Source organism: Helicoverpa armigera, chromosome 5, assembly GCF_030705265.1.
Source record: "Helicoverpa armigera isolate CAAS_96S chromosome 5, ASM3070526v1, whole genome shotgun sequence".
Lineage (NCBI taxonomy): Eukaryota > Metazoa > Arthropoda > Insecta > Lepidoptera > Noctuidae > Helicoverpa > Helicoverpa armigera.
In genome coordinates, this window is record NC_087124.1 from 7790203 (window position 1) to 8943635 (window position 1153433).

The following is a 1153433-nucleotide window of genomic DNA, read 5'->3' on the forward strand; positions in this document are numbered from 1 at the left end:
TTACAGCTCATGTTGATGACAAATTGGACGGATAGTCTTTTGTTTTTGGGCAAGAGACGCGTTTTATTATGGATTTTATGTTGCCGTAGAGGACGTATTAAATCCTTTTTTTACACAGAAATTACTACACTTTATTCTATAGAGTATATACCTATATTTTACCTGGTGGCTAGTTAGAATTGCATTTCCATGACTGAAAATAAATCTTCACTTGCTATTCTGAAAATTCTTCAGTAACGGCCTATATATTTTCCAAAATCGAAGTTACCGAAATTGAGGCCGTTAGGAATTTTAAAGGTTATCGATAGCGGAAACGATTACTGCGCCAACGCCTACCGGAAGGAAACGATTGCCTCTGAATATTTTTGAAGGTGAAATGAATGAATTAATGGAGATTTAAGATCGATATGTACGTACCTGTATGCGTAAATAAAACGAAAGTCACTGTGCAAAATCATACCGTCTTACCACAAAAACTTTTAAACGTCAGTTTATGCCTTGTCTAAAAAAATGTCAAATTATGACGTTGACATATGGTTCATTTTGCAGCCAAAATTTTATTAGACAAGTGTAAAACAGGGTTTAAAGTTTTTGTAGTAAGGCCCTTAATATTTACATTGCGTCGCTAACTTAAAAATGTTATGTATTAAAAACTATTCAATTAAAATAAGTGAAATCTTTCTCGAAACAATTTAGATTTTTTATCGAATGCTGCTGAAAAATAATCAAAGTACTTTTTGAGATATTTATCCCTAAATAATCATCCCATAACGAGCGTAATATCTTAAATTTTCAGCTGAAAGAGATCATTTAATTATATTAAATTTAATTACTTTCGTAATAATAATATCTCAAGAGCAGCGCTGAGCCGCCATTATTCGCCGAAGACAATATTTCACCATTAAAAGTATTGAATGGTCGGATTCGAGTCGATCCTTCGCTTGAACCTTAACAACCGTTCCCAATATTCAATCTTTAATTCAAATCTTTAATTTTGATTACCAGAAATAGGGATTTGCTGTTATTTGTATGGGGCTAATGTCAAAGTTCTATTTCATACCATCTTGCGAGCCTTTTCCCAACTATGTTTGTTGGGGTCGGCTTCCAGTCTAATGGGATGCAGTTGAGTACCAGTGTCTCACAAGGAGCGACTGCCCTATCCTACCTCGTCAACCAAGTTAAACACCCAATACCACTTGGTAAGACTGGTCGTCAGACTTACAGGCTTCTGACTACCCGTAACGACTGTCGAAGATGTTCACTGACAGCCAGTCAAAGTTCTATCTCCAGTAAGAAAAACAAGAGATGGATTTAATATTGGGAACGACCTTCTGCAAAACCCAATCGATATCGGGGCAAAACTACGGCTCGGAGTATAAAACATTAATTCCGATATTAAAAACATTGTGCGGATACATTAGCGTTTATTACGTCTGTTTACGAGTTCAGCAAAGCCGGCCGAGTTCCAATGGCCTGGATAAATGGCGCCAGCGAATTATTGTTCCATCACTATATTATCCATTGGTAGCTTTCTTGGCCTTTATGTGCCCACCAATGGATCCCTTCGAAGGATTTCATTAGCGTTTAGCGCTATTAGATGCGTTTTTGGTATACGATTAAAATGGGAGTAGTTGGCTTAGTTGGCCCACATCATTGGTTAATGTTATAGGACCCCGATTAACTGTGAGTTACAGCGTGTTTTAATGGCTAGGGCGTAATTTATAGGGAATATTTTAAATTTATTTGTATAATAAATTGTGATTGATTTAGTATTTTAGCTTCTAGGGGACTACATTGAATACACTGTCATCGTTTACCTATAAAAGTGTAGGTACTTTATACTTACAACGAGTATTTTTCTATTGTCACTGGAGGTCCACCTATCTATTTTTTTTTAATAATTTCTATTTAAGTTGCATTTGTAAAAATAAAAAAATGAAAATCACACAGTGTCCAATCCAATCTCTGCTTTATATTTTTTCATTCAATTTTATTAATTCAACGAAAAAATAATCTTTTAAGAAAATCGAGATTTTGCCATTTCTAGTTAACCTTCAATCTTTGATATATTTTTTACAAACAAAAATTATGTGAAGACACGATTTGGTGTGGAATAATTTATTTATTTTCGCAAGGATAAGCCACGCGCGCAGTTTACATTACTTTGACGTATAGCCGGGCCGCGGTGACTTACTGCGCGCCTATGAGCGCATAGATCGGAGAGGTATTTGACAAGGGTCCCATTACGCAGCTTCCTCTAACTTATTATATGACATTACGCTTGTTAATCCAGGACGCAAAAAGAGGATGTTATAATTTTCACACCATGAATTAAGTTGATTATATGTATTAATATATCTAGTGTTAATGTATTGTGCAGCCATGTTTTTGCCTCTTAGGTGACCATGATCAGAAAACCAAACCACGAAACCCTACCCAGGATTCTCCCTACTTTTAAGAAGATTGACATAAAAACTTATAAAAATCTATATCTATCTAGTCTGGACATCGAACTCGGGATCCTAAATTATTAATTGAGACGATTAGATTTTCAGGCTTCCGAAGACCCAGTTATGCAAGTTCTTTCCATTCACTGTTTAATTATAGAAAGACAGTAGGTAAGTTTAGCACAGTTCAAAGGTAAAATGTTACAGTATTTTCAAAATAGGGAATTTAAAACAATATGCTTCATGGCTATACAATGGCTTTGTTTACGTTACAAATTACAATTTTGACGCGCTGTTTTAGGACACAATGGTCAAGGTTAGGCTGTGACAAATATTACGTATGAATATGAAGAGGGTCAGTGTCGCATGTCGTCTTTCACGAGTAATAACAGAATTGCGAAATTATTTACTCTGAGATGAAAACATTAGTTGTCCTAGAAGTAAAGACAAATAGGAATAGGAAAGGTTTTCCTTCCGGTATTTAAAATATGTTAATATGTGATGATGACTTTGAAGATAAAAATACATACTAAACATAAGCATCTGTATCTACTTAATGTGTAACTATCATAAAAAGGCAACCTATGTTTATAGCAATGACAGCAAGCAGTACCATTGTAAAGTGACATCGTATTATAATCACAATACAGATACAGGCACGATAACTGGCCACCATATTCAGTGGTACAGGTGTTAAAACCACATAATTCTTTCAGAAAAGCGAAGGAAATTTAATTAAACCTGGCTATTTAGATAATGGAAAGTGCCATCAACGCGTCCGGCCGCGCTCAGATTATAAAATTATCATTTACCCCTTTCAGCGGTGACAATTGTTTTAAGCCAGCCCTATCAATGTAATTTATTTTTATTTCTCAGCATTGTCAGCGAATGGCAACGAAGGACCCCCGGCCAAACCGTTCAGCGTTTTCACAACGACCCGGTAACAAAACGGATAAAACTCAAATTAATTTTATTTATAGGTAGATCTGAATGAAAAACATTTTCAATTATTATCGTTATTGTAATATATGGAATAGAATAATAAAATTGTTGGAATATTCATTTGAAATCTGTTACTAAATAGTTAGTAAATTGATGTATGGTGATTAATTTCCAATGGATAATTAAGCTTTACATTATATTATTCTCTAAAATAGTTTGAATTAAATGAACCACAATAAATCGGGAACAATGTTATTGTTATTACTGAAATTCAAAACCGACCGATTTCAAAATAATAGCCTCATAAAAAATGATAAGCGGACATATTTCCTATTTGAATGATTGCTTCATTTCGAACAATATATAGAGTAATTATTAAGCTTTTAATACACTATTATTATTTCTCGAAACCACTCAGCTTGGATGGATGTTCAGATCTATTATCAAATAAATCGTATCAAAGGATATTTCATTTTAGGATGATTTGATTTTGTAAGTAATTATGATCTTGGAGCACGAATGTAGTTCAATTTCATACAAAAATACCTAGAACTTAATAAGAAAAGACAGAGATGTACCTGATAAGAAATAAATATTGTATTCCTTGTTTTTGCTTTATAGTGGGAATATGTCTTATCAGGGGACACCTGGACTTTAATTAAATATGTAATATGAATAAGTTGAACGTTGACACTTTAGCACGCTGTTAGGAAACTTCAGCTTTGAATTATAAGACTACCTACTGTGAACGATTCTGCCCATTAAAAATGTATTAAAGGACTTTAGAATGTTCTGAATAAATGTCAGTCAGTGACGTAGTAGGTAAGGGAAAGGTAAGCGATTATTATGTTGTTGTTTTTAGTATATTCAGGACAAAGCAATTTCTATGAATATTTTGTTTATGTACCTATTCCATGGAGACCATGGAGTATGTATAGACAAGTTATGGGCGGAGCAAGGCATATTTTGTTCCTTTATGAATTCCATTTTCTTTCAGAAATTATAATGGTCTCACAGGGACGCAACGTCAGTCTAACCACTAAGTAATATCACCGTCAGGTAAAACGTAGTCGACAATTACATCAAAATCACCGCCTGGAAGTGGTTTGATTACACAAAAGTGAACAATCTCAGTTGTCACATTTGTCAGGCCATCGCAGCAGCGGTGGTGTCTTAATAAGAGAGGTAGGCAAGTCAGAAGCTAATGTATGTAGATGAGGCCGGTTAGCCTCGCATCGGCTGGCGGCGTGACAGGTGTCATGCGGTTTCACCGCGTGGCGGCCGCGATACGGCTCCGGCGCGCCGCTCGTCGCCGCCGACAATTTGTCAGTGTCGCTTCACGAGATGTTACTACCCGAAAATCTACACGTCACGCCCAACAGACACAGGACACGATTATAACAGATTTGTGGACAAACACTTCCGTTGGTATAGGACATCCTGCAATGTGACGTATCCGAAAAGACGGTTTCTAAAAAACATGAATGTAGAAAATAATTAAATTGAATCTACACAAGCCACAAGATACGAGCTGCCCTCAGTTTGTAGCTCAACATTATAATGTGAGCACATTGTGAAGTTACTTTTAGTAAATAACCTTTATGGTCTCTGCACACAGCGGGCGCGGCGCGGCGGGACGGGACGGCGACGTGACACAATGTACTAGATCGTCGCGTCGCGTCGCGCCGAGCGGGACGGGTCTGTGTGGCGGCCTCCGTAATATCTAGTACATTACAACTGCTCAGCGTCGCGTCGCCGTCCCGTCCCGTCGCGCCCCGCCCGCTGTGTGCAGCGACCATTATATTTATCTGGTTGCGTAGTTAATTTATTTAGTGGACTTATTATAAAACAATGCTCAAATTGAAAAGAATTGTTATTGTTCAATTTATTATTTGTGTTGATCTTCGACGGGAGTGAAAAATTACCTCAGGACGTGACTGGTAAGTATTTATTTATCTTTTCGTGCTTGCAAAAATATAGAGCAAGGTGGAAGCAATTTATCCAAAATAAAATCCTCGCTGAGAAAAGCCATATAGCTGCCGTTTTCCAATGTGACCTCGATCTCATAAATAAGAATGAGGAACGGCGAACGAACAAAACGCCGGCGAGCGGTGCTCAAAGACGATTTTAAAATCTTATCTTAGTCTGAGGCGTGATTGACAAAAGTCGGGCGGAATTCGATACGACTGTAGATGTTTGTCGAAGGCTTTTTTGTGGGCGCGGCTTCCGACGCTTTCCGCCGCGGAAGCGCACAAAGAGATGCGGCTTTTGGGCCGATCGTAAAATTCGTCGTAACCATGCGTAAAAGTAGCTGGGCTTCTGCGCCGAAACATTCAAACTGAAAGTTGTTTTCAAAATTAAATTAGGATTATATGTTTGTTTTCAACTTTGATGCATGAACTTTCGTCGTGATAAGCCATTTTAATATACGGGCTTAGCTATCAAGATAGAAAGTTTGTTATTTAATAAAGGTGAAATATCTACCCGCAGATACTCGTACAATATTAAAAGACAATTCAATGATAGATTTCGTAACCGAATAAAAAGTCAACCGATTTTTCTGAAATCAATAGTCTAAATCAAAACGATTAAATCGACACCAGAGTAATGGAAAAAATATATTCGCACCATTAAACTTATTTCACGATTTCATCGAGGAGATAATGTCATCGAAAAAAGTCGGTAGCGCAGTCATCAATCAGACGGACGCTCGAGAGCTCGAGCCGAGTGTGTTTTTGTTTGTCCAATAGTCGCGGCTCTCGCTACGGTAAAGCTACAGGCTACTAAAATATATTGTATTCACTCACTAAACAAATTGTTTTAAAGCGGAAGGACGCTTCAGTGCCAGTAGCTCGTTTAAGTGTAGCACTTACAATTAATCTTAAATGAATTGGGAAAAAGATTAATAAGATGGGGACACTTAGCGTAGTGGATAAAGTGATAGTTTAATTTAGCGTTTTTAAGTCTTCCGTTCTTTAATTTTTTTTTGAGAATGTACCAGTTTAGGTGGTAAAGTAAAGAATGATTATTATAACTTTGGTTTAAATACATCCAACCTGTTAGCAACGAAATTGTTATTAGACAAGTGATATTAGTTGCGAGCGTACAGGTTACTTACAATATTTCCCTATCTATATGTATTTGCCTAAATAATAGTAGTCTATTTTGATATAACCTGTCAAAAACATGTCTCAAGCTTCAATCATACACGTTAATGAGTAACGAATTTGAACACAGACCCGAAGCAATTATCATAGCATTACATACACATCAAGAATGTTTCTTCCGAAAATACATATTTAGGTACTCCCATTATTTGTGACGCCCACATTCCATCCATGTAACATTTTCATAGGAGATGAGTCTATTCAGTACTGGGGAAGCAATTACCATTTTATAGAGTGATTCTATTTATAGTTTCAGTACAATAACCTCCAGTTATCATCTGCCTAGCCTTTTCCCAACTATTTTGGGGTCAACTTCCAGGCTACCGGGTTGCAGCTGAGTACCAGTGTTTTACGAGGCGCGACTGCCTATCTGACCTCCTCAACCCAGTTACCCGGGCAACCTTATACTCCGACGTAAGTTGTCACTGGTTGTCAGACTTAGTAACAGGCTTATTTACAGTAGGTAACCTACAGCCAAACTACAAAAAATACTTTTGTTTAGATTATTCTTCATGTCTGAAAGTCTTGTAAAATCCTTAGCGAGTGAAATGTAAAGACAATAAGTGAGCATACGCTTAAACTTGTCCTCAGAGATTCAGTTCTGAAGTGCACGTGATTTGAATATGCACTTTACATACAGTTTTATTTGCATTCTTTACTTAATTTGCTGCTTTCTACAAGTTGGGTAAATAAGGACAACGGTCTTAATATGTTAAGACAGTATGTGGCCAATTTTATATGTTTCTAAGTTATTAGCGTCTAAAGCAGATCTATAACGTAGCGTCTATAGTATGATAGTATGTTTCTAGACTTATTTAAATGTGGTTAAAATACATAATAAGTATTATCTATACTAATATTATAAAGAGGAAAACTTTGTTTGTTTGTTTGGTTGCAATGAATAGGCTCAAAAACTACTGGACAGTTTTAAAAAATTCTTTCACCATTCGAAAGCTACATTATCCACGAGTAACATAGGCTATATTTTATCCCGGTACGGCAGCAGTAGCAGGAAAGAGAGGAAGGGGTCGTCCAAGATATAGCTACATCAAGCAAATTAAAGAAAAGGTGAAGGTTGTGACGTATAAGGAAGTTCAGGAGTTGGCGCTAGATAGGTGTAAATGGAAGGAGCTGCACCGACAAGAGCTGGGCTCTTAAATTAATGATGATGATGGGCAGTAGTTACCACGGGACGCGGGTGAAACCGCGGGAAAACGGCTAGTATGACAATAAATTCATAATAAGTATATTTACTTAAGAATGACTTTGGTTTGGTTTACAGTCTTTAAAATTTTCTTTCCCACATTTTCTACAATATGAAATATCTATTTCCAGTCCAGCAAAATGTGCCGTAAGAACTAGTATTGTGGTGTCAAACGCATCCAGCGTGCAAATATCTTGTTCGCCAAGTGAATACTCGGCTCTGGTAGTGTCGTGTCACGTGCAGTCTGCTTCGCTAGGGTTTGTTGTCTAACCAACCGGCTCACTTCCACCACGGCACTGAAACACTTTAAAAGAGTATACATTTTCATAACGCGTAATTTTGTAACGAAATGTATCGATGATTACTTAAATACAGAAATATTTTTATATATCAAAAAAATCTTATTTCGCTTTCACGAGAAATAGACTACTTACCTATATATCAAGAATAAGTTCGTCATCATTTCTTTTCTTACGAATGAAATACAGAAACATCTTCAAAAGAAATTGTAAATACTTGTCCCAACATAGAAGGCCGGATATCGTTATTTTGAAAGCTTAAAGCTTTCTGAGAACTGCGGCAGGTGGCGCCACCTGTCACGAGATATCAAAGAAACAAGATGCTTCAACGAGAAAGGAATCTTTACATCAAATACCATTCACAGTGTCGCTCAGCTGACACCCCATTATACCAAAAGAGTTACTGCGTGATGATATCTTTTTTATCACCAATAAAGCGAATTTACTGTTTACTATCCCATGTTTATTTAGTTGCAATCCCATTCCAAATATTATCATGAGGGATAAAACCGGAAGACAAGGCCCACTCTATTGTTTCTCGTTTATACGAACATGTATACATACATAAGAGCAACATTTTACCGGTACTTATGAATACTGAGCGAGGCATGAAACTTTCAAAGAGTGAGATGTCATAGCTATCAGTAGGGAAGGCACAGTGCGATATTCATGGGTCGGCAATTGTCGTAAATCTCTCGGTAAGTGAGCTCATGTTGCGCACACGAACAGGATTAGACTAAGCTCTGAGAACTGTTTTTCTCTCCGCGATTCATTCGAGAGAAAGTGTGCCGGAAATAAATAAAGCGGAGCGGGAATGCGAGACAAGAATACGGACTCAGTATCAACGAATTTTCCCCAAATGCCCTTAAGCTCAATAATAATACGAAAAGTATCGGACCGCCTTCAAAAGTAACACACGAGTTTTCAATCATCTTAATATAAGTTAGAGGGTACTTCACAGAAAATGTTGAATTACACATCGACAAAGGAACGCGCTTAGACAAGCGAAGTTTTGACGAAAAATTACTTTTCGAATGTAAAGGAATATTTTCTCCTTTCTTTTATCAACGTTGAGTTGTTTCGCTCTTGAAGCTGAGATAAGTCATCAAATTATGCGAACGCTATGTTGTTTACAAATTGTTTCTGAAACGAGTCACGTTTCCATTTAGAGGTAGGCGCAAAAATTGGCCCAATTTAAATAATGTTCTGTTCGTTGCGCCCTCCCGTCTCCTCCAGATACTCTGTTTGTTAGGATTAGGTGACAAGATGACACTCACGCAATTATCCTAATACACTTACATAAATTGACTCTGATTTGTATTTTCCTGCGAAGGTGGAAATATTCTGTGACATTTTCATGGATTTATTTCAGTGTGTCGAACAAATGGAATTTGGAATTGTAATACGTCGATAATTCTTGTTTAAGGTCGGTCCTCAGTGACGTACACTGTGTTCATAAATCATTCAGGTTCCGACGTGCTTTCAGGCCTGCACGTAAAATCTGAATCTATCAGCATTTAATTTCGCGCGCTGCACACTGTTCAATAATAAACACGTATTTGCATAATGACAGATTTATTATATCATTCATTGGCAAGAAACTCGATGGTGGCGAATGAATTTCATTCATAAATAAATCAAATTTGGTCGTTCAAAAGGTTATTCATCACAGCATGCGCGCTCTGCGTAATTGTATTTATTGTTGATAAACAATATTTGTATGGGCTAGGACAATGGGCTATATTATCGGAATATTTATACGGAAATGTAATCTTATAACATTTATGTTTCATTAAAAGTAAGAAAGTAGATAAAATTTCTAATTTAGAAGCCGATGTAGGTATATGTATAATTTCAATATACATATAAAGAGCGATCAGTCATTGCATTAAATATTTTCAGTTCTTTACAGTAGATATTAATAATATTAATAAAGCTAGCTACAATTTATTAGACTTGAAATTTAAGCAAAATCTTTAATGACAGAGCTTTCACAAATTGTGATCAGTTATGCGTGTTTTAAATCAACCTCCACTTTAATTAACGACTTTCTTTTGATTCTTTTTCCTCAAGTTCCATCTTAACCCTCCCTTCCTTTACTCTCCTAGTCATTTACTTGCACCAATGACTAATGAAATGGACTCGCAAACAAAGACTTGTCTTTAAAAGGCTTCTATCTTTCATCAAAGCATGAATTAAAGCAACCGCAATGTACTTCGCAAAGATTAAACAGCAAAATATTATATTTATCAGTGAAGATGAACGAAAATAATCTTAAAAGTCGGATGAAAAGTGTCTTAAAATTTAATTACAAGCGAACACTTAAGTTTACACGACCGACTTCATATCCTTTGTTTTATAGACAAAGGGGGGTGTCTCACGACTGCTTTTACATTAAACTCCCCGCTTAAGTTCCGTCGCAAACGGCCACGGCTAATGTATGGGAACGTACGAACTACGAACTGATATTGACTTGGCTCCCGCATTGTGATTCATTTCTCTGATTGTATTCATTGAAATATGGAACTCAGTTTCAGATAATAAGGAATGTATGACTAGCAAAGTCATTGTGTATGCATCGATTTTTTAAGTAGTTCGCTGCTTCAGAAGTGTATGGATAATTAATTGGATAAGAAAAGTATGCATGACTATCCATGGATGTATTTTTAGAGGTACAAGAAAGCTGCTTTAGTTTAATTTTTCACATTTTGTGGTAATTTCAACTCTGTATTTAATAGACTCTGACCACAATAAAGGCAAATAAACTGAATTGATAAAAAAACATCGTCTACAAATAGAATTTTTCCATTATACCATTTCCTGGTGGACGATAAAATGAAATTTAGTTTAAAAAACCGCTCGCAAACGTTTTAATCAAATATCAATTTTGGAAGTTATTCACTTTGTTGGAACGGAAATAAAAGTTATTTTATCTGTGCGCTCATTCCATCTACCCACATCCATTTGGTAAAACCTCCACGAACAGAAATCTGAGTATATGAGAGAGTGTATTTCATAAACGTAATATAATGTGGTTATAATATTATCTTGTGGTTATAGTAACCTATGTTTATGGGCATAAAGAGAAGCTACTGTAACTTATATGTGGGATAATATTTCTGTTATGATTTCGTGGAAAAAGTAAGGGCCTGTCCACGGAGGACAGAAGACTAGCGGAGGTGCCCTAACGTAAAATCTCCTAACAAAGCAGCGCGCCAAAATTCGGGTGAGCGGGGGACGAGGAACGTTACTGGCTCCACCCGTGCTCCACCCTTATACGCCTTTTATGGGAAGCCACCCATTTTTTGTAAATCCATCTAGCGTGGAATAGGACAATTAAGGTCTAACCCTAAACTAACACCGACCACTAAAAAGTGAAGTAAATACTCAAACTTAATAATTCTTTAAAAATAGTAATTGAATTAGAAAGTTTGAAGAAGCATTCATTTGAAATGACCAGAGAAAAAGAGAGAGATAAAAAAAGATAGAAAAATAATACTTATACAAGTATTATCGGGTGCAGAGAACTTGCCCCACAACAATTTATTTACCCGCTCAGAAATGAAATAGGTATGATTCTACTAGGAATCATTAAACGGAGACCCGATTAAAAATCATTTTTATTCACCACGGGTCTAAAATACCCCCATGGTGTTACTTAAGTATCAACTTATGTCATTGTGTTAGTTCGTCTACTAGCCACTATGGCGTCACAAGCACGAAAATTTGTTCTATTTGTTCTAGAACCGTACTGATGATGACTGTTGTTCTTTTCGATGTTGCCATATTATGAAATTCACCAAGAACAATGGAAATTTTATTAAACATTTTAGGGACAGTGTTATTCAAATTAGAATTTTCACAACTATATCATATTGACGCATCCACTAGTTGAGATATTTTATGTGCGTCGAATGTTATCCTGAGTAAAAGTACAGTCAAAAAGTGTGTAAGGGAAGAGAGATATAGGTTAAATATTGCTGAGGATCAAGATAAATTAATGTGTAAAAATTTTCGTAAAAAGTTTTATTTAAAATAACACAGTAGGTATAGTTATTAACAGAAAAATATTCTATAAAGCTATAGACAGGAACATCCTTGTTCATCCATCATAACAAAGATATTCATATTCACTTATCGAGTAATCTTCAACAAAAACATGTTTTTTAGATAAAAAAATAAAAGTTGTGATTATTTTTAAAATAATTGTAGCTTTCAAATAAAACCTCTTTTAAGTATGGGTGATTGAATTTTCTACGACTGGTAACACTGATAAAACTACATCTGTAGTTTTGAACGCATAACCATCAAGGTGGCTGAACCACTTGTAAAGGTAAAAAATAATAGTTTAAAACTATTATTTTTATTTTTCATACCGAATTCATAGGGCTGCATTTCATTAGCCAATCCGCCAGTTTGGGACGGCCGCCATATTGCATTTAGGTTAAGTGATTATTATTTTTCGTAAAATAATAAGTCTCCACCTGCCATTTTTACGTGTGCAAATATTGTTATCGGCAGGTGCCATAGTTACCATAATTATCCCCATTCCCAGTCCATTAGCATCCCATCCCAATAGCCCTAGTAGTTTTATTCCATAATTAGCAATAGTTTAACACAGAACCGGGGATTGTCCTTGGGTACATTTCTATAGTGTATACAGGGTTTTGTGTTGCCATTTCATTAAAGTTGTCTTTAAAGGGCTTCAGCGTGTTGGCTTTGGCCCCACGTTCGCCTTCCAAAAATCCGAGACTCTATAGTCCCGAGGTCTGGTAGAGACATGCAAACTAGATAATAAAAAGCTACAATGTTTAACGCTTGTAACAAAAATAAATTTCCACTTAGTTATTTTTAAGGTTCCGTAGTACGTAAACTAGAAACCCTATTATAGTTTCGCCATGTCTGTCCGTCCGTCCGCGCTTAATCTGAGTGACAGTTAGCATGGTCTGAAAAATAAAATAAAGAATAATTAATGAACTAAGTTTGTAATTTAACTGTGCTTCCAAATATCTTTTTTTAACTTTACATATTTTATAATCCTTAACATAATATTATCTTCTTTCAAATAAAAAAAAATATTTAAATACATTGAGCGTGGCCCGATAAGCTCCCGGTTGGTTTTTTTAAATATATTTCAACAATATTATTTACATTTAACTACAAAATATAATACAAAACCGCCGCCATACTATAAACATAACTAAAAAGTGCATATTCTAATAAATAAAAATGAACAAAAAAATATCTATGAGGCCGTTTCCTTCTTTGCCGACTACCAAGAGAAGAAAAACGGATGGCATGGATCGGCGATCGCATGAATTAATTTGCCTTGCTTAAATGTTCATTATTGGCCACTGAACAATACGGTTTTATTCAAATGATGCCTTTTAGATAACACAATATTTTCAAGTTTGGAGTAGTAATTCAGTCGTATGTTACAATAGTTTTGGCTGATAGCTTTTGTCAATAACGTTACATGATTGAAAATGGGTTCTTGATCTTGAGAATGCTCATTTAGGGATGTGAAGCAATTTTCTCCTATAAAAGTCTTAAGTGTAGAGTGAACGATATGATGAGGTGTAAATTTTTTTACGTTTAAACTTTCTTTTTTCATTTTTCTTATAATTATTTCTGTTCGTAAGCAAATTTTTATGACGTCATCAGACGGGAAAATGAGATGACCACGATTTTTCAATTGTATTAGTTTATGGGCTGGTTTAACGTTTGTTGCGTGAAGGGAGAAAAAGCATTCTTCACATTTAATTTTTTTCTCTAAAGCACGCACTATGTAACCAGCTATGTATGATACAATCTGGACGGTGTCAGAATACTGACTGTCCAAAAATAAATTATATTCAGTCAGAGCTTTATGGCAGAAATTAACATCATCTGTCTCTGAGATGTCGTCCGATATTCTGCACCTTTCGCTTGTGCTGTTTATTAAATCAACAGCGTTAAGTCGAGAAGAGCAAGAGAGGATGCCTATATTCTCTAAGGGAATGCAATTGCCTCTGAAGGAATCTTTTAATTCCGTGTTAATTAAAATTTTTTTGTAAGCGGCCTGGAACTGGCGTGCTGTTGGGTTGTTATTTGTCCTTCCGTGTGCTCTAATATTGCCAAAAAACAACTCGATGTGGTCTTGGCTAAATTTATAAAGGGGCAAATAAATTAATTCTTTTTTTTCTAATACCAAACTGTTGAATAGACCGATAGCGCTTTCGATACAAACAATGATACCAAGAAACCCAGTTTTTCGTCGAGAATTCACAAGATTTTCATAGGATGTACTCAGATGTAATATATACTCTTTAGCATATATCAAAAATGATAAAGTTTTGTTAAAATTTCCTTCAAAAAGTGCTTTCTTGGTACCATACTGCTGTAAATTTTTTGAATTTAGAATATCAAATAAATCATTAATAATATTTATAAAATAAATAGTTCCAAAAGCGTTTTTGAAAAAATGGTGCCTCTCTTGACATGATTCTAAGGCCTTAGCAACACTAGTGCTGAAAAGTTGACTGGCTAATTTTACTTTCATTTTTTCTCTGTGAAAGTAGATGTGCCTGTCCGTTAATTTATTTCCCAAATGTAGAGTTTCTTTTTCTGTAAATTATTTAATTCTGATAAATATCTCCATTCTATCTGATTGCCTTGATAGTCATATAAAATTTTGTGATGGTCAAAAGCATTCCGAATAAGTTTGATCATGTGGCAGGCATCTAAAAACACATGAACAATTCCCCCTGACGAAGGATGATTAAAATGCGTTTTAATGTGTCCAATACTAGCGTTGAAACGACAGCCGAGAATGTTTGCCATGTGTAAATTAGAAGGACATCCATCCATAGTCAATCCAACGACTTTAACTCCCGCGTCATGAGCTATAATAAGACATTGTTTAACCAGGGATGCCCGTTGTTCTCCTGAAACATTAAAACTTCCTTTAAGTTGTTAGGACAAAATGATGCCTAAAATTAGATTGCTAAATCCGACACTGAGTACATAGTGAAATACCATTCTTACCGTACCTAGTACCTAAGAATCCATAACCATGGATGTGATGGGCGCTCCTCCCTATTGAAAGCATTTGGGAAGGGCAAACTAAATATTAATTGTTTCAAGTTTAAAAGATATGAGGCAATCCTACATCAGTAAAAAAAAATACTGGTTGCATGTATCAAATGAAATAAAAAGTAAGTAGGTACCTGTTATGCTTTCCATTAAAAAGTATCCTACGGGTAATTTCCATGAATCGTTTACGCCGACCAGCATTAAAACAAGAGCCTGAGTGGCTTTGTTCAATGTATCTACATCTAAAATCGTGCCACTATCAACATAACCGTAATATTTGAATCCATCCCACTCCACGTGTCGTTTGATGGCCATTTCATCCAACACTAAATTACATATAAGGGGATGTCTCAATTGCTGTACTTTCAGTTTCAGTACTGTGAAGGACTCTTTTGTGAACCCTGGACTACCGTTGACCGTTTGGTACCATTTTGCAATAGTTCGCTGGTGTGGTAAACAAGTGTCAAAGGTACGCCTGACATAGTCGTACGCTTTGGGCGAATAAAAATTAAGTGTTAATGCAAAAGTACGCAAATTAACTGAATATTTTCTTTTTACTCTCTTGTTAAGTGTTTTCTTTTGAATTTGTCGTTGTACCAATTCTCTTGTTTTAACGTCAATGTTTTTAAGAAGCTCCATATCGGTAGGCACAATCAAATTTTTTTGTTTGATGTCCTTTAACATGCTTTCCACGGATGCTATCTGAAAAAAGAATAAACTGCTGAAAAAATAAACCTTAAGAAATAAATTTATGCAATGTGTGTACCTATCTGCTATACTCACAAATACAGAAAAGGAAACCAACACCATTTACGAGCCCGTTGACAGAAGTTTAAGATGTAACCATAATATAATCACGTTAGTAGGTATATTAATAACTTCTACATCATTAAATAATGATTACTATTCCATGAAACAAAATCCTACACTATCTGTTAAAAATCACATACTGTCTGTTAAAAATCCTAAACCTTAACATCAACTCAAAAACTGCTGACCAATTTTCAAGCAGTTTCTAACAAAGGATGAAATGATCAGGAGAAGACTACATTATGTTATGTTAATATTGCTTAAGTCTACATGTTAAAGAAAAAAAAACACCTTTTTTATTAAGCGTCGGTTTTTCCCTTGAAGCTGCTTAATTTTTTTATCTTTCTGTAAATTTTCAAACTTTAATCTATTCAACTCCCATTTTAAGGCTTTTCTTCTATGAGAGTTCTCTTCTTTTGGAACAAGACTAGTATTGCAGATAGGAGCGGTAATTAAATCACATGCTTCAGTTATCTTTAAAGATTTAAAAACGTTAAAATAATCAGTGAAGTATTATTACAATAGGTATTGGGTACTAGTTACAATCGGACTACAATTTTTACTGCAATCTTGCACATGTTATTTTACAATTTCACTGGCATGATTTCGTTTATCTACATCGCTTAATTTACTTACTTTCTACACAATACACATGTCAGATCACCATAACATGGTAGGAGATAAAGCATAAACATAGTTAAGATGCATTGTTACCTGTATAGGTACTAACCTGTCCTTGAATAGTATCTGTCATGGTTGGTAAAATAACTTCAGATTCCTATAAAAATAAATAACATATAAGTAGGTCCCTACTAATACTAATCGAGTTATCCTTAATGATAATATTTTAATCTCGGTAGTCATTTTTAACACGCTTTTATTAGATTCACTTGTTTATTTGTAATGCTTCCATGCTAAAAGGTTCCGCTAAAAGTGGTTATGGGATGTCGTTGATTACGTAGTGAAACATAATTTTTTTAAAAAAGATTGAATTACCTTCTATTAGGATTATTTTATGTACTTACTTATGTTAAGTATTTTAATATTGTATAAAATTTAAATTAAATACCTGTATTATGGGCAAATGCAATTTAGGTACCGCTCCTAAACGCAGTTTCCTTAAACCACTTTTTGTTTCATAGAAATCAGTTTCTTCAAAATGTATGGAACATATTTTGGAATATTTCGTAGGTATCCAGTTTGGTTTATTTATGATGCGTATCCATGTGTTTCTTATATCATGGTTAACGGGAAATCTAAAAAAGGAAATAATAATTAATTTATGAAATAATATTTTCCTAAATTAATACTTATTATTATTGCAACGTGGTCTATCTGGCCTGACGAACGCAATTTTACTTCAAATATTAAGTCAACTACTTACCGAAAGATGGCGTATTTTTGAAATTTTAAAATTTCATGTTTTTTTATTTGTTCTGGTCGGTAAATAAGGTATAAAAAAGCTAGCATGCAAGTAAAAATGAAGCTGCTATTTTAGCCAAAATTGGTACTAATAGTATGCATTGATACGAAAATAATACAAATTCACTAAAAACTTCTAAAAATTCAGCTATTCGACGACAGATGTCTCTAGCAAAAAATATGTTTTAGAGTTAAAATATTACTTACACGTGAAATGTTATCCTGTCAGTATGTTTGAGTTTGGATCCTGAGCAATTTCTACAATTTATAACAGCACACTTCATCGTTTTTATCAAATAAAAAATAAAATATATTCAAATTGTGGTAAAATACGACTAGATGACAAGATGTCAATTTGAAGTGAAGGACGGTATGTGGGCGTTGTCCATCCACGCCTGCCGTGACGTAGTCGTGACGTATTTGACCTACCTGAAGGCGCGTGACCTACCTGCTTTAGGGCATCTCCGCTAGTCTTCTGTCCTCCGTGGGCCTGTCTGACACCGAGCCAGTCATCGCCAGCCATATTACAATACATGACAGGAGGAAAATGTAAACATTATTTAAAGTAGGAAGATATCATGTTTCCGCGTGTATATGGCGTTCACTTTATATTTCTGCTGCACATGTATGTACTATTTGTATTCAATTTAAGATACCGGAAGATTTTTTAACTTTAGTTGTAGCTGCTAGATACATAATTTTGTCAAATCTGTGCTTACAGAAGGTAAAGACAGCATTAGCTTCGATTACTCAAACTAGTGCTGCCTTTTAGAGGGTTTTAAAAAAATAATACAACTTTATGTACGCAATTAAAATTAGTTTCGTCAAAAGAAACTGGACTTTGTCTTTCCGGAAAATTGCTTTAAATATCTCTGTTTTATTTATAAATCTGTCTCTTTCATATCGTGCGTGACGTCATTGACGTGTCTTTTGTTTTATTAAACATTTGTTTACTCTTTCTCAATATCAGTCTATCTCTTTCATTTCGTGCGTGACGTCACTGACGTGTCTTTTGTTTTATGAATTTTTTTTACTCTTTCTAAATATCAATCTATCCCTTTCATATCTTACGTGACCTCATTGACGTGTCTTTTGTTTTATAAAACATTTGTTTACTCTTTCTAAATATCAATCTATCTCTTTCATATCTTACGTGACGTCACTGACGTGTCTTTTGTTTCATTAAGCATTTGTTACTCTTTCTAAATATCAATCTATCTCTTTCATATCTTACGTGACGTCACTGACGTGTCTTTTGTTTTATGAAACATGTGTTTACTCTTTCTAAATATCACTCTGTCTCTTTCATTTCGTGCGTGACGTCATTGGCGTGTGTTTTGTTTCGATTTATTATTTGAATAAATTTTAAAATTCGAAGATCTGGACGAATGTTCTAGTATTTTATATGTTCAACATGGGGTCGATACCATGACGTCTTGTGTTTAGATTTAAAAGTTCGAATAGTTGCATGTTTATATGTTTACATTGTTTGATGTATCCATAATGAAAATTATAATTGTTATATACGTTCATAGGTACCAACAAGTCATATTTTATTTTACTTGAAAGAGATTAAAATTTTTGAGTTGTAGCTCTTCTTATTCTTTGTAGAGTTACTTCGCTTTGTTTCTTATAAAGCTTTTATTTTTTATGTCCAAATATAAAGAAGACGTCAGTCAAATCTCTGCCCCATTGCGTTGTAACCTATTATTCTTGTATGATGACTCTCGAGGGAGTCAAGACTTTCAAACCGAATATTTTTCAACGGAAACGTATCTCCACTCATTTATCCTTGCATTTATCATGCCAGGCTCGCCTTTTAACTTTTAGGGTTGCCATCGCATATTTTATAGACAAGGACTATCAAAAATAAATTCGGCTACAAAATATATTGTTGATTTTACTATTGTTACAAAATGCATTTACATACAAAATTGAAACGAATAAAGTCATTTAATAAAAATAGAAGTTGAAAATTCAACTCACTAAAAATGGTCAGCCCTATCTCCTAAAAGCATGATTCTGGCGGTCCGCAGGCACTCGGGCTTGTCTAACGAACCGTGTTTAAGGCCTCGTTAGTATCACTTGTCTACGACTGATGATGTACCAGAGACTACCACACCTATTTGCGTACTCAAAATCTACCAACTAATTTAGGATATAAACAAAAAGGTTTGACTCTGAATATTTGTACGCGGCAAAGTTGAGCGCGATGTTCAAATGTTTTGTAGTGGCTGTTATGCGGGTGGAATTGACTGTTTGATGTGAACGAAACAATTTTATACTAAGCCTTTGCTTTCATTGTTTTTGGAATTTATAACTCAAGCTGATAGTTTTTTTCAGTAATAGAAAGTAGATTTAGATAAGCGGCAGCTCGTCAAGTCAGAATATACCTACTACAAAAAGGTATATTTTATTATATTTGGGTATTTTCTTATCTGCGATAAGATAAAAAATATATTGACCTCTGCAATATAAAAAATATTGGCTCTATTCAAAAAAGCTTTTAAAGTGAACAAAATTAATTATCTTCGTGAGGTGTTTAACATTCAATACATTTTCATTAGGTAGGCTAATTTTATTTACAAAAAAATATCTATCAATGTCGTCGTAAGTAGGTAAGATCATTGCGAATATGAAATAAAATCTTAGGCAAATATTTAAATACTTTTCGCGTTTGGATGACGTATGGTTGATTTATTTTTAGGCTCTGATCTGAGAAAAATACAACTGTAACAGGTGTTATTTTCGAACTGTGAAGAAACATAATAGAATGTAAACTGATATCACCAGTTCGAACCATTGAATTCTTGATTTGCAATGAAAAGAAAATATTTTGAGGTATTTGTCCATTATAATGGTTTCTTAGAATTTACACCTGGTGCTTCTTTGTAAATGTCAAAGCTATTTTCAGAGCTACGATTGACTGATACAAATATTATTTTATTATTACAAGTATTGGACGCCGACACCTTGTCATAAACTTTCTTTTTGTTGTCTAATGAATACTGAAAGTTATTCAAGTTCAGGGCTGACAGTTTCCAACTTTTACAATAATCTTCCCTCTTCATTAAGAAGCAGAACAAAAACGCGAGGCTCATTGGCGCCCAACAGGGCCACTCAAACTGCCCTATAGAGATTAACCAACTTCGACAAAACAACGTAATTAAGTTTAGTGTTGGGCCGCACTGATGTTTATTGGATCGCCACCTTACTTATTGATTTTCCAGCCCTGAGCAACCCAATATTGGATCTAAAAATAACTTGAGTCACATTTTTCCGTCGTTAACAACGTACAATTAAGTCTATTGTTGTTTATTATTATCTACATTTCGCCACAAACAGGTTCTCAGAAAATTATTTCAGCGGCGATACTTGTTAATGAGTTTAACTGGAGCAGTAAACTTCTTTGTCGAGCAATTATTTCAGTTAAAAGCAATATTTAGAGTTATTTTGAATAGGTGTTACTACCGCCTTGAGGAAGTTGGGCGTTGTTTTCAGCTAGTTAACTTGAAGCCTTTGTGCTTAAGCAAAAGAGCACGTTTCTTGTTACTAATTTCTTTGTAACTGGATTAGCTCTCCCGGTTGATGTTCCATTCAAACTATTTGTCGTTGGGAGGTAAAACGTGTCTTTGTGTGACGTCAGTGTCCTTTGTGCAAACTTTCCTTGTCGTCCGGTGAAACGTGATTGAATAACAAACAAACGAATACAACTATAGGTGAGGCTCTCGAGCCCAAATATGTTGAGAGAATGTCCATTCTTGGTTAGAACTGCAAATTAGATAGTTTTATTTAAGACTAGCTTTTGCCCGCAACTTCGTTCGCGTGGAATAGTGACTACCAGCAGATTTTTGATTTGACCAATAGATGGCGCTATATGTCCGTAATAAATTTTATTTTTTATTTTTATTTTCTGTAATAAAAACTATCCTATGTCCTTTCTCAAGTTTCAAACTATGTCTGTACCAAATTTCACACAAATCGGTTCAGTAGTTTAGGCGTGAAGAAAAGACAGACAGACAGACAGACAGACAGACAGACAGACAGAGTTACTTTCGCATTTATAATATTAGTTTGGATTTACGAAATAAAAAAAAACTAATTTCAATAAAAAAAAATTACTACATATTGTAACAACAACCAGAGATATTCTGTTGTTCTCTTACGTTGGGGTCACGGAAAATGAGCTTCACATATCTTGCATTTATAGGTATTTACCTGCCAAGATAATATCATAGCTAAACATATTACACCTTTATATCTAAAAGAGCCGCGATTCAATTGTTTACGGTACATAAAGCAGGATTTCTACCTTTAGATATGGACCTTTGCATATAAAAACACAATTACGCCTATGGCTCTTTGTAAACCTCTTGGAGAGCCCAGGATTTGTTTATGTAATAGTTTTTGTATTTTTGTGAAATAGTAATATTTGGACCGAATATTGTTTATGGTCGAGATGTAATTTCGAGACAAATAGCATAGTTTGCCCAGTACTCCGACTTAACGTTTTTAGTAGCCATACCGTGTTTAGTATTTTGATGGGAACTTTTACACCTTGATAATGGCATCATGATAAGGTGTAAGTATCGAACGTTCTAGAAGTCGGAATCTCGAGGTTTCTGCTGCCAAATTCTAGAATAATGTGAACCTTTTTTGTGCTTTTGGAAATCGTTTATTTTGCTAATAGTTTATTTATTGGTGGTGTGTATACCTAATTGGGTTGACCCAAATAAAGGTTACATAATTGTATCATATTTTACAAAACTATAAAGTAAAATACTCCCGTATGCAGTACCTAACTACCGTTGATGAACGCTTAACGAGTTACACGTACATTGTCTGTGTTAGGCAAAATGCAAATTGGCCGATTTACATTTTGCCTAAATCAGACCGTTTTAGCCCCAAATCATACAGAACGGACTGTTACGGACATGACTGCTCTCTTTTCATACCTACCTTATAATAAAATTATTATTTTGGTTGCTGGTAATATAAGGTAGATATTGTGTTTATTTTTAGCAAGATAAAGACACTTTATAGGAGTTGTGTTCGTTGCAGTCTCATAAATGCAGTGTAAAATAAACATACATATTGAGCACAAGAGCTGATTACATGTTGGTCAGTCGGACTCCAATCATGGCCCAGTAGATAGTGCCCCCTAAGGAAATGCTTTTCCTCGACAAGAATTCGTAATTTTTTCAACGCCCGGAATGATTTCCCCACTGCATTCATGGATGAGAGGCCAACCAGAAAACACACGGAACCCTGGGTAAATCTCCAGTAGATTTAAATATTTTACATTCAACTTTAAATATTTATTTACCGGTGGAGCCGCATTGTGGCTGTTTCTTCATAAAATATGTATGCGTGGCTCATTGGAATGTAAGGTGTGCAAATAACCTGACTTGTAAAGTAAGCAAATGTAGGCTTCTCTGTATCTAGAAAAGAAAATCACATCAACGTCTAGATGAAAAGTAAAGTAGGTAGTAAAGCAAGTACTCCCGGGTCTAACCAAGGAGAACGTACGTGTAAACACAATTAACTTTGAACTAACGACTTCCCGACGTACGTAGGTAAGTACATAAACACATTGTTTGCCAACTTTGATACATTATGTTAGTCCTGTTTTCCCTGAAGGCTTAGGTGGGGTTAACGTACCTATGGTACACTGACATTTTGCCAGTCCCACTTAATAAGGTGAGCTCAATACTATATTTGGCAACAAGTTAATGTTCGGTCTACCACAGATCTTTTTCACGGAAAGTTGTACTCCAAAATTAGAACCAGTTAACATTAAGGTACGATTAATTATACGAATTGTTTAGTCTAACAGATCATTGCGTACTTTGTTACTTTCTAAAGTGTATATATTAATTTTGTTCAGCACTTTCATTTGCCACCAATCTTTTCAGCGGCCCCAAAGAAACAAAAGCGGTGTGTATGACATTTGTCAATTCGTATAAAAGATACGTTGCCATCTCGTAAATAAAAGACCTTTCGGGGATACGAATTATATTTCGATATGGGTCGTTATTCACGGATATCTTTTATCTTTATATGCTATATGAAATCTGTCAAATGTGGAGATTCTATCGTCGTTATATTTCCAATAGTTGTTACCGATGTCGGTTCGTAAGTATATTGCAACATTTTATCGAAATAGTTATTTCTATATTGCAAAGGTAGACATTCATTTTTTCGTTCGTTATGTCAGCATCAAATGCTGGTTTATTTGCTCACAAAAAATATGTGTATTTCATAAATTGGGATGAGCAAGCATCCAATTTGTGTCATTGGAATCCTGTGTAGAAATAATGATTTACAGAAATATAAAATGCTTTGGTAAAACTTAATTGAAATGCATAGTGTGCCTTAGCGCTTTAAGTTAGATATATTTATAGATCTACCTATGTATTTCTTAGAAACAGAGTCAAGTACACATGAACAATAGCAGCCAGTTTTGTTTAAGTTCGGTTACACTTTAATTGAACATATTCGTTCCAAAGTACCTACTTACTTAGTCATCTACACAAAGAACTGGGATGTATCAATGTAAGTTCCAATTTATTGGCCATAAATTGTCTACTTTGTATCCTCGGGGAACTAATCGATGCAAGCGAGAGTAGGGTCTTAATGAAATTGCTAGCTCTAATGTCATACCTACTCTTACTAAAAGCTGGTCCAGGTAAGTAGCATCATAAATATTTGGTGATGAAGATATATCCATGTCGGCTATCTATCGAATCCCTTATCATTTTGAGACAGAAATGTTATTCAATTGCTTACATAAATATTTATTATTGATTCATGACAATTGATTCTTGAGACGGTTCGCTGTAAAGGAGGCATGGTTCCCAGGCTTCCATTATCTTCGAGCACTCTTCAAGCGTGTCACTTATAGCATCCACTAAAACCGCAGCTGTTGTTATTATTTCTGCAGCAGTCGATTCGAATAATAGCTATACCAAGGATTTATATATATCTATACAAGGGCAAACGAAATTCGGGTCCCGGCAAAACAATCTCGACTTGACAAATCCCGGCTAATAATCGACGCTCGTTATCCGCACACGTCCGGCCCGTCCGGATAGATTCCGACGTATTTGTTACCGGAATTTAATATCGCTAATGTTTTATTGACAATCTTTAAGGCTATACATCCATTTTCTTTACCAGCAATCTCGCAAAGTGTTAAGGAAAATATTTCGCTTAAAGTGACAGGCGATTTTAGTGCATTATCTGAACACAACACTTACCTAATTCATGAAACTTATAACAGTATACGTAGAAACCACAGAACGTGAGTCCAATTTCTACTTGCCCAAGTTTATTTGCGTAAGTGAAGCTAAAGCTTTTGTTTGTGCCAATTAAGTTTATTGTGGACGCAGTAAAAGATACGTAGAACAAGTGAGACAAGTTCTGCGGGTCACGACCTACATGATAACTACTTGCGTGCTGTTTTTCTCTTGCCTAGTGCCTTTCTTAATCTTTATTTGATTGGGTTACTGGAATTTGATTAGTAATGGTGATCTAATCTAGGAATATTCTGTGACTTAGTAGATTTTTTTGTAGGTCCATTAGGTGTCTTCTTATAATTACTTATTGAGTTGGTAGTAGATTTTACGTATCACATTCCCATACTGTCACATATTGCTAACCAAAAAAACTCTCCCCTCGAAAAGGCTTTTATTACATCAACTTCTTACGTATATTTTTGTACATCGGGATGTCCCGAATACAATGCGTGTCGCCAATTGAAAGATTCGCTATCAGGTCAAAGTGACACATTTCTCTTTGGCGACTATCTTTTCAGGCGGTTTACGTAAGTTCAGAGAACGCCTCATTCAATACGGGAACATGTGTGTTGACATCTGATTAATGGTCGTTTCGAGCTTTCCCCCGTTTGGCTTCCAAGATTAAAAAGAAAAACACGAGGGAATGTTTTTCGCGCGTCCCGTTTGTAGGGGCAATTGTTGTTGGATGTCCATCACGAGATATCTTTTGTTGGGCTGCATATCTATTTAGTAGCTGTTCTTTGTACGGATACATGTATTCTATATACTACGGAATAAGGGTAATATATTTTCTAACAATGAAACAGTTCTGCAAAGTTCCGGGTACTGACAAGCTACTGACTGACACTCGGATATTACACATGCAGCGAGAGTGGAATTTAATATTCTTTTATACAATCGGGATAACTGCATTCATTTGTCCGTGTCGACAATGTTAAGCGTTGACGAGTATCATTGATATTACGACACCAACGTGAATAGTGTTGTGTCGCTATGACGTCACTCAGATTTATGTTGTCAATTTATCGATGAACAAAACAAGCTGTATTTCAGCTTGTGTTATTTTGGTTAAATATTGAAATGTTGGCGTATTTTCTTTGTTACATTGCTCACTTGACTGGTATTGTGCAACCGCATTATCCGCATTATTTTAATTCATTCGAATCGTGTTAAAAAAAAACTTCATATAAAAAAATATTCATTCACTATTGTTGATTGTATCATAAAAATAAAGAAGTTATAATGTGACCTTTATATAGAAGTCTTTTTAAGAAAGATATTATGTTTTTTCATTTATTCTAATATCAGCTCTAAAAGCAATTACTGACAGCAGTGAGTTTACCTGTCAAATTCAAATAAGATGAAAAGTAATTATTCAAAAATTTCAATGAAAAACAAAACATTTTGATTAATTATCTTTAAAGTAACTTAAAAAGAGAATAATTACGGCGATGGCTTTATTGTTATCAAAATGTATTTTTAAAAAGCTTTATAGACTTGGAAATTAAAAACGAATTTGACTTTATTGCCTACAACAATAATTACATTTTAATAGTAGCCAGTTTTATTTTCTTTTGAAAACACATCGTGTATAAGTCCGATGAAATATTTTGGTTTATTTATGTTGTTTTCAGTGAAAGGTACTTTAGTCTGTTATTTATGACATGGCACTCGCCAGTGTTGCAAACACAAGCAGAATAGCTAAATTTGTATTTGAATATTCTGGTTTATGTAACTGACTGTCCACTTCACCATCGAAGTGAAATTCCATTTAATTTCCACTCAATATTAATGGGCGACAAAGGTGTGAAATGTATTAAAAAGTGATTTAGTAGGTATTTTTTTACTAATAGTTGATGTAATTCACCAATACACCAATGACTCAAAATCAATTGTTTATCACAACACAACACAATCGGTACAATACAGAGGCAATTAGCAGTAATGTTTCTAAATGTAATGATTTTAAAGACATTTTTCATATTTTCAACATCCTCTCATAACATATTTGCAACTTCACTATAGCAAAATCTTTGAGATCAAAACAAAATTGACTGAAAAGTTAATAAACATAAAAGTCAGAATGATGAGCGCGACATGAGTTTGAGTAACTTTAGACGACTGACTTATTGTGATCGACTTCAATATCAAGAATCAGAGAACTCAGACTTCTTATAAAAGAATTCTTGTTTGTATGAGCTATTTGATATCTTTGAAACTTTTTGCTATCCAAAAATTTGTTGACTCAGTTCATTTTTAACTTTTTTTAAAAATTACCATTTCATGTTGTGCCTGTCTACTTTTATTTGTATCGATTACTCGAATATTAAAGTAGAGATGGGATTTTTAACGGAAAGCTCTCGAAATTGGAACGATATCGAAACATTTTTCAGATACCAAATTGGGTATCTCCGCTTCATAGCCATTGGTATGTAAATACAAAAATTTATATCGTTCAGAAATGTCTGTCGCGACATAAAAAAACTTTTCTTTTCTTACAATTGATGTTGATCCCTTTCATATTTCTCCAATACAAATTGAGTTCTTTTTTAAGAATAAAAGTGAGGGGTTCTTTTGAGAGTATAGATAGGCACTTGAGCCTTATGTTACTAGATAAAATATTCATTGCTTTCGTGAAAGGTTAATTACGTACGTTTGAAATGTGAAGCTTTGAAGCGAACACAGAGGTATAGTAATATTGTTTGGCGTTGTTTATGGTTATTCTGATCTCTTTTTTATTAAGAAACAATTATGTTTACCTAAGTAAATGTTTACCTAAGTAAGCATAATTTTACTAACCGTTCATATTAAGTAAATCTAATATTACCGAAACGATCAACATGATATTTTTCTGAAGCTTTTACAAACATTAATAAATATTTATTAGTTCGTAGATATTATATTTTTCGTGGAATCCTTACTAATCCTTACTATATCCTTACTAATATTATAAATCGGAAAGTGAGTTTGTTTGTTTGTTTGTTTGTTTGTTCCGCTTTCACGCCGTAACTACTGAACCGATTGCTTTGAAATTTTGCAGACGTAAAGTTAGAAGTCCAGATTAAATAATAGGGTACTTTTTATCCCGAAAAAAATAGATATTCCCGAGGGAAAACAAAAATATTGTTTGCTTGATGAATGGATTGTAGATGGCGCTGTGTGTCGTTTAAAACAAGGTAATATATTGCAAACGAATATAAACATGTAAATTTAGAAGCTAAATGATACGATAATGAATCCCCGAAAATGAGGAATTCCCGAGGTATGATGTACAATTTGTTTAATCGTCTAAACTGTTTTTTTTTTACATCTACTTCTATATTGCAAACGAATATGAACATATAAATTTAGAAGCTAAATGATACGATAATGAATCCTCGAAAATGAGGAATTCCCGAGGGATGACGTACAATTTGTTTTATCGTCTTAACTGTTTTTTTTACAACTTATCCTGAAATAACTATAATTCAACGAACTACTAATTGGTATAAGTATTAGTTATGTTATTTAGTTCTTGAGGTATGCGATAGATGGCGCTGGGTGTTTTTAAAACATGGTAACGATGTGTTTTTAAAATACGCCCAAAATCTGCATGTTTTTTCTCCACAAGGGAAAATGTATAATATAGTGTACCATTCAGTTTTGGTTTAACAACTAATCGTATCCAGCGTTACATCGCGCTTCTTAGATTTTTCCGTGGGAATGAGAAGTTTTCTTATAGTTGTGATTTATACCGCAATATAACCGAATTCCACGCGGGCGAAGCCGCGGGCGGAAAGCTAGTAATATTATAAATCGGAAAGTGAGTTTGTTTGTTTGTTTGTTTGTTCCACTTTCACGCCGTAACTACTGAACCGATTGCTTTGAAATTTTGCAGACGTAAAGTTAGAAGTCCGGATTAAATAATAGGGTACTTTTTATCCCGAAAAAAAATAGATATTCCCGAGGGAAAACAAAAATATTGTTTGCTTGATGGATGGATTGTAGATGGCGCTGTGTGTCGTTTAAAACAAGGTAATATATTGCAAACGAATATAAACATGTAAAGGAGATGGCCAAAAAAACACCCAGAATCGACAGGAACTTCATATGTATGATTGGATTCAGTATAATTTGTGGATTTTAAAAAGTATTTCAAATCATCTAAAAACCATGGGGTTCTCTTTTTATAACGTTTTTTCGATCAAGATTTTAGTTCACAAAAAAGTTTACTTTTACTATTTGATGTTCGTTAGAAGTTGAATGCAGACTCGTGATTGGACCGTTTTGCAATGCTAAGTCATTTGTTATATTTGACAATGTCACATGGCGCGATTTTCAAAGACAATTTCTCCAAAAACATTTCATAGCCCGTTGTGAAGGTTGCATGTAACTGCGAAACCTCTTCAAGTAGGTAAGGTCGGTGCTTAATCGTATTTGGAGTGGTTAAATACAAGACCTTTTAATCTCCAGGCAAACTCTGTAACTATGGGGATATTACCATTGGCTTGTATAATGTTAGTGTACCTTATTTTTTATGTGCCTTGATATCAATAATCTTATAAATCAACATAAATTCAACAGAACTTATTTTTGTGAAAATATGATATAGCTCCTATACCCCATGGATTTCAGGCTGGATTTTTTGGCACCATCAAAGGTCAATAATAATGAACCCATTGGTACCCATTTCGTTGCTGTCGATTCTGGGTTTGTTTTCTATGAAAATTTGGCCATCTCCTTTAGAAGCTAAATGATACGATAATGAATCCCCGAAAATGAGGAATTCCCGAGGGATGATGTACAATTTGTTTAATCGTCTAAACTGTTTTTTTTTTACATCTACTTATATATTGCAAACGAATATGAACATATAAATTTAGAAGCTAAATGATACGATAATGAATCCTCGAAAATGAGGAATTCCCGAGGGATGACGTACAATTTGTTTTATCGTCTTAACTGTTTTTTTTACATCTACTTATCCTGAAATAACTATAATTCAACGAATTACTAATTGGTATAAGTATTAGTTAAGTTATTTAGTTCTTGAGGTATGCGATAGATGGCGCTGGGTGTTTTTAAAACGTGGTAACGATGTGTTTTTAAAATACGTAAGCAGTGGAATCTGAGAGTCTGACACTCCCTCACCGCTGCTAACCCACAGCGGGAGGGGTCATTTCATGATTTTACGTCGCTTAAAATAAAAAGGTGTTTGGAAATAAATATTTTTTCATCTGCCAAAATCTGCATGTTTTTGCTCCACAAGGGAAAACGTATAATAAAGTGTTCCATTCAGTTTTGGTTTAACAACTAATCTTATCCAGCGTTACATCGCGCTTCTTATATTTTTCCGTGGGAATGAGAAGTTTTCTTATAGTTGTGATTTATACCGCAATATAACCGAATTCCACGCGGGCGAAGCCGCGGGCGGAAAGCTAGTAACTAATATTGGATCTTGAGATGCTGGCCCGGTCTAGTATGTAAATAAAAATAACATATTTACAAGCTAAATATTTCATTATAATTAGTTTTTCGAATAAATTAAATAACTGAGTAGATATTGAGAATTTATTTTATTAATTAACTTCACATTTACAATTTTATAAATGTTAGCAAACGAGTACTTACTTCACACAAATTAAGAGACCGCAAGCGAAGTACCTACCTGTTTCGCAGCTTTAAGTACTACATTGTTGAACAGTGACTACATACGAATAGACAGACCTACAAATTAAAAAACATGTGTGGTATGAAAATATATCCTCACTAGTTGAGGCCCAGACTTCATTTTTTTCACCTGCGAATCCTATTTCATAAAAGGTATATTTTTTGTTCGTAGCACATGAGCTCTTTTTCGAAATAAATCTTTTATCCTTTTTTTTACCTTTAACATGGCAACCTTTATTCGGTTTTATCCTAGTTCAATTTTACAGCTCGCCGCTACGATTTTTCAACTCTATCCTGTGTCAGTAACTTTTACATTCAATTAATAAAAGTTTTAACCATAGTACTCTGTCGCTTAACTTTGTTATTTTTCCTTTAGTGCTCTCGAAAACTGCACTAAGTATCATTAAAATGTTAAAAGGGTTATAACTGCACTTAAAGTAAGCTGCATTTTACAAAATAAAAGTGAATTTTACAATATTTTAAGTATGTACGTTAAAATTTTTTTATCGATTCTCAAAAATTTATTTGTCTGTTTTTAACCCAATATAATCTTCTGATCGATTAAACTATGTAACGATGACAAGCACAAACTAAGTCATTTTAAAACTGTTTTATAGACTAGTTCATGCTTTTATTGCTCCCTGGAAGTAATTGTGACAACAGACGCAAATCCTAACAACCTTAATATTAATTTACAAATATACGGTATCACTACAATGAGACACTTTGGTAAAACCGCAATTACTCACGACTAACTTCTTAAGCTTGTTCTAAATACTCATTGTTGAATGTCTTCATTAAACATGCTACATAGTTGAACACAGACATTCATTTACTTCTTCTTATGTATGTGTGAGGGAGCCAGTGTATGTGTGTGTTCATGAAACCGCTAGACTTGTGATAGTTGTTTTCCAGTATTATATCACACCGCCCACTCATTGACAATTTTCGTTGTCAAACAAGATAAAAGATTTAATAGCGTCCTTAGCAACCGTGTCACCACCATTGTTGCGAAACAATTTCCACGCTTTAATCGCTCCCCTGAACAATTTACCGCTCGACTGTCGCCTGCACGCGGTTACTTATTGTTTTGTACTGAAAACAGCCTTTTTGTTCCCTTTGTAGCACTACCAAGCTTTATGAATAATAACAGTTCTACTACAATCATGTTTGTCGTCATAATTGGCCAAATAACTTGTTTGAGAAACAAGTGAAGCCTTTTATGTGGAGCTGAGCATAGTTTTGTATTCGCAACAAAGAGTGAAGTATGTTTTGACAAATCTGCGGTATGTTTGGTTTACCATATCACGGTTGTAACAATTTTCTCAGAAGTGACACCAACAGTTCCCTATTTTAGTAGCCAACATGAAAGCTTTCTAAAAGTTTTTAATAATTTTAACCTTAATCGGCTTTTTAAGACATACTGAAGTTATTTTTTATAAGCTTCCTAGGTTTTTTGATCTTGTAGATAAATAATAATGAGCCAGTAATGTTGTGAGCTTTTGAAAATAAATCTACCAATGTCGATGATTAGTCTTCTTCACTTTTGAACTATCGTCAACCTAATTGGTAAAAGGGCTGACGACATGCTTTTCGAGCTATCTTCAATTCCCGTAAACAACTTTTGAATACAGTCGCGTCACTTTGAGTTGTGTGGTATTTAAGCCTGCTGCGCTTGTCTTGTGAAGTTCCGTATTAATTAAGCGTCATAATAGTTATCGTTTGTCAACGCTGCGGTTAATTAGGGCCAAAGTGAGGGCAAATAGCTGTTTTGCCGTGAAATATTGTGACACCTCTATGTTTTAATTACATAATTGTGTTTGTCACTTATGGTAATCTTAAATGAGTGTTTAATTAAAATTACCAAACAATCATTGCTTAATAGTTACCAGTTTCTTTCAACACACAAATGCATCCAATTTTAAAGGCTCTTAGGTACCTATTGGAAAGATTTACTTGAAAGGTAACTTGTAGTTACCGCACGTCATACACACAAAATGGTAATAACAAATGCTTTCTTAAGACAGATATTAATAGAGTTTGTAGTTGGATACTGGAAAACTTCTATAGAAAATGAAGTAAGAGTAAATAGAGAATTTTATGTATTGTTTAATATTGTCTTATAATTTCCCCTGGGATTGTTCTTGCTTTAACTAAACAGATGTTTGAATTAGTGAATACTTTGACTCCTTTCATATGATGTGATGTAATTTTTACTGAATTAGGTATTATAAGTATACAGACATGACTCCATAATACTTTGTGTTGTTCCTACTAGTACTAACGGTATAGCCTAAACTCACAAATTGCTACGGCAATGTTCAACACCGAGCCACATTTTTTGTAGCTAATATTACAACTGTGAGAAAACAAAACTTTTTTTCATTAAATACACATCTATAAAGGAACATGTGTGTGTTGAGAGGCAAAACAATCGCACACAAAGAGTTTAGAGCGCGTTCAATTGTTCATTTAGACCCGGTCCCGGGGGCGTTCTCCGGGCAAATCCCTCTGATGGAAAATGTATGTTGCGGCTGGATGCCCGTTACTCTACAATTAATTTCACCTAAATCTGACGCCTCGGTGATATATTCACACAGTCTTGGGAAAAGTGTAGGTATAACGCTATGAATATTGTGATAAACGATGTATGAAAGCAGTATCCACAAATAAGAAGCGATATTATTGTAGATAAGATCAGATACGATAATTTTTAGGAAGATATTTTATTTTTATTTCTACCATAAAATGTACGTAACCACCATAAGTCTGCGTGAAGTATGAGTTTACCGCTTATCCTGGTAAAACCTCTCTCGGAGTTCAGTAGATACATAAATAAAAAGATTGGTATGCATATACTATATGAAAAATAAAGGTATACGTTGAACGATTCAATTAATATTTTATTCTCGTAATTAAAATTTACGTGTCCCGTAATAATTGAAAAAACACGTCCGCATTTTATTTGTGTTAATTAAGATCGATTCATAATATATGAGGTTCGAATGTAATGTAATAATTTTGTTGGAGTTTCACTCACTGTTCTATCAAGTGTTTAAAGAAAGCAAGATTGTTGTAATCATGATTCTCCTTACAAGCTTAAGACCCTGCTTGTATTTCTTATACTTACTTTAAAGTTAAAGAACTAATATTAAACCGGGTTGTACTTAAACGTCTGTTTTAATAACGACGTTATATTATTGGGTAAAATAAGGGTACGATATTAAAGGAGAAATGGCGATAGCATTTAATCCACTGTAGATTTTTGTCGACCTCATAATCTTTTCCCACGGGTGACAAGACTACTTAGGGACCATAATAAGGGGGGAGGCTGTAGATTACGATTTACGACCCTCGCCGACTCCAACAAAATAAGCCCGCATTTTGGAAAATATCATTAAGATTTGAATACGCAACTCAACCCCAACTCAAAATTTTCAATTCATTCAAGTTTAATTTAAGTTTTGCAACATTCGTTAACAACTAATAAGTAACTTTATATGAACTTTATGAGTTACTCAAGTTAATTAATGTTACTTTAAATATTTCAATTCCACATACCAAGAGGACTAATGAACTCCCTTACAAGTTGGTACGTACGGTACCTACGACTAATACTAAGTAAGTAAGAACGCTGTCGCACGGACAAGGTATGGGTAGAAATGATTTAGGAGACAATCATTCCTAATGAAGATTCATTTGCGAGTATTCAAGAGCTTCGGAATTAAACTATATTCAGAGAAAATGAGCGAATACACACGTGTAACACAAACTCTCTGTGATTCGAGATGGCATGTGAACATGTATTTTAAACTGGATTATGAATTGAATGCCGAATCTTGAGATTTTCGGGTATAAATTGCGTCTTATTTAGTTACATTACTTAAAATTTTGAGCTCATGAGCTCATGCTTTCAGATGTGTTCCAGTCCCTATGGTACACATTACGAGTGAGTGAAATTACCATCCTGGAGTACCTACTGACCCTGGAGTTCGAGGTAAGTCTGGATTAAACTGATGGTTAGTTATAACTATAGGTATATAGCTATTTGCAAGCCTGAAAGAAAAGTCCGATTGTGCACAGTGTAACACATTTCTCAATGTACATATTTGTTGAATAGCTATGCACTTGTGATATGCCCTCTCCTGTCTCCACCGTACACAACAGTACGCGAGTATTAGAACACAAGTCACGCTCCGGAACGAGTATTATTATTCCATTATAGGATCCCGGGTAGTGTGGATAGCTTAACAGTAATTATGGCGACGTACGTGCCGCCAGGAATTTCTCATATAAGTTTGAATTGGCACACTCTAATTAGGCACGAGAGGAACTCGCAACTTTATTAGTAGGTACTCCTCGTTTGTCAGTTAGCATAATATACGAATTTTAGCTTCTTTTTAAGGTTTCTGAAACTTACTTGACTGATACTTTTACCAAAAATTTCTGTATCTCAGTGCCAATTAGGAATTGGATAGCTATAAAGAATAAAGATTTTGAGTAGGGGTTAAAATCGATTTTGCAAAATATATTGAAATTCCTAAATTCCATGAAATTATTTTTACCTTTTATGCAGGGGTTTACTTATTCAATTATTATAAATCATTCATCCATTTAGAATTCTGGAAATATTGAACCCTGGAAAATCCTTCACCCATAAATATTTACGGGGCAAATAATCGCTATTTCACTATAAGTAGAAACGGCCTGGATTCTCTCAAAGGGTTTAAAATTAATTATAACGAAACTCATTGGCCACCTTTGGACACAAAGGCTACAAAATCCAGTGACGCTAACAAAATGGCTACAGTTTCAATATAACTGGGGTCTACCGACGCCCACGGTAGGGCTTGCTAAAGGCTTCTTTGATCCGGGGGAAGTTTTTAAAATTATATAGTTTTTCATGTTTCCGTACGTATATTTTTTGAAATTTTTTGATTGAAATAACAGCCGTACGAGCTACTTAGTACAGGTACGTTTTCCACAGTATGGGCAACTGCCCATTTGATCTGGAAGTTCAAATATACCTACCTACATTTGATGGTTGTGGAGATTAAAATTTACGAAATATTGTGTGGTTTTAAGAACAGTGGAAGCATATCAAACAAATTAACTTTATGCATGAAATTCTTAAAACATTCTTTTATAATAACTATCGGTAGGTTCGTACATAAAATGTTTGCCTACAACTCTGAACACATAATTGAGAACATATTTACCTAATAGGGAAAGTTGTAACGTTTATAGGTAATTATTATAGCTTTGTTGTACACAAAGGGTCTTTATGGGTATTTTTAATAGGTTTCACTTGTATTGTATATCCTTTTGTAGACGCAGTCATAAAGGACAATTCAAAGTCAAAGTACATAGGTACGTTACAGCAATAGTTGTCGATACTAAAGCTAGTACACAATTGAGCTGGCTTCAGTACGCATATAAGTATCTATAGAGGTAAATAGTTGACAGGTAACTATGTATATCAGAAAAATAACCCTTTGTGTGTCTTCCAAAACTCTATCAATATAAAATTAATAGCATCCAATAGCATTCTTTACGTTGAAATGTTCAATTTATTGGCGTTTGCTTTGTTCCGATGTATCAAAGCCAACATGCGAGTTATTATTTTTCTTTGTGTTCAGGGAATTGGAGGAAAATACTGGATTTTTCGTTTAATCTTTATTACCCGTTCGTACGTTCAAGTTACAAGCTGAGGTACAATAAATGGCAATCTTAGCATAATAAACTTTTCATTAATAAAGAATTGCTTCAATACTTATAGATTTTGTTGGCATGAGTTAAATATGAGAAGGTTGTGCAAGATCTCCTTTCACTGCCTTAGATTGAACAGCCGTTGTGGCCGACGTGGTGTATACGCCGTTTATAATTAAATTATCATTGGTTTTAATGAACTAATTAACCCGTTTAGCATCCTGAAGCCTTTCTTCGAGTTCAGACTATAAGTTTTTTTAAACAAATAAAATAAAACAACAATAGTTTCACCTGAAATTCTCTTGCTCTACGTTTAATACAGCTACTAATATACCTTAGCAAGTTCTACAAAAGTTTATTTTTCTCAGTTCCACAGTGTAAAACAGCGTTTTTTATAAGAGAAATAGTAAACGTTAATAGCCTTAAGCTGACTGGAGACAGCGCTTAAGGTTTATTTTTTATTCGTTGCTTGTTTGGACTTCGAAGCGCCTGTCTAGTTAATCTTGCTTTTTGCTCTGAAGCACCGGCAGGCGTTCCAACTAACTACTACTGAACTTAGGCACAACATGATTACTCTTTGAATTTAGAACTTTCGTTTACGCCTCGGATCATCGTTGAAGAACAAAATCTGCATTGATTCCCTAATAGTATTTTAGTAATCGAAGTAGCAAAACTAAAAATTAAATTATTATATGAGTGTCAAATTATGGCCTGCCAGACCGCTTGAGCTTGCTTCAGAAATTACTTTGATATAAAATACGTATATGCGTACAATGGCAAGTACAGAGTAACAAGCGTAACAAATGATGTTTAATTAAACCAAATACAGACTGAGTTAATTTAGGGCCGTCTCAATAGTTCCAAAGTTTCTCTACAATAATATATCTGAGTACATGAGAACGCGCCTGTTTAGTTACAAAACATAATTAAGTGATACAAAACTGCAATGTTCCGGCTGCGTAAACTTCTCATTCACTGGAATGGTAACTTGAGTTACTTTGCGTTGCCATTTATTCACGCAAGAAGGAAAGAAGAGCGGAGACGCCATAGGGCTGTGTTCTAGGCATGATCAAAACCATCGAACAAACTTGTGGACTACCGAGTCGTTAGGGTTTCTTGAGTCATTTGTCAATGATTGGTGATATGATTTTCAAAAAAAATGGGTCAGCTCCAAAGAAAGCTGAGTGCTTAGCTCCTCATCGCCCGAATACCCGTATTTTTACGACACTCCTATTAAAGAGATTTTGACATTATGACATCTCCGCTCCTTATTTTATCCTCCATGCGTTTCCCCTTATTGTGCTCGGATACGCTGCGGGCTCCAGAATATTCCACATGCGAGAAGCACATTAGACTAGAGTGGCCGACGAAAGTAAGATCTTAAGCAACATTCGTTTACGTAGTTCTAGCTCATGATTGACCGTTGAGGGTCATAAAAGCGCTGCACTGTGTTCTTGATGCAAGCACAAATAATCCTTTTTTTCTTTGCTCTTTGTTGGTAAGGGCTTTCAGCGTTCACGGCATAAAAAGTTATAGACTGAATGGGCTTAGGTTCATAATTATCTTTTATGCCAATCTGAATGGTTGCTCAAAACATTGAGCTAATAGGTGGGTGAGGAATATATATGCAATGGATCTGGACGTCTTTTATTTATACTTTTCATTGCTTTGCCTTAAGGGAACAAGTATACTCCTATATTCGCCTTTCGTTCCGAAAACATTTTCAAAAGAAAAGTTGTATCTTTAAAGGATTTCCAGCCGTATACTAAAGTTTTATCTTTGGGGCAGACTTTCCTTACCTTACAATATTTTATCGGCTAACAATAAATCTTGGCCCGCATGATCTCGGAATGAACTGAAATGGAATGTGTCAGCAGGCTCGTGATTTAAGAGAATTGCTGTTTATACAATCGTTGACAGTATATTTTACCCATTGTATGGTGTGGGGGTTACCAGGTTATCAGTTCGTTACAGTTCACCCCATGATTGCGAACCCTCCGGCTATGGGTCCCACTATAGTTTTGTCACCCTTTATCGGCCTAACGGTTTGTTATCAACTGAGGTTTATTTGGACAGCTAAAGTGGAAGTTTTATGTTATTGCTTTGTCTAATGTGATCACGGAAAATGGGTATAGATTGGTAGTTTAAGTAATTTTACCCATAGACGTAATCGTAATCCGACTTACAGCAGTAAATAAGTCGGCTTTCAGATTGCGAGGAAATGGCATTATGAGTGTATTTTCGTTCAGGTTGCTAATTGGCCTGCCCACTAGTGCCCACTGCTCTTTCGGAGCTGTAAAAGCGTCACAAATTGGACTTTAATCCTTCGTTGGGTGTTCGTTATACGGAACACTGTTACGGATATGTCAGCAGCTATTTGCGTTCGCTCTGCACCTACCTTTAATCCAATATGTATCCACTAGTGGTCGCAACCTCTGCTAGGATTGCGAGGACACGAGGCCGAAACGAGAACAGTAAACTTCGTTATTTTTGTGAGCACTGCGTTTTAGACGATTCACACACGTCACTGTAAGCGGATTCCACAGCGGTAAAAGTTGGGAAATTTACGCAGATGTTAGGGCTTACGTTTCATTCTTTTTATCTGTACATCTAAGTAATTACAAAAAAGGTAAAATGACAAAATAAAATACAGATAAAATCTGGTTAATTTTAAGTACACTTGCAAAGTCAAAAGCGTGTGAGTCAGTGAAAAACAGCAACACTTATCTTGATTAAGTTAATTCCTAGCGCATGCGGTGTAGGCATTTCAACTTTCAATGGGCACTTGACTCCAACTTCTAAACCTCTACGTAGCCATGACTAATGAGCACTTTAGTCACTTTTACTGCACTTTCCGAAGTAATAATGGCACTTGATGAAGTTTTCCGTGTAAAAACAGCTAGGGATGGCTACATCGACGGAGCGCTGACTGGCTGACACTGTTGCTCATTCCGAATAGCCCATTACGTTGACACTAGCTTTTTCATTCGAGTTCAACTGTTTCAGGGTGGATAACTTTTCTCGGCCAAATCTTCTCCTGTCGATGTTACTCGATGTAAGAAGATGTGTTTGCTATATAGTCTCTGATAGATTTATTAACTGTTATTTTTTGAGCATGTCATCATATTACATCATGCGTCTACATAGCTTTCATTAATAGGTACATCTCTAGTTGATATGTAAGTTTACTTAGTATTTATTTTACTGATTTTTAAATTACGAATATTTAATGTAACTGACATTAAACATTTCCGTTCTTGTTTATCAGATAATTAACAACTTCAACACGTCATAAAAACTTAAGTATTGCTCACAAATGATCCAATATTAAGCGAACATTAGTATATTATTCAATAGTGGACAACCTTAACGATACACTGGAATGTTATTTATTGGCAAAAACAAGCGAATGATTTTAATATTACATATTTTATGTCTGGCCGTCGTCGGTAAAATATGTACATATCCGAACGCGGTGCCTTTTAAAGTGTACATAAATAATTTGGAATGTATTCGCTTTGTTGTTTCGGAACCGACACGCCTACATGCACAGAAAGGGTAGATATAAGTGTCACACACAAGTAATTCGCCTAAGTTAGGCACTAGGCAACCGAGCTATTTATCTTACCTGACTGGGTACCACTATGCAGTTCAGTAATTATAATTTAGTTGTTAGGGATGTGATAAAACAGAGCTAGAAGCCCGTTAATAGCTCTTATTTCACCAATTAATAACAAATTAGCATACAATTAACTGTCGCATAAATTTTATATTCATGCTGTGAGTTACAACATTTAAACCATATCCAGTCATCAGAACTGTCGCCTATTGGTCAAAGAATAATTCCTCATGTAAGTATTATAGATACGCCTAAGATTGGCCCAAGAGTATCTTATAACATAAGGCCTATAATTTTGTTAGGACAAAGGCAAACAAAGAACTTTATGAAACATATGGCGCACGTGTTACTGCATACCAATTTGTTTGCCGTAGCTTATGGCAACGCTTATGTTGTATTAAATTTATATTACCTAGATTAATAATTGCTATATTATTGGTTCAATGGTCTTATTAAATGAACATTTAATTAAAATTATTTGCCGATTTGATTTCGTGAGCGTGAAGTTAACACATTGTTATTAAAGCAGTACCTAATATAACCTAATGAAGAAGAGCTTTAATTTACATCAATATGAGCGAGAACATCCTTTTAATTGAAATAAAGAAGAGTCAAGAACATTGCATAAATACTACTACAGAAAAAAAATACTGTAAATCCATGTTTTACGCTTTTATAGGATCTGCTTCAAAAAGGTTTAAAATATGCTCAGCCTTTTCGAAAGTTTAGATTCCAGCAAAAAAATACGATGGTAGTACATGTATGTAAGCAAAAGATAAGCCCTCTAGTTACGTCGTTGGTAAGAATAAATGTGATATTGATACAGTCCCTTTTCCTAAACAAACAGTTCGACTAGTTTTTTATTTCCATGGTAATGCGCATAATTCCGGGTCGTCGGTACACGTCTCCATAACACGAGGCTCACCGTATACAAATCGAAACGGGGGAATTAATATTAATGCGGGTTGGGGAGCCAACGAGCTAAGGTTTTATAAGAGATGAGTTCTAAGTTCGAGTGTTCCAAAATTTCAAGTTTCTGCCCCAGTCTTTGTTCAGTGTGCCATTCCACGAATTCTTAATGTCAAAGTTTGATTGTTTGTGTAGGCGTCGGAGAGTTTATTACTTACAGTCTTTTTGTGATATGATAAGTATTGAAGAGTAGGCATGGCCTTGTTGAAAAAAAGACAGCAGTTTTATAAAGAATTTATCTCCATAGCACGAAATAACGTAAAGAGAATAAACAAAACTGATTTACTGGATATATCGGCATAAAAAACGATATGATGGACATCCATAAATAAAAAAATACCAGCGGATTACTTTTTCACATTGCATAAAAATCAAACCTAACAGAAATAAAATTTCGTGGAATATTCTTCAACAGAAAATATATCAGAATTCATTCGGATTTTTTCCGAGGTCTGGTCGCGAGGAAATAGTGTTTTTCAACGGGAAATAGTGTTGGAATTTTTTAAAAACTTTTTGAAGTATTCGATTAAATTGGTACCCTTAAAAAAGGCAATTTAAAATGTAGAGGTATATCATAGTACTCTGTACATTTAGTATTTTGGTTTAAATGTAAATGGGTTACATGTGTGATGCTCCGTCGAAAAGTGGAATAAGAACGGATTCAGTGGTTTTGCAGCAATGGTTAAATAGTTGTTTTTTTAGGGTTTAATGGATACTTGTATTTGATCAGGTACTTTTTCATAGTCACTAGTCGTATACATTATTGTAGGCTTAACCTTTTATCCACTCTCAAGAACGATAAAAGTTACCAATAATTTTCAAGAAACGATTCAAATTGGCCTATTCCATCTGTATAACTAAACGTGTTAATTAATATGCAATACGTTTGTTATTTCGCAAGGGTTGTTCTGAACCCTCGTAATAATATAATACGCACCCGCTTAATATCTACAGAAGACGGGTGCGTGAGATTTACACACCCTTCCCTTGGTTAATAAAGATTATGCGGAGTTCAGACTTAGGACGCGAACACGATTGCAGCTTTCATACAACGTTTTAATATTCATGGAATTTTAAATATATAATCCCTGTACATACGCCTACCTATCGGTCTATCTATGGATTTCAATCGTTCAATGCGCGTACATACATATTCAAGAGAAAACCTGAGAGATTATATCGAATAGGTGTGATAACGAAAAAACTGAACATATGTTTTGAAGTAATCTCAGCTTAAATGCCTTTCTGAATTCTGCTTCGATTTTGAATCTTGAAGAAATAAGTGTGTTTTCAGTAAGGAAAATGCTCTACGATTTCTGAGTAATACTGAGATCTCGGTGGCTTACTCGAGGCTTTCATATGAATTAATAGCTATATTACGCATACTCGTATGTATTTTGCTTAACAACTTAACTGTCCACGATGCAAATACCTACAATAGTTTAACAACCGGTGTGTATCACATATGACTCATGGGACAGGGCAGTTATTAATATTGTCAGTTTGTCTTTTAAGATGTTACTAACAGTCCCTTTATAGTAAACGTCCTCTGGGAATTGAAAAGTGGTTCTCTTTGTTATTGAACCTAAATGTTATCGAGTAGTCCATAAAGTTTATAACTCTTGACTCTGGGGAAAACCGTAAGAAGCAGTGACATTAAACTATTGTCAACATTTTTCTTACGAAGAGCCAGAAGTGTAAAGTTGACTTTGCACAAAGTGCTTAGGTATGTTGGTATTTCAATTATCCTTCTTCTTGCCCTGTTTCCTATTTGATTTGGGGTCGACGCAATACGTCTTCCGCTTCCTCTTCCTTGTTACTCATCATACTGACCCTCACTCCCTTCTTATTCATGTCACCTTTCAGGCAATCCGTCCATCTTTTCTTAGGTCTTCCTCTCCATCTATCTACATTCATATTTACCACACACTTTGTTGCATGCGTATCATCTTTCCTCATTACATGTCCATACCATGCCAACTATTACCACTTTTGCACTACTTCAGTTATCCAAAACAAAATAAGATCGGACACTGAATCGACCTCATTTAAAATTTTAATATAGTTTGTATTTAACTTGATTAATTATTCACCAGAGGTATTTACCAATAATTCAATTTGATAACATAATGGATTGATTGCCTTTTGATATCAATATCCACGGCATTATTTTAAAATTAAGAATTTAATAAATTCATTACAATACATTAATCAAATCAGTGTAGTTATACACTCGATTATTATTTCCCGGAAAGGGTTATTCGTAATAATTGACTTTATAGTCCCATTTGAATGTCGGTTAAGTTTATTTACAATGTATGTATGGCATGCAATGCATGCAATGCCACTTTGTAAGGAAAATTCTACACAAAGAATGGTTTCGTAGATTTTTAAAATATGAATAACATGAGTTTGTCGTTAATAGACAATGCTGAAACATAGGTGTAGGAGTAGTTTGATTATATTCTTGCTTATTATAGTAAATGAAACAACAGTGTACATTATATATTTATCTATATTCAGGATCTTAATGGTTTACTTTGTCACTAACTAATCAATAATTAAATTAAAATCTACATGTACAAAAATTGTTTTATATACACGAATTCATGCAATTACTATACTTAGTCTAATTGGTAGGTACATAATGACCGTGACGCTCGTTACTCGAGGAATTTACAAATACAATTAATATAATATATCTGACGAAATTCATCATTTTGACACATTAAAGTAAATCCAAGTTTTTAAAACTTCCACACTAATTAGGGCTGTTATTTATTTAAATAGCTAATCGCTAATTACATTTAAATTACAATTTAACGTCTTTGTGAACCTGTTTGACGATTTTTGCGAATAATTAAAAATTGACGATCATCAATTACATTCTTAAGATAATAATTTCATACATGAAGATCGTTATCCTAATGCTTTTCCAATGACACTGAGTATGAGTATAAATTATCGAATAAATATGATTTATTCAGAAAATGGGAACACTCAACATTCCACGTAAATAGTTGGCAACCAAGCACTCGCGGCGCGGTAATGGAGGGCCTGTGCAATGGTGGTCCGATATCTATCTATACCCACTAAACGTTAATGTCTCTATACGAAAGGAATATTATGTTATATTTACACGCACACACAGACGCACGAACATTTGGCACAAAGAGGCGTTTCACGCTCACACACGGGCCACGGCAGGTCCACTACAGGTTCTGAGCAAATATAGGTATGCGGAGAGATATCTACACAAGTACTTCGTAGCCTCACCTATTAGTCTCCACTTATAATATTGGTGAGTTCTTAATCTACTTATTTACATCTCACAATCAGTCGTAAATAGTTAATATTTTGGCAGATAATTTCCATTTAATAACTATTTTTAATTACAGAAATATTGTTGTTACAAAATAAATATCAAACGCGACATAACCATCTGGGTTGGCACTGTTAAGTCCTAAATAGGCCGGACTAAAAGCTGCTAAAAATATCATGCAAAATGTAAAGTCGTATCGTATAAATTCAGAAATACGAGTCTAATTTCGATCTAATAATGTTCGGTTTCATAATGATAAAATTATTTCACAACCTGTTACAGTATGTTTGGAAGTTAATGACTAATCTACACAGAATGGATGAAACGTTCTATTCGAGTATTATAAATTAGTGTTCGAGATTAAAAAGGAGATATTGTCAAGATTGTGTCAAGTCTCAGTAGGCGAGTATATATCTAGAGGGGTCTAGAAGTTGCTGTCGTAGTCGGAGCGGCGTCGCGAGTAGTGCGAGCGCGGGTACTCCCCAGTGTAGCCGTACACCTGCGAGCCGCCGCCAGTCTGCCCGTACAGCTGCGACCCGCCGCCGTATCTGTCGACACAACACATACTCATTAACATACATCATTATTTCTCTACATTCAGAACTCGTGTCCACCAGCCAAAGATTTTCCACGAAAGAAAGCAGCAGGGATTTCCATGAAATATATAATACTTTTACGGAAAAACTTTGTAGCGAGAGTAAGCCGTCGTCTCCAGCGTATTTTATGGAAACTTGAAGGAGCGATACAAAATTTTACAGTTCAGGACGTTATACGTTAAACTCGGCTCGCACCTGCCAAGTGTTTGATGCGAGTTTCGAAAATTACTTAGTTTCAACCGCTTTCCGTGAAACATGTAAGACGAGCTTCTCAGTTGTAAATAAAAGTTCGTACCCATATGCATTTCCGACGGGCCCGTAGATCTGTGAGCCTCGTCCAGAGTCGGGCGTGTAATGCTGCATGTACTTCTGGAGCTGCGGTGTCCACTCAGACCGCCACGAGTCACCAGGGTTAGGATAAGCCAACTGCTCGATGAAGGCAGTTGACATACGCTGAACAAAAAACAAAATATATAAGTAGAAATAAATAAAGGAAGGGGAAAAAATAAAGAAAAAATATAAAACATTTGGGAAAACGTACCTTTCCCGAAGGAAGGTATGGTAATTCGCGTTCCTTCAGTTGATGCACGTCATCAAAGCCTCCCATGTGGCTTTTATCCAAATCCCGAAGCATCTCCTCGCTAAGAGGTATTGGCTGTTTCGCTTTAGCACTCTTCTGTCGATTGACCAACTGAAAAATAGAAATGATTTTGGTTACTGTCTGTTATATCATAAAAAAGATGATGTATTTATTATACAACAGTTATTTGTTGAAGTACTTACTACTGTTACTCCAAATATAACAACGAACAGAAGAGAAGCCAACGCGATAACAATTACAGCAATGCCCCACTGAGGCAAGAACGATTCTTCGTCGGGAACCACAACGGTTGGTGCCTCACGCTTGGGAAGAACTATGAAAACAACATCATTAAGTAAATGTTCAAACTAATGCATACAGAATAATATTAAAGTGATAAATTACCTATGAATTCGGTGTAAGCAGGATCCATTACGAACTTTCCGATTTCCAACTTCCCAGCTGACTTGTCAATTGTCTTAGTCATTTTCTCGTTACTCTTTTTCATTCTTTCCTCATCAGGTTGATCACCCAGCATAACATCAGGATCAAAATCTTGATCTTTAGGTTCCTCTGTAATAGTTTCAACTACGGAACCAGGCTTTGCATCGTGTAGAGATTTGTGGAACATTTTCTTTAGATCCAAAGTGTCGACTCTTTCTTCTACCTCTTTAAGTTCAATAAAGTAGTCAACGAGAACGGAGCCTTCGCTAAAACCATCGATTCTAATACCTTTGTACCATTTTTGGAGATAGTCCGATTTAGAATAGACGGAATTCAACTGCAACATAGAACATATTAAAGATTAACATACAAAGAAACTAAAGTTGAACTAAATCATTTAGAGTAGGTAGACTATGAATAGGTTGAGAATCTTAACAAACCTCTTCTTTCACATCTTTGGCTAATCGTTTCCATTCTTGTGTATTGTGATCTAATAATTCGGGTATCCACTTAACTCCTGAAAAAAAAAATTGGATCAATTAGAATCAAAATGGACCATGATTTTGAAATCTAACAAATTGCTCGTAGTTTTAAAAGTAATTTTGAATATTTTTGTTATTTGCGCTTACCTGAAACTATCTTTATAGTAGCAGCAATATCACACTCTTTCCTACACAAGCCAGGAGTGGTCGACGGTGGCGGTACTGGCGTGGTCGTTGTCGTGGTCGTGCTTCGTCGAGTCGTTGCTTCAGTACTAAAGTCTGGCATCGGGCTGGTAGCGGTAGCGTTCCTCTGAGCTTCTAGAAGTTTCTCTATCGAAAATGGTGTTGTGGATGGTGACGGCCAACCAGTGAATTCAGTTGAAGCCCTAGAAACAGTAAACAAGTAGTTATTAGTTTAATCTCCAGATAATAAGGTCCAAGTTAAAAGAATAGCAATTGGCAACAGGACATACCTTGTAGGCCAACCCTTTTGTATTTTTGGTGTAACTGGAACAGGACCCAATGGCTTAGGAGTTGTTGTCTTCCTATTAACTTTACCACCTGGTCTTGATGGGAATACAAGTTTTATAGGACCTTTAGTGGTACTACTTGGTGGTGGCGGCTCTTCAACGGTTTCGTTCAAATTAAATCCAGGTGGCAATAAACTTGAAATGTCAGCCACTTTGATGTTCAGTAGAGGGCTTTTCGCAGATTCCTTTTCTGTTTCATTTAATTTAAATCCTGGTGGTAATAACGCTGAGACATCTACTGGTATAGCGTTGGCCGGTAACTTCACATCTACTTTTGGTTTTTCTGTCGCTGTTGTGTTCAATTTGAAATCTTTTGGCAACAACGCTGAAATATCAAGTTCATGCACTTTATCTAATACGCCAGATTTCGACGTTGTTTTTACCTCAGTAGACTCTGTACTCGGGGGTTTATAGTTCGCTGGCAACAGTTTACTTAGATCGTCTTTTTGTAGTTTTTTAACCAGATCTTCTTGGGGTTTATTTTCTTTAGGCTTATATTCTTTTGGCAGTAATGATTTAAAATCTAAAACAATAACTTTATTCTTGGTGCTAATACCAGATGATCGTCCTTGTGTTCCATTAATGATGGGAATCTCACTAGACGGCTCTGGCGCACTAGTAGTTGTAGTGGTAGTAGTGGTTGTAGTGCTAGTTCTTTTGTCTTTGAATGAAAGTCTTGGTTTATAACCAGAAGGCAATAGTCCGGCTACGTCATCCATTACAGTTACCAAAGAAGGCTTCTTCCTCGGCTTGGGTGTCGTAGATGTAGTGACACGATGAGCGAACTTTTTAATATTTACTGGTAATGGATCTGGAGATGACCGTTCTGTGACTGAAGCAGCCGTTGTGCTCTTCAATGTAAATACTTTAATCGGACCCGGAGTTGTTGTCGTAGTTGTAGTAGTAGTCGTTGTTGTTGTTGATGTGGTCGTACTCTCAGTAGTAGATTCCGTTATTAGTTCTATATTTTTGTTTTCATTATTTAACGATCCAGATAACACAGCACTCGATAGCTCAGATTGAATGCTATCTAGTTTATCGTTAATGTTTTCTGTCGATGATGATGGTGTACTAATTAGGCCATTCGGTTCTTGTCTTGGGTCTTTCGTCACCGTCTCCTCGTCTTGTTCTTCAGTGTCATCCGCTAAAACTTGTTTCTTTTCTTCTTGTTCTACTGTTGGGAAGGGTAAAAATCGAGCGCCTGATACACTTCTACTGGTTTGAACGGAAGCAACTACAATCCAATTCTCAGTTGTGACTGGCACAGATGCATCGCTAATTGGGCTGCTAGTCGATGAAGCACTTTGAGGAGGTGAACTGAGTTTGGTAGTACTTGGTGCAAAAGTTACGTCAGGAATTGATATTGTACCATTAACTACGCTCTTCGTGGTGACCACAGAAACAACTTCTTGTCCCAAAATTGACGGTGTTTCTATTGACGTGACATCATCTTCATCTGATTCAGGAGCACTATTGTCTGAAGCAGATGATTCTGTCTCCTGTTGATGATGTTCTTTGTCTTCATTATTTTTATGTTCAGTTTGATCTATTATAGTGGTGTCCACAAAATGTTTGAAATTGTCATCTTTAACCATCGTCTTTTCTGGTGTCATTACTAGAACATCGAAAGATTCAGTACTATTAGTTTTAGCAAGTTGCGTGTGTCTTTCAGGTTCTTCTGTTGAATCGTATTCCTCATCGTAAATATCCGTAACATGTTCGGTAGAGTGAGGTTCTTGGGTAGTATGTTTCACTTCAGAGCTTTCAGCATCGTCATAATATTCCACATATTCTCCTTCATCCTCGCTTTCATCTTTTTCATGGTCTTCATCGGAGTGAATACTACTTTCCGTAGTCGTTGTGGAAGTTGTAGTACTACTACTAGTTGTTCCTGCTGATTGACGTTTTGGATAATTGTCAGCATTCATAGAACTTGCATCAGGTTTGCTATCGTCAGCTGATTCCGTTTGATTAGATTTAATGACTTGCACATCATACGAACCCTGAGTATTTTTCATCAGCTCTCTGAATGAACTAATGTCGCTTATGTCATCTTCAAGTAAAGGTTCTATATCTAGGAGACCCTTATATTCAGTGGAAGAACTGTGGTATAAGTTAGCTTTTGATTTGGGAGTATTGAATTGATTGGTTCTACTAAATGCAGGGTTATTTGGTGTATTTTGAGAATTAGTATTTTCATCCAATGAGGGTGAGTCTAACTGTGTGAATCTTGGAGTATTAGGCTTAACATTCAGTCTTTGTTTGATTGCGAGCTTATGAGGATTGTAAGTGGTCACCTTGTGATGATCAAATAAGTCTTGATTATCATTTTCAATATCTTCATCATGTGGTATGTGACCGCTTTGTCCGTTGCTCTTTAAGCTGTTACCATCGAATGGAATATTTTTAAATCTGTTATTTTGCAAGTAGTCAATATCAGGGTTATTTAAAGTAATTTGGCCTAAGAATGTTTCTGGTTTTGAAGGATCATTTTGGTAAGCTACAGAGTGTATTTGTGAAACGTCAGGCCTTTTAGTAGACGCTGGATGAACCAATTGGAAATTGTAAGGCAGTGCTGGCCTAAACCTTTGTCGTTGTGGCATAAATTCGGGTTGGTTTACATAATATTGTGTCCCAGCTTGACTTCTTCCAGTCGGTAATTGAAAAGGTGATGGATTTTGATTGTAGTTGGGGCTAGGAAACCTGGCTTGACCATCGTTATAGAGTGGTTGCTGAGCAGTCGGCGCTACTCTGTAGTTGTCCCCATGTTCAAAAAATGAAGATGGGCGAGTGTTCGGAAATAAAGGCGGTTGAACTTGAGCAAAACTTTTTTCTACCGGAGAAAAGTAAAAGTGGTTTTCATCTGAAACAAAGAAAAAAGATAAATTAATAAAGTAAAGTTATCAGTTTCATAGTAGGTTGAAATATATTTTATTATTATGAGATTCATTATTAGACGAAAAAAACTTAATGTAGTCTTTATGTTGATTGCTCATGTTAGCAAGTTCTGTCATGATCAACTGTACGAGGCAAAATGAATATAAAAATATCTCGTGATGCGAAATTTTGCATTTCCAGTAATCGTAAAACAATGTGAAGAATGTATCGGGTATTTCCGCGGAATGCAGATGTGGTGATGGGTGGTAGAGAGAATGCAAATCTCCGGCATAATATTTTATATTGCTTTGTTTGTTATTTCAAATGCAGCATATATTTAGGACCAAGAGTACCTTATAAAATACGGATACTTTTACTATCCTTAAGCATGATTTAAGTTGGACTTTCTGGTGTAATCAAGAGTACTAATGTACTCAAGAGCATATATTACTTTAAAAATATTACCACATTTTTATTAAAAAGAACATTCAGGCCTTGATAAATGGTATAATTTTTCGACATCAAAAACACTAAGTCATTGTAACATAATGCAACACTTTAAATGAAGAGTTAGTTGTGACGCAAAATATATGCGCGAATATTTCACACGTTACGCGAATCGTGAACGTTACATGCGTACGTAATTTACGAACGGTACTGGCTTTGATGTACGGCTCAATTTTATGGAAATTAACAGCATTTTGTCAAAAGCCACTCCATTTTGCTTTGTATGCATTATGTAGTGGCTCGTATTACAAGCAAAAAAAAGAGTTTACTATTGGGCGTCTTTTTCTATTTGAAAATATGTCTAAGAACTCGCCTTAAGTTAATTACTGACAAAGTTTGTATCAGTTACCTTGACACATACTGTATCAGATTGTATTGAATGATACATCCCAAACCACAGGGGAAGATAATAAACAACATTATTAATAAAAGTGAGTGAAAAGTAATCCTATTATTCGTCCAGAAAGCAAGTTAGTGTACAAAACAACTCTTCACTTGTGGGGAACTGGGAAAAACAATATCGTAATGGCTTCGGGAGTTTGTTTTGCATGAATTTTTGTTCTAGTCCGGTTTAATACAATTTTGTTACCGAATACTATTCCTTTACAGCTAGCTAATGCAGATTGAAATGTATTTGGTGCATCAACCACAATTTTCCGAGGTTAGTTATTCATTTCTTTACATTTATCTAAGTAGGTTTCGTAGAACCACATTCCATGAAAATATATAATTAACATAATGCAAAAGAAGGACTAAGATGATACAGGGGTGAGGTTGGAACGACTATCATTCATCATCACCTCCTTTGGGTTATTACCAAGCTGGTAATGAACCGTCTTATCGTAATGGTACCTCTGCATCAGCTATATGTAGGAGCTTGTGTATTTTTACATCATAGAAATATATGTTTTGAAATACATCTCTATTATACTATACTTATACAGAAATTTGAATTTTTACTCGATTTTGATTCTGTGAATGAGGTAATATTTTTAATATCTGATAAAATGCATAGAAGTTATACCTATGTAGACTTCCAGGTGAGGTAATAAATCTCTCTACCAAATATAATATAATCTACAAACACGGTGACAGCGGTCACATTGTTTTGCGGTCCTATGTGTCGCCATGTGTGCCAACTATAAAGTAATATTTAACATAGTTTACATCCAGCCATAATAAGGACGAAGGTACGATCGCGATTTATAGCTAAAACGTGCGAGACTACCAAGCGATTAATACAGTGATAAATGGGCATTCTCTATCGTAGAATAATGTTACCTTCGGTTTGCTATACGAGCATGTAGGACGCGCATATTTCAGGACTTTCCTGCCAGTTTTATTTGACCTTGTGATAAATAATTCAACTTTTGCTACGTTAGAACATCTGATTTTCGTACCGGTCATCAATTACTTGTTTGAAGTATTTTCCAGAAGTTTATTTTAATGTTTTATTTTAATGTTAGACATTTTGAAGATATATTACATACACGTTCCAAAAGAAAAATGGTAAGGAATTATTACGTTAAAATAAAAATAAATGATATATATCTAGAATGAACGAAAAGTAACCAAGAGCAGAAAAAATATTTATTTATACGTCCCAACCACAGGCCAAAAGGTTCTTCGATATGCGTGCGGTAGAAAAGAACCCATGTCGATACAGAGGGCGCACAGTCTAATCACATTTTATGAGTCTTCCAGTTTATTATTACATTCTTGGTTTCGGCTTGTATATCGTTCGGAAAGATAATCTCCAGGAAATTACTTTCTTGCGGATCATATCCCTAATTAAGAATGGCGTCGGTGTTCATCAGGTCCCAAGTGGCAGTATCGTCGGGGTAATAGGAAATCGATCAGCCGAATAACTCATAAACTACAAGGAGCCTTCACCCATGGAAACTTTCAGGCCTGCTTACGTAATATATCCACTTACAACAGTATACACCCACGACTTTCCAAAGCAATTACTGCTAAAAAAGTAACTTTATTTTTCTCCCCAAAATGTATTTTGAATAACGAAAATGTATGCCGAGAGAAGTTCAAGGTTGCCTAATTAACTTTTTTCATATTATGTTAAGTAATTTGGTCTACTTGCTTACACCGCGACTGTGAAATGCATAACATAAATAAATTACGAACCACTTTAAAACCAGCATAATGTCCAACGCAATTAATCTGCATTTTTTATTTTAAAGATCCATCGTTTTCAAGCCGGAGGAAAATTCAAAGCAAATTAAGAAGATTTATGTTTCGATTACAGTTTGGGGCACGCCTCTAAGCTCAGCGTTTTTAAAGGACAATGCCAGGGTCTGGGCTCATAGGTTGCCCAGCAGTGGGAATAGTTCCAGGGGGTTCCATAGTGCACTCTGAATACGTAATGCAAATATTTTTGAAATCGCTCCCTGGAGTCCCGAGGAAAACCGGTTCAAATATTCCACATGAACAGTCACTTTTTAAAGCCTGAGCCAGTTGCCCAGTAGCGAGAGTAGTTGAAAAGGGTTCTTTACTGCACTCTTATCCCGAAATTAAAATATTTTTGAAATCGCTCCCAGGGGTCCCGAGAAAAACCGGTTCTTATATTCCACATGTACAGTCACTTTACAAAGCCTGCGCCATTTGCCCAGTAGTGGGAATAATTTAAATAGGTGCTTAACTTCACTCTTACCATGGATTTAAAATATTTTTGAAATCGCACCCTGGGGTCCCGAGGAAAACCGGTCCACTTTACAAAGTCTTAGGCATTGCCCAGTAGTGGGAGTAGTTGAAATAGCATCCTCACTTTACTCTTAACATGAAATAAAAATATTTTTGAAATCGGTCCCAGGAGTCCCGCGAAATTAATCTGACAAGACTTTTCTTCCAAATGAGCCTTAATTCTATATATTGTCAATCTCAACGCTCGGGATGTGGCTGTCTTTCCAGTAGTGGAAAATATTGGAATGTTAGGTTATTTTTTACTTACTGTGATTTTAAAATAAATTCTTAAAGCATTGGATTCTAAGAAGAACTGACCCTGATTTACCAAAAAAAAAAAGACAATTACCGCAACACATTTGAATTCTCAGTTAAAATCTAGAAAACTCTTATCAAGACGAATAAAATAAGCTCGAACACGAGCTAGTAGGTAGATATCGTTGAGGAGTTCCCTCGTCTCTCTGTCATCTCCAGCGTCAGGTCAGATCTTAACCTCCACTGTTTTGTGGTTTCTGAGACATATACCCGAATTACAAGTTTTTACTTGATATGTGCCTTCAATTTTTAAGGGTTGCACCGGCGTTTTTTAGGGTTTCCATCATCAGACGACTGGATGGCAAAGGAACCATTTGGGAAGAAAGCCATTTGGAAACTGAAATAATTGTTTCAATCTGTTGGTAAACGACGAAGTTATGCGCATACAAACGTAAAAAGAATACTAACGAACTGAGAACCTCCTCCATTTTTGGAAGTTGGTTAAAAGAAAGTTGTCGTTAACAACACCTCGTATTATTTGTCAATTAATGTCATTCATTTCAATTGAGGTAGTATAAGTGGAATAGTTAAGAGTTCGTAAGCATATTTTACGTAATATTGAATAACAGTCAAACCAGTTTTTCTCAGGACTCCTGGGATAGATTTCGAAATACTTTGGTCTGGGTACTAATATAAGTCTATAGAACAGTATACACTTTGCAGTAATTGTGGGCAATCCTTGAGCCCAACTTCCATACAAAGAATAGCATTGTCCTTTCATATTATAGGAGGCAAGAGTGCCATTGAAGCGAGGTAATTATATGAGTGAAAGAGCATTTTCATGTCCGATGTAAAGTGGTGAGTTATACTCAAAGTTGAAATCGTACAAAACATTTCAATTTCAAACATTGGAGTCAGCTGTTTCGTGGGTATGAAAACACATGCTTGCTTTATAACGTATACGTTGAATGTACAATGTTCGTATACCATAAGTATATTTGACGACGGTTTGCAAAGATTGCTGAATTCATTATTCCACAAAAAAGAATTCCTATTGTAAGGCGAAATGTATTATGCTTTGAAGTCAACGGAGTGTTATTACTGCATTCCCTTTATACGAAAATTTGGCAATGGGACGGATTATAATAACTGATTGCCGCCTGACCTCGCGGAACCCGGAAAAATTTCCTTATTTTTATCAGAACAAATTACCAACCCTAAATATACTCCGAGGCGAACTGATGGATTAGAATAAATTTTGATTTATTGTATTCACGCTTTTCTTTTGTACAGCTACGGCTGTCAGAACTTTGAGTAAATACTTATAAGGCTCAATATTATAACAACTTTGTTTGGTTTCGCATGATAAATTGTATTTTCCAAGTAATTTCTTAGTTTTTACCCGACTGCCAAAGAAGGAGGGTAATGTTTTTCGAGTGTATGTAAGTATGTAAGTATGTAAGTATGTATGTATGTCTGTTCCTTTGTGACCTCCTGTAGCCTAAACGGCTTGATGGATTTTGAAGTATGAGGTATCGTTAGATTTGTCTTGATTACGGGAGTGTCATAGGATACATTTTATCCTAAAAGTCCCACGGGATATTTTTTCTAAATTTCCCTTTAAAAAAATATGTATGCGGTATCATTAGATTCATTTCAATCACGGGAGTAATTAATATAGGATACGTTTTTTCTCAAAATTCCCACGGGAACATGTTAATTCTGCGTCAACGCAAAGCAACTCATGCGTTAGCAAGCAAAAAGCGATTCTTTTGGCGATACAATCACGTCGTCTTGATCAAATGCATGAACGTCGTCTTGATCGTCTTGAACGTCGCATTGGCGGTAAATTTATGTTGCGGAGTAACATCACTCGTAATCTAAAGCCAAATGTCGTCGAAATAATTTAAAATGGTACTTACATATACATAGTCTTCTACATCTACAACATTTTCGTTAAATAAAACAGCTAAAAGTTATAAATAAAAGAATTATTATTAAAAACAAAATACCCGACTGCACACTAAAAAAAGAGTAAAACAAGCCCCACAATAATATTGATCAATACAACTTTACTGAATATAATTTATAAATATTGATGGAAAGCATCGCAGGCGGGGACCACCTTGACCGCCACCAACGAAAATTCTGCTAAATGGTGCACAACCCAAATGACTATAAATGAGCCTCTGTTGGTCCCCGCCTGCGATGCTTTCCATCAATATTTATAAATTATATTCAGTAAAGTTGTATTGATCAATATTATTGTGGGGCTTGTTTTACTCTTTTTTTAGTGTGCAGTCGGGTATTTTTTTATCTAACTTATCTGACAAGTTCCATCGGCTTCAGACCGAAAAATAACTTTAAAACTCGAAAGTGAAAAGACCGCTAACATAAATCATACACTTATCTGAAGTTCGATCTCTAAACCAATTTCAACTTAATTTCATCCTTTTCAAACATCAGCCCTTGCTCAAAAGGTACAAAAGTTTTACCTGATGAAAGAAATACCGTTACATTCACAGTGCCTTCAATATATTTTCTGATTAACTCTAAGGTCTCAAGAAAACTGGAATTTCCCCCGAGACTGGCCGAGTTTCGTGGCTTTATCGCTCTTGTCAATGTTTGTACTTCGCGGTTGATTATGAGAGGTGAATTGCAATACCTACCGAGTAGGCGTGTGTGGTCTCTTCAAACTTCCCTTTATGAATACAGGATGAAACGAATCGCTTATTGGAGCTGTACGGGAGAGGTTCGCGTTAATAAATTACTTTGTCTTCCCTGAATGTTTCAGGTAAAACGAAATCTCTATGTAGTTCAGGCTCGTTTATGGCCAACCTTTTCTGATTTATTTCTATTCCGTTTTCTTTTTATGTATTTTACTGTTTTAAGAGATTGGTAGCGTCTAGTGATAGGGGTAGGAAAAAGTCGATAATTCGTTCTCCGACCCTAAAATCAATATAATCCATGATACCCTTAGAAAAAAAGGATCACGTCGAGTATTGGAAGAGGGTTAAACGAATTTTTGCTTCTAAGATTTTGAAATGAACTGGCACAATACATTGTAGCTGTTCGTAACTCAAAATCGTTTTTATTTTAAAATGTAAAAAATAAATAAATGGCCTCGGCTGGTAACAAAGTTGCTGTTTCACGGCGGGGCTTTCTGTAAAACAAACACACGTCAAGCACACGCGTCGTCATGGCAACCCCTCCCCCCTCCTCCCGCGCTCGCCGCGGTTCACTCGCGTCTCAAATTTTGATCAAGTGATTGATACCTATGTGTATTAGATAACAACGGAACGTGACAGATTAGACTAACTTGGGAGTTTGGGATTTTTCAGGGTTAAATTCCCGAGTTCGAAAAAGTGTTGTAGGGGTAACGTGGTTTTTACAAAAGCGACATTCACGCAATTGTCACGAACAATGAATAATTTCATCATTATCATTTCGTGTTTATTATATTGGCCTTTATATGTATGTATATTAGTAATTGCTAATACAATACCTATATGTTGCTCGTTCCCTTCTCACTAATGAGACTAAATTGTCTAACCAAAACTGATTAGCTCATGTTCTGTCTAAGACCAAAATGTGGATCAAAAGAAGTCTATATTTAGATGTGGTGTATGGCAACTCACGCTGCTTTTAATGGTGATCCACGTTGGTTATGTTTCTAAGCAAAAATGTTTGGCAGACACATAGCCATGAAAAATTAACTCGTCTGTATGAAAACGGTCAGGATTTACGAGCCTTTTGGGACTGAATGTGTTATGTTATGGTCCCACTAATCTCACTTATCCTTTTACTCAAAATCTATGTTGGTATAGGATCTTTTTGTTTATGTTTCACACAAAATTGGCCTATTATTTTGAGTTAATTTTGCACTAAACTCAAGGTAACAACATAAATGCAAACGTGTAAGGAACATTTAACTACTATTGTAGATGTATATTTACTCTACAGAACAAAGGGGTGTATAGAATAACATACTGCCGAAAATAGGTTGAGGTTTTTTGTGATCATTTTGAACTTTCATTAGAAAAACTTTGGCCCAAAAACAACATCCATTAGAACAATAAGTTGTAATTAATATTAGGGGCGGGGTACACGCAGTAAATCGCAGGTAATTAGGCAGGCACACGCGCCGGGTAAGGCCCGGTCTGCACGTGACGTGTGCGGAAAAGGCTTAAAAGCTCTTTGTAATGCCGGCGCGGTGGCCCGATGTGTACCTCGCTTAAAGGTAAACATTTCACTTTTTTATTTCCACCGTAAAATGTTTGCATGGAATTTTTTACGACATCAAATAAAAACAGGCATTCTATATTTTGTATTTTAACAAAACACAATCGAATCTTCTAGTTTATGTCAAGAGTAACTATGTAGGTATAGGTGATAATGTTAAATGAAAGCTATAAAAATGTTAATATCCCCGTAAAGGTTACTAATTTTATAAGGTTTCATGTTTACTTAAATGATTCTGTAGGGCCAACAACATAATATAAAATTTGTAATGATAATATTACCGAAACCCCAACGTTGTAGACGATTATCCCTAACATTAGTTTCAAAAAGTGCGCTCGGAATGAAGTCGTAACGTGGAAACAGGATTAGTCCCTGCTCGGAGCTGGTGCCCGAGGCTTAGGAACTGGATCACAGTCTGACGAACTGTAATCCTTGGAGCACACAGCCCGCGCTACACGATCACAACTTTATCACTAGCGATGTCTAATATCATTTAACATTACAAGACTTCCAAGAAAATCTTCGAGCAATTTGTAAAAGTCTGCAGCCACCTATTTGTACCTTTTAGAGCTTCATTATGGGGAAATTTATCCAATTTGCTTACGTCACTGAGGCTTATACCTACTTCCCTATTAAATCGCAGAGGACGCTGGTTAATCCGTCTAAATAAATTGTAAAAAATGTGCGTACTTATTGTAGTGGATTTTGCTTCATGAAATGGTAATTCATTGTATTTACTAAGAGACAAATACAAGTATTTAAATTATCCTTCCAAACTAATTAGCATTTCAATGATGGCCAGATTAAATCTGCACGGAATTGTATGACCTCAACCTAAAATAACTTAAGCGGATATGCACCTATTCTTCTGAGGCTGTAGTTATGAATGTTTCACACTAACAGATATTCGCTATGCGGTCCCAGACGAGGCAATTACTATGCAAACTGAGCAATCTGCGCGGAACACAACGTACCGTTATTAGTTCTTGCAAATAGACCGTATGCATCTCGCGTTTTTATTATAAACTAGCGGCTCCATGTACCACGTCCTACTTTAAAACCATAAAAATTCTGCAGATGATTTCAGTTTCTTGAACCGACAAGTTTAATGGAAATCTCGTAATTATTTTAATTTTATTTTAGAGGTTATGTGTAAGCAACGTGTGAATGCTTCCTACGTGTCGAAGATCAAAATTACTATTCCGAGTTTGCTCGGCCTAAAGTAATTTGGCTGAGATAAGATCCCAAGCATAACGCCGACTCTGCCTAATATTTGCTCAAAACATCTTTTTACGAGGCAACCTTGTTAAAAACTCTCCTATCCTCATTGTATTAAAGATAATGTAAGTAACAAACAAAAAGGAAGCGCATCAAGTTTTATAGGATAGATAAAAGTTTCTCGTGAGCGAGGCAGCGGCGAAAAGTTAGTGTAATATTTAGAAGGTACACCTGCGTTGCAGCGCGTTGCGTAGTTTTAATGTTCCGTTATATTAATGTTAGTTATCCGCCTGAATTACCGGGCATGGGTTTAATGGTGCCCTAATGAAGGAAAAAGAGTATCTTATACGGAAAGGTTTAATTGCTCGGGGCCGTTCGTCTATGGAATCTTCAAAAAGTAACTATCATTAGCAAGAACTCGAGATGGGAGGGCAGTATAATTAGTGACATTAAATGCGAGTGCTCCGCTTTTCTATTTCCCGTTGCTTTCTTTTATGTGGAAAGATTTGTTTTATGTCTAGAGTAAATTATATGGCGTACGAAGGGGGAATGGTTATGGGCAATTCCTTCGTAAATTATTGTCAAAAGAACAAAGGGAATAAGTTTCAGAAGTGCACTAAAACCTTAAAACATATCGAGTTAACTTTAAAACTTCGACGAAGGCACCTACTGGACAAAATAACTTTACAATTGATAAGAAAGAGTACTATTACAGTCTAGACTGAGCAATACTTAGAACTCTGTTCTACCAATAAAGTTCGACTTCAACTATTTACTATACGAGTGTAGGTATAACTAGGGAAAGTTTATGAGTTTGTTTGTTCGTTACAATGTTGGGAAATATTGAACTGATTTGAATTTGCTTCAACTTTGAATGAAACTATCCAAACTTCATTTATTGAGAAAATGAAAAACACTTTTTTGTGATGACTATATTTTTAACAGGTTCTGTTCTAATGAAATCCTTAAATCTGTGGCTTTATTTTCATTTTAAACTTATAATAAGTAATTAGAAGTCGATGAAGTTATTAAGGTTAACATACAAGCCTCCATCTATATGTGCTTACTTCAGAACTTACGTAAAGCAAAGAATAAATCAAAAACAATTTAGAAATAATGCGAGAATAAACAAACTTGTTACAAAGTTTCCCAAATTACTGTTTCATTACATTCACACTAGCGATCACCCCCGACTGGGCTCGAACAAATATTTCGCTTTATATTTTCCGAGCCCTTTCGGAACATGACAGGTAACAGAGTGCAAAGCACAAGTAATAAGCTTGTCAAAAAATTGATATAGGTTCAATCGAGTGAAATTAGCTCGGACAGGTACACAGAACAGCGCAAATATGAATCAGAATATTTTACGAGAGTACATCGATCTTCGTAAAGACGCTATTTGCCCAAGCCTTTGATATAAAATATGCTTTCATTTTATACGAACACACAGACATCAATATTAGATGTATTGCGCCAAAGTAAATACCATCAAATTAATATTCCGTGCGCGAGGCAATTTTAGATATATGAGCAACATACGCAAAATATTTTGTTGAACATAGTATGTGTAGTATATGGCGAGGCTCCGCATTGAGCCACTTGATCCCTAATTAAGTAGGGCCCTCACGTACGCACCTCTCCAAACCTTTGAATAAGAGATGCTGGAAGCCACCATCATAGTTTTATACACCGGTGTCACATAAATAAATTGCTATAGAAACATCAATTGCGTATTGATTAAATATGATATAGAAAACAGGTAAGTATGTCATTAGGGAATTAAAAAGAAAATTAATGTCTAGCATAATTGGGGACCTTAATACGTTCGTTCGATCAAGGATTGAATAGGGTTTTATTAAAATATGTGCTTACATTTTGTGACGTTCCTAATTTTACACGAAGGGCTAACATACTTTTTCAGGTTCAAAATTAATTTAAACTGTTTGACAATAGAAAATTTAAGTTTAGACTTAGTTTTTGTTTATTTATTAGTCATACTTAATTCCAGAATACAAGATTTCAAGTAGTTTCCATCAACAGATGTTACAATTTAAAAAAAAAAAACACGAGCTTTAATTAAAAACAAGTATACAATAGAATAAATTGCCAAAAAACATTTCATTTAATCGAAAACGTGTCTGCTCCCAATATAATTTATGTCTTCAAATACCAGTCCTCTAAGAAAAGATTATAATAATAGTGAGCTCATTTAAAAATTTAATCAAAAGCTCGAACGAGTCTGGTTTCTATGTAATGTTATATAACAATATAACGTATTACAACAAAGTAGGTGGCTGTAAAGCCTCGTCCATGTTTTATGGTACATTTAAGTGCGCTGACCGAAGACTAAAAAGTCGGCAGACTGTCGGCCCGGTAGGAAAAAATATTTTTTTTTAGAAAATTGAGAATTAAATCAAAGTTTTTAGTCGGTCTGATACCGAACAAATACCTAATCGTTGTAACCTGTACACAAGATGAATGGAACATCTTCAAACTGAGCCCAGAACAACTATTGGCCGAGGAGGTCAGATAGGCAGTCGCTCCTTGTAAAGCGCTGGTACTCAGCTGAATCCGGTTAGACTAGAAGCCGACCCCAACGTAGTTGGGAAAAGGCTGGGGAGATGATGATGATCAACTATCGGCCGACTAAAAGTTTGCAGTCTGCGCGTTCTTACAAAGGTACATTTTTCTCTCAGGGTATTTAATTTACGTTATGGCAGTAACTTCAAATGAACTAGGAAATTCGTTTCATTGTCTCTGTCGTATTTTTGTATGGTCGACTCCATCACGTTTTATTGTGAATTGTTATTATCTAGTATTACGGAGAGTAATATTTTTTCTACGCTCTATTTATTCACGTCGATTTTTTGTTAAAGGCTATGTTCTTTTTTTTCTTTTCGTAATTTTAGTAACATTACTGTTTAAATTATATAACATTTCATACGAAATGTAGATGTATCAGTATGCCAGAATAATAGATAAAAGTGTTAATTGTTTCCAGCATTGAATAGAAAAACAAATAAGTGAGGAAAATGAATATAATACTCCACTTTGATATTTAATATCTTCTCAGTTAAGAAAAGTAAATGCTGACTTAGATATTATAATAACATTGACACTAAATAAATATACAATTCATAATTGATTCGCTAATTTCACTTCGCTGATATCAATTAAATGACGTCACCAATATGTTTAAACAGATTTATATTTCTAGAGAAAAAAATAATCATTGTTTTTCACTATAGCAAGAGCAATCGTGCATTTGTATCAAATATAGCAAGCCGATAACAGTAATAGCCCTCTTACGGTACGGGCTGTCGCAATTTATCGCAAACTATTCCAATACCAGGCGATCAATCGAAATTGTTTAATAGAAAAATCCAATTACACTAGGAAATCGGATATAGAATCTATTACTAGGAACTGAGTTATTATTACCTATTATTACCTTATATCCACTGGTAGTAACGTAAGGGTTATAGAAATAGACCCGGGTATATTTAGGTATATACGTGGAACCTCTTTATCTACCATAGTTGTTATATTTTATGTACGTTTTTGCTATTTAAGTACTTTTTCCCGGTTTCCTCGCGGTTTTCCCGCAGTTTCGCTCGCGTCCCGTGGAAACTACTACCCGCATCCGGATAAATATAGCCTAAAATAAGTAACTAAATGTTTCTTGTTTGTTAAATAGATGGCAAATATCGTGTAATGCTAGCTTGCTAATTAAAAAAATCTAGCCGAGGTTAGTATGAACTTGAATAAATATAGGCTGCAAAACACATGATAAATAAACTATGTCGTACCTATATTACCAAGTTTTCTTAGCAAAAGAGACAGTTTGGTAGTAGAATAATAACAAACTAAGTAGTATAATTAGAAGATATAATTTAGTGGACAAATGGATTAAGTAGGCTTAACAAACAGTCTTATCTCAAACCAGCATTTCTTCCAGTCCGGCTAACCGACAAAAAACATTAAAAACAGACAATGGTGAACTAATTGTGATGGCGATAGTAAGTTTAGATCTAAAGCAAGAATTATATAAACGTTGAAACACAAGGTAATTACATTAAGAAATTAAGGTCTTTCTAGTGAAGTTACGAAAAAATAACTTTAAGATCTACGTACCAAAGTTAAGTAACCCCAAAGTTTATACATTATATTTTAAACTACTTAGGATTTTGATTGATTGAAAAAATATTGTTTTGAAAGTCTTTATAACATGTTTTCTATCTTTCGTTTTTCGTCACATCGCTTTGTCTGACCACAATAATCGCAGTACCTACAAAGAGAATTCACGGCAAAAGCTCAAACTAATTAATATTCAATCAAACGTATTATTCGTGATTCTGCCATCAGACTGTCAGAAGTGTCCAACTTTGGCCGCTTGTCCGGAGCCGGTCTTATCGCGGGATCTCCGGCTTAAACATCAATTTCGAGAGGTTTTAACAAAACTGGGGAAACAATAGTACCGACATGGAACCCCTTTTGTCTTAATACTCTCGTTCTAACTGCATACATTTCTGTACACTTCCGAAAACATCCTTGAATATTCTCGCCAAGGTTTCTCAGACCTTACCTATTTTCATTCAACGGAAACATTAAAATCATTAACCTACATTTTAATATTTATCGAGTTCCGATTAATTTTGCTATCGAATGACTCCGTTTCATGCAAATACATGTCAATTTTAAAACGTAATTGTGTACATGCACAATTTGTTTAATTAATTGAACACGCATGCAATTAATTTGCACATTGTTAATTAAAATACCCTGAATGTCAATAGAATCGTGGTAGGCTATTGCTAAATTATTTGTGTTCTAATAAAAACTCGGGGTAAAACTAATTATTTCAATCAACTGGCAGCTGGTAACAATAATACCTACCTACATACATGTAGTTTAACAAACTATTTTACAATTGATGATACAACTCAAAAGTACCTAACATATTAACATATATTGACACACATTTCACTGCACACTGTTCAATATACTATTCATGGACGGTTTAAATTTAATGTTTTTCTGTGCAGTATTCTGTGATAAATCTATTTCAGGATAGTAAAACTTGAAGTGGATCGGCGACTGGTATTCGCGCCTCGACTATTGAATAATAAATATATAGAGCAGTTACTAGGCGCACGTGGGCGCGCGACATGCATTGTCCGCCCACGCGGCTGCACAGCTTGCAAACCCACTTTTATATCATTTTGCGCCACTTCTGACTTTATTGTCTCCTTGTTTATCTAGGTTATAAAGCCAGTATTGAGTCCGTACCTTTTCTGTGCACATACCGTGCAGCAAATGACCTTATTCTGCTTTTATCTTCTTATAAATAGATTTATTTTTCTTTGTTATATCTGTGCTGACGTTTTGATATCTAATTTTATCTTTAGAAATGTACCTACCTACTTGTTTGAAAATAATGTGTTGAGACTCATATATATATTCATATTTTATACATAGGATCAACTTCAAATTAATTTCTGAATGAATAGATTAATGCCGGAAAATGTATTTTGTGATAACCCCGGGGTATAAAATGTATTATGTATTACCCGACATGTGTGAAGGATTACCCTACATACAACATTATTGACAATGAATAGGGAATGAGCCAACTTTAATCATGCTACGTGTGTATAAGACGAGAGCTGCGTCTACCGTGCGATGTTACTTAATCTCGAACACGAGAGCTAGTTGTTTGCGCCGAAGCGATTAGTTCTTACCTTGACACTGCGTGTCTTTTATAACTAACAGCAAGAACGCCGTGATTGTAACAAATCTCCAACGTCGCCTCCCCATTGTTGTGATTAATTTTCACCGAGTCATTGATACTAACACACACACCACTAGAATGTCCACTTTAGAGTTCATCGGGAGTCTCTCGAAGTTTGGAGAAAGCCATGTTCGGCAGTGGAGAAATTAGAAGTCTTCGCTACGCCATGCCGGTAGCTCTGTCACATCTGAAACAAAGAAATTGAGTGTGACGTTATTGTTCTAACAACTTTAATGTACTTTTATTGTATCTTAATTACAAATTTCTATTTGGAAAATAGGATGTTTTATCAGCCGATCGTTAAAGAAAGTTAACATAATCAGTCATGGCACACAGTGCTCAAGTAGGTTAACAGCTTTATAAAAAGACTGTTATGCCGCACATCGTTTCAAATTCAATAGAGTTGCTGGATGTGGCTTCAACAACTTGTTTATAAACTATTTATAAACTACAAGCACGTTATTTCGTCGAAATAACAACAATTATCCATTTAACCAAAATATTCGTAAATAGATAATGGGTATAAGTTATCCACTACCTAAAACTAAGCCCATGTAATGAACAAACCCTAAAATTATTGAGTGGTATCCAATCAGTGAACCCGAGACGAGGTGTCAGGTAGCGAGCAAACTTCACAGAGAGGTCCATCGAGTGCCATTGAACTGCGATACTGTTAAAGATTATTAGAACATTGTCCAAGCCGAGCGCTGTCACGCTACTACAAAGTTTATGTGACAGCCTTCGAAACTTGAGCGGGACCGAACGTGACCACAAAGATGGTCGATATCAGCTGTCATTGCGCCGCCTTTGATGTTTTGATTTGCTTCACTTCGGTATGTTGATTCAATAGACCCTTCGAGGGGACTTGTTTGAGATGGCTTTGAACAGCGCCGCTTCTAAGACCCTGAATGTTTGGATTTACGTCATAATCAAGAAGAGGCAGTGAGTTAGTAAATTGAACGTCATTTACCGGTACCTACTGAGTAAGAAATTGTATCGACATTTCTACTAAATAAGGCGGCCTGTTTAAGCCTCATTAATGCGTTGTTTTCGTGTTGCCTTGAGTGAAACTGGTTGAAGTATAGAGGTGACAAATCGAATAAGGAGTGACAGGACGGAAAACATTCCAGCCGAGTACTCGCCTTAACGATCTGCTACCAACATTAAGAGCGTGTACGTCAACCGCGCGCCATTTGGCCTAAAATGGTACTTTTCAAACCACTGTTTCTCAGTAACTACTTGTCCTATAACTATGTTATTTTTTAATAACGCAAGGTAATTTCACTGTCTATATAGTTAATTGAACATAAATTTCAATTTGTGTAGTTTAAATACTTAAAACCCCTATAACGTAACAGATGTTTTATAAAATTCCCGTTCAGCGTCTATTTCGAAGCTTAAATTCATGTGAAAACAGTGGCAAATCTAATCATATTTATTTTTTTACTCATAGGCGAAATCCCCATGCCTATAGTTAGTTGAAAACATTTTTTGATTTAGGTCTCTATCTTTCAGAAAAAAATATTTTAACAATGTGAAAAATTGTGAATTTCAAATGCTTTTTTTACCTATCTATCTTACTTAATTTAATATAACAATTATTTAGTATAGTAATATAACTCTTTCTTTAAAACATAAACTTTATATTATAATTTAATCTCTCGTCTTTATTTTTTTATAAATTATTTAAAAACTACTATAAAACGCTGCACGCGAGTCAACTCAAACCAGACCGCCGCAAGGCTTCACAGAGAGAGGACGTGTCGCTCCGTCACATCGCGTAGGGTGAATAACCTCTGCCGTGGATACCGAGAATAGAGTACATTTCAAGCGCGACCAACAAATCTTGATACATTACTATTTTATTTAAAGCTCAATTTTGAAGCATATTTTTTTTATCGATTGAGTTGAAATTTTGTTTGAATGTTCAGTTTTAATGACAATGTATGATTCTATATCCAATATGGCGGTATACCCAAGATGGAGAAAAAAATGTTTTTAATGCATTCCTACGATATGGGTATCAAATGAAAGGGCTTGCTATGAATAACTCGAATAAATATGTGTCGCGAGTCTAAATCCAATATGGCGGACTCCTTAGGCTAGAAATCACTTATTGCAGATGTCTGTTACCAATCGAGCTATAATTTTTTTTTTTTTCATTTTGGATGTACCCAAATTTTGACTTTTGATCTCGAATAACTTTTGAAGCATATAGGATAGATAACTTAAAACTTTATTTGCAATGGTAAACCCAAGCTCTTCACCAATATTTGGCTTTCCGGCAATTGTTGTTATTTGACCACAATTTTTCGGTCTGGATGGACTGGACCATTCATATAAACAATCAATTTTTCAAATCGGTCCAGGCGTCTTTGAGAAATCGAGAACAATCAAATTGAGAACAATCACAAAACAATCTAATTGAAACCTCCTCCTTTCTTTTTTTGAAATCGGTTAAAATACAGAAACTCTTAACATTGTCATTAATCATCAGTCGACTATTTAGTACTGTTGAAAATTGTATGTAATATACAGAAAGTCCTCAAAACCAAGGTTTTCATAGGTCCCCGATTTTTTTGCAAAAGAGTGTAAGTATTAACGACTTATTTTCATGCTTTTATATTTTAGACATCCATAGACTTACACTATTTTCCCGCTATTAACTATTTACTAAATAATATATTTTTTGTTCTACCAATTTCACTCGAAAGGATCAAAATGGTTTGTGTGACTATACGTGAAGTATGATAGGCACGCACACAGCCGCGACGCTAGTCTGCGCGGTTTTTTGCGTTGAATTACCTAAAGTTGACATCGCGCGCCGAGCGTACACGCTCTTAAGAACCGGAAAATATCTATTTCCGTGTCAGAGGAGAGCGAGTGACATTGTAAATATTGTTTTTAATAAATTTTATTTATAGACTACCTTTTATTCTAGCTGCGTCTTCGTAGAATCTCTAGGGAAGTATTCAATATTGTTATATTTCCTGGTTTTCCGATCCCAATGGAAAGGTGTAAACATCCAAGATTCTGTTACCAATATTTCATATCATTTATGCATTTACAGCCTGCTTTATGCAAATAGATGTTGAATACAAGTTTTAAGCTTTATCATCCAATTATAACTAGATAGTTATCATGATATAATTTCCTAACTGTCGGACCAATGGCCGAACCGAACTATCTGCATCTGACAATGATTGTACGAGTATTATCTGGCGCACAATCTTAATGAACTATTTTAGCTATTCAATTTTAATGGCTTGGGTATTGGTGCCTTTGTTAGGAGATATTTTGTAAGCGTTCGTGTAAAACTACTATTCGGATTTTTTATAGAATTTTTACACTACATTACAAGTCGAACTTACAACATCAGGTGCTCAATGCTCAATCAGTTCAATTAACCTACGTGACTTAAAGCTTAACACTTGTCGGACATGTAATGGCGGGGTGATTAGCATCACTTCTGGTGGTTCAACATCTAGGCCCCTATTATCGGAGGTAGTGAAACGTGCCGTGACGTCATCGCGCGTCACGTACACACGCCGTACGCGGACCGACTCGTGAAAGCGGCGCGTTCCGGCTCGACGGACAGTTTCTCGCGAACACATAGACGCGCCGATGCACGGTGATGCGTTAATGTCTCTAATACTTCACGTAATAAAAATAGAAAAATAACAATAGAAAGTCGATAGCTGAGTTAATCCGCGCATTTGTGTCAAAGCATGTAATTAGAGAAGTTTTAAGTTTGAATGATTTTTGGTTTGAAGTAGCTGGCCTTTGATTCATAAGTATTCCGTATGACTAATTTCAGATATTAAAGAATATTTATGAATGAAAACTACTTAAATCCTCTGAAGCAAATAGCAAATAAATATTGCCTAATAGAGTCTATAAGACTCCGAAATTCAAAGGCCTTTAATGCTAAGACGGTTTAAGCCTTTTGAAATTTCGACAAGTCTCAACAGTCAAGGTAAAGTTGAAATGTTATAAACCTAATGGATTTGTAGATTGTAGGCGCATAACTAACTTGAAGAGGCAACTTCAATACAATGAAGTTCTAATTGCGTTTTAGGAACCTCGTTAGATCTAATATAGGTGTTAGAAATTTAACAGGAATTCCAATATCGAACTTCTTTGAAAACAAATGAAAATCAATTTAAACATTGCATCTGTAGTTAGGCATCTGTATTGAACTTGGATTGAAAAATCTTGTCGTAGGAACAAATGACTGGTCTTCAAACTCGAGTGGTTAGGGTGGCGAGAAAAACATTCTATTATCTCAGCCTTTTAAATTGTTACAATAACATTCGTCATTTTCTACAAGTTCAATTAGTCGTATAACAAACTAAATACACTCCAACAGCTCATTGCCAAATGCCAAAACAAATCTATGTCAGGGTCAAATTAATTACGCATCTACAGACTCCCTTTTAACAACGTTACTCAAACTTCTAATTCTCTGGATAATTCGGTTCCCGAATAAATTATACAAATAACAAATTCATATTTTGTTACTCGCTCAATATTCATGAATATCTGTTTCATGAATTACGAAATAATGCCGATCTGTTATGCTAATGGCTATAATAAGAAAATGATAACTTTCGTCTATGCCTACCGTACTACAGCATCGGCCTAAAAGATCATTTTAATTGGGAAGTTAGAAATTCTGTTAGCTTTAAGTTTTCTTTAGAGCTAAGTTTTTAATGAAATTATTAAGCTCGATCGACAATGACCTGACCTTTTTGATGTTCAAAAATGTTACTTTGTTACGTGTAGCTGAAATACGACCATCTTCATCATCGACGATTTTCTTTTTATAAGAAACTTTTTTATTTATCTATTCGTAATTTGAATTAATTCAAATGTAAATGAGAATGTCGTCACAAGCGTAACTCTGTCTTCAATAAGCAAACTTCGTGACGTCATTGTATCAATTTTATTGTTTGACATCATCTCGAAATTCCGTGGGCGTTATAAACTCTTTTGCAAAAAAAACGGGCACCTATGCGAAATCTTAGTTTTAAGGACTTTACGTGTATTTCAAAGGGTTTTAATGATTGTAGTATGTTTCTAGCATCAAAAAAGTTAGCCGAGCATGCGTGAGAGTGTATTCTAAATTTGAATTTTGTACAATTGCTAAGAAATTGGTTAAACCTTGTTTTGGACTTATTGCTGGCAGAAAGTTCGTCGGTGTTTTGAAAAGTTTTTGAAGTGATTTTCAGGAAAATGATAATGCAGTTTTAATTAATGATTAATGTACTTTTTTGTTAGATCAAAACATTTTTGAAAAACTATGCGTATCGGATAAAATTTTCACCTGCTCTAAATGGGCTATACTGATGTCTGAGGGCAATACTAAGAGTTTCGGTATTTTAGTGTAAAGCGTTCTATTGTTTAGATATTGTACCCACGTGTTTTAAAATATCGCTTTTTCATAAATAAACACTATTTAGAAGAGTATCAGTACCTTTGGCTGCGACAAAACCAATTTAAAGTAAGCAGTGCCGATCACAACCCGTCTCCTATCGGACTTTGACATTTAAAAAATACCAAACTTAGTGATAAATGTTAAAATTAACCACATGAAAAATGATAAGGAGGGTTAAAGCTATCTAAAAAGTCAAATTATTGCCTCGTTGAAGCTCTCGATAACTCCATAGGTATCGGGTTACTAAACGAAGATTTAGCTGAAAGGGAGTCAAGAATTCAAAATTATTGGCAAAACGTATGTTTCTTAAGAAATGAGCAGATAGCCAATTATTGTTATGATTTAAGCAGGAAAGTGCTGCAGATGCCAGAAAATCTCGGTGTAGGCAAGTTTATTTAATAAAATGTCCGTGGGATGAAAACACGCTATTTGAACGCTCAAACTCATAGATCTTCAGAGGTCTACGGAGTTTCCCAAGAGATGAGGTTGTTTAAAAATCAGTGATTACGAGACCCTAAGACCTCGTGCTCACAGTCTATGCGCTATTTTCTGTATTTTGTAGAATTTCAAGACTTTTAAAAATGTCAAAGTCCGATAGGAGGCGAGTTGTGATGGGCACTGCTTACTTTAAATTGGTTTTGTCGCAGTTCAAAGTACTGATACTCTTCTAAATAGTGCTTATTTATGAAAAAGCGATATTTTAAAACACGTGGGTACAATATCTAAACAATAGAACGCTTTACACTAAAATACCGAAACTCGTAATATTGCTCCCAATCATCAGTATAGCCCATTTAGAGCAGGTGAAAATTTTATCCGATACGCATAGTTATTCAAAAATGTTTTGATCTAACAAAAAAGTACATTAATCATTAATTAAAACTGCATTATCATTTTCCTGAAAATCACTTCAAAAACTTTTCAAAACACCGACGAACTTTCTGCCAGCAATTAGTCCAAAACAAGGTTTAACCAATTTCTTAGCAATTGTACAAAATTCAAATTTAGAATACACTCTCACGCATGCTCGGCTAACTTTTTTGATGCTAGAAATATACTACAATTATTAAAACCCTTTGAAATACACATAAAGTCCTTAAAACTAAGATTTCGCATAGGTGCCCGTTTTTTTTGCAAAAGAGTGTATTTAGCCATTTGTAATTATTATGCCGGATCTGTCTGCTTCGACGGAACATTTCGATGAGCCATCAGACTTTATCAAGGTCGCTGAGGAATTAAATTCTTTGTTTGGTCGCTCGAATTTGCATTTGCATAAAACCTTTTTAGCGTCAAACTTGGCGAGGTAAATTACTTTGTAACCATAAGATCTTATTTAAAAAAAAAAGTTTTTTAAACATAAACTTTTTACATTCCACCTTAATTATTTAAAATGAAAAGTGCTTACACCAAGAAGTTGTTGGAACTGGTTCGTTATAGCAATTTAACCTACGTAGGTAATTGCCTTCCTCAAAAGGTAAAAGAAAATTTTTAAATTGCACTCGCGACCTTTTAGCGTAAGATATTAAATGTTGATGTATAAATCCACGTTGATATGGTCTGTTCCCACTCGCTCCACAAAATCCTTCCCAACGGGACCAAAGCGATACAAAATTTTGAAAAAAAAAGTAGGTTCATAAGATTTTTATGTTGCTGACAATACACAAAATCTTTCGGAGCCATGTGGAAGGAGTTAGAAGATATATTTTAATGTGGAAGAAATGTATGAAAACTTTGCTTACAGAAAACAATAGGTTTGGAGTAAATGGGAACAAGCCTGTGAAATTTCATTGACAGTTTGTTTAACTGTCGATTTACTAAAATTTTGGAACGTGTTATACGTAAGTTAATTGCATACGTTGTTGTAAAGCGCTCTCGCATGCAAATGTTGAGTCCGAGCGTGTCTGAGGCAGGCTTAAATTGCCCCTATTGTGTGCATTTGCGAATTCTGTACAAAACTTTTTCCTAACAAACATCAAAGATTTCACCCAGAAGATTACTTAATCAGAATATACATAAGTGTTTGTAATAGGTTTACAGGATTTTATTTAAGCTTTCATAATATTTTCTATCTACTTAAAATCTTTAAATAAGTCGTGGTGGCCTAGTGGCTAAAGCACCAACCTCTCATGTATGAGTGTGTGGGTTCGATTCCAGGTCAGGCAAGTACCAATGCAACTTTTCTAAGTTTAAGGTGAAGTAAAATATTGGGACGTGTTATACGTAAGTTAATTGCATGTATTGTTGTAAAGCGCTCTCGCATGCAAATGTTGAGTCCGAGCGTGTCTGAGGCAGGCTTAAATTGCCCCTATTGTGTGGTACTGTGCGTTTGTATTACGACACATTCTCACGGCCGCGCGACCCGCGACGCATTGCTGGCGCGTATGTTTAGCGCTTAGAACATACATATTTGGCTTTTAGTGTTAATGGGTGGATAAAATGCTGTCTTAAGTATTTTAATTTTTGAATAAAATCTGATGTTAAATGCATGCTGAGGTCAGTGATAATAATCAGTACGTTTTTAATATTGTTTTAAATGAAAATAAAGGTGTTACAAAATATAGCGAGTTAAGTATGAAAACAACATTTTAGTAAACCTCCTTGGAAAAAAAAAGATAACTTGGTTAAAATTAAACTAGTCTAGATATAGCTTCATAATTATATTTGCATCGGAAACGTTTATAATTCACAAAGTTCCAAATAAACATTTCATACCATGGACATCTTCATCAAAATAATTCTCACAGCGAGAACCCCACATACTTCTCAATGGAACCGTTACATAATACATAACAATATCGAACTAAACCCGCGGTCACAAAGGACGCTTGAGGTCAACCCTGCACTGCTACAAGGTGCAATTCGGTGCTAACAGCTCCCTGAAGGTCTATTTGACACTTAATACACATATACTCGTAAATAAATCACGATTGTCACATAAAATTGGTATATATTATACACCCGAAGTGATAAATGTTTAACGCCAGTGGCCTCTGTACTTTATTGGTGATAAAAACAATATATTTCAATTATATTTTTTAAGGTTCTGTTATTTTCGTGCGCCTTGAAAAATCGTTATTTGCTATATGTCATTCAGGTTTCATTCAATGCTTCATCTTAAGTAAATAATCATGATTCTTAATTTTTCTAAACGACCCTTTAAAAAGCTTCTTCAATATAATTCGTAAAGTTAATTTTTTGTTAACCGTTAATCATCTTATATTTTTATAAAGTAGGTAATCTAATTAACAATTAATTACCTTTTTTCTCGGAGCCCTAAAATACTTCAGCTATTAAAACTAAAAGCATTCAGCACATTTAGTGAGTTTTTATAATAATTGGTTTATAGAGGTTCCCGCGCCCAGATTTATCAACGACTCGCCCCACTTTCAAGGGTTACATCGAGTGGCCTATTTCGTGAAACTTGTCTGAATCTTCAAATGTCAATAGCGCGTCTTTGTTTGTATTCGGTACAAAACTTTTTCGTAACAAGCATCAAAAGATTTGACCCCGATGATTACTTAATCAGAATACTGTGTATAAAAGTATAAATGTTTGTTATAGGTGTGCAGGGTCTTATTTGAGTTTCTATGATATTTTCTATTTACTTAGTCAAGAAGATTCTTTCAAACCAGTTCGTGCTTATAAGAATTGTAGATAAGATGTGAAGTAACATAGTTTTAAAGCTAATCAAAATATGTTATCTATCTGTCTTCAATATTATATAAGGCATATGCTAAATCGCAGCCTAATCACGGATGCTGCATAATTAATAAGCTGCGAGAAATTATAAAAGCAGTGTCTATTATTGATTATGCGCTAATTTCTATGCTAATGAAAGATATACTAACGCTTCAGTAGTTTGTATTCTCATTTAAATTACAAGTAAATTGGGAGCGTTGAGCTCAAGGAAATAGACTCTTAAATGGTTTTCAAAGTAAACTGGCCTCAAAGACAGTTTTGAGCGTCAAGCGAGCGAAAAGCTTACGTGCATTAGGCAAATTCTCTGAAAGGAATTTGAGTACTTAAATGCTCCCTCGGCTCTATTACATTGTATAAACGAGAGCTCATAACAGTCTCTTATAAAAACAGCAGTAATGTGCCGAGACGCGAATGTTGTGACGAATGTGAATTAAGTATGAATCAGATTAATTCCCGGCGAGTTCGTTACATCGCGGACGACCCCTCCACCCTCCTAGTAAATTAGTATTCTTTCATCGTAGCGCGGACCTCCACTAATTCAAGCCACTATCCACACGGCCATTGAAATTCAGTATAATCCTTACTAATATTATAGTGTAAAAGTAGTACTAATATTATAATGTAATGGGAAAGTAGATCTCTGTGTGTCTGTCTGTCCCCTTTTTTGCCAAAACCGCAATTACACAAACTGTCTAGACCCTGAAGAAGGACATATTACGACTAGGGAGTTGCTTTTTATACGCGGCTAGAACCCGGGGAACAGCTAGTATAACTATAAACTAATATTTTCGTAATATTATTCCCTCGTCTAGACATCTCCTAGTTTTAATAGCTCGCGCATATGCTACCAGTCTGTTCAAGAGAAGGATCAAATTCAACCTTTGCCAGGTCATCGCAACTGGCTGTAATGAAAACTGTGATTAATGGCTTGAAAAAATACACTTATCTCTGGACGTCAGCCGAAGCCCGGGCTTGCGTCGGCTTCAGATAAACCCTTGTTGATAGCATGGAACTGTTAGCTTTTACTCTTTATTTAATTATCAAGTTTCTACGAGAAGTTTAGCAGATAGCCGAGGTGTCTGCAGCCGTTTGCTTGATATTTCTCTCACAGATCAACTTTATTACTGTTTTATCGTTCATCATTTTTACATCTGACTGCGCTTGTTTCTTCGCAGCATAATATTTCAATAATCTCCCGTATCGCAGCGCCGCGGAATATTTTACACATGACTGGTTTTATCCGTCGAAGAATGAAATGCTGCCCCAATTTTATAATTTTTCTCAATATTAAATTACAATATTTCATAACTGTGGCCAAGTATCGCAACGTGGCACGTTTCAAAGCACACGGACACACATAACTGGAGCGTAATAAATTCTCGCTTTTGAAGTAACGCCAATCATATTATTTCACAGGCGAGCACCACAGTAACTGGTGCGGCCCGATAATGTTCGTTACTCAATGGGATTACTTTCTGGGATCGAACTGATTGAGCGCGATCACCTCGGCCGCGAATCAATCACGTTTTACACTTTAACCCTTTTGTAATTAAGTCCAAAATAAATTGGCAGTGTACAAAAATTGGCCAGTTCATTTGGCAAGCGCATGCTTTCAAATTCGAGTATTGACGTGAACGCCTGCCAAGTTTGGAGTGGTCAAGTATCTGACCGAGTTTTATTAACGTGTACTGAATTTGCTAGCAGTATTTTGCTAGAATTACTTCATGTGTGCATTGCAATAACTGAATATTCGTCGATGGAACATACATTCCCTTATGTACCTAACCTAAATAAATATTCCAATTAAATCAACTAAAGTCTGATGATAGTAAACTTCGGCTGCTAATAACTCATATCGAAACACTCGAAATTCATAAGATATGCCGTTTTGAGGATTATCATTATTTAAAACTACATGATCCAAGCATGAAAATTCTTTCATGGCCAAAAAAAATCTACACATAATTTTTTTTCTAGACCAAGATTTTGCAATATGTCTTTGACAAAGCAGAGGAAGACTTTCTAAGATGCTATCCACCAATCATGTCAAAGCATTGAAGACTTAACGCTAACACTATTTTGACAAACCCAGAAACCGTGATCACGTAACGAGACGAGCTCAAAACTGTTTATGTAATTACATCTTTAATGCAATCATAATCGCTGATTATACACGAGAAGCGCCGAAATAACATGTAATTTGGATGCAAAACTATTAACCTTGTTCCACGTTATCTGACTAGGAACCTGGGTGTCTCAACATTACAATGGCACCATACATCACCGAATCATTAAGGCAGCTAACGCAACGCTTATTACTTATTACTCAATGTGTTGTTTGGCATGTCTGGAGCCGGTGCAGCCGGTTCGCAACCTTGTGCCCCCCTCCCCCCTCCCTCCTCTCTGCCGACCCCCTCCTTCCACCGCCCTCGATTCACTTTCACTAGCTCGGCTACTCGGGCCAATGATTCGGCCTCCCTCGGCCTTCCTCGGCTGTCTTCGGTATTTCTGTGTACGTAGAATTTGAATAACAAAAATGTTTCCTTGTGGCGGCTTCGTGGTTTCGCAAGAATTTGTTTGTATGGATCCACGTTTTCAATGACGCGAAATGCGGACTCTTTTGTCTTGAGGTCGCTTCTCAAACGGATAGGTTTTAGAAAAGATTTAGGAGATAGATACTTTTGTCCATATTGTTGCCAAAAGAAACCATGTGAAGTACGTGAAAGCGGTTTGAGACCAATAATTTTACTTTCATTAGGAGGTTTTGCTATCATCAATCATCTGCTATTGCGTATACAAATGGCTATCATTATAAATTCTAAATAACAAATTCCATTGAAGATTCCTCACTTCCTATGACAATTCAAAACTAACTATGTATCACTAAACCAATCAGCTAAACGTTTCAACCTTACCTTTTTAATCAATCAGGAAGACTACAAAATTAGCAATTGACTAAACGAACCTAACTATATCCCACATAAAAAACAATTTTACCATTTTTGACAAGAATTTAAAAAAAGAACGGCCTTACTGCGGATGTGACGTCACATAAACTGCGTAAAGGTTAATCTAGTAATCGGCCTAGGTACATTAATTCAACATATAAAGAAAATAAAGTAATTGAAACGCAATGATTGTAAGCAATACTTCATGTACGCGTATTAAATGTTCTGATGACTAACGCGTTGATGTCTTTTGAATGACTTGATGTTACGACATTATCTTCGTGTTTATGTGCATTTCATGTGAATAATTTTTACGCAATTCTATTTCTATTTTACTTTCTGGTCCATGGTTTCTCGTCGTAGAATGTACGCATTATTTAATTTGATTACAAATTCATCCTTAACGGAATAAACATAAAACCACAAACATCCTAAATAGTTTAAAAGTCGAGAAAGACATATTGACACTAGCCGGTCTTCGAACTTGCATACATGTACAGTGCCTAGCTTAAGAACCAAAGATCATTACAGCGTGCTACTGATTTATTCAAAACCAAATATGTTATACAATTTTAGTATTTACATAAATGCACACAAATAATGAGTATTAATTAATTCACAAACAGATAATAGCGGTTCATACATTTTAAACTTTTGTTACATTGCATATAACTAGAATAGAAAATATCAATTAAATATAATTACCATTTAACATCAATATCAATTAAAATTTAATGTACATGTTTTTGTAACTTATTTTAAAGTGCAAAGTGTAACAAAAAAGCAAGATGGCTGCAAGGACCGGTTTATGCAAATATGAGTTGAACACCATCGAGGTGCGGAAGACAGAATGAATGTCACTTGATCACCTTCAGACAAACCTACTTTATAGGACGTCATATGAACATGCTCATGTATATTTATGTACTCACATATATGTGTGTATGTACAGTCAACTTCAGGTCAGTGGTAAAAGTTTTATAGGAAAATCGTACTTATTACTATTTAGTTAAGGTACATGACAGTTACCACTGATGTGCGGTTGACTGTACCTAGAAACATGACATTTAGCGATATGTTGTATGAACGTGATAGTTATTAATTTATCTTTGAGTTAAAATTACTAAATGTTTATTCGAAATACATCTTCGATCATATCGTCGCTTACCATTATGGGAGATAGTGGTCAAACGCGAGGCTATAGATATTAAAAAAAAAACGCTACGGGGATTTTCATGTATCCGCAGAGTGACCTAGGTATAGAGGTTTAGTCATTCGTAAATCGGTTTAAGAATAATTCCCCAATTCCTATCCTGAGAATAAGAAACACATTGTAAAAATTTTCACACAAAAACATATTTTTCCACTAGCCTCTTTCATATGCCGTAAATTTCTGGCGTATAAAGGATTTATACAAAACATAATTGACAAATAAACCGTCGGAGTTAACACATAATTTATGGAATATTCGAAATTAAATAAGTAATCTGCCAACATTTCGCTAACATCAAAAAACAAACAAAAATACCATATACCTAAGTTCTAACATCAATACAGGAACTGTTCAAAAAGAATGACGCTATACACGGAATATTTTCACGCGGCCATACAATGAAATGGGAATTGGGCGATGACGTCACGCGGCCGGTTCTGCAACGTCCTTGCGAGGCGGACCCTCGCGGAAACCAATATAACAAGAGCAAAACAACCGCGTCTTCGGTTATAAGTGCTCGTGATGTTAATAAAAATATGTTGTTTGGCTGTGTCGGTTAAACTTTGGCATTTGTGAAAACTAAAATTATATTACTGTAGGTGTTTCTCGCGGTTTCACCCGTGTTTCTTACCGTATGTTATAAAACCCGGATAAAATATAGCCTGTGTTACTTGGGAGCAGTGTAACTTCTCAACAGTGGAATAATTTTTCAAATCGGTTCAGTAGTTTCGGAGCCTTTAGAGCACAAAAAAAAACTGTCTTATACATGTAAAAATAGCTGGTGGATATGTCGGACTTAGACAGTCATGAAAACTATAACTATATTAAATAGCCTAAAGCTAATATGTGTTGTTAATATGTATAACAATTTCAGACACCCCTTGAACCTTTCTCATCCAGTACCGCCCAGTCAAACTTTAAAGACTCCATCTAAACTAAATTGTATCAGAGCGTGCAAACGACAGCTACTCAATTAACTCAGCAACCAAGTTTATTCGACCATCGGCTTAGGGACTAATATTTGCAAATTGTGTATAACGTCAAAAGGCAAATTTTATCATTATCCAATACACAACAGGGATCGTTGTAACATACATGCCACTTTCGTCCTTATAGTCCTAATAATAAATACTATAATAGCGCAGGCATTGAAGTGGTAGCTACAAGAGTTGGCAGCTGTACAGGATTTCGGCGAACCTCGTTTGTTTAACGAAATCACGTCGCGATAACTGCGAATATCGACCATCGAGCTGTTATTACCACAAATTATATAAATGTACGCAGAGTTATCAAATTAACGGTTCCCTCCTCCAATTAGTGGAATAACCTCAGCAATACTGGAATCCATTCATTGAATTCACTTCAATATGAAAGGTGGCGCCCATTCAGTGTTGCCACGCTCTGTTCTCTAGGCTTTTGATCGAGCTAACTCACGTAACGATTTTGATTCATCTTTTAACAACGAACCAATTAATTTTAAGAATACAAAATCCTGTTAATAGGCTTTACGGAATATTATTTATGCGCGGGATTAAGACAAACGAAAATAAATGAAATTTTGAAATTAATTTAGTATATTTCTTGTATAAAAAGAAAAAAATCTACCAACTACGTTGCAAAAGTTAATTAATAAGTCAAATAATCAATAGGAGCTGTAATTAAAAAAGTATACTGATCAAAGTCGGAGCCGTAAGTAATAAATTAGGGACAAAGTCATAACATTAAAAGGGAATGCATTTAATGTTACAACTTAGCATTATTCTTGATGAGTTTCGCTGAATCTATTACGATTTCAGAGCCTTCTTGATCCCTCTAATGAAATCTGCAAAGAACATTATCTCAGCAATTTATTACGACTTGAATATTAGCTAAGTTTTAGAGTTATAGCACCGCATAAGAAACTTTTATATCCGCCTCGGCAACTCGCTGTCGGCGACGAAAATCGTTATAAATCTTTTACCATTTCTCCGACAGCGTCGAAAATATTTCTTGCTAAATTCGTCGGGTAGCTTGCGCGAAAAACGTTTAACTTGCTAACTTTAAATATAGAATAGGTAACCGTCGCTTACTAACCAGCAAATGATATTACAGCGCTTTCAATTGTTACGAAGTCAGCAGCTTTGTAAATCAATTATCTCGTAGGTTCATTACTTAACATTTAAATGTAACGCCTACCTGTATCTGATTCTGATTTGAAAGTTTTATGCGATTTCCTTATTATACAATAAAACCAACACAATTGTTTTGTTATAGCTAATGAAAAGGCAAGTGTAGTGAATTTCATAATGGCAGTAGGCTCGATTAAAACCTGCACTGACGATGTAACTCCACGCTTTCGCTACGTTATTTGCTTCGATAAATATTTGGGAAAACAATAAGAGATAAAAACAGCGGCTCGAATTTATGGTGCAAACATTTTTGTGAGAAAAACTTTTATCTGGGTACCATTCTATATTTTGACAAACAGCTTGTTATGTATTGTAAATTTTCTTTATTTGTTGCTTTTTTATGAAAAGTATGTAAGTAAAAAAGAACAGCAATATGCTAAAATTATAGGAAGGAAGGATTAACAGCCTTCAGCTTTATAAACAATTAAGACCCAATATTTGCTAACTAAAACATGTTCCTCATTGTTTTTTTAATCTAGCCTATTATATAGCGATTAGATGCAAATGTTCTGTGTCAATAAAATCAGAATGTTATAAAAAAGGTGAGGTCATGCCTAGATATCACGGCGCGGGCGACCTTGTTGTGTCGGAGCAGGAATTTCTATAACAAAGAATAAGTGTATCACCTATCACTACTCCTGCTTAAATAAGGACAAAGAGACTGATAAAAAACGCGTTTTATTTTTACTTATGTTTGCATAGTTTACTTGGGCCATAATAATAAAAATATAATGGTATATCCACTTGTAACTCATCGAGATATAAAAGTTCAATATTGTCTTTCTACCGTTAATAAAAGTTTATGTATGGTGAAGAAAGGTTCATAAACCCAAGCATTTCTGAAAAAGGTTCTTTAGTTCTTGAAAATTCACTTCAACACAAATGTGTTTGTTCAGAATTTTATGACCGAAATGTGCGAAATAACTCAAGGGTCGCCGAGTCTTAAAATGTTGCGTATTTATGTAACCGTCCTCGGTTTGAAAGGCCTATGAAGGGAGTACGCTTTTTCCCTCTTGATCTGCATGAACCCATCAACGAGAACAACAAACAAATACAGAGAGGCTTCGTAAAAGCCGTCACATAAATACCTCGCTTGTGTTTTACATTCCTTCGCTTCCCGGATGCAATCGATCTTGTACGCGCGTGAATGCCGTTTTATTCTTAGCTATTTTTTTAGTTGGTGAAATTGTTAAGGCCAATACACTTAACGAATGTTACGCTTTTATATACTCTGAATTATTTCAGAGAGAAAAGTTCAAAGTAATTTAGGAATTATTCGCAATTCGTGATACGAATTTAATATATGGCGCCGTGGTTTGATAGTTGGATAGACCAGTAAATCATCTCCAAAGAATCTATCACAGATAATTACGCCATAGACATAACACACCTTCGCTACCAAATATTGACACGAAAATGAAAAATAAAACTGTGACAATGATAAAACACTCAGAGTGGGTCGCAATCCCGAACCTTGAGGCGTCCATTTATAAGAAAATATCTACAACATTTCTGTTATTTTTACAAGTAAATCCTGCCAATAAAGCCCAGTTTTATACAAGTTTGGTGTTCAAATGACCCTTTACTCAATTTATGTTTCGATAGAAGTATTTGTAGAATGTAAAAGGTTTTATAAAGTATTTTTCTGCTCGCAACTGTCCGTAAAACTTCGCCTAGAACTTTCGATTATTTTGTAAATATTTGAGTCACTTTGCGGCCGACCCGCCCCAGGCTTCGGCGGCTCAAACCTTTTTAGTAATTCTGAATACAACACAGGCATTTTGACGGAGTGTGTACCTACCTGACAACGGCCGCGGAAATGTGACGAGACATTACGAATAAAAATCTCTACCTGCGTATTGAAAGGTATATTCTTTTGTGTATTATTTTGAGGGCGTACAAGAAAAGTATTGTTTCGATTTTGCTGACGTGTTAGAAAAACAAATCTGTGTCGCTGTATCTTTATGCTGCAGTTTGATTTTATCTGGATGTTTATAAGTTGGAACATTATCTAGAACGTTACGCAAGACTAGATCTCGACGAAAAACTAAACCAATCAAATGATTTCAAATCTAAGCCTGCGACAACATTTTTAGGTTCGAGTATAGATCTACAATATCTCTTTAAGTGTTACAGTTTCTATTTGAAAGGAAATTAGGTATTTCGTTTTCTAAAATTTTCACCATTACTTTCAGATTGTCTGGTAACAAACTAACTAGTTTGGTACTGCTACAATATAATTATATATTAAACGTAATGCAACTGGTACAGCGGGTGAAATACCCCTTGAAGCAAAACGCTTTCTATTTAAACACTGTGATACTGATAAACACATATTTTCTAGAAAAAACAAGACGCTAGAACGACTTGTAAAGTATCCGTTTAGTTTATTTTACTTCATAGATAAGACAGAAGGTTTACTTAATATTTCTAATAGTAACATTGTGAGCCAGTGTGAGGTGTGCCCCAATTAAGTTAATAATATAACCTTAGCCACCTTCCGATTAGATCTTAATGATAAGCAAACAATGTTATGTCGAGCGAAGGATAGGAGAATTACTTATTAACATGAAATTGATGCCAAAATTAGGCGTAACCATTTGACATTGAAATTACAGAACTTTGGCTTTATTTTAAAGTTATTGCAAAATTACGATTAGGTAGATACTAATTGTCATAGACACTTCAAGTTCAGAGCCTTTTTATATATTTTAATTTAAATAGAATTTAAGTATTTTAGGCGTAATTACTTGACATTTAAAGGACGATGGGCGTTTTGGTACCCTGTCGAACAGTGTTGATTCTAGTACCATTGCGTAGGTCTTGGCAAGGCAAAAAATGTTTACTATGACGACTAGTCCCAAATCCTTGTCCATTTCGCGTGACATCGACTAATAGAATGTGTAATTTTCATCAATCATCAACGTAGATGTAGTTCTTAAATCCAACTGGATTTAATAAAAACTGGTAAAGTAACAAAAAAATGAACAGGAATTTGGCTTTCTTAGAATGTTTGCCTGCCGACTGCTTTAAAAAAAGGCTGTGCAAACCTTTGCAGTTCACGCAGAACTAGCTTATGTATGGACTTTCGATAGTGTGGTACTTAGGATATGCCAAGATATGAAGGCTTTACTGCACCTGCATTATTCTTAAATAACGTAATTTTTTATAACAATAATATTTTAACTATACAATGATCTTCTGATGGAAAATCCGTTGTAAACTAGTCATAATCAGTTTTAGGGAGACATAGTTTTCTTTATGTTTTGTTAATAATGTGTTTAAAATAATATGTTTCTTTTTCTTGTCGTGTGTTGTATTATTAACATCCACCATATTAGCAGCCAGCATCAGTCTTATCATTAAGGTTGAAAAGTCAGGAGACGATGTTAACATAGTACATATTACGACTCAATCTTGCTTCTCAAGAGGTGCTGAGATAATGATCAATTTCTTCTTAAAAAAAGATGAATAGAAAGGTTTTGAACTTTTGTCAAATCAGATGACGATTGTGTTTCCGTAGTATGACTCCATAGTCTATTACAACATTTCGATTATAATAGAGTGTATCTCAAACAATGTAAGATGTCTATTAACTGAGTTTAAAATTATTACACTGACGACATATGCCTCTTAATGAATTTGCATATATGGATGACATACTTGTTGCTATGTCGATTTAATTTTTATCGTTACTCGGATCGGACAGCTAATTGAGGCAAGCCCCATAGTTTTTATTATTCGTCACGTAAATACCTTTCTAATGATATATCATACGTTACTGTTGGAGCGGGTACCAAATCCCATACAAAGTGCCCATTGTCCTTTACAAAACTTTAGATATTTTTTAAAGAGATTTATAGAATGTGCAATGAATTTTACCTTCTCTGGTATGTTGGTTTGCCTATTTAGTTCCTGAGGCTACTAGTGGTCGCACTTTCAGTTGCGAGCACTCGGCGACCTCGGCCCACCACGCCTTGTCGCCGTTCACATGCCATACCTGCGCGTGATTCGTGATCTAAACTTGTTTATCAACACTCTGAGCATTCGCGTCGATTATGCTTTGGCAATATTAGAAACTTGTACGACTCGTTTTGGCATTCATTTTGCATATTAATTTGTTTGAGACTAGCTCCGATACCTAAGAAAAATTTTATACTAGTTATATATTTTCAAATTTTAACATATTAATAAAACCATGTCTGTTATATCATCGGTGTTATCGAAAAAGTTAATTAAATCAGCCTGTTTAAATAAATTAATTTTATCTATGTTTAGGATTTAGAAAATTATACAATATCCTTAAAATAACAAAATAGTCATATATACCCAATTTTTACACTCTTCCTGAGAGAAGCTTTACAATAACGTTACCAAAGTCTCCATGGAAGAACAAACACAAAATGTTTCATTTCTGGCGAATTCATCACATGGATAGGCTTTGCGAATGGTCAATATGTCGTACCATCGCCTCCATTTATTTCAGCTGCGAGACTTGATTGTTCCTGGCAAAAATAGAACACGGGGACCGGTAAAAACTAAAACGATTTTTTCTTCAATGGCTACCGTTTAATTCAAGTGTCAGTCCATTCCTGCTACGATGTCATAAAAGTTAACGCAAAAAAGACACATCAATCCTTAATTAAATTTCGCAAAAAAATCAACAAGCAATGCTATTTTTTGTAAGCAGACAATAATTTATTTACCCACGGAAATGTTTGGAGCGTTACACCAAATTAAAAGCACCGAAAAATCGTACAGTCACCCGGTCGATTTCCAATGTCATTAACAGAAGTGAAGAGTGTCTGTAGCGGGCTGAGGGCGCTCGGCCGGCGGACTTGGCTCTTTGTGAATTTCTCGATTCGTCATGGGGACGGTACACCATTAATGGGAAACGCTTGACAATGAACGAGGAAATTCCGGTGTGCACCGACTGTGTCCTATCCAATTATTTTCGCGAATCACAGCGTGGTCGCCGCTGCAGAATTTTGTTAATTTGATGCGACCAAATAAACTCCCAATTCACATGGCATTTTTTACAGATGAAGCAGGATATAGTTTGACTGCAAATATGATTATTTTATTTTGTAAAGCATTGTGTTACCCTGAGATCATCGGCTCATTGTGCGTTGAAGGTGCGGTGGTTACGTCATCTAAATCTAAATCTGTACTAGTATTGCCAATTCGATGCTTGTCACTGAGTCACTGGGACCTAAAGCGTGAACTAGAATCTCTTTTATGTACAAAGATAAAATATCTCAAGCTATATACGACTAGACAAGTAAACGTTTTTATCGTAAGTTCCAATAAAGGGTTATCAAATTAAGGTATCGGTGGTAAAGTTTTCATGTCGTGAGAAACTAAACTTTTCACACGAATGTTCTTATTGTGATGTTATCTTTTAAATCTCAGCATTTACCTAATTCCTATGCAAGCCGTATTTGGAATAAAAAATGAATTAATAGTGCATATCTTTTGGCTACATAATAATGTTACGTACTGCGGTTATCTCATCTTTATGAGGTGGTTCCGCAGTAGATCAAACTTGTTATTTCAAAACTCAATTAGGTACACAATAGCAATCTAAGTCAGAGCTTAGGAAGTCACTTAGTTGAGACTGTAGCTTCCAAGTTTAATTGGCTTTTGAACAGAATTACCTGGTTTCAAGACTTGAAAATAACTTGTTCAAAAATTAACTGACGACGTACTTATAACGTCGACGTTGCAACAACTTTAAAGAGCAATGTCGTAAATTACATTATACGGTGTTGTGCGGTTATAAGGTGAGTTATGAAAGTTCGGTAGGAAAGTTCTTAGTTTCATGACATGACGACGACGTATCTATTTCATAAGTGAAATACATCCCAACCCGGGATTAGACTATCAAAAACAGTGTACAGCAGTGGTGTTTGTGATCAACGACGTGAAAACATAACAAGCAGAATTGACACCATAAACATTTTTGAAATAATTTTCTTCGAATATTTAGAGCGAATCTAAAATTATTCATTAAAAGTGGAACTGCTTCAACTAAAGGGCACTTAAGTACAAACACATACGACTATAGGTACACAAACAAACCCAGGAAATCCTCTATCAAATGCACGATAAAATTAAAGTGATTTCACTTAAGTATACGTAGGAACAATCGGAATAAATCTATCAATTGAAATTACTTCAAGGACTGCTTACTTCACTTCAAGCTCTACAAACAAAATAATACAACGTTGACCTCGGACTACAATTCGTGCATAGCCATGAGAAGCACTTTTATATAATTTTGTAATATTATTCGGAACAAATTATTTCGACGTACTTAGATAATTTAATTTGTGGAACTAATTTTCTTGTCTGACCGCAATGCTAATTATGTTCATGTATGATTGGAGTAGCTATTTGAAATTTTAATCAAATGCACCTAATACCTACTTAAACTATACATAAATAAATATTAAGAGACCAATAAATAATGAAATGAATGGTTATAATTTTGGAAACACTCTATTGCCATTTAAAAAAAATAGAACCTACATATTTATGGTGAAAACCTGCATATAAATTAAATTTAGTAAGAAGAGCAGTTTTAATATCGCGCGCGGTGCAGCTGTCGGCGACGAAAATTGCCTTACTTACCTACACAGCATATTTCATTAAGAAGTCGCTTAAAAACCGTTTTTGTGTTGAAACTTCACTAAGTTTATTTAGCCCTGCTAATAGTTTTAAGATTCTGTTTAGTCTCGCTTTGAAAGGATTCCAAGCTCTTAACACTTTACACTACGTCTAGTAAATACGAAGGGAATTTTATATCTCGACATTTTAGCACCTTTAGAAAACTGACAAAGACTAAGGATTTCTTTATAGGAAACTGAACGAGGCGCTACAAAAAGCTTTTGCCTGTCAAGTCTGTCAAACAACAAGAAAAGGCGCTTTCTTTTCTTATCTTAAGTTGCTAAGCTATTTCAATTTCGTATGCCTTGCAGGCTTGTAGACAACAATTTTACATAGTCAAACATTTCGAGCCGGAAATACCATAGAGATACCTATACACACGCCTATTAAATACGGTCACGAAACACAAAATACATAGATTTGAAAGTTCATAAGACAGCCCTAGCTAAAAAATGCCTGAGAGAAAATGTAATTAATTTTAAGCACAGAGTAATTCAAACAACCATTTACAGTTTCAAACATAAAAAGAAAGCGTAAGTAGTTTGACAATATTTCGACAAAATGAAAAGTGGCGCACGGTGATGCATTATTACATATTTTACACGATTTAAAATTACACAAAGACACAAGAAATGCAAACACAGATATTTAGTTCAAAACTGCCACAATCATATCACGAAATCTTAATACGTCAGCATAGTTTGACGATATGATCATAACGAATTTCGTCTTTTATTAAACCTGTTAAGTGTGTAATCTGATAGAAAGGGAGAAAGTTTATTATGTTATAAAACATTTGGCAAAATTCTTCAATGTTATACGAAGAATTATACTTTTTTATTGGTATTTTAAAATATTACAAATTAATTTTGATTAGTACGTAAGTGAATCGCGATAAGATTATAATTTATTAAAATAATGCGAGCTACTAATATCAAATCACTTTATTAGTTTACATTTAGACTAGGTAAAGGAATATGTATAATTTATAAAAATATTCTCATTAAATAAATGTTTATGAATTAATTTACATCCTACTTTCGCAGATGTTTTATGCAACATAAAATAATACCTAACTTAATTAACCTCAAATTGTTTTTATAGAGACACTACTCCTGTCACTTTACGCATGTATATTTATTTCATTTGTATAGACTTTCCGACATACACATCTTCCAATTGATTCAGTTTAAATTTACAATACAGCATGTTCCCAATATTTATCGATAGAGCGGCCGAGGGAATTTCAATATTGTCTCGGGTCGGGCCCCTACGCCGGCGTGGATTGACGCAAAAAGTACCTACGAGTAAGATATTCTCATATACGAAGAAGGCGGAGGAAGTAATATGTAGCTGAAAATGTTGGCTCCATTTTTCTTGCCAGTTCTTAAAAGTTATATTACTTTGGTTTTATAAATTTTGCAATAAGGCGCATGATGGTGCTGTTTTAAGTGCCAAGGTTCGTTTCGGCCATAGTACCTACTGAAATTTTGAATGTTTTCATCAAAATTATGTGTTACGCGGTTTTCGCACTATAAAAAACTAATTATTCTACTTCCCGCTCACATTTACATAATATACTGTAAACCTAAAAGTTCTAGGCTAATTCATTTTTACATTCTTACAAAATCGACATCACGTAATAAGCTAGTTGTGTCACACCTCATAAACTGCTAGACACCGATAGATAAGATTTATAACTAGTGTTTCTACTTAAACACTAGATTTAATTAACGACTCCCGTTGTATATGCAATAATCAGCTATCTGGTATATTTATGAATACCTGGTACTTATCTAACCATGTTGAAATTCAAACTGTTAAGAAATCAAGCGTGAACAGTATGGAATCTAGCACAAACATACTACTTAGCTACAAGTTCTGCGAGTTTTTGTGAGGAAACGTGTGGCCGTTGTAATAAAAACAAACTGGCCACTATGATATACTGTTTGTTTCATAAATAGTGTTATGGCAGCATTCGTTGTTTTTGGTAATGGTAACATTTGGTTGGCCAATTTTACGTCTAAGTTATTTTAATTTAGGTTTTTTTACAAGACAAGCTCCAGTGAGAAAAACATATAATGTGTTTACCATAAATGTCATATTCATATTTTTAGACCGATCTTTACTTTGATTTACAGTCCCATCCATCTCCAACGCTAGCACAAACGTACAATCGTATGTCAAAAGAAAATCGTATACGAACAACAAAAGGAGAAAAAACCATTTTAATCCGTGGATGCGTGAATGATTCATGGGTTTTGCCGTGTGCAGTGAGTTGGCATTGCGTGGGTCGCAGTATTTCTGCCTACCCCGGCGGTGCCGCCGTGAAGGTATCGTTGCGGTCACATTCCTCACGCGCCGATGTCGCCTGCTCGTATAGGGCTGCCAGCACCAAACAAAATGCTAATCTTGACAGCCTGAGTGCGACGTCGTGACATTACTGAGGTCGTATATGGGCTGGAATTATCGCGGTTCAGTAAGTGTACATTATTTGATGCAGCTTCGCAAGAGTATATTTTTCGAAAATAAAGTACATTACTATACAAGGTGTTGATTTTCATTTGTGCCATACGTCAGGAGGAGGACATAAAATACGTAAATAATCGATTTTAATTACAGTAGACGGCAAATAGCTAATATACACTGCTTTTTTTGTCATTTTAATGTCGTAGTATTTCAGAAGTAATCCAATTTTATGAATGAAATTTATGAATAATTGTTGCGTATGCTTTGTGTTTGCGTTTGTGTGAGGGCGCAGCACGGTTTTAAGGCCAGTAACACACGCGCGAAGTTTAAATACGGCTAGATGACATTGACTGAATTCCGAAAAGAAAAAAAAAAATTACGTACCAATTTTTTTGTTGATTTGGGTCGAGAATCATTAGCATAATTACATCCTTGAATATGGCACGGATGCAAATCAACAGCTTGTATTACAGGCGAGTAAGGACATTAATGTCAGAAAAAAATATGTCGCAAAATAACTTCATCAATTATGTTTTCCCTCACACTTTGTAGTGTGACTTTGTAGTCTAGTTACCCTGTAAAGCCGCGGGCGGTTTGTGAAAAAAATCAATGTACATGAGTTTAATTGCTTCATTCTGCTATTTACATAATTGTTATTACTTGTGATGCCGACGCGGAATGCGCAATCAAAATGTGTTTACACGTTTATGAAAACCGTATTTTTTCAAAATATGACTTTCATAACATTGCTTCAGCTTTTTGCGAAAATATTTGTTTTAGCATAAACCTGATCAAGAACTGTTTTGTTTTCATTGTTGTCGTATAATACCTAAGACCATAATAAATTAACTATTTAGGTGGAAAGAAATATTTACATTTCGATCTCCACACTCATCAAAATTATTTTGTAATGCTTTTGTAAAAATCACCGGAATTGCGTCACCTTTGTCAGACACACCATTATTTATTTCACAGTCTATCTGCGACGGGTATAAAGGTCAAACATAAGAAAGACTAAATTGAATGACTAGATTGTGTTAATTTATTATTACTACATTTGTAAATCAATAAAAACCTGAAGCAATCTTCAGAAGATCCATTTTAATGAGAACAGGGGGGTATTGTTCCAGAATTTGAACACATACCAGAGCTGTACTCGGTTATGCATGACGACTTATTGCAAAACAACCTTAATTAACACATGCCAAATATTTTAGGGCTCCCGATTCCATAATTAGCGGTGAAAGTAAACAGACGAGTTAGAAAGTATTTGTTCGCCAACTATTGATATTTGCATTAGAAATCTGTGAAACACAAACGTCACTTTCTCACGCGGAGATTCAACGCATCACTAGAGGACTTTTTGCTAAACCAACGTTTTTCTGCAATTTTATGAATAGGCAGTCATATTTTATTATAGTGAAGGTCAGAGCTCTCGTGCGAATATTTTTCGACATCCAACATAATACAGGCCCCTCTCAATTTCTTTTTATTATTACCCAAGAGTCGCAGTAACACCTTACAATAGAAAAACGTGAACGGCACTGTATAAATTCAGACATCAGTGGGTTTCTATCGATATTATGAATGGCTATTAGGCAATTCGGCCGGCTGTACGTACCAAAAATAGGTTTGAAGAGGTTTCTTAAGGAGGAAGACTTTTCATTATTGAGCACAAGACTCTTCAGTATGTATGCCGTTATTCCGAAAGAAAATTTAGTTAATGTCTAGAGTGAGCCAAGTTTTATCCCGAACACGACGGATTGATGTCCCCGGGGGAGCCGGCGACGTCGCAAACAAAACAAAAAGATTCAAGACGCTGTCAGGGGAGGAAGTGTTCTTACACACGACGCGGCGCCTGAACCCTCAACTTATTATAAATAATGGAAATTCTTGATTTGCCTACAGTCTTCCTGCTAATTTATTGCGAAATATTTCTCAGAAAATATTTACTGTCAACTCCGTTTTGACACTCGGTCCTTAATTGCCTACTTGAGAAAAACTCTTTGAGAGAGATAAGGAAAAACAAAGGCAGCCGATTTTCACAAAGCGTGAAGTGTGAAGATTTCTTCAGTGACAGATGCTTTGCGTGGCTACACGAGCATAAAAAAAATTAAAACGTTTTTGTTGTCTAAATAAAAAAAAAACTTGAGTGCACAGCTTAAATTAAAAAAGCTTTACATTTACCATGACGCACCATAACAGAGGACCAGAAAATGAAATAAAAACGGAAAAGATCCTTTTCAAAAACATTTGTGAACATGAACAAATGACCTGAATAAGAATATGTTTTTGATCATTAGTACAAAGATATGTTATAAAATTAAAATAAGAAGCATCACAGCATCACCCCAATTTAAATATCTCCTCTTTGGAACTAGCCTCAATTATCCCCGAAATACGGCTTAAAAATCATTGAGTGGCCCAAAATCCTCTGCGGGGAAATTAAAAAGGAGTCCACTGCAGTGTCTTCCGCGAATAAATGAGCTTTGCTTTCAAGTGGCGTTTATAGCCTTATCTCAAGGAGAATGATAGCATTATACTCCAGACAAAAAATACTTGTACCATGTCTTTGAACCTTGGCGAGACATCTTGGACGAGAGCCAATGTCATTGCGTGAGCTTGGCTACTCTAAAAAGGCAAAAAACATAAAATTAATGTGAACATTTTTTTTTGGAGTTTAGTTTAATTAACGGGTTGAATTTACGCAGACACTAGGCACAATATAAATAACATTTACTTTAGGCTTCTTGGTTTTAGTAATTGTTGTTTAACTAACTGGAAATTATTATGTGTTATCATAATAAAAATAAACGTTACGGCTGAAATCTAGATTCATGTTAAGTATGTGTTATCTGACAGGTTACCTATTATGTTATAGAAATGAAAAAAAAACTATTGGGGTTTTTATTACCTGATTTTATTAAACTCCATGTTCGCTTTCATTTTTGGTATGATTAAAAATCCTATTATAATAATATTGGTTCTCTGTGAATGATTAAATAGAACTATATTAATAAGAAACCAAATTAAGATAAAATGTCATAATTGAATACAGTGTGCCAATGATCTTAGAGGATAATTCGCACTACAGATATCACTTTGATGTTCTTAGTTCTATCCAAAAGGTCCATAAGGGTCTCAAAAGCATGTTACATTGCCTCAGACTATCTCGCAGTCAGATTAGACAGATTGAATAAGCGCCTCAAAGACGGGAAAAGAGAACACAGCTACGTACTTAAGAACGTAGGGATACTTTACTAAAAGGACTAGGTTTATTCGATTTCCTTTGGTCAAAGTGTGATATTCTCCTTTGTAACCAAAGAGGTTGGGAGTGTATACAAATATGATACAGGCCAGCTATACATATAGAGTGGTTTAAAAAAAGAACGAATCGTTCTAAATTGAATTTATATAAAAAATTGGCGAACGTGACATTTAAATTGTTTGTCAGTTTAGCCAGAAGGTACCTACGAAGTTTGAATAAAATTATATTCGGTATAAAGTCAATAGCATCGTAAAAATACGAATATAAATCTATATCTACATAATGATTATAATTGCACATAGTTTGCCCAATCAAAACCAAATATATATCTTATTCGAGTGTTCACATGACGATGTGTTTGAAACATAGTCTATTGGCGCGTGAACATTCACCAGCAACAGTTTTGTGCCTAAAGCCTCTATATCTAAACCATTTTTTTCGAAAAAAAAAAATGGCAAATAGTAAACTCGCAAAATCCCTATCTTTTTACAAAAAGGCTAGGCTTTGAGTTTTAGCTTGACAAAAAATAGTAAAAAAAAACCCTTTTTCCCGAATGGCAAACACATGAATTGGTCCATTGGTTCTAAAAAGTAATCCTACTACAGACTGAAACTTGTCGTGTAAATAACGGCTGTTATTTTCACTGTTACTGTTACAGCCTTTTTATCTTCCCACTGCTGGGCACAGGCCTCCTCTCACACGGAGAAGGATTGATAATTAATCACCACGCTTGCTCAATGCGGGTTGGTGATTTCAGACTTAATAGTCCAGGTTTCCTCAAGATGTTTTCCTTCACCTTTTTATCAGCCATTGGTGTCTAAGATTACTTAGAAAGTACATACAAACTTAGAAAAGTTGCATTGGTACTTGCCTGACCTGGAATCGAACCCGCGCCCTCATACTCGAGAGGTTGGTTCTTTACCCACTAGGCCACCACAACTTCACTATTTCACTATCACATCATTTCGAAAATAAAAGAGGGCTTCTTTATGTTGATTTTCATTTGTCTTGGTAACCAAAATAATAATAAAGGCCGTGATACAATTTCACACAAATTAACGTAACTTGAATTACTTACTGGAACGTGTTATACACATTTTTACATTACCTTTCGTATAAATTACGCACTCTAATAAATATTTGGGCAACTATTCGTATAAATTTGAATAAATAATAAGTTATTTTGAAATAAACCTTTGTTATTGTTGTTTGCATTAGGGCCCGTATGCTCATTCATTAAATACTATTTTGAATATTTAATTATTATTCATTTTACTCTGGAAAATAGAAAATAATGGTACCGAAAACTGTAACGCTGATCAAGTAAATATATCAGATTCAAAAACTTCAAAGTAAAAAAAACAATTCTAATTATACTCATTACTAAATAAGTATACCATTGACAGAGTAGCCTAATCGTACCACTTGAGCCTCAAATACTACGACACAACAAAATATGTAGTCCGATCTATGTGAACAACGTAACATTCAGTGTACAGAAGTAGGTACGCGTACACTTTAAGTGCATCACATAATTTGTTCACTTCACCCTACATCGAGTAAGAGCAATCGATAGCTGGGTCACTTTAATTTACGACTACCACTAAGTGTACCGCGATCGCGTCCCATATACACAGACGTTGAGAAACGCGCCTATAAAACTGCTCCAATCAAACCATTCACAGTTAATATTTATGCGTAAGTCATTATTAATCATATTCAACTCACATCCCGGTCCTTTGGTTCTATTCACTGACTGAAAGTGGCTCACGTAACAAAGGAACGGTAACCTAATACGTGACAAGAAATATGATGTATTAGCCGCGACGTATTATTCTATTGTGGAAGACCTATTTACCGACTAATTGGTTCCGACTGTTCCAGAGTTATTCGTGACTTTCCCAGTGTCGCATGTCGCGTGCGTAGTGAAATCGCGGATCCGCTCAGTTAACGCCAGACACCCAAGTTTCCACAGTCGAGAGAAGTCTCTTAAATTGAGCGCGGATTTTACTGCAATTTGCTTAGACTTTACCTATATTATGTGACAGACAGTGTCACTACGCTATAGTTAGAATATTTCTTCAACATTTGTGGGATGTAACATTAGTAGGTACATATGTAAAGGAAAATGCTTAGTAACATCTTTTGTAGAAATAAAGACTAGTATACTTTTTACATCAAACATAAACAAATCTATCCATGTGAAAAAATCTTCTTGAATGGCAACAGTTAAGCAAACTTCGATTTTTAATTCGAAACCAAACACAATCACGTAAAATAACTGTTGAAATAACGGACTGTGGAATTTAAAAGAACTTTACAATAAAGGGAAACCGTGAATCATCATTAACGTTTAGTTTTTTGCTCAATTTAAACAAAAAAGGTGATTTGAGAATCCCCCCACGCCACTGAATCAAACCATGTAGCATTGCGGGGGAAATAAATATGTATCTTCGTATTTATCAATTTCATCATAAGCGTTATTTTAAGTAGAGACAGTAGACAATATCCCTAAATACTGAAAAAGTACCTACCAGCACTGCCGCTAAACTTAGATGAGTGACTTATTAAGCTCTACCTTTTTTACTAACCCTGAGAAATATAAAACCACGAAAGAATTTGAACTCCAAAAAATACCGCGAAGGTTCTTTAACTTCAGCACTGACACATCTGATTCACTCTCGACCTGTTTAAGTGACACACACCCAAAGGAATTTAAAACCTTCTTACTGGCAGGTTGTGTCACTGAACGTCCTTATGCAATCATGTCGCAGGCTCGAAGGCAGTTGCGTCATATCATTGTGGCATATCTCCTCCAAGGGAATAAGTGTCTATTACATACTAATTACATTCGACAAGGTCGTGTGTTCATCTTGTCTTCTTGTCGTTTATTTACTTATGAGATGTTTTTCTAAAGGCGGAGCACCACTGAAATGTTCGCGCTCATTTGTTTGCGAACAATAAATGTGTACGCGTAAGTCCATTGCTAGCAAGATCATAAGAAACATTTATGCCGTAGGTACCTAATAAGCACGCTGTGCGTCACAGTACCGCACACCGATGGAATCTCGCCTTAACAGATTATGATATAGTACTTGAATGACCTTTTAATATTAATTCGATAATAATTAACTATGAATACAACAAGATATTTGTATTTCATCTAAATAAATATTTATGTACCTAGTCTTTTGACCCAGGCCGCTAACGCCCACTCTTGGATTACGATTTTCGCAAAAGCGAAAACCTGAAGTGACTACTTCGTGTATTCCCAGAAATAAATTTCTATATTTTTTAATAGAAGACTTTCAAGTAGTAAGATATAGTAGTTGTATGAGAGAAAACTTACAATTCAATACTATTGGTATTCCAAACGAAACCTAATACTTCAAACGTACGAGTATATTTTATTTGTTCGTAAGAGAGGCAAACTCTTAACATTATTTGTCGCTTGTGGTAAGCTGTAAATACTGACTACACTATAGAATAAAAGCTATATCTGTTTACCCACAAGTTGGAGCCCCGCGGGCACAAACATGTGGAACTTTTATGCGCAGTGTTCTGTACAATGTACACCCAACTTTAGCGAACAAATAAAAAATACATGGTCATGTAACACTACGGTTAGTTTTTATTGCTAATTATTTCGTTTTTGTAAGCCGTACAATGTACATACGTTTAACAAATTGCCTTTTGTAATCCTTGATTAGAATCTTTTTGCACCATTGAAACATACATGGATATTCACATTTTGGAAATAACAGTTATAATAAAGTTGCATACTGTTGATATTAACTGATGTGGTGAATTTAGCTGCAATCATTGTATTGCTTAAGTTCAACATGCAATCTATGTTCGACAAATAGCTTTATAACAACGAGACGAAATGTTACAGAAGGTCAAAGTTATGAACATAATGTTCCAAATTATATGGCTTTGTGTAACAGTGACACACTTAATTTGTATTTCGAAGGTCGCGCCTAGCAGGGCTCCCACTAGTTTGAGTATCAACGCGAAAATTGCAAGTTTAATGTTATCCGAGTAAAGTTATCCCGCCGAGGGAGCTATTCGCGTCAACTCGGAAATTAGCTTTAATTCCACTAAATAGAAGAGAATTGATGTTAGTTCCTCAACTAATTTGCAATTAAGAGCTGAAACAACCGTTATTGGAATACCTCGCTCTGTATTCTGATTACAAACGTAACGCTCTGTAGTGACGTGACTTAACTTGAATTAGAATAAATATAACTAAATTAATTGCGTATAAAACAGTAGTGGTTCGTATCCATTAAATTTTGATAACGTATGCATAGAATATGGATAAATTAATGTTTACTCCCACATTCAACCCAAAAACATAGACCTGAGTATCAATCTTAGTTTAAAATATTCCTAAGAGGTACCAAAACCACCTTTCACATTAGATAAGGTACCTTACCATTAAATATATAGAGAAGTGATTCGCAAAACTCAGCACGTATGTGTAGTCACCACATTTTACCCGCACTTTTTTTCGAAGGCTGTAGTTTTTGCCCGTGATCTTTTTACACGATTAGTATGTTATGTGAAGGTACCTTAGTTGTGTAATGAAATATTTGTAGTGCGGTAAAGCGGATGCGAACCGGCCTCGACTAAGTTTCCAGTCAGATGACTCATTCGAATAAAGAAGATCCTAATTCTGCCCACACAAACTTCAATGTCAAACAGTTATACCAGCTGTCGTCTCGATGTTCATATACATAGCCTCATGTGCGGTCTGACATTCGAACTTCTTTCAAAGTTAAAAAGTAAAATGATAAAGGTGCCTAAACGCTTTGTTTTTGGTAAAAATAATACCTACTTTACAAAGCCGTGGGCGCGTAATTGACGTTTCTTTTTCGAAATGACCTTTGAAGTTTTCGAGTAAAAACACGCTTAATCTTTTTTATTTTATACGAAAGATAAAATAAGAACCTGTCTTGCAAATATAGTGTCTACTTCAATATAGTTAATGTCTATTCATTAACATGTTATATGTTTTAAGATAAACACCCACTTTCAATAATTGGCTGAACAAACGTAATCGCCGAAACAAAGGGATATTCTGATAAGTCATGTCACGCCATTGTGCCCCAGAACTAAAGCTAACATATCTGACTGAATAATAGTGTGTATAATACGTATCAATTGTCGTATAGATACGTCAGCAGCGGATTACTCAGGAATACACGTAGCTGCTTACACACAGACACAGATATGACGTTTATAAAGAAGCAATGCCGTATAAACTTATAAAGTTAGCCTTAAAAGGTTAGGTATGAAGTGGGTTTTTAAAAAACGAAGAACAAAATACATAGACCACAAAAACATCTAAGGATAAGTAAGATTAATTTAAAGCTCAAACGGTCTTGTAGGGAAACAAAAAATATCACAAGACCTTCAACCGCAAAAAAACTAATTTGGAGCATTCAAACAAGAGAAAAACAGCACACCGACTAACGTAATCAAGTATAATGTTAGAGAATGAACGGATTAAGTGAACAAGATTGAATTGAGAAGTGGCCAGGAACCACTTCAGGGGAATAAAGATAGTTAAGAAAAGAATGCGTTTCTGTACAGTTGAGGAACAGAAATGTGCGAAGTTCTCCTCTAGCTAGTAGAAAACAACTAAGTGACCAACAAAGCCTTGACTTAGCTTTTGCAGCTGAACTCGCGCGTCTGAGACGTTTCACTGAATAATGCGGCTAAGTCAACTGATAAAATAACTTGTAGAAAGAAGGGATAGAATTTAATACTTTAGAAACTTCTTTGTTTAGGTATTCTATTTAAATTGTGAAATCGCTCCCCGTGTAGTACCTAACAAATGATTTCGCCGAGATGATCAGTATCGTCATCATTATCATTATAATATGGATTTAAATTAGTTGGAATTGTAAGATATCTAAATCTTTTCAAATTCTACATAACTTACTGTCTATATGTATTTCTTTTACTTGCTCGGAAATGTAAGCTACATAAATGCCCTGCTTATTAAACCATATCTTGAAGAATGAACCACGTACATAAGCAAAAACTTGGCTTCCCTTGAAACACTCACCGACCAGCATCAAGTTGACAATGACAAATCAAAGTGTAATTTTCAACCGGATCTAGTTAGCGCGAGTTACTATATACCTCTCTAGTTACGTATCGTATCATTAAATACAAAATATCTATGTGATTGCGTTGTGAAACCTTTATCGAGTGATTGGTATCGTTATAAAGAGAAAACATGCTGGTTAGTAGGTAACTTATTTGTTATTTCTTTTGTTCGTTATTGTTTTTATATTATTTATTACATAAATGGGACATTTTTATTGATGAATGTCACTCTGTACATTTTTTAATTGTTGCAATAACGTAAGAAATGTATTCGAAAACACTCTTTGTTATTTTATTGTTTACTTATGTAGTTCGATTTAAAAAAAATACACAATGGTGGCAGTGTATTGGATTAAATATTTTATGAATCCTAAATATTAAACAAAACTTTAGATTGGGTTATTGTTATCATAAAGCGAACATTCATACAGATCGAGCGAACTATTCAAAATATGTTCTAAGTAACATAAACAAGCAAATGAAAAATCTATTTACTTAGCTAAAAGCGTAGATCATTTTGAATGAAAAGTTGCTGTTTATTTTATCCTAAATTAAAACTTTTTCATCGCGAAAGAGAACACAAAAAGAATCTGTAGGTATAATCCCGTAGCAAATGAAAATTATTCGAGCAAAAATAAACAAAACCTTTTTCATTGTAATATTGAATTGTTTAAATAAATGGAACGGTATTACAGCTGAACAATAAAATTTAAATCTCTCTAAAGGATTAATTATAAATGCTGTTTACTTTACGTTAATTATAAGTTAACAGTCATTATTTTTGTTAGAGCGATTAACAAATTCAGCGGTACAATACATAGGTATATCACCGATATTTTGACAAAAGAAATGTGATTTATATACAGGGATTTCGGAATGATCCTTGTATTTCGAGTGTGTAGGCGTATCATCAACACAAATATACACTTTGATGCGAAATCTTTTACATCTTTAGCTGTATAAATAGATTTAAAAGGTTAAAGGTAACTAATGTGATGCAAATATCATCGCATGATGCATGGAAGACATTTAGAGGTGTTTACAGATTGCACATTATTTAGAAATCTTAATATTCTTACTTAAAAATGAGTTTTAGAAAAAAACAGATTTTCTTTAAAAGGCCAAGTCTATATCGTCGAAACAGTAAAAGACTAATTTTCCGCAGCCGTAGGCAAATCCTTAACGACCGGTATTTTACCTAAAATACTACTTATGCTAAATTATTGCGACACAGCGTCTTTAAGAGACCGGAATATTTTTGCCACGAAATGAAGTTAAACAAGAGTTCAGCCCCACCCACTCTTTCGAAAATCAAAAGCCAGCCCTTAATTTCCCAAAGGTTACACCTACGTTTTCTTTAAACGTTTATTTTTGAAGTAAGGAATGTCAATTTATTGCTTCGGATTATATCTATTTTTCAAAAGATGATTGGAACGCACAAAAGCTCACCTATTACCAGGGTATCTTTGTATAGTAGGTCTCTTACGCGATAGGTCCCGAACACTAGAAATACAACTGCATTTTAAAATGTTTCAAGTCTGACATCTCACTATAAATTACAATTAAATCTCTCGATACTCCTAAACTCTTATAACCCCTTTTTCCAATAAAAATACCCAAGATTTTGTCGATGTACCTACTCCACGTCAAATAAATAGCCACCCCTTTAGGTATCTGTCAAGTCAGCTTCAATAGATTAACACAACCACCCTCGTGGTTCTGCTGTCAAATACAGTTTGATGGAGCCATCATTCTATTTGAGGCGAATTAAAATACCCCCGCAGAGCGATGGGCATATTTCAAAACACCCAGGCCATTTCCTCTTGGCGACCGACTAACATTATGACCACATCTATTACGAAATATCAATGTTTTTTTTTCCTTCATTATAGGTATGTGAGTATGCCATTTTTTTTTTCAATAACAAAATATTTGTACACCGTTCATTGATGAAATGTATGTAAGTATGTTATGTACTGTATGAAAAAAAATATAGTTTTTTTTATATTATTTTTAATTATTTCTACCACCCTGCAAGCTACATCAGGCATGAGATGTGGTTTGATTCCCATTTAAGCACTCATTTGAGCTTTTCCATGTAGATTTTTGTGGCAATTTGTATCTCTATGTGCTCGGTTATGCGAGGAACGGTCGCTATTATATGGGACAAAAACCCGCAAAGTAAGTGTAATAGAGATACCTCTACGTTACTCTGAAGGAAACTGCCCTAATGTCAATTTAAATATCTCAGAAAAAGGGTATCAGACGTCCCTTCAGATCGTCACCCCACAATTTTCCAGTAGACATTTTCGGGATATAAAGCTAGCGATAATATCGGAACAATTTAGAGTCGACATCCAGTGGCTGCGAACAAAGTTGCTTCATCTTTGGAGATCTTGAGATCAATACCCAAGTAATTGGGTTTTCCTGTTGGCGAATCCTCAAAAATAACTTGAGATAGATGCTGTTCCGGTTGGATGGCGTTGATCACGCCTATTGTGTCATTGCCAAACATATCTATTAAATGAACGAGAGAATGTCCCTGGCAGCATGACAGTTCCACTGCTCGAGACATTCAAAATGTATTGATAATTGCCTGTCGTTATTTAACTCAGTATGCTATAACGGACGTATTTAACCATATTTAAAGAGCCTCATGAATTAACCAGATTTTTGGTGATCTACCACTGAAAAAACAAGCTAATCCTAGCTTGTTTGATAATAATTGAGAGCTAGACAAACCTGGCTATAATATGTTTTACTAACTCTCAATTATTTTTATACAAAGTATCTTGGTCTAAAACACGTATATTTATAAAAAAATATTGTTTGAAAATAATTTACCTAGTTAACCTTATTCTAATTTGTATCAATCCCCAAAATATCTATATAATCGAGTGCCATTACCCATCGTTGGGAACACGTAACATAAACACATGTGACATAATAAGCTTTCCAAAGGCGAAAATAAAGTTTACTGTAACATGTGCATGCAGCAACTCTATTGAATACTGGTTTTATTGCCAAAAGCAATACGAACTATAAAGATAATGCAAAAAAATATTCAAGAATGATTCTTGTAACACATAAAAATATAAGAACATTTAAAGCAAAAAATAATTGGACTAATAAAAAAATAAACAAAATATAACTTTTTACTTACCAACAACTCCAGTGACAATCCAAAGATACAGAAATAAATCACAACAGAAACACAGAAATGGACGATACAATGAACACCACGGGAGAGGGTTACAAAACAATATAATAAAATAAAATCACCAGGGTCAAACAGGATCGCACAATCAAACTTAACGCGGACGCACCATGCACACAGTTACGATGAGATGTCCAGGACTCGGCCTTAGAGTTACAGACGTTTCATAATCAATGCGTGAGTGTTGTAATATTTACGTAATTTTTTTTTCAGCTTGTCAGAGAGTCGGCGCGATGTAGTGTGGCCGCAGCCGAATGTACCGCTCCCGGTGAACGCACGGGCCGCACTGCTTGCCCATAACGGCAAAAGGTCGTTCGTTACCCACATTCTCTTTCCGCGCAAGCCTTCTCAAGTTAGAAGGAGATGGAAAACTCACAGCTCCGCCTAACCAGCCGCCAGAGCGAGACAGAGGCAACACAGCCTCACAGGAAAACCCGAACTCGAGTCTTGATAGTTCTAACTTAAGACCGTGCTTTGCCTTTGTGAATTATTTGAAAGGTATATCTCATTGCACAAGCATTTATTATGTGTAAACGGAAATAACAAAAACGTTCTAATTGTCAAATGAATGGGCAAGCATTGCAAGGTAAATGTCTATTTCCACACGAGTTCGCACCGTGCGTGTGTTTCTCCAATTGGCATAATGTAGCGTAGTAAGTAATATGCGTACGCCGCAGGCACTCGGAAACATTTGATTGTTTCAGCAGTAATATGTGTAGTTAGCCCGGGCCCTGGCAAATATTAACTGAACTTGTATCTACTTTGTGGTAATTATACTCTGATTACGTATAAGCCCATGTTATCCCGGTTATCTTCATTTTAACAGCACAATTTAGTCACATATTCAAATCTCCAATTTAATATTTTGGGTAAACAGAAGATCCCTATCATTAATTTCGACTAACGCAGTCCATGACGTATAATCCCTGAGCTCTAACTACGGGTTCTCGATGTGAATTTTCCTCGCTGTGATTTTATTCGCTAACCGATAGCTAGTAGTACCTCGGCCTGAATAATTACTTAAATAAGTAAGTGAAAATGGAATTCAATTTAGATTTCATTATAATAGATTTTGTCTATGATTGAGTAAATTGTAACTTTGGCGCTCTTTTGAGGGCTGGTTTGTCTGGTTGGTAGTTTCAATTCCCAAACCACAGACTTCATTTCTACTGCTATAAATTCAATCCTCGTCTCTTATATTTTATTACCTCTTTGTGATTGAAGTCGAAGGTTACTTTTTATGTATTTTCTTTTGCATAGTAAAAGAGACGTAGGTTTCATTCAAATATGCCAAGGTGACTCTACCCACGGAAAAACAATTTTCAATCCGCAATTTTAGTCATAACACTAGTTTTTACATATATAGTATATACTACAGTACATACTTTTCCTTTATTTAATTGTTTACGAGTACTCTACCGAAGTCGAAAATATGGATCAATAAATGGTTCACCAATTTGATATAAACTAAAATGAATTCCTTAAGATAAAAAAAAAAATATTCAAAATTAATATTAAAATCGGTTTGTATGAAAAATTTCTCTCATTTTTTTTTCACCAGGACACTTTATAAGGTTGACCTACCTACAAACAAATATAACTATAATACACATGATTTTTTTTAAGTCATCGAGTTTTCAATTTTACACATGTCGTGAAAAGTTGCGTAAGTACTCACATGAAATAAAATGGAATTTATTATGAAAACAGTAGTAACTATTATCCGATTTGCATGCAACTTCCACTTTCATTGATAGATTGATATTATTATCCATTCACGATTCACGTATTTTGATTGACCATTACACGATTGCAGTTTTAATACAAGCCAATCTAGTCTAAACTTTATTTATGAGAAAAAATATTACATTCAAGTATTTGAATAGGTATTCATTCGCTGTATGATGTAACCTATTGTTATTCTGAAAAGGATAAAATAGATATATGTAGATTATTTCCATTTTTTTGTATTTACAAAAGCAATGAATTAAACAAGTGTAGTTCACTATGAGCTATAATCATCATACCATCAAGCAATATGAATGGTGCGCGGTTCACTTAGGTACACTCACAACTATGAGTATGCTAGAGGCTCTACGGAAACAGGCCCTATTACCACCAAAGCACGTTGTTTAATTAGTATTAGTGGACGTTGTTTAATTAGCTACTGTTCATAGCCACCATAACAAAAGACAAATTTTCAACTTTAAAATTATTGTATGCATAAGCAATACCGATAGAAATAAATACCAATATCTGCCGAAAAAATGTATTCAGTCCTCAAAATATTGGCATTTGTCCACTTGATTTAATCGTCTCGTATCCTGGTCCCGAATAACACCATTTTCAAAGTAAAATCTGAAGCGCTCAGCATCAACAATGACCATCAAGTACTTACTTAAGTCAATAGGTTAAATTCAACGTGGAGAAAAGGAAGATCAATTTATTCATATATCATTTTTCAATAATCGATCTCTCAAGAAAGATATTTGTTTCAGCAGAGGGTTTACCTGGTGTTCTTTAATACAGGATCTACATCAAACACCAGTCTCTATATTCAATACAATTTCTAAATACCAAATTCATGTATTTGATGATGACAAATAAATAAGTAATTGATTGATTGAAGAGAATTCACTCCTAACCAACTGTGACGTAATCTTCGGTACCTGTTTACAAATGATCAATAATTGTGTCGGACTAGCATTATGCATCATTGTTTATTCAGCGCAGCACTGGTTGCACCACTTCTGTTGCGACAAATAATTAATGCGGCTAGTGGATGGCTATCCTTAATTAGCGGTCATTACAATATGACGTCATAGTAATGTGTTGCCGTTTTAACTTTCGACTTTTTGGACTGTTTAACATTGTGGTTGTGACTGTTTTTGTTTATTTTGAAGTTGGTTTTCCAATTTCATTTTAGAGAATTTTCCCTGAAAATCTTTTTTAAGCAGAAAATTAGATTTATGTTCATACAATTTGGGGACTTTATTGCCTCTAGTGTTCCTAACTACAAGTAGGTACGGTTGACCGCTTAATCTTAACATTTAGAATTTCTTTTTGAGTATCAACAATGTAACGAAAGAGAATTTGCCACTAAGTAGTCGGCCGGTAGTTGATGAATTACCAAGCAATCAGTAGAAGAGTTTGTATCATAGTTCTTCTCTTCATACCAATGTCTGAAGAGCGTAAACATCAATAGTTCTTCGCTTCATACAAATCTAATGAGAGCGTAAACATACTAAAACTGAAAATTCTATTACCAAAAGCTCATTATAAACCACGATTTAAATTTTAGTGTAGCCTTTCGCCAGGGTCAGATTTGGGCTGTCCGGCTTGAGCGCTCGCTCATTAACTAACGAATTTTGGTGCAGAGAGTTTCTGATTTCATGAGAAATGGTAGCCATCTGACCTCTAGGAAGCTTCCCTTATTTATACCTTTATGTAATGTATCATATACTATCAATCTCCCTACAAATAACTATGAATTACGAGATAACTGATACTTTATCGTATCAAAAACTTTAAATTATATTCGCTGGGTGATATCGTCGTAATCCCTCACCTTTTTTATCCCTAGCAACAAAATTATAATGGTATTATTTCCGGGGCACGAGCCGAGCCTTCATCAAAACTTGAATAACACTGTTGTATTGTTTCTCGCATAAATATTATTTACATATTTGGTTTATTCGGGTACGTGGCTCTAATCTCACGTCCATTGTTTAAGTTTCACACGGCTTGTTAGTGGTAACTATGGAACACATCCTAACGCCTATCGTATGAAATCTATTTCCTTTTCGTTTTGTGTGTGTGTATGTGTGCCATTTTTTTCGATGTTTATTTTTCATTAGCTAGCTGATATATTGCCAAATGCTTATCTTGCATAATCCGATTGGTTTTATCGGTTTTGGGTTATTTTATGTTATTGTTGACTCGGGTTTTAATATTAACTGAAACCATTTCAGAGACTTTATTATTTTATTGATTGAATAAATTATATTTTTTTATGGTTTTAAATAACGTAAGCAGGCACACAAAGGTGTACAGGAAATAAGAGATTCCAAAACCGTAAAACCATTTATTGATCTACATGAAACCGATAAAGCATTGAAATACCGCTGAACCTCAGGCTATCAAAATGCAGTGCAGTTTACGTCTTAAAAGCTATTCTGTGAACATAAAAAGGCCACGTACTTGTACCACAATGTCAGAGTGGACGCGGAACCGCCGCCGAATGCTAACACAACCTTGCAGCCTGCAGCTCAGAGTTTAAGAACACTCGCAGACTGCAAACTTTTAGTCGGCCGATAGTTCAGGCTCACAAATCAGTATAGAGATGAATCCCGTGCATCGGAGAGCACGTTAATGTCGGTCCTACACCTGATCTCTCTACGGTCGTGTCGTATTACCGTCCCATCGGGCTATGAGAGTGAAGGAATAGTGAGTGCACCTATGTCTGCGCAAATGCTTGTGCACTATAATATGTCCTGCGCAGCTGGCTGATCTTCTTAAATGAGAACAGCCTCCATGGCCAAAATCGGCCTTGGACGTATTATTATGGAGATGAATGTAAGTGCTCAAATTACAACAATCAGTTATCAGACTAAAAACTTTGATTGGATTCACGCTTTACATTTTTTAAAATAAATCTTAAGCAACTGTCGGCTGACTTTTTAGTCTCCAGTATGCGAGAGTGCTTACGCTAATGTAAGGTTAATACTCCTGCCCCCGCACTACGCAACTGCTTATTATATGCAAGTGTTAGCCAACAAAAAACTATTCTTTGTCTTTGAAATACTGCGCGGTTGGAATACCTGCGTTAGGAAATCATTAAACTTGGTACAAGTAAAGTAGTATTGTCTTAAAAATGTAAAAGAATGGATCAAAAAACTTGTGTAAACAAATGATACTTACATGTCACCTATACTTACGTATTTTTCAAGTATTAAACATCAAGAAGAACTAGGTAACAAAATAGTAGTGTTTTTTTTGATGTGCTGTTGTCATCGACTCTTTTATTCATATTCACACTACATACTAATCTAAAAGGTACGCAACAAAACCTTAGGTATAAGACCTAATTAATCCATATACAATTTACACTAACATTATAATGCACTAACATAATCACAAATAACCCCACAAGCTAACAAGTATTCATGCACATTTCAACAATAAGCGCTAAAGTGTTCAATTAGTAGCTATGTTCATACTAAATGAACCACATTAGTCAAGCGTAATAACGCAAACCAAGAGTATTTAAAATTAGCTCCACAGTATTTGTAAAGCAAAGCTACTTACGAGCTTAATCAACTTCAGTGTGTATTGTGTACTATTATTTATTTATTCTAACAGTATTTGTAACTTCGTCCTTCTATTTAAAAGTTGAGGCGAAATTATCATCTTTATTTCTTCAGCGTTAAGATTCATATGAAAAGATATATATAATTTGAAAAACCACTGAAAAAGTCCAGGTGTCAAAATATAATGGCCTTTTGTATGTTCTAGTAAGCAGTTTTGTTGAGCAAGTTTCTATACTCAACAATAGATTTATTAGCCCTTAGAAAATAATCCAGTCTATTGATATTTACCTCTATAAAGTGATTACCGTCACAGGTGTCGGCCGACACCGTCCGAAATAGCGAGTCGAGGGCACGGCAGACCCAGCTTTTTTGCAATGCTCTGTACACGACTTCTGAAAACCTTGCCACCTTCATAAAGTCACGTATCGTAAGGGTTGATTCGTGACATGAAATATGAAATAGTACGCAGCCCGTCCTTTGCCACTGGATATTGACGTCCTAAACGTTTTCGTAAATACAAATTCATCTTGGGAATTATATTTCGGCCTTTCTCGCCACGTTCCAACTGTTAAATAAAATAGAAAAAGGTAGGTATTATTAAAATGTTTAATATTTAGCTAGCCAGACAATTGATTTTCCCCAGGCTCTGTTTAAAGGTCAAAGTAGTAAAATAAAATGAGGTAAGGTTCTCTATTATTTCAGAAATGTTTAAAATGTTGGTACGTAGAAGAAGCGTTCACTTTTATCTCAGAATTACTTGCATTTTAAACAGCTCAATAGTATCATATTCTCTCAAATTGTTAAGTGATATTTAATCTGCTTTTTCGAAGAAGATGATGAATAACGCAACTGAAAAACATTCACACCTACTCGTTTAACTTTCATGATGACAATGCTTATACACAGATATGCATAAAATATTCTCCATTTTAATCCCCCAATTAATTTCCAATCCCTGGAAATCATGACAATATGAAATTATTATTCGTCAGCATACAGACTGTATAACAACGTGAAGTTCAGTATAGATAGTTCAACTCAGATTTGCGCGCGGCCCTATGTGTGCGTCGGCTTGTAAATATACAACTTTCATTCGTGTGACAGTGACGTCGTCCGAGCATGACGTGTTCTTATCACTTTTTCTTATGGGTACAGTCGTTTACGAAAATACTAGTTATTCGCGGAGAAATTATTAAGGAGTCAGATAAAGCGTTTCAAAAAATAAAACGACATTCAAAGCTTTTTATTATTAAATATAGTTTTTCATTATTTTTTCATACGTCTTTTCAAATTGACATTGACAGTATCTAAGAATTGAATACTCCTTAAGTAAATATTTTCTAGCTCGGGGTACGTGGACAATAAATAAAAGTGTGGACTAAGAATGTAAAAAGAGGTATAATCTAGTATAATGATGTAAACAAAATGTGTGGGGAATTTTAAAAAGTTATATTGCTTCGCAAAATGTCGACCAAAATAACAAAATAATGAAACTCATAAATGAACGTTTAAGTCAAATTGATGAAGGGATGTGGCGTAATACTTGTCGATATGTAGAAAAGAAAAAAGAAGAATACTATAGACATTTTGACATTGGAGTCAGAATTTATAATTCTCCTTGGAGAGTAGCGAATCCGAAAATTCATCATTTGATTTTTCAAATAGCGATTCATAATCATTATAAATAAATAAACATTAAATTACGTAATAACTGTTTTCTTTAAACCCCCGTATACAACCCCTAAATAACTGTATTGTCCCCGACTGTACCTCTTGTCACGCACACAAAGTTACTGTATATGTACAAGGGTTACCCACACATAAGGCCGCGCGCACAACTGAGTTGAACTTACTATAACAATGCGACAAAACCTAGCGAGGCGGGTCAGCAGGCACATTGAACAAAAGCCATAAATTATTTAAACAGATGTAGAACAAACTATATCGAGAGATTAAAACAACTGAACAACACTGGCCACTTTACCGGTGCACACGGACAAAACTCAGCTGTAAATAAAGTTGAACTAACTTTTACGAGCGTCCACAGCTACTACAAACACTGAACCTTTTAAAAATGGCGATGAGCTTGGGGATTCTGTTTTTTATTTAATCTTCCCGTAATCTGGTCGTAAAGAGGACAACAGGCCGCAGCGCCACCTAGCGGCCGGGAGCCGAGTGCCTCTGAACGCCGCCCGTAAAGTTTTTATTGTTTCCGGGTCACAGCGCGTCGACAATTCGGTTTTCCAATCAACATCTTTATAGTGATAGAGAGCGTGATAGCAACTACTATAAAGCGAGTAGGGTCCAAACACGGCTAACTGTGCCTTTATCCGCTTTACACATGACTTGATTTGAAGATCCACCAATAAATATTTGTTTGAAACGTTTTACGATTGCCCGCAATGTGAGTTACACTTTGTTACTTATACGTGCTTTTGTTACTTACTCACGAATTTTTCCTTTTTTATATAATCAACCTCTTGCTTGCTAATCTCCGAATATTATTACGCCATTTACCTCATACATAAACACCAACATTGTTGAAAATGTAAATACATTTTTGTACGATCGTTATCATGAAATGGATCACGGATTGGTAATAAAACTTAGGGGAAAGGGGGGTAGCCCCGGCCAATTTTGTTTTTTTGTTATTGTGATTAAATTATCAAGGGAAATACAACGAAAACTACGAAAAAATAATCAACATAATATTTATTCGTATTACAATATTGAAAATTTGAACAAAAATAATATCCAATACGTTTTAAACCCACTTCAAATAGTGGTCAAATTTTGATATCTTTTAAAAGTGGCGGGTAGCTCCGGCCACCTACGTAATTAGTGGCCAAATCGATTTTTGGCGATAGTTATAGTACAAATCCGATGGATTTATATCTACACATGCCTCGTGAGCCCAATCTAAATCCGATCTTGACCCGATCCTGCAGAGAAGTTCGTGGAACGTCATACTGATCTTCGGCAGCTCTCTCAGAACATTTTTTCTCAAGCGCCGCTTAAATTCCTTTTTTTCATGTTTTCTTCACTCCAGTCTCCGCGATTCGTAGTTCTAGTTTTAAATTTCGGCATTATGACACTGCAAACAAATATATTTTTTTAATTAAGACTTAAAATATTAACATCAATGTAGACTAACATATGGCCGGGGATACCCCCAAAACTGATGGCCGGGGTTACCCGACATGACTTTCTTCGAAAAAAAAATTATTATTAAAAAAGCAGCTAATTATAAGTTGAAATAACCTTCAAAGTGCAAAATAGAATAGTATTCCATTATGTAAAAAAAATCAAATAAATAATTACTTACGTTTATCCAATGAATAAAGGTTTTTGAAACAATTGAAGTCACGCGGCCGTCGACGACTAAAATGAAATTTACTCTATCACGCCCGAACGCAGCGGTCAATCGAATTCAACTGTTTGCATTTGACGAATTACTCTTAAACGCACATGGAGATCACACGAACTTCAAAGTCACGCCGCGCAAAATTCTAATATTTACTATGGCCGAGGCTACCCACCGGCCGGGGCTACCCCCCTTTCCCCTACCACAAGATAATTCGAAATATTGATGGGCTTAAGTAAAATCCAATAATTTCCCAATATCATCTTTTAAGAAAGTAAACAGCAGAAAACCTGTATAAACGTCATTATATGAAACGAATGAATTAATTTCATGCTTACGTTTGGTTTCGTTATGAACAGCGGTCTCTTTAAACAAGTGGAAAATTCACGGAACGTTACACAGATAATTTAATTCCTTTGAACCGTTCTGTTATACGTATTGTGGCACCAAACGTTTGCGGATTAGCATTCAGCGAGTTTATTTTCCAGTCCTGCTTTAAGAGCAGCCTAAGATTACTGTGGTCATTCGTGTATTAACATCAGTAGAGTGCGTCCAGTGTTCTCACTTTGTCCTGTGTGAGATGGTTACTATAGACCGCTCTAAGAAAATGCCAAAAACATTTTCCGAGTCCCTCGGCAAAGTGCGCGCAGTTGAAGTTTCAAACCAACATTTCTCGTGAAAGAATCGTTCCTTTAAGTTCGTTGTATTCTTTTAACAGTTTCTGATTTATTATGCGCGTGAAAAGAATTTATTTTCACTCTTAGAAATTCTATTATTGTTCGTATTCATCAAAGTCGCGTAGAAGCATTAAGTGGATGAATATCTTTATTTTAATGTACCATTAAAGAGAAAAGTAATTAAATATTATTAATGAATATTATAAAAATAAATACCTGCCTCCCAGATGTAACCGTGGGCTAAAGACCCGCTTCGCAAATAAGGGGAAAAGCTTTATGGATTTTACATAATGATTGACAGCAACTCATTCAAAATTCATTAAAATAATGCCAGTCAGTATATTTTAAGGGGTTGTCTAATAGCTGAGATTATGGTAACGCGCCTCTCCAAGATTTGAAGAGGCTCTCAGTAGGAGATATTATAACGCTACTTAATGAATTATCTTCTACTTTTCATATTAAAACGACAAATTTATGAGATATTTAATTAAATATCGCGGGGATCTATTTAGAATGGCGTATTTCGGGGATGTTGTTACAAAATGGTGATATCAAAGATCGCACTTAGCTGTCTGTGTTATATTAAACTGATTACGACATCCAATATGGGGCTAATGCAGCACTATGCCGCTAACGATATTACCTCTAAACTGAAATCGCTATTAGGTTCGCAAAAGCGCGGCTCGTCACTGAGACGGCTACTTAGCGGCATTACGTACCTGTGTACTTAGATACGAGTATCAGGAACAAACGTACACCTGTATTCATGGAATTACGACGAAATACCTGTATATACACACACGAAACCCGGTATTGTTTAAGCTCATATTATTACTACACTATTATCGTTTATATCATTGTTGTTTACTTTGATTGTATTGGCGTGCTTGGTTGTGTGTGTGCTGAAATACAACCGTAAATTATTTTGATTTTTCTATTAACAAGACTAACTTATTTAACCTAGATATATAACAGGATATCTGACGATTATAAAATCATAATAATCCTCCAAAAAATTATCGTCCATATTTTTTTATTTTTTTTCAAAAGTGGGGTTGATGGAAGTTCTCACTTAATCCATCGGCCGTGTCATGTGTCGTGTACAAGTGGACAATTGTTTCGGACGCATACCTTTGAGTGGTGACAAACGTGACCAGCCCCGTTACACTTCTGCATTGCGGTCTTTGTGACGGCAAACGATTGGATTTGATATTTTGATGATTTATATTATACTGTTATAAAATCATAGAAGATATTGATGACTGTGATGAAATTTGTCAACGTAGTCTTATCCATTACGTTCTTTCTAAAAAATTGCTACTTTCATTTGTCAAACTTATAATATGTTCTTATACACTTAATTTTGGTTCCACTCCTATAATGGTGTGGTATGTTCTGGACATGCTTAGGAGGAATTTATATAGTGTAAAAAGCTCATTCGTTCATCCATCATTCCGTGTAAACAATCTTGGTGACGCTTCTTCTATAAGAAAATCTATATCTATACATATAATAAATCTGTAGAAAGTGATTGTTTGTTCGGGATTCACGTAAAATCTACGAATTTAATGCAGACAATGCTTATATTCAAAAGTTCTACGTAACTTGGGGTATTACTTAGGCTTTGTTTCATCGAAATCGGTTCACTCTATCAAAAGATATGATTAATTTAGTGAATTCAAGATGTAAAATATTACGACACGCAATCTGTTTGACAAAACAGTACAGGTTAAAGTAGCTCCATCTGTGGTAAATAAAATACATCAAGAAGCGAGGTGGTAAATAACAATGAATTACCATTTACATTCTTTATATACTATTATTTCAATAGATGGAGTTGTGTATTTTCCGTAATTCACCATATTTTAACACGTAGTGTAATTTTTCGATAGACATTTCAATAGTGTTTGTCAGTTTGCCGTGCCACATCAAAATCCAACTATAATTATTACCTTGATGAAAGGAAAATTAATAGATCTCAGCCAAATTTAAAACGGTGCCATCTAAATTATTTTTTGAACATTATGTCAAAAATGATGACTTTAGTGGAACAATTAATTATCATTTAAAGTTACAGATGGAGTTCATATCAGGATTTTTTGATAAACATAGTTTAGCTTATCTTCCACTTATGTGGTGGCCTTAAAACAAATTACTTTGAGTAAGTAGTATTATTTTTTCTGATGCAAAATATGAAAACTTAATCCTAGAAGAATCCTCTCGCAAGCGCTGCTAAGCGTGAGATAATGTAGGCTTCTGTAGCTTTAAAAACCAGCCCAGATACAAAGTGCAGATAAGAAATGGGAGCTGCCTTATCGCGTCTGAAAACGTACAAAATACGCGTCGCATATCAGAGACATGCTTACTTTCAACTTCCGATCGCAATTAATACACTTTTCACGATTACGAACAGTCTCAGTTAGACCCGAGCCAAGTCTAAAAAAACATCCTAATCCAGAATGCATTGCAGGTGTGCATTGCACAAAAACCAATGGTATCCTATTCGAGAAGTGAAGTGTTCTTAATAGTACCATCAGAATTACATTCATCGTTGAATGAGGTGAATAAATTTTCAGAAACCACAATAACAGTAGGAGCCAAAGCATATGATCGCTTCGTAGAGCTCTGATTGGCCCCAGGTGACCAAGTCAGGTCTGATTAGTTCGTTCATCAGATCTTTGAAAGTGTTTCGGTGGATACTTACTGTCGTCCTGTGTGACACAAAATATGGTATATAAGCGTCCTCCGCAAGAGCGAAATTTTCCCGGTGTGCGGTAGTGACGCACAGTATACAACACTTATGTTTCTTTCGATTTGCTGGCTCCACCAAGAAATGACAAATTGCGAGCGTACATTTTGAAAATCTTGGCAAAACTGCAGGTTTCAAGTACGAACACATGAAGTGGACTCTCTCAGATACGTACATTTTGCCTATTCGTGAACTAATGCAAACATTTCGGTGGAGTCCCGGCTTAGGCCACCACATTAGGCGTGCGCGATCCTCGGGCGTGTGAGTAGCGCGGGCGCCGCGCGTGCGTCGCGAGCGCGTTGCGTGAGCGTCGCGTTTTGCTGCCCTGCGGCATTTGTAGCGCGCTCGCGGCGCGCACGCGCCGCTCTCCTTGACGTTTAACTGCTAAGGCGTTTAGCGGGCGGCGGGGATAGCGGGCGAAGGGGTAAGAACGCAACTCGAGCGCCGCGTGCTCGCCTCGAGCGCGTCGCTTGCACTCTTCACACATGCCGCAGGGCAGCAAAACGCGATGTTCACGCAGCGCGCTCGCGACGCCCGCGCTACTCACACGAACGAGGATCGCGCACGCCTAATGTGGGGTCAGCCTTACCATAGTGAGTAAGTGAAACTATCCTACCCTATGCGCCTGCTGATGATGATGACTCATTTCATCATCCATCCAGCTATTCCCCAACTATGTTGGTGTTGGCTTCCAGTCGCCGAATCTGTTCGAGTACCAATATTTTGCTTGGAGCGACTACCTATCTGATCTCTTCAATCCAGTCACATTACAAGACATTATCCATGGTAAGACTGACAGACTTTCTGGCTTCTGATTAGTCACAGCAGCTGCAGAAAATGTACAAATGACAGCTTTGTCAGACTCAAAGCATATAGACATAGATTATAGCTGTTTCCTGTGAAAATTACTTACGCACTATACGTAATAATTTTCCAAATTGGCTGACTAGATCCAGAGATATTCACAACGTCACAAACTTTACTTCTTTTGTTTAGATAAATGGTCACATCCACAACACAACCTTGATCATTGAATCTATGCGACTGCTGAGTGCTAATCCTAATTATACTGTCACGTGAAAGAATGCACCTACGGGATAAGTAGTATTTTGACGATTCTATATTGCCCACGCAGACGAAGTTGCGGGCAACAGCTAGTACATATTAAACTATTGCGAAGATTCGTTATTTATTTCTGTCTATTTGAAATATCTTCATGCTTATTAGATGAAGCTGTAGATATTATATCAAGAGAATTGAAAAAGTCCCTTATAACAGTCGTGATCAATCAAGGAGTTTAGAAAAGTTTTATGCGATTTGTGAATTGACGTTTATCTTTGCAACGAAAGAAAGGAAAGATCACCATGTTGTTATAAAAGCTTTTATTGAAAGTTTCCCGAGGGAGCCACGGGTTTTTTTATCTTAAGTACTCGATTTCTCCTCTTAAAAGTTATACAAACTTACAAACCTTTTGTACCGGTATATGCAAAACTGAGTCGGTATAACGCAGTGTTTAATAAAAGTAATTTTCTTCAACTCTTGAAACTTCTCTCTTTGATCCATAAAACGAGAATTTAGATTGGGTTAGGTATACTTCTACAATAATGTAATTTGTACCTATTTTTAGTATTTGGACACAGTTACAACATAGTAGTGTACCTACATGGCACCACAGATTACTAAATAGTAACTACCTACACAAAACATATCATTAATTTGAATTAGAGACCTGAGTATAACATTAAACCACTAACAGACTATCTACCTTACACAAATAACTAAAGCTATAATTAAAGAGACCGTACGTTAGAAACGAAGCTTAGTATAGTTCGGCCGCTCAGAGAATGCGTTTCTGACACATCGCGATTGAACTGACGACGTAACTTTGTAATGGCGTTGCAGTACGATAAAAATATTTTTGCTGGTTGTTTATCGTTTTAACAATTGTTGAGCATTAAAACAACATTATTATATCAATAATAATCAATGAATGTTGTAATTTTGTGCCAAATTGAGTGTCAAATAACTTGGTAAACAATATTTTTCTAAATCTATACTGCGCTATTACAAGGTTATGTCAGCGCTTTATATTTGTAGTGCTGTGCTAAAAATAACAGGCAAGTATCGTAATCTGTTCTGGTTGATGGTTCTTATACAGTTATACTTATAATATAAAATAATACGTTTTGTTTTTCTTTTTAAGAATTTGAAAATAATGGACTATAGGATAACTTTTATGAAATATAAAAATAAAACTATGATCAAACTGAACGCGCGAAAGAAAGTAGCATTTTTATATTTAGGTTGAAAATGGTAACCCCAAATGGCATCATGGGCCGTCATTTTGTGACGCTAAATAGTCGTTTGTTGTCGTTTCGTGCGCTAAGACTAAGTGCCCCGCCTCATTAGGACGCCAATGGCGACGTCGCCGGCTTCGTATCCAAGCAGTTAGTATTGAAATGTATGGAACCTAACTCACTTGGCGACGGTTTGGTAACGTCGCCAAATTGGAGGCGTGGCCACGAGCTACAGTTCCCTATGTGGCTTCTGGCTACCGTGGCAACTTGGCGACGTGGGCACAGTAGCCACTATAATGTACACGGTAAAGCGCACCTCCCTCACACAGTCGCCAATGTGGTCGCCAGTCAGCTTGCAATTTCTTGAGCGACGACGTAAAAAATTGACTGTCGAGACGCCATGGCCACTCGACTTGGCGACATTTGGATGCCAGAAGTAGCCAGACCTGTGCCGCTGGCGACGTCGCCATGGCGTCCCAGTGAGGTAGAGCTCTAAAAACCTGATTTTGGAAGATTTTGACCGAGATATCAGGATTGATTCTGTTATTGATAATACCTAATATACACGTAATATACACGTAGGCGAAGATGATGATGAAGACACCACCTCCTCAAGCGAATCGGAGTCTGATTAACATTCTGTACGCACATTCAATTCAATGTACTTACTTTATTGCATAGAAATACATATTGTAACTTTGTAACAAAAAATAAATAAAACGATTTTATTATATGAATATTACCTTTTTTTGGTTTCCACTTAAATAACTAAAATATAAATTTTAAATGATTCCGCCAATTTCAAACGAAAATAATCTTAAAATAATGCGGCGGTTTATTTTGGGGGAACGGTAACGAACTCAGTGTTATGTTGTGCCCATCACTAGTCCTGACTAACTGATAGGTGTCAGGAACGCATTCTCTGAACGGCCGAACTATAATTACATCAATATACAGACGTACAAGCCGTCAAGTAAACACACGGGTGCTACTTAGTACTCAAGTGTAATTTCCAGTGTTCAGTGGAAACTGTCAGTGTTCAGGATCTTGGTAATATATGGCAGGCAATAAGCAATTCCGCCCGCCACCACGCCAATAGCCACTTGTGTCACGTCACTATTTGAGACCGCAAGTTATTAGTAGTATGGCCGGCGATAAAAGCGGCGTGTGACGGTTAATTTACTATTACGCCCTATTTCGAGCATATATGATAGACATTAGACGCGTGCTTTCGTGGCAGATTAATATTAAAGCTCGGCTAAGATATTCGACGACAGCGCGTCAGGCACGGAGAATGGCGCTGTGAGCGCTGCTATTTAGACAATAACCCCTAAGCGACAGTAGATGAGTAACTAAATGGGATCGCTTTACCCCGCAGATAACAACCTCAAAGATATTTATAAACGCAACAAATGTGCAGAGAAACAATAATAGTTCCAGAGACGGATTACACTGACTGGTAACAAGGTGTCACGTCGTTTGTTGTACCTCTGTTTGTTCAGTCGTCCTCTCGACGTATTCAAATTGAATAACGAAGTGTGACAGCCAGCCCATTAGTTCGCCTGCAGCTACACCAACCTATCTCTAAATTATGGACGAATAAACCTCGTAATGGGCGGTATTGTCGTGAAATTCGAGCCACACTCATGTTTCGCGATCAATCTACAGCAATTAGTCCAGCACGTGAAGGGTTTACGGGTGTACGGTTATCGAATTTTGTGTTAAAACCATTATACGATTCTGGCCATTGATCGGACTGATTCCGGGAATTACGCTCAACTAGGATTTCATCGCCAATGTGCTGCGATGATTGTTTGATTTAATGCTTGGACTTTAATTATGTTTGAATTGCAGTTTCTGTCACAATCATTTATTTGCATCACATTTTGAATGAAAAGCTATCACAATAATTATCGTGAGTAAATGAGCAGTCCTCATTCTCCATCGTTTAAAAATAACATTTTTACCATGTCGCTACGAATCCAGCACAAATGCACATGCCCGGGGCATGTAAAAGTCAAAGTTTTCCGCAGTTGCAGCCAATAACAGCATATATCTGCGGAAACAAAACATGGTTGTGGTGGACGCGATCCCGGCGGCACAATCAAGTTGCGAGTTTACACTGTGGGATCGTTTCACGCGCCGCCGCCGGGGCCCTCGAGTAATGCGAGAAAGTTCCTTATTGCTTCCCAGCGTATTCATCTCACCTGCCGATATTGTAATCCGGGAGTCTTTCATGCGATTGCTTCCGGAATCCCGGGCCAATTTTATCGCTTTAGAATAAAAAAAAGAACAAAAAACGTGAGTCTCAGTAATACATTCGGATAGAAACAATTGCTTATTGCTTTTTTCGATGCGTAATTTGAGATGAGTTTTCGCGGTTCAGTGATAATGGGGTGAGCACTGTGGTGAGTTATATCGAGAGGGGTGAGGCTTTTGAAGCGGTCTGCATTCGTAAATCAGAATGAAATAGTCATTAGAGAACCACCATTTTAACGACCGCACGTTACCGCGGGGCAATTGAAGTGGCTCTAGTGCTTTTTTATAGTGCACAGCCCTGATCGACAATAAAGAGTACTTCGGAATATCAGCGCAATGCAACATTAGATAATGGACAACATAAGATAGGTAAATACACTATAGGTATTAAAAATATGTGGAGTGTTCCAATTTTATAGCCTTATCCGTGGATTTAAACGCAGAAAAACATTGACGCGTTGTATTTTCTGCATGTATTTTCAGATACCTCACCTTTGAGGGATTGAGATAAAGAGGATTATAAAAATTGAACGATATTATAAACCGCTAAGCCTCATACAAGGGCATACATCGTCATGGGAAAATATAATTAATTCGAAGGTACCAGAGGCAAAGGTCTTATAAAGGTCTAAAAATCCATTAAGTACAAATCACAAATAGATTACTTGTATACATATGTAATTATACATGGTTCAGTTTATGGTATTTTAAAAAGGTGTTCTTGTGCTTACATAATAACAAAAAAAAACTTCGTTTTTATTATTCTGGTGTTGACGAAATATTAAAAATCGAGCTTAAGATTATGTGAATGTTATGTGATCAGTAGAATAGCTATGGTCTAACCAACTCTGGCACACTGTATTGAGTGAAACCAATCGTGGCGCATATTGCAATAAAATGGAGAGAAAATATCGTTACATAAAGGTCTTTTCCCACGTTTTTAAAAATCACAACATTAGGAGTTGAGTGAGGAATCGCTTCGGGCTTTAAGCGTCTCTCACTGGGTTTGCATCAATCATACCTTTTTGTGCCGGCAAGTGTACACGGTAACAAAGCAACGTGCGTGTCGTTATCATGCGAGTGTAATGTGACATATGACTTTAACTACACACAAATGATTTAGAACTCTAATTTATAGTAATAAGATAGAATTTTCTATATATATTAGTTTAAAGAGTGTGAGTGGAAATGTATTTACTAGCAATTATTTATACATAAAAAGTATATTTAAGCTTTACGATTAATCAATAATAAGCTGATAATGACTTCCAGGTAAAAGCTTTTTCTCCTAAAAAAGCTTATACATTGATCTGAATACGTGGTCTTAATGCGATTTTCCACTAGCGAGTTTTCCGAGCAAATCCTATAGTATATGCATGACAACAAACAATTGACAACTACCCACTAACGATGGCCTGTTACACCACACGATAGATTTCAATCTAAATTCTAAATAAATCTCAACCTAGAAACCTTTCTCTGACTTATTTTTATAGTACAAAAATATTGCGTGGTAATTATGTAAAACACCGACGTGACTGTAACTACAACCTATTTCCGAGAAAGAAAACCAAGTCACGTCTAAAATTAAAATTCGACATCTTGAAACATCTTGCGCAACTAAGAAAAGTAAAAAGTTTTAAAAGTTTTTGTAATGCTAATATTGCGCTGCGCTATTTTTCTACAAAACTGTAGCTACATAATTACGATACGCTAATACACTCTTCGGAGTTCGGTTAACAACCTCAGCGTAGTATAATGAGCGAATCAATCAAAGGTGAACTGAGCACGGCTTGCGATTGATTGATGATTTTGTGCTGAACTTAATTGAGCAATCAGTTGCGAACGCTCTTCTAGGTAGCAGAGTATTTGCACGTGTGAACGTACGTATGTATAGGGCGGAACACCCGTGCTCTAATAACGTCCTCGTTAGCGACACTTGTATCCGACTGTACCGCTCAGCTATAGCTAGGGAATAGGTACGCATGCGCTAAACGATGACACCACATCACATCCTAATTGCTAATGAAGAGGGAGACTTTGATGAAGCAAATTATTGATAGATAGCTCGGCAAATAAGCCTAAGCTACGTTCAAGACTAATGGTCTTTCAAGATGCTATCAAGTTGGCATCAGCCACGCTACAGCTCTGAAGTTGGACCTAAATTAATTTGGGGTTTACACAAACTTTAATGACAAATGAAACTAATCTTGTTTCAAATTAATGCAACACATAACTACACTTGGTTTCACTTAACTTAAACAGATTACTGTAGCAATATCAGTCTTAATCAGAATTCTAAAACACGCTCTTGAAAGTCCTTGGGAACTTACGCAGACGGTTGAAGAAAATCGAATCATACATTTATACGAATATCCGAATATTATTCAACGCCCGTGCGAGTTAGTATGAATTTGATATGCGGGAATATAATCGAGTTAATTAATGAAAATCTTGACTTACTTGACATGCGTGGATCGCGACCGTGCGTGAAGTGTTCCCCTAATTGAATTGCTGTCTTTATCTATTTATTTACATAATGCGGGAGTTTGTATGTGGGGCTCGTCTCACGTGACATAAGCCACAATACCGCCGAAATGAGCCCCGTATTTTTATCAGAGAGTGATATTTTCAGAAGGGGAACCGACGCGTCGCGGCTCCCGCATTGAACAACGTTTGAGCTTCGTCTCAATAAATTCGCGCAAACGGTTGTGAAATTAGAGCCCTTTACCGAAAATCGCATGATTTCAATATTATCATTGTGCCTACTTTGTTACGTTTATTCCATACGATTTCTTTTTTCTTTTTGGGTCCGAATGATTTATTTACAATTAATTAGCTGTAAAAATTATCCTGTGGTTAGTTTTCACCTTCAAATCTTATAACACTTTTCATGAACTCAATATAATAATGTACCAGAAAATGTGAGATTTTTTTTAATATTAAGTCAATCATTGTCGTTCTCCCTCTGCAATAAATAACAGACATGGCTTAAAGAGACCAGACTGAGGGACTTGAAAAGAATTTTAATCACAATTGTTAGTCGGCAACGAAACGGTTCACCCTCATTAACATGGAAAGAAAGAATAATTAAAACTCACGAAAAAGTCCCTTCGTGTCTTTGAAACTCAAATTACACCTTCCTGGCAAAAGTTAAAAGATTCCCATACGTGCCGAAACGATGGCACATTTATCCTTGGTAGAGTAACCTGCTTTGAGAGTTTACAGAAACTTATTTCTTATATGCATCTTGTTATTAAGTAAGTACACAAATGTAAAACTAAAAAAATATGTAATAAAGATTTTTCATTAAATTAGGATAAAACTTTTAGTGGTTTAGATGAGTCCGAAAAAAATCAACAAAAATTTTTGCTTAAGTTATTATCACTTTATTGGGTCAGTACATTTACATACCTAGTTAATCTCTTGGTGTACTTTTCCGATCTGCATAATTTCATACAGTTCTTTAGTGGTCACACTCACCATCGTTTAATTAAGGCAAAGACAATACAAACGAACTTAAGCACCTGATAAACGATAATACCATTATAATAAGCAAGTAATATTGATGTAGACGGAACACGTGATATCATTAAATTAATAAGCATTAAGCTCAATCAGACAATCACGAGGCTGCGACAAAGGAAACCAATATCGGATCTAATATACTGAACATGATAATCACAAGCTTATGCTATTATTTATTTCAATAATATCTTCTGTACATAATTTATGTTGGGAAAGTACCTAGTGATACATATGTTACTGTTACAGTATTTTTATCGTCCCTCTCACACGGAGAAGGATTGAGCATTAATCACCACGCTTGCTCAATGCGCGTTGGTGATTTCAGACTATATAGTCCAGGTTTCCTCAAGATGTTTTCCTTCACCTTTTTTAACAGCCATTGGTGTCTAAAATATACTTAGAAAGTGCATACAAACTTAGAACATTTGCATTGGTACTTGCCTGAACTGGAATCGAACCCACACCCTCGAGAGGTTGGTTCTTTACCCACCATGACTTTTTTTTACATGATACATAAGTAGTCCTCATTATGTTTTTACCAGTATTTTATTAAAAGTCCATCAAATAATTCCTCAGAAAATTCAACTTCATAACAACAGTAATTAGGCCTGAGTTGCCAGAAAAGCCCCTGTGGAATGATCTAATCTTTTAAAGTAATAATGTCATTATAATATTTTCCAATTTGAATAAAATTAATATTTTACGTGACGGGAAGTCCGTTTAATATGTACTTGTGTTGTGTTGCGCAATTTACCCCACAAAATAGCCAGCAGCTATTATTTATAGTAATTACAAATAACCCCTATCTCCCTGGCTCCTAACGATACAATTTCTAAAACAAATCTGTTGAAGATCCTAACAAAAAGAACCCAACAATAGAAAGAGCCGGCAAATTACAATACCATTATCTATAACGATGGTTCGTTCCAAAATAATTGTTTCCCGTACAAAAGCTGAGCTCATTCCTCTTCGAGTTATCAACAGCCTTCGTCTCCACAACTGATTAGTTTCTGCGGACGTCCATAATCTTATAACAGATAAACCAATTTGTGCCATCCCTGTTTGGCCCTGACAAGCGAATAATTGACTAGATGGTGGGCAAACAGTCCAAATGTAATAAATGTACGGCGGAATAATGATCACGGCTGCATTGTCTTCTGATTTCCGATGACAGGCCAAATTACTTGATATTGTTGAACGGCGTCAACTATTATGGTGTATTATTGCTTGATTGCCGTGTCCTTTGTCGACATTTGCTTATATCGTACACAGAATATCTACATCGCATACCTACCATATAGATTCATACCTACACATTTATAGACACTCCAGTCATGTATAGTTTAATTCTAAGTACGTAATGTTATACCCTATTTTAATACTGCAACCCCATGTAGAGGGTGCTATGTCAGCAAATTATGATAATATAAATATACGTCGGATTCGTCCGCGCGAGTTAGTCTGTTGTCATTCTCGACACATATCGGTACTATTTCCAATTACCAATTCGTTACTATTTTCTATTTCTAGTTCTACTATTTCTAAGTGTCCTAATATCCTTAAATACTGTCAATTGTGGTGAAAAACCAATATAATCATTTTGTGTGTAAAATTAGTTTTTTTAAAAAAACCGTGTTCGAGGATCCCGTATAACATTTGGTGGCAGCGGTGGGATACCGAAAGTTCAATATATACACAGATATATCCCGAATACGTCTCCAAAGGACAAACCTTACAAATTAAAGTGCCAGTGCTACGTTTTCTTCAATAATCAAAGGCAATAATAAACAACGTTCACCCAAATATGTTCACCCAAGTATTGTGTGCTAGTGAATCCTGTGGAATATAAAATAAGTGCTGTGTGGAGTTGTTCCTGAGCCTTGATTATAATCAGGCCTCATCATCATGCTGTGGCAGATCCTCATTGTTGTGACAATACTACAGTGAGTGACGATATACTATATACACTTGTCTCGCATAGAACTCAGAGTCTTCCAATTCCCTAATTGACATCTTGATAATTAATAAATTCTTAACTTACTATCTGTTTTACATAATATTAAGTCGCTACACATAATTGTAATCCTTGCAACAACGAGTGATTGTTATTGTAATGCATACCAGACATCACTGATAAGCTCTGAATCTCGAGCCGGCGAACACGGTGTGGAAACAGCTTCTTGTACTATTATACTTGTACTTGTATTTTATAACCTTTTGTGTACTTTCTAGGCTTAATTTTAATATTTTAGCGTTATATTTCTATATTCAATTATTTCAAAATGTCTAAAGACGATTTAAAAGAAGAGGTTCCCAGTGGCTCTAGAGGAGGTGCACAACTCCGTTCTGACAAGGTTGAAGAAAAGGTCGAACTAAATGTCTTACTAAAGTTTATCAAACCATTCGATGGGTCCCGAGACAAATTAAACCCTTTTATATCCAATTGCCAAAGTGCTTATAATATAGCCAATAAAACTCAAAAACCAATCCTATTCAGATATATATTAAGTCAACTCATAGATAGGGCTGAGACAATATGTAGTATTAAAGAATTTGAATCTTTTGAACAGCTTGTAGAGTTCTTAAAACAACAGTTCGGAGCACACTTACTCTCCGAACTCCAAGATTGTAAACAAAGTCAAAATGAATCGGTTAATCAGTTCGCCCTTAAAATTGAAACCTGCTTAGCAAAACTACTTACCGAAATACAAGTATCTATACCTACTAAGAAAAAGTCGGAAATAGCTGGACGCGTAGCAGCCATGGAAGATCTAGCTCTCCATACATTTATTATCGGCCTTCACCCACGACTATCACAAATAGTTAGATGTCGTGATCCCGACTCGCTCAATGCTGCAGTAAACTTCGCAGTCGCGGAAGAAAAGATACTGTCGAATGCGTTTATGAAAAAGCCAACATATTTTCCTAATACAGACAAATCTAAATTTGTTCCAAAACGAGAACAACCCCAATACTATCGTTCTCAGATGCCAAATCAATACCGCGTATCGGATACTTCAAAGAAAGTTCACACAAGTGACCTCGTGTGTCGTTACTGCAAAAACGTAGGTCATACTTTAGAAAATTGTCGCAAACGACAATATAATAACAATAGATTTGCTAATAATTTCCAACCGTCAACATCCGGTCGCCAGACAAATTTCAATAATGAAGGACAGCCCCGATCCGTGCATTTAGTCCAAGATAACGACGGCGGTTACGATACGGTAGACTCGACCGATTTAAACGAATAAGATTTCCCGAGAGGTATCGTTCGGGAAATTAACCTCACCGAATCAAAATCGATGCCATACCTTCTGGCTCATCTACTAAATCGAATTCTCTGAATCCTCTGTATCCTCTGAATCCTCTGAATCCTCTGAATCCTCTGAATCCTCTGAATCCTCTGAATCCTCTGAATCCTCTGAATCCTCTGAATCCCCTGAATCCTCCGAATCCATCGAATCTTATAAAAACAAATTCACTGTCTCCTCCGAGTCCTTCGAATCAAACAAAATCAATTATTAAAAATAAAACTCAACCCACTGAATCCAATATATTAAAAATAAAAACTTACGCTGAATCCGTCAAAACCACTCAAAATAAATCGTTATTAGGTTCAAAGAAAATTACTAATTCTTCAGTATCAAAAGTCCTAAGCCATTCAAATTCTACTAGTTCACGACCCACGATTGGGCAAACCACCTCTCCTACATCGCAGCACCTGGAAAATAAAAAAAATATTAAAATATATGAAGTAAATAATAATACTGAGAAAAGATACCTACCTCACGTCACTGTCCAAACTCCATTCGCAGATCATCCACTATCATTTCTAGTCGACTCTGGTTCATGTGTAAGTCTCCTAAAACTCGATTCTATGTCCAGAATCCCAAAACTAAGTAATGAGGTTATCACACTTAAAGGTATTGACCCCAACGACGCCTACTATGGGAAGCCTTCAAATGCAACTATTTCCAAATTCTCCAAAACCTTGCACGCACGAATTTCATGTAGTAAAGGACATAAGTCTTAGCCATGATGGTATAATAGGAAATGACCTAATGCAAAAATTTTAATGCCAAATCGATTATTACAAGAACATACTACGTTTCGATGAAAACTCCATCACACTGCATTTCTCTGAACCTATATATAAAATACCACCTCGTACAGAAGCAGTCATTGAATGTACAGTTAGCAACCCTCTTATTAAAGAAGGCGTTATATTAGACCAACACTTATCTGATTCACTACTCATTGCAAATTGTATAGTCAAAGTAAAACCAAATAGACGAATCAATATCACAGTTGTTAATACATCCGAAGAAACAGTTGTACTCCATCCCAATCTAAATATTACCTTGCAAGCTCTAGACGAACAATCTATACCAGTTCTCACATCAGCAATTCCCTCTAACACTTATACTAGAACTAAAGAAGTCCTAAATCAATTAAGGACCTCCCATCTAAATGACGAAGAAAGGGATGCTCTACTACAAGTATGCTCACAATACTCTGACATTTTCCATCTCCCAAACGAACAATTAACATATACTACATCCACTGAACATAAAATTAGAACAAACTCCGATATACCTATCCAAACTAAATCATATCGTTTTCCCGAATGTCATAAAAAGGAAGTAGAAAACCAAATAAATAAAATGCTAGATCAAAAAATAATTATACCGTCAAACTCACCCTGGTCTTCGCCTATTTGGGTAGTCCCCAAAAAACTAGATGCTTCGGGACAACGCAAATGGAGAGTCGTTATCGATTACAGAAAATTAAATGACATAACAATAGGGGAAACTTACCCCATTCCACAAATAACTGAAATACTAGATCAATTAGGCAAGAGTCAGTACTTTACAACATTAGACCTGGCTTCAGGATTTCATCAAATTCCTATTGCTGCTGAAGACGCACCCAAAACCGCATTTTCCGTACCCCAAGGACATTTTGAATTTACGAGAATGCCATTTGGCCTTAAAAATGCTCCTTCGACATTCCAAAAACTTATGAACACTTGCCTGTCTGGACTTCAAGGCTCTCGCTGCTTCGTGTATCTCGACGATATTGTCGTTTATTCCCCTGATTTAGCTAGTCACATTCAGAACTTATCCGCTGTATTCGAAAAACTTAGAACTTATAATCTTAAGCTTCAACCAGACAAATGCGAATTCTTATGCAAGGAGGTTGCATACCTAGGTCACTTAATAAATAACGATGGAGTGCAACCGAACCCCGAAAAAATAAAAGCTATCACTGAATTCCCAATACCGAAGTCCCCCAAAGACGTAAAATCATTTCTGGGTCTTGTATCTTATTATAGACGATTTATTCCAGATTTTTCCAAACTCGCGAAACCCTTAACATCCCTTCTAAAAAAGGACGCATCTTTCAAATGGCATAACGAACAACAACTCGCTTTTGAAACATTACAAAACAAATTAACCACTTCACCGATATTAGCATATCCCGATTTTTCACAGCCCTTTCTATTAACATGTGACGCCTCTAACTTCGCCATATCCGCAATCCTTTCTCAGGGTCAGATCGGTAAGGATCGGCCTATTGCTTTTGCTTCCCGCACTCTTAACAAAGCTGAATGCAATTATAGCGTCACAGAAAAGAATGTCTCGCTATTATTTTCGGCACGAAAGCCTTTCGACCATATCTCTATGGCCGTAAATTCACTATCGTAACAGACCACAAACCACTTCAATGGCTTTTAACTGTAAAGACCCGGATCTAGACTAGTTCGTTGGCGCCTAAAACTAGAGGAATTCGATTATAATATAATCCATAAGAAAGGAAAAATTAATACCAATGCTGACGCTCTGTCCCGATTCCCAATTAATCCAATAGATGTACCATCTCCCGACTCTTTACCTACAAGCCCTAATGATTTAATCGATAACCCTTTGGAAGACCCCCTCTTAGATCTACCCTCTTATATACCGTTCACATTCGATGATAATGAATTATTAAACAACGACACTAATCGTAAACAGGATACTATTCCCGAGTCTGATACTGCTCATGACGCTATCCCTACTCATACTGAAGACAGTTTACCAGAACTTATAGACCTAGGACCACTTGACCTTAGCCCACAGAGTATTGATATAAACCCCAATTTTGATAACATCGAAATACCTTCGCCAACAGAATCTAACACTAAATCAGAAGCAAACGACGAAGACTATTCCAAATTTTTGAAATCAATATCGCGTAAAGAATTTAAAACAAATACCATTATAACTGAACATAACGAAAACTTACTCAAATGCCCTTATAAAACTATATTAATACCCACTTCAATCGACTTAGACGAATCAAACCCGTACATCTCTGAAATACTCTCTACTGATAAAGACAAAGACGAAATTCTTAACGCTGAAAAAGAGCTCCATTCCTTCCTGAAAATAAACTTAGAAAATAAAGATATTTACCTAATTTTTACTAAAGTTCACCATTTCGACGAATCATCTTATCCTGATATATACAACACCCTGAAACGAGCGAGAAATGACATCATACTAGACTCATCGATCACAGATATAGCTACCTCTGACTTCAAAAACCCTTTCGACCGACATTCCTACACTAAAATCTACAATATTTTGACTTACCTGTTTCACGACACTCCAATCCGCATACACGTTTACGTAAATAAAATAATTTATCCTACATTGAGTGAAATACCCAAAATACTAAGGGAAAACCACGATATTCCAATCGCCGGGCACTTAGGCTCATCACGAATGTATTCTAGGATTAAAGAACAATTTTATTGGAAGGGAATGAGAAGTGACATAGAAAACTATATCAAGAAATGCAAATCCTGTCAAGAAAATAAAGCCCTTAGGAAACTTAATCGCGCCCCTATGGAAATAACCACTACTTCCACTGCACCATTTCAAAGAATAGCATTAGACATAGTAGGACCCCTACCTGAATCTGGTACAGCAAAGCTGAAATATATACTCACCATACAGGATGATTTATCAAAATACTCTGTCGCTTATCCGCTACGCAGCACAACAGCTGAAGAATCAGCTGATTGTTTAATCCATTTCGTCTCTCTCGGTATTCCTAAATCAATACTTACCGATCAAGGTACTAATTTTACCTCTGACCTTTTTAAAACCACTTGCCAATTCTTAAAGATAAAACTACTCTGGGCATCACCCTATCATCCACAAACGCAAGGAGCTCTCGAACGTAGCCACTCTACACTTAAAGAGTACTTAAAATCATTCATTAATAATAATCAAGACAATTGGCCTACCTACGTATATACCGCTATGCTTACCTATAATACGACAATTCATTCCACCACGAAATTTACACCTTACGAACTAGTCTTTGGCCATAAACCATTCATTCCAAACTCGATATACGAAACTACACCTAATACAACATATTCGGATTACATAAGAATGTTACAACACAAATTCAAATTTACTAGAGAAAAGGCAGTAGAAAATATTCTAAAATCTAAGGAACATTCAAAAGCTTACTACGACAATCACACTAAACCGCCGCCCAATTACAAGGTTGGCGACCTAGTTTATCTTAAGAATCATTTACGACTAAGGAAAGCCTTATCTCCCATTTGGAAAGGACCATATAAAATCATATCGGTTCATAATAATAACACTGTCACTCTTCTTATAAATCGGCGTCATGTGACACACCATTTCGATGAAATAAAACCTGCTGAAATTTCATCCGATGAGCAACACTAATTCATATTTCATTCTATCTTTCAGCATTCCAATCGATGCACGATCGGACTTTGTCGAGCCTTATCCTTCAAACGCTGGTATCTACTTCGATAGCCTGGGAAAACTTAAAATAATTAAGAGTAATTTAAACGTAATTAGTTATGTAGATATATCTTTCATAAAACCTCATCTTACTAATTTGAATGAAATCATAGGTACATTAAGGTTTAACTGTCAAAAATTTAACTTAACTTCTTGTGAAAACACGCTATCTCCTTTAACAGCTCGTTTTACAGACGTTCAACGAGAATATGATTCTATCTATCATCTTATTTCAAAGCGATACAAACGTAATGCATGGTTTGGCGGTATAGGTACAGTATTTAAGCACGTTTTCGGCACGCTTGATGAAGACGACGCTCTTAAATACGATTCTGCTATAGAATCTATACAAAATAATCAAAAGAAAATGGCAACATTAATAAAAGAAAATATCTTAGTTACTACTTCTACCTTAGAGTCCTATAAAAATATTATAAACAAATTAAAAACCAATCAAGAAATCATTAATGAATCATTAATATCATTCCTTAAACAAATAACAAATATCACAGAAATTACAAACAATTTAATCATAGAAACAAAAGTCCATTCCATACTTACCAACCTTGAAAGCTCTTTGCTTACATTATCGTTTCAACTCGAAGACTTGATAAACGCAATTATACTCAGTAGTCAAAACATCCTACATCCTAACATTGTAACGCCTGCCCAACTATACCGTGAACTCGCCGATAACGATAGGCACCTACCACGGGACACTGGGATTCCTATATCATTAAGCCTAGATAATATTCATTTAATTTTAAGTATATCTAATGTTGCATGTTATTATTTTAAGAATAAACTTGTATTTGTTTTGCAAGTGCCCCTCGTTACCAATGAGGAATTCAATTTATATCATACTTTGGCTCTGCCTACTCCTCATAGAGTGGATAACCCAAATAGTTATAGTTTAATCTCTCCTACTAGTTCGTATATTGCTATTTCTAATAGTAAACAATTATATTGTAATTTAGATAGTTTACGTAAGTGTAAGACCATATACTCTGAGTTCTTTTTATGCGAAGTACCGGTAATCTCGACGACAAGTGATAACCCGATATGCGAAAGTGAACTATTAACGAAAACTGTTAATGCTATTCCCAAACGGTGTGTTACCAAAACCATATTCGGCGAGCTAGACATTTGGCAACCACTAATAAACAATCGGTGGATTTTCGTGCAGTCTCGTCCGAATAAAGTGTCTATCGAGTGTGGTGTTTCAGAAATGCGTGAGATTATAGTGTCCGGTACGTGTATTTTAGATACCCCAAAACAGTGCACAATCTATACAAAAAGTGTAAGACTGATAACTTCAGATGACTCTTATAATATAAGTATACCTAGCCCTATACTAGATTTTAATATTATCAATGACTCATGTTGTCAAATAAATTATAATTCGATTAATAATAATACGTCCCCTATTCTTTTCCAAAATATCGATTTAGACGATTTAACATCTAATGTAAACAAACATAAAGAAATATTCGCGGAATTAGATAAGATCATAGATGACAAACCATTTATTATTAAATACGGGACGCATTATTCAATACTTACCTTTATAATTTTGTTAATTGTAATTTCTTTTATAATATACATCTTAATTAAAATTATATTAAAATATAAGAATGCATTTGTTATCAATAGAAACAATGTAAACATTGATAACGATACTCACGTCGAGAACGACAACGCTTCGCTGCATTCTATCGCCTCTATCCCATTACCGCGACTTAGGGAAGTAGTATAACCTTTCCGAATTTCGGTAATTAACCCCGAATTTCGGTCTTATGCGGGGGGTTGTTATACCCTATTTTAATACTGCAACCCCATGTAGAGGGTGCTATGTCAGCAAATTATAATAATATAAATATACGTCGGATTCGTCCGCGCGAGTTAGTCTGTTGTCATTCTCGACACATATCGGTACTATTTCCAATTACCAATTCGTTACTATTTTCTATTTCTAGTTCTACTATTTCTAAGTGTCCTAATATCCTTAAATACTGTCAATTGTGGTGAAAAACCAATATAATCATTTTGTGTGTAAAATTAGTTTTTTTTTTAAACCGTGTTCGAGGATCCCGTATAACAGTAAGAAATATTTCACGAATGAAATGTGCTGAAAATGAAAATTAAATAGGTTTATTTTGGTCTCATTTCGCTTAATTCTACTCCTAAATATTTTTTATATCGCTTGCACAGTTCGGTAAACCTTCCAGTTTTCAATATTTTTCTTAATAAACAACTTTTATTTACCTGTAGTGAATAATAAAAGCTCATTAAACCGTCTTTTGCAGCATAAAAAGTTTGCGGCTGGAGCTTCCTACCTCTAAACTTCTATAAATTTTAATTCGCCTATTTGCATTAAGTCCAACCTCATTCATCGTCGCGGTAATGCGTAATCTGCATTTCTTTTGGCATAAACACTTCAACGAACAACATTTTAAAGAACGTGACCACTGTTAATTTACTCCATATGAAATAAACGAAGCAGCAGTAATTCCCTTTAATTAAAATTCAGAACAATACGACAGATTAATTAAGACAAATAAATATATGCAGTTTATGTAACGACAACGGGCGTATTGTGACGAAACCAATTTCCGTGGGCATTCATTCGTTAAAAAACGTTCATGCATGCTTTCTGTAGTACTTCGCGTCCGATTCATCAATTATTTTCCCATTTTTACGTGTTTCGCCATCAGGCGGGCGAACATGTCCAACACCACAGCTACATGGCGCAGACATTCGCCTCTCTATGTAATTGGAGCGTCAATATTCGTTCGCGGAGCGTTCTGCATATTTCATAGCCGAGTGTAGGCCTTTGAAACTTGGCAAAGAAAGGACTTTGTTGTACCTTTAGTTAAAATGTCAAGGGCAGACTTGTACAAATGCGTTGTGTTTCTTCGTATTGTGTTAGATATCTTTGCATGTTGATCTGACAAGGGAACAAATGTTGTTCATCGTCCCGAGCAAATGTAAGAGACAAGTGAAGGAATGATCATTACGATGCAGGTCGTAAGTGATCGAGTGGCGTCTACTATCGCTGATTGCGTATTGTTCGATCCTTGCAACGAACACTTGCTATTTGCGACTCTCATGCTAATGAAACTTGCATATTCACTATTGAGAATGGAACTAGTAATCTATTCATACATACGCGACATGTACTAGAACTCTGCTCTTTATTTCAAGTTCTTATTTCCGAGGGAAGGGAAATAGGTTCTTGATAGAATCGAACGCGTGATTTCACTCGTAAGAAGCGTCCAATAATCTAATAAAGAAGCCAGTAGATAGAGCATACACGTTTTGTGAAAGAATCTACGAACCAAAATGTCAGCAAGTAGATACTAGTTACGATTTCCGACAGTTAGTCAGACGTTGCTTTTTGGAAACCTCAGATTCACATTTCGTGACTTGATGGAATCAGATCGTGTAGCTTATCAGTAGATGCTGATACTAGACAAAGAGATACAATAGGCATGTAAACAGCAGGTAGAGCGATCTATAGATACTAAATCAATATTTGAAGTGTAGGTAACCCTTGCGTTAAGTACGTGAGCTTAGTTAGCCGATCTAACTAACAGTTCCAGTGAATTCACTGTGGGTGCGTGTGACTTGATTACATGGAGTACGCTTTGTTAACATACTGTTTTCAATATTCTGAGAAACTGCATTCTGAAGTCAGAAAATATATGGAGCTGAACGAGACAAATAACACTTTTGTTTTTCCATGGTATCGTGAAATATGTTTGTGGCCAATGAATAACGTATTGTTACGACCAGTAACGATTGCACTAAAAATATTTTTTATAATTTACTAATACATTTTTAGCTCAATTTGGATTGTATAACATTCTCAGGACTAGATAGAAAACTGTATGTTTGTAATTATTTTTATTTTCTTTTAAAAAGAGTGTCCATGGAGTTTCTTGCCGGTTCTTCTCCATGAGACCAACTCTTTGGAACCGTGCACCTAGCTTTGACGTTTCGAAAGAGCTTTCATAGGCCTATTTGAAATAAAAAAAATTGAGTTTGAGTTTGAGTTTGAATACGCATGATAAAATTACTGTCCCACATCTTCACTGTCGATTTTAACATAAAAATTAAAAATAACCGCACAATACCATCGTCACCACAATGAAAGCCAATATAATTTTTTAAAGATATTTTGCAAGAACGAATCTTTGATCGGTGACCATGAATATCGTATTATGTGACCAGAATTTCAGATCAAATCTCTGGGAGGCAGGACTAACCCTTTGAGTGGACTTTCTCGATCAAAATTAAAATTTTCTCTTTTCCGACTTTTTTTGTCAAAGCCTTTCATAATCCCACTGTCTCTGGCTTTAATGATTCTATTAGGGGTAAGAATTCGATTTAGTCAAGCAAAACTGATCGAGTAAGTCAATATTGCCGAAAATTGTTTCGCGATCGTCGGCCGATAATTTAATTATTTCGGGATCCAATTTAACAGGGCTGTTGTTTGGGCCGCTTACATTGGCCGCCACAGATGTGATTACCCAGCCTGGACTGTAGGCCTCTGTTTGAGTTAATCTCCAATATTGTTGTTCGTCAGTTACACTGTCGGCCCAGCGATGTGTAACACATTGCTGCCCACTAATAATACACAGGCCAAGTTATCACTGTTCAATAAATGCAATAGATTTGATCCGTTGGTACTAAAGTTTTAGAAGCTTTATAATGTACCGCATTTCATTAAAAAATCTACCTTGATCTCAAAATAAATTGTTATATCAATTTCAATTATGAATTTTCAACATCAGACAAACTGGGCTACGTACAACAGGAAAAAATAAAATAAAGAAGGGTCCGGTAAATTGGAAGAACATTCTATAGCCATTCTCAGTGAGCACGGAAGCAAAAACCGAAAGTACCTAAGCGCAATCTCATTAGACGAATAGCCGTCCGACCGGCCGACCTAGCAATATTTTTCCCCAAAACGCAGGAGTACTTACTAAAGATAAAGTCTTAGAAACGTACATAAGAAAAATCCTCTTCGCTGTTGCTTGTACCATAAACACTTACCCTCGGTACCATTTACAGTGAATGCCCAATTTATCTGGCCAGTTCGTGATGGCGCCATAGACACAAGTAAGCATCACGATTGTCAAACTCCGTACAGCTCAGTTAGTTCTGAGCCTCGCCACGGGCCAAGCAACACTGGCCATTGAGATGTTGTTTATTATCTGGTCCCTTCATTGTATATTCCTCTGTCGCATTGAACGCAAGCGGAATCCAAACGCAACTTTTTAATTAACTTCAATTTGTGTTGAAACTTTTTCCGAATGCCTCAAGTGTACCGTTAAGTAGGCACGGCGCCTGAAATTCAGTGCAATCGATTTTGGGATTAAAAGACGAGAGTATAAAGCCGGGGGATAATTATAGGCAGCCCAGTACATAGGTAGATATATGTAGGTAATAGCAACACAATTTATTTATCTTGGGAGCTTTCGTGTGTTAAAAGCTATTGACAGAGTACCAGATATCGTGTACTTAATATTATTTAATGTTTATTAGAGGAAAGGTTTGTTTCCTTTCTCACATTATAATGGTATAGACAAGGTTTTTACTACGATATACCTACATTTAAATTCTACCACAAGGAAACCAAATAATTTCCTTGGAAATTAGCATAGGTAACATGAAACGTGACGTTTCTTAGCACCAAATACTCACTTTATATCATGTCCATATAACAATATTGGGATTTATCAAAATATTTTTATCTTATATAGATAGGATGCTGTTATACTCGTACTAACCACAAAATATCAGGTTATATTCGCAAAAAATAAGGTAAATATTTAACAACATAAATTCATATTCCCTTTAAAATGTTTTAATTATGAGAATACCACGTGGACGGGTACTAAAACAAGGCCATTAATGATTTTAGTTAAAAACATAATTACCACGTCGCTGCCAGGCATATTAGCTTTACTTCCACGCAGCTAATTTCATTGTTTTTTAATAAAAGGCTAGTATATTTTTATGTAAACAGTTCTTTACGAAGTAAAAGTTAATAAGGATGTACGTAATAGAAATTAGAAGGTAAGCATAAGAAAATAATTGTGGTGGTTCAAAACAAAAAAAAAAACAAGCCGCATCTGCGTCTAATATCAGCTAGCCAGAAGCTCAGAGAGTGAACGGATTTTCATGCGATTTTCAATAATAGATATAATAATTTATGAGCGATATTAAATTACATGTAAAGCCGAAGGATATAACGAGGTTTTGTGATACAAGTAAACCCGCACTCAATAGGCTAAAGTAAATAAGTATTGTCTCTCTGGGTTAGACCAGGATGTCGGCAATCGGACACCGTCCCCGAGGACGCAGCTTGTTCTTCAACAAAAGGTGTTGTGTACACGGTTATTAAGCTTAACAACCGTTATTTATTTTAACCCAAAATCTACATAACCTTACGGACGTAAATATGTTTTTAATGTTGTAGTTAATGTTTGGTGTAGCCGGCGAATGTGTTAATGAGTTCGTGGATTAAGTTTGTAAAGGCTCTGTGTGTTTTTTACATACGAGTACATAGGTGATTTTAGCAAATTACATAATAGTAAATAAAAATATCTAAGTATATAATGCCGTGAAAATAATGTAAATAAAAAATAAAGATTTAAAGTAAGAATATCATGCAATTTGAAAACGCATAAACAATAATTACAAAATAGGCCGATATTACTTATAATGAATGCGCCATATCTATAAGCCTGGCCATTGGCACAAAGCCGAAACTAAACTAAGTTTACGAACATATTAGGTGCTTAAATCGCTAAGTTTATAAGGCCGATATTAAACGGGCTTGCTTTTCGAACAGAGCTCACAACTCGAAGCTTAACAGTGCCATGTGTGTAAAGCACTTTTTAACCGACTTCCCAAAAAGGAGGAGGTTATCAATTCGGCCGGTATGTTTTTTTTTTTTTCTATGTATGTACATCGATTACTCCGAGGTTTATGGACCGATTTACGTGATTCTTTTTTTGTTCGACTCGGAATAGCTGCCAGTTGGTCCCATAGTCATCAGGTCAGGATCTGATGATGGAAACCCTGAGAAATCGAGGGCAACCTTCGAAAGTTGTAGGCATACATAGGGTAAAAACTTGATACTCAGGTGTACGCCTAAAAGCACTATTCAACAGTGAAGATTTGGAGCTGATCTGATGATGGAAACCAGAGAGGGTCGAGGGAACTCGACAACTGAATATGTAAACTACCTCGTGTTTGGGCTTAAATTATTTGTATTGACAAGACCTTTGCAACAGTGAAGGTTTGAAGCTGACCTGATGATGGAGACCAGAGAAAGTCGAGGGAACTCGACAACTGAATATGTAAAATACCTCGTATTTGGACTTATATTCTTTGTATTGATGAGAACTTCCCACTTGTATGGATAGTGACAACAAACGTATCACTGAAAAGCTTTAAATAAAAAACTTTTTTACAAAAAAATTAAACCGACTTCCCAAAACACTAAAAAGCAAAAAAAAAACTATTTTTAGGTGCATCGGCCTAGAAGTCGGTGGCAAAATTAACTTAGTAACATCCATTAGACACCGAATTCTAGGCCGATGCACCTAAAAATAGTTTTTTTTTTTTGCTTTTTTCAATAATAAGAATAAACTCCAAAGTATTATGCTTGCTTATTACCTACACCTACCCTAAAGTGAAATTTATGCAAAATAATTTCCGATATTTTAAAATATCTGATACTTAAGGTGAGAAGGACAGTCATTATGTTAATAGATCAAAGCAAACTTAAAACAGTGAAACGCAATAAAACATAAAAACAGTATTGCACAGTAAGGTGCCATCACAAAATTGGAGTTTAAATTGCCTGCAAAATGGCAATATTAAAGTCTTTTTATTGCATAATGGCGACGCTCGCAAGCCCCGGCCCTCAAGCCAAGTATCTGAACGACGGTAATCTGAAATGACAATATTATCCTTCTCACGTACAAACTCCTCATCCTCTCTTCGAATGCTTATATAATAGGCCTACTTTTCATTATTTACCCCTCAAACATCGAATCTTATTACGATACTAATCAATTTTAATTAAGCCAGCTGAGACATTCCTTCACATTCAATTTTCTTTATGTAACTTTGTCGCAAACGATGGAAAATAACGTGAGAGAGGCGATTATTCAACATATTATACGCGTAAGCTATAAAACATAAACAATGACTTGATTTATGTGAAAATGGCAATCACTATTGTTGTGGCGCCATTGAACTAGACCTATCTGTCTATGTAGTAATATGACAATAATAATGGGACCTACACTATAGTCTCAAGCCGCTGAATTACTATAGTCGAACAAAATTTCCATTTATAGGTAAGTACCTAAGTGCTTACCTTTTTCATAATATGTAAAACTTTATACAAGTTGAAATGTCAACATTGATCGAATAGTGTGGCGTGACGACGTCTTCTCAGTAAGTCTAAATATGTCCTGCATTAAATAAATTCCTTTTCGCCGATGTGTGGTCAAACGTTTCGTGTTCACTGACTACCACAGCACGTCACGAGCGTACCTTGCCATAATCTACCTTGGATGACATAACATGGTGTCTTTATAAAGTGAACTGCTTTAGCATGTGAATATGTAGGGTGTACAAACATTACCCTTTATTTAAATACCTTCTAGTATAATACTTTTTTCTCAACAGTCATTATCCATTCCCAAGCGACCTCAACATCCAGGCTCAACATTAAATTAAAAATAAATTTACGAAAAATGCGACATGGTGCACGACCCAACTGGTGTTACAACTATAAACAGCACATTAGGGAAAGCATCTCTGTACCTTCGTAGCAATTCAGCTTTCATTTGGTATATATGTTCCGACATTAGGCGGGGGCGCGGGCCGCGTTTATATTGTTGCGGTGTCGTCGGCGGCGCAAACTGCCAGTTAAGCGGCACCGGACACTCCGGACAGTCCGAATACACGGACGCTGCCACATATTATACTTGCAATAGAATTTACTCACGACAATTTATCTTTAGAACTGCTAGCACGAACAACGCGGTTAATGGCACTGCACGGCCCACGCGAGCGACACTAGTTCAGCTTGTAGCGTATATTGTAGGCTCTTGTATGTCAGCAATAATCCTTTGTTATTTCAAGCAGTAGAATATTCCTTTCTACCTATTTTCGAACTATCAACCCCCTTTTGCATGAACGATTAACACCAATAACTTTCATAATAAAAGAAATATAACAATAATAGGGTTTCTTTCATTTCCTTTCGTATCTTTCAAGATTATCGTTGCGAATAAAAGTGGACGAAATCGAATTCGCCCCGTGATTGGGCTCCGAACAAATGGGTCAACGATGTCTGACTACTGAAAGCTAACGAATTAGGTATTCACCTGCGTTCGTGGTTGATTACACGATTCATTTAAAATAGCGTAGCGTAGGGATGTAAGGGAACGGGGCTAATCATCCCGTCCCTGTCCCTATTCAGCCCATTCTGTCCAACGCTAAAATCAATGTAAGTAACCTGATTTCCGGAGCAATAATTAATTAATTGGATTAATACCGATACATATTTTATTAATGTTTTGTATTATGAAGCTGTCGGATAACGGATAAAGTTTTACATAACTGAGCATCCTGTTATGTGTTTAGGTAATAAGATAGTAGTAAGTATGACTGCTTGAAAATGTCTTGATAAATGCTTAATTTGGCATTGTACAAACAGGCTAAAGCCACATAATGTGTAGCATAACATGCTGAGCTCAATAAAGGTGGTGCCAAGACCATTTGTAAAGCTCTTCCGGCTAATTACTTTGTGCAACATTAATTTCCAGGAAGACAGTGCTTGCTTCACTTGAATTAGCGAAATGTCCCAAATTATTATGTCATAATATTCATATAGCGGCGTTTCGGTGAAATGTAAGGGAAGGGATTGTAAACATTTGGAACAAAGAATCCACAAACGTTGTACCCCTGTTTGTAGCGTACAACATATTCTTGTAGGTAACAATTATTGCTAAACAAAGAATGTTTACCGTACACAGAATGTTATAATAGAGTAAGGTTTCGTACAACGTGTCCGATTACGGTTTTCGTGCTAATTACCGCTGACCAACATTGTGTTACTGAAACTCTCCTTGTTTTGAACAACACCTATACAGTCCCTGTCCATGAAAATTCTTAGCAATTTTCAACTGTGTACCTTTTAATATTCCGTTTCCTTTGTTTTATTCAATATCTGAAAAAAAATACAAAAAGTGTTGTTTATTTTCTTTTAATGTAGAAAAACTTCGACGCGGTCGTGTCGTTGATGTATTAGTGTTCATGGCAGTACTTTAAAGATACTTAAGTGAAGGTGTGCCTCGTCCCTGTAAGTTGTTTGTTCGGCACGTGGGCAGAGTCACGCGGCAAAGCATACACGCGCGAAGGTTTCACTAACAAACAATATTGGAACTGTTCCCAATTACAAAGATAGTTTTAACATTAGTTACTCGTATATTACTATAATCCAATTTGTACACGTTTCTAACTAGAAATTTCTCTCATTGTCAGAAAATACTCTCATATTGCGGTTTCAGACAATCATTTTGTCATTAGTCCCAATTTTAAACTAATACTTAATCTACTTTCGGAACCAAAATATGGTTAACTAGCTCCGTGCTAAAATGAAAGGTATGAAAGATGTGCAAACATAGAGATTAAATCGCAAGACAATGCCAAGGGTAAACTCATTGTTAGTCTGCAGCCTTCGTCCAACTATTCGAATGAAAGGAGTTTTTATTGCTAAATAATTATAGAGGCTACATCAATTAGCCAATGTGTCTATTCTGTGGTGCGGCGCAGTCCCGCGGTGTTGCACCCGGTTGCCTCATCTCGTGAGTACGCGGCTTAGGTGCAAATATTTGCATGGTAATCCAATTCACGCTAGTGCTACTTGTTCAGTTTAATCTCGTAGAATTTAATTTAACTAGATGTGGATAACATCTTTGTGTTTTCTTGCCAGAACTTGTCTGTGTGTTCTTGCTTATGTTGCTGAGTAAACTTTTAGCGTTCCTTTATTAACGTTTATTAATTCCGAAAATCGTAAATTAGATATCAGAGAGCTGGAAAAGTTTACAAATTATAATAAACGAGATAAGATCATTTATCAAAATCTAAACCAAAAGTTTCGGTTTACTAGACACTTATAAATTGAAACAAATGATATTTCGTGAATCGAAAGTCATAACGCTATCAACTTGAGAATTAAACATAAACATTGTATAGCTACTACCTAATTTCCACCTTAATGGTTGCAAACTCCAATTTACGAAGTTAAAAGACAACTTCTAAATGGGCTAATGGGGCACAGAAGACTTTTAAACTTTTCAACGCATTAATTAAACACAATGAAGTTTCTTAGCTACCAGTCAGTTAATTAACATCAATTACTTATAAGCAGGGCCCTATTTTTGTAAATGTTATTAAATAAATTTGTAATAAGCCACCGGTAACTCAACCCAAAATTTTGGACTGAGTGAACTTGATCCAGTTTAATTTTGAATTGTGTACACTTTCTGCCCCGAGCCCCTGACCTTTCAACTGTTCTTAATTATAAAGTTTTCCATACAACACGTCGGTCGGTCGTTGAAAAAAGATTATTCTCAAAGAAACTCGCCAAATAAAGAAAAGTAAACTCGTTGGCTGTCAGCTCCCAGAGGAAATGTCGGCTCTCGTCTTTAACATTTTTGCCCTTTTTCCAATTGCTTTGCTTGACGTTGACTGTGTTAACCACAAATGCTAATGAATTTAAGTCACAGTGTTCGTCGTGTATCGCGCTAAGTGACAACCGCAGCTAATTTATTCTGAGATCTCTAATCCGCAACTCCGAGATTTATATCTATCTCGTCGAGGGGTTAATGTAGGTTATCTGCGTAATCGCGTAAAGCCAAATGTTTTAAAGCCATATATCAAGCAAGCCTTTTTACTGAAGAAAAACAACACAGTTTTCACATTTTATCTTGGCTTCGATATTTTCTGAGCAAGGAATCTTCCAACCGCGCAATGAGTTGGCTTGTAAAAAGATTTCGTTGTTCCAGACAATCAATGGCAGCCAAGTTTTTTTGGGATTCGTATCCAGCCACCGTGCACAATCCCATTGACACTTTATCTGTCTATCCAACTGTCGAAGACAATATAGGTAAGCTTTTATTGTACCTTTCCTCGTAATACTTGTCTATCAAGTGGCATTTATTTTAGCGGAAAATGGACAGAATTTGTGGATGATCGGGCAATTTTTTGTCCTTTATCTATAAGTGCTTTTCAAATAGTATTTGTTCAAAATAAATTCCAGAATTGATGCAAGATCTAGATTATTAGCTATATTGGTAACAGCTGAATCGTTTTCTTTAGTTAGAAATTTAGCACAACAACTTGTTTTTCAGCGTTCAAGAGTTATTAGGTACTAATAGTAGTGAAACATGTTAGTTTTCTTGTCTATTACATACTTGTGTTACTTCGGCAAAAAGGTCTGAACCTAATGATGTAGTACCTAATGAAATTATTCCTTTAAGCAATCGCGATTTCAATTCAAAACTGGACGATGAAATACCTTTCCCTGAAGCAAAATATGAAATTGCCATCAGCATTGGTTGCAGAATAAAAGTCAGCCTCCGTCATCTGGAAACGGCAAATGGAACTATTTGTCACAACGGCGTATAAGGTAATCGATTGACCCTTGCCCCCATATCTCTTCCAGTGAGATATTGCTCTTTGTTTTCATTCAGGGTACGTATTTTGATTTCATCTAGAACACCAAATTGTTTTACGATAGTTTGGTATATTGGAATAAAGTTTAATTTATGAAACTATATCATAAATAACATGGATGCAGGAACACAAACAGCAAAGCTGCACTAAAATGTTTGATGTTTTATGCACAAAATACAAGATAACTTAGCTCTATTTCACTGAGGTAATTTGAGACTTTAATTATCATAAACGAGTTTTCATTACACGAAAACTAAATATAAAAGCTTGTCTTTACTCTGCGCAAAACATTCAAACATTTACAAAAATAATAAAAAGCTTAAAATATATCTACTGCACATGATTGCATAAGACTATCGTGAAATGCTATTTGCTCGTCATAATAATTTACGAGCTAAAACTAGAAAATTGTACCGAAAACTGTAAGCTATAAAGTAAATGTTGCAAAGTGTTATTGAACTCAATTTTATCATTCTCAAAATAATACGCACTCGGCTATTACCCTTACTACAATCTTAAATCAAGATAAAATTCCAGAGCCTTCCAGGATCTGAACACATATCAAACGATGACACTGAACAATGAACATTCTTTGTCCGGAAAACAGTAAAATCAGAGAATTAAGTACCGTAACAGTCCGTCGTCGGCTTCATACCAATACAAACGGACGATAAAAGTCACAATGACCACACATCGGCCCCCGAGGAGCCGTGCCCTTGGCAACTACGTCACGAAAATTGCGCCATTTTTCATTTACAGCCCATTAAATACACTGTTCCCGAGGCTTATGCGACGGCTATTACCACAGTCATAAACATATACACAGCAGTCCATAAAGACATAATCTCGGAGCAAGTCCGCTTTCCTTGTTAAATTAATTCAATAATAAGTTCTACAAATTATTACATAGTTGAGACGCTCGTATAAAATTGCAATGACTATAGAAAATGTAAAGAGTCGGGTTGTGCATTGTGCATAATGTCAACTTGGGTATTTGTGTACTTTATAGCTTTACATGTAGTCCGTCCGACCACTCAGTTATATCTGCTATAATAATCTTTAGCGGCCTAGTAGAAAATGCTCTGGAAATAACAAAGCTAGAAGCTAAGGCGAACCATCTGCATATAGACGTTTCTGAGTCAATAATCAAGACCTAATTTTGGAATAGGAAGACTTTCCAAGAATTTCTCAATTTAGATAACTCAGACACTGAGGCAACCCTACAGTTCCCTAAAACAATAGCAAAATGTGGTAGTATTTATGTGATGTCGTTTTAAATGTTGCATGTTTTTGTGGTGAGCGTGTAACATTGTAGAAACAAAAACAAAACGGGAGTTGTGTGTTGCAACAACAGCCCGGCTCGGTTGATGATAAACAAATGAAGTACCAGTGGGGCCACCTGAACATATTGCGTGTCAATCAATCCACAGTTCGATACACCGATTGACACTTCAATATTGACAGTTAAATTGTCCCGTCAATGTTTAAGTGTTAAGAAACTATGACCGATGTTGCTAGTGGTCTATTCACATCAATTTGATTTGGTAAGCCGTAGTATCATTTACGACACAATGCATTCTTTTAATTGAGATTTTAATGATATGCTAGCTTTGTTATATCCTCACTTAATGTTTAATTGTGAAATGTTTTTAGTTTTTATTGTAATGGCGACAACCGAAAAAAGGCAAACTCAGACTTATTAATTTTTGCGACACATGTGGATCTTATATTATTTAATCCTTTTGTTAAATATTAAATAATATAAGATCCACATGTCCATATCCCATGTCCACATGTCCATGGCATTGACCATATCCTACCATAATTATGTCATCTGTGATAATTATGTAGCCTTTACAGTTCATAAAATACAGCCTAGGGAGCCGGACAGGAACCATAGTCACAGGGTCTAGTTTGTAACATTTGGCTATAGAACCCAAAAAAACATATCCATATGTTTTTTGAAAGATCGGTTAGTGAAAAATAACTCTCTTTACATACAACAACCGACCAAAACTATTTTTCTAAAAGTATCCAAAAACATGTGGGTGTAGAACCATGTAGAACCTACTCGTGCCGAACTATTTATTTTTATCCTGCCAAAGACCTCGTGTGACGTTTTACGTGTTGTTCCTAGAAAAAGGCAAATAAATACGTATACCCTACATATTACGCATATTTATAATGAATGATAATAAATCGAATCATTTGATAAGAACAGCAAATATTTTCGTAATTCCTACTTCCATAATTTTATATCTGTTAATTACACTTTGATCTCGCACATCATTGGTTCTGACCCTTCCGCATGCGAAGTAATTCCAATTTCAAAACGAAGGGTTTGTGTTGCCAGCTGCCAGTGATAGAATACGAAAATGTTCTATTTTGAGCAGTAGGCGCTGAAAATAAGTATAAAAGTAAATTTTAATAATCAAAGATGAAAACTTAAAGAAAATTTTAGCTAAAAATATAAAAAAAGGCAATAACATTTTCAACTTTTGTAGTAAAATGTTGAATAGGTATTTTTATGTAGGTAAGTGCTTTCTATTTTGAGAATTGCGCTATCTAGGAAATGGCGCTATATTTCATAACAACACTGTTCTGTATGTAGATTTTTGTAATGTTTATTTTGTCGGGTTAGGTAATCGCACAATTCTTTTCGTCAACACACAAATATTATATGAAAAGGAAGGTCGGCCCTTTGAAATAAACATCAAAGTAATGGTTTCGTGTAGTCGTCACACGATTTCATTCTCTGGATGTGGGTACTTTTATTGAGTGGGTATTATTTATGCAATATATTACGTGTGTGTTTGTATGGCTACCAAAGGATGTTTGCGTTGTGTGAGTGAACTCGCAGAATAAATTGCCATCACTTAACTAAAGATATTGAGAATAGTCTCATACCCACCGCTGTAATATTTACGAAGTAGTCCTAAAATATTAGCACTAAAAACAATTGCTATTTTCAGAACTTCAGTTTAGTCTCGAAACTCTACAAAATAAAACGTAGACAATAAAAGTCGTTACCAGAGTAATAACTATAAAGTTTAATTAAGAAGTGGCACTTGGTACCAACTGTTTCGTTCCTGTTTTCCAATACAGAAGCTACCTTTAACTTATGAAATAATTTTCAAGAGCCAATCGCGACTAGTCAGCGGCGTCATAATAAATAGATGGTACAAGAGCAATTTAAACTTTATCGTTTCGCTTATATTTCACAAGTCCAGCGTAGAACAATTGGTGTTTTGTTAACACGGCAACGCCCCGGAACTAAGTTGCTTTAAAAAAGAACGAAGCTGCCGTTCCACTGTTCTCAGCAAATTGCCGTTGCTTCAAAAACGGTTTAACATTTCTGGCACAGTACCTTTATAGAAAGCATTTTTTTTTTTTTTAAAGCAGGTACCTCCAGTTTGTACGAGACAAACAACAAACAAGGGAGGCGAATTTAAAATTTCTGTTGATTTTTCTTGCGAAATAAAACGGCGTTCGTTTTTTTTTCGATAAAACAACAATCCTTGTTATATTTACTGGTATTGCTTACTTTGAGATTTCGATTTTTCTACTCTAATAACCCCTATTAAATGGAAAATGTCTGAGTTTTCACATAATAATGCTTGGACAAATGTAAAATACACATTGACCCTTTTTATGTTGCAAAAATGTTCTTAATTTATAAAATTTGTTGTATTACGGTCGAGTCAGTGATGCAGAGAAATCAAAAGATCATCAAATCGTCAAAAGTATAAACTTGATTAAACAAATTTTTATGTTTCCAAAAGAGCTCCTAACAACAATTTTTCATAGCAAAAACGTATTACGTGATCCCAAAAGGAACGTAATAAAAATTGTTATCATATAATTTCGAATTGTTATCTTTACTTCACAAAAGAATAAAAATCAAGGCTTTTTGAAAACAATGTATAAGTATAAAGTTATATAATAAAGGAGCCTTTTATAACAGTACAGCCGTTTAATTTTACCAAATGTTTCAGTGGCTTAATTAAAAACATTTCAAGCGAATTTTTGTGGCTTACAACGCTTTTAATATAAAACCTTCACAATGATCTCTAGCAGAATCCTTAGGAAAGTTATTAGGGTAGTCTTTTGTTATTTCGAATGCCCCACGGGCTTTATTATTTTAGGAAAGTTGTGTGCTTACATGTCTCGTTACATACATACCATAATGATGTTATATGCTTCAGAAAATTATTGTACACATTTGTACGGATTTGGTGGCTTCATTATTTCGTGTAACCCTAATTAGGGACGAGTAGGATGAGCTTATAATTCTATCAATTTGTATTGTGGCATTAGATTGAAACATTGTCGTAAAACGTGAGTTACGTGAGTCATTATTCAGGAAACTGTATAAAAAAGTCAGCTATACCATGCATGACTGTCATATTTTTCCACGGCAAAATACCCTTATAAAAAAATCAATAACCCCAAAAAATGCAGCTAATAAAGCAGCTTTCCAATAAGGGATCGTTTGGATGACAGTACATTTAGTTTGCACGAAGTCATCCCGTCATTATGTGCACATGACGCCGTTATTGTTCGTAATATTATGAGGGCCACGGGTGATGTATGGCGGGCCCGAGTCCTATGCATATAGCCTTCATTGTGATATGGGAAATATTACCTACATGCGAGTCTTTGTATTCAGTTTCATGGAAATATTGTCCAAATATTATGGTATGGAAAGCTATAAGCCTTTTTCTTTTTGGTCGTTGTTGCTGATCTTACGTTCAGTTTCTAATATTCTTTAGTTGGATAAGGAAAGATATTTTAGATGATCAGACATAAATAAATTGCATTGAAAGAAAAACAGTCATTTACGTCTAAACACATAAGTTTTCTTCGTTTAAAATCATCATTTATTTTATGGTGACTGAAATGCGTAATTTGTAGAAACAACGATCACACACGACGATGCCTAATCAAGTACTTAGTGAAACGTCTTCCCCTACAAGGAACATTATCGATATTTGTTCTAGCTAGGGTATCCGTGTTGACGGTAGTATACAAACATTACACCAATCAGCGCTTTCCTAGCGAGCCCTTTGACAAGGCCGCTAAGTAATTCATTTCATGCAAATTGAAGCGATATGTAGCACCTATGAATAGGGTATTCAATTTCCACAATATGCTATACAATTTGGCCTTTGATGTTGTATATTGAGAGTGAATACGTCATGAGTTCAGATTATATTCGCCTTTCAATATACCCTGGGATTTTACGTGAATAATTTGTAATTGGAGTGTTTCCCCGCTTATGAATTCTGTTTTGGACACGTAACGAAATATGTATTTCTACATGGAAATGATAAATAACTTCTCTTGAAATTTTCAAGTCTCAATGCTTAATGTTTTCAGTTTTGCATGACAGCAGTACATGTTTATTTTATCAAATTTTTTAAAATCTTTTTATCACTCATTAAACTGTCTAGCAAAATGTTTATTCTATGTCTGTTGAAAACGAACAACTAGCTAAAAACAAAATGGCTACATCAATGCATTTGTTGTCAACTTTAATTTGAATGTAAATTTTTATTCCTGTGCAATAACAAAATGCAAATAAACCAATGGCGTTGTTTTCACTTGAGATTTGAGTTTGTAACCAATGTGTTCCATGTTTGAATAACCATTTCAGTGTGCTTGTCTATGGCCCGTATTAATTTTAAAAACAAATGAAAAGCTGCTGCTACACAGTTTGCTCTCATTGTGAAAATATTTTATCATATTTTAGAGCATCTGTTTAGTCTGAGCCATTGTCCGAATGCGTATCATACTTCGTACTACAGCGAGCATACATACCGGTCGTATTTCGTATTTTTTACGTTGAGGTACCAACCTCACGAGACTACTTATATTAAAAAAAAAACACTCTACTTTGTCTATAGCATTGATAGCCTTGTAATATTGATCGGTATTGTATTTCATGTGTTTATTTTAAAGTTGTAAAATGTTAATAAGTGCATGAAATATATTGCAAGTGGATTAAAATCATTATAATTATGACGTGCGTGCTGTGTGTAAGAAAGTGATGCGCTTATTAATTATTGGTAAGTTTTTACACAAATAATGCCTAACTTCTAGACATAAGTACATGAGATACGTAATTTTTTAACTATTTTCTGACCCCGTCTGAACAATCGCACGTTGTTTTCAAATAAGTTTGCTCCAAAGTGATAGTTAAAATATTCCTAATAAGGTATTATGCACTCAAAATTGAATTTCATGCCGCGATTCACAATATCCTGCCGAATCAACGGTAGTGTCATAATTATGTCAAAACCTTGTCGAGCAATGAAGTGAAATCTTTCTCCACCCACTTCAAAACCATGATTCCAACGAAGGACTTTTAGAAAATAATGTCATGTTTAGATATTGTATTTTAAATTGTATCCGAACACGGGTTTTAAAAACATATTGCCTTATTTTAACATATCCATAGAGATAGAACATTACACAATAATAATACCTACATGCTGAGTTGAGAACTTTAAAAAGCTACACACGATGTTTCTACCCAGGTACTTTGGCTCAGGATCCGAAATATGGCATGGAGCGTGGAAAATATAAAATATCCGTGACATGCACAAAGCAAGGTATTTGACGGGGCGCTGGTGCAGCTCCACATATCACGTGCAATTTCTGTTCATATCACAAACCGAATACTAAATCGGTGTGGAAATAATACTAACATAAAATAATCAATATTTTAAACCTCCTGCCCCAAATGCTAGTGCTGAACAAGTTAAGATCTCAAACTTTGTTTCTCAGTTCCGATAATTTTATTTTTTTTCTTTATTTTTCTAAGTGAAAAAACTAAATGAGATATTGTTTATAAATAAGTGAATCCCCTACTGTTTCAGTACGTACTCTTTCATGTTTTTGGTTATGGAAATCTACCCTAATTCACTTCTATGAACGAGCACTAGAATGCAGCTTTGAGTCTTAAAACAAATCCTTTTAAGAACAAAAGCAATAGAAAGCTACTTTGAATTTGAAAATAAAGTCCTAAAATATGCACTGTGGGACATTATTCCACATTTGTGAGTGCACTACACGCCATAGTGTTCATCTGAGACACGCTACGCTGCGACTGAAAGAATTTGATATTTCTACTCCCTGTGAGCGCTGCGCTCCTGGTACACGTACGAACAAGAACAAATAGAAAATACCATTCCCACATAAAAATGTAAAAAGGAAATTCAATCGCAATACTTTGCTTATTTTACATTTTCATTCGAAGAATATACTCAGTCTATGAAAGTATTAGTTTTAGTATTCAAGATAGTAATTGTGTTGGTCTTATAACCCATTCAAAAGTGGACCAAATTTTATTTAAAGTAAGTAGTTGCATATTGTAAAGAAGTATAAGAGGTCGTAGCTGACTTTCCGCTCGTTTTCCGGGACGAAAAATAATATCTTATTTTAAATTATTTCTGTGAAATTCAATTTAGCAGAAAATGAGACTGATAAATTATAAGGAAAGTTTATTCATTTACGTTAATAAAACAATGTGCCAGTAATTACTTTTACAAGTTTTATGATTTTATTGAATTTTGTTTCTGATGAGTTATTAACTTTGTGAATACCAGTTTAATGGATCTGTGGAAGATAACGATTAAAAATAAACATCTGCCAGACCACATATTGCTTGTAGCTTGTAAATATTTCACAACTAAAGCACATATCTATTTGTCTTTCTAAACCTTCGTAAGCCAAGTACCTACAACAGTAATAAGTCGGTACAGCAATAACGTAACAAGTCCAAATATGTTCACCACTAAGGTTACAATTCCTATATAATCAGGACACTTGAGCAAAGACTAATAGAAACTTAATACTAACACATAGTAAGCAAGGTTGTCAAGGGCCGGATCTTTGTCGCGTCACTGTCGAGTAAAAGTCATCCTTTATTATTACGTGCGATATTAATTGTGTGTCGAGAGCTCATATCACCAGCCATTGTGTGGCTAATGACAAAAAGATGAGATCCGAAACATGATACATTAAGTATAATAGTGTGGAACATAATGGCCGTATTAATCATATATCTTCGCTGTGAATATGTAAAGTAGGGACGCACTACACTTTAAGAGAGCCAACTGCGCTGTCATTTATCTTTTTGCTAATGAGTCGTAGCAAAACTATTAAAACAAAAGAGTGTTAATCTATAAACCGCTTAGCCCTTTGTCGTTAAAGTTAAATTCACTTTTTAGTGATCCATGCTGCCGCAATTTTATTTATATCCAGAGACATTTTCTTCATACTCAAAATCTGTCACTAAATTTGATTTAATTTCCATACAGGGCTTACTTACTTTTAACCATTTAACGATAAGGTTGTCCTAATACTTTGTAACACATTTACATGAAACAAGGACAAACCTCGGACGCTTAACAAATATAGTAGGTAGTCTTGTGTATATGGAAGTCATGTGACAAGTCTACACGATGTTATAAACTTCTTATGACGCCCGAAAATGCGAAATAAAAATACGCAACAATAACAGCAACACATTAGGGTCATATTTTCAAGACTCCTTGCTAGAGGCGACGAACAACATGTCGCCATGGCAACGCTTCCGCAGAGGAAATTGCCTCTCCCCCGCCTTCCATAAATCAACTCTCAGGTAAAATTTAATATCATTGCTCGAATCAGGGTACATCTTGCTAGTTGACATTGTTTTCAAAAAATGGCAACACTCCAATTTTCCCCCGACAGTATTGTTCGGTTACGCTGTAGAATGGATGGATTATTTTATTATTTTATAGAAAGCTATTTCATTTCATTTGGTATTTGCTCGCTGTTCCATTTCCTCACTTGTTTTGCCGTCGGCGATAGTGTCAAGTAACTAGGTAACTTGATTTTTCTCATTATTTCTTCGCCCCGCTCCGAGTAAATAAGAATCTAAGGCCACTCCGTCAATTCCCGTAAAGTAGAATTTTTTGTTATAAAATTCTACTTAGACATTTTTGTTCTTTAGTAAATGTTATTTTATGAACACGACTAATTACTCAACTCTTCAGTTTTGGTACAGAAATTATTATAAACGGTAGGTACATGAACAGCAGAGATTACTTAAAAATATTCAACGTATTACATAAATATAAATTAAATTATACCTAATCAATATCTGGATCACAGCTTTTTCAAGATTTACCTATGATACCCCAACCTTGACCAATCCATCTTCAGCCAAGTCAATACTACAACTATTTGTTCAAATCTCGAAAGTTTTAAACGTTCATAACCGAAGCTTGAAACAAAAGAAGTAACTGTGTAGGGCTCGAGACTGGAGTGAACTCGAAACGTCGAGAACTATTCCAGTTGGGAGACAGACTCTGAGTTGAACAAGTCAGCCAACGTTTCTCGCACGATAGTACTTGAGCTGATGTCGACTTATCTGCAGCGTGCCTAACTACACACAGAACAGTCGTTCAAACAACCTCGGCTGCCGACAACTCTCAAGCACTGCAAGGAGGAGCGGACTAATTAATTAAATTTAACTTAATTATGTTTTCGTCTAACCGACTTAGGTTGTTGCAGTCAGACGCAAAACATCCATCAGGTGCAAAGGTTTATTTTGGGACGAACAAATGAATGGTACCTAATCTACTATTGAATATTTTGCTAGTTTGGACCTTTTTTATTTTGTGTCCCAATGCAGAAAATAATATATTTAATCGTATTTGAAAAACATTACCCCCATAGGTGATGCTCTTCATTTTGCACGTAGTCCATGTTATTTGCGTTCGTGGACCTTGGTATCTGTATTTGTCTCAAGCATAAAGAACTACCCCAATCATAGCTATGAGTGTGCACGATGCATGCCCGGCGCCGTCAAGCGCGAAGCCTCGAGTGTTTTCATCAGCTTACGCTCACTCACTTTACAAACTCACACACTCCAACTCACACATTAGATGCGATTTTAACCCAAGATGTGAGTATGATAAGTATAGAATTACGAATTCCCACGTCTCACGCCTCGCTACCCACATTCCGAGTTTAAGATAAGATATCCTAAAACTGATAATTGTTTTGACTCACAAACGATACGGCTTCTGAGAACTTTTCAGGATCGGATCGGGATTTCACAGAAATTATATTTCTGATTTATCTTTTCAATATACATTAAGTCAAAATAATGTTTTTCCTGACGGAAATCTATACGTACCTATTGCTGCGAATCTTTTGTATCTTTATCAGACAAAATAATAAGAGTAGGTACTGTTATGACAGAAAATAGAGTCCATAGTAATTCACAAATACAGCCCTTACCCAAGAAATAATATCTGAAATTATTCGAGATTTTCTCTTTCATTACCTTCAAATCAGGTTTACCTCAATTATCTAACAACCAAAAATGTTTGCGTATTTTATTTACGTTTAAAAGGAATTATTTTCTTCATAAATTGCTTTGTCAACGTAGACGTAAAGAACGTTATTACGACATTAGGCTTATACCAAAAATGGTAATTGATAAAAAATGGAAGCGACCACCCCGCCGGCCATTTCTGGCATAATAAATTCCGGGTCAGAACTTATGAGGCACTTTCGAATTTACATATTATGTATGTTTCTAATATTGCATGAATATCGTGTTATTACGAACATTTGCCTAAAGCGTTCTCAAAACTTTTCAATTTTAATTTGTTATTTAGCATTTGAGTCTCCACATAACGTGAAAAAAGCTAAATCGTTTCTTCAGATCATCGTCTTCCAACCTTCCTTCAGTAACATTGATACCTTCGCAGATGTCATTGATATATCTATACGGACATTATTGTTTTATTTTTACGAACTCCCCTTTATATGTATGCGCGAATTACACTCAAATGACGATAAATTCACTAGGTACCACCACACAATGGTAATTTATATCCATCCATTACACATTAAACCACGGGATCTTAAAATGAAGCGGCTCATAAAACAAGGGGAATGCGCAGCCCACTCCCAAAGGCTTTATTCCGTCGATTCGGCAAATGACATTGATAAATGAACCACTCTATCAATCAAAGCAAATTGTACTGTAAGCTTTTAACAGGTAGCTTCAAATGAATGGCCGTGTCATAATATGATTAAAACGATATTCCCACATTTTAGCCGGATACTAGAGAGGAAGGGTTATTTGATAAGGGGTATTTGATGCATATGTGTAGCTTTTGAATTTGTAAATTGACGGTTAATGCTTGTCACTTGTTGTGATTGATATGGAACGAATGGAAAGCTCATAACCTATGCTGATCTTCACAAAGGAAAAGATTATGTACTGACTACATTTTCACTCAATGTTGAACGCCCTTAAAAAGTTAATCCCACATCTGTGTGTGCAAAATAATAAAAAACTCAAATATATTTTCATAAACTCATTATCTAACGAGGCCCAAAGTGGGCACTTAGTGTCCCTCTTAAATCAAGAGCTGTTTATTAAGTCCTTAAAGTACTCGTGCGTAGAACCTACAATATTTGTAAACAGCTGAAGCTATGCGTGTGTACTCTGATTGAGTCGCGAACATATCACCTAGTAAAGCTCAATTTAATCCCTTCCTCTCAATTGAGTTTTAAACGTTTCACACTTCGGGTAATTGGAACCTTTAAATACGTATACCTATTTTATTCTATTTGCGATACGTTTCCGTACAAATGTAGGTAGGTTGAACCACCGTCCATCACACCTTTTTAACTCGAATGGTGACGCAGACCTCAAGCCATTTTATGAATCGAAAACAGGCTCTCTGGCTTAGGTGAAGTGTTTAGCGTAATAAATCAGATATTTCATTATGGCGTTAATAAATTCTTCGGCGCAATATCAGTGTAATTTCAACGTCTGCTGCGCTCATATCGTTTCATACCACGCTTTACGGCTTTGTGACTCGTACTCACTCATAATCTTCCCTCAATTTGATGTCGTCATTAAATAATGTAAAGCATATTAAAATGATTTTTTTAACGAAATATTCAGACATTTTATTAACAATTTACCAAACACGAATAAAAATATTACTGAAAGGAATATAAATGGATACTGTGCTCAGCTCCTTTTATACTTACCTATTTAAATGTGTAAAAGTTCCTACTAAAATAGCATTGCAAATTCTAACGAACCATAATTACAAACGGTTCACACCAGAGTTTCTAAGAACAGCAGCCGTCTTAACCTTAAAATTGGAAATCCGATTCGTTGTTTGAACTAATTTAATTTTACAAGGTTTTTGGGACAGCCCTGACGTAATAAAATTTGCGCCGATCGAAGGGGAAACTTCTTAATTAGCGACGGCCTATAACGAAGGGCCTTCCACGTGACACCCCACCGATCCAACCACAAGACATTTTCAATTTGTAACTAATTCGCTAAGCGATAAACTCGACCCCTTAGGTACAATAATCCTACTTATTTAGTGGAAATGTGCAGAGAGATATACGTTACGCTTGTTGTGAGACTTTTATGACCATCATCTATAATATTATCGATAGAATCTTTATTTATTTGAGCCACCGAGGTTTAACGATTGAGAAATGTGTATAAACTTCGATTTCCCGCAGTAATACATCAAATCTCGGCAGAACGTTACGACTATTCGCGGGCAATGAAAAGATATAATTTCCTGCACATCTCTAGCCCGGTCGGCGGGCTCAGCAGTTCCGTGGCGAGTGTTCACGAGGACGTTCGCGGCGCACACCACACTAATCGAATGACCGACACGTTCCGTCCCCACTCAAGCAAATTACAGCTGTAACAGCTAGAATAGGTGTCCGACACAGATTGTCGGGTTACTGCTGACCTACAATTTCCAAAGTGTTTAATAAAATTGACTTTTGTTCTAAATTCGTTTTCGCTCCTGCAAGCACAGCATTTCCTTTACATTCTTTCTTAAAGTTATTTAGCTATTGTATTCAAAGGCTTTGGAACATAACGCAAAACTTCGAGAGAATGTTATCAAAGGAAACGGTTTGGTTTTGTATAAAAGGAGAAATATTGCTTATATTTCAGATACATTGTTCTGTGTTTTAGGCAATTTCGCCGTAGCACTTGCCTACTATTCCTACAGAACAATTCCAACAAAAATTTAAACAGATAAGGTCAAATATTGAAAGGAAAGGAAAACGTAATTTATTTGACAGTCTAGGGAGCGTCTAATGGTACCCCTATGCCAAGAACGATAAAAGAGTTCCAATCAAAAAGTATTTAATAAACCAAATACGCGTTTTCATACAACATTGCTGGTGCGATGTAATGTTCCAAATTCAAAAAACGCGCCTGCTCTGTATTTGGCTTTCATTGTCCATAAATAAACTAAAAACTCGCGGTTCTTTTTTGAAAGTAATGACAACATTTCCACGAATGTTATAGAAAAATGATGTACCTATGTTTGGAATAGTTGAAAGATGTCGTGGTCCATCCCAAGGCACGCTCCATACCGAACATGACGAGCGCATCAGTTATTCAAGATCGCTTAACTTAGCCATATTGGAAACTGCATGCCGGTATATTTTAATATTGAAGTACGTTGAGTAATTTATTGTACCTATTTAAAATATTTGTACAGTAGGTAATTAAATATCATGAATATTTAGGTAACGAAAAATTCCCTTTAATTTTGTATTGGGTGCAAAGTCACACTCTGAATGTATTTTTTATGAGACATCCATTACATAATTTAAAGCATTTAATACTGAACTCTCAAAAGTCACCGAACGTGAATTTTGAAATTCAAACAGTGTCAATGATTTATGACCCACAAGCGCTTTTCATATTTGCAGAGTTGGTTCGATAAAAAAGTTCAATATTAAAAAACTTCGGTGGCCTGTCGATGTCATAATTTCTGCGAGTCGCCTCCGAGTTTACGTAATACGTTTACGTTTTGAGAAAATGTTCTCGTAAGTTTACCCATTCTTTTATATTTCAGGTGAATTGTACTGACGCGTTTGAAGTAAGAGGTACGTGTATACGTGCGGCCATTTCATTTGAAATCCGTCATCCGATCTGGAATATTTACTGCACGAACATAAACTTTTTACCGCAGTGGAAATTTTATACTTAGGTATTCGAAGTCAACTCTATTCTTCTCGATACCTGTGTCAGATCGGTAGCCCAACAGGATATTTCAAAAGGTGTTCTAAAGTTAATAACAATCTTGGAAAAGTTTGAGTTTTAATTGAAATGGTAGTATAGATTGAAATAATTGTACACAAGACAACACAGCAACTTTTCCTCATGGCATTTTCTCCTAGGAAAAAAGCCCAACAATTATAATTTCGCAGTGGAGGCGAAAAAAACCCACCTGTTCGCAGCTACACGAGAGCCTTCCCGGAGGCATTATATAACATTACCAAGAGCCTTTGCAATTATAATTGCCTGTTTTGGGCGTATTTGCTTTCAAATACTCGGACCTTAGACCTGTTTCATTTTGTGGTTTAATTTATTCATTTACAGTTTAATTAGGTAAGGTCCAGCTTTGTTGGGACCAATATTGGTCTTAGCAAAGAGTGTGCGTATCTTCTTTTATTATGTTTGCATTAATATTCTCATGTATCCTAATTTACTCGTTTGTTTTGGATTGTTGGCCAAATTAAATTGTTGGATTAAAATAAACCAAATTATGTAAAATTTTAAGGAGTTTATAATTCGGGTAAAAGTGCTGAGAGCGTTTGGTGACATTTTAAACCATTTGCGACCTATACGAGTCTTTCAGGCAATGGTGGAAAAAATTATTTAACCTGTAATGGATACCTTGTAACTACACCAAATTCAACTATGATATCGAACAAAATATGTTCTTTTCTTTTATTGTCGGCACATCATATTGAGACGTTCATTATTAATGTGTGGTGTGATTAGTGACGTTATTAACATGGTCGTATTCTCATTACAGTGGCTCGAACAACCAGCCACCTTATATATCTCTAACAGATCAATATCTCTAAACAAAATAGTAGGTATTAGAAGAAACCGAACCTATGTATTTCTCAAGCTCTTACTAGAGCTAGAACAACTATTTACTAAGTTTTCTCCATATGTGAAGGCTTGGTACTGCAAGGATTGAATGACTCAAAGACGTAAACGTGAACCATTTTCTTTAAATCAAAGAGGAAGCCTAACTGTAAGGTACCTACTTCTAAAGGTGTTCGAGTTAATATAACAAGCTATATTTTGTTTGTATTTACAATAATACATTATTTTTTAGTACCTATGTTTAAAACATGAACATAATCAGTTTATCTTTCAGTGGCATTCAAAAACGCTGTGATCGCAAAGAGCTCCGATGAATTATATTTGCAAAATATAATAAATCTTCACCTGTTCATAAAGTGTAATGGACTATTCCGATAAAGAATTCTCAATATTTTGAATCCAAAATTGCTGTGAACGTTCGTTGAATTAAAAAAATGCGCGATATTTTTATTGACATTAATTTTCTTAGAAATAAATTCATGAATATTTTAATAAATTTCCAATTCATTTCGAACGAAATTACTTAGGCTTGAAATATACTTTCTTGCACTCACACTTTTCAGAATTCCATCTTAAAATAAGATAAATATAATTATAGATAGGTATATAACTTTATATCTTTACATTCACAACTTACTTTAGAGTAAATAAAGAGAGATCTGTAATAGTATGCGAATGAAACAAAATCCAATCTAGGGTCACAGTTGCAGTTATAAAAGACTTTAATCTAATCCTATTTCCGATACTCAATTTCGTTAGTCGCACAGTCGAGGTCGATCGGTACGAAAGTGCTTTCACGCCAGCAAAGCTATTAATTTCACTTCAAACTAACGTCCACCGTCCATTGTGTTCACGGCTTTGTGTATAGTCAAATCGCGTTAAGTTTTTGTATAGTAAAAATCTGGATTTTAGCGACATACTCAAATTCCTGGTCGTGACAGGATATTAAAATGTTGAAAGACCCCTTTGTTACCTTTGCGTGCTTTTTACAAAGGACTAGTTTCAGCCAATCGTGGTCGATAATTGTTTTTGGCTTTAACAAAAAAATATTGACTAAATAAATGCTATTTAATCAATCATCTTTTTATTGGATGATTTTTAGTTAACAATTTGCGAGTGAACTGTTCCAGAAAAATTATATTAGTAAGTTCAACTCAGTCGTGCGCGCGGCCTTTTGTGTGGGTAATCCTTGTACATATACAGTGACTTTGTGTGCGTGACAAGAGGTACAGTCAGGTACAAATACAGTTATTTCGGGGTTGTATACAAGTGTTTAAGAAAAATAGTTATAACGTAATTTAGTGTTAATCTTTTTATAACGATTCTGAATCGCTACTTGAAAAATCAAATGATGAATTTTTGGATTCGCTACTTTCCAAGGTGAATCATAAATTCTGACTCCATGTCAAAATGTCTATAGTATTCTTCCTTATTCTTTTGTGCATGTTGACAAGTATTACCCCACATCCCTTAATCAATTTGATTTAAACGTTCATTTATGAGTTTCATTATTTCCGTCTTATTTTGGTCGACATTATGCGAAGCAATATAATTTTTTAAAATTCCCCACACATTTTGTTTACATTATTATACGCGATTACGTTTTTTTTTACATTCTTAGTCCACACTTTTATTTATTGTCCGCGTACCCCGAGCTAGAAAATATGTAAGGAGTATTTAATTCATCTTAGATATTTCACGTCATTTATTTCTTAGACACTGTCAATGTCAATTTGAAAAGACGTATGAGAAAATAATGAAAAACTGTAAAATGTTATAATAAAAAGCTTTGAATGTTTCATTTTTTGAAACGCTACCTGACTCCTTTGAAACATTTTCTCCGTGAAGAACTAGACATTTTCGTAAACGACTGTACCCATAACAAAAAGCGATAAGAACACGTCATCCTTGGACGACGTCACTGTCACACGAATGAAAGTTGTATATTTACAAGCCGACGCACACATAGGGCCGCGCGCAAATCTGAGTTGAACTATCTATAGGTATTTTGTGTCCATACAAACACAATATAAGTTCCCAGAAGAACCCATTCGAAATTTGTAGTTTCAGTGGCGACAATTTTCCAATACAATTTCTAACAGGCAAGACTAGTCAGGGCGGTGAGACACAAATGAATATAAGATACAAATACAAGATTTTATTCAGTCTGCATCTTTTAGATCCCACACATACATACATATTTAGATACGAATAGGTATGTATGCATGTGGAGCGAAGCAGCTTACTTGGCTCAAAAACAAATTGGAATCCGCAAAACTTCGCGTTCGACTCGTCTCGTTTGAAGAACATAAAAAGTTTCAGTCTCTTGCTGCATTACTTCGCATATTCCTCTGAGCACTAGTTTTAAATGATTTCGATGAATTAATATCGTAAGTGGATTTTGAACCACTGCAGCGTGTGGGGTTAACCAAGTTTTATTTTCCAATATAACAAGGTCTACATTACAAGTAGCTACAAATAGTAGGTATTTAGTTTCTATTTGTTCCCACTATATTTATCCAAATATATCAGAGAAAAAGATGCTGCTATCTGTTTAAGATTATTTATTTTAATTAAGTAGTTATCCAGTAGTAAGTAGGTACCCAGTTCTCTAGAAAGCTTATATAAATTGATACCTACGTAAACACGCCCATTATCAAAGTTTTCTTTCCCTTCATTCAGCCCATCGCTATGACCTGACTCATTCATGACGTAGCTGCTACATTAGAGTGACGTTTCACTTCCTCAATACTCCTCACTGAGGACAAAAAAAATACCGATATAGGATACACTTCTTGCGAACACTTGACACGGTCATCGATGCGATTCGCCGATTGAATTGTGTTCTTGTTGAATATCGAAGGGTCATCAATAAAAGGTTATGTTATGTACAACCATTGATCTATGTTGGAAAGAATTCGCCAGCAATGTCTGCAAAAGTAGCCATACTCTTTAAAAAAATGCAGTTCTACAAAGTCAATGAAAATCTACAAAAGTTTACCTACTTTCTTCGAGAATTTAAACACTGTGTATCTGTTTTTCAGTTCTTCTATTAGTATACATACTTATATAAGTTTCAGGAGCACACGATTATAACAGACATAGTAGGTAGGTACCCATATTATTACCACGCGTTATTACTTTGTTGACACACCATTCCTTAGCTTTTATGTTTCTGTTTTAGCTACACAAAACTTTTATGTAAGAATTCGTGTCATATTTCTTAAGAATTTTCGGAGTGTGTCGTGAATGTTAGAATTTTGTTGCTTGTAACATATGAGTGTTGGCTAGCTTTGCTGAAATGTTTTTTTTTGTATTTTCTTTGAATCCTTGTATGTCTGTTTTTTACTGGTTATAGTAAGTAGTCTACAAAAGCAGTACCTAGGTACTTAACTGTTACACTTGTAGTGGAACAATTTGCCCTTCAGTAATCAGTTTTAACCTTTCAAAGTCGCCTACCTCTTAGGTAAACTGAGACTCCTAATTTACGGTCCAAATTAGATATAATATTAAAAGCTCAGCTAGTCAGTCGTAATGAAAATCAATCAAGCACAAGTAGCCTTGCCACTTAGAAACAAATAGCGTAGCAACGGCCACTTAAAACATCGAATTTCTATTACACAAAGCTAATGGATATTAAACGAAATAATTGTAAGGATTCCTTTTGTGTACACTCAGCTGAATGTAAGAAAGCCATAGCAAACACGCCGACGAGGCAATAACTTAGTGCGATGGAATTAAATCAAGTTTTTTTATGGAAATTACCTATGAAATGATTGTAATTTGTTTCTAGTATATTTTCCTCTTTTAAGGAAAATTATATCTTAACGATAAAAAAGTATTCAGAATTCTTTCGCTGACGCAACTGCAGAGGTTTCCACATTACGCTAGCTTTATTTAGGCAACACGTAACCTAGGCCTCTTTTTCGAATATACATAATCAATTACGCATAACTCAAGACTATCAAGCTAGAAGCTGAAAAAACATTAAATATATGCACACCTATACAGACACATGTCTACTAAGGGAAATTGCTATTTACCTTTTCAAAGGTGTACGGGTAATAAAATGTAAAAGGCTTGTGCGTAAAGATGAAGACCATAAAACGTACATACACCACATCAAAACGATTAAACTACCTTCTTACTTATATATCTATATGGATGTCATTGCCACGTCCCGGTCACATCGCAACTGTCCCACAAAGTTTTTTTAACTAGAAATAGTTAGGAGCCAGTTAAAAGTTGGTCGCAGGAACGCACGCAGTCATTGCTTGTTAGCATTAGCGACTTTCAACCTAACGAACATGAAATTAGTCGCTGAATAGCCGTGGATTAAAAGTCTGCGAAGCTTTTAGTGTAAGCTTAATCTAATCTAATTGGGACTCCTTTAAATTCGAATGTACTGCGCAATTTTTTATCTACGTACGTTTTCAGCCGGTACTAACTGATACGTTTAGTAACCCAACTTGTTTTTAGTAGGTCTAATAATGAGAGCTTAGTAAAAATCATAATAATGACCTTTTATGCATGAATTTTAATAACCCCTAAAGTTGGAAACTTGCCATTTCTTCGACCGTCATTATACCAACATGGGCTAACACTATAAAGCAACATGTTCAAACTTCCTCTGGAATTACGTGAAGCAGTGGCGCTCCCCGGACTCGCTAAGTCCTCGGTCGTTAAAACTCCTTAACTACCCTCTCCATATTCAGGAGACCCACTGCCCCTTCCGCAGTTTAATTCTCCATTAACAGAATATGAGCGACACTCCGGCACGTGCGCTTCACTAAACAACTCGATTACCATTAACACAACACACAACTACTGTTCTCATTAGTGTTCTGTAACGGATGCGTCCCTCATGAATGATTACTCACAAACTTCCACTCGGCTGGGATCACAAGTCTCATTTATCTGATGTACCAAAAACAAATGAACGGATCTTAAGACATTTCTGTCTACGAAATAAAAAAGAAAACACAGAACAATGTTTTGTTCTTCTTGTCACTCTTGAAAACTTGAAGTTGGTACTCAGTCAAAAATATAACACCAAACAACGCAGTGTAGGATCATAAAATGCGGCTTAAACAAATCAGATAAATTCGACGATCTGGATGAGTGAAAGAGACGCGATTCCCGCGGCTATTCCTTGGCTAAGATAGTCTATTGTGATCGGGCCTGCGGCGAGCCGCCACCAGCGCAACCCTAATTGATATCAATTACCCGCCATCTCTCAAAATCTCTTTGAACCCCCTTACATCTCTAAATATTCGGCTCTCTGTTCGCGTTTAATTTTGTGAAAGTTTAATAAATTATTCTCATCTTCTAAAAGTACGTCAGCATTTTCTGTGGAAAAATATATAGTAGCCGTTTAATTGAATTGAAGAGTTTTCGATTCGTATTCTAATCTAACTTACCAATTAAATTGTCAGTCACAATGTCAAGCCTGTCAACCTTTTCAGCGTCCGTCCCAACTTCTGCATTTGTCATGGTACCTTCAGTTGTTATATTATTAAATATTTTAGATCCAGTCAACTTTCCCGAGACGGTTGTGTTTGACACTTGAAATGTGGATATGCCCACAGGCTTCGTCCTAAAACATTAATGTATACTAGTCAATAAAGGGGTCGTATTGTTCGTACGTAGGGGTTTGAGGATACCTGGATTCGATATTGAAAACCGTTTTACTAATTTCTTGTTACCTTCTGGAGCCTTTTTTGTTTCTGTCCTGTCATCATTGTTATAAAATAAGTCTGAAACAATCTAATACGCATTATTGTACTATGTACCAATAAGGGATGTAATAGTACACACATGTTACCGACAAGTTCAGATCGTTGGTTCAAGTTCTAAATGTGGCAGATACGTCGTCCGCACAACTTGTTCCCATTAACAAGTTACAGCGTTAATCTGTCTTGTATAATATGACCAAAGAAACCAAAGATTAATGAAATGTTCACACGGTTAGCGACAGAATAAAGTTCTGTTCGAACCGAGATAATGAGAGAGCTATCTATTTACAGGTTCTGTGGTCACGCGAGCCTAATGGTACAGCATTTGTTTTTCTATGATTCGTTCTAATTTTCTAATGACATATCTACTTAAATAAATAAATACCATAAAACCACCCATAAGAAACATCACGGGAATGGTGGCATCCATGAAAACAATAAGCTGACGGCCTAGCAATTTTACAGATGTGTACTTCGACAGTACATCGACCTTATTTGTTTGTACCAACCAATAGTGTCTCCGTCTATCTCTGGAGCTTCGAAGAAAAAACAATCTCGCTAACGTATTTAATCTACGAAGCAGATAACAAACAAACCATACGATTAAAGATATGTATGTAGGTGCGTCGTTCGCATACATTCGTAGCCAGTTTTTATGCTCTCCGTAAACGGTGAGGATAAGCCTTCACATTAGTACGCCTCATTACGCGTCCAATTTTATCGAACCAAATGTTTTTCGCAAACATTCCAGATCAAATTGGAAGGAAAAAGCTTGAATTTATTAAAACGCTTATTCAAGAGATTTTATGCTACAGAAAATACCATATTGGTGCTCAGTACCTACGCAAAATTTTTCAAACTTAACACGTTACGCTTTTTAAGTATTTTATAAGGTTCGTGTGTTTTAGGTATTGCGAGATGAAAAAGTAGATAATAACTGAACAACAAGAATTAAACTTTCTTACAATTAAAACAGAACAATTCGCCATTACCATACCATACATGCCTAAGTTCAGTACATGAAAGCATTAGTACAGCTTTAATCGAATAACGTGGTAGCAAAATGCCTACACACGTAACTTGCACGCTTATCCAGATCAGATAAGGGAAATTGTGTGCGTGCATCCAATCGAAACGAGAAATCACTTTTGTTTATCCTATCTTCTTCTCTCTTATCGGCATGAAAATGGAAAGGTTATTAGTCAGCCGCCCTAATGCGGGTTTCATTTGAAATGTCTATGTATGTATTTGTATAGATATGTTTATATTTTGTAGGCTGATAACACGCATGTTTTGCCGCAGTGTGGCCAAAGATGAAGCGATAACATTAACTATTCGACCCAGTTATTTTATCTAATTCCGTGTACCTACCTAATAGAAAGAGAGCCTACATGCCTCAAAAAAGATGCTGCTGAAATTGCATAGTCAAAGTCATAGTATTTTTTTTTTATTCAAGTAGGCCTTTAGCTCTTTGAAACGTCAAACTAGTTGCATAAGGACCTTATAACCCTACCCAGGAGATGAAATCCAAGATGTAGCTCAGATAGATACCTATCTCGAATCAACACGATTTTATACTAACACACGTCTATTTTCACGAAGTTGTGTTGTACCCGGAGCTGATACTATCGGCACTAACTACTAGCTTAATCCTACAATCGACTAATCCTTAACTAATTGAATGGATTACTTCCCCTGACGAATTGTTAACGTCTACCCTCGTAGATCCCGCGTTGGTAGATAAACTATCGATTATGTTTGCCTGACAGATCTTTGAAGCGAAATACGGTTATGGGAACCCAGTTGGGTACTACACATATGAACATACATATGTGAATCTTATTGATTTTAATTTATGAATTTAAAGATTTCTAGAGGTATATTCGGTACTTGTTTAGATTGAATTGGGCGCCACTTCGACAAATTGCATTGGCGTCAGACCTCAATATTTCGAGTGACTTCGGTTCCTTTCAAATGACTTGGCGATTACGTCAGCAATAGTTATTTGACATAGGAGTGACCCTGGCCAGCGGGAAGCTGAATAAGTGACCCTGTATCGATCCCGGCTTACCAAACTCCCTAAAAACATTTGTCACTCGCTTTCCGGCGGAAGTAAATATCGTGAAGGAAATGTGAGGTCGAATAAGTCAACCTATATAAAATATATATCTAAAGTCCGGACATTTATAGACGTTTCATAAAAAAGGAATGGCGACAGAAACGCCGCCAAGCCGAGTTTACCATAAAGCGAAGTCGACAGTTTTGTGAAAGAATTAATGTATTCACATGGCTTATCAATACACGCACTATGTTTGATTTTCTACTCCTTAGTAGGGGTGTGTGTGCACCAACTATCGATAGTTTATTATTTGACGGGTTTACAACCTGATTTCTGTGAGGTGTAACATACCTACACGTCAGTCGTCACAATAATTTTAAAATATAAGTAATCTGTACCTAAAAATATATTCTGACTCGAGAAGCTCTCATATTACACGTCTTTCTGTGAAAATATACTTCCTTAATGTACTAAATAACAAGCAAGCTTTGTCGGTAACAAATTGGTTCCACGCGCCATATCGCCCCACTACTAACATACCTCTAACGCCCATTAAAACAACTAAGTACATATTAATTGCCCTAAATAGGTAATTCAGTACAAGTTAAAACGTTCACAGTTGCGTAAACTAGAATTAGACCTCAAAAAGGTGCATAGACCCAAAAGTTGTAGTGCGTAACCGACCCAGTAAAGTGCCTGTTAACTACGCTATAAATAAACTTGAGTTCGTACATTACGTACTTACCTAGAAACAACTCGCGCAAGTCTTGACATTTTATGAAATATGTATAATAATGTGGGTGCCACTTGGACCCTTAATATTCACACTGTACTTACCAACACTGGTGATTTAACTAAGAACTGCTCAGTTTACTTAAGTCAACTATGTTCTAGAAATGAGGTTCCTTAATGTTTCAAACGTACCTAACGCTAATAACTATCAAGGTACCTAATAAATATGACAGAAAATTAATTTAGATTTCGCAGAATTAATATTAAAAAGAGGTATTGATAGATTCCCAGTGTCGGACCCGGTACAAAGTATCAATTTCGAAGAATCCCTTTCAAAAATTGCGATGGAGAGCAGGCTGGGGTGACATCAAAGAGAAGAATTCCAGATAGCCTTAATCAATGCAGCGCACAGTATGAATCGAATACTACGTTTTACGTACCAGACCTGACAAATCTAATCAACGCACACCCAGATTAATAACTTTCATGCCTTGGTATTAAAAATAAAATAGTTAAGTACTTAGATATTTAATTAGTTTACAGATTAATTTATTTATGAGAGGTAGCTTCACAGCTGACAGTACATTACATTAAATCATCATACCAAACATTACGCCAATTATGAAGTACACAAATATAACATTTTTTTGTTTATAAATAGATGATTCAATTTTTATTAAGCAAGTCATAAAATATGGCCAAACTCCAAACAAAGCCTATGGATGAGAAATATACCTATAATAACAGAAAAGGTAATAATTACTTCTTCGACGAAATATTTTAATTTACGATCTTTCAATATTTGAGTTGAGTAGTCATTTTCCTACCTACAAATGTAGGAGAGGTAAGGTAAAGTTTTTTGGGTTTGTTACATTGGGTATAAATAACTAAAGCCCACACAAGCCCCTAATTTGAAACGAAAACTTCGCAAATGTTTTTGAAAGGGTTAAAAGGATTATTTAAATATTTGTATCGAACCATTCATAGAAGTTATATTGACTTCGGGAATAAATATTCATATTTCTGTACTTTGATACCCGAAACTCCGAAAGCCCTTTCTAAAAGAGAATCTTGCGTTTGTAAATTGAGTTACTTATGTTTTAGGGATGTTTTGTAACAGTGTATTAAATAAGAACTGTGAGGACTTTTTGTCCATCAGCTCAATCCATTTAATTACGAAATTTTGCGAAATGGATTCAAAATAACTTAGTAGGTTCTCATTTCTTATTCTAATAATAGATGTACCAATATTAAAAATAAATCATTTCAACTTTGCATTCTAGGCGACCCGCCGCCACCGTCCAGAACTGAAAGAACCTTCGTCATTATCTCCTAAAAGATTTATTTATTTCATCTGCATTCCGTTCAACATGGAATTAAAATCAACCAGATAAACACAAAAATTGAGGTAAATAAAAGCCTTTTTAAAAGGCTCGTGTACACAGATGCAAAGTGGCCCTCGCTACATTCCTGAAAAGAGCCGGGCGCTGTGGCGACGCCTTCGCCCCCTCACGGAACTACGCACGCTAGGAATTTATTATTAACGTGTTGGGCTCTTCGCCATATTTTCGTACACCTTTTTGTGCCGGTAATAGAATTGTTTACATTGTGGACCTAAACACTATGTATGTTCGAAAATAGCTAGGGTGAACCTGCCTACATAGATTAAATAGAGCAGGTACGTACCTGTAGGTTCAGTTATCATTACCGTTTCATTAAAAAAAACAGTTACAATTGTGATAAGCAACATAACAATCTTCATATTTTCTAACTTTATAACACTTCCTTTTATAACAAAAGAAGTACGAAATGCAAACTAAGCTTCGAGGACTCGCAGCGCATAAAGAAAATGTCGGATTATATTATTTCATGTCTTGACAAATTAAATTACGCATACTACAAGAGCGGATATCCTGAAGCACTTCACGCTCATAAGAATATTATTTTTTGTATCCATTTTCATTTTTACTTTATCCTTGATTAACTTGCGAGTTTTCAAAGAGAACCTTACGTAAGTAGGTATTATTCGTTATTTCAAAGGGATCTGATATTTACTTGTTGGATAATTCGTGAGGTACCTAAACCCCTTCAGAATTGCTTTATAGCTTATAACGCCTATCATTAATTTAATTGTTTTCAATAAAGATAATGATTAAAAATTACACAACTGAAAGCTACAGAAATAAAAAGCTAATACATAAAAAAAACATTGATTAAACGAAGACTGCCTTGCTCTAACTACAATACCTCCCAAAAAAGAATTCAAAAGTTTGACTTTGACTGTAGCGAACTAATTTAACTTTATCCTCCCAAGGAAAAGGCTCTCTTGATATAAATGATACAATTTTGGTGTACCAGAGCAAAACAGCGACAGTCCATATTCTATACAAGACACTACTACGGAATTAACAAGGTTCATTTAGATGCAAATCGATGTTATATAGGACTGAGACCTAATCTCTTTAGCCGGCTAAGCCCAAATATATTCAGATACGATTGCTATTTGATTGCATTCTGCTTGATAATGACTGCATATTGATATATGCAATTATTAATTAATAGGCATAATTTACAACCGGGTTAATCCATAATATGGATATTCTTTGGACTGTTATTATTTTACCTATTTGTTTTTGCTGTTACTTTCCTAAAATAAATCAGTTCCAGTTAATTGCCATAGCAGTCTTTTAATACCTAAAGAGAGCTTAAGACCCTTGTGTCTAACAGTGTCATAAAAGCTTTCAGGAAAACGGCGGTTTCCATATTATTTCCAAGTTAAACATCGAACCCACGTTACCGAAAATATCTTTGATGTTATGACGGTCGGAAAATATAGATAAAATAGAAACTTTATATACGTATTAAAATTATATTTCAATCCATTGGTCACCAATGGGAAATTCCGTAGTTGCTTAATACGATCTCAAGGGATTGAGCCTTGAATCAAAGGAGTAAGGGTCAAAATCGTTTGCTGCGACACCTATCGCAAAGAAGTAATATCCCAGTCCCTATGAACCCGGCTTAGTAGAGCACAATATATCGTGTCCAAAAGACTTTAGATACCCGCTGTTGACTTTATCGGAGCTCCCGTAAAGGACATAGGATTAGAGTCAAATCTCTGAATAGCTGTTCATGAAATCACATTTCTGCAGGTAGGTTACCTATGTTCCTGATAATATTCTCATATCTAGTTACATGTACATAGCCTTCCCGGTGGCATCGTCTACAAGTCGTAGTTATGTAGTTTCAATTCAAAGTAGCGCCGAAAAGGAGTGCGTTAATGAAATTAAAACATAAAAACACAGGGTTATTGTGTGGTACTCCTCCACAAAATTAATTCCCAATACTTGGGTACCTACCTAATTGATCGTGTAGGTACCAAATTTTGGAATTGTTAAGATTCACGAACTACCGTACGATATCAACAAAATCATAAACATTTGTTGAGGCGCAAGGAACCGAAGTGCCACGCTACCGGTTTCAGTTTCATTACTGATATTGGTACGTAAGCTGCTTCGATTCAATTTCCTCGTCTGAACACATCTTACTGAGACTAACGTTTATATAACAACCCCCGTGTGGGATGCGCCTTACACCGCCGTACATAGATATGTCGGTATAAAGAACAAGTATAATGCTTACGCTTATTTACATAAAATTACTCCGACATACTGCTGAACAAATCTGTTCTTGAGGACGAGGTTAGATATAGATACGTACCCAGCATGGTTCAATTATATGTATAATCGTGGTACATAGTAGTTTTCCTCCCCCGTCCCCAAGTGACTGCTTATAAACTTTTCTATAACTAAGTGATAAGCACATTAATATCCCTTTGGAATTCCAATGAAGCAGAGATAAACATTGGATTTTCCTCTAAAAAATAATAGCCGCAATTGTATTTCAGTGTGTGCTTTCCCTCCACTCAAATAAAACAACATGTACCCCCTGCCGGGCCGACATTGCGTTGTTGACGCCCTCAGCAGGACATGAGCTGAATAAAAATGTAGCCATTATTTATTCTACCTCTGTTGACTCGGTCGAAGGAAAACTGCCATCAAACCTTCCCGTGCCAAAATTCGTCGGCAAATAGAAAATATTGACGTCGGCAAAATGTTTTCTCGCCGCTAAAAAGGTGCTAGGTTTTTCAAACTGATTGGCGCCGTTTTTGGAATTCCTCAGTTGCAGACAAAAAAGCAACTAAATAATGTTTAAATGTACGACATTTAATTACGTAATAAGTTAAGTAGTACCTACATGGTTAATGCGCAACAAATCTAATTTGAAGGATATCATCAAACGCTAAAAAGCCATAAACATCTCTTAGCAAATATTTTGGAACAGCTCTTTACCTTTATTAGAAAATTGCCTTCATGTTTCTGAAGGGAATGAGGGTTGACATGAAAGGCTTTGCCGTAATTGCTATTTGCGTGTAAACTCCATTATTATAGGTCGCGTCGCATGTAACAAAGGGCTATTATGTCGGAGTATTCTGGATACCAGATATGTCTAACACTCCTATCAGCTTATAATTTCGTAACCTGATTGACTTAATGTTTACTTAGACTCAAAACGTTTCTAACGCGACATTTTATGTATAAAAGAGTTTGGGGTGTTCATTTTTGAAAGAAAGAACTGCGTGTGCTATAACTCATATATTTTCATAAATAAGTGTTAACAATTCAAAAAGTAGGAAAATAATCTCACAGGGGACGAATATACACGCACCCGCGTGAATATCAGATGTCCAATATCAATCACGTGACAAGCATGCATCCAACCATCCTCATATTTATAACAAAACACCTAACTGCAGTATACCTGTGCTGAAATATCAAACAACACACTAAAAGCATTTAGGATATAATAAAACGATTAAATTTAAAAAAGGCGGGTAAATACAAGGTTTATAAGTATACTTTACAGACTTAAATATCTAGCTAAAATATAATTTTTATATGTATGAAATCAAATTATCAGCTTCAGTCTGATTATTTACCGTAAAGAATAATAATAAATATGACATTCCAAGTGAACATCTGTATGGCAACTAAGTTAGAACAACAATAAATGCAAAGTATACGTAGATAGGTACCTATTCTACATAATTAAATACACATAGTTATGAATAAGATCGTCATATCGAATCTATTTTTAATAAAGTACAGTCAGCCAAAAGAAAATGGTCTGACCTATGATCGATAAGGCTCATTGTTCTGATGTATTTTAATCTCAAGAGAATCTAAAGAGAACGAACTTGTGTTCGAGCATCAAGAGTTGAGCTAATTATGTCAATTGACGACCTTAGTTCATAACTATGTGATTCATAATAATCTACGTACTTCTGATATCGCGCACTTCAAATGGACCAGCTGTGGAACTAAAACTAATTTCACTGATTAGTAAAATAGGTAAAATAATTATGATATAGGCAAAATAAATATGACTAATATAATTTTGTTAAATTACAATCACGTTGATTTACTTAATTTTGAAAGGCTTTCTCGTTTTTAATGTAATTCATAACATAATATCTCGGCATCTATCTGATACATTTTTGATAAAAATTTAATAGAACGATGGTTAACGTCGATGCCTAAAAAACATAGCTACTATCAACCATGACATTGATGACCTATCTCAAGCAACTTTCGTGTGCACTTAAAAGAAGGTAGGTACCTAATCTTTGTCGTTTTGACAGTTTCAAGCGATTTTTCGAACGAAATATGTCTGACTCATACATGTCACTGGTCGATAGTACATTTGTAATTTGTTCTGATACCTACCGATAAAACCGAACTTCAAGATCGCTCTGACGAACCCTCATAAAGTCAATATGTAGAGATGTAGGTAGGTACCTACTAAATAAATATCCGCTTAACTTATTAACTGATGAATCCTTACTTGTGCATTATTGTAACAAACCTTATCTTATAATGTTATTGCTATTATGTAGTCTTAAGTTGTTCCAATATTCTTTTCACAATAGTAGGTACTAATCTGTTTACCCATTATATGTATGACACCTTATAAATAAACTAGAAAAACTCATTCAATAAAAAAATGCTTTACATGAATACATTGTAAATACAGGTTTTACAATAAAATAATACATACTTCGTCTATTGTAAAGCTAACATTATCGAATAATTACTTCTCTGATATTTTCTTTTTCATCAAAACCAACAATACCTTCTTATTTCTATTGAAGAAAATAATAATAATAAACCTTTTATACAGCTTGTTCTCAATACTATGTACCTGTACCTACAGATTTGTATTTAAGCAAATCGATATTTCAATATTATCAAAGACACTTATTAGGTATCTTGATTAGGTTTGTTTTTTTTTAAACCACTAATTTAGTATTTTCATTATAATAATTAGTCTTTACCGCTTATTGGAAGAGTTTATATCTAACTCATCATCTAATTTACTCATTGTATTGACCTTATTATTCCTATTTATTGCCAGTTACTGCAATTTTTATCCAATTTACGTCACCGTTGTAAACTCCTTTTCAAAGATTCTTATAAACTAGCTTTTCTTTAGTATTATAATGTGCTTTGGCTCGAAAAAAAACTTTATACATATCACTAACAAAAACTAAATAATTTAAAAAGCGCTTCAAATACAATAATTACATAGATACTTTCTTTAGTTTAGATGTCCCTCGAAGTATAAGTAAATAGATCAAATCGCATAGGGGCAACGACAAGGTCGTTTTCAAACTTTTTCTTTTAAGAATTTTGGTAAAACTCCATAATTTGTATTTTTTTTTTAGATTTTAATTATTTTTTCAATAATTTCGTTCCCAAGGTGCAGTCTTCACAGGTTTTTTTTAAACTTAGAAATGACATTATCCATGCCCCATTTAATTCAATTTGATAGGTACCTACTTCGAGGGACACCCTGTACACTTAATACAATCTTAGAATAAATGAGCTTTTTATGGACAACGATACATTCGAAAATATATTTAAAACTAGTACTAGATTTTCATGATCCAATTGGCACAGCCCTTGCAAGTATTTTTTCACATAAGCATCAATAATGTTAAAAATGTTCATTGCATGAACAATAATTTCTAATAGATAAGTGGTTGAAACAATGTCGATACTGTCATCAACTAGAAGGCACAATCTTTTAGATTGACTCTTAAGTTCTATGTTATAAGAAAATTTCAAACAAGTTAAACACCAATTAGGTACTTAAGCAACACTCAATGAACAAAAGTGATGCATTATATTACAATGACTAGTGTGTATTAAAATTACATTAACGAGTTTTACCATATACCCACAGGGATGTGTATCCAGTCTTTTTATATAAATAAATAAATAACAATTTTGTAGTATTGTAATAACATTAAAAGTATATCCGTGTATCATTCAATATCATTAAAGAGTTTACATGACCGAGGGGACTTATGGCTGTTAATACGAACACGTCATTCGAAAATTCGATAATGTCTAGACATGTTCGTTTATTAATGTAATGAATGAAATAATTTTGGCTGAGCAGGGAATTGCCAAATAAAATATTATTAAAAAACACAATCCTCTCACTGAGGTGAAATGGTAATGGCTTGTGTTAAATATCGATTTTTTTTAACAAAAATAAAACACACGATTTACTGTAAACAATAAAGTTGCTTACTTCTTAACCGAAAAAAAAAATAACACCAACAGAGAAAAAATATGTATATAATATTATGGCGATTTATTTTCCTTTTATGATTTACAACTCACAAAGCATTTTTTATGGAAACTGTGCAATGAAAGAGTTGCTTTTATAAAGTAATTTGTCGATTATATTTTGACGTCATCAACTTATTAATTCAATTGATCTTGAATCGCAATGGCGCAACAATACGTCAGCAAATGAGTCATATATGACCTACGCAGGACATACGTATATACCTAAATAAAATGGTAGATATTTATAACTGGTTAATTAATTACATAAAGACTGATCACATATAACTATTTAAAAAAATATGTTGTAAAAGTCAAGTTCGTTCCTTGTTCCTCACTTTCTGCATGTATTGGGCCACCTGAAATAAACGAAATTAATCGTACATTATTATGTATGAAACATATGAAAATTTATGTGGAATAAAACATAGTCATGAGATGTGTCATTCGTAAAAAAATGTTATGCAATTTCTTGTGTGACTGGTAATGCTAAAACACTAAAACATCAATATTACTTTTAAGCATATTTACCTCATATTTCACGTTTCATCATGCAATCATAACTTTGATGGTCCTTTCTATGTGACTCCTGCACATGGGGCAGCTGTCCATTTCCTTGCTGGCACAAGGTTGACAACAACACATGTGTCCACATGGCACAAATACTACTTCACTCTTAGCGTCCATACATATGACACATTCAGCTTCCATCACCGAGTCATCAGATTGGTTGGTAGTAACAACACCAGTACATTTCTGCTCATCTGTCATATCTTCTACTGGAGCACTTGGGGCAACGGGAGATGCTTCAAAGTTGTGGTTTTGACTTTTAGCTCCTACATATAAATTTATTGCTCGTATAATGCCTTCCCTATCAGAAGACAATGAGACACCACTCAGCTTCAGTTGTTCTGTTGTAATGTTCAGTAAAGGTTCACCAGAAAATAAGAATTTAACCAAGAAAGGCAGACAGTGAATTACTCCCTCCTGCAAGAGGTAATTTGCAAGTGCTGGATCCAAACTTTTTCCAATATCCAATAAAGTTCTTGGTGCTGAATCCATTAACTTCTGATAGTTCTTCAACCAAAAATCATGAGACTTATTTGATTCACTATCCATTTCTCGAAGAGTTTCAACAAGCTGTTTTCGCCTTTTGTTTTGCTGACCAAAAAGATCATCTAACAGATTAACTAGCTGAACTCTCTGCTGTAGCAACTCATTATAATTATATGCAATTTGTAACTTTTTCTTTTCTTGTTCAATGACACTGAGGCGAGCCAGATGTGAAGAAATCAAGCTGATTTCTTGGTTCAGACTCCATGTTTTTGAATCTACCTTTTCCAATAGTGATGCAACAATTGCCATTTGAATATCTTGGTCCTCTAGAAGTTGCTCAACTAATACTGTTCTTGACTGGTCTTTAGCATTTAACAATTCAGTCAATTTCTCACTTACTTCTAAATCTTGCATAAGCATGCTTTGTTTCACATTATTTAAAGAATCTTCATAATATTTTTTGGAATGTTTAGCTGTGTAGTCCTCTTCTATGAGCATTTCCATAGCTCTTAAAACATCAGCCTTTTTAATGTTATCATAGTTCTGCCGAGTGATTTCAAGTAGTCTGTCATGTTCAGCCTGTTCATATGCAAGTTGTTGTTGAATAACTTCTGGTTTTAAATACTCAGATTGAATAAAGTTCTTAACTAAACATTCAATTTCTTTTTCATCATCCTGTATAGCCTTGATCAGGTTTTGGCGATCAATTTCTTTTACCATATGAACTGTAGCTATTTCATTGTCCAGTTCTAACTGCTCTTGTAACACTTTATTTAAAAACTTTTCTCTTTGCTCTTTGGCTGCCTTGTGTAACCTGTTTTCCTGTTCCAATATGGCAGCTTCCTGTTCTTCCCAAGTTAGTGTATTGCGCCTAGCAAATGGATCCAAAACCATGTTGGGAGTTTGAACTGTGGGCATGTCTAATTCAGTGTGCACTGGGGAATTATACTCTATGTTCATTTTATCACATAAGAATTTCATTATTGCTGTTGTATCCTGTGTGGCAATTTCTGATGGAGGGAATATAAACTGTTCACCGTCTATCTGTAGTGATATCAGATTAGTAGCTAAACATAATTCTGGACAGAGTTCATTTAATTCTTTATTATCAGTTATGTTAAGTTTTCTTAGATTCTTGAGCTTACCTAGAGATGGAGATAAACTTTGAAGCTTGTTCTGTGAGGCATCCAATATTTGTAAAGATTGCATAAACTGTATACTATCAGGAAAGGTCTTAATATGATTGTTTTGAATATACAGTTCAGTCAGATTTACCAAGTATCTAATATCACTGGGTATTTGCGAAAATCTATTACTGCTAATGTTGAACACCTTGAGTAGGTATAAATCGGACAGTTGACCTCCTTCTTCTAAAGAATGTAAACAGTTGATTTGCAAATATAATCGCTCTTTTCTGTATACCTTGCATATCGAGTATGTACCGGAAGGTACTTGGCGCAGCTGGCACTCGGACAGGTCAAAATCTGGTTCTGGTGATTCCTTCGCAATATATAACTTCCTCTCCAGTCTCGCTCGTGCATCACTATCATTATTTTGTCTTCCAAACAACGACATTGTCGCTCGGTTGACACAAGACACAGCACAACCCATTAAACAATACGTATAATTTGTTAACAACCTTCACAATCGTCACCGACTTCGGGTATTCATTGCAAATGGATTATCATACAATCTTAAGTTGAAAGTATTATCAACATTTTATAGCTTCCATTCTATTAGCAAGCAAATTTAACACAAGTAAACCAAAAACAATAGTAAATAATCAATCAGCAGTGTATTCTACAATGATAATGATAAGAGGCACGGTGTATGACAGTGACACATGACATGACACTCGAATTTTAACATTGACAAATGCGTTCCATTCCACGCGATAGAATCTAATAACAACATTCTTTATAATCAGTGCGGAAAGAAGTTCTTTGTTAAACGCGATTGCGCAATATTACCGACGCTTATGCTTGCACACTACAGCGACAGCAGCTAAGCTGAACTAATAATTATATGGAATATGGAAATGGGTGAATTCCAGCAGTGGATTCTGAAAACTTCGGGGAATACCTTCATAGTTTGAAAATGAAATTATATTTTGGATATTTATTAATTATTTTTATTTAAAACAAACTGTACAAATTCTTAATATCTATTTAACTCTAACTTAAGTTAACCTGTCTGTAAATATCTGTATAAATATAAACTTATCTATCATCCCGACTGACTTCAATTCTGTACGTATTTTTAGTCACTGGATCTGGAACATGAAATATAGAATATTGATCTGACGGTTTTGGAATTGCAGAAATATAAAATTTTTCATTGGTATCTCCGGCGTAATTTACCCCTTCTGAACTATCTTTTGAATAATCATGAAATTCATCGTTAGGGTAGTAATGAACATACTTTTGAAACCAATCAACGTTGTCATTTTTTGGTTTTTCATTCTTTATATAATAACTATTCTTTGGTGATTCAATATGTTGTACTGGGTTATATTCCTCATCATAGCGTTTATACCACGGAAGTGATTCTGTTTCAGGCGCTGCTGAAAGATGTTTTTTGAATTCGTCCTTTACATTCTTTTGCTCTTCTTTCACTACATTACCTTCGTTTGGCTCTCTTGCCATCGACTTCTCTGAACTATATTCAAACATGCTGTTAATAATTTGTATGGCTGAATTCATTTTATCCGTTTTCTGTTTTTCTACATCAACAGACGCGGGTGAATTCAATTTATCATTTTCTTCCTTCGCATGTTGATGATAATTATCGATGTAAGATGCACTCTTTTTATATATGCTTAGGTCTGGTGTGTGTGAAGGATAAACATGCATTTGTATAATCTTTGACAGCCTATCAAAAGCTTCGATTAAATCTGGATCATGGCTTTCTTCATTTTGTGGATCAGCATGTTGAACATGTGTTGTTGCGTCAACATCTGATTTGGAATCAGATAGATGTTTCTCATGCTGAGTATTTCCGTCATTTTTCTCTGTGGTTTTAACATTCTGCTCCTGAATTATTACTTCATGATCAGGCTTAATTTCTGATATTTGGTCAACATGAACTGGTATGTGGTTTTCTCGTGTAGTACTCATGGGCTCTGGCGGACTGTAGGAGTATGCTATTTCTTTACCAATACGAAAGCCTTCGTTTTCCGACGTCGACAGGATTTGCGGCTCTTTACTAAAATAATCAAATACATGAAAACTTGGCACATCAGGTAACTTATATGTTTCAGGTGCGGGTAGTAATTTGATAGCCACAGCTTTACCTTGGTGATATCCTATTCCATGACCATCAAATGGTTTATTTTTTGGGTTCTTTTTTTTAGATTCAGTCTTTTTTGAAGAGTTTTCATCGGCTTGGCCACTGTCCGAATCCGCATCACAATACATTTTGTTCAATTTCTGAGTATCCTTATCAGATAATCCTACTCTTTGGCCAATCTGCGCTCCACTCTGAAAGAATAAAGTATCACTTTTAGATATACATAAAAAAAATTGCCTTTAGGTATTATAATCTACTAAAATGCAATTACTATATTACTACATTGCAATTGACTCAGTTACCTTACTTAACAGTAATCATAACCACGGAAATAGTGATAAACTTGTGCAAGTCTCTAGCTAAATACTTAAGCTATAATAAAAGTAAATAATTACCTGTTTGGGAACAATCGTATCCTGTCCATTGGCGGAGAAAGCTCGCTGGCTGTAATGCAGGACACTGTCGTAGTCGTAACCAACGCCGAAGTCTGACACGGAGAACGAGTTGTATTTGCGAAAGTTATGCCTCGCCGCTGGAAATATAAACAAAATACCTCAGAACCGAACAATTTGGATGAATCAACACTTGATTGCAAAAATATACCGACATAGCTTCTGTTAACATACAAAGACACTTTCAATAGAAATCGAAATTTACTTCACACCAGGCCTTTATTGCTTAGATAGGCGGTGTAGTAATTTATATTCGCATTGTGTAGCGTTCGCGACAAGCGATAGCACCGGTCGCTGACATTAGCATCTGGTGTACCTGCCTACCAGCCTACTAAGTCAAATTGCAAGTGTTTAGAAGTAAACAGAACAAAGCTATCCACACAGACTTACGTTGCACAATATTTTCCCAAACAATTTTGACGTAGTCATCTCTGTCCGGGCTGCTCTGCATGTGGTAGAACCCAAGAGTGTGCAACAACTCGTGCACGACCGTGCCGTGTCGAAAGCAACCGCGTCCGACCGGGTGACGACCTGACAGGTTGAGAACTTGGTACCCGCCTTGGTAGCCCACTTGGGAGAAACATCCTCGTCGGTTACCCTGAAACATACACAGTCGAAATTGATTAGTCTTGGAGATAACTAGCTAGATACAATTTTGCCAAGTACAATAGAACTCGGATTAGCGAAGAGGACATGCTAAGAATACCTGTATGACCACAGCATCACGATCACCTTTTCTATAAGGGCGGAACTTGACACAGGATGCACGAGCGATATCTTCTATTCCACTTTCAATAGCTTGCACTTGATCGCTAGCTGCAAAAATATATTTAATCATATTAAATGCTTCCTAGCCTTAGAATTAACATAATTCTCCGTTTGTTAGCTATTGCAAATATTACACTACTTAAGAATAAATATGATTCTGAGGTTCTGATTTGCCTATAAACATAGCTTCTTGCTAATTTAAGCAAAGTTTGAATAAGTGTGTATGAAACTTACTGAAATGTTCTACTTGAATGTAGACTATGACTTCATTATTGGGCCACCTTTTAGTTCCATCTCTAATGCCATTCCTGGCAAGGCCCTCGGCTACATCTTCTACGATCAGTCTCCGTTGTCTCTCATTCAGGATCAGGTCACCTTCGAACTTCCCGCTTTCTTCCCAGGCGTGGTCAGAAACAACCTCGTCTTCATCATAGTCAAGGTCTGGATCTACGCCTTCTGTTAGATATAATGGCAAACTTAATTCATTTTTCATTCACAGCACATGGGCAATAACAGGCAGGAATAGACTCTTATTTTTAGGTTGATGATATTACAATAATTTTCCCTACCTATTAGGTACAATTCTAATGCGTTGGGCCCCTTAGTCTTTAGAGGCAGAATCCTCCAAAAAAGGTTTACTCCAGCCTGTATTAAACTTTATCGCCTCAGTCGAGTATTCATCTTATTCTTCAATACAAAAAAAAACATAATAGTCTACGTGTTACGCTATACCGGAACAATTATAACTGCAACAACTATGTTAATCACTTTCGTTTTCGAAAAAACTAGTATTTTATTCACAGGTACATGGTACAGACACTCGGGTATTTTGGGTCAACCGTTCAAAATACACCTGTTCTGCAGTCACTGTGGCCACATTGAGGTCGTTCCTTACCCACAGATGTTCGGTCACAGAAACATAATATATGTACAATTGTACATAGGTACTTCCTAATTAGGTATGTGTGTACCTCTATCAGTAGGTAGGCACTAGTTCGTAGAGGGAATAGCAGATGAAGAAGGAATCATGGCATGGCAAAAACTACTCTTTTTGAGATTTGCAATTTTTATTGGATTATTGGAACCGTTTGCATGTAACTTTTGAACATGACGTATAATATGTACTTACTTTTGAGTGTCGGGCTGAGCTGTGAAGTTTTCTTGATGTGCTCTGCAAAATCCTCCAATTCGTTATAAGACATCGCCAAACACTTGACCGCACAAGCGATTAAAAGAACCACCGGTAACTTTGTCCGTGCCATTGTAACTACAAAATCTCTACCTGACTAATATTAATATTCATAAACGAATACGATATTGATTTCGCTTTTTTATTCTCAACTCACACGATGTATCCGAAAAAGTGTGTCATATTAACGGTATTGCATTTTTGTAAACATTTTGAATTCTTGTAAATGTAAATTATTTTATACTGCCGGCAGTCTACTCCAGCGCCGCGTGATTTTTTGTGTAGGACAAAACCCGCCGGGGTGGGGCGAAGTTTAATATAGCTTCGGATACGACCATTTCACAAGGTGGTAGGCCGCAACTGCGGTGGAGACGGCGACGCTTGCGTCAGCGCAGGCGCTGGTGACAGCAGCACACCGCGCCACCACCCATAACTCGTGCAACAGCGAGTTGCTACATTTGCTGGCTCCAGTTATTTTCAACGTTTACGTCCTCCAACAATAACACAAAACTTGTCATTTTTGTAATTGAAAGAGTGAAATAGTAAAGGGAAAGCAATAGTTGGCCGTTCCGGTGAAATAGATATTGAAATGAAATCGATAAATGGTACCCTTTGTTTGTTGCACTTGCCAAAATATTTTCACATCAATCACTCCTGAAAAAATTGATAGGTATGTAGGTAGTTGACTGAAATTACATGTAATCTTACTCGTACATTTTCACATTTGATGCTAACTTAATCCATACTGCTGAGATCCTTCGCGATCATCAATCTTCATATGTATCAATTAGGCAAACGCCTACCGCGAAAATATTTTGAGGTAAGACATTGAATAGCTAAAAGTTAACATTTAGATAGGTGTAGATACCTAGGCACTTATTTAATTTAAATCAGCATAAAATTAAGTGGTACCTATGCTAGTACCTACTAAGTACCTAATTTGTTTTCGAAGAGACAACTTTCGATTTCATTAAATTAACTTAGCCGGTTCATTAGTCAGAAGTGTTTTTATTCCCGATGCAGTCAGTTGAGATTTTGGTTTAACATTACGACAAGATCATCCAAGCAAAACAATAGAACAATTTGATTAGTTTGTAGATTACCTGTTATACAACAATACAAATAAACTATTATCGATTCTTGCAAAGTGTTCTGCAATCGTCAATGCCATTGTCAGACGAAAACGCGTGTAGTTTCAAGTATGCAAAAAATATCTGATAGATATTGTATTTTAGTGTCCTTGTACAAAATGAGGTCGATGCTGTCGCAAAGAAAATTGACCGTGACTATGACGAGTGCCCAATTACTATAGACAGCTAATAGTAAACTAATCGTTAATTTTATTCTTAAAATTTTGACAATATAACTTTAGAAATCAATCATCCACACTTGTGAATGAGAAAATGCAAATGAATTGTGTAAAATGGAATTTTAATGTAACGCTTTTGCAATTATTATGCTGCACTCTAAATAATAGTCGACAATAGAATTCCGGACTACTTAGAAAGACGTTGCGTTAAATCCAGCAGCATCTATTGTTTAGTGCCATGCACCAATTGACATTCTTAGCCAAAGCTGATACATTGCAGGTAACACTTGAGGCAAGGTTGCTAAATGCTGTTACGTCGTGTTTTATTTAGTGTTAAACTTAGTCTAATGAAGAATTTTTGTGACCACGGTCAGTTCCCGCCTCCCAACTAGACACTGATGTGTTTAAGGAAGCTGTTCCTTACTATAACTAGTATAGTATTCATTAACTTTCATTTTACGGTAGTAGTAAGGAAGAAGAGAATTTTACACTGCGAAAAGCGAGTAGGTAATGGGATACGCTGGTTCTGCAGTTACAGCTGCGGGAAACATAGTTATGCAAGAATAGAAATACTTATGCAATCAAATGTTTTATTTCACACTAAATTATAAGTCCAACACTTTACCGTCCAATTAAGGTTTATGGCTAATCATTTATTTGTCAATCACAGTCACTTTATCGCCGTTTTTCTCAATCAGTATAAGTTCCTTATCATCAGGGTCTTCACAGTACATTTTATTCAACTTTAATATATCGCTTTCAGATAATCCTTGTCGTTGGCCAATCGTTACATTTTCCTAGAAAAAATAATGAATCGTTATTATGAAAGTTGGTAAGGTTTTGTAAGGGGGTTCCCTAGGTGCCTTCGAAAGAGCATGATTTAATTTTCATTATATCGACCATTTTTTACCAATCGTCAATTTTATTGTTTGAATCGATCGTATATCGGTTCAAAACCTGTTCTAATCCTAACTGAACAGATTAGGTTTAGGTAATTAGGGAAGTCTCCTTTCACTAGTTTTAAGACAGCTGGCTGACATGGATTAAATCTTATCATTATATGCAGGCATAGGCTATGATGATAGGTATGAAAAATCTTACCTGCGTTGGGATGATCGTTTTATTACCATTGACAGAGAATGCTTTCGCTGGGTAGTGCATGACACTGCCATAATCATACGGTACTCCAAAATCGGTCACAGTATCATTGCTGTACTTTGCGAAATTATGTTCAAGACCTGTAAGAATAAACCAATTGCAACATTATGCCAATTGTTTATTTAATAAATTATTTTGCTGACCTGTACCTAATTTTTTATATGTAAAAAAGTCAGTTTTATCACCGTGACAGACTAAGCTATTGTAACGGATCATCGAGGTTTCAACCTGATTAAGACAAACAGTTACCTGGCTTAATATTTTCCCAAACGATAGTTACAAAGTCATCTCTGTCATAAGTGCTCTGCATGTGGTAGAACCCGAGAGTGTGCAGCATTTCATGAACCACCGTGCCGTGCCTGAAGCAGCCTTTGGCCAAGTTCAACACTTGCCGGACTTCGCCCTCGTCATCAGGAATGCTGAAACCTACGCTCGAGAAGCAACCACTGCTTTTACCCTGGAAAAAAACAGCAATTTATTCTTCAAGTTTCTGCCTGAAACGTTCACAGTGGATACGTGACTTTTTCGTATCCTCGTGAGTTTCAGCGAAAGCCTTAGTCACCTATAGTGCCAACTCTTTTTATCACGAAATCAAGAAAATAAAATGTTTGTGTGACGGTATCCTACGGGCCAAATCGAGTGCGGGTTCATTTCATGTTACATTGTTGAGGAAACATGGACAGCGATTTCTTTGATCCATTAAGCAAATGCAGTGATTAACACTATTTCCTCATATGGTCGAGAAGGGGCCTGTGGATGAAGTGCAGTGGGACGATAAATATGTTATTGGAGGATGACAATATTCACCTGTATTAAAACTGCATGTTCATCGTCATTTTCTCTTCGACGAAATGCAAGACAAGAATTATTCGCAATATCAGCTAAAGCGTCCTCTATCTTTTGCACCTGTTCCTCATCTGAAATATAAAACTCTTTTCATACGTTTATCTCTTATCAATACCCATCTCCCATAGTCCTACAATATACCTTCTGCTTAGTCGTCAGATTCTATCAATTTAGTGACTGGCGGTTTTAAGCTGATACCATCAAAGATAAATTGCATATCTATAGGAAATCATAAGACATCATGTTCTTTCTAATTACTCGTATCTAGATCCGCTAGGGTACACTTGTCTCATCAAATATTCGTTCATATTTTCTGCTTTATTTCATCTACTTTTATTTTGCGTCATTCAAATGTAGTTTTTTCGTATGAAGCACTATTTTACGGAAACTGGCCAGCTCATACCTATAAGGCTTACATGTGGTTTTCTTTTAGACGTAAGCGATCACAGTCATTTTATATAGATAGTTAACTGCAACGCTGACCGCTTAGTATTCTCGGCAAAAAGTATGCGTAACGGACCAGCCCGTTATCCTGTCAATGACTGTTTGTGGTGGTATGCTATCAAAAATTCGAATCACTCCAGGAAACTTTGCTTTGCCTTTGCGATCCTCATTACCAAAATAAATCTTTGAGGGAAAGTAATAGTAATTGCTATGTGCGTCATGAGTTTAATTGGAATATGTATTGGAATTGGACTGACTGTCTTGTATGTGTCATTGTGGTAACCACTTTCTTTATTAATTTATTTAATTATTTAACTATCAATCTTAAGTAGGTAGAAAATTCGTAGTAGGTAGAGACGAATTTTACAAACCAAAGATGTCCTCTTCGATATGATAGACGACCGTGCGATTGGGCCAGCGTTTCGCTAAATTTCGTAGGCCGTTGCGACTGTCAGCGTCAGTGGCTTCAGATATGGCTTCTCGTTGGAACTTCGTCAGCACCATGTCACCCTCGAAGTACTCTCCGAATTCACCTGCAGTTACATATGTATTGATATGGATAAATCTGAACGCACCACTTAAAATTATACGAAAATAAAATGTTTATTTAGGGTTAGCCTTATGGACAGAACCCTGCTGCAAAACTTTTATTTATTTTTTTAACAAACAACAAAGACTTTTCCAAAAATTACATATTGTTTCGGTGATTAGAATTCAAGGAAGTCGGTAACAAATAAAGTTCTTTCTTACACATAGTGAGATTAAGGTTGATAGATAATTTTAAAGTTTTTAGGTAAGAACTTACCATCGTATTCGAGATCTTCATCCTCCCATATTGGAGCAGCTGTGGAATTAAGTACTATTGTACTCAAAATTAACAATATCATATGGATTTGTTCCATTATGTTTGGATGCGGTTCGACCGGTCACTAATATGAAACACTAGCGCACTGAACATCGTAACATTTCTCCACGCCTTTTTAAACGAGTGGTGCTCCTACTCACATATGCTTAACAACGGGACACCACAATCGATCACCTAATTAGATAGTCAGGTTATCTTTTAACACGTCTGCTTACGAAATGGAGTGGTTTTTATTTCACCACTCGAGTTATCTCTGAAGAACCCTGGTGCGCTCCCATCAGGGACACCGTAAGTCATACGGCGATGCCCATTAGCAGTCTTTAGTGACGAGTAGGTACAAAACACAATCACACTTGTCGGTGCATACCTGCCCATGGAACAAGAGGTACTAATAAATGTTCTTTATTTTCTCGAAACACCAGTTTCTTGCCGCAGGATATAGGTAGCAACTGAGGCCTAAAGTGCCTGTAAAAAATTGAGATATAAGCTTACAATAAACATGGGAAGGGTACGCAAATGCATCCTCACAAATTTCACATTTGTAGGATTAGCACTTTTGCAGTGTTGAGGATCTCTTGGCTAAATAGGGTCGACCGATCAACCTCATTTGTGCCTCAGGAAACATTATTTTTTGCATGCAGTTTTTGGTCTCCTCTACCATTTGTAGTCTAACCACCAAATACCTAGTCTGACAAACAGATTAAGACCAGACAGACTGTTCATAATGCAATGCTGGCAATGTAGCCTAGGGCCTAGGTAGTCTGCCAGTTGAGGATGAGGAGGAATTTCGACCCACTTCATAAGGTGTTACGTTCACGAGTTTTTTTTTTGGAAATTATAATTTAAAGACGCGAACTCATAAATAGGTAGGAACCCATTTTTACTTACAGATTTGCGATAGTTGGGTATAATCAGTTCGGTTTAATTTCTTGACAGGTACTTGTTGACTAACCAAATAGGTGCAGCCGATCCGGTAGATCAAAATGGTTTCACCAAAGATTACTTAATTCTAATATACGAACAGACATGACATCAAACATGCAAGAAATAGTGGTAGGCAAGAGAAAAGCGTATAAAGGTGTAGCTAAGATTTTGATTTCTTTTCATCGTTTTGGATGTACTTTAGCATTTTTTAGACTACGGCGTTACTGGTGTCACCGTACCCCTGACGAAATACAAAAGGTTTCAAAAGGGAAATAGATGAGATTTTCTACTTCGCAAAAAAATAATAAACACTATATTTTTTATCAGGGTTTTTAGGATAATCTCCTCCCGAGCCTTTCTTCCCAACTATGTTAGGTGCCTTCCAGGGTTATCAGAGTTTTTAGGATCTGTATTATAACGTACCTAAAACATTTGTTTATAAATACCTAATAATTTTCTAATAGTTCTTTACTAACATCCTTCATATGATATTTTATTCTTTGGTGCCTAGTTGATTTCAGAGAATTATTTATGGTTATAACACCTATAATTTAAACAGCCATGAAGAAATATTAATACTTATTTAAATACTCGTGGCGACTCCACAAGGATTATTATGTAAGTCCTATAAGAAAGCATATAAATTCTTATAGGACATCGAACAAACTTTGACTTCACATTTACTTATATTAAACTTCTTAAAAAAAGGGAGGTTCCCAATTCGACTGTTTGTCTTTGTTGCAAGATATCCCGAAGAAACCTGGATTTGGAGGATTGGCTGTTATCGGATTAGGATCTGATGATAAAAATCCTGGGAAATCCCTGGCTACCCTGGAAAATGGAAGGCACCGGTAAAAACAACTATCATTATTTTGTTTTGTGGGACCTATATAACCGTGAAAGTTTGAACCTTACCTGATGATGGAAACTAAAAAAATCAAGAGAACCTCTCATCAGTGTACAGCTACTCAACGTAGGTACTTGGGCTTATCTCATTCGTATTGATGAAATCTTTACACCACTTGGCCGTTTTTATAAGGCTGTATCTACTAACGATACACTCCGATTGCCTCTAAGTCAAAATAAGTTACAGTAATGTGTAAACAATTTTGAACAAAAAGTTCCTACCATAAAATAAAACTTAATATAGAAGGAAGTAGGTATATAAGTGAAACATAATGTGTTGTAAATAAAGTGCTATATTTATTTTACAAAATAGTTACAAAAAAAAACTTGACACACAAAAATTTACTGTACATACACACCTGCGGTTCTGATAACTTTTTTAAACCAACTAACTTAATAAAATGTACAATAAAGTATAATAATATATGATTTAAAAAAAACTTTACTTAAAGTAAGAATACAACTTAAAAAGACGGTCCCAAAAAGAAAAAAATATACTAATATTTAATTCAATTCATAAGATTATGGCATTTCTTTACGTTAACGTAATACTGAACTTGCTAATACAACAAAAATATGTACGCTGTTCACTAAAATGTGATCTTTATACTTCTTATGAATATGTTAATATTGTAATAAATATGAACATTGTGACAAAATTATCATTGTGTATTGTAAAATTAAGCCAAGGCTACATTACTTTGCGATTAGAAATCACACACATAGTGATTGCATCAAAGTCAAATTACTATAGATAAATTAGATGATCATTATCAAGTTCTTAGCTTCATGAGTTCAAGTGGTATCAAGTAATCTACTTCGATGCAACTACACTCGTCTATGACAGCCGTTGGTGAAATAATGGGACATTTTTCAATATTTCTCTAATTTACACATCAAATACAGTGAATAATTAATTTAGGCAGTCTTTAATATACTTTAGATAATAATTATATCCGTTAATCGCTCCATATTTTCATAATACACTAAATAAATAATAATACCAGATAAAGAATGGTAACATACCCTATAACTTAACTATCAATCAAAATATTTTACATACAAAATACAATATCAGCACATAATTCAGTAAAGCACTGTAAAACATTCTAAATATTGGTCTAGTTATTTATTGCATGGAACTTTGATGTCCCTTCCGAATACACGAACTACCTGATAGATGCAAATACATTTTTATTCTTAAGCCTGTATTAAAATGGTATTGCTTGTTTGTTGTTTACTATTGTTACACTGACACTTGGTTGCAGCACGATTACACACTGCGCGTACAGTCGCAGCAGACGAGGCAGCTCGGCAACAATCGTTTACATAACTTACGTGCACACGTCAGCAACACTATCATATTGGGGTTTATTACGCTTACTACTAATATTTTTCTAATACAATTGCCTACGCGTACAGGACGTCAATAAGACTGAGTAGTAAGCGGCACGCTACATGATTAGTATCACAAATCGTGCAGCAATTCTAACAACAATTAAATTTTATTGCTATTTCACTGAAGACTCGATCGTCTTAAGGCAAATTAAACGTTGATTACATTACACTATTCAAATTTGACCTACCATTATTTAAAAATGCGATTACTGTGAACATGAGACTATCGAGTGAGTAAAATATGTTTCCAAAGTTTCATACAATATCGCTCGTTACAGCTTCAGAGCTAGCAGCGTTGTATCTAAATCTTACATTATAGTAAAATTACGCAACCACTGAAGAATAATGTAAATAAGTATACATCTCAAAAGTATGTTATTCGTTAGCTTCCTTGCAGGTAGCAACCTATAGGAAAAAGTTTTTGAATATCAAAAATAAAATACGCATCAAATTCATACGAATACTTTAAGAGCATGCACAAAAATATTGCATTAACATTAATACTTCAACAAGAATGAAATGGCATCGACGCGATTAAAGGGCGTCATTTTTCTCACAAAAATATAAAGAGACTGGTCATTTTAACCGGTGTAAAGTATGGACTACTTAGTATTAATAATATGATTGAAGTTTGTCTTGTAATATATAGCATTTCAATGCGCTCCACTTCTAAAAGAACCTATAAGTAGTATTATCCATCCAAATTCAGTTATAGCTTAATCGTGTTGCGAAATATTATTACTTTATAGGTTTTTTTTACTTGATGTAAGCGAGTCTTTCTTTACCATTTGTACCATTTACTTAGAGCATTTCTACAAATGTCGGATACGCAACGTTTACGGTAAAGTACTTAATAATGTAATTTACTTGTACTAGGCATAGAAATGGGACATTTCGGTTGGTTGCAAAGTTTGGCACATTAAAAAATGATATGTTTATGTCATAATGCAGTGCTGTGAGGGGGGTATATTTTAATACATGTGTGTACAAAAATATTAAGTCTCTATTTAAAACTTCATGACAGGAAATATTAGGGTTTGATTCCTTCTCACTTTAATAAAATTCAATGGAAGCCCCTTGCAAAATGTTCGTTAATTGAAACGTGCACGTGAACCTTCCACTGGAATTAAATGAACTGTCCCATTTCCCATAGGTAGTTACTTATGCATTAAAGTTATTTAAACACGGTAAACAATCGACTTTAAAAAATGATGCACTCGAAATGCTTAATATCGACTAAGTCACTATAATCAAACAGTAGTTCTGCTACCATTCCTAAGACTTCAAAAAGTTTTCTCTAATTCGATGTATAGAAAGCTAACTTCCGAAGCTGGCTTACTCAATAATGTATATAATGACATCAATGGCAAATACAACAACGAGATGGTTCAAGGACTTTACTCTAAACACCCAAGGCGTCGCTCGTTTCATCATAAGTACACTATGCAAGTCACATGCTGATATGTAATAGACGACAGTTATTCGATTTAAATACTGATAGAAATAATATTTACTCGATTATTATCATTTGTTGCACATGAAAAGCGTTGAAATCGTAAGCAAACCTCTATCCTCGTCGCATCTGTCCACGCGTCACACTCGCACTCAGAACAATCACAGTCGAGAAAATCGCACAATTAATAAATACACTAATATTAATTAGGCCTTTTTAGGACAGATAATCACAATTTCTTTAAATTAATATATCTCCTCGACATACAATTCAAGCGACTCGTTTAATATCCTATTGCGTCTTCATATTCTTTGGATTCAAATTTTACCTGTAAATAAAAGAGCGTGGTTAAACTTTGTTTTTATAAAAGCAAAATGGCAAATTCGTACGTGATTCTTTCATGGTCCGCGAGCGACGGGGGACGAAGTTAGCGGGAGAGGTTACTCGTGAGTACGCTCATGGCGGCTCCACATAAGTGCTGTGAATTCACGCGCGATTTCTGGCCGCCGAATTCCGGCAATACCAATACTGATCGGGGAACCCCACGAAAACCACATTCAGGTTCACGTCTGTTTACGGGACTTCACAGCACTAATGTGTGTTCCCCGTGCGTCGCATGGAGCATGAGAGAGTCAGTGGGAGTGCGTACCGGCGCGGGGTCAGGCGGCGGCCTGCGCGGGCGGGTGGGGGTGCGCGGGCGGGGCGCGGGCGCGGCCGCCGCGCGGCTTGATGCTCTCCGACACCTGCCACATCGCCTCCTCGCTCAGCAAGTCGTCGAACTCGTTGAACATTGCCAGGATGCGCTCGTTCTTCTTGAACTTGTACTGCCTGCAATACAAATACATCAATATTTATTAGTGACTGCACTATGAACTTTAGTTTCTACTTGTGAAATACCAAGAAATTAGACCATAATATTTCAACACAGCCAATGCACTGGTACTCAGCTGAATCTGGTTAGACTGGAAGCCGACCCCAACATAGTTTGGGAAAAGGCTCGGAGGATGGATTTCAACAAAGCCAATATTTAACATAACAGATTGATTGATACCTATCTTACTAAAACTTTCAAAACTATAAATAGAATATACATACTCTTTATAAAATCTCTTCATATTTTCCATGATGTGGTACTGCTGCCACCTCTTGGTAAAATTAATGCAACCTTCTGGCAGAAGGTCTGGGTTTCCGATGTGAACGAAAGTCAGATCTTGTAGGACTAGACCACTGCAACAAAAAATATTTTGTATTTGTTATTCAGAAATATTTATGCTCGTTCATATCTCATAAGAAACTGACAGTTGATGGAGACAACGGCAAAGTAAAGAGTTACAATCACCAAAGTAAGGATTTATAAATTGGTCCAGTACTTTCTGCAATGAGAATGAGAACCTAAAGAAAGCACTTTTCAGCTTTATTATTGTAGTATATGTCTTGTTATTTATAAAGCTTACTAATAAGGATCTATAAATTTAATTTTGCTTGATAAAAAAAATTATAAAGTTAACATACATGTAGGGTATGCAAGGCGACTGTGTCTCGGCCAGCGCCTGGCGGTAGTTGCGGAAGGAGGAGGACGAGTCGATAATGGTGCAGTACTCGTGCAGCGTGTCCACGATGGAGCGCGGCCAGCCCAGCCGCCGCACCGGCGGGGAGTCCAAGGCAGAAACTAGTGCTAGGTACGAGTTGAAGTTGTTGATCTTGCGTAACGCCTTCATCACTTTCAGGAATTTGTTTGCGTATTTCTCGCGTTCACGGGCCTCCTCCTGAAATAAAGTTAGTTACATTCAAAATTTTGAATGCTGTATCTCTAGCACCATATAGTACACTATGCTTGAATTTTTTGCTTGTCTCATTAGAATTAACAGTATAACAATTTTATAGGCTATTAAATAAAATGTCAATATGTAATACTTCACTGAGTTGTTATGTTACTGTGCCATTAGTATCGCATATTATTCACGAGATATGTAACATGCAAACCAGCAATTACAATCTTATTTGAAGACTAAAGCCATAGTCATTTATTATTTGCAAACTTTTATGAAAGTTCTCCATATTCTACCATCACATTGGAGGACTAATCTCACCTGTTCCAGGATCCTAGAGCGTGCCCAATAGCTCATCTTATTGAAGTGTTCAGTGAAGCGCGTGAGATTGGGCGAGCTCTCCTCTGATTGGTCGCGCGGCCACAGCAACACCTCGGCGGTGGTCAGACGTACGAACAAAGCGGCGTCGAGTAGCGTCATCTGTTCTGCTAGCTCTGTAGCCTTGAAGTCCAGGAGAGTATCGCGACGAGTTGACACGCTGCCGTAGCAAGGGTTGTCGTACTCGTATCTGTTGTTTGTCTGTAACGAACAGAAAATATTGCTGGGGTTAATTATTCTTGTCCACGATTTTGTGAAATATTCAAGTTTCATGTAAATGTGAACATAAACCAGTTGTTGTTACTGACCTGCTGGAAGTGTAGTTGTTTTTGTTTGTCGACTAGAATCTGTCTGAGAGTCTTGGCGATAATCAACTCTTCAGCATCCACGAGCCAGTAAATGAACTCCATTATCTCCTGCATCAGCGGGCAGTCTAGGTCCGACATCCTGAAGTCAAATGGAATGTTATTAGTAGATCAAGAATCTAGGCGAGTTGGATATATTGGAGCCATCTTTTACATTTAAAAGAGCTTGTCTATCTGTCAGTCAAGACGATCTTATGTACTTTATACCGCATATACCGCACTAACACAGCATATTATTAAAGGCTTATTATATTCCTGGTGACTAATAACTTAAAAGTCGACAAATGTTGGCAACAAATAAAATAACTTGCCAGCGATTAAATATTTTCGCGACTATTATAATATGTAAGGTTCAAAATTAAGGGTGTTATAAAAACTAAAAACTAGCAGCTGCGTTTGGGTAGCAAATAAACTATACCAGTCAATTGAAATATTAGGTGAGGAGCTATTTATAATGACTTGGCGACTAATAATGTTAGTTGGGTGGCAAAGATAATATGTTACCAACTATTTCGTGCCGACTAAAAACCCAGTTTCAGGCTTCGCTTTGTGGATAGCTCTAAATATTAAAAGGAGTACAGTAAAAAGGAATAAGAGTTAATTATTAATATTGTGTATCATAATTTCATGAAAACGGCGGAAGGTGCGGTGGTATTATCTCACTTGGCGCACTATGAAGATGGTAGAATTTAATTTGGATTCATTTTATTTAGCATATTGCCATTTATAACCTTCAATTAAAAAAACATTGTATTAAAAATTGAAGTTAGTGACGAAAACGAATCGCTACAAAACCGACTCCACGTAGTCTTGTCTGCCCTACCCCTAGAGTGCAATTCAAAACCGCGTAGGCGCGGAGGGGCGAGGCGGCCTGCGAGCTGAGGCGCAGAGGCCAGCAAGCCGAAGCTGCGGTGGTGAGCGTGAAAACCATCTGCAACTATAAGCTCGCATGGGACCGCCGGAGCCCCGCAGCGCCGGAGCCGTGACAGAAGTCATGCTTGCTGCATGTTGCATGCTTACTTCCATGCTATTCACCTATAATTTTGAAAATAACAGCCGCAAAATATTTTTTCTTCATGCCATTTTAGACTTTATTTAAAGCTATTAAAAAGTCGCACAATATATTTATAATATGAGCTAGTTTATATTTATTCTTCATCCAAACAATTTTAAATAGAACCTGATTTGTATTATTTATGAATGCCCATTTTCTATTTTATTGTCATCATTAAGTTTTCGCTTAGATATTAATTCAGTCGCCAAAAGAAAAACTTGATGCTAGTTTAAATTAAAACGGACCTCATAAGTGATATATTAATATGCTACCTTTGACTTATTACGATACTCGTTTTTAGCTGCCAACCCATTATAAATGGTACCCACTCTATTATTTTTTAAAACCTATATTCGTTTTACTTAGTCGCCGCGTTAAATACATGCCATTATTAAATATAATATACTGGTAAATTGGCCACATGACAACTGATTACGGTTTGTTTAATTTTATATAGGCAATTAAATGGTGTAGGAACACCATCCACTGTGAATCTTCTTGACGAAGCGACGGCAATCAATCTTATGGCCCAAATATTTCGCCGCGTCTTTTGTAAATAGGTAGACAAGCAGTACTGTGGATACTTACGTGAGGTCGGCGACGACGCGAGTCAGCAGACACAGCGTGGAGCGCAGCTCGTGCGGGCGCGGGCGGAAGTGCTGCGCGCGCCGCACCAGCCGCGCCACCAGCCCGCTGGGCGACACCCACGTGCGGTACGTCGCCAGGAACGCCTCCTGGTACGTGAAGTCTGCGGACACAGCCCACATACTCAACCCCATACTGATGTATTATGCCTTCGCACATGGCGTTGTATGTAAGCCGCGAGTAAGACGAGAGCAATGCGAACACGTATGTTTAGACGCTTTGTATATAGAGCAGCTATTGCAGCAACTGGCTGATAACATAATATGTATTTCAATTGGTTTACACCTAGGAACTCGACTTTTAGAGTTGTTATGATCGTCAACAGTTTTGGGATGCTGTAATCAATGACTAACTTAATTTCTTATTGCCATATTAGGCGATTTTTAAAGTTGCCGGTTTCCTCAACCGTCAATCGCAACGCGTCGAGCTATTTCACAAATTTCCTCTCTTTCCCACTGCCCAACAAATTTTATATTTGCCTCCACTAAAGTTGCTCCGTGTACGAAGCACCTTACGGTGAATACGCGTTTGCTTCCCATCTTACGCGCGGATTACGATATGCGCCGTGTGCGAAGGACTCTATGGCATTTATATCGAAGCTACAGAAGCACGGTAAAATAGCGTGGTATTCTAATTAATTTTGCTTTCCAAAGTATGAGAATAATATTATCTTGGATAAAATGATGTATTGAAACATATTTTTTTTTTATTTTAGTGAAATTGTTAATTTTAACACCAATTTGCCATAAAAAAGTAAAAAAAATCGAATCACTGATAAATATTGTGGCCAAATAAGATTAAGAAAGTTATAAAATGTAATTTAGGAGTAATCAAAACCTAGGACCAAAATCCAAAAATATTTTTCTTTACACTAATTTGTTTGTAAGCCAAAGCTAAAAATCATTACAGCAGCACTTCACTACATCTAAACTTTGTTAGGTGTTATTATACAGAAAAAGCCTGTGCGGGAGCTCAGCACACAAGACCATAACAGGATACAAGCAACGTATGTTACCAAATAGTGCGACACTATCCGATAACATCCATTTATTGTTCCTGCACAATTATGTATGCCCCTGTTTAAGAATCAATATTTTTTATTCTTAAGATTCAAGCCACGTTAAAACACCAATTGGTTTCAGGTAATCAGCACTACAATACATTAGCATAACAAACACTAAAACAAAGCAAAACTCCACAAGCCTCCAAATATTAGAAAAATATAGAACCAGCAAGTCATCCAGCCCATATTAAAGAATGGTTCAACCACTTACACTCGTCCGTTTCTGTAAAGTGAAAGCATGACAGTTGAAAAGTTAAAAGCAATGATAAGACATGACTTAAGCTAAAGGAGTAGTTAAAGATTTTATGGTGGTATTGTTTTAATCAGTTTGAAATCTGATATATTTTCAGTCGTCATATATTATGTCCAGGAACCAAAATGCAGTATTAATGTCTGCCACCATGTCAATGAACAATGAGATGATTAAGGTATATAATTTTACCGCGATCATTCAGGGTGATGCATATCGGCAATGCAAGTAAATGATCCCATATCCATATTTGAGTATGTCGTACCTTTGGTAGCTTTGGTGGCGAGCACGATGAGCGCGTCGGGCTGCCCGCCGCGCACGTCGGGCCCGTCCTTGCTGGGCCCCTTCAGCACCAGCCACGCGCTCACGTCCGTCTGCAGGATGATGTCGTCCGGGTCCGCGGCCGGAGGCTCGCTGTTAGCCTCCACTGCAGCCGGGGGAGGCTCCGTGCTGCCTTCACTTCGCTGTTATAAAATTAGAATATAATAAAATAATCCACTACGTAGAAAAATATTTCAGTAGAACAAATCAGTCCATTGTCATACCTGTGAGGGTACGGGCGACGGCGTAGGTTGTTGTTGCACGAGCATTTCAAGCTCATCTTCAAGCGGAAACTTTCCGGGCGCCGTGGCGCTTGTAAATGATTCATCGGAATTCTGAAACCAAGAGGCAATCATAATTAGTTAAGGAATTCGGTATTGGCTAAAAATACTAATAAGACCGTGAATGACTTACGTTATTCAAAACTGTTTCATCAGTGGAGCTATTATGCGACGATGGCCGCGGCGACGGAGGAGGCAGTAGTTCGTTGCTTGAGTTAACTGAGAGCTACAAAATTAAATAATAAATAAATGCACTGATAAACAGAGGAACGGTTCATGTTTATGGAGCAGTTAATTTTTATACCTGTTTAGTCTTATTCATCTTAGGCGGCAGGGCTGGCGGCGGCTCCAATGGGATGGGACTAGTACCACTCGAAGTAATGTTAACACTGTCTTCAGAGCCACTGCTAAAATAAATAAAATTTTATATAGGCCTATCATACAAAAAAAATATAGGTCTTGAAATGGCGAAAATTTGTATGCTTCATACCTCATTGGTGGGTTTCCAAAATGCTGGACAGTGAAGGATTGCGCTATGGAGCGCTGAACTTGTTGCCGCTGCAAACTTATGGAGCCATCGGTAATTTGTTTGGCGCTGCATATAAAAAATATCACATACTATATTTACAACCTTGCAACTTAGTAGGTATAACAACAGGTTAAATAATTGCACAGTTTATAAGTATTGCTAAAGCGAGTTTATACGTACCTAGCCATATTATATGTGTGTATAGAGTGACGGAACATATCCGGCGGGGCCGCGGCGTTGTTCGGCGGATGACTGCAGTTCCCAAACATCTCCATGTACGCCATTACTAAACAGACAATACGGTTTAGTAACACTCCACGATAATAACACAAGGCGTAATTGAATTAAACACTGTATAGCATTTTAGGAGTTATTTTTCACCTTTAACAGTAACGTGAGAAGTTTACAAGGCAGGTAGAATTAAAAATAGAATGTTCACAAATATAAGTTCTAAGTCTTTTTTTTTCTAAAATGTATACAAGTTTAAAATATAATACACCTTTCAGTTAGTCAAAGATATGTTCTGATTTACTAAGAGCGTAGGCGAAAATGTGTTTTTCGAAGATTTTATTAACATGAAACAGCAATAACACATGATCGTAATGAAGCGCTAACAACATTCATTATCTTTGGTGATAATTAACTACGGCGCGAACCGAGTTCCGCTTTGTTAACCAACGCTTGTAAGCTGCGAAGCTTGTGCATACACGTCGACATATCGCACGTGGAAAGCAAGCAAGGCGACCACCATGATGCAAACTCTTTATTGCCACATCGCTTGTAATTATTGCAAGAAATGTGCCATAAATGGGTTTGGAAATTCACGATAAAGCCGCCTAACATCGACAGTGAATTCGGCGCCTATTTTTCTAGAGTGAGTGACAAGAAGCTTGTTGACTGCTAAAGCACGTCTGATGAATCTCCAACATGTCCTTTCTTGGAGTGGACCTTTATGTCTAAAACATAATGAAACAAATATGCTTGCATCTTCATAAAACGGATGTTTATTTGGAGCTAAGTAGCGCTGTACATGCATAGATCCACTCACCGCTGTACGCGACGCTTTGGAACACTGCCGCGCCGCACCGGCACAACAGACAAACATGCCGTTATAGCCCCACACATTACATTATCATTCATAATACCATAGCGCCCAAGAAAACACAATGACCAAAGAATATTCAGAATCATAGAACCAATGAGTGAAAACTGGAAGCACTTATATATTGTCATCAATCACAGACATGAAAACAATACTGTTTAGGATTCACATAAACATGAACAGTGCCATTGACAATGTGATAAGTGTGTAATAGAATAGGATACATTCACAGTTTTCTTTCGTTGACATTCACATACATATTTACAATTCATTATTAACCGTCGGGAAATTTGCATATGCAGGCATTAAATTGACTTGTAGTTAGCAATTGTTGTAAAAAGTTATTAGATTTTTATTTATAGAAACAATTTCGTTCCACCACCAAATTGGGTCAAGTAGTTTACATTGTAGTTTTTGAGGATTGTAAAAAATGAAGCAAAAAGTATACTGACTGTGTTTTTTCTTGAGCGGCAGCGGCGGCGGTCGCGGCGGCTGATGCACGGCCAGCGTGTGCGGCCGCGCCTCGCCGTGCAGCGAGCACACCGGGGACGGCCTGCCCACACCGACACGGGTTAACATCAACATAACACAGGCCTCGGCCACAACAGATTGCGATGGCGTGAAGGCTGTATGTGCTAATCACCTGATTTCAACAGTGGGGAAGTGTTGCTGTACGTCGACGCGGATGTTGCGGCGCGTCTTGACGGGCAGCTCGGGCGGCGTCTCGCTCTCGTCTGACGTGATGCTCGCCAGCCTGCAGCGCAAAAAACTCAGTTACGAAAATAAACAATCAAGTTAGTCAGTCCGTGTCGCGTCCTTGGCGGTGTAACGCCATATTGCGATAGTTTTTTTAACTAACAAAATTAATGTACCGAACTATGTTAAATTTTATGTTGTATAACTCTGCACACCAAGTATGAGATTTTATCAGTGCTGGTTATTTGTGTACAAGCTGTGTAAGTTTTATTGTTGTGTAATTGGCTACACTACATCAAATTTGTGGCAATATAATGTTGGCAAGTGAAACTATTTGGATTATATTAACTGACATACAAACACAGATTTTCTTAGAAACTACGAATAAGGAGGGTGTGTGTGATAATATAGAGGAAACACTCACTTTGAAGATTGGTGCGTGGTTATACTGTTCATATTGGTTACATTCATGCGGCTCTCAAAGCTTTGTAGTGTGCACTTCAATTCGGTCACACAGTCTGTACTGTTAAAAATACTGCAAAAACAATAACAGGAAGCATGATACTTAAGATATTTAATATACTTTGGTACAGTTTTAAGTTACCATTTTTTGTGAAAACTATATTATTATTGTAACTATGATACTCAAAAGTATATTCAACATCTTCGAAACACGGAAACCAGGACAAATGAAAAAGACAAGAGAGAGTGATAATTAAAAATGTAACAAATGTGTTTTAAAAACATGTGCAAACAAAACAGAAGAAAAGACCGGCAAACCAGGTTAAAGGAAGGGTTATAAAGTGGGTACCTGTCCGTATGGCTCGTGTAGTGATGTGATGAGAACGAAGAGTGGAAGCTGTGTTCCGCAGACATTTCCGCGTGACCCACTGACACGAATCCAGACTCATTGGAGAAACTGAAAAACATATATTTCTCGATTTGAATTATCCATTTATTTTATATAAATAGAATTACAATTCTCTATTAATTTATGTGCGTCAGTAATAAATCATTAACAGTGTTGCTTAGGGAAGGAAAACTGCATGATTTCAATAATATTTGTTTTGTGGTTATCATGTTACTGTATGTTGATAGAATGTAATAGTAAATTCCCTCAATCACATAAAAAGTATCATACATTGAATATATTGACTTTTGGATCTGGCACACCAAATCTTTCTAAATATAGGAATAATGTACTTATTAAATATAGAATTTATAACAGGTGTTATCACTGTAGCAACTATAGGTAAGTTTTCAAGGGCTTATAACAATGACAACACAGGCAATTTATAATTTCCTATCTATATACTAAGAGTTTGTTTGTTTGAACGCGCTAATCTCAGGAAGTTTTATTTGAAATGAATTTGACTATTTGAAAAAATCTTTCAATGCTAGATAGCCCATTTATCAAGGAAGACTATAGGCTACTTTTTATCCGCGTTTGTGCAGAGATTCCCACTAGCTAGTTAGATATAAGACAGTAGAGTAGTCATACCGATTGTGGTTGGAATGCACGTGCGCGTGAGTGGAGTTCATGTGCGACTCGTGCGACTCCAGCGACGCGCGCAGCTCCGTGGCGTTGTTGCAGCTGCACATACCTAAAACGAAACACAATCCTTCAATGTACATGCCAAATTGTGTGATCCAATAATATTATATGGAGATGGTAGAGTGAGTTCGTTTGTTATGTTTTCGCATACAAACGGCTGATTTGGGGTAATATTTGGCACAAATGGTGATTGGAGACGAAAATAGGTTAATCTAATATCTGATTTTTATACGGATATTGGGATTGGGAGCACTCGGGTTGCGGGGAAAACTATGGGGAAGCAGCTATGTTTTCAACATGTGCCCAATTGAAGAAAGTAAGCGTATTAAAGTAACTTCTAAAACAAAAACTAGTTTACTCATAAAAGTAATCGAACTCCTTAAGGCAATTGCTCTATGACTTGAGTCATCAAACCTTTTTGGTCATGATATAACTACATCAATTAAAATGTGTCAAGTTTTTTTATAACGCTTTCTTAGAATAATAGTGCATTTATTTGTTACATTTGGGTCAGGGATTAAACATGAAAGCGTTGCGAACACATTGTTTAAATATAGTGATATTATCACGCTAACGTTGGTGTGTAGTTTCATTATTTACAATTGGATTGGGTCCACTTACTCAATGTAGGATAAATTCGAATAAATTTTGCGCAAACATCAACCAATTCGCCATGGTAATAACTGCGATGTTATTACCAAGGCTAAAATTGACATGAAACAAATCAGTGATCACTAGTAGCCAAGATGGAATAGCATTGTGTTGAGGAATGAAAGCAAGTCAAATACAAAATGAGTTTGTGTAAAATACACTTTCACGATGAAACTATCCAATCGATTTAGCAAGAGGATGTGTGGTAATGGAAGATTAAAAATGTTTATAGGATTTATTCGGGTAACCCGTCTTTAAGGAGACGGATGCAACGGTAAACAGTTGGTAGGTAATAATAGCGTTTTAAAATGTTTCTTACCGACTAGCTCCGAGCTAGGCGGTGTGGCAAACACGTGGTCGTGATTGGTGGAGTCGTGCGCGTTACGCTCTTCGTCGTTAGACACGTTGAGCATGGAGTCCAAAGAGCCGCTGCTGTGAGATTGCAGGGACAGTCTGGAAATGGACAAACACACACTTTAATATTTGCTATTTATTTGGAGATTATCGAATTTGTAAAATTGACCAGTTATGAAAAAAAGATTAACAAAAAATCTAAGCATCTAGTTATTAGTCTAATCGTATAGGCACGCAAAAAAGTTTGACTAACTTTCAAATTGTCAGTTAAGTTGTACCTTCAACTAACCTATCAATAGAGAGAGCCAGTAGGGAGTTGTCGTTCGCCGACTTGCGCTTAGGCGGCAGAGGTGGGGCCAACTCGATTTTCCTGCAAACACACATTGCACTCTCACTAACCATACCAGCTTAAATGCCTTGTGAAACTTCCAAGATTATTGAACCCAGCCCTACTAATCAAACGTGAAATTGAATATGTGTAAATAAATTTTGAAATGACCGATTAGGATTTGTTGGAATACATTTTTAGTACACTCAATAAAAATTTGCATTCTGTGTTAAACGTTAGAGCATCTCAAAATAACGAAGCCACGATACTTTGAAAGTATTTGCAACGCCATAAAATTTTATGCAATCCATCAATACTGTATGTGGTATTTTGCGACTTTCACGTAGGGACGAAGTACGAGTGGTGTGATGTTTGTTGGCGCGCAGTGTGTGAACGTTTTTAAGTCGTGTTGGCCTACTGGCCGCCTGCTACTCAATTGTGAGGATTCCATTGTAGCTTTGTCGGAGTTATATATCTATCTAAGTTATCTTGGGGATGGACCAGTATGGTGATTAACTCTTTCCGTCATTGTATGAGTGTACGGTGGAGTGCTACTATGTGTGGTGATGACTGACCGGTTGGGCCGCGCAGGCTTGGGCGGCGGCGAGTCGGGCGCGTCCAGCACGGACTCGGAGGAGTGCGAGGCCCGCACGCCGCCCTCCGCGCCGCCCTCGCCCGTCAGCAGTGACCGCTCCTTCGGCGTCAGCGGGATGTCTGCAACATACAACATTGCACATACACTAACTACTCCTAAAGAAAACAAGTATGATGTAAATGTAAACAGGCTTCTAAATAACCAACTATCTCAGGAATAGCATCTCATAAAAAGTACCACATACTGGTTCTGCAGCTACGAAGTATTGGACAGCTAAATGATAGCTAAGAATTTTGCAGTTGTATTTAATTAGCGGAACTGATTAGTTCCATCACACTGATTTTGTAATAGAGGCTCTATTATAGCGTTTCAACAGAAATGAATAACGCACCTGGCAAGGAATTCCTTTGTGTTGAAGACCGCGGGGAGACGAGAGCGGGGCGCGGGGAAAGCGCGGGCCGAGTCATGTGTTGCTGAGCCAGCGCCGACACTTCTTCCACGGCGCCAGTCACCCCTTTCACTACGGAGCTCACATATTCCGGTGACAATGCTTCGGCCGATGTGTCTAGCTCCTCGTTGCTGGCGTCAGCTCGCAGGCTGAGCGCAGTGATCTCGTCGCACAGGCGTATGAGCGTGGCTAATGCAGCGCACAGACGCTTTACGGCGCTTGTTAGTTGCGGTGATCGACTGCAGTACGGTTTTATTGCTGAAAGGGTAATGTGCACAAACATTGAACAAAACTATATAAGCTAACCCATAACATTCTATTTTTAGTAGCAGTTCATGGGCGTAATGCTAGGAATGTTGGTTTATATTTTAAACTATTATTTGCAGAACGATAACAAGAATACTACGCAGTCAAATGGAAGACATTGTACATCAGTAGTCAATTGATTTACAATAATATAACATTTTTGAAATATAAATTGTTAACGTTAGGTCGGTGGAGAGGTTTGAAACATACAAATTAATTACCTTTATGTATATTTGCAATTGATTCAAAAACAATAGTGCCATTGTCAGGGAGCATTTCCAGTTTCCCCTTTGTGATAACATCCGAAAAGTGTTTTAAGCCGAACGTAACCTGCGAACAATAGACATGTTAAGATAAATTTATGTAAGGAATCCACACTGTAGTATAAACACTAACTCGAAGGTGAAGTACGAACCTCTTTGACTAGCCGTTCGAGTTCTTTGGCTGGTGTGACTTCCCCATCCTCAGCTGTATTCATTTTGTTTGCCATATTCCTAATTTTTGGGCTAAGCGGAGAGTGCGATCTGCTGTAACATAGACGTCAAATAATAAGCACAAAATGTTGCAATATACTTACAGATTACCGAGGGACAAACGATAAAGGGGAATATAACTTTTTAATGCGATTTTAATATAACATTTGCCAAAACATAATTATAATAAACCACCTACATCTAATACCAAATGCTTTTATATGCCTAATATATTATAATATACACAATTACTAGGGTAAATAGATAGAAATAAACCACTTGTTCATTAAATCAAAGTACTATCTATCTATTATAAATAAATGCTCATTTAAAATGTCATTGCTTGGTATGCGTTGCGAAAGAATCTGCTTTGCATGCAAGCCCACACTTCGCACGCGAATACAAAGCTAAGCTATATTTGATATTCAAGTAGGAGGTCCCGGTTGACCTTACTCTATGTGAGTTCAACGACTAACAAAGTAAACTGTATAATATGTATCACATATTTTGAAAAATTATATTAATAACAGACCTAGATGATCAAAATTACATAGAACAACTTTATTTGTTATTGTTTTTGCATTGTTTCACAATTTCAAAAGTCATGAAATGTAAGGACAATTAAATAGCTATTTCTGAATTGCATATTGGGTTCAGAAGTTTCGATTTATACCGTAAAAACCGGCCAAGTGCGAGTCGGACTCGTGCACGAAGGGTTCCGTAAATTACAGTTAAATCAACCTATCTCAAAAACTATAAGAGATACTTTGATCAAACCAAAAATCGTTGAAAGAGTTAATTAGCATGCATCACCTCTATTTTTTTTAGAATTTTATACCCCGTAGTTATAAAAATAGAGGGGGGGGGACATACTTTTTACGACTTTGAGAGCTGATATCTCAAAAACCGTTCACTTTAAGAAAAATGTTTTTTAGAAAACTTTATATCATTTTAAAAGACCTTTCCATTGATACCCCACACGGGTATGTACATCGAAAAAAAAAATTTCATCCCTCAGTTACATGTATGGGGGGCCCCACCCCCAATTCTTTTTTTTACTATTTAGTGTCATATTTTTGTAGCGGTTCATACAACACATATTCCCATCAAATTTCATCACTGTAGTACTTATAGTTTCCGAGTAAATCGGCTGTGACAGACGGACAGACGGACAGACGGACAGACGGACAGACGGACAGACGGACATGACGAAACTATAAGGGTTCCGTTTTTGCCATTTTGGCTACGGAACCCTAATAAAATAACAGGCATCCTAATTGCGACAAAAACAGCCGTCATTTCACTTTCTAATTAAATTTGGCATTCTAAGGGCAGATTTTGTTGACCACATGATCTTTTTAATCATCAAATTGTTATGATACATTGATGTTGGTAAGGTTACAGCAGAGCAAGCTACATTTGTAACTAAGCCAATATTTTCTCAGATATTAGGAATTTCATACAATGTTTTGTTATGCTAATTTTGTAAATTATGTGATATTATGTTGTGGTGTCTGTCTTGAATATTGTTGCTGATCTCAATAGAATATTTACAATTATAACATGGTAAAATATATTAGTCCCAATTTTCTATGTGCCAACACACTGATCACAGCCTGGTATCTCTGTCTGAGTGTCAATTGGGTACATTCAACGGACACAATTGTAGATGTCGTATATTCACTAATTTATACTATTAAGGAGTAGTCTTTTTGTCCTTCAATTAATCATGTGAATTTAAATACAAACAAATCATACCGTTTTCCATTGTTAGCGAATCTCCGTTGAAGTCTGTTTGTTCGTTTATTAAACCATTCGCCAACAGGCGATCGCAAAGCACTAGACATTGTGAAGTAGCTACTGGCAGCTTCCACGCTTTAACCGTAAAGAATAACCGATTTACACTTGTCTTATAAACTTTTTGGGTGCAGAATCACTTGGTAACGTTCTCATTGAAACAAAAAAAGGTGTTCACGGTCCGTACAATAAACAAAAAGCGATTCGGTCGCGCTGACAGCTCGCGCGGACATTAAAATGTAATCACTTAACATTGCACGCACTAAACTAATGAGATTTCAGCGGACAATGTACTAATGAGTCCGACAGTCGCGGGTCGTGCTCGTGACTCATAATTAATGCCACATTTAGTGCAATGTCCACACCACATTAACAACAAACCCAATAGATATAAAAGGTCATACTATTTTCTTTACTATTACGACACTACAAAACTATTTACGTGACTATTTGAATAAAAAATTAACTTAACACAATGACATTGTTCTTGCACTAAAGGCAAAGATAATACTGTGAGTATGAGGGACACTTTCTTGTCGCTGTCAGTCGAAAGATAGGAGAGCTATGTGCCTATGTAAATTTATCAATAATGATAACAAGTCATATACAGTTTTAAGATTTCACCACAATGTAAACAAGTCACCAGATAAGGTCTATGCCATAAGATGTAATCAAGAACATCTGCAGTTAGCACTGATAGCATTTTGTCATGAAGGTTATAATTAGTACGTCTCATTATCGAGATTGTTACTACCTCATAGATACCTACAGTAGTTTTCTTTGTATTTTGAGTACCCACTTACCAAGTTATTTTTATTAGGTCACTAGGATCTTGGAATAATATTTGAATGTGGATAAATAGTGGGTATCCAATATACATGAATGGTTTATAATTATAATTTTGATTGGACACAGGCCCAGACGGTCACAAGCATGACTGTCTAAATGCATAGTCGAGTTTTTTGAAGTATCACTGTGATGCGCGGAAACAAGGCGCGTTATCATAGAAGCGGATGTGTTTGTATTGTGACCTGATATTGGATGAGAGATGCGGCCGGTGATGCTGTTGCGCCGGTGAGCGCATGTTTGAGATGCGCTCGAGCAGGTCGTCCTTGAATGAGCGTGCGCGCCTCGCCAACTTGTTGGCGCCGCGCAACGACCCGCGGTGTCCCGAGCTCCCCTCGCTGCCAGATTCGTTCTCTGTAATTTTATTGAATCAATTACTACAAATTACCACACTAATGAATTCAGGGGAAGCTGCAGTTAGCAGTTAGTAAACAAACATTTGATTTACTCATTGTATAATTGGCATTGTTCACTCATCCGTATTCAAACAATGATAAAAATATCCCAGTACTTATCGTTTTACAAACTAACTCTTAATGTATGTAGGCAATATCACAGATTACGACCAAATGAGATCTACGAAAAAAACTGGAGCAACCTACAAAGCTATAAATATACACTATGCAAGAATACCTAAAGAATTGAGTTCATGATCTTGACTAATCATCCATGAATAATGATTTTAGAATCATAACATTCAATTACTCATTAATATTCGATCGTGTAGCATGTATAGAGCTACTATTATGGCTAGCTAAACAAAACTTGAATGTAAACATAAAACACATTACCATTTTTTAGATGACCTTATGAACACGATACATACAGTTGCGTCATTAAGACATTCAACATCAGAAAACCACCTTGTAGGTACCTATTTGGATGTTATTTACAATGAAGGCTAAGAACCTAACAAATTTTAATAACACTCAACAGAAAAATGTCTGTATTCTGTATCATCATGGAGTCGAAAAGGTTAATTCCAACAGGTACATATGTATAAGCGACGACCTTCTTCATAGATTACCTTGATGAATGACTGATTTAATACAAATAGGTATGTAATAGAATCTTATAGGTATTTATTGCTCAGGTTTTCACTTACCAACAGTTAGACACTGATTACCTCGAAATAATTTACAGATGAGTAACTATTTTGCAGTTTTTTTACACAATGTAACCCCAGCGCTTTTTTGGTAAAACTATCGAAGACTTTTACAACATGACTTGGACGAATTTGTTATTTCAGGGTAGGTTACATAGTCACTGCCACTGTAAAGCCACTGACGATAGTCAATTGCTTAGAATGTTTACAAACCTTTTGTTACTCTTTTTTAACTTCTACCTTAGAACCCAAAGACTATAATTCACTTTATGTTAGAACCTAACTTAGAACTAATTGCACATAAATCTACAAATCCACGTTTTACATTAGAAACCGAAAGAGCGCTTGAAGTGACACTATTTTCGACTGAAGCAAGTTCTTGGTTGACTTTGGATAAATTCAATTCTGACTAATCTCAATTTAATTACACACTGACATCATTACAAGACTATTTTATCCTTTAGCAACAGGAAGGTGTATGCAATATCAATCGGGTTAGGCGTTCAACAGGAAAATACTTATTTTTTCAACATACGTACATGGTACATATTGGTATAGTATGATTTTCGCAGCAATTTAGCTTTGTATCAAAGGAGCATAAAAACCGACTCAAAAGTTGGGTAAACTCAATGTTCTTTTCAATAGCCCTTTCCCTGCAGCAGTTTAAATAGAAGGAACTATTCACTGTATTAGAAGTCATATTGGATCTCAAACTGAAGAATAAATAGCAGGAAATACCTCAACTGATTGCAGTTGCAGCCTCAGGTCGTGAAACAGGTATCTGGTATCCACAACACCCAAACGGTAAAAAGTAAGGAAATTGAACTGTAGGTCACAAACGGGAAGATATAAACATAGTAAACATCAGTTTATCAATTATAATGCCGATGACGCGGGAGTTTATAAATAAACGCGAAGGCGACAGGAGGACGCGCCCAAAGTCGCAGTGACGACTGGCGTCGACTGAACCAGTGAACCTCCGCACTTGTGACTCGCACCGCCCGCGACAGACGGACGCAGGGGTGACAATCTTAATAGTGGCAAACGAGAAAACGTATCATTATAGGTCTGCAAAATGAAGTGAGACAGTAAATACATTGAGGTCCTTACATGGAAGTGTCATTTTAATTTGGTAGTATTATAATGTAAGATATTAAAGAAACTGAAATATAGATGGCGTTATTTGTAATGACGATGATGCGCGATTGCGTAGTAGTTATGCTTAGGTGTGTAAGAGGGCGCTATCACATCTTTTATTGGTTCTACTCTTACCCTATCTTTTTTTTCAGCTAAAATAAAAAAATAAATAATAAAAATTTTGAGTTGCATATTGAAGCAATTACTAAAATTTAATGTTTATTATCAATTAGCCAGAAATAAAATAAAATTCAAGAATTTATTTTCTACTGGCAACATTAAATCCATTTTCTACATGCAACATTATGCAAAAATTGTCAATCAAACAAATTTGGCTGCCGGTTTGCGCTGAAGTGCTTTTCGGTGTCTTGTTTGTTTTTCCAGATTTTATCCCTATTAGTGCTTTATCCACCTAAGTCCGTTAAGTTGAGCCTCTGCTCCTTCGGCCGTGTCGATTTTGTGCTTGAGGTGATCGAAATCTTGTGAATTTTGTGCTTGAGATAGGACTCGTTGACCCGTTTTGTGATAATTAATATTTATCATGTCTAATAGAAAGTGTTGTGTTCCCGGATGTACAAATGGCTTAGGTAAGCATTTATCAACATCCTTAAAACAAATAGTCGTCATTTTGTCACGACTCCACTGAATTCTAACTTGTTACCCTTTTTTTCAGACACTACGGGGTATTTACATAAATTCCCTAATCCAGATAAGGATAGGCAGCTATTTAATACATGGGTCTTTCATATTGGTGGTGACATTTTGCAACTTGAAAATAACCATATTTTCAAATACCGCCGCGTCTGTAATGATCATTTCGAACCAAAATATTGGTGCCGGAATAACCGACTTGCCAAAGGAGCTGTACCTACAAAAAACATGCCAGGTTAGTTTTAGTAAAATACCCAAATTAAGGTACCTGTTTACCTTAAAGAGTACCTAAGTCTCAAATTTCTAGAGTTGATGTTAGAAAGAAATAAACAGTCATGTTATTTGAGTTTAAAGTAAACTTTCCAAATCACAAAATGAAAAGCTGCAGTAAGTCTAAAACATCTGAATAGAGATTTCTTTGGAGCCACAATTTCTGTATGTACGCAGTATGTCATACAAGAGTTTCTATATTACATTTCAAAATTTACTATATTTATAATTCATATTATTTTATCGTTGTTTACAGGATTATCTTGCTCGAAATTCAGCATTGAAAAAAGAGCACTAAGACCTCTTCAGATTTCAGGACCGTCTACATCAAAAGGTATATTTTATCATATACATATAAACAAGCAATTCATTTTTATACATACATACATACATTTACATTACGTATGTACTAGCTTCCACTTGCGGCTTCGTCCGCATGGTGTATTGATAAAAAGTGGCCTATGTCTTAATCCAGGGTATCACCTATCTACATACCAAATTTCAACCAAATCGGTCCAGCCATTTTTGAGTGAAGTTATTTCAAAGATCATTTATTCCTACAAATTAGGCTGAAATTGAGTAACTTGAATGTCACATTTACCAAAAATCCTTTGCTATTTTTAATTTGTTGTAATACTTAAATAGCACTGCATTACACAATTTTGGTACCCTCTTGACTGAATGAATAGGTAATGAATCATAGATCAAATGTTCCAAACATAATATGTGGTATCCATAACGTCTAGTTTTCAAGGTACATGTCAATTATGATTTCTACTACTCTCACTTAGGCATACAAAAAACCATTACCATGTCTGAAATAATTTACTTTTGTATTACTTTGTTTTGTTTAATACTTGTTTCTTTTCAATAATGTCAACATATTTGTGCATAATATGCGGCACCCATGCGGACAGCATATAGTGTAATTGATAGATAGACACTAGCAATAAATGATGTAATAATAACATATACTAATCACTGAATATTATTATTTACAGAACCTGCGCATCTACATATACACTCACAAGGTTCAATTGAAGATGTACAAATGAAAGAGAATCTTGGTGAGTGATCCTACATACAAGCATTTAATCAGCAATTATTTTACACATATTCTGTCCTGGAACTCCTTCATGCGCCCGGATAAAATGTAGCCTCTCTCGATAAATGTGCTAATTTACCTTAAAATCATCTTAAATTGAATTATTTTTGTTGTTCCTGAGTTATAATTTTGCAAACAATTAAAGTAAACTAGCCTCTCTATAAACCTATCCCTTAAGACAAGAGTGATTGATGAAATACAGTTTGTTAAATTACATTTATATGTCATATGCATAAGTCCTAAAATGTTAACATCCTTATCACTACATAGTATAAAACAAAGTCGCTTTTTCTGTCATGTGTCATGTTGTATGTCCCTATGAACGCTCAAATCTTTAAAACTACGCAACGGATTTTGATGCGGTTTTTTGTAATAGGTAGAGTGATTCAAGAGGAAGGTTTTATGTATAATAACATACATTAAATACTGGGAAATACTGTTATCCCGTGCGAAGCCGGGGCGGGTCATAGTTGATATTATAAACTATATAAAAGAAAAAGTAACTTTGTCTAGTAGTGGGCTGGCTTTAATTAATTCAATATGATTCAAATAATGGTTACTCAATATGAACTGCTACATTCATGATGATGGTAATGATCATCAGCTTAATTGGTTTGTATATAATAGGCACACATTTCTTACCAAATATGTTAATGACCTTTCAGATCCTGTCACTTCAGAATCTCAGTCTGTACACAGTGATAGACAGCCTCATAGTGAAGAAGAAAATGTTGAGGTGGTGAAAGATCTTGGTAAGCAACACAATTGTAATCAAACTTAATAACTTCAAAGCTGAGTTTGCTTGTTACACTCACTATCATGGTTTATTAACTAGGTACTGATTTATAGATTTAATACATATTTCAATCATGGGATACTTTCACACACAACTAGCTTTGATGCTATCTCACTCATATGTACTCTTAAATTCTGCAATTTTTATTCATATGATTCTTATTATTTTTTCAGTGCATCGCAAAGTTAAATGTGTTAGTAAGAAGGCGGTAAAACAGGTTGCTGTTACGAAAACTGAGCGTGCTCTGTATCAGAAAATGCTGCAAGTTGGTGTGAAACTCAGCAAATGCCGTAGCAAGGTTAAAAAGCAGGCAATCAAGATCAAGGCCCTGCAAAATATTACTACAAACCCTCAATTTTTAGAAACTCTAGACAAAATGTCTAGCACATCAAAAATTTTAACTTTGCTGCAGTTCAGGGAGCACAAAAAGGAAAAAAAAGGCCGGCGTTTCACATTAGAGGAAAAAATTGTAGCTTTGACTATCCTCAAGCAAAGCCCAAAAGGATACAGATTCCTGAGGAAAATCTTTATCCTGCCATCACGCCAAATTTTAATAAAATTAATTAATATGGCAGATATAAATGCTGGTATCAATAAAAATTTGATGGCACAAATAAAAAAAGCCACACTTAAAATGAAACCAGAGCACAAATTATGTGTGGTTCTTTTGACGAAATGTCACTAAAACCGAATGTGGCATACAATGAAAGGAAGGACAGAGTGAGTGGGTTTGTAACCAATGGGCAAGAGACACTGCCTGAGTATGCAGATCATGCGCAGGTATTTATGATAAGAGGACTTATAAAAAATTATAAGCAACCCGTTGCATACACATTTTCTCAGTCTGCCACAAAGGGACCAGAACTGGCAAAACAATTAAAGGCTGTCATCACAGAACTACAAAATGCTGGTCTTAATGTGGTAGCAACAGTGTGCGACCAAGGAACAAATAATGTTAACTGCATTAAATTCTTGTTACAAGAAACAAGAGGTATTCTGTTAAGAAAATCAGAAGAACCTGAGGGAAATATTATTTTAATAAATAAACAGGAAATCATTCCCTTGTATGACCCACCTCACTTAATGAAATGTATAAGAAATAATTTAATAACGAAAAATCTACTATATAAAAGACAACAAAATGCTAATGGCAAAGTGGGAACACATAACTGCACTGCACCAAGAAAACCCAGGCTACAAAGGCATAAGACTGGTGCCAAAATTAACAGACTCCCACTGCATTCCCAGTAAAATTCCACGGATGAAAGTTAAATTTGCTACGCAACTATTCAGCCAAACTGTAGCATCAAATATGGGCTACCTAGCAGGTAAATAAACTTTATTACATAATGTTTTCACATTGCATTATTTTATCGATACTTATATATTATAAAGCTGAAGATTTTTTTGTTTGTATGTTTTCTTAACCATGCTAATCTGAAGAACCAATCCAATCACCAAGGTCGATCAGGTCTAATTTGAAATAATCTTTCACCGTTAGATAGCTCATTTATTGAGGAAGACTAAAAGTGACTTTTAATCTGGGTGCGCGAAGTAGCTTTCACGGGATGCGGTAGAACCGCGGGCGGAAGATTGTATAGTAAAAGTTTTCACAAATTAAAACTGCTCCCAGTTCAGATTTAATAATAACAAGTTTCTTATTGATGACTAGATGCCATAGTAGCCAGTGTATCTGCCTGCCACAGGAGGTCGCGGGTTCGATTCCCGCATAAGTCAAACATTTATGTGTGTGGGTGTTTCTACATATGTACACTATGTTATGTTATTTATAAAATATTTATATTTATATAAGTTCATTTATTGGTTGTCTGCTGTACCCAAATTACAAGCAAGCAATGCTTTGTTTGGGACTAGATTGCGTTGTAAGAACGTGTGAGGAATATTTATTAATATTTTTTCTTATTTTTGCAGAAAAGGAATAATCTCTCAAGATGCGCAAAATACAGCGGACGTCATCTTGTTTTTTGACAAACTTTTTGACTCCATTAACGGAAGCTTCGGGAAAAGGAAGCACAGTAAACCACTGCTGGGACCTGCGACGCCGAACTCAATACATCACAAAACATGGATGGAGGCAAAAATATTTTTAAAAAATATGAAATTTGTGAATGTAAAAACCTCGAATGTGGAGTATGTTCCCACCTTAAGTAACTGGGTATGGACACTAGAAGGAATAGAACTGCTTTTAAAAAATTGCTGCGAAGTACGGAGTGACATCGGTTTGGTTGCGGCATCTGAATCAGGATCCAATAGAAAATTTTTTTGGATCGATAAGGAGTCAAGGATGCCGCAACGTAAACCCTACTCCAGATGGATTTGAAGCAGCATTTAGCAGCCTTTTAATAAACAGCCTATCTAGTGTCCATGCCCCAGGGACAAATTGTGAGGCAGATAATTGCCACGCTTTGCATGAAGTTCTCATCACAAGCGGGGCCTGCAAAGAACAAATAAATTGTGAGCTCTCTGAGATTCCGGACATTGAATTTACAGCCCTTGAAGACAAAAGCGACCCCCGTATAATTGGGGGGCTACAATATGTTAGCGGTTATTTTATTAAAACCGCTAAGAAGAAAGTCTTCAAGGGTTGTAGTGAATGTAAAAAAAATTTAATGTCCGATCAGGAACACGATTATTTAAAATATAGAGAGTATGCTAATAAAAATGGCTTTGCAGTCCCAGCGACTCTCTCTTAAATTGTGTTTCGAATCTGCAGGATATAAATTACACAATAATTAAAAAATGTTTGGAAAAAAAATATTTAAAAGATTTCATCAAAACATTAATATTTATACATTTGAAATTCGATTTCATAAAATGTGAAATTCATAAAGAAAAATTAATAGACTTTTTAATCAATATATCCTGCAGATTCTTTATTTACAATTACTGTAAAGATATTAATAAAATATTAATAAATAGGAGAGAGTGTGATGATGATACGGATTCCTATAAGCTAAAAGCGAAAAATTATACATGAAATGTTTTAAAAGAAAAAATAAATTATATTAAAGGTTATCAGTGTTTTATTTATTGAAAAACATCTTATAAATATTAAACAAAAAGAAACAAAAATCTACCTAGACCCAGTAACCACTGCTTTATGTAGCTATATGTATATATATTGACAAATAGTTTCTTAAACCTGCGTTCAGAAGGCGCCACTTGTCTTACTTAGTTTGGTAGTCGAGTTGGACCTCTATTTCATAATATAAAAAGTACTCTGTGGACGGACGCCCGCCGCGGTACATACTCGCTTCCCAAGCCAGAGTGCGTCATACATAACACATTACCAGCAAACGCACACATACTCGGTGTTAAGTCCTACTTAGCATGCGACTTCAGTATAATACGGCTGTCCTGTCAACGCAGTCCCTTGTGCGCTGTACGGATTACTCATTGTCTAGTCATAAGCAGATAATACTTATTATTTAGATTTGAGATGCATTTCGTTCAATAGGTCATTTCAATTACTTAATTTTTGGTTCTGAAAAGTATGAGACGTATGTGCATTACTGATATAAACATTTACGAGGCGGTTACAGCAGAACCCAAACCAGAACGGCCAGTAAATGCGCTAAGGGAGATCTGGGCGTAAAAAACGCAGTTAAGTATTCTATATTCCTCGTCTGAACAATCTCCCGAGCCTTTTCCTATGTTAGGGTCGGCTTCCATTCTTACTTAATGCATCTAAGTACCAGTATTGTATGGAGCGATTGCCTATCTGAATTCTGTAGCCTTATTCGCTAACTCCACTGACAGCTCGCAGATATCATCAATTGGTAAAGTGTACATTAGTAAATTGTCAAACAGCTATTTTCTTATTCGCTAACGCCAGTTACCAAATGAGATGACGTCATCAGGCTGATATCCACCATGACTCATTTTGACAGCTGTTTCTGTATCGATACACGTTATATTGCGATTCCGTAAGCCCAGTGGACATAATGGATAATGGATAAAAAAATAGAGCTGTCAAATTATCATCGTAGTTTTGGCGTCAGCAACCATGTAACGATATCCACCGATATCCACTTCATGCGATACAGAATACCAATGTTTTGAACTTATCGGTTGACATCAAAGTTCCGATGACAACTGAGGCCAGTTGACATCTGAGAATTCGAAAGTTAGCGAATAAGCCAGCTGATCACCTCATCTCTAATACCTGGGCAACTTGATGTGCCTTTTTTAAGTCTGGTTGTCAGAATTTCTGGCTTCTGACTACTCGTAACGACTTTCAAAAATGTGAAAATGGGACCCAGCAATTTCGCGGGCTTTTCGAAACATGGCAAAAATCGTCATGACACGATGATCACTGATCACCGTTCCACGGACTAACCGTGTCAAGCATTGCTAACTTTATGATAAATCAATCCGAAATCATCCGTCTAAACAAGTAAAGACTAAAGCTACATAAGTATTAAAATCAAATGTGAGTTTGTTAAGATTAAATCGTCTTATGAATTTATGTTAATTGAAACAAAACAGAATTTTATGACTGCGGTACGAGTAGCGTAGTTAGTAGTGGCATTGTTAAGTCATTAGTCAACTTTTTTGTCAACGGCCTTAACATTATGACAACAATAGAAACAATGGTGCAGTTCCCGCGTCTCTTACGTCTTGTTACACAATATCAGACATTTCTTTAGATGCACTACCTGTTTATAAAGCGTAGATATCAACAAGGAAGAAAAATCGAAAGCTAAACCTACTCTTCCGTTTCGCACTGCGGATTCTATACTAAAACGTACCTATTATAAACAGTTTGTTTTACCATGTCTTCGCGATAAAGTATTTTTTATTTTCTTTGCTGAATCATTTATTTGAAGAAGTCTGAGGAAGTCCCAGATCCATTCATTGAGGAAAGTCATCCAGGTGCGTGTGGTAGTTCCCTCGGGATAGGGATGAAATGAAACGCTGGCGTAAGCTAGTTCTAAATGAAATTATTTTTAACGGACTTCCCATAAAGGAATCGGGAGAGATCACGAGTGAACATAGGTAAATGGAAGGAGTTGGAGACTGAAGATACAGTTATAGGAGTGGCATATACTGATAGCAGACCTATAATTCCTAAGCGTGGTGTTCTCCGAATCAGGTGTTCTATTTATAGTTATGTTTCCGAGTTTTAAAAACATTTTTGAGAAAATAATTTACTTAAATTAGCTGTCGTAGTAAAATTCCGCACATTTTCTATCATTGTTGTTGATCTAACTGTTCCCCGCAGTTGTACGCGCCTCCCGAGTGAAAATATGAATATTTGCGTGCCAAATTATATTTCAATCGTTTCAGTAGTTTCGGACCGGCTACATAAGTTGTTACTTTCGAATTTATAATATTTGTAAGGATTTTAGGGACACGTTTACATACATTTCCACATTTGGAGCTCATGGTGGGTGGAAACATAGATATCTATTATTTGGACATTAGCCACCAACCAGAAAAAATTAACCTTACTCCTTACGCTTTTGTAAGAAAGTACTTAAAACAAATCATAATGTAATAATAAATTAAATTAACGAGGAAAATCGTTACATGAGCTATTATGTGTTCGGAAATAAATAACGTAATATTCATTCAATATAGCACGCACTGGCAAAAATACGTATATTTTTTCTATTACTAATTATTACAACATGATCTATTAATCTAGTAAATGGAATGGACTGACAGCAACAATCCGAGAGAATTATATGGCATGTGTACAGACTAGAACACACATTACAATCAAAACTTAAAGCAAATAAAGGACTGGAGCAACGAAGAAGACAATAAGTAATGTTGTGGGAAATATAAATCGTACCATTAAATCCATCGTTGTTTATTTGGCGGTAGACTCCAGGCCCTGGTGCGGGCGTGTGTCGACAATTTCGCTGATGTGCTGGTCGACTTTCGGCATCAATTATTGAATAAGATTTCCTGGCATCTTCTCTTCGTGACACTGATGTATCACGATCGCCCGTCGACGAAGAAAAGTGCTTCAACTGCCCATCGTCCACCAAGTTTTGGAGACTACTCCCATATCTTATTCTATTTTTATAATGATAATCTTTTTTCGCCGGTTTCAGTGTCAGATTATCAAAACTTTTACAAGGTGTAAGGGTATAAACATTATTATTTCTTAAATCATAATATTTACTAGGATCAAATACAGTCATTCTAGGACTGTGATCTACTATAATATCGGGAGTCTTATATTTCATTGGACTGGCACCTTGCGATCCATTCTGTGCCGCTGTTTTATATCGATTTCCTCGGTACTTAATATTTCTAATATTTTGTTTAATAACAGATGAGCCCCTTCCTTCAAGGGCTTGAAGCATATCACTGGACTCTATCAAGCTCAAGGGACTTAACCCGTTCTTATAAACGTGATAGCTTCTTTTATTTCTTCTCTGATTAAGGTTATCATCGTAGATGAAGCTTTCGTCGTAATGCGGCATTTTCTTTTTCTACCTTTTATGGTTACTACTTTTCGTTGTTCTTTTTGCGTTAAACACTTTCCGAGTGAAATTTCTAATAACATCGACGACTTATTCGTTTCTAGTTGGGGTCACACATTGCGGATATTTCCATAGTAACCGGTGATCGCAACGAAGCGGATGCTAGTGCCGCAGTGAAAAGCAGGGCCCTCTAGAAATCCAAGAAAGTAGGCAATGTACCTCTGTAAAGTTTCACTGTTTAGTGAAAATATTGGTGTTTTACATGGTTTTACTTTATTATAATGATAACATCTGTATCAGGCTACGGTCAGACACAGAAATAGCAAAGACGTTGGAAGATACAATTAGATCATTATTTATTTACAGTATGTGCCCGTCGTTGGTGTAGATGGCGACGGCCGTCATAATATGTGTATCACGCGCGTTTATTTTACACTGACTGATGTCCAGCAGCCACTGACAACCTTGGCACAACAAATTCGAACGCAATAAAACCATAACGATTCAAAAGTAAAATAATTTTGTCAAAGTACCTCACGAGTCACGATTCAATTTCATGTAATTATTTATCACTAGCATTATCACGAACATCCATGTGAGAAAAACAAAATCAATCCATAAACACTGCTGGGGGCAAGTTGACATCCGACTTTTTTATACACTTTCTCTATAAAACTAAAGACTGATTTTGAACACAAGAATTGCAGATTTCACTTGTCCTGTCTTTCAATGAACACTGCATTACAGTTCAAAAACAATAATAATATATGATTGCTTTACACCACACATAATTTCATGTAACAACACACGACCGAACCAATACCTAATCTAAAAATATCTGTGCGCTTTTTCACAACACGATCTCGATATTCAGCAGAGCAACGAGTGAGCGAGCTCATGCGCAGCGGACCATAGTATTGACACAGGGTGTCGATCGGTCGCGGAGCTGGGCAGTGCAGCCGGCGGCGGCGAGCACAGGCGCGGCACCACTGCCAGCCTGTGACCGGTACCCCGGTGCTGTCACACCGGCGAGAGTGAAAGTGCAGCCACCGCCGCACATCTCCGACATCTAACCATTGCACACCTGTCCTAACATACACCATTCCTACGCTAATGCGGACTTTATTGCATAACAATAACAATCGTAATCTCTTATTTTCTTGCTGGGGCACATAGTAAATCTTACCCACAGATTTAAATGTTGACTAGTGTAGCATCGTTACTCACGTATGAGATTTAATATAGCGATTGGGAAAAAGTGTGTAAGTATTCAAATTATTTTGACGAGTGTAAATGTGTATGTAATTTATAATTCAATTAATAATCAAGTTTCATAAATATCTTATGTCAAGTTTGGCAAAGAAAGTATTAATTGGTTATACTCTAGTAGGCTTTATAACTTTACGTCACACAGGCAGACGGTGTACGTTTTCTCTTATGCAATCATTACAAAACCAAAATTACAGAATCCTGCTTGTATGTGTGCTTTTAACAGTCTTAAATTATTATAGCTACACTAACTGCAAACCGAAACATGACTATTAACATAAATAAATAAAGAAATAGTACAGGGGTCCCAAGGTTATTTCAGGTTCAGATCGAGTAGGTTGTCTATGTAGGCAGATCGAAATACATAAGTAGTATAAAAGTAAATGCATGTTTTGAATAAATGTATTTTTTTAATTGCCTTCACATTTTTTGTAGTTGGTTGGTTCTAGGGTTGAGGTGAAAGTTGTCCCTACAAACTTGGCATAAGAGAGAGACCGCTTTCAAGTACTTACACAAAGTATTTAAAATTGACAAAATCATTACCGCATAGGTTGAGCGATCAACAGATGCGATCTAGGTGGATACTAATTTAAATAATTATGTATTCAATTGTTCCAAACGACAATGGTTACTAGAATTCCGTATGAATTGGGTCATCTGACTATCATCTAGCACTTGATTGGGTGAAATGAAAACAGAAGTGGAAATCTTGAAATTCTCGTTTTTTGCGAAAGATTTACTTTAAGCGGAGTATTGATTAGATATAATATTATGTAATATTTTTAATAAAAGATAAATTAATTGGATGTAAGTAGGTACTGACAATTCCATCAATTGACCAACAAAGTAGAAAGCAAAAAAGTTTTAAGGCGTATAAATAAACTAAATTAACGGTAACCTGATAGGCAGCCGACAGAGCCAATACAAATAGAATAATGCAAAACACGGAACAATGTTAACCGCAATGACACCTTTATTCAGGTCTGAAGTTAGAAGAATGAAAAATTGGAAAAGGAAACTCATAGACGACAACCTAATTATATAGTTCTCTAGTGTGATTAAAAAAACTTTGATTTTATTTATTGCTTTAACAGACGGATTAGGGTTTTCTTCCGACAGCAAGCACACGAGCGCACGCGCACTGGCCACCGGCCACGGTCCATGTAACTCACTTTCCAATAAACTAGCCGCGGTCGTGATACCTAGCTAACGGGATCATATACTTCTAGGTAGATTGCAGCCTGATCATTACACTCAACATAATGTAAGGTACGCCGTCGTCCGTTACCATTGAATTATTGCGTGTCCAAGCTCGATATCATCGGGTGAACGTGTAATAGATTTACATTTTTCACCAACATTATTAATATGGGCTTTAAGATTGAACTGTTTTAATGGTTATAAAATTATTTGACACCTTATTGTAGGATCTTTTGGCAACATCGTGATTGCTTAAATATTTATTGGACTTACCAATTCCAGTTTAGAAATAACTTATCACGATTCTTTACAATAAGAAACTTAGATGATAAAATGTTCGAAATTGCGAGTTTTTTGTTACATTTTCAATGAAAAAACGAATTGCAAAAGCATCCAGAAAACTTCCCGCGATGCGATTTGTACTTTGTCAGACTAACGCTTTTAGCATTATAATACGTAAGCGTGGTGACATACAAAAGTACGCTCTTTTAATGAAAACTTCAAATTATTATTTGCTTCACTTTACTGTAAGTTTTGGGTCATGCATAAATGTTGCAGAAAGTAGTAGGATACAACATACATTTCGGGAAGGTCGAAGGTTCATATTTAAAATACCAACATTTTTACCAAAGCTTAGTTTTTGGAACAGTGCAATAAAATATAACTTTAACATTTGAAGGTCAAAAACCTTTCGACAGCAATTTGTCATTTCGTGGATGTAATTGGCCATAATTGGCGTGCAGTCATTCACACGCAAGTATTCTCACGTTCTCACTGCACTACTGCAGAAATTCCATTAACATTTCGGAAATGTCCATTACAAATGTCCAACCTACTCTATTTCTTACAATTGCACGTTTTAATAAACGATATGCCACGTTCTTTAATTGTAAGGAAATTAAACATAAATAAGCATCATACTTATAATGAAATATTAATGAAATACTGCGAAATCGAGCGCACGATCATTACGTACGTTGTGGCAACACCATACTATTATAATTGCGAAATTACGTAGTCGAGACGAACTGTACATCTATCTCAGGGCCATAATAAAATAGTTATCCGTGGAAAATGGCAAAATTAATTATGAGATAATCGAAGCTACTACGACTAGCCAGCATTTATAAAAACAATAACTAAGACACGGGAACACAGAACTCAAAATAATGAGTTGAGAAAATTCTTGGCTGTGGTCGCTTGTTATGCTGGCTGAAGCTTCCACTAAAGTACAAAGATTTTTTGCGCTGCTCGGAGATGTTTTCAGAAGTAGGAAAAGTAACTTTTTTAGGTTCAAAAGTAGGTCTCGTTCTTCTCTTTGGCCTTTTTTATTATTTATGAAACGTAAAATAAAATTGAACCATTAATGGTTTATGGACGGACAGTTATATGAAAATCTACTTAATTTTTACTTCTCTTTCACTTTCATCATAAATAACAGTTACCCTCAAAGTTGTGCTATCTTATAAATCTGCGTACAATATGAGAACCACCAGCCACATCAATCAAGAGTTGCCGAAGAGAATTGAATTGGCGCACTTAAACACACATTTGCATAGAAGACGCTATGTGAATAGCTTTGTAATGGAGGTAACATGTGGCAAGTGCAAATGGGTTCCATATAACGGGTCTCTATATTCAGAAGAGCATTATGAAATAGCTCTGGTAACTGTAGTGTAGAGGTACAGTACACGCATGCAAATAAAATTCATGTCAAAGAAATATCGTTTTCGATAGAACTATTTCTCCATTTATATAGGCTACAAAAACTTTCTGCTAAATAGTCGGACAAAGCCTAAACATTTGGTTTGGATAGGTGAGCCTGTTCTTGAGTTATTAAATTACAACGAAATATGACAATAATTTTTATATATGTAGGTCTAGTTTTAACATTAAGGCAACAATTTCGATGGCACACTACACTGAGAGAACAATGAAAGTAACTAAGTTGGGCAGTTAATTAATATATTATAGATAAATAATAATCTTATCCTGCAATACAATTCAGCATCAGGCGACTAAGGAAGCTAGACAATAGTTGTTGCTAAATCATTCTCCAACAAAGTTTAAAAAAATCGCCTAAATCCTATTGCAGGAACAATAATTTTAATTACAACGGTTACAAGAAATAACAGTCGCATTAGGTTGTTCTCTTGTATGAGCGGAACGAGGTTGTATGACCGCAATCACGTCCAGGCTACGTCCGTGCCTGGTGCGCCGACGAAAAGCCTAAGCACTGGGCTCATTATGCACTTGGAATACTAGGCCTCTGTATCTTTACTCGTAAAGAGTAGTATTGTACTCTTTTCCATTTACTCCATGCCTTATCTTGGTGACTTCAGACGTTTGGTAATTTGGGAAACTCTACAAGTGGACTAACTTCGGAACACGAGGCAAGCAAATAACGGGGTTGGGAATTACAAGGAAATAAATATTTATTTTTGAGAAAGGAATTCCTACCCACATAAGTGGCGGATAAGACAATAAAAATCGCACTATTTTAACCTATGACTTATATGCATATGTAACAAGAACAGGCGAGTCGCGGATCTGTGTCGCTCCGGAATTGTTATTGCCGGTTTCTATAACCAAGGAAGGAGTCGGTTTGCCCACGAGTTATAATTTTGAAGTTTGTAAAAATCCATCACTCCTAAACACAAGTAATTGGTAATTATAATTAAAATAGGTAATTGCTTTTTGATGACAAGAAATTAGGGATACGAGACAAAGTAAACAATAAACTCACAAGGATTCTCCCTGCATGGACAGGGAGTCCATGCAACTGAACAAGAATGTCTCATTTAAATACATAGTTAAGAATACACGTTCCTGTTATCTTCAGATAGGTCTGCCTACTGTGCCTACCGTTGTCTGGCCACGGTGAGAAAAACTGGTGTAAAATTGCAACAACTTGGTTTAGGGACATGTCGAAATTGAAAAAGAGGGTCCCGTATTACTACTTAATTTTACTAATGACCTGTTTTTGAGCACCAAGATCTGTTTATTTTCTCTGAAAAAAAAAAATAAGTAGGATTCTCATGATACCTAAAAAGCGATTAAAGATCGAGAAAAAATCAAGCTATGTTAATATTATGTAAGGGCGAAAGTTTGAAGAAGGTTATATATTATGCTACTCATTTTTTTAAAGATTTTTGTGAAGCAAGCTTGGCAATAATATAGCTTTATCAGAACTCGCTGTTTCTCGCTAACGATGAACGTTTCATTTTATTTATACCCATACTATAATAAAGAGGAAACAGGTTTTGTTTATTTATTTGTACACTAAAGGGTGCGAAACTACTGAACCGATTTGAAAATTTCTTTCACTGTTGGAAAGCTACACTCTTCCCGAGTAACGTAGGCTATATTTACCCCGGTACGAGCAGTAGTTCCGACGGGACGCGGGTGAAACCACGAGAAAACGGTTAGTACATTACAATAACGTAAAGGCTTTTTATCCATATGCGGTGTGTAACTCCCTCGGGACGCAGGTGAAACCGCGTTGAGGAAGCTAATAAATAAGACCGGCTCCTACTAATGATTTAAAAAGGAGGAAGTGAACCTACCGACGTAACTTGAAAAGCTTGTCATGAGATTTAGAAAGTGAAATCGTTAAATTTAAGTAAATATGCAGCAAATATGTTTTGCTATCTTGGCAATTTGTTTTTAGAACGGCATTATGAGGTCATGTTAACTAAACCCTTTTTAGTTAAGAAGAGAACTCTCTAATTCTCAATATTTATTTTATACTTGGTTTAATTTGCAAAATGAGTACTGGTCGGGAGCTTGGGCAGCTCGTCGTAAGAGGCGACTGGGGGAACTTTATTCCCAGTGCATAACATCCAGCACCCTTGGGTCAACCTTGAGGTGGAGGGAAAATCACCTACAGTTGCATTCCCAAAGCATTCGCAAAAAAGAAGCCAAATCTATCTGCAATATATATGACCAGTGAAATACGGAAATGCGCCGACCCCAAATCAATTTGGGAACAGGGCAGGAAGAAGCTGTTTTTGTAGAAATAATATTTTGGACCTTGGTGGCTGGATAAATCATACATGGAGAGATACCCTCTCTAACCTTTTCAACCCTAGTTACATGGGCAAACCAATACCCCTTATTAAAACTGGTACTCAGACTTTTTTATTATGTTCAAATTGCAAACAAGACCCACCGATTTAACGTGCCTTACGAAACACGGAGGAAATCGTCATGACAAGATGGTGACCGATCCAAGAAATATCGCGCCAAAAGTTGCGAAGTTATATTCTATCGATCATACATTGCATAAATATAGTAACATACCTACCTAGTTGGATTTGGTTGTGCTAACTTTAGTCTTGTTGAGAGTCAAGAGTATCTACCAAAAGCATGACTCCATGATGATAAAGATCTTAATTTTTTAGAATTTCTTAACAAATGTGCACTAGAAATATATTAATATTGGATAGGTGCTTATATCCCCATAGACTCCAAAACAGATAAGCACATACATGCTTTGCAATGTTTACAAAGTTTCTATGATAGGTAATTTGTTTTTGATACTATAATAAGCCAAAGAACACACATCATTGAACACCAAAGAATTTGTCACCAGTCAGCATTTATTAATTTACCCAACAGTGTCAATCTATACTAATATTATAAAGCTGAAGAGTTTGTTTGTTTGTTTGAACGCGCTAATCTCAGGAACTACTGGTCCAATTTGAAAATTTCTTTCACTGTTAGATAGCCCATTTGTCGAAGAAGGCTATAGGCTACTTTTTATCCCGGTACGGGAAGTAGTTCCCACGGGATGCGGGTGAAACCGCTGGCAGAAGCTAGTTTAGAATAAATACTGTCAATTATTATTTTGAACCCATTAACAACAAAGTGTATGACTATGATTATGTATGACTAAACAAAATGGTAATAGTCGTGTTTCATAATTTTATTAGTTTTCCTGGTAACGTGTTTTCTTTTAAATAGAACACAATACATATAATAACCAAGTCTGGTATATCTGGCTGATTGGGTACAGTATTTTGTTATTGATACAACACACCTAAATAATAATTTAGAGCTGAACTGTTTGTTTGAGATTATTTGAGAAGAGTCTAAGAAACAAGCTCCAATTTGAAAATTCTTTTGCGTTTGACCATTGGTTAAGAAAGGCTACAATTTTTATCTGAGTGTGCAAAGTAATCACGCTTGAATTATCACAGAATTTATTTTGAATATTTAAATAAGTGTGATATGTCACAGTTTAGTTATCTGAATCCATGTCGCTGAATTATTGGAAATAGTTACATGGTCTTTGTGTAATACTAAATATCAATAGCCACAACAGGATATATCATGATATCATAATTTGTAATGTTTTGATTAACTCATGATAAAGCATAATTTTACCTGTGTCACACACTACTATTATTTTATAACCAGTAAATACATAGTTGGCACTTTGCTTAAAATAATATAGGGACGAAAATTATCATATTGACTACGGTACGGTATGAGAATCAAATAACTCGACTATTACAAATAGAGCCACATAGATCTCCCTTTAGCAACAATGAATTATGGTTAGAATTGTACATTAAAATTGCATTGAACTCTGCCTGTGGAGTCGAATTGAGAAAATTTTAAAAACAATGCAGTAGGTTTCACACATATTATTCTATTTGAGCACAAAATGTGTTGGAACAGTCTATGCATAAACAGTACGACAAACCAGTAAGCATAGAATAGCCTACCTTCTTTTATTAGATACAGACAGTAAAGTTAAATAATAATAGCAATTTAATAAGATAGGTGTATCAATTTCATTTATGTTCAGTTAGAAAATATAAATAGAACAAGAGAAACAGATGAACAAAAACTCTAATAAATTACTTGAATGAAAAGCGTAATGATAGACATAACTTACCTTGTCCGCATTTGTCAGTCTTTGGAGTGGAAGTCATTTTATTTCAACCGTAACTACTACTATGTCATATTATCACCGATAACAAAGTTATTAATTGATTTAAAATTAGTTAATAGAGCAGAATTAATTCACAAAAATATCATTAGACTCGACCGGCAGCCATGTTTAGAAAACAATTTACAATTTGACGCAGATAACGCCATCTACTCCAATTGAAGTAAAATCTACTAAAGTACTTGGACTTAAGTCTCATATAGATGGCATTGTGATAAGTTGTATAACAGGATAAGTTTTTTGTAGTAATAATGCAGTAAATAAGAAGTTTGATAAAAGCTTTCAAAAAGTTAAAGTAAACTGAAGTAAATCTACAGTTACCGTTAAATAAGTAAATTAACCTTCTTTATAGTACCCACCTAACCTTTTTAGTCATTTGCAAACTGAAGTTGCAAAGTTGCAGGACTAAACGAACTGAAAGCCTGAAGCAAAAAATTGTTCTTTCTTTTTCTTCGAAAGGATGAGAATTTCTTTATTCCTCAATTTTTTTTATTCCTTCATCACTTTATGAGAGCTGTTCTGGTACTTCTAGATCTATTAATATTTTATTGTCTGTGATCAATCATGGCGGAATTGTGTCACAATGTGTGTTGATGTGTATCGCTGCTATATGATGTGAACGCTACAGAAATAATTTAACTAAATCATTAAATTGTGTTACTATTTGTATTTCTAATTATTTATAGCTCTGTGCCACGGAATATCTTCTAGAACTCGGGATTTCAAGCAGTGATATTAGCAGTGAATGAAATAGGTAATCATGGCGGACCCGCTGAGTTTACTTCGACAGTACAACGTAAACAAGAAAGAAATAATAGAACGCGACAATCAAATAATATTTGGTGAATTCTCTTGGCCCAAGAATGTCAAGACTAATTACCTTATGTGGGGGTAAGCAACACTACAATTTCTAATTGCTAATAACTGAAAGTGAAAACTGCATCAATATGTCTGAATTCTCAATAAACCTTTTTCTTTTAGTTCTGGAAAAGAAGGCAACGACAAGGAATATTATACATTGGAATGTCTCCTGTTCATCCTCAAGAATATTCCATTGACGCATCCAGTTTATGTCAGGCAGGCAGCTGTAAGTACAGCTACAATAATCATGTACAACTTCCAACCTGTATATTATGCAGTGACAATGTAATTTTCTACAGGCTGCGAACATTCCTGCTGTACGTCGCCCAGATCGTAAAGAATTATTGGCATATTTGAATGGTGAAACCGCAACCTGTGCATCTATTGATAAAAGTGCCCCACTAGAAATTCCAACACAGGTAAAAATCATAATTACTCATATTACCATTATATGTATTTCAGATGCCATTCAGTAATTTCAAATATGCTATTTTAGGTCAAACGAACTCATGATCACGATGGAGGTGAATCAGCTGCAAAGAAACCTCGTATTGAGGAAACTCATGTCCAGAAAGTGCGAGAACAACTGGCTGCCAGATTGGATGCACCAAAAGAAGCTTCGGTGACGGTGGATAACATCAAGTAAATAATAATTATACATTTTCATCAATACCTTTTCCAATAAACAATAATCAAATATTTTTTAAACTAATGAGAAACTGATAATTTTAAACGATATACAGTAATTATTATAAAAAGTTTCAAAGTCTATTTTTTCATGTGGATTACCTAACCTATCCCATATTGTCCTTTCGGGTCCTGATGAGGTAATTTTTAATCTTTACATCTGTGCTGTGCTCCGCCAAATGTATGTTAGTACAATTGTAACTGCTTGATTGTTCTCCTTATAGTAAAAATTTAAGTATAGAAATAAGTACAAAAGATACTTATAGACATTATGTAATAGCTAGCTACATTAACAAGACTATATCTTGAAAATATATAGTATTCAATTGTTAAATGATATTTGTGATCTTGCTACACATTACTCTAAAATGTTTGTTATACTCCTAATATATTTGTAAAGGTCCCTATCGGAGGCTATGTCAGTGGAGAAAATCGCAGCCATCAAAGCCAAACGTCTAGCTAAGAAAAGAACCACTATCAAAAGCAATGACTACTCGGACACACTTGGTGTTGTTGGATCAGACTTCAGAGCTATCCTAGACTATGATGTAGATCTCACTAAGGATATTATCAGCCGAGAAAGGCAGTGGCGTACTAGAACAACAGTATTACAAAGTAATGGAAAGGTAAGTAACTTACAGTAGAATCTGAGAAAACATACTGCGCCAACCCCAAATAAAATTGGGATAAGGGCAGGAGGATGATGATGATGATAAATAAATAAGAACATACTGACAAAATGAGGAGATTTTTTTATTGTCTAGAAAATGCTCTGTATGACGTCTGCTTGCTATGTCGTTTTTGTAAAGTCCCTTCGATATATTCTTACTATTCATCAAAAGATTTGATATGATAAATTATATATGAATCAAAAGATAATCTTTCACAATCAAGGTATTTTTTATTTCAGATGTTTGCCAAGAGTATCCTAGCTCTGTTGGGCAGTATTCGAGCGCGAGAGGAGGGTCGGCCAGGCGCGCCGAGACCACAACCCGTAGTAATGCCACCACCCACTTCGTTACCACAGCAGCAGACACAGTACAACAGATATGATCAGGAAAGGTTTATTAGGCAAAAAGAAGGTATGTTTTCCGTTTATCTCCTGGTATTTTATTTACATAATTTTTTAACTGGTATAGATACTTATTCATAAAGTTAACACTTTCTATATTAATTTTTTACAGAAACGGAGGGCTTCAAAATCGATACTATGGGAACATATCATGGTATGACATTGAAGTCGGTGACAGAGGGACCAAGCGCACCAGCAGCTGCTCGTGCACCTCAGACACCAAGTCATCCTCGGCAGATGTCACGTAAGTATTTTTACCAGTTATTGAGTATAGGTATTAGGGCATTTAAGCATAAATAAACATTGTTTTTCTGTATACAGAAAATGGAGCAATGGGTGGCAGTACGCCGGGGCGGCGCGAGTTGTTGCCGGTAACGGCGGCGCGGCCCCCGGCGGGATCGGGCGGCAAGCGACCATCGCGCACTCCTATTATTATCATCCCTGCCGCTACAACTTCCCTCATATCTATGTATAATGTTAAGGATACACTGCAAGATCTTAAGTAAGTCCATCCTTAGTATTTTCTCTTTTACGATATAATAATTTCTTACACTAGAATGAAATATGCTTTTTCCAGAATTATAAAAGAGTATGTGTATCGTTTCTTCCAGATTCGTCACAGTAGAACAGAAAAAGGCAGAAGGTGCAGCACGGGAAAATGAAGTCCTATTGCAGAGAAGGAAAGGGCCAACTGGAGATTTACCTAACAATGCGACTACAATGACGGTAAATAGTTTACATACACTCAGGCCCGCCGTAAGCGGGCGTGCAGCGCGTGCACAGCACGCGGGCGGCACGTCCTAGGGGGCGGCAAATCGAGCGACTTATCACGTAATATTTAAAAAATACAACATCTTTTTACTAATGATTTGATTTCAATATTTCCGAACACAGCAATAGCTCTAAGAGTATTACTTACACTGCCGGTTTCAGTTAGGTACATCTGTTGAGAGGACATTTTCAAAATTAAAGATTCTTAAAAACGATTTAAGATCAACCAGTGGCGTAGCGTGGAGCAAATGCTATTTAGGGGGCGGCAAAATTAAACCAATAAAATTTCGGAAAAAGCCGCCCTAGCTTTGGTTGTCTCCTATCAATTTTGACTGTTTCACCCTTTGCATCCCCAAAAAAATTCGCGCTCGCTGCGCTCGCGGCTCCATGTCAGGTATCGCGTTTTATCTTTTCATTGTTGAGGCATTCAATTCCGAAAAAAAAAATTTCGCGCACGTCCGTTATGGCTTTTTATGATATGTTTACTTCATGAAAACTCTAAGGAAAAAATCGCGCTCGCCTCGCTCGCGGCTTTTGCACTTTACTTCTGTGCATATCTTACTTTTTGACTTTGCTTTGTTAATTTACAGTGGTTTTTATTTGTTTTGTGTCCTTAGACTAAAAAATTTTCGCGCTCGCTCCGCTCGCGCTTCCTTACATATGAAATGTGTCTTATGAGTTGATTTTTCAACGGGAAACCCACCAAATAACATGTTTTACTGACTTTAAACATTGTTATAGATATTTAAGTGAGTTAGTTTAAGTCAGTGGTTCTTAACCGTGGTGGTCCGGTGGTCCCTGGAGGCATTCCAAGTGGTCCGCGATGCTTAGCTTCGCGACGTTGCTACTTTGACGACGTTATCTAACTTTATTTTTATTGACTTATAATTGCGAGGGGGGTTTTCGCATGGACGTATATCGAGTGTGTCGTACCTAGTCCCCCCATTTATGAAAATGTATGTTTGGGCTACATTTTACGTAATTTTGGTTTTGAGTCTTAAATAAAAAATAATTTTCGCGCTCGCTTCGCTCGCGTATTCAGAAACTGTAGGCGCTTAATTTTGCATTTGTCAACAAGCAAAAAGTTTGGGCAAAATTTTACGTCATATTTGGTTTAAGTCCGATAAAAATTTCGCGCTCGCTTCGCTCGCGCATTTGGAAACTACATAGGCAAGTTTTTCTTTATTTGCATTTGCTTACCTACACAACTGCCGACATGCGTTTAGCAGAGTGCTAATTTAGGTAAACCGATGAGGTGGTCCCCGGCAAGACAATCTTTAGTTAAAGTGGTCCCTCATAACTAAAAGGTTAAGAACCACTGGTTTAAGTTAATCATAATCTTTCAATACATAGGGGCCAGGCCACTATAGGGGGTAATGATTGCACTGCATTGATTATGAATGGGCGGGGGGAGGAGGGGTTAGCACCACCTGGATCGCCCCCCCCCCCTATATATTTTTTGACAAAACGTATGTAGTCGTAGGGCGGCATAATCAGTTTTGCACGCGGGCGAACAAACAGCTAGCGGCGGGCCTGCATACACTTATATTTTAGAACAATTGTTATAATCAACTGCTGAACTGGAAAGGACGCGGCATCAACATCAATGGCGAACACATCTCTCACTTGAGATTTGCTGACGATATCGTCATCATGGCGGAAACGCTGCAGGACCTACAACAGATGCTGAACGACTTGGCTGAATCTTCTCTACGCATCGGCCTACGGATGAACTTGGACAAAACCAAGGTCATGTTCAATGAACATGTTCTACCGGAACCGATTGCGATACACGGCGCCGTTCTCGAAGTTGTTCGGAAATATGTATACCTCGGGCAGACATTGCAGTTAGGTAGAAACAACTTTGAGGACGAGGTGAATAGGAGAATTCAGTTGGGTTGGGCTGCATTTGGGAAGCTACGTCGAGTCCTAACATCGTCGATCCCACAGTGCCTAAAGACAAAAGTCTTCAATCAGTGCGTCCTACCTGTCATGACCTACGGAGCCGAAACGTGGACACTGACGGTACGGCTGGTCCACAAGTTTAAAGTCGCTCAGCGGGCTATGGAAAGAGCTATGCTCGGCGTTTCTCTGAGGGATCGCATCAGAAATGAGGTAATCCGTCAGAGAACCAAGGTCATCGACATAGCCTACCGAATCAGCAAGCTGAAGTGGCAGTGGGCTGGCCATATTAGCCGAAGAACCGATAACCGTTGGGGTAAACGAGTTCTAGAGTGGAGACCACGCCTCGGCAAACGTAGTGTAGGACGTCCTCAGGCACGGTGGAGTGATGACTTGCGCAAGACGGCTGGCAGGAGCTGGATGCGAGAAGCCGAAAATAGATCTCAGTGGCGTGCACTTGGAGAGGCCTATGTCCAGCAGTGGACTGCGATAGGCTGATGATGATGATGTTATAATCAAGGACTCCGGTAGTATCGCTAAGGTCCATTTCTGCACACATATACATCATAATATCTTTGGTTATTTTCAGGTACCTTATCGTGTGGTAGATAACCCTAGCAGACTGTCGGCAGCGGAATGGGACCGAGTGGTTGCCGTATTCGTTCAGGGACCAGCCTGGCAATTCAAAGGATGGCCATGGGATGGCAACCCCGTCCAGATATTCGCTAACAGTAAGTTTTATGAGAAACCAATTGCTAATTTTAGAGCCGACAAACATATCCCATAAATGTTTCTTAATTGTAAATCAGACTTACAGGACTACAACATTCTCAATAATAATAATCTATTTTCGTATTACAGTTTGCGCGTTCCATTTGAAGTATGACGAGATGAAGTTGGACGCCAACGTGGCTCGCTGGGCAGTCACCGTGCTCAACCTCAGCCGCACCAAGCGGCATCTTGACCGCGCCGTCCTACTTGGCTTTTGGGAGACACTTGACAAGTATGTACTTTTGATACTTATATTTTCAGGTCCACATTGTAATTTTAAAGTGAATGGTGTCATCAGGATCGTCAGTTTGTCAACTTGTTACTATTACAAACTTACGAAATAAAATGCATGACTTCTAAATAAAAATAGTATTTCTGAAGTAAATGTGTAGTATAACAGTTAATTCTCATTGTTTCAGGCACATGATGAAGAATAAACCACACCTTAGGTTTTAAGTCCGTTGTAGCTATATAGTTTTATCTAATAGTATATAATGCCATGTGAATATCAGAATGCCTTTAAAGCAAAGCGAATCTAAGTCAATTCATACCATTTAAGAAATATTTTGGCCAATTTGCATAGTGAACTGATATAATTATCACTGTAGGGTATGTACCAGTTGTTATCATTATTATACATATGACAATTTACTACACATATTTATAAGTTTTATATGTAATAATATGCCTTTTGACAGTGGTTATAACACCATGTAGGTAATATTGTAACTTTTACAGTTTGACCACAATGTTATGTGCAATATATACTGGGATATGTGGAGTTTAACGTGTATCATGTATGCATTCTATGGTCCAATTTATTGGATTAGAAATATATTTATGTGAGAGTGGATTTGACGTTATGAAGTAAATAAAAATATATTTACTAAAATAGTAGCATTTTTGACTGCCATCCCTTTTTATGTTGGCTTTTTAGTATAATGAACTTAATATAGACAATAATATAGAGTAGGTTTGCTCTTTGCATGTGAATTGTTTTAACTGTAAGCGAATTACTTTTGTTTTGCTTTTCCATTTATCTCCTGCCTGCCCACCTGCTCTTAATTGCTGTATTATCGCCAAAATATTTCGAATGGTATAGAACTGTTCAGAGATCTGTGATCTTTGTTTATTGACAACAATAAATTGTTGAACATATCTTGTTGTTTAATTTACACTCTGGGCGGGTCTTTCGAGAAAGAAAACACGAATATAGTTTATTTGTCTTTATTTAAAATTTCATTTCAATGGTAGTATATAACAATAAATAATTCTGATCTCTTTCAGAGATAAGTACACACATTATATTATGTAAGTATAGGTATGTTTATGATATTTTCTGTACACAAAATAAAACCATTCGTTTTTACCCATAACAATATCACATCGTTAGGTGTGTACTTTCTGTGTGCCCGTGTTTGCTTAGTATATAACTATACAAATTATGTACTCTTTAAATGTCTGAACTGCTAGATAATACAATGGAACAAAACAATTGGGCAACTTATTCAAATTAATTTTCAAAATTATTCCTAATTTACTGCAATGTCACTAAAATGTAAGATTTTAAAACGAACGATTAATAAAAAACAAGTATTATAATACAATCAATAAATATAAAAAAATATCTTCGATAAAAAGTCGATGGCATCGCTTGCCCCGGTAAGGAATGATAGGACCAAATTTTACCGGTCGCAAGCATCAACCATTGAATCATTTTTAATAGCTATGGTTAACACACACTTTAGTCTTTCAAAAGGGATAATTACTATCCGCCAAAGTAGATGAGATTTTTTTTGTTGTAAATGTATTATTAACCTTAGGGCGTTTGTGCCACCGTTTAGAAACCTGTCTGGTACAATCAGCGTTTGAAATGTATTGACAAACATCTTAGTTAAATACATTAAAGCATTACCTTGATTGTACAATTAGTGGCAATCTACAGATACTTACAAGTACTTGCTTTCTTGGGTAAAATCCTAGCGTATCAGCACCGTAAACAAATAGGTACTTCAAAACTATTTAGGTATTATCCCCCTGTAAATATTACTCTTAATGCAAACCGAATATGATTTAATATTTATATTATCAAAATAAAACACATTGCTATACCTACTTCTTTACTTCTAACGTTGGCTATGAATGAGTCGATGACCTACAAACTATGAGTTTAGCACAATCACTCATAGTGATGCGAACAGGGCTCGAGACTTATCGAGAACTACTGCATGCCACGTATGTTTATCATTCTTACGACCCATTGTGTAGTTGAGAATTAAGGATAACATGTAACATTCGGTAGCCTCTAGAAAGATATTATTTACAATCTCTTTAAAAGTCCAAGGTATGGTGAAATAACCCAATATAGGCTTAGAGATAGCCTGGCTAGTTATTAATATTTCATACGCGTAATAACTATAGCCGTTAACCGTAAAATATACCTAGGAAGTTGTCTTGAGTAGGTACCGATTAATTGGATCATTATCCTTAAGCCTCACCTTCCACGACGCATAATGGATATTGGCTACTGCAATCATGATTACCTTGCTTCAATTCAACATGGCGCAGTGGCAACACCTCGAAATGCATGTCCCCATAGGAATGATTCGTGCAAACTAATGAAATGATGTCTTTACTATCTACGATATAGCAAAAAATATTGCCATTGGCTTTCACATTTTTAACACTGCATTATTACCAAATATATTTCATAAGTACAACATTTTTTCTTAAAATTCAAAACAAAAGTGTAAAAAGCTTCACGCTGCAACAACATCAAAATACCATGTAATTTTTAAGTCATTATTAACACGATATTGCACAATTTAACTTTACAGCAAGTTATTGCATTTACACAATATTGTGGGCATTTATTTTGGATAAGGAACATACCTATCAGTCAAAAAATTATATAAAATTTTAATTAAGTAACTTGGTAGATCACCACCTCCAAGAAATTTAGTAATTCAATAGTTACAAAATATATTATTTTTGTTAACAGTACCTTTTAAACTTTCTTGAGGTGAGATGAAATAGGACCAAAAATAGTTAACAATGTACGAAATCCAAATAATATTTAGATATGGTACAATAAATCGACGAGTAATTTTGTCACAATTGCTTCTTTAAAGTCCAGCTCCGACTGTTGCCTAATATTCGAAGGTCGTTGATGTTGGCACCACTTCCAACACCATTTGAAGGAAAACTGTTATTTTATCTGGAAAAAAATCATTTATGGTTAGATAGATTACACAACACCCATATTTTAAACTCTATAATCAAACTTATGAACAGGATTAGGTACAAGAAGAAAATTAAACATAAAATCTTACCCATGAACGGTAAGGAGTAGCCCCACTTGACGAAAGGCACGTACACCAAGAGGCCAGCGAATATGAAGGCGGTGGCGTACAGATACTCCCACTGCGGCGTGTCCACGATCGGTGCTACAACCAAATATGTGGATACCAGCAACACGACGTACGGGATTATTATCGGCACCTAAAACCACGCATTATTAAAATTGAGTAATGCCTATAGCCAATGGGCAAATTGTACAACAGTGTGAGCTCTAAGGCTGGCAATACACGGACCGCTTGAAGCAGTCAGGGAAAACAAGTTGTCGACCATCCGAATCAGTTGCAACTGACTGCTTCAAACGGTCCATGTATTGCCGGCCTAAAAGACTAACCAGTTACAGGTTAGGTGTTGTGTGTCTATAAATGAATGCATTTTGGTACCTTGTACGGTCTGGGTGCATGCGGCTTGGTACGCCTCATAACGATCAGGGCAAGCATCGCGCCACCGTAGAAGATCCATGCAGTGAACGAGAAGAAGTCAATCAACGAGTCTATTGTTCCGTAGAGCACCATCGCCACTGCTATCAGGGACTGAAAATATAAAAAAGCGTTAGTAAGATTCTAGAGAACTTGAAACGAGCAAAATTGAGTTTAATTTTCAATTGCTTACGTGGAATATCAATCCAGGCGCTGGAGTGAAACGGCGAACATGAACGTAGGATAAGATGTCCAGTAAATGACCCTCTCGTGATGCTGCGAAGCACAACCTGCAAAACGACGAAGGTATGCATCCTTTAGAATTTTAAACATTTTTTTTGCAGTAAAATTAGCTTCATAATGTACAGTTTTGCTAATAATCATTGAGTTTTCAACACACCTTCCCGCAACAAACAGTGTCCCGTTGGCTGATCCAAAAGTGGAGATAGTGACTGCCAGCGGCATCAGCCACGCCATGGGCCCGAGGAGTCGGTTCCCGAAGGTGACTGCCACCGCCTCGCTGTCCGTCATCTCGCTGACTGACATCACGGCCAAGTATGACACGTTCACCAGCGCGTAGCACAGCGTTACCAAGGGGATGCCGATTATTATGCTCAGCGGTAAGTTTCTATTTAAAGTTTATAAGAGTAAATTTATTAGTATAAGTAGACTGTGACTGTTCGCTATGACCAAAAAAAGACTGAGAGGTTTTTACAAACTGTAGGCCTTAACCCATAGAGGAAGAAAAGTTGCCAATATTTATTTTTTATACTTATAGAATTATATCATATGCCTAGCCATTGGCTTCATATATCTCAAGAGTTCTATACCTATTAGCGTAATTTAAAATTAAAGCACTGTACGTACACAAGTAGGTATATTGATTGCTAATTCAGAATATGGGCCAATGGAACAGACTAATGAGCAGACCACTTACTTGGATGGATTCTTAATTTCCTCAGTGACATAGTTCAGGTTATTCCAACCGTCATATGCCCAGAGGCCAGTGTAGAACGCCGTGGCAATGTTGCCCAGCGTGGCGGTGCTACTTGCGAAGTTGGGCTCCTGTAAATGTCGCGTATTACCTGCACCATATCGAACAACCAACCGTCAGTGTTTGAACAAATATTTACAACCCATTAGGATAATGAAAAAGTTAGGTAATGGATACGTTGAGCATCAGTTAGGGCACCTAATTGCGATGAATCATTTGATGGAAATCTTTTTAGCGTCATGTGTAGGTACATATGTATTCACTGATGTATGTACATTACAAGCTTTTGTACATACATATCCTTTTGATTTACAGGACGGAACGGATCAGGTTCCATCACATTTCAATATGAAGGTTTCTACATTGTAATGGAGAAGCTTTTGGATATGAACATGGGCTTGACTTGTGTGATTAAAATGCATTACCTAATATTAACTTATAAGCTCCACCGCACACGATGATAGCAATCGCTCCCAGTTTAGCTGCCGTGAAGATGTTCTGTACATTCGTAGCTAAATTGACACTGTAGCAATTAACCGCTAATATCATCACTGAAAAAGAAAAAATATAATTTAGCAACGACTATTTATGGCTTCTAACTGGCGACATCTCATTGACTTCAATCAAGCATATATACTACTGATGTCTATTTCGAACCTTAATCAAGCACATTGAATAAATTGTTTGATGTTCGCTTATCGTTTACGTACCAATAGAAATGACCGCGACAAGTTTCACGAGGCTCGTCGGCGGTTCACATTCTGATACGAATGGCTCCACTGCATATTTTGCGAAGCTCAAACATATTATAGCCATCTGTGATGGCTTCAGTACTAATGTCGATACCTGTGTGCGAAAAGAAGAATGTGACAGAGAATTTCACGTAATCTATACTTATAATAAATCTGTAGAGAGGTCAATTCTGTACATTGAATATATTTCCAAAAAAACTATCAGTGGGTGATTAGTGATCGATACTGATGCCAAAAATGCAATCAGTAAAATTTTTGTCTGTCTGTCTGTCTGTCTGTCTGTCTGTCTGTCAGTCTGTATATTCGTTATGGAAACAAAAACTACTTGACGGATTTCGACGAAACTTGGTACATTAATTCTTTATACTCCTGGTCAGGTTATAGGATACTTTTCATCACGCTACAATCAATAGGAGCAGAGCAGTGAAGGTAAATATTGGGAAAACGGGAGAAGTTACTCCATTTTTTATGCTTCTGTCGCGTGTGCAGCCTTAATGGTTAAAGCTACACAGAAAACATGTGTGACGGAAATGTACTCCTTAAAATTATGTAAAAAATATACTATGACAGTATATGTCTATCTTTTATGGTTGGCTCAGAATAACACGTTTAACTCTCGATAGCTTAGAAGTTCGGAGCTTTCTGACAACATTTGTCTACTATTACATTTACAACACTCTTACTCACACTAATTTAAAAAAGTTAACATTATTACCTATTCAATAAAAAAGAATCATATAAATCGGTAAAGAAACACCAAAGTTATACATGCAATAAGGTAATAAGCCATCGCGCGTAAATACTGAATCATGCCATAAGGATCATTTTTTGTGCAACGGTCGCCGAGCTCGACGCGGCTCGCGGCGCGGTGGCTGCGCGAGCTTCATACAATATTTGGCGGTTGATGCGATTGATGCGAATAGACGTTCAGTGTTAACCTTATTGGCCGAAAATAATTGATATAACAAACCTTGCTTATCAGAGCGACTTTTAGGTTTTAAATAATTTATTTTTAACTTTCTTTTATTGATATTTTATAAAATAGGAAAGTACCTATTAGTTGTTTTAGTAATGTTTAGGTAGATATATGTTCAAATTAAAAATTATTAATAGTTTACATTTTATTTATTTTTAGGTGAAGTAGTAGGTACCTACGCATAGATTTAGATAATTGGATAAGCTGGTGTTTATTATTTCTTCCCCACTTTGCACAAAGTCCGAATCTAACGCGGACGAAGTCGCTGGCAGAAGCTAGTTACTTTAATAAGATATAATTTCATGGGTATGATCTGGTTATTTACCCATGAAAACAGGAATGCAGGTGGTCCTCCAAATGCGTCCATAAAGTAGGCGTATTCAGCGCCTGAAGACGTGTTCATCGTTCCCAACTCCGCGTACGCGAGCGCTCCTAATTACAAAATTAAAAGTTACAAGTGAAAATAAAATACATAAACGATGGACCTATGAGGCAGCTTTATGACCACCACAATAATGTCTACGAACTCATGTGGTAGACGATAATGTTAGTATAGCACGCAAAGTCAATAAATACGACTACGTGCCACAGACCATGGACTACACTAAATGAAGCAAGTTAATTACGACACTGCCAATGTGTAAAACTGAAATTAAATATTATTGAAGCTGGCCGGCAACAAGGCAGATACCAACAAAGATGATAGGATTATATAGGTATGTGCCTACTTTGTTCCAATGTTATTAAACTTCCTGATAGGAATACAATTGCTTGTTGAGACAGTTAAGCAGTTCGATGATTGAAGTACATTGGGCAGTCACGCGACTGATTGGTGAACGTTTATTATTTCCCACGTGCCACTTACCAAGAAGCGAGAGCAGGCCGCATGCCATCCAAATGATGAAGCTAATGCCCACTGAGCCGGTACGCTCCAACAGCCCAGAGGGCGAGACGAATATTCCAGAACCTGGAAACAAACATTCAATATTAGGCACATTGTTCAACAGTATCTACGCCGTATGAATGGGCAAGATAGGCACAATAGGATCGTCGTTTACTTTGTCTAAGCGCGCAAAGGTTTCTATCATTCAGTATGCACGAATGTCTGGATTTATTCTGGATCAAAGACCAACTTTGATCTCCACTATTCATTACAAATAGACAGTAGTATTGCTTATTGAAAGGGTAATTTTTCAACTTTTAACAGAATACTGTAGGATTTGCTCCGCCATTTTGATAAAGAGTTGGGTACCATTTTGTTTTTCAGGAACACGTTTCTTATTGTTTTAAACTTTACACCGGCACGTGGTGTTAGCACTTTGGCACGGCTCGGCACTACGTTTAGTGTTGACGTGTGACGTTGAGGAGTACAGTCTTCTAAACAATGACAGATCTCTGGCCCGAAGCCTATTACTATCAAGTCGCTTCCGCAGCTTCGCTTTCTATAGGTAGCTATGTACGTAATCAAGTCTGTACTTCTAGTTTTTTGTAGGTGCGCAGAAATGAAATCGATTAAGAGTATTGAAGCTTTATTTTGTTGCGGGAAAATTAAGTAGATATATAAGAAGATCATGTAGGTTAGAAGTGGTTTCTGTACTAGCTACTTGTGGCTTAACAGACTCAGACATCAACATATTTTTATCATTCTCCCTGCATTTTAAATTCAGGGCTGCAGAGGGAATCATATTTATTTTGATTATAATAATTAATTACATATCTTGCGTAAGTAAATGTTTATCTTGAGCCAGATGCACATCTGAATATTTTTTCTTTGAGCCAATACGCCCGTGACGCTGGTGCTGTAAGCACGTGTGACGGTTACAAGAAATAAATTAAACATCATGTGATGAATTATAAATAATAAGTCACGGTTTTCATAATATTTGCAAAAGGCTCTACTTTTTGTTAGCTAAGTTAATATTTGTTCGGTTATACGTTATTATGTTGAGGTAGCTACTTATTAAAAAGGTAAACAATAAGCTTTTATGCTAAATCAAAGTTGAATATGATATAACGTTATTGTAACAAATTGCCTAGGTAAATACCTAAATCATAGACCCAGAGGAACTTGATTAAAATAATTGAAAGAGCTCTTGTCAACCGTATAATTGTCGTACCCGAAGACAAAAGGGTTGGATTGGGTTGTATTCTATGGAATAAATAACAAGAGCTTAGGGTTGAGTGCCAGTGTTTGTCTCAATTAAATTATATTTCCATATAAATGTGAGCTTGTTCAGCCCGCAGAGGTAAGCAAGATAGGAGCATTTGTGAAGATCACTCACCGATCATAGTACCGACGATTAGAGCCACCCCACTGAAGAGTCCCACCCGTCTCTTGAGGTGAACAGGGTCGTCCGGAGCTGCGTCCGACCCCTCCAGCTGTGCACCCAGTAACAAACACGTTTAACTATCTTAAAACTCTAAAAGTAAAACCAAAACATTGTAAGAAACTTATATCATGTTAGTAAACTGTTAAAATCCCTTCCTTAAGTCTGAAAATTTCCTTGAAACATTTCATTTTAAAGTCGGAAATTGCTTGAAGCATAAAGTCTACAGTCCAAGAGACACTCAAACAAAAAGAACAATCCTGAAAACTTTTTAATACATGAAGCTCGCGACTTGGTCGCTAAGAAGATTGACTTCGCTGCAGAAGGACATTGTAAATAGTGAAGGCTTTATCGAATTTGTCATTCCACTCGACAATGTCCTCGGGACACATTTTGCAAATAAGATTTTCTACTTTGCACGTTTTCTGGAACACTTCTAGCACTTCAAACTAGGTACAGAATTTTCCAGTGCATTTTAAATTCAAGTTTGTAATCGTATAGATTCAATTTTACAATCCTCTTCTTTAAAAGATTTTATAACTTTTAGACATAAAAACAATTAAGCACCGCGTGCACACTCTTCTCATGTCTCAGATTGTTGTCAAGTAAATATCTACCAAGATGAATACTTTTTGTTAGTTTGCACTCAATTTTAAGACAGGAAAATGCCTGGTAGTAATTACTCCTTTAAGAGCTTGAGATATTTCGAAATTAACTTATATGTAGGTACATTGACTTCAAGTGCTGGTGTCAGAGGAAATTAGTATGGACAATCATGCTTATTATAAGGTACCAATATGTAGGTTGGTATATACCTTGTCTCCTGGGTTGGAGTTGCCGTCGGTGAGCGTACCCGCCGCGCCGTCTTCTGCGTCGCACTCGGCTGAGCACCCGCGCCATACCAATCCGCCTTCGCGTGCGCTCCCTATGTACAAACAATTAAAATATACATTTAGTATAACCGTTTCTAACAAAACGTATTAAAATTCGCCTGGAATGTAAAAACTACTGTTCAAAGTAGCCGGGGATGATGACTACAAGGGAATTAATTAAAGCTTCAAAATTTTAAGGTTTTTGGTTCGACAACACGACAGCATTTGAGACTACTAACCAGTGAGATAGTATTAACTGTTTAAACGTTTGCCTTCATAAGATCCTAGTGAAATTAATCATCGAATTAAAAGATCAAATCCGATATTATTTAGGGATGTGTTCTACTATCAAAGAGTTGTGTTTTTTCAACCTTAAATAATTAAAGTCTTAGAAGGCTGCTATCCCTCTGCTTTTGTTCTTAATAGACATCGACATTAACATTATATGCATAGTGGTTAATAAATATAGTTGCAGGGTACAGGTACCTAAATTACTAATGACGTATTCGCAAACCCATCGAAATGAGTACGGTCAGAAGCAAGAGTCCATAAACTATAAAAATTATTGAACACTAAACCCAGACGCAAGTTAGTGACGTTTGGAATTTTCTGATATCCAGGATATTTGTTCTATCATCCAAATCAAATCACAAAGGTATTGTGAAACAGGTACCTGCTCTATGTACCTATATCATATGTTTTACAGATAAATAACAAAGCACTATGTATTGTGAAAAGAAATAAAATAACATACAATACTATAATTATAACATACTTAGTCGTATTGTGTAATTTTGTTTATGTTCACTTTTGTTGCTGACTTTTAACTCCGATACTAATATGCAGACACAACACTAGTAATTAGACTAAACTAAAACGCTTATTAATCTGTATTTAATAATTAAAAATAAATTAAATTATTAATGTTTAATGGGATCCCGGTTAAAATGTAAACATTACCACGAACCACAAAAGGATAAATTGCAATTTTTCCTACAATGAAGTTATTAAAAAAAAAACATTACCATTTTTCTTTTTAAAATCCATAAAATTTTATGTATCCGCACGCAATCACTATTATAAATATTTGATTAAGTTTTATGTTGCCGAACATAAATCCAAGATGTTCCTAGAAGTAGTACGCTAAGAACTGCGATCCGTTATAGGTAATATTGTTTTATCACTACACCAGATATACTTGAAACCACAAGACACGTTATATTTGAAGGACTATTTCTAATAAACTGTTAAAACGACCGAGTGCTTTAGGTGGGCTCAGACCGAGTAAATAAAATTAATTTATTTAAAGGAAGATGACTAAAACGAATACATTTACTTCGCCGTGTAAAACCCAGCTGAATTTTTCAATCAGTGTCCTGTTTACCTAAGTTTATGTACATAATAAGAGTATGAATGTCATCAGTATAGGTAATGATGTAAGCCTAGGTAATATTCGCGCAATTGATGGAATATAAGAAGTACCTACCTACTTGAGCGTGGCCCTGCTAATTGATATAGTGGAATTTAAGTGTGGAGGCAAAGTTCACTTTATTCTTACAGTTATTCATTAGTCATCAATTGATTATGATCAGTTATTCTCTTACTTTTAAAATTGCTGCTCGCGAGATGCCTACGTGACTTCTTACGCGTTGTGTTACCTAGTGGGATTATTTCTCAGGCTTTCTACTAGACTAGACTAATAAATAAACTTAATTAGCTATCAGCGATTTTTACATATTTGTGATTTTTAGCTATCAGCGATTTTCACATATTTTCTTATAGCAGATGTACCCAGTCTTTTAATTTTGACTAGGTTAAAACAGATTTCTAAATGTCTTGTCAGAAACCAGATTTTGTTTGTCCGAGTTTTTTCAGCATGTATGTATACCTACCTCACCTGTGTTATACCTTCGTTTAATTTTTTCAAGACTTGTGCCTGTATTTCGCCAAGGAACTAATAAATTTAATCATAAATCTGACCTATCTCATAGGTCATGCTTTAAGCATGTTTTGCAATTTTACAGTTTTTCCATTAAAAGCTTTTCAGCAGTTTCAGTCGCCTAAAGTCGATGGTAAGCGATTCGTCCATTATAGCATTAGGGTAGAAAATAAATGTGGGTTTTCTGTGAGCCTTCTAGCTAATCAGGCGTGAGGTTATTCCGTTAAAAATATATGCTAAAATCGAACAATTCGTGGTATGTTGTAACTCTGTTGTTTAAAATAGAACATGTTTTGGACCTTCGCACAGCTACTAAAGTTTCTAGTGCTACAACCTCAAATAGTGACAGACACGCCCATTGATGTCACGCAGGCAATATAAATAGTGTGCGAAGATACTACAGTTGGATACCAGTCGCGATCACACAAATACTTGCCAAAATACCCACTAAATCACACATAATTACACTATTACATTGTTACGTGAACTCTCAAGTGATGTGTTGAAATAAAATTGTTATTATTTAAATGAAATGGAAGATTCTAATGAGCGTTACACGCGTATCTTGATTATTCGGGGAGCTATTTTAGTAAGCATTTCAGCTGTTGAAAGAATTTTATTCGCGTAAGCTACTTAATAAATACGTCTACAGTGCCTACGTATATTTGGATTATAGTGATTTTATAATGCTGTAATAATATTAATAGAAGCAGACAGATATATACAGCAAAACAAATCGGCAAAATAGGTAAATTGCTTTACTTTTTATATTGTCGTATGTAGTGAAACTATTTCTGATACATAAGCCATTTTTTGCTGCATCATTATATTGAAAGCCTTTTATTAAGTGGCGAATCGATTCAAGGGCGTCTTTTAATATACAGTTATTGATTTATGAAGAAAAAATTGCCAATCGCATGTAGTGTGCATTGAATACGTTGGTAACTTTTATGCATGCATTTATGATCCACTCATTGAAATAACCACAACTATGGAATGTATGGAATAAACGACAGTGCAATAAGTTCGATTACAGAACGTGTTCAAAATGTAACTGTCTGAAACAAAGGTCGATTATCTTGTTTTACCAAAAAAAACAAAGCAATAAAAACAATGTTATAAACACGCGGAACATCAGACAGTTTGCCAATTTTACTTATTATAATGAGTGTTTTGTGATGCCAACACTTTAATTGAGGACAGAAAATTGTCCTCTGGTCGCCTGGTACCTACTTGTAAACGAGGCTCTACCGCGAAAAACAGTATACATTTTATCACCTCGATGACGCACATGACTTGATCCAAATGAATCAATTTGAATCTTATCTTTTAATGGTATGTATTATGAAGGAGCGATATACGTCGAAGTGGACTGGACAGACAGACCACTCAGGATTTATGTATTAGGTACAATCATCCTTAATGTCTACTCAATCATACTTACTGGAAATGCAAACAGCACTGCTGATTACTTGATATTGATACGATTTATTTATTGCTTCGGTCTAGATTGGAACACAGAAACGCTTGTGTTGTGGTCATTGAATTAAGATCAAAGAAGGTTTACCGAACATCGTAACGATAAGGCACTTTTAGCTGCCAATATAGCAAAGAGGCTCTAACACGACTTTTGTCTTTTGAGGAAAACGTGTTCATAGACGTCGTATTATTCAGTATTCCCCAAAGTTTTATTGTCCGTGAAATGGGCTTTTGGATGCCACACTATTCGTCTTCTGAAACTCAAGTTCGCGATTCAATTTAGATGACGCATATGTACGGCATATCACATGACACACCGGACACAGTGTAACCAAAACACACGGTGTGCAGAGCATCACGTACACCAAGTACTAACTAACTACCTATTGTATGATTTGCCTCATTTCATTCAAGAATTTGTGCTAATATTTAATAATAACACACCTCCTTCTTAGCGTTGGATCAGCGTAGTCATCGCGTATTTAACTCTTATTAGCAAGTAAGTAGATTTTACGCGGGTTTTTTTATAGTATCGTTTGTTATACTTATGTACCTAATCCCGAGATTAATACCCAGAGACTGAAAAATCGTTTAGGTACTATTAAGAAGAGCTCAGATATTTAAATAGTACAAAAAACTGTTTCCCTTTTTAACTAAGCAAAAACATAACAAGTTTTAAATCACAAAATAATCATATGTTTATCACACTTATAACAATGGTCCCGGTCAGCAGAATATCTCTTAGAATAGCAACTACAATGTCTTTAGAGTAATTTTGTAAGGTCTTCTATAGACTATTTAAGTAAATACCGTGACTACAAAGATAGCAGAGATTTCGTCGTACAATGTATAATGTCTTTGTCGCACATCTCTAGCAGCTATTTTTTGCTAAGCTCTAATCCCAGTTTGTTAACATCTAATCTCGATGGCTGAACAAACACATTACTGAGAGTGCTTACAAAAGAACTTTATTAAGACAACATACACCAGCATAGAATAACATTTACTTATTTCTGAGTAAGTTACATCATATTAATTCTTAAGAAAACAATGACAATATGTGTTGTGTCCACAACAATTTGCTTGGATACCTACATAGTGTGAAGTAGGTACCTGCACAGGTATAACTTTGTGCACATTTATGATACTTAGGTAAGAATCCTTATTTTCATTATTTTTCCTCTTCAAGTACCATGTATACAAACATTTGTACATTACATTACCAATTTGTTTTACTAATTAGTAGGTACAACCATGGCTCAATGGCTGAGATCTTAAAGTTGTCTGCAAGCTATTGTAGAGAACGTCTTCTTTAGAAAGCGAGTATTTGTCAGACACTATAAATGCGCGAAAAACGCCCGTAAAACTTCTCATTGCAAAGTTAAAGAGGTGTTTTCGGACAGAAATAAATCTGTGTCAATACAATAATAGTTGTATCATTTGAGCCGAGAAATGTTTTAGAATAGTCTAAAAGATTTATCTCCACGTGGTATATGACGCAAAAGCCGGCTCTGTCACGAGCTTCGCATCGTAACAGGAAGAAATAATAATTATTCACAACGTTGCGCCGAGGTATCTGTCTAAATATTTATCGAACAGAACGATTTTTAAAGCTTCGAATTGGTTTTGCACGATTAAGTGCGATGAGAAGATAGCTTTTACTAGCTTTCCGCGTTCTTCAATCACTTAAAAAGCAATGTAGTAATCTATGTCTTCCTCAACTAATCTGTAGGTAAATGCATCAATTTGAAAAAAAAAACAAGTTTGTTATTATTCGATTTAATTTATAAGAAGCTAATTACGGCCTGAATTATAACGACGACGAACGGGGTTAAAAAAATATTAGGCAAAGCTTTAAATAAAATTGCCTATTGCACTGGTGATTGGACTTTTGTCGTATTCGCCCGGGCGTCCCCTGAAGGGCAATGACATTAGTCATGAGGCCAACCAACAGTGGTCAAATTGTACCTATAAAATTAAATAAGTTGCTGAAAGATTAACACCGTCCCCAGTTTTATTTGTACAGCGAAAGATTCAATATTTATGTAGGTTTAGGACATTTCGTACTACATGACACATTTTATTGGGGACATATTCATTAGAACGGTTTTAATTAATTTTAACGTTCACGTGTACAATGTTCGAGAGCTTTTGCTATTGAGATATTAACTTCGGGAAAAAGAGACAACTTTGTAAAGCCGTGGTGCACAGCCTACCAGACAAAGCTGCAGCTCAGTAACAGGCTTAATTTGATTTAATAGATTTTGAAACTATGCTTGCAACTTTTTTAAAAGAAGTGCAGTAAATAGGCGTGTGAAAACTGTCGCTAATAAATTGAAAGTTTGTGTTGAATGACTGGACTGAACTTATTGCTGCAACCTCGTTTACGCGCAATACTGCTGCAATTTGTAAGTAACAATAAACATAAATATTTGTAAGCAAGAATAAAAAAATAACGGTCAAATTGTAATTTAAGATAATCGGGTCTAATCGACCACACGCACATTGTCCTCGAAACTTAATTAAAACGTCCGACGTTGAAGGCAGATTGCCAAATATTTGCTAAGGACTTGTTGAAGCGACAGACGTTGTCCTGTGATAATACAATCATGTTTACGAGAAAAAAGTGGTTTTGCCTGAAATATGTAGTGGCCGTTGCATAACTGGAGTTATGAAAACATCTTACAATTTTTATATCAAAGTATGTGTTTGACGTTGTATTCGAATGTTGAACGATAAACATTATAAGTGGTATGTTAGAACAATTTGCTGAATGCATAACATTTCTTGTACTTTTATTGTTCTAATCAAAGCATAGGAGAACTTCACACACGACCCATGCATTGTTTTCAAAATATTACATGTTACAAGCAGATGAATGATAACATCATTTACATAGCAGATTTATTCGATAATAAATATAAAGGACTAGCTGTTTCTCGCGGTTTTACCCGTGTCACATAGAAATTATTGCCAGTACCAAGATAAAATGTAGCCTATGTGACCTGAAAATAGTGTAGATTACGAACAGTGAAATAATTTTTCTAATTGGTTCAGTAGCTTCGGAGCTCTGAGGGTCGCAAACAAAAAATCATCTTTATATAAGTGTAAGTAAATTAAAATTTGGACCCATTAAATCTCAATTTTCCTATTTATTAGGGAAAGAAGAACCCCTTTTATCCGGTAGCGCGAATAAGGCGCCCTCAGACGCTGAAAAACCGTGGATAAAAGTTCACAAAATTACTATTTAATTTCTATTTTTTTTTTTCTATTTATTTATTTGAGGATAGAATTGCAATCCTATATATGCAATAATATAGAATTAAAAATATTTAATTTTTACTAAAGAATTAGTTTCGATAAGAACCTTCATCTGTGAAGACGAGCACTGGCCCAAACGTTCCATTATGCAGCTTGTCTGTGTGTTGGTGCGCGGGCGCATGCACCGAGCTCCGCAGCAGAGCGGCCAGTTTGTCACGCATCGCATCGCACATGCGCCTGCCGCACCTTGACACCCGCGCGCGGCGCCGGCGCCTACGATATTCAACACTATCGCCTACTCCACTCCGCCAAAATAACACGTCTTACTGTATCACACACCCACGAATAATCCTTAGCAATCCAATGTCACTGCACTTGTATTATACTATACCACTCGGACGAGTTTCAATTTCTTTATCACACACTACGAACACGATCGTGACGGAACAATTGTTACGAACACTAGTATTGCTTACGTCCACAACACGGCCTTAGGTTCACGACCACGAGGAAGCTTATTATTTATTTAAATAAAAAAATATTGTAATAATCTTCTTAATAAGTAAAATTTACATATATTAGTATCACAATTTTTATTGACTTGAAAAAAAAAAATATTTAAAGACTTTTTAAGTTTGACGATGTAAGTAGAAAATTAAAAAGTTTTTGTAGCTGTGAGAGATGTGAGCTGAGAACAGTTGCGCGGGGCGAACTGTCTATTCCGGGCGTGAGCGAGCACGTGGGCGCGCCGCCCGCCCTGCCGCCGCCGCGCGCCCGCCCACCGATCAATGGCCACGAGATTTGATATCTCGCAGTATCCACATATCTGTACTTGTCACAACGCAACCATTAGTGTAAACAATAAATGCATCACATTCAATCGTGACCTTGATTTTCTTTCTATAATCAACAAATGGTTTCGAGAATTGGATTTCGTTGTATCTATTTTCATTTTTGCATAACCTTCGCCGCACATTCACGTATAAAAATATTTTATTTCACTGATAAGTTTGCGTACATTGCAACTTCTTACATACTGTTTTAATCAATATTTCTTCGAAAAAGAAAATACCTAACAGGAACGTTCTCATTATCGTAGAAAACAATGTAATAAAAATAAATAGGACAAGAGAAAGCGCTACCCTATACCTAGGAACATAAAATGAGGGTTAACTTGTTATTTCTATCCGTACAAAACTGTTAGGAGGAAAAATACGGTAACAGTCCATGAACCGATGGTGACGCAATAGACGGCGCGGATTGCGACCGACCACCGCGACAATATAACCTACAATAGGGCTTCTTCGATTAAAACCCTCATGTAAACGCACTTTATTAGACAAATAGGAATAATGACAGTTATAGAAACGGCTAGGGCTAGACTAATTTTAATTGGAACGTTACTTGCATTTCAAGGGCTTTTTATTGAATAAAATCTCCTAACACGAGAACTTGTTAAATTGGAAATGCCTTATCAGCGAAATATGAAATTCAGGCATAGGGCACGTGGCGCACGCAAGTAATTAATTAGGTTTAGAAACTCGAAGGTGACATTCTTATACTGAATCGCATGGTTCAGCGAATTTTATGTTTCTGATCCTCTTGTGATGAATGTTTATTAAAATTATTTAAAATGTTCCACCCATCTTTATAATGTAAAATATTGCGCAAGGCCATAAATCTTTCTCAGTGTTGATATTTTGTTAGTCGTCAATTTACTTGGATCTAATATACCCTTATATTGAATTCAAAGTAGTTGATCTTTCTAATCTCCATAGGTATATTTGTTATTGAAGAATGCATGTAAACGTAAATAATAATAAGGATCACGTAGTTTTATGGTTAGGAATAAATCTTAGGTAATAAACTTTAGAGAAATATTTCAATTACTCTATAAATGTTCGCCAGAGACCGTGATGAATGTTTTCGCGTAATACTGTTTATTTTGCTTTATTCCCAGACTCTAAATCTGTCTTACAGCCACCCAGGTTACAGATCTTTACGCCATTACAATAAAATATAAAAATGTTTGAAAACCTAGCTGCTTAAAATTGTGGTGTGAATGGCTTATAAATCTTAATAAAAACAAAGCTTATTTATACGAACTTGGTCTGATACGACGATTCTTTGGCACACGTTACAATTATCACAAATACCAGCTGAGTACCATGCATCTTATTGCAGAGTCGCCCAAATTACATGCACCTTGATACACAAATTTTGACCGATATCCAACCTTAATACAAAGCCATAAGAGTTTCACAGACAAAAATAATCTGAAAAATCTATTTGTCACGTTCTGTGACGTAGAAAATGTTAAGAGTTTGTTACATCGGAAAAATGTCTTTGAAAATGGAGAGTGCCTATATGTAAGTAGTCTTGTATATAATAACTACCATTGACAGAAATAAACATAAAGTGGAGCAGAAATATCAAATGATCTCGGTAGTGACTAGTAGTGTGTCGTAGTCTGCAATGGTGGGCAGCATTTTTATTGATTGAATATATCATTGCGTGTCTGCATTCACATAGCTAGCTATTCATAATTTAGGTTGCTTTGGAACACCAGACCACTCACGACAGTTACGGCATAGAAACGTCATGTAGGTACCTATCTATAGATAGCACGTCACTTCCCCGCTGTTTATTCTTTTACTATAAAGAGTCACCCTTTGCCAAAAATTACTTGAACGAATTCTTGTCGTATTTATCTCTAAAATGTTTTTTCTCTCATGTAAATTTTGGACCAAATTAAGTGACTCAATAACTCTATATCACTAAATAACCAATAGAAAATCTATTTGCACCCATAAGTACTAATTGTGAGATATTTGTAAACACATTTGTTAATTTAATAACACTTGAGTTAGGGCAATTTGGAATTACGATTTGATTCATAATTTCGTGAGTAACTAATAACTTGGCAGGTGGCCATAATTAGTACAACGAATCGATTTAACTGTCATAGAAGTTAAGAATTAAGAGAGCTGATTATTTCCGTAACAAAATATTGTCAGCGTGCCACGGTATCTGATAAAACTATAAACGAGGGCAATTTACAGCGAGAAAATCTATTTTCTTAAACGCAATTTGCACGCAATGAGCCGTAAATACAGGAAATACAAGCTCCGAGATACAAACAAACGACAAATTGATTTTAGAATGCCGCACGCGTAACTCCGAATACTTTAATTGAATTTAGCACAGGTCTGTTCTCTGTCTAAGTGAGTGGAGGTAAATGAACTTTAGCTGTGGCTGAAACATTCACAGACATTATGTCGCCCGCGTCCTGGCGCCCTTCACTTGACCTTCAACATGTTTTCTCCTGTGAGCATGTTTGCGATCCTACTACATAAGGATAATCGTCTATGCATATAACAAACGGGACTAACATGGCCCACAATTTGTTGCGAACGACAATAGATGGAATATAGGTAGGTATCTGAAATACTTACCTAAGCTAAGCTTTTCCCTTTGGTATAAGATATTAAACACTTGCCACCTCATTCACGAGAAAATAAAAATCAATACGGTAGTTAATTTATAGCGTATGACAATTTAAGATCTACCACCTTGGAAAATAACTACCATGATCATTAAATGAAACTACCACTATATTAATTAAAAGCTTAACCGATTTGCAGGTACAAAGAAAATCTATTATTTAATAAGAATGTGAATATCATGACTGGACTGCAGCTATCCTGATATTATACTCCTACATTATCTGTACACATTATGTACCTACTTATTAATATCTAAATAAGGAACAACTTTTTCTTTTTCGTTTACAAATACATGGTTTTTATAGGTTCTTTATATTTGCGCTTTACATTTTCCTCATATTAAATAAAACAGAATATTTGCGTACCAAATCATTTTACATTTTAACACGAAATGAAACGTGTTAAAATTCGCACCTTTTCGCAAAACTGCAGACATTTCAAAAAACTACAATTAAGTAGGTTCAATGCTAAACCTAATCTAAGCAGAACGTGTCAAGAATCAAGTTCGATGTAAAAATAAAAACATTTCACAATAGAAAGACCTACATAGCGACAATAGATGATATAGAGTAAATATAGAATATAAATGTGTCCTTTTATTTAATGGCTAAATGGACTTTATCACAAAGGTCTACTTTATAAATACGACACTGAAAACTTCAACCATTAACCATTAGCGGCACGTGTTGGCATCATTATGAACAATTTTAAATATTCATAAAAATCTACTTAGTTGCTGTATCTGATGGTCTGATAAATATTATTTCACTTTCTCTGTAATGTAGATAGGGCAACGATAGCTTTTTGACGTTTTAAATATGAAAATCAATGTTCCAACCGAAAGGTTCGCTACACCGATTTATGGGGATCTCCTATGTTCAAAAAAAGACCCGGAAAGGGCATTAGAGCAATTTCTGGCAGATAGGCACATGACGTTTGAAGGAGACTAGACTAGTTTATGAATAATATTGTCTGAATACGAGTAATATCAAGTCACAAAGCCACAAGAGTCGAATGTCTGTGCAGTATACGTAGTATACCTAATACTATGATGAACAGACAAAGTTACTAACCCGTACAAAAAAATATTGAATGATTCTTAGAGCATTCATAATCGCGATGACTGTACCTATTATGCTCGTTCTAACAACTGTTTCTAAAGAGCATCGAACCGAAGTAGTCGCTTGTTATAACATCAAGGTAAATCAGTTAGTGCGGTGTAAAACCTGAGCATTGTTCTCTCAGTTAACACGTTACATTATTACCGAACACGATATTAATGTGTAGCTTGGACGGTGTGTTGTTCGACATGGGACACATTATTTGAGGCTCACATAAGTATATTTAACCACATTAAGTTCTCAATATGGCCAATGCGTTTTCAAAATATTCAGCTATCTTAATTTGCGTAGATATAAAAGAACACCAGAGATCCGTATTATAATTAGACGCGACGGTCAGTTATTCTGAGATTGCGAACGCTGTCATGTGACATGGCCTACAGTACGGGCATGCTTTCTGGAAGCAATACTTTAGAACTCGTCGTAAAACTAACGTTTCTGCGGTTAACACACTAAATACGTATTTTAGAGTCTGCTAATAATGTACCGCTAAAGTTTTCCACTCGCTCAATCATAATAGGGCTCATACTCAAGCCAATTAATACGAAGATGCTACATCGCAAATTATTGTCCATAAAACACTCGTTTCATACATTGATAAACTTAACTAATGGCAGTAACGAGCTGCTACCTACTCAAGGTCGTCTTCCCATTAATACAATTACATTGAAGGTTACATCTTATCTAAAGTTTAAAAGTTTCAGATAGACAGAGAGAATTGCCGAGAGCACGATGAGAGCGAAATCAGCGTGGTACTAATCAATATATTCCACGCATGCGTCACAATGACTTTTAAACGTCTTCCAGTACTCGGGAGCGTAGGCGTTTGACGTGTTTTGCTGATTCTCATAAATGTCATAGAAATCATGCAAATGTCATAGAGAAGGAAAAATACGCCTACGTGCTCAAAGCTTAGACAACTTTAGCAGTTTGGCACGCATCGCTTCGAACTGCGATCAGCCCCTACCAATTCATTGATATGCCCTTGATGCAAGGACAACCGGACGCGTCACTGAAACTCTGAAGGATTTATAATTATACCCATATTTAAAGCAGTATCCGATGCGATATTGGTAAAGTTACCTGGTTTATCATTTTTAATTACTTCATGAAAAAGAGATGACTTTTCATCGTACAATAATAGAAAACAACGTTATAAAATAGAGCTTTATGCCGCATAAAAACATACGCTTACAATTCCTCTAATAGTTGGAAATAATTTCAGAAAAATAATAATTATTTGTTAATGTATTCCGCGTACTAATCGCGTAATTCGCCGAGTAATGCAAATCGGAAAAGTAATCATACGATCATGATAAAAATCAAGGATTTTCAAAATTATACCTTGAAAGTAGTCCTGTGCTGGCCTAATAAAAGTGCATTTATCGCTGCTTCCGACTTTATATCATTTTATAGACATTTCCTTATCGACGATAAGCCTATCAATTCTATTGAGAAGGATTACCGGCTTAAGTGCAATAGATTTCTATATATATAAAAATAAGTACATCTGATAGTTATCGATTCTCGTATCAAATGAGTAATCATAGCAATTTTGATAACTTTTATCTTTATGCGTCAAATTACGATAGCGAGATAGCGGTTTCAGTAAGTTGGTCAGTCGATAGCGAGACTCACGTAAAAATTAAATGATTCAACAGAATCGCACCTTTTTATGTCACAAATATTTAACATATTACTTCATCTAAATTAACTTAACTATAATTTGGATCAAATTCGATAGAAAATAATTTCGAGTTTCAACCTAAATTTTATTGACCATAATTTACCCACTCCGTAAATATCCTCAGTTATTAAGGAAACGGTATCAACTTCGAATCACACTGAATTACAGAATGCTACTGTTGCAACTGGAAGTAATTACCTAACTACATAGTGTAGTTATTATTTATGAAACTTAATTTATAAAGTTCTTTAAGAAAATTGCCTCGCGCTGAACTTGAGTGTACCCGAATCATGATAAAGCAAACTTTGGACGTACCAACAATAACAACAATAGCTGTCAAGAAACCTACCTTTTCCGCCACCCATGTATCAGTAACACAATCACACAATCACAATAGACCAGCGGCCCTGTCTGATACGCGACTTATAATAAACAGCTATCATTTGAAAACTCACTTATCAAGAACTGTATGAATCGAAAGGCATCACAATATCACTAACCGAAATGTGGTCATTCCTATTATGATGAAGGTGATACAATGAAATATCTTTTTATCTATTGAGGCTAATGAATTGCAGCTCCAAGAAAGGACACACTAAAAATGATCTAATATATTTTCTCAGTTTCCGTAATTTCAACTGATCCGGTTCAACGGCAGTTTTCGTAAGAGCTTTTAAAGCATAATCTACTTTCTCATGTAGGTGCATGTAAAAAACTAGTGTAGGTATAAAAAAAAACTATCTAAATATATAAAACTCAAAGGTGACTGACTGACTGACTGACATAGTGATCTATCAACGCACAGCTGAAACCACTGGACGGATCGGGCTGAAATTTGGCATGCAGGTAGATGTTATGACGTAGGCATCCGCTAAGAAAGGATTTTGATCAATTCTACCCCCAAAGGGATTGAATTCAAGCGTTTTTGTATCTTCGTTATTATTTGTTTGTGAGAGAGAGAAAAGAAAAATACGTGTCTAAAAGACGGACTAATTACTTTTTTGAGTCACCATACCTATTTCATAACATTCATTTCTATACATTTCAAGCGTAGTATTGCTCCTGAAGTTCCACATCAGGTGTTCCAGATTTTCGATGTTTATACGTCAATAGAGAGTGCATCAGATTGAACCACTTTTGCTAAAACGTCATATCTTCATATGCTATAGTCTAGCTGGGCTCCTGGAGTTCCACATCAGGTGTAGGTGTGGTTCAATTTTTATAAGTCAACAGAGAGTGCTTATCAGATTGAACAACTTTTGCTAAAACGTCATACCTCTATATGCTATAGTCTAGCTGGGCCCCTGGAGTTCCACATCAGGTGTTTTAGATCTTCAATTTGTGTAAGTCAATAGAAAGTGCTTATCAAATTGAACAACTTTTGCTAAAACGTCATACCTGTATATGGTATAGAGAAGCTGGGCTCTTGGGGTTCCACATCAGGTGTTCCAGATCTTAAAATTTATTATCTCAGCTGAAAATGCTCATCACATGAAACAATGTTTGCCATGGCACCATTTTTGTATCTCAAAGGGCCTTACTACAAAAACTTTAAACCCTGTTTTACACTTGTCTAATAAAATTTTGGCTGCAAAATGAACCATATGTCAACGTCATAATTTGACATTTTTTTAGACAAGGCATAAACTGACGTTAAAAAGTTTTTGTGGTAAGACGGTTATAGTTTTGTTGGACTGTTGGAGTTCTGCATCAGGTCTTCAAGTTTCGAAGATAAATTATAGCCTATATGTTGACCAGGCTTAATACTGATACAACAAAGAAAAAATCATTGAAATCCGTTCAGTAGTTCGGAAGATTAGCGTGTACAAATCTAAGAAGATGTATACAAACTTTCATCCCCTATTTTATCCCCTTAGGGATGGAATTTATCAAAATCCTTTCTTAAGGGTTGCCTACGCCATAGTAGCTTTATGCATGCAAAGTCTCAGTCCGATCGGTTTAAAATTGACAAAGTTTCATACAAACTTTCATCCCCTATTTTATCCCTTTGGGGGTAGAATTGATCAAAATCCTTTCTTAGCGGATGCCTACGTCATAACATCTACCTGCATGCCAAATTTCAGCCCGATCCGTCCAGTGGTTTCAGCTGTGCGTTGATAGATCACTATGTCAGTCAGTCAGTCAGTCAGTCAGTCACCTTTGAGTTTTATATATTTAGATAATAAGCTAGCTAAGCAAATGGCACTATTTTGTTAGCTTGGAAAACAATAACTGTTCTTGACAGGATTAAATTGCAATACCCAGAGTTGATTGGAAATTTCAATTCATTCAATATTAACATAGGTAAACAAAATCAAAATAATCCATTTTCGCCCACAAAAAGCCGGCAGTTGAGAACGATTTTTAATATTTGTTAAAAAAAAAACTTTTTTGCCTTTTTTTGTTACAACTGACGGTTTCTATTCAGCCAGTGCGCTTTTTTAAAAACTGACAGGTTTGCATTCAAGGGAAGTTTGTACTCAAAAATATAGTGAACACGGTTAGATTGACGGGTTTTATTATGTACGATACGGGGACGACACGACAGCTATTTTAATTTATTATTTTATTCGTTTATGGGTTCGTTTTTAATTTATGTGCCATTGTTGTCAAAGAAGTACACAAAGAGTAGTTAAATATTAGTTTTTAAATAATGACATCAGATTTGGGATGTTATTTAAAATAAATGGTTTTAAAACCATGAAGATCACGTAGACTTAAAAAAGCAATGACCAAAATCAAAAAAGTCGTCAGTTCTAAAAGCAATCAAACATTCATTTTAATTTTCATAGATTCCTTTTTTTATATCTTTACTGTTTTTCATTCACCGCACTTGCATTTTATCGAGGCTCCGACCTTTTTGTGCAGTGGCCTAATTCTGCAGGCCGTCGATAGATTGATGGCCAATTAGGACCCGATTGAGAACTGGGGGAAATTGTGAGACGCGGTTGCTGAGAGCTATCTATCCATGGTTATGGGTATTATAGTTGCTTGTTGGGGATAATGATGTTTAAGGGGTTAGGGGTTACGTTTAGTAAGCAGGTAGTATTTCAGTAGGCTTAAGGTAATTATTTCGTTATAGTATATGTAATTAGTTTGAAAGTAATACAGTAATAATTATAGTCGAAAAGTGAGTTCAGCTAAAACGATAATATAATTAATCAAACCATAACCAGTCGTGGATTGGTCAGATCGGCGATTTGACAACTGAAAATATTGCGGTTATCGTTATAGTTGAATAATGCAACTCACCGTAAGTAGGTCCCCTTAGAAAATATTGTCAAATAATAGTATACATACATAGTTCAATAATGTCTACGTCAGTCATATAACAAGTCAATTTTGGTTATTAAAAATATTCGAAATTCAGGTCCAATCTGGTCTCAATCTCTTATATTTTGAACGTAAATAATGCAATAAACTTTTATTACGGTGCACTTATATTAAGAACGTGATTTGATTGTAACTAGATTGCGAATTTGATTCTAACTATTGACTTCTGATCGCAATGGGTTCATGTTAGAGTAAACGCACACTGAAAACTTTTAGTCGGCCGATAATTTGTTTAGGCTCATAAATCAGTATGAAGATGAATTAGGTATTCGGCCGGTATCAGACCGACTAAAAACATTAATTGGAGTCAACATTTTCACACACGAAAGGTTCCGTACTATCCTACTAATATTATAAACGCGAAAGTTTGTATGTATGGATGTATGGATGTATGGATGTTTGTTACTCTTTCACGCAAAAACTACTGAATGGATTTGAATGAAACTTTACCACAATATAGCTTATACATCAGAATAACACATAGGCTACAATTTGTAAACATATTGTTCGAAATACTAAACCTGCGCAGACGAAGTCGCGGGCACCAGCTAGTGTATAAATAAAAAAGCTCAAAGTAACATTCGGTTAAAGTAACTATTCAAATTATGTAAATGGTCGCTGGTTACGAGTTTTACAAATAACCCTAAACGTTGACAAGTGGACCCAATTAAGTTTAAAAGACATTTTACGTTAGGAATCTATCTTGGGGTAAATATCGACACAATTCGGTTTCGAAATATTAATCCAGTTACAAGTGGGCCGCGATTGTTAATCATCATCTCAAATCAACTACGCCTCTACTACGCGTCAGTTGCCTACGCAGGGACTACGGCCACGCTACGCACTTACTACGCGACGGTTACGCTTTTGCTACGCGTTGACTACGCTTTTTCTACACGTAGCTAGTTGCTACGCGTCAACTATTATGGCTGTTTTCCTTTGAATGAATTCAATTCTGATTTTAATAAAAATTTAATGAATATCTTCAAAATTCTGATCGAATGAAGAGGATGTAATAGAGTACTTGCAAATTAGGCACCGTATCAGTTATAAAACTGTCACCACCCTGGCTAATTGCAAGAGTATCATTATTTTGACAATTATCTCTACAACACGTGCTTATAAAATGCTACGCTATACTGTGAGAGAGTGGAATGTCGCTACATCAATGCGGTTCCTTGCATGAACATAATATATTCTAATAAATAATTTTAATTTAGCAATCTTGCCCATTTGGCTCTGGTCTTATTGTAACGTGACCAACAGATATGCACTATTGTATAATAAAATAGATGTTATATGAGTAACTAATTTATTGCGAGGTATGTACCTACGTCTGCTTCTATTCCTAGTATTGAACTTCTAGTCAGCAAGCACCCGAATCATGGCATTTCTTACATTCATTGAAGTGTTATGAAATGAATATATTTTATTTATGAATTTCCAGGTTCATAATCTTATCCAAACTACAAGTGAAAAGCTCAGAAAACAAGACAATACAGGTGCAATAAATTGTCTTCTTTATATCACTTCACCAATTTTAATTGTTACACACCTAATCTTATGAATCATCAAACAAGGATAAACGCAAGCCAATTTTGAACAAACATAAATAGGTGCGAACAACGCAATTACCAGCATTACTCAGATATTACGAAAAATAGATACCAATGTTAAACCTTCAAGAAAAACGTTGTGAATAGCTAATAATGAATCGTTAAAATCGTGACCATCGGCGTATAAACGAAAGAGTTCATACCAAACCTGAAACTTTGTACTGCTGTAACGTTACTAATTCAAATAAACACGTGAGCAAAATCAGTGATTGACTGCGAGAGTACTCTTACAGCTCGCATATTGTTACATCTCGAGGTACATGACAACAGCACAATTGGGCCAATGACCATAAATAGGAATGTCGATACTCGACAGATGATGTCAATTTATTTTGAGAGCTCATAATATGTGGCTCGTTTTGAAACGCTCTTTGTTACTTTGACATGTAACTGTCGCGTGCAAATATGATGAATATTTGCCGCGCTTTTAAAAATTAGCGATACGTAAACGTTTCTTATGAAATATCTTACATTTGCTTACGTTACGTCAATGACTAAATTAAAGGCTAGTAAAAATTTATTAATGCGAATGGGAGTGGATTTTTGTTTAGTTTCTGTGATTTTCTTTTGATACATCTGCGAATTATAAGTAAGAACCTAGGTTCCTATATTTCTGTAGGGGACAAATCACGATTAATACTTTAAGCGAAGATTTGAATCTATTAACTTAACACTACACGTTTTCTCCCCTTTCTTTTAGTATGAAGAAGAATTGTGTTAATGCTGAAATGAAAATGGCGTCTACAAACACGACAGCATCTCAAGCTTTCTGTAACAATATAATAACAAGCTTCCGCCTCGACGTCGCCGTACTTATGCGAATAAAACATGGCCAGTAACACTCTCTCCATGTTCCGAGATTACTTACTGAAGACTTTTATTCGAGAAATATTTTTTGAAAACTGTTCAGATTAAGCCTTACGTAGGCAGAAGGTACGTCGTAATAAATGACGTCTATTAGCTAGGTACATCTACACTACACTTAGCGTTGTCTGTTTTTTTTAAATTAATGAAGTTGTCTGAACCCCTTTTAAATATGTCTGTTTTGTTGTGAAGGGGTTTGCGTCTAAATAAATTATTAGATAGACATAGGACGGCGGATGTTTTTTTAAGAAAATCTATAATATAAAATATTAAATGTTTATCGAACAAAACGTATTATCAATCATTTACGAATCTAAATCCGACCAAAGTTTGATAGTTGAATTAAAACAGGCAGTGTTTTCTGCTGCGATTCTGGAGTTGGTTAGCAGCTGCTCTTTTTCTTGCTACTGCAAGTATCTAGGTCCTAGACAAATATTTAGGACCTATCCAAATAATAAACAAGAGTGAAATTGCATGGAACCATTGTTGCTGAAAGCCAAAGATGATTCAAATGTAGGTACCTACTGTGGTACACATAGGTAATCAGTTGTACAGGGTCTATAAAAAAAAGTAAACTATGGTAAGACATTTCTATCTGATCAAAAAGTTCAAAACTGATCAAAAAGTTCAAAACGTCTAAAATTAAACAGGTGTGTTTACGTCAGCGAATTCGAGGAAATTATGGTTGACTTTGACCTTCAAGTTCTAACTCGTGGGACTTTCCTTATGACTCTGATACAGGCTTACCTTAATCAGTAGATAACTTATTTATCTTACGATGTTAAGTTGTAAATAAATATTGAAATATTTAAGGTAGTCGATGACATTTTTTAATTTTAGATGTCTTATTTTTTTTCTTTAGACTTTACATAGGATAGGTCGGTGAGGTATAGGTACGCAAATTATTGTTTATTTATTTACTAATCAGCATTAAGCAAAATTAATAAGGTAAATGTCGCATAAAAATTTAGGATCCGATGTATATAATGCAACTATGTATGTCAGTCTTTGCATTTTCCCGGTTAATGATGTAATCTGGACTTCTAATTTCCTATTCATATTGTACTACCTTAGTCCGGTTGTTTAGTCTAGTTGTTAGTATAAAATCAACCGCGCACTTACCACCTTCTGATACGATAAGATTGAATATATTGATTGTTATAAAGTTAATTATTAAATGTAATTTTAAATGATACCACAGTATAAGGAAAACCTTTTCAAAATTTACCATGTCCTAGCTAAAATTGCTAATTTAAATAGACAATGTTAAATTAAACTCAAAGCATGTATTGACTTATGACTATGTAACAATTTAACTTGTTATAACAAATAATAATTAACTGAAGAAACATCTTTGACTTAGTAACAGTCTTATGGGAATTAAATAATGAGCAATTAGAGCGGTACCGGGAATTGTGACATACAACTCTACTATAAATCTGCACACACTGTTCAATTTCAGAAACAAGTTTTTTAAAAGAGAAAGGTGATAAGAACAATTACAATGAAGTATATTTTCTAAACACTCACCATTACATGCATTCCCTGGCGTTTGTTCATGGTGATGCATTGCTCGAAGCACCGTGTTACGTGTGAAGGATCGCGCCCTTTCATGTCACAAGCAAGACTGACTGAATTTTACGAGCGATCAACTAGCCGGCTGAAACAGCGAGCCACACCCCGCAGCCCCGCCCCTGTCCCCCCGCATGCGCAGGCTGAAGTAAAGCCGTTTTTCTTCTGAGTGCCAATACATGAATGACTCCAGCGAAATACCAGGTAACGTGAAACCGTCGCCTACATAAACTATACGTTACTGTTACACACGGAATGTTTGGATGCAGCATCATTTTCAACAGGCACACTTCATTATTTATTTAGAATAGGAGGCAATTCTTAGGTAACATAATCTGAAAGGATTTTAGGAAATAGGACCCATTTATTACCCTCATATACTTACAGCAAATTTATATGCATAGGTAATTTTGAAGTTGCTGATGTGAAACTGAATAAATACATTTTATTATATTTAAAGGTTACTGTAATTCAGATCAGATTTCAAATTTAAGTTTAATTATTCACACAATCTTCGATATCGAAGGATCCACGTAATAGTTGCCGACACCGTACACCTGAAACTGGTAAATTATACCTCATAGCCCTAGTTTGTCCTATAACTTCCTTACAAACTGCGGTGACTCTTCATATTGAAAAACAGCATAACGCATCGTTACTTTTAATAAATGAGAAAATATACATATCCTTTCCGGAGAATAAAAACATACTAGCTCCCTCTATATTATAATCCTTGATAACACGATTTTAAACGGGAGGTAGAGGTTCTGCTATTCAATAACAGATGGCGTGGACTACAAAATAACTATTTTCGAATTTAGTAAACGCCACAATAGATGGCACTGGTAAACAATAATATTGGATGAATATTATTTTCCTTTCTAGACCTATATCTAAAAAGCTATCACGGAAACCAGAGCAGAGTTTCCTTGCTCGAACAAGATAAAGAAATGTTTGATAAGATTAATTATAAATGGTCTGAATCATAACATTAATCTACAACAATAGAAACGGATGAGTCATACTATTAGATAGTGCACTGTAGGCCCTACATAACACAACACAACAATACAAATGTTGCATGCCATGGATCAACTTTGCAGTACCTAATGAAGAATAGGCTACTATATCTCCGGATGCGGGAAGTAGTTAACTCCAATGTTGTGGGTAAAAATACCGGGATATGATCAATACTAAAACTATGAACTTCTTTTCTCACTCAGATCCTATTTCTTTGATCTGAGTTTTCTCATAGCTCTATCATGAAAATACAGATATAGCTGAATTGAAAACATCCTCCTTTTTTAAAGTCGGTTAAAAATTTACGGATCTTCATGTTATTTTCGAGGGTTCTAGAAGTAAGTTGTAATAAAAACGGAATGATTTTTAAAGTTTATTAATATAAAATTAAAAGCAACCATTATTACAGCGTACATCGTTTGTTACCTTCCATTAAAACTAGATCTTAATTTATATTTTGTTTTAGGTAATTTAAATACACTATAATTATATAATTGAAAAATATGCGATGTAAAAACACGTGAGAATCATATTGATCACTAATTTTTTTAGTATTGAAATAATAGGCAAGGTCGTGTGGATAATCAACATAATAAGCAAGGCTTACTATTAAAACATTAGTTAAATGTATTCATGTGTAAAGATACTTAATATTCGATGGACTTTATGATGCAAAATTACTTAATACCAATAACAACAGGCATACAGTATGTATGTGACCCAATTTCTATTACTAAAAGCTGGAAATTTCATTAGCCATTGCTATAAAAGCTATGTTAACCAAAATGAACTGAAGCACTGTTTACATTCAGGTGACATGACTGGATAATTTTCTTATTACTACTGTATATGTAAGTAGGTTTTGGGTATTTTAACATTCTTGCTGTCAGAAACCCATAACTTGTAAAGAATAGTATTGAGTAAGAACATGTTACTTTATAATATAGTGTTACCATTAACTACTTACAACTAATGTTTAAAAATCCAAATATATACAGAAATGTTTATTGCTGCATAAACCTCATGTAAATAGTCTGTTTTCCGTAAACATAATCCAATTAATGGTGAAACAGAACACAGTCATGAAGCCACAACAGTTGAATTTCCACATCAATACTGTATATTTCAGTTTTTATACTGTCAGACAACTGAACAAATAACAATTCATATTGACATAATATTCAACAAAGATTCCAACTTAAAATATCACATTGTATATATCATGAATGTTAGTATTTCCTCATACATCTATACAAAATTATATTCTTAGAACCTTCAACTTAATAGTTCATATCTAAGATTTTATTTCTGCAGTTAGTGGCCAAAGAGTCAGAGCAAGTTAAAAAATAATATCAGTGTAAAAAACTCTGAATTTCATTTACTATAGACTTTGCAGGAAAAAAATATAATCTTGAAAAGAGCAGAGAAGGAATATACATGCATTACATAAATTTTGGAATACACTATCCATAACCCATAACTACGAAATAACTTGTCATTAAAATAGTGTGTCACTATCAAACAGTTGAATATTGTAATAGTGAACCATCTACATAATTTAATTGAAACAATAAGCTTGTTTTACACAATATTCTTTTAATAATAACTTTTTTATAAATTTTTATAATAACAAGAATTGTACAAAAATCAAAAGACAGCGTGTATTTAAAACATTACATTAGTTGCCAAATAACTGATCTGGTTACTAGAACATTGTTGTAACCTTGACCCAATACACAATTTTTAGTTGATTCTGGTGAGTTCTTTTTGTGAATTAAATTAGAGCACTTCCTTTGTCAGTTGTATTACATTTGAGACTGAAACTTATACCCATATTTGAGAATTTTGACAAAGAAACATCCAAACTATTATAATTGTTGTACTTGTTAAAGAAAACTGAACGCTGGCAATAGCCAATTTAAAAGTGTAACCAATTTTTTTTGCAAATTTGCAAAAGTGCATAACAAACCAATATATTAGTATGTGAATGTGGTACATTATAATTCTATACATTTTTACATGATATAAAAGGAAACATTACTTACAGAATATCATTATACTTTAATGTATGTTTACTTTATATAATCTGAGACTAATAAATTGCCATCACTGAAGCATATTTCTTAGGGCCTAGCAAGCACAGTTGTCACCATCCCTGTTACGACCATTGTCATTGGCATTAAGCTTGATTTGATCAGGGAACTCATTGAAAAGCTCTGCTTCCTTCTCTTGGGCCAAAGCATTTCGAGCTATGGTCTGGAACGCCAGCTCCACATTGACAGCCTCTTTGGCACTTGTTTCAAAATACGGAATATCATTTTTACTTTGACACCATTGTTGCGCACGCTTGGCAGAAACAGCGCGATTGTCCAGATCAACCTTGTTACCCAAAATCACGAATGGGAAGTTGTCGGGATCTCGGGGTGAGGCTTGTATCAAAAATTCGTCCCTCCAACTTTCCAAGGACTTGAACGTGTTGGGGGCAGTTACGTCAAACACTAAGACGCAACAATCCGCCCCACGATAAAACGCCACTCCTAGGGACTGGAATCGCTCTTGCCCAGCAGTATCCCAAATCTGCATTGTAACGATTCGATCATCTACGATCACTTCTTTCGTGAGAAAATCTGCGCCTATTGTTGCCTTGTACTGATTGGAAAATTTCTTGTTGACAAACTGATTCATGAGCGAAGTCTTGCCCACACCGCTGTCGCCAAGGATGATTACCTTCAGCAGTACCTTTTTTCTCGAAGACATTTTACACAGAAATTTATAAAAACGTGGAAAATTACAAAATAATCACACTCTTTGTCTGCACTTTTGACATTAACAAAATTGATAAATGCGTCACCTGTTTTTCGTGGCTAGTTTATTTCGATGGCTATCCTTTGAGTATTGCCATATTTAAATAATTGTGAAATACATAATTCAATTTTTACCTAATAAAATGAAATTGTTAACAACAACAATTTGCTCACTTAACTGCTTATGTTAACTATTCGTCATCAACAAATAGATGGTCATTGATGAATTCTACCTACGGTGTCAGATAGGTAAAATGAATATAATGTTTCTGTATATTTTACTCGGTTCGTGTATTGCTTTGATAAGCCCACTTTTTATCACAATTAAATACTCCTTATAATATTTTAATAATCCTTATAATATTTAAAAATGATAATAACATGAAAACAGCATTCACGTCAAAAATAAGTAAACTAAAAAAAAAGTTAATAATTTAAGTTTTCGTTCATTCCCTTCAACGGGTATTATATTCACTTTCACTCATTCCTTGATCTTTGTTCTTTATGGTCATCAATGGTCGTTCGTTCGTTTGATTGGTCTGCTGTCTGCGCTGATTTCTGTGTGATTCATGAGTTTTACAGAAATTAATATTCCAATTGCTTTACCTGCTAACTTTTCACTTTTAAAAGTGCAAAATGGGAAAATACTAGTAGTGATGACACCACGTTCCTTCATTACAATTATAAAATAGTTCGTTGAACCAAGAAGAAAAGAAGGTGAGGGTTCTGGGTTAGACCGTGTTGTAAAGATGATCCGTTATGCTGCTCCAATTGTGGCTCTGATCACTTCTGATATGTTTTAGATGGAAAATAATCTAAGCCGCAGTGGCAGCCGATCGAGCTCCGTATGTGAGCTGGAAAAGGACTTTAGCGACATGGAAATTATGAAAACTAGGACGAACCGACGTAACGTACTACTCCGAACGCCAGCCGCGCGGAAAGCAAAACGAGTCAGATTTTTTAGAAATGGTGATAAGTTCTACTCAGGTGTCATAATACCAGTCTTGCCAGAAAGATACAGGTTTGTAATATACCTAAAATATTTAAATAATACTATTAAAGCATTAGTTCTAGTTAGAAAATGTTTAGATCACTTTCACTTTTATACATACCTATAGTTAATATTTCAAAGTCTATAAAGTATTTATGTAAGTACTTTTAGTTCAATAGTGAATTATGAAGCAATGTTCAATTGTTCCTATAGTGTAATATCATTTTTGCAATGCATAAGTAAGCTGTTTTTGTGTCATTCTGCTGACTTCAGTGATTCTATGGTACAAAACATATGGTTAAAATTGCACCAAGTTGGGAAGTATGCTAGTATTGGCAAATAGAAAACCCTCATTTCTTTATAAGATTGTGATTATGAATTATAACAGAAATAGTGGTTATAAGCAATATAAAAACTCATAGTTTCAATAAGAAATACATATACCCAAAAGCTAATCAAGAGTTCTAAGTTATACTTTAATTAATTTTTATGTCTACTTCATTTTTCATATTTATAAACAAAAATGCAATCTATACAAGTGCCTTATGGATTGCTATCTAATATTGATTATATACTTGAAGTGTATATTCAGTAAAATGAGGCACAATTATACTATCAAGGTTGTACAGGATGCTATGATAATTGCTTGATTGTAAATTTGCCTTTCCTTCCCGTTATGTATAAATATCCTACTGAATTTGATTTCAAATCAATGCTAATTGTACTTTTTATAGGAAGCAGGTATAATCCTTGCCTTCAAGTTGTCAGGTAGCTTCCTACTTGTTGTAACATTAAAGACTCAAATACATAAACAATTACTGTAAACATCATTTTATTTATCACTATGATGTTACAGGTAGATAGCAAACAAAACTTTTAAAATTAAAATGACTAGGTATATTAAATATACAATGTTTCTTCCTCCAGGTCCTTCGATAGTCTCACAGCAGATCTAACAAGGGTTTTAGTTGACAATGTAACTTTACCAAGTGGTGTGAGGGCAATATATTCACTTGAGGGTAGAAAAGTAAGTCTTGCCCCCATTTATTGCAATGTAACATACATTTGACTCTAAATATAAATGACTTAATCAGTGAAAACTTCCTGAGTAATAATAGGATGTTACTAAATTTTCAGATAGGCAAACTGGATGATCTAGAGGACGGGCAATCATATGTCTGTAGTGGATTCGGTGAGCCCTTCAAACGTCTAGATTATGAAGCCAGTGCTGTGACCCCTCAATCTTTCAGGCTAAGTGGTCCTGAGTCCTTGAGTGACAGCTCAAGTCCGTCCCCGGCCAGAGCTAATAACAGACTGTCCCGGTATTTGCAGGTATAAGTTGTTAAATCAAATCATACATAGACATATACCTACTAAGATTTTTACATTGTGAACTTACACTTCATAAATATTTCAGGCAAATGGTAGTAGTACTACTGGCAACGGGACAGCAAGAGTAAGCCCAGCTGGGGATAACGTAGTCAGACCACGCATAGTTACTATTATTAGAAATGGAGTGAAACCACGAAAGGTAAACTACACATAAAATATTGCATTCAATTCAGTCACACATCATATCTGAATATTTCACATACAATTGGCAAGCAGAACATGAATAGCACTCTTAAATGAGAATATGTAATGTTTACCTGCTTCAAGGAAAAATATGAGTTTATAGTAAAATCATACAACAGGAAAATATATACAAAATTTATTGTATTTAATTGTACAATGTATAGCAATCTCATCATATTATTATAACTCTGCAAAATGTCCACAGGTGTGCAGACTACTACTGAACAAACGTAACAGCCCAACATTGGAACATGCGTTAGCAGCTATCACAGAGTGTGTTAAGTTAGATACAGGTTGTGTCCGAAAAGTCTTCACAAGAACTGGCTCCGTAGTTACCGCTCTGAATCAATTCTTTGAAGTTGAAGATGTGTTCTTTGCTTATGGAAATGAAAGGTATTCTTTGCTCAATAAGCTAGAAACAAGCTTTAGATTTTTAGTTTAAAGGTGTAATCAGCCAAAGAATTTGTGAATTTCTGCTTTGGAACTAACCACAGAAATATATATTTTTTTATTTACAGGGTTAACCAAGAAGATTTCGAATTGGAATTCGAAGAAAACAAGGCTGTGCTGCAATGTAGGAAAACACCTATATCGAGAAATTCGAGGTTTTACTTTTGACCAAATATTGCTCAGACATCCATCCAATACCAAAAAATTCAAAATCATACTAAAATTTGTATTGTTTATAGGGTGGGACCTAAGCCTCGTATGCCAGTGAAAGCGGGCGGTGGCGCCGCTCGCGCAGCCAGTGAAGCCGGCGCAGGCGCAGCTGGCGACGCCTCCGAAGACTCCGCCGGCCCTCTACTGCCGCAACCCTTAAGACTCAAATACAGCGTCGGCAGAATCATAGGTACGAATTTAACTCACTAAAATAAGTACAAACATTTCATTTTTCCTATCTGCCATACACTTCTGAAATATTTTCTTATTGTACTCTTACTTGTGTGAGTGTTTTATTAAGAATTCGGTCAGGGTTTTTTCTTTTTCTTTCAAAGCACATGCATATTTTCTGCCGGTATAAACAATAAAAATCCTGTATGTATTGTGCATTATCTTTACATTTTTAGTAGTTGTATCACTCCTCAAACATGCATGCGTCAATGTAGATTAATAATGGTATCTTAGCTTAACCCTTTGAATGCCGGTGCGCGGATCCACGCGAGACAATCGATTTTCTATTGTTCTCTAAATAGCGGCATTCAAAAAGTTAATATAAACTAATAAAACAAACACATTTTTAATATAGCACATTATACAAATATTTAAGGGGCCGAGTGACACTGATTGTTATTATCCCTTATTTTTTAAGTTAATAATAGGTCCTGTGTTTAGCACCAAAACAAGACAACTTACATCTGAATATTAATCTAATCACTCTCACGAAATCGGTAATCACGTAAAGTTTCCCTGACCGAATTTATTTTCTCTATAATTAGGAGCTATTCTTTGAATATCATTATCGTACCATTTGTCATATCGCTAATAGGTGACGGCAACTTCGCTGTTGTTCGGATATGTAAGGACAAGACCACCGGCAAGGAATATGCTCTCAAAGTTATTGATAAGGCCAAGTGCAAGGGCAAGGAGCACTATGTGGAGGCAGAGGTAAACACATTCATATCTTAGTCCAAACTACCTACTTAGTGCTTGCATTTATTATCTTAATCTCCGAATTTACTATCTCTTATTTTTTAAATTATTCCTGACGTAGCATGCAGCTACTTATAGAATAATCTAAATATTTTGCAACGAAGCGTGCGCTTACGCTTAGACCTTTGATGTAATGCCAACAACATTATTTATTTCACTTTCTAAATTTCTGTGATTTTATACTAGTTATCGTAATCTTCAGGTTCGAGTCATGAGGAAGCTGTGTCATCCACGAATTGTATCACTTATCGAGGAACAGGATAGCCCTGAGTGGCTTTTCCTTGTAATGGAGTTAGTCAGTGGTGTGTATTTACAGCTTCTTGGGATTTAACCAATCATTTCACCATTAACCATATTACAAAGATACCTAATAGAACATGGCTTTATTATCCTCATTCCACTTGAACGTTATTTATATTTTTAGGTGGAGACTTGTTTGATAGTATCGCGGCCGCTTCCAAATTCTCAGAGCCCCAAGCGCGTTTGCTAATCGGCCACTTAACATCTGCTATCGCATATCTACACTCGCTTTCTATAGTGCATCGTGACATCAAACCTGAAAATCTATTGGTAAGCTATCAACTAACAAACTTTAATTTGAATTCATTCAGATACAATTATCACGACCTGAAGGCATGTTGTTAGATATTTCAGCCTAATTTCGAATATCTGCATCATAGTTCACTTGTATTGTATTCCATTGCATATCATTAGCTGGCATAGCAAGCCGCAAAAAGTAATTATGTATATATTTTATAGAATAATGATAATAATTAACTTCGATTTATAGTATTTGAGTCATAGTATGTAATATTAAAATGTATTTGTAGGTGGAGGTGGGCCTGGACGGCAGTATACGCGGCCTGAAGCTGGCTGACTTCGGCCTCGCAGTGGAAGTGTGGCGGCCCCTTCACGCAGTCTGCGGCACTCCTACATACGTAGCGCCAGAAATACTGCTTGAAACTGGATATGGATTGAAGGTGCAAAACGCAACACTCCCCAATAATCGATTACCAAACAAAATCTCCATTGTTCTCATTGAAACGTGCTTATTACCTCATAATGCTTGGAAACGTGCCATTCATATAATATTAAACAATACATTGAGTAGCATTGAAGCAAATTACGTAAAACTGGTTGTTTTATAGATCAAAGATTAGGATTTTTCTCACGATTCTCACAATGTGAACTTGAACTTTTTATTTATTTATATCTACGAGTATGTTTACAAAAGTATTTCACACTAGCTGGTGCCCGCGACTTCGTCTGCGCAGGTTTAGTATTTCGAACAATATGTTTACAAATTGTAGCCTATGTGTTATTCTGATGTATAAGCTATATTTTTTTAAAGTTTCATTAAAATCCATTCAGTAGTTTTTGCGTGAAAGAGTAACAAACATCCATACATACAAACTTTCGCGTTTATAATATTAGTAGGACTATGTTGTGGTAAGGTTTGCTCCACACTTTGAAATTCGCCAAATATTTTCTTTTACTTACAGAATACGTTTTGTAACCTATTGTTTTCTGTTTGTTCTACAGATCGATGTATGGGCGGCTGGCGTTATTCTATACATTTTGCTTTGCGGTTTTCCACCATTTTCGTCTCCTGACGGCGATCAGGAGAAGCTGTTTGACGCGATCTTGTCGGCGCGGCTGGAGTTCCCGGCGCCGCACTGGGAGCGCGTGTCGGCGGGCGCCATCGACCTCGTCGCTAACATGCTGCGTCCACAGCCAGAACTTCGCTTTGCTGCGGAAGATGTACTCGATCACGCTTGGATGGCGGTTAGTCCTCATGATTTATTATCCAGTTGTACCGTAATACTGCTATAAAGTATAATACATGGGTTCACCTCAAATAACTTTGCCACTTTGCCTTGTTCGTAAATTTGACTCCAGCCACTTACTCTACTTTTTAGACAGAAGCAATGTTATTAGACAGAAGCAATGCTGACTATTATTAATGCTGATTTAAAAATAAGAAAATTCAATTATATAAGATGTATTGTTTACAGGATGATTATGACGAAAGCTGTGACTTCCGCACGTGGTACGACGAGGACTCGTCATAGCTGGGCGAGTGTCGCCGTCAATCGGTGTCGGCGCCCTTGTGACGACGCGTTACCGGCCAAGCCGAGACTTGAGCTCGTTTCAATCTACGCTACGGCTTTAGCCTTTAGTGCTGTTCACAGCAATGTATGCCTTTCGATATGTTAACACCAATACCAAAGTTATTATTTAACATATTTTACTTAAAGATACTGCATGCATAAATAGTTTGTTTATTTATATATTGTTTGGTGCGAACTTCGGTGCAGTATTATTGATTTGGTTTTGAATTATTGTCTTTAACTATAAAACAAATTCTTATTATGATTTCTATTCAGCGAAATATAATGTGGGTGAGGTAGCTGCGTCGGTATTTGCTTTAGGACAATCAGCGGCATGTTATCGTCGTTCGTAGTGTTAGCAAACGCTTGCCAAAATTTTAATCTAGCAATACATTGACGAAGTTTATACAACCCTTAATATTATGAAATGTGGCTGCTCAATAGCTTTTTGTTTCTCGTGTATGTGTCAGCCATTGATTACAATATTGTTATATTTCGCTAACTGAATCAATCTGACTATTCTTAAGATCTCTAGATTTCTCCTACCGCTTTATTAGCTATTCAGTTTTAGATTGAACTTTAGATTTAAAGAAATTATAATATTTATAACGAATATTTTATTTAACGATAACATTCTGTAATATACGAGTAATATATCTTATTTAATTATTTCAATGAATTCATATTTACAAGTGTAGAGCGCAAGTTAATTGTAATGATTTTTGTATAATATGAATTGCTTGTAGGCATATATCCAATGCTATTGCTTCTATCATATATCTTAATCATATCATTCATTTCTTGATTAAAACATTCCCCTCTTGTAGAAAGAAATCAGATTGTGAACACACAAAACACAAATGAATGTAATCATTTATGTTATGTATAAATGTTAAACTGCAAAAATGGTGCTAGCGACAGCGATAACATTTTTTATGAATGTAGTTAAGTCTTTAATGAACATGTCGATAATCACAAAAATAACGAACTTAATGGTTATCTAATGTGGACATTACATGAATTTTGTATCAATATCAATGATGATGTTTCTATAAGAAATGTCGCAAAGTATCGATCTAGCTAAAAAGGCAGATTTAAAAAAACATTTGGCAATTATAATTTGTGATTATGAGCCTAGTGGAATAAAAAAGTAGGACATGAGGTAAAATATATACTTATGATTAAAATACTTAGTTGTTGTTTGATGAAGCCCTGTTGCAGCACAACTCGTATCATGACAAGCAGTTCATAACTTTAAACTTAACAGCCGATGCTTAGCATATTAGAAGCTAAACTTATTTATAATTAGATAAGTGCCAAATTCATTTCATTGTCGCGCTTATATGTATCATAATTCACGCAGGTCGCAGCAATCAATGTTCCTCTCGAATATATTATGTAATTTTTTTACTATCAATTATTTAAGTTATTCTTCATTTAATATAGTGTTAATATATCACTGAGCAACACCAAATGCAAACCACATTAGACTGAAATACATTCCTCCACAGTATGATGATATGACACTATTCATTACAGTGTATTGAAAGATAAAATAACTCAGTACCTACTGATTATTCTGTGTATGTTTCCATTTTGTATTTGGTGGTCTTTGTATTCGACAATTTTATGAAATTTTATAAAGAAATTTACTGTTGTGGTTTATACATAATCAGATTTGCCTATAGAGATACCCCAATTTTTAAAAGTGAATTGATATGAAAATATTATGAAAGGTAACATTTGAGAATAAACAGGTACTTTGAAGCAGAACATAATAAACTATCAAAGAACAGTCGCAATTCATTGCATGTCAGTCATAGTGATTCATAAAATTTTATAATGCATTTAGACATGATATGTTCATTGAGTAAATGAGAGAAATAAATAAATTTATAAAAGATTTGTATTTCATTTTATTTACATTTATAATAACCAAAAAATATCATCATTTGAGAACATATCCAGTTAACAAAAAGCCACTGGATGCATTCATCAGGACATCTGGGTGAGTTCTATCTGGCAGCACCTGAAAATGATAAAAATAATGTTATTATAATGGATTCTACCTCTTGCACTGCAATATGTGACATTGCAAGCATTATGTGCTGCATGTGCGTGTACATAAGGCACTTGTCTCACCGGCAACGATTAACGAGTAGAGCTAGAACTAGAAACGAGTTAGCGAGTGCGTAGTTCCGATATTTGTGTAGCTCGGCTATAAGCGAGTGTGCGAGTGATTACTCGCATCACTCGCTCGCTAGATACGCACTGAAGAGAAATGACCACTGGTTGCTCTCTCGGCGTGAGTTCTAAACGCTTGGCGAGTGTCGCCGACCGAGTGTTATCTTTCATAGCTCTTGTCGCTCAGCGACAAACTAGTGAAGCGAGTGCTCGCCGGCAGTGTGAACAGTCAGCGATCAACTATTTGTATATGCATCTCTTTTGTTCACTTGGAAAGTATATCTATTGTACGTTTCTTGAGCGAGGAAATAGCCGATAGTTAGTCGTTTTCTCGTTGTTGGTGGGACAACTGCCTTAATGTGCTGGTTTGAATTATTCTTTCACACAAAAACTACTGGATGGATTTTGATGAAAACATCAGAATAATGTATAGGCTACTTTTATCTGGGTGTAGTCAATTTCCAGTGAGCAGAAGCTAGTTTAAAAATATGCTAACCTGATAATTTCTCATCCAGTTGCATGTTAGCTTTAGAGCAGCAACATTGCTTTGTGTCTTCAATGTCATAAATAACTGTTGCAATGGTTCTGCAACATTGTAATAGATCACAAATGGTCTACCAGGCTTTACAAATGCCACCAATTCATTAAAAATATTTTGTGGATCTTCTTTACAAGCTATTACTAATGAATCCATTTTTTTATGTAGTATATCTGAGGCAGCTATATTGTCGAAGTGCCATTTTGGCTTCTTATTTTCTCTTGGCTGTTCAGTATTAACATCAGCATTTACATCGGTTTTATCCTCATTATCTGATTGTTTAATTTTCTTAGCTTGGCACTCCTCTGAATTATCATCATTCTTTCTCTTTAGTGAGTTTTGTTCAGCACTATTTTCATCTTGTACTGGACTGACAGTATTAGTATCACATCCTTGATAGAATTGTCGGAGTGCAGAGTATACATTGACAGAAATACATCTGTTTATCTGCTCTTCAGGGAAGTTCATGGCTAACAGTGCCTGTTTCTGTGACATGTTGCCAGGGTGCATGTGTACTAGCCTACCATTCGTGTTTGCCCCAATAGCACTCAAAAGTGCAGCAGCCAGTAAGCCGTTTGATCCAGAATCATATAACAAATGATTCCCTTCACAGTGAATATTAACCAATGTAATAATCTGTGACAATGTATCACACCTCAGGTTTTGAATTTTATTTGGTTCAAGTTTGTACATAATTTCACTGATAATCCTTAGATTTGGCTTTAAAACTTGGAAGTACTCAAAATATTTTCTTTCTTTTTTCCTTAAATATTTATCTTGAGAGAATTCAGTTTTATTATGAAAAGTATTGGAATTACTGATTAATGTTTCAACAATATCTGATGCCTTGTTCGAATCACTCTTTAATGTCTCTATATCTGCAGCCGTTAACTTTTGTGAGCGTCCATCATCAACTATATTTCTGTTGTCATTACCAGATACTTTAATGTCAATCTCGTCTTTCAATTTCACAGCTTCTTCTGCTAATTCTACAGTAAATTCTCTATTTTTCTTACTAGTTTTAGGAATCATTTTGAATACTGAGAAATATGGTGAGCCCTCTAACCCTTTCAAATTAATAGTGTCTCTTCCCAAGCTAATGGACGAATCAGACTTATTGAACTTGTGTAGTTTTTTATAGTTCTGCTTTTGGATTATAATATAATCACCAATTTTCACTTCGTTAGACATTGTGTGTTGTTTTTATAGGTTATATTTAACTCTTATTATTGATGAACAGACTTGACAGAACTTGAGTCTGTATATTAAATCGTATCGGGGTGAGTACGATAACCTGTATTTCTTTAACTTTATTACTGTCGTAAGTCATAACATAATGTAGTAAGGAAAATATAAATAAGTAATACATACAACAAACAACCAAATACCCACACCGCTTTGACAATGACAATCCAATCATTTGACAATGTCAATTCATTTCATAGACCAGCAATGTTTTCTAATTCCTATCGAAGATCAAGGAATCTGAAATATGAATCCTAGTTTATAAAAAATATTTTTATTTAAAACTGGGTCTAAATATTTGATTACATATATTACGGTATTCAAATGTGATTGTTTATAATTTAATTGGCATACTGGTACCATTCGCGACATGACATCTTAATGTTTGCGCTATTTACTATAGTACTGGTTCCAACTATTGTGGTCTTAAAAATAAATCACTGAATTATATTTCAAAATATTGTATTAACATCTTATAAAATGTATAAACAAAAACATATGCAATAAAATTGTTTTAACTTAACTACTCTGATTTAAGAATTATTATTATCAACATATTTTAGTTGAAGGGATTTTATTTCTTTGCAATTTCTAACATTTCTTCCACACTACAAATCTTCTCTCGTGGTTTGCCTCGTAATTTACCTTGTTCCTTTTCATATTGATCTATCTTCTCCCAACCATTCCAATCTATAATATTGGCATTTTTCTCAGAAATAACTTTTTTTATTTCTTCAAAGCCTCCTCTATTTTGGTCATCCATGCTACTTAAGTTTTCACACATTACTTTGGCGACTTGAAAGGCATTACCCATTGTGTGTAATATAACACCAACAGGACCAGTGCCCAGCCATCCTGCTACATAAAGCTTAGCTAAGTTTGGATGGGTATCTTCAACGATGCCATTATTATTCTCTACAAAGCCTTGATTTAATGCCAAGTCATTATCTGCTTTAACACTCTTGTAACCAATACTTCTAAAAGCAAGATCACATTCAAGTATTTCTTTCTCTCCTGTAGGTACACATTTTTGCTGTTCTAATTTTTCTCCTACAAGTTTGTTGCAAACTAATTCAATCCCAGTTAGATTCTTCTTAGCATCTACTAAGAATTTATGAGGACTCCTGAAGAATACTGGTTTGAAGTAGCTAATATTGCTATCATCAGTCACAGTTTGGTTTTCTTTTAATGATTTTAACATCAGTTCAGTCAATCGCTTTCGGGGTCGAGGGAGATCAGGCACTACTGCTTCAACATTTACAAAGTCATTTTCATTCCATATTGTTCTACAATTTTTCAGTTTCAATTGTTCTCGAAGCTCTTTAATTGTAAAAGCGACTTGTAAAGGCCCTCTTCTTCCAACCAAGTATATTTCTTTTAGTTTTGATTCTGATAATACAGCTAAAGCATGTTCAGTAATGTCAGTCTTTTTCAGTTCATCAATAGGTGTGAGTAAAATTCTTGCAACATCCAGTGCAACATTGCCTTGTCCAAGTATCGCTGCTGTTCTGCCAGATAAATCTATCTGAAAAATAATTGGTTTCCTTCAAACTCACGCTACAAGGTACTCATTTTTTGGAGATACAATAATTTCATAAATATTTAATAATATAAGTAAATGAATCAACTTACTTTTAAATCTTTGTCACTTGGGAGTCCATTATACCATCCTACAAAGTTGCGAGCTGCAATCACATTGGTTGCATCCTCATTTTCAATGCCAAGTGTTTTATCTTCTTCAGCACCATAGGTCTGAAATAAGTTTCACAATGTTAAGAATAGACAAGTAGATATAGATAAAAACTTATTTGATGAATTTAATGAATAATTATTACCAAAAGCACTGCATCATAATGTTGTCTCAACTGTTGTAAATTTATATCTTTGCCCAATGTTATATTTCCATAAAAGTTAACATTTGGTTGTTGGGCTACCTTGGTAAACTGATTTATTACATTTTTAACTTCTGGATGATCTGGGGCCACTCCATATCTAAAGTAAAAAATATATAATTAGGATCAAAGCAGAAAATATGAAACATTGTTATGTTTAGAGTTTGGAACCAAAACAAAATCATCATTTGAATGTCTTACCTGATCAGTCCAAAGGGGACAGGTAGCTTTTCCAGTATATCAATGTTCACAGAGTCAATTTTTTTGGTAATATGCATGGCTGCATAAAATCCAGCGGGACCAGCACCAACGATACATATTTGAGGTCGTTTCTTGTACGATGACGAACACAGAGCCCTTCGCAATATTTTGTACGTCATTGTGCCGCCGTGAACAATATTTTTAATTTATCTTTATCTTCACAGATAAAAGCCACTTACGATAATATTTACAGTTACCCAGATTTCAAGTGGAAATGGATTTAAATAAATTCATTAAATATTCCAAAGTTAACAAAACATTGTAACACGAATATCACAACTTTACTGTCTGTAGCTGGCCTAATCGTTATTCCCATTGGGGTTCCTCTTTTCTTATTCATAGAAATAAGATACAATACATTATTCAGTAAATAGGTAACTGTTTTTTGATTAGTTTACTAGCACAAATTCCACTTTCGTAAGTTTCAACTTTTGAAGTAACGGGTGCGAAGTTGCCTCACTCAAAAGTAAAAAAACCCTAGGGAACTAGAACTAGACCACGCAGCCGGACAAAAAGTATCTTATTTAGTTTATTTAGAGACATTTGAAAAAAAAACTTTTTCATCTTACGAATCACTCTATAAAACACTTACTTGAACTTGGCTTGAACTACAGATATTATTATTTAGTTATAAGAAAATATTCTCAAAATTAAAATATTTCCTGGAAATCCGAGACTTTATTCAAATTTTGGTAACATTGTGTGTCACTGTCAAAGAAGCCCTGAAGCCCTGAACAACACTCATTCATCCTACCATCCTACGCTCATCATTTAATGCAATACTTTGATTTAATAGGAGATTTTTTGTTAATATTTGTTTCATAAATAAATTGACAGCTTCTGAGAACTTTTCCCAAAATTAAAAAGCTTAGCTTAGTGATTTTACATGGTGATTACTGATTATAAAACTGAGTATACCTACTCTTTGGTATGGTACTGGCAACTGAATTTAACTGTCAGTGTCATTTTCATTCATCTGCCATTTCATAGCACAGAGAGAAAACTTGGTTTTTAATAAAATAAAATTTTACTAAAAATTCCGTGTTAAATCCCTGCGAGGATGTCACATGTAATGGATATAAAACATCTATTCACTAGACTATTTTCTATAAAAAATGTGTACGTATTAGATTATTTTTATTTTATTGAAGTGCGTGTGTTAGTCTGCTATTGTTTCTCCGAAATAACCACAATACATGGACATAAGCCGACCCTCTGACCTAACTGTCTCATAAATAATTTGAATAACATAATTATATATTCTATAGGGTCAATACAAATCGATGGCCTGCAAGAAGCTATAGTCAGGATATTGAAATATCCCCACCAGCGGTAAATCGAGGCAATGTAACGCCGTTGCCTCCACTGTCAGAACCCATGACAACTCTGCCGCCAGTGGTTTACTCCACAGCGAAAACAGATGATGCTACCACTGAAGTTACAGTACTTAGCAATGGCCTCCGAGTTGCATCAGAAAAAAAGTTTGGACAGTTCTGCACTGCAGGTGGTGAGTAGCAGAGCAATTTATATCTAAGAACTTAAAAAACATGAATGCATGTGTTTTACCATATAATACTTTTATTTGAACTCTAACCTTTTTGTTTTCAGTGGTCATTGACTCTGGTCCGCGGTATGAAGTTGCTTATCCCAATGGTATTTGCCATTTTCTTGAAAAGTTGAGCTTCGGAGTAAGTATTGTTTTACAAATGAGTGTATCAAGTTTTGAAGGCTAAAGAGATAAAGCTTACATTATGTTTTTAATTTCAGGCCACACATAAGTATGCTACCCGTGATGTCATGCACAGAGAGCTTGAGAGACATGGAGGCATTTGCGACTGTCAAGGCTCTAGAGATACAACTGTCTATGCCACCAGTGCTGACTCCCGAGGCTTGGATGCTGTTACTCAGGTAAAAAGAGTTATTCTTGCAATAGAGTTACATGTTTTCATTGATAGGAAACAAATCAGGTGACCTATTAATTAGGTTTATTTTTGTGCTACCATAATATTGTACAATATTTTATTTATAGGATATCAAAAGTTCAATAATGTACTCAAGTCACAAGAAAAACCCACAAGTTCATTGACCAATCAGGTTATTAACCTTTTTAATGTAAACTTTTGTAATTTTCAGGTTCTGGCAGAAGTTACTCTAAGACCACAGCTGTCTAATGATGAAATAGAAGCAGCCCGACAGGCTGTTGCATTTGAGCTGGAGACATTATCCATGAGGCCTGAACAAGAGACTATTTTGATGGATATGATTCATATGGTAACATTACATGGTGTTGCATCAGACTTGTATTAACTACATTGCTGTACTATACAGTAGACTCACCTGTTTGTAAAATGTATGATCATTTCTTAATGCTTTTTCACAGGCTGCCTACAAAGGAAACACTCTTGGACTTCCCAAAATCTGCCCCAATGAAAATGTCAATAAAATAGACAGAGATATTATTCTGAACTACCTCAAAAATCACTACACACCTGATAGAATGGTGGTCGCTGCTGTTGGAGTAAGAAATTACAACATCTTTTATCACTACATAGTATAAAACAAAGTCGCTTTTTCAGTCCCTATGTCCCTTTGTATGCTGAAATCTTCATAACTACGCAACCGATTTTCATGTAGCTTATTTTAATAGATAGAGTGATTAAACAGGAAGGTTTATATGTATAATAACATACATCAAATAGTGGGTAAATACTGTTATCCCGTGCGAAGGCGGGGCGGGTCGCTAGTTAATTACAAAATGTTCTCCTGACTTAAATTAATAATACATTATTATTTTTAAAGATTCTTTAATTTTTCTAGGTTGACCATAAACCATTTGTGGAGTATGTGCAGAAATACTTTGTGGATATGAAACCTACTTGGCATGTTGATAATATGGAATCCTTCAAACCTAATGTTGACAAATCAATTGCACAATACACTGGTGGAATGGAACAGGTACCTACATTTAATACAGGATATATTTACTTAATATTTTTATATTTAAATTTCAATAATGTTGTTAATATTGAATTATTCAAATTACAGGAAGATTGTGAAATTCCACTGTATCCAGGCTCTGATCTCCCTGAACTGTCCCATGTTGTAATTGGTTTAGAAAGTAAGTATAAAAAAATATTAATTAATCATTATACTTTTTTAGAAGGTTTATTTGAACACTCTTATCTCAAGAATGAATACTGGACTTCTTTCAAAAAGTCTGTACATAATTATGTAAACAGCCTAGTTTTTCATCACCGGCAGAAACTAGAAGTTATCATACATTCGCCTAGAAAAATCTTATTCAAATAATTGCACAATGAGTTGTGTAAATATTGAAACTACATGCCTTATATGAGTTCATAATGTGATCATTTAACACCATTGACATTCCAAAGGTTATAAAAATAAACGGAACATGACTTGATTTGTTTCCAGGTTGTTCTCACAGTGATCCTGACTTTGTTGCCACGTGTGTATTGAACATGATGATGGGAGGCGGTGGCTCATTCTCAGCTGGGGGTCCCGGAAAAGGAATGTACACAAGACTGTACACAAACGTTTTGAACAGGTAACTAATGATACTTGTATATGTATAAATATTCGAAGGAGGAATGCAACACAGATATTGTCTTAATTAAATACCGAATAAAACGACGAATTTCAAGGATATCCCAGTCCTCAGATTTCAATAGCCCAGAGTCAAACCCATTTCAGGTTTTGAGTACTAATTAGATTTCTAAACAGTCGGATATTGACCATAGAGCATTTGTATCCAAAAAAAAAAGGTGTTATTACATGTAGTAGATTGTATAACATGGCGCTTATTGTCTTTCCAGATATCACTGGATGTTCAACGCCACAGCTTACAATCACGCCTATGGCGACACGGGACTGTTCTGCATACACGCCGCCTCACCTCCAAACCGCATTTACGATACTACACTAGTCATCGCAAGGGAACTCGCTAATATGGCCGGCAAAGTTGGAGAAACCGAATTACGGGTAAGATCCCATTACAAAAATGTTCTTCTTTTGTTAATTCTGTACAAGGAGTTCTAATATTATGTTTCTTTTTTGCAGAGAGCGAAGACTCAGTTGCAGTCAATGCTATTGATGAATCTAGAAGCAAGACCAGTCGTATTTGAAGATGTTGGCCGTCAAGTACTTGCGACAGGCAAGCGGAAGCCACCATCATTCTTCATTAATGAGATTGGTAAGTTGTGAACTGACTGCCTTCATTTTATTAACCCCCGACGCAAAAACGACGGGGTGTTATAAGTTTGACGTGTCTGTGTGTGTGTGTGTGTGTATGTGGCATCGTAGCTCCCAAACGGATGATCCGATTGTAATGCGGTTTTTTTTGTTTAAAAGGTATGTCAGTCGGGAGTGTTCTTAGCTATGTTTGGTGGAAATCGGTTCAGGTCTTCAAGGTCATCAGCTCGTTTGCTAGATGTGATAGGAATGTTACACGCTCAGTTTACTTGCAAGTATATGTGGGATCTGAAATTTGAAACACTAATGTCTTTTGGAACCACTGAGCTGGTCTGCTGTTAGGGCACGAAGGTAGGAGACGTAACCCTGAACTGCCTTTTAGTAAACCCATCGAGTTTGGGCTCGTTGAATTTGTCTTGACGAGTTCTCTTCATGTTTCTGATTGACGAGAACCTGATGCTGGAAATGGGATGTGGCGGATGAAACCCTGGAATGCCGGAATGAAACGGATAAACCGATTTATATTTTTGCTGAAAATCTAGAATGTCCAAAGGTTAATCTTTATTGTTTCTCGAAATCTCGACATCTCATATAGCGACCCCATCTTAAGATAAAATAAATTAAATGAAAGAAGGAAAAATTAAGGTGCTCCTTTAAAAAGCATGAAATAAAATTAAATTATAAATTAAAAAAAACCCCCGACCCAAAAAAAGTACGCAACAATTATGACATAAGGTTAAAAACGCTAAACCCTATAAAAAGCAAAAAATAACTTTTATCACTACGTAAACTAAATTTTGACGTGTCGGGGGACCGCTTTTTACCTTCATAAATACTTACATAAAGCAAATGATACCTACCTGATTACAACATTCGTTTAAAAAAAAACACGTATCTAAAGTAATGAATTAGAGCGGTCCCCCGACACGACAAAATTTAGTTTACGTAGTGATAAAAGTTATTTTTTGCTTTTTATAGGGTTTAGCGTTTTTAACCTTATGTCATAATTATTGCGTACTTTTTTTGGGTCGGGGGTTTTTTTAAATTTATAATTTTATATCGAATCTTTTAGATCCTAGGAGCACTATCAAACAAGCGAATTTTACGCCGCTCAGTTTTTGCGCAAGCTCGTATGAACGTTACCGTATACGCGCGACAGCAAATAATTATTGACACCTACCTTCGAGCGATGATGCCTGGAACTGAGCGAAATACGTCGCGTGTAGCCAAGCCGTGCGTATTATATATATATTTTCTTTTTATTTCAGAAAAAATCACAGCTGATGATGTTATCCGCGTCGCCCAAAGAATGTTGAGCTCGAAGCCAGCAGTAGCCGCTCGTGGTAAACTCGCTAGCCTTCCCGTCTTCGAAGAAATCCAAGCAAATATAACAAACAGTAAAAGTGAGACATCAACACAGGGACGAAAACTGAATTTGTTTCGCGCTTAGATAAACTAGGACCCCCTCCGGAATTATACTGTACTGTAGTCTTAAATTGTTAAAATTAATGCTAATAAAGTTATTCATAATTTTATTTTAATTGGTGTTTGATTGCAGGAAATAATGAAACACTTGCTTAGTATTTGCTCTATATTATAAACTATATACAAAACATTAACATAAATTCATGGCAAGACATTTGATTTACATAAATACATTTAAAGTACTTTATAAATTTTGTTAGCAAATTAGAAACAAAAATTCAGTCTTCTAATACATTTCTTAGGGAAAAAAGCTTGTACTTGTAGTACTCGCTTATATAAGTACGTATATGTGGGTTTTCAGGCAACCTTTCTAAAAGCTTGTATCTACCATTGCAACTAGCAACTGCTGTTGCTTGCTTGTCCATTTCAAAATTACGTAATATATTGGTGGACATAAAAAGCTATCTTTATGTATGTGACATATTTAACACTGCATATCAATCCAGCAAATTATTGTCTAGTAACTTCTATGTAGTATAAGAAAAACAGTTATTAAAATCCTGGGATCTACTAAAGCTGCCTTCATTCAACTAGCTCATTTATTGCATACAAGGATTATGTTATTCTATTTAATTCTATTTTAAAACTGTTGTAATGGTTATTCAAAATATTTGTGCAAGGACTAACTGAACACATTTTAAGAGAGCTCTTTTATGAATTTTGGCACAAGTAAATAATGAGACCTACAAGGAAGAAAAATAATTCGGATTATACCTGTCTTGTTGAATGTTAGTAATGTGTATTTTGATGTAAATCAATGTCAAATTGAGCACATATTCAACATTATCAACTCAATGTTTTTTTACTGTGCTAGTTTAACAGCAGTTTTGGCTGCCTCGTCAACATCCTTGATGATCTGAAGTGGCAGACCAGACTCTTGTAGCACCTTTCTTGCTTGATTTGAGTTGGTGCCTTCTAATCTGATGATGATTGGGTGTTTTGGGAGGCGCTCCTTGCACGCCGTGATAATACCCTGAGCAATCGTAGCACAGTCCACAATACCTGCAAAAGGAATCATTTGTAAAACTAAACAGGTAAATACAAAAAATAGGATGGAAGCTTTCACACAGTTTTGAACAGAATGTTGTATATTATGTATGATATTTTTGGCAAAACATTTCTTGCTAATTATGCAGTTTTCTTTTTATTTTCAAACAGTAACTTACCACCAAACACATTGATGAAGATTGTCTTCACTTTAGGGTCTGATTCCAGGATCCTCATAGCAGCTGACACTTGTTTAGGGCCTACACCACCACCAAGGTCCAAGAAGTTTGCAGCTTTGCCTCCGTTCAGGGTGATGATGTCCATGGTTGCCATAGCTAGGCCAGCACCATTGACCATGCAGCCAATGCTGCCATCCATGTCTATGTATACAATGTTTAGAGCTGCAGCCTCTCTCTGGAAAAGAACATAGTAAATTCATACCATGTCATCTATATTTTTGATTAAAGGTTTTTATATAAGGTCTCAGATTTGCTTTGTGTTGGAGTTGCATTATCTTTCTCTCAAACAGCACTATCTGAAGTTGAAAATAGTCACAAATAAAAATATGATAACAGAGGTTATATTGTGATAAAAAAGGTGATAAAAACACCTATTATTTAACAACGATAAGTAGAACAACTTGTGATGTAATATTTTTATGCAAATAAACTAGGTATTGCCAATTAGGTTGAATCTAATCAAATACATGACTGCGCTTAATAGCTTATATTGTTATTGATTTTATCTTAATTTACCATAGCCAATTTATTATTTTTTTATTCTTGCTTTTGATGAGTATTATTAGTACTTTTAGTAATCACTCAATAATAATTATCCAGACTATGCTGGACTATCTGATTCATAATTAGCATGAGCCTTATGATATTGTCATTATGGCATATCTATGCTTGGAGAAAAATCAACCACTTACTTCTCTAGGATCACTCTCAGATAAGTCATCAAGGGCAAATATTTCCTGCTGCCTGAAGTTGGCATTGTCATCAAAGTTAATCTTAGCATCCACAGAGATCACTCGGCCATCATCAGTCTCTACTAGAGGGTTAATCTCCAGCTGCGTGGCATCTACCTGGAAATATAAATAGTTGATTAGTACAGGACAACATGTAAGAATGTATCATATTGTATGTAAGTAATTGGTGTTAAAGGAAAATAATTATATACCTTTAAAAATAGCTGCCAAAGCTTTTTAATCTCTTCAGCACATTTTCCCTTTAATGCTCCTTTGAATTCCAAAAAATCTGCTATTTCATTAGCTAATTTGTCTGTGACACCCTCATAGATATCAACAGGTACAGTCTTCAACAAGTGTGGCGTCTTTTCAGCGACCGCCTCAATGTCCATACCGCCGGCGGGAGACGCAACTATCGCAGCACCATTGAACGACCTCTCCATCACAATACTGAAGTATGTCTCTCGCACAATGTTTACACTCTCTGCAACCATTACCTTCTCGACCATTATCCCATCTTTTGGTGTTTGTTTGGTAATCAATTTGTGTCCAATCATATTCTTTGCTAATTTTATAACTTCATCGCGGTTCTTGGTCAGGTGGACACCTCCTTTAAAGCCATTATCGAAGTGGCCCTTACCACGACCACCGGCTAGAATCTGCGCTTTTACAACATATTCATCAGCCTTAAAATCGGCCAGGGCTTTAGTGTCAAGTTTAGAGTCAATAACTCGGAAGTCTTGAACAGAAACTTGATACTTTTTGAGCAAGTCTTTACTGTGGAATTCCTGCAAATTTAAGTTTCTTCTCGCTGACACTTGCGGACAAAATCTGGGCACTAGCACGGTTAGTAGTTTCAGATTCTTCGGCCTTTTTAACGCAGCCATTTCGAACTTTGTCCAGTTGCGGAAATCTTACTTAACCTACGAAAATAATGATAACACTTCTTTAAAAGCAGATATTCAGATAACTGCTCAAATTGGTTCTTTTATTTGAAGAGAATCTGAAGTCTAACCGGTTAATCAAGATATTTGTCTACTTATTATTCACCTCTTACTACAGCGCAAATAAAAATAAATGACTGAAATTAAATTGAATTCAATTGAATTGAATTGGATTCTAGCTAGAGTACCGAATGATTTTCCGATGAATGAACAACAATGAATGAATGAATAGAGGTCTCTGAAGAATAAGGAATGTAATGGATCTGCCATACCTACGAAAAATACGTGAATACCTCCTTAGCCAAAGAACAGGTAAACATCGTATTAGTATTGTATCAATGAACAAAAATATAGATAATTTTGTTACCTTCGTGGCGAATAATAAAGAATTCTTAAAGTGAATTCATGTCTTTTGGTATATCCTTGGCAGTCGTTACGGGTAGTGAGAAGGTCTGACAATCGGTTTTACAAAGGGGTATCGAGATGGTCAGATTGGGTTGAGAAGTGCAGATAGGCAGTTGCTCCTTGTAAAACACTAGTACTCAGCTGCATGCGGTGGGACTGGTGGGCCCTAGCAAACATAGCTGAAAAAAAAGGCAAGGCAGATAAATTATATTTGTGACTTCATGTTCTACACTGTAACATAACTATAACTATTAACTGTATAATTATGACATTGTTACAGCTCCATAAGTTTCCTTATTCAGAAATAGCGGTGAACGTGAACCGGTGAACACTACAGCTGGTGAACACTGTCAAGCAGAGGTGTCAAAATAGTCAACTGTCATTTTTTTATTATTCCATTTATTATAGTCCCTAAAAATCAGTGGGCAATCCAATCTTCAATATATACCATACACGGATTTTAGACACTCCATTAGGCTGCCTGTCCACCGTGTCCACCGGAGCGGAGCTAGGCTGCGGAGTGGAGAAACTGAGAAATATTAACCAATAGGATTGCACAGAATCTCCGCTCCCCAATCCTATAGGTTAATATTTCTCAGTTTCTCCACTCCGCAGCCTAGCTCCGCTCCCGTGGACAGGCAGCCTTAATATTGCGCAATTTAATTGACAGTCTCGGGTGCGCACTGTGGAGAATAAATAGTCCAAATATAAACTGGGAACTCTTCGGTTCATTTTAGGTCATTATCATTAGATCGATAGGAATTATTTATATATTTTATCAATGTCAATGGTTCAGGTATACATTAGGAGCCACCTGTACAAAATTACTATTACAGTCGTGTTAACTTTATCAACATCATTTTATTCCTAAAAATCTACTGCGTTGCTTATAATATTGGTGCATATATATGTGCATATATAACGCAGTAGAATTATTTTTACTGAGATGCCCACTTTCCCGCTTAGGCTATATTAACTCATTGATATTTATTTTTGGCTTTCGGGATAAACACGATAGCATGTAGCGGGCACAATGATTTTTTAGCGGTAAAAGTAATTTTCATTATTATTTTTTATTATGGTAACACCATTATCGTAATGCCAACCTTCAGCGTGTGAAGAACTTCCTTTTTCTCGTGTTCTTTTGACAACAGGAGGTTAGAATCATTTTTAGCTTGTAAAAGTAATTATTTTGTGATAATTAAGTGAATATTTGTGTATTTTGGTGATTTAGAATGGATTATAATGTGTTACTGTTTATTTGTAGGCAATCATCATGGCTGAGGAGAACTGGAATGATGACAACGCCGAAGCGGGCAGCATGGCTGTTGACAACGCGCCTCTGCCCCTAGCCGCTGACATTCCCGAAATTAAACTCTTCGGAAGATGGAGCTGTTATGATGTCCAGGTCTCTGACATGTCCCTGCAGGATTATATCTCCGTTAAAGAGAAGTACGCTAAGTACTTGCCCCACTCCGCTGGCAGGTATGCCCACAAAAGATTCCGTAAGGCTCAGTGCCCCATCGTTGAGCGTTTAACCAACTCTCTAATGATGCACGGCCGTAACAATGGCAAGAAGCTCATGGCTGTGAGGATCGTCAAGCACGCGTTCGAAATCATTCACTTGCTGACCGGAGAGAACCCTCTGCAGGTGCTTGTCACAGCCATCATCAACTCCGGCCCTAGGGAAGACTCTACTAGGATCGGTCGCGCTGGTACAGTGCGTCGTCAGGCTGTGGATGTGTCTCCCCTGCGCCGTGTAAACCAGGCTATCTGGTTATTGTGCACTGGTGCGCGTGAGGCTGCATTCAGAAACATTAAGACTATCGCTGAGTGCGTTGCTGATGAACTCATCAACGCAGCCAAGGGTTCATCTAACTCTTATGCCATCAAGAAGAAGGATGAGTTGGAGCGTGTTGCTAAATCCAACCGTTAAAACCTACATTATAAGATGTCTCAATAAAAAAACTTTAAAATTCATTGATTTTTATTTATTTCTCCTTAATATTTTTTACATTACATTTACAAGTACATTCACACACCCATTGTAGTTAATTAAATACTAGTGATTACAGTACTGTGCATTTATTCTACACTTCTTGTACTTAGAAGTTATGGGAGCCTACCATAATTAAGTTCATACTTTATACAATAGTTGTATGGCTTGAGGCCTCATTCACATTTTGTGTTCTATTCTATATATTGAGTAGGTCAGTTCCTTAAGAACTGAGTTTAATAAGAATTCTAAACAGTATGTAGTTTAGTTCAAAATAAGAAAGGTTTTAGGTCACATTTTAATGTGTATCATATCATTTAATATTTTCAATTCAGTACCAGAATACACGTGGAACTGACATTAATGCATGTTACAGATAACGAATAAAACTGACACTTTCATTTACAAAATAACAAAATACACTGAAGATTAAGGCAGGACTCAAATATTTGATGAAAAGATATGATTATACACAGAGCAAAGTTTATTGTTTTCTGATAGAACCACGCTGTTAAGTTGATCATCGTATTTGAACAGCAAACAGAATATCGTCCAGCTTCGCTTCTTCTGTACACCTACATTATTGGCAAATAAATAATTCTTATTCTTGTTTATCTGTGGAATAAAATGACAATACACGCATTCTGTCTGTTTGACACTGACAGACAGAAAATTGCTATGGTGAATTGGTGAAGTGGACTGGTTGTAAAACAAGAGCAATGTCGAAATTAAACAACTAAGTTACAACTGCACATATTCCTTTAAATATATTACTAACCCTCGGATCTTTCAGCATCGAGCTCAATCTCTGTTAAAAGGCTACAATGATTCACAGCTTGTTTATAATAAACCCATCTGGGTAGGTATTTTGTTGTAACAAACACCTAATTCCGATTATTATCATCCCAAACCTGTATTGGAGATTATTTTAATTTCAAATTCACAAAGCTTTAATTGGTCGCGAGTTCCAGCACCTGCCGTACATCCTAATTTTTAACAAATGCTCAGTGAGACAATTATAAATAAGGCCTGTTGAATTTGGTTGAATAAATAGTTCTCTAATGTTTCTAAAATTATAAGAAGCACAGAAGCTAATCTGTAAATTCAGTCCATTCATCTAATCTGGTACTAAACCCATAAATCTGAAATGCAATCACAAATACTGAGCTGAGTTATGTCATTTCTTTCAGGGATGTGTTTTTAGAGAAGCATTGGCGAAGTGTAGTGCCAAGATCAGTATGTGACTACTACTTGGAGGCACAGCGGGCTTCTCCTAACGTAAGGGCACAACAATACATAACAATAAAGTTCTATATGTACATTAGAAAGTTTGATGTTGTTTCTAGGATGTTCCGCCCGTTTTGGCCGCACCCCATCACTACTTGATATCAATCCAGAGAGGTGGTGTGGCCCTGGTGGCGGTCTGCATGCAAGAAGTGGCTCCATTGTTTGTGATTGAGTTCTTGCACAGAGTGGTTGATACATTCCAAGTAAGTATGCAGAAATGAGGATGTTGAAAATCCTGTTGTACCTCTTAGATGAAAGCTAATAAACGATTAAAAAAGTAATTATATGTAACTCATTGCTTGTGTGCTCAGATGTATCACATATTTTAAATGATGTAAAACACTATTAAAAATTTTCAATAATACAAGAATAATTGAGGTTTACTTTTGTTTTTCAGGACTATTTTTCAGACTGTACTGAGACTATAATTAAGGAAAACTATGTAGTTGTTTATGAGGTAAGAATTCATTTTCGAAATTCTGAAACCAAGTACTTAACATTATTAATAATTTCTACATAATATTGGTTTTATTTCCAGTTGCTAGATGAGATGCTTGACAATGGCTTCCCTCTGGCTACAGAGAGTAATATTCTCAAGGAATTGATAAAACCACCAAATATTTTAAGGACTATTGCGAATACTGTTACTGGAAAATCTAAGTAAGTAACGTAACTGGATAAGGCCAGTTTTGACTAACTAATGTGACAGTTTTAATCATAGTTAGCTGCATATGTTATATGCATAGTATGTGTTTTACACCTTATGAGGTGTAAATACTCTTTATCTGTAGAGATTCCTAGAATTAAGAGCTGACTCCAAAATCACTTTAAAATCTTTTGCGTTAAATTCTTATGGCACAAAAAAATTAGGTATCACAACTAGACATTATCCTTATATCATGAACATTCACAATAACACCCAAACCATTCAGGAAATTTTAAGACAAGTGTTAGATGCAAAATTTTTGCTCCTTACATTATTAATTTTAACTTTCTAGCGTATCTTCAATACTGCCATCCGGGCAGCTGTCGAACGTGCCATGGCGTCGCTCAGGCGTCAAGTATGCGAACAACGAGGCATACTTCGACGTTGTAGAAGAAGTAGACGCCATTATAGACAAGAGTGGTGCTACTGTATCTGCTGAAATACAGGGTTATGTAAGTTATTTTGTTCTTGTATTGTATATTGGTATAAGCTAAATATTATGTATTAACTATTTTCCTGCTGTTTCATCCGCAACGGGGCACCTTTTTACCGTACTGGTAATAACCGTAGTAATGTAGAGCCCAGATAAAATTTTAGCCTATGTATCTTTCCAACAGTGAAATAATTCTTCAAATTGGTTCAGTAGTTTCAGAGCCTTTAGGGTACAAAAAAAAATTTTCTTCTTTATTGTACTGTATTCATGTGTATAGATATTATAAACTATAGTAAAAAGGACTCCAGCTTATGCCATGAAGGTGTAGCCCAATAGTGACTGACATATTTTCCAGCCAAAAAAATATTGATTGAATATTCTTTTTTTAAATTTCAGATTGACTGTTGTATAAAGTTGAGTGGGATGCCAGATCTAACCCTTACGTTTGTAAACCCGCGTCTGTTCGACGATGTCTCATTCCATCCTTGTGTGAGATTCAAACGATGGGAGGTAAGTGATGATTTCTTAACTGATACATAAACTGCGATGCGACAGCCTATCCTACAATTGTTTTTGACTTAATTTTAAATCGCGTCGACACTTTTTTTACCAGACTTTATGATAAAAGGGAGGTTCTCAGTTTGACCTGTATGTATGTTTTGTATGATTCTGAGCGAATATCTCACGTTTGGCTGAAATCATTTGACGCGGTTTTCAGCATAGTATTTGTTAGAGTTTGGGAGATGGTTTTATGTATAATATTGAAAGTCAGATATCTAATATTTTTTTTAAAAGAATGTCTATATACCTTTTAAATATTTTTATTCCAGTCTGAAAGGATACTATCATTCATCCCGCCGGACGGTAACTTCAGACTGATGTCGTACCACATCGGATCTCAGAGCGTCGTGGCAATACCGATATACGTGCGACACAACCTCACGCTCCGGTCTAACGGAGACCAGGGACGGTTAGACCTCACTGTTGGACCTAAGCAAACTATGGGAAGGACTTTGGAAAGTAAGGATCGTTTTCTGTAGTAATATAGATTTAGGATCCTACCAAATTTTGATAGATTTGAAATGCGGGATAGATGGCTGTATGTGGTCGGTCAGTAGCGGCCTCATAATTTACACACAACATTCATAACACAGCCCGCGATATTTAAAAAAATATTTTAATCAAAATGAAGGAACACCATAAATATCGAGTGCTTACTTTAAATTGGTGATGCACCATAAATTTAGAGTTGAGGAAAGCCGCACATTTACTCACTCATGAAAAAGTAACTCAACTGATGTTTTTTCTTTTTGTCTTCGCTAAAAATCACTCGATTGTCGATCTGTCTATTGCTCTTTATCTATAGTAGTAATATCAACTAGCCTTTTTTATTTATCATTTAGAAAAGTACAATATGACATTGTTATATCAGCTTTGCCAGTTATGAAATCATCAATACTTTATATGCATCTTTGTTCATTCTTTCCAGATGTAGCATTAGAGATCTGTATGCCAAAGTGTGTGCTGAACTGCTCTCTGACTGCAAATCAGGGCAAATATTCTTATGATCCTGTCAGTAAGGTGCTACTATGGGATATAGGCCGCATAGAGCTGCCGAAACTGCCTAATATTAGAGGAACTGTGAGTATATTTTTGTTTCACCTAATTGGCATTTACTCAATTTATTTTACACAAATATAGTCTGGTCATGGTGATCGGCACTGCTTACTTTAAATTGGTTTTGTCACAGCCCAAAGTACTGATACTGCTCTAAATAGTGTTTATTTATGAAAAAGCGATATTTTAGAACACGTGGGTACAATATCTAAACAATAGAACGCTCTACACTAAAATACCGAAACTCTTAACATTGCCATCAATCATCAGTATAGCCCATTTAGAGCAGGTGAAAATTTTATCAAATACGCATAGTTTTTCAAAAATGTTTTGATCTAACAAAAAGGTACATTAATCATTTATTAAAACTGCATTATCATTTTTCTGAAAATCACTTCAAAAACTTCTCAAAACACCGACGAACTTTCTGCCAGCAATTAGTCCAAAACAAGGTTTAACCAATTTCTTAGAAATTGTACAAAATTCAAATTTAGAATACACTCTCACGCATGCTTGGCTAACCCTTTTGATGCTAGACACATACTACAATCATAAAAACCCTTTGAAATACACGTAAAGTCCTTAAAACTAAGATTTCGCTTAGGTGCCCGCTTTTTTTGCAAAAGAGTTTATTATGAATTCACAGGTATCAGTAGCCACAGGGGCGGATACATCAGGTGCCAACCCGAGCATCAACGTACACTTCACGATTCCTCAGCTGGCAGTCAGCGGGCTCAGAGTGAGCCGCCTCGACATGTACGGCGCTAAGTACAAGCCCTTCAAGGGCGTAAAGTACGTTACGAAGGCGGGAAAGTTCCACGTGCGCATGTGATCGGAGGCCGATGCGCGGGAACCGTGGATGTGTCTAGGATTGTCTATGAGTGCAACTCGTGTACAGTGACGTGGCTTTTGCTCGATAACGGATGATTTTATACAGTATCATTGGTACTGTTTAACGGAAATATCTGTAGCCATATGTAATCGAAATATTCAGTTAGCTAAACATCAAATGTGTGTCACCACCTCGCAAAAATTCGTAACTCATACATAGATAGAAACCTCATTTTCGTATTGATCAAAGCGAATAGCCAAAAACGTGCCAGAGGACGCATGGCTGAAGATATTATCGTAAACCATTACCGAATTATAAAATTAGTTTTTGTCTACGTAAGTGAGCTCATGAGAATCTTCATCGTAAAACAGTGTATGCATGTCAAATATTCTAGTTAGAACATAAGTTGTAAATAATATATTATATCCAACGTTACAAATACTATATTAAAACATTTTGAAGCATTATTTATGAATTTTATTTTTTTAGCGAAATAAATAACAAATAGGCGCACATATCGTAAGACTAATGATAAATCTTATCGATAAAGTTATTTCGTATAAGAGACCAGAATAATTATAATATACCACTGAATTAACATTTTGAACCCAGGGACTAAACCTAGACTGGTTGACAAGTTAGCAGGAATGCTAAACTTCAATGAAAAGGCTTTCATTCTTACGGCATGCACTTCTAATATAAGAAGTCTTAAATACACATAGAAGCCAGTCCTGCTCCTAAACTTAGCAAAAACAAAGGAAAACTGCTTAAACTGGACGAGGAACCCTGATACAAGCAAGGTTTCTGCGCATAGACGCCAATTCGCTCTCGATCCGGTTAGCAGTCAGGAGTGAACAATCCTTGTCTCTGAAGTACCGCTGTACCAGAACCGACATCAGGGCTGGATACTCCTTATGATTCGGTGCTTCTACATCACGCTCCTGTAAAAACAAATTAGGAATTTAATAGAATGCACATCCACATCCTCCGAGCCTTTTTCCCAAATATGTTGGGGTCTGGGTGCCTGACCTGGGATCGAATCCGCGCCCTCATACTTGAGAGGTTGGTCCTTTACCCACTGGCCACATAGAATGCATTGCATTTTATACATAACTTTATTAATTTGTTGTGTAATAGAATGTTTGTCACTATTAAAAAAAGAGTGTCTATGGATTTTCTTGCCGCTTCTTCTCCATGAGACGAAGTTTTTGGAACCGTGCAATTAGTGACGTTTCATAGGCGCCTGCAAAGGCCTATTTGAAATAACATTTGACTTTGACTTTGCAATGCAGTTTTGTGTCAAAAATTAAAAATAATGAAATCTATGAATTGCCGATTTAAATAATAAACCCTTAAACACCTGCTGGCTTATTCGCTAACTTTCGAATTCTCAGATGTCAACTGGCCTCAGTTGTCATCGGAACTTTGATGTCAACCGATAAGTTCAAAACATTGGTATTCTGTATCGCATGAAGTGGATATCGGTGGATATCGTTACACGGTTGCTGACGCCAAAACTACGATGACAATTTGACAGCTCTATTTTTTTATCCATTATCCATTATGTCCACTGGGCTTACGGAATCGCAATATAACGTTTATCGATACAGAAACAGCTGTCAAAATGAGTCATGGTGGATATCAGCCTGATGACGTCATCTCATTTGGTAACTGGCGTTAGCGAATAAGAAAATAGCTGTTTGACAATTTACTAATGTAGGTACACTTTACCAATTGATGATATCTGCGAGCTGTCAGTGGAGTTAGCGAATAAGGGGCCTGTACCTATCTATATAGAATTGTATCTTCTACTACGTCAAGTAACCAAGCACGATTTTCTTGTTACAGTTTCATTGGTGTCTATTAACACGAAGTTAATAAACGAATAAATCATTTTCAACGGGATAATGGAAATTAATGTCCCATTGTCTGTTTTGTGAATTAAGTAAAATTATTCATCGATTCATTGATACGGGTATTTATCGTTAGTTGCGTTACTTTTCTATGGGAATATTGTTATGAAACGGTAACTTTGTGCCCATGCATTATAAGTACCTCTCTATGACACCTTCCTTTAGTACAGGGTATTTGGGTACGATCAGCGTCAGAAGTAGTTGAACCAATCAATATTTTCAAAAGTGTCATTATTTCTTGACAATACAAGTGCCAAAATTATCTGAACCTGCTTTACTTAATATCTTCAAAAAGAGTAGATGAATACTCTGGTAAGTTATCGACTCATATGTTCACTATGTTCAGCTAATTTTGAAGCTGCCTGTATCTATAAGACTAGAGTTGATACGAACAATATAACAGCAGTACTGAGGAGACCACCGAGCGCAGACTCCCTGGCTGCGATTGCGTCGAGCTCGGATCCACTCTACGAGGCTACCCACACCTGCAGCCGTGGGGATTAAGTTCAGAGGCGACGGCAGTGTGGTCTGCAGCATGTAGTCTATGTATACCTGGAAACAAATGAATGCATTGGATCTCTGTCCATCAATGTTTAAATGAATATTTACCTGTGCATCGGAGAGCACGTAAATGTCGGATTGCTGATCAGGAAACCGAATCCGGAAACCGAATGTGTGCGTCCAGACTTAGAACGCACTTAGGTATGTATGTTAGTCATATTCATATTGTACCTGCATGTATGCAGATAAACTTTTGCAAAGGCTAGTTTGTATTTAATAAGACCTAAAAAATACGCTGGAATTAAATAAAAACGTCAACAAAATCATTCCAAGATTTTCGCACCTCCATGGCACTTAGCCTACGATGTTAATACCAAAAGTAGAATGTTTTCCATTAGGACGCCTATTACTTCGGTCGTAACGGCAATTTCCGCATTGGTTTCACATTACGAATACTATACTTAATCCATACTTAGCTGAAAACAGAACTCAGAGAAGTGAAGGAACAATAAAGTTTTATAGCTAGCTTGCAACCACCCACGAGGTCGTTGACCTAAACTTTTTCATGAATTTGAAGTCACCTACACAGTTAACTATTTCCCTTCAATCGGCAATTCACAAACAATTAAGTCATCACAGTTCACGGTGGTGGTCCAATCTGATGTCACCTTTAAATAAAGTAGGTATTTTTTCGTAATTTCGCAGTATTTTTTCGATATTTTTTTGGCAATAAAAAAAATAGTTTTCATAAAAAGCATAGACTAGACACCCATAAAATAGTCTTGCAAATGCTATTGCAAGAATATATAAATCTAGCATTCAGAAATAAGTGTCTCCTAGCGACAAGACATTACAAACTTTAATTAACAGCCTGGGTCCATTTCTGTAATTGATTTGCAGCGGCGCGGTCTCACACAAAGATTCTTTGTCGTTTGTGTCTATCATAAAAGGTATTTCATCTATGTAAGGGCCAAGATTCCCGTGGTTACAGTGGATGTGACTGTGTACCTATTGAGTGCTTCAAAATTCGAAGAAAAATCACATTTCTATGGTTTCCGGGAACCTGTGTAAATTTTTCAAATGTCTAAGTATTTACAACAAAACAATGAGTTTGTAACAAAATATAGCTTTGTATGCAGTTTGGTATTAACATTTCAATACAAACATATATGGCGTACGTTATAAAATTAACTGATACAATAGCATTCTCTCCTTTGTGCTATCCTAGCTACGTATTCAGTCTTCCTTTCCTTATTACTTGAAGGAATCTTGTTGAAAACAACGATATTTACATAAATGCTTTAAAATTATATACCTCCTCACCAATATGAGGCGGTCGGCGTAGTAATGTGTAATAAAGAAATACGGGATAACATTTAAACTAACCTCAGTCTTTCCGAACGTCCATTCTATGTCAACATTGTCGTTTACTTTTTGAAATGTGTTGGACATAGTTGCTATGAGCATGTTCAGAACAACTATTACGGATATAACTTCGAAACCTGTAAACAAATAATAATCCGAAATTCATTGTTTACTCATGGAACCTACTAACAGTCGAAGATGATGGAATCATAATAATAACATACATGTACCTATATTGTTTTGCCTTAAGTTCCACTAACAAGATCGGGATGGTAGGTGCTGATTGGGCCTCCCCCAGCTACAATGGCCGACCATAGGCTAATTATGATTCCTAATACTTTGAGGCACGAGGTTACAGTTTCAACGTTTCAACCTGACGTGCGACTCTTCTAAACGTAGGCCTGCTCGAACTGATTTCCAAATGCAGCACTAGTAGGTATAAAATGAAATTTCCACTCACATCCAAAACAAAAGTATCCGATACGTTCCGTGTACGAATGTCTATTCTCATGAGCCTTTTCTGCGTGGTCCCGCGTATTTTCCAGCACCACGTCGGCACTTTCCAAAGGAGCCATACAAAACAAAGCCCAGAATAAAGTGTTCAGAGTATCGGTTAAACTTGTGAATGACGATACCTGAAAGAGTAAGGTTCAATGCAACGTAATTCTTTAATTTGATGTAAAGCAGTTTATTTTTATAACAAAAGCACATTCTTGAGTCATGGGAACCGATGTAAATGTTTTACATAGGCAGATCATCCGGTTTTTGTTCAACAACTAATGTAAAATAACAGTAAACGTTTCTTTGTAAGTTGCAATGATCCGTGAAATAAGCTGCAGACAATGTGAACTAATGATTGAACGCGAAAGCTCGTACCTATCGCCTTAACATTGGGTTTATGGCTTTTTCGCTACTGTCGCTACGCAGTTTACAAGTAACAAATATAAACCAGGAGACATGACCTACACTGTAAATCGAGTCTAACTAGTAAATCGGCTGAACTTTAAACTCAAATGTGCGACGTAGCAGAGAGGTCGTAAGTTCCGCTACAACACAAACGCCTTATTTTAGTACGTTTAGTTTTAGTAAGACCGAGATACATGAAGGTCTGACCTTAACCTTAGAAGCACAAACAGAAAGCATGAGTGTTGAAACATCTACATTGAAGAAAATAAAAATCCCGTAAGGTTTTAACTGCCTAACTTGCGCCATGAAGTTTTTATTTGGTGTTAACCTACTCTGTTAACTTCTGTTTCAAAATAACATGCGTGGAATATCATAACGACTATTAAGCACCGTTATTGTCTCGCCAGGTTAAAGTTCAATTTGACGGTTGAAATATTTAAAATTCAAATAGTTTATTCAGGACATTTATGCTAGGGTCATCGGGTCATTTAGTTTCGCTAGCTTACCTGTACAGTCTTCATTCCGAATTCATCTTCGTATACCATGCCGTCGTAATATTGATAGAAACGCGCGAGGCCAGCGGTAAATGCGCTTATAATTATTGCAAATATTATTATGTACTTGTAAATGTCGATAGTCATTTTCCCTAATGATACCTGCAAAGTAACTGTACTTGTAGCAATTGAAGTGCGCATCGATTGCGTATCGATGCTTCATGTCCGTTGCTGGTCAAAGTAGAACTAATATATCTTATAGAACGTTAGCTACATGCTTGCATAGAGAGGGCTCTTGAAACAGTAAAACCAAACAAGGAGAACTAATTTGAATAAAGGTATGTTAGCAACATTTTCTAACGAGGGCATTCTTACATAGAATCAATGCGGCATTTAAATGTAAAATCAGCATACCTGCAGCGGCCCTAGATGGTAGTTCAACTGGCACAGGAACATAAGTCGGAAGAAAGCGAATATAGTCGCCAGGCAGAACGTGCCCTCGGCTAATAAAGTCGGGTCGTGCTGAGACCAAAATTTGCGTTCTGTAAAGGTCAAACTAAATGTTCTATTGCAAAATTCTTTGCGTATACTGTACATACCTTCGGTCCTCCTATTACACACTATTAGCTACTAAGACTGTAAGCTTATTTATCTTATCTCACGTAACTATTTTCTACTTAGGGCAGAGCAGAAGTGCCAGCGATATCTATCTATGCGGAGCATTGACATCTAATACTTAAAGTAATTACGCTTTGCGACCAGCAAAAGCAGTAGGTTCACTAGTTTATCGTCTTTGAACCGAAATGCAAGAAATTTTATTGGAATGCACTCTGCCAGATATGTGTCTTCAAAGTTCAAGGGTGATAGAGGCGATAAGGGTCGATGATGTGTCGAAGCAGTCATAATTTTGTCGCGTTAATACGTGGAGATGGTCTATATGTAAATTCACAAACATTCCTTGCCACTCGCACCCCCTAATACCAGCAAGTAAATACAAACACGTTAACACATCAGCATAGATATTACCTAAATCCTCCTCATCATAAATGGCAACGTCGATGGCAGCTAACACCCAAAATACGAAGGTTAATGTGAACAGAGTGAGCATCATGATCTCAGTCCAGTTCCACATCTTGGTGAAGTACCGGTATGGACCTTGCATGACGATCATGCGGAGAGCTGACCAGGCATAGCCACACACGTACAAAATCAGTGGAGCCTCCGCACCTAGGACACGAGAGAAGTTTTATTTAGACCACTATTTTTTAAAATATTTGTGATCTTCTGAAATAGTAAAGCGATGCCTTACTGCATCTTACTAGGTAACTGTAGCACATAATGATACGTTATCGACCCGCAACCTGGGTATCGTGTGCAATTAATTCTGATAATCTAGACAAAGCATCTCATCAGCGTCATTAGAAAGTAAATCGCAAACCTGTGTTTGGGGGTCCTCGCTTCAGACAAAATTTATCTTGATTAGAAATATAGAAGATTAGGGCAAGGAACACGAAGTATGCGGCGACGTGAGTAATCAGTTTGTTCAACGGTATCTGCCAATGTGCTACGAGGCGATGACGCGGCGCTACCTACAAACACTCTAATTAGACACACACTCAATAGCGTGAACAAAAACGAAAATGATTTGCTCACCATGCAAACTATAAGCATGACTGGAGTAATGAATACTCGTATTAGAAATGTACCAGCTTTTGCGAACAAGGATTTGGTTCTCCAACCTTCCCAATTACCAAGCCAGTAAGACTCTAGCACCTGAAAAGTATAATGATTTAGTATTGTTTTACAATACTTAAAACATGCTTATACTTAACTTAAAAATATCAAGTTATTAGGACTGTCACCAAGTCAACAGATACAATCAAAATTACGAAATAAACACTAAGATCTGCAAAACAAAATAAAGTTTACAAAATAGCCTGGACTGCACAGAATCACTTAAGTCCGAAATATGAAGGTTTTTGATAGACTAGTGTCGTTAACTGTACCTGTTGAGTATTGGGATGAGCGACAAATTCCTTCTGTTTGTAGTCAACAGCCATGAGCAACCGTGGTAATACGAAGTGTCGACGTCCCTTACATCCCGAAGTTTGCTTTAGAACTAATTCCACTTCTTCAGCGGTTCGACAACATCCTATTCAAAACGAAAAAGATTATGCAGTTTCTAATATTGCAAGTTTTCGTTTTTTCAGAGAAAGCACTCACCTATGAGGTCAACGGCGAACGCGCTGACGTCATCGGCTACCTGTAGATAGGCTGCAGCCAATTGTCTGTAAGTGGCAGCGTTTTCTGCGAGTTCGGCAGCGAGGCAGAACGAGGTCAGCACGGGGTCCGAGGATACGTGCACCATGTAAGCTGGGGACGCGATAGCGCGGTACTGCGATAGTCGCATGCTGCTCTCGTGTAAAGGATCGTCATGCGAACAACCCCCCCTGTTAAAAGAAAGTAAACACAATGAAAACGAATATAAAAATTGAGCCCGTATGAAAATCCTCAATCAACTAAGTGAAAAGATAGAAACAAGATTAAAAATCTCAGTTGGGGGTGATTCTAGCTAGATCAATAAGTATTCATAAGACTCTTCATGCAGGTAGTGTTGTCTTATTTAATTACAAATGTTTTTACTGAAAGGTACTTTCTGAAAACAAAAATTGAACAAAATATACATTTTAATAATAATGACATTTTCCAGAGTACGACGTGTTATAGAATATTTCGCTCGTGTACCAACCACCTGAGCTCATTTCTGTCGAATTACAATATTCCGATACGGATTACATACGCCGGTAACTGTAAGTACGTTTAAATCTCACCTGCAGCAACCACACGGACAGTTAGCTAAATGAGGACGGTTGATCGTGTGTCCTCGACTTATGAGACACGAGACTATCTCGTAATGCCCCATCTGAGCTGCCAGGATGAGCGGAGTCACGTGTGGCGGGAAGTCCGCCGAGTGAGCCGCGCCCGCGAACTCTAATCCCGGCGATATTTTCTGCTGAGCGTCCAACAGAATCTCTGTAAATAAATTCACTTAGTCAGAAAACGAAAATCCTTCTTAATGACAAAGTAAGAACTGCATTATTTTCACCCCCAATTCGTATATCGTTACAGCGGATCGCCTGCAATACACCGTCACCGATCTCCAGATACGGAAGCTTCAAGAGAAATTCAACCATCTGATGGGATCTGTTTTGTATGGCTATGTGGAGCGCCGACACTCCCTAAAAGGTGAAAAAAATAATTTTATTGGTTATTTACTTGTAAATGAGCTTCAAGCATCACATTACTGTTGTTATTAACCTGAAAGTTTGTGCAGTTCACATTCAGTTCAGTCGCAAAACATACGCATTCCATAAACTTTGTAAGGCCTGGGATGTCATCTTCGGCAACATATTGTAAGAACTCTGCTTCCTTGGGTTTTAGTTTTGGTAAATGTATGTGATCATCATCAAGATCATCATCGTCTTCGCCGCTCTCCTAAGGATTGATAATAAAAATAAAAACATTCATAAAGTTTTTTGCGCTTGGGGTATTCTTAATATAGTCTTAGTAGTGTAGGTACATTGATTAATCTTTAAACATATTATTCTCATATATCTAAGCGGTAAATTGCCTACGATAAATAATCTTTAACTAGATAATATCGTAAATTAAGAAATGCAGAATTTCGTTAAAACTTATTACCGGGTTCAATCCCTCACATGTTTTGGAGTTTTTCGATAGTCTTGTTTTGATGCTAGGGTGACTCTCGGTGAGAAGCTTTGACCGACGAGATGTAGGCGAGCACGATTTGTCTTCCACTTGTACATTGTAGAAGCGACTTGATCGGGAACCAGGGATAAGATTCGGATGACCAAACCTTGGTGCCGAATAAGCCTTCCTTTCACCGAATCTGCTTGAATCTTGACCAAGGAGCCTGCTTGAGCGATCCCGTTCCCCGTACGTATGTTCAGATCTACGCATGATTTTTGGAAATCTACTTGAAATGACCCTTTCCAATATCGATACTTTCGGTAATTGATGGCTCTCTATGGAATCTGTTAGCTGGTCCAGGTGGGACATGCTATTCCGACCTTGTAGCGAATCCCATTTATAGGTAACTCGCTAGGCACGCATGATGCGTACGAACTTCTGTACCTATTACTTCTAGTAACCGTATTTTAAGTTGCGAGTTGAAAAATTAATATTTCATAATACTTTTTTTTATTGAAGAAAATTTCAATAAAGAATTTGAAAATTCGATTATGACAGCCTACGTCCGTAAGCCACTTAAAACCTTATTTTTACAATAAATTGCGATAGTCTATGACTTCCTTGCCATTTCCTTGCCTATGTTTATTTAATGATCTAAGAAGTTTATGGTTGTAAGGTTGTAAATGTATTTGCAAGGAGGTCAGTAATATCTCTAAGATAAGTCCGTGTGCATGATTACGGGAAACGACATCTATTGATACATCTTATCTACATATCTACAGCTTTATCTATATTATTATACGCTTATTGGAAATGTTAGCAGTATCTAATCATCACTGTACATGGTATACAGTAATGCGAAATATGAATATGATCTCGTCAGAATCTGAAAGAAGAAAAGATAGTTATTTAGATCCTCGTGATTAAGTATCAGATTTAGACTTCTATAATCACAAAATACAATAAATAGCAATAATTCAGCATTCGCACTTTAAGCCTTTAAGCATGACAAGAAACAAAACTATTGTTATAATATAGTGTTAATAAATTGCTTATAATCAGTTATATAGGATTATTATTTTTAAAGCTTTACCTTAAACGGCTTTTAAGTTTTGGTAATGTATTTATCGTTTTCTATGTCTATTGGATAGCTTTAAGGTGAGATCATAGAAGTGATGTCAATCGTTCGTAGGTGTGTACAATTCAGTTCCCAAAGAATTGTGGTTTAAAGTTTGGTATTAAGGCGATAGTGAAAGTGCGTTTGATAAAAATAAAATGCATATCTCGAAAAATGCATCTTTTTCTACCTATTCCTGGAACTGTAAAGTCATCACGAGTTCACAGTTCTTTAACGTTTTACTCGGAAAAGCTTTTCTCTTAGAAATTCTTGATAGCCACAGATCTCATTTATTTGTTCAAATAAAATTACACGCGCAGTCGCACACATTCTACTGCAGACTATAAAAATAAATAACACTCACCGCTGAATAAGTAACGAGGGTTATATTAGTAAATCCCATTGCTGTGAATGCAATAGGTTTTTGGGCTCTGAAATATTAATAAAAAAATGTTAATAAAAGCAGTGCTTATCTCGTTTTACACCAAAAAGGTTGTATCGGACATAACTGACCTCTTTATAAGGAAAAGGAGGGCGCGGCGACACCGAGGATTGGTACGGTACCATCCACTATTGTAAGCCGCTGCCGCCACATCAGCATTCTATACCAAATACATTGATTTTAATATATTTTCATGTAATTAAGGATAAGAGAAATCCGGTACTTAAAAGTGCCAGATTATACTAGTACCTACTGCTTATGACTTCTTCAGAAAATTTTCGAAAACACACTGCATTTTTTGTAGTAATGCCCAAAACGTATTTATGTAACCATGTCATACGTGATTCCTTCCATGATATCCAATTACAAAAAGTTTTTGCAGAATTCAACGAAATCAAAGCTTGTCATCATATTCTCGTAAAATATTTCGGTGAAAGACTCAATCTTTTGAATTCATCTCAAGATATTAAATTGCCGTGTAGCGATGCTAAATACAGCCTATTTAGATCTTGTTTTTGGTAAAAAGAAACGAGAAATGGTGTAGCTGAATCAGCTTAAAAAAATATATAGCATGCTGACTGACCATTTAGAATCGCGTAAATACCTAACATAAAATGATAGTAAAGAACTAACCGCATGGAAAATGTCGTCAGCGTACCAACAAAGCATCCCAATTTGAATTAAAGCTGAGCCCAAAAACAGCTTATTGCTTATGGCCATAAACGGCTCTAGGAGCTGAAAAGTGAAAACTATTATTAGTGGCAAATAGCAACTGACCAAGAGAAATATACAACATACGCATTTGCACGTATTGTGCCAAAACGTGAGGGCAACCACAATTGATAAGAATGTTCAATTATTGTTATCAATTGTAGTACATTTCTAGGTTCACTATGAATCAAACGCGTGCAGGAAATACCAACCACAATAACGAATACCACGCAGCAGATATTGACGGAGCTCAACATAATATTCACGAAGTTCGACAAGGAGAAAGCGTTCTCTAAATCGTTGCAGTATCTGGAATCCATAAAAAACTCACAATAACCCGAAAAAAACTTTAGAAATATACTTTTTTATGTCCATCACGTCTCAAAAGGCCTAAAAACGTTACTTACGCAAGTAAAGCCTGTGCTACGGTAAAACGGAAAACTCTTATAATGTGTTTTGAATGTTTGGATTCTTTGACCCAAGAACACGATTTGGCCGGGTAAACATTCGTACCTAAATGAGTATTTAAACGTGTTTCTGTAAATTAACCTGTCGTAGAACATGCTGAACTGTTATGGCCTGCGTTTTGAACTAATTTGATTGCTACTTCTTTGTTTTTTTCCTTACGTTATAAGTCGTTGATGCAACTTGATGTTCCCCACTATCTCCTGATAGTGGTCGTCGTCGCCTGTACCCACTGCCTCCAGCCTTCGCTTAAGTAGGCGTAACAGTATACTTATGTGACTGGCCATTGCTGAGAATAAGAGATCTGTGCTGACCATAATCCAAACGCAGGTTTGACCTACAAAATAAGCTTCGTCATTGTGCTTACACGTTTAAACGTACTAGTATTTCTATGTTATTGTGTACATGTAAACTGATTTATAGTAGTTATACTGTCTCTATACCCACTTTCGCAGAGATTTAAAAAATATTTCTAGTAATAAAACGTACAAATGCGACGAATTAGAGCGTTGCATGTAGTATGAACGAGCTCAACCCAATTGCAAAAATAACATATAATTTTATCGCTGTCAGCTAAACGATATTTGTTTTGAGTTCATCATGCGATCGCGTTTACATCTTCATTCGTACGAGCTCTCGGAGCGGGCAATCAAATGTTCAAACTATATTAATTGCTACTTTACTACGTCTAAAGCGATGTGGCGCTCAATGCGATAATAGAGGCTTAAGATGATTCTATATATTATCAGGACTTTCACTCTCTCAATGTCAATAAAAGAAATATTTCATTCGAAGAAATGTTCCATGGGTACTATTATTGTGTTTTTTGCTCTGAGAACGATAGTGCGGAGAGAGACACGATTAAGTTATTAAATGCTATTAAAATGGTGGTAGAGGTCACTATTTCAGAAGCAGAAGTAGTCTTTAGAAGGGTTATTGTAGCATCAACACGTCCAAACTAGATTTAGACTTTGAGTCGAGAATTTATGTGGTTGCCAATAACAGGTCGACCAAAATAATTGTATTGCAACAAGACGTGATTAGTACGCCTTCACGGAAGATAGTAGAAAGTTCTCTTCTAATTAATGTAAAGAAGATTGAATATAAATTCCTTCGACACGTAGAGCTAATCTTACCTGCGAATATTTCAAAGAGATAAACGGCGATATGTGCAAGCGTTTGGTGTTTATCAAATGGATACCACGACGACCATACGTAGCCGATCGTATCATCTTTATTTTGGATCAGACCAAATAGATAGACGACGATTGGCGTCAAGTTGTAGAACCATACGCCTGATACGTTTATGAAGAAATACCCTGGGAATAGTCATATTACAATTTTATTAATTAGGAGAACTCGAATTATAGGTTATTAACAGGTTCTTATCGCTTTATGTTGAGAAGATCCATCAATATGGGTGTGCATTTCTTTCCCTTGCATTTTTGAGAATGTTAATGAGTCTTAAAATATCTTGTGGGCCTGTTAATTATAATTTCACAGTCACAGTATAACATCGATTGCGGATTTGGTGAAGTCGCGAAATTGCGGGGTTTAATGTTTTGGTTTTATGAGTATCAAACCTGTTCCGATGACTCACTGTACATTGAGTCACATTCATACTTACTTTGTAGGTGACACTCTCCCATCAGAAAGCCATAAAGATCATATGAAAAATGGATGCCTAGGTCGCATAAAATGGTGGACCAGATTAACTTGTGTTCACACTTAAAATAGCTACACACATACATGGGGTAATTATTAGCTATTGCAACTATACTTACATCTATGCGTGATGCGGAGAGCGGCGAGACTCTTGTTCTTAATGGTTTGCGCTTCCTCTTCCAGCGGAGGCATCGGCCATATGCCTGCCAACTCATTCAGTAGCTGACGGAACACGTCTTTTTTATACCACAATACAAATACCTTCGCAATACCTGAGAAATGTAAGGTAATGACTACAAAAATATGATGAAAGTAATTTACTAAAATTCAATTTAACATGACTGCAAATATATGTATTAGCGTGTTGCAACATAAACCATCTTGACTTCATGCTTCATTAAAATCGTGGCTAATTATCTTTTACTCTCTCAAGATTACGCTTCATAAAATAGCGAAAACCGCATCCTGTGTAACCGTTCTCGAAAGTAGCTCGAACACAGATAGAATAGCCAGACGGGTACTTCAGTTTATACTTGGACGTTGTTACTTACTTAAAGCACCGTAGCCAAAAGTATGGAAAAGTGGAACGACATCTTCGACTCGTGGCGAATTAGACAACGTGAGACCTATGAAGACGATTTCACTGAATACGTGGTAACAGATACCGCAGACGGACACTATGAGCATCAGCTTCTGACGGAGATAAGCCGAGCCGGTCTTTGGTTCCTGGAATGACAGCCCGATGCGACGCATGCAAAATGCGCTTAGAACCAGGGATTCATCAATTTCCCGTTTCGCTTGTTCTATTGTTGACTCGGACATTTTCGCTAATGGCCCTTTGTCTGTGGAAAGTCACGGATACTTTGGCTCGAATAAAACAGGGCGGCCTTAAGTAGAGTGTGAAGCTGATAAATAGTTTATTATTTTAAAGTGTTGATTGTTGGGCGTACACGAAGAGTTGGACGTGTCTGACAGTTTGTGGAAACTTTGAAAAACTTATACGTCGAACAACTACGACTTGGCATTTTCTTTGAGCTACCATTAAATCAATGTTGTATGTATTATGAAATTTTAATTAGCTACAGTTGTTATAACAGTGTTTAATAAATGGTAATTTATGCTATTCAAGTATAAACTGTAGAAAATCTATCAAGTGGTACCGTAATGGGATAAATCTCATAGTTTGATGGCGTGACATGATTGGATTGAAGTAACAATTCTTCATTGTTGCGGTAACAGAATGCGTCGTTACTGACACGCGAACTTGTCGTAATTAATATCGGATATGTTCTTGCTAATGGCAGGATCAGGATGATGAACCCCGCCGAGGAATTTTATTGCATGATGTTATGAATATTGTTATGTAAATTGCTTCCATTGCACTCGTCACATTCGTCACAGTTTACGAACTTGAAAAATATTTTTAGCTGAACAGGTTTCCAATACCATATTTCACCAATTGGTCATGCATTTTTATTTTAAAATTAACCTTCAATAGCTTGAACCTGAAATAATACAAACCAATCAGTGCATTTAGTTAGAAAATAAATTACAGCTTAGATAAATAACGTAAAACTGGTATCGAAAAGTTTCGAAACCAGACATCCTTTATAATTATAATTCCTGAATTAGTCACACTACGCTTGATTTGAGAATATAAATTGCTGTAGAAAGTGCTTAGTGCATTATTATTTCATACTTTAGACTGCTAACTTACACTATAGAGGTATATAAAATTTTCTTGGAAAAGGTTTTCACCCATTCCCTGAAACCACATAGTTTTTTTTATAAATGTATATTTCCTGTTTCATGTTTGCATAAATAAAAAGTTAATTAGCTCGCATATCGTATCAAGTGGTTTGTCTTGTTTCCAGTTTCTGCAATATAAAGACATTTAAAATCCTATATAAAGCTTTCATGATTAAGGTTAAGAGGACGTCAACCATTAGCATGTGAAATTATAAACGACGTATAAGGTTTCAACGGGCTTCACATATTGGGCTTAGTAATGGCCGCGTCTTATGCTTTTCTCTTCAAATAAAGCTTTTGATAGTATCACGTGTATATCTTAGACACCAATGGCTGGTAAAAAGGTGAAGAAAACATCTTGAGGAAACCTGGACTTTAAAGTCTGAAATCACCAACCCGCATTGAGCAAGCGTGGAGATTAATGTGTCCAGCAGTGGGACGATAAGAAAAAAGCTGTAACAGTGTCACGCGTAAATATTTGATACCATATGATATTGTGTTTTCCGTTTATGGGCGGGCATCGACACGAATTTAGAGTGATTTAAGATTTTCCCGCTAGAGATCGCGGTGTTTCGGCAAATTTAGCACGCGGCCCGCGGTCCGTGGCGAGCTTTACAGTTCGCCACCGTTACGCGACGATTAGGCTGCGCCAGCGCATAGCGCGCCTTACCCGTGCGCCTGCGACAGCCGCGGTGCACTTGTCGTATATCATGGTGCTTGATATATGTACCAGATATCTTAGTTTGCGGACTGAGTATCTGAGATCTTTATAAATTCAAGATAGTTTGACAAGCCTCCTAAAAAGAATGAATTGGATGTGTAAATTATCCAGTGACCCGGGTGTGGCGGAATTACTTTCCATTGATATCATTCTTTGCATGTCTTGCAGAATATTTCTTTTTGAATGTTACAAGTATTAGTCACTTAGCTCTATAAAGATTTTCCATGGTTGGTCTCAATCTTTAGATATGAATATATTTCTCATAATATAAACATTTAACGATATAGACATACGCATACGATATCAATAAATATTTTACAGCGATAAAACAGAATTGATTCAATATTTGCAGAAATCGCAATAAATTACGTTGTTGCAGGAAATATAAAAATAAAATTAAAACATAAAACTATATTTTGAATCATAAATAAAAATGTATACAGATCTGATCGCGAAGTAAAAGTGCTATGTATTATAGGAGTTTGAACGAACGACCCAGATCTATTGACGAGTGATCGTCAGCAAAAACATCCATTTGTCCAACTACAAATAAAGCTAAAGTAAACTAATAACCGGATGAAGGTTACCGACAAGTTTTTATTACATTTAGGGCAAAAATAATATCGACAAATGGAAGTTTAGATAATAACTTGTACTTTTTAAGTAATTTCACATTAAAGAAAGAGCTAAGTGTATTTATTACAATCGAATAGTTTTATAGTGCCAAAAAAAAAAAAATTGAATAAAGTAAAGTCATACAAATAAATAGTGTAAAGTCTTGATGAGATAATTAAGTACTGAAGAGTCATTTTCAGTTAGTTTTGCAAAAATAAAGTTGAAAGATTCTGAAAAGAAAACGAGTCAGTATCCTAAAAAAGGGTACCTGAAACCTGTTACCTGTAAAGGTTTTACTTAATATTGAATTTTTCCTAACACAGTTGATAAGCTGCATTTAGCCATTAAAAAGTATGTTTTTTTACTATGTATGCTTGCTATGGCAAGGATAATACTATGTAAGTGAATACCTCTTGTAAGAAGCAGCGGCTTAGAGCCCGGTCTACGATGCAATCGTGGCTTCCCTGACATTCGCTCTAATGTGCGATCGTGTGGTAATGGATTAAGTGCTCGCAGCATTAGCACGATAACCCACATCATGTGCATTAAAATCATTCGGAAAATTGCTCCCATGACACCGTTCATACTGATACTGTATTTAATGGGGGCTACTCTATTCAACAATTGTAATTTTCAACAATATTATGATTATGCGCTTAGAGGTAATGCGTGTTTTGTGTGCAATATGCGTAATATCAATGTAGTGTGGTTGTCTTTTTTTTGCGGTAAAATAATGATAGAATGCGTCTTTTGTATTCTCAAGTTTTTATTTTACGGATGTAATGGGTGACGCCGATGACAGACAATCCCATGGTGAATCATTCTCAGGCCGATATTTCAGCAAAAGCTCGAGTCGTTAATTCGATGTGCATTTATTAATAAAATCTAAATAATCATCATGTTCAATCAGCTATTAATTTAATACTATCTTGTAATCTATGCACCTGAAGCGCAAAAAAAGTGAATGCGTTCAAGCTATTAAGTTATTTAGTACTTCTTGTTGTGTTAGTTTTCAATTTACGACGTGGATATTTAAGTTTTGACAAGCTGCGCAGCCTAGGATTGTTAAAGCAATAAAGTATTAAATTATGACAAGTTCTCATCATGTAGATAATTGTTTTCTTTTGCCGTAGAGCGCACTCATTACACGGCAGCAGAGACATGATGTTATTTTCTTATCCGAGGCCTACGGCGCGGCGAACGTCATTAGGACTCCAGTAATTGAATCTTACACAAATAAAAATAGATCAAAACTTGGCATGTGCAGTGTAATTTAAGATTTTCATCGCGCAGATAATGAGCGAGCCAATGCGTATCAACATTAACTTTCACTGCTGTACCAACTTCAGCGCTGGCCTTAAATCCTCCTTTGGGAAACCGCAGGAAGTGAGATTAAAAACGGCGCTTGAGCATTAACATTTGTTTTATTTGCAACAAAGCCATCAAGTGATAACTATGCGTTAAAAGACGCTACCATTTTATGAGTTTTTATTACAAGCAATTTTGTACGTGCATAGTGAAGAAGACCTCGATTTTCATAATGGATTGTTATTGATTAGAAATTTCGATGGAAAAATGAAAGTTCTTTACAATTTATTGTTTGATGGCAGTTGTTTGCAATGTTATAATTTCAGTAATGTATTATTTGATCTATCGTAATCTTATTTCAATGCCTACACAGCGGTAAGTTTATCTGTATCATCAGAAAGATATATGCGATTACGGCCAACCGTTTGTAATTTAAGAAACAGTAATATCTATTATAGTTTAATATAATTCTCTGAAGTGCATGGTCCAGCTCTATACCTATTTGATTTTTTTGCGAATTGGCTTCATAAACTCATTTCTATAATTTCTCAATACGGAGGAAATACAAATTGTATCAAATTATTTGTTATCTTCAAAGGTACCGCATCACGTCGCAGTTCACACGAATAGGAAAGGTTTCTGTACAAAAAATTGGAGTCGTGAGTAATCTAATCGTTTATATGCTAAGTGTTATTGCTTCAATTTATTTTGCGACTTTTACATACGCAGAAATATATTATATGACCTTTGTTTTGAAAATTGGGTGGAAAATTTTGATTCAAAATTATTGTAGTTTTCAAAGTGTTCAAAGTTTTAAGTTTGCTTTGAATATTGACAATTTTTATAAGAATTTCAATAAAGTTTATGTCTGTTAAGAACATTATTATACCTACATTGGTTCACTTTAAACAAAATATAAAATAATGGTCTCAGGTTATATTATTGTTTTTTTATAGGAATTGACAATTATCCAAAAAAATCGATTGATCCTTTATCATCTGAAATCTAAACAAGATATACTTAAAATGCGTTCTGAAACTTGGTTGCTACTTTGAATGAAATCGCAGTGGCTTTATTAGCAGACCACAACAAACGGCCCTGGGCGATAATGCCATAAAAATCCACTTAATAGCCGTATTAGTGACCAATGCGTGGCGTTATTAGAGCAAGGGTGCCCATTTCATTGATATAATGCCACATAACCTTACCAATTTGTTTGCAATTGTACGACAATTTTATATTGGTTCCCATTGTGCATTAGTTATTAGTACTAAATGTACCTCTAGCATACTTTAGAATAGCCTTTGGCGGTGTTATTATGAACTTTTATAACCGGTCTTGTTAATCAATCAGGATTTTGATTCAGCGGTTGGTTAAATTAAATTCACATCTTGTAAATCTTGTTTCATATTTTGATTGAGTAATTTAGAGTTTGAGTTAAGTAATGATGAGCTAAAAGATCGTAATTGTTGATTTTAGCAGTGAAATTCCTGAAGTTAGGATATTAATTTAATATTTCATATTCGACAATGGTTCCAGTTTTCTTTAAATAGGTAAATAGTCATACCTACTATGTACTACCTACTATGTACGGGCGTGATGTAAAACTGGTTAGTATCTTCTTGGGAAATAATTGGAACTTATTAAGGGTCTAGCTAAAATGTAAACATTCAGATGGGCTGCGTCTTCTAGAATATTTATTAACTGAAATCCAATGTTAGTAAACTCGTCTTAAATATTTATTGCTTTCATAGTGTGTGTAGAAAATTGATACTTTGATGACTGAAAAAAAGCTAAAGCAAAATTGATAGCAATAAAAATAACAATATTATTCTATTCTTTTTTTATAGACTTGTGTTTGTTTTAACTAATGAATTTGCAAGTCTTTTATTCCAACTATGACTAATAAGATTTATTTGAGTTTTGAACAATGTTTTTAATTTCTATCTAAGTTTTATTTGCAAAGTATCAGTTTAGGTTTTCCTTTTTATGTAATCATCTGAACTTATAGATTCGCATTAGGCCAATAGTTTCCAGTAAACCTTTAGGAATATTCTCAGTAGAAAATCATCCAGATAGATTGGCACCGATGCCACACCCTGATGCCATTTAGAGTGCCGTTGTCCTGTCGTCTCGTTTGGGTGCTGGTACTAGGTTCGAGCGCCAACGCTGGCAAATTGCAGTGTGAAGCTCGGGGCGCTTTATTGAAAATTCGATCTATCTGTTACATTGGGAAGGGTTGTGATTAGAGTTCGAATGTGTCTCTTGCGTGCGCGCAGAACGATCTATAGTCGAGTGGCACGTCCGTCGGCGGGAGTCCGTTATCCGGCGTCAGGTTACGGCCACGTCTATATAAGACCGTGGCGTCTTCTTCACCATTTCATTCCGTTTGAGACGCTTGGTCGGCAGCGTGCCCTGTGTTGTCCGCACGCGTCGCGTCTCCGGTCCGTCTCCGGTCCCTAGTTCTAGGCATTCATTAGCCGGTGCGTCCGTTCAGGTCCAGTGCTCGCATACTTCCCGGACACAGTTCAGTTTTGTGAACACTTGAACATTATCTCGTGACACACTTGAAGAAAGTGAAGCGTGCTGCTGCATTCAGGTATTTTATGACATTTATTAATTTTTGCGAGTAAGAGAAAATAGAAGAGAATTTGATGTGAATGAAATAGATCATCGTAAGCTGATGTTACTTGGGTGTTTGTTTGTGACTGCATAGTAACTAAATCTAAGGTTAAGGATGCTTTTTAATAACATTAAAAGTTTATTTGGTTATTAATTGTAAATCATTAGACGGTTGCAATATTATTTTTTTTATATCTTAAATCCACTTGTTTAAATTCATGTGATTTATGTCAATTAGTTATAATGAGAGTTAGTGTATAATAAAGTATTATAAAGTAGGTGTATGTACAAAATGAAAATCCCGCGCGGATAAGATTATTTTCATCGTATATCTTATTTCTTCCTTAAAAAAAAGCTGTTATGGTTGCACGAACATTATGTAATAGCAAACAAAAAATAAACTGAGTTAATGTTCTAAATATGACAGGTAGGCATACACAGGCTCTTATAAACGAACAGCCCAGCCGCGCACGCGCAGTCAAAGCCGTCAAAGCGAACACTTTTTCTCTCTTTTTCCTACATTTTATAGCCGAGAATTAGAATTTAAATTAATTTCAAAACTTGCAATTACCGAGTTATAACAAGAAAATACATAAAACTATATTTAATACTGAGATGCCGACTGTAGCTTAGAGGACGTCATAAAATATATGTATGAACGCATTTTATTCTTATTTTCTCTTAACAAGAGTTATAAGGTTGTTAATATAGAATTATGCAACGTGATAATAAAATATTCTTCATCACAGTCACACAACTCGTATATAGGTACATAATGTTCATACCTAATAGAGAATCAACTGAACTACTCCACACTGCATGCTTCTGTCAAGATAAATGCACGCGGAAGGGAAGCAGGTCATCAACGCCCTATCGATCATACCTTATATTTGACATTTCACGCTAAATCGCAACCACGGCAAAGTGTCCAAGCGCGTTCAGCAATATTGTGAAATAATACCGGCAAGCTATTCGTAATAACTAAATTACATACGGACTGTCATCTATCATTTATTCGCACGGTCCTGCAGACGTAACCCCATTGCACTAGGTAAACGCACGTTATTGGTACGAAGATGATAAAATGATTACCGTCATTACTGGAGAATTACGAGAAGGAGACGTCGGTCTCCTCGACCATTATGTGCACTTGCGTGAGATACCAGCCGCCACTCCAACAACCATTGTTTTACTATTTTTTGCCAAGAATAAAATGAACTTCGAATTGGATTTCGCCTTCGCCACATAAAGGATAAAAAGTAAAAGTCATAAAGTAAAAGTAAATCTTAAATCTTCTTACTTATCGGCAGATGCCTTCCATTACAAATTTATTATTATTAGGTACGTTTTTAATAGCTTTAGTAAAAAGTGTAAGAAACAGATGAGGTGAAAAAATAGTACAAGAACAGAACTGGGATGAAAAACTAGATGAAGTGCGTTGCAAAAACTTTAGTTAAGTAGTATCTGGCGACTAAATTATCTTTTGTGCATTGCGTTCGAACCGGGATCATCAATCAAGTAACGTTATATGGTGACACGGGGAGTAATTTACTTGGGATTTAGAAAAAATGCAGGTCTTGCAAAATGTCCATACCAAACATAGCAGAATTGCTGTAAGAGAAATAAACGATCGAGAGCTTTTAATGCGAACCTATATTTTGTCAAGTCATGATATCAGAACATAGCAATTTTTAACTGAACATAGCAATCTTAATTAATTAATCCATCGCTGTAGCATTGATCCACCAACAAAAAGTAATGAATGCTAGTTCGTAATTTGAATTAATTCTCTAAAACCCCAAGGACGTTTCGTGACTCCGGAAGCACTCAGTCAGAGCTTAATTAAAACAAAAAAGTCCTGACAATTTGTACAATTTAAGATTGTAGGTAAACCATTTGGGCACAACAAAAACTAAGTTGCAACTACATCTGCTTGTTCTAAGACTTGTTCGTAAACAGGTTACACTTACAAGTCCACTGGCACAGGATGCTCGTTATTAAAATTTTAATAACACCGTCTGCATAAACTGGTGATAATGAAAAAATATGATTTACCTACCTTTTATTTTTAGCAATAAAGTGGAATTAGACGCTAAAAACGTTTGCGCAAAAAAGCCTACCTCTCAGCGGAGTTTCCTTGACCCGTGACATTGACTTTGCTCATTCCGACTCCGGCGCATCGCGCGGACTGAATCACGAGCTTCAAGTCTTCGACACACCACTTAATGATGATGGCAGCGTAGTTTATTTGTCGTGGTCGCAAAGTGTACTCGCTGCCTAACGTAGGTGGTCATTATGCAAATGTCTGCTATGTGAATAGAACATGGCATGTGATGAGTTGGACACTAGTATAAATAAAGAAAATTGCAATCGTGTTTGTCGCCACTACAAGGTTATGCAAAATAGAATCATAAATTATAGGTACGTTTGCATAAATTAGAAAAAAAAAATCGAGCTATCAACAGCTTATCTGTTTAAATTAAAGGATTGTCTAGATAGGTGTTATAAAATTAAGTTTACTGTTGCAAAAACTCATAAGCGAGCAACGGCCCGAGAATCTTGTGACGTAGTAGTGAATATGTTCGCAAAAAACGCGAGTATGATAACCGCATGCGTGGGCACACAACCAGTTGCTTCGTTTTTTGCGAGCAAGTGCAAGCGGCCTTGACCGGGTGCGCCCGCGCCGCCCAAAACGTCGATCGGCCCACTTAAGAACATACATTATGCTCATTACATATTAGATATTACTAAAATTATACCAATTTGTTAGTTATAGTGTTAGTGGCTTTTATAGTGCGTCACTTATGGGCTCTTAAACTCGTGCTAACCCATAAATACCTATATACATATTTATAAGACAGGCAACTCGCAGCTTTAGTATTATATTTTTATTGAAACCTGAAAAATGAAGCTGAAGCTGCTATGAAAAATTGGAAGTTAGAAGTATTCTACAAAAAAATCCCTTTGCATTTTCTCCGAAAAAACAGAACGTTAATAACAATTCATTTCAACATTATGGTCAGCGTATGATGCAATGTTTTAATTTATATGGTGACCGTCTGCCTTTAAATATTGTCTCTGAAAGAATGGAGGAGTATTTTAAACGATTCACATAAGCACGACATTATGATTGCATTCATATTATCCCATTGTGAACAATTGAGTGTAGACACCATTGCTTTGGCAAGGTCTATGTCCGTTGTTTTTTACATTTGCAATTACACATGTCTTCTCACATGATTTATCACTCTCTTGTTTTGTTTATACACATCATTGTTGATTGATTGATCGACTATTATAGGCTACTCTCAATGGGTTCAGTATGGCTAGTATGGCAGACGTATTAATGTGGAAACTTCAGTCAGTTTCATCACTAGCCGTGAGGAAATATTTTTCCCAGAGTACTTACAAGCATAATTAAGTTTGTAAAGACATAAAAACTGAAAACTTGTAATGACTCTAATCAAAAAGTCTGTTACAATAAAAAGCATCTTGTAAGGCTACATAAGAATCAAGTAAATTATTCAATAATATTATGTGGGAACAGATTCTTTCCAACGGTAAAAGAATTATACAACATTAAACTTGTCAACATAAAACCATGTAAGTGTAGTATGGGTTAAGTGTCACCGTTACTCATAAACTGCAAAGCGATTCCGATGCTGTTAGATACGATGATAAAAGCAAAGTATAATGTTCTGTTCAATACTTCCAGAGAGGACGGTTTAGCAGTACGTGTATTGTAATCCTCTGGTATATCTGCAAAGGTCAATGCGAACCCCTCCCTCTAGAGGGTAATGTCACTGCACAAGTTTATTGTCAAGCCAGTGTATTGGTGTCGCCTACGATTTCTAAATTGGCGTTCCGAGCTGATGTAAGGTGTAAATTATAGGCATTATGTATTATGCATGTTAGGTAGCGACGCTTCGAGGAACAACGGGTCATATTTGCATGATGGCGATGTCAGAACAAAAAGCGTACATAATAGCTTAACGTTTTCAAACACATGCGCATAATATTGCTTCTGTCGTAAAGAAAGTTTTCTTTTTGTTTCTTTATAAATATTAAAACGTTTAACATGTTTACTGAATGCGTTTGGTAAGATACATCGCTCATTGAGGTGTCAATTTCGTCTGGAAGCAAGTTGAGCATGGATTCCGTGGATGTAATTGCGTCGGCATGCACCGTGCAGGCGTACATAAGGCCCCACTACTTTCCCCCGACCTAGTGCCCTCCTGCCGCCCAGCCGACCCACAATCTTACAATTCCGTAATGTTTCACATTTTATTTGAGATTTGTTGTGGCTCATTACACGTCACTTTTACAGTTATAGATAATAACACCAGTGTTCTACGATTGTCCAGTGTGACGTACGCGACGTAATTGATGATAAAGTAGTGTTTGTGTGGTCGTGTGTCTCACGTTTTTATAAAAGGATTATAAGAAACTAGCAAAAAATACCCATAACCGTCACTTTTGCTAAATATTCTTGATTGATTGGGCACTTGATCTACGTAAGTAGAAATGCCATCATTCATCAATCAGTATCAAAACCATCTCGACTTTGTGGTATAATCGTTGGGAATATTTTATTATTGTATCGGAAATATTTATAGGTACTTAATAAGTGAAAAAAGTTCGGTTCATCAATCTGTAGTGCGATGTTCGTGCAGAATATGTGTTCGGGAGCACGACACCTCACGTGCGCACATCCGCGCCGAATGTTCTCTAACACCCGTGTAATTCAATCGCGCCTTATGATCGCATATGAAAAACAAAATTATTCCTTCCACTAAAAAAACCTAGGTAATCGCTGTTCGTGATTGCTTCCAGAGAGCATGTTACTTTGTCTGCAGCAATTTATTTCTTCGTTTCCACAAAAGAACCGAACTATATATTGCTACTACTTATAAAGTTAGAATGAACATTTTTATCGGGATTGCAATGATACGCTAAATTGCATTAAAATAATAAATTAACATATTTCAATTGTAAATTGTTTACTGCTATTAGTCCCATGTATCTAATCCGTACATGCTATATGGGAAAGCAGGTGAAGAAAATCCACTTAATACTTAACGCTAAGCGTCCTTTAGTAGCTGACGACGCCGCAATCTACTTTATTTTTACAACAAAAATAAACGGAACAGGGCAGACGGGCCGATCTCTCATTTGATTAAACGTATATGGTGTCTAATGATAAACGCATCTGTAAGGGCACCGGTACAAGTACGTCCGATTAAAAAACTTGAAATGAGATTACTTAGATAACTCTGACGTATGTACTAGTGGAGTTTATTTCTGTGAGTTGCTATCATCACGTGTGCTAAGAGAACCGGCGACATTATCGTATGCATCTCATTCTAACCGCGGCCCGCCAACGAACAGTTAGACGAAATTTTTCACATTCCACACTATTCGTTTGTCGAATGACACGCTGTTTGGCGACCGTGGGCGTGTCGTTCTTAACAGAACACAGGCCTGTGTGTCATACGAATTTTATGCTTTAGTTCGAATCGTGAATGCAAATGACGCCATCACTGGATTCCTCAGTCGTGTACTTCCTTAGTTCAAAGTACTGGAAACTTGGTCTAGTTCCACTAATACAGTCACTTCATTTATGTAAGTAGTTCGCTGCGTTCCGACTTCAATAAACTGTCCTGAATGGATAATGCTGTGAGCGTTGGCAGCGCTGAGAAATGCAATGAGGAAAGTTGTTGCCGATTTATTTACGGCTAACTTTAACAATGCACCTTTTTCAGCAGCGGGTTTGTTGATCAAAAGTAATTTAAGTCTAGACTTTTTTCTTTTATGTCTCTGTGGGGGTTTAGAACGCTTTCAAACTTTTCCAGTACTTTTTTCCTTTCGGTAATATAGTTATTGTTACATGTGATTACCATGATAGATGTGGGTAATGAGTTAAGCCCGGCAGTGCGAGGCGCGCATCGCGAGCACACGTCACTATTGAACCGCGACCCACTAAACTGATGAATAAGCGAGAAAGTGCACACACCACGAATATGCGTTTACGGCCGGTTGCCAGTGAACTAATAAAATGTATTATCCTATTCGATTTCGTGCCCTCAATATTGGATTTATTGGTGCACAAGAGGTAGCAGATTAATAGGTTTTTAATTGCAAGAGAAATGCTAATGGTACGGTTGACTGGTGATACATAAAGCTTGACATGTATCGATTTGTATTGTGAGTGAGGATTATATGGCAAGTGTAATTTCTCTGTAGTAAGTGGGGTAGTGTGACGGTCACACGGCGGCCGCTGACGGTGGCGGTTAGTGGTGCGTGTCTTCCTGAGAAGCATGCCGGCGGCGCCGCCCGGCGGACTCCGGCGTCCGGCTCGCGCGCGGCGGCGGTACTACAGCGAGGCGCGTTTGACCGTGACCACTCGTCACTCATTGTTACTCACTAGGGCTTTCAATACCGGTATTACGGGATCCCGTAATACCGTGATCACGGATATATTTTGGTCTTTTTTCAATACCGGTATTGACGAGCCAATACCGTGATTACGGTATTACAATCTTTTTATAATTTTAATTATTGTGGTTTGTTGTAATAAGTAGCAGGAAGTTGTATTGAATAAGATAAATAACTACGTACTCGTAAGATGTCATCATCATCCTCCGAGCCTTTTTCCGCCAATCTACTTGGCAACGCTGCAGGGACTCCAGAACAGACCAGATTTCAACCGAGTCAAAGGCCTTCTCATAGTCCACAAATGCTAGACACAGGGGCTGATTGTACTCTTCGGTCTTCTGTATAATCTGCCGCACTGTGTGGATGTGGTATATGGTGCCGTATCCGCTCCGAAACCCAGCCTGCTCCGGTGGTTGGAATTCGTCGAGTATTCGCGCAAGTCGGTTCGTGATCACTCTTGAGAACAGCTTATATACGTGGCTTAGGAGGGAAATGGGTCGATAGTTCTTCAGCAGGGTTTTGTCTCCCTTTTTGAAGAACAGGACGACAACACTCCTACTCCACGCCTCTGGAGTTCTCCCTTCAAACAGGACGGCGTTAAAAAGCTTCTGGAGCTCCCCCAGTAGCTCTAGAATCCTCATTTCCGGGATCAGGTCGAGATGCATGCGATGCGTATAACCGGCCATAGAAGTTTTCCACTTCCGAAAGGACTGCCGGCACCGAAGAAATGACTTCTCCACTTGTTGTGGTCAGCTTCGTCAAGTGGCTTCTTCCAAGAGATTGTACGAACACCTTTGACCCCCGATTCAGCTCAATTGCTCTTTCAATGTCAAGAGTATTGGAGCACCGTAGGTCGTGTCGTACGTGCTTGTTGATCTCTTGGTTTAGAGCCCGCTTAGCTGACGAAGTGACAGGCGGGTTTTCACGTCGTTTCTTCATAAGCCCTAATGTCTCTTCCGAAAGCTTTGATTTCTTGCCCTTACGCTGCTTGTTACAGAATATCGACCCTTCCTCCCTGAGGATCTGAACCACATATTCGTGGTTCTGGTGTCGTTTCCAACGTCTGTTGTGGTTTCCACGGCGGCAAATTTGACTGAAAAGTTTCCGATCCTGAAATGGTTTGGAGCAGTGTTGGTCGGAGCCTAGCCTTCATCAGACGAAAACGTTCGGCCTTGAAGTTGATATTCAGAGAGCCTCGGACAAGTCGGTGATCGCTACCGGTATTAAACCTATTGATCACGGAGACGTCTCTGACTATGTGCTTCTTGTTCGTCATGATGAAGTCAATCTCATTTTTAGTCATAGTGTCAGGGCTATGATTGGACGCTTTTTAAACTAAAGGATTGTGTTTTAAAAGTTGTATTCGATCTAAAATTAAACCCCGATTTCAAATTAGACGAATTCGATTTGACAATATTAAAAAATATTTACAACAGCCTTTCTGTAGTCAAAGTAACTGTATTAAAAATTTACTAAAAGCGGATATTGCGCTAAAATTTATGTTGACGAAGCTTGCAAGCAATGACTTAAGTCAAAATCTTGTAAAAGCACTTCGAAGACGCATAAAGGAGCTATCTGGAATATTGCAATATTAGCATGACCGACAATACCGTGATCACGTGATCACGGTATTGAAATTTTTAATACCGGTATTGATACCGGAATTGAAAAAATCCGGTATTTGAAAGCCCTATTACTCACCAACACATTCCACTACAAATTGCTACTGCATTGTTTCGCGAAACAAGCAAGCGCTGGTCTAGTAGTCGCGAAGGCGGTGCAGTAGGTGCCAAGTAAGAGCTATAAGCTCAATTCCGCGATTTCCTCTACAAAGGTCGTCTAGTACGATGAACTTCTTTTTTACCGCATGAAAACGTGTTTTGTAATTTTATATGCACGTTAATGTATTTATAGTAAAATCAAAGAAGAATGGCATTTTGAGCCCTTTAAAAATGTTGATGCAGAAAAATGCAATTAATTATAAAGATAAAGTAAATTCCGAAGCTGGTTCGAGGTTTGAGCACAGAATTAATTGTGCTGCTTTGGATCGCTCACATATCACACTGTATAGTTAATTAATATCTATGGTTATAGATGTTGAGTGATAATATCGTGCTCTTAACGAGATCATTATGAAGTTCTCATAATAAAGTGGTTCAACTTAAACGGCATTCTATACTTAAGTATGGGGTGTCCTGTGTAACAAGATGGGACTGGATATCAATATTATCGGTGTGGATCTAAACCTTGAGGTAAAATTGTTGGGTTACAAGTTATAACATTAGCTTAGTGCATGTAACTTGGTCCTGCATAATACACTCGCTTGGAAAAGATTTAGATTTGCGAAGATAGACAATATGCTTATGAGACGTAACTACAAAATTGAAGTAGCCTCTAGTACCAAGAAAACTAGGTAATACAGAGAATATCCTTGTAGAATCTCTTTTGTTAAGAAACATATTTTTTTGTATAAATACCTAAGTACTTGTAATTAAACGCTCATTACATACAGTTAAACCAAAGTAACAACTATTATACAAATCGTGCTTTATCATAATATCACTAATTGATCTAAGTCATTGGACTCTCTATTCAAATGTCCACCAGTAATCAGCTGTTACAATCCATCACGAAACAAATGACCATCGCACTTATTCGGGGAAACAGTAGCCGTGATGGCTGTCATATTAAATTATGGTAATGTTGTGTGTTAACGCATATGAACGCCTTGCATTGTGTCGGATCCATGGAAAATAAAATGAGGAGCGGAGATGTCACAATAGAAAATCTTTCAAAAAAAGTAGCGTTGCGAATATGCGGGATTTCAGGGGATGAGGAACGTTAGTGACTTCACCCTCATATGACAGGCTCTTTGGGATCCATCCATTTTTAAACTAAACCACCAATTAATGAAACCAATCTTTGACAGATATCTCAAGGAACGCGAATGCCTCTTTAGTTTAATAGTAACTGATCGTTTTGCCTACCGCACTTATTTGGCTAACAAGGATGAGCTTGACCTACGTACCTCATGGTATCTCCGCTTATTTATTTATTTATTTATTTATTTAAAATACTTCTTGCACAAATAGTACAATGGCGGACTTAACGCCTTAGGCGTTCTCTACCAGTCTACCTTTGGGTGGCGGAGAGAAAGCGTTGGTAGGTGCAAACAAATCTGAAAAACTAGTGTGAAACATATACCTACATATATTACAATACACAAATAAATTAAAAATAATATATATGTATATATATAACTATATAAATATGTACACTACAAACAATACTAATAACATATTAAGAAAGTTAATTTGAAACTGACTATTTATGTTTCTGCCAATTTCCCAAGATAGTGGTCGCGAACTTTGAGTTTGAAGGTGTGACGGGTATTTACCATGCTGATCTCTAGAGGTACTCATTCCAGAGAAGAATAGATATCTTATCTTTCCTTCCTTCATGGTCGGATTAGATTCGTTTACAACATCATAATTTTGTGACGTCACAGATTATAAACAGGCATTTGTAACGCTAATGAAATGGAACGCTCCGGTGACTCGGTGTTATAGTCTCTGGTCGACCGGTGAGGTCTGTTGCGATCATAGATAACTTTGTACGTTTTTGATTTGAATTTGGAATGTTAGGTTCCGATAGGATTGATTGCCCATGTCCATAATATAGTGGCTAAATAGTAGATAAAATACGTATTTTGACTTGTAAATACATAACCAACTAATTTTATTTTTTGTCATAGTGGTTTGATATTCCTTTTATGCTTCCTGTTTATTTAATCGACAATCTGATTTCCAATTAATTAAAAAAAGATTTAAATATTGATCGTTGAACGATCTGAATATTTCTTATATTTCCGTAGGGATGTTTATCAGTATCCCCTTATATAGTAGGCATATGAGTAACGTATACAAGTAACTCTGGGCCTCACGTACGCCGCGGACGCATAATTTTCCGCGGAGTTGAATGATCGCTCGAACGTACAGGCGGAAATAATGATATAAATCGATAGAATTATTGCATGTTTGGGACAACTAAATGGATAAACTATCGTAAAATATGATGTAAAATGCGTCGCTTGTTTGTCCAAGCAAATAAATCAAATACACAACACAAGGGATAGAATAGAATCGTTAAGTTTCCTTCCTCGTAATCTCAGTGTAGGTATGCGGTCGTATTCGAAGCCGCACTTATTATTTTTTATTACATAATAATTGTGGGGACGTCGTCGGTCCGGTCGGTGACTCCCTCCCTCCCTCCCTCTCCCCTCCCCCGCGGTTCCCGAGCCTCCCCCGCGCTAGATCGGGATCGGTCGCTCCCGCTTCTGGTTCGCTGAGAAAACAATGCGATAACATTATCCACGCTGTCAACGACCAAATAAGTCACGTCGATTCGCGATTGTTTGATAATTCTAGTAGCGGACATCACTACTTTATGAAGAATAGATACGACACTTTCTATTTAGTAATAGGAGGAAATCGCAGTTTGTAAATGATATGATCAAAAGAAAGTCTATTACTGATAATGAACTGAAAGAGAAAATGTGTCGATTAGTATCGCATTAGTTGAATCTCCTTCATTTACTTTATAAGGGATTTTAAAGATGAGATGATTTTCATTGTCATTACTCGAAGCTAATGCTAAATATTACGCGAGGCGTAGAAGCCGTGCTACGAAATCGGAAATTGCTACAGCTTCACCACAGTACAAAAGACATCAACGCGTTCAGTGCGCTACAAACACTTTTGAACATTATGACGGTCTTATGATTTTCTTGTCCATTTACTTCGATTTAGATTTATAAAACTATTTTCCCAGCAATTTAGAAACCTATTATTGTTAAAGAATATCCATTTTAATCAAAACACAATAAGTAAAGGTCAATTTGGAAACCGTTATTTCCGATGTACAGTAAAAAGTCGGTTAAATGGTAAGTACCACTTTTTATAATGACATAACTAACCGATCGCTGCGATACAGACACACAAGGAAAAGAAAATAATTGTGTTAACCTAGTATAAAACACTTTTGTTATATCGGTACTCGTTGGCCTCTAATTTGTAATTATAGGCGTAAAATTTGGTGTAATAGCGTATCGGGCTGTGTCGGTCGTCAGTTGTTTGCGAAAAGAATGTTAACGGGTCTGCTTCTCAGTCGGAGTGCGTCGGGCGTCCCGGGCGATGCGGGCGATGCGGGCGATGCGAGATAGCGACACAAAGAGTGGCCGAGCGATGTGATCGTATTACGTTATGATACCGCGATAGCGCGGACACCGGCGTCCATGCATTTATGCAATACACTCCACACGCTGATGACCGATGACACGCAGATAAATGTTATGACACTTACTCCGCTTTTTATGACTTGTTTTCTTTTGAATGTTGCGACGAATACCAAGGAGTGCCACATTTGTGAACAATGTTCCGTTTTTATGTGGCGCTAGAAAGAAATGTGCAGCTGTTATAGCTATTTTCATTGTGTTTTATTCTAGTAAGAAATTACGTAAAAAGCGTTTGTATATAAAACGGTAGGATTGAGTAAAATTCATGCGTAATTCATATATTCAGAAAAGAAAGTAAACTTGAAACACTTACGCTCTTCAGTTTCAGATCTTTTTATGGGTCTTGGTTTTTCCACGACTTTTTACACCACTCAGCATTCATAATAATCTAGAGACATACGTCAGTCACGTTCATATTTTGCGAGGTTTTTGATCCACATAATCATATTTTGTCCGTTAACTCCCACCGCTAATGACATCACAAACTACAACCAAATACATAAATTTTAATATCAAAACTTGACTAAACACCATAAAAATGATTTCCATAACAGAAAAGACATCGCTTAATAGTTCGTTAATGGTAGCAGCCGACATTAGCATACGCGGAGTAACTGTAGTGTCACATAAATGTGGTTTATTCAGCGATTCTATCGCAACCACATCGATACAGTTATGTTTTTCCATTTGCCTGTTCTATTATAAAACATTCTGTAATCAAGCAATCTTCTCACACCTGCGTACCTTTTAGTTATTTTTGCATACAATGTCGTAGATAGTTTTTGAGATTAAAAACAGCTTATGTTTGTAACTTATGGGATATTGTTTACCCGCTTATCGGCATGTGTTACCTATATTTATTTACTCCGATACGTAACTTTGTATTTACATTGTTGGAGAGGTCCTTGCAATATTTTCAAAGAAACTTAGATAAAGGAAATTATTAAGGCAAAAATAAAATAGTGTTTGGTCTATTTGCATAATTTTATAATAAGTCTTATCTTAAGAATGATGGTCTTAAAGATGTCTTGTCCATAAAAATAGATAAGTGTTATTTAATTAAGTATTGTCAAATGCACATTTGTAATAAAAAAACAATTAGATTCTGCTAACAGTGTAGGCGTTAAGATACTAAGATGTTCTAAACTTAGAAAAGCATTCGTCAAAATTAACATAATTCTGCAGTTACTAAGGATCATTTGCTGTGGCAATGTACACTGTTCTATCTCATACATTACATTACAAACAAACCGTTAATTGAGACGACGCGAACGCAAATGAATTCTAATTACATAAACATTTTTGAAATACCTTTAAATTAACGGTGTAAGTCCAAACATTAGTATATTCCCAGCTGGGAGTTCAAAAAAAATATTAATGTAACTCGAAATAATTCTTAAGACTATAACAATGAGTATAACTTAAGACAGAAAGCCTCTAACTCCAGCTAATTAACTTTAACTAATGCGTCTTTATTATTCTATTTAAATTATGTGTAATTGTACGGTATTTACGAACATCTTCACCTTTTTATGGGCAAATTTCCCATGGATTAGCTCAGCAATGATGCGCTTGCACTGGTTAAAGTGAGGGAATAATCTACAGTTAGCCGATAGAATCGCGCGCTTTTTGTTGAAAGAAAATAATAAAAAGTTTACAAAACAACTGTTGTTTTACAGCTAGAGAGGTTGACAATAGCTTGATTAGTGTAAATTTTAAAACCATTTTTCGTATTATTTTTGTCTGGAAGTGTAATCTTTTAAGTTGATTGAAATGCCATTTATTCGGTCTTCTCTAAGGGAAATAAAACAAAACTGCAGTGGGGATTTAATATTAAATAATTATAAGAGACGCAACTTTACTTTACTTCTTTTTGTTAAGTTTTAGAGTACAGTAATTAATGTAACCTCATCATATCATACACCCACGCTACAGATACTTAGAGTGCAATGATCTTCAGCAAAAAGTAATTAGGTAATATGACAGTTAGTATTACCGTGTAATAATTCGTTCCGTGAATTATGTTCCCAGTTTATGGGTGCATAATTCCCATATTATGGGCACACAATTCCCATATTATGGGTTCATAATTCACAGAGTTGAACAGGTGCATAAAATTATACGTTCATACAGGCGTAATATTCAAAACGAAGTTGTATAGAACTTGCATTATAATAATCGTAGGCTGAATATAGGCCTCAATTTATTGACAGCTGGATTTTAATACACATGATTCTAAAGCATAGCTGCGTTGCAATAAAAGGTACACAAATACCTTACATACAAATGATTTATTAAGTTATTTTGCATTCACAATACGCTTAAAAATCATTTCCTTAAATTATGACTTTAGAATTTCTCTCACAAAACGTCATCAACATTCTTGGTGTAAAAAAGATATCTTATTACAAGATTATGACGTAATATAAAATACATAATGCATTACAGCCCTAAATAGCAAAAACTTGGGTGCAGTAACTTACTTAAAACAAGATGGCGTTATAGCTTATGCAATGGGCTACGTTGTATGTGCATAAGGCGAGCTCGACTCGTCTAGCAATTATACATGATGCGTAATTGACGTAACGCGGACCGGTTGCCGGCGGCTTATTAATAGCGTCAGTTGTGTGTCATAAAAATGTAGAATTATACCACAGGGGGATATTCACGTGTGCTGATGCTCCGAGAGAATTGTAAGGTCGTTGTGCAATATGCTTTTCCCACTGGATAAAATATACGTGTAGTTTACTCCTACTGCGTGCGTAATGTCCGCATAATATTCGTAATTTATTGGACATGTCTTTGTGATTTTATTTTAGATAGGACAAGATATGTAGTGTCTAGTTCTATTCTATTTGTAAAATAACTATTTTTCAAAGTTTTCTATTTTCTATTAGTTTTAGAAAAGCACGATTTTTTCACCTATTAATTTTTTTTGCACTGTATGGTTTATGGTTGCTATGTCCCGAATCTAATTAAAGTTTGCTCAAAACAACGGGCAAACTTTTATGTAGGTTAAGTTTAAAGTAAACATTTTGTATAGTCATTACTTAGGGTACATGTGTTTGTCACGCTTTGTGGACATTCTGTCCGTCAGCGGTAGTTCGACGCTAATTCCGTGTGCCACCGAACTGTTTCTATGACGTTCCGCGGTTTTCCGATTATTTGCCACCAAAGCCGTTAGTTAAAGCCAAGGTACCGTCACATCCACTTTAATCTAGTTTACTGGAACAATTTCGACACCGTTGTATCCTGTGTCTAATAAGTCAGCTTTCAACGCTTTGACATATAGAGCGTGTCATTTGTTTTTAATTTTGTATTTCGATTCCTCTGTGGCAAATGAGACACGGTTTTTTATATTCAGTTGTAATTTTATTAAATGTTATTTAAAGTTTTATTGAAGCTATATTTTTACTGTAAGTTCCCACATAAAATTCATTCATAGCCCTTTAAAGTCCACCTCTTGCCATAACATACAAGCACGCAAAGCATATCGTAGATATTAACGGAAGACATACACTACTCGGTTGGTCTGTCATAACGTTTACTTGCAGGATTTAGTTATTTTCTGTACCATCCTCTGTCGTGACTAGTATTTTTTACATCTCCTAGTTCGTAGTAAACTATTTTTCTAATAACGACAAGCTCGCAGTCGCCGGCTTTAAGCGTATTGATGGGAATATTTTTTCCATGTTTGCTCAGCCTGTTCGCGTCTGCTATGTTCGTCTTGAATGTTTTCTCAAAGGTTATTAACCTAGTTTCGTTCATGTACAATTGTAGAAGCTGCTACGAGTGTGTCAGTATTACTTTGTGTGAATACAAACTTGTGTTTTACCAGTGCACTCTCAAGAAGAAACAGAATGTAAATTCCCCTTAACGATTCTACAAGTTGTGCAATCGACTGTATCTTTTTAAGTCCATTCAATTCAGACAATGTAGATAACAACCGAGCGTTTTGTTCTACTCCGTGTTTAGGTAGTTTATGGGAGACTAGAATAGAGCCGGGAGAGCCTGGAGGGCCGCAGGAGCCTTCGAAAGAGCGGGCGGAATGCGCGCACAAGGTCATTGCGCCCTGCGCGGTCATGCGCTTGCGCCCCTGCCCCCCGCGCCCCGCGCCCGCGCCTCATCCGCACCCACCACCACATTGTCTAGTGCGATCAGCTGCGGATAAAGGGGAACCGACTGGACCGACAATCGATACAAACCATTTCAATGCGAATTTATTTTTCCATTTTGCGCCCGCGCAGCAAAGCACGAACGCCCCCAGCGATGTGCTTCGTTCTAACGCTCTTTTCTAAGCTCCTACAAAGAAAAAGACTACTTCGTGCCGTGTCGTGGTTTATTTACGATGCTTACATTGCCAGCATTTATCTTTCGCCGTATCTATTGTCCTAAGGCTGCTAAGAAATTGCTCTAAGCTCCATTAAGTGGACGATACGGCTATCAAACAAAAAGTAATACACGCGGGAACATTAGATTAAGCTATGATATCAACGACTTTTATGCTTTGCAAACTAGACTATTTAATGGTCAATTTGCATTGCTTAACCCATTCAAAAACAGAAAAGAGAGCAACATAAAATACAACATTCCAGCTACTTTCACTGTTAACTGTTCCTATAATTATGTCCTTTAAAGTGTGACTTTGAAGGCTCATTTTCTGGTAAGATTAACCGATAAAACTACATTTAAAAGATTTTTACATAAAAGTTAAGGATTTATAGACAGCAATCCCGTTAGCGACAAGTTGAATAACTTCGCTAAATAAGTAATTTATAATATTTGATTATGTTAATAGGATCGTTCAACAAATTAAGATTGAGTAGTAAAGAATTTTAAAGACGGTGATTTAAGATTAGAAAAAAATTAACCAGTTTGTGGTGGCACAAGTTGGTAGTTAAAAAAGTGCGGAAAAGGAAATGTTGCAATTTCACTTGGTGTAAGATTAATAGGGTGTTAAAATCCGCGTGCTGAATGCGAGTTGTGGGTCGAGTCGGAGCGGATGTCACATCATTACTTACACGCAGGCGCCATCGTCGCCCGCGCACGGCACCGAGCCGCCACACTATACGTTACTCTTTTATTTCGCGGCGACTACTACCTTCTTCGTATGAATATTAATGCGTGTGCACGACTTTACGAACGATTTGTTTAATTATATCGTTTACTCATGATTTTTGTAAGTGACAGCTCAATTTGGAACGTAGAAAGTGTTCGTGTTCGTTTTGTACCAATTCCTAAATGAAACGTGTATGCAAAATAAATATTATGGATACTTTACTACCTACAAATGTTGTCTGTGTAAATAACGGCGGTCACTCTTAATATGGTTATGCGAATGTAGATCTAGCTTTGCATATTAACTAGGTGTTTGTTTATATCGTAGTGTCACTTCGAAACCAGCTGAGCTTAATATCAGTGGGTCACGCAATCCGATTGTTAACGTAAATACTCATTTGTTACAGGATTTGTGTCCTGATTCCGAGGAAACTAATCCTACACCACACAGAACAGGTAAGATGTTTATCAAAGTATTTTTTTACGATTACAATGAGCTTATCTGTCTTATGTGACAACTGCAGACACGTACATATCAATTAGTCATGATTAGAGAGTAGTGTTGACACCGTGGTACACATGGGAGCGACAATGGGCGGCCCGTGGGACGTCTGTGAACTCCGCCCGACTGTTTTTGCTGCATCAAGTGTTCGACTCGTTCTGAACAAGACCAGAATGCATATTTCCTAGGAACTTATGTCTGGACCATCGTAGTGAGAACTGGCCTTGCTCCTTGCTGACGTGCCCATGTTGCGGGTTAGGAGACAATAAATAACATATCGCGGCCATTGTTAGACTGGACGTTTAAGCATGCGCGGCGTGGGCGGCGAAACACGGCTCCCATTGATTGCATGATTTATCGATATTGAATTTGCACAGGTGATTCCTTTGTTATTGAGATTGAAAGAAAATAGCGTGGACATCGACAGATGTAACATGTAATTTTGTTCATAAAGCATTCAAGTGAAAGCGAAAGATTCCAAATAAAGTATTCTGAAAAAGAACAGTTTTGAATTTCAATTACATTCGTCTGCTGTTTACAATTGGTACGTGGGATATCTTTCTCCGGATGAAAGTTTTTTACTGATACGACTATTTTTGCGGCGCGATGTAGTTAAAAGTAGGCAACTCTTACATGCTATGTGTATGATTGTGTGGAGATCTGAGAAACTCGTACAATCTGTTGTGTAAAAGTCGACAGCTAATAGAGTTCCTTTGTAGGCAAATAATAGTGGTTATTGAGATGTTACACGCTAACTTCTGTAAGCATGAGTGACAGGCAGCGCTTTGCTACACGCAGTTCGCCCGAGGTCGGTGAAATTCTTACACTTAACGATCGATTCCTTTAAAGTGTTTCCAGTGAAATGGTCCGGTAATGCCAGATAATGGCCAATATCATAATTGACACACACAATGTCTGTAAACACGCCGCATTTGTGATAATGTTACCGATATCACCAGTCCGGTACAGTTAGCGGAGGTGTAGCCACCATTTAAATTACTGTCTATTAGCTTCGCGAGTCGGTGTCGTATTAACGTGCTTTGACATTTCCCGGGAGTAGTCAACTATATCGTGTGGGAAAACTGGTCTATTTATTTCCTAGTAGTGAACTTTAGTATCATGTTAGAACGCGGATTCTAACGATTATGTAAGAGCGCTAATAACATTTCTTTTGCTTAATCTAATAAATAAAGCTGCGAGTTGGTGGTGCGTCGGCGGTGGGTTCGCATGGATGCCAGTCATTACTCTCAGCTTCCCTGTTCGGCTGGCTCGGCGCGGCGGAAGGCCGTAGCTTTGAATGCCACTAAGCGTTGTCTGAACATAAATTTACATTTCGTTACGGTCGTTTTGTCAATACAATTCTCTCCACTATCTTTGCACAAATAAAAGACGTTTTGGTGTTGCTTCTCGGGCTAGCTTATGTTTGAAAACTTTTACTTAGCTCTCAAACTTTCTAATTCGAAATAAATTGAGGAGAATGTTTTATTATTGATAGCGATAATTGTTGTATCCGAATGTTTAGCCTTAACGAGAGATGATTGCTGTGTGAACACACATTATCATGATTTAGATACAATCGTCTGCTTGCTCATGCGATACTATTAAATTGACTGCAGATATTTTTTGTAGCGATGGTCATCATTAGGTATTAATACAATTGCAAAGAAATATAATCCAGTTCCACAGAGTTTATTTGCATTTCAGTCAAAAAATCTAGTTTATATAAAAAACGATAAATTAAACCAATGTGAAATAGAATCTGTAAATAATGTAGGACGCTTATTTTAATAGTGTTGTCACGAACAGTGACTATTTATATACAGGGTTAAAGAACACCACAGATGTAAAAGCTTATTTATACCTGTATGTTCATACTAAATAACCCCCATTTTGAGATAGCTAACTACACATACCTATATTGAAGATGCTTAAGCCACATAAAATGTGTGCAAAAATGATTACGTCGAGAACTGTTCTATGTTCGATATCACGCGTCACATTTATGCGAATATTTATGAAACCGCAGTGCGCGGTGTACGCTAGCTTTCCTCTGTAAGTCCGGCGAAGGTTTTCACCGCACATCGGCTTGACATCAGCCTGTATACGTTGTAGTTTCACGACCAGCCGGCCGCGGCGCCTGCACTCCTTAACGACATCGTGCATTTATTACTGCTTGCCTTAAGAGCTCTGTATTTAGATAAGCTCCAAGTAAAAGTTAATTAAAATTATATTACAGCACGAAACTACGGTAAAATCGCCTATTAAATCTTTCAGATTTTATCTAATTAATTAAACTTGATAGTTTATTTGAAAGGCAGCTGTTCATTACAGTATTTGTATATGTTGTGATCGTGAAGTGTTGAGCGCGATGATTGACAATCGATTAGGAATCTCTGACCCCGCATTACATTCCTAATGGTTCTTTTTTATTCGCGTCTTTTCTATTCAATGCGATGTATACAAATAGCAAGTTATAAAATTTCTCTTTCCGTATCTAGAGGCATGAAAAAAGTTTAATGTGATGATCACGTGTTTATTTTAAATAGGCGCTTCAATCAATTTATTTTTGTTTCCGGTGTTTTCTAGTCTATTATTAGTTTAATTTGTTTTCGAATCTATTGTAGTTAATTGGGTACATCGGGTAGGTAATTGAAAGCTCATTGTATGCTGATGTGGTGTGTTTAGGCATTATTTAGCCGCTGTCGCTTGCCGCGTGGTCCTCAGGTCTTCGCGGCGTGTACAAGTGGTCGGGCCGACAGCGACACGACGCGGCGCGGGCGCATGCCGCCTGCTCGCTTAGATAAACACGCGAGCCTCGGACACTAGCAGGGCTACTCCTCATCCTGTACAACATTTCTATACAAACTTCAATTAAAATGCTATTGTTGGACAAGGAAACCAATCAAGAGAAGATCGGTGAAAGTAGTTAATCAAAGGATCGTATTAGGCTGATCATCAGCTGTCAGTAATCACGCAGTGAGTAGGTCATGATGAATCTGTATATTATTTAATAACTCTTCAATAATGAGTTTGTGGGCTTGTCTAGGGATTTAAATAAAACATTAGGTTGAATTGTTTATATTGACCTAGGAAGGAAATATTTGCATATGAGCCTTGCCAGCCCTGCTCCGGCAGCTAGTTCGAATAAAAGGAATTCTCAAATTATGGAGGTGCGATGCAAACGAGCTAAATACAGAAAGCAAGTTTAAGAAACACCGGTAAAGGAATGCGCTATTTATTCGCAAATAGGTTTAGTATAAGTACAAGTCCTGGACCATTTGTTTGTCATGAAATATTTAATCGCTAGCAAAATAACTAGCGAAGCGAGTTTGTTTCTATGAATACCATTATAATGGCTTATCTTGTTACTGGGCTACGAGTACAAATATTGTGTTGTGAGACAAGAATTATTACTTTAGACACGCATACTTATCTTCTCGTCAGTCAACAGCTTTATCGAGCTTACGAGAATCGATATAATTTTATTTCCATTATTTTTATTTGGGTATACATTGCAATTGCCATACGAATAAAATGCATAAGGAAAAGAAAAGTAGTCCAACAGTTTTGAAAAACATTAATTTCGCGAAATTACCACCCGGAACGCTTACACATGCGTGAAAGTACATATATACAAAAATTTCACACGCATTCGAAAACAGATGGCCCAGTTGGTGAAGATAATTGGGTCAGGCGAGCAACCTGTCGGCTTGCTCACACGCATTGTCTCGCGTCTCGGTGCGCCGGCGCGGTACCGTTAGCGCTCGGTCAAGTTCGGCCCATTGTGACGTGACTGCTACTTGTGACATACGGATTTATAATGTCCGATCTGGTACGCCCCCGAACTCATTCTAAACAATCACCAGATAAACGGTTTTTTTGCGGCTTCCTAATATTATTCTATCCGAAGATGCTATGATATCTGATTACAAATAAATTTTACGGCTTGACAAATCGACATTTACAGTTTCTTAGATCACCAAAAAAATCATAAGAAAAGATCAATTTGTGTTTTACCCGAATAGCTTTTTTTCGGATTCTCGTTACAAGATGAGATCTGGCGCAATAGCCTATGCGGACCGTTAGAGAATAAAATTTATAATAATAAGCGGAGATTGCAAGATATGCACTTATTATTTACGTGAGCTTATCTGATGCTGAAAGTAGGCGGGTAGGCACGTGCGCCTCTGACCCCGCGCCGAACATCAAAAGATCTTAATGCTAGACTTGTGTGGCACTGGCTTTATTCGTGCCGTACAAAGATTGGATAACGCATGACCCCTGCGCGGACAACATACTAGATGATGTTGGTAAAAGTTCGTCTTGAAAAGCATATCTATTGATCTGGAGATAAGGTAGGCAGTCAAATGATAAACCACCCTGTAGTTACAAGATGATTAAACTTCTGTTAATATCTGAGAAAAGTCAGTTATCCCGGTCAACAAAGCATATAATCTTGAAAATCATAACGACAGTCAGAGTCAAAGAGCTTTATTATCGTAGGCCACGTTCAATTTCCCGTTAGTAATAAAAACTAGAACCTAGTGAATTAGCACCGGATGGTAAATCTTGTTCGTATTTTTTCTATTATTGAATTAACACTAATTAGTATTGTCTTGTACATCTGTCTGTGAATAGCTTACGAGGTCAGTAGGTGAGGAAATTCGACTATTTCTGATTGTAATGTGGTATAATCATGCTATATAATTAAGTAACCGTTTATTTATGAGTTCGACTATACAGTATACATATGCGCCATGACTCAGTACTTACTAAGCCCCTGATTGTTCTGTACAACCACTTACCAAGTTGTGATGAGCACGCTCGCCTATTAAGAACATGATTTGACAAAAACACGGCATTGGGTCAAACGAAGCTTTCTTTTTAATTAGTCATTATGATCCTCATAAATATTGATTACAAACTACTGATTGAGGTCCTTTTTATTGATTCCACCATTTTTTTTTCAATGCCTCGATTCCAGTTTAATCTTCTTCGTTATAAAAGTTCTGATCACGTTTTAGTAAAGAAAATCTATCTACTCACACACTAAAGTGATCCTAAGAATCGTAATTTCTGCCAATTACAAATAGATTACACATTTTCTGATAACCACTTAAACATGCATACAGTGCTTCAATCGTGAGAATGGCTTCAATGTCGTAATGACTTTACATTGATCTATAAATGTAGATCCAGTGTTAATAAGTGCAGAAATAACAGGAAATATAAACTGTAATTTCTTTGTATAAGGCATCAATGAGAATGATTGTATGCTTTCGTATTAAAGATTGGAGACTACTGATCCATTGAGTGCCCGCGGTGTGGGAACACAATGCCATTGTGTGTTTAATGAAAAATCCTTCCAGACGAACCACGGTTCATTACTTTATAATTAGGGTGCCTCAACAAAAACTTAGATTGTTGAACCTTCTTGTTCAAATCAATCTACAATAGTAAATACGAAGTGAAACTGTGAAATTGCAAGTACGAAGTTTCTTGTGTCACTCTAGAGTATGAGGAAAATGTAATGCCCATTACATGATGCGCCCCTAGCGACATTACTTGTATCAAGAATATGTACAAGCTTTAACTCGTTGAAAAGATATAAAACCCAGAGATAATTTATAGCTTTTGATAAATAATCCTTTTTATTGTTTAAGGTATAAAATTAAATTTTATTAAACTTGGTAATAAAATTACAATCAAGCAACAATGTGAATACATTTACAAACATTACTTTGTATGGACTCTGATAGCGAAATATGAAATGATGGAAATCAACGAGACAACTCGCCTATAACGTGTAATTCTCTGAACAGGTGCACGGTTAACGTAATTTTTCACTTATCCAAGAACAGCTTAGGAGCTCATTATCCGTTTAATTATAGAAATATTTCAGCTCATAAACCCACAAGGCTGTTACGTGCAATTAAGAGTACTGTTTGATCATCTGTCGCGCTAAACATCGGACAGATTACAGCGGGTTATTGTTTTAAGTGTTTCTAGTTAACGTTGCGGAGCTTAAGCAATGATAGAAATGTTAGAAGTACGTGAGGATTGTGGAGTCGAGTTCACCGTTAAATTGGGCAATTTGTGAGCGCACAGCACGGTGGCTGCGCCCGCGCTCGAGCCGGCGGGCGGGACTCGCTCGCGGCGCTCGTGATATAACTGTTACGCTCATTATGTGACATATGGATCACGTGATCGCGTCACCTGTGCGTAATAATTGTTTATAGTGCACTCTTAACGGAACCCATGTTGTCTCATGCATGATCTTCGTAAACTGAGCGCACTCTAGTGTTACGGGGCTAAGCGCGTTTCAATGGTAACTGTTCATGTTAAGTGTTGTCGTGGGTACTGCTTTTATTGCTTCCAATGCGACAGTTTCTTTTAATTGGAACAGCTTTACACAAAGCGGTATGAGAAAATAAAACTATGATAAAACTCAATCAAAATTAACATTCATCAATAAAATAGATAAATGTCTTTATAACCATTTAAGTTGAATATAAATGCGTAAATATACGTCTTTAGAAAATAATATTCAGATCGATACACACATGAATTAGGACTGGCCCATAAAAATATCCAAACAAATTAGTTACATATTTTACGACCACCAAATCTAACACTTTTACGTTCATCGACCGTTATACCACTATTCATTACCACGCTGACTAACCACAGCGATCTATATGAAAAAACGTTCGGCGCCGCACATTAGCGTATAAATAAACAAAGCCACGAAACTTCACACCTACACTGGTGAACTATTACAGTTTATTGTGTCGGGTGACCAAGATTGGAGCAATGTTCCGCTCTCGGAGCATCTCGGCTATACCATCGCGGGGTATAGGTGAACTAACTGTATCGCAGGCTCCTTCCGTTGTTTCACCATATATGACCGCCATAAATGTCAGCCGGTACATTGTTTTACTTCTTTATGTAAGCGTAAGGACCTCTGACTGTCGTTATGCGATTTGAATAGGATATCAAATGGAATGTGTCTTGTCGTTTTAGTCTGGCTTTTCAGTGAAGCGAATTGCTCGGTACAGTTACAGTTTTCGAAGCCGCAATATTTTTTAAAATTACAAAATACAGTTTGACAATTGTCACATTAATTTTAGTGCTTCTGAAAAAGTAACAGTGTACAAGCTATGTCGCTGACCGTACTCTGAATTCTTTGAAACATTCGTCACGTTCAAAGTCCTGTTGTAATTAGTTTGTTACAGTACTGAAGCAGAATATTAGATTTAATTAATTCGAGCTGAAAATTTGCTTGAAATACAGTTGATTTAGTCCGCCAATAATGATTACTGATGAAAATAGCTTTCTTTTCCGTATTTGATTCTGCATTATATCCTCAATAAAAATGGAGATATTAAGTCCTTCCGACTCTTAATTGGAAGGTATTTACGATGATAATAAAACTTTTTTGGGTCGTGGATTTATATGGAATTTGAGACATCATAAATATGAAGTACCACCCTCCGTCATGTGAGTCAACGTAATAATGTCACATTAGTTTCATATTTAGCTTTAAAAAACAATCTGAAAGATTTGTGAGGCACGTTAATGCGTGGAGAGCAATGTGTGTAATACCCATAATGCGTGTAAACGCTAGTCGCGCCTGTCATCTGCGCAGGAGTGTTCGGAATGCGTGCACTTTGTTCTTTCACGCTCAGTGTACCAGGGGGACAAATTGTCTCAAATTGTCATTACCGCAATACCGTTGAATTGTTTGTGGTTCGTTAAAGTTTAAAAATCAGTACCGCGAAGTCACCTCTTCCGGTGAATTTTGAGAATCACTCCACATAATAGTTTCGCTGTAAGAGTACTTAGACAAACGGTATCTGACTGCAATTACTTGTGCATATTGAACACTGAGACCCATTTACACACGTCTACTACTATTCACATATACACGGCTTATGTTTTAATAGTGATGAGTAGCGTTTTTGGTCGTTCAAATATTTTGGTGCAATTTGCGGCATTGATTTATAGAAATGATTACAAATATGTGTGTTTTGAAGTTGCATGAATATTTAAATATAACATGGAACATAATTACCTTGATTAAATGCTTAATAAAGATATCTGATTAAAACTTTATCAGTACATTACATAACCTTAATTCAGTAACGAAGTTTTATACAAATGTGTCGAACAAGAAAACTTAATTAAAATAGCGGGACCTGCTGGAGTGCAATTTATATAATGAATTTTATGACAGTGCGCTGTGGATTTCCGTTGCTTGATTGCTTCACTTGCAAATAAAAAGTGAGAGAGAGATTTTTAATTCGCAATTTAAATAATATTGAGCACGTTAACCGAGCAGAGACATTGTGGACTGATTGAAAGCTATTCGAATCATTGACGATGTATAAGAAATGATTTCAGCCGCGCTACACAGTACTATACAACAATAGTTGTACTTTCTCGTTTACAAATGACCATTCATTGTACTTGATAAAAAGTCTAGTGAAAGCGATATTGCGATGCAAAAAAGTAAATGAAAATTCGTGTCACTGACTTTCCTATTAGCTTTCATGGGTCCATGCAGTGCCGATCTTGACCTGCATTCGGCGCATCGACTATCACAAAGACTGCTAAACAATTGCACGCCATCGCGCGCCGGTGATACAATAGGCTGCGTACACAAACACACACCTACACTCCGCAGATACGTGAGTCAATGAACGCCGAAAAAAACATTACTTCTAACTTTCATTTTTAATCAATAACGTCGAATTACATCCTGCCCGCAATAAATTTCACTATAACAAGTCTATTCGGCGTGCGAAATGTAGGTGAAATATCAACAGTAATAGAACCGATACGCACAAAGCACGTATTACAAATGATATGTCTGAAACGAATCATTCGGCACATTGAGTTGTTAAATTAGTAATTTATTGCTTATGTGAGCACAATTGCACTTCCTCAATAAATAATATTGGAATCACTGCCTACATCTGCCAATCATCGGTTTATTATTACAGTTCTAGTTTTGGCGGACTTTCGATTTTACTCACGTATTGTGTGTGTTGTTTTCACCATATAACTACTGGCACATACATACAAAAAAAACATTCCGATCTCCATAATTTGAAATACCCCTTTCAAAGTTGCTACGATACCGCGTAGCAAATAAATATAAACTTCGTAGCAAAGAATAAGAATCTTTAGAAAGCCTCGCTCGAGGATACGAATCCGACATGCGAGGGTATTAAGGGCCGCCGTACACGGACTGCTCGAGCAGTTAGCGGCTGAGTGAAATACACGGACCGCTCGAGCTGTCGGCGTCGACTGCTTGAGCTGTCGGCGTCGACTGCTTGAGCTGTCGGTTGTTGACTGCTCGAGCTACGACCCAACTGCTCGAGCAGTTGATTTTCTACCACAGTCGAGTCATGGATACTGACGAGGAAGCACTGCTTTTGCTGCTCCTGCTCAGGCGGAGACGACGGCGGCGACGTCAAAAGAGAAAATTTTGGGTTCATCCAATTTTGCAATTAAGAGAACAATTAAGTCGGAGAGCTGTCGACTGCTCTAGCGCAGTCAACGGCTCGAGCAGTCGGTGTATGCCACGCAACCGCTCGCGAGCGGTCGACGGCACGATGGAATTTCATCATGCAGTTGACGGCTTGAAGCGGTCGCGACTGCTCGAGCAGTCGTGTGTACGGCAGCGAATGAATGACTATAGTTCACTGCGCGGTCGCGGCTTTAAGCAGTCGGTCTCAACTGCTTGAAGCAGTCCGTGTACGGCGGCTCTAAGGGAATTTTATGCCATAATGTATTAAGACACTAACGAGAAATTGTATAGGAATACAGTCACGGATTTTCTGCAGCAATGCACATCGATATTTTAAATACGTAAATTGTAGCTAAAAAGGTTCATGCCAACTGTGATTTTTTTTAAAGGGATTTATTTATTGGAGTTGCTATCAACTGCAAGATATATTTTATTGAGATAACTACATCATCGTTTGTTTTCCCTGCAATGGGGCAATTTTCTGCATAGTTTAGCTTATCATCGACCAGTTTTGACGTGGTATAGAACATGTTTTTTAACGTCTTTTTGTCGAGATATTTTGTTCAGCATGGTCGTGATTTTACACACTACAGATTTGTATGTTTCTAAATGTGTATATCTGTTTCAGGTGGTGCTATCAGCATGAAGGGTGACGGGCTGCGCTTGGCGCGGCTGGCGCTTCTGTTACTGCAGGCCACCTATGTTATCAGTGAGTATCCTCTTAGTATCACCAATCTGATGTCATTGTTTGTTCAAAATATACCATGGTTGCATTAATGACAAAAAAACGCATCCCAAGTTCTAATAAGGAAGCAAAATTATAAGAGTTTATTAGTCAGTCAGTCATCAGCCTCTTTATCGTCCCACTGCTGGGCACAGGCGTCCTCTCATACGGAGAAGGTTTGAGCGATAATCACCAAGCCACCAACAACTTAAACTATTTGTTTCAGGTCGAACCGCGTTCGAAAAGCTGACAGATGTGGACTTCGCGGGCACAGCGTACTACACGGTGCGCAACCTGTCCCTGTACGAGTGCCAGGGCTGGTGCCGCGAGGAGCCAGACTGCCAGGCCGCCTCCTTCAGGTAACTGTCCTATAACACCGCAACCCACACGATAATTACCCTCTGCAAATAATTACACCATATTTCTCAACCAACCTAATACGGACAAGATACGATTACCCATAAACGGACAGCTTATTAAAACCCCGCGGTACCGCCTTTATCTACCGGTTAATTATTAATTACTCCCATATCAATCTACAAGATAATGTCAATAAAATCAATCCGTGCATTGATCTGACCCACTAAAGAGAATTTCGCATGTAACAACGTCAAAAGACATGACTCGTCAGTCTGACTGATCACGAAACAAATAAAAATCAATGTGTCCGTGTTATCTGAGATCTAGATGCTCCTAACCCAAATGGTCGAGATAAACATCTGATTGACGTGAAGATTCACTAATTCAGCGGCGGTCTGCGATAGGTACTGAGTCTAGGGAAGAGAAATCGGACCTAATCGTACCGTGTCGACCTCCGCGATCGCTTCATCGCACGCCGCATGTCAATGACTGTATTGAAAAGATAGGTACTCTAGCTGGGCAGAAAGTAATCCGACACTAGCTTAGCTACTTTCAGACGCTGTTAGTATTTTATTGAACACGCGACCTAGTAGCTGTTCCGGGTGGGTAGTTTTGTAGGCACGGTCCTCGTATCTAACATCTGACATTTCTATCTCTGAGTTTTCCATCATGCATGCCAAAAATTAAAGGTAGGGTACGAGGTCGCACGACATTCATACAGGAGTGGCTACGTGCATAATCAGAATGCTAAATCTGCGCGGTTACAGTTAAACTATAACTCCTGGATTCGTGAGGTCGGCGTCAGAGTTCACGTAATTTACATGATGTAGTGAGTTGGCGGGTAGTCGGGCGCAGTGGATGTGTGTCAGTCTGCCACACGTCCTGGGCCCGCGACACGCTGCCGACTAATAACAATGTGTCTCGGGCACAGCCACAAACCGTGTAAAAGCGGAAACCGACCTCGCCGCGTTCCAAATTGGATAACAGTAAAAGTGATCGCATACGTCTTCAATGGAGATTATAGCCAGCGCAACATTTTCAAGCACGCCCGATAGTTTTCATGACTATTGGCGGTTTTGAACACATTATTTTAATTTATTGTTATTGTCTGCCACGTTCTGATTCACACTATGTAGCCATAGTCTATCATTCGATTTGGAACAGACACCATACATTTGTATGCATTCCATTCTCTCCCACAATGTATAGGCCGCGAGGCACTTATGGAACAATTTCTAGTCTGGTATGCGCATTACTCTAGTTGAAGAAACGACGATTCAATAGTTGACAGAGTATAGTATGAAAGTGTTGGAAGAATTGATTTATTGTGTATTTTTCTCGAAGCTCACGTCGCCGCAGTGTCGCGTCGCGTCGCACTCGCGTTCATTATCATAGCTGTTGGCGTGCACTGCAAAAACTCTAATTGTATTAAAGTGAATTGAACCGTGTAACAGTATTAAAACGCTAGTTAGATTCCTCGAAATCGATTTGAACGGGATCGATCGAAAATCAATTCGGTATTCAATTAAACGAGACGATACTTTCCCGCGCTTCTAATTATCATTGTAAGCTGGTAATATGTTCGTATCTTGAATCGTCCAAAGAAATAGCGATCCAGCGATCTTACAAAAGAATGGGACGAATGCGATTCAACAATCGGTAACTGTTCACGGCGTTGTTGGTGGTGCCACTGACTCGTCTCACAAACGTTTTACGGTATTCGGGAGCACCGCTCGGTGAGATACCATTCCGTCTGTCCGAAACTGCAAACTAACTTGACATTAAAATTGATTCAATATCTGAAATCTTCGGATCACGACCTCCGGTATCTGATGTTGTCAAATCGGATAAAATCTTTACGAGCACGTCGTTGTTCATAAAATTGCAGATGTTCAATAGCAAATTAAACTTGAGTACTGTTACTTCAGAAGTTGCGGATGAAAGATAGTTTAGTAACATATTATGCTTTTTATAAACCTACGAAAAGTAAAAGCAATCAAATGATTTCTCCACAGCGCAAGGTCACATTTGGTATTTAGGCCTCCAAAAACCATTACAACAAAATATGTGAATTGATAACCAACATTAAGTTAATTGAATCTATCAATTAGCTGGCGGCTGTGAAGATACAATCAAGAACGTACAACTACTTGATCATCAGTTGAACATGGTAGCATCGATAGATCTGCGATAAAATATAACGGCAATGAAAGATCATTACGGAGTTCAAACAGATTTGTCGAAAGCAGCGTGTTTACAAACAGCGCATTAGTCATACGAGGTAACTGGTCATTAATTTACCCATCAAAATGTTTGAAGGCCGCGAGCTGCTGCATTCGTTAATGAAATGCATAGATATGTATGACGGGATGGCTCACAGTTAGCGCTGGCCGCGTCTGGTCGGACAGCGCGTGATTGATGCGCAGGGTGCGCGGGCGCCGGCTAACGGGCTGCGCAGACCTGATGATCGGTCTGATCCAACCAATTTGTGTAATAAACGTAAATACTACTTGATACTAGTGCGCCCATAATAACCTCAACACCGTAATGATGTTAGGACGTTTGTAATCTCTATAAATACGATGTAATATGCGCAATTTGTAGTCGCTGCGGTTTGGATTATACGCCAATGTAATTGATAGTACAGTTTGTACCACCTTTGCTGTGCCGTACCTGTTTAATTTATTATATTGCATCGATATAAAGATGGGGAGATAATCGTGCGGTACTTCGGATTTAACTTGGTCGTTAGGGAACTTAGTATCGTTGTCGAATAACATATTTTGTAATTGAAGATTTTGAGTCATAGTTTGATCAAAGATTAGATTAGATTAGATCAAATGTGTGATATATAAAGTTGTTTCATGTCGTCGCTTCTGCAACACGTTGTCAGTGCATTAGCTGATGTGACGCGGGTAATCGACCCGTCTCCATCGCTCGCGGCGTCTCTAGCTATCGATAAAACTAGTCAGTGCCGCACTAAAATTAAATCATCATTGTGACATGATGCACATTAGTATCTGCTTTTAAAAATAGGGTTCACTTCGTTCTGCCGTACCTTGATTGACGTCCTTGTAAGCCCTTGGCACAAATGCATAACTCGTCATTACGTTAGGCAACGAACTAAGCGATGCAGTGCAGCGAAACTTGAACCTGTTTGCCGGTTGAACGTAATTGCTGGGAGGACGCTTAGAAAATATTCTCAAGGATACTTATATTCAGTCACATTTCGCATTCGAATATATTTTTTTTATGTAGGTACTGAACTGTAAATTAAATAATGTTATTACGCCGCATATGAGGTTAATTGGGACCTTAATAATGTCGACGAGATACCATCTGTCACTAATTATGCGCTTTTGCAATCTTTAAATCAAGCCACCTACTTTCCCATAAGGCGGCATCTGCATATCTCATGTGATATCACTTGTAATTTTGCACGCAGCGAGGAAAGCGCTAGCGATACTTGCATACTAATGCACACGTAACAACACTAATTAAATTACTGCATCGTCTCCACCGGTGAAAATTATTTAGCCTCATTCTGCGTGCTATACTCGTGATTAATTATCAAACCTACGCACACACTTATACATATTCACAGAGCCGACACACCTGCACTTATCTCTGATGAATTCTAAATCAGTCCACAACTCTGAAGGCCAGTCTATCTCCCGTTTAATTATTGCTTCAACAGCAAGCTCCGCGTCGAAGATTTATTACGCTGTTGTGAAACCGAAGCGAACTGCAATGTCATTAGTTTAAGGGCTCTATCGACGCATTAATCATAAAGTTTTTTATACGAATTCTTTGTTTACAAGTAGGCGCTTATAAACAATAATTTATTAAGTAAAGCTTAGCAATTTGTCAGAGTCGAGCTTTCAAATGTTTATTATTACATTGTTTTGGCCTGTGGATAGAAAGATCAAGATAAACCAATGTATTTGGATAAGAATCTGACTGCGGTGCAGCTCGTGTAGATGATCAATTCATTTGATTTTAATAGTTTTAATGACATACATACAATACTAAAGCGAAAGTTCAGTGTAGTCAATCGTGTGTGAAATTCGTGTACCCGTTGGTAGAACTCACACAATTTGAACATAGAGAAAACGGTGGTTTATAATGAGACTCGGATAACTTGATCATCAGATAGCCTTGCGAGATAGGCAGCTCTGGATAGCTGGGATTAATGTTTGAAGTAAGAGCTATTTTGTAACGGCTGATCATAGCGTGTAGGTCTGAGCATTAATAAGGCGAGCGATCTCGTAAAGTGGTTCAGTTTATTATAGCACGAAATATTGCGTGGAACGGTAAGTTCCGTTAGTCTGCAGGGAAGTGTAACGTTCAGCGTTAGTGTCACTTTTATTGCGATGGTCTCACATAATAAACTAAATGCGCTGAGCATTAACACCCTTAGCTCGAGAATGCAGCGTGGGCTTTATCGATGCACACTTAACTTTCTAATGTCTTAGCTTGTGAATAACGACTCTAGATGGCATATTTTAGTGCTTGCCCATTATATTAGACTGGGCTACAATTAACCATGTTAATTATTCAGCAGTAATGTTACTTAGAAATAAGGTCATGTGAAAACCTCTCTGAAAATTAAACATAATACTTCACAAAATAATAATTTCATGGCATTTTCTGAATCTCTCTCATGAGTTCCTCACTTATTTTACCAAACCTATTTTTACCAATTCAAGTTAATTAAGAGGCACGTCGCCCACACGTTTGATAATCATTTATTTTAACACAACCTGTATCATAAATTCATATAAATTAATAGTAGGCAATAATCGTTTATCTGTTTGACTATATCCCACACATAGGTACCTTCTATTAGCAATGTTTCGAAATCCGAATACATATCTTCGATTCGAGATGGTTTTTCTACAAACGGAAACGGAAATATACAGAACTCTAAATTCAACCCGACAACTACATAAATTACACCTGCGTTAATTATAGTAATTAAGAAAATGGCTGATTAGACGCGAGATGCGATGCAGCTTCCATTCGCATACGAACGAGGTTTTATTTCGATTAACGCAGTATATGTACTGTTTTATGTGGCACACCAATAAATTATAAACCCGTTTTATATACTGACTGAATTTATATTGCACAATATTGAAGTACTAGAGATTCTGCCACGCCCACATTGACAGTTTTGCATAAATAATTTTACCTATTTTGTTTTTTTTGTAATGTTTTACATACTTAAAGGAATATAGTGTCAATTATATGAAGTAATTGCTGTACCTTATCATAAATATTCATATGACATTATAGGAATATTTTTTTGATTTTGTTATGTTTTTAATGTTAGGTAACTTGTGCATTAGTTAATTGGGACACATACTTAACATAAATAAATTGCATATCTCGTAATGCAGATCCTACCATGTAGCGTCAGAGATGTAGATAATATTGCAAAACCATTCCAACTCATTAAAGGGTTCCTCACATCTAATTTTAGAACAAAGCGGTCTGACGTCTGACGGACAGACTGCGAGTATTTTTACTACAATACGTATGGATGTCATTACCCTGCGAAGGGTGTTATTAGTGTTTAAGTATCCTTTCTACTCGCACTCAAAATAAAATTAAAATAAACCTGGCGATGTGGAGTTCTTTTGTTTTTGTTGAGAACGCATCCCGATGAGATTAAACTGAGATGTAGCGATATCGCTTTTTTGTAGACTGATAAAAAGGGACACTGGGATTTTTTAATTTGTTTTGAGAAGTAATAATGAAGTTTTCTTTATTTTCATAAGTTGGCGTAAATCTTACTTCCAGTGGAATGTTAATCAATTTTAAGTAAACATCTTGTTAATTTGAGACTTTTCTTCACCTAATTGTATGGTATTTGTTTGGATCCCGCAGTCCCGCTATGACGGCGTCGAGTGTGAGTACATTTAGCTCTCATGTGACTGTCCTGCCACTTCCTGGTGCAATGGTCTATCTAGACGTCCAACTAAAAAATCAATCCGCCTACGTGCCGCTCGACAATTGCCGCTTTTTATCATTCACACAAAAAAACCTTCAACTTGAAGTAATTAAAATAAAATGCTTCAATTACTGCAGAGCCGCTTGGAAACCCGATTTTTTTATTGTGCAAATTGTTACTAAATAAATAACGGTAAGCCTAGACCCACCGTGACGATCGCATATCATACTAATAGTTATTTTATCAATATTTACTCTACGACCAGTTAACACCTTTACGCTAAAACAGTAATGTTATTTATTATGGCGTTCCTACAGAATATAGCAATATTGTTTTTTTTCCATTCCCACGTTGTACCGAAACGGTTCAATGGATTTCGATGAATGAGATATCAAACGATTCGTCATGACACTTCAGATCGACACTATGTAAGCGGTTTTTATCAATAACGTCTATTGGTACAGTTATCAATTTTGAGACCAATATCTTTTAACCAAAAGCGATTCTGAAGAAGTTATGAATCGCATAGAATTTGAAAAACTACCTATAGCATTCAATGCGGACAGTAAAAGCAGTTGGTAATTCCAACAAGATTCATGCATGGAGAATATAATTTGAATGTCAATTGTAATCGTAAATTGATTGCCACAAAGTGTGGTTGTTCAAAAATTCAAGTAAAAAAACCCGTGGACATTTAGTTCCAGCTTGATACAACGGTTCTCTGTGCGATTCGTATCCTGCAGAGATAAACCAATGAACGTAGCTAATGAAATAATTTGGGCCGTTTTACAGGTGTAAATGACTCTTTCTCTTTGAAAAACGACTGTGTCGTTATGTTGGGAAAATTAACAGCAAACGGTAGGAATAAAACAACAGTTAGTGCCGCTTACAATGGGAATATGTAGGTATAAGAAAACTATAAAGATAAATTACTTTGCGATAAACCGTTTTGCGATACTGCCGATATTTTTACAATAGAATTCCAAGTACCTAGTCTTTCAGATTTATTGTGAACATATAGGTTTATGTTCCTATTTGTAAGTTTACTATGTCACGACTAGTATAGGTATTGCATTACAATTGGAGAAATTGTCACCTTGAACTTTCATTGGGTTAGATACGCTTAACGACTATGAACCTAGAATGTGCTTACAAGAATACTATTGGCATCAAAATAAGGGCACGCAGGTTATACAGTTGACACTAGACATGTTATGGCTAGAAATATGTATTATCGTCCAGATGTATAATTGTAATATTTGTTACAGTTTTGTGCTGAACCCTCTGACGCCAGTGCAAGAGACGCGCTGCTTACTGCAGAATGACACACAGGCCAACAACCCCATGGCCACTCCTCAGGTATGTTCCTATTAATGTTGATAATACTACAGATACTTGCCGCCATTCAACCAACATACGACTGATAATAACATCGAGGAAATTGAATTGATTCCAAAGGCATCTCCTATTTCCTAGCTTAATTAAAGTACTTGTCCGCCAACGTTTAATGTACTTATCATTCTGAAGTTATGTTAACAGCAAACCTTATTTATTGTCTTCATAATCTAGAAGATTTGCTTTGTCTTCCTTTACGGTGTAATAGATAACAATTTACGTATTAATAGCCAAATAAATTTATCTCGGTTATCTACCGGCATTCCCTCAGTACTGCCAATTAGCCGACCGATGCAGAGATTGGATTAACAATTCAGATTAAATCGGTCAACCAGTCCCGGGGAAGCTAACTGGCCAGCTACACTACATTGTAACTGTTCAGCTAAACGTTAGACAGTTTAATCGCTTTCAGGCCTAATGAACGATGCCGCTAATAAATATACGATGTTAAACGATGCGGCTCGCCACCGGCCTCCGCTTTGTTTATTTTGAACGAATGAAACTGAAGTGAAAATACGTGCTGATAAACAACGGCTGCAAGCAAATGAGCATTGTTTGTGTGGGTCTTATTAGAACGAGTCCTTTGCGCTCGGGCGGGTCGTATTTCAAATCGTAATGGGCTCATTTTATCAGCATACATTATCGTAATGATAGTGCGAGGTGAGATGAATGTGCGTTTTGGTGCAGCGCTCGGTGAATACGTACTACATGGTGAAGCTGCAAGTGCGCACGGAGAGCGTGTGCCTGCGGCCCTGGGCGTTCGAGCGCGTGCCCGGCAAGACGCTGCGCGGCCTCGACAACACTGTCATCTACACGTCCACCAAGGAAGCTTGTCTCGCCGCCTGCCTTAACGAGGTACTCTATTTATTCTAAACCAGCTTCAACTATCTTTCAATCGTGTTCAGCGTATTGCTGCTTTACATTCTCAAACTGTAACGAATGTTCCTTGCTTATTTCAAAGACAGTTAGCAATTTAGCACCAAAGATAACACATAAGATTAAAAATATGCAACTTTTATATTTATTATTCTTCAAATACTGGGGCACTAGGATTTTGAGGACGCATCATAGTCATAGATTATTCAGTTTCCGTTAGATGTCTTTCAGGGCGTGTCGCATTGCTCGGTTATCTATGAGGCTTTAAGAAAACATCGCCTCCACGCTGCAATTTAGTGTTTATCTATTCAATTTATATTTATGGTTTCGCCCTACTTGCAGTGGCACTCAAGATACCAACAAAATGATAGGGGTTCCTTTAATACAGTCTCAATAATAAACTTATTGAAAACTACTTTTGCATTGTATCACGCTTTAGCACAGGCATTCATTATTTAAATCGATAGTACAAGCAGATATCTAGGTAAATGAGAGGTTGTGATCTGTGCATTATAATCTTCTCATTTGTGCATAAGTTGATTTCCAAGCGATATTTGCATAGTGGATAATGGTGGCACATAATTTAAATTGCACATTCGATATGTATTATTAAGGAGCACAGAAATATGGCTTAATTGGTAGTGTAGCATTCAGGGTGGCTTATTCTATATTGGTCTGACCTTTTGCCATATTTGTTGTGGGTACAACAGTTCTGTTTTTAATTAGGTTTTGTATGTTTTATTTAGAAAAAGTTCCCTTGTCGTTCGGCGGAGTACGAGTACGGTAGCATGAGGTGTTCTCTGAGTGACTCCGATAGACGTACAGCGCAACACTTTGTGCAGCTCGTGGACACGCCCGGCACCGACTACTTCGAGGTAAAACACATTAACCTCAGCTCTACACCTATTTATTATACACAAACTTATTTGACCTAACACGCTCTCACTTTGTTACTTTGTAAGTAAACCATTTGAGACCGACATGCCTGAAGAAAGTTTAGCTTGGCGCGATGGTGACAAGCAGAACAACAGAACAAGTTAACTTTTAAAGTAATATGCTGCAATATCTCAACTCACCGACACTTTTTGATTATAAAAGCAATTCCACCCGACATCTTAAAATAAGATTCCCATTCCTCACAGTTTCTCATATTTTGCAATACACAATACAAGAAAATAGTCGTGTTAAAACTACTTACCCTCCCAGCTAATTTATTTCATACAAGCTTCAAATTACTGGAAGTGGCGCTTCGGCCCTGGCTTCATAGAAAGCAATCACAAGAGTAATGCGGTCCGTTTGAAAATAAACATATATTCAGTTAAGGTTATTACCATTGTTGTGTGTTATTTGACGTGATTTGGTCGGTGTGTGGTCGTGCAGAACCTGTGCCTGAAGGCGTCGCAGGCGTGCAAGGGACAGCGCGTATTCACCGCGCCGCGCATCGGCGTCGCCGAGGACAAGGTGGCCCAGTACGCAGGCCTCCACTACTACACTGACAAGGAACTACAGGTAACATATCACGCCAATTAACACTTTACGCCATTCATCATAAGATACACTTTCGAATCAAGCCCCAATAATTGTGATGTCGCAATTAATATAGCGTGTACCGAGTCCCTATTTGTAACATGATATGCAAGATGAAAAAGGCTCGCTGATGACAGGCGCCTATTAGCGTTTGAGGCGGATAAGCGGAGAAGTATGGATTGTGTTTTATTGCACCTTTATTGGTTTCTGCAGATGTTATCATGAGATGACTTTATGATTTCTATCTTGTCCCTTTATATAAATGCAAGATGGCTTGGCATTAGGGAGACTCGCTAATAAATTTAACTTGTCGCCTAAATGGGTTCCGACCTCGAGTCCATCCTTTTCCGCGTCCCACTGGTTTAACGAGAAGAGGCAGAGGTTAAATCGTGTGCACTTGTATATAATCAAGAAGGAAGACGTTGCAATTAACTTCAACTTTCGTATGCAATAGTTATAAAGTTACGACAGTGATATATCGCTTCTTGTTATAGATACAAATTATTTTATTGGTGGTGCATAGCATATAGCCTCTAGCTTCTTAGATAAGGGAAATTTATAAAATGATCCATGTTCGGAGATAGCGGCCATTTGCGTTATTTATTATAGCCATAGCATCACGCGTTGGTTTCGTTAAGTTTTTATTGTCCTTTGCAATAAAACTACAGGTGTTTAATAAATCAGCAACAAATTGCGTAGGTGCAACACGAACGTAAATAGAGGCTCATGAATCACTGATCGATGTTATCATTAATATGGCCATCTATTTTGTATTCGATCAGGTGACATCCGAAGCAGCTTGCCGTCTCGCATGCGAAATAGAATCGGAGTTCCTGTGTCGTTCGTACCTGTACATGGGCCCCCCTCACTCGGCCGCCTACAACTGCCGGCTGTACCACCTGGATCACCACACCCTGCCCGACGGACCCTCGGCTTACCTCAACGCTGAACGACCCCTCATCGATGATGGAGAACCTATCGGAAAATACTTCGAAAACTTCTGTGAGAGTGAGTACCATTTTAATTAGAAATAGACAATCTCTAACTTAATTGCATGAAGCTAAAATGAGTGCCAGGTACAGCTTGTAATTGCATCTTCAGAGCATAGTTACTATTTTACGAGTATCGTTAACTTTATTTGGATCCTATTTTCAAGAGAGAAAATGGAAAAGCATAAATCTTAAACGTGTTTTGCAACACTAACCCACTTCAAGTCTAGGCCGAAGCTATAACGATAACAACATTGTTTTATTTAAAGTTTTGCTATCGCGGCGCCGAGGTACACGCCACAGTAAATTGTAGCCGACTAAAAACTGAATAAACTACTTCGATGTCTCAAAAAACTGTACAACACGGTGACATTAATGTTTTATTTATATTTTAGTGTATTATTATGGCCGGTCGCTCATTGATAATGGGAAAATAATACTGGGTTTAAATTAAAATCTAGTAATGACTTCATATGGTCAATAATTACATGAACGCGCCGCTCTACAAGTTTCTGAGCTTCAATCATCTTAAAAGATGGAGTAATAATGAACGTAAAGGCTCACATACGTTTTTGTGGTTCACAATTTGATTTTAATTTAAAATTATAGACTCGGCATTGTTTCAACCAATAATTGAATAAAAGTAGTCGAAAGAGATAATTTTCTTGTGGCATAAATTCTTGTTTTATATCCAAACTGGATTTTCTCATGCGGCGCTGCTATACAGTTTAACAAAATGAATGTAATAAAAATATCGTTATATTTCACTGGCTATACAATTGTAAAGAATACCTTACGTAGAAAGTGGAAATAAGTGCTAATGCATATACTTAACTTTGACGGAAACTCATACAATATGGCATTTACTGTGGCGAATATAAGTTATAATTTGGTCGTACATTCAGCGGAAGCCGGCCATCTAGAACTGCATTACGGAAGAGATCGCGGCCGGTGCACTTTCCGACGTATTTATTGTCCGTACTTTCTGTTGATAGCGCCATATTTCTGTGGGAGGAGACCAGTCACCGCTATGACGGAGAGCTCTCGATACCATCGACGATCTAACGTTAAATTTTATTCGACATCTCAAAGTTTATCTATATATTTACATAAACTACTTAGTTTAGATTACGATACTGAGAGGCAGTCTCAAAGCGCTAGTTTAATGCTATTAAAGTAACATCGTTAGAGCAGTTGTAAACCATAATGTTAATATTCATTTGAATGTAAATCATAGAACGGCAGTTTGTATAAATGGAATACGTGTTAGATAAGAAAGTGGAGTACGAATGTCGGCCTTGCTAATGACACCTTGCAATAATCGTTTGCAATTAACTGTGGTTGGTTGATGGTACGTCGGCCGAGTTACGAGCGTTCACCCTTGCAGCCAGCGACGCGGCCAAATGCAAATAATGAACCATGTTACTGCCCGTTGCGTTACTCAACTAATATGCGATACAAGCCTGCAATATTTAAAATCCACAACACTAACAGTAGTCTTCATGGAATCTGATTCCATTGTGCTGTCAAAATGATCATCGTAAAATATAAAACTGCAATGTATGCCGACGTTAATACGCCATTAAATTCGCAAAGAGGATATGATTAATATTTCTCACGCGTTAGCTGCGTGTCGTCCATACGAGTGTACGTTAAATACGTGAAAGCAATTTGTATGTCGCTTTATTTTCCTAGAACGAATATGTTCGATAAACTGTCCCTGTATAAGGACGGTAGAACGTCTGCAGTCAAGTATTTCGCGATAATGATGTGAGAAACGATCGTAAGGAGTCAGTAATGCAATTGGCGTAAACGTTTACGTCATTAACTCAATAATTACTTCATTCCCAAGCTCGGCAAAAAATAACCTATTTAATGGCTAGTCCTGGCACTTTGAGAAGTTTACAAGATTCGTGATAAACAATGTGCCTACCTAGTTATTATTGTACAAACGTCGGATAATCACTTTACTGCATTCTCCTCATTCTAAGAATTTTGGTGAACCTAGCACATTACATTACTTTTGCTTCTGACTAAGAAAATGTAGGTACGTAGTTATTATACAAACTATAATCGAATGTACTGCAAAAGGACAATGCTATTCTTTGTATGGAAGTTGGGCTCAAGAGTTGCCCACAGTAACTGCATAGTGTATTATGTTCCATAGGCTTATATTAGGTCTCAGACCAAAACATTTCGAAATCTATCCCGGGAGTCCTGAGAAAAACTGGTTTGTTTCTTATTCAATATTACATAAAAATTAGCTTACGAACTCTTAACTATTCCACTTTTATTACCTTAATAGAAATGAATAATATTCATTGACAAATACGAGGTATTGTACACGACAACTTTTTTTTAACCGACTTCCAAAAATGGAGGAGGTTCTTAATTCATTTGTATTCTTCTTACGTTTGTACGTGCATAACTCCGTCGTTTACCAACCGATTTCAACAATTATTTTGTTGTTTGAAAGGGCTTACTTCCTCAATGGTTCCTTTGTCATCCGGCCCAGGGTCTGGTGATGGAATCTCTAAAAAAATCGGGAGCGACTCTCGAAAATTGTAGACACATATCGAGTAAAACCTTGTCATTTGGGTATATGCCTCAGACACCACAAAACTGTAAAGGATCTGACCTGACAATGGAGACGACAGAGAGAGGAGGGAACTCCTCAACGGTATCTACTAACTACCTCATGTTCGAACTTATTTTATTCGTCTTGATAAGATTTTTCCAGAAGATAGCTCATTGCGCAGGCGCCTTGTAGATTTAAACCGTAAATTCAAAAATATTGCGGTAATTGCCTTTTTTTTCAGAAAATCGTTGTCAGTTCTTATTAGAATCCAACGCTTTTAGAATTTATTTGAAAATCACAGTAAAAAAAAAATAACCCATTCCAACATTTTCCAGTACCTACTGGATCCTGACAGCGAGATCCTGAGCATTGAGATTAACAATATACATATGAGTAAGACTTATTTGGCAGAAAAGTCTTATCAGATTAATTTCTCGGGACCCCTGGGACCGATTTCAAAAATATTTTGATTTCTTGTTAAGAGTGAATTAGAGAACCTATTCCAACCACTCCCACTACTGGGCAAATGGCATAGGCTTTGTAAACAGACTGTTCATGTGGAACATTTAAACCGGTTTTCCTCGGGACCCCTGGACCGATTTCAAAAATATTTTAATTTCATGTTAAAAGTGAAGTAAAGAACCTATTTCAATCACTCCCACTACTGGGCAAATGGCACAGGCTTTGTAAAGCGACTGTTCATGTGGAATATTAGAACCGGTTTTTCACCCGGACCCCAGGGACCGATTTCAAAAATATTTTAATTTCATGTTAAAAGTGAAGTAAAGAACCTATTTCAATCACTCCCACTACTGGGCAAATGGCACAGGCTTTGTAAAGCGACTGTTCATGTGGAATATTAGAACCGGTTTTTCACCCGGACCCCAGGGACCGATTTTAAAAATATTTTAATTTCATGTTAAGAGTGAAGTAAGGAACCTATTTCAATCACTCCCACTACTGGGCAAATGCCAAAGACTTTGTTAAGTGACTATCTAAGGAGAACATTTGAAACGGTTTTTCTCGGGACCCCTGGGACCGATTTCAAAAATATTTTAATTTCGTGTTAAGAGTGAAGTAAAAAACCTATTCCAACCACTCCTACTACTGGGCAAATGGCTCAGGCCTTGTAAAGTGACTCTTCATGGAGAATATTTGAACCGGTTTTCCTAAGGACCCCAGGGAGCGATTTCAAAAATATTTGCATTACGTGTTCAGAGTGCACTAAGGAACCCCCTGGAACCACTCCCACTGCTGGGCAAACTATGAGCCCAGACCCTGGCATTGTCCTTTACGCGCTGAAAAAGTTACAAACATAAATCTTTATTTATTTATTCTTTAAAAAAATAATCTTTAAGATTTCTGCGTGTGCAGTGAGCATACTACGACTATAATTTGTTCAGAGCTTTTAAATAAAAACCACTTTACAAATCATATAGAAGCAATCAGTTACAATTAGCGTTTCACTAGCCAAATGCAATAAATCACGTAATTTACGAGCCTGCCTTTAAATCTGTAAGATCAGGAAGCGGAAACCACTCAAAATGACGTATTAGGTTAGTTCTAAAAGAAAACTGGCACTGAATTATTAATGGTTTCACTGTCTTGATTTATAAGAATACTTAGGTACAGACCGTCTCATAATAAATTAATTTGTTCTTTGTGTATATCATTCGCGTATGCATTCGAAACAATATTGCATTGCTAAGACCTGCAAACAGTTTTTATCGAGAACGTAGCCAGCGCAACGTACACCGTCCGATACAGTTACGCGTCAGTCCGTATTAACGCGCTTTTGTAGAAAGCTGGAAATTATCAGACATTTTTTATTTATTTTTAAATCGTTTTGCCACAAAATTGGATAAAAAAGGTTTACTTTCCACCAAAAGTGTGTGATTACTTTTTTATTTATGAGACTTGAAGATTTGATATTGTTTGGGAAATAAGTATAGTGCGACATTAGCAGAGCGCGGTGATTTGCTGTGACCGACTTTTGTTGTGGTAGTGGCTGTTAATTGAGACTCGCATTAAATGGGACATTGACTTTGCAATTCTTTCAAATAAAAACGCATTTAATGGAAGCGCAATCGTACATTTTATAGTTCAATTTTGCCGTTGCACAATCAGCATGTTTTCCTATATAAATACGGCTATGAGTATCCGGTGAAGGAAACTGCCCTATCGCTTTAGCCCCTAATAACTCTGTAGAGTTTTTATTCGGTATATATGCTATTACTGGAGCTCGTTAGCGGGCAACGGGATACTTATTTGCTAACGTCATGATCATGTTTTACGACGACGCGCCAGATTGATGTACTAGATAACGACGCAGCTTCATTACTATACGTAACTCATTTGCTTAACTTAGCTTCTGTAAGATTTACTTAAATAAACAAACTTGTGCGTTAAAGAGCTTTAGTGAGTGTTAAACCCACAAAGGGCTTATTATTAATATTTTTTTAAACAATAAAGCGATGTAAATCTCGATAATAACGCTATTAGCGTACGCTAAAGCAACGGAAGTTAATTGTTAGACGTTGCTCAGCAGCTCCGGCGCAGTGATGAATAACTTCTCACCTACGGTAGTCGTGAGAACTGTCTGTATGCACACAATACAATTTTTTGCCACTTTATCTGATTTAACATTGAAGCAGAATGGTGTGAGCGAACATCTTGAATCAACCGTACTTCAGTACTTAGAGGTATTTAACTGTGAGAGGTTTATTATTAGTTTCTGATGAAAATGTCGGTAACATCAGTTGAGCATTGATGATTACATTATATTGACACACTTACACTGTTTTCAAAGTTCAGCTGATGAACCTACTTGGCGTTCACTTAGAAGGGAAACGGGAATGCATTTCGTAAAAGCATTATTCTGTAGCTCTCGACGAGTAAAGAGCATGAATCTTGCGATACTTGAAGTCTGAGTTCCTAACAAGACGTAAACACTGGCGAGTCCATATCTCACGCCACGCCGCATGCTGCAGGGTCAGGGTCAAAAGCGTTCGATGTACTTTAATCGAGTTGACTCGCCGCGATCGAACCGATACAATCGATTTGCAACTACGAGTACGGGAGATGATGCTGGCTGTTAAGAGAAAATAATGCTCTGCCATGTTGTTATAAGGAATAGATCGTGACTACATAGCTTATAGCTTGTAACTTTCGGATGAAGACAGTAGACGGGTATTCACTTTTATTAATGTAAGTACTTAACTGAGCCTTATCGCGGCTCTCATGAAAACTTGTTTAGGTGAAATTTTCCTTTAGTAGGTAACTAATAGTTAGCCGCAGATACCTTGTTAAGGATAATTTCATGGCACAGCGTGCGTTCCGCTATAGGCGAGTGGGATGCCTGCTACTCGATTACGTAAGGCCGAGTTATGGCATTAAGATTGGCATCGTTCGGCTGCCGGCTCCTCATTGTATAAAGCAAAACACACATTATAATCAGCTACTCAGGCATTTTCCCGCAATGGTACCGTTATATACAAACTCGATCCCGTGCCTTCTCAATAATAACAAAACATAATTACGTAGATCCGAGGTTATCTGATGATCGAAATAAGGAACTGTAATGGCAAAGAAATTGTGGCAAACATTGTTATGCGTAATGTTGTCAAAGAAGAGTTATGACGCGATAGCCGGCGTGCCATAAACAGGACGTTTAAAAGCCATTGTCATTACATCACGATATCAATAAACTGATTCACCGCCATAAAAACGTCTCACGTCTGATGCACGCAGCTACACTAATATATTCGATAAAAGTGATATTCATTACAGAGCTGATCAAGCGGAACCTTGTTCGACGATATCTATTTAGCATTGTAATTGGTGTATTCACAGTGAATAGCCACACCGCCGCCGATGATACGTTAGCATAATTTCGTTAGTTATGTTTACAATGACAGAATGTGCCGAGTCATGATAACAGTCGCTGCATTTTGGTGCAAAAAGTAACAAAGAGAGTGGTATTGTATGCGGGAGCGGCGGCGGAGGCGGTCGGCGGCGTTCGTGCGTGCTCTCATAACGGTGGTCATACACAAATTGAATAGGATTTTTTGTGGCGCCCGTGAACTCGGCTTCGACGTCGTGCAGCCCTAAATCTTAGATAATGCCATGCCGGATATAGATCACCACCGACTTCTTTCGCAAAATTGATGAAAAACTAAATATTTTTAGTCAATTGCACAGTATTTTATTAAGATTGATATGTTTCTGGACATCAAAATTGCATAAATTAGCGAGTGAATCATTAAGAAAAGCAGGTCTTGGAGGTCGTGTAATGAGGAAACGGCACAACCACTAGAAAGTTCAACAGCCACACACCGAGATTTTAATGGCTAATGGAATTGTCAATTAGTTTGAGATGCATGGTGTATTGTAAACCCACGTTTAAGTAGAAATTCATTAGTATTTCCATTTATCTCAATGCGCGATAGGCTTCTAAGTTTACTGCGTAAGTGCCTAGTTAGATTTTACTTTTACGATGAGTCGTTAGGTACAGGCTGTTGATGTTTGGATGGCTTTGTGCCAAAATATTTGTTAGATATTATCATGTCAGTTTTTCATTAGAAGCGCGACGTTTATAGCAGTTGTAGTACGAGTATAACGGCCTTGGGCGGCCTTGCGCGCGCGCGGATACATGCGGCGGCCGCGCAGGTCAGCGCCCGCGCACCGCATGCTGCTAATCGAATAGTTAATTGAATTTATGCAACGTTTTAGACAAATTGGAAATGCCTGCTAGGTACACCGACACGTATACAGTTTCATGACTAACACTGGATTGAAAACTTGAAATGTGGTTTCAGTAATTGCTATTTTCTAAAATAGCACACTGTCCAACTTCTTGATTCACACAAGATTTCACATCAGTCTAATGACTTATCTGCGTCGTCCCACTGAAAACGATTTCCTTATCTTATTAGTTCGGCAGGTTGTCTGGCATGGAAACCACGAAGGTATGAGTAAATAGGTAAACAAGTTTATTACTGGCATCGACAATCTAGTGGCAAGATAACGGCATTGCTTCTCAGTAACAAGATTGCATACGGAACCCTGTCTTGATATCCAGTGGGACCGTTATATCCTTAAGCGGACACTTCCGAACATGCGACCGCTTCAGACTGCCTCAATGCCACATTTTTTCTAGTCTCCGCTATGATATCGTATGGTTTGCTTTTTACATTAATAAATATTATGACGCTTCTATAGATATAAATATTAACGCGTCTTGTTAAGATTCTCTCGCGATTGAAGGGAAATCAACCAGAAGTTGCTGTTGAAAATTCAAAGTGGAATAAAGATGCTTTTTTACTTTCTGATTTGATATCAGCTTCCACAAAGTGTTTTGAGATTGCTATCAGAGTTATTTTGTTCTTATAAAACGACTAAGATCTCATTGAACGCGACCACGTCTAATCTCCAACCTAATCTAGCGATAAGCTATGAACAAATTTAGCCACAAACGAAAAAATGAAAACAACTTTGGATCTCATCTTTTTTTGTAAAATCGAGACTCTATAAAAAGCCAGCCGAAGCCTACTTACGAAATGTAGGTAAGTCGGAGAAATTGGTGATAACTTTTCGGTAACTTCTTTGAAGACAATACAATTGAAGTCCTAGTTTTACAATCTGACATTTACTTATGTACCACATAGGGTATCCCTTCACGTTTAGTGAGGGAAATACTAAACCTATTCTTTCACTATAACCCTTCTCGTGATTTTTTTCAGCGAGCATCAAGCATTTTTGTATAAGCACTAAATAGTCACTAATTAAGCACATACTTAAGCAGAATTACCTCATTGTCTAAGCTGAACATTTATTAAAGCGAGCGTGGGAAGTTGTTGATAAGTTTTTATAAATCGTTGAAGCGTTGCAAATATGCTGGTCGTTGCTGCAGCGGTGTCATCGACTCCGACCACTCGGAACAGGCACGATCCGCACACTGATCACATTTTATAAATAAACTTAGAACTTTTGCAGCTTTTGAAATGAATACCTAAAAAGATTATATGATATCTCAATCGAGGAACATCGGGTTTTGACGAAACATTCAATCATAGTGACAAGTAAATAACTTCTTAAAGACCATTCATTGACCTGATATGATCTGCTGCGACATAACAAAAGAACTCAATTCGTCATTCCACGTAGTTATAAATCATGTGTCGGGTCTAAGGAACTTCCATTCAACTTTTAAGACGTCCTTAACTCCCTCAACAGTCAGAACTTTAACAATTGAGTTATGGTAATTGAAATCAAATATATCAGCTCAAGAAGTGCCAGACAGTCTGTTGTAGTACCATTTCTTTTCAAGCCAGGGTCCTGCAATTAATTGATATCTTAACAGAATCATTAAATAAAGATGATGTGAAACCTGTTTTAAAATGGCCGAGGTTAACAATACTTTTCACACGTGCTTCGTGAATCGTGCTAGGCCACTGCTCTTAGTTTGCATCTTGGCAATTATTGTCAGTAGTACCACCATAAACGGCCAACGACGTTTGGCGACGGATAAGCCGTGGGCGAATAAGAGGTTTCCTTTGTCCAACACCAGCGGTCAATGGCCCAAATCTCGTTTACGTCACCTTATTATTGGCCGGGCGATGGTCGTGAATGTATCCAGACATTGGCACCGTGCTATCGAATTGATTCGGAACGGTTAAAACGCCGATCTTTCAGATATTGTTCTACTATTGTGTTCTTAAACCAATTTCAATTTCTCCCACGTCTGCCGAATAGAGAAACCTCTCAAGCCAAGCCACTACGTAAAGTACATATTAAGGAATTATAGCAAAATGTTTAATAAGCAGTTTTGTTCCAATCAAAGTAAAACTCAATAGAAATTTCCTTTACCAATTAAAAGATAATAGGATTTAAAAGCAGTACAATTTGTATTTTTATGAGTGGGAACGAACAATAGATTCTAGGTAATGAGAACATTCAATTACTAATCATTTATTGATTGCAAGTTAAAACCAAGAATAAGCCTAGCTACTCAAGTAGCTCTGCCTTGCGCGGGAGAGGGGACTGTAATTGCACCAACTAGGTTTGATGTACGGGTAGGTTGCATTTAGAATCACCGCGTACAGCAGTACCTTGTAGCAATCTTGATTCGATTATTATAATACAGGCAGCGCACGTACGTTTGCCTCTGCCTAATCAGGGGTTCGCCATGCGTACAGACATGCACCCGGGACTCATGCATTTATTAGGGTTTATTAACCAACGACTATGTAATTTACTGCATTCTTGCTTTTCTATTTGTTTCTTCAATAATCAAGATGTATTTATGTGTTCATTGCAGAGCCGCCTAGCAACGCAAATCCTCCTGGAGAGCTGCCTGTAACGATTGAGCACCAACAAGATACGAACATGTCCAGTAACTTGACGAGAAACGATGCGAATTGTGACAAAACTGGAACTTGCTACGATGGTACATCTTGTTAACACATATAAATTGTGCTTCAGTTATACTAGAAAACACTTCCTTCTACATTATCTCTTTTTGTTTTAGTTTCGGTGCTTTGCAAGGACACTAGGATTGCCGTGCAAGTGCGCACTAACAAGCCATTCAACGGACGTATCTATGCTCTGGGGCGCTCGGAGACTTGCAATATTGACGTTGTGAACAGCGACCTATTCCGACTCGACCTCACCATGGCTGGCCAGGACTGCAACACTCAGAGCGTCGTAAGTCATCCTATAATACCGAAGTGTTGAAAATCTCCCTTAAATTAAGTGTTGCTTAACATTTGTTTTTATTTAAGACCGGAGTGTATTCGAACACTGTTGTCCTGCAACATCACAGCGTAGTGATGACGAAAGCGGACAAGATCTACAAAGTCAAGTGCACATACGACATGAGTTCGAAGAACATCACATTTGGAATGGTACCAATCAGGTCAGTGGGACGTTCACATCGTATCGCTAAATTTTATCGTGAGCTGCTTTTCCAATTTCTACAACTCATTCATGAAGTGGGCAAGGTACCGCAAAAATGCAAAGTTAGAGAATTTACCGTATAATTTATTCGTCCGCGTCAAGAGACAAGTAACCTACGTGATATGTTACAGTAATATGAAAAACGGGGGCTATTTCGACATGCCTCCATGCCAAGACGATTTAAAATTCCATCGACCTAATATCGTTGCTGCATTGTAAACACGTAACAATTAGATTCACATCAGTAAGATACGGCCGGTGGACGTGATGAGCAATTTAACACGAACATCTGTTCATACATACGTATTCCTAATGAATTTAGAAATGTCTGATAGTATCTTCATAGCCGTGGATAGGGTTATATTATGGCACTCTTGCATACATGATGATACCCACGCGGTAGGCAAGCCATGTCGTGTATGCCTTAGATCCTTAATAATTGGTAATTGGTGGTAACAGAGACCCGGAGATGATTTCCATCACTGCTGCGCCCGAGGCACCTCCACCACGTATCCGCATCCTGGACGCTCGCCAACGCGAGGTGGAGACTGTGCGCATCGGAGACAGGCTTACCTTCCGCATCGAGATCCCCGAAGACAGTAAGCATAACAACAATGTAACTTTAGGTGCAGTTTATGGAAATTTTTAGCATTTTCTGACGTTTATCTGTTAATCTTTCAGCTCCTTACGGCATCTTCGCCCGCAGCTGTGTCGCTATGGCCAAGGATTCCAAGAGCACTTTCCCGATCATTGATGATGAAGGGTATGTTTTATTTATTAGCAGTGTTATTAGGTAGGTATTTGTTTTTTTTTTTAATCGAAAACTCTTGTCTAATCTGTCGTTTTTGTGTTTAGATGTCCATTGGACCCATCAATCTTCCCAGCGTTCACTCCCGACGGCAACGCTCTCCAATCTGTGTACGAAGCGTTCAGGTTCACTGAATCTTATGGAGTCATCTTCCAATGCAACGTCAAGTACTGTCTTGGACCTTGCGAGCCGGTAAGTGCGAGATGAATCAACCATTTGATGGAATGGGTGTTTGCGCTTTTTTGTTCAATATGACTATTAGCAACGGTTAATTCTGTTAGTCACGCTGAAATTACGCAAATGACACGTCGTTTAACATTTCACGTTTTTAGGCGGTGTGCGAATGGGGTCGAGATTCTTTGGAGTCTTGGGGCAGAAAGAAGCGTTCGTTGCCCCACAACGAGACGAGCGAAGCGCACAGTCAAGAGGAGGATATGAACATCTCGCAGGAGATCTTGGTTCTAGACTTCGGTGATGAGCGACAGAGCACAGACTTCCTGCGCTCCGACAAGCCTGGTGGTGTGGCATCTGAAGCTAACTTCGGAGGTAATTATTGAGATATGTCTATGAGTCGTCAGTGATGCTATGTCTTCAACAACAAAGTGATTGATGCATATTAATTTCTTCTGCAGAAAAAACAGTAACGATCGTGGAGCCGTGCCCCAGCAAGGCGTCCGTGCTGCTGCTGGGAGTGGCGTGTGCCCTGCTGGTGCTGCTGTACATCGCGACCATCTTCTGCTACTACATGCGCAAGTGGCTCGCGCCGCCCAAGCACATGTCGTAATCACCCCTAACCTTAGAGGCTATGTTCGCGTTGTCACGACACTAGGGACCCACGTTCCAATGCTTGTCTTGTATTGACGAACATGTGATACAAATGACTGACGAACACAACATTAAAACAACGTATTCTCAGACATCCGTCCATTTAGTATAAGTTCCGTGAATATTTTCGTGGTGTATATTGTAGAATTTGGGAAATGATTTCTGACGCCTAATATTTGGTATGATTGTTGTAACCACCGCGTGATTTGCATTTAATTTAGAAATAATTTATTGCATTTAGAAGCATTTATTAATTTTAAGTAGGTGTATGAGTAGATAAATCACCTTATAAAATCTTACTAATGTTCCCTTAATACTGCAGTTTAAAGGGTAATGAATTATTGCATTTAATTAGATAATTTTAACAGTATAAGACAATGCATTTATTATGAGGTATAAGTTAGTTGACCATTTTGTACAATTTTTGAGTACTCATCATATCAGTAGTTACAAAATAATGTTTGGAATAATCCCTGAAAAATGATTCAGATTTGCTTTTCAACATCAATTAGTTTTAGGGGATTATTCTGAACCTACTACATTGGTAATTTAGATATTAGGACAATTAATTATTGTAAGAGTAATAATAGTCACAACTATTTGCATTTTTTGTAACACTATGATAATCACATTATTTCATACATTTTTATGACAGTTTGGGGTAAAAGTTTTTATATAATGAAACATTCTAAAACAATTTGTAAATATACTGTTACCTTAAAGACTTTGTGCTACAATGCTTAGTATGACTTTTGAACTTTCAGTTGGGTTCTGAAGAAATATGTAACACACTTTGTACTATTGTGTTTGTGTACAAACTGATGTAGATGTGTTTCTCCTAACCCAACTTGAGACTTCTTCTTTATTTATTTAAATTAATTTTTAATTTATCTATTTATTTTACTTTTCATTTTAATTAAGAAATGAAATAAACTGTACAAATTTATCTTTTTTTTTTATTATGTACTTGCCATCCAAAATAGTAAGGTTATAATAAATACTTACTAACACTATCACTAGATCAATTTTTCCTAATCGATTCTAACAATTCAGATATAAAAACAGGTAACAATGTCAAACACTAAATATGCATTTTTTACTAAGCACTTACGTTATTTACCAATAGTTTATTGTAGATACTGCTCAAGATTTCTTCTTGCATTTTTGGATCAATATCCTCAGTTTCGCAGCCAAATACTTTGTTAAAGCATTTGAGGAATATGGGTGTAATCTTCTCAACAGTGCATTCTATTCCCGATTCTTTAGTTAGTGAAGTGACACCCTTATCTGCTATGCCACAAGGATCAATATTGTTAAACCATGACAGATCATTGTCGCAGTTGATCGAGATCCCATGAGTGGTCACATACCTGGACGCATGGATTCCGATGGCTGCAATTTTATTATCATCTACCCATACGCCAGTGTATGGAGAGCGGGTTCCCTTTATTCCTGCAAGGATAAATTAATATTGATCACCATTACATATGGGAACATAAAGCCATAAAGATTTGTAAGATTGTAAAACAAATAAGACAAATTGTATATGAAAAAAAAAAAAATCAACTCACCTAGCTCACTGCAGACATTGATAACGGTTTCCTCCAAGCTCTGCACGTACCACTTCACACTAGTTTTGAAGTGCTTCAAGTTTATTACAGGGTATGCCACCAGCTGGCCGGGACCATGAAATGTTATGAGCCCTCCACGGTTTGTCTTCCTGAACTCTGCTCCAAGACCTCGCAGTCTCATAATTTCATTGTTTGATGTCTCATCTCTGATCCCTAATAACAGAAAGAAGGCAATAACAGTACTTTGATAGATCAAAACAAAGTCTTAGATCATGTTCCTAGACAGCTGAGAATATAGTTTTAGGTTATGTTATGAGTGTTTTCTTATAGACTTACCAACAGTGAACACTGGTTTGTGTTCCACGAGCAAAAGCGTGTCGTAGTTACCGTCTTGTCCCTTCATTAAAGCATCCAAGTGCTTTCGGGCGACTGCTAGCTGAATTTTTAAGGCAGTGTCGTAACTCATCAAACCTAGTTTCCAAACTTTAACCATTATGAGGCGTATTAGAAGTTTTGTGCTGTGCTAGAAATTTTATTAATATTTTTTTTATACTTTTTCTTTTGCAATTTCAATAGATTTTATATAAAAACAAAAACAAATCACAACTATGACGTTTGAGTGACATTGACATTTCAATCTATGAATGATTTTTTTTTTTAATTTAGTTCACATAAAATCGATTGTTTTTCATTTAAATTTCGAATGGGAAAATATATGTGTGTTAAAAATTGAGGATATATAACAGAAACAACGCTTTTGCAAACAGGAATTTAAAACACAATTTTATATCATTATTTTGTTTTATAATGGGCGACCCTACTGACATCTACGTCATAAATTAAGAACCAAAACTATTCAAAACGACCAAGAGATGGCGCTGATATATAAATTAGTTCATATAAACATAAACAGATGTCGCTTAATTCATGTGAAGTTCAGCTACTGCATAATAGATGGCGCTGTAATAAAATTTACAAGAAGTTCCAAACATTGTTCCTGTAAGCGTTATGAATGCGTGTAGGTACTTATAACATCTTTCACTGGGTTCAGTTTTCGGTGCTCCCTGCCTGTAGGGCGGTGTTTGTCTGGTTACGTAAAACCAGCTGGTGATATAAACATTGTATCAAGGAAGAGTCCTCGGTTTGAGAGGGTTATTGGGACTGGTAGTCAGTTAGAACTAGGTACTATTATAAAATATAAGTGTCGTTGTAGAAGTGTCAAGTTATGATATTATCTTTAGGTTTTTGTGAAACATAACGTTAATCTACCGGTGTTCCAGTTATATGTCGTGTTTAGACAAAGTATTAGTGAGATCAGAGATGTGGTGCTCTCTCAAGCGATGACAACAGGGGTAGGTATCATTTTTTATTATTCTTAGATAGGTAGGTATATAGCAAAACATCGGTACCTACCTTATGAATTGATACATGCACTAAAATTGCCGCGAAAACGTTGGTTGCAGTTTGTTCCTGGATTTAAGCCTTTAATTGGTAGATATAGCTTGATAGGAACCTGTAAATAACTACGTTATACCATATAAAATAATTATTTTTTATACGTAGGTAGGTACTAATAGTTGGAGATAGGGTACCTACTTCTATTTTTTATAGATCTTAAGTTACTGCATAGTGCATACGCACTTACCTATATAATTCTTTGATAGACCAATAGGTAGATGGGTAGATACCTACACACATGCATAATCGCTAAGGTACCTCTTCTAAATAGATACTTCCTAGAGGACTCGGTGCCAGGATCCCGGTCTTCGGGATCCCGGGATCGCGATCATATTTTCAGTCCCGAAATTCTTGGGTCCCTCTATGTACTCCCCTCATGTACTCCTCTTATGAACTCTCTCATGTGCTCCTCTAACGTACTTTCTTATTTACTCATGTACTCCTCTTATATACTCCTCTTATGTACTCCTCTTATGTAGGTACTCCTCTTATATACTCCTCTTATGTACTCCTCTTATATACTCCTCTTATTTACTCCTCTTCTATACTCCTCTTATGTACTCCTCTAACGTACTCATCTCATGTACTCCTCTAACGTACTCTCTTATGTACTTCTCATGTATCTACTATAAATAATCAAAAAATCAAGCGTTACATTTTAGTAAGTGATAAGTCTCCGATACCAATCCCAAAAATGTGCGTTTTGCTTTTACCGTTTTTTCAGTTTTTTACAAAAACGGAGAACTGACTGAAAAAATCGTATTTAATCGTAATCGAGTACCTAGCATAATAAATAAGCTTTCCAATAAGGTATAAGCGAGATATTTAGAAGTATGTACCTACCCACTTATAAAAGTTGTCATTTATCAAAAGTAATTTTATAGGATCACATTTTATTTAATGGGTAGTATTTAAACGCAAATCAAAAAATATCCTTTTTCTATGCAATAAGATTCCGAATTCCCATCAAAATTACTGATTGCACAGCAAAATATTCAACTCAAAATATCACTAAACACACTACAATTTATTTTCGCAGCGTACAGCGTTTTTTCCTAAAGCAAAAGCTTTTTCATCAATGCACAGCTAATAATCTTAATGCACATTATACATGTTAACTTTTTTTTTTTAAATATAGCTTCTATTTTTATATTATTTACAGCAGTTTTTCTGAATAAAACAGCTTTTTATTAGTCACAGTCATCTTATTATTTATTAATTACGGCATAATGAAATCAGCAAAAAAATATAAAATTAAATACAAAATTGTAATTTATTGAATTATTTATAAGCGTTCACGCTTCCTTTTTTGCCCAATAGGCAACATTTTTAGCTTCTGCAGGTGGCGCCACGTACTTGAGTCGGATCGCAAGTCCGATGATATGCTTGCACATACATACTATAGTTCTTAAAAAAAATGGGGCTGGTGCATTGTCAGTCATTGTCAGTATTTCCTTTTGGCATACATTTCATATCATCATCCTCCGAGCCTTTTCCCAATCATGTTGGGGTCGGCTTCCAGTCTAACCGGATTCAGCTGAGTACCAACCAATGCTTTACAAGAAGCGACTGCCTATCTGACCTCCTCAACCCAGTAACCCGGGCAACCCGATACCCCTTGGTTAGACTGGTGTCAGACTTACTGGCTTCTGACTACCCGTAACGACTGCCAAGGATGTTCAATGACAGCCGGGACCTACAGTTTAACGTGCCATCCGAAACACAGCCAATGGTGTCTAAGATATACTTAGAAAGTACATACAATCTTAGAAAAGTTGCATTGGTACTTGCCTGACCTGGGATCGAACCCGCGCCCTCGTACTTGAGGTTGGTCCTTTACCCACTAGGCCACCACGACTACAATACATTTCATATAAGTAATCATTAAAAGGCAGAACTATCATAATTCAGAATGTTTATAGTCAGAATCATCTTTTGGCATAGTTTTGGAATTTTTATTTTCCTGTAAGAAGCAAACAAGCTTGAAGCATGCAAGCAAGCATGGCTTCTGTCACGGCTCCGGCGCTTCGTGGCTCCGGCGGTCCCATGCGAGCTTATCGTCGCAAATGATTTTCACGCTCACCGCCGCAGCTTCGGCTTACTGGCCGGCAGAGCCGGCCAGCCTCAACCGCGTCGGCGAGCGTTAAAACTACCTGCTCCTCAGCTCGCAGGCCGCCTCGCCCCTCCGCGCCTACGCGGTTTTGAATTGCACTCTAGGGGTAGGGCAAACAAGACTACGTGGAGTCGGTTTTGCAGCGATTCGTTTTCGTTACTAGCTTCAATTTTTAATACAATGTTTTTTAATTGAACTCTATCTTACTCGCTCGCGCCACTCTGCACTCCAGTGACGAAAAAGCGCGCGAAGCCGCGAACCTTTTCAGTTAATTTGTTCTGTTTTTAGAAATAATGCAATGTGACAGGATTTTTTTGTTTTAATAATCATTAAATTTGCCGAGCATGGCTTCTTGAAAATTAAGACAAATATGATGAATAGGTTTTGTTGTACTTACTGGTTAATATGCGATTGGGAGAGTTATTTTGCTATGAAATATGGAAAATTTGCTGTGCAGTCAGTATTAATGCTATGTATATAGTATTATTGTACAAGACTAAATTTAACTGTATTGCATTATAATAAAAAAGCAATGTCATATTGATGTATAATTTCGAATTATCTGCAGTTTGAGTTTTGTTAAACATTTAGTTTATTTGTAGTGAAGTAAGTTATTTGATGTAATTATGTGCACTGAAAACTAGAAAATAAAAAAAATAGTTACTTACCTGTCAACCTACGTAGGTGGTCCCGGTCATATTAGACTAAAATAAAAACGTGGGGCCCATTAACTATTGCTGTAGTACTTTCTTCTAGAGGTATAATAGGTGTGGATTGCATCGACTTACTATAATCGTAACTGGAGATTTTGACAATCAATAATCAGCCGTAGCGGCTTCACCAGCGAACGACGAGCTCACGATCTATCAAAGTATAAAGATATGCTTTGCCATAGGTAGGATTTCACAGGGGCCCCACGTTTTTATTTCAGTTTAATATGACCGGGACCACCTACGTAGGTTGACAGGTAAGTAACTATTTTTTTTATTTTCTAGTTTTCAGTGCACATAAGATAAAACCGTTTCACTTAAAAGTTTTTTTACCGATTTTTTATTTTCTAGTTTTTAGTATTTAATGAAAATGCCTACCGAATATTCCTCATTCTATCTAATTCATTTAGTGCATCATTATTACACGGTCTCTTACCTGACAATTTATTACAATCTAATTCCTCAATACATAGCCCTTCCAGATACTTTTTTTTTTTAACAACCCCAAAAATCATCACATGACCTCTCCTGCTGTGGGTCAGCAGCGGTGAGGGAGTGCTAGACTCTTGACTAAAAACCGTTTTGTTCCGTCGTAGGCCTTTTATGTACCAGGGCCGCGGTAACTCTTTCGAACAATCTCGCAGCCCAGGCAGGCCTTGGCCCTGTTGGGCCCCGCTGGAGTTACTGACAGTTTTCTACTTGTGAAGCCCTTTCATTTGATACCCATATTGGTGGGATTGATAAAAAATTGTTATCAGCCATTTGGTAGAGGCCGCCATCTTGGATTTAAATTTTGCATAATAAATTGTATTCTACTTGTTGAGACCTTTCATTTGATACCCATGTTGATGGGATTGATAAAACCTACGTTATCCGCCATTTTGTAGCGGCCGCCATCTTGGATTTCAATTTTTTATAGTATATTGTATTCTGCTTGTTGAGCCCTTTCATTTGATACCCATATTGATGGGATTGATAAAATCTACGTTATCCGCCATTTTGTGCCGGCGGCCATATTGGATTTACAATGTTATTGATATTACTATATTGTATTGTCATCGGAATTAAAGGTGTATACAAAATTTCAGATTAATCGGTTGACAGGAAGAGGGTGAAATTTGAATTACTAAATTTGACCCAAGAATGAATAAATAAAACAAACGGGGTGAGCTAAATAAAACCGTTTAAAAAATAATATAAATGATGAGTATTTATTGATAGGCGATTATTTATTTGATATGCAATTTATAATATCCCTTATTGAATTTTGAATTCCTATGAATCCAAAACAAAGAATTACCTACTAGACTACAAACGAACACGAAATAAAAGCATTCAAGCCGTACCTACGAGAAAGTCCGAACTACAAACAAAACTAGAACATCTCGACGAAATTAGGAAGAGCATAAAGCGTGCATCATCAAAGTTTTCTTTCATCCGCTGCAGTTTATAGACAGGGGTCGTTGACCGCTGGTGTGCTACCGAGTGCAGTTTAACCGCTAGTAAGGTAAACAAGTGTCTAAAGTTTAATTGGTGAAGCAGGAAGGCGGCCGTCCTGTCGCTATTTATAGCTCAATAGCTTCGACAGGGCTGATTGAACAGGGGTGCGTGCGCGCAATATTGAAAAATTGTGGCATGATGCTGTTTTGTGAAGTTTGAAATAACTTCTTTTGGTTATATTACTACGTAGGTGTCCTATATACCTTCAGGCAAGGGATGAGACACTAACATTATGTTAAAAGCGTAACGATAGTCCGAAGATTGTTTTTGACGCACAGGATAATCCGTAAGGTTCAATAATATAAATATTATGTGTATCTGATCAAAAGTAGATTTTACAGAATTCTAAGTGATATTGATGTCATTAACTCCACTACCTCTAGTATTTAAATCTATGGTGATACCTACTATGAATTTCGACATTAACCCCGAAATAATTAAGGTAATAAGTGATTAAACCTTCAAAATTATTCAGGTTTAGGTAAGTGAACCTAATCAAAAACGTTGGCCATATGTTTTGCGGCACTTGTTTCACGTCATACGCTCCCCATTTGCTGTTGGTTGATGGTTTTTTAATTGCTACATGCAGCGGTGACAGGTGACGAACTAATCTAAGGGAATCGATGTCCATTATACATGCCCACTATTGCATATGGCAGGTACTTTCTATGCAGTATTTTTTGACATGTGCTTACCTATTGTCTATTATTTTTTCTTTAATGGAAAAATAATCATATTAGTATTATTAATTTCAAATGGTCTATGTCGTGATTAATTAAATAAATCAAATTGGAGATCCAAAATAGCTCAACAAGATATGAATACATCGTCTGCGATAACTTTACCTTAACCGTAAGTCCCTTTCACAGTTAAAATAACCAAATCGTTATATTTTTTTTTAACTTCTATAAGATCTTGTATAATAGACATACGTAAGTACAATAATTATTGCAATATCACATTTTGCACGAAAAAGTTTATTTAGTTAGTTTTGTTAAAAATACTCAAACTCACACTCAAAGTATTTATTTGCATGTTAAGGTTGTAGAGCTTTTAAATACGTATAATTTAAGTTCAGCCCAACGGCCTTTTGCAGGCGTTGCAAAAATGTGAGGGCTTAGAACGTTACATTTTTGAAAACCATGTACTAAGGTTAGTAAAAAGACATAAACTAGGTAGCATAATTTAATTTTAGCTCTTCAAAATTACTTGCATCGCACCTTACCAAATCCATACATACATATATGTACTTCTAGATACCTATCTCCATTTCAGTTCACATTGCTCCTAACAATAAGCCCACACTTGACATTGGGTTTTCGCGCCCACTTCCTGACAATCAGGCATACCGTCTGCGGCGTCGTCTGCATACTGTCTGCATCTGTGGACCTTTTTTTATGGAGCCGTTTGTTCAACGTGTCTGGTCTGTGCTTCCCTTTAGTATGGAATATATGTAGGAATTGCAATTAGTCTTTTTAGGCACCCACATAAGGGTACATCTCCTCAGGAAAAAATAGAGCATGTTTTGGTTGGAAACATTGGTGATAGCGTCCTTAGATAGGATATACATGGATTTGTTTGGGCTACAGATAATTTAGTCAACGGCGGGCGTGTGCTCCTACTAATTAAGTCCCAGAAATTGTAGAATTTAAAAAATGGTAATTAACATCCATGAGAAATAAGACAGTCAGACGAAAGTACCTGCTTGAAATTGACATCCTTATATTTAGATTTAGATCTCCAAGGTCAACCAATTTAATAATGAATTAATAACTCGTTGCCAAGTTCTTAAAAGGTCTCGAAATTACCAAGTTTGTTGAACGGCGCAAATACTTTAGTGATACTATTAAATTGTCCAAAATAGTATTTAGGTGTGCGAAAGGCGCTGGTGGGCTCGTTGCCATGGCGACGGCGCAATAGGCCTGCACGCCGTGACGCGAATCACAAACGCTGGATCGATGCCGAGACACACTTTTTTCATATTACCACTGGGATGCTGGAGACGTCTTATAGGCCTCATGTGAATTTATAAGAGGGCAATAAAACAAAAAGTTTTAGAAAAAGGCCTAATATTATATCCTAGCTGAAATGTTTTACAAGCTAGGGATTTCGCTTTTCTTAAGTTGTACCTACCTAAAGTATTTTTGAAAAAATAACTTGTCAGGACCTCGACAAGTTTTTTAAAATTCTCTTTAATATTTTTTTAGGGCAGCAAAAATCTAGTTTCATAATTTGAAATTCTTAGTCGATCTTTTTATAAACCTAGTCTTCTTTAATCGAGTCTAGACTGGCGTAGAAACCAACAAACTAAGTAGATTAGGAATGTTCGGCATCCACAAATTATTATATTATCTTGGGTTTATCTAAATATCTAAATGAATATTAAGCGAGTCCTGAAAGTTTGTTCAGATATTCTATTGAAGGAACGGTTAGATTTAAGGTACTCTACAACTACTCACCAATTTAGCATCAACTTTAAGCAAAGCTTAAAGTTCTAATGGCTTATGTATGTATGTTTTGTTAATATTAGGAGGTGTATAGTTGCTATTATCGTCTTTTATTGAGGTCTAACTATACAATATTTATGAACTCATTTACCAAAAGGTTCCCAAAACCCTGTAGATATTTAAATAAATGATCTCGTATTGTTTGGAAGTTTTGGACGAAACAGATATTACGCTCAAAAGTTCGCCATATTTGTTGCCAAGATAGGAATTATTTGACCGAATGAATATTTATTTTGGCTAAAGAGTAGTGCTAAACTAGTAGTAGAACCCTAGTTTCTGTAAAACTTTCTAGACAAAACCGCTTTTCAGCCACAAGACTCGAAATTAAACATTCATTGATGGTAGTTATCCTGAAAATTCGTTAGAAAGATTCCTTATTGCAGTCTTCGGTGAAACTCGAGCAAGCACTTTAGATAATCACTACTTTATAAATATGTGTCTGCGCCAGATAGTGGTCGCTTCGGTCCATTAGATGGTAAACTAAAACGGCTGTGTTAGAGGATAGTTTGCCTTTTTGAAAATGTTGGAGATAAAATGCATATCTCTATTAGCCATAATGGTTTTCAGATAAAGCTGTTAGCGGTTTTGTTGATTTTGGGAAAAAAGCTTTCTGGAGCTCGAAGAGGTAATTTTATTTCTGTTCATGTGCAATTAATAGGTGTACTGAATTGTTTAACTTCTACTGTGATGAACTTGCCATTACGTGTGGATGAGGAGATCTAATTGAGAAGCTCTGTTTTTGTGGGCTACTTTCAGGCTGCATTCTTTAAGAAATGGTGTAATTGCACAGTTCTTTCGTAGTTAACAAGCGTAGATAGATACGAAGTCATTATGCATTGTGTGGCTTCTTATAAATACGGTGCTATTACCTACAGTTAGACATAGTAGCCGAATTGATGCGACCCACTTGCAGAACAAAGCCTGTGCGTGCGCCGTGACGTCGCCGTAATCCAACTTGGAATGACGCGGCATTTTTATTACTTACCCTTGTTAAGTTAATTTCGGCTTCAACGCGTACGTACTTCCGCATAGCACGTCTCATGTCTCTCGGGTCGAGATGTAACTAATTAAGTCATAAAAAGCGGCGTTTCCTCAACAGAAGTGTTATTTTGTGAGGCCGGAGCGCGTCCGCGGCCCGTGAGTTATCGCCCCTATTCCCGCTTTTAATTATTCATGAGGCAACCCGGACGAGTTCCACAAACTTTAGACCAACAGCTGTCGTGCTTCTATTAAATAATTTGCACTCACTTCTTTAAGACTTTGCGTGTGCGGTTTTGCATATTAATTTATCGTTCTATAGGTGTAGATATCAAGTTGTTTCATTTTCCAACAAAGAGCAAAAGTTCGGCTACAGGTAAATAAGTACAATATGTATGAGTTGACTTTCACAAAACAGGAAGAGACCAACCTTAAATAAATAGTAATAAAGTAGTTCAATAAAGTTGCACTTACGAAGGTGTTTTTGTAGAAACCAGTAGAAAGGAACAGATAACAACAAGTTGCAGGGAGACAAAGTTCTGTAAGATACCTAGAGACCTCTTCGTTAACCGCGTACAACGAGCTGCATATAAGCTTACCTGTCGTGTTCTCCAAGTTTGAAGCTCTCAACCTTGTAACACAAACAATACCTGCCTGAAATAGCAGTTTTACCTCGGGCTACATTTGGTCTCAGAAAACTCTACGCTGCGATTTGAAACGTTTCTTTTATAATGCAGATCTTGAAAGCCAATGTTAAGACCGCTGGTGTTGGCTGTGTCCTTCGGTAGATTACGAGCAGAGACTAAACTTTTGACTGTTTTCTTGGCCTAGTACTAGCGAATAAGACTGCAATGAACAAGACGTTTATATAGTAGTTATTTCCCAGGTATTCTTTCAAAGTCAAAGGTTTTAATTCAAATAGGTATTTGCAGGCTCCTATGACAAGTCACACTAGTTGCATTTTGCTTTAATGATGTACGCTGTCCCAAAGTCTGTCCACCAGTAACAGATGTGTTATAGAAATCAAATGCACAAAATGCATTACAGGAGCATATACTTCGTAAAGTCTTTAGAAGTCATTATTTATGATGATTGGTGTGTGTTTACTAGTGAACATGTTGTTTCAGATGCCGCCGCAGTCGTGCGCGCGCCGGTGAGATGAGCACAGCGGCTACTAGCCGCAACTACTCTTATGAGGAAACTATACAGGTATGTCTGTGGAGAAATATACTGCATCTGTTTGAAATATATAACGTTGATAATTTTTTCACGGTAAAACCTTGTAAATGCATTCAAGTGATTCGTACGAGTTTGAAGGAAAAAGGAAATTGAAATATTTTGGACCAAATGAATCGATTAAATCGACGAAAAGTAGGTGTAGGTAATTTAATTTAAGTCGAAATAATTGGCCATCTTTGTAGAAAGAAGTTGAGTATTTACCACGTTTTTTCATCAAAACAAAGGATTATTCTACTGAACGTCTAAACTTAACGTAGCTGAAATATCACCATTTCGGGGCAAAGGTTATTTAGAACCTTCTTTAGCCTCGCCACTAGGGTTAGCCGGACGGAGTGTCGGGGCGCGTTCCTTTTTCACTGTTAGACAAATATAGGTCGGGCTAATACGGTCTGACTAAAAATGTTTTTGTGCTGTATGTTCTTATATGCGTAGCCAACTAATGAAGGGAAGGAAAAGCGGGCAAAGTTTGGATCAACTATTCTACAACAGAATTTGAATGAGTGATTTACATTTGATATACCTACATTCTAAGAGGCAATTCTAAATGCTGGCAAAGAAGTCCTGGTGAATTGGTAAACTACATTTATAAGTCTCTCTCTTCTTTTCATTTATATAGAAAACGACGTTAAGTGCAAAGATAATATTCGACATAATGAAACGTATAATTCAGCCTTCTAAATTCATGGTGTTAACATTCCGCGTTGGTAGCACTTTCACCGACGCTTCGTAGTTTTCAGCGCAGACTAAAGCTATGTACAACGGACTTTCGCTGCGATCGAAACCTCACGAACAAGCCAAAGTGAGCTATCAACACCGGCAATAAAGTTTACTTTCATTTGCTAAATATAAAGTCCTAAAACTGCAGGCCCTTCATGGTGCGTAAATGTGTTTAGATGAATGGGCTGACATTTTGTGTCTTATTGCGTTGGTGATAGAATTGAATTTGGAATGTTGATGGGTGTGCCAGGGGTATTGAAGAAGTTTTTCAGGACGGGTCATAACGACACATTAAGCAACACGGGCGCACTTACCTTTATTAATGCGGTACAGGGCTCCGCGCTTATCCGGCGCTGCTCAATGCGCTGTGCGGGTCAATGGGAACTGCCGGCACTTAACTAACTATTAGTGCCCTTTAACCGAATGTCTGCAACGCCCTACGTGAGAAAAGTCACTTGATCTCTGATTGCTGTCAGATTTTATTACGTGTAGGGGATTGTTTTATGATAAACGTATCTAATTTTATCTCTCTTACATTTCTAATTATGTTATTTTGTAGATAATGGTACTAGGTAATTATCGAACTGATCTTTACTGTCCTACTTGTATAAATTCAAACTCACGAGGTAATGTAAGAGTAGACCATAATACAAATCACAAAGCATCATCTTCACAAGACAATGATTACAAACTGCATTAAGCGCATTGAATACAGATATCCGAAAATAACCATCAATACCGAGTACTTACCAATACTTTACGATACAGATAAAGCACATCGCCAATGGTTAGCCCTTAAAAGCGGCGTGAGTTTAATTCGCGCGCGTTATCGCAGCGTGGAAGCCGCGGCGCTCAGCCATTCCCCCGGGCGCGCGAACATTTATCAGGAGACGACTGGCGACCCACATTGCCCCGACATCTGCTGCCGCCGACTCCTCGCCTATATCGGACTGCGATTACCCCGACGTTATTGTGAGAAAGTAGTTCCAGCAACCATATTGCCTTTATTGTTTCCTACTTTGTTTCCCGTATGTTGTTCGGAAAATATATTGCCAAATTGGGAAAATAAAGCAAAGCTGATTTTGAGGAATAGATATTTTCCTTTATTGATTTATTCTCGAAACATTCTTATACGTAACCTGCCTTATTTCTTGTATTTAGATATACATAATGGAAGAACCTTACTTTTATCTACAATGTCCTCAAGTCGAGCCCTAGTAATCGAGGGTCCAGTCTCAGTATCTAAGTCATAAACTTTGATCAACGGAGCCTTTTCTGTAAATACTAATAAACGTGTACAATTTGGGACCGTGATAGTTTTCTTCGACCTTTTTTTGTGGCGACCATCGCGAAACAGGCGGTCAATATTGCGGGCAGCAATTTCCTCAGTGGATTGTTTTATCAGGGTCCGAGGCAATATATTGTGATTTCGCTATCTGTATCGGAGATTGGTTTAGTGAATTTGATTAACGAACTGTTTCCGTGGCGGCAAGGGTTGGGCCTAATGCGTGGACCACGGCGCATTAAGAGGCGCGGGCCAGAAAATCGAATTTTCCGCTTTTGTGGGCCCGCATACGCGTACCTTCGGCGGAGTTTTCAGACCGTGTCGTATACACAAACTTTGACATGGTCCGCCCTTAGCGTGGGATGTTTTTTATTAATTTCCTGAAATTAGTCTGTATAAAAGCAGAAGTTGATTGAACGACTTGATAAGCAAAGTGCTTTTAATTCATTTAATCTGTTTAATTATTTTTCTGTTTCTTTTGTGTTTTCTCGAATATCAGTTACCTTGAATTTCGGAGGCACTTGAGTTAAGTGAGTTGGCATAGATTCCAGGGGGTCGGTCCTTAATCCGAATACAAATTTTCCGAAAGATAAACCGGCGCAGGTTTACGGGCCCCGGGAGCGTATTCGCCCTATTTCCTTTCACTCCATCTCTATACATAGGTGACGATAGCCGAAAACGATCGCCCGTGAACAATTTATTTTACCCACTTTTGTAAACTGTTTCATTCTGATAAAAATGGTCGGAAACATATTTTTAGGCTTTGCCATCGTTGTTGAATATTTTTATTCTACTTTGTTTATTTTTAAGCTTTTGACTTAGCTGAAGCACTTTGAAAATCACAAATTAACAGTACGAGTACTTTGTAGGGACTATGTAAGAGTTCGTATAGTTCTTCTTAAAAATAATCTTAGTTGGAGGTGTTCTTCACCTCCAGTGTCAAAAAATTCTAATTAGATGTATTAATATTCAACAACAACAAACCCTAAACCATAAACGGATTCCAATTGGAATTTTAAAAGCTGAACGTAGAATATCAGCATCAACATCTGAATTTCAATGAAAATTTATGTCCGAAGTTAATTAAAAGGCTTTTGCCTCTCGCGACGAGCCTTTATCTGGATTCAAATTTTCCGAAAGATTAAACTGCGGACAGAAGGTTTACGAGCCCTGAGAGCTTTCCGAAGCCTAGCAGCGGAGTGGCCGTACTTGCCGTCTGCGCACTTCTGAGACAGTTTCAGAGACACTCAATGATCCTAGAAGTAATTATGTATAAGAAATAATTTATTGAGTTTTGTAAGCAATAAATATTCTTTTCTGAATTAATTTAATTCAAGTTTTTTTAGGGTGCCGTACTCAAATGGATAATATGTAAAATAGGTGGTCTGTGAGTCTTTAAATGTTTTTACTATTTTAAAAGTAAATAAGTAGTTACGGGTTCGTATAAAATAAATGTAATTTTTTGGCCGTTTTATAAATAGGTACCATTATTTACGGAATCCTACGAGTATGAGTTCGACAGTTTTAATTACCTATGATTGTTCCTAATTACAGTTAAGTATAGGTCTACCAAAGTATCAATATTACAAAACATTATCATTACCCGTACCTAATACCTACCCTTCAATGAATTTGGGGAGACATTATTATTATGGTAGTCATAATGTCAGGTGGCCACGTACGCTGATCCGATTGATAATAATGGCAGCATAGCAAGCACGATGCAGGTGGACTACTGATTTAATCCCACAGCACTATATTATATATAGTAGTAATAGTAGGTAGTTACTTAACTATTTGGTGGCGAATTGGTAATGTGTTTAAGGCCTAACCTAACTAATCTTATGAGTAAATAAATATTGCACCTTTATGTAGTTAATAATTTAGGTATTAGAATTATGTAGCCAATAATAAATTTAATATTAACATTTCTTTAATCCTGAGAGCTAAGGAAAATACCCTACTCAGGTAAAAAAGAATGAGCGCGCCCTCTATTTAGGGTTCGAGCAATTTATTGCTCCGTGATTGCGGGCTCACTATTTTTATTGCCGCTATTCGATACTAGATGGCAGGATTCTTTTTTCTTGGAGTGTAGCTCTTTAGGACTTATTTTCTGTGTTTTATAAGATTTTGAAAACTAAAATTCAATAAAAGTCAGTCAATGTTTGATTAAATATTTCCAACTTTAGATGTTTGTAAACTAATTATAAGTTTGTGTTCGTATGGTATGTAATTCGTACACATTAGGCTAAGCTGACAAATTGTGTACTTACTTAATCAAATATTAAGAGCATAACGCCACATTAACGATCCCATCAATCCAAAGCACCATTCAACCACACTTAATTAAGCCACACTACTAGACGTGAACAATTATCACCAATTACAGAACAGCTGTCATCTGTATACTTCGCGCTGATTGGTCGATGGTTGCTTACAGCACGATAAAACAGTACAGTCCACTACAGTTGCCGGACCATTATTCGTCGTTCAATGACCATTTGTCGTAATTAACAGGCGATGGTTAATCTCACTGGACCTCCCCCCGTCCCCCGCAGTGCGTCGCGCCGCCCTAAATCACGGCACTGCCATGGCCTGCTGCCACCATCACTGGCTTTTTAACTGCAGTATGATGTGATACTTGCAAAGTGATTCAATAGAGAAATGGTTGAAGGCTTGGGAGGGCTTTTTGGAGTTCTCATAGGGCCTCTACCTATACCCCTTAAAACCAACAGTACTTAATTGGACGGTTAATTAATCTAGTAATACCATAGCTTGTTTGACATCATGAAGAATTGTGTTGTCTTTCATAGCGGCTTTTGTATTCGTTTTATTCAGATTTTATGATTATTTTACAATATACAGTATTTCGTTGACTACACATGATTTAAATGGCTTATAATATTGCAGCTTGCTTTACAACATTTTAGTATACACTTCCGAGTTTTCTTAGCATCTTGCCAACTTACCATTCAATATATTATTATACACTGTGACACGACTTCATTTATATTTCCTTTCGAAATAGAGATTCGTCTTCGATAAGAGTAGATCGTCGAGCTAATACACCCTCAGCATAATGTTGAGAGCGCTGGAGGTGGCTATCGATGACGTCATCGCGGCCCGGGGGACTTCCCGAATTCTTTCATCAAATCCCAACATTGCTCCGTGCGATTATTCACACGATACGACAGCGATGCTCAAAGTTATTGGGATTGTGAAAAAAAAATATTTAGATTATGGAATTAATTGAAATATAGGTATTCCCGTTTACCTGATAACTTTGCAAGTTATGTTCAATATATGATACTGATTCAAATCTAAATGATCCCCTAAATAAAAAACAGTTTAATTTATTAATTCAGTACTAGCGGACAGTAGATTTTTCAAGTAGCATTTAAACTCGTAAATTCGATAAAATTATGTGACCTACTAAAACAGTGTGTAAATGTTTGCAGAGTCCTAGTTTGATGTGTAAGTATAAGCTTTTAATGACGTTCGTGTTATATCAGCAAGGTTCACACATTCGCTGATTCATCTCATCGAGAAAGGTTTTACGAAGCACTTAGAACTTAGACCTTTAGTTTATTACGCTTACATTACATAGTTTGTATACATGTCGTAAAGTGATTTAAGTAGGAACATCAAAATATTTCGACAAAGGTTTTAATAGAAATTACGATGTAGTAAGACATGATAGTAGACCCGTTCTTTAGTGACGAAATGTAATTAATTGCATTCAAGAGCATTTTGTAATGACTAAAATATTTTCAATAAAATATCCTGTTTTTACACAATAAAGCTATCGCCTATGTGGATATTACTTAAACTGCATTGAAAATTAATCCATTCAATAATACGCCAAAACTTTAAAATGAATGCCACTGAGCAAAACTTTTGGAACCGTTCGAATAGAAAGGAAATAAACGATCCCCTTCTTACAACGGTAATCCCAAAAGTAGATGGCAATGTGGCGAAATTTATCTACAGGGGGCTCCAAAACCAATTACAGTTTAAAATTTTGTTCAGAGTTAGTTAATGTAATAATTACTTATTATCTAAAGTTATAACGCGCTTTAATATTTGTAATTACTGTTTTGCTCTATTTAATTGCATATTGATGTTAGACATTGTTCATCTGTAAATTATGCCGCGGCAATTTGAAAGTGCGTGGATCTCTAAATTATGTTAGACAGTATAAAACAGTGCGACGATACTTAAATAGGACATAGAATTGATGAATGAGGACAATAAATTACACGCATGTGCGTCACAGTGAAAATATGTCAATAGTTTAATGTGCAACATAATTACAGTGTAACCCAGAAACGTGATTTCAAATCTACTAACGAGTCTTCGTACGTATTTAGTTCACAATTAAACTATTGACATTAAGTTTCTAGTGAAACTTGTAAATGATCATCGAGTCAAAAAAATTAAAGAAAACAAATTCTTCAACTAATAACATTGTAACCGTATAGTAAACACCCTGTACAACGATGCACCGGTGCATAGTGCAGGGGTGCAGCCTCTGCAAAGATCGCGCCCGCGCCGCCTTAATCAAACCCAAGCAATTTATGATCGCTACGGACACGACAACTGCATTCTGCAATTTTTTGCAATAATACAAAAAAATTAATACCTACTTACATATATATTTATTTATATATTTTGTGTTACTTATATTATTCCTTATATTATGGATTTTTGTTTTATTGTACACATTAAGGTATATATTTTTTTGATTAATATATATTTTCATCTACGTGACAGAAACATTTGTTTTGTTACGCAAAATCAAAGGGAAACGGTTTTTGTTTTAGAAGCTTTTTACTTGATTGTGTTCCTAATGCCCCGAAGGAGAATGACGACGAACTGAAAAATGTCCTTTCATTTACAAAAAAAGATATATTTGTATATTTATGGCTTTGAATATTCTTAAAATAAAGGCATTCTAGCCGATTTCCGGCTTCTGCAACTGTTCTTATGTAAGGAGATAAGCCATATGCGCAGGATATATTATAGTGCACAAGCATATACGCAGACACAGGTGCACTCCTTATTCCTTCACTCTCATAGCCCGATGTATCAGAAATCGGACATGACCTGACAGCGATCAGGCGATATTTTTACACACTTGTATTAAAACTTTTAGTTGCAGAATGGCCCTACCGATACAATAAGTCGTGTTGTATCGGAACGGGGCCGGCCCCTACCCAAAGTGCTTACATTAGAACATACACTCGCCGACACTACGGTATTGTGGGACCGTCGTAAAACTGAACGCACTTGTTACAGATAACATTTGCGGGATACTTTTGATGTTATCGATAGTCATGAAATAATGATGATTATTATGGTCGTTCAATAAACTAATTTAAATATGTCAGTAGGTACATAAATATTATATTAGGCTCATCATCCTCCGAGCCTTTTCCCAAACTATGTTGGGGTCGGCTTCCAGTCTAACCGGATTCAGCTGAGTACCAGTGCTTTACAAGAAGCGACTGCCTATCTGACCTCCTCAACCCAGTTACCCGGGCAACCCGACCGCCCCCAGTTACCCGGGACAATATTAGGCTAGTAGATGATTATGTTATGAAACTGAGACATAGATGTTTTAAGCATGTACTTATTAATTTTTATTGAACTCTAGTTGTCATGAAGTTTAAGAGACGAGAGATAAATAAACTGGACCTCTGGCGCGAATCTTTTATAATTATTATTTAAAGATTCGCGCCAGTCGTCAATAATCTGAGAGGGGTGGCAAGAAGGGGGATGGTCTATCTAAAGGCTAAATAAACCTGTAACACAAAACTCCATTGGTCCTGACCAACATAGTATGAAACTCACACTCTAAACACAGTAGGGCAAAATCAATAACCTGCTGTTGCAATATTAAGGGCCGGCTGCAAAATAAACGAACCCAAACATGTGTTGGATTTGCTTGGAACTGAGTTTCCACTAAGAAAAAATTGGTTACAGACATACATACGACATACATATCTGCACGTCTGTATGTACATTTGAAAACATGACAGGAGTTGTTTCTCGTCCGTTCTACAAATATTTGGTCGGTTTTCTGCAGGATTTTTTGGGACTTGTATTTGAGAAGCAAGGGAACAAGGACTACAATGTTTCTTTAAATACAATTTAACTAACAATCACATAATTGTAGCAACCACACAGACAGACAAACAATCCACACTAAAACATTTCTAATTAAAGACGCGTGTGCCTTTCTAAATATGTTTGAAATAGTTCAGTGCAATTAAAGCACGGGCCTTTTGAAAACAAACCCATTAAAATGTGCATTCAAAGTGCAAGTCACTGGGGGTAGTTTGTTCTGCCTTGTTTGGGCCGAGTGCACTGTTCTCTTGTAATTTAAACAAGCGACGATGCGTAAAAATGGATGAGCGTTGCGGCGACTACTTCAATTAAGGGGCCTTTTTTCTAAAAGGATGTTGGTGACACTGTGGAAGAATATTTTAAAGGCGATGTTCCATATTTTCTGGCAGAAATTGTGGAAATATTTATACGAGTGAAGTAGCTTAGAATAAATACCTAACTTATCAAAAATATTGTTTAAATGTGCCAAAATAATACGTGAGTATTGTTGCCCGGGTTACTGGGTTGAGGAGGTCAGATAGGCAGTCGCTTCTTGTAAAGCACTGGTACTCAGCTGAATCCGGTTAGACTGGAAGCCGACCCCAACGTGATTGGGAAAAAGGCTCGGAGGATGATGATGATGTTGTAATTCTGCTGTGGAATACTGTCTACTTTTTGCATTTGACGTGCCAAAGCAAAAGTACCTAGCCGTTGAAACTTTCCTCAAAATATTGCATACAATGCAAAATATATTCCTTTGCACATTAACGTCAGTACATCCCTTTGAGCGCTGATCTCACGCCTTAGAAGTTTAGAACAAGATCAAAAAGCCATTCCCCTACTTTAAGATGTCAGTGTAAGTTATTGAAGGCTACGTGACCGGACCCGGGGCTTCCAAATAGTTTATTTTATAGCTCGCCTCGCTTCTGTTTGTTTTGTATCGACTTGCTGTAATAAGATTACGTTTAGCGTTTTATCAGCAATTTGGTTTATGTCCTTGTCGTGCAATGAGATCGGCTGCTGTTTAAGGAAAATAATAAAATGTTGACGGTAAAGTGAAAGGATGCTCGTCTTTGTTGATTAGATGTGTAAACTTTGGTGTATTATGTTTATTGAAAAATATAAAAAGAATGCCCTCGTACATATTTACACTTAAAATGTTCTCTTACTTAAACTGCAATGCTTCGAATGAGGGAACACCTTAATGTGCAACTACTTGGAGTATCAATAGTAGAACAAAACGTAAACCATGAACTTACAAGTACATAAATAGTTTACCTTGTTACTGTACGATCATAATGTCTACAACTACGAACATTCTTTGAGGTTGTTGTAGCTAGGCCATTCAACTTTAGACTACGTCCATCTTCTACGCGTCCCTTCCTCGTAATACATTAACGCGATCAAAAAAATTCACTTATCGTCCGTACCTGTACGCGCTACCGGAAAGTACTAGTGATGTAAATACAAGTGTAGCGGCCTACACGGCACGACTGTCGGAGCTTCGTAGGCAGGAAGCTACGCCGTAGCAGCCTAGCAAGGAATCTTCGACGAACACTTATCGCACTGTCCCCGCACACATAAATAACTGCTGATACGCAAACAGGTGACTTATGTGCGTATTGTATTTAGAATTTAATGTTGATGCTACGTTAATGGCGGTGGGAATTTAGGGGGGATGTTCGCAACGTGTTATTTTGCTTCAGAATTCCCATAACGGTCTTCGCCATTCTACATAACAGAATCGTTTTCATTTCACAGGGTACCACTCTTTGCCATGCTTTTATCAGTCAAAAGACAAAAAATATAAAACAACGTCTTTTCATCTTGCAAGATACACCCTAAAGTAGCCGGTTGTTTTCTCACCTAGTTTGTTTCATAACACAGAAACCCTACTGAAACTGATGCAATTTCCGTAAACAAAGGCGAGAGTAACCTTGATATAACAAAACATATTTTCGCCGGAAAGATAAGGCGAAGGCAGTGCAAGTGCGCATCCTGTTGGGGTGCGGGGTGGGGGGTGGTGGAGGCTGCATGGAAACTTGTTTTTCCGGCGAAGGGCGGCAGTGCGCCGCGCGCGCTCCGACGACACGCCGCCTCGCGCGCCGCCGGCCCGTCCCGCGAACTTTATAGCCCATACCGATGACTGTGTCAACAACATAATGCACGTGTGTCGTACCTACCGCGTCAAGTGATACACTCCCATACTAAATAACTGTGCTGACTGTGTTGTGTTCACAACTTTGACACGTGACTTCACGTGATCTCTGGATTAACTGCACGCCTGCATGGATTGGTATAAATTAAAAAGTTTCAAAAGATTCTACCGTAATGTTGGAACATCGTCCGTTACTGATATTTATGTACGTCATATTTCCTCAGAAAAAAACTTTTCCATTCCCTTTTACGGCTTAAATGGGCTGAAGGGATATTTTTTAGGGCTTGCAGTTTTCTGTTTTATGATATTGGTTTTCTTGTTGAAGGAGTAATATCTTTCTGTCGTATTGTTCGTGACTTTATTTGAGGAAAAGGGGAAGTTATCAAGTGAATGGGCGAGTACGGTGTCGTAGTAAAGTGGCAAGTCACTAGGACTTAATCGTATTATGATAGATGACTGGCCACGCTTCTGACTCACCGTGTAAGCGCTCAGGAACCGTGGAAATTCATAGGCTTATTACCTTGAAGTTGATTAAGTGAAATCATTAATTAATTTGTTGCTTGTTATTTAATATACTGCCTTCATTAACTAACTATCGCTGAAACAATTAATCACACGTTAACGCGAGTGATAAGGGAACTTAATTTTGTACTTCCAACTTATATTAATTTGGAGGGGATAGTTTTCAACAGTTTTGAAGTTTGATTTAAACACACGTTCATGTATAACGAAATAATTGAAAAACTATTTAACATAAATTACTATTAACCAAATAACGACGATTACATAAACATTGTTACACATGTGACATGATTTAGTTAACTATATAAGGCACACATAATTACAATATACATATCACATCATACATTACAAAATAACACACCAATACGAAATCCTCTGCTTATTTGAAATTCTTCAGCGAAAACTGTAGCGAGATGAGTCACATGAAATTATTGGATGGAGACGTGACCGTGGCTTCGTGCGGCGAATAACAATACCACCCATGTGGATCGTACCACGGCGACAATATTTGTGCGAAAATTCGTCACATGTTCCTCTTTTGTACGAAAACTCGTCACATGTTCCTCCTTTGTGCGAAAACTCGTCACACTCCTCTTTTGTGCAATCAACTTCTTACCAATTCTTCTAAAAGAAAGTTAGTAAGTAGTTGCCTGAAGTAACAGTCACGAAGTCGAGTTCACGAACTTTAGTTTCACAAAGACAAATGCGTGTGCAAAGTTTGGCTACTTATCTTCTTGTAAGCAGTAGGTGTAGATATTTTTAAGGAAATGACACGGTTTTTTAACTGACTGTATGAATTTTTAAAGACTGAATTCGGATGTTTGTATGATTGGGTTTTTGAGTAATAATGACGGTTTTGTAAAATAATACATATTTACTTTAATGGCTTGTTTATACAGTTTTATCACATTGTTAGCTTTCGTATTTAGTGCATTTAAATGTCACTTTAGCGTAGTAAATCATTGAAAAAAATGTGGAGCGTAGATTTTAAGTTATCTACTTCTCAAAGAATATTTTAAGTTTATACTCTATCAAACTGACTATCTGAAAGGTTGGCAAATGCGATTACCTGAGTCAGGTCTTGCGATTGCGGCGAACTAAGTTTGCATTTCAGATCAAAGTTACAACTTCTGTAACATATTTTATGAAAATGTCTGAAACGTAAGATTTTTGCATACCTGGAAGGAAATAGATTTAAAATAGTTTTAAAACATAGGTATCTAGTGTTTATTAATAAATTGAAAGCGTTCAATATTGTTATTGTTGTATTACAATCTGGTGACATCTTTTAATAAGGCACTTTACTAGAAAAATCTTTCGGAAAATGACCTTCACTTTAAAGAAAGAGGGAAGAAAAGTCGGAATAAGAGTAAATCATTAAATACATTTTTTATCCTAATTTATCTGAAATGACAAATCTGCTTCGCTGCGGCAGATGTCAAAACAAAAACAAAAGAGTGTCGTGTTACTGAGCCCGACGCCGGGGGTTCCGCAGGCCTACACCATCTACATTTGTTTTTGATTAAACAAATTGTCCGCGCAGTTTATTTCTCCCCCGCGCAATCTCCCGTACTTAGCTGCGACTTTTGCTATGTAACTGCATGAGCAATGTTTTCGGAAGGGATGATGGGAAAAATTATACGATCGTGTTTTGTTTCTAATGCTGTAGAAAAAAAGACGCTCGATCGGTTATCGCAGCCAAACTTTATACTTTATATATACATTGTATCACAACTTTGAAATATGTTTTTAAAAATCGTTTCAAACAAACATATTTATGATAAATCTCACAATCCCAGTTGAGCCAGTAGCTACGCGCATTATGATAAACTCAGGTATTGGCAAAATTTTGTATGCAGTCGGCGACGAGCGCAATAAACTCGTCCCGAGGCGAAAACGATGCACTGTAGCGATTACGCAAAATAACTATATCAAGTAAATAAATATTCATATGATATCGTGCATGGGTGTCTGCACAATACGGTTCCAGGAGCTGGGAACGTTTCGGCGATATCCATTAAATCGATATTTCAAACTAATAGCGAATATTGTCACCTCGCCGTGTCGGTACGAGCAAGTACCATCACTATTCTGTACTTCGCTTTTAGTGCAGTACATGCTTCTCTAGTTAACTGCTATATACCCCGGAGGATAATATGTAACTCAAAGTTCAGCTTTAAATACACAACTTCTTGAAGGAGTAAATATAAAGTTTATGTATTTAATTTTCTTAAAAGGCCATTCACATTAAAAACTATCACCTAGATTCTAGTACCCTAAAACGAGAACTCAACACCAATACCCACATTATACGTTACGTAATCAATAAAAATGTCCAATAAACGTGAAAAACACATTACCCGAAGATAGAAAAGGGCCGTTTCAGGAGAGAAAGCAATAAAAGTAAAGGTTTCAGCTAACCGTTTCTCAAACAGGGCTGTCTGGCTGTAGGCCGAGCCGGGTGAAATTGCTATTGCACCTGACAAGCGTACCAAACGATTCAGCCTTCCTCGATCCTCCGCCAGTACATCGGCCATTGTTGTTTTTCTTGGCAATCGTTTGAGAATGGTAATGATGCCTACTTTATGTCTTTTTGGCTAGATTCAAAGGCAGCAATTTTCCATTGGGAGCTTTAAGTGGCTTAGTAATTTATATCCTTTGTGTTTGCTAGACTTGTTAGATTTGCCAGACTGTACTGTACTTTTTTACATTTTATCATACCTAAAATAATAAGAAAATATCTTTCCTCGACTGTCCATGTATGTATTCATGTAATACATGATGTATGATGTAATGTTTTGTTCTGGTTCTACTGTTGCTTGTAACAAACAGATAACTATATACATATAATACATACATAAAATTAATTGAAATAAAATTACCTGCTACACCAACTACTAATTAGATCCAGTAATAACAAGGTAAAGGAATATGTTGAGCCAAAAATAGATAACCTATTAATATGGCGAATTATTTTGAACTACAAACACAATAGGGAAACTGAATAAGGAAAGATGGCCCCCATGCTTTGTCTGACTTTGATAAATCCTTGTGTTATGATCATAAATCATATCTTTACTATACATGTGTTGCTGTAGAGTGAACCGTGAAATAAGCGACAGTTTCTTTTAAGATTGAAGTTCTTATTCTATTAGGTATGTACGTCCATTCAAAGTAAGTGGTTCTAGAAAATTTTATAAGGATTTCTGCGTTTCCTGTAAATATGGTCTTGATATGCGTAAGAAAAGATAAAATATAGAATCAGGCGTTACTTTGCGGAAAACCCTGACATAAAATGTTAGGAAAAATATGTCTCGCGGAATGAACGCTACATTATTTACTAATATTTTATGTTTTGAAAAATATTTGCTCACAATTTTTTGATCGCTTTATATATTAAATAAAAACTAGCATAAAAAGTAACTTTCTCACGAACCAATCGAAATATGTAAAAGAATACTTCAAACAGGACTGTAGATCATCCGCTGCAGAAAGTTGTGTCAAGTTGTCGTCGCGTGAGCAAATAGCATTAGACGTTGAACCCTTTGGTGTTATTTATTGAGGAGCACAGCAGGCGCAGGCCTAGCTCCACAGTCGCCGTCCTTCGCATTACGTAACACTGTCAAAGGCACATAATGCTAACTCGTACACGCAAATACCATTAAAATGGTATATGATATTTTTGTGACAATTAAGAAATACACTTTCTTTTGCTTGCCTTCGTTATTTTTGTAAGCCAAAGGGTTGTTTTGCCTTTTTCGTGAAAAATATGACTTCATTTTAAGACTTGAACTAAAATGTAGCTTGAAGCTTTTATTTTAATCTTGGCTTAAAAGTTTTAATTAACAGTTGGCACGACTTTATTGATATAACTTATTTTGGATGGAGCCACAGTTTAATCTAAATCTGCATCTAGGTCGGATTGAAGTGGTTAAATCTGGATCAGGCGATTCGATAAATTCTGGATTAGTGGTCTTTAATTTATTTAAGATGGATTTTTAATAAGCTTCGAATATTGTTATTATAAACACTTAGCATGTGTTTTATATTTAAAGGATGAAAAAAAAATAACAAATAAATACACAGAAACTGTCAGCGAATTTTGCAGTCTTAACACAACAAAAGCTTGCAATTTATCAAATTTTCATCTCAGGTTTGATATTAAATTAAAACTTAAGTAATTTGGCTACTCCAACTCCATCGCGGTTACCTCTTGAATAATAATAGCATGGTTAATTCACTTACCTTTAATCTAAACTCTTCATTTGACCGAGAAACGAAAATACTTAAAAAAAGAACGCCGAATTAAGATTCGGTTTGTATCGAGAAGCGTGCTCGATGCATTCCGATGACAAATGGTAATCGATTTAATAATGTCGATATAATCGCAGTGAATTAGGGAGTTGGGACGAGCTCGTTAAAAATTAACGGGTCGAGTTTCTGATGATAAATCGATAGTCTCAACGACTGTTTATCGTGTCTGATGTTACTGGCTGGTCGTTTACTTAATGTTTCATATTGTCCACCTGTTTCGTGAGTCGTTACGATTTGGAATTTGTTTTGAAAGTGAGTAAATAAGTTAGAAGTCGTATTTGTCAGTATTCGGAAGCAAACGAGCAGGATTTATGTTAGGAAAAGTTTTCCTAAATTGACAATTTTACCTGGTTGTATTTGAACATGCTTAAGATTTATTAATATTATCACAGAATAATTCTTATTCATCTTTCTTAGTGAAATCAGAATACCTACATACCTACTCTATAATAGCTAGACTCTCGAAAAGTTTCTTCAGGAAAACTATTATATAATCTGTGGTTTTACTGCCTACAGCAATCCCGTAGCATTTTTCATCTGAGCATTGCAACAGAGAGCCATTTGAGTCAGCTATGGCCGGCTTGACCCGACGATACCCACAAACCCGTTTGCATAATCCTTTATCACACATAAGGGACAACTAAAACTATCACGAAAGCGAGATACACTCCGTTAATGTGCGAAAGGCCTTTTATTAGACACGTTACGTAGGTACCTACACATAAATTTACAAAACTCGGTCAAATAGTTTGTACCCTAAAACTGCAGAAGTTGGGGGTTGAAATCAAGGACGATCGTAAATTATCGTTCGCTGTTCACCCCGGCGCCATGTTGTCTCAACGGTCGTAAATATATCCTGTTTTAATTACGAGCGCCTTTAATTGGTGTAGCTCACGCACGTCTTCGGTTATAATGCGTGTCATGAATGGAGGAGCGAGTAATGTGCATGTGTTACTATCTTAGACAACACACTTTAGAGGATAGCACGATTAGTCACTAACTGCGTTGCCAATATTCTATTTATATGTGGCTTTCTTACTATTGGTAGTAATTTGAAACTGGGGCCACCCTGTATGTGGTTTATGTCAAATTCTATTTTCAGTAAGCAATTCAATAGATAGGTAGAATATTGGGAACGGACGTAACTTGGTAACAGTTAACCAGGATAGGATATTTCTTAAACAAGTTTATATTTGGTTAGATTATGTCTGTACCTAATAAGGTGGTCTTGTCTACCGCACTAATTGCTTCAAACTTGATTTAAAGCTAAAGAGGTACTCCGTAAACCAACTTGTTAAGCATCTCATAAAGGTAGTTAATACCCGGAGCAGCGCCAGGTAATCTCTAATTGAGCTACTTGAAGGAAAACTTGCATTTTCCGAAGTAAAGTGGAATACGCTGAAAAAATTCCACTTACAGCCATTGCTCGCTTTCGTGCACTTATAATGCGAAATTCTTGGAAATATTCTCTATTTGTACGCATAAAAATCTTTAATTGGGCTATTTAAATTGTTTGCATGTAATTGTGAGGGTATTTATATGTACGGAATTTCAATGATGTGTAAGTTCCGTATTTGTACTACTACTTAAGTAGTTACGTAGTACATATGTACCTATATAGCACCTACTTTTTCAATTTGGTTTTACCTACAGCTATATATTTTTTGGACTAAATGATGATATGGATGGGTTTAGTAGTTACTTACAAATCTAGTACTACTAGATTTGTAAGTAACTACTAGACTAGTAGTTACTCGAAGTTTTCCTTCATTCTCTCTAATCGTAGCAAGCCGCTATAAAGAAGTTTAGTTGGTACCTTTTACTGTCTGCATTCGTACGTTTTTCGTTCCTATATTTCTGTCTATAACTCAAGGAACCCCAAACCTACAATTACCTGATATTTACCATAAGAATGTTTATGCAACCCAGTATAATTACTTCATAGTTACACCACTAATCCGCAGTGTTGTAACATAATTGATTCGGAACATGAAAGGCGTTACTACGTCGGAACTCACGATAACGTCTTCACAGATAAGTTTCAGGTTTCCGCCTCGAGCAATACTTGTTACACGTTAAATAAATAAAGAGTTAATAGGGTTGTATAGTTGGTAATGATACGATGGTTCTAGTAGAAAAGATGGGGAGAAATGTCGTTAAGGGTAATGATGAGTTCGTCTTTGAATGTGATTTAAAAAAGTACTGATGATAGGTAAGTTGATTGAAGAGTATAATTTGTATGAGCTTTAGAAATATTTCCAATTTTGAGTTAGGTAGCAGGTAAACTAAAAAGTAGATGTTATTAAAAGTTGATTATTCAGTTTTCCCCAACAAATTAACGCGGAAATAAAATTAAATTTTTGATATTCCTATCACGTGTAAACAAAGCTTAATTCGAAACTACCCTTACCCTACCATAATCTCGCGTCGGTATCAGTTCATAAATAAGCAGTTATCATAGCGTGGGGTCATTAACGGGGTCATAAATCGTATCGTCCGTCCGGAGGCCATGTTAATTCGCGGCCGGACACCGGTCATTCAGGATCACGGTAATACCTGTTGAGTTACAGCCAGGCTTACCGATACCTGCCCCTTGTTTGACCTTTCACGGATGCCCGAAATTTCACCCAATAATTGGGGTATTAAATTAACTTAATGCCCTGGAAATTGAGTTGAAGGACAACGGGTATTAATTAGTGAGACTGGTTAGTCTGAGATTTTGTAGTTATTATATCTATAGAAGTTAAGTTTATGAGGCAAACTGCGAACACATTATAATTTCTCTTTTCAGAAAAATGCTACGTTTATATTTACGAGAGGAATCAACACGAAAGATAGTTAAGAGTTAAGGTAAAAGGAAACACAAGATAACTTCATGTAACTGTTTTCAGAGCAGCATTTCTTTTATTCTTTACCATTGTACATCTTATTGACTTTGTTGCAGTCTTTATCACTTGCAAAGTGACTGCACTGGCATAAATCTAAAGTGCAAGCAGTGAGACGTTATTTACGTAAGGGAGTGAAGCAACATTTTATTGAGATAAGCAATATTTTGCATCCGTAACCCTCTACTGCAGCTGCGGATAAAGTGTGCCCATCCACTAAACGGGCGATGTGAACTTGTGACTTCACACTCCGTTCTAAGGGTTGAAAAGTTTCTAGTCCTTTTTGTTACTTAAGTAACGTACTAGCTTCAGCTTGCTTCACTAGAGAACTTGAGGAGAACAAACTTGCTCTTTTATTTTACACGCCTGCCATGCCTACACTAGAATGTAAGAAGAAAAATAGATGAACATTAAAACTGTCGGTTCGGTGACCAACGAGGCGGTGAAATATGTACTAACCAGTATTTCCTCAATTCCATTCGAAACAAAAAACAAACGCGCCCATTGAACCACCGAACGTGACAAATGACGTCACAATTTCGGTACACGCAGTTAAAAATGTAAACGCTCCCCGTTCGACAAGGCTGCTGCAATGTGCAAGTGTCAGGGCCACTATTTATCTTGTGTCCGACGGCCAGGATTGATGACCCGCGCCAGAATTTGCATATTGCTTAGTTATGTACTACTAAGTTACTTGCACTACATAGTCGCATATCAACGTCACTGACATCGGCAGACACTGATTAATTTAATATCGTTTGTTTTTTTTTCTGTGGATAATTAATTGGCGCTCTAATAAAAAAAAAAGTGTTTCGTCGGGATCGGACGACAAGTTTACCAATTACCTGTCTGAGTGTCAGTTTATTGATATTTGGCACGGTCGTATTAATTGGCTACAGTAGATAATTGAGAATTGTTCGGAGAGAAATTGGCTCATTTTTAACCCCCGACGCAAAAACGACGGGGTGTTATAAGTTTGACGTGTCTGTGTGTGTGTGTGTGTGTGTGTGTGTGTGTGTGTGTATGTGGCATCGTAGCTCCCAAACGGATGATCCGATTGTAATGCGGTTTTTTTTGTTTAAAAGGTATGTCAGTCGGGAGTGTTCTTAGCTATATTTGGTGGAAATCGGTTCAGGTCTTCAAGGTCATCAGCTCGTTTGCTAGATGTGATAGGAAAGTTACACGCTCAGTTTACTTGCAAGTATATGTGGGATCTGAAATTTGAAACACTAATGTCTTTTGGAACCACTGAGCTGGTCTGCTGTTAGGGCACGAAGGTAGGAGACGTAACCCTGAACTGCCTTTTAGTAAACCCATCGAGTTTGGGCTCGTTGAATTTGTTTTGACGAGTTCTCTTCATGTTCCTGATTGACGAGAATCTGATGCTGGAAATGGGATGTGACGGATGAAACCCTGGAATTCCGGAATGAAACGGATAAACCGATTTATATTTTTGCTGAAAATCTAGAATGTCCAAAGGTTAATCTTTATTGTTTCTCAATCTGTGCAATTCTCCCAGAGCCAGTTTGTCATGAGGATTGTTAAACAGCTTCCTTTGGCCGAGACCTAGAGACCCCATCTTAAGATAAAATAAATTAAATGAAAGAAGGAAAAATTAAGGAGCTCCTTTAAAAAGCATGAAATAAAATTAAATTATAAATTTAAAACCCCGACCCAAAAACGCAATAATTATGACAAAGGTTAAAACGCTAAACCCTATAAAAGCAAAAATAACTTTTAACACTACGTAAACTAAATTTTGACGTGTCGGGGGACCGCTTTTTACCTTCATAAATACTTACATAAATCAAATGATACCTACCTAATTACAACATTCGTTTAAAAAAAAATACGTATCTAAAGTAATGAATTAGAGCGGTCCCCCGACACGACAAAATTTAGTTTACGTAGTGTTAAAAGTTATTTTTTGCTTTTTATAGGGTTTAGCGTTTTTAACCTTTTGTCATAATTATTGCGTACTTTTTTGGGTCGGGGGTTTTTTTAAATTTATAATTTAATTTTTATTCAAAGTGTAACCACTTTATCAAGGAATTTTATAATATTATATCTTAAATTAGTTTTCTATTAAGTACTTACCCGTTAAAATCTCTATGTTTTTCTTAATTTAAAGAGAGGAGATTGTATTGTTTCACGAAGATAATAAAGTAGACAGAAGCGCATAAACCATGACGATCTTATAATCGAAGCACGCCGATTACCCGGGGCAATATTTTCATTATTTTCCCTCAAACGCTTCTCCCCTTCTTAATATCGTTTAATTTAATCAGAATACTGCTTACTCAGTAAGCAATTTTCAACCACAATTTTCCATGTAAGATTTTATAATTATCCGTTAAATCGATTTAAGTGTGAGTTACGAAGCAACTTATTTTTAATGAAATTGGAACCGTGACGTGGTGTACATCACTTTTAAGAGTGAAATCATGTGATGAAAATATTATCAGTCATGTTTTTGACACGTAATTTGGTTGGAAGATGGTGAAAGAGTTGCTTCCTTGAAAAAAGGAGGACAAGACTCCTGAAATCGAAGTTTTAATTGCAGTATGTGTCTTAATTCGAGTAGGAAATAAATTGTTATTCAGAAAAACATGAAATCTTATTAGATTTTTATTTTATTCCTGAAGACTTACAGTACCTACGTAACTGATACAGACCTATTGCGTAGATATTTATACATATCAAGTTTTCCCTATAACTTTTACGATATCTACAAAAACCAACGAGATTGTAAAACTTCTTATACTTAGGGTGTGTGTAAATATTTGCGAAATTCTATTCAAAGAACGGGAGGTTCCTAAACTGAGGTTTTCGTTGCTCATTTATTTTTTTTGTATCCAAGCCGTGTAGAACTGGAACAATATAAGATTCAAGTAAAATAAATCACTAGTTTGGAGTTATTCCCAATTTGTCATTAGTGCCGATTGGTCACCAACTATTTTTTCCATACACCAAATCCCAATTGGTCATTCGAGCAAAATAAATAATTTAATATTTAAATTTTGAGTTCCGATTCGTCACCCGCACAAAATTTCACGTATTAGAGTACCGTCAGAAATAAAAGTGTTAGAAGAAATTTTAAATGAAAAACTTCGATGGAGGTAAAGGTATAGCTCTCATATAAATATAATAAAATTTACATTAAAACACAGGTGAAGACAACATGGGCATTTTATAATCCCGAAAATGTGACTCGATACTATTTGTGCCGGTAACAAAAGTACCAGGGGCCCATAACTAGCAAAGAGATTGTATACATAAAAATGATGAATGATGGTGTAAATTGGTATGTTTATCTACAATTAGGAAAAAAACGTAAAATCCTGACACTCTTGACTGCTATACTCCTGTAAGTTATGCGGTCCTAGTACACGGTGGGCAGTTCCATGGACACTCGTTGATTGGTATATTACTCATCTGATTTATGCGATCCTGGTATTTTGGTTTTGGCCGTGCGGTGTGTGACGCCGTTGAAATCGCGATTTTATTAATAGCGTCTTGCCATATTCGGAAAAAACATAACCAAAATAAATAAAAAAAAACATATTACAATATTGTAAAGCTTATCTTGTTGACAGTACTTTTTACAAAATAAAGTACGGATGACCAATTGGGACTAAGCAAAATAAAATATTTTATTGAATGACCAACTGGGACACGTTTTTTATGGATGCCAAATCACTAAAATGACGAATCGGGCATAACTCCTAGTTTGGGTGTATTATGTTGGCGTGTTACAAAAGAAAAATACACAACTGTATTGAATACACATTTGAAAAAAGACGTTTCAGAGTTTCTGTCCATCTGTCATCCAAAACGACTGTCATTTGTCGAACAACGTAACATGGGCGATATAGATCTTACACTATGACATACTCATAATATTGATACACGCACGCAATAAAATGCACACAGGGTGCACCACATTCGCTTCAGCTACCTACATACTACCACTAACGATATTAATCCAACTAATCCCTCCACATTTCAATAATAAAACAAGATGTCGCCCCGCATTAATTAATTCCAAGCCGTTGACTCTTGACGCATTTATTATGACAAAGTTCCAAATGTGTAAAAATTCACCCCAACGAAGTACCATTTCCATTTATCCGAGTATCATTAAGGGTATGATCCGGTGTTCGGATAACTTATGGTCGGTCATGGAATCTGCATATAAATAGGAAAGAGGTTTAGGAGGGATCCCGGGTCGACAGAGGAGCCGGCACGCTGGCACGCTCGTACACTCGCACGCTCGCACTCCCAGCGACTTATGAACTGAGGACTTTGAGCATACTTTGGAATAACTTACCTTGGCTCATGCTCATGTTTTTTGGCTAACTCACCTTACGATGAAAGTTGAAGAAACATGGGCTAAGTTTTAGCAGGTATTTGAATATCTAAATATTTTCTGGATAAGTTTAGAATTTAGTTTATTAAATGCCAAAATAAATCATGGAACCTTATTTAAAATTATTGTTCTCGTGAGATTGAATGATAAGAAAGTCGTGTTTCACTTTCAATTAAATTAAATGTGAGTTTCTTAGTCCATTACTCCTTTCATGACAACCCTCTATAACTTTACATTAAACCGAACAAAAACACCTCCAGCGGTTTAAATCCTAAAAAGTCGTAATTTTATAAAACAGAGAAAAGTACAATATTTCACGATCAAACACGAAAGGCTAAGTAAAAAACATTGTTACAAAAACACACGTAAACAAGCTAAAACATATTAGGAGAGCACATAATAAGGAAAATACGGTTTTTATGGTCGTTCCGAGCTCTTGCAATGGTGATCCCTTTGTAATGGAACGTGTTCCGTGCTTTGGCAAAGGCCATAATTATACAGCCAAATACGTTCCGTGTGATTGGCAGGATCGGAATGGATGTTAAATGAAAATTGACGTTTAGCGTTATTGTTTTGTTTTTGGGCTACCAAAATATGTTATCGAACCGGTTTATAATTTTAAAATTGGGTTAGGTATGTGGCGAATTCGAATGTGTGTTCGTAAAAAATCCAAAGTGGTTTTCTTCAATCTGCAGTGTAAAATGAGGTATATTCTCTATAAAAAGAGTAACATAGAAGCTTAGACGCAAGCTCAATAATGAGCTATTATAGAAGCGAATTTTCTATCTATATATTTTTATTGGCAAACCCGTAAGAAGTTAAAAAATGAGATAACATTGTCATTAAAATTGAAATTAATAACCTATATGATACCAAAATTGTCAACCAATAAATCAATAATGAATGCTTCCATCGTCCAAATGACTGAATGTGAACATCTGTGTGTCTGTACGCAGCTACATACACTCGGACACGGCCCGGACGCCCGCAGGTCTGTCCGGTAAATACTCGGACACAATTATGCGTACATGCTTTCACGTCCACATGGGACATCCAGCGAGTTGCATCTATTTCATAATTCATGTATATTGCGAATTGTCTGGACTGCTTACTAATATTAATTTGTTAATTATGTTTCAAATGATAAGATGGGGGTTTCCCTTTTTCTGGGAATTACAATAAATTGTACTTAGTCTAACAAGTAATGTTTCTAATGTATGTTGTCTTTGTATGTTGAACATAGTCTACCCCTAAAATAACAAGCTATAAAAATAGCGCGTAAGTAATAAAGGGATGCTATGTTTCTTTTCCATATTGAATAAAGACCAATATTACCATTCTGAGCTTTGTCTACGAGGATAATAGCTATTATTCTCAGTACTACTGAATATAAAAGAGAGAATGTACGGAATAATGCTAATACAAAATTACCTAATACAATTCAAAGACGTCCAAAGGGAGCGAGAGGTCCTCCGTTTTCTTATTACATTATCATATCCAAGGATTACAAAACAAATCTTGAGAATCACTATGACCGCTTTCATCAGAGTAAGAGCCATCGCCCCAACACAATTAAACCATGATAAATGGATCACGAAAAATCTAATCTAAATATTTAATCGAAAATTCCCCTGCATTGCTACAAATGCATTTGTGTGCGAATGTGTGTGTGCAACTATTGCTGTTTGACACACACCCTTTTTACAGTCTAATGCGTTTGCAGATTCGAGCGCTCCTAATGTAGAGGATTAAAAGATTTAATTGAAGTGATTAAATATTCTTTGTAGATTCACGAGATTTCTTAGTGATTTAGCTTTGCCTAAATTGCAAGAAGATGTTCAAATTCTTAGATGTACATAAAAATCTCGTTGATAAAATCTACATAATGTAAAATATGGGAATGTCGTGTTTGTTGAAGGTAAATATTTTTGCACCTATTCTCAAGGAAGGCGAAAGTTCCACAGCTTAGGTGCGACCTTTACACTCACGTGCAAACAAACACATGTCGCATATGTGTGCGTAAGCGAAGACAAGTGCAGTGCAGTGCAGGAATGCACCCCCGTCCCAACAGGGCCACCCTACCATTACAAATGCAAATAATATTTCTTTCCGACAAAATATTGCTGTGTTAATGCCACGCTAAATTGTGTACGATGCAACCCCAGTACACGGCGTATTCGGTTTTATTCGTTATGTTTATTGTTCCAAAGGGCACAGGACAGTTTGTTTCGGCCTTTATATTAGTTTGCTTGGTTTAATCCCATGTTTGTAATAGTGACCGCTCTTTAGAATAGGTCAGTTAAGTAATTAAGTTGTTCGTTATGTTTTTGGGATTGGGTTATCATTTGAAAATGGAAAGGTCGACAATAATATTAAAATAATCATGTAGTCTCTAGGAGGCCAAGAGTTTTTCATCTCCTTTTGTGTATGGCCACGATAAAGTGAAGCCAATTTCGTCAGCGTCGTAAAGCAAATTATAAAACCATGAGTTTATGAGTAATGCATACAGTGGCTTTAATCTCCATATAAAGAGCATGAGTCTTCGCGAAAATAATTTAATATATCTAATCATAGCCTTAAAGTTCACGACCCCGAACATTTGGAGGTCGAGGCTCAAAATTTCAGTATAATTTTCTAATTCCGCGTCTATGGCTCGGATTTTATTGCATTTCGGTTTCCCTAATGCTGAAATGCGACGTAAACTTCGCCTTCCTGACCCATTTAGGCGGATATTGTTGGGGCGTACACCGTTCAAATTTCTATTGCTAGCTTAAAATATTCTGTCCTTCTCTGGGTTTGTATTAAGAAAAGGGACGGGTGGTTACATTTGGCGATAAGTCTAGTAACCCGGTAAGGCGTCCCCCTCGAAGGCAGGTCGCAGTGCGCCTGTAAATCACTTAAGACGAACGGGATGGAGCCCGTCTCGCAGTTAAAGTTGCTGTTTTTGCTCACGGGGGAACGGGAACGCGACGATAAGAAATATTTGAAACAGTATACGTTAGCCTCGTTTTATGGGTTCCGTAAATTAGATGGTCTGTTTTTCCCTAAAATTGGCGTGTTTTTGTTATTCCTGTTGTGATTTTCTGCAAATGTAGATAATTTGTACGTTCCAGGTGTTTCGGAGTAATTGCTTTAATTAATATATTCAAAGCTTTGAAGTCTTTATTAGACTAATTAACTTAATAATGTTTTAATTTGGCACTGGTTACAAGAAATGAACCTGCAAACAGCCGATGTGGACTTTTTGCTTTTATTGCTCAATTTCATAAATAGATTATTGGTCTCTTTTATTTTATCAGAAAAATATTTAGGTAAAAAATAATAGGAGCTCATTTACGAAACTTAAAAATAGACTCGTTCCGCAACCCCTACAACAGCGGTGACTAAGATCAATGACACTGGGTGTCTGCAGTCTCCAACACCGTATCTAATCACGTCTTCAGAGTCACAAACAGACTTCTCAGTTCATAAGGCATGTGACTTCCAACTTGAACTGTAAACTTTAGTCGAAAGCAAGGGCACGTACGCTCACGGTAACTGGAACTTAGGTAGGTACTGAGGGCTGCCAACCTGCAAAATTAAGTACAAAAATATGGACATCGTAAACACTTCGCTGCAAAGTTATGAATAGAAGGGAAAAGGGGAGGGCGATAATGATAGCACATTAGTATGTTAAGAGTTTGTGTACATTTGCTTAGAATACGCGTATTGATTTTTGTAGATTGTATCAAAAGCAGTCTTTTAAAAGCAAGCGCGAATCCATTTAGCTCCTCTCTCTCTCTTGTGAGCTCTCTTGCTTGAGAACTCCTATAATAGTAAACAAACTTACGAAATAATAACATTTTGTTTATCGGGTGATAGGTAAAACCTTATACATTTTAGCTTAGTACTAATTATAATAGCAGACAATAAAACACTAACACATCAACGTAAAACAAAACACTACAAACACTACCAACCGTAATTCCATTCTCAATAAACCAATAAGTTCTATAAACACCCTAAAGTTATCAATTAGTTTTCGTCTGCGGAATGAATCCTAGCAGCCCTGGCTGCAGCGGACCAACAAATTAGAAAGTTTGCGTCGGATACAGGGGGATATGTTGTTCAAATAAATTTCATGGCTTCGGAACGTCGGACATTGGCCGATAAAGTTACTTTAGGAAGACAATCCCTACTGTTACAGATATATTGATGAAGGCAGTTGTTTATGCAGGCAGCTGATGTATTATGTGGTCCTGGGCCTTTGAAAAACGTTTTGCCATTTATCCTGTTGAGATCTCTGCTGTTACCGTTTGTTTACTTTGGTCTTTTATGTAAGGAACCTAGCGTTTACTTACATAATTAAAGTTGTATTATTTTGTTCACACGATAAATAAACTTTTATACTCTTATACTATTTATGTTGAAACGCATTCTACTCCCTGTCCTTGACTTGAACTTGGTAAAACTCTTGCTTATGCAACTAGACTATGCGGTGCAAACGTCCCAGCGACCACAAACTCGACCAGTAACAACCATGTACAGTGGGCATGCCTAAAGCCAGGCACACAAACATATACATTAACAAGCTATAACACAAATCAAGCCGATTGCGGTTAAGACCACTACAGTTGCGGCCGCCAACCAAAGCCTGCATGTTGGTTACGAGCTTTACCTTGTCCAACCAAATAATAAAGCACCCACAATAAATGTCCAGAAAGGTAACTTATGACGTCTGAGATCGCGTTTCCTTTCATTCTGGACATAAAAGTCCTTAATTTTAATGTTGCCGAATACTACTAAGGCATGGAATGTTTGCGAAAATGGTCCAGAGGTCGTTTCCAAAGCTAGTTTCTCACTGAGCTCACTAATGTGTGCCCGTCTTAACTAGCCTCGCGGAACTGCTGTAGTTTCGGTGCAAGTAAAGTCCGCGCCCTTCGTTATTTATTGCTTTAACTTATCGGATAATTAGGTTAGTGCGGGGACACTTGGGGGCAATTTGTCAGAATCCCGCTAACTTCGTAAGTTCATTCCGTTTCACTTTATTGTTAGTTCTGCACTGAGGCTCCAGAAAAGATAATTACCGCTGTCGTGGTACAATTTTATTTGTAGTTCTGGCAGTTATTATAGTAAATTACTAGCTGTTGCCCGCAACTTCGTCTGCGTGGGCAATATAGAATAGTCAAAATACTACTTATCCCGTAGGTGCATTCTTTCACGTGACAGTATAATTAGGATTAGCACTTAGCAGTCGCATAGATTCATTGATCAAGGTTGTGTTGTGGATGTGACCATTTATCTAAACAAAAGAAGTAAAGTTTGTGACGTTGTGAATATCTCTGGATCTAGTCAGCCAATTTGGAAAATTATTACGTATGATGCGTAAGTAATTTTCACAGGAAACAGTTATAATCTATGTCTATATGCTTTAAGTCTGACAAAGCTGTCATTTGTACATTTTCTGCAGCTGCTGCGACTAATAAGGAAGCCAGAAAGTCTGTCAGTCTTACCATGGATATCGGCTTGTGACTGGATTGAAGATAGGTAGATAGGTAGTCGCTCCAAGCAAAATATTGGTACTCAAACAGATTCGGTGACTGGAAGCCAACACCAACATAGTTGGGGAATAGCTGGATGGATGATAAAATGAGTCATCATCATCAGCAGGCGCATAGGGTAGGATAGTTTCACTACTGGGGAGCAACACTTGTATGACGGGGATTTTCTGTGCACTTACTCACTATGGTAAGGCTGACCCCACATTAGGCGTGCGCGATCATCGGGCGTGTGAGTAGCGCGGGCGTCGCGAGCACGCTGCATGAACGTCGCGTTTTGCTGCCCTGCGGCGTGTGTGAAGAGTGCAAGCGACGCGCTCGCGGCGAGCACGCGGCGCTCGAGTTGCGTTCTTACCCCTTCGCCCGCTATCCCCGCCGCCCGCTTAACGCCTTAGCAGTTAAACGTCAAGGAGAGCGCGCGTGCCGCGAGCGCGCTGCAAATGCCGCAGGGCAGCAAAACGCGACGCTCACGCAACGCGCTCGCGACGCACGCGCGGCACCCGCGCTACTCACACGCCCGAGGATCGCGCACGCCTAATGTGGGGGAGGCCTAAGCCGGGACTCCACCGAAATGTTTGCATTAGTTCACGAATAGGCAAAATGTACGTATCTGTGAGAATCCACTTCATGTGTTCGTACTTGAAACCTGCAGTTTTGCCAAGATTTTCAAAATGTACGCTTGCAATTTGTCATTTCTTGGTGGAGCCAGCAAATCGAAAGAAACATAAGTGTTGTATACTGTGCGTCACTACCGCACACTGGGAAAAATTTCGCTCTTGCGGAGGACGTTTATATACCATATTTTGTGTCACACAGGACGACAGTAAGTATCCACCGACACACTTTCAAAGATCTGATGAACGAACAAATCAGACCTGACTTGGTCACCTGGGGCCAATCAGAGCTCTATGAAGCGATCATATGCTTTGGCTCCTACTGTTATTGTGGTTTCTGAAAATTTATTCACCTCATTCAACGATGAATGTAATTCTGATGGTACTATTAAGAACACTTGCTTAGCGCAGAAGCTGACGTTGGCAGGTCGACTCTTTTGACTTCTCGAATAGGATACCATTGGTTTTTGTGCAATGCACACCTGCAATGCATGCTGGATTAGGATATAAATATAGGTGGATAGGATTTGCAACAGAGAAAATTTCTGTCTTTGTGATTGAATGACGTCAAACGTATTTTTATATAAAAGGTATTTTTTTAGACTTGGCTCGGGTCTTACTGAGACTGTTCGTAATCGTGACCAGTGTATTTGCGATCAGAAGTTGAAAGTAAGCATGTCTCTGGTATGCGACGCGCAATTTGTACGTTTTCAGACGCATAAAGCATTTTACGTGTGTATGGTATTAAATCGAGAAAGCTCCCATTTCTTATCTGCACTTTGTATCTGGGCTTGTTTTTAAAGCTACAGAATCCTACATTACCTACCTACCTCACGCTTAGCAGCGCTTGCGAGAGACAGATCCTCCTTTCTTCTAGGATTAAGTTTACATATTTTGCATCAGAAAAAATAATTAAGGTCTACTTAATACTACTCACTCAAAGTAATTTGTTTTAAGGCCACCACATTAGTGGAAGATAAGCTAAACTATGTTTATGACAAAATCCTGATATAAACTCCATCTGTAACTTTAAATGATATATAATTAATTGTTCCACTAAAGTCATCATTTTTGACAAATGTTCAAAAAATAATTTAGATGGCACCGTTTTAAATTTGGCTGAGAACTATTAATTTTCCTTTCATCAAGGTAATAATTATAATTGGATTTTGATGTGGCACGGCAAACTGACAAACACTATTGAAATGTCTATCGAAAAATTACACTACGTGTTAAAATATGGTGAATTACGGAAAATACACAACTCCATCTGTTGAAATAATAATCCTCTATAAAGAATGTATTGTAATTTATTGTCATTTACCACCTCACTCCTTTGACAAATTTGATGTATTTTATTTACCACAGATTACCACAGATGGAGCTACTTTAACCTTGGCTAAACAAAATTTTCATATTTTTTTTTCTTCCAAAGTTACTTATGAGGGTGTGATTTTCTGTGTAAAGGTTAATAATAGACCGATCAACTAATATAAGTACAACATTCAAATGTACAGTTTTGACAAACAGATTGCGTGTCGTAATATTTTACATCTTGAATTCACAAAATTAATCATATCTTTTGATAGAGTGAATCGATTTCGATGAAACAAAAACTAAGTAATACCCCAAGTTACGTAGAATTTTTGTATATAAGCATTGTCTGCATTGGATTCGTAGATTTTACGTGAATCCCGAACGAACAAACAGATAAACAGATAAACAGACAAACAGTCAAAAATGATGGAAATGGGTTTTGTTAGTTATCCTTTAACTTGCTGGCTATTTTTTTTGTCAATTTCTTCAATGTACAAAAATTACTTTTCTACAGATTTATTATATGTATAGATGGAAAAGTAAATTTTCATTTTATTGCGCTCTGCAATACTTTTCTGCCTTCAGTGTGATGTCAGTCAGTTTTGTCATGGTGAGGAATGTTGAAGACACACTAACTCGTAGCACAGTTGAAGATTCGAGCTAGGTCTAGTAAAAAAACAAATTTTCATTCACCCAGCATGCTCGCATTTTCTAAATAAACAAAAGCTAAACGCCTAGCAAACACAACAAAGCTTGACTCCAGAGACGTAGACATAACAAAAATGTTGAATTTCAACCAGCCTGCATAATACAAGACCACGTAACTTTTTCCCAAGGCGCACGTACGGCTCCGGACGGCGAGGAGGCGAGTCGGCCCGGACGGACATAAAAACTACCTTCCGCCACAGACCGCCGACCTACACCTAAACGCTCCTGTCTAAGAGATAAAACGTGCTGTTACAACTTTATGTCTACCTGCTGAACTTACTGATTAAATTGAGGCATTTTTCTAGCCGTTGAGACTTTCCAGACTGCACGCTCGGATTTTGAGTTCAATTGATTTTTTTTTTCGAGTCACGATGAGTGAATAGATTTATTTTTCAGTTTACAACACGAATACGGTAAACTGATAAACTGGGTTTTACACAATAAATGCCATTACTATCAAAACCCCCTTCTATGTCAAAGAACAGAAAACAAATGGTTCCATTAGAGAAAATAACATAGATACCGGCCGGTCCCATGTGCGCCAGCGTCAAGTTTGTAATTAGATAACAATCGAGCCCGATACCCGTTCGTGTTTGATTCCACTAACGATCCGAGTGCTCGTATGCCATGCTATTAAACATGAATTCTATTGACAATTACAAGCCCACTACGATGTTCCAACATTACAGTTACAGTTCATGAAAAGTGATCGAAAGTAGAAAGTGCTATAACAATGCGATGTTACTATAATGACAAGCCCAAGACGTTCTAAAAATGGTGGGGCGCAGTGTGCCGTGCAGATATTAGACTGGGATTTACCCTCTACTGATACGGGAACCGTGAAGAGGAGAAGATCTTCATGTCCAGAGAATTCTGGAAAGCAAACAGTGCCTATACATGATGCAATTTTTGAAGTACAAACTCCGTCAGACTCCGGGAGCGGAACTTCGCGGAGTATAGACGATAATGACAAATCAGATTCGCTCATCGACGTCGAGGAAAGAATATCATGCATAATCAATGAGAACAGATCTTCTCAAAGCAATTCTGAGTCTAGCGACGTAGATATCATTATTGATAGCATCTTAGGCAATCCCAACGATCATTTGTTTGAAACAGTACAAAATGAATCACTCTTACGTGATCGTAGCAAAACTTTTATCAAACAAGAGACTTTGTCTATTAACGAGAAACATGATATTGCTTCAGCCAATGTTTCCTCCGATAAAAAGATCAAAGATAGACGACTTAAAACTCCCGCACCAATAAAAAAATTAAACAAAAGTTTTGATATAAGTAAGAATAGTCCAAAATTAGCCAAAGAACCGTCAAAACCCCAAGAAAAAGCAAGTGTGTTACCAGTTTATAAAAGCACTGTAAAGGGAAGCATAGATTTAAACTCAGGTCAAAAGAAAAAAGTTACTACAAAATTAAAATTACCTTTTACTCCAGTGAGAACTATGGAAAAACCAAAGATAAATTTCTTTCAAAACAAAGCTAATATTCAGGATACTAAGCCATCGCCCTTGCTCTCATCACCAGTGCGACGAACAATATCCAACGAATATGTGCGTTTAAAGTTTACTAATGACACTGTGATAAGGCGGACTATTGACGGCAAATCTGTACCAAAGATATCACCAAAAATACAGTCCATAATACCCGAGAGTCCTATTGACACAGAAGATCCCTTCCTAAACCTTAGTCCTAATAAAAAATACACAGTAACAGTGAATAACAAAGTGAGGTGCGACAAAGACAATTACGTTATTTTCGACCCTAACACGGGGTTCGCTCCGGACGGGTCGAGACAATCCAGAATTCCTTTGAAGTCCCCAACTGGTGACAAATCTCGGATTCCCCTAAAGTCACCGGGTGGTGAGAACTCTGGTTTAGTGCGAAAATCGGCTAATGTTAGTGATACTGATAGTGGTATATTGTCACCAAATTCTCCGGTCGAAACTAGTGAAAAAGGATCTGCGTACTATGTCAATGCTGCGGCGTTTAGTGAGGCTGCGAAGAAGTGTGCCAGTGACTTTGACATCACTATCCTGGATCCTGGCTTGGCGAAAAAAGCTGCAGAACAAATTCAGGTAAGATTTGATTATACAAAATACATATACCTATTTATAATATTGATTTATTTTCATGCATTTGCGATTTTCGGCATGTACAATTTTAAAACGATGTGTATGTATTTTTAAAATAGTGCAGTCATTTTACTTCAACATAAGATTGTAGATACTTTTTTAATTCTCACTTCGGTCGGAAAGGTCATTTTTCATGGCAACAGTTTTCAACAACACGCCCCGGTCGGAAGCTTGTTCCTTTTTCAAGTTAGCTGCTGTTTGGTAAATGTTTTTGTTTTCATGTTAACACGTTATAAAGTACGGTAGCTTAAGTTTTTATCTCTCTGCTAACGATGCTGATGGCAGAACGGAGGTATCGCATTCCGTTGTAGTACAGTGATTTTTTATTTTACATTGTGTGTAGGTATAAAGTATAATTTAAACTTCCGAAAAAGGAGAAAATATAAAATATATCTGCTTATTACCACAGGGTATTGTTCTCATAAATAGTACCTGAATAAAGCGTTTCGATAAAAGTAATACCAAAAATCTGCGAGCTTGATATTTTACGTATAGCGCCATCTGCTGTCTAATAGCAATACTAAGAGCGAGTCAGAGTTTTTATCTTACTTCTCGGTTCTTTTTTTCGATTATTATTTATTAATACATTCGATTAAATTGAAACAAATACGTTATTTTTATTTCGGAATTATGTACTTGTTTTGTTCAATGTTCATCTTACAGTAGTGGAAGTTTACTTGTTGTCGTCTTAGTTTGGCTACTACCCGATAGATAGCGCTCTTACCAAACTCTCGTTCAAAACACTTCATCCCTTTCATTTGTTTAGCAGCACTTGTTGTGAGATATATCGCTCCACACTGGCGCATTATTCGGAAGCAATCGTGCAGTTAATTTTCAAATGGGCCCATTTAGCGAAAATAACGAACGGAGTGGCGGCGTGTGCCCGGGCCTGACTTTTGTAATCGCTGTAGTTTGTGTATGTATGGGTAATTACTGCGTCGGTAGGTAGGTATTGTCCACTGTCTGGTTATTGTTTGCGTTTGATGATGTGCGGCGATAGATGCTATCATTAACGTCATTTTTCGATCGACCCTTTATGGTGGCTGTCGGGGGAAAGGTGTTTTATGGTGTGGGTTGTTTGATAACGTAGCTTTTGGTTTTTTATTTAATGGTCAATTTGTTTATTTAGAATAGACGATACTTTTTATAGGTTGTAAACCCGGCTTGTTGTCCATAATCAAAACAAAGTTATGAAAGGAAAAGGGGTATGTGTGGGTATTTCTGACTGCTCCATATACCTATCTGCGATTTGTCTAAAATATCAGCCTGATGTTATTAAGTGTATTGAAATATAATCTTCAATAATTTCATTAAAATTCCTGGCAAAGCACTTAAAACTACAACTTGGCACAGTTTTTTCACTTTGAAGATATCATCAAAATCCGCAAGGAAAGCAATGCCTTATGCAATAACTGCAAATGCAAATCGTAGTTCGAAACAATAGCTAGGCGTCATAACGTACCCAACTTCAACATTGTTCCGTGCAAAATATTCAATAGCAAAACGATCATAGAATAAGAATGTCAGAAGTGTAACGGCCAACTTACACAGTGGGTCTGATGCATTCGTGGTCTTATTTGTAATTTAATGCGCAATCGCAAGTCAAATCGCATTCGATGGCTGGCGACTTGTGAGAATCACCTGCCTGATTACCGACGCCGCATGCGATGAATAAATAAATGCTTTATGCCTAGGAACGTAGCTTAAAGTTAGGTGCAGTGTGTGAATTTATTTTTCACTAGCTATTCCCGCGGTTTTACTCGTGTCCCTTGAGAACTACTGAGTGCTGAGATAAAATATAACATTTGTTATTTGGGAAAGAGTGCAGCTTTCCACCAGTGCAAGAATTTTTCAAATCGGTTCAGTAGTTTCGGAGCTTTCAGGGTACAAACAAACAAGGAAATGTTTCCTCTTTATTATATTTTAATTTGATTGCTGGACTATGGCGCGCGAGTTTATTATGAGTGACGTTTCAGTTGATACGTGTTAGAATTCCGTTGATGGTGCTGTGACGTCGAATGTTGGAGCAAGTTGGCATCTGATAATGATGGCTAGGTGTGATAGGATTGACTAGCGAAAGCATAGAAGACGAAGTATGCATGCTATAAGACAACGTGAGAAGTCAATAAGTATTGAGTTTGTAAATATGGTGCGTATAAGTTTGTGTAAATAAATAAAAATAATAGAATGTAATCAAAAACTTCCTTCATAAGTTTTCCACTCTTTAACTTAAACCGCTCCTTATTACCTTTCATCAGAATTTGAAGATGCATCGCTCGCCTGAAACAGCGCGGTAGACGCTAATGAATGATAGGGGAACGAGGGGCAAGGAGCACAAATACTCGTGTTGGTTCAAGGAGCCCGCCTCTCCCCGTGAGGGCTCTCCACATAAACAGGTAAACGCTTTTACGCTCACACCGGCCCTGAAAATGTTTCATCACTTAATTTTGACTGAAAGGAGGCTTGGATACAGTACTGGAGTCATAATTACTTCATTTTAGATACTTAACCTTAACGTACGGCTCATATCGTTGTAGACGTTTTGTGTGAACTATAAACCGCCAACCAACATAACAATGTATTTGGTAAATATACATTTGCTTGCTCGTCATTGTACTATGTATTGCCATTTGCTCAAGTAGGTTCAGAATCTCCGAGAAACCTACATAAATACATCGATTTTGTGTCGGGAAGTAAAATAATTCCGTGTACAACACTAATAAGTGTAGTTGCCTGACATTCGAAGTTCAGAAAAATTCATCTTTTACAAACTTCTGAATTTCATACTTGTGCGTTTATTCCGTACCGCTCGCTTTTTCAACACGAAAATAAACAGAAATGGTGCACTAAAGCTAACGAAACAATTTTAACAGCAAATAATAGGATGCCAGTAGCAAAATGTTTGGACAATTTGTTCGAGCTGCTCAAGCCACGCCGCCAGTGAAATCAAAGTGTGGCCGCGGGGTCCCGCTCGTTGCGAGTCCGCTCACGCGCGGGACTCTAACCTAATTACTGGGACCCGCAGACTTACTAACGAATAGACAGAATTTTCAATAAGCTGTGGTGATGTGGTTATCGGCCAGGAATACCTAGATGTGGAGTGCAACGGTCTATATAATTAGGCATGTAAAATTGAGGCAGCATTATTCAATCATAATTAAGTGCATTTTTATCATTGATTGATTTTTCTTGATTTATACTTGATAGTTTTTGTGTTTATAAAATGGGTTATCGTTATGGCCATTAATTTTACATTGGTTCAGGCATACGGATCGGGGTTCATTCTGGTTAAATAAAGAAAAACACAGACAATATAATACTTCATTATGATTTCGTTTATACGATTGCATTTGTCAATTCTAAGATTAATCCATCTGTGGCATTGTCAAAGCTCCATCCGGACAAATCTTGGCCCCCAAAAGAGGCTATTTCTCGATTGAGTGAGGGCGACACAAAGTAACTACTAACGCAGACGAACCCGCACAAATATACAGGTCCTATTTACAGTTATCAACAACTGATGTTCTTTACTCAGAGACATCTGTAAATATGAAGGAAGAGTTTCGTATTATTGGTCTGCGTCGCAAAACTACAAGATACATTTATCTTAAAATAAAAAGTGAAATTGCAATATATTTTCACTGATACTTACTTGACCTGCAAATTACAATTGTAAAAACAACTTTACCTAAACATTATTAAGGTGCAGTTTACGGATGCACATCAAATTCAATATTAATAGACACCTAATTGTATGTGCTCGCTAAATTAATGCACAAGTGGATTGCCCGTTGCTTGGATTGCTCAGTATCCGGGAAACTCCCCGGATGCATGCCCTGAGGCTCCAGACTTGGGCAGGTCCAGTGGGGATTACAAACCCATTGCAATCAACATTGTTTTCCTTTTGGTCGAACATCCAACACTTCGAATGGCTTTCGAATTCATTTGTTTTAAATACGTTCGGATAAGTCTACAGTCTTGTTTTCAATTTTTTTTTTGCGAATAGAGTCTAGCAGGGATTGTGAACCTACTTGTGACTAAATCTCAGTGGTTACGGTCCTATATTATTTTCAGCCATTTTTATTATTTTATTAGCTTTTGCAATTAGGCTTTGATTGCTTAAATACCAGTTTGTGTATCTGCGTAAATTAGCGAAAGTCTTAAAATTATATCATCGGTGTTAAATGTATGTGTTATGGACCATGTGATTAATTCGGGCATTATTTATAATGCCCGAGCATTATGAATAATGTCTAGCTTTATCGGGCCAAGTGATTAATGACTTTCTTAACTTTATTATTTATCACATTGCACGGGCATTATTATATTGCTACATGATAGTTGGGCAATATGATAATAAAGCTACATTTTATGCGGTGCGAGGGTGGTAGTTGTTCTAATAAATAAATCCTGTTACTTGCTACATATTTTATGATTATATGTTCTATTTTAATGGGAAATTATAAGTCTAGCCACAAAATTATTAATTGGACAATTGTCATCTAATTTACTAACTCGGCCTCGTTTTTCTTGATCTCATTTTTCTTGGCTCGTTTTTTTTATGGTAGAATTTAATTTGGATTCAAAACATTGTATTAAAAACTGAACTTAGTGACGAAAACGAATCGCTGCAAAACCGACTCCACGTAGTCTTGTCTGCCCTACCCCTAGAGTGCAATTCAAAACCGCGTAGGCGCGGAGGGGCGAGGCGGCCTGCGAGCTGAGGCGCAGGTAGTTGAAGCGCTCGCCGCCGCGGCTGAGGCTGGCCGGCCCTGCCGGCCAGCAAGCCGAAGCTGCGGTGGTGAGCGTGAAAACCATCTGCGACGATAAGCTCGCATGGGACCGCCGGAGCCCCGCAGCGCCGGAGCCGTGACAGAAGCCATGCTTGCTGCATGTTGCATGCTTACTTCTATGCTCTGTCAATTGATATGGGATGCGTTATATTTAGTTTATTTTAAGTTAAATGTCAATAACAATAAAAAAAATGAAATTAAATATGTTTGTATTACTTTGCCCAAAAGGTCACGGGCAATATGTATAGTGCCCGGTCAATTTGATTGTTTGAATAATTATTATTATCAAATTGCACTCTCATATTGGGCATTATTCATAATGACCGGGCATTATGTATACTGCCCAATTTATCACTTGGTCCATAACATATGCACTTTCATTTATGTACGTTTACTAAAATAAATATGATTAAGTAGAAATCACGTTTTGCTTTTATTTCAACATGTTTCGTAAGTAAGGAACTCTATTTCGCTGAAAAACTGTCATGCATAACTCTTACTTTACAAAACTATGGGCGGGTTTCACAAAAAAGGTATCCTGACCGTCTATTTATCCATAAGAAAGATTCAGAGGATGTAGGGCTTCATATATCAGTCGGGATGATCGTAAATTCTAAACGCCAGTACGTAGCACGCATTCACTCATATGTCGCTGTCATTGTGAAAAAACGGACACCTCTATGAATGACTAGTCAATTGATTTTCAGTTGTTAAGTAGATTTATGTGTTAGTAGTTTTCTATTTTGACTTTCATTAATTTTGTCATTTGCACTTCGTATATGTAAAATACTTGCACAGCCGCTTTTACTTTCGCGAGAAAACACGCGTCAGTTCATTTTGTAGATTATGCAAACACATATATGCTAGATAAATAACACCTACACATATTTTTCTTAAAATATTATAACACGAAATAGGAAAATTGAACAAGGATTCTTGACATGAATGTTTGGCCGCGCAATAAATTATACTTATCTCTGACTTTCTCACTCTTAACAAGATATTTCTAAATTAGAAGTTGAATATATTTCTACAGATAGCGCGACTAGATTATTTCTTACATTGTAGAAATTGTATTGTACTATATTATACCTATGTAATGTAGTAGTGTAGTGTATTGTAAAATGTAGTAGGTCGTACCTGCGATAAGCCTACTTGGACTTACATACATACCTTACTGTTAAAATTCATTCAAGCTATGTTATTTATTTTAATAATATCTTACCTCCTTAAACACCTTATCTTTCCCTTATTGAAACCTTTCCCTGGCTAGCTTTTTCAGTACGAAACACATACTAAATACCTATGCCAGGCACCCTAAATTATAGTGGTGCATATAAGATATACCGCCCCGTTTCAATACTGCCCAGACATTAATCTTAAGGGCACAATTAGATAAATGTCCGCTACACACTACATACATCTAGTGTGCGTTAATAAAGTATGAGTTTGTGCAATACCACAGCCCTCCATAAATATGTAAAGCGGGATGCATTATTAAACATTTTCCCTGAAGCATCACTTGGTTCTTCGTGCTTAGGCCTTATGTCTTCAGAAAAGACAGGCACATACAGCTACTTAAAACTTACGGAAGCAATCTTAAATACAAAAGAATAGAGCTTCTAATAAAACAGACTACGGACGCGTATTTTTAATCTGTGTTGGCGGATATAAGTAAGGCTTTTTGTTGACTTGAAGAAAAACTTGATGGTAAAGATGAATTGAAGTTTTGACGTGGACGCCGGACATAATATTTTGGATAGTTGCCAAAATGATAAATTGTTGTGGACTTTTTAGCTGCCTCGTATCATTGCAATGAAACCAATGGCTGATAACTTAGATTCTGTAGCGTCAACAACTTTTAACTCCTTTAAAACGTTTGTATTTTTTAATTCTTTGATCATCGGATTACTTTCTAATTTCAAGTGACTTCTGAGTCTCTGGATCCCATAATAAGTTATTTCCTAAAGAATTTCCATTATTTTTACCCCAGACAGGTGTCAGCTGAATACATCTCAATTGTTTCAGTTTATTTAAAAAACTTAACGGCTCATATAAAGGGCTGTAATGTCCGTATCCTGTCTGGTATTTATTCTGGCTGTTGGGGATTAGGAGTCGTAAATTATTTTCCTTCAGCTTGAGTTATTGCCGGTTTGGGCGACAGACCGTTGTCTCACGTCTTTAATGGGGTGACATACAATTTTAGTTGGTCTTTTTTATAAATATAAGTCTATTTAAGGTAATATAAACTCGTTTAATTAGTTTAATGACCTAGTGGAGATGGGATTAGATTCTCATTCAGGTGGAATGGAGATAACACTGAAATTTTGAGTCTTTGCACAGTTTTGTGATGAAGTTAAAAGGATTGGCTTGAAGAAGTAGCGCCATGTTGTCGGCAAAAGCGTCGCTTCTCACTAATTAAGCAGAACAAATAAGCTACTGACGGTTTAAGACTGACGTGATTATTTTCAGCTCAGTCGCAGGGGTTCACAAATTATGAAACGGAGTTTGCTTCTCTCAGGTTAGGTTTAAAAGGGTTAATAGTAAAACCTGCCTTTCAGGCACATTATTTCATTTTATTGAGGGTATTTTTAGTAGGTTAGGTAAGGTTTTGTTTAATTACATATGTGTTAAAATTCTAAAAGTTCTAAAAACATTAAAACAGCATAGCGAAATAGATAGCTTTACTTTACATAGTAACGTACAAATAAACATTTTGTATCTGGCAGCCTCTTGAAAGTTCGCAACTTGGCACGATATTTTCGCAGTTGAAAATACCTTGAAATAATATGAAACCAACAAGAATCTGTCTGCTTTACACCGCGTCGAATCTCGGCTCCAATATATCATCGTACATCTGAATTTAATGAGCAGCATTTGTTTCAACGCGAATTAAATCTCTACACAAGTTCGTCCAAGATTTTATGATCAGACAACACATGTTAGGTTTTGTTTTTTGTTAAGAGTTGTAAGTACATTATATTTGGTATAGAATTTCATATAAATTGCTGTCGAATTTATCTAGATCCCCCATCCTAGTGACGGATGACAGGGGTGATAATTAGTATGATCGTGCTATTCCGGGAGGCGGGGTGCCCTTCCTCGGTGTGAGCTAAAAATGGCTCAATCAGTCAAACTGCGCGTCTGCAGCACCCAATCACATGTTTGCTGTAGTAATTAAATTAAGAGTAGTTCTGTGATTCCACAAATATGTAGAAGTATGTATGGGAAATTATTTTAGTTTTTATCTTTGCTCGGACTATGAAGAATGTTAATGTCAAAAAACTACTCGTATCGAACTGGCTAAAAACCATTGAGATTACTTTTATTTCTATTCCATTGAAATAAGCTTCGTTTTAAATTCAACTGAGCATGAAAAGTAACGTATCGTAAATGCAATGGAAACGTTTCGCTGAAAGTCTGAAAACAATCCTTTGAGGTATCGACTTTAAGCTGGCAAAGTTGCGAGGGGACTTTGTCAAATGAATTTCCATAAATACGGCATGTAAATGTATCTACCATAGATTATGCATATGAATATAAATAAAATAAATGGGAACAAGAACATTATTTCGTAGAAACTAGGACATTATTTCTCAGAAAATGTAGAAAATTAAGAACGCGCGCTCCTCGTTTGTCTAAAAATAAAGTTGTCAAACAAATTGTTGTAATTGAACTTTAAATTCGTGCAAACTCATTGCTAGTTGACACAGCAAATTTACCTCGTTGTATGAGTTAACAGTAGAATTCGTATTTGTATTGCGTCACTACAATAGAAAATATTTGGAATACCAATAGTGGGTGTAAATTGTGCCAAAGTTATATACTCGAGAATCATAAACTGAATTTCCATTGGAAAAATATCTTCAGCACTTATAAAACTTTTGCAAACACAACCTAGACAACAAAACTGATGCAATACATTTACTTAGTTTAAAATAAATTCGAAAGCTTACTAGTGGAAAATCTCCATGGGGGTCCTATCAAGAAAAATCAAAGGGCTTACAAGACATGCAAAAAGTCGCTGTCTTGACGATCGTGTGCGTTCGGTCGCACTTTGAGTAACTCAATCCAACGCTCAAAAGGACAGCCACCTCAAATAGATGGCCCGTCGCACTTTAGATTCGAATACGTGGATCTTCTGTGAGTTATTCAATTTGTATTTGTGTAGATGTATACTTACTGGATATGGCAACTATGGCTGTTTGTTTACGATACTGTAAACTGTTTCATTGTCAAAGTCTATTGAGTAGTTGACACTAAAACTAATTTCACACCGCGTTTGAATGACTATAAAATTGATTAAAGCCCAAGCATGCAGCATGAATTCCTGGAAGCTCTCTAGTTGCGTTCGAACAACTATGCGTATCGTGCATACGCGTACAGAACTTTAATCGACCGGAATACCGGATGGTTAAGTGATGTCACATCCAGCAGTGGTATGGTGGATGCATGCATCTGCATCCCCGCGGGACGTGGTTGTGCCGGCAGGCAGGGCGGGATCGATCCGCCCCAGTCGCGTGCCGATCGCCCCGCGAGCTACACGACCGCCCGCCCGAGTCAAAAGCCTTCGCGTTTAGGCGGGAACGCGCGCGAATTCATAACAAATAAACTGTATATTAGTATCAATTCTAAATAGCCCAGTATTTATTGTAAGGACTGTAGTTTGTGATAGTATAGTATTGAGTGCGTTTTTAGTAGTTTTGTGTAGCGTGAAGTGTTTAGGGTAATTTGTGTATCAACGAATTTAGAATAGATAACGGACTCATTTGTTTTAATCGTAATTTTTGTAGTTGAATTTGATAACAATAGTTGAATTTCTATCCAGGTATGATAAGAAACCAGAGTTTTTCTATTATAAAAGCGATTGCTCGATATATTGTTTATAGTAATTAAGTAATAAAACGTTAATATCAAGTAAACAATAAATTAGAGCACCTTACGGTTAGTCCCCCAATAGGTACAAGTTTACAACTCTCGTTTATCACAGAATTGGCGAACTTCGCGAGTACTTTGTTATCTTACATTTAATTCGGAAATATTTTGTTGCAAATTGCGAGGGAGGACTGAGGTAATTTATATCTGACTTAATTCATTATTTGTAATCAATGTTCATTAGGCTGTATTATAAAATGCAATATATTTATCACACAGCTTGTGGTATAACACAAATATATTTTGAAAGTAAACAGTCTGAAAATGATGTCTGAAATGGCTCGTCATTTTTATTTATAGCATTTTCATCCATTACGTGAAATTGAACGAGCAACAACCAAATAAATTGGCGGGAATGACTGTAGTGCAACAGTTAATTACAACGTATTTTATACTTCGAATGTTTTTGATGATGGAATATGGTTTCGCTAATTGATCATTGCGATGCTCAGATTTTATATTCGTCTACAGAGTTGCTAACTATTTTATTTATTTCTTCGGTACTAAAATTAGGACTCATATTTATTACTCTAAAAATACCATTATATCCGACTTATTAGTAGAATTATCGTTTTTTACAATATGCTATACAACGCTAGGTCATGTTCGGCCTAGAAAACAACACAAAGAGATTAAAGCTTCAATTTATTTAAAAGTCACTGTCTTCAAAAGTTAATCTGAATCATAGAATATAAGCCACATATTTGACTAAGAGCTTACAGTTAAATCATAAATATAGTCAATGCGAGGTCTATGAACTGTGACTAATATTCGAGTAAGGTCAAACTTACGTTTCGTCGACAATGCGTAGGCGTTACTACGTTTTTATTTCCAAACATTAATTGTATTCACGGGACAATTTACTTGCTGTGTTCAATTTAAACTTTCATTATTTTTATGAATACATTATTCTTCGAAAAAGGTTCACACACTTTTAAAACCTTTTACTATAGAGTAGCCATGTTTTATATGTAGAAAAATGAGCCGTAATTCTACATCAAAGTCCATTAACGGATTACTGACCACTTTTGTAAGGATTTACTTTACAAATACCGCGATGGTCGTAAAAGTGTGGCCAACATTGGTGATAAAATATTGGCACAAATATTGGGGCCATTGAGTTGGTAAATTGCAATAAAGTGTAGATGCGTGAATGGGTCGCGATGAGTTGCAAGCTCATCATTATGTCCCATTTTACTTTGAGCTGTTTACGTGGGAAGAGAGGCAGCTGATATATTTTTATCAGTCCTACTAAGTCCTGGGAAAAGGAATGTGTCTAGTAGAATTAGTTTGTGTTATAGATAGAACATTCGTGTGCCTAATAGCTTAGAGGGTCCGTTTGTTGAAACCGATAATGCATTTATGGTGTACGGGTGGTCAATACTTTCTAAGCACGTTAGGGACAAACTTACATGTTCATAATTTATTGCAAAAAAACGTTTTCGATTTGGAATACGTTAGCTAATAATTCGTTCCTGATATGTTTCAAATCGTCTCTTTTCCTCCAGGGATTAATCCATAGAGCTTTAACAAACATACTTTAGGTATAATCGCGTCATTATAACTACGTAATCTCATCAAAATGCTTTATAATTGGATTCAAGATTGTTTTGGCATAAAATTGATATAGGTAGGGTATGGTCCCCAATTCCCAAAATTAATGTAAATCCTAAGCGATGTACGCATGTCGTGTAAGGTTCCATCAGGCACTTGTCACGAGGGATTAGTGCCCGCACAGCGTCTCGTCTGCAACCGGCCTAATCCGCACGCACGCAACCCGCACCGAGTTACAGTAGCCCTTAATATTGTTTATTTATTTAATTAAAGTTACCGTGACTAGCAAGCTATTGTAATCGTATAAATCGTATATAGTTAAAATTATTAAGATAACTTGAATTATTTACAAACATTTCGTCGTCAAAACAGAATTTCAAGAGCCAATGAACCGTTCAAAAAGCTTCAAATTAAAAATCGATTTAACAACCATGTTCGGACAGATATCACGGAAATATGTTTACGGTGCAATTCCAAAAATCACCTTTGATGTCCTTTAAACATTTGAATTAAAAATACTCCTGAAACGTGTTCTAGGAAAAACGTTTGAATATAAACAAGAAGCGGATGCGAGACGCCATCTAGTTCCGGACAAGTGAAAGGGACGACTCATTAGTCGCGTACATGGAGAACAAAATTACTAGCGGAGATGACATCTCCTAAGAAAGTAATGCGCCAAAACGCGGGTGTTAAAGGAACTATACTTGGTCCGGCCTTACACGCCTTCGAACCCGCCTATTATTTTCAAAATAAAATTACCAATCGATCAAGACCAATTTAAAATAAATTGTTTTTAATTATTTATTGGTCTCGTTAGTTCTATTAACTGATCACACCTACCGGTCGTTGCTTGACCTACAAGAAGGCGTCTGACCTACCTTTCATATGCCATCTCTACTATCTTTCCGTCCTTCGTGGTCGCGTAGTATTTAGAATACGTCTGATACCGCTCCAATGACCTTTTGAACGCCATTGTACCGTGTGTGGTATGCATGTGTCGGGATTAACGAGTTGAGTGCGGAGGTAGAATACTGCGAGCTGTACGATGGGGGCGAAAAGTGCTTTAGTGTGTGGAATGCTGGCCTGTTAGGGTTGAAGCGATAGGGTTGAGGCAACCTAGTCTATTATAGCTAGTTTATTTTGTACTCAATTAACGAAAGAAGTAATAGAGGTTTAAAGGCATTGATTACTTAACGATAATGAATGCCTGACATAAACTGCATAATCCTTCTAAAACAATATTCCACCTTTCAATTTGCTCGTTAGTCAACTTCAAAAAGGGTGTTAAAATCTCATCTAAAATCTGATACACCCACCGCACAGACAAGGCTTTGCTAACTTATCCCCTTGTTCGTAGTAAATAATTATATAATTGGCCAACGGCCACCGCGTCCGGCAAAGGGCAGCCATTTGCATTTTAATCACGTGTTGATTTGAAGTAATGCCTCTACGTGAGCGCATATATTACACGCTTACATGTGTGAACGAATGGCTTTGCACCTAGCGCCGTCTGATGTAATCATTGCATAGATTACTGATGAGCTTTACGTGTCTGGCGCCAGGATTTGAAGTGAAAATGATCTTGTGTTTGTTCACAACAACAAAATCAAGTACAGCTACCAGATAAGTTTAAGTAGGTACTTTAGATATTATTTTTTTACATTTACGCCATCAGCTTATCTCTCTAAAGCTGAACTTTAATATAGCGGCTTTCTATTTCACAGTAGTTGCACCTCTGCCTACTCCTTCACCGAACCCTAGCATAATATTACCTACATTTGTGTTCTTAATAAATATTCATATCTTTAAATAGTTCCCAACATAATCGTTCATAAATCACGCTCATCCTACTTACCTAGTGCAAGAACAATATTTCATAAATGTCAGGGGACGGACTAAGGACCGGGACACATGGACTTCTTGCTTCCATTTTTGAGACCAAATTTTCGAGGACCAAAGTGTCTGCTATCAGTTTTTGGGCAGACAAATTGGCAGCAGGAAACTTTGACGTTGAATTTGACATTAGTTTGTGAACGACAGAATGGCAGGACGGTAGCCATTGTCAGTCCAAACTGTCGGCCCCGCAATTAGGTTCACGTGCTATACGGCTTATTGAATGTTCTAATATTCAATAGTGTTGATTATACTGCAGGTAATCCCGACAATGGTAATAATTGGTCATTATTTGTATTATGATGATGCAACAGTAGATATATATATATAATGACATGGTGCTTATTAATGTCTTATTATGGAGAAATGTAATTTTCGTAAACATTAAATCTGAGTTAGCTCTTACTGTTCATTTTATAGAAGAGGTCAAAACTAGGTTCATTGTTACATAATTGTTTAGGTAAAACAATCAAATTGTCAGCATAGACTCATCATCACGATGATAATAGGCAACCCCCGGCCACGACAACTTTCCATTAACATTTTGGTCTTCCGTTTCAAAACATTCGTCTACATTGTATTTCCAACCTTGTAGAGAGAATCTAAAGCTTCTCGTGTGTTCTCACTTTACCTTGGCGCGAGTTCTGGCCGCGACATGTCCCTGGGGTTACGTGAAACTTAATTTGGTTTTACTTGAGGCGACGACTTAATTAAGTCGGCCGACGCGTGCCTCATGTGGTGATAACTTTACTTACTATGTATATTTTGTGGAAACCCCTAGTTAGAGTCTAGAGAGTTATTAGAAGTAGCTTTTAATAGAGAAGGTATTGAACGAAATAAAAAGCTCTTTTACAGCGTTATTTTTTTCTACATTCACGGGAAATATGATGCATATCAAGTGCAGCTTTTGAAGCCAGAATTCCAATAAATTACACATTCAACACAAATTCCGATGCAGACCGCTCACCGGTGATGTTAACACATGATTGGAGCAAAGTAATTGGTTTATACCACGTTACACATAATTCAGTGAAGCTCAGCCGCCCGTGAAATAGATCGTAACAAATCTTCAGCGACGTTCCACAATTTCCGAGTATTTCCGAATACAATAAGATAGTGTTAAAAATAAACATACGGGTAGATTGTCAAGTTCGCGCGAAGCACATGGGGAGCCGTCTATTTCTGATTCCGTGGCGCAGTAGTTGTAGCCTCGCCATTATTTCTATTTATTTTGTTGACAACTACCGAACGTATGGTACATACATTATGTCGGCCATTGAACTGTCGGCTTAGACATCGGAAATAACTTACTAGTATCTTAATGATTCTTAAGTATGAGAATAGGATCAAGGTATTTTATGATATTTGGAGTGTCCTGTCTTATCTTGATGATCCTTTACAGTTGTACATCGTATAGTTACTGTTAATGTGTAGTGACTGTTCGTAGCCGCAAGTAGCATGTCGCAGTTAGTGTAAGGTTTCGAGCTTAAGGGCCACACTAGTAGTAAAAAGTGATTAGCCTATAAGTGCCCACAAAGGGCTAAATCTAACATTACATATAAATAATGCATGGTTATTAAGTCAGGCAGGTAGCGATTTAAACATCCAGATGTGGGCAGATCTAGACACACGGCAGTGTGTCCGCCAAGTTCGAGCAAAAAAAGCGACACACCGGCCGTGGGTTATATTACACGAACCATTTCGGGCCAAATTCGACCCCCCTATAACTCAAAATCTATTTTATTTACGCATATCAAATTTCTAGTATCTGTTGAGACCCCCTCACTTATCTAAAATACAAAATTTCATTAATATACCTATTGTAGGTCTTGAGATATTGCCGTCAGAAAATCGCTATTTTTACTATACACTCACTGACTGACTGACTGACTGACTCACTCATCAAAAACCTAGACCACTTCCAATGGTCGTATTGACTTGAAATTTGGCATGGAGGTAGGTCTTTATGTCAAGGTAAAGGGAAAAATCAGAAAATGGCCAAGTGTGAGTCGGTTTCAAAATAATGAAGGTGTTTTATACCCAGTGTAAATGTATACCCCTAAGGAACTAAAACGAACTAAATTTATCTATATTTATATAATATATCTTTGAATGGTCGTACCGATCTGAAATTCGTTACAAAGGATTGTATTTAGTCAAAGTAAAGTAAAAATCTGAAAACGGCCAAGTGTGAATCACTTTCGAAAATAACAAATGTGTAACTTTGATCCACGAACATAATATATGATAACATGTCATGTCAGTCAGTTGGTAAATCTAGTCCATTTAGTTAATCTAGTTCATTTCTTTGTAAGAAACATAGTGCATATTAAAAAATCTGAAAAATAGTATAAATGAGACATTTCTTTAACTAACTTTATCATAAGAAAAAAATAAAATAAACAACCTTACAAAAATAAATGAAATCCCACCCAAAACAAAAATGTGAAAGACTGCCAAGTTCGATAATATGGGAATGCTTCGCCTATAAAAGAAGTGAGATCTGAATAAGTACCAAGTTCCATACACATACCTCAGTTAAAAATAGTTACTTTTTAATGATGTTACTTGGCAAGTTTTAATAGAAAATTAAATACTTGATTCATTGTGTTTAGTAGGTTTATAACAAGGAGTGTGAAAACTTGCCAAGTGACATCATTAAAAAGTAACTATTTTTAACTGAGGTATGTGTATGGAACTTGGTACTTATTCAGATCTCACTTCTTTTATAGGCGAAGCATTCCCATATTATCGAACTTGGCAGTCTTTCACATTTTTGTTTTGGGTGAGTAATACTATACGTTACTAGGCTGAGAATAGTGTCAGGAATTCGTAGTTTGCTATGTTACTATAATCGACTAAATCTCCAGTAACGCCGAACAAGCCATTTGCCAAAATAACTAGTCAATCTTTTTGCCACAACATAAAGTTGCAGAATAAACTGACATTGCAAGGCTACAGCATCAAATAAAAACGCAAGGGTTAATACAACATCTTGAGTTTTGGAGTAAATATAACGTTTTTATGAGCGGTGTACCGGCGGGTCAAGTGCGACCCCTCGTGTGTCATCCCGAATTCGTCATGTCATCGAAATGTAATAACTCCCCCTTGGAGCGGAGCCGAATCGGAAAGCTATTTACAAAGAAACTGGGGACATTCGGGGAAGGGGACGTTTTCTTGTGGAAACTAAGAAATCGGGGATACTACTGATCGAATGTTGTCTCAGAGTAGAGAGGTTTTTTTTGTAAGATAAACTTGCGTCTTTCATTTGGAATTAGTAATAATTTATGAGTCACTGTTTGTTTTGTTTGTCTAGCTTTTTCGTAGTCATAAATGATGAAGTCTTACTGAGTGAATAATTTAGAATCCATCAAAAGCTAAGCAAAATTAAGCGCAGTCACTGAAAGAAAGTAGCCAAAGATATAAGTTGAGACCATATCCGTTTCAAACCATACATGCTCTGTTCAATCAAAAACAATGAAAGCTATACCGCGATAAAACATTATAATCAAGCGATACCAACGTTTCAAACCTTAAAGACTTCCATAAAATCTATTAAATAAAAAAGAAAATCTCGCTAAGTTAACGGTAATGATCGTTCAGTAACGTGTGGAGGTAACAGCGACAATAACACGGCGGGTCGGCCGGTCGGCTTATAGGCGATTGACCGCCTGTCCCGATACAGATAATCGGAGTCACGACTCCTGGTAACCCACCGATATAGGATATACACTCAGGGACAATGGAAGCGGGTCAGTTTCGAAAAATGACATAAAAGATTCGATTTTTGTTACTGTTCTGAAGCGAAACTACATTTCTTAGGAAATGTCTCCCTCCCAACTTCCAATTTCCAAACGACATGTGCCCTTTTAACATAGTTCTTATTTAGGCAGACTTTATTTATTACTTTACTACATACATTTTGTAACGTATTTAATTCTCTCATAAAATATAGGTCTAAAAATTTTGGAAGTTTAAAATGTCTGTCTGTAGCATTGTGCCTTTCAAAAATGCGTACCTATTGAAACATTATACTCTGCCTCCAATTTATTGGCGTCAAGTGTAAACCTTCGTCCGGCCTACTCCCGTTATGGTCAGACTAAATGCATCTGATGTTAAGATTGTAACAATTTAGAAGATCACCGTACTATGTAGGTGATATGGAAGTTAATGCAACTTTGTAGTGGTCTCGATACTGCAGGCGTTAGATTCAATTCCCGCGATAGGTCAAATTGGTTCAAAGTGTTTAGGAAAATGTTAAAATTATTCGGATTTTGAATACACGATACATTATGTATCTAAATATAAAGAGAGTATTTTAACATACAATAAAGTGATACAGTAATAAGTAAATTTTCTGAACGAAATCCTATGTTTAGCGAAAAAAGTAACATTATACTTAAACGAATTAATTCAGAAACCCCCAAATGATTCGTCCTCATCAATAATTCACAAGTCCTTTACGTGTTATAAGTTTAACATAAAAAGTGTTTATAGCTCATAAACTTATACTGCTTAACATTTATGAATGATATTAATTGAAAACGAAATCTTATAGATATTTCTGTCTGCTTTCATAGCGTCATTTCAATCTCAACTTTTATGTCAATTTAATGTGTTCACGTAGTGTTTATGTAAAAACATAAATGATTAATATGATCTGACACATGTTAATAGGCATTTAGTTAATTCGATTTCTAAACGGTTTCTAAATAACATGAAATTTTCAATGTTACTATCACTGTAAAAGTTAATAATATTATTCGACTATACATTACCATTATAGCTAAAACAAATCTGCATATTTTCTAGGTAAAATTTTCCTTGCAAAATTACCTATGTAGTGCAGAAACAATACAAAGTAGGTAATAACTGCAGACACAGAACTTTGAAGTTATGGGTACCTATTCATGTGTTTTAAACCCAATACCCCTCATTTAAACACAAACAGCTCCATAGAAACTAGCTTTCTGTTTTCTTAACATTAGAATTAGTGTGAAAATAATATGAATTTACATTTCACTCAAAGCATGTCAGTTTGATTGCCGTGAAGTGCGGTGCGTGCTCACAAAACAAGAGAGGGTTACGTGTCGTGTTTTACTTTCACTACGATTGTTGTTCCACCACCGTTCCTTTGTTTAGGAACTTTAGGAAATTATACAACCGTAAATAAAGCAGGAAATTAATCAATTGTGCCACATTCGTGTCATTACGAGTTTCTGTTCGAAATTCCCGCTTTTGATAAAATTAATTTGACTTCCGAATTTGCCCAGAAATATCAACGAAAAAGCTTTTTACAGGGCATTTTAAAAACCCTACTGAAGACTTTAAATTTAAGTTTGTTTAATCAGTGCAAGGGATTTCAAGCTTTATGTTTAAAGCAATAAGTGTGAAATCAAGTGCACAATAATTTGCGATAAGGCTAGGGCGGCAATGTTTACCCACGCACGCGATCGATAGGCCGTAGAAACCTCCGCGTGAAAATTGCAACCCGTCGCCGAACGACACCGCTGTCTAATAGAATTACTGGAAACGAGATCAAACGGAATTAGTTATTTTTTCGGTGGAATATTGAGTAACGCTTTTAAGGGAGGATTTCGTCAATATTTTTTGTAAAACTGAAGTTGTAGACTTGTACCTATAGAAGATTTATATCTGTGTAGTAAGTACCTTCAATACTTGTGTGAAAATGTCTCAATAGATTATGATTATAGGAACATAAACATAATACAAAATAATGACCCCAACAATCCAACCCTCTTCCAATTATCTATCGATCAGTATATTTCCACAATCTCTCCAATTTGTACTCATTATGTGACGAATTGATATCATTCGCAGATTCGTGAAGTAGATGTTATGTCTTATCTAGTAAATGTTAGGGTTTGCTCCACCAGGTGGGGATCCGTATAGTTTGCGAATACCTCCCGCCTATCTTGCCAACTCGAGGGGACGCCGTAGATTTATTCTGCTCGGTTTATTTTACCTTGATGTTTATTTTTTTTGCGAGTTGGATATGAATCAGAGTAGGTAATAGTAATGAAAATCGAGTAATCGCTATCGAAATTAGACTTCAATTTGTTGTGCTTAGTGTCCATTTTGAAATTAGTGATACAGATATTTGAATGACTATAGAAATAGAAAAGTAATGAATACAGAACTGCGTGGCATGATATGGCAAGAAAATACATGGAACGAAGATTCTCGAAAACTCATCGAACAACCATTCCATCCAGCTTTAAAGTCCCTGAGCCGTACGAATTCTACAATAAAGCCACACCATTTGTGCAAAGAACACTACTGTTCGTCGCTGATGAGAATTCGGGACCGAAACCGAGTGGCAGTGCTAACACAATTGATAGCGACATTCAAGATGCGCCAGCCGCGGAAACAGCCGCATCTACTTCTAAATCGGGCGAGGACAGAGAAAAATCGCCCAAGAAGAGCTCATTTTTCTTCTCCCCTTCGAAAAGTTGCAAAACTCACGGACGCAGCTTTTTCCGGCTTCAGACGAGCCCCAAGAAGTCGAAGGCGGAGACAAGCGACGTAGTTACCGGTGCTAGAGCATCTCCAGCGCCGCCGGGAGCCGCAGGAGGCGCGGGGGGCGCGGGAGGACTCATCAGCTACGCTCCAGGGTGGTCATTGAAAGGCGAACACCTCATGAAGTGGCAGGAGTCTGGGAAAACCACAATAGAGGTAAAAATAACAATATTTACAATAAACTTTATTTTTATGCAATCAAAAATTACCAACAGCAGGAGCAAATATTTTTCTTTCAATGGAATTTTAAATATCGATAAGTCTTAACTTTTCGTGTAGTTTTAACATCTTTAGGAAGTAAGCTGTTGTAAAAAGAACAGCCACCCGGTTGGGGTCGATGAGGGGAGGTTGTTTTTGAGAAGAAAATGAAAATTTCAATCTAAACGCGCCCTCAGGTGACGGCGCCAAGGGAAAGCGCACGGCGAAGAAACTTTTAAAATCGAATAAATTCACAACAGTATTCTTATTTAAATCAACTGAAATGTGTGAAAACTTTGTGCGAGATAATGTTCTAAAGTTGGGAAAAGCTTTTCAAAAAGGTTGATTTTATATTAAAATAACTATTTCCCAATGACATGGCGTTGTTTTCCGTACCAAGATATTTCCGTCAAACAAACACAAAAATCATAACAAACGATTTTCGATGGCTAATTTAGCATGGCGACAAATATTGCCAGATTCGTTCCGTCGTTTTGGCCACAATAATAATATCAGACGCATTAGTCGGTTCGCCACCCCCGTCTTTGCTAACATTTTTCCTATTCTCCCGCCAGCCGGAAAAGTGGGGAGAGATGAACACGCTGATAGCCTTTTATATCAATGTAATGCGAGTATAATTTTCCTTTTTAGTGACAACATTAGGAAAATGTCGCAGGTAGATAGTTACTTGGGTGTTATTGGATCGTTTGTCTTATCGGCTTAGTGCAGGGGAATATAAGGATAAGATTTTTTGCAACAAATATTCTATCACTTTGTTTTAATACCATCATAATCTTCAATACATCCAAACACGCAAAAAATTAATCACAAAACAGAGTTAAACGACCTCCACCATCAACAAAGCGTTCACGTACAAATCTAATTTGCCGTTAACAAAAGTAGCCCGACCTGTGCATCTGACAATAGAGTCTCCAGTCAGTGAGGTTCATTAGTACCAACCGAGGGTCCCCCCCACCCCTGAATATGTATGAGGAATCGAACCCGATGTCACGAGCCGTCATTATGATAGGGCTCATATCACGCTGCATGTTAATTATTCCCGCTTATTAAATGTAGAAGGGTGATGTAATGAAAATCTTGAGGGTAACTTTGATTGGGTTTTGATTTAGTGGGTCAAAGTTTTAAGGTGATGTGATCTGTCAATCACACCAAAGCTGACTCCAAAAACTTTTACATATGATCTCGTGCCCTTTTGAAATCACTTACACTCAATAAATATACCTCACTCCCATCTGTAAATATATCAACAAACACATACTTACGTCTTATTTTCCCTCTCTCCCCAATAATATTTCTCTATTATTCCCGTTTATTAGTGCGGTTATCTCCCACGAAGTAGGAAACAATAACGTTTACTTATATAGAGTAATCAGTACCCCAATTGGCGATTTTGTTTGCCTTCCCAAAGAGTGCATCAGTAATGCACCCTCCTGAAGCAGCTATTTGTTTTGTGAAGTGCTACGAATGATGTATGTGTAATAACGGAAATTGTATGTGAATTTAGATTTATTGCTACCGATTACTTATGCGTTACTAAAGATATATGGCGTAGTTCAGCACATTTTTTCTCCTGTAGAAAAAAAAAATGTACTAAAGGTAAATATATTGAAAAACTACAGTCGTTATGTTGAAATAGGTACTTATTTATGATGAAGTACTTCTAGGTAAAAAACAACATAATTTGGCAAATGGCTTTTAGAAAAAAGACAACCGTGATAAATGACAATTTTAATATCACAGGAAAAAACATCGAATAAGGACAACCTGAAAGTCACTCAAAGAACATCGATACTTCGAAAGAAACGTTCCCGACGGAATTGATATCGAGAGGTTCTGTAATCGCTATTGACAGCTCCATTCACAAGCCGCGGAGCTCAGACCCCGACTCACTGAATATTTCACTGAGTGACTTATTAGCTAGCTAATTATACAAAGGAAGTAGTTAGGGAGTAGCGGAAAGACGAGGGGATCTTACCGCTCTTAAACATTCCACGCCCTACGAAGTTGATGCGTTTTTGTTTCATATTTTATGTTGCCCGTGAGTTTTTGATTGAATAGGGAAATTAATACAGGACATTTTTGGTATTTTATTTCAATAAGGCGTTAATTTTAATAGCAATTACGACACGTGCCGGTCGCAGATAATATCTGCTTTATGCACCTGTACATTTTGACAATTTAATTCCATGACAGTTCACTTTTTAAATCACTGTCACGGCTTTTTTATATCGCTACTTTAATGTAACAATGCGTTTAGATTAGAATATGATATATGTATGCACGTTCGGCTTTAGTATGTAAAATAGCGGCGCATGTATTGTCCATTTATTTGGTCAGAATAATAGTACGTTATGACCCGGAGCGATAGTGTTTTGTTTTCTTATTGTTGATTGAATAACAATGAAGTGCCTATCCAGTGATGAGAATTATTATGTTGGTACGTGTTGGCGTTCGAAAGTACGTAAGACGTGTGAAATTAGTTATAAATCACACGATTCCTGGACCCGGGATGAATCATGAACGCGCCGTTGTAGGAAACTGTGGGATCAGTCAAGTGGGTGGGAAATTATATGGTTATTAGCATTTTGTTGTGTGAGAACAGACCACACACTTATTGACAATGGATGACTGGATTGTAGTTGAATCATTTGTTTGTTGTACTTTTCCGAATGACAGCATTTTGTTATTATATGCATTTTATTAAAAGGTAAGGTCAATCGAAGACTGTGAGAGCTAATATTGCAATTAAAGGTGACGGATATGTTAATTGCTAACCAAAATTATAAACTGAATATCGGAATGTCTGGTTATTTCTTAAAATCCTGTACAGAAATGCTAGTTAGTCAAATTGGTACTAAGACTTAAATGAATGAGATTGCTGAGTAAGTCTGAACTGAACTTCAAGCTAATTAATGTAGTTCGATTTGCAATTGAGATTCTGTAAAGGAAACGCAAATAAAATGGAATTATTTTATGAATGGAAATATACGAGACTTACGTTACATAGCATGGAATAAAAACCTTATTGCAAATACAAATGCTGTTATTATTTATTAATGAATGTCACTACGCTACTAAGCAATGTATCTATAAAAACGTTACGGTTTGCGGTAACGAATGTTTTTGTGGTCACTGGCGCCTTAGAATCGAACAAAAATAAGTAAGTACGTTATATTTATTAAAATAAATAATTCTTATAATTTATTATGAATCACTACTTTTAATGGTTCCTGATAGGCGCTCAGCGTAACTACCAATTTTACAGTTAAGTCAGTAAAAAGCACCATATTATCTTAATATTGAGTGTGGTTAGGTTATCCTCTTGCTTACATGAGTATAACCCGAATATTGACGGCATTACATATCAAGAACAAATAAATGACTGCTGAAAAAAATAATTAAAACACTAGGTATACATAAAAATACAGTACAGTATAGTTTTTCATGAAAAAACATTGTATAATTGTTTGTGTTTGCTATATTGGTTCTTTTGCGTAAGTATCTGTAGGTATGCTGTCGATCAGAACTACTGCCGTGACAGGTTCTAATTTCAAAATCATTCGTCTGTAACCAAAACAAAAAAGTTTAGCATTATTTTGTTTCAAAATTTAATAAAAATATCACGTGACATAAAAAGCCAGCAGCAATTTGGCAGTTAGTCTACATTGTCAGCCAGCTGAACATGGCCAGTGCAGTTTGGGTTTTGGGAAAAAAGTTGTGGTTGTGACGTCATCCGCGATCTGTCGGACACCGGACAGGATCGAATAAATTACTTGCGGCATGTTCGGATTGTGGACAGGTGGGATTGCGGAGAAGCCTCGAGCTGTACCCAAATTGTTCCCCAAATATGTTCGGCATGCGCGCGTTGAATCATTCACCATTTTATTTTGCAGCTTAGGTTTTATTGTACGCAGGTATTCAAATTACTGACCCTTAAGTAAGGCCGTAAATTTTATCTTCCATACCATTACCGACTCTGCGTGTCTCAATTGACTCATTAGTCTTGAATGCATGCTATGTACAGTTAAACTTCAGCCGCATTAAAATTTATTGCTCATGCACTGCTCTGAATAAAATACTAAAATCAATTACCTACCGATAAAACTCCAAAAGCAACATTTTAAAATCCTTTAATTAAAGCAGCAGAGCGCGTTCAATGCCAAAAACAAAACATAAAATATGCGACATGCGGCATAACATAATTTTGTATAAATCGATGCGTGCATGAATCGGGCTGTGGAAATTGGTTTTCCGTGGCTTTTCCGCACTGTCGGATCGGCAGCATCCGCTTAATGCCGCGAACGAAGCGATACGAGAGATCCTTTTACCCAAACAGTTTATGAGGGGATCCCGCAACTCCCGTTGATGCTCTTGCATTACCGCAAACAAAACGAACCCATGAAAATGAGTTTTTGTTTCCCCCATTGTTTTAAACATGATGACTGAAGATGGAATGAAAAAGCTGAGCGTTTTTGTTAAAAGAACGTGGTATGATTACCCACAGCCAGATGTTAATAAGTGCTTAGTTTTGTGTTGTTTTAATAGTTGCTTATAACGTTGACAGAAACTACATTGGTATATACCTTGATTTGTTTTTCATAACAAGAAATATGAAATCAATTATTATGAGCATTTTTTTGCCGGTCACCGCTAGACATCCTTGAGTGTTCAGCTGGCCATACTTCAGACCATTCCATAGACTTGTAGATTGTCACAGTGTAATTAGTAAACACATGCTGGATATCGTGTTTCACAGCAGAACACGGTCCAGTAACCCGACGTGTCAATTAAGAATCGTCGCGCGTCGTCCGTTCATTTAGATTTATTCCAACTGGTAACTAAATTATTGTTAATCGAGGGCCTACTCGTTCGTTTGTGTTGATTTATATTGGGCGATATATCCATGTATGATTTGTTGATGTCATTAGGTATGTGCGGATATGGGGATTTATAGCCAGTGTGTAAGATCGCTAAGTGGTGTTAAGACCTAAATAGTTCGCAATGAGAAGCGCGTGTGTGCTTAATAAAGATGAATGGTGGAGCATTCCAAGTTATCAATAGGCATATGTAAGCTATGAGCATAATAATTAGCAGAATACATTCATGATTCATGGTGAAAATTAACGGGGCCCTTTGACTTCCTACTTCTGAAATATCTTTTCTGTTAAAGTTTAGTATCCCTTCAAAATACCTAATCCAGCTAGCTGTTCTCTTTACTTACAATAAGCTTACAATACAATACGCTTACAATAAGCTACCTACATGGGCCCAGCGTATTTTCGAAAAATTTAACACCTTTCTCTGTCCCTTTATAACCGAGTTGATACCCTCCTTTCTCCTTAACAACAACACTATAATTTAACATCAATATTTATATTCCTTTCATCAGTCCGTGGCAGTTTGACAGTGTGTATCATATGACGTTTTTTAATTGGGACCCAAAATCTTGATCGAAGTTGGACAGCTAATAAAGCAGAGTACGTCGTATGTCACGTTACAACACGTTCGGGACCTCTCGGCCTCACTCGGCTGAATTCGTGTCAATCTTCATCTAACCACACGCACTTGATTAAATTCGTTGGAACACTGTAAGAACAAATCTCTACTAAGAGTAATAATGTGAAGGTGTATTTTTATTTTTTCAAATACTTATTTAATTTAAATGATATTTTTATGGGTGCTGTTTGTCAGGACTCTGATGACACAAGTAATAAATGTGTAATGTAACATGTGTATTATCATCTTGTTTTGCCATAGGACATGCTACGAATCTAAACTTGTACTGTATCTATTCTTCATTTATAGAATTCACAAATACAGAATTCGTGGTGTATATCTCGAAATCCAAAAGCTTACTTCCAGATTCGGAGTAAACTATTTTCGGTTTGTAGGGAACGGAGATAAAATGGAAACCGTATTCCAGGTCTAATAATATCAGACACAAACTAGCTAGCTTGTTGAGAAAAGTCTAGAGTTTTCCATTAGTTTGCAATTTCCAGTAGCGAATTAAAACCTCGTGAAAAATATTGTGTTTCAATAGTGGCTTTGGAATCATAACAGAGATTATTATAAATGGAGCTGCGGTTAACGGTCGGCTTTCACGTCTAATCCATATCGTGATCAATTGCGTGTGTTATTTGCTAATTTATAATTTAACACAAATAGTGATGGCAATGGATCCATATAATTTGTTGGTATTCGTCGCGCGTGTCATTAACGGTTCATTACGATTTGCCGCCGGCTTAATTGGCTTACCGTTGCGTATCGTGCTTTGAATCAAAATCGTAATCAATTTCGGACCATCAAAGCGATGTCAGATGGACATTATGGCTTATCTCTAGTGTCTACAGTGTTTGTGTAATGTTAAATTAATATTGATGACACATTATTAGACTACTAAGAAGCTAAGTAACCAATCAACGGCGAGCGACTACTAAATAAATATAGATCAGACACGCGCCAGCCGGATGATATTAATTTTGCTAACTGAAACGAAGTTTGAATACAGTTTTCAAGGATTTTCTTTTGAAATTAGCTAGTTAATTGCTTTTATTATCTTAATGAAATTAAACAAATGTTTTTCATTAACTTTTATAGCAGCAGAAAGGAGCACATATGCTTTCACAAGCCCTTTTAAATATTCGAGTGTACTAAATTAATTAAAATGTGGTATCTACAAATACGTTCGCTCGTGTTTCCCGCCTCTCCCTTTTAGGCGCTTAATTGTTTCGAACACACCGAATTATTTTGATTTATAGCTTTGTGATTGCTGCAACTCGATTATATAGGGCCTTTGTTGCTCTCTAAATTGAATGAAATGAAAAATAAATTAAGTCCAGTTGTGAAGTGGAGCGCCCGCTAAGAAAAGATTCAGAACCATTGTGTAGGTTTGGCGACAATGGGACGAATAAAGAACGATATAAAGATGACGGGCAACTGCAAATTCGCAACATTAACACTGGATGTGCATTGTTAAAAATATCATAAAACGTAATTGGTATTCGCGGGCTCCATTTTGGTGAATTTATGTAATGGAGGGTCCGTGGTGTGCGAGCATAAATGTTGGTACATTAAAAGCTTTTTAATCTCGATAAATGAGTAGGTAAATAAATACAGCCGGTGCTTATTTCTCTTGCATACCTATTAGTCAGCATACAATGTACCTACATGGTGCAGTTTCTTGCAGTCATATCATGGCCGGTGTTTGCAACATCTCGGTTTACTAACGAGTCGATTTAGTTCGTACGAGCTACAGGAATCAAGTCAATTACTGTACGGCTACGTGCTCTGCAATACCTACTACCTTCCGCTGCGAAATTCTCGCAAGCTCCTCTACTAGGTTTCAAACTGAATAAGAAGTTTCAGATTACCTAACTAAACTCGCATTTATCAAAGTTACCGTGCTCATAATTAGAAAACACGTCATAATATTGAGCGAGGTGCTAATAAACTGTTATTAGTGCAATAAATTATTTGCAGCGTGTTGTGCAACACAATGTAGGGAAGAGCGCGTCTGTTATATTCTTGTAGCGTAGTGGTTAATTCAGGACTAGGAGAGGTGAGGTGACATGAGTCAGCGAACTGACTCACGCCAGACTATCTACGAACTGTTTGGTTATTCTGAAATATTGGATCGGTCTGATATCGTCGGGATGAGTCCCAGACAGCATGAGTAAGCGAACTATGTGGGTTTTTGTCGATCAATGAAATGTTTTATAAGTTTATGAGCTCCTGGTAATTGATTTCGGGAACATGGTGATGTGGGATGCAATTTTAGAGTACGTCGGTAATCCGATTATCTCGTTTGGCATAGCAGGTAGGTTACTCATTTTTTGGTACCTACTAGTATTGTGGTTCAATGAAAAATGATAAGTCCTTTCTAATTTTGATTATAATGAGACTCAAACAATTTTTATAAAATACTGAAAGTCAACAGCAAAGTTTTGACCACGAATGTTTAAATTAAGTTTAATATAAGATGTTAGTAAGTAATTAAGTATATTGAAGAAAATGCTCGAATGAAATTCATTTCTAAAGAGATATCATATAAGTTTGCTTTGATGCGGCTTTCTCAAGTCTAGCTACAGCAATATGTCTACGCCACAAGCCAAATCGAATATCTCATTTCAAAAACTATTTCATTTTACTAATCATCATATGCTTACAATAAATTTTGCCTTTCTTAGCATACATAATCATAACTTAATCGACATTAAAAACCACATTCACATTCATTAATCATCTATTAAATACTATGTAGAACATATGATATTTAAACGAACTAATCGTATTACTTACACAGTTCAGTAATAAATTTATATTACGCAATAAATCCGTCGCGTACGCATAGTCTGTATGAAGAAAGCGTCATTAAACGTGATAAATACAAATATACCACACATAAACCTAGTTTCTGACGGGAGTTGCATCGCCGACTCGCAAGTACCAGCGACGCTAATAAAGCTGAATTTATCATAAAAAGTTGCACGTTTAAGACTGAAACAGTCGTAAATAAGAAAATAAGACCACCTATTTATATTTGTGGCTGTAGTTCGCGCGAACCACTTTGATACTTGAAGATTTTATTGTTTTGCGGTTTGAATTTCACATGTAATGCAAAACAAGTTTAGTTGGTATTTACCCTATTCATATTAAGGAAATGGTATCAAACTCCGAACTAAATTCATAAAAAACTAATAAATACAATTTTACACAAAAAAATCGAAATGGTTTTTTGATTGTTTCTTACTTACAAAAGAAAATATCCGACGACTTATCTATTTAAATCTTATTTTGCTTCATTCAGTTTATAGAATGTTATTCTTCTAAATATAAATCTTCAGCTTAATATTATTATTGAAAAAACCTAGTATCAAGACAACATCATCGCAGTATACCAACGTAGGGCGGACGAAGAAGTAGTTGAGCACAACATTCATTGATGTGGGGCGGAGGCGGGCGTTAGTGGCGAGACCAAATCGTACGAAAATATATATAGCGTCTAATGCACCGGCATTTCCGCGACCCACCTGTGAGCCCTGTGGCTTCTGCAAGAATTGGGACACAGATACAAACAGTATTACAGCAATAGCAATTACTTATATGAATCGATTTATTTAGATAATTGTCCATCCTCGGGCAACCTGTAATTTACCGTCAGTGGGATGTTTGGAAACTGGAACGCATAAACAAGTGAATCTCCATATTTATTTAAAAGTTACTTTGGTTTATTGTGACAGTGCGAGGTATTAAAACTCTTTCGTAAATAGAGATTAAGCCACCACTAACTACATGTTTTTAATTTTAAAAAAATCTTTATTGGCATTGTTTTACCTTATTAAGAAATAATGCTTGATTAAGACTGTTTATGAAAATGTCTTAATTGATACAAACGTTCGCCTTTAAATATCGATAAAGACCACACACGCCCACATAAAATTAAAGAGAATTTTATTTATATCAATTCATTAGAAGTCAAGAAGCTGGTGATCAAAAAATAAAAAAATGTCACACAATTTATGATAATAACGAAGTCTTTATTCATAGGTTTTTTTCTGTATCCCAAATAGGATAAGTCACGCTTCCCTTTATCCCGAATACAAAAGATCTAAATACGTCGGTAGGTCAAGTGTTGGTTTCCCGGACGTGGGATCTCACTGGCCGACAACAAAAGCCAGTTTTTTTTAGTTGGATGTAACTTTGGTGACAGGTCGAGGGTGTAGAGAGTCAAGGAAAGGTGCGCAAGAGAATAGTCAATCGGGCACGTTTGTACCTACTAGTTAAGTTTGAAATCTCGGTTCATTGTATGCTGGACCGTGAGCCTTGCGAAATGTGATTGTATCCGACTGTACTGTCTAGACTGGCTGAATGAGTCCTTTCGTAGTTCTGATAGTATCTGATTTCTTTATTGCCTTGAAGTTGTCGTAACTTTATTGAACGATCAAAATGTTGATTGTACACACTCAATATTTCAAACTAGCGGATTCAATCACACATCACTAAAGCAATACTTGCGCGCCTGCCAAGCTTTTACTTTTATATCAACACCTCTAAATTATTTTGAGTATCAACAGATTTGTTTCTAATTTTCCTTTGTGTGACAACGGGACGTGCTTTTAGGCTATTCTCACTGTCCCTCTCTAACGGTCGAGAGCTTTCGTGTGTATCGCTTTCGGCTAAGCTGGGCCGGGCAACACCGGGTTAGTCACAAGCGCGCGCGCGTTCGGAACACGCGCGCGAGGGCACGCGCGTGCGCGATGTCACAACACTGTTTCGCGCGAAGGGTTCCCTCGCAAACGGCTAAATCTGTCCAGCACTTCGCAGACAGTTTGTTACGCTCCTATGATTATAAGACCAAGTGTTTGCTTTGAAACTTGTGTTTGGATTCCTGGGCAACATTAAATTACCATAATTTTTGTAAAAGGGTTGAGTAGAAACCCCTGGGCGCAGTTCGTAAAACAACACAAATATATTTTTGTTCTCATCTCCTTAATTCTTTCACGTACCGCTTTTAAGAAAGGTGTGCAAGACTTCTGGCCTTGGCCAAAACTTGCAAAGTTCAATTTCAGTACAAACATTCCGTATCGTCTCTCGTTTCGATAAATTGCAAATGTAGATTGTGAGTGCAGTAAGAAAGATTTATTGCATGGTCGTGTTTAAGCTTTTTGCTTCAGCAAATGGATTTTATCAAGAACACTCACTGCATTAAGGATTTACTAATGTACATCTCGAATTCTCAATATAGCGCCGTTCCCATTGATCGATTCATTCAACTGTGTCGGTAGCTATTGTTCATTGAGTTTCAACAACACTAACAAGTGGTTAATTAAAGCAAATTGTGTTATTTCTGTTGCATCACTTTCTAATTTAGTGGAGCTATTGTAAAGCTACACAGGAATAACTTTGATGTTCATTATACCTTTTAGTGATATAATCTCGATAATTAAAATAGGCTGTGTTATCAGACAAGTTATCATGATTGCTTATGCTATGCAAATCAACTTGCATTTTGTTAGTTAGTTGCAGTTAAATGAATAACTTCCCAATAAATTTGAGAAGGTAATTAATTTCAATGAAACAGAATGCCAGATTCAGGACCACTGAAAGTCACATTGAGCGAAGTGTGAAAATTGATCTATGGTATCAATTGAACCGGCTAACGAGTCCAATTAAGTACATGTTTAATGACAGTAGCTGTATCTCAACCAACGGATGGACATTAAAAACTCATTAACCATGAGGATAATGAAATAATGGTACTTATGTATTATCTACGTGACAATCTGCTTATTACTCCTTGTCTTCACTTAGGAACATCTTGAGAAGCCAGGAATGGAATATCTTTACCATACCGAAAACCTCTTCCGTCTTTCGTTTATAGAAATCTGATAACTCTAGTGTTTGTTTGGTGTCGGGTGTATGCCGAATAAACAGTAGTTTGACTTCTTATATTTACGAGAAACGAGACTATTTGTGGAACTGGATCGAATTTATGGGACATACATAATGAGGTTTAAATTTTCGGTTCGGACTTTGATCCTCGACACGTAAGTGATGTGGGTTCATCAACTAAACGTTTTTATTTTACTCCATATGTTTGTACAGAGCCAGATCTTATCCAACCGTATCCGCTTTGACCATAACTGTAGGCAATAAACCACACTTTATTTTAGGAAACATAATACCTTTTTTAGTTGCAACCGTATTTGGCAATGAAATACTGGTTAGATAATTAGATAATATAACTTTATTGTTTCGTGTTGTAGCATTGATCGCCGCACCTCTATCGTAACAATAGGAGTTTGTACTTGTTTCCTTTGAGACATTGTATAGCGAAATAATTAGCTAGTTTGCTCAATCACCCGTGAACGAAATCAGGAAAACATAAAAAATAATTATTCATGTATCCTACGCAATGACCCATGTGTTTACATCTGACATCGCTACTATTTATAAGATTCGACGAATTGCATGAAATCGAACTGAATGAGTTCATGAAGCCTCAATACTTTTATTTGCGAATCATTTATATTTAGATTGCTTATTTTAGACCAGCTGGCTTTGACTGATTTATGCATCTCGTGTTAGTCTCGTTTAAGTTTTCATTGAGGTTTATAAGGGGCCAGAAATAGATACGTACTGCAATATTTACGAATAAATATTTCAGTATGCTTAAGTCTAGATTAAGGATTTCAAAACGAAACATGCAGGAGATCCTCATTATACCAAGCATATCATGAAAGTCATTCTATTTGAAAATTAGTAGACACGTCTTCTAAGAAAAAAGTCCGTAAAAATTAAACAAAAATAATAAGTCTCGAAACCGGACGGACGGACGCCCGGATGTTTCAAAACGGTTCCTAATGACTGGAGAACTTCAAAAATATTTTTTCCGACTACTTCACTGTTCGTCAGTAATTTTCTCAGCTATCGTCGGTAAATGAAAACAAAAGCTATGACTCAGGCTTACGTTAGGCGTCTGTTACAACACCTACACTTTATTTAAATTAACGTAAAGAGCACACAAACTTTTGGCACACCATTAATATGTATATAGGTCAACGATACTGATTTATCTGTGTTTACATAAACTTGTAATTTTTGCAGAAGCTGATAAATATTTATAAAGCAATTCGCAATGATATCGTATTCACACCTATTCTATTTCGCACTTTATGACGTGTTTGATGTGGAACTGTATCAATGTCAGCAAATCTTTGATGGCGCCGACGGCCTATGTAATCTAATCTTGCATAGACAATAGACATTCATATCTGCGCGCACTAGAAAATAGATACAACGGAATTGCGAGCCGTGCCTTATTGTTTGTAAGTCGATATAAAGGCGAGTACACACTTGACGAGCATCGTCGTCGTAACAAATCGAATGCACTCGCCCACGTCACAATGGGGCAGAGACCGCACATCTGTGCCCCAAATACGAGCAAGGCCGATACATCGTTTTATCAAACACCGGATCCTATAACGGAACGATCCAAATTCGGAAACGATCGATGCCTTTTAGATGTCCGATTTCGCAAAACAATGGTGATACGGAACGATCTTTGGCTTGCCCACACATTAAGGACTGAACCATTCAAGGCATTCGTGTCCAGGTCTAAGTTAAGTTCAAATTAAACAAATGCGGATCTAGAGCAAGAATAGCTTGGTTCATGCCAAAATAGCCATAGCTTATTGCGGTAGTCCACAACTCTTTTAATGGACGTTGTCTCATATTGTTGGTTGGTGTAAACGTTCGTGTTTTATGATTATGTCACAGAAGTTCGTTGCTCCGGGCGCACCTTCCGCATGGTTATAAATACGGCAGCGTGTGTCGAACTTTTGACAAGCGTGTAAATAAACACGCGGATGGGATGCGGACGCTGGGCTGAGCTGCAGCGACGCCGCCCGCAGTGCTAACGTTTTCTTGCTTCAGGGTCGGATTGTGTGCTCAAATCTTGGAAAAGAATATGATAAATAAGTCGGTTAATATAAGAACTAAAGTTTGCTACTGCTTTTGAAATATAAACTTTTGCGGCCTTTTTATGTTGTATGTACCTACATGACTAAATTCAGGATATGGTCACCCAAGTACCAAACATTGATTACGGTATCCTTGAAACAATGCGTAAAGAATCGCATATTGTATTTGTACGGTTGCATTATCTGAATCCGTCCCTGTCCTTTTATGATCTTTACACGAGCTTACGCAAGTTTTAAACGATCTAAACGATACCATATTACATTGTAAAACATAAATAAGAGATATTTATTAACGGTAAAAGATGGCGTCAATGCTTCTTTAAGTTTTATACCCCTTTGTATCTCTCAGTTTTACAGCCTTTGAATGTTTATTATGCTTTATCATCGGCCTTTATGGTTCACAACTTATTTTACTACATCGGTAAATACCCAATTTCCATTGGAGATATCTTCTTTGAACTCACGTATTGTTATTCTGTCTTTTATCGTAATAGTACCTCTTCGTCACCGCGCTAATCATGGTAGGTTTGGCGATTTTCAAAGAGGTGTGAAAGATGAAGTGTATCCCATTTCCTCTGACGCTTTCCTTGATATTACTCGCTAATTGCGCGCAGCTGTTGTGTGTGTTCATTATAGACGCTAATTAACGACAGAATCTTGTTAGAAGAACAATACAATTTTCAATTAATTAAAACTGCATTTATTTTTTAGACAATAGACAGATTAATCTTAGCTATTTTGCACAAACCCACTCGAAAATTAATAGCATAAGCGATTGCATGACCTTTTCTGTAGCACGTAGGCAGATATCCGATCCGTGGGAGTACCAATCTTAGCTTCACAAATTACTAAATAGGGACAAACACCTGATTATGTATTAATAACTTCAATTTGAGCTCAATGTTCTTTATTGTGGCTTTATTGCCTGCTGAGAATATCATATCAATATGTTAATTCTTATAACTGTGATACACAAAAGTACCGACAGTTTCACCATTGAGTAAAGGCGTTTGAATGAGCAATAAATAATTTTATACTCGTAGTTGGCGTCAAAGTTTTTAACATATTTTTACAGTGGCGAAGACTGTTATTGTGCCCTTAATTCTTTACTGGTGATACAATAATCAGTAAGCAAATATAATACAATAAGCTAATTGCTCTTATAAAGGAGAATAGGCGAAATGTTTGGATGTTGGTTTACTTTCCCTCTAGTGAGTCATATATCATTTGAAAAGTCTTTTTGAGCTTATGAGCTTGGAGCTTATTTAAAAATTAACCTATCAATAGTTTTTGAGTTACTAGTGAATCCCTTCCCTACTTATCAGTTATATTTAATTCCTTATATACTCCTCTTATGTACTTCCTTATATACGGTATTATGTACTCCCCTTATATACTTCCTGTGTACTTCATTGTGTACTCACCTTATGTACTCCCCTTGTGTACTTCCTCCATTATGTACTCCCCATATATAATCCCATTATGTACACCCATTATGTACTTTCTTATACGGGGTGTGTCGTACCTAATCACATTATATTAAATACGTTAATATAGTGGTTAATATATTATGTGGTTACGTACGTGGTCAAATATAAAAAAAAAAATAAAAAATGACAAAGAAAGTATTAGTAATAAACACGTTCCTATATAGAGTTTAGAGCGCTGGCTTTCAACGTTATTTAAATTATAGTTACAGACAATCTTGTAGCATTTTGAATAATAGTTGTACCATGAGGCTGTAAAGTGCATAAAGACAAAAGTAATACATAAATAAATATTAACTAGGCCACCCACTGAATGGTTCTGTCATTGTTTCAAGCGTGTGTAGGGCTGCCATCTCGAATTTCGCCAAACCCGGACAAACATTTAAAAAACCCGGACATTTGGCGTAAATCGCATTTATTCTCCGGACGAGTGCGATTTTTTTTACACAAAACAAGACCTAATTTTTTATCCATTTACTTCTACCACATACTTAAATTCAATGAGGTGCTTCCTTACATGCAAAGCTTCCTCCGGACAATTCTTGAAGGCCGCCCGGACGGCCCCCGGACGGCCTCCAAGCTAGGACAAATCCGGGAAAACTCGGACGGAGGGCAGCCCTAAGCGTGTGCAACTCTGTATTATTTCGATGTAATTGTCGAGAGGCGCAGGCGCCTACACTAGTCGTATTACACAGAGTGGGGCTTCGCGGTAACATGTATTTAAACTCGAGTTGATCGACACTTCATTTGTCGATGATGCTTATCGTTAAATCGAACGTGTATCTTGTATCTCTAGTTGAAGGCTTCTAATGATTTGCATATTTTTTTCGTTGCTGAATAAAATAATGATTGAACCTCTATTTTAGAGGTCTGCTTTTTGATTTAGTGGTTCTATTTTCATCATTCCACGTGGGATTTCATATTACAGTCCAGGGTCTGATATTGAGCCCAATCGTTGGCAAAGGCTTGAGCCCAATTTTTTTACGTAGAACTAGGTAAATGCAGGTGAACTGTCTATGACGACACAAATCTGCTCTTTAACTCTGAGTATAACAGCCATGACGTTATGAAGTGTTAGTAGAAAATCTAGAAGATCTTGTTGCTAGCTTCTTAGAAATATAATAATCAGTGTGTCAATGGTCTATTATTTCGTAGTATTAAGAGTCAACGGGCTGTTCCAGTACTAGTGGGCAATGGGCCAACATTGTATAACTAATCCTGGACCATTGTAATGGGCAGGCTTAACGCGATAGTTATTAGTGCTACGTGAAGAAAGCTCTTGGCGTGGACGCAGCGGTTTCGAATGATGTCAGTTACCCTACTTTTCATTACAGCAAGTGTATGTACCACTTTAACGAGAGAGGTAATTTTATTCAAAGGAAAGGCAGAGGTTTAGCATCAGTGTTAATTATTATACCAAACTATAGTATTATATTTACATAAATCAAGTCAGAGAAAACACTGAGATACACCACACCTACAATGACGATATAGATCTGAGATGTGAAAATGTTTATAGTTGTTAATATTATTCATCGTGTTATCTCTCTCAGCTATTGTTATATTACAGCTAAAAGCCTCTCACATCTTAATCCTACTCATAATCCGGTTATAATATGAACAGCGAGGAAAATTATTCAGCGGTTTTCCACTACTCCGTGCCAGAATACTCTCTATATCCCAAACACGTCAGTCTAATTTCTTCATTGTCGATACAAAGCTTATTTGTAGAGTAATAAATATTACAGTGCCTTTGTTTACAAAGTGAAGAGATTTATAGGTGAAAATACGTTTTCTAATTTCTGTTGAGCCTGATGAGAGTGGAGAGAAATTTGTGTTGAGACGTTGAGTAATAGGTATTTTGGTTCTAGTAAGTAGTATTTGAGCGTTCGAGCGCTGACCTAGTGTAGTCGGCGCACATAGGGGTATTTTGCATTTCTAGCCGGGCGAAACTAGAAAAACAAACTTCACTTTGAAAAATTTTATGCTTGTTAGAAAGCCAGGTAACTACTGAACAAAATCCGACCATTTTCAGGTTCCTACTCCCACGTCATCCAGCCACAAATCTCTCGGAACTTGATCATTGTGACATGCACTCGCGTCAGTTTCTGACTACATTAAAAACGTATCGTGTTTGAAACCTCAGAACTTTTTTATTGTGAGCTATTTAACCAAAACTACTATGGATTATCATAATACAGATAAGAACAGTTTTATTTGTTAGGATTTAATAATGTTCACGTGTATTTTTTAAGGTTCAAAATCAATTCTTAAAGTTCAAAATGTTTGAACCGTTTTTTAATGAATTGTACTTTCCACGGTGAATATAGTTATCTTCCGAGTGCTTCCGGCTAATGATTTCTGTTGTAACGTATTACAAACACTGTCAGATGATAGATATTACACACATTAGGTGCTACTTTTTGCTACTTTTGACAGAACTTAGATGTTACTGCTGGTGTAAACTAAAAGCAATTAACCATTATTTTCAAGCAAATTATTAAATGTTTTCTTTTTAATACGCTTATTTATTGTTTTAGGCATACCAGGGAGCTCTAACTACAAACATTTAAGTAGAGAATACCTGTTCAATATGATTTTTATCTAATTTGTTAGTCAATAAAACCTTCTCCAAATCATGAATATTCCTTTATTTTATCATTGTATCAGCCCATAATACTTACTTTTGAATTAAGGCCTTCTCAATGGTTTTCTGTAAATATTAGTAAGTCCTATCTACTTTACAGCAAAAAAACCCGTACTAATAGTTTCGCCCGGCTAAAAATGCAAAATACCCCTATGTGCGGCGCGTAGAATCGAGCGTGGGCGACACGGCGCCGTCCGCAGAGTAAATATTCCCAGAACTTTATCGCAGTGCCGCGTAGTATCCATTCATTCATGAACCATAACTCACTAAGCAACCGCGACTGTGTCCAGTTTACAAAAGTATGAGAAAAGCAGCCTGGTCAAAGGAGATTTGCATACATGACTTTAGCATCCTTTAACGGCATGGAAAGGAGACATACAACCTAGATGACAATTTAATATTTCATGGAGAAGCCTTCCTTTAGGACCACATTACTGACGTTCGTCATTCGTTTAGAACTGTTGCCCAGAAATCTCAAAACACACTTCACTATCACCATTTTCACCAAAATACTGCATTCCAGTTATAAAAATCACAAGTTTTAAAACCAAATAAAATGTGCAAGTGGACGAAAAACTTCTTCTATAAACTGTTTATTATAAAAATAAAGTTTTGACATCATGATACCGACGTGTATAAGAGCTCCTCGGTCTATCCAGGGCTCTACCGATGACGTCACGCGGCAGACCCGGTCTATTGTGCAGGTAACTATGTAGATCTAGACTTAATCAACTAATGACTAATTAGCTGGAAGCCAGTGTGTCTTAACGTAACTATTAACACTGATTTATGAGCTTGCACTAGATTTATGGATGAGATAGTTCAATGAACTTGCGTGGTGAGGTGTTATGTGTTAGATTAGGTACTGTGATTAAATACTATGTAATGTCTTTACAATCTAAGGGATTTTTGTCTTTTATAAATCTCATCTTATTGAATTTAATTCTCATTAATAATTTCTCATTAATATTCTTCTTGGGTTATTCATCATTCTTACATACTGAGTTCTGTCATTATATCTTGCAGCATTGTTTACGTAAATAAATAAGTATTAAGATGTACAATTTGCTCTTTTAGGAAATAATAGAATAGTCATTTATTTCTACGTTACGTATTGGGTACATGGAAATCTCTATTTAAAAAAACTGTTTCCAATACATTACTTCTACAAATACATATACTTAGGTAGTTATTATGTTGAATATCGTGAGAACGCTAGCATTACGTTTAACTCGCTAATTAAATAACAAAGCGCTTATTATACTAACAGCCAGTATTTACTGAATAACTCCTAAGAAACTGTGCTCGATCCTGACCTCGTTTCGTTCTTTTGTCTAACAGTGAAGGATGCCTTTAAACCATCATCGTTATAAAAGAAAGTAACCCGCTGATAGGATTTTCAATGAAAAATACGCGACGTCACGCGACCTGATAAATAATTTCCATTTCTTATAACAACCTTTATTTTGATGCAAGAAAAATTGTGGTCGGTTTTCAATCTTCAGATTCATTCAAAAATCATGTGTGTGTGTGTGTGTGTGTGTGTGTGTCCTCCTAGCCGATTATCGGCTACGGCGGCTGTTCTCATGTAAGGAGATTAGCCAATTACGCAGGACATATTATAGTGCACGAGCATTTGCGCAGACACAGGTGCACTCACTATTCCTTAACTCTCATAGCCCGATGGGACGGTAATCCGACACGACCGGAGAGAGATCAGGCGCAGGACCGACATTTACGTGCTCTCCGATGCACGGGTGTATCAATCACCAGCTTCCAGGCTCCGGGCTGCTTTGTGAAAGTCTTCTAAAACCCACAAAGCGATTTCGGCCCGACTCGGGAATCGAACCCGAGACCTCGTGCTCAGCAGCCGCACTTGCGACAGCTAGACCAACGAGGCAGTTAAAAAAATCATGTATGTTAGAAAAATCATGTAGTATATATACAGCATTAATGTTTTCAGACAGCCACAATAAAATGCGTTTCAGATAATTCTAAAAGACAAATAAATCTATCCATCGTCTGATACTTCTACAAATGTGAAAGAACGTCTCACTCATTTTTCAATCCCATCCCACGCAAGTCGTCTTCCCATCACTCACAGTTCATTTGTCTCCCAGTTTCGAAATTCAAACAGTGTTGTTTATAAAAATGATAACTTCAAAGCAGATCATAGTGCTGCGACGCACCTCTCGGTCGCACCCCAGCCGCGATATTAAAAGCCACGCGACCTCGTTTCGCTTCCGTACTAAACGCTTTTAAGCTCACACCGAGGAACCATCGATAGTTATGTCGATAAAATGTTATGTGCCGCGTATACGGCTACAACCCTATTTATGTTAGGTTCTATGTTTACGTCAAAGATGCCAGAAATGGGTCATTAATTCAGACATAGGGAAAGTAGATTGGCACGCTCAAAAGTTTTTCACGTCTCGTATTGATCTGTGTACTATCATTAATTAGATTCATTTACTGGAATCAAAAAAAATAAAAAACGAAAAAAGTTTTTTTGTAGGTAGGTTGTTTGAAGGTATGAATTTTAAACTCAAAAGTTATGATCATCTTGTCCCTGTCTAGAATGGGAGCATTGCCGCGATCCAACTTAGGTAACCTAAAGTGCGCCTTTCCATTTCCTTACGCGGTGAGAGCTCAGAGCTACATTTTCACTGAACCCGTTAAGGATAAGGGGATTGATACCAAGTAAGTGCAAGAAAGGTGTTATTTCAACATGAACATTACGACTGTTGCTGAAGAATTTAGATAGAAATGCAAAATTCACTCTCGGTGTAGTAAAGGCGAGAGTCTACAGATAAGGTATAGGTAAACGTTGAGATCATAACTGGGCGTTCCCAGAGGGATAAACCCAGTGACACATTGTCTACTTAGAAACTAAATGATCTGGAATCAGGATATCTGATCCTCATTATAGTCCATTTGGATGACTGAGGGCCACGTTTTTAAATCAAGACCTCATTATAGTCATATGTAGGACTATTTGGATGACTGGGCCACGTTTTGTTTAAAAAAACTATGATAGGTTAACAAACCAGCCGAGTCGGTAAGATAAAGTGAACTCATTTGTCAAAAGCAATAAGATTAATGTGAAAATTATAAGAACAGTAGAAGTGGTGTTAAAATGTTAACTTTTAAATTGTAAACGGATGAAAAAATATAGTGTCTCGGTTTTTTTCTGATAGCCCATTATTCATTCAAATTTGTATGTTTGTGAAGTATCAAACAGAGCTATCTGTATTTAAATCTCTATAGAGTTCGTTGGATCTACATGACACTCAATTGACCCTCGGACACGGGTCAAAAATATGCAAACGACTCCATCCACCATCATTAATTCTTAGCCTCAATTAATTCGTATTGGTTCAATTGAGAGAATATTTTGATTGTAAGTATTAATTTCTTGGTAATATATCATTGGTAATAAAACAACCACGCCCAATTATGTACAAGTAATAAGTCAGTGGTTACGCCTTATCGAATAAATTCTACGTTTTTACGAGGTACTTTAATTTTGTTTGTTAACTGTTTATTAAGATACTTGCAGAATAATACAAGAGAGATATGATGAATCAATTTATCGCGAAGTTATAAATAATCAACTTATTATATGTATCTATTTACAGTATAAAACAAATCGAAGAGCCTCAAACTAAAGAAGAGGATTGATTAGACTTTTCTAGCTGGTACATTGTTTGCTTTAGTCGCTGAAAATTACAACATTAAAGCTTTTTCTTATTGGAAGACAAAAATGACCTTTCTTATGTGCAGATCCGCATTCTTGCTCGATATTGCATGCTAGAGATGGTCAGAGCATGTCATAAGTAAAAGCAAAATGAGATATCACAGAATCGTGACGATAGTAAGAAGTTAAGAACGTTTGTGTATTGCGTACTTTCTAAGAGTTCCTCTAGTAGATACGGTTACATACTGCCATTAGAATAATGGCTATTCCGTGAAACTAACGTGACTTCCATCAATGCCAAAATCATCAGTTTCAAGGAATGATTAATCATCTCGGTTCATCAAACAGTGTTTATTGGCCGTAAAGTCTAAGTTTACGAGAGTTGCAGGCCAACGTTCATGGAGGCTGAGTCAAAAATTAATTCAGCGTTGCAGGTTTTACGAAAACAATCGGTGCGGGCGTCAGGGTGCGCGGGGAATTCACGATACACAATGAATGGGAACGAATTTGATTTGTTTATTTTGGTCCGGCTCCCGGTTTAGGGACGACCGGCCTTACGGAGCGCATTGTGAACGTAAATTACGTTTGTTCAACGCAAATAAAGTTTCACTGTGTATTATGATAGCTTGCACGCGTGAAAGGATTCATTACAGCGTATAACGCCAAATGTTACTGTTTGTTTTCTAGGATTCTGCACCTGTTTTAAAAAAACATATTGGTTGTTCAATTGTGTAATAAAAGTGGTGAATGGGATAAATAGGTAGTTTTTTACTTAAAATAGAATTAGAAGTAAAGTTTTATACGATGCTGAAGCTCCGAGCCGCAGCTGTTTGAGAGCTTTAAGCAATAAAGCGATATGAGAACAAGCGCTCGCGTTCCGCTGGACACTGGCGAACTATTTAAGACTGCACTATCCTATTGTTTAGAGTTTACATTGTTAAGCTAAAAGAAAATAGCGAAATAGCAGTTTAATGTGAACATTGAACTATCTCACTACAACATGGTTATGAGAATTTAAAACACTGAAATGATAGCCAATGTGATTTGTTTTGATTGTATTTGTCATGAATTCATATTTCATTACTTTGTCTCATTCCCCAAATTTACGACTGCTATTAAAATCTTTCGATAATTACTATCACAGTGTCTGTTGGTTCACCGCCCTATGTCAATGGAACAGAACTTGAACTCTCGACCTTACAAGCAGTTAACACCATCGCTGTGTCAATTAATTGAAATTTATTTTTATTTTCTTTTCATTGTACTTCACTCAGACACAATTCAAAGACCGAAAATGTTTCAGAAGCAAAAATAAACAATAACAGTTCTCGTAATAAATATTTCTTAGACATTTCTTTAGAAGCGTGTCGGCAACGCAAAGAAAACCATGTCTGTATGACAGGACGGATACAAGTTATTCCCGATATAGCATCTACACGACGATAAAAGTGTCTGGTCAGCTAGATTTATTACAATCGAAAGCTATTCGGGCTGATTTGAATAAACAGCCGTGTGATAAGACGGATTGAGTCGACCAACTGCACTTATCTGAACACCTTCCAGTATAAATATCTTGTCATGATTATTCTATTAACGTGTACGATTAACAGATAAGATCGAGGAATATTGATTTATGATAATGGCTTTTTAGTATTGGAAGCTATCTGCCATCGGGACACAACCATGTTTTCATTGTACGGACACGTATTGTCACTTGGCTGACTGTGTCGGCCTTGCTCTGTGCGTAAAGTTAAACGCACTTTGTATATAGAGCGTTGCTTCGCTAACATTGACTGTGTAAACTTCGTGTCAGGAAAATCTATTCGCAAAGCAATAATGAGCCGATTACGCATTTTCGCATCAAGGCGCCGGAAGATAGAATTACGTGTGTAATCAAATTACCGTGGGATGTCGTTTGTAGTCAGCGCAAGTATAAATTTGCCGTTTCATTTTCCTTAAATATAAATGTTTCTTTTTTTATTTTCGATAAAGATCGGAACCCCTGACATCGTGTGACCCAGCTCGATTTCTCTGACGACTCCATAAACGGCTTCGATGTAAACGCACATGATTGACATTATTGACGAATGGGTCGTATTTAAATATAATGGACGTATTAAGATTTAAGTGCACATATATTTCTGATTCGAGTTCTAATCGAGAAAGCATTAACAGTCATTAAAGAGACCACCCTTGAAAACCATTAGAGTGTGAGATGAGTGTGGAACATCTCACGTAGGTATTACTTATCCAGTAGTTGAGGCCGCGCGACCCCGAGCCGGCGACGCCGAGGCGCGTCCGCGCCACTTGTCCCCATTCTCCTGCAAATTGACTCGAATATGACTAAATCCTTTTAAGAATTCATAGCGCCGAGCATAACACTCACTTATTAACTTATGTATGACCTCATGCCGTTAACACGAGCACAATAGTTTTTTTCTGAACTGTTCCTACAAACAGTATTGCTTCTCCAAAAGCTGTCATAAAAGTTTCAGTAATGTTGTGTAAAATTCATATGGGTGATTCAGGATTTACAGTGTATTCTCTGAGATCGAAATACGTCGCTCCCAACAGACACTGTGCGTGGTGAGTGTGAAATTGTCGTTAAAATTTTAGTGGCAGTTTCGCATCTCAAGGCTTGTAAAACCTTATCTAAGTGTCTTTGTTAGTCATCGTTTACCCGTTGTTTACCTGGTGTTAGCCAAACGAACTTTAATCCATGCTATATATTTTATCTCCTGATTTGTTTTTGATGTCTTTTTTTTAATTTACAGCATAAAAGAAGCAGAACAAAGTGTTTTTATGTCCACAAAATGTTGATAGCTACCTAATTTTATAAGACACAAAAACTTAATTTGATTACCGGTAATGATACATGCAGCGCAAAGGGTACGGAATCCCCAAGTCAGATTGGCAGTTACCTGCTAAATAAAATTAGTGTCAATCAATTTTGTTAATTTAGTTTCTTCTTGATTATGCATGCATTACCGTAATTAGTGGGTGCAGCAAATATGTGACTATTTAAAATGGGCCCAAGAAGCTGTTTTTTTTATTATTAATGGCATCTCGCAGTTCAGCCTAGGAAGCTGTTGACTGCTCAACCGGACAAGCTCCCTGTGGATGTCTAGAATTTAAGGCCAGCCAGGGGCAAAAAAGCTTACAATGTAAGCTGCAATTAACCATACCAACATATACCCTACCACCTATTTTATCTTCCAACCTCATTAGCATATTCCATTGTCCACAGATCTACACAGACTGGGCGAACCACTACCTGGAGCGAGCCCGCTCTCGGCGGCGCGCAGGCGCATCGGGCGGCGGGCTGGCTCGAGACTGCGCAGATGGCTTGTTGCTGGCAGATGTGCTGGAAGGAGTCACTGGGTTGAAGGTGCATAGGGCGCATCGCAAGCCGCGGAACCCGCAACAAATGGTAAGACACTTTAACTGGATAATGAAATTTAACAATAACAAGCAAAACGGTCAAGTTATTCAGTTTTCAGTTTTATTTGTCGTCATAACTGCAACAGAAATAGTGTACCTATTTCTGTTGTAGTTGTATTAAATTAGTAGCATTTGTAAAAAAAACTGAATCCTTAACTACACACAGTTCATGATATACAGCCTAGACTGACGGAAAGCCACGTCTTAGTACTTAGGTAATCCATTTTACCCTTTGGTAACGGAATCCTAAAAACGAGGAGTAGATGGCCACATCTGAGTATCTCTTTGCAATCCGGTCGCTTAGTAGAATCCCGCTGAGTATCTTAGTGAAATGGGATTGCAATTAGGAAAATTAGAGTAACCGAACCTAGATTATCTTGGATTTGGAACCTACCCAAGGTTTCAAATTCAGGAGATACCTCAAAGCTTTATTTTAGGTTTAAACTATTTTCTATGTGTCCTTGCATATGCTATTAGAGATTAACTTGACGTAATGTAGTGGATTTTTTGGGCCTCTGTAAATACAGTTATGTATCTACTATTGTCACGCTAAGAAAGAAAGAAAATGAAGACATGCTATTCTTATCTAATTTTGGTTCCTAATCTTATTTAAATTAATCAATTATATCTCAATATCAAGTTATTCTATTACCTAAATTGCGTGGGAAGTATTGAAATCGAAGTGGATTATGTTCACAGAGTGGACGGCTAGTTCTCACGCAAATCCCTTGCAACAGGTTTAACCTAGTTCAAAAAGTCTAGTTTGCATTTTCGGGCATAGCTTATTGTATTGTAGGTCACGGTCAAGATTACTAACGAAGTATGCAAAGAGGTTCAATAGCCCAGACCTTTAAGTAAACAAATGAATATCAACTGTTCCACGAAGGTTATGGTCAATTTGAAGTGTCTTTTGGGCCAAATAGTCATCTGGGTAGTATACTAAGCTATTTACGGCCCGATTGTCATCAATCACTTTATCACGCATGAAAATGTTGAGCTTATGGTACTTCCATGATGGTTATAGTATTACATAGTTTACAAAACAAAGTATGACATAGACGACGTAATTATCAATAACAGAAGAATCCTCAGTGGCGTCAGTCGTATGCAATTAATTGGTCGTGTAATCTACGGTGACTAGAGAGTTTGCTCGGCTCTGATTAATTTCGTTACTACATTGGTTCTAGCATTTCTAGGCTAGATCGAGGCTAATGATTGTGTGGTGTAACTTTCAGTACTCTGAAAGCAATTGATCTGATAGCTTCATTGTGAAAGTTAGATAAATAGTTATTTCTCGTTGTAAACCTTAGTTGAAAGATATGTAGTCACAATGAAAATATCTGTCACTTAAAAAAGTAACATAAGCAGTCTTAATATAAAGTTCAGTTTATAAAATTCAGTATAAAGCGGCATTCATTTATGATTTTATTAATTTTCCAATAACCAATAAAATCAATCATGTAACGTCCAAACAAAACTTTCAAATATCCGGCGCATTTTGTTTATTATTTTTCACGTACAAAAATGAAAGCGGCACAGGAATATTTGGTTTACCCGAAATAGCTATCGGTTCACAAATCATTCGGGCAGGTACACACGGGCGGAGCGCACGCGGACGCGAAGTGTCCGCGCCATACACGGCGAGTAAATGTGATAGCTAGCACAGAAACCCGAATCCTGCTGCGTAAACGACGCCCAGTTTCCGGCGCGTGTGAAAGTGGACTTACGAATTTAAACTGCACGCTTGCATTGTCCCAATTTTACTGCCACCACTATTCGCGAATCCATAACACGATTTGAAGGACGCGATAAAAACAACGCACATAGAAAACGCAAATGTATTGTGTTACGTAAAACAGGCGATGTCACCTAATAGATTCGGTTTACACAGTCATTTGATAGGCTGCGGTATAGAGGCCAAGTACTAGCAACCACATCCGCCAATAGACGTCATAATATCAATTCCTTTACATAACCCGAGGGCACGACGAGGTGGCTATCAAACACATTTTTTATGTCAACAAAGCTATAAAACCTTTATGATTTCTAACTACGGAACCGTTGATTTTATAATGGGTCTAATTTTAAATACGCATTTGACCACAACCATAACACCGGGTCTAAGAATAAGTCGTAAAGCTCGCTCTACGATAAGCTGACAGGTTGTTAAACATGAACTAGCCAAAGTAACCAATCGATAAATGCTAGCCATTGTGACTTTTGTGTAATTTAATCCTCGATTAAACTGTACAAACATCATGCTAACTTTTTGTTTGCGTAAATACCTAAAACTTCAGGTAACAGGAAAATGATATCTATAGAGAATACCATTTTAATTGGCACAAATACGTAAATACTTTATGAGTCCTTGTTTCTATTTAAATGAGTATTTCAAAGAAGCGTCAAGTATATAACCGCAACTATTTCTGTATAAATTAGTAATAAACTTTAGGTTACAGCAGAATCATTCAAGAATTTATGGAATTATGTATTTCTTTATTGTAAAAATTTCTGATGGATTAATATAGCCCATGTGGGCTGATTTGTTTACGTGATACTATTTTCAATCTTAACAAACTTAGGTATTACACAAACTTTTCTGTAGCTACCACTCGCAAAACACACGACACTGAAAATAGCCTTATTATGAAACCCAATAAATAAATCCTAGAAAATTATAATTTATGGGTCCCAGCACGGCATTCCTGGTTTTGTTTGCATTCATTACATCGGAAGTAGAGCATTGTTTGAGCAACTGTTGAAAGAAATCAACCAGCGACTAGGCAGGCGGCAGGCGCACGCGCCGCTTATGTTTCATTCGTAAGCTGTTGAACTCTCAATTGTCCGGCAACATTCGCTGTGAAATATTGGCACTATGTGAAACGAGATCCTGTGCAGCTATTAGAATATTAGAAAATAAAGAGCTTTACACTCGGAGCGCTATTTGCTCTTTACGACTGAGTGGAGTTAACGCGTGCACGCACTATATTACTTCCAACTTCGAATTAAAAAACACAAAACATACTTATAACAGTTCTAAAAAGAACCTAATTAAAAATTGATATCAGCTATTATTGTATTAACATTAAATAACAAACCTTTCCACAAATTCTTCTAATAGATTTAAATCACACAGCAAACAAAGCTCGTATTTTATTTTCCTTAAACACACCCTTTTAAGTAGTTAATGAGATGCTTAAGTCAGCCCTCCCAGGGCGCTTTCATCGCTACATATGTAAGCAAAAAGTTTAATAGTTTGAATGTTCCGTTTTTTGCGGAGCGCTGATGATAGATCGCTAACGGAGATGACTGGTGTCTGACAAACAAACCAATTGTTTGCTTGTCCAACACAAAGTGATTTATTATGGGTTAACTGGTATAACACGGGGCATCGCACATATCACATACTTGAGGATTACGAAATCAATCACTGGATTACAGGAATTGGGTTAATGTTTATATATTAACCTACTTCCTGTTACCTATGTTCTAATCTACCGTATTAGGTTTTTTTTAGATAAACTTACAATAGATTTAGATAAAGTTTAGGGCGCTATGTAGTGAACTGTGATGATATTTTTGTAGCAGAATAAAATTCAATAAAAAATTCAGACATGATGACATCAATATAAAAATAATAATGCCAACTTTAATTTATCCGCTAACATAAAATCATAATCATAAATGTAGGAAAAAAAAAGGAACGAATGAATTATATTGTCTATGATCGACCGATTGTCTATGATAAGAAAAAAGCAATGTAAAACTCTCTCTCGCACGACGACGCCATATTAAGATTACCCAGTGTATTTTGCTCCGCAATCAAAATATCAAATTAGTTATAAAAAAGTGTTCTCATTTAGACCTCCCCTACATAAATAACATAAAATCTAGATAGGTATACTAAAACTTAATTTCTGATCTAGTTTATAATGAGAACTGAGATTCTTAATGTAGATACAGAACTGGTATTGTAACAATCATGGAGCAAGCCTGCAGCTTCGGTGTTTCCTCTAACAAGCTTACAAGATTTGCCGATACTGTTGTCCATTATTAAGTTCAAATAAGTACATTGTGTTTGATATGGGTGTAAATATTTGTAACATGACCTGCGTATTAAGTATCGACCAATAAGAATAAACAAATCCTATAACAATAAAAATCGATGGGCCATTTTGATTCCTGCGAATTTCTGATTGTCCTCCTGCGTTCACATGAACATCTGTGACTGCAGAATGTAATCTCACATCTTTATTGAGCTTTACGCTAAGCCATATTTGCACAATCGTTTACCGGCCGTGACCCACCCGGACGCGGCTTCCAGATAATCATCTCATCTGATCTTCGAGATGACGATGCACAAGTGCGCCATTGTTCCAACCTTTAAACCGTTACGGTTATGGGACATTTTAAGACCAATTTTCCTTATATTAAGGTTATGAAGTTTACTCGCCAATTTCGCGTGCTAATTAGTCGGCTAAAAGGTTTCCCGCGCGTTACACCAGGGGCTCGATTCTCCTAAGTTGATAATGTCAAAATCGAATAGAAATCGAATCGCAATATGATCGTAATAGCAGTTTTAACCATATCGGGCATTCTGCTACTAATAAAAGACCAATCGTATTCGATTGACATTTGATTGGTTTGCGATTGGTCTGCTATTTTGGTGATTTTGGTCTATACGGTAGTTTGCTCTACAATCATATTGCAATAGTTAATCATTTGCAGACAAAATGATTCATTAATGAATGACGGAAAAGGAAAAAACGTTTATTTCAAAGAAAAAATAGCGGAATGCCACATACGTTTCAATCGTAATCGAGTCGGGATTGGATCGCAGTCGAACGTGAATCGTATGTTGCTTAAGTAAAATTAGGAGAATCGTGCCCCAGCTCGGTGTCTTGGAAGTTCGACACATCTCGATAGCAAGTCTACCGTCTACCAGTGGTCGACGTGTACCATTCATTCGCGCGCGCGCTTTGCTCTGTGACGGGTGCGTCCAACGACTCGAACATTGTACATTCGTATGTACGACGACGTATCGATGTTTTTTACAATCGATTAAATTTATTTTAACCGCTCGAGTTCGAACTAGTGCTGAAGTGATATCCTATCAGTGTTGTGAGATGATGATTCAGTGAACTGTGTTTAAACGTTGATAAGTGTTTTTTTTTCGTTCGTCTTATTTTGAACTTTCAGTGATAAGATTACAGGTCAGTCTGATTCTAATAATATTTTGCTAATCGTTTAGAAATTTTTAGGTGCCGACCTTACGAGCTTGTGTCTACAAATTATACGTTTTGTCGTTCGTCTAGCTACTTAATTCGTCTTTTGAATCTTCCGGTGAGTACCGGTTTATAGAATAATTACTAGATATCAGATCGTCCGATATATATTACCTATGACAAATTATCAGGCGCGTTATATTTGGTATAAGTATTCGTGATATTGTAATAACTTTACCTATGACTTTTATTATAAAAGCGCCTTTATTTTTTTTAATGCAGGGTAGGCAGTTCTCTGCCAGTTATACCTATACGATACGTTATTACGAGGTTAATTGAAATATACCTACCTACTGGATTTAAGTTTACCATGTTTCACATTACAATTAACTACAATTGCAGTATTTTTAAAATTCGCTTCCAAGAAAATTAATCATTCAAAAAGTCCATTGGGATAGAAAGAGCTATAGTTAATGTGGGTAACTTTAATTAACTGGCTAATTTACTGACGGTGCTTTTTGCTTTATGTATCCATCCACTTCGAAACTTTAGATCGTATTTCTTTAACACTAGAAATGTATGTGCTACCCATAATTACTTAGGATTCTATTGGTTAAGTTTTTTCTTCTACAATTGTCTTTTATTACAAATCGGACCGTTAACCTCAGTTGACCTTTACGCGTACTTAGGTATAGTTAGTCCTCTGCTTTCAATATAATCAATCAATCATGATCACTTCGATAGCTTTAGATCAGTATCAAAGCTTTGAATTAACTCTCTTTTGATTATAATAATAAAATAATCTTGACGTAATCTAATTATACGACTTTGTTATGACTGTTTCGTCATGTCAATAAAAGTATGAGAGCGATAATAAAAAAGTAAATTAGGTAGGCAGTTTATTCAAACATGTTGGACTGTGTCTCGAATCAAGTGCTTTACTGTTTGGCAGTAGTTCTTGGATTCGATTCCCAGATCGTACTGATTTTTGATTCCGTTACTAGAAATAGTTATAGGTATTAACAATTACTAGATTTTGTGTGTTCAAGACGTTACACTTAGCACCATAATTATTCATTTTTTGTCTTGTAAACATAGTTTTGTCGAAATGAGCGTGTAAAATAATCTAAGCACCACTTCATAATGAACAGGTGTTGGGTATGTTTTGGAATTACCGACCGGGGATCAGTGGAATCAATTACCTTTTTTGCTGAATCTTGTAACACAGATGTTCATAATTATATGTTCTACCTATAACCTAATACATGGTTCAAGCACCCAGATAAGCTTCAGTTCAGAGTACATTTTACAAAGTCCGCCTACAGCGTATTCTTCTGACCACATAGGTATTACCGGCATAGTGCCAACTCCACATTCACTAATTTATAAAAGTCCCATGTACTACCTATAACGTAGGGTCGAGGATAGATCTCGTAGAATGGAGACCTGATTAAGTGATTACCTACTGGCTAGAAAACTACTAATCAATGTGTTGTGCCTAGGATATTAGTAAACGGAGAGTAAGTCAGAAAGGCTGGGTGCTATCATAACATCTGGAATGATTTTCTCACGATTGAGATAAACTTCCCGTGGGCTAAACTAACTACATGTTACTAAAATATTTACAAACAATTTTCATGAGGAGACGGAGATAGATATAACAGATTGTTTTGTAAAATTCTTAATTTCAGGCTTTTGGCCAATGTCCCAGTTTCTTACTGAGTTAGGGTCATGCCTCGATATGTCGAGAATAATGGTCGTCATCCACCACATTTATTGTTTTTAAACTTATAAATAAAACAATTAACCACAAATAACGATAACAAACTACCTATATACTGATGTAAAGAATAAAAGTACGACTCGCTGAATGTAAACCTGACATATTTTTTATTGTTTTTGATAATGGAACTAACAAAACATCACACTAATCACAGAACAGAAAAATAATAAGAAGAAATAAATTACACTTGATCGTGCGCACAGCTGTAAAAATGATCCGATGAAATGTCTCCCCCTCCGTACTAAGTCCGATGCGCGGGCGCCTGTTCAGACCGCCTTGAACTGTCACACGAACGTTTAAGAGTGGCAGATTTAATGTCAGGGCCCTAACACACGGAGTTTTTGTTGCTAGTCTAACTAAACAATAGGGAAGCTATGCTGTCTGTTACAATTGATCGTACTGGCAGCTTTGTTAATTCTTCGACAGGCGATTTAAGAACGCAAATCAATCATCTCCCACCTTGGTAAAAAGTTTTTTTTTTTCATAATATAAGTTAGTCTTCTACCAGCTGAAATAACGATGTGAGGCTTAATAACAAAGGAATGTTTTATGGCTACTTATAAGAATTTTTTAGATTCCTGAAAAGTTGACATAGTAGTAAAAGCTAAAGTCATCTATCAGTCATGATTTGGACATATTGTATACTGTTGATTCCAAACCATAACATATTGACCAATTGCTTAATAACACCAATTCCAACCTTTGTTTGTAATCTTAATCACTACAACAGCCAATTTCCAGCTGAAAGCTTGCACGTGTGCACCTCGCCTTAGGGTTAAGAAGCAATATAATACATGTGCTGTATTACATATTCATAATAATTGCCAAAACCAGACGCAAGTGGGCCACGCTGATTAATGCTAAAGTTTTACGATATTTTTTGTACACTTAGCTAGTAAACGGGTCAGTGATCTGTAACCAACTGTTAAAGTTTATCGATTATTATTTATTATTTTATTATATGGAAACGAGAATTCGCGCACTAATTGAAATAGTCGGTTTTTGTGGCATTAGCTTTCTACACTTTTCTAGATCAAATTAACTATGCTAGATGTGGCACTTCCGAATAATACAGTATTTTTTTAAACATAGCTCTTCTAGGTAGTCGGGTAATTAAAAGTGGGTAGGTTTTCCTTAAGCTTTTGTATCAATAATGCAGTGTTTATTGAAATGAATAAAAACATAAATATAGAACTCATTTGCTTACTAAGAAAAATAAGTATCGAAACCACAATGTGTGGAGGAAAACATTTCATTCATTAATGCTGAAGGTTGTTATAGTTTGCCTAGCTACTTATTATTTTAGGTCTTGTGGTCAATTTACTGAACATTCTAGGTATATATGTATATTCAATTCAATTAATATGTGTGTGAACAAAGCAGGACTTTTCCTTATTTTTTAACACAGTAATGGGATATACAGCTACGTTAGTCGTTACCTACCTCTGAAAGTATGAGTCAGCAACAAAAAGTCGGTCTTACTCAACGTATTGGTCATACAATCTGGTTGTCAGTAATGTCAGTTATGTTTTTGCTAAACGCAATTAGAGGTCCAGGTTTCTGCGAACCTCACACACAACAATGTACCGAGCCGAATAATCTTTATTCTACGAATTCACAGTCAGCGCACTACAAAAATAGATCAATTACTATTTGAATTATGTACTTCCAAGTCTACTTATGTATGAGTCAGTCGCCGTTTTAATTGTGTTATTTATATAAAACGGATGAATTATTTGATTGTGTCTCATAATTTTAAACAGATAATATTGTATGAATGATAGGGGAACTTGAATTGCATCCATCTCCGTTTTACTAAAATCGTGTTGTGTGGTATGACGTCAAACAGATATAAGATAGCACCAAAAATAATGCACTTCCCTTTTTGCACATATCACTGTGTTACTGAGGAAATATTTCTTATCCATGTATGCGAACTTACCTAATCTTGAATTGGAATTTCCACGCACCTTTTTCAGACCACGTTCGTCCTATTGTTTTTAGTGAGGTCGTCAAAATATTACCAACTGATAATTTATTAGTCACACATGGTATGAATTGAAAACATAATCGACTTTAATACAAATCGAACAACCTTGTCTGGTATCCTGTTTATGCTTCCATCTGATGGCCAAACTGCAATTGGGTTAAAGCTGTCTGGAAGTTGGATCTTATCTCAAAATGAGCTAGTTGTCAATTCTTGAGAGCTAGTGGTGAGATCACATCGTCGGTGTCACGTCGCCGACACAATTGTCACGTCCGCCGAGAAATCCTATTCTACCCACAATATAATCACGAGATACAATATTGGACCACTCGAGTATCTTTAGAGGAAACAAAAACCTCTATTATCTTCTGACATACTTCGATCGAAAAGTCTTTTGTATACTTATGCAGACAGATCGTTAAAACCGTTTCGAATATAAACGACAACTCTCACGACATTTGAAGGAAATATCGATAAAATATTTACATTACTACGTGTGATTTTAAGACCATTTATATTAATTGATATTGGCGCATAAATTGTAAAGCAATTAAGTTAATTTTCGCAATGTCATAAAACAAAAATTACAAATAAAATGCGGGTACACGTGTCGGTATGAACGTCGGCGGCCGTTCTCAAAAATAATAACGTGTAATTATTCGTCTTGATATTCGTCGTACAGCTGTCGACTCAAACAAAACCTACTCGTGTTCCTGACCATATGTTTAGTGTTAGTGAGTTAGTTTGCATGAGAAGACGTCCGCATCTGCGAGCTCGACCCTGAACTTCGACAAGGTCGACTCGATACATCGGAATCATGTCAATCACTAGCCATCGAGCATGTTATCTCGGTAACCGTTCCGGAGAATTAATGTTTGAACAACTTCTTTGTTTTAAAGTAAAAAGTAAGCGGATGTACAGTCGATCAATTGTCTGAATTACATTGTTGGTACACGTTGTTTGTTTGTTAGTATTGCACTGTAAGAAGAGGTTCTTACACTCGGAACAAAGTTCTTCAATAAGTGTTGATGGTCTTCATAATAATAACACAAGTAATTTTTATTCATTCCCAGAAATAACTGAAGCTTTATCAGCTGAAGTACCTATTTTAATATTACCACAAGTGTGGTAACAGTTTTATTTATAACACGACTTTGTGACCTTTGCGTAAGTTCGTGTATTAATTTAATGGATATTGTTATTGCTGCATGTTGAATAAAACAAAAGTGCAGTGCTATAAAAATAGAGGTTATAACCATTGCATAGTCAATGCCTTTATTAAACTACAAAGTACTTAGTATTGACTCACTGACCTTACTAATTGAGATATAACAAACTCCCGATAGATCTGTGAAAGACTTGTTGTTTAGAAGGAACATACATACACCTGAGTAATTAGTTCTTATTACATAAACACAAGTACATTACTGGATTACATAAGTAATGACCTATAATTATGTGAATTAAGTAGACGTTTCAAGGTGGAAAACATTTATATGAATAAATTCACACGACATTTATGCTGTTTTTCGCAACCGGTTTGGTGACATTGTAAAAAGTGTATTTCTGAATACATTTTTTTTTTACATTTAAAAATATAGGCTATTTTTATGATTAATACCTATGATTTAAACCTCTTTGACTATTATTTTTATGTAACCGATAATGTCTTTGAAAAAGTTCATTTTCAAAGATAAGAAAATAAATATAATTTGAAGTTAGAAATGTGGGACGGTTCTAACCGATACATAGGTACTTTCCTAACCTTCAGTAGGGGAAATTGAGGTACTTATGCCGTAGTGATTTCCAATCATGTAGGATGGTAACTTAGGTAATCGATAGTTATTATTTTGAACCATTCCTGTACTAAGTGATCATGTGCGCTATATAATACATTCAGTACGTATGTTTTCATAACTCATTTTCAAAAAGGTATTGATCGTAAAATACACACTAGTACGGATAGTGTAACCTTTATTACGTTCAATTTAGTGCCCAGGTTAGACTAAAATGGAGGTGAAACTTCGAGCCTAGGCTATAGTTTTGCATTTCCTGTTATTGCTTACATCGACTTACTTCTATGTTCAAGGCACTACATACGAATTTGAAAAGAAAGTCTCACATAAATTACAGGAAAAGTATTACAAAAAAATTGTTTTCAACGGCATTTGTCAGGTGCACAACAAAGTGTTTCTAAGTTTCTCCTCCAGTTGGCAGTTCATTCGCTTCCAAGCTGTATATTTTAAAGTATTAACTCTTACTTCGTCGTGAATGCAACATAATGAATCGGAATGTGAAACCAACAATACAACAGCTACTTAAAATGTTTGAATAACTAAACATGTCAAAATTGTTCTACAAACTTATGAAAAATGCCCGTACATTTCTCACGGCACTCAGTAAGGGCCAACATTGTTGAGTGTTCGAAACAAAACAAGTCGCTCGTACGATTTGTTCCGGCGTTGGATCGGACGCACCTCGCCTCAAATGTAAGTGGGCTAATTTGTAACATACGACAGATTTATGAGTTAAGGCAAGTAACGCAGTGGGTACGCGCTAGTGAGATTAAGCGGGGGAAAGCAGTTAATGGCTCGCATACCTAAGCTCGGTGTAATACAGACGTAATTTACTATTTAGATGAGGTTGCGTAGCTGTAGGAGTGTAGACACTGGCCAAGTCTTGAAGGTTTTGAAGGTCTCAATAATTGTGCAGACATTGCTACTTTTTGATTTGATTTACAATTTCACAATAAAATTATAACAATATTTCATTAAAGTTGTCTCGTAAGGGATTCAGCATATTTGCACAGGTCCCACTTTTTGGACCCCTCGTATCAGATTTGATTCATTTTAATATTCCATGGTCGTAATATAATCGTGTGCATGTATGAATGTCTTGAACTGATAATTCCTTGAATTTCCTTGCCCTAGTTATACGCTCAAAGGTAGACTTTTCGCAATATTAGCTGAAATCACACGGAAGTCATAATGTCTTTACAGACGATTCGAGGAAACTTGCGAATTTCAATCATTTCATAGTAAGCTCATTTGGACATGGATTACTTTTGATGTTAAGCTGTTTGAAGAAATTCTTTGAAGTGACCCAGTGTACCTACTCCTTATTAGAAATCTATGTTTGCTGTCACAATAATCTAAGCACGATTAATTTTATTGTACTAGACTTTAAACTTGTGCAAGCAATTCATGACTCCTATCACGAAATGCACCCGGTTCCAAAAAAAGATAAAATAAATGGTGAGATTAATAAATATACACCCGATAGCAATCAATAAACCCGCGTCCACAGTCAAGTCCGAAGTGACAAGCGCTCGCTAATCACCGATGCTCAATATTTGCCGTCAGCTGTCAGCTCCCGAAGCCAGCCTTCGAAACTGTGTCACGTCACCGTTTGACAGGTGGTTCACCCGCCACATGACCGTTGCGTGACCGCCTGTCGTGACTACACCGAATTGTTATCTACGCACTTTTAGGAGCCCCACACGTTATCATGATTTACGGCCCCCCTTTAATAGCTTGTCTGATTCTGTATGAGTTGTTGTTGACAAATTGTTAGTATTGACGGGGTGATAACATTTTTTGAGGCTTTAGCTACCTGGTATAGGTGAAAGGTTAGAACAGTTGATTAGTAAGATATTAATTTGCATTAGTCCGAGGAAACTAGCGTATCCACTTTTTAATTAGCAACTGAAGCTTTAAGGTCAAAAGGTGAACTTGAATTCTGGCACAAAAAATATAAATAAACAAAAAATGCTTTTTTAATAAATAAAAAATGTAAAACATGTCTTTATGTTTTCGAATCATCTTCATTTCATTGCAATTTACATTTATTGCTTACTCACCTTTAAAACGAGATATGCATTACCGTCGAAGGTGGAAGGTGCGAATGGTTGCGTATACGCAGATAAGGCGCGTTCCAGTTGTACGACAAGGCCTCGACACACATGCGCGACAGTGTTGCCAGAATGCATCTAGTTTTGGCAACGCATTAATTTGAATGTGTCAATTTTCGTAGATTTAATCAATGCTTGCAAGGCTGTCATTATGCAGTCTGAAGTGTTTTTAAAAACACGAGTAGAGCAGGTTTTTGAGTTGAAAGGTATACTTATTAACAGTAAACATTTAAGGAATTGGCAGACAGAGAATATTATACCTATTTACTTCATCACAGATATAAGCGTATGTGCCTATATGTTATCTATAGATTTTTTTAAACCATCAAATTCGTAAACAATTTCAATTATTATTTCTCCTATAATTTTGATATCATTATCAAATCAAATCTGACAAAGTCGCCTCTATCTTATGCTCAATCCCATTTTTATATCTAAATTGATTATTTTGTATTATTCAAACATATTTTGGCAACACAGTAATCGGGCGTGCCATGACCTACCGCAGCATAACGGGATCTACTTGACTTTCAGTGTTTATTTGCTTTTTAAATCCGCCGCCGACCACAAAAGTAATGAGCTATTTGCATGGCAAGTACTGTTCAACTAACTGTATTTAAGCATTAGGTATTACTTATAGAGGAGACATTAAAGACCTACTATTTGGACGTAAGTAGGGGGAAAAAAATCTACGATCTTATAGAGGATTTTTTTCAAATATAAAGTTGAAAGAAAATGTACTCGTAATTCAGTATAGGTAACCAAAGTGGGATTTGCTACATGATTATGTAAAAGTTGTATGAGAGTGAGGGATGCAAGAGATGTATTGTAATCTCCATTCTCACAAATTCCCCTTTTTTATGTCACTATTACCTAGGTATATAATAAAACAAATACATACATTGTATTTTTAAATAATTAAAGCAAAACATGGGAAGTAGGAAACAATAGACATAAACAAAGAAGACCTTTGTAGAAATTAATCTCAGACACATGATTGACATTGATGATCAATCATCATTGTTTATCTTGCAAAGCTTATGAACATTAAAAGAGCCTTGAGAAGTAATGCGAATAAAAATAGACGAGTCTAACTGTTAGGTGCTAGTAGGATAAAAGATTGTCAACTTAAAAATTGTCGTTTGTGGGTGGAAGGAAATAACGGTTTATTTTGATAATAGTAGGCGATGATAAATGAACAAATGTTATATGAAAAAATTACAGACCTACTTAGATGACACAAAATACTCTAGGAGACAGAGACTGTGGCTCTAATGTATTTTCCAACTTACTTGTTTTGAGTCTGACTTAAGCTAGTACTTAGATAAACAATTATCAATGTTAATTCGATGTTTAGGGAATCGTTGGTTCAGAACAATATTCCTACATTTTGTTAAGAATACAAACGATTCATTTGAGCTGTTTAACGACGCTCAAAAAGACTTCAGCTACCATTTACAATACTCTTCGACTTTTCTTTTATTTTTTTCACAAATGTTTAACCTAGTAACCAATTAGGTCCGTATTTAGGTCTACAAAACGAGTTTGTTTGACTATCAAGCGTATCGAAGGGCAAAGGTTTCACCTTGCTGCGTGCCGATCAACTTGGCACGTGCCTCCGCTGCCGTATGGTGGATTTAAATGCTTTACTCTCTTCGAAATAATAGCAGCTACACTATGAAGTGTATTGTAATAATATTGTCAGGAAATACGAAGCTTTAATGTGATATTATTTTTATATATGAGCAAGTCGATTAAAGTCTATAAGTAAGTTTTAGCTTTGTTCAATTTTGTTATGTTCAGGAAATTGGAAAAAACGATTTACTTGTATAAATAGTAGGTACCTACTTAATACCTACCGTTTTGATATGGTTTACATAGGCATGCTAAAGGAGTACAATATGAAAATATAATAAAAGCAAAATAGGCTTGGCAAACATTCACATGATTGTCATGTTTTCATAATAAACATAGTTGATACCGTTTTAACATAACTTGAAAAATATTATTAATCGCTTTGAATCAGATTGGTTTTCATAAATACTTAAGCACACAAACGTAGGTATTTATAAACTAATAGTTATACAACATGGCAAAACTGTAGAAATATGGAAAACGCACAGTGTTTAATTTAACCAAGGTTGAAGATAAAATCACATGTTCACAAACAAACCAGAACTTGACAGAATAATTAACATTTCACTTTCTTAACAAACACTAATTTCGTTACAATCACTCAAAACCAACAACCATTTCTCAGAATCCGGAAATTACATCAATTTAAAATGATATTCAAGTAAAAGTATTTGAGCATTCTAACAAAGGAACGACCAAACATAAAGAGAAATAAAGCAATACTTTATGAACACTAAACAATTGAACATCAACATTTATAACTGCTATAATCGTCTCGATTTCCATCACGATCACGAACATAACCCGCATTAATGGTTATTTATTATTTATTTATATATTTTCTTCAAACCAATACAATAAAAATAAATATAATGTATCTAGTATCTATCAGTATGCAAATACATTGTTATTGAAGCTATCTTAGGGGACAAGTTCGTCGTTGTTCTTTACGACATTATTTTGTGTTACTTGTTATTGAAACATTGAACTGGTTACAATACTGATTGTCTCGCTTAGAAGAAAGAAAAGTAAATATTTTAAATTGCCCTAAAAATAAATAAAACTGTCCACGGTTTGACACAGTAAATAATTTGAGAGATACATCTCACTCTTGTGTAAACTACGTTTTAGCACAGATTACTACAATAATTACTACGTAGTTTTAGTTCAAACTAGTGATGTGCAAAGGGTATTGTACCATAGCTTACCAAAGTTTCTGCATCATCGATCCGATCCATCGTCTTCTCAGACCACGGGGACATATTCCGCCGTTTCATATGTCACCCATGGGAAATGCTGTAACAACACATTCGCACTCGTGACCACAACATATAACGTAACATAGTACAGTCATTCAGTCTTACGCTAACTAATTCGCGAAAGCCGACCACTTTGACGGTACTGTATAGCTAAACATGTGTAGTAAAGGATAATGATAATACTGTTTAAGTGATTAATGATGCGAAAGAGTGTGAGAATTAAATTAAATGTAAAATTGAATTCATTGTTTTATGTACGACCATTTGTCAAGTATAATAATTTAAGTTACAAAAAGGGTATAATTTAGGCGGTCATCAAAAATATTTTTAAGACTCTAAGCTGAGGCACCAAATAAAATAAACAACTCCAAAAAAAATAAATTGACTTTATTAAAAGGGCACTAAAGTATATAATATTATGATCCAAAAAAAATAAAATAACATCAGAAAAATCGCAAATCTCGCACAAATATTATTTTTGGTTCCCAAAATGGATTAATGGTCACCAAATTCTATCCAACTAAAAGATTAATATTACTACCAAAAATCAAAGTTAGTGACGAAAACGAATCGCTGCAAAACCGACTCCACGTAGTCTTGTCTGCCCTACCCCTAGAGTGCAATTCAAAACCGCGTAGGCGCGGAGGGGCGAGGCGGCCTGCGAGCTGAGGCGCAGGTAATTTTTAAGGCTCGCCGCTGCGGCTGAGGCTGGCCGGCCGGGCCGGCCAGCAAGCCGAAGCTGCGGTGGTGAGCGTGAAAACCATCTGCGACGATAAGCTCGCATGGGACCGCCGGAGCCCTGCAGCGCCGGAGCCGTGACAGAAGAAATTCTTGCTGCATGTTGCGTGCTTACATTTTAAACGTACTGAGTTGCACACAAATTCATATAACAAAGCGACGTAGGTATGTTTGGGAACCCCAGTATATTAATTGGTATTTGGGAAATATTCTAGCGATCGTTAGCTTTTTTAGTCTAACAAAAATGACCAAATTAGGAGTCATGGTATTACATAATTGGTAACATCTAAGTAGTGACAATATATAATATTTGGTCTAAAGTGTATTTTAAAGGCGTCCATATATTTTTTTAGTAGTCAATAATACGAAAAAATGGTTTTATTTAATAATATTTTTGGAAACGTTATTTGGTGACCATTTATCCATTTTGGTAACCGTTTAGAATTTTTTGGTAGTAAAATAGGTACTTTTTTGGGTGGTGTTTAAACACAAGCCTTACAAAAACCACAGAAAAGTTGAATAAAAGAAAATTCTGGTTAAAGTTTATTATGACATTCCATGAATAAAATTGAAATGATACAATTTTTTGAAATATACATGTGTAGACAATGTAACTTAACCTACATAAATATATATGCTTCCTATCAATATGAACAGAATTTGAAAACAAATGAAAGTCGGCTGAATAGAAGATTATATAATTGCTTTCATGTTAGAATCACTACCGATTACTCTCAATCCATTAGCAATCACACAATGACAAGCTTGAGCTGATTTTGAAGCCTGATCTGATGTTCCTATTCTGTACATTATTGCATCAATCTGTTTACACAATAGGTCAGATATTATGGTTTCTCGTTCCCAAGTGAAATCTAATTGTGGTGCGATAAACGAACACCAATTAGAGTTGCTCCATCGAAGTGCGCACGATTGCGATTGTAAGCTGTTAGTCAGATTTGTCACGTTTGGTCTAAGGCTGCGTATAGATGAGACGCGAGATACATTTTGTATGAGTCCTAGGTGTTGTTGTGAGACAAATCCTTGCCAAGATATATAGGTAGTAGGAACCTCTGTATCGTAGGATTATCGAAACAATAATATTCAGATGAACGAAACGGTGTAAAAACTTCACGACAATAACAATTCAACATTTATTTCTTACCTGACTGCTTCGAACTGGGCTCCTTTTCCTTTTAAAAGTTTCTAATTAATTCTGCCGTTTCTAATAATAACCATTTTAGTGCGGAGAAGTTTCAAGTGTCTATTTTCAGACGGGAATAACTTTTTCATGTTTCGTATTTCGAAATAAAGATGGAACTTGTGAAACCGTTCGCAAAGAAAAAGGGAATTATTTGATTGCTGTCGAGTTTTCAAACTTTCTTATTACATTGGAAACCTAAGACATTGTGCAAATATATCTCTACTTATTAACGTATTATATGGAACTAATTAACATGGCAATATAGGACACAATTAATGTATTCTCATTAGTCCACATACAGTCGAGGTACAGACATACTCAATTAATTAGATAGCGTAGAAATTAACATCTGGGGAGTTAGTCAGACTTAGTAAAATGTTGTACTGCGTAATGTACATAATATGAGCAAATTATGTTTGTAAAGAAAACAGTTCACATCAACTAACAAAATTAACATTTTGTAACTACGTCCAAATAAACAACAAGCATGTAAACACTTTAGCAACACAACTGATAGACAATAGGACGTAAACGATTATCCTTCTAATACAATTTTTAATTTTCGTCCCGATAAGCGAAATTACAGGAAAACAAAACTGCTCTAGCTTATCTTATCGCGGGGTCAATGAAGGGAAATGGCCTCCATGGTCGAAGCCTCGAAGCCTAGCCGCCACTTACAGCTGCGTCGGAAGTTTCGTGTTCCATTCCGAAAGTTGCAATACAATTAGAATTAAGGGGTAATGGGAGATCATTGATATTGAACATGGTAATTGATTTCATGATTGCTCTAAGTTTAATTTTTATATCTTTTTTCTGTTTTACATGTTCTAATGATGTTTTTATACATAGCCAACGTTGTCGAAATGAGACATTTGAGATGACCTACAAGGATCCACTAAGCTTCTGGCGGCGTATCTATATATAGTTTTGCTCTTTTAGTAATATTTGCAAATAGAGCATGCAGGTCATTGCTTTTCATGAAAAACTTGTCAGAGCATGACCTGTCGCAATGGTCTCTAGCTCTCAATAAAACTTCAACAATACACTTCCTCTGGCAGTTGTCAGTTTCCTACGTAATTGAAGTAACGCAGTGACATAATTGAGACAATTTTCTCATTCTATTTCTGTACGTTAGCCAATTTCAATCCCGCCTGGGCCTGCTTGCAATTTACTAATCCTGACAGCTTTATAAATTGTGACCTCGTTGGACTAATCATCTTTTGTGTCTTTAGGTCTTACTTGCGAAGATAATATTTCTCTGCTGTCTCGTACTGTAGTCAAATCGGGCACACTTCAAAATTGTTCATTTGTATGAATATCAGTATGTCTTCCTCATCGCACCATAATTACAGTCAAACCGCTAAGGTAAAAGTTTTCCTCTTATTGTACCTACTTAGATTTAAGTATAGAACTTTTTAAAACGAATACGAGTCTCAATTAACAAAACAAGACATTTTAGATGTGAAGCATCAAAGTGTTTGTGAACTGGGTGGGAATGTCAACCAGCAAGATAATTTCATTGCAGAATTTGGCGCATCATATTTTAACGTCAATCAGACAGTTCAAAATGAAACGTCAGCCTTTCTCGTTTTTCTTTACGGATGTTTTGTCACGACGAAAACGGTTCGTGGGAGGGCGACATTATTTTGTTCCTGCGGGATGCGAGAAGCTACACAAAAGCAACATGTTGTAAGACATGTGACCATAACACTGAAACGCTTAACTTGAAGCTAGGGCTGCCCGTGGTTTTGGGTGATGTGATTTGTGAAGGTAAAATTAAGCAAAATGTTTCCACATGTCATAGAACATTTAGACAGAAATTAGAATAGCAGACAGTGTTTCTATGGCGTGCTATTCCAAACTCGTTACGTCGCCATTGTTATGCAAACTTCAACGTAGCTCTATTAACTTACGCACCGCATGCCGGCAACATTGAGCTTTGCATACATTACTGACACTAACTTTCATTTAGCTGGGTGCACTTAAATTACTGTACAGTTAGAAATTAAGAGCCTAGTAATTATGTGATGTGGTTGCAAAAACGATGAAAGTGGTAGCGTCACATGAAATTCCTGTCACGATCAATTTCTTCAATCAATATGTCACGATCAATTGTTACGATACTTATGAACAGTGCCAATATAAAAATAACTGTCGCAGTTATCTTTTGCAACAGTTAAAAAGTTGCCGAAATTCACACAACCTTTGCTTCCATTGTGGAACATTTCGTCAGGCAGCCCTGATCTTACTGTGGCAAGGGTAGGTGCACAATGCCGGTCGCCGGGACCCACTGGTTGTGCCGGTGACCTATGAGCTCAGGAGACTCGCCTTTTAAGGGCCGGCGCCGACCGCAGCCGTGTCGCAACGTGCGCGAGCGATGCATGCTTCGTACCTGTTCAACATGTCACATTGAGGTCATCAATTGATTCTGGAAGGCGCAAAAGCTTGTGTTTTGTTTTGTATGAAGTCTGTTCTTGAGCTACTGGTTATGAGAAAATAGTGCAGAAGGGTATAAAAGGTGCAAACAGAGGTTCGTCTAACACTGAGAAAATAAGACAAAACTGCATCAGCTTCGATGCTATCATAATGTACAAAAATTAAGTCACTGACAAAACTTCGGTATGCCTACAAAATGAGCTAAAATATTTCACATCAGACCATAAACCACGAAATAAGTGCACGTACTGTCCAAACACCTATTGATATTTCAAGGCCCATCATAAAGCGATAAACTCATTGATACGCTCCTCGTGTAAGATCGGAAGCGCTTGCGCGGGCGCCTCACAATAGCAACAACACACGTAAAAGCTTCGTGTTATTAATTATTAATAATGTTAATAACACGGTCGCAATGCGAATCTGCAGCGATACCATTTACGTTAAAACAAGGTGCTCTTTATGATACTTTACGAGCGTTCCCTGTTCTGAATTTGATTTATTTTGATCATTAATCCTGATCAATAATGTAGACCTATTATTTGTTAGGTCATGCCTCTTCATATTATGTAGCCTTGTATGATTTTACGATCGCCGCTTCTAAGAAGGTACCTAACTACTTGTACAATGTAGGTAAGCCCCTGGTAACAGGAACTGACGTTCTCAAATAATTGTAATGCCTTCTGTTCTAAGGGCATTAAAATCAGGCAGATTTTTAAAGCTACTCGAAAGGAAATAGGGCAGGTAACAATACCACGAGAAATATTTATAAGTAATAGGTACCCTTCCTTATTAGTAACTGTTTCCCGCGGTTCCTTCCGGGGCCATGAGTCTTGATTACCCAATCTGACCAATTTTTTTCTGTCTTTACAGTTGGAAAACGTTCAGTGCTGCTTGGACTTCCTTCACGCCCAAAAAGTCCAGGGATTAGAACAAGTGACAGCAGCAGATATCCGGGATGCAAAACTAAAAGCAGTATTGGCATTGTTTTTCGCGCTCAGCCGACATAAACAAGCGACTAAACAGAGAACAGCGCCATCTAGCGGTAATGCTGCGAACGCCGGGAAAACTTCAAACGAAGATGTTTCACTGAATGCAGTCCAACGCATAACAGGTGGCAGCAGTTGCGATGAAATATTAACAGCGTGCGCTAATAACGTCGAGATGACGACGTTAACAGCTAATAGGTAAGTGCAAATTATTTAAATCAACACTTAAATAAAACGATAACTTTTTTAAGCTTAAATTAAAATGTGATACTTTTGTTGAAACCAGCGCCATCTAACGGCGTACCTTAGCGTTACAAGAAACTGCCAAACGTTAAATAGTTCAGTTACTCGACGCTAGATGGCTCTTACCGTAACCAAGCTTTCAAACTAAAATAACTTTGGTCAAGTAGCCGTAGCCGGACGTTTCGTAAAGCGATTATTTTAACTGTCGCGGAATCAATATGATGTTTAACTAACAATCACTTTAAGCCTTAATACCTATTGCATGTATAGTTATAAAATGCATCATGCGTATTTTCTTTTTATACTACGAACCTATTGCCTACATTAGAATGTGAATAAATAAAAAGTACCTTAATTTAATTTGAAAATCAAAAGTTTATACTTAAAAAAACATTTACCTAAAAATAGGTTAAATGTTTCGGAACTTATCTACACGCCCGCTTTAGAAGTTGTCTGATTATGTATTCCATAATCTATTTTAGGTTTCGGATTTATTTTGGTCTTACAAGAGGCGGTTCTGCATCTGATAAAACTTTTGTACTTATAGGACTACCTATAGTAGGTACTAACCTACTTAGTAAATTGGTTACTAATTACTGCCCACCTAGAGATAGAGGTAGGTTATTATATGTATCTATAGTCCCTACAAACTTACCTACACATATTTTTTTTTAATTAAGCCTGAAAAAAATGCTGACGGTGCACTTCAGTAATTATTTTGATAATATTCTTATTTTATTCGTTAAATCTTGTAGGTAACAATTTTGTACAAATGTTAACCTCACAAACTACATAATACAAAAATATAAAAATACAAAATTGTAAACCCATTCTTAGTTTAGTCGGAAGATCGGAAATGCCTACCGCAGAGAAAGCAATAATTCTCTCGTACCACCGCCCAGTGACACTTCTATTTCTGTCTAGCGCCCTCTATTGGCGAGGTGCCGAGATGAGCCCCTGCAGGTTTACTCATGTTCTATGTTAGTAAACAAAGACTGCACTTGGCAACGTGAACTTGGGACGGGGACATTACCTTTGGCAACGTTCTCTAGACATTCAAGTGAAATCGATTTTTGTTCGCGTTTTCCAAGAACTTGTTTGCTTTATACTTTGAAAGGAAATAAGTTATACCTGCCAACCTACTGTTCCTATCTAAGTGCCTACTAAATAATCTTTTTTTTCCTTTATAAGCATCTAATTGAAACAAGAACAAATAAACCTCAAATGACTCATAAAAAGGTAGCAACGACCACGTTAGAACTTAAGGGCCATTTCCATTTACATATTAATAAGCAGACGTTTATACTGCGTCTGACAGCTCCGAACCTTCTTGACACCGGTCAATGCTTCCTTGATTGCGCGCACAATGCGAGGATGTCACGTCAGGACCCGAACTTGAGTCACGACAAAGAGCTAACAAGCCATTGTTTGTCATTTGTTGCGTCGCTCCACTGAACGAGTAGCACGTGCTGTGTTTTGTACATATTCATTATACCCTTTTGTGGATGGTCTACGAGTTTTGGGTGGAATCGGAACTAAAAAGAAAAGCTTTTGAAAAGGGATTGTGATTTTGGAGAGCAAAAACATCGAAAATTATTTTCTTTTCAGATTATGTAACACTGTTTAATTGAGACGTTTTTGAGCACTTCATCGCTCGATACATTTAGTCACATGGTCTTTAAACAAATGCAATCCAAAACTCTCTTCGAATGAAAGTGTAAATATTTATGTCCAAAAATACCTCGTAGCAGTATTTTCAATCCAAAATATTTGTATTAAAAACACAAGCACTACAAAATTAAATAGTTACGAAATGTTCACTTTAAGTTGATGCTGTGTTTTCGTGCAAGTTACTTCAAAGCAAAAGTGAGTGCATTCCTCGCCAAAACGAACTGGTCCACAATTAGAATTCAGCCAGTTTTTCACATAGGTGAACAACCGAGGGCGCACGTTTATACACAATGGGACCACTTTCCTTACCGGGCCGGTCCATGTAAGGGCCCGGGCTGCCGAGATACCCAAGTGAATACCTTTTATGTGCCCTGGGTAAACACTGGAACAGATCATTAAGTATAATGATGTAAATTGTGTAACACATCAAATGTCGCTGTGACATTAAACTTGATGCAACAGTTGTGATAGTCATAATACGGACCATTATTTCCTTTTTTTGGAACTTTCTTCTGAATCTGGATTGAGATTTAAAAGATCTCAATTAAGTTTTTCTGATTCACATAAGTACGATAAAAATCAACACAATAAAGACTCAAACCCAACAATAAAAATCGAACAACTCGCAGTTAGTACCAACCAGGGACAAACATGAAAACATAAAACAAAAGGACAGTGAAATACCGAAACCGTTATAACTAATTACCAAAATTTGCAGCGACCGGGCGCCCTGGCAACCAACTCAATCGTAATCGATGAGACAAGACTTCGAAACTTAAATCTCGAGATAACGGTGTCATGACGGATGACAGATCATCGTTCATTTTAAATAACAAGTCGGCTTCGTCTCATGCTGCGATATAAGTGTAAAATTACTGAGGGCTGAGGGGGCCAGGATTCGAGTAGCCAATTACGGAAGTTAGGAACGGTGGTTGGTGGTGTGAACTTAAGAGCTCGTATCGAATTTCTCGTTGAGTTGTCAACATAAACAACGCTGGCGCGGCTAATTGCTGCTTAGCTGCTTTTGACCCCTTATGCTAAACGAGTTCAGAACTTCGTGCTTGTTATATAAACTTCTGCATCTAAATTTACTTAGAGGCTTATTGATATTCCATTACAGAAATTACGATCGGTTTCTCAAATTGCATAATCCCTTGCGCAAATGGTATGATCCTTTTGAAACGTATCGCTTACGAGCCGAAAGCCGACCGTTTCGGGAGCATGTTGAGTATGTTTGTGGTGTCAGCAGCCGCGGCGTGTCATGGCGTGTTTGTTTACATATCTCTCGCGCCGCTCGTCACTATCGTCTGTCTATTCCATCAACAAACATAATTCTCTTACGTTGGTTACGATCTTTATGGTAATGGCATACACAAATACACCACAGTGTATCAAGGTTGTGGTTTTCGGCTTATGTTTAGGCTTGAGTACATTCATATCTTTCAGTATCTACTTAGTTCGATAAATAGGATGGAAAGATTAGAAGAAATACTAATTAGTTGATATGAAATAAATGAAACAATGTAATATCTGAAATTTCCAGCAGCTTAAAAATCTCGACATCCAAATTGATTTAAGTGCACCCGTCAAGAACACGAAACACCATGGCGAATTTTTGTAATAGGAAAACGTCTAAAGCAGAACTGAGCAAGACGGTTGCCTTTACGATCGTTTGAGTCGGAGCTCGCGCGACTTGACAGGCCCCTGTTGAAATATCCACTTATTAAACTGCACTCTTTATTGCTCGTAAATTACGCCTTATGAGTTCAATGCTTCGTTTAATCCAACTGTTGTTAGAAATGGACAATACGTGCTGCTCTTAAGGCTTGCTAGCAGTTCCAGCGGTTAAAGTTTTGCAGCTGTAAATATTTTGAACAGGGAAAGGAAAATAATATTTAAAATCCGGGCAATAACTAAATTCTACCTCGCAATTCCTGTTCAAGCTCACTGAAACTTAACAGCCCGCATCGGATCCGAGCCCCTATGGCAATCTTCAAAAGTTTCGCGTGTAAATCACGATAATGATCGTGTCTCCAAAAATATATCTCTTAAATTGATGTACCGCTTATGTTATAGTGACAGTGCCATACAGTATAGTACATTAACCGTATCTTGAGAGACGCCATCGGCACCGCTTCAAAAATATAATTCATATTTTCTCACGTTCGTGTTATAAATCACAAGATGCTTTTAGATGTTCCACGAATAGTTTAATCCGTTTTACAAGCGAAAGGGGAATTAGTTGATTCTTAACTGAGCCGGCACGTTTCCGCGTTGTTTCCTCACTTTGACCGGTATTAATTATAATTTGAGTTTATTAGAAATTGGGGAAATAGAATTGAAATGTTGTTGCGTTCGGGGGAACGGTTGTGACATATTGTCAAAGTTAGTGTGTTCGGCGAAGTTCGTTAGTGGGCCGCAGTGCAGCAAATTCTTGTGACGCGGGGTGAAATGTGTCCCCGTTTGTATTTTGTTTGCATTTGCACGCTGAGTGTTCATGCATACAACTTATAGAGCAGTTACAGTGAATTGTGTTTTCAGTTCAGCTTTTATGGATTCAATTTAATAAGAAATGGTATTACGAAATTGTCGTTTTGTTGTGTATTTCAAAGCGGATAATGTATTTTCTCGAATAATGGTAGCAACGAATGAGAATAGAGTTATACGATTTGTGTTTGTAAGAAATAAGTTTATACTGAGATTTTAGTACATAGCAAAGTCTTGAGCTTTCCCTTTCTGTTTTGCAATAAATCTAGTGTTAACATTGGAAATGATAAATTCTTTCAGTAATGGCAGTTCTACGAGTTTCGTAGCTCAATGTAACATTGTCAACAGTTTATTTAGTCTTATAGTGTTTGTTCTTCCAAACCGCCCTCCGCAGCTCGCGAACACATGTAAACATAGAAACAATGCAAGCTTTCAACGTTTTTTCTACTGTTTTTTACCACTACCAAGTTTTATGAGTATTTTAACGTTTAACATAATATTTACTTCGTTAAACTGCGGTTTGTAAAAGTTTTTAGTTACATAAACGATGAAATATTCTAGCAGAGAAAGTATCTCTTGACTTACGGTACGATTCATTTGACTGAAACAAATGAATCATTTTACAAAAAATATTTTGTTGTTACCCGACTGTCTACTTGAATTTGCATCCCACGCATTACGCATCTCCCTTTGCAGTAACTAACCAGGTCCATACCTAGGTACGGCATCATACCTTCGTCCTGACTACATTATATTTTCTACTATGAGTTACTCTCATGTAGTCATACTCACTTACGGGTACTTAATTACATCGGCTCTGCAATAAACAGCTCATGTGTTTTCGACGTTTATGTCATTATAATCGATCAATATGAATTCATGGTGACGCAATAGCCATAGGGCCGTATACGCACCCTCCGATTATTACAATAATCTTTATAACTATGCGAGATGTAGTCATGAGCTTAATAAATTATGGATTTTATCGACTTAGAAAATTTTATATCGATTTTTAGTAATATATTAGGTATTATCAATTTCTATTTTTTATTGTCATCAAGAAATATACCTATGTGAAATGCGAATTAACATTTAATTTTCTACCTTACATAAATACAGATATGTTTGGGTAGGATCATTTCCTACCTATGCTATCTGATGTAAAATTCAATTCATAGCAATAATTCTGGACCCTTCTCAGCAAATGTCGACAAGTAACGGACATAACCGGCCGTAAAACCATGTCAGCCAAAAGGTAATCGTAGTTATCTGTAGGAAACTGTTTACCGCAAACACCTCTGTAAATTATTTCGCAGCGGCTCGACGCGAGTGATTTAACGAGATAAGCCGCGAACCCTTCTGGGAGTGCATAACGTCATCCCGCTAATGCAAGGGTCCCCTCCCTAGCGCAGATGGCACCCGTGCCGTCAGTTTTTCATACATCTTCTAGCCAGGGCTGTGTCGACTGGACTAAGAACACCATGCATAAATAAAAGAGCAACGAACACAAATCGGTATGGTTCATTAGAAGTCTTGAATTGAAAAACTCAATGCTCAATACTGCAGCAGGCATGTCAACAAGAAACAAGTTTCTTCATTAGCACTTTAATGGTCAACACGGCTGTAAATCAATGAGCATGGTGTAATTTAACTGTTTCCCATAATCCCAAGCATCGGCTAAGCACGGTGTAAGTTGAACTTAACGAGCGATGCGGGCTTGACGGACAGCCCTGTTCAGCATTAGCATTCGCTGCATCCCGCCGCGCGATCACGGATTCGGAAGGGGCGAAGGCCCTTGCGCTTTCGATGAGTGTTTTGTCTGTCGTGCGGACGCAATGGTCGCGCGTGCACGCTCTCGTGCGCTGGCCGGAGCACGCGCCCGCGCCGCGCGCCGCTGAACCGCCGCGAGTGCGCCCCGACTGTGACAAATCGTGTTAAGGATTATTGTTTATGGTGTGCAAAGCTCACTGCCGTGTATTTATAGCCTGAGTAAAGCGGTGTTCTAATCGGAGTTGTTTAAGTGGACGCAACACGACCAGAGATGATTTTCTTGTTTACGTTTTATTCCGTATTTGTAGTTAATTCGAGCGTTTAGTCGTTTTGTTTACACGCGTGAATCACTTCTCCGTATTCTGACTTAACGTGAGCTTAAGAAAATAAATGTATCTTCAACGACAAGCTTTCACAAATTATCTAAACTCTTAAGAGGAATCTAAACATAATTTTAAGTGGCACTTCTATTGAGAAATCTGCTGAATTAATGTCACATAAGTTCAAGTTAGTTTAAGTGTACGATGTTTTTAAAGTCCTGCTGCATACTGAAGAGCGAATTATTCAAAAATAACGTCGCGAACGTATTGGTGATCGGTTAACAGGTCCATGTCAAGGACATTTCATGGGTTATGATACTTTAAGTATTACTGAGGTAAACATTCGGATTTTCTTATCTTGCATCATTGATCCTTTTCGTTTCATGTTAGCGGTCTCATTGGTCGTGTTCAATCGCGAAGTCTAACAAGGTTCGCGTTTTAAGTTATTGCGATGCTGCGCACGAGTGTGCGGGCGAGGGATCGAGTTATCTGAGCCTGGTTGCCGCCCACGGGCCCTGACTGGTCTTAAAAATATCCTAATAAAATTGCAACACATTTTAAATATCACGACACTACATCTATGGACCTGTTGATTCTCGATTGATGCAAAAAACTGTTTGTTTATGTCTGTTGCCTATTATGTAGACATTGCATTTACGCTGATCACGATAATACCAGTAGCTGTCAATCAAAGTACCTACATATAGACAACTGTGGGAGATTACTTAAATGGTCCTTTGTCTACACTTTTTACATTAGTTATCTTGGCTACTAACCTAATTATAGTTCATTTAAAAATGTTTATCTGTTATGGGTTGGTGATGACTATAGCATTGTTCGTTTTAACTATAACTAGCGTATACTGCATAGCCTGTAGTGTATCTTATAATACTTATAATTGTGTTGATCACTTTCTCTAGTAATCCGCCCACGTTTTGTTGCAAAAGCTTGCTTAACTGACCGATACTAAGATATGGCTAGATGATAGCTTTATATTCTCATAAAATAGAAGTGGGCAATTGCAACACGGAGTAGTCTACTGTACTATTTCAGTGATTTAACCTAATTCGTAACATCCTATCTACTATCACGTAAACCATAGGAAAGCAACATAAAATTTACAACATAATAAACTTAAAGGGTTTGACACACTTCGTTTGAAACAGTCGTTATGCCTATTGGAGTTCCGCTTTCCTATCAATAAAGGCGTTGGCAAACCCAGCGCGAACAAGCAATTACATACATCTGTGTAATATGTAGAAGAACATAATACGCCAATTGAACAGGTATCTGTGCATAAAGCTGGTTCAACTCCATTAAAGTCCAGTGCAAACGTGATTAATGTATCTGCAGCCAGCCGTTTGGAAATAGAATTGCAATACAAAAAGGTGCAGTCCGCGTAGGCAGGCTAATATGAGAAGCGGAATATAATTACGACACCTCGACTTACAATATCTTGTTTGAACTTAAAAATTCAAAATCTTTTCACAATTGAGAAGAAAATACAAATGAAAAATTACATAAAGTTGTGTCAAATTTTCTTTTCTCTCTCCTAACTTATAGAAATATGTTTTTCTTTCATAACATTATCTATTCTTAGACGGTTACAAAAACCGGATGGCTGCGAAATGATGACGGTTCGTGAGCATTGTTCGTAAAATAACGGGTCAAGATAAGGGTAAATATTAAATATCTACCGCAGTTTTGGTGAAGGATGTTGTAAAAATGGCAGCGGTTCAGTTGTTTCATAACAAACTCCAATTAGACACAGGTGTGAGTGACGACTTTAATAACAAAGGAGTAAATCTAGCAACATGAACCAACTTCGAGGTGATTCACAACAAACTTGAAGTGTTATGTTTACGCCTGGAAATCGCCTCGGAGAACATTTGAATACAATCTGAGTAAATTGTGCTACAAGTCTAGTCCCAGTACCTGTGCATACTTTATACAAACGTAAAGTAGCAGCTAGGGCCGCTGCAGCGCTTAAAGCCTGTTTCACCACTCCTTGATTAGTTACAGATAAAATATCTATTCGTTTTGCTAACAGAAATATATTTGAAATTTATAGATCTTAATTTGCATTTAGTGATTTCACAGTATATGAATCACGGATCCCAGTGATGCCTTAAGTGTGGTGTTAGTAGAACTACTTTTGGCTTTTAGTTTGAAAGTCAAAGTAAGCACGCTCGCCGAGAAAATAATAAACAGAAACATTGATGGTTTAACGTTCGTTACTACTCGTAAGTAACATTCCGTGTTATATGAAAGAGGCTGTTTGAATGATCATAAAAATGTTATTTCTGTGACATGGCTGCGGTTCACGCTATGTTTTTTGTAAACAGCAACGACCTGTGGACTGAATACACGTTTGCTCTCATGTACTTTTGTGACTGCAAGCGAGCTTTTCTATTACTGAGGACATTCAAAGCTAGCACGTACTTTGTTTTCAACATTTTTGGTGCAAATGAACTTCTTGTAAAAGGAACCCAAAACAAAAATGTGAAAGACTGCCAAGTTCGATAATATGGGAATGCTTCGCCTATAAAAGAAGTGAGATCTGAATAAGTACCAAGTTCCATACACATACCTCAGTTAAAAATAGTTACTTTTTAATGATGTTACTTGGCAAGTTTTCATACACCTTGTTATAAACCTACTAAACGCAATGAATCAAGTATTGAATTTTCTATTAAAACTTGCCAAGTAATCATCATTAAAAAGTAACTATTTTTAACTGAGGTATGTGTATGGAACTTGGTACTTATTCAGATCTCACTTCTTTTATAGGCGAAGCATTCCCATATTATCGAACTTGGCAGTCTTTCACATTTTGTTTTGGGTGGGATTTCATTTATTTTTGTAAGGTTGTTTATTTTATTTTTTCTTATGATGAAGTTAGTTAAAGAAATGTCTCATTTATACTATCTTTTAGATTTTTTAATATGCACTATGTTTCTTACAAAGAAATGAACTAGATTAACTATGACTAGATTTACCAACTGACTGACATGACATGTTATCATATATTATGTTCGTGGATCAAAGTTACACATTCGTTATTTTCGAAAGTGATTCACACTTGGCCGTTTTCAGATTTTTACTTTACTTTGACTAAATACAAACCTTTGTACCATTCGAAGATATATTATATAAATATAGATAAATTTAGTTCGTTTTAGTTCCTTAGGGGTATAAATTTACACCGGGTATAAAACACCTTCATTATTTTGAAACCGACTCACACTTGGCCATTTTTAGATTTTTCCCTTTACCTTGACATAAAGACCTACCTCCATGCCAAATTTCAAGTCAATACGACCATTGGAAGTGGTCTAGGTTTTTGATGAGTGAGTCAGTGAATCAGTGAATAAGTGAATAAGTGAATCAGTGAATAAGTGTATAGTAAAAATAGCGATTTTCTGACGTCAATATCTCAAGACCTACAATAGGTATATTAATGAAATTTTGTATTTTAGATAAGTGAGGGGGTCTCAACAGATACTAGAAATTTGATATGCGTAAATAAAATAGATTTTGAGTTACAAGGGGGTCGAATTTGGCCCGAAATGGTTCGTGTAATATAACCCACGGCCGGTGTGTCGCCTTTTTTGCTCGAACTTGGCGGACACACTGCCGTGTGTCTAGATACGTTACGAAAGGCTGCCTATTTTATGTGACCATAATTTTATGTTCCAACTTATTTCATCAGTAAAACGATACTCGAATGATAAGGAAGGCATTTAATTACAGCAGACAGTCCAAGACGTTCGCTTATTAGAGGATAATGGCGTTGATTGGAATTTGTGATTTCTGTAGAAATTGTTCGGCCGGTTAATGTGTGTGTGTTTATCGCGAAACCAGTTCCGCGGGGCGTCTGTAGGCGTGCATACTTGCTGCAGTTCACTGCAATGCAACACTGGAATAAATTTCAATACAAAAACCTTTACACGAGAGAACTCCTGTCGGATATTTAGCACGTTTGTGGCTATTGTTGTCGTGCACGCTCGTGATGTTTGAGAGTCTGATAGTTACTATTCAAATATTGTAATATTATGAGCTTTATTCGAGATCTCTAAACTTTTGCAATTCAATGAAATTATTCTGGTTTTGTTGCAAATTCAATAATGGGTATTTTTCTACAACTCTTTATATCTGAGTAAAGAGTACCTCGCAGTATATTAGCCTGTTGTTCAAGCTTAGGTGTCCATGTGTTTTTTTAATACTTGATTTAATCGGACACTAAGAATAATTCTCTCGCAGTGAATAGTAAGTAAATGTCCAGTTGTCACGCTAAAAGGAATGACCCTCTTATTCACCCGTAGTTTCTGCATCCAGAGGAAATACAACTAAAATGGGGAACAATAAAAATACGGACACCCCAAAATGCTGAGCATTTAACTTTTACGACATTTCTAACAATTTTTTATTTCAAACTATTTGGAAAGTATTTTCTTACGCTATTATTCTAAAAACTTTTTAACGTTTTCATTGCATTTTTAGCATTTAAATGTGTTAGTAACACAAAACGATATTGAATGTTCGAGTGTCGGTGTTTGTTGGGTTTCGGGCCGCAGGAAGGGATGAAGGGGCGGTCCCCCTAAAGATTCTGGGACCCCCGTCTGCACAACAATAGTTCACAGTTCACACGAACTAATCGATAATAACGCGGCCCGCGATCGAGCGCCCCTGTGAACGATCACATGCGCGTGCACTGTTTAGAACGCGTTTAGTTTACCCCAAACCATTGTTATCACTTTCATTATGTAATGTATGTACTATCAATATTATTAACTGATCGTCATTCGAGATAGTATTGTTTAGGAAGTGATATTTTTGAACACGTGCTCGATAGTCGATAGGACAGTGTCAATAAACACATTGATGATAACCTTGTCGTTTAGTATTATGTTTTGTGATAGAAAGTTATCAGTAGGACATTACAGTAAGGACCTAGTGAACAACACGTGCGAATCGATATAATTTAACGGTAATAGCATCGATACGTAGGATGCACGTAAACAGCGTGTTTATAATTAAAATTAATTAATTAACTGACACATCGGGCGCAGATAGGAACGGAACGTTATGCGCGAAAGCTTTGATAGTTGCAATCAACTGTTACTTCTAACGAGGTCGTTGAGTTTAACAATCTGCTGGATGAAAGTACTATCTGATTTACAATATATTTTCTGCACAGATAACTTCACGCCTTGACTGATGGCTATACAGCTATTTTATTGAATAAGAAACGATAATTTTGCTGTAAAAAAAGCCTTAACAAATTGAAAGAGAAAATTACGAACCCAAGTATTCGCGTTAAGTAGGTACGATAAAATCTATCTATAAATTGTTTGAAATGACTTTCTTTTTCGGAAAACAATAATTTATCGGGAAAGTAAACGGTTTGGTGGAAGTTTTGGAAAGTTTTTCGCGTTCGTTGAATGACACTGAAAAAGGGCGGAGGGTGGCGCGTGATAAATCTGACTTAGCGTCATGAGCAGGCAGCTCGAGCCCACAGGTACCGCGCTAATGAAAATATATTATACCGCCGCATTTCCTGCATTTAGTTAAAACTTCCTAAGTAATGAAAAAATATTTGGTTTTGGAGCATAAGAGCATAATACTAATGCTTAGCGTTAAGCCTGGTTAGTTTTGCTTTAATCAACGACGAGCAGCCAGATAAGTATACACAGCCATCGAGCTATGAATAAATACACTATTTTTCTTTCCGCAATAAAGGGCATCTGCTAAAGCGTCCGATCCAAGCCTGCCATAAATTCAACCTTTCCTCCCCCTTTGTTTAGAGACAAAATATGAAGGCAAACTTTAAATAAAATTGCGCTCATTTCTTTTACAATGTCTGCGTTTGAATAAATAACGTTATCCTTGAGTAAATAATGGAACAAAATCAATTCTGGATGTGTGTAGGAGTTTTTTATATATGTATCGTATTATTTTTGGGTTCATTTTTGCATAACTTCAAAATAAGCCGAGTTTCGTAATTTACATCACAGCGGACTAATTCGGAAGCCATCTGCAGTTTTCATAAAGTTTGTTTTCAACAGCACAATTTCTTCCGTCAACCTGATTATAGCAACGGAAGATCACTAAAAGAAAATCGATAATCGCATTCCTTCACAGCAAGGCAAGCTCGTTTAAAAAGAGAAATAAATAGCGACCGAGAAAAATCTACTTGAAGCAGCCATAAAGTGCTGAATAAAAAATATTTTAATATAATGTTTTATAAACGAGAATCGCGAAAGTGTCTGGCCAGATTTTTCGCATAGGAATTTCGAACAAAAGGCTTTACGTTATTAACGGCACTCAGATGATATTAAAAGCTGATTTTGCTGCGTAAGGGATGGTTCACGGCATAGGCGTCCGCGATTATTGATACATGTGTAAATGAAATACTGAATGAAAATTAGGTTCCTACTCGATAATATTTCCTAAGCTTTAATAATGATTTCAGCTCTCTAATGATCGTCGGTGTAAAACCTACTTTAAAATTTGCTGAACGAGAAAAATTACCTACACCAAATATAAAATTACTCTGAAAATTACCTACGTCGGTTCATGTATTTATTATCTTTTCAGGCAACTTGAAAACTTTGTAGCGTTAACTATAACTGTTACAGTGTTTTAATAAAATCGTTATTATGGTTTAAAACAAAAGCGCTTATTGACCTAAAACTTCCCTAGCTTATAACTTGCACCGTTCAGAAACCAGTGCCCCAACTCACGCCCCCATCCACGTCGCACAAACAAACCCTGTTTATAGGCGGCTATTGTATGGGCTTAATTAATTTGCTTTTATGTGAGCAGTCTTTACGTTTTCACTGAATCACTGGCTCAAATATTTCGCGACTTTTATTGTGGCTTTAATGCATCTCGTATCCTCTTTATTTGAGACACAAAATAAAACCTTTATTTTGTAGCAGAATATCCTAATTGAAAATTCTGATGAGCACAATAAAGTTACAGGTGTAATGCTGCTGGTCCTATGTTTGTTGGTTATTTTATTCAATAGTTATTTCCTCTCGCTTTTAAATCCCAAGTTCTACTTACAAGGGTTTTAATTTAAAATATAGATTTAGATAGTGGTCTTATAATCAGCGATAAGAGTTTTTATTATATTATTTGTCTATACCTAGCATAACTGACACAAGATAATTGTTTGCAATATATAACAATCACAAGCAAGTTAAAATAAATGTAATTATGAATGACGTTCATCAATGAAGATGTAGGTATTAAATGTTCTGATGTACCTACACCTAGCTAATTATTACAAATTAGGTAATAGCCATATTATACTGTAGCACGTTCACAAGCCAATTTGTCGCTGATTACCGCTACAATTATTACCAATATGTCTTAATTATGAAGGAAGTAATTAGCATTCTGCTCCGCTGTATTTTCGGTCATAAATTCCCAGTATTTTTGAAAAACCGACTGTCGATGACCAACAAACGATTCGTCCAAAATAAATATTGACTTTGTGAACGCATTATACATACATTCATTTTTGAATTTCAACGCATAACGTATTTGAAAATCAACATTCCAACCATTTTAATGGTTTCCGAATATGTGAAAAATTCTGTCCTATGGATTTTGTGTTTATTTTGTTAGTCTATTAAAAGCTCCCAACGTCCTATGATGGCTTAGCTCTACTATTAATTTATAAAACGTCGGACATATAAGGCTAATAGCTGGCATGTCCCACCAAATCACTTTTATGTTATTATCTCACGAAACAAGAGCCATCGGCGGCTGCAGGGTTATAAATCTGTCCTTACCAACATGCACTTACCTTGGACTTGCCTTATTTATTGCCCTGAATATCTGAACGCCCAGAGAATAGTACCAACACTCATTATTGTGGAGAGAATATGATTCATCCCGCGACTTCTCGGAAACGATTGATAGATTCATCACTTCTATAAATATTCTAAACTCCTTTTTTAATACTTTTAAAAGTGACAGAGAAATGTTTAGCTTTAAAGTATGTTCAGTTCTATTTCGGTAGCAGTGGACTGTAGCTTACCAAAGTGGTGCCTCGATGGTGATTTTTTGTAGACGAATCATCGCCTACTTATTGCATTTGTATTTTTATTACATTTTTCCGTTCATACTAACATTCATCCGCTGACAGAAACTTATCATCAGACGTTTTTCTCGGAACTTATCACACGTTCGAATAATTAGTACAGCTATTAATAATTCTCATTTCTATCACGAAAGTTCATAGTTACTGACATGTTATAAAATAAATCAAGAAACTTTATTAGATTTATTATTTCGATTGCCTCGTTTACTGAAACGGTAATCGGTAAAGCTCGCCGTCTTCAACAATGACAGAATAAGATGTTGCGTGTTCTTCATAATAATTAACCCTTGTTGGTTTCTCGGAAATTTTGGTTACAATGTAATTTGCTTTATGTATGTGAGAAGAGTGGTTAAAATAGCAAGGAAACGATAGCTGTTTTGTTCAATATTTCATTTCGTATGTGCAGTCACTTATTCAACCATGTTCAGGGCTAAAGACACCTTCATACCTGTATATTAATAATCTTCTAAACATGCAATATCTTCTCATTAATCGCGTAACTAATTGATACTTCACATCACCGTGGGAAGTTGGCCCCTACAATATATGTGGTTCAATTTGCCTCGTGAACTCAGTGAAACGCATTAATGGGCTATCGAATATGTACGTGCATACATTTGCATAAAACTGTGTGCCGTACATGCCCTGTCGATGTTTGCTTCTACGAAAAGCGATTCTCTGTTTGCTGGCCACACAGGGTTGCCAGATAAACCCGTGAAGCTACATTGTCATTTTAAGCCGGAATATAAAGGAAAAAGCTTTATATTTACAGACGAAAGAAAGTCAATACCTTATTTATGACAATATATTTTTGACTAAATACTGGTTATTATTTTAGGGTGGGTATTACAATAAATTGGGAAACAAGAATTTGCCCGAATCTAATATGATGATCAATTTATAATGTATAAATTAGAGCTAATTTTATTCCTGCTATACCTACACACTTCATCTGATATTCATTCCTAATGATTTAAAGTTAATGATACGAACAGGATCTAGATAATTTGGTTAGCTGGCAACCTTAGTAACAAGATAAGTGCTTTGTTCTAGGAAAGGCGCTAAGCTATCTCTATTAAGTTCCACCTTCGTATATACCCGGTTCATTTCGCAGATGCTGCTTAGATACAAACTGCATAATGCAAGCTACTCCAAGTAAACTTTAATCCTTATATGCAACTGTAACAGTCTATTCGTGGCATTTCATGTGCAGCGTATATACTCAGGTAGTCAACATTGTAACGAAGCATTTAATGCCTAAGAGAATTTGACATTTCCTAAATGTTCTTGTAACTATTTTCTCAGTCAGTCTCATTTCTTAGTCGCAATACGGCTTTCCGTGAAAACGTAAATCCATCTGCAGAACACACATGATTGATATTACCAACGAATGAAATGTTTTGTTCCTCAAACAAATGCAGTTCACGCTCATTAGGTGCGGACGTTAAATAAACCAGTCGAGCAGTCACAGGGAATTCTTGGAACATTGCGCACATCGAAAATCACAAAAGATGTTCGAATTAAACCAAGTAACGCAATGCATTACTTACCAATCTAGATTTATCCCTCACGAACGACATTTGACATCTCACGAGCATCCCGCACCTTTTACGCGATTTGTCCATTGTCATTATGTGAAGTGGGCGTTAGGCTTATAGGCGTCGGGTTTAAGTGAAGTGCTCATGAATTATTTACCTCTATGCCTTCGCATATCACAATGTCTTGCGTCTGGAGACCCCTGATGTTTATTTCGATGTAGTGTGCCAGTTTATTTTCGAATGTTTATGTATGACCGGAATACGTGTCTATTAAACTCTTGGTTTTGTTTCCGAAGTATCAATAAGTTCTTAAAGTAAAAGCCGCCCATCCAAGGTACGAAAGAAACAGCCATTGAACGAGTCACGAAAACAATAAATTCAAAGCTCCGAGGAGTCATAATCGCGTCATAACAATCGCCGTATAAATTAGTAACAAAAGCTCGTTGGGCTATGAATAAAGATCACGACTAAGTAGGTAACTTAACTCGCTTATTGCTTGTGAGGTGTATTCGGTTGATATCTTTGATAATTTTAAAGCAAATGTAGACACAGTATATATAGTAAGCAATATCCTTTACTTTATAATCCAGTCAAAAGTCTAATCAAAAGTTTCTCGTTACGTATAATGGAACTAGTGCAAACTGGTGGAGCTTGTCTAGAGAGTGCACGTTGCACGCGCGAGTGCTCGATGCCACTGCACCCGCTATGATAATTTCGATAATGCGCTCAAAACACTGCATTGGCGTTCAGTTCCAGTTACAATTCACAATAGACCATTTGCAGTGAAATGAGTTTGATGAGCTAGCCCATTCAACTTAGCCCATTATGAGCGCCGTTCTGGTTCCATTTCTTTAAAGCATCTCTAGTCGGGCGGGGATTACATAAGATAACTTTTAACAAAAGTTTGAACGTCAAAGAAGGTTAATGTACCTTGAACTCACTTGGAACGACACTCGTAATTAGGCCCTTTTCTCCATTGTCCTTAGTTCTCGGAACAAAGAGACAATAATTACTAATCGTTCGGCCCCTTCCTTCTATCCCACTATTAAATTGATGATTGTTGAAGATCACTTTCTGTTAATAAATGAAATCATACGAGTTCTGAAGTGTTCAAGGTAGATGCAATTTATAAATGTGATTTTGCACATAATAAAGGGAATGTTTGTGGTCGTGCGCCGTGGTCAGTAAGTTATGGCTCGGCGGTTCAACCGATCCGACCTTTGAAATTCCAGCAATGCTCTGAGCGCCGGCGAACATTGGCATTTGTGGTGCTCGGCTCGCTGAATTATAGACAGGTATTTTGAGTCACGCCAAACCCATAACAGTGATCAGAAATTCGATCTTAATGCTTGGCATAAGTGCAAGGACATCTAAACATTTGTGTCACAACAATCACTAGATATCATAGTTTGAACTTCGTAAATAAGTATAATACATAAATGAAGGTAGTCGATAAAAATTGTTTTCTCATTCAGCCCACAACAGCACAAACAATAACATAGACAGGAAATATTTTTGTGCGAGGGTAGACAATAATAAGCCTTTCACGGGACAACTCCGCTTGGAATACTTCATATAGAAAAAAAAAAACAATATAATGGGAACAGTGTTGTGCGTGAAATGTGCAAAATGTGTGCTTATTGCAACTCCAGTGTATTGTGCTATTGGTTCAGCGATATGTTACGTTATTTGAAGTTCTGAGCGTGTCGACACAAGCATGGGGAATACTAACTCGGGTCATGGCCACCACCGGCAACACAGCAAGAACAGGAAATCTCGAAGCCTCCCAACATCGCCCGAAGTCAGGAGGTATGTTTATCGTTATGGAAATATTTCGGCAACCATATACATTTGTTTACTTCATGTTGAATCAATATAAGTGAAATGGTCCTGTTGCCAAGGAGCAACCACTTCAAAGTAGGTACCTAAGCAAATAAATTCTCAGAATTTAATTGGTTGAATCGCTTTATTAAAAGAAATGATAATGATGTACTAAACGTTATAACATTATTATTCATGTAACCTTTCAGTTTTTCATTTATTTGTTGCTAAGAAGCGGTATATAAGCCAACCTAATGATGTCCTCTTTTTGATGTTTTGCGAAGGAAATTACAGTATCCATGTCATTTCATTCCACATTCTAATAAAGGGCGGTCTGAAATCTCTCTGCTTGTAACGTAACGAGCCCTATTTTCCCAACAGACGGTATTTTTTCTCGGTTGGTACAAAAGCTCTTTGTTCACTCAATAGGTACCTAGGTATATTTTCTTAAGATCGATGTGTAAAGAGCAATTCACTTGGCTAACAAGGCCTAAAATACACATGAGTTTCAAGTCACGCGCAGTATTTTACGGCGAGTATTTCATCAATATCGTAAAAGTAAGATGGCAGAGTAATCTTTGATCTATAGATCTCGTCTCTGCAGAGGAGACGCGGAGGTGCGTAAACAATGAAGGGACGTGCATCGCCCTCGACCGCCCTTTGTACGCGATATTAATCGCTATATTGAGACAGACATAAAATTATATGGCCTTCTAAGTGCTGTTTATAATTTCGAGCGCAGTTTACGTTAAAATTGAGGCATTACCCTGAAACAGTAACAATACTTTTCACTCAACGTTTTCAGAAGCTATTTTTAAATTTGAAAGTTATTACTTGGCGAAACTATTCCAATAAACTTTCGAGCCTACTATAAAATTCAAGCAAACTTTTACGTAATAACCCGAATTCAAAATGAGCATGACATAGAGGTGCTGTAAATTTTCAAGAGGCACTCAATATCGCTCGTTGTGTGAAATGGTGGGACGTGTCGTCACGCGGCGGGTCCCACGACAGCCTCTATTTCCGAACGAGCCGCCTGCTACGGAAGCCACGTCACGCGCCACGCTCCTATTTTGGATGTCACGCCCTACAATACTCACACCAACCCACCTGTATCATAATTATAATCTCCAATATCCATAACAATATCACATTATTCCCATATTTATGCAAATCATGCCGACAAGAGATAGTATCCGCAAATGCACACGATCTTAGCAAGTTCAAAGAGTTTGTTGTTCGTTTTGTAATTTATAAACTAGTGGCAGATAAACGGGAACAAAGTCAGTCATCTAGCAATAATTATCACGGTCCGTTAGCAAAAGTTCCCAAGTGGTATTCAACTTTGTAAGATGAAGTAATTTTGCAAAACGCAATGTTTCTACAAACTTCAGTTGTCTGTGGTTGTGTCAGATTGCCTTCGAGAAGATTTATAAGAAAATCTTAGCAGATACCAGTATCTACTCGTGAAGGTGGTAGGTAAAAGGCGAGGAAGGAATCAGGAGTCTTGATTTGCATCAAGACTCCAGGTAATTCTTGCGAATTACCTGGAAAATTATGTAACAGTTTCATGTTTGCATGGTTTAACTCCGAACTAACAAACATCTAAAGAAATCTAGTGAATATAAGTATATTCAAGCATCGACGAATTCATAGAATTTTCGACTTTGATCTTCAGGCCGTGACGATTGACACAGATATATTGCCCAGAACACCAAAAACAGGGAAGCGTGTTTACCAAACCATAAAGGCAAACAGTATGGCACTATCAGCTCGTGTCAAATATCTGTTACGCAAAGCATAGCGGCGCATGTCAAATGACACGGAGTTGGGTTGCATGCGCCGGCGCAGGCGACTCGACGCCATGCCACATGCACATTGTTTGGATATCGCCCTCGTTATCGATCGGAGCTTTGATCGGACAAAGGGTCTGGACTTAGTTACATTCTAAACAAGCCTTCTTTCTACTTGTAAAGTGTTTGGTACAGATTCTATAATTTTCGTAAAGTGACGTAACATACATACACTTTGCAATAGAATTCTTACTTTCATGAAATTCTGCTTTACAGGAGAATACTGAAATAGCCTATTTCATAAAATGGAGCTTTCTAATACATATAAAATCCGAGCCGTACCTCTGAGACATGGCTCCGACAGTACGACTTAAATTTGATTTGGTTTCAGAGTCCTTTGAAAATACCAATGTGTTGGGTTTTCCTGATTCCTTCGGTAATATTCTAAAAAACATGTCCTTGAGCCTTCATATTTTTTCTTCAAAGAATCATTCGTGTTGCGGTTTTAAGACTGGGTTGATATCCACTGAATGCACACAAGGAATGTTTATTTGCAACTTCATCTCTGGTGTGCTTAAATAACTTATTCATTATTTCTTAGATGCTCTCAGGTATATGGTCAGGTTTTCTTGATACATCTAAGGAATAGCATTAAAACAAAAATATGTAGCGTTCTTCAATCTCAAACACGTAATGTTTTCAAAGGAATTCTCATGGCTCATATTATGGTCATGAATATTCAGAGTTCAATTACTTCGAAACTTGAACATGCCTTAAGGCTTTTTATTGCTGTAACCTATGTGAATGATGGTGAGAACAAAAAGAGCAATTCCCGTCTAGACCGCAGACTATTGGATTAAGATGTATCGCAGTGAAACTTTAGATCACAACATAAAAGAAATCTGAACTTGAAAGAGACTTAATGCATTTTCTATTGTTACATTGTTGGTCTGCCTTTTTGGTTCCACTATAAAGGAAATACATGAGCTTTACAGCAGGTTATACTAGATGGTTTTATACGGAAAAATACAGAGGTAGTCTTCTTTAAAACACCGAAGTTATTTCGTTGTGTCTTTTACTAAAACCTTTAAACATTTTAAAATGTGTGCACTGTTGCTACCAGCGACATCTAGCGGGCAGTAGCGGTTAAGTTAAAAGTAACTCCTGTTTATATTTCAGTTCAATGATCATTAGACACGGAAATTATTCATAACATTTGTCTTAAAAATAACTTAGAAAGGAGTTATGGAACCTAGTGCAAAATAATATTACATGCAACTCGAGAGCTTCTTAGCCGGTGGTTTATTATAAATTCGTGAGACACGCTCGTGCCTAAGCGCAGTTCATGCTGGCGTATCGTGTTTTCCTAATAGGCAATCTAGTTTGGTCTATCACCGCTTAGCACTGACCCACCGGTCTTAGGTCCTGACTAATGTAATACTATGTACCTATTTCCTTAAGAGGTCTGTTTATGTATACTGATACCGATCGCGATGGGGCTACCGAGTTATATAGGTACCATGTTTTGGCTCCCCAATTACGCACGAATGGGCAAAAATACCATTCATAATCAGATTCTTATTTGAAAACAGATCAGTTATAAAACTGTCACAGTCGTTAAGTAAAATAAATGTTCAGTTGAGCTGCCAAAGATTTTTATGAAACCATTGCCATTTTTAGATCTTTTTTCATGTTAAAAATATTCACTTTTACGACTTCTGCCATGTTACGGGACATTACTTATGAAATAGTGCGACATTGTTAAATATAGCTGTGTGTGACGCCAGTAATACTTACTAAGGAACTTTTCTACGGTATTTTCACCATGTTTATTTCATAAGTTGATGGAGTTAATGTAGAAATAGCAAAGTATAAAAGGCAGTAAAGTAGGTACGCACTACAGCGGAAGACATCTTAAACTTCCATAGCGAAATGCGTACAAAAAAACATAGTACATATACCTACATAGTATCAACACGTTTTTGTGAATAAAAAAGCTTTGCAACTGTGAAGGTCGGTACCAAATCGCTAAATACCGAATTCAGTCAGAGTCGAGATACACGACTCTCTCTGAAATTCAACCTCTTAAATACGAGTAGCATATCGAACGTAGGTACTTTAATGGGACTATGGGTGTTAAAAGCCGGAAACCCTGTGAAATATATCATCACCTACCCTTCTACAGTACCGAGGGGACTGAATAATTAAGGGTCATGAAAATATTCTACAAGAAAATCTGAAGGATTTTACGAAATGTTTGTTAAAAATGCGCACCGACTTTTCTTTTTTATTCTGTTTCTAGCTGAATAGGAGTCCGTATCAGCACTCTCATTTTTCAGGTTTCGGTAGTTCTTTATCGCAAAGTTTTTTCAAAAAGGGGAAAAGTCTAAACGAAAACCCAGTTTACCTGGAAAAAAATATAGGGCAAAGTTAGTGTTAAAATATTAGACAGTAGGAGTAATAATACCGAAATAGTTTAAGATGGAAACTCTCTTTCTCTGAGTGTCGGGTGGTCATTCTATACAAATACATTTTTAGTTTTACTACTTACTGATATTATTTCTGCTGCGCTTTCGCAGTTGGGATCAACTTGTACTCTACGATCAATGTTATTTTACACTAACATGCTTGAATAGGAGAAAATTATAAACGCGATTTTTGTTAGATGTGGTAGGGATTATTATGTGCTTTCTATAAATGCGGTGTAAGAGCCATTTAGTGTACTACAACTAAAAAGTACCTAGGTATCAATTTAGGTTGTGTTTTAACCTCATTGTAAAAAAAATTGTCAGATCGTAGGTTCGTCCTAAAGCATGAAACTTGCTTTAGCCCAAGACTTCCGTACTATATTCACAAAGATAACCGTTCCAGTAGCTTTACGGTCAACGTATAATTAATTAATTTGACTATTCCTATGTTTGTGCAGGCAAGTGTCGGTGCTGCAGACGTCGATCCCGTTGCCGGCATCGGCGGCGGCAGCGCGCAGAGCCCCGCCGGACAAGCGCCCACTACCAGCCACGCCGTCACATACAGGTAAACAACTCTTCACTGACTATGCTACCCTGGTACATATCTGTTGGATTGTATGACCGGCCACGCCGTCGCATACAGGTAAACACAGCTCCAATGTCTTACCACGCCGTCGCAGACAGGGTAAACAACACTCCACTGTCTTATGCTACCCTGGCACCTATCTGTTGGATTGTAGTTGGATTGTATGACGTATATTTTGTTTGTTTTATCAGTCACGAAAATCTAGCCTGGTAGATTTAAAACACGTGTACAGGGTTAAACCATGGCCTGGTAGGACAAGATTAGGTACGTATGTTACCTAATAAGGTTGCATTAAAATCACAACACATACCTACATTAGTGCAGACCACTGAAACCAGAAATATCGATTGGTCCTAAATTAAACCTGTCGTGAAGCTATTAGCAATGAACTACAACGAAGAACAAGCGATGGTCGAAAATCAATAATGAGCCGTAAATGTCGTGAGCCGTACCAATTAGGTACTGCTGCTTGTCAAATTGTAAGATATTCATAATAAGGGAATGTGAATGTATTATTATCATTAAATTGCCTTATTGGGGAAGTGAGTGGTAGGTGAATTATCAGTCGCGTAGGTATTGAGTTCTTTTAAGTGGTGCTTCTCAGAAAAAGCAGGACCAATGAGTAGGTTCAAAGACCTTATAAAATACTTTTCTGAATTACAGATTGTTTCTACAGAATTATGGAGTAATTTGTACTAAATTAAAGAGATTTTACAGTTATTATTGATTTGCCAAGTGAGAATTTGACCCCTCACAGACACGAAGTGTATTCATAATAAATACATGCAACACTGGCAATATGGCTAGCAGCTGGTATCTTCCCGATTCAAGTAGCTAGTCACATCATGAGTCTTAGCAAACAGGTCACAGAATGTATAATATTAACTACTTATATTAGATATCGCTTACAACTTCCTTTTCATACAGGCAATTTAAATATAAAGTGCTTATTTAATTCATGTATTGTCTACGACGCGTAGGTACTGAGTATTTTGTTCTCTATGCGGAAGGCCGGCCAGTAGACATTATTGTATGCATACAATTAAAAACAAATGACTAACCAGGAGAAAGTTCTCGAGAATTTCAAAACATACTCGACCCTAGAATAGAGCTCGTGAGTGTCGTAACTGAGATACTAATTTGTTAGATGGACCTAGTTTAGTATAACCGCACGTTTGAGTAATTTAACTTGGTCTGTACATGAGAGTACCATCGCCTATGAACAAAGTTCTGGTCGTGAAGGCAGGATATTAGCAAAAGTTACCGTTGCTAGTGATAAAATTGTTTCAGATACTATTAAGAAAATAATTCCATTGTACGGAGTAAGACAGTATATTTTATAATTACTTAGCCTTCAAAGTGAAATTCAGATGAAGATGAACTAAGCAAACAGCATTCCACTCACACCATTTTACTTAAGGCAAGGCAATAATTCATGAGCAGAATACTTCACAGCCTCGTCCAGACCAGACGTTAGAATTAAGTGCAGCGTCTTGTGAGTGAGAACTCTAATTAATTAAATCCAATTACTTATTTAGCGCTCCCGTCGATATCTAGCCTCTGCACTCAGTGGGAGGCGTCTGTTTGTCTGTTTGTCTCAACGCCTCGACGGCCAAGCCAGATAAACAGAGTAAATTGAGACTAATGATGTGTGGAACACGCCGACATCTACTAGGAAAACGTTTCTTTTATTTTAACAATATAACCTTATACGTCAATTACATAGCACAACACACATTGTGGAGACAAAAGCTGAATGAAGGCGGTATGCAAATAATAAGACTGTTATTCATTCAGTTACATGGGCCAGCACAGCACACTTGCTTTCATTACATCTTCAAAATTGACAGAATTTGCGTTGACCTTAAGTTTTCATTGCCAAATACTGTCGCCGCAAGCCAATTTGTCGCTCGTAAACTCACCTGTGGGCTGAGAGGTCTGCAAAATAAACTCCAAGTGGCATACCTAAGGGTTTACACGAAGTTTATTCACTTACTCTCTCTGATAAGTGCCTAAACGCCATCCGTTTTATTACTTGCCCACATGTTGATGAATAAACCCTGGTACACGTGTGGTGAATCGTCCCCTCCCTTATCTTTAGATTTTTTGTCACACTTTCCTTATCAAGGATCGCAGTGTAGTCATCGTTTGATATTAGATCACTTTCTTCGTGTTTAGTTGAATGAGTAATAGAAATTAACTAGTAGGTAATCAATGTTTTAATGTGATTCGTAATTGTTCGTCGTAAACCTAGGTACTGGACGACAATGTTGACATTTTTAATGGAATTAGAAAATAATCTAAATAACTTATTCGTACAAGTTATTGTGCCATGTTTTAGTCGTAAACCCGCCTCCTGATGTTCAAGGGCATCCTAAGCGAGGGTTCAAAGGGTGCGCGGCGGGTGGCGGGGCCCTGGGTGGCTGTAAGGTCTCGCTTGGTTGGATTATTGGATTTAGATGTTTTCATTATAAGATTTATCTTTGTTTGTTCTGGAACCAGATTGGTTTTACACCTCACTTGATAGCTACCCTTGAACCAAAACTACCCCGGATGTATGCAAAGCGATGGCTCATTTGACATTTGATAATATCATTTGGACCTATCGAATTCTCGCAAGCGAAAATAGGCTTTAAAGTTATTCGAGCGACGGTCCTAAATTGGTTATCATTTCGGTTATTATTTAGCGGTATTGGCGATATCAATTTTGAATTATGCGACACAAATTCGTATGTCAACAGGATTGTTATGATTCTCACGCGGGTCGAGTTATCTTGAGACTCGCCGTGCCCCGGTGATATCGCGTAGATGTCGCGCGGTGCTTGATGCAGATGCATCTTCAGTTGACGGCCGCGACTCATGCCGGCCGCTCATTGACATTCTTAATTTAAAATTATTTTTTAAACAATAGAACTCAAGTGTGTATGATTTTCAGTGTTTTTCTGTGTGTGTGTTGTGCTAAAGAAACTATTAAATAGTGATAATAATGATGATGATTTGATTTATATTTGAGTGAAGTGGGTAGCCTGAACTTTTGTAAGTGTTAAGTTTTTTACTTTTCTACCATCAAAATTCGCATCGTAGGTTCGTATTTATGTGATTAAATAATAATTAGACAGTTGGCTTATTTCAAAAAATAAAAACTCGTTATGTGTGATAGAGGTTCTGTTTCTAAAAAAATCTAATCTAGGTTTTGCAATATTCAAGCTAAAAATGTGCACAAAACATATTAGCTAATAGGCATATCGTCGTTGCTAAAGTGATGGATAGTCTCGGCCTGAATAAAGAACGGATGTAGTCCATAGCTGATTGACGCTGCTATTTGGCGCACTACAACGATCTGCTTCCTTCGAGCGATGCAACACTACCTGAATGTAACTATTGTTACTCATAAATATAATACCAGGTTCTATTCAAACTTTATGAAGCATACTAAGTTAGTAACTATTATTCAGTTTTTCATTAAACGCTTTGCGCTTCTATGAATCAGAATGAGGGTAGTGGGCACTTACCGTTGTGAATCAGGATCTATTTTTGCATTTATTTATTGGCCAGTATACTCCGGATTTCTGTATTCGATTCATATAATTATTATGTTTTTATACATCAAAGGGTTGACGCAGACAGTTGTTATGATTCAGCTGAAGTCATAGATATACTTTCTCACATATGGAATGGTCCATATACTTATAACAGGTAATTAGTAAACAAAACACAAGTAGGAATAATTATTATCACAAACACATATGAGTGTGCGGTGGAGGGATATTAAGCAACATAATTACAGGACACACACGAGACAATAATTACGAAAACAATTCCCATATGAGTCAGTGTCGATATCGGCCTGTTACTAACTAGCTAATATGTAATTGTTTACTTTCACCCGTGAATAGGCTGAGTATCATAACACTAGTATCTATTGCCAAAACAAACTAAGCTCACTGGGAAACCATAATGTTGTCTATTTATGGCCACCATTGACTCATTAATGTCCCTTGTTTAGGGTTACTTTACGCACACGCATACATTTGAAAAGTAATGTAATGACATCACGAATTTATTATTTGGTCGGTATGGTATTGATTAATATAGCGAACCAGTGTTAGGTGACCTGTCGCATTGAAAATAAGTTCTGCCGTGTGGGAACGTTATGTGAAAAGTGGAAGGGGTGTTAGGGTTCAAGTATTTTCGGTGGGACGGTATAGCGCGTGCACTGTTCGCACTGCAGCTTGGTACGCGACCAGTCGCGCGCGCAGCACGGACAGACCACCCGTGCCGGGTTTCGATAAAAGCTCAGACTTATCTAACGAATGTTAGCATTTCATTGATAATATTTACTCAGCTTGATGTCAGAGATAATAGTTTGTAAATATTGAGTGGATAAAAATTGACATCATTTCTGTAAGAGTGAGTGACATAGTTTATAGATGGCGAGATATAATGTAATCATTGACGGAATGCTATTGTTTTATTGCAGGTGGCAAAAGCGGCTTGTCGGCTAGCTCCAGTCGGTCCACCAGCCCGCTGGGACAAGGCGCTGTCAGCTTTATACCGCGAGCGCCAACTTCTTCATCCGGGTAACTTTGCTTGTTTATCTGCAGTCCATGTTGTTTATGTTTTATAGGATGAATAGAGTTTAAAATAATTATTCAGTTTGTTTATTTTGGGTTACAATGGTACAAAACTTTGACTTGAACTTTACTTATTTAAATTTTATATTTTAATCATCCAGTTTTGTTTAACTCGGATTAACCTAAGCATGTAGGCCATTTTTAACTTCTGCTTCTTTTTTACAGGTCACGACCGAATTCATCGCTACTGGCTCCTGGTAGCAAAATTCCATCCACGTTAATATCGCAAACACAACAACACCCACAAACACCGTCCAGCCAAAATGGAACACCCACGAAGCATTCCATGCTCGATAAGTTAAAGCTTTTTAACAAAGACAAAATAAGCAATGAAAAACAAAATAGCAAAAGTACTGCAGTATCAAAACGCACCAGTTCTTCCAGTGGATTCTCATCAGCCAAAAGTGAAAGATCTGACTCTAGTTTAAGCCTCAATGAGTCTTCTAACACTCCCAACTCACATATCAAATCTTCAAATTTAGTAGGACCTAAAAGTATAAGGCAACAAAGCGATACGTTAACAAAAGACAAGTCTGCTAAAAATGTTAAACCTAAGTTAGTTAGTTCCAAATCTCCGAAAGAATCTTCTACCAGCTTGAATAAAAGCAGCAGTAAAACCAGCAGTAGTGACAAATCGAGAAACAGCCCGAAGCTTCCTGCTCGTGACAAAGAATCAAAACTGGCGGCTCCAAAATCCATTAGCAACACCAAATTAAATCAGATCGATGATCATTCAAGAAATTCTAACTCGAAAATGGTGAAGTTATCCGGTAGTCAAATGAGACTCAGTGAAAAGCGAGCTGACAGTAGAACGGAGGTCAAGAATCATCAGAGCCAAGAAAATGTATCACCACCATCAAATCAAAGAAACCAGAATCAAGCTGCAGCAGGACAAAACTTTGGACCGCAAACTGGTATCCCAAAACCTACAGCTGCTGTGAAAGGAACTTTTAAGATAGCGAAAGATGATAGACATATTATTCATAAAAGTACAAATAGTCAATTAAGTCCTATACAAAGCAATTCTAGTTTAAATTCTACAAATAACGTAAGTGCACTTCCATTCAGTAGAGAGCAGTCTAATTTAAGTAAAGATATAACACAAAAACAGACTTTAGCAGTATCGCCGATGCCAGTTGTTAATACAGGAAGTCATACTCACACATCGCAAATGTCTGAAAGTTCACATTCTAACTCCACCCACAGTACTACAGGGCAACATTCTAATTCGAGTGATAGTAGCGTCATATACCGTCCGTCCAGTGAATCTGGTTCCGAAATATCTAAAACAGCTACTAACACAGTGAACAAAAGACTGGACATGAATACTACTTATATCAATGAGGTGATAAATGAAGCAGAAATTTCTGAAAAAGAAGCAGCGCAGAGGAGACCCTTAGATAAATCAGTCCCTAAACCTACGTTTGATCCCAACAGAACATTGACAGAGTTGAATAAGAGGATAGAACATGATAGTCGTTCCAGTACGCCGTCACATGGTCGTGATAACTCTCTGGGCGATGATGAAAATCCTATGATGAATGTTTTGCCTATGAGGCCACTTTTGCGAGGATACAACAGTCATCTCACACTTCCAATGAGAACATCAGGCTTGACGCAAAAGAATATACCCGGTTATCCTCATCACGCTAACACGGTGAAAGCAAACTTTGGCAGGGAAAACATGGGGTTGCGTGACCGTATTAATTACGGGCCAGGATTTTCTAACCCAGATTATTGCGATCTTGAAATAGCATCGGGGTATATGTCCGACGGGGATTGCTTGCGTCGTATAAATCTTGGAGAAATGGAGTGTGCCCGAAACAATGATATGATGGATGGATACATGTCGGAGGGTGGTGCGTCATTATATGGTCGCCGCATGAACTACCAGCCTTCCCAACTACAACAGCTAGATGAAAGGTGAGTTTACTTTAAGTTCTTTCCAGATAATCTATTATTGTGTGCATTTGGTCGATGTGGTACGCATTTATTAAAACGTTGCTCATGGTGTGAGATAAATTGCCATATAGAAATATTAAAGGCTGTGCTTTTTAAAGTTTTGGGATGGTTGAGTCAGCAAGAGAAGTGTTATATTTAGCAGTGTATTCGTGTCCCAAACCTTATGTAACAGCTCTCCTAGACAAGTATTGATTCGACCTTTACACAGATGTGTTTCAAAAGACTACCTTTCAAGTTAACTCGATACCTTTGGAACTTTGTATCGCTTTACTTAGTTCATTGTTGCGAGTTAAAATTTCTTGCTACTGCTACAACTTGAGGACATTGACTCGTGTAGTATTTATTAGTATAATTTATGGATTAATAAGTAGTGCAGCTGTGAAGAAAATCCATTTTCCAATAGCGTCGGCTGAGCCTCTCAATCCACAAGTGGTCGGCCCGCCTTCCGTCACTCTCCGACATAATGTAACGATGGTCTAACGCGTGTGTCACTCGGATCATTGCTTACTGTTTCATTATGTTACCGGCCACTTAGGTACCTAATATGGCTTAGTTACTTTTTTGCTTAGTATCTACGGCTAAAAATAGTATAGCATGTTTAGTAAAACTGCGTAACATTGCGCAGGATGGTTTATCAGAGAAATGCTAACCGTATTTTGCACCTCTGCAGAGATGTATGTCAAAAAGTTTCATCCGCCGTTCATTAAAGTTTAACCTAAAAACGTTAAAATAGAATAAATATAATACTTAAATTAACCATTAACCCAGTACCTAATTTCCAAGTTGTGCCATACACAGTGTTGTGACTCACCAGTCTAAAATCAAAGGCAAGTAAATGTTCTGTTTGCGACAGTTAGGGAAGTGTTAGTAGTGTTAGTAGCCTGCTAGTGTGAACAAAGCGTTTTGTTAATATTTGGACGCTGCTTCCCGCGGTGTGCAACCGACGATCTCGCAGTGACGACTATACGGCTCACTCACACTGTCGCAGCGCTAGGGGAGAGGGCGGGGTGACCAAAATCGATACTCCTACGTCTCATGCCGCCCCTGCCCCGCGCGTCACCTCGCTGCCACCGCTCGACCCTAACCATCCCTAACAGCACCGCACCATTCGGCACCTTAACGATCTCAACATAAAATTGTACTTTCATCGCAGTGCCCAATGACATATTACGTTTTTAGGCACTGATTCCTTTAGAATGCTATCATGTTTTTTCTGCATTTTCTCATAATATTGTCAATCGATTTCGCACAAATGAGTTTGGAACCAAATTATTTACGCTGTTTTCGTCTCAAAGACTAATCGTGCTTAAAGTAATGGGCATATAGGGTATAAGGTGTGTGGATAGAAGGTTTCAATGTCATATAGTGAGTAGTATCGGTGCGGCGGTGGTGTGGCGGAGTGCCGTCGGGCGGCGGCAGCGCGGCGGCGGCGGCAGGGCGGGCGGCACTCGGCGCCGCGCACTATCGGCGTGCGGGCGCGCCGTACTCGCCGCCCGCGCTCACACACGCACGTGACAAACTTTCCCGATTTCCTCGACGGAAAATGTAAATCTGTTGCCGGCATCGATCGTCCTCGCCAGACGCGCGCTCGTCGAACCGAGCACGCCGATCACAGCTGGCGCCATGGAGCTGGACCGCACTTAACAAAGGATCGCGGAACCAACGCGCCATACGATAATCTCGTGGACTGTTATTATTCCATTTAAACATTGGTGTTAGTTAATAAGTGTATCTTAGACGATGTAGTGGACCATATGCGTTGTGCCTTCTGTCATTCGATCTCGTGTGCGTTCGCTTGACGGACACTATTTGATTTGCAGTAATTTTATACGCCAACAATAATAATTATTTCGCGGACACTAATATAAGATCAGTGTTGCCTTGCTATGTGTCTTTGCTTTTCGCGTTAGACGTTGTAACAGTAAGCTTACGGTGCTTTATAGATAATAAAAACATTTAGAGGAGTAATAAGTTTTCAAATAATTTGCAAAAAGTTTGCTGAACATGGACATGAATGATTTGGTGAGACATTTTTGTATTTTTGTGTGTTTTTTCGTCATTAGATACATTACAATATCACATTGATAGTTACATTAGTGATTATCCCATTTAGCTTATTAATATGAGCAAGTTAATTGTCCTGGAGTCAATTACCCTTCTAACATGTGGCGGTTGGCAAGTCAACGTATCGCTAGTTTGTGACATGTGGCCACCATTCCTGGCACAATACCGCATACACTTATCATTTATAGCTTGAACAAACAATACAGAATGGATTCCATACAATTATAATTAGTACTTTACATGAAAAGTGTTACGTAAATGTCTTTGTAGGCAGTATGTAAACGTTTAGTTATCCGAAGCGATTGATCCGTGTAAGGTTATTACCTCGGCATCTGCAGGGTTATGGGCCGGAGCGGGAATCCCTAAGCCTGATCCCCCGGACTGGGATGCTCAATTTCATTGAATTCCCAATGTTATAAGAGAATTTAGGGTGATACATATAGCTTCTCGTATGTATGCTTCCACACATCTGCGTATCATTCCTCGAGAGTGAAATGTGATAGGAATAACCAGAAATAAAAGACTACGGAAATATATAAACGTTATAGTCATAAAACATTAAAGAGTCCGCGTAAAAAAGCTTACCCGCGTAGAAAGTTAAAGCGATCAGGAGAAATTTTAATCCACTACATTAAATTTCGTCCCCTATCTAAACGGGAAGTAACCAACCGAATTGGGGCGTATGTTGACAATTTAAGTATTACCATGTAGACGGAGACCTTCGAAATAGGTCGGTTGTTATTTAGTTTAGATTCACATTTCATGTTTAGAAAGGTTCATAAGGACTAAAATGCATTACCGATGCTGATTATTGAAAAGGGGCTGTGTTGACCATGAATCATAAACTGGGAATTTTATTTGTACGTTTTATTTGCAATACACTGTCAATAAATGCATATTGATTGCAGATCGCTAAAGTTGATTGAGTCTATTAACTGTATTGATGTTTCACTCATGTCTGATTGGTCATATTGTATTCTATTTTGAGCAAAAAGATTAAAGCATGACCTGTTACTGAATTTTAGTAACAACAACTTTACAGATTGATAATAAGGAATAGAAACAGCAATAAATAGTTATCCTATGAGTTTCCGAATTCTGAACCCTTCCATGATTCGTAGTCATTATTGTATAGCACTGCACATGGGAACATAGAAGTTAGACATTGTGATGAGATTTTACTTACCATAATTATACATACATAACATAGCCCTTTTGCCGTAATGTGATAAAAAAAAACAACCGTATATAAGTGTAGACTCACTAAAACAACAAGGACTTCAATCTACTTGCAAGTTATGTTGCTGAAATGTCATTTCATTGCCTTTTTGTTCTATAACAGCTGGAAAACGGCTAGCGGAAAATCCGAAAAAAAAAAGACCTAACAATATGGGAACTATTCTCGCTGCAAAACTTTTAAATTCCGCGTTCGGATATTGCAAAGCGAATGGCGTTCTGTTTGTTCCGCTCCTTGAAATTTTAATGAGACGTAGTCGGGCGTTGGAAATAACTTGTTATCTTCCACGGCAGGTATTTGACTAGTACATAATTAACACGATGCAATCGGCTTTCTTCAGTTTTCTCATTATGTATTCAATGAATTTGGTATCGGAAATAATGGGTGGACGACGGAGTTCTTATACTTTTTAAGGTGTATTTTCTTGTGCAGTTTTTTCTTCGCGCTTTTTTACTGCCATATTTGTGTCGAAGTTACAAAAGGCCGACATTAATTGATTTCAAAAGCAATTAATCAATTAAATCGCCATGAGTTTTAATGAGCAACTTCAGTCATTTATGTTGGAAGTATACAAAAAGTTACAATACCCAGATACTGATACATAAAAAACAAAATGCTGGTATAACCTTTATCCATTTACTATATTGTAGAAATAAATGTAACGTGCCAGGTTCACATGTGTCACGAAGTTATAAGTGTAACAAGTTTTATCTTTGACAAGGGTAAGCCTCCAGGCAAGGCCTCAGATCCGCGCACCATTTTACCGAATTAATGAAGCGAGATACTCGATACTAAAGGTTTTTTCGAGACTCAAGTATTATGAAAAAAAATATTAGGTAAGCAAGTACTTACCTATATCCTTTGTTGAAACTGCGTAGCTACGTGTTCAGAATGAACGCTGAAATATTTTTATGAGGAAAATTCTTTTAACCTGAGCAGAAATGCTGTATAGTTGAAAACAGATTTAAGCACAAAGAAAGGGTGCAAGTAATGCGCACATTTTGTTCAAAGCATTTTGATATTTTGCATTCGTAGTAGTTTCCTTGAAAAGATTGTAACGTAATACATTCACGCTACGACGTAGTCGCTGCTACGACACAAGTACAATTTTTGCATTTGAATTTTGCGATGTTATTATTATGAAGGATTCTTGAGAAAATTAGAATTTGTGGGAGCAAATAAATGAATCAAAAGCAGCGTTTACAGGAAACTCCAAAACAGGAACTATAAAAGCGCATATCAGTTTTCATGTAACATCTAAAGTAAAAGCTTCTAAGAGCCTTACTGCTGCTGATAACAAAGTGAATTCAAGTTGAAATAGGTACACCGAGAGGAAATCCGGTTAGGTTTGAATAGCTTTCAGCGTTCGGCTCGACGTCTGTTCGTGGAACTTTCCTTATCGGCATTTCATTAAGTTGTTTTACCATGATTCAGTTCTGAAATTGTATTGACTGCATAGTTCAAGATAAAGTATGGATCGTACTCACGACGAAGGTAAAACGAAGTCTTAATTAAAATATTCCAAGCTATGGTCGTTATAAAATATTTGATATTGCAATACTTAGGTGACTCGTGTCTCATTAAAACACGATTTCATTATTCGAGCGACTTTTAAGGCTCGAGCAGACCGGATGCGTATGCGTAACCACGCGCGTAGTCACGCGCGTAGTTACGGCGTAACCATGAGTTGTAATGTATGGAAATGTATGAGACAGGCCACACCGCTTGCGTAACGACGCGCGTGTCTACGTTACGCAAGCGGTGTGGCCTGTCGTCCAGCAACGTAGACACGCGCGTCGTTACGCAAGCGGTGTGGCCTGTCTCATACATTTCCATATATTACAACTCATGGTTACGCCGTAACTACGCGCGTGACTACGCGCGTGGTTACGCATACGCATCCGGTCTGCTCGAGCCTTTAATGAGGTTGTGAACTCCAGTTTACGTGTAGGTACTTTTATCATATAGATAACGTAGGCTTGACACCTGCTGCCTGTTAAAATAGAACATCATTATAATGTGTTTAATTAAATTGTGAAAACAGTTCATTAACTCTGTAAATTGGAAATAAGTTTTCATTTGGTGTTCAGAACCATTATTTCGACATATATGATCGTTGAAATAATGTTGTTTAACCATAAAATCGTGATGGCCCTTCGTTAATGTAGGCTACTTTAATTATAAATGAGGAGAATACCGCGAACCTGATGGATAGTTTGTTAAATACGTTTATACACACTCTAGCTTTTACGAAAGTGGTTCGAGTGGCGTTAACCATTAATTTTATTTACTCGGTCAGAAGCATTTAGCTGGCACATTTTTCTCTTTTACTTTTTATTAAAGGATGTGAGTTTTATTACGAAATTAACTGGACTTGTATAAAACTTGAATATTTGAATTTTTTCATTTCGTGTTCTACAGAGATAATATCTCTTGTCTATTGACAAAATGGAAATAAAATTACAAAATATCAGGACCGAATTTTTCATCTTATCTCCCATTTCGTGGTCTCCGTTTCTTTATAAGTAATTTTATTTTTGAAAACCCTCAAGTCCAATGTTTACGAGCTAACAAAACATACGGATCACATTCAAATAACACAAAAGAGCATTCATCATTTCAGTGAAAATAATGATGAGATGAACGAGAGAATAATGAGAGAGAGCTGCTCGGCTCATAGATAATGAGGAACGTAGGAGACTGTTCCTTTCAGGAGATCCGTCATTAGTGGGAGGCTTCGGGCGCTCAGTTTTCATTAAGACGCCAATGTTTCAAATGACAACAGCCAAAGGACTAAAGGGACGGATTAATGCACCTTACGATCATTGTACGCATACATATACGGCTGTTCGTACTAATTGTCGTGGAAGAAAACGCCGTGTTCGAGACGGAGTCGCCTGATTACAATTTTATCTCCCCCTGAGTCGTATACATGGCGTGTTGCACTGTGCTTTCCCGCAGGTTCAATCCATAAATTGTGGTTATATAGATCAGCGGACTGAGTGTTTTATAGGGTGTATTATTTGAATGTTTGTTGTTGATTGTCAAGAATGAACTAAAACGTGTAATATAGTGAAGTAAATGGCTGCACTGGTTAAGTTAGTGATCGTAGTTTACGTCTATAAATAGTTTAGATTTTCCCCTAAAAAGCAAGCAAGCATGATCATTCCACACCATCGCGTTTTATAAGTTGTACATCTAAAACAGGCCAACAATTCACAGCTTTTGAGTAGGCAGCATTAAAATGTTTCTTCTAAAGTAGCAAAAACCTTTCCACTTTACGATCTTGAATCTTAAATCACATATGAGGAAAACATGAAGTGGGTGCGCTTTTACTCAGCGAATTCGTTGGGGTAAATAATTCAGAAGTTCGTTCATTTTACCACTAAATGCTTTTTGTATGACTTACGGCCCTTGTTGTCGAAAAAGTGTTAAGGATTTGAAAGGATTAGAAAGAAAGTGAATGGAAGAGTCACTTGTTTATTTGATGATATTGTTGTGAGTATAAAGTAAAAGTTAAAGTATTATATATCATAATTTGATAAGTTGGCAAGTAGCCATTACGAAAGGTAAACAGAAGGTAACAAGAATGGCTTAATGCCAGACAAGCTGGAGGTTTTAAAACTTGGCACATTACATTTTTCACTGCGGACTTTCATAAATAAGCAAATAAATATTCATTTTCGTTACATGAGTAAAGATTAATTGCCGAAAAAAATGGTCATTCAATTCATTATGTTTGTTGTTATATTATTCACGTATGAATTTTAATTAGCTTGTACTTTGTGGTGTTTGGGTATACTCAGAAGTTTTGTATTTAGGTACATGTTTAGTCGACTTAGTTGCTGGACTAAAAATAATTTTAGTAGGTTCTTTAATAAATAAAAGGAATCACAGCTACATTTCAGAATGAATGAATATTTCATGAGTGCGCTTGGCATTCCTAATTTAACATCACGAAAAAAAGATACTTAGTGCGGTTCGTTTGGACGAAAATGAAATGCAACAAATGGCTAGGGGCTGGTGGCTAAAGTTTTTTTCAGAAATAGAATGTAAAATGGATTACTGCATCTCGTTAGCAATAAACTAGGACACTGCGGCATTTGTAACCGCAAAGGCTTGGCTCTGACTGTAATAGATTACAGTTTGCTTAACCTGACTTCTAGACAGAAGAACAATTTTCTCGACACCATTTTTCCTTCTTTTCCGAGGGCTGTATTTATCACTCCATGTAATTGTGGCACTTACTGTAAGTGGAACAAGAGAAAACTGGAAAGTTTAAAAAGTTGACGTACACTTTTTCTTTTTATCGTAATCTTTATTGCGGGGTAAGGTATTTTTGTCCCTTGTTTTACTACGGCCAGGGAAATCACCGAAGTTCGTTTCAAAGAAAGTTATCTGAATAGGTTATTTGGAAAGAATCGTAACGATTGGCAACGTAAAACAATTATTACTTTGGAACAATTTTATTGCTATCGCATTTAATTTACACGTTGATTTATTTACAAAAATGACAGTGTTTATATCACTGGTGAAAAATGCGCGAAACTGTATTGTTAACAAATAGACAACTTCCATATTTATAATAATGAATAATTTACTATCATACTTTTTCTGTTACCGATTTATGATTTAAAATTGCCCTTTCACGTATCAAAGTGCTGCAGTATCGACCTCCTTACACAAGTTAAAAATAAACCAACTCTATTCATCAACATAAAGACTCCATTGATCCTAAATGAATGCAATAAAGAGTGATTAATGATCATAATGAATACACTCATTCTTTCGCAGTATTAGGTAGCTACTCATCTTGTTATAATTACGTTTGGACTCGTTTCTTTGTTTTTACTTTGTTATCGTCTATCAGCCGCATTGCGCTTTGGCCAGCTACAATTTTACAAAGAGGTGCGATATAAGTAGGTACCTAACGAAAATAAAGTTCATTGACGTCAATACAATTTGTAAACATAATGTTTATAACAAAATTGATAAGTCTACTGCTATTATGTAAAATAAATTAAATTATTTGTAAAATGCTTTTCAGACGTTTCCAATAATGAATTTAATTAAGGACTCTGAGAGCAACCTGTATCGTTTAGGGGAATTACCTTCCCCCACATATCTTTAGAAGTAGGTCGAAGCGACATGTTGCTCGTCTCCATAAGAGAATAGAGCTCCCCTTTTATCAGTTGCCATCAATTCAATCCCTTTGTTCATCCCAGCCGCGTTGTACGGCACCCTGCATTCAATCTACTTTGATCTCGTATGTAATACACACTGCCATACTTACAAGCCGCTAATAATACATGCAAAACAAAATAAAAGAACTGGGTAAACAGTATGCTGCGGATAGATAAAAGTCCCCTTAATCCTTACCTAAATAGGATTAAAGGTAAGAGTTCAATTTTCTTAGACGTAAACAAAGTGGGGTCGCGGCCCTTTGCAAGGAATGCATTGCAATACGAGTAGAGCTTGCGAACGGAGAATGGAAAGAAAACAAGTGACTAATGAAGTGGAGGTTATCTAATTAGACTGGCGACTACCACCGTTGGAGAAAAATAAGACTTAGTGAACGGTTGATTAAAAATAACGCTATTAGTAAGCGCAGTAAGCCCAAGCTTCTAAGGAGGTTAAGTCGAGTTAAGTAGTAATAATGGGCGTTTTTCTTGATCAGTTAAGCCTATTACGCGGTTTGGAAGTATCTTAAACCGTATACTTTAGAAATATTTCTAAAGTGTATTGTGGTATAAATACATCGTAGCAATTTGAAATTCTGTGAATTGCTCCTAGGTTCTTTTAAGGCTTGCAACCCTGAGTCATGCGTGGGGGAAATGCGGTAGGCACCCTTTAATGGCGTTTCTAAGCAGAGGGACTTGTACCTACGGAGATTATAATGGGACCCCTTTCAATATATTTATTTATTATATAGAATGATACTTGCGAGTACTTCCGACGTCATTTGCGGGCGAATGTTGTAATTTAAATATATAGGATATATTTGTATGTAAGTCATGCGTTATTACCTGAAAGTGAAATAACCATATTACCCCCGTAAATACAAATGACGTAGCCCGCAGAAAAATAAATTAATCTTCCCCACCCACATGAGTACCTAACCTTCTAAACTTATGAAAAAAAAAACGATTTATTTATCACTGTTGGAGTAACTAGGTACTGTAGCTTCTGTGTGTACCTTCTCTTGTTTCTCTTGTATCTTCCGTGTTCTTACGGTTCTCCCCCACCATGAGATTTTTTTTCTACTTCAAATTCATAATTAAGCTATGTCTATACAATACCTATACTAACTTATTGTTCTTCTTGTTCCCTAGACGCGGCGGCCGCAATAGAATGGAAGGGGGCAGTGGCGTAGTCTACCGCGTGGTGGGGCGCACGCGCAGCAAAGCGGACTGCGGCCAGCAGACGGAGAGGCAGCCGCCCGCGCCGCGCCAACAAGACACCACCTGGAAGAAGTATACCGATTCTCCAGGAGTTGGAGCTCCGCCATTGGTATGTATTGTTTGTATTGTAATAAGGCGATACTATATCTCTAATAGGACGCAGCTACCATTCCTGGTGGTCATAGTCATGTCGTTAAGTGTCGACGAGTAGAGTACTCGTTCCAGACTTTGACTGGGTTGGTTGGTCTGTTCAGAACTGAATCTATGAAATATGACTGTTGACTATGAAACGGTTAAATGTTTAAAGTTTGGTCAAGACCTAGATTCTTTTGTAGAAATACAAAAGTGAACTGACCTCTGATAGAATGTTGTAGTAATCTCATTATTTATGGACTTCTTGACTTCCCATTTTCACCTGCTTCTTTAACTCATTTCAGAATCAGCCAGCGCCAGCGCCGCCGAGCCCGTCGCACGGTCGGAAAGGCGAAAGGCGCGCTGGTCACCATTCTCCGCAGCATCATAAACGGGAGAAGCTTACTGCAGCCCAGCAACTCGGCATTGCGCCACATCCACAGGTAAATATAAATTACTCTATACAATATAAGAAGGAAGGACTTCTCTTTCTCACAGAAACATGAAACGCATTATCTTCTCCATGTCTTTGAAATTCTGGCTAATATTACAGAAACTAAGTAAGCATACGCATAGCCATCACCCAAAGTGTTGATTATTCATCATCATACTCCTGTTGTAATCCCAATTTTATTATGCTATTCATAAAACCAATATTCGTAGAAAAGATCTTGGCATATAGTCGATTTATACCACCTGGAAACTGACTCATTGGTTTACCGATAGCAAACCAATTAAGTTGGTTAGTTGCATTATGTTCGTAGAATATAGCTTGTTGACTTTAAGTGAACTCCTTATAGGGAATAATGTGTATTGTTATAATAAGTAGATAGCGCTTTTATTAACTTTACAAATGAAGTGCCGATAGCCGACTTTGTGTGTAGACAGCTGTCCACTCAGTACACCGTCCACCCTTTTGTAATATCAATATCAATCTATTTAGGTGGGTTAAGTTTTCTTTGTCGGATTAAAAGAAGTAATTAATCAATTTCAACTACATTTATAATCAACCTCCTTCGTTCATTTTATTTACAGTATGCTGCACCTAATGCGTCTGGACAACATCCTTCTAGAAGTGGTGGATCCCAGGTACAACATTCTATGTATTGTCAATTTATCGTTAACTTTTTTAGGCATCAAGCAGATACATAAAACTTTCATATTCAAGGTTGCTTCGATTACCAGAAAATGAGTCTTCATTTAAATTACTTCCTTAAATAAAATGATTTTCAAATCGTTTCAGTTTTTTTACATTCTTTGCTTGAGTACAACCTACTAAACCAACTTCAAAAACATTAAATATGAGCATACTAATCACGCTAGAGCAACATGTTTTAATAAACAATTTGTATTGACAGCTCCAGTCGCCCAGCGGTGGCTCCCGCCCATCTAGCGTGTCAAGCGGAGGCAACGGTAGCACTTGTTCTTCGGGTAAAGCGAAGGTCCCACAAAGCTTCGGCTACGTGAAGAGACAGAATGGTGTCCAGCAACCCGCACCGCAATCTAATGGCCCACCACAACATGGTAAATAGCAAACAACCTTATTTCGCAAAATATCAAAATTCAAAACACCCTAGCATTATTTAAAAATAATCAACATGCTATAAAAAATTCGAATACAGAATTAAACTAAAATAAAAGAATAAATAAGTACAACCTTTTTACACACAAAAAATTGATTATCCAAAATTCAGCCCAGTTATAATATTCCTGGCTGAATATAAATTAAAGTACACTGGCATGCTCCAAATTTGAAATTCGAATGGCGGGAAAAAGATCATTGTTGAAAAACGATGTGTTGTAAACGCACATTTTTGATTCATTTGTTTAAACTTTTGTAAAACTGAATAAAGATAATGCTCTAAAATAAAATATACATTTTGTAGGAGGAAGAACAGCTCAAGTTTCTGCAGTGCCAAGAACGAAAGTCAAAGTATCGGGTGGTACACAAACGTGTACGCAAGATCTTCAAATTCACAGTAAGATTCTAATCATTTGTATTATTTGTTTCACATAACCAGCTTCTACTTATTGAGTATAAAATGTCTAAAACTTACACATATTTTATGTATTTTATCTCTTAATGTTTAATATTTTTTTTCTGACTACTTTTAAAAATGTACTATTTTTTTACTAACGAAATCTTCGATTTGATTCATTACACCCGAATAATTTACAACTGATTGTTTAACACAAAAGTTTATGACAACTGCATGTTTACTAAAAAAACATAATTTCTATCAACGCTTCCACATCACGTTCTCCATGCTTCTTATCAAAAAATAATAACAAGATTTTATTTATATTTTGCATGTTCATTCATTTATCATTTTCACATCTACGCAGAAAATGGAATCGGTCCGAAATCATTTTCTTTGGGTGGCACAGCTGCCGCGCAACTATCGGCGTCGGTGCGGGAGAGACTACTGGGCTCACAATCCTTGCCCAAGCCGGGCACGCACGAGTTCGCAGCACTCTTCCATCATCACAGGTAATCACTTATTTTTAGGACTACTTAACCATTTGTCTATGTGCACATTTGAGTGATGTGAAACTCACGATGTATGATTTTTTTTTTACTGATTGTAACTTTACAAAATGCATGAGTCTAACAGGCGCTACGCGTCGTGTTTGCCCATTGAAAAATAACTGTTTGGAATAATAATAAATACTGACATAGTCGAGATACATATGGGTAGACGAACCTACACAATGGACGCTAATAATGCCTACCTTCTAAATATTGAATTAATCTCATTTTCTTTATGAAAAATTGGTTAAAAATACTCCAATATTAATTAATCCAGACGCAGAAATAATCCCACAGCTGATCCTAAAGCCAAACAAACCAACCGTTGTTATACGACAATTTATTGTTCGGTTGACATCAGCAATTAAACAGTTTAACTAATATACTGGGGTACCAGACATTAGTAAGAGTGAGACGAATATATCTCTCACTCTAAATGTTTGTTGCGAGCTAGACGATGACTATGATCTTGAAATTATAAATTACAGAGCAGAATTGATCCAATAGACACTACGGCTTAAATCATACGTATTAAAATGTATATTATTTACTCGTTTTTATTAAAAAAATACAAACTCGATAAGGCAATTAATTCATAAAAAATAAAGTGCAAAACAATTCTCTCCATCTCTATATTTTTCGGGGAAAAAATTATAGATAAACGTAATTTAGTTAAGTTATCAATATTTGACCTATGTGCTCCAATAATCCATTCCGTTGATATGAAAATATGTACAAAATATTTAAATTGGAAATGCAGACAAGGATTGAGTTATAATGCGGGAATGTGTAGATAACTTTCATTTGACTGCTTCACGAATCAAAGGAAACTTGTTTGGGTACAAGATGGTATATTGTCTCATTGAACTGTGACTTAATTCGTCTCTGTACCCACCGCATTATAATTGACTAAATACCATTGCGATGAAGAATTTCGTCATGTACGGACGATACATTAAATTTTTGATCGTGTTTTTATAAAACATTCGTAAAAAAGAGACCGATACCATCATGAGTAACATTGACAAGTAAGCAAATAGTTCCTTATCATTTATCAGTTGAAATCGTGGGAATTCGATCTAGTGTTAAATCGTTCTCGGTTAAAAAGAGGCAGACTCTCAAATGTTGTGTATAAATTGTTCTATAGTGGTTTCTATATCTTTGTTGTGATTCTCGCTAGCCATTGTTTGGCCTCAGTTAATTAACGCAATGGCTTCCAGGATCGCACCTAGGGGTGGCATTAAGATAAGTGACGGCAGTCTCTCTGATACTCAAACGTATTCTGAAGTAAAGTCAGACTACGGGATCCCGTATGCACCTTGGCTTAGACACAGGTAAATATTGTAAATAAACACTTACATTGAATGTGGTTGGGTGTTATTTTTTGACATGAGTGATGATTCGTAACCAGCTAAATTATAACTGTATGTTATATATTTTTGTTGTGACAGTAAGTGTACAAAATTATTACTTTTTGTGTCATTATCATTTCCTTCATCATTCTTGTATGCTTATTTTGTGTGTCATTATATATTTTTTGTATATTTTTATGTGTCGTACAATGGGTCTTGGGCTAAACATTGTCTTTCAAAGAATTATGATGATAAAACATCTCATCATTCAAAGATCTCCCCCAGTTTCTATAAATTCATAAATTCTTATTTATGACACGCAAAACTCTTCTATCATAATCACATGCTTATTTCAGCCCTATTTTCAATGGCCAGTTGTAGGATGCGTCAGTTTATTTTATTTGAATATTGTTTTTCGTATTTTTCTTTTGGAATTATAGTTATAAATGGATTCAGGAGTATTCTATGTGAGATTTGTACAGCTGGCCATTATGTTCCGTCATCACTCTTCCCCTTTTCAGCAACACATATTCGGCGAGTGGTCGCCTGTCCGAGGGCGAGTCGATGGAGTCGCTCACTTCGCTGCACTCGGCGCAGGCGCACAACCATACCTCCTCCCCTAACTCACACCACCGCAGCTCACTCACACACAATAAGCTCATCATGCACCGAGACGCACAGGGCTCCAGGTTAAACAGGAGCAACAGCATTAGGTGGGTCCCCCAAATATCTATTCATTTTTACACAAATTACAAAACAATGCACTATGGGGTTTCGCCTTTGTAATTTTGTTATAAATCTTAATTCAACATATTTACATTAATATCACAAATAAAAAAGATAACACGATCTATTCATATAAATCAATTCCTGAAGATTTAAATTTCGTCCAATTACTTATGTATCAATATTTACTTATTTGTATACTGGTGGTGGTATTTACAGTGACAATAATGACCTACTTAATTTCCTTATTCAAATACTGTTATCATAAGTCCACACATTCAATTGAAAATGGGTTGATTAATTAACATAACATGCTATAATTTAGCTTTACTTTCCTTCTCATCAACTATCATGCTTATATTTACATGGTATGTCCTAAATATTCATTACCTAATGCTTATCTACTGTTTACTATATTTCGTATTGTTGTGTAATGTGTTTACTTATATCTATATTCTAAGGTAGGTGGTTATTATGACAATGTCTTGACTCTTGGTTAAATTTTTAGCTATCTCAGAGATAGGACGTTTCCAAGGTATGCCACTCGGTTGGAAGTTTGTTCATGTTTTGGCTTCAAAGTGGCACGCTTCATTTGAACAAATAAACATTTGCATGATTTGACAAAGGCACGGCTTCTGTTGTTCTATTTTACAATTCATTTACGCTACTGTAAATGCTCATTTTTACAATTATTTTTAAATGTTTCCAATCACGTTCTAGGGTGCAAAAAATTTCGTACACAGTACTTCAGAAATTACACAATTTTCATTTATGCAATTTGAACCACTCATTAAATTTCATGCAGTGACTTCAATTTCTTACATCATCATCATCGGCTTTAGAATCGTCCCACTACAAGGACATCAAGAAGGATTGAGCGTTTACTTAACACCTTACGCAAAAATAACTTTGAAAAGTTACAATAAGAACACCATTGAGCTAGTACTTAATCTCAAGCTATACTGAGCATTTGTAAAATCGAAATTTGGAAGCAAATATGTATAAAAAACTATGTCAACGGGCTTTTGTCTGAAGCTGCTGCAAATCTGTATGTATACAGCTGTGCCATGTTGTACTGTGCGCTACGCCGAGGGCTTTCACGATGCATTGAGTTATGTGTAAAAAGCTTGGAATGATTGAGACACGTTCAGTAAATTAATTAAAGATAATTAAGTAAAATGTGAAGACAGCGAAAACCTACACCCCGAAGACATTTATTCATTTATTTTTGCAAAAAGAACAGGTGTCCTGTTTGCATTTAGTACCCAGAACGGCTTGTTAGTGATTAATTCAGCCAACATACACATTCATTAATGAACTTGGGATACATTCATCAATTGACAAACGTAATCTTATCTGCATTCCATTCATTCCTCGCTCAAAGCACTAATTACCAGCCAATGTCACACAAAATGTGCTTCATCGTAGATTGTGAAGACTTTGATCTTTTTCCAAAAGTAAATTCAAATGGTTTTGCAGGTCCACTAAATCGGAGAAGCTTTACCCCTCAATGCTGCAAAGATCCTCTGAGAGTGATTACGAGCCGTATTATTGTTTACCCGTGCAATATGGACCACCTGGACAAGGTAACACTTTTATCTGTTCTTAGTTCTTAAACAAATCATGCCATAATGTGCTATCTGTTTCATAAACACCTCATGACTAATGGTTTTATTGATTGTTGTGTTCTATCGATTTTACTACATCTAGCCTAGAGACTGTTACATCATTCATCACATGAACTCTGGAACACATAAATGTCAGCTGCCTGACTGTTTTTAATATTGATGGGCCTTGGAATGTCGTTACATATTCACTACTGCACGTGGCTTTGAGCGACGTCCAATGCGTATCATGTTCTATACATTCTCGCATAATTAATCTTAATCAGTGCAAACACTACAATTAGTGTCCAAGTCTGTTGTATTGTCTCATCTACAAACAAACCGATCTCTACTTGCAATGAACGATACAAAATCATAACAAAAACAGTGCTAACACCTTTGTACTAAAATGATATCATACGGTAAACATCTTCTTTCAAGCCATTGTGATTGTTACTATACATCGTTACTACACCTAATTTTAGTTTCGGAATAAAATTCAGAAGATTTTGGAGGACTACTTCATGCAGTTTACTATGTCGGCACTAAAAAGATTAAGCAGAACTTTCTTTGGTTACTATTATTTTATTACTTAATTCTCTGGCTTAAAGGTGTTTAGGTGCTTACCAATAATTGTTTGTGTGACGCAGGTCTGAACTACGGCGTATCGGAGCCCCCGTCGCCGTCTCCGAGATCAGCGTTGAGTCCGACGCACCAGCCCGGCAATGTGATGCACACGCCAAGACATTCACATCATTATCCTAAGAAAAACGATGATGGTAAGTAAACTCACTGTAAATGGGTGAATATCATTCATCAAAACTGTTGTTTATTTTTAAGTTCAAGTAACATTAATTTATTTAAATTATTTGGTAATGACAATAGTGTCTGTCGGTCTATTTTAACACGTAGAGAAAGTGAGCATGCTAATGACCATAACTTTATAGTGGCTCTTTGTGAATAAAAGGGGATCTACATATAGCTGCGTGAGGTTAGTTTAATAATTTCCATTCTCATAAACGCAAACTTCAATAATACACATGAAATCTATCTTTTGTCTCTACTTGTAAAGAAAGAAGCACACTATTACGCAATAAGTATTTTTTACTCCTATACTTTAATTAGGCTGTTCCATATAACGGGTAGTTTGGTATCGTCCGGTCATTGCTATCATTTATTCGAAGCAGATGTCCGCGGCATAATGTCGCAACCGCAAACATGTGGCTTGCATCGGAGACAGTTCAACATAAAACATTTATTTACGGTAAATGTTTGGGATTATTGCGTCGCAGATACGATGGGAAACGCTGATATTGGTAGCACTTAATTTCTCCCGTTCTGAGATTTGGGAAACCATAAGAGCACGTTTTGCATACATGATTGCGTAAAATAAATTTTATGCTATTAGATTCGTTTCAACGCCGAAAATAAATCGTAACAAAAACGAGTTTTCTATTGCATTGCATCATATTATAAATCTAAAAAGGGTGTAAGTAAATTCGAAAGTATAAGGAATAAGTATTAACATAGCTCTCAAAACCAAACATTTCTGAATGATTACTTATATACAATTTCTAATCAATATAATTTCGTATAATTTATGCTATATTTGTTTGTCTGTTAGTGCACGGTTCAACCGCTTCCTTGGTGTCGACGGCATCATCACTGGCTGCTGGCGCAGGCTCGGAAGAGAGGCAAGCACATGAGGTAAATTAGTATAACATTTTAAACAGACTACATCTAGCAATGCAGCAATAACAAGTACCTAGTTTGTAGATAATACTCTTTAGAATAAAGTTAAGGATAAGAGAGCAACAGGAAAGCTGATGAATTTTGCTAATTGAAAAATCTTGCCTTCTTTACTTCATAGTCAGGTACATTTCCTTAAATAAAGTACATACTAATTAAAAGTGTTATACTGTTAGTAAGCTATGATTCTCATACGAGTTTTTGTTTTAGGTTCGAAAATTGAGGAGGGAACTAGCGGACGCCAAAGAGAAAGTACACACCCTGACGACGCAGCTTACAACTAATGTAAGTAATTATATAAATTTTCGTGTTTTTATTCTTTCATAATTTTGATGCTTTGTTTAATTGCGTTAAACATCAGAAAATAACCAAGATATTGAATGTAGTTAATTGTTTAATTAATTATGCACAGTAGAGTCATATCGTCGTGTGTGTTCTCTCAATAATTCATTAAAATGCAGTTATGACCATAAACTTTAATTGACTCTCATATATTATGTATTTGTAGGGTAATAATAATATATTCAAGGTATAAGTGAGTTTCTCATTTACATTCTTTCTTCACTCTGTTGTTTTGATCGTGAAAGCAACCCACTATCGGTAACCGTAACCTGAGATTGTTTTGTAACTATTCTTTGAATGACTTCTAATAAATAGGCTGTCACATTGAGTTTGCTACCACACCTACACCATTGAAACACGATATTATCATCGTAGACAAAATAATGACTACTCGGCACCTTGTAAAGCTATCTCAATGATGACATGCTCACTGATGCTTAGCTGCCCAACTTGTTTATGTAGTCACAACGTAATTCACACCGATCCAATTTTGTGGTCATCATATTTCATAACACTGCGGTTGACTTCAGATCTCCCTAAGTTCTCATTCGTACTTTCACTTCATGGTCTTGTTACCCGGGGTTAAACATTGATATTCACCAACCAAGCCTTTTTATGTCTATTCTTGTCAGAGCGTAACATTTGGATATCGATACCGATAACCCATCGGTTATCTCAGCCCTTTTGGAACCATTTTAAGAAAGTTGAGATGGAATGTCACAAGTTAGGGGTCAGTAAATAATATCAGAGGTCCGTGCGGCCGTGAGACGCCCGTTCGACCGTTTCCTCCCATATCGGGCGCTAAGAATGCATGCCAAATGCCAACTGCCACTGCCGCTATCTGCTGTAACATACGATGTCCAAGTCAAACGCGAGTAGGTTACACGTCTATTATAGATTATTCGAAGCAAAAATAAACAAATACCTCCTCTTGTCTAAAAATGTGTCAGAAAATACGACATACCTCAAGATAAATAATAATACCAAACTCTCAAGTTAAAAGTTAAGAATTTCTATTGAAATAATCGCTTTTCTTTCACATCATGATCGCTCCATGACAAACCGCCTATAAACGCGAACGAATATGGCGAATGACAACTTTGAACTTGGTGCTGACGATGTAGTTCGGATAAAATCTGTTCGTTTTATAGTTGCAACTGGCGACCATTATTGTGCTACATTTTTTAAAGGCTGGTTTTTCTACTAGGTTTTAACCTACCTAATTTCGTGATAGTCTGGTTATTCTACTGGCTTATAGGGTCTCACTTTGGTTGTATATATACAACCAAAGTATTGTTGTTATGTATAATTACTAATTCATGTTGTAATAGTGCAGTATCACTATAATTATGCTTGAAATTCTCTCGTTACACATATTTCAAATATTAAGAAGTGCACTCATTAGCATGACATGTTTATCAGTAAGCTTATCTATAAAGCTGTCATAGTAATAATCTTGACGATGATAGGAATGTAATTGACATATCAATTAGCTTCTTGCACCCTATTACTTTATTAACTAGTTACATTGACTTTTAGAGAGTAGGTAATATTAGGTTAATAGAATGAATTTTAATAAATTAATGTAGTGTTAATACTTATTCGTATAGTTTTTTTTTTATTTGAGTGTTGTACGTACCTGAATCATAATTAATATATTTTTTATTGACGAATTTATTACGAGCATAAAACTGTTGGCTTTGGCAATTTACTCGTGCGATGGAAATACATACATTTTTAATTACATCCTGCTTGGTCGATTATCATAAAACATATTTAATGAGAACGAACAACAATACGTTCTCGATTTAAATTTTGTGACTGATTGATTCTTCAAATAAATCTCGATATTATACCACACTTATTTAGCGAAAGCCAGACGAATTAATGAATTTTATTTGCTCGAGGTTCAGACATATAACGGTTATCGGCCAGCGTCGCATTAATGTTCCTACATCTGTTAATTCGTCTGGACAAAGAAAAAGTGGACTTTTCAATGAGTGATTTTTTACGTTTCTAATTTACTGGTCACTAAAGCATCGCCGACATGCATAATTCAACACGAAAGCCACCAATGTTCTTGTGTCGCCATTGTGTAGTTTTGTACCAATTGTGTCGTGCGAGACTTGGCCACAGTGGATGATGTCGCGGCTCAATGCCATATCATTGACTTTGAATTACCTATACAATAAAAACTTAACGTCATGAAAGTGTCATTTGTAATTGAGAACGTTATTTCCTACAGTGCCTATTTCAGTATCCCAGCAGCATTAATGTCATTGCTATTGACATTAATTACCACACTTTAGAGTTGAGCAATGAGATTCTTTATCTCGACCGTTTTATATTAGAGTCAAAAGCACGACAATGTAGACGGTAACACTCGAGATCCCAATTGTATTCAATGGCGATTTAATTTGATGTATATGTCGCAGGGATATGATAAAAACGGGGATTTGATCAATTCCCTAAGGGATTTCATCAAATCACGGAGGATGGTAAAATAACAACACGATTTTATCTTTTCTCTAAACAAATCTAGTGAATTGAACAAATCCCTAAACTGGTTCAGTAAAATGACAAAAATAATTTTGCTTTGATATTTTAAAGGTTTATTTGGTAAGATATTGCATGTTACATAAATTGTCTTATAATTATTAAACGTTACTGCTGTTGGTTCTCCAAATATTAAATAAATAAATAAATATACCTACATAATTATGATAATCAGGTGTGTGTAATACAAGGAAATATTGATATTATGTAGGTATATCTTACCAAATAAACCTTCAAAATATCAAAGCAAAATTATTTTTGTAATTTCACTGAACCAGTTCAGGGATTTGTTCAATTCACTAGATTTGTTTAGAGAAAAGATAAAATCGTGTTGTTATTTTAACATCCTCCGTGATTTGATGAAATCTCTTAGGGAATTGATCAAATCCCCATTTTTATCATATCCCTGCGACATATAGATCGTTCTTGCCTTGCCTTCATGTATCGCAATTCACAGTTCAAGAGATGCCAACAATATTTTCTCATTCACTGAACAGTATGCATAGGCTTGTATTTTTTATTTTACTAGGTTTATTATGTTCATTAACGCAAGTACTACACGGTCTAATTGTTATGAGAAAAACAGATCATTTAACATATCGATATCATAACATTGAAATAACATAGAAACACACTTGGTACAAATGTTATTTGTATTAGTTTTGCTACCAACTTTACTTATGTAATTATGTTAATAATTAGGTGCCTAATAACTTTCGATTTACATGTTTCCATTGTTAACTGACGTCGTTTATTTTCGTCACTATGAAAATGTATTTTATTAGATGTTTAGGAATAATTAAATCGGAATATTAATCGTTGTTGGGCGTGACCAACAGTAGCTGTGTACTTATTTATTGGCACGTAGCCATTATAGTCAAAGAACATCGTTATTCGCTGTGCATTTCAAACTCGTCATATACAGCAGGATTATACACTTACAACTTCATCTACAGCGGTGAAATCCATTGCAGTTGGAGATAACCAGTCAAAATAGATTTTATGAACACAAAGCTAACAAAAAAAATTTGGTGGGTCCCCGAGAGTGACGTATAGTGTATTATGCGATTTCTTCTTAAGTTTTTGTTTCTCGAGTGCTGCTTGAGTATTTTATAGTTTACGTTTCATAGCCTTTTTTTCTCAGCACAACTCACACAAATTGGATACTTCGTCATAATTCTGATTTACCTGATTCTGATCCTAGTCAATTGCGCGAAGCGTGTCAATTTCTGCCCATATTTTTTAGTCGGTGTATTTATATGTATCATCTAGATTAGATCGCGGTATTGTCATATGTTTGCTTTTGTTAAATTTAAACATGTTTGTGTCGTAGTCGCCGCGTGCGCAGAGACGTTATCAAGTGTAACTCAAGCCCGTGGCCCATAAATCCTCAGAAGTGCCTGCCGCACTTGCGCAACAAGTGCCCCGCGTATTGTAGATAATGTGTGCGACCCGCCTGCTCTATCTTTTTATTTCCTTATCTTAACTCAATTTGTATAAAAAACCTGGACTGATTGTGAACAACATGATTGCGGAATTATTCAACGAAGTTCTGCAACTTAACATAAATACGGGAATAGTGTCCAGAATTTTACAAAACTTGTTTCCCCTATTTGCTGTCTCACACAATCGATGCAGCATTTAACACTATCGTGGTTGTTTCTCCACACCCTAAATAAAATATCCCTCGTCCCCATCCTGTCTGTAATCAATAGACCGTGTGTTACTGGTTTGATCAGTGATCCGGGTTCCTTGGGTTCCGTGACTCAGTTAAATTCAATGCAGTCGGTCACAAACATGGTACCATCAGTCAAGCCAGTGTAGACGGAGCCTCGTTTGAGTGCGGTCGCGCGCGTGTCGGCTCCACGCTTATATGCACGTTGATTTTACTACGGACCTTATAAACAAACTGTTGCTTTATGTTGTGAACTAGTGTAATGTGAGTGAATTGTGCTAAATGTTTGAAGAGTTTTAGTGCATTTTCTATGAGTCTTGGTACTTAAATATACTGGAGCGTTGTACTTTCAGTCATCTTTTGAACTCCATATGAGCAGAACACGTTTGATTATAGTTTGTTGTTTTTTAACAAGACATCCGGGTCCTACATTTATGAATCAGTTACTTATCCATATTTGATGGTTTTTTATTTGATTTGTCATTATAGTAATGATAGTCATTTACCAAACAATCAGCGATCAGAGTTGTAATGGAAATCATTGGCGGTTTTCACTTCTGTCTATGGTTTATCTATGTCTACTAATCTACACAAACATTTACATGATATTTAAAATAATACATTTAGGAAATATATTAAAGCTTCAATATTTAGCAAAACACTTGGTTAAGTTTAACTTTTTCATTATACCATGAGTCTTCTTGGGAGCAGGTAACTCCGTCCCTTTTTTACACTTCGTCAGTAAGAAAGCCCCTATTGAAAGATCCTGATTCTCGAGAACAATATCCCTTTGATGATTTTGTTTACGTCCACTATTATACTTGTCCTTGGCTAGTACCCGCAAAGTAACAACTAAAGCTTTACTTTAATGTTTGAGCATGAAATGAATTGTTTAGTTGGCTACTAATTTTAACTACAGCAACGTTAAACAAGATTTACAAGTCACAAGAAATTGTATTATTAGAGCCCGGCCAACATGGTATCGTTATGTTTCTCAAGAAATATTCATAAAGTGTGTATTGATGGCCATGAGACTTGTCAATTAGAAAGAGTTGCGTATGTCTCGACTAACGATAAAAGCTAACATCAAACGCGAACCGAAACTGTTTATAGACGATCTGGTTCTATTTGGGGTCAAACGTTTGATTCCCTCTCGTTTGATGTGTTTTACGGGGATATTATATCATGCAGTTTTAGTGCAGCGTTGAATGCACTTTTACGTACGAAATTAAAACAAACATAACAGTTTTGTTTTCTTGATAAAACTTATATGGAACCACTGAGTCTGTTTCTGAATTTACGGCCTGCACTGTCCAAATATTTGTTTTCGCTCATGACAAAAAACCAGTTAACAAATAGGTTACACATAACTGCACAAAATTTAACAAAGTCCTAATATTGAGCAATGACTCTTATTCTAATCTGACATAGATAAAACTTTATCATGCTTGTGTCATACACTCAGACCTACAACAAAAGTTTAAGTACAAATACATTAAATACTATAAATTATTACTTTATTGGTAGTATGCAAGCGACGGTCTTTGTTCTGTATATGGGAGGCTTTTAAACTTATATTGTTATTCCTGTTTGTTCTTAGAGTTTTTATGGTTACAATAAATCAATGTGGTATAAGTATTACACGTTAGCTGCGGTGGGCCTCCGGCCCTGAGGCACATATGTCACCGCAGGACAACGCTTCTCGTCCTATTTACGCAACTCCGTGGCTATCGCTTGCAGCATCCCTATGTAATCTAAACTAATCTATGCAAACATGTCTACCTCTTTTACTTTGTTCCACTTACCATATCAAACTATATGGTAACTGATAACGACTATGTTCTACTTCCAAGACTGACACGATATTTTCAAAGGAAAACACTTCTAATTGTTTAGTAGCAGTTTAGGTTTCTTGAGTATGAAGATAACATGTTTTGATCTTACGGAAGAATTTCACTCCAAGCAATTCTTTGTTTGTCTTCAACTTTTTCATTATTTTTTTTATATAAAGAAAACTCCTATCATTATTTATTGATTACGATTGATAAAATAATCAAAATATCTACTCAAAACTGCCGGCTATATCTTATCTACATTTAGTTATATGTGACTGAAAGGTGCGTGAAAAAGATACAATTTCTTGTTTATTTCTTCATTTAAAGGCAAGGACAGGACGGTTTTAGCTCGCAAATATAGAATGATTTATTCAAATATCGAATACAGAAAGCGGCACTCACTGCTGGCTACAGTTCGCTGTCTTCAATCAGCGAAGCGCCTCCTCGACACTGTCAATTGAGGTTAATTCGTATGGAGACTGGCCAGGGATCTCTTGATAGTGCCCCTACATTATTTATTTGTTCAATAAGCTAAATGGCCTAGTAAATAACCTTCGTATTACTAAACAAATTGTTATTTAATTCTTTCACTTTCTTCTCCTTTGATGGTTATAATAAGGAAATGGTATTTAGCATCATATTCTATACTGATAGTGATATTTTGCCAGAAGTTTCATATTATGTTCTTTTTACGAGCATCTATGTTAACATATAATTTTATGTGATACACAATTTGGGCGCATCGTAACTGAAAATAGTGTTTATAGAACAAAGACAACGAACTCGTAAAATGTACGTAAAATAACTTGAACTTGCCTACAGGTGTCTGCTTTTCAGCTACAGTTATAGACACGGTTAGTGTTGCTCAAATAAAGACTTTGCAATACAAAAAGTGAAGAAAGTTGCCTAATAAAGCTAGGAATTACAAACTATTACCTAATCAATGCAGACTAAGATTGAAAGTACGAAATCAGCTGTAACACCTAACTATCAAGAAATTACATCGGAAATACAAATCAAATTCTTACAAGTTATCGTTCACAGGAAGGAACATCCTATAAAAAAATGTAATTGACTGCTATTTAATTAATATCGTCCGCAATGGTTCAAAATGGTCTTAGTTAATCGCAGGCCACAGGAACTGGAAAGAAATCGTGTTTTTAGACGGTCATGTATACCCTATATCCTTTTGAAATGCAGTGTTTATGTGTTTTCGACACGTAACATTTGGTGCCAATAACATTTTATCACGCATTTGTTCCTGTTTGTTTCGATTGCTTAAATCAACATTATTACAATCTTATTAAAGGTGCTAGATACTTTGTACTCACAAACATTGAGAATTTATATAATTTTAATTAGTTTGTATAATCGTAATTAAATCGCAGCAACTAATGTCGTACACCAGGCTTTTATTAGGTTCTATAAATGTAAAGCATTCTTTAGAAGTAATTACTACAATAATGAAATGAAACTGTCAATTTGCAAACCGAATGTACCCTATTTGTTCTTAATTGCTACTACATTGTCATGAGTTGTGTATTTATTGAGCGTTTCTAACGTGCTGTTGTAATGTCGCTCGACGGACTGCGCAATATCTTTCGACCATTTAGAGATAATCGAAACTCGTTCTGAATACCGTAAAATATTATTTATCTCAAATACTTATACTTAGTTACCTGTACCATTTCACAAAAATCTCACCTATCACCAGCTTATTGTAACGGACTGTAATATCCACTTATGTAATTGATAGGCGTAGTCGTCTTAAATACTTATCATTATGTTATCCCACAAATATATTAATCTTAATCAGTCTAGGGATCCATAATCTTGAATGAATTGAGGTTTATATAACTTAACCCTCCGTGAGTAATGCTTTGCATATTCCAATATGTTATGACTGGTTTGAAGGCTTCGATCATTTCACCTCGACAGGGATTTTTATCAATGAATTACGTTCGTTAATACAAAACCCGTTCAGCGACAGTTGCGTCACCACCAACGGCCGCCGACCTTGACAGGAAGACTGCTACAATCTTCCAAAAAATAATACCTACTTGTAGTGTGACTTACACAAGATCTTCAATCATCCTTGACTAGTAAAAAATAACGTATTTTTCTAGACGTTAGTAAAACAGGTTTTTGTTAGCTCGTAACAAAATGTCATTATAGCAACACGCTCAGCTACTTCCCTAAGTGGTTTATCCGTTATCCTGTGTATAGAGTTCAGTAGCGAGCGCGGAAGGAAGCTCTACAAGACAGGATTGTACCGTATCTAGTCAGGAAGTACCCGTAACACCAGTCTACACGAAAGTGGATTAGCCAGGCTCAAGCTCAAGTTACACTTAAACTGTAAACATCTTTTTGCTTAAGCGACGGCATAATGTAAACACTATTTCTGCTTGAGAAACATTTATCGCAACTAGGTGGTCTGCTTGTCTCGACAAAAATATGGAGATAACATTGTCAACGAATGACCGGTAACCATGAGTCAACTGTAAGACTGACTGACCCTTTTTGTGCTTACCTTAATGACAGTAGTTTGGTTATCAGTAGACAATAATGTAAAATATGATAACGTGCTTGATTCACCTAACAATAATGACAATGCACAGTTGCTTTCTACATTGTAATCGATTTCGCTTCATCGTTTTTGTCGGATTCCCGTCACACTTGATTAATAACTGTAAGTAGTTATCATTAGCATGACAATAGCTGAGAATGGAGGTCGGAGGTCATGCTGGCGCCCTTAAAATCCAGTGCTGCGGTACCAAATGTAGTATACGTATGTACCTACCTATGTATGTAGGCTTACAGGAGAGGCAAACAATGCGCCCAACCCACGCAGTATATTTGCTTGTTATGGCCGTCGTCTGTGAAATTTGCTCTTGTATTACGTAGGCCCCTACCTAGCTACTTATTGTCGTGGTTAGCAACCATGCGTCCTGTAGGTAGGTACGTTTTTTACTGCTGATCAAGTAGGTACCTATATAACTTATATCGCATGGTAGGTATTATAAGATGGGATTTAATTTAATGGAATTTTATCTGGAAATTAAGCCGTTGTTGTTTTTAAATCACATGTTTATGATAATAAGATCTAAACTTGTCAATGGAATTTCGGATTCCTACCACATTACAATAACGTCAACGTTTCAGTATAATTTGCTCAAACGTTATCTTCTGTGATAAAACATCTAATTTTTGAACCGTTTCCTACGTTGTCATAGTCTTTGCGTTGTCACAACCTACTTTAGTGACTGGGTGCATACTTTACAATGATAGATTGCCGTGTTGTCGGCTTATTTAAGTTCCTTGACCGCGTTTTAAGAGCCTAATTAAAAAACTTACAGATGACTGCATGATGTCGATGTTCATTCCATTCTTGTAGGTAGATATCGAATGTCTTCCCATCAAGTATGCTCTTATAACGGCTTGCTACTGAGCCATGTGCACGACAGATGGGGAAGCATTGAGCCTTCAAACTGTTGCTTTAACGTTGGATCATTCCGAATAGGTACGGACGTTTGTGAAATGTTTTTATGACTTACAAAATTAGATATGATTACTTACTTCCTAGTCCGACAGTACTTAATTAGTAAATCGTTATATAATACAAGTACCTTCATATAGGTAATTTTATTCTAATCGAAGACAACAATATTTTCCTCATTATCTGAGGGAATTACCTACGTAGAGACACTAACGTGTTTAGAGGTCAAGTCTGGCATAATGATTACAAGACTTACTTGAGTCCGTTGAGATCATCACTATTAACACTATTGTCCTTTTTGCGCGTGATTTGCTCTAAGATTTATGGTATAAATGTTAATGTCTATTGAGCTTACGCGGTTGGAATATGACCTTTTAAAGGTTTTTTAGATTTATGCAAAACAATTTATTTGTATTCTTCCAATAGCAAAACTTTAACGTTCACACTTTTAGTACCTATTCGTCGATTGTTGTTATATAAGACCGGATTTTTATACAAAGTTTCCACAAAAACCTGTTCAACATACTTTCTATGTAACGTTTTTATTATGTTCAAATGTCATTTTACATGTGTAGATACTTCCTTAGTTTTCAATATTAATGTATTTACTACATCGCCTGAGGTTATCTTACGATTGCGAGTAGTGTCAGTGTAAGAGATAATGCTCTTATATTTTTAACATTAGAAAAAAATACTCGCTTATAACGAATAGTCGGTTGCTCCGGTTTAAAAATGTAGTTTTGTATGTGAAATTGCTCTAAATTACTGGTTGATTATGTTACGTAACAACCTGTGAGCTGACCCGAGAGGAACGGTTATTATTACTAAATAAGTGCCTGCAATAATGTTTTAGACAAAATTAGATTAGGTACCTACTCACTGCTTTGTTTTGATAGGTAGATATTTACTTGGCATCCAAGATTGAGTAAACAGTAGCAGTAGTAAACAGTAGCTTGCTTAGCTTTTATTGCTAACACATATCAGGCCGATTTGTATAATTATGTTTGTATTAAAAAAAACTTAGGAAAATTCTATTATTAATAGATATACGCGATAACTGTACATTTTCACAAAACTTGTTGAAGTCATCCCATCAATGTTTTCTTAAGATGCATTCACGGGTATCCAGTTCCTGCTGTTAACAATCATGATAGGAGTATTATTGCTTTTCTAAACAATCGATTCTCATATTCTGCCGGGGCGCCAATGAGACTCGCTGTATGAACCGTTAGGGCCACGATCTCATTGCCACACGTGTTTTCGTACCTTCGTAGTACCTATCTACTGTATCTGTGTAGTGTGGAAGGGAAAGTAGACATTATTATTGCTGACTTTTACATAAAAATATAAGCATATGCCCAATGGCAATATTATGTTGGAATGATTTATATGTCTATGGTACCTACTTGTTACTCCAAATTATACAACTCCCACAAACAGTCATTACCTGCTAAACAAAAACACCAATAGAGGTTAATTCTCGTGTGACAAAAGATGGCACACATGAATAGATATCGTCGATTTATGCTACCTATGCTAAATCGAAGCGGGTTGAAGGTACCGTTATCAGTAGAAAAATGCTACAATCACGACTATTGTTATGCAGTTGCATGGCAACGTTTATTTACAAACGTCAGTCAACGAGCACTGGGGCAGGGTTATTGAAATGTTACGAAATGACCATGAAATGAAAATAAGTATTGTGCTGAGCGCTGTTACTACGGCGTGCTACGGCCGCAGTAAGCAAAGGCTACACACCACAACAAACAGGTCGTTGATACGCGCACGAAAGACGTGCACCGCATTAGTGGAAAAGAGAAACACATATAAACAGTATGCTGTCCTTCTCTCCGGTGTACCTGGCAACGATTCTCAAAATTTTGATAAAGAAAGGATTAGCCTGTCCATTGTGCCGATGCCTTACGTAAATATTTTTGCATTGACTAATTATGCTCATAAACGGTACTTATGAAAGATAATTTTATTGTATTTTATAATTTAATGGACTTCATTTAAGTAGATGGATATGTATATCTTCATAAGTGATAAAAAAATTATATAAACACGAATACGCATAACAAAACTGCTTTAGATCTCAACTATCTCGACAATCTTTGGAGAGGCAAAAAAGTTAAACTTTGAGAACTTAAAAAAAAACCATTGGACGTTGCAAAGCTGCAGGCACGGTTCCCGGTGCTCCCCTCCGTCTGAGACGTTTGCTTGTTCGATCGGCGCCCGCGATCGCCCCCTACATAATTTTATGACTTAACCCGTATAACGACATGACCTGTCATTATTTATTTGAACAAGGCTTAAACAAGTAGCGTAAAACCAGAACCGAACGACCTTTTTTGTTACTTGACAAACAGTTTCGTAATACTTTGAAGGGGTTGGTCAAATTGTACAAAACGTGGACCATTTTATGTTAAAAATACTTAAATTTTATTGTAAATACCTATTGTATTATATTTCTCAAATCGCGGACACTGTAACACTTTTTAGTTATTTTGAGTTTTAATGCACTGCGAAAGTGTAAATTACTTTGATGGTTATTTCAACCATAAATGCAAATGCCAATAAAAATATACTTTCTCAACACAATAAACAATCATTTTCAATAAAATTCTTTAAACAGATTATTTTTGTTTTATAAACACAAAAAATCCGATATGACCATTTCTTACTCAATTATGATTAATGTAAGGAAAATCGGAAAAATACTTGCGTACAGGTTATTTTTATGGTTTACGACTAAGGAGCCCTAAAATGTATGATTTATTGTTACTAATTACTGGCCAGCTATGGTTGTTGACCACGTCTGCTTAGTATGTGTAAGCATTAGTCCGTATATAGGTAGTCGGTTACGCTATTGTGTTGTGATGCAGATGAATAATGCAGCACTCGTAACTCTGGCTTTTATGATCTAACTCATCGCCTATAAATCACTACACAACACTGTCGTTAATATAGAAATATTTCACATCCAGGTTCAAGTTCATTGAATCTAGTATATTATAATGGATGTTCATTATAATTATTTTACTCGGTAAATTATGAATATCGGTATTATTATGTGAAATAGGCATATCTATTTTATTAGTCACTGATTTGCTACTCGTGAGATAAAGCAAAACAGTGACGACTAGCTCTTTTCATAACAACATTTGCACTATTGTTTTACAAGAGCAGAAGAACTAGAATACCGATTAAAAATAATTTAGATAGGTATGTGTTTCTGTTTAACTTTCTTCTAACCTAGCGAGAAAAGTTATACTTAATTTCCCCATACAAACATACATATAATAGGAACTCGTAGTTGTCGTGAAAGAAATGAGAATAACTTGGTAACTTTTATATAGATGAATTCATAAATATTTTATATCAATACAAGAACACGATCGATATTTTTTTCTTGTTGGCTGTATCATAATCTTATCAAGTGCACGAGAGTATACGAGTGTGTACTATTACTGAGTTAGAAAGTTGATAGATATCATAAAAGGCATCTTGACTTTATGACTGATAAGTGCGTAGTCCAACAAGAACAGAAATCGTAAATACCGAATTGCACAACGGTTTTGCTAGTTCCACCAGTCTTATAATTACGGTATCATAGGTTCATAACTGACAGCAGACCCTGCAGTACTCGTAGTTTTAATATTCTACATTAGCATAGCATGCTTTGTTGAGTGGATATCTACAAGGATTTTATTGAGCCGGACGTTGAAGCACTTTAATGGATTACCAAAAATAAAACTCATTCATATTCATTTCGGTTTCTTTACGGGTCAAGTGTTTCAGATAAGTTGTATTATGTCAGAAATACTCTGAAATATATATATATATATATAGCAATTATTAATCATTGAACAACTAAATCATTGAAAACTATTCAGACTCTATATACGTTAACCCTTTCAAGTTTTCCTCCGCCAATGATTTCGATTACATACATTACAGCTATGAAAGTACCAAGACTCGATAGATGCCAGTTAGAGGTGTATTTTGCAATTTCGCGCTTTCCAGGTAATAAGACGGAAGAAGTGTAGTACAATTTACTTACAAATATATCATCAGAACCTGTGTTGTTAAAGTTTGAATAAAAAAGACGCACGTTAAAATGTTTGGTATAGAAACATGAGAACTAAACCCGAGATGGCAGTGACCACATCGCCGACGTATCATGGCTCGCCAATTCATGACGGATTTGCCACTATCAGAGCGCCTAGAAGCAGGATTAAGATAAGAAATCTAGTTGAACCAAATCAAAGCATCAATCTACCTCAAAGACACTCCGAGTATTTCACGTTAAACAGGACATCCAAAAATAATTTCTTAGATAGCAGCTGCGGAGTTCAATACGTAAACAATGGATCAGCAAGCAATACGTTTGTTGATAAACCATCACGACTCAGCTTTACAGAACCCATTTATGCCAAAGTAAGTCCACCGCATTCGAAAAGCAATTCTCCAGTGAAATGTTTAAACGGCAAACAAGAAAGTCATTACGATTCTATAGACACAAAGCCGCGAAGACGATTAAAAAGCTTGGAGCTATCGACGGAGCAGGACGCTAGTAGCAGCGAAAAAATTGGATTCTCGAACTTAAGTAACGGCGAGCGCCAGCCGTATGAACAGCACGTAGCCAACCAGGATGGCGGCGAGCTGCATTCCGTACGCACGGACTTTACTGGTTCCTCAATCGACTGTAGAAGGAGCCACAGCGATCGAGATAATTGCTCGGAATCCTCCTCATACTTTACCGATAACGACAGACCTATTTCAAGCTACAGCGACAATTCCACAATACCGTCAACAGACACAGAAGATGTGTTAAAGGATTTGCCAAACAAATCAAAATTTCATAGATCTCCACAAAAATATGCTACTCTAAACTTAAGGAGGCCAAAATTTATAGACCTTAAAACCCCTAATATGAAAGATAATCCAATGTATGGAAGCTTGCAACGCAATAGAATAGGATATCACTCTGAACCCAACACACCGCTTACTGAGGAGCATGCAAACTTAAATAGTGAGCCTACTATTCTCAGTGAAGTGCAACAGATACCTAGAATGCCTTTGCAAAGTAGTAGAAACAGTTTCAAGAGATCTGTAAGCGAAAACGGGTTTTCGAAACGACTTAACTATAGGCATTCCTTCAGTGCTGACTTTAGACCACAGAGACGGCCTCATAAATGCTGTGAATGTATAACTGGAATACCAGCAGAAGAAGATGCAGAACAATCACCTTCGCGACCATTATCCAGGACGTTAGGAACTCTGTATGAATCACAAGATCCAAAAGTTGGATGCCAAACAATTCTGCGATCAAAACCACCAGTGCCATGGTGGGAATTGGCTATCAAAAAGTCCCGCTATAAAAGTTGTCCAATTTTAGAGGAGGTGAGTTTTTATACTTTAATTATTAATAGGTTTAGGTAACTAACATACTGTAGATATAGAATATATGGAATTTATAAACAAGAAAATAATAATATACCTTTCATAGTATTATTTTCTTGTTTGTTGATTCTTATAAATATTTATTAATATCAATTAACGTATATTTCAATTTGTTAATGTTTACCTTTTCGCTTAGAGCAATTATAATAATAATGTAAAAGGTGATGTTTAAAATTTTAAATGTTAACGCAATGCAATGAAAGTACATGCGTATCAAATCGAAACATCAGCTAGGGGAGAATACTAATGAGTGACGTAGCGTGTCCACCTGACATCTCATAGGGAGGGTGCAACGCCCTTTAATAGATTACATAGGGAGTGTCGCGCCGTAATTCAAATTAAATTCAAAAAGAAAATACATTTTTCAGCTTTCATTTCCTACGATAATGTTATCTGTCTAAATATAATCACATGACATAGACACTTTTCTACGAGTAGAAATGAAATCGAGATAATCACACATCGATTGGAATCGCTTTCCAATGCGCGCCTTTCATAAAGGTTAACAGGTGTACGAATAGAAAAAATATCTTGTTCAGCATCGCTGAGAACCTTTTGCCATACTGCCATTATAAATTATAATCATACAAAAAAACCTTACCTGACTACCGAGGTTTTATCAAAAAGGTTCTCTTTTAAACTGACTGACGGTCAGGTGTTGACTTAATCGTTCTCCAAATCCCATTCATCGGGCTCGTTATAATTTCCTTTCCCACGATCCCAAAATAATCTTATCAAATAAGGTCATTTTTAACGATTCTTTAAATCAAACACTTATGCAACATATAGGCTAATAAGTGTTATATTTGGGTAAAGGAATTATTTTAGTTTAGAGCTCTACGTACGTACAAAAAAGTTGGATAGGCACTAAGAAAAAAACAGTAACTGTCAACGAAGTTATAGCATATACTTTCATTAATATTAACGAGCATCGGTTCCAGTAGTTAGTAGGGATAGAGGCACGTATAAGCACATTGGGATCGAGCGTGAGATAACTATCGTTCCAAACGCCTGCGCGTCGCAACTTCAGATGTCCGCGAAGGTGGTGGCCACTGCGACCACGGCACACTTTCCTAGCGCAACTGCATCCGCTTATACCATTTCTCTCAGGACTTGTTTTATGGCTTTATTGTTTAAAAACTTGTACTGCTATCTTGAATTCCAGAATTTATGAAGCACAATCTTTTGACCTCTTGAAAATAGCTATTTAATGTGAGTAAACAATGTTGCGTACCAATTTTTTATTGTACGCATCATCAATGACGAAATTATATTGAACTGTAGATACCACCCAAATGGAGCAACTGAATAAACAAAACTTTCAATAAAGCCTTTAATTTTTGACGGTGCGGTGTTCTTGTACGGCATTCACATAAATTGACCGCCGACATGCAGCCCAGATATGTCCAAACCGAATAAGGAAGAGTGCACTTGAACAAATAATATCTCCTGTCTTGTACCAATCTCTCGTAAAACACACCAGTGGGATGTAGAGTGGGCCTTAAATATCAACTGAGGGACGTGTAGGTGACACCTACTCGATTTGTATTTAGTTATCTGTGGTATTGTCCCCGCGCACATGTTATTTTTCCAAATGATGTTGTTATGAGAATTACGACCACGTGTTCTATAATATTCGTAAAAGAGACGTTTATCATAAAATATTACCAGTACTTTACTGGTTCCCTTAAGTTTATATTGTTATTGAGTATTGAAATCTTACAAAAGATGTTCCGTACAATTTTATTAGTCATATCTTTTCATGCTCTTTCCGCTTTTATATTGATTTAGAAGAACTACACCTTAGAGTAATGATAATTTTTGAGTATGGCAAAAGTTACAGACTATCAACCTTTTGGCTATTCAAACCTAACCATTGCAGTGTACACTACAAACATCATCATGAATTAATAAAGCAGTTGTGAACGCTGTACTTGTTCTAAGTCTACATTTTTTCTAATAAAGATTCTGCCACCTGCCTGTATATTAGAATATTAAACTGTATAAACCTCCTGTAAAATTCACCTGCGTCTATAAGAAGATAATTTCAATGTCCATTTGCGAAAGCTCCTGCAAGACCGACGGATGCATTAAATATTTCGCAGTAAAAACTCTCGCGGGCACACTCGACATAATTCTTTCCTTACAGAGGACTAGCAACTATTTGATCGTGTCATTAAGTTCTTAAAGCGCGGCTGTTTCCGCAGCTGTTGATTAATAATTAGTTTCCACCTGTCTGATATACTTTTATGGTACCATGATTGCGAATCTTATTGCTGTATTTGAACAAAGGATGTCAACTCAACTTAGCAAAACATTGACCGGATGGCCGATAGTAAAGAAAATATAATATAATAATACCTATTAATTGGATGATGGTGATTGAAGGTTAATCGATTAAAATGTTTTTGCTTCAAGGCAGTTCAGGTTGTAGGCATATAGCCTGTAGGCCATGTATCATATTGACTTGAAAATTGGGAAAAAATATAGGTATTGTGACGTTAATGGTTAATTAAGTATATGCCTAAATCGAATTTGCCTTAGTTGAATAAATGGGAGTATTAGAAATTATCAGTAACTGCCCTGATGATCAGAGTTTCACGAACCATAATTGCCGACGGTAATGCGTACTCGTTAACTTCGGCACGCGTACAAGGTGTCTCGTGGAGAGATCTATCAATAACGCTCAGGCACCATAATTGGCTAAGCAGCGTGCGTTGGGGCAGGTGCATAGTCCTATTAAAAAGATATATTTAAATTGAATTTATTTTTATTCAAGTTGATCGTTGGTATGTAAGAAATTAGCACAAGAAAACGTTCTCCGAATTTTATTTCCCAGCAAATAAACTGATACGTAAGTCTTTACGGTGTTTATATTCATGTTTTCGTTGGGACTTGGGACGTTACCCCCTGTTTTAATTTCGCTGAGTGCATTCCCGCAGCAAACAAAGGGTCCCGTGACCAGCTACACCCACGTCCACTATAACTGTGTTACCGTCCTATAAAGCAATTTATTTCGATGAGTCACTTTTACAGTTCATAAAATGTTTACAACCAATATTTACTACGACGTAACTAAGGTAAAATGTGACGTAAGTAATTATTTTGTCGTCAAGGTGGTACATTTAACCGGTTTCTTGTGACTCGAGAGCAATTGGTGTCATTATCGAGCTAAGGATGTCGAGCTGGATACATAATAATCTCACCCTGCAACAAACCGAAGTTATGGAGAGATCTATGTCGGTAGCCGGCCTGTGGTCGCCTCTGATTACGAACTCGAGTGAATAGAAATTACAGTTATAATGTAGTCCAACTGGCCGGAGGAAGCTGTAAGGTACTCGCTAATTAACTATGAGTATTTATTTAGAATGTAACAGAAACAAGCGTAGCTAATTGCCTATGTAATCTTCACGACATTACAAATAATTCATGCACTTATTGTTGACGAGTCGTTTAAAATGAAATTGAATCAGCCAAATGTATATCAATATCTTGGTTATTTTTAAAGCGCATCATCAAAATTGACAGGATGCTAACTAACCAATGTGTACATTGTTGCAGGCTCACGTGGTGTCTGCTTTTGAGCAGAGTCTATCCAACATGACGCAACGCCTGCAACAGCTCACCGCCACCGCCGAGAGAAAGGTAATAAATAACTTTGTATCGTTAAATCACACATCCTTTAATTTCATTTTATTAGAAATTATAATGTAGATAATTTGAATATTGCATACAAGATATAGGAGTTAACGAAAAGCGGATGACCGTTCTTACTATTATAATGTATGAGATGAGATGTGAACGCCCCATGCCACTACAAACTGACGGCAAACAAACCGGTTCAAACGGAAACAAATTACTTTCTTTTAATTGTGAGTTTTATTGTTGTTATAGGTACTATAGGAGTGGTCTAATACTTTTTGTTTGCTTTAGGATTCGGAGTTAACGGAGTTGCGTCAAACGATCGAGCTGCTGAGGAAGCAATCTATCCAGGCCGGTCTTACGACCGCTCACATGCAGTCCATGGGTATTCGAGCAGACGGAGTTAACGTCACCGGACCGGTAAATATAAAATCATCTGTCTCATACTATTGTGTTAACTCTACATATTTGAATATTTCTCTATTGTGTAAATGTGGAAAATGAAGTAATATAGCTTGTAAATATTTATTGTCTTTAAGATCAATCAATATTCTTATATCTTAGATGATCAAATCAAAAATGTAAGTGACATTTCACTGTATCGTTCTTGAAGATCTTTTGTCATGCATAGAACACACAAAATAAACGATTGTTTGTGATTGCCTTCTAATGTTGCGACGTCTTCATTTACATTTGTATTCTAATGTTGAAACTTTGTGCGGTGTCCAATGTCATCTATCAATCAATGTACATTATACTAGGCATGCGTTGCAATAAGACCAACATCATTAGCATACAGTCAAACATACGGGACTCAAAGACTACGTAGAAATACATGTAGCATTATCAGAATCGGGACGTTCGAGGTCCAATAAGCAGAAACAAATAAGGCAATGATAGCATTTGCATTAAATTGACCGTCAATAGATCCGTCCCTGTTCTACATTTGAGACGCGCCGAGAATAGACAAGTGACATGAGTTACTACCTCCTTAATATTAACTATAAGTACATCGGGAACTTATTCAAATTGATATAAGCAACGTTTCGACCGCGTTGCGAAACCTCATCATAATTACAGATAGTGATAAATATAGCGTAGAGCTTCTACATGTAAAAGGTTGCTGCAAATCTTTGGCATTCGTTTCGCTTATTCACATAAGTGTTTGCATTAAACATTTCAATACACGTTTTTGATAGATCGTGTTTTGAAATGGTCGTACACGAATAAGTATATGGTTATTATATATTTACTTTGAGTAAATATTTTGTTTTAAACAAGTTTCGTGACATAGTGGACCTATTATTAAAGGTTTCGTGCGTAGTCAATGCTATTTCTGTCGAAATCGCTAAAGTTCACGGACACAGATTAAAGTTTTAAACGGTACAGCGATATAAATCGAAAAATGATCAAACTTGATACGTAATTAAAAATATTTTAAGACTGATTTACGTGTGCAGGAGCCAGGCAGTCAAACTCAGTCATCTCCTCAGCGGACCGCGCAGACGGGCAATGGCGCGATCACCAGGCATCTGTCGACCGACAGTGTGTCGAGTATCAACAGCCTCAGTAGTGGCTCGTCTGCACCGCACGACAAGAAGCACAAGAAGAAGGGATGGGTGAGTTTCAGTTAAAATGTTTATATTAATTTCACAGCTTCCGATTGTTTGGGAATCGCGGGTGTTACAGCATCTCAAGAGAGCCATGAAGGCGAGGTCCAAAATTAAAATTACTGATTCGTATTCAGTTTTTTCTTTAACGTTTACTTGTGTTTTCCTTCAATGGCTAGTTTGGCTATGTCTAACATATTACCTAAGTCGAGACAATCTAACCGGTTTAGTTTTATTGTGCCGATAAACTGTAAGAACCATGATTTTATGTGAACATTTTACAACTCCTTAAAACTGAACTTATTTTTAGCTACGAACTTCTATTTTCTTTGGGTCTGATAACGTTTTCTAATTCAAACTTAATAAATAAGTGAAATTCGTTTGTTCAATATGGATATGAGTGTTAATAACTCAGTTTACACGCGCCTTACATTTGCCATATTTTCATATAGGTACTTTTTGACTTTGGTAATCATAACATTAGGCATTTCATTGAAATTTTAATTCATAAAATACTTATATGTTGCGCAACTCCTTACTCGCGTTTATTAAACTTCTATTGAATAAGATACTTAAGAAATTATGCAAATTGGGCGTGCTATCTGTAATTTACTATATCCATCTATGAATATCTATAAATTACCTAATAATTTTTAAGAAAAAAACTGGTACTTACCTACAATTAATTTCGTAACAAATGCATTTAAATTATCCAATACGGAAACAGGAAACGTAAAACTAACAAACCATTATTCCACGACAGCTCCGCTCATCGTTCACGAAAGCTTTCTCGCGGAACGCCAAGATATCAAAGACGGCGAAGCACTCATCCCTCGGGCAGCTGTCATCGCAAGACAGTTCGTCGGGCTCGCATCACTACGACGACCCGCACACGATCCGCGAGGGCAGCAACGAGAACAGTCTCGAGCACTCGCACGAGACGCTCGACGTGAAAGACAAGCCGTGCCCGCCGCAAGCCGCCGAAGACCAGACCAAAGGTGAGATAAGCGACACCAACCAAACAATGCCTTGCTTCTAATCGCGAGAGAAAGTGCAGGGCTAAAAGTTCAGTTTGCTGAGACTACGTGGTACTATATTCTTGCACGGGACAAGTAACAAGAAAGTTTGACTTAACCTCTAAAGCTAAATAGAAACCGTATTTACACGTATCTCATATAGTGTAACTTGTTTTACGACAAACGACAAAGCATCAGAAAGTAGAGAAATAAAAAAAGAGATTCTATTATATTCTATCATATTATATATATCATAAAGGGATATTATAAATTGCATATCAAATAAATAATCGCCTATCAATAAATACTCATCATTTATATTCTTTTTTACATCAAATAACTTACTTCACTACAAATAAAATAAATGTTTAACAAAACTCAAACTGCAGATAATTCGAAATGATACATCAATATGACATTGCTTTTTTTATTATAATGCAATACAGTTAAATTTATTCTTGTACAAAAATACTACATACATAGCATTAATACTGACTGCACAGCAAATTTTCCATATTTCATAGCAAAATAACTATCCCAGTCGCATATTAACCAGTAAGTACAACAAAACCTATTCATCATATTTGTCTTAATTTTCAAGAAGCCATGCTCGGCCAATTTAATGATTATTATAACAAAAAAATCCTGTCACATTGCATTATTTCTAAAACCAGAACAAATTAACTGAAAAGGTTCGCGGCTTCGCGCGCTTTTTCATCATTGGAGTGCAGAGTGGCGCGAGCGAGTAAGATAGAGTTCAATTAAAAAACATTGTATTAAAAATTGAAGCTAGTAACGAAAACGAATCGCTGCAAAACCGACTCCATGTAGTCTTGTTTGCCTACCCCTAGAGTGCAATTCAAAACCGCGTAGGCGCGGAGGGGCGAGGCGGCCTGAGGTGAGGGTGAAAATCATCTGCGACGATAAGCTCGCATGGGACCGCCGGAGCCCCGCAGCGCCGGAGCCGTGACAGAAGCCATGCTTGCTGCATGTTGCATGCTTACTTCCATGTTGCATGCCTGCTTACATGCTGCATGCCTGCTTGTATGCTTCAGGCTTGTTTGCATGCTTCTTACAGGAAAATAAAAATTCCAAAACTATGCCAAAAGATGATTCTGACTATAAAATAAACATTCTGAAATATGATATTATAGTAGTAGCCTTTTAATGACTATATGAAATGTATGCTAAAAGGAAATACTGACAATGACTGACAATGCACCAGCCCCATTTTTTTTAAGAACTATAGTATATATGTGCAAGCATATCATCGGACTTGCGATCCGACTCAAGTACGTGGCGCCACCTGCAGAAGCTAAAAATGTTGCCTATTGGGCAAAAAAGGAAGCGTGAACGCTTATAAATAATTCAATAAATTACAATTTTGTATTTAATTTTATATTTTTTTGCTGATCTCATTATGCCGTAATTAATAAATAATAAGATGACTGTGACTAATAAAAAGCTGTTTTATTCAGAAAAACTGCTGTAAATAATATAAAAATAGAAGCTATATTTAAAAGAAAAAGAGTTAACATGTATAATGTGCATTAAGATTATTAGCTGTGCATTGATGAAAAAGCTTTTGCTTTAGGAAAAATCGCTGTACGCTGCGAAAATAAATTGTAGTGTGTTTAGTGATATTTTGAGTTGAATATTTTGCTGTGCAATCAGTAATTTTGATGGGAATTCGGAATCTTATTGCATAGAAAAAGGATATTTTTTGATTTGCGTTTTAATACTACCCTATTATAAATATGTATATATGTAGCTATATGTAGTTTATCAGTTGTGTTAGCACCCATAACACAAGTTAATTAATAACTTACCATGGGGCTAACCGACCGTGTGTGAAAAAGGTGTCCCGACATTATTATATTATATATATATTATTATATTACATACTTTGATTTTCAGTATTGCAACGTTTGCGACAAACGTATAAAGTTTTTAATTTGAAATTTTATAGTAATGAATTAATTCCAACCACTCAATGTTTTAGTGCAGGTTAATTTTATTGCTTGTTACGAACATCGTAAGAACATTCTCAGAAAAGTTAACGTCGTAATTTGTTAATTACTGGATGTGGCTTACGATCTTCATTTTTATTTCCAGATAAACCAGATGATTCCGGATTAGTTGATGAGTTGAAGAGGCAATTACGAGAAAAGGATTTGGTGCTAACAGATATCCGACTAGAGGCCCTCAGCTCAGCGCATCAACTGGAAAGCCTGAAAGACACCGTCATCAAAATGAGGGTAATTGCTCAACCAATTAATGAAATAGCTTTTTGCTTATACATACCAATTAAGTATAGCCATAAGATTGTTATCGTAAATTGTGAAACCTCCCTAAGGGATAGTCGGTCTCCACTTGCTTATTATTTAGGTGCCTACGAACAGTAAGTATTCATTAGGGGATCGCTATTAGCCCATTACACAAATTAAACGAGCTATTTGGTACTGATTATAGTTGTTGTTCTACAAAATGTTCATAAACGGCCCCAAGTATGTTATTAAATTCTACATGTACATTGCCCATAAGTACCGAGTAGTGGGATCTCATTAATGTTTTTTGGTTTACAAAAAAGGCTTACGCAACTTCCTCTGATTTAGTGGCAGTTTTTGTCTAACACGAAACTCAACTCTATGTAAACGCACAAAGACTTGTTTATATGAACACGTTGAAATGTCCTTCTCAAATCAAGGTACACTTCCAGAACGAGATGTTGAACCTCAAACAGAACAACGAGCGGTTGCAACGGTTAGTGACGTCACGGTCGCTGGCCGGCAGTCAGAGCTCGCTGGGTACCGGCGGCTCCGCTGTCGAAGACCCGAGGCGGTTCAGTCTTGCTGACCAAGCTACTATGCATCAGGTAAGGACTCATAAAACATATAGTATTTAATTACAAAAATGGTATTCAAAGAATGGTAAACAAAAATGGTATTCTTTGAATACCATTTTTGTTGCCAAGTTACCAAGGTTGCTGAATTACAAAAATGGTATTCTTTGAATACCATTTTTGTAATTCAGCAACCTTGCTTTTACCTACCCAATCATATTGTCCTGTATTTTTTTGCAGTAAAAGTGTAATAATGACGCCAATTTTAACGTTTCCGTATATTCGGACGACTGCACACACATTATATGAGTCAGTGACAATTTTGTAGAGAGTTGCATACAAAATTTTAGCGTCCTAAATGACCAGCTATAAAATAGCAATTTTGTGGATCTACTAACCAACAGCTCGCATGCAATTATCTATCTACAAAACAGCTATATTATTCAACTTGGTAACAAGTGTACTTGTATTTGCAGGCGACACTAGACATGCATTCACAACCTCTAGACCTAGACTTCAACTGTATGTCATCGGCCCCAACCATGGATTTTTCCAAAAAAAGCTCGCCTAAATCGGGCATGGTCGAGCCCATATATGGCAATAAGGCCGCTTGCGAACTAAATGAAAACAGCGAGACGCTATTAGCTGCACTGAATGGCAGCAGTGATTTATTCGCGAACGGACTCAACGCCAGCGAGCGGCTCAGCGGCGACTACGACATAAACAGCGTACTGCCGCCGCCCAAGACTAGGGAACTGGCCATAGGGGAAAGTTACTCCGATATCGGTAAGTCTATTTTTAATACAAACGCGTTTGTTTACATTCGGGTTACAAAAGGATTCATTTAAAGACTCATTGTATTTGTTTAACAGGTGTTGCGGACAGTCAAGGAGATACGACTGACGGGAAAAAGATAGCTATAGCTGTATATTTAGGACAACCGGAGACATTCCAAAGATATTTCGAGGAAGTTCAAGATACGCTCACAGAATCTGAATGTAGATTCTACGCTAAACAGTCAGCGAGCTCATACAACAATCACTTCGAGAAACAGTCCAGTTTCGACTCGCCTCGATTATCTCAAAATCGTAGCCCCGAAACTGAGACTCAAGACTACTCGCAAATAAATAAGTCGAACACGAATAGCCTTAAAAGCAATAAGTCTACGCACAGTAGTTCGTATAAGAACGTTTATAATAGTGACTCGACAATAAACTGTAATGAATTCACCATAGCTTACACTTATATATCTGGCAAGACTACTTGGCAGAACTTAGATTATATAGTTAGGAAGACTTTTAAAGATTACTTGTCTAGAATAGACTTGGGAACGAATCTCGGTTTGAACACTGATTCAATAACTTCGTATCACTTGGGCGAAGCGACACGAGGCCCTGAAATAGGTTTCCCAGAGCTATTGCCCTGTGGATACATCATTGGCACTGTCAACACGCTGTACATCTGCTTAGAAGGAGTCGGTAGCCTGGCGTTCGATAGTCTTATACCAAAAAATATTGTATATAGGTAAGCATTTTTCTACATAATTCAAAACATTATTTGCATTCATTCAGATGTATCCTAATAACACATTTGTCTCCAGATATGTTTCTCTGCTATCGGAACACCGGCGAATAATTTTGTGTGGACCGAGCGGCACGGGCAAGTCTTATTTGGCAGCAAAGCTGGCAGAGTTTTATGTGCAGAAGACCCAACGGAGGGGCAATCCCGCCGAAGCCGTTGCTACTTTCAAGTAAGTTTTTGAACACTTATTAATATCTATATCCTCGGTCTTTATCCTAATAATGCAATGTCGAAGAGTTAGGTTAGATATCTAAAACAGTTCTAGAAGAGTAGTAGGTAGGTACCTACATGACAGAAGTCAACCCTTGTCACACGTGTGGTACCTACCTATCTGCTTAATTTTGTTAAAGACCCCTATACCATGTTGGATCATAGGTACTAGTCCATAATAAAAACAAAAATTCTTACTTTAGAGATACTTCCTCAATATGTTCACCTTAAAAGTAGATAATAGTCTATGCTAAACCACCTATTTACCTGTACCCTTACAGCGTGGACCGCAAGTCCTGTAACGAGCTCCGCGCGTACCTCGCGAACATCGCAGAGCAGTGCGGCGCGGCGGCGGCCGGCGAAGAGGCCGCGTTACCCTCCGTCGTCATACTCGACAACCTGCAGCATGCTTCGGCGTTAGGCGACGCCTTCGCCGGACTACTGCCGCCTGACAACAGAAACATGCCTGTTATTATTGGTAAGACTCACTCACTCTTTCCAACTTTAAAAGCCATTTTTCTTAAGGAGCATTTTCAAATGACGAAGATTTTTGAAGGCACTATCAGATATTTAATGAATAAGACCCCTTTTCGTTCTGGAGTCCAAATTTTTCAAGGTCTATGTTTAGTCCTACGACTCGCTGTTTAACCCCTCGGAAGTCTGAAGTTTGCTTATGGAATTTTAGCAGAACAGCCGAATTTTCGACAAGCTACAATCATAGGGCCAACTCAACTTTCTCTTCTATCTCAAACAAAGAAAATAACATCGAAACCATGAGATATAGGGTAACCCGGCAGTTGTATGGTCGAGAAGAACGTATCGTAAATCAACTTTGATGTGACTGGGACCAGGAAATAGCTTTAAAGATCCCTTTGTGCAAATTAAAGCTTCGAGACTATTTATTGACTGTTAAGGTAAAACGACTGGCAGTTCGTATTAGATCATTATGGAAGACCTTAATAGGACTGATGTTAATTTGTTAAACTGAATACTTGTATCTCATTACGATCCTAAACAGGTCGTGAGAAAATACCTGTCAATGATTCAGCTTCAAACTCTTTTCTCATAATGACTTTAGAAGTTAAATATTTAAAATAACTGGGTGTTTTTATAGGATGTTTAGTTACGAGAAACGTAGTAGGTAAGGTACATGGTTTCCTTTACTACTCATTCTTCTCTCCTGTTTTAAATATGAAATATTGTTTTGTTTTAGGTACAATGTCCCAAGCCACGTGCAATACAACAAACTTGCAGCTCCACCACAACTTCAGGTGGCTTCTTACAGCCAATCACATGGAACCTGTCAAAGGATTCTTAGCTAGGTAAGCTTTGTCGAAAATATTCAAGCAATACTTTTTCAAGCAAAGAATATCCAAAAGATAGATAAATTTGGATAATCCAGCTTTTTAGATCCCTTTTTTATTTACAATGATTTAAAACATTTTACTACATCATGATTTGCACAAAACTATTGTGTATTAGGAATGTACCTAACAATGCAATTGTGAAATCGTATTGAAATTAGCCATTTCGTTTACAAACTTGTGAAAACCAAACATCGATTGTCACTCGTGCTGTGCCACAAAAACACCTAATTGCAAATTGAGATCACGTCACTATTCACGATTTAGAAAATCACTTTGCTATATCTAACGACAACATTTGAATCATCTAGCTAAAGAAACACTTGTAACACCGTTAGGAAAACAGCTGTACCTATATCAGACGGCAAACTTGGTACAACTTAGTACATTACCTTCAAACAAAAATACCACAAAATATCATTATCATCTTTTAAAACTCGTCTGAATACCATAACGAGCAATATTTTTCTAATTTGACTTATCTTACTCAGGTACCTTCGCCGCAAACTCTTCACCCTAGAACTGCGACTGGGTCGACGCGAGCCTGCCTTAGCCGCCGTACTAGAATGGTTGCCTGGAGTATGGTCTACGCTCAACGCCTTCCTTGAAGCTCACTCCTCCAGTGACGTCACCGTGGGCCCGAGGCTGTTCCTAGCCTGTCCCATGGACTTGGAAGCTAGTCAGGTGAGAATTGCAATTCTGGCTCTATCATTAATTTGGGATGTGGTAGGTAGTTTCTGTGGGTATATTATGGACTATAAGGTGTTAGGAGTTTTTAGGGACGTACAGTCAGACGTGGTTAAGGGACGTGATTCCAAAGAGGCGGGAAATGATATTCGTTTGTGGCAAAGTCCTGCATAGGTACTCGCCTCTTATTAGACTTGCTTATTAGTTGATGAAAACTTCTTCCGTAGGTACATCAAAAAAACCCTTACCACTGTGTATCTCATTTAAGACAATCGCTTTTCTAAATTGAATCCTTCTACAAAAACTTAATTTTTAATGTAAATAACTCACCACAACATTCCTCTCAGGCATGGTTCGCGGACGTATGGAACTACAGCATAGTGCCGTACGCGTCGGAGGCGGTGCGCGAGGGCATCGCGCTGTACGGCAGACGTCGCCACGCCGCCGTCGACCCGCTGCAGCATATCAAGTCTACGTATCCCTGGAGAGAGCCCAACCACTCGCATGTATGTATACAAAGGCGTTTTATAAACTGCAATTAATAAAGAGGCTTTATTAATAAAGAATCAAATGAAGAAGTAAATAAAAATAGACAATTTTTTACCTGAGCGTTGAGTCCCTGAGCAAAAGCAAGATGCTAAGAGGCAAAAATCGAAGGCAGTCCAAAGTTCATAATATTCGCACCAAAAAGGTTGCTTGACTAATGGTGGTATAGGTAACATGATCATAAAATTTTACATTATTTTCACAGACACTGAGGGCAATAACGGTGGAGGAGATTGGCATTGAGGAATCTAATCAAGATTCCAACACCAACAACAATCAGGATCCTCTGGTAAGAATAACGTTTACCTACCTACCTACAATCATTTTAAATCGGAAATATGTAGTATTACCACCAGTATCCAAGAATAGCTTATTAATAATCATGGTTTGCTTGTTACAGTTGAACATGTTGATGCGGCTGCAAGAAGCGGCGAACTACAGCGGAAACCAAAGTCAGGACTCGGACAACGCGAGCATGGATTCGAATCTCACTCACGACAGCTCCATGGGCAACGAGCTATAATAGCGACGCGTCTCGTGACGTCATCGTACTCTTAGGATTTTATACTACCCGCTGGTATTCTGTGATATTGCTTCTCAACACTGCGTATTGTAGTTGAAACCAAGTAATACCAGCAGCAATTCCAAGCAGTGTATGAACTAAACTGACGTTCCTTACATGTGGATTATAAATATGATATATAAAGCCAAATATTTGCCATATGTACATTATTGATATTTATTATTTACTTATTCTAAGTGTTACTTAAGTTGCGATTCTATTATTATTTCTAGTTGATTTTTGTTTTAAATTTTATCGCTAACTTGTAACGGCGGTATTTATTTTTATTTCGAAAGGTTTTACTCTGCCATATTTGCGGATACTAGCAAATATCTATTGCGTGAGTATGAGAACCTTTTTCTAAGTCTGATTTATTTCTTATACATTCGAAATAAAAAATCATTTCAATAAGTGAATAAGAAATCAATAACAGTGCCTGGAGCGATCATTTTCCATTTTTTTACAACGTAATTACAATGTTAGATCTATTACTGTTTATATGAAGCATTGTGGCTTTTACTATTGTTATATTTTTTCAAAGTTAGGATATGAACCGCATTTGTATTACGGAGACATGTATGTAACATATGAAAGTGTAATTTTTATACCATTTTCATATTAAAATTCATGTAAGTACCTATATAATATATTTAAGTGTAAATATGTTTAATATATTTTCTTTTTGTATGCGATTACACTAACCGCTATCTATTGTCATAAACAGCGTTAATTTTGTATAGAAATGCGTAACAACTGTTACAGTGTTCGGTATGGATTGACTCGTGTGCATAAGTGAAACGTGATATCTACAATCTATGCTTTACAGAAAATGTGAAATAAAAATTGATTATAAAAACTGTGTGTTTTTGAATTCCACATGACTCATTCTCTTCTTCCCATTAAAGTTAAGAGATACAGGATTAATTACTAAACAACAAATAAAGGTTTGGAATTTAGAGAGTTCAACAACATAATATTTTGAGGCATTTATTGAAGTCATTACTTAATTACAACATAGTTTTATCAAACATTCGCCAGACACAGACATGGTAATGGAGCAATTTGGACGGAACCAGTTTTATTTCATTTAGGACTAGAATCTTCATTTATTAATTGAGTACTAAAAGGAACAATTGCATTAGTTTGGTGAATCCAATATAAATAAGGCACAACCATTTCAACAAACCAGCCACTGTCATTTAAATTGTAAGCTGGTATGACTAAATGTATCAACAAATGAAAGCATTCAGCAGCTGTAGTATACAGAATAGCAGATGAAAATTTTTAAACAGAAAGAAGCAATTAACACTATCATTATCATAATATAGGTATGGATTATCTGTTAGGGTTTTTTTTTAATTTTGTAACATTGCCAGATTTGATTAGGTACTGAATTAAATTATTCTAATATCTACATTTAAATCTAAACATGAGAATTATTCACTAAACAGGTTGAGCACATAATAGTGCCTGTCAAGAAAGCCTAATCTAAATTTTTACCACAAGAATAACTGTTGCTCTAGTATATTTTAACAATGCCAGGAAAATAGTTTGAATTATCACAATGTAAAATCACCAAAGACAACACTAATACAAAAGATTTTTTAGGAGGCAGGAATATTTTTAATATTGTTTTAAATGCAACTGAGGTCTGAAATATACTTCTGTTTAAATAATGTAATAAGGCTTCATTTTTAAATTGTACACAACAGTTCCACAGTTTTGGATCTATAAAGTCTATCTAACCACTCTATCAATTATTTCATTCAATATTAACAGGAACTTATTTTGTATTTCATTAAATAGTATTGCTAGAATTTATCAAGTAATACTTTACTTATTATCAAGACAAAGTTTAGTCTATCAGGTCTACATTTCAATCACTGTGTATGTCAAGACTCAAATTCGACAAAGAGGGTACAGGTGACTCGGTAAAATCACCGGAATCATCGCTATGGACCTGACTTTGTTTAGGATCTGTTATCCCCTTGGAGTTATTACTTTCAGATTTCTTTGACCTAACGTTTGTTATACTTAAGGAACTTTTCTCACTTATTAGATCTGCAACATCAGAGATTGACACAGAACTCTGTGAGCTCTGGGATGTTTGATGTGGACTTTCTATTGTGGCATTCTTGTTTAAACTTTTTTCTAATACATCTTGAGTTGACTCTGTCGATTTTGTTGGCTGGTCTTTATTTTCTTTTAACTTAGAAATGGGTGATGATGAAAAATCATCACCATAACTAAATTCAGCAGTATCTCCATCTGACTTTCCAGATTCTTGTGATTTCTTCTCACTGACTTCTATAACCTTATTCACATTGTCTTGTTTGTGAGATACAGAGTTGCTACTCGATGTTCCAGATTTTGCAGGTGATAAATCATTTTGTACATTTGTTCCTAATAAAAGGTTTGTATTACTCTGATCCATAGGAAGGGCTTCCACAATTGGTAAGCCTGCTGTATTGAGCATTTTTTCATCTAATGAGTTAAAAGGTTTTAAATCTAAATATGAGGTAGAGTCACTACTGCTATTCGTAGTCAATTTTAATTCATTCATTAACAATGAAGTCTCATTTCTCGGTCTGTTGTAAGCTACTGACTTGTTTTGATCTCTTGCATCTCCAGGATCATTTGATTTTGGTGTATCATGGGTAGCTTGAGTGCTATTATTGTCCATTTGAAGGATATGGTCTCCCGGAATGTATTCAGAACTTGTTTTGTCCCTTGCAGAGTCACTAGAAGTATCTGTGTCTGAATTGTCAAGCTGTAGCCGCAGATGTAGTTTATTTTTTTCATCAGAAGAATTATCTGACTGAGAATTACTTGTGGTACTGCTCTGTGAATCTTCATGAAGAATGTAAGTGGAATTTTGTTCTTCTCTGTAATTCTTACCATCATGTTGCTCATGATTGTTATAATTTGAGATAGCATTGGGGTCATAATATTGTTTCTGGTGTGGCAATAACATGTTCTTAATTAATGTGAGCAAGAGAGGTTCTTTTAGGTTATCACATTTAGGTAAGTTCAACTTCTCAGCTAACTTTTTCTTACCGCTATAGTTATACTCGTTTCCCTGTCGGGACTCCGACCTGTACACGAACAACGTGTTTTTCAAACAACAAAACTCTAGGAACTCGTGCACAACAGATAGAGCTATAATACCTTCGGGTAGTTTAAGAACGTTGTCTAAGTTAACATTCTGTTTCAGGTTTTCACATTCATCTTCAAAAGCTAAAAAAATATTTGCCCTTAGCAACGCGCGTATTTTGGCCAACGATCCATTTCTCTCTAAGGCTTCTATAACCAAATCTCTTAGTTCAGTGTCTTCTGCTTGTGCCATTTTAATTGAAAAATAGTTTTATATTGTAAATCACTTTGATAACATGAACACAAACATTAAATCGGCAGCACAGCTTGTTTTGCTTCTTGAGAGACGCAGTTGAATGAGTTCCGTGAATCAAACATTCGGCATTTTAAGCATCACGAGTGACTGCAGGACGAAATGATTGATTTTCAATGAGTTGAAAGAGAGCAGTGTAGAAAAAATGTGCAATGTCATAAATTCACAGCACGAATTATCAACACATTCAACACCATCACCGTCACTACTATTTGACGTTTGTTCAAAGCTGTCCAAAGTAAAAAATGGAGCAAGCATTTTCTTCGTTCCGAAATGCACAGATTAATTTACATTTTGGTTCGATTCATTTTATGTCGCTAAATTATTAAAAAAATATTATTCAGCTTACATACACAGTCTAAATGCTAATCAATCACAAAAATAAGGACATATCAAAAACAAATAAAATTAATAATTGAAAGTACCCACCTACCTACCGCTGGGAAATAAAAAAGTTCAACAGAAAAAATTGTTTAATTCCATTGAAAAGTACAAAATTAAGCAGTTGTACTCATTCTGTACCGAGAAAGTCTACCCGAAGAGAAGTCATAAGCCACTATACTTACTTTCATTATTTAGCCTGATTTTATTGAAAAAATAATTATATTATAAGCCAAACTTATTTACCTGATTAATTTGTGTCCATTAATTTCGTCCCGGTTAGATAGGTACAGCTAAACATTAACACATAAGATACATAAATTCACAAAATAAATAGTTACCTACTATGGTACATCTAGATTTTCGCTACTATATCTTTGCGAACGTGCTCGATTACAAGGGGTGAAGGCTTGCGCCGGGAAATGTAGGAAATTCAGTCAGTCGGGTCGAGCGAGCGTGGGAGGTCGGTACGGCGTCCGCCTCAAAATTTAACGGCATAATGAAACTTTTAGTCCATTTTCCTATCACATTCTGAGTCAAACATTTATAAAAACTTAACGACAGTGCTTACATTGTTATATTCGTGCACTGGGGGTGAAAATACCCACAATGGCAGTATAATGTGTTAAAATACTAGTGGCGGGAAACCGTTTTGATATCTCGCTTGACGTGTTGTGTCCTATGTGTACGTAGAGCGAGAGGAGCCGTCTGCCCTAGAGGGCGGCCGACATGCTGGATTCGTCGTGAATCGATATTTTTGGAACGTTGTAGAGCAGAAACCATGAGCTTCGAGGCTCAATAAAGGTACGACAGGTGATAAAATTAACCGTTTGTATTCTCCCAGTTACACCCAACTCATTTTGCAAATACATAAATGTTCTGCGGTAAACGCCGCGATCTGGGTCCCACGTTGGGCTCCAACATTCCCCCCTTCGGCTGCAGCAGCTGCTACTCTTCAGATAAATATGCTAACATTGCTAACATACAATTCTTTGAAAATAATTAAGTATCAATTTTTTTTATATATATTTTAGAAGAGTGTTTTAGTGGTTCTGCCTGAACAGGTTTCCCGGAAAGTTATTTTTGGTACTAGGTATCTGTACTTTAAAAATAATATATAACGCTTGTTTTTCAGTAATTTTGAAAGTAAATCTTATTTAAGTAATTACGTAACGAGTTCACTTGTTGTTTTTATTCAGATAAGTATGGGTAGGTAGGTATGCACGTAAATTAACATTTGAAAACATGTTTAGTAACAAAATTACTTACCTATCTACTTTTTTAACAAGCATCGAGTGTAATTAATAGGTACATGGTATGTACCGACTAATTAACGAGAAATTGATAAATGGCTTAAATTTTTTTAAAGAAACACATTTTACACATTTTCTTTAAAAAAAATTTAAAACCTACTTCTGAATTTATGGACCTAGAAATCTAAAAGTTTCAACGGCTATTAGACCAGAATTTATCAAGAAGTAAAATGTTAATCAAGTCACTGGGGACAATTAAAAGTTCGCAAATAGGCAGAGAGATATATGTTGTATCCAGGCACTAAAACAATATTCTTTTAGAAAAACATTTTCCGAGCTCAAGTTCAGTTCGAATTTTCTATGAGCAGCAAATATTTTGTCGAGTAAATTTCACGTGGCCCGGGATGTCACCCAAAAATCCCGGGGAATACGGAGTGTCGAATTTGGCGCCGTGCTCACACGGGCTCAGGAGGGATTAGGTTGTGCATACCAGTCTCCAGTGGCAAATATCGAACTGACAATACCAAACACACTTACGTTTGCGCATATTCATGTGTGTGGTAAGTTTAGCGACCGTCTTAAATGTCAACACAACGCTACGCTACGCCAGATATTCCTGGCAGATATCTAAGCTGAATGGAAAGCAAACTTTTGAGCTGATGTCATATCATACTAGTACGACCGATAGTACTTTTAAAAGCTAGACCTGTAGGTTTTTGTGGATAGTTGTCTACCTCATTTTTTAATTACATATTTTGAGTTTGAATAATTGAGAAGTTGCCTACCTATTCAATTATCATACTTTACCTTATTAATGTTTACAGATTCCTTGTTGAGCTTAGCAGCAATCATGTTGGTTGCCATGTTCACCTTTGGACAGGGTGTCACAATTGAAATAGGTACTTGGGCCATATTTGTGTCAGAGGATCTAAAAAATTACTTAGATATGGAAAGAGATCAGGCAGTGGCGGATTAACCCTATAAGCACAACAAGCACGTGCTTGGGGCCCCTGTTCTCCAGGGGCCTCCATCCTCTGCTAGCGTTTCATTTTATACCTACATTTTATCGAGATTCATCCACAATATATCCGAAATCACAAGGCGCGAGCAGTTCGGGAGTGACCCTTCATACACCCCCGCCTCTAAACTTGATTGGTCGCAGTGCTGTTGATTGTTGTACGATCGCAGTGTTTTTTTTTTTTCAATTGTGCAGTTGTTATACAATTTTTTTTCGGCTTCTACTCATCGTTGGGCAAAGAATTAATAGGCAACGATAGCGTTCCGAAGTCGCTATCGTACAGTCGTTGGGAAGCTCACGCTGTAACTACGAGTGCAATATAACAAACATATCCGAAAATTTTGGATGCTTTAGATCAGTGGTCCTGGTGGTGGTGGGCTGGTGGTGCCTGGAGGCATTCCAAGTGGTCCGCGGACCACCGGTTAAGTCCGCGGACGTTGTTATCGATCTTACGTTATCCATCTTACTTGTCCAACAGAAAGAAATGAAGGTTTGAAATGTAGCCCTTTTACGAAATTTTAGTTCTGAGTCTTAAAACATAATCAAGATTTCCCGCTCGCTTCGCTCGCGTTTTCAAAAACTATATGTCCTCGTTTTTACATTTGTCAACAAATTAAAAGTTAAGTACGTTTGGGCTACATTGTACGTAATTTTGGTTCTGAGTCTATAATAAAAATAATTAAAATTTCGCGCTCGCTTCGCTCGCGTATTCAGAAACTATGTGCCTTCGTTTTTGCACTTGTCAACAAACAAAAAATTAAGTACGTTTGGGATAAATTTTACCTCCGTACGAGTCCGAAAAAAATTTGGCGCTCGCTTCGCTCGCGCATTTTAAACTACATGTGCATCACGCTCGCTTCGCTCGGTCAATTTCTTCAACCTTCTATTTCCATTTAAGTAATAGGGGGTCTACACAGGCTCTGTGCTTAGGGCCTCGGATACTCTTAATCCGCCACTGAGATCAGGGTACTGGGTGTGAGAGGGAATATGCTAACAAGTACGTTGGTTGGTTGTTCAGTACCGGTTACACTTTTTTGACAAAATATTTAACACCACACCAGCCGTGGTGGGTTAATCATACCCAAAAAGCAGATTGCATTCTCAAAGTGTTTGCAGAAAGGATAGAAGGGCCTACAATGGATAAATTTGTCAAGCTGCATGTCGGACATGGGACTTAATAAATCTTCCTGTAATTGGAGTTGTATCTTTATTTTATTTTTGTTGCGTATTTTTTTGTGTTTTTTTTTTTATTTTGTATTCATTTACTTCTGTGTGTCTACGTGTTAGGTATTAGTGACGCAGTTTTTGTTTGTACTTATTATTAACACACTATGGGCCTTCGACGCCTGATAATTAACGATTTTATTTTTATATTACTTATTTATAAATGTAAGCAGTTATTTTTTTATCATAAGTACTGAATAAGACACGTAACACCAAAGCGTTCAAAACAGTAATCTAAAAGTCAAACATGGGTACCTACTTATTTCATAACAGAAAACTCCATGACACCAATATTTTTTTTTATATAAAGGAAACTAGGATACATATGTACGTCACCACCTTTTCACCTTATTCATCATTATCATGGAACCCTTTTCCCAAATTTAGCGGGGTCGGCTTAAACGTAGTCTAGATCCAGATGCGGCTTATTGATTTGCCGGAGCGACTGCTTTCTGACCTCCGCAACCCAATTTCTGGGGATATTGATGGCCTTCTTTGCCCGGATTCTTAAAAACAAATAGTTCGATTTATTTTAAATTTACTCTTAGGTACGTTGCTTGGAAATGCCTTAAATAGGTGGCCGAAGTACAATGAAACTGATTTTATTCGGATATAAGTACTGAGTAGGGGGTGCAAAAACCATTCTCACGCAGATAGAGTCGCACGAAAAACCTCGGCAAAGTGAAAGAAAAACAGCCTTCTTGAGAATAAGATTACGTACGAGATAAGTCGAACACCACAATACGGTACTTTAGCCACAAAGGAACCTGAAACACATAGCCATTGTTAAACGTTCCAGAGATCAGGTGTGTTGTACTTATTCCTTACAAGGGTTTAATTCTGATTTATTTCAATTGTTCAGCTGAAATGGTTCTCACGGCGTGATTTACGCAGCGTTTTAAATATAACACATCCGTACTAACTGTCTTTGCCACGCGCAGGCAGTTTTAGGTGCTTAGTACAATTTATATGCAGAATAAAAAGTGGGTTGAGCTTTGCTAAGACCGAGCAGGAAAAATACATTTTAAAAAATAACAAAGGGTGACTGTGAAAATTAATTTCAGATGATTTAAGTGCATAAAAACTACCTAATTTTGTAATCAAATCTAGAATTTGTAATTAATCCTTACCAGACATTTTTTGACTTGCCAATGTAGTTCGTAAGTAAATCTTTAATTTCTAGCAGGAAGATGTACCTGCTTTCTAATCTCTTCTGTACTCTAGAGACCTGACCAGACAACTTACTAAGCTGGAGTTAGAGTCCTACGAGAATCCTTGAGTTTATCCTCCAATGGCGGCAAGTCGGGCGGCCATTACTGACGCTGCTCCGACGGGCCCTGACCAACTAACAAGAAGTTTTATTATTAGTGAAACCTTTTCCGTGTAACTGATTGAAGAAATAGATATCTTTTGACGGCTGCATTAACCGTCAAATCCGTAGCGGACCCCAATCGGGGTCTGAACATCAATGTTACCGTAAGCTCGGTTTAGACCCCAATTGGGGTCTGCGAATCAGTCATACACTTTCCTAATTATTTACGCTCATATTTATTTTCTTTCCAATCAAACCACATTTGTGAGTACTAAATAAAATAACTAAATAAATTTAAATTATTTTTACGCATTCAAACCTTTCATATTTAGCATCCCGTTAGAAATATACCTTTTTAAAATCCAATCGTAATGGGTAGTATTTAAACGCAAATCAAAAAATATCCTTTTTCTATGCAATAAGATTCCGAATTCCCATCAAAATTACTGATTGCACAGCAAAATATTCAACTCAAAATATCACTAAACACACTACAATTTATTTTCGCAGCGTACAGCGATTTTTCCTAAAGCAAAAGCTTTTTCATCAATGCACAGCTAATAATCTTAATGCACATTATACATGTTAACTCTTTTTCTTTTAAATATAGCTTCTATTTTTATATTATTTACAGCAGTTTTTCTGAATAAAACAGCTTTTTATTAGTCACAGTCATCTTATTATTTCTTAATTACGGCATAATGAGATCAGCAAAAAAATATAAAATTAAATACAAAATTGTAATTTATTGAATTATTTATAAGCGTTCACGCTTCCTTTTTTGCCCAATAGGCAACATTTTTAGCTTCTGCAGGTGGCGCCACGTACTTGAGTCGGATCGCAAGTCCGATGATATGCTTGCACATACATACTATAGTTCTTAAAAAAAATGGGGCTGGTGCATTGTCAGTCATTGTCAGTATTTCCTTTTAGCATACATTTCATATAAGTAGTCATTAAAAGGCTACTACTATAATATCATATTTCAGAATGTTTATTTTATAGTCAGAATCATCTTTTGGCATAGTTTTGGAATTTTTATTTTCCTGTAAGAAGCATGCAAACAAGCCTGAAGCATACAAGCAGGCATGCAGCATGTAAGCAGGCATGCAACATGGAAGTAAGCATGCAACATGCAGCAAGCATGGCTTCTGTCACGGCTCCGGCGCTGCGGGGCTCCGGCGGTCCCATGCGAGCTTATCGTCGCAGATGATTTTCACGCTCACCACCGCAGCTTCGGCTTACTGGCCGGCAGAGCCGGCCAGCCTCAACCGCGTCGGCGAGCGTTAAAACTACCTGCTCCTCAGCTCGCAGGCCCCCTCGCCCCTCCGCGCCTACGCGGTTTTGAATTGCACTCTAGGGGTAGGCAAACAAGACTACGTGGAGTCGGTTTTGCAGCGATTCGTTTTCGTTACTAGCTTCAATTTTTAATACAATGTTTTTTAATTGAACTCTATCTTACTCGCTCGCGCCACTCTGCACTCCAGTGATGAAAAAGCGCGCGAAGCCGCGAACCTTTTCAGTTAATTTGTTCTGGTTTTAGAAATAATGCAATGTGACAGGATTTTTTTGTTATAATAATCATTAAATTGGCCGAGCATGGCTTCTTGAAAATTAAGACAAATATGATGAATAGGTTTTGTTGTACTTACTGGTTAATATGCGACTGGGATAGTTATTTTGCTATGAAATATGGAAAATTTGCTGTGCAGTCAGTATTAATGCTATGTATGTAGTATTTTTGTACAAGAATAAATTTAACTGTATCGCATTATAATTAAAAAAGCAATGTCATATTGATGTATCATTTCGAATTATCTGCAGTTTGAGTTTTGTTAAACATTTAGTTTATTTGTAGTGAAGTAAGTTATTTGATGTAAAAAAGAATATAAATGATGAGTATTTATTGATAGGCGATTATTTATTTGATATGCAATTTATAATATCCCAATCGTAATTACCGGGAATTCTGATCGAACTCGCCATGTTTGTTTACATTAGTTGTTTTTTTAAATTTGAAGACGCATAGACAAGATGGCGACGGTGATAGAAGTTTTGCATCGAATGATCCGATTCGTTAAAATAAAGAATCGATTTAATAATTTTATATTATAATATTACTAAATTGCACTTTTGTATAGGTACTTACCATAATCTGAAAATAAATTAGGAAAAGTAAAATGACTTAATTTATTTTGAAAAAAAAAGCTAGAAAATCAGTGGTAGAAAATACGTTGTAGCCGGAATAAAAAAAATCTTCGGTTTTTAGGGTTTCTGAAGACGGCAAATGAAGACTTATTTATTTCTTCGGGTGTTTTATGTGCATGATTTCTGTAGACCTGCCAAACTTAATGGCGATTCGTTACTTCCAACTTTTTAACTGAGCGGCAAAGCTATTTGACGAGAGCCGTAGTTAGGTGTAGTTATCGCAAAATTTTATGACGATTTCATTGTTTGAAAGGGCAAATAGTTCGCTGTTCATCGAAAGCTGGTCCAAGATGGAAAGATGGCCGCCGCCGACTTATTTTTAACCGACTTCCCAAAAAGCGGAGGTTCTCAATTCGACCGTTTTTTTTTGTATGTTTGTTACGCGATTACTCAGCCATTTATTTATCGATTTTAATGATTCTTTTTGTGTTTGATAGCGTATACTTCCGAGGTGGTCCCGTTATCATCAGGTCAGGATCTGATGATGGAACCTTGAGAAATCGAGGGCGACTTTCGAAAGTTGCAGAAATACATAGGTTGAAATCTTATCACTCAGGTGTTTGCCTGGTAGCACTATTCAACAGTGAAGGTTTTGAGCTGAACTGATGATGGAGACCAGTGAAGTTCGAGGGAACTCGACAACTGAATATTTAAACTTTCTCGTGTTTGTGCTTATATTATTCGTATTTACGAGGCCTCTGCAACAGTGAAGGAGATGGAGACGAGAGAAGTTCGGTTGTCGAGATCCCTCGACCTTCTCTGGTCTCCATCATCAGGTCAGCTCCAAACCTTTACTGTTTCATAGTGTTATCAGACATACATCTGAGTGTCAAGTTATAACCTTATCTATGCTTACAATTTTCGAGAGTTGCCCTCGATTTCTCAAGGTTTCCATCATCAGATCCTGGACCTAATAACAAATATGGGGAATATACCCTTTCGACCAAAAACAAACATCCAAATTGAGAACCACCTCCTTTTTGGGATTCGGTTAAAAATATTTGGTGACTTTAAAATCAATCAATTTTTTTTAGTCATTTATTTATTTTTAAACATATAATTTACATTTTTAAATATTAAATATAAAAATAAAAAACATTTAAAAATATAAAAAATAGGTTGCCACCGATATCGGGCACAGGGTCCAAGGAATCAATTCAATTCAATCAATTATTATTATTGTTTCTCATCATCAAATAAGTACATTACTTTGGTAGTTACAAATTGCATTATATTTCAGAACACCAGGCTTACCCTCATCATCATCATCAGCCTATCGCAGTCCACTGCTGGACCTAGGCCTCTATAGGCTCTATAGGCCTCTCCAAGTGCACGCCACTGAGATCGATTGAAGTAGGCTAAATACCTCTATGAGCAGGCTTACCCTCCGCCGAAACAAAAATGTTAGAATTGTTCAGAAATAATATAAGAATAAATTAAAATTCCGTAATAGGTAATAAAAATTCAATTAAAGTTAAAAATAATTACGAATGACGCAACACCAAAATAAATAATACATATAAAAATTTAATGCTAAAAACTTTCATAAAACTTAAATATCTTTTTTCTTAACAACAAAAACAAATTGAACCTATAATTTAAAATTAATAAATAAAATTTAAATAAGTTGCTATTAAAAAAAATATATTAAATTGGTATTCGATTATTTATAATAAATATCTGATTTAGGTATCGAATGCACACCGATGATTGAAAAAAAAAATAAAACTCTATTCAAAACTCTACTTGTCTGTGACTTTGATCTTGTAAATATTGTTCATTTTTATTGTGTATTTTATGTGCTGATTTTTTAGTTATTGAACATAAATAAGTGCACGAAATGTATTGCAATGGATTGAAAATGTTATAAATATGACGTTTGTGTTGTGTTTGAGAAAGTGATGCGATTATTTATTGGTAAGTTTTCACCAAATTTGAAATGCCTAACTTTTCGATAGACTTAAAAACACCGTAATTATTATATTTTTCTGAATTAACTGACCCCATTTGACCTTTGCACGTTGTTGTCAAATAAGTGAGCTCTAAAGTTATAGGTAAAATACTTCTAATCAGGCATTACGGACTTAGAATTCATGTGTTGAAAGTTAGTACAAATTTTTGACTTCCATGTCGCGATTCAAAATATCCCGCCGAATCAACGGTATAGTCATATGTCAAAATCTTGTCGAGCAGAGGGGACTTCAGAAAAGAATTCATCGTGGACCTAACATAATGTTAAAACAACAGCATTGATTTAGCAATTTAGAGTAACATAAGTTTTACGTACCTACCTCCTACTTTCGTTATAAAGACCTTATTGTACCTAGGGGTATACACAAACTGTACTTAATTATAATATCTTTCATACAATTTGGTTCTGATAAGCTCCGCTTTTCTCCTATTTGTGGGCTATTAACATATAAATAGTCCTTTATGTATGCCAATTAAGACAGAAACCTTGTCAACAACTAATAAACATTTAGATAGGATCATTTTAATTGTTGCCGTTGTACTAGCCAACACAGAAAAAAAATGTGCATGTACATATTACTAGGTATACACAAAACACATCAAAATTTCTTTCAAGCATAATGTAAGTTAGTAGGCTTCTGTGCCATTGTTTTGCCTAAAAATATTGTCAACTGGGTGTAGGTATATTGAGACCGTGAGGTACCCAGTATCAGAATTCGTATGTGGCAAAATAGATACAGTAGGTATATAGACTTTTTAAGATTACCTGGTATATTATGTACCAATGTTGCACTTGAATATTTTTTAATTATAACATCTTTTATTCTTCATAGCGTATCACTCTTTGCTAAACTAATGCTCACGTCTATTTCGGAAAGATATTCGATTTAAGAAGATCCCATTACTCCTCACATAGCTTTTATCAGTCTTTAACTTCAAGGCCCATAAAATAGAACTATGATATAGCAAAGTGAAATTTAAGTGCAGGCAAACTTTTAACTACTTGCTTTACTAGTTCTAGAAGTAATAAATTTGGTTATCTTAGTTTTTCGCAAAAGAGATCTAAATTATATTGTCTATGGGCTCCGTTTCTGAAGATTTTTTGTAACGTTAAAAGAATCATGATGATCATCAATTGTTTTTAACTAAGGCCAAAAATATTTAACTTTTGTTCGTAAGCTTAATTAATTCATAAATTATATACATTGTGATATCGTGTGGAAATCGAATAATTAATGTAATTGCTTACTTGAAATATTTAGAAATAATAGTCGCCAGTCCATATGGTTTTCTATAGCATGCATGCACACTAGGGTGTCCCAAGACATAAGGGGGAATTTTTTTTTCTCGAATTAAAGTACGCATACCCTCTAATTTTTTTCGTTTTGACCTCATTATCTCCTATAATAAATATTATCTCGATCAGACAGTGGTAACCCGTGCCGACTTAATGCCAAAGTTTTCACATGAAAATTTGTACTGACTTACTATGGAGAAATTTAGATCTTAATTATTATTACTAAAAATAAACCTCGAATACATCCAAATAATGTTTTATCTTCTCATATACATTGAAAAATAATTTCATTGTTAAAATTTTCATTTTAAAGTAGTTTTTTTTTTACAGTCAGGATAAATTTTCCGATGTTCTAGGACGGTACCTAACAATAATTGTTTTTGTTCCTCATCTACTGTGATTAATCAATAAAAGTCTTGCATGAACTTCACCGATCTTTCGGCCACATCGTTCACTAACTCTCAGTGCTGAAACTTTGGCTTCTTGATACGAAGCATTATTTGACTAGAAGGTAGGACACATTCATGTAGAACACTGTCATTAATTTTAAGGCGATCGATCAAAGAACTCGTTTTTTACTGAAATGAAGTTAGAGGTGATTTTGTCATACAACGTACCGGTAAGATCTTCTTTTGAAAAAAAAATTAACCAAAGACAAAATAACCCCTGAAAAACGATACATCCAATCGTTTTTCAAGAGTTATTTCCTCTTTGCTCCTCTGAGGCGCGTGCTTTCTGTAACTCGCGCTAACTGTAGGCCGGCTGCTCTCCTGGCTGTCATTTAACATTTTGGACAGTCGTTTCGGGTAGTCAGAAGCCAATAAGTCTGACACTAGTCTTATCAAAGGGTATTGGGTTGCTGGGTAACTGGGTTGAGAAGTCAGATAGGCAGTCGCTCCTTGTAAAACTCTAGTACTCAGCTGAATCCGGCAAGACTGGAAGCCGACCCCAACATAGTGGGAAAAGGCTCGGGACATGATGATTTATTCTTATTAATCAAAATCAAACAAATTATATATGTAAGTTGCTGAAAAAGTCGTGATGGCGTTGCTTAAAAACGTCTTGTGTCTTTTGTCCCTCCAAACTTGATACAAGGTGACGAGTTTCGTCACACAATTGGGCAAAGATTTTGTTGGAATACGCGCCTTTTCCTAGTAGATAATGCATTCGCGAATAGTAAGATTTACGTTTTCATTCACAATTAAATCAATTTCCCGAATAGCACTAAGTACATAGTATACAACAAAGTCGCTTTTTCTGTCCCCGTGTCCCGTTGTAAGCTTACCTAATTCTTCAAAACTACGCAACCGATTTTCATGCGGTTTTCTCTAATAGATAGAGTGGTTAAAGAGGAAGGTTTAGATGTATAATAATAAACATTAAATAGCGGAGAAATACTGTTATTAAGTGCGAAGCCGGAGCGGGTCGCTAGTTGTACAATGAAACTGCCAGAACTTGTCCATTAGACGGAAGTTTTGAGCCCGTCATTTGATGCTTTAGGTCCCCTAATTGAAAATATACCCTTTTTATAACTGCGTAAGTCTAGTGACATGTTGGCTGTTTGAAAACAATGATTCGATCACTAAATAACAAGAAATCACAAGCACATCGACGAGTTAGATCGCGTTAGTCTTAGAGAGCAAGTATGACATACATACAAATGTAAGTCGGCACGGGTTACCGTGGTCCTACCATCATAAAATTTTATTTATAATAGTTTTGGACCAAAAGGAAAAAAATAGGAGGGTATGCGTTAAAAAAAAATGATTTTGATTTTTTTGGGACACCCTAATGCACACAAATAAAATGTTACTTTGACATGCACGGACTTTAGTATTGCTTATCTAGTTAATTGCAGTTTTGTTTAATTTCATATCTGGATCAATTGTTGAAAAGCTCTTTGCACCTCCATGTTACGCAGTTTGCGCTTCATTTGGAACTTTTAAGTGCTTTCTCACTGATATTAAACAATGAACTTAACTTTCGGTACTTTTCGAATCGTCATTGCTTTTAAAACTTGAGATTTTGAATTAATTCTTTAGATGATTCTTTAATAGGTATGGCATAAACTTTGTTTTAAAAAGAAGTAAAATGATTAAGGAAATATCGTACTTCCTTTAGAAAATAAAATTTCATTTAAAAATGTTACATTATTTCACACTCCAGAAATAAAACACCAGCCTTAAATTAGGTGGCCTGATATAGTAAATGTTTTCACATTTCACAATAATAGCAAAGTCCATTAGCTCTGGTCGCGCTCCGATGGTACCTATGCAAGTTATTTGTCGATTGTGACCTAATTTGTTTAACAAAAGTTCACAATTTACTTTGGGAAGCTAGCATATCAAGTTTCAGCTGTTTGATTTAGGATAGTACAGTAGTTTCGATCTTAAGCAGCCATGTGAACAATGTTCTCAGTTTCGGATTAATTACATCTGATCATATTGCTCGAATAGTTCAATCGAGCACAAACGGTACCACGTTCGACAACAATTTATATAACTGTAATTAAAAAGTTTTTAATGAAATCTAATATCAAATCGTTAGAAACTCTTTCAGTTTCAAAGTTTGTTTCAATATAAATGATCTTGTTAATAACTTTCGCCACTGGCCCGTTATTTTCGGGCAGCACACTCGGCTCTTTTACAAAACGACCTATTGTAAATGCTTCACGCAAACTATTCGGAGTTACGTTAATTGCTGCCGAACAATATACAGGTATTGTTGAAAGGCAGCAATCTAATACAAAGTATGGTTAGAAGGTACCTCTAATTGTCCTTCACAGTGATAGATTGTGTTTAGGGGTGATTTAGGACCTTTTGGCAATTATAATTTTACTAACCAAACGTTTAAAAATAGGTTGAGTATCGAGTGTTGGTGTGGCGAGAGCGGCGGTGCGCGGCCGGTTTCAGGGTTCCACGTCGGAAGGGGCGTTATTCTTGGAGACAATCAATACGAGCGTCTGCATATTTAAATCAGCGGCGAGGTGAACGGCTTTTGCGGCGAGTGTGCGATGACTGCGTACGTCACGTCAATTAACATCGCTGATTGGTTTTGCCTGTTGAGGGACGAAAACGCATCTCAAATGGAATAATTTTGCAGAATGGTAGGCGCAATCCCTCTCAGCAGCTGTAAGTACGGCAATAAAAACGACAACGTACACAAGAGAAGTAGATTTACTACGCACAGGCAACACCTGAGCATTCAGCACATAAAACGTAGAAGAAAATGTATCTCTTTTACAAAAAGAACACGCATTGGAATTTATTGATACAACTTTGTATACGAGTTCTGTAATAGTTGAAACAATGTGTCTTACTGGAAGTTAATGTGCTGTCCATAAATCAATATTTGTACCAGCCATGATAAGTAATATTCCCCTAACATTCCAAAGGCAAAAGGCAACCCTTAAACTTATGGGTTAATTTGCACGTTAAGTACAAAATGCGACCCTACCTTGATTGCCATTATGGAATGTGGGCACGTTAAGATGGCTCAGATCAGAATCGATAGATTGTAAGCATCTATTGCGTTATCATGATGGTCTCATATATAGCTTAAACTATTGATTTTTGTATATGACGAAGATATATCTACATGCTTAAAACATGCATTTAGGTAAAATAATTTGAATTCGCTCCGGGGCTTTAGGAACCTAATCCTGAATAACATAACACGCGATAACATAAATACGTCAAAAGGGTGAACGAAGGATGTAATGCGAGGTGTTTAGCGAGCTCTCGGGGCCTACGGGGGCTCCTTATGAATAAATATGGAGCGGACTTGCTTGACACCCGCCGACCACTATTGAACATAAAAAGCTGAGTAGCGGTTCACCTACTTGAAGCGACATCTTTCAAGTATTTAATCTGGTTTCCAGTCACGCGTGAATTGAAAAATGGTAGGGCACTCGTTTGTTGTTGTGTACTGAATAGCAAAATGTTGCGCAGTGGATACGAGCAGGCACTGAGTGCACGATCGCAGTGCCGCTGGCGGGAGCCTCGGACCGCGTGGCCCGAGATATATCTGTAATGTCAAAGGTTATTTTATCGATACTCCAGTACACACACGTGGAGATGACGGTAATCCATCACGTCTCCGTGTTTGATCGTATTTTTCAACGTATGACTGCACGAGCGAGTTATTGGGTTTCCCGTGGAATCCAATCATCTTCGAGTTACAGTATTACTCACATAGATCTACCTTTCTACTTAGACGCTAATACAAGTTGATGGGCTTACAAGCTTAGAGCTCGAGAAGCAAATGAGGTTAAATCGAGCTGCTTTTCATATCGGGCTCGTTGCGGATCGAGATTACGAAAGCCTTTATGAGTGCAAGGATACCTAATTAAATTTTCGGCGACCACTTGTTTTGAAGTGCCGGTACATAAGATTAAATAGCTGACATAACAGAATCTTTAGAGTCCCGTGCTGACCTTTCTGTGTCGCTTAACTTTATGCTTACTTAACTATATTATGGCAGAGGTCGGCCCTATTTGTAGAAGAGCTATAGAATTTGTATATACGGGGATACGGTTATGGCCTTCATGTATTTGTGATGTGGGCAATGAAAACAGTTTATGTTGCACGATAATGAGAGCGTTAAACATTGTTTCTTTTGTATCTGAGGAATTTTTGTGTGCCAAGGTGGCCTAGTCTTATAGATGAAGTGTCAATTGTTTTTATCCTAAACACAAGGCATGCTAGTAGGTAGTTCCTGGCTTTAATAGGGAGGGTTTTATTAGGTATCATTCATTCTTTGTGCCTTCATATTAACACGAACTCAATATTGGACTTACAAGAATGTGGGGGAGCGTGTTTGCGTGAACTTATGATTAGACGATTCGTCAATAACAGAAGGAAGAAAACGCCGGTTTTTCTCTATTGTACCTACAAATATGAGAAAGTACAAGTTATGTTAGGAATGGCAGGAATTAATTACTAAAGTAGATAATATAATACGTGAATTTATTGAAAAATATACTTCAATAATTATTAAAACAAGGGATTAAATCATCTACTTACATATTCTTTACTCTTGAAAACCTTTAACGATATTTTCACATTATTTTTATCAGAAACTGTTTTTATAAATTGCTATTTGCATTATAGATTCAACGTTTCTTTCAGTTACGTACACACGAAACTGCTTTCACCCAACCTCACGTTTCTAATTCAGCCACCAGAATTCTATGAATTTGAGAATTTTTGTCGGCGGCTTTTCAAATGCCGCCTTAATGATAAAGCACCCACATTTTTCACTTTAAACACATTCCCTTTTCAAAGCAGTCGCTGGTATTCGTGTGATACTGATATGCATACTTACGTAGCCGAAAATCCAAGGGTTTTAGTGCAAAAATATTAAAAGGACCGCGTAGAGCTGCAAAAAGTAACTTTGAAGCAAGTAGAATTAAAAGAATTAATTGCAGAATATCATTTCTGTTTTGAAGTTCTATGACAAAGTAACTTTATTTGTTTAATTGACTTTTGATTAATTTTCCACGAAATAATTAAATAGCTCTCTCAAGTTGACTGCATCTTTTGTTTCCTCATAGGTACTTACGAACAAGTCTGGCTTTAATTTCGCAGAAATATTTGACTCGAGTTAGCTAGCTGCCATTTATTTCTGCAACAGCGTCAGGTCATCCCACTGGCAAACAATTTCAGTTGCAGAATAAATCGCTTAGATTTATTCCTACTTTTTGTATCAAGATGATGTTTTAGAGAAGAAATGTTGAATAATTTTAATATCATGGCTCGTTAAATTGTGGGTGGTATCTTTGGCAATCGTTGTCTTGCTACGGGTAGTAAAAAATCAGAAGTTTGAATTAGTCTAATTGCGAAGATCAGAAGTTTCAAACGGGCAATAGCTCCATGAAAAATTGCCGTGTTATGACCCTTACATAGTTGGGAAGGTACTTGGCAGTTTTTTGCCATACACTAAAGTTCTTAGTAAGATTGTTTTACTCGATTACGAACGTTAGATTTAATTTAGTTGTTTTGAGATTTAATTTATTTTCCCAATTTGGGTAGAAAATTGTCATGGCGCTATCAGCAAAACGAGATACGATAAACCGTCTCTCATACGGACTTATTTATTTTTCAATCAATGTTGTAATCAATCAATCATTTCACGTTCGCGTTTCGCGTCCGTTTGTTAAGTTCGCGTTAAAAGTTCATCGCGAGGCATTTGCGTTCCTAGAATTATGTGTTGTCGGAATGAGATTTTGAACGATTGAAATGAAAACGTAAACATATTTTTATTTCTATTTTCAACAAGATTAATCATCCTACGCAGTTGTTTTTGAGCAACTGCGAAAAATCTGTTACTATGTATTACTTTATTGGTAGTGGGCGGATTAATTTCGCGAACACAAGATACGAAAACTAGCCGTTATATTTCTCTTTACAATAAAATCTTATGGGAACATAAGACGAGCATATTGGGATATAAAAATAAATGTCATAGCGAACATGCTATTACTTTTGCGAAATATGCAGTTTATATCCGGGGATAGACGATGACATATTTTGGTCGTAGATATAGTTGTCCATTACATAGAATGTAGGTCACGTTAACAATGTCTTTTAATTTATTTGTAGAAGGAAGTTGAAGTTATTCACAAAACTTACAAAACAAATGTCTGATAAATAATCTTTCGTAATTAAAATTCGTGGTGCTTCCATATTAAATTAAACAACAAAAACCACCTTCAAACAAAATATAACTAATAATCTGTACTGTTAAGGAAGACCGTGCTTTCGCTTGGTTTGATTTAATTATTATTTTGGCAGCGACTCCGAAACTTTTATACTCTGCGCGTTATTGCTTAATCTAATAAAAAAGGTAATAATATTCATTATTATTATTGCGATATAGCTGATAAATGTATTTTATAAAGCATCGTAAGTTAATTCTACGTATATTACTGGTTGGAGCTATGGTTACTATGGTTACTATGGATTGAATAACTACAGCTTAGTTTAATTTACATCTCAAAGTGTTTTTCTAGGAACCCCTTTTTTAACACGGCGTAAAAAAGAATCTCAGATATTTAAAAGCATTTCTATATATACATATATTCATCTACCTAAACATGAAAACATTTTAAAATTAATAATTATTCAATACAACTTATTCAATTCAGAACGGATTGTGGAATATTTGACGAAATAAGGACCTTTACTTGCCTAAATCTGAAATTGGACATTTAATCGATAATGGGCAAGATCGAGTCTTTGTTCCAGATTTAATCTCCTTAGTGATTTAGAAATGAAATAAATAAGAACCTAGGTACCTACCTACTTACAGTGATTGAGTCACGGATTTTAATTTTCATGAAAGATCTGTCCATTTCAGTAATAATTTTACAAGATTAACAATGAGTTTTGTTGGTTTAGGGCCAAAGGTCAACTTCTCAATTTTATTTCAAATGAATTTAATAAGAAAATTAGACCAGTGTTCTTAAAACTTGAGATAAAATATTTACAATCCATTATCACTTAAGTACACTTGTAAGTCCTGTTTTCTTAACCTTTTCGCACCTTCATTAAAAGAAAAACAAACGAAGAACATTTATTTTGACTGGCCATAGAAAACTATGAAAATCAAATTATTAGACTCAAGAACACAGCTACTTTTGAAGGTAGTAACAACCCTAAAATGTAGCTATGTTGATAAAGCAACTAGTCGCTTAGCTTACTCCGCAAGCAAACCAAGCTTGCATAAAGAAATAAGTGAATAGCTAGGTACCTCATCATCATTAACCTTTTCTACCGTGTACAACGTTGTTGGTAGTTCCCCAAGGCGCGGCGCTCCGCTAAATGGACACGCTGCAGCGGAGGGTTGGCGCGGTTTCCATACGACGCCTTCTAATCCGCCTTGCACTACAACCAACGTACATACACCTCAAATTAATTCTACTTCCTACCTAATTATACTCCCTACACGGAATTTTAATCCGGATTTGTGTACAAATTGTTTTGTTCAACGTTTCCTGACGTTATCCGAGCTTTGTTTTACTTTGCTGCGAAATGTAGCTATGAAATATTGTATTATACCGTTCTTGGTTGTGCTGAGGTGGTGGTAAAATAGAATTAGCTTAAACATTGGCAAAGGTGATTTCTTTCAGATTTTATGATTCATTTTGTATTACAATTTATTTTTATTTACCACAATGTCTTGATTTTCATAGATTAGTTGGCATTTATTATGGCATATAAATTTGATAACGAATAGATACGGAATAAATTTATCTATGTTTTTTGCAATTGAGCATGGTCAGCTAAAAAATTTTGCAAACCTAGTTGAACCCCGATTTCAATAACAGCATTTATGTTCGTCATATGTATTCATGCCCACCGAGAGTACACGTGTTGGCACTATAGACCCAATAAAGTGATATTACCCGCGTCTACGTGTGCCACCTGTTATGTGGACACCCGCGCCCGAATACAACAAGAACAACTTATGAATATTCTCAGCAAAGCCAGACGCTACGTCGCACATCAATATTTTAACACCAAGACTTTTACAACGTGAAGACTGCCAGCCTGAGCGACGTGTATTCATAAACTTACATGAACATCAAACAGAAGCCTAATTACTTAGAATTCGTTAGTACGCCTCCCAAAGTATGGTTTTGATTATGACACTCCCTAATTGAGATCATGAAAGCGGTTAAATTCAGCTTCACAAACAGAGCCTGAACATTTTGTACATTTCACCGCTTACGGCGTTTGTAAGTCATAACTTAGTATGTAATAGTTAAACTCATATATTATATACACACTTAATTAAAAATAACTTATCAAGCAAAGGTTTGGGAAAACAAATATAAATTATCAGTACCTATATTCAAGTGCGTCAATGGCTTTTCATTATTTATTACATTTGTTCAAATATATTATTGAATAGTTCTTACTTCAGATTCTCTCTTCATTTCATAGGTACGTAGGCAGTCCCAGAATTTATAGATCTATATCGATCAAAGCTCTGCTACAGACATTTCATTATATTTGCTGTCCACAAATAACTGATGATCAAAATATATCGGCACGTGCGACCCATATAGTTTTAATAAAGTAGGCTATGTGCCTAAAGAAATCAAAATATTTACTGATCATTAACTCATTCTCCTTACCAATGAACTAACGTTACTAGCGGAGCGTACACATAAGTTTGCATTATTAAATAAACATTTTAAAAGCAAAAGATTTTCAAAGCAGAGTAAATATTAATATAAAGTGCACTTTACAATAAAAGCAGCGGGTATGTTTAATATAAGCGCTTATTTAATTATATTGGTCTCGTCTAGAACTTTCTCTAAACTAGGATTGAACTTACCGATTTGAGTTCTGCCTTCGGACAGCGAACAACGTTTGCCACTCTAATTAAATGCCACTCAATGAAAGAGCCGATCGATAAAGCTACTTACGCTAGTTTTCATAGTTTTAAATTAAATTCTGGCGTTTACTATGGAAATAAGTGGTTCTTAGTAGACAGCTTAATATATTTTAGAATTTCATGTCTGTTTTCTGAGATAATGGGTACTCAGGTACCCAAGGTTTGTTGGTTTGCAATTTATGTTCAATTAAAAAATCTTGTACTTGTAGATACATATTGCAACAGTCATAAGTTATACTAAATCCAAAACTCCCTGTCCGTCTTACAACTTTCAGAGGCATACTTCTAAAGGTAAAGTTCATAAGATTCTCGATCCTTCAATTTTAGTTTTATGTTCGAAAACATGAATACCTAATGCGAAGTTACATATTCGGAAACTTATTTTAATCGAAAATTTTGGGGAAAAGGGTTAAACTTTTTATTTACACAAATCAGCGAGTTTGACCGTGGAAAGTAACTTTTATTTTGAAGGTAAATCACGTCTTCAGTGATATGTTGCGAGACCATGGAAATAAAGTATCATTCAGACATGTGTAATAATTTATTGATAAAATGAGTTGATTCTGTAAGAACAATGTTGAAAATATAAAAAAGTCATTAAACTTAAAAAAATATTATTTTTACCAAAATCGTTACTTTAATTAATAAAAACGTGAAAATTAATGCAAACAAGCTTCAAGCGTAATTATCGTTAACTCTAAGTTGCTCAAAATACACAAACTTCATACAAGAATATCCATACTTGCACTGTTCTACATGGGAACGTAAATGTTAAAGTTGATGTTGTTCTGATATCTTTCAAAGTAAGTATTATTACTCCGGGAGGTACAAGAAATGTTTTAATGAATAGATTTAAAATTCGTTCAGTAAGCTCTAGTCTTAAAATGCTTAATCGTTCCATCAGCAGGAAAATCCAGCAATCAGCGTTCTTCATAACGATTCAGTGGTTCTGGCCCCGGCTTCATTAGCATAATTTTGGAGTTATGATAAAATTATTATATCGACGAAATTGTTCGTCCAGCCATAAAGGAATAACAACCAAAGATAATATTTTATTACTTATCTCAGAGGAAGCTGTCATTGAAACTGGATAAAAGAAATCTATGCCCGTTTCCGTGACGTAAGCTTCCTCAGATCAAAGTTTCATTGTCATTCGCCGTTCTGGCGAGACGTGATTGCGAACAGAATAAACATACGAACAGATTCTCTCATTTTATGACATTCCTAATATTGGAATTGGTTATGAGAGATTCATATTTCCTAAGTTCACAAAACGCCTTCAGTTGAGTAGCAGTGATTGAGGGAATGTAAATAGAGCAGGAATCAATTGAAGTCAAAAGGTCGCCAGAGTTTTTGCAAAGTTCAGCAAGAGACGGCGAGTTCATTAGCGAAATCCGAGGTTTAATTGAAATGTCACGTAAACTCCACCGGACTCGGTTTGTATAGGTGCCTTAGTTACCTTGGAAATTCTCAAATCAGTTTTATAACTTCCCTGATTACTTCCTCACTTAGCTCGTAACCCGAGCTAAGCCATAAAGCCAAAATTATGGCGTATTTTTTTATGTTTTCATACACAACAGTCAGACATCCAGCTTGCGAAAGTAATACATAAAATACAGTGTAGTATTGAATTTACAAGATGTTTTGTTTTATTAGACATTTTTATGTCGGGTCTGGCTTATTAGACTCGAAATTATGATAGGCTTAAGTCGAAACAATACGGCGAGTCTGCTGATACAAGTTTACAACATTTTAATTAAAATTTGGGGAATTTGAAAGGGTCGCTTAGCGATGCGACTGAATCACTGAATTCCCTGAGAGTAGGCATCTGTTGGAGTAATGAGAGGTTGGATGTGTGGGGTCTCTCCCCCTGCGTAGAATTACAATTATCATGTTTACTGCCCAACTTCATAAGTCGAGGTGACTTATGGTCGACTTCAGAGCCACACGTGTTTTATGCCAACTCATCTACATTTGGCATGAGTGGCCTTTCGTCTTTGTTCTCATACATAACTGTAATAATCTTCATAGTATGAATCCTGTTACTGGGTTACGTTTGTCATGATACTAACAATGTTAATTCACATGTCCCGTCTGACCTACTCTAGTTGTCTTATTTAACCAACGAAATTATGTTTCGGCCAAAGCAAAGTGCTACTTAAGTCTTACGAAAGTACCAAATATTTACAAATGCAGCCTCAGGAGTTGGTTTGTTTGTAAACTTACAGCCTTACTTATAAAATAATAAGTTATACTTAAGAGATGTTTAAGAAAAAATCTTACTTATAAACGTGGCTGAAATAAATCAGTTTCTTAGCAATGTCTTAAATGAGCTGTCAAATTAAGTAGCCTCACACCCTTGTTTAACCCGCTAATTATCAAAATGGCTGGATTCTTACCAGCTGATTTTTCATTTCCGGTTTATTGACAGCTCAACTTTTTAATTTTATATTTTACGGATGCCATTGTTGCCATTACACAACGTTTTGATGACAAATATTTTTTTAAGCTACCAACATTCCGGTAGTGTTGAGAAATTAGTATGTTTTTATGTCATTATCTGTTCATTACTTAAGACATGCTTAAGCAACGTTTATAGGTCAAAATAATTTAATCACTACTTAAGGCTTTAAGTAGTAATTACTTAAAACAATGCTTAGAAGATGATTTGTTGATTTTTATAAGTAAGGCTGTTAGTTAATTAAAACGAGTTTTTGTTACCGCTGAAACAATAATACGGGCGTCCTCGGAGGCAACTCATATTTTTAAAGAAAAACTTTGTATTCCGAGTGTTGACTTTCACCACTTCAGAGCCCAGTGGTTACGAAGGTACTTTAGACTATTCCCTTAAGGGATTGTGGTTTCATACCTACAGGAATACGAGCCGCTTTTATGTCGGAACATCCTCGGGTAACGCTAGTAATTGAAGCTGATATCAACGATAATTACGCGTAATCAAATGTAATGAGTGTCATGAAATATAATGATAGCGACACGTAAGCGTCTAGTATTTCAAAACACTGTTATTTCATGATACATTCTAATATACCTACATAAATAGTAAACTTACGCAGCAATCAATTAAGTCGATACATAGGCATGTTCATACGTATCCTGATACAGCAGATCAAATATTCCGCACCTCTCTACTAGCTGTGTCGCTCGTATACTCACCTCAAATAAAGCCGGCGATTATCCAGGTATTGCCAAGCTGAACATTCCAAACAGTTTACTAGAATTTATATTAGTTACCGGAGCGCTTACCTAAGCCGTAGCAAACATCTGCCACTTTATAACGGTCTTTGGTGTAATCGAGTGTCATACAACATCATAAGGTTTCCTTAACAACGTAAATACTGTAACGTACGTGTAGTTTCAGCGTAGCGGAACGTGTAAGCGGTATTTTTTTGGATTTCGTGGTGTCCTCGGAACAAGCAGCGAGTTGGTCCCTAACAAATGCCACTATAATTCACGAACCGGCTGACTGATGCGCTTACCCACACATAAACTAAATCCTTTCAGTTTCTCTCAGCGGTACAGGCTGAGTTATTTTTAAGGTTGTGTGCGAGCCGCAGCGTAAATACACAATAGATGTACGAGAACCGAATATTTGTAATGTGCGGGACGTGATACACCAGCGCAATAACATGAGGTTGTGTTGCTACAAAAGAAATGGAATTATCGTTGTATCATTTCTCTGCCGTTACTTTTCTTTAGGTCGTACAGAAGTCAAAATTCACATTTACATATTTATAAACCTGTCATGCACAGTGCCTATCAGGACGTTTTATCAAAATAGGTACTAGTATCATGATTTTCCCATAAACGTCTGGTCGTATCACGTTTTTAGTTTCAGAATTAGGTACATTAAAGCACAAGTAGGTTATTTTGATGGGGTAGCAAAACATTTTTATCCCACGACGAATAAAGTAAAACCATTCATATAAATATAATGAAACTATAAAAGAGAATATGAAAGACTTGAGAGCAAAGTTCTGAGAAATAACAAGCCCCGAGTTTACCTATTCGGTTCCACGTGTAATTTGCTCAGCGTCGACTAACTTTAACATCATCGACCTTATCGGAGTAACAATAACAGGCAGCTCTACCTCACATATTAGTGCGAAAAGCCACAAAGTTACCGCACAGATGGAGTTGTTGAACATAGTGACGGCATCCGACGCATCTAGTCCACATGATAAATTGGCAAAGGGCGGATTGCGTGACTGACTCCTAACTACGATAATTTGTTAGCTAACTAGTTGTCTTTACCGGCTCTAGCATTCCCTTCACTCCCTTCGCGTTGTTTGCTTCACATAGCTCCCGGTTCTACCTTCCGCCGTGACGTCAGAATATGACGAAAATACTTTCAGTGGAAAAGCGTGGTGTTCGCAGGTATAGGTAGAGATACACCCCTAATTGTCGACAACAACGTTCTATTTTCGAACGAATATATCGAACAAAAGTATGCCTTAATTACTGAAATTAAATACTGAAGGCGGAAAAGTAAATAATGAATACGAAGTTATTTTTAACTTTGGGTTAGAGTTTTGTATGGGCACTGTATTAGTGAGTGTGAAGAATAAAAGGATTTACTTTTGTTTTGGTAATACAATCGACAGAAGGGGAGCGGATAGTAAATACATCGGGTAAATATGTCTAACTTTGGGCATTATTCACTTAGCACTACTTGGAGTTTATGTGACACTTGCTTTGTTATGTGAGTTGTGACGCCTCTCTCCCTAATCAGCGCTGTTCCTTGATTCAGTTCAGCTCACACGAATAACAATGCTTATGTGCACATAACATTACATTATTATATTTCATTTTCACTATTTATTGTCTGTTTTTTGTTTTGTCAAATGATGGTAACCACAAAATTGGAATTTTGCCGCAATGTTTACAGCAAAATATAATGTAAATATTGGTGAACATAAAATTAATTTTGCATTGCATAAAAATAAAATTTTGCATTAACAAAAACATTTCAAAATTATTTTAAACAAAAAATAATTAAGCTTGGACTATAATATTGTAAAACAAAGCTGCATAAAGGATAAAAATGGAAAAATAAATCTACTTATTTCAGAAGAAGACTGAAGCTTTGTTCAAAACAAAACTAAATTGAACATTCGCGTCATACTTCTTCGGGATTATTTTCTCCAGGGTGACGTCCGCGGAATGAGTGCCATGCACTAAAGTGCAACACAATGTACTTCACCATTGGAGAATAGCTTTCCTTTTATGTTGTGGACAGAAATATACTTACTTTTATACCAAAAATGTACGCCACCTTGAGAAAAAAGGTGACATTTTAGATACATTTCCTTCAATTTTCCCAATTCTGAATCTAATCAGGAGGGCGATTAATCGAGTAACGCCTCCATCTTATTTCCCCCGCACCTATATGACGGCGACCTTTCGATTTGAAAATCGAAATCCCTATCTTTACCTGTCCCATCTCTTTTTCCTCTCATTCGGTGCGGACTTTGAGATAGTTCTCTGATAAATTGTTTCTCAGAAACGACCACCGACGACATTTTTCGTGGGCGACTTTACCAGATCCTGGCTGGCAGTTACTGTGTTTGAAATATTAGGTGAACTGAGCTCTGTAGGTAGTATATTCTAGTTTAGTTACAAAGGCAAACCTTTAGCAAAAAATTCACTGTAGTTATAATATTCTCGTTGAGGGCGCGGTTAATTTGTGACGTCTATCGGAAGTCGCAACTTACACGCCAGCATGAAAATGAAAGAAAAACACAGTTTATCACTTAGCGTAAGTTGTAAGAGCGAAGCAAGCAACCTGCCACTAACTTATTGATGTATGAACGTTGAACGTGGGTCCCTGCGCTACCCGTTTATAGATTTATAAACTTCAAACTAACATATTTGGTTACTCAAGAACCAAAATAGTTATGTCAGTTAAGGCCCGGATTTTTAGAGACACTATTTTAATATTTTATTAGTATGCTAGTCAAACCTGTTACAAGAAAAACAGCTTTTCAATGGCCTTGATCATATTTTATGCACGTAAAACATAGATTACTTATGTAGATTTCCATTAGCAAACGATTTTTTAAATTGGTTTTACATTTTCAGAGCTTGTACATAAAAATAAAATAATACTTATGTATATATCTTGCTTAGGTACCTTAGAAAGAAAGCAACACAGTGGTTCTACCAATTCGTGTTAGCTTTGCTTAAAAGTCTAAATTAGCTAATTTCGTGATAAGAAGTTTTTTGTCTGATTCTATCGTGTAATGTTTCTATTAAACGAACACCAAAGTGGATCTTAGTTCAACCTTTATTAACTTTAATTCACTTCAAAAATATAATTTGAACCTAAGTATTTAAAATAGGTTCAATTTAAGCATTTTAATAATGAAGATTTTAGCTGTGTTAATAAAAGAAATATAAAGAAAATATAACGTTTTAATCATAAGTTCTGGTTTGCAGAAGCCAATAATTTTGTTTGTTTACTTTAACCGACTTTGACACTTATAACTTCAGTCTATATTTACAAATATCAATCAAATATCATATGTAGGTGCATTTTCTTTGATTTACGAAAGCATTTTTATCTTCATTTAACTAAATACTTTGCCCAGATATATACACATACATACCCTTAACACTGTATTTGATAAAGTCAGTTTTTATATTAGTAAGTTTTGTATCTTATATATATTAAAAAATATAGGTGTACAAATATAACATACAGAAGAAAAATAGCACGTTCCGGAAAACCTTTATCCAAAAAATCCCAGGCATTAAACAGCTCACAAGAAGAATGTCTAACACAGCTGCCGAAAGGAAATTGTCGCACTAAACTAATAAATAGAAGTTCTTGAATGATTGTTATGTTACAAAAAGCAAATAAATAACTATACCCGTATTACACGCGAATTCACCTATACAGGAAAACTTGTCCAAATGTACCTCTGACGGAAAACTCATAAAAATACTGAAACTTTGAGTATAAAAACTTTTCGCCAATATTTTTGGTACGAAAATATTGTTATAGTGTGCAAAGTTAGGCCGTGTTACATGGGATGATAATATATTACGTAATGTACTTTGATCGGGCGGAGGATAAAAACAATATCATTAATTCTTATAAGTAGCCTGGCACCTCTTGCTTACACATTCACTTTATTAAATTTGCCTCGAACCCTTTACCAATTTGTCGATATCTTATTTATGAGCTTAATACTCACATTCTAGAAAGATTGGAAAAATTCCTCAAAATATTTTGTGGTTATTGGTAAAGTTTTATTCATTTTCATTGTTTATGTCTAACCGTCAGAATAGAAAGCTTTGCGCTGAAAGATGAATTATGTTATGGCAATGTTTCATGCAGTGTGGTGTTATAATGGAATTCCATTCAAATAAAATATGCATTGGTTTAAACATCAATCTGTTGCTGGTTTATTAATATTTATTGAATATTTATTTGTTGCATTCACAATGATATTATGACGTTATAAGGTAATTTGGGTGTACTACGCCGAATCGAATAACAAATAATCGAATATCAATTGATCGACCACTATAAATCGAAATTCTAAATACTCGAACATTCATAATATCGAATGGTTATTAAATCGAACATTCAATACATCTCACAGTCAATACATCGAATGTTCAAAATATCGAATGTTTGTTTGATCGAGCGTTAAATGCATCGCATATTCATCCTATCGAAAAATCTGCATTTTTTATGAATACAAGAAAAACTCAAAATTTTATAATAAAACACATTTTAATATAGTTTTTATTATTATTTAACATTTTTCAATCGCATTATCATCCCTTTTGCCTCTTCTTTGTAAAGTAGGTCTTCCCAATCCCGCGTTTGCCTTTTCAATTCATACAAAAATTTAAAATGTACCTTTAAAAGATAAGAATTAAAGATTAAAATGTGATTTATTATAAAATTTTGAGTTTTTCTTGTATTCATAAAAAATACAGATTTTTCGACAGGATGAATATGCGATGCATTTAACGCTCGATCAAACAAACATTCGATATTTTGAACACTCGATGTATTGACTGCGAGATGTATTGAATGTTCGATTTAATAACCATTCGATATTATGAATGTTCGAGTATTTAGAATTTCGATTTATAGTGGTCGATCAATTGATATTCGATTATTTGTTATTCGATTCGGCGTAGTACACCCGGTAATTTTTATTTTTATGGTTATCTGAAAATAGAAAACATTTATTGAACTAGTATCTACAAATCCATAAATATTAACACTTTCCCTTAAACTCGGCTCTCAGTCTCAGCCATAAACTGACTCAAATTTCGTTTTTACAAACTTATTTAACACCTTTACATGTTCCAATTGGGTACACAATAGAATAACGCGATAAAGTTTAAAATCTTTATTCCAGACTCGACGTCTCTTATAAAACAAACCATTATTTACTTACTAACTTATCGCCTAACACAAAACATAACAATTAAAAGTTGCGTGTGTTATAATTATTAAAAAGGAAACGTTCAAGGAATGTGGAAGAAATGCAAATAATCATGGCGGCTACAATACAAACAAACATACGGAACAAAAGCTTAGGGGAGATGGGGAAACGAGTTAACAATCACATTGTTCGCTCACTTACCCGCCCAGGTATAAACGTGCCTCAATTTATACCAAATTGGCGTTTATACTGGCGTTTTTAATATCGAAGGATATTACTTTAAAGCGCCGGCAACATGAATTTCCCCACTAAACTTAGTTGTTCTAGTACTTAGCATTTGAATTACTGAGTTATGAGAGAACTGTTGCTGGAAGTATCGAAAAAGTTATGTTTTAAGTCGTTGGAAAATGTTGTAAATTTTACCGTGGCGTGCTCTATTAAGCAGCTCGTAGGTTTTTACAGTGAAAGCTCCGGTCTATAACAATGTAATTCCATTAAAATATATGAAAGGGAATCTTAATTGAATTAACAAAAATTGGTAATCCTATCAGCTTACTGATTTAAATTACAATCTACATTCAATGAGAAGGTCTAAAAAGAGATTCTGTGAAAGGGATAAAATCATTAAATTAATTCGTTTCCTTTTTTACAACACAGAGCTCACCTTTTTCTGTGATATATACATGCTAACTTTAGTTAAATATATGTGAATCTATTGTCATATTAACCTATCTAAGATCTAGAGGTATATGTACCTAAAGTGATAAATATACACGAATGAATACTATTGATATTGAATAACAGCTAGCTTTTATCTTATTTACATTTAAGTATATAAAAAAGGGAATTTCTCTTATTAGATTTGTCACAATAAAGTCTATTTCATTTTCCATGTCTACCTAACGGAGATTTCCGTTAAAAATATTACAAAAGTACCAAGATTTAAATAAAAAGTTAGCAAAAACGATTCTCTGAATAGTGGTCCGTTGTAAATATGTATAACAGAGCTTTCTTTTGCTTATCTAACCTTCATATTCTGAATACTGAATATTTCGCGACTTCAAAGTCAGTACTTCAAACTTTAGGTCAAACTGAATTATTTTCAGATTATTATTATTCTGTGAACTCAAACATAAATTAATAATAGTACTTTAACCATTTAATGGAGAGTAAATTAACATTCTAGAACACTGTTCAAGTATCTAAAGTTTCTTAGAAGACTGAGCATTACGCTTCTCTATCTAGGAAAACTACATAATTATATACGGGTGTAGTTACAAGTTACAAAGCATTACATATACACTGCTAATGTAGGTAGCTGGGAAACTTAAATAGACCAACCAGGGTAAGAAATTACCCATAATGTTAGGAACGTAAGGAAGTTTTTTTGTCAAATCCATAATGTTCACTTTTTTAATGCGCAATCTTCATGAAGCATCACAATACCTGCAGCAGTACTTAGATACTTTTCTTGAACAAAAAAGAACACATTTGACTACAATCCACATTTAAAATTCAAACTAAAACATAGAACAAGCGCGTCCTTGAAAATGTAGGTGCACGTGAATAGGCGGTAGACGGTAGCATTGGACTGCAGAACGAGGTCAAGGCGAATAAAGCCTTCGATTAACGTTTCCTCAAACACGATTTCTTTACAACCCCGTGCTTGTATTTATTTTTAGTGTTTGTGACTGCGATGACGTCACATACCTTCCCCTTGGAGCTTTGGACGATATGGCGTCGCGTGCGTAGATGTGCATTATGATTTCAAGCAAGAACATGAACTACAGTTCTTTGCTTTTTTAAAGGAGTTTTGTTGTTTATTTCAATTATATGAACCATTGTGTATGTGTGGAAGAGTTTTTTTTACATTATATACTTATCATGATATTATAAGTTTGAAATAGTAGGCACCCCTTAAAACGTTTATCAACAATATAAATTGGAGTTATAAGAATTTAAAACTAGACTAATTGAAATCCGACTCAAAGAAAAGGCGAGCTCTTACCTAAGTGCACTTTGCAAGCTGCGTGATTAGTGTTCCAAATGCAACTGTCAAGTTTACTTGTAGCTATTTTAGTACCTTTAAGTTAATGATTTGGATAGACATAATGTGCATGGAGATTTAGGTATATAGTCAGGTATACTTAGGTATTATTTGAATGGAAACAAAAGTAGGTTCGCTGCTTTTAATTTAAACTTTCGTGACGCTCGTACAACCCTCGACATTTTGCCTTTGATTATTCCTATTTTCGTTACAAAATATACTCTTTAACCTTTCTCCTCACGTTTATAATTTGGCGAATACTTCCTGCAACAAAATTTCAACTTGCTACGACAATGGCTCCCCGGGATAAAAGGGTGTGACAGAAAGACAGTTTCCGAAAGAGTTCGGTTATACGAAACACTTATAAGCAAAGGAAAATAAGAAAAGAATTGACACAAAAGAAAATGTTAGCTTTCTTATGGTATATTTTCGTTTTAAAAGTCTTTGATGTTGATTCCCCCATCACAATGCTGTCATTTTTAACGTGAACAAGAGATTGGGAATGGCAATGCGCATCAAAGAACAGTATCTGCTGAGGACACGAACTACGGAAATTACCCAACAATCAATAAAGTTGATCACTGAATTTATTTCTATATAATTATCCTATAAGGAAGATATCTAACATTTTCAATATTGATGCTTTTACAATGAGTAATCATTCCTATAATTTGTTTGTACAGTTTGTACAAAAGCTATCTACTTCTAAAGCAAACAGTGACAGAACAATTAACATTACAGAACGAACGCCGTCTAATCTTTAAAGCCCTTTAGAAATAAGTTGTCACAGTATTAAAATATTAATAGGTACACACATGAATGCTAATGATCTTCCACCTAATTAATTCCTTAATCGCTGTTTTCATCACCCACAAAAATATTGGGTTCCTCTAATTTTAGCGAGACATTATTAATAACCAATTTACTCGGGACAAAAAAAAATGTTTAGTGAAAATGGGTTAGAAAAGAGCTTTAAATTCTACATGAGCAGAATGTAGGTTAGATAGACATCACAACATATTACTTGGACAGCCCAGTAATTACTTTGATACATAAATCAATATGCAAAGATTGGTGGATAGCGAAAAATCAATATCCGTTCGTTTCGTTTCAAGGTGACAGTGGAACGTTCATCGATTCTCATGTAATATTTCATTACGTAAAAAATGTCGTATTATAGACCATAATGAGAATTAATGAGAGCATAGCACGCACAATTACACAATACCCAAGGTAAACGAAAATGGTCCAAGAGGACTTGGGCTAAAGCCGCAATTACGTAAGGTGAATGTGATTTTAAAATGTACATACTATGCACCCTATATTAAAAAGGTACATAAAATGTACAGTACAGGTTTAAAATTAAATAAACCATGTACCCTAATTAAACTTTTCTAATGAAGGGAAAACACCGCATATAATTATGTTCCCGCCGAATGCGTATTAAGTTTCTATGCGCGTCATGTGTCTTGCTCCTTTTCCTAATGACGCGTGTAATACCTATCCGTATCGAAACCGACACGATGTGCTTCGCTTTACTCAACCGTGTGATCGCAATTCTGTACTTGATTAAATGCTTGATTTGTTTTAATATTATATGCATTTTACTTCAACTGGCAGGGAATCAAATAGATCGATTAGTATTTTATGATTGATCGATGACTTATTCAAGACGAATCCTTCCGTTGAAGAAATTTTGAACCCCAACAATGAAGTAATAAGAGATTTTGCTAAAGTTAGCAGCAACAGAAAGCGCCATCTATTAGGTGCGTTTTTGAAGTTTGACAATGCTGAAGTAGAGTGACTGATCTTTATCCACGATGATTGATATCCGTTGCACTGGTCTTATCCTTGATCACCCCTTGTAAGATACTGTAGGTATTTACTTTATCTGTGGCAGTAATTTACGTTGCCCTACGTAACCCCATGCAATCTGATCCCTGTAATCTTTAGGTGCACCTATGGTCCTAATCGAGATATGTGTGAATGTTGATGCCGTTTCATGTCCCATATGGCCGTGGCAGCGGTGTGCTGAATTTAAAAGGTGCAACGGTGCATAAGCTGTATATAGCAGCTCATCGGCTCCGCAGCGTGCAGCGGCAGCGACACATTTACCCTCAGTTGGCTTCTGCGATATATGTATTATATAATGTTATGCGACAAAACAGCTGGCACCGGCTGCGATTTCAATCCTAGACACAGCCATATTTCTTGTCTTGCAAAAATAAAAATCTCAAACCAGCTTACAATTTCATTCATTTTTTACAACACATTGTTACAAAATATTAACCCATAATATTAAGTATAAATAACGTCGGGAAAAAAAATATAACTGAAAGATTATCCGCGAAAATATTTTAGGGACTGTAATAATGTTCGGGATTATGACAAACAACCCTATTATCATTCCCGCTACCTTTACCCTTGGTTCCTATATTACCGAAAATACCACAAAAGCTGAAGCTTTGCTGGGATTCTTATACTCGTTCATTCATCTAAAATCGAGGTTTGGCTAAGATAGGTTATTGCCAAAAGGTGAACTTTAAATCGATACTGTTTCCCTCATCCTAACCCTTTTACCCTTTCTTATAAAAAGGTCAAATGTGGTTTTATCATCACGCTTTATCCCAAGCGGGTCCGTGGTGTCGGGAGAGCTATCTCGGCATCAAATTGCTCGTGGAGATTTGTTTATTTCTCCACCCTCGCAGGGCAAAATGTGTGAGATTTCTAATTAAACGCGCGGTCTAACAAATTCTTATTCCCGTGGCGGTCAATTTAAATATGTCCCATAAAATGAATTTTGTACTCGCCCCTAACCGTACTGGTTATCGTATATTCTTATTGCGAATTTGTGAAGAGACTAAGCATGGATGCCGTGCGTGGTCAGCGCTAAAGTTCGGCGCCCCACTATCAATTTTCGTGTCCCGGTAATTTGAATTTATATGTTCATGATGTTTGTGTTGTAAGCGGTTGTATTCAGGGGTGTTTGAGGTTCGTAAAATGGATGGAAAAGCCCCGTATCTATTAACACGTCTCCCTAATTAAATTATCTACTTTCTGTCAGTAGAATCACATTGGCGTCACGAATGTAACGGGAAAGCAAAACCTCATTAGGAGGGCTTTTCGCTAATGTGACAAAACACTAATTAAAAAAGTTGCAGTCACGAAAACTCGCGTGCTAATGTTTTTTATACGTAGACAGTAACCGCTGGGTGAGTAATAAGTATATTATTACATGTTACGCCGCTCAAACGTAATGTATGATATAAATGTAACATGTAATCTTGCTAGAAATAAGCTATTTTTGTGACAGGTATTTGTAATAAAGCTATTGATGACATTAATAGTAATATTTTTTTAAAAAGCGCCATTTTTGTAATACCGTTTGGAATAAAAGATACTATTTCCAAAATACGCATTTAATGAAGCCTTGAAGACTCTATAAGTATGATTTCTTAAAGAATCATAGTTCGATCAATATTTTCTTCAACGTCTTTTTTATAAGTTTGAATCCGAGCATAAAAAACGTCGAGGGAGACTGAAATAGCAATTTTTCTCCACATTTACGTGCAAAGTCGTATAATAAGATTGATGGATACATATTTAAGGAGGAGCAATCCAATTATGTTGACTATGGCAGTTTTCCGTAACCTTTAGCGCTAAGTTCATTACGTAGTGGATACTTTGGCCCCGTAGTTTCTCTTATCAGAAAAGTTTGGCTCTCCTAAGGGGCTTCATTTGCTGTTCAGTTACTTGTATGACATATACAAAGTTTACTGTTTATTCTGTGCGTTTAATGCCGTGTATTTATTTACTTTACTCACAATGTACACGTGTAATTTTAAATGTTTCAAAAATAATTCATTCGTATAAATTCTGTGAAATGTATTGCGGTAAAAAAAAAGATAAATGTTTTCCTCATTTTCTTTTCAATATGCAGAAAAACTTTTGAAGGTTACTACCACCAACATTTAAATGATATTTCCAAGAATTTTGGATAAACATGTTACCCTCCTTTACGTGGCGCAGTCGGGCAAAATAAGCTCGTGTTTATTTTTTCTTTTAACGATTCTTTGTACGTAGCTTACTCAGTTATATAAAGGAACATAATTGTGGAAAAAGGTGGTAGTTACTATTTCTAGCATTATGCGATAAGCGGTATCGGGCTCGAGCCGCCCGCCCTCGAGTTATGCTTAAGTACTTATAACATTAATAAATTACAAAGCTTTAAACTTACATACAAAATTAATAACTAAATTCAGTGTCGGTGACAGTTTTACATAAATATATTATAAATAAGAACTTTAAATCTATTGCCTTTGGTATAGTAATAATTTTCCACGTTCTATCAATTTAATTGATATGTATTTGTATATAGGGACAAAGGTTAAAAAATTATGATGACTACAGGCAGATAACAGTTGACAAACAATTTTCCACTGAGGGCTCCTCACGGGCAATAAATCCGTAGTCTTTTATATCAACAGCAATATTGAAAGGCTTAGTCGAAAGAGTTTTGCTAAAGCTATGGTCACACTTGCGTTGTCTAATAAGGAGTGTTTAGAAGAATGGATGTAGCTGAAAAGTAGAATAAGTTTTGATCCAACAGACAAACTATGTGCTATGTATAGTTTTGTTGGCCATTATGTAGGTATGTTATAAAACTTAAAATATATCTTCCTAAGATCAATAAATAAAAAAATAATAAATTGAAGAAACTGCGTAATTGAAAATATTCAGAGAATGATCTGAATATTTTCCTCAGTGTTTCTTTCAAGTTTTTTAGTAAGCTCTAAATCAATTAGTTAGTTTATTTGATAGTTTTACCACCAATTTTAGGTTTCGATTCAAGTTACCTTTAATGATATCAAGTTCAGTGTACAAATACGAAGACGATGCTAGTCTTTGCAAAACTAGTTTCAAGGGCTGTTGTTTGGTTGAATTTAGCGAGCTCCCAACTTCAAGTAGGTACAACTAGTTCAAACTTCTAAGAATTTCGTTAAGTCTCAATATTTGATCTAACTAACTATATTGGAAAAGAAATTATAAAAGTTCAAAGTGAAAGTTCGGATGGTACTTGAGTTTGGATAGACTCAATCTTACGGAGAGTGGTTAAGTAATAATAAATATTATATTATGTACCGAGGAGGATAAAAACTTATATTTTTATCTCAGTTTTATGTTAAAAGTGTATAAATAGTAATAAGTTGAATTAAACAGACGCTAGCTAGACTATAGAACGACGTAAGTACCTAATTCTAAACATTTTCAGAGATTTCAGTTCTTTCAAGTATATAAAAAGCCGTAAGTATTTCTCTAAAAATGACAAGCGCTACATTTTAGAGAAATTGCAAACAATCTATAAGGAAAACTGAATAATACTACAAGTACGGATTCAGAAAACAGTAAAATACCTCGTTTAACGTCTATCCTCTCTACAACATGTCTATAAAAGATACAGCACCTATAAACTACGAATTCACTTTACGGCAACCATTTAAAATACATATAATACGCTCGCCGTACCTACGTAGGTATTGTAAAAAGACACAAAGCAACAGTGCACGCGGACAAGAGCAGTAACTTTAAACGCCACTCCAGACTATGTGACCTAAGTATTGTATTAGTTGCAGACGACCCACTTTATGTTGCAGAAGGGAAAGCAATTTCAAAAACTATAAAACTTCTTGTAAGTTTGAAACTGTTGTATTTTTGATAACCCTTAGGAGTTGGGCGGCGATGTCTGCGTCTGCAAGACTTTCTGATTGGACTTTCGAGGGTGGGCTGTATCGAATGTTGCCGCATTTAATGGAGGGTACTCGGCAAAGTTTCCCGTCGTACTCGTACTACGCACTTGCGCAAAATATTGACTTTATCGATAGTGTAGCACTTAGCAGTTTGCCAACATTCTGGAAAGCTCCAGGCCAACGTTTTGCCGGGTCGAAGGTTAATTTCTCATATACGAGAAGGACTGTATGTATTTATGAGTGGGTCGCATGTCGAAGCTTTGGCTTTTACGATTGAATATTAACCCCATATACCGTTATAAGTATAACATCAAACTACTGATGAAATTACTGACTTGGGATTATGAAGAAAGAATATCGGGGACGATTTCTTTGTTCGCCAGTGACACAGATACCTAATATTACGCGCACATTTTTGTGACGAAACAATGCACTCGAGATATTTATTGGTTTCCTCCTAGTCAGGATAACACCGAGTGTATGATGTACGCGAAACTGAATTTAGATAGTTATTAACGGTTTACTGAATACGCCAGTCCATCTATCAAATAATCATGCAAATTGCCAACCTTGGCAAAAAAATTAAGGTAAACTAGCGATTATTGAACATAAAGTACAATATCTATACGACAAATCTATACAAGAACATAACTAGTTTATTACTTTCATAAAGTTAATTTTAAAACAATCGCTTATAAAATTACCATAAGTTTTAGTTAGCGTAGCTACTGAAGCCCGTGAAAACCGACCTTCGTGATCAGGCCCGACCGGAATGACTTTCGCTTTCCGCGACCTATTATTATATGTAATCTGAGGGCACGGCAGTGCCCCAGCCAAGACTCGAGCAAAGCGGGCACGGCCGTACTATCTTTTCTCGAAGCGTTTCGCGGCTATTTCAGCCCCCTGTAACTTCCATGTGAACAAAGCTATGAGTTTAGGTTTTCGATGACCAAGAGTAAGTATTAGAACAAGCTAAGTCTCAAAATTACAAGGCATTTGAATAAATAGTTTACGAGTTATGAGCGATCAAAGTTACACCATTTTGTCACTGACTCACTCACTGACCGATCATCAAAAGTCTAAGGTACTTCTAGCAAACTTAGAACCTTCAAATTTGGCACCAAGATAGGTTACTAGCTACATATAAAGGGAAAATTATAAAAACCTTAAAACTTAATAAAAAAATAGGAAACAAATTTATATTTGCGGTTTTTCAAGAACATTGTGTATGAATTTTGACTGCATTGATAACTTTGTTATTTATTTATGTACAAAATGTTACTATTTGTTTTATTGTTACGTAGTGTGGTATATTGTTATTATGTATTAAATATACATACATATGAATAAAAAAGCTAGGTTAAAATGAAATGAAGAATGATAAAATCTTTCATATTAATGCAGTGCGATACATACTGCATGCTCGCTCGATAGATGGCGTTGTCCTGGTCTAAATCGCGCTATGGTTTCGTTACATAGCTTAGTATAAGTAGTACTTCAAAAAAAATCAAATAATTACATGTGATAGCGCCATCTACCTCTGAAATAAATCTCTTTTGTTCTAAAAGATATTTGATTCAAAAATCGACAATTTCGAAAATTATTAGTTTATTTAAAAAAAATGTTGTTTACGTGCTACTTTAGGTGTACATATTTAGTTTGTTATATATTTAGTTAGTTGCATGTAAGTTAATTTAATTTGTTATATACTATAGAAGAAAGAGATACTTAGAGAAGAAAGAGACCTACAAAAAATAAATTAGATCCCATCAAAAACATTAAATGTACTATGACTTTTAACTTGTGCTCATGGCCAAGTCAATATTATTGTAATGTGAACAAAACTATTTAATTGATATAGTCACAAAATGTTGATTTATTATTACAATTAAAGTTGAACAGGACTTGGCTTCTATGCGATCTCAAAACTTTTTACGGTGGAGGAACTGCGTAGAGGATTGGCTTATTTTACATTTAATGTTTTTGATGGGATATCACTTTCTTCTTCGAGCTAACACAAAAAAGTTCGCAACAAAAACTGAGCGAAAACAGCCGTTTAAATATGCTCAGGAATTACGAACAAAAAAGCTTTTGTATTAATACCAGTCTTGTTTTTCAGGATACCTCCAAGACTATGTAAATGCAATTTTTTTCTTCATTTTGGCTAGTAAAACGAGCCCATTTTAAAATAAATGACTTCGTAATCTTCAGGTTTTTATATATAACGTTTTAATATGTTACTTTTCTCTTTTTTGGCATCGAGCTAAAAATCTTAATAATTATTGTAGTACTCCCTATGTCACGAACACTGCCTATTGGCTCGGTCACACACCAGTATCGGGAGAACGTGCGCTCTCGCTCACTGCTCGCGCGCAACTACCCCCTCTCCACTACCCGTGTGTACGAGACAACACATTTATTGAATACAGAACACTACATCCCTTCCTTGTTATTAATTTTATTTTATTTACTCAACAATGTTCATGTAAATATTATTATATATATCAATCAAATCACTTTTATTTTCCTCTGATTATTCCATAATTAACCATTTTAATTTAATCACTGTCACTTCCATTACCATTTTGGATTTGTTTGCCGTCTTCTTTGTACTGTTGAACTTTCCATTCTCCTTCAACCTTTTTCAAATGAATTACATTCCTTCTCAATTGTTGACCAGTCTCTTCATTCCTAACTAATACGTCTCCAGTTTCACCTTCAGTTCTCTCTACTACATAGGGTGTTACCTCAAAGTTTGTTGATAATTTGTTTCCTTTCTTCATGTCTCTTACGTACACTTTATCCCCTTCCGATATTGTTCTATCCTGTGCTTTTCTCTTCATATCCCCATATTCTTTTCCTTTCTCTTTCATAATTGTGTCTCTGTCTCTAACTTCTGAATCTTCAATTCTATAATCATTGTCCATCAAAGATGGAATTTTATCCCGGTTAAATCTTCTAAAAAACAGTTCTGAAGGTGTTTTACCAGTCACTGAATGTGGTGTTGAGTTATACATCATCAGATATTCCCAGACGCTCTCATGTAAATCTTTTTTATCAACCTGGCTTATTTTTAACCGCTTTAGTATATCTCGATTTTGCCTTTCTACTTCCCCATTCTGCTGAGGCCAGTAGGGTATCGTGTTAAATAATCGTATATTACATTGTTGGCAGAAATCTTTGAACTCTTGACTTACGAATTGAGCACCATTATCCGCAGTTAACGAGCTGGGATAACCAAGACGGCTAAAAATTTCTTTTAATAGTTTTATGATTTGTGAACTAGTAATAGACCTTGTGAACTTAATCTCTTTGTATCTACTGTAATAATCGATGGCCACTAACAAGTACTCGCTATTTGGCAGGGGACCCAGAAGGTCTATGGCAATATCCACCCACGGGGCGGAAGGCAATTCTCTTCGTTTCATAGGTACAGGATGACTAGGCAATCCAACAAGAGTACATCCTTTACATTGTTTGACTATTGCTTCCGCATCTTTGTCGATTCGCAACCACCACACCTTAGTGCGCAGTCGACTTTTCATGGCTACTATCCCTGGGTGCCCCTCGTGTGCAGCATCGAGTACGTCTTTCCTTAATTCTCTTGGGATAACAATTTTGTCACCTCTAAGCAGAATATTCTCGTAGAAGCAAAGCTCAGATTCAAACACTTTATACCCTTTTACGGACTCATCCCAGTCATTATTGTACATTCCACGTTTAATGTTTTTTATTTCTTGATCATTTTCTGAGCTTTTGCTAATGATTTTTAAGGGGATGGCACATGGGCATGCTTGCTCGACTATTTGTTGAACAAAATCATCGACGTGCCCCTTTGGAACATCATCGTATTTACAAAGTCTTGATAAGGGATCAGCAATGTTTGTTCTTCCTGGTCTGTATATTATTTTGTACCTATACGCCTGGAGTCTCAATACCCATCGTTCGACTCGCGCACAAGGTTTTGACTTTTTCCCAAATAAGAATTCAAGTGGTTTATGGTCTGTGATGAGATCGAACTCCTTTCCGAAAAGGAATATATTGAAGTGTTCCACAGACCATACCAACGCCAGCGCTTCCTTCTCAGTTTGACTGTACTTCCTTTCAAGCTCTGTTAAAGTACGATTACCGTAAGCTATAATTCTTGGTCCTTGACTGTCCCTCTGAATAAGTACGGCTCCTAATCCTACTGGACTTGCATCTGCAATTACTTCAGTCTTGTCAGCAACATCGTAGTATCCTAATGTTTCCACGGTCGATAGCGCCACTTTTAGTTCTCGAAATACGCAGTCTTGTTCTTTTCCCCAATCATCTGCTATACTTTGCTTCTTACCTGTCTTTTGCCTCAGCAACTTTCTTAATGGTTCTGTTCTTGTCGCTAGATTTGGCAACCATTTATTAATATAGTTCACGAGCCCCAAAAAGCTTTGCAGCTCTTCGACTGTAGTAGGTACTCTAAAGTCTTTGATACTCGTCATATATTTATCAAGGGGTTTAGTTCCCTCCGGTGTCAGAACGTGTCCCAGGAAATGAATTTTTTGTACCTTGTAAATACACTTCTTTTCGTTCAGCAGCACATTGTTCTTTTTCAGAGTTTCTAAGGCTTTTGATAACCTCTCATCATGTTGTTTTTCATCTACGCCAAATATCAAAATGTCGTCTATAAAATTAATAATACCGTCCAATCCAGTCAGCATCCTCTCCATTATTTTTTGGAATAACTCTGGCGCGCACGTAATTCCAAACATCAATCGCTTGTACCTATATAACCCTTTAGCCGTAATAAACGTAGTGAGGTATCTAGAATTCGGATGAATTTCCACTTGGTGGAACGCGTTTTTTATATCTAATCTAGAAAACCATTTGGCTTTTCTTATTTTTGTTAATAGGGTATCCATACAGGGTAGGGGATGGTTTTCTCTTAGAATTGCTTCATTTGCGCGTCTCATATCCACGCACAAACGTAGGTCATTATCATCTTTTAGTACAGGTACAACTGGTGAAATCCACGGTGATGGGCCGTGTACCTCTTCAATAATATCGCTATCCAACAATTCTTTTATCTTGTTTTCAACTTTTTCTTCAATTGGGATAGGTATTCTTCGGTAAGGCTGTGATACAGGTTGGCTTTTCTTATTGACAGGTATCTCGACCAGAACATCTTTGAATTTAGGAAAAGGTTTGTATTTTTGTTCGACTGTATTGACCTCGACTCCTAACTTTAATACTCCTAATTTAATAGCCGTCTCCTTGCCCAGTAAATCTCTCGTGCCATTATTGATAACATAGACTGTGGCTGGTTCTGTTTTTTTATTAACTCGTATAGCAGTGTCAAATGTTCCCTTAACATCTAGTGGAACTTTGCTTCCATATGCGTATAGTGTTTTTTTAGTTCCTTTAACCTCATTACATATTTTTATTTTTTCATCCTTCAACTTATTCCAGGTTTTATCTGTAACTACATTTAAATTACAACCAGAGTCTATCAGTACATTCAATTTGACACCTCCCATTTCACATTCTATTACAGCGTCATCATTCAAGTTGAAGATATAATAAGTCCCTTCACCTTTTGATTTGTTACTTGGTTCTTCCGTTTCTACTGTATTCACTTCATTCTTGCTTCGCTTTATTTGGCTTTTCCTATTATATGACTCCTCATTATTTTCATTTTTCCGTTTTTTTGGTATAGACCTACACATAGAACTAAAATGACCTATTTTGTTACATGAGTTACATTGTTTTCCTTTTGCTGGACAGGCCTGATTTGCTCGCGTATGTTCCCTGTATCCACACCTACCACATTCCTTTGTTAATTGTCCACTTCCCATATTATTTCTGGATGTTTGTCTATCGCTTCTGTATTTTCTATCCGTGAACTTACTAGTAGTACTTCTGACTGCGTTTATCTCGTTTGTTGTGTTTTTTTGTCCATATTCTTCTAGTTGATGTCCTACAATCTCCAATGTATTTGCTTCCTTTATGATTTTATCTAGGGTGACATCGTCTCCTAATGTTAGTATTTTTTTCCGTAATTCTGACGAAGAACATTTTTCTACTATTTGACCAATCAAGTGTTCATCTGGGCTCGTAAACTTACACTTTTCTGCTTGTTGTCTTAATCTAATTACAAATTTTTCGAACTTCTCTCCTTCTTCCTGTTTTATCTGACGAAAGACATGTCTCTCAAATATTCTGTTCTGTTTAGGCAAGAAGTAGGCATCAAGTTTCTCAATTGCAGTTTTGTAAACGTCAGTGTTTGCTTCTCCAACAACGTATGCTCCTGGTATATTGTAAATTATTTCTTGTAGTCCAGATCCTCCTAATAACAGTAAGGTTGCTCGTTTTTTTAAAGCTTCACTTATTCCTGATGCATCTAAGTAAATACTTAGCGACCTTTTCCACTTTTCCCAACGTAAGGCCACCACCGCATTCGGTCGTGAGGAGGCGCCTCGGTCGTGAGGAGGCGCCCGGGTGTCACCATTGTGCGGACAGCCCCGAGGACACGGTGGACCACACAGTCCAGGTGTGCCCCGCATGGGAAGGGCACCGCCGGGTCCTCGTCGAGGCTTTGGGCGGCGGCGACCTCTCGCGTCCGGCCCTGGTTCAGGCCATGGTCCGGGGCGAGAGGGAATGGGATGCCGTCGCCTCCTTCTGCGAAGCGGTCATGCTCGAGAAGGAGGAGGCGGAACGCCAGAGAGTTCGCACCTCTCATCCCGGCCGCCGCGCTGGACCAGGTAGACACCATGGGCGCCGGGTGTCGCGAGATGACTCCCGGCCACCGTAGGCGTGGGTCTGTGGGCGGTGAGTTCGGGTGGCTCATCGTCCCTCTGTCTTCCTAGACGACAGACCCGTGTCGACGGCGCGCGTTGTTCCACGCGCTCCTCAAAGAGACGTCAGCAACCCCAGCGGGGCCCAGCAGGGCCAAGGCCTGCCGGGGCTGCGGGTTGTTCGAAAGAGATACCGCGGCCCTGGTACATAAAAGGCCTATGACGGAACACGACGATTTTAGTCAGTAAGAGTCTGACACTCCCTCACCGCTGCTAACCCACAGCGGGAGGGGTCATTGATGATTTTACGTCGATAAAAAAAAAGGCCACCACCGCATTGTCTCCCTCGAGGTCGAGCTTTTCTGGGGTTGGAAGGATGTTCGCCATTTTGTGTAGGTTTGGGGCAACCTGGAACCAATACAGTATCAGGATGACAATTTGCTCATTGCTTTTTTCAAATGAGTCACACACAACTAGCATTGTTTATGATCATCTGCCAGCCCATACTACCTTCACAAACACCCATATGGTTCACTATTTCAAGTTGGCCCATACTGCCTTCACACATACCGTATGGTTCACTATTTCAAGTTGGCCCATACTGTCTTCACACACACCGTATGGTTCACTATTTCAAGTTGGCCCATACTGCCTTCACACATACCGTATGGTTCACTATTTCAAGTTGGCCCATACTGCCTTCACACATACCGTATGGTTTACTATTTCAAGTTGGCCCATACTGCCTTCACACACACCGTATGGTTCACTATTTCAAGTTGGCCCATACTGCCTTCACACACACATATGGTTCGCAATTTCATGCTGGCCCATACAGCCTTCACACACACATATGGTTCGCAATTTCATGCTGGCCCATACAGCCTTCACACACACATATGATTCGCAATTTCATGCTGGCCCATACAGCCTTCACACATACTTATGATATTCACGCTTTGTCTCCAAGTCCCCAAAACCAGTACCTACAGCGTATGAAATGGAATACGTATTACCATTTTTGTAACTAATAACACATAATTTCTGACCCAATATATAGTATACAATTTCGCCGATGAAGTTGCTGAACACTCAAATAAATTATTATAAAGAATAAGTATCATGGTATCGAACAAAATTATTCTATTACTCTTAATTAGGCATTCCCTATGACCCCAGTGAAATTATTATCTCATAATCGTAATTGTTATGTTTACTAGAAGAATACAACTAATATAATTCCCACATGTTAACTATAGCCCAAGTACTCCAAGACACTAGATACCTACCATTAATCCCGTTAATGAGAAAGACGTCGGCATTAAAATCTTAATATGTGATTTAATTGATCTGAGCTAGAACCGTAAATCGATTGTATTAACGCATTATGTCGTATTGTGAGGTGGCAAAGCTACAAAATAATGTATTCACCCCGTGTTATCCATAAAATAACACATCCAAAACATTAAATTATTTTCCGTTACTTAACTTTATTTTATTTGTGGAAATAATCAGTATGAGATACGGGTGTTTATTTATTTTATTTTTTTGCAACCTCCATATAAATATGCAAACGAAATCTAGGGTCACGATATGCTTTCCTTATTCAAAGATAAAAACATCATCATTAACAACCGTCTCATTTCTCTTTCTAATAATTATCACAACCAAACATCATTCTACCTCCATCTTTATTTTAATTATTTCACAATTTAGTTCAACCATATCGACTGTAAAAATGAAATAATTTAATTATTCCACTTACCTTTGTTCTCGTCGCCACATGTAGTACTCCCTATGTCACGAACACTGCCTATTGGCTCGGTCACACACCAGTATCGGGAGAACGTGCGCTCTCGCTCACTGCTCGCGCGCAACTACCCCCTCTCCACTACCCGTGTGTACGAGACAACACATTTATTGAATACAGAACACTACAATTATAATCAGTACTTAGCACGGTGATTTGTCAAATTATATTCAATGATGTACAGTGAAGAATAATTAATAAAAGTCTTTTGTAACTGAATACTTTAATAGTTGGTAGTACCTACCACTCCTCACAATAACCTCGAAATATCCAATTTCCTTTTTTAATATAAACTGTGAGCCCGCAGCTTGAATAGAAAGAAAACCACATAGAAAATTACGTAAAGGTAACTCTGCTATTTTTAAATTGCTTGGATGTAAAGATCGGCCACATTATTATACCTACCAACATGTGAGTATTCAGACTGCAATATTACCTGAATAATAATTTATATTGAACTAGCTTTTGCCTGCGACTTCGTTCGCGTGGAATAGTGACTTCCGGCAGATTTTTGGATTGACCAATAGATGGTGCTATATGTCCGGAATTACAACAACAACAATTTTTGAAACTAACTATCCTATGTCCTTTCTCAAATTTCAAACTACGTCTGTACCAAATTTCACACAAATCGTTTTAGTAGTTTAGGCGTGAAGACAAGACAGACAGACAGAGTTACTTTCACATTTATAATATTAGTTAGGATGAATTGCAAATAAAGTTATAGTAATTTATTTCAAAAAATTGTTTATGTACTTACATACCTGAAGGGTTACTTAACACTCGCTAACTGTACAGCGATAAATACTCAATTCAGTTGAAATGTACAGGTGACCTTTCTGTACCACGTCTTAGGCAAATCTCTGCAGAGAGGGTAAAAGTAATTTCCTCTCACATCCTTAGGGTGCATGCCAGCGTACTTGTGTTACTTTATTTTGCTTTATACTACACTTATGCTCACAAGATCATCGCTCAATACAAACCGCACCGCGTTGAAACCTTGATGAATTTATCTTAGTATTTAAGTAGGTACCTTTTTTCAGTAATGTTATATTATGCTAGTCAAAATAGAACCGCCTCGTACAATTTCGTAGAAGACAGTGTAAGTAATGAGAAGTTCAAAGTAACGAAAACAAATTGCTTAAAGGCACACTCAAAATGAAAAAGACTTTGCTGTTATAGTACCGAGCAAAGGATTTGTCTCAAGGTTAAAATATATAAATATAAACTTTCAATTATATACAAGCCACTTTTGAATATATATTACGAAATGACCTCAGGCAGCTCCAAGATTATGTTGTGAGCGAGACCATTTGAGTATCGATTTTCTTCAGCTTGTTACTTTAGAAGCGAAGATTCTTAACTATGTAACAAAGTATAATTAATGGCTTCGTGTTGGCAAACTTATGATAAGAAAAGATATGTAATTTTGGAACTCATTAGGAAATTACATAAAACATTCTTGAAGCGCAGCTCTGCAAACTTGGTGCGTTAGGGGCTGCGGCAAAAAGTTTATAGATTGTCTTTACTTAGATAAAGTTATCTTTAACGTTCTTAGCTGAAGTATGTCGCTTGACGTTTAAATGGGCAACTAATATCATCCTCGCCGCAAATGTGGTCTCAAAAATCCAATTCGAATGCTCGGTGGGAAGTTTTAGCACATAGCGCCAGTGCAGCGCTTCAGAGCTGCACCAACTCAACGAAAATCTCTTTTATATGCTATCCTAACTTAATTTGAATACAGTGGAAGCTATTCCAGTTTCGTGGTTGGGATTTAAAAACAGGTGAGAGTTTCATACAGGGCGGGAGAATAAACGTGCATCTAAATAAACTAGAAACCCAAGCAATCATGAGTTGGGAACTTGTGTGTGGTACAGGCAAGTTAACATAATACATTACTATGATTCATGAGTCCTAACTTGCTTAGGTATTGTGACAATTATGAATAGCTTGCGCCGCCAGATTCACGAGATAGCTGTATTGTTTCGGACAAAAACAGTAGTATAAAGTAGCAGCAACAATATATCTGTTTTAAATTAACTTTAACGGGAGGCATGCACCACTGAGCGTTTTCCGATAAAAACTACAAAAATCCACAAAAACTCGCCGTAAATATTGAGTTCGGAGCGGAAAAAGCAGAAATTAAACCTCGTGACCCGCGTTCTACATTTCAGTCACATCATAACTTCTTTCATTTAGCTGGTGTTTCAATTGAATTGAATTGAACTGAGCCATCCATCAAGGCCCCGCTTACCGCGAGCGGAACATGCATCAAACCTTTCCCCACAATACCCAGTGGCCTTGTTAAATCGGAGCCTCGGAGCTTGCCATCTACTCATAATTAGCAGGATTTTTAGCTCGATTTGACCGATTGCGGTTTCGGTTGGAAACGAGTTAATCAAACCTAACGATCGGTTTTATCGTAATGTATCTGTGTCAATTCTGCGTTTATTCGATATTGCGCTTTAACCGTCAAATCCGTAGCGGACCCCAATCGGGGTCTGAACATCAATGTCACCGTAAGCTCGGTTTAGACCCCAATTGGGGTCTGCGAATCAGTCATATGCTTTCCTAATTATTTACGCTCATATTTATTTTCTTTCCAATCAAACCACATTTGTGAGTACTAAATAAAATAACTAAATAAATTTAAATTATTTTTACGCATTCAAACCTTTCATATTTAGCATCCCGTTAGAAATATACCTTTTTAAAATCCAATCGTAATTACCGGGAATTCTGATCGAACTCGCCATGTTTGTTTACATTAGTTGTTTTTTTAAATTTGAAGACGCATAGACAAGATGGCGACGGTGATAGAAGTTTTGCATCGAATGATCCGATTCGTTAAAATAAAGAATCGATTTAATAATTTTATATTATTTGATATTATAATATTACTAAATTGCACTTTTGTATACTTACCATAATCTGAAAATAAATTAGGAAAAGTAAAATTTTGAAAAAAATGCTAGAAAATCAGTGGTAGAAAATACGTTGTAGCCGGAATAAAATAATCTTCGGTTTTTAGGGTTTCTGAAGACGGCAAATGAAGACTTATTTATTTCTTCGGGTGTTTTATGTGCAGGATTCCTGTAGACCTCCCAAACTTAATGGCGATTCGTTACTTCCAACTTTTTAACTGAGCGGCAAAGCAATTTGACGAGAGCCGTAGTTAGGTGTAGTTATCGCAAAATTTTATGACGATTTTATTGTTTGAAAGGGCAAATAGTTCGCTGTTCATCGAAAGCTGGTCCAAGAAGGAAAGATGGCCGCCGCCGACTTATTTTTAACCGACTTCCCAAAAAGCGGAGGTTCTCAATTCGACCATTTTTTCGTATGTTTGTTACGCGATTACTCAGCCATTTATTTATCGATTTTGATGATTCTTTTTTTGTTTGATAGCGTATACTTCCGAGGTAGTCCCATTATCATCAGGTCAGGATCTGATGATGGAACCTTGAGAAATCGAGGGCGACTTTCGAAAGTTGCAGAAATACATAGGTTGAAATCTTATCACTCAGGTGTTTGCCTGGTAGCACTATTCAACAGTGAAGGCTTTGAGCTGACCTGATGATGGAGACCAGTGAAGGTCGAGGGAACTCGACAACTGAATATTTAAACTTTCTCGTGTCTCTGCTTATATTATTCGTATTTACGAGGCCTCTGCAACAGTGAAGGAGATGTAGACGAGAGAAGTTCGGTTGTCGAGTTCCCTCGACCTTCTCTGGTCTCCGTCATCAGGTCAGCTCCAAACCTTTACTGTTTCATAGTGTTATCAGACATACATCTGAGTGTCAAGTTATAACCTTATCTATGCTTAAAATTTTCGAGAGTTGCCCTCGATTTCTCAAGGTTTCCATCATCAGATCCTGGACCTAATAACAAATATGGGGAATATACCCTTTCGACCAAAAACAAACATCCAAATTGAGAACCACCTCCTTTTTGGGATTCGGTTAAAAATATTTGGTGACTTTAAAATCAATCAATTATTATTATTGTTTCTCATCATCAAATAAGTACATTACTTTGGTAGTTACAAATTGCATTATATTTCAGAACACCAGGCTTACCCTCCGCAGAAACAAAAATCTTAGAATTGTTGAGAAATAATATAAGAATAAATTAAAATTCCGTAATAGGTAATAAAAATTCAATTAAAGTTAAAAATTATTACAAATGACGCAACACCAAAATAAATAATACATATAAAAATTTAATGCTAAAAACTTTCATAAAACTTAAATATCTTTTTTCTTAACAACAAAAACAAATTGAACCTATAATTTAAAATTAATAAATAAAATTGAAATAAGTTGCTATTAAAAAATAGGTATGTATATATAAAATTGGTATTCGATTATTTATAATAAATATCCGATTTAGGTATCGAATGCACACCGCTGATTGAAAAAAAAAATACATACTCCATTCCAAAGTCTACTTCTCTTTGATCTTGTAAATTGTTCATTTTTATTGTGTATTTTATGTGCTAATTTTTTAGTTATTGAACATAAATAAGTGCACGAAATGTATTGCAACGGATTGAAAATGTTATAAATATGACGTTTGTGTTGTGTTTGAGAAAGTGATGCGATTATTTATTGGTAAGTTTTCACCAAATTTGAAATGCCTAACTTTTCGATAGACTTAAAAACACCGTAATTATTATCTTTTTCTGAATTAACTGACCCCATTTGACCTTTGCACGTTGTTGTCAAATAAGTGAGCTCTAAAGTTATAGTTAAAATACTTCTGATCAGGCATTACGGACTTAGAATTCAAGTGTTGAAAGTTAGTACAAATTTTTGACTTCCATGTCGCGATTCAAAATATCCCGCCGAATCAACGGTAAAGTCATATGTCAAAATCTTGTCGAGCAGAGGGGTTAAGTCAGGACAGCAAAATGGTACGTATTTAATTTTCTTAGTAGGTGTACTTAAATATAAACCTAGTTCAAAATTGTCCCCATCAATGTTTTCAGTTTTCTCGTTTCGAAATATTTCGTGCGGCCATAAATTACGTTTAATAGCAGCACCTGTGTCATTGTAGGTACTTCAACTACAACAACAAAGTTTGGGCGGTTTGATACAACTAATGAGAGGGCCCATTACAAGGTGGCAGGTATAGCTCACATTTAGCGGTTTGCTATCGCCAGGTAGACACTAAGTTTACCTAACAACAGTTTGAGGACTGTTCGAGTTAGACACGAATTAATATGCTACGTAAACATGGAGCTGTTCCTATTGTTCAACGGAGCGAATATGCATCCTTGCTGCAACGTTCTCTGTGTTTGTAACGCTAAAACTGCTCCATCTAGTTTCATGAAACTAAACTGTTATTGAGAATAGGTATGGGAATATGTCTTCTAAGTAACACAAGGTAGGCTAAGCTATTTATTGCCTATTTACATCGACTAGTTGCCCAAGCATGGTTTGTCGAAAATATTCTCGCCACCAAATAGGTTAATAAACCCTTTTGCAAAAAAAGCGAGCACTTATGCGAAATCTTGGTTTTAAGGACTTCACGTGTATTTCAAAGGGTTTTAATGACTGTAGTATGTTACTAACATCAAAAGGGTTTAGCCAAGCATGCGTGAGAGTATATTCGACACCCTAAAAACCAAGATTTCGCATAGGTGCCCGCTTTTTTTTGCAAAAGAGTGTATAAAAAAGTCAAACGCCCCTTACTTGAGCTTCAACCCCATAAGAACCATCCTTTGTACAGACACAAAAATATCGATAACTGACAGAAAATCAGCCCCGATCACGAATATTAGCGTTCCATTCAGCAAGCGCTCACAATTTGAGCATAATAACTGGCAACAGATGCCTTCTGTCATTCGTTCATTGTTGTATGAACAATAACAAGGAAAGAATTCCTTCTTATTCAGACAAGAATTCAAACGGTATGCGTATGGTTTGGGCATGGAGAACAAAATGACTAACAGAGATATCGTAACGCAAAATCTTGTAAGAAAGTATCGCACCAAAATACGGGTGTTCTGGGTACGAGGAACGTTGCTGGCTCCGCCCATTTTTAGAACCCGCCCATTATTTACAAATTAAATCCCCAATAAATCAAGACCAATCTGTGACAGTTTGGTTTTGATTTAACAAGGAATCTGAATGCCTCGTTAGATTTAGGAACTGATCAAATGATCAGAACTGCATTACAAGATGACGCCTGCCTGAGCTACCTAAGGCATCTCCGCTATCTTTCCTTCCTCCATGGTTTTGGGTAAGACAAAGATCCATGATCCGTGCGTATCGAGACGGTGCGATCGTATTTTTTGGCGAAACACGATATTTCCCATGCGATCGTACCATGCCTTCTGTTATGAATGACGTAATTATTTACCCCGTGTATATGTATCGTGGATGCCATTGTAGCCTGATTATCATTTTTCTGCGTCTTTGTTCCATGGCGCTGTATCAGCAATGCTTTATATTTTATTATTCTTATTGTAGCTGCCTGTGTATTTCGCAAACACGGTGCTATATACTGTCCTCTACTCTAATGTTACTGTAAGAATAGGTAACTATGTGATGTTTTATGTCGAAGGTATATTTTTTGAAATGTTAAATCATGTTTTACTTGAGATCTACTTTTGCGTATTACGCGCTTGGCCATTTTTTTGTCACAAGAAGTTTATTTTATCCATTCAGAGCTTAGCCAAACAACAAAAAATTGCGTACTGTTTTTTCAATAAAATTTACCTATACACAGCAGTTCGAAATCGAGTTCCAAGAAAAAACCACAGTGGATGTAACCAGCAGCCGATTGATTTAGTCTCCGTGCGCAGCTAGCCTAAAATTTAAAGCTGGCTGCAGCCGAGAGCCGAACGTGGGACACTCGTTACACACTGCTGACGTCATAACATGCCCACACACTACTCGTTTTATTTCTTTTATTTATCAGATGCTGTTTTTCAACGTCCACCATTCTTTTTCTTCCAGTCTTTGAGTGAATAAAAATAGTCTCATCAGGATGTAGTGCCTCTTCGGTACAGTTCTAGGAAATACACTTTGCTATATTTGACGCCTATATTTCTCAAAATTGATAGTAAATTAGCTGCTCGCTGCTATTTATGTAATTAACCGCTATTGTAACTGAAAAAAAAAAACCTGAAAATTGAACCCAAAAGCTCTATGATCAGCAATTGAACTTGAGCCACAATGCCATTCGGATTAAATAAAATATCAGTTAGTTAATAAGTTAACGCTTTTTAGTTTTAGTTTTATTTTGTTTTACTAGGATAGTTTTATATCTATTGTTAATATGTAAATGAATTATATTCATAAATTTTAATGTAAAAAGAAATAAGCTAACTCTTTATGCATGTGAATATGAAATGAAAACCGCAGTCTTTCTATACGGGTTGAGTTTTAACATAAAAATATATCATTAAGAGAAAATTTTATTTCAATATAACTTCTTCATAAAACTGGAAAGCATCGCTATCAAATAAAACACTTCATATTAATATCAAACAATTTTCTAAATATATTCAGTTATTCATCCATGCATAGAAATGGTAAAGTGAAAGATTTTAGATTTCAGACTCATTTTTACTGCGATGAGTACCTACTATAACATTTGAATAAAAGAACCAAATATAGTCTATGATTTCATTTCTTTTTTTCTGCTATGTTATGCCTACGTGTCTTTTACAATATACTCGTGAAAAACATAAAAGAGTTTTTTTCAGTGCGAAGGTACTCACCCCGGTTTTTCCTTTTTGTTTTCAAACAAAATTCTGTTTGTGTTGTGTTTGAACCGGCGACAAATTAATTGAGGAAAAAAAACAAACACATATTGAAGTTTCTACGTTCAATGGAACTTGAACATTCTACGACAATTAAAATTGCAGGAACTTACGAGATAGTGGACCCTGTAGGAACATTATAGTACAGAGTGTATAATTGAGTTTACTGGGATATTTTTCAATTTAGAACAGAATTTCTAGTATCAATTTCGTTATTGAAAAAACGAAGACTCGTTGTCGTCGTTCGCGTGCACTTGAAATAGAAGCTTTGACTGATGATTCGCTATGTGTGGGGGAATTCATATTTCATCTCACACTCGTCTGTTCTCTCCCATGATATATAAAACACACGTCACAAGCTCTTTAAAGCAAATAACATGTTTTAAAACTCTTCGATGTTTAATTTTATACGCTCACAATTTATTGGAACGTCAATTCGACCAAGCCTTTGTTTGCACTATTGAAGAAAAAAAAGAAAATTTATTGACAAATCCTGCCTTTCCGAGAAAATTGCGGCCAATTGTACCCGTAGCGGGCCCACCCTTATAATATCGACGGGGCTCTCGAAAAGTTTAAGAAACGCAAGAGCCTCTGAATAAATAATGGTGCGGCGCGCCAAAACTTTTACAGTTATTGGCTTTGTTTCGCAGCGGACAAATATTAACGCTAGCAGCTGCGACACATGTATTTACCGTGGACAGCTCCAAGCTCCAAAGCTTCCCTACATATCACGGTGTGAAGGAAATTGTAACAATTGTGTGACGACGCGGCGTATCCTCTCGACTCTATATTATGTAGTTCCTACTTTCATAATTCAGCATTCCGTTTCTAAGCAAAAGTTATTATTACTAAACCTACCTGTTATAATACCTTTCTGTACCTAATATCCGCCACAAATATCCCCAGATACTGTTTTCATCGTGATAATAAGATAGCAAATTTTACAAACCGAGAAACTGTAAGTTAATTCTCATATTGATTTCCTATTTCCCTCGGCGCTGCGGCTACGTTTGCTTGTGTTACTCTATAATTTACTTTCTAGGAAACCTTTCGGTATTGGCTATGGTTTCAAACGAAGTGGACATTATTGATGTAGTTGCAACGAATGCAGGCCGCTTGTGTTGCATTCCGCAAACGATTTAGCCCCGTCGATCCGATGGCCGGCACTACTTTAATTTCGTGGCTGGACTCCGCAATACGGACAAGCCGATAAATTGAACACGGATCTTCTCAAGTCGATTTGAGGATTAATGTTCTGTGCAGCGGGAAAAGAGTTTTATTCGCCCTATAATTAAGTTTACAGTAACTACGGAATTTTACGATATTCAAGATTTATAGCGCAATAAAACTGCGTACGTTGCAGTTCCGCGATAACGACAAATTGAAGTTTTCAGGCAATGGAATTGCTCCTTTGTATGCATAAAATAAAAATGGTACCACAATTTCTTTTTGAGCCATCCTGCCGACGTTGTCGAACTGTTGCCCTATTTTTTCTATAACGACTATTAGATGTTAAGAGTTCCCTGCAAAAGGATAACAATGTTTTCTTTCTACTTACCTTTATTCGAGCGTGAATGTCTTATTTTAACCTTGTTCGTCTCTTTTTCTTGCATAGTTACCGGGCTCTTTTGTTACTATATAAATACGCTAAATTATACACGTATATTCACAATATTAAGTATCTACCATTCTTTGTTCGAATTTAGGGCCTTAATGTTATATGGTTTACATAATTTATTTCACAGCTACTTTTTCTTTCAACTATTTGTACTTTTGCTCTGGAGTTCATAAATTATAGTTAAGTATTGACATCTGAGTACAGTGTATATATCTTTAATTCGATAAATAATGATAGAGGTCAATTACAATTACAGTGAGATCGTCTGTAATATAATTAAGGTAGCTGATAGATCGTATACAGCCTACCTCACTCAAGCAACTGTTCTCCAAAAATTGACTGCGGTTTGAATTAATTATTAACTATGTCTTTGACGTCACTTTACAAGACTTCAAGGGATAACATTAATGTAACCTCTATTTATTGTGCTTGATATGAAAACTTTAGTAATTTTCCAAATTATTTATCTCTAAAGGCCATCCTTTTTTATCGTCCTACTGCTGGCCACTGGCCTATCACACAAAGAAGAATAGAACGTTAATAACCACGTTTGCTCCATGGTTGGTGGTTTCAGACTTTATAGTTCAGTACTTTCCTTTATCTTTGCATTTAAATATCATTATCAATCCGATTTTATTCTTTATTGTGAATTATTTGTTAAATCTGACTTTGCAAGTTTCAATATTGCGCTATGACGACCAAAAGGTGCCGATGTGTCACCGTGACTGTACATTGTTCAGGGTGCTCCGCGGTAATCGTGTCTCGTAAGCCATCTTACACGGCCAGTGTTCTTGTATAGGCCAACCGAACAAGCAATTACTCCAAGCCGGTATTAATTGAGTGACTGTTTATTATCCAAGGCTTAATTTAATCACCGGACTAACATAAGCCGTGTGTCAATATCTATGGCGTTGGCCGCAGACGAGGATAAACATTAACCTAATCTACTGCTAACACAGTTTAGTGTAATGATACAAGATGATTATCTAGTTGTAATCCAGATATAGGTGTTAGTTGCTGATATAGATCCTTCTAGAAACATACATTGTTGTTTTTGGCTTTCATAATTTAATCACGGTATGCACGTCTTTCTGAAACTCATGAAAGGCTGGACCGATTGAACAAATTTTTACTTCATAAGCTTTTTTTTAGACGTCCGAGGAAAGTTTTCCGGGTCAGCTCGTAGTATAAATAAGTTACCCTATCATAAGTGTACAAGTTATGCATCAAATAAAAAATATATGCTGTAACTCGTGAACCGACTGGCAAAAGTAATCAAGCTCTTGCTAAAACAGCACCAGACTTTCACAGTCATAAAATGTTTATTCAAAACTTAAAATACGATCTGGAAAACGTATGCGATCAAGCTTTTGTAGGAAAATACTTCAGTATTTCGGTTTCCAGCGACCATTCCACATTCAGTGCGACCGCTATTCATTCTCAAATAAGACTTCTTTAGCCTAGCGCCTTACTCACACAAACTAGCCGAGCGCAATTAACTAAAAAAGCTCGAACAATTTCTTTCATTCATGAACCGACAAGTTCCTGAATTTCTCGAGTCACTTTGACGGTGCTTAAGACATTTCAATATAAGTAAAGAAACAAAAATGACAGCCGAGTACACACTTGACGGCGGTGGGGAACAAAGCAAGTGGGCGTTAGAGCCAGGCGAGATTATCGCAGACAGATGAAACATTACGTCTTCTGACAGAAAACACCTCGAAGGCGTGTGCACAAAGATCAACTGTAATAAATTTAACTAACAAACTGTCTAGGAACGCTTTCAGGGTTTAGCATCGGACCCCGGGGTGGTGCAAACCTGTTTATAATCACATTAAGATTCCACTTTGTCGTTCCGTCTGACTTGCGTTGACTTTGAAGACCTCTGAATATCTCGTTTGAGTGTAATCTGAGGATTCGCTCGCGCCATACCAATTAATTTTACTGTAACTCCGGATTTTAAGCTTAAAACGGTTGATTGTTATTCTGTAAAATATTGAATAACAAACATAAATATAAACTTATCATGAAAACATTAATAACCTCCTTGCGGCCCAAGGAATTATAATTGATTTGTCCAAACAAAAGTTAAGGGTCGCTTTTTAATTAGAAATTTTCCCATACTGTAATATCACAAGTTAACATTATAAACGGAACGATCCCGACGAGTAAACACAATATAATATTACGCAGCGAGGGATAGCGAACGATGAGGGACCACATTCCATTAGTATTGGTTCTTATTATCGAAACGCAAATCGGTATCACAAAATCCCATGGTAATCATTTTACAAGTACGCTCAATTAATCTAGATAATATCGATATTACATCGTCAAATAGGTATTGATAATTGAAAATACTGAAATATCTAATTACTGCTTACCTAATTGTTCATATTGATGACAAGTTATTTTCATATGCTATCATTAGATACTATGTTTTGCTATGCTATCTCTATTTTAAACACTAAGTAAACCAGATTAAGTTACTGACACCGATAGTCCTAAAACCAGATTGAAAACCTCAACATAATTTAGCAATTTTTCGGTCAGTAAGCACTTGCGGATAAATAGCTTCTGTGGTTTAAATCTATATCAACATATCGTATTACCACGTGTGGCGTCGAATTTTATAATTATCGGGTGTTCGCAGTCCGGTACAGGTAACATGGCTAATTGGATCCCTCGCCGTTATAACTTGATAGCTTCGTATATCACTATGTTCCGACAAATTGTACTCTCATGACGTATTGACGAGATATTCCATTCGTCATGCCGTCGTATAAACAGTAATCAGTTCAAATTGTATTGTGCAGAACCCTGCGCGCCATTCGTTTTAATTGAGAATTATAGGGATCATGCGTTTGATTAAATATGCCAATTATGGAAGCTGGTTTTTAATTATGGAACACACAGCGTAGACATGTGCTGCATTATGTTAATGTACATAGGTAAGATAGATTTTCATGGCTGAGTATTTACTTACCAACATAAATTGTGTTGTCTCTGCTTTTATTATAAAAATAAATATGTTTAGAGAGCACGTAATACGTGCGCGTTAATAATTTCACTTCGAGAGACATAAACTGTAACATAAGTATAAACATAAATTCAACAATCCTTTCCTACAACTCTGACGTAACTTAAAATTAGTTTCAGTTACCAATTTCCGTCTCGAAAGTCAATTCCGTCCAATGATTTGAGTTTAAATTTACAAACTTTATACAATTTTACACAAAGGGATCAAGACAATATCCGACAAGCAGTGAGTTTTAGAGTCGAGAGGAAAGCAATTTAAAGTGCAACCGTTAGGTTTACACAAGTTGATTGCAATGGGGGCAAGTCGCATCCCATACGAAGGAGTCATATGGAATGTCTTTCCGATAATCTCCGTGTTCAGAACAAAGAGAGCGAATGGATAATCGATGGAGCCTTTCACGTATCTCTACTTTTAAATAATGAGGGGCGAGCCTTGGCCCGGAGAAAAATACGTTGGAGAATAAAAGAGATTAAAGTTATTTATCAGGGTTCATGTACTCATATATTCTATGTAGCTAATAGCTATGTGTAATAACTGGATGTTAATACTGGAATTGTTCGCTGAATCATGAACTGTGGTAAATAGTTCCCATAATTATGTCTGTACAAAGGAGCGTGAGCGTGTAATCAGGAATCTGTCCAAAACATAATAACCTGCAAATTATAAGCAAAAGAGAAACAGACAGAAACCTATTAGTGAACAAATGAAACGGATATCATACTCGTAAGTACTTAGGTACCTACGTAATAATAACGATATGATAACATTTGTAGATGGCGCTGCCGTCATGCAAACATTGAGCTCCGTTAAATTTATTCACAAAAAATAGTTACAATTCGAATTCGACAACTATTTGCGTACTAATACAACCCAGAAAGTGATACATATCTGTGAAAGTGTTATCTAAACTTTAAAACAACAGTGGACAAAGTTACTTAAGTTTTTTATTGTATGGACCACAGACTTAGTGATCAGTGACACAATTGTGAGTTTGGACAAATTCATCGTAATTTACGGACATAGTGAATAAACTTATGCTCACAGGGATTGTCGCTACCCAGTTGTGTGCGTAAAAGTGCAAGTATTGTGAGTAATGAACATTTTACTTTCAAAGCCAGTAAACTTTTCAAACAAATAAAGTAAACAAACAGCAGCTGAGTCACGGAGAGTTAATCCACCAATCAAAACACGTATACACTGACACATTTATATTCGTTCGGAAATCACCGCTGGATTTTAATGTTCTTAATGTTTTGGACCCTGGGCTTCTGAGAAGAGCATACATTCTAAAATCGACTAAACCAATAATCGATTTTTTTTTGTCCCAAATTTAATACGTGTGTTTGTTACTCGCTTTGTTATTGAGAAAAGCGCACAACTTAATCTGAATAGAATGCCTCGAACAGTGCGTACTCCGCCAAAAGAATCCAGTGCGAGTAACATCACTCAAGCATCCTCTGAACCTAACATACCTGCTGCTGCACCTGAATCATCAAATGTATGTGTTAGACAGAAACGTCCACGGATGGATGGCTCACCTGAACCTGAATTTCAATGCCCAAAAACTGAATTGATCGATTGTATTCGCCAAGAAATACGGAGTGTCCTGTCATTGGAAATATCAGCCAACATCAAAAAGAGTATCACTATTGAACTAGGTGATATCAAGTCACTGTTCAATGACCTTAAGCAGTCAGTCGACTTCATGAGTGAAGAGTTCGATAGAATGAAAGCCGAACTCGAAACCTGTAGAAACGGCAATAAAATTCTTCACAAGGAGAACGATTCTCTCAGACATACTATCTCTGAATTGTCATCAAGAGTGAACTTGATTGAACAGCACGCACGCCAACAGAACTTAGAAATCAATGGCATACCAGAAAGCAAAGCAGAAAATCTTGTTAAAACTGTTCAGCAAATTGGCAATGTCATCTCTTGTTCCATCAAAGACGATGACATCCTGTCGGTAGTACGGGTAAGGAAACTGGATCCAGAAAGCAGTAACCCTAGAGCTGTAGTCGTCAAGTTGCGCAGCATGCTCCTGAGGGATACTATTCTAACCTCAGTGATGAACTACAACAAAGCGCACCCCGACAAAAAACTTAACTCGCAACACCTTGGGTACGCCAACTCAATTAAGCCTGTCTTCGTATCCGAACACCTGTCACCCCTAAACAAAAAAATTCATGCTGCTGCCAGAAAAGTCGCGAAAGAAAAAGGATACAAATATGTATGGGTTCGAGATGGCAAGATCTTGATACGGAAGGACGACGGACAACAAGCCAAGCAAATAAAAAGCCTAGAGGCTGTCTCTTTACTATAAAGGGACGAAAATCGCACATAACCTGTGATCTTGCTGTCAGAATTCACCATCTATTATCAGAACTTCAGAGGTCTCAAGACTAAATTAAAGAATCTCCAGCTAGCCGCACTACTTAATAACTATGATGTGATTATTGGAACAGAGACATGGCTTGATGACACCGTGAATGATGGCGAATTATTTGACTCCCGATACATTATTTATCGTAGAGACAGAGCTTCTACTCCTCTTGGTAGTAAAAAAAGGAGGGGGTGTACTGATCGCTGTTTCTAAGGCGATAGACTCATCACGGGTGGCAAAATGGGAATCAGATGCTGAAGATCTGTGGGTCAAGCTCAAAACCCGCAGTGGAACTGGCGATCTATGCATCTGTGCAGCCTATCTGCCACCACCTGTGCAGCTTGGCCTTCTTGATTCGATCCTGAACAACGTGGAGGCAGTGATGGAATCAGCGCGAGGAGATGTAATAATCGCTGGGGACTTCAACCTCGGTTTCATCGACTGGAGCACGGATAACACACTCTGCAACTCACCGTGTACAATTGCTAGAAACTTTGCGAACAGATTAGGCTACACACTGGTTGATTTTATGTCGTCAAACAGCATTACGCAAATAAATACTGTTAAGAACTGTTACAATAGAACTTTAGACCTTATCTTATGTAACTTCCAGGGTGGATCTGTCAGTGAATGTAAGAATCCAATGTCGCTGGTCGATGTTCATCACCCTCCTCTCGATATCACCATTAAAAATATTTCGCCTGCAATACTAAAAAGTAAGTGTTCTGTCAAATACAACTTCTGGAAGGCCAATTATGTACTTGCAAATGAAAGGTTGAGGAGCATCGATTGGGCACGTTTGTTTTCGGGTCTGGCAGATGTGGACTTAATGGTAGACGTATTTTACGAACAATTGAATCGAATAGTGGATGAATGTGTTCCTAAACATAATAGGCAAAATAACAAATTTCCTGTATGGTTCTCGAAATGTTTGATTAGACTCCTCAACGAAAAGGAAAAATTAAGACTTCGTTTTAAAAAATACAAAAATCCCAGGGACAAATACGAGTACCGTATATTGGAGGAACGTTCTAGAATCATGATCAAAAGTTGCTACAGAACGTATGTCACTAACACTGAAGATAATATCAGATTGAATCCGAAGGCATTTTGGTCATTCGTTAAGGCCAAGAGAGCCAAATCTAATGGCATCCCATCTGAGATGTATTGGAACGGAAAAATGGCAACTTCTGGAGAAGAAGTAAGTAAACTGTTTGCCTCACATTTTTCTGCCACCTTTGCATCTCCAACCGGTACAGCTGCGACACAAACAATGTCCAAAGAGTACCCTCAGCTTGCGCTAGGAAGCCATTATTTCACAGAGCGAGACGTTCTCAAAAGTTTAAAAAAACTGAATATCTGCAAGGGTCCAGGGCCGGACGGTATACCACCGAATTTCATAAGGCAGTGTGCCAAACATTTAGCATTACCGCTCAAACTTATTTTTAATAGATCCCTTATGTCTTCTAAGTTCCCCGAGCAGTGGAAAATCGCACACGTAGTTCCTATATTTAAAAAAGGGGAGCCTAATGATGTTGGAAACTATCGGCCCATATCACTTCTTTCAATTTTCTCGAAAGTGTTCGAATCATTAGTCTGTCCTGTATTAACTTCGCTCATTCAAACTCAATTGGCTACGCAACAGCATGGTTTCCGTAACAATAAGTCCACTGCCACCAACCTAATCCAATACATTAATGATATCAGCAGAGCCGTAGACTACGGTGTGCAAGTGGACGCAATTTACACGGACTTTAGTAGTGCGTTCGATAAAGTAAATCACGTGCTTCTACTTCAAAAACTCGAAAAATACGGTGTGCATGGTCATTTGCTGTACTGGTTCGAATCATATCTGTCACAACGTCAACAGAGAGTTGTTGTAAAAGGTTACCAGTCGCCACTTTATCCCTCAACATCTGGGGTGCCACAAGGATCGCATCTCGGTCCTATTCTTTTCCTTGTTTTTGTGAACGACATCATACACTCCATTAAAAACTCAAAATGCTTAATGTTTGCGGATGATTTAAAACTATACAAGGAAATTGAATCAGGTACGGACGTTGCTTTGCTACAGGAGGACTTGGACGCAATTCGCGAGTGGTGTCAAAGTAACATGATGACTCTCAACGTTAAGAAGTGTTATCATATTACTTTTACACGAAAAAAGTTGATACATCCTTCAGCATATCACTTAAACGACAAAATCCTTCAAAAAGTCGATACCATTCGTGATTTGGGAGTCCAACTTGATAGCAAACTATCCTTTATATATCACTTCGACACTATTGTCGCCAAAGCAAATAAAATGTCGGGGTTTGTAAAGAGAACTTGCAAGGAATTCCGCTCATGTGGCACACTCAAGGTTCTCTATAACTCTCTGGTGAGGAGTATACTGGAATATGCATCTCCTGTATGGAATCCCGCGTATCGTGTCCACATTGACAGAATAGAACGCATTCAAAAAAAGTTTACGAGATACCTCCGCTTCAGATCACAGACTTGTGATCATGAAGCTGATTATCCCCAAAGGCTCCGCCATTTTGGGATGAGCTCCTTGGAGCAACGAAGAAGGTGCTCAGACTTGGTTTTCCTTTATAAGACCCTCCACAATTTGGTGAATGTACCGGAGTTGTTTTCGGAGATCAGTCTAATTGTGCCCCGCCGTACCTCATTTAGATCCAATTTTAAAACAGAAACATTTAAAATGCCTAAAAAAAGAACTAATCTTGGTCGTTCAGCTCCCTTATACCGGTTTTTGTCTAGCTACAACAAGCTAATCACGCGTACTAACAATTTAGACATATTTTCAAACAGTCTGAATGAATTCATACGTAACATCCTCAGTTGTTAATCGATTTAATTGTTCATTTCTTTCACAAAAGGGTAATTTGTGTGACCTTATTTAATGCATTTTATATTGTACAACTGATTATTATTATTATTTTTTTCCTAATTTATAGTGTATATTTTTTGTTACCAATTTCAATCTTATCCTCTAAATTTTAATTGTTTATTAATGTGATGTCCTACTGTATCTGTTATTGTTTTAATTTTTTTTTTTCATCATGTAATTCCATTTTTTATTTTTTCCTCATTAATGATTATAGAAGTGCTGTGCACGCCTATAAGTGACGAATTCACTGCAACGCCATTCAATATAACTTAATACCTAATGTAATGTGTTAGTGAATAAGTCGTTGGTGTGTCAATAAATAAATAAATAAATAAATAAACATTTTCATCGTATCCTATAAGTACCTGGGATTAAACTTAGGTACGTAGGCATCTACATATACTTCACGCTATTATATTAACTACCTAATTCCATTTTGTTGTGATGCGTAAGATCATTATATTTTAGTCAGTAGGTACTGTAGCGCGTGGCGCGCTAGGAACCGGGGATCTTCAGGTAATTTCAATTAAAACATTCAATAATAACTTTAACTTTGCGTTTATTCGCTGACTCGGGGTGAAGTCACATACTTCAATATAAAAAAATCGGTAAAAAAACTTTTAAGTTAAACGGTTTTATCTTATGTGCACTGAAAACTAGAAAATAAAAAAAAACTGTTACTTACCTATAAACCTACATAGGTGGTCCCGGTCATATTAGACTAAAATAAAAACGTGGGGCCCATTACCTAACTATTGCTGTAATACTTTCTTCTAGAGGGATAATAGGTGTGGATTTCTACTTACTATAATCGTAACTGGAGATTTTGACAATCAATAATCAGCCGTAGCGGCTTCACCAGCGAACGCCGAGCTCACGATCTACCAAAGTATAAAGATATGCTTTGCCATAGGTAGGATTTCAGAGGGCCCCCACGTTTTTATTTTAGTCTAATATGACCGGGACCACCTATGTAGGTTTATAGGTAAGTAACAGATTTTTTTTATTTTCTAGTTTTCAGTGCACATAAGATAAAACCGTTTAACTTAAAAGTTTTTTTACCGATTTTTTATTTTCTAGTTTTTAGAATTTAATGAAAATGCCTACCGAATATTCCTCATTCTATATTTGGGTCAGCAGCGGTGAGGGAGTGCCAGACTCTTACTGACTAAAAACCGTTGTGTTTCGTCGTAGGCCTTTTATGTACCAGGACCACGGTAACTCTTTCGAACAATCCCGCAGCCCAGGCAGGCCTTGGCCCTGTTGGGCCCCGCTGGGTTTGCTGACAGTATTCTACTTGAGTTGCCCTTTCATTTGATACCCATATTGAGGGGGTTGTGGAAAAAATATGTAATCCGCTATTTTGTACTGGCGGCCATCTTGGATTTACAATGTTATTGATATTAGTATATTGTATTGTCATCGGAATTAAAGGTGTGTACCAAATTTCAGATCAATCTGACAACAGCAAGGTACTTAAATTTGAATTACAAAATTTGACCCAAGAAAGAATAAATAAAACAAACAGGGTAAGCTAAATAAAACCGTTTAAAAACTTATTCTATGGAACAAATCGAATACATTTGAAATGATTGCCCGGTCAGTATCAAAAATATCTAACGAATAAAACCTTACAAATGAAAGAGTTTCTAACTACGTTACAGTACCTACTTACCTTCTAAAACACAAGTTTAAAAGCTAAGCATTTTAACTAATAAAAGCTCTTATTTTTCAGGTAAATACGAGTGCGCGAGATCCATAATACGAGTAAGATCCCTGCTGAAAGTTAGTTTTTTTGTATATTTAATAATATGGTTTAATAAGATGACCTCATTCTGTCCTTGTTGTTCAATTTCCAACTCAAAATTAGATATTATAAATAAATGTAAAAGAGTTTATTCTCGGATAAATCTGTTACTGTAGAGTAGACAACGGGTCGGGTGAGCGTGAATACGAAATAAATAGGCCCAATGAATCCTTTTTATCGTTTTAGTTCCGGAATCACCTCTTCCAAGCTTAGTTGGGTTTAATTGTTCGTTTTGCAAATAAATAGAACGCGGGCGAGAGATAAATGGATGGCACACCAATTAACCTCTAATGTATTACTAAAACAAGTTTCGCAAACTTCCTTATTACTTTATAGAGGGCCTCTTAGTCGGAGGCCTCTTAAATAAATTACTTGGCGCAGTAACGTCACCGCTTAATGTCACGTCGCACGTCCATAGAGACATGTCTACAGCCCTTAACCGTGGCCTCCATAATGTTTGTATGCATTGTAACCCCGCTATATGCTTCATAACACACAAATAGACCCACGGTTAGCGCCAACAAACTATCCCTTTCACTATTAAATAAATCTTATAAACTTCCAGGGCTCATGTAAAGCTATGATTTATAAGTATTTACATGAATACAATAAGCAAGGATACAACCTTTCCTCTACACTAAGTTATTGATTTTATATAATAATATAAAATATGGATATACATACGTATAGCATCCCTTTCTAGTAAGTATCCGTAGGGCGCGAACAATGCGGTATCGTCGCCAATTCACACCCGTGATATTGGTAAAAAGGTTCGAATCCTTATGATAATAAGTCACGCAAGATCGCACTCAGAACCATCATAAATAAAATAAGATGACTGACCCTCGAAAATCTTAAGCAGATTATGAATACGTGGCCGTAGAATGGTGGGTCGGTTTTATACTTGCAATAATCAAATCGGATCGGTATCTTAGGACAAAGGAAGTAACACTAGCAGTTTAGTGGCGTTTTGGGGCTGTTTAATCTTATCTCGCTTCAATACTGAAGTGAAACATGCGAGGCAGCCCGTCTCTGATTCCGCTAGGGTAACGCTGCCGAAATAACAGCGAGCTTCTAAACACAACCGCTTTGTTAACTCTGACGACCCGCCAATTTCTTACACTCCCTGCACACGCAATTTCCTACTCAAGTACCTTCCCTTCCGTTAATATTCTTGCAATTAAAGACAACAGATTGAAAATTAAAGCAGCGAACTTTATTATAATGGTTAAATATTATTACAAAAATAAGTTTTTAAAACAGTGTTTATCTTCATCTTTTTCAATTCTCCGTCTAAATCACCGCCCAATTCCCCATCTAAAATGTACACTAATTTCCTACAATTAGTTTAAAAGCCGAGAAGAAAATCCGCCACTGTGAAAATACTGTAAATTGTGATTAATGCACCTCTCCGTAATAATTTAAACAAATACTTATTAAATGCAGGTATAAAATATAACTCTACCACAGGAGTCTGTATAACAAGTTTCCCGGGGCCTTTGTTTTATATTCAAATACAATTTCCTTAATTAGACGCGAAGTATCTCCTGAAAGAATAATGCGAGTTGCCTGAAGCAAGATAAGCTTGGGGCCGTGGCGCACTCGTGTAAAAAGGGGAAGGCAACATTTTAATAAATATCATGTAAGAGACCGGCTTAACGGTAAAACTTCACCAAACTTGTTCATAGAACGTGAATACTGCAGCACTATTCTGAGCTGCCGTCGCCTTGGAGCATGAAATTCCGTCAGTCTTGTTATAGGTATACCTAGAGAAGCGACGTCGTGGTGATTCGTGACAATTGTTTTGCAAGTCAAAACCAACTAACATCAGAACCAGAATGTAATTGGAGCTGTAGTTCAATTAAATGTTGACAAAGGAACAATGTGTTCACTAGGGTACTAAATTTTCATTTGATGAATCTTGTTTGTTCGCATCGAGTTTAAGGGAGGCATGTCATGAATGCCCCAAGGTCTTAAGTTGATATCAGAATTATATCTTGCAAATAGAAGCTACAAATCTACGCTGCGGACTAAAAAGAAAAGAAATGCTTGAAGTTTATTAAGCTGTAAACTGACCGTAAAATGAAACATTTAGGTCAATGGGTGCTTAGTTCGAAATCCAAGGTACAAAATATTCTTAGTACCTGGTATAAAAAGTGTTCCCTAGTGGTTAATGTATCCCCGTCCACTTCATACGACTGAGAACGTCTATTGCATATGTACGTAAATCAGACAGAATTAATTAAAGTTTCTATTAGTATTCCACATAGAAACTTTATTGTTTATTTAGAACTTTTATTATATGATTCGATCCTTTATTCTGATAGCTAAATTTAGATTTCTGCGGCGCTCATTTTGCGGTGAATTCTAGCATAATTCGTGCCGTTAATGGCATGATAAGACCGAATGTGATGACATTATGATAAATGGCCTTAATAAAGGTCACAAATGACCGCTTCATTGGATTAGTGGCATTACATTTATAAAACACGAGGTCTTAAAGCCGATTCCTGAGACTGCACATTTCAGCATTTTTTTCTATGAGAATCCCACCCTTCTTTTATGGTAGCCATAGATCTAACGAAATGAGATTGGACTATTCATGTCAGCCCATTCGATAGAACAAGCGTGATGCTATTTTAACTCCATAAAAACCAAATCGAAATTGTATCCGAAAGTCTTATTATTTTTAAAAGGTCAGCTCTAATACCTTCTATTTTTAAATGAGACAGACTTTCTATACTTCAAAGTAAAAAATACTAAAGCCTCCTTGGATTTTGCCGTGGGAAATGTTCTAGCCAAACTTGCGTAGGCATACGCCCACATCATATTTGTTATATGTTTAACTTACGTACATATTAATATACTTGAGTAAATAAAAGGCAGATTGATAGTATTATTTATTTTCTTTTATGTTCTCTGACTGTTTTCAGGTAAAGGTCCCTTTGCCTTATTACTTATGTAAATGTTATATGCGTACAACAAACGTAGTTTCTGCCATCTTGGACTACTAGTCGGAAGAGAGGGTAGGTACTGAGGATTCTTGCTGGGAGGGTCTTGCTAGGATTTCCGGGTCAATTACTTTATACATGAAATTGTAGGATTTGTCAGCACAATGGCGACTAGATTTGTTCCTGGTTTCGTAATACGCACACTTTCCACTATTTGTAGTTAACGATAACTTACAAAATATGAGAGTACCTAACCTTTATTCTACAACCCTTTTCAAGAACTAACCTTCGTATAACGTGAACAAAAACTTTACAAATAGTTTGCTACCACTATCGCGAGAAACAACTGAACTAACATGAACGCTATTTACCGTTGAACTAGAAAAAGATAAGTTTAAATTAAGCTGTCACTTAAAATAGCTTCTAATTCTGCTACCTAGACTCACTCGCGTCTGTCGGAGACCGTTTTCTAATGAAAATGTCCTACAATTTAAAGTTGAACGAAGCTCAAGTGTCTTTATCTGTGTAACGAGTGGGTTTCAAGATATTCCTTCTACTATATGCTATTATAGATAGATTGTCTGCTCTTTTATTTGTGCCTTGGGACTTATATTACTACTTGTATGATCGGACATAAAAATATTACGCAACTAAACGAAAATGTACCTACTTCCATACCGTTTCTATATAAATGTTTTAAGCTGTCCCAAAATTACATATTCATATATTATTATTGTCGTTTTGTCCTACCGTAGTCGAAGGTCGCGTTGGCCTTTTATGAAAACAGTCCCTGGGAAATTAATACTAAAAGCTCAATACTCACGGGACTCACAATATATTATTATGGTGGGTATGCGAAATATGAAATTAAAAATAGGAAGAATAAATTAATCAAATGATAGATTAGGAAGTACAAAAATAGCATTAAGGCAGCTTCTAGGTCTGATAAATCTTTGTATATATGAGATTGCAAACAGATTCAAGCATTTTATCTGAAATATAGTCATACATAAGCATATATAATATATAGTCAATAGGATGTTCAGTTGCGTATGTCGGCGTATTTTCTGACATTAATCTATGTTCGTAAACGTTATAGAAACTACTCAGCCGGGACATCCCAGACACTCGTGATGGATGTGAAACGAATAGGCTCTTGACTACTCATCGCTCTATCAAAATATCTCGGGGGAGGCTGTGCAATAGTCTAGCTATAATGAACAGTCGCTGTTATATGAGCCAAACTGAACTTCTCATTTTAAACGATCATACTTGTATTGTTTTTGTTTATATAATTTAAAATTACAAAGAAAATCCTCACATTTATCATCCATTTTACGAGGGGACGTGTTTATCAGTTGTTTACAAAACACTAAAACAAACCACCAACAAAGAACTACACATTTGTTTCCACCGCAATGATACATAGACACAAATGAGAAACTATCTCGCAAGATGTGTGAGATAAATAACCTGGTATGTGAACACCACTTTAGCATCGTCCAACATGAGGTTAAAAATTGCTAGCAGAGACTCAACAAGTAGCGACAGATGCTACGCTTCACAATATCTAGGTACACATGTGTGCTAACCTTTACTTTGTAACCTACACACGAACCATAGCTTACTACAAACTACATTTAACTCACCAACCACTAATCAGCCCACGAGACTGAAATAAATTTATATTTCCACTTGATAAAATAAAGTAGCATCGTCAGAAGCCGATAGCGTCAGTCACGCTCCAACAAACATTAAACGTTGAGATGAAACTTATAACTGTCCAGTGACGAGGCGTCAATGCATGACGAAGGCCCACTTCGAGTCACGACCAGCCTTGATACAGGAGGCCTGCCGCTTAATCGATCCCGAGCCCGGCCAGTAAGTCATGGATTAAGGGCTGCCAACTTTGCATAGACTCGTTAATGGGGTTTACCGAATAAATACGACAAAGCTGAGATAAACTTTGCGCTCAAATAAACGACAGTGGAGATACATCCGTAATCTACGCTATCTGTTGACAGTTTCATTATAATAACATATTAACGACGCCTAAGAGGCTTATGAAAAGTCCCGAAGTCCCGCATTAACAGGTATTAAACGTAAGGTTTATACCGAACTATGGACGCTTAAACTATGAAACTGTAACTATTTCTTCAATTTAGTGTCGAACTTGGCTCGACTTTGTACAATACTGTAGCAAATTCTCAGCTTGGGAACGTTGTTATATTACGATACAACGTTATGGACGTACACATGAGGCCGACCCTGTGTTTCATCTAAGCAATATTATGTCCGAAGTTGAAATATTTCGTGTGATTAAATGTTTCACTCGACACAGCACTAAATGGAAAAAGTTTTCAGCGATCGTTCCAACTTTAATACATTAATATGTAAAATGTTGACCACGTAAATTGACATTGGACAGTTTCATCCACAGTTCATCGGCTAAATAGATGTCGATGGCATATTCATTTTGAGAGTGCATTAACGGATAGTTAAAGCAATCTCTGTATAGCAGTTTGACACACTCTCTGCATATCAATTTTATATACTTACTGAAGAGTTGTAATAAATTTATTGTGGATCAGAATTTTATCTCTCTCAATTGCGAAATATTGGATGAAGTGATGGGTCTGCGCCGCATTAGCGAGAGTCCAGCTGCTGTCGTAATGCAGGTGGTAACGCAATCAGTGAGCGCCGACACCTCCGGCTGGGCCGGGCCCCGCCATGCATACTGATGCTCCATGTATCCGCTGAACACTACTACCTAATTTAACTCTACAATTTCCCTAATGAAAACCCCGAATGCCGTCTATACACAGTGTACTGCCAACACGCCGCGCCGCACTGCAAACTACAAATTTGCTAACTATCAATAAAATTAATTTCAATATTATGTTCTAGTTTGAATAGCGTTTAATTTTGAAGTTAATTTATGCATCAAAAATATCATGTTGTTAAGGTATAGCTACAACAGCCCCGGATCTAGGGGGGGGCAAGCCGGGGCCCATGCCCCGGGCGGCAAATTCAGGGGGCGGCAAAATCAGGCGGCTGCCTGATTTTAAATCCTATATCACAGATTACCATAATAGTTACCTACAGGGCCGTCTTAACCTATGGTGCAGGGTGTGCGAATAACCCGGGCGCCTCGATCTTAGGGGCGCCGCGGGACGCCCCACCACCAGGAAATTTCGATCCCACCAAAAACATTAAATGTAAAAAAAGCCAATCCTCTACGCAATTCCTCCACCGTAAAAAGTTTTGAGATCGCATAGAAGCCAAGTCCTGTTCAACTTTATTTGTAATAATAAATCAATATTTTGTGACCATATCAATAGTTTCGTTCACTTTACAATAATATTGACTTGGCCATGAGCACAATAAACTACAAATATAATACAGCATATCTTGGAGAGGTGAAAGTCAATCATGAAGTTTAATATCACAGAATTAAATACTTTTAGTTTTTTCAATTGTTACTAAATGACCGACAGTCAGTATCATCCAAAATCATGAACTGCACATTTACTATGGAGCATGTTTGGTCCATGGTGATCTCAAATTCCAATCAGTCCAATCGTAAAATCATGTCCATATAGAATGTATCAATTCAATGGTATTCACACATTATTTCAGGGAGCCGACCCCAACGTGATTGGGAAAAGGCTCGGAGGATGATGATGATTTCAGGGAGCGACTATTAACTTGTGCTCATGGCCAAGACAATATTATTGTAATGTGAACAAAACTATTGATATAGTCACAAAATATTGATTTATTATTACAAATAAAGTTGAACAGGACTTGGCTTCTATGCGATCTCAAAACTTTTTACGGTGGAGGAATTGCGTAGAGGATTGGCTTTTTTTACATTTAATGTTTTTGGTGGGATCTAATTTATTTTTTGTAGGTCTCCTTCTTCTCTAAGTATATAACAAATTAAATTAACTTACATGCAACTAACTAAATATATAACAAACTAAATATGTACACCTAAACTAGCACGTAAACAACATTTTTTTTTTTAATAAATTAAACAATTTCGAAATTGATGAATTTTTTAATCGAATATCTTTTAGAATAAAAGAGATTTATTTCAGAGGTAGATGGCGCTATCACATGAAATTGTTTTTTTCTTTTAACTAAAAACCGTAGCGCGATTTAGACCAGGACAACGCCATCTATCGAGCGAGCATGCAGTATTTATCGCACTGCATTAATATGAAAGATTTTATCATTTTATTTTAACCTAGCTTTTTTATTCATATGTATGTATATTTAATACATAATAACAATATACCACACTACGTAACAATAAAACAAATAGTAACATTTTGTACATAAATAAATAACAAAGTTATCAATGCAGTCAAAATTCATACACAATGTTCTTGAAAAACCGCAAATATAAATTTGTTTCCTATTTTTTTATTAAGTTTTAAGGTTTTTATAATTTTCCCTTTATATGTAGCTAATAACCTATCTTGGTGCCAAATTTGAAGGTTCTAAGTTTGCTAGAAGTACCTTAGACTTTTGATGATCGGTCAGTGAGTGAGTCAGTGACAAAATGGTGTAACTTTGATCGCTCATAACTCGTAAACTATTTATTCAAATTTCTTGTAATTTTGGGACTGAGCTTGTTCTAATACTTACTCTTGGTCATCGAAAACCTAAACTCCTAGCTTTGTTCACATGGAAGATACAGGGGGCTGAAATAGCCGCGAAACGCTTCGAGAAAAGATGGTACGGCCGTGCCCGCTTTGCTCGAGTCTTGGCTGGGGCACTGCCGTGCCCTCAGATGAAATTACACCCGTTTGATAAGGAAGTGCCATTGTATCATGATACTGACAAGCAAATGTTCTAAAAAGTCGCCTTCGCTTTGTTTAATTCATCATTTTGATTATTTTTCACTTTTAACATCCTCTAAATGAAAACATTCTCGCTCGCTACGCTCGCGACTTAATCACACCTTATGTATTTTTTATTGACGCACTGAATCAACGATCACAAATGGCACTCGCTCTCATCACGGTTTCTTTTTATTTGTACACAATTCCCAGTTTAATTTGTGAGTCTTCCAACCAGTAGCGGCTTTAGGGTAGGGCGCCGGACATAAGGGTCGCCGCGGGCGCCCCCAACCAATCCTTGATCACAATTTTACTCATATTTTTGTTTTAAACATCAAAGATCGCAGCTTACAAGAACTGTATCCAAATGTATGGATAGCATCAGGGCCGCCTTAACCTATGGTGCAGGGTGTGCGAATAACCCGGGCGCCGCGGTACGCTCCTGGACCAAGAAATTTCAATTAAATTAATGTATTGTCATACAATGCCGGGCGCGTTAGATACACTACTTTTATGTCCCAAAACTCAAAAATTTTCGCGCTCGCTTCGCTCGCGATTTCTTTACTTCACACTTACATTTTTTTTCACATATAGCTTTTAATTTAATGTCCCAATACTCAAAAAAAATCGCGCTCCCTTCGCTCGCGGCTTCTTCAATTCACAGTCGCCTTTTATTATATATGTTAAGGACTTTTAGTGATCCAAATCTCAAAAAAGCTTTTTCGGGCTGCTTCACTTTATAGTTGTTTTTATTTTTAGCAAAGCAAAAAGCTACAAAGAGTTATCTACGTTTGGGCTACATGCCCAAACGTAGATAACTCTTTGTAGTGTTTAAGTCATTTTTGAGTTCTAAAATATAACAAAAAAAATTTCATTCGCTTCGCTCGCGCAATCAGAACCTGTGTTCCCGTGTTTTTGCATTCACCAACCAGCAATAACTTATGTACGATTGGGCTACATCTTAGGTAATTTTTGCTTTGACTTGTTAACTATATAAAAAAATTCGCGCTCGCTTCGCTCGCGCAATCGGTAACTACATATGTCTCTGTTTTTCGTATGGGTTTGAATTGCAGTTGGGGGCGCCGTAGAAATCTCGCCCAGGGCGCTAGTAGAGTTAAAGCCGGGACTGCTTCCAACAAATAACTTTAAAAACAAGTAAGTATATTGTTACTGGACAAGATACTTACTTAATCAGGTACCTACTTTTGTGTCGTAGACTCAAAAAATTTTGCGCTCGCTTCGCTCGCGCAATATTACACAGGCATTACCTTGTTGATTTCATAAGTCAAATCCACGCTGTCTTATTATACCTTTTATAAGTTGGAGTCCTCAAAAACAAAAAAGTTTGCGCTTCCAACTGCTTGTTACTTTACATTGTGTACATTAATCTGCCTCGACTTTCATAACTTTAAACTGGCCAACTGTTTGAGCCTACAATGATTTGGACAAAATTTTGTAAGTCCTTTACCTAACAAAACAGAGACTTTCGTTGGTGAAAATAAACATAAGTAGGTAGGTAGGCGGGGCGGCATTTTTCAGTTTCTGCCCCGCCTAAAAAAAATTGAAGATCCGGGGCTGAGCTACAAAAACAAGGTTTCAATTTACATTGACGAAAATTGTTTGTTAGATATTTTTAGCTACCTAAACACGATGTTGCTAAACATAAAAACATATTTTTCGTCGGTTGCTATCTGATATGGTGCGTAGTAACAGATTTTAACCCTGTTCATTATTAATAACATTGCTTGTGATTTAAAGCACAAACAACATACATATGTACATTATTATTATGACGAATAATAGGTCCTTTGCAAATAAATTGGCATAAAAGCAAGGGTCTAACACCTGCCGCCGGCTAATACGTGTTCCCAAAAATAATTTCGTGTTTATTTTACCCCGCAAATCCTATGGGTATAAGTATTAACGGGTACACAAATGCCATAAAAACCCTTCCACCTAACAATGGGACTAACAAGATTGTACATCTGATCATTTTGCTCACATAAAATATGTAATTCCTCCTTAAATTTATTAACATGAAGTGGTAAAATACGCAAGCCAATTTAATAAATATTAAATGAGCTGGCACTGTTAAAATTCTTGCAGGCTTTCAAAAGTTTTTTATTGCATGCATGCGAAGCGCACACCGAGGACTTTATTATTGCGAGCGTTCGCCGCATACTGTACGACGGAAAACCCACTAATATTTACAGGTGGAAACAACTTAAAGCTTTAATATTTAATTTGAAAGCGCTCGAACACGATCAATGTAAATTAACTATAATCCCGGCTGATAGCGAGCGTCTATCGTCTTCTGAATCGTATCTTCTGATTACGGCTCTCGAAACATTGGTAGAAACTTAGATCCATTTACATTTAATGTACTATTCATATTTAAGTATGTCATAACAAATGTTTTTCCCAAGTGTCAGTCCTCATATTTTTCATGTAACCCATTTATTACATGTAACATTAGAAAACACGATAGGACCTTTCCCACATATAACGGGGCGTATAACTTTATTTCAACTGCGAGCTCGTTACGTCAGTTAACTGGGAACTCCTCTGTTTTAATTATACTTGAACTTAAGCCTTATTAACAATGGAACATCGAATTTGACAGTTGAATGCGAAGTGTTGTGGCAAGACAAATGGTCGTGGCGCGGAGGGTCGATGTTTATAGGTAAGGGCTTGTGTACATTCCACTTCACGCATATTATTCAACAATTTCATCTGACTCAAAGAGAATAAAGAAACTTCTGCATCTTTATTGACAACATGGCCCATTAAACTTGCCCATAAAGTGCGTATATCTTATACTTGTTAGTTAATTCAGTGTGATAAGAAACGACATCTGCTTGTCATGGCTCGGTCCCTTGTAGTTTAATTGCCGTCTGTCGAGAGAACATTCAAGGCTTTACTGCGAGATTGGCTTAACTGGGACGGCGGTAAGCAAACGTAATGTATGTACGCAAGGAATAGACGATGATAAATGTAAGCAGTACATTGCGCAAAACGACGTTATTATGCAATAAGTGCGACACTCTGAAAATCGTATCTACTCGTCTTTAACCGCGCGGTAAGCACCCCTTTCCCCCAACCATAAATATAAATGGGTGCTTGATGATATTTCAAAACTCATTACAATAAATTGCGTTGAGACATCTTGAGCAGCTATTTCCCTATCGCTATTTTGAGAACAAACGTTTTGTCTCACATAATTATGTTATTCTGTTCATTTACGCTCGCAACCCGCAAGTTATCGCTGTTCGTTTTTTTAAGTTAGCAATGCTTGTTAGCAGTTAGAAGCGGACACGAGAGATAGTAAAGCGCACACAAGTCGGTAGAACTAACTACGTACAGGTGTGAGCTCGAGATGTTTTCCACACTAAGAGATACCCGTACATATAGGGGTGAAGGAGGTTACCCCACTCTGATGTAAAGTACACAGACTAGAGTAGGTTATACAAATATGCGCAAGGGATAAAATTTCCCAGGTTGTGTGTGTTTTTCTGTGTCAGGGAAAAATGAAAAGGTTCAATTCAAACTTTAGAGAAAAAATATTTGATAATAAATTGGAAATGATAAATATTGACGGCTCCTAATTGGAAAGCAATTATGCTCTTACTCTCGTCTGCTCTTATTCGATGGTCCGCTGTTTTTCATGTTATTGGTTAACGAACCGATTAAAAAGATTTTATTTATTTTTTTAATATATTATCCGCTTATCTGTCTCGGCTTTACTCATTTCACTTATGAAAAAATACGTAATGCAACTCAGCTGGCAACATTGTATTGTACAAAGTGACACGTAAGCAGATGAAACACAACTCAACGATACGCTTGGCAAACAAAGGTAAATGCTGTATGCGTCCACTCTAAAAACAAGGTAAATGGCGCTGGATCCATTTTGTGTGAGCTGTCTCAGCATATTCCAAAACCGAGCATCCGAATAAAAAAATACAGCGCATTCATTGAAATTGAAAAAGAGTCCAGTTTGTTAGCCAAAAACAAATATTTGTTAAAATGTTTATTGCTTTAAATACGTGGCAACGTTTCCAGTATCCATATCATCTAAAACAATGTTTTGTTTTGTGGTTGTTTGTTTAATCGAATGAGAATCGCTCAGTCGCTTTTGTTTATAACTTTACCCAAACTTTGTCAAAATACGCGTAGCTCCCGCTAATGTGTTCGCGGTTCACCCGAGTGTGTTTGGATCTTTATTTAATTAAATTACGTTACAGATGTTACTTTTGGTATTATTTTAAGAGTTTCACTATAATGATTAAAATGTAGAGTTGAACAACGAGTAAGTTTTATTCCACTTAAAATTACAGTCTACATCTGAATTGCACATTTTCTGCAGCACTATGAGATGAACGTGAAAAATTAACATGAACGCTGCTTGCTGTATCAATATATAAATTCTATAGCAATGTATAGAATGTGTTATAATGGCAGTCCCATGTGCTGACAATGTTGCTCCTTACGAGGGTCCGAGCTGAGGCATCTCTTTGAGCCCAGCGAGAAGCTTTGTGACAAGTTTGCCACTTAACATCTCACGCCCAGTCCGTTAACATCCTTAATAATTATAATGTTTAAATATGGATGACGCTTTTAGAGCAATTTAAATATTGAGTTGATTTGACACGCCAACTTACCCGGGAACGAGCGGCACCCAGTAAGGGTCTACTTAAGACCTATCTTTATCTCATTAATAATAAATTACGGATCCGCTTACCGTCTACTTTACAAAGAGCGTTTAATAATAAAACACCTTGTCCTTTTAGCGATAAGAGGGCCTCGTGAGTTCTACACGAGTGCGATATTCCGGCAATTGGGCCTAAGGGATAAAAAAGCCTTCTTCTGCCTCCTATAAAAAATAATTAAATAATACCAACTACGTATAAATAACGCAGATAAAGTATTGATTAAGTAGTTCATTAGCATATGTAAACATTCCCTGTTGTGTGATAGCTGTGTATGTATGAGGCCTCATAGACCGCAGCGTTGAATTGTACGAATAATTACTATAATTGCTACGAGTGTTTATCGGATCATTGATCGCTAGGAAAGCCGGTAATCTTCTGACACTAATGGAGATAGGGGTGTTTGTCAAAATGTATCGTGTTTCCTACCGGGACTAACTATAAAGGTCTCGGGTTCGTAAAGTTTTAACCCTGTGGTATCGTAACTGATACCCCAGGGTGCAGGAAAATTTAAGTATTTCCGTTCATTGTGGTTATTTTAGTGTTCCTCCGAGACAATTACCAAATTTTATACGTTGCTCCACCTGTCCGTCATTAAACCTTAAAAAAATTATAAGATTCTTCCAGAAAAAAAAGTATAGTTTTCGGCACGAATCTTGAGCTCTGACCTTCACCTACGCAGAAGTAATTTATTGGGTCCCTTTTGTGGTATGAAGTGAGGCGCGGGCGCGGGCTGAAGTGGTGATTGATCCGCAGTGCATCGCGTCATAGCCGTCAGTCGGGATTGGTTCTTTGCTTAATAAATCACTTCTGCGCAGATGTAGGTCAGAGCTCAAGATTCGTGCCGATAACTATACATGTTTACCTACCGAAACTGCGAAGTTAATAATAACAAAGTAACTTAAAATAAATAGGATTTCTTTACAATTTATGGTATAGGTATGTACGACCACGTGTTGGAAATTGCGGCGTAAGGCGAAGAGCGCCGAGGACTACTGATAGCCGGATCTTTACACAAAACCCTTGTTTATTGAATTTTCATGATTCCCTTTCATGCAAGTTCACCGATTCTAAGGAATCTCGGCTCGGCGGTCTTTTCTAGTTGTTGCTGGTACTATTTTTGATAAAAATAAGTTTTTCCAAACTTTTTATTTACATAGTTTTGATCTATTTGTCTGCATAATTGACTTTGTCATTCAATAGAACTATAGGTAACACCATTGTTTGAATGTTACCGATTAACACGTTCTGCAACTTTTTGCTTCTATACTTACAAATATGTTCTACTTCTACTTTCCTGCAAACGAGAAGGCTAGTTAACCTTTTACAAATCTAAGAAATACAATACTATAATTACTTATTTTTTTTAATACAATTGATGTGCAAACTTAACAATTCTGTTTCTATCGACTTTTGTACTTTGATAATTGTTTGCTTTCTATTTACCGAATGGATCAAAAGAAATTAGCGGATTACTTTCACACGATTTTTCAACAAAAAACGAGACGCCCCACAAAAAGTTCAAAAGGTTTCACTAAGTCATTAAGATTGATGTCCAAGATTGGTCCGCAGTAAAAAAACTTTTGAACGTTCCATCTCACTAATATCCAGCCATATATGAAGATAAATCTATGCCCAAGAGAAGAAAGCGTTTCTAATCTTCCAGAAAGCCTTGACATTGTTTCTTAAAATAGAACAGAAGGGCGGGGCGAGTGAGGTCCAAAGATTTCGGGGAACAACCGCAGTTCCTCATTTACAAACTTACAATAGTACAAGATATCTGAAATATTCCACATGACGTACCACTGAGTACAGTCAACAAAATTGACTTTCGAAACTTTCAACAATTTTTCAGTAGTCAAGTGTAACATGGCCCGTAATTCACGAATATGTAGGTAGGTAATATATTTGCGGGCGCAGCGATATATTTATTTCGAGTTTGCTCGGCAAAGTGTTTTGCTCACTGTACACATGTTCATGAGCGCTTACATAGCAAGGTGTTGTTCGCAATAGTCCCTGAAGAGTTCTTTCGTTTGCGGCGCCAAATTGAATTTCCGTTTCGATACATTTAGATAAGTGTTGGTATTATTTTGCATTCTGTACTTAAACTTTCAAATGGGCTTCTATTTTGGTAGTGTTGTCGCTTTATTTTTTTACTATGAATGTGTTTTTTTGTATATCACTTGCACAGTGTGAATATTTGAAATTCTGTTCGTTTTTACTTGTCGTTTATTTATAAATAGCTTTATATAAACACTGTTCTCTTAAAATCATTTCAAATACGTAATTTCAAGGTTCTCAAAAAAAGCTTGTACATAAGTTTGACAGGTGTATATTTTTGTAACTTTCCTTACGAATAATCTTTTATATTCATCCTCAACCCACCGACAGTATCATTACGTAGAAATTATGAAGAGCACTAAAGTATTGGATATATCGTGCGTTGTTAGACCTCTGCTATAAACGGTCCCTGTTTACTCCAGTTGACCCTTATAACTTTCACACGATGAGAGCCACCTAATAATATACGTTGTTTACTTGCTAGACCAAATGAAGGTAAATAAGTCCGACACGGTTCCATTTTCGGCAATAGCTACGTGCTAGTGCTGTGACGTCCTTATATTTAATTAAGTTATATTTACTTATGTTTCATGCCCAACTTCATTATATATGAACCCATATTCTATAAATAGGAAGAAGAACAGTTCTTTTCAGTGTTGTGAAAATTTTCCATCTTGAAATAATCCGTTACTATGGAAATTGTATTCTTTACACAATACCGAATAGGTACCTGCTTATCGGATTACACTTATTAATTCCTTATTACAGACCAATGAACTAATTGTAAATATTTAAAACCACTGTTTCGTATGGAAGATACATATCACATACATAAATATACATACATACATACATATATATACATACATAAATATCATTACATATTTATGAATCGAGTATTATTGAACCTACTCGTATATGAAGCGACTCGAAGTGACAAGCGCAGGTACGATGACAGGTGCTCGTCAAGTCTGCTCGGGTCACATTACGCGTTCACGCTGTCAGCTATTTCTGTTCCCTTACTTTTTTCATGACAAACACAAACATATAACTCGTATATGTTATTTTGTTTTGAAACCTTGTGTCCTTTATTAAGTCTGTACTTGACCGTCTACTACTATGAATTGATATTGAAATTCAAATTCAGTTTGAATTTGCCTTGCAATTCTATCCTATGTGAGATAAGCCTTATATGCATAAGTCCTTCCTCACATGAAGAGCTTGGACATTGTTTGAAATAATAAGATACCTACCTAAAAATAACAACGAAACTACCGTTCCACTGCACAGTAATGAAGTTTTATCTGAATTCATAATTTATTGTGATAACCAACTGAATTCAGTCGTCCATTAATTTTGCGTTACCAATCAGCTGTCAGAATTGACTCGAAGCAATTAGGGGCGGGACTGCAAGAGTGATTTAAGTAAAAGTTTGTTGTTTACGTCGCTTGGACTTGGCGAATGTCATTCAGATGGCGATTAATCACGAACGCTTTGTCTGAAGATGCAAATAGCTCATAAATAGTTCGTTAAGGGTGTCCAAGGGAATTTGTATTGTATTGATAAATAGCTCTAAAATTACGCCTCAGAGTGCCTTGCAGCAGAATGTCTAATTTAATTAAAAATAGAATATATTACTGACTGCTAGGTATACCCAGCCAGTTCTTGAATGACTATGGGAACATAGCACCTCACTTTTTCTTATGAGTATTGCAAAAGATTATATGAAAACATTGAAGGATGTATATATGTTCTCTTTTCGACCGGCTTAATGAATTGCCGTTGCCGTCTCCAGGTTGGGAACTATCATCAACTGCACCGACGAAAATGCTTTTTATTTCTAGTTTTAAAGATAAAGTGCTTACTGTGTCCTACGTCAGGCAATGTAGGTAGGTAATCCGTTCAGCCCGAGCGCCACAAAGTGTTGTTACGCATGTCTGCGGAGACTATCCTCATCTATCTTCAAGGGTGACCGCTTAAGAATGGACAGGACAAAGAGCTGGCCATTACGACGCGCCTTCAAATTGCAACTTGCTCGACAAAGGACTTTGCCGTCTCATGTCTATTCAATTACTGTGAAGGTCAACAAACGACAGCATCTATATCATCTTGTTAGTATCTATAGGTATTCTAAATGCTACAAGAGCTATGTTATGTTATAAAACTTCTGGGAATAACAGGCCCCAACAACGTGGGCACGAGCCTACACAATTCTAAAAGGTTCAAAACTGAGTTTTAATTAAGAAGATTAATGAAAATCAAAACCTCGAATACTAATAGACACGATATTGTCTGTGAAGCACCCATTCAAAGTGAATAGAGCATCGAACGCTGAGTGACGCTTCTGTGCGCGTGTGTTCACTGGTGAACTCGATATGTATGACTTTCGGAAATCTTTCAGAGTTCTCACATAAAGGCCATCAGTTGTCCAGTAGAAAGGGTATTCGATGCGACCCAGTAAAATCTTTGGAACCAGTTGAAAGGCTGAAGTTGCAAAAAGCTTTTTTTACTGTCTCTCTCGACTCGTGACGTCCGGTTCGCGTTCACGAGCGCGATTGATTCAGCGGCGGCTGGTTCAATAATTCAGCAGGATGACTTCCAGCGAACATGTCGCATATCCCGCACGGGAACTGGCCGCGATATTGACAGGCCCGTCAGCCAACCTGACCGTAAATAACAGATAAATAACACAGGCTCAAATGTCACCGTACCTATATACATATTACGTTAACAAGCTCTTTGGATGTTTACTTAGGTCACTACAGTAGACACGCGTTTTAATGAATGAATATTGCTCACAGAAGTTTCATTCACAGTAACTGTGAGCTATTCGTACATGAAATATGTGTAATATAATATTCTCATTTTCCAAACTGCACGGAAAATGGCGGCGCGGTCGCATTGCTGAGGCCCATAACCCCGCCAGCTATTTCCAATCACACGTTCCTCATTCCGGCATCACTCACCACACCACGCCACATATTAAGCGTTTCAATTAAAACTTATTGCTCAAACTTTTCTATGTAGAAGATTAATTTCTTGATATTTCTATCTGTCATCTTAATTAAACTCTCGGAGGTTTGGTAATTCTTTAGGATGAAATACAAATGTCTTCCATTAACAGACTTATTTTGACTAATGGTAGGTTGTTACGAAATGCGACAGGGTCGTAATTAGGTAGTGAAAGACATGCCACTGGATAGTACGTCATCGCCTCGCCGCAAAGATAGTATCTTTAATTTATCTGTGCAGAAAAACTACCAGGCCGTCCGAGTCGGTTACACTCTTATTTTTCCGCTGAATGTAATCAGAATTTGTTAAAGAACTTGTCTCTCAAAATGAAGTTCTTCATTTCGATACAACATGTTCATACCAGAATTTTGAAAAAAATATGTATCAGTGTTTTGTAGGTATATGTTGCACTTTCCATAGGGGGATAATTTATGACATTGTTTCTTTAAGTAAAGTTTTTTTTATTTTTGTCTTAAAAGTCATGAAAATCATAAAACATGAAATATGTACATCATAAAATTGCCTAGTTGTTGAAGCATGCAGCGCATAGTTTGTTGCTTCACAGTTACATATAAGCTAGGTGCTACCATGGCAGATCGATTCCAAAATCCTATTACCCACATTTCATTAAATTTATATTTTCCAACTACATTCTCAAATCAAAATCCTTTAGCCGGTCGCGGCTTATCATTGAATTTATGCCTTTTCACTTCAATAAAAACGTTTTAAACGAAATTTGTTCGATATCGAATAAAATGTACTTTTTTCTTTGAAACTGCAACGTATGGGAAGTATGCTGCGGTTCTTCTTACTTCTCAGTCTGATGGTATGTGCGTTGGTGTTAGCAAAACGCAGACAACATAAAAATAAGGATGACTTGGGTGGGCGCTTGATAACTGCCTTGAGGAATGACGTGAACATCGATCTCTCGGCTGACGAGGAGTATGAGGACCTGCGGGCAGAACTCCTCGCTTACCACTCAGCACTCGCTTCCATCGCTCCTACTCGTAGTGAGTATAATAATTACTTTGAAACCCGTCTATTCGGAAGCGGTATGTAGGTATGTGTCGTAGTTGATATATCCGTGGAAGTCTAATAAAAATCTGAAGATGCACTGCGCCTTAAAATAACTCGGGGTAAAACATACCTTGTGAATTTATAGGTTTTGGTACATTCTACCTGCGTCAAAAATCCCAGGTATTTCCATCAAAATCGTTTTGGCTCTTAGAAAGTAATCACAACGTGTAGGTGAGGTAATGCCGTACCATGTTTATTCACGAAAAGTATTCGATAGCAACTCCAAGCATGCTCGTAAAATTGTTATATCGAGATATTACCTAATGAACGTTTTCCTCAGGGTCGATGAAAACGACGCCATGTTGGCAACTGGGCGGTATTTGCGTCGACCAACAGATGTGTGAGGGCCAGCGCTTCTTAACCCAAGTAAATGGATGCAGAAATAATTTAGAAGTATGTTGCTTCAAGTGGAACAACTTCCACGTCAGAGACTTAAAAGACAAGGGACTCGATACTTTAGGTCTGCCCTGGAGTAGACAACAAGATTTTGGTGGCAAAGGTATTGTACCAAAAATGAAGATAGTCCAAACGAAAAAGAAGAGGTCCAAAAGAAAACGTGAAGATGATGACGCCCAAATTGATGAAATACCACAGTACCGTAAGAAATCGCCTCTGGTCGTTATAGTACAGACATAGAAGAACTTCAACCAAGCAAACTATTCACTTATGTTCTATTTATTTGATTTTACGTTACTTGAAAGATTCCATATTAATTCGTGTTGTAAAATACTTCAACCAAAACATTAGTTGGCTTATCGAAAGTACTTTCTTTGATTAATTAAAAAGTTAATGAAACAATATGATTTATAGTTTTATTTGGTTATTTTTTGAAAACATGTCACTGTTGATAAGATGTGTTATTATCGCTTTAGTTGTTACAAATGTACTCGGCAACAATAAAAACGGTAACGGAAAGAGCAATGGAAATGGCAACGGAAAGAGCAATGGAAATGGCAATGGAAAGACTAACGGAAATGGAAAGACTAATGGAAATGGCAATGGAAAGACTAATGGAAATGGCAATGGACATAGCAATGGAAATGGCAATGGACATAACGCTGGAAATGGCAATGGACATATCGCTGGACTTACCCCTGGAAATGGCAACGGACAGGGAAATGGAAATGGGAATGGGCATGGGAGCTATGCTCAACCTCAGATATCTAGCTCTTTCAAAGACGTATTCCTCCCTGGTTTAGGCAAGAAACCAACACTCGGTTAGCTATTTGTTCATTATTCATTCTCATTATCCCATTTTTGCACAATTTTCTATTGAAATATAATTTACATAATTATAAGCACCAAAAATCATTGCACCTATCAGCTCAACCGTAAGAAGAATTGTCATTTTATGTCGTACCGTGCCATGCGATGGTTGGAGCAACGGCCCATGTGTGCAGCTTTTTTGTTCCATATGAAATACCAAAGTTTCCTTTTACCGCTTTTACTGTGCTCGGCTTAGGACCAAATTCTCCGAAGGTTGTGCTGATTTACCAACTCTGTCAGGTCGCAAAATATCCCTGTAGGTCAAGATAAATCCTTGCGAAAACCCCAATAAACATTTACCCATTGGCCATTATTTGCATCATCGTATATTCCGTTGGCCGTCCACTAATCTCATGCGGATAATAAGTTCTCTTTGCTGTCATACCCATGTTCCCCAGTATTCGACGTTGAGATTTATTCATTCGTACCTATGTATGTACATTAGAAATCAAGTTTATTTAAGTTACAATTTGCTTTGTTGCTTCATAGTCAGTTTTCATTGTAAGTACTATAAGGTACAAATGTACTTCTTCTATTGCAATACAGTAGTTAATTTTCAATACCATGTAACGACGAGTCATTGCTATAGTGATGATATTTATATTTGTCCAACATTTTGTAGTAGAATGTTATAGCATAAAATTAGACACAGAATATAAAAAAAATATATCGCTTTCACACTAGCGAATTTTCGCGTCAGCACTCAAAACGGTTTTTCCGAGAGTACAGGTGATGTCACGGGTATGAGAGTACAATAAACAATTAACACTATTCGTACACAAGAAACCGCTAAGAACCGAGAGATGGAATTCTTCCGCTGGGTATCTATTAGGTACCCAGGGACATTATTTTTCTGTGATGTTTTTGTAATTAGCCATTTCATGCTGCCCAATGGAAATCATGAATAAGGTAGTTTTTGAGCATCTATTTAATAGGACCTTCATATTTGTAATAAGCTAAAGAGTCAGCATTGTGGAGGATCTAATAATAATAGAAAAATAACTTGACACAGGAACAACTAGGTCGACTTGCTGGGCTCGCGGTGGCATATGTGTGGACATCAGACAATGTCCCTCGCTTCACATGGATGTCGGAGTGGCTGGGTGCTCTTGGGGGTACAAAGTCTGCTGCAAGGTCCATATACTCGGCGCCCCCACAGTCGGTAGCCAACGAAGATACGCAGTTCCAGTTATAAATAACCTAGATGAACTAGGAGCTTCTTTGGAAATAATCGCTCTAAGGAACTCGATGCTACTGTCCAGCTGGCAATCAAAAAATGACGATATTCACTTAGATGAATTGCTCAACTAAATAAAAAAATATTTTTGCTAGGCATTTTCCCTATACTGATAAATTGTTATAATAATAAATAGTTTGTGTCGCTGGTAGTATCCAGTAGGCGTCTCAAATATGATAAGGGTGTACGGACACCTTCATTAATTGGATACAGTCCTGGCAAACATAACGCTTGACTAAGGGAGCTCCCAATTTATGCAGTTGCCGTTACCTCAGTCTGCCCCGGGGAAAACGGACTTGTTGTTATGTTATGCAAATTCCTTTTAACAACGAAACACACATTACAAGTATGTTTGGCCACTAAATCGAGTCATGTTTTACTATAATTACGGGAAACTATTACCAGGTAAAAAAATGTTTATTTAGGTATCTGTACTAGAACTTGACACACACACACACACTCACACATTTGCACATTTTTTTAAATCTTTGTATCAAATAGATGAAGTGAACATTATAGATGTTTAGGTATTGTAACACGTCGCTAAAGCGCCTGTATTGTTACTACTGAACCTCAAAGCATAATTTGAGCAATATACACACAGACGCTAAGTGTTACCAATTCATTAACCATGAAGTGCCTATATTAAGCCCACCATTGTATAATAAAGTGGCTCATTCATGCTCCACCACCGTGCTTGCTAGCAATTAGAATATATATTACATAACATCTTGGAGCCTGTTTCAGCATTTGCTCTTCTATTAAAATTAAAGTAGTTGTTCGGGGTTCAGTTTCAATGCGAATTTATAATAGAAATTGGATTCTTATGGAGTCAATCTGTAAAAGATTGACACATATTTGAGGAATATTTATATTGGAATTATGGCTTCAGAATTTTGCATGTACTTACGCTGTACAATACATTGGCTCAATCGATGGAGTAATATATTTCGTCGTAGGTATATATCCATGTTTCCCCACGGAATACTGGCGTTCCAATTAGTAACAACACTCCTCTTTTAACAACGCAACAAAAAACGTCGAAAAATAAAAGTTCCAATCTCTCCCGGAACGTTTACCCAAATCAACAAAAGGTGCAAAAATCCACAATTGTACATACATAAAACGTTAGCATTAGGGTAAAGTAAGCAAAGCCGCGAGCTCTCGACTTAATAAGGATTCTTGGTTCAAAGATGGGCCGTTAGTTTGAATGCGTGCCAAATTAGTTTACCTCATCCAGGCTGCCTTCAACATTCGTAATGAACAAAACTAAGTTTATGTATTCGTACATAAGGCCGGCCACAAACTACAGTTTGACGTGAATTGTACGTACGGAGGCTTAGATCATAACGGTGAAGTAGATGGCAAGTTATACGTGAACAGTCAGTGTTCTTAACGTTACTCTCCGACTAACATGGACTCAGAGCCAGCGGTAATGAAGATTCTAACTTGAAGCCACCGATTAATGTTAAGGGTTTGAAGGAACATTTTAGAGTTAAACTATCGTTGTGTCTGATACTACTCATAGAAAATTACATAAAACATTCAATGTACTATCATTAAAACATGGTTGGTCTAATAAAATTGTGACTACTGAGCATGCTATCAGTCCAATTCGGAGGTCATATATTCCGAGTAGGAAATAGGTGCCTAGAGAGCGAATTTGTGGCAACTCCTATAAAGTGGGATTAATGTAACTGTACTCCTGGTACATCCCTCCCTATGCTGCGGTGAACACGTGATGCGAATATGGGAAAAATAATTATTTTGTTTAAAAAGGCAAAGAGTATCTAAGTTATTGAATTGATTTTTCATATAATTTTCTAACACCTAACTTAAGAAATTCTAGTCATCATATCACCAAGATACTTTTATCCGACTTTCATTAAACTTATTAGAAATTAATCTCATCATCGAATCTACATTGAAGTAACCTTTTTTTTACGATTCAAATTATGAGTCTGCTTTAACTTTGTTCATGAAATTACATTCACTCCATCTCATTCTCTACATTTACGATGTTAAGTTATTCTAAAATAACTTCAGTACAGCATTTTTATACGTATATTATTAAAGACACGGCACTGAGTCGTTAGAAACTTTCAAGAAGTATAAAAGAAAAAGGTCACTCCTAACTAATACAATTTTCACAACTACAGGCGAAGGTACAATCACGAATACTGCATTTTTAATCAAGGAACTATTCAAAATATTTCACTCCCTATAACTTTATACCGGAATATTAAACTTCGTCAATTCATTGAATTCTTCATAACCACTTTTTGTTCGAAGTCGAATAAAAGAACCTCAGTAATGTTCAGAATAAATTGAGGGTTGGATGTTAATTAGTGAGGCGTTTAGCTGAATAGCCTGTGAAGACGAGCTGGCTGAGGCCGGCGCGTGATCACGGCACTGGAGCTACGATCACGTGCGAAATTTATAGCTTTAAAAAAATCGTTCCGTTTCCAAACTGCCTGCAATACCTCTAGATGAGTGCCTCTTGAATGTTTTAGTATCCATGATAGAAGGAATTCCAACAATCATGCTGGTATTCCCAGAACGTTGCATTTGATTAACGAACTGTTAAACATTTTAGTTCAGCTTTGTGATTCTACTAGTAGATATCCATTATTAATTAATGGTTACAATTATTTATTAAAATTATGAGTGGTTCTTAGTTGTTTGGCAGTTTTATCCATCACATGCATACGATTGATGTAAAGATTCGAACTTTTAGATAAAGTTTATTTCTGAAAATCTTTACAACCATTAACATCATAGTCAACCTACAACTAAAGCCTAAAATCCTTGTGTGATACGTCGAGCAATAAAATAATAATGGCTGTAATAGCTGGCCATAAAATAAATGTCCGCGTGTGAATTTGGAGGCCGGCCATGGAAGCGTCACGGCGAACAATCCTGCGGGTATTATTACCATAACCATCGCGATTGGTAAGCGGATTCATGATCGCTATGACGTTGTTTGTACACAGGTTAATGTGGCTGCCTCGACGCGACGTTTTATAGTCATCTGACCAGCAATTGAGGGGCTAGGTAAATTCTATTAAACAAAATGAGAATTTTGAAAAATAGCTGAAAGGGTCTTTCGAAAGGGAGGTTTTTGTTCGTGCTAAGAAAGAAACGAAAATATCATTTTAAATAATTACTTTACACCGCTTTACCAAAGCGAACGTGCAAACATAAAGGGGATCATGCGCCGACATTTTTGGAACCATTTTCACATGATAGCTTGCATACGAGACGCGCCCAAAAGTAATTGAAATATGCCACAACTTCGGGCGTTTCGTTATCTCTCAGAAACATATCAAGATATATTTTACTTGCAAAATTTTCCTCACATTTGTAATTGAGGTTATTTATAATACAAAAGCGCCTTAGGGTTATTAACATTTCAATGGTTTGAAAGAATATTATTAAGTAAATCAGCTTATTCCGCCCAATTCACAAGGCAATTTAATGAAAAGGGTTATATTTGTTGTATAAAAGGCGCCAAAAGCTATAGATCGTATAAAATTGGACTTTGTAACGAGGTACAAAGCAATATGGGGTAATGAGTGTTGTAATAAAGATCAAGTATTCAATTTAGCCCAAAGCTTCATTATTTAATTATGGTAGCCTATTAAATTGACACGAAATCGTTTAGTACCAATATTATCAACAATTATCTATTTATTGTTCAAATATTTTGAACTGAAATTTTCACAGCATTCTTTAAACGGTACTTCATCTAATTTGTAATATGTAGGATAAACAGCAAAAAAATACTAAGTACTTTTCAAATCTTTGATATCGAACCGGGAAACTCTCTCTGTGTCCCTCGAAACAACTTCACAACTAAAAATGTTAATAACGGGGGAGGGAAGTTAATGAATGTGTTTTCTTATAAAACGGTTCGAAACATACACAGCACAAAGAATAATAAATCATGCCTGATCTTGTTAGAAAGATTCATGGTTTAATAATGTGAATATAATTAAAGCATCAAACAGTTTTTCTTTCTTTAGCGTGCCTTATAAATAATGACGAATGTGTGTACATAGATGTAGCTATAAATAACTACTTTCTGACAAGCATGTCTTTGGATTTACTAATGATGAGAAATATGGCAGAAAATTGCTAAAATTTTGGACAAAACCGGCAAGTCCATAATGAATATTAGGTTCTTGTAATATAAGCGCCCCGTAACCAAATTACAGCGTCAGTGATTTATTTGTAATACCACAGTCAATAAGGTTCAGCCGAAATTACAGGGAAACATCTAGGGTTGTGTAATAAATTGTTCAATAGGCAGGTTAATTAGACAATTCCTCCAAATGGCACCACGTAAATCGGAATAGGCCAACGCAAATGGTTTGCAGAAAACATTTCTCTGGAAAACAAATGAATTCTTAACAGGCCCGAAGCTATACGGATCGTAAAGAAAGGTAATGCGGTGAATAGCAATTAAAAAAGGTAGCATTCTAACAAACATTAGCTGTATTCTTAGTGTATCTTAAATATTATTGTAGGAAGGCAATTTTCGTTACGAATTACGCAAACTTTGAATGGCGTTCTCGCCAAACGAAATTACAGTGAGCCGAGCATTGGTTTTTTAGCTTTACGATGGAAGTTTTGAACGGAAGCTTATACAGGGAATGGGTACGCCAGGCCCTCGGAATTCCGTCCGCTCGTCGCTTCGTATGCAAATGTGTTCAACACTACAATACATTTTGCTATTTGCATTCTAGCTAATTGCTTTTCCTTTCGACGCCGCCCGAACAAACGACCGTTTATTTCTTTGTGCACCAGACACCTTATCGACATTGTTAACTGCTCTACAATATACTGATTTACTGTAACAAATTATCGCTGTCTCATTGTGTGAAAACATGATATTCAAATCACAAATGAAAGTGAATTATTCTGTTTTTTGTAAGTTAATTGAGAAGGTCGTTACAAAATAGTCTGTAGGTACTCCAAAAACTGATTTAGAACAACTAATCCCACACATCAACTTAATAGGTGTAGTTGGTGTAACTTCACCAAAAGTAATTACAGAATACTCGTACAGAAGATCGTCTCTAATTACATTCTAAAGCGACAATTCACCTTGCTACGACATGTAGGTACACTAAATATTTAACAGTGTTAAGTCCTCAAGTTAAATGGATACAATCAAAGTTGTGACATAGCGCGAGATGTTCTGTGATGGGTCTTTTCAAACACCATTTGTTATTTATGTCGTGCAGGGCGGTTCTAGAAGCAAAGGGGCCACTGCAGTCACAGTACCGCTCATTATTATCATCCCTTGACAAACAAAGCAATAAAACACCCATTGTTCTAAACTCACACGTAAAAAAGAATTCAGAACTCAACAGTCAAAATAAAAACAAGAAAACGTTTAATCCTTAAAGTGAAATGAAGAAAAGCCGTAGTATAAACGTTATAGGCGCTGCTTTCTGCTCGTTAGCCTCATTACGCCGACTCGTTTAACGCTTATTTCCATTCACGATTTGCTTTATAAAAGAATAAATTCCCAAATTTTTATTATACCTGCGCCACTCAGACTCTCTTTGTGGTCTGAAAAAGCAGTAAGCTGCCATTCCAATATATACTAAAACGATTTCGTTCAATCCGAATTTTCCCGTTATGAAAAGAATAACAATTGACTGTGACTGTTGGGATTTGAACACGAACTCAATAAAGTCGCGTAGGCATCTCTTGTACGAGTTGTCAAATGTAGTATATGAGTTAGGGGCTCAAAGAAACCGAGTTTGCTTGCACCTGTAGGTGTGGTATGGTAAATTTAATTACGGCGCTGTTACCGGGCCGGCCACCGCGCCCCTGGTACAACCGCAATTTTGCGGCGCGCGCCTTACGCAGCTAAAGAGCTCACACCAACACCAGTTAATGTTCCGAACCCCTGTCGGACGTAATCGGATCGTAAATTGAACATTTTTACGGCGCCGTCGTTCATAAACATCCTCGCGCAACGTGTCACGAGCGTTTTAAACCAGTTAATGATAACATACTGTGTTATAGATGGATTATAGACTCCGCGACTATAAATCCCTATATAAAAATGAATTAGTGCTGAATAATGCCACTTCAGTGCAATATACTTAATCAATCTTTGTTTTATATTGATGAACAATATAAATCTCTCCAATTTCAAAATATATTCGAGTTTTGTGCAATTCAATTACTCAAATTTAATCATAAAGCCATTTTTTTTGTATTTACCAATGAGGCTTTACAGAAAACAATTGATAGCGAATTTCTAATATTATCAGGCGTATAATAACAGCTGAATCTGGTTAGTTAATGATTATAACAGTTATATTGGATTAATTTCATCGGTGTAGCCCCACGAAGCGTCTATTTTGCCAAAGATAAGATAAGCCCCAGATCGAATTGGCTAGAATTAATTTCAACAATATTGCTTCAACTAAGAGATACATATCTAAACTTAGCATTTAGAAATTTTCGTCTACTGTTGTATTTGTTGTCTATTCTGGGTACCTGTCAATTTTCATTATTATGTACTAAATATACATCAGTCTCTCGAATAAAATTCATGGAGTTTCATATCACATTATACAATATACTTAACCTACTCATTACTTTTTCTTATTCATATGGATCTTGAGTTATGTATTTAAGAGATGCCTCTGCCACTACCGCTCGCACGATGTTCTTAACCGCTATAAAGTTTGGTGAGAAACTGCCTTAAGAACAATCAGGTATTTTAGTCAAGTACTTTAAGGATATTTAATTTGGTAGCATGTCTATCCGTTCCAAACACTACAAATGCCTAAATTATGCGGCCATCACCAAGTCCTGAATACAAAGCTCCTAAAGTAAGAATTTAAAATTGGAATGCTTGGAGTGTTCACCCTTTGTAGGGACCAACGACGAACCTTATTTACTGTGAAATACATTCTTTAAAAATTGCAAATGGAGAAACGGGGAGAAAAAAATTCACCGGCAATTTCACAAAACAGTGTGCTTTGCAAGAAAACGCTCAAGTTTGTTGGCCTCAACTCAAACAAAAGAATTTCGTTTTTAATTTAAAAACTTTAGATAAAAGATTTTTGAAGTTTCTAATTCAGTTTATTCGTAAATAGATTTTTAACAAACAAAGGATTAAATTGTGTGTGTCGTTGCATATTTTTGCAGTAAATAGATTCAATTAATCTCAGTCGAGATAAATTAAAATACATTAGGCGCGACAGCTGCCGCCATTGACAGGCGTCGTTACGCTTGACAAAAGAGAAAAAGACGTAATTTAACTACGCTCACAAATCACTAAAATTCTTTTTGTTTTCCCTCGAGCACAGAATACGAAATACAGTATCATTTTATATCTTTGTTGCTAGATCGAACACTCGAGCTATTTACATGAGAGTAGCGTCAAACGTCGCGTTACCGACACAATAGTACACTGATTGCGTTAGCTATGTATTTTTCGTCTTCATATGAATAGAACCTTTTCAAGATAATAATCTATCATGTTTATGCATCAGCCTTAGATTCTAACGAGAACTCACGTAAGACGTGAAAATATGAAAGCATCTTAGACTTTCTTATCTTACCCGTGATATGAATCGAGATCCTCTCAGTACTTCACCTGTACAACCTCGTACGGATTACTCTTCATAGGTACGTAAATCCCGTCTCAAGGTCATGAACATAAGTCGGTCACGCGCGGAAAGTGCTTCGGAACGACTGAAAGCTCCTAACATAAATAGATACATACAAAAATGTGTTCATATTGGATTTCCCATACGTATACTAACGTATATTGAGTGCATCAAGGATTTTAAACATGCTTGCTCTTAAATAGAAATGTTGTACCATGAAATCCATTGAATAGAGATCGCGAAGCTTTTGAATTTCGCCTCTCGTATTTCAGTATCGGGAATTCGAAAACTCGTCGATTTACATAGTTTATGTAGAGGCATATATACGTATATGCCTTATCACGTACCCATTCCTAGACAGAAAATCAGCTCGGTTACGAAACGAGCCCAGAAATGTAAATGAACCGAGACGAATGCTGTACTCTATAAAAGTAAATGGTTGATTTCGAGGTTCACTCTGCCCTCGAACGCTTTTTTCTTTGCATTTCCAACGTTTTATTACATTTATGGCCTCGTGTCAGCGAAATGTCAATGCAAACAGAAAAATGTTGCTCCGTACATTCGCGCAGCCTGGAGGTTGTTCTGACATTCACGTAGGGGAGATTGCGAAATACGTGCCGTCGTCGTTAAAGTAATGGTTATCAAAAAATCTGCCGACGATGTTTTATAAAATTTTGTATCACGTAGACACGTGTGAAAAGGATAACATACCGTTCTAGTTTTAAATCCAATCATGTCTGATTGTATGTTACATGTACAACAACATTTAACAACATCTGAAACATAATAACGACAAAAAGTATACCAAAGTCTAAAGTCGTCGCCACCTACTCAATGAAACGGCATGGAAAATGATCTTACTTTTCTCAATAACAATCATTAACAACTCAACTTTACTATCGTTTTCTCTTCAGTAAAACAATAAGAGTGCTATTTCGGTCCAAGATCTTCGCAACACTTTGTAGGCTGTGTAATATTTTTAGCTTCAGATATTAATTTTATTACCTTCGGTCCCAAAATAGACAATAACGATGACAACCAATTTGTAAGCTAAGGTAGACTCAGCAAAATAATAAAAATAAACAGACAATAGTAATGGGAGCGGTCCAATGGCTCCTTTATGTGATTTCCTTGGAAATTGCGGCAATAGCCGGGCCTGATTGCGTTAGCCTCTAGCCAAGCACTCGAAGACGTCTTCGCCTTCAATGTGATTGCTTACTGCCTTTCATTAAGTGCTTAATCTATTATTCTATTAAGAATCCTCTGAGGAACACCTAATATTAGGACACAGATACAGCTTAGTTAATAATTTACCTACATTCTCATGTTATGAGCATTTTGAACCTAACACAAAGTTTATCGAAATGGGTTGTAGACTTACAACGTAAGAGAGACCCCGTGTTGGCAATTAGAACCATTTACCAGCCACAGTGCTAAGTAACACCTGAAAACTTATTTCATAATACTACCGAAACTAGAAACAACATTCATAAAGTTCACTGGCAACTCTAGCTGCGGATTAGTAAAGGTTGCCAATTAAAAACAAGCCAGCAATGTTTTGAAGTTCCGATGTTTAACTTTGTTAAGCCGAAATGTTCTTAAAGATTAACATCTTAAACGTAAACATATAAAAACATTCAGCCATTTTATTTTCATTTTTTTATCGTCATCTCAACCATTATTTTTAAAAGCCTTAATCTTTATACCTAACTTTATCCTCTTTTATTTACCGTGAAATGGGAACGTTTTACGCATAACAATTTTTCTTTTTAAACACGGGAAGAAGGTAGCTCTGAATTAATGCTAATAGTGTCCATTAGGTAATATCCAAATACAAAAGTGTTACACAGAATAACTTGATTACTAGCAAAGGCTCTGGCGCTGTTGGTATTCGAAAAACGTTCACGAAAATGAACAATAGAATTAGGTTTAGTGCCGACAATTTATCACTACTAACTGTTTTACTATAACTCGATATACAGTAAATTAAAACCTTTTGACCTCAATTGAGATATTGCTACTGAAAGAACAAAAATTCTGAAAATACGATTTGAAAAATGATTGCAAAGGCGGACATTCAGTTTGCCAGAGAAACTTCAAAAACGTCGCTGTGTTGTGAGCCTTTCATTTGCTCACTAACTGTCGTATCTGAGCTAAAAAGCAGTGAAAATAGTATTTGTGAGATGGGAGAAGTTTGTAATACAGTATTGTTTTATTCCGTTTACATCCGCTGCGAGTGTTGCAACTTTATGTAGGGGAAGTGATATATCATTTGGGTAGATGCGGGCACTCGGGCAGCGAGATGAGCTGGCTGGGTAAATATCTAAATTACAAACTCGACATATCGCCCTCGCGCACTCGATGCGGTGCTGATTGATCACCGCGCACCTAACTACGTTAACCTCACCCTTAACTATACTGCCACATTACACAATATATAAACGCGACTCGTTGCCGGAGCTCGTAACATGTTATTATTACTCAACGGGTTTACACTATCGCTGTTTATTGCCGATATTCGTAATGAAATTCAATTTTATTGAATATTCATAAGGGCACGATTATATTGACGAACCTCTCAATATGGTATGGACTGGGAAGTATTTACTTACTCATTCAACTTAAAGACAATTTGTTGTAAAAGTTAGAAGGCTTTGATACGAAAAGTGAATGATACGGCAACATTTGAATATAAAAGAAACTAAATTAGCTATTGCGCGTTGCAAATCCTTTTCTTAATCCTCTACAAACACCTAAATTAAATAACTTTCTATAGTTAATCATTAAAAGGGAGACAATTAGTCATACTTTGCGGAGTCGACAATTTTTTAATTGAACACCATTTTCTCTCGATGATTACGGTCGGTATTACAAAGGAATAAGCTACGAATCATTAACTTCTCATTTCATTGCGGCGCGATTACAGAGAGTCGATTATTATCAGGCTTTTTGTATCCGACAGCAGAAATTCTTATTGAGTCATTCTGGGTTCCTATATTTTACCGATCGTAATCAGCTGCAGTTACGATTCGAGGTTATTTAATAGAGATTACGGGTAAAATCAATTTTAATTGTTATGAGCTTTCCAATGTGAATTTTGAGCAGTATGAATTTGATCTGATATTTGAACATAGAATGCCGACGGATTATACTTAAATAAGCAGCATAAAAAAGATGAATCTTGACTGAAAATTGCAGTAGACATGTGTAGCATCTGTAATACCGATCCATCATAAATAATAATTGACAGTTATTTTCTAAACACAAAAGCATTACATAATCAAGTAATAAAACGCCTTTTTAGTTATAATAACTAGACCTTATGTTTTATTAATAAGTACGAAAATGTTAGCAAGATACTTTCCCAACATTTTGGTGCCTAATTCCTGTTTATAAGGTTTTTAATATGCATTCAAATAGTATTTGGCACATTTCTAAAACAGAATTAGCTGCTAGCGGTCTGTTGAATTAGGCGTGACGACACGCTCTCGAATGCAATTGTAACATCTCATTTACCTAAATTGGTTGCAGTGTTTGAGCTGCACATAGACCTACATTTATTAATGTCTGGTACGACTACATCACTTTTTACAAATCATGAGACTATGATCTCACTAGCTATTAAAATTTGTAGTTGTGTGAAATACATGAGGGCATTTTATCTTTGTATGAAAATAATAGCGTTTCAAGTGCTCGCATGCTAGAAATTTAAATGAAAACGCAAACATTTGTTTGTTGCAGGAGAGAGCATGGAAAATGCTCGGAGAGGTGAACAATGACAGCATGTCCCCGCCGCGAGCGATGACCCTGCAGGGCGCCAAGGGTCGCGCAGTGGCCGCGGCGGCGGGGCGCGCCAGCCCGGGCCCCCGTGCACACTCCATGCCATATTTTATAGAAAAAATCACGCTTATTAGGCTATGTCTACAATATCTTCGGTTGATATCAAGTTTATATCAAAATGCCGACGCCTCCTTGCCGCGGGTGCGACTAAACTTTAATTTTACAAAGCGTCCGCTAGTCAAATTAAAAACTGGTGTGAATAATATGTTTAGTTTTCGAACTAGAACAGTGTATTGTGATATTAAAGCATTGTTAGTGAAGACAATAGTGCAATTATTCGTTGTTGCCAAGTGTGTTGTGTGGAGATGGAGGTGTAGAGGCGGCGCGCGGCGGGCGCGGACGCTGCTGGTGCTGTGGCTGAGCGGCTGCGGCGGCGTCGGGTACAGCGAGGGCCGGCGCGACGGGGACCTCCATATTGGGGGCATCTTCCCCATGGAGGGCGAGGGCGGGTGGCAAGGCGGCCAGGCCTGCAAGCCCGCCGCCGAACTCGCTCTCGCCGATGTCAACGCGCGCTCTGATTTATTGTCCGGCTTCAAATTATACATTCACAGCAACGATAGCAAGGTATATTTGATTCATTAATCATCCATTTACCAAGGGAGTCGATAAATTATTTGTCATGTGCCAATACGTGCGTATTGTGTGTGACAATTTACTTATGTGATTTTTTTCTGTCGGATCCACACGTACCCCTAGCAAACACTTCATATTAAATCTACTACTGAAATTGGCACTTAACTTTACTTGGTAAAATTAAACTTAATTATATGTTGGCAATTTAAGTTAGAAACTGACAAAGTTACGAAAATGCCAATTATAATTCCAATCAAGTTAATGTGCACAACGTGTCGTCACCTCTCGCTCTTCATTCAGAATGACAAGTACCGACTTAATGGATTACCAAGTTAAAACCCGCCCAGCTGCCTGCGGTCCTGGTAATTAACAAAAAGGGATCGTATTTCTATCTAAGAGGTCTACTGCCATAAATCCAAATGGACTCAAATCATAGGCTTATGATATTGCAACCGAGAGGGTGAAGCTGACGTTCGATTCAATTATTGAGAATTTATGAATGGTTCCGGAAGAAAATTTTATTGGATAGAATTTCCGCGCCGGTTGAAGGTAATTTCCCGTTTTATCGGTTCATGCCTATTCACGAAGAATTTGACGATTCTGATCAACTGAATATTGATAACGTGACGACCACTAACGAAAATTGTGAAAGGTATGTGATAACATAATAGGGAAGAATTATTGAGGATAACCTCAAGAGTCATTATAATGGCAAGTGAAGAGGGTTTATTGAGGTCGGATGTTACACGGTGTCAAATAAATAATTATAGGGCATAAAATTTCTCATTATAACATCGTGATGAGAAAATAATTTACTGAGCACGAAATGTATTAAATATCATTACATAGGTAGGGTATATATTTTTATCATCATTGAAATATCTAAAATCAGATCGTGTTTTAAGTAAACAGCGAAAAGGGCAACCTACAAACAGAAATTATTATTTTTTTTCATTTTCATTCACAATACTATAATTTCTAACACATACCAAAAAAAATATTGAACCAAAAGCCTGGCCAAGAACCAGTTTGATTCAATTTAATATTTTTAAAGATAAACAGCAAAAACGACCAGTATCACAATAAAATTTAAAAAATACGATTACATTAATTAAAAAGGGTAAAATATGACCTATTTTCAAGTCCATAGTAGTTCAAATTGAATTTAGAACACGGATTGCTCTTATAAAAGCAAAAAAATAACAAAAGAGATCCAAATTCAAATTCATTGGGGCTGTATGTATTTAAAAATAACACTAGTTTACATGACTTTTGTTCATGAAATGGAATACATACGGTTACATTACTTTGGGTATCTACATCTCGGAAAAAATATTTTAAAAAATCCAGCACGTCAGTTTTTTGAAATATTTATTAAGAAGATTTTTACAAAAAACACATCTAAATAAACGATAGACAGTTAAAAATGGGTAATTTTTGTTCTTTTTTTATAAATATTTTCATCTGTATCTCTCACAACAGACCAACAATAGTCCCCTAGCATGTTTTCGTCCCAAAAACCTTGATAATTTTGCTCAAATAATTTTAAATCTTGGTGAAATCGCTCACCGTGTCACACTACCAAGATTTTCTGGAAAAAAATCTAAGTGGGAATGCAAAAAATGATTTTTTAGTGACATATTTACACCCATACGCTCATAATTATGCAATAAATTTTCAACTATCTCTTTGTAATTATATTTTTTTTTATTGCCTAAAAAATTTTTAACGACACTTTTGAAAGAGTTCCAGGCTGCTTTTTCTACATCGGTTAAAAGGCTCTCGAATTTTGTATCGTCCAATATTCTCCTGATTTGAGGACCCACAAATATCTTCTTCTTATCTTCCTTTAATTTAGCCGCAGAAAGATTCGTAAATACAGAGCAGAGATATTGAAATGCAGGCTTGGACTTATCCAAAGCTTTGGTAAAATTTTTCATCATTGGTTTACCAAATTTCAGTGATCTATTTTTACCTGAATACCAGGGGCTGAGGACCAATCTGCAATTAGTGCAAATCACATGACCCGGAAATCCAAAATATTGTAAATAGGCTTCTTGCAATGGTTTTGTTAAAGGGAAACCACGATTTAACTGAACAATTTTCCCACAAACATAACAAAATCGATCTGGATGTAGTTTACACACTCTAGATGTCATTTTTATATAAAAATGAGACTTTTGATTCACACAGTTGTTTACAAAACAGAACGATAAACGCATTTAAACAATTGCGGGTAGATAAAAAAAAAGTCATCGATATCTCCGAATTGTGACGTGCTACGAAAAATAAAAAAATATTTTTTTAGTAACCGTCCATAGCCTACTTAAATGATATAGGTTTCATTTCATGAACAAAAAAAAAATATTTTTTTGTAAACTAGTGTAATTGGTTATAAATGACAGCGAACGAAAAAAAAATTGTACGCCATATTGGAATTAAATATTCTTGATGTTTTTAAGTTATTTGTGGACATTTCGGTGAGTTTTATTCTCCTTTTAATACAATACAAAATTACGTTATTTCAAATTCCTCCAGAGCGTTCAAAATGTTTTTATCATTGAATTCATACATATTCACATTCAGTTCATTTTTGTTAAAATTAATTTAAAGTTTTGTTTGTGTAAACAAATTATTATGGATTGCCATTAAAACTTACCATTTCCATTTTGCGTGGTTGTGTCATTAATAACTTTAATTGTATCCCTGTGCACACGTACGAATACATTTGTTTGTATATCGTAGTTAACAAACTGAAACATAATAAGTACCTATTAATAAATTAAACCAATAATATTCGTCACTAATTAATACATACGACGAAATAATTTGGTAATTCTTTATTTAAAATTGAATTGTTAGTAATAATCCTACTAATGTTTTTAATGTGCATGTTTGAATTTCATAGTCTATTTGGTTGTCAGGCCCGTTGTATGTGAACATCCCTTCAATTACAGCAAATGGTACTGTGAACAGTTAACCTTCCTATTACGGGGAACACTACCGTGAAAACTGTTTTGCATATTATTACAAACTAGCGTTAACTGCAGTTTTTAAACTACGTGCTCAGTATACCAGTTTCTTATCGCGTATTAATTTACCTGGCTTTTATGTGAAACTTCGAACTGGCTGAACACCGACCGTCAAAAATTGAATAAAAAACCGAGAGCTCCAAAACAGGGTAAAGCTTTTTACTGGGCCACTTAATTACTTTACCCTTACGAGAAAATATAAAATCATCGCATATTCGCAATATATCACGACAATCGAGCATAAAGGTTCTACGGACTAAGGGATATCGAATCAGATTAAATGGTTTGGCGTAATTATATTTAAGTACGACGTTACCCTTATCTGGTAAATGTGGTCCAGTTCACTAATTAATTAAAAAGTCTTGGGATTTACTCGCAGATTACATTGGCCCTTGATTACGCCTATCGGGTTGGAGGCATTTCTTTGAAATTCAATTAAGTAATCATAACGTAAAACAAACGCGTCATTCATGAATATGAATGTTCACTTCCTGGCGTTTGATGGTAATTACTATTTATTTTATGTTAAAAGTACCTACAAAGGAAAATTCAATCGGAACGTTTGAATAGTTGTTTGGATAACCTCAATTTAAAATCAGGAACATAATTGAATTTATCTTTAAAATTAAACCTTATTATTCACAGCTCTAATTTCTACTTTGTAACACACAATAACAACAACACCAATTAGTGCAATTTGTAATAGTAAAACATAACAATCACAAATCATTTACGCGCTTCACACCCACTTTAAACTGAGCTGGATACTGTTGTACTGTTTGCAAAACACGGTCCAATTAAACTCATATGTCAACTATGATCGTCAGTGCGAGCCGGGCTTGGGGGCGAGCGTTATGTACAACCTGCTGTACAACCCGCCTCAGAAGCTGCTGCTCCTAGCTGGCTGTTCCACCGTGTGCACCACCGTCGCCGAAGCCGCCAAGATGTGGAACCTCATGGTTGTAAGTACAAACTCATAACTCCAAAAGTCTCATCCAACCGAGATCCCTATTGGGCATAACAAAATCTTCTTAGATTCCAACTTCACAAACTCAATTTACAGCTATAAAAGTTTTAACAAGTTATAATTTTGGGTCACTCTTAAAAATGTAACACTAACAATGTTTTATTCAAACAGTTTTATCGCATTCTAGCCGCGACCTTTTCGGAATAGTGATTTCTTTTGACACGTCGAGTACACGTAACAAGGATTTCACGAAGTTAGTCCTTTAACAAGTGGGGATAAGAATTGACGTGCCAGCTTAACATTGTAGACTAACATTGCTGCTATAAAAACTATTTCCATTGTTATTCAGTGCTAACAGTTCCCCAAAACAACGAGAAATTGTGTTTTTTTTTTTATCAACTTCATATACACTTTTAAAGAGATTTGGTTTACATGTGATTCCATGATTACTACGCGAGCCGAGTTTTTTGATGAAGACAAAGCTTTTTGGAAATATGCCAAAACATTTGCCTACAATATTCTTATATGAAAGCTCTCTAGACTCAATGCTTTATTTTTTTCAGCGCACTGTAAACCGAGGCTTTAAATCAAAACAGTCTAAAATACGCTTGAATTCCAATAAAGGAAAAAAAAACTGAGAAGCCTTCCTGTACGTAAACGAGGGTCAACTCTGGGAACATTGCCATAACGTGTTTTGATTGGTTAATGGTGTTCAAGTGAATCCAAAATTACCGTTTACGAATATTAGGGTTAGGAAGGCGAACAACATTTTCATAGATAATGAGTTCAGACACGCCTGTTTTTAGGTATCTGTTTCAGTGGAACATTAATTAATTAGATTGCTCAACGCTTAAGAAGTTAGCTAAACAAGTTGATAATGTTGCCGAGCAGTTGTTCTGAACAAAATTTCCATCTAAATGTATTACGTAAACTTTTTATTTGGGCTATAAACTTTGAAGTTCATATTTTAAACGGTTAATATAAAAAGCCTCTCAGACAAAAGAAACTCTAGGTTATTTTGTCAATCCCGTGAGATAAAGTGTAACACAATTTCTACGAATATACTCGAAGCAATTTCGTATGTGTTATGAAATCGCTTATACGTGCCCATTATTCTCGTACTGTGACATAAATTCTGTTAAGTGCAAAATGAATTCCCATAAAGAGGGCGCGGTAACGTTTAATTTTTATTATCTTTGCTTGGACATTACATTGGCACAGGGCTAATGTTATGCCTTGTCCAAATCAGATTATCCAGTTTTTGTTTTTCGATTGTGTAGTTGTAAATACTGAATGTTAGATGTTATATGAAATGGAATGATTCAAGGATTTTGTTTACTATAGTTGTGCTACGGCGCGTCATCGCCGGCGCTCTCAGACCGCGCGCGCTTTCCAACGCTGTTCCGCACGCATCCATCGGCCACAGTTCACAACCCCACGCGGATCAAGCTCATGCAGAAGTTCGGCTGGTCGAGAATCGCCATCTTGCAGCAAGCGGAGGAAGTCTTCATTTCGGTGAGTACACTCAAAATCCGAAAGTACGTATTTTAACAATCACGATTATTGAAAATCTACAGCACAATTTTCAGTCAATCTTGTCCTCGTGCAAGTAACAAGCGTAAAGAAGCAGAATGGAGGTTTACATAAGAAATAGAAAAGTAATTGTGGCCTCACTGAACCGGACCGAGTTTGCGTCTCCCCAGTCATGTCTCCCTTGATAAAACGTTTCCATTTTATGGGCAAACTTAAATTTATTCTCTCGGTTCAAACCATTCCAACCACCATAATAGATTTCGATGCTTGGCGTATTGTAAAACTAGATAGATCGTGCAAAAGGAAACACATTTTCAGGCGCTTGTTATTCATTGTTGTTACACAAACTAACGCCGTCTTCGTCTGCTACACATGTTATCTTTACATTACATTAACTTTCGATAATTCAACCTGTGGAGCAGTGAATACGCGATAATACGGAGTGATATGGAGTCGAGTGATTATGTGGGGGTACCATATCGTGTCGGTTGTTTCCAACGCTTGCGTGACTTAAACCGTTCGATCGGTAGTTGTTCGTATCGACATCGAGTGGAGTATGACACGCTAAGCGCTTTGTTGCCGATTGACAAACGATCTTCGTGATTGGCCTTCAGCGGTTCGACGATTTCGACTTCGTCACTTATTGGGAAACGCTAAGGCGATTTTCAAAACTTCAGAAGCATCTGCACTTTTATGCCAGAATGCCAAAGGGAAAAGTGGCAAACCACTCCGCCCAAATATCGATAACCAGTAAAAATAGTATTAGGAAGTATAAGTTGCGCCACTAGGAGAGGCAGTACTCAGTTACTCACTGTATATGAGAACGAAGGGAATATTGGAAATAGTTTTATACTATCGCGCTCCCAACTCTCTGTAATAATATTACAGATTATATTATTATTACTGGCTTGTGGGTTATAACGTCACCTCGTTGATAGAACATGGAAGGAATATCTGAGATACTTTAACAAAAAACCTCACTACCCAAGGATCTGATATCTTATTTAAAATCATATTATTAGTTTAAATATAAAGTTTCCCAGCATTAGCATATAAGTTAAAACTTAACCCATATAATGACTTGATAATCCGTACTAGTAAACAGGCATTTAGGATCGCCGGAGGTATTAAACCCTCTCGTAACATATATTGTAACAAAGGTTATAAAGGGAAAATAATCGCCCCCGAGTGAGCCAGGACTACAATGCGTCTTACATGATAAATGGACATAACTGGACATTTTTTACCTCTATGCGACATCCGCTAGCGACCTATCTCGCTGTAGGCCAATTTTAGCCACAATATGAAATTCAAAGGGTGAAAATATGAAACGTAAAAGTACTAGTATTTACTGAATCCGAGTGGCTCGTATCTTCTTGAATACTTTCATAGATGAAAAGGTATTTATTCAGTGAGTGCGGACGTAGCTAGCAGGAATAAACGAATCCGAGTGAAGTCGGCTGAAAGTGTTCTCTGTAACAGATATATTTATATTGAAAATATTCATGAGTAGCTCTCTGTTCGGTACGTGTTTGTTTTTATCTGTTTATCGTGTCTCGAGCCTTTGTTTGTGTAATAAACTGAGACGTTAATAATGTGGCGTCATTTTATTATGGCATGTTATAAAAATTACGTTAAATTGGCTATATCGCTGTAATATAAAAACAAATGGTTTGTGAATAACTGTTTTTTATTCAAGTACAAAACGTTGAAGTAAAATGTTCATTTCTTAGCGCTATTTTACTTAAATTAAGTTGTTATTGAAGTTATGCTTTTAAACTTAATGGCAAGTAAATATACCTACTGACATTCAGAACGTGACTAGATGTAATTTCGCCGTAGCGAACGCGGGACTCACTCAAAATAAAATTCAAGAAATGTCCTTTTCTCTTAAAAAATAAGTACTTAGCGGTTATACCTCGTAAGAGAAAGAGGTGGACATTTAATAAAATACATAGCTTTCGCCTAACAATAAATCTATTTAAGTTCTTTCAGAAGAGCTTTTCATGGAGCGCTGAAAACTTTAACGACAATGAGAAAATGAAATATTATGATGTAGCAGTAGATTTATGCATTGAGGCTGTAGGCGTTTTTGTCAGGTAAAGCACGTATTTATATAGCGCACGCGAGCATAACGAAGGGTGTGTATAGTGTATAGTTACCCGCAATGAATGGAGCGAGGCCTTTCACGCTGGTTTCAATGTAATTAGAGCGGCCCCGGTTTTTTCTGCATAAGTGGGTTTGAAGCGTTCTTGCGCTCCTGTTCTGCTTTCACCGCGCTGAAGAAATATTTTTGCTAGAATTCACGCATATAAAAACAACTGACGCCCCAAATATTTGTATAATAAAGGTTTTCATTTTCGTTCGTATTGACGGGGATCGGGGCAAAAACCCTAAACGATCCAATTTACATACAAACACTTATTCCGCAGCCACTTTAGTACGCAGGATTTGAGGAGTTAAGAAAATTCAGTTTGACTCGAATTTCCTTTCGAATGACGCTATTGAGCCAATCTTAGTACATGTGATTTTTGAACTTGTGGATTTTCTCTTTTTGCCTTCCAACGTGGTTCGAATGAAATCCAGCGACGCATGAAGTTACGCACTGAAACAGTAATATCCGGGATTCCTATGTTGTCAATGGTGTACATACGTACTCGCATTTCGGTCCTTAATAAAGTTTTGGGTAACTTCCACTCAATTTTTGTAAATAAAGATTATTTATCAGATTCAAACCCTACAGGTACTAATATTTATTTTGGTTCTACCTTCTTAAACGATATTTGTATTCACAGACTGTGGAAGACTTGGAGGCGCACTGTAAGAAGGCGGGCATCGAGATCGTCACGCGGCAATCATTCCTATCAGACCCAGCCGACGCGGTGCGTAACCTGCGGCGACAAGACGCTCGAGTTATCGTCGGCTTGTTCTACGTAGTCGCGGCGCGGCGCGTGCTGTGTGAAGTCTACAAACATCGATTATATGGAAAATCTTATGTCTGGTTTTTTATTGGTAAGTTTTATTTGATAAAATATAGGATTCTAAACTTCAACTTGTATTGAGGTTACATAAAAATGCATCAGCACATCAACATCACGAGTCTCAATTGTTTGTGTGAGCTGTTGAGTGGTAAATGACGTGAACCTATGCATACACATAAAATAAACTATTAAAACTCAGGCAGCTTCCTCAGGGAATTTCAGTTATTTTGCAGTAAACCCGTAAATAGCATTATCCAAAAGGCCGGGTCTCCGGGCGCTGACACATAAGCGGAAGATCATCCTTTTTCATACGCGCGTCAACACGAGTCGGCGCTATTATAATTTCATAAAATGTTTACATAAACAAGCGAGCTGAGTCGCCCTGTGACTGTTGCCGACCGTCGGATTTACATTAAAAAGCCACTCAATAACGTGCCTTTCAATCTTCTTCAATAAGCTGGAGATAATTCTAAAAGGAAAATGTTTTTCGACTTTCCATTAAGTGGACGCATGCCATTTCAGTCATAAACTTATTAATTATAATCTCCCAAACATTTCCCGTATGAAATACTTATCAAAGCATCTCATTTCCATAAACATTTTAAATTGCGTACTATACGAGGTGGCTCCCAGTAAGGCTCTATAGTTTATGGCTCTTTTAAAATTCCGATAAAGTATCTCGCGCGCTTAAAGCTAAAATATATTTCGACTCTAAGAACTGCAATTTATCAAAACACATTTTCCAACTCTGGTTAAAATACTGATTGTAAAAAAACTTAAAGGAATTTCTTTAGATTTCCACATTGTTAGAGGTTCTAGAACCGTAATAATTCTTCTACGCGGAAATGGCTTATGGTGGCCTTCGTACAAAAACACGTTTGCATTCGTTGAGCAATAAGTGCCACGTAATCGTATATTTTCTTCATATCATATAACATTTCACCTTTCCACACTTTGTTTCTTTTATATTCGGAAGGTTATTCTGAAATGAAATATAAAACTTAGTAGCCCAGTGGTGGTGACATTGCTTCTTTATTATATTTACACTGAATTTCCATTTATGATACCTGGTAATCTTAGAGGATCATAATACGTGCAGCTACTTGAATTGCATAGTTTAGGATAACTCTGATATTCTCAGCAATCATTATGATTGTTTACTACAAAAATAATTCCATATTTAACTCTTAACCTTGCTTAACCTTATCATCGATCGCCGCATGAGGCTCTTACTAAGGCCCGAGCTCGACAGGTCCTTAAATATCGTATTCTTTTTAAATTTAAATACAACAACAGCACATCATTAAAACGTACAATGGCCGCGTAAGTCATAAGCGTTATAAATTGTGAGCAATATTATGAAAGGAATAATATGAGAGTGTCAACGTTCGTCGCCGTGGCTCACAAGGCTGCGGATACAATTCATTTAGATGTTGTTTATGAACAAGGATAAAAAGAAATACGGTGCTTTCATGAAAACGTAATAACGCAAATGTTGGTGTGTACCTACAGTTTTTGCGCTATAAATTATACGAGTATTATCCTTTAAAAATTGCTTACCTCCACCCTTGGAAGCGTGAGATGTAGGTATCAAGTAAAATATTTGTCACAAGATATCATCAGAACTAGATGAGAGCTCAATGTTACAATGTTAGCTAAGTACTTTTATGTTCTATAATTAAAAACACATGTTTCGCAATACACAATACGACAACTGATGTCTATCTTTCAATCAACAATGTAGATCTTTCTATTTTATAAATGTCTCCTGTATCTAACTGAAATATTTATTAATTAATTTCCCGAATAAACTCTCATGGGATGAACCACAAGCAGCCAGCTACAGTAATGGAAGTGAGAAAAAATCTTGGATAAAGTGAAGAACAGAGGAGAGTCGTTAACGGCACTCGAGAGCCTAATAAAATAACAAAATGGATATTTTTAAGAATGTCTCCCTCTCGCACGCTAGTTACCAAACTGTGGGATTGTGTGAACACAGCTCAGGTCAGCGTCCACTTAATCTAACGAGTAAATAACACGTCCCCGGAGTATTTAATGTTATTTAATTTAGGTAAATGTATTATTCGTTTAGGTAAACGATAAAAAAACATCCCGACCAAAGAGGAACGAGAAAGTAATTACAATTTTAATGTTAATGAACCAATGTTTTGCTGTAACATTGTGCATAACCTGTTAATGAGTTTTTAGTCATTTGTACAACACAAAAACGGAAAGTGGTAAATTAAACACCTAAGTACCATGTATTTTTATAGTGGCAATTAGAAAAATAAATATTACTATTTACCTTGTAAACTTTTGCCATTGGTTTTTATAGCCAACGTTAAAGTGTAATTACAAAGCGAAACGAAAATCCTAAATAAACTTCAGTGTCTCAGAATTTGCAACAACAACCATTTTGAAGTAAAAATCCAAAAGTGGCCCTGTAGCTGAAAATTCGGCAAGCGTAGTCGTTCTAATATGTCAACTCGATTTAAAAGTTTGTTCAACGGCTTTCCGAGTTCGTCCTCCGGAGTGACAGTTTATAGTCAATTTATGTTTTTTTTTTCTATTATCCCCGTATATCTTTACACCAATGGGTAAGTAGTTACATTGTGAAACCAAATCACGTCAAATATTTTTGTGCTCTAAAATTGTAATAACGAAAGCAGTCCCAACAAAGGCCATTTGTGTATTCATGACTTCGGGCCCGCCGCAGCAACAGCGAGTGCCGTGGCGGCTGTTTCGGATGTTGATTGTCTTTTGAATCAATTCTCATTAATGTATCCAATTTAGGTACATTTACATTCCTCTCTTGTGCCCACATTGATTTAGTATAATGAGGTATATTCACGCCTGTATTGACAGCGTTGTACTCTCAGTAATGAGAGGGGCGTGCCTGGGTATTATAATATGGTTCAGTTTCAAGTCAACGTCGTGAACAGTGGTCCAAATTAGTTCAAGGTGGGTCTCGAGTCTCGGTAGATAAGTGTACACACTTGTGCGGCTGGCTTATTGGCGTCCTGCCAAAGGTACGTCATCCCAAGTTCGGCAGGTTATCAACGTCCGGTTGGCCTTAATATAGGCTCCGAGAATCTTTTCTCTTCCGTAATAAAAGTTTATGACGGCATAAAATTGCCCACTAAGAGATCACTTCATATAAAAATAATCGACACGTTTCCCATCTTGAGGAAGATGTAAGTTTCAAGCTTGCAATTTTTTATGACGTTCTGTCCTAATAAATCTAAATCCCAACATATTTTAGACAAAATTGTGTGATCCATAACTTTTTCATTTGAATACCATTAACAGACAATATCGCAGATCATTTGAAAAAACAACACGACCGAGACCTTGTCGTTCTACAATATTAAACACAATACTTTTTGTTTATTCTTTATTAGCATACATTTGGGTCACTAGAACGTTCCACTGAGCACTAAAAACAAATGGAAGCCTGGAAAAGAACTTTGAAATAAATTACATATTTTAACTTGTGTTTTGATAAAAAGAACACACATAAAACCAGTCACAGAAGAAAAATGACGAAAAAATTGTTGTTAAAAACCTTATTTGTCACAAACAAATAAAACCACCGGCGAACTTGAAACTTGAAAACTTTGAGCAAGTATAAAAATTTAGAAACGCCAAGACTCTTTTATGACGCAATTTCAAATGTTAGAAAAAGTATGAAAAAGTTATATTGCCACTCAAAAACATTTAGCTTGACTTTCATGAAAATACATAGCTTCAAGCAAAGTGGAGATGACATAGCAAACACACATTTGTTCGCATCAGGTTGTACCAACAAACAGGACAAAGGAAATGGATAGAGAAAGGGGATAAATAATGGTCGAGGGTGAGCCCCGCCGTAAACGCTAAATAAAGGGAAATAATTTCCCGCTTATTCTTGAATAAATAATTGGCGTTATGATAATTTGGACTTTCATATTTTCACACTTAGGGTTGTGGTGATAAATAAATAAATACTTTATACAAAATTGAATTTCAACACGATATGACGTTTTTCATTACATTATTTTTGTAGGTAACACAATATGTAAATGAATGAACATTTGAAACAACTCATGTCCACTGTCTGTCACTCTATGCTATGCAAACAATAAATGGTGTTTCAAATACACGCCTAAATTTTTTTTAGTTACTGTATTTTTAAGAACTTCGGAGTAGGTAAGCTTCGGGGTGAAAAAGATTGAAAACAGTGAGTCGATTGCTTATCGTTCCGTGCAAGTCGTAAAGGTCAGCTTAGTGAAAAGGCCGACAATTCGTTTGTGGTAGACGGGAAAGTTACACAACCTTACTCCCATTCAATTTGGGTTGTTACAAGCAATGCCAATATTTCTCATCTATGGAGGCTTTCTTAATTAAATGAACCAGCTAAGGTAATGATTTCTGTTGGATTAAGGAAAGCTTCTTTGCTCTCTAAGTAATTACATAAATTAATGAATTTCCCCAATGAGACTATAAGAACCGTAACTACGTTCTAATGGACGAAGTTTAAGCATTTATGATTCAAAAAAGTTAAAGGAATTTTACGGTTAATTTTGTGTTTTGAATTAGCATTTTTGTTCCCTTACTTTGGCCGAAACTGAGCAGATATTTTTGGTACAGAATTATTAAAATTAGATGAATCTGAATGACACCATCTTGTATTTTTTCTGTAGGTTGGTATGAAGATAACTGGTTCGAGACGAACTTGGAGAAAGAAGGCATCGATTGCTCACCAGAACAGATGCGGGAGGCAGCTGAGGGTCACTTAACTACGGAGGCTCTCATGTGGAACCAGAACTCTAACCAAACTACCATCTCTGGAATGACGTCGGAAGATTTTCGGTAAGTTATGAACAACTACACTACACACACTACTCTATAGTAAGAAACATAATTTATGGAATATAGCTACGACAGCAAAGCAAATAAAATATTCAATTTATTTATTCTGACTGTCAGAATATCCTTTAAAAGGAAGAACAACAAATCCATTTCCACATAAGATATTCCGGCAATCTTGTTATTTTTGTAGACGCTCAGCCGTCAGTGCGTGACAATAATTTTCTATGAAACAGTTCTAAATATATGGGAGCACGTTTACGCGATGCAATCTAAATAAAACCAGTTTTTTGCGTTAAAACATAATATTCTATTCTTTCTTCGTGGAGGCGACACTTCAAGTTGAAAATGCCTTGAGATATGCGATATCGCGAATCGCGGCGGGACTTTATTGTTATATCTCTGTTAACTTCAGTGGCGGATTTTGGATATACTTTGTGCTTCTCGAAGATAATAAAATATGCTTCAGTGAACATTAGCATAGTAATTGCGAGAAACGATGGGGAAATATAGCTTTAAGGCTGTATATATTAGGTTGTTCTCGTACGTTACGAGGTGCCTTTGTGATGAAATAGAAAAGACTTCTAATACCAGCTACAGCGTGAAACGCGACCCTTACACGTAATGAGGTACCCGTTGTACCGAGAGCTATTCCTTTTTACAAAAAGGTTGCAATTTTCTATCGGTTAAAAGTCGCCATTAGTGTGTAAAATGTATCAATTGTAAAATATAAATCCTGCTTACTTGTAGTTAATAAATTAATTAAGTACTAACATTGTTTAAGTCAACACATTAATCTAAAGTTTCTCCAAAACACACTATACGTAACCTATTTACAGTATTATCAGTTTCTGTTGGGCTAGAAGCTTAATGCTTGGGGTCGCTAGCTGGTCTAGGATAAGAATAATCCGGTTGGAATTCCCCACTAAATCCACTTACGTAGGCTTTTCTGTGTGACAGGAATTAATGGGCTGGAACACAAAATAATTTGAGGCATTTTATTGCTTAATGTTTTGCGAAAAGTACTGTACTTATTTGGTATAGTTAATATTTCATAGCTACAGCTGTTCTGATCCATTCGTATCCTTTGCTGTACACACTTCTTAGGAAAAGTAAAAGAAAGCGCACGCCGCCGTACGTCTTCTGAACAAAGCTAAGTACTGGCGGGCTCTCTCCGGAGGCTCCACAGCAATAAGCTTTTCATCGTACTTGCTAAGCGCACAAATACACGTACACTACGTCAATGCAACTGTAAGATTCCAGTATTGTGCAGCCACTCATATTTACGCGACCCCAGTGCTCGACAACGCAGCAATACTTATATTTCTCGCCCTTTTTATGAAACATGAACTCAACCATTAATACGAATACCAAATGTACATACTCATTTACATATCATTAATATTAATGAACAGAAATCTCTCTTGTCCAAATAATATTAGTCGGAATGGTTCAATGAGGGGAAATATTTTTACGTGTCCAGTAGATCTGAATTATTTTAAACAGGTTGTTTTATTCAATTCTGTAAATAGCTTTGCTTATCGCCTTCATAACGCAACGTGCGCTAGAATGTGTACAGCGAATGCATAGAATACCTAAGCTATTTATAGGTCACAAGAACACGACATGTAATTGTTATGCATTTTTACACTTTTCCAATGACGTTTTTACTGCCGCACTATGTATTTTTCCCTCCCCTTACTTCTTTTCTTTACCCACTTATCGTGTGATTGCTGTGTAATCGTAGATTGCCAGTCCTAAGAAACAAGTTTTTTGTATGTTTTGTATCTTATTGTATATTGTAGGTATCAATGTAAAACACCCGAATTGACAATCGATCGAAACGATCTCACGATACAGATACCAGATACATTTACAAAAACACGTTCCAAAAATACCATTTACGAAAAAACACTACATACGTAATGTAACATCCGGGATCGTTGCTTTATATTCGCTTCGAAGTACCCCGTCTGATTTGGTACAGCAAAAACAATGTTTTATCTAAACAGATCGCGACTGAACGAGGCTTTACGCGAAGCTGGCTACGACATCGACGGCGAGAGATATCCCGAGGGTTATCAAGAGGCACCCCTGGCCTACGACGCAGTTTGGGCAGTCGCCTTGGGTATGTACCCCTGTTTTATGTACAGATAACTTAAAAGAGAAACTTTTTTCTGAGTTATTTTTGCTGTCTGGTATAGTTTAGGGCTTATAAAAATGATTGGTTTCGATTTAGTGTGTTAATATTTTTTTCTATAAAATAACAAGTCTTTAGGTTTTTAAGTACGTATTTATTTTAATAAAAGCCAAAGCGCTGGTGAGTTTTAGGTATCGTGCAAAGGTAGTACAAACGATGGAAAAATAATTCCATTTACGAATATTGTCACTTACGTACCCAAATACGCATGAAATGTCCAAACAACTACGAAAAGCACTGACAGACGGCTGTAAATGTGCGTAATAAAATTGAACAAGTGTAGTGTTGGGGGCGACACAATAGATGGCGCTGCCGTCACGTGCACACGACGAGCTAACAGCGACCTACGTGACGACGTGCCACAATAACAATTGACAACTCCTTCTGTCGTTACGTACGCTAAACACCATCAGCCTTACTTATAAACCTGAATTAAATATAAGTAATACTTAAGGGCTGTTTAATAAAATTTTACTTATAAACGTTGCTTAATCATGTCTTAACTAACGTTTAATCACTACTTAAGACTTTAAGTAGTGATTAGTTAAAATGTTGCTTAGAAGGTGATTAGAGATTTTATAAGTAAGGGGGCATATTTTTATCAGCGCCTACAATACAAATAAATCCCCTCACACTTTATACAGATTTTTTATTCTACCAACTGTTTTCGGTTTTTAAACTACCAATCGATACTTTACCTGTAACCGCTATTCTACACTTGAGCGGCTTATTTTTTCATTTTCTGTTCCGCGTATCAGATTCACGCACGTGAACAAAAAGCCTTTTGAAACGGATGGGATGCACACTAATACCGTTGCAAAAATATTTCATATGTCGGCACCGAAACGTTTCCTGTTTATTACATACCGTTCCAAGAGATGTAATATTTTTTTCAATCATTTTTTACGTGTACCGGCGAGACCATACAGATTTATCATTTTTTCATTACAGTCACAAGTGAACAGTGCTATTCACAGGAAATAAATCGGTATCTATGTTTATTTAGAACTATAACATTCAGAAATACTACGAAAAACATATTTGTGCTCGTACGTACACTCGCGTAGCAATGTGCTACGAGACGTGCTACGTGCGTAGCAGTCCTTTCGCAGCTCGAATAAGCCACGATTACAATCCCACGTATGTGCAACTGCAAATTGTCTTAAATGCAACTAAAAGACGTTCTTATAATATTATTCTCGTCTACACTTCTCATTGTTTCGGTAGTAATTTCGAAACCATGAACAAACTCTCAGCAAAACGATAATGTCCGTATTCATAGTCTGGGTACAGATACAAAACGCATGTCAAAGTGCCACATAAGCTACTTAGTTTGGAGCTCGCTAAAACAAAGTCGAAGCCACAACTCACACGACTGTCACCGAGACTCATTGAGATAATTCCAAATTTATGCGCGGTATCTTCCGAGGCAGTTACATACAGAAGGTCGGCTCTCGAGCTCACGGACAATACATAATCCTCATATCCTTGATGAGATTAACCCATTTGTATTTCCTTAGCTTTCAACAAAACTATGGAGAAGCTGGAGAAAAGCGGGCTAAGTTTGAAGAACTTCACATACACGAACAAGAAGATTGCCGATGACATTTACGAGGCAATAAACTCCACTTCATTCCTCGGTGTATCGGTAAGTATTGCTATCGGCTGCACTGTATCTTAAGTATCATATCGCTTGTTAAGTTCACATAAAACTCGAGCTTTTAGCCTGTGGCTAAAATGTGTTACTACGTCGCTTTGTAAATCCTTAACAAGTGTTTTTGGCATTTAAAACGGAAACTTAGTCTAAAAACGTATGTAAGACGTTTGTGTAGCTAGGACATAATGTATACTGGTTATATATAGGCTATATAAAAGGAAGTCAAATACCATTACAAAAATAAGAAACTTTTCAATTAAGTATTCCACAAAATATTAAGCCAAGTACGATTGCCTTATCACCGCAACTTATAATCGCAATAGCATCTGCAGTTGAAACAAACACTTCTTGCAGTGTCAATAGCATAAAAACGGCTGCAATTAAAGCCATAAAATTTATTTATGTCTAGTTTTTGCTGTGCACTTTACTCGTATAGCCTTCGGGAAAATGTTTATTGCTTATTGCGGCCAGAGATTCATGTATATACCAGTATAAAGTTTTCAACATTTCTGGAACAGCACAACCAAATATTAGTTATTCGAAAATTTTAAAACTTTCCTGCATCTCAAACTGTATAGACAATATTTACCATACTCAAGTTACTAAAAGTTCGGTAACCTCACATAACAATATAGTTTGCTTTATCTACGAATAACTTTTCCTTTAAGAAAATCTGCTCTGAAAAATCTATGAAATGTTTTCATAACTTCAAAGAGCAAAAGATTAAAAACATTCAATTATAAGTTAATTGTTTTTATAATGGAAAAATCTGTAATACAAACTTATTTTTGGAGCAATCAAGAGAAAGAATTTGTAACAACAACTTTGATCATTAATTTGAACTTAATATAAAAAAGAATATTCTAAATACCTAAGTGAATAAAGTAGGTTTCAAATCAAAACGGATAGTGCTTTTTCATTTTTATAGACTATTTTCTATTGACATCCTCCCATAGGTACTAAAAGTCCTTTTATCTCTGAAATGGGGGCAAACCATAACTCACACAATTATTTATCATCACCATTCTCGTATTGTTTTGTTTTTATTTACGACGTACGTGAATATATTGACATACATTTAGGTACGTAGTATAAAGAACATCGGTAGAACATATTTCACCTACATATTATCAAAATAGTGAAGTTTTCACAAAGTTGTGTAAACTTTACAAATGAGCACGTGAAACTTTGATGAGTTACAAAATAATATGTGATACCTAAGAAGTTTACGTTTCCAAGAGATTGTTATTTTACAAAGCCTTGTATTTCATTAAAACAAATAAAGCTTCATTATGTTTATGTATCTTGTAATGCTCTTAGAACTTACAAATATACTACAGGTAAGTCGTCATTTTCATTTTGCGCAGATGGTTGACGTTGAAAGCCCTTTTACGTATTTGATTTTATTCATTACACCTAACTACATACCTATTTATTTTATATAGATTACACTATTTACTTAAAGAACTTATCAATAATGTATTGTTCCCAGGGTTTAGTGGCCTTCTCGTCCCAAGGCGACCGCATAGCGTTGACTCAAATAGAACAGCTGACTGATAACCACTACGTAAAGCTTGGCTACTATGACACACAGGCTGACAATCTCACCTGGCTGGAAAGGGAACGGTGGGTCGGTACGTATCAACTTCTAATTATATTTTTCAATATATTTAATCACTTTGAGCATGTGAAATATGCTGCTATGAAATATACTCGTACTCTTATCTAATTTCGGGACCAAATAGGAAAACTAATATTAGTAAACATTCCTCATCAGTACAGATCCAAACCAAAACGATACAATTCCGTGTTTAGAAATGGATATCGCATGTTTAGTTTTTGTACACGGGATATACGTAGTTTAAAGTGCCTAAAAAACTATCTAGAAAAACATAAATTCGCAATTTAATTCACACGCTGTCACTTTTATTGCCAAAACTGTACGTATCCGTATCTCGAAACGAACATTTTATGTTAGTGTCATATAAAACCTTTACAACAATTTAACATAAAATACAGCACATAAAAAACTAAACATTTCAGCGGAAAACCGCACACAAACAACAAAGCAAAAACGAAAACGTTATTAATTCTTTAAAGGAATATAGCCTTAGGATACAAGGACTGGGAAAGAGACCGTTCCCAGTACTTATAATAGCCGAGCCATAACTGGTATCGTAAAGCCAAAGCAGCAAAAAATCTTTCGTTAGCAGAACCGAAGAAAAATGACCGATAAAAGGAAAAATGGGAGCGATTAGAGCGTATACACTTTCTTCCTGTACAGGTAATAGTTTTATGTGTGTTTTACGAGCGTCACATAGGTTTTATTGAAGCATGGAATGATTTGGGCAGGTGGGAAGGTGCCCCCCGACCGCACGGTGGTAGTTAACGAGCTCCGGACGGTATCTCTGCCGCTTTTTGCGTGCATGACCGCGCTCTGCATCGCCGGCATCCTCGCCGCCATTGCACTAATTGTCTTCAACATCTTGCACAGACACCGGAGGTAAGAAACCCTATATATCTTGGTCAAACAGCCTTTGTCAACGTCAGCCGCCAGCCACGAGTTAGTACTGGATTCGGGTAGTGCATGATATTGACAAGGGTCTCGTTATAGACAATCCACTTAATTTACTTAATGCTCCGATATTCTATTGAAATGATCGAATTTTGCTATCGGCTTTCTTAACTAAACTCAGTTATGATTTCATTTAAAATTAGTTGTGTTTTGAGAACCGTTTCTGCAAATATGCTTAAAAAAGAAATGAAGCGTAACTAAAACATACTATTTTGAACAGTAAATCTTCTCATCTCCAATATTCGAGCACTAGCTATCTGCTGTGAAAATTTGTAAATCTAAGCTCATATTTATTGGAAACAAATGTAGCTAAAAGAGAAGCGCGCTCCTCGGCTGGTCCGCTCGCCGCTCGATGTTTTATCCCGGCGGCGGAGTTTTATATGCCAAACGAGCAATTTGCGATGAGATGAATGTAAATGATCTGACGCAGTGAACAGTCAAAGGGGAACTCTCTCCGATAGTGTTGAGGAGCGCCATCTTTATTTTGTTTTGTTTATATTTTATTCCTTTCTGAATTATTCCACTGCTTCTCGATGGAAATGAAAATAGAACAAGATTTTACAAGAGTATAAAATGACACAAGGAAAAGGAACAAGAGTATCAAACTGTTTTAACGTCAAAGTCTATCCAGTATCCGGCGCGCTTACTTTGTTTTGGGTTTTATTACGTGAGACCGATGCTGCAGTCGTTAAAGTTGGAATATTGGGTCGTAATTTTGTTCGATTTAGTGTTGGGGCAGTGAGAAATGTTTTGGTTTGTGTAGGGTGATCCAGTGGTCGCACCCGGCGTGTAATACGGTCATGCTGTGTGGGTGTTGTATCTGCCTGAGCGCGGCCATCGCGCTGGGCGTGGACGGGCGCTGGGTGACGCCGCAGCACTTCTCCGGGCTGTGCGCGGCTCGCGCCTGGCTGCTCGCCACCGGCTTCTCTATGGCATACGGCGCCATGTTCACCAAAGTATGGCGAGTGCACCGCCACACCACTAAACCTAAAGTCGAAACAAAGGTAAAATTCATAAACGTAGTTTTTTTCTATGAAAAATCCGAAGTCAGATGTTTTCAGAAAGCATTCAGATGTTTACGACAAGAACAGTAAATACGCATAAAACTCTGAGAAATAGAATTGGCTTATATAATTGTGCTGTCTTTATCTTGTCTTGTTTATGTCACTTGTCACATTACGTGTTATTACATTTAACCCAAAAAGAAAAGAAAATCTTTTGTACCTATGTGTTATCATTAGGAATTTCAAACATCCCATATGCTCATTATTTATTAACACTTGCATTACGTGTAATGTGTCGTCATTATTAGCTGGATGTCACTGAAGCATTCGGCACATTCGTCTAACTGAGACAGATCCGACTCGGATAGACACGAATGTAAAGCAGCTTAATATCTACACAATACAATGGAAATTAGATCGTCTTTGTCACTTTACATATTGAATGTTTGCGTTTTTTGTTTCCGCACTTCATTTCGCTCTCTGAAGCTTTCCTATAGGACTTATTGAGATCACACCGACGACGCCATTGTAAGCAAACACAGAACAAAAGCTTTTTAAGATATCGGGATATTTTTTTTATTTTCTTGAACTTGATACTCGCCCACCCGTTGCGTCCTTTAAATAAATTGTATTGTTGATTTCTCATTTTACTTTATTGGGAAAGCCCTGATTTTATCTGTTACATGAGATGGAATGTTGGGTTTGAATGTCATTGATACCGAAATCCGATATTTAGATCCGTACATGTCACTATTTAGTCAATGTTCAATTAAGGGATTAATTAGCTGACATTGTGTAATGACTTCTGGCATTACAATGAGGAGTTTACACAGTCAGTACAATTATAGTTGGATATGATTTATACAAATTGAGATCAGGAGCGGATCAGCTTACACGAAATTAATTAATGTTATCATCTCGCTGGAAATTGTCATTGAGTGACACCATCAATAATATGATCATTTAAGGTTGTCCAATGTGTAAACAAAACTGTTTGACTGTGTTTAAAACTCGTTGCAAGGTATATTTTTTATAATAATGCTTTCTCTCAAAACTGTTTACCAGTAATCGACAGCAATCAATATCAATTTCGAAGAATCATAAAAAATATAAAATAGATATATAGAGTGGACCATGTTACAATATATACCTTATTTTACGTATGTATCTCGTAACAGAAAAAGCGCATCCACGGCTGGAAACTCTACACGATGGTAGGAGGCCTACTAGTGGTGGACGTGGCTCTCCTGACCGCGTGGCAGCTCCGAGACCCCCTAGAGCGGCGCGTTGAGACGTTCCCATTGGAGGCCCCGAGGCACCACGACGATGATGTTCATATACGGCCCGAGTTGGAGCATTGTGAGAGCAAACACAACACTGTTTGGCTTGGTAAGTACTTGAATTAGTAGAATTGGATATTTTATGTTACATCCTTCCTGAGAAATATTCTTCTGTGATCTTCTTCGGCGTTAGAATACTCGTGTAAAATTTTATCATGTCGTAACCGACTACAAAGATATAATTTAAAAGGGTTTTTGCTTTCAAATTCTCAATGAAACGAGGAATCAGAACTCTCGTTAAAATTGCAGTGTTGTCTAGATCTTCTGGCTGTAAAAATAAGAAATGACTCTTTAGAGAATAATTCTAAAAACATTAAATAAAAAAATTAAACTGATTGTATAAAATTGTGATGTAATTTCAAGTCTGCTCACAGCTGCCAACGATGTTAAGATAGTCTCGGGAGCAATTAATCCGGGTCAGTTACAAAAATCTTATTATCTTCGTGATTATGAACCTCGATTTAGTAAAGTAGGAAAGTAAATTATAATTTAAATAAACATAGTAATTGAATTCATCTGAAGAATCTTCAAATAACGTTTCAGGTCTCGTCGTTTTGTATTTTACAATGAATAAATTCAGAATTTTGGTGTAACGTAAATTGTGAAACTCTCTCGAGTATAAGTTACAAACAATGCCAAGTTTGGTCTAGCACAGAAATTGCTGCGCAAACATGTCAGACATAAATGTCAATTCGATTTTACGTGTTACTCCTGTTGAGACACTTACTATCTTGTCCTGAAATGATAAACAATTAGAAACACTCCCGTTTTCAAATAATCTATATCCTGCGGTGTAATCATAGTCGATTCAAGTTGGCCTTTCCAACTATGTGGAGATCATTTTCCAGTCTAACCAAAAGCAATAGAATACGATCGTTTTACACAGATCGAAAGTCTATCCGCCCTTCATATCCCAGTGACCGAGTAATCCGATACCCCTTGACTTAAGACTTACCAAGCTTGCGGTTTGTAATGTCTTAGTCTAAACTAAGCTTAAGACTATAAGCCAACCAGATTGTGTGTTTCTTACATAACTACCTACCGACCGTCACACTACCACGCGTAATTTCGCGTCCGGTACAGACGGCTACAAAACGTGGACACACGCCAAAAACTGTTACAACTGAGTATACATAGAATACGGCAAAACGAGACAGCAATTTAAAAAATATTATTGCATACAGTTGTATTCTGTTGCTAGTACAACTAGAATAAAAATATTATGTGTTAAAATGTGTTTTTCACTGGACAGCTCGCAATTTTGCATTTGATGTTTAAATATTTAGATTATAATATTCACAATGCTTTTATGCATACAATTTTAGATACTTACTTTACAACCACATAAAGCCGATTTGACTTCTATTGTGAGACCTACGTTATGCGGTCAGCCACAGTAAAATTAAATATTAACAGGTTTGTCTATGCACGATCTACAGACTGTATTATGCTTTCCTATACGAATAGTTGCAAAGTTGCAAAGGAATTAGTACCACAGGGCATTGACTACTTGATGGATTATAGATTTCATAAATGGCTCGAGACCGAACTTGAAAACTTGAGCACTAATTTATAAAACTTGCGTGTCCCTTGGTATCACCTACTGTTTAAGAAAAAAAAAACTTTTAATTTCATAAATACGTAATGTAAACGATATTTGATCTCAAAATATGAAACTAATCTCCTGAATACAGTTTACAGTTTTTGAAAGGTGTACAAAGATAGTAATTCTATATAACCGCTTTGAAACCAGTCAATCGTTTTTTGAACTACAAAGTACCCATAGCAAGCCATTGACATATAATATAAAGGCATCAAACTAATATCGCCTTTCAATCTCAACTATTGATTGAACAGTTGCAGTATTGAAATCAGCTGTAATATTAAATTCCGAGAAATTAGATCAAAGGGAAAGTTCTCGATATCGAAACTTTAAATGTTATATTATATATGCAGTTTTGTCCTGGGCATGACGTTAAACTGCCTTGCATTCGACATGTACAATCGAATGTATTATAGCGGTTCTCTCCCGCGTTGTACAAAAAGTCTGCTTCGGCGAGGAAGGCAACCCACAGCAGATATGTGACGGGCTTGGCGGACTCGGCGTAGCAGCACGGCATTTGTGGAAGGCCTAGGGCGACGGTAGAGAGCGTATAGTTACCGTCGGCCAGACATATCATCCAAACTCTCCTCTAGTCGTAGCGGTTTTCCGTTCCACTAGGGATAGGAGGGAGAGGACGAGTGTGTGCATCTGTGCTTGCGCGAACACTTATGCACCTTAATATTTCCTGCGCACCTGACTGCTTCCGAAAATGGACTCCGATTACAGCTAAGTCCCGTGGCGATGGGTTGAGGTAGAGAGGTCTGGTTTGATGCGAATCAGGCTTTGTCTGATGCCTGCACACGGGCGGCTCTGGGGGTGTATGTATGTACGCCGTGGTCGCTTTCGTTCTGCACATGGGGTGACAGAATGGATTCGGCAGCACCCAGGGCGACAAAGCAGCCCTATTTAGGGAGGCACTGCTTTCCCTGCTCAGCCAGGGAGGGGACTAGAAAAGGTGTCCCAAAAAATGCTCACCCTGACCTAAGAGAGGGTAGTAACCACGGCTGCCTCTGCATCTATTTATTGCGTGGTCGAAGTTCTAAAGTAAATAAAAATAAAACACCATCTACCAATTTGACTTTCGGCGCGTGGAACGTTCGGACACTTCTTGATAGTGATGCCAACGCCTGTCCCGAGCGAAAAACCGCCATAGTAGCACGAGAACTTCATCGCTATAATGTCGATGTGGCTGCTCTCAGCGAAACACATCTTGCTGACGAAGGGGAGCTGGTGGAACGCGGCGGCGGGTATACTTTTCTGTGGAAAGGTACTGCTGCCTCTGAACCGCGGCGGTCTGGTGTTGGTTTTGCTATCAAAAACCATCTTTTGAGGCATCTTCAGGAATACCCTGTTCACATTTCTGACCGCGTGACCACACTGCGCCTTCATCTTGACCATAACAATTATCTTAATGTCATCAGTGTCTATGCTCCAACGCTGGACAAGTCTGATGACATCAAGGATAAATTTTACGAGGAACTGACACATTGTCTCGAGCGCGTACGCCCCAGTGAACAGATCCTACTACTGGGTGATTTTAATGCCAGGGTCGGGCGGGACTACGAAGCCTGGCCTAAAGTTTTAGGCAGACACGGTACAGGCAACATGAACAGTAATGGCCGACTGTTGCTTAGTCTTTGTGCTCAATTCGATTTGGCTATTACGAACACTATGTTCCGACTTCGCGCCAAGCACAAGACAACGTGGATGCACCCACGATCAAAACACTGGCATTTGATTGATTACGCAATTGTAAGACAAAGGGATATTTCCCAAGTCCAAATAACCCGCGTAATGCGAGGAGCACACTGTTGGACTGATCACCGGCTTGTTGTCACTAAATTGAATCTTTGCCTACGTCGTCCCCGCAGATCAGGCAGAGCGAAGCCTGTGCATTTAAACGTAGATTTGCTTCAGAATCTCGGGACTAGACAACAGTACGTAGAAACCTTGGCTAGTACGCTTCCATCACTAAGAAACGGTGCGAGGGATGCTGATGCTGAGTGGGGAGCTTTATCTTCTCATATTCTGGACACCGCTAAAAGTACTTTGGGTCTTAAAGTCCGTAAGAACGAGGACTGGTTCGATGAGAATGATGAAGCTCTCATGGCTGCAATCGGCAAACACCGTGCCCTTCTTAGGGAAAGTAGCGGAAAAAAGCAAGGCAGAAGTGCTGCAGAGATAAATAAGAGTGACCTGGAGCTGCGGAAACTAACTAGGGAAATAAAAAATCGGTGGTGGCAGGAAAAAGCTCGGTATATGCAGTGGCTCGCAGACACTAATCAGCTCGGAGAGTTCTACGGTGAGGTTCGAAAACTGATTGGTACCAAAAATTCGCTGAAGGTTCCTTTAAAGTCCAAGGACGGTAATGACCTTCTAGAATCCAAAGACGCCATTTTAAAGCGGTGGGCAGAACACTTTTGTTCTTTGCTTAATTGTGATCGATCAGCAGATCTAGAATACATCAGTTCGATACCTCAATTACCTGTAGCAAATCTGCTGGATCAGCCACTGTCACGTAACGAAATTGTTCTTGCTATTAAACAACAGCCAAACAAACGCGCGGTAGGCATGGACTCTTTACCGGGAGAATTGATCAAATACGGTGGTGACGAGTTGCATTCCGCCATTTATGAACTTTTTGTCCATTTGTGGGAAACGGAACGTATTCCAGCAGATTTCAAAGTCTCTCGCATCTGTGCTTTATACAAAAACAAAGGCGACCGTTCTGATTGCAACTCCTACCGCGGTATTTCTCTTTTATCAGTCCCTGGGAAAGTCTTTGCTAGAGTATTACTGAACCGCCTAATGACCCTATCTGAAAAGATTTTGCCGGAAACCCAGTTTGGCTTCCGACCTGACCGTGGTACTTGTGAGGCGATTTTTTCATTGCGTCAATTACAAGAAAAGAGCCGTGAACAGGGGCGACAGCTATACCTGTGCTTCGTCGACCTTGAGAAGGCTTTTGACAGTGTGCCTCGAGAAGCCCTCTGGATAGTACTGAATAAGTTAGGATGCACGGATAAATTTGTAAGGCTTCTGAGACTCCTGCATGATGGCATGCAGTGCTGTGTCGCTGTCGATGACGATCAGTCAGACTTCTTTCCCGTTACCTGTGGGGTGAAGCAAGGGTGCGTGCTTGCGCCTACACTGTTCGCGTTGTACTTTGCAGTCGTAGTACGCGATGCCTTACAATTGTCATCCGATGGAGTTCGCATCCGTTTCCGCACCGACGGCAATCTTTTCAATCTAGCCAGGTTTAAGGCACGCACTAAAGTATCGTATGCCCTGATCACCGAGATCATGTATGCTGACGATCTGTGTTTCGTGGCGGAATCCCCAGAAAGCCTGTAACAATTGATGTCCAATTTTCACGAGGTTTGTCAAAAATTTGGCCTGAAGATCAGTGTCAAGAAGACGGAGGTTATGTCCTTGGACAATAACGGTCACGAGACACTGACTATAAGACTCGGTGAGGACTCGTTAAAGCAGGTCGATAAATTCCGTTATTTGGGGAGCACATTAACATCGAAGTGCGACCTTGATGTAGAGATCAACAGCAGAATCGGTGCTGCTGCCGCAGCATTCGGCAAGTTGGATGCCAAGGTCTTCCGTTCCCATGATCTTAAACTGGCTACAAAAATATCGGTTTATATGGCAATAGTATTGCCTAACATCTTATACTCTGCTGAAACGTGGACTGTGTACCGCCGGCATATCCGCACACTAGACCAATTCCACCTCAAATGTCTACGTAAAATACTTAAGATCCGATGGTCTGATCGTGTGCGAAACACCGAAGTGCTGCGACGAGCCAATGTCGGTGGCATTGAGGCTTACCTTATGCGGCGACAGCTTAGATGGTGCGGTCACGTGTCACGTATGGCGGAGGAGCGAGTGGCTAAGCGCATCTTTTATTCCGAACTAAAGGAGGGCAAACGAAAGCAGGGCGGACAGTTCCTCCGATATAAAGATGTGCAAAAACGTCACATGAAAAAATGTGACATTGAGCCTTCGCAATGGGAAGGGCTAGCAGCCCAACGGCCTGATTGGAGAGCTCTAGTTAGAAACAAAGTTTCTGATTTTGAGGAGCGTCGTCGGTCAGAGCTTGACTCTAGACGCGACGAACTGAAAGCCCGACCACCCGCGGCAATCAGTTACAATTATGATAATGGTGTGCTCACATGTCCGCAATGTGCGCGGACCTTCTCAAAGAAGATTGGCTACTGTAGTCATATGCGAGCACACCAGCGACAATTATCTGTACGGAGTTGAGGCAGTCGCCGTGACCGAAATCGGTCTGGAGTCATCATATATATGCAGTTATGCATTGATGCGATATGTGCTACCTCTATATAAAGCATATATACGATAGATATATGCAATGTAATGTTTCTCCTCTAATATGTAGGTATATATGTAGTAGGTATGTAGGAGTACACTGCAGAGGCTTCGTATGCACTAATTAATAACAAGAGTCGCAATCTACTAAGATGGCATATGCATTTCTCAAGCTTAGCAGTAACACTATGAGTATGTTATTAACATGCAACAAATGATACTATAAATTAAGCACTGATTTATTACTTCAATAAAGTGTTTTTAAAGGTAACTTTTAATCCTTGTTTTGTTCACAAATAAAAAGTTGCCAAACATGTTAAAGTCTCCAATTATTCAAATGTAAAGTGGAACACGTTTCACCGCGTAGGATTGACGTGAGCGTCCTCTCTGCATCCAACAGCGGATACGTTTCATTTTCACGCATCACTTGCTCTAGAATATTCCAATGCGCGCTGCACAAACACAAATATTGTTCTTCATGCAAAACAAGCACAACCTCCCCTTGAAACATTAAAAAATCTTAAAATGAAAGCCTTTCGCAGACAATAGCACCATTTTTATCTTCAAGAAAACCTACTTAGTGCGGCCGTTTAATTTGATACCAAGTTTTAATTACAAAATAAACCAAGTCAGATCTGTGCGCGCCCTTAATACAAACAACAATAATAATAAAAGATGAGCTTTAATACGAAGTGATTTAAAGTACCGTTAACAGTAAATTACATTAAATAAATCTCCTTCCAAGTCCACAGCGACTCATTTGCGACGTAACTTAGAGAATTTTAAAAGTTTTCCTTAAGTCGTTTAAAGCATCAGTCTCTTTGTTATGTTGTTTGCGTCACCTGTTTTTAAAGGAATGCGTATAACGTCTATGGGAATGAAAGTCACAAAAAGTTTAATAACCACGTTGTATTATGAGCTGTAAATGTGTCCTTACAGCCACTCTGACACTCACAAGGTGTGATCATCCTATTTACGGCTTCTACCTTGCATCATTTTAGAGCTTGAGTACTAAAAATCTGTTTTTGTTCTAGGTGTCATGTACGGATACAAGGGCCTAGTACTAGTATTTGGCCTGTTCCTGGCTTACGAGACGCGATCAGTGAAGGTTCGTCAGATCAACGACTCGCGCTACGTCGGCATGAGTATATACAACGTGGTGGTGCTGTGCCTCATCACGGCTCCAGTGACCCTCGTCATCGCCAGTCAACAGGACGCGGCCTTCGCCTTCGTGTCATTAGCCATCGTCTTCTGCTGTTTCCTCAGCATGGCACTGATTTTTATTCCTAAGGTGAGTTTGGATTAAGTACCTACCAATTCTTGTGCGTGAACTTTGAAAGTGGATGGATATAAAATGCAGAGGCACAAGACGGCCAAAAACGGTACAGCTGGAAAGAGTGTTTGGTACTTGTGAGCTGCTGTGCATAATGGGCAAGTATGGGGGTAGATTCGAAATAAGATTGTGGTAATGACAGGAGGATGGTGATGTGAAGTTCAATTACTAAGAATCAATTACCATCATATTCCTAGGTACAGAGTTTGATTAAATATCACCAAATCCAAAACCAATTTGCTTTTAGGATTCCGATAATTCAGTCGTTACCGACTGTCACGTGCATGAAACACAGAACTAACTAGATTTAAGATTGACACTCAATGTACGGATTGGAAATATGGTCAATTCTGAAATCCAATTAAACATGCAAGTGATATAAAGATAAACATGTGGTCATTAGCAGATACCTAGGTTGCGTACAGAAACTTGTCACGAAATGAACTTGTATTAAATTATAAAAAGGTGGCACAGATTGGTTCATAATACTGAATCTGACCTGATTTAAAGTGGCCTATTTGATTACGAAGATTTCTGCTTCCATTAGCTACGAGCACTTATTATTATCCACCGGGCGCTATTGATAATAACATTAAATCTAACTTTTTGATTCATAAAACTAATTAAGATATATTGAACTATAGTGCTGTACTGAAGTACAAAAGTTTAATTCGTTCCCAATAAACCTGCGCTCAGCAGATTAAAACGAAACTTTTTCTGAGCCGTATCGTGAATTACCAAGGGTACTTAAAAACGAAAACTAAGTGAGTCCTCAAAACTTTTATTGCGGAGATAATGACGGTTATTTGCCAAATAAACGAACGTTTTGTCTTTGCCACTGAATTGAGAACGCAGATTACGACTGTGAAGGGCGAATTGATTCATCGTTTAAATATAAACCTAAATGTGATTTACGGTACAAGTTCTCCCTTAGCGAAATGAATGCCTACCTTCGAGATACTTTCACACGATTTAACATGATAATCGGTATTATGGGGCGGCAGTTTAAATAGAAAAATGTCTTTGTTGGATATTAACGATGCCTTTAACGGGCACTATATTCACATTACTGGCGGACACAGTTTGTGCAAAATATTGCTTGCTTTAAAATTATTACTTTGTATAAATAAACAGGCGCTGTATTTAATTACTGGCTCATATAGAATATTAGGTTACATAATTTCATAATGTAGCTTTTCAATATAATTTATTTGATACTAAAAATATGGGCACATAAATGAAAGTACCTACCATATTACTCGTATTATAAAGTTTGTGGAAATGTATGTGTATGGGTTTATGTTTTGTTTATCTTCCACATAAAAACGACTGAATAGGAATGAGAATTACTCGTACATACCGGATTTTTATTTTGCGAGAAATAGGTCTCGCGGCATGCGGGCGAAACCGCGGGGCCTACTAAACAATACCTACACTGGTATATGCACTCAATCAGAAATAATCCGTGGTATCTAATTAATATCGGTAGTATCTGGTTCAATGCACATTATTCGTAGTATTAAACGATATTGATGATTGTAGCGGTACGGGAAAAACAAATAATCTTATTTATCATGATGCACGATTGTACGATTCTGATTAATGCTTCATTGTGAAGCGGATATTCTACGTAAGGCTATTTTTCAAAATGCCTAGTATTTTTTCCTGTCATGTAAAACCCATGTTATAATCCTTGATTTATGTTATTTACATAAGTCGGCGTCAATAAGTACCTAATGTGTATTTCATTTTTTGCAATAGGTATAATAGTAAATTTTCTGGCCGTCCTTCCAGTTCCCTCTTGGCTTCATCTGTGGTAATCCTAATGATAGCGTCAAACAGTGACAACGCTATAATCGTGGTGACATTAGCATTAAATAAACTGCCCTCATCTTTACTTGAAAGATCGTCCATTTGGTTTTTCACTTTTTTCTAACTCATAGATAGTTCAGGGTGTTAAAAGAGATCAGCACTTTTAACTTATACTTTTATGACGAGGTACTCGTGCTGAAGCGAAGCTACAAGTTTTCACTATTAAATTCACTAGGAAATCCTGTCATTAGGTATTCTTACTATTATAATAAAACCTAGGGACAAAATTCAAGATAGACAAAATTTAAAACAAAATAGTTCAGACGTTGAATAGGTAAAGTAGGTATATAGGCACACAATGGGTACATAATTAGACTTATTTACAGCAATCACAATTAAAGCTAATTCATGAATGTTTCAAGGTAAATAGATTGTAAAAAATGTCGTGTTTGGTAACCCAGGTGATCGAGGTGATCCGTCACCCGACGGAGCGCGCGGAGAGCGGCCGGGGCTCCGGTTCGGGCTCCGCGCCCGCCGACGAGGAGCGCTACCGGGAACTAGTCAAAGAAAACGAAGAATTGCAGAAACTCATCGCACAGGTATAACCTTTATCATCCCTTTATACTTGTATCAGTTGATTACTGCTTAAGGCAGCGGTTCCCAAATGGGGTTCCGCGGAACCCTGAGGTTCCGTGACAGGCCCTCAGGGGTTCCGTGGAAAATTCAAGATTTCCATATGGTAAATCGTTTCACTTTTGACAATTTTAAATTATTATTCATTTTCAATTAAATTGTTTTAAATATTGCATTCCAAAATTCCATTTAGGCATCATGTAGGTGGGTACCACTCGGGAGTGTAAGTACGAGTTCGCGACAAGTAGCGGGGGAAGGCCACGGCAGCAGATAATTTAATTCCGTTTGTTACAAATTGTAGAATAACTTAATACCTACAGGTCTTCGGCAATCGGCAAAAGTAGGTAGCGAGTCGGCCAAAAAGCACCGCATTTTTTGGGCTTATTTCATCGCCAGGATTATACGTTTTCATACATTTGACAGGACGTGAAATGACACGGCATACGAGTGTTTCCAGTGGCTATTTTTACCATGAATCAAAGTGTGACAATATTTCCAACTTTTGCACCTCCGCGAATCCGAAAATTTCGCGCTCGCTTCGCTCGCGACTCCATGTTACGGGTGATGCTTATATATTCGTTTAATTGCTCAAGTATCCAACACCGAAAAAATTTCGCGCTCTTCCGTCGAGGTTTCCTTTTATGTTTATTTTTTATTCCTCTGGTTCAGAAAAAGCAATAGCGCTTTCTTCGCTAGCTGCTTTCACTTGCATTTGCTTTTTTGTGTGGATATTATACTTTTTGAGACCTTATTAATTTACAGTGTTTTTGTTTATTTTGTGTAGGTACTTAAACTAAAAAAAAATTCGCGCTCGCTTCGCTCGCGATTCCGGCTGCCACTGAAGTCTTTCAATGCTAGCGGGTGCTTGGAACTTCTTCTTATAGTTAAAAAAAATCGCGCTCGCTCGCCTCGCACCTGTACAAGCCCAATCTATTTCTTTTTGCGTTTACTTTGTCAGTCTTCAAACTGAAAACTATTCACATAATACACAAACTCAAGGGCGGCTAAATTGTTTTCTGGCCCGTGTGGCAGATAGTCACGCTACGCCTGAGTATACTGAATATGTCTCTAACCATATAACCATTTGGTGCGCTACCACGCGCCACGAGCCGTACCTAAGTGTATTTACGTCTTTAGTTTACTTCTTACTTAAGCTAAGGTTCCGCCGAAAAATGGTGAAACGAAAAGGGTTCCGAAGCCAAAAGAATTCGGGAACCGCTGGCTTAAGGCATTCTATCAGACTTTTTATAGGACAGATAATCGGGCCAATTTTTTGTAAAACATTCTTACAAGGATTGTCTGACCGACTTATGTAGGACGTGGGCGTTGCACTATTGCTATCGGCGTGTTATATTTCTATTAATTATAGCGTCTTCTTCAAAAATCTGTCACGATGTACAGGCGTGGGCGGATAGCGTAAGAGCGGGACTGAATTCGAAGATTTTCTTATTTAAGTGAGTCAGATGGTTTACATTCACAATTCGACACATGAGACGAAAATAAACAGTATATAAATATGATAAAGAAAGCAGAACAGCGTATGCATCCACTTCTGATTAGTTCAACTTCAAAGAGCATAGTCTGCACAAAAATTCTCTATGCTGAAAATAAAATGTGATGAAAAATAGTATTGTTTGCTTGGTTTACATCGACGTAATCAAATATATGTAAATATAACAGAATAATGACTGATCTTGCTTATGTAATTAGGTGGCCAACATTCTCTGTAGCGAAAAAGAAAAAGGCCCAAGTTTTGCTATTGAAAGCTCTTTTACTGCGCAACAACAAAAAATATTCCTACCTCCTTGATAAAGTAGTGCGTGTTTTCCACTTACCTGCCTATTTTCTATGTAAATTGAGTAAAGAAAAACAGTTTTGGATCAGATATACATTATGTAGGCACTGTTCTAAGCGATAAATAATGTTTCAATTACGTACGGTTCACTAACCACAGTTGAGTTACCAACAACACGTTTTTTGAAACCGCGGTAATAATATTTTTCACCTTAATATTTGCAACAAAATGATTCCCAAGTACCTTTTGCGGTTTCTAAGCAAATATGAGTTGATTCGTTAAGTTAACCTGACGCTTTGCACTCCATCTCTAGTTACTATTTCAACATTTCTGCCAGAGTTTATGTACCAAAAATATTCATGTTTCCAAACCGTTTTGGTTAGAGTGCATTTGCAAACATACATTTATGCATAATGCAGGTAGTATAGCTGGGTATGCACCTGTTATGCATGACTCGCGTGCAATCACGGAATGGAGTCTTCACAATGTCGTACATAAATAATGTGTCTCACCTTGGCAGCTACGGGAAATAAAATCCTTCGTAAGCAGGAAACCCCGTCAACCTACTTTACGTCGGAACGCACTATCCGCAATCTAATTTTACATGGCAACACAAACCAGAGACAAAATTAATCATTCACGTTGAATCCATAAAAGTATTGATTCGACTTTCGTTATTTATGGTGCTGTACATTTTATGTATGGGTTTACCTACATAAATATACCGAACGTTGAAGCTATACGAACTGGCAATTTTAATTTCCTGATTTGATTCCGTATCGGGGCGTTTTGGGCGTTGTGTACGCATGTTTATCTTATCTTTACCTACTTACATATTTATTTTTACCAACTTTTATCATGGCATAATTACCTGAATTACTTTCACTGTCTGTTTAAAGTTACATTAGTAATTAATCCGTTATATAATGAATTCTTCATACTGCAATGAAGCTTTTCTCAATTAAATGTAAACGACGAACAACAGCTTCTAATAGTCAAGTTTGACACCCTCCCTATCCATAATGGATTACTTCGGCAAACTCATTATTCAAAACGAGAGATTCTTGTCTCAGGAAAAGGCTTAATCTTGACACTTCCTCCAAAAAAGTATTCAGTCCTCTTTATCTCTGGCAGCTAAAGGTGTTCCATCATGTTTAATTCATCTCGTCTGAAGGCGCCACGACACATCCTTCGTTAAATAAAGTACCCTTTCACTAACCGTGTAAATATTCTTATAGTTTTTTATAAGTCACGAAGGCGCCTAAATCCCACAATACGTGTTGTTTTCCAAGTTTATCTGTGTCTGTGTGGGTACGACGCTACACTATTCCACACATCTCGTTTGGGGAGCAGAGAACAAAAAGCGATGTGTATTCATGAGTGTACGAATGGGAAACATAACTGATTGGCCACCACACTACCACATTCACGACGGGACTAGCAAACACTAGATTATTCGTAGTTACATAAAAAGAGTTTCGTAACTGATTTAATTTGAGACAACAAAATTGTTACGTACCTAATTGTTTAGAATATACACAAATTTATTAAAGTGTTCATGCAATATACCAGCTAATCTTTTTATCTCCAACGTCACTAAACGGCTACAGTAACAAACAATACTATTGAAAACTAATTAGTGCGATTATTATCAAATAAATCTTCGATAGCGCGAATTAGTTTAAATTGACTGCATACTTATTTGTACTGCGATCACTGCGCCATTATACCTATTTGAAAACCATTATTTTGTTAAATTTTCGTTACATCGACAACATTTGCTAATTATATTACACTGCAGTGTTTTGTTTTGGTGACAATGTAAACATCTCTACTCTGTGTGTTAGACCGATATAGACTACATGAATTAATCAGTATGCATTAGGTTAGATGCATGTTTACATTTCCTTTCCCTTTTCGATTGCCTTAGTGCAAGATTTATAAAACTGAAAAACACACTGCCTAAATATAAACGTTTGGAATACATACACCAATTGGGTGGGTATAGTTCAGACAGATAACATCAAAACCAGATTAAGGATATAGTTACGTACGTTAATTCACGTCTTTATCAAATCGATTTAATCAATTGTAATTAATAGATATAATGTGATTTATCAATCCTGATCGCTCATAACTGTTAACAGAAGCTCGTTATAATTTGTAAACATGTTATCTACCAAACACAGCCGATGATAGAAAATAAATACGATCCGGATAATGGTTATCGTCTGTTGACCTTTTAAAATTCAGATCAGGCGCGGTTGTTATGGTGATTTTCAAGTTTTCGCCGATCAATCGTTTTTCCTTTTCTTTGCCTTAAACATTATATTCTCGAGCACCGACATTTTTAAATTCAGCTCGTTTCTGTTCGGAAAAATCTTAGGAAATTGTTTCTTATGTAAATACAAGAAAAAGATTCACAAACTTAACCAGTCCAAAATTTAACTGAAATATGGCCAGCATCTAGTGCGTTTCGAAATAAATAACTTAAAGTTAATAAAGCATTAAATTCAGTCTAATAAACTTGAATGATTTCCAGCCGAATTATGACGCGTTGGACAATAAAAGCTCTTGAACAATAAAATAAGTTTGGAGTAGTTGCAACAAAAAAGTATGCTTGCAGAAGGAGGAGCGGATCCGGGTGCTGAAGCAGAAGCTGGCGGAGCGCGAGGCGGCGGCGGCGGGCGTGACGCAAGGTACGGGCGGCGGCGTGCTGGCCGACCTCGCCACCGCCACCTCCGACTATGGCACCTCCACCAACTACACGCGCTCCTCGCGCGCCTCCGTCTCTGACCTAGACTTCTCTGAGAGCTACCTCTAACTCCTCACACCCCCCAGCTCTCTCAGACACACCGCTCTAATCGTTTCAACTCTTACATTTGTTTCAGCCCTCTTAATATAGCAGAAAAAACACGATGTTAATAACAAACTTGTATCTCAACCTGTATCTATTTCCTCGTGTTCTTATTTTTGATATACTATAACTATAATAAGATAACCCTGAACTCTCGTATAAATAAAAAAGCACACCCTACCTCCGAATCCCGTCTACACCCTTATCGCTAACTAGTTAACATTAGGTTTTTAAATGGCCTATAAAGTCGGCCTATTGAAACGCACGCCTGCTGAAAGTAATAAGTGGACTCGATTAATTGAATTTCATTGGAGACGGCTCACTTCGGTGACGGGAATACATTCCAATGGCGATGAGATTAGTCAATCGCCGGCGGAATCACACTCGACCCTCATTACACCCGGCGGAGCTGGTCATTAGGCGCGCGGCCGGTGTGTGCCGACCGCCGGCCGCACCTCGAACCGTATTTAATCATTATGCTTCGGTAGCCCGAGATGCGCCACTGTACTCTCTGCCCGACATTTCTCCTGCACCACCTAACAATGCTCACTACTGAAATGGCAGTCTCAGTAACTTGAACTCCCTTTGATATTTGTTTCTTGTGTAATCATTTTTAATTGGAATATTAAAACCTTTTTGGTTGATGATTAGTTGATTACGTTCACACATATGGTCAAACCACCTGTCTGAATAATAAAGTCATTAGTATTACCTACCTATGATTACCTATCTAGTGATTACTTTAATCCCTGGTCTGACTTAAAGAAGAACTGATTGCGATTCCGCGTTCCTTCAGTCTGTTTACATTTAAAATTATTGAATAAACGTTAAACCATAAAACCCTTTTTTCGAGTGTATTGTGAGCGTCATTAAATCACAATGGCTCCATTAATAATGGACGTGACGTACCCTGTGTCAGTGATTGAACATTCTAACGTTATGTGCGATATTGATGCATTGTTATTGCAATTTAATGTTTATCTTGATAAGCATATTTTACCCAAAATTTTGCCCAACATTATGTCCAATCGCCAACATTTCATTTATGGTCGCATAATCATTTGATTGATGAATAACAACTAAAACTGTTTAATTCGTCTATTCTATTCACACATGCGAACATATTTGAAATATGGAATACCTAACCCTGCGTTAGGCCGCAGTCTGATCCACGAAATGTAAATTAAATAATATATTTTACTACCGTATACCCAACATCGAGTATATAGCGTATTTATATATTTTAAATGATAATGTTAGATATCGAGATCACGTAGAACCCGCGTCGTCACAGTTGCCGGCGTCAGACCGCGGCCTGAGCTGTACTCTACCTCACACGTACTGTTACGATTGCACGTGTCTTTACATCTAAACAACCTATCTACTATTCCTACTAGACTGATTTAGTGGTACTCTTAGCTTTATGAGGTTTACTCATAAATTGTTTCTACATATTCAATTGTAAGTTACGATTTGTAGATGTTACTCTCTAACAATCCATTAGGCTATTAGTTATTAGTGTTAATTTGTGTCTCTACAGACGAGAACCTATAGCATTAAGTAACGCTACAACGATTGTTCTTTATGCATTTTTGAGTATAAAAAGATAATACTAACACGATATTTCTTCAAATTGACACATTTCTATTTTATTGGCACAAATATCTAGATAGCTTTAGCCTCATATTAACGTTGACAAATTTCATTCCTTTATGTAAAAGTTGGTTTAATAGAGAATAAGTATAATAATGTCCATTTTTTTGTTCTCATGTTCAAATTTTATTGCATAATTTACATAATGCGTAGCTTTTGGAATTCATGCAGTCAAATCTCGTTATGATGCACTTGTTAAATTTATTTGATGTTAAAACTGATCTGTTCGGTAATATTGTTGAGAAGACATGGTTAGGGCACACGATAGTCTGTTTTGGGGAGAAAAAGACCATTTAAAGGAAGAGTAAGAGAGGCGAGCTCGGTGCACATAGGTACGTAGCCGCAGCCCTCTCCCACTAGTGACGTAAGTAGTTTGAAGATGTTGTCCGAGCCCGTAGTTCCCCTGTTGTCACCCAGAGATGCATGTCACCCACACACACTGCACTCCGGTCTCCGGCCCTCTATACTTGGTGCTTGTTTGTGCTTTATAACGTCCAGTTCCCCGTAGTCATGTTCAGCACTACCCCAGTCTAATTAATATAAAATAATAACTTTCACGTCTATTTTATACCTTTCTATCCCTCTGGAATACACCCCTATTAAAACACATAATGTTCCACACAGCACTCTATTGATTTACATTGCCGTATCCGAGTTTAATGTGTAACATTAGGTATTAAATATGTATATAGTAGGTAAATGATAGTAGGTGTTGGACTTGGTATAGGCTGACTAACGAGATTTCCTTGCATGAATGTTTGATATGGTTGTTTTGTTTTATGTAAATTGCGCTTATATTTGTATTTATCTGAATATTTTACGGTGAAAAGAGTCCGAATGACAATAAACTGAAAATTTATGACAACAAAAGAAGGAAAACTGTATTTATTCGTAATCGTTTCATCTTCATTTATTCTTTTAGTTTTGGTAAGATAATAGAGATCTCAAGAACATTTCTAACTCACCTCGAACAATCTTTTCTTCCGTCACCGAAACTTCTTGACCTTACAAAAGTTTTTTTCCAATATTCTAACTCCTTACAAACTTATTGCTAAAATGAAATATATTCTAATATCGCTTTGATGTTTCTTTTGTTTGCTTTCTTACAAGCTTAATGTACCTGCTAGGTATCTTGTAGACTTGAATATATGGGTAATGGAATTTGTATATCATCAGTCTATGTGTGCTATTTCGTAAATGCAGATTACTTTGTATTTTCTAAAAGATATTGGTACTGCAGACATTCTAGATATTGGTCAGCAAATGCAAGTAGCAGAACCACAAACATCGGATGCTGCGGTTACGAAATACTGCACGTAGAGGAAGATATATACTTTAATAACTAAATGATCTTTTTCTCTCTCGGCAGATGTACAGGACGAACACATCTGATCGCAAGGCAATCTTCGATAGAAATATTAGATTAATAGCTGAATTTCATGTTGAATAGAACTCTCATGGCGCCGTAGTGAATTTCTTTTATATTGATAAGAAATAAAAGTGTTCTTATATTGTTAGTTAAACTGGACTAAGTGCATAACGTTCGCGATGGAACGTTGAACGCGCAGAACTAACCTAGCTAATCAATTACTATTATATACAGTGCCGGAAGGTACTCATTGTTTCGTTCTAAGTTATGTGTAGGTGATTCTACATAGTGTGCACGGTTTACGAGACACGACATACATGTGAACATACTTGTTGATAAATAGTTGAATGTAATTGATCGTTGCTCAGTGTATAATAGAATGAAAGTAATGTTAACATTCAGATAAAGTCACAGAAATATCCTCGAAATCAAAGACTTTGATGTACCGTCTGTCTATGATTTGATATAGATGTTAAACAAAATTAAATAAAAAAAGAAACCTTAAACTTCATGTTTCCCTTTAAAATATACTTCTATATACCTACGTCTGGATCTAATACCTCTAAAATGTACCTTGTAAATTTTATAAATACATGTTTCAGTCTACAATTCCAATAAAACGTAGCATTATGTTTTACATATCACAATAAAACTTACATAATGATGAAATCTGAATAGAAAACCTTTTTGAAATTATAATTAAGATATTTGATCAATGTAATATTAATCGAGCGGCTCAATTCCAGTGATAATGGATGCCAAAGTCATGTTAGGAACAACACATACATATATTTACAACGTATGTATTATCGGTTTGTTAATTTCACCGCCTTTAGCTAATAAGTATGTAACTCGACGAAACACGACAGGTACACAGGAGCTGTCTAACAATCCTATTACGAAGAGATCCACGCAAACACTAGAATGTAAGTAAATATCCAAATATCGATTAAATCAAAAACAAATCCGTCATGTTACCATACAGACAATTAGATTATAATACAGTTGTTACAACACTGCCAAGTCATTTATATTTATAAGTAGACTAATTGAAAACAAGTCTAGGATTCTAGAGATAGACCATTTTAGCGTTTAGTTTTGTTTTATTTTGTATAGGTATGTTGTCCGGTAAGTGCAATAGAGGTAAACGTAAAGATAAAATGTTATGAGATTAATAACGATATTACAGGTTTTCAGTGTACATAGGTATCATGTTGTCCACAATGAAAGCCGCGCTCGTGTAGAATGGCTGTTCCCGAATGTCTTTTTGGCGTGTGTTCAAAAACCAGTCCAGTTTTATTTCCGCAACTTTAAAAGAAAGATCCATCCAAATAGCATTGCTGTGTCTGAAGTTCGCTATTACTCTGGAATGGAGTTACATAAAAGAAATGTTACTTTATGTATTACCAAGATGTACCTATGTTTTATGTCTTTATGTAGTGTTTGTTCTACATACAAAATCTATTCTCAAAATTGGATAGATAGATAGAGATAAATGTTTATTTACATTCCTCTACATGTCATGAACTTTGTTATTTATTATAATAATGATATTAACATCACGCATTCGGCCTTAGAAAGATTTGACTGCATAGAATTAAATGATTTTTGTTACGGGTGTCACCAAATTGTTGTCTAACGTTGTACATATTGTTTCTTAAATTTTAAATACATTTAGGAAATCGTTGGTATTCTAAATTTTATTACATTTTGAAATGATTACGATACCATATTGTGATCCCGTCAGTGAGAGAAGCGTCGCCTACTGCGGCGCGTCTGCCGTGACGGGCAGAGATCGTACAAGTTTATCTAGAATGTTAGTTATAATGTCAAGTTTATTGTAAGCTTCGTAATAATTAGTAAATTACTTTCCTGTGATCTGTACGTTTGGTTGTATTTCACCCAAGTCATCACTGTGTAAATAAAGAGTCATCGAATGATCTGAATGTAAAATGATCTATGTTTTATTTCACAACCTCTATCGGCAGGCTTCGGGCGCTAAAATTAATATTACATAACTTTATTTCAACCTTTTTGATACCACTTTATTGGAAACATAGTGTTTCTGCGAAAAGTTCAAAAGCTTCAGTTCGTCTGCTACTTTTATAAACGAAATGGATAATACTTTCGCAGCCAACAAAAATACCATTAGATTTTATTGAAGTATTCGATCTATCATGACATGTCGTGTGTTGACACGAGAAAATTGCTGACATAACGGGGTTCAATCCCGGATCAATCCAAACAAAAGATTTCTAATGGTAAAATAACAACACATTACCTTTATTCTAAGTTATTTACAGTTTACTTGTGACTTCAAAGAAAACAATTGAGGAAAAAACCTGATTACGTCTGCTAGGTTTACAAAATTTAATTTAAATCGTATTAGGTACACAAATAATGAAAAACGTCTAATGAAAATTTATTTCCAGAGTCAGTAGAAAGTAATATTATTAGCAGTTACTTAGCGTACACAAATGAGACGCAGCGAAGCGCAGCCTGGGATTTAATATTTCACAAAGGTAAGTACTCCCTAAGCCGCAAAGGAATTAAAAAGAATCGCCATCAGAACAATAAACATTCTGTAAAACTCAACAAATTAGTTTCACGTTTTCATTAGCGGAGATGGTTATTTCTAAATGTAACGAGAACGAAGCAATTTGTTTTAAGAGTCGGATTAAACGATGACTGAAGACCAAGTCGGCAGACATTTGACTTAAGTTTTGAAAGACGACCGTCTTATTCCGTTTGAAATGAGATACGCTACAAGCCTGTTAGTACTATCCCGAAAGATAACAGACAGACAAAATTAAAAATTATATTTTGAAAACCTTAACAACTTTACTAGAACAGTACTGAAATAAACAGCTGAATAGAGACGTTCCTCGAAACCGTTGGAACTTAAAAGCATTCATATCTAAATATAGTGGAATCAATACTTCTATTTATAATTTACCGTAGCTAAAGCAAATTAGAGCCGTGGCGCCTATTTTCCAATTTGAACCATAACAATTGTAATATAATCGCATTATCAAACTGAATCAACCGCCTTGTTGTATATTCGCCGTCTATGAACGAATAATATTCCTGAGTCTCGTTATTTTGCAATTCAATTTTCGTTTCATTCGCTTAATGGACTGATATAACCCAATTATGATGATATCAAATGAAATGGATTTTTATAAATATAACGTTCCATTCGTCATATTATTATCATCGCTATAGAAATGAAAATCTTTGTAAACGTGTCGTAATCACCTCGCCTTTTTATTCCGACAAAAAGAAGCGCTTTCGAGATGCTGCTTGCGTTCAGAGAAAATAACAGAGTGTCTTGAATGATTTGAATGGAAGATCTATAAAGTGGAACAAAGGAGCAATTGCTGTCTGGGGGAAACACAAAGTGTGTACACATATTGCACTCAATTGTTTTACCAAATAGGTACTTCACTGAAGTATTCTTACTTTATGTTATTCTATAAGTCGTTGCCTCTATAGTGTATTAACTAATGTCTGTACCTACGTACCTGCAATTTGTAGATATTCTAGTCATTCTATAATAAATTGTATTCAAATGTAATTCAACTATAAAAATACAGCTTTTAAACTTAGATGGTTGTTTAGTAAATACCCATTAAAATGCTTTAAACAAAATGGGTAAGATATTTTTTTCTCTTCTCGGAAATAATAATATTCAAAATTATAACCCTTTCATAATAATGAACTTAAAGGTTTATCAAGTTACCGGTAACATCAATACAAAGGTAAACTGTCTAACAAACTTTGAACTTTGCTCTACAAAATTTTGTGAACAAAATGCTTGAATCCCTTAGATATACATTTGAAAGGAAGGTTTTAATACACGAACAAAAGTCATAGCAGACTTAAGGTTTCTATTCAGGTGGATGAAAAGGTTATTAGTTGGAGGTCTGATGTTGTGGTGAGACGCAGATGAGCCTATTCGCCTGAAAGTCGTCGACAGGCATACGATAGCGAGCTTTCAACTGCCGCATCTGAATTACAAATAAGGGCACTTGAGTCTGCCTCGGCACCCACCATTTCAGGGGCGGTAGCTTTTATAATTTTTCGTGGCTAAATGCTTAGTTTAGAATACAGTCTAAAATTGAATTAGGTAAGAACGTATTACCTATTCAGCTGGAGAAAGTGAAAACATGTCTCCATTTCTTTTTTTTAAGTGAAAATAATTAAATGCGTTCAAAAGTATTATAAGCTCCACGGAGTTGTTACTTTAACTTTTAGGAAATTTTATGAAGGCAAATTAAGAAGCTTTTTATTAAGGTTGCGTTGTGAAATGGCAGGCACAATTAATTAACTTCATTGTTTGAAAGTTATCAGCGAGACGCGTCGATTTCTTTTATAACGTATATCAGTACGCCCACTTTTATAACACGAACCTAAAAGATATTTCATGAAAAATATACATATCTACTGATAACAGATGACTATGAACAATGAACATGATCTGAAATACGTAGCTTAATTGTGCGTATCCGTACCATACATTCCTATAAAAATACATTCTTAACAAAAAAGAATTGCTAGCTTTGTCTGTCTCCCAATATTAACATGGAACTGAAAACCAGTGTAATTCAGCATATTAGAAATTGCAGTTGAGGTTTAATGTAACGAAAAACTTTAAGGTGGTTCTGGGCGACAGCTTGTAAAATAATTTGAGGGATTTGCATTTAATTTGTGAATCACAAGCAGGTTCCCTCGTTTTATCACAGAAATGCAACGTTTGCTTTTGATTAAATACAATATTCTAGTTGGAATAAATGCTTATCATGATGCCGGTTTTATGTACGGCGTTAAACGTAGAAAATATTTAGAAATGCTAAATAACTTAAATACCCCCTTAACAAGCTACCTGAAACTCGAGTAGTTACTTAAGCCTTTTTCCGTAACTCCAAATTGTCTTTTAATTTTTGATTTGACCTATATCTCAGCAAAATAAAAATGTCTCCACTAACGTTAACGTTAATAATAGAACACAATAGTAAGCCGACTGAAAACGACATTTTCAATAGTTTGATATAGATTATATCGATATGAACTGATTCCCATATCACTAGTCGCGGTGAATAGATCCATTTGGATAACTATTACATCGAATTGAACTCTGAACGAGTGAAATAACATTCTTTACATAATATCACTATTATAGAGTATGTTATTAGGTACTTTACAGAGGAAGTTATGTATCGTGTTCAAGTGTAAAATAACTTTTATTGAGCGCTGTAGATTAGTACCAGAAATAATGTCATTACCTATAAAAGGAATAAGTATGCTATCTGTGCCGAGTGGTAATTTTCTTCGTCACTTCTTTCAGTAGAGAAAGAAGTCTATTTAATTTTATTTGTAGTTAAGCAATATGTAAATATAAAGAAAGCGCTAGTCGCGTTAGTATAGTATAATGAACCTATGTAGTTATGATTAATGCAGCCACTTATAATTGGATAATTGAAATATAATTTAACCAACAGCGCTCTCACTACATACTTGAAAATTCACATACAAACCAAAAGTAATTATTTTGCCATCATTTTGCGGTAAATATAATTTGATTATAACAGCTATTTCCACAAATCAATTATGATTCCGGGAACATTCGCTCATCTATTTCATGTTACACAAACGCGGACTTGTACAAGTTTCTAGTTTTTGCAATTATGTATGTTGTACACGACTTCTTAGATTTCCAAGTATGACGCGCACGAGCGAAATGGGTAAGTGGGTCACATCCGAAAAAGAAATAGGTGTAACATTCTAATTTCAACCGATTCCGTTCAAATATGTATAGGTTTGGATTGAGCAAACACTTGCAGGTGACCCTTTAGAGAGGACTGGCTTTGTCAATTGACTCTAGAATCGTAGCCTCGTAGGCCTCCGTCAGTCCAAACATCACGATGACCCTCGTAAGTATTTTTCTCGCTGCGTTTGCTTTACCATCCAATAAAAACTGTAAACAGTGCCTTTCCTAGCTGATGAACTACCGTACTCAGTCCACAGCTATTTTCTACCTACGCGGCAACTACGAGTACAATCTATACGACCACGACACCAATTAAATTTATAGTTTGAGAATTTTCCAGACCAATTAAGTAGTTCAAGAATCTTCCTAACAAACTTGTTTCTAAGATAATTCAGTCATAAAATTTGATTAACACAAGTTAATTGACTGAATTGTTAACCAAAGAAAGTGAATTAAGTATGTCCCGAATAATAATGAATCGAACCACCCCGGGATTAGGTTCACGTAGGTACCTAAGTATAAAATAAGAGGATGGGTGATATTTGGCACATGACCTCTCGCTATCAGCTCCAGACGATAAACAGAGGCTGAGCACAGAATTCAATTTCCAAAGTATAAGCCCACCGTGACGGACACGAATTTTTCGGCCATGTTTATTTGGGTCAAGCCCCAACAACGACATATAAGTTCCCGTCGTCAATACCGCAGCCCTCTAGCTATTAGCAAATATCTCCCCGATGTTCTCCCCCATTCTATTTATATTCTTACAATAAATCTTTAATTAAAGCTTAAAAGAGAAATTCGCTTGTTGTAAGTAGCTAATGCATTTTCCTGACTACGTTACACTCGCGCGGGGCGTGAGATCTAGCAAAATAGATTTCAGTAAGAATTTTAGTTATCTAAAAATAAGTAACAGCTCCATTTATAACCAATTTTAATGCAAATACCAAATACCTGTGTGTAGTAAATCAGATCAGGCATAGTGTAAATCAGACCTATATTCATTTTACCTTTCATAATACATATGTACCTATTTCCCTTTCAAATCTACCTGCTTATTGAATTGATTATTTTCAAGCCGCTGCTATCCGCAAATAGCATCGGACAGGCAGCACGTTTCTAGTCCGGTTTGTCTAAATACGATGTTCATATCCCGGCGCGACTCCGGCAGCGGTAAGTTAACTCGTCCGGTTCAGTAGCGAGCCGCATATTTTTGCACCACTCTGGATTATTACATAGGATGGAGTTTCGGCCAGTCTGTACAGTTGATTTAATATTAGAATCTGTACATTGGTTTAGTGGCTTTTGAACGTTGAAATAGTATTTAATATTAGGGTTTATAGACCATCATATTATGCGTCTCTGCGATTTTTATAATAATATTCCAAAACAGCGTCAAGCGGGGCAGCATTATGAATACAATCATTGTTAAATTATACTTTGCCTCACGTTTACTTGTTTGAATACAAACTGAGATCATTTCCCTCGCCGCAATCATTTCTTCATCCACGAAAAATTCATGAATCTTCATATTTATTCATTGCGGCAGTCGGCAATACGGTGTGGGAATTTTGTCTTTGTTATGTTTAATTCATTAGCATACCCAATGGCATGCGCACTCGCGATCTCATTAGGTAATAGATCAGTTGATCTTTATTCGATTTAGTATAAATTATTCAAAGCCGAATTGAACAATCAAGTATTATATTCGAGTCAAGTCAACTCGGAAAATGAGGCTTTCAATCGACAATCAGATCAGTGTTCAAAACTCATTAGTCACTTTATTGAACAATATTTAATGAACATATCGACTGGTCATAACATAAGTAGCTTAGCGCGTAAACCAACATACGTACAGACACACATACATACGTATTTCAGTAACTGCGTCGAATATACAGCCGTAACGAAATGCAGTGTAGCTTTCGGCAAGAGGCTAACAGCCTACTGGCAGCACTTCGGATGCGAAGGCTTACGTACTCGTAACACGATTACTCTACGTTCGGGTAGACGCAATTCAAGCAACATTCTGAGTATCGGCTTGCGGTCTTTCCTTATTCGTGTGTTGACCCCGCAACACCAAATTGATTTTATGCACTGGACTTCGGCTTACATGTATCCTTTTGTAAGAGACAAATTGTTATGAATCGTCTTTTTGTGGTATGACTTTAATTATTTCTTTTGTAGGTACCGATACTATTTCCCAGAATTCTTGATTTGATTCAAATCCACAAACTGATGTTATCATTTTCGTCGCTATTGTGTTGGAGTTTGCATTCCTTACTGTATTTACAACTATCTAGCACTTAATTAAGATACGTATCTGTTCATGTAAGTTTTAGCTTTCGTTTGTTGTTTGTTGAGAACAACGCAGATAATTTGAGATATCTTATATCTTCTACTATTCATGGAAACAAAATACATAGATTAGTTAGTTTCCTTATCGCCTAAGTTAATGGAGTGTGAATATGCGTGCTTGGAGCGCTTTTGTTGGCTGCAAACTGCTGACTACTCCACCTGTCCGGTTTGAAACTACTTAGCATGCCAGTGCATTGTGATATTCATAACTTAGAATAGCAAAACACTAAACCAGCCAAAGTTAAGGTATACTTGAGGAACTTAACTCAGACGTTCTCTCTACAGTCCTCTACATTTCACGTATCGACAATATCCAATTTTGTGCGAACTGAGACCTTATGCACTGCCTTTGTATCATTACTGAAGATATGCTCGCATATTCGCGTGCCGCTGTGGGTGAAGATGAACCGGAATGTAATAAAAACTGATTTACAGCTCTATATCGTACCTTAGCAGATAATACATAGGTTGCGTGTAATATACCATCGATACGGCGTGATTCGTGCGAGGTTCTAGGGGGATGCACGGTGGGCGAGTTTTATAGGCTCGAAAAGATACCAAATCAACCCGTAAAAGAACAATCCGGACCGAATCACACATACTCGTAAATTGTATCGGCTGTACCTATAGATTGATACCCATTTCGAATAGTAAATATTTGTTAAATTCTTAATGGATGTCAAATATTTGAGCCGATCACAGCGAATAATTTAAACGAAAGGAATGGGGTTTATTGAAAATTACTTTAGTGAGTAGCCATTAGTAGAGATACCATTGTAAACACGTTTTTACTTGAACTCCTTTTTCGTGATTTAGAAATTCTAAGTATCAATTTAGACTTGTAAGTGTTTGAAATTAAACAAATACTTCCAAGAAGTACTAGATTGTTGACTTCGGTTGCTTTACTTAACTTCACATTCAAAAACATGGTAAAAAAAGTCGTGGTGGCCTAGTGGGCAAAGAACCAACCTCTCGAGTATGAGGGCGCGGGTTCGATTCCAGGTCAGGCAAGTACCAATGCAACTTTTCTAAGTTTGTATGTACTTTCTAAGTATAACTTAGACGCCAATGACTGTGTTTCGGATGGCACGTTAAACTGTAGGTCCCGGCTGTCATTGAACATCCTTGGCAGTCGTTACGGGTAGTCAGAAGCCAGTAAGTCTGACACCAGTCTAACCAAGGGGTATTGGGTTGCCCGGGTAACTGGGTTGAGGAGGTCAGATAGGGCTGTCGCTCCTTGTAAAGCACTGGTACTCAGCTACATCCGGTTAGACTGGAAGCCGACCCCAACTTAGTTTGGGAAAAAGGCTCGGAGGATGATGATTCAAACACATGGTTCTGAATAATGGTTTCCCGTTATGAGGTGGCAACCAAAACGCCCTCAAATAATGTTCTGCCATTTGATTTTCTTTGCGATAAATAGCAATTATCGCATTCAAAAATATTATTTTATTTCCAAAAAGTATTTTAAATAATGAAAGAAATGTTAATTAGCCTAATTTAACCGCCTGTAGTCTTTTATTATATTAGGTATTTAAAAATCTCCTACCTAATAATATAGCACCTACTGCTCAACCATGTCTGTCCATCTTTATCAATCAATCAAACCATAATATTGAACAAAGGAATACAGAACCACATAAAATTATTTCACTATTTCAATCTCAGCAACTAACTGAACTGTTAAAATAACCTTTTTCAGAACACTATCAACAAATTAGTGCGCTGTCACGGTGACACAATCTGCGAACATTTCACGAACGATTGCATTTGCCGCGCAATAATACAATTGAGCAATCAAACAGATTTTGTTAAACGAGCTTTTGTCGATTAACTTTGTTCATAACAAATTGGTGATAGGGCTCGATTTTTCGGATCACAAATAATAGCATACAAGCAAACAAGACTTTTTTAAAACATAGAATGTGATTTAAAACAAAAGATCTATGCATTTACTCTAAGGTGAATGACACCTATCGTCGCACATATTACGTTTCTTAAACATTTGTTACCTACAACTACACGTAAGAAACTTTAGATAAGATAAGATTATTAATTCAACAAGAGTTTTCCCGCCTCACTAGAAGTGAAGCAAATTAACTGTAAACACCTGCTTCTGACATCATGCAGGATCTCAATCATTCATCTGGTCTGGGAATTGCTCTCTCTTGTTAACGCTACACACATTCACTTGAAACAAACAGAACCTCTTTGTATTACCTGTCAGGATATTTTGAAGGATTTATAGTCTGGATTTTGAATTTTTAAATTAGGAATTTGTATTTTCAAAAAGGAACGCATCCTTGTTTTTGACGTTGACAGTTGACGTTCGGTGGTAAGAACCCTAAGAACCACAATGTCAATTTAGATCAAGTGTCGTATTGTGCCTACTAAATAAACCTGTGAAGGACTAAACAAGTGAGAATAGCTTTACTTTCTTCTTTATCAGCGGCGACCACCCGGCCTAAACAAATTTGTGCACAATTGGAAAATTTACTCTGCTTAAATTAAAGCCGGTAATAATGTTTTCTTGCTTGTCTGTACACAATAAATAATTATTAAACGGAAGTTATATTGCTTCTTGGCAAGTAATCAATTTATTTAATATTGTTATTGTGAAGAGTAAGCTTTCAATCGTCGATCATCTTGGATTTGCTCACTTATTTTAATTGCCAATATAATTATGTAAAAAGCTTTTCCTCACATTTTCATCCGTTTTAGTTGAGTTTTCCGATGTAAATATTTTTGTTCGTATATACTTAAATTAATTTTAGCTAACAGCAGCTACAGTGGACAACACAAAACGCTGAAAAGTGTTAGAAAAAGAAGGTTGATAGTCGCCTGAAGCGTGTGCAGTTTTATTAAAAAATGGCAGAAAATTCCTATTAGGCTGTAGCTAACACACGATGCTCGGGGCTGAATCAGTTATTTAGTATCGCTGTCCAGTCGAAACATTTGAAATATTCAAAGTAAAAGCTCGCTGAAACGCTGAAAGCATGTACGGCGCTCGAATGCCACGACCAACGGTTTTTATAGAAGTCCGTTACATAATAAATGTAGAGTAGAATCAAGGGGAGTTAGGCTTATGTAAATATGCTTTGCTTAGAAATGCATATAATTCATTTTTATAATATGCAACAAAACATTCAACTTCAATGCATAAATTGAACGTACAGGTAAATGACGTTGTAAATACTATCTTTGGATACTATAAATATAAAATTATGACCTATATCTTTAGGTATAAAATCAAGTGATACTTAACCATTTACCCGAATACTCTGTATTGAAACATCTGTATCGTATGCAAACATATAAATAATTCAATATACTTAAAAGCGAATGATCCTCCTGTTTACATATCAACGTGGGAGAAAGCAATCCCGCTAGATTGTGAACAGGTTATATACATGTAAAGCGGATACCATCAATCACTTGGAGAGCCAAAGTCCACCTTTATAAAACTCTAAGGAGATACCTCTGGCATGATATTGCAATATTGCGATAAATTTTTGTCGCTGATGGGAAAAGTAGCAAGAATAGCAATCTTCCTGCAAGGAACGACAGATATTGACATGGACCTGTTTCAATATTATCCTTATTTTCCGATAAAAAGATGTTATAATAAAATGAATGTGAAATTAACAGTAAATAAATGCCCTGTTTATTGGCAAACGCCTCGATCTTTACGTCCTGCTAGAGATGTAATTAGGGTAATTGCCACATTTGTGATCACACGCCCGAGACGAATTAAGACAATGCCTCGCCTCCCTAGCGAATATTATCCTGGCTCTGTGAATTGTAGCCGTGTCTAAAGCACGTACGGATACAGAACGAGGCATAAGCGTGAACTATCGCTTCCATTCGTCAAAATAAATAGGTTTTTGATGCCGAGTCTTTTTCTCTGTCTTCGTAATAATAGCATCAGCTATTTGGTAATAATAAGAAATTCTTACCTCAGCCTTTGTGTGGCTGACTGGAATTTCGTTCCAGCAGGTCTAGAAGTCTCAGTTTTTTCTCCATTTTTGTAAACGGTGAAGAAGGTGCATTTATCACCCTCATTCTATACTCAACTAAATGAAATAACATCATTTTAAAATGCATATCGAATAGTCGTTATTACGTCACATAGTGCGTCTAAATTACATGCATGTACATACGTATGTAATTATACCTACAGGATGAAACGCAAAACATATTTCCTGCACATCCGCTTTGATATTTCCGTGCGTTAGATGAATTGAATAGCCTCAAACGTCTGACTGAGGGATTACAGTTTTGCATCTATTGAAACTACCTACTCACGATACGCAAAAGGCTATTCTAGGTATCAATACTACACAATATATTATATAAATACGAATTTAAATATTTATTGTTGTTTATTAGATTAGTGTCTATGCTTAGAGCTACAACGGGTCATTTACTGTAAAAAAATAAAAAAAGTATATTCCAAAGCGTTTCATCTCAAATTTCTATTAGGTAGTGCAACTTCCACTTAAGTTCTGACCGTACCGACCTAGTTACTGTAGAATTTGGTGTACTTAAAATTGAAGTTGTCGGGCTTACCGGCTTATGACTGCCCCGACTGGCAAAGGCGGCCAAATGACGTTTTAGACCACAGGATTACGGTATTCTTCGAGCTTTGATTCTGTAAAAAATAATCTAAGAAGCACCAGAATCCTTGTGTGAAATGTTATTGCCAGGAATAGATTGAGGTCTCAAACAATACTTATTCACACAAGGATTCTGGTGCTTCTTAGAACTTAAAGAGGAAATGCGTTATAACTAAGTGGGAGAGTTCTATTCTGACGGAGCCCATTCATTAACAACCGGTAACACACAATTATGAACATTTCACCAAGCTGGTTATTGCTAGAACAATGTAAACTCTGGCAGCGAATTACATCGCGTGAGTTTCTGATAAAATCACCGCATACAGTGCAACTACAATATCTACCTCACCTCTGCCTTACTGTTTAAATAATTCTATTTAAAACTACTCCACAGAACCAGTTTGCGAAGTGCACTTAAAAGCTAAAAGCACAATGTAAAAACATTGCACAGAATAATTCGATACACCGTGATGAAGCGAACCTAACTTGTAATGAGACTTCTGTGTTAGAAGAAAAAACGTTGTTCTACTTGAAAAATACACAACTAAAAGTTAAAAAGCCAATTAAAAGTTGTTTCTATTGTGCCAAGTTTGGAACTCTCTCTACGTTTTATACCAGAGAAATAGAAATAAAAATATGTGAGAATTATATTTAATTGAATTACTTTCGAGTCGTTTTGCTTAATTCGATCTTAATTTACGCTAAAAATTATAAGACTTTATTTTTATTATCTGTACCACAGCTGTGAATTTCATTTTCTTTGTGAAGTCGGAGAGATGGGCTTTCGCAATCAGCTGGGATCTGACGTCATTTGTTTATCTTTAATCCTGGACATTTCTCCGTGACAGTACTAAAGATAAAAGAACTTGGAACCTCCTTTGTCCTTATAAAAGGGTTTAATCATTGTACATAGTGCGGCTGAAAGGGACACGCGAATTTTAATAAGGTGGGCCATGTCATGTGGAAGGGTGAAATAATTTACGCTAAGGTTCACTCTGGATATGGCCCGGATTGAAACAGACATTGCATGTTAAATTAAAGCTTTTGTTCGGTAGATATTGGACTTAAACTTAACTACTTCTTCTTACAAATTATTTGTACATTTCTAATAATACTGGGTGGTTTGTTAACCAATTTCTACTTTATTTCATCAAGGAATACGTCCAAAGCAATAACAACATAACGTCAGCAACTTGTCTTAAGCCGTAGGGAATAGCCGCAAACGCTTGGAAAATTAAATTTAGACCACAACGTTTGTTTCACCAGCTGTGTAATTGAACAAAAAAAACAAAGCAAAAAGGTGAAATTACTTTCCAATACTCCGTAAGTGTATTCCCACATGGAGACTGGCTGAATATTTCCTTGCAATACTTTTCATGATATAAATTCCCCACTCATGAATAATACAACAACATCTGTGATTTCGATACACCCACACCTTGTTATATAAGTTCCATATTAGCTTTGACAGAAGAAATAATGTAGTGTGGGTAAGTGGCCTCAAATTAGGAAGACCAACACAGCTGCCAGAAACTTCATATATATTCATCCTCAAATACAATAGCCGTGCAAACAAAATTTTATACATCACTCATTTCATAAATGTAATTTCAAAAATCACTCGGTCGAAAAACGTACATTAGAGGAAAAAGCAAAACAAAAGCTAACATGTTTTATTGGCACAGTAAAGCACAATTCAATTTCAGTCTGAGTTCGAGAATAGCGTGTAAAAGCTATCAACGAAAGAGAAAATTTCATTTTGACGATAGTTTACGTGGACAAAGCCGCGGGCCGTCTCTAACGTGAAAAAGCGTAGGTACTTCGTATAAAAGCTAAGACACGAGTCTTGGGAACTCGTCGTTTTTGCATACACCAAAGGAAACACTACATTATTTTTCTACAAAACTGTCTCCACGACTTTAGAGGAAGCAAATGCATTCCTTCGCGTAATTCATTGGGATAAGAATTTAAAAAGTTTTGCAGGGAATCCGACTGTTAGTGAATAAACGAAAAAATCGAATCGTTGCGATTGAAGTAGACTTAAGACTTAGCTGGAATACATTATAAGTATGTTATTAATTCTTATTTTGTTCACATTTCGTTAATTCTTATTAATAATGAACCTTCAAAATAAGTAGTTATATTATTTATGTTATATTGTGATTAACCTTAAAATTGGCACAAAAACACTGCAAGCACTCGTTATGTCCAGATTGCGATAATAAGAAAACTGCTTATTTAATTGATATGTTCTGTTTCTTGACGCATTTCGAACTTTAAGAGACTTTATTTTATTGATTTCTGACACTTGCGCTTTTACGGATTTTATCAATCTAAAATAATTGATTATTCGTTTTGTTTTTTAATAATAGGTACGTAACGATTCTGTTTAACCAGATTCTGTTTAACCATTTCATCAATAAAATGTCAGCAAGAACACTGTAACTAAAAATAGTAGATAATAAATATTGCAAACCTGTTTGCAATTTTGAAAATGTATTTCACCAAGTAAAGATAGCCAAGCTATTGTGTTCCTTATAGGTAGGTGGCATATAAACTAGAAGTTATATCTGGATAGCAAAGGCCGGATGCAGACAGATGACTATTGAGCCCTGTTCAGGTAGTTTCCGACAGGCAAGCTGGCCGGTAATAATCGTAACAGCTCAGATGTATTGCCTAAAGGATTCCTTTTAGCCATTGTCAGAATTCTGTCATTCGCCGACTACGTGCAAGCAAGTTTTAGAATTGCTACCTACATTTCTATTTCTATTTTGGATGCCTGTAAAATGTCAAATGTTGGAAAATATGTTTTACATGTGTGTAGTGTAGTACAACAGTGCTTTTTCTATAAAGCTTGTATGTAAAAAAGGCTATTGGAACGATTATGTTTAGATACAAAATTTATCTCAATAAAATTAAATACCGCTTGATATCAGAGCGATGCGTAGATATAATTATTTTAAAAGTAATGCGATGATAAATTATGTTATCATATTCTGTTAAATACATTATTTGTTTAGTTAAAAACTACCATATTTTCTAATTACTATTGTCTGTTTGTAATCTACATACTCGTTAACCCCAGAGACACTGGCTGTTAGAGATAATACTTCCCGCTGTCCTTTTTGTCGCGATTAGCTATTGCCTGCGGTTTCAATAACATCCTAAGGGAACTTCTTCATGGACTCACAAAGATAAAAAATATCCAATGTCGATCTCTAGGGCTCAGGCGACAATAAAAAAATATGAGCTAATTAATGAGATCATTTTAGAATGCCATTTTAGGAAGCGTAACATAATCTACACAACTACAGTCAGATTCAATTATTATTAACGCAATGTGCTTAACATTTTTAAACCTTAGATTCTTAAAGCAAAAGAAAACGGTTTCTGCTTGCTATTAACTGTAAGTGTTGTGTCACTTCTTCCCAACTAAAAGACAGAAACTGTTGAAGAATGGTCGTTTTGGGGTCTAAATATCTTATGTTATTTTGAATAAATATTTTTCAACTTACACGTGGAAAGCCACATTACCTAACCTTCACGTGCGTGCAGTCTCTTCCTAGAAGAGCAGGCCCTGACAGTGACGACCAACCCCCACATGCAAAATTACCGTATTTATAATATTATATAAATACTTCACCCGCCGCCGTAAGCGTTCACACCTGACACTATAAATTATTCATAATGCAAATTTAAAAAATTATACACACATTTCACGACTGAAAAAATCACATTTAATTTTCTATTTCACTTTCCCTAAAGCTTATGATGTATGTATGCTTACTGTTTAAGCTTATTGTGTTGTTTTGGGCATATGTGTTTATTTCGAAATAAATGTCAGAATGCTAACAATCAATAACTAAAAATTTTGGACTTGAAATCTTATTCGTCCATTGTCAAAACCGCTTTATAATGTGCTCATTCTTAGCAAATTATTTAGGTAAACAGAAGACAACAAATTACCTGCATCACTAATTAATTCAATTATAAATGAAGCTTTCTGCTTGCACGTATAATTAATGTGCAATTTAAGTTGCGAGGCTTTGAACCGGAGCTCTGCTTACCTCGTCAAGACAAAAGGATAAAGTCAAAATAAACCCGACAGCTTACGACGGTAGCTCAGAATAGAACACCTCTTTCAAAAGTTATTACACTTCATATAAGGCGGGGTACATAACAAGGGTATTATAACGCGCCATCGTTCACACGAAATTGAATCATGCACGTTACGTGCGAGTCCTTTATTTGTTCCTTATATCATTATAAACAACGCCCAAATTGATTTTTGTTCGTAGTCGTAGCTTTCCACGCGATCTTTGATATTTACTGGCCGGATATTTGTAATACCCGATTGTATGATGATATATAACTGTAGTATTATAACATTATTCGCTGTGGTATTGTATCTATGTAATAAACAGTCGCTAGCCAATTTTATTCCATATGATAAATTGTTATTTAATATTAATTGTGATAGAACCACAAAACATGTTCCCTAGCTCTGTAATATATAGGTAGGTACCTGCCTATTATAAAATCATTCAGTAAGATATATTTTTAGAATAATTGGTAACCTACGCCACGGCCACAAAAATCATAAAAAATATGCTATCTTCTTACAAGATATTCTAACGAGATCCCAATTTTCCATATCAAAATACGAAACGTTTAGAAAACTTCGATGGATAGCACCTGTCAGGAACATGACTTACCAAGCAACATGGCGGTACGTATGTAGACATGCCACTAACTAGATAGATATATCTATTATAACTGTTGTATGGTAACTGACATTCAATTAGTTTGAACGTATCTTGCTTATTTTCCACGAAGAATATCAAAAGAATAACACAATTCTCTCGGTAATAACTTACCGCTGAACCATGTAGGTATATTTTATTGTCTATTGTATTAGTGGGAAAAATTGGATCCAACGGTTCCATGTAAATCACAAAAAGTGGGGATTCCCTATCTATATAAACAAAGATTTTTTTTACTAGCTTTAATGTGTTTATTCTTATTTTGAAGAACATTTAACTTACTCATTAATTCAAACTCTTTTTTCACGAACTTGGATATATTGAGCAGAGATACACAAGTTGGTACAACGTTGCTATAGACTTAGCAGCTATTCAGCAGCCTAGAGTAACGAAATTAGTAGTATTCTAAATTCGTCTCTTCACTGGAAATAAGATCTATAGCTGGTAGTTAAGGGGTCGGGTCGGTGAGGCCTTATTTTTGGCCCGGCTGACGTCATCCGCCGCTGAGACCGCGACATTTGGCCGCAAACCGCTCCGGTCCACGTGCAAACTATTCCTAATTGGCTTTCATTTGATTTATTAATCGAATCTCTTGTGGGCTAACTAATCCATTATTTTGTATTTTATATTATGACTGAAATATTTCTATGACGTTATACATATATAGGCAAGATACGGGAGGGAAGATAGTGGGAACTACTGCTCGTACCGTGATAAAATATAGCCTGTTATTCGGGAAGAGTGTAATTTCTAACAATGAAATATTTTTTTAAAATCGGTCTAGTTGTTTTTGAGTTTTTCCATTACAAACATACAAAATTTTCCTCTTTATAATATTAGTATAGAATATTCCTTATTTTAATTCACTTTTTTATAGCAACAATAAACTATGTTCTTTTAGAACCGATACACTTACCTAGTAAATCACTCTACCGGTCTTAGTTCACAATTAACTACTAAGTTAGCCGTACCGAATCTAATTAATTTAGGCACCCTGAAAAGGACTGGATAGATAATTATATCCGGGTAGGGTCAGGGGACAAATAGGCTTTTTCCCTTGTCGTTTATTCAGTGGAGTGAATAGTTTATCTCCTAGACCTAGTTATACGTGAAGTGCGATAGAAGTAAAAACATTGGCAGGAATGAGTTATTACTTAGTCACAGAAAATTGTTATGACGCGACGTGAGGTTACGTAACGAATATATATCTATGCATCTATAGGTAGGATACACGTGCACTTTAATTTCTTTAGCAGCACAGTTAGTCTTGGAGTGTTAGAGCAAATTGACTGCAAGTATATCTCTGAAAATAATATAATATTCTCCCGTGTTCCCCGATATAACCGTGTTACCGGAGCGGGGCCGCCACGCTCAGATTGCAATTAGTAACGATTCAATTAGTTATCCACTGTTTCTCATTTTACTTTAACTTGGATAATGAGGGTTTTTGGTAAGGGCCCTCCGCTAAACCCTGTGGGCTGTGACTGTTCCTGTTTTCCTGATCCGCCTTTTCATTTACCCGACTGTGTTTATTCCGCGTCATAAAATTTACTGCCTGTAGTGGAACACTGGGAGCAAAACGTAGCAAGAACTTTGTGCTGTTTTCAAACATAGCATACAAACAGGCATCATTGGCAATCAAATACGATTTTGGAATATTTTTACGTAAAACAATAACCAAGAATATAACTTAGCTAAGTTACTTTGAACCCTATAAATCTATTTAAGTGCATGCAAAATATTGAACGACCTATGTCATTGAAAACCTGTTTTTTGTGTATACAGGCTAATACCTCATAATAACCTCGGTTACTTGATGGCTTGATTTAATCATTGAAGAGAAAGGAATCGAAGCCCTGAACTCAATACTCAAACTGGTTTAGGTAAACACCCAAAAGCACTTGGCATAGACATCTACAATTGGTTGATAATAGCAAGTATTGGAGTACACTTATCCGGTACAAACATTTCACTTCCAAGCCAAATGTTTACTTCGCGAATCTGTTTTTTAGCAGAACTTTTGCGTTAAGTATCTCTTTGTGGGTTAAGTCGAAGCCATTTGCAAAATTTGTTTTTACTTATCAAATCGCTGATGCAAATGCAGTGCAACTTAGTGATGGCGGCACGAAGTTTGTTGTCCCGGCCGAGATAACTCTGTGCCAACTTATTTATCTGCAACAACGGTTGATAAAGATATATTTCAGTATTAATATTGTAAACAGAATTAGCAATTTTAATAGTGGATATTTACTTTATTAAATGTTTAGTGCCCATTATGTAGATTGTCATAGTCATGCATTTCATTAATTTTCATTCCTGTTATCAAATTCTTGAAAAAGAAAACCTTTCAGTTGCATAATACTGAAGTTGATACTACAATACTGAACTTTCGAATATGCTCGGGACCAGAATATTAAATAACACAATTCATATAAATATATATCTACATATAAGCATTAATCCCGAAATAACATAAGCATGCCATAAGCCAAGCGCCTGTACTAATGAATCCATAAAAAAACTTTACAATTAAAAACAACTTTTTTTGTTCAAATTATATTATCATACAATAGAACATGTTTTATTTATTTACTCTACTGTGACGTTTTCCCATGACAATATTTTCATACACAGGCGTCAAAGTACACTTTTGTCACAGGAAAAACCTACACTAGTAATAAAAATGGTCAAGTACGTGTTGAGCCACGCGTAGCAGTGTCCAGTACTTACTTAATTAAACCCTGTACCTGATATAGTTTCCTTAACAGCATTTTTACGCCTGAGTACTAGGATTTTGATATACCCTTTGAAATTCTGAAAAAAAAATGTCTTGAAGTGTTATAATAAGATTTATGTCGTTAACTCAATTTTAAGAAGGTGCCAATTAATTAAATCGGTTAAATACATTTATTTGCAAATTATTATTGAATCATGAAGATGTCATCATATGAAGTCAGACGTACCCTAATTAATTTTTTTATTACGATAATGAACTCTATATCAAAATAGTTGAATCACACGGTATACTCGTGTACTGAGCGTGGTGAATTAATTAAAGGAGCAGGTTCTATTTCGTAAGTCACAACAAAGTAAAAATTTTTCTACATACAGGTACAAAGGTACATACATTCACTTTCTGATAATAGTTACGCTGATCAAAAAGGGAAAATTCTCTGGGTGCTAATGAATTGTAATATTATTAATAGATGCTCTCATTTAACCACCATTCCCCTGAAAGCAGTCTCGTTTAAAAACCAGATGTGGCGAATAGCATCTGGAGCCAAGGACGCTTTTACCCTAAGTGATGAGAACCTACTTATTCATGTGTTTGCTCAAGACGACGAATACTTTTTAATTTTTGATTTTGTAATCAGCACACACAGCGTTCATTTTTCATTGGAGAGTTTTAATTAGATAGAGACAATGAAAAACCCCCACGTACTAACGCCCCTTGGGATCACTTTGCATATAATTTAGGAACAAATTCTTTTTGAACCGTTTTTATTTATTAAACGTGTACGTTAACGTGTATGAAAATTCCGATATTTCACTTGATCGCGCTGTAGTGATTGCGTCTATGGATTGTTTTTCTATTTGCAAGCTTTAAATAAATAGAGTAGTTTTGAAATAAAATTGAACAATGGGTATAGAGTATTTTGATATTGAACTAAATGACACCAGTTCATTTTATTATACCCAGTTATATTTGTAAAAATTGCCGTACAATTTATCTCTTGAACTAAGCGGCTTTGAATCCATACATATAATAAATCTGTAGAAAGTGATTGTTTGTTCGGGATTCACGTAAAATCTACGAATTTAATGCAGACAATGCTTATATACAAAAGTTCTACGTAACTTGGGGTATTACTTAGGCTTTGTTTTATCGAAATCGGTTCACTCTATCAAAAGATATGATTAATTTAGTGAATTCAAGATGTAAAATATTACGACACGCAATCTGTTTGACAAAACAGTACAGGTTAAAGAAGCTCCATCTGTGGTAAATAAAATACATCAAGAAGCGAGGTGGTAAATAACAATGAATTACCATTTACATTCTTTATATACTATTATTTCAATAGATGGAGTTGTGTATTTTCCGTAATTCACCATATTTTAACACGTAGTGTAATTTTTCGATAGACATTTCAATAGTGTTTGTCAGTTTGCCGTGCCACATCAAAATCCAACTATAATTATTACCTTGATGAAAGGAAAATTAATAGATCTCAGCCAAATTTAAAACGGTGCCATCTAAATTATTTTTTGAACATTATGTCAAAAATGATGACTTTAGTAGAGCAATTAATTATAATTTAAAGTTACAGATGGAGTTCATATCAGGATTTTTTCATAAACATAGTTTAGCTTATCTTCCACTAATGTGGTGGCCTTAAACGAATTACTTTGAGTGAGTAGTATTATTTTTTCTGATGCAAAATATGAAAACTTAATCCTAGAAGAAATCAGGATCTATCTCTCGCTAGCGCTGCTAAGCGTGAGATAACGTAGGCTTCTGTAGCTTTAAAAACCAGCCCAGATACAAAGTGCAGATAAGAAATGGGAGCTGCCTTATCGCGTCTGAAAACGTACAAAATACGCGTCGCATACCAGAGACATGCTTACTTTCAACTTCCGATCGCAATTAATACACTGTTCACGATTACGAACAGTCTCAGTTAGACCCGAGCCAAGTCTAAAAAAACACCTTTTATATAAAACTACGTTTGATATCATTCAATTACAAAGACAGAATTGTTCTCTGTTGCAAATCCTATCCACCTATATCCTATCCTAATCCAGAATGCATTGCAGGTGTGCATTGCACAAAAACCAATGGTATCCTATTCGAGAAGTCAAAAGAGTTGACCTGCCAACGTCAGCTTCTGCGCTAAGCAAGTGTTCTTAATAGTACCATCAGAATTACATTCATCGTTGAATGAGGTGAATAAATTTTCAGAAACCACAATAACAATAGGAGCCAAAGCGTATTATCGCTTCATAGAGCTCTGATTGGCCCCAGGTGACCAAGTCAGTTCTGATTTGTTCGTTCATCAGATCTTTGAAAGTGTTTCGGTGGATACTTACTGTCGTCCTGTTTACGTCTGACACAAAATATGGTATATAAACGTCCTCCGCAAGAGCGAAATTTTCCCAGTGTGCGGTAGTGACGCACAGTATACAACACTTATGTTTCTTTTGATTTGCTGGCTCCACCAAGAAATGACAAATTGCGAGCGTACATTTTGAAAATCTTGGCAAAACTGCAGGTTTCAAGTACGAACACATGAAGTGGACTCTCTCAGATACGTACATTTTGCCTATTCGTGAACTAATGCAAACATTTCGGTGGAGTCCCGGCTTAGGCCACCACATTAGGCGTGCGCGATCCTCGGGCGTGTGAGTAGCGCGGGCGCCGCGCGTGCGTCGCGAGCGCGTTGCGTGAGCGTCGCGTTTTGCTGCCCTGCGGCATTTGTAGCGCGCGCGCGCGCACGCGCCGCTCTCCTTGACGTTTAACTGCTAAGGCGTTTAGCGGGCGGCGGGGATAGCGGGCGAAGGGTAAGAACGCAACTCGAGCGCCGCGTGCTCGCCTCGAGCGCGTCGCTTGCACTCTTCACACATGCCGCAGGGCAGCAAAACGCGATGTTCACGCAGCGCGCTCGCGACGCCCGCGCTACTCACACGCCCGAGGATCGCGCACGCCTAATGTGGGTCAGCCTTACCATAGTGAGTAAGTGAAACTATCCTACCCTATGCGCCTGCTGATGATGATGACTCATTTCATCATCCATCCAGCTATTCCCCAACTATGTTGGTGTTGGCTTCCAGTCGCCGAATCTGTTCGAGTACCAATATTTTGCTTGGAGCGACTACCTATCTGATCTCTTCAATCCAGTCACATTACAAGACATTATCCATGGTAAGACTGACAGACTTTCTGGCTTCTGATTAGTCACAGCAGCTGCAGAAAATGTACAAATGACAGCTTTGTCAGACTCAAAGCATATAGACATGGATTATAGCTGTTTCCTGTGAAAATTACTTACGCACTATACGTAATAATTTTCCAAATTGGCTGACTAGATCCAGAGATATTCACAACGTCACAAACTTTACTTCTTTTGTTTAGATAAATGGTTACATCCACAACACAACCTTGATCATTGAATCTATGCGACTGCTAAGTGCTAATCCTAATTATACTGTCACGTGAAAGAATGCACCTACGGGATAAGTAGTATTTTGACGATTCTATATTGCCCACGCAGACGAAGTTGCGGGCAACAGCTAGTTTGAAATATATTCACAATTCATGCTCTTCAGACTTGCATGCCCTTATATGCCCGATAAGTTAACAGTACAACGTCACCTAATAAAATGCAATTAACAATGAAACTATTAAGTAGGTATGCTTTTATAAATCACAGCACAACGACCCGAGTAAGTACTTTATATCCACATTTCAAGGCGGTCGACATTAAACTTGTATCTAGCCATATTAGTAACAGAACACCTATTTGCTCTTCTAATTACTATGAACTTATTTATGACGACTGCCAAACTGCATGCAAAATGACGACGTTGAGAATTCAACAGAATGCTAGCACCTTGGGGCTTATAAGATTTTATGTCCACAAGAAATCTATGTTTTGATAATGTTACTGGATTATATATTAATGCAGGGGAGCTAAAATGATACTTGATATTGATTTAGAATCCTACCTAAATGAGAAAGACATGACCCTACTATGCAGAAATTAAGCATCTGATGTTTGAACTTATTACCTGGACTAGCGGTTGCCCGCAACTTCGTCTGCGTGGGCAATATAGAATCGTCAAAATACTACTTATCCCGTAGGTGCATTCTTTCACGTGACAGTATAATTAGGATTAGCACTTAGCAGTCGCATAGATTCAATGATCAAGGTTGTGTTGTGGATATGACCATTTATCTAAACAAAAGAAGTAAAGTTTGTGACGTTGTGAATAGGTATCTCTGGATCTAGTCAGCCAATTTGGAAAATTATTACGTATAGTGCGTAAGTAATTTTCACAGGAAACAGCTATAATCTATGTCTATATGCTTTGAGTCTGACAAAGCGGTCATTTGTACATTTTCTGCAGCTGCTGTGACTAATCAGAAGCCAGAAAGTCTGTCAGTCTTACCATGGATAATGTCTTGTAATGTGACTGGATTGAAGAGATCAGATAGGTAGTCGCTCCAAGCAAAATATTGGTACTCGAACAGATTCGGCGACTGGAAGCCAACACCAACATAGTTGGGGAATAGCTGGATGGATGATGAAATGAGTCATCATCATCAGCAGGCGCATAGGGTAGGATAGTTTCACTTACTCACTATGGTAAGGCTGACCCCACATTAGGCGTGCGCGATCCTCGGGCGTGTGAGTAGCGCGGGCGTCGCGAGCGCGCTGCGTGAACATCGCGTTTTGCTGCCCTGCGGCATGTGTGAAGAGTGCAAGCGACGCGCTCGAGGCGAGCACGCGGCGCTCGAGTTGCGTTCTTACCCTTCGCCCGCTATCCCCGCCGCCCGCTAAACGCCTTAGCAGTTAAACGTCAGGAGAGCGCGTGCGCCGCGAGCGCGCTACAAATGCCGCAGGGCAGCAAAACGCGACGCTCACGCAACGTGCTCGCGACGCACGCGCGGCGCCCGCGCTACTCACACGCCCGAGGATCGCGCACGCCTAATGTGGTGGCCTAAGCCGGGACTCCACCAAAATGTTTGCATTAGTTCACGAATAGGCAAAATGTACGTATCTGAGAGAGTCCACTTCATGTGTTCGTACTTGAAACCTGCAGTTTTGTGAAGATTTTCAAAATGTACGCTCGCAATTTGTCATTTCTTGGTGGAGCCAGCAAATCAAAAGAAACATAAGTGTTGTATACTGTGCGTCACTACCGCACACTGGGAAAATTTCGCTCTTGCGGAGGACGTTTATATACCATATTTTGTGTCACACGTAAACAGGACGACAGTAAGTATCCACCGAAACACTTTCAAAGATCTGATGAACGAACAAATCAGACCTGACTTGGTCACCTGGGGCCAATCAGAGCTCTATGAAGCGATAATACGCTTTGGCTCCTATTGTTATTGTGGTTTCTGAAAATTTATTCACCTCATTCAACGATGAATGTAATTCTGATGGTACTATTAAGAACACTTGCTTAGCGCAGAAGCTGACGTTGGCAGGTCAACTCTTTTGACTTCTCGAATAGGATACCATTGGTTTTTGTGCAATGCACACCTGCAATGCATTCTGGATTAGGATAGGATATAGGTGGATAGGATTTGCAACAGAGAACAATTCTGTCTTTGTAATTGAATGATATCAAACGTAGTTTTATATAAAGGTGTTTTTAGACTTGGCTCGGGTCTAACTGAGACTGTTCGTAATCGTGAACAGTGTATTAATTGCGATCGGAAGTTGAAAGTAAGCATGTCTCTGGTATGCGACGCGTATTTTGTACGTTTTCAGACGCGATAAGGCAGCTCCCATTTTTTATCTGCACTTTGTATCTGGGCTGGTTTTTAAAGCTACAGAAGCCTACATTATCTCACGCTTAGCAGCGCTTGCGAGAGATAGATCCTGATTTCTTCTAGGATTAAGTTTTCATATTTTGCATCAGAAAAAATAATACTACTCACTCAAAGTAATTTGTTTAAGGCCATCACATTAGTGGAAGATAAGCTAAACTATGTTTATGAAAAATCCTGATATGAACTCCATCTGTAACTTTAAATTATAATTAATTGTTCCACTAAAGTCATCATTTTTGACATAATGTTCAAAAAATAATTTAGATGGCACCGTTTTAAATTTGGCTGAGATCTATTAATTTTCCTTTCATCAAGGTAATAATTATAGTTGGATTTTGATGTGGCACGGCAAACTGACAAACACTGTTGAAATGTCTATCGAAAAATTACACTACGTGTTAAAATATGGTGAATTACGGAAAATACACAACTCCATCTATTGAAATAATAGTATATAAAGAATGTAAATGGTAATTCATTGTTATTTACCACCTCGCTTCTTGATGTATTTTATTTACCACAGATGGAGCTACTTTAACCTGTACTGTTTTGTCAAACAGATTGCGTGTCGTAATATTTTACATCTTGAATTCACTAAATTAAGGCGATTATCACACTGCCCCGCATGATGCAGCGTAGTGCGTGGATGCGTTTTTTTCCGTTGTATGGAAATATCTCCGTTTGTATGGAAAACACGCATAGTCCAACACACTGAAAATGCATCTACGCGCGTTCATGCGGATCACGCACATACATGCGGAGAAACACGCACCCCCGCGCGTAGGTGCGGGGCGAAACGCAAGGTATGGCACACTGATCCCGCAGTGACGCGCGTGATTTTGAATGGGCGTGACGTGTATATTTGAAAATGGAAGCCGCCGTGCGTGAATTTACAAAACGCACCTACGCGCGTGAGTGCGCGAAAAACCCGCACGATGATGCAGATCTGCACTCCCGCAGGAACGCGCGTAGGTGCGTCGACACGCAAGATGCAGCGTGATGCGGGGCAGTGTGAAGATCACCTACGGTGATCTAACACCTACGGTGATGCGGGGCAGTGTGAAGATCACCTACGGTCATGCGGGGCAGTGTGATAATCGCCTAACCCCTGGTCAAACAATATACTAGTGTTAATCATAATATTAGGTTTAATCAAACAAGAATTATGTACATTGCCTAAAGCGGCAAATACACTACGTTCGTATGTATGTGCCTACTTTATGATGGCAATGGCCGGACTCCCATTTGGCTAGGCCGCGCTTCAATACTCGTAAATTCTTCGCAATTAAGCTGACTCTAAGGTCAGCGGGTTAATACAATAGGCGACTAATGTACACAGACATAATGAAAGCCTATTTTACATACGTTTAAACTGTGTTTAATGAGTGTACAAAGAATCAGATTTAATGTAATAGTTTAAGGGCGGTTAAATCCCTTAGCGTATCGCTTTGAGAAAGGATTATACTTCTAAACTACCGGATTTAATTAAAGAATTTATGATTGAATCTTTAAAATAAATCGAGTTAAACTAAAAGCTTGTTTCAGAAACAAGAAATTGTTAGTTCCTTCTCCGAACAGTTTGCTACAGATTTTACCACGGTTCATCAATTTTCTGTTAATTCTGCTGTCAATAGAATAACAAATGATATTCTTCTAAAATATATTAGTCAACTGTTATGACTCTGTTGAGAGAGACAAATTGGTTATTCGAAACAGGTGAACGGCTGAGGGCTGAAAGGTCAAGGTCAACAAAATTCATCAATCATCGTCCCAACAGACCCTCAGGTCTGTCCGATCTAATATGTCTGAAAGTGATATTTTCTCGAACCTTCCTCGTATCCATTATTTTTCCTGCAGCGTAATTGCGTTTGCTCTGAGCCTCTTCAAAATATTCCGGAATATCCACAAATGTTCTATATCTCTGGTTTCTGTGAATTGAAACCGCAACGCAGTGCAGCAGCAAATTCATCAATAAATGACTGAATCATCTCTCTATAAGTATATCCGTAGGTATATCAGTAATCATTTTAAACATTTTCAATGACAAAGTTAATTTTATTTTCTCCTGATCCGTGCTTCTGGCTTTTAAAAGGTTAATCCTGTAATCGGTTTAAAACGTAAATAAATTCGCTTGAAATCGGATAAAAGCGTTAAATATCATAAAACTCTTTGACATTTATAAACCTTAATCGTATATTCCTAGACTATAAATTATAATGCGTGTTATTAAAACATATAGATATAATGTAATGAAAGGGAACCAAAAATTCAATTTAACCAACATATTATGAATTAACGCGATATGAGTAAAGAGCTTTACGCTTTACAGATTTTAGCTGAAAACTCGAGCGAGATTTACAGTGTAAATACTGGTTTGTGGTTTATGTTTATACGTACTTTTCATGTGTCACTTTGATATTTCAGTGGTCTTACAAGCGGCTTATACTGCTGTGACGTCATCGTTTGTAGTGGCTCAAACAATGCAGAGTTGAGCATCAATATGGCAATACAAGTGATCGAGAGGTCGTGAGGCTGAAACCATTCGATGCACTATTCAAGGGCCTCATAGGAATGTTGTATTGTGTAGCATTACAGATCTCTCCAATCAGTAGGGGTCACGTATTCACTGGGGGACAAATGCCAAGTGTACAACTGTAATAATGGGCGAAGTTCCACCACTAAATCCATAATCTGGGGGAGGTCAATGGGGGAGATTGTGGCAGATTTGCCTACACTGAATATAAATATGTACATGCCTTATGTATTCAAATATGTTCAGTAGTAAATATGTATGTATATCTACTTGATTTGTTGTATTTCTGAACTAATCAGATGATAAATAAATTTACGCTTCTACATCGATCAATGAAAACATGGACTTACATAATTAATTGATAGATAAGCTCAAACTTTGATCTTAGGAGCAATACTTGTAATTAAAACAGACGTTAGATAAATCTCAATATCACTTTCAATAATATCACGCATTTTGATGCAGTTTCGGCTTGAAATTAATTCGAACTCTTTATCAGGTACCCATATCTAACGCATGCGAAATATATGTATTAGAAATTGTAGACTAATTAACACTTCAAACGAGCTACGCATTTCTTCGTAGAAATAAAGAACATGAACACTATTTGAAAATTCTGTTTTGCACCTACTTTTAGCAGCACAGTCATGCCATTTTCAATCGCATTAATAAAACGAAAAAACGTGAAGCACCTGTTATTTGAAACATACGGGTGCCGAAAACTGGGAAGTTACGGGGACAACAAACATCGAGTCTCTTGTATGCTAATACTTTCAAACGCACCCGTTTGTTTCTAAGCCTGACATTTTTGAACCTTTTCTGTGACCTAATTACGCACAACGACCATCAAATGTGATATTTTCGCTGTATTTAGCAGCTCAAGATTGTGAATAAGGAATCCTAACCATCATCTCCCGAGCATTTGACCAACTGTGTTGGGGTCTGTCGGTTTCCAGTCTCCCCGAATGCACCAGTGTTTTATCGGATCTCCTGAACCTAGTTACCCGGGCCACCCAGTACCCTTTCGTAAGACCGGTGTGAGACTTACTGGCTTCTGACTACCCATAACGACTGCCAAGAATGTTCAATGAGAGTTAAGGAAACTTAATTTATCGCATTTATTTAAAAAAACAAGCGAGCCTCTGTAATACTGTTTCCTCGAATCCCTGTGTACAGATATCATGAAAATATCTGCTTCTGATATTATTAAAAATACACGAGTTAAATGTTGAGAGAAATAAATAATAAATGTTCTCGCGCAACACAACATGATGTTACAGCAGTCAAAATGTTTCGATACATGATGCAGAGCATTGAAATATATGTGTAATTATTTATTCTGCCACTTTAATATTGAAATCACTTTTACACACGTCAACTTTTGCTACCTTTGCGATTAAAACTTTAAAAATGTCAGGGGTTGTCTCATTGTAAAAAGTATATATTTTTATTTACTTTAAAATACTTGTATTTAGTATTTCCTACCTTTTGTTTAAATAAACATACCACGCCTTCATTAGTTATCGCTTAAATACGTCATAAAATAAATGTTTTTAACATCGCCCTTTGCTCTTGATAAGTGTTGATAGTTATAAACGCGGAAACAAAGGATAGATCAGCTCTCCGGGTTGATAGTTAATTGTGACCTTATTATCATTGACCCCGAAGCCGTCTGTAGATAATCTAGACCACGAGCCAGCTAGCACGAGCTAGCACTTTCACTAGCTCATTTAGAATTTAGTTAGAATGCGCCACACGAAAGTATATTCAGATGGCTTCTCGTCTCTGACAGAGTACGAGTACATACGTAAATATACATTCGTATTTCATAAGTTCAGGCGCGCGGTGCCCCAACAGCGTGAAATTAACATTTGTTTGGGGTGGCCCGGTTTTCACGTACCTATAAACTTTTGCAATGTCTAGACAAATTCCCGCTACACGACTGTCAACATTAATTACCGTCTCTTTACATTCCAAAGGTCGCATTAGTAATTCCTGTCTAGTACTAACCCACGTCGACTAGAAATGTTGTAGGGCCTCCCTTAATGGATAGGCAGGGCTAGAACCAATAAAATGTCTTCTATTTATCTTGCTGTAAAATGTAATTTGTGCCGATAACTTAATTTCACTTGGCCTTTTGTTGGATAACAGTTTCCTATTACAGCGTTTGTTAGGGTTCGAGAGAGGGTCCCGCGCGTGACCAAAATTTAGGCGCGAGGGAAAAATATCGCGGCGTCGTGATCGTCACAACAATACCATAAATATCCGCCATTGGTTGTTTACAGGGAGGGGATTGTTTCACAGCTCTGCTATCGTGCTTCATGCGATATGCCATTGCTTTTTCTGCACCTTTTTATCATATGGTTTAGTTCAGCCTTGTAACAGAAAAACAACACCATATACACAAGTGACAAGGTAAGTATTTTTTTTCTGTTAGCAAATAGTTTTAACAATGCTTTATAAAAAACATGCTGCTTAATTATTGGGAAATAAATAAAAAAGTATCTATGTATAGTTAAATGTTAAGGTTCGAGAACTAAGTAAATCGAATGAGTAATCATTTGGATCGCTAGGAGCATGAATAAACAAAATCTGAGTAAACATTTATATTTCGATAGGATCGTTTGTTGACTGCGTAGCAATAAAATAAATAACAAATACCGGTCGAACTCTGCGTCAAATTGTAGCGATAAGGGCGTGTTTATATTAGTTCGGATCAGCACAAACAGAAGCCAGATACCATTGATACTAAATAATGGTTTTAAGATAATAAGAGCTTCATTTCAAATAAACAACTTTTCCCCAAAACGTTAAGTATTTGGGCAACATTAATTTAACGCCAATTCATGTTTCAATAGGTACTTTCAATCCCAACTTATCTTTTGGACACGTACTTACTTACTACAAAAGTTTTGTGTAAGTAAAGCTCGTGCTTTGCCAATAAATACTTTTGGTCAACACACTCGTGTATTATGTGGTCCCTGCTCTGAGAATAGAAAGACAATCAAAGAACAAACATCTATTCGTGATTGGGAAAAGTTTTCGAATCTAACTTTTGACCATAGAAGATTTTTTAACACGTTATTTGTTGAGCCGTACATTGAAGTTTGGAAGTGGTCATGTGCGTGTCCACACTTTTCCGTATTACAAGGCATGATCATGGAAAGACTTTACGATAAATATTCCCTCAAAGTACCTAACGGTGCCGTAAAGTATGTACCATATAGTATGCCTCTAGATTAGTACAAAAATCCATTCTGTAAATTGGAGAACCTAGGTACATATTGAAAACCCATTTTCGCAATAATTAGGTATGCGTCAAAACGATATTGGGTACCAAATGCATAAATAAACAAGTAATTACCGATTCGGAAATAATTACATTTTGATTAATTTCAACTAACATTCATTTATCATTAATTTATTAGATGAAAGACATTAATTGCCGGACATAGTTGTCCGTCGCTAAACAATGTTGCGGCCAGTTTTAACTAGGTAATATTAATTAAAGTATAATTTAGTACGAGGGTTCAGAAGACATGTGATGACATGCGGCTTATTTTATGCATCAGCATATTTATGTATTGGAGAACAAGAATTTAATAAATGGAATAAGTGACGGCTTGGTTTACATTTGGGTCTAAAATGAAACATGAAAACTTTGAATCTCGCTTACGTAAACCACTATCGAATACGTTTTAAAATAACTATTTCAGAAAATGTATTTCACACATTATAATCAGTTTATTGCACCTTTGAGTTTATTTACATACAATTAAAAAAAAAAAAAAAACATAATATGTTTAACTAACTATTCCATCGGTGCCGTCATGAGGCAACTTACTTTTCGCGCTCTGATAAAAATAGCCCTTGTTCTTTCTCAGGATCTAGACTTCTTTGCGTGAAACAGACAAATGGAGATACTATCATATGTATAGGTAATATTAGCAAGAACTAAGAGTAATTAAAACTACGTCTATATATGAAGATAACTTTCGATTGGGGCGGGCTTCTTCGTTGGCGGGGGATGTTTAGTGATGTGCTCAACGGTAATGAATTTGTTGTCCTCATAGCAACAAACGCGATCACGGTAGTAACATACACGAGAAATGTACAACATCTTCTTTTCAATGCATTGCCTTCTCGGTATACATTGACCTTTTCTTGCAAGACATGATGGATCTGAAAATATTTAAACGTTAAAATCATTCATCCCATTAATTTTTACGTACGGACGATCGATATATTTATTCAGCATATAATATCAAACCTATTGTAGGTAACCAAGGGGTATCGGGTTGCCCGGGCAACTGGGTTGAGGAGGTCAGATAGGCAGTCGCTTCTTGTAAAGCACTGGTACTCAGCCGTATCCGGTGAGACTGGAAGCCGACCCCAACATGATTGGGAAAAGGCTCGGAGGATGATGATTGTAGGTAAGACAAATATCAATCCTTTTCAATGTATTCATAAAACAAGGCAACACTGAAATGAAACAGCTGTATTGGTTGTAATGAAGGAAATGGAAGGGTACAAAATCCTTTAATTTTTTTTCAAATATACCTACCTATGCAAGCTCTTTAAAAACATCAAGCTTCAAAAAAATGGGTCTCATAAAGAAGAACCGGCCAGAAACTCCATAGACACTCTTAAAAAAATCTCTTAAAAATACTTACGTATTTTAATGGCGAAGAATAGATCACGGCCTTTCTCACTCAAGGAGGTATAAACGTGGTCTTTATATGACTCCGGGTATTGGTAATCGGGGTATAAAGTAGAATGTAAAAAAGGGGGCGGTTTTGTGGTGACTTCTCTCTGAGAAATTTGAGAGTGTGTAGAAGACACTGAGTGTGTCGAAGTGCGGTGAGTAGACGTAGTAGAAGTAGAACCTACTAACACAGCAGCAGCTAGAACCAAGCAAACTGTTGTTATTCTGTAACGCGACATGTCTCACGAAAAACCCGAAGAAAATTATCAACACTAAAAATGCAAAATCAAAAAAATCTTTATTGGTACCTAATTAGCTTATGTAAAAGAGTCGTGTTAGTAATCAATTTTAATCGCTAATTAATCCAAGAACCCGGTAATTGAAAGGTGTTTTTTCATGATAGGTAGATTAAATTCTTTGTAAAAACACACACCGCCATAAAATAGCGGAATAGGTACTTATTGTGAGCCACGAAATGTGTGCTTTTCGCGCCTCGAAAGTAGGTTACTTTAGCGTAACGTCTGGTTTACGACTGGGCGACGCGATACATAAAACTTTTATGCCCACACTTTCTGACATTAGCCACGCTTAGAACTAAACTTTGTGTTATTTACCACTGCCGAAGGTCACGCCAACCTTCGTTTCCTAACAAATGACACGAAACTATACATATTCAGATACACCTATGCTTCTGTAGTTGTATAATACCCACAAAATAACTAAAACAGAATTGTGCATGATGCTTGATTGTTAAGGATAATTAAATTGCTTTTCCTAAAGTATGATTGCGTCTTGAGCTCCTCAACTTAAAACTCATCTATTTCTGCTAAATAAAAACCAGTACATAGGTACAATAGTAGGTACAATAACCTACCTATATAAAAGGCAACGCTCCAAAAAAACGCCAAAAACCTTCGAAATTATTTTGTTTTTTCATTTGGCATTGACAAGTACAAAAATAAGAAACAAAACAAAGCTACTCGTACTAACGACATTGTATATTCTTCTTGTTTCACATAAAATAGTAATTATTTTACTTTATGAAGGGTCTGTAAAGTACTTAAACAGACACATAAAAATGAAACTTAATAAAGAAATAAAACAGGTAATACGTCTTATTTAGGTACTTTAATTATGCAGCATTCTCAATTCAGTGTAATGAAACTTAATTGTTTCAGTATACACATACATAATATATTATGTATACATACATACTTATACTTGCACTTTGACTAGGGCTGCCATCCGTCAGGGTTTCCCCGGATTTGTCCTCGTTTGGAGGCCGTCCGGGGGCCGTCCGGGCGGGGTTTCAAGAAGTGTCCGGGGAAAACCGGGACATTTTTCATAGGGCCATCTTAACCTATGGTGCCTGGGTATGCGAATTACCCGGGCGCCTAATAATGCAGAAGTCGAAGTGTCCCAAAACTCCAAAATTTTCGCGCTCGCTTCGCTCGCGGCTTCTTTTCTTATAACATTTTTTTTACGTTTAGCTACTTTAATATCCCAATATTCAAACAATTTTGCGCTCGGTTCGCTTGCGGCTTCTTCACTTTGCGGATTTTTTTATTATACAAGTTTAGGTGCTTTCGTAACCCAAAACTCAAAAATTTTCGGCGACTTCACTTTACGGTTGTTTGTATTTTTCATAATTTTTTTGTCTAACCTATCAAGAAGGTAACTCCTAGTTGCCATATGAGCTTTCTTAATTATGACCTCCGAAATACATTAAGTCACAATCTATCAATACTACCTAGTACTACATGAGCTAGAGGCGGCCCTGACTTTTGATGTAAGGAAGGACCTCATTGAATTTAAGTAATATGGTAATATTAAAAATTAGGTCTTGTTTTGTTAAACAAAAAAAATCGGACTCGTCCGGGGAAAAAATGCTATTTACGCCAAATGTCCGGGTTTTTTTAAATATTTGTCCGGGTTTGGCGAAATTCGAAATGGCAGCCCTAACTTTGACAGAAAGTTTACATAAAGAAAAATATACAGTGTCGTATTCTATGACGAATTGTAAAAAAAATAACCTAATCCATTCAGTGGTTTAACCACAGGAGTCATTTTTCGTTTTTATAATTTACAACATCATGTGTAAAGCAGAGATAAAGTTAGGTTAATTAACGCATTTCATTTAATGTGATTGTGAACGACACACCCGATATACTTTTTATTTGCATGTGAAATATGTATAATATTAATTAATTTAAAATCTAAAGTTGTGTTGGTAATGCGTATAAAGTGATTTTGCTACCGCAGCCATGAATGGTGGATCCATTCAGGGTTGACTGTCAATTGTTAATTATCTCTTAGATAACGATAGATACATAGGATCATTAATAAAGATAAGACTTTACTTATATGATTAGATATTAAAATTATAGTAAAGACAATGCGATTAGTTATAGGGATTAACTCCTCAATCGTAGGTTAGGTATCCTCCTTGAAATTACATATCTAAATGACTTCCTATATTTGAACTATGTACTTGAACCCCTTTATCCCTTGGTCGCGGCATCACACGTTGACTTGTGGAACAATTAAGCTGAAAATAAGAGGGGAGATAGCTTAGACCCGGGAGAAGGACATAGGATAGTTTTTGTCACCATATGACTATAGGAATCAGTTATCTCAGAAATCGCTAGCGGAAGCTAGTATACGTATAATAATGCACTGTTTTTCCTTTCCATTATCTTTAAGATGAAGAACACAATCTACACTTCATTCTGATCGTATATCTATCCGTAATCAGAATCGTCTACAGGCGTAGGTGAGCGTCGCGATAACGCAGTTATCAAACGATGAGGATATAACGCCTTGTAAACTGATTTGGAGTTAGGCTGGTTACATACCGCAGTCCTCATATCTGTGAGTGCAGTAGCACTTGAAACATCGAGTTGATTACGTACCTATAATTTTAGATTTACTTGATGAAAATTATGACTTTATGCGATTTAAGTTTAGGTACTGAAAAAGTCGAGTGGTTTATATTTCATTCGTGAAAATTTAACTGAACACTATTTTCAGAAAGTGACTCTCATTAAAGCATAAACATTACTTATCTGGAACTTGTTGATCTTTACTAACTTTTTTTACTCATACTGAAAAAGTACATCTATCCCGATTTCCGCCCGCCCTATCGATTCGTACGGGAAAGGTTCGTTCACAAGGATAGTTGGGTATACAACCGCCCTTACGCTGCGTCAGGGCCGGTAGATATCGAACCGGCCCGGGGGCGCGATACGCATCAATCTTTCAACAGTTCCGTACATCGCCTTTTTCGGCACTTTTTGTCGCCAGGAGAAGTTGACAGTGCGAAATTCAAAAAACACGGCCTTAAAAACATTGCTTACAATCACCTCTAACGCCAGGTAAATCGGGGTCTTCTTGAACTTGAAAGGTTATACTTTTTGCGGCAAGACAAAAAAAAATAATAGGTATGCCTATTTACTGCGGTAAATTGCCTAATTTACATTTTTATATAGGTACCTAAGTAACTTCCACACTCGGATAAAATCAGTTTTCATTGTTTTTTTTACATCAGCTGTATGCCAATAAAAGTTTCCTCAAAATCGATCGAGACATTTCAGAAAGTGGTAGGAATAAATAGACAGACAGAAAATGTTGTTTTATTTTTTAATATGCTTAGGTACTAGGTATACAATTTCGCACTTAGCAAAAAGCGGCTATTTTAATATTACAGACGCTCTAATTTTTTTGACCTTTTGTAAATGTACCTGTATAACATTGACCAAATAAGATCACGTTATTTTTCGCACAATGAGTGTCGTTTATTTTGGTTTAAGAATGCATTACGTTTTATATGCAATCGTTTCATAAAATAAGAATTTTATTCGATCCTTCTCTTTGCTGATATTAACGACCATTCTCAATATTCTATCAATACGACAATTTGCTCACTAGAGTTACAATTTTGACATTAGTCGTTGGTACTTATACGAGAAATGTCAAATTCCCAAGTTGTCAATGACAGAATACCTGTCTTGTAACTATATTAGGTAGGTACAGGCTATATTTAAGTCACTATACTTATGTCTCTATGAGACACAGTGAGACATAGAATATGACTTAAAATTGACAAAAAAGAAATCAGCTGTCGTCCATATAACGTGCATCGTCAAATGCAATGTCCTTCACACAGTTGTTAGAATGAGAATCGATCGTGTTTTGTCTGCGAATAGCTGTTACATTTTTAATACTAACTTCATTGTTTGAACTAGAACAAAGCCCATTTTTTTCTATTTTATTAGGTGAAATTTAAAAGTAAAAGTGTTCGTAGCTAAATCTATGTTTCGTATCTTAAAAAAGAGATGGGAAAGCCTGGATGCAAAAAGGCTGTTCTAACCGCTAAGATACTTTTTACTTAGGTTTTTAACTGAGAAAAAAATTGTGTGTGCAAATATGTATCACAGGTTATTTCAAGGCAGTCTAGCTAAGATGTGGCCTTTGTATCATAATTAATAGAAACGCCTTGTCACTATAATACCTATTATTGTATTTTATTCTAGCCATTTTCCCGCGGTTTCACCCGCGTCCTATGAATACTATTGCCCGGACCGGGATAAAATACATCCTATGTTACGCGGGAAGAGCCTTCAAAAAATAATATTTACTATATTCAGCTTAGATTAGTACTTACCTATATTAATATAGATAAGGCTTTTACCTGAAGACAATGTACGTTTCTTTCCTTTCTAAAATATTTTGTAACCGAAGCTTGGCATATAAATCCTTTAAACCTATTCTTAGTGAAGTTTCTACGGCCTAGATAAATGTTAGTAATTAGGCTAAGCTTTGTTTCTGTCTCACTCTGATTCCCGCACCTAGACTTTAGTGCGACAGTGTCAGACATAATAATACGACGAAGTTAATTGGGGGCCAAGATTTTTTTTTTTTCAGATCTAAACCTCTGGATTTTTTATAGCTAAAAATGGATTTCTTCTTTTAAACTAAAGTTTACAATTTTAAATTACTTAGTACTTATTTTTATCCTAGCATACTCGTGTTATTATTTTAGTTTAAATGTTTTTTTTTAGATTTTTTGTCACAAAAATAAATATCTACCTTCAACACAAAAAATGTACCTATACACAGAGACAGCACGAATCAAATAGCCTAAACCGATAAACCCTTTCGCTTCAAAATAAAGATAATAAAATCCACACCTATGTGAACTTTGCTCATCCTTTATTTCAAAGTCCACATCATAAAAAAAACCCAAAAACGTAAACCTATGGCGGTTTTTTGTTACTTCCGCAGAATCCTAGAAGAGATAATAAAACATAAATAGCAAGATAATGTAATTAAATCAGTACGAGCATATACACAACGCGGTTCGAATGTGTGCTTGGCGTAGACGACGATCAAAATGTGGTACAAAATATTTATATTCACAATAGTATGTGTGCTCACGTATATACTGAAGAAGTTACATGATACTGGACCAAACAGAGTCAAGTTTTATTTTAATTTCTTCTTATTTTATTTCTTGTCGTCGATGTTAGCGGCTGTTATTTGGCCCTACTTTCTGCTGAGCCCCAGAAATGTGAGGAATGCCAAGTAAGTAAAAGTAAAAATTTATTGTAATTTTTTTTCTCATAGGCCCAGAATAATTTTAAAATTTAAATAAGGCGTTTTTTTAATTAGTAAGGTTGAGTAAAATTACAAAAATAGTTACTTTATGTGTAAATATATCGATAACATTTAAGGAATTCAATAATATTAATATAACAGCGATAAAATCCGTAAAATCACGTTTATTTAAATATCTAATATTCGCGTAAGTCTCAGAAATTAGTAAATATATCAATAACTTAATTTCAGTAAAATAGGAGAAAATGAATTGTCAACGAATAAGTATATTGTACTTACATAATTGGTAATATTGTTCTATTAATTTAGTTGATTTCTATAAATTATGTTTTGAAGTATGTTAGTGTTTTTTTCATTGTTATTAAAATTATATCACAGTTGGGAACCTGGGGGTGTGCAAGTGATTATGTACCAAAACCTCACGTAAATCGAGTAGGTACCTACTGAAAACCACACGAAAATCCTTACAGTACCTAGTTATTGAGTTGATCGCAATCAGACACAGAGAGATGCAGTTGAGGAATTTGTGTCATTTAAAATAGGGGGGGTATCGTTAATAAGATCAATAATTCTATACCGGAACTTGAACAGGATCCGATCAATGCACAAACTGAAAGTAAAGTACTTGATAAAATACGTAAAATTGGTAGTAGAGTTTGTATAATAATTACTATAATCAATAATTATTATCTTTGTAACGCGATTAAATATTTGCAAAATCGGCCTCCAACGATAAAACAATTAATTGTATCATTGTACGGCCTTCTAAATGATTTCGACATACATTATGTCGATTGTTTGTTTTATAAATTAGTTGTCAATTTAATGATATTAGTTAGTAAATGTTGACAATCTAGGGCAACGGGGTCGACTATTGGCAATGAATCAATCGCTTATCGAGACGATATAAAAAAATATAGAAAACGTAATTTATTAAAAGTATATATTCTCGGTCTCCCTGTATAAAAGGACGCGTTTTTCCGTAAAGTTTGCAAGAATTATGCAATAGGGTTTTCCCCGATAAAAGTGGCGTAATTCATCGACTTGCATTTAAAATATGAGTACTTATAAATAATTGTAACAACCAATTATGTATTCAAAGACGTCTGACAGTTTTCATTTTCGATAGGTACATATTTTATTATCTATAACACTCAATATTTTTTATTTTATTTTAAAAACTAAAGTAAAAGCGACATACGTAATGGACTCAGACAGCATTAACGAAAGTTACGAATGAAAATATCCCAAATAAAGTCTTTCATTCGCACAAAGTGGACTTACAGTTTCTTTAAACACACAAATGAACTTTTCTCGAGAACTTTCTCTAGTTCGATAAATAAACTCAAGTTAAATGCGTCCCCACATAAACGAAGCTAAAGTTTTGGACTAAAAGCCACTTAGGGAAAGCGAGGGTAGTTTAGTGAGTTGCCTCATCAGTCTGAACCAATCAATTTCCTTAGGTCACCATCAAGAAAATGCGGAACACAAACATTAGGCGCACGGTTATCGTTATCATTTTCGTAGGTATTTAGTAAACAGCTCGTGGATCAGTGTACTTCCAATTATCTATGTTTAAATGACCTGTAAGTTAATAATAATCCATACAAAAACAACATTCAGTTCCGTCAAGAAAAGACCAGAGAAAGTAGATAAAGAGAGCTTTAACATTTAAAACAAAACATTGAAAGTACAGCGGACATGAAATGCAACGTAATTGGATGGGTTGATACGAAAACGGTAAAAAAAAAACATTGTGTTACACTTTGTTGATCTTCTCTTTAACTGCGGAGCCATTAGTAAATTAAAAATACATACGTGTGCTCGTACTTACTGTGCGTAGCCATATAAAACGGGGGCTAGGATAGTACGGCTCTATAATTAACGTTTATGCAGCATAAATGAAGGTTTTAGATCCTGAATTAGGTACAATGAACTATTATTTAAATCCACATAAGAGAAAAGAATACAAAAATGATATCTGCTTTCCAATATCAAATTGTCTTCAGTAGAAAGTCAATACTTGGTCATGAATCATAACTTTCTATATGATTTAAAACTGGTTTTGTTTAGAAGTGGATTGAAACTTTCAATCAAGCTTTGCATTACTTTTTTTCATGAGATAGGTACTTCCTTATAAAAAAAATACAAATCGGTCCAGTAGTTTCTGACATACCAGCAAACAAAAAATAAACTCGTCAGGTCTTATTTTAACGTTTATAATAATTAAGCCATTGAACTCTATGTCCTTCATTGGCAATGACCGCCAAAGCTACGTTCTTCGACCACGTACTATTTTAGAAAAAAAATATCATAACAAATTCATTCGAAGTGGCAGTTTCATAATTAATTAAAATTGAGTAATCAAACAAAAAAATGCACGAAATACGATTGCGACGAGTGCGCAAAAATTCTTTTAGTGTTCACTCGTAATTTCTTGAAATGAACTGAAAACTATTTCTCAAAGGATGAAGATCCTATTCTTATCCGATTAAATATTTATTTACTAACACAAACGTCAATACAATTTCAGAATAGCAGTGAGACTACTGAAGCATATAACCAAGCTATATGACTTGAAATGGCATCTTCGAGACGGGAAGATTTTAGCCGAAGACCGCGGAGCAGTCATCATTTCAAATCATCAGAGCTCTCTTGATATATTAGGTAAATATTTTTAATCAGTACCTAATAAACCACAATAATATACATAGTATGAATAACAATTGTTACGGGCTCCGCATGTCGAAGTCAATTGGTTTTTATTTCATATAGACCTACCACAGATTCTTTCGAAATGTCAATAGGTGAATGGCTCCGAGGGGGTCCCCCCACAGCGTTGACTTCCACGTAGTGACCCCTGGGCAACGCCGCGCCTGACCACCGTAACGGAGTGGCAGGCCGGCGGCTAACGAACGCTGTGCGTCGAAACATCTTCAATAGTCTTGCGTTTCGATATTGTGGGTGGCAATGCCACGTCCTGTGAGGGCCGCCTCCGGGCGCTGTCTCCCCAAAGGCCCTTCTCAGGGTCAACCCAAAGGCCCTTCTCAGGGCCAACCCAAAGGCCCTTCTCAGGGCCAATCTCGAGATGCTTCGGCATCAGAGACCAGCCGCGCACCATCTGCGGCTAGTCTCATGAGAGGTAATGATCCCGTGTCGACCGACCTGTCCGACACGGAGTCAGAAATGAGTGGAACGAACGGTGTCGCAACCCGCCAGACGAGGAAGAGGGCCTTCCTCAAGCGGGGCTCCGGAGGCTCTTCGGACGCAGCCGAAAAGCCCGCCAAGCGGGCGGTATTAGAAGCCGACGACCGGCCAAGCAGAACCAGCGCCAGCCACGGAGCCTCCAGTGTCCTTTACGCGGAGCACTCCGTGGAGGAAATGGAGCGCATGGCTCTGGAGGACCAGATGGAGATCCTAGAGGTGGCCTCCAAGTCCTCTAATCTGAAGGGGACCTCCCAGAAGGCCCTGAAATGCCGGGCAGCGAACTTGCTCGGCATTGTAAAAGAGTTGGCGCAGCGCACCACCTCCGATGAGACGCGGCAACTGCAGGCGAAGGTGGATCGCCTGCAGAAAGAGGTGACCGCGCTGCACGCGCGCGCTGCCGAGCCCACGACACGGCCTGAGGGGACGGACTCCTCTAACCTTGAGGATATCATCCGCAAGGTGGTCATGGAGGAGAGGGCCTTCACCAGGGCCTGTTTTGCCGGCATCGAAGACCGGCTCCTGCCGGAGACGCGGCTACGCCCTCCACTCGCGGCGGATAAGGCGCCCGGACGAATGCCTATTGCACCGGGGCCCTCAACGGCTCCAGCCCAGTCGGAGCCCCAGGTGCTAAAGACCACCAAGGGCAAAGGAAAGGGCAAGAAGACCTCACCAGCCCCGACTACCCAGACGGTCCCTCTCGAACCGGTGAGGGAAGACCCTCTGCTGCCCTCCACCACCCCTTCCAACCAGCCTTGGATTAAGGTGGTAGCGAGGAAGCGGAAGGGGAAAAAGTCGGCCCCTGAGCCCCCTGCAGCCAAGCCTGCAGCCTCAGAGGACAAGAGGAGGAAGCTCGCTCCTCCTCCAAGAACCGAAGCCGTGGTAGTCACGTTGACTCCAGAGGCAGCGCAACGAGGGGAGACGTACGAGTCCGTACTGCGGCGGGCTCGTACAAACGTCGACCCTGCGGAACTTGGAGCCGGCCGTGTCACGTGCCGGAAGACCCAAACGGGGGCTCGTATCTTCGAGTTCTCGGGGGCGCAACGCGGCACCAAGGCGGACCTCTTCGCGACGAAGCTCCGAGAGGCTGTCGCGGACACGGCCAAGGTTGCGAGGCCCGTCAAGTGTGTGGCTCTAGAGGTGACCGACCTTGACGACTCGGTCACGCAAGAGGAGGTGGTGGCAGCGGTTGCAGCGGCGGGGGGCTGCCCCGTCGCATCTGTCAAGGGCCGAGCCATTAGACCTGGCCGCAGGGGTATGGGCACTGTGAGACTAGAGTGCCCAGTCGTAGCTGCCAAGGCGGTTTTGGCTAAGGGTCGCCTCCCGGTCGGGCTGAGCTCGGGTGGGGTCCGAGTGCTTGAAGATACGCCGATGCGCTGTTTCAAGTGCCTCGGCATCGGGCACACCCGGCCTCTCTGCCCGTCCAATGCCGAGCGTGGGGAACTATGCTTCCGCTGCGGGAAAGGGGGGCACAGGTTGGCCTCCTGCGAGGCGGCCACCACGCATTGCGCAGTGTGCGCTGCCAGTGGTCGTCCAGCCAACCACGTGATGGCGGGCAGGGAATGCCGACCGCCACCAAAGAAGGGCAAACCGCAGGCGCCGGTGCGGCCTGCCGCTGCTGCCGCCACTGAAACTCCAGTTCCAGTGCCGGCCACCGAGGGAAGCGCGATGAACACCGACTGATGGCTGGGCATCGTAGACGTGTTCTTCAAGCGAACATCAACCACTGCAGAGCAGCCCAGAGCCTGCTGGTCCAAACCTTTGCGGAGTGGTTGGTGGACGTGGCAGTTGTCGCCGAGCCGTACTCTGTCCCTGGCAGCTGGCTGGGAGACGACAACGGCTCGGTTGCATTGGTGGCGCGGTCTTCCACGGACTCCCCTCCCCTCTCGCTCTTAGAGAGAGGACCGGGATACGTCGCCGCCGCGTGGGGGGACATAGCCCTTGTAGGGGTGTATTTCTCTCCAAACCGCCCTCTCACGGACTTCGAGAACTTTCTCGAGGTCCTCGCCAGGGTGGCAAGCGGAGTGGTGCAGCACCGGGTGTTGGTCATGGGCGACTTCAACGCAAAATCTGTGTTATGGGGTAACCCAGCCACCAATGCCCGAGGACGAGAGGTGGAAACCTGGTCCATGTCGTCCGGTCTGTCCCTGCTGAATAGGGGGACAGTTCATACCTGCGTGCGGCGGCAGGGGGGCTCCATCGTGGACCTCGCCTTTGCCTCCCCTTCTTTGGCGGCCTGTGTAGTGGACTGGCGGGTGGAGCTGGTGGAGACGCTGTCAGACCACCGATACGTGCGGTTTGATGTTTCCACCCCGGGCTCCCAGGGAACCCAGGAGAGTCGGTCGCACTTCCCGCGGTGGGCGCTCTCCCGCCTTGACCGGGAAGCCGCCGTGGAGGCGGCGTTCGTCCAGGACTGGCTGTCGCCTCCTGTAGTAGTCCGGGATGTGGACGCCACAGCGGTCCAGTTAAGGGTCTCCCTGACCGAGGTGTGCAACTCTAGCATGCCTCGGTCTCATCGCCCACCTCCTAGGCGTGCCGTTTATTGGTGGTCGGAGGAGTTGGGGGATCTACGGGCCGCCTGTGTGGCAGCCAGGCGGGCCTACACAAGAAGCCGGCGGCGGCGCATTCGCGACCTTAACAACGAGGACCGCCTCTATGCAGCCTACATAGAGGCCAAGTCGACGCTAACAGCGCGAATGGGCACAGCCCAGGATCGCGCGAGGGCGGAAATGTTTGAGGGTCTGGACATTGATCCCTTTGGGAGGCCGTACAAGGCGGCATGCAACAAACTGCGCCCGTACGGTCCTCCAGTTGCCGAGACTCTCGAGCCGTCGTTGCTGGATGGGGTGGTCCAGTCCCTTTTTCCACGCTGGGACAACTTCACTCCACCAGAGATGAGCGCCCCGCGAGGTGCAGCTCCGTCAGCCGAGGAGATCCCGCTGATTACGCAGGACGAGGTGGAAAGGGCAGTTTCCTGCCTCAGGGGTAAAAAGACGGCCCCAGGTCCGGATGGCGTCCCCGCAAAGGTGGTGGCCATCGCCACATCCCAGATGGGAGAAAGGTTTCGGGACCTCTTCAGTGCGTGCCTGACGTGCGAGAGGTTCCCGAAGCCATGGAAGGAGGGCCAATTGTGCCTTCTTCGGAAGGAAGGGCGGCCGGCGGACTCCCCATCGGCATACCGACCCATCGTTTTACTGGATGAGGTCGGCAAAATGTTCGAGAGGATCCTCGCCGCCCGAATCAACAGACATCTGAGCACAATCGGCCCGGATCTAGCGGACGCTCAGTTCGGTTTTCGAGCTGAGCGTTCGACAGTTGACGCCCTGTCCCGACTAAAAGACCAGGTGAGGGAGGCGATGGATGCGGGAGACGGACTGTTGGCTGTGTCATTCGACATAGCCAACGCCTTCAACTCCATTCCCCACTCCACCATACTGGAGGCCCTCCGCTTCCACGGGGTGCCTCCGTATTTGCGGGGACTTTTGGCGGACTACCTGCGGGACCGCACAGTCCTCCTTGTGGACAAGACGGGCCAGCTCCGACGTTACGGCGTCGAGTCCGGTGTCCCACAGGGTTCTGTTCTAGGGCCGCTCCTGTGGAACATTGGATTCGACTGGCTTTTGCGGGGCAACCTCCCCCGTGGCACGTCTGTCATTTGCTATGCAGACGACACCCTTCTGATTGCCCGGGGGAGAAATTTTGGAGAAGCGGCCAGCTTGGCCTCGGCGGGCGGTTCACTAGTGGTGGACAGAATCTCCCGCCTAGGGCTGACGGTGGCGCTGCAAAAGACCGAAGCCGTGTTCTTCCATGGGCCCCGGCAGCACCAACCGCCTGACGCTCATATACATGTGGAGGGTGTCCGCATTGGGGTACAGCCCCAGATGAAATATCTGGGCATAGTCCTCGATAGCAAGTGGCGCTTCAACGCACACTTCAGTGGCTTGTCGACGCGCTTGATGAGGACCGCGGGCGCCCTCTCATGGCTCCTCCCGAACATCGGGAGGCCCGGCGACCATTGCCGGCGTCTGTACGCCGGCATACTCAAGAGTATGGCCCTGTACGGGGCCCCGATCTGGGCAGACTCACTGTGCGGTCGGAGGAACGCCGCTGCCATCCGAAGGCCACAAAGGGCCATTGCACAGCGGGTGGCGAGGGCATACCGCACAGTGAGCTTCGCGGCGGCGTGCGTTCTGGCGGGAGCCCCTCCTTGGGAACTCGAAGCTTGGGTGCTCGCCAGAGTGTACGACTGGACGGCGGCGCAAAGGGCGCTAGACCGGCACCCGGACCCGATCGAACGGGAAGAAGTGCGTGAGGAGGCGAGGGAAGCAATCACTCGACACTGGGCCGAGGACCTTGCCTCGTCAACGTTCGGTCGCCGGACGCTGGATGCCATCGGGCCTGTCCTGGATGGATGGCTCGATCGGCGACATGGCTGCCTCTCGATGCACCTGGTGCAGGTGCTGTCCGGGCATGGCTGCTTTGGAGCGTACCTGCACCGGATTGGGAGGGAGGAGACCCCAAAGTGCCACCATTGTGCGGCCGAGGTGGATACGGCAGAGCACACACTAGAGGTGTGCCCATCGTGGGCTGAACCCCGCCGCACCCTGGTGGCAGTGGTCGGGGATGACCTCTCGCTCCCCAGTGTGATTGGTGCCATGCTGGGAAGTGAAGAGGCATGGGACGCGGTAGCCTCCTTCTGTGAGGACGTCATGTCACAGAAGGAGGCGGCAGAGCGCTTGCGGGAGAACGACCCTCTCGCAGCGCCGCTCCGCAGACGAAGAAGGGGTGGAAGACGGCGAACACAACGTCCGTCCCCATCCACCCCGGGGGGTGATCAGCGGGCGACAGGCGCGGGGGTGCCACCGCCTGCATTACAAGGATCGCCCCTTGTGCTCCGGCCATAATAGGGACCTCTTCCCACTGGGGGGAGGCATGAGGGGCCTGCCGTGAGGCGGGCAATCGCCGGTGGGGGACTGGATGCCATAGATTCCCAGACCCCCTCCACTCAGGCGAGGTCGGAGTGCCGCTGGGCCTTTTTAGTGGGTATACCGGGAACGTCGTTACCGGGGAGTCCCACATACCCCTCTCCCGTCCCCCGACGGGAAGGGCATGCGTAATAGCATTTTTTACCCAGCGACAACAAAAAAAAAAAAAAAAAAGGTGAATGGCTCCGAGGAGTGGGTCTTATGGAGAAGATCCGGTAAGAAACATGAGTTTAAAAGCTCTATGCCACCGATTGTCATTTCTTTTTCGGTGTTGATGTTAATAATGTACGCTAATATTTTACTGGGCCTATGCCAACTTTCCTACTTAAATTAAGTAACGTTAGAAGCAACCTCTGGTCTTCGCTACTAAGCAAAGACCATCGCGAGGTGGCTATTGAAATATTTCAACGAGCTGGATAAAACACGTCAACTCTGTTGTTCGGAGGTATTCAAAAATGTCAAGAATAATAAAAACAAACATAATTAACATTTAAGTTAGCATATCGACACAAATTGCTGAAATAAATAACATTTCTTTTAATCCCAGTCGAAACCAATTTCGAAAAGCAATTAATATTCAATTTCATATGTACATAATACTCCAGTACAGAGGTACGTAGGTATGGAAAGTTCGTTCACCTTTAACGTTATTGATTGTCAATATGTGTATTGATACTATCTGCAACTGTTATTTACAGTACTTGAGTAGGTACCAATATTCATTTTTCGATTGTTACTTTTCCAGGAATGTTCAATATATGGGAAGTAGTGGACAAATTGGCAGCGATCGCGAAGAAAGAGTTGTTCTACGTTTGGCCGTTTGGTCTTTCCGCGTACCTGGCTGGAGTCGTGTACATAGACCGACGTAACGCGAAAGGAGCCTACAAACAATTGAAAGTCACCTCGGAGGTCATGGTAAAAAACAAGGTTAGTATCATATACTTCTATTATCTATACCGGTACTTCCTTGTGGTAACGATAACAGAGACTCGGGGATTTGGCAATAAAATTTATTGTCCTGTCCCCTAAGTAAGTATAACACGATAATATACAGCTGGCTCGTTTCCACAAGAAAAACAGTATCGAGAACTCCATTAAAAGCCCTTGTTACTGGAAATACAGGAAAATTATTAGTTTTAAAACCTGTTCGTGTTCGGGTCTTTTTATGGACTTCTCTGATTATTTTAAATGAATTCTTACAATGATCGCAAACCAGGAATATAACTAACATGTTTTCTATATAGAGCAAAGAAGATGCAAAACTTACAAATGTTTCAATATACATACAGTAAGTATATGTCCGTATTCATAGGATAGCTATGAAAATTCGCACCATAAAAAGAAAACAAGCAGCCACCAGGCGTGTGATGGTACCGCTTGAGTCCATTAATAACATACCACAATATCGTCTATAAGGCCATAACAAATAGTATTATAGTGTCTTGTCAAAACAGTCGTGTTAAGTATCATATCAAAAGGAAACAAAAAGCAACAAAATAGCGTTTCCTATTTTTGACGTTCTTTCAACTTTTCTAATGGAAAATTGAAGTGAATTATCTTATTCGTCAGGCAACGCAATGGACTAATATCAAAATGGTACGTTTCTAATGGTATAAATAGGTATCAGTTCGGAAACTAGTCGATATCCGATCTCTTTAAAAGGCTTGCCTAGCTCTTACTAGGTAGTAGTTAAGTCATATTATGAAGGTCAGACATCAGTCGAAGCATGTAAAATATTGATAATATTCAGTCGGATCTAGTTAGACTGAGGCCATCTAAAAGCCGGTCATTTCCCAGTTGGGAAAAAGCAAGCCGCCTGAAGATGTAGGTCAAAAAACATTTTAAATGACAAGCTTTTATGTTACATTGTTTAATGTGTTCACGATTAAAATTCACAAAAAAGGCAAAGATTAAAAGTACATTATATTCCTCCCTTCATAGTGGCGTGAACATTATAACCTCGTACATCGTACTTACTCCTCTCATTTATTAAAAGAGGAAGCTTCCCGGCTTGGATAATATTAAACTTATAAATTCAGCTTAATGTGCCAGTAACGAACTAGGATATAACGTAGATATAAAATTGCCTTGTTGCTAGAAACAGTGCTTTATTTTAACTGTTATTTTATAAACGGTTCTGATTTTACATGAATGGGTTTATTAGATTAATTTACGTTAGATTCCAAATGTTGTTTTTGTTGAAGATTAATTGGAAAAACGAAATAAAGCATGTTCAAATAATATTAATCTCGCTGAAAATGCTCCATTAGCGATTCATCTGGAAACATTAAAAGATTATACAAACAAAAAAATACTGAGTAATCAGTTTAGCTTTGATCAAAACGAACACAAAGATCAAAACCGTCAAAAAATATCCTGAGAGAATTCAAACAGACATTTCTCTGGTAAACATGAAAAAATGTTCATGCAGCGTTTTTGTAAAATGTTTGTAAAGCGAATAATTTATTTTTTCCAGACGAAGATTTGGCTGTTCCCTGAAGGAACAAGAAACAAAGATTACACAAAGCTACAGTCTTTCAAGAAAGGCGCATTCAACATCGCGGTTGCCGCTCAAGTGCCGATCATACCTGTTGTGTTCTCACCCTACTATTTCATAAATAAGGAGAAATATATTTTCAATAAAGGTAAGCACCTCTGTTAGCCGTCTTTTTATGTCGCTTTCGTCTAAAAATATTTATATTGACAACGTATGAATATTTCGAATATCTACCTAGGTTTATTTATCATTTTTATCGTCACTATAAAAATCGTACGCAGTTTAAGATCCGAATACACATATGTACTACCATGTCTGTACACTATGTAAGTATTTTAAAGATTTTGTGCACGTACATAATATACTTAAAGGAAAATAATAAAAAAAGATTTTACATCCTAATCTTACGATGCCTGTGACTTCAATCTGAAAGGTTAAAATTTCCGTGACCCTTTCCTCTCCGGACAAAAAGTAGCCTATCTATATTCTAATTTGGACTTTAATCTTCTTAGCACTGAAAGCTCCATCACAATTCACACAAAACTTCCCTTTTGTAACTGAAAATATTCAGAGGAACAAATTCACAGAAATTTATTTAGGCCACATACCCAACATTCCTTTATTAAATAATCTACACCTCATCATGAATGGACAAGAATTTCCTTTAAAAAATACCCTAATTTCTGAAGCCATTACGCAGCTATTATTTCAATTGTTTGTCTCGATATCATAACTGGAATGAATGTTGACTGCCCCACAGATACGTAGCAAAAACAAGGAGATTTTTAGAGGTTTTCTATAAGTACCTACTTCACTCTATGTCATAATAATTATACCCGGAAATATTAGTGTAAGTAACGAGAACTGGAGATAGCCCTAGTTCTTGGTAGAGCTCTTTTCTAGCAACGTAATTCGAATTAATTACTACGTTTAGAAAATTTCTGAACATTAAAGGTACTGCACTATAAAATCAAATTAAATCGTTTATTTTGCAGAGATTATATTATGGATTGCACTAGATTATGGACACAGAAACTTTAAAACATATACTAACATAATTTAAAATATAATCCCGTATGAATCTGGCGAACTATTACTATAAGATCCAACTGTCATACTGAGTAATCTTGAATTGTTTTTTTCCAGGTCACGTTATAATTCAGTGCCTAGAACCCGTGCCCACCGTTGGTCTCACAATGGAAGACGTACCGGATCTCATCGACAGGGTCCACCATAAAATGAGCGTAGCGTACCAGGAGATATCCAAAGAAGTATTCAGCTCGCTACCATCAGACTACCCCGTTACTCTCAAAGGGTAACACCATGACTGTATGTTAGTTACTTTGACTTTGACTGTATATAAGTAGGTTAGGGTTACTTTAATTTATATTTTAAGCTAAGATGTTTTATAAATATTTTAAACTTGTATCGTGTTTTATTGACACCTGATAATTTGTACAACTTTGATTACAAAGTATTATTAGAAAAGTAGGTATTCTTTACCTAGTATAGGTAAGAATCTCATGGGAAAAGTAACGTCTCGCTGGAAAATACATGCTTGCTTCATAATTTTAAATCCTCAACTTCCTTCTACCCAAATAACTAGTTTGTTTAAACGATTACCCTCTCTAGCTAACGGACGAGTGGCTTTCCTCCTATAGTGCTTCCCCAACACAGGGTGAATATTTTAAGAGATTAAGCAGTATATTAAACTTAATAAGACACAAACTTCGTACAATATCATTACTGCCGGCTCGTTTGATCACTCTGTGCCCCGACACGTCAAAATTTAGTTTAGTCTGGCATGCTTTAGTTGGTACTTACGTAGTGTTAAAAGTTATTTTTTGCTTTTTATAGGGTTTAGCGTTTTTAACCTTTTGTCATACCAATTGCGTACTTTTTTTGGGTCGGGGGTTTTTTTAAATTTATAATTTAATTTTATTTCATGCTTTTTGAAGGAGCTCCTTAATTTTTCCTTCTTTCATTTAATTTCTTTTATTTTAAGATGGGGTCGCTCTATGCGATCTCGGCCAAAGGATGCTGTTTAACAATCCTCATAACATACTGGCTCTGGGAGAATTGCACAGATTGAGGAAACATAAACCTTTGGTCATTCTAGATTTTCAGCGAAGATATAAATCGGTTTATCCGTTTCATTCCGGCATTCCAGGGTTTCATCCGCCACATCCTATTTCCAGTATCAGGTTCTCGTCAATTGAACAGAACTAGTCAAGACAAATTCAACGAGCCCAAACTCGATGGGTTTACTAAAAGGCAGTTCAGGGTTACGTCTCCTACCTTCGTGCCCTACCAGCAGACCAGCTCAGTGGTTCCAGAAGACATTAGTGTTTCAAATTTCAGATCCCACACATGCTTGCAAGTAAACTGAGCGTGTAACATTCCCCTCACACCTAACAAACGAGCTGATGACCTTGAAGACCTGAACCGATTTCCACCAAACATAGCTAAGAACACTCCCGAATGACACTCCTTTTAAACAAAAAAAAACGCATTACAATCGGATCATCCGTTTGGGAGCTACGATGCCACATACACACACACACACACACACACACACACACACACACAGACACGTCAAACTTATAACACCCCGTCGTTTTTGCGTCGGGGGTTAAAAGCAATGGCTTATTTGGTACACATAGTTTAAAATGTGAGTTTCGGTTCGTTAATTTAGTCAATTTGAGAATAATCTAATTGTTGAATCTCATAACCGCAAATCTCATAACCGCAAAAATGCCTAAAAATAGAAACGGCTTCCGCAATAGTTAATTGCAATTGCCGTGTCACATACTTCGATCCCTTGTATATTTTCAGTCCCCACGGGTGGTACTTACCTATTCAATTACATATTAGCATATAGGCATTCAGAATCACCTATTATACTTATTTTATACGGAGGAATAAATTTTTGTTTGTTTGTACCCTGGCTCCGAAACTACAGAACGAATTTGAAAAATTGTTTCACTGTCAAAAAGTTACACTAAAACCACAGGAAAGAGCTATGTGGAGATAATAATATAATTAAACGAGTATTGAAATTACTTCATTACAAATTCAAAAATATTAAATTATACTTTTTATAATACATACTTTTTTGTACGTGTTACAATTTGTTTTTCCCATGTATAGACGGGAAGTACCTATATTTATTTTGAATCGATTCTCACGTTTGTTTTAAACAAAAAAAAAATAAGTAGCGGATCCTTTGAACCTTAATTGTACAAGTAGTAAACAATTAAAATTAAGTCGGGAAACAAGAGAAGAGAACATTGTTTTATAAACCTATCTATACATATCTATACATCAGTGGCGAGGCGTCCTTATAAGCCGATTCCCATCGGCTTCCCTTTCGAATTTCATGTATAAGTTATAATATAGGTATAGGTATAATTAATATAATCATTTAAACCACACAATTTAAATATGTAGGTATAACAAAACGCCTACCACCGTAAAAAAATTGTCTATAAATTACTTGAAACATTTTGCTCCTACTAAACAAGCCGCGGCTTCCTCCTCCATACAAAACTACGCTTGCATGACGTCATCCACGCCGCGCCGGGCGATGTTCGCGGCATAAGGGCGAGCGGTAAGCCGGCTCACGGAGCGGGTTCCAGCCAATCAAAACTCGCGAGTGAACGAGAAAGAACGCGTCAAGAGTAGAGTAGCTATATCCATATTTCATAATATAAAAAGTACTCTGTGGCTATATCTGTCTACGCGCGAGTGACAGCGCAGCGCTTAGAGCTTTCAAATATGTAAACAAACAAATCAGACAAATTCACTCTCATTGTTCTAATTTTGTTTTAGATAATACCATTAACAATTTGTTCTTTGTATTACTTAATTGAATTTATTAGTGTGTGTATCATTTAGAAATGACATAGTTCGTGTGTGTACAATATTTTATGTTAGTTTAAGTGTTTTAGTTACATTATTTCAACATAGATGGCGTTGTGCATTTTTATGCAAATCCTGAATCGCGGTGTTAAGATTCTCCGCGATTTAATGACGCTACTTGAGAATTCATAATTTTTGTGTTCACCAGGTATATAACTTTGATTAAGTACTTGGCAGTATCATTACTCTACTAATCCCCGCGATCGCACTGTGACCAGCCACCTCAGCATGGCGATTCTATCTCTATTCTTCCAAGAAACGACAAAGCTCTTTCTTTCCCACTCGACATGTCTTCTACCCGAGCATGGCGCGAGCTGTAGACTCGCGTTTCTATCAAGAGAAAGACTTTCCATAGCAACGGATAAGTAGCTAGTGATGGGTCGTTCTGCGATGAATTTACGTTTAGTTAGCCAAAAAAAATGTGTCAATGCACTATTTTTCACGCATGAACCTATACATAAACTCACGTAACTCAAAGTAACAACAAAACGTATTCATCGAACTTATTTTTTATCTGTGGAACTAAAATGGTACATGTTTGTTTGTTTACAAAAAACGATTATTGTTGTTGATTTTAAGTATTTAAATATTGGTGATTACTGCGTGCGGCAAGGAAAAAGTAAGTAGATTTTGTGATTAAATAAATAAAGTACTGATTATTCCAATAGTTGTGTGTAATTAATCCAAACGAACATAATAATTATCCATACATACGATGAAAAGAACAAAGGAAAATAACATAATAATCTCAATAAATGGTGATTGGTGGCATTGTCTGATGAAAACTTTGCCATGAACAGTTCAATGCGTTCCTCACTGTTATCTTGCTTCCCTATATTATTGTCCGAAGTGTTTTTACTTTCGTCGTTACAAAACCTGTTTATTTACAGCGTACGAAGTCCCATCCAATAAACAGAGAAGATAGTATCCCGATCCATTGGGAAAAGAAGGCCACGATAAAGAAGAATAGGTCCGTATTAAAACGCTGCTGAAAAAATATGGAAAAGAACGAGTTCTTGGCATACAATGTTGACACGAGAATCATTCTTTTAGTAAGTGTCTTTAACCTTTTCACCGCCACGCCATATCGGTATTCCTATGCCCTGTACGCCAAGCCCGAAAATCTTAATTAAATATCTACTAAAAAATACATAAAAGTAATGATTTAATAGGTTTATTTTGTATTTTTCTGCGACCTGTTTTTTGTCGAGTATAGCCGTCGTTGGCGCACAGGGCACGCTTGCTCATGTCGGCTATAGCCGACATTGGCGTTCAAAAGGTTAAATAATATTCATTTACTAGTAATAGTTCTCCAGACTTGTTGGTTTCATTCTAGCAAAACTCTCATGCTTTGTTTTCAAAGTATAATTATGGCAATAATAATTATAGTACCTATTTGTTGCTTGTGTGATATAAGCAACAACTCTTAAGATAAAAAATAAAATGAGACAATCATTTACACAGAGGTAAAGGTTTATTTACATAAAATTAAGGCTACAGATAAAGTCATTTATTCAAAATAGGCTGAAAATCAGCAGCAGAAGCGGTGGAACAAACTCCCCAGCAGCTCAATTCTGTCTGTATGGTTTGAAGAACTGTTGATATACAGAGATATTCATAATAGTTGCTCTTCTGTGAGTTGCAGCTTGTAGTAAGCTACCGCTAAGGTCATTAGTGTGTCTCTCTTTCTGCCTTTCTTCGGGAAGAGTTGTAGTATAGGCACCCTGCAAAAAGAAATAACTGTTTGGTAAAGAGTTTTTACAAGAATTATTTTACAGTATAATAAAAGAATAACATACTGATAGTGACACATTATCAGCATTCTTATTGATGTCATGAGTCAAGACCCTAACGCATGACTAGAATCCCCTGAAAATGAATGTTAATTTAATTTTGTGTTCTTGTTTCAGATTACAAAAAAAGGATGCTAAATGACAACTGGGTCGTCAGTTTACAAATTATAAATTATTGAAATGATATCATTTAATAAAGAATGTGAATATTAAAATCATAATGGTTGTTTATTTAAAATGTCATTTTTTTCTTAGCAGATAAAACTGTCCAATTCTAGAGTCATATAGCCTGCGCAGTTTGTTCTTAATGAGAGAACTATTGAAAACTGATTGTTTATGAACTCTGTCAGGATAATTGGCATTTATGTTCAGTATTTTGCACTCAGTATCTACAATCTCAAATAGAGGTTATATCTAATATTAGGTATCATCATCATCATCTCAGCCATAGGACGTCCACTGCTGAACATAGGCCTCCTCCTTTGATCTCCACAGATACCTGTTGGAATATATTAGGTATACTAACCTTGTATTCACTGCAAAAACAAATTGCTTAAAAAATTTGCTAACAGTGGTTAGTAATGTTGTTAATGACCTAAGCAGGACCCGAACAAAGAACCTGCAACAATTAAGCTTTGTTAAATATTTTTCTTCTGTTTAATTATTTTCGTGCAATGAAGGGCAATACCTACATAATAGACAAAATAATCTTAGAAACAATAATAAATGAATAGATCTTTCTATATTTAACTTATCTATAAGGACGAAAACTTTGTCATAGTTTTGGTTGGAAAGCACAACGAAATAAAATAGACTGTAGGTAGGTACTTACATTGATATGAACAGGCAGACCCTAAGATATCCTAGGAGACAGATTCCACACAAATACTGCACCATCTCTGCACATTTACGTTTTCAATGTCGAGAGGCTTAACACTCGTATAGCTCGTTCTTTGAGCTTTACACTGATTCTTCTCAGCATAAAAACCGACCACATGACGACGGTAGGACCCCGACATACTTTGTAAATGCTTTTTGAGATCTTAAAATTATAATAATATTCTTGTCTACTCTTGTCTAGGTCCGATGAGATGTAGAGTATTTGACATTTCATATAGAAAGTTATATCTACTCCCAAATGTCAAAAGTAGAGAAAATATAGTCGTCATGCTCGACGCGATAGACACATGTCGACGAAGAAAAGAAACATTTCTTTTCTCGATGTCAAACATCGCCATGCTCGGGTCGATAGAAATCTTTCTTCAATCTGTCATTTTGTCGATTCTCCGGTAGACAAAAGCTGTTTCTATGGCGGTCATGCTAGGCCCGCTGGTACTCGTTACAAGTACAGTGTGTTTAGTGAAAATAGAGATACCTACGTTGAAATGAGTTATTTTGATACGTAGACAGTTTGCATTTTGCATCAGGTTTCTTTTTAGTGTACCTACTTTTAAAACTTAACTAGGATAGCATTTATCGCATTAGACGTTTTCCGACAGATTATTTACTTTAGGAACTTATTTTATGTAAAGATAATAAAGTTTTATAGATATTAATAATCTGCCGAATTTCTCGAGAAAACATGTTCAAACTATCAGTCTCTCAGTCAGTGCTAAAAGGTGGACTGAGAAATTACCTCCATTACCTCTCCCCCCATCCCTGAGTATTCCCAGTTTTTGCTGCGGCTTCCCTATTTCATTAAACCACCCTTCGCCACTGCTATACATATAATAAATCTGTAAAAAAACTGTGTCTGTACATTGAATATATTAAAAAAATAATAATTGGGTGGGGTTTAGGAACAGTAATGGAGCACAAATCCAAAAAAAAAATTCTGTCTGTTTGTCTGTATGTCTGTATGTCTGTTTTCTGTCTGTTTGTTTGTACACGCTAATCTTCCGAACTACTGAACGGATTTCAATGATTTTTTCTTTGTTGTGTCAGTGTTAAGCCTGGTCAACATATAGGCTATAATTTATCTTCGAAATTTGAAGACCTGATGCAGAACACCAACATACCAACAAAACTATAAGAGATACAAAAATGGTGCCATGGCAAAAATTGTTTCATATGATGAGCATTTTCAGCTGAGATAATCAATTTGAAGATCTGGAACACCTGATGTGGAACCCCAAGAGCCCAGCTTTTCTGTACCATATACAGGTATGACGTTTTAGCAAAAGTTGTTCAATTTGATAAGCCCTTTCTATTGACTTATACAAATTGAAGATCTAAAACACCTGATGTGGAACTCCAGGGGCCCAGCTAGACTATAGCATATAGAGGTATGACGTTTTAGCAAAAGTTGTTTAATCTGATAAGCACTCTCTATTGACGTATAAACATCAAAGATCTGGAACACCTGATGTAGAACTTCAAGAGCAATACCTACTACACTTGAAATGTATAGAAATGATGTTAGGAAATGGGTATGGTGAATCAAAAAAAGTAATTAGTCCGTCTTTTAGATAACCCTAAAATAATGGACATGTATTTTTTCTTTTCTCCTTCTCACAAACAAATAATAACGAAAATATAACACGCTTAAATTTTGTGTTAGGTAAGTCACTGCTTAGTACAAATTTTACATACCTAGACGTGGCGTCACGAGCCCTCACTCTCTAACTTTGTTGCTTTATATCTCATTATTATTTTGTATGTCTCTTCCAGACCTCGGGACTACAGAGTTCCGAATTTTCGGGAGGCAAACGTGAGGCCGAAGCCAACACGCTGAAGCCCTTTTGAGACAACTTTAATAAAATGGTGACACAAAACCGACGATTATCCCTTTATACACTATAGAAATGAACGCAAGGACAAACCCCGGTGGACGTCGTTAAAAAAAAAGACAATCCCCGGTTCTGTGCTATACCATTGCTAAATGTGGATGAATACTACTTGGGCTATTGTGATGGGATGCTAATGGACTAGGAATGGGGAAACTACGGGAACTATGGCACCTGCCGATGACAATGTATTAGATACATGTAAAAATGGCAGGTGGAGACTCGCCAGCTCACTTACTGGGCCCCCGGGAATCAGTCACTGAATAGCAACAAGAGGGCAACAGGGACATGAGCGGCTAAAGTGTGAGGATACCTCGGCGGATTTTAAACGCAGATTACGCGCTCCCTGTGGGTCACTTACGACGAGGCACCAAGCCAGAGGCGTGAGACCTACCCCCGTCATGGTTCACTCCAACCGGCCGAAGATGGGGGACAGTATACTCTCCTTGAAGGACTCAGTATATAGGCCCCGCGGTGTCGCTACTCCCCGTCTTCAGCCTCAGATATCCTGCGGTGCTTATATCTCATTATTATTGTCGTTATTATCTCAAGAGCCTTTGTCCCATGCGTATTCCGTTGTTTACAAGTCAACGGGCCCTTAAATTCAATATCAGACGATTCAGATCTTTGATTTTGCTGACCCTGTAGTCGCTGGCATAAGGGACAGGATCCGCGTACGAAGTCGCGGGCAGAAGCTAGTTAATAAATATAAATAAGTAACTTTTGAAAAAAAAGTTTCCATTTTCATTATTATCAGCTGTTTAATACGTACCTACCTATTTATGTAAAAAATCATGACTAAATTGTTTCCCATAACTTAAATGCCAAATGGAGTATACTGCCTATAAATGCTCGGACATAACCTACCACTACAAGTCATTAACAACAAAAACTTTGATTATTATGTAATATGCAAACAGTCCATGAATCTAACTAGTAGATTTGAATCTAACTTTATTAATATAATCTAACTAGATTAATATGGGTAAATTGAGTTAATGTATGTCTTACTGCAATTATACGCACTAAACCAGTTTTTCTCATTAAGTACGGCGCAAGTTTTAAGCTTATTTAAGGATTAACTTAAACTTGTAAATAACAGTTTTCCGCCGGCGTTCGAATTGGAGAGGTCTCCTTGATCAAGTGCGTTTTACGAGTTCGAGAACTTTGCGACACTCTCCTTAAAACTAAAGACAAGTTCAGTAATACGCAATACAATACAATAATTCGCCAAAATGTTACCCAAGATTTTTATAGCACTCACCGTCATCCTTGGCCTTATTCGGTTTAGAAGTGTGTTTATTAAGAAGTTGGTTATTTTAAAATATCATTTAAAACTGTCATCATACTATGTGTTTCTTACTTTAACTTCGACGTTAGTTCTGCCGTTATTACTCTTTCGGCCGAAGCATTACATGAATGGGATGTAAGTATTTTCCAACAAATATTTTACTACATACCGTCAATTGCACAAAGCTCCATTGAAGTTAAAGCTTCATTCAATGTATTACTGATACTTTTATCTGATTGACGAAGAAAGAGTCAGCAATAGATTTAAAGAAGCTTTAACTTTAATGGAGCTTTGTGCAACTGACGAACAGTTATAGCTACTATAGTTATTTACACTCTCTCATGTAATCATCCCCTCTAATTTCCCCAATTACCTACTAGGTACTACTAGGCTACTAGGTAGGTAACTATAGTTAATTATATCCTTCTTTTGCTATTTTATCAACCGGAACTACAGTTTATGTACTTCGTATATGCTATATTTAAAAATAATGTTTTTATTATAACTTATCTCACGACAACGTCTTCTTTGTAAGTATGCCCAGTTATAGATAGTTAAGGCGATTTTTCATTGGTGCGGCGTGCCTTTTCGATCCTGTATAATAAAAATCAAAATCGATATACTTACGTAAATTAAAGCATATTTAGTACCTAGATAAAATTATTTTGCTGGTGAAACTAATTTTCCCATTTTAGAATAACATCGAGCGTTATGAGACAAATCACAAAACTCTACGGAGTGAAATGGCATATCCGCAATGGAGAAATACTGGCCGAGGATCGAGGAGCTGTCATTATAAGCAATCATCAGTCAATTCTAGACATAGCAGGTAAGCTTACTAAACGTTAAAAAATATTATTAAAAAAAAAAACAAAAAACCTACCTATTCAAAATCTGTAGGTAGGTACTAATGAGCCCAAAAGACAGAAACAGGTTGAACAACCGCAGTTGGAGGTATATGGACCGATTCTCTCTTATATTGTTACGATTGCTCAATATACATACGCTGCATGCCATGCACCCCATACATGCATACTTAACCCTTTTTGGCAGTCGAGTAAAACCAAGTAAAACGCACACCATAAAATCATCATGCTCTACGGCATAACCCGACGGATAGTATTTTTTTTAAACGGGGCGGAATATGGACGAAGTAGTGCGGTTGACGTTTGGGGAATTTGCATTATGCACGCACTTTTCCATTATACATCAGCGTTCAGCTGGAATATAAGGGTTAACTCCTAAGGGGCTAGGGGTTAGAATTCGCTCAACTGTGAGCCAGTCCCTAAAACTCCAAGAAAAAAACATTTAAGTCGATAATCGTTTGATGCGATGCCATGCTAATCAAAGTCTAAATGGAAATTAATGATTCAAAAATATGACGATCAAGCCTATTGATTAATATTAAAAAAATACAATATTAAATTCTTGACCGTTATTTGAAGCTTACTACTTTGAGATAGGATATGGGGTAGAAAAGGACGGAGATAAAAGCGGAAACACGTAGGTGCCTATCTCAAACTAATAAGCTTCAAATAAGGTAAGTATTTAATAAGCGTTTTATTTCAGGTAAAACGCTGCTATTATATCTTCTACACCGGATAGAAAACTTATACCTGCATTTAATAACATATTTCAGGAATGAACTTCGCATGGCAAGTGATATGGAAACTGGTATTGATTGCAAAAAAGGAAGTTCTATACACAGGTCCCTTAGGCATCGTCACATATCTCTGTGGATCCTTATTCATCGATAGAAAGAAACCGAATGAAGCTTACAAAGTCCTAGAGTCCGCAAAACAGCTTATGCAGCAAAATAAGGTTAGTTTACTCCTACTTTTACTTATTTAAATTCGACTGAGTGTGCAATTATGTAAACGACTTATGACCATAGCAATAAACATAATCATTAGGTATCTATACTTGAACAATTTGGTTTTAAAGAAGGCCAGATGAAATGCCTAGACCCACAGACCACGGAAAAATCTATGGACACTGCACTGGGCTCTTCTATCTACTATCTAGAGCCCATTCTTAGAGTTCTTAAAATATATATAAGAATGGTCTTTATGTGTTTTATTCAAATTCAATATCATTAAGGTCAAATTATTAACATGTGCGTCGGCTATATTGGATGCTAGACTAAGTACCTATCAAGTTGTTGTACCTATAGATAGGTGATGTTCCGTTTAGACCAAGATATGGATATTCCCCGAAGGCACGAGGAACACGAAATGGGACGGGAAGTTATTACCCTTCAAGAAAGGTGCTTTCAATGTAGCAGTATCTGCGCAGGTCCCGATCATTCCTCTTGTATATTCACCCTACTATTTCATTGACAAGGATAAATATATTTTCAATAGAGGTAAGACACGGTTTTTCTTAAGATTTTGAGTACCTATCTATCTATATGTATGTACCTTCGTGTTTGTATCTTTTACCTTATAAGTTTAGATTTTGCTACCAGAAAACATCTACTCGTTTATCCTATATCTACATATTTGAACAACCAGCTCCCCGTGTCCTTAGTTAACCGATTTTTTGAGTTATACTCAGAACCTATATTTTGGCTCTTGATAAAAAAATCTTACCTCGTACGTTCCAGGTCACATGATACTACAGTGCTTGGAACCGGTGCCTACTGAAGGATTAACTTTGGACGATGTCCCAGCCCTCGCCGACCGCATGTACCAGCTCATGTCTCGCACCTTCGAACAGCTGTCCAAGGAAGTCCAATCAGCCCCGGAATGCCAGTGAAAATATGAGCTGAAGAATTTTGATAAGACTTGACTGATAAGATAGTAGATTAACTATGTATAAAGTACTTATTTAGTCGTTGTTGAGAGATTATACCTAGGAAGTTATTATTTTATTTTATTTTAAAGATACTAACTTTCAGTTAAGAATGTTGGTACTTGTATATGAAAATACGTCATAAGTAAAGCGGATTATCGTAACTATAATGAGCATTTTATTTTGTTAGACCCTTGTAGGTAGGAATGTATTTATTGTCCCCCGTGAGTGTCCAATGACCTACCTGGTAACGTTGGCCTTCCCGTTACTAGAAGCTCCTTTGACAAGTCACGGCAACAATTATTTCCAACGCAAAACTAGTCCTAATCATTTTTTTTTAATAAAATAACTACACCACATACCATTAAGTATGTAGTTCGCAAAACTGTATTTTGCCTCCATATGCATGGGCCTGCACAATGTCAAGTTTAAACGCAACGACTGCCTAGAATTTGGAGAGGTACCTTTCCCTCGACTTTTCTTGAATCCCAAAATAAGGTCCTGAATTGATGATAACAGGACTATATTACACTAACATTGGTGTGACTCTTCGTTTATAAATTATTCTCCGTAATATAATCGATTCGGAAGTTTTCTTCAATATACATTATCGATTCTGTCTTTGTTTCTTTCTAACATCTAGCAATCAATGTTTCTAAACGTTCCAAAGCCCTTTACGTCAAAATAACGCTCAAGTACAAACAAAACTCTGTCAAGTCGCTGGAACGCTCACTCGCTAAACAGTATTTCGTTTCTCATGATTGGTTGCGCGCTATAGGGATTTCTTTCAGTTTTGTGTTTATTTTTGTTTTTAGAAGCTTGACGGTTTTTATTGTTCAGTGGTAATATTAAGTAGTGTTGAAAATGTGGGACAAAATCATTTACATGATAGTGATAATCGTAGTAACGTACATCTTGAAACAATTATTTTCTGAAACACCGAATTTCGTGAAATTTAAATCAAAATTCCTCGTCTTTTACATCTGGACTTCTGTAACCGCGGTGATATTGTTGCCGTTTTTTGTGTTCAATCCGAAAAACGTAAAGAATTCCCTGTAAGTATATATTTTTTCTATAAAAACAGGAGGCTATTTTGTATTTTTCTGTTACAACATATTTCAAGACTTCAGCTTGTTAACCTGTACACACATTGAATCATCGGGGGTGTTTACTGAATGGGTTTACCCCAAGCGTAATAACACATGAATCCAATACTATCACACATATTCAATTTCAAATTATGACTATACAATCAATATCTAATTAACTGATACAAATAAACATTAACTCAAGTGTTTTAATTGATTGCATCCAATTGTTTATTATTTACAGATTTGGATCTCAAATAGTAAAACATGTAACCAAAGTAATAGAAGTGAAGTGGCTATTGAGAAATGGAAAAGTATTAGCTGAAGACCGCGGAGCTGTGGTAGTGTCTAACCACCAATCATCAATTGACATTCTAGGTATTTTAATTCTCTATGATTTTATCTTAGGAACTATATTTATTCAACCTCATCCCTGCTTTGGCTATAAAACATAGACATAGATTTTTAAAATATTTTTTCACATAGCTTTGATAGGGTAAGTCCTGCTGAATGAAGTGCTAATAAATGAAGACCGTGTTTGTTTTGCATTGTATCTTTTAAAGACAATTAAATATAATTGTTATTATGAAACATAGCACTACAACATATTAGCGCCATGTTAGGTAATGTACATTATTAATGTGTAATTTATTACTGCTACATTATCCCTGTAGATGGATGTCTATCCTATTAATAGTGTATTGTACGATGATGTAACGTCACTGGGGTCAATTGCCAATTGTCATCCTTATAAAAATCCAACTATTCTTAGGCCTTCTCTATAAGACAAACTTCAGGTATTTGTAGATAAGAAATAATACACATGTACATTTGGCTTATATTGCATTACTAAAGAAGAAACTGAGCTTCTATACTGAAAATTCTTTATGTAATTTGGGCCTTGCATTTATGCTACCTAATCTTGTTATTATACTATTCATAACACAAACATGGTCTGAAATTTGTGTTGAGGTAGCTTAGAAACAGTACATGGACCTAAAACACTTCTATACCCATCCCGGTGTAGGAAGTAGTTTCCTCGAAACTGTGGACTGAAGCTGCTCAGTGAATAAAAATTATGAGATTGCAGTAGTCTAAAAACAATTGTTAAAATTCTATTCACAACAAAGGTGATCCACCTTACATCCCACACGCACATAAATTAGTTTTATTTAAACAAATGTTTTATTTATAGTCTACAAACAAACGTAAAACAAATCTTGCACTATGTATGATTCACCCACTTCTTTTAAATTCCAGGAATGTTCAACATTTGGCATGTGGCAGACAAAGTAGCTGCTATAGCGAGGAAAGAAATATTTTATGTGTGGCCGTTCGGCCTGGCTGCGTACCTAGCAGGAGTTGTGTTTATTGACAGAAATAACTCTAAAGATGCTTACAAGCAGCTGAAAATTACTTCAGAAGTCATGATTAAAAATAAGGTAATCTTAATTTCTATTGTAGTTTTAATGATCATTTTAAACAACAATTAGTTGGCGTTACATCTCTGAAAATGAGTTTGTTCCAAGTGACCCACCATCCTGTTTGTATGTACATAGTTGTATTAAAAGTCGTGGTTTCCTTACTTACAGACGAAGATTTGGCTGTTCCCTGAGGGAACAAGAAACAAAGATTTCACGAAACTGCTGCCATTTAAGAAGGGTGCATTCAACATCGCGGTTGCTGCCCAAGTGCCAATCATCCCTGTTGTGTTCTCACCCTATTATTTCATTAATAGAAAGAAATACATTTTTAATAAAGGTATGTATTTTTCTTAAAGTATTGCACTTATCTCAGAGCAATAAACTTCAAAGGCATTGAAAAGAATATCCATATTGTGTTGCCTTTAGTATTGTGAATTGCAAGACATTATGTTTTGACATACAAAAACATTTATTTTATAATAGCTTCGAATTGTAAAGACAAACATGGTGAAGAAACTCACGCTCTATTAATACACTAAAAGCAGTGAAGTAATAGTAACACAGTTAAGGCAGCCGAGTGTTCGTGGCCTACAGTCACGACATGTCGACATTATCGGTAACTATACATCAGCACTAGATAAACAAAAGCAATCGATTAAAAACCTTCACGATACTATCTTTTAAAGGACACATTAAATATTTAATTGCTGTATTTAAACGATCAAATGGTTCATAAATCAAAAGTACATGACATTTTTATTACATTACAGGGCATGCAGTGATACAGTGCTTAGAGCCGGTCCCAACAGTTGGACTGACCATGGAAGATGTACCAGCGTTAATAAACAAAGTACGCAACACTATGGATGCGGCATACAAGGAACTATCAAAAGAAGTGCTGAGCGCCTTGCCACCGAACTACCCTCTCGCCACGGATTGAGTGCCACATACGCATAGCTGGTACGGCTATAAATAAATTTATAATCACTATACTATTAAGCTTTTAGGTCGGCAAAATAATGCTGGTTCATGAAATGTTTGTACTATATACCTATAGCGAGCATTCCAATCGCAAGAAATATGAATATTTCTGTGATTTTATATTAGGAATTTATATCATGTCTTACTAATCTATAATATTTAAGGCACACTTTTGTGTTATTGCAATCGTCTAACGGACCACCACATTGACTGGTGAAGTGACTTTTATTAGATTTGTATTTTTTAGGAATCTAGTAAAAACGTGAATGACATAGACGAAGTCACTCAATCGATAGTTGCACATTATAGTCAGTATTTTATTTATGTAAACTTGTACGAAGTATTATTTTTATAAAATTTATATTAGTTCTATTTTTTCTTATCTATATAGGCTGTGGCCAACACTTGAAAAGCGTTGGTCAAGCCAGAGCATGTCATAATACGCCTTTACAGTAAGGACGACTCGAGGCTAGGAATGTTCGAGGAAATTTGTATCAAATAGAATACCGTAGAACGTTAAGGAACAATCTAAAAACATTAATTAGCAAGCATCAGATGATTGAGTTGCGACAGGCGGCACGTCGTGGCAATCATTTGTACTTTGTTGACCTTTTTTTTGTATTCAAATCACACTTGCAGTGTAGCTGTTTGTTTCTGCATCGATGCAGTGTGGAATTTTAATCACTCGTTAAGCAACGTCGCACATACAACTTGACTGAAGCTATTACCATTTCAGTATTTGAACGATGTTCTACTGATGAACTACTTTTTTTTTTGTTTAGTTATTAGCTATACTTACCGCAGTAGTGTTGTGTTGAGAAATTCTTGTTTATAGAAATTCGTTCTCAATATTAAAGCGCACAATATGTACTTTATTGAATTTCATTGTACGGATATAAACAAGTAAGATAGAAGATACCAAGATAAAACAAACTTCAATAGACAATTAAAAGGGTTCCGTTTTTCTTTATGAGTTACGATACCCTACAAACTTAGATACGAGATTATAGTGAATAACATAATATTTCATGCTGGTGCAATAAGCTTTGGTTTTAAATCCATTCCATTATCAGGGCGCATAACGCCACAAAAGATCATTTAAAAAATCTTTACTTCAGTGAAAACTCACAGTTTGAGTCTACAATACGTACTATATCAGTTGGTGAGCTATAAATAAGTTGTGTAATACGTAATCACCTAAGCGTTCAGCCAGCTGTATTTACAGAGTATCAATAAACCACGAAGTTATCTAACAAGCCGTCGTGAATAAGATCGATACTTTCCTCGCACTATTTTACTAAAAAATATAACCCTTCTTCAGTTGGGTAAAAAAAGGCCTCCACTCACTGGGTAGTAACATTCCATAAAGATCGCCGTCACAACAAATGACGGTATGTCGAGTTTGATTGATTACTATTAAATACCATTTGTCTAAGTAATTATCTAGTGTACGTACACGTCAAAGGGTGTACATAACTATGTTATGATGTGACACTATAGCGGTAAGACTACCTAAGCTTTGGCTTGAATATATATTTCGATCGTACCAATCTATTGTTTGCGATTGCAGATTGAAATTTGTCATAATTTATTTGAATCTAATTTCAAAATTAAATCTCCTTTCGCAAAACAACGGATAAATCGGTTATTGAAATCTGCAGTAAACCTATATGCATGCATGTATAAGCAATGCACTCAGGTGACTCAGGAATATACGATAGTCGGTGCTTGAAATTCCACTTACGGTCTAGTGAGTGAAGGCCTTTTATCAATGTAAACTAAACAATATGCATAACTTAATAGTATTTAAAACCCAGTATTATTTTATCTTAATTTTCGTAACGCTTTATAGGAATTTATGCGCTTTTGTCGAACATAATTGCATCGCCACTCGATATTTAGTTTAGGTATATTATTATAGAAAATGTTCCTTGTAGCAGGATAACCTTAATTTTACTTTCTAGTCATGTAAACGACTAACTTTTGAATCGTATGATGTGCTTTGCATTGCCCAGTGATATCGTAATCACTAAGTCACTACACCTATAGGTAATCAATTACTTGATTTCGTTTTAACGCTCATATAAATTCTGTACATGTTTTAAGAAACGTATTTTAAATGGGATCGTGAGAAAATTCACGAAAAACAAACTTTATAGGGAAACTTTCGCGCCTATGTGGTAATTTACATCATTATGTAACCAAATGCGAAGGCTAATTTATAAAATTTGCAATTCTTATTGTTTTCTGCTCGTAAAAGTAAACAAGTTAAAAACCCATCAACGTCCATCGTTACGCCTCGTTAATCGATCCTTTAAGATTTTTCCAAAAGTGAATTTGAATATCGGAAGTTACCTAATTTTGTTGAGAAACTCTTAACGATATTTGTTATTTGTGTATGAAGGTGGTTTATAGGTGTATTTTGTATCTACAAAGTTTTGAAAAGTATGTGTATTGTAATATATCTAACAGTGCCATTTGAAATTAGGCGATTACCCATCTTTTATAAATGTTATGTAAAGATTATTCACACTCAAGAGGCATATATCTTTAGTCCGTTAACAACGGGATTACCCAATACTTACAACAAAACTATCGAATTTTGTCTTATCGTCTGCAGTATAATGATAATAAGAATAAATTATTCGTATCAATTTTTTGATAACATTAATTTATAATTCTACATTATAATACTAAATATTTCATCATAATATTTTTATAATAATTTTAAGTAGTTTTCAATTTTACAATCTGTGTAATTAGAACTGTTTTAAATATTTAACTAAAAGGAGATTAACTAAATTGGTTACGAAGAAATGTAACCACCAAAGATTTTTTTTTGCATTGGTAAAATTTTATTAGAGTACTTTTTACTAATAAGCTTTGCTAAAAACTACCAAAGAAATTTTCCATATCTTAACAAACATTTGAAAAAACCTTTACCTATTTAACTTCTATGTATGCATATATCGTAAGTATATAAGTTTGTCAAAATTCTTTATTATAAACCATTTCAACAAAGGGCTGAATGAACTTCTGCTCAATCAATGCTGTACTCTGCTTTAGCTCAATATTATAAATACGATATTATCTGAATAAATTTTGTGTAAATGTGTTATTATTAGTTACCTATAAGTCCTGTAGTGCTGTATAGTCAACATCTACTTCATACATGTAAATTATTCGGAGTTGACACTTACAGTTATAGTGCTTGTACCTAAGCTTTTCTTCTGTTTAAAATGTCGTCATAATATACTTGCAAGTATATAATTAATGATTCAATGTAAATAAATGCTTTTATCATGCCATTCGATATTAATAATGTAGCCGCCATACTACCGATTATGTGTATTTAAGTTAGAATATTTTACGCAATATTATGAAGCTTTTCGAATACTTAATATGTAGTATTAATAATGATTGTACCTATATCTACGTCATGTTTCTACATATTTTACAAATAATTCTTCTAGTAAATAGCCTCTGATATAGGTATTTGTATCCAAAAATAACTCTGTCAATGTTACTGTCGATTTTTTGTTATAGCTTGGCAAATTGGTTTGTGGCGTACCCACAATAAGATCAATCGATTGAAAAATTATATATCAATTGTATTAGCTATCATTTTACCACGTCATACTTTCATTTATAACTTAAAAAAATATGGGCAAAATTCAACATCGTGAACTGTCTAGTCTATGGTATTAGCAAAATAATAAATACTAACTATTCATAATACCGCTTTGGTCTAGTGGCCTTTTTTGCTGTTTTCCCTTTTTTGACAAACTTTATTTTTGAACTTGAATGAAAGGGACAGTTTAACAGCTAAAAGAGGTTAAGTGCCCTCAATCTTTAATTTATTTTATAGGTTTTAGTTTATTCCAGTCATTTGTGTTATTCCACAGTTTGTAGCACGATGCTTCACTTTTTAATTATATGTGTGGCAGGCGTCACAGAAATAATTAGTGCTACACTTCCCCCAAGATATATGAAGCTTCTAAAGGGTTTTAGAATAACATATCATACAAATACCCGGATTCCCTACTTAACTAGGGACCTTCTTTCATATTTTCTAGTAAGTCCAGCCACTAATACTTAACCGGCAACTTACTTGAGACTGTCATAAGATTGTTAAAGCGACAGTAAGAAAACATTTGATACTACATTTTAATTGACAGCAAATAAAAATGTTGTTCCTAAAAATTCACGAAACTACTAAATCTTTTAAAAATTATTATAATTTGACATAAATATTAAGGTTATTTATCAAATTGGTATCTAATTGTATATCAGTGTACTCGTATATGTGCAAATATTGTGATGATGTATCTAAAATACTATTAGTAATTAAATGTATTCGTGTGACAATTCAGTAGAAAAAAAACGACGATGAAATGTATATTTTTACATATTTTCGTATGTGAAATCTTTTAATAAAAAGAAATCACAGGGTAAATGCATTTTTAATGAAACATTCCTTCTTAAATTGTTAACTTTATTACATTACATAAATACACATTTCTACAGAGAACAACAATATAAACACCAACAACTAATGTCAAATTACAATCGTAACTATTTCTTTATACGTTTGTTTATCACAGCTCTTTTTACACGTCGATATGAAATTTCTAATTACCTGCAAATACAAGAAAAAACATGACAACAATGCGACTCCCGCTACTACTTCTCGGAACTGGGGCCCATCCCTTAACGTCACTATGGTCAGAAATAATGGATTGGATACCAATGCCATACAACTGATGCTACCCAATATGTACCACATAATATTAAATGAGACGTGATGTTGGTAATGTAGGTACCTCACTAATCAGCCTTATTCCGTAGGTTGCGCCGCGCTAACGTTTCCATCGAGATCTTGGTGAACTCTTCCTGCATGCTCGTTTGTGTCTTCTCGATCAGGGCTCCGATGTCGTCCTTCGACATACCTTCAGTCTCGATCATGGGCAGAATCGATACGATAAACTCGCCTGTAAATAAGAGAATTTAACAAATTAATTAAGGCAACATGGACCAGACAAGTCGCGGCATCGCAATGACTTCTAATGTTATGGGGTAAGTAAGGTATGTTTACTAGCAGATCATATTTTTTTATAGGAATTAATGCAATGCAATTGCGCCGATCCCACAATAATTGGGAGCAAACAGAGCAGGAAGAAAAAGAATGCAAAGCAATGATTTCTATGCAGGAGGTAACCGTTATTTATCATCAGTGGTTACGCGGAGCTAGGTACCTGAGTTTAACCTAAACCTTGTTCCTTGCAAATTGCACAACAAGGTAAAATGTTGTAGGATGTTTTATGAATGGGGCCGCAAACAATTTCAATGGCCATTTCCATAGAAAGCAACCCGCGGCAGGTAAAACCGGTTTCAATGCCAAACAAGTCAATCACCCACCTGAGCCGAATCTCTGTCGCTTTCCGTCCAGGTAGTGGTACTTGGACACAACCACGGGTTGTATGGGAGCCCCTGCGTCCATCGCCACGTGGAACGCTCCCTTGCGTAACGGCAGCAATTTGTCACCGGAGTGCCGAGTGCCCTCAGGGAATAGCAGCAATTTTCGCTGTAAAAAAAGGATAAGAAAAAAAGCTTAATTTTATGATGAAAATTGTTTTAGGTGAGTAAAATGAGAAGAAGATTTATGCATTTGCATATTTACTTCATTGTTAGCGAAAAATTGCACATAATATTAAACGTACATTCCTATCTAATGTACATGAGGTAGGTTACCTAGCGCTATATTTTCAAAAATACTAAGTATAAATTATACATCCAAGAATAAATGTAGGTATGTACCTACCTATTCTTGATTTAATAAATTTTATAAATACGGACATAGTTTAATAAAACAAATAGAATTTTTAATTAATTTATATACTACTCTTAATTTATAAATTATAATTTTTTGTTATTTTCATAGTATTCTTAATTAATTTAGGAATACTTCAAAAGTTCTAAGAATAATTAGGTACTTCTTGCATTTATCTTAAATGTTCCAATTGTTAGTTTTTGTTTGGGAATCGTCAAATATTTCCTTAAAATAATTTAAGCTCGGAACACGACAAATTATTATCTACTTTTTGAATATCATGTAGTTTTCAAATATATAAATCTAAGTACTTGGGTATAATATTATTTAGTCTGATGTGGGTAAAGCCTGTACACAGGTTAACGAGGCGAGGATTGAGGGACCATAAAAGAACCAAAGAGATGGCATTGCTTTAATTATTTAAATTACAGTACTTTTTCTCAAAACTGCAAAAACAAAACTTGAATTCTAAACTTCTTTTGCATGGTAAAGAAATGTTGCTAAGGAGTCACCTTGGCCTTAGTCACGAAGTCTTTTATCGATGAACCTTCCAGTTAGGTAAGTGGTAGTTAAAATGCTAATTTGACATTGTAGTTTTCGCGAATACTTCTGGTTAATCTAATTTCTAAAATATTACAAAACATGGTCAACATGGTGGCAAGTTATAACTATCTAGGGTGGGCTGCGAGATTTATAGGAAGGGTTACCGAGACCCTGGACACAAACCACGTTATTATAAAACGTGGTTTTAAAAAAGTACCAGCTTTTGTACCACCTTTAAACCACCGTCCCGAACAAAATCAGTGGACTAAAGCTATTACTAAAGCGGGTACTTCTTAAAACCACGATTTATAATATGGTGGAAAAGGTTTCAAGAGGAATAAAGATAGGTTTTAAAGGAAAAATACCAGAAAGGGGATATCCACAAAGATCCTCAGTGAACATTTAACTATAACCGTTATTCACACCTACTACTCATTATAGGTCAATAACCGAGTACTAAAAAAACATTATTGAGTACTGATGTAATTATTCCATTTATACGCAAGCATTCCGCATTTATTTTGCTTTATATACAATATACGATTTAGATTACGCTGGCTGGTACAACGAACTCTTGTTTTGAATACGACATCAATAAAACTGGGTCTGCTTCAACGTCTATATAATTATGTAAGTAAGTGTAAGCACGACACTATTATACGTACCTAAACTATTGTCCAAGATTGCAACATCGATTTTGAAAACAGGAACTAGAAAGACCAGAGGTGCCGCACTATTCTTGTAGAGTGTCAGCTTGTTGTAATTAAGTAATAAATACAAACGTTAACTGTGTCTATCTGCCTACCTCAATTTCAGGTCAACGCACATAGGGTATTTTTTATCCGGCTGCGGGAAGTAATTCCCTCGGGAATAGAACGAAACCGCTGGCGGTAGTTAATTATTCCTATATAGATAATCTAAGTTATAATGATGAGTGATAAAATCTAGGCATTGTTGTGCATTTTAATGTCAACTTAATTGCATATCCAACGATGTTTTTGCTGGGTAGACAAGTTTTATCAAATACAAAATACAACGCACATATCTAACTATGTCATTAGTAAGACAAACGTTAACTTTTAACCTGTAAACATATTGTATGGGCATTGTTTTAGTTTTTGTACTATATTGCCCTTTATTTACCTGTACCAGTACCAGGGAACGGAAAATTCTTTGTTGTCGTCCGTACCGACCAGGATATTTACACATACTTATCAAATGTTAGCTTAGAAATGTACATGCTCGTTAATTTTAGAAGGAAGAGGTATACGTACGTATTGTGTACGCCAGCTCATTCCTAGCGATTAGATCATATGGTATGACGAAATGCGCCGTAAAACAACAGAAGTACAAGGTCTCATTGTTTGCAAAACTAACATAGATACGATACATAGGTATATGTATAGTCTTACAGGAAAACGCGCTGGTCCTTGCACACGAATATATATTGACTTATGACTTTGAACTCATTTTGGAAAGCGATTTGATATCGAAAATGCTTTATCTAAGTATCTAGGAGGAAACCGGAAAGTTAAAAATTGTAGTCTCATAAATTTTCTCGATAAAGATAACAACGGTGTAAATTCCTGTGAATATGTACCTTTGCTCTGTTATTTTGATGAGTAATGGAGCTAATACTATGATTAGATCGTGTTACTGGTAATCCTTCAACTTTGATATAAAGACAAGAAATCAACTAGACAAATATAGGATTCAATTCAGCGCAATCCATGGAAAGCTACATCTATGGTTAAAACAAGCTGTATTTTTTAAGGTTCATGCAATGTTACCTTGTGATTCTTAATAGCATCGACTTGCTTGTTGAGCGCATCGCGTGCAGTTTGTGCGCCTCTGTCTATGAAAACGGTGCCCCACAGCCAAGTCGCAGTGCCGAATGGTACAAGGTACTGCAACGATCGTTTCGCTACCACCGTACACCGGGACATGAGCGGCCATATAATTGCTAGAGCTAAAAACAAAAAAAAAGGTTCGTCAGTTCGGCTTCAAAAGAGGTCAAAACATAACTTGACCTAAGGCCCAAGTTCAGGACAACAATTACTAAGAATTTTACGACCAGTTATCAAAGTTAACAGTTGCATAAAGAAAAGCGGACGTATATGATGAAAATGGGCCTAACAAAATTTCATCAAATCTTAGTCACACATTAAGAAACTTCCAATTGCATAACAGGCCAGTAAACCACTAGCATACTTTCTATTTCGGACAGTTACCGACCGGAAATAAATATTCATTTAATTGTTTACGTTGGCTATGCTATGCTCGAAAATTTGATGGTATTTCTTCTCTTACATAGTGCAAGTACTGTGTACCTACATCTAGTGAATGGATATGAATAGCATTCAGTATTAGTCACGACAATCACTGACAGCCAGTTTCTTCATCAAAAGTTAAAGCCAAAGTAAAAGTCAAAGTAATGTCTAAAGTTAAAGTAACGGTCAAATTCAATTTTTCTATTAGTTTTGCTGTCACTTTAGCCTTGAAAAAACGAATTTGACTGTTACTTTTACTTTAGACATTACTTTAACTTTAACTTTTGATGAAGAAACTGGCCGTTAGTGAGGTGATTGTAGCGTAGCTTTCATAGAAATGATAACAGTCCGTAAATGAATTTAAACTACCTACCTAGCTACGACATTAGCTTGTTTTTTTAGATTAGATAGTTTTATTTTAGTTAAAAAAATGGGACGTACCTAAGTATATAAGGCAGTGCAGGGCTTTCATTAATTGCAGAATATTGGTTTTCAAAATAACAGTATTAATATATATTTTTTAATATAATTACCTAAGCAGATGTAAGCAGGGTCTAGTTTTAGCTTATAACAAATCTTTCGACATGGCTCGGGACTGGGGAAAAGTAGCTTTTCTTTCAGCCCAATTTTCTCGTTCGATATTATACTTAATTTATCAGCTCTGTTTGCTATAGTCGAAATGAAAAAAAAATAAGCTGACAAAAGAGCTGCAAGCTAACGAAAAACAGCATCGTTATCTTTTTAATATCAAATACCACCCACACCCACATGCATGCTTTTATCAAGGATAATTTGGAGCCACTGATAACAGTTCGAAAACAATATTTGGATATAATATTTGCAAGTCAGAGTATGGCTTAAGTGATAAAATGTTAATAAAATCCGTTTTGTTTTCTACATATTCTAAAGAGCTGACCATAAACTTGAAACTTTAACATATTAAATTGGAAAATTAGGGGCCTGGTTTTTTCGAGAGCAGGATGTGATCTGTAGATAGGTAGGTACTTCTAATGGCCGTTATGTTTCTTGACTGCGGAAATTGTCAAGATAAGGTTTAGAATGGGGCTAATACCTGATTATTTTGTCAGATGCATCAGTAAAGACATTTAAACACTTGATTACCTAAGGTGATTGTCACTTTTCCGTTATTTACTATGTAAAAATATGATATAAGTGCGGATATTTTCTCTGACAAGTTTACACAGTCAATTATATTAATTTCATAAATCAGTTTTGTACTTAACAGCATAAATGTTCGCTATGTCAACTCCATATCAATTTAATTGTACAATTTATTTTGTAAACACGAAGCACGTCGCTGATCACGCGTGTTTACGCAGGATGGTCATAAAGCATGAGCTATTCATCAAACCTACCAATGTGTACAAAATATTCACATTATAAGTACTAATTGCTGTAATAAATGCCTACCATGTAGGTGGGTTCCTATGTGTTTCTTGAGACCTATATAGTTAGTACGATCAGTATCTAACTTGAATGTCACGACTGAAATTCTCATTCTCATACTTTTACTTCGTAGATTTACTTCCGTACTAGATATGCCAATCGCAATACTAACATAAGTACTTGCACATAAATATGAGATGTTTTTTGCCTGTACCTATCTACAAACATTACTGCTATGATTGTCAGAGCATGATCAGTCATTGTAAAAAAAGATTTTCTATCGTAAATAATGGCCTGTGACAGGTAATGTAAATTACAATGTAAATGCCTCATTTACTGTAATCACACAATTTTTATAATAGAGACAAAACTCTCTTGTATCATGATAAGACCGGAAAATATTATGTCTGTATATTCACAATTACATTGTTATTACTACTATTACAATAAAATATAGGTACATTAAGTAAGTATATACATAACTATAAAAACTATACATATAACTGTAAAAAAACCATTGCTCAAAACTGAAATTTTCCCGCTATTATAGAAAAATGCTGGAATAAGACAAACAGCGATGGCCCATGTATTTTCCTTGAACTTTTCCTGGTTTAGGGATGATTCGAAAACTCAGACAAAGTTCAGAATGAAAAATATTTCTTCTTTCATGTGTTACCTACACCTACACGATACTTTTGCTAAAGCAAACTTTGACGTTACCACAAAATGACAAACACTAACTATTCCCTTGTTACGACTTGACTAAACGTTATAATTAAATGTTCGTTTACATTTAAATATAAAATACTACATACCATAAAGATCCAGGGCACTTTGATGGTTCAGTAACACCACCGCTCCCCGACTATTGTCCACATTTTCTAGACCCCTCACTGTCCACCGAAGACCGAGTATCTTCGCGAAACACCTCAGGAAGAATGCTGGTATTCTGAAAATTTATATTTTTAACGTTTTAAAATCTTTAGCTTGTGCTGCCTCTGTCTATTAAACTTTCGGGCTATAAATTGTTCCAGTGTAAAAATACGTATTGTAGTTTCGGGGCTACCACAACCAAGAGTGGGTGGGAAGGTGGGAACGCGAAATATGAAGATTTTTAGGCATTCTTTCCTTATTTCTTTAGGCTATCTCTGCTAAGAAAACTATCACTTTTTAAAACCAAATGTCATATTTTGAGGGTCGCTGTGTAGAAAAAGAAAACTGCCTCAGATCACCTTAGAATAGTAAAAAATACCGGCTTTAAGATTGTTTGGACCTAGAAATAAGATAAGTCGGTAGGTACTACTTTTATAATACGGTGGTTGATGATCAACTTTGGGTGATCGATAGCATGATAAGTAGAAAGTGTAGGTAGGTGACTAGGTACACAATAATAAAATTATAAACGAGCTCTTATCTAATTGGTAATTAACATGTTTGCCACGGCCGCGCCTTCAACTTTATTTAATTTCACTAATTGCAATGAGCGCTTGCATCAGTCATATCAGTTCCGTTTCACGATAATTATGCTAGTTTACAAACAACAATAGTTATGGAAAGTTAATAATAATTATTATATGGTCATTTTTGGACGTATTGAGTCCTACTGCTGTTACCTGCATTGCAGAGACCATATCAGGCGTATAAAGAATGCAGATTCTCATTATCGCAGATCAAATTATGATATTGTCTTTTAGCATCCGTAGCGATTATTTCACCACCTTTTTCGATATTTTTGCTGTTATATCAGTAATTACCAGAAACTATTATATGTTTGTATGTAGGAGTTTTATTCGAATAATTAAGGGTAGATTGTCGAAACCAAAAAGGTTTGCTATCGTTACGATACTTTTTTTCGGACTTTGCTTTACTGTAGCCAGGTACAAAGGACACTTTTTCTTCTATAATCATGTCACGTCTAGGAAGGCCATTGCCACTGGTATCTGACAAGGCATTGTTTCAAAATGCGTCCCCGGTTACAGTTTACACTTACATAACCGGAGCAACGGTACCTACCTGCTTTTATACGAAATAATGATTGAACAGTTTTTTTTCAAAAGGTTTGCAGTTTTTTTGCTCTCTGTACTGGCTGGTTATTCCACAAATATGGTTCGAGGTGCAAAACCTCTTTACGACTGTTCTACGTATAAAAAAATATTCTAAATATAGGTACTTATATTAGAATCCATTGTAACAAGATACCTACTCATTTATGAAATATACATTTTTCAAATACAATTAGGTACTCTTATGTAGCAGGAACGTTACGTTAGTATTAACGTCATGAATGTGGTTTATCGCGAATGAAGGAAACCAATTACAATAATAATATGTCTGAAACACGAGCGTATGTAAAGATAGGTACCTACCTAGCTACGATTTTGTTTTTAGATGTAACTTACATTAAACTAATTAAACTTTAACCTCAGGCTACTTTATCTGATAGAATCTAATGCTGGAACTTCCTCGTTTTTGTTATGCTCCATCGATATTAATAGGTCTGTATTTATTTACCGAGTCATTCTTTCGTTTATCTGAATTCTTTTCACTGCAATCGAAACGTTAGGTATCGATCCTTATCTTATTTTACTACGGTCTAAAAACTATTAAATTCTGAACGATCTTCGCATTTGACCGTGAACATCAATGTGATAAGACAATCAGCATTTTTCAGCATCGACAACCTACAGTTATTGAAGTATGATTAATGTTAAATTAAATGTGAATTCGGTTAAGTACCCACAAGTTTTTCACGAAACGTAGGTAGCTATTTAAAGGCGGGTCTACGTCAGACGAACCGACCGGCCTTAATAATCTGTGACCAAACTAACAATGGAAATGAAAAATAACTGTAATGCACACCAAATACTTAGGCAACTATTTTAATCTTATCAATATGTATTTTATTGCAGAGTTATGAAAGTGTAATTCAAACGACACACAGTTTATGGCCTTCAATATTGTTTGAATTAAGCCAGACATGAAAAAAATACTAAATAGCTATTATTGCAACACAATACTGAAAGTAGTTTTAATGAGAATGCGATATAAGTCTGCATAAAAAATATTACGTAAAATAAAATCATATAGGATAGGTAGATAGGTACTTACAGTGCATTTCTAGGATCAAATGGTTTGATCAACATAAGTGGCACTGGAGCTGTGGCGAATATCAGCGACATTACTGTAAACAATGTGAACTGGAACAAAAAACTTCATTAGATACAACTGCCAATGTTTGTTACAGATATCGGTCTCATCATACACATTGGATTGATAACACTCCTCGTATTTGAGATTATTAAGTAATTTTTAATTTGGTGAGGTAGGCCTTTATGCTGTGCTGTTATTTGCACAACATTTTTTTACTTAGATACGAAACCTGTGCTATGTGCGTCAGATTTTTTTACTTGGATACAAATTCATAAGAATAATTAACAGATCAATTAATAAGATTAATACCTATAATAAATCGGATATCTAGGTACTCTTTCATTACCACTATCTACTGTCTTAAGTCCGATGGATTCTAAAGTCCACAGATAAATTTTCATCTGATAATGTAGATTTATACATTTATCGGAACATTTATTAATCCCCATTTTTAATTTCGGACACTAATCAATTTAACGATAAGGCACAGGATGCAATTAAGTAATTTAAAATTGTTACCTTAATATAATATCTGGCCATAGAACTGATTGTGAAGAGTATGATGAGAAGTGCCATCACGCACCCGAAAACGACGTTGGCCGACATTTTTACTTCTTCTGGGAATACCTAGAACAACACAGTCCAAATGATTTTTGTTGACACATCTAAAACACAAACAAATTATATTAGACACATTGACTATCATGCAGATTATATGGGCGGCATCGTGCCATCCCGTTGCGATAAAAGTCTCCGGGAGAACTGAGCACTTAATTGATAACAGTCAGAGATATGGTTGTTACCCACTACGTAATTGTCCTTATTTTGCGAACACAACTACAAGAAGCGAGACTTCGCGTTCCTTTATAAAACTGCGAGTGAATGTGTAGCACCCGGTACTTGGTTCTATTTGGTAAGAGGCACCGCTGATTGTGATTGTTACCGACTGGACTGGATACTACAAAGAACTATCAAATCGGTTAGCAGTCTATAGGTACCTACGTATAGTACGATATACATGAAGACATAGGTACCTACCCTTATTCAAATAAACCTATCTTCAAATAGTTGTAACAGAAAGTCGTATTTGTTAAACTAATTATAATTGGAACAGTTGAACTGATTTGGCTGACTTGGTGAGGAACTAGCTTAGAAACCAAGAGATTAACATAGAATACTTTTTATCCCCATCCATACCTATAAGTACTTAGGTATAAGTAGTAGTTAATGCAAATACATATTGATAAACTATTTAATAAGATTAAACGCGCACCTTTGTAGCCCGGTGGCTAGGTACAATAGGTACAGGTGTACTAACTACATATTTTGTACTATCCGAGAGTACTGAAGAAAAACATATGTAATGTTCGTAGTCGTGATTTAGAATACTGCAAAAACAAAACGCTTCTTTTTATATAAACATTCGCTCATTGAACTTAGAATAAATAACCGGTTTCAGTAGGTATTTAAAATATTATAGCGTCTACTTTTTCCTCGAGCCTAGTTTGTCATCCAAAGTGCGAAGTCACATCTTACTTAAGGACTTTGGACCTTGGACTATGACAGCCACAATGACGCGTTCTAGTCATCACAATATTACGCCAATTATGTTAATTGAATCGAAAATTATAAATAAATGCGGCGGCGTTTATTTTTAGGTTTCTGTTATTCATCATGATTTGCAATTGGCCAATAGGTAAACCTTCGTGGACCATAACACGTAAAGGAACAAATAGGTAGCCTTGCAAACTCCTTGCTAGGATAAGCGCGCCAAAATAAGGCTGCGTTTCGAAAATAGAATACCTATTCGTATTGTGTCAAAATCATCGTCGAAACTAAGAACTCGAACTAAGTACTATTGTTGACTCTTGAGGACTTACAGGTGATAAATAATAATAAGGTAATTTATTCAATCATCTATATACTTAAGCCAGCCTAGTTAGAATATCAAAGCTATGTTACAGCATTTAAGTTATCCATAGTTGAACTTGTAGGTCCAAGTAAAATCTCATCACTAACTTCCCAATAAACTGACCGACCACATAAACTTATCATGAACTGCTAATTATAGGTATTTAAGTAAGAACAAAACAATCAGTATTCACTTAGTTATATTTAAGTTAACTAGATATGTTGTTCACACACGTGGTGCCTATTAATTGCAACTAGCCGGATGCAATGTTTGCTAATTAATGCATTACTCTTAATTAGTTACATTTAATATTTAGATAATGATTTGGGTATATTATTAAGGTGAAATTAAGTTCTCATTACGAACATCAAAGTTAAAAACAAAGACAAAATATTACCTATAGCGGTTCAAAATTCAGGTAACAATCCTGATTAAGTCTATAAACTATTCAATTTTGTTAACTACGTACTTATCAGAGTTATCGCTTGGAAATATTTACAATTTTAATATCGTTGCACGTGGGATCCGATAACCCTTTTGACCACTATCACGCACTCATCAATGTGATCATATGAGTACAACACAACACTGATTAGTTACCCACTTTTTCCACAGACAGGGATTACTGTAATCAAACGATACATCAGTTAGGTATTAGTTGAAGAATGTAATCAATTAATCACTTGCTCAATATGTAGTAATATTGTACCTATAGGTTTAACCTTAGCACCTAGGCAACTAAATTTATTTTTTATGACCCCTGTCTCAATATTTATCTACTTTGAAAGTTATCGCATTATCGATACTTATTAGCGTATTCGATAGCATTATTTTGTTTGCCGATCGAATTCTGCGCTTTTACCACTCATTTTGCAGCTATTAGGATCCTTTCAGAATGCAGATTCAAGGGGAGGTGGTTGTTTTGAGCTTAGTTGTACCCATTTAATTGTTATGATTGCAAGATAGGTACCTCAAATGTGGATGACTCAAAATAATGACATCCTACTTGCAGCTTTGACTACTGATGAAGGAAGACTAAGTTCGAGGAGTTTGAAACCAATTGGCAAAACTACTGGGTATCTGCACGATAGTAACTATTTAGTAATCTATGGCGATACTCTTAAACTCTTTAATTCCAAAAAGGACTTCGTATTTCCAGTTTTAATGGAACATTTGGAATTCAAGGACTTTGATAGATAAATCGATGATGTAATCTTTTTTTGTCAATTCACACCTACGATTTAGGTACTTCTTGGGGCTTGAGGTAAAAGACACAAGCAGTGGTATTTCCATAAACTGTCTTTTGAGTGTTGGATATGCGTGAGCTGTATATGATGAAAGTTCTTCCAACTTTGCCCACCTACCACACCACACACTAATTTTAAAATAAAAAGGTGGAACTTGGAGTGGGTTGTATTTTGTTACTAACTTCTTCACAGGCAAACAGCTGAACCAAATATTGATTAAATTTGGTCTGGCTATGTGGAAGTCAGTGGAAGGATGTGTGCGGCTATGTGGACACTGGATCAACTGGATGCGGTTGAATGTCAGAAGGTAATTATTTACGAGAGCATCTTCTAACCTGGAGGGATGTCTGTTGGTATCTAGACTAGTTAACGTTTGTTAAGGACATAGATCTAGCCAAGATAAACAAGTTCATGAGAATTTGATGCTATTCCCTATTGATGAATGGAAACTGTATGGAATAGGCAATTCTTACACGAAGTAGGTTTGAGGTTTGTGTGATTTTAAATTAAAAGCTGGAAAGACAGAAGCATTTTTTTTTTCTTAAAAATTGTACCTATGTAATTAGATTCAATTTTCAGCAGATGATTATTTTGCAGAAATGATAGATCTATGCGTTGACAAGGACGTCAAAGCGTTGCTTCTGAGGCACTCAATTTGGGGGTCCGATTTATTTATGCAAACGTAGGTACATTCGTACAGAAGTTATTATTGAATGTTTAATGAAAACTGTCTACTAAGATTATTATAATACACTAGGCATAGGTTAGTACCCATCTACAACAAAAACTTAGTTTTTTCTATGTTACACGCCTAAGAACTATGCCAATATAGGAACTAAATTAATACCTAATTATGGACTTATGGAAATGTTGTAGTATTCCCCACAACACCGAGTACCTAACAATCAATTTATAAGATGATTCACTTTCACTTAAAACACCACGGGTGTTCCCTTACCAAATATTAATACTAAACAATTCTTAACTCACTATTCTACTTACTTTATGGCCGTAACCTTAGATAAAAAAACACAATAATGCTTCAAACACCGTAGCAACAATTTTCTTTGAACGTAACGTTAAAAATTATTTATTGTAAATAGAAAAAGTACCTATTTTGCGGCGAAACTTAAAGACTGCGTACTCGGAGCGAGTGCATTAGTCACGCGACCTGCGCTCGGCACTACGACGACAACACTGAATGATTGTATGACTAAACTTCGGCTCGACCGACTCCTCTAAATTAAATGCACTGAGCGCGTCAGCGTAGATAAACGATAACACGTTTACGCGTGAATAGTTACAATAATACGGTAAACACAGTCAGTAGTTACTGTGTGCCAGTTTAAATTAGGTAAACTATTGACAAAAGTGTGCCTTAATTTTTGTAATAATTATTATTTTAATCATAATTTTATTTTAAGGGGTCCCGGCAAAAGCCGTGGTCTATACTGTTAAGTAATATTTTAAATTACCGAACTTTTGCACTTCATCTGAGATTGATACTTACTTCTGAGTTTGAACGCGCTCATCTCAGAAACTACCGGTACATTTAAAAATAAGTCAATGTTAGATATGGAAATATAAAAATAATCTATAATAAAAGGTTTTACATAATATAGTATGTACATTGAAAGTACCTACTTCTTATTATAAATATTCATCCACGCACCATCCACCCACACAGCCCCTGCCCCCTAAAAACCGCATCAAAATAGGTTCAGCCAACTGTGAGAAAATAGCAAACATACACACATGCAGGTCAAACTGACAGCTTCCTTTTTTTTTGTCAGGTTAATAAACCAGAAATGATCTCACACATGTGCCTAAAGAGAGTTAACTCAAAAAATCACTCCAGAAAAGATGACAAACTGATTCCTCTGTCACTGTGGGTGGCAAGTGTTTTAAAGAAAAAATTTTTTTTTGTACATAGCTAGAACCTATTTAATTTTTTTTGTTGAATGATGCTATGCATAACTCAAAAACCTAGAATTATGTGTTTACGCTTTTTAGTACTAAGTGTGCAGAATATCCAGAAGGATTGAAAAAGAGAAACAAATTACGAGTAATAATATTATATTATCATATATCTATAATCACATCACATAAATAAGTAATTACATCTACAAATTAGTAAACTAGATTTGGTGTAAGTTTAGACTTTATTACAAAATACTGTGTCCTTACAAGCATATTAAAATAAAAATTGACTGCAACACGTTTCTGTATTCAATATTTGATTTAAGAGCTCCAAAAATTGTAAAGTAAATCTGTCAAAACATTTTTTTCTTCATTGCAGTGTATCTTTCAGTGTACTCATTGTATCCTTCCAGAGATACCAGCAGCTTAGGTTCAAACAAATTGCCGTCCAGGTTAATTGTATGCATTTTAGAATCTCGAAGTAAACTTGGTCGAATAGCGTCCAAGCTTAAACAATTTTCTTCAAGTCTCAAAATTTTGAGTCTAGGCGCTTGATGCATGTCTTCACTGAGTATTGATATTTCATTTTGACTTAGATTTAGCTCGGCTGCATATAATTCTGACATTCCACTGGGTACCTCTGTTATCTTATTGTTGGACAGCTCTACCACCTCTAAGCTGTGCAGCCCCAATAACTGTGTTGGAAACTCCTTTAGCCTGTTGTTGTTCAGATACACTTGTTTCAAATTACTCAGCTTTGCAAAGGAATCCGGCAGGAATGTGATTAAGTTATTTGAAACATTGAACAACTCTAGTTTCTTCATACTACCAAGGGATTCTGGAATTGTCTCTATCCTGTTGGTATCGAGGTTGAGCTGTTTTAATAATTTAAATTTAGAAATATCATCTGGTAGGGACGTCAGTCTGTTCTTAGAGAGGTCCAGGTTTCTAAGAATTTCACTTAAATTAAGAGCTTCAATTGGAATTTCTTTCAGTTTGCAATTGGACAGTTGTAAAACACCTGTTTTCGATGCTGTTTCATAATGTTGTTTTATTCCCGAATTACCCATTTCAATGAACTCACTATAATTTCTTATTTAGAGACCACTACACAAAAAAAAATAAGTTTCAACAAGTTATTTATCGAGAGTTTACTATTGTGACTTGAATTTGTAGTTTTTTGTCTTGTTTTGAGCTGTCACATCCAAATCATTTGACTGTTTGACACTTGGACACATCACAAACATTGACATTTACTTTCTTTACGCGACGTGCTGAGTGTAAAAGTTGTAGAAATATGTAAGCGATGCTTAGCTCTACCCTCCGCTCTCCGGAGAAATCTCTATCCTGTGCAAAACTAGAACTTTCTTCGATAAAATAGTGAGTAGCTGCAGTACCTAACTACTTAGAATTATTTTTTCTATTTTATTTTAGGCAAGTTTTAGTTTTGCAATTTAGTAAACGATGATTTGCTAACTAGAAAAAATACTGAGGCAAAAGTTGCATATTAAAAGCTACAAAGACTTTTGATGTCGCTGTAAATATCGTAAGTAAAAGTTTTCGTGTGCGACTTATAATTAAATCCATTCAAACTCAAATAATAAAAAAATGAAAACTACTTATAATTTATTATTTCTATTTTTTCTATTTGATTCTAGGCAAGTTTTAGTTTAGTAAACGATGATTTGTTTACTGGAAAAAATACTGAGGCGAAAGTTGCATATTAAAAGCTACAAAGACTTTTGATGTCGCTGTAAATATCTTAAGTAAAAGTTTTCGTGTGTGACTTATTATTAATTCCATTCAAACTGAAATAAAGAAAAATGAAGACCGGGATTGAGCGTCCTCCAGGCCTCATTTCTCACACAGTTTACCGACGTTAGAGAAATACAAGCAGTGTAGAAAGGCACTTCGGCTTTTTTCGGTCACTTTTCCTCTCTAGCTATATTCCTTTATCATTGGCTCCACTTTCACGTATACCTCTCCAAAGAACTTTTCAAATAGTGATGAGGATGAACATGTGGGTGTGGAGGGGCACTTATAACTAGCTCGAGACCAGTCGAGCAGTCGATACTTATTTATTGACTAATGTACTAAAAGTGCACAATAATTATTTTAATGATAATTTAAAAAATCTAATAATCTGTTTCTAATAAAATATTGAATGCACGAATTTACTTTTGATTTTGATATTTTGAGTCACTCGTTGATCAACAACAGGCAGAGCACAGATTCAATAAAAACAGTACTTCCAACATTCAACAATAGTGACGTGCGTTCATAGAGGAATTGATATCCGATAGAAGAAATTCGAAAGGTTATTTTGTTTAATTTCTAATGGATATTTAGTATGAATTATACATTACAAGTGTTTATTTATAAGCAATGAAAGTGTAGTCAATTAATAAAATTGTTATATATCAAGTTTACCCATGATTTTTATGTTAGATTTTGTTACCGCGGGAAAACTGTGAAACGTTTGACTAGTATAATGGCCGCAAAAGCGCCAATGCTTTACGTGTTTGCTCGTATAGTATGAAATTTGAGACCAAATTATGCTTCTCCAATGCTTTAAATGAGTTAAAAAAATCATAATTGAGATGGACATCAACGCTGGTAAGTAGCATTTAATTGTTACCCGAAGATTTTGGCTTATTTTTACGAATGCTTTGATAAATTGTGATGATAGCTTTACTTGTAACTTTTCTGAGCGTGTGCCTTGTTAAACAGTCTAATTTAATTGCACATAGAAACCTATTACACTAAAATCTGTGCTCTAAATGTACCCCGCTATAGAAAAACGTCTTTCCTACACTATAAGTAAGCACGCTTTCTGAATAATCTAACTAAGACAAACGATAAATCTAATTTGTAAGTAACACAGTAATCTACACTCACCATAATCTGTGATTCGTTTTATATTACTATCGGTGCCGTTTACAAATATTGTCATTTTGAATGATTTACGTATTAACGTCCATAAATACAAACAAAGCAAGAAGTTTTTACTAGAACTTATTGGTATGCGTTTATGCCCCTGGTTTCCAAAAAGAATGCATACCTGTCATTAACTTCAATTTACACCTATGAAGGTGGAGCATTCAAAGTTTACTGCATTAAAGTTATTTAATATATTAATAAAGGTGTACTAAGCAAGTCAGCACCCAGTGATTACTTTGTAAAATGACCCAATACTAAACACAATCAAAGGTTCAAGTAGTGCTCCTATTTTCTATAAAATGATCTGGTTGTGTTTTACTCCAATCTGGCTAATACTACAAGCCTCATATTTGTATTTTCCTCATCCCAGTAGTTATAGGGATAATTATGTTGTAAGTCAAACAGTAAATCAACCCAGATAAATAAATCTGTTTTTTGGTCTTTATGTGCCAAATGTCAAATAATGAAAAACATTTACTGTTGCATTGAAATGAGGAGATAGGTGTTTTTCATAACATAAGTATTAACCAAATACCATTATTTTAAGTTGAATGTTACGTATGTACGATTTCATTATTATGCATTCCCTCAGCAGTTTCAAATTAATAATATAAAAGGCTTTTTTATGCTTCACTTTATTTGCATTGAAAATGATGCTCTTTATTAGTTTAACTAGTTAATATTTAATTATCTATTAACTACATTAAAAAATAAAATGTTTTTGTTATTTTTTGCTTACCATGTTGGAATCTTAATATAATTAAAGTGTAAGTATTATCCTATTTCTTCTATAAATACTATTCTATTTAATTCTGTTACTTCTTCAACTTCTGTAGCTTAATAAATCACCACTTAACATATAGGTACCACCACCAAAGTCTGCCAGTATGTTTCCTTTTAAAATGAACTATCTATATAATTCTTTACTATATGTAAATAAATTCTTCTGAACTCTCTCTCTCTCTCTCTCTCTCTATAGTTTATAAGATTATCAAGACCTTATTTCTCATTGCATATTAACCATCTGTATGAACAGTTTACTTCACATTTTCAAGCATACCAATATTGATATTCACTATTCTGTGAGTCTTCTTTGATGTAGAAATCATGCTCTACATTGTTCTTAAATGATGTCCTTTTTTTCTTATTGGATTACCTTCAGAAGACACCATCCTAAGTTATGACTCTGTGTCAATATTAAATTAATAAGTTGGATTCCTCTAGTATAATGTTATTAAGCATAATTATTTCTAAGAATATAAGTATGTATGTACTATATTTTCTGGTGGTTGGTATTGTCACTCACTATTATGATTATTTAAGTATTCTAAACATTTAGTGATTTACTTTGTTGGTTTGTTTCAAAGAGGTCTCAACACAATTGTCTCTGATCGATGCCCTCCTGAGCGACCTTGACAAAACGATCACACCATGTGCTAGCAAAAAGAATGAGAAAAAAGAAGAAGAAACACAGGATGCCATGCCAGACTCTACAACCAACACGGAAAAAAATAATGCTAATCCATTCCACTGTGGGGATGATGTACTTGTAGAAAACAAAGATGGACGTTATTATTTAGGTGTGTATGCTAATTGCTATAAAATTGAATGTTGCTTCCCATCATAGGATCAAACAGAAACTATTGAATCCAACTCAGAACTACTTGCTCTATTAGGAGACTAACATTTGGAATTATAAAAGTTTGCAACCATCCAACTGTATTTTTTATATTATGATCTATGACCATAAAACTTTCTTTATACTTGACCTAACTTCCAATCTTATACTATGCTTAGTTTCAAGAAGCTATCAGTTAGCACTGAATATTCATGCAGCGTTTCCTTCAAACCAGGAACAATAGTAGAGTTGAGTACCAGCAATGACAATGACTCTTGCGAGGTGGGCACGGGCACGGCGCGGTGTCTGGTGAAGTTCGGCGATGGGACGCACGCGTGGGCCCCGGTGTCGTCGCTGAAGCTGCTGAGCGCCCCGCCGGCGGACGATGGGCGCATCATGTGCGTGGTGTGCAAGCGGCGCGAGGGGCCCGCAGCCACCCTCGCGACTAACGCCATCATTGCGTGCGACATGTGCGGGAGAGGGTATCATGCTAAGTGTCACTCGCCGCCTGTCGACGCGTGGATTAACGGTACGTGGATATCATGATTATCAGTCTCCCATATCCAATATTATATGATGATGAGGGTAAGCGTGGTGTTCTGTAATACAGGACTAACCTTCATCAGACACTAGTCTCTATGCTTAAAGCAACATGTATCCAAAAAAGTATTTTGATGATGAGAAATAAATTTGATTGATGAAGGGGACACAGGAATTTAAAAAATCCTACTAACAGCCCTTTCACACGGCAGTCCAGTTTTGCGGGGCCGGCATTTTACTGTATCCTGCAAAACTGAACTACGTGTGAACACAGCGTCCGTTTTTGCAGAATTCCCGCTTTTGACTGGACGAACGATCCAGTATCAAGTGACAAAACCGAATCGCACAAATCGACTGGAACAGCATTTTGCAGGATCCTGCATGCGGTTTGCTCGTCTGAACACTAGCATAAAATATATTTTGCGATCAAACGGGATCCTGCAAAAAACGGTATCCTGCAAAAAACTAGACTGACGTGTGAAAGGGCCGTAATTCTTTTCCTCCTGTAGTGATTGAATTGTGTGATTTAAAGTAGGTCTTGTTTGTATGCAGTCATGAAGTCATCATAACAATAGTATTATACTTACATTTATAATGCGATAGGTATGTGAAGAGTATGTTGTGGTTATATATACGTGCGTAGTACATCGTTAGAGCTTGAACAATCTCGCACACAAGCATGATATATACTTATCTTGCATAACACGATAGCATGAAACTGGCCTCTGTGCTATTAGCAAGCCAGTTGCCTAATTCATACCGGCATAATATCCGCTCTCTGATATAGGATCAATTTAACTAACAAAAAGCATTGAGAGTTGCTGACAAAAGTACCTATTATGAAGTCTCAAGTTAAAAGGATTTATTGTAGCTAGGCTTAATAAATTAGGTTTTTTCACATCATCTCTAGTCCAATATCTCACAAAAACCTCCGTTTATCACAGTTTCCTAGCGGAATTGCTTGAAAAAAGTTCTGGTGGTGAACATACCAGCAACGTTATTTTGTCTACATCACGCTTTTAAGTATGGCATAGTCATTAACAAAATGCCTTTTTAATTGGATACCCTTAATTTAGATGTTAGAAGAACTGTATGTGACATAACAGGAAAACTGGATTAAGTCCCAAAATTTTGCTTGAGATATAATATTTCATAAATAGCAACTAAGAAATTGTCCACCTCCTGCTTTTTTGACCATGCAAGTTAAACAGACATATGTATTAAATAAATACTCTAGGCCTAGTTTGAAACATACATTAAGTTAGGTGGACGAGTCTGTTCCTCATGATTACGCTATCCTCATATTTTATTTTTTTCGTCAATTTTTTTAAACCGCCAACGCAAACGTATTTTGACAACATAACCATTCTGTATATGTGCCTAGTCTATTTCCCCAACATAGTATGGTCGATCGACCCTTTCGGCATTGACTCAGCCACAAGCTCTTTCTCACTTCTAACTTTCTTTCTTTCTCTCATAACAATACTGTAACAATGTAACAATACTGATTCAAAATTTCAAAATTTGTGACAGGTGCATCCTGGCACTGCAAAAGATGCGTGGACCAAAGGTATAGAGTGGCAGCGGCTGAGAACAGGGCCCTCAAGCGATCAGACTTGTTTAGATTTAAAGGCGGGCAGCAACGGCGGCAACAACAGGAACTCACTCCACCCTGCGATGTAGGTTTATTACCGTTCCAAGCAAAACGAATATTATCTTCTTACTTTCGAATATAAAATGTTGTTATTGTGACGTTTTCAGACTGCTTCTACAACATCATCGGCTTCCGTATCTGATGCTGGCAAAGATCAAAATGAAACTCATTGCTACTGTGGCGAAAAAAGTGACTGGCTGGCACAGGTTTGTTCCATCAATGGGCTTAAGTTTGAATACATAACTGCCGTGTTCTTTTTTTTAAACTTTAAATAGCAACAATTCAAACAGTTTGTTGTTTGGTATTGTAATTTCAAGTACAATAAGTTTTTTTATATTATTTACAGATGTTACTATGCTGTCGGTGTTCTCGTTGGTTTCACCAAAGATGCGTATCAAGTTTACAATATCCTTTGTATGCTGGCGATAAGTACGTATTTCATTTACTATTTGGATTTATTAATATTCCTAATTTTCCGAGTCCCGAGCGTCCCTATTCTGGTCACCATACTCAACACATAATTGCTATTGATTATTTTAGGTTGTACATATTTGCGTGCGCTCACTGCAATGGAGGGGCGGAATATCTTCGTCGACTGGAGCTCTGCTGGTTGGATCTGGCGCATCTCGCTTTATATAATCTCACTGCGTACAATGCGCCAAATTATTTCGACCTAGATAGTGTCATTATGCCGTATATCATGGACAACTGGCATGCTCTGCAATTACCTGAGAAGGTTAGTTATTTACCAATTCAATATATTATACAGGATTTTTTAACTTTGCGACTTCATATACTTTAATTTGGATATCTGTTGTTAGATGTGGCGAACTCCAGTTAAAGAACGTCGTGAAAAGATCTTGACAGCGTTGACGTCGTCTCGTAAGCGATTCAAATGCGGACGCGAAATGAAGAAACGAGCTACCATCTGGGGTTTGCGCTTACGTCGTCCGCCCCCACCGCCACTACAGCTTTCTGCATTGGAACAGGTTATTTTATATTCATAAAACATCTTTGACAGTCGTTACGGGTAGTCAGAAGCCAGAAAGTCTGACAACCAGTCTTACCTACGGTTGTTGGGGTTGCCTGGGTAACTGGGTTGAGGAGGACAAATAGGCAGATGATGATGAGCTGTACCTAACAGAATCTTTGTTTGCATCTTCAGCAAAATTACCCGTATTCGGCCAAAATTTGTTGTTTCCATGTCAAAGCAATTGTACCTGTTTAGCCTTTTTCGTCATAGCAACTGGGAATTTGATAATTGTTACGCTCCATGCTTTGAAAATACATCGTGCCAGTGCTTTGTTTGTTTGCTTGAAGAGCGCAAGGCCTTATAAGCTTTCTATCATTCAATTTTTTTTCCAAGGCATGTGCATTAGGTATTGGTCAAAAAAAAAAGTATATTACGTCTAATAATATCGTATATTTCTTTACGTATTCAGATCAAGAAAGGAGAACCACTGTCGGATGAGTTAGTGAGGGAGTATGCTCCGCGACTTCGGTTTCTGCCGCGAGCGCCGTCGCCGCAAACAGTGCTCGCTGCTGATGACAGGTGCCCATTCACACGATTTATATACTCTGCAGGTTTTTAATCAAGAGTTTATCTAACCAACACAATTTGTTCCAGTTCTCAACCTTCTAGCAGTAACAACGACAAAAGTTCCTATAAGAATCACAATCAACGTATGATTGTACCAGTGGATGGTCATTGGTTAAACTTAATGATGGGCAAACGCTTCCATGAAAATCTCAACTCTAACTCGAATTCCGAAAATGATTCTACTAGTTCCTATGAGTCTGTTAAGCCGACTGAAAACGACGAACAACCTTCCCCCTCTACTTGCACCTCTTCTGCTAGAAATTCTGATGCCAAAGCTGATAACATAGAGAAAATATCTGAGCTAAACGAAAATAATACAAACGAAGCAAAATCTATTTGTGATGAAAGTTCTCCAGTGCCATCTCCCAACACTTCTTTAGTTCCATGTACTGTAAAGTTAGATAAAATATCCAAAGAGAATATAGTTGATACGAACGTGAGCAAGAGTGACGTCACTAATGTGAACATTAACACGCACACTACAAGAATAGCTACAATGAACTTAGAAGTATCTAAATTGTCTACAAAGAACATTATCGAACATTCCAAAATAATGTCGCTACAGCATATGGATAGATTACCCCCTTTCACTAGTAACTTTAGCCATGACATGGAGTCGTCGGGAGACGAATCTTCCAGCAGGGGCACCCTAGACGCTATTATACCACCGCTTAAAGATTTCCAGGGTAAAAATAATCCGTTTCTCATGCAAAATACTTACCCGTCCAAGAAGCCGTTCTCATCAACGACTAACATTTACAATAAACAAAATGGCAAGCAAAACAATCACCACACACGGTTCTCGTTACCGGTAAACTTGAATCCACTGATGGGGCCGCTAGTTAGGCCATTGAAACGAAAGCTTAGCGAAAAGGACATCGTGATTGGACCTAACGGAGAGGTCAAAAGAAGGAAATACCGGAGGCCACGGAAATATCTACAGACGCAGGTATATTCCAAATAATACATAGCCAACCTATTTCTGTATATACTCAAATTTATATTATGTTATTTCATCTTATTAGTACATATTAAATCCAATTAATAATAAAAGTAATTAATTTTACAGCTGAACAAGTCATGTCCTCTGCCAGATGACAACAACAAACCTGCTCAAATGCCAAACGAGAACGGCGAAGTAGCTCCGCAGGGCGGCGGGCACATCAATAACGTGAAATTTCACGGTAGAAGACTGAGACAGAGACAGGAGAAAAATTACTATGAAAACGCTAGACGGAATACGAGTAATAACAGTAGTAATAATAATAGCGTAAAAAGTCTACAGTTAAGTCCACATAAAGCTAACAGCAGCGCGGCGGAGGTGGACGCGGAGCAGCTGTCGGCGCTGAAGTCCAGCGTGCAGTCGTACTTCCGCGCCGGCCAGACCTTCCGCGTGCTCGCGCGCCGCCTCGCGCCCGGCGCGCTGCCCGCCTACCTCATCGAGTGGGACTCCAACGCCTCCTAGTCGCCACGGTCGAATGCTCTCAAGGGTTCGCCTCCAACTTCAAGCTAGAAACCTAATCATTTTTAGTTATCCTTTGTTTTGTCTTTCTATGCACATACTCATAGGTATCTTAACATAATACAATACTGTACATAATATAATCATTTATTATTTTTATAATAGTAATGAACTGCTTGTAATAAACGAAATATACATTTTATAACTATTTTGTGACCTCTTTACCTAATATGTAATAATTAATCTCTTAGATCCTATGAGCTACTAAACGCAATGCTTATAAGGGCAAAACAAAGGAATTAGGAAAATGGTAAACTGCCCTAGCTTTTATTGAAAGGTAATCCTTAATTTGACTAGACTTTGGGGGTGATCATGAATTTATTTAAATATCTATACATATTATTATTGTAATAATATATAAGTGCTTGTCTGTAGTCTAGTTGTACAGTAAGATCAAGGAATGTGATATATTATTATTCCAATTGGATTTGGCTGTTTCATTTGTAATAAATAACCTATTCAGTTAATTTAATATTAGCTATTTTCTGCTGTTTTACTACTTCACACACCCAAGTAAATGAGTACAATGCGAAGCAAGGTGCATTTTTTTTATAAAACTAAAGCCGGTTCCAGACATGTACCATTTGCCCGATATGATCATCGTATCCGTATCGTCGACGCGTATCATGATCGTATATGTGGATGGGTGATGATACAAGTATGGGCCCGGCTTAAGCCTCTAAACCAGTGGTTCTTAACCGGTGGTCCGCGGAGCACTGGTGGTCCCTGGAGGCATTCCAAGTGGTCCGCGAAGCTTTGTCCATCCATCTTACTCGACCAACAGACAAAAATTAAGGTTTGAAATGAAGCCGTTTTACGTAATGTTGTCTTAAAAAATTATTAAAATTTCCCGCTCGCTTCGCTCGCGTATTCAAAAACTATATGCCCTCGTTTTGACATTTGTCAACAAACAAAAAGTTAAAGTACCTACGTTTGGGCTACATTGTACGTAATTTTGGTTCTGAGTCTTAAAAAATAATTAAAATTTCCCGCTCGCGTATTCAGAAACTATATGCCCTCGTTTTTGCATTTGTCAACAAACAAAAAGTTAAGTACGCTTGGGCTACATTTTACGTAGTTTTGGTACTGAGTCTTAAAAAATAATCAAAATTTCCCGCTCGCTTCGCTCGCGTATTCAGAAACTGTATGCCCTCGTTTTTACATTTGTCAACAAAAAAGAAGTTAAGTACGTTTGGGATACATTTTACGTCCGTACGAGTCCGAAAAAAATTTCGCGCTCGCTTCGCTCGCGTATTTGTAACTACATGGACATGTGTACGTCTTTCTTTACATTTACTTACCTACAAAAGAATAGAGTATCCACTTCCGTTTTGTAAACGCTGAACATTGCGTTTGTCAAAGCTATAATAAATTCGTCCGTGGGTTTTCAACCCTTCTGATTGTTAAAAACAAGCATAGAAATCTGTTGCACTGTCGACATGCGTTTAGCTTTGAGTAGTACTGAACCAAAAATTCAGAAGTTAGTAAAGAGAATGCAGTCACAAAAATCTCATTAAATTAAAATCTATAGCTTTTAGTTTTTTGCTAATTAATAAAGAAATGAGTGCTAATAAGTGTGCTTGTATTCTTTATCAAAGAACTATCAATTTAGGCAAACCAATGAGGTGGTCCCCGGCAAGACAAACTTTGGTAAAGTGGTCCCTCATGAAAAAAAGGTTAAGAACCACTGCTCTAAACACTCCGAAGGTATTATTTTATTTTGCCTTAGAGTCAGTCTTGAGCGAGATTGCTGTTATATTATAACTAACTGTTTCACCCCGTAAAGGGGGAACTTCTTCCCATACCCGGACTAAATACATACATAATGTATAACCCATGTTATCTATACTAATATTATAAAGCTGAAGAGTTTGTTTGTTTGTTTGAACGCGCTAATCTCAGGAACTACTGGTCCGATTTGAAAATTTTCAGTGTTAGGTAGCCCATTTATCGAGGAAGCCTATAGCCTTCATAGGGCTATACTACTACTATTGTACTATAGGCTACTTTTTATCCCGGTACGGGAAGTAGTTCCCACAGGATGCGGGTGAAACCGCTGGCAGAAGCTAGTCTGGGGATAGTCAAGCTTCCCAACAGTAAGTTTTTCAAATCGGTTCAGTAGTAAAAATATAACCTACTTCTGAAAATACTTGGTGCATTAAATTAGTTTACCTTAGATTCCATTACAAAGTTACATCCAGGTTATAACATAGCCTATTGTTACTTTGGAAGAGTGTAGCTTCCCAACTGTAAGAATTTTTCAAATAGGCAGTTTCGGAGTATTTAGGCTACAAAGAATCCTTTTTTTTACATTAGTATAGAAATCCTGGAAAATACACGTACCTACGTTTCATAAATGTGAAATCCTCAACTTCCTTCTGCCCAAATGACTATTTAATTAAACGATTACCTTCTCTATAACTGCCTCGTTGGTCTAGCTGTAATGCTGTTCACAAGGTCTCGGGTTCGATTCCCGAGTCGTAAGCAGCTCGGAGCCTAGAAGTTGATGATTGGTATACCCGTGCATCGGAGAGCACGTAAATTTCGATCTTGCGCCTGATATTGTCTGGGTCGTGCTAGATTACCGTCCCATCGGGCTATGAGAGTGAAGGAATAGTGAGTGGACCTGTCCTTCCCTATATAACAGCCGCCGTGGCCGAAATCTGCCTTGGGCGCTATTATGAAAGATGACGAAAGTATAATCAAAAGACTAATTTAAAAAAAATTGTTTCATGTTTAACCTACGCGGCGCCGCTACACTACGACTATTCCCGTACATGTACCTATCCTTTCTCTACACGGTAGAGGCTGCTAGCAACTGCCCTGCCACCCACGCCCGTACCTATCTAATTGCTCTTAGGAAAAAGCGCGAGTAAAGTTAACTTGCGCAGACGTGAGTGGCGTCCAGCGGCCGTGAGCTTAAGGCAAGACGAGGTCTTACTGCGTCTCTACATTACATAGGTACATTTAATCAATACAGGACCCGGTAAGTATGAATGAAATGGTAGCTCGGTTTGTAAAATCGCAACTGTATATTATACACAAAATAATCAAGGGTTTTAATAGAACCAGATAAAAAAAAAAATGATTTTATTGCTTCCAAAATAGGACACTAGAATTACTATCTCATATTTTAAAAAGAACTATAAATATTGTAACTAACTAAACTGGCTTTAAGAGGTGTGTTTACATATTGTACATAAACACTTTTTGATTATGTTCAGAAAACATTGCAGAGCTTATATTTCATATAAGCTTATGAGACATTCAGAGGCACATTACCTTTGTTATGCCATGTCAAAATGTAGCACTAATTGGCGAAAATAAAATATAAATAACAATTTAAACAACATATATACAATATGGAATGTCAATATATTTTACTTCATATCTACATTTGATTTAGAGTTTGAGAGTAAATGACTGAAATTAAAAACTTTCTTAACAATATACAATGTTTTGTGGAGATTTTTGTTATTGGTATTATTATTTATCCTCTCATAAGTTTATGAGAATGTATGCAAAATTCTTTTAAATTTACTACATTTGCACTGGAGTTATCTATCTACAAACACAAAAAGACATATTCCAATGTAAAATAAATATATTTCAAATCAAATGTATGACATTTGATCTGTTTTCCATGACAGACTGATAAAAAATCTACTAACATTAAGCAATATTTATCGAAAATCGAATACGTAACAGAAATTCTATTTAGTAATAAATATGAAGTCACGCCGCTACCCATTGCATGTTGAATTAAAAGCGACATTCTAATATTATGGCATAATATACTTTGTTTCAGTTACTTTTCTAAGTGTCTGCAATGACTTGTTTATCGAAACGTTCACAATACAGCGATGCAATGAGAAATGGTGTGAAATCGTGTAACAGATTTCATAGTTCATTTGATTGTTTATTCATCAATTACATAAAACATGTTGATTTTCCAATTTCAATCTACCAATCTATCGTCATTAGTAGACACTATAAAACAATTATGGAAGGAAGGAGACGCCTCTAAAACGAAATATAAATATAGACTTACGAATGTAAAGAGAGTTGTTTACCTTTAAGACCTTACATACAAACTTATAATACAAGTTAATTTTAATTAAAATGCAACCCTCTAGTAAAGGCCCATAATATGTGACCACGAAATCAATAATGACGTTACAACAGTTTAAGTATACCTATTCACAGCACTTAACCACATGTTAGTCAACTGTTTCACGCACTAAACGATCACAAACTCACTTCGGTGTCATACTATCACCATAATTATCGATTGCATTGACGTAAAATTAATATTTATATACTCATATGTACAATTTTATTAGTGTCCTGTTTAAACACATTACAGTGATTCCTCAAAAGCCGCCATCAAATCGCTCTGCATGTTCATATCGATTTGACCAGCCATCTGCAACAAAACGAACAGTTGTTGAAAGAGGAAGCCATCGGGTAGTAATCTTTCAAGACTGCCTACTTTCTATTGACTATTCTTTAGCATAGTTCCATCGGAACTATGCTAAAGAATAGTCGGGATCGGGAACGGCTAGTAAAGCATACATTTGTGAAATAATAACTTACGGCTTCTCGACGGCGGCGCTCCTGCTCGCGCTGACGCAGCCGCTCGCGCTCGGAGGCGGCGGGCTTGTCGGGCGCGGCGGCGGCGGCGGCGGCCGCGGCGGCGGGCGGCGACGCTCGCGCCACCGGCGACACGCGCGGCGACGCCACCTCCGCGCTCTCCACCTTACGCGGACCCGCGCCCACTCTGTAATAACACATCCTAATTAAGCACTCATTCAATAATACATATTAGTTTGATACTATGCATAAAGGCGTAGCACATCTAGGTAAGATTTCACATAGTATATTCTAGTAATTAAATGAATTTGGAAGCAAAATTGTTGTGTAAATAACGCACCTCATTTTTTCTTCGTCGGGTTGTCGCCTCTCTGTTTCTTGACGTTGTCTTTCTCTCTCGGCCTGTTCCTTCTTTCGCAACTCTTGCTGTTCTATAAGAGCTCTCTGGCGGTCTATCTTCTCTTTAGCTTGCTTCTTAAACGCCTAAAAAGTTCAAATAACCACAATATATCGTGAACCATATTCACAAGAAGAACTACTTAATATTGAATGAATTATGTATTCCAATGAGAATCTTACCTGAAAACTATCCATAACAGGTTTTTGTTTTATTTGGTGATTGGTTCCCATGTTTGGTATACTCTGTGGACTTCCAGCCTGTGCCAGAGATGACCACGAGCTGGCATTTTTTAAATTTTGTTCTTGTTTGAGTTTGAAGGCTTGTGCAAAGTTAGTATTTTTTGAATCTTCCATCTTTTTTTCCATCTCGTATTTAGCTCGGTCTGACATATTGTTAGAAACCATGTTGGGAACTCCCATCAGGTCTTCAATTGGTTTAGGTGTGAGCAAAGGTTTTATATCTTCTTTTTTCGCAGCAGGTGTGATTAAACACGGTGCATTTGGGATGTTGTGATGAGACTGAGAAATGACACTGTGTGGCGCTGATGGTATTGGATCAAATATAGACGAAACTGGTGGCACGGTCATGCCCTGGATAATAGGATTCACATCGGGTCGCAGATGCTCGCGTTCAAGCTGCATTTTTTCCACATATCCATTGTGGGGCTGCATGTACATTTCAGTTTTAATCTGTTCAGGCACACGAGCCACCTCTGTCAAGCCTCCAAGCTGTGCCATCAGGTTTTGGTGAGCAGAATCTGGCATCATCTGAGGCTTCGGAAGGGAAAATTCTTCTTCTAGACGCATCGACGACTCCGAAACTCCAACGCTAACGTCCATTGGCACATCTGCTTTAAGACTTCGCTCCAGACTAGCCAAGGACCGTTCAATAGGGTCAATGTATTGAGAGGGATCAACTTTATCCAGCCCATTCCGTGGTTCAATTTTAGGGATGGGCTTATGGTCCTCAACTTCTCGAACAATGGGTGCGATGGAAGAGTCAGGGATGATGTTGGGCGGCTGCGGGGGCGCGGGCGCAGGCGGTGCGAGCGCGGGCGCTGGCGGCGCGGCGGCCTCCTTGTGGTCGGGCTGCACTGCCGCCGCCTCCGGCCCCGGCACCGGCTTCACGTCGGCCGGCGCGGGAGGCGCCAGCTCCACGGCGGCCGGCACTGCCACTGGAGGGGCCACTGGTGTAGCGACCGTCACAGTTGGAACGGGTTTCTGCTACACACGATAAACGACAAAAATCATCATCTTGTACTACCCATAATCGTGAATAACTTAAATAAAAGAGAATATATTTACCGCTTGCGGTGGGTGTTGATGTTGCTTCTTCGCTTTCTTTTTAGGCGTCCTGCTAGGACCTGTACCTGAAATAAAATAAGGTTACGAAACTTTGATTTCGCGCCTCGAACCATAAAGGAACATTGACAACATATTTATATGTACTTAACTTCAGATGCCGCAGAAAGATCCATTTATTCATAAATTCTTGATAAAAGGGAAATAAGTAAAGGAGAAGCCAGTGTGTACATATTGCAATGTTCACTGATACCTGTATAACTTACTTAATAAAATATCGTAAATAGACTGTGTTATAGACTTTCCACTTCCTTTCAACAAAAAAAATCCTATTTGTTCAGATCTCAGGGTACACAAATGAAAATCAATATAAATTACTTAAGAGATTTACTTAAATTGTTATATATTGAAATATATACAAAGTTTATTTCCACTCACTCTTATATCTATTAATTTTTAAGTCATGAGTTGATTAAATCAATCTTACATAAAATTTACACTCATGGTGTTTCGGTTTACATGCCAACTCTCTACATTAACATTACAACAAAACGTTGATAACTAATTGCACTAAGCATACATACTAATTTGCTTATAATGAAGTTAAATCGGATTGGAACACTTCAGTACCCGTTAGATTAGTTAAAACATTTCTGTGTTCAATTTTACATATTTGTCTATTTTAAAATCTAACTATAAAATAATTTGTCTATGATAATATTGATATATTAACAGATTTTAAATAATGAGATTTATCAGTTCTCATCTAACGGGCCCCAAAATAAACCAAATATTGATTACCAAGTCTTGTCAGATAATCTCCATTTTATCAAAATAAAATATCATTATGTATACAGTAAACTTTTTGTTCTCCTCCCTTCTAGTCACATTGTGGACATGAGAAGGAATTTCTAGATAAAATATTATGTTTACTACATACTAACTTACACTATAGATTTTTGAAGCAACCTGCAAATTGTACTTGATAAAAATATATACTAAATGTAATGGACTATTGATTACAGGTAATGATTTGATTGCAAAGTTATTCTGCTTTTACTCTCACATTATCCAACAAAATTTTTAATACTAATTGTTCTAGTCCGTATAATTGAGCTACTCAATCTGAATAATAAAATCTAAAATAAAACATAGTTACATATGCATATTGTAAAAATTTCTAAATAGCGGACAATAAAACATAAGTAAACAAGTAAAATGATCAACATTTTACTTAGTAAGTCAATCATAAAATGTGATGTTTTTGACCAACATAATTTATTTACAACAATTAAAAACCAGTTAATTTGGCCTAATAACATGTAATGCAATATCAAATTTATTTTAGGCCTATTTTAAACCAACCAATAAATACAAGGTTTGTGAAGTACTAATTTACGTCTCTTTGAATTTGTAAAAATTTTGATATTACAAACCAGTAGAATAAATAAACAACCACTATAAATCGCATTATTCCGTGAAAACTTAGTATACCAAGCGAAATATTTCCATTTAACCTTGATTATTAAACTAACTTTGACATAAAAAATAACTAAAATGACATACATAATGTAAATCCAATCATGAAGATAGTAGTTTACATGCATATTGCAATATATATATAAATTACAAAGAATCAATAGAAACAATATTTGTTCAGATTTAGTTGTAGACTAATGGCTCGAGCTTTTACAACCAATGTGACACTACAACGTGGATAAAATAACTGCATTTCTTACATCACTTATCACTTACAATGCTCACAGTATTATTTCCGAAGTTCCTACATGTGTCTAGGATTTTGTCGTTAATATCTATCTATCAGGTAAAAAGAAACAGCAAAAAACAAATTTAGAATGTTTCTATCTTTTATGAATGAAGGCTCAATTAAAGTTATAAATGCGAAGCGTCTCGTCGTAGCATACCTTGCTACATTCATTTTCAAATGAATGTGGACCAAGAACAGACTAGCATATATGCCTGTCATTTAGGGACACATTCACGTTTACAATTTATATACAAAATATTATTTTATGGGTAAAGTAGTATACAGATTAATATGACGCTTCGACTCTGCGAGACTATGCCTTGATCATGACGACATTTAATTACTATTCGCTTCTACACCACAGAAACTCAATGCTTAAATCTGGTGTTAATCAATCAATTTATAGTAACAACTTAAAATCCTCCTATATTTTCTGTTTCTTTGTTACTTTATTTTTCATCAAATATATGAAATGAGCTTGATAAACGATCATGCTGGTACTGCACTGATAGATACAAGGAAACACCTGGAGATATTTTGCTTATTATTGTAATAAAAGTATGTTAAACCATGACAATAACAACAAAGTTTGCAAACAATTTGTGAAGGAAGGAGGCCAGCTTTAGGTATTTGTATGTTCATAAAGACAATTTTGATCCACACATCACATTAAATTTTTGAGAGCAAGCATCAAAGTGTATCAAGCATTAAACCAATAAAACATACCTTTTCAATAAAATAAATTTTTAACTACAACATGTCACAAGATTACATCCTCCATTGTAACAAATGAGAAGTGAGTCCATCATGGGGCTAATTTTGCTTGCTAAGTTGGTATCCGTCCTTACACAATTGTTTGCAATATTCCCTACGGCTGCGCTCGACTCGCCAGCTGCTCTCGGAGATCCTCTTCGCTTCGCAACACTGGACGTACCGACACTACTATCTATTCTTGTTCTTATCATAGTTTTCAAGCCTCAATCAATATTAAGTGGGTTTAAATTTCACACTCAAAAGCAATTAGTAACCGTGAGATCTGAACTTTCCAATATTTCATAAAAAGAGATCGAAAATTCAAGGATGCAAATGAAATAACATCGCGTTTGAGGACATGATATAGTTAAAAATATTAATGTGAAAAGGTATTTCCTATTGGTTTTTGAAAGCAAACCAAATACGCATTAACTTCTCTTACCGGCACCAATATCAAGTATCAGCGAACACCAAAGCTGGCTTCTCCTCCTCACTAACAACTGTTTTGTGCCTTTACCAACATTTCTTACATAGCGCAGCAGACTACAGATTCGAATTATACATTATCTGAATCAAACGTCAGGTGGTATCCCTCTCCAATATCACAGTAATGAAAATAATTTTTACTCAATCCTCTCAGTACTCACAATCATACTTTCAACACAAACAATATTGGGGACAATTACAATGCTTTTATCTTCTTTCTATTTAAGGTGCCAGCTGAAGTTAGTTTTTGATTTAGCACCAGGGGCTGAGTTATGAAGTGTAAAACGATAACTGTTTCACAGTGAAATAGGGATGGTATTATTTTTCATACACAGCTCCATCTCTCTCTCACATAAGAACAATTATGATCATAATGTCATAAAACGGCCACTAATATCCCCACTCAACACAACAATTAACTAACTCAATCACACTATGGCTAAAATCATTTCTTCAAGTAATTCATTGCCTAATATAATCAAAATAAACAGAACATAATATTCACATCATACTTTCACTATCCACTAATTCAATACTTACTGGAGGTGCACTCTGCACTCATTTATAAATAATAAATGAGAAAAAACACAACTGCCAATAAAATAAAAAATCTTAAACCCTCAATAAATAAATACTATATAAATATAATATAGTCGGCAGCCCTTGGCCCCAAGATGTCATTTCAGAAAATTAACTTCATACTTACACACCTATACATTATTTCTCAGCAGATGTTAACTCACTCAAGCATCTTTACCTTGGTCATTCCCGTACCATTCATTCTGTCATTGACATCAATATCAGACTAGAAACACATTTATCTGTTAAAATTGCATACCACATTTTAAAATAATAGTTGTGTTCGGTCATATTTTTAAAAAATACTGGCAAAGGTAAAAAACTTATTTTCATCTTTGAAATCTTCATGAAAAATTGCTATTAACCTATAACTATTTATGTATATATCTCAAGCATTTGAACATATCCATACAAAGTGAAATATCCATCTTAATTTAAATGCAAGTATCATTAAAATCTATAACTAAACTGTAATTTACATTATATGGTACAAATAGGGTACCAGTCAGTGCTATATTTGTGTCTGTCTGTGAAGGAAATGATAGTATTGGTTACGTAAGTCGTCGGCAATGTGGGCTAACCTGCTTCGCTGTCACTGCTGTCGGACGAGCTGGTGTCGGTGCTGGACGACGAGTTGGACGAGTCGGACGAACTCGACGACGACGACATGCCGCCGCCCAGCGCCTCTTTACAACCCTCTGGTGACAATAACCATCGTATGGTTAGGTCTAAGTCGCATTTCAATCGTGCATTTGTGGAGATAGTCACAGGTTAAAACTAGGGCCACCATGGGCTGTACATGCTTAGTATAGGTAAAAGTTTTAATCATTAATTACTACTAGAGAGTCCAAACAAAAATAAGGCATGATAAAAAGTTAGTCTTCTACTACAAGGTTAGTACAGTGTATGTTTATTACTATTTTAGAATTGATAGAAAGATTGAACCAACCTTTTTTCTGTTGCTGCTTTTTATTTGTTCCTAGTTGCCCAGATACATCCTGCAGCCTCTTTTCTAATTCTTGTTTCTTTTCAGCTATTTGTTCATCCTTAGATTTACCAGACACTTTTCGATCTGCAAATCAACATGACCGATAAACAATTGAACTTTCATATGGGAATAACACATGAAATGGAAAAATTTTGGTATCACCAACATTATTTGCCAAAGGGTTTGGGTGAGGGAAATGTATTCAACAGGGTGGGTTATATGAGGGAATCATCTAACTACAAAAAAAATTAACACAACATGGTTACTCACTGATTTCTGGATGTGTGGATGAGTTATTTCTACATAAATACAATATTAAAAGGTGAAGGAATTAAAGGAAAAAGGAAAAGGTAAATAATGTCGGCTCAACTCACAATAAGGCTTACGTGTCTTTTTTCGAAGACATGATGCGACGTAGTTCTCTAGTTCACGCAGCGTTGAAGGTTTGAGGGTTTCAAAATCTATTTCGATTTCGTCCGGGTTGGAGTCTCGTAAAGAAGGTTCTCTACTTTGAATGATGTGCACTACTTTACCGAGTTTATCACCTGTGTAACAAAACGAAGATTCTCAGTATCGTTCAATAGGTACCCTAATAAATGGAAAAAATATATACAGTGGACTAGTTCTTTCAAGCATGTGTAAATGTTGAACAGATCTAAAAAGAAAACGTTCAAAATATTATACTTTGGTAAATGGTAAATTAGTTAGTGACACTCCCATGGTGCACGCGAGTGCGAGTTAGTCAATATCGACGACTCAGTACAGGATTGTCAATATCTCCAAAAAAAATTTCAATTTTTCCATGGCACAAAAATAACAGTAAAGTTGGTAATAAAATAATCATGTACTTTTATGTACTCTCATTTGCATTTACATGTTACAAGTACATACTTTTAAGATACAAAAGCTAGTCCTAGTTTAGAATATAGCGTCTGCTATTGCATATTCATGTAAATAATATTTTCAAAAAATATATACTGTACTAGGTTTATCGTGAAATAAATAATTTTATATGATTGTATTTACTATATTAGTGTTAAGACATCATCATTCATCGTCCCACTGCTGGGCACAGGCCTCCTCTCACACGGAGAAGGATTGACCGTTAATAGAAGATTGAGCGTATATTAGAGTGCACGTTGTTAATGAAGGGGTCTGACATCAGTCTGACCAAGGGGTATTGGGTTGCCCGGGTAACTGGATTGAAAAGGTCAGTTAGGCAGTCGCTCCTTGTATAGCGTTGGTACTCAGCTGAATCCGGTTAGACTGGAAGGCGACCCCAATATAGTTGGGTGCAGGCTCGGGAGATGATGTTGTTAATGAAGGGGTATGAATAAGTTACCAGGCAGCTTGTTGATGTCGAGCGAGAGCTGCCGCTTCTCGTCGTAGGACATGGGCTTGGCGTGGTCCTCGTCGTCGGTGTCGGGGTGCGGCGGCGGGTGCGGCGGCGGCGCGGCGGTGGGCGTGGAGCTCTTCTTCTTGCCGGGCGCGGCGCGGGCGCCCGCCTTGCCGGCCGCGCCGCCCGCGCCGCCGCGCTTGCTGCCCGGCTTGCCGCGCACGCTGCTCGGCGCCGCTGCACCAAACAAACACGTTATAGCAACCAATAATACCATCATTTCTGGATAAGTTCGATCCACGTACGGTCCGTTAGCCTCATGGTAAGCTATTGATTAGCTTGTGTAATGGGTGCTAACACAACTGACAAACTACATAAAGTTATATGTATTTACTAGCGACCCGTCCCGGCTTCGCACGGAATATCAGTATTTCCCCACAATTTAATGGATGTTATTATACATATAAACCTACCTCTTCAATAACTCTATATATAAAGAAAAACCGCATCAAAATCCGTTGCGTAATTTTGAAGATGTAAGCATACATAGGTTTATATGAGTTATGCCCGATTCGTCATTTTAGTGATCTGGCATCCATAAAAAACGTGTCCCAGTTGGTCATTCAATAAAATATTTTATTTTGCTTAGTCCCAATTGGTCATCCGTACTTTATTTTGTAAAAAGTACTGTCAACAAGATAAGCTTTACAATATTGTAATATGTTTTTTTTTTATATTTATTTTGGTTATGTTTTTTCCGAATATGGCAAGACGCTATTAATAAAATCGCGATTTCAACGGCATCACACACCGCACGGCCCAAACCAAAATACCAGGATCGCATAAATCAGATGAGTAATATACCAATCAACGAGTGTCCATGGAACTGCCCACCGTGTACTAGGACCGCATAACTTACAGGAGTATAGCAGTCAAGAGTGTCAGGATTTTACGTTTTTTTCTTAATTGTAGATAAACATACCAATTTACACCATCATTCATCATTTTTATGTATACAATCTCTTTGCTAGTTATGGGCCCCTGGTACTTTTGTTACCGGCACAAAAAGTATCGAGTCACATTTTCGGGTTTATAAAATGCCCATGTTGTCTTCACCTGTGTTTTAACCCTGGACAACTAACCTTCGTCAAATCGACGAATACGCGACACAAAATAGGCTATATCTTTTTAAAGCGGGCGCCAGTGATCGTGTCGCGACTTGTCAACTCAGTGCCTCTCGCGCTCTTTCAGAAAGCGGTTGTGTGCGGCAGGTAAGTTTTAAAGTTTTTGAGATATTCAATATTTAGTCGTCGTTTCGACGAATGGTTAGTGTTTGTGTCACTTTTCATATATAAATTGAATATTTTATTTCGCAGTTTTCTTTGTGATGGCTTCAAAACAACCACTATCGGAAGAAAATATTACTATAATGTGTCAACTCTGGGACAAAAGATAATGAGCCGTCGTAATTATATGAAAGAATTGCATTCCCAACTTGTAAAACCGTGGCTCGAAACACGACTGCAAATGCCCACAATGCCCACGCATACAAAACCGAAAATACAAAATGTATTAGGGATTGGTACTGATGTTGAAGGTGGTGATCGTGACGAAGTGCAGTCAACGTCGAGAAATGAGTATGTATCGACAGGTCAAAATATAAGAAAAAGGAAAATTTGCGGTATATGTTCCTATAAGAACACACAGAGAACTCACAGTGCAGCATCGCAATCTGCGGTGAACATAAGATTGATTTCTGCACTAGTTGCGCAGACAAAAAATAGCTTTTATATTTTTTTTTATATTACTTAGATCTCGTTCTATAAGTAATTAAGAGAAAAATATGATTTTTCTTGGTTTAAATATTTTTGTTAATTTTCCAAAAAATTACGTTTTTTTGATCTCATGAAAACCAAGTGCTTTACTAAAAATGTTAAGTTTGAATAAATATTTCTCATTACTTTATTTTTTGCAGTTTTATTTGTAAATGTAACCTATGTTATTTAATTGTTCAGAAGAATTTAGATAAAAAACAGCATAATTCACCTAAAAATACCGCGTTAAAAACATGTTCGTCGAAACGACGAATGGTTAGTTTTAATAGGGTACTCTGGAAGGTTAGTGGTCTAGGGTTAATGTAAATTTTATTATATTTACATGAGAGCTATACCTTTACCTACATCGAAGTTTTTCATTTAAAATTTCTTCTAACACTTTTATTTCTGACGGTACTCTGATACGTGAAATTTTATGCGGGTGACGAATCGGAACTCAAAATTTAAATATTAAATTATTTATTTTGCTCGAATGACCAATTGGGATTTGGTGTATGGAAAAAATAGTTGGTGACCAATCGGTACTAATGACAAATTGGGAATAACTCGTTTATATCGGGTGTGTCGTTCACAATCACATTAAATCATATCACATATACTTTATGATATTCTATGGCGATATGTAAAAAAAATAACTTAATCCATTCAGTGGTTTAGCCACAGGAGTCATTTTTCGTTTTTATAATTTACAACATCATGTGTAAAGCAGAGATAAAGTTGGGAGTATCGTATGTTTTGATCAGTTGACAGCTGTCAGTTTTCAAGGGAGAATTTCAGTTGTTTGTAATGACTGACTTTTATATGGTGTTCTAATTTTTGCACATTTTTATTCCATTTACTTTGCTTGAAAAAATCATTTTTTTATTTTTACGTATTTTTCTTTTATCTTTGTGTTAATCGACATATATTAACCAGTATATTTTAGCATTTAATTTAATGTGATTATGAACGACACACCCGATATATGGACAGAGAAAGCGACTTTGTTACATACTATGTAGTGATATATTTATACATAGATACAAATTACAACACCCATAACCACAGCCCACAAATACGCTCATCACACAAATGTTGACCGAAGCGGGACTCAAACCCGGGACTCGGGTTCGGCAATAATGCTACAAAGCTCACTTTTTATTGATGCCTGACTGAGGATTAGTAATTTAAAATTATCTAGCATAGAGGTTTATATTTTGATCTACCCAATGATGACTAGGACCTTAATAAAATCCGTCATTGGTCGTCAAAATGCTATTAGAGCTGCTTCGTAATCTACTCAAAAGTGTGGCAGTCTTATTTCTCATAATCGCATAGAAGTCGTTTATCTTAAACAAACATAGTAGACGCGCTACGTTATATTATATTCTATGGGTATTTCACCCATAGGTAGCCTTTGAAACCTAGTTTTAAATAGAAAATAGGAACGGGCATTAGTTGCATAAAGAGAAACTTACCTAAATTCTCAGCAATATTATTTGCTTTCGCCGCGTAAGCAGCAGCTGCATTGGGCTTAGGCACCGCATTGTTCGTTATTTGTTTCTTCTGCTTATCCTTCATTTTTTTCTTAGCTTTCTTTTTGTTATTGGATTCTTCTACTAGTTTTCTCATTTTTTCTTGTAGTGCAAGTAATTCTTTTTCTAACAGCTTAACTTTGTTATTTCTTTCTTCTTCTGAATCATCAGATTCAGAATCAGATTCGGAGCCAGACTCCGAACTTGATGCAGAGCTGCCCTTGTCCATATGCGGGACGCCTACGTGTACGGGTTCGTCAGGAATCTTGGCGTATCTGTAAGTCAATGTTACAACAGTTACAGTAAACAAATCAATTGAAATGGCATAACAGGGCTATATAGTAGCCACTAATTATTACCTCATCTCAAAGACGTCCTGAAGTTTTCGAGCCATTGCAACGACATCATGGTCCGGCGGGTTATATTTATAACAATTCGTGAATATTAGACGTACGTCGGCGGCAAATTCAGCGGCTGTTTTATATGCTCTATTGTCCATCTTTTGTTTCACGGTTCCAAGGTCCATGGGTTTCTTAATAATATCAAAATAATCATGAAGTCCAAGCAAATCAGCATCTACAGGTTTATAAAACGGCCAGGCATAACCCTGTCGAAAAAAATAAGAGTAGCAGATGATTCATTAAGAATCGGAAATACAGAATAAATAGAATAATGAATTACAGAAATAACTTACTGAATGTTTTTTAGAGAAAAGTTCTTTTAGAATTTCATTACAACTCTTAAGAGCATCAGAGAGTTTCTCTTTACTCTTAGCAAGCTGAGGCGTCATGACAGAGTGGTGCGAAGCGCCAGCACCGCTAGGAGATAAACCTCCCATTTTAAATCCATCATCCCCTGTCCGGCTCGCCTGGAAGGTTACAAGATTTGTGAATACCATGTTTATTATTTACCGTTGCATTATATCCATAATCAATATATCATACCTTCTTCTGTCGACCACTTTCTCTCCTTGTGGAGATTTTAGCAGGTTTAGGACCACTCTGCTGATCTATGGTAGGTGTTGTATAGCCTCCTTCAAAGGAGCTTCCCATAGGCGTCGTAGTATCGGCTTTTCTCTTCACACCCTTTTTCACCTTTTCAAAATACGAACACAAATAAGTAACATGTCGAAAAATTATTAGGGGCAAAAAAAACACTGACTCTTGTTAAATACCTTGGCCGGCTGCGTTTGGGATAATGCTACCGCTGGTATCGTCGAGACTGGCGGGGCCGCCGGCTGGGCCACGTGGAAGCTGGACGGCTGCGTCGCCACCTAAGATCAACCGTATGATACAATATGTTCGCGAGGACAGCGGGGCGGTGGCGCATAACGAGGCAAGCTATGAACCTGCTGCGGCAGTCCGGTGTGCGTGGCGGGCGGCGTGGCGGGCGGCGCGGGCAGCGCGGGCGTGGTGGTGGTGTTGGTGGAGCCCACGAGCGCGGGGTGCGGCGCGGGCGGCGCGGGCTTGGGCGCGCGCGGCGCGGCGGCGGCGGCGGCGGGCGTGGCGCCGCCGGCTGCCCCAACTGCTGCGGCGCCCGGCGTGCTCGTCCCGCGCTTCTTGACCCCACCCTTGCCCCCTTTCGACGGCGCCTCGATTTCCTTTTCCTCCTTGTCCATCTGAGCTATCTGTGAATCGCAAATTAATCTCTCATATATGATTTCAATTGACGATTTTCAAAAGATTTTGTAATTTTAATTTAAAAAATGATTTGTCTAAATGAGAAGTATATTTTCCCTTAAACTTACCCGATTCAGGAATAATTTCTCCAAAGTTTGTGCCATAACTACTACATCCTCGCCTGGTTTATTGTAAACATAGCAGTTGGTGAACATGGTGTTGAAATCTTGAATACATTCCTGAGCTGAATAGTAATAGTTGGACTCAAGCCTTTTCTTTATTGTTCCTAAGTCCATGGGCTTCTTAATTATCTTATGGTAGTCCTAAAATAAAGAATAGAAATATAAGCTTACGAAAAAAACTCTTGCTGGAAAAAATCTGCCATAAAATGTATAAGTACTTACAGGGAGGTTTAATTTTTTTGCATCTACAGGTTGGTGAAAAGGCCATGCAAACTGATGTTTCCATACTGCCTTCATTACATTCTTTTGGAGAAATTGTAGCTGATTTGTCATCCGGCCCTGCCGCCGCGCCGGCTCATCGGGGGGAGCGCCATTGACCGGCTCCGCCGTCGGCTAAGTAACACATACGTACGAATTTAATCAACATATATTTTTTTATATATTCTAATTATGTATTTTACATTTGTGTTTCTTAAGAATATCCCTTGATACTATAGGCAGCATATTACAAGAGAACAAGAACTTGGGCTGATACTATGTAAGAGAGACTTCTATGTTCGATTTTTCTTTTCATTGATAACAACTTGTCACTTACCGTGCTGGTAGTAGCGAGAGGATCGACTGCCTGCTGCATTGTGCTGGAGTCAGCAATCTACCTGCCAAAGTGACACAACTACTGTAGTAGATATTAAAACAATACAAAATTATAAAAAGTAGTATCCAGCAAACAACTCTCACCTCAATTGTAACAAGAGGCTCATCCAATCTCTGACTAAGAGGCATCAGCTAAACCCTCTTATAACACTAAACCATTCTATCATAATAAAATATGTTGGTGCTATTGCACCTAGAAGCAGGTCATCCCATTCATAGACAAATAAAAATCCTACCTGAAAGAAATATAGTGAAAGTTATACAACTCCCGGTCTAGCATAATATTTCTTTAATGAAAAATTACTTATTTGTTATTACAATAACTGAGAGATTAAATCTTATTAATTACCTTGCATCTGATTGCAGGGTAGGAAATATAAATATAGAAGCACCAAAGGCTCTCAGCTGCTTGACAGCAGTTTCTTCAAATCTGTAACAAAACAATCATAACATTAATATTTGTTCCTGCAGCATCATCAGCATCTTTAAAAACTACTTTTATAATCTCTATTTAAAAACTATTTCACTGTACTGTACCAAATAGCTCCTAAATCTGTTATTTTACTATGTCTATGTTTATGTCCATTTATATTGTACAGAGATGATCATGTTATGATGTATGAGAAAATAATCCTAAAACAATTTATATATTCTTAGAAATATTGACAAAACCCTCATAACTATACTTTTTTATGCACAGGGTTCGGTTGGGTAGAGCACTTGTACCTGAGATAATACAAAATAAGCTGAACCAAAATTGTTAAGAGTAGCACATTTAATAGGGCCCATTGCAGCAGCCTCTCAACTGTGCATTATCAAAGACTTTCTTCAAAATCAAAAATTATGTCAATTGTTTCTGTATTCTATACACAAACAATTAAAAAATGCCATATAATATGCTGTACTATGTTTAACGCAAATATTTTGTAATTTAGTAAATTTTGGTAAATTGATGTCGTATTGTTCGTCTAACAATAAGTGGTGGCCTGTTACATTTTAATTAACGAATGCTGGCCGAAGCAGTTTGGCATGCCCATCATCATTAAGCATCATCAAACATTTCTAACAATATACCTGTGTGTATGTATCGGCATAGCAAATCATGTTTTGTTCAAAATATTAGTTGATACAATCTATTTTGGTCTTATATTTAGGAACAAAAAATGGAAATAGCATAGAAGTATCTTGCAAAGAAGCCTATAACAATATTTTCAGTTGTATGTTTTACTGTCACATCAAATGTTTATATTCTCAATAGTGAATTGACATTTTGTTTTTGGTAATTAGAATTCTAGTTCCAGCATCCAGTTTCTAAGGGACATTTAAATATGATGTAGAAATAAATGTGTAGTATTCGCAGATCGAATGAATTAGAAGTGTATCAGTGTAACACCTTTCGTGTATCCAAGGTTAAATTAACAGACACCACAGCAATCTAACCTTCAGTTTGTCTTGATTATCATATTTTGATTTAGTGTTGCAAGTCTAGACCCAGCCTCGTCTTAAGTTTATATTATGGTGAGATCATCCTACTGAATCTTAATATTATTGACTGATCACCCACTGCACACAACATGTAAACTACATCTACCAGGAAGGTTTTTTCTTAAGAGTGTAAATTATGTCATGCAACATGCATGTCCCCAACTTTGTAACATGCTCTTTTGTACCAATTGGAAGTTATGTACCACTAACACCATCCACTACATCAAGCTTGTAAAAAACAAATATGAAAAATGTTAACTGGTCTAATGAGTCATCAGCGATATTGCTGCATGACGCTTCTGAAGCCGAGTAAACGTTCTAGAACATTCTTTGGACTCAGCATTGTAGTAATGATGTGCAGGTATCAGGTACAGAGGTAAAAACATCAATAAAAAATAACAGATTTCGCACGAATATATATTTGAAAAATATAGTTAATTGGACAAATTATAACGTACAGCTTTGTTTCTTAACATCTATTTCATAAGATTATGAACAGGTACAATAAATGAACTATCTACAAAACAATGTTTGATTCTAATACAATTGGTTAATGCCAATACTTTCGTCAAGGGTTTACGTTTTTTTTTAGTTTACATACCAGTAAAATAAACTCAAGTTTGGTAACTAGAAATGGGAGAAAATTGCCTTAAAGAGGCCATGAACAAAAAGGCAAAAATATTGCTCAATACAAGCAACATGCACACTCTACTGAAACGAATTATGCAGCCCTATGATAACAGCAACAAAGGAGAACGAAAAATACATCAAATTAATACCAGTAAAGCTAAAAATTATGAAAAAAGACTTACGAAGAGATATTAACGCCAATATGGCGGATGAACTAAAAATACGATGTTAGAGTAACTTCTTCAAACGCAAATGTATCGATTTGCTCCAGTCTATCAGTCACTCCACACAATAAACTAAATCATAGTACTTTAATATTTTTATAAATTCATCGTCTTAAAATAACTAAATTCACTGAAATCTATAAACATTAAAGAGTAGCACAACACGACCTCCGAAGACACAACGAACTTCAGACATGGCGGCCAAACAAGACCCAAGAATGACGAGCGTCTCTAGGCATAGTAAAAATTTTTCATTTCACACTGGAAAGGAAAATTCTATAAAATCAGCATAAGAAAATGTAGAAAACGAGTGTATTTTAATTTCTCATAAGATTTTTTTTCAGGATTCCATATAAATCATAGGATTGATTACGATAGCTCAGTGCTTGAGATTCTTTAGATTTTGTACGGATGTATAGAGCATAGAAAGTTTGTTTCTGATTCGATAAATTTAAAGTTGCAATAGGAAAAATATCGATGAGCCTAAGCGGCTTTAAAACAATGAGCAAAGCAATATCATGTAAAATAATAAATACTAATTCGTGATTCTTGAAATTGAAGAAAAATTAATTATTATTTATTTATTTATTGTTGTTCTAAACGGTAAAATTTAATTTTTTATGACTTATAAACAATGTCCAACAAAACTAGTGTTCTCCATTAGTATGAAATCGCCGATAGATAGGTGAACATTTTAAATGAATTTTATTTTAATTACGTTATGTATTTTAATTACGTATATTTCAATTAAATAGAGAGCGACCGATGATAACATTGTCCAATATTACTATTAAAATATTGAGAATTTAAAATTTTGTTCGCTAAAAAGGTTAAAATCATTACGCTATCTTCAATATTGAGGTGATGGGTGTGGTGGAGAATGCTACCACGGTTTTAGCTAAGCTAGCATTCAATATGAGGAGTGAGTGATATTATAGTTCACGGTTATATATCTCAAAGTATATTATTATTGATGTCCTTATATGACTTTAATAACATTTACATTGTAAGAAAATCGACTGGTAGAGACGGGAGAACCATGGGAGAACCCCGGGTACCAACCAAGACCGTGGCGTGACCTTGGGGAACCAAGGGGTGACTTCTTTGGTCACGCCGAATTCGGTTGTCACCCCTAGATTCTCGCCTTTATTCTCTATGGTTAGTCGTCAAACAAATTTCGCGCTCTTTTTCATATTCCCTCTTTATTTCTCTACTTTAAGTGCACTCGCCTCGCTACCCAAGCGCTCTCGAAATGCTCTCTACTATTTTTCTATGTTTAGCCTTCGACCTAACCATAACTTTCGTGCTCGCTTGGCGCTCATTTCTATCATTTACTTTTTTCGGTTTATGACTTCCCTAATCAAACGAGGCAGGCCACGACGCACAGTGATTCACTCTAACGCCATAAATCGAAAAATGTCATCGGCTTATCCCCATTAGATCTACTTACTAAGTGATTAACAAGTTAAGAAGCTTCCGAAAACTCTAAATACCAGTGTCATAAGGTCAACTTATTATTCACTTTTGTGCATCGGAAGTTAGCGCATCTCGAGTCTAATTATCGCAACGTGTGAGTCATCAAAACTTAACACTTTGTTTTTGAGTGTCACTATTCCAAATCAAGTGTTTACGTATGGTGACAGTATGGAGGTCCAAGACCATGGTATGTACTTCTATTATCAACTACTTTTTTATTTTTTTTAATGCGTTTAATATTTTATTTTATTTTTTTATTGAAGGTAGCGTTTTTGTAGATTTGTTTGGTATACTTTGATTTCATTTGGACCTATAACTTTTTGCTGCTCAGTGCTGCACTTGAGGCAAACGTTTTTCGAATAAAGAGGATGTTCTTATAAAACCATATAAGTTTCATCTGCATCTTTCTGCCCCTTCTTGGGTTACAGGAGTGTCAAAGTATGCATGTCCATAGTAAAGAAAAAAACTTTATATTTTAAGTTCAGCTTTCATGTTGTTTTAGGTAAAGTTTTCAAATGTTCTGTTTCGAGGACGACTATTTTTGACATTTGGCACTCTAAAGAGGGTAGTCCAAATGAAAAATGCAACATGTCCTGAATACTTTTACAGAAACATCGTGCCTTTCGGATGACATCGAAAATATCAAACTAGAGACTTTAAGTAATAAAATTATGAATGTATGTAAACGAATTTCTCATTATTGGGCAATATCAAATCGTAGTAGGTCTAAGTTTATAGAGAAATATTCAGATTGGCTGAATGTAGTTGAAAATATTGATGTAGAGCGAATTGAGTTACATGTATCTCAGAAGTCTGACAAAGTTGAACCATCAACTTCTTCATTCAGATCCCTTCCTAACAGGTTTACGAAAGTTCCCTGTCAAAAACAAAAGGTGTACTATCAAAAATTGTACTAGATTTGTTATCTGTTTGTAGTAAATACTTTTGAGCTTGAATGTATTCTGGTATATTTTGTGTTTTGTGTGTATTTGCAAAAAAGGTTGTTCGTGTATTTTTGTTGTTTTATTTTATTCCTTTATGGTTGTTTTTAATATAAATAACCATTATTTATATAGATTTTTCATTAAAAGTCGCAGTATGACATGTTCTAGGTTTATCGCAAAGAGTAAAGTAATATATAGGGAAAAGAGAGCCCTCTTGCGTGATAAACATGCAAACCTATTTGTCAATGCGCCATCTCTCTCTAAATTGGCCCCGAACTACCTACACAGCTATAGCTATAAAAATATATATGTATCATATTCATACCATTTTCTATTAGGGTAAATAGCACCATGTAACTATAACATTGGTTATCGTTATAGTTACATTATGCTACTTACCCTAATAGAAAATGTCATCGTTAATATAGTAAAAGGTCGAAGGAAAACAAATAATTATTATGTATTATTACTTTTTATACGCGTGTACGCAGAATGCAAAAACCGCCATGCCATATTGATATTTTGTTATGATCGATGATCGGTTTTGTTAAGTTACTTGGAATACTGACACCAGGTCTTTTTAGATTAAAATTGATATTTGTGCTTTTTCAAACCGTATTTAATTTATTCGCCTATTTTATCTTTTTTTTAAGTGTCTAATATTTTCCTCATACTTTTCTCTAATTAATATTGCATAAATAATTTTATATTGACAAACAAAAACGATTATAGTGTAGTGCCATCTGTTGGTAATTTAAAGTATCTTTTAGATAGTAAATAGTTTCCGGGCCAAATAAAAGGTGGCGACTCTTCATTCACTTAGCTGTCAAAATGTACGGAGTGTCTCCCCCCTGGTTTATCGTCTAAAACAAAATTACTGCGAGACATTTTTACACCTAAATAGTAATGATATATTTTTTAATGAATGTGGATATGTTATAATTTTAATAATTCACACTTCTCTTAACATATTTCAACGTGTAATATAAATTAATTAAAAGTATTTGTGAGTTTCGTATTTATGGCCGCCTTTGTATGGAGCGTGAATCACTGTGCGACGTTGCCAATCAATAAAATGATTGTGTCGATTATAATATGGTGGGTGTTGTGAAAGGGGCGGCTATATTACGAGCGTAGAGCATTAGGGAGGCCAAGACTATAAATATTCTCCGATAAGTGGCACAAAAGATTTGACGATCGGTCACACCGCACAAGAGTTTAGTTGCGGATCTGCTTACAATGATCGGCACAAGTCTTGACATGCGCAGAAGTAATTTAGTAGGTGCTCTTGTTGGTGCAAAAAACTACAAAACCCGGGCCGCTGTCTGTCTTTTTCCCAAATGGCCCCATTCATTGTCATGAGATTTGTCACATGATAAAATGAAGGTAGGTCTGAGAAATGGATGGCATATTCTATCTTGAAAATTGTTGCATAAGCATTGACTTGATCGTCAATTTTACGTTCACATTCAAGTGAATACCTAGCACAAAATACATAGGTACAGAAGTCAATCTACATACAAAGCGCGTTCGAGTCACGCAGACAAAGGTGTCTATGTGTGCGTGTTCACAGACGCGCTGTCTCAAAACAACTCAAAACAGTGCGAGCGGGGCTGCCGTTTTCTTGAGATACGCGCGTCACACACAAGGTAGATAAATGTGCACGCGTTTTGATACCTACCTAACTGTAATTTGACTGTAATATTTTTAATTTTAATAACAAAAGAAAAAGTAATAATGGAGCAACAAAAAAAGTCGTATTATAATTGTTCAGTGGACGGTTGTTTTAATACAACAATAAACAGTGAACTGTCGTTTTTTAGCCTGCCGTATTACATATAGTATGGACCTACTTATTTTCTCATATTTCGATGGTTCTTTTAATAAACGCAGTAGGTAGGTACAATTAGGTGGGTAGGTAAGCGCCCCGGCGGCCTCTGGCCCAATGCCGTAATAAGTTTTGCTAGTGTCGACCCAGGCGAACCTCCCAACCTACCCTCAAAGATTATTACTAGTAGGAGTTGATAATTTTTGTGATCATGGCGAGAGTATGTTGTAAGGTAGACGAAATAAAACTCGCACATCAAGGTTTCTGTAGGTAGAAGCAAGCTTAGATCAGGGACTGTACCAACCCATTACATACAAAAATATTTTTTTCGCAAGTAAAGAGTAATAAGTAAATACCTATATATGTATGAATAACAAAATTATAAATTGCGGTTTCTGAAAAAGTTCGGTATCTCGTTCAAACGAATTTCCGTTGAAAGTGTTTATTAACCTCATGTATGCCACATTAAATATTTTATTACTATTGGTTTATATTTCATTTTTCCTGTTTTATTCTCAACAATAAATCAAATAATTACGAGTACCACTACCACGTTAGTTTTATGCGCATAAAAAAGTTGACGACCCTAGCGCGACCGCCGAGTTTAGGCATGAAAAGTGAAGTACATACATGAGATTGACTTCTGTACCTATGTATTTTGTGTACCTAGGCTATTGACAGCAACCTACACGCGCATAAGTTTATCTTCAGTCTCTACGCACGAAGTTCCTCGGCGAGGTCCTTGGGAAAATTAATGGAAGCCAATGGGGAAGGAGTAAAGTGAAGTAAACTTGGCCAAAGTGCGCCTCCACACATCCAACTTCTCGAGTAGTGTGGAGGTTACTTTAGGATTGCAAATAGAGAACTTCGCTCGTCGCAATTTCTTCATAGTAATGTTCAAATTCAAAACAGTATGTCTGGGAGTGCCTTTAGTATGTCACTGAAATCGAGGGTGTACATATTATGTATTTATCCCAAATTTGCGGGAAAATTATGAATGTTCCCGCGACAATACGTTTTCAAATAAATAGTTCCAAATCTTATTCCTGGGTAAATGCATAATATACATAAAACAGTAGTTTTTTTTCTTTAATTAATGACAGACTTTCAATTCATGTGTTAAGATAACATCAGTAAATAAGAATTTACTGAATATTTTAAAGTTTATATTTTTTGAATAATTGAGGGAGTTCGAAAAATTCAATCTGGAAACTCTTAGAAGCTCATCGACGAACGACAGGCGACAGCAGCAGTTTCGTATTTTCGCTTTGCCAATTGCTATGTTTTAAGATTTTTGGTGAGCTCGAACACAATGAAATGACTTTAAATTTGTATACGTAAAACACAAGTTTTATTCAATTGCGTCTATTTATTTTTAAAATTGTTTATTTTAAGTGCCACGTTAAAGTTTAAAATCGAGTAAGTGCCTGTGATAATTATGTAAATGTTCTACTTCAATGTTTCTTACGTATTATTATGGTAACTGAATATGTGTATCAGATATTGATATAGGTAGGTATGAACATAATTGATAAACAAATGCCATGAACACTTAATTTTTGAGTCAATTGCTGTAGTGCTTTTTTGTTTTATATTACTTTCATACATTCTCTCTTACAGTAGGTACAAGGTCTCGGCTCGTAATCGAATTATGTACATATACCAATTTATGTATCTTAAAAGTGTGTACACAGGTGCATGCATATTAATGCACAATTATTTGTCTTAGTGGCACCTATATAAGTTATGGTAATAGTTGTCATGTCTTAAACTCAGTTTCTACTTTCACTATACATTAAAATTAGAGCAGTTACTTTCAAATGGTTTAATTTACTTTCACTATTGATCAGATACTGACCTGACCTGTTGAATTTGAGATTGATCTTATTTGATTCCCATTTCTACATAGGTATGTGAAATGTATAATACTTTCAAGTCAATAAATATTTGTTTTGTTTGTCATTGCTATCAAAGTGATTGATAATAAATAAGGCATCAGGTTACAAGTAGTACTTTATAGCTGTGTGATTGGTGTACAGTGTACACACACATTGGTATCTATGCTAGTGATAAACTATAAAATTAGTCTGAAGTCTGTTTTGAACTACAGCTGAGAAATTAACAGTAACATAACAGATATGTTTTTGATTCTTTCTCTTGGTGTTTTATAAACTTACCCTTCCTCAGCAGTTAGATGACATAGTTTTAAAACATCTGAAAGGTAATTCAACAACTTGTTAAGAGCTATTTTAGATATGTAGGTACTTAGATCATAGTCATATTTCATATCAGATTTTTGAATGTGTCTCGAGTTTAATCAGACTTAAGCATATTCCTGTGTGTTCAATAGTTAAAATATCATATAACAACAATCATACATCAAAGAGGATTTAGTGTGCAACCATTTTAATAGGTTTATATATTTTAATCCTTAGCATCTAGTTGGAAATTCTAATTAAATAAACAGAGTCTTTAAAGTATCTAGTATTCAATAACAGGAACTATTCTTGGCTTAGGTAATATCCCATGCTTCCAACTATTCATGAAATAAATATAGGAGTATAATAATTTACAGAAATGGATGGGGCAATGCACCACATGGGTATGGATCATGCCAATCACCATGGACACGGTAATCATATGGACCACATGATGCCAACAGTTGACCATGAAATGTCTATGAACAGTACATTTCAGGATGGTATTATAGTAAGTTACAACACTTTTAAATTACTAAGATTTTCTTTGTAACTTTAAATAGGTTGTCTGGAAGAGATCCCTTTAAGCGATAAGACCTAAACTTTTTAATATAATTTTTTAAATTTAAATTGGTGTACTTCATAGAAAATATATCTATGTATCTTTCTTCTTTTGTGATTTTGAATCATTATAAATTTTTTTTTTTTTCTTATTTTCAGAATGCTTTTAATTCCAGTGAAGACAGTATAGACTACAGATCAGATGTAAGAGCACATGCACACCAAGGACACGGCATGTCACACGGTACACACAGCTTGCATGGAGGAGGAGGTCATGATATGGCCATGACTGTAATTATTATGATGTTACCTCTTTTTTATCTGGACTTTTTGCTTTTAATAAGGACCTTATTAATAAAAAAACAGGCTTAGAAACTGTAGTGTTAAAAGATGCTTATTGTAAGTGTTCTACGTCAATGGATTTTATTCTGCTTGCCTGCGTAATCTGCTCTCAATAGAGGCTCATTTTACATTGATAGATCTTATTATTTTCAATAGCAAAATTAATGCTTTCCGAAGCTCCGTTTCATGAATAACAGATTATGCGACAAGTGAACACTTTCATGTATCAAAAAGCCGATGATTACTCATTTACAGCTTGTTAAGACTCATATTTTCCCTTTAAATTTTCATGTTTTAATTTTTTTCTCTGTTATGCTCATTTTGTTAAGTGTATTTATGCGTCTTATATTTGCGCAATAAAACTCATTTTCTTTCTTAAAGTCACTACATAGCTGGTATCGTTGACTGCATGAATATTCAAGAACTTATTCTCAATAACATTTTGTTTACACTAAACTTTGTCTGCCATTTCTTTATTCAGCTGTACTTGTTTAAAATTGTAATATTACAATTCAATATTTTATTTTTAGTTCCATGGAGGTTATGATGAAGTTATTCTCTTTTCATGGTGGAAAGTAACAGACATAGGCGAATTTATAGGATCTTTCTTTGCAGTATTTTTAATGGCTATACTTTATGAAGGGTAAGATTTTTTGAATTATTGTTGTTTTTCTGCTTGATTTCTTTTCATGTCAATTACTCATGTTTTTAGCTACATTTTATTTTTGAAAGACTAGTTTGATAGAGCATTAGAAGGTATTTACCAAAACTTTTTAGCTACCAACAGTTATTTTGTCCCTTGCGGACAAAGGACAGTTCATGGAAACATGCCAATGTCTTATAGATCATCATCATCCTCCGAGCCTTTTTCCCAACTATGTTGGGGTCGGCTTCTAATGTCTTATAGATCCTAAACTCCATAAGATAAACATTGTTTCAAGTTTGTTGTGATGGTGTCCACATAAAATTCAGCATAGTCTTAAAAAAATAATTTGATAAAAAAGAGAGTTCAATAGCTGCTAAGAGGCTTGTGAGTTATAATATCACCTAAATGTACCCATTTATTATGGCAAGATAGTTTGTCATTTGTTTATTTGCCATGCAACAATATTAACTAATGGAGTTGAGGGTACACACCCACTTATCGGTTTTTTTTTATTAGTTGTAGTTGCATTTTGACTTCTTAGTATCAAATCTTATCTTATTTAAACAATAAACAATGTAGTATTGATGTACTTTACGTACTTGCTACAAGGTCTGTTATAAGATTAACTCCAAGATTGCGTTTTTATTGTAAACTAGCTGTTACCCGCGTCACAGATCACTTAATAGATACTATGTACCCTCGTCCCGGATAAAAAGCCTATGTCACCCGGGCACAATGTAGCTTCTCAACAATGAAATAATTTTACTAATCGGTTCAGTAGTTCCGGAGCCCTTAGGGTACCAAAAAAACAAAAAGTAATCCTGTTTATAATGTTAGTGTGGGCAAATTTTGAACGCAAATTCAAGCGAGACCCATTTATTAGCGTAATAAAGTAATTGCCTCTCATTCATTTCCAATAATAAGCAGCTGCTGTGGCCAAATTAATTTTTAATATCTTTCGTTACAGCCTTAAATACTACAGAAAACATCTATTGTGGAAAACGTACACAGGGCTACAATACTGCGCAGTATCACCGCCAGATAAAGGTGTTTCAAACCTTTGTACTCCAGATGAGCCACAAGTTATACAGTGAGTATCATTTTCTTATATCTACAAAATATGTAATGCACTACTGTAAATAGGCCAGGATGGGTGATAGCACCATCAAGTGTTTCAAAGAATTAAAACATAAGAACAGCCTCAATAGTCTCATCCTTCCTGATTCTTGAATTTGAATCTGTAACGTGTTTGGACTCCATTTGGATATACTGATTCGTCATCACACTATGCTTCTGCCATGAGCTGGACTCAGGATGAAAAATAATAAGGAGATTTAAAGCTAAAAGATGTAATTGCAATGATTTATTTGATAAATAAGTCCACAAATTAACATTGAAAACAAAGCAAACTTTTTTTACTTAGATTTACTACCTGATAAGTAGAGATTATGAAGTCACACTATGAACTTGGAAATAAATCAACATAGCTGAACCATGTAAAGCCATTGATATTTGGGTCATCTTTCAATAGCATAATACCAACTATTGTCCATACTAGCTGCGTGAATCACCATGATGCATGACTAAAGCATTAAATATTTACATTCATATTCTAAGGACACATAATAATTAGATACGCTGATTATTACTACTTACATAACTTCGTTAACTAATGAGTTACTGTGTCAAATAAAACAACTGCACATTACTTAGCGAATGCGTAAAATTAGAATTTTCTGTAACATGAAATTAACCCAAGCATATCATGTTCATGCCACGTCATAAAATAAAAAAATTATTAATTGTGTTACATTTTATTTTGAACATAAACAAATGTAACTTAAAATAAACTTATATTATACAACTTAAAACTCATAAACGGCATATTATCTTACATAATTAGTTTACGCATTGGCTGGGCTACACTTTATGATTTAGCAAATTTTGAATGGTGGGTTTAAATGTGATTTTACACTTTTAATAAAAGTTCTTTTTTTGTTAAAGGCCCGTGCCCCATGTCCTTGAAAGAAATGTGTAAGTACTTAAATTTACTAATCATTTACACAAAATAATAATCATAATTAACGAATTTCAATATGATTTCAGTCCTACTATGATGAGTACAGCACATGCATGGCAGACAGTGCTTCATGGAGTGCAAGTTTTAGTAAGTTACATGTTGATGCTGGTATTCATGTCATATAATACATGGTTATGTGCCGCCGTTGTTCTGGGATCGGCAACTGGTTACTTCCTCTTTGGTTGGCGTGAATCTGTTGTTGTAGACTTTACAGAGCATTGCCACTGATATTGACTTATAATTTATAAACCAAACTAGTATTGTTTTTTTTTTTTTATTCATGTAACCACGCTATTTGAGCTCAAAATATTTTACAACTACCAACTATTGAGTATTTTATCATGTTTTAAGAGGAAAGCCTTGATTTAAGTACTTTGGGCAACATTTATACCAGTTATTATATACTTTTTAGGATCATATATCAATATACTTAGGTAATTGTAAAAAATATAAAGCTTTGAACAAGTCTTTGTTTCTTTTTCACCCTATTAACATTATGCTGCAGTAACAGTGTAAACCACAATCATTACCAATAATGACTATTGAACAATTTATAAATCAGCTATTCAGATCACAGTTTCTTGTAATGATGTAATAATCAACAATACTTGACAGTTATATTACATCACATTTATTTATATTTACACTTATTACCTTCAGGATGCCTCAGGTGGCAATGCTTTTTAAGATTTGAACTGCTGTTACATTTGTAACTGCAATGGTTACATTTATATGGTTTCTCAGCTGTATGTATTCTTTTGTGAGCCTTCAAAGAGTTAACAAAATTGGTTCTAAAGGAACATCTGTCACAAAGATAAGGCTTTTCATTAGTGTGCACTCTTTTGTGCTTTATAAGGTTTGAAGATAACTTACAAGAATAACTACAATCTGCATAATCACATAAAAATAGCTGTTGTGATGACTGAAGAGGCTTGTGTTCTCTGCTGCAATCCCTAAAAGATAAACATATTAACTTTAACCATTTTCCTTAGGTGAAAATTGACAAATCAAGTAAATATTTTGCAACTTATTTACCTAATAATCTCTGGTATGTGTTGTTCACTATTATCGGCTTCCACTAAATCCTGTGACATATCATTTTGGCTTGAGGATTCACGGGATGAAGCTGAATCTACAATATTTCTTGATTTCATGTCTGATAACATTTGGGCTATTATAGATCGCGGTTGAGGACCAAACAGTTTAATATTTGCCGTAACTGGTCTTCCTACATTATTACGCTTTTCACACTTTTTCACTGATGTTGACAACAGTAAAGGATTTTTTTCATTCATTGCAGACATCTAATCCGATTTCTTTGCACATAAACTAATTCGATTGATATCCTATAAATTATTTATACAAGTACATATCTATCTTTTCTTAACAATTTCAAGTCTCAAGTTTATAAACAAACCATGAAATGATAACTATTATAACTAACTGTCATCCATCACTCGATGAACTGTCAAGTCAACTTGACTTTTTTTGTGCTGGTGTCAAGCATTAAAAAAATACTCAGAATTTTGTTTATTTGGAAATCTTACCTAAAAAACTATCATTACAGATCTATGAAATTACTCCCAGCCATAGCTCCCCGCACCCTATGACCACAAGAATATTGTAATTTTGTACTTGCACTCATCGCCCGCTTCGAACTTTCTCTTATGTTCTCATTTCTGCCGCAAGCAGTTTTCTTTCAATCATCTATTTTATGAGCCAGCAGTCAGATCCATACAGGACAGTCAGTAAGTTCAGGGGGAATGCAAGGTTCACGAGTTGTTTCCGTAAATCAAAAATTCTTGATTTTATGTACCAACTGCCAGCAACTGTCTACTGCACCAAAAGGAGAGTCATGCCCATTTTCACGAACAAAAACCTAAATTTAGGGATCCCCTAAGAGCATTTAGGGAACACTTAATACTAATTTCGTTTTCACCAAAGTTTAAGTGCCCTTTATAACCTTTATTATTAGGGGAACCCTTATTCTAAGTGACACTTACTTAGGGAAACGTTAAGAGATTGTTGGTGAAAACGGGCGTGAGTACTTAGGCGAGTACATAAGGCAGTATATAAGGAGTACCTACATAATGCCGGCCATACACGCTATGGTCTACCGAAGAGGTTTTTTGAAATTTTGAGGAGAGAGAGGCAGTTTTATGAACGCTACCATTTGATTGTTCGGTTGACTTGCTCAGGGACCTGGCGCAGGTCTGCACAGATTACCTCTCCGGTAGACCGTAGCGTGTATGTTAAGACAGGGCAGGCAGACAGGCAGGCATAAGGAGAGTACCTTCATAATGTAGTAAACAAAATATACATAAAATGAAAGTGTGACGCCACAAGTAAATTAAGGCTTTATCACATAAGCGGACTGCGAGCAGCTGTGGCGGGGCGGAGGCTTAACGAATCCACATCGAATACTCTGTCTGTACGGTCATTAGTAGAAGGCCTATTGATGCTTAGCCGATACTAAATAGTAAGCAGCACGCGGAACAGCCGTGTTTTAGTAGTCTGTGCCCATCATAAATACATCATAGACAAAAAAAAACATTCCATTCAAATTTCAGGAGTTTCTTCTGTCACATTGTAAATTTTATTTAATTTTAAATTTAGTAAATTGTGAGCTATCGCATGAATTTAGCATGTCGCAGCTAGAAATATCTTGCGGCTTGGAATTTACGTCCACTCCTGATTTACAAGCTTGTTTAACAGAAGCTTTGAATTGCAATTACTCTTTTATAGTTTCGCCAGTAGTTCACCCACGTTTTCGGAGACCATGTTCAATAGCCGGCAGGGTTGGTGGTTTCACAAGATCAGATATGATACTATCTCCTCAAGATTGGACGGGCAGGATTGTAGGGAGGTTGTCCCCTTATCTAAACGTAGACTCGCCGTCACCCGGCGTTCGCCAACGTCATGAAGATTGTTTGAACGAAGAACTCGGTTACTGTCGAGGGCTTGGACTTCCCGCGATCATGTTATCTGTACATGGTAGAGAATCAAATAATTTGGCTAGAATTCTCAATTCATACTATGAAACCAGGTTAGTTAATTAAGGAAGCCTCAAGGACACGGTAACAATAACAAACCGTGGTTTTAATCGTTTTTTTATTTTAGTCATCACCCATCCCTTATATGGGCTCACATTCCTATGACATGTACAAGAACAAAGAATAGATGTGACACTGACACTGAAGAAGATGATGCGGCTTGGGATGAGACATGGCTATGGTGGTCTAAATTCCATGAGCGCCTCGAGTTTGATAAACGAGTTGGTGTGGCCTTAGAGCTGTCAGCAGATTTACCTTCAGAAGCTGTTATAAAACGTTGGTTAGGAGAGCCTGTGAAAGCTATTATTGTACCAACATCTATTTTCCATACTAACAAAAAAGGGTAATTTATTTTTTTATTTAAATGGAATTACTTACATAATTGTTGTAATTAAAAAGTTATAAGTTGTTCATATTCCTATGTATTTATTGCAGATATCCTGTACTATCTCGGGCTCACTCTCAGCTGGTAGTGAGCTTAGTTGAACATGAAGCTCAGGTTATTGTGAGTGGAGCAAGGAGGGCCAATGTTGAGTTCTACTTGCAATATCTGTTCAGGATCTGGAAACGAAGACCTTATCTAGCTGACGATCCTATGTTGAGTTATGCTCGAGGGTATGATTAGTTCTTTTGCTTAATTTTATTTAGTATTTTCATACATATAATTAAGGAAACACAAATAAATAAATAAATACATGGTATCTATAATCTATTTTAATATTAAAGGTGGGAAGATTATCTGCAGACTCCACTCCAACCTTTGGCTGATAACTTGGACACACACACTTATAATGTGTTTGAAAAGGACCCAATTAAATATGATCAATATCAGAAAGCTATCGCACAAGCCTTGACTGATCTGCAGAAAGGGCCTTCTCAAGTGGTAAATATTTTTCTTTATTACCTCTGTAGTACAGAGGTACTTGTGGGACAAGTGCCCTGCAACGGCAAGCTTATGGCCTGCTATCAAGTATTGTTTTTGCTCAATTAATGTTTGGCTTCTTGTTTATCAGATAAATACTGACATAGCTACAGCAAATGCTCAAGAGCTAGGACAAGGAGATACTGCAGACAAGAAAAAGGAAACTATCACAGTTATGGTGTTAGGTGCAGGCAGAGGACCATTAGTCAGAGCTACACTAAATGCTGCTGATATAACCAATAGTAAAGTCAAGGTAAATTACATACTGCCTACATGCGTGAATGTCTTATGAAACTTATGAACTCAATAGCTGTTTTTCTACATTTTTACTTGTCCTGTGTGTAAAATGAAGCCTATGTTACATGGGGATAATGTGTTTCCTAACAGTGAAAGAATTCTTCAAATTGGTTCAGTCATTTTGTAGCCTTTAGGGTACAAACAAAAATGTTTCCTTAACGGAACAGAGTACAGAATGATGAATTTCATTTTTATACCATGCTTCAAAAATGTACATTGAGTTTATTGCCAAATTATGTAATTACCATTTAATTTGACTGTTTTATGAAATGTTAATAAACAATTTTTTCATGAATTAATGTTTGTAACCAATAGGTAGTGGCAGTGGAAAAAAATCCTTGTGCCGTGGTGGTATTGACAGCCCAAGTGCGTGAAGTATGGCGCGACCGAGACGTGGTTGTAATACCTGGTGATATGCGCCAGATCAATCTCTCACCAAAGGCAGACATTATTGTGTCCGAGTTATTAGGTAAGCTTAAAGGTCAGGTTAAAACACTGCATTGCACATTATACAAAATTTAGTTAAAAAACTGGTCAGTATACAATATTAGCTGAATATTAGTGAGTTATCATTTTGTGTCTATTTGCAGGGTCATGGGGGGACAATGAACTGTCTCCTGAGTGTTTAGATGGGGCAGCAGGGCTCCTGAAGCCAGGCGGTATATCAATACCTTGTGAATACAGGTCTTATGTAGCTCCTATTTCATCACCCAGGCTATGGGCAGCAGCAAAAGCAGCCTCTTCCATCAGTCCGTCAAATCAAAAAGATAAAAATCTTGAGACGTTATGGGTCGTTTATATGCAGAATAAACATGACATAGCTGAAACAAAGGTATGCAACTTAAAAAAAATGGGTCAAAAGTACTTCTTCAACATCATGTGATATATTAAAATATTGCTTGTATTTCAGCTTGTTTTTACATTTGAACATCCAGCGAAAGGAGCAAAGGATCATGAGGGCCAAGAATTGACGGATTACAGGAGACTGCCTCTGACAGACAACAGAAGATCAGAAATACTTACCTGGGATGTGGAGCAGGACAATGTTATGCATGGATTTGGGGGATACTTTGATTGCACTTTATATGGGAAAGAAATGATCAGTATAGTTCCATCAACACACAGTCCAGGAATGATATCATGGTTCCCAGTTTTCATTCCAATTAAGGTACTCAGTTTTTTTAAATTTAAAAGTCCATTAAAAAGGTTGCCAAATGCTTAGAACTATAATCTTGCTGTTCTTATTTGCAGACACCTCTGAGAGTGCATAAAGGTGACAAGATAACAGCTAGATTTTGGCGCTGCCTGGATTCAAGAAGGGTCTGGTATGAATGGATAGTGGAAGTGGGCAATCACACCACAACTCTGCATAATGCTAATGGAAGAAGTTCCGAAATGTTGTTATGATTATTTTCGTACAAAATATTAGAAAGATATTTTCTATATTCAATAAAAAAGCTATCAGATTTTATGGCATATTTTATTTTCAAATTACAACTTACTATTGCACATTCAAAACAAACTAAAATTCTACAACAATAACTAATGACTTAGTATATTTACATAAAAATAAGGCAATTACTATTTCTTCACCAGTCTTACAATATTCATTTCTTTATGAAAGTCGTCTATATCTTGATCCCATCGTTTTTCGAAGTAAATTCCTGCAAATTATAAAAAAGTATAAATGTACTAAAAATATCTAGTTATTCCACTAATTTGTGTGACTGGAACCGTCTTTCATGAGAAAACTACTGAATGACTAGATTTGTTGAAACTTAGTAGTTACAAAGTTTATATGTACTAGACTAGAGTAACTTAAGCTAGTAGGTCCCTCAGGAAATGTGCCAAACTACTGGAAGAAGCTATTATTTTGAAAGTTACCTTGCATAAACTTGGCATTATTGCCTGTTTTGATGGCCCATGGGAGATAGTACTTCAAGTACATCTGGCGATGCTTTGGCTTAAGTCTGGCTGCTCCCCAGATACCACCACTGATGCACATAGGTAGCCTTGTTTGAATACCTTCTACCCACTTTACTGTAACCTTTGAAAAGTTGTATTCATTAAAATAAGGAGACAGACAAAACAATATAGGGAAAATTATTGTAGAATAACTACCTCTCCCAACATGGATGTTCTCATGAATAAAGTGGCATGAACCAAATCATGCACTTCTCTATAGCGCTGCATTACGTAAGCCAGTTCAGGATCTTCAATAAACTGAACCGGCAGACGAGAGTCAGCTGTGATGTTGTTCTCAGTCATAAAATCTGCATAAACCCTTCCTAGGGTGTTGTCCGGCATTTGGGATAGCTTATCAAAGGAAACAGTGCCAGAATTAATACGCGGTTTCTCCTTTAGTATTTCTGTGCCCTCCTCAGTTTCTGTCATCTTTTGTCGCATATATTTTATAGCGCTTTCTCCAGTAACTTCGCCTAAACAAGCAATCATGTCGCCCCGATGTGGATTTAGTAAAGAAATAGCGGCTGACCCACATGACAATAAAGTTTTTTGAAACGTATTTGTAGCAATGAAGTTTCTCTTCATTTCGTCAATAAAATCACTACTTTTGGGTGCGGCAGTTGTGCAATATGTTCTAACTATTGCAAGAGGAGGACGCATTTTTAGAACAAAAGCAAGTAACCTGCGTAAATAAACTTATTCACCGATGAAAACGAACGACCCAAACAAGTTTGTTATCGAATGGAACTGTCAATAGTGTCAATTTTCCATCAATTTTCAGACAGTTTGACAGTGACGCTCTGTGACAGAAACAAAGGAAATGGAAAAGCGTCCATCACCATCGTCCGTCACAGAGGTTGTTGTGGTTTCTTTCCTTTTTTTATTTTGGAACCGTGCAAGTTTTACCGGATAAAGCGATAAGGGCTGTTATTTTTAGCTACTCTTGAAGCACGGTTTGTGTTGTAGAAAGAAACTGCACAACTGCAGTCGAGGTCAGTCGACTATAGCGCCACTTATGTCTTTGTGATATCTTTATTATTTTGCCTTATCTGTCACCGTGGGTGGATATTAAAAAAAATATATTATATAGTGAGGTTATGTTTACTCGTGTACTTTGGAGATTTATTAAGTTTTTAGAGAAGTTCTAAGAAAGAAATAAATCACATCTGCCTCAGTTATAAATATAAAGGTTGGTTAATAGTTGTGTTAAGATTTGTTTGTTCTGTAATCTTTAGTCATAACTTTTATTTGAATTATTGTCACACTTATTTTGTGGGTTAGTTTTAGAATTGACTATTTTTGCTAAATAATAATATTAAATAATTAAAACTCCGCCCCTAAGACGACTCACTGACCAAAGCAGTCCTTCGTCGTGGGTTATAGGTGTAGGTTACGCTCTTGTTGCATACACTTAATGTAGTTTTATGTTATTATGGTTTACTTACTGTTTTTTCTTTCAGGGTTAAATTTAGAAACTAGCGAAATGACGCAACAGAAGAAAGTAAAAAAAATAAAAATAATCAAAGAAGAAATTAGCAAAGAATTCACATTTTTGAAAAATGTGTTTTCAGTTATGTCTTTACCGCTGCAAATGAAAGGTAAGATCTCAGTTAGATTGCTAAGACTATTTCACGGGCAGTGAAGTTAATTTTGATACTTTGTTACATTCTCATAACATCTATACCTACGTATTAATTATACTGTATTCTTGATTTCAGGTGAAAATGAAGACAATATGGACATTGAAATAGTAAATGAAAACCAGAAAAGTAGTGAGGATACAGAAATGCCCAAGCGTGCACGAAGCATCGCAGAACTTGAAGAAAAATTAGAAAAGATAAAATCACAGAATAAGTTCAGTTTTAAAAATAAATTGCAGAAAAAAAGCCTGAGCAGTAAACTGAACAAAAAGATAAAGAAATCAGAGAGGAAAAATAAAACAAAAGTTAAACCTACCGTAGATGCACCATTTGCAGATATGTTAAAGTCCAGCGTTGAAGAAAAACCAAAACCAAAAGCAAATATTACTAAACCAGTGTTCAACAATGAAGGGAAACTTGTATTTTCAAAATTCGACTTTGCCAATGTTGGCAAAAAAGGTAAGAAATTATACACAGTTTTGTTATTGATATATGTTATCCCAAAAACATTTTGTAATATAAAATGCATTTTATTTTTTCTGCAGAAAGAGTAAACAAGGTTGAGAAAGATCCTAAAAAGATTTTAGAAAATCTCAAACAGCAAGAAGATAAAATCCGACAGTTGGAAGAAAAAGAGGACCAGGGTAAAGTTAAAGAAATAAAAGAGAAAATAGCTTGGAAAAATGTTCTGCAAAAAGCTGAAGGACAGAAAGTTAAAGATGATCCTTTATTACTCAAGAAGTCAATAAAGAAAATGGTAAGATTTAATAAGCTATTTACATATGTATCAACTAGTTGTATCCCGGATCATCCCTGTCCTGTGGGAACTACTTCCCGGCAATTATTCGAATTTGTCTCGCCATAAAACCATCCTTGGACTTCAACAAATTTTAAATTTAAAAAAAGAATTGCTAAAATTAATCTAGGCACTTACCCACTTTGCGATTCAGCATGTTATAAAATTGATTTATAAACATGTTTTATTTGCTGAATCTAAATACCATAATTGGTTCAATTAAATCAAGCAACAGTACCATGCATAAAAAGATCAAAACAATTCATCATAATCCACAAATAATTATATATTCTGGCCTTACATTTAAAATAAAATATTGCTACAATTTTTTTTCACAGGATCAAAAGAAGAAACAAAGTAAGAAGCAGTGGGATACCAGAGTCAAGAATGTTGAACAAAAGAAAGACGAGAGACAAAAGAAGAGGGCAGAAAATATTGCCAAAAAGAAGAAAGAGAAGAAGTCTAAAATTATCAAGACATCGGTTAAACGAGGCCGAGTCGTCATATAACATCGAAGGACTATCAAGTTTATTATGTTTAAGAATAAAAATATTTTTGACAAAAAGCTCTTTCTTTATTCCTCTTATCCTAATGTGCTGTAATGGTGCTGTACACGAGGTCACGGGTTCCATTCCCGGTTCGGGTCGAAATGGCTTTGTGGTTTAAAAAAAATCACAATGCAGACTGTTATTCTGTTAGTTGGTGATTTCTACAACTGTACATCGGAGAGCACGTAAATGGTCGGTCCTGCGCCTGATCTCTTTCCGGTCGTGTCGGATTTTCCATCCCATCGGGGTATGAGAGTGAATGAATAGGGAGTGCACTTGTGTCCAAAGACTACAATATAATATAGCTGCGCAAATGCTCATGTAGTGTGCACTATATTATGTCCTGGGCAGCTGGCTGATCTCCTAATAAGGACGCGGAAGGGACAAGGAAAATAATAAATAACACAATTTAACAGAAAGGAAATGTAATTTATTCGTGATAGGTATTTATAAAACTGTAGGTAGGTATGCTATTTTTTTAACTTGAGTTCAACTAAGTTCTACTTAAGGGTAGGTACAACAAAAGGCGGCAATGTTAACGAAAAACAATTGTTTTTACAACTGTGAACATGACCTCACTGTAAAAACTGAATTTGGCTTATTTTAGGTAATACGCAATGGAAGGCTTTGTCGGAAAATAATGCGCTCGTATAGTAATTCGCATTACACTGTTTTACAGTCTACTTCACTAATCAAATAGATGAACTATATTCTATGTACCTAACTAAATTCATATGAACACATTTTTTCTTAAAACTAGGTGCATTAAAAGTTACACACCATGCTAAATAACTACAAAGACAAAATATTTAGGTACCTAATGGTATATATTTTCTGTATAATATCAATCCAAATAAATGGCAGAATCAGTCACTAAGTCGGCGCTGTAAAAATTACGATTTTTCAAAATTGTCTAACTGTCTAGGCTACATGTTATAAGCGGTGTTACGATGTAAAGCTAAAGGTGTCTACACACCAAAGCCGCTGATGCCGGCGGCACAGCCCGGCGGCCCAACCCGCCGGCCGTATTTTGTACAATCATGCCGCCGGCTTTCATAGAGTATTTGACAATTACTAGAACACCACATGCCGCGGCAGTCGTGCCGCCGGGCTGTGCCGCCGGGTCAGCGGCTTTGGTGTGTAGACCCCATTACATATTATTTATGAGACGTAATACAACTTAATATTATTACAGGTGGTCTTTTCATGAAAATAATCATGGTTATTACAATGAGGCGGCTATTTTGAATTGAATTTTGGCAACTTATTGAGTGAGCTTGACTGGATGTATTTGTTCAGTTTCTTACATAGAATAAACTCATCGCAACTCTGATGCCAACATCCAACCATGATATTCAAGTAACCTTAAGTTAAGCTTAAGGTACATACATATTATCTCGTAAACTGTGTAAGGACAAAACAGTTTTTTTTGGCATAAAATAATATGTAAAATATCAGAAAAAAGTATTGCTAAATTGTGCTCTTAAGCTGAATATGATATTTAAACAGTACAAGTAGCCCTGGTCACAATGTTCCAAATACCTATCCCAACTAAACAAAAGTTGGTTTACACAGTTACTTACTACGGTATACATAGAATTTGATCAATAAATATAACGAATTGTATTATAAGTACATATTAGCTGATGGGAACAAAAATGGTTGAAAAACAAAATTTTAATGATCTTTTTTCGTATTAACTTGAGGTAGTGGCGGAGTAACATTAGATACTGTTAATGAAATGGGTTTACACAATATTATTATTGTCATTTTCCGCCAACCTCCTATTTAAGTTCAGTACCCGATGTTAAGTGGTCTCTATACTAAACTTATGAATATTTCATAATAAAATATATTCTTTACATTATATTTTCTTACAGTTTAGTGCCAATAGAAAGGAGATTGATAACTTTGTGGCATTTTAATACACATTTTGAGCTGTGCAGTTAATTTTCCCTGGATCAGCTTTGAATTATATAGAATATATTATGTTAATTTAAAAATATTACAGTGGATACTGAACGCACCCATATGACCATATCAATCTAACTGATTATGGATTTATGTTTTTTTTCAGTGTATGTCTTTGTTATTATATCTGGATTATTTATTAAGTGCAAGATAATTATTAATTAGAATTTCTGGTAAATGACACCGACTCTTTAACTTTGAAACTGGCCATCTCTTACCACACATATCTCGACAAGCAAGGCAACATACATAACTTAGTAGAATTAAGAATAATGTAAAGTTGAATCTGATTTTTAAAAAATGTTTACTTTTAAACATGATCACAATTTAGGTACTGTTGTTCAGTGACTGGAAAAGCTCTTATCTTATAATGGGGCTCAAGTGTTCGTAAATTGTTCCCTTGCTTATCAAGGCCCTATCATGAAGAAATCGAAATTATAAAATACCAATGTTAAAACTAATCATATTCAACCAAGACGCCATTAAAGTCACCAGTTAACTATAATATAACATAAGTATTTTATTTTATTTATAAAACGAATTTGGTATAATAAACCCAATAAATTTTTCGGTGGCTTGTAAAAGCAAGATTCCAGTTCGGAACTTACATTATATTAAAATTCTTCAAAATATAAACTACGTAACTAAGCGATAAAGATATTAAAAATAAACTAAGCTATTAGTATTAAAAACAATTGTAAATAGCAACAACTGATTATGAATAAAAAGCCTCCAAATAGAAGTACTCTTCCTTCCACATAACATGAACAAAATAAATAAAATTGGAAATAATAAGATATAAAAAAATAAGTATACAAGATAAAATTTGAGAGTATAGTAATAAACTCCTATGAAATATTAGCATAATAAAGGCTTATTAGCTTTAGATATTATAGCCTCGAATCTTATAATTAAGGTGTGTGTACACATATTGTGTTTAAATATTTAATAAAACATTACACTTATACATTTTATAAATTGCAGCAATAATTTTTCAGTGTATAACACTTGAAGAATAAATATTATGGATAGGGAGAACACAACAACTACTTCCAATAACCATAACATGCACAAGGCTTCGCCAATGGTACATTGCACTTCACCAAGTCTTACTTATCCTAAGGTGTTTAACATGAAACAACTGTCCCATAGCTATGTGTATAAAAGTTGTCTTTACAAAGTATTTCAAATACATGTTTACATAATGTATTACGATTTACACACATCTACACAATTATGTCTTTGGAGAAAAAAGTACAACAGAGCACTGGAAAATATAACATGCTCCCCATACGTCTCCACTGACTGTTTACAACATAAACTTAGGTACAAAATTTATAAACTAAAATGTTACATACTAAAATTATAAAAATAACATACTCTTATAACATCATCAAAATAGAAAAAAATAAAAATTGTTTTAATGTTGTAATACTGCACATTCACCTTTACTCTAAATCAGTCAAAAGCATTGTTATAGAAAAGATATCAAATAATAAAAAAATATATCTGATAGACGTACAATAATTGTTGCATGTATGATCTGGTTCTATATTACTACTGTTCATTGAACAGTTATGATTTTATTTTAGTTAAAAATTAAAGGTTGATATAACAATTTCAGCATATTCAAATATATTCACTCTTTTGAAAATATATGAACATGTTCAAATAGTCATGTTACTTACTCTAACTCAGTGGTTCTTAACCTTTTTGACATGAGGGACCACTTTGACTAAAGTTTGTCTTGCCGGGGACCACCTCATCGGTTTACCTAAATTAGTACTCATTTCTTTATTAATTATCAAAAAAAAAACTGAATTTTTGGGTCAGTTCTACTCAAAGCTAAACGCATGTCGGCAGTTGTGTAGGTAAGCAAATACAAATAAAGAAAAACTTGCCCATGTAGTTTCCAAATGCGCGAGCGAAGCGAGCGCGAAATTTTTATCGGATTTAAACCAAATATTACGTAAAATGTAGCCCAAACGTACTTAACTTTTTGTTTGTTGACAAATGCAAAAATAAGGGCATGTAGTTTCTGAATACGCGAGCGAAGCGAGTGCGAAATTTTTATAGGACTTCAACCAAATATTACGTAAAATTTTGCCCAAACGTACTTAACTTTTTGTTTGTCGACAAATGCATACAGTTTCTAAATACGCCAGCGAAGCGAGCGCGAAATTTTAATTATTTTTTAAGACTCAAAACCAAAATTACGTAAAATGTAGCCCAAACACACATTTTCATGAATGGGGGGGACTAGGTACGACACACCCGATATACGTCCATGCGAAAACCCCCGCTCGCAATTATAAGTCGATAAAAATTAAGTAAGATAACGTATAGCAACGTCGCGAAGCTAAGCTTCGCGGACCACTTGGAATGCCTCCAGGGACCACCAGTGGTCCGCGGACCACCGGTTAAGAACCACTGCTCTAACTGTATTATCCTACTAACTAAAGCCTAAATTTAAATGGTAATAATAAAGCAAGTCGTGAGGCGGGATATTTGCATCAGTCTTGTGAAATTCTCAATTGTGAAAATTATTACTGTCATTTATTTATCTATTTGGTAATCTTGTAAAAAAAGAAACTGTTTAATTTATATGCATTAATTATTTACTTTGTAAGCCTTTACGGCATGTGTCATCAGTTCAGCTCAGATTTTAAAGAGGAAAGAGTTGCATCAAGCACTCGTCCAGCTGCATAGCCAGGTATGTTAAGGTAAGCTGGTTTATCATGTTCACATAATCCTGGTTGAGTACAGCAGCGGCCCATGGCTTGGCCACCACTATGGCCCTGGCCGGCATGACTGTGGCTGCCACTGGCTTCTGACGTTGTCCCTTGACAAATCATTTTATGATTTGTGAATTGCTCCAATGAACGCAACTGTTCCCCGCAGTTGTCACACTTCAATTCCCTAGCATGTACTTTCTTGTGGCTGTTAAGCGATCTTGAGTTATCAAAAACTTTGGTGCACATGTCACAGTATTTCAATACCTTTTCTCCAGTGCATACCACCTTGTGATTGTTAAGTCTGTCCAATGACATGTAGCGTTTATTATTGCACAAATCACATTTGAATTGCTTCTGTGGTACACGCCCTGTGTGCACTTGCATGTGTTTGCGTAAATTGCTTTTATCTTTTATATACTTGGAGCATACAGAACACTTGTTGACATCTTTACGTGTATGATTAGCATCCAAATGTCTCCGTAGATGTGATTTCTTATGAAATGGTTCCAGACAAATCTGGCATCTGAAGGGCTTTTGTGCCGGATGCACTCCTGTCAAGTGTGTATTAAACTCTAAAATTGTGGGATAACTCTTTCTGCAATGTGGGCAGTGGAAAAGTTTGCGACAAATTGCTGCACTCGAGTCACAGAATGGGTCTGAGCAATCATCACAAAAGGAATCTAATCCAACTGGAGGTGTTACTGTTTCAGCTTGAAACTGTTCCAAATCTGTTTGTAACGGGTCTCTATCAGGAGTGCCGGCTCCAGCTGGCTCCTGTTTCACTTTGGTCTGATCACTGTGCTCTGAATAATCATCCTGCGAAGGCAAGTTGCGCGAAGTGCTGGCAAGCATCCACCATGGGTTGTAATGCCATGCTCCCAGACCAGAGTGCACTGCTTGTTCTTTTATATCGCTGGTTTTTGTTTGCGTTTCAGCATTGGAAAACCCTGGAAAACTGGGCAATTCTTGATTCTTTGATCGAGACGATTCATACAAATTGTGCTGAGATATCAAGTTTTCATAATCACTTGGATCCAACTTTCTTTCATTTCGGTCACCTTGATCTCTTTTAGACATTTTTTGTGAACGATATCTGAAAATGATTTTAAATATTTAAATGAAAACTTTATTTGGAAGATATTGTTGAATAAACTGCAACATCATGAAACGTAAACAAACAACGCAATTACGCGCCCAAGTAAACACAAGCACAACTGCAATAGTTTTTCACTCTTAGATAATTCAAATGGTATATTTGAAACAAAATAAGTTAATTATAAATATTCCTTTATCTTATTGGAATCTACGCAATTGTATTTTGTTTATATCAAAGAATAAATAAACAAGGAACACTGCTTCCCTTGTTATTTGGGTAAACGATTAGTGTTCACTGTTTTTTAAACTGAACAGAGACGCATAGTACACAGTAAATTAAAATATATTCGCTTAACTATAACTTGATAAATAAAATACCTACTTTAGTATGTTTTTCCATAAAATTCTCAATATTCTCATAAAAACAATTTTTATAGAACATCGGCCATTTTGTTTGATTAGTTTCTTTATTTTTTTTTATTAAAAATGGTTTCAGAGTTTGGACCATGGGCTTTTTAGTAGTAAGTAAAGTGTTAACTCGATAAAAGGTAATGGATTTGGTTTCTGAAACGAGCGAGAAGGTGAGCCATTAAATAATAGATAAACCATTTTCAGGTAAAAGCAGGTGGCGACTGTGTGGGTAACATGTAAGTACTTTTCCGGAACGGGATGTAGTTTTGTAAACACTTCGTTACGACCTAAAAACGCTCAATGCTGGACAAAGGCCTTCCCAAGATGGGGGGGTTTGCCCGTACATACTCACCGCGCGGCATACGAACATGGTGAGCGAACACACTGGTATGCTTTTCTGCAAGTAACTAGCATGTAGTGAAATTGTCTCGATATTATTTAGTAAATATTTATCTGTGGCTCCTGGCTCTGGAGGACCGGGCGACCGACTGACTGAGGCGACTGATGGTGAACTGTCAAATGTCATGTGAAGCAAACTAAAATAAAAAATATTTTATCAAAAAATATTTCTTTCCTAATATTGTGATTGATTGTATGTAATACTATTGATGAAACTATTATAACAAATTACAATGGCGTGGCTGGGATCGACTGTATTGAACGCTTTCTGGAAACCAACAGTTAACATAGTGAGGTTAGAAAATAATTGTCTGATTTACGTATTTTTATCAATGATAATGTAATGTTTACCTAATGTGAGTGTTCTGCTTTAGAACCCGGTATCATGCTGAAAAGCAACGCGTCGTGAGAAGATATGGTTATGAAGAGAAGATCTGGAGTGGAGGATTACTTCCTCGCGGGGTCGAGAAACCTCTGCCGGTGCCAGAGTATAGGTAATCAATCGAAACTTTCTTACAGATCAATCGAATGTTAATCGATATGTATAACACGCATCCCATTGCCTTTATTTTCTTACATCTCCAAAGCCACCATCACTTAAATTTCCATATGGACAGATGCAGGGACAAAGTTTCAGCCTTTACAAAATATAGATCTGGCCGATTAAAAGGAAGCTTTATGCATTTAGATTCAAATTAAAATTAATTTAAAATAAAGATCTGCTTTTAGAGTTTCTAGAGTTCAAATTTTCAAATTATTTGTTTCAGGCCAGCAAACGCCTGGACGGAACGCAAAGCTCTGTTCGGTCAGAATGACTACATTGATATTCTTGGATCAGGAGAATTGCATCCAGTGAAAATTCTGTACACTGTACCGGCATGGATTAGAGGAGTCAGTGGAAATGAATATCAAGTGAGTCTTGGTGTCTTGTCCTATCCTATGCCAGTTGTAATGATGTTAGCTTCTAGTCTAATCAGATGCTGTTAAGTTCCTGTTTCTTTTTCTTGGAATGACTGTCTGTCTGATCTGTTATCTGATACTCTATATGTATTGGTAGTAGAAGTAGTAATTCACTTTATAATTATTTGATCTAATTAACAGTATGTTTTGTGTGGTCCCCATAAACATTATATGCATAATTTTTTCTTTCAACACTGATACTTAATTGACATTTGTTTGATATAAAATTAATGTTGAAATATTTATTATACCCTTTTTATTATACTTTCAGATTTTGCTGAGGAAAAGGAAAATGTGGGCTAACACTGGCACCCGTCAAACAAGACCAACTAAATGGAAAGACATGGAGAAGAGAATATCATTCTTGTACAGAAAACTTAATAGAAAAACAAAGACAGGACCATCTCCTGATTAATTACTATTATTTATTAGTTATTATGTTGTAGAATATTAGGAAATAAAGTGTTATGAAATGAATTGTTTAGTTTCATTTTTCTACACATTGGAACAACAAGTGGACTTTTTCTACACATTTTATTTGTCCTTTCAAGTCAGTCTAAGTAATATAAATCTGCAAATTATGCAGTCACTGTAAGCTGTGATCCTTGTAAAACGTTTATTTTTACATAATATGCCAATGCTATTCATTACTTTATAAATATAATAGTTTGAAAGATCCCACAAAATCCAAGTGTATTGGATTTTGTGGGATCAAATGAATGTTTTTATTGCCTAAAATACATAATGGCTTCCATGATATTGTTTATGTACAAACGTTAGAGCGATTTCAAATAAATAATGTCGGTGATGATCAGTGTGAATATAAAACCAGGAACACTGTTTTGGTGGCAAACTTATTCTTATTCGCTTTCACAAACGAGAGTATGAAACGAGCCAGTACGAAGCCGCTGGATAGGCTAACTTATGTTTGTTACCTGTTAACAATTCAGTGTAATACTGATCGCTTGTTTAAAGTCACCCTTGCATATCGCAGATGCGTGCAAGTCATATGACATTTCTAAAGATATTATCGTCTTTCGTCAGCGATTCGGAGTTTTTTCAAGAGGTCGGATAGAAAATCTCTTCTTGTTTAAAATATACATGATTTACTTTTTATAAAAGACATAATTAAGTGTGTTCTGTATTGGCGCCGTTTGAGGCTGCTTTTTAACTAAATCTAAAAAAATCAAGAAAATGTAACAGGACCCCAAGACGCTTGAGTACCTGTCGATTTAACATCGGCGATAAAGGCATTTTGATGACACAAATTCGTAAACCGTCTGTTATAGGAGTACTTATGCAGATAAACCACCACACAACAGTTAAATTCTCTTTATTTTCTAATCTCCTATTTTAATTAATAACTAGATGATTCATATTTGGTACATTGACTTGACTAGACTAACGTATTACCTAACTAGGTATTTACAACCAGTTATAACTATATCAGCTATGAATTAAATTAATTATTTAATGATTCTTTGAAATGGGTATGTTCCAATCTTCTTTGATGAGGTCTGCGGCTTTTTCTGCGATCATGAGGACTGCGGCGTGCGTGTGCGCAGCGGGTATTCGCGGCATGATGGACGCGTCGGCGACGCGCAGCCCTTTTATGCCGTGGACCTGAAGCCTGGGGGACACCACGCCTGTAGGGTCGCCTTCTGGAGCCATCTTGCACGTTCCTACCTGTGGGAATAAATACGATTGTCTAAGTATCTACACAGGTATAGGTAATCTACCTTTCCATTTCTAGCCTTCACGACAGCAATATTTATAATGATTTCACTGTTTCTAAAGCAGTGGAGAGCGGGACACATTTAAGATTTTGGTAATCATGTGATAGTCTTTTAGGTATAGGCATGCACCTAAAATATAATATTTGATCGAGAATATTTTAGTTAAGAATTGTAAGTTTATTGAGAAAATGCCTTGTTTACTCTTAGGAAGTCAGTGATCTACATATGTATTACCGGAAGAAAGTCCAATCTACTCACTTGATGGTCCAGTGTGATTGAAGTCTGCATAATAGCGCACTCCCAGTATTCGTCCGAGTCGAACACAAAAGACTCGCAGCCAGGAAATGGCGTAGTGTGTAATTTGGTACCAAAGCGCTGGAACGCTTTTGTACCAATTACTTTCTCAACCTAGAAATTAAAACAAGAATCTTTAACTATTTATTAAGATGAAGAAGATCTAATATTTTCTCTATCAGATGGTTATATGTATTAGATTTAGAATCTAGTGCGCTACTAACCATTCGAACACCTGCGACCATAGTTCGCAAATCGTTAAGATCAGCGAAATAGTTTAAATGGATTTTAGGATGGTCGGCAAAGTTCGGGCTTCGAAGCATAAGTCGGCCGACGCTGTTCGGTCTAATTAGCACAGGGTTTATAGAAAAAGTACGCTGCCTCGCGCCGAACGAAAGAGAACTGTAGGTCTTCCAGTACCACTCATCCGTCACTCCTGCAATAACAACAAGCTCAAGTTATTCATTAAAAAGTTGAACGTAGGTATCTGCTCTCGGAAGACCATATTTTCCGGATCACTGAAAGTCTTACGTTTCATAATCTCTTTTCACTAAAGTTTTAATGGAACAAACAAAGTCGGTTGAAATTAAGATGTTCTAGTTTGAAAAGGGTATAATTTAGGCGATCACCAAAAATATTTTTAAGACTCTAAGCTGAGGCACCAAATAAAATAAACAACTCCAAAAAAAATAAATTGACTTTATTAAAAGGGCACTAAAGTATATAATATTATGATCCAAAAAAAAATAAAATAACATCAGAAAAATCGCAAATCTCGCACAAATATTATTTTTGGTTCCCAAAATGGATTAATGGTCACCAAATTCTATCCAACTAAAAGATTAATATTACTACCAAAATCAAAGTTAGTGACGAAAACGAATCGCTGCAAAACCGACTCCACGTAGTCTTGTCTGCCCTACCCCTAGAGTGCAATTCAAAACCGCGTAGGCGCGGAGGGGCGAGGCGGCCTGCGAGCTGAGGCGCAGGTAGTTTCAGCGCTCGCCGCCGCGGCTGAGGCTGGCCGGCGGAGCCGGCCAGCAAGCCGAAGCTGCGGTGGTGAGCGTGAAAACCATCTGCGACGATAAGCTCGCATGGGACCGCCGGAGCCCCGCAGTGCCGGAGCCGTGACAGAAGCCATGCTTGCTGCATGTTGCGTGCTTACATTTTACTACTGAGTTACACACAAATTCATATAACAATAAATAAGCGACGTACGTTTGGGAACCCCAGTATATTAATTGGTATTTGGGAAATATTCTAGCGATCGTTAGCTTTTTTAGTCTAACAAAAATGACCAAATTAGGAGTCATGGTATTACATAATTGGTAACATCTAAGTAGTGACAATATATAATATAATATTTGGTCCAAAGTGTATTTTAAAGGCGTCCATATATTTTTTTAGTAGTCAATAATACGAAAAAATGGTTTTACCTAATAATATTTTTGGAAACGTTATTTGGTGACCGTTAACCGTTTAGAATTTTTTTGGTAGTAAAATAGGTACTTTTTTGGGTGGTGTTTAAACACAAGCCGTTTGAAAATATAATACAGGTAACAATTATAGGCAACAGTGGTTAAAATTACCAAGCAAAGATCGCAATATTCCAACAGCGTCACCGGCTAACGACCCGGCTCCCATGACGAGCTCAATATCAGGTCTGGTAAAGTCTTGGTCGCGAGAGAACTTGGTGTGCACGAAGGCCAGACCAGCTGCTCCACCAGGCAGGGTTAAAGGTCCTTGTCCTGACATGTAAGCTGCAGCCACGAAAGGTGATGCGGCCGATAGCTGAAAAGTACATTAAATATTTCTTTACTAATATTTCATTTCAAAATTTAATTTCACACAACTGACAAGCATCATACTTATGTCTTAGTTTATTGGTTTACCTATTATATTTTTTAGATTTTATTAAACGATTTAAAAGGGGATTAGGTCATGATCCCGGAAATTCGGTTCGAATTGACTTTTCAATATTCAATTAGGTACCATTTAAAAACGTGCTTTAAATATTTTTTGCATAATGTTTTAATTTATTGCTGACAGTTTCTCGTTACCTACCCAAGATAATTTATCGACCTCCTTAATTAATGTGCATTTTGGTATAATATTATCTGAAACTGCTTACCGACAGGATGCTCTCGATTATCTAGGTAGGTACATACCAGAAATTAATAATAAAGACAATACAGGTATATCACGAGTAAAATGTCATGACTTTTAATGAAACCTTAAAATAACTTGTTTTGGTAGTTGCCAGCATTATGTAGGTATTTGATATGATTTCGAGGCATTATGTGAAAACACTTCCAGATGCATACTAGATGTATTGCAGTTATGCGACTATACGATATGAACTGGCTAGAGTAGTAATTCTCAGAGTGAATCATTTACTTAACCTTTTATCATTTCAACAAGGGAGTGGTTTTATAGCTACTGAGAGATACCCGATAGCAGCTAGGTAAGTGCCCTTACGTACGTTTAGAAAGGAGTCTGGTCCCAACTCCTCAGATTTTTATTATATTTTTTTGTTTTTGTTTTTCTTTGTACAGGTACTTACGTCGTTCATGGTCATTCCAGTTTGATTAACGATGAAAGCGTTTCCAGAAAAAGTGACATGGTCTTGGAGATTGTATCCAACGGGCAGGTCGGCAATCGTGTTAATCCCGAATTCTTGTAAGTGATCCTTCGGTCCCACTCCTGACACCATCAGCAGTTGAGCAGAGCCTATCGATCCTGCAGATGACACTACTTCACGACGAGCGCGAACCTGAATACTGTAAAATATCGCAGTAGAATAATATCAAATTATGATTTTTTTAGAGAAAGTACTATGTAAATGTAAATAGGTAAATGTCCCTACCTTTTGTTCCTCTTCGTAAATTCTACACCATAAGCTGTTTTGGTGTTTGGATCTATTAAGATTTTGGAAGCGGTGGAGAACTTTGTGACTTTTAAGTTGGGCCTAAAACGTATTGGTTCCAGAAACGCTTTCGAGGAACTGCATCTTCTACCTTTCCTCATTGTCGCCTGTGGTTTGGAGAAACCAATTAACTTTTCTCCATTTGGGTCTCTCCACTTATATCCAAGTTCTTCACCAGCTTGTCTAAACGGTTTCTCCAGTGGAGAATGGTATGGGGAGTATTGGATGTCTAAATAACCCCCAACACCATGATATGAAGAATTTTGTAGTTCTTTAATACCTATGTTTTCAGATTTCTTAAAATAAGGTAATATTTGGTCGTAGCTCCATCCCTCATTACCCATTCTAGCCCAGTCATTGTAATCTTCCGGATGACCTCGTTGATAGATTAAAAAGTTGAGTACACTGCTTCCGCCGAGCACTCTGCCGCGGGGTAAAAAGCACACTTTTCCTCTTAAATCTCTGCATGCTCTAGGCTCTGGCATTGAAATGTAGCCCCAGTTCATAGGTGTTAAGGAAAGAAATGAAGCAAATATTGGAATGTCGGAAAAGAAATTTTCGTTTCCTCCGGATTCTATGAGTAAGACATTCCATTGTGGTACTTCAGTCAATCGATTAGCAATCACGGCGCCGGCTGAACCGGCACCTATAACTATGAAATCGAATTCTTCTTGGTTTTCTGGCGTATAGTCAGGAATAAAGCCTTCGCGTGGGTTTCGAGGAAGAGGTCGGAATAAGTCGGTCCAGTAGTCCAAGAATCTCCGACTGTCAAATGTAGCGTTGACGGCTGTGACGCAAACTAAGTAGAAGAACCATCGCATGGTGCTTTCTTATATCCTTCATTCCTGAAACAAGTTATTGACATAATAAGTATAAAATCTTAAATATCAAATGCATAGCAATAAATACCTAGGTAACAGGCAGGCATCTAATAGGTGTCTAAGGAATAACTACCTACTTGAGGACGAGCTTCACGGTATTCACGTTTAATTTACCAATCTAAATTCTGTTGACAGTCAGGTTGTACCTAACGGCCTACGTTTACATATTTGAAGGCCGGTGATGATCGTTCAATCGATCTAAAAGTTTTTTAGAATACAAATTGCTCTATAGGGATTTTTGCATCACCGGTATTCAAGAACATTAATTTCAATAGATAAAATATAGGCATCTCGAAAATTAGGCATTTAATAAAACTTGAAATGAAATGACAGTTGGATTTAAAATATACCAAGAAAGATATCTACAGTGAAAAAGTGTAGGTACTCTGCTTCCCTTGACTCTCAAATGAGCGTAAAATTGCTTGTAAATTGTGCAAATGCTACAGAAATCTGTTTTATATTCATCTGCCTTCCGAAATTAGTTTTTTTTTCAGCGTGCCATCGCAGAACATTCTTTTACTGAAATGCGATTACTTTTGCGATCTCAAATTTATCACCATTTATCAAGTTGTAATAGAAGTCTTCCCTTTAAAAAATATATTAAATACGGTGACTTCGTGTGATGAGATCTGAGTATCTGACGATAACTTCTGTTTTGGCAAAAGTGCTTGGTTTTTATTTGTTTAGGTACTTTTATATCGATCTTGAAAAAAAACCTTGAAACATTATGCAGATACCGGTCAAGTAAAGTGATAAATCATTTTTTTTGAAAATTTACAAAGTAGCCTTGGTATATTGATTATGTCTGCATTAATGATATGTTAAATTCAACTATATGACCTAAATTGCAAATGAGGATGGTTGACCATCACCTAATACGGGAAGGATTAAGTCATTGTCAGTCACGCTAGCACGGCATAATGGCTGACATCCGAATGTGCCCATTCAATCCAAATTCAATCACTGAATTTGTTTGTGAGAAAATGGATTAAAATCCGTGTGAAATTCATTCACGATTCATTACAATTCTGTTATTGTGTGTCGCACGTAGACCGACATTATTATTTTATGGTATAGTGGTTTTTGATTTAAATGTTTATTTGGTGATGCTATTTTTGAAAACATGATTAAATAAATATTTCGTAACGCGTGGAGGTCATCACTTTTGTTGTCACATAGTGATTCTGACAAATATAATAGAAGCTTTGAAAGCAAACAGTAGTGCAGACTATTTCCATTACAAAATTTAAACTTATGTGCATCGTTGTCATGTTAACAGTTATGAGCGAGAATAGTAAATAAAATAAAATAGCAATATTTATTAACGTACGTCAGTCAATGAACTTCTTAATAAGTGAAGTAGAACGTCTTATGCTTTCTGTTTTCAACGAGCTGTAAGCTAAAGGACAATGCTCAAAAAAAAACCAAGCCCGGCGCAAAAGAAAAGTAACTCAAATTATAGGTAATAATAAGTAATGAAATACTGCATAGGAGGCATCATCAAAATCAGTGGCTATATGTGTGAAATTGCTATTCGAATTTTAGCATCTGCGCCACATTGCTACTCGAGATTTTAAAGGTAACATAACGTATTAGTAAAAAGAACAGTAAACAGATACAGTTGTGGTTTAAGAGTGTACATAATGACATGTTTATGGCAACTTCTCCACTATTCTACCTACTTTTACAAGATAATAGGATGATAGAACTAAAACACGATATGAATGTATCTACGTTTCATTTTAACAATTACGCTTAAAAGTCATCGATACTCTATTTCTAACACGACATGATCCAAAAATGTTGCGGGATGTGCGAACTGTTCCTCATGTCTAGCTCACCCTAAGTAATATAAAACGTTCATGACGTGGGCGCAACAGCCCAATGTTCTCCTCCCATGAATACAGGAGCAGTAATATCCTGATATGCCATGCCTGCCATTTTCCCTTGTATCTGTTTACTGTTCCTTTTACTAATACATTATGTTACCTCCAAAATCTCGAGTAGCAATGCGGCGCAGATGTTAAAATTCGAATGGCAATTTCACACATATAGCCACTAATTTCGATGATGCCTCCTATGTAATATTCAATTACTTATTTTTACCTATATATTGAGTTACTTTTCTTTTGCACCGGGCCTGGGTTTTTTTCTCATACTTCTTGAGCATTGTCCTTTAAAATTTAAAATAGTTATATTATAATTAGTGCCTAAGATACCTGTACCTCATGCATGTACCTGATGACATCATAGAGTATGCAGAAAACATTCTTTAATAGACAATATTTCGTCTCGATATAACTTGTGAAGAGGTTTGTTTACATCAGCCACCATTAGAGGAGTCAAGGCATCGCAGGTGCGACCCACACAACGCGTCACGTAGACACATTTACGTGCAAAGAATCAGTAGCAATTCCTATAAAAACGTTTATACATAGGTTTAATTTATTTCGAACATGGTCTGAGCAGTAAGGCCCCACAGCCCATAGAACCTACAGAATAATCTTTTCTCTTTGACTTTGAAGAAATTACGCACTTCGTCCAACTTAAAACTTTTATTAATTTGAAATATTTTGTCTCGTATTTTTTCCCTTCTTTAATAATTGTTCTTTATATAGAAAGACTATGGCTATGGCTAGGCTATGTAAAAATGGCGTAAAATAATATCCACGCAGGTACTTATTTGGAAAAAAAACCACGATCGTAAATAATACGGGCCCCTCTCCTAAATTAGATTTGTCACCAAATTAATCCGCATGTGTAAGTACACGGGTTGAAAACGAACTTAAATTGAATTAAGGACTTAAATGAGTTAGGATATATGATCATTAATATTCTAATGTCTTCCCACACTTAGGAGTTTTGTTCACAAGTCGTGAACTGTTAGCAAGGAGGTGTTAATGGTGAGTGCACACAAGCGACGTAGTTAGCCGTGTGTTGCACTTTAAGTACAGATTTTCCGTGCAGTGAGCACTAGAACTATACCTTGTGTGCTCCTTGCCTATGTACCTATGCAAATACGCTGCTGTGACCGCAGGTACTGTGACCTAAATTCAAAATCTGTTGCGAAATGTGTTTTATTTTTCTTGTAAGAAAAATGATTTATAAAATAATGTAGATAGGTGGATTGTGCCAAAAAATGACATTTTAATGAAGTGCAAACTTTAACGCCAATTAAAATGGAAAAAAAAATGTGTTAAGTAATAACTAAATATCAAAGTATGCACTTCTTTTTTCGCGAACAGTATGTAAAGGAACCAATGTACCTATTTCATTTAAGACAATTTTGTTCTTTAAGTATTCAGTCGTTGGCCAGTAACCAGAGACTATAAAAAAGCTAAAGGAAGTCCAGTATCTATAAATAGGTGAATGGAATCAGATTATAATTTAAATCAGTTTTATTGTAAAACACTCACGTAGGTAATGACGTGGTCACATAGGACTTTAATGCTAAAAGTCCTTGATAGGTAGTCGCTAGAGTGATGAAACTATCAGTAGGCTGGCCACGATTAAACCTATAATAGTTATGTGCTAAACTTTGACTACTATTAATAAAAAAAAAAACAAAAAAAAAGAAATTCTTATTACCTACCTACTGTACCTGGTCAAAACCTACTTGACATAATTTTTGATTATACGCAAATAACTAAATTAGGAAATAAGTTGTGTAGTACACAAGTAGGTACCTATATAAAGTGTGTAGTATACTGTATACAGTTGGCAGTCATTTATAGAGGTATATCCATTGAATTTCACTAAGATAGCCATTTGTTTTAGCTGTTTATTGACATTCTGTCGAAAATGTCGCAATGTTCGTTGAACAAAAGGTCTTCCATTACGATGTTAATTAAATAAACAAATAAATAGGCAGAAATATAATGAGTTTCTTGAATAAACTCAAATCAATTATGTCTCTAGGCCAGTAGTCTCCTCACAATATAATAAACCTATATATACCTACATATTTATTACATCGATAAGTACTTACTTAGGAGTTATCTATAAGTAGGTAAGTACTAAGATTATTATTATTGGGTAAGTACTGAGGAATAGCCATGTTGACTAGTGAACATAAAAGCTTTTTGGCAAAATCCGATGAACTTCGAGACATTGATTGAACACTGATATAGGTATAAACCTTTATTTGCAAACGCACCTAGCGCAAATAATGTAACGAAAACTTAATTTACTTAGTAGCAAAGTCCCTATCCATAATACTTAATTATGGCAATGTACTAGTTAAATGTCAATACAGTTATTACGCGTGGTTAAATAATCTCGATATCAGTTTATGTGAAACGACGCAACTGTTTTGAACGATTTCATGTTTTTGAACGCGGCATTAAATCTTCACGTCCGTTTAATTAACTAAAGAATTTATATTATATTATACGTACCTATCGCTATAAACAAGTATCTGCTACAAGTGTTACCACATAATAATTAATGTGACCGAGGCTGTGATCTTTCAGAGTACTTCAAGTACTCGTTATGGGTGCTCATGACTTCGGGCGATACTATCGGCTCGGTTTAATTTGGAATCATGCTTAACTTGGGCAAGACAAGACAGCATTTGACTTATGTATGTAATATACATATTTTCACGAACTTCCACAAATGGTTGGCGTGAATCTTAACTTTCGCTGCAGTCGCAGTAACCTTATCAGTTTGACCGGTTACAAATTAATATTTAATGGCTGCATTGTGCTGTTAAAAGAAAGAAAACTTAAATCCTGCACGGTAAAGGATGGATAATACATATTTAAGTGACAGCTACCAGTTTGAGACACGTAACAAATCTTAATTTAAAACTTGAAGAAGCTGGTTTCGAAAACAACTGCACCGAGACGCGATGCACAACTTTTAAAAGTAAAAAGTTAACTTGCCTGTCTTTTGTATTGTGAACTTTAAAACAACTACCTAATTGTACATTTTTAATCTTGTAGGTATATTTTATACCTAGCGAAGTCTAGGATTTTTGACATTAATATTTTGATCGTATGTATTATTTTTCCGATTGCCATTTAATGTATAAAAACTGGTTGATACTTGATACGGTATTTAAAAGAGAACAGATAAGTATAAGTATGGATAAGTAAGTAGTAATTTGAAATCGTGTCCCAAATCGTGTACTCTTCGTAGTTAGATGCTAAAAAAAGATCGAGTTTGTCTTTGCCCTAGTCTAGACTCCGAATTGCTGTTACTGAAATAACAACGATAAAGTAAGTTTTGACCAGCGTAGGCTGCCAGGAATAAATATTTATTTTTAAACGTTCTTTTAGAAAAACATGAATAAAGAATCATCGTTTACTTCTCCGATAAACAAAAATAAAGGGGACGTCGTAATCAGGCTCTTCAAGTTGCTGAACATGATTGTCTGACAAGACAGTCAATTGTTTTGCGCCGAGTTTTAAAGTAAGAAAATCAATGGAGCAAAAGACGGGGTAGGACCTCATTTCAAAAACAGTCTTACCGTGTTACTCTGTCACTCTCTATGTTTTAATAATTCATTAAAATATATGATGAGGTCAATCAATCTTTTACATTGGACTGTACTTCGGAGTTACAAAATAATGTAAGTGAACATTGAGCATGTACATATGTTCGACAAACGGGTTTGTTTGTTGCAATACTGAGGCCGGTAGTTTAGAAACTGGAAGCTATAAAGGCACAGCGGCTTGTAAAGGTCTAGTTAAAGAGAAAACACAACACTGCACTTATTTGTGACGTACATAAACAAAACAAGCGCGAGTTGACCTTGTTCGGAAACGAATTCAATGTTTAAAGAATGTGCGTAAGCGCGGTTTCAATCGGAATCAGTTACATCAGACATCTTCTCATTAATATTTATGTTTGTTTCCATTTTAGCTTTATATTAATGCACAAATATTAATATTTAACGCATTAACGAATGGTTTATTTATTTCCTTTTATTAATCTGTCATGGTTGTTTTTAAGACGGTAAGCTGGTTGCTTAATCTGGAAACGAGAAAAACAATGTTACAACAGCTTTTTGCGCTCACGGCTTTTGATAATATCTTCGCAGGATTCCAGTTTATATCTACATAGCTTAATCTAGAGTCTGCTTTTTATTTGGCTGGAATTTAGACTGGCATCGTTAACGAGTAGCTACAAGGGCTCGCGTGGCATCGTGCCAGGAAACTGAATTGTGAAAAACTTCCACACAAGAGTTGGTTTTAACTAGGTAGGTACATCATTTTATTTTATACGTAATTTTACATATTTGAATCTAGAATAACTTAAGTACGGATGCGAGTGCAATGTGGCCGAGTATGTCTTATTAAATATTACGTAAATATTCGGAATGTTACGGGGAATACGTCACTAATCGATTAGCTGGCTGTTACTACTTTGTGCAATTTATTAGCACTGATGATTGATTGACGTATGTATGTGCTTGAGTATGTTGATTTAGAGATACATATGTACTTGTGTATTTAGAGATGCGTCAATCGTCAAACATATTCTTATTGCAAGTCATCTACTGTCATTGTTAGTAGGTAAGTTTTTTAATTTACTCCAAAGAAAGAAGTTTCTCAGCTAAACTATAGACTTGTAGAGGTATACCTATGTTAACCATTGTATATATTATATACCTATAAAGTTTTCCTAAATAAATGTACCTATCTTATTGTAGCTTCCTTAAATAAAGATCCTTCTTCGGATTTTGTTCTGATTAAGACTTGATGGCAATAAAAAGTTTTTTCCCAAGTGGTCCCATTGTATTCTCAGCCACAGCTGCATGGACTGGAAATAATGGGTTTCTTGAAGGACTCCGCGATTCGGTCTTAACGCGATGATTGTTACTTGTGTTATCAATCGCGTGATCTGCAGTAAGTACTGCTAAGTACTAAATAAGTGATTAATAGTTTATGATAGAGTGGAGAAGGATAAGATACTAAAGGTGGATATTGCTCGTTGATGTTAGGTTAGATCGTTGTATGGTTGTTGCCCTTAAGGATACGGTAAGGCTAAAATAGTAAGGCCTGGCATTTGTTCCAAGTAGGTACCTATGCATTTTTGCATCTATAGGTACTATGTAACAATGCTTGGATAATGCTTATAATCAAAATTATTATAGGTGTACCGTACCCATTAAAACTTTACTACAGTTTGATCACAATAACAACGAAAAAATTACATAGGTTCACAGGATGGTGCAGTTTGCCTAATGGCCAACGTGCATCTATCATTATCCATCATATCGTGTTTTAAAAAATAATTTGTCATCGGACTCATCGAATTTATGAACGTTGGACGTGTGAAATATTTTAGCCTTGATCAGTACAAAATTGATTTTTGCTAAGAGACCCCATATATGGTACCATTATGTCATTGTATAACTTACCTATTTAAAATTCCATTAGAAACGTATGTGTAAAGGAATTTTATTGAGGAGCTAAAATATAGTGTCTTTAGTCAATTGCCCTTTAGAATCAATGACCCGCATTCCGATATACAGGTAGTTGAAAGGTTTTCGTCTTTAAAACTATTCTTACATAGATTGCTTAAGAAACCTATTTGAAAGGTTGATAGGAACCTAGGCTTCTCGTGATTATATCTGAATCTATGTATTTTGCAGTTAACGGCAATCAACACTTAGACAACTAGATACACAAGCGTTTGATGTATAAGTAAAAACTAACACGTTTACGCATTCAATTAGGTGAAATGAAAAACTCGGCAAACTGGAAATCCGCGGCCAACATTGTAACAATAGTAATTACGCGTATCATGCACCCATTTACTTTAAATTTTAACACTGTTGTTACTAAATCCGGTTTAGGCTTTCGTTATTTTTAAGCAATATAATTTCTTAAGGTGTTAAGGTTTGTACAATATTTTTGTGGCGTGAAAACTGCAAGAGGCGTAAGGCGCAACTCTAGTTTATCAAATGTCGCAAGACTTCCAATAGTTGGTAGATGCTTAGTGGAAAGTTCGCAATTATACCTTATTACAACACTAGCTTCTGCCCGCGACTTCGTACGCGGATCCTGTCCCTTATGCCAGCGACTACGGGGTCAGCAAAATCAAAGATCTGAATCATCTGATATTGAATTTTAAGGGCCCGTTGACTTGAAAACAACGGAATACTCATAGCCATTAGAAACGTTCCATATATTTAATTTTTGTACTTCAACGGCAAAAGCACAGCAGACTAAACAAAACGCTGAGAACTGAACCGCAATAGACGCGACCATAGGGATAAAAGTAGTGATTCTAATTAGTCCGCATTTAAGTTGTGTATGGCAAATATAAGCACCGCAGGACATCTGAGGCTGATGACGGGGAGTAGCTACCCCGCGGGGCTGTATATACTGAGTTCTCCAGGGAGAGGATACTGTCCCCCATCTCCGGCCGGTCGGAGTGAACCATGACGGGGGTAGGTCTCACGCCTCTGGCTTGGCTTGGCCGTCCAGAGAGGAGTCGCTAGAGCAGGGTTAGTAGCAATGCTCGGAGGATAGGTGCCTCGTGGTAAGTGACCTTCAGGGAGCGCGTCATCTGCGTTTAAAATCCGCCGAGGTATCCTCACACTTCATCCGCTCATGTCCCTGTTGCCCTCTTGTTGCTATTCAGTTAATGATTCCCGGGGGCCCAGTAAGTGAGCTGGCGAGTCTCCAGCTGCCATTTTACATGTATCTAATACATTGTCATCGGCAGGTGCCATAGTTCCCGTAGTTTCCCCATTCCTAGTCCATTAGCATCCCATCACAATAGCCCAAGTAGTTTTCATCCACAGTTAGCAATGGTATAGCACAGAACCGAGGATTGTCTTTTTTTTTAACGACGTCCACCGGGGGTCTTTGGGTTTATTTCTATAGTGTATACAGGGATAATCGTCGGTTTTGTGTCACCATTTCATTAAAGTTGTCTCAAAAGGGCTTCAGCGTGTTGGCTTCGGCCCCACGTTTGCCTCCCAAAAATTCGGAACTCTGTAGTCCCGAGCTCTGGAAGAGATTTACAAAATAATAATGAGATATAACGCAACAAATTCGGAGAGTGGGGGCTCGTGACGCTACATCTAGGTATGTAAAATTTGTACTAAGCAGTGACTTAACATGAAATTCAAGCGTGTTATATCTTCGTTATTATTTGTTTGTGAGAAGGAGAAAAGAAAAAATACGTGTCCATTATTTTAGGGTTATCTAAAAGACGGACTAATTACTTTTTTTGATTCACCATTCCTATTTCATAACATTCGTTTTTATGCATTTCAAGTGTAGTATTGCTCATGAAGTTCCACATCAGGTGTTCCAGATCTTCGATGTTTATACGTCAATAGAGAGTGCTTATTAGATTGAACCACTTTTGCAAAAACGTCATACCTCTATATGCTATAGTCTAGCTGGGCCCCTGGAGTTCCACATCAGGTGTTTTACATCTTCAATTTTTATAAGTCAACAGAGAGTGCTTATCAGATTGAACAACTTTTGTTAAAACGTCACACCTCTATATGCTATAGTCTAGCTGGGCCCCTGGAGTTCCACATCAGGTGTTTTAGATCTTCAATTTGTATAAGTCAATAGAAAGTGCTTATCAAATTGAACAACTTTTACTAAAACGTCATACCTGTATATGGTACAGAGAAGCTGGGCTCTTGGGGTTCCACATCAGGTGTTCCAGATCTTAAAATTTATTATCGCAGCTGAAAATGCTCATCACATGAAACAATTTTTGCCATGACACCATTTTTGTATCTCTTATAGTTTTGTTGGTCTGTTGGTGTTCTGCATCAGGTCTTCAAGTTTCGAAGATAAATCATAGCCTATATGTTGACCAAGCTTAATACTGATTCAACAAAGAAAAAATCATTGAAATCCGTCCAGTAGTTCCGAAGATTAGCGTGTACAAACAAACAGACATACAGACATACAGACATGCAGACATACAGACAGAATTTTTTTTTTGGATTTGTGCTCCATTACTGTTTCTAAACCCCACCCAATTATCATTTTTTTAATATATTCAATGTACAGACACAGTTTTTTTACAGATTTATTATATGTATAGATATTAGCAGTACTGAGTTTAATGACGAGCATCGCGTAAATAAAATTAAATTCTATGAATGACTATAATCTGAATTCAGTGTTTTTATTGATCACTCAAGTATTCTTAAATGTTTTTAGGCTTAACGTACTTTAGTGCCCATTAATTGGTTTATGATAGGCGTCACAATTTACTCGACGATTCCAAGAATTTGGGATAAAGTCCAAGGATGGAGATGATGTAGGACTAGATTTTTTATGATTGACTAGAATATTTGAGCAAAAAAACTGTGCCACTGATAATAACATAAGGATATTCACATAAAAATCAAACGCAAACTCACCACATACAACAATCCAGAGAACAACACTTCATTCATGAAAAGCTGAATGAAAAATCACAGCACTGTCACCGACCCGCTGACCACATTATCTAAGTTAACTAGCACGTCTGTTAATCGTGTGTAATGGCAGGTTTGCATGATCATAGATGAATGGTATCGGATGGCGCACGCATGCGCGCCTACGACGAATACGACCCAAGTATTAGTCGTGCGCGCCCGCAACGACACGCAATTTAAACTACCGTCCATCGACACGGCCTTGCCACTGGACCAGTAAACGTATCTCTGTATTTTTGTACCCACGATCGATATATTTTGCCATACAAATGCTGCCATTGAAGTCCAAGTTCGAATTGCGACATGGAAAAAAATTCAACCGTGGAATTTTTACCGATTTGTTTTTGTCTTACCATGATTAAATGTTGCGATAATTTTTACGCTATTCCAGTCTTTAACAGATCTCGAATGCCCTGAAATGTCATTATTCAGAAGTTACGTGATGTAGAACTTGTGTGTAACCACGTTCCAAGTAATATTGGAGTAAGATCAGTGAAACTAATCTCAGAAGCTCTCGACTAAGCGCTGTTAATTTGACCTCAACGTGTGTCGGTGGTAACATCAGGCGTAGTAGTCCGGGATAATACTGAAGACTTTTGTAATTCGTTCTGAATGTCTTTATATGTAACGCGCATGGGTAAACTGTATACGTATACTATAGAGCTACGTAGACAGAATATTTTATTCGATACACTTTCATAGGAAAGTGTTTTTCAATCTGTGGGTCGAGACCCCTAGAGGGGTCGCGAAGAACTACTCGGGGGTCGCCGGCAAAAGAAAAAGGTGTGGTCTTAATCTTAACAATGAATGTACGTACTAAAATAGAAAAAAACTTTAACGTGGCACAAGGGGGTCGCTAAAATTTTTCAACCCGTGAAGGGGTCGCGATTTCAAAAACATTGGATTCATTCATTTCATTGAATTTTCATTGATTTAATTTTTTTTTTAATTTTTTACATTGCATAGTAAAAAAAAAAATTCCTCCCTTTTGTTGTAAATAATAAGTTATGGTTTAAATTTCGTAAAAGCACTGAAGGAAAAGTATCAGTTCTCTTAGCAAAAATAAACATTTGATATCACGCATTTCCTCAGCCGGTTGAAAGCAAACTTTTGTGATTTTAAGGACCTGAACTTTTTTTGCCCGAAAATGCATTAGTCAAATAATAATTACTTCAATTATCACTTTAACAGCTAAACGTTGTTAGAAACTTTTAGTCAAGTTGGACAAAAGTCGGTCAAGTAACCGCTTTGACCAACTTCGAAGTTCGACCTATCATTGATTTTGAAGTTCAGAGGCGCTTCCAGAAAATAAATCTTGTGCACAACTTGCTAATCGTAGTTTAAATAATTTCCAAAGTCGTTAACTACAGCCACTGCTTTGTTGTAATAAACAGGTGTTGCTAGGCTTTGTTTTTAAGTTAATTTCGATTTATCTCTGATTTAGTAAAGGGGTTGCCCATAGTAGAATTTTCTGGGTTAGTAGACTAAACTGAATGATGGTTTTTTCATTTAATCGAAAAATTTTGAAAGCTTTTTGTTCGACATAACTACCTAACCTAACCACCAGTTTAACGATTGACAAAAACGTTTTCAATATACTTATCTAATTTATATAATAAAGACTTTTTTAATGTATCGAAAAAAATATAGTATAGGTATTATAGAAATTCTTAACATCAACGGGTCGTCGCTATGCGTGCGAATTGTGAATGTTCGCAAGGTCAAGTGCAACTAACTGGTGTGTCCATGATCGCGGACGGACTTTGCTCTATCGATTGCATATTTCTCAAAAAGGTCGAGGTACTTTTTGACGCATATTTATATTTTGAGAATCGTGTAACAATAACGAGAACCAGTGTTGATATTGATCCGATCCTTTTGTTTTGTAGCAATATTAGTCCCAGTGTCTATAATTTGTAAAGAAACTGCTGTAAACTGTTGTTTGTAAAGAAAATGAATTAGTTTACAATTTTTGAACTGTGTCGAGTCGAAGTAAGAGTATGGCGTGAGAAAAGAAAGTAGTATTGAGAAGACAGGAGGAATGCCTATCATAAATTTACTTGAAAAGAACATAGGTCATCAACATAAAATATTTCATTAAAATTATTACGATTGCACATTTTCTGATATAATTTATACGCTGACCGCAAAATAAACAATAACAAACCATCTGCGTGATGCGGAAATTAATTAAATTCTGTGAATATACAACCTGTTACTTCATGTGAGTGGATGTAATTGTATTTAATACATGTGATGCTTTTTTAAATATCGACATAACACTATGTATAATTATAGTCCTTTAAAGAAACTTGTCATCCTAGCCTTGTAGATTTAATCAGTAGCTTATAAATCAGCAATGCATGACATTTTCTTTAAAACCACATATGCAAGTAAGTAAAGAGATTGTAACTCTCGTCCACTGTTACACATAGCGACTTCAATTACGCATTCAAAAACGCAACGCGTTTAAAAATAACTGATAAGCAAAAACAGAAACATAAACACGTTACACCAGAAACCCTTCGATTGCTTACTTATTGCACAGTTTACACCAGTTTCAAGTAATTCTACCCTAGGCGGGTCAACCATTGCGGTCTCAACTTCCTCTACCGATTTAAGTGATGCCGGACCATCTATCTGCGTATAACTGGTCGTCGCCGCCAATATATCGCGTCACTTACGTTCCGTCTTGTTATGTTGTCACCCTATCGTAAGCTGAGATGATTGGCGCGCTTTTGACTTTTTTGCTTGTTAGAATTCGGTGTTCAGAGTTAGTAAAATGGGTTTCTTTGTTAGCGTATCGTATGTATTTTCTACTGTATTATTGCTGAGAGCGTAGTTATCTTTATATAAGCTAGTGTTTCTCAAAATAATCTACTTTTTGCGTAAAAAGTAATTTTAATTTAAGTACTTGCAGCATTATTTAAGTTAACTGCATTAACCATTCGTACATATTATTTATTAGTTGTGTGGAGTTTATGCATGCATAATATGTTTTATACATATTTTTGTAAATATAGACAGGTACGTTATTTTGTGATTCACTTTTTACGTATTTTCAAGATAGGTACTTTCAAGCTTTCAAGGTAAACTATAGGTAATTCCTTCGGCTGACCAGAGACAACTCGTTCCTAAAAAGAAATAAACAAATCCAGTAGGAAAACCTGTTAAAAACGCAAACCATTCTCTTTAAAAATACCTATTTTAGTACTGAACAAATGAGGTAACTAACGAACCTCTTAAAATATCGGCAGAAGCATATTAAAAGCGGATTAGCACCGATCACATGGTGTTGACCTATTTGAACTGAAATAACTTCAGCGTGGTATGTATATAATATTAACTCATGTACCTTTAAATATGTTTTGTTCTACGATGTTCTACGAATATGGTGTTAACAATATGACGAGACAAAAAATGCATCGTCATGTTGTAGACTGAAAATTATAATAAACACACTAAATTGTGGTTTCTTACAGACCTTCGGATGCATTAGAATCTTTATATAAATTGTAAACTGGATTGATCAAGGCAATTTTATCAAGCCTATTTATGAGTAATTTATGGATAGAAATCATGGCCAAAGTTATGCACCACGCATAATTAGACAAGGTTATCAAAAAGAGGTTTTAACTGTTTTGCTGATGAGAAAGTCGATTCGCTGATAGTTTAATTTCCAAGTTGTCTTTAATTAATTATATAGCTAGTATAAACTGGTTAATATATGGAAACTTTTCATCGAACATGCAGAGGCGTGCCCTTTTAAGTTAATCTTGTATAACTTACGATTATGTGATGTTATGACATTGAAAATATAAATATCATCGAATTAGTTGCATGTTACGTTATTGGCCTTGTCTATGGTCACCGAAGACAACAAAATGTGGCCGTCACCTCTATAATAGATCACGTAAGATGTGTTATGTGAATGTGCGTGAGTAACGTTAAGACACCGTTTAGCCACATAGCCACGGAGGTGCATATCTTGTAGCTGCCGGGTGCAATAAAAAATGATACGGAGATGCATAGTTTTGGCTTTTTTGAAATAGCTATCACGATCAGTATTATCTTTACTGAAATGAGGACACCAAGATAATTAATTAAATGATATAAATTTTGCAAGCGACACACACACTCCTATGCTTACACACTTTTTTCGAAATTCTAGTTTGCAAATGAACAAAAATTAGAGGTCGACCAATGAAACTGGTTTTGCGTTTTATGTGGGTCATTGTAACATTGTAACTGATTTCATTAAATAGGCGAATTTAAAATCAGTAATAGAATATTTATGGAAATCTAAACGCATAGTATTCAGGGACACATTTCGGTTGATAGAATGTTTTTTTTTAATGAGGTAGTAGATATTGCAAAGATGTTGAGGAACTCTTAACATTTGGTTAGCGAAAGAAAAAACCCGTAACTTTAAACACGCAATTTTATCTCTTATGCAAAGGCTCATATGGAAGTCAAAGTCAATAAAACAAACAAACAGAAAAAACACAAAGTTTTATTCATCTATTGACATACTTACATTCGTTTGAATTGTTTCGAACATACTCGTACATTTATTTTTTCACAGATTGGATTTTTAACGTAAGTAACAGCTGTTTCAGTTGTAAAATTGTTGATGGATGAAAAAGCAAATTGCTGTGAAAGCACACGGTACGGTACACTTTATAACCCTTTTTCTCCTAATTAACCCTTCTCTTACGTCACATAAAATTTTGATGCTTTTAATACTTCATGGCGTGTTTACAATGTGACGGCAATTAGCCTGTTACGTTGTTTAACACAAACATATAATTTACTGCGGCGCCATAGCTTTCGTGCAGGGACGCTAAACGAGACCTAAATGATATCAGCGACATTTTTATTAGGTAAGTAACAATGTATTGTTTTTAATGTGGTAGAAGAAGGGTTAAATTAGAGATTCTAAAATAATAGGCTTGTAAGCTAATTACGCAATACAATGGCATCCCAGTGGCTTCAATTAAGACAATTCAACGACTTAATAGATTAACGCGTTTGTCTAATTACCTAGCGGAGGAATATTCAACCTTAGTACGAAACCATAGGTTTGGTTATTAGCCAAATGAGATCCAATTTGATGATTAAATTGACTGTTAATGAGGTTTAGGTCGTTTTGTTTTTAATCAACATAATGTTTTCAGGAGTGCCAAGTATTTATAGGTGCGTTCACGAAATGGTTACTCGTCCGTATAACAGTCGGTTCAGTAAAAAAGTATTTATTTAACGCAACTCCGGTTCGCGTGGGGAGTGTAAAGTACGAGTCAAATGTTCTGGTATTTAATATATTGCATCTCCTACCGGGTTTATTTACATCGGCATCGGCTACAAAGCTGAAACTACGAATAAAAATTCGGTTTTCGTTAATTTACACAAAATGTAAATCGCATACTAATCGTATTACGTACTAGGTATTTTTAACCTTATCTAAGGTTTTGGTTGAATTTACAATTGGTCTTGTCAAACTTCGTCTTACTTAAATCCATATACATATTTACTGTTCTTGTTTGATACATTTTCTCACTTTCGTCTAAATTTCCTAAGAGATCTTATCAATCTCTTTAGGTAAATCGTTAACTATAGCTATAATTAAGCTAAGTTTCTGTTGTTAAATTCATCATTTTATTTACATTAGGTATACATTTACTATAGGCTAGGGCTTGAATACCTACCTACCTAATTTCTATTAGTAAGGTATATGATATTGTGCTATGCACAGGGTATCCAAGCCTATACAGCTCTGTGCAATATCAAAGAAAGTGCGTGACTTTATTTACATCGGTATACCGTTTAAGGTACATTATGTACAATATTTTAGAAGGTACTATCATGACAAAACATTTTATATAACGCGTAATAAGTAACATAATTTCAATGACTCCGAGTTGGAGTACTTTCAGCAGAGCTGTAAGACTGACTAGACTTCAAAAGTATTAACGAGCCATTTAGGCACAACATTCGCTGAAAACTTTGCACTAGGTACTTTAATTATTTGCCATTAAAACGAAAACATGAAAAGCACGAGAAATAACTTCTAGACATTTCCAAATTGACTTGAATTATTATAATAATTTTCTTGGTGATTTCTAGGGTAGATATTTGGCGTAATGAATTTTAGCTCTAAAGAGCTTACAACAAAATTCAGACTCGTCATTAGTGGTTACTAATTGATGCTCATAACCTACGTAGGCCTTTTTAAGACTAAGATACTACTTGTGCCTTAGTTCAGCTACCAGTTTGTCTCCTTACAGCTAAGTTGGGACGATATAACACTTCATAGTGCCAACTCGGCCTATGCTAAAACCTTTACAATGTTCAGCTGTTTTCTAGGACAGATGTGACCAGCACATACTCAATCTAACTCGCAACATATTAACAATAGAATACACAATGTAAGTATTTTAGGAGAAATCGATAATCAATAAACACTGAATTGCAACATTAGGAAACAAGCAGATAAAATAATGAATCTTAATAGAATCGATTAGCCGGATTTCCTGTTGAGAATCTACTAGCACGTTTAGAAATCAGTTAACAATCGATTAACTGTTTAAAATTCAATGAACTACAATTAATGTTTTAATTGGTACACAATACGATCACTGGTTCAGAATCTAAGGGGTATGTCCAGGAATAGTTTCATGCGCTCGCCGATGTCGACAATGGAGCGCTCGTCCAATTGCTAGCTGTCCTCTCCAGCCGTTTCATCGTCATCAGCATCGTCTTCGTCGAGCGGCTGGCTGGTGAGTGCGGCCCAGAGCGGCGAGCGCGCCCCGGGCTGCACCGAGCCGCGTCGCTAGCTGTCCCGGTTGCACACCGCCGCCGCCGCTGCCGTGCCCATCGCACCAACAGCGCCGAACAATATCGTGCCCACTTCGCGGTCTGGCGTGATCTCCACCTGATAACATTGTTGCTCAATTACTCTCATAATTAATAGAGTTGATCATGGTAAAGTAATTGAAGTAGTTATTATAATAATGTGTCATAAAAACAGGTCTCTCCCACGAGCTTTGTAAAATTTAATGCAGAACATAAATATTATTAAGCCATAAATATTAATTTTGATGCATGAATGTGAGACAATTTACAAAAGCTGGTATCGAGTGCATTGTTTGAATGATTTCATATGATAAAATCAATCCGTGAGAACAATACGAGGCGTAAAATAAATAACATCTATCTAGTGACATAAAAGTCACGTTTCATTGTTATATTTCAGATCACGATAAACCGCAGAAGTGAAATATAATTTTGTTTCCCAGAGCTTCTTTGTTCGGAATTCGTTATTAATATTTTAGCATACAACACTTGGAACACAGCAACAATGATGATGTAGGTATAGTAGTGTGGGTGTACAGTGTCAGATACTTGTGAGAGCGTGGTCTGTTCAGGGTCTGATCGTTCTTCTAGCACGGTGTCCAGTTCCAAAGTAGGAGGAGGTCTCGGTGAGCGAATAAGGCTGACGGTTCGAGGCTTGGTCTTCACTGGCGACATCTTCACCACCGACAGTTCTCCACGGTCGAGCTCACAATTCCGCCGTCTCGCACGTTCCCTGAAAATATCCTTCAGCTGAAAACTCAGAAATACTTTAAATCATTTTAAACGGAGTGGCGACTGTGAAATGATCGCGCGGAAGTGAAAAGGCCCTCAACTTTATATTGAGACCCCTTGTTTGAATGGAACGAGAGATTTTCTCTTCAGACGTGATGACTTAGCAATTTCTACAATGCGGGCTTAACATCGTATAGTATCTAAATGCTTCTTTATTTAATAAGTATCAACTCAAGGTTTATTCAAGGATTTTTCCCAGGATGTTCAGATATTGACATTACCTACGAGAAGCGAGTTCTTCTGAGCGCAAAACTGCTACAAATATAATCTGCGCATTCTGGTTGAATTTTACACCACCAGTATACGAGGTCGGTTAAATCAATCATCATTATCACGCACATTACGTGTAACTGCTTCCCTTGCGGAGCGCGTATAGGGTATTAGCGTAACTCTAAAGTATGGCAGCGTCATTTACCAAAATCATGCGCACTGCTGCTCCCACATTGTGTAAATACAATTACTTAGTGTTATTTGGCCCCAGATTATCTTTAACAAATCCAGTAAGTAGCCCTAGAAGAGGCTCTGAATCAAGTAGCACATGTAAAGGTCTCGCTGTGTCCTAAATCAACGAAAATTGACCTAAAAACGAACGAGCGTTCCCCGAAGGGTTTATCGTGGAGAACATTACGTTATCTGTCCGGCCAAGTATACGTTCACAGTGGTTCAGTAAATGGGCTGTGATTTTGTTACGTACTCGTCATTACCGATATATGGTCGTAACTCACCTCGCCATTTTGGCTCTCCTTCGCAAACAGCAGATAACGGTGAGCGCTAACAATGGAAAGCCGAATATGCACGATACAATCGGCACTACTATCGATTCCGGCGTCACTGCAACAATAAAAATACAGTTATAGTTGTATCCCGCTCGGCAATTTCCCGTAAACAAAGGGCCGTGAAAAGCCTACATATATCAAGTAACAAATAAACCAACAAGCCTCAATGAGTTCCAACTTCCAACAATGTACGGACTTGAGAGCAATAAAAACAATGCGAGTCGTTGTTTGTATTTATGTTGTATCTACATGTTTGTGTTTCATCTACAGGTGTGTGTAACCTGCACCTAGGCTGCCGTCGACACAACTTTTTGTTTAATTGTACATTTGGGTAACGTAAAACATGCAGGCGCTTTGTGACGGATCGTACATTCAACGTGTTGGGTTGAAGAACTACGTGCAATTTACGTAAAGCATAAATATTTAGGTAGACATGTTTATACAGTTTCCAAATAATTTACCTACATTTTAAATATAACTAGATGGAATGGGAGCGCAGTGAAATGGAGCCTAGAGATAAGCATTTTTCTGAACACTTTGTGGAAGTTAAATAAGTGAGCAAACGCGCTGACGCTGCGATGGTGAGCAACTGCCAACAAGCTAATATTTTGCATATTTAAAAGATTTTAACGTTTTAAGTATTAGGAACAGATTTTGCTGTTACAATTTGTAGCTCTTTCGTGTGGTTAATTAACTTTATTGACACAGTGAAGCCAACGACTATTTTCCGTACAGATACTTACTTATAAATACTTAGCAATGCTAACACTCTAGCATTTGATGTACAGTAAAAATACTAGACGAAGGTTAACCAAGTATCTAAAATTAATAAATCCCATAGCATGTTCCGAAAAGGTCATTGTCATCTAAGTTTGTTTATTAAAAAGAGAAGGCACTTAACAGTAATTAATCGGTTTTCGTTTACTTTTGCGAAACTTCAGCACCTGTAAATTAATTAAATAAATACAGAGCCAGTTTAAATTCGCCATCTTAATTTCGGTTGTCAAAAACAGCATGATCGATAGAGAGCATTCAAAGTTTAAAACAAATTAACATTGGTTTACGCTACGTTCATTTCAAGTTATTAGTAAAAATGAAGTTCATTAATTAAATCTTAGTTTAATGTTACTTTAATAAAACACGCCAGAAACCTCATTGCAATTTTAAAAGCTTAAAAAGTAGCCGCTTTAATAAGGCACTTTTTCTTTTAAAATGTTTAAAACTTTTTGCGCACGAATGACTTGATGGCTGCCGTTTAATGAGGTAATGAATATTTAATGATTTGGACAATTAACCAACCAATATTTTCGACCTTTTTTTCTTCTCCATTATTTTTTTAGAAATATATAAAAGAAAGAGAGTATTCTTTATCTTGCTCTCAGCTAAAAATAATCTTTTATTTTGTGAAGTGAGTAGAGCAACATGTCGGGTTTACAACGTGTGCAGTGCTTATGATGTCGGAAGCTCGGGCTGGCAGCTAAGTGCGCAGCCTTGCTGGCGATAAATGAGACCAATATTAAACGAGACACCGGCTGTTTGTACTTCTACTGCTGTAGGATACAAGCTTTAGTAACACATTGCGACTATAGAAAAAAGAAACTAACCAAAAATAAGTTTGGAAAGCGTCTAATTTTAGACCTCAAAGCAAAATTTGTTTTCGTTTCATCACCGGACCATAAATAAATCGGACACCGATCTCGCTAATGAAATCAACTTTTTCAGTTTAAAAAGTGGAGAATATTTTATGAAAACGTAACTTGGCCTCCCCTCCCAGCCTAATTACTTTTTCATATTTTTCACTTTCCGTCCACCAGCCGAGCGGTATGATAACATTGGGACATAAAACTGCCGCCGAGCCACCTCGGGACGAAATAATTATCACGCACATTTTGAGCCTACTTTAGTCTATGATATAATATTTTGTAATAATTAGTTAATAAATGATATTCTAATAAAATATGTTGCGAAGAGCAATGTTTCTGTAAAGATCTATACTAATATTATAAAGAGGATAAACTCAAAAACTACTATACCGATTTTAAATATTCTTTCACCATTAGAAAGCTATATTATCTGCGAGTAACATAGGCTATATTTTATCCCGGTGCGGGCAGTAGCTCCCACGGGACGCGGATGAAACCGCGGGAAAACGGCTAGTGCATTATAAAGGTATTTGGATTCCAAAAATGCTTTTATAATTTGAAAGATTATTTGGTGAAACATCTCAACAAATCTGGTTCAAACTGCTATCGTTTAGAGATTAAGCCTCATTGGTTCACAATGTATTGATCGTGCTACAAACTAATCAGTGGCGTGTAAAGTCATTAACTTGGTTTATCACATTCGAATGTCAAGTGGGTACAGATTCGGATTACCATTGATGTTACACGATTAAGCAGCTGCAAATTACCCATTTAATCACTGCTGTAGTCTGTGGTTAGACCCGTTACTGACTGCAGCTATTTCGCAGAAGACGTATTGAGATATCTTTGAGCTGAATAGGAGCAGTTCGAAACTCATATTAGATTTAGGGTCTGTCAATCTGTGCCCAATTGGTCCCTACATTATATAAAGTTATCAAGTGATTATAGTGTGCTGTGTATCTACATAAACAGAGAATATAATAGTCTAAAGCTCCTTTGATAATATTTAATACATTATTCGGCTCTCTGGATCCATTAAATCCTTGCGGTGTTAACTGAATTTACAGGTTCTGCGGTTTGCTTCCAAAACTACAAATAAGCTAAAATAACTTTTGAAAGGGACGGATGGGAATGTTTGCCTGACATTTTGCCGGTTTCCAGTACACTAACTAAATATGTAAAGCTGTCGATTTTGTCGTACGTGACAATATAATAAGGTATTCATGTTGAAATACATAGATGCCCCTAGGGTGCTTCCAGAAAGTTGAAAGGTCGTGAAAATATAACGAGGCTTTTCACAGAGAGCTATATCCATTGTGTGGAAAGCAGGCTTCGGCCCTCTATTATCATGTATTTGTCGTTGAGAACCCACAGAAAGGTAAATCGTATCTGTACCACTTACATATCACTCTAGTGAAATAGCCGTCTCCTTAATAAATATGCTCTGTAGAACGGGTGAGGAAAGTTAAGTAGGCAATTTGACTAACACATTTAAAGTGTCAAAGGCACAGCCATCTTCTGCGTGTAAGCTGAAAGGCTTTCTCAGACGTCACGTTTTTTGCTGTACAAAAAGATTCAACTTTTTGTACAGCAACGTTCACGTTGAAGTAGTCGTTTTGGATTATCAGATTATTCACAGTTGGTGAAATCCTACCACTATGTTCTGTAAGTGATTTTTACTCTGTGTTCAAAACCTCAAACTTAGAAGTACTCGTTGTAATAAGAAGTTCGTCCGTATAAAATCTACACGCAGTTTTGAAAGTTTCATATAGCGAGAACATTTTATCGTTGAGAAACGTTCACAAGTTAGATAACCACTAAAATCTTTTCAAAGAATTCGCTTACACGGTTTATTGAGTCCCTATTTGTTAGTCTATACTTTAAAACCGATATTCTTGTATGATATTCATTCATAGATCTTGTGGGAGTGTGGACTCCAAGACATTCGATTGCTGTAATCGAGATTTAGGGTAAGATTTATGTTACAGTGTCTGTTTAAATCCAGCTCTAGAAATGTGAAAATATGAAAACTTTGGAAATATGCTGGTTGCTGTACCTACCTAACCATAAGTATATTCTTTTGCAACTAATCATTTCTGTTCAGCTTCTTTAAGTTGGTCTAAAGATAGTTTGAGCCCTGGTCAATTTATTTCGAATACATATCTCCCGAGCCTATTCCCGCGGGAGATGATGATATCATGCGAATACATAACATACATTTACATAAAAATGATGACATTATACTCACCCGTGGGATATATAATGATGGGCGTGGGCCTCTTGTTGTTGGCGCTGGGCTTGGGGACCGGTGGCGCCACATTGTTAGCGGGAGTGGTGCTGGTCGGTGCCGGCGTGCTGTTGGCGAACCGCTCCAGCATTCGGAGAGGCGGTGATGTGGAACCACGAGTCATCCTCAGACCTGATAGATAGAATTACAGTTTGTTATTGTGATATTACTGATGAATGGTTCGCATTAAATCCTCTTGCCTCGTGTAGTTTAGGTGCTCTGGAGTAGAGGTCAATGATTTGTAATAATTTATTTAAACTGGTGTAGGTAAATTGAAGTGCTCTTTTACTGTAATAACTTACAACGAGATGAAATGTAATTAAGCAATTAATTTAAGGTTTTCGAGGTTGCGAATAATTATTACACAAGTAGCTACGCTTTTAAGAAGATTCCCACAAAGCTTAAGTATTTCGTGAGAATTTACATCGTCGCACGTGAGTAAAATAAACCATAATAAGCTAGATTAAGTTTAAGTGAAATTAATGCATATTTTGAGCGTAGCATCTGTTTCTCCGCGGCTGTGGGAGTCGTTTGATGGAGACGGATCGTCGTACTTAACCTGGGGTTGGGTTCAACCCTCCAAGTTTTATGATAGGCTCCAACTATAAAGTATCTCGCGAATAACATTATGACTTAATTCATCGCTATGCGGAAGTAATTTTTCAAAATCTCAAAGATTTTTTTATCGATAAAAGACTACTTGATTGAAAAAGATTTGGATTGAAACAGTAATAAAAAAGCCTTTAGTTAAGCAAACACTTGTGGTGTTTGAAGTGATTCGTACTTAGCTTGTACGTTGAGCTCCTTCAATATTCGACGGATACTTATGTCGCCAATTTATTTTGTATCGTAGCACAAACATCATTATTTGCACTGTGTTAGTATAAAAATAATAATCCTCTCACTCTAACTAAAGTGATATGATTGAACGACCGTATCCGTACGACTTTAGTTTTCATTTGAAGGGAAATGTATAAAAGAAAATATTGAATTTTAAATATTTTAATTTTATTATACAATCATATGAGATTTAGTCGAAGTAGAATAGAAGTGCCTATAAAAGAAAAACATAGAGAGTATTTGTTAAAAGGGTTTCTAAACTATTAAATAAGTTCTTCATTGTCATTTTTCTAATAGAATCTACATTTTCTGTGAGTGTTACACTATGTAGGTCAGCTTAGATAATAAATATTCCCTGAAACAAACGCAAATCGCTTGAACAAAAGAAAAGCGAGTAAACAATAAATCGGGAAAACAAATGAAAAACAATTTTCTAATTTCAAATTATATTTTCATCTTCGCGGTCCAAGTTTTCGTTGAAGTAGATAAGCGTCAATCAATTCTATTTAAATGGCAAATATTGAATCGGTATCGTTAATTTGATTTCGTTATTGTTGGCGTGCCGAATCCCCGATGAGTTGTTTGGGAAATGTTACGCAGCATTTGGGAATAATAATGACTCTGTATATTTATTTACGGAGTTGTTTCAAGCGGTGGCCTCCCGGATGATTGATTCATCATTATTCGTCAATTAAGCGGCAAAATAATGTGGGTTAGCGGGATGTGTTGTCAAAACATTCTCTTGCAAGTATTTTGAATTAAGCAGTTTGAAAATTATGTTTTGATTTTGTAAACGCCAGAGGAGACATACCACACTCGATGTTTATTAGATAACTTTATTATACTTACCAGAGATTATGCCTTTCCCGTTTTCACTTCAAAGTAAACTTAATACTTATTCAAAAGTTTCACAAAGATTTTCTATTGGTAGTTTTTCAAATGTTGTTTTCTTGGATTATATTAAGTAACTGACCTACCTAATAAGTAGGTACTATTCCTCTGTGGTATTGACAACTGGTAATATTAAAAAAAAGAACTCATAGTTAAACTTTTCAGTGGTCCTACAAATGAAAGTTTTTCTAAGCCCACTGCTGAAATCTAAATGATTAGGTGCATAGGTACACCGTATACCGTTCATTCCTATAGAAGTACATGCTTACTATAGATAGTTAATAGAAAACATTCAAATATAGAACTGCAAAATGTCACTGGCATGCTTGTCTGCACGAACGCCATATGAGACAGCGGGACCAAGTAAAACATAGTCGCTTGACATCTATTGAAAAAGTTTGTCAGCTTCCAAAGATTAATATTTGCTTTCAAATGTAGAATGTTTCAGTTCTATTCAATAGTAGAAAGTAGGTACATATACGGGATTATTGATTGTATTGGTTTATTATGTACATACATTTTATTTATCTGCAAAATGTTGTTTTGATAAGCATTTGGTGTTTTGAATTTATCGCAAACGCTAATGATGTAACCACAGTCAAAAATAACATCACGTTTGTTAATATACTATTAGCTCATTATCGCATCTAATACACATAACAGAAATATTTTAATAAAGCTAAATCACATAATTTACCAAATCTCTACTCTCATTTTTGTTTGTACCGTAAGGATCAGAAACTACAGAGAATCAATTCGAAAATTTCACTGTTGGGAAGCTAGGCTATCCCGGAGTAACAAAGGCAACATTTTATTCCGGTTCAGGCAGTAGTTCCCAAGGAATGCGGGTGAGACCGCTGGCAGAAGCAAGTGAAATATAAAATGAATTTTCACATGAGCATCTCGAAAAGCGCCATCAGAGCGTTAAACGAAAAAGGAATGCATTTCCAAATTGCTCCTCCACCCGTGAATGTAGGAACCTACGTGTTCTATATATACGTATATAGGTATATGGTTAAACGTACGAGTATGAGGAACATTTAATAGGATGGTATAATTTGCATCATTAGACAGCAGACGGTAAACAAACTGCCTGTCACTGTGATTTGAAGTTTAATGCTAACCTAGATAATTTCAAATACCAACCCAGATATTTAATGCACCTACGCTTTAAACTGATCGTAGTTATCTAAATGTTTTTGTCTCGACATTATGCCAACAATCATCATAATAGCATTTTGCAAGATTTCAAAAAGATTAAAGTCCATTTTCCTGAACAAAGTTTACAGTTTTCATGTATTTCTTGTTCAGGTTCAGAATTGAAATAGACTGAACATCTCAGTATTTCAATAGTAGTCTACGATGATTTCAGTAAAAACCAAAAACAAATGTTAAATACAAAATACAAACACCTTTTGTTCAATTTGTTCGTGTTTCCTTATTACTCGAATGCCGAAGGAGGAGGATTTTTATGGAAACATTTTAGGGGAACCTTCTCTTCTAAGCGGTTATTGGTATTGGAAATTGGAAGTTAAAAATAAACAGATTACGTTACGTTGTGCAAACCGTGCTAACTTCAAACGTTTCAGTGTTATTTTAATAAAATATTTTTTCTTCCACTTTTACTTTCATTATTGCGGGACTAATGAAGTCAAATAAATCAAAACATTTTGGATTCCAATAAATGGAATGGAACCACCATAAATAAAAAATTGAAGGCCGATAACAAGAAATAAATATGTCTTAGTTAAGCATTCGAAAGCTAAACAAATATTGGTAATTCATTAACCTAAAATAAATATTAAATATATATAAAATACTAATCAATTAGTATTTCCAAGGATCTAAATTCAGAAATATAGTATGGCTTCACTGAATTATTCGAGTAATTAGTGAATATTTGATAATGAAATTAGTTTTTCCGAGTAAAACTGACCTTAGCGGGGACAATTGGACCATTCGGCGAAAATAGGAGCACCATAAATATAAATCAAATTCTGTTAATTCCTGAGAACTCCATTATTGTTCAGCCTAGCAACCATTCGGTACCCCGTCCTAATGAGAAATTATTAACCATTTGAGACAGTTATCAAAATATAAAACGTGACTTCCAATATTTAATTTTCTTCATGCCATAACTGGTAAAATATTAATATTACTCCGCAAAGATGTTCCTTAATGATGTTCCCATTTTAATGCAATTAGGTTATTTAAAGCCAATCGATTGGTCTGACGGAAAGCTTTCAAGTTTCCAAAGTTATGTTTCAGTGGGAACTCTTAATTAGTTTAGCTTCCATCAAAATTCTTGTCGCATAATTTTACCAAAATAGCGGCTTGAGCTAAATACAGAGCTACGTAATTGAAATGTTGTAGTATTCCGGAGCAAGTGAGCTGGTTGGTACACGTGTCATTCAGCACTCACCGATGCAGCGCGCGATTATGCACTCATCGAAGCCATCGCTGCATACAGCGCTCTCACTTTCAAACTTATTTCAGAAAACTTTAAATCATAGGTTCGAGGATTTTCACGAACATCGGAGTTAGCGTGTGTAGAGTAGACACGGTTTACGCGGAATGGTTTCGGGAGCGTGCGACGAGCGGCCGCTCCGGAGCTCTCCCGCGGTAACACTGGAAACCTGAGCCCGACTGGAACCGAAACATTAGGGAGTGCATTTCGTCCGACGACCCGGGTCGGGGAACTTCACTAACGCCGATTCCAGACAATCCCTTTAGAATCAAACAAAACTTACCTAACGGAAACTCATCGGCCGAATGGATAAAAGCTTTGTCCCGGAAGGGTTGGACACGCACTACTAAAAGGATGGATAATTAACACTGTTTTCGTAGTTGTTTCCTGTTCATTTTACGGCTGATACGTGAGATTAGACAATTTTATACTGCAGTTTTAATAATAATTATTATAAAGTATAAAACGTGTTGAACATTTTTGTTAAATCATTTTTTCATTGTACACGATAAAAGACATGTTCATTAATTGGCTTCTAATACGGTGAGGTTTCCTTTTCAACGGGTCATTAATGCTGATTTTCTTCCTCTCTTAAAGATGATAAGCAGAACAACAATAAGGAGCCAACAGTCACTGAACATAATGGGTTTTTACGCCAATTTACGTTCACTTTGTTTATCATTTTCTTCGCTAATGATACGGTACAGTAAGCCTTTAAGTCTCTTTACTTGTAATCCTAAGATCAAGTAATTTGTATTAATGTCTAGAGTCGCAGAGCTTGAGCAAAATAATTTATTTAATATCCAATACTTAGGTACCTAATACTCGCTTTCAAGCAGTTTAATTTTTCAACGCTATCAAATTATTTTACGTAATTTTTTATGTTAATTTTACGATTCGAAAAAATGCTGCCGTCGCATTCAATTATAATTTTTAGGGGTCTTAATAAAATTGAGTTGGGGAAACTTAATAATTTTGTTGTTATGATTTTAAGCTTATTGTTTACGACTGTGTTACTTTGGAAATTGGCAATGTGGTCAGTTTTCTGGGGACTTTTAGAAGATTACTTTTAAATAATAAATTCTATATACTTGCTTAACACAAAGAATATTCTTTGATACTTAATGTTCTAAAATACCTATATAGGTAAGTTTATTTGAAACCATTTGTCTCAGTGGAAATGTATGAAATTACCCTTTTTTGAATAAGGTTAAAATAAATCTAATAAACGTATATTGACGGAATGCTAAACTCATACACACATCCACATTGTGTTATCAGCATAGATCACACACCCAATCCGGTTCCCGTCATCTTCCTTGCCGAAAGAGGACAGCCTCCATATTTCGAGACGCGATCCCTTCTCCACCCCCAGGGACTAAAGAATAAGAAGGCTTTTATCTTGTGCACGATACGAACAAACCGTCAAAGATAAAATAAATGTTATTTAGACGAGAATAAAGTGAATCTGTTACTAAGCGTTATTTACAGAAACTTAAAGTAAAAATAACAATCTTTTGACTCGTTATCTTGAGTTTCGTTTCAAGCCGTAATGTTTTAAGTACATTGTTTTCAGCGGCAACTTGAAGAGTGCTCGGTAAAAGATACTTTTTCAGATCAAAAAGCGAAATACGATAAAAGGGACAATATCAAGTAGATAACCCCAAACACGACATTTAGAGATTTAACACTAAAATGAAAATTTCTTTGAAGCTTTCATCGTCTCTAAACGTTTTATCGAGTAGTTCTCGTAGTTTTCCACCTAAGAATAGATTACATCATTAGGTTTGAGTCGTAACTCATAAGTGTCGTTTCTATCGATTAAAGCATAAATCTTATTCGATAGCGGCACAAACCTATATGTGTACGTATTTCTACAGATTATTGGAGTATCATCGCTTGATTACTCATATCAAATCTTATTATAGGTAGTGCGAAACTTCCTTATATTTTGTGTTGTGAAATAAATGCTATTTTAATATTAGCGAATCATTAATATTTTTTTAGATTTTTAATGTGTCTGTGATTAGCATGTTTTTTTCTGCGATAATACGACGTTTATTTATATACCAAAGTGAGTTTTTTCCGGCCTAAGTTTGATTCTAGACTAGCTCACAGTTTTTAGGTCTCTCTGTCAACTTGCTGAAGCTTCCTTTCAAGTATGAATCTCGAATTATGAACTCGATTCTACAGACCATCATAGTTTTCTCAAGTCATAAATATTTGTTTTATATTCTGCGACTAGCTGCCGACATATTACAACTGGCATGTTTATTACATATCTAACAAGAATTTTGCACACGGTACGTTGAAAATATGGCCGTTGACGAGTGTCGACGTCCAAACTGTAATGATGCTTTTACAGTCGAAACTAATTCTCTCACTGAATAACTATGACCTATGCGATTTCCAACAGTGTATTGTAACTTTAGTGCTATCTTTTATTATAAAATAGCCCATTAATTAGCGAACAATAACAGTATTCGTGTTTCCACGTAACAAAATACTCGTTCAGAGTGATGTTTGTTTTGCATGAAAATATTATTTGAACATTTTGCGAAAAAAATCTGCCAGCACTGCTTTTTGATATTTTATTTTATATTTTTTGATGCTACTTCATTAGTAAGCTCTTAAGTTTGTTTTTTTTTAGATGTAATTTTGAGTTTAATAGTGGAACTCACCAGACAAAAAAAAACCCTATAAGAAAAAAAGAAAGCATCTAAGGTGTTGAACTGTATTAATCACTTTTCTACATCAATCAAGATTATCTTTATAATCAAACACACAGTTAAAGTCGGTTAACAAATATTCCTGTCAAATCCAGTGACCGCGGAAAGCGGGCAAGTTAGCTAATAACAAAGTTAGTTGCCAAAACCGGCGACGTGAAACGACCCCTTCAACATGACTGATTCAAAAAAGCCGCCATTTTTTTACTTTGGCTGAACGTTATTGAAATATTTTTGCTAAAAAAGATGAAACTACAGTTCTATATTGTTTTTGGTTTTACCTACCATCGATATGTGAATTCGCATTTCTCCTGGTATAAGGAAAGATAGAAGGATAAATAATTCCATTCCTTGTGCTCATTAAAATTATGTTTGCCTGTTTACCGATAATAGTAAAATATCTATTTTAATAAGGTTGCCTATTAGTTGGTATCTGTTGGTAGGTAGTTAGTAGTAGTCGTAATGGAAGAAAATTCTTTGTAGTACAGATGCCCTCCGGCAATACTGTAGTTGCAAAAATATCTATAATTTTCATGTTTTTAAGTAAATCTTTGATAACTAAAGTTCTGTGTTTAGTAGAACAGTCTCCCCATTCCCTAGTTTGTTCTTCCAATGGTATTTACTGTTAGAAACTACGTGTTTCGGTAGACTGAAGACAAGAATGCCTGTGGAATTGTTTGAGAAGCTTGTAACGCGTGACAAAGGGATTTATTAGATTTGTTGGGTCCCCGGCCGTGTCAATGATTGACGCCTTACGGAAACCAATCGGGTCAGCCTTTGTCTTGATAACTCTTATTAAATTGTTACAGGTGTTAAGGGGAAAATACCGATATAAAGCTTTAGAGATAATGTGTATATCTAGATGATATTTAGTGCTTGTTATTTAGCTAAGATTGTTAGTCTATCTTTCATTCCAGTTTTTATCAGTTTTCTAAACGTGAACAAAAATAAAAAAATCTTATTACGATTCTGAAGAAGTAAATGAATGTCCATTCAATGTATTGAAAACCCTAAAAAGGAGAGCTAATTAACCCAAGTATATCGGAACAAAAAAGCCAGTTAATTAAAACCAAATCAAAGTGAAGTCTTAATTAGAGACATGTTACATTTCCGAGTGTTCTGTAACTGTGAATTAGTTATGATTTCCAGTAATTTCTCAAACGTTGAAACAGCGGAACTTTGTAATAAAGCTCTCCTGTTAACTAAGTTGCATGAATGTTGGCTTCTAAGCAGTTGCCGTATTAATTGCGAACTGTCTAACGTTTATATTATCTTTATCACGTGCTTAGAAACATCTACCGAACAAATTATCACAATCGAGCTGATAATCTCTCTACTAAAACATTTCTGATAGTTGATTTCTAAAAAGATTGCAATTTATATCGTATTTATTGATCACTTCGTTGAATTTATTTTCGTTTTGATAGACCTTAATAGATTATTTGAAAGATATCTATTTCTTTCGTATAATCCATTTGAAAGTACAGTGAACGAAAACAAAGTTATTTCAAAGTCATATTTGTAGAAAAGAAAAATTCTCTCTCATTGCAAAAAGTCTGCTTTTAAAAGAATTACGAAACAATGTTTTAAGAACATTATGAACTGTTAACTTTAACATTCCTAACATTTTCATAAAAATAAATTCTATAGGCATTCACATTTTAAAGAAAGTATTTCGCTTTTATGAAAGGTTTATTCCGGCATGGCGACTAGGTACGAAAATAATTTTGTTTTGTTTTAGCCTTGAGCAAAACCATAAATCAAGAAAAGTCGTTAATCTCATAATGTAACAATAATATTGCTGACAGTTGTTAATACATTTTATGTGACGGATTTCTTAAGTGTATGTGTACTTTTATGTAGTAGGTACAACAAAAAAAATACAGTTCAATAGTCTGTGTTCTATACATCGGATTAGAGTAGTCTTGTTATCCGTCGTCCCTACACTCCCTCTTTTCTTTCATTGTACTTACGTTGTACGCGCCTAGCTTTCTACCGATGCGTTCACGTGAGTATTAGCGCTCACACACACTGTAGATTAAGCAGTTTTCCGTCAGTCTACATACTTATAAAACAAATAAAAAATAAAATTGTCATCCAATGGTTGGCAATTTTTAAAAAAGAAAACGTTGAATTCAATCAATGTCGTTCTGATACCGGCTAATGTCTGATCTTTGTAATGTAGGTACGTTGGTATTAACATCACCTTCATACTGATTTGTAAGCCCAAAAAAAAGTATCGGCTGACTAAAAGTTTGCAGTGTGCAAAAGATCTTAGGGTATCTGTTTCCAATCCCTCTGACATACGATGTATTTAAACATATGTACGTGGTTTCACGTCGTTATTTCGCAAGCGTCACACGAGCGTGACTGAACATTTTCCAAATGCTCGCACTTCGACACGCATTGTTTAAGTGTTTACACCTGGTACGTGGTATTATCTTCTCTTTGATAATAAGTTTTACAAACATACAAAGAATTATGCGTCCACCACAACGCCAAGATTTTTCTGCACTATGTTTGCAGTAGACAAAGTTATTGTCATTTGAATTAAAAATATATATACATATATATGTTTACAGTTCTATATGATTAAACTTTTTGTTACAGAATTCAAAATAGTGAAATAGTGAAGTACTTAGAAAAAAGACATTGTACGTACGTATAATATGAGTAGAGACCTGAGTATAAATTGCCTCTGCCATACTCACGTAAGCCACACACTACTCAAATATGTATTAACTACAACAATGCCCCAACTCTGCTAAAACTGCTTCCATTACCAGTTATTCTCGTGCATTCATTCCTTTCTCCAAACAAATTCTGCAATAAACATGCATTGCTGGCTGCTCGCAAGATGGCGGGTGAAAAATGTTTTTAATGTTGCTGATTCACCGCCGCCCTTACACGAAGAGGGAGTGCCCCTTTTCATTAATTCATTCGCCAATTCCATTCTTCTTTGCCGATTCACGGGATGAGTTAATCAGCGTAATCGTGTAGATTAAACGCGATGTGGTAATATCTAGCTAGAGAATATATGCTACCAAAATATATGGTCTTGATTTTTTAATCCAGTTATGGTCAACGCACTTAGGTACATCTTCAATCCTCCTACACACACTCGAAGTGTTCTTATACAGGTAAGTAAATAAATAAAATGTCGAATGTCTACTTTATCGGTGCTAAAGTACAGTCAAAGCCGCATTACACCTCTAAGCTCTATTTCAATTAGGAGGTTTAATTAGGTTTTCTTCGAAATGGTTTCTTGCGGTGCGGTGCGGTAACCTTATTGATGGGTTCAGGCTATTGCGGTGTTCACACCGACCGATCCTAATGGTTTTTATTTGTTCGAGTGGTAATAATTTAAATTGTGCACTTCAATTTACTCGAAGGGTAATTTATATTAATGAAAAATGTACTAGACAGCCTTCTTAAGTGCATAATCCGATAGGGTTTTCGGGATAGAAAATTATAAATGCTTTAGTATGACAACGGGTGTAGAATGAACGATGACACGATGTATGCAATAGGCCTACCATTGACAAGGTTTTTAGTTGACGGGTGGCATTCTATTGCATGTTTAAAGGTTGCTCATTTCATGTTTTGCTAAGTCATTACAGGTCAAAGGTCGAGATGGTATTGACCATCAATTCAAATTATATGAAATGACGGCCCCACTATTAACGGCCTTTTTATGCGACATTCGTGATACAACAGTTACATCATAATACAAGTAATAACTTGATATACCTATTATTAAAACGATTATAACTTCATTTGAATTAATTCTAAGTCTCAATGATATCGTTTATGTAATGTTGGTAAAGTAACCTAGGATCAGCAAACCGACGATAGCTTTAAAATTTTCCTTGAATAAGTAAAGATTAAGATTTGTTTTCCTTATTGTAGGGTCGCCGGAAATGCCTGATAATGGCCTCTAGATAAGTCCGTTTGCTGAGTTTGTAAAGACAAAAGGCGGAGGCCTGTGTTGCCGAATCTCCATTAGAATGCGATCGATATTTTCTCCAGCAAACGGTTTTATGTTTTAAATATAAAACAATACGGTTCGTACACACATACGTGTTATATTTCTAAGCTTAGAAGTATCTAGTTTAGTCTCTATATGGCACGAGTGAAGCTTTAGTGCTTGGAGTTTTATTAAGCCTGGATATTTGCCTCACAGGATACTCGCTGCAGCGATGCTTGTGGGGGATCTAATCTAGCAGTGGACGGCTATTGCTTGATAAGATGAGCTCGCTCTAGGTATAGCTACCAACTACCAAGAAACGTATGTGTTAGAAAAATAATTCAGTTGAATTTAGAAACATTTATTAGAAGAAGGTGCTTTGTGAACGTTGGTAAGTATTAACAGTTTCTGATAACCAAAATCCGCATTAAGACGAATCGGATTACAGTGATTTATTTCCACCAGAATTTCACAGTGGGTGACGTAGTTCGTCAATCCACTCCAATCAATCAATGTTTGCATATCCTAAATGAACTCGGCACTCAATTAACACGGTTGCAACGGACGCTAGACGGTCCCAGTAAAAAGAATACCGAATACTGCATGGTTTTAATAGAATCAGTTATGGTTTCCTATACTGCGAACTAAAGAGTCTATGGTTCGTAAAAATGTTTTTTTTTTACTCTTGACTCCAATCATAGTTTTCAGTCGGTCTCATACCGGCTAAACACCTGGTCTTCGTAATGTGCGTACGACATCTTCATAGTAATGAGACCAAACAAACTATCGGCCGACTAAAGCTCGTAAACTACAACTGTGTTTTTGTACTGCACTATAGAAGCTCATTGGAAGAGCAAGACCTTATGAGATATAAAAAAGAAATCGTACAAAGACTTCGGTATTATTCTAGGAGCAAATTAAAAACAAAAGATGCTGGTTTCTGTTCGAATGCAGCGCACTGTAAACGGTTGAAATTGAAGTCGAAAGAAAGGTATTTGGTTAACAATTTTACATAATATACTTACTGAGTAAATTGTGGGTACATTATTATTAACGAAGACTACAAATTGACTGCGGAAAGTTTTATATGCATTGAACATTTTTCCGTTAACAATGCTTGTAGACATACCTAGTAGGTAGAAAATCTCAATAAATCCAATTATTTTTCGAACAGCAAAACATTTGCGATACAAAAATACGACATCATTATGATTGTTTAAAGTTTGAGAGGACTTTCCGATCAAAAAATATACAAAAGCAAGTTTTCAGTAACAAAACTCCATCATCGATATTAAAATTGCACTCAAAAGGTTCATAACTAGGTATTCTTTCTATACAGAAAGAAGCATTGTTATAACTTTAAAGTACGTATAAGATATAGCTTGAGCCCAGGTGTGAAAATAGAACCCGTTTGATGTATTAGAAAATATCTTCTTGCGAATCGTTTGATGTATACAGTAGAATAAGTTTTATACAGAAAAGGGCTGAAAATGACATTACAATGTTGACCAACTCTCCCCTTTACTACATTACTGGTCCTTTGAAATATGTTTCCATAAATAAACTTTACATATAACTCTTTCAATAGAAATCCAACAATATCGCTCTTTTTATGTAAATATTTACTGTTGAAATATCTTCTAAAGGGGATAGAGGCTATCGATACAAAATATACAGTGTCGGCGCGGGCGGTGACGTGTCAATGTCCAATTTTATTCCCCATTTTCCTCTTTCACGATTTGAAACGAATTTCGTGTATATTCAAACACTATTTATTTGATGTCGGTCGGAATGAAACATTCTGGCAAAGTAAATAATCCTCTTACGTAAAGCATAACCGACTTTGGTTTTGAACGTTTTTGTATGAAATGTTTTCTTCATTCGGGATTTCGTGGATTGTTTAATTTTCTGTTGGCGTACAAAGGATTTGTGGTCATGGTTGAAATTAAAACAATCATTTATTAGTTAGCATTATTTGTGAAGTCGGAAAATTGCGTTTTTGTAAATTAGGCTGAGTAACAAAAGTGCATGTATCAAAAAGCACGAAAAATACATAAAGAATTATTAAAAACTTTTTTATTTTGTTTTCAAAATGGAGCGGTTAATAAAAGCACTGGTGGAAAATAGGAAATTGTATTGGATATCTCTTCATGCATAGTAATTGTGGGACATTTTTCGATACCCTATCAACCGCCCGATCGGACAATTGGTAGCCGGCACCAACGTTTTGATTAAAGTGGCACGGCTAAAGGTAAACCGAAAAAATGATATTTCGATGTTGAATTAATCTGTGAAATGATCATGTAAGAATATATCGTTCCGCTGCAATAAATAAAACGACAGTTTAATTGTTACACAACTTTACTTTTGATCGTTGTTTGTATCTGTGTGTGGTACCGTAGAACTTAAACGGATGAACCGATTTGGCTGCGGTTTGTTAATTCTTGGCCGATTTTCTATGAGTTTTCAATGATCATGGTACAATTAGCATTTTTATTAGATGCAATTTTTTATAAGATATTTCATCAATAAACATCAAATTAATATTAAAATTAATAATATCTGTATTTACAATATGACACTAGAATAATAATATCTTCTATATCATGACCGGGGAACGAACTTGACCTTCCCGCCATGCTTCGGCCTTAAGAACACGCTGTAGGAGTCCGTCTGCCAAGTCTGAGGTCCATCGGGCTCTATTCTGTACTTCTTGATAATTTGAGCGATTACTGCTCGTATTTGCATCATGGCGTACCGTTTACCTGGAGAAAGAAAAGCAGTTAAGAATAAGCTCATTCTTTGGCATCTTGTGATGTAGCTATTTTTCAAATAAACTAGAATAAATCTGATTCAATATTATTAGAGGGGTATATTGTCTTGAAAGCTCTTATCGATAAAAACCTTTGACATGCTCTAACATCCAAAGTACCTACCTACTTAAAAATTGGTGAGTAGTGTTTTAGTACGAAATGTTGCGCTTAAAAAGATCATTAATTTTCCCTCTAGAAAGTAGACCAACATCCAAACATTTCGCACATTCTCCTTTCACTCACCTATGCAGAATCTCGGCCCATCACCGAACGGTATGAAGGTGAAATCATGATTATCAGTGTCTGTGGAGTTGCTGAACCTATCAGGACGCCACTGCTCGGGCTCCGGGAAATATTCCTCGTTATAATGGATGGCCACTACGTTCACGAACACCGGCGTACCAGCTTCTACTGTTAGCTCATCCGTCAACTGGTTCTTTTTGTTGCACATTCTGTCCAAGTGTGGCACCGGAGGATGCATTCTCAAAGTTTCTGGAAGATTATATTTTTATAACATTAGCACAAAATACAAAAATAATAGCCGTCGTAAAAAAAAACCTTTTAAACGTCGGTTGAACACTTGTCTAAAAAAATGACAAATTATGACGTTGAAATAAGGTCCGTTTTGCAGCCACATTTTTTTTAGACAAGTGTTCAAAATATGTTTAAGTTTTTGTAGTAGGGCCATAGATGTTTATCATGTTATACGTCAGTGTCACAAATAATCGTTTTTCTATGTGTCTGGTAAGTTGAATTGTATGTACCTTGAATACACGCGGTTAAATATTTGACTTTCAACAAGTCATCGTAGTCCAGAACGTCTTTGCCACTTTCCTTCAATGCTTCGCTCACTTCCTCGTAAAGTTTTTCCTGTAAATGGAATGGGAGAACTAAAATAATATGTGTAGGTACCATTGTGTAAAAAATGACGATGTTTTTTAAGGATCATCTTTAAGGAGGAAATTACAATGTGTAATATGATCTTGCTTTCTTTTGGTAAATAGAAAAAGGAAAAAAATCGTGTCGATGGATATGTACAATATTTGTATAGTTGGCAAAGTTCCCTGAATGAAATGTATGCGTCGAGCTAAAACCTTTTGTAATGTACCTTTGCATCATATTGTTAATCAGGATAATTGGTGTGTAATCATGTCAACAGTATAATGATATTTAATTACCTGTTCGTCAGGGTGATGTGCTAGCTCGTGCAGTACATACGACATGGTTGTAGATGACGTTTCCATAGAACCCAGAATGGAAAAAGCGGCCTGAGCCATCATCAAGTTTTCCAATAATTCTGAAAAAGAAAAAACAGGTATACCTCTAATATAAATAAATAAAACACTAGTACCAGTTTAGAGCTACATCATCGTCTTTACTTTTTGTTAAGTGAGTATTTTGCACTAGCGTATTTTGGTGGACGTTTCGGTTACGTAGAAAAACTGAGCGTAGGTATACGCGCGACAGTGCCCCTATCAATCGAGCGATGTCCTCCGAAAAACAGCAGGTGTGAAAGTTATGCTGTTAGATGATCCAGAGTAATAACATACATATATAATTATTCATAATGTAAAAATTGGGTAATATAGCCATTGAGAAAACTCAGCAAAATAGGCGAGCGCAACTCTATCGACCCGTGTGGTTATCGGAATTATGAGACCTACCTAATACTTCTAGATATAATTGGCAAAGTGATTAATGTTTATTGACGAGATAATTATTTTTGAGTGGGCGTACAATGAGCAGATTATTATCTTTTATAAGCCTTTGAAGTTTTTATCTTTATTACACACTAGCTGTTGCCCGCAACTTCGTCTGCGTGGGCAATATAGAATAGTCAAAATACTACATATCCCGTAGGTGCATTCTTTCACGTGACAGTATAATTAGGATTAGCACTTAGCAGTCGCATAGATTCAATGATCAAGGTTGTGTTGTGGATGTGACCATTTATCTAAACAAAAGAAGTAAAGTTTGTGACGTTGTGAATATCTCTGGATCCAGTCAGCCAATTTGGAAAATTATAACGTATGGTGCGTAAATAATTTTCACAACACCAACATAGTTGGGGAATAGCTGGATGGATGATAAAATGAGTCATCATCATCAGCAGGCGCATAGGGTAGGATAGTTTCACTACTGGGGAGAAACACTTCTATGACGGGGATTTTCTGTGCACTTACTCACTATGGTAAGGCTGACCCCACATTAGGCGTGCGCGATCCTCGGGCGTGTGAGTAGCGCGGGCGTCGCGAGCGCGCTGCGTGAACGTCGCGTTTTGCTGCCCTACGGCATGTGCACGCGAGCACGCGGCGCTCGAGTTGCGTTCTTACCCCTGCGCCCGCTATCCCCGCCGCCCGCTAAACGCCTTAGCAGTTAAACGTCAAGGAGAGCGGCACGTGCGCGCCGCGAGCGCGCTATAGGTAAATGCCGCAGGGCAGCAAAACGCGACGCACGCGCGGCGCCCGCGCTACTCACACGCCCGAGTTCGTACTTGAAACCTGCAGTTTTGCCAAGATTTTCAAAGTGTACGCTTGCAATTTGTCATTTCTTGGTGGAGCCAGCAAATCGAAAGAAACTAAGTGTTGTATACTGTGCGTCACTACCGCACACACCGGGAAAATTTCGCTCTTGCGGAAGACGTTTATATACCATATTTTGTGTCACACAGGACGACAGTATCCACCGAAACACTTTCAAAGATCTGATGAACGAACAAATCAGACCTGACTTGGTCACCTGGGGCCAATCAGAGCTCTATGAAGCGATCATATGCTTTGGCTCCTACTGTTATTGCGGTTTCTGAAAAATTCACCTCATTCAACGATGAATGTAATTCTGATGGTACTATTAAGAACACTTGCTTAGCGCAGAAGCTGACGTTGGCAGGTCGACTCTTTTGACTTCTCGAATAGGATACCATTGGTTTTTGTGCAATGCATGCTGGATTAGGATAGGATACAGGTGGATAGGATTTTCAACAGAAAACAATTCTGTCTTTGTGATTGAATGACATCAAACGTAGTTTTATATAAAAGGTGTTTTTTTAGACTTGGCTCGGGTCCTACTGAGACTGTTCGTAATCGTGACCAGTGTATTTGCGATCAGAAGTTGAAAGTAAGCATGTCTCTGGTATGCGACGCGCAATGTGTTGGTTTTCAGACGCATAAAGCATTTTACGTGTGTATGGTATTAAATCGAGAAAGCTCCCATTTCTTATCTGCACTTTGTATCTGGGCTTGTTCTTAAAGCTACAGAATCCTACATTACCTACCTACCTCACGCTTAGCAGCGCTTGCGAGAGACAGATCCTCATTTCTTCTAGGATTAAGTTTACATATTCTGCATCAGAAAAAATAATTAAGGTCTACTTAATACTACTCACTCAAAGTAATTTGTTTTAAGGCCACCACATTAGTGGAAGATAAGCTAAACTATGTTTATGAAAAAATCCTGATATGAACTCCATCTGTAACTTTAAATGATAATTAATTGTTATACTAAAGTCATCATTTTTGACATAATGTTCAAAAATTTATTTAGATGGCACCGTTTTAAATTTGGCTGAGAACTATTAATTTTCCTTTCATCAAGGTAATAATTATAATTGGATTTTGATGTGGCACGGCAAACTGACAAACACTATTGAAATGTCTATCGAAAAATTACACTACGTGTTAAAATATGGTGAATTACGGAAAATACACAACTCCATCTGTTGAAATAATAATCCTCTATAAAGAATGTATGGTAATTAGTTGTCATTTACCACCTCGCTCCTTTGTCAAATTTTATATAATTTATTTAACACAGATTATCACAGATGGAGCTACTTTAACCTTGGCTAAACAAAATTTTCATTTTTTTTTTCTTCCGAAGTTACTTATGAAGGTGTGATTTTCTGTGTAAAGATTAATAGGCCGATCAACTAATATAAGTACAACATTCAAATGTGCAGTTTTAACAAACAGATTGCGTGTCGTAATATTTTACATCTTGAATTCACAAAATTAATCATATCTTTTGATAGAGTGAATCGATTTCGATGAAACAAAAACTAAGTAATACCCCAAGTTACGTAGAATTTTTGTATATAAGCATTGTCTGCGTTGAATTCGTAGATTTTACGTGAATCCCGAACGAACAAACAGATAAACAGACAAACAGACAAACAGACAAAAATGACAAAAATGATGGAAATGGGTTCTGTTAGTTATCCTTTAACATGCTGGCTATTTTTTTTGTCAATTTCTTCAATGTACAAAAATTACTTTTCTACAGATTTATTATATGTATAGACTAGCATTTTCTGTCAGGTTTTTTAAATAACACGTGCTAATAATGATTTAACAATATTTCGATTATATTAAAAACGCGGAAGTTTTTGATACTCCTTTTCAAAAAACTACGTAATGAATTTTGATGAAACTTGGCTTTGATATAGAGATTATATCAGAATAACATTTAGGCTCCCCATGGCTTATTTATGTTTATAAATGTGTTCAAGTAGTTTCTTTGATGGAAACCGCTTGCGGAATCTAGTAATCTAGTAATTAGAATCTAATACTTATGTACCGTAAAAACTGTTCGATGCTTTACTCACGAGAAACCGCTATATCAAAGAACTAATCCCTACTGAGAAATATTAATCTTCCGATTAAGGTTTACGGTGAAATGAAAAATGGAATAAGTTTCCCGGAAAATCTAAACCACTTAAAGTGTTTTTATGGGATTTTTTCACAGGAAATTGTTTAGATAGGACGGTGTTTGTTAGGTTGGATAGTTGTTAATATTTTCCTTTGAGCTCTTGTGATATTGGCAACCGCTATGTACTTACGTGAGCCAGATTCGGCGGGTAGTTTTGAGTTGGCGTTTAACTTCAACAAATGACTAACGAGATCCTTGTCGCCAGTTTGACCAGTTTTCTCTCGCTCTGCAACTACTTCACGGTACAACTTTTTTGTATATTCCGTTGCAGTTTGAGAAAAGAGTTTTAATCTGAAAATAAAGTGCGTGGAGTTTAAAAAGAGAATCTTGAAGCAGAGTACCTAAGGTGAGATGTGATAAATTCATTGCTCATACAATTACATTGCTCATACTCATACGACATGATGAGAAACATACCTGAGCAATTTAGCAACAGCGGGGAGGAAGAAGATCATGGTGAACTCCAGCCCTCTCCAAAATGTCCACCTCATCATGTAGCGGGTGATGAAGAAGATAGGCGAGGTCAGATCCTTCAGGGAACTCACTTGAATACCAAACACGTTGTACGCCACTGTGTCAGATGTGTACATGGAGAATAGCTTCTGTAATAACGAAGAGCATCCACTTTGAATAACAGTAGATGGGATTAGCATCAATGAGTGTTTGATTGTGGTTAGCAGCAACATTTTAAATTGGAATGGAATTGTTAGATTTTAAACCGACTCCAAAAAAGAGGTTTCAATTGGGCTTGTACCTATGTATGTTTGTTCGTGAGCGATTATCTCACGTTTGCTTGAACCGATTTTGTTGCGGTTTCCAGTATGGTATTTGTCAGTCTTAGGAGAAGGTGTACGGTACATATTGTAGTCGGTTTTATTTAAACGGTTTTTTTTTCAGGACCGCTGTAGGTACAACCTAATCTCCCGTAATCTTTACATAATTCACACCCACATTGTCTTGACCGTGTCGGTTGACGGCAAAATTACCTTAAGATCCACAGGCTTATTGCTATCAACATGGTCCTTCTGGATCCTGTTCACTACTTCTGTGGAGTTTATGTTCATTATTTCGGTGATGTTCTTCAATCGCATGCTTGTGAATGTTGGTGTTATTTCATGCCTCATTTGCATCCACATCGGGCTCTGAAACGAACACATAGTCATTACAGGTAAAATTAAGTAACATATCTCCTTTATGTGTAAAAGTCGATATGGTTAGAAATAATGTTACTGTAGGGTGACGGTAGATAGAAGAGTATGGAAGAAGAAAACATGCTGCGCCGATCAAAAATAAAATTGGGATGAGGGCAGGAGGATGATGATCACGCTTGAATTGGAATAATTTCTAACTTCTGCACACTTTAGTTCTTTAAATCTTCACTAAATCATCAATTGCAATCTTCATTACTTTTTACCGTCTCGTTTCTTCCTGGTCATCGTGTGACCATAAGAGTTAAAATGACATAAACATATAAATACGTTACATATGTACATAGCATCTAAGCGATAATTAATCATGTCCATATAAAAATAGCAGTCAAAACAAACATCACTTAATTGTTTATATTGCTCCAAACACGCGAACTTGGCGCTAATAAAAACTCTTTACAAAAATTATAGCAAGTTTGTTGCGCAATATACTCGTGCTGTCGTATATATTTTCTTAATTATAACCATTAACAGTATCTTCATTTGTGACAATACATACTAATTGTTTTCATTAACATTATAGGACGTGATATTATTGTTTATCAAATATAACTTGTATATACAAGTGAGAGGATGGGTATACCTAATTATAGATAGAATAGTTCTGATCAGATTCGAACATTGTATAATGTATAGGTATATTGCCTAATGTAATATTAGATTAGAAAAAGCCAAGGAAATCAAATGACTACTTCTACTAGTGTTATAAAAATATACTGGCATAAAATTGAGTTGCGATAGGTCAAGGTTAACCGTTCGCATTTTTTTAACTTTTGAAGTGTTTGTCAAATACGAACCATAGTTCGTTCCCCTATGTTAAAAATATGAGTAGTCACGCTATCTAGATGCTTGTAGCATAGTTTAACCACAGAATAAATATTATTTATTGTTCTGAAAATGTTTATGCATTTACTTACTACTATTTTAACTTATTCATGCATGCCTTTGCAGTATGCAGATTTCTACAAAGGTAACAAAACAAAGGTAATATAATAAAATATAGGTCCTTCAATGGACACCATTATTGTGTTTATTCAAAGGTTAGGACAATAAAAATGAATTTTACGGTCTTTGAAAACCAGGAAGTGGTGACTATTATAATGGAATTATGCATTTCGTTAAAGGAGCTGTTCAGATAGTTTGAGCTACAAGTAGTGGATCTTAATGAACTCTTAAATAATAAAAACGTGGTAGAGGCAGGTAAAAAAATATTGACAAAAAATTCTCGCGTCTTTTGTATGTATTGTGAAGGACCGCTTCCACATATGTTTTTTAGCGAATAATTAAATGTTCATTTATGGATAATTTTTTATATGTATTGTAATTATGTAAATAAACTAAACCTTTATGGATTAATTCAAACTGTAGCTACCTAATTATTTCCTCGTCATAAACTAACAGATTCCAGGAGTCCCCTGTACTTGAAGAAAAATATGAAGATTCGATCAAAGTATCGACCAATGAATGGAGCGATAGATTTTCATAAAATTGGCAGTAATATAGCTTATGCCTATATAACATATCCCCTGTTATGAGAGTGAGAGTGAGAAGTTCCCCTGTGATGCGGATAAAACCGCGGGCAGAAGCAAGTTTTGGTCAACGTTGGCCAACTCTAAACAAACATCGAGTAATTTTATAGTCATTTTGTGTGATAATAATATGTTAATTATTTTGACTAAGTAAATAGCCATTACCTTAACTCATCAGTAAAAAAACTTGGTAAAATTTGGCACTGGTTTAATAACTTGTAGGTAAGTATTATTATTAAAGCTGTCAAGCTTTAAGAGACCTTCCTAGCAGTAATGGGAGAGTGTACGAACATATACAGCAGCTATCTGTCCTACGATTCCGCATATGTACTTAATGGGATGAAGGGTTTAACTCGGACTACCTAACTTCTCCACAAAAAAATCAAAATTGTACAGCGTAGGACCTATAAAAGAAGGAAAAATTAAAATAATAGGACAGTACCTATTGTAATTTACATGAATAACGCAAAAAAATACAGTATCCGTTACTCCAGGTTATAATAAGGAATTCCAAAGGTCAAGAATTTTTGAAATCGGTTAAGCAGTTATTGACCTCTTTGATTATTTATAAAAACTACAACATCGACGCACCGAAGAGTTAAACTTCCGCATTCTTAAGCTGTTGTAAGTTATGAACGTACGAACATACCTTGATAGTAAATAAATTCAGCGCTCCCAAAGGGTCAGCATCGACGCCTGTAGCGACGTATCTATCTTGATAACTATCACTTTCTTTCACTATAACTTTCTTCGCAAGTTCCTTCGAATGTATCACAAGGGCTGGTTTCCATGACAGAAATATTCCGAAATAATCACATTTATACTTCTTGCTTAAGCAGTAGAAAACATCCCAAGCACTAGTTCTCATGAGAAATGAAAGGCTTCCAAAGAATAGTTTGGGCTCATCGTAAGGAACGCCTCTGTCTTTCCAGTAGCCATAATTGCTTCGTGAGAAGAAATAAAATACAATCAAACAAGACAGAATAAACACGAGAAACAACTGAATGATAGTAGCGATCATGGCGACGTACGATCTCCTTGCGCGTGCGAATTAGAATACCATCAGGTGTGTCCACCGAGTAAATAATGACTGAACAAACTAAACTGAACACACGTATTTGTATGTTCAAATCGATTTTTTTATAGATAACAAATTCGATAAAACATCATTGCGTAATATTAACACTGTCGTACTAAGGAGTACAACATAGTGTGTTGAGGTATGAGTAAATAGTGTTGCAAATATCTATCTACACTAATATTATAAAGAGGAAAACTTTGTTTGTTTGGTTGTAATGAATAGGCTCAAAAACTACTGGACCGTTTTTAAAAATTCTTTCACCATTCGAAAGCTACATTATCCACGAGTAACAACAATTGGACGTTTGGTTTTGAAGTTATGGCGAAATTAAAATATTACTATTTCTGCGTACGCAGCGGTCGTACGCGAAGTCTAATCATTTTCGTTCGATTTTTATTAGACTTCATTCTTAAAACTACACCTACGCAAAAGTTCTTCTCAGAGCTAAACAACAGTTCTTCTCAGAGCTAATTAACAGTTCTTTTCAGGGCTACCCAACAGTTCATTTCATCACTAAAAAACATTTCTTTTCAGGACTAAACAACAGTTTTTTTCAGGGCTAAACAACAGTTCTTTTCAGAGTTAGAATATTACAGGCTATTTACATTTTCTTAAACAGAAAGTACCGGGTGAAGAAGGTTTAGCTATAAATCCATAGACACCGTCACTAACATCGAGCACGCAGTACACTATCCGGGAATTTTTAAATTCTCCTCACCTCATGAACTGTCGTTAAAAGTAGGCACGCCGATAGTGCTTCTCAGAAATTTAAACCCCCCTAACATATGTAATGGCACGAGAATTTTTATAAAGGAGCTAAAAGATAATGTAATAGTAGCGAAGATTATCACCGGCCCTGCAGCTGGTGAATGAGCTCATATACCAAGAATACCCATGATTCCTACTGATTTGCCTATACCCTTCAAAAGGCTTCAATTTCCAGTAAAAATTTCTTTCGCACTAACGATAAACAAATCCCAGGGCCAAACATTCAAATTGGTAGAAATTGATTTACGAAAATAATGTTTTACGCATGGGCAACTATACGTTGCCCTATCACGGGTCGGGGCTCTTGACCATCAGTATATTTTGTTACCAGAAAATAATTTAACGTCAAATGTTATTTATAGAGAAGCTCTACAATAAACGCTCTATTTATCTATCCTAAAACAACCGGGTTACACTTCGGTACTCCCGGCAGAAGTGAAAACTTAGTATTAATTACATTTAAATATTTTCATCATTAACAACTTTAACATCCTCATAAAGACAATCTATGCAGCCTGTGGATAATGATGATGTCGTTTGTCCACCTTTCGCGGCAAAACGGAGTGACGAATTGATGTTTTATTTTTTAAGTGGAGATAGTTAAATAAAAGGATGGACCGTGACATGGGCTATTTACCGCCCAACGAAGTGGGTGCGGGTCAGCTAGTATATTCTGTCTGTTTGTCTGTATGTCTGTTTGTTTGTACACGCTAATCTTCCGAACTACTGTACGGATTTCAATGATTTTTTCTTTGTTGTATCAGTATTAAGCCTGGTCAACATTTAGGCTATAATTTATCTTCGAAACTTAAACTAGCAGAAGCTAGTGTTGAATAAATTAATGTGTACCGAGTAGTGATGTAAAATGAAAAAAAAACGATTTGTTTTTTTTCACTTTATTGAAAAAAAACATGAAAAAAAACTTTGCATCGTTGTTTTTTTTCTAAATTTGGTTTTTTTTCTAGCCTACTTTTTAGTTCAATTTTCAAAATTTCCCTTTCGTTGAGTTAATATCAATGAATGTTGCCAACATTTTCATGAAATTTGGTTCTGTTTTATCAGAAAAGTACCGTAGATTCAAGAATAAACCTAAGACTCTATTATGTAACCTTAAGTATTAATCTTTAACGGTAAATGCCCTAACAATTTAAGAGTTATTATACTCTTGAAAAAAACAAGGCCCAGAAAAAAAACAGTTTTTTATCTGTTTTTTTTTCAAGGTTTTTTTTCACACTAGAAAAAAAACGGTTTTTTTGCAACACTAGTACCGAGCATATTGCCGGCGCCTCTGCACGCGGATAAGTTTGCAAACGTCGACGTGACGCTACGGAGTAACCAAATAAATCTAAATAGAAGATTTGTTTTCACGCATCACCTGTGCTTTATGCAGGTGCATGTCTTTTGTTTTAATCAGTTTGTTATTGGGCTTCCTTCCTGATCTCAAATATAGAACAATATATTTCCACCCTGAGTCGGGAACTTGGTATACTAACAACATTCTAAACTGTGTTTGGCTCTTTGTATGATATACTGGGTGTTAGTGTGAACACCGTTATCCTTGAAACCAGAGGTTTGGCTTTACTTATAGAACCTAAATTAACTTAAATTAATTAAGGCAAAAAAAAACTTAAATTTTCACTCGTCAAGCTACAGTAGTAGGTATTTTTGCCCGTCCTAAGCCAGAAAAAGTATGAAGGGAAGTTACATCACAGTTTATTTGTATGTGTTTTAAATGGAGTGCTGCAGGTCACCGCCCTTTGACTCGCGCGCATAGTATCCATTTTACGGACAGTGTCGGAAAGAAACTTATTAAAAATTTTGAATGAAAGAAACGTTCATTTATTTTTAAATTCAGATAAATAAAATTATAATCAAGTCAACTACCTATGGTTTCAAGGATAACGGTGTTTTCACTATAACCCTGTATATGGTACGGTACGGAAACGATAACATGTATTCTATTTAGGCACTTGTAATGGGCCGTAAAGATTGTTGATACAATACATATATCTTATTAAATACTTTGAAGTTTTTATCAACCAGACGGCTCACAGCCGACGATAGCGATTTAGAATTAGTATGATGACGTAAAGTTTAGAATTATCTGATTTAATGACAAAATACTGAGGTGCCTAGGAACAATAAATTCTATAGTTATTGTTAGATAGGTTAGTTACAGGTATTGTGAGTGTATGATAAAAATGTGTGGACAGAAAGAGCTATTGTGGCTTCAGGCGTAGTTGACCTTATCGATTTCAAATAAACAATTTGCTATTTAACTCCAAATAAAGGAGTGGTTGATTCTAGGAAGTAAAACTGCAAAAATTACTCATATTTTAAAATATTCGTTTAAAATAATTCAAAGCCTGGCTTAACCTGGTTTCCAAAATCGAAATAAATACAATTGGTGTTTTTGATGAAATATCGTTCGCTGACGAACCATTGTCAGTTTTAACTTTTTTGTTATAACCTCAGGTTATAACACTGTTATTCTTTTAATTCTAGGTAGTCGATTACTAGTTGATTACTGGTCGATGTACAATTAAATTATATTTGAACACTAGCTTCTGCCATCGGTTTCACCCGCATCCCGTGGGAACTACTTCCCTTACCGGATAAAAAGTAGCCTATAGCCTTCCTCGATAAATGGGCTATCTATTAACACTGACATAAATTTTCAAATCGGACCAGTAGTTCCTGAGATTAGCGCGTTCAAACAAACAAACAAACAAGGAATCAGTCACTGAAAAGCAACAAGAGGGCAACAGGTACATGAGCGGCTGAAGGGTGAGGATACCTCGGCGGACTTTAAACGCAGATCACGCGCTCCCTGTGGGTCCAGCATCACCGTCCCACTCGCCACTTACCACGAGGGACCTACCCTCCGAGCAGGGCTGCTAACCCTTCTCTAGCGACTCCTCTCTGATCGGCCAATGAAGGCATGCCAAGAGGCGGGAGACCTATCCCCCGTCATGCTTCACTCCGGCAGGCCGGAGATGGGGGACAGTATACTCTCCCCGGAGCACTCGGTATGTATAGCCCCGCGGGGTCGCTACTCCCCGTCATCCGCCTCAGATGCCCTGTATTATCATTGGTTTGAACGCTTAGTTGTAATCATAATTTTGTTTGATATCTTTAAAACAGATTTTGAATTTGAATTCAAAATCTCTATAGACACTTTAAACTGTCTATAGAGATTTTTGCAAATCGTACTTAGCATGCGCTAAGCAGTTCACAAGTTTTGGTGAATGACAACCTTACCTACATATTTATGAATGTTAGTAATTATTTCGCGGAAAGCTATTTAAATGAATGTGGCTTTTATTTTTTGTGAAAGCGAATTATTTTGTTTTACAATTTAAATATTTTAATAGTAATAATTTTACTCGTGCTACATATGCACATGACTGCATGATTATTATGATTAAGAAATATAACATATATTTTATAGACTGATTTTATGATTCCAAGCGTTTGGTAGATAGGAATATAAATTAAAATGCAACTATCTGATCTGTTTTATTGAATACCTGCTCTTCTAAGAAATTATGACCAGCTATTCTAAATAGGGATTTGGTTTTCTATCTATCCACCTGATGTTTCAAAGGCACAAGTATGCTTAACAAATTCAAGCACAAAAAAATGTACATAACTTGAACTTTATGTTCAAGAGCAGAGAGTTTACATTAGCATTAAAAGTTGACGAGTACTGGGAATATTTGACGAGTATCCGTATAAGTCAGACGACTATTGGTACAAATCGCCCTTTTTTACTTTTGCCTTAATAAGTACAAAACCTATCAAAATGATTAAAAAAATATTAGTTACTTAGAATAACGAATAAATACTCTATCACGTCATGCAAAAATTTTCATTTTCTATTGAATATTTATCACACATTAGCGCTTCAAAGTCAGTGATTTCCGAAATCCGATGAGTATTGATATGTTTACCTTACAGAAATGTTAAACAAATTAAAACGTATTCGCAGGTCAGTTTCTCTTTGCTAAACCAGAGCAAATGAAACAAAGCACCTAAGTAAAAACTAAAGTTTAATATTTTAAGCTTTTATTTCTTAAGGCTACATAATACATTATTTTTAGTTTTTTTTTTATTACTTGAACTTCATTAAAATACATACTTCAATGTAAAAACATTCGTTTGTCAGGTAAGGTTGTGAATTATGCAGTCTCGCTTCGAGGGATAATCTTAACTTTGCCACCATTTTTAGGACTCAGGATAACACTGTAAGAGTCAGACTCCACGATCTTAGGTGCATCAGGCTCGAATCTGAACTTCATTATCATTTGGGCGATGGCTGTGCGTATTTGCATCATGCCGTAGCGTTTACCTGAAAAAGAAAATAAAAAAGAATTAAATATCTTTTAATTATTTTTCAGAGCGTCTTTATGATACCTGTACTTTTAGTGAATCCCAATGTAAGCCTTCATAATGTTTGTAACCGCTTGATATAGGTAGTTTTTGTCTAATAATAACGTGTCTGCCGTCTGAGATTTCGCTATCGTAGGTTGAAAGTATGCTAATCGTTAGTAGGTACTAAGAAAATCAATAAGGGTGGCAATGATTATAGGTGACGCAAATATATATTAATACATAGTTACTAAATACTATAAGTTATAACTAAGTTTAATGTTATGAAGATTTTTTTCTTCTGGAGACTTGACGTTGCAAAGGTAAAAATATAGACAAAAATATTGGAATGATTCCAATACTTAACCGATTGAACAAAGGTTCCTTTCTTAAGTCCTTAATACATGTTTAAGTACGAACCTATGCAAAACCTCGGGCCTTCTCCAAAGGGTATGAACGCAAAGTCATGGTTATCACTGTCATTAGAGTTGATGAACCTCTCAGGACGCCACTGCTCAGGCTCAGGGTACGAGTCCTCATTGTAGTGGATGGCCACTACGTTCACATACACCGGTGTACCAGCTTCTACCGTCAGCTCGTCTGTCAACTGGTGGGTCTTGTTGCAAATTCTGTCCAAGTGCGGCACTGGTGGATACTTTCTTAGTGTTTCTGAAAAATGTTTGTTCGCATTTATTTATTTTATACATTTTTAAAATGTTGATTACAAAACGGGAAGTTTAAAATAATTTGTTATTATGAGCACAATATTATAAAATTCTCCCAATCTTGCTGCTAACGAAAAAAAACTAAAAGAATGTACGACAGAATGACAGACAGACATAATGATAGACAGAGTGTGATAAAAAGAAAAAGAGAAAGTAAACAAAAGACCTTGTTTTCGTTACATACCATGCATGCACGCGGTTAAATATTTGACTTTCAACAAATCGTCGTAGTTCAGAATGTCTTTTCCACTTTCTTTCAGCGCTGCGCTAACTTCCTGGTAAAGTTTTTGCTGTAACAAATAATTCAATAAAGATTAATTTGAATTACACAAAATTTTGAAAAAAACTTGCTCAATAATACTCTTTTCTTTATTGCATTCCACAATGTAGGCTTAGGTGGTTTACCACCTAATTTATTTGGTACTTACAAATAATAATTCGCTTTATTTATTTATTTATTATTATTTACCTATAATATAATAGAAACAGTTTTTGTCGGTTTACTATAAACTACTAAACTGATTTGAAAAATGCTTCCGCCATAGGTGAGCTACACTGTTCTCGAGTGAAAGTCCATATTTATCCGACGATGAATTTTAAAGCTAAAGATTTAGCTGACGATATTATTTCAGTACCTGTTCTTCTGGGTGGTAAGCGAGTTCGTGAAGCATATAGGTTAACGTTGTGGAAGAGGTTTCAATTGCACCCAAAATAAATAAAGCGGCTTGCGCCATCATCAGGTCATCAGCTAATTCTAAAACGTAAAAAACATGCGATAAGTAACAATCAGGGAATTTTCAGAACATTATCAGTCATGAACACTGACATTGGATAAAAAGATATTATTTTATTAATGGGTAAGATAAGTTGTTTTCATCTGCCACGCGATTAGATCTCTATCGGTCTATATCGGCGATAAGTTTTCAGACGGTGTTTATCGTACTCTTTTGTTCAGAATTGATATCATTTTCCATTGTTTTGATTTTCTTTATAGTAAGTTATTTATTACTTCTTAATAGTTTGAATTTTTCAGGTGTAAATATTAGTTCCTCAGGACAAACTTACTTGCGTCGGAGCCGGCGGGTAGTTTCAAGTTGGACTTAACCTTCAACAAGTGATTAACGAGATCTTTGTCGCTGCTTTCTCCAGTTTTCTTTCGTTCCGCGACCACTTCCTCGAATAACTTTTTGACATAGTCCGTTGCAGGTTGTGAGAAGAATTTAAGCCTGTCAATTATCGATCGAATCACAATTGAAAAACTAAATAAACAAAAGTAGAAGTCATCTTTTGGCCATCAGTTTAATATTAAATTTACGTTGAAACTATCTGACTACCTATCTGTTTATTCGTTTTAAGTTGTATATACCTACGTGTATTCAAGATTATTTTTGGTATTTATTTATGTAAATGTGTTTATTTGTTAATTTCTAAATAAAGCCCCTATTGCCCTAAATGACGAGAAATTAATCCACTTGGATTTTTTATCTTTAAAACAATAACCGGTACCTCATAAACTCAGCGATGGCAGGTAAGAAGAAGATCATGGTGAACTCGAAGCCTCGCCAGAAAGTCCACCTGACCATGTGTCGCGTGATGAGCCAAAGCGGAGACGTGAGCTCCTTGAGCGCGCTCACTCTGATGCCAAATACGGTGTACGCCACCGTGTCAGATGTGTACATTGAAAATAATTCCTGTAATAATAATATAAAAAAAAAAATTGGTTGCCTGTAAAGTCGGTATACGGGCGAAAGTTTTACGTGACAACGACTTTGAGTAGTAAAATAATTTTAATGTGAATATTCATTCGTATAGTAGGAAGAAGGATGAAATAATAGTAACAATTTAAAACATTTATTTACCGGTGTGTATGCCTATCTCTCTCACTCTCTCTCTCTCGCTCTTAGGCGGGCTAACTGTGCTCGAGTGGAAGGGACGCGTGCCTTTCACTTTTTATGTCTGTCTCTCTCGCTCTTAGGCGGGCTAACCATGCCCGAGTGGAAGGGACGCGTGCCTCTCACTCGCTCTCATTGTGAGCGCATAACGTGAGCGGAGCGTAACGCAGTTTTTTGAAGTGTCACCCGGCAAACCAATTTATAAGACGTTGTCACGTCAAAATCAAATGTTTGTTTAATATTTTAAAATGTTATTGATATGGATTTTAATAAATATGTGAAAAATTACAACTGATTAACATTTCACTTCTCATATTTGAAAATAATGTAAAATCAGTCGTGTCTTTGCAGTTCTGAGTTAATAGAAACTAAAAATCAGTATCGTAAACTGGCTCTGCATGTTGAGATGGACCTTTTGCTATCAATACAGGGTGAATTTTGTAACCGAATTTTGAACATATTTTTATACATTAAATTTTCAAGAGGGTGTCGACAAGTAAATAGAACACAAAAGTGTGAAAAGAAAAAGCAAGCGATGTTTTGTAACTCTGACCAGGTATCGATCTTCGATATCATTTCTTTTTTGTTGGCCACCGTAGCTACGTCTTCGCGACAATTGATTCTTTTTGCTTTTGTATTATTGGCCGTTTCTATATTTTATATATCTATCTGATATTGAGACATCGTTATTGGCGTCCTTTCTAAACTCCCTACTCCAGCAGTGAAGACTGATGCAAGTTAAAATAAACCTTGAATTTCCCATAAAGTGATGGATTTGAAAGTGAAGATTTACTTACAATTTATTAAATTACTCACAAACTTTGAATTTACTTACAAGTTTCATCCATTGTCTGCTGAATTTATTGTGTCACATAAAGCAAGTGTTTCTCCCTGGACAGTTGTTAGAAAAAATAGTATTCACATTTAGTATTTACCTTCAGATCAACAGGCTGCTTGTTTTCTACGTAATCCTTCTGTATTCTGCGCACGAGTTCGCTGGAGTTGATGTTCATGAGTTCAGTGAGGTTCCTCAAACGCGAGCCGGTGAACATTGGCGAAACTTCGTGCCTCATCTGCACCCACATTGGACTCTGTAACAAATATTGTCAGTAGAAAAAATATGATCGAACAGACATGATATTTTGCCCGTTTAAAGATAATGGAACGGAACCCTTCATGCTCGAGACCAACTTGCACTTGGCTAGTTCGGAAAGGCACTAGTAGCATGGTGGCATGGTGGTGGTGGTATGGATATGAAACTCCTTAATTTATGACAGAAAATATAGTCAATTTTAATAACCAACGCCATACAAAAGCCATCAGCTTTCCGAACATCTATAGTTTTGTTACAAATTGAAGCACATTGAAAAACAAAGTTTCATTAGGTACAGTTTTTGTCAAAATAACCAAATAAAATTCGTACCTTAAGTGTGAATAAATTACATGAACCCAGGGGATCATCGTCACGTCCTGCATAAGAGTATCGGTCCTGGTAGCTGTCACTACTTTTCACTAGAACCTGTTTCGCAAGTTCCTTCGACTGGATCATGAGGGCTGGTTTCCATGACATATATATTCCAAAATAATCACACTTGAACTTCTGGCTGAAGTCGTAGAAAACGTCCCAGAAACTTCTTCTCATCAGGAACGAAAGACTTCCAACAAATGGTTTTGGCTTCTCGTAAGGCACGCCTCTTTTTTCCCAGTAGCCATAGTTCTTCCGAAAGAAGAAATAGACCACGGTTAAACAAGTTATCACAAAAACCAGGAACAACTGAAGAATAACACCGAGCATGGTGACGTTCGATCTCTTTGCGTTTTCAAATTACAATATCATCTGTTCGGCCACAGATTTTAGGAGATACTGAATTTTAAACAGTATTTGTGTACTTAAATTGCTGTATTTTGTAGATAATAAATTTATCAACACATTACGTTCCTTTATCAGTGACACGCTAAGACTATTCTGTGCTGTGTTGTGATTGTAGCCCAAGCGATATAATTATATCAGTTTTTGTTGCTACTCGCTTCCTGCGGCTTCACCTTCGAACTACTTGACTTTATGACTCGTGAAAAAATTAAGCCTGTCCCGTGCCTACTTTAGCTGTAGGTCTTTTACTATCTACTACGTGTTATTTAAATCCTTTCCAATAGTTTAGTCGAAATAGGTAGCATGATGACAGACAGCCCGATTGAAATATAGGTAATGTGCAATAACATAAATAATGGATACTGTTAGGGCATAGACCTTTTATCAATCATGCATCCGTTTTAACCTCAGTAGGTCAAAGTGGAAAGTTTCCAAGCTCGGTTCGTTTCCTCTTTGAGCTTGACGGATAGGATGAAATTTGTTTTGCCACCTGGTGAGACGTATGGCGGGTTACCTACGTTAGGATTTGGCAAAATAATCCATCACGCTTTACGGGTCTTTTGAGCTGTGCTCTAACGTAATGGTAAAGTTAGGTTCAGTGGTTTCATTTAAAACCTATTTGCATTTTTAAAAGCATTAATAGTGCGTTGAATGCCTTGTTCCACATTTGAATGATATATTGCGCTTTTGTTTTCGAATCAGTGCTTTACGATACAAATATGATGCATCGACTCAAATGTAGGTCCATACTGAGGCCACTGCCCCGATATCGTGAACAGCCGTTGCAAAAACAGACTAAACAAAGCCGACCTTTTCTTAGGTACACTGCATATAGTACATAGCTAAGATACTATGAATAAAAATAATTGCTTGGAAATGACTTTTATTTTATGTACCTATTAAGAGCAGCTGTTATCTGCGAGCAACAGACCGTGCCTCCATTTTAATAAGTAGTGTTTATTTAGTAATAACATGTGACTTTGACCTTCTAAATCTCTTAGTCAGGTTCATTGCAAAAAATATCTTTAAGTAGCATTTTTTTGGCTTAAGAAGTTTTTCGCAGATTTCGTAGTTAATGACCGTAGTGGGCGTTTATATTAATTTGTAAACAAATAATTTGATTTAAGTTGAAAAAGCAAGGTAATTGTTTTATTTATTAAAAAGGTAATTTAGATATAATTAAATAATGAGGGCTAATAGGGCAGAAAACAATGCTTGTTGGCACATTAATTTGTTACTATACATTAGCACTCATTTTATAGAATGACTTGTAATTAGAGTATAATTTTACAAACATATTAATTTATATTTATGAAACAAAAACTACCAATGTTTTTTAAGTTAAATTATGTGAGATAGAGCGTTTGCGCCTAGTTTGAATAATTATAATAATCAAAGAACTGAGAACGTGCTCTTGCATTAATTGACCACTATTCATTTTTCTATTTCTCCATGTATGCAGTCTGCTGCTCTGAAGCTTTACCAGTATTTTAAATTCGCATAAAAGACACGAAATAAACCTCAACCTCTTCCTTGACTTTAACTATAATTATCATTTTGGCCATACATTTCGTTGGGCCGGTGGGTTTCAGGGCAAATCTATTCTGCGATTCCAGTGTCCAACAATATTCTGGTGGCGGTTTTCCGACCTCTTCACGAACCCGGATAAAAAGTAGTCTATAGCCATTAGCCATCCTCGATAAATGGGTTATGTAACACTAAGAGATTTTCTCAAATCGGTCCAGTAGCTCCTGAGATTAGAGCGTTCAAGCAAGCAAACAAAAAAACTCTTCTACTTTACATATACTTAATGTTAATATAGATTGCACCAAATAATTACAAAATAATTGTGATTTTTATTGCATGAATGGCTCACGCTAGGTAACACCGATAAAACTAAACCAGTGTCAAAAATGGCGTTCGTATGTCAAAATTACGTCATCAATATTTAAATATCGAACGTAGCTATGCAGTGCTCAAAATGGCAGGTTCGGGCATCAGAGCTTATCTGTGTCGGCCGTGGTGACGAGTCTCCGGGGAGCATATACCTCGATCCGGGTAATATCGCTCGTTCTAATGGCTTGCTATCAAATGCACGAACATTGAGTGCCTGGCCAGTAGCTATGGCCTTTTGGGTTAGGTAACTTGTATGTTTCGAAGATTATTTTTAATACAGTTTACATGGATTTTTTAAAGGTAGATGCAAACTATGTAAGAAAGATTCTTCTAGAAGACAACATGCCTATAAAGATTTAAAATCGTACTTATATATTGAATGTTTCTCATACAAGGTGCTGAAGCTGCACACAAATTGATAACTTCTATCTATATAAATAAAAATGAATTGTTGTTCGTTAGTCTGATTAAAACTCGAAAACGGCTGGGCCGATTGAGCTGATTTTGGTTTTAAAATGTTTGTAGAGGTCCAACGATACGAAGTTCGCGGGATCAGCTAGTAAGGAATAATAATATAACGTTTATAAGCTACATAAACTAATTAGCGCAGCTTATATACAACGCAAATGTAACCACATAAAATGGCTTATTAAATAGTAAACGTAACCAATGTTGAGTTTGATAAATGAACGTCATTACCTAAATGAACAGGCTGCCAGCTAAATGATAGGTAATCCCAGTCGGATAAACGTCCAGTCATGTTGTAGGATTTTAATGTAGATATATGCTTTATTACATGGTAAAATTACTTGCATAAAAATGTGTTATTTCTGTTTTTGATTGACATTAAACACATATCATCATTTCTATAGCATGTTACATAAGCGAGAATTCTTCGTCTTTCAAAGTAATGGGAGGTTTACCCATACAAGTAAATATTCTTGCATTCTAAATTCCACTGGTTTGATTGCTACTCCTGTTCCAAGTATTGTTTTTGCAAAAAAACTGAATGTGAGCTGCCAGCCATCGTCGGTTGCTGTCTCTAGTAGAGAAAAAAGTCTCTAGTAGAGAAACTCAACGTAGTAGAGACTCTCTACTACACTGAGTTTACCCATGATAGAACTATGGAAGTAATAGGTATTTTATGAGAAGCGTTGACATCAAATATGATTGGAAAATTGTGGACCTGTAATGATATCTGCGTTTATGATAAATGGATAATTAATATATTCTACAGGCTTAGTCCTAATGAGAAGTTTTTCAAATGAAATTACTTAAGTACACTCTTAAATGTGAATAAATATTATTCGCCAGACACTTGATCCAGACCTTCTTTAAGTGATTTTATATAAAAATGAACATAAATCGTGATAATTTATCATATCACTATCATGTTCTGGCTGAAAGATTCTTAGCCGAATTAGTCTCACTCAACTAACGATTTCGATAAAGGTACTTAATTTAATCGATGGATTTTTGATTAGCAGATTAATCGTGTAATCTGTTATATCATCACTTTACTTGTTATTAAATTTGCCATTTGATGCATTTTCTTATACTTTTATGTAAATCCTTCGTTATACTTTTATGTAAACGATCTTTAAGCTGCACTTATTGTAGTGTGCCTAATTGTATTAGTCTTGAGTGAAAAGTAATGCGGTCGTTAACAGTATATCTACCTATTAATAATAATTCAGATATTGCATAATGCAATTTTTATTTAAGATGTGGTGTGTAATATCGACAACTTAGATAAATTACTCGATTTAATAATATAAAAAATTGGCATCATTCTATTGCATGGAAATGCTATTTGACTTTAATCCAATATTGGAATTGAAATATTGGATGGAAATGAAGTTATTCATTAGCTGTCTACTGTTACTGCCACTCCAATAAATGTCATAGAGAAAACAGATTTGATTTTCCGCAGACCGTCGATGAGACGATGTTCCTACAAATGTGCAAGTACCTATTTTACTAAAATATTACCAAGTATTCACGCTAACTGTGTAACATTCAATTTAATTTACCTAATTAAGAAATTAATTTCATTTACTTTAGGTTAGAGAAGAAAACGTCTAAGGCTTCTAACGTATTTTTTTTCAGCGAAGTAACACCCTAACTAAATTTATACTAACTAACCACAGCTTATTAAATCCTAAATGAGCAGCTCCTTATTATCTTGTAGCTAGTTTCGCTCGTAACGGTCAGTCTTGGCCATTCTCTTAGAATAGGATGTAGGTACATACATACACGTGCATTTTCCAAGTAGGTAGTATCAGTAACAAACTACGGAGATTCCACATAATGGTGCACCTTACAGGGATAAGTGAAGCGTGCAAGCAGAATTGATATTGTTTTCTCGAAACTTCCTTACGTCGCCAGTCTTAGACTTAACTTTCTGAATACTCTAGTTTCCTAAAAAATAATAATTAGTCCGTCTTGTAGATTGTCCAAAATTAAGCGATACGTATTTTTTCTTTTTTAAATTGGATCAGAACTTGTTAAGATATAGCGTGTTAAAGTTGAGTGTGACGTCACAATTTGCTACAATTTTCAGGACACTGTGACGTAAAAGGCCCCCACTCCTAATTTTTGAAGTGTATTATCTTTGTCATTTTACGTTTAATTAAAAAAAGAAAAAATACGTATCCAATATTTTTTGATTATCTAAAAAGCGGACTAAATATTATTTCATTATTTCGACCCTGGACACTACCCTATTACTTTAAATGTCTGATGGTTCTTATAAGTACTAACGATATCGGATAACTGACCTTTTATTCCCAGTAAAGTCGATTCATGTGTAAGTAATAATGAAAAGCTAGGTTCAGTGTCACGTACAAAGGGTTTAGGATCTTAATTAAATTAATATCGCCCTTTTACTGTAGTCGTTCATTGTTGGAAATTAAAGGCCTTGGAATTATACGGAATTACTGACCTTAATCGTTTTAGTATTTTTATCCTGAATACCCATTCCTATGTTACTAAAGTGGAGTGAATTTCTACTCAATAAAAGCTGAAATGCACACTGAACAGAGCTCATAAATGAGTGAATTGGATCGACATGGCAGGAAATTAAAGTGCTGAGTCTGACAACAACACGACGCGGTCGCCCGATTGAATTACAAGTGGCGGTAGCAGTCCAGAAACAGTGGGCACTCGGACTACTCGCTCCGCCCGGTCATATCCAATGCTCCACTCCAAATTCACATGTTTTCATCCTGCATGAATGAATCCGGAATGTTCGAGATATTTTACGCGATGAATTTCAAATCACACGAGAAATGAAATTTCTGCTGTGAATTCTACATGACAAGTTTTCAGTTGGCTGAAATGTGACACTGAATAGCTTTGTTGTCTGAATTAATTTATATTATGCTTCAGAAAATAACTATTTTCACTTAGAATTTAACTTGTAAATATTGTTTTTGTCTCATGGGAATAAACATTATATTTTCTTTAGGGAGTAGTTTACGACCAAAATACAAAACATTTGCAATTTATGCCAAGCTAAGCATTTGGTTTTATTATGAGGGAAGTAAAACGTTTTACTCGCGCTAATAAATCTAGTGAAGTAGATAAAAGACCAACAAAAGGCTTTTACTGAGCCGCAGGAGTTCCATTTCACATCGGCCTCAATGAAACTGCAATTACTCACTGCTGAATGTTTCAAAGGCAGTTATATCCTGAAGTGGCGAATTAAAAACAGGCGGCGCAGTAGAACTGTTACGTAAGTTAATCCTTTGCAGTTGTGGATTCTGCTCAGCTAGACAATGAAATATCGGAGCTGTTTTGGCGGTGGTAGTAACCCCATTTTACGGCTGAAAGGCCGCGCGGAGCAACCGCCGACGTCTCTACGTGTTTATCGTCGAACAAACTTCATAACGTTTTATTTCGTTTTATTTTTAGATCGTCATTTTCTAAACAACTGAACTGTTATATTTGAATGTACGTTTATTTTATTTGTATTTTCTAAGTTATTACAGCAATCATCTTTTTCTCGCTCAATTTGTTTTTAAAACCCATTCTATTCGCATTTTATTCTGTGGTTATTCCGATGCTTTCAAAAATATTGGTATTGTGAAAATGAAAAGCTAAAATCTCATGCATTTCGTATGGCGTCTAAAGACAAAATTGAAGCCAAAGCAATTACGGAAGCCAATCAAATTGTGTGTAGCCAGTCATTGCTCTTGAGAGGTACCTAACGAGGAAACTGGAGGTTTTACTGAACCGAGCGGTGGAAATTCGGAGAATCATTTTAATGTTATTATTGAGATGACATTTTGGGATTTTAGTATTTTTTGACGTAACAGACATTGTCATTTATTCTCATGCAACTGCAAATGAAATGGTTTATAGTTTAAATGCAGCTTTCATTTAATTATATACGAGATTATACAGCATTGTCCCAAATCGCATGATATTCGTAGATAATACCCAAATTAATTACACAACACATTATTAAAAGTGTAACAGTAAATTAATTATATATAATATTAATAATTAATAATTATATAAACACATGATTAAATTATCTCAACACTACATTTAATCATACAAATTCCTTCCCACACTTGCACTAATGTTCTACCGAGCATCACTAAGCGCTCGTTTATAGGGAGATTCTTTATATTTCCCCCGACCCGCTGACTCAAACATAAAGATAAGAACACCGGATTCTCACAGCTCGAAGATCTTTTCAACGTTATGTAAATATCTACAAGTTCTGGTTCGTGATATGAACTTACATATCAATATATAATAGCTCTATGATAGTTTCCTTGGCAAAGTTTTCTAGTCAAGGGTCATTTCGCCTCGAATATGCATACTGAATATGTATTACCGTGCTGAGTGCTTTCTATGAGTATGGTAATGGGGTAGATTATAGAGTGAAGTTACAAGTCATTACTTCTTTTAGAAACAATTTTCTAGATGAGAAAATCGATACATGGAAATGACACTACCTAACTATCTTCATTCTTGTACAGCAAAACATACAAATGTAATTTTTAGGGTTCCGTACCCAAAGGGTAAAATGGGACCCTATTGTTTCGCTCCTCTGTCAGTCCGTCCGCCCGTCTGTCACCAGGCTGTATCTCATGAACCGTGATAGTTAGAGAGTTGAAATTTTCACAAATGATGTATTTCTGTTGCCGCTATAACAACAAATACTGAAAATTCTAGATACAATAGATATTTTGGGGGGCTCTTACAACAAACGTGATTTTTTTGCTCATTTTCTAAATAATGGAACGGAACCCTTCGTGCGCGATTCCGACTCGCACTTGACTGGTTTTTTTTTTGTAGAAAAGATTGTTTTTATTTTTCCAATAAGCGTGTTAAAGTGAATATCGTCACGTATGTGATGTAGCGTGTATCCCCTGTAAATGAATAGGATATAAAAGAAAAGCTTCAATCACTTCGCTCGAATTGAGGATCAAAAAGACGTTGAGAAGACGTACCAAGCCAGCTTTATTGACGTTATTTAATTATCTTGCACATATATGAAAAAACACATTTAAAACTGAGCTTACAATAAGTTTATTTGCAGAACTAAGTATGTAATTCATCTTTATCTGTAGCTCTTTTTACATAGTTCTGTTATTCAGCGAGTATTTTAGTTATCGCTTGCTTTGTGCAATTTGTCGTCATGCTCACTAAATGTGATGTATTTTAAGTCAGCTCTCTAGTATTAGATTCTCAGATAGAATTTAGGTACTTGAGATTATCCTATCATATTTTAAAAACGGTTAAAAATAGCTGATTAAATCAAGAGTGTCGGAGCTGCGGATGACTAACGATGTTCATTATCAGTGTTTATTTTAGTACCGATAATGTCCATACCATTAAAAAGTCATTTTGCTATGTTTACTTCGTCCCATCCAGAGTTTCAAGGGGATTTAATGAGCGTTGCAGACTTTCTGATACTGAAGTTTGAAGTTATTTTCGGACTGGGTACTTTTGATTTTAAAAGTTTCCAGTCTATGCTTATTAAAACTTGGCACGTAGTATACTTGTAGCCAGAAACTTTAATTAGTTTGCTACAGTAAAATTGATTTGTAAGTAAAATGTATAAAGTATACAAAGCGATCGCATAAAAAGCAGGCTACTATCTGGTCTTACGTATATCCATATACGTAAAGTGGTAATCAACCGTTTGTAGGTGCGTCATCAGTATTGCTCACTCATTGCTTCGTAGACTTTTGGTATCAGTGATAGAAGAAAAATAAACAAACGAAATCGACTATTCGACAACAATAAACATTTCTAATATCATCACGTCCATTGTTTGAATACGGAACTCCAAAACACGTTAGAAACATTTCAGAAAAGCTCGCAGTTCCGTTAAAACTGCATATATCAACGTCACGAGTGAAAAGAATAGCCGAATGGCTCGCAAAATAGGTCACGCTCATGACTAAACGTATCTGACCACTGTACAATACCAACTTCTCAGTAAATTGAACATTGTGCCTGCAAGCCGCTGATAAAGAGGATCATTTGTCGCTCATTGACACAGTAAAACACTTAGCACAAGTGTGTTCTGCAATGTTATGTTACGACATGACGACACAGCTAAATGGCTGCTAATTATTTCTCTCCAGGGAAATCAGGCATTGTAACTTCAACATCATAACTTTGGCCATAAAAACAATTTCATTCTAAAGTACAATGTAGAAGGAAATTGAAAGTTCTCCTCATCATTTTAAATAATATCTTCCATTCAGAGCGTTAAAAAGAGGAAATTGGCATTCCCGGAACAAACGATTTTCATACACCGTGCTCTTTGTCTATTAGTTTCATAGCAGACAACTTTAACAAAGCATTCTCTTATTAAGAAATAAATAAGTTCTGATTTCAACCAGCTGCAAACTTTGCGATGGAGTTTAATATCGTACGGAAATCTAGGTGAAAATGTAAGACCTTAATGACTAAACATGCTACCACAAGCGTAGAAGAAATTGCTTGATTTTCTCTATAAGATTGTTTAAGACGAAGGATTTGCTCGCAATATTGAACTACGCTAGTATTAGTATTAGACCTTATGCCAAAAATTGGCAATTAAGGCCATCTGCTGCATGTATATCATACATGCAGACAGGCGAAGATATTGCTTAAGCGAAACTATACAATATCGTCGGAACTATATTGCTTTGTGTGTTCAATTCGGTGCGGCTTACAGTAGATAATCCGTTCCGAATGCCGTGGACCATGTATAGGAGTATGAGGCTTCCTCTGTCTATTCAATTGTCTGTCGTCATGTACCAAATCATATGACATGCGTGTTTCAGTGGCTGCAAAACCAGTTTCCGTTGCGAATATCTGTTTTTGCTTTTACTTTGTACTTTCCTGTCGATGTTCACTTATTTGAAACAAGCATTTTTCCAATACACTAATCCTGAAGCTTGCTTTATCAACATGTAAAGGATTTTCAGTATGATTGAAACAAATTTTATTTCTTAACATAGAACAGTTTCTTGTTTACAAACTGTTAATGAAAATGTTGGGCTTAAGTTCGGTCACAATGTTTTATACCAGTTTGGACAAAACAATATGAGTCAGCCAAGTATGGGAAAGTGATTTAGATAAAGCCCGCCGATGGGAAATTTGATTTATAGGGTCCAATGGAGCGTTAAATATACCTACGGTATTGGCTTGAGAACGATCCTAGCGTTGGATGGCGAGGGTACGCTCAAATAGCCCCCTGGGTGACTCCAATGACCCACTTCATTTTTCACAAGACGTGTAACAAAGGAAGGACTACTGTTGACAAAAACTTACAAGCTTTACCTATGTTAAAATGCCATGTGTTTCCTAAAGGGATTTTTACGTCACCGGGTCACTGAACTTTCCGATGTTTTGTTTTTGTAAAAGATTATTCTGACACATATGTAGGTATGGGTATAACCCCCGGTGGAGTTTCTGGTCTCCAACCGGGCGCGTCCCCAGGTGGCGGATAGGGGAATACCGCACAGATATGTGCGGTACCGGGTTTACTCGGCGCGGACCAAAACCAGGTGATGGGATTGCTCCTCAGTAGAGAAAGCGATCGCGTGCGGCAGGTTCGGTCAGTCAGTGCTACTTCTGCTGGCTAGACGTCGACTTCGGTTACTGTCGGACAACCCGTAAGCCTCATTGAGCGGAACGGGGGCTCTGTTTACAGGGTCGCGAGGAAGAAAACCTCTATAAAAAATCACTAAGTTGTACCATCCAGTCTCTCCTGCCTTGGCGGGCCGCTCGGGTGGTATGGGATTCGCTCCTTGATCTAATCAGGCTGTGAATGTTGAGGGGTTTTAGCCTACACCTTTGGTGATACATACGATCTGCCCTGCTCCTGTAAGCAGGCTAGAATTTTTGGAAGGGAATGCACCGTTTGTTTGCCATAGCTATGGTCATCGGATGGTGCGGGTCAGGGTTATACTTATACGAGTATATATTATATTTTATAGTATACATATAGTATTAATATTATAATTATGATAAATATATTACTGTATATATCTGTATGTATATATTGAGACGAAAATGTGGGAGAAAGGGACCTCACCCTTAAAAGGAACCTTATGAAAATGGCACATGTAACAGATAGCGTACCCCAGGGAGGTACCCAAATGGGAGAATCCTCCACAGACCCGTCTAACGGCTCTGTCTGTCCCGCGTATTCTGGGGGGGACAACATTTGCCACAATTCTACCAACGACCAAACGCGCGAAAACCGGATACCGATTATTGATACTAACCGATTGGATGATGTTTTTAAAAAGAAGGATGGAAATACTCCTTGTGATGTAGAGTCGCTGGGTTCTATGCCCGGCACATCCGCATCACTGGAACCTTGGTCCTCCAGGCTGAGGAAAATTGAGAAGCGGCAGTATGAGGCGGCGTCCAGTGACGATAAGTTGCTGCCGCCTCCCAAGGTGCCGACGAAGGCCAAGGAAAAGTCTGGCCGTCATGGAAGGGGACGCTTTTGGCGGCCAAGTACGTCGCGCTTAAGTGACGAAAGCGATACGGACACGTCTCAGGCCTCGATTGAACCAAGCATCAGACGAGTCTCTGAAGCGATGGACGTGGAAGCCGCATGCTCCTTACTGCCACCTACGGGCACCGACAGCTCGGTGGCAGGACTGGAGCGGACAGGCATCCAGAATGTGGAGGTTCTTCTGGAGTCCATCCGGAAATCAAAGAACCTTAAAGGTACGAGTCAACGTACCATGAGAGAAGCGGCGGAGCAGGTGCGCTGCTGCGTCGAGATGCTCGCTGCCAGGAGTACCACAGAGGAGACTAGCCGCCTCCAGCTGGAAATCCAGCGCCTGAGGCAGCAGGTTGGATCCCAGGACAAGGAGATTGAAGCTCTCAAAGAGGAGATGCTCTCGTTGCGTCTCCACTCAGTTAACTTGCCACGTCAGCAACCGCAGCCGTCGATACCTTCCACCCCGGAAAAGTCCACAGTAGACGACGAGCTGCTGCGTGGCGTTATTGACCGCGTAGGCAAAATGTTGGATGCTCGTATGGCGGGGATTGAAGATCGCCTTCTACCACAGGTGAATCTTCGCCCTCCATTAGCAGCCGATCGAAAGACGGCAGCCCAGAAACAGCGGCAGAGTTCTGCGGCTGGTACAAGCCAGGCGTCCGCAACCGCAACTGTCATCGCGGCAACTCAAGCCTCAGTCTCAGAGGCACCGTCGTCTGCGCAACCACAGCAGGAGTGGCAAACTGCCTCTAATAGGAAGAAAGACAGGAAGAATAAAAAGAAAGCGGTTACGTCGAAAGAGGCCGCTGCCACCATCTTAGGCGGTGCTAAGCCCTCGTCGTCACAAGCCAAAGGACGGAAGAAAAATAAAAAGTCACGGAATCGACGCAGAAAGCTTCGCGAACCGAAGTCAGCTGCCCTGGTTCTGACGCTTCAACCTGAGGCAGCAGAAAAGGGCTTACCTACAAAGATGTCCTGACAAAGGCCAGACAAGCGGCCAATCATGAAGAGAACGGTATCACCGACATCAGATACCGTCGAGCTGCAACGGGGGCTCGACTTTTTGAGTTCACGGGAGCCAATGGTGCTGCAGAAGCGGATCGTGTAGCTGAACAACTGCGCCAGATCTTTCCAGAGGGCATCCGGATTTCAAGGCCAACAAAGTGTGCCGAACTGCGCATTGTCGGCCTTGACGATTCTGTCACCGAAGATGACATATGTGAGGCGGTTGCGCGCAGGACGGGCTGCTCCCAGGAGGCCGTGCGCGTCAGCGCAATTCGTGCTGGTCCTGGAGGAGCCGGTTCTGCCAGAATTCGGTGCCCCGTAGCCTCTGCCAAGATGTTAGGCGAAGCCAATCGACTTCTCGTTGGCTGGAGCTCCGCAAAGGTTCAGGTTCTGGAGACAAGACCTATACGGTGCTATAAGTGCATGGGGTTAGGACATACCTTTCCTCTATGCACTTCTACCGTGGACTACGCCGGACTTTGTTTCCGTTGTGGAAAACCAGGTCATAAGGCAAATACCTGCACTGACGATCCCCATTGCCTGGGTTGCGAGGCAGCAAAGCTGCCCGCAAATCACGCAGTAGGAGGAAAGGGCTGTAAGGCCCCAGCCAAGCCAAAGAGGGGGAAGACGGCCGCCAACATCCAGGCCACCCCCCATAGCGAAGTATTGCCAGACCAAAGGCAACAGGAGATAGAAATGATTATCGAGGACTCTAATGGACCAAGTCCGTAATCACAAAATACTCCAGGCGAACCTAAATCACTGTGCCGGTGCACAGGACTTGTTTCTGCAAACCATGGCAGAGTGGTCGATAGGCGTGGCCGTAGCTGCAGAACCATATTTTGTCTCTCCTCGCCCTAACTGGGTGGGTGACGTGGACTCGTCTGTAGCTATAATCGGCTCAGCGGATCCCAACTGCACTCCTCCTACACTCAAGGAAAGGGGCTCGGGATACGTTGCAGCTAAGTGGGGTGAGGTCATCATCTTCGGCGTATACTTTTCTCCGAATAGGACCCTTCCCGAGTTTGAAGACTTCCTTGACAGACTTGGGGCCTCTGTTCTTCGGATGGCACCAAGCCAGGTCTTGATCATGGGGGACTTCAATGCGAAGTCTACTGCATGGGGCTCCTCCCGACCTGACATACGAGGACGTGCTGTCGAAGAATGGGCGGCGGTAACTGGACTCGTTCTTTTGAATAGGGGGTCAGTTAACACGTGCGTGCGGTGGAACGGGGGTTCAATAGTGGATCTCACTTTCGCTACGCCGGCCCTGTCCGCGCGCGTACTAGACTGGCGGGTTGTGCAGGATACTGAAACCTTATCCGACCACAGATACATTCGTCTGGATGTATCTGTGTCTTCATACAATGACGCTGCTGCTCGACATTCGAATGCCCAAAAGTTTCCACGATGGGCACAAAAGCAGCTTGATAGGGAATTACTGGAAGAGGCCGCCATTGTTCAGGCGTGGCTATTGCCACCAATACGCTCAGAAGCGGCCGACGTCAACGTCGGGGCCCATCGTTTCCGGAGCGCCATGACGACGATCTGTGATGCGGCCATGCCTCGTGTGCGCCGGCGACCTTCTAAGAAGGAGGTCTACTGGTGGTCTCAGGAAATGGCGGGCCTCCGGCAGGCCTGTATTCATGCGCGGAGGTGCTACTCTAGCGTCCGCAGGCGACGCCAGCGCAGCGACAGCCTTAACATCTTAGAGGCTGAGCTTTATGAGACGTATCAGGTTGCACGAGAAACTCTGCGGGTGGCGATAATTCGGGCGAAAGACCAAAGCAGAAGCGAGATGCTGGATGGCCTTAACCGCGATCCCTGGGGACGCCCGTATCTCTCAGCAAGGAACAAACTTCGTGCTCAGGGCCCCCCACTTACGGAGGCCCTCGAACCTCAGTTCCTTAGCCAAGTAGTGGAAGCCCTATTTCCCAATCGGGCAGAACATGTACCTCCAGTTATGGCTCTGCCTGAGGAGGAACAGCACGATGAAGAGGAGATCCTGCCAATCACTGAGGCGGAGATGAATACTGTGATTTTGAAGGCGCGCTCCAAGAATAAAGCTCCCGGCCCGGATGGCGTACCCTCCAAGGTACTAGCCATGGCACTGAGCGATGCGATGAATGATCAGCTGAAGGAACTGTTCGACGCGTGTTTAACGTCGAGACAGTTCCCTGAGCCTTGGAAGGAAGGACGCTTAGTGCTTCTGCAAAAGCCGGGTCGGCCGCCGGATTCACCTTCGGCTTACAGACCCATTGTCCTGTTAGACGAAGCGGGTAAGATGCTGGAGGGGATTCTGGCCAGCCGCATAACTCGACACCTTAATACGACCGGCCCCAACCTGTCGGATGCCCAGTATGGCTTTCGAGCCGAACGATCGACTGTGGATGCCATATTGCGCTTGAAAGCAGAGGCGAGGGAAGCGGTCGCCGAAGGGAACGTGCTGTTGGCGGTGTCACTAGACATCGCCAATGCATTTAACAGTCTGCCATTCAGCTGCATAGGTGAAGCGCTCCAATTCCACGGAGTGCCTACATACCTGAGGCAGCTAGTGGCAGACTACCTAAGAGGACGGAGCGTCTGCTACCAGGGACGCGACGGGCGCATGGTACGGTGCTCTGTTACGTGCGGTGTTCCGCAGGGGTCAGTCCTGGGACCACTCCTGTGGAACATCGGATACGATTGGCCCTGCGTGGCGGCTTTACCGCCGGGCAGGGTGCAATTTGCTATGCAGATGACACCCTCGTTACCGCTCGGGGTGAGACTTTGACGAAGCAGCTCAATCGGCAATCCAGTGCGTGTCCCTGGTCGTCAGCCGTATTGAAGCGCTCGGACTGCGCGTTGCTCTGGAGAAGACGGAGGCCCTAGTATTTCATGGACCCCGGCGTCGTCCACCTGCCGGGGCCCACCTTGCCCTTGGGACTACAAGGGTAAGAGTTCAAACCAAAATGAAATACTTGGGCCTGGTAATAGACCGATTGTGGAACTTTCGCGAGCACTTTTTACAGCTTCAGCCAAAGTTAATCAATGCTGCGTCCTCCCTTGGTCGATTGTTGCCGAACTCGGGCGGACCAAGCGCGATATGTCGGCGGCTTTACACGGGGGTGGTTAGGTCGATGGCGCTCTATGGAGCACCGGTGTGGGCTGATTCTTTGAGGAGTCCTCAAATAGGGCTTTACTGCGTAAGCCACAGAGGATCATGGCGAACAGAGTCATCCGCGGATATAAGACCGTTTCTGCGGAGGCCGCATGCGCCCTGGCTGGAACCCCCCCGTGGGATCTAGAGGCACAAGTGCTCGCGGAGATTTATTCCCGGAGAGCTAATGCTCGCTCGAGCGGCGATTGTCCTCCGCCCGAGCTTGTGAGAAGATGGCGCGAGCAGGCGCAGGAGGATGTCCTGTCCGAGTGGAAGGAGAGACTGGCGGCGCCTACTGCTGGTCATTGGACTGCGGCGGCAATAGGGCCAATTCTCGAAGAGTGGGTGGGAAGAAGGTACGGAGTGCTGTCCTTCCGTACCACCCAAATTTTGACCAACCATGGGTGCTTCGGGTACTATCTGCATAAGGTGGCTAGACGGGAACCTACCCCCGTGTGCCACCAGTGCGGTAGTAGCCCGGATACAGCGCAGCACACCATTGAGCTGTGTCCCGCCTGGGACGAGCAGCGCAATGCGTTGGCGGCAAATACCGGACAGGACTTCTCGCTGCCGAATTTGGTGAGGGTGATGATCGGCAGCGAGGCGGGCTGGAAAGCCATAGATACCTTCTGCGAACAAATAATATCGCAGAAGGAGGCGGCGCGCGGCGGAGCGGGTCCGTGAGGCAGACGCTCATGCGGACCCAATTCGTCGCCGGAGGGTGGGCAGGCGTCGGACGCGTTACGCCGGCCAGATGCCGCCCTAGCAGCAGCCAGTGGGTAGCAGTCCGGGGAACTCCTGCTACCTGCATTGCACGAGCTGCTGCTGAGAAGGATCGCCAGTAGATGGAGGCGACCAGCCACTGCCGAGAGGTCACGAAAGTCGTCTCTGGTCCTCGTGGCCCCTCTCTAAAAGGCAGAAGACGGCACAAACGCTGAGGTTTTTAGTGGGTGCAAGCCCCACATAACCTCACCGTCTCCCCGGGCGGTGTGTGTATGCGTCAGGCATTTTCCTCAGCCGAAACAAAAAATGGGTATAACCATTAAGTATATGGTTATTTCGAAAGTGGCTTTCTGTAATATTACAAAAATAAAGTAATACCGTCTTGTGTTATTTCCTTGTGAAGTAATATCAGTGGACGATGGAATTGTAATGCTCATGAGGGCGTTATCTTTAAAGCTTGAGTGCTTTTGTATGGCACGCGGGGCTCAAAGACGGCTGGAGTCAAAGAGCCTCGCAATAACACTGCTTTGAGATTTACCTGGATTTAACGCTTAAACTAAGTTTTGAAACGTGAGCTGGAAGCAGACCGTTGCGTTGCTCAGTTACGAAAATATATTTAAAATTGAGGTTTTGTTCAACTGAGGTAACTTTTTACAGAAAATCAGAAAATAAAGGTTACGTTAGCTTTTTAGGAAACGGTAAAAGTAATGATTTTCTCGAACCTTATCGAAGGCGTTTCTTAAGATCGTGTTTTATTGTAACAAGTGAGCATAAGTAAGGCAATAAGTCAACCGTGCCGCACACGCGACGGCCAAGGGTCGCTATAAATAAGCACGTTCAGGGCCCTAAGCTAACAATTCATCGGTTTCCGACCAATTATCAAATACCTGCAGAGAGCCCTTACATTAACTAACTTTGGTCGAACACACTGCCTTTGGGACACAGTTAATTGCACAAACTTATACACTACACGGTATTCAGTTGAAAGTTTCATACAATAGCCTTTGCTCTAGAGTCAACAATGAACTTCATTATGTTCAAAGAAGTCCGACGATTGAAAAGTAAGAAAACTGTCTGTAACTAGCCGTAACATATTGAAGATTACCCAGCACAAGTTCTGTCTGTAATTCAAAGTTGATTGTTCAGACTTTTCTTTAAAGAATAAAAGGCTGGATGGAGTTGGCTAGTGGGATTTTTTTCAGTTTTTTTTTTTAATTTGAAGTTTTTTCATTTGAATATAGTGTGCTCCGAACGTACATACTTATCGTAGGTGCCTGTACCTATCTCTCGAGCGAAATGAGCGAATTGCAAACAAAAGAAGAAAAACAATAAATATGAGTTAGCAATAGAACGTTTTCTAATCTTTTTTAAATCCTTTTTATAATATTCTTTTGGATAAACTTTACTGAAGTGATACGTTCCATACATATAAATTTATTTGTACTTAAAATCTCGCGAATGATTTAATAGGCCCAGCCGATAGTTACCAGGTGGTACTAAAGTCAGTTAGAGGTGCAAATGATTTACTACTTTTGTAGTTTTGTTCTCCTAAACAAGTTGAATATTTGAGCAATAAATATAAAGTTATGTAAATAAATTACAGACATTTTCATATTATTTTAAGTTCATTTTAAAAGAATAAGTTTGTGTTAGTATTTTGAAGTAACTGGTAATGAACTTAAATTTATATGATCAGAAATAGTTATTTACCGAACTTACTTTTTCAGTAATGCCTTAAAGTTTTCAGCTAAACATACAATATGTACGATCATGAAGTGACATATGTAGTTAACTAAACCTTTCTGTAAGTAACGTGTCATTAAACGATGAAAAATGTGTTCCAAAAAGGTGCAGCGTCGACTGTGCTGAAACGGAACAAAATGATCGATGTTTTTCCAAAATCTTGACACATTGCATATGGCTAAAAATAAAACATATAACATAGCAAACTCTGTGATTTGTAAAAGTTAAAATAGCTTAATAAAATAAGTGAATCAACAGTATGTGTGTCAGATATCACACAGGAGTTGGGTACAAAATTAACATCATCAATTTCAGGCAGACATTCCCGGATTACAGCCATATCAAATTATATTTGAATTCTCATTTAAGCTTTTTCCATATGATAAATGATTTGAAATATCCCTCACGCACCTAAATGGTTACCATTGATATTAGGTACCTTCATACCTTCAATATAATCCTTTAGCCTAGCCACACACTACAGACTAAATAATTGGCCCACAGTTGGCCTAATGGTTGTTTTTTTTCTTCAGAAAATCGTGTATTTAATCAAGGTTTTTAGTAGATTTGATACTGGAAAAATACCTGGATCCAAATAAGTATATTTTCGTCATAGTTTTAGCTAGTAAGTTAATTAAAAGCGTACGTATCACGTTAGTATATCGAGTTTAGAGATTGTTAAACCAAGAACAAGTTAGTTGATAGAATTAACAGCGTAGAGCAACACTGCCCCAATATCCGATACCGTTCAGAACACTAAGTTTCAATTAAGTAGTTCACAACTTTAAAGTGAATATATTTATTTCAGCAAAGCGTTGAGCAAAAGAGAGAATTAAAAAAATATTTGACTTTCGCATGAAGAGAGCATTCATCTCGCTATTTTTATTCGACCATCCACCAGCAGTTTTATAAGCCAGAATGTAGGCTTTAAAACTATAAAACGAGTTTTCGCTCTTTTTAAACGTGTGCTGAATAAAATGATCGTAGGACGAGTGGAGGGCGGTCGGGGTGGGTGGTCTCTTTTTATTATTTCAGACCAGTATTATCATATAATTAAAATGTATCATTCCACCCCAAGAGACGGCGATGTAGGCACTGCTTTTATAATTTAAGAAAGGATGTTTCTCAAGGCGATTTAATTTGGTTAAGAAGTTAGGTAATATTTGATGTGTAGAGTGCCTTAGGCCAGGTTAGTAGTTAGAATATGTCAATATCATTATATTATGTCCTGGTTTAATGGATGCAAATACATTAAAATCTCGAACGTAATGTCTTAAAAATAGCGTAACATAATAAATTTTAAAGCATATAATGACTAATCAGCATATAAAGTCGCTTATCTTGTAATTTAAATCTAGTCTTAACTAAAGTCTATTTAAGCCTTTGCCTTGTAAATTATGGCTCGTTATTATTACTAAGAACAAAATATTATGTTTCTTCAGCGTTATATTATAATGCTTAAAGAAATGTTGTAAAGATTTATCGCGAAGGTACCTATTCTGCCTGTGTCTCCTTGTCGAGAAATACGATTTTCTCAGTAAGTAGAAGTTTGCTATTTTTTAGAATAAACTTTCAATAACTGCTACGGCACTGGGCTTCTTCAAAAAGGTAGAAAAAATGTTCCATCGCCTAATGTGTTTTCACAAAGGCTTTGGAGCGAAGTCATCGATTTTCAGTTTGAAAGTCATCCTTTACTTTCAACGGTTGGTAAAAGGATAAGTTTTGCGGCCTGATTTTTTATTTTTCCATCATTATATAGATACTTATTTGTCAGTCCATCGTGAGTCAATAAATCCAGGTTTAAAAATCGAAGCCTCAATGTATTTTTTAAACTACATCGAACCACGAATGAGTGCCTGATCCTATTCATAACTCACTAATAACAAAGTTATTAGTACTTTCCGAGGTAGGCTTAGTGAGGCATATATCCAATTACTAGCGTAAATAGGTATATGGTGTTCATCGGTATCAAATGACCTGGAAACAGATATTTTTGTTTATTACTTATTTCTTTACTCTTATTACTAAGTTTGTCGACCATAATACTAAGAACTATAGAGCTGAAATAATAAGTCCTTGTTATTATTTTATTGACATATTACTTTATTGGCACTGTTTATTATTTTGTATGTCTCTAACAGACCACGAGACTTAACGCGACTAGTCCTAGAATTTTTGACGGCAAACGTAGGGCCGGGGGCCACTACTCCGAAGCCCTTTTGAGACAACTTTAATGACATATGTCACCGACAATATTCCTGTTTCTACTATAGAAATCTAGGACAATCCCCATTTCGAGTTAAACATAAACTGCCATGATAAAATTATTATTGTATTTTCTAATACATGTATTCAGTGTGCAAAGTAATATCTCTGTTATTGGTTATGATTATGTCAGAAAATCATTGACGATTTACCCTCAGGGGTACATAAGCTATTCGCTCTTTTCAAGTGCTTGTGATTTTTGCAGTAGGTACTTTTAACACACAATATAGACCGAATACTTCAACAAACAAGCTTATAAAATATCGGAAGAACCATAGAGGGGATTGATGATGTGAGCTCAGTGTTTAGGTTAAACGTTCTGACGAGAAAACCGTGTTGTATATTACAAAGTCACCGCCAGGGCCAGATCATATTAAAAGAGGAATAATATTTTCCCTCAAGCAGCTTACGAAGGCGAAGAAATTATTATTGTTTTGCTTCGTACTTTGTAGTATGAAGTAAGAGAATAAGTATTCGTTTCGTTCGGTTGTCACCCGGAGACACGTTGTTGGGTTACTATAAATAACTTCACTTTGGAAGATATAGCGAAAAGTTTAGATTTAATAAAGAGGCTTCGACTTTTATACAGAATACTGAAAAAATGTAGCCTCACTTTGTGGTGTTTATTTGTTACCTTTATAAATACGTTACTTTGTCAAAGTGTGCAAGCTTTCGTTATAATCTACATGCGATAAACCTATTTATTGTCTATGGTAATGTCAAAGCTACTCATGTTGTCTTTACCGGGAAATATGCCAAACAACGTGAAGGTAAGTATAATGTTTATTGATTTTACTTTGTTTTACTACTGAATTGATAAAGCTTATTTTGAGTACCTTTTAACTAGAAGATTCTTATTTGAGATTTTTCCCCAAAGGCTGAAGACATGAGACGGTTTTCAGACAAAAATAGAACTTAATGAAAACCTATCAGTGATTCTCTTGTTTCTCAACTCCTTATTTATGTAGGCTCCAATGTGTTGTAGTTGCTTGTTGTTCTGGGATAAATATTTAACTAGCTTGTTTGGTAATGGGAATGTAATCTGGGTAACAATTTGAAAACTTTGGCACTACTGAATGTTAATGAATGTTTTCCTACTGTGGTGTAACGATAACTACTGCTGAGGCATAGATAAAAAATTTAAGCATTAGGAAATGGTTTTAAGTCCACAGAGGTACTTTTTTCCTTAAAACCCAAAATAAAATTGAACTACTTTTGTCAACCAAAATATAAGTCAAATATGAATGTTATGAAAACAACCTCAACTTTTGCAGTATTGGAAAATGCTTATTTATGTAAGTACAGAAGCTGGAGCGGGTTCAAAGCGATCAGACACTGCATGAATAAGATATCCGCGTAAGTCCCCAGTAAGAATTATAACGTTCCTTGTGTTTGTGACTGCGAGGTGGCGCAAAGATAGCTATGAAATATTAAAAGCCTACCAAAATGTACGCAACCGATTACTCTCGCTAATTGCTGTAATATTTCGGTCGTGAGAAACGAGCACCTTTAAATCCCCTCTGTTCGCGTCCCTCTGGTCCAGTTTTCATTTTATTAAAGTACTGGTGGTCCAATTAAGGGGGAATTATCGCGGCATCAGCCACGGAGCCGAACAACAACAAGATTACTGTTTCGTCTCAGTTCACGTTGCGACGAAACGTCCCGTTTAATTTATTATTGTTCCTAAAACGACACTGAATTTATTAAGGAAATCAGTTTTCAGTGGGTTGTTGTTTAGTAGAAGTTTCGCTTGTATTGTTTAGTTGTATTTTGTAATATTTTCATAATATCTGTTCTTATTGTTCTTTTCATTGTAGCAGTTCTATAAATAGGTTCTTCACATGTTTGCTAGTTTCGCAGAATACAACGTTTATTAAAATGAAAATGGAATTAATGCAGCGCACACGAATAAAGTTAAAAAAGATCCATTCACAGATAGATACACGTAGCGTAAAAATAGAAAGTAATTTAACAAAACTGAAAAGGTTGCCACAAATCTGAATAAAATACGTGCATAAAACTTGTCTGTTCAAAATAACTGAATCCATTTTTTGTGAATAATAAAATAAAAAACTAAACGTTAATGGCTGGTCATATTTCAGATTTATGGCCAGTATTATTTTGGATGAACTAATTATTTAACAGAATTAGTTATAATTTATGAAAATTATTTTAAATTGTTAGTTTATCCATACTTTGGACGTGTCAATGACCGACCGACAGGCTTGAGGATGGCATGTCCACAATTTAATCAAGTGCCACTCTTTTTTTATTTAATTTTAATGTAAGGTAAAATTATAAATTCCATATATCAATTACCAAGTCCAACCGAAGATGACAATTTAATATCAATTCGCATAAAGCTGTATGCCATCTACAGGGTGTAGAGCAAGGCTTATCGAATCTAATATTCGGCTCGAGTGGCTTTGAATCGGCGAGCTGGCTTCAGAGGCCGTTTCACAGGGAAATAAGCATTAATTATTAAGTGCCTTCTATTGCGTTGGCTCACACGTTACACACGAATTTACAAGTGACGTCAGAACATGTTAAGCCTTCATGAGATTGCGCAATATTTAACAGGTGGTTTCTTGTTTTGTCGTACATTTTCCTTTTTATTTATCTAGCTACTTCTTAAGGAAGGATTTTTTTTACTGCCAGGAGAAAAAACAAGGTAGGAATACGTCTATTGCACGTAGTACACTTCCATTTAAACTTTCTTCTATTTCTGATATCACCTACCTAATTACTTCACCACTATTTGTAGTGTATTTCTTTTCATTCAAGACGATACCTTTTAGTTATTTTTATAAAAATATTGACCATTCTCATAATACACGCTCTTTTGAAAGGACACCTTTCTTCCTTCCTGAAAAATATTTTCAAAGCTACTCCGATCAAACGAACCGATGTTGTTTGACATGAAATGCCTGAACTAATTTTAGAGGGAGTGAATGTGGCGAGGGAGAGGGCGTGACGAGGGACCATCAGATAGACGCGTCAATGGTCAGGTCCCGTCTTCCTGCCTGTTTGCACTATACGAGGGTCAAACTGAAAGTTCTTAGAAAATCAGAAACTGGTTACATTAGCCAGTTATTCGTTTTATTATATGTTTTATTGTAGTGTTAGTACGTCGAACACAGCATTTGAGTCACCTCCGTTAAATCTTTTAATCATTTTACGGCACCAATCCACACTATGGAGTTTTTGAGCCTCAGTCAAATTATGAGGTATCCACCAGGCGCAAAGCTTCCTGACCGCTTAATGTTCGTGGAGGATTTTGTGCACTTGACTCATAACGATGCCTAAGCGTGTCCGAATCTGCTGATAGGTCACTCTTCTATCAGTCTCTATCATACGCCGCACAACACAGATGTTATCTTCAGTCGTCGCCGTAGAAGGCCGTCCCTCGGGTAAATCATCAGTGAGATTAGTGCGACCACGTTTAAACTCATTAATCCAGTTGTAAACAGTCGCACGAGATGGGGCTTCATCGTGAAAGGCCAATCGTAGTCTATCATAACTTTCTTGTTGACTTAAATGACATCGAAAGTCATAAAAAATCATTGCACGAAAATTTTCTCGTGTTAAATTCATGTTGACGTGACACAGACAATTTTCAATTTGCCGCCAAATCGTAAAACAAATGACAAATGAATTAAATATATACTCAGTAATATTGGTAAAGAGTTCTATTTTCGAATTTTAGAATAGGGTTGTTTCCTAGTATTCATTTAGTTAAAAATAAATAAATGCACCTAAAGTTCACAAAACTAGAAACACGATAAGCTATATCACATTATTTATAACTGACCATATATTTTTTAATTAATTTATGAAATCTTAATTTAGAGCTTATGACGTCACGCCATTAAAAACGACGAGAAGAGACCGATGACGTCATTCTTTCTGTGACAGATATATCGAAATAACCTCAGAATTAATGTTTTGTTTATTTGCTTCTGTGAAGTTCTGTGTGTTAATTGCATTTAAGTGATACAACTGCTAAAGAATTATGGAGAAAGGATTTATGAAAGCTGATAGTTCCAATCTGCCAAGAGTAGACTCTTCTATGGTCGCTCAATTCTTTGCCAATAACCAAGATTTTTCAGCGGAACGTGGATGAACAGTTTATTTGGAGCACTAATGGTCGTATTTCCACAGTCTCGCACAACACAAACCTTGTAGACATTCATTTAATTTAAGTTTTTTGAAAAAGCATCAAATCTTTTCGAACGCGGACACAAACATAACCTCAATATAAATAAACACAAACTTTACGTTTCTTTGCACCGTTTCATTTTTCCGCGAACAAAACTCAAAACATTTGAGGTATTTTATTTTTGTGCAAATGTATAAAAATAATTTATATGTATAAAATATTATAGTTTTTGTAGCTATTTTATAAAAATACATTATAAAAATTAAGAAATCCATTAGTTGGTATGTTAGTTTTTTCTCGTTAGATGTGCTTTAAAATGTAAAGGAATGACATTAGATAATGACGTCAAAGTCACGTGATCTAGCGTTTTCTGAGCAATATTTTAAGAAAAATAGAAAAAGATGAAATACATAAAAAATAAAAAGATTTGAGACGAAAAATGAAAGAGAGGGTGATCTTAAAATTATTTAGAAGCTATCTAAATATATTTCCGAAAATTGGAAACAACCCTATTATTTTTTTACATCGATATATATGTACTACGTACTAGATAGAACGTTCCGAACAAAAAGCTTACCACACTGAACTGCACTGCAGACTATGCAGTGCCCAAAATGGCAAATCAGAGCGATTTTGACACCTGCGTCAGATGGATGTCTATGAAACGACAATTATAAAATAGAAAATACATATCAAGGTATAAACTTACACATATAAACTATTCGAGAGTCAAGTTAGTAAAATAACACGCTGTTCATGCTATTACAACGCTTGCATATCATACTTTTCATTTATAATTCAATTTTACAAATATGCATTAATTTGTTCCCGCCCGCCATCTTAAATTATTAAATTATGGATTAAGAAAATCGTGCAGAAACAGATGTGCCATAAAACTGGCAGTAGGTAAAATATCAATGAAAACAGACTTCACTTTGTCATGGTATGTTCTTACTTTCAAGAAAAAATAATTAAAATCGCGAAAATTTGTGATAGCCCTTAAGAAAAAAAACATCGTAATTAATATTAAAAACTCTAAAAATAAGTTCCTGGTTTTAATATATTACATGATTTTGCATTCAATTAGATATAAATAAACTTTTTGATATATTACATGATTTTGAATTCACTTAGATATAAACTTTTTGAGTAATGAAAAATGTAGGCAAAATACGAGCGACACTTCAGCAATTAACATCAATGAGGATGACTACATGTCACAATACGTCAACGAGATGTCAACAGACGACATAAGCGGGTAAATTATTTGTATGGATGTTCTTGTCTATCGCTAGAATATATGTCAATGTTTTTTTATTATATTGTTTATAAGTGGCCAGTTCTAAAAACTTTCAGTGTGACCCTCGTATAGTGTTTGCACATGAGAGCGTACGCCATTATTGTTAGCTTAAGCTAAGCTTAAACATCCATTATCACGCCTATATTACTGACAAACGAGAAACGATATAAGCTACTGTCTCGAACATGACTAAAGGGGATGAAATACAATTTGCTTCAGAAAATTAATCAGATGCCGAACAATTGTCGTTGAGATGATTAATATAAATTACATTCATGATTATTTGAATTGAACATTATTTTTAAAAGATAATCTACATTTTTATGGGGGATGGTATTTGAAAAGATTTTCTTATGAATGATAATAACAATTTCAAGGGATTCTCCTATTTACTGCATGCATAAAATATCTTGAAAAACGAAGGGCGATTTTATTGTCCTAATATTTCCCGGTGGTGGCTAGCCACTTTTTTGTTCCTCTGCCCCAGTTCCATGGAATATAGGGCTCTAAAACGGCAATAAAATGAAAAAGACATTCCTGATGAGAACCATAAAAGGGGACACACCTTTACGAAGTAAATAACGTATACATATTACATACCTACGTGTGCAATAAATTTCGAATCTATAAAAGACGTATTAAAAGAAGATTTGGTCGTAGAAACAAAAATATAAATGAATTCCCAAGGGTATGTCTCGTAATGTATTTTCGAAGCACCAAGGGAATAAATGCTCGTAGAACTCCTAAAATAAAACTACTGTTCAGGGATTCATATTTAATGGGTAGTATTTAAACGCAAATCAAAAAATATCCTTTTTCTATGCAATAAGATTCCGAATTCCCATCAAAATTACTGATTGCACAGCAAAATATTCAACTCAAAATATCACTAAACACACTACAATTTATTTTCGCAGCGTACAGCGATTTTTCCTAAAGCAAAAGCTTTTTCATCAATGCACAGCTAATAATCTTAATGCACATTATACATGTTAACTCTTTTTCTTTTAAATATAGCTTCTATTTTTATATTATTTACAGCAGTTTTTCTGAATAAAACAGCTTTTTATTAGTCACAGTCATCTTATTATTTATTAATTACGGCATAATGAGATCAGCAAAAAAATATAAAATTAAATACAAAATTGTAATTTATTGAATTATTTTTAAGCGTTCACGCTTCCTTTTTTGCCCAATAGGCAACATTTTTAGCTTCTGCAGGTGGCGCCACGTACTTGAGTCGGATCGCAAGTCCGATGATATGCTTGCACATACATACTATAGTTCTTAAAAAAAATGGGGCTGGTGCATTGTCAGTCATTGTCAGTATTTCCTTTTAGCATACATTTCATATAAGTAGTCATTAAAAGGCTACTACTATAATATCATATTTCAGAATGTTTATAGTCAGAATCATCTTTTGGCATAGTTTTGGAATTTTTATTTTCCTGTAAGAAGCATGCAAACAAGCCTGAAGCATACAAGCAGGCATGCAGCATGTAAGCAGGCATGCAACATGGAAGTAAGCATGCAACATGCAGCAAGCATGGCTTCTGTCACGGCTCCGGCGCTGCGGGCTCCGGCGGTCCCATGCGAGCTTATCGTCGCAGATGATTTTCACGCTCACCACCGCAGCTTCGGCTTACTGGCCGGCAGAGCCGGCCAGCCTCAACCGCGTCGGCGAGCGTTAAAACTACCTGCTCCTCAGCTCGCAGGCCGCCTCGCCCCTCCGCGCCTACGCGGTTTTGAATTGCACTCTAGGGGTAGGCAAACAAGACTACGTGGAGTCGGTTTTGCAGCGATTCGTTTTCGTTACTAGCTTCAATTTTTAATCCAATGTTTTTTAATTGAACTCTATCTTACTCGCTCGCGCCACTCTGCACTCCAGTGATGAAAAAGCGCGCGAAGCCGCGAACCTTTTCAGTTAATTTGTTCTGGTTTTAGAAATAATGCAATGTGACAGGATTTTTTTGTTATAATAATCATTAAATTGGCCGAGCATGGCTTCTTGAAAATTAAGACAAATATGATGAATAGGTTTTGTTGTACTTACTGGTTAATATGCGACTGGGATAGTTATTTTGCTATGAAATATGGAAAATTTGCTGTGCAGTCAGTATTAATGCTATGTATGTAGTATTTTTGTACAAGAATAAATTTAACTGTATATTATATTTAAATATAATATAATGCATATAATAAAAAAAGCAATGTCATATTGATGTATCATTTCGAATTATCTGCAGTTTGAGTTTTGTTAAACATTTAGTTTATTTGTAGTGAAGTAAGTTATTTGATGTAAAAAAGAATATAAATGATGAGTATTTATTGATAGGCGATTATTTATTTGATATGCAATTTATAATATCCCATATTGAATGAATAAAAGAAAGCATATTACATGTATGTTTTATTGTAACATTCCGATATGTCCCTGTCGTAAAGTACAGGGAGGTCGAGTCAACTGTTGAGACCAATGTCGACATAGAATGTCTTTGTATAATTTCATTTTCATTGCTATCTTTCGCTCTAGAAGTAAATATCACTTCACGTCAGCCATGCGCGTTCTTAATTAGTAAAAAATATTCAAAATATTATTGTGAAAAGCTTACCATCACCACAATGACTTTTAAAAATTTTGCTTAAAAATATTTTTCACTCGTAGCCTTTTCACTGCCTCTGAAAAATACGTGACGAGCTGGGTGAGATTTTGCAATTTTAACTTTAGCTCATTACATTTCAGTTGGCTGAGGTGACATAAAAGTTGAAAAGTTACTCCATACCCATATAAACTGTCAGAAAACACGCATCGCCCACTGAAATGTTATACCTAATGCAAAGCTTACTTCATACGAAATTCAGCCAAACGTAGGAAGTTAATGTATGAAGGTATCTATAACCGACATTCGGTAAAATTCGCCGTCGGAAACTCGAAACTCATTACATTTTGTATCGTTTCGCCATCTCCGTTTTATCCTGTTACAACATTTATTTTGTTTCCATTTTGAATTTGTCCAGCACTAACTTTGGCGCACGGTTCAGTGAAAGAGGAAAGGAATCTACCTATTGATATTGAATCGACAACGTTCGTCGATTAACGGCGTGGGGAAGTTTACTCTAAATGTTTTGGTGGCACGATTGTCGAGCCCTCGTAAACCGTCAGAGTACGTGACTTCTATCACTTTATCGCCCTATAGCTGTACACATTTACATTTGTAGGCGTTACATTAATGTGCGTCAATACTTATTACCTATTTGTAAGAATCTTTTTGTTTAATAGCAACAGATTCTACAGTCTCATTAATGTTAGGTAGGTAGCATAATTTCAAACTTGAATAACTTTTTTATTATTTCGGCCAGCACGGCACACGTGAAAGGCAAAATGATTCCTTTGCCCGAGGCGAGGGTAAAAATTGGGCGTCCGAATATTACGGCGGTGCTCAAAGATGAATAGCGATGTGAAAGCTTCGGATGTGCGCCTGCCTGTTTATGTGGTCTTAGCAGGTTTAGTCTTTTATCATTCGTTTTGATTGGGTTTAACACTTTCTCATGTGGATTTCGTTATAGCTACGAACTCATTAATTTATAAAGCTTAGTCTATTCTACATATGTGATAAGATAAAACTGGCCCTAAATTACACTCGTAAATATGCCTAAACTAATTTATAACCTTTTATTAAATTACATTTTTGATTAGCTCACGCTAGCGCTTTGCAACCTTTTATAATTAGTAAAATAATTCAAGTCGACACACTAATTTAGAAGGCAAATATTTACTTAGGAGTGATGCTGCTAACGCTAAGTAGAACAAACTGTGCTCTAAAGTTTGACCCGATCTAGATAGTTGAGATAACTTCGTTCACCTTTGTTTGCGATATGCCACACAAAGCAATGTTGTGCGCATTAAACACCTTTAAAACTTAGCTATAATAATATCTTAGCTTTAATAAGTTTAAGTTTAAATAAAATTTGCAAAGATACAATCTAGAAGATTACTTTGGGTAAGCTTTTATTTAAGACATAAATAACCTGAGAAGTGGAAAAGATGGAGAAAATGACAAAAAGATAAATTATCATTAAGGAACTGATGTGATAAAGGGGTTTAAATTTGAACAGTCCTAGGTATTAATTCCTGATAAGGTTGTCGAAGCTGTAGCTGGCACCCTGGTGCAGCGAGCTCTTCCTAATGAAACTACTTGTGACCCCATTAAGAGAGCAAAAATGTCTTTAATTAACAGTCAGGCCAGTTTTTTGCAGGAAGCGGCAAAGCAATTAGTAGAATCTTGGAGTGGACCAGACCCGCACACCGTTTCACGCTGGCTTTGTGAAATGCTCATTCCACAAAAATGTTTTTTCAACCCTTTCACACAGATTTTCTTTGTCCTTTTGGGGGTTATTGTTATAATTGTACCTTTTGTATTCGGACAGTAGACAAGACAATACGATTTTCATAACAGCGAGATTCACCTTTAATACGAATTTGGGAAATTACACAGTTTCTCGATACTGTAGCAGTGAAAATAATATAATACTTTGTTGAAGGTATAAATTGTTGTAAACAGCAAATAGTTCTGTGTATAGCAGTAACCAAATTTGAATGTACCCAAAACCAACAAGATTTATAGTATATCTTACAGAGCAAAGTTCCTATTAACAAGTCATACAATGTAAAGTGTACGCTAAGGCGGCCAACTTTTCGAAAACTGAATGCGGGACTGAACCTTTCGTGAAAAAGGGGGGGGGGATTTAAAAATGATCGGACGGAACTGATAAAATAAAAACCGTAAGCAAAAAGCTATAATTTAACCTATCAATATCGTGTCACAGCGTGCACTAATGTCTTATTTTCAAAATCATTAGGCCTCACGAGTTCAGTAGAAATAAAGAGAACGAGATTATATTATAGGTAATCTGTGTTCCTGCACTGTAGAGCGTGCGCGCAGGTGGGTGTTGTCACGTGTTGTGTAGAAGCGTGGTAGAAAAATAGGGATGCGGGACATGCGGGACGCATACAACGTTTTGCGGGACTATTTTACTAATAATTTCAAAACGGGATTTCGTCAAGCATTGCGGGACGGTCCCGCAGAATGCGGGACGGTTGGCCGCCTTAGTGTACGCAGGTATAATAAACTTGTGAGTTCGTAAATTTAATCAGATAATATATTCCCCGTCGGCATTACAATGTATTTGTTCGCCTACAAGCACAAAGGTAAAGATAGGCAATGTCTGAATAAACGTGTAACGAGCGTTCTACGCTATGATAATAAAGTTTATGTACTTCAATCTCTTAAGTTGATTAAATTCGCGTTGCTTTTGTGATGCTTCGTTTTAAAGCCAGTGATGTGCACTTTCATGGTAGTTGGGTGTGCAGTCATCTGTATTTGAGTCTACTTATGTTTTTATGTAGGATTTTAGCGATACTAGTACTTCATTGAATACGATAAAATACAATCACGGATCAATTCCGCGGTTTTCGCCTCTTCTGCATACCGCCACTTCATTAGTATGAGTGGACAACTTTACTAAACGGCGAAAATTGAACCTCGTAAATAGGTATACTTGGGACTTATAGGCTTTGATTATACGTTAATTTCAACAAACTGTTGGATCAATTGTAACGGATAACACTTATTTTTAAAATAGTTTTTAGCATGGCAGTTTGAATCTTTATGATAATTTTATGACTAAAGTTTTAATTTTATATCATTGTTGTTCGTAGAGACAATGTTATGCGTTATGCGACATAAAGCGTGTAATTTGTAAGTTCTATTAGCATTTATTTTTATTGTATTTTTTAAGCCTTTCAATCTGCAATCCAGCCAACTATAGCCATGAATTTATCAACCAAATTAATTGGCCATTATTGTTTATGCCATAATATATATCAAAGAGAATAGTCAGCTTTATTTTTAAATGCCTTTTTGGTAAAATGCAAAACTCTTTCAAAATAACTTCCTTCTCATATAAGATTACCTATGTTCGCTTCAAAAATTCATGAATCGTATATATTTTTATAAAATCGGTACTCTTTACGGCGTTATCACTTACCGGCACATCGGTACTTTATAACCGATGGTTATGGTTTTGGAGCGTACGGCAGCAAGCGGGATCGATCGCGCGACTATTTTGTCGTTTCATACACTGCGGCTGTCGTGTCGCACAAAAGCCTGCTTCCCTAATCTCATATCATTTCAGGAGCTCGGTATTATTTTTCCGTTGTGCGATTTGCTCTTACAGCCCATTGAGCCCATTAGTTTTATTCCTTTGACTGTGTTGTAATGCGTTTGAAATGAGGTTTTGTTTTTCAGGAAAAAATAAAGGTTAATATAGCAGCAGTAACTTTATTTAGGTTTTACTGTAATAGTGACAACGACCTTACGTAAACTATTACTTAATCTTGTTAGTCTCGGTGCAAAACAAAAATAACCACACGCTATAAAGCTTTAGTATGTTGTCGCCTATTTTAGTGAAGTGCTATGCTTGCCTACATCTCCATATGTAAACAAATGTCTATAGCATTCCGTTGAGTAACTCAAAGTGAACAGACTCAAGTAGGCAATAAGTCTAAGTGCTTTGACATCACTTAGGACTTTGTCTCACTTTGTTGTTTCTAGATCAAAACTTAGGCGCCTACGCAAATATTATCAATACATAGAAACACTATACATGTATACAGCGCCAAGTATTGGAGCTGAGGAGAATTTAATGAGACACAAGATAGTAATTAAATAATGCTTTATTATAAAATTTGCTATTTACAATATTAAGTAACATGATTTCAGAGTATTTTGATCAAATATGTTACTATATTTACAATTTATTCCCAAGCATACTGAGGTCGGTTTAACATTGACGATAACGTTAACGAATAATGCCTTAACAAAAACTAGATAAATATTATCAGGTGTCCGATATGTGCAGATTTCATATGAAATAATTTCCGAACCTCAATAAAATAACAAAATACATGAACATGTTATCAAGGACCTCTAAATATTCAATGCAATATCACTTGTTAAAAAAACAATTACCGTAAAAATACCCTAAATGCTAAACTCTCCTTGCTAACTATTGATAAGAAATACATAAAACAAAATCATTGTACTAACTTACCAACGAAAGCAAAGTTTGTTTTGGACCTACTCCTACGCTACCGTCAAATAAGGACTAACTGAGCATATCACTACGTACTTATTAGAGGTAGAAAATATTTAATAGGTCCTCGAAATTAAACACAAATTATACTTACAAACGTATGTATAATCTGTGGCCTTAATTAAATTATGATTTACGGGATAATGTTTTACATGGTACATTTACAAACAAACCAGCTTCGTTTAAGTAAGCTACAGTCTGCTACAATATTGATTAGAATTTGTAGCGAAGTATTCGAGTATAATTTGAAGATGAAATGTTGGTATAAATTCAAGTGGCGTCTGTCTCGTTGTTGGCCACAAAAACATTATCGGTATCGTGCGGTTTGGGTGCCTAACAAGAACCTAGTTATTATACAATGAACCCAGGATTTATGGATGTGGCGCGAGAGATAACGTGCGGTGAGCCAGCATGATTGATTCATTGCATGTAGGCGCGGTTATGGAGTGTAATCATAATAAATTATCATATTCTCGAGCGACACGGCATATTTGACAATTCCAGAAATCACTACATTGATTTATGTTGACGTTAGTAGATACATGAATGTCTTCGACGGACAGTTCCACCTGTAGGGGCTTAAAACATGTCGTAATATAATGTAGCGTTTTCTAATTGAGCATCATATTTAAACTTACTATCTAATTTCACGCTATTTTTATTTTGAGTACCAGAATAATTGACATGTTAAATTATCATCCCTGAATTAAAGTTGTTAAAGTAAATGAGCAAGCAACAACTTTTTATCTGATCCACGAGCGCGTAATCTCGCATCGTATAAGTTCACTCGTTGTTATACAATAGTGCAGGTACACTAACTCCGAGTGCGTCTCAATCAGTTGCCAAAATCTCTGTACTTGAGCAAGCACGTGTTTAACTTCGTAACTGGGTCACACAGGATTACCGCACATGTGACTATGTGCCGCCTATAGATAAAGCAGTAAAACATTACCCCTTAGAATCCATGTTACAGCGAACGGCGACGGGAACGACCAATAGCCTCCCATTTGCCGAACTTTATGTTCAAATCCGACAGATAAAAAGATATGAACTCCCATTGGTAACTATAAAAGTCTTTATTGGTAACTAAGTCCTTAGTATTTTGGGCTTCTTAAATTATAACCTAAATAAAGCTTCGATAGAGCGCACTTCATTGGAAAAGGTTTCTTATTACTAGAGACGGGAAATTAAATCACCAAATGTACCGGATATCGAATTTTCGTTCTGACGTTTGTGTAAGTGATATCTTTGAGAAGGTATAAAAATAAGTTTTTATTTACAATTGATTGATTCGCATCAATGAGTGCGCGTGTAACGCAAGTAATCAACACGTGTATTTTGGCGTGTTAATGCTACAACCGTGGTGACTTCATGTTTGTTCAGGAGCTCTTCTTGCTGCGAGGAGTGCCGCTGATGATCTTCAGAAGTCGGACGGCAGGCGCCTCAAACGCTAGCGAAATGGCAAACGAAGCTAAGAACGCCATCACTGCGTAGCCAGCGTATATCGCGAGCTGTGAACAAAGTTATACAAAAATTAAATACCTAAACTGAAAATGTCGTTCATTTGTGATCTGCACAAGAAAAAAATCTACGAGTCTTCAAATAAAAACAGAATTCGTATTAGAAATGGTGGTGGTCTGAATTAGTTGGAATTCTACTTCAGGTCTAATAAAATGGAAAATAAATAGAACTACATTAATTTTTCCATTTTTTAAAGTGGGTAAATGGGTCTGAAGAGGCTTTGCTCGTGACTAAAAGTAAGTACGAATAGTATATATCATATTAACGGGAGCCAAGGGTTTAAGTGCGTGAGGAAGTGAGCCCCGGGCGAGTCGTAGATCAACTTTAAGCCGTTTTAATAAGTGCTCTTTAATGAAAAGGGAAATAAACATTAATTACGTCATAATTAGCATGAAACTAGAGCCCGCTCCAACTCTTTTCATAAAAATTATGAAGACTATTTTTTGCCATAATGGCGTCTATGTTTAAATTAATTAAATAGTCGCTGTTAGTTGTTCATTTTGTATGAAGAATAAAAATTATTTTTTATATCAAAAATAAAAAATAATTTTGATATCAAATATGGCCTTTCCATATTTGATATCAAAAATAATTTTTAAAAGCCATCTTTTGAAAGATAAGATAGTTATGTATCTTATTTGAGAGTAGCTCAACCGATCAGCGTTCCCAGGTACAGTTTGAGTACAGTTCTAGAAAACTTCGTACACATCCCGGCTACATTCACCGAAATGATATTTGCGGAGAGCATTTCAGCTGATTGTATGTAGAGCGTAAAAGTTAAATCCAGGTTATGGGTTGAGTGCAATTTCATAACTCGGGATATTCCAGTTGCTACAAATTTTATGTTCAATCTTGAGTGGGCGCTGACTAAGGAATGAGGTTCCCCCTTGTCCTTCAACTAGAACAGTAAAATGTACGAACAACTAACTCCCTGATATGAGGTGGCGACGTGATATAAATCTTCTGGGCGACTGTTAGCCCTTCGAGGGATGAAGCGGCATAAATTCCGACGTAATAAGTCATCCCAACTTTATTCCTGATTTTGACTTAATTAAGTGACAGTTTTCTATCGTGTTGATAAATGGTGGTGGCTAAAAATACTTGAAGGTCTGCAGCTACGTTTGTGTGAGTTTAAGCGAGACATCCATTAACAAAGTTTAATGGCGCGTTTTGCTTTGACATTAACTGTGTACGTGAGCGAGGTTGTTTCAGGGGCACGGCGTCCCCTGCCCATTAAGAACAGCACTACATCGTACTATGAAACATCACAATACTCTACGGAATATAGTTGTTCTTAAGTTTTGTATCACGTCGCAGCTGCAGTTCCGAGTGCATTACTATCAAACTTTGAGAAAGCAACTTCCATTTAAGCTAAAAAGCGTTAAATTTCTGTGAGATGTTGCAATCTCTTGAAAAGTCTTTACACTCATTAGAGCAGATTATAAAAGCCATTATATAATATGTGGTCGTAAATTTTACAGCCAAATTAGCACTCGAACATGATCATTATTTAAAAACCTTTTTATCGACATATTATTATGATCCTCTTATATAAAATATGTGTTTACGTTTATAGGGTGATAAAACCGTGTTACGAGTATGACCTTCCTGAATAATTTACAATTATAAATTATGCCTTTATATATCAGTCATTCATAAAATAACACATAGGTATATGGAAATGAACTTTGTTCTATTAGTTTTTTTTTAATTCCACTTTAACGTTGATTGCATTAGTTAAAATTGGTTCTACCGAGAAGTCAGTACTTATCGAAGGAAATCTTAGTAGGAATTCTAAGGCTTTACTGCAAGCAGTTCATAAGAATTTTCTATCTTGATATTACAGGTAAATATCTAAAATTACGAATACTTGAGGCTCGTATTTCTCTCGACATTTTGTTTCCCAGAATTTAATTATCCTGATAGGTTTATCTCGTTTGCAAGATACTCGATACGAAATAGCTCTCAAGTATCAATTAGGAGGTGTCGGGCGACCAGTAACTAGTTACCAACTCGAGCTGTAAGTAAATACTATAGTTACGTTGACACGAACTAATGAGTGGCGACAAATAAAAGCTACAATTACTCGGGGAAAATACTTACAAAAGAATGACCAATGACGGCCGGTCACGTGTCGTGAAAAATGTTGTACTTTACATCGGGTAGAAGTTTTTTCACAATTCAAGGGCCTTTCATGTGCCAACGTTTGAATGGATGTCGAGAGCGCGGCATAAATCTGTGCCTGCCAAGTATACTCGACTACAAGGGCATTGTAACTTTTAGCCCCTACTTTACGACACATTTTACGTCAGAAGGCGACAGTAATGAAATGTTTATCTCTCATTATGTTGTAGTTTTAGGTCGTATGTTGATGCTACCGTTGTCTCACAGATGAGAGATTTATGTCGGCAATAGGATACGGTTGCAGTTTAATCTCGCTGTCCCGAATTCCTTCGTGGAATCCTGTATTTATCTAACCCGTCACTCCCAGTTACGGACGTTAAATAAATGAAGGGTGTTTCTATGATTTTCGGAATGATTTGAATTTTAGCATGTGTTTTTGGAACTAATTGTAATTATGAGAAATTAACATAGTTTTGTTTGTTCTTCCTTCTCGGTGTAGGAAAACATCATAAAATGAACTACGACCTAAAATTAACCATTACGTTAGTAATTATAAAAATGTAATAGGTACCTAATTTGTATTTTTGTCAAAAAAGTCTTGATTATTTTTATTAAAGTCTTGATTGAAAAAGAACAACAATTTAACTACTGAAACTCCCAGTGAAATCGCTCCTACATTTTTATTTATACCTCAAACGTAGTGAGTCAGTTGCGTGTGCCCTATTAGACTATTACATTCACTAGATAGCTAAGCGGAACACGGGTTTATCTTTACGTGCTAGTAAAAAACACGCCTCATGAACGAAACATGCTTCTAACATTTTGGTATGTACCTACTCTCTATATTCGTACCAAGACTACATATTTTGAAAAATTAAGGATATTTACATAGAACGAAGAAATGTTTATAATGTTGGTTTTTTCATAATGTAGAAAAAATATGAAGGTCGCTTTGGCTTAACAGAAACAACAACGCGGTTCATGTTTCAAATAAAGTTCAATACGGAATGAAAACGAGGAATTCTGAGTCAATTGTTTATTGTTATGTGTGTCCAGTTGGAAAGTTGGTGTTTTGTACGACATCACATTGGATGTTTGCAAGTTAATAGCAAAATGAAACAAACGTACTAACCTATTGTCATAAAGTAGGACAATAAATTCAATAAACATGACACTATGGTAGTAAATTAACGCCCATATTTGCTGAAAAGAGTGAAGTAGGGGGTTAATGTGTCACCCCTGATAACGGGTGGTATGTATGACACGATGAAGTATCTTTAGAATATATGTCGGTTTTTAAAGGTTCTTTAAATCAGCTAACGTAACGATTAAATAATACCACATCTCTGAATTTATGTTAATTGAAATTGAAAGTTAGATTAGCCGCTATTTATCTGGCTGTAAATAAAACGTGGATAAAGCATTGACTGCCCCACTGCTGTGCAAAAGCCTCCCCGTCTTGTCTCCACGCCTCTAGCTCCTTTGAGTGTTTCCACTAATCGCGGTTCTACGCGTCCAGGTCGTCCAGCCATTTCTTCCAAGGCCTACTCCTCTTTGGGAATCCGCTGGGTGCATTATGCTGACGATACAAAGTTTAACTATGTAATACATACCACAGTAGAATTCTGCATATGATAAGGGCCATCCAGCAGGAAGGAGGTGTACATCATGATGGTGGGGTGCACGAGGTAGGCCCCGTACGTCAGCCGGCTGAGCGGCAGCAGCCCTCGGTACGACAGCGCCGAGTTCACCAGCCCGCCGTACCCGCTGCAGCATGAGATCGCTACCCAAGCTACTGCTACTCCCCACGCTGTTGGGAACAAAATATGTGATAAAGTTATAATAAATAGAACAGCTCCATGTTTATTTCTGGTTCTTTCCCAAAGGAATGATGACTAATAGATCAGTGCGGTCTTAATATTTTGCAATGTTCAAGATTTGCAAAAGGCCTATTTAAAATCAAATCCGCTGTATGGTCGACTATAGTACGTTCGTGTATTTGCTGTAATTTCTTTTTGTAGGAGTGATATTATAATCTTACGATTTCGTCTTAACATCATACGAATTGCTTTGTGACGAAATATGTAAGAAGTAACAATTATTATTCCTCGCAGTAGGTAGATGCATAATAAAATCAAAGACACTTTAATAATGAAACTGTTAAATGTTCATTGACAACAATAAAGGAGTAAAGCAATTAGCGAAGTTTAGACCCAAACTTTATGAAAGTGCTTGAGTGGTTCATTTAATAAGTTAGTTACAAGACTTTACTAGTAATTAAACAAGACGAGTTTTTCGGACAACAAGACAAGTTAGTAAATATTTTGGACACAAAACAGCAATAAATTAAACAAGTAAATGGACGCGAAACTTTTAACCGTCTTACCACAAAAACTTTTTAACGTCAGTTTATGCCTTGTCTAAAAAAATGTCAAATTATGACGTTGACATATGGTTCATTTTGCAGCCAAAATTTTATTAGACAAGCGTAAAACAGGGTTTAAAGTTTTTGTAGTAAGGCCCAAAGTGTCTTGCTACTACGCTACGCACCGAACTACGGCGTAGTTCCTGCTACGAGTATTCTACATTTACGTAGCCACAACCCATATATTTCGGTCATACTCTTTTTATCCATTTCATAAATATTGAACGTAGCTAAACTTTATCACACTATGATTATTTCTTAAGTACTTCGATCTACTTAATATTTATCTCGTATTTTTGTATGCGGCATAAAACCTGATGAAAGAATTTTATGGGTGACTCTGCGCTGCGATCCGGCAGCGTTATTTATAAAAGAACTTTAAGGTACTGCGGACGACCGATAAAAACGTTATGATATATGTTACAGATTAGTGAAAAAAACATTTTTCTTACATTACTTTAACGTAGATTTCCCACAAAAAAATCAATCCATGAAATCGGAGCGAGTATGATTGATCCTCTGCGATCTGATCAAATTTTATTACTCGGGTATTATGTACCTACTTTAGGTGGTCGCTTTTTGTCAGTGACCGATTCTCATCGACTAGAGTCGATCGACTCGGGTATCTACCATGCAGAAACCGACTTTGTCTACTTAATCTTAAAGTCGAAAGTACGGCGGTAGTCAAAGTGAGGCTACACTAATGAGTCTCCTATATCTTAGACTGTTATCAACTACCCGCTTTTTAATGCTGACCGTAACATAATACTAAGTTCTTATGTCAGTGTAGAAAAAAATCTTTTAAATAGGGTATTTAGATAGGGCAGGAGATATGGAGCTTTTCCTTAATGGAGCGATAACGTCAGCACTCTCCACCAACTAATCGGATTCAGATACTTTGCACACGAATTGGAGAATTTGACTGTTTAAGCAAAGTGGGAATTGGCCTATCAATTTTTGCTCATGCAAAATTACCTTACCACGTTATGCTTAGTGAAAATAGCTATATCAGATACTGAAGTAAATACTTAGATGCCCTTCGCTATGACACGTATTTAAAGTATAAAAGAGTAAGGCCCGGTTTCACTGGCTACCGACAAAGTTTCAGTCAGTTATCTGATAGTTAAAGCTATTTGCCAGGTAAAGACTGCTTATAATTTCTGCCACATATTGCTATCTGTTAGAAAAGTTCCTTATATCGGTGATTTTATCAGTAACCGATGATACGAGCCGTAATTCTTACCTGTATGACCAACACTGATGTAGAAGGCAGTGGGCCAGACCTCGAAGTAGCCGTCCACCATGCTGAAGATCAGGCTGCCGATGATGGCGAGGGCGCCCGGCCATCCGATCGCTACCACCCAGTACGGGATCCGCAGTTGGCACTTCGTCTTGTGGAGGTACCAGCCTACCACCATGCCTTGAAGGGAATTCACAATTATTAGTTCAAGTTCTCTGGGCAAATTTTCATGGCTGCAAAATGCAAGTTCTTAATGTGTGTTTCCAAAATGGAATATGAAATGAAGCAGTTCAAAGCTTAATGTATGTAAACATTCATAAATAGACGAACCACAGAAATTACACTCGGAAGCTACACACAATTATTTGAACAGGCATCCACGCATGTGTTGTATATTATATGAGGAGAATAAATTTCAGTGATGAGACGGCTGGAGGGCGAGAGGGAAGTAATTCCTCCCTATAATAAAACTCTAATAAATTTTTCAACGACCTCGGGCTCCAGGCGTCTGTTACGTCAAACTGACTCGTGCTGAGCTTGTTATTTTTACACCCGCTCTACTTTCCGTCTACCTCCCAGACAGTGGTTTTCAAGGTAGTCATATACGACGTGTATTGAGGTAGAATAATCAGACCGCCTTTCTTAAACTGACTCAATAGGAAATTGATGTCCAATTTACATAATAACATGTCGAAAGTACGAAATACGCACCCAATTTATAGATAGGCCGTATAGAACCCCGAAATAGATAGGAAATTTTTGTTCGCATGCAAACCTGCCGAGATAAGCCAAGGTTTTAGTGATAACAATCAATGTTGATGTCGGGTACGCGTGTGGTGTGAAACCGGCCGCGCTTGCCAACTTATCGGGTTGTTCAGCCGACCATTTACGCTTTGTCGAACCCTTTACGATTCCCTCACTGACCACCGAAAGGAAACCAAAATGAAGTGAGCGTATAGCTTTTTGGGAAGATCGATAAAATCTCAGTAAAATACCCATTTTCGGGGATTACGCGAGGATCCGAGTTGGGAAGGGCTACACAATCAGTGGCGCGTCGAGCATTCCGCGCGATCTCGGCCGGGCCGTTGTATCGACCCAAATAATTTTTAACAGGCTTTTTATTTTATTGCATACTAGCTGGGGCGGCCATTTCGAGCTCTTTTAATATTCGTTTTTCAATTTTGCCCGCATTGTGTAGTGAACTCAAACGTACCACTGTGTAGTGTGTATGCAGTTTCAGCGGAACAAATCTAGTCCAGCATTGTGGCAAAACATTAGGAAAAATGGCATTCTTTTAATATTCGCCATTCAGTGAAATATGGCATACTATTTTGTAACTATTATATTTTGATATCACATAATTTGTGTTATGCATGATAATTTATTGGCAGGTTTGACAGAATATTATTTACTTTTACGCAATAAAATTGCAAATATTCTGGCGAGTCACACCTACTTTCTACAAAACGTGATACAAAACAGGTAGAATGTTTAGACTTGGAAATAAATACAACAATTTGATCTAACATTGACCTAGTTGTGCACTGTTAAATGGATGTCAGAATACAATCACTCGAATTATTAAAATGAAATAAGGATACCTAATTCTTTTAAATACATTTCTTTAACAACAATTGACAACATTTTACAAATAATATTTCGAAATACTTCGTAATAAGAAAAATGACAGATCACGGATCCATTAAACGAAGAAAGTGTCCAGTCATCCAATACCGTCCGCTCTTCATAATTTATCAAAGTTGAGATTGCTTCAGAGGCTGATTCGATTTAAGAAGCTGAAAGCTTCTGCGAAACAGCTATAATAAAAACCTCAGTAAACTTGAGAGAATGGCCGACATGCGTAACGTCGTCGGGTATGGATGGGTATACTTAGTCAATTACTAATTATACTTCTTGCTACAACATTCATCCATCACAGTCTATTCATAAGTCGGAATTAGTTTCACAAAGATGGACGAGCAACAACTAACTTCTTTCGTGCTTCTATTATTAGATAGGTATCCATCAACATTCAGTGACAGGAAATGTTTAATCCTCTTACCGACTAAATAGGGTCCGATCCTCGACCACGGCTTATCGTAGAGCGGGTCAAACATCTCGAAGGGCTCCTGTATCCGCGCCTTGTACTGATGCCACACCGAGATGTAGATCGTCGTCGCCCACGAGCTCACCATTAGCAGCCCCAGCGATACCATCGCGAACCGCGGGTGTCTGCAAATATACATAAATCATAAAGACTACGCAGAAATAAGGCCGAAATAAAACAGATATGAAAGTACGATACGCAAAGTTAGCCAAGAAAAGTAGGGAGCTTGTTGAATAAAGTACTACATTAGAACCGCGGCTGCTTGAGACCGTTTCGAGAATTCCACAAACGAATTCACAACATAAATCGGCTTAATAGTTCCTGAGACAACTTGTAAGAATTGTGTAAACAAACTTTTTCACTTTACAAAAAGAGTATTCAAGGAAAAATGGACCAAAAAATTTTAGCACTTCACACAAAGAAATCTACTCGATTTGTAGTGGAAAATTGGGCAAACACAAATTAGATCACAGAATTTTGGTAAACAGATTTTTTGATTTCGTGAATAAAGTTTTGGATGAAGTATTTACTTATACTTACTTAACGGAAATTAATAGTAGTATAATTCCAACTACGTAGAACTGCGTGTCGTTGGCCATATACCAGGACCAAACCATGCACATCTCGCGTTGAGGGTACAAGTTATTAATGTACAGCAGATTGCGCCACCAGTACTTATCGCAAGTTATGTGGTCAAATATCGCCGGCTCAAACACTGATCTGTCGTGTGTATACCTCAGAGCAATCTCATTTAGACCAATCACGAAGCCGTAAGCTGGAGTAAGTCTCACTAATCGATATGAAAATAAAATGAAGAAAGATTTAATCATAGCCACGAATTCTGCCATAGAGTAAGCGCTGGTCTTAGGCTTGTCCAATAAGTCCTCCTTAAAAGATTGTTGGCTTATCACAGAGATGGAGAGAGCGGAATTACTGAAGCCGTTAAGGTTCTTGTTGATGTCCTGTTTATCTTGCTGGTCAGCTTTGGCGGCCTTTTTGTCCTCGGTTCGTAAGAATAGAATCGTGACGAGTATCCCGCTGTAACAAAAGAGAATACGTTATTCAAGACATCCATTTATTTCAAGGTTCGTATCAATTGATCTGTTGATGTAAGAAAGGTTATTGAGAGGGCCGTTCGCCGGAAATGGATTACTATTAGGCTAACGCTTGGCCCTAAATCGTACTAGTATCGGCTAGATTTAAGAGGACTAAGTAATTAAAGGTTCTATTATAAGATAAGATTTCCTCAATTATCTGTATCGATTCGCCTTTGTACTAAGTACTTATCACATCTTCTATATCGCCTCAACATAACGTATCTTGTTGATTGTATTTCCCAAGTGAGCCGTATTAATTTAATTCACCTTACCCTTACACGTACGAAGTTACCCTTTCACACCCATGAGACAGGGGTGTGAAACATAAAAGGAAGAAAAACAAACTGCTTGAACTGCCCAAATAAATTGGGATCTTTTTGTTATGGCAATTTAATTATGGTTACACATGTTCTGATAAGCTCTATCTTCAATATAGTGCCCTGGCAACGATACACTGTCGTGTTCCTTTGTTCTCTTGTAAACAGTAATGAAAATTGTCATGCTGGGCACATGTCAATTTGTACCGGACATGCGAGAAAAAAGGTCAAACATGTTCGCAAAAATAGGACAACATCCATAGGTACACCTATCCGTTTGACGATATGAAACGGTTTTATGAGAATCGAAATTGATGTTCGCGGCTTTTGAAATCTGTAGCTGTCTTTGTAACTATTCTAAATTGACAGCGGTGGGCGCTTTCAGTCAGTGGACGTAATTGGATTTGACGGTCAAACAGTTTGATGGAAATCAAAGTAGATAAGGGTGACTGTGGGCCCCAGAGAATGGAGCTCAGCTAATCGTTGATTAAATACGCATTAATTGTTTTTCATTCGTGGTTAAATGTTTGTGAAGCAATGTGCGAACAGTCGTGTGGGCGTTTGAAGTCGGATTAAATTTTAATTAGGTACCTAGATTGGGTACCTTATTATGCTATTTCACTTCACCAGTAATTGTTTGAAGTAATTAAAACGGTAATGTGGTAAGCATAATATGATGATACAGCAATAGAAAGTGAAAACATCGTTTAAAAAAATATAAAACCAATATAAACTATTATAATTTTATTACAAAGATTTTTATATGGATAAAAAATATCAGTATCCGTTATTTAATGAAATCGTATTATGAGGATTAAAATGCCTTTCTAACAGACTCCTTGATGCAATTATGTAACATTGTATTTCAAATGTATGTGTAATGTCAAGAACTTTAACTACAAGGATATGAATAATGAGTGTTTACTTTCTAATACTTCCCAAGGCCAATTCTTAGTAAGTTAATGCATTAAATAAACCTAGTTTACATAAGTTATGTAAAACGAGTGTCTCTTTAAATCACGTAACCATTAAATCCGCGATGAGTCAAGATTATAATAATGTTAATTTAAGTGTGTCCCCGGATCTAGGATGCAGCGGTTTATACGGCAACAAGAACCGCTTTCCTTAAATAATAAAACTGTAGAACAATGTTGCAGGTCAAGGCAAAATATAACTCTCAAACTAATCTCTTCAGGGTTTCTGTCTGATGTTGAGTCAATCCTAGTATCCTTAAGAATCCAAACTGTATGCCTTGAAGATGCGAGAAGCCGAAAATCGATCTCAGTGGCGTGCACTTGGAGAGGCCTATGTCCAGCAGTGGACTGCGATAGGCTGATGATGATGATGATGATGATGATGCCTTGAAGACAGATAGTTTTTTTGGTCAACTATGTTCAAATTCCGTTTACATTAATTAGACCATAAAACTACCTACGACGTATAAATGCATGCCGTGGGTAAATAGGTAGTGTCTTCTTTGCTTTCAACCGAGTTTTATCAACCAAAACAAAACAGTAGCAGATTTTTCTATTTATAGTACTGACCTGATAACAAAGAAGGTATCAACACAATAGGAGGCGTTGCCGACGGACTGATACCAGAAGTTGCGCTCGGTAATCACCCGCATCGTCTTGTTGTCGGCCACGTAGAATATCGTCAGGTATGTGTGCACCATTATCACCCAGATTACTGACATGAACCTGCAAATAAGGGTAGTATGAGGCTTCTTAATTTTACTTAATAATATTTATTTTAGTTAAAAGTTTTGTCAATGTGAGAAGTCAAAAGATGTCGAGCAGTCCGAAAGCAATTTTTTTGGAAGTGTTAATTTCCTACACCTATTTCAGATTTTTTTATTTTCAATTGTGCTCAGATTTTATCTCGATATCAAAAAGAGGTAGATGGTATATGTAATTATGTTTAACATTATCATTAATACATATAACGATCCCATAAAACAGGAAACCTAATACAGAACAGGCTATTGAAGAGGAACTAATTTGTAAAGTTAGATTAACTTCAGTTAACCGCTATTTAATACCTACGCAAACGGCGAACTAAGCTTCACCGGAATTTATTACGGGCATAACAAATACTCTATTAAGTTCAGATTTATCTAGCAAAACCAATCATAAGCACGTAAAACTGAACAACAGAATATCGGATTACGGTTCAATCAGGCTTTACTGCAAATACTAGATCAAATGCACTTTACACAAGCATTGATTCACGATTGAAATAGGAAGCGGACACACTGATGCGAAACAAAATCATTGGGAAAGCACATTTATATTCATGTACTTACATGAGCCGATACGGGAACAAAAAACTTGGGCAATAAAAGAAAATACCTCATTCCGTGAAGACATGTGAGAGCCCCATCGTTGGGAGGGTCCGTGCTGAGGATCGTACGCCCGTTCGACAGGATCGAAAACGATAACAGCACCTCCGACCAAACTCCTGAATACAGAAAAGAACAACTTCAATTGAAATAAAGATAAGTTTCGCTAAAGGATACCAACTTCAAAGTTCCTTTAGTACGTTTCCTAGAACAAAGACATAACTTTGATTCTTGTTTCCTGTTTATTGTATTCGATTGTTTATTTCGCTATTTATTTAGAGAGCTATCCAGCAAACAATAGATCTCTACTCTATTGGATAACATTGTTTCGCAAATTTAATATCGTTCGAAACGCAGCGATGCTTTATAAAATAAAGTGAAAAAGATTTGGCGTATGAGAGAAATGTTCAAGCTGTGTAGAAAGTTTTTACAACAGTAATATCTTGTACCTGGAATGACGGTGTAATGGTTGCCAAGCTAGTAACTCGTCGCATTAGCTCAAATTTAGTCTAATACTCATTAAGTGGAAGGTCGTCTCGGGGGAAGCCATCACCGTCAGCTTAATGTCGGCCCGACTTAGATCAACACACTTAGGGCCCAACCGTGTAGCTACAAACTTAAGGTTACTTAACATGCTGTTACCACCACAATTGTCGATCTAAGTTCCATAGCACCGCATATTGTACTACTAGCATATTATCAGGTATTAAATGCCCACGTATTTACGTAATGTTGGTTTATTGCTGAACGTAAACTCCCTTATTCCCAGTCCGCGGAAATGATTACAGTGTTTAATTTATCAGGTTAGTGATTACACCTAGTAACGCTTTTTATGGCCCAGGGAATTCATTACGTAATTCCATTCTGACTGGTGTTTAAATAATTTAGGCATCCATTATGGCTAAATATACTGGTTCTGCCCTCAGTACACACTATGCACAGTAAATACAAGACCATTGTTTTAATTTGAGAGCTGCTCGTAAAATTATGCCTCCCAGCTATTGTACTCCTTGACCTTGCGACTTCCAACTTTCTCAAACTTCTTAATTGTCGGCTTATGAACGAAGTTTATTTACGGAGCCATGAAGAATTGGCAGTTTTTTCTTATTCTAACAAAGTGGAAAGTTTCTTAAGTTCTTTTAAATATTTTCTTTGCATAATTCCTTGCATAAGTAGTTTAGTAATTTCATAATTACCTCTCGGTAACTTTCTTTGCAAAGCTCTCGGTTTCATTATTTTAAAAATATTCTCATTTTGTTAAAAGAAAACAGATAAATTACGTTAGAGTCTCTACATCAGGGCGAGCTCATTGTCCTGTTTTCTTTGTTCTAGGCCATTAAAAGGGCCGTATATTTTTCATTATCGTCGTAATTAACATCAAACTTATTTCATAATTGCCGTAGGCTTAGAAACTTTTATGAAAATCACAATTGCATTTAGTGGAAAATTATGCGTCACATATTTAGCTGTTATGGAGGTGCCCGTATAAAGCGCATTAGGTACTCACCGCAAGTTTCCCGGCGAAGGTCTCTGTCCCCATTGTCTGCGCTCACTGGTTTCCCATCGGCTACCGGCACATTGTTATGAGCCTGCAAATATCGTGACGTCAGAACTGTTCATTGGCTACAAACAATAGCCGACTTACCAACCCTATTCCCATATTAACTCTTTTGTAAATATCAGATATCCAATTATAGCGGTGGTTTATCTATTTCCATTCTATTGCCTGAATTTCTAATAATAACTGATTATTGTGTTGATGAGATAAAAGTCAATGAAAATGATAGTAACAAATCTAGCTACGAGATTTAATCCATATGCTGTTTTTATCAGCATCGTAAGCATCTCTCGTATATTTGCACAGCCTCTTCCTTGGTCACACTTTACATGATACCTTGGAGATAGAAAACGATTATACGTCTTGGTGTAATCTTAATTAATGCGATCCATCTACCCAACACTTAATTTAAAAGCAATTACAATGTTGAGCTAGACTTTGTTTGATCGAAAGCGTGAAACAATGAGTATGCCGACATAATTTGGCTGTTCGTAATTAATTTCTGCCTCTACTATTATAATGGAATAATGGTTTGTCCAATATTCGGCTGTTAATTGGAATATTAAAGCCGGCAGTGTTTCTGACTGTGATATGTGAAAAATGTCGACAAAATATTGAGTATTACAAGGGCGTCGTTTACCCGGGCAGTTGACGTGATGCCCCGGTTAACCGGGTCGATGACTTTCTATGCTACAATACACGTTTGATATCAGGTTATTAAATATTTCGGAAGATTTTTCGGTTTGGTTAAACATTCATTAAATTGTTTATTGGGTTGGGTTTTGTAAGCGAATTGATATTAAACTGAAAAAAGTGCTGAAAAGTACAGATATTATTAGGTACAAACTCGCCGCCTTTTATTAAACTTTTTTCGCTTTTTATAGAATGTGAGCTTTACAAAAGACTTAATAAAAATTCAATAATTCCTGTTAAAAAGTTCCGAGATTTTAATATTTGAGTGGCTGAAGTGAGCGAACTTTTCGGTTTAATAATAAATGTCCCTTTACTGTTTTGTCGACCGCACAATGCCGGTCGGTCAAGTTTGTTTTTAGGCTTATATCAAATTAATTTGTATGGCAGCGGTGGCTGAAAAACACGGGGAACTTTCAACCTGAGATGAGCGTTTTCCTCGTTACGCGCCATATATAATCACACGGCTTGTTTAACTTAAAATATCCTGGCAAAGTTGATTTTTCTTTCGAATAAAATAAAATATAATATATACTTAAAAAAAGAATATTATAAACGAAAGTACCAACAGGTTGTTTATGGTTGGCGTCGTTCCCCAGCTCCTGATCACGGGACTCCTTGGCCATCCGGTACTTGCGCTCCAGGTAGCCCTCGTACAAAGACGCCAAGAGCATCAGCACTCCCACCAGGGTCACCACCGTCCTGTAAACAAGCCATAAATATAGCAAAACTAGATTTTCAGATATTAAATTCACTCCAGATGTTGCCAAAGCCAATACGCTAGGAAGTAAAATGTTCTAAAATTCTTACGTTCAAAATCTTTAGCGAAATTATTAGTAGAAAACTCGTGATGTGATTTAAAATTGAACAGCTTCCAAGCACTTGTTATCATGCAAACTGTGTGAGGACCAGAGGAGGCTTTAACAAGATTCTTGGCGCTCGTTCAAAACCTTGCTTAACAACTAGTATTTTGGCATACCTACTCACTGTTTGAACTACGAAACAGCTACAAACTTCGCATTAACTTTTCACAAACGGTAAAAAAAACTATGTTAACCTTTTTTAAGCTTTTGCTTGCAGTGTTGCCATTCCTATCTCCTGGAATTATTTTTAAATCTAAAACGCTAATATGCCTATTACGTGTTTTCATAATGCAGAATTAAACGGTAGTGCCTTCGTTTCCTTTAGGGATAAATGCGTGACCGTACATACGTGATGTATAGCTGTTAGATAGGGTCGCATTGCCAAACAGCTCATGAGTAATACATCTTCGTCGTGGACCTTTGAGCATCTGTCTTTCTTTGTGACAGACTATACGAACAATACTATTGTAAAGGTTATTACTTTAGTAATGATAGTGTCGACCTTAGCTTACTAAGCTCATACATTTTGTTTAGAAACACAGTTTGAGATGGAATGGTGAATGTGTGACTTTCAATTCTTTGGATATTACTGTAGGTCAAGACTAAACTGAATGATGTCAGGTTTATTTACGACGGCTAAAGTGTGAACGTGGCAAAACAAAACACTAGCTAAAATAAATTAAGATCTTCATAATTTATTGCTGTTTGTCACCCAATCGATAATTATAATGAAATGGCAAAGCGAAACCTATTTTATAAAATTTATATGATGTAAATACATACCCAGTTAAAGATTTAAAAAATTGTGACATGCTATCAAACGTGTGTATTGAATGAAACTGATTATGGTATTTATTTAAATCACTTACATATTTTAGACCCTTTGGAGAAGAAAAGATTAATAAAAAATAGTTAGCTTTTGTATTATTAGATACAGAAAATATCTAAATGGCGGCATAATACTGTTTTCTTTTTATACTTAAGCAGGTTAGCAAAGGCATTACAGCCATACAGCCTAGTTAACCAGCAATAGTTAAAACTTTTAATTCATTCTTAGGTACTATATAAAAAAATATGATTTTATTAGTTGTTAAAAAAAAATATATACATATTTTTGTATTTAAAACTATTTATTTGTGGCCATGGCATTGATTAATAAATAACTGAGCATTTTTGTTGTGCATTTTACGCCAAAATGTAATTTGTTTTTTTTTTACTTTCATCACATTCGAAAGGAGATGGCCAAAAAAACACCCAGAGTCGACAGGAACTTCATATGTATGATTGGATTCAGTATAATTTGTGGATTTTAAAAAGTATTTCAAATCATCTAAAAACCATGGGGTTCTCTTTTTACAACGTTTTTTCGATCAAGATTTTAGTTCACAAAAAAGTTTACTTTTACTGTTTGATGTTCATTAGAAGTTGAATGCAGGCTCGTGATTGGACCGTTTTGCATTGCTAAGTCATTTGTTATATTTGACAATGTCACATGGCGCGATTTTCAAAGACAATTTCTGAAAAAAACGTTTCATAGCCAGTTGTGAAGGTTGCATATAACTGCGAAACCTCTCCAAGTAGGTAAGGTCGGTGCTTAATCGTATCTGGAGTGGTTACATACAAGACCTTTTAATCACTAGGCCAACTCGGAAACCATGGGGTTATTACTATTGGCTTGTAAAATATTAGTTTACTTTGCTTTTTTATGTTCCTTGATGTTAATAATCTTTAAAATAAACATTAATTCAACATAACCTATTTTAACTATATTATGAAATAGCTCCTATACCCCATGGATTTCAGGCTGGATTTTTTGGCACCATCAAAGGTCTATCATAAGGAACCTATTGGTAACCATTTCATTGCTGTCGAATCTGGGTTTTTTTTCTATGAAAATTTGGCCATCTCCTTTAAATATGTGAAGTTTTTTTTTAAACATTAGTTTTTCATTTATGAATAAACAAGCTTCAAACTTCAATTCAAACTTCGAATTCCGAGATTCCTTCTCACAGCAAACATTTTGGGATATGATTAGGTGATTATCTAAATTGATCATATTCTAATGTCTTTAGATAAATTACACATAACTACCTATATCAAATGACAAGATAAGGTTCAGTGACTCGCATAATTTTACACGTAATATGCCATAGCCAGCGACGGGCGACGAATTAATTAATTAGGTTGATAGCTAGCTACAGATAGCTTCCGAGCTCATTGTATAATTAGAAACCTATTTAGTTACAGTTGATGTTATACACGACGCAGTTATGATTTTGTATAGGTACTAAACCTTCTTAACATAGGTAGAGATAAAAAAAAAATACTCCAGTTTTGTTAGGCACTTGTTCTTTGAAACTTAAATTTAACTTTTTCAATCAGTAAATATTTCAGTAACCGCTTATATTTTATTATATTAATTCATTCATCACACTAGATAGGCATGGTTCATAGTATAACATTACCTCATCATTTTTCCCTTATATAGGATCTTGACTTTGTGAAAATATCTAAATAACTTTAACTATCATTTGTTATTTCCTAATAAACAAGAATTTGACATAAATTGCATGTAATACAAATATTTTTAGATTTATTCTCAAAAATATTGTAGTTGTGACATATCGTTTAACGCACCATTCTCCTAATCCTACTATTAAATCTTAAATCTGTCTAAAGCAGCAGCTCAATTACCACAATCATAATAAGCCAGCATTACCTCAAGGTAAGCCACGTTCAAAACTCTAATGATTGCATCTCATAATGTTTAGACATCGCCATCTAAATAAGGACCTTGCATTAGTATAATCTTAGTTTACTTTCAAGCTAAATCGGTGTCAACAATCACAAGTATTTACATAGTTAGGAGAACTTAAACATATGTACCACGTAAAATGTACAAATAATCCCAGTTAAGTAGGTAGGTGCGTACGTTATGCTAACCAAACAGAGCTTATGAAATAAAAAGCTCTTTTAAAAGGCAATTTAAACACCTTACGAAATTCAGGGCTTAGCCATAGGCTTAACATAACATTGTTATAAATTCATGTTCTAAGGCCTGGTTTCACTGGTTACCGTTAAAGAGTCAGTTAGGTTAGTACCCTATCTGATAATTATCTGAAACAAACGGCTGCTTATAATTTCTACCAAATATTTCTATCCGAGACCAGTGCAACCAAAACTTTTGGTTTATTTGTCAGATAAGATCCTGATTGATTATCAGAGATTTTAGAGCAGTAACCGGCCAAACTAGCTATTAAGTATTTACTTATGTTGAATTTCATGCCAACTTACCCAAGTATTTGCAGCTTAGGGTCTGCGAACAGGTCATAGTTTCCAGGGACTGGTCTCAAGCTGATCGTGGTGAAGGAAGCCTGAAGGCCAGCCGTTGAAGCTAGAGCAGACGCAGCGCCCTCTGCAGCGCCCAGCAGCGAGGTGACAGCTTTCATGTCACATGACGCTGGCACGCATTCGCCAACCAGCATCAGTCGACTCTGGATGCGAAAGACAATTTAATTAGTAATTAATTAAGGTGGCTAAGGTAAGTCGTAATTGTTGAGCTTCATCAGGTTTCACCCATGTCCCAAGAGAGCTTCTTCCCTATCCCGATATAAACTAGCCTATGTTACTTAGTAATAGTGTGGCTTCCTAACAGTGCAAGAATTTTTCAAATGCTAACAGATGTTGTTTCCTATTTTATAGAAATCGTCACGACCATGCAACATAATCACAAAGATAAATCGTTAAAAGTTGACCAAGTCCCCACCGGTGTAAACTTATAAACTGTCACGCCTCGATCATCAATTAAAAAGTAAATGAGAGTTTGAAAGGTTATCCATCTACCATTAGTCATTACTCTAAGTAGGTCTAATTATTTGCCATGAAAAATTGCCAACGTTGGCTTAAAAGTGTCATACTTATGTATATTACTTTATTGATGAACAATTTGCCATGAAAAATTGCTAATGTTGGTGCAAAAATGTCATACATCAACCTAGGTATTAAACATGGACGTTGGTGCAAATGTGTGGCCAGGGTTAGTTGCTCAATGCACTACATTCATTAGCCGGGCAGGCTTCACTGGGCGACCTTTGCGTAAGCTTGAGCTTGGTAATTGAATGTCAGTCAACGTGACGAATGCTCGCACACGATGTATCGGTGTTCGGCTTACGGGGACGCGACAGCTGCGCGCTCCCATCGCCTTTCTTCGTCTTTAAGGCATTACGCATACAAATGCTAGGGATTTTCTTTTTTTAAACTACGTACGTATCTGTTATGTGTGTTTTGTTTAAGCGTTTGAGCAAATCCGAATGTGTAAAAGGTTTGCTTTAGCTTTGTAACTTTCAGCGTTTGTTAAATACTTGCGCACATAAGATTACGTTCGTGTTTATATGTCAGATTAAGTTTAACATTTAAAGAGGTAAAGCTGCTTTTATGTTGGATGAAAACCTAGCTATAAAAGTCATGCAAGATACGCACGAAAAATATAAACCGTTTTAGCATTTTGCTAAAGCATTTACATACCTACTATGTATTTACCTGAATGTTGTTCCCGTAACCCAAAATAATTATTGTCACCATACTAAGTAATTATTAGGTGACCTTTTAAAGCCAATGTTTAAATGTCATAGGCTAGACATTATTATCGGTCATTAGCTATTACCCAAGGCACTCATTAACGCCAAGGTTTTACTGGGCAGAGATAATTAGGTGTCATTCGAAAGGTAAAAAGAAATCGATGTCAAAAAAGCCTTAAAGCCTTTTAATGTGGCCTATATTTTATTAATTTACTGTTAGTATATCAATATAAGTTACAAACAAAACTAATACATTTACAAGCGAGCCCCAATACCTTCATAATATTATTTGAGATAGGGTACGTGACTGGTCCAGCACCCGTTAATAAATGTTGATTCATCCACGCCTACCACCCGAGGGATGAAAACTTTCTGACCATCATTAATCTATATATCATATTGAAAAGATAATAACACTTTCTTATATGATATACGCAATATTCACTCCTACCTACTTTATATCTTTGTTAATCCGCCGATTAATTCAAAACGATCAAAATAAGGAGTTAGGCATTATAAATATTTATACCGAATTAATTGGACAAGACCCCAGTAAATTGAATACTATTCAATTTTACCTATGCAAATTATTATTCAAATTATGGTCCTATCACAAAAACATAAACCTGAAATTACTCTCTCTGCTGATATTATAGGCTTTACTGAGCAAAAAAAAATAATAATTATGAAATCAATGAAGGCTTATTTTTACAGTCGGAACCTTGAAAGTTTAGCCGTGTGTAAGTATTAAAAATGTAAGTGTGTCACTAAATAAGTACCTACTGTTTAACTAAAATATTGTGCAACTTATGCAAGTGATTGTTTATAACATAAACGAATAAACAAATTGCTTAATTTATTGCCTCATTGCCACCGCGGACCTTTAAAGCTCGTTATATCAATAACTAACCGTAATACTTTTCTGCAAAATGCACTTATTTTCTATCTTTTCGCGAAGTAAGTCAGTGTGTTTTCACACAACACTGCAGGGAATAGGAACGTAGCAAATGAAGTTGACTCTATCGGCGCAAAAGGTTGAAACTTGCGCCGCGAGGTAGTAAAACTTTTATATTAAACTTTCGTGACGTAAGGGTGAATTAGCCTCACACAGCCCGGGGTGAGTTCGCCTTGTTATTTATCTTTTGTGGCAGCCTACACCATAAAATTAACGGATCGAATGACGTCACGTTTACGATTTATACTCACTTGAACTTTCTTTGTTGTTATTCGTTTGTTTGGGCTACTATTTGTGTTGTCAATCAAGATTTATACGTCAACATTAATATAAATTAGGTAAAATTAACATGCCTTAAGTTAAAACTTGTTTATAGGCAGGCTATTTATAGATGGGCCCTGCATCGGTACGCATCATATTATTAACCTTTAGAGGTCAAAGATATCGCAAGCCGTATAGAATTACCATTTAAATACCGTGTCAACGAGTGAAAGTTTCAACTCTGCGGATTTCTGCATAAATACTATACAACAGAGCGCCAAAGGGTGTAGGTAATAAATTTATTTAACCACATAAATTATTTAACCCGTGGAAATGTTGCTACGGGTGTATCAACTTCAAGGTGTGTAATTTTTTGGAAATCGCACATTTTCAATTGCTAAGGTATTTTTGTATGTTTTTTGGTATTTTCTTTAGAAGGTTTATAATAAAGTAAAAAATTAGTTACCTGTGGTAAATGTTCGTTGTCCACAGTCAAGTTGATCTTGGCAACGTAGAAAGTAGTGGGGAAGGGCGGCGTTTGAGCATAGTACTCGGACAGTTGAAGATCGCGGCAGGCGTTCTGTGAGCCCAGCCAGTATTCGTTGCCGAACAACACATTAGGAGTGTAATGGCCAGACGCGTCGAATACTGGAAAAGGAAAAAATAAAGTATTAAAACCTTTTCGAAAACTTGAGAACATTCTAGAATTCTAAAATAGATTCTACAACATATTTTATAGGCGTTGTAGTCTTCTTGTTGCTAGGTACTTGTTCGAACTTCGTAATTCACAAGGGAATTTGAGGAAATATGCTCAGAATAGGCAAAGAATTTTTTGGTTACAATATTTGCTTAGGCAATCCGTCTTCATTTTGAGTTAATTTCGTATTCGAAATAAGTATGTCATTGATTCCTATGTTTATTTTTCGCCGGTGTGATTTAGGGTGTCTATTCTATTTCATAATTTTGTAACTAATCAACTTATGGTCATTATATAAAATAGTTAGGGTAGATTACGTACAATATTTTCCTCCGTATCCCTTCCTGTAACATAATAGGGGTATAATTAGGGTTTTGCATAACTTGTTAAATAACTTAAATAGTTAGCTTAGAATTATTAATTTGACTTTATTTGCTTGCGAAGGGGCCACAGTTTCCTAACAATGTCAGCTTATACATTTAAGATTGTTGGCTCACAAGTTTCTTCACTTTGTTCGAGACATCGTTCCATTCGCCGTGCAACATAATGTTGTCCAACAATTTCCTGCGGTTTCCTTAAATCTATTTGACTTTAAGTACTAGCTTTAACGTTAGGTTATAATTAGTAACAAAGGATATTTTGTCATAATTCCTCACAGTTGCAAATTGCTTCCACTCATTGTGAGATAGGGGTCATTATTTCTTTCTAGAATGATCCTTCCAGATACGACTAGAAGTTAGGCCCTGCAATGGTTAGTTGGACATGTAAATGACAGTTAGATTAATGCTTCACGCAACTTTGTAGCTTAGGAAAGCGTTTTGAGACTTGAACCTGAATAGTCCTTTGAGACGCCTTGTTCCACAAAATTCATGACTATTGTACTTTCAACGATTTAGAACCATGTTGATTCGTAGATTATTTCCTACACCTATAAGTGGAAATTTAATTTCCTATTTCAAATTTGTTATATCATCTTCATAATAATCAATACATTCATTGTTAAAATGATTGTACCTAAAGTATTCTCATTTCAGTGAACCACATTATCTACAAGTGTGATCCTTACGGCCGGGAAAGGCATCAGTCCTGATCAGTGCCGTCGGTTTTACGACATACACGACAGATTCGCTTTCGCGTTACCCCTCAAATGATTTGGAAATACGACCATCTTCCCGCAGATTGATAACAATTTATTACATGTTTTATGTCACATTAGGTGCAATAAATGGGTACTTTTTCAACAGTAATTACCTAACAGTTCTAGGTACAGTATAAATGTATAATTAAAAGTACTCGACTACCTTAAATAAGACATTTGTAAGATAGGAAAAGGAGCGAGTACGCCGAGAGCTTAATCGAATTATTTAACTTTTGTTAATAAGCGACTTATTAACTGAAACACTTGAAACATTCTCTTTGTAAAGTGTAATTACCCGTTTAGCTCCTGAAATGAGATTAAATACTTCTTAATCGTTTCTAACACGTGTTCCAAAGACAGAGTTCATATTAAACCGAAGTAAGGAGACTCAATTCTAATGAAATAATTAGAAACAGCCTCCAGTCGGCGGCAATTACATTGTCATAATAATAGGAATTGTTCTCAAATGAAAATTATCTTCATTTACATATTAAGAAACAGCGAAAGGGAATTTCCTATTCTTTTGGAAATTATTATATAATTCTTATAATATGAGGTCATTAATCAAAAGTCTTCCACTTTTCGTATCGGGTATTTGGGAAGCTAGAAACCTCAAATTGAATGATTATTCTATAAATAGAAATGGTTCACGAGTGCGAGTTATGAACCGCGTGGACAAAACGAGTCAGCATCAAGGGGAATATTAAACGAATACCTACATTAAGCAAATTCCTTCATCTTCAATAAATTAGGATCAACATCCGTGTTTTATTTTTTTATTTCAGAACTTTGTGGTTCTGTAATTATATTAATATCGTTCTGCAAAGAAGGAAAAACGGAAAATATGTCGACTTCTCAACGGGCCGCGAAATCATTAATCGAAGTTTATATTTAAAATGGTTTAATTCCAGGAATTAGGGGAAGAAGATCCTTTTATAAATTCTTAATTCTGCTATTAAGAGCGGTGTCCCTGACATTAAAAAATATAACCTTTTCTGCCTTCCCTCTTTGCTTATGTACGAAAAGACTGTAGAATTATTCATGCTTCCAGTTAAGTAGCACGGGGAATTTGCTCCAAATACTACGTATAATTTTTCTACGTCACAAAATATTTTAGGCACAAGGCTCACAGTTGATTAATGATATAAAAGAGGCTAGGCAAACATCCATAAATAATTCAATAGGGAAGCTAAGCTCAGTTAAATACGTTCATTATAGTCGGCTAATTCTGTGCACGGTCGCGATTAGATTAGCTTCTGAGCGTCCAGCACAATCGGGCGCCGGCCGTCGGGCAGCCCGGCTCTGCAGCCTGATCCTAACTTAGATCCCCGGCCGCAAGAAGCGCTGCACAATTCCGCTGATTTATTACCTTCACACTTATTAATTCAGTGAAATATTACCCTTTCTAGATGAGCCCCGCAGGAGGTATCCATTATCTACGCCGTAAGTGTTATTATAAGCTCCGAAGTGTAAGCGCCTTTTGTGAAAAGACTTACGTGCCGTCGACACATTTCTCGTGATATATTTTATATTTCCTTTATCAGCAATGTTTTGAAGGTGCCCTGAAATGTGCACGGGCACCTATTGTTCGCGTCGTATTGTAGACTACAAAAGCATTATTTCGTGTTACTTTAGTAAACCAAAGCTATAATTTCAGCTGTAAACTGTTTTAGTTCAAAAGCATATTGCCAGCTGGCGTGAAATTTCGTTTCTATTACGGATAGTTTTACGGCAGCGGAAACTACAAATATAGCGCAGGTGCAGTTACGGAGAACGTTAAATAAGATTCGTACGACGACTATAAAACAACGTTCCAGATATTAAATCATGCAAAGCCTATTCCGAGGGACATTTTTATCTGTGAATATGGTGGGTTATCACACTTCAGGTCGTGATATTTGAATATATGTATCTCTCTCTCTCTCTCGTTTCGTGTAATAAATTAACCTGGGGAGTCATTGTTATATGGTGGAGCTAACTCGGAGCGACTCTATTAACTTGTTCTAGTTTTATGTGTTACCCACGTGTCGGCTCTTAAGACGCTGCTTTATATCTTTCTCGTAGCAATTGTAGTTTATCTTGGTGTTTAAATACTGTAGTAGAACAGTATTTAAAGTAGGTAATCAAAGTTAAAGAGATGAGTCATCCACCAGTGAATACATGAAGGAATAAAACTAACAATAGATTGTATATTGAAGGAAAGGCAAATAGGCAAACAAAGTTTCGGCAGCCGTCACCGCCGCCATTCTGCCGATGACACAGCGAGAAAACTGCAAAGGCGAGAGTGCATGGCGTGACGTTGGATTTGTCAACTTCACGCGACATCCATCACACTCACTTTCTACAGCTACGTAGGTCTGTATCAGTTTTCCAAAACCATTTAGGTATCAAAGCCTCTCTCTTTGGTGCAAATATTTCGGGTTTCGATGATAATTGTGTACAACAACATGACCACATACCCAATCACTAAAGTAATTACAAAACTTTAAGGTTACCAAGCCTCAGCTGATATATAAACTACAAAAACTATAAAGCAATTAAGTAATCAAACGAGATTGAATTGCTTGAGAACATTACGACATACTCGTACATATTCAATTAAGTATCCCAATATTGATTACTCTGTAAGTTGATATTGAAGTTTGAACTAAGATATCTGTGGGTTGACACAGATTACCACGAGTCGTAACACTGCAACGCTCACTATGTCCGGAGCCAGACGTACAACAATATTAGATCGTATGCATAGAGTAATGTAATATCTGGAATAATCTGGATCACGGTACACTGCCATCTATTTGCTTTGTCTTAGGGGTTAATTAAGAAACCAACATAGCTACAGCTGCAAGTGTACACGAGGTCGTACGATTGCTTACGGTATTCATTACAGGAAAGCCTTATCGCTATCTACGTCTCACTGGCATTCCAAAAGATAAAAGTAATTTAAAAATAATTTATACAATTCCTTTAAGTTACTTATATTCATCGTTTGTTCGAATCGAACTCGGACAGCTATCGAGAAGTTAAATAAACAACCATTTGTATACCAAAGGCGAAATTGATCTGAAACTGGAAAGAAGATAAATTATTATTTGGAACATTTGGAAAATCCGGAAAACAGATAAAAGGACGGCTGCAAGCGATTGTGAAAAGAGGTTCCTTTTGAAGTAGGTACACCACGAATGGCATGAATTTTGGAATCTGTTTGCCTAAATTCTTTAAAAGCCACGGGTCCTGTTGCGGTTGGCTTTCTGTTGGTTCCATCTGGTGAGCAGGCCTTAAAAACGTGCATACATTTGTCTCATAAAAAGGTCGCATGTTACATATTTAAGTAACCCTTGTCAATGTCGCGTACATTCACATTCAGTGGGAAACAAGGAAAACGTGTATCCGAAGATTTCCTTGTGTACATTTGTTTCCCAAGCCTGTAATTAAAGCCGCGTTAGTGGATGCGTCGGCCGTCACCGTCACCGCGGCGCGAGCGGCGCAGCGTGCCGGGCCGTGTATGCACCTGCAGTCACGGTCGGCCATCGTCCCACTTTGCGGTCAAATCTGCACTTGCTTGAATATTTTTCTCATGCTTGTTACGTAACTAATGAAACATCGCGCGTGAGTTTACGTCCTCAAAATTGCTCAAACTCTGTATGGCAGACATAACGACGACGATTCTGAAGTGACTGTATATGTATTGCCATTTCAAAGACATATACATATGAGAATACACTTCATTTAAATATAAATAACAGGCAATGAATGCCAGCGGCCACAGCAATATTAAAATATAGTGGAGCTTTCTAAAAGCTTTTTGGTTTGCCACGGGCAATCAAACAAAAAAGGTGGAAATGTAGGTCCAATAGTATCACAGAATAAACCTGGGGAAGTGTTTTTAAATTTTCATGAAACATCGCTACAGGGTTTGAACATTTTGTGCGTTATTTCTTTTAAATAAAATAGGATTTTAACTGCTCGTTTAACATTTAGTTAAGCCGTAATCATATTCTTATTTACGCAGACATATATTCAACGTTACATATTTACCCAAATACAGTAAAATAAATTATTCTAAACCAGTATAGTTACGTCACAACAAATATCGCAACGAATCAAAAATGTTTTGTTGCGGTAACAATTCAAAAACTACTGTTTCCAAACAAAGACTAATTTGCGGTAACGTGAACGACACTACAATTTGATATGTCGATTGTGTCATTGTACTGTGTTTGTTTATTGTGAAGTCCCTATTCAGTGGGAACATCTTTTATTATTATTAAGAAATTCGCTTAATATTTTACCTGGCCTATTCCAAAATTCATATATAATATCCACATATACATAAATCATTCAGTACAAGTGAAATACTTTTCGTAAGTGTCTCCGAAAGTTTCGTACCTATAGTATTCTGCAAGTCGTCGTGATTAAGCACACACTCAAATTGACATTTAGATTTGCATATCATCGTCTGAATTTTGAAACGATGTGTAAAGAATAGCACACTTGCACTAATGCATTACTCGTTTTCCAGCATTGCAACACGGCACATTCGCCTGAGCCTAATCAAACCGCAACACGAAAGTAAAATTGCCAAATAACTGGGCAATTCTTTCTAGGGACCTGCAAACATCACTGTGTCCATACATCCGTTCCACTTGCCGGCATACCGCCATTAAATATTTCATTACAAAGGATTGACGTTAACGCGTTGTGAAATATTGGGCAAATTCCTGTTAATTGACCGATTGGCTTACACCATTCAGTGTTGAGGCAACAACTTCATGCTCATTGCAATGCGTGTTCAGTAGATGCACGCACTCGATCCGTGTCAACATCTTCACTATAATGGATATTTGTGTAGTCTAGGTTTAGAGCAACTCCCAGAGCTTATGTGGGACAAACCACAACTTACTCAAGTATTCGCAACTCTTTGCTTGTCCTTAGGTTTGAAACATGTCTTGTACATAAGTATTTACTCAAGTTAAAAGGGGTACTTAGAGTATTTTATGCAAATTAGGATATGTACACCATTGATGTGTTCTGAAGCATAAGAAGGCTAGCCAATTCAATAAAGTAAATAAAAAGGTATATTTAAAGTGCAAGACCGTCAACGCGTCATAAAGCTTTGTCTTGCTGACAAACAAGGTTGAAGAGAAATGTTGGGACATTATTAAATGTGACAAAAAGCTTTTTGGAAACCCGGACACCCGAAATCCAATCAATTATATCTGACAAAATATGTTGCATTATAGGTTATGTGGAGCGCACACGACGTTATCAAATTATGGTGGCTTGTAACTCTATTACTCTGTATAATGTACGAAGCTGTCGAACTGAATCCATTTTGCTATAGGTATATAATGTATTTACATAGCTTTGACTGCTATCTGCAATTACCATAATCTGAGGTAATAGAAGGGTCCTAAATGTATGGACAGGTCATACTCATGACTGTGTGATTAGATTAGGCCTACCTACGTACCTATCTACTAATTAAATAACTGTTAAGTAGCGATATCACCTCATAATGGATTCTTCGATTGTTTTCTTTGATTTTGAAGTCAGTAATTATCAACATTTATAAAGTGAGGCTGCATGCCAGTTCACTATAATTTGCTTCTTTTTCTTTAGATTAACGTAACCGATTACTTTTAAATAAAATCAATTTCTTGGTACGAACCTTTTCGATACCGCGAAATATACATTTCCCAAGCGGATCTTGGTTCTTGCTTAATTTCTTGGAGAGCATAACATTGTCAATTTTCCTCATACAACTGGCAATTAATGTCATAACTTGAACATAACCGTCACGGTTACCCGCCTCCAAGTAGTAAGCAGGGTATTATTGCTAGTTCATTGTTATCCGATGAGACTATGCTGCCGTCTTATACTGTAGGTCCTCTCGTTATTTATTGGATTCTCTTTCAATCGTGACATACAACTTTTGTAGCCGGAAAACCAATAACTGTCTTACTGAACCAAAATTTAAAAGGCGATGTCGCACTATGTAGTACGAAAACACACTCAGAATAACTCGAAGAACAGTGAACTGTTTGTTCTGTTACCAAAGTGAAATTGACTAGCACCTCATTTGAAACCCGATAGACCAATACAATAATCAATAACATTAACATAAAACACAGATATAGCTGTTAACTAGTTGATGGAATGAGATTTACGCAGATTATGTCACCACGAGCGTGGCTTGTTTAACAAGAACCTTCGATACGCCGCTTCGGTGCGTGTGAGTGAAATGAATCGCTAACTTTCACGGGTTACTTATGAAATTTGCGATTTACACGTTATGAGGCGTATTTTGCGCAAGAGCTTGGGTCTGCGCGGCCGCGGCGTCGACTGCGCTCGCGCCTTACGTCACAAGCCGGCGAGCACGCGTTTCTCAATCCCCGCGTCACTCGCTAAGGTTCGTCTCTATAATAAAGAATAATTCTTTGCCTTTTAATTAAATTGTTGCACAATATTACTATGAGTGAGATAAACTCACACTAAATTATGAGAGTAATTTCTTGTACGCTCTAGATATACGTAAGTACTTAAATCCATTCAATTTCCTTCGTTATTTATTAAACAATGACCGCATTTATATTACGTACGAATAATGGTTAGATGAGAATCTATGAAATTAACTTCAACCTCTGTGGTAAGTAAGCTATAAGTAAGTAATGATAGTTACATCATCATAATGTATGCGCCTAATCCGGCTTCACGTCTATTAGCAATGTTTGTTAATCTAGATATTAGATTTATTCGTATCGCGTTATAGTTCGATCGATTGTTCGTGAAGGCAACCGGTTCCATTTCAACACGCGACAGCTTGCACCAAACATTCGTGAACAAACCGCTTAATGTTACAAACCACACGTGTATCTATGTATGTACCTACATAATATCTACAATGCCTAATAGGAAATCGATTATCATTTCTGAGAAACTCTTTATATTTCTTCAGGTAACAAAACGCCTGCAAAATGAAAGCATAATTATAAAAAAAATCATAAACTTTTGGAGACTGTTCCACAAATGCATGTACCGCAATTGCTGAAAACAGCAGATAAGCGGCATAGACGGCGGCGGATGAAGGCATTAACGAACTATACGGTAAACGAAGAGGTGAGAACGCGATGGAACAGTTTGCATTATTCAGGCATTAACCGACTGACGAGCCGCTCCCTTTGAGTCTGCCGTATAACTCCACACGAGAGAAATTTCGACGTTCCAATAATACCTCCAATTAAACATGAGCGCTTTGTGGTCTTGTTATACGGGAGCCGCTTTATCAATATTTACCAACAGAATTTCAGCTATTCAGAGCAGACATTTAAGAAATTTACGAGCAACAAAGACAATCCTCTTCACACGAAATATTGTTTAAATACAGAATTCCAGGTGGCAGATGTGAAAATGGAAACTAATATCTAGAGTAAATAATTTAAGACGGTCGTATTTTTGCGCTTGGTTTTATAATAAGATCCACGTGGAAGAGACCCAGCGACGCATCAAGTTGAGGCGCGGGAGAGATGCAGGGGCACGCCGCGCTACATCTCGCAAACATGATCATCTCGACGAAATATGCGGCAAGTAGGTCGCCTATTATAATTTCATTCATACCTACGTAGACTAGTTCGTCGGTTATGTAACCCGTAGGTCCGGACCTCAGCGGAGAGTGCTTGAGAAACTCATTCTCACTATTAACGTTAATTAGTACATTATTGACCGTCGTTTGGCAATGTTTGCATAAAATATGGTGTAAACGGATATCAGCATAATGCAGGAAATAGTAAGCAGTGTCAATGGATTTATTTTATTGCACAATATACAATAGACATGGAAGAAGGATACATTAAATTGAAGGAAGTGTTATTTTTATTGCTATCCAGTGTAATGTGTACGTTTTATATAAACCACTTGACGGTGTTAAGATCAATCGATATTGACGGATATTATGTGAGACAAGTCCGGCGTAAAATTAGAAAGGGCGTAACGGAATATTTTCGGACGTATTGAATTGATTTCGTACCAAAGGATGACGAAATATAGACGATTGCTAAGAACGAAGATATCTGAGAAAACGGATATTCTCGTAATCTAACATTATTATAAAGTGGCTATGTGCTTATGGTCATAATTTCTTGTAAGCATAAGCTCAAGAGCATTTATTGAAATGGTTAATCCACTTATCGAATAACCTATTAGTCTAATAGCAAATGTTTTAAGATCACATGCAGTCTAGCAGAAACCGTTTTGGCATTAAAGTCGACGTAAAACAGATTCTAAAACTGCGAGCGTATATTTAATTTCAAATGCTTTCTTCATGGAAATATGCTATAATAATATCTAGTTTCAAATTATACTGCCAAATTTTCTGGCAAGATTTTCTACCTAAATATTTTATCAGACAAAATAAACATTAATAACATTTGTTTATATCAAAAAGCCTAGTATTTTCAGACTGTTATTAGATATTGTTTAAACAGATCCAAACCGACCCAAATAATATAAGAATAACTTAATCAAAATGAACATACATAGGTACGAAATACTTGAACAAAATTAAACACAGTGGCATCACATAACAATACAATTGTAATTTCTTAGTCCAGGACAATCAGAGTAGGAATGCAAAGTTTGCTCTCAGCAAATAAGTTTCGCTGTCAGCGCTCAGATGAAAGTTATTTACTGTGGACAGGTATACACTGACTTCTTAAACTTATATTATGCTTCACTCACATCACTTACTAAATTCAAAGGTCAAATAAAAATTACTTACTTTTTTTACTTTTTATTCTCCTAGTTCATAAATGAGTGAGTTTAAAAGCATACTGCCACTTCTCAGGCATTTTAAAAATGTTCAGTAATTTTTGTTCTTTTCAAAAGCATTCTTCAGTCTCTGTCATGAACATTTTACTCGGTAAAAATTCTTTCGCTTTTCATCATTATTTTAGGTCTACTTATTGTATCGTTATTGATTCCGCTCACTATAGGTTATGGCAAGGCTTAAGAAGAATATATTTTACATTTGGAAAATAGAATGAACCTTGAAGATTTAAGAAGTAAAAAAGTATAAACGCTTTCCAAAATGTTTAGAACATAATTAGAGACTTTGAGAAAGCCCTCTCATTCCTTCATAGTGAGTATCCTACCAATTATGAAGTTGACTGCGCTTTCCGAAAGCTGCGCTTAATTCGTTATTTTATACTATGCAGCGTTTAATTTAAACTTAACTTCTGTACTTAACAAGATAGAGAAGATACAAACTATTACCTACACAATTACAGCTTGGGACATAACTATCAAAATTCGCACCAAACAACCCTTAAAAACAATGCAAATGGCGGCCATTTAAATAAATGAATATTTAAATAAACTGTAAAAGTACCCGCATTGTTTATGAGCAAAGTTTTATCTATTATCTTGCACAAAGAAGCTTAAATTAAAAAACTAATCTTGTTGTAAAGTGAGGTGTCTCTGGTAAATAATTGCGAAATAAAGGTGAGTAGGCCGTGAGGGAGGGCGACGGCACGAGCACGATACGAGAAAGGTCGACGACGGTAAATAAATTACACATTGGGACGTTGTCGCCTGAAACCGCACAAATTCTAACAACATTGTAAACATGAATCACGTATAAAAGTTATCTTTAGAAAGTATATGCAGAGTAGATTATTTATATTGTTATGTTTGTGTGTAGGTTGATCCCTCGTTAGGACAAGCATCAGCTGAAAGAGCCGAATATCCCATTTTGTGTATTAACACACAAATTGTCGAGTCAAAAGTCCGCACAGATAATGGCGTCAATGTACATACAAACACTGAAACGGAACCATGAAAACTTATGTTATTTGTAACTTGTGAACGAGTTACGAGATAATTTAACTTTGCTCTCAACTGAGAATCGATGCTTGTTTTACTACGCACTTAAACAATGAATAAATACTTGTTGTATCTGTTAGTTAAGCGTTAAACAACATTTCTGGTTTTATGTGCTCTCTTGGAAACAATTACTTTGGGAGCACCTGGATAGGTATAAAACGGTAAATTTTCAGTTTATCTTTAAGCTTTCCTTGGAATTAATGTAACTTCAAGCTGGGTTTTTGTTATACAAGTAAGACAATGCAATAGAAATGTCTTTCTTTAAAGCGATCATATCTTGCCAAGATATGATCGCTTTAAAAACACAGTACTGAAGACAGAAAAACCGGCCAAGTGCGAGTCGGACTCGCGCACAAAGGGTTCCGTACCATTATTTATAAAACGGACAAAAAATCACGTTTGTTGTATGGGAGCCCCCCAAAATATTCATTTAATTCTAGTTTTCAGCTCTCTAATTATCGCAATTCATGGGATACAGCCTGGTGACGGGCGGACGGACGGACAGAGGAGCGAAAACAATAGGGTCCCGTTTTACTCTTTGGGTACGGAACCCTAAAAAGTAGCACAAAAATGAACTCAACGAAAAGACATAACATTCTTTGAATATGTTTTCCTCATGCCTCTTCCGATGTTATCCGATAGTACAGCATCCGTCCTCTACTACTTAAATGAATATTTGAGATGTTTGCAAGAGTTGAGACATTCCCATGGTAATCGAGTGTCAAGGTTACGAGTAGAGAGCATTGATAAGGGTACAACACTGCTGCAAAACTTTCGACTAACTTCCTTGTGGTATTGATTTTAGATTATTAACGAAATAATCAAGGATGTGGGAAGTTATACCTTATTACGTTATTTGTTCTTAGTAGCTTTTCCCTGCAGTTGCACCCGGGCCCCGGAGAGCTACTTTCTGCACCTGATTAAAATATATTATAAGCTATATTCTTTTTCAAATTCTAGACTTAGACTATTTGAGTTATTTAAATCGCTTCACAGACAGATAGACTTATTTGCGCTCCTATAATAACATTACGCCTTTAGAATTATTAACCTGGTATTAACAAATAATCATCGTTTACCCATTCAGAAGTAATTATGCAATAATAATTGATCGTTAAATTCTATACTAATAATTTAAATATCCTATTCAAATTCTAGCGTAAACTTCAAAACGTGCCTTTCAACTTAATTGCGGGATTTTGCATAAACTTAAGGGGGTGTTCCTTACTTTTATTTCGGTTTCAGTTTCGCGTCCATAAATTCTGTTTTCAGGACAAAGTTGCAGGTGGGCGTGAGTAAACTTTACAATAAGTCGACTACCCTGATTTATGTGGCCGAATGTTCGAAAAACCATCCAGTTTTCCCATCTCTCAAATGCCCGTTTTCGTTGCCTTTTCTAATTGTAAAATATTTGTTGGGGTAATATAACAAAGTAATGGGGCCATTACATTAATATTTTATAGATTAGGTACTTGGCAACCGTTTTTCTTTGCAAACGATGTTGTCGGCTCCTTGGATGCATATGAATATCTAATAGGGTTCCTAAAATATGACTCCGTGAAATTACTTCTTGTAGATACTGACATAAAACTTAATCATGTAGAAGTAACTAAGTTTATTTAATTACTTAATACGATTAGCAGAAAGCGCGTTCTATCTTTAATTCATGAATTTACTTTAGAGTTGGAAATATGCAAATACTGTAATTTGTAGGTAACACAGTACAATGTCATGATGCCAAGAACTTAATTGCCCTCTGTTTCCCGATTTACCGTCCTACCAATTGTGAAATGGGGTTATTTATAGGAACATGTTAATTTAGCCGAATCCGTAGCGCGCATTGTTCCGAGCACACAAAACAACCATGTTACTCGTGTATAAATGAGATGTTCGCAACGAAACCGCACAATAAGCATTATTCCTAGATAGTTGTACATTTGAGCGGACCAGCGCGCAGCATCACCTCGCCTATTCATTTATCTGAGCACACTCATTTAGCTTCATTTACCGCGGACCACTTCTCTGAAATCTCTTCCGCTAAATGTGATGCGATGTAATAAATTTTTTGCTCGCATTTGTGTGCATAAAAAGGCGTGTTAATTCTCAAAAGGGACGACAGAGACCAGATTTTAATTCATGTTACGAATTCTATGTATAAATTCGTTATTTGCAGTTTCGCACTAGTCGACATACATTGCTACACTCTTACACATAATGTTTATTAGAATCGTAACTTTTATGGCGATGGACGTGATTCGATGTAAGAAGTAATGTCAGCTGAGGCATGCTCGGAGAAATAACTTTAGTTTTACACGACGACTTTTACAACCCTCGTAAGTGCATGAGATATATTGAAGCCAAGGATTATTTTCTATCTAGACATTGTTCGACGTCTTGAGAAAGTACAACGATACCTTAGAATTGATCGGATTTAACCGCTACGAAATACCGATGCGATACGAAACGGCCAACTGAATGGATTTCCAAGAAGCGAGATTCCCTGGGAATGATTGGCAGTCCATGATTGGCAGTCAATTAACAGGCGATGCTGTTTATGAGTAACGTCACTCCTTTTACCCTCAAGCGGTTTTCAGTTTATTTAGGGACCGTCTGGATTACTGATTACACATTCTCTGTGAAATAGGACTGCAATGAGTTAACAAAATATTTTCATACCCGTAGCCTGTGTTAACACATAATTTGAATTGTTTGTACGAATGAAACTCCAATCGCAGCACCCTGCTGAAACAGAGCGATAACTAACACAATTAGCGAACAGAGAAAATATTAGAGTATTCAAATTGACGCTTTTATCGTTAAAAGCGTCGGCAGCTCGTTTGTTCCCGTGTCTGCTGCGGTTGCAATTCAATTGGAAATTTAATCTACGAGTATTTGAACAGATGGCGACCAACATCAATATTGTAGCTGTTCCGCTTCCATGGCGAATGGCCCTTGATCTCCAAATAACATCACGCAATATCGACAAATATTCATATTTATGGACGACTGTATTCCGAATAAATATTCGTATACAAATACATCACTGTATATACTTACTGACAATTAGTAATATCATGTTAAATACGAACCTTCACAGTAAAGTAGGTTAACTTTATAATTTTTAACTCAATCAATTTAGCTTCTTTCTGACTAAAAACTTGCAAAGAACGTTATAAAAAAGTAATTTAACTCTAACGTGAGATTGCTGCAGGCCAATGTTTAAATTAAAACGCCGTAAAAGAAGCGCAACGAATTAAATTATTCCACTTACTTGTGTCTGACACTGTGATTAAATTATCTTCAGTTTCATATGAACTTATTTAAGTGCTCAAAGATGATAAGTAAATCAAATTGATTATGAACTGTTGATGATTTCACTCTAATGCGATGAATTCTAGTAGTACAACCTACATCATCATAAGCTTACACACTCGCTACAAAACGTGGCGAAACAATTTCACTTCAATAGATGTAGGCAGTTGAGTACATTTCCGCTTTGATAAATAACTTTTCGGAACAGATTATGCATCATTCGGTCGAAGGGAAAGTTGTTTGCTCTATTACCTTCCAGATGAGTTACAAGATGAATGAAGCCAGTCAAGCACCCATCAGATGTAAAACTATGGGGCCCTGATTAATGATATTTGAATCAAATAGTGACCGTGACGAAAAGATATGATCCTCATTTTGGTCACGTAGCTACTGTGAAGATTCAAGAGGCCGGGGGATATTTATTACCCACGAAGGGTAGCGCGGCAACATCAGAGCCGGAAATATTCCCCTGCTTAAGGTAATCTATTGAACTGGCAAAATGAAAAACTCTTTGCAAATAAATTACACTTGAATCAACAAAAGCTGTTGCATATCATTCTGCTTCCATAACAATGGGGAATAAATAATAAAAATCCCCTTAAAAAATCCAATAAACATTCCCTGGCTGTTTAATATTAATATATTTTTAGATTTATTCCACAATACATTTATGCATGATTGGTGAGGATGAACGGACAGTAATGATCGGATGTGATGCGAATAAAAACTTCGCGCCTGCGCTTCGATGGCGAGGCCCGCTCGCTTCATCATACTCCTCGAGCCTACTTGTATAGCCTATAGCCTAGTGTATAGGAACATCTTGACGCTTACAGAAATGATCCGTCGAAGAACTTCTTATCATGGGATTAAAAACAAATTCACTTCAGACTTATCCCCTTTCTTTTATTGTTGCTTAATCTCAGACTTAGGAAATTGGGGCAGCAATTCGTGACAAACGCAATATAGTTAAACTTATTAAGACTGAGACAATTAATCAAGGGGTTATTCATTGTTTTATATTTTCTAAAATTAAGGGCTTCAAAGTTTTGACTTACTATGGACGTTATTATAAGATAAGTTGTAAGGTATGCGACCTAGTTGGGGTAGCCCAGGGCGCTGCATAGCGCTTGCAGCTGCTTTCTTTACAAGTCATATTTGACGCTTACGCAAGTGCAACGAGGGCCCACCGGTACAATACCGCAACTATTATATACCAGGTAAGCGGAAAATATTAAGTTGATAATGCTATTTCTGTTTTTTATGAATGAGTGCGATAATAATTTAGTTATAGGTAATATACGTTTACGTTTATTTTATTGCATTAATACGCAATATGTTTCATAAGAAACAGTAAAATATCCATTAAAAATAATATTATTGTGGGTGGTTTAGAGCTTCTCCTATTTGATCCTAGGATACCATTTTCAAAATAAGTAATGTGTTCACTGTAGGTATGCACATAATTTTCAAACAACAAGTTACTTACTTTTCGAAGCCCAGAGTTGTCCATCGTTGAGCGCTGTCAGATAGATCCTAAGATCTGTCTCACACTTCTGAGGCAGAGACAAGCTGCCATTGATGTACTCCATCCAGTTGTGGTGATCCAGCAGGGACTTCATCCATGCCATGCGAGATGCCCCCGACACACCCGTAGAGTTCACATTAGCACCCACTACACTCACCATCACTAACAAAGTTGCGACCAACATCGTTCTCGAATCAAATGTTCTGACGCACATCATTATAAACACAAAAAAAAACTAGCAACCAACACTGATACTCAATTAATCACATTCACCATACTGCAGTGTACCTGAAAAGAAAATAAATTCAATTAAAAAAATATAACTGATATTTCAAAAGAAAAAATCGATTAAACAATTTTCGCGTTCCGTTTCAACGTTCGGAAAATGAACGTTTTTTACATTGCATAATCCCGAGCTACACTCTAGAGAACATATAACATGGTTTAATTAAAAACTGGCTTAATTGTGCAATTTTTTACTTGAACTTAATAATTTTATGTGCTCTTTTTTACATTTTGAGTTATTCTTGTGATATTTTTTGATTGATTCACGTAAGGTCTACACAGATCTCATATTTAACAATTAATTAATAGGTACATTAAAAAACAAGATAACATTATTTAAACACATCCCCCTATCATATCTTATACCTACAATCTGTTTTTAATGGATGAAAAACCAAAAAGATGCTTGTCCCATCCTTCCGAGTGCTCAAAGATCGCTGTGAATAGCACAAAGAAAACATCAGTCCACGCGATAAGAAAAATGTACCTATCTGTCCTTTTGTACATTATACTGAAGCTACTTCACGAAGTTTTCACGTCGCCTAACAAAGTATAATTCAAAAACAAACAAGACCTTTTTATTGGACTAATACGAGGGACGCGGCCAAAGAGATTTTGTCTTCCAAATTTAAATTTTTGACAACCTTTTTGGTAGATATAGGAAAATAATAATCCCGAACCTTCTTGAATATTTTATATTAGGTTGATGTCGTTGTTATTAAAATTATTAGGTTCAGAATTTCACCCAGCCGCGTAAATACAAATACATATTTATAGATACGTAAGTTATATATTTTATTGAAATATTCAAATTATAATTTTAGTATAGCAAACCGACCCACATTTTTAGTTTTTCTCGAAGTGGAAAATTTTCCTACGCAGAACTCCGACATACCTTTACCACAAGGGGTTTTGAAGCAGCTGGCGTCATGGCGTTCGGCGCTCCAGCTTCACCATAATCAGACGTTATAATATGAAGCCACATATTCCTTTAATAGCAAGGGATTAGAAGCAATTATCCATGGCGACCGTCTCAACAAAATTTATTCCAAAAACAAGCAAGCCACGTGGCTTCTTGCGTAGTTTATTTATAACATATTCTAACATAATTTTCATAGCAGGGCAATTTTTACAAAAAAAAATCTTTAATAAAACCAAGGGTCGACCAAAACATTGGAGAACAATGGGTTTGGAACAATCGCAGTGCGTTGATTAACAACACAAAAGCGAGCCAAGCCGAAGGCAATTAGACTCCATTGAAGATGCTTTTTTGCATAAACACGGTGTCTGGTGCTGAATACGTAATTGTGATTCCAGTGGTCTACGTGCGTACGCTTTTGGGTCTACAAGTAAATATTTATTTAATAGACAATTTGGTTTACCATTTAAAGTATTTATTTTGAATTCTCCTGTTGAAAAGCCATTTTTGTAATCCTTCTTCTTCATGTACTTTCAGATACTCTCAAGTAAGTGAACAGCATCAAATGAAGAGTTACGAGTAAGTACTCCACATTGTTGCTGTACGAGCGCCTAGTTTATAGCCTATCAACCCGTTACTGCGTGTGAAACATTTGATTCAACACTTTGTTGTAAAAGCATTTTCACACTACGGCGTATCTACATCTACCTATGTACAGCTTTTAGGTTTCTATTCATCTTCAACACTTTGAAACTACAGATTTCCAAGGTCCACATTATTGTCTACTATATTAATCTCATCGGCAGTGTTATACAGACATGATATGTGCATATTTAACCTGCAATATGAACATACTCTTACAAATTGCACGATTTTGTTTACGTGTGTAAAATCGTACTTACTATCAAAACTTTAACCTAATAAACATGCAATTTCGTAGCTATTTAGATTAATATGTGGGGTACGATTATAAATCAAGTTTTTTGTAACAGTCCAGTAAGTACACTGTAAGCATGGCTACACACTCGTGATTTTTGCTCGCGTTTCAGTGCCGATCAGTTTATGCAATGCATTGTGCAACTGTTACAACTTGCTAATGTTATTAGTGCATTTCTCCTACCTATACCAATTATGGTATGTATCTAGTTTGTTTGTAATAAACTTTGTACTGTGACAAACTCGATTCACTGATCACGATATCACTATTTATTTCAGAATTTTTCAGCATTATTCAAAATGTCAAAATGTGTATGACCATTTATTAAAGAAATATTCATTGAAATTAAACGTAGCTAAATACGAGCAGTGAAATAAGAAAACGATTCCGAAATATACATTACATCTACATCCGAATTGTAAGCGAAAAATTTGAAATTAAAATACTGCTTTACATAATTTATAAGAAATTCATCGCACAATTTGTATTGCTTTGAATTGCGGATGTAATATTAATCAGCTCATACGATGGAAAATTATGCAAACGACACGAAAAGTTTCTCCAATTTGTAATAATTATACCATTCCATTTTTGGGTGTTCTTTCCTATTCAAGAGTTACATTATAAGAGATCTCATATCTGACCATGGCCTACTGGTGCGCCCCGGAGCTAGCTGACAGGTGCTCTTTCCATCGTAATAACAACGAGCAACCAGCCGTAGTAAGTAATACGTAACTACTTAGTTACATAAATTCACATAATAGAGGTGCGTAGTATCGCTAATACATTTAAACTGTGGGAACAGAATAATTTTGTGGTCATTCGCGTGATTGCGGCTTATCGCAACTGCGTGTTTCTGATGCATGGATGGCCTAGATAGCTGGATGGCACGCTTTCCGCGTCAGAAGTCAGACTGCGGTCTGCAGAGTCTGACGGTGGTCGGCCACGTCGCCTCTCGTCACCACAACGCATTCTCGACAATCGAGTAATGTGCTGATTCGATAATGCGCTGAATTTATGCCAATCGATTTTGCATATTGATTATAACCGATTGGATATTTCCGCTTTAGCTTTTACTTGCTCTTGGCAATACGGAAATAGATACCGATATGTATTTGCGGTACCTACATACTTTCATCTGGTACGATTGACAATAACGTAACAAAGTTTACACTAGTAAGAATATGACAAAACTTTAAGGATATCTACTAGACTCACACGCAATCAGTTGCTACCAGACAGCTACTCCATTACGTACATAAATAAATGTATTGTTCACTTAAGTGATAATGGCCAAGTACATAATCTGAGAGCAAATGTAACCGAGCTTACACAATACCCTTGGTCCAGCTGGCCAATGATACAAAAAGCCGGTGGAAATCGCCCACGCTCACTGGAACCATTTAACAAATGGCTTGAACTGATAACATGCCCTTAAACGCACACACCTCCCTTTCTTGCTATTAACCCAAGTGTTGTAATTAAGTTTACACTTACACCATCCGTAGACGTTATCTAATCAATTTGTTTAATAGTTTACTATAAGAAAATAAAAAGATATCGGTCAACTCAGGTCAGTTTGTATTCTTTATTGCTTGATCAATCTAATAATGGTCTGCCAATTGAATCTTTTTGTTAACTACTTATCGATTGACAATCGAACTTACAAATCGATTGATTGGGCTATCGACTATCGGCGTTGTAGGAATAATTTCAAATATAGAATGTTACGTCACATTCTAAGCTCGTGGTTGGGTTTCGTACTTTCATTGTTGTTCGAAACAATATTAATAAATCAATCATAAACATACAGGCTCAGCGTTGCGCAGTCAGTTGTTTACTTAACATTGTTCGTAATAATGAATGTTTTTTTATTAATGAAAATAAAACACTGTCGTGGCTTTGGAGTCTGCTATTTGATACTGATCAATCAATATGATGAACGCAGCCTTTTTGCCAAGCGTATTGGGTCGGCCTCCAGTGTAAACAGATGAGGCTGAATATCAGTGGTTTGATCTGATTGATGGATGAATGAGTAGACATATAGACTCACGAGTAATCGATACAAAACAAATGAAGCCTATGATCAGTTCAACAATTCCAAAATTTTTATACGGTGTTAGTTAGGAAACTCCCAACTCAATTTCCAAACTTTTTACTTTTACAAACTTGACATTCATTTATATGTCAAGTAGGACAATAGCTAATATTCTACGCCTGCTGCGAGGCATGATAAATACATACCTAATTCAAATAGACAAAACGTTAGGACACCAATCATAATGCTGTCTTACCGAAAAGGGTCCAAAAAGGTCTAGTTCAACATTGAGAGTCGACGTGACTGATTTGTCAAACAGTGAAAGGTCTTATCTCATTACGGTGTTGCTAAATGCATTGTAACTACCAGTCAGGCGCTTAATCTGTTATGGAACTAGAGATGGAACGGATTAAACGAATTGATTTGTACGCATTACTATCACAGCGTCATCTTAAGGTGGAGTTCGGTTAAGGAATTATTATATTCTGACTGAACTATTAACTACTGTATAATGCACATATTCTACATCCAGATGCTCTTTTGTTGCTCTTGGAGATATAGATCTGTACAAGGTATAAATATTTGATACGACTGTAATGTGATAGTTTGGTTCCACTTTAATCTTTGGCAGAATCCGTTCGCAATAAGGTTTTGAACAACGGTCATACTTGCTAACTTTAATAGCCATCGGTGAACAATCTGTAAAATTATTCAAAAATACGTACTTATTTATTAAATTCAATTCAAATTTATTTATTATAGTACCAAAAGTTTAAAATCATTTGATTGCTTATAGGTACAGGCTACACAGACTCCTATATCATATCAAACGAGAGTCACCGTAATGGTCAAAGGCAACAAACTTCTGAATTACAAAGGTAGCCCACCCAGCCTTTGAATTGCCTGAACTTGATGTGTAGGCATCCACGTACAATTGTAGTTTTGACATTTACACATACGACAAAGCAAAAGTTACATAGGTGACCTATTCACAAACTTAATTTTGAGTTGCTGGACACATGTCATTTTCAAACAAAAGTGTATCATAAAAGCCTTTCTCTGAACTGACATAATTTAAGTGTACCACTTAAGTATTTTTAAACAGAGATTTTACGCTAGGCGGGTAATGATATTGACACTATGTCATATGTATCTTAGGTAGGTATAACTACAAATAGGCACCTGATACAATTGTTAGGTTACTAGCAGATAATAAAAAGAGCTAAAAAGCTGAATACTTTTTAAATCACGATAATAGTGGAGCATCTCCGAAATAAATACGACAGAGGACGTGCCGCTGGAAATACATAAGATACAAATCTACAAATCACTACCAAATGTAGTTGTTTTCTCATTGTGTTAGAACTAGTGCACTAGTGATGCTATTAAGTTGAATGTTGAGCGGGTCCCACGTAACTTGTACGTCATCACAGCGCACGCTGCAGAACACCGACTTATGCAAATTGAGATTTGAATTCAACACGTTATTGCGCTGTATGGCTGCAGTTCGGCTGAAATTCATGTTCATATTACTTCGAGTTTAGACCAACAGAATGCTCAACAAAAGTAGGTGCCACAATAGACATTTTTAATAAAAAGTTTTGTGTCATATAAAATGCAGAGGTGCATTTGAACGGAATGGTTCCAAACTCTGATAGCAAAAGATAGCTGTCATAATCTGTGATTGATAAAACTACGTATATTCACATAACATTAAAGAAAAGTTAAAACATATTGTATGGTCATTTCCTATCAGTTGGACTACGGACAAGGGACGCTATGCAAACAGATTTAACCCCTGATCTTCTTATTTTCAGATTAATACGAAATGCTATTAAAAGTTCTTGTTTCGTATAATATGTTGGCTTAAAGTGCGTGAAACGTGGAAATCCGCATTGTGGTTAAAACTGTGCCAAATGTCCTCTTTAGTTTACCCGACGTTAATGCCGACCATTTTACATTTTTGTTGTGTTTACAACTTTCAGAAGCTTTCTGGCTAACGACCTAGTTGATAGGAATGAAATATCATCATTTATACCCCTGTGAAATACAATTTTTAATAGCAAAGTAACTCACTTTTCCATTGTTAACAATAGTTCGGGTAATAAACATCATTTACTAATCTATTTGCCACCAAAACTGTCGTCAGAAAACGCTATGTCATTAAAGTCGACACCTACTTTCCTACTAATAAAATCACTTATAAATCAAGACAGATAATAGGTAAAACCATAAGTACATAAATATGTTGTATCGCTTTGATTGAACCCGACAAGGGACCTGTGACTGAAAATAGATCCTTTTAAATAACATTACTACCAAATATGTCAAAAATATAAAAGAATACTTTTTAGGTACAAAGGAAAAGGGTTGAATAGCTAGGCACAAAAGTACAAATAAACTTTTAGTAAGTCCCAACATAAAATATCTAAAAGCAATAAATGTGACCCTCTTTGTTTCAGATCAGAAAATTTAATTTCATTGCGGGTAATAAATTCTATAATACATAAGAAGGTATAATCTGCCCACTTATGTCTGAAGTAGTTTACAAATATTCACACGACGAAATTTTGAATTCTAGCAGTATAAGGCTATGTTCAGATGGCAAGCGCATAGCGCGCGTTTTGATAACGTGCGTTTACAAATACATACATTTTGTTCAGGATGTACACATGCTAACGCGCGTTAGGCGTTATAAAATGTATGTAGTTGCAAACGCGCGTTATCAAAACGCGCGTGTTAGATTTTGATACATAATAGAGCAATTTAATGTATTATTTATTTATTGAAATCCCAAGAATAAGTGTAGGAAGCAATGAATAAACATAAAGGTATAAAAAAATAAATAAAACATTTTCTATGATCAAAATCAAATCGAAATGAAAAATCATTTATTCAAACTTGGCTGCAAAACAGCACTTTTAGAACGTCAGGATTTTACAATAGACAGCCCCCAAAACGCCCACCCTTCACCACTTCCTATGTGTTTTTGCTGGGAAGAAGAAGTGGTGGAACAAACTCCCCAGCAACACAATTCTGTCTGTATGGTTATAACCCATTAGAACATAAATCATATAAATCATAAAGAAATAATTCCATACGGTACCCAAGGTAACTACACAAGTAGAGCATAAATATATCTTATAGACATGTATAAAGCGATAGATTACTATACATTTTAAACATCAGCACAATAATACATATAAACAACAATTACAATAAAAATCACAATAATCACATCATAGTAAGAAAGTATAAATCAGGAAGAATACTTAACTTTCGTGTGTTGTCTACACCTCAACGTCCACCAGAAAAGTGCCACGACTATTTTAAAACATTATTTCGAACAGTCATACTATCCCGCCACAATTGACCAATCACAGACAAGTAAGCTTTATACACAAATAACTAAATTCACAATTGAAATAAACTAATTTAAACACACCAAATGTTATTTAAAACTTATAAAGATAATTTTAATATTTATTTTATCATTAAACATGTAAGATTTTAGATATAAAATTTAATGAACATAAAACAATTACATAAAGGTACCCTCATTTTCATGTGCGTTTACAGAGACAGTAAAAATATTCAATAATTTGTCATTTAAAGTTCGTTTACAGAGATAGTTAAAATCAAGAAATATACCATAATCTGACACGGCCATACTGACCTGTACTTCGCTCTCGAAGTACCTCTTTATATTATACTGTCTACAAAACATTGGTAATGCTTAAAACTTAAAAACGAATTCAGTTTAACATTGTTACCGCCTCACTTCTCACATTAAGTAGACGAATAACAGAAACTTAAAAACTAATACAGTTTGTTACCGCCTGACTTCTCACATTAAGTAGACGAATAACAGAAACTTAAAAACTAATACAGTTTGTTACCGCCTGACTTCTCACATTAAGTAGACGAATAACAGAAACTTAAAAACTAATACAGTTTGTTACCGCCTGACTTCTCACATTAAGTAGACGAATAACAGAAACTTAAAAACTAATACAGTTTGTTACCGCCTGACTTCTCACATTAAGTAGACGAATAACAGAAACTTAAAAACTAATACAATTTGTTACCGCCTCACTTCTCACATTAAGTAGACGAATAACAACTACAGTATAACATTGTTACCGCCTCACTTTTCACATTAAGTAGACGAATAACAACTACAGTATAACAATGTTACCGCCTCACTTTTCACATTAAGTAGACGAATAACAACTACAGTATAACAATGTTACCGCCTCACTTTTCACATTAAGTAGACGAATAACAACTACAGTATAACAATGTTACCGCCTCACTTTTCACATTAAGTAGGCGAATAACAATTACAGTTTAACATTCCAACCACTCACAGTTACTACACAGTATCTTGTCTACTATTTAATTACGTAATTACAATAAGAATTAAACCACACATTAGTCGTTAATACAATGATTTTATATATAATCGATTTATTCTTAAGCAACTGACAAAATAAACAGCAATCATTACAAACTACTATTCAGACATTATACTATTCAGACATTATACTATTCAGACATTATACTATTCAGACATTATACTATTCAGACATTATACTATTCAGACATTATACTATTCAGACATTATACTATTCAGACATTATACTATTCAGACATTATACTATTCAGACGCATTATCATCTACCCATTCACCGGTCCATAATCTTAATTTATCCTTAGCAATAATAATATTTCGTGAATTACCTAGACCCCTCAAAATATACCTATCATTAGGAAGAATACAAATTATAGTATATGGACCCCTTAATCTAGGACCGAGTTTGTCATGACGCCTAGATTTTTATTGACATATACCGTATTTCCAATCTCAAAATTTATAGTATTTCGCCTATAAGCATCAAAACGATTTTGAAATTTAATGGCCTTCGATTGCAACCGCTGTCGTGCTAATTCTCGATCTACCCTGACATCAATATACTAGGTTCAGAAACATTAACATCATTAAGGCCAGTGAATTGATGGAATGTTGGCATTACAGCCAATAAGTAATCGAATTGGAGTCAAACCTGTTGATTTTTGAACAGTTGTATTATTAGACTGCTAAACCTTCCACAAACCGCTTGGCCAGTCTGACAAACCATCACAAGCCGTATTCAACATAAACCACTGTAGACACAACGTTCGATTCAACCAAATCAAAGCAGACCCTTTAAGGGCCTTACCTGCCTTAGCCACTGTTTCTATGCTACTCCAGGTGAGATCCTTGGCGAGCGTTTCAATGTTGTTGCACCATTGGTAGCACCGTTGTCGTTTTTTTTTCAGATCAAAGACTGGAAGCGCCACATCATTATGATTGTCTCAGTATCCATCCTGAAACATGGCCATATGTTAAAAAAAAATATAATTGGAAGCAGGGCATCCCACTTCTGATGTTAGATTTTGATACATAATAGAGCAATTTAATGTATTATTTATTTATTGAAATCCCAAGAATAAGTGTAGGAAGCAATGAATAAACATAAAGGTATAAAAAAATAAATAAAACATTTTCTATGATCAAAATCAAATCGAAATGAAAAATCATTTATTCAAACTTGGCTGCAAAACAGCACTTTTAGAACGTCAGGATTTTACAATAGACAGCCCCCAAAACGCCCACCCTTCACCACTTCCTATGTGTTTTTGCTGGGAAGAAGAAGTGGTGGAACAAACTCCCCAGCAACACAATTCTGTCTGTATGGTTATAACCCATTAGAACATAAATCATATAAATCATAAAGAAATAATTCCATACGGTACCCAAGGTAACTACACAAGTAGAGCATAAATATATCTTATAGACATGTATAAAGCGATAGATTACTATACATTTTAAACATCAGCACAATAATACATATAAACAACAATTACAATAAAAATCACAATAATCACATCATAGTAAGAAAGTATAAATCAGGAAGAATACTTAACTTTCGTGTGTTGTCTACACCTCAACGTCCACCAGAAAAGTGCCACGACTATTTTAAAACATTATTTCGAACAGTCATACTATCCCGCCACAATTGACCAATCACAGACAAGTAAGCTTTATACACAAATAACTAAATTCACAATTGAAATAAACTAATTTAAACACACCAAATGTTATTTAAAACTTATAAAGATAATTTTAATATTTATTTTATCATTAAACATGTAAGATTTTAGATATAAAATTTAATGAACATAAAACAATTACATAAAGGTACCCTCATTTTCATGTGCGTTTACAGAGACAGTAAAAATATTCAATAATTTGTCATTTAAAGTTCGTTTACAGAGATAGTTAAAATCAAGAAATATACCATAATCTGACACGCGCTATGCGCTTGCCATCTGAACATAGCCTAACACGTAATACCAAATAATAAGTATAAATAATTACATAATTAACTTCCATTTACTGCATTAAAAGTCAGTAAACATCATTGTACGAAAATGAACAACACTCATTTCAAAATACATAATTTTCCCAGCTAAAATGGCTAACCAATTCAATAATTAAATGAATATTCAAAATTGGTACACCAAATTGATCACTATTTTCCAGAGTCAACAGCTGGACATATGCCATTTCATCGCCAACCACAAAACTCAATCCTCGGTTTAAATATTCAACAATACAACAACCCGAATACATAAACTAAAACTGTATCATTTATTAAAATCATAAAACAAACCGCAGGCACCAAGTTGAATAATAATATGTTTGTCATAATTATGGATATTAAACCAGTGTTAATCTACGGAACCCAGACGGGTTTAAACTCGACTTAGCCAGATAAATGAATGTTTCATGAAGGTTCCTGAAACAAAATTGTAGGGTTGCTTTTGGCGTTTAATCTTCGCATTAACGGTACGATTATATCGTATTTATGAATATTCAATTCGTTAGTCGGTGAAAAGTTTTTGTATGAAAATAGCCATAAATTTGGTTAGGTATTAATATGCTTTTATCATAGTGTTTGGGTCCTGTAAAGCCTTATATTTTTTATAATAAAATTTATCTTTTCAATGCACGTTAAAAATATATTACTCATTCTGTAAAAGCAGCAAACAACGATTCTTGCACACGACATAACAAATAATTACAGGGCTTTCATAATGTTTTTCTTTTCTATCAACTTTATATTTCCAGCGAAGCATATTTGTGTTTATTTCCAGAGTTTACAAAGGTACCCTTATTATCCCGTTGGCGCTTGAAATACGGTCGCACTGAATAAAAAATATAAGTATGTGAAGTATAAGTACAAACATTTGTTCGCCACGAACCCTAATAATCCGTCTCAGTGCCGGCCGTCGCTCAACGGATAATTTCTTGTACAGTTTTCGCTTTGTCAAGTTCAGGGATTTATTTCGACCATCTTTGCGTGTGGTTTGTGATGTAAACCCACTGATGATGTTTAATATACACCTAAGTACCGGGTCATTCATTTTGGTAACGTCAGTGAAGAAACGAAATTACTGTTAGTTTATTCTTCTTTGAAGATTTTCGTTCTAATCAGGTTTTATTCAGGCAACCACTTTCCCAGAATTACCTACTACTACACGTACGTACTACGGCATACATTAGTAATACACACATTAAATAAGATATAAATACCTAGATATTCTCCTTACTAACTTTAGAAATGTACACTGGGGCATGCCTTGGCAACCTGTCTAACCTGTCACCCTAACACGAAAGCCTACATAACTTTGGATCTCTCAGGTACAGCCGTATAGGTAGACAACCAGAATTTGTAGAAGGCGACATTCTAAACGCTTCCACACAATAGGTATACGAGAAACATTCGCAATAAGCCAACGTAACAACACAAAATATTTTGAAACGTTACAAAATATTTGCGTCCAAATATAAGTTTCTGTATAAATAGTTAATTAGTTTGGCACTTAGTAATCTGAGCGGAATTAGTAGAGCTGCAAGAAGTGCTGTCGTCATTGTCCGTTTTGTAATATTTGTCCGCTTTCTATGACAACGTCGATGGCACATTTTCGTTTCCACAAGGTCATGTGAGACTTATCTATTTTATTTTCGATTGGCTACCGAAAGAAACTAATGTATAGCATTTTAGTACTTTACGTAGTCAGGCTTATTTATTTATGACAAACAGGAGAACACACACGCACCTATTTCGTTTTAATATTATGATCTTCAACGAGAATTCTACGTGCTCAAGTATGAAAGTGAGCAGCAAGCAAATTGTCAAGAGACAAAACCTGTTTGTTGTTTCAACCGCAGCGCAGACTGTATGCATTGTGATTTCTTACGTCGGCATCAGATCCGCCTGGATTTTACTCTTGCTTATTTACTTATAGAAATAATAAAGCTAGCATTAAAGAATCATTCAATTTAATACTTATAAAAATACATCATAAGTAAGTCGTGCGTATATTCCGTTTTTATTTTCACAGTAAAAAATACATTACATTTAATATGTATGATACACAAGAAAATATGTCTTTCACATGCATGTATTTTTTTAATACCTATAAATGTATGAAGATGAATATTGTTTCCTATTATATAACATTAATGAATGATTGTAACATATAAACATAAGTAAGACTCGCACAGCCAGCTCTTTCAATTTTATTTTCAGTTTAATTTATCTTCATGAAAAAGTATTTTAATCATCGCCCGGGTTTTCTCATTATTCTTTCTATACCGCCATAATACCTGGATTATGAGCTTACAACACCATTAGGAACCCTGTCAGCAAGGTTTATTATTATTAATCCAATGTATAGTTTCCGATCTAAAATCCATCGCCTATTCTTGGTGCAAACGAACCGGCTTCATTATGAATGTAATTAATTATAACAGTAGGTAACTCATATACATCGTACGTATTATGTAGACGTATACCAATTTATATAACGATAATTCACGTGAATTTCATAATAGATATAATATTGGTAGTTATATTCAGTCTACACTTAGCGTGAATGGATAATTCTGTATTTTATTGTAAACAGTACTGAATGGATTTAAACGAATCACAAAATTCTTACGAGTAAACAGGGATAATGTTTTGGAATTCACGCAAGCCGCAACTAAACTAGTAAAAATTATACTTTTATATTTGATATTAATTTACTTGATACCTTACAAGAAAAAAAATGACCATCCAAGACGATATTCGTTTAAGGTCCGTAAAGGGACTCGTTTTATTTCTGAAAGGATCATCTCAGGAAGGAAATATGTCCGTGTCCTTATACAATTTGGACACACACATATATCTCTGTAAATGTATCGTTCTTCCAGTTTTTATATACTTAGTTACCTATTGTGAACAGGAAAGCTGTTTATTGTACGAACGGACGAAAACGCTATAGTTTTTCAACAAAGAAATAACAAAAAGGGATCCGCTTGAAACTTTTATAAGTGGGACTAGAAAGGAAATTGTTAGAAAATAGAGTATCGGATTGGGGTCCGTTTTATTGAAGTAGTTTCAATTTTAACTCTGTCTGGACTAGGTGTGACACATCTAGATTTTAGGGTCCACTTTTTTTTGACCAAGAACTTCATCATTAACTTCATTAAGGAACAGCCACGCACTAAATAGCACTTCTTGTTCCAATTTGCAACGTAGCTATCGCATACAGCTATGTTTTACATCTATTAGCTTGAGCTAGAGTTAATCGAATCGCGGACGTATCGATTACCGCAAAGGCTCAATCGGGAAATTAATTAAACATCTATGTACTACACAAAACAATCATGATGATCTATAGATGCCATAATATACAAACTTATTTAGATTGTTATTAAAATACTGGCAGGCAAAACACTGTTTCGGTTTCTAAATCATGGGTTCTACGTTTAAAAACTAATTTAGATCACAGATAATGACGAATGTATTTAAAAAACGAATGTAATGTAAACACGTGACAATTTGCGGATTAAAAAAAAAGCGGCATACGTGCTTTACAACGCTGTGTGGTCTCGCTTATACAGGCTACATAATATTATTACGATACGTATGTATGGTGTGAACGAGGGGTGATCATTAACCTAGTTGCGCGGTTGTTACTCTCTTACGTCAGAAAAAAATCACCTGATTAAAACTAAGTGTAAAATTACATCGTTGTTAACCCACAATTGTTGGACAAATGAGGATTTGTATGAGAGTTTTTGGAAATAAATGAGCGAATGATTTTTTTAAAGAAAATTTCTAGATCTTCAAAAGGAAACAACATCTAAGCAGCACGGGTAAATATTCTTTTATTAATTGAATAAAAGAATATAAAATAAAAAGGCACACTTAATAAGATGACAAACAGCTTCTCTGCATTTTGATCTCTCGTAAAACGAACTGTGTACTCAATAAATAATTTGCCGGGAATTATTAAAGCCCAATCTCTTGGATATTCATATCAATTAATTAATTATTTATTGACATTCAACAACATTACAGAGGCTTCAGAAAGCTTTCATAAATACTTAAATCGACCTTTAAGAAGGGATCCGAACTCTGAAACGACTAATTTCTTTTGGATATGGGTTGGATCTTTTAATCGAGAACGCAAACTTTTAATTTATCTTGCAGGTAATCTTTTCAGATTAGGTAGTCTTTAATTAAATTGATCAGGATTTTCTTTTTTTCGCCGTCTGAATAAATAACGCCAGTTTTAAGTTTTCAGTGTGTGCTTGTGTCTGTCAGTAGCTGTTATAGCTCCGGACAAATAAAAATATTCTTGCGTACATAAGTAATATTAGTTGTAGCTACTTAATAGTATATTTTGCTCAGCTCCTGTTTAAAAAATATCCAGCACTTAGAAGAATTAAAACACAGGCAAATCTTTTTTAGGTTCCTGAATTTCAATTCAATATCGGCAATAAATACAGTCACAGTTCGATAGAATTTGAATAAACCATTCGTTCTAGCTGTCCACCGTTTTATGAACAGCGGAAACCAGTATATCAATAGCGTTGTATTTTTACGAGAACCTGTCCTGAATTCTGAATAGAAACGAAGAAAAATAGAGACACTGCGGGAAAAAACACAGAATATATACCTTCGAGTGCTCCACGTTGCAAAGGGTAAACGACTCTGCTAAATATTGCACGGGCTAAGCTCGAATTTTGCCAGTCCACAGATAAAAAAGGGTAGATGTACGGATTTCCCCAGGTAAGTGTGAATTTATTATCGCCCATAATGAAAAGTAAAAAGACATTTGCACGTGCAATCATGATGTCTCTATGACGACGAACGTGGTTTGAAGAGGATTCGCTTTTTATGATAACGATAATGAAAAAGCCTCAGCCTCAGCCTCAGCCTCGTTAATGTTATACATCGAAACACGTTTATTTTATTACATTTATTCGAGTAAGTCCGACTTTTAGTACCTCAAAATAATAAATTTTTAGATAGCCACATTATGATTGTGACGCCCAATGATGCTTCGGTCATTCTAATTCGATCACTATTTTTCTATTCGAAGAGTTCATAAAAGTAACTGAGATACATACATAGGCTTATTTATAAGTTCTGTTGTATACAACATTGAGAAAGTTCTACATAAAACTTTACAACTGGCTAGAATCATCGAGTTCTATGGGCGGAGTTGCTGAATAGTGTGTTAAGTTGCGATCAGTCGCCGATCGCAGCATAATGGTCGTGATTCATTGCTGGGGCTCGGGACGATCGCCTCGAATGGGGTCAATCGCTCACAAAAACCGATTCCCTCCCTCTAAATACGGTCAAAGGAAACTTGAATTGCACAATTAAGTACCAGCAAGGAGCTTTTACTAACGCCAATGGTCATACTGTAGCCGTGGAATATGTTATACACTTATATAAAAGTGCGCACACGCCTTGTTAGTGACATAAATGCTATGACGCAACGTGACATCTTTGTCGGAGGAGCAAATCTAACAAACGGTGAAAGTTCAGAGTCGAGCCCGCGGCGGCGATCTCTTATTTACTCATGGAAATGACTCCTGCGCTCCGAACTTTATAGGTAGTTGAAACGGTGATATTTGCAAGAGGCCGCGGCTCGTGCACCGCCCCGGCACGCCGCATCCGATATTGCGAAGGATATGAGGCTATCGAATACAGCGCGGGAAATGTTCGATGTGTTTCCACTTTCATCGTGAGTGCGTATCGTATGAAATGGAGCGGTAACTTAGGACTGGTTCTTTTTGTTCCACTTTACGCAAGTGGTCGATGCAATAATATTGCCTGAATTCCGCGGCGATCATTAAGTCGGTTATGATAAACACTGCCTACTTTTTAACAACGTGTGCATTATAATGAATCGAATGCCGAAATAATTCGAATGTAATATGGATAAGCATTTGATGATTACAAAACTTTAAGCAGTTTCGGCTAAATCTAAGTATAATGTGACAGCTGTTTACGGAAGTCGTGGAGGGTTGATGGAACATTATTTCATGTTATTTCCGAATGACGGTTCCACCCTTGCGGTTTTATTTGTCTTTGAGGCATAACTGACTTTCTGAGCCATAAAGTTTATTTATGTATTTTATGTAGTACTCTGGGAACATGGAATATAACATATTATACCTGCCACAGTTTTCCCTAGACGAGGCATGATAATAAAATCAAAGCTCATAATAATGTTAGTACGGCGTAACCTTCGGGTGTAATATAATATGTAATGTTTACCATTAACAATAATATATTGTTTTCGAAACTTTCGCTACTTATTGGTTTCACTTGAACTGTAATGTTTCACTGAGTGTGTACAAATTTGTAAATAAATAAATAAATAAGAGGAATCACTTTTCATGAGAACTGATAAATTGGAATTGAGAAATGGTTTGACAAACAATGGGGACTAAGCTTTTATTTAGTTAATAGATGCCTACTTCGTTAGCTAAGTGGAGCGACCCATTATCAAACGCCGATAATTAAATTCTCTGATTGTTTTTCTTTCTGATTTCTATTCGATGAAAATTGAAAGTATCGTTGAGTAATGAATTGACGTTGAGACGCTTTAGTATAAGCATGTTAGCTATTAGATAAATCTGTTTGCCCAATTAGATATTCAGTAGCATAAATTTTGTAACGTCAATCTAAAAATAAAAATAGCAGTAAAATTAACGAGTTTTAACTACAAAACACTATTAAGTTAAACGATTTAGTAAGACTGTTAGTACATTTCACTTAGCTAAGAACACGTTGCACATCTTTATTTGATTACATCTCAGTTCCTCAAACAGAATTGTTGTTTGAAGATTTTCTTTGATATGCAAACAATAAGCGTTGTATGTCATATTTATTATTTACTTGTAAAGAGCAGCTGCCTCAAACTTTCCCCTATGCCGTCTACATGAAAAAGATTTTTTGTAGTAAAATACTATACCCTTTTTCAAACTGTAGGTAAGTGATACATTAGTGGGTATTGTCGCCTAGACTCAGCCCTTGTAAAACAGGACTAACGCATTATACAACCCGCTCTACTTTTCACTTTAATGATAGGTTGACATTTCGTTTTCAGTACCCGGTAACCGACATAAACCTGCTAGTAACTAGTAGGGATAAAGTTATTAAATTATTACACATTTCTATATAAAATAAGACATACGAACCTCGAATTTGGTGGTTTTATATCCCGTAAAATATTTACCAGATATTAGATAATCACTTTGTTATTTTCACTGTGTGCGTTAGTTTGTCGATGTTTGAAGTGAACCGATGCGAAGTGAACCGCAATGGTTGCTCAGCGGTGAGCAAGAGGCCGAGCGCGTGCTGCGCAGGAGTCGACGGTCGTGCGGACACTGCGGCGCAGACCAACACCCGCCGACCGGTATGAAAGTGTGTTACATCAAATTAATATCACTTACTACGGATTGCCTTAACATTTGCCACCTATTATGTCAACGTTCAACTTTATGCGTAAATAGATGCCCATCTTTGCTCATCCAAAAAACTACGCTTCATGTGTCCGACTAGGTTTTAAGTTTTATCAAGTCCGAATGCCTAAATAATTCTGCTCTGAATTAATAATGTCGTCGAAACACCCTCTATTTACAATAAAATTAATTGGACGCTGGAAGTTTCATTAAGTGTAAGCGAATGTGGCTGGAATAACAAAGAACCGTGATGATGACGCGAGCGCCTAATATTTAGGGTCCTGACAAATTACTCTCCCTTAGTATTCACCGCCGGAGAGGAAAGTCACATTACTACTCGTATATTACGCAGAACATACCGCCGTCCGCGTCGGTGCCACCCATCGCATAAATATCAACCCTTCACTGATGTCATTTCTTTGTCGGCAACAGCTCTTATTTTCGAAATATCGTATACACAAGTAGGTTACCTCGATAACAGTTTTGATTACTCAATCAAAAGGATTTGAATTCTACTGGTTGTTGAATCGATATCATGTGGAAACCCTAGCTGGTGCCGGAATGTTTGCGGTTGTGAACAGCCGAGTCGCAAGAGAATATTCAATGGATTCGTCTTTATTCCGGATATTCGGAATGTGCTTTTAATATTCAATTCTATCTCTATGTTTTCCAGGTGATTTATAGCGTAGTGTTGGTGCTTTGTTTGCGTGTAGCGAGATATTTATAGGCAATAAGCTGTTCCCACTATTTCTAAATACTAGAGGTATAATAGGCATAGCTATACATAAACTATGGTACACAGTATGGTCATCATCCTCATCCTCCGAGCCTTTTCCCAATCATGTTGGGGTCGGCTTCCAGTCTAACCGGATTCAGCTGAGTACCAGTGATTTACAAGAAGCGACTGCCTATCTGACCTCCTCAACCCAGTTACCCGGGCAACCCGATACCTCTTGGTTAGACTGGTGTCAAACTTACTGGCTTCTGACTACCCGTAACGACTGCCAAGGATGTTCAATGACAGCCGGGACCTACAGTTTAACGTGCCATCCGAAACACAGTCAATGGTGTCTAAGAAATATTTAGAAAGTACATACAAACTTAGAAAAGTTGCATTGGTAATTGCCTGACCTGGGATCGAACCCGCGCCCTCATACTTGAGAGGTTGGTCCTTTACCCACTAGGCCACCACGACCTCACACACAGTATGGTATCCCAACCTTATTGTTAATGCAAATGTGAGTTTCTTTGTTCGCCTATTATTCAGCGATCGGTATAGAAGATAGATATAAACTAAGTAAAAGAGTGGAAGCCATACTGAACTCCAATTTAATTTTGATAAGGGCAAGTTGACAAGGATAGGTAATAGTAATAATTATTATAAATTTTAAGACATCTTGAGCTCAGGATACCGTGCTAGATCCACATGAAATTACCACTTACTATACTTAGACTAAAAACAAAGTATAATAAGAAACAGCTACATACGGCTTCATGCCACATTACAAAGTATCCTCAGGTGTTACCTTTTCCCGAGGAGATAAGCTAATCCACTACTCAAAGGCTCGCTTGCTTCCGGAACGTGGTTAGATTTAATGTCTTATGTTGTAGTTTCCCAAGAATTTTCCAACAATATAAAAATAACAGCGTGTTGTTTTCCAAAGTCGTTTTGCGGCAAGTGTTGCTTCTAGCAGATGTTATCAACGAGTGCAATGTCAAGTGTAAATTCATACTGACAAGAAGGCTGTATTTTAACCCATATGTAGGTACATAAATATGTATAAAATGTTAACGTGTTAACTGCTTGTATGTCGCTAATTATAAAACAATAGAAAATCAATTATGTCTCGCGTACCTATATCTGAGCTCCGACATACAACGAGTTAATACAGTGTCCCCCATTTGGAAATCGAATCCAAGATCATAATTACTCAGAAATAAGTACCTAGGTAAAATAAGTAATTCTGAATGCCCGTAAACTCATCAAAACAAATATGTTGTAATGAAGAGATGTAAATCAACGTAATATTAAATTAATCGCGTGTGAAACATGAAGCTCAATTATGTTCTAATGAAATGAAATTCCCGACAATAATTTATTTGCGGTAATCAACTTAATATATTGGCCTGTCAAACTGTTTGTTGTGCCACATTTACATTAGGATATTTGTAACCAAGTACATAAATTTACAGAAAAGTAGATAAAGAATCTTAATTATATCTTTTGCTAATTTATAAAAATAAGTGTAACTAAAATTCTTAATTAATTATATACTGTAGGTGAGTACTGAACGCACTATTTTTAATACTTTATTAAAATAAAATTCGTACCTATATTTAGTGTTCGAGATAGCGGAATCTCAGTACATTTCGCAGATCAAAGAGGATGATTAAACATTGAATCACTTTACTACAAGGAGAATGTTTAATTATGAATGTTATTGCTATCAGAGCGCCGAATGTATGGAGTAGGCGTTTATTTACATGAGTATCAAAGTCAAAATGTTACTAAGTGTATTAAAAGATATCTCATCGTGAGTCAATACAAATGTCATAAGTTTGTTATAAATTAATTTCTATTCTTAGATCGTCATACATACAAGCCAAATAATAAAATCTCAATACACTACTATACTACACTCAATATATGTAATACTACAGCCGTTAACCACATTCAAATAATTAAACCTATAAAATGACGGGGCATTTAATCAGATTTGCCAAATTCAGGACTGTGAAAAAATAAAAACTTCGTCTTCATAAAAGCTTGTGAATATACCTACACACACGCTCTTATTAATTTATTTTTTCAATTTTTTCTACGGCTGAAACCGAGCTGATCCTACATTACCCTACTTTATAGGTATCATTTTCTGAAAAGCGCAGAAAGTATAGGTAGTAAGTATGTGAGCAACTACCGGCTGATATCGAAATTATTAATTCCGTGAAACTGTAATATGGCCATCCATTTCCCGGGAATCCGTCCTCATTTAGCATTCAACCGGAATCTTGCGGACTTGTTTGTTGGAGTTGTAAGCCAATTATTATTTACCTTAGCTAATGAAACTTCTTAATACGAGTATTACGAAGTATTCCACCCTTCGTTATCTACACTGCTTGGCTTTGGTATTTACTCAACCATGATTAGAATTTATTTGTGGGATACTCAGCATGGTTTCACATGACATACTGTAATTGTGTTAATTGTCACTAACATCTTAACTAATTGCTTTCCATCTTCATTATGAATTTATTATGTTATTTGAGGTGAAATGTGGCACTGTTTGTCATATTTGATCCTATGATTAGATGAATTAATGTGGATTAGAAATATAGAGGTCAAATCCAAGCAAAAGATTATTCCTCCGAGCCTTTTCTCAATCATGTTGAGGTCGGCTTCCAGTCTAACCGGATTCAGCTGAGTACCAGTGCTTTACAAGAAGCGACTGCCTATCTGACCTCCTCAACCCAGTTACCCGGGCAACCCGATACCCCTTGGTTAGACCTAGCAAAAGATTATTCGATTGTGAAAAACAACAACAATTCACATATTATTTCACACATATTTTAATTATTGTCCATCAATTCACCGTGGTTTTCTCAGCATTAACTCTATCCTTCCTACCTACTTAAGTCTTGCTCCATCGTGCGCGGTGGCTATATTCACAATTTTCTGCCGTGGGAAATGAAGTGTCGTTATGTGCTTGTGATAATGATATATTGAATACCAACTAATGACCCTATCAGAGCCGTCCACAATTTCATTGCAAAAAGGAACCAACCTACATAAACTATTACCGATTTTTCAGCGTCGTGTAATATATACATAGGTTCCACAAAGACTGGTCCAAATCTATTTTTATTCAGGATGCATGAAAACAAAACGAGAATAGGTACCAACGAACACAGACACTAGATACCACGTGCAATTCCAAGTTGAACAGCGCAGAATTTTATTCGGAAAGCTCTTAACCCTGTTCGTGATCTCGTCTCTTATTCGTAAATGCGATCCGATGCTAGGGGATGAAAGTAGTTCACAAAGCGTTGTTGGTAGGAACTTCTCTAGTTGCGAACTATGACCAGTCATAGCTAACCGCAGGAGCAAACGAGTAAGACTGCCTGTCCACCGGAGCGGAGCTAGGCTGCGAGGTGGAGAAACAGAAATATTAACCAATAGGATTGAGGAGTGGAGATTTTGTGCAATTCTATTGGTTAATATTTCTCAGTTTCTCCACTCCGCAGTCTAGCTCTGCTCCGGTGGACAGGCAGCTAAACGAGTCGTTGTCTGAACAATCGGTTGTCGGTTGTATTCGCACGATGCACGGATGTTGTGCCCCACGTTTACGATCAACATTTCACTGGTCTACGTAGTAGTTGCAATGAAACCTGTTGGAGTGGTTTAACAGATGGAAAGGTTACGCAATACGTTACTTCAACAAATACACTCCTGCGGGCCGTGTTAAGTTTTAACTAATCAGTCACAGATGTGTAAATTACTCGATGTACTTTTTTTTCTGCGACATATCTACAAAATTAGACACATCGCTAGAACCAAGCGTAAGGTAGGTATCTTCCTCTTGATGAACAAAACATGATTACTGTAGTCTAATAAGTGGGCGCGAAATGCTTTCTAACACCAATTGATCTTCATAGAACATTAGGCTCAGGTATTAAAAGTGCAACAATGGCAAGAAATCTACTTTGTTTACACCAGAAGACAGTTTTTATTGAGCCATTCATAATAAGCTCGGAATATAAATATTCTTTTATTATTTAAATGAGTACTTAGGCGGTTTACCGGCAACGCTGAAATGCGCAGCTTAAATACGGTAAGCTAAAGAGCCGTCTCTTAGCGTGAATTAATTATTCTTTAAAAAAGCAATGCTTACTACTTACAGAATAAAAATGCAGTTTTATGCTGTCTTATTTTCTACGCTTATTTGTTTATCTGCTTAGTTTTTGATTTAGGTGCTATGACCGTAATGCAATCTAGAGTTAGGTAGGTAGGAGTTACTAAGTAAGTGCCCTAGCAACTTACCCAATCCTACGCACTTGTTAAGATTATATAAGTTACTTGACTTACATTTATCTGACATTTTAAAATCACGAGGGACAAGAGTGTAGTTGAATGAACTCTCAGCAATGCGGTTTGCCAAAACTACCAACATATCTACTAAAGTAATGCAATAAGAGAACTCCGGGATGAGTAAGTATTATACAATGTCCCAACTATTTCAGCTGTAGCAGGAAAACCATTTAAATATTTGCACAATCCCCGACCTCGGGATGGTTCACCCGTAGTTCCCGCAAAACTCGTTTAGCTTGGGACTTATAGTTGTCCAGTTATGAAGTCAAACTCGCTAGAACTGTTGTACACTGGTTAGTAGATAAGGGTGCATTCGTAGATTAGCTCTAACTAGCCAGCAATGAATGTTTAATGCGTGTAAATGTGTGATGGTTAGCGAATCCAATTATGCAATGATTGCGTGGCGAGACACGGAAGGCGGTGCACTCGGCCAATGGAGCAGCGAACGCAATGTAAGCACCTTGCGGCTCATGCGAACCTAGTACATGAGGGAAGTATTTTTTTTTTTGTATAAATTGGGTAATTAATTAATTTGCAGTAAAGCTATTACATCATTATAATTATTTAATCATTATCAACCTGTATTTATGTGATTTAGGATTTAGCATGGCGTGGTATTTGCTTTGTAGCATTTTTTACAAGGGTCACTGGCTTTTTTTAAGCTACTCGGTTTAAACCAGTCGCTCTGAGACAACTTTTTTAAAAAGTTTAGATTTTATAGTGTGATTGCAGTTATTATACACATTAAATTTGGTACTTGAAGTGAAAATAGGTATAAAGTCGCCTGTTATCTAGGATTACAATGCACAATTTTGTGCTCGGCATAGTTTGTGGCAACTTTTACGTCAATTTCTGCAACTGGGTACATTTTGATGACTGGATTCGTAATGTCGCAACTTTTTGTCTTCCGTGTTTGTATTTATACAAACGGAGGTTTGAGTTGGAGTTTATAGTGCAAACTATGTAGATTGTACTTTTTATAAATAAATGGTAAAATCTGTAACAGGAGCAAAGCAGTGCGAAGTAGCTATTGGACGGGTTAGTCCATATCTACAAGTTCTGTAGAAAACATCTAGAAGTTAATTTATTCATGGGTAATTACCCAAAGCCTGAGCAGGCCTTTGTTTTCAGTACAGTGGACATTTTCAATTATTTTCCATCTAGCTACATTAAATTCGGTGTCCAATCTAACTGCAACAGAGTAAGCTCAGACTTTTATATGAAGCAACTGCCTTTATGACCGACTTCATCAAGCTGGCAGTTACCTACCTGCGCCCTTGGTAAAACTACCACGTATTAGGTACTTTCAGATACACAGAGGACCTCGTTAATGCGGACGGTCACCCATCCACTGACCGTTCGCGCCAAGAGTTTCTAGCCAGCCTTTGACCGATTCAAGCTTTACCATAAGCTTTACTAGCAGCAACAGCATTATGATTTCTTCTATAGAATTGAATGGATAGCGACATCTATGTATTACAGAAATAACGACATACAGGAACTGTTTTCACTCGAGTTATCAGGAGGGGTATCGAATTTGTTAGAGGCTTGGCGCAGAGGAGCAGAATTGTTTAAAACCCATCTCCGCTGCCTCGGTGGAACCGGAGCCCGAACTAGTTTACCAAAAAACAAAACCCTTGTTTTTAAGTCGATTTTTACTAACCGTAAATATTTGAATATCATGTTTCGTCGTTTTTGTTTGTTTTGCTGTTTATTTTCGCACTGCCAGTCACGTGTTGCCTCAGGACTTTGAACCCAAACATTAAGGCCATGTGGTGTAAGGCCACCGGCCACGTTGCTCGCTGCTCCGATTAGAAAGGAACTTACCACCGCTCTTGCACAATTGGATGACGGACCTTCATTACCACTGGAAATTTTAACAGGCAATTCTATTTATTTGCTGTGTTTTGGAAGTAGTTCTATCCGACTTTTACTACAACAACCTACTTATTTTTGTGCATGTATGAATCTTAATGCTGTCGCAATGTATTTCATAGTACCAAATCTCTGTTACAGGGAAGAGGGTATAGAAATAGTTTGACACATCCTACCTAACAGTAAATAATTAAACTGGCTAACACAGTAAAAAAATTGAAGTTGTAAACATTTCAAACTGAATTTCCTGCGATAAAATGTGAAGATGTGTCAAACATATAAATGAAAAGATTGTTGTAATCGTCGCATAATTTTATATTTGTAGAAAACTTGTATGCTTCACTCTCATACATCATCTCACCTAAATATAAATACATGAACTATATATACGTTCTCGCAAACAGCGTATATTCAGAAAATAACATCGGCTAATCGTGACTTTTAGCTAGCTTTATTAGATAATATTATCCTATATAAAATTCAATTAAAGTAAGTATTATACAATACATCGCGTGTGATAGTTGACACAGGATTCCATATTACATGTTATTCATAAATCATTATAATATGTCGATAGCATTTGAAGTTAAGTCTAAGTTTACATATTTTACACATTTCATAACACCTACGCTTTATCTATTTTTGCTATAATTTCAAATACTCAATGGCAAATAACATAAAAGCAAGATTACAACTATCATAAGTACGAAATATAAACTTATTACGTAAACAGCTGGCACAATGAAGATCTAGATGTGTTACACCACATTACAATTAACATTACGCTATTACGGTATACTTCATACATGAAAATATGTATGCTATATAACCAACAATATACACAATAAATAAGATCATGGAATGTTTCCGTTTTTGTTCAATGGTGGCCTACGCCAGGATAACAATCGGAATAGAAAGAACACGATAAAAAAATAATGCGAACATTTTCGATACGATAAATTATAGCAAAAATACTTGTTACTATATAGGCCACAAAACATTAACGTATGCACGTGCGAGCGAGCGAGCGCAGCGGCGCCGGCCGGCACAGGCACGACTGTTCGCGTGGGGTACGTCATATCTGAAAGAAACCAACAAAACATTGTTAGCGGATCTCAAAATCAGTAGATGGAGGATGCTAACATGTTTTTTTAACTCCGGTCATTGCAACAAACTTCTGTTTTTGCACACAGTTACGTCAGCTGCATTATTTCCATTAATTTTGATCTGTCCCCATTGAGCCCATTTCTCTTTCACTATCAGCAAAATACGAGATAGTTTGCATGCTCTTTGCATTCTTGGCTCCGGGTTACTTTTTTCCATACTCGAATAGAATACAGTCTTTGTCACCCGGGCATACCTCAATGATATAATTTTTGAAATCGATTTAAGCAAACAAATAAAGGAAAAATCTTCTTTATAATATTACTATAGATTCAAAAGACAGTTACCAGCTAGTGCGCATTGGCATCAGCGTAAAGCGTGGTGGCGATATAGGTGGTGGGCACGAAGCCCTCCTCGCGCGTCAGCTGGCGCCGCACGCGCGTCCAGCCGTCGCCCGCGTCCGTCTCCAGCACCAGCAGCCGCTCGCCGCACTCCATCTTCATTGTGGAACCGCTGCCGATACCTGCGGGAGGAACAATACTTAGTAAGATTGGTTTTATACATATTGGGTAAGGGTGATTTTAAAACTGAAATCATAGGTTCTCAGCTGCATCCAGTTGGAAAGGAAGCTGACACCAAACATTTGGAAAATGGCTTGGGAGAGGATAAAGGAAAGAGTGATTTTGTTTGTAGTTAGGGACACCATTTTTAGGGCAACAGTGGGTATATGGATGACAAACAGGTAAAAACAATGGAATTGAAAGCAAAACTATGTCAGAATTAATATAAATAAATGCATGTAGCGTACTTTAGTTTTATAGCTAGATAATAAAAAGCATCCAGCAACACATAGGGAAAGTTGAGGTTGTGTTTACGACAGTTTCATTAAAATTTTTACGTAGATTAAAAAACATAGCATATCAACATTTGAACTCACCTTCAAAAGCGTACAACGCCTTACAATACCCAACGGGCTGCAAATCAGGCTCGCAGTAATAATAATCAAAGTCCGACTCATGGTCATTATCCTCGTGCTCCTGGTCGTGGTCGTGGTCGCCGTTGGCGTGGTCGCTGTGCGCGGGCGCGAGCTCGCCGCCGAGCCCCGACTCGGGCGAGCCGCCGGCCGCGCGAGCCCCGGCGCCGCCCGTGCCCGTGCCCGTGCTCACTGAAGACTCCGAAGCCGACCGCGATAGAGACTCGCTGTTCGACCCGATACTGTAAGCGTGTTGTACTTATTAATGGTAAATGTGAAAAGACTGGTCAAGTGTCAGACTCGTGCATGAATAACACGAACAGATTGACAATGAAGTCTTAGTAACAGGGTCCCATTTTATACCCTTTGGGTACGGAACCCTAAAGAGGGGGGCAAAGCGTGGTATAACGATATCAATATGTAATCAACTCAGCTGAACTAATGTCGTCGTATACATTTGTCATTCATTTTGTAACTTGCACCAAAAGAAAATTCGAATAGAGTGAGTGCAATTTGAATAGGTTGTGTGATCATCAAATACAACAGTTCAATCACTTTGAAACAATGGAATGAATTGATTGATCGCCTTTTGTATACATTGAAATCCTTTGCCATTCCGTCGTTCCAGTATGCTTAAGCCATATCTGGCCGACATTTTTGTTATTTTTTAAAGCCCAAAGACTATATCGATTTACAGCAACAATCAGAAAGTAATAAACAAATGCATTTATTTCATATTTACACTTTATTTTAACAGCTATCTCATACCTAGTGGCCTGTGTAGACGGCTGGGTGCCATTGGTCCTGGCGGTGGGGTGCAGAGGTGGCGCCCCCACCTGACTGTTGGCCTCCGCTAGAAGCTTCTCGAACTTGTTCAACTGAGCGCGAAGCTTCTTCAGCTTGTCGCAGCATTCGTTCAGTTGACCTGGGGAGCAGAGGTATATTAATTTTGATACATATTTCAATTACTATATACGAAATACCGAAACAAACTCAAAAAAAAAAGAGGGAGCAAAAAGACACGTCTAGGCAAATATGTAAAGCACAGAATTAAAAAAAAAAACAGTGAGAAGACTCATTTGACCAATATAAAACTGAGTTTTTGGGTAAAAGTAAGGGTAAGGGGAAAACTGTTTTTAAGTTTAGTCATATGATCATAAATATTTGAGAACCTAAGTCATTTATATGTATTTTGTAATAACATTTGTTTAACATGCGATTTACAGAAACGGAGCTATGGCACAAAAACTGTCCTGTTACTTCCTAATTCGTCTAAGTATTGTTCGAAAGAGCCCCGGCAGAAGGGCTCCAAAAGGAAAAAGGTAGGTTCTAGTTAGTAGAAGATTGAAACACATGACACATGGATCCATTTGATGATTTCCCACTTTCAAAATTAAACTATAAACTAAAATAATAATGATTAAACAAGTACAAATTACCTTCGACAGTCATAGGATCACCGAGCGCGGGGCTCGTTTCGTATACTCCTTTCATTTTCATGAGACCTTCCATCGCTGCTTGCTCTTGAGCCACCTGTGCACACAATTATGAATTTAATCAGAATTTATTAAATATTCATGACATAGTAATAAATCTCATTGAAGGCATATGTACGGTTTCGCTGCCTCCCGTGTGAAACTTCTTACAGCAACCGGGTGAAACATTCACCGTCGTACCACAAAAAATTGTAAACGTCTGTTAAACAGTTGTCTAAAAACATGACAGATTATGACGTTGAAATAAGGTCCGTTTGGCAGCCACCTTTTTTAGACAAGTGTTCAACAAATGTTTAAGTTTTTCTGTTAGAGATTGTTTTATATCGGAGCTAACCGAACAAACTGTTCACTTTATACTATAGATATCTATCTGTCTTCATATATACTTAATCAGAGACTATTTTGACATCAAACTCTTCAGCTTGTACTATAGTATAGATAGATCTCATAATAGGAAAGTCTATTTGAATAACCCTTTTCCTGTAAATCAAGCCTGACCAAATAGGACTCAAGATTCCTAATCTGCATAGTTTAAATATGTGAATGCAATAAAATGTAAAGGTCGACCCGTGCATTCATTGAATACCTATAGGTCTTCTTAGACACACTATTACGCGAAAGGCATCCGTTCTAACCGCAATGATTTTGTATAGGTATTGACTTTCAATATATTGTGAAACTAAAAGGAAAACGACTATTACTAACGGCTCAGCAAAACCCGTTGACCTGTGTGTATGTGAGTTAAATATATAATCCTCTGCTCATGTATTAATTCATATTTAAATGAATAATACTTATGTGGGTTTATAAGTTATGCTTTTAAAGTGATACAGCTAAACCGTTTTAGATAAAACTTCATATGGAGGAGATTGCACTTTTGAGTGTGGTAATTCCCTTAGGATGAGAAAATGGAGGTAGAAAGATGATAACGCAAACACACTATATTAAAACTGTTAAACAATACTTTTTATAATTTATACAAAGACCAAGGTCTCATATTAATCACCATGAAACGCAATAGATTATGCGCATACATTGTTTGCATTTAAATTATGACCAGCATTAAATTTAAACCTGTCAGTATGTATGTAAGCTACATGTCTAGTCCATGTAAGTTTTTTATGATTTATAAATATCTTTGTTTTCTCGTGTTTTAGTTGACGGTATATTATGCCATCAACTAATATATAAAACATAGGTATTTTCATCCAACGTCTCACATATTATGTTGTTTAGGTACAAAATAGTATCAAAGTGAACTTGGTGGGTGAGTACCTAATGTTTCATTAGATACTAATAAAAGGGAAAATAAAACTCACTGACGTATGGGAAAACACATAAAAAGTACCTATTAGAAATAAAAACTCCTAACGAGAGCTACTTTATGTTCACACAGGGAAAACAGAAGCATTAAACTACAAGATAACAAATTATTTATATTACAATACCGACCTGCTTACTCAACTCCATAACTTTTGCTTGAAGTTTATTTTTCTTCTGGTTCGGTGGCAAGTCTGAATAATCCTCCTTTCCATCCATAGACATGTTATTCTGAAACGCATACCAAAGGTTAAAACCTCATTGCTCATACACTTATCTATGACTGTGCAATATGCAACCATACACCACGAAATCTGTCAACTCCACTAAAATACCACCCTGTATCAAAACTTTGGAAACCATTATCTACATATAAACTCTGTGAATGTCCTTACTTTATGTCTAGCCTTAAACACGTGTTTCATTATAAACATGCTGTCGACAAATCTACTGCCTCTCACAAACCACGGAAAACTTGTGTTCTAAATGTTAATTTAGAACTACATCACCCCACCGTCAATAAAAGCCAACTGTCGGACATTCAAGGTAAATAACAATTATTTAATTATAAGTGACCTTGATTAATTGTCGTTGCTGTAAATATAATACCATAATAGTAAAACAGGTAATATACACTAAACAAATACTTATTGACAACATCAGTAAGTACACAAATGTAAACAGAATGCAAGTGCGCTGAAAACAATGGAAGCCGTGCAGGCATGGTACGTTAGAACAAGCGATACAAACCAACCAACAGTATGTCGAAGAGAAAGTTTATTGGTCAAATCCTATCATGAAAGAATCGCATTACTCATTACTGTTTCGTAAATAAATCATCATGCCATTCAGTAAGATTTGTGAGAAACGTCACGCAAACATCGAACAACAGCGGGTGATTTACTGTATTGTTCTGAATTCATAAATCGTCATTCAAGCTGACGAATTGACGATTGATAGAAAGATCTAAGAAAATATTGGTGAGAAATTTACTCTGCATTTTCATTATTTCACAGCTACACGATGAGAATGTGAACGGCATTGCGACAGGTCTTACAGAAAACGACCATGCTTCACATCTAGTACTTATGAGTTTACATCAAACAATCAATCAAAACACAAACAAATGCAAGTCGCTATCGTTGTTATAACAAACGACGTTACGTGTGTACAAGTTAGACCAATAAACAGTCTCGGGCACACATCACCGAATGCATCAGGACTCACGAGTCACGCAGGACTGACCTTGATAGAATTGCAGGCCTCGACAATCTTCTGTGGCAAGCGTTAGCGGCGCGGGCGGGGGAGGCAAACAGACAACATTAACATGAGTATACTCCGCCGCTGCCAGTACCATCGCGCCACGCAATGTACGTACAATATATTGCAGGAGAATACAGCGTGTCACATAGGTTTCATTCAAAACCTTATTTCATAACTTTGATGACCACATTCACTTATACGAAATTTGAAAAAATTGGGAGGTCATTATATATTCCTCCTCAAAACAGTATGATGTCATGTCCATTCACAACACATTTTTGTCTCGTGACAATGGACAGGAAAATACGCAGGTACTGGTCGATCACACTTTGAGCTTGATCGGACACATTGAGTCATGAAATAAAGTTTATAAATAACATTTGAAATTAAGTACAGATGGAAAAAAGAAAAAAATAAGTATTGTATTAAACATTGTTGAAGAGGGTGTTATTCATAATCGCTTGTTGTTTTATCGACAGTAACAGAAGCCAGTGACTCATGCTAATGACTTATATCCCCACCACCGCGGGGCAACTTACTTTTTCCACATGACATGGCACCAACGCCGCCAGCCAAAATATCAATTGGTTGTTATTTGTACCCATGTTAGGTAGGGATCGAACAGGGATTGAAAGATAAAAATAAATTAGTACCTCCAACTTACACATAACAATAAATAGTATAAGACCCGCTGGCGTTTAGTCATCGTGTTTTTAATTTTACTCAATCAAGTGATTTGATTACAATAACCGCTTCATGACTATACGCCAGCTGTGTAAATAATGAACAACATAATATGTAATAAAGTTTAAATGATATAACATCAAATCGTATTGTACAATAAAGTAAATATAATATAGAACCATACCATGCGAATATTTGGATAATATTAAAAATTCATGACCGAATAAAAGCTGATATGAAGCCCATACATAATTTCAAGCACACAGCCCCATAACCTTATAAATTCTGCCAAAATAAAATTGAACGTACAATATGTTTGAATACGATAATACAGCAGCTGTAATATAATCAAATAATAATAATACTCCAATCTACGTATGAAGTCAGCATCCGCGTTCACATATGCCATATATTATTATTATACCATAAGGCAGATGAGTAACTAGATGTAAAAATAGGTTATCATTATCGCGTAGAACAATGCTGTCTTCATAAAACATAAAACAATGACCATGTAATATAATAAAACCGACTACAAGATACCTTTATTGTGTCCTTTGGTTCCTCAAACATGAAAATGTTAACACCTGTAGGTGGGTTCATGTTAAGAGAGACAAGTACGAGCGAAGCACAGATTGGAGTAATACGAACCGACCCTGAACTCCCTTGAAGCTTATTTTTCTAGCTGGAAAACGCACCTATTGTCGGTGTTTTAACGAAACAAAGGAACTTTCATCGGTCGCATTGAGTGATTGTTCAAGGCTCATTGTAAGTCCACACTTGACTTTGTAGAGCAAGCTGCACTTGTGCTCTCGAACTTGACTCTTTAGCATATCCCCATCTTTCCACGTATGCATATGTTCATCTCACCTTGTTGGAGCTGAAGATGGATAGTAAGCCAACTCGTTTCTTGATCTTCGTGCCGGAGACGGTTCCCCGCGCCGCGGTCAGATGGTTGTGTGGGTGGTGGTGTGTGTTCGCTGCGTCCGTGGTATCTGCCCCCGAAGCCGTCTCGAATTGGAAGTCTTCAGGAGGCACGAACCCTGACTTATACCTGTCTATCACTAATTTTGTGTCCTGTAAAATAAGAAATTGTTGTTACATATTTTTTTATTATTTTTTATAGTCACTACTACACTTTAGCTCGCTGTAAGATCTCGATAGGTCATAAAATTCATAGTAATGACTGTAACCCATTTCTTAGTTTAACGATCCTTATAAAATGTTTAATATCGCCGCTAATAAACTATTTTCTTTGGAACATAAACAGCATAGGAATGGCGACGCCTAGTTTTAAAGATAATATTAGTCAGAGATTGATAAACAAAGCAATATGTGCCTCTAATTTTAATGTTATGTAAACTTGAGAGATGGCCGCGACCGGTAAATAGTGCGTACAATATTCAGCACACGTGTACAGCATAAGTGGATAATTGCTATCATAATATCAATACAACAATATAGAGCTTGTTATGAAGAAGAATGTTATTATTCGAGTATTAGATAAAATTATCTAAATCACGGCATTATATAAAGCAATATTAATGACTATGTCTCCGATATGATCTAGTGATTCTTCGTGCTGTTTTCACAACTCGATACAAATCTCGAGTTAGTACGAGAGTTAGCTATTAATGATCTAATTCGATCTTAATTACTTCAGTGACGTGCTTCTACAAAATGATGATAATCTTACCTCTTTTTCATTAATACTATTTGCCGCCGTCTCCATGCCGTCAAGGCACTGCATAATTATCGGAAACACCTTTCTTTCCACGTCCACAGAACTCAACATGAAGTTCTTAATATTTTTTATCCGCTTCTCGTCTAAGTCCTGCAAACATGAAAATTACACGTTAAAAGAATAAACACGTTTCCGCATAAAATTATACTAAAATAGTGGACGTGTTTTATGTATGTCTCTGCCATTTGACCTAGTTGGCGCCCCGCCAAAATGCACCATACAAAGTGGTTGCACTATTGGGCCCAACATTCTCCAGAATTTCTTAAAACTTACACAATGTATCATGTTTGCATTCAGAAGAAAGTTACAAGTCGTAATTCATAAAACATTTCATAATCATATTGGTCACCTCGTAACCGAATAAATAAATCATAATTAACATTATAAATGTGTGTCACTAGTATAAATCGATGCAAATAAATACTGTAACAAATTATGACAGATATATTAAATGAAAGAAGTAATCATTTATCCAATTCTTTAATAGATTGGATACCTTATTATGACTATGGTACATATTGTGGTTCGTGACAGTAAATCGTTAGCAACGTAATTTATTAGTTAGCCGTCATTTGAGTTGCGGTTCAAGATTATTTTCGGGCTCACGATATAATGCCGCAGATAGTGTCCCAACGGTACTTGTCACTCGAAACCAAAGTAAAAGTAATGGCCCGTGTGTTTGTGAACATCCATTAAGTTAAGGTAAAACCACTGTTGGGAACTCGAAAGTGATAACACTAATGTTAGTGTAGCATTGAAATTTAAACAATATTTCAATGTAACCAATGTTTGTTTTGTCCCCTTCAACTAGTGGTGGAATTCCTAGATAAGAAAGTCTACGAAATATTAATATCTAGCTCACCTGTAACTGTTTGAAGACATGCGGCAGTCGCTGTTCGTAATGCTGCCTTTGCGCTTCATTTGTTTTACGTAGTTGATCCATGTACTCCTGTTTCGCGTCTTCGCACGCCTGACTCCGGATTTTCATGTTGGCTTTCTGTTTTTCCACCTCCGCTCGACTGCAATTTAATGTTATTATGATTAGAAGAGATACCATGACATGGTCATACAAACGGTATATCCATGAATTTCCTTTAAATATTCCACTTATTTTTCAAAAATAGCTAAAATGGAAATCGCAAAAGAGTATCTTGTAAAGAGCTGATACTTAATCTTGGCGAAATTGTGTCAAAGGAAACATTGTACGATGCTATTTAATTTAGCTCCTTCTGAAATGTACGCTTTTTCATGTAATTTAACATGAAGCATAACCATAAAAATTGGCACGATTCTTCAGACACTATGGCATGTTCACCCCGTACGGTCTATCCCATCTATTGTGCTGTATTAAGTATTGAACCTATGCCAACCGTGTTTATGAGGTCAAGAATACATATATATTTTCTTGATGCCAACTAGCGTTGTACGGGCTATCAAAAACATTTGTATTATTTGAAATAATATAGAAGGAAATAATGTGAAAATGATTCTGATAACGTCGAGTTCAATGTTAACATTGAATTAACACAGCATAACAATTCGATTACCACGGCGTTTACAATTCGCTGTACAGTTTACGCACTGTTTAATCAGCTGTATATTTTCTGGGTCAAGACAGCATTATCGGTGAAGTAGTCTATTAGATAATCACCTCAGATTAAGGTCGGCGTCTGCCTTTTGGAAGGTCTCTAGTGCTCGCTCGGATTCCCTGGCCGCTCGCTCGTACGATCTCCGCGCTCGCTCCAAAGAACCTATCGATGAGTTCAACACTCCCATTTGTTTTGCACCTTCGTTTAAATGTTGCTGTAATTTTAAAAAACATTGGTTTATTACCAACAACCAAATTAAAGGAAGACAATCAAGATCAAAGTTATTCGAATCCCGAGATTCGATTTTGAGCTATAAGCCAGTCGATGTAGTCATGTTTATTTTTAGAATCCCTGCGTTAAGGTACCGGCTATGCCATGCCGTGGCGGGGGCGTCTCACAAATACGTTCATCGTATGGCAAGTGAACAAAAATGTTAGGATGTTAGGAGGACCTACAATGTTTATAATACCGCATTCAAGTTTGGCAAATAAAAACCTCGGAAGAGTGATAACATCAAGCAATATTTATTAGAGCATAGCAAACTATGTCTACTACTACGTGACGATTTCCGTTCAGATAATCCTGAATAAAAACAAACATGTGGTTTTTCTGCTATTCACAGAAGATTTTTTATCATATTCCAGCGGTCATACGTGTTAGCAATATTTTCCTTAATAAACACAAGGCACTATTAATGCACAATATCTGCACGACTTGTGTAGCTGGCTGTTTTCTTTGCTAGACTATTTCACGATATTCTCTACTGAGACGATTAAAATTTCCTGCTGCGTTTATTGCAGTTTCACTCGCTAAAATTATTGTATGAACACGGACAGTCTTATTATAGAAACTTTCTTTAACGCATACTTGCTTGGTACATTAAATGACGAATAAAGACAGACTCCTTTAGTAAAATGATCTAATGGCTGACTCATTAAGGCGTATTATTGTCCTCACCTTCCTTTCTTCTCGCAGCTCTTTGGCGAGTAGATGCAACTCTCGTACTACATTTGATTGTAGGTTTTCCGCGACTACTTCTCGTTGTCCCGCAAAATCGTTTAACTCTTGAAGTAATTGTTTAAATGCTTTACACGCCGTATACCTAAAATAATCATTTGTGTAAACAAAAATTTCGCCAGCAGTAAACACACAATATGGTTTACGGAGCTATGAGTAATTTGTAGTTCCACCGAAAGTCATCAGACGTAGGCAAATAAATTAAAGTAACAGATCTATTCTTTAAGTTTGTTCTAAATCTTTCTGAGGTCCGGTTCCACATCAATTTCATGATTCTATCATACAATTTTCGGAATCGATGAATCACCGATTTCGCATAATCGGCATAATTTCTTTGAGCCGATTTCGCCAAAAGGATTTCTGTAGTGCAAAATATGTTGTGCAAGTTTACGAGTATTACAAACGACATAAATCCTGAGTAAGCGGTACCAAATAAACAGGCATAAAAATGCTTGGCTGTACGATTGGCGTGCCAAATTCAGTTTCACGATAAACCTCCTTTGGAAAACATGAAATATCACATATAGCTTCTATTCTTCTATCTTGATTATTGTCATTATTTTTATCGTGAATGTTTTAAAGTCAAGATTAGCGATGATTCAACGTCCTTGCAAAGGAAAAGCTAACACTCGTAGGTAAATAAGATTTTTGTGGAAATAACGATGTGAATGATTCATTTCCTATTCAATATACTCACTGGTATTCATCTTCTTCTTTTCTTTTTGGTTGATAGTTTTTAACGAGCCTCCTGAAAAATACCAAATTACATAAGAGTGCTGAAGTAAACTTGATCATATTAGTAAATTTCCAAAAGGTGCTAACAATGAATCAAACAATGCTTAACTTTATAAGTTACTAATCCGATTACATTCTAACCCACGCAAGCTTCTCAATAGAAAAAGTAAGGTATAGTTAACACTATAATCTGTTAAGACACGCTACAAGATTAGCGTTATAATCGTAATTGCAACAGTTATCATTGTTATTGATTAGATAACCTTTCATAATAATAGTATCAGGAAGATAGGCACTTATCATCGATCTTTTTATAGAATTGCAACTTTTTGGCTTGGGAGAACATATTACACTTTCTAACGGTGTCAGTTTAAATATCTATCTTGTCAATTTTAAGCTTAGGATTGATAAGGATAATTTTACCTGAGTTTTCCTGCATATTCTAATTCAATAGCACACCTCTCCTTTACGAAGTTTCCATATTTGTCTAAAAAATCAATTCCTTTATGTGTATGGGCGGCTAAGTTATCATACTGATCCTGTGAACAAAGAGAAACAATATTTATAGTAACGGTATTGTAAGTTTATAGTTTAGTCACAGTTTCTACTTATAATGTTGTATTATAAAAGTAATGAACAGCAAAACAATGGAGTACCTAATGATTATAAAGGCAGAGGAAACGGCCGGCGATAGTCGGCCATCCCAGCGGAAAACTATCGAGTAATACCGATAACTGCTGTTGTTTGACTAAGGTTATTCATTCTCATTATTATGTTTGCTACACATTATTTACCTATGCCATTAATATTTTATAACACATTAAAGTCTGTGGGAGCTGGGTCAATTTTTGTAATTGATGATACAAGTTTTTCTAAAGGCCTTTCGATTCCCACCGAGGGTGATGAGGCGGACGGGAATCCAGAGATCGCGTGCTGTGATGCGCACGCGATTGTACTTCCTAGCCGCCCTTGACTTTTAGCTAAGTGCAACGAGTGCAACGACACCGCTCTCACTTTAAACACCTCCAAATTAAAATCTCATTCCTGCACACCACATTAATATTGCATTACGACTCGTGAATGAAATATGTTATTAGTCTGATGTTGTACGCTCGAACAAATAACGGACGTGATAATATTTGGCGTCTAATAGCATTAATTGAATGCGTAGCGACACTACTCAACTGCAATGAACGTTTTGTAGGCACGCATTATATGAAATGTGAATAGAATATTTTTAGACATGACACCGTCTCGCAAACGTTTATATTCAAAAAAGTTCTAAAGCACTGGAATGGAGGCGGCTAAGTATCTCGATCCCGTATGGAGAGAGTCACCAGTTTGAATGGGATTAATAAAGGCGAAGTGGGACAATAAAGAAATAATAGACGAGGAAGACAAACTATTCAAGTGGATATAAATTAATGAGGTTCGTACTCTTCACTCCAATATGAGATGTTGCCATTTTTTTAATAATTGTGACCTAATTTATGAATATTTCTTTTTTCTTATCAATTTGTCACATCCGTTCAATTGGCATGATACAAAATTCCTAATGATTATGTATGAAGTTATTTCTGGGTACGAACACATGAAATAACTTGATTCATAATTTAATTATTATTTGTACATAAAGCCACTTTTGTTCATATGATTTCAAATTCGCGACTTAATTTAAACATTGGACTTATTTGAGTCTAATAGTGTTTTTCTACCGCTTTACATAGAGGACTAGCACAGATAGTTAGATTAAACTACTCGACTACAGTTAATTACCAGTAAGTAGGTACATTAACTAAGTTACTTTCTCCACAGTTTCATGAAATTAAGTATCTAAATTCATATGAAAAATTGCTATTCTCGTTACTTTATCCTAACGGCATCAAACTACATGTCTGCGTCTTTTACCCGAGAATAGACAAAGGAGTTTCTTATGATAACACACGTACATTCTATACCATACAGAACGAAGAATATACCGTTGTAAGAACTCTGTAATTGCCGTTTTACCTTTAAAAGATATTAAATTAAACGTCAACTATGAATAGATGATAGTTGATCACAAATAAATATACGTAGTAAATTAAAAAGATATCGTATCTGATACTCTTGAACTTGACTTGCAAAAAGAAGCAGTCACTTGAGTGGTACCATTGAGTGAAAATGATTGTGTGTTTTATCAAATAATTAAGTACCAATATCGGTTTACAGTTAAGAACTGCGTATGTATGTCGTATATAATAGGATGACGCAAAAAAAATACAATGGTTGACGCTTAGAGTAGTGTGGTGTGGTGGGTTGGTTCGTTAACCCTGATGCTGCAGCGACATCGCACAAGTCCGCACGCCACTGTGAGAATGGCCCGACTGGACGTGGGGAAACCTGATTTGTGACAACCAACTGTGATACGTTTGACGTACGTTTAAGTGCGAAACATACTCAGCATCATGTACAAATTACGTTAAGGATTATACGCAGGAGTAATTTACTTAATTAGAGGAAGTACCCATCAGCGGTCGAGCTCGTGTTTGTGATCAACATGCTAATTCAGAGACTAGATTCCAAAGCTAATAAACACAAATCTTGATACAAAAAGGCTGCTTTAAAAACTTTAGGAATATTTATGCGACATATCAAACAGGTCACCTATTTCTAGTGCCATAACGTTTGAACCAGATTGGAAGTGGCAATTTAACAAATAGCGTTGGATGGAAGTATGGTACCTCACATGTCTGTGGTTCAAAAAGGCGGTTGGTGGGCGGCGCCGTGGCAAAGGAATGCGCACACGCAATGTTGAGACCATGATCGCAGTCATCAGTATGCTGAGCACACTCAACGCGGTTACCGACACGTGTTCTCTCGGCTACCTTGGCTAATTACTACGATTCAAATTCATATTTGACAATCAATACGTGACTACTATTATACACTATATTTTTTTCCATAATATCCTAGGATATATCAAGTTAGTGTTTCATTTTAAATTACATTTTTGCATCCATAATGCAACATTAGCATAAAGAATCCAGCCTGTGTATCCCCATATGCATAAGATGTTGATATTTTTTCTTGAATTATAAACTCAAACGGCGAATCAAATTAGGAGTCTGATGAAAGGATTTAACGTCTTAGTTTATTCGCACAATTTCATGGTCTCATTGCAAAAGTATGTCATATTTGGCAGTCGGTGCGGGAGTGTCAGTGAACCTGTCACGGCGTTCGTGCATCACGGCGCGGCTCGCCGGGTCGAGACTCGAGACGGCATCAATACTCGATAATTGGCACGTCTCTTCGGACGATAACCAAATATTGTCATAGCTGCGTACACAGTATCAACAAAGTCTAACGGATTAATCCGATTTTTAACCGTAACATACATGGGCACGCAATGTATGTAAGGTATTTTTACGATCTTCAAAGGTTAGCAGGTCTTCAAATTTTAATTGCTTAACATTTGCTATGGAGGTTTATGAGAGTAGGCACCGGGCTAAGTGTAATTGATTGTGGGTCACTCTGGTAAACCGGCTTTTTTTGAATAATAGTCAGTTAACAATGTAATTTAACTGCTAACGGGTATGGCAAATGACCTTGCGTTCTAGGTATCTGAACGTCTCACCTGAATGCCAATGTCACTCACACACCACAAGTGTATCGTATAACACGAATGGTAACACGTATAATACTGCATTATATCTCATATATCTTATAGTCGGAAAGACGTGTGAAGAGCTAAAGGCTTGTGTATAGCTGCACGTATGTTATTGATGCAGGGAGTCGTGGTCGTAATTTTTCTCATGCGTTTTGCAATGTTGACTTCCGGCACGTCTCGAACATCAACATTTATTGGAACTGCGGACAGTCATGCCGGAACAGTCTGGGTCGGCAGAACAGATTTGTTTGATCGACTGGTCGTTCGTCGATGACTCATAGTGGAGGAACGCCCTGGCCCTGTCCTTTGCTGATTAGCACTCATTACTCATCGTTTGTTAATCAGACAACAATGCCCGTAACAAAAAGATAAGATTACGCGACGTTTATGAAATCAACAATAATTATGCTGTATAGTTTTCGACACCAATTGTCCGAAAACAGTTACAATTGTGAACTTTGAAGTGATTGGAAGAAACGTAGTAAGAACGTTTAGTACATGAAATTCTTTTAATTGTTAATGCGAAACTAATAGAGGACAAATATGAAACTCGAATGTTTGTCTTAAACTTAAGTACTACTAAGCAGAATCTATGGGATGGGTACACTTTCCATACTGGAGAAGCAAGATTAGAAGTTTTAAAGCCATTCAGGATGGACGGGAGTAGGTCTAACATATTATTTTGAAAATTCGTGCATTTGGTTGTGGAAACATTTGAGGAAAAAATACCAAATGATGTCATTATTTAAAACATCATTACGGTATGCTCGATAATGGCTGTCCCTTTTGCATCCCAATACTGAGTGTAGGTAGGTTTTTGTCATCCATTCGAGTTTTTAGAGTACCTATTTTTCCTTAAATTTGGTTAACCCACAGAACTCTTTACAATAAATGCCTTGTTATTATTATAATATTTCTGTAAGTTAAGCGATCAAGACCATAATAGCTTAATTAGGTCCTTATACAACTTATTATCATCGAAAAAGTAATCATAACAAAGATTAGTAAAGTTATATAAAGTTATATCGAACACGTTTTTCCTAGTCTGTGAATAATAATAGTCTTATTCCTATTTGCATCCATTTCATAACTAGCCACAAATTGTGCAATAACAAGGCACATGTCATAAAAAAAATGAATTACATAAATATAATTACTGTATAGGTGCAGAAATTGAACCCCTATTGCACAAGCAGCGGGTGGCCCTTTTGATGTACGCCCACGTCACCACGGCACAAGTTTTGCTCTTACTTTATATAAGTAATTCAAGTAGCCTTGCATAACGATCCACTTTACAGGTGACATAATTCATATACATAACACGACCAAATGCCAACCGATCCTCCCATATACATACTTACACTTTCCAATACCAGTTCCGAGTTCGACTTTGGTATTATTCAAGTTTTTAAGATGTAAACAAATCTGTCATAATATGCCGTAACTATGACACATATTTCATGTATCCATAACTAAAACCACACTACTTAAAATTAATAAATCAATGGATTAAATGACTAGGGCATATCTCATAGTTAAATATGTCCAGGAGTTTAACTTGTTCTAGAGATGTGTAAGTACCTGCATACAGCCTCATTTTACACCTGGACATTCATAAAACGTACCTATTTAATATACCTTCTCTCTATATCGCAATCGGGTAAAACATCTTATACGTTATGGGCTATTTATCTTCATGGCCTGCTAACAACATTCACTAAGCCGAACGTTTACATCCACAGAGTTCATAAACCTCTAAGTACACATAAAATACTTTTAGAATGTCAACCTACTTGCTAACTGTTATATTATCACGCCTATGTTCTTAAAAACTAATTTGTAAATGTGTTGGGAATCCTAATGGTCTATGACATAGTTCGTTTAGCTAAAACAAATGTGACACATGCTTCTGTCTGGTTTGCGTTATAAACTGCGGTTTCTTATCAACAAATTCTAAAGAAATCAACGCGCAAAGCATTCTGGCAAAAACGCCAACATTTTTTTGTGAAAAAATTGTTTATGGTTGAAGGCAATGTACTTGATCAGATCAATTAACTCAAACCGAAAACTCGCTAACGTTCACTACACAGTTTCATTCATGATAAGAATAAACTTAGAAGGGTGAAATGGCAATAAAACCTGACGACTTCCTTTCAAAACGTTTCACATTTCATTTGCAGTCTAAATTCAGTTCGGTTAAAGCGAGGTTGAGTACTATATCGGTAGGTGTGAGTCACGATTGATGACGTCATAGGGTGTCGGGGCGCGCACCCCGCCTGCGTCACCCTGCGTGACTCAATGTCGCACCCCCGACCACTCGCCTTGGGCCAGACAACCGCTCAGACATCCATAAATATAAATTGATACCAAAATAGTACCTACGCGGCATTTTACTTTGAGAAAATACCAATGTGTAATTTTGATAGAGACTTAACTATCAAATGGCCATCGTCTATTTTATTTAACTAAATATGTAACCTTATCTTATTCTTTTAGCCGGTTTCCGGTGTTATCAATGTAGGTCGTAGAAGATCTTCGTTCTTTTATTTATTATTACTTTTTGATAACCATACAACTTGTTAAAAAACAAACCGTCGTATAAATTATTAAAATGTGATTTTTAATAGTCTAAATCGCGTTATTAGCGCGAATCATAAAGCGTGAATAATCTGTATAAATAAATAAGCCTTATTTAATGCGGCATTTGCAGGTTTATGCATAAAACATGAGTTATACAGAGCTTTCTTTTTATGAAGGTACATTCTCATAAAGAAATGCAAGCCACGTTCCAAAATACGCGTACGCAACAATTTCACTTTCATCTTCACTAACGAAATATAAATTAACTTGCACAATACTCGGCACACAGCGAAGAAATTGTTGTCACTTCTGTTAAATAGGTAAATCAGGTTTACTAGGAGAGTGTTTGATCGTAAAATCATTCATGCGGCTACCACAACATGAACGATTTCTAACAAATAAAATTTATTTAATTGAGGCCTATAAGATTTACCACTAATAATATATTTCTACTACATGTATATTGTAATCAAATATAATTTTACTTTACTATTTTTAATATTTTGAATACTTTACTATTTTGAATAGAGGGATTAATTTTTAAATTATGGCAGTTGTTGACAAGCTGAATCAGTACTGCAGTTCTGAACGTATTTGGGCAATAGTCTCTAAAGTCTTAACTAAAGCAAAACAAATCGATACCTGTTTCGAATATAAACCACCAATATTTAAATCTTGCAAAAGCCCAAACGTGCCACAATTACGAGCCAGCATGCACCTTCATTATTTAATTCAAATTCAACGAGCACGTACCATCTTTAATGGTCGTAACTTTTGGTACTTTCTACCACTACAATGTTTTTATTGTCTACACGTTTATGCAATGCACTTCGAATATAATTATTATTGTTATTGGATATGGAAACACAGTCAAATTCTCAATTAGCCAAGCATTCGTCTCTCAATATCGTCTGCTTTTAAGTAATTACTTTTTCAATAATTGGGAAAATATCTTTTGTTCATATAAACCCACAACAAAATTTGCTTTGACCAATAGTTTCAGTTAGTATATAAAATTAGAGACTTGAACTAATACGCAAACGCATATTGACCACGCGTGTGTTAGGGACCCGGCGCTGATGTGGTAAAAGTGGTGGAAAGCAGCTCTCGAGCCGGTAGAAAGTAACGCGAGGACAACGTTTCTCATTAATAACGATGATACAAAAATTTCATATTTTCACACAACGCTGCACCAACTAAATAAGTGATAATATAGCACATAAGAACTGAATATGGGGAATAAGTGAAAAACGTTTATTAATAAAACGTTCACGGTACATGCGCGGACAAGGCCTTCATAACAAAACAGTTAAGTTGTGAAAGTCGCACACGAGATCTGCGAGGTGCAACGACTTGCTTGGGCCAAAACTGTGCCAAACACAGCTGTTACATTACATAAGGAACGATCGATTTGTTACAAAATCAATACCCACAAAACCGAACAATTACCATATTACAAGTTCAGTTACAATAGTATTACACACAATATGCTGTTCCCACTTTGTGGTAACTTTGAATAGGTAGGGGGTCTGTATTTTACTGGTGAGAATTAAAGCTGTATTTGAGTTAAAAGTACAAGGGGTTGTGATGGAGAAGTTTGGTAAAACTGTGTAATAAACGCAGTTTCACAATAATCCTTCTCTGCAGTTTTATAGTCTGACCACAGGCGAGCCGCGAAAAGTTAGACAATTGCCGTTTCGCCAGACCGAGCGAAAAAACTATAGAAAATGTTTTTCATTTGAAGAACTCTTTCGCAGCTGCTAAAAGCAATTTAGCAATAAACACGCTTCAAGACAAGCAACAGTTTTTCATCAATTTGTTCCTTAATTCTACTGGGCATTCAAGTTAAACCAACCTTCTTGGTATGGGTTGAGGAGATTCTCGTGGTTCAGAAGATGAATGAACGTCTGCAAGGTCTACGATACTCCCAGTAACAGTAGAGAAGTACGTGGGAAGGCGGACGAAGACAGCCCGCGGGCGCATTGTGCAGGCCTGGATACTAAAAAACTTTTTGTCATTCTATTGCTCATTGTTGAAACACAAAGGGCTTGTTTCCTGCTATTAAGTTTATTCTCTGCACATAACAATAGAGCATATAGCTGGTGCCATTATATATTTTTTGAAATTAACAAAATTGGGGAGTTACAGCAGGTATTCCGGAATATATTCATTTTTAAAAAGAATTTGATGTAGAAACCTGATCAAAAACAAGAATTCCACGATGCACAGCTGACTCTTTAGTTTCGAAGAGAAAGTAAATATAAATACCACAAACCGAATTATACTCGTGTTAAGTTTTGGATGTAGTAGGCCCTTTTTTTAAATGGACACAAAAATATATATTCCGTTTTAAAAGTATGATGCTGAACGAAGGTTGCTCTTGATTGTATTGTAATATATGTTAAGAGCAAAACTCCCTGTGAGAGGGATACGTTATTGGATTAGCTACCCTAAGATTTTGTACCCCTTCGTTTAGGGAGAATAAGAACTTAACTGCAATCGGAATATGTATTGATTATTTTGGAGACCACTTGTTAGAGCCCCCGCAGACCACAGACTTTTTATCGGCCGATAGTTTAGTCAGGTTGGCCTGCTAGTACGCACACCGAGCCAACTAAACAGTTTAGTCGGTGATGAGCGCGCAAACTATCCCAACAGTCTGCCGACTGTTTGCTAGTTTCTAATCAACTGCTGAAAAGAGTGGTCGCACCGCACGATGAACATTAACAAAACATTGCATTAAATGTTATTATTGGTCTCATACACCAGAGAAGGAAAATTAAAAAGAAAGCCCGAGAGTATTGGGTGCATCATATCTTTAGTGATAGATATTATTAAATGGAAAATTTTACACTATACCCCGCGCGGCGAATCATGATCCGTATGACGTTTCAACTGACAATAGTAATGGTGATGCGAAACTTCGATAAAATTCTGTTAGGCAAAGGTCATGTCATTCAGCCAGGTCATTCAACGGCTTTATAATATTTTATTATACTGTATATTATTTTTTATTAAAATTGCACAATTTAAAGAGAAGAATTTTAGAATTCTTTAATTTTAAAGAATTCATAATTTCCAGCTTTATGGAAAAATATTTAAAGGAGGCCACAGACCTACCGTTTTTTTAAAATTCAGTCATGTCAGATTCAGATTGATTAAATAAAAATGCTGTGTTTTTTTTTACTCAAAGCATTTGTAATTTTTTTCCTACAAATTATCGATATTTTGTTTATCGATGTGTCCCTTTTTTTCGATAACAGCTTGGCGACGTAACTTTTGCAGCACGTACCATGTACATTTGCATTGAGTTTTTTTCCATTATTTTCGAACATTACGTAATAACTTCTTAATGTTCATTTTTATTATTAAAAAATGTACACAATTATGATTTTTTCGATTTTTTTATGGGCCTGTAAAGGATTTGTTGTGACAGGACGTCACTACAATGTTAAACGCTACCAAACTGTCATAGGGATCATCATTGGCCGCGCGGGGTATAAGAGTGCATTCCAAATTACTCGATTATTAAAGGGCAGGGCTTTTTTCGACTTCCTCGATCAAAGTTACGATCGAAGATTCCGAAATAAGTGACTGAGAATTGGGTGACGCCATTTTATAAAACACGCGTGACCGACCATTCGCTGTCAAAGCTCGGAGCGAACTGAACTATCGGCTTAGTCGGCCGACTATAAAATCGTTATGTGTGCGCGTGTGGTAGGGAGCCAATACTGATTATACGGTCGGCCGATAGTTTGCCGACAGTTTAGTTTGAATGGAATCGGGAAGCCCATCAAACTTATTTATCGGCCGATACCAAATCGTCATGGTGTGCGCACTTGCTTACATCTGCGTACTGATTAAGAGCCCGACCAAACTATCGGCCGATAAAAAGTCTGTGGTCTGCGGGGGCTCTTACAACCGATCTTATATTTATATGTCTACCATCATTTGAGCCAATTTCGGCCACTTGAATAGTTTGAACGGTTCGTAATAGTTTGTTCGGGTACATTAGTTTGTTTAAAATTCTCTGTTGTTGTGTCAATAAACGGCGTTCCCAAAAAGAGCCCCTTCGTCATTTGTAGTAAGTTATCCGTACTTCTTGGAATAATATACAGTACAGGCGTAGAATGTGGTTCAGCACGAGCTCCGTGCCATTGTTGAGACACGCGCGTTTCCGCTTTCTCGTGGAAAAATGCAAGCGCATTGTTGGAAAGTAAACGTAAGCACCCGACGTGATTTCAAGAACATAAAGTATAAACATATGTTTATTCCACTTAACATATTGTATGGTTATGTAGTTTCCTTTGCTGTTAGTATTGTATAAGAAGGTCTTGAAAACGTGATAGACCAAGGAAATCAATGTTCTAAGGAATATGTGCCGTCAGTCATAGTGAATAAGGGTGTGCGTTAGTCAGGCGCCCGTCAGCCGGTCGTCCACAAGAGCCCACTGTTCTTGACGTTTCAATGTGAATAGTGCAATTACACTAACGTATTTACCCGACCGCTCGGTCGATCAACCACGGCCTCAGTTCTCAACACACTTTTTTGTTTACAATACAATTAATGAGGTTCACTTGAATAAAAACTCAATGCGTTAACAGATTTGGGAAAACAATACTGACTCAATCAGTAAATAAATATCCATTATATTCTTTTTCTTTAAGTTTCACAAAACAAGAAACCTTATTGGTAGTTTATTTCACCTCTTCAAATTGAAGCATTCTTTCTTTGGCAGTCAGTGAAAGTGGCGTCCTTGAGATTAGTGAACGAATCATAAGGTTGCGTACGTAAGGCCTCTATAAAAATTAAAATTAGGTATACAAAGGTTGTGAAGAGCAGATGTGCATAATTTCACAGTAGAGCGGACGCGGGACCGGTCAGAGGGGTCGGCTAACCGCAGCAGGTGTAATGGCATCGGCCGACCATGTTACTAGGGATCGTCACTTTACACTCACATTCCTATTTTATTTTTTATAATTCCACTCTGAATATTAAGAACCGACTCATGTATCAAAATGACTCGTTAATGAATTAAGTTTTTTTTAGTATGTAAGTTTGAGCGATCTTATAAGCCCACGAAACAAAAACAGTTTTGTAACATTGTCCAAATGGCCCCGTATGACGTCAACATTTGCCGAAAACGCCCGAGCGGTTATTTTGGTTTCAGCGGCGCCTGTGTGTATTATGATGACCGAACTGGCAAAATCGTTCGGCATTTCAAGTGGCCAGAATAGAGCGATTAATGAACAATCGATGCCAAAATTAAACACTAGAGCCGTAAACACCGCACGCCTCATTAAAATACCTCTATCAAAGGCGATGACGTTTCAAATAAGTGATTTATTGTTCCTTGAATCAAGTACTTACGTACGACTGAAAAATTCCCACGAGAAACCGATAAGCCGATTGTGTCATGTATAAAAGCAAATGCATTAGCGGTGATCGAATGAAACAAAGAATCTTTCATGAATAAAATAAGCCTGTGTTTGATTGAAACAAAAAGTCTTCAATCATACAACTTTGTAAATAAAATGCGTATATTAAAAATAAAAATATATTTACAAAATGAAATCAACCCGGAAGAATATCCAACGAATCAGATGAGCAAGAGTGCGTTAACCCAAACGCTGCTCACAATAATGTGGACTAAATGTGTAACACGCAGGTTCCCTCGCCACTGAAAGATACCGAAGTAAACAAACCAATTTAAAAAGCGTAAAATGTTTTTTAAACATTTCATCTGTTTATAACAGATACATCTATATTAAGTACTGCTGATGTATTAAACATCAATTTAATATTTAATTAGGAAAGCCAATTATTAAGATGTTATACCTACAGAAAATTAATAAAATTAATTTTTATTATGGAATCGCATTAAATGGTTTCAGATACAGTTAAAGTTACGAATGTTTCGAAATTTAAATGCAATAAAACATAGAATACAAAAAAAACAACATATAAAAATATCTAACGTAACATATGGCTTGTTAGGGAAGAACTTCCGATTGCTATGCATTAAGCACGTGTCATGCACCAAGCAACAACTGCACACATGTCAAAGTTATACAAGAGACCCAATAGCAACCATGTGTCAATTCAGTATGGCAAGTGCTAATAGCTCCATTCTAGCGTGAACACGAACATAAAGAAAACTAGAGTTGAAAATTAAACATCAACTTTTTCTGAGGAAATGTTTTAAATGCTCACTACTGGGTACATCGATCGATGCAATACCCATTCATTCGGACGACTGATTCACAAAACAGTGTATGCGAACATGTAACGAACAAGTGACGCATACAATCCTTTCAACCTGTTTAAATGGAACTAGTGTTATATTATACTGCTATGGCATTGTATTTATCCAAAAGTAGACTGTAAGCAATGGAAGCATTGATTTTCCATGTAACTCTGCTGCAAAAAAACTAAAAAATCAAGTAAAATCGGTTTGTTATCTGACGTAGATTCCTTTCACAATAGAACCTTGAAAATATACTGTTGGTAAGCAGCTGCACGGATAGACGTTGGCTTGAGCCGGCATCGTGCGAAGGCAAATTCTCACGCGGAATGTGCGCAATCATAACCTTACGGAGAATTCACATTATAACATGTAGTCGTCAACGCTTGCACTATTGTTCATAGGAGCAAGGGGAACTTTTCTACGACGCTTCCCACTAATGACTTACATTTGCATGGAAATATGTTTTATTTTTGTTTTTGCTTGAATTTGCTTCTGCGATAGTGTTTGTAGTTCTTTGTCTTACATTTTATATTGATCTTGCACAGCATTTGTTTTTTTGTAAAATCATTTTGTTATTAACGCAAAATTGATCAGGATCAATTTTAAACTACATAACGTTATAATAATTTATCAGTTATGTTGCATTTTTTGGGATAAAATACTAAGACATTAGAAAGGGCTCAGGACAAACCCCTGCGGCACACCAATTTCGATAAGAGGTTCTCTCTAATGTATATGTTCTGCTGTCTCGTCGTCGTAGTTTTAGTCAAGTGGAAACTATAAATAATAGTACCTACAAAATGGATATTATAATTTAATTAGAGTTTACGAATCTATTTTGCTTTTATCAATGCAATCGAATGCGTCGGAAAGTTTAAAAACAAAACCATTTTGGTGTAACCGATGTGAAAATTGAAAGTGAGCGTATGTTGATGAGTTCCTAACAAACAAGTTACAAGCCTTGTTCACGTATACAAACATACTGTGGTAGAAATGCTGGATTTTATTGACATGTTCAACACTAAATCCTACAGCTCTATTGGAACCTTTCACTGAAAACATCAAGCGTGACGTAAGTGCATAATATACGTAAAACAAACCTTCGATTGTGAGAGGTAATGCTGAAAACAATTTTCTAGAAAAATCGTAGTTAACAATGCGTGGCCAGTAAATTAAGGTGAGTAGCTAATCTCGGTTTGATATCACGGCTGAGTTTGCAATCATAAATATGAGAATTTCTAGGAAAGCGAGTCAGGTGTGACGGCTGTTGTGGAGGTGGAGCGCGACACATCACCCACTTGCGCGAGGGAGGTCCGGTCCAGCGCACCTATAGAGAGACACTTTCGCTCGCTATCATCACTGTTATTTACTAAGGTTGTAGCATGTCTGAACCTTTCAGCGTATTGTAAATTGTGAGAGAAACAACATTGAATTATTTTCGATATTATCATGCCAAGTTTTTTACTGTCGAAATAAAAACAACAATTGTATCATTTTGAATGTAAAGATCTTTACTCTCAACTAGCAAAGAACTTGGAGTACCATAAGACGTCGCCACACGACTACATCTAGTACGCAACATGACGCTGGAAAAGATCGACGCACTCAAAGGCATTCGTTATAACGATAATATCTTTATAGCAGCCGGTGTTGCGAATACGAATAAGAATGAACTGCCACAACTATCATACTTGTACCTACTCAGTATGTAGTAACGTGGCCTTGTTGCAGCGGAATATTCTGTTATGACCAGTGCGTATTATGACCTATTTGCTGAGACACAGGAAGTATGCAAATTAGACTGACAAGAGCCTGAACATTACAAAACAACTCTATAGATGGATGAAATACTAGTGAATCAATATCGATGTGCATTGCATGCTTAACAAAATGCACCGTACTAGTCTTCGCCAAACCGGTCGTCTATCTTTAACCTCTTGCAGCATCTCAAATGTGTAGAAATACTCGAGCGAAATAGCATTCACATCAACATGTGATGAACTAATAGCACATTATCAACAAAAAACTATTTACTAAACCGCGTTGCCGATTCATTAGATAACTTTTTATCTTATCAAACACGGTAGATCTAACAAAGATTCTCACGATCAACAGAAAGATATTGAATCAAAATATCGATAGTTCCCTTGATAGCGCGTTCAACAACATTTATTTATCTAACCATGGGTTGACTCAACTAAAAATTAAGACTGATAGGAGATAAAAGATGTTCATTCAATGGGTTGTTTAGTCCCTTGAACTCGAGTTCATACAATCATCATACCGTTCGTCCCTATAAGCGTAGTATTGCGTCGGTTGAATTGAAGCAACAGGAAATCGATCTGATGCCAGAGGCTAATGGCTATGTAAACATGAGTAATGGGTGCAGGACGGGCCCTTCGCAGCTAGTTACGAACTTGCGATCGATATAAAACTTTTCAATACCTCGTTTTACAATGATTTTGTCAGTGACCTGAAATTCGGTATCAAAACTTTGATAAAGAAAAGATACTGATGGATATCCACTGATACCAATACAACATAATCAGATGTAATGCGGTAGACATAAATAAACATCTATCTGACAATCATTGTTGTTCGACATTAATAAACAAGATATTGTGAACTATACTTTTAAGTAGATTGTTAAAAGGAAAACCGTCATAACATGCATAAAATTGCGTAACAATTGCCTATTCACCTGAAACGAAAACAAACGCTTATTAGCACGTTTATGCAGATTCTAATTGGCAGTGGAAAAATAAGTCTGCACTACTATGTGTTTAGATCGATTCCGCAGTTTTTCATTATGATCACATTTGTCCTTCATTAAAATTTACGTTTCAAAGAGAACATCGTTCCATGAAATACGTTCATTGTTTTAATTCAAGGTATAAAACGAGTGGTCGTAATTCACGGCACCTGCAAGTGAATAACCTCGAACTTGAACGTAGAAACAGTTGCCATATGTAAACAGAAGTGCGGTGTGGCAGATGAAACTCTTGTTGACGAAAGGTGCGGCCCGGAGTGTGCGTTGACTAGCACGTGCCGAGCGGAGAAATCCTGCTGTACCATTACGAACCACACTGACACACACATGCTCGTTGTGCCTATTTCTATTTTACACTACGTACAACCGGCAACCATTATTTGTAATCCACTTTTAAAAACGTTTTATTATGTCCGCCCACTCGCCGCAGTTATTTCTCTACGTTATGACTTTAGTAGTTCTGTTAAAGGAATAATCTACATGAGAAACAACTTCGTAAATGCATAACTTTGTGTATTAAATGGAATCTGGCGCATCGAAGGCAGGAAAGCAACACGATCTGTCTTACGAGATGACGGGATTGCAATGCAACGGTTGTGAGATAACCCGAAGTAATATTAACTAGTACGATTAACCCAGCTCGTTAGTTCACGTGTTTCAAACTTCCTGCTTCAAGCTTACCGTGCAATGCGTCACTAACGGTTTTGCAAGAACTGCTTTTCTTTACTGCGCAACGGCAACATTCCGTTAGTATAAAAATAATGGGATAATTCCTGGACATATGATTTACTGCGACACTAAATTCTTGGTACAGACTAGACTATTTCATTTTGACCTGAAGCTACCTTACTACATCCGAGTTGATCCGACAGGAACAAAACACAGACACTGTTTCGTTACATTCACGGTTCATTACTTTTGATAATCAATCGATGATTTAAATTGTCTTTCCATGACTATGTACCAAAAGTTAACCTTCAAACTCAGAAATAAACGATCGCATCAATTGCATTTTCATTATGAGTCCCTTCACAAAAACTAAATTATGGGCTAATTTGACAAAAGGAAAGATGCTGATCTAAAATTAACAATAATAGAAAAACACCCACACAACAAACGTCAAAATTCGTTAATGATGATGATGTTTTAATTATATTCAAATTATTATATCAGAATAGAAAAAAACTGTAGCTCATTCGATTTAAAACTCAACGAATATCGCACATGACATCACGACTATACGAGACGATGATAGGTATTATAGAAAAATAATAAACTTTCGCTTACGATTCCTAATTTATGTATATGAGCCGACCGAAGTTACGTAACCAACATTATAAAGTGCTAATAGGAGGTAAAGTCTAGATACTTAGATTTGAAACGATCGCCTCGATTATATTTTTTTGAAATCTACAATGAAAAACACTTCCTAATCCACTTTATAAAGATTGCGTGTGAGTGCACCAGGGTTTCGGAACCGCATTTAGCAAACGAGCGCGCGCGCACCGGATCAACCGTAATTGCACCATCGCCTTCTAATTGCTCAGCGTCTCACATCCATCAGACCTCAGGCGAGGCATGCATTGTTTTTCTCGTCTTGCTAACAAGGTGATTTTTGATTCTTAAATTATTTACCTTTCCTACTGTGGGAACACTTTGGACTTCGCGTGTTGTCATTCATTACGCAATGTGCAAAGCTTTCAATACTTTCATCAAGGATGGAGTTTACTTAAGTTGCAGCACGGGTTTATTGCTTTTTATCATCAACAACAACAAAGCAATGCCACGTCTAGTCATGTAATTTGATGTCTAAGAGACGATTTGAATAGGTCGTGACATTTACGACTGACTTTGTGACTGGGGATGGATGAAGCTTTTAAGCTTGACTATTCTCGTCACGAGTCAGCACTACGTCGAAGATTATTTCATCCGATACTTACATTTAGTTACACTTTCTCGTTATGCGCAAATTCCATGTGATTTGGCTTTCACGAAGAATGTAAATCCGTGAACATCGGATGATTGCCATATAAAATGCATCTAGAATAATATTCGATAACTTATTGTTTTGGAGGTAAAAATCATTTAGGTGCAGCTTGCTTGCGTCAACATTAAGTAGTGAAGTAAGTTAAGAAGAATTTCAATTAAAATCTTATAAGACATTTCCTTAATCCCGTATAAAGTAACACACTCGACGGCAAGCTAGATAGCTCCAATGGATGTTTATTTTCGGATTTGTAGGGTAGAATAGAAGCTGCAGCGACGTAAGAAGATGTTGTACAGTCGGCATACATTATTGTGCACAATAGGTGCACAATGTTTGTTACATTTGGCTCCCAGAGCAAAAATTTTCTCATAGAATCCGCCGAGCACAGCATTAAACAGCAAGGGTACATTCGGCATGCGATCTCAAAAATAACACAGTTTGCAAGATGCTAAAACTACTTGACGGCCGTTGAATCGATCATAATTTAGTTATTAGTAACCTTATACAGTCGTTTATAGAATTGTTTTTTGCTTGGCTTTATTCACGTTATACTTAGCCATTATTTGGCGCGGTCCTGCTTATTCTGGTCGAACCGGTTCTACGCCTGGCTTTGCGACTGGACCTGCTACCACTCGCCAAATGAGTCGTGCGCGCGCCTACGTCGCAAAATATGTTATGGCACCATGTATTCAAGGGATCAGAAACTAAATAAATGCTTTCACGCATTATAGGACTGGCAACTTACATCTACAAAAGTCTGAAAAGCCTTGAAATGTCACAATAAACTAGTGAAACAGAACATCGCAGGTGTGGCTGCCATCAAGACTATCGAGGGCAGTGTCTCTAAAGGTCATACCTAAATGAAATTCGAACCTGATCCAATTAAGTCGGCCCATTTAACGGCTCGCCCTGCTACAAATGTAGTAGGAACCTTTGGATTTTTTTGCATAAAATATGCAATTTTTGAACAAAGTGAAACGACAACCATTTGTTTTCTTCTCGCACGACTTAAAGAAATGAAGAGGTTAACAGATTCACTTTCAGTATTATTATGACCGTCATTACTATTTGAGATTTTTAGGTATTTTATGACTGATATAAAAACGTAATTATATAATCACTAAACCAGTTTGAGATTGAACATCACGAATAATGATAATACGACTAGACTTTTTATTAATTCACGTGACTAGATGGCTGATCCTGCTAATAAGTAATAATCCTAATGAATATCACTTGGCGTCTAGTTCAATTCCATGTCGTCAAACAATGCGCTACGGTTTATAGTATACAATATTTGGAACATTTTTGCGATGACATCACCGTCCGTCGAGAAACCCATAATAGGTAGGCTATATTTTTTGTTTCGGGCAGCCCACAATATAGATTGACTAAATTAAAATAATATAACAGGATACTTATACAAAATATGGTTTATAGTACGGCACGTAGATTACTTTGTCATGGGGATCTTACTTTTTAAATACGCTGAAAGCTCATCGATACAGTAGGACAGAGAGTAATAATAAAATAACAATATCTAAGGTAGAGGTTAGTACATCAATAGGCCTAATGTCATATTCAACACCCACAGTCGAAATCAAGTCATAGCTATGATTAAAAAAATCGCACAGATCTGTACGACGAAAACAGGATTAGGCAGACTTAGTAAAAGTATATTAGGTTGTTGAAGATAAGAAGAAACCCAAAAGTTTAGTGTAGAATTATCTAGTTTTAATTCAACTATACTATTTTAATTACATGTTAGGCGAATATTGTCCCCCTTGCAAACTGATAAAAATAATCATTCGAGGAAAACATTGGTGTTTAGTAAAACCAATTAATAAACTACGCTACGGCTACACACAATTCTTCCTGGGGCCCGATTCTCCTAATTTTACTTAAGCGACATACGATTCACGTTCGACTCGATTCGACTGAGATCCAATCCCGACTCGATTACGAGTGAAGCGTATGTGGCATTCCGCTATTTTTTCTTTGAAATAAACGTTTTTATCCTTTTCTGTCATTCAATAATGAATCATTTTGTCTGCAAATGATTTACGATTGCAAAATTATTGTAAAGCAAACTAACGTATATACCAAAATTACCAAAATAGCAGATCAATCGCACACCAATCAAATGTCAATCGAATACGATTGGTCTTTTATTAGTAGCAGAATGCCCGATATGGTTAAAACTGCTATTGCGATCATATTGCGATTCGATTTCTATTCGATTTTGACATTATTAACTTAGGAGAATCGAGCCCCTGCAGTGTACAAAGTTTTTATATTTTTAACAGCAAAATATTGTGAGGAAAAAGTTATCGTGCCAATACAACTCCTTGGTCTGGCATTTGAAGTTTTTGCAGACTGTTCTTGTGAAGAACTTTAAACGATTTCCGGATGATTGACAGTTTTGTACGAGCCTCTCTTGGAAATATGTCAAGTTCCGTTTATGATTGCGAAATATCTTTCGGTTAATCCAGGCTTAACTGCAATTATGACTAGTACTTACACCAGTATTGATAACAATCTGATGCCCTAGAAACTACATGTCATTAGAAACCAATGCTCAACGTCTTACTGAGGACGTAATTACATGAAATTATTTCTTGATAAATCTAACTAACGTAGAATTGAAAAGATTTTCACTATTGAGCTTAAAACCTACATTCTTTAGACAATAATTAAATGGCACATAGAAACTTCCGCAGTAGACATTTGAAATACAATTACAAAAAATAACTGTACGTGTATTTAGAATATGTAGATTTGCTTCATCATTGGTCATAAAAGTGGGCAGTTCCTCGTAGATGGTAGTTAAAGTTATCAATGTAACTGTACTTGTAATACAGACATTGAATGTGAAGGGTTACGTTCTGATTGATGAGTAAGGTCGTTTAATCAGATAAGTAATCATTCCCAATAAACTGGGATCTAATCGGAGACCATCGAAACGAGATTGAAGAGGCAGTAATCTTAGATCCTGATTATGTGAGTAATAGTGAAGTATATATTATATTTACTTGTGATAATATGACGTCGGACAGAGAGCGTGGAAAAAGAAGTGTTGTGCCGATCCCAAACAAGAAATTGGGTTAAGGGGAGAGAAATGATGATATTGGCCTAATTGAAAAGTAGTCTCTCAATGAACACACTTTTAAAAGGCGTTAGAAAAAAAATATGATAGATGCGAAGTTGTGAAGACGCAAAGGGCTAAGCAATTCGATTGTTCATAAATTAATTACAACCTGCTTACTTCTAACACTAGTAGTGAAGTGTTATTTATGAAAGCCATAATAAACTTTTAGCATCACGTTTTAATGGTGCACGATAGTCCACTTGATGCATGTGATATGCATACAAACGACATACTAGACTTGCTGGAAACGTAAATTCAATAAAATTTTCATAGAAATAAATACCTTAAAATATTTAGTTTTGTAGATTACATAATATGTCTAGAAAAGAAAATGCATACATAATTTGAAGAGATTCCAAAGGGAAAGTTTCTGACGTGAATGCCTATGATTTGAGTAGAATACGTGACCGGATAACTAAGTAAATATGCGATAACAAACTGAAATATTGATTTTGTGAGGGAATGCTACAAGCAAAGGCCGGGCTTGCCAGATAGCGTATGTCCAGTTTTACCAGCAGATTGTAGGAGTCTTTCGATATTTTCTAATCGCTGACAATGAACTACTTAGTTACCGTTTCTCCAGTTTTTTAAGCTATCGATCAGCCCTAGGCTAATGCCGTGCTTATGCTCGTTGTTTCTGACTGTGGCCGCTATCCAGGTCGCGTTACAAAACGCTTGGCGAACTAGTTCAGGGACAGCACAGTAATTGAATTGTACATGATACTGGCTACTGACTGCTGAGTAATGTCAATTTAACGCTATATTACTTTTTTATGCCATACTGCTTACATTTTTTGAACAAGAACATTTTGCAATTTTTTAGCACAGTGAGTCAAAATTTTATTTTCAGACTGTAACCGTTTTAAAGAGTCGAAACTTTCTCCCAAGTAAAAGATAGTTAGACGAATATTATTAAAATTGTTAGTTGCTAATTAACGTAGGTTGCAAGGTGACCAACTTTTGAGTGTGGTTTTAATTTCTATTAGAGCCAAAACAAAAAGACCTACGTAGGTACTCGTAGGTAATGACGCGTAAAACATGTGAGGGTGATCTTTTTCCATCAATAGTCGATCTACATAATAATAGGTAGGTGCAACGAATGGACCATTTCACAACTAGGTAGCAAGTCGAGCGGAATGCGGCCCGCCACCGGCCTTGCCGCTTGCCAACACTGACCACTCTCGCACACTAATAGATCCAAATAGATACACTATCAGCGACACAAAGTGCTGCTGTACGCGCACAGTGCGATGACCCTAATGTCAATCTTCGCCATACAAACCGTCTGTCAATGAGATCGTTAAAAATACAAGACCATTGCCTGTTAAGAAAAAAAGTTGCGAGAAAATTCGCGAATGAAAAAAATAAATAAAAAAAAGAGTGATATACAAATTAACCATATACAAGCACATATATATATTTATAGCATGGTGAAATTATAATATCCTTAACCCATCTATAATCAAGGCATAACATATTGAATGGAATTGATTGCAAATAATTGTGTTCCATGAAAATAAAACAATTGAAGAGTATTTTATAGGGAATGTTATGGATAGCATAGAACCTTACAAGTCTGTGTTGGTAGACAAAATAATTAGCACACAATATAATGAGCAAACACATTATGTTTCAACCACTATCCATTGTTTGTTTGAGGCATTGAGAACAAAACTGACTCAATAGAAGTTTTGATATTTCTATGCTACAAATTTATATAACCAATAACATTTAAATAAGACTTAATTGCTTAAGTCATCGCAAAACTGGTAAACTGATAATAAATTGATATTTCAAAATAAGAGACATGTTATAAAACTAATCTAGTTAGATTTGGCAAACATTATTATGTGTGCATGTATAATGTAATGCTTAAACTTGCAAAGCTGTGACATTTATTGGTATAATTAAACTTAATTAATATTCTGAGTATGAAGTGTGGTACAACTTGATATCTTGCAACTTCCGAACAGTGACCCAGTTATCAAGATGGAATAAAACTCAATAATGACACTGAAACTCAAGGCGCTCCAACATACTGAACGTATGATAAGCTTACTGTCATGAATCATAATCAAGTGGTATATGTTTCCCTACTTACAGAAAAATATGGAATATTTATGAATGATTAGGCACTTATGTGTGTGAATCATTGTAATTAAGTTCTTTTAGGTAATTAAAAGGACTGGCAATTAGCAAACTTGGTATTCTAGGAATAATACAAAATAAGTATTTATTGAAAATGATATAGATTATGAATTGCTAATTTGAAAGAATGTTATGGGATTTGGCTGACTAGATTATTAACTTAAAGCAATTAATCCTGTAGTAGGCTAACTTTATCTGTTGAATTTTAAATGTTTTTCACCGGCTTGCCGATATATTTTTAACTTTAAAGGCATTCTATGTTGGTAGCCAGGATTCCAGGATAGTTTAGTTTTATTAGTTTTTCATTAGTTCCAGGATATTGGAAGTCAATACAATGCCACAAATAATGAGCTCAAGATCTCTTCATACAATAAAAAAATTTAGAAATTAAATCTCTTGCCTAGATAGCTGTATAAATTTGCAATACTTATATTACATTTACTTACTAATTTACCTAGATTGTGATTTTAAATACTTTAAACAGGATCACATCTTTAAATCTTATATTTTTAATGTTTATTCAGGTGGAGATTAGAGTAAGTTTTGTGTAATGTAATTCCACGATATTATTTGGTGGGAAATTCGTAGTGTGCCTAAATGTTACTGAACATGTGAATGTAAAGGTGCATTTAAGTGCACTCGTAGAAAGTTCGCAAGTAACACTATACCTACATCACGTAACACAACTAAACAAGATAAAAAAAAAATACTCAAAGCCAAAGAACACAAGCACACATTTAATTACAACACTTAATACCATTAGTTTTAATTATTATTTTTGCGAACTCAATGAAACTAAAGTTAAACTTTCTAGAACCGAAAATCTTTAAAAATATCCACGTTAACCTTCGCAGGACCATCATCAGTAGTTAGATTAATAAATAACACATCATTCCAGCATATGTTATAGGTAGGTTTAGTCCTAACAACAGCAGCTATACAATTTACAATTATCTGGACAACCGACACGGAATCCGTCGTAGACACTTACCCAAAGCTCAATACCCCAATTCATTTTCACGGCAATAGAATCCACACTTACACAAAAAAACACATTGAAGCTTCACTAAAACACTACAGTTAACAAGTAAATTATGAAAATATTTTCACTAATATGTTGTTCTTTATCACTACCACCATTTCAAAACACATTCTATAGAAATAAACATGGCTGACTGACATGACATTTCGAAAGACTGGCTACATTGCACTGAGAACTGTGACGGCAGGAAGTCCGAAAAATAAAAATGGTTTTGGTCGATTGTCTATGAAATATGTTGCCAGGTTATAGGATCTCCCTGATATTACGGGTAAATAAAAAACAAAAACATTTTGTTCACAATACGATTATTTTGCAAAAATGTATAGGCAGCATATTAGATACATACATTTTTATTTTACGTTCAATGCCATCGACAGACATGACATGAGGAGTGATTACAATACCAACTGCAAGATTAAGAAACAAATATTTTAATGTGTCTTTGCGAGTTTGCACTCCGTGGTTGCAGTAACGAACCATCAGACCCACGCCGAACAAGTGCTGTGCGCCGTACTTCCTGGAAAGAATATTTAAAAATAATTGAAAATGAATGTAACGATTCAACATAATTTCAAACTGTCCGTCAAGTATCATTTGATAATTTTAATAGAATCCTTAAATGAGAACATAATATGATATATACTCTGACTGGTTCCAATATGGCATGATGACTGGATCTTCGCGAAGTAGGTGGACCTGTGACGGATGAGTCTCTCGATGACGGCAAAGGGCTCTGTAAAATAAATGTTTTGAACTGTTTTGTAAACTGAATCATATGTGATCGTTTTATATGAGTACAAGTTCAGGTCAAGATGGTTTGAGTAGCTGTAGTAAGTACATATAATTAATAGTAAGGGTATGTTATTAATGGTCAAGTCGTTTTGAATAAACTCACTTTCAATGATGGTATAAATCCAAAATCAGAAGGCAAAGGCTGTGTTTGAATGCTGTGCATTCCTTCTTCTGATGCAACAGACACAATTGAAGGTCGAGCCGACAGCTGTTGAGCCAATAATAACGGGTCCGTGTCTAATAAAAAAAAGACTTATTAAAATATTTTCTTATTATAAAATATTGAACATGCAAAATATATGATTTTGTACCTACCAATATTCATTCCTTTAGCCACTCTACTGGCTTGTACGAGTTTTCCTGCGCTTCTTCTAAATCGAATTCCTCTTTCAGCTTCTCTTCTTAGTCTTTGGGCCGCAGCAGCAGACTCTGCTACAGCTTTAGCCATCGAGCCCATTCCAGATCTTTTCAAATTTAAGTCTACTATGTAACTTAAGCATATAGCATTCGAAAGTATACTATCGCTGGGCTGAAATAAAAATAAATATGTTAAGATGGGCACTTTAGTTGAATATATATAATACGTACATAAATTCATAAGAACGGAATCTTATAACAATCCGGTACTCACAGAACCGATGTCATTTACACTTATATCAAGTGAACGTAATGGAGTTTTCACTAAACCAATAGCTCGGGCCAGTAAATCACCACATGTCGGAGGATTTTCTGCGCTCGTAGTAGACCAAACTCCTGCTGGTGGCTTCAGTAAAGGACCAGGCGTAATTCCACAACCTGATATGTTTAAACTGCAAATAACTCGATATTATGATCTAATATTGATGATGTTATATGTTGTCGATATTTAAGTAGTATTGATTAATGAGTTTACCTAGTTAGATTGCATCCTCTTGCTATGGATACTGCTACGTGTGCAATTCCTTCAGATCCAAGTTTGGTGTTAAGTCTCAAGTCGAGTGTTCGAACCCCACATGCAGTATGATTAAGAGCGTGTGAAATACCTTCAACACCTGTTGGACCTACAAAAACAAATGTTACACAGTTTTTCTATGCTCAAGTTCAATTAAGAGTTTGCATTTTCTTATAAGCAGAGGTACATGTATGAACTTCCTCTTACCGAACACATTATCTGCCAAAATGAGAGTTCGAAGGGCATCACGCCTGGCAATAAATTTTCCTATTGACGAAGCACCATCATCTCCTATTTTGCAATGGCTGAAATCTAGTGTATCTAATCTTAAGTTATCAGAAAGCCCCCGAAGTATGTATTTAGTCCTTTGGCAATTCATATCACTTCTTGTTATTCTGAAATACCGATATGACTATCTTTAAACTTTACAAAGAATATAATTGCCTAATTTAGAAAGCAATTGATTAATATAGCATACGTCTTGATTCACAGGAACACAATACCTTAATATCTTGAGCTGCGCACATTTTTCTAAGCCACGGGCTAAATTTTTTGCGTCATTATTTGTAAATTGAAATTGATCCGTACGATATTCAACTCCAATTGACCGCAATTGATACGTTATGTGCAATTCAACTAAGTTAGTCAAACTGCCTAGTGCAGCATGTAGAGATATATGATCTGAAATAATTCAACATAAATAGTTGCAAACATAATTTCAGATTTTTTTCTGGAACTTTTTATTAAGAGTCTTACCTCTAGATATTGCTTCACTATCTTTCGCCTGTTGTTTGTTACCATTTTGCCGCTGACTTGTTACTAAATGAGCCAACTCTGGTGAAGCCATCCTTTGTACTGGGATATCAGTCGGAATTAAACTTCGAATTGATAATTTTTGAATATACGGTCCACAAAGTTTTACTAGTGTGGTCACCTGAATAAAAAAGAAATTAATTAGACCTGAAGGACTGAACATAGGTACATAGATATATCGGAATCTATTGTAGTCATGCTTTTTATTTTGAACAGGAAGCACTCGCCTTTTCAGGATCGTACTGCCTTGGATTCATATTCTCTAACATTTCAGCGAAATGCCGCTCCATGAAAACATTAATCCATTTTTTATCATCTGCTATTAGGGGTGAATCTGTAAATTTGGAGCGGTAACACCTTTTCCAAAATATATCGCTTTTAATATTGTCCACTAAAAGCTGAAGTGGTACATCAGTATCCAAGATTTGCAGAAATAATTCACGATCTTTAGCAATCAGTTGTTCCAGCCTTGGATAGCCTAGAGAACAAAAGCTGAAATTAGTTTAGTGTGTTGTAGACCGTCTTTAAGTTATCATAAAACAAATACTTATCATCATCATCATGACATCCTGTAAACAGATAACATGACTGTGTTTTTTTAAACACATAGAATGCGGTCATTCCGAAAACCTTAAGCGGGGCTAAAACGTAATTTTAAGGACAGGGATTAATAGAGGAAATAACTTAAAAGTAATCTAGATAATATGTTCTAAAACTTACCCAACCAGTTTTCGGACAACTTCTCAATACATAAAGAAACTAGAGGTTTCGGAATATTAGAATCCCAATCAAAAATTTCTGATTTAATTTTTCTACCGGGCTCTATAGTTTCAGTGTGCTTATAAGCTAGATATGTAGTTAATTTCACACTTTCTGGAAACTTCATAGTTTCAAATAAAAGTATTTCTTCTTCGGTTAATAATTATGTGCAGTCACTCTTGTACATTTAACGTTAGTACTGTAAATTCCTACGGTATATTTAATTGATAAAAACAATGAATGTAACCATAGAAACAACAATGCTAAATCAATACCTACGCTAACTATAGTTACAAAATATTCAAAGCTTGAATTTCCCGTACTACAAAACAAACATTGATAAACCGGAAGCGTTTTCATTTCATAGACAACGCAAAAAGTGGAAAATTTCTTTCAAACTTGCAACATTCAATGGCGTTGCAAGATCAAAAAACAAAATACCCTCGACATTTATCAAATGTATAACTAAATATGATTTTACGTATTTTAATAGTTAATGCAAATATTTTAAAAAATCTACGTGTGTTATATTGCAATATTATATAATTTAATACCTTGAAAGGGCAGGTGTTTATTTATTCAATCTGGAAATCCTTCAATCCCATTTGACTGACTGACGGACGTCACAAAATTGACGTATGTTTCCGACAAGAAAGTCTGTCATTCATTATTTTGGTAAATTAATGTTTTGAAAAGAAAAAGGGAATTTTGAGATTCTATTAGATTACTTTGCATAATCAAGACTTAAAATTTGTTGATCATGGATAAGCATAACAGTTCTGAACTGTTGAATTCAGACTTTTCGTTATCGAAGAATGCCAGTTCCGACTCATTGGACTCGGACTCAAAATCGAGTTCATTGAATTCTAAACACGGACAAGACTCCGTAAGTTTCCTAAAAGGATTAATTTATTCTTATTGAATTTTATAACAGCCGCTTCCCTGCTTCCTGTAACTTAGTTAAACCTTGCGATTAGTCACTGGTGCGCGTGACCATAGAATTGTATCACCAATATTTTTTGCCGTATTGCAATGAGTCGAAATAGAACTATCCATATTTGTTTATTTATTAACTGTATCCACAATCATAGGCAGCAAGAGCTATCCAAGGCTGGTGTTATGTTGCTTCAAATGTAAATGTCCAAAGAGTTCCAATATGTTGAAGTTTGCGTTTGTTTTCAGCCTCATGTACTGGGAGATATCCACCTATTGGATGGTGAGAAAGTGATGAGTGTGGCTAGAGATGTGACATACCTATGTCCATACAGTGGTCCCTCCCGGGGAGTACTGAAAGTGACCAATTACCAGCTGCATTTCAGACCCACAGATACAGCGGCATTACAGAGTACTCTCAGTGTGCCTCTTGGTGTTGTAAGTTGTGTTACTATTTATATAAGTACTTTTTGGAATTCCCTATAAAGGACAATGGGCGATTCCGGTCCAAATGTCCACCACGAACAAGACCTATATGGCTAGATAGCCCGTTAAATATAGAACATTTTTTGTTATGAAAGTAAAAAAAAAATATAATTCCAGAAAAAAGTTATAGCAAAATCAAATAAAACATTTTATAGATTTTTTCAATTACTTTTCGTGATGTTTGATTTTCGTACTTTCTGTAACTTCTGACAAAATAGAATTATTCACTATAAGAGAGAAGGCACCACCAGTTACATCGAACTTTCTTAGATCCAGGGACCGCTGAGTATATTCAAGCACTTCTGGCGCCTCAATTGGTTAGTGATTCGTACACCCATCAGGCAAAAAAATATGAGCTGTTTATATGCATACGTGTCTTACTCATCTTAGTTTTAGATAAAATGCTGAAATAGAACAAAACTACCAAAAATTAAGAATACATTTTTGGCTATAACTTTTTTTGGCATGGTTTTTTTTTACTTTCGTAGTAAAAGTTACTCTAAATTAAATGGACTATTTAATTATATAGGTCTCGTTCGTGGTGGACATTTGGACCAAACTTCATACATTCTTGCCCAATCTCCTTTGATACTTATACTGACAGTCTGTTTTGTTCATTATGGTAAAGTAGATATCATCATAGCTAAGGATTCAGCAGGTGTAGTTTGAATAGATGGTAAACAAAGCTAAGAGAATGTTTTTACTTAATTTTACCCAATTATTAAATTTACTGTTACTGCCTTTGTATCGTCCCACTCGATTGAGCATTAATCAAATTCAATTTTGTCAATAAAAAAATCTGATAAGTGACCAAAGGATCCAGTGACTTGACACATGATATATTATTTTTACACGCTTTTTATTAGCTTCACCTGTATGTTTGTATGTTTGTAGGTTTGTAGGTTTGTATGTTTGTATGTTTGTATGTTTGTTTGTAACCGACTTCTTTGGGCGCGATTTTGACCCACTTTAAACGGCCAGATTTCATTCAAACTTTGTAGATTTATTGAGGACCGATGACAATACACTAATTTGATAAAATTATTCCATTTTAACCGACTTCCCAAAAAGGAGGAGGTTACACATACACATCGATTACTCCGAGGTTTATAGACCGATTTACGTGATTCTTTTTTTGTTCGACTTGGAATAGCTGCCAGTTGGTCCCATATTCATCAGGTCAGGATCTGATGATGGAAACCCTGAGAAATCGAGGGCAACCTTCAAAACTTGTAGGCATACATAGGGTAAAAACTTGACACTTAGGTGTACGCCTAAAAGCACTATTCAACTGTGAAGATTTGGAGCTGACCTGATGATGGAGACCAGAGAGGGTCGAGGGAACTCGACAACTGAATATGTAAACTACCTCGTGTTTGGGCTTAAATTATTTGTATTGACAAGACCTTTGCAACAGTGAAGGTTTGGAGCTGACCTGATGATGGAGACCAGAGAAAATGGAGGGAACTCGACAACTGAATATGTAAACTACCTCGTGTTTGGGCTTAAATTATTCGTATTGACAAGACCTATGCAACAGTGAAGGTTTGGAGCTGACCTGATGATGGAGACCAGAGAAAGTCAAGGGAACTCGACAACTGAATATGTAAAATACCTCGTTTGGACTTATATTCTTTGTATTGATGAGAACTTCCCACTTGTATGGATAGTGACAACTATTCGTATCACTGAAAAGCTTTAAATAAATAACCTTTTACAAAAAATTAAACCGAGTTCCCAAAACACTAAAAAGCAAAAAAACTAATTTTAGGTGCATCGGCCTAGAAGTCGGTGGCAAAATTAACTTAGTAACATCCATTAGACACCGACTTCTAGGCTTTTCAATTTGCAAAATATGATCTTTGTTAATTTATATAATTTTCATCTATAGTCGATAAGGTAAGAAAATTAATTAAAATTTTCTAGAATTTTTCTCTACCGTCGATAAGGCAGGACTCGATGTTAATTTTTATTTCCAATAATTATCTTTAGCCGTTTTCTCTAATATTGACAAATTTTTGTATACTAAAGAGAATTTTAATTCTACAAAACAAATAATAGTTTGAAAACAAACTAAAAAGTAGAAAATAAATAATAGTTTAAAAAAACTAAAAAACACGCTTTTTATAGAAAAACGAACTAAAAAATAGGAAATAAATTTTAATGAATTTAAATTAAGAAAACAGTGTTAAAAATTTCAATGAATATAAATTAATAATAGTGTGAATACAAAAAAAAAATATTTAAAAAAAGCGTGGGGTGCTTTTTAAGATATTATCGAAATGAAAATCACTGTACTCATATCTGTCAATAAAATATTTATAACTATTGACACCATGCACCCCACGCTTTTTTTTAAATATTTTTTTTGTATTCACACTATTATTAATTTATATTCATTGAAATTTTTAACACTGTTTTCTTAATTTAAATTCATTAAAATTTATTTCCTATTTTTTAGTTCGTTTTTCTATAAAAAGCGTGTTTTTTAGTTTTTTTAAACTATTATTTATTTCCAGGTATCTCGCATTGAGAAGGTTGGTGGGGCATCATCAAAAGGAGAAAACTCTTATGGTATTGAAATCTTTTGCAAGGTAACTATCATATATTCAATTCATCAATATTTACATAATAAAAATATATGCTAACTCATGTTTTATCATAATTCCATTACAGGATATGAGGAATTTACGATTTGCCCACAAACAAGAGAATCACTCAAGGCGTGGGATATTTGAGAAGTTGCAACAATTGGCATTTCCGCTATCACATAGACTTCCCTTATTTGCATTTAGTTACTCAGAGAGCTTTCCAGAAGATGGGTGGCATGTGTATGAACCTATTGCTGAGTTGAGACGTATGGTAAGACTTTATAGTAATTCAATATCACATTAATATTATAAAGCTGAATGTTGGTGAGTGTGTATGTTTGTCACTTCTTCAAGGAGGTATTTCAATTTAAATACAAACACTGCAGTACATCCTTCCAACTGAAAAAAAATTGTAGAAAGCATAGAATGCACATTACTGCACTACATACTTACGTAGTATGTAGTGCAATAATATTGCTATTACCATCAAAATATGAACACAAACAGCAATTTATTATAACTTCAGAAAATAACACCCAATGTTTTTAATGATAAAACTGTCTTTTCTTATACCAGGGCGTCAACAATGACATGTGGCGCATATCACGGATAAACGATAAATACGAAGTATGTGATAGCTACCCATCAGTGTGGGCAGTGCCAGCCGCAGCCAACGATGACCTACTGCGTGCAGTGGCCACGTTCAGATCTAGAGGGAGGATACCGGTCCTGGCCTGGATACACCCTAGCTCACAGGCCACTATTACAAGATGTAGCCAGCCTCTAGTTGGGGTAAGTGGGTTCTTTTACTCGACCATGCTTTGAATAAATTGATGCATAATATTCACATAGTATGTTATCATACAATGCAAGTTGTGATCAATAATATTTACATTTTAACAGTATAAAAAGGAGGAGGTTATCAATTTGTATTTTTGTATTTCTTTTTTGTCTATATCTCAGTTTATAAATAAAAAAATACGGGATAAGAAAGCGTATTGCCATTCACTTATCATGCATGTGATGTAGTCACTTATTATGTGCAGAGATTAGTTAAAAATAAATGTACTATCTACTGGACTAAAAAATAATGATATGTAAAATTGCATATGTGTGTGCATTCTTGTGCAGTTGAATGCCGAGGTACACATTCTATTATGCAAATATGCGTAACATTAGGTTACAGTTAGGCGATCGCCCTTTTCGTCCCAGTGCTGATTCTCATACTGTTTTCATTCATCTATTACAAAACAATGTTAGATTATAAACAATAACCTTATTGTAAGTGCTATTGTATTTTGAGAGAAACTTAGTAAATGTTACTGTGGGATAGACTAGTGTCTTGAAGGATGTTTTTTGATACTTTGTCATTAACTAGGTACATTGAGAGAAGAAATAAATTATTGTCCTCGTATTCAAAAGAGGCCATTACACAAAATATACGCCGTTACATATAAAATCTTATTTAATGCAGTTACTTAGGATACCTAGTAATCTTTATTAGCTCAGCTGCTTACCTTACAAACAGATAAATATGTGTGCCTCTGCCTACTTAGGCTAAGCTCTATAGATTAGACACTTCGTTGTATGATGACTAATACCTCCTTATATTTTTATTGTAGGTATGTATGACCATAACTTTAAAGGGATTTTTCCCGAGACCCGAATGAGTTATCCTTCTTTACGTCATTTAACGAATACAGGGAATTTTAATTGTCATTCTTGTCTTAGAATGTTAGTAAAAATTTTAACCGCAATGTTATTCAATGCACTCAAATTAGGTCAGAATTGTTCTGTACCGAAAAGCCACAACTTTGAACCTTAATGCTGTTGTATTAATTATCATAATCGAGTGATGATCAATTTGATCAATAATTCTGAGTTCACCTCGCAAATATTTCTCATATTCGTTATACTCAGATTATTTGCAATTTCCATGTGTAGATGAAAATTTGCAACTTCTGACCGTGCTAATGATTTTTTTTCTTAGTAATCGTAGTATGACGGGCTTACTGACGTCATTTCAGTGACCAGCCAGTAAATAATAATAATAAATAAAAATAGTTTATTGACTCAAAAAAGGTACACACAAGGGAAAACACACATCAGTTATAACAATCTTCATGTACAATAATTTTGTTGAACACTGGTACCCAAAGTAAGATTTAACTTGTGGTATGGGTACCAGGGCTCTCGTTATTGATTTCCACAGATAGTTAGCGTGAATCGTAGATTTGTCATAATGTGTGTTTGTGTGTGTGTTTGTGGGTGTGTGTGTGTGTGAGTGAGTAATGGTATGTGTGTGTGTGAGTGTGTGAGTGAGTAATGGTATGTGTGTGTGTGAGTGTGTGAATGAGTAATGGTATGTGTGTGATTGAATAGCGGTGTGGGTGTGTGTCTTGTGATAATATATACCATGTTTTTATACGATATCGGTTTATAGTTTATTTATTTTAATAAAATTCTCAGTATCTTCATAAGATTTGGACAGGAGCCATGTGGTAACTTTTTTCTTGCATTGTAATTTAGTTAGAGGATAGATATTGCAGTATTCATTAGCAATATTATATAAGTGACAGCTTAAAACCCTGTGATTGCGCGCTGCTAAGGCACTCCTAAACCTTTGGGCTTGACAGACCTGACGAGCTCGACGCTTTTTTGTGACAGTGATTCGGAAAAAACAAGCATTTGGTCTAAAACAGTGGTTCCCAAACTTATTTTGTCTACTGCCCACTTTGAGAATAAATATTTTTTTAGCGCCCCCCATTTTTTCACCTATTTAAAAACCACTATAACTTCAAATTAAATTAATTAATTATTGTGACCTATATATGTTTATTAACGGAGAGTTCTAAACGAAACTTTTACTATAACCCGCAACTTGAAACCTGAGCGCAGGTACATAGGTAACATACCGCGGCGCTTAGGTCTCAAATTGACTCTTACAGTGGCGGCGTAGCATCGGGTGGCACCCGGGGCGGACTACCTATTGAGCACCCCCCAAAAAAACGACAAAATATGGTGCAATATGGTCATTCATGGTGCTTTTTGCCTGGTTTAACATAAAGAAACCGGAGACAGATCACTGCAAACTTTTGAAGCGCTAGCGAAGCGAGCCCGTAATTTTTGAGTTTTGGGACATAATAGAACCCAAACATGTTGTACAAAAACCAGTCACAAGTGAAAAAGCCGCGAGCGCAGCGAGCGCGAAATTTTTGAGTTTTGGAAGAGTAAAGTACCAAAACAAGTTAAAAAAAACCGCGCAAATTGTTTAGTTTTGGGGCACAAAAGTACCTCAACAAGTGTGAAAAAAAAACACTGCAAAGAGAAGAAGCCGCGAGCGCAATTTTTTTGATTTTTGGGACGCAATGATACCTAAAGAAATTAGAAAATAGTCACTGTTAAGTGAAAGGCGCGAGTGCAGCGAGCGCAAAATTTTTTGACTGACTCAAAGGGCGCAGAATAAACCAGAAATGTTGAAAAAACTGTATTTTTTTATAACTTTGAGGAATTAATTTAAGTAAATCGGGAAAAAACATAAATAAACGAGAAAGAGAGGGGTGACAGCCGGACTGGCACCCCTCCAGTGCCGCCTCGACGTCATGCCTTGTTTGCGCATGCAATGTTGTAGTTTTGTTTAAAATTTGAATAATGAAGTGAACCTAGGCTTTGCAGATTACAATGGCATCCTCAGTGACTTGTCTCTTCTGCCCGTGCCATCCTGGTCGTACAACTTGAACCAGCCGACTGATACATGAATTCACAATTCGGGTTATTTAACAAAAACTTGTTAAAACATGATAGATATCTACGAGTACTAATAACTATCAAAATGCGAAAGTGTGTCTGTTGCCTTTTTATTTGTTTGCTTGTGTCTACTTTAATTAGGAAACGGATTTTTCTATATTCAGTAAAATAGGACAGATATATGAACTACGTGGAGATAAATATAGAACCGAGTCTGAGCAATCTTGTAATTCATATTAGTTGATGTTCACAAGTCGTTGTCTAAGAGGCCTCCTAGCTAAATAAAATTACAAATCACCCCCCAGGCCTCTACACAAGGCCCCTATTTTCTTTCTGGGTCTCTTACCGCCCCCCTTGAGACCTGCAGCGCCCACAAGGGGGCGTTATCGCCCACTTTGGGAAACACTGGTCTAAAAACACAGTTGTATCTTACGAAATTATTTGACCGATGTTGATGTTATGCCGAAGCGCTTTTTCACCTAAAAAGTTTTTTTATTTTCTTTCTTTACTGGTCTTATCTTTAGGACAATTTTGATATTTTCGATAGACATGGCTGTACTGTTATCAACGGCCAAACAGACCGAAGATAGATACTCAGGTTTTAAATGTTAAAATTAGACTAAAATACCAAAACTTATTACACTTTTAAGACTAAAGTACCAAAATCTTTATAGGTAAGTGGCAAACGCAGCCGAGAAGATGAGCGCTATATCCAGCTGATAATGGACGCTAATGCTCAGGCACATAAGCTATTCATCATGGACGCGCGACCCACTGCTAATGCCGTCGCTAACAAGGCTAAGGGAGGAGGGTGAGTATCTGCTATTTAAAATATGACGCTTGAAAGTTAAGGGGGCAAACCGTCTGAATAGTTCTGCCACAATTGCCGACCTTATCTGCCCGTGGTGCAGGCTGTTGAAAAGCAGACGTGGTTCTGATGACTGAATTGTAGCGGTATACCATCATAGAGTACCAATTGGGTTATTGAATGCCTTGTTTGGAGATGGGCAGCAGCGTCTTTAAAGCTAAAAATGTCTTATACGTCGCTCGCCAACACGTCGATAAATCCCAGCTTGGGTATGCCTTTATCCAGAAGTGGACGTTTTGGCTGTGACGACCTTTTTTGCACACCATACTTATTCCCGCTGTAAAGAAAGTAGCTGGGTTTAAGTTTAGGGGTTAAAATAATACAGTAGTCACTACCTACATATCTATACTAATATTATAAAGCTGAAGAGTTTGTTTGTTTGTTTGTTTGAACGCGCTAATCTCAGGAACTACTGGTCCGATTTGAACAATTCTTTTGGTGTTAGATAGCCCATTTGTCGAGGAAGGCTATAGGCTACTTTTTATCCGGGTTCGTGCAGAGGTTCCCACGGGATGCGGGTGAAACCGCTGGCAGAAGCTAGTTCTAAATAATTGGATGAAAATAGAATCATAAATCAGTGATAATCAAATAAGTCCCCTTATCACCTACCATCACGATTTCGCGATGAGTAACAAATTAAATATTTTTCAACAGGTATGAGTCAGAGGACGCGTATCAGAACGCCGACCTTGTATTCTTAGATATACACAATATCCACGTGATGAGAGAGAGTCTTCGAAAACTGAAGGAACTTTGTTTCCCACAAATAGACCAGACCAGGTGAGCGAACTTTGTTTATTTCTCTATTAATTTTAACATAATATTTAACTTTTAAATTGATTATGTTTTGATGGTCGTATCCTGTTTTTGACTATGATAGAATGCGGGTTTTAAATAAGATTTTTGAACCGGTTATTCAAAATAAACTGCAAGTTTTGATGCTAATCAGACACTGAGATGAAGATGCTCAAATGTTTTTTCACTTTCGCACATAGTTTATTAATCTTTAACATGCGCAAGTGCTGCAACGCCGTTATATTTTAAACATATTTATTTGTGTACAGTAAGGAATTATTAGGGTAAACATTCTTTAAAAACTTTAAATGAATGAACGTGTAATTCGTATTATTTTAGATGGTTCAGCGGCATTGAAGCTAGCTGCTGGCTGAAGCACATTAAATGTATATTGGCTGGAGCTGTTCGTATAGTCGATAAGGTAAACTTAAAAGCTTTTCAATGTTGATGTGCTGGATACCTATATACCATACCATATGTCTTTTCAATGTTGATAAAGTACGCATTCGATTTAAGTCATATCAACTTCTGTCAGTAGGTACCTATAATTTACCAAAATTACAAAATATCCATTGTTTAATCTCATATAAGACAGTATAATCTATCTATCCCATTGAATTATATTGAATCTCCGGCTTGTGTACGTTCTACCGTACAAGGTTACACCCAAAAGTCACTGTGATGTGATGGAAGTCACAAAAGGTCCATCAAAAAAGTTTGCAAAAAATAGGTTACAGTTTAAAAAAAACACACACACATTTAAAGCTCGCCTCATTTAATTATCTTCCAGGTGGAAAATCACAAGACGTCAGTACTGGTCCACTGTTCAGACGGATGGGACCGCACGGCTCAGTTAACTGCCTTGGCAATGTTAATGCTGGACCCCTACTATAGAACCCTGAGAGGATTCGAAGTACTCATCGAAAAGGAGTGGCTTGCTTTCGGACATAAGTTCCAGTTGGTGAGTACAAAATATATGTCATTGTTTGAATATTTTGAAGTGATTAGGTATCCTTGATAATGCCGGGTTTCCTCTATCGTGATTTTTTTTTTATAAATGAATGCCTATTGCGGTTATGTAAACGGAAGGAAATAACATTATCAAGTGCTCAGAATAGCGTAAAACTTGATACAACTATATTTAAATAGACATTTTTTTTAACAAATTGTGTTATCAACGCATTTTCGGTATCGGTGGTAATAAATCCTAACAAACATTGTATTTCTTTGTAACGCTTTCTCGGGTAAAGCTTCTGAACCGATAACTATTTTGGAATCAGCTCAAAAATATGTACATACTTTCGGAGCCACGACTAAATTCCTATAAATGTGGCATTAGTGTCATCTATATTTTGCCATGGCTAAGGCTGCGGCTCAACTGAGGCGCAGACGAGCGGAGCTGAGAGGAGCAGAGCTTTGAAAAGAAATACGTGATTCCACTGAGGCGGAGACGAGCGGAGCGGTTGACTATTTCCATGGGCATTGAAGGGGAGTGGTGACGAGATGTGGATTTCATGTAATATGATTGGTTGGGGCTCGCCCAAACACGTCTCCCCTCAGCTCCGCTCGTCTCCGCCTCAGTGGAGCCGCAGCCTAAGAATAACATGCCAAAATATCTAAAGTTCCTAATATTTCACCGGATTTGAGTCGTTGCGCGGGCTTTAGTACTACAGATTCTATAGTTCCCACAATCTTTCACAGCGCATCGGTCACGGCGACGAGCGTCACTCAGACGCCGACCGTTCCCCAGTATTCGTGCAATGGGTGGACTGTGTCTGGCAGCTGCAACAACAGTTCCCAACCGCCTTCGAGTTCACAGAGAGACTGCTCATCACTGTGGTAGACCATCTGTATTCATGCAGATTTGGAACTTTCCTCTTTAATACGGAGAGGGAACGGGCGAAGGAAGGTAGGTGTTTCATATTTATTTCATTCATTCATCTTGTCATCATCATTCATATTGTATGCTTGTACCTTAAAGGCTCAGAAGATAGTGAACCGATTTGAAAAACAATCACTGTTGGGAAATTGACCGAGGTGACGTAGGCTATATTTTATTCGGGTAGGTACTAGATGCGGGTGAAACCGCGGGAAGCAGGCAGTGGCTCATATTATTCAATCCTTCAAAGTCAAGTCAATTAAAGTCCGCGCGATTGCAAACCTTATTACAATTCCAAAGGTAATTTGCAGGTTGTCATATTACAAATATCGGACTTATAAGAATCATACTTGAACTGTGACAACAGATAATAATTATTTTCATTTTTCGATCACAATATAATATTTTTTCTCTTTTTTCCAGAAGTGAAAACCAAAACAGTATCTCTATGGTCGTACATCAACAGTCGTCAGGACTTGTACCTGAACCCCTTATATTGGGGTCCGTCCTCATTCGGGGCCAGTTCGCCCCCCTCCCCCTACTCGAGACCGCAAGTAGTGTTAGTACCTGTGGCGTCGTTGAGGGTCATAAAACTGTGGAAGGCGCTGTATTGTCGGTGGAACCCTACCATGAGGCAGCAGGTTTGTTTTACATAGTGCTAAAGCATATTCTAGATTTTTCGTTTATTGTTATTTGATCTTGTGATATTGTTATTTATTAGTTGGCTTATTGGAAAAAAGCTGATACTAGCGAAAAAATAATTATTTCTAACCATTATGGCCCAAGATCCCAGGGCCCTCACTTATTTTCTGATGGACAAAACATGTGTGATAAGTTAGTAGTAGTGTGTATAGTGAACGCACACATACCTGCTAGATTATGCACATACATCCTAAAGACTGTGTATTGCACTATCGTTTTAAAGAATGGTATTTGGTTATGAATGACATTTTATGCTAGTTACATCACACAAAATTGTTGTTATCAAAGTAGCCAGTTGCAATTTCATATATATTTTCTCCTCAGGATCCTATCTACCAACGCACACGCGAACTAGTAGCATTACGAGCACAATTAGAAGCAGCCGCAGCAGCCGCGGCTGGCGACCACGCGGCCCGCCAGCACCGCCTCGGCCTCACCCCGCCCCGGGTCGCCAGCCCACATCACGTATGAAACGAGGACTTGTACTTCTACGACAGCCATCTGTCTGTCTGAGAAGTCCACACTAACAGACTGCACGGTATTGCATTATTATAGTTGTTAAATAAAATTATAGTCAAGTGATGTGTTTGCAAAACTCGGTCTCGGGTCGCCAGACCGCACCACGTATGAAACGAGGACTTCGAGGACAGCCTTGTTGTGTCTGTTTCGGAAGTATACACCACTAGCAGACTACATTACTAACCGTCAGTTACATAAAGCTCCGTTAAAGTTTCATTAAATCTGTTGCTAACACTGTTCATCGTTGACAAAGAAAGAGTCAGCAATAGATTTAAAGAAGCATTAACTTTAATGGAGCTTTGTGCAACTGACGGAAACATCGTTAATGAAAACTGGTGGTTAAAAGAATAGATAGCTAAACAAGGACTTTTATTATTAGGTTTATAAATAGTTGTCTATAATTAAATTAGAATTAAAGTTCTATAAAAAATATCAGTATAAGAATGATGTTTTAAAAATTCAATAAGGTGTTTTAAAATGTGCATTTCGAGAATAGCCAATATAATAATGGATAACTAACTGACATTATAGGTACCCGGTGAAGTCGGGCCTAAATTGTCTGAGTAAATTTACTTTTGATGGCAAAATAAGCCAAATAATCATACTTTGTTATTATGTACTCGAAAGTGTATTTGACACGACTGGCTAATTAGAACATTTATATAGCTTGATAAGAATGATATGTATTCCATTTATTTTTTAACCTTGTGTATAGTTCACATAAACTGTGTGGAATTATGTGTATTTGGAATTAATCGTATTTAAAATTAAAATAAACCTAAAAGTTAATAGTAATAATGTCGTTGAAGTTTGCGCGGAGCCGTGAACCGTGAATATGAAAACCCGTAAACAAATTCTGGTAATTGTGCGGACGCTGACACCTCCCTTATCCCGATACGATTCTTTTTCCGAAATACCTAAATGCGGAAAAGTTTCGTCTTGAGCCCCAAGGAGGCGGATAAACTGTTTATCTAGTATTTTAATCTGTGGAGGTGTTGATTGAAATTTGAATATTGTCAGTTGTCTGTCAGAAACTTGGTAGAATATTACATACGAATACTGTGTGTAAAAGTATAATCGTTAAATAATGAAGCATTTAAACTTATTCAGATTCGTAACATATAAAATGTTGATGTTTATGTTATGCAGACGTATTTTAATTTTAATTAGAGTTTAAGAGATATTATAATTGACGTATTACACAGAGTAACAATGAAGCTATTTATAGCTCATCAACAAATGATGTGATGTTTGACGTCTGAATGCTTTCAAATTGAGATTCTTCGCCGATAAAATGTAAGTTTCATCCAAAATTGTAAACAATGTATCTTCGCATGTAATAAATATTCTAAGTTGTAAAAAAAATGTAAATATTCAAAAAATAAACGTTAATTATGTATTTCGATTATTTTTATTTCTGACTGCGCCCACAAAGTTCAAAATTAATACGATGTTACGGCAAACAAGCAATCATCTTGATAAACCAATCGAAATAACAGCTTGAACTTTGATAACTTGAGAAGATATCACGTAAGGCGGCTATCAAAACTATTCATTGTTAAGGCATTCGTTAGTGAACTGTGCAATAGTTAACGTTACTTACTCTTAATTAATGGTTGAAAATGTTCAAAGTATTAAACAATGGACCAATCAGAATCAAAGCGGCAAATTATTTAAAAAATGATAGAAGAGAAAAAGGGTTTGTCACTACAAGAAGAGAGGTGGTGTCTTCAGCTGATGTTGTTATTATTGGTAAGTTCTTTTTAATTATTCTAAAACGTAAGGTGGACCTTTGGAGAGGCCATACACAAACCATAGCCAAGATTCTTTCGTCAGCAAATTAGGTATACTGCCCTGAATAATTTCTAGGCATAAATTACGAATAGTGAATTGAAAAGCTTTACAATAACTATGAATTTCTCAAGCTTTTTTTTAGCTCTTAGGTCTTAAAGGAACACAATTATTTTACATCATAAAATTGGTACATTAAAAATTTAATTGACCTTTAATTTTCTTCTTAACTCCTAGACAAAAAATTAAGAAAGTTTTGTATGAATTTCTTCTAAGGTGGAGGTATAGCGGGGTGCAACACACTTTACCAACTTACAAAAAGAGGGGTGAATGCTGTACTTTTGGAGAGAGCCAAGTTGACTAGTGGCACGACATGGCATACAGCTGGTAAAGTTCCTTACATATATATTTTAATTCTTTACATAAGGAATTCAGGTCCTCTATAGGTAATTAGGTACTCAACAGGTCCCTAAATAAAATCAGTTTTATTTTAATTAGTCTTACTAAAATACGTTAATTTGTGGATACGCATTACGTGTTTACGTGTGTGTGTGTGTGTACGTGTGTACAATTACAAAAAAAAAACCTTCTTTAGTTAATCACAATGAACGTTATCTTTCACAACAACGTTGTTTGTTTTCTCAATTAGGTACGTCATGTAATTATTGTTTTGATTTTTCGAAATATAATAAAACGAAGCCTGATAACGAGGTGTCATAAGCACCCAAACACTTGTAGAACTAATGGTATAGGTGTATTTTCGAAAATCCCAGTTACGAAAATAAATTTTACAGGATTGGTATGGTCTTTAAGACCATGCGATTTAGAAGTGAAATTATTGAGGGATTCGAGAAAGGTATACAGTTCCTTGGATGTGGAGTCTGGTCACCATGCAGGGTGGGTCAACAATGGTGGTATGTTCATATCACGGAGCAAGGTAAGGCCTAGACAAATAATTTGTAAAACATTATAAGTGAATATAGGGACATTGATCCTATCGTTGAACGAGTGTAGGTACCTATTGTAGATACGTTAACTAGAAAGTTATTTAGTTTATAATTTTAACTCGAGGAAATAATTCACTCTTTATAATATACCTACCAAATCATTTGTTACCAAGTCCCTATCTAGACGGCAAGCTTACCTACATTAATTTTCCCTTAGGTCCGAACACAAGAATACATGAGGCTACATACGTTAGGTAAAGCCATGGGTATTCCAAGCCAAGTTCTGGATCCACAAGAAGCACAAAAGAAGTTCCCATTGCTTGACCCGTCAGTATTTGAAATGGCTTTGTTTGCTCCCGAAGATGGCACCATAGACCCTTCTATGGTCTGCAATGCTCTTATCAAAGTCGCTACTAAACATGGAGGAAAAGTAAGTGGACGATATATTTACATTTTAGCTGCATGATGCTTTATTAAAATGTCGGAATTTCTGGTTATAGTAATTTGCAGTATTTACAACTTTTCAAAGTTTCATTTGGAGGACCTAAAAAATTCTGTCTTAACATGGTTGAAAGAATCGATCTCACGATTTTGTAGCATCCCTTCCTAATTTGAGGAGTAACATTTACTTGATTCCTTTCATAGGTGTACGAACAATGTCCAGTTCTGGACATACATTACCAACACAATCCTCTCGGCAACAAGGAAGTGACTGCGGTGCACACAGATAGAGGAGTTATTAAGACGAAATGCGTTGTTAACTGTGGAGGTATGTATATAATAACATGCGTAGATGTATTCCATTAGGATTGCTAGTTTGTTAGAATTACACTAATATTATAAAGGCGAAACTTTGTGTATGATTGTGGTTTCTTCAAGCCCAAGCGGCTCAATATAGCTTATACATCAGAATATCTAGAGGATGCGAAAAGTAGATCCTTCAAGAAGCGGATGGAAACTAGTAGGTATATTTATACTTATAGATGTCGAGTTTTTCAGTTGAAAATACCCAGTTTTGTTCAAGGTATGTTATACTAAAAGTTATGAAATGCTAATTTATCTTTCCATTCATATAGGAGCGTGGGGCCCCCGCATAGCCAGATTTGCAAGCGTGCCAAATCTGCCACTGGTACCGTTCAAGCACGCGTACGTCGTATGTGACGCGACGCCCGAAGTGCGAGGCTGCCCCAACATCCGCGACCATGACGTGGACTTGTATATCAAGGTGCAGGGAGAGTCCTGCCAAGTTGGAGGCTATGAGAACAACCCACATATGCTGAATCAGGTATTTGAGAAATAAGTGTTAGAATATTTGTAGATCATGGGGCTAGAGTCAATATTAGTTAAAACCGCTACTATCTGGATATATTACTCAGAAAAATATGCCATAAAGTACATAGGTCCAAGGATGGCACCTTGGGGCACCCCACCGTCTAAAAGTAAAACAAGTTAAATCAGTTAGTAATCTTTCGATGTTAATATTCTAATGCAATCTATTTAAAAGTAGAGAGTAGGTACAGTCAACTTCATGTCAGTGGTACTAGTTTTATAGGAAAATCGTACTTATTACTATTGAGTTAAGGTGCATGACAGTTACCACTGATGTGCGGTCTACCGTACCCTTATCACAAACTCCTTTTCGTCATCAGATACCAGACCACCTTCAGTTCCACCTATATGAGCTAGATTGGGACGTGTTCGGTATCCACATGGCTAGTGCCACGACATTATGTCCTAAGTTACGTACGACGGGCATCAAGAGTACTGTGTGCGGTCCTGAATCCTTCACTCCTGATCATAAGCCTTTGCTTGGAGAAGATCCTCATGTGTTCGGTAAGTGTTTTTGACGTGACAACGTCTTATAAATCGATGGAGCCGGCTGCACGCACGAAAAAACATGACTCATGCGGCGTTACCTCGCTCTGAGGCGTTACCTCGCTCTGAGGCGTTCCGTTTATAGGCTTGAAGTGCAAGCGAGAGCACGCAGCGAGCGACAAAGAGGCACAATCGGCAGCTACTCACGTTGTCACGTTCAACTATCGTCAGTAAAACGACTTTACAGACAATGGTTTTTGTTTACGTTACTTTTATGTGTTAGACTAGGTAGTACTAGGACCGGGTAACTGGGTTGAGGAGGTCAGATAGGCAGTCGCTTCTTGTAAAGCACTGGTACTCAGCTGAATGAATCCGGTTAGACTGGAAGCCGACCCCAACATAGTTGGGAAAAGGCTCGGAGGATGATGACTTTTATGTGGTACCTAGACTCCATAGTGGACGATCGAATTGATAAAGGTTTTATGAGCACGGAGGTCGTGTGTTTGTTAAGGTATTCTCTACGTGAGAAGAAATGATTTAGGAGCAAGGATTAATGCGTTACTTAGTGATGAGAGAAAAATCTAATCTCTTTGATAAGACCACGCAAAATACAAAAGCATTAAAAAAATATGTTAATAAAAAGTAGTGAAAAGTCTTTGCAATATACCTACCTTATTTACGAGATCATTAATTTAATAAATCTAAACAAAATATAGGTCAGCTGGTCAACGTACTTAGATACACTTGTGCTTTGCGTACGTCATATTACGGCCTTATCACTGATCTGACGCAACTTATTAAATCAATTTATGCGACAGCCAACACGTTTTAAGTAACTAAGTAGGTACATATAATTTCATTCAATAAAATGAAAGTGTATCTTAATTTCGGAGAAGCCAATTTGATCCTTATCTATGGTTAGAAATGAAGGATATCTTTGTTCTTTCATTGGCTATCTAAAACTGCATCTTAAGGGCGCATCTACACGGTGCAAATAGCTTGCGCATGTTGAGGCATATGCATTTTAAAAACGTGCGGACCAGCGACTCTCCGCGGGCTCTTGTCAATTGCGCATGTTAACTTGCTCCAGCTACATGCACCGTGTAGACGCACCCTAAGTAACGCCAAAAGAAGAACATGGTATATCAGAATACTTTATGCAGGTTTATACCACAACTGCGGCTACAACTCAGCTGGTATGATGTTTTCCGCTGGATGCGCTATACAAATGGCCGAATGGATCGTCACTGGAAGGTATGTATATCACTAAGCCATACCGTGACTTAGTCATCCAAGCTATTCTATTCTTATAGATTTAATCTAGTTTCTATCAATATTTCACAGAAGCTTTTCACCTAACAGTCACTAATTTCTAGCTCTCGAAAGTTTGTCAGCTTTCCGTGCGCAACTTTGCGCTGTATTTCTCTTACTCATATTAAAATCTGGGTCATTATTTTAGCACGCTTTAAAATAGCTTCCGATTATACATAAAATGCTTCAAAAGATTAGCCAGTCAGCAAGGTTATCATATAGTGCACTGAACTCCCGCAATATCAGAAGCTTTTCGATATTTTTGCTATTCAGGAAATTACTTGTTTAGCACTTTTTTCTTTGGTATCTGCTAAACTGCTTTCCTGTCTTGGAAACACTATACAGGCTGGTTCAAGTTAAAGCTATCCAAAAGGCCTATTATGAACAATCCTTATTGATTTCTATAGTCTGGTAATTTTCTTATGATATAATTACATATATTAAATTTCTTTACACTTGTGTGAATAGTTATTATCGTTAACAAGCCATAATAAGACATTAGTAATTTCTCCCCGTCAAAACAAGTTCAAAGTGCCCATAGTCATTTATTTATTTTTGTAAACAACTAGTGTTCTTCAATATAAAGAACCACTTCTCTATACTGTGGTTAACTGCTTATATGACCTCTTTAGAAATATTTATATTGAAATGAAACAAATAACGCCAAGTTTATCACTGTTATCGCTTTTGCACAAGTTTCTGTTGTTATAGTTTTATTAATTTGTTGTTAAGGCTGTTTGATAAACGATAAGCGATTTGTTATTGTTTATAGTTAGGTAGTAATGACTTAGCGTAATATGTTGTACCATCCGATGACATAATTTTGTAAATAAGTTCATCATATTACTAAGGAAAACTATGCACAATAATATCGGTGAAGTTAGGTAAAGCACTAAAGAAAAGTTTGTATTATCTAAAGACCTGTTTCAAAAAAAATAGTGTTGGTAGGTCACTATGAGGTCCTATATAAGAATTAAAACAAGGCCATTATTCCAAAAAGTATTTATGAACAATCTTAAGATCGCCATCGCTCTTGCTTTTTGGTCTTCTACCAAAGCCCTCTTTTAATGCGACCTTCTTCACTAATATAAACTATATGTGAATAAAACATCCCCAGACCCCACTACAACATGTTCACATTCGACATCCGTCGCTTCACCCCCGGACAAATATCCCGGCCACATTGGATGCGCGAAACCAGTCACGAAGCTTATGTACGAAACTACAACATAGTGTTCCCGAACGATGAACATTTAGCGGGAAGGGATGCCAGCCATGATGCTATACACCAAGAATTAGTAGAAGATGGTGCTGTGATGCAGGCCAGGGCTGGTTGGGAACGACCTGCGTTCTTCTTGCCGGGAGAAAAGGTTGGTTATGTTGCCTATGGTGGCTTGCCGTATGTAACTTTGGTATAGCTAAGGCTGTGTACGAGAAGAAACTAGTAGCCGTCGTCTATCTACCAGCGCTAATCGGCACTGGTCCATTCTGGTAACAGCAACGTGAAGCAAACGCCTGTTATCAGAATCGACCATTATCGATAAGCGCTGACAGATCGAGACCGGCTACCATTTTTTTTACTTCATACGGCCTAATATACGAAGATGTTTAGAAATCTATATATACAATATTATAAGTATGAATAGTTTTTACAATCTACAGTGTTTTGTTTCTTTGTAGATCAGAGTACAGCAGTATGACTGGGGTGGCGCTCACAAAGATTATCCGAGGAACTTGGATCAACGCTACGAGGAAATTCTTAAAGGAGACCACACGTTTGGCTTCTCTAAACACCACGATATTGTGAGTAAGAAATAAGGATGCAACATACATGTATTGCTTCTTTTATTCACTCTCTTTTATTGCTGTGATAATTATACCTCTTTCGAGATTCTCTCGAACAATTTTTGAATCAGAAATGTTTATAGTGTCTTGTACAAAGGCACAGCATATTGCATTCATGTGCTAACTTTTTTTGATACTTAAATATTCGTTTTTAGGGTTCCGTAGCCAAAATGGCAAAAACGGAACCCTTATAGTTTCGTCATGTCCGTCTGTCCGTCTGTCCGTCTGTCCGTCTGTCACAGCCGATTTACTCGGAAACTATAAGTACTACAGTGATGAAATTTGATGGGAATATGTGTTGTATGAACCGCTACAAAAATATGACACTAAATAGTAAAAAAAAGAATTGGGGGTGGGGCCCCCCATACATGTAACTGAGGGATGAAATTTTTTTTTTCGATGTACATACCCGTGTGGGGTATCAATGGAAAGGTCTTTTAAAATGATATAAAGTTTTCTAAAAAACATTTTTCTTAAAGTGAACGGTTTTTGAGATATCAGCTCTCAAAGTCGTAAAAAGTATGTCCCCCCCCCTCTATTTTTATAACTACGGGGTATAAAATTCTAAAAAAAATAGAGGTGATGCATGCTAATTAACTCTTTCAACGATTTTTGGTTTGATCAAAGTATCTCTTATAGTTTTTGAGATAGGTTGATTTAACTGTAATTTACGGAACCCTTCGTGCACGAGTCCGACTCGCACTTGGCCGGTTTTTAGACTAAGAATCTCTTATAGGCCCAAGATTCTACAATAGTCCTTACGCGAAATTTTCAGCGAACTTTTTTAAACATGGTCCATACCATGTATTTTCTTTCGTTCTATATGGTACATAATCAATTATAAATTTTGCCATCAGATCGGTCAAGAAGCTCTGAGTTGCCGCTACGCAGCCGCTCTATTCAACATGTCGTATTACGGCAAGTTCTACTTGACCGGGCCGGACGCACAACGCACTGCCGAGCTGGCGTTCACTGCTGAGCTCGCAAATAGAATCGATAATAGGTTTGTATTTAATTATATTCTGACCATACAGAGATACGAATTATTATATTTCTTAGGTCTTTAGCGAAATATTTATTTTACAAAATTGAAAGAGTTATGCTCAGTATTTCCTTACGCGATTGGAAGAGAAGAAAAAGAAAAATACCACGGTTAGGGCCGTCGTTAGGGTTATTAGGAGCGGAAATGTGAGATGGGTAGGACATACCTATTGCACGATTGAGTACCTATATTTTTAACAAAAATCCCGCATCACGTTAAGGTATATTTAGTTGTTTTTTACAGTTTCTATCCTCTTACCATTAAGAAACTCGAACATTTTTTTTCGCTGTTCCTAAATGGATCTTGGTGATCCGATGAGGTGAATCACTATGTATTTTGCAAATAAGGGATCAATCATAATGTGTCCACAGAGTGGTGTACTCACTAATGTTGAACGACAAGGGCGGAGTTGAAGCAGACGTGACGGTGAACATCCTCGATGGTGGAACCGGACAGTGGCACGAACCAATCTTTAAGGTATGTCTTACGTGCCTGCCGGGGCTGCGGGATTGTTTGAAAGAGTTACCGCGGCCCTGGTATATAAAAGGCTTACGAAGGAACAAGATGGGTTTTAGTCAGTAAGAATCTGACACTCCCTCATGCTGCTAACCCACGGAGGAGTCATTTGAAAGATATGTCTTACGTTAAACCTTTTTTAGGGTTCCGTAAAACGGGGCCCTATTGTTTTCGCTCCTCTGTCCGTCCGTCCGTCCGTCCACCTGTCACCAGGCTGTATCTCATTAACCGTGATAGTTAGAGAGCTGAAATTTTCACAGATGATGCATTTCTGTAGCCGCTATAACAACAAATACTGAAAACTAGAATAAAATAAATATTTTGGATTTTTTTTGCTAATTTTTGCTCTGGTACGGATCCCTTCGTGAGCGAGTCCGACTCGCACTTGGCCGGTTTTTTATGTTTTCGGTAGTCAGGGTTAAATCGTCTTTAGATTTTTATTTAGACCTTTCATTTTGATGTTGTTAATTTTTTTAACAAAGGTATATACTTCTTTAATTTTCACTTTTTAATTTGTTTTAAAATGAATAATGTTTAACCCACAGGGTCGCGGCTACTACATAGTGACGAGCGGGTTCAGCGCCAACCACACTCTTGCTCACCTCCGGCGCATCATACAGACGCACAAACTTAGGGCCACTATTACTGACGTCAGTAAACAGCTGGCAATTCTTAGTGTACAAGGACCTGACAGGTAAGGAGTAGACCTCCGTATTTTTTACCAGTTCTCTTAAGGTACATACTTCAGACACCTAGATAGAAAAATGATTACAATGTTTCGCCCATAAAAGTGTGACTATAAACGGGAAGGTGGTTTTATGAAGTGAAATAGCGGGGAATTCATGAATTATATGATATTTCCCACTGTCTTTTTTGGTTTGAAAGCAAGTTTGTTCTTTTTTACACGCTTTTTATTAGCTTCACCTGTATGTTTGTATGTTTGTAGGTTTGTATGTTTGTATGTTTGTTTGTAACCGACTTCTTTTGGCGCGATTTTGACCCACTTTAAACAGCCAGATTTCGTTCAAACTTTGTAGATTTATTGAGGACCGATGACAATACACTAATTTGATAAAATTATTCCATTTTAACCGACTTCCCAAAAAGGAGGAGGTTACACATACACATCGATTACTCCGAGGTTTATAGACCGATTTACGTGATTCTTTTTTTGTTCGACTTGGAATAGCTGCCAGTTGGTCCCATAGTCATCAGGTCAGGATCTGATGATGGAAACCCTGAGAAATCGAGGGCAACCTTCAAAAGTTGTAGGCATACATAGGGTAAAAACTTGACACTCAGGTGTACGCCTAAAAGCACTATTCAACTGTGAAGATTTGGAGCTGACCTGATGATGGAGACCAGAGAGGGTCGATTGAACTCGACAACTGAATATGTAAACTACCTCGTGTTTGGGCTTAAATTATTTGTATTGATAAGACCTTTGCAACAGTGAAGGTTTGGAGCTGACCTGATGATGGAGACCAGAGAAAGTCGAGGGATCTCGACAACTGAATATGTAAACTACCTCGTGTTTGGGCTTAAATTATTCGTATTGACAAGACCTATGCAACAGTGAAGGTTTGGAGCTGACCTGATGATGGAGACCAGAGAAAGTCGAGGGAACTCGACAACTGAATATGTAAAATACCTCGTTTGGACTTATATTCTTTGTATTCATGAGAACTTCCCACTTGTATGGATAGTGACAACTATACGTATCACTGAAAAGCTTTAAATAAATAACCTTTTTACAAAAAAATTAAACCGACTTCCCAAAACACTAAAAAGCAAAAAATAAAACTAATTGTAGGTGCATCGGCCTAGAAGTCGGTGGCAAAATTAACTTAGTAACATCCCTTAGACACCGACTTCTAGGCTTTTCAATTTGCAAAATATGATTTTTGATAATTTATATAATTTTCATCTATAGTCGATAAGGTAAGAAAATTAATTAAAATTTTCTAGAATTTTTCTCTACAGTCGATAATTATCTTTAGCCGTTTTCTCTAATATTGTCAATTGTTTGTATACTAAAGAGAATTTTAATTCTACAAAACAAATAATAGTTTTAAAACAAACTAAAAAGTAGTAAAATGATTACAATGTTTCGCCCATAAAAGTGTGACTATAAACGGGAAGGTGGTTTTATGAAGTGAAATAGCGGGGAATTCATGAATTATATGATATTTCCCACTGTCTTTTTTGGTTTGAAAGCAAGTTTGTTCTTTTTTTGTTTTTTATTAAGAATTGGATGAAAGTATCCTTCTTATTTTTGGGTCTATGGGAGTCAATACAGGGTCATGTCCTATACCTACTATAGAATCTATAGGATGGAATCAGACCCATCATGACCCTTGGGACTCCCACACACTAAAGTATCACATTAATTACTGATATTAATGAATCAGACGGTGTATTATTATGGCAACATTATTATCTAATTCAATAATAATAACATTGTGCAACATTTCATAATACACATTGCAAATTACACAGCGTTTAATGTGAACGTGTGACGACGAAAGGTCGCAAGATCGAATAAAGTGCAATAGGTAATAGATCTCATGACAAAGTTGTAATCACAAACACTATTGCAATTAGTGAGAAAGGTTAAGGGAAATATACATACATATATGTAGGGCGCTCGGTCATCGATGACTGGTGTGATTTCGTATGACGAATAAAATCTTGCAATATTTAATTCGGAACTTCTATGCATATATAATTAAAAGTCGTCGATAGTAGTCCCATCATATTTATTACCTACTTTTGAGATATTCCATACTTGACCCCTGACTGAAATAATGGAAGACTTGATTCTTGTTTTTTTTTTTTTGATAGATTTAGGTATTATAGGCGTCTCTCCCTAGACATATTAGCTTGTTCTGCTCATTACTTAATCCGGACTCGAATTTTATTTCTAATTCAAATATTTTTTTCTTGCAGCCAACGTATCCTCCAACGCTACACAGACGCAGGTCTTTCAAACGACGCGTTCCCCGTAAACACGCACCGTAGCATCAACGTAACAACAGCCTTGAACACTCCCGAAGAAAAAAAATTCAGATGTCGGGCGCTCCGGGTGACCTGGTCCGGGGAACTAGGCTGGGAACTCCATGTACCGTCCGCCCATGCTATACCTGTGTACAGGACTCTGAGCCGCGCTAAGGGACTTAAGAATGCTGGTTGGAGAGCTTTGACTTCGTTGAGTGCTGAAAAAGGTAGAGTAAACGTTATTTTGAAAGTTCCATGCGACAAAAGAAAGTCCCTTTAAGCTTTTTTGTCCTGGATATAGTAATTATAATATAGTTTTTTTTTGTCCCGAAAACCTCTCTAGAAAAGAAATTTCAAGTACCTAAAATGGGATAAATTGTTCGAATTCCAGGTTATCACTTATGGAACGCTGATTTGAGATCCGATGATAACCCGATTGAAGCTGGCTTGGGTTTCACTTGCAGAAAAGACGGCAATTTCATTGGCAATGAACACGTCACTAGAGCGAAAACGAACGGAGTCACCAAGAAATATGCTTTTTTCACACTCTATGACAAGGTTCGTGATCGTGATAGTGCTATTGATACGAGGATAAAGTATATTGAATCTTAGTGTAATTGATTTTGCCTTATTAGTATTGTGTATCAAAACTAAAAATTATTATATTGCATTCTAATCATTCCTAATATCTCTTTATCACCACACCAAGTAACGCTAAAGTCAACGTACAGAATAAGACTCCTTCAATAGAAAGATTTACTATTCTGTTTCAGGTTGCTCTCTTTGGCCAAGAAGCCATATTCAGAAATGGAGTACCAGTAGGCTATCTTAGGAGAGGAGACTACGCGTTCTTCCTAGACAAACCAATTGGTGTCGGCTATGTGACCAATAAAGGCTTGCCAGTGACCAGAGCCTTCTTGAAAGATGGCAAGTATGAGATCGAAGTTATGGGGAAAAAGCACAAAGCGAAGCTACACATTAGATCTCCATTCGACCCTAATGGACAAAGGTTGCTGGGCCATTATGGAGCTCGAGGCATGGATGAGAACACTCATGAGCCCCATGCTGGACAAAACGAAAGGGCAGGCGGCAGTGAATGATTGTTTAGTAAAATATTTGTTGTGATCTCAATAAAAACATTTAAACGCGACTTGTTTATTTTCTTATCATTAAAACCGATAAATCAATAGAAAAGTACAGCTTCAAACTGAAACAACAAAATGTACAAAGTACCTAATACTTAAACGTACTTTGCAATGCATTTGGTGTCGTGGAGTCATCGAGATGATTTTTGAAGGTAGAGTCATGGTAAGAATCCACATACCATTGTTGTTATCGATGCGGTGAACGCTAAGGCCACGTTCACACGGCGACTATTCGATTCGATTTTTTCACGTATACGGTTTACCGTATATTTTTAAGTTTTCATGTATATTCTGTTGTCACTACTTTATTCGATAAAATCTCGTATACGGTGTACGGGAAAATAATCGCCATGTGAACGTGGTCTAAGGGATCCTTTGTCTTTGTGCACGTACCGATGGCATTCTACACATTACTACTCAAGCATCATGGTTGTCTTTGCTGTTGTAACTGAGCCACGAGCCCCCGATTAGTTAATCATAGTCTGTGGCACAGGCTGTAAATCTTTATCTGTGGTAATCGTAATGTCAATGTCAAACTCAATAAGTTAGGTTATGTTATTGTGTTGTAAATAAAAACACGGTAATATTCAGTAATATTTTTCGTTTATAAAGCTCAATAAAGTTTCGATCACCGTTATAATGTCTGTCACATTACATACTGATGTAGGTGATATAAAGATTGAATTATATTGTGAACAGTGTCCGAAGGCCTGTGAGAATTTCCTAGCATTATGTGCTAGTGATTATTATAACGGGTGCTTGTTTCATCGAAATATTAAGGTAATTAAGCAAGTTCAGTTATAATAGCATGCAGAATCATATCGTGTGAATTTCTGGTATAAATAATTTGTTTGTTGCTCACAGGGTTTCATAGTCCAGACGGGAGACCCAACAGGTACAGGAAAAGGTGGAACATCAATTTGGGGACGAAAGTTTGAAGACGAATTCAAAGAAGAATTGAAGGTTCCTAACATTCCATGTACTTCTTGCAATTTTTTTCCATTACCTGATAATGTTGTGTTAACTTTTTAAATATTATTTTCAGCATAATCAAAGAGGCATGGTGAGCATGGCCAACAATGGTCCCAATTCAAATGGCAGTCAATTCTTCTTCACCTATGGAGAGCAACCACATTTAGATTTGAAATATACTTTATTCGGGAAGTAAGTATGATAGCCAGTACCAGTTTTATACTCGTTGATATCTCAATAATATAGTAAATTATAATGTTGCTTTTTTCTTTCAGAATAATTGATGGATTTGAAGCACTTGATGATTTAGAAAAAATGGCAGTCAACCCAAAAACTTACAGGCCACTCACAGAAGCAAAGATAACTTCAGTTACTATCCATGCGAACCCATTAGCTGGATAGTTATAACTCTAATAAAATAATATTAGCTAAAACAATGTCTTTTATTCTTTCATAATGCAAATACAGCGAGAGAATCTTTCAATTCAGGAATTTCTAATTTCATTTTCACCTCAAATAAAATGATCCAATTTTTTAATTCTTTTCAAATAAAAATAGCGAATAAGTATTGGACAACATTTATTGCAGATAAATATTTACATATTTCTATTTGCATAATGAGTTGTGTTTAGTATGTAAAAATTAAAATTATGTAATTCTCATGCATGTAGTTTGAATTATTATTGTAAAATTGTTGGTTTTGTGCAATACTGAATGAACCAGGTGAACTATTATCATGAATGCTAATTTTTAATTCTGAAAGCAAAGACCAAGAAAGTGTTTTAGTGTTTTTGAAAGTCTAATAGTTTTTACAATCATTTATAATACCTAACTACACTTTTAAGTACAGAATTCTTATATTTATTCATATTTTCTTAAATGCATGCATAATTATTTAATAGATTGCATAATCATGATAATATTCATCGGATGAAAATAAAATCAATTGTAATTAAAACTTAAAACAGTATATTACTTACTAATTAAACAGTTGTTTCATGTATGTTATTTATTACTAATTAATGTATATACAATTATGACTTCTGATAGGGACAGTATTTGTGCTATTTCTTTACCTTGTCACAGTATTAAAACAGGAATACTATACCAAATAAAAATACATAAACATAAAATAGGTACAGTTCACAATCTTTGGATAAATAAAAAGATTTTTGCCAATAGTACCATGGCAGTTTTTCAGACAGATTCAGCTCCTACAAACTTCAGATCTAACACCTAAAGTAACTTTATAATCTTTCCTAAACAGTAGAGTTTAAAAAGACATCTTTTAAGAAGTCTGTCACCCTACAACAATTCTGATCAATTTAGTGCTACTAACTGCACTACTAACCTTATGGGGACCTAAATGGTGGTTTTTAAAACACAAATATCTCGTGTCTGAATAACTAACTTAATATACATTAATAATACTCTATTAGATACAACAATAGCTATAACTTAACAATAACATAAAACTAAACATTAACATAATTTTTGGCTAATTTATTCCTCAATATGAGAAGGTGAAATGTATAACTTATTTTTAAAATGTTTAACTAATTCACAGGATTTAGACGTCACATAATTAACATACATCAGTGTAAAAGCCCCCACTTTATCCTCTACATTATTATTACATACCTATCTATTAAGTACTAAGCAAGTGAACAATAGATTACACTGCAGTGCCAAGGATTATTCTGACATAAGTTTGACAACAATTTCAAAATCTCAAGTTTCAAGGTCATAGAAGTTATCATCTAAATTGAATTCTGGATCTTCTTCTTTTTTAATTTCAGCTTCAGTCATCTTATCATCAAAATTTTCAGTAAAATGTGATTTAATATGAGCAACTAAATCAGCTTTCTTTTCAAATGTGGCACCACATTCTATGCAAGGCATATTCACAACCAGACATTCATGGGTTTGCTCATGTTTATCAAGTTTATCTTTCTTCGTGAACTTTTTATCACATTGGTTGCATGAAAAAGGTTTCATGCCTGAATGGAGAGCTGCATGGCGATCTAACTCTCTTTTTCGAGGGAACTTCTTGAAACAAATTTTGCATTGGAAGACCCTGGATCCTATATGTGCAATAGACACATGAGTTTTATAAGAATCTAAAGAACTAAACCTTTTAGGACACTGATGACACTTTATATTTTTAGGTCTGTTTTTATTTGCAGCAGCTTTTTGCTTTGAAGGGGAATGTTGGGCAGGCTTATTTGAGGCAGATGTATTTTTCTGTACCTTCATGAAACTGCTCTCACCTGATATATGATCTGGGACTCGAGGTAAATCATATTCAGTATTTGATGAATCTGGATGGAGTTGAGTAGGAGAGGTCATGAGGTTGCTAAAGGGATTCACATTCACAACCATGTCATGTGAGTCATGTTCATTGTCAAAATCATTTGTTTTGTTTGGGCTCATGGGGCCATGTCGCATTTCATGCTTGATAAGTTTATCTCTTCTACCAAATGTTAGAGGGCATTTCCTACAGGCAAAAGGCTTCATTCCTGAATGAACAAGCACATGGCGCTGTAAGTCTCCTTTTGCCACGAAACTCCTTGGACAGAGTGGGCACACATGAGGCTTATGTCCTGCATGAATACGAAGATGCTTACTAAGATTAGTGTTACGGGAGAAGCTTTTCAAACAATATTGACATTGGTATGGCCTAATCCCAGTGTGAACAATGGAGTGCTTTCGCAAGTCCGAGCGCCTCCCAAAACATTTATCACATTCTGGACAGTGGTAGGGTTTATCATTACCATGTACTTGCTTAGTATGCTGTACATATTGACTGCGCTCAGCAAAGACTAGACTACACTCAACACATCTATATGGTAAATTAGGATCATGGCAATTATGTTCATGCTCTTTACATTTTTCTTGAGAAACAAAAGCTTGATCACAGAACTGGCACATAAACACATTCTTGAAAAAAGATTCAGCCATTGGCTCTCCATCTGGAGTATTATTTCTTTCAACTACTTCTGGTTCCACAGGGTCCATATTTTCAGATTCCTCAGAGGAATCATAGTCAAGGCTGGGATCAACAACCATCACAACACTGTCTTCAACAATATAATCCTCAGGTTTTGGTTTTTGTCCATCTTGAGAATGAGATCCATAGTTGTAACTGCTGAGTTCTGAGGAGTTGGAATTGTCTAGCTCATTTACTCTTGTTGTTATCTGTCTCAACCTGGTTTCATTCTGAATGCACTGGAGTTTGAATTTTGAGCACTTATCGACTTTAAACAAGCATTTATAGCAGATTCTGTTGGGCATCCCATCATTAGGATCAATCTGAAATAACATGGTTTCGATCAATGAAGGCGTATATTTTAATAAAACAATTAAAAAACGGTAAGAAATGTGTGTTGTACTTACTTGCAACTCGAAACATTCAGCTAGTTTGGAGGTTAAAGAAACATTAGTTTCGTCGTCAGGCGCAGCTGCGAATATCGATGTCGAGAATGTACTTTTGTTCAGACACAGTCGACATAGCGTGTGGAAATTAGCGATAATGTAGGAATCTTCCATTTTGTGCACAGCTAGACATGGAATTATAGAAAAGCTTGAGATAACACATATGACAGGATATCGACTTTATATTGTTTTTGTTATTTTAAAATTCACTTTAGGAACACACTGATTATAAAAAAGTAAATGGGACTCAGAGGCTACGGTCGCGAGTCGTGACTACGCAACCGCTCGATCCGAAGGGGCAACTGGGGCGATGTCCGCCAGGGCTGCGCTAGCGGAATGTCTCGCGGTATTCGCACTACGATCCGTCATCCTACAGAATACGCTGTTATTCAACACTCCTCTCTTGGAATAATCAAATCGTATGTCGTTTTATACATTTGCACTTTGTAGCTTTTGTGATACCTCTCATTATCTTGCAAATAAAAATTCAAATTTGAAAATATTGTGGCTATAAAACCGCGCTTCTTTGGCGGAAATATGAAATGAAATTGTTTTCATACAGTCTTTGAAGACAAAATAAAATTCTGATTGGCCGTTATAGCAACGGTGGGTTTTTGCACCAATCACAGTAGTTTCAAATGTAACTTTTTAACAACGTAGATAGAACTGGTTTTAAACATTGCCAGTCTTAAAAAAGTTTTTAGTAAATTATGGAGGAATTAATGTAAGTAAATTAAAAGTTATTATTGTAAGCCTTTTGGCATTTATTTTGATTCATTTAATTATTGTTGTAAGTTTCAGTAGGGAACTGAACAATCTGTGACTAAATCCTCATTAATACAGGACTGCGACGCCTCATCAAAGGAAAGTCCTCGGTCGCAGCTCAAGAGTCGAGGGTGTCCCAACTGGCAGGCTACGTACAATTTACAGTTTCCACCATACCTAGGATGCAATATAAGTAAAGATTATTACACTGTATATTATATGCTAAAATAAATTATGCTAAAATGAATTTATACCTGTAGTGATAAATGATGTCAGAAATTTGTCCATACTCGTCTTGGGGTGGGGCTGGGCAAGTGAAGTCCTTGAACGCTGGAAATAAGAAAAATATGAATGACTTATAGAATATACCGACACAGGTCCTCTCTGTACGTACATATATGTACGTTACAACGTTTTTAATGTAGATGCGTAACTAATAGTATTTTTTGATTCGATTCTATTTTCTATACCTACCATTAGGGTTGCACTGTGGCACATTAGCAGGCCAGTCACAGCTGCTACTTTGTTCGTTGAAAACCAGACCCATAGGGCAGTCCTTAATAGTTGCTAAGCCTTCTTGGCACATGATAAATTTGCTGCAGTCGCCGTCGTTCATTGCGTAGTAGCCATATTGGTTTGGACATTTTTCAGTCGGCTTTGGACTCTCTGAAAGAAGTTTACGTACTATTTAAACTTTGTTTACTCATATTGGATTAACCTAATGTTTTCTTGTTGTCTTTGATCATAAGGAAATGAGGATTTTGAAGGATTCGTGTTAAAAATTCACTTACGTTCTGCAGCACCTGCTACGCATTGCACTTCCGAGGGATAAGCGCAAGGGTATTCGTAGTGTTTGGCAGCAGGGTTGAAGTGAAGACCGTCAGGGCAGGAGTATTTAATTGCTCTGTCTCCCTAAAACATAAGAACTTAGGTGAGAAACATGTCTACACTGAGCAAAAAAATTTAAAAGGTAGGTACATTTATTAAATATTGCTTTTAATAAAATACCTTGCATTCAATATAGGTGTCGCATTCATTTTGAACGGAGTAGAATCCATTCCCATCTTTACATTGGAAATCAATTTTCAAGTTTCCAGTTGGTCTCGTTACAGCAGGGTAAGGATTTTCAGTGACAACGACTGCTGGGTGTGTGGCTGGTGGGTAGGGTGCTGATGAATATCTAGGATGTGCTGATGAAGATCTAGGATATGAGGGAGTTGTATAATAATCAGGTGAAATTGAGGGCTGGGGGTGCCGACCAAAAGCTGGCTCCCGAATCGGTTTTGGTTTTGGAAGAAGTGGCGGTAAAGCTACCAGCGGAGCAGAAGGCGCTGGAGCAACTGGAGCTGCGATGGTTGGTTGGCGGGATATAACTGGCTTAGGTTGCGGTCTTGGGGGTGGTTGTGGAATGGGCAGTGGCATCGCCTGAACAGGAGCCGGAACGGGAATAACTTGCGGTTCCCTCTCAGGAACTAGGACGGGCTCTGGTTGTACAACCGGTATAGGTTGCGGAACGGGCTCGGGCTGTGCAGAAATTACAGGCTCATATTGTACAACGGGTGCGGGTTCAGGTTGCGGAGCAGGTTCGGGTTGTGGGAGAGGTTCAGGTTGAGGGGCAGGTTCAGGGACGGGTTCTGGCTGCAAGACGGGTTCAGGTTGTTGAACAGGTTCAGGTTGCGGGATAGGTTGAGGTTGTACAACGGGTTGAGGTTGTACGACGGGTCTAGGTTGTAGGACATATTGAGGTTGCTGTACTGACTCTGGCTGTTCAGCTTGAGGGGCGGGTTCGGGCAGTAGAACGGGTTCAGTTTGTGGGGCGGGTTCAGGCAGTTGAATAGGTTCTGGTTGTGGGGCGGGTTCAGGCAGTTGAATTGGTTCAGGTTGTGGGTCGCGTTCGGGCATTAGAACGGGTTCAGGTTGTGGAGCGGGTTCAAGCACTTGAACGGGTTCAGGTTGTGGGGCGGGTTCAGGCACTTGAACGGGTTCAGGTTGTGGGGCGGGTTCAGGCACTTGAACGAGTTCAGGTTGTGAGACTGGCTCGGGTTGTGGGACTGGCTGGGGCTGCGGCTCAGGCTCAGGTTGTGGGGCGGGTGCGGGCTGTGGCTGAATCACGGGTTCAGACTCCACCACTGAAGCGGGTTCGGGAACAGCAACAGGAGCTGTTTGTGTAGGTGGCGGTACAGGCCTGATTGGACGCGGAGGGAGAAGGGGCCGGTATCCAGGCGTGTATAGAGGAGGTCGTGGACGGTAAACTGGAGCATAGTACGGAGGTACGGAGGCGGCAGGCGCAGGAACTGCAGGTTCTGATACTGTGGGGGCTACAGGTGCAACAGGCGCAGGGGCTATGGGCGCCACGGGGGCAGGGGCTGCAGTGACCACAGGTGCCGGGGCAGCAGGTACTGCAGGGGCAGGAGCCACGTGTTGCAGGACGGGTCTCATCGGTAACAGTAATGGCCGACTTCCATAAATCGGTTGGGGCCTCTGGTCTCGAACGTTCGATGTTCCATAGTACTGGTAGCCTCTGTTCACCTGGCCGAAAGTCACTGCAAGGTGAAAAATAGTTTACAAATCTACTAGTAAGCAAAATAGATAAGGTAATAAATGTTTAAAAATAGCAAAGTTGATGTCTTCACTCACCAGCGACTACCAGAGGCAGTATTAGAATTATTTTGGTCCCTAACATGTTGGTGATTTGTCACAAGGTGCTGACAACGTGACAGTGCGCACCTCACTGTGACTGGGCCATGTCTCTTTTGTTTATAAATAAGACATTTTATCATAACAGTAAATAAAATTATTTGTATTTAATCTATTTTAAATATAATGTGGTATTGGGTAAATGTTTTTTAATGATGCCTACAATTGAATTTGTGGTTTATGCTCTGAGCTATGTGGCGTCTATACCTTAAATAAGTGACGAAAAGTCGTTGAACAGGTATTTTTGCCACTTTAATTTAGTTAATTAGAACTCTTTAAACGGTTACTATGGGGCATGACCGTCAAACTGTTTCCGACCTATCTACAGTTAGCAGAATGGTCGAGCAATAAATACCTTTTCTATATACATATTTGTAATTTAAAAATATATGTCCATATTGTATGACCGACCCCAACATTGTTAGGAAAAAGGCTCGGAGGATGATGACGATGATTTCCATATTGTGTGGGTAGGTACTAGGTATTATATATTTACGATTATTACGACAGCCTTTTTGATTTATTGCTTATCCTGCTGCTAACCTTAATCGATTTATTTTTACTATAAATAATAGAAAAAGAAAAAACTAAGGCCGGGAAATAAATGCATGAAGCATGACTCGTGGCTACTTAGTAGTTATGTAGGTTTAATCCAGTTCACATGTTCTGTTCAGGTCGAACTTTCATTTACAGAAGAATTGAAAAAGGTGCTTCAGTAACTTTGCTGTGTTTGCTGGTATTTGAACATATTTGACAGTTGTTATGGGTAGTTCGCCTGGAAACCGACCCCAACGTAGTTCAGAAAAACTAGATCAACTAACTTTGCTGTGTGTTGCGGTGCTTACTTCAATGTATCTGTCTATTTGGAATCCTCCATTATTTTTCTGAGACGGATCTAGCCCTTAAAATAGTTTGTGTCCAACTAAATCCATCCGATAGAGCTAAAATTAAACAAAATCACTTACAATCACAATTCAGGTACCTATCTGAGTTAGTACATAGGGAGATGATATGGAGAATTGCCTGAGATGATGGGAGTATATAAGGGGGTGCATAAGGGGGTACATAAGAGAGTACATAAGGGATTACATAAGGGAGTACATAATGGAGTACATAATGGAGTACATAAGGGAGTACATAATGGAGTACATAAGGGAGTATATAAGGGAGTACATAAGGGAGTACAAAAGTGGGTACATAAGGAAGAACGTAAGGGAGTACATAAGGGAGACAGATGTACTAGTCAGTGAACTAGAAGTCGCGTAGAGTGACTGCTTTACATCGGCTCTTGAGGAATTAAGTCAGGTGTTACGCCAAAATAGCTTACTAAGAAACTTTCACTAGATAGCTCTAAGAACTCTGTAAGTTGGTGCTTGATACACCCGTGCATCAGCGAGCAAATCAATGTCTGTCCTGTGTCTAATCAAATATCTTTCCGATCGTGTCGAATTACAGTCCTTTCGTGCTTCGAGAATGGGAGAAGGAGCTTGTGCCGATGTGCACTATAATATGTCCTGTAAAGTTGGCTTATCTTTTTAGAGACAGCAGTATGAAGCACTTTCACTGGCTCTTTTAACTGGCAATTTTTAAATACCTACGATGAAATATGTTTGCGTATCCAACTGCGTATCCCATCGTTGTTGTTCCCTAGGTCTTGCAAACATAGCACAGCGTAGATCTTCATTAAGCCTCTATGGCGCAATGGTCACCAAGCCGGACTGCCGAAGCTGAGGTCCCGGGTTCGATTCCCGGTTCGGTCGACATTTGTGTGATGAGCATGCTTGTTGGCCGTGGTCTGGGTGTTACAATATGTATATGTGTAGCTATATGTAGTTTATCAGTTGTGTTAGCACCCATAACACAAGTTAATTAACACGTTCGCGTAAGCAACGTCTTACAACGTCGTATTGATATAAGTATGAAAAGGCCCAACGTCGTACGACGGCCTCTAGATTGTCATATTTATTTTGACGGACCATGTCAGACCTATGTGGTGGCGACAACGTTTATAGACGTCGGACGTGAAATAACGTTGCGCCACATAACACAGATTATAAGACTACGTATAACGGCGGGACGTCTTAAGACTTGGTTTAATTTTGTGTGCGAAAAAGGTGCGCCACAGTACCAACATTTAAAAATGAGATTGCTCACGCGAACGTGTTAATAACTTACCATGGGGCTATCCAACCGTGTGTGAAAAGGTGTCCCGACATTATTTATTTATTTTATTTAAGCATTTGAAGAGCAAATGGACAACAATAGTTCTGTTTTTTACAATTATGTTGCTTAAAGTCATGATAAACTCATATTTTTTTGGGCACATCAGTTGATGCTTACGTGTATAGGTACGCCAGTGTCTGTGTTCGGATGAGTACAACTTTGATTGTAAAACAGTATCACACGGTATGAAAGGACCGGGAGAGGCTACTAGTGCACAAACTCATAGTGGCAGGGACGACGTGAGCACAGTTGCACGTTGTAGTTCAGACCTTATAGGCAAGCATAAAGCTGATTTCCACAAATTGATGAAAATAATTTAAAAACGCGAAAAAAGAGAAAAATGGCAAGCTCATTTAAATTATATTATTTTTAAGAGAAAAATGACCATCGTAACTTGCTAGCCATTGGAAAAATTTAAAGTATTTTATTCATAACAATCATTTTGGGGATTTGTGATTTTCGAGCATTTGATGTTCTCCAGAGTTGTTAATAAGTTTTTTTTTTTAAGTTTATACCATATTTAGGTATGTGATATTGTGAAGGTATTGGCTGTTTGTTCTTGCGAAGGTTGTCGTTCAAATAATTCATTGTCTTCATTAAAATGCCTTTATTTTAACTAACGGTTATTATAATATTTAGTTGCTTGGCTTGCTGGTTGACGTTCGTCAAAAAATGACATGGTTTCGGACAAAAATCATAAGATAATTTTAGACATAAAAATTTATTAAAGAATTCAATGATACATAGGAATCAAGTAAAGATTAAGACCGAATGTAACATCTTAACTAGCCCGAGCTGTAGGTTGAACGTCGCAGTTGACAAACTCAGCGTCTACGCAACGGCCCGAGGCGGGGTCGAAGGCGAGACCATTGTCACAGGACAATAGACGAGCGCGGCCCTTCTCGCACGAGAAGAAGTAGAAGCAGTTGCCTTGGTATCTGCAAAAGCAAAAATAGAATTAGTAATTAAAGAAGTCAGAGTAGAAGAAAGAAAGAAGTAATTGTATCACAAGCTCAAAACTAGCCATTTATAAGATCAGAAAAAAGGCTGTGAAAATATCTTACTTGTAGTTGAAGACAAGGTCGAGAGGGTTGCCGTCAGCGTCAGTAGGGGCAGCAGGGCAAGAGAATCCGAGGAAGTCTAAAATAAAGTCAATACGATTAATTAATATGAAACGGTGTTGAAGAAAATTGGATTAAGGAAATAACACAAACAAGCAAATAAGAACAATGAAATTTTATATACCTGCTCCATCGTTATCCCTAAACAGTTTCTTCAACTTGCACGGGATGTAAAAAAAACTTATGCATTTCAGTGTCTATAGTTTACAGTATTTTAAATATTCTTACCTTCAGTTTTGCATGAGGCGACTAGGTCGGGCCAGTCGCAACGGCCGGTGTCAGGGTTGAAGGCCAGGCCAGTGGGGCAGACCATCTCGATGGCCTTGCCGGCCACACACATGCGGTACTGGCCACAGTTGTCAGCGGTGGCGACGGGGGATGGGAAATAGCCGTACTGGTGGGGGCAGTCAGCGGTGGGCTGGGCTGGCTCTAGAGAACAAGCAAAGTATACAAATGAAAACCTTGCAAGAAGTAGAAGAGAACATTTAGAGGAAATCTTTGGGTAAGTCCCGTGCAAGTCAACTGTAGTCCACTGCGTGATCCTTGAATAAAGACATTATTAGTCACTTTTTTATTAACATTTAAGTTAATCGTAATGGTTTTATTTCCGATGCTTTTTGTTCCGATGTACCAGGCTTCCAAATATGCTATATATGTCTTGAAGATTTGCTTTTTAGGGTCTTTAGTGAGTCTTCCTTCATTACTTACGGGCAGAGCCACGTCCTTGGCAGGGCACGTCCATGGGGTATCCGCAGGGGTAGCTGGGCCACTTAGCTTCGGGGTTGAAGTGCAGACCGTCTGGGCACAGCATTTCGTTGGCAACGAATTCCTGTACAAATATATTACTTTAGAATCATTCGTGATAAAGGGCAAATATGCAGTAGGTATGGCATGTTATGCCATGTAGTACGAAAAGGAACTTCTAATTAGTTTGATTGATGCAAAAGGTGTTTAATAATCAACAGATCTGGCATAGCTTCTACAAGAGATATTCGTTTTGAACTTTTTGACAGTGTTCCAAAATGCAGGATACTTACAGTGCACTCTACATAGGAGTCACAGCTAGTGTCCACTTTGTAGTAAGCGTTCCGCTGCTTGCAGATGGAGCTCCGGGTGGCACCTACAGGCGCATCAGTGGCGGCCTGAGCGTTGCCTATACAATGCAACACCAGTTATTAGAATAGTATTGCAAAAGAATTTGATGCTGGCTCAAAAAAACATAAGGATTTATGAAATATCATATTTTGGGAAATGAACTCTACCGGATTTAGAACAAAATTGAAATTAAAAGAGAAAGTATGGTAAAAAAGAAAAGGAAATAGGGTTTTACTTACAGGCAGCAACGAACACCAAAGCGAAACACACGTAGGTGAACATGTTGTTTGTTCAAGTTGTTCCTTGAATGACAAACTCCTGAATGATGTCCCAGCACTGTACCAATAACTTTTTATACTAAAATAACTCATCAATGATACTAATTGACTTTCATTAATGGTGAAAAGTTGCATTGCTGTGGTTTCGTCGTGGTGATTAAAAACACGTTTCAAGTCTTGGATATTTCACTTTATTGTAACAAGATATTCTTTTACATCTTATCTATTGATACCATAATTTTTGGTATCGGTACAAAAGTATGTTTAAAATACAAGATGGTAATGTAGTTTGATGCTGTGAAACTTATATAACAGAAAATCCTTATGACATTAATCTTATCCTAGATCTTACAGGTTACTATAACACAATGCCTGATAAAACAGAACGGGTGGATGTATAAAAAGTTACAAACAAAAAAACATATGTTAAAACATATTTGCATACTCTATGACTTCATAACACAGATGCTGCGGTAACTCAATTGTTTTCTTTAGACTAGAACTAATTACGAAACAAGCGTACAGCTGGTTGCATCAAGTTTCAAATATGAATATGCTAACGAGTTTCTGAAATGAAAACGCCAATATATTTTCAGTTAAGCAAATATATTGGTACCTATTTCCGTTGAAAAAATTTAATGCAACCGGCTCTAAGAGTATCTAAAGCATCAAAGATCAAAATGATGCTATAGTTTCGCGAGGTTATTTGTTTTCCTAGCGTGCTTAGTATCGTCTTTTGTCTGTGGATTTGGCGCTGAATTCGAGTTCCTTATCAAGGAGTTGCTTGGCCTCTTCCCTGGCGCGGGCAGCTTCAGCCCTCAGTTCGGAAGGACATGCTGCCACCTCTTCAGCAGACACGCAGGTACCGGTGAGCTCATCATAAGCCGTGTTTTTACCACAGAACAGTACTCGGGGCTTGGTACCGATGCAGAGGAAGTATTTCTGGCAGTCGTTGTCAGCCCTGTAATTTGAAATATTGTTAGAACGTTTTAGCTTTCAATACGGTTAAACATAGCCTAGTTAGATGAACCAAAGCAAAGATTGAATGCATCTGGGAATGTTACACGGTACAACAGCATTTGTCTAGCAATTTTATCAGATTATTAAATAAGTAGGTAACCTTGAATACATAGTACGTTTGCAGATTTTGTTTTCTGACTCAAAAACGAGTGAGTAAATATGAAGATACTAGCTGGTGCCCGCGACTTCGTCTGCGCAGGTTTAGTATTTCGAACAATATGTTTACAAATTGTAGCCTATGTGTTATTCTGATGTATAAGCTATATTATTGTAAAGTTTCATTAAAATCCATTCAGTAGTTTTTGCGTGAAAGAGTAACAAACATCCATACATCCATACATACAAACTTTCGCGTTTATAATATTAGTAGGATGAAAAAATGATTTTTTTTTTTTAAGTATTAGTGTAGCATTATTTTCATCAACATCATTGTAGCCCTAACGCATGGCGCATTTTTATATGACGTAGTGTTCATTGTAATTTGTGTTATCTTTTGACCGGATATCTGGTTCCGATATTTCAAACTCCTAACAAAGTACAAAAATGCCATGATAAATGTTTGTGTCGATGATGGTCAGCACATTTTAAGTGATGTCTCATTGTATGATGTATCCGCTACATGAACTTTAGGGAGACCGCATTTTATTACTTATGTTGCAAAGGTTCTCCTGTCTGGTAAAGTTTTACGACCCGCCTGACGCCATTCTCACTTCGGAATAATTTTCTTGCAAAGTTTCCGTAATCTCAAAATAACTAAATTATATAAGTCTCTATATAAAGACTTCCCTCAAATTAAACGGAAGCTAAGGATGGTCATTTCAAGAAAAACCTAATTCAGAATGATGAATGAATGATCGTTTTGATAAAAAAACCTTGTATCAGATACCCAATTAAAATGGTACGGATTCTTCAAAAGATATAAAAAGATGATTAAACTGGTTTATTTATTTATGTAAAGTGGTTTAATCAAAAGTTTAGAAGCATAAGGACCATTCTTAATTAAAATTTGATGCAGATATTATAGTATCTGAATTCTAAACTAATCTAATTAACCTTGCACTTCGATTTGTTTCGCGGAAGATGCATTCGAATATTAATCATGTTTACGACCAACGTATTTTTACGATATGATGATGCATCACCAAAGTATATTTTTGACACTCCATCGTCGAGGTCACATTGTCAGAAAAATCTCCATGTCCCAATAAGCAGAAATAAAACAAGAGGTTTGTGTAGACTTGTAAAAAGTGGCACGACAAGAATGTGTGATGTACCATATTATCATACATCTTGGAAGGACGTTGGCAAACCGCTGGTATTTCTAATGACGAGGTTATGTAAGCAAGGTCACCGCTCATCTGCTGACATTTAGGTACGTACTGACACCGACTGACCGGTCGCCTATTAACTAACCAGTTCTCGGTGTTTCGATATCTATCACTTTAATAATAATCGTAAGTACATTAATGAGGTATTGCACGTGTTTTGTAATACCTGTAGAATCTGAAGCCGGCTGGAGGGCCGAGTTCCTTTGATTCTGGGACGGCTGGGCAGCGGAAGCCAAGGAAAGCTGAAAATAAATGTTTAGCATTTAGAATGTTGCAAATAAGAGGCGATTGTCAGGACGTCACATTTATGATCGTTAGTAGTGTTTATCTCTTTGGTAGTAACTTTACGACACAACTTTCATGTAGTCGTTAAATTCTTGCACAATAGGGCATCACATGTTAACTTGCGTCGATACAGTATGTGCCAATAGGGTGCAATATATTAGATAATTTAGGAGCAAGAATTTGATACACCTACAAATTTTTAGACACTGATAGGGATGCTGAATCAGATTTTAAAAGGAACATATAAAATAAATGTGGACTGCGTGAAATAGTTCAGAGATTGCAAAGGGGAGTAATACCTTCAGCGTCACAGTCTTCGACCTCATCAGGCCACTCGCAGCGGTAAGAGGCTGAGCTCCAGGCAAGACCCTCGGGGCACTTCAGATCGTAGCCGACTCCGTTGACACAGTTCCTGAAGTAACTGCAGTTACGGGAGTCTCCGAGCTTGTAGTAACCGAACTGGTGTTCGCATTGCTCAGTAGGTTGGGCAGGCTCTGGAATCAGATAGATTATCACACGTCAATTTTCCTACGTAGTTGGGAAAAGGCTAGGCAAATGATTTTCACTCGTGCACATTATCGGTATGCCAATGTCACCCGTAGGATGTTCTATCTGATGACCAGTTATGTATTCTTCATTTATTTTGTTTGTAGTTTGATTTTTATTAATATTTACGATGTTATTTTAAACAGAGTAGAAATAAATAGTTACCTACTTAAAATATTTTAGTACCTAATATAAAACTATGAACGAAAATTAAGTTTCTTCTTTTGTTTTGTGTCAAAAACACGATGAGATGTTATTTTTATTGGTATTTTCATTGTATTCTATGGAATTTTTATTGATAACCGGTTAACCAAGCTGCCGAAAGCGTAAAGATGACCCATATTTTTATTAGTTTTTGTCTATAATTTATTTGATTTCGGGTTTGACTTTAGATATTAGGTACTTGCAAATGTCAAAAGGACAACTTGAGTCTGAGTAGTTACAAGATTAGTCTATTATTTACACTTGTTTCATCATTATGAATTATAAAATTGATAATCTAGTGGCTTATAGATTCAAAACAGATTAACATTTTGACTTAGTGTTATTCCAGACATGTTTTATTAAGGCTTGTAATACTCATTATTTTATATTCCATCTGCGTTCCAGTATCAGAAATAGAATCTAAAATATTTCTGTATATAATCTTAAATCTGCAAAGCGGCAAGACGAATAAGATCGGTTTTTGGATAAAGTGGACTGCGATGCTCAAACTTTACACAACATAGGTAAAATTCCGGCAAAGTTGACGAGTCTACTTGTTCGGTTGCACAATCAACTGAAGATTTTCTTTCAAAGCGTATTAAATCTAACTCTTTCGCTAAGTTATTTCAGACGTATACGTCAATAGCACATTAAAACCTTAAGTTTGTATCTTCCTTTATATCAAAATAAAAGCAAATTCATATTTGGGATGCTTTTTGTTTGATTAGGTATTTTAACGAATTATGACCATTTTGAATAATTTTTTGTGCTATTAATTTAGATGTTTCAATTGAACACATAACCACTCCTCAGAAACCTGCTCAGTTTGAGTACCACTGACTGGCGAATACAAAATATATTTAAGAATGCTACTCACGTAGGGCAGATCGTTCGAGACAGGCCACTTCATTGGGGTACTGGCAAGGGTAACCATTGAAGTTCACGTTAGGGTTGAAGCGAAGTCCATCGGGGCACAGCTTTTCCTCCGCTGTTCCATTCTACGAAAAAATAAAGACGATATTTTTTATATCATGATATACATTATAATAATAGTAGAATTCGTGTTACATCACAGAACGCGCAAAGGTGTCAAGTATCTATTCAGATATTGTAGAGAAGGACAATCAATGTCCGAAGTTGACTTCACAATAGTTATAAAATAATGAACAAAACACTTCTGCACATGTGCAATAACATCACAGATTACTAAATAGTTAATATTATATTTGATTTAAAGATCTATTTATAAACGCCGAGACCAAAGCTTTAACAGATGAATACCTATACACAAGAAACAGACCTAAACATTTATCGAAGATCACATCAAGGGTAGGTAGGTATGTGAACTTAGACCAATTGATCCCTACATAATTACAGCGAGTCTCGACTACGTTTTTTTGCAAGATCAAATCAAGGGTAGGTATGTGAACTTAGACCAATTGATCCCTATATAATTACAGTGAGTCTTGACTACGTTTTTTAGTAAATAACTAAGCTTTAAACTAAGCTTCACAATAAACAGCTTAGTAATGCGGTCACAATTACAGCACAAGAGGATGTTGATGCGCCAACGCATTTACTTGACCTAGTGGACATAATATTTGTACTAGCTACGAAGTCATCCGACTAGAAGTGTAATGTCATGGGTCAGATGCGCAGTCTATGGCCATAAAGGTGTTCCAAAGGATGTCGCAATTTCCGTAAACTTGATTTATATGAATATTGTGATGTGATTATTTAAATTCTGTGTATTATTTTAAGGTCTCATCACATAAGCTTCGAAATCTAGTTCAGAAAAGTCAAGGTATCTAAAACGTTTCCGAGTTTATGGAGTCGCTTCTTTGTTTTTGAATGATGCATAAAGAAGTATGTTATCGTTCAATCTTTATGCACCTAGGTAGGTCATCTTAATAATTTCGCACCTACTAGCAGATGTGGATTACGTTATAACAACATTTTTTTCTTTTGTGAATTCGTATAACTTAGAGAATTTCTGAGTTATGACTAACACGTTTTTAGGAATAATCTTTTGATAATTTAATTACAATATATCCGTGTAGTAACAATAATAATCGCTGAGATATCCATAGAGACTAATCTCACATTCACATCACGTTTAGCAAATAACGCGAACTTTATTACCAGAATCTGTGATTATTAAGCGAATTATTCATGAGCGGAGACGCATGATTACACACAAAAGAATGGAGCTTATGTCAGTGCCTTTGTAGTATTCGCAGACTTTAATGTAGTCACGACCTATTTTAAAAGTAAGATCCCAGTCTGTGTCAACACTTTCCCACATACGCGACCGTGGGTGAATAATTTTAGCGGAGATGTTTAGTGTAAAGGGAAATTGGTATGACTTGGAATGATAAGCGAGCCTTGCTAGGATTGCATTATAATCAGCCTTTTTATCGTCCCACTGTTGGGCATAGGTCTCCTCTGATACAGAGAAGGATTGAGCTTTAGTCACCACGCTTGTTCATTGCGGGTTGGTTATTTCAGACTTTGTAATCCAGTTTTCCCAAAAGATGTTTCCCTTTGCCTTTAATCAGCCATTGGTGTCCAAGATTAACTTAGTAAGGATGATTCAATTGAAAAGGGTTTTATAGCAGATGGGGTTACTTACAATGCATTCAACATATTTATCACAGCTGCCGGGCACGGGGTATCTCTCGTTCAGCTCCCTGCAGGCTCCAGGTGAAGCGACCCTGGGGGCCTCCTGGAACTGCCTGTTCTGCTGAACCTGTTGGTTCTGGTTCCTGTTGTAAGCTCCAGCGTTGGCTCCGAAACTTCCAAACTGAGCCACGGCTGATGAAAATAGAAAAAGATATTTTGGTCAGTGAAAACTGAAGATTAGTCAGTAAGTGTATTGTGGTATAGACTAAAATATAACCTTTTTGTTTGATATTGTATGGCAAGGAAAAACCCAAGCTAAAAACTGGGCGAGTCAAAGGCTTATATGAATGACCATTATGAAAATGAACTCATCGCTAGTGTCGCGTTATTTATGGTAATTTGGATAATAACTGAAGCAGGTACCGAAATGTTAGCTTCTATGAGACACACTGAGGTATAATGTCTTGGGTTTAAAATATTATAAGAATCTTCAAATGATTTTTAGAAGTAAAAATTTAAGTCAGTTTGCCAAAATTTTAAGTGTATTTTCAATAGTACAAAGAACGAAAGCGCATAAAAATTAACATTTGCTCCTTAAAAAAAAGACAGGGGCATTGTTAACAAAATAATTTTCAGAAGATTTCGGAAGACCTTCGCCCAGATTGGATCCGGAGATAATCGTGTGAAAGCATCAAAGCTGACACATCGTTTCATGTATGTCAAGCCTTACATCATATGGTTATTCACCATATCGAAAAATTTCAAGACTTACGTTTTATGTTTATTAGTCATTCATGGAATGAGAATTTCTCTAAAATGCAATCAACTGTAAAATACTAAACATAATACATAGGACTTTTTAATTTTGCTCAATGCTGGAACACTTGTGAACCAACACACCACTTTAGAAGTTGGTTTTCCTCGTCTTTTACCATTTATTTTGGCTCCACCCTAAAAGTTTCTCAGAACTCTTCACGTTATTGATTTATTCGTTTTTGTGAGAGTCCTTTATCACAGCGTATTCGCTCTAAGGTTGTCGTGTGTGTCATACGCCTGAGCCTACATATTGCAAAATACATATTTAAACTACTGCAATATTTGGTGCTTTGATGATTTCATGAGCAGAACTGCAAAGATTACAAAATAAAAGGCGTAAATTCTCCTGAATAGGATATTGTAGTTTATAGAAGTAGCGCCCAGGTAGTTAACATTGAAGTTGATGAATGATATATCCATAAAGCTATAAATTATTAGGCAGTAGGTAGCTATTTTGGAATAATATTTTTTCGACAGCAATTTTGGAGATCAGATAATCATGTTACGAAATTATTATTTAAGGTTTATTAAGGAGATCTTCTAACCTTCAGACATAATTATATTCAAAAGCCACAGGTGCATTCTATTTTAAAATCTTTAATGATCAGGTGCCGATTCAAGTTTACGAAGATATTACCAATAAAAATTAGTCAGTTTACAGCATACGTGCTATTGTGATGAAATAGAGAATTTTCCATGGAAATGTTTATGCGAAAAATGTCGAAATACAGCAGACTGCATAACAAGCTGTTAGTTTTACGAATAACATGTCTAAGGTTCTTTGCTAAGAGACACTGAATTAGGTAACGCTTGACCGGGTGAACTATTGACACACGGAGAATAATCAGAAAAGTCGCAACATATTTAAAGAAGGCATTGCATTTATTTATTTGTATTATTAATATTTACTTAATGATATGTACAAAAATTAAAAAAATTGCAGGTTTTAATTTTTTATTATTATCGAAAAGCTCAATTTGATGCAACAGCTTAATGTCATGTTACATGTCCTGGTCTAGTATCTATATATCTACATATTTTTTTTACTTAAACAAAGACAAATAGGGTCCAGTTTATTCTTCTATTATTAACTATGTTTAATGGAAAAATACAATAGCTAAATAATAAAAGAACATAATTAAATCGACTACGCAAAGGTGACCTAAGTATGACCAGAGTGTGTAACGTATCACAAAGCTAAAATTAAATATAAAATTCAAGATATTTCTATGTAAATAAGCCTAGAATAATAAAAATAGTAGACGCCATATAAAAACAGGTTACCTACCTGATTAATTTAATTGCCAAAAAAATAGTTAGGTACCTACTGTAGATAGATATTAGGTACGTCTAAATCAACTGCGAATTATTTGAAATGTCTTCCTCACATAGTACTATTGTATATTCTACAATACAAACGGTTTTTTTAATTGATCAATTAAGTAGTAAAGAGCATGAAACAATTGTTTTCATTTTAATCTCAGCTATTGTTAAGCCGGCACGTAATTAGCCGGTGAAATAATTACCTTAATTAATTTAAAACCCGTTTAGAACCTAAGCAATGTGGCTAATCCTATGGTGTTTTAATGGGACACGTGTTTCGAACGATGTGTTTAATTAAATAATTAATTTTATGGGAAAACGCGCTCATTTGACTTTGTGATTGGGAGATTATACTTGGACCTTGCACTGAAACGTGCGCTTGTATTAAAATTATTTATTAATTAGGTGGCTATTTTTCAGAATTAATTACATTTTTTTTTATTCTTAGCTAAATATGGGCTTAATTTTTTCTGTCGATATAAAAGTTGAAATGAAAAATTAAGAAGGTACTTACCGAAGCCGAAAAGGCACGCCAACACTATCAAAGTCTTATCCATGCTGTATGCTACCCCGTACTGCGGTGCGCACGCGTCTGCCACAGGTATTGAATGGACGATGGTCGACCTTGGGGACACACCGGCCGCTGTTGAAACCCGGTCTCATCTCCGCGTTACATCAGATCAGAGACGATGGTAGAATTGCTAGAAGTCAGACAGGTTTCCACCTGCGACGGAACTCTATGGATCCGTCATCATCCTATTAGATGTTATCGAATTATTCAATTAGATAAATAACTTCTGCATTTGATTTTAAGACAATATCTTGGAAGAAAAATTGCAGATGAAAAAATAATTAAGACATAAAGAGATGGAATGAAGAGGATATGAAGGGGGTTCGAAAAATACTTAATAGGATTGATGAAGATACAGGTAATAATGTTCTCATTTTAGGAAAAGACTAATACTTAATAGCAGAATTTCTACCCGTACCCGGATAAAGTAGAGAGCCTTTGTTACTCGGGATAAGCTTTCCCAACAGAGAAAGTTTTCAAATTGGTTCAGCAATTTTATTCGATTAAATAAGTGCTTCTGTATTTTAATGCTTTTCTTTCTCTATAAGGACTGACTCCATGATATTCTTTTTTTTCGAAGGCCACTGTAATCTACTAGCAATATTTTGCAGACTTACGCATCGTTAGTATATTGACGATTGACGAAATACATTACTCACTTTACATAATGTTAGGCTAACCTTTCACTGTATGTTGCCCTTTTATCAAATGTTATATAAACGTGAATATTTGACCGAATTTCATACTTTATTCATTATATCTTCCGCAATTTATCTATTTATAGATGCATCGTAAATTGTATTTGTATTTTTAAATGCGGAGCTTAATATCGACCTGTAGTTACCACATGCAATTAGAAAACGAATTCATTTGATTTCTGAATTGTTATTTTAGGATTGAGCTTGATATTTTATTGTTTTTGTAGAGCGTATCGAAATGATGTATATTTTTTTCTGGAGTCCAAAGTTCTGGGTTCACGTTCATTGCATTTTTTTCGTGGTCATAGAATGTATTTGAAATAAAACAATAGAAGAATTTAAACAATCGCAGTTGGGGGTACTTTCAAAAGGAGAACTTTAATATCTCGAACAAACAAATTAATTATTTTTCAAATATTTTTCAATGTCGCCGCGATGCAAAATGTATGATTCTTCAACTAATATTGCAGAAATACCTATACCTACTTATGTATAGAAACGGAACTTCGCAATGACAAAGATATAGAGCTCGCATCAGATGCCATTCTACAAGAATATGGTCATTCTATACATTGAAATGTTAAACACGTTATTAAAAAAATGTGTTACGTCACTAACCAAAGGCCATGGATGAGTCGCATTCAGTGAAGGTCCTGGGAACTGCGGAATGATAAATTACGAATTTATATTCTGATTTGATATGAAGTATGGAGCATTGCCATTTAAACCATACAACGTCCGAGTATCTTTGTAAATGTTAAACCTCAGATTACTACCTATTATAGTAAACTTACATCTCTTTCACAGTAGAGGATTTTTGTCTTGCTTATACACGCTCGCTTTGGCTGTTCCTTTATGTGCTCCCCCTATAAGAATAAGAATATTTATTTGCATATCCTATGTTTTCGTTTATGAGTACGAAAGGAAGTATGAGGAATTTCCTTTCGTAGGTACTCTCCTAAATTATGTAGATACGATACGATTCCGTTCATCTCACTTAAAATATCGATTGTTGACTTAAAAACATTTACGAAGTTTTCAGCCATGCCAGCCAGCGGATGGGACCCTGCTCAAAATCGATTTATTAATTTAGGTACGTTAGCTCTTGAGGCCTAATATGTTAGAAAAGGTAAAAATATAAAGTAAATAAAGGGATTCGCAAGTGTTCTAAAAATGTAGATATGTTTTATGATTTCAAGATGCAAAAGCCAGATTTGTCTATCCTTTTAGATGTCACTTCTTAACGAGGCCTGACAAATAATGTTTATAACCGCGATAAAATCCGTAAAAGTAGGTAATTTTATTTCAACGTCTAATATTCGCGTAAGTGTCAGAACTCAAAAAATGATTTTTTAAAATTGAGTGTCAATTTCTGTTCTAAATAGTAGGTGCTTAAAGCTATACAAATGCGATCTTGATGGCAGCAATTATACGTAGTTATAAATAACGTGTTTATTATTACTACTATCATAAATTTCAATTATGTTACAGCATAAATATCGCAATAAAAATAGGCAGAGAGTTATTGCAGGCTCGTTAATGATCTTATTTATTTAAATTAAAATATACTAGATAAAGAGCTAGAGAGACTGGTTGCCTGTAGATGCTTACTTGGAATGATGCTTGGGCCACCACCAGTGTGGGGCTGAAGTCCTTGAAAATTTCCCCCTCCAAAAAAAAAGTGGAAGCTTATAAAGTAAACACTGAACTTTTTAATCACCAATTTCTTTTTCTAGCTAATAAAGTAACTGTACCTAAGAGAAAATAATTTGATAAGTACGATCAAATATTAATCTCTGAAACTTTCTGATACTGCGAGAATGCAGGTGGTAAGTATTTACTTGTATATGAATATGGTCCTGGCACGCTGACCATTAGATTCTTAGCTCATGTTCTATAATCATGTCTTTTACAAGATTATGTGTTTGAACTTTAACATTTGTTAGACAGACCGACAGACCGTTTTAGAAAGGGATGCAATCTTTAATACATAATTAATGTATAACAAGACTTCTTCCGCGTTTGTTAATTGATACATATCGATTGCAATACTTTAGACCCTTCTATAACCATAAGGAAAACATCTGGAACCGCAAAATGTCAATCAAACACAGGGACTTATAAATACATCAATATTTTTTAAACGTATGTACTATTTCTATTTTTCTAGTGGTAATAAACCTTCAATTATGTGCCTAAAACTATAAGTACTTGAACTTGTAATTATAGTGTCTGGACTTTAAACTGAACCCTGACCTCTTGAGTGAACTAGGGACTTCGATCGTCAATTATTTTCAGAGGTCGCCAATTTCATGAAGAAATCAATTTTAAAAAGCATGGTTTGGAAACCTTGTAAATTCCTCTAGCTTTTAAAACGTACCTAATATGTGCAGCTTTTGTAGTATTTAGGTACTTAGGTTACAATATTATAAAGAACACTACTTTTTACTGCGCATAGATGACTTCGTTTAGATTCCGTGCTAATTAGTAATCATGTTAATATGCCTTGTTATTCTTCGTTGTGATGCGACGACAACAAAGTTGAAATGAGTTGATTCTATTTTATGAACCGGTTAGTCCTCTGTATACGTTTAAAGCTGTTAGGAATTGAAGTACCTATAGCTAGATCTCTTGAGATGATTATAAGCGTCTCTAAAATAGAATACCTTGACGTTTTTTTTCATTATCATCTTCCTTGTTTTTTCGCAACTAAGTACGTTGGGGTTGAATTTTGATTACCTAAATAAGCATTGACGAAATTGACACAGTATTTCTCAAGAAGCTATCTTGAGAAATAGGGTGTCAATTTCGTCACCTCTGGTTTGGGTTTTCAGGTATGAATTGTGCACAGTTCTTGCCTTACCAATAATTATGTAAAATTAAGTACAATATTTTAATTGCACCTAACATTGTATCAGGTAAACTGGTTCTTTAACCATCTGTCACGAGAAATGGTCAATGTAATGCATCTAAGTCCAACATGAAGATATACTGCACATTTACTAGGTGATATCATCAATACAACAGTGTGCTTAGAATTAATATTTTTTACCCACGACGGAACGGAGCAGGTATATGCGTTTAGGGTGAGAGATGTGCGTTTGTGTGTTTGTGTGTGCGTTTGTGCAAAGTAATGTTCCCTCCTATCTTCTTGCGTCTTATTTTGATGCGGTTTTCAATAACGTATTTGTGTTGGATGAGTTCATGTTCTTAGACAGGTGTCATGACTGTAACTCACTAGAGGGCGCCACAATATTAGAGCAAAACAGCAAAGTAATGTTCCCACCTACCTTCTAAACTAATGATCTGATTTTGAGACAGTTTTCAATAACGGATTTGTGTTCCATGAGTTCATGTTCTTAAACAGGTGTCATGGCTGTAGCTCACTAGGGGGCGCCACAATTTTAGTGCAAAACAGTAATGTTCCCACCTACCTTCTAAACTAATGATCCGATTTTGATGCGGTTTTCAATAACGGTTTTGTGTTCGATGAGTTCATGTTCTTAGATAGGTGTCATGGCTATAACTCACTAGGGGGCGCCACAATATTAGTGCCAAACAATGTTGCAATATAATGAAAACGTCTGATTACAATTCTGTTTTCATCAGCAATGTGTACGTGCTTAATGCATGTTCCCAAATAATAAAAATTACGCCAGTAACTCACTAGCGGGCGCTACAATATCTGTGCAAAATAATATTGCAGTAACATATTATATAGACTATAATTCGTATATGCTCTCTAAAAAGTCTGAAATAAAATTAAGCAAAATTAAAAATTTTGAAAAACCCCCGACGGTAAAAATCTTATTGAAAAATAATAAAATAACTCAAAACCCCCGACTTAACCCAATTATATAGGAATATCCGTCGGGGGCTGCCATTAAACCAGCTAAAGGATTCCTAGTGTCGTGAATACAATTATTGAAGAATTGTAGATGTTTAACGATGACATAAAATACACTCAATTAATTATTGAATTTTCATATAGAAAAGGCAGCCCCCGACGGTTATCCAAACTAATATTATAAATGCGAAAGTAACTCTGTCTGTCTGTCTGTCTGTCTGTCTTTCTGTCTGTCTGTCTGTAAAAAAAGCGTGGGGTGCTTTTTAAGATATTATCGAAATGAAAATCACTGTACTCATATCTGTCAATAAAATATTTATAACTATTGACACCATGCACCCCACGCTTTTTTTTAAATATTTTTTTTGTATTCACACTATTATTAATTTATATTCATTGAAATTTTTAACACTGTTTTCTTAATTTAAATTCAATAAAATTTATTTCCTATTTTTTAGTTCGTTTTTCTATAAAAAGCAGTGGCGGATTTACCAATAGGCCAAGTAGGCCAGTGCCTAGAGCGGCAGATTTAGAGGGGCGGCAAATTCAGCAATTTTTTTTACAGGTTTTTTTTTATAATTGAGTATGTATGAGTACACAATCCATATATATAAAAACGATTAATTAACGCAAATTAATAAACTGTAATATATACTTAGGTACTTAGGTGATCATGAATTTTAAAATATTCTAATAGCGTTTCAATAAAAATTAAATAAAAAATCCGCTCGCTTCGCTCGCGATTTTTTCATCATTCCTGGTTTGTTCTGCGCTTTTTGAGTCCTCAATCTAACAAAAAGTTAAAGCACCGAAGTAGCAAAAACAACTGACGCTCTACACTGACGATTTCTAAGCTGTTTATGAGGTGGAGGACTTTTGTGTCCCAAAACTCGAAAAATTTCGCGCTCCCTGCGCTCTCAGCTTTTTCACTTTACACTGGTTTTTTTTCAAACTGGTTTTTGTTCAAACAAAAATACTCAAATTTTTGTGTTCCAAGACTCAAAAAATTTCGCGCTCGCTGCGCTCGCGCCTTTCACTTGACAGTGATTATTTCTGATTTCTTTAGGTATTATTGCGTCTCAAACATCAAAAATTTCGCGCTCGCTACGCTCGCGGCTTCTACTCTTTGCAGTGCTTTTTTTCCACTCTCGTTTGGGTAGGTATTTTTGTGACCCAAGAAAATTCGCGCTCGCTTCGCTCGCGATTTTTCACTTTACGGCGGTTTTTTTAACTCGTTTTGGTACAAAATTCTTGATTTTGGAACAGAAAAGTTTTTATATTTGTCGTTTTTTTTGGGGGGTGCTCAATAGGTAGTCCGCCCCGGGTGCCTGAATCATAGCACCCGAACGGATGACCCGATTTCAATTTAGTTTGTTTTTTGTACTACAGGTGTTTTACGAGCGAGTGTTCTTAGACATGTTTGATGAAAATCGATTGAGCCGTTTAAAAGTAACAGAGGTTTTACGCTTCAAAGTCACTGTCATATAAACTTGTTAACATTAAACTCTTCGGTACCTACATAGAGGCTTGCAAAAATAATCTAGTAAGTAACTGACAGAAATATCATTAAGTTCACAACCATTAGGGGCGGCAAAAATTGAATGGCCTACTAGCGGCAAGTTTGTAAATCCGCCACTGATAAAAAGCGTGTTTTTTAGTTTTTTTAAACTATTATTTATTTGTGCCCCAAGTCAACCCAATTGCCCTATGCGATTTATATGCAATCCAAAGCCCAAAGAATGTCCAATAGTTGTAATATCAAAAAGATAAGTACCTATTACTCAATATCTGACTAGACTGCGAAGTGGAAGCTAATCTGGTACTTCTTCTTCCTCCGAGCCTTTTTCCCAACTATGTTGGGGTCGGCTTCCAGTCTAACTGGATTCAGCTGAGTACCAGTGCTTTAAAAGAAGCGACTGCCTATCTGACCTCCTCAACCCAGTTACCCAGCAACTAATCTGGTACTAAGACGAATAAATATTAAGTCAAGGCGGCATTAAAAATATTAAATCTTCAGGCTTAATCGCACGCATTCTATTTTTATAGGCAATTATAACACCATATTATAATGTCATTACTCGATAACCTTTTGATCTCGAGTGAAATATATTCTTTTTTTTTAATGTCAAGGTCATTATTGGCCCACACAGCTATAAATTATTATTATGTCCAATAGGATGTTCTAGCGTTATTGAAATACTTGAAAGATATAATTCGAAAATTATTAGGTATCAATAAACGTGCTTATAGAAATCAGGTTTAAAATAAAAGCGTAAATTGCATTGTTCACCTTTGACACTTAGGTGTAGCCTAACATAATTATATTTCTATATTTAAAAGTTTTTTTATAAGACAATAAAAGAATTTTAACATAGCTAATGTGGTCATTATGGTATTTGTTGATTATCATACTTTCGTGTTTGAGAAGAGAGCTTCCAGATATTGATAATGCCAGTGAGTACATAATACCACTACAAATATGTATTGTTTTATAGCTTGAAAGTCCACATTCCTCCACACTCCACATTCATCATCTTTCAGGCCGCATGATGTGCTGTCAAGTTTTCCCTTATAATGTTCGTTTTTGCCTGAACAAGGCGAAGGATATATAAATTTTACGCCAAATACGGGAAAACCGTGGCAGTGAGTTCGCAATTCTCCTCACGTGCCTTTTACCTGGATCAACTTCCTTATCTAACTCGTGTCTGGTAGGGTGACCAAATGAAGGGTTGGTAATAAAGACTACTTCCATTTTAGGTATTTTACCGTCAGTTGCAGAAAGATAGATAATAGTTAAAGCTTCTTTAAATCTATTGCTTACTCTTTCTTTACAAACAAGATAAAAAGTGTTAGCAATATATTTGAAGAAGCTTTTATTTTAAGGGATATTTCTGCAATTAACGGCTAAAGCAAAGGATCACGGTAAGCCATGCAGTATGTTTAATTAAGTGTATGATGCGACTAGGTTTTGTAGTATGAAATGCGTTTATGATCTTTGAGGGCATCGATAAAATAGAGTAGATAGGTAGGTGGTCACAAGTTTTAAGTCATCTGTTTCTCAATATAGCTACTTATAAAGTGCAATAAGACTTGAATCGACATTTATTTTAGTCTATTACCTATGTTGAATGAGTAATTAGTCAGTCCTGAGCTACCATGTCCTTGTGGTCACCACATTTCTGTCCGCTACCCCATTTGTATTCACCGCGACACACGTCTGGAATGTTAGCGTAATTTGGGATTTCACAGTTGTTGATATATTCAAAAATATTTATTTTTGTACTTAACACTTGTATGACCAAATATAACCTGATTTCCCAAACAGTCAAAACGAAAATGGATCAGTTAAGTTTTGAAATAATATAAATATAATGAAATAATTTGCCTTTCAAAACCACAAAATAATCTGAGGATTTATACAATTTCTATGAAAGGACAAGAAGATCATCATCGATAAGTATGGATAATAGGTGTAGTGATTTCTATCCTAAACTTCTTGTTGATACTTTGAGACTACTGAAAGGAGCTGCTATGACCAAAAAAAACATAATGTCATCAAAATGACAGCTCGGCAAACAATTCAGATTTCCCTCGCGATAATCATAATCATATTTTACCGGAATTCCTACCATTTGTTCAACATGAGACTCCGAAGAAACGTCAACAGTACTGTGCATCTGCCGTGTGTGTTGGATTACCCAGCTAGCTCGACTTTCAACCCTGATGCTATCACACCTCCTCTTGTTCAGGCGCAGATCTTAGAAGATACTAGCATGCACTATCCAGTGTGCTTAAGTGAGAATGGTAACGGCGGTGGAGATTCAGGAGGCTCGGACGACAGTTCGGACTCTAATCAAGACGACGACTCGGCTGAGGATACTCAGCCACATCATAACTTCTTTCCTGGTCGTAGTTGGAGAGAAATGTTGAAATCGTGTAGTAGAAATATCAGTTCAGGATGGTTTTGCGTTGTGTGTTGCTCGTTTGTGCTGGTTTATGAAAACTTATAAATGGTAATGTGGTAGAAGTTACTTAAACAAATTGGTGATCCTAAAAAAGAGGGCAATGAATTAAGACAAAGGAGGAGAAAAGAGTGCCTAAGTAAAAAGTATTTAAAACTTTTTAATACGATTTGACATTAAGAAAAATACATCAAAATGTCACCAGGACAGCGTACGCTGCAAATATCCTTTGCAGTTATTATAATTATTTTGTACCGCAACTCGTTTCATTGGCTTAGGCTCTGTACGAATATCGACAGAAGACACATGCCATGGTTGACTGCTTTTCCCACAAGTTCTTCTATTGACCCTGACTGGATTATGTCTTCTGGTATTCAAATGTTACAAGACGCATATATTCCTTACTCGGTGTGGTATACAACTACAGACGAGAGAGGAGGAGGAGATCAAGCGGCCGAGGAAAGTAAGCCTGTAGAACAGGCACCAGAGCCCGAGCAACCAACTCCTGAAGAACCAGTACAGCAACAGCAGCCAGAGCCTCCACCAGTTGAGGAGACTACGCAGAGTCGCATACCCACGTTTGATGAGTATGACAGGTTCAGGGATTCTAGTAGACCTCCTGACAGCCACTACCGTGATGTTTCGGGGCCTTTCTATGGACGTAAGCGTTCGTGCTGTGGGACCTCTGATTTGAGTTATTTAGTCATGGTATGGAGTTTGGTTTTGGTGTTCGTTCTTTAATAAAACTTGAGCGATCTGAAGTCTTAGTGAAGTTCAACTTACATGTACGTCCAAAGTTTTGTTTTTCTTGTTGATTGGTAATGTTTCCCCTTCAAGATATTATGCCGTGTTGATCGTATGAGATGAAGAAGAACATTGATACCTTTTTAGATTCGCTAAGAGAAGATCAAATATGATGATGAATTTTGGAAATTCATCGCTTGTTAAGGACGGTTGTTATAGAATTCTAAAAAACAATGCTGTGATTTAAGTTTATGTACTTCTCTTTCTTTTGTTGTATTAGTTTTATGTTGTATGTAAGAATGCACTTTGGTAGGTCTTACTTTTCAGATTCAGTTATTGGATACTTAGATTATTGATAACAGTTGTTTTTCATTCGCTAGTGTCCGAAGACGTTACTTACGACGTCATTTGCTTGTGAATAAGTGCCTATGATTAAGAAGCATTATTGGTTATAACAAAATAAAAGATTTAAATCTGAAATGTAAGAATTTTTATTGTATTACATCGATTTTCGGTCCGATTACATTAATGTAGATTCTTACGAAAACATTACAAAACGTAGTATTTAGATTATACATTGATAAATATTTTATAAATGATCACATTTAAAAGACTATATGTTGGGCTTACAAACTAGAGGCACTTAGCCTTATCGAAAGCTCACCACATGCGTTTACCATAACCGGGACCCATTACAATCTAAAAGATAAATTTAAAACTAATAAAATCTAGCAGCTGTATAAAAATAAACTTTGCGATGTTCAGAAATAAATTAATACTATAATAAAATACTTTATCTTTTAAAGGACACGCTTAAAGGCTGTAATGCCACATCGTAGGTACCTAGTCCAGCTACTTAGGAAAATATCGTCAGGCAGGCATGGAGAGGATACCAATTCGTTTCTTTACTTCTATAGACTTATCCTACTCTCTCTATATATAGTTTTCTTGTTCCACTTTTTCCAGTCTTAAAACTAGATTTTACTAGAAATATGGAAACTGGTTGTAACAAAAAAATAAGTGTCCGTTTCAACCAGTTTTCATATTCACAAACGTAACCAACTTTGCTAATACCTTGGAATAATAGCTTGCGAAAATTCTTTCAATAATAAAACTAAGGAATTCTAAGTAACAATTAAACTTATTAATAATCCTAAAAATAAATATCGAACGTGGTGAGCTTAGGACTTTTTATATAATTTTTAAATTACAATAGCTACTAAATACTAAAGTTACCATAATAAGGCCGATACTCATCGGAGTTTCATATAATATTAGGCATATTATATACTAAGCAGGCTGTATTTAAATTGACTTTTTTAAATTCATTTCATAATATACATAATGCCTGGTCGATTCAATACTCAAATGGGTTGTGGTTTTTGGTCCGTTTCCGAGTTACTGGTTTTTTTTTAATAAGGAAGCTCCAAAAAGCAGCCAGTATCTAGTTTTTTATAAATTTTCCAACCAAGATATGGGTTTAACCCCTAAAGTATGGGTTTTAAATACAATGGGTGAAATCGAACAGGTTCGAATGATACAAAAAAATGGGCCTATTGTCAAGCTAGAATAAAAAAAAAACTAAACCATAGATGCAAGTAGGAATAAAAAAAATGGTGTTCTTCTGGGTCCAAACTGGTAATATTAGTCAATAAATATAGGAACCGCTGAAGTAGGTAATATCATCTTATAGACACGGCTTAAATGTATATCATGTATACACACGGGTCAATTTAGCTTTCTTCACTTTTTGAAAAGTTTATTTTAAACAATGCACTGTTGCTTTTAAATTAACGATGCGTTGTCTGAATTTACGTTGTAAAATAAATTGCTTATAAAAATAAAATTATGTTTTTATATCTATTACGCCTAACAACGTTTTTCCGTATGGAAAATCCGCTATGTGAAAGCGCAATCAAATGTTTTTACTAGCGAGAATAGTGCAACTTAAGTTGCATGTCAATTTGTTTGTGATTTTATGATTAACTAAAAATAAAATCACAAATAAATTTAACTAAAGAAACTCTAACTATATAACTTAACCGATTATGTACATAGACGATAATATAATTATCATAAAATTCTACAAATACTTTACCGCTAGCGAATACACCTACTCAAATACAGACTAAAAATGCATTTCAGAATGAGTAGAAATAAATACAAACATTACAAGACGTACACGTGCATTACAATATACGAGTATGTATAATGAGATACAGTTTATATACAAATTTAAACTTAAGTCATTAGGACATAGTGTTCAAATTGGAATCACACATTTGAAGCTCTTTCTTTTTAATTACGCTATCATATTCGTTTGTTTTACTTATTTGGATAACTGGAAAATTCAGGTTTGTTTATTGAAATGTCGTATATTTCGTCAATAGCAGCTGAATAATCTGTTACGATCATTTAGATACGATAGCGACTGCCTGTAAAAAAGCACTTAAATATCACGAGTCAAGTACTCTGTTACATACATATTAAGGCATGCAGCACACCATTGACGAAGCTACAAATATAAGCAGTAGACAAACAAAACGTAGTAAGAATATCGTCTAACGCCACAGTGTGCTAACCACTTAAAAATTAGAGCCAACGCACCAAATGTTAACTCATAAGCAAAATATTTACATTTTAAACGAAACATGTTCTTTAATATAACTATTTTTAGCCTTGTCTGTAGCGAACTCTAAGACTGGGTTGCATTTGTTTCAAATATTCACGTGCAAAAATATGTCACCTACAGTAATTGATGAATCTATTACTTATTTAATTTACTTAGGGCCTGTTACACCACTTTGCAAAGCTACTGGGTGTAACTTGCATTTTACATACTGAAGTTTCATTCAAAAGCTTTCAGGTATCCATATTTTTGCACGTATCTGTAAGTAGATCCTCTTTCGATGTTAGTCACAACTTTATGTTACCTATTTGGTATTTCAAATAATAGTGACATATATCCTCACAGAAAATTTAAGAAATTTTAAATATACATCATACATTGACTTAGACATAACGGACGTGTATAATGTTTCTAACATAAGGACATCAGTTCCTAATGTTAAACGATTAAGGCCTCGAAGCGTGACTTTTTAAATGCATCCTATGCATTGTAAATCAGGACGCCTGGGACAGTAGTCAGTACATTTCTAGCTTCGTTATACATATTCACATTATTTATAAATAAGTGTGCGTATAAATCTTAACCAAAGTTACTTTGCATTTATATTTTTGTTCGTATTGATATGTTTCATTAGGAGACAATTCCATTTAAACATTTTCCAAAATCAGGCGGAAAATTGAACCCTGTAAGCTTCTATTAGTTTGCCTAGCGTTTGGAATAGCCTTGGAATCTATTTTGTACCTCTAAGGTGTACTACGATTGATCACTTTCAATATCTTGATTCGTGATTGGTGTCACAGCACGCAACCTGATTTTACTCCGTACAGTTTCTTTAGTTCAGGATGGATGACATTTCTGACGTAGGCAGATTGTCGCGAACCGATCTTGTCCCTCTTGACGTTTTTCGTGTAATATTTGATGCCTGGCTTGTGGACCAAGAAAGCGTTGTTGAGGATCATGAACTCGTAGTCTTTGACACAGAGAACGTAGCCCTGGAATACAATATTTATCATTAACAACTTGATTTTTGGTTTCGTTGTTTCGTTTGCAGTTGGTTTTAAAGGACAATGTTTATTACCTGTGTCATCTTATCTTGCTTTCCTTCCCAACTCAATCTCTCATCATAAAACGGATCTTGATTGGTTCCGATGAAAATTGGCTCCCAGTGCACGAACTTTCCCTGCCTCTTGCCAACGTGGAACACTTCCATCTCTGCAACATCAAACATGATTGCCGTATATTGATGCAAAATAGGAAATTGATATCCAGTCAGTAATGAGTTCAGGTGAAATTGCAATAAGGTTAATATAAGTTACGTAGTTTGCCATTGACGCATTCCTGAATCGGAAAGTTTGCGATTTTGCAAATTGGCGTAAGAAGTTGAAGCCGGTCGTCTGGGAACGGCGGGTAAGGCGCGGTCGTTGAACCATAATACGCAATTAGAATGCCCCATACGACGGCCACGCCATGCTACAGACGGCATAAATAGCTCACGACAGTAACAGCACTTAGATTAATTGCCGCTGCATCACAGTTCGTCTCGCGAACTTTTGCCAATAAAAAGTCAAGTGTACAATGCAAATTATATAAATACCGTAACTAGGATTGCTTTGAGTTATATTTAGAGCTACTTACGGTTGCCTTCCAGAGTCGTCATCCACTCCTTGCCGTGCGGAATGTTGTGGCACGTGGGACACACGTATTTGTGGAAGGGGATTGCAGTCTTGTTACGCAACATTACTTGTAGTTCCGACTTGGTCGTTGGTGCCTGTAATTTGTAAGAATAAAAATATAGCACCTACATAAAGTTTAAATATAATCCCTATCTCCGTCAGTATGTTTTAAATAAAATACGTAGGCCTCCAAAAGGCATAGGCTCTCATAATTATTTTGCAAACCGTAATTGTATGTATACGGGAAATTAACGCTCTGAATTTAAATAAGTCTTATTGGTTTTAGAGATGAGTACTTAAGATAAAAGACGAGATTTACATTTCAATGCATGTTTTTGTTAAATTTACAAACCGTTAAACTTGCTATGGTAAGGCTATGGTAAGACTAAATTGCTTTAAAAACGCTGAAGTGTCCGAGATTAGCATTTTTGCTTCATGTACGTCTGTAGTAAAGATAAGGAGTTTGTCAAGTATGAGAACCGGCCTATGCCTTGCAGTTGGACAAGGAAGATAAGAAGACACCAAATAATATAATGTAAAAGCTGGTTCTAGGAAACGATATACCTAATCATTCATCCTCCAACCAAAACGTTATTTTCGTAGACGCAGACACTACAACACTTGAAAATGGTAAACAAATAACAAAAAACGATTGCTTACTACTCTTTTAATCAACACAAAACACAGTTGATTCTGATTCATGGAGAAATGCTTACAAGACTAGTGAACAAAGAGTAAGCTAGAACATTGATACTTACATTTTGGTTCTTAGCAATTTCAAAGATGCTTATTGGGAAGACTCTAGGTTTACTGGAAGTGCTCAGTGGTGCCTCGTTTCTAGCAATCATGTTCAGGAACTTTGGTACCAAATCTGGACTTGGATATAGTTCTATGTCTGACGGCAGTACGAAGTGTGTGAGTGCAGAACCCCTCGCAATGTTTCTGCCCACGTTTATTGGGTAAAGAAGATTCTTCTGTTGTTTGTAAGTTGTAGACGAGTTGACGATGTACGGTGGTGGTTCACTGCAGTTGTAAGATGTCTTCAAAAAATCTTCTGGTACTGGAATCTGGAAACATAAACGACACATTATTTTCTCATCTTGTGAAAATTCCGAATTGCGTTAATTTCAGTATATATCTTTGGCTTAAAGTGGTCAAAAGAGGAACTGAATCAAATATCCCTACCTGGCTTACTGCCAGACAGTGGTATTGTTATGTTCCGGAATTGTGCCAGGAGCGGTCGATGACCTTAACTGACTACATACATGTAAATAATACCTATCTTTCTATGTACGTATAGCTAACGTGGGGCGACGAGGTTTGATAGCTTTATAACAGAATCGCGACTCCATCGATTTGCGAGTTGACTATGAATGACTGTGACGTCATATTCCATTGTTAAATAAAGGGATATCCCGAATTGATAATATAAATTAGTAACTGATAGGCCAACAATAATTTTAACTTATTACAAACTTCCGTTGCGATAACGTTGGACCACATTGTCCTGGGGCTCGATTCTGCTAATGTTAATTAAGCAACATACGATTGACATCCGACTAAGATTCAATCGCGACTCAATTACGATTAAGGTGTTAGTGGCATTCCGTTATTTTTTCTTTTTTAAATAAACTTTTTTATCCTCCTGTCATTCAATTATGAATCATTGCATTTCAATATGATTGCAGAGCGAGCACACACCAAATATAGACCAAATGGCAGACCAATGGCAAACTAATGAATTTTCATTGGATTACGATTGATCTTATATTAGAAGCAGCATGCCCGCTAAGATTAAAACTGCTATTGAGATTTTGTCATCCAATTGTCACATTAAAGTTAGCAGAATCGAGCTCCTGAATAGAGATTTCTTAACTCTTCTGAATCATACTTACGGTGGATGGTATATGCTTGTTGGAGAAGAAGATATGGAAGGTGACGTATTGCAGGATGAGGTCATTGCCGACGCAGTCGCGAAGATACCTGATGCTGTTCACGGTGGGCATCATGTCGGAGCCGGGCGCGTGGATCGCCAAGCTCACTGGTGCCATCCATCTGTGGGTAAAGAAACAACTTATATAAATGCGTGACCTTTGATCATAGAAGCAGATAATTCTTGGTCATTTATATAATTTTATTTTCTTACAATAAATATCGTTGGAAATGTAAGCATAACCATTAATAATTGGGGAATAATAATTGGGGGTGTATGATTATATAAAACGTCGGCAAAATTTGCTGGCTCAAATATTCTCTTCTCTTCTGACTCAGATCATCCAGAAATTGAGATTGCTCTATTAACAATTTCTCTTAGCTGTTTCATTAGTACCACAGATATTAAAGTGAAGAGACGAACGTTCGCTTAGTAATTATATTTAATCAATAAGGTGTTCGCGCTCGGATCGCGTGACTGGTGACATTTTCGCCCCCGCCACAGGTAGCTCACAAACCGCCACTTCCAGCTAAAATGTTGCTCTGTTTGTGTACACGAGGGAAGCCGTGGATTTTGTGTTTATTTACCACGGGGGCCTTTATTAGCCTTTCTATATGTATGAGGATGCAAACAATGTTGGTTAATAACTTTCTAATAACTTTGGAATTCATAATTTAACGGAAGAGTCTCAACAATGTCAACCCTTATTTTTTTTGTCCATTCGGGTAATCGTGATTGCTGATGATGTGGCCTATAGATTAAGCGAGAATTTTCGAATGATAATGTCTCTTTTGCTGGACTTTAGCTTACTTTTGTTGTGCATGCATTTCGAGGTTTAGCCTTTTTCGAATAGGTACATCGCTAAAGTTCAAGTAGAGCGTGCTCAGAAGTTCCATCAACATCTTTAAAGTAATTAACGGATTGGATTGATAATGAAAACAACATTTTTAGTTCGATAGCGGTAATCGCTAGAAGTCACGACGTTCGCAAAATAATGAGTTCATACACTCCAACGTTTGCAGACATGCGCGCGAAAATCAAAAACGTAGACCACAATAAAATCGATTACTTGTTGTTAATGAAAAACGTTTGCTACAGCCAACAAAAGGCATTATTAATGGAATACCTGCTACAAAAAGAGACTAAGGTGCCTGCCACCACCTTTTTAGGTCACGATGTTACCACGTGACATAGCAGTTAAGGGGAATAGTCACGCGCGACTTTTTACCTTCTAACTTCATATTGAAAAACGCATTGTTTATGTAATTGAACAGAACCGTGATGTAACGGAACGGTGATTTACACAATAAGTTCTTAAATGTCAGTGGGACTGTCGCGTCTGAAGAAATCCTAGATGAAATGATAAGTTGGTTCCGCGACCTGAATAACTGAGACTACACTGCGGGCCTCTTGCTTGGTGGCACAGTGGTTTAATGTATAAGTCAGTGAAAATGTTGTTCTACAGTACTCGCTACAAAATAAATAGTCTGGTTCACGCGTATGCAAATGATCGTGCAGTTGTCTCAAGTGATATCGTACAATCAACTGCTGACTCACTAACTGCAACTAAAATACTGCAGCTCACTAAACATATCGATTTTAAGTGTGTGCCTGATATCGAATTTCATTTCTCGCGAATTTCTCAATACAAACAAGCATGCAAGCACATTCTCTTGTAAATCAACCGACTTGCATAACTAATTAATTTAATACGGCGTTTAATCACGAAAATAACATTTGTTCTATATTCGATACTCTTGTGTGTTTCGTTTATTTATTCAACAGGGGTTGACCAAAATTCAATGAATAATAAATTAATGTTCTAGAACAAGTTGTATATTTTAGTTACGTAGTAAAATAGGCTAGTCTCATTTTGTGGAACATTCGAATCGAAACGGGGCGTTTAATCGGGAGGGTGTGACAGTCTGGTAACCTCACGTCTATGCCCTGTTTACACCTCACTGTAGTACGTAGTTGGCACTAGCGTGATCATTTTTCATTAAATTATTTTCATTTCTAGTAATTTCTAAAAGGATGTTTTATGTAGATTTTACTGCCAAGGCTGCATGTACAGCTCTGTACAGAGTGTCATTATTTACTTTAATAACCCTATCAACATATTTTTGAACAGTCTAGACTTAATAAACATAAGCTTCTAAAACACAAAAAGTTAGAAAAATAAGCAAACTGTGTGTGTTGGTTTTTTGTATGAAATCTTTGGTGAACATTATTTGTATAAAATCTTTAGTGAAGTTAGAATGAATGGGTGTTCAGCAACTCGCCCGACGTCGAGTCTGTTTTCACTGGCTCAGTGTAAACAAGGCTGGCAGGTACTAAGTGTGTTTGGTGTTCCGGCGCCGGGGAGCGCTATACCGCCGCACGCAGCTGTTAAATCAATAATTGCATTCGTAATTTTCACCTCGCGATGAGAACATTTTTAGTACAGGATGAGAGTGATTAAAAACAAACCCAGTTTTAGTTCAGCAATAAGCAAATGAATTTGTCCCTTGCGTTCTTTCAATACTAACGTGTGGGATTTCTAAGCTCATTAGCCTAATTGACTAATACTATTTCTATTTTACTGGCCTAAATCACTAATGGAATCATTTTCATTTTGCGTAGAGTGGCAAAATTTACTGAACTTAATTAAAATGCAGCTATAACACGAGTTTATCATAATCCTCCAATTAAAAATATTTGAAATCTCTCACGGGAAACTCAATACAGATTACAGAACCACGGTACATTGCTCAATGTTCGTACACGCTATTTTCATTACCAGCATGCAATAAAAGTGAAATAAAATGTAATAGGTTTAATGCAGTACAATCAAGCGCAGATAATGTGTAAGAAAAGGGAAATAGAATCAAGTTCACACGAAGTGAGCGCGACGATACCATCGCGTGATGACGAACGTGAGATCGATTTAAAACACGGTAGTCTGCGCTTTAAAGGGCGTCTTGTTTTGCGTACGAATTGCTAAGTGATTTCCAACCAGCAGTTTACTACAAGTACATTGATGGATCTCTCACGTACGAAAGGAACGCGATAATGTTATCCTTTACAAGTCTAGACGGTCGTAATACGGGAGGCTAGACCCGTCTGTTGTTGTTTACTGCTCTCGAGTGATATCGATTTCGCAAAATCTTTCACTCAGATTAGCAGTAAGTAATAGCGCTGTAGATAGCAAGAACTTATCTTAGAATTTATAAATTGTTGATGCTGCGTTCTGTCTCATTAGGTTGAACTTATGGGGCAGCAAAAATCTCGGTAAAGATTACGACATCTTTTTCATGTCAACATTGTCTTAACACCTTAAAAATGCTGAACGTGAATTTTAAGAATTTCTGTTGCAATATTCAATCAATAAGTTCGACTAAAGAATTTTACCGTGTTGACTCGAGGGATTATGTATGGAACTTGAAAGAAAAATGGCGTGGGTATGATAGCTATAAATACGAAGGAACTTGAACCTGACTCGTTGGGATTAAGTAGAAGGCATGACATTATGTAGATATATTTTTAACAACCCTGACATTTATTACCATTTACATAAGAGTAATGTAGGTTTGTCGGTTGGTTACTTGCACATCATGATAACATGATGACAGCGTTAATGCTTATGTATGTATTTAGGCATTTATTTAGCTATTTACCTTTCGCAAGGTCGGCGGACGTTACCTGCTAAATTATGTTGTTCATGAGTATAATTTATGCAAATATCTTTGTCGTAGGTACCTGCAGAGCCTTGACAACTGTGTGATTAAAAAGGCAAATATTTTTGATACCACTATAACGTGATACCAGGTGTTTGCACAGAAATCACTTGTGTCAATCATTGTAATAGAAACAGATCTAGATAAACATACGTAAGAACCTATTTATAATTAATACAATACTTATTATGTTGTAAATACTTATTGAAATGCTTATATTTCGCGTAAACAGCTTACTAATGTCACTTTTTGTAATTTAATTGATCCATTCTTGCAATATTGAGCAACAGAAAACTTTTAGTTTAATTTGTTCAAATATTTTCATACTAGACAGTTATAATATTTCAGCATTTGTTTCTTCGAGTAAGTACATACTTAAGTAAGATATATATTGTATAGTTTTGTACATTAACAAGATACAAAGCATACCCATTAACTTAATGTGTGACGAACAAGACAGAAAATGGTTTTTCTTGTTAACGAATATTGATGTCCTGAAAGACTCTTTGAAGGCTGTCTACAAGTCATTTCTTACAGCCTTTTCAGGGCCATTTTGCAGTCACATAGCATACATAACATAATGTTTTATGTGGCTTAAAATTACCTACATATCTATACTAATATTATAAAGCTGAAGAGTTTGTTTGTTTGTTTGAACGCGCTAATCTCAAGAACTACTGGACCGATTTGAAAAATTATTTCAGTGTTAGATAGCCCATTTACCGAGGAAGGATTTACATAAGCTATAGGCTATAGGCATTTTATCCGGGTTCGTGCCGTGGTCATACGGGATGCGGGTGAAACCGCTGACAGAAGCTAGTAGTAAATATGTTAGGCAGCTAGATTGAATAAGGGAAATACATTCGGTTAAGCCGATTCGATAATGTCGGGGATCAAAGCGCGTTGTGTGCACGGCTTTCAAGAATTCCAATAGTGACGGGATACACGCGGGCAGTTCCCTCCAAGCTTGATGTTTTTTAAGAGAGTTACCGCAATCCTGGAGCGCAAAAGTATTTGCGGATCGATTTTAGAGAGTAGGTATGTTTTAATTACACTAGTTTACAAAAAAATTTTTTTTTTTTGTTCATGAAATGAATCCTATATAATTTAAGTAGGCTATGGACGGTTACTAAAAAAATATTTTTTTATTTTTCGTAGCACGTCACAATTCGGAGATATCGATGACTTTTTTTTATCTACCCGCAATTGTTTAAATGCGTTTATCGTTCTGTTTTGTAAACAACTGTGTGAATCAAAAGTCTCATTTTTATATAAAAATGTCATCTAGAGTGTGTAAACTACATCTAGATCGATTTTGTTATGTTTGTGGGAAAATTGTTCAGTTAAATCGTGGTTTCCCTTTAACAAAACCATTGCAAGAAGCCTATTTACAATATTTTGGATTTCCGGTGTCAAATCAAGATAAAAATTGGGTTCCTCATGTGATTTGCACTAATTGCAGATTGGTCCTCAGCTCCTGGTATTCAGGTAAAAACAGATCACTGAAATTTGGTAAACCAATGATCTGGAGAGAGCCAACTAACCACGTAACCGATTGTTACTTTTGTTTAACAAACACTTTTGGTTTTAACTCAAAAAATAAAGATAGTATAAAATATGCAGACGTTCCATCAGTGACCAAGCCTCAAATCAGGAGAATATTGGACGATACAAAATTCGAGAGCCTTTTAACCGATGTAGAAAAAGCAGCCTGGAACTCTTTCAAAAGTGTCGTTAAAAATTTTTTAGGCAATAAAAAAAGTGATAATTACAAAGAGATCGTTGAAAATTTAATGCATAATTATGAGCGTATGGGTGTAAATATGTCACTAAAAATGCATTTTTTGCATTCCCACTTAGATTTTTTTCCAGAAAATCTTGGTAGTGTGAGTGATGAACACGGTGAGCGATTTCACCAAGATTTAAAATTATTTGAGCAAAATTATCAAGGTTTTTGGGGCGAAAACATGCTAGGGGACTATTGTTGGTCTGTTGTGAGAGATACAGTTGAAAATATTTATAAAAAAAGAGCAAATATTACCCATTTTTAACTGTCTATCGTTTATTTAGATGTGTTTTTTGTAAAAATCTTCTTAATAAATATTTCAAAAACTTGACGTGCTGGATTTTTTTTAATATTTTTTCCGAGACGTAGATACCCAAAGTAATGTAACCGTATGTATTCCATTTCATGAACAAAAATCATGTAAACTAGTGTTATAACTCCTAACATTCGGAACTTTCGATCAAGCAGCAAAAAGGATAAAAAAAGGGAACTTTGAAGCCTTAAGTACTTCAGTCATGATTATTTTCCTAGTTCTATTTGTTTGACTTTAAACGAGATTATGGTTTTATGAAAAAACATCTAGGTAAGTAGCGTGGCAATCGCCAAAAGCTCTATGTCAGTAGTTCAATGCAATAGTTGGAGCGAGCACTTTCCCTGCACTTTCCTTGCCTCCCTCATTACGAACTGCCTACAATTTTCACGTTGGCACAATCGATAATTTTCTTAAAGACAGCTGTTGGCACACAAAGTAATACAGATTGTATTACAAGGGGACAGGATTGTTATTTCAATAGTGTTTGAATGATGTAGGTGGCTGTCGCACGCAGGTGTCGACCACAGAGCCAAACCAGTTAGTCGTACAAAGCACGTGTTTGCTCAAATATTATTATCAAGTCTAAGAACAAAGCACAACATAACAAGTTTGAATTATAAATTTGTTTTGATTGGCAACAATTAGACATAAGTTTAGTTAACAATGTTATTGAAACCCATGTCGTTATTATTTCAAGCCAACTGTCCAGCACAGCAGTAGTTGCAAAAACATTGTAAGAGCCATTAGCTCCAAGGAGAAAGGTACATAAATACTTTCCATGGCTTAGTTACCGCTTGCATCGTAATAATGAACTTGTTGTTTGTTAGTTGCACAAACAGGACTCTAATGGTAACCGCAAACAACGGAAAGCTAAGGTGCAGTTCGCGTGAGCACCGACATTGAATAATGAGAAGCCGTGAGATGGCACGGAATTGAAGTATGTTTTATTTTAATGAAGCCGATGTGGGTCAACCGTTCAACATAACTACTGATTTACTAATGATGCAACTTACCTCGAAGCATTCTTGATTGATTTTAGAATGTAGGAAGCCATTAGTAGGATGAGATGTTTATGCCCAGTGTCTTATCGAATCCTATTAGTACGCTTGAATTTATGCAAGAACGTACATCGTTTCTAGAAAATGACCGGTAACTGTAATTTAGATTACCGTCGAGCGCATGCGTCATAAAGCCAACCATTAAGCTGTTTCATTGCAGAGTGCAGACGAATGCGATTTATAGTGCTAGTCGTAGCCGTAGCCGTAAATTTATCTCCGGTCGAGTACAGCGAATGAGTGCGTAGGCAACACCTCTAATCAATGTAACGTTTCAAAAATGTGGATCACTTTTATCGAATATTGGAGCATAGCTATTAAAGTTGGTGTGCAAGTGGGGCGGCCGGCGTGCATACATTGCGGGCAGCGCATGAACAAACAGGTGCACGGCGGCGCGGGCGCAGCGCGGCGCTCGCGTGACGCTTGCGGTCAGCCCAGATGAGGCAAGTGCACCGTCTCCCATTACGGCATCACCATCTCTGTACTGTTATCCGCATAGCGACTGCGGTCACACATGTAGGTCGAACACTTGAACATTAAATTAAATTTATGGTTTGTAAGAATTCCAACGTTAATTGCAACGGTGTGAGTACGTGCCAAGTTAGCGATGATGGATCGACGGTATTTTATATCGATACTTACAAGTAAAAAGATATCCATGAAAGGTTTAAAAGATACTTTGAAATTCTCTATTCCATATAACCGTTTGATCATCAGGGGTTTCGTCATATTTTAGCTGTATGCGAGTATATTATCTTAATTTATAGCTGATATTTTCTTTGGTTACCCGCCCATAGAGGTATTGCTGCACGACGCTCATTGTGCTTTTACTATTGCGCTTCGACGAGTAAAGTAGGCGATGATACAATGACTTGACTGTTAGATAATAAAAGTTGCTAAATAGCGTAAAAGGTCGATTTACATGTCAGCGCTTGCAACTTACATACATGGATAAGTTTATTTACTTAATGTTGCAAATATAACAATCGTCGCTAACGATATACAGGGAACAGGGAAAAGGGAAAACTCCGGACAATTTTGTTACGTCATCAACTTGAAAAAGCAGTGCAGCTCCCGGAAAGGGGCTAGACCCCATCCATCATTTATAATCCGTTTTTGACTATCGATCACGACACCCCATTGTGTAAAGCCACTGACTGCAAAAGTGAAATGACTATGTCATGTTAGGTACAATGTGCGACATAAAAAGTCAACGATATTAATAGACTATCAAGATGTACTTTTAGAAAAGTGAGAAAGTTTCCTAAAATAAAATTCCTCTAAGATATTATGATTCCTAAATTTAACTACGCTATCTGGGAGAAGAGGACTTAACTTTAACGACGTTAGTATATCATGTTCAAACTTTTAAGGGAGTATATTTCAGCTTTAGTAAAAGGGTAGTTTTATTTATGGACTACAAATATTTCAACATCGCTGAAAATAGCGTTACTTTCGAGTGTCTATACTTATCGTTATTATTAGTAAAGTGCATACACATTAAGTTACGATTATAAGTTTCTAGTGGTACATACCTATTTGATATTTTCAAAAGCATAAATCTATAACCTATCTGTTGCTGACAAAGTGTATTTGTTTCATGGCCAAATGGGGAATAAAATAAACTCTTTATCCGAAAAGATGAACGATAAGACTTTTCTAACGGGGTGGGCTGATCTGATTGTGAAACAAAACAATACAACGTGGTCTTCCCACACAAATTGTGAGTCAACAGCAAAGCTATAACAATTAACGAGTGATGTGCGCTGGCGCATCGTATGATCGATAGGTGTGAATCCAATTTATCGTTGATACAGTTTCGCTTTAAAAAACGAATACTGTTAAAGTATGTGCATTGTATGGATTAAGTGATTAATGTCGTTCCCAAGAAAAGTCATTTTCGCGCCTGAGTGTATGTGTTGTTGTACCTTATTTGGAAGAGTACAGTTGATTGTTCTATCTTTGAGATGTTTATCGCATATTTATATGTATTATTTTTATTAAGGTCATTGGCATCCTGCCGGGGCTGCGGGATTGTTCGGAAGAGTTACCGAGGCACTCTTACATAAAGTTTCAAGAAGGAACATGGTGGGCTTTAGTCTGTAAAAGTCTCACACTCCCTTATGGTGCACCCACAATGGGAGGGGTCATCTGATGACGTCTCACTAAAGAGGACATTAGCATGAAATACAAGCAGAAAAAAGCCACTACATGTAAGTACATATGTTTACTATTTGTGCATCAATCACACCTGGAGAAAATGCATCGCTGTAATTCGGAATGTTGTAATGCTGTAATGTTGAATGACTGAATTACGGCCACGACGACATTTAGCGTCCTTACTTCTATTTCGACATATAATCAACTGCTATAAAACATGAAGGCAAAAATTACTCGTCATAATTTACCACAACACACTATTTTACACGAAATAGAACGGCTAACTGGAACGAGTCGATTTACGCTTGGTTCTGTACCTCATGGCCCAGGAACTTAGGGCTGCCTAAATAAGGCAGACAAAGCCAGGTGACCACGGAGAAACGAAAGATGGCGGAGATGCCATAAGGAAGGTAGGCGCCTTCTTGTAGGTCACGGTAACGTACGGTAGGCGCGGTCAGTTACTAAAACTGACGAAGCTTTGTCCCTTTCAAATCAAAACCAATCTGTCTAAGATTGGTCTTGATTGATTGGTGATTTTATTTCGAAAACATAAGACGAGGAAGACGTGTAAGGGAGGAGCTAGTTATGTTCCTCGTTCCCTATACCCCGCGCGGCGAATCATGATCCGTATGACGTTTCAACTGACAGTAGTAATAGTGATGCGAAACTTCGATAAAATTCTGGTAGGCAAAGGTCATGTCATTCAGCCAGGTCATTCAACGGCTTTATTATATTTTATTATACTGTACATTAATTTCTATTAAAATTGCACTATTTAAAGAGAAGAATGTTTAGAATTCTTTTTGAATTTAATTTTAAAGAATTCATAATTTCCAGCTTTATGGAAAAATATTTAAAGGAGGCCACAGACCTACCGTTTTTTTTAAATTCAGTCATGTCAGATTCAGATTGATTAAATAAAAATGCAAGTATACTATGCTTTTTTTTTACTCAAAGCATTTGTAATTTTTTTCCTACAAATTATCGATATTTTGTTTATCGATGTGTCCCTTTTTTTCGATAACAGCTTGGCGACGTAACTTTTGCAGCACGTACCATGTACATTTGCATTGAGTTTTTTTCCATTATTTTCGAACATTACGTAATGATTTCTTAATATTCATTTTTATTATTAAAAAGTTTACACAATTATGATTTTTTCGAATTTTTTATGGGCCTGTAAAGGATTTGTTGTGACAGGACGTCACTACAATGTTAAGCGCTACCAAACTGTCATAGGGATCATCATTGGCCGCGCGGGGTATAAACATCCTCATTTCGGCGCGCTACTTTCTTCTCAGATTTTGTGTAATGACATCTCCGCAAGTAATTTTGTTCTCTATGCGGGGAACACTATCAACGCCAAAGCGAGGTCAATGGCGTAGTCAGTTCAAAGTATGTCATATAAATACATGAAGAGCTAATATCGTTATAATTATATGTATTTGTAGTAACTATTGTAACAAAACTAACATTTTATGGTACATTGCCCCTTATTACATTGCATTATGTAGTTACATTACGGCGACGCATGTTTGTATAATCGCTGCGAATGGTTGTGTGATGCTCGATAAAATACTTTGCGTTTTAATGCGTACAAAGCTCTAGATTCTGCAAGCATACTTCCTATTTTTCTAAGAATATATTGTTATTGTATGAGAAGGTACGGGCTTTCCCAAATTACAACTACCTGATAAATAATTTGGCCCTGAAATTTGAATGGACATGCAAGTTATTTCCGCATTGGAATATTATTACAAAAGTAAAATCATGCCAAGTTCTCAGTCAAAAGATTTGATGCAGGATGTTTTTACTTTCATTATGAATGGATGCACGATTAAAAAGCGTGCAAAAATGTCCATGTGCCATGTCCATAACCATGTGTAACATAAAATAATAATGGTTTGAAACGATAAATCTTTTTCCATGTTCATGGCTATCATAATAGCGGTTTTGATAAGCTATTCCTCCGATAAAAATAGTTAATTATAAAAGATTTTGAGCGCGCATGTAACCAGCTCCATATAATACTTCATGAATTCAATTCATTTTGTCACAAATGTTACGAAAGCCTAAGAGATATTTCCACTTACAACCGGCCTACAAAACGTCTAGCAATGGATAGATGGATGGATGATGATAATGACATCGACGGCAGAAGCTCTCGCGAGTTTTTGCAATGCGCATTGACCTCCATAAAAGATAAAATATGCTGTTGTTCATACATTATTACGAATGCATGTATAGACGTACATAAATCCCGCTTTCCTCCCTTACAAGGTAAGTCGAACTCGGAGCAAAACACGAAGTGTATTGATACTTAATGTATAACTGTTACTAAGGTTGTCATAGGATCTTAAAAAAAAGTAGGATTAAATACATCATCATAAAAGAAGAAAGATATACCTCTACGTAGTTTGAATACATAATTCCGAAATATAGAGATATAAATGAAAGTTCATGTTCAACATGTGACTTCTGATAACAAAGTTTCGAGGGATCGACAACCCTAGAGTAACATTGAATAGTGAAAAAGAAACATACGTGTTCATGTGAGGAGACTTTTCCTCCGTTAACTTTTACGATGCTCAAGAGCCTAACTGTGAAGGCAGCCCTTAACCTCATAGAAATGTAGGATTATACCGCATTCTGAATAGGCAGAGGTACTTAGCTGCTAGCTGCGATATGCAGTATTCAGTGTGTGAACAATTCACGACATATATGTAGGTTGTAGAACTTATGAATAATCAGCAGGCTCTACCTCATATAAATTCTAAGGTTAATGAAAACATTAATTATTTTGTAATATAATATGCAACATGTTACGGGAATAGAATGCATATAATGTGATTTGCATATTACCAAGTAAGTAGTAAGCTTAGAAAAGTATTTATTGACCTAAAAACACAATGAAGGTGTCAAGGCGGAGTCCGTATAGGCATTAGCACGTATTACGCTACAAGACTTGTTAACGCGCGGATTCCGAAGAATTACTTAATCGCCGATTAGATTCAACGTAAAAAGCCGATTATCTCGTCAGACTGTTATTACTGTACTATGCGACGAGACGTTTTTATTGTGCGTTTCATGAACAACTTTATTTGTCTACTGCAGCGAGAAATGTAAAGACTGTGCCACACAACTTTGCAAAAGTGACGGTTTGTGTAACGTCTGCCTAAATTACTTTTAGGGCGAAACCGAGGGGTCTGCGTTTGTTATTGCAAGGGTAAACTGTGAAGGTATTTACAAATGAAATTTTTAGGAGGTCGGTTGGAAACTGTAGGCTCGGATATACTAGCATTCCTTTTCAAAGTAAAGTGAATAATACCTTGTTTTTCAACTCTTAGCTGGAGTGTGTTTTTTCTACCTATAGATTTTGTAATTGTTAGCTAGCATGATCTCATTAACATGGCTAAAGTTCTACATAATCCATGTATAATCCTTATCAGGATGAAGTAAACCACAGTGTCCATAGTGACTTTAATGTTGACTCCATATTATGCGCACAGGTACGTCTGTAAACATTAGAATTGTTTGCTTTCTCAATTTTCCTGAACAAACAGAATGTAGCATTTATCTACCTGTTTATACAAATATAAAACGACCTTCAATGTGACAAACTACTATTTGGAGATAGATAAATCTATTTTTTATGATCGTTTGAATGTTTTATTATCTTGTGAATATTTGTTTGTTTTATATGGGACAGGAGCGGTGGTGAGAACTTGGCAAATAGACAAGAGATAGCAAACTGAGCTTCTGTTTGTAAGCTTTTGGAGTTGATTTATGAAATAAACCCGACTTCAGAATAAGGTTCTCAATTCGTCGGAATCTTTTTTTTATATAATTTTAGAAGTTGGTTTTTTAAATGATCAGGTAGGTCCTACCTATCTACAGCAAAATTTAACTGAAGTGGGTATAGAACTATTGAGAGCTGTTTTAGTTCCATAATCCATACTTTAAAAACCTATTTAAAACTAGATTTAATTAGTAGTTTGGTACACACGAATGAATAAACAGCCAGTTGTTTTATTATGATTGAAAAAATTTAATGATCGTGGCGTTTACGATGCTGTAAACTGTAGGACATTTTAAATTACAAAAAGCTTTTTTAAGGTTTTCTGGTATTTTCATGATTGAAATATATGTGTTCTTACTCTATGCTGTTTTCGAAAATGAGTGAACAGTAGAAGCTGAATGTTGGCTTAAGACACCATTATCACACAAAAGATAAATATTCCACTACTATTAGTTAAGCAAAGAAAAAGCAAGTATTGGGTAAAAGTGATGGCCCTTGCGCTTACGCAATTCTTTTCATTTTCTTCCAAACGAACCGGTTGTGTTGTAATCTTAAGAAAGTAATGTCAACCGCTTTTCGAAAATTGTATGATTTCTTTATTATTATGTAGGTATATAGTTTTGTAGTAAGTATGTAGTTTTTATCTGCCTAGCCTATCTGTAGTTAGTCTTTTTATCTGTAGTTGAAACACAAATGGTATTCATAAATTACTATAAATATATAAAACAGCCGGGAATAACTAGGAACTGGCCTGCAAATGGAATAACGTTGATAGTGATAACAAATGTAACTAGTACAGTCAACTTCAGATCAGTGGTAACAGTTTTATAGGAAAATCGTACTTATTACTATTGAGTTAAGGTGCATGACAGTTACCACTGATGTGCGGTCTACTGTACAACACTGTCATTCATCATATAAAAATAATAGCGTTCCTACATCTAAATGAATCATCTGCCTGCCTACACAGTAATGATAAAATTGAATGAACGATACAGACCTGCTTACGTTTTTCTAAACGTACCTATCTCGTAAACATCGTAAACAAACGTACCTATCAACAATAATCTTGGCACATCATATACAAGAAAAATGCACTGAAAAACATTTATTCTATGCATTTTTCGTGTGATATATGTGCCAAAATTGTTTACACAATCAGGCTCGCTAGAAGTCGTACACACAGACACACAGTCTTTATAAGTTGTATATACTGAAAGAAATTTTGTATTAAGTCCTAAAATACTTTCTTGAAATAAATATGAGTAGCCGTTTTCTCGAGGTTTCCCCCGCGTCCCATGCCATGGTAACAACTGCCCGTACCGGGATAAAATATAGCCTATGTTACACGGGAAGAGTAGCTTTCCAACTGTGTTTTATTTTTCAAATGCATTCAGTAGTGTCTTTAGGTTACAAACAAACAAATATAACCACTTTATAATATTAGTATAGAGAAAATGGGGCTTAACGAAGAACATGCGTGCCAGTCCGTCATAATCATCATCAAATCAAGCGACCAAAACTTGTTACTGTGTGGTCGAGTGCCACAAATCTACATCTTTATACGAACCATGTGTTTCAAATACTGTTAGATCTGCTATAGTTTCAGATTTTAGATAATTTAGTTTAGTCATGTCATGAGTAGGTTGTAGAACAAAATGCCTTGACCTGGTTGCTTCCGAGCAAGGCATTAAGACCGTCTAGGAGATTAGTGCTGATGCTGTTTTAGATAATGAATTGTTTCAATAGGAGGAAGTTGACTGACCTCTACATCTATTTGTTGTCCTTATTTTAGACAAACGGGTCTAGTGATCATGATTGAAATTATACCTTCTTTTATCGGTGCCTCAACAGTTTTGACATATTTGTCCACACACCATTTAACGACCAGGCTTGTATAAAAACTTGTCAAACACTAGTCAGTGTTCAAAAAATATGTTAAAGGTGGACTCAAAGATGGGTTTTAAATTAGTTGTATACTAGCGTTGACAGACATATTGTATGTTTACTTTACTCAATCAGTGTCAACACACTTGGATGCGCGCATTTTCACTTTTCGTCGTGGAAACTGGAGATGTGCGCGAACCGGTTCCGTATTATATTAGCATAGTTATTTGATAACTATTCGAATTTCTGCGTTACGTTTCACTGTTCTCATCTACCAATTAGCTCTATGAGTTGATCAAGAACAATCGGCTAACGCACTTTTTATTCATTCTTTTTGGGTCAGTCGTAGACGCTATGAAAATATTTAGAAGGATGAAGTCACTCGTATCAATTAGTCAAAGTTTCATTAAAAAAATAGAGCAAGTTCTTGACGTCATTCGACCATCATATTACCATATTGACTTCGTTAATTAATTAGTGAGAGCTTTCGCAAATAACCTCATTAACTCTGTTGACGTGATATGTTGCAAAATGATTAAATAGGCGCGTCTTTCATAATGTATTGAATTTAAACAACGTTTTAAATATCATTGGTAAAAGCGTGTAAGTTCAGTAAGCTAATAGAACCAAACGAATTAATTAAATTAGTATTCATTTAGAGATATGAAAGTGCATATTCCCGTGTAGTCATCCGTAAATCCGGTGGTGTGCGCGCATTGAGCACCGAATCGGGGCCAGTGTGCGCGCTGTGTGGAAGTGGCCAGCTGGAGCGAGCGCAGGCGGCGTGGTATCGCGCGCTGCCCGTATCCGCCGATACGCGACGTGTTCGCAAATTGTACCACTTATCTCTTGTGCAATTGTTGGATCCAGAGCTACATGTGTGAACAATTCACTAGCCACAACCTTGATATCGCGTTTTTAAAGGTCGTTGCGCAGTCTCATCCAATACTATAAATGTCATAATTAACACCTTTACATGTGAATATTCCGGGTGAGATTTTGTTTTGACGTCATATAAACATACGGAGCTTCTTATGTAGATCTCTATATAGTAATATACACTGGTGATGAAGTTCATAAAAAAGTTTTAAAGCTCATAAATTATGAACGAGGCGAACTTGTAACAGAATTTACTAGACTGTGTAGTCAACAAGGGAAAACAAGAAAGTTTTTCTCATTTTTCTTTAAAGTTGCCGAGTTGCATGTTTAATAACCTTTAAACTTCGCCTAGCAACAGCATTGCAGTAAATTAATGAACGACCATATAACGTTTAACGTTTCAAGCAACTTTATTATTACAGCGGAATTAAAATGACTGGAAGTGAAATTGGTTAGCGAGGCAATCAAAACGGGCATACGACTTCGTACATGTGATTACACGGAGTAATTAGCGGCTTAAGTGGCTACGTAGGTCAGGAATATGACCCTCGTGGCAATGACATGCCTGCGCGGTGGTAATGAGAGTTCGTCCTCACTTGAGGACAGCGCCAGTTAAGGCCTGAGCACGTCGTCAATACCTGTTATTGAAAATAAGACGTTATTTATTACGTTCTGATTGATTGTAAACGTGATCTTACGCACTTTTACGGTTGACGCGTGTTTAGACTCGCTGTCCTTCTATGAGTACATATATGTATTTTAGTTTGAGTTGGTTTGATGTATACTGCTAAGTGTAATCTTGACGCAATGGGTGATCGTTGAGCTCAGATTCACTGATTAACATTGCTCAAGGCTTCATATTAACATTTTATCTGCCAAAAACGAGTATGAGTTGTTTTAATTATTATACCTGCTTTGGACTGCGATTAAAGAGTTTGAGTGTGAGTTTAAGATCAGCGAATTTTCGGAGAGTAGAATTATCAAGTACTCTTGTTGGTAAAGAACAATGTCAGACGTCCATAGTAACTTAGGCTCAATAAAAATATTTCATGTACAGTGAAAATTCTGACAGTTTTTTGTGTAGTTTAATGTCAGAAGCTTTTCTATGTTTTCCACTTTTGGATTGAACTTCTCAAAACCAAATTATTAAAACGAAAAACCTGAACTCGATAAACAAAATAATTACTTATTGAAATGATTTTTTTTTTTGGAAAAGTTCTAGATAACAATTAAATATTTTATAAGAAGTTAGTATTTTATATTTAAATTGTTGTAGTGAAGAACTTTGTGTCCGTGAGAATTTAGTTTTAAAAGTTGATTGGGTGGGCCGAAACCTGACATGGTTCTTTGAATGTGATCTTTCGTTGAAAATTATGTCACAAACAAAATACAAGCTGATGTTTTTTGTGAACCGGTAGTTAATTGGCTGTCAATTGTCACCGCCTGCACCGACAGACAGATTCCCAGAAAAAGTGAGCGAAAACCCGGTGGTGTGAAAACTTCATATAAAAGTAAATATACGACGAAATTGAACAATTGATGGGAAAAGTCAATGAAAAATTTGCGACTTGCATTGTTTGACACATGACAGAAATTAATAACAATATTGTTTACCATTTACTCTTTACCGTTTACAGTGTTCATTTCATAATATTTGAAAGCAGTTATTGAATCACCATGCAGTACTTCGAGTATATTAATTAGGTTAAGCGTGCTATTGTGATCAGTTTTGCAATAACTGCAAAACAAAGGTAGAATGGACAGATCTCTTTAGCAACGGACAATTAGATATGTTAATTTCGCAACTTATGCTTATGCGTTACTAAACTCTACGATTTGTTCAAAATGTCATTTTCATCATTATTGGCCACAGAGCATCTTGGTCAGATGATTGTGGCATTGCTTGTCTATGGGGTTATAAGTGCCGCAAGCACTTTCTTTTAATATACATTAAATGTCATTTAATATACCTAAAAACTTATTTGAAATTACGTTAATCATGACTTAGAAGCAAGTTTTAGTTAATTTAAAAATGAGATAGTTTATAAATTATAGCTGAAGAGCTTTTTTGCTTGTTTGTACGCGTTAATCTTAGCACGTAGAAGTAGCAATGAAAATAGTTATGGAATGATTTAGTTGTACTGCTCATGTAGCATATACCTCAAGTTTATTTAACATTTAAACTATGTACAATAAAAAAAAACCAATTGCACGGTGTCCACTAAAAAAAACGAAACATTTTATTTATACATTTTAGAATCAAATTGTCGTTCAAAATAAACCGTAGTCTGCTCTAAATGACTCGTCAACGAGATGATTGATTGATGACTCAAAAAAGCAATTACTAACACAAGTTCATCTCCCAATCAGTTTTCCACGCTTCAAGGTCCATTCACTAAACTCATTTAGTTTTGGACTCCGGTCACAGATGTTATATGCAGTTAGTTTCGCTCCACGTCGAATATGAGAAGTTTCTTAGCACCCAAAGATATTCTAATATCTTAAAAGTGGGTCAATTTTAATCTTCACTTTTTTATATGAACTCGATAACGATTGCAACGTAATCGGACTTTCATGGGAGATTTTATCGATTCTTAAATTTCACTTTACGTTAGGTATCGCTTTTTAACCCCCGACGCAAAACGACGGGGTGTTATAAGTTTGACGTGTCTGTGTGTGTGTGTGTGTGTGTGTGTGTGTGTGTGTGTATGTGGCATCGTAGCTCCCAAACGGATGATCCGATTGTAATGCGGTTTTTTTTGTTTAAAAGGTATGTCAGTCGGGAGTGTTCTTAGCTATGTTTGGTGGAAATCGGTTCAGGTCTTCAAGGTCATCAGCTCGTTTGCTAGATGTGATAGGAATGTTACACGCTCAGTTTACTTGCAAGTATATGTAGGATCTGAAATTTGCAACACTAATGTCTTGTGGAACCACTGAGCTGGTCTTCTGTTAGGGCACGAAGGTAGGAGACGTAACCCTGAACTGCCTTTTAGTAAACCCATCGAGTTTGGGCTCGTTGAATTTGTCTTGACGAGTTCTCTTCATGTTTCTGATTGACGAGAACCTGATGCTGGAAATGGGATGTGGCGGATGAAACCCTGGAATACCGGAATGAAACGGATAAACCGATTTATATTTTTGCTGAAAATCTAGAATGTCCAAAGGTTAATCTTTATTGTTTCTCAATCTGTGCAATTCTCCCAGAGCCAGTTTGTCATGCGGATTGTTAAACAGCTTCCTTTGGCCGAGATCGCATATAGCGACCCCATCTTAAGATAAAATAAATTAAATGAAAGAAGGAAAAATTAAGGAGCTCCTTTAAAAAGCATGAAATAAAATTAAATTATAAATTTAAAAAAACCCCCGACCCAAAAAAGTATGCAATAATTATGACAAAAGGTTAAAAACGCTAAACCCTATAAAAAGCAAAAAATAACTTTTACCACTAAGGTAAACGTACCAATACTCGTCGGATTTCGGAAATCACTGACTTTGAAGCGCTACTGTGTGTTAGATATTCAATAGAAAATGAAAATTTTTGCATGACGTGATAGAGTATTTATTAATTATTCTAATTAACTAATGTTTTTTTAATCATTTTGATGGGTTTATATACTTATTAAGGCAAAAGTAAAAAAAGGGCGATTTGTACCAATAGTCGTCTGATTTGTACGGATACTCGTCAAATTATCCCAGTACTCGTCAACTTTTAATGCTAATGTAAACTCTCTGCTCTTGAACATAAGGTTCAAGTTATGTACATTTTTTTTGTGCTTGAATTTGTTAAGCATACTTGCGCTTTTGAAACATTAGGTAGGTAGATAGATAAAAAATCAAATTCCTATTACGAATAGGTCATAATCTGTTAGAAGAGCAGGTATTCAATAAAACAGATACATGGTTGCATTTTAATTTATATTCCTATCTATCAAACGTTTGGAATCACAAAACCAGTCTATAAAATATCTATACTAATATTATAAAGCTGAAGAGTTTGTTTGTTTGTTTGTTTGAACGCGCTAATCTCAGGAACTACTGATCCGATTTGAAAATTTCTTTCAGTGTTAGATAGCCCATTTTTTATCCCGGTACGGGAAGTAGTTCCCACGGGATGCGGATGAAACCGCTGGCAGAAGCTAGTATGTTATATTTTTTAATCATAATAACGATGCAGTCATGTGCATTATGTAGCACGAGTAAAATAATTACTTTTAAAATATTTAAATTGTAAAATAAAATAATTAGTAGTCACAAAAAATAAAAGCCACATTCATTTATATAGCTTTCCGCGAAATAATTACTAACATTCATAGATATGTAGGTAAGGTTGTCATTCATCAAAACTTCTGAACTGCTTAGCGCATGCTAAGTATCATTTGCAAAAATCTCTATAGACAGTTTAAACTGTCTGCTGTCTTAAAGGTATCAATCAAAAAATAAAAAATGATTAGGTACAACTAACCGTTCAAACTCAATAATAATAATATCTAATAAGCCCCACAGGGCATCTGAGGTGGATGACGGGGAGTAGCGACCCCGCGGGGCTATATATCCGAGTGCTCCGGGGAGAGTATACTGTCCCCCATCTCCGGCCTGCCGGAGTGACGGTCTCCCGCCTCTTGGCTTGCCTTCATTGGCCGACCAGAGTGGAGTCGCTAGAGCAGGGTTAGCAGCCCTGCTCGGAGGGTAGGTGCCTCGTGGTAAGTGGCGAGTGGGCCGGTGATGCTGGTCCCACAGGGAGCGCGTGATCTGCGTTTAAAGTCCGCCGAGGTATCCTCACCCTTCAGCCGCTCATGTACCTGTTGCCCTCTTGTTGCGATTTAGCAACTGATTCCCGGGGGCCCAGTAAGTGAGGTGGCGAGTCTCCACCTGCCATTTTAACATGTATTTTATACATTGTCATCGGCAGTTGCCATAGTTCCTCATCATCATCATCCTCCGACCCTTTTTTCCCCGGTCGGCTTCCAGCCTAACCGGATTCAGCCGAGTACCAGTACTTTACAAGAAGCGACTGCCTATCTGACCTCCTCAACCCAGTAACCCAGGCAACCCATTACCCCTTGGTTAGACTGGTGTGAGACTTACTGGCTTTTGACTACCCTTAACGACTGCCAAAGATGTTGAAGGATAGCCGGGACCTACAGTTTAACGTGCCATCCGAAACACAGTCATTGGTGTCATTGCAGGATATACTTAGAAAGTACATACAAACTTAGAAAAGTTGCTTTGGTACTTGCCTGACCTGGAATCGAACCCGCGCTCTCATACTTGAGAGGTTGATTCTTGGCCCACCAGGCCACCACGACTTTTTTTCCAGGTGCCATAGTTCCTTTAGTTTCCTATATCCTAATCCACTTACATCCCTCGCAACGCAATAGCCCAAGTAGTTTTCCTCCATAGTTAGCAATACTTTAGCACAGAACCGGAGATTGTCCTTGGGTTCATTTGTATAGTATATGTACAGGGATAATCGTCGGTTTTGTGTCACCATTTCATTAAAGTTGTCTTAAAAGGGCGTTTTAATTTTTTTTGCTGAATCTGATGTTGTGTGTGGGCCCTTGATTTACAGCTTTTATGACTTTTAAAAGGCCCTCTTGCTTGTAGTTTCTTTCAGTCATGATCTGCTATTAAAATTACGATCATGCAATCACTAAATACAGACAATTTTAAATAAAAAAATCTTCCTTAAGATTACTCTTTACCCATCAATATCGAATACGATAAGCAAAGAAGTGACAGCGATGGAAGCTATGTCATCTTAGTTTTAAAACTGATTTTAATATTTTTGCGTCAAAACTAGTTGAATGACATAATTTTTATACAGGCGCTATTAAGGCACGTTAGGAAGACGCGGTACAATACGCGTGACGAAATGCAGTTATTTCGAACAAAAAGCATAGTGTAAGAACAGTCAATTTTTTGTTTGCCACAAATTGTAATCCAAGCGTAGTAGAAATAAAGGCTAGTGCTAGACCTACTTGTACCCAAAGCGGTAGATCTTAATCAAATGGCGGAGGCCTACAGCGGCCAATATATACCTGAAAAAAAACACTCATAGAAAGAGCATACTTATAGAAAACAGGGGATTTAACCATTAAGAAACATATTAATTGAATCGAATAACATGACTGTGTACGTGCATCTAGAACCAGCAGAGTAAAATTTACCCCTAAGAAAAAGCTTAAAAGAAACGCAGTTTTATGAACAAATGTAGTCTAAACCTTAAATATGTTTGTTCTAGACAGTTATCAATTTTGTATGCATTTGCATTTTGTGCTATTTATTCGCATTTTGTACTGTAAAACACAAAATATCCTCATTATGACGAGTTTAGGTGCAACTTTTGAGCATGTCCCAGTAGTCGTCATAATAATTGTAAAATTGACGGGTTTTGGGTCAAATGGGAGTTTTGAAGTACCAATAGATGTCACATTAAAAAAATATATCTTCTATGTAAAAAGTATTCCAAATTGCATATTACATCGCTAGCAAATAAACTTAACTATGTAATTAAACAAAGAAACATACCACAGACCCCACTGGAGTTATGTAAATCAAAACACAAAACCACGTGCTGAGTTTCACTTTTGACAGCTGAACTTCACGAAAAAACGATTTTGTTAGGGCACACACGTTTGAAATAACATATCTTAGAAGCCTTGACTGTTAAAACCCCGTATTGTTATTTCAATTGTGCAATATATTATCAAGAATATGTTGATATATAAACCGGCCCATTTTAAGTTCAGTAGAAAATAATAATAAAAGTTTTAAGATTAATTGACGACTATTGGGGCATGACGACTTCACCCGCGTTTACCTTACGTAAACTAAATTTTGACGTGTCGGGGGACCGCTTTTTACCTTCATAAATACTTACATAAATCAAATGATACCTACCTAATTACAACAATCGTTTAAAAAAAAAACACGTATCTGAAGTAATGAATTAGAGCGGTCCCCCGACACGACAAAATTTAGTTTACGTAGTGTTAAAAGTTATTTTTTGCTTTTTATAGGGTTTAGCGTTTTTTTACGTATTTACTAATCTTAGAAGTTAATAGTATTTAGTAGAACTAATTTCCAAATCAGTACCTATTAGGTACCTATTTATTTTTACATAAGTTTTATTGCTGACTTGTATTCAAAATTGCCGTGAATAATAACTGTTGAATAAACGTAAAACAGAACTCACGAAAAAGATAATTAAGTAATGTAGGAAAATATTTTTAAGTAGAACATGTTGCAATAATTCTGGTAGAAAGTAACAAAGTTCAGAAAAAAGGAGGTATTTTCCAACAGCAAAACCTAACAACAGGTATCTGTGGAGATCAAAGGGGTATGTGGATATCAAATGCTATTACGCATCCCCTTCCCGTCGGGGGACGAGAAAGGGGTATGTGGGACTCCCCGGTAAAGACGTTCCCGGTATACCCACTAAAAAGGCCCAGCGGCACTCCGACCTCGCCTGAGTGGAGGGGGTCTGGGAATCTATGGCGTCCAGTCCCCCTCCGGCGATTGCACGCCTCACGGCAGGCCCCTCATGGGAGCCTAAGCCTATGTTCAGCAGTGGACGTCCTATGGCTGAGATGATGATGATGATCATGATGAAAACCTAACTATGGGTTATTAAAAACATTAATCTATTTCCGTCTGAGGGTTTTACGGTACTTGTGAATTATCTACTTACTCAAATCATTTGCATATAAACTTATTTAAATACGAGCATGTTCAAAAGCTTTGCTTCGGTTTTATATTTGTTTTAGTGAATAAATAGAGATAAAACTTGCCTATCGATACCTAATATTGTAAGGTTTCTTTGAATACATTTTAAAATCGGTGCAATTCGGCCGAAACGTGTCGTCGGGTAAAGAAAAAGGTATCGTACGCGTACACCTATAAATTCTCATAGTTTATGAATTTATATAAATATTGCTTTTACCTCAATCAAAATAAAAAACTCATTAAAATATTGAAAGAATCAGCATATTAAAATTCTAGGAATAGTTCAGCGCCGGAATATGGCGCGCCATGGACCCATTGTGTCCGACAGACGACTTCGTGTGAGGTGGCGATGCCCGGTAGGATTGCCAGACCACAAATAAAGAAAAAACAGGTTTAGGTTTGATGATGAAATATTTAATAGCAATAAGAGCATCTTAGTTAAGTAGTTATTAAGTTTTTAATATTTATAAAATTATCTATAATTATGTATCAGGATATTTAATAGCAACCCTAAGCAGCGCCCGCGCATGCCTCACGCGATATCACTAAACATACAATAAGCACAGGGCTGTCAGAAAAATATTAATGACATAATACAGACTTTATTGTGTGCATATCAGCACCAATGATAATTTGTTTTAAACACGCCATAATCATAATGATAGGTTCTTTGTTTTTATGAAACAGACTATATAAGATACCTATAGTCTACGGTCTTCTCTAGCAATAGAAATATATACAAAAAGCATGTTCCCTTTGTCTGATTGCTCTCAGAAATAGGCCGCTAGATACCTATTGAACTTTCACTTTTGGCAGAAATATACATATGTATCTGTTACGGGTAAAGCTAGAAGGTGGAGTAAACCTAGGTTTACCCGGGTTGACTTAGTATTACCCAGGCTTCTTGGGTAAAGTCCGAATAATAAGTAAAATAAGTTTTACATTCGGGGTTTACACATGTTCACCTAGGTCTACCCAACGCTGACTGGGTAATGTTAGGTGTTGCGTAATTTTCGAGCCCGTGGCGTAACTCTAAAAAGGTTTAATTGCAAAACAGAATGTGCCACAAAGAAATGTTCATGCAAAGCTGCAGGAAAATTGTGCAATTTTAAATGTCACAGCAGTTTATCTTGCTCAAATAAATAATTTCAATTTGAACAACAACAACCGTTATTAGTTTTTTTCTATTAAAGCTATTAAGTTTATGCTCTTCAAGCGATTACGATAGCCTGTGTATGTTATAATTTAATTATAAATGTTTAAAATGACCTTGGATTTTCATTTCACTAATTAATTAGACAAATTTTTAACATTACCCAGTCAGAGTTGGGTAGACCTAGGTGAGCATGGGTAAACCCCGAATTAAAATGTATTTTACTTATTATTCGGACTTTACCCAAGAAGCTTGGGTAATACTAAGTCAACCCGGGTAAACCTAGGTTTACTCCAACTTCTAGCATTACCCGTAACATATCTACTCAATAATGTATTCAGTAAAGGTATCTATTGATCGAAATAAAGCATTCATTCAAATCATTGCATCAGTACTAGTTACTTGTGAAGTGTAACGTATTCATGCTTTTGACTGGGTTATTTCATTGTGTAGTTCATATGGCGAAATAGTCATAATGAATGATCAAATGATCAAAAATGTACTACTATCAACGTTACCTTTAAAATTATTTCGCAAACGTGATTATCGTGATTTCTGTAGAACCCATTTTGTTATTCCATTTTCAAATCAACGTTAAAGTCCAAAGTATATGTCAAGTTGGATATGTGTTGCAAGAGTTAAAATTGAAGCATGAATACTTTTTTGTGTTGCTTAGGAATTTATTATGAACGTGATCTTAAGAACATCTTCCAAAGTTTCAAGGTGATTAAGTGACTTTCCTGATTAGGTTCGTTTCCATTCTGTACATATTACTCAATTTAGATTTTCTGAGTATTCTTGCTGGTCATAATTTCACTAATCATTCTTATTAATCATAGTTTACTGGTTATGAAGAAAATAATACTGTACAGCGAACTGGCAAGACATAAAAACCTAGTAATCTGCATAATAAGCATAAAAACTTTTTATTTTCTTCAGGCGACACGCTTAGCAATATCTGCCACCGTAGCTACATGCCATTTGTAACGCTATTGTAACGCCCTTAGAAGTCAAATTGGCGTGATGCCTTTTGTGTGTAAGTCTAAGAAGTAAAGCAGTACAGCATCTATGAGCCATGCACATGACTGACGATAAAAATGTCTTCTCTATTAAAACCGTGAGAAAGACCGTAACTTACTCTATTGAGTTTTTAGGCTTTTTTGAGAACAATGAAACTGCTTAAATAAGTGGCTGTTTATGACTTAAAAGTAAAAACTATAAAGTCTATGTGTACCAAGCCAAATACTAAGAAAATAAAAGTGTTGTTTAGTATTATTTAAAAGTGGCAAAACTCTTGTACCTAGGTAGATTTAGGCGATTATCACACTGCCCCGCATGATGCAGCGTAGTGCGTGGATGCGTTTTTTTCCGTTGTATGGAAATATCTCCGTTTGTATGGAAAACACGCACAGTCCAACACACTGAAAATGCATCCACGCGCGTTCATGCGGATCACGCACATACACGCGGAGAAACACGCACCCCCGCGCGTAGGTGCGGGGCGAGACGCATGGTATGGCACACCGAATCCCGCAGTGACGCGCGTGATTTTGAATGGGCATGACGTGTATATTTGAAAATGGAACTCGATGAGAGCCGCCGTGCGTGAATCTACTAAACGCACCTACGCGCGTGAGTGCGTGAAAAACCCGCACGATGATGCAGATCTGCACTCCCGCAGGAACGCGCGTAGGTGCGTCGACACGCAAGATGCAGCGTGATGCGGGGCAGTGTGAAGATCACCTTAGTGCCTTCTCTGTATAAGAAGCCTCAGACTATTAATAGTACAATAATTAAAGTATCATAATTGCATTTGTACCTGTCTACTTATTATAAGCTACTGAATACTATTAACCAGTTCACTGCTCTCATGACTCAATACAACGTGAAGTGATAAAAACCTGCTCTGCAATGCTGCATAATTTATCTAACAACCTTTTAGATAAAAAAGATACACAAAAGGCAGGTATCATTTCATAAAAGCGGTTGAGTGACTCCGGTAATAAATGGTTCACTGAAGAGTTTAATGCACACCAATTAAAAACTGTTATTTTAATTTGTAGCTTGAATTGCTTCGCCTGTCTGACGGACTAACTGACAGTTTTGGCTCAACTGTAATGTATTGATTTGTTTGATATTCATTTCACTCTGCCTATAAAAGAAGAACGTACTATGACTACGGATTTTAGTAGTAAATAGTAACTATTTCGAAATCTAGTGCAAAACATTATGGACTGGATAAAATGATTAAGGACAAAACCGTAAAGCAATTGCCTTGAACAAATCATTCGATATGAGTTACAACGTTCAGCAAGTACACGATTATTATTAAAGTTCTTAATGCACATCAATCATTTTACGTCTTAATACCGAACTGGTCAATGCTCCGGAAAACAAAAGGTGCAATGATATCTAATGGAGCGCTTATTGTTGAGCGCTTTAATTCGGGTATTGTTTATGCTGTTATGGCTCCACACAACACGGCTCAAGCCGTTGCCAAAGAAATCGTGAGTAAGTGTCAACACTGTGACGAAACACCTAATTGTGGGGACACAGACGCGCTACATTCCCCACTGAATCATAACGCAATCTAAGAATTAAGATGAAGTGAATTAAAACTCACCGTTCTACCAGAGGAAGCAGGTTGTCGAGGAACTCGAAACCACCGTGCGTAGTGTAGGTGATGCTCTCGTGACACGCTATCGCGCCGTGGTTAGCGCGTACGTAATTTTTCAGCACCCAGAATTCTCCGCGTTGCAGGGTCTCAGGAAGAAAGTCTTTGTCGTTGCACCCGAGCAGTTGTCGGAGTAACGTCAAGGTTGTTTCAGACAGCACACTTTCGTCGTAGACGTCAAGAGTTTCATTGACTATGTTCACTTCAGATGGTGCAGCACTGATTTTCTTATCTACGTCTGACGCAGTGCTCGAGACAGTCTTCTTAACTGTGGACATTGTTGAGGGCACTACCTTCTGGGACGTGGATTCCGCAACTCGCGGACCGAATTCCGCAAACCTTACCATGGTTTCATTTCGCACATCTTCTTTGAGATACCTAAGCTCGGCAGTCCTTTCCAAACCCTCACTGGTGATCGGCACCCAGTCGACCCCCGGGGCGCTGTTGCCGGAGTAGTGCATCGCCGCGTACAACAATACGGCGATGTTAAACACAATGCTCACTCTAAATATTAAGTTACGGCGGTTACCCAACATGATTAAAAAATTAGGCACTTGCATTTTTATAATTATTGTAAACTAAAAGATTTAAACTAGAACGTCCTTCGTCGTCCTCTAGGACGTAGGTTCCTATAAGCTTCTGTTCGTGTCAGCATCACAATTTATTGTGTCATCAGCACGCGAGTGGAGCCGGGCGCCGCGCTGGCGCCGCCTCTGCCCCTGTAACAAATCAAAATTACAATTTTATATTTTATTTATAATCATACATCTTCGTTTAAGGAAGACCGGTGCAGGAAATGAACGAGACAGATTGCACCCGCCGCAATACCTTATAATTTTCTTTCATAAAACAGTCGTCAAATCTAAGTCGTCATCGTCATATTCTATTATCCTTATGCTTTTATTATAGTCTAGTTACTCATTACTTGTCTACTGCATTCTGTGGAAACAGAACCCAATCATACAGTCTTCTTTCCACATTATTTCTCGGTGTCTGTCTAGGTAATATTTATATTTTGTAATAACCTATCGCTGCACCTTTAAATTCAGTAGCTATGTTTCTGTAACATCTTATGGCAAACACAACAACACTCGCAATCAAAAGTTACTTGTACCTAATGTTTTTTAACAACATTCTGGGCGTATTTTATGGTTCCTCAGTTTCATTTCAAAGCTGAATACTAACGAGCACGCCTTAATTACTTTTTTAAATAAAAACATTAAAGAGTGCTGCTGTTCGTTTATTTTCTTTTATCACATGACAGAATTTGTTTTATCTTGGCATGTTTAAACAGCAATACATTAAATGTTCAAAATAAGACCTGCAGTTTATTTCTGCATAATACTTGGCGAGCACTTTTCTCCAAGCGTTTAATCTTTGGTAATTGAGCGACGTCAATGGCGCCTTACGACCATTTTAATCTTTAATTAGCAAGCTGAGGTCTGATTAGTCTTTATCTGCTCACGATCCTCGTTATTCAGATCTTTATCGAAAGGCTTGAGGTAGATTAATCCGTGCATTTTATCTATGTTCCCGATAGACATGCGAGCCTAGTAACCAGACGGAGCTATGTAGTAAAGAAGATTTATCTAAAATACGTATCCAGTTTAGTTATGAGGCGCCTTCGAGACGGCCTTAAGATGTTAGCCGTCTTTTGAGCTCCTTATTAGCCCAGACTAATTAGTATTTTATAGTAGAACAAGATTTAATCTTTAACGTTCGTGACATTTGACGAGATTAAATTGTAACGTGATTTCTTAATTGCTTGCAAAAAATGTTATCCGTAGCAGCAAAATTATGCTCATAAGGTTGCTCAGTTGGAAGAGATAGATTGGACTACAAGTAAAGATAGAACGAAAAAAGAATGATAATAATAAAGTTTAAAAGAATGTACTAGATAGAGGGCAACTCTTAAAATAAAATGTTCTAGAATAAACTCCATCACCGCTGTTATTAAAATACATTATAAAACAATAAGTTTCAGTCGTTCTGTTAGCCTTTCCCACGTTCATTAAAAACATTCGCTCACATAGGTACATTTCGAATCGTCTCATGACAATTATGATCTGTAATAATGTCATTGTTAAATGGTTTTATTTCCTTGAAATTGTCCGGAGTAAAATTACTCGATTACGGTATATTTTGCTGAAACAATCGATGCTTGAATCGAGCAATGACGTTGACACGAATAAAGAATCGCTCTGTCTATGTAGTCTGGCCTTGATTGTTCTCTGAATTATAGAAGCTAGCCTCAATGAGGAGTGGTCTGAATACGCAGCTAGGTAAACGGCCTGTTTTATTAATTTGGTGCTTTTTATCGACTTTCAGGCACGCGACCGTCTATGAATAATAGAAATGTGTGATAAGGACGTTTTATTGTAATGTATGAGTATGTATTGGACAAATGAACGAGCTTCTTTGACTTTCTGATACTTCGTTGTATCTAATTGGTTAGGCAGTGCAACATTGTTCAAGTAAGCTGAGGATGTTTGGTTATTTTATAACTTATAGAATTTATAGCACTCAAGAGACTAAACAGATCTTCGTACTTTTTTTAAATAGAATTCCCTGACATCATTAGGAAATATTTGGCAAAAGTCCTCCAATAACTTGTTAAGTCCCCTTGACAAAAATTGTAAGGGGGAAATGGGGAGACATCATTAACTGTTAGACACGTAGCATGAAAATAAATTGTCACCTAAGCTGTCAGATTTGACGTGATCATAATAAAGCTTCACGCTTTTGACACTATTTTTGGAGTTACCTAAAATGTTTACAAGCGGTTATGTGGCGGTGCTTGTTTCATTGTGTTAAAACTTATATGCATCCCTTTAAATAAAACTAATTACCTACTCAGTAAGCATAACTATGATATCAACAGTTCACAGGTATCGTTTCTTAGATATTTTTTAGGCAAAGATTGATAGTCGTGCTCCCAAATTGAATCAATTATTTTGATGGTTAACCAGAATTCGACCTTGACTACAGACGTAATGGCATTCGACCGTAAAACTACCGAGAACGATGTAATAGTTATTAGATGACCAGTCCACTTTAGTCGCTATTACTCTTCGAAAGGTTCTCATTGTGGTTTTATTTCTTATGCCCGTAATAACACACTTTATTCCGTCCGTTTGTGGGAAAAACACAATTTAATTAGTAGATATGCTATTTCAGAGAAAATGTTATTTGCTCTTCGTTGGTTTGTGATTGTTAAAGTAGCCATTACATTTCCAGCCATTTCCGAAGGGTTCGTCTTTATTGATATTGTGAACATAAAACTTAGTATTGATTTAGAAAGAGATTTTCACTAGAAAATTATAAGTTTAACAAATCGGTGGGATTTGAATTAAATAAGCAGTTTATCATTTCCTTATTTAAATCAATTAAATTCACAGCTAGTATTGTATCTAAAATTGTACTATCTTGCAAATTTATAATAGTCCTAATAGCATGAACGCTTGAATTCCGTGTCCACTCCATTTTGTTACTTTGTCACAGCGGTCACACAATAGATCGTAAGTCGTTGTGCCTACAAGGAATGTACCCACAGTGATTTTAACTATTCAGTTTTCCCTCAACTGTGCAAATATGTAAGCTTTTGCGGTTTCACGTGAAGCCATCCATCACGTTTGAAACTTGCGTGTGTCAGTTGTTACAATGTAGTTCAAATATACCGGAAAATGTGCATTGTACGTGGTAAATCATAGAAGAGAATTTGAAGCTGTGTTAACCAATGGATGGTCAACTTGGAAAACAAGACGACTTATTTGAATCCACGAAAGTTGTCGCCCAGTATTCAAATCATATCTTAATGAAATAGTCCAGCTGTATGATAAACTGAAGAAAACAGCTCCGATGTAGTTTTTACATGTACTAACGGTAAAGCATCGACATTGGCACTATATCTACGGCTGATAAACCAGTCATTGCAGTTTTAATATCAAAAGTGGTGGTAATTTCCAGTTTATCAAGGAGATACTTCATACAATTATGAAGACGTTTAGATTACGCCGTAAAGGCAATCGAGAATAACTTAAAGCCCCTAGATATTTACCTATTAGTTACAAGTAAACGGCCATCTGCTTTGCTTGCGTTCTAGTATAATTATGAGATTATTATAATAACTGCATAGTTTAACTTGTTTGTATGAAGTATTAGCTGTTCCTCATGGTTACATCCACGTCCCGTGGTAACTTCTTCCCGCACCTAGATAAAAAGTTGCCTATGCTTATTTTGGCGTGAAAGCTCAACAGACAGAATAAATTCCACATTTCATAGGTAAGTACCTACTATAAATATAATAATTAAACATTACAGCATTTAGGCACCTATTTTTTGCGTTCTGATTATGTAAGTGCATTTGAATTACTGTAATCGTAACACAGATGATGAGCAGATGTAAAATAAAATAAATATTTCATATGTCACTTCAACAATATCATTAGAATAAAAAACTAAAGGATGTCACAAAATGGAAGCTTCTTTTAAGGTCACAAACGCATAACGCATCCGAACATAGAGTAATATATGCTCATCTCATTATGTATAACGTAAGCAATAGTTTATTCATAGCGGACAGTTGTGCGGGCGCAGGGCGTATCATACAAAGCACAGAGCGACCTTCACAGGGGAAAGTGTTTTACTTAAACGGATTATAATGCCTACTTAAAGCTACTATACGTGGAAAGCATGACAAATGTAGTTTAAACAGAAATACGTGGACACGGCTTCGGTCCGAGATTATGTTACAGTATGTCACAAAACGGACAAAATGTGTGTTTGTAGGAGGTTCAATTGTATTTTTTATGATGCAATTTTTTTTTTGTGAAAGCTTATGATAAAATGTTTGAGAAAGAGCATTAATATCTCAAATGAAACTTGCTACATTTAGCGCAGAAGAAAAACGGTAAGCTTGTGACGTACGCAGTTGAATTATCTCAAGTTTTTTATGTGATCTTTGAAAATGCATGGAAAAGCGACTAGAAATGATCAAAAGGCATGTGGGAAGTTTGTAATCCTGCATGGCCTGGCCTTAGGCGATGTTAAGTTGTGGGACCTCAAACTAAGGTATCATTAAGTTAGCTATAAAAAAATAACCAGCTTTTTTTCTTAATAAATGTGTCGTGTTTAATAACTTGTCCAAAACTAAAAGTAATCGTTATTCAAAGTCAATGACAGGAACACTTAAATTACATTATTTTTAGTTAAATTTACAAAGGTTTACATCACAATAATTTGGTACATTAATTTGGTAGCTGTGTTCTAAAATAATTCGGAGTTACCTATTTGTAGCATTTGCGTTCTCAAAATGACGAGTATACTTGAAGTTTGTGCTTCCAGCACGCAATGCCTGTAAGAGCGCCCTCACACAACAAAGATTTAGTCGGCCGATTGTTGATTTTTGCTCATATTTTAGTAAAAAGATGAATGGAAGAACACACGTAACAGCGATTAGGTATTTGTTCGGTATCGGACCGACTAAAAATTTTGATATAATTCACATTAAAAAAATCCTACAAGGGGCCCGACTACATAGTATGAAGTGTGCGCGCAGTCTAATTGCCAAAACTTTTACTTAAAAAACAATTTTCATATGGATCGTGAATAATGTTCATGGTCGCTTGATATGAATTTGCTAATTGGTTAGTTGTTAATTGCGTATTAATGTTTGATAATATCATTAGTGAAATGTGTTTCGGTTACGTCATTGAACGAACCTTCTGTTGTGAGTATTTAGAGGTAAGTTCTACTTACTTTTAATAATAAATACCTTAAATTATACCTGATAGATAAATGATAAGTTAGTTATTGTTTTAAATATATTGAAAATAATTGAAACAAAAACTAAGCATGAGTGATAAGTTTTTTCGTTTTCTAATAGAAAATAATAACTTCATTTCTTAAAAGGAACATCAATTAAGTTGAATTACAGGATACCCAGTTTGTCTGTATTTTTTAATTAACCATCCCGTTGCTGCAATAAAATACGACTTTACGCTCGTTTTCCCTCGTAATAATGCCTTCTAATATAATCTCGTAAGATATATGTATATTAGTATTAAAACTTCAGGCCTTAATTAATGAATTTAGTTAAGTAAATAATTATTTAAATGGTCCGATAAAGCATGCAGGAGCTTATTGCGGCCAATAAATATAAACCACATCCTCCGCAAACTTTATTACAGGGATATGCGTTGTAAAATGTTAATTAGAGTTTATTACCCCTTTTGTAATAGTGGAAGTCTTTTTGCGTGTGATTCCAAGCACGTCTAACATTTTCTAGTTCTTCTGCTAGAATTCGTTGAATATTTTCTGTCTTTCATAAGCATTTTGTATTAAACTAGCCGTTTTCCCTCGGTTTCACCAGCGTCCCGGGCATATACTACCCGTACCGGGATGAAATGACGCCTATGTTACTTGGAAAGAGTATAGGGTCCCAAAAGTGAAGAATTTTTAAAATCAGTGCAGTATTTTTTGAGATTATCCATTACTAACAAACAAAGTAAACAAAACCTCTTTATAATAAATGTAGATGATGGTTTTTGCTGCACTAGTGTTGATTATAATTTTCCTTTTGCGAATCGCTTAGTATCGTCGTCGTGGTTAATGTATGCACACGTTGATTTCTACTTAACACTCTGTTTGTACTCGTTCCTTTAATAAACTAGCCGATGTCGTTAGCCTAAGAAAAACAAAAAGAAATCTTGCCTAGGTAAGAATTTATCATCTTCTCAAAGAAACGTCTGAAAACCATCGAGCATGTAGCACTTCAAAAATATTCAATGATGTCTGGTTATGTAACTTATGTAACCAAAAGCATTTATTGAATGTACTTAGTTATGTTTGGTAAAGCAATTTACTCAATTTATTTCGTCCACGTAACACAACGTTTTCGTGTGAAAGTGTTAATTTTCACAAGATATATGAACATGTCAACATTCAGTGTAGTAGACTCGATCGGCCATCAAGAGAAAATCGTGCTAATGATCATAATTTCACATCTCTTTCGTTCTTTTCCATTCACTTTCTTTTAACTCGTTTTTAGGGAAATAGATCAAGGATAAGAGTAATTTATTTAGTTTCTTAAATCCAGTTACGGTATATGCAAGTAGGTAATTTAATTAACTTTATACTAATGTTTTTTAATTCCGTAATGTTTTTACTATTTGCTTACAAATCGTCAACAACAGGCGTGGCTGTGAGTTCAGTTGACGGACGTATTTATAGCTTTTTTTGTCTAAAAATAACACAAGTGACACTATACTGGGACTGGCTCATAGAAATCGATTGTCATTTATAAAACAAACCTGTATATTATAGTGAACATCTCCGATGATGGTAAAATAGTAATGGCGACCGGTTCGAAGAGCTACGTACCTACATCAATATCGAATGAGTTATCATCGGCACTTTTTTCAATTAATTTATGGGTGGATGACAGTATTAATTGAGCATCCATGCATGTAAATATGTCTTGTTCATTTGCTGATAGGTTTACACTTATAAAACAGCCGTGGTTGATGATCAAATAAATTTTCGTAAGTAAGTAGTTATCGGCTCTCAACGCATCACGATTTATTACCAGATCATATGACAAATAAATCATACCTATTAATTGTTCAATATGATCTATTTTCTTGTATGTGTATGATTTGTAAAGTTCTATTTTCGTCTTTCTTTTGACTCAATGTCAGATTTCCTAGTTGGTCGTTCCGCTATCATTGATCAAGATCATAGCCTTAATGATTTTGATATAGGACGTCACCTGTAATGGCACCCTATCCGGCCACTTAACATCAATGACTGGCAGCAGCAGCGATGCTTATAGTTCTCGGCACATCGACTCTAGCGCTTCATTAACAGGAAGCCGCGGCCATGGTGCGCATACGCAATAGCTTATACGCCGAACTGGAAGCGACGAGTCACGATATGCAAATAACATTGCTAGATTTCATACGCTGTGTGAAACACAGACGAATGTCATTAATAGTCTACTAGGCTAATGAAATGGGTTCAAGGAAATTACAGGTATCTTGGAAACCGAGAAGAGAATATAATAATATTATAAGTAATAAGAATATGTTGAAACAAATGAAGAACAACAGACGAAAATTATTATAAATAGATTTTGTTTTTGCGCACCAATTGCAGAATAAAATTGACTTGATCTTTCAGATTGTAGTGGGTTGTGCACACTCACATATATTAGGTACAAATTGCTATCTAATACTTAGGTGGTTTTTCTTTCATCATTGTTCAGTCGAATTTGAGGCACTTAAACTCCAGTTCTAAGATAGCGGAAGCATAATAGGAAGTTTTTCTGTTTCGTTTTCGCAGTTACAATAATTAACCTTTCAACCTTTGATGCGGTTCTATGAACTTAAAACAAAAAAACTTCGGTACATTTGCATTTAATGGCACTGCTTCTATACACGCTGAAATTGCAAATTGAAGGCCTTTGTTTCAAAGTTAACTGTTAGGTATAAAGTCAAAATTATAATTGGTTGAATGGGAATTCGAACTTTGAGTTATTAGCAGTTAGGTAGTAGTAAAAAGGTGATGACAGATAAATAAAGATAAAAAAATGAACGGCCATGTTTAATCATGTTGTGGAATCTGAAACTTGAGCCACAAGGACAATCTATTGTGAGTAGGATGTGTTCAGTTGACGGGTACTGCTCTACTTTTGATGTAAATATGCTAAGAGAACCTATTGGCTCTTGAGTAACTATTTTTAAATTAAAATCACTTTTCTGACGAACCCATAGTCTGTACCCAGTAGGTATGTACCCAAAATCTTTACCTCATGATGTTGTTTCAATTAAACAAAAAATTCTCATAACTAAAAGTTCGTTTGTGTCAATATTTAAGATGTATTTTAAAATCATTAAAGTGCTGTGAATTTCCTTGATGACTTTATTAAGAAAGTACAATATTTTATTTATGTTCCGACATCTTCTCAAACTTCTTGATCTCAGGCGTGTTTGTTAATTGTATTGGTCTCTGTTATGACCCATAACGACTTTTTACAACATTTTTGAAATAGACTCTGAAAAGTGTTTCGAACCAAAAAATCTAGTTTCATAAAAAGCAATATCATTATTTCCGAAGACAAAGCTTATGAAAACAATTTGGTCAAAGACAGTAGACAAACGAAGCCTAGTAACTGTACCGACAATACTGGTTTTATGTATGTTGATCCTACAGATGCATAGATCACGTCAGATGGCAAAGTTCAAAGACCTAGAACTGTCATTTTGTGAGACAAACGGTTAATCTTGTGAATCGAATGGTGCACTCGATCACGTATTTGCGCGGTCAGATGTAAGGAAACACTCCATCAGGTAGTCTCCCTGGCTGCTCCATTAGGCTACTGGCGGTAGTCTACCGTAATGTGCTATTCCAAATGTAATTTCGTTTCGATTTGGAAATTCGTGTTTTCCTTATTACGTTGCTGTTTTTTGTGGTAGAACTTTTAGACACTTAACGGTTTTAACTAGTACCGGTGCCAATTTCCTGAAATAAAAACAGAAAGAATACTAAAGAATTTGAACCAGCAGATACCCGTGTTGAAAACATAATACTCAAACATTAAATAGAGCCATACATTCGCGTCAAGATCAAGTGGTAAGTACGAAACCTCAATGGGTCTTTGTGCGGGTGTGAAGTGAGAGTTCATAAACAAAGCTATCAGCTACGGTTCGTCTCACCAGAAGCCAAGGTTCTAACCGCGAGCATCGTGAACCAGCCTTGTCATTTAATTTGCGAAACACACAATTTATAAAACTAATTCGAAACAAATTGTTGTCTTTCACCGCAACCGCGGCAACTCGTAGCTTAGAAGGTACATCAGTAGTCTAGGGTTGTCATATTACTAATAAAGTCCCTTTTCAAAAATAACGAATCACAAAAATCTGAGAAAATAGAACACTGTAGAAGAAAACTAACAAACGCCGATTGGAGCCGAAAACTTCTATAAAAAAAAAAATACAAAATCTGACTGCCCCTTTATTATTTAAACGTACCGGAAGGATTACTCAACCATTCCTACAAACATAAAAGGTACTTACATCTAAACAGAATCTTGGCAGACAAAACATACGACATAACTGCGTGCAACGGCAAACCGTTTGATATGTCTGGGACATCTGTCAACCCTATGCGCGCTGCATAAAAGATACTAAGATACTTGTCTCGGTTACCCTTTGTTCGAAGCCAGGCTTGTAGGTTACAGCTTACTTCCAATCCTTACCAACTTAAATTACGTTTTATGCTGGATATAAAAGTATCCGAAACTAGCTCAAGGATATTGTTTTGCATAGGTCCGTTATTATAAGTGGAATTATAATGTAGTCAAGATTACGATCTACATTAAAAAATAACGAATGTTTTCCCTTCATGTTTTGTTTTAGCTGTAAAATAGTAGTGTTGTTGTGTAAAGGGACTGTTTCGAAATAATGGATTTGAATTTGAAGTGGACCCGAGCTGAATAATATTAATATAGTTTTTGTAAGGGTTTAAGTGCGTACCTACTTGAAAATAACTACATAAGCTCTATCAATGCCATTTTAAAATTCTTCTAATAATGACTACACTATGGTTCAATAAAATTAACGATTCACATTTTACAATGACGAAATTTTCAAGGGATTCACAATAACCTCTAACATCATATTCAGAACGTTGTACATATATGTAACCAGTCTGATAAATGGTTCAAACATATAAAGCATATCAAGGAAGTGCCATGGCAAACAGTTTAATTGGTAATCTTTTATTGAGGAAAACAAAAAACTCTGGGTTAGTCCTACTTACGTAAAGAAACATAAGCCAATGACAACTGTGTCATAAAAGTTTAGCCTTGTAGCTGAAAAAAGAGTGTACATTTTTTCGTTTATAACAAAACCAACTTCAACTTAAAAAATTTAAAGTCTCAAAAATTTTAAGATCTTCGAGAGGTCTGATTGGCGCCCAACACAAAACTTCAGCATAATATATAAGAATTTTGCTCACAAAGCGGTAATTACACAAATTCAACCACTAAATGGCGTGCACTTGGAGAGGCCTATGTCCAGCAGTGGACTGCGATAGGCTGATGATGATGATGATGATGAACCACTAAATTACCCTTCAATTTCATATCCTGGTATTCCTAACGAAGCAAATTAGTCTGCAGCTAATAACCAAGTGCGACTTGGTAACTAGGTGTCTGGTGTCTGCATAATTTAATACGTTTACACGACAATACAGCCATAACGGCGCACGCGTCAGAAAGGTCGCAAGTTGTAATTTGCGCACGCGCACCCAATTGCCGCTTATCCAGCGGGCGGTTTTATTATGCTCGTAATGTGTTTATCTCAGTTAAATAAACATTTTAATTATGAAGGGACCCGAGGTTTGTAGTTGTTTTCGTGCCTGAGATTTTAAATCAAATGTTGCGTAGGTATACCTTTGTTTAGTAAATAGCATCATGATATTTTTTTACCAGCTTTTAATGATCTATTCCTTTTATATTAGTATAAAAACTCGGAATAACCTTCGAGGAATTTCTTCCTCATCAATTCTGTAAATAGCGGGAAACTTGAATGACGTTAATTACTTTCAATTATACAAAATTACTAAACAAAAAGCTCTATTAGTAAAATCACTACAATTACTCGACTATAAATGATTAATTATGCCATCATTACAATCTTAGTCATCAATTCAATGAATTGCAAATTATATTTTACGGAAATCCCAAAGCGCAGGCCGTATTTTTCCAAGTTTATATCCATATTGAAATACCGACTGACGAATTAAAAATTCAGGAACAGAATCGGTTAAAGAAAAATACGTGTTATTTGGAACCCGTTATGCAAAAGAACGCCAAAAACTGTACTCGTACCGATATTCATGAATCATTCCGGTTTGCACTCCAAATGTTTTTGCATTGAGCAAATTTTGGTTGACATTCCCCTTTGATTGTAGTGGTGCAGGCACCGAACTTCCTCTTTTGTATGGGAAAACAAATGTGAAATGAATGAATAAATTGTTCAAATTACCCTTAGGTCACCCACACTCATCATCGTTCAGTTTTATGATCTTTCTGGGAAAAGGTATCCTCTAGAGAGGGAGCTTTGATCTTTATGCCTGGCAGACAGGTTAGACGCCATAAATATAAAGTTTTAATCCTGTTTCCTCATCAAGCTTTTATATAAAAAAGGTCAACATGTCCCGTAAATTAGGATTGGCACCAGTAATATTCATGCTTCAAAAAGCATTGTTAGCCTTCTACACCTAAAGCAAATACATATATGATCATTAACATCATACAAATTAAACCTGTTTTAGCACCACGCTTTATCCAAGCAGTGTTGCGACAGAGTAGCTATAAGTACGTTTATTAGCTGAAGTTCCAAGAAATAGTTCAAGTATTCTGGTCTTTATGAGCCACTTTAGCCTAACGTTTGCTATTTGCCTCCAAAATGATGTTAGATAATTGTACTGTCTAGTCTTTTATGAGCCTTTGTTTATGTATTTTATTGTTCAATTTAATTCTTCCGTGACGATGTAGGCCCCCTAGGATTGTAAATATGACGTGATAGTGACGTAACACTGTCTAAATTAATGTATCAATGAAGGCCGTCGCAATTATACAAGTAATAATACAACAAAAAAGTTTTATAAAAAGTTAATTGCAATCCCAAGCTTTACTGTACCTACAGGGTCTAGGTGTTAGACCCGTCGGCAATAAAGATGCAGTAAAAGGAATTAATTCACGTAATTCCCTCCATGTGGCCGTTGTCCAACAATCTCGTTTCCTTAACTTAATCACTATAAATGACTCACTATGGCGAAGGTCGTCGGCCCGATGTTGAAGCGGAGCCGCGGCAAATTGATGCTTCTTTAAGGAAGTTCCGAGAACCACAACAACTTACAAAAAAGGCCTTCCCTCCCAACCACTGCCAGAATCACGATTTTAATCGCGCTAAAGTGTAATGGAACGCGTGCTTACTCTTTTGCATTTTCATCATAAAATGATGGGCAATTTGAAATTCAAAGTTTAGCATCCGTGGTTGTATTTTTTGCAAGGCATTTTTTATAGGAATTGTTATTAACAAGGCATTTTATATAAGATACGGTTGTTTATTTATTGTAATGAAACCTGATTTTAAACTGTTTACAAACTACGAGTAACGGCATGCAGCGCCAAATAAATAACGAAGCTATTTCATAAATTATCCGTGTAAACGTTTACGGCATAGCTAAAACGATCAATCATTTTGATAATTTATTGAATCTGCTGCCGAAACTGTATAGAAGGTGGTCTGGTTACGTTTTTTTAGTAATTTTAAAGATTAAAACATATTTTCTTGCCTGTAGACACAATTTTATGGTTCATTTGTGTGTAATAGAGTTTCTTGCAATATATGGACAAGTACAGTAGACTGCATATCAGTGGTAACTGTCATGCACCTTAACTCAATAGTAATAAGTACGATTTTCCTATAAAACTGTTACCACTGACCTGAAGTTGACTGTACATAAGTTTAAAAAATATGCGTATAATACGCTAGATGTTTTCGGTCTACCTACATTTGATTGTTACTTTTCCGCAACCGTCGTCGTGGAAAAGTTGACAGCAATGTGCAATGAATAAAGACCGCAGAATCTCGTTATATGTGTGTAATATGAATAAAATGTAGACAAAGATCAATATGGCATAATTACAACGGCAATTACCACAATTGAAATGCAGCACGATTAAATTCAACACAAACGCATTCAAGGACGGCGGTTATACGAAAGCGCAGTGCGCAACAATTGTGCCTGCCTACACGGTCAAACTTATTGGCTATTCAACGAGCCCAGATAGACTGTCTATAAAACAGATTGGTCACACGACGTAATTGCACGGGTCAAGGCGATTTTGTACGATACATTCTGTGGTTACGAGCAAAATAGTGACTCAGTTCCTAAACATTCCTCCCTAATCAACCCGTTTACGTTACAAAGGAGAATTCGTTTTCTTAAGTACCCTTTTAGAAAGGTAAAATGTGGTTACTGCATTAACTGCTCGAAAAGCGATTAAAATAGTTTTGAAGTCGATGAACTAGAACAGTGTGACTGATAAAAGATAGAAACATTTTACGTTAGAAATTAGGAATTATCAGTAGAGCTGACGACGCGGCGATGGCGACTTAGCTTCGGTCCATAAATCTTAATAGTCCATCAGGTGCTTACGCTCCGAAAGTGGGTACAAACATTCGTTCCACTGCAGTATTTCATAGACACTAAATTTGAGACATTTCCAAGACTGTTACTTGTTCGCTATGGTTCCCTCTGACATTTGCACGAATGCATCCAAAGCGATGTTTTGAGTAATATCTACAATTTGACCTATTGCGCTCTCTGGAATCCGATAGAATGTAGACGTAGCTCACATTAAGCCGCGCTATACCTACATTATTTCTGAATTCCATGTCAAGGAATTTAAAATAAGGATAATATTATATCGATTAAAGGCAACAAAATGGCGCAGAGCATAATACTCGTAAATGATAATATTGAAGTATCCACAACAATTTGTAGTCCAATCATGAACTACGATCGTTGATGATCATCATGAATATAAACTATTGTTGATTCATGATTCATCGAACTGGGATCTTTTTTTATCAGTTTTGTGTTTCAAATAAAACGATTTTCAATCTACCTGGCTTCACCATTCAAGTTCTGCGGTTAGCGAACCTAACATTATGCAGCCCCTTAATAAATTCCATCTTCAAAAATCATCGTTACTTATCCATGTGTGTAAACTTTTATGGCATTATATTTAAAAAGTGTAAAAGTTATGTGCATTTCATAATATCCAGTATTCATATATCTGATCATAATAACAGGTTGGAAACATGACAGGCAACTAGTACTGTCGTTATTCATTGAGGTATGGCTAAGTGGGTCTCAGCGTCTCGTCGCCCTTGCCTATCGGTCCACTCTCCGTATTGAATGTCATTGTCTATTCAATTGTATCTATTGTGTTTCAATCTGCAACTTCGTTACTCAGATTATCTAGCAGGTAATCTTATTTTGTGAATTTGTTTTTTTACCTGAATTTGTTGGCACGAGTACCAAAGTGTTCGATTGTCACAATAAGGCCAGTCATTGTCAGGTCAAGGCACCCGTTTTAACGCTACTTTAGTGTAACATACTACCAGAGCTTGACGGTAACAGCTTCCTTTATTTCTTCTGCCAAGTCACGTTCTTCTCTTAAGTATTATTTAAACACCGATAAGGATAACAGAAGTTTAGTGGAAACGAAACAAGGTTCATTTTTAACCGACTTCCCAAAAAGGAGGAGGTTATCAATTCGGCCGGTATGTTTTTTTTTTTTTTCTATGTATGTACATCGATTACTCCGAGGTTTATGGACCGATTTACGTGATTCTTTTTTTGTTCGACTCGGAATAGCTGCCAGTTGGTCCCATAGTCATCAGGTCAGGATCTGATGATGTAAACCCTGAGAAATCGAGGGCAACCTTCGAAAGTTGTAGGCATACATAGAGTAAAAACTTGATACTCAGGTGTACGCCTAAAAGCACTATTCAACAGTGAAGATTTGGAGCTGACCTGATGATGGAGACCAGAGAAAGTCGAGGGAACTCGACAATTGAATATGTAAAATACCTCGTATTTGGACTTATATTCTTTGTATTGATGAGAACTTCCCACTTGTATGGATAGTGACAACTATACGTATCACTGAAAAGCTTTAAATAAAAAACTTTTTTACAAAAAAATTAAACCGACTTCCCAAAACACTAAAAAGCAAAAAAAAAACTATTTTTAGGTGCATCGGCCTAGAAGTCGGTGGCAAAATTAACTTAGTAACATCCATTAGACACCGAATTCTAGGCCGATGCACCTGAAAATAGTTTTTTTTTGCTTTTTAGTGTTTTGGGAAGTCGGTTTAATTTTTTTGTTGTACCTTATTTTTTAATCAAAAGTTTCAATGAATATATGTATATTATACTTAATAATCGTCATCGAAACAGGCCCTTGGTACGTAATTAACAGAGACATTCACAAAATCACCTCACCAATTCAGAGAAATCATATTTGTATGTAAATTGTCTTTCTTCATATTTATTCAAGCAGCTTACTTTAAACACAGTTCAATCATTACTCAAGGATATCGGGTATCCGTTCTAGGGCTTCCTGGTGCTTACAGTTGCTTGCGTTGTGTAAACCTGTCTTGTTGCTCAATTAATCGGTTTTCGTTTACTGTAAGACAATTTCGGGCTGTTAAATTGCACTTAACGACTTCCTTATGGTTGCTTGCTTTCAGTCTACAAACTTTTTCTTCTTTGTAACCAAGTTTTGGGAAGTGTTTATCGATATGACAAGTTGCATTCAATTCAATAGCTCTCGCTAAGGTATTGGCATGCAAGTACCAACTTGGCACGGCCCCTCACCTTGTAACACCATAAGTAATTCATTCCTTCCGTTCATTCTGACTTGAATGAATAGGTACTGAATCAACTCTTTCGAAATATCACTGTAGAACATAGTCAGGTTTTTCTACACTCCCATTTAGTTTTTGTTCCAGTATAATCTACGTAGGCCATTAATCTTTCATATGCTTGTACATTACTTCGTATTATACTTCTGATCAATGACGTAGGCAAACTGCGCGGAAAGGTATGTATGAATCATAACCCCTTTTTATTCCTTTAAACCCGAGCTGGGAATTCCCACGAGTTTATAGCTTCAGGCTTCGATTTCAAGTTCGTAGTATAGCTTATTTAATGACCGCAAGAGTTTGTTTTTATTTAGATTGCTGGAATAGAATTTTTTCATGTTATTTTGAACATTCGCAGTTTTGAGAATTGCGGCTACAATCTGCATCGTTTCAAGTTTTATTTGAAGGTAAGTCTTGGCTAACAGTCATCGTATTCGTGCCTTAAGATTGTCTTTTGTTACTTTGTGCGGGACATTGGCGAGTCGTAAAAAGGCTTTCATTAAATCATGCTGGGTGGCCAGTGCAGTGGATCGTACAAGGAAAACGGTTTTGCAGTAAAATGTGAGATGTTTTGGCACAATGCCAGACGTTGCATCAGACCGATGTCACTAAATGTTTGAAAAGCATTAGAACGGTAAATATTGAGGATACCTTCTTGTCATATGCAATCGTTTCCTCTTAGCTCTCTAATTAGAGAAGTTGTTATCAATTACTTCTTATTATTTATCTACAAACGAAACTATTATTTTGCTGTAGTAAAACATAAAAAAGATTATAGAACTAACTCCAATCATATAGACATGCTAAGATAAAAGAGGTGTGATGCATATTTAAATAGTTAGCCATTACTCACTATTTGAGAGAATGGAATGCAATTCAAAATACTAACAATTTACTCAGAATTAATTTCTGAGCCATGATTCCTTAATATCAACATTCCAATGAATGCGTTTGATTTTAGTGACACATGCGAGCTCATTCTATTATTAGAAAAACTCGTTTGAAACAAAAATGAACCTTATAAGAGAGCTGCTGGTTTTATTTAAGACTTTTGGATGCGTATAAGATCGATATCAATTTCCGAATCTCACAATGTTGTACTTAAAAATAGGTATTTAAATAAAGAACGACTTTCAAGGACGACTTTTTAAATTGCGTGTTGATCGTGCAGCGGTGCAGCGAGCGAATCTGTAAGTCGATCACGGTGACATGGCGCCATGCACGCACGCACCGTGTCCATAGGAATGCCACTAGCCTAGCCGCCCTCGGTCCCGTTGGCTACACCTACAGTTCAGAACATTACAATAAATGATTATTTATCATGCTTCCCATGTTAACATGCTCCGTAAATAGCCCTAGTGTGTCTTTGATCTTTAGATCGTCTAGGTTTTCCAAGTCGGTTTCTGCGAGTCCAAAAATAGCGTCTTCTTTCCTTGTATCTTGACAAGAATAGTTCTTGCCATAGCAAAGTTAATAGGCAAGAAAATTGGCCACTAAACCGATTCTCCCGTCACATAAAAGTCTTCGTTGCTAAAATATTGAGCAAAAGGTTCTCAAGTACTTATATGATGTGATAAAACAGCAAAGTACAGCCAATTCAGTCGAAAGTCATGCTCGCAAGGTAACCAATCCATTGACCTTTATTTAATTAATACGTAGACTGAACTACTAAACCATTGCAAGCTCATTTAAAAAGCTACCAATGCCAAGTAAAAAGTAAACATAGCTATCTAATTACAGTTGATACTAAGTGCATTGAATGTTTGTTTATTGAACGGACACCGCCAAAGACAGAAGGTAGGTAGGTGATTAGTAGGAGTGGTTGCTTACGTCAGCAGGTAAGTGGAGACTGGACACTTACTTAGTGCTCGTAGGTATGTATGTACATATAACTAATGAGAGTCAGGTTTCTGTATCAACACTGGCACGTGGATTTAATGTGCTAGTGACTGGCGTCATATTTAGAGAAGCTCTTATGGTTCCCTCCCAATCATTCCTTGATAGTATACTCCTTATAGCATTCAGTCTAGTGAGTTTATTTAAACTTGGCCGAACCGCTGATGTTTGATGAAATTCGATACGAAAACTACATTTGAAACCAACTTCCGTATTTGAAGTCAATTAAAAGTAACCAATATTGCAACTAAGATGGCCCGTTTCACTACAACGGCACATTCCTAGGCGTAGGTCAAGATTCGCATTGCCTAAGGTTTTTTACATCTTCGGCACACTTCCAAATTACTTTAAATAGATACTAATATGTTTTTTATTCAATTCAAACTGTAAGTAGCTGCATTTTTTTTTTATATCAGCACGTGCAGGTTCAATTACTTTCTAAACAGTAATTTGATTGAAAAAAAGTAAAATATTAGTACCTACCTAAACTATACACGCCAAATCAGGATTTGATTATATTTCTCAAGAGTCAAGATTATTAATTACTGTAATTATAGTCGGCGTGTGAATGTTGCATACCACAACTTTTATTGCCAACCAGGAATTTATTTACAACGTCGTAAGCGAGCTTTTGTTATACAAATGTAATGTAACAGTACTGCTGATAGATTCTGATTAACGTCCCGACCATTGCACTTGGACCTGCAGAAAGCATGCATGAGAACTGAACAATTTTTCCTGCATTATGATGAGTCTCAAAAAATATTGACTCTGACCATGTTCTGATATTTCATGGAAAAAGAACGATTTCTCTTCTCTCCCTTTTGAATCGACAAATGATGATTTTAATAATAAGTCAACATTAGGTAAATACCGCTGGTCTTTTGATAAACCATCATGAAACAAATGCAGATTTTTAAAGACTCTCTAAAATGTCTACCAGGGCAAAATCATAAAACTTCGTCGTGGGTAAAAACAATACTGCACATACCATTAACGTCCGAACGCGAGTGAGCGTGTGTGAAACGAAGCTTGTTGTCGAGCTGACGGTGCGAAAGGCTCTAAAATAAGTTATGGCTAATTCCCGGCTTCAGTCGGTGGCGTGGAATGCAGTACGGCGCATTGTACTCACTTATCTAAACACTCGGACCTGGCCGGCCACTAAATGCTGCGCCACTATTGGCTCCAGCCTGTGCCTCGAACAATCGTTATCATTTGACTTTTGCATTTTCAGTCTGTTGCTCAATATAAACACCTTTTCAATAAGAATAGCTGGTGGACAGATTCAGACTTTGACGCTTGCAGCTATTGAAGATATAACAAAGTCTTTATATTAAAATAATAACACTTTCATTGAAGAGAATACCCCATAGAATATGACGTTTGGACGCACCTATTTAATATTGTATTATTATATAGACAGGTGACAGGTGCATCAACAATGAACTAAATACAAATGACATTCAGAAAGTCGACGTACTTTCTCAATGTCATTTTCAGTATAGATAGTTCAACTCAGATTTGCGCGCGGCCCTATGTGTGCGTCGGCTTGTAAATATACAACTTTCATTCGTGTGACAGTGACGTCGTCCGAGCATGACGTGTTCTTATCGCTTTTTGTTATGGGTACAGTCGTTTACGAAAATGTGTAGTTCTTCACGGAGAAAATATTTAAGGAGTCAGGTAGCGTTTCAAAAAATGAAACTTTCAAAGCTTTTTATTATTACATTTTACAGTTTTTCATTATTTTCTCATACGTTTTTTCAAATTGACATTGACAGTATCTAAGAAATAAATGAGGTGAAATATCTAAGATGAATTAAATACTTCTTACATATTTTCTAGCTCGGGGTACGCGGACAATAAATAAAAGTGTGGACTAAGAATGTAAAAAGACGTATAATCTGGTATAATAATGTAAGCAAAATGTGTGGGGAATTTAAAAAAATTATATTGCTTCGCATGATGTCGACCAAAATAAGACGGAAATAATGAAAGTCATAAATGAACGTTTAAGTCAAACTGATGAAGGGGTGTTGGGTAATACTTGTCGACATATACAAAAGAAAAAAGAAGAATACTATAACCCATCATCATCATCATCATCAAAGTCGTTCCCCCATAGATTGGGGATCGTGACCATCATTAGTCACTGTCAGCAATGAGGCTGGGCCGGGATAATTTCCTCCAGGTGCTCCTATCAGCAGCAGTGTGTATAGCTTCGTGCAGACGGAGTTGCAGATGAGATTGGGTTTGGTCACACCATCTTGCAGGAACACGGCCCCTTCGTCTTTTCCCCTCCACTTTACCCATTATGATGAGTTTTTCCAGGGACTCTGGACCACTACGTGCTATATGCCCAAGGAATTTTAGCATGCGGGATCGGCAGATATCATACAGGCGCACAGTGATTTTAAGCTCCTTCAGGATTGATTCGTTCCGTCTGAAGGCTGTCCATGGTATGCGCAGCATCCTACGCCAGATCCACATCTCAAAGGCATCAATTCGTGCTCTTACGTTGGCTTTGATTGTCCATGTTTCGGAGCCGTATAAGAAAATAGGAAACACAAGTGCGTGGACAAGTCTCACTTTTGTACGCTTGGTAATATTTTTGTTTTTCCAAATTTTCTCAAGTTTGGTCATGGCACCTTTTGAAATCTGGATACGTCTTATGATTTCTCTATCGCAGTTGCCATCGTTAGTGATGAGAGATCCGAGATAATTGAAGTCCCTGACGCGGTCTAACGAGTTGAGGCGGATGCAGTTGGTCAAAACTATAACATGTAGTCAAAATTTATAATTGACCTTGGTGAGAGTAGCGAATCTGAAAATTCATCATTTATTTTTCAAGTAGCGATTCAGAATCATTATAAATAAATAAACATTAAATTACGTAATAACTGTTTTTCTTTAAACAGCCGTATACAACCCCTAAATAACTTTATTTGTACCCGACTGTACCTCTTGTCACGCACACAAAGTCACTGTATATGTACAAGGGTTACCCACACATAAGGCCGCGCGCAAGACTGAGTTGAACTTACTATACACCTTTGACGCAATTGGATGTTCAGGTTCAGCGATTGAAGTCATGGTCAATATGATACAAATATTTAATGTTTATAAATAAGTAATTTCATTTCGTATTATAAAAGTTCAAAGGACCAGCCACAAATACTTATGTGAAAAGTTATTATTAGAAGTAATCTTCTTTTAAAAAGGAAAGCAATTCAACACGATAAAATATCGCTGTCCATTCACATAAGTCAGGCTATTAATTCATCAAGTTGATACCCTAGCAGTAAACATACCAGGTTCTCTTTGAAAGGGGTGCATTTCTTTGGGAGCTTTGTTACCAGCGTAACATGACCTCTTAAACCAATTACAAGCCCCGAGAAGCGTTCGGGCTCTCTGTATTTTGAACGGTCACATTTACCTGGTTGTGTCAGTTGGATGGGCTAATGAATAGACTCGGTTCTTTGTCCAAGCCAGACTAATAAGAATACTGCCAACAGAGAATTGTGCGAATTGTTACGCCTAGATGGGCGTGCATAAATGACAAGCGGGTAAAAACTGATTACCTTTTGGATATCTGTGTGAAATTGATTTATCGCAGAAAATGTAATTTCTTCTACACGTGTGTCATACGATATCATTAAGTGAGAAGCCAGTGGGTAGTGACGTTTTTGTTGATGTTGACAAATATTTAATTTAGTTGTTTCAAGTGTCATGTGTTATAATCAGCGTCAGAACTTCTCTAATGAAATGTTAGCTTAATTTCTTTAGAAACCATTTTGAACTGAGATTGAATTGTATGCTGCAGGTAGGTTCAAATCAACCAAAGTCACTAATCATTGTGTATTGTCCTAAAACCTTTTGTGTTAAGAGTACAATGTGAATCATTAGTTTGTTCGGGAAGGTTTCATTGGATGAATCTGTTTGACTTGTAGCCATTCACCTTTCATCAATTTAGTCTGTCTGGTCCATTGTGTCCTGCGTGCCGTATATGCTGTCGCCGCACATATGTGCCGGTCTATTGATTTAGTCCAACGTCGGAGGGGCGTGATTCAAGCGTGACGCGAGGTATGCCCGCGTATTCATTAGGGAATACTGCAATTCAAGGGCATGTTTTATGTATAGATTTTAGTTCCAGGGGTGGCCTGTTAGTCATGCTTCTAGCAAAAAGTGCAGTCACGTACTCCCCACTTGTTAATATTGATGAATTACGTTACGGCTCCTGTAATTATGTATAAATATATGCGCGCTGTTTCGCATACTGCCTTGGTGTACTTTATGATAATTACGTTCATGGCAAATATTTGTTCACCGATGTAGAACTGCAAAAAGTTGTTGGTAAGACGAATAGAAAATGCTTGTGTCATACTGTTTACACTCTGCTTTCTCCCTTTTTCCCCCTTTTAAAGGTAACCTAATATTGCGATTATAAAAGAAGTCAATAGTTACCAGAGGAAACAATAAACTATCTCACATGACGGATCAGGTATAATCTTTGCTAAGGGCGCAGCAATACGTATAACTGGCTAGTCATGTAGCAAAAAACTGGTAGTTTTGCGGTTGACAAAGCCTGGGATGAAGAGGTCTAAGCTTTCACTTATAACTTGATTTATATGGATGCTTCAGAATACATTTATAAAAGCATCGTAAGCGGATTTATGGTTTCAACTCTATACTCCTCGCCTTTAGATTCCGCAAATACTTTGCCATAAATGGCATTCGAAGCTAAGGATATTTCTCAAATACCCAGGAGCTTTCATTTTATAATAAAAGGGCATATGTAAAAGCTTGACCGCCACCTCAAGCTCATATTGCGTTACTGCAGCAAGTCAAGTGTGTTGTTAAGTGTGCATTCTACGATTCTCTACAAAATCATCAATCATCCTTTTGTTACCAGATTCGTCCAGTTCTTCCCCTGTACAATCCTCAATTCCACTTACTAAATTCTCTGCGGGAACATTCTTTTGTGCCTTTATAATATTTGCGAACTGGCAGGTTGACACTTGCCGTGACTCAAAGGTAAGCTTTTGCTTTCGTCATCTGGTAAGCATTGTCATTGAACCACGCTGTTCCTATTTTGGGCACACTTCAAATCCTATGCGGTTAAATTCTCATGTTCTTTTGCATTCTGTTTTTTTTTTTGTGATTGGTTTGTTTTAGTAAGCGAACAAAACCACAAATGAATGTGTTTCGTTTGCCTAATTACATATATACACTTCTATCGCCTTTCGCAAGATCAGTGGAGCAACTTTGTAGCATCATTATAAATGTCTTAGATGCGCCAAAGATATCGTTGTGTAATCTTATTAGAATGTTAACTGAATTTATGGATCTTCCTTGTTCAAGATATCTTCGTTACCTTCTCGAAGGCAGTGGCTTACAAAACGTAAAGTTCAAATGGGTATATAAATTTATATATTTTTAGTATCCACATCCATGTTGGTTCCGTTTATGTATTTGATCAGTTGATTTGGCAGTACAGAAAGCAATACTTGTAGTTAGTAATGGTATGAAACAGTGTTGCGAGGAAGTGTGAATGATGTTATGACGATAAGCTGCAGACTACAAGCTGCATGTGTATACATCATTACCGTTTTAATGAACAGTATCTGACGAGAACTGTGTGCGATTGATAAAAAACAACGTTTTCACTTTCGCTGAGATCTTAATTAAACAGTCGCCGAGGTTTTAAAATGTCACCGAGCACCTTGACGACACATTCGAACTTTAACGTAACTAACTCTCGCCGGGAGTCTGGGCAAGTCCCCACGCAAATATAAGGATCTCGGACACCAAGGACCTGTTATCCCTCTCACGAGATAGAAAGTAAAGATAAAGGACCATTTAAAACGTTAATAAACTTACCGGAGTGTTATGTTTATTTTTCCACCCACTAATATACAAAAACCGCATTTGCGTGGCCAGGGTGCACGCAATCGTCCCGTTATACGGCTTGATTCACCATTGTTCATAAAAACATGGGATATTGATGAGTTTTATGCACTTGTATGTTTAAACTTGCGATAAAGCAAGTTTTTGTAATGCACATGTACCGAAGCGACACAGGCGACCCGGGTGGCGGCGCGCGGCGTACTGCTGGCTGGCCGGCTATACTCGTTTGGGCACGCGGTGCGGCTCGGAAGCGGCCGACGCGCCTGGGACCGTGAAAGAAGGGCCACAACCCGACTGCGTTTTTTGTCCCATCTAAGATTAGCAACAACAACGTCTGGCTGGGCCATTCAAAGGGGTTCGGATTGGGCACCCGCTTTGAACGCAGTTTTAGCACTTTAGAACCGATAGCTCACGCTTGCAGTGTTGAAATGTAGACTTGGTAACTGGGTTTTGGGTTAGATTATTCCGTAATTCTAATTTTGCTGTACATAAATAACATTCTTGTTTAAACTGAGAGATGTTATCCAGAGTTGGTTAGCTTGGTAATAATATCGGCAAACTGCTGTCTGGGTTGGACTTTTTTTTGTTTTTATATCCTGGTGGGGTCAGCTGGGATGTAATGTTAGGATACAAATGTGCCATTCTAGTCGAGAGGCCGAGTGTGTCAGACTTCCGGGATTGCCGGCATGGAAGCCACGACGTAATGTAATAGAAAACGTATTGCACAATTTCCTGATCTGTTGGATTACCTACTGGGTAGGGTACTGGACTGAATCGTATGTTTTCTGCATTTGGTGATTTATCAGCTACTTACAAAAATGCTTATTTGAATAAAAAGTATCATTATTATAGTATGCATTAGGCACCTTACCTGACTAATGAGGTTTATTATCAAAGTATTTTTTTTTTCAATGCCCAATTCTTTCTTTAACTTCCCAAAAAGAAGGAGGTTCTCAATTCGGATGTTTGTTTTCGCATATCTCCGTCGTTTACCAGCCGATTTGAACAATTATTTTTTTTGGTTGAAAGGGTTTGCCTACTTTCCGTTGTCATTTTATTTATTTTATGAGACGTAACTAAACAAACAGTTTAAAATACATATACCTATATATATAAAATAATTAATCGAACATTACGCCAATTATGCAGAACACGGCATAGTATTATTATAATTAGCCGATAGTGACATAAATTAGCAGGTGAGCATTATAGTTTTTAGTGTGTGTTTGTGTGAGTGTGTGTGTGTAGGGTCTGCATGGTGGTGTGGTGAAGTGTGTAAGTTCGTGTTCATGGTGTTTTCATTCTAATTGTGTGATTGATTCAGGATTGCAACTTTTTTCTAACGCTTTCGTCTGTTTAAAAAGTGTTGAAAACTTTTCGTTGTATAAAGCGGGAAGGCGCAGAAATGTGGACCTTTTCATACAGTTCGTGGAAGCCGAAGGAATCGCTAACAGAGTAGTAAGACATATACCTACTACTCTACTACTACTACATGGTATCTACGTCGTTGAATTGAATTTAACCGAGAATTTATTAGTCAATTTTATTATTAAGGGCAGTTTTGCTGTAGGTATGACCTCACGTCATTCATCTGCCGTCTATCCTATGAAATATTTAAATTATGGTATCGGAATTTTTGATTAATTATGGGCAAATGTAGCGCTATTGAGTCGAACGTTGTAAGTAATATTGCTATAAATTATTTTCATTTTAATTGGGTACTTATTACGCACTGTTCCCCTTATTTCAATATTGTTTGATGGCCATAATTTGTCACTGTTATTTGTTAATAGTCCCACGTAACTGGTTGTATTGTTATAAGGTTAAAGTACTTACCTATTTACGTACAAGATATAATAAGCATGAAGGTATTTTTCAACTTGTTTACACAGTCCTTTAAAATCAACATTGTCGATTAATGTGTTTAACCAAGTTGAATTAATATTATGATAAACATGTACATGTTATCAGAGTCAAATTATGAGAGACTAAATACAGTGCCTAAACTACCCTCTAAGCCCGAAATTTAGGACACCTCTGTATATCCCCACCCTTAACAATGATACTAAAAGTAAAATGTACCTAGGTATATAATTATGTCTAACTGTTTTCCTTCATTCCCTGGGAACTTCTGCTCGTACCTGGAGCCCATATTACTCGGGACTCGGGAATAGTCCAACTTCCTAACAGTGCAGGAATTTTCCAAATCGGTCCAGTAGTTTCGGAACCTTCAGGGTACAAATAAACCATCAAAAAATTCTTTTATTAGGGTGTGCACTTTTTAAGGGGCGTGTGAACCTATCTTCTTTACAATACAATAAAAATATCACAACTCTATCATAAAATACCTACTTGGTTTTATTTTAGAATTAAAAAGTGCACTCTTATTGAGACACCCTATAAGAACCTTATTTAATGTAATTTTAGACTATTTTACTATGATCTTCTAAGCAAAAAATAAGTAAGTATCCTAAATGTATCGCGAGAATTGATACCAACCAGTTAGGTACGTATTTGGTATTAGATATGCTGTGACCGCAACTGACTCGCGCTTCCTGCTGAACCCATGCGCGAGCGCACCAATAGGTATAACCACATGGTATTGTTCGCAACCCGATAATAATCAAGTCCTGCTTCAAATTGTTACAATAATAAATCGATATATTTTTGGTAAATTCAGTCTATTTTTTAAATTGTTTTACTAGGATAGCTTTTTTTTGTGTTGTAAATATCTATGTAATTAAATAAATAGAAAAGTCTATTTGACAATAAATCTGTCTCTCAATTTCATGAAAAAAGTTGACAATGAAAGTGAAACAAATCCATATTTTGTAAGTATCTATCTAAAGAATTTTATAGGGTTAGTGGTGTTTCCACCCGCAGTAAATAATATTAGGTACATATTCATAATTTGTCTGACGTAATATGCATTAAATTATTTTACCATTTTTATCACTAAGCATTATTAGTAGGTATATTTACTAGGTAATTAAATAGCAGTCTAATAGTCTTATATAATTTGTGATAGCAGCTAGCCTCAAGGTTTTTTCCTTTTGTGTAAATTATTTTTAGTTGACTTACAGAAAAGTATAGACGAAGGAGACAAGTCCGATCAGTTGGGATAAGAGCAGGAGGATAATTTGAAGATCATAGCCCAAGCACAACCGCAAAAAAATCTTCTTAAGAGGTCAAGATTGTTTGAAGCTCCCAAGTCCATCCTCCGAGCCTCCCAACTATGTTAGGGTCGGCTTCCAGTCTAACCGGATTCAGCTAAGTACCAGTGCTTTACAAGACGCGACTGCCTATCTGATCTCCTCAACCCAGTTACCCGGGCAACCCGATACCCCTTGGTTAGACTGGTGTCAGACTTACTGACTTCTGACTACCTGTAAGGACTGCCAAGGATGTTCAATGACAGCCGGGACCTACAGTTTAACGTGCCATCCGAAACACAGTCATTGGCGTCTAAGATATACTTAGAAACTACATACAAACTTAGAAAAGTTGCATTGGTACTTGCCTGACCTGGAATCGAACCCGCGCCCTCGTACTCGAGAGGTTGGTTCTTTACCCACTAGGCCACCACGACTTTGAAGCTCCCAAGTATTCCACGGTAAATTGGAGTGACATGATCAAAGGTCAGCAATCAATAATAAACATGGAAATAAAAGTATAATTATTATTGTAATGAAGCAACAATATTTTTCAACAAGAAGAAGATGAGAGCAGTTATGTCAACAAAACATTACATACAAGCAGATGTATTAATATTAAATAATCGTAGTTTTAAATATCGTTTAAATAAAATGGTTGGTATTAATTTCTATTAATAGTTATCTGAACTATGTTTAATCTTTGCTATGGGATATTGCTATAAAACCCAAGTAAAGTTTAGGTCTACCCAAAGGTTTTTTTAAAGTCAATGTAGAAAGAAGAATTCAGATGCAGATATACATATACGAAGTATTATAAAAACACAAAAATACACCACTTTAGCCATGAAAATTGTTTTTACTCATGTCCCAATTACAGCCATTAATACAAAGTCATTCTGTAAGTATGTCAGTCATGGCATTTCGCCTGCAGGCCTGCTTTTCATCTCAATTATGTAAGTACAAGTACAGAATACAAGGTCAATAGAATGCGGAACTCTTCAATTATTTTCGACTTACTCCACCTATCCATTAAAAGCATCTATTCTATACCGTGAGCTATTATTAGTTTAAAATATCCGCTGGCCAGTGTTAAGTGTTCTTGATTTTGGGATCTTTTAATTTGGAACTTATACCTGACTGTCTTTTGTAATCTTCATTTGTTACTATCTAGAACAAGGATGTGGTTATTATAAATCGTAATGACGTTGGACAAACAAAATTACGAAAAGACGAACTCAAATAATGTCATCATCATCATCATCATCTCAGCCATAGGACGTCCACTGCTGAACATAGGCCTCCCCTTTAGATCTCCACAGATACCAGTTGGAGGCGACCTACCTACATCCCGCGTCTTCCGGCGACCTCTATAAGATCATCTGTCCTTCTCTGTCTGAAATAATGTAATTGTGATCAATTCCAATTTATCAGAAGTTCCGCAAAATTTCAAGTATTAGCCTACCGGCCTTTATATCCTCCGTCCATGGTACTGAGGAATTGACCAGGAAAATTCTTCCTATCACACTGGCCAATTGCGAGGTACCATGTCTGACGGGGGCTGTAGAGGCTTGGAAAATCACCTGCCCGAACACTGATCCACCCGTCAACCCGTCCTCCCAGAGACAGTGGGATGAGCCGCTCTGCAGAGTTATACGGAATAATCTGATAAATACGTCAATTTCTTCTGCAGAGCGAGCGCGCCTTCTGGCTGTGGGCGAATGGGAGTCGGGTCTATGGCTTCTGGCACTTCCGTCGTCAAAACTAGGCACATTGTTTGACGACAACACTTTCCAGCTTGCTGTTTGCTTGCGTTTGGGTGCTCCGTGCTGCTCTCCTCACCGCTGCCACTGTGGTGAAGCTGTCAGCAGCCTTGGACACCACGGCTTGTCGTGCAGCCGCAGCGCGGGACGATTTGCACGGCATGCGAATATCAATGACATAATCCGTCGCGCTCTTGTTGCCGTAGGCGTTCCAGCCATATTAGAACCGAGTGGTCTGGCACGCGACGATGGCAAGAGACCAGACGGTATGTCGTTGTTCCCGTGGAAGATGGGTAGGTCTTTAGTATGGGACGCGACCTGTGTCGATACTCTTGCACCATCCCACCTTCCTAGCTCGGCGCGATGTGCTGGTTCCGCTGCTGCGGCTGCAGAGAACCTCAAACGGCGCAAATATAGCACCCTGGTTGGTAACTATACCTTTGAGCCGTTTGGGGTCGAAACCCTCGGGCCGTGGGGTCCAAGTGCTCATCTGCTTTTTAAAGATCTGGCAAAGCGACTTGCTGACACTTCAAGTGACCCAAAGGCTGGTTTTTATTTTGGTCAAAAATTAAGCATTGCCATCCAACGTGGCAATGCTGCCAGCCTCTTGGGTACACTCCCGGTGGGCAGCGATGAGGAGTTTCTTGATGCCATTTTTTAGTTGTATATATGTATAAATAAGGTTTTTTTTTTTCGTCATGTAAATATGTATCACTTGTATAAAATTGATAAAATTTCATTCTAGTTATTGCAAAAATTTGTCACCTAATTATCGCGATTTAGTGCTATAATAAAAAAACATGTATTTTGTTAAAATTTATCAGAACTTTATATCGATTTAATTCCATTTAATTGATTATTCAGTTTCAAACCTTCTTTCTCACTTTATAAAATAAGTTTATGTGACGAGGGACGGAGAAGTTTTATGAATGAACTTGTATTTCGCGTTTGTGCTACCCGTCGCGTTTGATGCGTCTCTGATTTTGTTTGTTTAGTCTGAAGTCTTAAGAACTCAGTTCATATCAACAAACGTTGACAAGAATTCACGTAAAACTGTGTACCTAGTATTAGTTTGTGTCGCAATGTTCGTAGGGTCCTAACCACTAGACGAGGCCGGTAGACGATTATAATTACAGTCATGGACACATAATTAAAGACACTGTTGGAATCTTATATTGCTGCCGCATTTCATCTGTATTTCTTTTTTCTGTTTGCTACTGGAACTTTATTTTCTATTTTAAAATATTTAAGAGGGCATTGTGAAATATTAAAACTAAAGACTATCTTCAGTGATCCTTCGCGACAAGTTTTTTTTCGCTTTATCCGAATCTCGAGCGGTATGAACCATAACGTGGCCTGGCCATATAATTAAAGACACTCCATTTGCTCAGAGGAAGAAATGCAAATTATTAATATTATTGATGGTACCTTTCTATAACAACATTCCCTACACTGTAACTGAGTACTAATATTTGGTTTATTTCCTTTTACCTCAATGACAGCACGACATCCCTAAGCGTGCAAGCGGTCAGTTTTGTTTTAAGTCGCTACGGGAATTTTCTTCCATGCTTCATAAAAATCTGTGTAAAATTGATCAATGTTTCATGTATGACTTATCGCCATTGTGTTTTCTGGCCGATCACCAGTTTTTTTTTCTATTAAATTTGCGATGGGCCAAACCAAAACCGTCATAAGTTGCTCGATCAAAGAGTCCTTTTTACTACTCTTACAGTGTTTTTCAGAACTTTTCTAATTTGGAAAGCGCTAAGGACCGGTAAATTATGCTAAGCATATAACAAAATGCTATTTCTAAAATATTATAGTACTTGAATTCGCCTATTTTTAATAATATCTTTCTAAAAGATCACCACACCAAGTAGTGGAGAAAAGACCCACACTATTACTTTTTCGCCTCCTATGTTTGAGAACTTTCTTAGTGTATTTTGGTTCCATCTCATGTTTTGGAGGCGACTAATTTCGATACATTTTTTAGAATTATTCGTATCCCTTTGTTTAATGAGAAAAAAAATACATTTTTGAACACTTGTTAACTGCACCTTTCACATTTGATAGAAATAGCCAACTACAGTATGGACACGCGGTGCTTTTCCAAAAGTAACATCTTCCGATACCCATGCCTTACAGCTTTTCCCGACCCGGTTGTAGTCTAAAAGTTCTGCAGACAAAATTGTCGTCCTTTTAGCATCAGATGACTCCCAAAAAAACCAGTACCGAATCATGTAAATGGTTCACTATTTGCCTATAGCACCGCCTTAAAGTCTGTTTGCGGACAAGTTTTCCTTGGGGTCGGTTTTGAGTTGTTCTCAAACCATGCCTTTTTTAGTGCCATTGATAAGAAATCTTTAATAATAAATTTATTACCATGTCCTTACTACAGATCAAGTGGTATGAATAAATCCGTATGTCAAAATATAATATTAAAAAGCCTAAAACATTTTACTTACCAGAATTATTGTTCTAGTCTTATTGATAGGACTAAAATGAAAATGTTTAATGAAATAAACCTAAATTATTACCTAATTCGAGTTTTCATAAGTATTTTACTCACTTCTAAAAAAAAGTATGGCAACTATTTGTATCTTTCGTTTTTTTTCTTCTTAATTGTTGTCTTGTCTTTAATTAGCTGACCAGCCAAGTATCAGCTACAAAAGTTAGTGTTCATTTCCCATAGAGCTTTATATCTAAAGTATTAAAGAAAGAAAATATTTTTTGTCCTTAATTTAAAGAACACAATGTAATGTTTGTTTTAATAATTATTACACTACAGTTTATACCGTGCTTAAGCTCATGTCAGTACCATAACTATTTATTTCACTTCGAGTCGGGGGGTGTCTTTAATTATGTGTCCATGACTGTATATTACCTGCGTAACTATAAATGCGTAAGTTGTGTAAAACTGTGAAGAAAATGTTAACGTGTCAATATAATAAGTATCAACTATATTTGTTGTTAAAGTAAACATTTTTCAATTTAATATTGTATAGTGCATGTTTGTTTTTAGTGTATTACCTATAATTAACCAATAGTACTGTTACTGTAATCAATTATACTGCATTTTATTACAGTTAAACGAAATTGGACAAGAGAATGGAATGAGTTATATAAAGGCTAAAGGTTTATAATTATAATTTTATTACGTTAATGTGTTGACATTCAACTCCTACATAAAATATCCTCGTACTTGCAAAAGTCACTGATTTTTTGTTCGTAAAATTGTGAGCGTCATTTGTCTCGAGGTTAAATAAACAAGATTGTTACAGATTCAATCTGGCAGATTGATTAAGTAGGTTATATAGAGCTGTGAGAGTGCATTAACGTACGTTGTTAGACCAGTTACGATTACGCGATACAAGAAAGTACCGTATCTCCTCTATTGTTTACATCTGCAGCATTACACATCATTTTCAGTGTTCGCACAGCGTGCAATAGGGAATATATTCATGACATAAAAACATTGGCAAACGAAGAAGCTCAATCAGCTAACAAAACTACTAGTAGGAATCAACAATTTATGTTATTGTTCGTGGACCTACAAGGAATATAATTTCCATGGTACTGAGTAATGGTGGCGTCTTCTATTAGTTGCATTTGTCGCCCGACTGCCCACGTGGTGCAACACCATTATATTTCTTCCCTAAGGCTACTTGTTACCAATATTATTACGCGTAATTCTGTCAAGAGGCGCCTAGGCTGACACTTGCGACTATTATAGCCTTCAATAAATAATACAAAAAGAATACTATTATCGTGCAACTTAGTGTAAGGCAAAACGCAACAAGTTAAATTTAAAATCGAACACGCAATAAATATTCATGTAAGGGTATGTATTACTTGATGTCATCTTCGAATTTATGACTTAGGTATATTGTTGATTTATATCGTCGGTGAATGAACTTCTTACACGCTATAAATCATAATTATTGTGTGTTTTTTGTGTTTTGTTTGAGGAAACTTGTAGTGAAATATAGATGATAATTTAGGGGCTAGTCGCGAATAAGATGATAGGACACAATTAAAATCTAGAGCCAAAAATGGGACAGGGGGCTTTACTTCAACTCAGATGAACCAACACATACCATCGATTGAAATCCCTTGGATCAGACAAAGATCGTAAATATGGAAACCTGGTCAAACGCCCATTGACGCCCAGGCTTCGGCAGGCCCAGGCTTCGTGCCTTTTTGCCGTGTTGGTGATCCATGATTGCCTTACCCTCCCTAAATAGATGCAAGTTTAGAGGATTTAGTGTACACTGTATGAACATTCTAGTGTAGAGATATTTATGAAATTTGTTTAAACTTTTGTATTTAGGTACTTAATTACCTAGTGCGAATTAATGACACACTGTGAATGTATGATTATATGATATAGGTAATGGTTTACGATGTCATTGGACACTGTTGATACGCGAAAACTAGAACAGACAACTTACTAAGGTGTATTGAAAATACGTCGCTCGTCTGTAAGCACCTTTGCAGCTTTAAAAGAGGATTAAGTTACTTGAGCGTGCGTTTAGTAACCTGTTTCAGGGCTATTAACGCTAATATTAGTTACATCGTTTTTATTTTTACATTAAATGAGAATGGCCTTTTATGTAAGACCATTGAAAATTCTGCAGAAATTTTTATTTATAATATTAATTATATTAATCTAAGTTTTTAATCAGTTATACAAGATCTGATAATCCCATGGGATTCGCAATAATTTACGTAGGTACTACACCTTTTTCCTTAGTATTTAGCATGTATAGGTACTTTAGCTAGACGGTGTGATAACTAAGTAGGTATACATAGTTGGGAGCACGATGCTCACAGCATTTAGAAGTTAGAATGCCAGTGAAATGCCAGATGTAGCCGTCTATTTAATGGTAAAATAATGTACATGTTATCTAACAAGTTTTTTACAGCAGTAGTGTACAGATTACGCGTTAGATAACAAAAAATAATAGCTTTGTATTGCCAGGCTGTTGCGTACAATTTATTTGTATGAAGCTCTATTGAAGTAATTGAGAGGTCACGAATGAATAAATACGAGGAAGATCATTGATGAATTAAGTAAATACCGTGACGAGGTCTTGCACATTTGGCACGGTTTACAATACGATAGGAGGGGTTTAGAAGGACTTCTCAAATATAAACTTACATACATTTAAATTATGTCGTTTTTTTTCAGTGTCTGTCATCTGTCTAGTCTTTTCCCAACTATGTGTACCAGTGTTTTACATTGAGCGATTGCCTATTTGACCTCGTCCACCCGGTTACTATGGAAGACTGATTGTCAGTCTTTCTGGCTTCTGACTACGACTGCCAAAGATCTATCAGTTTATCGTACCCCCCCAAATACGTAAGAACTCGTCACAACAAGATGGTCACTCATATAGGAACTGACCAAGCCAAGCGTTGCTTAACCTTCTGATTCAACTAGGTATTCAAGCAGCTAAGTCAAAGCTGCTTGAATACCTGCTACCTACCATGAGCTCTTCCGCATTGTGTGAATATGTTTTTTTATTCTTTTTTTCCATATTTTTTACGGCTTTCTTACCTTGCGGCTGGATGCCGACAATCATAATATTCGATGCACCTGAACGTTCATTTTCAAGTCTGTTAAGAAGCAAATGCACTTTGTTTGAACTAGTGTCAGTGGTGTCGTCTTTTATCTCCGGTATAATCATA

At 36.5% G+C, this 1153433-nt stretch overlaps 55 protein-coding genes and 4 long non-coding RNA genes across 115 annotated transcripts; 25 read left to right on the top strand and 34 right to left on the bottom strand.

The window, feature by feature from the left end:
- Positions 1-43106: 43106 nt before the first annotated feature.
- Positions 43107-101659, bottom strand: LOC110376043 (uncharacterized). The gene is made up of 10 exons (XM_021334416.3): positions 101305-101659; positions 64101-64337; positions 46507-49426; positions 46181-46419; positions 45992-46068; positions 45513-45888; positions 45311-45441; positions 45069-45218; positions 44823-44980; positions 43107-44479 (listed from the first exon to the last, which is right to left on the bottom strand). Exons 2-10 carry the CDS (start codon positions 64174-64176, stop codon positions 44356-44358), a joined length of 4251 nt encoding a protein of 1416 aa, XP_021190091.3. The 5' UTR covers positions 64177-64337; positions 101305-101659; the 3' UTR covers positions 43107-44355.
- Positions 101660-109362: 7703 nt separating this feature from the next.
- On the bottom strand, positions 109363-110227 carry LOC126054379 (uncharacterized). Its single transcript, XR_007510872.2, has 2 exons — positions 109993-110227; positions 109363-109761 (listed from the first exon to the last, which is right to left on the bottom strand). It is a non-coding gene; the product is annotated as an uncharacterized LOC126054379 (long non-coding RNA).
- Positions 110228-126286: 16059 nt separating this feature from the next.
- Positions 126287-128778, top strand: LOC135116961 (uncharacterized). Its single transcript, XM_064034993.1, is given in 4 exon segments — positions 126287-127169; positions 127172-127289; positions 127291-128669; positions 128720-128778. Coding segments are annotated over 4 exon segments (2205 nt in total). The 5' UTR covers positions 126287-126520.
- A 41518-nt stretch (positions 128779-170296) lies between these two features.
- LOC110369824 (E3 ubiquitin-protein ligase LRSAM1) lies at positions 170297-176254 on the bottom strand. The gene is made up of 2 exons (XM_021325382.3): positions 173885-176254; positions 170297-173712 (listed from the first exon to the last, which is right to left on the bottom strand). Exon 1 carries the CDS (start codon positions 176018-176020, stop codon positions 173903-173905), a length of 2118 nt encoding a protein of 705 aa, XP_021181057.3. The 5' UTR covers positions 176021-176254; the 3' UTR covers positions 170297-173712; positions 173885-173902.
- Positions 176255-176537: 283 nt separating this feature from the next.
- On the bottom strand, positions 176538-180481 carry LOC126054976 (seminal metalloprotease 1). Of its 2 annotated transcripts, XM_049842113.2 has the most exons (7): positions 180047-180480; positions 179152-179373; positions 178856-178965; positions 178540-178747; positions 178093-178229; positions 177702-177888; positions 177409-177613 (listed from the first exon to the last, which is right to left on the bottom strand). In XM_049842113.2, the coding sequence occupies exons 1-7, from the start codon at positions 180177-180179 to the stop codon at positions 177552-177554; spliced, it is 1059 nt and encodes a 352-aa protein (XP_049698070.2). In that variant the 5' UTR covers positions 180180-180480; the 3' UTR covers positions 177409-177551. The 2 variants fall into 2 exon arrangements, with proteins under 2 accessions (XP_049698069.2, XP_049698070.2); XM_049842112.2 differs by having other exon boundaries at positions 176538-177888; positions 180047-180481.
- Positions 180482-181994: 1513 nt separating this feature from the next.
- On the bottom strand, positions 181995-185676 carry LOC110384273 (seminal metalloprotease 1). Its single transcript, XM_021345491.3, has 7 exons — positions 185617-185676; positions 184669-185193; positions 184235-184396; positions 183381-183490; positions 182823-183030; positions 182517-182653; positions 181995-182212 (listed from the first exon to the last, which is right to left on the bottom strand). Exons 2-7 carry the CDS (start codon positions 184763-184765, stop codon positions 182069-182071), a joined length of 858 nt encoding a protein of 285 aa, XP_021201166.3. The 5' UTR covers positions 184766-185193; positions 185617-185676; the 3' UTR covers positions 181995-182068.
- A 1157-nt stretch (positions 185677-186833) lies between these two features.
- On the bottom strand, positions 186834-225303 carry C3g (C3G guanyl-nucleotide exchange factor). Of its 12 annotated transcripts, none has more exons than XM_021326782.3 (28): positions 225115-225303; positions 205401-205569; positions 202515-202626; positions 202321-202429; positions 201737-202051; positions 201326-201464; positions 200712-200792; positions 200388-200521; positions 199364-199466; positions 198674-198781; positions 198287-198397; positions 197810-197920; positions 197619-197719; positions 197113-197136; positions 196245-196350; positions 196026-196130; positions 195840-195942; positions 195669-195761; positions 195479-195589; positions 195199-195397; positions 194895-194906; positions 193564-193723; positions 191865-192003; positions 191500-191757; positions 190922-191175; positions 190505-190636; positions 190059-190237; positions 186834-189737 (listed from the first exon to the last, which is right to left on the bottom strand). In XM_021326782.3, the coding sequence occupies exons 1-27, from the start codon at positions 225149-225151 to the stop codon at positions 190069-190071; spliced, it is 3495 nt and encodes a 1164-aa protein (XP_021182457.3). In that variant the 5' UTR covers positions 225152-225303; the 3' UTR covers positions 186834-189737; positions 190059-190068. The 12 variants fall into 12 exon arrangements, with proteins under 12 accessions (XP_021182457.3, XP_021182408.3, XP_021182498.3 ...); XM_021326733.3 differs by lacking the exon at positions 225115-225303 and adding an exon at positions 216101-217781 and having other exon boundaries at positions 195840-195939; XM_021326823.3 differs by lacking the exon at positions 225115-225303 and adding an exon at positions 216101-217779 and having other exon boundaries at positions 195840-195939; positions 202515-202623.
- Positions 207340-211619, top strand: LOC135116940 (uncharacterized). The gene is made up of 6 exons (XM_064034802.1): positions 207340-208044; positions 208131-208343; positions 208635-208712; positions 209380-209445; positions 210149-210235; positions 210453-211619. The coding sequence occupies exons 1-6, from the start codon at positions 207999-208001 to the stop codon at positions 210962-210964; spliced, it is 1002 nt and encodes a 333-aa protein (XP_063890872.1). The 5' UTR covers positions 207340-207998; the 3' UTR covers positions 210965-211619.
- A 405-nt stretch (positions 225304-225708) lies between the features above and the next one.
- Positions 225709-232390, top strand: LOC110383994 (parafibromin). Its single transcript, XM_021345005.3, has 12 exons — positions 225709-226059; positions 226150-226255; positions 226329-226448; positions 226526-226671; positions 227117-227342; positions 227627-227798; positions 227901-228032; positions 228110-228290; positions 228400-228514; positions 231051-231192; positions 231323-231464; positions 231652-232390. Exons 1-12 carry the CDS (start codon positions 225929-225931, stop codon positions 231686-231688), a joined length of 1650 nt encoding a protein of 549 aa, XP_021200680.1. The 5' UTR covers positions 225709-225928; the 3' UTR covers positions 231689-232390.
- Positions 232391-232445: 55 nt separating this feature from the next.
- LOC110373885 (b(0,+)-type amino acid transporter 1) lies at positions 232446-261424 on the bottom strand. 4 transcript variants are annotated; one of them, XM_021331452.3, is made up of 13 exons: positions 261266-261424; positions 240873-240982; positions 240013-240109; positions 238596-238697; positions 238056-238162; positions 236713-236848; positions 236428-236553; positions 235946-236093; positions 235409-235636; positions 235202-235298; positions 234973-235122; positions 234565-234733; positions 232446-234449 (listed from the first exon to the last, which is right to left on the bottom strand). In XM_021331452.3, the coding sequence occupies exons 1-13, from the start codon at positions 261303-261305 to the stop codon at positions 234382-234384; spliced, it is 1578 nt and encodes a 525-aa protein (XP_021187127.3). In that variant the 5' UTR covers positions 261306-261424; the 3' UTR covers positions 232446-234381. The 4 variants fall into 4 exon arrangements, with proteins under 4 accessions (XP_021187127.3, XP_021187201.3, XP_021187041.3 ...); XM_021331526.3 differs by lacking the exon at positions 261266-261424 and adding an exon at positions 254272-254409; XM_021331366.3 differs by lacking the exon at positions 261266-261424 and adding an exon at positions 247715-248186.
- Positions 261425-262687: 1263 nt separating this feature from the next.
- On the bottom strand, positions 262688-265228 carry LOC110371280 (ras-related protein Rab-7a). The gene has a single exon (XM_021327444.3). It carries the CDS (start codon positions 265082-265084, stop codon positions 264458-264460), a length of 627 nt encoding a protein of 208 aa, XP_021183119.1. The 5' UTR covers positions 265085-265228; the 3' UTR covers positions 262688-264457.
- Positions 265229-265628: 400 nt separating this feature from the next.
- LOC110371227 (serine/threonine-protein kinase GA29083) lies at positions 265629-273363 on the top strand. Its single transcript, XM_021327379.3, has 14 exons — positions 265629-265848; positions 265935-266152; positions 267050-267149; positions 267260-267454; positions 267540-267653; positions 267903-268090; positions 268216-268302; positions 268387-268547; positions 269184-269302; positions 269550-269649; positions 269772-269917; positions 270178-270327; positions 270890-271132; positions 271363-273363. The coding sequence occupies exons 2-14, from the start codon at positions 265935-265937 to the stop codon at positions 271417-271419; spliced, it is 1878 nt and encodes a 625-aa protein (XP_021183054.1). The 5' UTR covers positions 265629-265848; the 3' UTR covers positions 271420-273363.
- Positions 273347-275597, bottom strand: LOC110371254 (tRNA (adenine(58)-N(1))-methyltransferase non-catalytic subunit TRM6). The gene is made up of 2 exons (XM_021327414.3): positions 274139-275597; positions 273347-273487 (listed from the first exon to the last, which is right to left on the bottom strand). Exons 1-2 carry the CDS (start codon positions 275369-275371, stop codon positions 273407-273409), a joined length of 1314 nt encoding a protein of 437 aa, XP_021183089.3. The 5' UTR covers positions 275372-275597; the 3' UTR covers positions 273347-273406.
- A 271-nt stretch (positions 275598-275868) lies between these two features.
- On the bottom strand, positions 275869-278037 carry LOC110371243 (NADPH:adrenodoxin oxidoreductase, mitochondrial). Its single transcript, XM_021327403.3, has 4 exons — positions 277519-278037; positions 277261-277417; positions 277058-277177; positions 275869-276950 (listed from the first exon to the last, which is right to left on the bottom strand). The coding sequence occupies exons 1-4, from the start codon at positions 277695-277697 to the stop codon at positions 276000-276002; spliced, it is 1407 nt and encodes a 468-aa protein (XP_021183078.3). The 5' UTR covers positions 277698-278037; the 3' UTR covers positions 275869-275999.
- Positions 278038-278535: 498 nt separating this feature from the next.
- On the top strand, positions 278536-283331 carry LOC110371236 (mitochondrial-processing peptidase subunit alpha). Its single transcript, XM_021327392.3, has 12 exons — positions 278536-278697; positions 278847-279085; positions 279187-279266; positions 279346-279486; positions 279712-279849; positions 279959-280096; positions 280396-280533; positions 280624-280696; positions 281014-281146; positions 281415-281580; positions 281659-281791; positions 283059-283331. The coding sequence occupies exons 1-12, from the start codon at positions 278639-278641 to the stop codon at positions 283238-283240; spliced, it is 1620 nt and encodes a 539-aa protein (XP_021183067.3). The 5' UTR covers positions 278536-278638; the 3' UTR covers positions 283241-283331.
- A 36-nt stretch (positions 283332-283367) lies between these two features.
- LOC110371262 (succinate--CoA ligase [GDP-forming] subunit beta, mitochondrial) lies at positions 283368-286404 on the bottom strand. 3 transcript variants are annotated; one of them, XM_021327432.3, is made up of 5 exons: positions 286283-286404; positions 285445-286155; positions 285194-285349; positions 284442-284676; positions 283368-284277 (listed from the first exon to the last, which is right to left on the bottom strand). In XM_021327432.3, the coding sequence occupies exons 2-5, from the start codon at positions 286117-286119 to the stop codon at positions 284078-284080; spliced, it is 1266 nt and encodes a 421-aa protein (XP_021183107.2). In that variant the 5' UTR covers positions 286120-286155; positions 286283-286404; the 3' UTR covers positions 283368-284077. The 3 variants fall into 3 exon arrangements, with proteins under 3 accessions (XP_021183107.2, XP_021183101.2, XP_049698053.2); XM_021327426.3 differs by having other exon boundaries at positions 286248-286390; XM_049842096.2 differs by having other exon boundaries at positions 285445-286387.
- A 1200-nt stretch (positions 286405-287604) lies between these two features.
- On the top strand, positions 287605-288561 carry LOC110384223 (small ribosomal subunit protein uS7). Of its 2 annotated transcripts, none has more exons than XM_021345420.3 (2): positions 287605-287738; positions 287849-288561. In XM_021345420.3, exon 2 carries the CDS (start codon positions 287858-287860, stop codon positions 288515-288517), a length of 660 nt encoding a protein of 219 aa, XP_021201095.1. In that variant the 5' UTR covers positions 287605-287738; positions 287849-287857; the 3' UTR covers positions 288518-288561. The 2 variants fall into 2 exon arrangements, with proteins under 2 accessions (XP_021201095.1, XP_021201103.1); XM_021345428.3 differs by having other exon boundaries at positions 287629-287764.
- Positions 288562-289229: 668 nt separating this feature from the next.
- LOC110384034 (AP-3 complex subunit mu-1) lies at positions 289230-293919 on the top strand. Its single transcript, XM_064034724.1, has 10 exons — positions 289230-289436; positions 289768-289855; positions 289924-290067; positions 290262-290321; positions 290403-290524; positions 290863-291022; positions 291400-291513; positions 291834-292023; positions 292493-292644; positions 293267-293919. The coding sequence occupies exons 1-10, from the start codon at positions 289402-289404 to the stop codon at positions 293450-293452; spliced, it is 1251 nt and encodes a 416-aa protein (XP_063890794.1). The 5' UTR covers positions 289230-289401; the 3' UTR covers positions 293453-293919.
- LOC110384028 (short transient receptor potential channel 4) lies at positions 293684-302711 on the bottom strand. Its single transcript, XM_021345055.3, has 15 exons — positions 302334-302711; positions 301950-302126; positions 301738-301870; positions 301463-301664; positions 300855-301081; positions 300638-300783; positions 300285-300404; positions 300070-300220; positions 299658-299858; positions 299046-299173; positions 298644-298793; positions 297692-297866; positions 297253-297368; positions 295759-295917; positions 293684-294393 (listed from the first exon to the last, which is right to left on the bottom strand). Exons 1-15 carry the CDS (start codon positions 302709-302711, stop codon positions 294220-294222), a joined length of 2637 nt encoding a protein of 878 aa, XP_021200730.3. The 3' UTR covers positions 293684-294219.
- Positions 302712-303122: 411 nt separating this feature from the next.
- Positions 303123-308256, bottom strand: LOC110384020 (odorant receptor 4). The gene is made up of 9 exons (XM_064034725.1): positions 307294-308256; positions 306862-307014; positions 306214-306396; positions 305240-305414; positions 304825-304921; positions 304535-304636; positions 303973-304061; positions 303824-303890; positions 303123-303228 (listed from the first exon to the last, which is right to left on the bottom strand). The coding sequence occupies exons 1-9, from the start codon at positions 307562-307564 to the stop codon at positions 303169-303171; spliced, it is 1197 nt and encodes a 398-aa protein (XP_063890795.1). The 5' UTR covers positions 307565-308256; the 3' UTR covers positions 303123-303168.
- A 5243-nt stretch (positions 308257-313499) lies between these two features.
- On the top strand, positions 313500-365520 carry LOC110384158 (uncharacterized). Its single transcript, XM_021345294.3, has 17 exons — positions 313500-313734; positions 330951-330999; positions 341209-341289; positions 341531-341663; positions 348889-348979; positions 349703-349870; positions 350638-350766; positions 351272-351400; positions 352201-352426; positions 362304-362432; positions 362514-362689; positions 362767-362900; positions 363401-363540; positions 363623-363704; positions 363797-363941; positions 364082-364295; positions 364382-365520. The coding sequence occupies exons 3-17, from the start codon at positions 341223-341225 to the stop codon at positions 364531-364533; spliced, it is 2115 nt and encodes a 704-aa protein (XP_021200969.1). The 5' UTR covers positions 313500-313734; positions 330951-330999; positions 341209-341222; the 3' UTR covers positions 364534-365520.
- Positions 365511-366790, bottom strand: LOC110384168 (octanoyl-[acyl-carrier-protein]:protein N-octanoyltransferase LIPT2, mitochondrial). The gene is made up of 3 exons (XM_021345316.3): positions 366482-366790; positions 366146-366358; positions 365511-366026 (listed from the first exon to the last, which is right to left on the bottom strand). Exons 1-3 carry the CDS (start codon positions 366636-366638, stop codon positions 365674-365676), a joined length of 723 nt encoding a protein of 240 aa, XP_021200991.1. The 5' UTR covers positions 366639-366790; the 3' UTR covers positions 365511-365673.
- A 591-nt stretch (positions 366791-367381) lies between these two features.
- Positions 367382-552675, top strand: Sick (sickie). 16 transcript variants are annotated; one of them, XM_064034576.1, is made up of 35 exons: positions 367382-367497; positions 376539-376620; positions 453828-454010; positions 475069-475382; positions 497870-497976; positions 502478-502577; positions 502797-504554; positions 514227-514404; positions 514733-514870; positions 515463-515516; positions 515786-515951; positions 516314-516406; positions 516774-516918; positions 518178-518291; positions 518831-519022; positions 519544-519570; positions 520515-520621; positions 521290-521418; positions 522264-522346; positions 522599-522673; positions 541320-541403; positions 541692-541820; positions 542861-543019; positions 543774-544008; positions 546142-546284; positions 546734-546901; positions 547345-547654; positions 547741-548392; positions 548469-548618; positions 548941-549137; positions 549873-549981; positions 550515-550707; positions 551058-551216; positions 551462-551545; positions 551657-552675. In XM_064034576.1, exons 2-35 carry the CDS (start codon positions 376570-376572, stop codon positions 551777-551779), a joined length of 6909 nt encoding a protein of 2302 aa, XP_063890646.1. In that variant the 5' UTR covers positions 367382-367497; positions 376539-376569; the 3' UTR covers positions 551780-552675. The 16 variants fall into 16 exon arrangements, with proteins under 16 accessions (XP_063890646.1, XP_063890635.1, XP_063890636.1 ...); XM_064034565.1 differs by lacking the exons at positions 367382-367497; positions 376539-376620 and adding exons at positions 386839-387056; positions 407874-409277; XM_064034566.1 differs by lacking the exons at positions 367382-367497; positions 376539-376620 and adding exons at positions 386839-387056; positions 407874-409277 and having other exon boundaries at positions 546746-546901.
- A 114-nt stretch (positions 552676-552789) lies between these two features.
- Positions 552790-555435, bottom strand: LOC110375958 (dentin sialophosphoprotein). Its single transcript, XM_021334303.3, has one exon. The coding sequence runs from the start codon at positions 555162-555164 to the stop codon at positions 553695-553697; it is 1470 nt and encodes a 489-aa protein (XP_021189978.3). The 5' UTR covers positions 555165-555435; the 3' UTR covers positions 552790-553694.
- A 601-nt stretch (positions 555436-556036) lies between these two features.
- Positions 556037-692866, top strand: Gaba-b-r1 (metabotropic GABA-B receptor subtype 1). 2 transcript variants are annotated; one of them, XM_021346048.3, is made up of 16 exons: positions 556037-556409; positions 652156-652818; positions 656687-656821; positions 658171-658341; positions 661155-661371; positions 666023-666191; positions 668201-668316; positions 669909-670036; positions 671538-671679; positions 672398-672548; positions 673384-673624; positions 674803-675013; positions 681943-682199; positions 684515-684652; positions 689108-689180; positions 692361-692866. In XM_021346048.3, the coding sequence occupies exons 2-16, from the start codon at positions 652171-652173 to the stop codon at positions 692381-692383; spliced, it is 2820 nt and encodes a 939-aa protein (XP_021201723.3). In that variant the 5' UTR covers positions 556037-556409; positions 652156-652170; the 3' UTR covers positions 692384-692866. The 2 variants fall into 2 exon arrangements, with proteins under 2 accessions (XP_021201723.3, XP_021201716.3); XM_021346041.3 differs by having other exon boundaries at positions 689108-692866.
- On the bottom strand, positions 594075-597218 carry LOC135116962 (uncharacterized protein K02A2.6-like). Its single transcript, XM_064034994.1, has one exon. It carries the CDS (start codon positions 597216-597218, stop codon positions 594075-594077), a length of 3144 nt encoding a protein of 1047 aa, XP_063891064.1.
- LOC135116963 (uncharacterized) lies at positions 613919-614848 on the top strand. Its single transcript, XM_064034995.1, has one exon. The coding sequence runs from the start codon at positions 613919-613921 to the stop codon at positions 614846-614848; it is 930 nt and encodes a 309-aa protein (XP_063891065.1).
- Positions 637772-641147, top strand: LOC110384656 (uncharacterized). Its single transcript, XR_010276536.1, has 3 exons — positions 637772-638201; positions 638549-639485; positions 640547-641147. It is a non-coding gene; the product is annotated as an uncharacterized LOC110384656 (long non-coding RNA).
- A 38124-nt stretch (positions 692867-730990) lies between the features above and the next one.
- LOC110384664 (1-acyl-sn-glycerol-3-phosphate acyltransferase alpha) lies at positions 730991-743399 on the top strand. Its single transcript, XM_021325086.3, has 5 exons — positions 730991-731254; positions 733821-733954; positions 740222-740403; positions 741953-742121; positions 743120-743399. Exons 1-5 carry the CDS (start codon positions 731064-731066, stop codon positions 743290-743292), a joined length of 849 nt encoding a protein of 282 aa, XP_021180761.3. The 5' UTR covers positions 730991-731063; the 3' UTR covers positions 743293-743399.
- A 2699-nt stretch (positions 743400-746098) lies between these two features.
- On the top strand, positions 746099-748218 carry LOC135116948 (uncharacterized). Of its 2 annotated transcripts, none has more exons than XR_010276522.1 (3): positions 746099-746513; positions 746785-746946; positions 747805-748218. It is a non-coding gene; the product is annotated as an uncharacterized LOC135116948 (long non-coding RNA). The 2 variants fall into 2 exon arrangements; XR_010276523.1 differs by having other exon boundaries at positions 746785-746864.
- LOC135116947 (uncharacterized) lies at positions 746956-749019 on the bottom strand. Of its 2 annotated transcripts, XR_010276521.1 has the most exons (4): positions 748520-749019; positions 748214-748306; positions 747694-747763; positions 746956-747618 (listed from the first exon to the last, which is right to left on the bottom strand). It is a non-coding gene; the product is annotated as an uncharacterized LOC135116947 (long non-coding RNA). The 2 variants fall into 2 exon arrangements; XR_010276520.1 differs by lacking the exon at positions 747694-747763.
- Positions 749020-751528: 2509 nt separating this feature from the next.
- On the top strand, positions 751529-754578 carry LOC110369739 (1-acyl-sn-glycerol-3-phosphate acyltransferase alpha). Its single transcript, XM_021325314.3, has 5 exons — positions 751529-751899; positions 752460-752593; positions 753404-753585; positions 753958-754129; positions 754370-754578. The coding sequence occupies exons 1-5, from the start codon at positions 751709-751711 to the stop codon at positions 754519-754521; spliced, it is 831 nt and encodes a 276-aa protein (XP_021180989.3). The 5' UTR covers positions 751529-751708; the 3' UTR covers positions 754522-754578.
- Positions 754579-755145: 567 nt separating this feature from the next.
- On the top strand, positions 755146-762506 carry LOC110369655 (1-acyl-sn-glycerol-3-phosphate acyltransferase alpha). Its single transcript, XM_021325193.3, has 5 exons — positions 755146-755612; positions 755890-756023; positions 756906-757087; positions 757238-757406; positions 757840-762506. Exons 1-5 carry the CDS (start codon positions 755422-755424, stop codon positions 758007-758009), a joined length of 846 nt encoding a protein of 281 aa, XP_021180868.1. The 5' UTR covers positions 755146-755421; the 3' UTR covers positions 758010-762506.
- Positions 762507-762528: 22 nt separating this feature from the next.
- Positions 762529-775676, bottom strand: LOC110369827 (1-acyl-sn-glycerol-3-phosphate acyltransferase alpha). 3 transcript variants are annotated; one of them, XM_021325517.3, is made up of 8 exons: positions 775522-775676; positions 771770-771877; positions 771209-771297; positions 768916-769049; positions 766214-766392; positions 763469-763634; positions 762874-763041; positions 762529-762689 (listed from the first exon to the last, which is right to left on the bottom strand). In XM_021325517.3, exons 2-7 carry the CDS (start codon positions 771854-771856, stop codon positions 762878-762880), a joined length of 819 nt encoding a protein of 272 aa, XP_021181192.1. In that variant the 5' UTR covers positions 771857-771877; positions 775522-775676; the 3' UTR covers positions 762529-762689; positions 762874-762877. The 3 variants fall into 3 exon arrangements, with proteins under 3 accessions (XP_021181192.1, XP_063890650.1, XP_021181278.1); XM_064034580.1 differs by having other exon boundaries at positions 762529-763041; XM_021325603.3 differs by having other exon boundaries at positions 762529-763041; positions 775412-775555.
- A 792-nt stretch (positions 775677-776468) lies between these two features.
- On the bottom strand, positions 776469-777559 carry LOC110370547 (leucine-rich repeat-containing protein 57). Its single transcript, XM_021326400.3, has one exon. The coding sequence runs from the start codon at positions 777397-777399 to the stop codon at positions 776683-776685; it is 717 nt and encodes a 238-aa protein (XP_021182075.1). The 5' UTR covers positions 777400-777559; the 3' UTR covers positions 776469-776682.
- A 1004-nt stretch (positions 777560-778563) lies between these two features.
- Positions 778564-786630, top strand: LOC110378629 (metal-response element-binding transcription factor 2). 3 transcript variants are annotated; one of them, XM_021338094.3, is made up of 11 exons: positions 778564-778646; positions 780637-780849; positions 781123-781416; positions 782961-783106; positions 783189-783287; positions 783428-783510; positions 783622-783817; positions 783903-784070; positions 784524-784633; positions 784709-785630; positions 785751-786630. In XM_021338094.3, exons 2-11 carry the CDS (start codon positions 780750-780752, stop codon positions 786144-786146), a joined length of 2514 nt encoding a protein of 837 aa, XP_021193769.2. In that variant the 5' UTR covers positions 778564-778646; positions 780637-780749; the 3' UTR covers positions 786147-786630. The 3 variants fall into 3 exon arrangements, with proteins under 3 accessions (XP_021193769.2, XP_021193690.2, XP_049698052.1); XM_021338015.3 differs by having other exon boundaries at positions 778577-778945; XM_049842095.2 differs by lacking the exon at positions 778564-778646 and adding an exon at positions 780016-780036.
- Positions 786631-789279: 2649 nt separating this feature from the next.
- LOC110384264 (bromodomain-containing protein 3) lies at positions 789280-806982 on the bottom strand. 5 transcript variants are annotated; one of them, XM_049842089.2, is made up of 21 exons: positions 806509-806982; positions 804561-804641; positions 804296-804447; positions 804153-804209; positions 803780-803950; positions 803504-803698; positions 803105-803383; positions 802931-803029; positions 802701-802850; positions 802451-802624; positions 802116-802363; positions 801700-802031; positions 798414-798644; positions 797458-797616; positions 797033-797155; positions 796665-796781; positions 792501-792565; positions 791376-792416; positions 791137-791279; positions 790800-790983; positions 789280-790629 (listed from the first exon to the last, which is right to left on the bottom strand). In XM_049842089.2, the coding sequence occupies exons 3-21, from the start codon at positions 804338-804340 to the stop codon at positions 790564-790566; spliced, it is 3879 nt and encodes a 1292-aa protein (XP_049698046.1). In that variant the 5' UTR covers positions 804341-804447; positions 804561-804641; positions 806509-806982; the 3' UTR covers positions 789280-790563. The 5 variants fall into 5 exon arrangements, with proteins under 5 accessions (XP_049698046.1, XP_049698045.1, XP_049698047.1 ...); XM_049842088.2 differs by having other exon boundaries at positions 791376-792419; XM_049842090.2 differs by having other exon boundaries at positions 791376-792419; positions 804153-804213.
- Positions 806983-811858: 4876 nt separating this feature from the next.
- LOC110383867 (high affinity copper uptake protein 1) lies at positions 811859-817090 on the top strand. Of its 5 annotated transcripts, none has more exons than XM_064034561.1 (7): positions 811859-812095; positions 813374-813507; positions 813717-813848; positions 814430-814542; positions 815513-815635; positions 816550-816579; positions 816652-817090. In XM_064034561.1, exons 2-7 carry the CDS (start codon positions 813376-813378, stop codon positions 816851-816853), a joined length of 732 nt encoding a protein of 243 aa, XP_063890631.1. In that variant the 5' UTR covers positions 811859-812095; positions 813374-813375; the 3' UTR covers positions 816854-817090. The 5 variants fall into 5 exon arrangements, with proteins under 5 accessions (XP_063890631.1, XP_063890630.1, XP_063890629.1 ...); XM_064034560.1 differs by having other exon boundaries at positions 812010-812310; XM_064034559.1 differs by having other exon boundaries at positions 812011-812217.
- A 2080-nt stretch (positions 817091-819170) lies between these two features.
- LOC110383841 (protein arginine N-methyltransferase 5) lies at positions 819171-822368 on the top strand. Its single transcript, XM_021344762.3, has 9 exons — positions 819171-819671; positions 819746-820021; positions 820114-820293; positions 820405-820561; positions 820692-820853; positions 821213-821366; positions 821488-821729; positions 821808-822065; positions 822149-822368. Exons 1-9 carry the CDS (start codon positions 819271-819273, stop codon positions 822302-822304), a joined length of 1986 nt encoding a protein of 661 aa, XP_021200437.3. The 5' UTR covers positions 819171-819270; the 3' UTR covers positions 822305-822368.
- On the bottom strand, positions 822359-823625 carry LOC110383858 (ubiquinone biosynthesis protein COQ4 homolog, mitochondrial). Its single transcript, XM_021344801.3, has 3 exons — positions 823019-823625; positions 822782-822944; positions 822359-822561 (listed from the first exon to the last, which is right to left on the bottom strand). The coding sequence occupies exons 1-3, from the start codon at positions 823520-823522 to the stop codon at positions 822479-822481; spliced, it is 750 nt and encodes a 249-aa protein (XP_021200476.3). The 5' UTR covers positions 823523-823625; the 3' UTR covers positions 822359-822478.
- A 277-nt stretch (positions 823626-823902) lies between these two features.
- LOC110383851 (surfeit locus protein 6 homolog) lies at positions 823903-825863 on the top strand. The gene is made up of 5 exons (XM_021344790.3): positions 823903-824051; positions 824323-824460; positions 824581-824961; positions 825048-825259; positions 825637-825863. The coding sequence occupies exons 2-5, from the start codon at positions 824346-824348 to the stop codon at positions 825805-825807; spliced, it is 879 nt and encodes a 292-aa protein (XP_021200465.1). The 5' UTR covers positions 823903-824051; positions 824323-824345; the 3' UTR covers positions 825808-825863.
- A 391-nt stretch (positions 825864-826254) lies between these two features.
- Positions 826255-832139, bottom strand: LOC110383846 (zinc finger protein 235). Its single transcript, XM_021344775.3, has 2 exons — positions 832030-832139; positions 826255-831645 (listed from the first exon to the last, which is right to left on the bottom strand). Exons 1-2 carry the CDS (start codon positions 832065-832067, stop codon positions 830466-830468), a joined length of 1218 nt encoding a protein of 405 aa, XP_021200450.2. The 5' UTR covers positions 832068-832139; the 3' UTR covers positions 826255-830465.
- Positions 832140-832561: 422 nt separating this feature from the next.
- Positions 832562-833894, top strand: LOC110383782 (large ribosomal subunit protein mL51). Its single transcript, XM_021344681.3, has 4 exons — positions 832562-832752; positions 832832-832951; positions 833225-833369; positions 833689-833894. The coding sequence occupies exons 1-4, from the start codon at positions 832691-832693 to the stop codon at positions 833830-833832; spliced, it is 471 nt and encodes a 156-aa protein (XP_021200356.1). The 5' UTR covers positions 832562-832690; the 3' UTR covers positions 833833-833894.
- Positions 833895-834733: 839 nt separating this feature from the next.
- LOC110370881 (glucose dehydrogenase [FAD, quinone]) lies at positions 834734-849874 on the bottom strand. The gene is made up of 7 exons (XM_021326880.3): positions 849609-849874; positions 838314-839218; positions 838011-838227; positions 837037-837238; positions 835672-835883; positions 835412-835561; positions 834734-835103 (listed from the first exon to the last, which is right to left on the bottom strand). Exons 2-7 carry the CDS (start codon positions 839192-839194, stop codon positions 834888-834890), a joined length of 1878 nt encoding a protein of 625 aa, XP_021182555.3. The 5' UTR covers positions 839195-839218; positions 849609-849874; the 3' UTR covers positions 834734-834887.
- Positions 849875-854160: 4286 nt separating this feature from the next.
- On the bottom strand, positions 854161-866404 carry LOC110384611 (uncharacterized protein). Of its 3 annotated transcripts, none has more exons than XM_049842532.2 (5): positions 866149-866404; positions 861977-862147; positions 858035-858140; positions 857055-857250; positions 854161-856596 (listed from the first exon to the last, which is right to left on the bottom strand). In XM_049842532.2, the coding sequence occupies exons 2-5, from the start codon at positions 862137-862139 to the stop codon at positions 856495-856497; spliced, it is 567 nt and encodes a 188-aa protein (XP_049698489.2). In that variant the 5' UTR covers positions 862140-862147; positions 866149-866404; the 3' UTR covers positions 854161-856494. The 3 variants fall into 3 exon arrangements, with proteins under 3 accessions (XP_049698489.2, XP_049698487.2, XP_021201661.2); XM_049842530.2 differs by having other exon boundaries at positions 866169-866399; XM_021345986.3 differs by having other exon boundaries at positions 857067-857250; positions 866169-866390.
- An 8560-nt stretch (positions 866405-874964) lies between these two features.
- Positions 874965-884248, bottom strand: LOC110383952 (cytochrome P450 6l1). Its single transcript, XM_064034800.1, has 8 exons — positions 883813-884248; positions 881413-881568; positions 880844-881028; positions 880557-880717; positions 876898-877016; positions 876484-876589; positions 875963-876211; positions 874965-875671 (listed from the first exon to the last, which is right to left on the bottom strand). Exons 1-8 carry the CDS (start codon positions 884182-884184, stop codon positions 875511-875513), a joined length of 1509 nt encoding a protein of 502 aa, XP_063890870.1. The 5' UTR covers positions 884185-884248; the 3' UTR covers positions 874965-875510.
- A 4799-nt stretch (positions 884249-889047) lies between these two features.
- LOC110383942 (cytochrome P450 6k1) lies at positions 889048-893950 on the bottom strand. The gene is made up of 8 exons (XM_021344930.3): positions 893424-893950; positions 892936-893091; positions 891615-891799; positions 891174-891334; positions 890744-890862; positions 890293-890398; positions 889804-890052; positions 889048-889363 (listed from the first exon to the last, which is right to left on the bottom strand). The coding sequence occupies exons 1-8, from the start codon at positions 893793-893795 to the stop codon at positions 889194-889196; spliced, it is 1518 nt and encodes a 505-aa protein (XP_021200605.3). The 5' UTR covers positions 893796-893950; the 3' UTR covers positions 889048-889193.
- A 10392-nt stretch (positions 893951-904342) lies between these two features.
- LOC135116964 (uncharacterized) lies at positions 904343-906480 on the top strand. The gene is made up of 2 exons (XM_064034996.1): positions 904343-905665; positions 905728-906480. Exons 1-2 carry the CDS (start codon positions 904343-904345, stop codon positions 906478-906480), a joined length of 2076 nt encoding a protein of 691 aa, XP_063891066.1.
- A 19307-nt stretch (positions 906481-925787) lies between these two features.
- LOC110370844 (nose resistant to fluoxetine protein 6) lies at positions 925788-982955 on the bottom strand. The gene is made up of 13 exons (XM_021326834.3): positions 982639-982955; positions 964821-965147; positions 948775-948956; positions 945810-946009; positions 942222-942354; positions 940912-940993; positions 939415-939523; positions 938608-938763; positions 936190-936687; positions 935605-935774; positions 933546-933722; positions 931491-931687; positions 925788-927743 (listed from the first exon to the last, which is right to left on the bottom strand). The coding sequence occupies exons 2-13, from the start codon at positions 965074-965076 to the stop codon at positions 927612-927614; spliced, it is 2292 nt and encodes a 763-aa protein (XP_021182509.3). The 5' UTR covers positions 965077-965147; positions 982639-982955; the 3' UTR covers positions 925788-927611.
- A 7199-nt stretch (positions 982956-990154) lies between these two features.
- On the bottom strand, positions 990155-1025524 carry LOC110373311 (formin-binding protein 1-like). Of its 5 annotated transcripts, none has more exons than XM_021330664.3 (15): positions 1025309-1025524; positions 1002212-1002327; positions 1001751-1001801; positions 1000994-1001138; positions 1000099-1000250; positions 999310-999466; positions 998400-998537; positions 997574-997780; positions 996002-996028; positions 994889-994987; positions 993380-993473; positions 992709-992865; positions 991905-992182; positions 991315-991490; positions 990155-990944 (listed from the first exon to the last, which is right to left on the bottom strand). In XM_021330664.3, the coding sequence occupies exons 1-14, from the start codon at positions 1025330-1025332 to the stop codon at positions 991318-991320; spliced, it is 1818 nt and encodes a 605-aa protein (XP_021186339.1). In that variant the 5' UTR covers positions 1025333-1025524; the 3' UTR covers positions 990155-990944; positions 991315-991317. The 5 variants fall into 5 exon arrangements, with proteins under 5 accessions (XP_021186339.1, XP_021186414.1, XP_021186265.1 ...); XM_021330739.3 differs by having other exon boundaries at positions 991905-992167; positions 996002-996031; XM_021330590.3 differs by having other exon boundaries at positions 996002-996031.
- Positions 1025525-1025657: 133 nt separating this feature from the next.
- Positions 1025658-1027759, bottom strand: LOC110370231 (uncharacterized). The gene is made up of 8 exons (XM_021325980.3): positions 1027586-1027759; positions 1027290-1027477; positions 1027044-1027191; positions 1026783-1026960; positions 1026467-1026680; positions 1026255-1026388; positions 1026003-1026092; positions 1025658-1025876 (listed from the first exon to the last, which is right to left on the bottom strand). Exons 2-8 carry the CDS (start codon positions 1027459-1027461, stop codon positions 1025775-1025777), a joined length of 1038 nt encoding a protein of 345 aa, XP_021181655.3. The 5' UTR covers positions 1027462-1027477; positions 1027586-1027759; the 3' UTR covers positions 1025658-1025774.
- Positions 1027760-1029267: 1508 nt separating this feature from the next.
- LOC110373733 (myotubularin-related protein 2) lies at positions 1029268-1042573 on the top strand. Of its 2 annotated transcripts, none has more exons than XM_064034622.1 (12): positions 1029268-1029540; positions 1029837-1030025; positions 1032593-1032667; positions 1032750-1032935; positions 1033241-1033456; positions 1037086-1037222; positions 1037934-1038059; positions 1038414-1038495; positions 1038865-1039035; positions 1039776-1039983; positions 1040377-1040594; positions 1040980-1042573. In XM_064034622.1, exons 1-12 carry the CDS (start codon positions 1029415-1029417, stop codon positions 1041124-1041126), a joined length of 1881 nt encoding a protein of 626 aa, XP_063890692.1. In that variant the 5' UTR covers positions 1029268-1029414; the 3' UTR covers positions 1041127-1042573. The 2 variants fall into 2 exon arrangements, with proteins under 2 accessions (XP_063890692.1, XP_063890693.1); XM_064034623.1 differs by lacking the exon at positions 1029268-1029540 and adding an exon at positions 1029616-1029764.
- A 99-nt stretch (positions 1042574-1042672) lies between these two features.
- Positions 1042673-1054588, top strand: LOC110382187 (sarcosine dehydrogenase, mitochondrial). The gene is made up of 16 exons (XM_021342695.3): positions 1042673-1042926; positions 1043242-1043352; positions 1043760-1043902; positions 1044130-1044342; positions 1044558-1044681; positions 1044989-1045197; positions 1045562-1045745; positions 1046891-1046981; positions 1048156-1048408; positions 1048719-1048841; positions 1049741-1049886; positions 1050297-1050402; positions 1050987-1051135; positions 1053391-1053665; positions 1053830-1053996; positions 1054212-1054588. The coding sequence occupies exons 1-16, from the start codon at positions 1042797-1042799 to the stop codon at positions 1054536-1054538; spliced, it is 2751 nt and encodes a 916-aa protein (XP_021198370.3). The 5' UTR covers positions 1042673-1042796; the 3' UTR covers positions 1054539-1054588.
- Positions 1054589-1055128: 540 nt separating this feature from the next.
- Positions 1055129-1055992, top strand: LOC110382188 (peptidyl-prolyl cis-trans isomerase-like 3). The gene is made up of 4 exons (XM_049842533.2): positions 1055129-1055363; positions 1055448-1055546; positions 1055629-1055747; positions 1055831-1055992. The coding sequence occupies exons 1-4, from the start codon at positions 1055223-1055225 to the stop codon at positions 1055955-1055957; spliced, it is 486 nt and encodes a 161-aa protein (XP_049698490.1). The 5' UTR covers positions 1055129-1055222; the 3' UTR covers positions 1055958-1055992.
- Positions 1055993-1056117: 125 nt separating this feature from the next.
- LOC110382191 (zinc finger protein 497) lies at positions 1056118-1059536 on the bottom strand. Its single transcript, XM_021342698.3, has 2 exons — positions 1058952-1059536; positions 1056118-1058867 (listed from the first exon to the last, which is right to left on the bottom strand). The coding sequence occupies exons 1-2, from the start codon at positions 1059102-1059104 to the stop codon at positions 1057287-1057289; spliced, it is 1734 nt and encodes a 577-aa protein (XP_021198373.1). The 5' UTR covers positions 1059105-1059536; the 3' UTR covers positions 1056118-1057286.
- A 194-nt stretch (positions 1059537-1059730) lies between these two features.
- Positions 1059731-1062523, bottom strand: LOC110382190 (uncharacterized). Its single transcript, XM_021342697.3, has 6 exons — positions 1062393-1062523; positions 1060764-1062298; positions 1060547-1060667; positions 1060230-1060421; positions 1060010-1060085; positions 1059731-1059932 (listed from the first exon to the last, which is right to left on the bottom strand). Exons 1-6 carry the CDS (start codon positions 1062436-1062438, stop codon positions 1059788-1059790), a joined length of 2115 nt encoding a protein of 704 aa, XP_021198372.3. The 5' UTR covers positions 1062439-1062523; the 3' UTR covers positions 1059731-1059787.
- A 2860-nt stretch (positions 1062524-1065383) lies between these two features.
- Positions 1065384-1067287, bottom strand: LOC110382195 (protein obstructor-E). Its single transcript, XM_021342703.3, has 6 exons — positions 1067131-1067287; positions 1066834-1066949; positions 1066505-1066625; positions 1066025-1066225; positions 1065740-1065815; positions 1065384-1065613 (listed from the first exon to the last, which is right to left on the bottom strand). Exons 1-6 carry the CDS (start codon positions 1067171-1067173, stop codon positions 1065457-1065459), a joined length of 714 nt encoding a protein of 237 aa, XP_021198378.1. The 5' UTR covers positions 1067174-1067287; the 3' UTR covers positions 1065384-1065456.
- A 57-nt stretch (positions 1067288-1067344) lies between these two features.
- LOC110382194 (protein obstructor-E) lies at positions 1067345-1075989 on the bottom strand. Its single transcript, XM_021342702.3, has 6 exons — positions 1075828-1075989; positions 1073185-1073366; positions 1071430-1071550; positions 1070102-1070296; positions 1069684-1069759; positions 1067345-1068130 (listed from the first exon to the last, which is right to left on the bottom strand). The coding sequence occupies exons 1-6, from the start codon at positions 1075868-1075870 to the stop codon at positions 1067893-1067895; spliced, it is 855 nt and encodes a 284-aa protein (XP_021198377.3). The 5' UTR covers positions 1075871-1075989; the 3' UTR covers positions 1067345-1067892.
- Positions 1075990-1085610: 9621 nt separating this feature from the next.
- On the bottom strand, positions 1085611-1143067 carry LOC110382186 (beta-1,4-glucuronyltransferase 1). Of its 2 annotated transcripts, none has more exons than XM_064034582.1 (7): positions 1142801-1143067; positions 1118467-1119156; positions 1091333-1091492; positions 1090196-1090504; positions 1089400-1089532; positions 1088843-1088976; positions 1085611-1088756 (listed from the first exon to the last, which is right to left on the bottom strand). In XM_064034582.1, the coding sequence occupies exons 2-7, from the start codon at positions 1119075-1119077 to the stop codon at positions 1088559-1088561; spliced, it is 1545 nt and encodes a 514-aa protein (XP_063890652.1). In that variant the 5' UTR covers positions 1119078-1119156; positions 1142801-1143067; the 3' UTR covers positions 1085611-1088558. The 2 variants fall into 2 exon arrangements, with proteins under 2 accessions (XP_063890652.1, XP_021198369.2); XM_021342694.3 differs by having other exon boundaries at positions 1118467-1119236; positions 1142801-1143066.
- Positions 1143068-1153433: the final 10366 nt, after the last annotated feature.

Excerpts from the sequence above, each read along its gene's own strand:
- LOC110376043 (XM_021334416.3), bottom strand. The coding sequence starts at position 64,176 with ATGGGGAGGCGACGTTGGAGATTTGTTACAATCACGGCGTTCTTGCTG. Across the intron at positions 46,420-46,506 it reads CAAAAGGGTTGGCCTACAAG|GGCTTCAACTGAATTCACTG; the intron begins GTATGTCCTGTT and ends TACTGTTTCTAG. Across the intron at positions 44,480-44,822 it reads CCCGTCGGAAATGCATATGG|ATACGGCGGCGGGTCGCAGC; the intron begins GTACGAACTTTT and ends TTGTGTCGACAG.
- LOC110370881 (XM_021326880.3), bottom strand. The coding sequence starts at position 839,194 with ATGCGATGGTTCTTCTACTTAGTTTGCGTCACAGCCGTCAACGCTACA. Across the intron at positions 838,228-838,313 it reads TTTACGAAGAGGAACAAAAG|TATTCAGGTTCGCGCTCGTC; the intron begins GTAGGGACATTT and ends GATATTTTACAG. Across the intron at positions 835,562-835,671 it reads TGGTCGCAGGTGTTCGAATG|GTTGAGAAAGTAATTGGTAC; the intron begins GTTAGTAGCGCA and ends TTTAATTTCTAG.
- LOC110382187 (XM_021342695.3), top strand. The coding sequence starts at position 1,042,797 with ATGTTCAAAGTATTAAACAATGGACCAATCAGAATCAAAGCGGCAAAT. Across the intron at positions 1,049,887-1,050,296 it reads GCAAATAGAATCGATAATAG|AGTGGTGTACTCACTAATGT; the intron begins GTTTGTATTTAA and ends ATGTGTCCACAG. Across the intron at positions 1,051,136-1,053,390 it reads AGTGTACAAGGACCTGACAG|CCAACGTATCCTCCAACGCT; the intron begins GTAAGGAGTAGA and ends TTTTTCTTGCAG.
- LOC110384264 (XM_049842088.2), bottom strand. The coding sequence starts at position 804,340 with ATGCCTCTTAGTCAGAGATTGGATGAGCCTCTTGTTACAATTGAG. Across the intron at positions 804,210-804,295 it reads AGCCTCTTGTTACAATTGAG|ATTGCTGACTCCAGCACAAT; the intron begins GTGAGAGTTGTT and ends TTTGGCAGGTAG. Across the intron at positions 791,280-791,375 it reads CTGTTATGGATAGTTTTCAG|GCGTTTAAGAAGCAAGCTAA; the intron begins GTAAGATTCTCA and ends TGAACTTTTTAG.
- LOC110384020 (XM_064034725.1), bottom strand. The coding sequence starts at position 307,564 with ATGTCCGAGTCAACAATAGAACAAGCGAAACGGGAAATTGATGAATCC. Across the intron at positions 307,015-307,293 it reads TTTTGGCTACGGTGCTTTAA|GTATTGCGAAGGTATTTGTA; the intron begins GTAAGTAACAAC and ends TACATTTCTCAG. Across the intron at positions 303,891-303,972 it reads CTCCTTTTCCTTATAAAGAG|AGCCCAAAAACCTATTGCAT; the intron begins GTCAGTTATGTC and ends TTAATATTTCAG.
- LOC110382194 (XM_021342702.3), bottom strand. The coding sequence starts at position 1,075,870 with ATGGATAAGACTTTGATAGTGTTGGCGTGCCTTTTCGGCTTCG. Across the intron at positions 1,073,367-1,075,827 it reads GGCGTGCCTTTTCGGCTTCG|CCGTGGCTCAGTTTGGAAGT; the intron begins GTAAGTACCTTC and ends TATTTTCATCAG. Across the intron at positions 1,071,551-1,073,184 it reads ATAAATATGTTGAATGCATT|AATGGAACAGCGGAGGAAAA; the intron begins GTAAGTAACCCC and ends ATTTTTTCGTAG.
- LOC110370547 (XM_021326400.3), bottom strand. The coding sequence starts at position 777,399 with ATGGGTAATTCGGGAATAAAACAACATTATGAAACAGCATCGAAAACA.
- LOC110383942 (XM_021344930.3), bottom strand. The coding sequence starts at position 893,795 with ATGCTCGGTGTTATTCTTCAGTTGTTCCTGGTTTTTGTGATAACTTGT. Across the intron at positions 891,800-892,935 it reads AGCAGCCTGTTGATCTGAAG|GAATTATTTTCAATGTACAC; the intron begins GTAAATACTAAA and ends TTATTATTACAG. Across the intron at positions 890,863-891,173 it reads ACCCGCCGGCTCCGACGCAA|AATTAGCTGATGACCTGATG; the intron begins GTAAGTTTGTCC and ends TTTACGTTTTAG.
- LOC135116963 (XM_064034995.1), top strand. The coding sequence starts at position 613,919 with ATGCCTCGAACAGTGCGTACTCCGCCAAAAGAATCCAGTGCGAGTAAC.
- LOC135116962 (XM_064034994.1), bottom strand. The coding sequence starts at position 597,218 with ATGTGTAGGTCTATACCAAAAAAACGGAAAAATGAAAATAATGAGGAG.
- LOC135116964 (XM_064034996.1), top strand. The coding sequence starts at position 904,343 with ATGGCACATGTAACAGATAGCGTACCCCAGGGAGGTACCCAAATGGGA. Across the intron at positions 905,666-905,727 it reads AACCGAAGTCAGCTGCCCTG|GCCAGACAAGCGGCCAATCA; the intron begins GTTCTGACGCTT and ends GTCCTGACAAAG.
- LOC135116940 (XM_064034802.1), top strand. The coding sequence starts at position 207,999 with ATGTCTAATAGAAAGTGTTGTGTTCCCGGATGTACAAATGGCTTAG. Across the intron at positions 208,045-208,130 it reads CGGATGTACAAATGGCTTAG|ACACTACGGGGTATTTACAT; the intron begins GTAAGCATTTAT and ends CCTTTTTTTCAG. Across the intron at positions 210,236-210,452 it reads TGAGGTGGTGAAAGATCTTG|TGCATCGCAAAGTTAAATGT; the intron begins GTAAGCAACACA and ends TTATTTTTTCAG.
- LOC110373885 (XM_021331366.3), bottom strand. The coding sequence starts at position 247,841 with ATGTGCGATGCGATGCGTGACAAACTGGCCGCTCTGCTGCGGAGCTCG. Across the intron at positions 240,983-247,714 it reads GCTCGTCTTCACAGATGAAG|GGAGCGCACGCGAAGGCGGA; the intron begins GTTCTTATCGAA and ends GTTTGTACATAG. Across the intron at positions 238,698-240,012 it reads AATCGTCGGTACTATGATCG|GTTCTGGAATATTCGTCTCG; the intron begins GTGAGTGATCTT and ends GTTTGTTTCCAG.
- LOC110384611 (XM_049842532.2), bottom strand. The coding sequence starts at position 862,139 with ATGACTCGTGGTTCCACATCACCGCCTCTCCGAATGCTGGAGCGGTTC. Across the intron at positions 858,141-861,976 it reads CATCATTATATATCCCACGG|TGACGCCGGAATCGATAGTA; the intron begins GTGAGTATAATG and ends TTATTGTTGCAG. Across the intron at positions 857,251-858,034 it reads AGGAGAGCCAAAATGGCGAG|GGAACGTGCGAGACGGCGGA; the intron begins GTGAGTTACGAC and ends GGATATTTTCAG.
- LOC110373733 (XM_064034622.1), top strand. The coding sequence starts at position 1,029,415 with ATGGATAAGCATAACAGTTCTGAACTGTTGAATTCAGACTTTTCGTTA. Across the intron at positions 1,029,541-1,029,836 it reads CTAAACACGGACAAGACTCC|CCTCATGTACTGGGAGATAT; the intron begins GTAAGTTTCCTA and ends GTTTGTTTTCAG. Across the intron at positions 1,030,026-1,032,592 it reads TCAGTGTGCCTCTTGGTGTT|GTATCTCGCATTGAGAAGGT; the intron begins GTAAGTTGTGTT and ends ATTTATTTCCAG.
- LOC110384168 (XM_021345316.3), bottom strand. The coding sequence starts at position 366,638 with ATGGTTAAAGTTTGGAAACTAGGTTTGATGAGTTACGACACTGCCTTA. Across the intron at positions 366,359-366,481 it reads CAAACCAGTGTTCACTGTTG|GGATCAGAGATGAGACATCA; the intron begins GTAAGTCTATAA and ends TTCTGTTATTAG. Across the intron at positions 366,027-366,145 it reads CAATGTCTGCAGTGAGCTAG|GAATAAAGGGAACCCGCTCT; the intron begins GTGAGTTGATTT and ends TTATCCTTGCAG.
- Sick (XM_064034565.1), top strand. The coding sequence starts at position 407,934 with ATGACAAGCCCAAGACGTTCTAAAAATGGTGGGGCGCAGTGTGCCGTG. Across the intron at positions 519,023-519,543 it reads AACAGGAGCAACAGCATTAG|CTATCTCAGAGATAGGACGT; the intron begins GTGGGTCCCCCA and ends TTAAATTTTTAG. Across the intron at positions 522,674-541,319 it reads CGACGCAGCTTACAACTAAT|GCTCACGTGGTGTCTGCTTT; the intron begins GTAAGTAATTAT and ends ACATTGTTGCAG.
- LOC110378629 (XM_021338015.3), top strand. Across the intron at positions 781,417-782,960 it reads TGTCGACGCGTGGATTAACG|GTGCATCCTGGCACTGCAAA; the intron begins GTACGTGGATAT and ends AATTTGTGACAG. Across the intron at positions 784,634-784,708 it reads GTGCTCGCTGCTGATGACAG|TTCTCAACCTTCTAGCAGTA; the intron begins GTGCCCATTCAC and ends AATTTGTTCCAG.
- LOC110383867 (XM_064034561.1), top strand. The coding sequence starts at position 813,376 with ATGGATGGGGCAATGCACCACATGGGTATGGATCATGCCAATCACCAT. Across the intron at positions 813,508-813,716 it reads CATTTCAGGATGGTATTATA|AATGCTTTTAATTCCAGTGA; the intron begins GTAAGTTACAAC and ends TCTTATTTTCAG. Across the intron at positions 815,636-816,549 it reads GATGAGCCACAAGTTATACA|GCCCGTGCCCCATGTCCTTG; the intron begins GTGAGTATCATT and ends TTTTTGTTAAAG.
- LOC110369739 (XM_021325314.3), top strand. The coding sequence starts at position 751,709 with ATGTTACCCAAGATTTTTATAGCACTCACCGTCATCCTTGGCCTTATT. Across the intron at positions 751,900-752,459 it reads AAGCATTACATGAATGGGAT|AATAACATCGAGCGTTATGA; the intron begins GTAAGTATTTTC and ends TTCCCATTTTAG. Across the intron at positions 752,594-753,403 it reads GTCAATTCTAGACATAGCAG|GAATGAACTTCGCATGGCAA; the intron begins GTAAGCTTACTA and ends AACATATTTCAG.
- LOC110382191 (XM_021342698.3), bottom strand. The coding sequence starts at position 1,059,104 with ATGGAAGATTCCTACATTATCGCTAATTTCCACACGCTATGTCGACTG. Across the intron at positions 1,058,868-1,058,951 it reads CTGAATGTTTCGAGTTGCAA|ATTGATCCTAATGATGGGAT; the intron begins GTAAGTACAACA and ends ATGTTATTTCAG.
- LOC110383841 (XM_021344762.3), top strand. The coding sequence starts at position 819,271 with ATGTCGCAGCTAGAAATATCTTGCGGCTTGGAATTTACGTCCACTCCT. Across the intron at positions 820,022-820,113 it reads TTCCATACTAACAAAAAAGG|ATATCCTGTACTATCTCGGG; the intron begins GTAATTTATTTT and ends TATTTATTGCAG. Across the intron at positions 820,562-820,691 it reads AGAAAGGGCCTTCTCAAGTG|ATAAATACTGACATAGCTAC; the intron begins GTAAATATTTTT and ends CTTGTTTATCAG.
- LOC110382195 (XM_021342703.3), bottom strand. The coding sequence starts at position 1,067,173 with ATGTTCACCTACGTGTGTTTCGCTTTGGTGTTCGTTGCTGCCT. Across the intron at positions 1,066,626-1,066,833 it reads ACTCCTATGTAGAGTGCACT|GAATTCGTTGCCAACGAAAT; the intron begins GTAAGTATCCTG and ends ATATTTGTACAG. Across the intron at positions 1,065,614-1,065,739 it reads GACCTTGTCTTCAACTACAA|ATACCAAGGCAACTGCTTCT; the intron begins GTAAGATATTTT and ends TTGCTTTTGCAG.
- LOC110370231 (XM_021325980.3), bottom strand. The coding sequence starts at position 1,027,461 with ATGAATTGCCAAAGGACTAAATACATACTTCGGGGGCTTTCTGATAAC. Across the intron at positions 1,026,681-1,026,782 it reads GTGTAAATGACATCGGTTCT|CCCAGCGATAGTATACTTTC; the intron begins GTGAGTACCGGA and ends TTTTTATTTCAG. Across the intron at positions 1,026,093-1,026,254 it reads GATTTATACCATCATTGAAA|AGCCCTTTGCCGTCATCGAG; the intron begins GTGAGTTTATTC and ends TTTATTTTACAG.
- Gaba-b-r1 (XM_021346041.3), top strand. The coding sequence starts at position 652,171 with ATGCTCGGAGAGGTGAACAATGACAGCATGTCCCCGCCGCGAGCGATG. Across the intron at positions 672,549-673,383 it reads ATCTTGCACAGACACCGGAG|GGTGATCCAGTGGTCGCACC; the intron begins GTAAGAAACCCT and ends TGGTTTGTGTAG. Across the intron at positions 682,200-684,514 it reads CACTGATTTTTATTCCTAAG|GTGATCGAGGTGATCCGTCA; the intron begins GTGAGTTTGGAT and ends TTGGTAACCCAG.
- LOC110371262 (XM_021327432.3), bottom strand. The coding sequence starts at position 286,119 with ATGGCTGCGTTAAAAAGGCCGAAGAATCTGAAACTACTAACCGTGCTA. Across the intron at positions 285,350-285,444 it reads TTTGGCAGCTATTTTTAAAG|GTAGATGCCACGCAGCTGGA; the intron begins GTATATAATTAT and ends TTATATTTCCAG. Across the intron at positions 284,677-285,193 it reads CTGAGAGTGATCCTAGAGAA|AGAGAGGCTGCAGCTCTAAA; the intron begins GTAAGTGGTTGA and ends GTTCTTTTCCAG.
- LOC110371243 (XM_021327403.3), bottom strand. The coding sequence starts at position 277,697 with ATGACGTACAAAATATTGCGAAGGGCTCTGTGTTCGTCATCGTACAAG. Across the intron at positions 277,178-277,260 it reads ATTATGATGCAGTGCTTTTG|ACCTATGGTGCTGAAGAAGA; the intron begins GTAATAATTATT and ends AACTTATTTCAG. Across the intron at positions 276,951-277,057 it reads CAAGTGACAAAGATTTAAAA|ATAGATTTATCTGGCAGAAC; the intron begins GTAAGTTGATTC and ends ATTATTTTTCAG.
- LOC110383994 (XM_021345005.3), top strand. The coding sequence starts at position 225,929 with ATGGCGGACCCGCTGAGTTTACTTCGACAGTACAACGTAAACAAGAAA. Across the intron at positions 226,060-226,149 it reads ACTAATTACCTTATGTGGGG|TTCTGGAAAAGAAGGCAACG; the intron begins GTAAGCAACACT and ends TTTTTCTTTTAG. Across the intron at positions 226,449-226,525 it reads CACTAGAAATTCCAACACAG|GTCAAACGAACTCATGATCA; the intron begins GTAAAAATCATA and ends ATGCTATTTTAG.
- LOC110384223 (XM_021345420.3), top strand. The coding sequence starts at position 287,858 with ATGGCTGAGGAGAACTGGAATGATGACAACGCCGAAGCGGGCAGCATG.
- LOC110369824 (XM_021325382.3), bottom strand. The coding sequence starts at position 176,020 with ATGGGTTGTGCTGTGTCTTGTGTCAACCGAGCGACAATGTCGTTGTTT.
- LOC110384273 (XM_021345491.3), bottom strand. The coding sequence starts at position 184,765 with ATGGAACAAATCCATATGATATTGTTAATTTTGAGTACAATAGTACTT. Across the intron at positions 183,491-184,234 it reads TATCGAAGAGGACATCTTTG|ATGAGGAACAGGTGCAAAAG; the intron begins GTTTGTAAAATT and ends TTTATATTTCAG. Across the intron at positions 182,213-182,516 it reads AAACGATCATCCCAACGCAG|GAAAATGTAACGATTGGCCA; the intron begins GTAAGATTTTTC and ends TATTTTTTCTAG.
- LOC110382188 (XM_049842533.2), top strand. The coding sequence starts at position 1,055,223 with ATGTCTGTCACATTACATACTGATGTAGGTGATATAAAGATTGAATTA. Across the intron at positions 1,055,364-1,055,447 it reads TGTTTCATCGAAATATTAAG|GGTTTCATAGTCCAGACGGG; the intron begins GTAATTAAGCAA and ends TGTTGCTCACAG. Across the intron at positions 1,055,547-1,055,628 it reads AATTCAAAGAAGAATTGAAG|CATAATCAAAGAGGCATGGT; the intron begins GTTCCTAACATT and ends TATTATTTTCAG.
- LOC110371280 (XM_021327444.3), bottom strand. The coding sequence starts at position 265,084 with ATGTCTTCGAGAAAAAAGGTACTGCTGAAGGTAATCATCCTTGGCGAC.
- LOC110382186 (XM_064034582.1), bottom strand. The coding sequence starts at position 1,119,077 with ATGCAAGTGCCTAATTTTTTAATCATGTTGGGTAACCGCCGTAACTTA. Across the intron at positions 1,090,505-1,091,332 it reads ACAAGCATATACCATCCACC|ATTCCAGTACCAGAAGATTT; the intron begins GTAAGTATGATT and ends TTATGTTTCCAG. Across the intron at positions 1,089,533-1,090,195 it reads AAATTGCTAAGAACCAAAAT|GCACCAACGACCAAGTCGGA; the intron begins GTAAGTATCAAT and ends TACAAATTACAG.
- LOC110373311 (XM_021330590.3), bottom strand. The coding sequence starts at position 1,025,332 with ATGAATTGGGGTATTGAGCTTTGG. Across the intron at positions 1,001,802-1,002,211 it reads GAATATGCAGGAAAACTCAG|GAGGCTCGTTAAAAACTATC; the intron begins GTAAAATTATCC and ends GGTATTTTTCAG. Across the intron at positions 993,474-994,888 it reads TTATGGAGTTGAGTAAGCAG|GTGGCTCAAGAGCAAGCAGC; the intron begins GTCGGTATTGTA and ends TTGTGTGCACAG.
- LOC126054976 (XM_049842112.2), bottom strand. The coding sequence starts at position 180,179 with ATGGCACGGACAAAGTTACCGGTGGTTCTTTTAATCGCTTGTGCGGTC. Across the intron at positions 179,374-180,046 it reads GCTCAGCCCGACACTCAAAA|AAGGCGTAGATCCAGACCTT; the intron begins GTAAGTACATAT and ends TATATCTAACAG. Across the intron at positions 177,889-178,092 it reads ATACGATTGTTCCCAAACAG|AGTGGAGCGCAGATTGGCCA; the intron begins GTAATTATTTAC and ends TTATTCTTTCAG.
- LOC110383851 (XM_021344790.3), top strand. The coding sequence starts at position 824,346 with ATGACGCAACAGAAGAAAGTAAAAAAAATAAAAATAATCAAAGAAGAA. Across the intron at positions 824,461-824,580 it reads TTTACCGCTGCAAATGAAAG|GTGAAAATGAAGACAATATG; the intron begins GTAAGATCTCAG and ends TCTTGATTTCAG. Across the intron at positions 825,260-825,636 it reads AGAAGTCAATAAAGAAAATG|GATCAAAAGAAGAAACAAAG; the intron begins GTAAGATTTAAT and ends TTTTTTTCACAG.
- LOC110371227 (XM_021327379.3), top strand. The coding sequence starts at position 265,935 with ATGGAAAATAATCTAAGCCGCAGTGGCAGCCGATCGAGCTCCGTATGT. Across the intron at positions 268,548-269,183 it reads CAGCGTCGGCAGAATCATAG|GTGACGGCAACTTCGCTGTT; the intron begins GTACGAATTTAA and ends TATCGCTAATAG. Across the intron at positions 269,650-269,771 it reads TGTAATGGAGTTAGTCAGTG|GTGGAGACTTGTTTGATAGT; the intron begins GTGTGTATTTAC and ends TTATATTTTTAG.
- LOC110384034 (XM_064034724.1), top strand. The coding sequence starts at position 289,402 with ATGATTCACAGCTTGTTTATAATAAACCCATCTGG. Across the intron at positions 290,322-290,402 it reads ACTATGTAGTTGTTTATGAG|TTGCTAGATGAGATGCTTGA; the intron begins GTAAGAATTCAT and ends TTTTATTTCCAG. Across the intron at positions 292,645-293,266 it reads TGCCTAATATTAGAGGAACT|GTATCAGTAGCCACAGGGGC; the intron begins GTGAGTATATTT and ends ATGAATTCACAG.
- LOC110371236 (XM_021327392.3), top strand. The coding sequence starts at position 278,639 with ATGTCACATGTAATGGATATAAAACATCTATTCACTAGACTATTTTCT. Across the intron at positions 278,698-278,846 it reads CTATTTTCTATAAAAAATGT|GGTCAATACAAATCGATGGC; the intron begins GTACGTATTAGA and ends TATATTCTATAG. Across the intron at positions 280,697-281,013 it reads TGTTGTAATTGGTTTAGAAA|GTTGTTCTCACAGTGATCCT; the intron begins GTAAGTATAAAA and ends ATTTGTTTCCAG.
- LOC110383782 (XM_021344681.3), top strand. The coding sequence starts at position 832,691 with ATGGCGTGGCTGGGATCGACTGTATTGAACGCTTTCTGGAAACCAACA. Across the intron at positions 832,952-833,224 it reads CTGCCGGTGCCAGAGTATAG|GCCAGCAAACGCCTGGACGG; the intron begins GTAATCAATCGA and ends TATTTGTTTCAG. Across the intron at positions 833,370-833,688 it reads TCAGTGGAAATGAATATCAA|ATTTTGCTGAGGAAAAGGAA; the intron begins GTGAGTCTTGGT and ends TTATACTTTCAG.
- LOC110371254 (XM_021327414.3), bottom strand. The coding sequence starts at position 275,371 with ATGTCTAACGAAGTGAAAATTGGTGATTATATTATAATCCAAAAGCAG. Across the intron at positions 273,488-274,138 it reads ACTGGATGAGAAATTATCAG|GTGCTGCCAGATAGAACTCA; the intron begins GTTAGCATATTT and ends TATCATTTTCAG.
- LOC110370844 (XM_021326834.3), bottom strand. The coding sequence starts at position 965,076 with ATGATGTGCGTCAGAACATTTGATTCGAGAACGATGTTGGTCGCAACT. Across the intron at positions 936,688-938,607 it reads GATACCTTCTTTGTTATCAG|CGGGATACTCGTCACGATTC; the intron begins GTCAGTACTATA and ends CTTTTGTTACAG. Across the intron at positions 933,723-935,604 it reads GATCGGACCCTATTTAGTCG|GCATGGTGGTAGGCTGGTAC; the intron begins GTAAGAGGATTA and ends ATTCCCTTCAAG.
- LOC110369655 (XM_021325193.3), top strand. The coding sequence starts at position 755,422 with ATGTGGGACAAAATCATTTACATGATAGTGATAATCGTAGTAACGTAC. Across the intron at positions 756,024-756,905 it reads ATCATCAATTGACATTCTAG|GAATGTTCAACATTTGGCAT; the intron begins GTATTTTAATTC and ends TTTAAATTCCAG. Across the intron at positions 757,407-757,839 it reads GAAATACATTTTTAATAAAG|GGCATGCAGTGATACAGTGC; the intron begins GTATGTATTTTT and ends ATTACATTACAG.
- LOC110375958 (XM_021334303.3), bottom strand. The coding sequence starts at position 555,164 with ATGGCACAAGCAGAAGACACTGAACTAAGAGATTTGGTTATAGAAGCC.
- LOC110383846 (XM_021344775.3), bottom strand. The coding sequence starts at position 832,067 with ATGAGAATATTGAGAATTTTATGGAAAAACATACTAAA. Across the intron at positions 831,646-832,029 it reads TTATGGAAAAACATACTAAA|ATATCGTTCACAAAAAATGT; the intron begins GTAGGTATTTTA and ends AATCATTTTCAG.
- LOC110383952 (XM_064034800.1), bottom strand. The coding sequence starts at position 884,184 with ATGATCGCTACTATCATTCAGTTGTTTCTCGTGTTTATTCTGTCTTGT. Across the intron at positions 881,569-883,812 it reads TGAATTTATTTACTATCAAG|AGCCCGATGTGGATGCAAAT; the intron begins GTATGTTCGTAC and ends TGTTCGTTTCAG. Across the intron at positions 875,672-875,962 it reads TGGGCCGAGATTCTGCATAG|GTAAACGGTACGCCATGATG; the intron begins GTGAGTGAAAGG and ends TTCTTTCTCCAG.
- LOC110384664 (XM_021325086.3), top strand. The coding sequence starts at position 731,064 with ATGTGGTACAAAATATTTATATTCACAATAGTATGTGTGCTCACGTAT. Across the intron at positions 740,404-741,952 it reads AGGTCATGGTAAAAAACAAG|ACGAAGATTTGGCTGTTCCC; the intron begins GTTAGTATCATA and ends TATTTTTTCCAG. Across the intron at positions 742,122-743,119 it reads GAAATATATTTTCAATAAAG|GTCACGTTATAATTCAGTGC; the intron begins GTAAGCACCTCT and ends GTTTTTTTCCAG.
- LOC110369827 (XM_021325517.3), bottom strand. The coding sequence starts at position 771,856 with ATGTCGGCCAACGTCGTTTTCGGGTGCGTGATGGCACTTCTCATCATA. Across the intron at positions 766,393-768,915 it reads AAGTGCCCTGGATCTTTATG|CTCTAGCAATTATATGGCCG; the intron begins GTATGTAGTATT and ends TTTTGTTTTTAG. Across the intron at positions 763,042-763,468 it reads GCGACAGAGATTCGGCTCAG|GCGAGTTTATCGTATCGATT; the intron begins GTGGGTGATTGA and ends TCTTATTTACAG.
- LOC110384028 (XM_021345055.3), bottom strand. The coding sequence starts at position 302,711 with ATGTCCCACCTGGACCAGCTAACAGATTCCATAGAGAGCCATCAATTA. Across the intron at positions 302,127-302,333 it reads CATGTGAGGGATTGAACCCG|GAGAGCGGCGAAGACGATGA; the intron begins GTAATAAGTTTT and ends ATCAATCCTTAG. Across the intron at positions 300,405-300,637 it reads CTCATCCCAATACTCAACAG|GTGCTAGAGTCTTACTGGCT; the intron begins GTACAGTTAACG and ends TATACTTTTCAG.
- LOC110383858 (XM_021344801.3), bottom strand. The coding sequence starts at position 823,522 with ATGCGTCCTCCTCTTGCAATAGTTAGAACATATTGCACAACTGCCGCA. Across the intron at positions 822,945-823,018 it reads GAACATCCATGTTGGGAGAG|GTTACAGTAAAGTGGGTAGA; the intron begins GTAGTTATTCTA and ends AACTTTTCAAAG. Across the intron at positions 822,562-822,781 it reads TAATGCCAAGTTTATGCAAG|GAATTTACTTCGAAAAACGA; the intron begins GTAACTTTCAAA and ends TATAATTTGCAG.
- C3g (XM_021326715.3), bottom strand. The coding sequence starts at position 216,740 with ATGCCGCATTACGACGAAAGCTTCATCTACGATGATAACCTTAATCAG. Across the intron at positions 202,430-202,514 it reads TCGAACGGCTAGTCAAAGAG|GTTACGTTCGGCTTAAAACA; the intron begins GTTCGTACTTCA and ends TATTGTTCGCAG. Across the intron at positions 202,052-202,320 it reads AATTGCAAATATACATAAAG|CAATAAAACCGTACTGCAGT; the intron begins GTAATTAATTTG and ends TTACCCTTTCAG.
- LOC110382190 (XM_021342697.3), bottom strand. The coding sequence starts at position 1,062,438 with ATGTTAGGGACCAAAATAATTCTAATACTGCCTCTGGTAGTCGCTG. Across the intron at positions 1,060,422-1,060,546 it reads CGTAGCAGGTGCTGCAGAAC|AGAGTCCAAAGCCGACTGAA; the intron begins GTAAGTGAATTT and ends AACTTCTTTCAG. Across the intron at positions 1,060,086-1,060,229 it reads GCCACAGTGCAACCCTAATG|CGTTCAAGGACTTCACTTGC; the intron begins GTAGGTATAGAA and ends TCTTATTTCCAG.
- LOC110384158 (XM_021345294.3), top strand. The coding sequence starts at position 341,223 with ATGAAGGGTGACGGGCTGCGCTTGGCGCGGCTGGCGCTTCTGTTACTG. Across the intron at positions 341,290-341,530 it reads GCAGGCCACCTATGTTATCA|GTCGAACCGCGTTCGAAAAG; the intron begins GTGAGTATCCTC and ends TATTTGTTTCAG. Across the intron at positions 363,541-363,622 it reads CATCGAGATCCCCGAAGACA|CTCCTTACGGCATCTTCGCC; the intron begins GTAAGCATAACA and ends TTAATCTTTCAG.